Here is a 1153433-nt window from a genome sequence, read left to right on the forward strand (position 1 = left end):
GTAGATCAATGGCTCAAGATTTCTGTAGATGAATTGACTTTTTGGTTAATCTTTTGGAAGTTAATCGGTGCAAAATTTTCTTTTTTTCCCAAAATCACCATTCATTTTGGGATTTTTCAAGCGAAAAGGAAATATAAGGAAGGACATGTCTGTAGATAGATAGGTAGATAGATAGATCGGTAGATAGGTAGATAGATAGAGCATAGATAATAGATAGATAGATAGATAGATAGATAGATAGATAGATAGATAGATAGATATTTCAGTATCTGCCTATCTATTTACATCCACCCACAGTGGCCGTATAGATAGACAGATAGATTGTAGATAGATAGATAGATAGATAGATAGATAGATAGATAGATAGAAAAGACGATAGTTATTGTAGATAGAGACAGATAGATAGATAGATAGATAGATAGATAGATAGATAGACAGATGATAGATAGACAGATATAGATATTGCAGCATCTGCCTATCTATCTGCATCCACCCACAGTATCCGTATAGATAGATAGATAGATAGATAGATAGATAGATAGATAGGAGATAGATAGATAGACAGATGATAGATAGACAGATATAGATACTGCAGCATCTGCCTATCTATCTGCATCCACCCACAGTATCCGTATAGATAGATAGATAGATAGATAGATAGATAGATAGATAGATAGATAGATAGATAGATATTTCAGTATCTGCCTATCTATCTACATCCACCCACAGTAGCCGTATAGATAGACAGATAGATTGTAGATAGATAGATAGATAGATAGAAAAGACGATAGTTATTGTAGATAGAGATAGATAGATAGATAGATAGATAGATAGATAGATAGATAGACAGATGATAGATAGACAGATAGATAGATATAGATATTGCAGTATCTGCCTATCTATCTACATCCACCCACAGTAGCCGTATAGATAGATAGATAGATAGATAGATAGATAGATAGATAGATAGATAGATAGATAGATATTTCAGTATCTGCCTATCTATCTACATCCACCCACAGTAGCCGTATAGATAGACAGATAGATTGTAGATAGATAGATAGATAGATAGAAAAGACGATAGTTATTGTAGATAGAGATAGATAGATAGATAGATAGATAGATAGACAGATGATAGATAGACAGATAGATAGATATAGATATTGCAGTATCTGCCTATCTATCTACATCCACCCACAGTAGCCGTATAGATAGATAGATAGATAGATAGATAGATAGATAGATAGATAGATAGATAGATAGATAGATAGATAGATAGAAAAAATAATTATACATTTTTCTTTGCCTCTTTATTAACCAGTTATTGACTAATAGACACATATATTACATTACTATCAGTACAACTGTAGTAACAATAAGACTATAAATAAAAATGATTTCTAGTACAAAGTAATACTGATACTTGTATATTATAGTATTACTAATAATAATATTTAGGAAAATGATAGAGACTCTGCAGCATAGCGCTTACTATGGGCTGGGCTGTTCCTACTATAAGTTAGTAATATTACTATTTAGTATTCGAAGTAATGACAGTAATAATGATAATTATAAGATAAGAACAATGACAAGCTTAGACCCAGTTCATAGCTAAGACTGAGGCCTGAGCGTACGGATTCCGGCTTCGGCTACATAAACACAAGCATCATGTATTTAAAGACCACTACTTAAAGAGCCATAGGAGACAAGCATTTTGTTTAATGGAAAATCTCTGCAGTAGACGCCAATTTAAAGGCTCCAGCTCACTATTCTAAATACTCTATCCATCTAAACTCATTCCTAGAGATAGAAATAGAAGGCAATCCTGACAATTTCACCAGTCAAAGATAAGCCCTTCGGATTGTTTTTGTTGAGGGCATTGTCTATACAGTAATTATGAAGCCATCATTAGTCAAACACATGAGCTGATATTCTTGAACTCAGCAGACCCAAGGAAGAGCGAAGCATATTCATTGTTAACATCATGCAAATAGAAAAGCTGTGACTCTTGTTTTATGGGTAATTGAGTCTTTCTAGGAAAGCCGATTAGACTGACATTTTGCTAAAAGTAATAATGATTTTTATTCTAGGCATGTAGCATGTCGTAGACAAAAAAGCACCATTTTCATGGAATACTAAGATCATGGATCAAAAGTTGCATTGGAAGCAATTCTGTATCAATGGCACTAAAAAGTCATAGCATCTGGAACAGCATTTTTTCAATTGTCTGGCACATTTAGAGATTCGGTCACCAGAAGCCAGCATACTAACCCAGCCAAGCAGATAGACTGGCTAGGGTCACCTGAATCAAAAGCTCTCTCTATAGTGAATCAATGTCTCCATTGCCAAGATGTTGCTGTTTTAGTTAATATGCCAATAAGCTCTTTGGAGCACTGAGGAAGCAGCCATTGCTCCAAAGAGGTAAGCAGCAACATTTTTCATTTTTGTTGCCCCAAATAAGTCATTTGCATATTGACAAAAACAAAATCTCGACAACAGAGGCACGGATTCACAAAAACACAGCCATGTGACCCTATCCTACCTTTGGCGCTGATATGTAGTTTACTAATGGCAGATTCCGTTTAATTAAAGGGGAGATCATGTAACAAGTCTTGCCAGTGGAATATGTCCACCATATGTAATGTATAAGTGTAATAAGGTGATTAAGAATAGGAGACTCCATAAAGAGCTTATGTTGCAGCATGAAAAAATAACATGGCATGATGCAACTTTTTTTTTTCCAGTAAGATCACAGACACCGTGATGGAAAACTGATGGACCCCATTATAGTTAATGAGGTTTCTTCTGGCATTGTGGGTGTCATTTGAGGGATCCGACTGCCATTATGTTTGTTCTCCTGTTCCTATAAGCTGATAATCTGATGCACATGAACCTATTTTTCAACCATAGTTCAGAAAAAATGTCTCCAGCTGCATCATCTAAGCCTCATTATTTTAACACTGTATACTATATGTCCACTTGCGATACTCTCTTTCTCTCACAGAGTCATCTAATGATAAGTTGGAACCATCAGCGATCAGTTGTAGGGAAAGCATCAGAAGTATTCCATTCTACAGCAGTGCCACCACAGGGGAAATGAGGCATTACACTGCTTCCCATTAAATGAACTGAATGGCATGTAATACATATGTTGAGTCAGCCATAGTGAGATCTGCAGATTGGGAACCCCGTCTGTTAACTTAGACTGCCAAAACGGGGAATATGAACACGACGACTTTACAAGTAACAATAAAACTATTTCATAACATCTTTAGAGTCCAATATGGACTGCATATAGCTGTCCAACTGTCTAAATGCAATAGAGACCGTATATTACATTATTCTAGAGATATATGTTTTATTCCATTAATATTTAGCTATGAAAATATTAATTATTATTATTATTATTATTATTATTATTATTGTTTATTTATATAGCACCATTAATTCCGTGGTGCTGAAGTGAAAAATATTCAAGGTAATCAAACATAAAAATGATTTCCTATGACAACTTTTGTTAAAGAAGTATTCCAGCGACAGGTGATAGTCAGAAATATGACCATTTCCATTGAAATGAATGAATTGAGAGCACATTTCTGACCACCACCTCCTATCAAACTGCAGCACAAAACACCCCGTTTGGTTGGGTTTCCAGTGGTCGGATCCCTACTGTTATGAAACGTGTTCTATAGAATAGAGGGGACTTGTTGCAGCTGTGGTACTTTATCTTATTTGTCTAGCTTCAACATATTCCGCAGCGCTTTACAGACATTGGCAGCCCTTGCCCCATATAGGGCTCATAATCTACATTCCCTGTTTTTTGGAGTGTGAGAGGGAACCAGAATACCCGAAGGAAAACAACACAAACATGTGGAGAATATACAAACTCCTTGCAGATGTTGTCCTTGGCTGGATTCAAACTCAGGACTCCAACGCTGTAAGGCTGCAGTGCTAACCAATGACACTCAGTTTACACTAGCTGGCTCTCTGACATAGAGGTGTTTTAGGGGACCTAAAAACTGGTAACCGAAACTGGTTACAAATGGAATCTGGTGGACGCAATTGACTATAAATTCCGTCTATAAAGTCCTCGGTGCAGGACTTTTTTCTCCGCTGTTTTTTTTGGCGAGCTCTGCAATGGAGTTGATTCAGATGAGCCACCGTGTTACTGAATGCCATTGGACCTTGTGTTAATACTCTTTTTGATCTAATGTTTGATGCAAATTTTATTATGTGATGCCCAGTGTGAACAAAACCTAAAACACCTTATGGAGTGCTGGCAGTAACGTTAACTCCATAGTGGAAGTACATTAAACCATCAGGCCTTTCTTCCCATTAGGAACTAATCCTGCATCTGATATTGAGCTCATAATGAAGGCAGTCTGATCTGGATAAGAGGGGCATAATTGAAAGACAACGTATTTCGTTAACCTCTACGCGCGACACTAATGCAACTATTGATCAATTGAATTTGTTTGCAAATTAGAGTCCAGACCTGATGAAGAGCATAGTTAGTCATATCCATTTTTAATATATACATCAGGCACTTTCTGCTTGCTTGTCTTATTTAAATTTCCTTCATTACGATAGGGGGAGGGAGGAACTTTCCATATGTACCCAACTATAATGAAAAATCAATATGCAGCGTCTTTAGCTAATGTAGACGTACAGTCATTTGATTCTCTCAGTTTTCTGTATAATTATCTTTTATATAATAGTGCCAAGGCTGTCATGCTTCAGTGGCTGATATCCTCCCTGGCAACAGGCCAGCCGCACATTTTAGTGCTACAAGTCACTGGTCTTCCTCTTAAAGGAGGGGTTGTAGGGTTAGGTGACCAGTCCCACCATTAATCTAGGACCTTTTCTTAATGTTTTACTCCACTAGATAACATTAAGGGCCTTTCGGAAAGTTTAAAAGTATAAAAGTGCAAAAGTGGCATTGAAATATTGGAATATTTAATTTGTCATTTTTTTCATATCTAGAAATGGAAATGAAGTGTGTATCGATTGTTCCTTCGCCTCATGTTTTACAGTGGTGGGATGCAATGATCAGGAATCACAGGCTGATTAAATATGTGATTGTGATAATAAAACAGATTTAATATTTATATATATATATATATATATATATATATATATATATATATATATGGAATTAACAGTGATCATTGACTGGTGAAAAACAGTGTAAATAACCCAATTACTACAGATTCCTCTTGCAATGTGTAGGACTTTAACTGTTAACCTGGTATCTTCGATTTTTTTGTGTTGGCATTTTCCTGTAGTTTGAAAGCGCCCAGACTCCCTCTACTGGTCACTTCTTGCTCAGCAATGTCTTATACGAGAATAGTCAACCAACAGATCCCAAACATTGCAATAATCTCAAATTCTCCGTTTACACACTTAATATAAATTACCCACCTTAATTTAATATCACTAAACCTACCACTACAGTAAATATAAGGTCATATATAATCGATAATGTATTTAAATAGCTGAAGACCCTTCATGTCGTATTCTTTGTCATACAAGTTCTTTTTTTTGAAAATTCTGACTATACAAAGGGGCTCAGGCTATAAAACTGCAAACATAGAGGTGACTACATCATGTCTGGGATCTGTCTTTACTCGCAGTTCCTCATATCTTCAGTCTGGTGTACAAATTTGGTATTATGAGACCCCAATGTGTGTCTGATTATCGGATGCTCTGTATTATCAGATGTTATAGATAAGTACGGTATATAAAATCCATTTATAAGTGTAAAGAAATACAAGACAGACAACCAAGAATGAAATATCAATGCATAATATTCTATGGTTTATTTATTTTTAATTAAAGGACATTAAATGAAATATTTCCGCTCAGTTTTCTCGTTCATTATTTGATAGAACATTCTCAATGAAACAAATGCAGATTATCAGTATCATTTCTGTGTTGACAATTTTTCTATTATTCGTATATCTGATTCATTACTATGGGCTTAGGAATATGCTATTATTATTGCTGTTATATGTCAGTTTTCTGCTAGTGTTGTTATTTTTATTAATATTTTACACGTGATTCTATTAAATGATTTATATTTCTGGATGAATATTTAGATAGATAAATATTTAATTAATAGAGATGAGCGAACAGTAAAATGTTCAAGATTCGATATTTGTATTTGAGTAGCACCTCAATATTCGACTACTCGAATCGAATATCGAACCCTATTATAGTCTGTGGGGGGAAAATGCTCGTTTCAGGGGTAGGCAACATTCGATCAAATTATACTTACCAAGTCCACGAGTGAGCAGTCGGCTCTGCCCAGGCCCGATACCTGGCAGAGTGGATTCAGAGCCGGAAGACGCCGCGGGGAAGCTGCACAGAGAAGACTTCTAAAGGTAGGAGAAGAACCAGCGTTGATTGGCCGACTGTACAGCATTCGGCCAATCAATGCTGGTTCTGCATCAAATTTTCCATTCGAACAGCGAGTGGTGCTCGATCGAGTACGAGTATTTCGAATACCGTAGTACTCGTTCGAATACTACTCGCTCATCTCTATTAATTAAGATTTGTTAAAAGGTAGAAGCATCACGATACGGGAAAGAGCTTTCCTAACTAGGGCTAAGGCTAGACGCAGTGAATGTTGCAGAAAAAAAAATTGCATAGGTGCTTCCATTTTTCACTATTTTCATTTTTGCCTCCTCCCATATAAAATGGTTGGAAAACTACAGGTAAACTTAACATGCTGTGATTTTTAATATGATTGTAGTCTCTGCCGCATTTTTTTCTACAATTTGTAAATGATATTAAGGCTTTGGCCTTACGTCACAGAAACGCAGTTTTTTTTTTTTGTTGCAGATTTTGCTGCGGTATCATGGAGCCAGAGCAAAGAATGGTTACAAAAGGGAAATATATAGGAAGTTCTAATACTTCTACCTTCTGCTCAATCCACTTATAGCTTTGACTCAAAAAACTGCAGCAAAATCTGCAACAAAAAAGCTGCGTTTCCGCAACGCAGGGCCTCAGCCTCAATCTCAATTATTTTGCTGAGTTTGTATAATGCTCCTTTCCTGCAACGTGTGGCCTCAGCCTAAGGCCTCATTCACATGTCAGTGATGTCTGTTCATGTGCATTGTATTTTATACGTCTACTCAGACATATGTTTTTTGCCTCAGGCGATTGTTGTGCAGAAAAAAAGAAAAAGCGTGCACTTTTGTCCATTTTTCTGACAGAACATGCTCTTTCAAACCAATGGGTGAGTGACAATGATGGATGGCACATGTATGTCTTCAGCTTGTAGTCCGATTTTCACAGATCATTATTGGTGATATCCTGAAAATGGCATCTTTGTAGCCGTGTGAATTGGGCCAAAATGGTCCCCCTTCATTATTTGTTTATACCTAATTGACAACCAGAAACTTGGATAAATGGAAAAAAAAATGCAAATTATAATGAACTAAAAAGTGGAACAATTGTTACAGCTGAAAAATAGACACAGACATGTGAATGCGGCCTAAGTCCACTTTCACTCGGTCAGTATCTGGTCAGCATTTTGCATCAGTATTTGTAGTTTTTTTCTGAGAATCTGGCAGACCTTAAGAACAATTATAGTTGCCTTTTAATTTACATCGGGATCTGGTAATTTTTCATTTCCCCTACAACAGTCATATGTAGTTTCTCTTGGAATGGACTGTCTGATCTGAGCCAAATCTGAACTTAAAATGGCTGCCCAAGTTTTAATATTATCCACTGATTTCCTCAAAACAATGATAATTTGACCAAGTTTCCCTTAATTTAGTGATTGTAGTAAACTTAGGACAGAACTCCATGGGGAATTATCCCAGCAATGGCTTGTAGTTAAACAAATCTTATCCACATGCAGCAACTAAAACCCGGAGATTAGTGGATGTCAGTTATGTCTAACGCATCCCATCCAACATTGCTGGAAAATATGTGACGTGGACATGCTGCGATTTCCAAAACCATTGCAGTTTTGTAAATTGTAGCATGTGAATTATACCTATGGAAACACAGATGGTAAAGATGGGAAAGACCACAATGCATTGCCACAGCGTTTTTTCCCACATTGCCTTATTGTTACAGCCCATTCTTTGTGGCCTTAGCCAAACAATGCACATGTTAAAATCCATATGCAGCCTGCAGTAAAGTCTGTAGCTGAGACACAGCGAAAACCTGTTTGGGGCGTTTTTTCCCATGGTGGCTTATTTGCGGCAATATACAGTAGCAGTGTAGTATATGGAATTTAAAAAAATACCATCTATGGTAATGCTATCTGTGTGTATAGCTGGGCCAGAATCTGGCATATCTTTAGACTGCCTAGGCCAACATTGCACTATTAGCTAACTTAGAGTTGGTTCACACTAGCGCTTGTATTCTGTCCGCATGAAGACCCCCCTGAACGGAATACCAACACTAATGCAAGTGCTGTGCAGTTAAGCACAAGGAGCCCATAGACTATAATGTGCTCCGTGTGCTTGCCGCGCACTGCCCACACAATTCATTCGTGCGGGCAGTGCGCGGCAAGCACGCAGAGCCCATTATAGCCGATGGGCTCCATGTGCTTTGCAAGCACAACGCTTGCAATTGCGATTGCATTCCGTCCGGGGGGGTCTCCATGCGGACAGAATACAAGCGCTAGTGTGAACTAACCCTTAGTTTCTGACATTTGGCATTTTTGGTACACGGTGTTGTGTTTTTTGGTGAACATTACACGCATATTTTCACTAGTAAATCTGACGCAGTGTCTCTGATGGTGACAGCCACAGCATGTCCCATAACTAATAACATTCATTGACTGCTAGATAAGCAGGACCATATGGATGTGCATCCATAGAGTGCCTCGGCCATCCATAGAGTGCCCAGACCATCCATAGAGTGCCTGGACCATCCATAGAGTGCCTTTATCATCCACAGAGTGCCTGTACCATCCATAGAGTGCCCGGACCATCCATATAGTGCCCGGACTATCCATAGAGTAAAAAGCAAAAAAGAAAAAATGCAGCCCACTTACTTATGAACTTTTATGCATGATCCTTGCTAGGAGTTCTGTGAGATTCCATGTAACCAAAGGACGGAAGAAGCCCGGAATCCATCCCACCGGCTATGGGTCATGTAGCAAGAAAATTCAGAAGTAAAAAATTCCAGCTTGCATCCACGGTCCTTATAAAACTTAGCGTTTATTCCAGAATTAAAAAGCACACATGTTCACAAGCAATATCGTCTCATAGGAATTTCCATCCCATTACATAGACTTGTAGCAAGTCTATGTAATGGGATGGAAATTCCTATGAGACGATATTGCTTGTGAACATGTGTGCTTTTTAATTCTGGAATAAACGCTAAGTTTTATAAGGACCGTGGATGCAAGCTGGAATTTTTTACTTCTGAATTTTCTATCCATAGAGTGCCTGTACCATCCATAGAGTGCCTGTACCATCCATAGAGTTCCCGTACCATCCATAGAGTGCCCGGACCATCCATACAGTGCCTGTACCATCCATAGAGTGCCTGGACTATCCATAGAGTGCCTGTACCATCCATAGAGTGCCCGGACCATCCATAGAGTGCCTTTACCATCCATAGAGTGCCTGTACCATCCATAGAGTTCCCGTACCATCCATAGAGTGCCCGGACCATCCATACAGTGCATGTACCATCCATAGCATGCCCCCATAAACATTTCTGGTGTTGTTGAGCTATAATACAGATATAGTTTGCCGATAATGATAGAAGGATAAATAGATAGATAAGATAGAAAGATAGATCTGTTTAGAAATTATCTCCTTCATTCGTTCTTTATATACATACTGTACTTGCTGGCAGCCTGACTGGAAATCACAAGTGCACTCTTGGTCAGGGATATAACTCTTGGGGCCTCAATGCAAAATCTATAGCAGAGCCCTGACTATCATGTTCCATTTCTAGTGCTGCTGTAAATGGGTACACACATACACCAGGGCCCTGGTGCAACTACAGACGTGCTTCGCTCTAGTTACATCTACTGTAAGCATTTGGACACAATATTGCATATACCTGAAAGGTTCATTCTATATTGTTTATTGTGCTGGCTGACAATGTGAACTATAGCATTAACTATGAAAAGCTATTAAAAGTATTAACTTTTCTATGAATAAAAATGTAGATTGTTGCAAAAAACCATTTGTAAAAAAAAAAGAAAAAGTTTACCATATCACATAGAAAAATAACAGCACTATTTGTATATTGTGAAAGCTACAACTATGAAAAGCTATGGCAAATACAGTGTTATATTATCTTTTCTATGAATAGAAATGCATATATGTAAAAATCATTTGTGGAAATGAGTGCTAGTTACTGCATAGCATGTGCTCAGACACTGAAAAGGCAAAAAGAAGTGAAAAAAAAGAATACAAATCCAGTACCAGTGCTCACCAGCAGAGGTACTGAAGCAGAGTTACCAAGAATTAGCTCAGAATCCAAGGAGGTAAAAACCTGAATCAACAAATATATAAATTCAGGGAAAATCTGTGAAATAAAAACAAAAGCCTTAGTAGTAAATCACAGTAAATTAAATTAGGAATCCAATGTTTTAAAAGTGGTTTTCTGGAATCTTTTAATTTCTTATTGTTGGGAAAGATCATCATTTAAAGATCTGTGGGGGTCCAGCAGCCGGGACCCCTGTAGATCAGCTGGTTGAAGCAGCACCAAGCTCCCTGAATGCCACTTCCACATCACGTTCATCTGTTACACAGCTAGCCGTTAACCTCTGCTCCACTGATTCCTGCACAGTTGTAATTTTTCTCTAGCCCCCACTATTCCTGAGCAATAAGTGCTGCTAGTTGTGGTACCTGATATGATATTTAGGATTTGTACTGTCAGGTGGGCGGTGTCAGGCAGGAGCAGGCAAGGGGTGTGATTCTGAGCTTCAGAGATGTACAGTTTAAGCAGCCATTTGCCTGCACCTGTCTGACTCCACCCACCTAACAGTACACAGATTAATAGCATATGTTAAAGGGGTTGTCCCATCACAAGGATCCTATCTATAATACTTGTAAATGTGAATGTAAGACTTTTCCTAAATACATTGCTTCAGCAAAACTGCTTTGTTTGACCACTATCTCACTTTATTCATTTTTTTGTGGCCACAGCCCTGACCTAGCTGCTCCTGAGTCAAGTGATGTGTCTGCTGCTCTCAGGGGGAGGGAGGAGGGGCTAAGTGCACGGGAGCGAGCCTGGAGGGGGGGGGGGTAGTTTACCCTTTGGGGGACAGGTGAAGCCAGCAACATCGCTATGTGCCTGCCCTGCATGAAGCAAGCAGCGGCAGAAGCGATGCTGCTATTCCGGGGCGGGGGGGCGGAGGAGCGGAATAACAGCATTGCTTCTGCCGCTGCTTGCTTCATGCAGGGCAGGCACATAGCAATGTTGCTGGCTTCACCTGTGCCGGCATCTAACTCCCCGACATCCGCTGTAATAGGCGGATGCTGGGGACTGTTAGACGCCGGCACAGGCACATCTCTATGCTTCTGCCCTGCATGAAGCAAGCAACGGCAGAAGCGATGCTGTTCCGCTCCGGGGTCACATATGCAAAGCCAAGCGGCGAGATGCCGCCGGCCCTGCGTGCAAGCTCATAGACCAGTCTACCCTTCACAATGCTAATACAGACCCGCAGGGTGTCGGGTCTGTATTCGCATTGTGAAGCCTAGACTGGTGTATGAGCGCGCACGCAGGGCCGGCGGCATCTCGCCGCTTGGCTTTGCATATGTGAGCCCGCCCACCAATGACGAGACAAAGCCGGAAGACAGAAGATTTTAGAGGAACAAAGACGGGTAAGTATGCGACGTGGGAGTACTCCTTTAAGAGGATATTGTCACTCCTTAGGGAGAGACCACTATATAGGTGTGTGGAGACTTATTAAGCCATTTGCGCACCACTGTGAGGGATCATGGGAAGAATATGCAAATCTATCTCCCATGATGTTAATATAGGGAGACAGTGCCTCAGTCATGCAGCCCACTAGGGGACACTCCCTTTAACATTATGCTCGACCTTCCCAGAGTCCTTTGCTGCAATGATGTGGGATTTTACCAAGTCAGTCTCTCAGCTGTCCTCAACTGAAAGGCCTCTGGGAAGGTCGGGCATGATGTTAAAGGGAGTTCCTCAGCTGTCCTTGGCTGAAAGACTGACTTGGTAAAATCCCACATCATTGCAGCAAAGGCCTCTGGGAAGGTTGGGCATGATGTTAAAGGGAGTTCCTCCTAGTGGGCTACATGACTGAGGCACTGTCTCCCTATATTAACATCATGGGAGACAGATTTGCATATTCTTCCCATAAATAGCATATGAGCACCAAAACTACCTGCAGTCATTGCTCAAGGCCATTGGGGGCTAGAGACTAAATTCCAACTGCAGAAATTAGTGTCCGTGCCTATTTAATGATACGAAGAACTGGACTTGGCAGAGGCAGTGCAAGAACCTCTTTAAGTATCTTCGGGACAAGCCCTGTTTATTTGAGTTATTAGGACACATATATGTCATAGCTAGCACTGGCTAATACTCTGCCTATATAATACGGTATTTTCTACATTTTTCAAACATAACTGTCCTTTAGCTTTCCATTATGCATACTTCAGAAGTTACTCAATATATATCAAATATTTGCCAAGTGACATAACAAGGGAACAAATCCTAATTCATGTAAGTGCTTCTAGACATTTGTAATGAGCTCTGAAAAAAGGTCATTATTATATATGGGCTGTGATCTCAGAATCAGTGTATTTATCTGAATACTGCACCAAAAGACTCAATCAAATTTTGCTTTTATTGGATTTCATCAAGGACCCTGTCTTAATTCTAGCTCCTGGCAAAAAGCAGAGGCACATAGGAAGTGGTAATCTGGAAGTCATAAGGTAAAACCATCTGATAACTGGATTTCTGCAAAGTTGTGCTTTTTATCATTTTTTATAGCATCCTTAAATGCTTGCAAAATGTGTCATGTTTTATATAATTGAAATTTATTGAGATAACATAGGTTTTAAAAAAAAGGTTCAGACTGTACGCTTAGAATTATTATTAGTAGTTAAAGTAGTATTACTAAGAAACTGTAGATATACCAAAAAATAGTAATATTTACAGTGGTATGGGGTAAAAACACCATTCTTGGGTTTTTATAGATGATTTTAGTGAGGATCTTTACAATTTTAGAATTTGAGAAATGTAATTTTTTTTTTCATACACTAAAAGCTCAATAATTTCAAAAAAAGGAATTCTGAAGAAAAGGTAAAGATTAAACATCAGGTACATAATGCACAAAAAAAGCATAAAAAGCAAAAGTTAGAACCGTTTAACCAGCATGAGCAGAAACTTACTAAAAGTGTCTTGTCATTAACTTTGATTTGCTGCAGTTTTCACCCAGCACAAACCGCTGGGGTACCCGTAGACTGAAAACAGGAGCTGTCTCTGCTAGAAACAGTAGCCCAGGGAGAGATAAGTAAAGTATTTTCTGCTGATGGCCCCATCACTAGCACAATTAGACAATAAGAGCCAAATACCTCTTTAAAGTAGGGCAGATCTTAAAGGGATTGTCCAGGAATTACACATTTCTGCCAGGAGGCTGGGGAAGGTGAAAAGTTAATAGAAGTCCTACTTACCTGTCCCATGTGCTCCCCGCTGCTTTCCAGTCCAGTGGTGCCCAGGGACATGTTCTGGGCGGAAGTCCTTGCTGTATGTGACTGCTGAGCCCAATTTGTGGACTATGGAATGGACCTGGAACATCACAGGTGACATATGAGTGACGTCTTGGTTACTTTCCTTAGGCCACTGATTGGACTCAGCAGTCACAGGACTAGCGTCTGAAGAAGCCCCAGGGCACGGCTGGAACGGACGGAGAAAGGGGAGACTGGGGACAGGTGAGTAGGGTTTTTTTTATTATTTGTTTTGCCTTTCTTAGGTTCCTGGTGAAAATCTGTAATTCCTAGACAACCCCTTTAAAGGGATTCAATCATTTGACACACATTTTTTTTTTTTAACAATGACACATAGGAATAGCCTTAAGAAAGGCTATTCTTCTCCTACCTTGAGAAGTTTTCTCTGCGCCGTTCCATAAATATCCCAGTTTTCTTTGGCATGCAAATGAGTTTTCTCACAGCACTGGGGGCTGTACCAAGCGCTCAAACAGCACTAGGGGCGTCCCCAGTGCTGCGAGAAAACTCTCCAGCGACAGCCTGTGTCTTCTTCAATGACCTCTCCACGATGTGTTCTTCTGATAGCTTCTTCTGGATTTGAATGTTACGCATGCGCAGTCGGCTCTGCCATCGTGCAGAGCCAACTGAGCATGTCTGAAGCCATTTTCTTGTAACCACTTACACAGTCTGTTTCCTGTCATTTTCCTGTGGCATACCGAAGAAACCCAGGATATAAATGGAACGGTGATGCGGAGAAGACATCTAAAGGCAGGAGAAGAGTAGCCTTTCTTAAGAAACAACTGTCCCTATAACCAGTTGCAGAAAGTAGAATAAAAAATTCTTCCATCATTAAATAAAAACAGATTAGATAAAATATGTATTTGGTTTTAATTAGCAAAATATATATATATATATATATATATATATATATATATGCAATACATTTAAGGGGTTATGCCAGTTATCCTATTGAAATGAATGGAGCAGGGGCACATCTTCATTCTTAATAGGAGTAAAACGCCCCAGTTCTCAGGATCAGTAGGGACCTCAGTGGTCAACAATTTGTCACCCCCCCCCACACACACATTTTTTTTCCCTTCTTTTTCTTAATCTTCTTCCCCCCCACCCCTCCTTCCCTTTCCCATACTGCTTATAATATCCTTTTGCTGCGGGGTTATTGCCTGATATTTCATGGTATATTTAGGTAGCTTTACACATTATTGTTCTGTCAATAAGAAAGTTGCCTTTTATTGTTCTTCCAGTACTCTATTTGGTGGCATGTTGCCATGTGATTCCTTTTGACTATATGTTGTTTTATAAAACTCAAACTTTGATGCAAAAAATAAGAGCGTTTTTATCAATCCTCATTGTACTGTGTGATCTGACATCTTTTACTCCCAGTCCAGCATTACAAGATTATACAATAATGCAGTAAGGTAGGAATCACACGTATCCTATCAGCACCCTCTTACATTATGACTATAGAATAATGTGATTCATCTCATCATGGGCTTTTTAATGGCTTACCATATTAAAGATGAAATGTGTTTCCTGAAGTCGCAGCTAACTGAATAGAATAACGCCGAAGTTTTACAATGCCCTATACTTATAGCACCAGAAAGTGGAAGACGTTTAATGTGTGACTTGCCAAATGTAGTTCTACACAGCCAGAGTAAATAGCAATTTCACGGTCTTGTAATACTGTAAAATGCAACTACCATCGAGCTCCCTCTGTTGAGCACTTTTACTAACACTGTGTGTGGTCATCAAAGGAAATATAGTGAGTATACGGGGTGGGGTGTAAACTGGAGCATGGTACATGAAGAAGCATGTCACCCATGGAATGAAGTGCAAATATTGGAGCTCCAGCAGTGCACAAGTCTTCAGCTGCTCCCAAAAAGCTGTATTCATAGCACTTGCTGAAGCAGTACTGTATATAGTTAAAGCTATATATCTTTAGCAGTGAAGATTGGCTCATTGGCTGTAGTGTTAGTAAACTAGTTTATAATTACTTGTAATGGATGATCCTAATGAGTAACAGTATCCTCCCGGAGGAAGAAAATTACCTCTCCAGTGCCAGCTACCTTATACGTCATTGTCTGACTCTTTACCACCAGAGTAACTGTAGGGGTGGAAGTAGTCACAGCTCCCTAAATTAAGTTGTAAGGGATTCAAAAAACAAAATCCCACCCTCTGACCAGTGGCGTAACTAGGAATGGCGGGGGCCCCATGGCGAACTCTTGACATGGGGCCCCTCTCCCCGACCAACACCGAAGACCTCGACCGACCCCCTCTTCCGCATTCCTGCGTGCTCTATTATGTCCCTTAGTGGCTCCTGCACACAGTATTATGTCCCTCACTGGCCCCTGCACACAGTATTATGTCCCTCAGTGGCCCCTGCACACAGTATTATGTCTCTTAGAGGCCCCTGCACACACTATTATGTCCATTAGTGGCCCCTGCACACAGTATTATGTCCATTAGTGGCCCCTGCACTGACTATTATGTCCCTTAGTGGCCCCTGCACTCACTATTATGTCCCTTAGTTGCCCCTGCACACAGTATTATGTCCCTTAGTGGCCCCTGCACACAGTATTATGTCCTTTAGTGGCCCCTGTACACAGTATTATGTCCCTTAGTGGCCCCTGCACACAGTATTATGTCCCTTAGTGGCCCCTGTACACAGTATTATGTCCATTAGTGGCCTCTGCATACAGTATTATGTCCCAGTGTGGACACCCATAAACAATTATTATACTCTGGGGTCTTTACAGACCCCAGAGTCTAATAATCGGAGACCCGGGGGTATAAAAACATAAAAAAACCCACTGTTGCTTACCTGTCCCCCAGCTCCTATGCTGTCGGCCGCCGCTCTCGTCCTTCTTTAATGACATCGGATGTCACATGACCCGGGACGCAGGCCAGGATCATGTGACGTCAGACAACTAACGTAGGCCTGAGGCCTGCACGGATCGAGGAGAGGTAAGTAACACTGTTCGTTACAGTCCCTTACCTCTTCTGGGCCTCCGATCATTATCCTCGGGGGTCTGAAAAGACCCCCGAGTATAATGATAGTCTTTGTGGGGCCCATGGTGTCACTTACCGATCCCAGCACAGCCAGGAACGGCAAGTAAATAGGGTCCGTTACCGGCCTATTAAAAAAAAAAAAAAAAACGCAGCAGTAGCGTCTGTCACTGGGCCCCCTAATGTCCTGGGCCCTGTGGCAGCTGCCTCTGCGGTAGTTACGCTCCTTCCTCTGACCCTGTGACATACTGTATGTCAAAGGCCATTTGCCTGGACAAGCGTAACCCTGCTGTGAAACCCTGAAGCAGCCTTTCGCAGATAGGTATGTTTTCTTTGACTCTGGTTTGGCTAATGTCCTTAGCCCTTTGTAAGACTTGTTAAAGGATTGTTTATTTATAGGGGCATTTACCTCCAATAGAGGAGAGCTGATCTGCATACCCCTTTGTCCAAAGAGAAATTTCTCTCCTATAAGACTCCCTACAAAAACTGGCTGTCTCCATAAGGGAAACAATAGCCCAAGACCTGAGGAATGGGAACACAAGACATCTCATAGTAGTTTCATTTAGGTGTGAAACAAATGACTACGGGGTCCACAGCAAAACTTGACTACCATGACTACCTTAAACAGCAAGTTCAGAACATGAAAACTGTATGACTATTTTGGTCTCCCTTAGACAAAGGAATAGTAAGGGTACAGAACATGCACACAGTGAAATTTCAGTATTGGGATAATGCTCGCAGTGATGTCACAGTACCAAGATAATGCATAGTGATATCACAGTACAGGAATAATGCACTTAGTGATGTCACAGTGCGGGGATAAAGCACACAGTTACTCAGTGCAGAGGTAATGTACACAGTGATGTCACAGTAAAGGGATAATTCACACAATGATGTCACAGCATGAAAATCAAGTAATTATAATGTCACATGCAAGCATTACGATGCCCTAGTAAAATAATGGAGGAACATTCTGTTCTCCACATCTCCTTCCATAATTCATAGTAATCACTCGCACCTTAAATAGGACCTTTCATCTTCTTGGGCACATGCGGTTTTTTATAACGCTAGAAATTCAGTGCACTTTCTTGTTATGTACCCTGGGGCAGAAGATATCGGTAACGTTATCGATAGCCCACTGTCAGAAGGGTGTTCCTGACAGTCAAGCTGGGCTGTGAGGAACGTCTTCCCCCTCACTGTACTTGTCCATAGCTCTGCACTGTCAGAGGGGGCATTCCTTACCGCCCAGTGGTTACGTGTCTCTGGACGAGTACAGTTAGGGGGACATTCCTCACTGTTTAGCATTATTGCTGGGCAGTAAGGAACACCCCTCTGACAGTACAGAGCTATGGACAAGTAGTGTCAAGGGGGTGTTCCTCACAGCCCAGTTAGACTATGCCCTTCTGACAGTGGGCAGAGATCGGCCCCATATAAGGACACTGGCACCGATATCTCCAGCCCTGAGGCACATAATGGGAAAGCCAACAGTGCGCTGTCGGCTTTCTAGCGATTTATAAAACCGCATGTGCCAGAGGACAAGAAAGGTCCTCTTTAACATCTCAGTGTAAATGGGCCTCATAATAGTTTCTATTTCCACTACCCTAGTACAGTCATGGTCAAAAGTTTTGAGAATGACACAAATCTTCTATTTTCACATGATCTGCTACTCTCTGGTTTTTATGTGTGTTTGTGATAAAAATATCTGACATACGGAAATATAATTGCAATCATATTATGAGTAACAAAAGCTTATATTGACAGTTAGAATGAGTTAATGCAGGAAGTCAATATTTGCAGTGTTGACCCTTCTTCTTCAGGACCTCTGCAATTCTCCCTGGCATGCTCTCAATCAACTTCTGGACCAAATCCTGACTGATAGCAGTCCATTCTTGCACAATCAATGCTTGCATTTTGTCAGAATTTGTAGGTTTTTGTTTGTCCACCCGTCTCTTGATGATTGACCACAAGTTCTCAATGGGATTAAGATCTGGGGAGTTTCCAGGCCATGGACCCAAAATCTCTATGTTTTGTTCCCCGAGCCATTTAGTTATCACCTTTGCTTTATGGCAAGGTGCTCCATCATGCTGGAAAAGGCATTGTTGATCGCCAAACTGCTCTTGGACGGTTGGGAGAAGTTGATCTTGGAGGACATTCTGGTACCATTCTTTATTCTTGGCTGTGTTTTTAGGCAAGACTTTGAGAGAGCCGATTCCCTTGGCTGAGAAGCAACCCCACACATGAATGGTTTCAGGATGCTTTACAGTTGGCATGAGACAAGACTGGTGGTAGCGCTCACCTCGTCTTCTCCAAATAAGCTGTTTTCCAGATGTCCCAAACAAACAAAAAGGGGATTCATCAGAGAAAATGACCTTACCCCAGTTCTCAGCAATCCACTCCCTGTACCTTTTGCAGAATATCAGTCTGTCCCTGATGTTTTTTTCTGGAGAGAAGTGGCTTCTTTGCTGCTCTCCTTGAGACCACGCCTTGCTCCAAGAGTCTCCGCCTCACAGTGCGTGCAGATGCACTTACACCTGTCTGCTGCCATTCCTGAGCAAGCTCTGCACTGCTGATAGCCCGATGCCGCAGCTGAAAAACTTTTAAGAGACGGTCCTGGCGCTTGCTGGTCTTACTTGGGCACCCTGGAGCCTTTTTGCCAACAATGGAACCTCTCTCCTTGAAGTTCTTGATGATGCGATAGATTGTTGACTGAGGTGCAATCTTTCTAACTGCGATACTCTTCCCTGTTAGGCCATTTTTGTGCAGTGCAATGATGACTGCACGCATTTCTTTAGAGATAACCATGGTTAACAGAAGAGAAACATTGATGCCAAGCACCATCCTCCTTTTAAAGTGTCCAGTGGTGTCATTCTTACTTAATCATGACAGATTGATCTCCAGCCCTGTCCTCATCAACACCCACACCTGTGTTAATGGAGCAATCACTGAAACGATGTTAGCTGGTCCTTTTAAGGCAGGGCTGCAATGATGTTGAAATGTGTTTTGGGGGATAAAGTTCATTTTCTAGGCAAATATTGACTTTGTAAGTAATTGCTGCTAAGCTGATCACTCTTTATAACATTCTGGAGTATATGCAAATTGCCATTAGAATAACTGAAGCAGTAGACTTTGTAAAAATTAATATTTGTATCATTCTCAAAACTTTTGGCCATGACTGTAGTAGTTCATTTATATAACATAATTCACAAATGCAAAAGCTGTAATAACTGTATAAATAGGTTTGTACACTGCAAACCTGGCCAATTAAAATATTACAGCCTCTACTAGCCTCGATCAGACAATACTATGATGTCTATGATAGTGTGTAGTTGCTAAATCTTGCTATTTGTGTTGTAGTGCCTGAGCTGATGGTCTTTATGACCTGACATGCAACAAGCATTTGTTATCATCAACTATTGTTGGCTGCTCCCTGCCTGACCTTGGACAGCTTCACTACCTTTTATTTGAATACATTAACCTTCATTGCTGACCCATTGCCTGTCCTCTGACCTTCCTCTCAACTTACGACTTGGAACTTCATTATCTTTTCTGTTGCCATATCAGGTTACCTTGACAATTCTGCCTCATAGGATGATATTGGCCACTATTTTTTCTTTTAGACAAGTAATTGTTACCTTACATATGGATTGTATACTCACACTAGCCTGTGGTCACACTGCTAGACTATTGTTTTGCTGTTGGCTGTTAATAGGTAGTTGTCTGTAGTCAAAATACATGGCACTTAACCTCCAATTACTCATTTGGGCATTCACTTGAAAAGCAGTTTAACCCCACTTACCAACACATACATTTATGTTAACCAATACATACCTAAGTGATAGGTCACTGGAGCTACATTCACATTCAATCTCTACTGCTTACACTGCAAACACTGCAAGCTATACTGGTATCAATGTAGCAATATATAAATGTGCAATAGGTCATTGAGGCCACATTACATCCACTCTCTACTATTAGCTTCTCAACCAATACCAGTATCAATACATACCTGTGTAATAACTTACTGGAGCCACATACATACATCCAATCTCATTAACACTGTGAACACCTCAATCAATACTAGCATCAATGTAACAACATATACCTGTGTAATACCGTAACTTACTGAAGCCTCATGTACTATACAACTAATCTCTACCATCAATACTGTAAACACTTCAATCAATGTAACAATACATACCTCTGTACTAACTCACTGGAGCCAGAGTTGGCGTCAGCGTGCCCGGAAAAGTGCCAGGTCGTCCCCAGGCTCCTGAGGTGGCCCACTCAGTGGTGGCGAAGGGCACGGGGTCCGCGGACAGCTGGAAATTGCCGGAGCCCCGAACCACCATGATGAAGGTTGGGAAAAGCCTGGTACCCTCATGGTTATACATACTACTAATGAAGAGGGGGCCTAGCGATTGTCAGGCCCCTTTCTATTAGATGCCAGACACAGGGGGGGGCTGGGCTCAGCATCCACTTCGGACCTCTTTCGGCAAGTGACTGAGGTCCTGCTCCCCAGGCTTCACGTGGAGTGAACCGTCATAATTAAGTCATCACACCCTAAGTGACTGCTGAGGCCCAATCACAGGCCACAACAGTGAGGTCTGGGGAGCAGGACCATAGTCACAAGGAAGAAGTGGAGGGAGGAGACCCCAGAGTAATAATAATAGCATCAGCTCTAGGAGGGAGAGGGGGTCTTGTAAGCATATAGTATTGTGTGGGGTGCCACGGTGGATTATATAATACTTTGTGGGGGCCACTGTGGAGTATATGATACTGTGTGGGGGCCACTGCAGCACATATAATACTGTGTTGGGGCCACTGTGGAGTGGCAGTATTAACATTATCAGACCCTTTTCACACAGTGGAATCTGGCACTGATTTTGCAGAGGATTTTGCACCTAAATCAGCAGCAGATTCCTCCCTCATTCTGCCTCTTACTGAAACTAATTGGAGCAGGAATCTGGGAAAAAAAGCTTCCTGCTGGATCTTGCCGCAGATTCTGCAGCTAATTTGTAGGCCAGGGCTTGAGACTCCCACTGTTTAGACTCATTCATTTGGGCCTAAGCAGTCAGTGGTGGAAGCCACAACAGAATACTGATGTTCTGCACCTTGAGTCGGAGGAGGAAAATAAATAAGAATCTGAGGCAGATGTTCGCCTCATATTCCTCTTTACTTTCTGATGTCCGAGCAGGTTGTATCTACTTCTGATGGAGTGGACTGTAATACAATCCATTCCATTCATCTCCCTCAGCAAAAACACCCAATTTTGATTGTTTTTTGTTGAAGTGTGCATGAGTTGCTCCAAAAAGGGCTTACTGGGGCTCTGTCGTCCAAAGGTCCACATAAACTTGGAGTCAGCCCTGTCTGTAGCCACATGTACTATATATCCAATCTCTATTAACACTGTAAATATCTCAATCAATACTAGCATCAATATAACAATACATACCTGTGTAATAACTCACTGGAGCCACACTTACTATACATCCAATCTCTACCATTAACTCTGTAAACACCACAATCAATATTGGTATCAATGAACCAATAAATACTTGTGTAATAACTCACTGGAGCCATAGGTACTATAAATCCAATCTTTACCATTAACATTACAAACAGTTCAATCCATAGTGGAATCAATGTAGCAATACATACCTATGTAATAACTCACTGGGGCCACACTTACTATATATCCAATCTCTACCATTAACAATGTAAACACCTCAATCAATACTGGTATCAATACATTGCTGTGTAATAAGTCACTGGAGCCACACTTACTATGTATCCAATCTAATTATTATTACTTATTTTTAGAGCATCATTATTTCCATAATATGTACATTTGTGAAGGGGGTTTTATACATAGTACTAGAACAACTAGAATAAGTATAATAAAGAGGACCCTTCCCAAAAGGGCTTATAATCTACAAGGGAAGGTCGGTGGAGACACAAGTTGAGAGCAAGAGATCCCCAGAGTTGTCGCTGAGCTTGATAAACCCAGATCCCTTAGGGCTCTTGAAAGGTCTACAGTCTTCAAATTGTGCTACATTGTGGGATTTTTTTTTTATCTTTAATTCCACATAGTTAACCCTTCACACTTTTTTTCTTTCTTCCACTCTGTTAATAACAGTACAAGATTGGAGTGGCCCAGTTACTATATATAATTTTTTTTTTCTTGGACAATGATAACAAAATTTTAAGATCAGATCAATCGTTGGATACTCAAATAGTTACATAGTGACGCTGGGTTAACACCTGCGCCCCGGTCTTTGCTTTCAGTTTCCGTCTTCTGCCGACAGAAGAAACCTAACGGACTGTGTCTGGCCATGAGTGCCTGTGAGCGTTTTGTGCTCTCCGCGGCAAAACCGTTTTTTTTTAAAAACCGGACACAAAATCCTACATGTCTGACCTTGTGTCCGGTTAAAAAAAAAAAAAAAAAAACTGTTTCGCCACGGAGAGCACAAAACGCTCACCGGTGCTCATGGCCAGACACTTTCCAAATCCATTCATTTGAATGAGTTTGAAAAATGACTGAAGGTTTCCGTCTCCTGTCCAGTTTCGGGTAGGAAATGGAAACCTGTATAACAGAAACCCGGGGTGCAGATGTAAACGAGCCTTTACATAGTAGATGAGGTTGGATGAAGACATCAATCCATCAATTCCAACCTATAACCCGTTGCACGTTAAAAAAATTCCTTCTGGTGGATTCAAGCCATCACAAAACCAGCATATGTTATTTTCAGAGTTTGGTAGTGCTCTGATGTAAATGTTCTTACAATAAGACAAAATAAATTTCAAAATAAGGCTGCCTTCACACGGAGTAACGCCGGGCTTGTAAAAATCCTCATTCATAGCTGTACACGCGAGGGCTGCGGAAGGCTCCCGAACACTTCCCATTCACTTCAAAGGGAGCGCTCGTAAAGCCGGCGTTACGAGCGCTCCCATTGAAGTGAATAGGAAGTGTTCGGGAGCCTTCCGCAGCGCTCGCGTGTACGGTTGTGAATGAGGATTTTTACAAGCCCGGCGTTACTCCGTGTGAAGGCAGCCTAAAAGCCAAACTCTAATAATTGGGGTAATATCGAGGGCTAAAAAGAAAAACACATTTTTTGCCCTTAAGGTATCCTTCAGAAGGTAACAATCACCCATTTAATGATCCATCTATGATAGATGTACAGAGGAAGCTGTCTCTAAGACGAATAACTGATCGAAAGTAGCATTACAAACGTACTCTATAACATGGGGTCTATGTCTGAATCAAAAACACTAATCTACTTACAGTATTCTTATATGATGCCTGAAACTATTTCCTTCTATCTGACTCTGAGTTACTAAAGGGATGTAACAGTTTGTACAAAAATATTAAATGGGAAATTGTAGAAATCACATCCTTGCCTAAGGCAAAGAATAAGCTGCTGCTTTAGGGGAAGAGCCATTCTTCAAAGAAAAAAAAATCTTTTTTTGTGAGCGATGAAAATGTCTGTCTGTTCCTATAGTCCTTGAATCTCCAATACCTTTAACTTGGAGAAAATAAATAAGAACATTTGAGGAGTGTTTGCTGTTGTAGAGTTTTTGATTTTACAGTTTGGAAGATTTCTTTCCCTTGTTCCTATAAAGAAAGGCGTACATAGGATGATTGTTAGGATGTCGCCTCTTTACAGCATAAGACAATGAGGTTTTTATTCAGGAGGGCTGATGTATCGCCATATACATCAACAGCTAAATATCATATTTGAACACTTTTCTGCGATTTATTTTTCCATGTTGATTGACATAATTTTTTGCCTTATTTTGCACTCAGCTACATTATGTTTTCATCATGTGGCTACAATAATGAAAATACTTCAAGCAGCAATCCCACACAACCTCGGAAAATAACGGCAATTATACCATTATGTGCATCTTACATAATCATACTAAATTGCTAAGCCCCCTATTTGATTTCAAAACAACCGATTCTCCATTCTCAAGGCAATTTCAAGTGAGGGAAGGAAAGCTTTGTCATGGCCCAGTAAGTCACTACTTACCACTGATCCTTAATGTGAATATATTCCTCAAGGTTCACTTACCTTAAATGTATCTAAGTAAAAAATATTTTCATTCAACTCAAGCTAGTCAGTATTCCAACCATAAGTGCATTACATCGTAGGAAGGTCAACTGGCTTAAGGCTTTTTACCGCCGGTGTAATTGAAAGTCAGGTTCAGATCTCTGGATTTTCTCAAACGCCAACTTATGAAAATGTTTTCACATCTGTAGGATATGCGAGCATTTGTATAAGATGGGACCATAGTTTTGTTAGTCTTGAAATGCTTATAAGTGAATAATGTGAGCCTTCAAATTTGTGTTTGCTAAAGAAGTCACATAGGAATATGAGAAGCACGCATGGCTCAGTTATTCTTGAAAGGCCTGGGTAGCGATGGAAAGCATGAGGACTGGAATAACAATGGCTATGTTGTTTCATAAGCTATGGCCTCACAAGCATGATATGAAGGAAGCCTGAAGGATATAAGAAGGTCCTCAGTCAAAACATTAGGCTCAGGATACTATATAGGACCATTGTTGTCACTTATAGTTGTTTGAAGGAGCGGAAAAACCCAATATATTATGCAATATAGAAAATGAATACTACATATGTATTATTTAATGCACATATATTTTCCTACACATATTTAATATTATATTTGTGAATCTGAAATCAGCCATCGTTGAGAGTGCAGTTTATATACACGTGCATACAGTTCTTAATCTGGCGTGCATGATGTATGCAAGAATATATTATATTACTCATACAATATGTACTGTCAACTAGATTTATCTAGTTACAAAAAACATGCATGACATTACTCATACAATTATTACTATGCTTTGCTAACACAGAGTATTACGAGCATATTAAATAACACTTCAAGAAAATGTGATCATCCATGAGTCACTATGTTACTATATAATGGCCACAAATATTTACATAGAGGGGATCATATATTTGTAGCCAGACAAATGGGGAGGGACTAGAAGTAAAAGCATTGTGAAAGGTACCAGTTGCAGTAGTGTAGACGTGACCAGACCTCTTTAAAGGTATTCTATCATTAGATTTGTCATGTTGAAATAGCCTTTAAGAAGGCTTTTCTATCCCTAACTTTCCTTAGCTTTTATCCAACTTTGTTTTTGAAATACAGACTTTATTCTTATATGCTAATTCTGTGCTCCGAGCGCAGCACCGGAATATCCAGTATCCCACCTCCTCTTGCCGCTTCACGCCTCTTCATGTGTAGATATCCTTCTCTTCTTATGCTTCGTTTAGTCAGAAGCAGCACTTCTCACTACAACGTATGCGCAGGATTTGCATGCCCTGTAGTGAGAAGTGCGAAGAATAAGAAGAGAATGATATCTACCTATGAGCTAAGACTGCAGCGGGGGCATGATCTTGGGCAGCTGAGCCCCATTGCAATCTTCCTCCTGCTCAATACCCCTTCTAGCAACACTGACGTAATCAGAGCTTTCTCCTTCCTCTTCTCAAGCAAGAGGAAGATCTTGCTGCAAAACTATAATGTACTGGGGCTAGTATAATAATGTACTTGGTGCTGATAAACTTACTTTAAAGGAAAATAAAAACTTTCTGCACATCCAGACAGTCCATTGACAGTACACTTCTGTGAGTTGCAATACCATACAGGGCCATTAACAAGAGTGGCAGTGTTTTTGGTTCTCATAATCATCTCATGCAACCGCTTGTAAGAAAAAAATCTGATCTTTGCAAAAAGAGAAGCTACCAAGTCATTTATACATATAAATATATACTGTACGTCACCTCTTTAGTAAATAGCCAGTGGTAATATTCAGACTTTGAAGAAGGTCGAGCAAACATATAAAAGTTTATAATGTCTTTAATGGTGGAGCAAAAGCTAAACAAATATTAGACAGATTAAGATAGCACGTTCCATAATTATCAATGCGTACTACAGTTTCTATAGATTTCATTGTAAGATTGATCTGTTATGTATTGAAGGTAACCTTAATTTGAAATTGTTTTCTGGTCTTCCATTATAAACTCAACCAGAGTGATGACAACCATAGCTGACATGAATATATCTGATGTACCTGACTGGAATCTATGTCTTGTAAACATGACTGCTCCTGACAGTAACACGCCATCCATTTCTTGAATAAAATTAAAGTCACACTTCATTGCATCATTCTGCAACTTATCTGTAAGTAACTCTACAAGCCCAGAAAAATATGTCACATACTGATAGCACAAAATAAATATCAGCCACCGTGGAGCGAAAGGAAGCAGCAGGTGACATAAGCACATATTAAAACTCGATTTTTTTGTTTTTACAGACGCAAAGTTTGTTGTAGCAAACCAAACCAGATATTGTTTCATCGGTTAAATTCAGAAATCTGATCAAATAGGATTAAACCTGCTCAACTAGAAGAGAAATAAAAAGATTTCAAAGTTGTCTGAATTTTACATTCCCTTTTCGTCAGACAGGTCCACTATAAAGAAAATAAAAGTTCAGAAGCTGAGATCACGGGTGGTTTTCTGCTTGGACTTCCAGGGATCAGCTGTAATCTGTTAGGGGGTAGATATGACCAACCTAAATTTAGTTCTAATGTGGTTAAAGAATGGGCCCATTCACACTTTGGCAAAATACACGTGTAAAAATAAGACTCCCATCGACTTCAATGAAATTATTTTTAGGGAGGGTTCACACAGAGTTACCTGCCACGTGATGTGGCACGTAGACGCAGCGTGAGCTTTTGCTGCCATTCACGCTCCCATTGATTTCAATCACGGCCGCAAAATAGCGCTGCGTATACGATCCACACTCCCATTGAAATCAATGGGAGCGTGAACGGCCCACAAAAGCTCACGCAGCACGTAACTCTGTGTGAACCCTCCCTTACACGTGTAAAAAAACACGTCAAAATACACGTGTAAAATGTCATTGAAGTTAATGGGAGTCTTATTTTTACACGTGTATTTTTTACACGTGTATTTTGCCAAAATACTTGTGCGTCGATTCTGTGTGAACGGGCCCTAATAGTATTGCAGCATGCTGTTAAAACCCATGAAAGGATGCAGTTAGCAATACAATGACTAAGAAACTGCACATAAACGCACATAAACTAGAAAGCATATATTTGCGTTACCATACCATACCAACCTTTCCACTTTGTGAATTCTCCGTGTGGCTAGCCATGACGGGATGCCAATGCAGTGCACCGGCATCCCATCGTGGCATCCTGCTCCAGATTAGGCCTGAATGAAGGGACCTAATCGGGAGTGAGTCTCGCGCGGCGCATGCCGCGGCTGTCTCAGTCACGGAATCCGCAGGAGAAGAAAGGGCATGGCGCTTATTTTTCCTGCTAGCGGGAAAAAAAATTTGCTAGTGCGAAAAAAAGGCGAACAGCTCCCATTCAAATGAATAGGAGCCTTTTTTGCAGGCAGATTTTGAGGCATTAAAATCCGCCTGCAAAAAACTGTGAACTAGCCCTTAGTGTTATCATAACAAGTTGTGATATGTAGAGGCGAGCCTCAATAGAGAGTTAGTTAAAGCTATGTTCACTTGCGCCGGGCTCTCCCTTGCTTGGGTTCACCGTTGTTTAAAGAGCCCATCTGCTAAAACAGTGATTACTCCTCGACACTTGAGGATCCCATGGACTACAATGGTGTATGCTGGGTTTCTGCCATTTTATACTCCTTACAGGACTTTTTTATCCACTGATTTTCTGTGGACTCTGTGGTGAAGTCAACTCTGACACAGATGTGAACCTACCCTAAGATAGACCTTAGAGCCTTCACAAGGCTACCAGCTGTCATATAGTTATAAATACATGATCTCTCAGCACTTGAGCCATCCTGCAATGAGAAAGGTAGGCGACACATGGAGGGAGAGAGCGGGGCCCATAAAAAGTTGAAATGCTTACAATGAGTGATGTCACAGATCACAGGCATTACACCCGGCTACTATGGTGGCCACTCTGCTTCTGTGTAGTCACCATATTCAAATAAACAACATCTACCATGCTATTGTTGCAGGTGTCAGGAAGGAGTTAACTAACACTTAAATGGTCAATTTTCAACAAACTTTTTCAGAAACTTATGTCTTATCAGAGAAAAATGTTTCTTTCTTGCCTTTCAAGTAGAGATGAGCGAGTACCACTCGCTGCTCGAATGTAAAAGTTCGATGCAGAACCAGCATTGATTGGCCGAATGCTATACAGTCGGCCAATCAACGCTGGTTCTTCTCCTACCTTTAGAAGTCTTCTCCGTGCAGCGTCCCCGCGGCGTCTATCGGCTCTTCATTCACTCTGCCAGGCATCGGGCCTGGGCAGAGCCGACTGCACATGTCCGCTTGTAGTGCGGGCATGCGCAGTCGGCTTTTCCCAGGCCCGATGCCTGGCAGAGTGAATGAAGAGCCGGAAGATGCCGAGGGGACGCTGCACGGAGAAGACTTCTCGGAGGATCCATCCTGACCCTCACTCGTGGACTTGGTAAGTATAATTTGATCAAACGTTGCCTACCCCTGAATCGAGCATTTTCCCCCATAGACTATAATAGGGTTCGATATTCGATTCGAGTAGTCGAATATTGAGGGGCTACTCGAAACGAATATTGAACCTCGAACATTTTACTATTCGCTCATCTCTACTTTCAAGCACTGACTTCCATTCTGAAAATTCTGCAATATAATAGTAGCAGTTTCATCCATTGCTGGTGCTAAATAGAAAATTTCTATCTCCACAAAAGTGAATTATTCACAATAGAGGTCACTATTATTCTATATATTCCTGAATTATCCTGTGGCTGTCTCTGAGTGAGAGAGTTAGAATAGATTCTTCTTTGCTCATTGTGTGTAGTGTATAGCAACTAGTCTCTACCCACCAGCTCAGAGAGGAACGCAAACTATCACATAGAGCCTGAAGAGTGAAACGTGCAAAATAATGCAAAAGATAAATAATGGACACCGAGTACACATACAGTAATATTGATTTAGGTAAAGTTTAAAAGATAGGTACTCTTTAATACATTAACAGCACTTAGAAAAAAAGATGTCATCTTGACTTGTTCAGTGTCTTTTGTTATATTCTACGATGAGATATCCTACTTCGGCTAGTTATCCTATGGCTAAGAGTAATGAGCCAATTTCCCTGGTTCAGGACCTGTATTTCATCACATATGTAGTGAGAGCTACATTTTTTTTTCGTTTTGGTTATTAAACTAATTTTTGCATTTTTTTGTTGACACAGAAAGCTTTATTTTTAAGTCATTTCTATTTTTGCATGTTTTTTTCTTTTTTTTTATATCTGTAAAAATGTAAACACAAATGAAGGGAAAACATGTTTGTTTTTCACATGTTGCAAGTTTTTATTTTATTTTTAAAGTACAAAGTGCTCCTAAAAAACTTTTTACCATGGTTTTCCCTTACAGTTATGGTAAATTTTGTTTTATATTGACTTGTCGGGAGTGGAGATAGAATCTGTGAAGCTGGTGTGGTGTTTTTTACTTTTCTATTTACTTTATTTATTATATTTTTACATTTTTCCCCATGAGGTCATAATAAACCTTTGTGGGCATTTTAACGGTGTTTTATTGGTCTAGGGCAGAGGTGGGCAATTAATTTTCCCATGGGGCCACATGAGAAATTTAAACGGTTCTAGAGGGCTATGTGTGCCGCAACAAATTTAGCTCCACCTACTTCTACGCTGACTCCACCCATTCTCAATCATTTTTCCCTGTGCCCCCTGTGAGAGAGTGAAGGGTGTAGTCTGGTAAGACAGGTTTATTCCAGCCAGGCACCTAAGGGGTGTGTGGAGAGACCCACACCAGGGAGGTCAGCTGACTAATCAGGCCCTAATAACAGTCTGTGTGTAAAGACTAGCAGTGTGGCACCATACAGACAGAGTTGAATTGTCCAGACCGGACCTCCAAAGCAGGTACTGTACCACCCATTGTTGTTTCCAAGGTGGGAGACTGGTAGCCAGTCTCCTGTATAGTCAGAGAACAGTTTCCTTACGTTTAAGTTAGTTTCTCAGCCAATTTTGTTTTGTTTATCCTGTGGCTTTGCAAAAGCAGTGTATGCGTTACATGTGAATAAAGCCTGAACTTGTGTGAAATCCAGTGTCTGTGTCCCTGTTTCCTGCACTGCTACAAACATCTACCTGAGCAATTCCCCACACCCAACAAAGTATAATCCTCCTACAGTCACCCGTACATTATATGTCCCCACATTATAATGTTCCCCTCCAAATGTCCCACAGTATTAAGTCCCTCTCCTCATGACCCAGTTTAAACTGGGGGAAACTAGAGGGGACATGAAACTGGAGCAGCTGGAGGGAGACATTAAACAGTGGGGGTAGTTGGATGGGGACATTAAACTGGGGACAACTAGAGGAAGATGTGTCCCCCTCCAGCTACCCCCCATGGTTTAATATCCTACTTCAGTTGGCCCCAGTTTAATGTTCCCCCTTCCATCTGACCCCAAGTTTAATGTCACCCTCCATCTGCCTTCACTTTAACTGCCCCCCGACATCTGCCCCTAGTTCCCCCCTCTTGCTCACACATGCTGTCTGTTCTCTCCTTTATATGTTCCAGCAGCCTCCACTGCCGGCAGCTTGCAGAAAACACACTGTCCTGTGTGGCTCCGCCCACTAACGAGTCTTAGCCTGTCCTGGTGATAAGCTGTGATGACATCATCACAGGTCCTTCAACAAAGTTCCACAAGCTATGCGGGCCGGATAGAAGAAGTCAGAGGGCTGGATGTGGACCGCGGGCCGTAAATTGCCCAGGTCTGATACATTTAGCCCCAGTTACAGGAGGAATGCAGTTTCCTGCTCATTAGGGTAGAGCTTATTTGGGCCCTCTAGGACCCAGCAGCTCTAGCAGTCTTTGATTCCCATTGGATGACATGACCGCTGAGTCAGAGGAGAGCCTCATCATGGAGGCTCCCATAGTTGTATACACAGTGCCCATTGGGCATGGTGTAAACAGTGACCGGGAAGGCAGTGACAGTAATAAACCGGGCCTGCCTCTTCTGTAGGAGCTCTAGCTGCAGTTACAGCCGGATCCCCCGTGCTTGGACGTATATAGTCTATGGACAGTCCAGAACTGGTGAAGTTGATTGTGTGTGTAAAGCCTCTTACGTTCCTAGTGGGCCTAAAATAATGAATAATAATTATTACTAATTATTATTAATATTATTATCCAAATTAAAAACTTTTATAAAAGTTTATACATAAAAATCAAAAGACATCGCTACAATCTAACAAACTTCACAGTTAGTATCTAGTTAAGTGAACACCTGAAACTTGTCTGTTGCGTCTGATACAAAAAAAAAAAAAAATCCCTATTAGTGCTTCATTCTTATGCACAATTCATTACACAGATTTATTCGGCTTTATTTCATATAGACCTAGGACGTCCAAATCTCAGCCTTCATTACATTGTGATTTATAAAGGAAATAAATAGATTCATCTTTTACTTTATGACAAAATTTACATGACAAATGGACTTCAGCGACTTTGTAGAAACTTTTACTTTAAAAGAAAATAAAGTGATCAGTCCTTCATTAGTGCTTCAATAATTATGTACTATTGATTGATAGGCAAGAAGAACTGACAAAAAACATTACCATACATCACAATAATGCTGAGCCAACTATTCACTATGTAATCAATTGGAGAACTCATCAAAAGTAAGATCCGCAGACGAGATGATAGATCGAGTTTTCTAAGTCGTGCACTTCAGAGTGATGAGAGAGTAGGACTAGGGGGTCTAGGACAATCAGCGATTTAGGTAGGGGGGCACATCACTGTTATATATGCTGGTATACTTATTTGATTAAGACCTCCTATAGTCATTATTACACCTCTGTAAGGCAGTTAGTTCGTGACACCAGCTATAAATTTTCCTATCAACAGGATCAAATCTTATAATCTTCAGCAGTGGCTAAACAAGAGTCCTAAGGGCCGCAGAGAAAACTTAGAGCTAAGGTCCCCCATCCCTTCTACTGCATCTTACCAAAAATAGTCAGCATTCTAGCATAGTTATTATTATCATAGCTACACAAAGAAGTAGAAAGATGCCTTACATGATGGACACCAACTTGGATCAACAGATCACATTGACTTAATGGGGTCTGTTGGGGTTCCGTTATGGAGTCTGACATTTTGCAGGACAAAAAACTATTTTTGACCACATATGTGACAGAGGCTCCTAATGAACCATCAATGCAGATGTAACTGTAGCTATACATACAGTATATACAGTGCACACAATACAGTACATATGCTACAAACAGATATACGCAAACATACAGGTACAATTGGTTATACTGCTGCAGCCAACAAAAACGTTTTTTGTCATCTTATGGAATAAGAAATCAAGCTGCATAATGTCACTACTACTCCCCCCACCCACTCCACCCCATCCACTACTTACCTTCCAGGTTTATTCCTGCAGTACGGCTCCTCCATCTTTTCTGACTCCCGCCACTTCTCCCAGTACTCTCTGCGCAGGTCCCACGCATGCCCAGTAGAGGTGGATCGTCACTGCAGAGCACAGAGCAGCGCTGGGACAAGAGCCCCACCAGTAGTCAGAAAAGAAGGATGAGCTGTCCCGCAGGAAGAAGACTTGAAGGAAGAGAGGCATGTATATAATGGGGTCGGGGGTTAGGCTGATTAAGTAGGGAAGAGCTAGTAGTGGATGGAATAGTTAGAGAAACAGGGAGGGGTTTTTGGTAGGGAGGGAGATAGGAGGGAGGGAGATAGGAAATGGGGGAAATCAGGTGAGAGAGGTTAGTATGGAAGTTGCATAGCAGGAAGCTGAACCTTGTAAACAAATGCAGAAGATACCAGGAGCTCGCAGAGACACCCAGAAATCACTCAAAACAATGTTAAAGGTATATGGGTGCATTTATTAACCCATTCATTTTTTGTCCGGAAAACTCCTGTAACCCAAACTTCTGCAACTGCTGCACCGTGATATCTTATCAAAGAAGACAAGAAAAAACAATGAAAAGTCAATGGAAAAACATGTTTCAATGAGTTTTATATTGGTCTTCTGTGTAAAGGTATCACACTGCAGTGCTTTATCCAGTTGCAGAAGTTCAGGATAACTCTGCTACATCTGTACTTATAAATACATGCACAGTACATGAATTTGTCACGTTTTTAAATAAGAGTCCTAATTCCAGGACCTGTTGTGAGGGGGAGGGGCACATAAATCTATGATCCTCATACACTAGATGTCTGATGCTGGAGACGGACATTCTACATTCCTCTAGTCCCTCTTTTTTTCCTACATTCCATCTACTACCTAATGAAGAGAGGTGATACAAAGGACAACACAGGACCAAGGAACATGCAAGGCCTTGTGTACCACTGTCACTTCTTGACAGCATTACAAAGCATCAGAACACCTAGACCTTGGGGCCAGTACGCACTCCCTATGATCGTGAACATTACATCACTGGTCTCCCCAATGATCGTTTACAATCTACTGCCTATTTTATCTTCTTGCTTTCATTGTACAGTTCAGAACTCCAATGTACAAACAGATGCACTTCAGTTTTCTTTTAGTAATCAACAATATGACAGGTCTTCTCTTAGGCTTTTATTCCGCATTATGTGATACGTCTCTAAAACCCTTCTTCAAAAAGTATTTCACTTTATTAACAATAAGCTGTCTCCTCTGCCTTTATAATATGTTTGTTTTTTTTTGTTCCACTAGAGAACCACATTGACATTCATTCTTTTTATTCTCACATCTGCTTTACAATAGGGTATTGTGTATTTTTATTTAGAAAAGAAAAAAAGGACCGATCAAGAGACGTTTCTTCTGCATATATTTAGAATTCAAAGTCTAAGACTAGCGTTCGGGCACTATAAGACTAAATAAGAATTGAAATAGAAAATAAAATAAATCTGGTAAAATAGTTTGCAATACTGAAGTAAGTATATAGATGTGTGCTTTAAAAATAAGTGAACAGAAGAAGAAAAAATTCTAAACTTTATAAAATAAAAAAAAAATAAAAAAATAAAAAAATATATATATCTTCTATAGTAAATCTGTCTTAATGGCTAGACAATAATAATAACAACTGGGCATTGCTATTTCTGTTGCCCATGAGTATCCATTTACAACAACACTCCGCTCAATGGCTTCTTCCATTAGAATAACATACACACAAAAATAATCATTAACTACATGTACAAGTGCATGTTGCCATGACAGTAATAGAATGGCTTATACAATTTGGTCACAATGTTAACCAATAACCTCATATTCATGTGTTTTTCTATAAAGTATGTATTAGCAGTGATGCACCTGATGCTAGGAGAGTGCTGTTACTTTTTGTATTGGCATTTCTACTGGACCCATGGCAGCATGCACCTGCACGTATAGATCATACAGTTTGGCAGTGCTGACTATTTTTGTGTATTTGTTGCATTGTGCATTTGCGGTTGTAGCTGACTCAGGTTTGTCGGGCATAACATTCATCTGCCCATGGTTGAATGGTATTCCCTCATAATACATTTAGAAGCCCAGGGCCAGAAAGAGGAGACTATGTGCATTATATATTTCGGCAGATTAATTTAGACTGGTGTATTATACTCTGATGTTGATGGTGGAGGAGGGAGCAGCATTAAGCAGCAACCTCCTTCTCTCCCTTCCTCTCTACATAAAGTAATATGTAAAAAGTAACCCTGATAATAGCTGATGGAAGCATATTTCTTTAATAAGATATATTATAAAGTTTCTTTTATTTGCCTGTACTATTCAGTTATGAAATGTTGTTTTATAACTGGAAAAAGCTTTAATGGCAGTGAGAAAAGGAAGTGGTGCAGCTAATGCCCCACTAAGTGGACAGTCAAGGCACTGACCAGAGAACATGGTGGGAATTGGGCTCTGCATTTGCAATGTTCTCTGGACTGATGAAGCAAACAGTCATTTCAATAGTAAGCTGCACTTAGCAGCAGCAGGTCACCCATCCTGCTGACTACAGTACAGAAGCGGTAGTGGGACCTGCTGCTGAGTGCAGCTTAGTATTGAAATTACCAGTTTTAAACAATTTGCTCCCCCAAAGTATTGAAACAGCATTAACAATTCAATGCATCATACAACCCTAACTACATTACAAGTAGTTTATTTGTAAGGCAGTCTGTTTGATAATTCATCCTCTGTCTTCCTTCTACCCTCCAGTATGCTCATTTAAGCTGATTTATGACCAAATCAACATTCAACGTGCCATTTTAACCTTTTAATTCACTTTCTTAAAATTGGTAAGTATGGTTAGAACTAGTGCAGAGTCTCAAGGCACAGAATAGATTTAGGTTAACCTGAAGTCCCGCATTAGGGATATTAAAGCATTTTGTTAAACAAAATTTCCAGGAATTTTGAATGGATGTCCTATCCTTACAATAGGTTATCAGTTGAGGATTCATGGGGGTCCAACACTTGGGACCCAGTAGATCAACTGTTGGAAGCAGAAATCGGCAGTTCAGCCACAATAAAAAAATGGGATGAGTTGCAATGCCAAGCACAGTGGTGACTGTTGCAGCCTCTTTAAACAGCTCATCGGTTGGTGGGCCAAGCCGTTAGACTCATGATGATCTTTAAAGATGACCTTTCATGTCCTCATGCATATATGGATTTATATGCCACTAGAAAGCCGACAGTGTGCTGAATTTGGCCCACTGTTGGGCTTTCCTGTAATGTTCCCCAGGGCTGGAGATATCAGTGCTGTTACTTTTGGCACTGATCTCTAACCACTGTCAAAAGGGCGTTCCTAACAGTCTAGCTGGGCTGTGAGGAACGCTGTCCCCCCAACAGTACTCATCCATATCACTGTACTATCAGAGTGGGTGTTCCTTACCACCCAAGGATTACGCAGAGACTAACTAACGGCAACGATATCTCCACCCCACTTAATGGGAATGCCGATAGTGCGCTGAATTCATTGCACTGTTGATTTTCTAGCAGTATATAAAACCGCATTTGCTTGAGGACATGAAAGGTCCTCTATACTTTATGTGCTATCTAAAGGATAGATCATAAATTTTTTTTAGCCTGGAAATCCCCTTTCAATTAATAAAAATACATAATTTAGACTCTTCAAGAACAAAATAAGTCCTACCCAGCACTCAAAAACTACATCTTATAAAGTATCCAAACATAACCTACATACAAACCTATAAACAAACCTATATACAAACCTAAAAACTTCAGCAATCTATTGCAATACACATTTTGTAGACACTCAAAAATATAACATGTAATTCCCTGTTGGTAACATATAAAGTCTTCCTAAATCTTTCCTCTCTGCAGATGAAATACCTGCACATGCTACAGATTGTAGACTAAGGACTCAGCTTTTGTTTACTTGCTGCCATAAATGTGCGATTTACATAATTGTGCAACAATTCATCTATATTAGCTGAAGTAATTTGTAGACATTGTCAGGAAACTATGACATTTGTTTGAAGCTCATTTACCAGCTGTCTATGGGCGGCCAGAAGGAGTTTTGTTCATGACTTTAAAAAGAACAAGGGACTGTTTGCAGACATATACAGTATGGTTTGATTTCTATCTGGCTGACAGCCTGGAAATGTGATGTAAAGAGTATCATTAAATAGCCTTCAAGAACGAAATAGTATGTTCTCCAACTTATAAAAATGTGTCGAAATATTTCTATTTGTTAATTTCTCCCCTAACACATTGCTGTCGTTTTCCGTATACAGCGAATTTCCTTGCTGAGGGTGTATTCACACAGTGCAGATAAAATCTGTCACGATGATTTGTTCCTTCGAATTTTTTATGGCTAAATATATCTCCAATACAGATGGCAATAACTATAAAAGGATGAATACATTTGTATAGTCTTGTCCTTACAAAGCTTATCATAACTTGATATGTTGTGCTTAATTATTTAATGAAATAATAAATACTCGTAAAAATCTAACCATCAGCTACGGATATTGTGCATAGAAGAGCCATACAGAATAGTTCTCAGTGGGCACTTTTACTCTTTACAATGACTGTTTGCATATTCAGTGCTACATGAAACTAATATATATCCTATTATAGGAAAGCATCATCTCCCTGACCTCCCGGCAGCCTGCACAATCTTCAGAAACGTTCCTAGTCCACCAAAATCAGTATAGTATAGTATAGTATAGCATAGTATACAGAAGACATAGAGGTGGAGTGGTTGCAGTTTTTTCTCGCTTTTTGAACTCATTCACATGACTGAGCTTCGGAGATATTTGGTGCCAGTGATTCTTGAAGTAAATAGAATGTGATCCATTTTTTTCACATACAGACTTCTTGGGTCCATTTACGTGGGATCGAAAAGAACCCCAAAACAGATTACACATAGGCTATGTAATTTGTACATAGAATATACAGTACATTAGTTGGCAAAAATATTTTTAGCTGTGCAGAGTAGTAATTGAAGTGGATTCAGAATCTGTTTATAGTGTCACCCATGTCTAGTACATGCTCCTGTCTAGTATCTAAATACATATGTAGTTCTTGTTTCTGCCAAACACTACAATACTAATAGTAAAATGGACCTTCTAGAGGACCTATACTGTGAGGATGATGTTGGGAAAGGTTCTTGATGATCCTTCTAATTGCTACTGATAACACTGTAGAAGATAATGGAGGCATGGTGACCTGTCTGTGAGAGAAGGGGGATCTATGGATGTGAGAGAGGAAAGCTATAGGGAGCAGATTATGCTATAGAATAGAATAGAATAGACCTCCTGCAATCAACGGTAGAAGAAAGAGGTCACTGTAAGGGAATTGCAAGAGAATCAATTCCCCAGTAGCTGCTGAAAAACCCTGGATGGAGGGTTACAACAAGACAGTAAGCCCTAAGCTGAACCCACCACTGCCCCTACCTGCTTACCTCACTGCCCTAGGCAGCAAAGGACAACTGGTCGACAAAGCCCTTAATGTATAGGTCACAACACAGAAGAAGACAAGCAAACAACACTAAAGGGAGGTCAATTAGCTGAGGGTCCAGTAACAGTCAAGAAACGCAGTACAGAATCAAAATCCAAGAGAATAGTCAATAGCAAGCAGACAGAGGAGCTTAGCAGGGACAAGGTCTAAGGACAGAGTGTCAATAGCAGGCGAGTCTGTGTGGGTGGATGCATATCGAAAGCCCAGGACCAGCCCCAGACTTGATTGGTAGACAGGCTGTCAATCACACAGGCAAGGCTAGAATTAAACATTTGATGAACAGAGAGAAACAAGGTGCAGGAGACGGTTGTGGTGAAAATTCAATTACTGAGATAGAGCAGTGTTCACACAGTTCAACGAAAAACACTAAGCAACGAATGAAACTGGACATGCCTACTGCGCCACAGCGTGCAAGCGGAGGGTGGCGCAGAGACCCGAACAGGCAGAGACGTTACAGTCACACTATCATCATTTGACATATTGAAGAAGAAAAAATTATGCACGGAACAAACCTTGGATATAGACAATGAATATGGAAAAAATGGCATAAAATTCCAGCATCATAAAAAATTTAAATATAACTTTTAATTCATGTTAGTAAAAAAAGACAATAAAAATTCCAAATAAAAAGGATACGAGTGACAAGGATAAGATGAAGTAAATTAGCTTACGCGTTTCAGGGTAGGCATATTCAACCGCTTACTCCTAGCTGGGCTCAGAAGGGCACAGAAGGGAAGGAGCACTGCGCTTTATAGCTTTTGGAGCATAAATTTAGAGAGGCTGGTTTCTGGACGCCATGTTGTTTTTGCAGAGCCCTGGAAGTGCCAGTAAAGTGGAATTCCCCAAGAAGTGATCCCATTTTGTAGCAGAAATTTTAGAATCTCAGAAAACATGACATGGTTTTCAAGACCAAACAATCTAAATCTGCCCTCTAAAAGCCAAATACAACTGATCCCTATTGTGTACCCCAACAGCATATTATTGCCCACATGTATGACACTGTTATACCCAGAATAACCTACTTAATGTCATATGTCATAGACGTCCATGAAGAAGAGACAGACACAAACAAAGGTTTCTGGAGCTGAGTAAGAGGTTTCTATCTTACCCTGATCTTCATTCACCAGAACTATTATATATATTGCCTTATATGACCCTGTTGATGCCTCTGAGAGAAAGAGAAACATTTAGAAAGATTCTTCTCTGCTTTTTCTGTTTCCATCCATCTGTTCAGGGAAGAACTGAAATCTAGAGATAATGTCTGATAGCAAAGACAAAATGTGCCATATAAAACTAATGTTATTTCTCATGTACAAACACTGTATTTTAGATTTATGTAAAGTTTGTTGAATGGATAGTATATTAAAAATCACATAAAATAATTTTCAGACATATTCAGTCAGCCATGAATGCATTACGCAGAACTACCAGTTTTGGTTTTGAGGCTCCTGTACTGTTATAAAATATAGACATATCAGCAGAAGATGTTTGTGTATAATAAAACATTGTATCATTTCTTATAGTATATAACAATAAATAAAAAGAAATTAAAAACTACCCAGAATACACCCTTTAATATTTCATTTTTGGAAATGTTGATAAGGTTTCAGTTAATGTTTTCCCATCACCAGTGTGATACCAGGCTACCACTCTGTTGGCAGAAACATGTAGATAATGTCCCACTGCTTTATGTCCTGTCAGTGTGCAGTCACTAGAAGCCTTTGTAATTGGTACATAACAAATGGAAATCTTTTGAAATACAGAAGTCTATGACATACATTCAGCGTTTAATGCAAAGCACAAATCATCTTTATTAAGCCATTGGCAATTCAATAAATGCCTGACAAAAGAAAAGTTAAATAGACAAAATACATTAAATATGTTAGCTTTTTTAAGTCTTGTACTGAATGTATCATTTATAAGAAGAGTAGTTATTATTAGCATTTTTATAGCAAGCCAACATATCATGATATATTCATGGCTCTGCAGATAATCCCGAATTCACACTTGTTACAGTCAAAAAATCCCCTACGAATTTGGACTCAACTTTTGTGATATTGTTTGGAATATTTATTATATTTCAGAGCCATCTGGAGACGTCACGAGTAAAATATAAGATGATAAATCCTTCAGTTAAATAACTACTACATACATTTAATGGACAATGAAAAATACATTATGCATTATATATTGCATTCAAAGCAAAACATTGGATTTTTGTGGTGCCCAATTCTCTCTAGCTATTGGCCAGGGATGTTGTTAGGAGATCAGATTAAGGTACAGGGTTTAAAGTAGTCAGAATTGAGAGAAGCAGTAGAACTGAACCGCTAGTGGAGAAACCGTAACCAAACTGTTACACACCCAGTATGAGCGAACGCCAGGCTCAAGACGTTTTCACCAGTGCTCCTAGTGGTGGAGATGGACTTGGCAGAATCCCAGGTCAGAGTTGACAACACAAAGGAATGTACCACAAATTGATTAACTCACCAGACAGAGTAAACAACAGAGTAGGGTCAGCAGCGAAGATAGCAGCGAAGAAGATAGCAGCGAATTACAGGAGTGAGTGACGGAAGGAGAGGTCAAGATACGTAGCCGAAGTCAAATTTCAGAGAGAGTAAATTCAACAGAGTTGCAGTCCGATGGTCAGAGCCAGAGAAAGACAAACAGCAATCAGGAACAGAAAGCCACAGGGAAGGGAGCCAAAACCAGGGTGAAACCAATAGCCGGCATGGAAGAGAGAAATGGAGGGGATTATAAAGACCCGGACCAGCACATAAATTAAAGCACAGTTTGTTAAAGGGGAATTCGTCTCTGAGGACCTGGCACACTTAAAGGGGCCAAAGCAAATGTCACAACCCTAACAGATGTGCCTGACTCAAATTAAAGCACAAAAGAACTTCCTATTTTGTGCAAAAATCTACATCATTTCACACATCTATAACAGTACTTGAATATTTGTAAAGAAAAGCCATTGGCCCCAGCACATTGATAGCAATGATGCCTTCAAATACAATGTCCACAGGACCTGTATATACAGTCCTATGAAAAAGTTTGGGCACCCCTATTAATCTTAATCATTTTTAGTTCTAAATATTTTGGTGTTTGCAACAGCCATTTCAGTTTGATATATCTAATAACTGATGGACACAGTAATATTTCAGGATTGAAATGAGGTTTATTGTACTAACAGAAAATGCGCAATATGCATTAAACCAAAATTTGACTGGTGCAAAAGTATGGGCACCCTTATCATTTTATTGATTTGAATACTCCTAACTACTTTTTACTGACTTACTGAAGCACAAAATTGGTTTTGTAACCTCAGTGAGCTTTGAACTTCATAGCCAGGTGTATCCAATCATGAGAAAAGGTATTTAAGGTGGCCAATTGCAAGTTGTTCTACTATTTGAATCTCCTCTGAAGAGTGGCATCATGGGCTACTCAAAACAACTCTCAAATGATCTGAAAACAAAGATTGTTCAACATAGTTGTTCAGCAGAAGGATACAAAAAGCTGTCTCAGAGATTTAACCTGTCAGTTTCCACTGTGAGGAACATAGTAAGGAAATGGAAGACCACAGGGACAGTTCTTGTTAAGCCCAGAAGTGGCAGGCCAAGAAAAATATCAGAAAGGCAGAGAAGAAGAATGGTGAGAACAGTCAAGGACAATCCACAGACCACCTCCAAAGAGCTGCAGCATCATCTTGCTGCAGATGGTGTCACTGTGCATCGGTCAACTATACAGCGCACTTTGCACAAATAGAAGCTGTATGGGAGAGTGATGAGAAAGAAGCCGTTTCTGCACGTACGCCACAAATAGAGTTGCCTGAGGTATGAAAAAGCACATTTGGACAAGGCAGCTTCATTTTGGAATCAAAAATTGAGTTGTTTGGTTATAAAAAAAAAAGGCGTTATGCATGGCGTCCAAAAAGAAACAGCATTCCAAGAAAAACACATGCTACCCACTGTAAAATTTGGTGGAGGTTCCATCATGCTTTGGGGCTGTGTGGCCAATGCCGGCATCGGGAATCTTGTTAAAGTTGAGGGTCGCATGGATTCCACTCAGTATCAGCAGATTCTTGAGAATAATGTTCAAGAATCAGTGACGAAGTTGAAGTTACGCCGGGGATGGATATTTCAGCAAGACAATGATCCAAAACATCGCTCCAAATCAACTCAGGCATTCATGCAGAGGAACAATTACAATGTTCTGGAATGGCCATCCCAGTCCCCAGACCTGAATATCATTGAACATCTGTGGAATGATTTGAGAGTGGGCTGTCCATGCTCGGCGACCATCAAACTTAACTGAACTTGAATTGTTTGTCCAAAATACCTTTATCCAGGATCCAGGAACTGATTAAAAGCTACAGGAAGCGACTAGAGGCTGTTATCTTTGCAAAAGGAGGATGTACTAAATATTAATGTCACTTTTCTGTTGAGGTGCCCATACTTTTGCACCGGTCAAATTTTGGTTTAATGCATATTGCGCATTTTCTGTTAGTACAATAAACCTCATTTCAATCCTGAAATATTACTGTGTCCATCAGTTATTAGATATATCAAACTGAAATGGCTGTTGCAAACACCAAAATATTTAGAACTAAAAATGATTAAGATTAATAGGGGTGCCCAAACTTTTTCATAGGACTGTAACTCCCAAACATCATACTATCCAGTGCTCTCTATATGTAACTGAAAGCATCTGTGTGCTCATATTCACAGCAACCCATAAATGAAAGCCACATATCAGCTATCAATCCCCAGAAGGGATAACTCAAGGGACCCATACAGTTTGGGTCTACACTACAGTCCAAAGTTGACTAGTCACTCCAAAAACAGGAATCCCTCCATTTCACAGTAGACAAGTCTTTAATCATTGAAAGAATGAAATAGTGATGCCAATACATATACCTGTATACCCTGTAGATGTAAAGTGTGCTGTGGCCTACTGATACTACAGATGTCACTGACTGAAAAAAAACAACTTTGATGTAGCTCTACCAAGCTCTCGGGGTTTGGCAGACTGTCCTATTTCCACCCAGAGCCTGCTAGTAAAATGAAAATGTAAAAGGAACCTAAAGTAAGGTTTTTTTGTTTTTTTTAAGTTGGTGAACTCACGTTACTTTTTTTAGGATATCTCAAGCCAAGGTTTGGAAACAGACATGTACACTATATTAGTGATATCCCTATCACACCATGTAACAATATCTATTCTCTATAATTATGTATGATGGATCTAATCAGTTGTATCATCTGAGGCAATTACATGATTTATGGACTAATAGAGATGAGCGAACAGTGTTCTATCGAACACATGTTCGATCGGATATCAGGGTGTTCGCCATGTTCGAATCGAATCGAACACCACGTGGTAAAGTGCGCCAAAATTCGATTCCCCTCCCACCTTCCCTGGCGCCTTTTTTGCACCAATAACAGCGCAGGGGAGGTGGGACAGGAACTACGACACTGGGGGCATTGAAAAAAATTGGAAAAAGTCATTGGCTGCCGAAATCAGGTGACCTCCATTTTAGACGAATAGTGGATTTCAAATCCGGGTCATATGAGAATGTGAACTTTGTGACTATGAGACAGGGATAGCTGTACAGGCAGGGATAGCTAGGGATAACCTTTATTTAGGGGGGAATGTTATTAAAAATAACTTTTTGGGGCTCTATCGGGTGTGTAATTGTGATTTTTGTGAGATAAAATTTTTCCCATAGGGATGCATTGGCCAGCGCTGATTGGCCGAATTCCGTACTCTGGCCAATCAGTGCTGGCCAATGCATTCTATTAGCTTGATGAAGCAGAGTGTGCACAAGGGTTCAAGCGCTAAGCACACACATTCAGCTCTACTTCATCGGGCTAATAGAATGCATTGGCCAGCGCTGATTGGCCAGAGTACGGAACTCGACCAATCAGCGCTGGCTCTGCTGGAGGAGGCGGAGTCTAGGATCGCTCCACACCAGTCTCCATTCAGGTCCGACCTTAGACTCCGCCTCCTCCGGCAGAGCCAGCGCTGATTGGCCGAAGGCTGGCCAATGCATTCCTATGCGAATGCAGAGACTTAGCAGTGCTGAGTCAGTTTTGCTCAACTACACATCTGATGCACACTCGGCACTGCTACATCAGATGTAGCAATCTGATGTAGCAGAGCCGAGGGTGCACTAGAACCCCTGTGCAAACTCAGTTCACGCTAATAGAATGCATTGGCCAGCGCTGATTGGCCAATGCATTCTATTAGCCCGATGAAGTAGAGCTGAATGTGTGTGCTAAGCACACACATTCAGCACTGCTTCATCACGCCAATACAATGCATTAGCCAGTGCTGATTGGCCAGAGTACGGAATTCGGCCAATCAGCGCTGGCTCTGCTGGAGGAGGCGGAGTCTAAGGTCGGACCTGAATGGAGACTGGTGTGGAGCGATCTTAGACTCCGCCTCCTCCAGCAGAGCCAGCGCTGATTGGTCGAGTTCCGTACTCTGGCCAATCAGCGCTGGCCAATGCATTCTATTAGCCCGATGAAGTAGAGCTGAATGTGTGTGCTTAGCACACACATTCAGCTCTACTTCATCAGGCTAATAGAATACATTGGCCAATCAGCGCTGGCCAATGCATTCTATTAGCTTGATGAAGCAGAGTGTGCACAAGGGTTCAAGCGCACCCTCGGCTCTGATGTAGCAGAGCTGAGGGTGCACAAGGGTTCAAGTGCACCCTCGGCTCTCCTACATCAGAGCCGAGGGTGCACTTGAACCCTTGTGCAGCCTCGGCTCTGCTACATCAGAGCCGAGGGTGCGCTTGAACCCTTGTGCACACTCTGCTTCATCAAGCTAATAGAATGCATTGGCCAGCACTGATTGGCCAGAGTACGGAATTCGGCCAATCAGCGCTGGCCAATGCATTCTATTAGCCCGATGAAGTAGAGCTGAATGTGTGTGCTAAGCACACACATTCAGCACTGCTTCATCACGCCAATACAATGCATTAGCCAGTGCTGATTGGCCAGAGTACGGAATTCGGCCAATCAGCGCTGGCCAATGCATTCTATTAGCCCGATGAAGTAGAGCTGAATGTGTGTGCTAAGCACACACATTCAGCACTGCTTCATCACGCCAATACAATGCATTAGCCAGTGCTGATTGGCCAGAGTACGGAATTCGGCCAATCAGCGCTGGCTCTGCTGGAGGAGGCGGAGTCTAAGATCGCTCCACACCAGTCTCCATTCAGGTCCGACCTTAGACTCCGCCTCCTCCAGCAGAGCCAGCGCTGATTGGCCGAATTCCGTACTCTGGCCAATCAGCACTGGCTAATGCATTGTATTGGCGTGATGAAGCAGTGCTGAATGTGTGTGCTTAGCACACACATTCAGCTCTACTTCATCGGGCTAATAGAATGCATTGGCCAATCAGCGCTGGCCAATGCATTCTATTAGCGTGAACTGAGTTTGCACAGGGGTTCTAGTGCACCCTCGGCTCTGCTACATCAGATTGCTACATCTGATGTAGCAGTGCCGAGTGTGCATCAGATGTGTAGTTGAGCAAAACTGACTCAGCACTGCTAAGTCTGCATTCGCATAGGAATGCATTGGCCAGCCTTCGGCCAATCAGCGCTGGCTCTGCCGGAGGAGGCGGAGTCTAAGGTCGGACCTGAATGGAGACTGGTGTGGAGCGATCTTAGACTCCGCCTCCTCCAGCAGAGCCAGCGCTGATTGGCCGAATTCCGTACTCTGGCCAATCAGCACTGGCTAATGCATTGTATTGGCGTGATGAAGCAGTGCTGAATGTGTGTGCTTAGCACACACATTCAGCTCTACTTCATCGGGCTAATAGAATGCATTGGCCAGCGCTGATTGGCCGAATTCCGTACTCTGGCCAATCAGCACTGGCTAATGCATTGTATTGGCGTGATGAAGCAGTGCTGAATGAGTGTGCTTAGCACACACATTCAGCTCTACTATATCGGGCTAATAGAATGCATTGGCCAATCAGCGCTGGCCAATGCATTCTATTAGCGTGAACTGAGTTTGCACAGGGGTTCTAGTGCACCCTCGGCTCCGCTACATCAGATTGCTACATCTGATGTAGCAGTGCCGAGTGTGCATCAGATGTGTAGTTGAGCAAAACTGACTCAGCACTGCTAAGTCTGCATTCGCATAGGAATGCATTGGCCAGCCTTCGGCCAATCAGCGCTGGCTCTGCCGGAGGAGGCGGAGTCTAAGGTCGGACCTGAATGGAGACTGGTGTGGAGCGATCTTAGACTCCGCCTCCTCCAGCAGAGCCAGCGCTGATTGGCCGAATTCCGTACTCTGGCCAATCAGCACTGGCTAATGCATTGTATTGGCGTGATGAAGCAGTGCTGAATGTGTGTGCTTAGCACACACATTCAGCTCTACTTCATCGGGCTAATAGAATGCATTGGCCAGCGCTGATTGGCCGAATTCCGTACTCTGGCCAATCAGCACTGGCTAATGCATTGTATTGGCGTGATGAAGCAGTGCTGAATGAGTGTGCTTAGCACACACATTCAGCTCTACTATATCGGGCTAATAGAATGCATTGGCCAATCAGCGCTGGCCAATGCATTCTATTAGCGTGAACTGAGTTTGCACAGGGGTTCTAGTGCACCCTCGGCTCCGCTACATCAGATTGCTACATCTGATGTAGCAGTGCCGAGTGTGCATCAGATGTGTAGTTGAGCAAAACTGACTCAGCACTGCTAAGTCTGCATTCGCATAGGAATGCATTGGCCAGCCTTCGGCCAATCAGCGCTGGCTCTGCCGGAGGAGGCGGAGTCTAAGGTCGGACCTGAATGGAGACTGGTGTGGAGCGATCTTAGACTCCGCCTCCTCCAGCAGAGCCAGCGCTGATTGGCCGAATTCCGTACTCTGGCCAATCAGCACTGGCTAATGCATTGTATTGGCGTGATGAAGCAGTGCTGAATGTGTGTGCTTAGCACACACATTCAGCTCTACTTCATCGGGCTAATAGAATGCATTGGCCAATCAGCGCTGGCCAATGCATTCTATTAGCGTGAACTGAGTTTGCACAGGGGTTCTAGCGCACCCTCGGCTCTGCTACATCAGATGTACATCATCTGATGTAGCAGTGCCGAGTGTGCATCAGATGTGTAGTTGAGCAAAACTGACTCAGCACTGCTAAGTCTGCATTCGCATAGGAATGCATTGGCCAGCCTTCGGCCAATCAGCGCTGGCTCTGCCGGAGGAGGCGGAGTCTAAGGTCGGACCTGAATGGAGACTGGTGTGGAGCGATCTTAGACTCCGCCTCCTCCAGCAGAGCCAGCGCTGATTGGTCGAGTTCCGTACTCTGGCCAATCAGCACTGGCCAATGCATTTCTATGGGGAAAAGTTAGCTTGCGAAAATCGCAAACTGACAGGGATTTCCATGAAATAAAGTGACTTTTATGCCCCCAGACATGCTTCCCCTGCTGTCCCAGTGTCATTCCAGGGTGTTGGTATCATTTCCTGGGGTGTCATAGTGGACTTGGTGACCCTCCAGACACGAATTTGGGTTTCCCCCTTAACGAGTTTATGTTCCCCATAGACTATAATGGGGTTCGAAACCCATTCGAACACTCGAACAGTGAGCGGCTGTTCGAATCGAATTTCGAACCTCGAACATTTTAGTGTTCGCTCATCTCTATGGACTAACACTTAGGTTTTGTTCATGTGGAGTTTTTGACCTGAGTACTTGTAAGAAAATCTTAGGCCATAAGTGTGTTCCAAGAGAATTTTGCTCCTTCTGTGCCAGAATTAGGATTAGATCACATTAGGGACAAACATCCATCTTCCAGCTTCCTTCCAATGGAATATGATCCAGTTATTGGCATCAAAATGACAGACCTTACAAAGACCACAAATATGACAAGGCATATGCAGCCAAAGGCTCCTGTCTTGCACAGCCTAAATTTGGTTTCATACAGGAGTCAGATATTTAATGCCAAAAACTTGAAAGCTTAAGATATGTTTCCCTCAATGTCAGTCTGTAATATAGTGCATAGTATTGACCTACTAGATGCTGTAAATCACGTTATGTTTCATTCTGGAAATTATGTGAGAGATCCTTGTAAAGAAGACTATGGTCCATTACATCCCAATGTCTGATCAAACTTGCTATGACTTTTTTATATGTGGACATTAAAACACTGCAAAGTATACAGTACATAGCAGCCATTTTGGGGAACCATGTGATAATGATCTCAAATACTTTTATGTCCATGAGCCCATAGCCTGCAGATCTATAGACCTGAGCCAGTAAGACTCAGATAAGTGATATGGAAAATCTCTGTTCTGTGGCAGCTGGATTTTTTGGGATAAATGCAAGGTCACTTGCAACTTTATTTCACGACTAGCTGTTACCCGCGACTTCATCTGCGGTGATTGTAGAAGTGGGTATATACAGGCATGGGTAAGGTTTTCGTACTGTGTACAAGGTATGGGGTATGAAATGTAACTTTGTATCTTGTTTTTGCTGTAATTCAGAGAATACGTGAGACTTGTGTGTTGAAGTTACTTTGTATTTGAGCTGCTATACGGTGTTGTGAGAAACTTTACATAGTGACTTTGGGACAGAAGTATTTGAAGTTAACCCTTTCCCGCCGATGGCATTTTTTGATTTTCGTTTTTGACTCCCCTCCTTCTAAACCCCATAACTTTTTTATTTCTCCGCTCCCAGAGCCATATGAGGTCTTAATTTTTCCTGGGAAATTTTTTTATTCATGATGCCACCATTAGTTATTCTATATAATGTACTGGGAAGCAGGGAAAAATTCAGAATGGGGTGGATTTGAAGAAAAAATGCATTTCTGCGACTTTCTTACGGGCTTTGGTTTTACGGCGTTCACTGTGCAACCAAAATGACATGTCCCCTGTATTCTGTGTTTCGTTATGATGTTGGGGATACCAAATTAAGGGTGCATGCACACTACGTAACGCCGGGCGTGTATGAGAGCCGTACACGCCGGCGTTACAGCAGGGCTGCCGAACACTTCCCATTCACTTCAATGGGAGCGCTCGTAACAGCGGCGTTTACGAGCGCTCCCATTGAAGTGAATGGGAAGTGTTCGGCAGCCCTGCTGTAACGCCGGCGTGTACGGCTCTCATACACGCCCGGCGTTACGTAGTGTGCATGCACCCTTATATGGTTTTATTTACATTTTGACCCCTTAAAAAAAATCCAAAACTGAATTAAAAAATAATTTTTTGAAAAGTCGCCATATTCCGACAGCCGTAACTTTTTTATATGTGCGTGTACGGGGATGTATAGGGCGTCTTTTTTTGCGGAACCGGATGTACTTTGTAGTTCTACCATTTTCGGGAAATGTTATTGCTTTGATCACTTTTTATTCAACTTTTTATCAGAATCAAAACAGTGAAAAAATGGTGGTTTGTCAATTTTGACCATTTTTCCCACTACGGCGTTTACCGAACAGGAAAAATATTTGTATAGCTTTGTAGAGCGGGTGATTTCGGACGTGGGGATATCTAACATGTATGTGTTTCACAGTTTTTAACTACTTTTATATGTGTTCTAGGGAAAGGGGGGTGATTTGAATTTTTAATCCTTTTTATTTTTTTTTTTTTATTTTTTTTACTTTTTTTAAACTTTTTTTTTTGCATTTATTAGACTGCCTAGGGGTATTGACATGGGTGGGCGGTGTCGCGGATTGTCAGAGCGGTGGGGGTCGGCAAACATGGCTGCTCCGGAGCGTTATAGAGAGCCTCCTGGAGTATCGTTAAGGTGAGGGGCAGAGTGGTAAAGTATATGTATATGAGATTGTGTGGGGTTAGGGGCTAGGCTGTAGAGGGCAATATGAATTTTGTGGCTTGCTATGGTCCAAAGTGTGTGAGATTGCAGAGATGGTGGTGTGAGTTTGGGTTTTGTGGGGGTCCTGGCACAAACGTATGTGCGCTATTGTGACGAAAAGTAGCCTATTGCGCAATCGGGTGTATTAACTATGTTTGTGGAAACTTTCAGCCAAATCGGTGGAGCGGTTTTTCCGTGATTGAGGAACAAACATCCAAACATGCAAACATCCAAACACACAAACCCACAAACTTTCACATTTATAATATTAATAGGATTCTACAGCAACAACTACAGATCCAATTGCCAATACCTGGATGAACAAAAGACACCCAAAAGGTACTCTATATTCACAGCAATGTGGACAGACTCTAAAACATATGCTTTTATAATTTTAGATTAAAAGTTAGGTATCTAAAAAGACTGACATAAACAATGATAATAAAAATATCCTCAGTAAAAAAAAAAAAACAAGGGCTTTATTTCTACAGATGACCAATTTGTATTAGTGGGATACACTTTGCAGTACCATCGCAAAAGGCACAAATTCACATTATAATACAGACCTTATGGTTTCTTCTTCTCGTCCAACTACTTGTTCAAGTGATCCTGTCCCGTCATAACTCTGGTCTCTGTCCCTTGCTGTTACAATTCACGTAAGTAAAATTTTTAACCTCTTTCTTCTGGAATTTTTCCCTCCTCGTTCAAACACGCTGTTATAACCCTACTACTGAAAATATGCTCCCTCGATTCATCCTGTACTGCTAACTACCGACCTGTGTTCAATCTCCACTTCATCCCTAAACTCCTGGGATGCTTGGTCTATTCTCGCCTAATCCATTACCTCTCTGCTAACCCTCTTCTGGACCATTTACAATCAGGTTTTTGTGCACTACACTCTACAGAAACGACCCATACAAAAGTCTTCAATGATCTCTTGACGGATAAATCTAAAGGGACCTATTCACTACTTATACTTCTGGATCTCCCCGCAGCATTTGGCACTGTAGACCACCAACTCCCCCTCACTATGCTTCACTCCATTGGCCTCAGGGATACTGCTCTCTCTTGGTTTTCTTCCTATCTTTCTGACTTCCCATTTAGGGTATCATTTGCTGATGCTATTTCTTCTCCTCTGCCACATGTGGTTGGGGTTCCTCAAGGCCTGGCCCTAGGCCCCCCTCTTCTTCTCTCTGTACAAAGCCCAGATTGAACAAACCATTAGCAAATTTGGCTTTCAATACCATCTTTATACTGATAATACCCAACTATATATCTCATCCCGTGACATCCCCCTTGCTCTACTACAGAACACCACTGATAGTCTCTCTGCTGTCTACAACATTGTCTTCTCTTTATCCGAAATAGAATTTTTCAAAAACTGAACTTCTTGTGTTCCCTCCATATATTCATCTATCTAACCTTGATATCTCCATTTCTGTCTGTGGTCTTACTATTACACAGAGGCAGCATGCTCACTGTCCAGGGGTTGTATTTTGCTCAGATCTCACCTTTAGGGTCCATTCACATGGAGGAAAATGGTACTTTATTTGGTGCTGAATTTTCAGCGCTCAAAAAAAGCCTCCCATTGATTTCAATAAATTCCGCTAGCTTTTTTTTTCCACTATTTTTTTTTTTTTTTAATCCGCCAGTGGAAAAAAAAAGCTAGCGCACCCATTTAATTCAATGGGAGGCTTTTTTTTTTTAGCATGGAAAATTCAGCACCAAATAAAGCGCCATTTTCCTCCATGTGAATGGACCCTAACTCCACATATTCAGACACTTGCACGCTCTTGCCAAGTACACCTCAAACACATTTCTAGAATTCAATCTTTTCTCACAGTGGAAACATCAAAAACCCTCATTGTCGCTCTCATTTTCTCGCATCTTCCTTATTGTCAAATGGCTTTATCCAGTACTCCAACTACATCTCATGGATATATAATCAATCTCCGGACTTTATCTCATGTAGCAATATTCAGATCTGCAATGGAGTCTCCATTAGAAGCCTCCAGGACAGGGTCCACTGGAAAACTCAGCTGAAAAAGTCCTGCAGCTTTATTTCACATAGTAATTTAAACCTTATTCACATCTGTGTTCGAGTCTCCATTAGAAGCTTCCAGGACAGAGTCTAGATTATGGGATAACATCTATCCTTAGGCAGAGACCACCTTCTCAGGTGTGTGGAGACTTATACAGCCATAGTTGCTCCACTGCAAGGGAACATGGGAAGAATATGCAAATCTGTCTCCCAAGATGTAAACAGTGAGACAGTGCCTCTGTTATGCTGCCCTCTATAGCAAGCACCCTGAACAACATGCCCGACTTCCCAGAAGTCTTCACTGCATGATGCAAGGTTATAACCAACTCAATTTTTCAGCTACGGATGGCACCGTTTCTGTCTCTTTGGACTTCATCAGCGCAGCCTAGAGAGAATTGATTTGGTTTAAGTGAGAAGCTGAGAGACCAGATTCTGGAGATAACATCTATCCTTAGGGAGAGACCACCTTCGAGTCTGTGAGACATCTCAACCAAAAAAATCCTAATAGCCCAACTTTTTCATGAACTGTTGTCTGAAAAAATAAAGAACCAGTGGGGTCACTTGGTATCTGCTGTTCTCTGGCTTTTTGTTTTTAACCTTCTTTTAGTCCACAAGAATCATAAGAATGGAAATACCGTATTTTGCGGACTATAAGGTGCACTGGACTATAAGGCGCATTACCCATGAGCGCCTTATAGTCCTGTCTAGGTTCATATATAAGGCGCACCGGACTATAAGGCGCAGCGCTGTCCGGTGCGCCTTATATGTGATTGAAAGCGGCGGTCTGGCCGGCATGCGAAGTCGGCTCTAACAGGCTCTCGCAGCCAGAGCCGACTGTGCATGCGTCATCCATGACGCCCAAAGAAGATGACACAGAAGGGGAGGATGCAACTCAGGAAGAAGGCAGCACTGAATAGGGAAAAAGGTAGGAGACGAATAGCCTTTTCTAAGGCTATTCCGACGTGGTCAAGAGAAAAAAAACTTCTTTTAATGGTAGAATCCCTTTAAGCGGCGGCCGCCGGCAAAGTCTGCGTGCCGCTTCCATACATTGCAATGGGAGCGTGCTATTCGAATAGTATTCGCGCATCTCTAACTTCAATTGTAAGAAGTTACAATTGAAGTTAGAGATAGATGAGCGAATACTATTCGAATCACACGCTCCCATTGCAATGTATGGAAGCGGCACACAGACTTTGCCAGCGGCCGCCGCTTATCTCCTCGCGTGCTGCCGCTTCCATCCATATATAAGGCGCACCGGACTATAAGGCGCATTTTCGATTTCTGAGGAAATCGTAAGATTTTATGTGCACCTTATAGTCCGGAAAATACGATAAGATGCAGAGGTGAATATGTCCTTACTGTGCACAGTGAACTAGTGAATCCAAGGACCTATTTACTTGTAAGACTACGTGAATTGTTCCTAAAGTGCCTGAAAAATTGTCTTATTCTGCGTCACAGCAGCTCTCAGCCATAATAGCCAGACTGTACTCTATTTTTGTAAGAAGTCGAGGGCTGAAAAATACATTTAGTGTCTAAATTCATCTGCTAGGAAATGAAAGTTTTTAATAGTTGTTTGGTTAACAAAGACAAAGAGACTGTGTACAAATAAGAACGATAAAACCAAGCTAGTGAAAAAATGAGTTAAAAGAAAGGAAAGAAAAAAAGCAAAGGCGCTAATAGCGAGGCCCGTCATTAAAAATCTTTTTTTTATGGATGAATTGGATATGATGCTTGGAAAATCCTTCATGAATCGAACCGGCAAATTAGTAGCAGAATGAAGTATCTTTTTTATTATTACATACAGTATTATATAACCGAGAGCATGTACAAGTCAGGTAAAAACAAAAGAAATTGCCAGGAAGACTAAAAATTGAAATTTGCTCATGGGGAAAATTCACAAGTGAGATCCTGTAATGAGTGAAGATTAATAATCTCCAGCAGACAAGTCTCTGAGTATTCAATTTGTATCACAGCGTTCAGTTTTGAGTAAGAGAAATAAAAAAGAGGGCATACATAATTGTTTTGTACTCCGAAAATCCAGAGTTATTAGGCTACTAACTGAGCAGCTGGAAGAAAAAGAAAATGTCAATATACAAAGCTCGGATTATGGCAGCTACCCAGTTATTTCATTTGATTGGTTTTCATCTTTCAAGATGAGTGACACGTTCTGTATTCTCTATGGAATGAACAAGAGCGAGAACAAGTCATTCTCATACAACATGGCCACATGCCTACCTATTCTACAGAATAGCATGACCACTAAGCATCCTACTGTTACATTGTCCAGGGTTTAATAATGACCTTATTTATCAATGCCTCATTTGGGATATTATAGCACATATTAAGGTTATTAGTGCTCATTTCAGGCTTAGGGTGTTGTACGTACTTAAAAAGGCTTTAAGTATATAACATGGCCCAATAAATATATAAAAAAGGCTTGAGCTTAAAGGATGCCTAAGATGTAGATATTGGGTATGAAACTCGAACCAATGTCATTCTAGGTGGGATTATAACTGGGAATGTGTGACTAGTCAAGGCAGCCATCCTGCTAAGATGATCAGGGCAGGTAATGTGCATACAGAATAATGGTTATTATTTAGAAATAGCCCTTTGTAGGAGTTTGATATGTAGGCATGCTTTGAAAAATATTCATGCAGTGCTAGAACCTGATAGTGAAGATTTTACACCCAGAATCCGCACGGCAGGTTTCTTTTTAAAAGATTGTCAAGCAAAAGAAAATGATTGACTAGTGACTCAGAATAGGTTAATGGGTATCTGAGATTTCATGAAAAGTTGAAATCTGGGTATCTGACTGTGTAAGTCTTTATATATGGCATCCTATCAGTTTTTCTGCTGTTTATAGCACCATTATGGCTGCAGCACAACTGGCAAGCTAGAAGTCTGTACAGTAGAGAGCAGTCTGTCGCCTTCCCTATCCACTGCTACTGGTTTTACAAGCAATTCTGCTAGGAGTAACTGTAAAATAGCAAATACGGACACATACAGTATGAAATAACACATCAGCAAATCACTGACCACAAGGGTGATCCACCATAGCAGCGATCAGCAGAGTAGCACTCCCTGTGTGTCTAGAGGGACTGGAAAGTAGAGAGCATTTACGTTCCTCAATCACATAAAAACAGGTGAACAGATTTTGGATTAAATTTGGCACATAGATAGATTGTAACCTCAATTAACACATAGGCTACTTTTTATCCCGGTAAATTACATGGCTTCACGACTGTTATGAATTTATGTTCACACACTATATTACACTGCTCTTATCTCAGCTTCTGATAAAGCCAGGTCTGTTCTCTCTATGTAAACACACAGTTAACCCTTAGTCCATTGTGTACTATACAAGTTACCATACAAGTTAGGCTGGTATTACATGACTGTATTGAATGTATGGTCCGCAAGTTGCTGATCAGCAACACTAGTTGCTGATCCGTAACACAGACTCCGCAGACGTCCGTTTCCCGCCGCACTCACCCATAGAGTTCTATGGGCGAGTCCGTGCAGTGCCGCAATTCACAGCCATTACGGACATGTTCTATAAATTGCGGACCGTGGTTGCGGCCTGGCCACACCACGGATAAAATATCCGGTGGTGTAAGAGGCCGCATTGAATATAATGTGTCTGCAAATGAAAACTCAATTGCGTACCATTTGTGGACTTACATTATGGCCGTGTAAGACCAGCCTTACTGGCAGACCGGATTGTTTTCTATCTATCTATCTATCTATCTATCTATCTATCTATCTATCTATCTACATATGTATATATATATATATATATATATAGAGAGAGAGAGAGAGAGAGAGAGAGAGAGAGAGAGAGAGAGAGAGAGGAGGGTTTTTTTTTTTGCAAAAATGTTTAACTTTCAATTGCCTACAAATTTAAATATGGTTTTATTAATAGGAAACCCATTTAAAAGGAAAATAAAATAAGGAAAAGATTAATATGTATTATAAAACTTGTAACAGAATCCCTGATCTTTTCTGCTAAATCTGTACAAAGCTCCTTTAGTTGATGTATATATGGCTGTACCATTTGACCTATGACATTTTTTGCTACAGTTTATCATCATAAAGAAATATTTTTTAAATTTCATTTTATCTTACATAGCTCAGTATCGTGTGCTCATCAAATAGGCATTAGCACGGGGAGGATAGAGGGTCTTGGGGGGGTAATGCAGTTACCTGAGAGGGGAATTGGTCCGAGCTAGGTAATCAAGCCATATTGCCCACTTGACAGTAAATTTAGAGTAGGTGTGACTCGTAGAGGCTAATGCCCTCTCTAGGGTAAAGGCAAGGTGAACTTGTTGAACCAATTCCAAGATTGTTAGGCAAGACATGCATTTCCACTGTTGTGCGACCATCAGTCTCGCAGCTAGTATGACCTGACCTAGCACAACACGCATGCCTTCAGAAAGGGAGTCTACATCTAGGAAGCATAGCGCTAGGGCCGGGGACGGTTGAACAGTGAATCCAGTCAAGGAGGACATGAACTGGAACACAGCAGACCAGAAGACAGAGACCGGAGGAAAACTCCACCACATGTGTAACATAGTACCTCGATCGCCACCTCATCTCCAGCATAAGCTCGTATAAGAGGAGGACATATGTGCCAATTGGGTCGGAGTTCTGTACCACCTCAGTGCAATCTTGCACGCTATTTCTCAATGAGCCGCTCCACTGGAGATTTTCCTATCCATGCCCAGAGCCGAATACCAGTCTTGAAGGGGGATTGATCTCTCAAGGTCAGCCTCCCAGCGGGACAAACAAGCGGGTTTATCCTGGTTAGTGGGAGAAATGCCACTATAAAATGCTGAGGACCCACCTCGAATGTCAGCATGTGGTCGCCAAAGTTTAAAAGCTAGTTTAGGAAACACAGGACCAGCGGTTACGGCTGACAGCAGGAGGTGTTGGACCTGGAAGTACCTGTAGAATTCAGTTTGAGGAAGGAAGAACTCACGCAGCATAGAAAATTATTTAAATACTGCCCCAGAGTAGAACTGCTCCACCTTACAGATGCCACTATCAAAACAATTCACCAGGCTCACCTGAGGAAGGAACGCAGATAAGTAATTGGTAAGTCCCTAAGAGGGACCAAATCATCTATAGTAATATGTGCCCACACCGATGTTTTGAGGGCCAAGAGGGGGAGCTGGCAATCTGAGGGAGGAAGGCCTTTAGGACAGAGGAGACCCATCAGAGAAGAGCTCAACACTGTTTTTTCAATCTCACCCCACCTACATGAGTCAGCATTAGACCACCATACTCTCAATTGTTCTAGTATCACAGCTATATAGTATCTTTTGAGATCAGGGACACTGGCTCCCCCCTTGGACCAGGGGCGGACCATGACGCGATGTCGTACCACTACAGATCATTTTAGGCTTGTAACCTATGATGGGACAAATCAATGGCACAGGCAAGTCAAAGGCCAAAAGAGACCTGAGGCCTACATTGCATTTCAGATGAAGCAAGGAGGGGGAGAATATATTTATTATGATTTTGTTTTTCTTTATATACTGTGGGGCCCTCATTGAGTAGCATTATATTGTGGGGTCAAATAGGATGCCCTATACTTTGTAGGAGGCCACTGAGAGGGCATTATATATTGTAAGGACTACTGAGGGGGGCATTATACAATGTGTGGGAGGCTACTGAGGAGTATTATGCATGTTAGGAATACTGAGGGGTATTATACTGTGTGATAAAGGGCACATTATATTGTGAAGTGTTCTACTGAGGGGAACCACTGTATTATACTGTGTGGGAACTAAGGGGACATTTTACTGTGGGGGACACTAAAGGGCATTATACTGTATGGGGTCTTAAATGGACTGGGTAAAGTCAAAGGGTGACAAATTTCCCATTGTTGCATGTTAAGTCACTATCCTGAAACACTCTCCCCATCATTTAACCCCTTTCTGACATCTACCAAACTATTACGTGGGATTTTGGGTATTTAAATATGGCCTACATAGCCACCGGGTCTCTGCTATAACCTACAGCAAAGATTGAGGCCATTAAGGTCGCCTGATGCCTCGGTCAAATTGACTGAGATACCATTTTCCCAGCAGCGCATGGACACCAAATTTTTGGGAGGGTCACTGGTCCCAGAAACAAGAGCCTATTGAAGGCTCCCAGGCTTGCCTCGGCATTTCTTATATTACAGGCTGCTCTAATTGCATTAGTGTTCAGACCCCATGGGTTCTCTTAAATGCAATATAAAAAAAAAGTAAAAAAAAAAAAATTTCAAAAAGATTTAAAAACTTGAATCACCTCCCCTTCCCCTAGAACACATTTAATTTTAGAATACTAGGAAACACATATACATTTGGTATCTCAGTGTCCAAAAACACTTGGTCTTATAAAAATTATAAAAAATATTTTTCTCATACAATCAACACTGTAGCGCAGGGGTAGGAAACCTTCGGCTCTCCAGCTGCTGTGAAACTACAACTCCCAGCATGCTCCATTCACTTCCACGGGAGTTCCAAGAACAGCAGAGCAAGTATGCATGCTGGGAGTCGTAGTTTTGCAACAGCTGGAGAGCCGTACGTTCCCTACCCCTGCTGTAGCGGGAAAAAAAAAAAAAAAGCCGAACCAACCTATAAAAGCAATACATATTCTCCAATATGGTATAACTAAAAACTACATCTGGCGCCATAAAATAAGATGCCCTATGCATCCCCAAACATGGAAATATAATGCCAAGACTGTGCAAAGTAGTAATCAAAGCAAAAGGTGGCTACTTTGAAGAACCTAGAATATAAGACATATTTGCAGTTGTTTCACAATTTTTTATTAAGTATTAGAGATGAGCGAGTAGTGTTCGATTGAGTAGCTGTTCGATTGAATACTATGGTATTCGAAATACTCGTACTCGATCGAACACTACTAGCTGTTCGAAGTTTAAGGTTCGATGCAAAACCAGCGTTGATTGGCAGAATGCTATACATTCTGCCAATCAACGCTGGTTCTTCTCTTACCTTTAGAAGTCTTCTCCGTGCAGCGCCCCCGCGGCGTCTTCCGGCTGGAATTCACTCTGCCTAGGCATCCGGCCTAGGCAGAGCCGACTGCGTATGCGCGGGCATGCCCTCGCATGCGCAGTTGGCTCTGCTCAGGCGTCGGGCCGGGCAGAGCTGACCGCGCATGCGCAGTCGGCTCTGCCTAGGCCCCGATGCCTAGGCAGAGTGAATTCCTGCCAGAAGACACCACGGGGGCGCTGCGCCGGGAGAAGACTTCAAGGAGAATCCAGCCCGACCGTCACTCGTGGACTTGGTAAGTATAATGTTATCGAATTTTGCATACCCCTGAAACGAGCATTTCCCCCCATAGACTATAATGGGGTTCGAAATCCGTTCGAACAGTCGAACAGTGTGCGGCTGTTCGAATCGGATTTCGAACCTTGGACATTTTAGTGTTCGCTCATCTCTATTAAGTATATAATTCCACATGTGTTAATTCATAGTTTTGATGCCTTCAGTGTGAGTCTACAATTTTCATATTAATGAAAATAGTGAAATCTCTTTGAATGAGAAGGTGTGTCCAAACTTTTGGTCTATACTGTACATATAGTTGGGTTCGGACTCCTATTTTACCACTGTAGCAAAAACCCTGATATTTGTGCAGTGCAGTAACACTGTGGCTTTGTGCTGTACCGTTAGGGCTGCATGTGAATTTATTCTTATAGATCAGGGAAAGAGGCACAAAGGAAGTGCTTAGCATGTATCTGTCCAGGGCAAAATCTGCATATAATATAAAATATACATATTATGTCTTTCCTGTGTTTGCATGGGTTTCCTCTGGGTTCTCATATTTATTTCCATATTCCAAAGACATACTGATAGGTTAATTTAGCATGTAGATAGGGACTCTGCCTAATAGGGAGAGTGACCGATGTTTGTGATGACAATCTCTGCACAGTACTCTACAATATGCTGGTGCTATGTAAATGAATTTAATAATAATGATATCAGAGTGATTCATTTTCTGGCATTACAGCAAGGCTTTTATTCTCAGATTTGTTTCTGAATATACTACATAGTGCCAACTTAGCAGGGGGTCACAGAGGTTTTCAATGTAAAATGGTATGGTGTTTTTTTTTTCCAGTAACTGCTTGTAAGTCTTAATCCTTCATTGCCCTATGGTTTTTAATAGGAAGGTCAATCTCACCTCAAGTTTGCTTCACTTAGTTCCCCGAATGTTACCTTCCCTTGGGCCTAATAACTAAAAATGCCATCTGCGGAGTACGATGTTTATCTTCTGTCTGAATATACAAACATGTGGTTATATATTTCTCTAATCCAAGTACCTTTTACATGCTTCTGAACTAATGTGAAACATTAACAATTCAGAAAACCTCTCAGCTATGTCCCCTGCATTAAATTGTCCATAACCAACGGAAGTTAAAAATTACATGTCTGTAAAGCATTGAACTTTCTGCAACCCCATTATTGAATCCTGGCATGTAACAAGGTAGACCTTTCTCTGGATGAAGCCGCAGAACGAAAAGTTGCATTTACTTTTAAAGGTCTATAGGAAGGATGGTGAAGGACATCAGCATATGTTCTCCTGAATAGAAAGACATAATCTGGTAGAGTGAATACGCAGATGCTACTTTATATATCCACTCATAAATAATAATACTAAAAAAAAAAAAAAAAATCTACCCTGAAAAGTATAAAAGCACCATGTGGCAATCAAAGTCAGTGTGTCCAAATTGTGGATTACGAGGGTGCATACAATTTAAAATATATCTCCAGTTATAAACAACTTTACATAAATAAATAGTACATGTTTATATAAGAATTTTTGTGATGTATCTTGTAAAAAAATATTGTTTTCATCTTCACCTTTCAGGCTGAGCTGCTTTCTACATATTAGTATATAAAGTGGGGTGGGGTAGGAGGATGCCACTTTAAAAGACATTCAAATAACTGCTGCTGCTCTCTACTACTGTGTGCTCTTTTAACACTACTATGTTTGTAGATAGGAGGCCACCAGAGCACAGAACGAGGCAATACATCAATTAACAAACTGGTAGGAGAGTCCTTGTCCACCTCTCCCTTCAATATATAGCAATATGCATGAGGCTGGATTTGGAGATAAAATCTTATTTGAATTATGGACTGATTGAAGATTTCTTAGTTCAGATCCGTACTGGAGGTACGCCCTTATGCCACTAATTTTTATACTCTATGCTAGACGAATGATATACTGATTTCCACTGTGAGGTCTACTGGTGGTAATTAGAGATGAGAGTACTATTCGAAATGGCCGTTTCATTCCTATGGGTGCGTACTATTCAAAACTGGAGTTTCGAATAGTACTTGCTCATCTCTATTGGTGATTAAAATGTTGTCACCTTTGTTCTAGTCACGTCCTTGATAATGAAGAAACCTGATAATTCTAAAAATACACCTAGCTTCACACTATGGATAGGTACTATGTTTGGAGATAACAGTGGAAAATTCTACCAAAATTTGTTTCTGGTTGTACCCATAAGCTTTTGACTTTTTGTCACAAATTTTGTTATTGTTAAAATGTTATGTTAGTTTGTGTCCATGTGTTATATAGTGTGAAAGGAGCTTGGTAGAGCTATGGAAGAAGATTAGAGGGGTGTAATAATACGCTAATAAAACGCCCTTATTAAAGGTTATAGCCCCACTCCCGACGACAGCATACAAAATAAAAATTACCGTAACGGAGAGGAAAAACTATTTTATAAAATTTTTCAGTGACACTTTGTTATTAAATAAAAAAAATAATAATACATTGAAAACCAGACACAATTTTCCTCCTATTATGTTTATATTTTCCCGGATATAAAAAAATTAAAACACATTCAAAAATAAAAATAACATAAAAATAAAGCCCTATGTGTCCCCGAAAAAAGACGCAAAAATTAGTTGACTGAGACATACGGGAAAAATTTTACAGCCCTCAAAACCGCACATACAAAATAAACCTAAAATGTGTCTGGTCCTGGGCCACAAATTGGCCCGGTACTGAAGTGGTTAAAAAAAAACACACCAAAAATTATCCTTTTATGGGAACAGATATGAAACCAAAATGGTTTTGTTTGTATTTTTTGAGCAAACACTGTAACACTATCAGTGTAGTATAATATAATGTGATACTGGATTTCTGTATGCCAAGGAGAGGTGAGTAAAAATGTTTGTTATTTTTACAGACCTCTTACAGACCTCCCCTGGCCAGGTTTTCATGGGAAAGGAATCTTGTGCACCATTATCGATGTACCCAGGAGAATAACGATCAAGATCCAGATCCCGAAGGGCCCCTTTGGGGATTGGAGCCCTCAGTAATTGCCCAGTCTGCCCCCTCCTAATGCTGACCTTCAATGTGAGTACATAATATTTATATTTTAGAGATTCAAAATCAAACAGGAACAACATTATGGTTGTAAAAAAAAGGCAGAGCAAATATATTCTTCATAAAAACCATGTCAATGTAGCACATGAGCATATCCAAGATATACAGTATGTGATCCTGAATGCAGTAGCAAAAATGACCCTGTATTCTGCAATTACTGTGACTGGGAACTCAGATGTGTGTTCTGCCACTTATACTATCTACTGCAAAAGGAGTTTTACTTAACACTCCACTTTTATTTCAATGTAATTAAAAACTCATTCAACTCAAGTAACTTAATGCATTGACCGCAGTTACACAGAAAGTTCAATTTGGAGTGTTCAGTCTGGGCTATTGTCTGCTTGCTCTCTGTAGGGACTGCAGAATTGAGGTATGGGGTGGACAGAACTTTCGGTACCTGGTTTGTCTTATTACCTCTACATTAGCATAACCATAAAATGGTAATATAGTACGGTCGCTCTGATAAACGTGACTCTAGTACCTCTGGAATGTATTCCTAATACGTCTTCTGACATAGGGGTTTGTAGGGAAATATTATCAGGACATCAGTTCTTAATAGCAGTGGCCACTCTATCAGAACATGTACCTTCCAAAGACCTAGGTTGTCCTCCATGAAGGGGTTATCCAGGGAATAATAAAGCTAACTAGTGCATTCCCTGCACTGCTTAAGCTTTATTACTAATGTCATTCTGATCCCCTCAAAAATTAATTTTACCTAAGGACTGTGGGGGAGGCAGGAACTCTATTCCTCAGCCTCCCTTGTAGCACCAACTCCCCACAGTAGAGAACTGTAATTCATTCTCAATTCTCACTCTGAATGGAGCCAGTTAGATGACCAGAGTCCGAGAGATAGTAATGAGAATAGGAAAGGTTATGCAGTTATAAGCTCTATTACTCCCCGTTTAGCCCTTTTAACAGTCACATAGACGGCTATCAAAGAATAGCGCTATCCTGCAACCCACTGGTAGATTGCAACGATAAGTTGACCCATTCTTGTTATAGTCCATAATTATTTTACACGGTTTCCTACAACTGGGCAGCTTATTAAAAATCTGAACAAAATTTATCCATAGTTACATAGTAGATGAGGTTGGATGAAGACATAAGTCCATCAAGTCCAACTTATAACCCTACAATCCCCTACAGTGTTGATCCAGGAGAAGGCAAAACTCCACATGAGGCTAATGCCAATTGCACCATTTCAGGGGAAAAAAATTCCTTCCTGACTCCAATCTGGCAGTCAGTATAAAACCATAGATCAATGTGTCCTTAAAATCTAGAGTCCATAACCTGTAATATTGTTCTCTTCAAGAAAGGCATCCAGGCCCTCTGTGAACTTGTTCAGTGCATCCGCCATCACCACTTGCTGGGGCAGAGACCTCCATTGCCTCACTGTTCTTACTATAAAGAATCCCCTTCTATGTTGCTGGTGAAACTTTCTCTCCTCCAGACGTAGAGGATGTCTCCTTGTCACTGTCACTGGCCTAGAAGTAAAAAGATCCTTAGAAAGTTCTTTGTATTGTCCCTTCATGTATTTGTACATTGTTATTAGATCTCCCCGTACACGTCTTTTTTCTAAACTGAATAACCCCAAGTTTGTTAATCTATTGTTTTACTCCAATCCACCCATTCCCCTAATTATTTTGGTTGCCTGTCTTTGCACTTTTTCAAGTTGATGCAAATATGACAGTGGCGCAAAAGTTTGTTTAAAAAGTCACAAACCCAAAACTTGTTGCATCACCCATCAAGTAAGGAGTCAAGTTAAGCAAACAGTAGTCCATTCAAGTCCTTCCTACCCTGGAAGTCATTTACCATGTTCCTCTTGACATTTCTTTCCTTTGTTGCACTGCAGATGTGACAATGTCCTCATAGTTGCCCCCTCTGATTGGTTTGCATAGGCAATAACACTTTTCTAAATTCTAAACGTCTGTTCCAAACACCGTATTCTAAAGTCTTTATCTAAGCAATGTGACCTGAGAGTATCATGGAGGAGGGTAAATCTATACCACTAAAATCTACAGTTCTATTTTTATCATGCTTTTTACTTAATGTGCAAGTGCTTAGATGCTAATAGGCCCTAAGGCTTCTGCCAGAAAGCCTTTCATTTCGCTAATAGTAATTTAGGTGTAACAAAAGTGAACAGCAACGTGAATTTGGTTTACAGTCAAAAAGTATACAAAGTAGAACACATTAACTTCCAGCATCCTGAAAAAAAAAAAAAAAAAAAAAAACTTTTCTCCCTTGATGGAACACTTATACGCCTACATTTAGAGTAATCCGCTGTGAACCACTAACCCCTTTGACTCAAAGTTATGTTTGGTATATATGTTGAGTTATATTGATGAAAAAGGAGATGTATTTGTAGCTATCAAGGTCAGGAGGGATTTCCGTCATGTGTAATGTTGTATTTTTATTTTTCGCTACTATAATGGCTCTAAATACAGAAATAGCTGTTATAGGTGGTCAAGATGTTGTCAAAGCAGCTCCTTCAGGAAGTCCCATTTTACACATGGCTAGCTGTGCGTTAAATGAAATCATTGCTCGCCCCAAGTGTGTTCGTTAGCTACAACTTCTGAGAAGTAAGGCAACTAAACTTAATGTACATCCTGTTGTGCTTGTAAAGTAGACAGGAGAAACAGAATACATCTCAATAGGTAGCGTATAAACACAAAATCATTTAACGTGCACAGTGTTAGTCCTGTAGACACTTTGTAACCTAGAAATGACAAGCCTTTTCATTCAGGCTAATATCCAGAAATCCATCTAGTTGCCCAGAGACAAGCGTATTAATCCAGCAAACAGCAAAAGCCGATTTCCTATAAATATCGCATTGTATGTAAGAATGCTCCTGTGACTAAATGCATCCTGCGACACAATGTGAAATAGTTCATGTCCCAATCCAGTTACATAATTCTAGAATTATACCCTGTATAAAATTCAGCCAGCTAGCTCACTTTAGGACTAAGGCCACACGTAGCAGGAAAAACCATGGTGGCAACCCATCGTGTTTTTTCCCACAGCCCTTTTCACAGAAAGTGTATAGAGGTTTCTTGGAGGTTTTTTTAGAGGCTGAATTTTGAGGCCGATATAGCGTCAAAATAAAAAAAACTCTGTGTGCACTGACCCTTAACTGTTACCTTTTTATCCCAAACCATCCATTTTTTTCTTTTCCCATTTTTTTTCTGTTATTTCTCCGAATTACTCATTCATGTAAAAAATGAAGTGTACATGTCCATTATTCACACATTTTACCTTAAATATTTGACCTTAATTTGTGGAATATTTTGCCTGCTAACCAACCCACATCTGGCTCTTAGTAAAACTGGAAATATATTTTAGCCCTGGTTGTGTTATAAGTAATTTTAAGGCTAAGTCCCCGTGTAGCAGCTGCAGCAAAAAAACACTGCAACAACGCATCCCGGTTTTCCCTGCAGTACGTTTAACAGAAAGTAGGAAAGTAAGAAGGAGGAAACCTCTGCGGACTTTCTGCTTCCATTATACCTATGGGGAAACCTCCAGCGTCTCCATAGGTATAATTGATATGCTGCGGTTTCCAAAACCACAATGGTTTTGTATATCACAGTGTGTCCACTGGGCAGACTTTTCTGCAATGTGTTGATGGGATTCTCTAGAATTCCATCCACTTTGCAGGGACTGAAATAAGGCACATTTTTTTCTGTGATGTTTACGCCGTGGCCAAACCACGTAGGACCCCCGGTTTTAGTAGCACTATAATCAATTTCCTGGGTGCTGAGAAGTAAAAAGTATTGCTTTTAGAATTCTAAGTCCTAAGTCTCTTTCCCAAGCTTGTACCTGTTACATTTTTTCAAAACCACAAAAAAAATTTTCTCCTTTTTTTTAACTTTTATTTGTAGAGATGAGCGAACACTAAAATGTTCGAGGTTCGAAATTCAATTCGAACAGCCGCTCAATGTTCGTGTGTTCGAACGGGTTTCGAACCCCATTATAGTCTATGGGGAACAGATACTCGTTAAGGGGGAAACCCAAATCCGTGTCTGGAGGGTCACCAAGTCCACTATGACACCCCAGGAAATGATGCCAACACCTCTGGAATGACACTGGGACAGCAGGGGAAGCATGTCTGGGGGCATCTAACACACCAAAGACCCTCTATTACCCCAACATCACAGCCTAACAACTACACACTTTACACACTCAATACCACCTCTCGGACAGTAGGAAAACACCTTGAAACATGTGTATTTGGCACTTGGAGTGAGGAGAGCTTGTCACCAGCAGTGAATTTGGCCCTTGTAGTAAGTTGAGGTTGGCACCAACATTTGTTTTGAAAATCAGGGTGGATTGAGCCTCTAACCAGCAGAGTTTGGGCAAATTCATGGTGGAGGGAGCCTCTAAAAACCCCAGTTTGGACCAATTCATGGTGGAGGGAGCCTCTAAAAACCCCAGTTTGGACCAATTCATGATGGAGGGAGCCTCTAAACAGCCCAGTTTGGGCAAATTCATGGTGGAGGGAGCCTCTAAAAACCCCCAGTTTGGACCAATTCATGGTGGAGGGAGCCTCTAAACAGCCCAGTTTGGGCAAATTCATGGTGGAGGGAGCCTCTAAACAGCCCAGTTTGGGCAAATTCATGGTGGAGGGAGCCTCTAAAAACCCCAGTTTTGACCAATTCATGGTGGAGGGAGCCTCTAAAAACCCCAGTTTGGACCAATTCATGGTGGAGGGAGCCTCTAAAAACCCCAGTTTGGACCAATTCATGGTGGAGGGAGCCTCTAAACAGCCCAGTTTGGACCAATTCATGGTGGAGGGAGCCTCTAACCAGCAGAGTTGGTGGAAATCAGGGTGGAGGGAGCCTCTAACCAGCCCTGTTTGGACCAATTCATGGTGGAGGGAGCCTCTAAACAGCTCAGTTTGGGCAAATTCATGGTGGAGGGAGCCTCTAAAAACCCCCAGTTTGGACCAATTCATGGTGGAGGGAGCCTCTAAAAACCCCAGTTTGGACCAATTCATGGTGGAGGGAGCCTCTAAACAGCCCAGTTTGGGCAAATTCATGGTGGAGGGAGCCTCTAAACAGCCCAGTTTGGGCAAATTCATGGTGGAGGGAGCCTCTAACCAGCCCAGTTTGGACCAATTCATGGTGGAGGGAGCCTCTAAAAACCCCAGTTTGGACCAATTCATGGTGGAGGGAGCCTATAAACAGCCCAGTTTGGACTAATTCATGGTGGAGGGAGCCTCTAAAAACCCCAGTTTGGACCAATTCATGGTGGAGGGAGCCTCTAAACAGCCCAGTTTGGGCAAATTCATGGTGGAGGGAGCCTCTAAACAGCCCAGTTTGGGCAAATTCATGGTGGAGGGAGCCTCTAACCAGCCCAGTTTGGACCAATTCATGGTGGAGGGAGCCTCTAAACAGCCCAGTTTGGACCAATTCATGGTGGAGGGAGCCTCTAAAAACCCCAGTTTGGACCAATTCATGGTGGAGGGAGCCTCTAAACAGCCCAGTTTGGACCAATTCATGGTGGAGGGAGCCTCTAACCAGCAGAGTTGGTGGAAATCAGGGTGGAGGGAGCCTCTAACCAGCAGAGTTGTGGGAAAGCAGGGTGGAGGGAGCCTCTAACCAGCAGAGTTGTGGGAAAGCAGGGTGGAGGGAGCCTCTAACCAGCAGAGTTGTGGGAAAGCAGGGTGGAGGGAGCCTCTAACCAGCAGAGTTGGTGGAAATCAGGGTGGAGGGAGCCTCTAACCAGCAGAGTTGGGAGAAATCAGGGTGGAGGGAGCCTAGTATTAGCAGAATTGTGCAACGCTTATGGTGGATGAGTATGAGGATGCGGAGGAATTGGAGAGGTTGAGTACAGACATGGAGTTTCATGTTGGGGTGCTTTACACAGGTGGGCACAAAAATGAAGGCTCTATCCAGTGGTGGTTCATTTTTATCAAAGTGAGCCGGTCGGCACTCTCAGCTGACAGACGGGTGCGCTTGTCAGTGATGATGCCACCGGCTGCACTGAACACCCTCTCAGATAGGACGCTGGCGGCAGGACAGGACAGCACCTCCAAGGCATATAGGGCAAGTTCAAGCCACAGGTCCAACTTCGACACCCAATACGTGTAGGGCGCAGAGTGGTCGGAGAGGACAGGGCTGTGGTCGGAAAGGTATTCCCGCAACATGCGCCTATACTTCTCACGCCTGGTGACACTAGGACCCTCCGTGGCGGCACTTTGGCGAGGGGGTGCCATCAAGGTGTCCCAGACCTTAGACAGTGTGCCCCTCGTTTGTGTGGACCGGTGAGAACTTGGTTGCCTACTGGAGGAACTGCCCTCCCTGCCGCCAACGTCACATGCTGGAAACATCTCCATCATATTCTGCACCAATTGCCTGTGGCAAGCATTGATGCGATTGGCCCTCCCCTCTACCGGAATAAAAGACGAGATGTTGTTTTTATACCGGGGGTCAAGGATAGCAAAGATCCAGTACTGGTTGTCCTCCATGATTTTGACAATACGCTTGTCGGTTGTAAAGCACCCCAACATGAACTCAGCCATGTCTGCCACAGTGTTAGTTGGCATGACTCCTCTGGCCCCACCGGAAAGTTCAATCTCCATTTCCTCCTCATCCTCCATGTCTACCCATCCGCGCTGCAACAATGGGACAATTCGAAGTTGCCCGGAAGCCTCCTGTATCACCATCACATCATCGGACAACTCTTCTTCCTCCTCCTCCTCCTCCTCCTCCTCCATTAAACGCAGTGAAGCGGACAGATGTGTGGACCTACTCTCCAGCTGTGATGGATCGGATGCTATCCCTGACTCCTCTGTGTGATCTGAGTTATCCCTGATGTCAATCAGGGATTCTCTCAGAACACACAAGAGCGGGATTGTAAGGCTCACCATCGCATCCTCAGAGCTCACCCTCCTTGTGGACTCCTCAAAGACCCGTAGGATGTCACAAAGGTCTCTCATCCATGGCCACTCATGGATGTGAAACTGAGGCAGCTGACTTTGTGGCACCCTAGGGTTTTGTAGCTGGTATTCCATCAAAGGTCTCTGCTGCTCAACCACTCTATTCAACATCTGAAACGTTGAGTTCCAGCGTGTGGGGACGTCACACAAAAGCCGGTGTTGTGGCACATGCAGGCGTTGCTGGAGAGATTTTAAGCTAGCAGCGGCTACTGTCGACTTGCGAAAGTGGGCGCACATGCGCCGCACTTTCACCAGTAGCTCTGGAACATTGGGGTAGCTCTTTAGGAAACGTTGCACCACTAGGTTGAAGACGTGGGCCAGGCATGGAACATGTTGGAGTCCAGCAAGCTCCAGAGCTGCTACCAGGTTCAGGCCGTTATCACAAACGACCATGCCTGGGCCCAGGTGCAGCGGCTCAAACCATATTGCCGTCTCATCGAGGAGGGCATCCCTCACCTCGGAGGCAGTGTGCTGTCTGTCCCCCAAGCTGATCAGCTTCAGCACAGCCTGCTGACGTCTACCAACGCCAGTGCTGCAACGTTTCCAACTCGTAGCTGGGGTCAATCTAACAGCGGAGGAGGAGGCGGTGGCGGAGGAGGAGGCGGTAGAGGAGGAGGAGGAGGGGGGTGTTCTTCTCGTGTCTCTGCCAGGAATGTTAGGCGGGGAGACGAGGTACACCGGGCCAGTTTGGGAAGCAGTCCCAGCCTCAACTACATTGACCCAGTGTGCCGTCAGTGAAATGTAGCGTCCCTGTCCGCATGCACTTGTCCACGCGTCGGTGGTCAAGTGGACCTTTGTGCAAAGCGCGGAACTAAGGGCCCGCCTAATGTTGAGTGACACGTGCTGGTGCAAGGCGGGGACGGCACACCGGGAGAAGTAGTGACGGCTAGGGACAGCATAGCGAGGTGCCGCAGTTGCCATCAGGTCCAGGAAGGCGGGAGTTTCAACAAGCCAGAACGCCAACATCTCCTGGGCCAGCAGTTTAGCGATGTTGGCGTTCAAGGCTTGCGCGTGTGGGTGGTTAGCAGTGTATTTCTGCCGCCGCTCCAATGTCTGAGAGATGGTGGGTTGTTGTAAAGAAGCGCCTGATGGTGCCTTTGATGGTGCAGGAGAAGGAGATAAGACAGGAACAGGGGAGGATGAGGGAGAAGTCAACAAAGTGGCGGAGGCAGATGAAGTGGTGTCCTGGCTCGTCCTCTGGAGTGCATCGCCAGCACAGTCAGCAGTGGCAGTGGCAGAGGCAGAGGCAGTGGCAGAGGCAGTGGCAGTGGTGTGAACGGCAGGCGGCCTTTGTCCTGCTGTTGCTGCCTGCCACTGATTCCAGTGCTTGGATTCCAAATGACGGCGCATTGAAGTGGTGGACAGGTTGCTCTTCTCAGAGCCCCTAATCAATTTCGAGAGGCAAATTGTGCAGACAACACTATATCTGTCCTCGGCGCATTCCTTGAAAAAACTCCACACCTTCGAGAAACGTGCCCTCGAGGTGGGAGTTTTTCGGGGCTGGGTACGAACTGGAACATCTTGGGAGATTCCGGGTGTGGCCTGGCTTCGCCTAAGCTGCTGACCTCTGCCTTTAGCTATCCTTTTTGGTGCTGCACCTGTCTCAACATCCACACTACTTTCCCCGCTTGACATCCCCCCTGTCCAGGTCGGGTCAGTGTCCTCATCATCCACCACTTCCTCTTCCAACTCCTGTCTCATCTCCTCATCCCGCACAATGCGCCGGTCAACTGGATGCCCTGACGGCAACTGCGTCACATCATCGTCGATGAGGGTGGGTTGCTGGTCATCCACCACCAAATCGAACGGAGATGGAGGAGACTCTAGTGTTTGAGCATCTGGACACAGATGCTCCTCTGTTAGGTTCGTGGAATCGTGACGTGGAGAGGCAGGTTGAGGGACAATGAAAGGAGCGGAGAACAGCTCTGGGGAGCAGGGACAGTTGGGGTTATTGTTCTGTGAAGCTTGGGAATTTTGGGAGGAAGGAGGACAAGACTGTTGGGTAATAGGAGGAGAGGAGGCAGAGTCTGACTGGCTGCTGGACAATGTGCTGTAAGCGTTCTCTGACAGCCATTGCAAGACCTGTTCCTGGTTCTTGGGCCTACTAAGGTTTGTACCCTGCAGTTTAGTTAATGTGGCAAGCAACCCTGGCACTGTGGAGTGGCGCAATGCTTGCTGCCCCACAGGAGTAGGCACGGGACGCCCTGTGGCTTCACTGCTACCTTGCTCCCCAGAACCATTCCCCCGACCTCGCCCACGGCCTCGTCCACGTCCCTTTCCGGGAGCCTTGCGCATTTTGAATTCCCAGTTAGAAATTGGCACTATATACCAGTAGCAAAAATTGTGGGTGCACGTAACCCCAATATATTCTTTGAATTCCCAGTCAGACAATGGCACTATATACCAGTAGCAAGAAATGAGGGTATTTATAACCCCAATATATTCTTTGAATTCCCAGTCAGACAATGGCACTATATACCAGTAGCAAGAAATGAGGGTATTTATAACCCCAATATATTCTTTGAATTCCCAGTCAGACAATGGCACTATATACCAGTAGCAAGAAATGAGGGTATTTATAACCCCAATATATTCTTTGAATTACCAGTCAGAAACTGGCACTATATGGCAGTAGCAAGAAATGAGGGTATTTGTAACCCCAATATATTCTTTGAATTCCCAGTCAGACAATGGCACTATATACCAGTAGCAAAAATTGTGGGTGCACGTAACCCCAATATATTCTTTGAATTACCAGTCAGAAACTGGCACTATATGGCAGTAGCAAGAAATGAGGGTATTTGTAACCCCAATATATTCTTTGAATTCCCAGTCAGACAATGGCACTATATACCAGTAGCAAAAATTGTGGGTGCACGTAACCCCAATATATTCTTTGAATTACCAGTCAGAAACTGGCACTATATGGCAGTAGCAAGAATTGAGGGTATTTATAACCCCAATATATTCTTTGAATTCCCAGTCGGACAATGGCACTATATACCAGTAGCAAGAAATGAGGGTATTTATAACCCCAATATATTCTTTGAATTACCAGTCAGAAACTGGCACTATATGGCAGTAGCAAGAAATGAGGGTATTTGTAACCCCAATATATTCTTTGAATTCCCAGTCAGACAATGGCACTATATACCAGTAGCAAGAAATGAGGGTATTTGTAACCCCAATATATTCTTTGAATTCCCAGTCAGACAATGGCACTATATACCAGTAGCAAAAATTGTGGGTGCACGTAACCCCAATATATTCTTTGAATTACCAGTCAGAAACTGGCACTATATGGCAGTAGCAAGAAATGAGGGTATTTGTAACCCCAATATATTCTTTGAATTCCCAGTCAGACAATGGCACTATATACCAGTAGCAAAAATTGTGGGTGCACGTAACCCCAATATATTCTTTGAATTCCCAGTGAGACAATGGCACTATATACCAGTAGCAAAAATTGTGGGTGCACGTAACCCCAATATATTCTTTGATTTCCCAGTCAGACAATGGCACTATATACCAGTAGCAAAAATTGTGGGTGCACGTAACCCCAATATATTCTTTGAATTCCCAGTCAGACAATGGCACTATATGGCAGTAGCAAAAATAGTGGGTGTATATAGCCCCAATTCTATTGCTAGGGGACTTGCAGGGTATTTCTGAGGTGAAGGTGGGGGGGCACACCGTTGGAACGGGGATTTGGGGTGTATATATGGGGTATACGGGAATACACTGTCAGTGTGTTCCATTCAGGATCCTGGGAAAGCTGGGTTGCGGCGATTGAGCCCGTCAGTGCCACGTTACACTGACAAGCTTCTCCCTGGAATTGAAGTTATATGTAAGCCCAATATATTCTTTGAATTCCCAGTGAGACAATGGCACTATATGGCAGTAGCAAAAATAGTGGGTGTATATAGCCCCAATTCTATTGCTAGGGGACTTGCAGGGTATTTCTGGGGTGAAGGTGGGGGGGCACACCGTTGGAACGGGTATTGGGGGTATATATCGGGTATACGGGAATACACTGACAGTGTATTCCATTCAGGATCCTGGGAAAGCTGGGTTGCGGCGATTGAGCCCGTCAGTGCCACGTTAAACTGACAAGCTTCTCCCTGGAATTTAGCTCTTATAAGAGCTGTTGGTTGTCTTCTCCTTCCTATCCTAGCCTGTCCCTGCCTACCCAGAATCTAAGCCCTAGCTAACTGGACGGAAACCTCCGTCCCCGGTGAATTGCAAGCTCAGAATGACGCGAACCTGGGCGTCGCTGTTCTTTTAAATTAGAGGTCACATGTTTTCGGCAGCCAATGGGTTTTGCCTACTTTTTTCAACGTCACCGGTGTCGTAGTTCCTGTCCCACCTACCCTGCGCTGTTATTGGAGCAAAAAAGGCGCCAGGGAAGGTGGGAGGGGAATCGAGTAATGGCGCACTTTACCACGCGGTGTTCGATTCGATTCGAACATGCCGAACAGCCTAATATCCGATCGAACATGAGTTCGATAGAACACTGTTCGCTCATCTCTATTTATTTGTGCTATAATAAATAGGCCTACATTTCCATCTTTCACATATTTGGCTTTACCTTTTTAATTTAGAGCATTTAGAACTACTAGTCAGTTGCACACAGTGTTTCTTATATGGACAGGAGGTTAATATCACAATGCAAACCTTGATCGAACACCTACTCGATCGAACACTACTCGCTCATCTCTACACAGAGGATCTCTTTCAACTAGCAGGAGACAAAAATTTACTGGAGTTCTTCTTTAACATTCAACACAAAAATAATCAGATGAAACACTAGTGCCAACAACCTTGCCCAGCCTGTACTATATGGGACCATGACAACTGTATGTTACAACTATAACAAAATAACTACAATTGTCAAAAAGAAAAGATCATCAGATTTTGACTGTTATGCCTTTTTCTGTCACATGACACAAACAAAAAGTTTTTTGTTTCACATACATTACTTGTATTTGGTTTTAGTAACAGCAAGTTAATATTTTCCATTACAGTCTACAGAATTCTATTTTGTTAGCACTGAAATGGGGATGGATAGAAACATATATTGGAATTACAGGACTGTGAATATGTTGAAACATAGAGAAGATTGCTTAAGACAAACCTTTTGAAACAATTTCAAGAAAGAAATGTTTCACCCATGGGTTTAAATTATACTATTGTAATGATAACGCAGTTCTCTCTTCAGCTATCGCACCGTATTCAGCTCCTTATTCTTTACAGTTTATAATAACACTTGGCACAGGCATTGGAGATGTGTTTTTACTAGAATTATGGTCTATAGCAACTAAGCCGGGTCATCAAAGCTGGAGATTTTTTGTGAAGATATTTTAATGATTGAAATTGTTGAAATGATCAGTAGAGGTTTTAGAATAGACATTTCCATCCTGCCGTACTCCAAAAGTAAGGATGGTTTTCTTATGTTTACTTGGCTGACATGGTTGTGAGCATACAGTAATAAGGACAATACAAAAGAAACACAAATAACAATTAGGACGAATGCTGACATCCCTCCAGGAGCTTTTAAGGGTGTGGAAGTATAATTCGGCCATCAACAATATGCATCACCGCGACTATAATAGAATCATAGATGATTATCATCTGTCAGTCTTTTTTATTAGGAAAATTAACCTTTGGATGTCTCTTCCTTATAGATAAGACACTGGCTTTTCTTATATCCGTTCCTAAGTAAAAACTTATAAACTTAAAGGGGTTGGCCACCTTCAGACCAATATTGACAAACAAATGTACAATAAAAATATTTACAATTTTCCAATATACTTTCTGTATCAGTTCCTCACGGTTTTCTAGATCTCTACTTGCTGTCATTCATTCTGTTACTTCTAGAAGATAAAACTCTGACCATAGTCATGTGATTTACGGTCCATGGTCATGTGATATATACAGTCCATGGTCATGTGATATATACAGTCCATGGTCATGTGATGAGCACACAGGTGATTACCAGGCAGAAGTCTGATTACTGTGCTGTGACTATAACGAGCAGCACCTGTGTCCTCATCACATGACCATGGACCGTAAATCACATCACCATGGTCAGAGTTTTATCCTCTAGAAGTGACAGCAAGCCGAAATCTAGAAAAATGTGAGGAATTGATACAGAATGTATATTTAAAAATTGTATATGTTTTTATTGTACATTTGTTTGTCAATATTGGTCTGAAAGTGGCCAACCCCTTTAAGGTGAACACTGTAGTGGGGGGGGGATCAAAAGATCTGAACCACTGTACTATGCGGTTTCTTCCCCTCCCCCCCCAAAAAAAAAAAAAAATGTTCAAAACATTATACATTCCCTAAAATGTAATGGTGGCTTGAAACATGATGTGCATTCATTGTTTGAGTCTGTTGGTCTGATCCCTCATAGGATATCAGCTCTGTACTCAACCATTTAAGCCTGGGTCAGATGAGTTTAACTTGTTATTGCTTTTTTTTTTTAATTTGTATGTAATATACTGATTGAATGGTCACTGAGGTCGCAGGGAACATTTTATGGTGGCTACGTAATGAGACATTAAATTAGGTGGGTGGGGGCCCGCTTAGGAAACCTGTGAACTAGGCCCACTAATGAGTTGGTTGCTGTGGCTGTAATGCAGTTGACAAATTATGGCCATATTACAGTTACGAAGCAGCCTCACATTAATTTACGGTAATCTAAGGAACCATGCGGATCAGTGGCCAAAAGCCTTCAGAATTTCTAAACATATTGGGACATATTGGCGCACCAGTATTGATTTGCTATCAGCAGGTGACTGGGCTGCAGCTGTTTTCCTTGTCCTATGAAAGTTTCCTACTTATCATAGCTCTTAACCACTGACTGAGTAGAGCGCTGGTGATATTTCCATGCAAATAATTCACACTACATGTGACTATAATTATATAAAAGTGCGGGGAAAGGTCCTGCAGCTAAATTGTGGTGTTCTGCTAAGTCTTCACCATGAATCTAATTCAGATATTTGTTCTAATCGTCATTTAGCATCTTGCTAGACCCTGAAGGAACACATTTTGAATATACACAATGATTACAAGAGTGGACTTGCACATTAGTGGGTGTGACTATGGAAGGTCATGGTAAAAGGTTCTTTCCTGCTGAGACTGTTAAATCTAGCCCTTGTGCGTGGGAAGAGAATTATATATATAGTATGTAAGCAATTATACTGTGAGCTTTAAAAAGAAAGTATGAGTACATAAAGCTGAACCTAAATAAGTTATTGATTTCTATTTTGGGATATTACAGTAGTATACTGCATTTGTATATAGTCTTTGATAGCATAAAGCCTGCCATATAGGGTTGTGGTACATAGGATAGAAGAGCAGTGCAATTTAAATTACTTAAAGATTACCTGACTTTTTATACAAAGTTGAAATCACTATAGGGCGTTGCTGGTCAGTCTGTTCTATGACTGTATAAGCCTTCATATATAGTTTCCTATTAGTGGTTCTGCTTCTAATAGCCCCCTCATGACTGACGCACATTTTGTATATTTGAGGCAGGGGCGTGTAAAGTACACAGCAGTCTAACCCCTTCCCCTATCTATTATAACTACTACCAGGACTAACTGTAAAATAGCAAATAGGAAAAAATAAGGAGAAAAGCTCAAGAGGACCCAATATAGGAGATCAAGGGAACATTCTTCAAATCCAGGTTATGATGCAGCTAAAATGAAGCTAAAAAGATCCTTGACACAGAAAAATAGGATGCTTCTGTTATGGAATTGCAACACATGCAATTCCCAGGTAGAGGTATTCTACCAGGTATTTGACTTCTATAAGTAAACTGCTACCAATTATCCAACACTACCCTGGAATGAAGAGTGTAAGGAACCCCTGATTGAAGCCCGTTGCAAGGCAGGATGGACTTGGCCGCTCGGCATGCAGATTGTAAAGCCAGGACAACAGGTGCATATATAGAAAATGAAATCAGTTACCTTAGGAGGACTAAGAGAGTAATCAATAAGACAAAGCCATACTAGGAGTGTAAGGATGTGCCAAAATGAGGATCAGTGGAGAGTTAGAGTCCAAGCCAAAGTCGCATCCAAGAGATCACAACCAAGTCCAAATCAGAGTCCAAGGGGGTTAGCTGGGAGAAAAAAGCCAGTAGTCAGAACCAGCAGTCAGTAGTAGACCAGTCTTTCTTTAGCAAAGTAAAGAGCCCAAATGCACAAAACAATCACAGGCTGAGATGACTGAATTCCAGTAAGGAATACATCAATACCCCACCTTAACTCTTAATTGGAAGACTTGGCAGATCTCTGATTGGTTTGGTGTCTTACAGTTCTTACAGACTTTGCAGACCCAAACAGAGTTTGGTGGTCATGGAAACCTTAAGGCGGCAACTACAAACACGAGCTAGTATGCTGGAATTCCTGATAGCTTTTCTGCTATTTATATTCCTCAGGATAAAGCTGTGATCTGTGACTACAGTTTAATTTCTGTGCCTGCAGGTTGAGGTAGTCTAAGGGCTAGTTCAAATGGGGGCAATGAGGCGGATTTTGACAGCAGATTTCGCCTCAAAATCCACCTCCATACAATGGTGGTCTATGGAGACCGCTAGCATTTGTTTTTCCACTAGCAATTTTTTGCTGCTATCGGAAAAAAGTAGTGACATGACCTTTCTTCAGGTGGATTCCGCCTGAGGAAAGCAATAGAAGTGAATGAGAAGCGGAAAACGTGTCGTGTTCTTTTGCTAAAAATGCATTGCGTTTTTGGTGCTTTTTTGCAAAAAAACACAACCAAAAAATGCCACGCGTTATTTTTACGGTCCATTCACTTTAGGGGAGGGGAAAACCACCGGGCGTTTTCTGAAACAGTTTTTACCAAAAACTGCTCCAGAGAACGCTCCAAAAAATGGGTCAAGGTCCAAAAACCGCTTCCTAATTAGGAAGCGTTTTTCTTCCGGATCAAAGTAAGCCACATGTAATTTACGTTTGAACTAGCCCTAAGACACACCTCCTGCCACATCATTAGTTCAGGCCACTGCTCTCCCACTGCAGCCCTTTCTCTTCATATTGGCTGAATTTACTGTATTTCCATTACACCAAAGGCAAAATGATGGTAGTACAGCGCCTTGGGAAGCAGTGCAAAATAAGCCAGAAGACTTAAATGATGTTTTTTTGTATTTTGTTAATTGTATTGAAACTACAATGAATGCTTAATATGTGTGATAATTGTATACATGTATACACTGAACCAAAATGTACTGTACTGTATAAGTAAGGTTGGGTTCACACTTTACAATTTGTTGTTCTGACAGAACGTCAGATACAGATGGCGCTTCCTCCATTTGCACCCACCACCATTCACTGCGATATTAAAGACAAGGTGGAAACTTTCTTCCTTATTGTTTTAAATGTTGTTTAAAATTTAAAAAATGTAATGTCCTCTTAGAAAATTCAGTTAAGATGTTCTGTAAGAATCCCAGAAGTCACTGAATTTAATGGATTGTGCCTCTTATTATTGAGACTCTGTCGCCCAAGGGTCCGCCAAAACCTAGAGCCGGCCCTGGACCTCAGGCCATGACAAGGTAAGTTTCACCCAATATATTCTTTTATATCGGTTATATATTTCTTCTTTTCTTCTGCCCTCATATATTTCTAATACATATACTTTATATACATAGGACAAATATAAGAAAGAATTACAGCATTAATATCGTCAATTTTTACGTTGTCTTCATTGATTAAAACAATAGTTTGTTATCCAACACATACTATGCTATTCTAAGTGCACTGGTGCATGTCACATGTAAAAAATGTGGTCTCTGCATCTTTGTTGCGGGATATATAAAGGTAATTACAATCAAGACTAATGAAGACCATAAATCCATACGGTGTTTTTTAAGAAAACAATATTTTGGCATGAGAGCGTCTTACTACCTTCATTCAGTAAGAACTTGTGCTATATAGGAGACAGAACCTTCCATGTGATAATGAAACATTTCTTCCCAGCTTACAAGTGTCCTTGACATTCTCTTACCCCAGATGTCCTTACTCTGGAAGGAACATTAAACTCTAGGCAAAAGATTGCAAATTATGGTTTCTTGTATATTTTTTTCATGACCGCTCTACTGATCCAAACTGTATGTTCTGTCTCTCTAAATAAATAATAAAAACCATAGTAATTAAAGAGATTTTTTACTTTAAAGGGATGGTTCCATTTATTTATATATGTAACAGAATGTATAGAGTAAACACAAGAAAAGTCATATCATAGGAAAGGCATTTTGCTCTATAAAATGTCTTGCAGCTGGCATAAATTTAAGTAGGCACTTGTCCCTGTTCTTAAAAGAATGCAATATCATATACTTTTACCTTTTGGAGATCTATTAGTTTAAATGTGGTAATGTTTCCAGTATTGCTTCCATCTGTTCTTATAAGTGCCATCTGAGCTGAATATACTGGAAAGTCATTGTTCCACCCAGCCTACCCACAAATTACACTGTCAAATTAATTTTCTCCATATCATCTATTAGACATTTTCTTTATGACCTCTGTATTCCCTTAAACTTTTGGGGAAATCATTTTTCAGTCCTGTTAAGGTATTTTTTGAACTTGAGTGCTTTGCCAGTTCAATAGGTTTCCTCTGCCAAGACATTCGGATAATTTGTAACTGAGGAATATTTTTCAACGGTAACTCACTTGACATACGGTGGTGTGGTTTGAGCTATGGCTACAAGACTTGCTTATCAAGCTGTTCCTAGTATATGGAATATGTGACTGTACAGATACAGGTGCAGATATTAACCCAACATGGTCTTCAGTTAACCACTGAATAAGGATGGCTTTTTAGAGTACACAGTATTACATTTATTTGATCATACTATTCGTGTCCTCTATTATTTTAATTTCTCTTTTCTTAACATTAGATAGCTTGTCCAATAGGGAAAACCTCTTCTCTAAATGAGAACCCAATATTGATCAGTTAATTGCATTGATCACTTGGGGGAGGCAATCTACAGCTGCGCATTTTTCTTCCAGTGGCTTTGGCAGGAGGATATGATATAATATGGAACTTATTCACATTAAAGCAAAGACCCAATGTTGTGGAATGTAGCAAAAAAATGATGGATACAAAAACGCAGCAGGAGCACATTGCATTTTTCCATAACGTTTTTCATTGAATTTGAATCGTGTTGTGATTTGGCTTAGATTTCTCCTTTGTTCATTCACTTTGCATCTAGTTAATTGGCAAAAATAAACAATGGTTCTATTTATGGAAGCATTCTTACTTTGCACCATTCTCTTGCCTTGTATATTTTGATGCATGATACCACTCTGCACCTCCGCGTTCTGAATCTTCTGAATGTTTCCAATTAAGTGAGAGAAGAGATGTAGTAGCTTCTGCTCTGAAACTGTGGACTGGACACATAGACTGCCCATGCCTCACCTCACAAAGCCACATGCGGCCACCTAAAAATTTGCAACTTGACTTTTTGCATGTGTGTCATTTCTGTCTCCTGTGTCCAGTTCCTGACTACTCTTTTTCATCTCCGATACCTATTCCCTGTTCTAGGTAAAGAGCAGCACTGGAGTAGCCCACTAATCAATGTTTCTAAGTAGAAAGGTAATGTTATAAAAGGAAGGCATCTGCATCTGGAGCAGGAGCAAGCCAGCAGATGCCAAACTGAAACTATGGTCTGGTGTTACGGTTCTGTGTGTATATATAAAAATAATAATGAACACAACCAGAACCACTAAGCTGCAGAGCACTGCAGCGAGGTCCACAAGCACCGATGGACAGCCGTATGTCTGATTATGCACCACCAGTTGAACTGCACTGGCAGTGATGTTGTGCAACACAAATGTGAACAGGCGGCAACAGACTCTCTCCAGTTAACTTCACTGGGAGAGCGTGCCTATGTATAGCAGTTGAGCAAATGAAGCTTTGCCAGAAGCCCCTGCTAATTACAGCAGGAGAACCAGGCCTTAGCATATGCTTCACTCTACTGCAAACACAATACTGCCAGGTGTTAACTTCACTCCTGGTCAGTCACACAACAAACTCCTAAACCTGCAAGGAGATACAAAGCAGTTGGACTAGGAATAGGTTGACTGATTGCAAAGGGCAGAGCCAAGGAATACTAACTGGATCCCTACTCAGCTCCTGCAATTGGCTGGAATCTGGCCCTAACCTCCTGTCTCAACGTATTATTAGGCAAAGTGTGAGCACCGGGCGGGCGTCGGCTCACACTATTTAAAGGCTAGTCCCCACCCAACAGGGGCGGTGGCATGACATCACCTGATCATGCTCAGTATGGCCAAACTGGGACTTAGCCTCAGAGCGGACCCAAAATGTCTGAGCATGCTGAGTAGGGAGAGAATGGCACTTAGCCTCTGAGCAGCTCCAAAAAGTCTGAGCATGCTCAGTGGGCCGAAAGCTGGACTCAGACTTCAGACACCTTACTGCACAACGCCAAGGCTCGGATTGGCAGGTGGCGCTATGCACTGGACGGGAAGCCTGCGGGACCCAATCCTAACATCTGGTCCTCTGAGAGGACCCGGCACCGGAGTCTTGGATCTGTGGTTGGCAAGGCTCAGCATCCCGCAGGCGTGTAACGTGTCCAGCAAAACGTGGGGGAAGAACCTGGCCTGACTAGTGTAAAGAAGCATTTATGCACCTTTCTGGCAGCTGGCCCAGACGTTCCAACAGTCTTGACATCTCATCACAGCGAAGTGTGTGAACAAGGAAACTTCTTTGTGCTTTTGATTTCTTCACTAGTACGAAGCAAGATGTCTCGGAAGCACAGTAATAAGGGTCCAGTAAGGTTCCCAGTTATGTGAGCGGTTAGCCCGAAACGCGTTGTGTGTACTTTTCCTAAATAAAGTGAGTTTTCAAGAGAACAACGGATTGAGCGCGGTGCTCCTCGGTTTGTCCGGTCCATTTTCGCCATTACCTACCCCTAGGGTGACGTGGATTCTGCTGGCTCTCCTCCAGGGGTACAAGACCTCCCCTCCCCAAGTGGTCTATATACTGTTAAAAAGGTTGTGATCACAACCTTTCAAGGTGAGGAGCATTCTTGTCATATTAACCTCCGTATTATACGGTACTTCACTATGTGCAGCTCGGTGCTGTTTTTTGTCTATCAACATCTGGTTTATGGACTGTTAAAGGCATAACATAACATTCTCATATTTGGAAGAGACACACTAAGGGCCCTTTAAGGCTCATGGGCATGGGCATGAATGTGTGTGTGTTTTCTTACATGAATGCTGCAAGCACACCTGGACACACAGCATTCCATGGAAGATGACAATTGTAGATGCTGTGAGAAGGTGACAGGCAGAGTGCTGGAATCAAGGTATATCTCCCCCTGATTCCTGATTACTGTGTGGTCCTGTGATGGTCTGGAATAGGTTTCAGCCCCAAATGTGGATCCTAAGACTTTTTACTGGGCCATAAAAGACTGAAGAGCCTGCACATCAGGGCAGATCCTGGGAGTGAGTAGAGGTGCCCGGGTCTGTCCTAGAGAGCTGAGTCTGAGTGAGATCAAACTAGGACTTGTTGTGCTTTGCTTGATTGTGTGGTCGGAAGTAAACCACACGTACAGTTAGCCTTACTCTGTATTAGTTAGCGTTTGGACAATCAGGAGTTTTATTTTCCCTTTTGCCTGAAGTTAAGGTTGTATTTTATTTTCCTCATTTTTGTGCCTGATGTGAAGATTTATATATTTCGCCATTTTTTTCTAAATAAACCTGTTTGCTACAGTTTTTGTGTCCCTGTCTCTGGCCGGTTGGGTCCGCACCATTGCTGCTACTGAGCTACCTTCCCCACAGTGCTTAATTTCCATTTATTTCAGCTGATAGCTTCCACTGTGGACTATATGGTAAGGGCAAGTGGCTTATTATAATTCAAAATATAGACTGATGCTGTAAGGCTCATCAGGCAAAAGCTATGGGGAAAATTTATTAAGACTGGAGTTGGGTATGTTAGTCTTAATAAATGACCCGACAGGCACAAGGAACCAGAGATTTATGAGGAGGCTGTGGTTTCTTCATGAATCTGTTGGACATCCTAGCTCCAGAATGCAAATCTGAATTATGTAGGTCCTCGTCATAAGCCCAGTACAACCTCCACTCCAAATTCACGCAATGTGGTCAGTAACATAGTATGACTATGTCCTAGAAGGGACAGAAGCAACACAATAAATAAAATGACAATTTTTATTAAGTGATAATAAATATGAAAACATAAATTACACATAAACAACAAGGGGTAAATGCTTCACAAAAAGGCGGGTGGTGTGTGGTAGTAAATAGTAAATAGGTCAAGGGTGAAAAAAGTATGTATATCACAGTCAAATAATAAGGGTTCACATGTTGTTGCAAGTGTGGCAGATCCAAAGCAGATAAAAATATCCCATCAGTAAGAAAGCACAGAATCGCGTTTCGCCAAACGGCTATGTCCCCCTGACGGCATTAGCAGCCCACTAATCCATGAACCTGAATGTAGAAGTAATGTTAGAAATGAACATGAGCAAGCAGGAGGCTGTGGCCCTGAAACAGGACTCCAGCGCTGCAAGGCTGCAGTGCTAACCACTGAGCCACTGTGTTGCCCCTACTAAGTCACCCTATGTTGAGACAAGGGGAAGGTAAGTGTATATACGGTTGTCTGAGGGTATGTATCATCCATATTACAGAAATAAATTTCAAAGCACATCACATTTGGGAAAAGAACATAAACAGATGTTTTTGCAACATGACTTAAAATGTACTTCATTTTCACCTTCTGTGTTTGGTTTCTTACCTTCTCCTCCTCCTTTCTAGCAATTCTTGTGGGTGTTTATGTTGTCAGTTCGTGTCCACTCCTTGTGGGCTTTAAAGGGCAGCTGTTAACATAGGTGAATAACTGGTGCAAAGCAAAATGGAGACCAACTAGGCTTGCAAAGCTTATTCGGATGTTAGACAGAACTATATCACAATGAAACTCCTCAACACACAAGGGCAATGAGCTTGTAAAGGTGTATAACAGTAAACTGAAGTTAAACCATATGGAGCTTTTAAAGATCAATTATGTAGTTATATATTTATATAGTTATTATGGTTAGAAAAAGACATATGTACACCAAGTTTAACCAGGGGATGGGAAAGTTCTTCCAAAACAGTTAATGCAAACAAGTCCACAATGTCAATTCCTTTCCTTCATTGAATAGAAGTTTTGTTGAGTTGTTCTGACTTTGGAGGGATACAATGGGCTAATAAACATTGGTACCAAGTGAATGTTGGTACTGTGGTAGAGCTTCATTTTCTATTGAACCATTTCAAAAACAGTTTTGTAAGAACGTATCGTATCCTGTACCATGCCTAGTTTCTTGTAGGTTATTTCTGTCCAAGGATGACGACCCCGTAAAAGGTGTATTACGTTATACTAATAAAGTCCTTAGTTTAAGAAAACGAAGCTCTAAGTTTACATAGTTTTCTCTGGTAATTAAATATTTGGAATTCCTATTAGAGAAGATTCACAGAAGGGGGCTGACCATACCACCATAGGAATTGTATGATATCTAAAACTTCACTTTTATTATATAATTCGTTAAAACATGAAAAAGAAAGTATAAAAACATGTACCACACCATATACCACATGCTCAAGGCAAAAAAAAATGAGGATGGGAGGTCCTATAGGGAGATTAACCCTACAGAGTATTCCTTACTGCCTCCCTATGCCACATAGGATGTGAGCCAAGACTCCACCGACATGAACCAGAACTGAACCTCTATACTTCATGCTCAATGGATGTCTCCCCCACCCCTCAGAGGTTACTGGCCTAACGCCACGCCAACAGAGAGGGGAGGCACAACTGGCTAGGTTCCTGTTCAGGTTGTCAGTGTGTGAGCACCACACCATTAACTATATACACTGACCCTACGCGTTTCGTCTCTACAGGAGAGATTCATCAGGGGTCTATTCATAATGTTCTCACAACCCTCAGCAAAGAAGGACTACTGTATCCCAAAATCAGAAGTAGGTGGACTGACCACTGGCAGGACCGCCGCTCAGTATCAGCGGTGAATTGCCTTGCCTTTCACAGGCTATTTAAACCTCTTTCCATGCCCATCCAAAATCGCGCGGTCCAATCATCCCCGTGTATAGCGCACACCCAGCCAGTGGTACCTCCCCTCTCTGTTGGCGTGGCGTTAGGCCAGTAACCTCGGAGGGGTGGGGGGGACATCCATTGAGCAAGAAGTATAGAGGTTCAGTTCTGGTTCATGTCGGTGGAGTCTTGGTTCACATCCTATGTGGCATAGGGAGGCAGTAAGGAATACTCTGTAGGGTTAATCTCCCTATAGGTCTTCCCATCCTCACTCATGTTTGCTTTGAGCAAGTGGTATATGGTGTGGGACATGTTTTTATACTTTCTTTTTCAAGTTTTAATGAATTACAATACAATTCCTATGGTGGTATGGTCAGCCCCTCCTAAAGTTTACATAGGGGAACATTTTATAAAATGTCATTCCCTGAGAACATGTTTTTGGTTAAAAAAGGAAAAAGTTCAAGCAATTACCAAGTGGAAACCGCACTATGATCTTCACGTAGTAGTAAAATATATCAATGACTACCAGCTGTGCACTCCATATTAGCCACTTAGAATAATTAACATTACTTACTGTCTGATAACTACCAAGATGTTGTTCAGACAAAAGATCTGTTTAGCATTTACATTCATAATGCTTACCGAGTGAACACTTCTACTGCAGCCCGACGTCTGGGACCAGAACTGCTATGCTCCATTTTAAGTTTTCATCTTTCAGATTATCGTAAAGTGGCTATGACATTTCGTGGTCCACTTGCACCTGTGCTAGATTTCCAGCTATTAAAGAATTATGGGAACTAAAAATACTCAATACTGGAGGAGGAAACATACAGAAAATGTTTCCTGTCAAATACGTTATGTCTGCTGGTATAAATACTACTAAAACACTGATAGCGGAGTATTCTGGATTTTATGGCTTTTAGCAAAATTCAAAGATAAGCCATATTTATGATCCGGCCTCAGTCACTGTGATGAATTTGGCATTTTTAAGCCAGGTACATTGCTTTTTCCAATATAACCTCAATAGTTTTTTTTTTTTTTTTTAAATACAGTCAGGCATTCTTCTCCCCAAATTAGCAAATTTTTGGACCATTTTACAGTCCTATGAAAAAGTTTGGGCACCCCTATTAATCTTAATCATTTTTAGTTCTAAATATTTTGGTGTTTGCAACAGCCATTTCAGTTTGATATATCTAATAACTGATGGACACAGTACAATAAACCTCATTTCAATCCTGAAATATTACTAACAGAAAATGCGCAATATGCATTAAACCAAAATTTGACCGGTGCAAAAATATGGGCACCTCAACAGAAAAGTGACATTAATATTTAGTACATCCTCCTTTTGCAAAGATAACAGCCTCTAGTCGCTTCCTGTAGCTTTTAATCAGTTCCTGGATCCTGGATGAAGGTATTTTGGACCATTTCTTTCTACAAAACAATTCAAGTTCAGTTAAGTTTGATGGTCGCCGAACATGGACAGCCCACTCTCAAATGATCTGAAAACAAAGATTGTTCAACATAGTTGTTCAGGGGAAGGATACAAAACGTTGTCTCAGAGATTTAACCTGTCAGTTTCCACTGTGAGGAACATAGTAAGGAAATGGAAGACCACAGGGACAGTTCTTGTTAAGCCCAGAAGTGGCAGGCCAAGAAAAATATCAGAAAGGCAGAGAAGAAGAATGGTGAGAACAGTCAAGGACAATCCACAGACCACCTCCAAAGAGCTGCAGCATCATCTTGCTGCAGATGGTGTCACTGTGCATCGGTCAACTATACAGCGCACTTTGCACAAATAGAAGCTGTATGGGAGAGTGATGAGAAAGAAGCCGTTTCTGCACGTACGCCACAAATAGAGTTGCCTGAGGTATGAAAAAGCACATTTGGACAAGGCAGCTTCATTTTGGAAACAAAAATTGAGTTGTTTGGTTATAAAAAAAAGGCGTTATGCATGGCGTCCAAAAAGAAACAGCATTCCAAGAAAAACACATGCTACCCACTGTAAAATTTGGTGGAGGTTCCATCATGCTTTGGGGCTGTGTGGCCAATGCCGGCATCGGGAATCTTGTTAAAGTTGAGGGTCACATGGATTCCACTCAGTATCAGCAGATTCTTGAGAATAATGTTCAAGAATCAGTGACGAAGTTGAAGTTACGCCGGGGATGGATATTTCAGCAAGACAATGATCCAAAACACCGCTCCAAATCCTCAGGCATTCATGCAGAGGAACAATTACAATGTTCTGGAATGGCCATCCCAGTCCCCAGACCTGAATATCATTGAACATCTGTGGGATAATTTGAAGCGGGCTGTCCATGCTCGGCGACCATCTAACTTAACTGAACTTGAATTGTTTGTCCAAAATACCTTTATCCAGGATCCAGGAACTGATTAAAAGCTACAGGAAGCGACTAGAGGCTGTTATCTTTGCAAAAGGAGGATCTACTAAATATTAATGTCACTTTTCTGTTGAGGTGCCCATACTTTTGCACCGGTCAAATTTTGGTTTAATGCATATTGCACATTTTCTGTTAGTACAATAAACCTCATTTCAATCCTGAAATATTACTGTGTCCATCAGTTATTAGATATATCAAACTGAAATGGCTGTTGCAAATACCAAAATATTTAGAACTAAAAATGATTAAGATTAATAGGGGTGCCCAAACTTTTTCATAGGACTGTAAATGTTAAAACATGTACTAAAAAGTGGCAGTGCAGTGTAAGGTTAGATAAACAGTTTGTGTTCCCATAGACATACGTGTCAATGTCTCTTTGACTTTTACTTTCAATGAAGTTACGTTCACACAACAGTGAATAATGGCCATGTGACATCTGTATTTTTAACGGACGTCACACGGCAGCATTAGATTCAATGTCAGTAAATGGGGGCTATCAGAATACATTGTGTCCTATTTTTGCCATTTTTCACGGATCCCTCCATGCAATCAAATGTGTGGGGGATCTGTGAAAACAGGTGCCCTTCGGTCATCTGAATGTAACCTTAGAGAGATAGAAATGGTCTAGAATCTAGATCGTCCTAGGAATCCTGACAGTGTCCTACACTATGTTTTAAGCCAATTTAAACTTTAATCTGAAACAAACTTATCCAACCTAAAACAAATTTATGAACCAAACCTGAAACCTGAGATCTACATGTCTGCTTCTTAGTCCAATACGGCATGTGGTACCAGTCATAGGACCTGGATGCCACCCTGAAGACTTGAGACATCAAAAGTAACGTATGTGAGTGACGTCCCGGGTCCTTTCCTGTAACCGGTGAGGCCACTGATTAGCCTCAGTCGTCATATGTGGTGAGGACATCTACTAGAATAAGCCCCTGAGCACCACTGGACCGCACAGCTGCGGGGACACCAGAAATCTGGGATTGGTGAGTTTTGGGGTTTTTTAGATTTCACCTTCCCCATCTTCTACCCCAGCACTAAAATACCCTGGACAACCCCTTTAACAATTGACTACATAGAAAAATTTATCTGTAAAAATAATCTAAATAAGTAAAACTATAGCAAACAAGTAGCAAAAGTACATTAGTAACCATAATGCATCAGAAACTTTCACCTCTCTGAAAAGCTTGCCATGGCTAACAAGAGTCTGCATAGCCAAAAAACATCTTAGTATTCAATATTATTGTTAATTGATTGGGCCATATGCTAACATGTAATGTCTGATTTGGCCTGGCACACAATACCGCTGCCAAATACAGCTGAATATTCCGAATAAATATTGCATGCAGACAAGATAGGGCTTCCTGCTTAATAATATATACAACAATGTAGAGAAAGTGTTCCAAGTAATAAAGAGTTACAAATAATACAACAAACTTTTTAAATGAAGAAAATGCCGTCTACATTATATTATGTCACTTTCACCATAGTCATTGCTCCAGGATAGGATTACATGAGACTATCGATCAGAAGCAACAGCTCTGATAAAACTGCAGGTAGGATAAATGAACATTTACACTGATATACAGGCTGTTTAAAACCATCTCTCAAATTTTAACATCCACAAAATTTTGCAAGCGGGGAAAATAATTATAAGTGAGGAACACTGAATCGGAATCCAAAAATTATCCCAGTTTTTCTCTATCACGTCAATTTTTTAAGGTACAGGATACCCTCCCTTTGTCCCAAAATTTATACAAAATGTACATACAAAGAAAAATAAACAAAAAATTACCTGAATCTACTTGTGATTTATAGTTATTTTATTCATACAAGGGCTATATATTGTTACTATAAGTCTAAGGGGGAGTTCACACGGAGTAACTTGCTGCATGATGTGGCAAGTATACGGGATGTGAGACTTTGAGCGCCGTATACGCTCCCATTGATTTCAATGGGAGCCTGGATCGTATATGTCGCGTTATTTTGCAGCCGTGATTTTGCGGTAGTAAAGTTCTGCTACCAAACATGCATGTTAAGGTAAAATTTAGGGTAAGTTCAGAGGGGGTTTTCTGGATCAGAACCTGAGGCGGAGGCTGCCTCAGGTTCTGATCCAAAAACCAGGTAGCCGCGACTGAAAGCCGGTGCACTGCACCGGCATCCAGCCGCTAACTCCGCTACAGATTGGGCCCAAGGAACGAGCCTAGTCCAGAGGAGAGTGTGTCTTCAGGCCGAATCGCGAGGCGAAATGGCCTGAAGAATGAGCAACTCACTTCTTTTTCTGGTAGGCGGCTCCCGGAAAAAGCTCCTAAGCAGCTCCCTTTGATTTCAATGGGAGCCGTCTTTTTGGTCAGGATTTTGACGCGAATATGGCTTCAAAATTCTGACCAAAAAATTCCATGTGAACTTACCCTTACACTTACAGCTTTTCCTGGAGTGTTCAGTCTGTGGACATTCTCAATTGATGCTTCAACAATAGTCATCCATGATATGTACGTCTCATCTACCCTGATATCGTGCCTCCATGACCTTTCAATCTTGATCATCACTGACTGCACCAGGGTTGTTCAGGAAGTCAGCAAGATGGCTATGCAGAAAATGTACCTTGATGCTCATGTTGCAGGGGCTGCTATGGGAAAATATACTGTGTGCAGGGACCACTGTGGATCATTATATTGTTTGGAGGGGCCACTATAGGACATTATACTGTGTGGAGGGGACGTCATGGTACATTTTACTGTGTGCAGGAGCCACTTTGGAACATTATACTGTGTGGAGCCACTACGTGACATCATACTGTGTTCTGGGACTTCCATGGGACATTATACTGTATCGAGGGGCCACTATGGAATATTTCACTGTGTGGAAGGGCCACTGTGGAACATTATACTGTATGGATGGGCCACTATAAGACATTATACTGTGTGGAGCTGCTGGTAATGGCAGATTATAGCGTGTGTTAAAAGGACCTCATACCAGGAAATTGGGCACTATGCTGTGTGTGTCGGGGGGAGTCAGAAGTTTGCTATGGGGCTCAGTCTTTGCTAGTTACAACCCTGTATTGGAATGTTCCTTGATCAAGAGCAGATTGTGCACCTTTTGTGAAATGACAAAGCAATAACAGGCTGGAGATAGGAGAGGTCTAAGAGGCAAGATCATTGCTCCATGAGCTGAAGGCCGGCCCCAAGTGCACCAACTGCCTCATTTGCATAAGACTTCAAAGATCTTTTCTCCAAATCTACAGAAATGACTTACATAACAAAGGTATGTTGCTTATCACTGTAATGTGCTCTGTAACACAATGGTGTCACTTGGGCTTGGGGGAGATGGTAGACTCCCTTTTAAATGCAAGGTCAGTTAACGAAGACAACATCAACAAGGAGCTTCTATGTTCTCTCAGTGTTTGCGTGGGATTCCTTCCATACCACAAAGACATAAGCCATACCCATAGGCAATTTAGATTGTGCGCCCTACTTGGGATAGTGTTGCCAATATCTCTGTAAAGAGCTGTGGAATACGATGATGGTATATAAGTAAGTAACATAAATGAGAATTAAATAAGTTAGACACAAGGCTGACCCCTAAAACTCAGTATGATTGCTATTGATTGCAACTTCACATGAGTCTGGACCGAAAAGTTTTCCAATCCTGGCTGCTGCCATACGGTGCTGGATTTTAACTGTTAGGACTCATGATCTACTTCTGCCCAGTACGACACATCACATGTACATAGTGTCAAGGGGTTAATTATTAACATAAAAATTGTATAAGTATGGAGATATCACAAGTATTCTGTGTTATAAATGTGAGTGCCAGAATGATTCTTTACATCATTGCATTGTGAGCCAGTGTTCAGTAGCTGGATTTTTCTCTATTTATACTATATTTCTGGTCCAATCCTTAGAATCCCTTGTACAAATAGTAAAAGCTAGGTCCCAGTTAGGTGTTATGAATATACAATGGATACACCAAAGTCACTGAGCGTTAAAAGTATTAGGAATTAATATATACTGAGGCTACAGTATATATAACTGAGCTGGTTATTATTCCTGAAGTCATTGAAGTGTTAGGTAGGTAGCGAAGTGTGCTCTTCCACATCTGCATACACTATAGCAGTATACCGGGTAAGAGTCACTCGCTTCCTTTGTCATCAGCAATGTGTGAAAAACAGTCTTGCTGTGTTATACTTGAGAAATGTCATGCAAAAGAAAGTTTGTATTTAGACTATTGTGTGTATGACCCATATCGGGGTGCAGCACCTCACCATAGAAGAACAGTAGACCCACTTTTGAACTTCAGTATAGAAATAGAACATAGCCTCACGTTGCGAAAATGCTGTATTTTTGCTGTGTTTTACAGTAACTGTGGATAGGGGTCTGGCTAATCCCATCCGATGTGTTTCCACCGTGGTTTTATCCACAGGAGTTTTTTGCTATGTAGGGCCTTAGCCAGTGGCGTAACTAGGAATGGCGGGGCCCCGTGGTGAACTTTTGACATGCCCCCCCCAACCGATGCCAAAGACCTCAACCAACCGACCCCCCCTGCATTTCTATGCACACTATTATGCCCCATAGTGGCCCCTGCACACAGTATTAAGCCCCATAGTGGCCCCTGCACACAGTATTATGCCCCATAGTGGCCCCTGCACACATTATTAAGCCCCATAGTGGCCCCTGCACACAGTATTATGCCCCATAGTGGCCCCTGCACACATTATTAAGCCCCATAGTGGCCCCTGCACACAGTTTTATGTTCCATTGTGGACACACATGAACAATTATTATACTTTGGGGTCTTTTCAAACCCCAGAGTATAATATTTGGAGACCCAGGGGGGGATAAAAACATAAAAAACATTGTTACTTACCTATCTCTGGCTCCGCTGCAATCTCTGCCGCTGTTGGCTATCTTCAATGAAGTCCAGGACGTCATGTGACCGGGAAGCCTGCATCGCGATGCATATGGATGCAGATCCCAGTCATGTGACGTCAGAGTTGTCATACAAGTAGGCTCACAGCCTGCGCGGATCCAGGAGAGGTAAGAAACACTGTTTTTTATGTTTTCTTACCTCTCCTGGGCCTCCGATCGGTATACTCAGGGGTCCGAAAAGAGCTCCGAGTAAAATAGTGCTTGTGGGGCCCACAGCATCACTTACCAATCCTGGCCCCTGTAAGTAAATAGGGCCAGCTACCGGCTGGAGTTGCTTCCGGCTGGAGTAACTCCAGCCGGTAATGACCTATTAGGGAAAAAAAACGCTACCGCTGCTACCCTGGTAGTTACACCCCCCTGGCCTTAGCCTAGATCAGCTGAACCAGATGTAGGTTGCATTATTTCACAGTAAATGGACTCCTGGCAGTCAGGAAACCAAGTACTGGAAGAAAAAAGGCTGCAAAACTCAAACTGGGCGGGGAGAGGCCCAATAATGTAGGATCCTCTGTACATAAACAGTTAAGTCTTGTTACACTTTCAAGACTTCCATTTAGGTTTGGATGGGCGATGAGTGTATTTTCCAGCAGCAATGTAAATATATGTCGCTAGAAGCTTTCTATTTCCCAGTAGCATTGCACAACCTCAAATTTAAACAACATTATATTATCTTAACTCAAGCATAAGGCAGCTGGGACATCTAGTGTAACCAGATTTAACTTCCATCAGAAAAACACTTACGTCTATAATGCAATGACGATTGTCAGATATAAAGCCATTTCTATATGATGCATTTCATGACACAGTCACATCAATTCCACAGAAACTATATGAATAAATCATGTTTTCCAAAAAAAATAAAATTATTCATCTATTGAAAGAGCTGGTAATATAAATGGTTATCGAGTAAGACCACATTTGTAGACAATCTACATCATATTCATCACGTTGTATGATATATGTATCCTTCACGTTGGCTGGCCATGTCGAGAATAAAATACATTTAGTAATATCTGGTGCTAGAGATAAATGATAGACCTTGTTACATTTTAGAAATGTAGTCTCAAAGTGTCAAATCTAATAAGAACTTAGCAGTGTCCTTAAAATGGTGCTGGCAGTTTAATGGAACCGAATGTACTGAAGAGGTTCCAATGTAAGAGAAATGTCTAACCTCTTCCTCTTTTAGTAGCAGAGTACCTACTTACTGGATTTGGGAGCTACAACGTCCGCCATTAACACATTCCCTGGTCCAGTGCCAGGCAAGCCAAAAACATAGTCTGTACATCAGATCCATAAGATCCTTCTGTTCACGATGAAAAAAGAAATGGCTTATTTTATACCTGGTGACAAAATATCAAAGGGCAGTGGAACTGAAAAGACCCCAGAGTATAATAATTGTTTATGGGTGTCCACAGTGGGACATAATACTGTGTGTAGGGGCCACTGAGAGATATAATACTGTGTGCAGGGGCCACTAAGGGACATAATACTGTGTGCAGGGGCCACTATGGGGGATAATACTGTGTGAAGGGGCCACTAAGGGACATAATACTGTGAGCAGGGGTCGCTATGGGGGATAATACTGTGTGCAGGGGTCACTAAGGGACATAATACTGTGTGCAGGGGCCACTGAGGGACATAATACTGTGTGCAGGGGCCACTGAGGGATATAATACTGTGTGTAGGGGCCACTGAGGGATATAATACTGTGTTCAGGGGTCACTAAGGGACATAATACTGTGTGCAGAGGCCACTATGGGACATAGAGCACGCAGGAATACGGAGGTGGGGATCGGTCGAGGTCTTCGGCGTCGGTGTCGGTCTGGGGGGAGGGAGGAGGGCCATGTCAAAAGTTTGCCACGGGGCCCCGCCATTCCTAATTACGCCCCTGGATAGATAGATAGATAGATAGATAGATAGGAGATAGATAGATAGATAGGAGATAGATAGACAGATAGATAGATAAGAGATAGATAGATAGATAGATAGATAGATAGATAGATAGGAGATAGATAGATAGATAGATAGATAGATGATAGATAGACAGATAGATAGATAGATAGATAGATAAGAGATAGATAGATAGGAGATAGATAGATAGATAGATAGATAGGAGCTAGATGGATAGATAGATAGTTGTATATACTTACACATATACTCATCTACAACATATACACACACCTATCTACACACATACAGGACTCACACAGTATATAAAACACATAATGTAAACACATAAACACTAGAGATGAGCGAATATCATGGCGTTCGAAGTATTCGTTCACAATCGAATACAAGGCCGCATACGCAGTAAAAATTTGTGTCCCCTCCCACCTTCCCTGGCGCGTTTTTTGCACCAATAACTGTGCAGGGCAGGTGGGACAGGAACTATGACAACGGCGGCAGTGAAAAAAATTGAAAAAACCCATTGGCTGCTGAAAACATGTGACCTCCCAATTCATAAGAACGGCCGCCGCCCTATTCGTGTCATTTCAGTTTTGGAGTGATAGGGAGAGTGTGGTGTCAGACTGTCAGTGTGATACAGTGCTTTGGTTAGGCGGGAGTTGACAACAATAACAGCTCTTTTCAGAGCTCAATAATAGCTAGCTAGCTATTAGCAAATCATGCAGCGTAGCAGCAGGGGACGTGGGCGAGGACGTGGACATGCATACCCAGCTGGGTGTGTAGTCTACAGTCCAGGTACTGTAGAGGGGATGTCACATATGTCCTTCATCATTATGAGCAGGGGACGTGGGCTAGGATGTGGATACCCAGCTATATATCCACTCCACAGTCCAGATACTGGAGAGGGGCTGCCAGCAGCAGCAGGAGACATGGGTGAGGACGTGGATAACCAGCTGGGTATCCACTCCAAAGCCCAGGTACTGAAGAGATTCAGTCAGCAAACAATTTACTCTTCCTCCTCATACTCCTCATCCTCCTCCTCCACCCCCTCCTCCTCCTCCTCCTACAACCCCAGCCCCTAATTCTGCATGTGAATTTTTTTTAATATAAAAAAAATATATATATTTCCATTATCTCCCTTCAATCGAATATTGAGAGGCTATTCGGAACGAATAACAAACATCGAGTATTTTACTGTTCGCTAATCTCTACTAATAAACACATATTTTACCCAAGAATATATACATACCTTTGGCTGAATTGCTGGGTGCACAGGACATGGAGGAAACTCTTGTGCAGCTCTGCCTGGGAGTGGAGTAAGCTGTGACATCGCAAGAGACTTCTCCCCTCACACTCTGAGGGGGAGGGGTGGCACAGCAAGGTGATGTATGCAGGGAAACTTTTACAAACAGCAATTGGCAGCCCCTACAAATGGCAGTGATTTATCTGCTGCCGATCTAGTTCTGATGGAAGAGAAAGTATGGGGCCCCTGTGGATGTTTGCCCCCCCTCTCCTAATGCAGACCCTGGATAGATGCCGAATTTAAAATGACCTTTGATGACATCATCACTGACATCATCAAAGGTCTTTTAACTTTAATACTGTTCAGGTAAAAAAAAAAAAGTCCCGTGGCTGCCACCCCGGCCCTGGGGGGGTCCTCATGTGGACTCCCTCGAATGGAATACCAATGCAGATGTGAACGAGGGGTTAGATGAGTTGCAGTCATGAATGAATGGCATAGTCGGCGCATGGGCGGCATATAGATGTCATCTGTGTGCCACATGCACCGCTCATGCTTCTGCAGCCCTATTTAGGACCTATTCCATTTTTTTTTTTTTTTTTTATGTAGATTGTGAGCCCCACATAGAGCTCACAATGTACATTTTTCCCTATCAGTATGTCTTTGGAATATGGGATGGAAATCCATGCAAACACGGGGAGAACATACAAACTCCTTGCAGATGGTTTTATGCCCTTGGTGGGATTTGAACACCCGGACTCCAGCACTGCAAGGCTGCAGTGCTAACCACTGAGCCACCATGTGGCCCCTTGACCTATTCCATATTTTGTGGCCTGGACTGTCAGCCTGCACATGGGGCCATGTAATTCATGGTCATGTGCACGGGCCCAGAGAAATTAATGGGTCAGTGTGCTATCCTAAAAAAACAGGAATAGCATACAGTACGGACCTAACACATATTTGTCTGCAAGGGGCTTTAGTAAGAGGAGCACACCTCTTAAAGGGGTTATTTTGATTATAAAAAAAAAAAAAATACCAGCTGCAAATGCAATAAAATAAAAACTGAATCAGTACTCATCCCTTCTTGTGGACAGTTTGTGACAACTGCAGCTATGTAAAGGGGTTATCCACGTTCTAATATTGATGGTCTATCCTTAGTATAGGTCATCGGTATTAGATCTGCTACAGTTTGACACCTGTGATCTCTGTAGATTAGCTGCCCCAGGCACCACAGCTCCCAGTAACATCTACATGCCAGGAGCTATGCTGCTATAGAACATATAGCTGTGGCTTTAAGTACTGCAGCCTTGTCTCATAGACTTCAATGGGGCAGCGCTGCAGTATATAAAGCTGTGTACTGTCAGTCATGTCAGTTATGGTAAGAGGCAAAACCAATTCAATTCAGTAAGCTCTGTGATTCATGTAAGACCTGATATCTGCTCACACACAGTAAGTTTCTGTCTTTTTACCACTGCAGTAAATGGTGGTAGATGCAAATGGGGGGAGCGCTGTCTACAGCTGCATACCTCCCAACCGTCCCGATTTCCGCGGGACAGTCACGATTTGGGTGACATGTCCCGCGGTCCCGGTTGGAGGGAGGTATGCGGCTGAACACATATGCGGCTGAAGCAAGGAGCTGACACAGGTCAGTTCCTCGCTTCGCCGCTGCCTGCCTCTCTCCCTGACACACGCGGCTGAAGCTGCTCGCGTGCTCGCTTCACCGCTGCGTCTCTCTCTCTCGCTGACACATGCGGCTGAAGCGAGGAGCTGACCTGTGTCAGCTCCTCGCTTCGCCGCTGCCGCCGGCTCCTGGCTTGTAGACGCGATGTACAAGCCAGGAGCCGGCGGCAGCAGCAAAGCGAGGAGCTGACACAGGTCAGCTCCTCGCTTCAGCCGCATGTGTCAGCGAGAGAGAGAGACGCAGCGGCGAAGCGAGCACGCGAGCAGCTTCAGCCGCGTGTGTCAGGGAGAGAGGCGGGCAGAGAGCGGCGAGGGAGCGGAGGAGAAGGTAAGTTTAATGTGGAGGTGGAATGTGAATCTGGGGGCAGATGAAGGAGAGGACGGCATGGCACTGGGGGCAGAGATGGAGAGGACATGAATCTGGGGGAAGAGATGGAGGGACATGAATCTGGGGGCAGAGATGTGGGGACATGAATCTGGGGGCAGAGATGGAGAGGACATGAATCTGGGGGCAGAGATGGAGGGACATGAATCTGGGGGCAGAGATGGAAGAGGGACATGAAACTGGGGGCAGATGAAGGGTGTATATGAAACTGGGGGAGAGATAGAGGGGGGACATATAATTTACGGGTGACTGTAGGAGGATTATACTGTGTGGGGGCACATGAAAAATTAACGAGTGGGCGGGGTCAACACAAAAGTGGGCGGGGCTAAATTTGCCGCGGCGCGCTATGCGCGCCACACATTTTGTCCCTCTTTCGGTTCTTCAAAAGTTGGGAGGTATGCAGCTGACATTCTGTAAAAGCAAAGTGTGAACCTAGTCTTACTCATACAGTACTGTAAGCACTGGTTGGATGTGTACATCAAAACAACTACCATACATGCTGTATAAAACATTGTAGTTTCAATGCAAATTTTAACTTAAAATTGTTTAACTTTAATGCACATTTGCATCGTGGCTGCTGCTATAAATGCAAACCCTAACACAATGGCTTAGTCTCATTGCAGACACCACCTTCACCCAGCAGATCTCATTGACTTGTAATGTGGTCTGCTAAGTTTCACAAATTCACGGGACATTTATTGTAATGATTTTTTTATTACAACTACAGATATACACACTCACTAACATTAGAAAGCTGTGTAACAAGGTTGGGGTACTACAAGTACCAGAGCAGAAAAATTACCCAAATGGATTGAATTATAAACTTTAGCAAATTAACATGATTAAACCTTTGACTTCTTATCTGTCTCTTATCTGCGGCCATTCACATACCAGCTGTCCAGTAGATCAGTTACAGAAGTAGTTTATCACTTGGAGAAGACAGCAGCCATAGAGGGGTCAGAGGTCTGAGAGGAGAAACACAGGGCTGACACTGAGTAGTGACAACAAGTATATCAAGTAGTTCCGCTATATAGTGGCCCCCTTAAGCCCAATGTGCCTCAGCACCTGTCCGCGCTTGCCCTAGGCATTTTAGCTTTGTGATGGCAGTGATGATGCCAAAAGTATGGCTTGTAAGGGCTAGTTCACATGGAGTTTTTTAAAGGCGGATTTTGACGTAGAACCTGCCTCAAAATCTCTTGGCAAAAAAGGCTCCCGTTCATTTGAATTTGAGTCGCTCGCTTTTTTTTTTTCAGCTAGAGGGAAAAAGAAGCAACATGCTCTTTCTTCCCGTGGGTTCTGTGACTGAGACAACCGGGGCACGAGACTCAATCCTGATTAGGTCCATTAATTTGACCTAATTAGGAGTGGGATACTGCGACAAGATGCCGGTGCGCTGCATCAGCATCCCATCACGGCTAGCCACGTGGAGAGTTCACATAGCGGAAAAGGTTTCCACCATCTGAACATATCCTAAAGGTTGGGCCACTGATTGGCTTTAGTGGTCATATGTTGTCTGTTTGTAAACAAAGACCATTAGGAAACCAGGACAAGATCGTTGAAGGGAAAGAAGGGGTGAGTACTGGTTCTTTTTTAGTTGGCTAGAATTTTTTTTATATGTTGGACATAAACAATGTCTTTAATAAATTTGGCACACTTTTTGGCAGTCTGTGCACCAGAAAACAAACCATAACGAACTAAGGCTAAGACATCCCCCCCTGCAGAAACTCACCTTTTTTTGTTACAGATTTTGCTTTTGAGCCCAAACCAGGAATGGATTAAGCAGGAGAGAGCAGTAGAAGAATTCACTATAAATTCCCCATTCCTTTTGTAGCCATTCTTGGCTTTGGCTCAAAAAAACGACATAAAATCTGCCTAAAAAAAAGCTGCATTTTCACAACGTGGGGCCTCATCCTAAGGGTGCGTTTACACGATGTAACGTGGAGCGTGATCTGGCACATCTACGCGTGTCAGCAGTTTGCACGCTCAAAAAGATCCCATTGATTTTAATGGGAGTTACGAACGTATACGCCGCATTATTTTGCGCCCGTGATTTTGCGGCCGCAAAATTATGGGCGCAAAATAACGTGGCATATACGCTCGTAACTCCCGTTGAGATCAAAAGGATATTTTTGAGCGCTCAAACTCTGACACGCCATATACGTGCCAGATAACGCTACTAGAGATGAGCGAACACTAAAATGTCCGAGGTTCGAAATCCGATTCGAATAGCCGCACACTGTTCGACTGTTCGAACGGATTTCGAACCCCATTATAGTGTATGGGGGGAAATGCTCGTTTCAGGGGTACGCAAAATTCGATAAAACTATACTTACCAAATCCACAAGTGATGGTCGGCCTGGATTCTCCTTGAAGTCTTCTCCCGGCGCAGTGTCCCCGCGTCTTCTTCTGGCTGGAATTCACTCTGCCTAGGCATCGGGCCTAGGCAGAGCCGACTGCACATGCGCGGTCATGCGCGGACATGCGCAGTCCGCTCTGCCTAGGCCCGATGCCTGGCAGAGTGAATTCCAGCTGGAAGACGCCGCGGGGACGCTGCACGGAGAAGACTTCCGAAAGGTAAGAGAAGAACCAGCATTGATTGGCAGAATGTATAGCATTCTGCCAATCAACACTGGTTCTGCATCGAACCTTAAACTTTGAACAGCTAGTAGTGTTCGATCGAGTACGAGTATTTCGAATATCGTAGTATTCGATCGAACAGCTACTCGATTGAACACTACTCGCTCATCTCTAAACGCTACACGTTACATCGTGTCAACACACCCTTAGAGAGCTTCAGTAAATTTAGTTATAGTTCACACTAGTTTCTGTCGGTCCATAGAGGCCTCCCCCATACTCTACACCCCACTCACTTTTCTAATCACTTTAAAAATGTGATGAGAGAAACACAAAAAAACTTTTTGTGTTAAAGAAGTTTGTGCTATAATTTGTGATTTTTTTTATTTTCCGTTGTTTTCCTTACTTCTTAGTTCTCTCTAGCTGAATATCATTAGATGGCAGATCTAACAGAATATGAGAAATATATTGTATGAATGAAAACTAAATCATTTTTGGACACATACTAAAATGAAATAAACTGTTAAAGAGATGCATAGGCATAGAATCCATATTTTCTATTTCAGTTCATCAATTTGCCAAAATTTCATATTTTGTACCCGGGACCCCTAGTGATCTACAGAATATGTACCTCATTGAAGTTAATCAGGCAGTTATACAGTACAATATAGTATGTGTGCATATGTAATAATCAGAATATTCCTGCCAATAATTATAGTAATCATGAAATATAACATTTAAGAAAAATTATTTAGGAATTCAACTCATGGTACCTGCTTTGAAATAGGTAATAAAATTTTGTCAGATAACACTTAATTTTCAAGAAAACAGGGGTTGGCCTTCACAATATACTTCTGACTGTCTTTGTGATGAGTTTTTGTAGTATAATAACAGTCAGCTACTTTTGTTTGTTTGCAGTTTATGCTTCAGCTATTCTCTGACCTTGGTGCGTGTCCTTTCTTCATAAACCCTATCATTAAAGAAGTTTGTTTTTTTTATTTTGTTTTCTATTTGTTTTATTTTGCATTGATTCAAATGCATATCTTTATGACTCGATGGTATATTTTGATCCTTTTCACTTCTAAGAGTTGGCTTACATTTCCTATTAACTGCATTCTCAAACAGATCATTGAGACATTTTTCTGTTTTATTGAAAAAAAAAAAAAAAGAATTAAATAAGTGTTTTCTAAAATTTTTCATACTAATATTTTTTTTCACAATGTCTTTTGTTCTATTTTTTAGTTTGGGAAAAAATGGAAAGTTGACAACATAAAATTATGACATATATATGAATATACTAAATACATGCTGTAGACCTAAAACAAGATGTTGTTTCAATGCTATAACAGTAACAGAAATATGGAAGTACTGTTGAACTTTTTTTATTTTACCAACCTTACTGATATCAGTGTTTATAGGGAACAAGGATGCATATACAATAGAATTCGACAATTCAGATTCTATGTGGCCTAAAAGCTAGCCAAGGCTTGTCCTATTTTGTTGTGTGATGGGTTGTATGGAGAAAATTACGAAATAGCCTTCAATGAAGAAGACACAAAACACAGAAGAAAAAATAAACCGTTAAAAACGTCTGTGTTTTGCTTTTTTTCTGCTACACTTTTCATTTTTACATACCCCTTCATATTAATTCTATAGGGAAAAAGCAGTATTTACACAGGATAAATAAACATGCGTTTTTTTCAGAAAAGTTGACTGTCACTTTGCTGGGACTGAAAATGCAGTTTTTTCCAATGTATTTCTGCAACATGTAGCCTCAGTCTTAATCTGTCTTTTTTACCCTTTACCCTGTTTTAGACCTTAAAGGGGTTGTCTGGGATAAGATCTTGCCACACTAAGCTAAACACCCTCCTCAGCTTAACTTCTAACTTACTTACTTTACCAAAAATGTGTATTTACCCAGATCACTGAGCGGTCATATGACCGCCCAAGGCACATTTGCTGATTTTACGGTGATGTTTCATTTCGGGAAATGTAACGTCACCAATAACACCCCCATCCCCGCATACTTACCTGTCTTCCCCTCTGGATCCTCTGGGTACAAAACATTACTTCCTCCAGGGGAGAGGTTGCTCCTCTCATCTGCAGTCTGCGGGCCCCCCATGCTTGCACAATAGAGCCGGAGTGCTACAGGAAGCTACCCATGTAAACAAATGCAAAGGATGCCCGAAGCTCCCAAAGAAAGCCAGAAAGCAATCAAAATAAATAGCACTAAACAAATATTTAAAAAAAAAAAAAAAACTTTTTTGCCCAGAAAATTCCTTTAGTGACTGAGCCATTTTTTTTTTTTTTGCATTTTTCTGTAATGTCATTTCAAGAGCAATGACTTTTTCATTATTCTGTCTATGCAATTATAGTAGGGTGTGTTTTTTTGCAGGACAAGTTGTAGTGTTTCATATCACCATTTTGGGGTACATATATCTCATTAACTAACTTACTTGTATTAAGGAAATCGGAAAGGACAATAATTCCACCGCTGTTATTATGTAAAATCTTCTCATCATTAAGTTAAATTAACTGATAAACATTTTCTCTTAGTTGATACAGTTCTAAAGATTTACTATTTTTGCACAATAAAATCTTCTTCTCTACAAAAAAAAATAAATAATAATTTCTATCCCCACTTTCCAAGACTCAGAAGAACTTTATTTTTGCTGGAAGACCTAACATTTTTATTGATGCCATTTTGGGGCACGTAACACTTTTCCAGTAGGGGACTCAAACTTGTGATGTTTTGATCGCTTACATAATACATTGCACAGCTTATGCAGGGCAATATATTATGCAGTCAGTGCAGAACTGGCAGTCTATCATGTCTGATAGACATGGGTGCCTTCACTTAGACCCCTGATGACCATGTTCTAGCATCAGCCCCTCACAATCACATTTCTCAGAGGTGCCGTTGCGTACTAGATGTAGCCAACCCCCTATACAACCATTTAGATGCCACAGTCACTATTGTCTGTGGCATCTAAGGGGTTAATGCTGCCAGATCAGCGGCTTTTCTGCAGTATCGATTTCTGTACCTGTACTAGAGGTGAGTAGTGAGATGGGGAAAGAGTAGAATTCTCCCACACACACACACACACTGCAATTGTGAGAGGGGGTTACCTTCTCATAAGCCTTTATATGTTGTAATTGTTATGGCAATAAGAATGTAAAAGGAGGTGTAATGACAGGAAATGGTTAAAGATGTGGCTGAAGGATTGCAACAAGCATTGACCAGTATGAACCTAACATGATGAGTCCTTCTTCTGTTTATTACAATGTGATTAGATCTTCTTTAACAGTCATACTTCTAAATGTCACTCATCATTTTGCAATCGTGATGTGTTAATCCAAACTTTAAAAAAACAAACAAACATCTTCTCCATAATTCCACAAAAAAATCATGAATTCATTGCCCTAAATATTCTCAGAGTTTAGAGCTAAAAATGTGTAGTAGTCTTCTAGGGTAAGCAGACATCTCCTTTAAGATCATGGCTGTTCATATTATTAGATGGCCATGCTCAGTTTTTTTGTTGTTGCAGATTTTGCTGCAGTTTTATGAGCCAAATATAATTCATCACATAGAAAGGTTTCCTCAACACCACAGCGGGCCTATCAAGCAAACACAAACTATATACAGGACCGCATAAAAAACCAATGCACTGTATATATATAAAAAATATTAAATATTTTATTATTAATCATACATAAAAAGTATAATCATCAGCAGATGAAGATGGAAAAAATGTGTACACAGATATGCACCATGAACAATATGGACAACACTAATAGACAGGAGAACTGCATAGAGTGTAACAAATGGTACAAAAATGTTTATATTAATGTATTAAAATATATATCTCTCAAATATAAGATGCCAAACTAGCACCAACAGTACCCATATATTAATGTATATATAGAAATACAACTCCTGAACTAAAAAACTGCAGGAACTAATGAGAACAAATAGATACAATTGCATAAACCAAAAAGGAAAGCAACCACACCAACAGCAAGGAATAATTTGATAAAGTATCCTAGCTGTAATGAATAATAAGATGTTGTTCTACAGAGGGATTTAACATACCTGGGATAGGACCAAATTTGAGATAATTATTCAAGGACCAACATCAAAAAATCCCAAGTAGCAAATGCTATGGGAACGGCTAAAATAGCCTATTTAGATAGAATATATAGAAGTGGTCCAAAATAGGTACATAAGTACCCCTAGTATAGAAAATTCTACCTCAAAACAAAGGATACACAAATAGACACAATATACCTACAAAGAGTAAGTGAAAAGATATATATATATCTATCAGCTGTGGTCATAAGTAAGGAGAAGTCCCATTACCTGCAGTCATGTTGTCCAAAATGTACTGGTGACACACAGAGCCCTTTGGCCGCGCCTCGACGCGTTTCGCCTACTGCTAGGCTTCCTCAGGAGGCTCTGTGTGTCACCAGTACATTTTGGACAACATGACTGCAGGTAATGGGACTTCTCCTTACTTATGACCACAGCTGATATATATATATCTTTTCACTTATTCTTTGTAGGTATATTGTGTCTATTTGTGTATCCTTTGTTTTGAGGTAGAATTTTCTATACTAGGGGTACTTATGTACCTATTTTGGACCACTTCTATATATTCTATCTAAATAGGCTATTTTAGCCGTTCCCATAGCATTTGCTACTTGGGATTTTTTGATGTTGGTCCTTGAATAATTATCTCAAATTTGGTCCTATCCCAGGTATGTTAAATCCCTCTGTAGAACAACATCTTATTATTCATTACAGCTAGGATACTTTATCAAATTATTCCTTGCTGTTGGTGTGGTTGCTTTCCTTTTTGGTTTATGCAATTGTATCTATTTGTTCTCATTAGTTCCTGCAGTTTTTTAGTTCAGGAGTTGTATTTCTATATATACATTAATATATGGGTACTGTTGGTGCTAGTTTGGCATCTTCTATTTGAGAGATATATATTTTAATACATTAATGTAAACATTTTTGTACCATTTGTTACACTCTATGCAGTTCTCCTGTCTATTAGTGTTGTCCATATTGTTCATGGTGCATATCTGTGTACACATTTTTTCCATCTTCATCTGCTGATGATTATACTTTTTATGTATGATTAATAATAAAATATTTAATAATTTTTATATATATACAGTGCATTGGTTTTTTATGCGGTCCTGTATATAGTTTGTTTTATGAGCCAAAGCCAAGAATGGCTGCAAAAGGAATGGGAAATATATAGGAAGTTCTTATACTTCTCTCTTCTGTTCAATCCACTATTGGACGCAACAAAATCTGCACCAATAAGCTGCATTTCTGCAATGTGGGGCCCGGCTTAAGGCTAAGGGGCGCTAAAGGGCTGCGGAAAGAACCGCTGCGTGATCGCATTGCGGTTCTTTCCGCAGCACTTTGAAGAGAAAGTTCACAGAGTTTTCCTCTGTGGACTTTCTCTTCCTATTATATCTACGGGAAAGCCGCCGGCGTTTCCATAGATATAATTGACATGCTGTGATTTTCAAAGCCACAATGGCTTTGCAAATCGCAGCATGTCTGCACTGCGTTTTTTTCTGCAAAGTGGGCATGGGATTTGCATGAATCCCATCCCCTTTGCTTGCACTGTAAAACGCCATGATTTTTTCCACAGCGTCTCCGCTGTGGGAAAATCGTGGCATTTACGTCCTGTGGGGCCCCAGCCTTAAACAGATCTTTTCCTTTAGGATTATGGAGATACATAGCAATTGTCAGGTATATTGTCTGATTTTTCTTGAAATTAGATTCCTATTTTTAAGCCAGTATACTGTAGGATACCAGGTAAATGCTGTATAGCCTCATCCTTAAGGTGTTGAAACAGAACAGAAATAAATAGTTGACTTCACTTTGGCTAAGAATTTTAGCATTTTTTTAGCAGTGTACTTTGGGATTCCTCTTTGGGAAGATCAGCGGGGTTTTTCTTCACCTGATTCTTTAGCATTTCTCTATTTCCCCTCAGTGTTTGTGAGAATAAACAATTCATATCCCAGAAACTTGCTATACTTAAGAAAGTATACATTATCCTTGGTCAGAGTGTCTTGTATATATTGATAAATCCTGTAAAGTCTGAAAAATAACTACTCATGTTCCGCTCTAGGTGATAAGGATAGCTTGAAGGAGCTTGTGGTCAGGGCAGGACAGAATAAGAACCGTACTAAACCTCATGCCAGGGATCTATTGATAAGTAAACATTCTTAGAGGTAGATTGTTAAAGTTTCTTTGTCTAGAATATTTCACATTTAAGGTGGTATTCTCATGAAAGTAATCATATCTATATTTGAAGATAATTATTTATTATGCTTACTTCTATAGCACCATCATATTCCGCAGCGCTTTGCAGACATTGACAATCACTGTCCCATATAGGGCTCACAAGCTATATTCCCTATCAGTATGTCTTTGGAGAGTAGGAGGAAACCAGAGTACCTGGAGGAAACCCAAGCAAACCCGGGGAGAACACCAATTGCCATACCATCTCACTCACTAGATAGTACCACCAAGTTCCCTTCTCTATAATTTCTGTCTTCTCCATTCTTTCACATTACCATGCACATTTACATCCTGATACTGCTTTTGGGTTTCCCCATAGGATAAATGCACACTCTCTTCATGCTACTCAAGGGCCAGTACATCCCAGGAAACATTCTCATCTCAAATATATTATTTTATCTAATATTGATTATCACCACCCTTGTATAAATACACTTGCATCTATAATTTTTTATATATATATATATATATATATATATATATATATATATATATATATGGGAAACACTAGGACTATACTATTTAAAATGGCTTCAATCCCATTAATGCTCTGCCTTTACAGGATTCCAGATAAAGTCACATTGCAAATTATTTTATATCTGGCCAAAGATACTTAAATATGGAAATAGCCATTGTGAAGAATAACAGCATATAATAGAGACACATGGTATATGCATGTTAAACATAACAACATTGTTGCTTCCGGGATTCATCAAGGTAATAGAAGGTTATTGTAGTCATCACTGTAGCAATATACCATCTACTGTCATTTCAGGATTGCAGCAGCTCGCTTTTCCATAAAGTGTTTGCTCATTTGCATTTATATTCAATTGAGTTTATTAAACTGGACATGTCACTTGTCTCATGAATCTCTACCTTAAGAGAGCTATAGATAGATTGTTGAGCTTGATGGTATATAGCTTAATAGGTTTTTACTGTGGTATTGTGAGTCCTGCCACTGACACTTATAGAGAATGGCTTTGCCTGTATGATTGTGTATTCTATTTGTTTTATAGAATAATACTGTAAAATAAAAGAGCAAATGCTTATAAATAGTACTAAACAGAGCTCAGCCACAGGTATATTCTAGACTGCCCTTAAGTATGCTTTGGCCAAGTAACAGGCCTGCGTAAGGTCGGGGCCCCACATGGGACGGAAACTCTGCAATTTGCCTGCGTCGAAAATGACACACACACAAAAAAAAAATTCTGGTGTTTTACAGTAATGGTAAAGTGGATGGGATTCTAGCAAATCCCATGCCCACTTTGTGGTAAAAACTGTGGTGCGAACATACTGCCATTTCCAAAACCGCCGTGGTTTTGGAAATAGCAGCATGTCAATTATACCTACAGAAATGTCGGCGGCTTCCCCATAGCTATAATTGTAATAGAAAGTCCGTGAAGGAAAACTCAACGAACTTTCTGTCTAAAGCGCTGCGGGAAGAATCGTGATGTGTGTTACCGCTGCGGTTTTTCCCGCAAAGCTTTTTTTCTGCAGGTTGTCCCGTGGGGCCTTGGCTGTAAAAAATTTTTTGCATTTTTGGAATTTTAAATTTTGCTGATTTTTTCTAACCATCTCAGTGGGGACAATTTGTTATTAGAGATGAGCGAACACTAAAGTGTCTGAGGTTCGAAATCCGATTCAAACAGCCGCACACTGTTCGACTGTTCGAACGGATTTCGAACCCCATTATAGTCTATGGTGGGAAATGTTTGTTTCAGGGGTAGGCAACATTCGATAAAATCATACTTACCCAGTCCACTAGTGATGGTTGGACTGGATTCTGCTTGAAGTCTTCTCCCGGCGCAGGGTCCCTGCGTCCTCTTCCGGGTGGAATTCACTCTGCTTAGGCATCCAGCCTAGGCAGAGCCGACTGCGCATGTGCGTGTATGCGCTGCATGCCCGCGCATGCGCAGTCGGCTCTGCCTAGGCTGGATGCCTAGGCAGAGTGAATTCCACATGGAAGAAGACGCAGGGATACAGCGCGGAGAAGACTTCGGAAAGGTAAGAGAAGAACCAGCGTTGATTGGCAGAATGTATAGCATTCTGGCAATCAACGCTGGTTCTGCATCGAACCTTAAACTTCGAACAGCTAGTAGTGTTTGATTGAGTACGAGTATTTTGGATACCGTAGTATTTGATCGAACACCTACTCGATCGAACAATACTCGCTCATCTCTATTTGTTATCAATGAATACAACCATGAATGCAGGAACTAATGGGACTTGAATCAGAAAACCAGCCATGATTTCTTATTGCGGTCATCAGGTTATCTTCTTAAGCATATAAGTTGATGTCCTTATCCATGGTTCTACCCATTGGCAACCAATCAAGACAACAGAGTCTCACTGCTAAGATTATAAGAGAAAATTTAAAAAAAAAAATGTAAAATTTTTAAATTATTTACATTTGCAAAAATGTTTAACTATTAATTGTCTACAAATTTGAATATGGTTATGTTAATGGTAAAGCCCTTTAATTCCATTGTGTTTAGTCCTTGATATAATAGCTGAGAAGTACCCAGTTGTCTTTGCATACACAGCAATAGTGCTTTGGATGTTATGTCCCAGTGCCCCCATATATAACACCCACCTACTTTTTATGACTTTTATTTACCAATTTTTATTGGCATTTCTCTAGACTATTACCTTAATGATGATGCAAATGTTCCTGTAAAAGCGGCCCAGCAATTCTAATAAAAGAGACAGCGGCGAGCAATCGTTTTACTGGCTAGTCGTTCACATCCACCTATTTTAATTAACACTATACCCAGGGGACATTTTTTAAGTACTTAAAACAACTGTTCAAATTTGGAACATTTTAAACAGCAGAAAGAGGATCTTTATAATTGATTTCTGGTGAGCGGCTGCAACAATGAGGAGCTGGATGGAGTCTATGGGAAAGCGAGCTTTCAGATGCTTTATTAGTGTGGAGACTTGTTGGCAAGTTTGATTTAAAAATGAATTCCGGGGTGGCCCTTCCAATTTTCTTTGATTTATCACACAATTTAGGAGAACATTTAAAAAATCAACAGGAATATTGATGATTCCCGTAGATTCCTAATGTACTGGAAGGCCTGCGGCACAATAGCCTTTCCAATAAAATCAAAATATCAGGTCTTTGCCATATTTCATTTCACTCGAATGCCGTATACCAAAGCCCTTAAAATGCATATTGTGTTGAATCCATATTGTATACGATGTTTAAAGCATTTACATATTTAATAGTGCTATTTTGGCCATTAGTATGGAAAAATAGAATTGTTTCCCCCTTCAGCTGAATAAAGGTGCCGGCTGCCATCAGATCAATGTCTCGTGCGCCCACGTTATTGAAAGTACAATCTATATAGATGCTGGAGAGCAGAACCAAAAGATTAATTGTATTTTCAGCTCCTGTTTACAAATTCTGCATTATTTTTTAGCTTTCCCATTGAGTTATTATTTTCATGGTTAGAGCTGCACGATGTTTGACAAGTGACTACTGTATAAAGGAAACTTTTATACAATTCATATCCCATGACTTTCTATTACTCTTACCTTTCAATAGAAACCTTGTACGACTGTTGTGTTTTTAGAAACTCCACAGAGGTTAAATTGTTGCTGCTGCTGGCAATGCCCTGGACAATTTTTATACCTGGTGTGACCCACAATAGCTGAAGAGTCATGGACACATTAGTGGTGTTCCCATTAATGTAGCAAAAGCAGCTGTAGCTGTAACGGTTGGCGCTGATTCTGCAGCGGGACGCATCGGAAATGAGTCAAGGTTAGCTCTCTTTCTGGACTACATGGGGGCACTATTTTGGCAATATGTCAGACTAGCAAGAGTGATAATAGAGAACTGCTGACATGTATGCAGTCCCTAAAGGAATAAAAAAAAGAGCTACAATGAACATTCAAGTAAAGAATCATGAATAATATCTTATTATTATTATTATTATTATTTATTTTTAGAGCACTGTTCCAGGTTCCGGTTCCATTGTGCATTACATTTGAAGATCATTTATATACAAATCACCAAAAAAAAAAAAAAAAAAAAATAGACTAACATAGTGGCTGCAGTGGGATAGAGGACCCTGCCTCAAAAGTTTATAAGGGAAGAGGTTGAGGGAGACACTAAGTGAAGGTACAAGTTGTCCAGATGGTGGCATGGTAGCATTCAGATTATTGAATGTTGTAGGCTTTCCTGATGAAATGAGTCTTCAGGGTTGTCTAGCAAGTTGTGATTGTGGGGGACAGTGTTATATATCATGATAGTGAATTCCAGAGTTTAGGAGATGTGCGGAGGAAGTCTTTTAAGTGATTGTGTGAAGAGTGGCTGAAGAAAGCAGAACAATAAAGGAGGTCTAGAGAAGATCAAAGATTATGTATGGACAGGTAACAAGAGATTAAGTCAGGGATGTATGAAGGGGACTTGTTATGGGTGGCCTTGTATGATACCATTCACATTTTAAACTTATTCTCTGGGTGATGGGTAGCCAGTGAATGGATTGGCAAAGGAGAGAGGCCAATGAAAAAGGAGAGAGGTGGATTAAGCAAGCTGTAGAGTTGAGGGCAGACTGGAGGGGAGTGAGAATATTTGCTGGGAGGCTAAAGGGTGTTGTAGTAGTCTAAGCAGCAGATAATGACAGTGTAGATATAGCATTTTTGTAGTTTCAGGGGTGAGGAAATAATAAATATGACAAATGTTTTTGAGTTGGAGATGTTGAGGGTTTGGATATGAGGCTTGAAGATAAAGGTGGTATTAAAAGATACGTGAGATGGGGGTAGATGATGAACTCCATTTTCTCCATATTAAGTTTAAGAAAGTTGGAGGAAAAGCTATGCAGCTATGGCTGCAAGACACTCGAACTCTGGATAGCAGAATGGTAATGTTTGGAAGAGAGAAATATATGTCATTGGTGTAACAATAGTATGGAAAACCATGGGGCACTATGAGTTCTCCTAATCTGAGGGTAAAGATGGGAAATAGTGGGGGTCCCTGGGCAGAGCCTTGAGGGGCACCTACAGAGAGGACAACATGAGGAGTTGTGAGTGGAAGACTCTAAATGTGCGGTTGGTAAGGTAAGAAGGTGAGGGTCAAGTCTGTGATACCAAGGGATGAGATAGTCTTCTGATAAATAGAAGTTGATTTCCTCCTGAAATGTTCCATTTTTTTTTCTCACAGACGTTTCTCACAGAGGGGCAACATATAACTAAGCTTATATTCACATCTGTGTATTGGATATTGTTAGGAGCCTCTGTTCCTGATTGATCAATTTTATCAGGGAAAATAGTAATGGAACCCAAAGAATTGCATTATCATTCAATGGAGTCTGTGAGGCATCACTGTTGTGTGTCACACACCGAATCCAGTAGACTATTGTAGCTTTATTATAAATATAAGACACACCACTGATGTTAACTAAGTGTTAGCAGGTAGAACTCATTGTTTAAGGTCTTCCAAGAGAGCAGTTGGGGAAACTCCTATTGTATCCAGTTGTCTTACAGTCCATCACTGGATAGTGATAATAAAGAGATGGCAGAGATGGAAGATTTCTCAAGATTCATATACTGTAGAATAATTCTTCACAAAATTCTCTTAGGTTGGTTATTGCAATGTGAGACAGTAAACGATAAAAGGGAGGGATTAACAGAGGGTTTTTACAGCGGCATACAAAGTAGTTTTCTATTGGATTCCATTCAGGACATCTTTCTCTATTAGTCCGCAGTCTCATTTTTAGTAGGTTACAATTTCATGTGTATGGTACTAAGTATAATCTTTTCATTTGGAGTAAATCATATCAATCCTTGCTATGATTTCACTGTACGCTCATGTTTCATTCCCTATCCAAAAGCAAAACAACTTATTTCAAGAAAACATTAAAAAATACATCGCAAAAAAAGTCAAAGCAAGCGGTTGACTTTCTAAAACTCCCTGTGTTATTAATGGTGAATAGGCAAAGATAACTGTACTTTGAATGTTAAGTGTAAATTTTCTAATAAAGTTCTGTCTTGAAACTACTATGAATTCATCCGGAGCTCCAGTAGGGATAAAAGTTTAAAATGAAAGCAACGAGTGTATCAATCTCAATGAATAATGTGATATGGCTCAAGCTGCTGAAGTCAAGAGACCGAAAAATAAAATGCTGAGAAGAAATCCACAGCTGATTATTTTATTATACAATATAAAAAATAAAATAAGTCACCAACTGACAAGACTAGCATGTATTTAAGGATCCCTGTCAACTGACAGTAATATAGAGCGCTAGCTCCGATACAGCCCTCGCTAACCGCCCAAGCAGAACACCTTAATCAATAGTGTCAGATTTAGCTACTAAACTTAATAAGGTGGTGATAATGTGTCCCACAATCGGAGCGCCACGGCTGATCCCCAATAACCGTAAAGGTAAATAAAATAAATGTACACTAAAAAGGGAGAAAATAAAGCTGAGGGATTTATCTAAGATCTTCCATCAAGGAAATGTGAAGCATATAACTTTAGCACAAGTAAGAAAGTCGATTAACTGCTTCTGGCAAAGCTATATTAAATATTGATGGGAATTTCATTGTACAGTAGGTACTCTTTCTAAGGAATTGATAAATGCTTAATGAGAGCTAGCAAGACGCTGGTACAGTACACCCTAAATGGATAATTATTTGGATAACAATACTTGCTTTTCCCCATGAGCCTGTTCCTCTGCAGGGTGAAAGTGGATAATTTAGTGCTTGTATTGTCTTATGGATACCAAGAGCAATAATATACATTTTGATAGCTATACTTGAAGCTCAAGCATATTTCCAGAGACTGAATAAAAAATATAATAACTGGCGTCCAATATGCAGAATTGGATGTGCAGCAAACACATTATCCTCAGCGGATGAAAACAGCTCAGTGATGCTATAATCAAAGCTGCAGACTCTGGTTATCTGTGTTATATAGTTTAAGATCTTTCAGATGGTTTGTATTGTGGCATATCCATCTTTATATAGAAAGAGTCGAGTCATATTATTATGATGACCAGAGTAATTGCTGTGTGCAGCATGAATGGCAGCTAGATGGGCTGGGGTGGACTCAATAAGGTGCTGCTTGGTTGTCTCAGTAGCCCTATGCTGACTGAAGCATATCCAACATTTGATGGAGGGTGCATTGGGAAGGATCCATCAAGCAAACACGACAATCGAGGTTGTCCCACAAATGCTGACTTGATTCAAGTTTGGGGAACTAGCTGGCCTGGGAAGTACTTGGAAGTCTTGGTTGTTCTCTTGTTGGACATTTCTAGCCATGTAACATGCCGCATTGCCTTGTTGAAAGATTCTCTCTGCCCTAGGGAAGACAAACTGCAAGTATGGATGTGCTTGATTTCCAAAGATGGAGTCATACCCAAACCAATTCACATTGCCTTCCACATGGGTGAGTGAGTCTAGAAAATGCCAAACTACTCTGAAACATTTTAAATAAAGACAGAATAAAGGACTCATGTTAGGGAACCCTGGAACAGGGACACAAGAGACAGTGAGCCCTAAGCTTATGCCCCCCGCTCTCCCTTCCTATTGCCAGGCCCTATCCTACGTAATAGGCGGCAACCACGAGGACGTTCCCCCCCTTAGTATGTGACACACAAAACGCAGACAAGACGAACAACAACAATGGGAAGTAAACTTAGCCAAGGGTCAGTAACAGTCGGGCAATACAGTACCAAATCGGAGTCCAAAAAGAGAAGTCAGTGAGGAAAAGCCAAAGGTCAAGTATAATAGAGTAATCAGAACAGAGCCAGTAAAGAGCAAGTATATGCACGGCAATAACAAGCACTGGTGTGACTGGGAGCCAAGGCTATATAGGGAGGAAGAACCCGCCCATGGAGTTGCCAGGACGGCAGGCCGTCAATCACAGGGCAAGGTCAGATTAACCATTAGAGGATCAGAACCAACTGAAGGTGAAGGAGATGGGTGTGGTGGGAAATCAATTACCAAAGAAAAGGCATAGGGCAGTGTTCAGACAGTGCAAAGAGAAACCAACAGAATAAATTATAACTGAACACATCTCCTGCGCCGCAGCGTGCGGCCGGATGATGACGCCAACGCCCGGATGGGCAAAGATGTTACAACTCACTTATGGTCAGTGATGCACCATCAGGTTATCTTATATTATCGACTGCTGGGTAGCCGTGTCATCCCCATTGTGGACAAACAATAAAAGTGAAGGTGACTATATACTAGTTAATGTAACCATCCTGCTGCATAAAGCTATTGGGTAGTTTGCGTGAGGTAACAGTCTTCTGGAAATGGTTATGCAAAGTGAAAATCATGTATAATAAAGATTTATACAATTAAAAACAGCCATGGACAAATTCATCCAATAGTTAGCATTTTTTTCCAGGGATAAAGTACATTTAATTTATTTTTTTGTCTTTATTTTTTTTTAATGTTCGTTTTAGGAAGCTCATGTACCAAAAACAATATAAAGAGATGTACAATATGTATGCAACTATGAATATGGACAAAATAATTTTGTCTATTTGTAATATTGACTATGTTTCCACTCTCCAGCTCACATCCTTTTTATTAACCTGGTAATGATGTGCTGAGGATGTTGCTATGTAACATTTATGAGATCAATTTTTATTGCCAGGGATGCCACCTATCTATAAAAAAGTGGTAATGTAATAAATTTGGCAAGTTTTAGGCTGCTTGTGATAGAATTAGCAATTCTGTGCCATTAAAGAGTCTTAATAGGATTGTCCACTTTCAGACCAATATTGAGATACCAATGTTATTGTTTGTATAATAAAAATTTGTAAACATTTCCAATATACTTTCTGTATCAATGCCTCATGATTTTCTAGATTTTTTCTTGCTATCATTTATTTTGCTTACCTCTAGTGGATGAAATGCTGACCATGGTCATGTGATGTACAGTCCATGGTCATGTGATGTACACACAGGTGCCACATGTTATAGTCACAGCACAACAATCAGATATCTCCTGGTTAATGAGCTGTGCACTTGTGTACTCATCACTTCACAATGGACCATATATTACATGACCATGGACCGTAAATGATATGATCATGGTCTGAATTTTATCCAATAAAAGTAACAGATTGAATGACAGTAAGCAGAGATCTAGAAAACTGTGAAGAATTGATACAAAAAGCATATTGGAAATTTGTATACGTATATTGTGAGAAGGTGAAAGGCACCGTGCTGGAGTCCAGCTAGATCAGCCCCAGCGTGGCCTAGGGCGGGTCTGGAATAGGTTTCAGCCGCAGGTGTTGGTCCTGAGGCTTGTTACTGGACCATAAGAGGTTACAGAGCCTGCACTTCAGGGCAGATTCATTAAGTGAGGAGATGGCTGGGTATGTCCTGTAACCTTGAGACCGGTGACACCAATTTGTGCTTTTTTTTTTTTTTTCGTGTGGCTGGTAGTAAGCCACACACATAGTTAGGTTATTACTTCTATTTAGTTAGTTACTCGGACGAGCAGGAATTTGTTTTATTTTTGCCTGAAAGTAAGGCTGTATTTTGTTTTGTTATTTTGTGCCTGAAGTCAAGGTTTATTTATTTTCCTGTTTTTTTCTATATAAATCTGTTTGCTGCATATTTTGAGTCTCTGTCTTGACTGTTTGGGTCCGCACCACTGCTTCCACCAAGCTACCATACATAGATATAATGTTGATTCACAGGTTAATAGTAGATGGCATGAGATAGACAGATTTCTTACTTTTGGAGGAGATTAATTTGCATACTTTTCCCCATGGAGCACTGTTCCTGTCAGACTTCTTATACTAGTTGAGGTCCCCCAAGGAGAAAGAATACCCCCAAGAGAAATGTCATTATGGTATGTTAAATACATATGCATGTGTGACTGCTGAATGTGCTCCACACTTCACAACTGGTTTGAATTATTGGATACTGTAAATCTTAATCTCTAAAGAAAGTTATTCATTTACACTAATTCCAATTACACCAGATAACACAAGACAATACATACTCATTACATGACACCATCCGTATATACCAGTGGCGTAACTAGGAATGGTGGGGCCCCGTGGCGAACTTTTGACATGCCCCCCCCCCGACCGACACCGATACCTGCACACAGTATTATCCCCCTTAGTTGCCCCTGCACATAGTATTATGTCCCTTAGTGGCCCCTGCACACAGTATTATCCCCCTTAGTTGCCCCTGCACATAGTATTATGTCCCTTAGTGGCCCCTGCACACAGTATTATCCCCCATAGTTGCCCCCAGAGTTGACCCCAGAGTATAATAATCGGAGACCCGGGGGAATAAAAACATAAAAAACTACTGTTACTTACTTGTCCCCCAGCTCCTACGCTGTCTTCTCTGCTCCTGTCCATGTTCAATGACGTCGGACGTCACGTGACCCGGGAAGCAGGCCGGGTTCATGTGACGTCAGAGACATCAGGAAGGAGGCCTGGCAGGATCGTGGAGAGGTAAGTAACATGTTTTTTATGTTTCTTACCTCTCCCAGTCCGCCAATCATTATACTCGGGGGTCTGAAAAGACCCTTGAGTATAATGATAGCAGTGGTAGCAGCTGTCACCGGGCCCCTAATGTCCTGGGCCCTGTGGCAGCTGCCTCTGCTGCTATGGCGGTAGTTACTCCACTGGTATATAGATACTGCTGAATTAAGTTAAAAATCTCCATTGTGGCATTAATAAAAAAAAAATTCAATTTCCTTTAATATATATAAATATATTTTATTTATTGAAAGCAAGATAAAGCATTAAATCCATTTCTTCCACTGGGATTTTCTCTGCAGCCTTGTAATCATGTAATATATTAGTGCTATTTATTACCATGTTGTGATGGTAATGGAGTATTTCTATTCAGGAGGTATAATCATGATGTCATGAGCTTAGCTGCATCAAGCAATCCATCACCCAACTCTCATATACAATTATATACATTTTAACAAATGTACAAAGTATTAGTAATGCAGGATGAGTGACAAACCATTAGCAATTCTGAATCATATATAGCAAAGTAACATTAAAGAAGCCATTAACTAGAGATGCATTTAATCCTAGACCAGTAGTGGTCAAGAGAATCATGTCAGATAGTAAAGCAGTGAGATTGTGTAATTTTACATATGAAGCATGCTACAGTCCTTACTATGTGTTATCATTGAGCAGATTGTCTTGAAAACATTGCATTTCCTGATTAATATACCAGCCCTATACCTCTCAAAGCTGTTCACCAAACAATTGTGTGTTCTGTATTGGTGATGTGGAGTAAACAGAAATCATCTGTTAAGGCTCATGCATATGACCGAGTGTTTAGCCGAGTCTCTCCTAATGTGTGGTCTAATGCTCTATTCCTTTCTGATAATTATAGAGCAGGTCTTTTCCTACTCAATGGCATTGGAATGGAGCGGGACTCAACCCCTACCCCTCATTGAAGTCAATGAGGGATAGATTGCAATCGAATGACACTCAGATGTGCTTTTTGCTACAAAATCTGTCCCCCCTTGGCATGCACACTTGGTTGTGCGTATGTAGCCAAAGGGAGAGTTGGCACTCCACAATGCACATAAGCAAATAAGATAGTTAGCTGGCCCAAAGAAAAATCAATGGACTTGCCTAACAATAATCTAATGTACTGTATTATGCTGTGGGGAAGTTTGCTCGGTAGAAGCAGTGGTGCGGACGCAACCAGTCAGAAACAGGGACACAAATCTTGCAGCAAAGCGATTTATTTAAGATAATCAGCAAAATAAATAAACCTTTAGGATTATGAAAAGGATTGGGGTGATTTGAGCAATCCTACATTCACTGAAGATCTGTGGTTAGTTCTCCAAGATGTTTCCAACAACCTCCCTGTTGAGTTCTTTCAAAACAACTGTACAAGTGTACCTAGAAGAATTGATGCTATTTTGAAGGCAAAGGATGGTCACACCAACTACTGATGTGATTTCTCTTTTGCTCATTCATTTTGCATTTTGTTAGTTGACAAGAATAAACTATTGACACTAGAAAGAGCAAGTGGAGTGCCTGAAAAGACAGCAAAGTGCACTTTACACAGGTACATATCCTCCTAAATAGTGTCTATATATATATATATATATATATATATATATATATATAGTTACATAGTAGATGAGGTTGGATAAAGACATCAGTCCATCAAGTCCAACCTATAACCCTACAATCCCTACAGTGTTGATCCAGGGGAAGGATCAGTAGCATCCAAAAAAACTGCACCATTTCACAAAAAGTAATGATTGTGGCAAAAATGTTATCATTTTCAGTGATACATTTGCGTATTGTATCATGTAATGATGTAATACATCTGAGTGTTGCATCAGACAATAATTGCAAGGTGTTGCATCATCCTTTTCTATATATAGCACAGTGGAAGGTAAACGTTACTCATAAGTGTCTGGATTACTTGAAGTGCAAGGATGGCGCATTACGTCCAGTTGACACCAAGAAAAAAAGTGTAGCTTTTGCTCTATCCCAGGAAAGGTTGTCCATATGTGCCATTGCTGCTAAACTAAGCTGTCATCATTCAACCGTGGTTCGGTTACTTAAATTAAAGCGGGAAACAGGTGATTTGAAGCGAAAAGCAGGATCCGGTCAAAAAAGAGTTACTACCCCATCTCAAGAATTATATTTGAAGAGATTGTGTCTTCGTAATCATTATGCGAGTGCTTCGAAAAGTTGGGTTTCAGAATGCGTCTGCTGTTGAAATAAGTGCACAAACTATCTGAAGATGTCTAACAGAATGTGGTCTTCGTGCCTATCTTTCCAAAAAGAAGCCTCTATTGACCAAAGAAATGGGGAAAAGTGACTTGCTTGGACTAAGAGGCATGTTCCTTGAACAAAAGAACGGTGAGACAACATCATCTTTTCTGATGAATGAAAATTCAATCTCCATGGATCAGATGGGAAACGGTATGTGCGAAGACAAAAATCAGAGGCATACCAACTAGAATGTATTTTACCAACTGTAAAGTTTCCAGCAGGCCAAATGATCTGGGGATGCATAACAAGCAGGGTCGGACTGGGGTGCCTAAGGCCCACCAGTGGGATTATTTTCAGGGGCCCACCCTACTGCCATATGTAATATCGCCCATCCAGTTTTTGCCATTATGCACGTTTAAAGTGCACTTTCACGCACAATACAGTGTGCAAAACAGCTATGGCTACACTACTACTTCCTTCATGCAACCAAAGATCGCAGTGTCCCTTTGGGACTCTTACACATTAGTGAATGGAGTCGCATTGGGTCCCTCAGGTTGCAATGTGACTCCATTCACTAACATGAGTGAAAGAATCACAGGGCGACACATCTTTGGTTGTATGACAGAAGTTATAGTGTAGCCATAGCCCTATGCTAGGTTCACAACAGAGGGCGTGCTCAAATAGCTAGGGACATTCTCCAGCCGGCCATTTTCATGTACCCTCACCCAGTGGTGAACTTAGCCTCTCTGCTGCCTGAGGCGGACAATCAAAAGATGCCCCCCCCCCCCCGTATTGAATCCAGGGGGAAGGGGGGGGGGGAGTTGTTCATCTTTTGATCGTTTGCCTCAGACAGTGGGGGAATTGGGGGTGCTAGCAGTACCATTACAATAAATTACAACATTACAATAAATACAATGCAATGTGATATTTTGTGCAGTAATACTCACAGGAGGCGTCTTCCCACATTTCCCGTCTCTTCCCTTTGGACCGCCATGACCACTTCTTCCAGCTGTGACTTGACTCTGTAAAGTTTAAAACACAGACATCTTTGACTCCTCACTTCTACACACATCCAACCCCTATAGATATATACACAGTATATAATATATATATATATATATATATATATATATATATATATATATATATATATATCTCACAGCAGCCCCTGCAGCCTATATTATGCCCCACAGTGGCACAATAGACTGTGGGGCATAATAGAGATTGCAGGGGGGCCACTGTGGGGCATAATAGAGGTTACAGGGGCCACAGTGGACCCTTCAAGCTCTATTATGCCCCACAGTTGCACATCCATGAACTATTATTATACTCAGGGGTCTTTTTAGACCCCAGAGTATAATAATCGGAGCCCCAGGGGAGGTGAGAGAACATAATAAACAGTGTTACTCACCTCTCCGGGATCTGATCTTACTCCTAGCAGGCTTCAGGCCTATATGGTAATGTGTCAGACGTCATGTGGTCTGGGATATTACCATATAGGCCCAAAGCTTGTGCTAGCAGTAACATATAGGCCCAAAGCCTGTGGTAGCAGTAACAACCTGTTGCAATACAGGCCCAAAGCCTGTGCTAGCAGTAACACGTTATTACTACTACCACAGGCTTTGGGCCTATATGGTATTGCTAGAACAGGCTTCGGGCCTATATGGTAATATCCCAGACCACGTGACGTCTGGGCATTACCATATAGCCCCGAAGCCTGCTTGGATTAACACCGGATCCCGGAGAGGTAAGTGACATTGTTTATTATGTTCTCTTACCTCCCCTGGGGCTCCGATTATTATACTTGGGGGTCTGAAAAGACCCCTGAGTATAATATCAGCGGCAGTGGGATCGCGGACTGGCCCGGGCCTATTCACTACCTATTCACTGCCTAAAATACAAGGGGAAGCGGGGGCGGCAGTGAACAGGTCCGGGTTGGTAACTAGGCCGCTGCCTGCTGGTAGATACTGATTATTATAAACCAAAAAAAATTATTATACTTACCGACCGACCGCGCACTGCTGCTGCTGCTTCCTCATCTTTCACAGGACATCTGTGTATCAGCGTAGGCGGCGTGATGACGCCGTCTACGCTGATACATAGATGGCTGAACAAGCGCAAGGAGAGCGTCAGCTTTCCTTGCGCTGGTTCTTAGGAAAAAAAATAAAAAAATCGCCCGGTTTTCCACCCTAAGCGCCTCCCCTAATCCTGCTTTGACCTGGGCAGGGGCCCGATTGGAATGTCAGGACCCCGATCGGGCCCCTAACCATCCCGATCCAGCCCATTGATGATCAGGCCCCTGCCTATGCTAAAATGAGCAGCAGTATAGTCGGGGCCTGGGGCCCACCAGGGGATTCCCCGGTGCTCCGGCGGGCCAGTCCAACCCTGATAACAAGCAAAGTAGTAGATAGAACACAGGAACAGTGGACGCAAAACGCTACTGTGACATCTTAGAGACATCCTACATTATACATTATATATATATCAGTTAGGTTCCTGGAGGAAGACACCCCTAATTTGACACCGAGCGGTAATATAGTGTAGTAATCCATATAATAGAGTCTAGTATGATTGTCAAAAATGGCCTCTTACCTCCTGATGTTGTGAAACCATTACAACACCAAAAACAGCATATATTGAGCCCAAGAAGTTGTGGCAGCAACTTCACCCTTAACACTACACAAGGTGGCATAATTGGCATAGGCTTTTAAACAAACAATAAAAGTATTGAAGAGTATAGCAGTAAGACTCCAGCCAGTTTTTGTGTGCACTTCACCCGAATTCCTCCCCACTACTGTGGTCCCGTGCCTTGTTTGTTCTCTGCCCCTACCCCTAGGTTGAGTCTGTGTTGCATCAAATTTCAAAATTTCGAGAGCAGCTTCCCAGAACATTGCAGTAGAGAGAGAATGTTTCACTGAGAATACCTTAGAAATGGCTTAGTAAAACATGAATTGACTTAAGATACAAGCGGGTACTGTGAATATAAATTGCTGCACATCTATTCTCGGCAGAGGTGTTGCCCTTTGTGAAGACTGCAATTTTATACTTGAACAATCCCTCACACCCTCTCATTTTTTTCATTGTTTTATCTTCTTACATTTCTGGCTATATAAAACTTAGCACTATCGACTTCCATGAGCATCAATGCAGTTTAATGTATATTAAGATTTTTATTTTTATTTTAGAAAAGTAGTTTTGATTAGAGATGAGCGAACACTAAAATGTTCGAGGTTCGAAATTCGATTCGAACAGCCGCTCACTGTTCGAGTGTTCGAATGGGTTTCGAACCCCATTATAGTCTATGGGGAACATAAACTCGTTAAGGGGGAAACCCAAATTCGTGTCTGGAGGGTCACCAAGTCCACTATGACACCCCAGGAAATGATACCAACACCCTGGAATGACACTGGGACAGCAGGGGAAGCATGTCTGGGGGCATAAAAGTCACTTTATTTCATGGAAATCCCTGTCAGTTTGCGATTTTCGCAAGCTAACTTTTCCCCATAGAAATGCATTGGCCAGTGCTGATTGGCCAGAGTACGGAACTCGACCAATCAGCGCTGGCTCTGCTGGAGGAGGCGGAGTCTAAGATAGCTCCACACCAGTCTCCATTCAGGTCCGACCTTAGACTCCGCCTCCTCCGGCAGAGCCAGCGCTGATTGGCCGAAGGCTGGCCAATGCATTCCTATGCGAATGCAGACTTAGCAGTGCTGAGTCAGTTTTGCTCAACTACACATCTGATGCACACTCGGCACTGCTACATCAGATGTAGCAATCTGATGTAGCAGAGCCGAGGGTGCACTAGAACCCCTGTGCAAACTGAGTTCACGCTAATAGAATGCATTGGCCAGCGCTGATTGGCCAATGCATTCTATTAGCCCGATGAAGTAGAGCTGAATGTGTGTGCTAAGCACACACATTCAGCACTGCTTCATCAAGCCAATACAATGCATTAGCCAGTGCTGATTGGCCAGAGTACGGAATTCGGCCAATCAGCGCTGGCCAATGCATTCTATTAGCCCGATGAAGTAGAGCTGAATGTGTGTGCTAAGCACACACATTCAGCACTGCTTCATCACGCCAATACAATGCATTAGCCAGTGCTGATTGGCCAGAGTACGGAATTCGGCCAATCAGCGCTGGCTCTGCTGGAGGAGGCGGAGTCTAAGGTCGGACCTGAATGGAGACTGGTGTGGAGCGATCTTAGACTCCGCCTCCTCCAGCAGAGCCAGCGCTGATTGGCCGAATTCCGTACTCTGGCCAATCAGCACTGGCTAATGCATTGTATTGGCGTGATGAAGCAGTGCTGAATGTGTGTGCTTAGCACACACATTCAGCTCTACTTCATCGGGCTAATAGAATGCATTGGCCAGCGCTGATTGGCCGAATTCCGTACTCTGGCCAATCAGTGCTGGCCAATGCATTCTATTAGCTTGATGAAGCAGAGTGTGCACAAGGGTTCAAGCGCACCCTCGGCTCTGATGTAGCAGAGCCGAGGCTGCACAAGGGTTCAAGCGCACCCTCGGCTCTGATGTAGGAGAGCCGAGGGTGCACTTGAACCCTTGTGCAGCCTCGGCTCTGCTACATCAGAGCCGAGGGTGCGCTTGAACCCTTGTGCACACTCTGCTTCATCAAGCTAATAGAATGCATTGGCCAGCGCTGATTGGCCAATGTATTCTATTAGCCTGATGAAGTAGAGCTGAATGTGTGTGCTAAGCACACACATTCAGCTCTACTTCATCGGGCTAATAGAATGCATTGGCCAGCGCTGATTGGCCAGAGTACGGAACTCGACCAATCAGCGCTGGCTCTGCTGGAGGAGGCGGAGTCTAAGATCGCTCCACACCAGTCTCCATTCAGGTCCGACCTTAGACTCCGCCTCCTCCAGCAGAGCCAGCGCTGATTGGCCGAATTCCGTACTCTGGCCAATCAGCACTGGCTAATGCATTGTATTGGCGTGATGAAGCAGTGCTGAATGTGTGTGCTTAGCACACACATTCAGCTCTACTTCATCGGGCTAATAGAATGCATTGGCCAATCAGCGCTGGCCAATGCATTCTATTAGCGTGAACTGAGTTTGCACAGGGGTTCTAGTGCACCCTCGGCTCTGCTACATCAGATTGCTACATCTGATGTAGCAGTGCCGAGTGTGCATCAGATGTGTAGTTGAGCAAAACTGACTCAGCACTGCTAAGTCTCTGCATTCGCATAGGAATGCATTGGCCAGCCTTCGGCCAATCAGCGCTGGCTCTGCCGGAGGAGGCGGAGTCTAAGGTCGGACCTGAATGGAGACTGGTGTGGAGCGATCTTAGACTCCGCCTCCTCCAGCAGAGCCAGCGCTGATTGGTCGAGTTCCGTACTCTGGCCAATCAGCGCTGGCCAATGCATTCTATTAGCCCGATGAAGTAGAGCTGAATGTGTGTGCTTAGCACACACATTCAGCTCTACTTCATCAGGCTAATAGAATACATTGGCCAATCAGCGCTGGCCAATGCATTCTATTAGCTTGATGAAGCAGAGTGTGCACAAGGGTTCAAGCGCACCCTCGGCTCTGATGTAGCAGAGCTGAGGGTGCACAAAGGTTCAAGTGCACCCTCGGCTCTCCTACATCAGAGCCGAGGGTGCGCTTGAACCCTTGTGCAGCCTCGGCTCTGCTACATCAGAGCCGAGGGTGCGCTTGAACCCTTGTGCACACTCTGCTTCATCAAGCTAATAGAATGCATTGGCCAGCACTGATTGGCCAGAGTACGGAATTCGGCCAATCAGCGCTGGCCAATGCATCCCTATGGGAAAAAGTTTATCTCACAAAAATCACAATTACACACCCGATAGAGCCCCAAAAAGTTATTTTTAATAACATTCCCCCCTAAATAAAGGTTATCCCTAGCTATCCCTGCCTGTACAGCTATCCCTGTCTCATAGTCACAAAGTTCACATTCTCATATGACCCGGATTTGAAATCCACTATTCGTCTAAAATGGAGGTCACCTGATTTCGGCAGCCAATGACTTTTTCCAATTTTTTTCAATGCCCCCAGTGTCGTAGTTCCTGTCCCACCTCCCCTGCGCTGTTATTGGTGCAAAAAAGGCGCCAGGGAAGGTGGGAGGGGAATCGAATTTTGGCGCACTTTACCACGTGGTGTTCGATTCGATTCGAACATGGCGAACACCCTGATATCCGATCGAACATGTGTTCGATAGAACACTGTTCGCTCATCTCTAGTTTTGATCACTGGACCTCTTTTGCACTAGTGTATGTCTAGAACTGTATCAAGTTCTATGCCAGGTCGTAGGTTCCACTTTTGGTTAAAAACATTAAAATAGTTGTGTTACTAAATTCAATCAGAGAATTTCAATCAGTGTCTAAGACTTGTCTATAGAACAACAACTAGTGCATTACAACGACTCAAAACTCGTGTCAAGTCTTGTAAAGAAAAGTGAACGTTACGCACTTGATAAAGGGCGGTTGGGCCCAAAACGCGGTGATTCTTTGTGTTGTGCATTCCTTTTTATTAATAAAATCTATTGGACCTGAGAGCGCTGTCTATTGACTCATTGAATAACCTGTTGGTGCACCCCAGAAGTCTGATCGTGCTGTTCTTTCCTATGTATGTGTACAGCACAGGCTGCTGCTGATGGCTTCCTGTTTGCTCTCACAGATAGGAGAGAATAGCAGAGACGAGTGCTGCTGGGAACTTCCTGTGCTGGCTGGAGGATAATTAGCATAAGGATAAACTTATTCAAAAACCAGTGAGGCCATTTACATACGAAAGGTATGTGTGGAATGCATTTCTAAAGGCTATGTAAGTATGTGATTAGTTAAAAATGACTTTTCACAATGATAGAGCCCCTTTAATTGCCCAACTACATCATCCTGCTAACCCTGGTCCAGCTTTGCTGTTGTACCTACTATCTACCATTGATCAGAAACTACTGTACAGTGAATTTTTCAGCAGCACAGTATGCAATATGGTTATAGTTCAATCCAGATGGGATGCACATTTTTAGCAATATACACTATAAAGAGATTAATATGTTTTGAGAACAAATTGAGTTATTTGCAATAAACAATTTAACAGAAATACTACGTAAAATCTGAAAAAATGATCAGAAAAAAGTGATGTATTTCATCTGGGTTTTTTTTTATAAATAAATAAGAAGGTGATACAATAATGTAATACAAGTAGATAATGCGCCTGTTCACAAAACCAGTTGTTCCTAAGATGTATAAACTACTTTATATTACCATGCTTCTGGGCAAACTTGTCAGGTGTTCAGGAGCACAAAATGCCCTCTATGTCTGCTGAATTTTTGATATACATTTTATGATTATTGTGATGTCTCTATAAATTATTAACAAAGTTGAATTTATTTATTACATTTGCTTTGCTATATTGCCTGTGCATTATTTTAGGTTTGTTTTTCTTCTCAACAAAGCAGAAAGATGCTGTAGAAACTGTTCAGTACAGAATATAATTTACACAAGTGCCATAACAATATATTTTTTATTAAGTGCTTTTCACATTTTTCTATTTTGTTCCTTTTTTAAAAAATAGCACAAAGTGCTTGGTATCCGATAGTTTTGTGTTGCCAGGGGTGGGACTAGAACCTATGATGTTGGAGTGGTGGTGATGTTGATTTTTTTATGTTTTTTTTTTTCATATCTTTTATTTTTACATATTGTGTCCCCATAAGATCATAATCGACCTTTGGATGACATTGTAACATTACCTTTTTTTTTTTTTTTCTGATTATCCTGTATCTAGGACTAATACTTAAAGAGGACCTTTCACCTCCTGGGGCACATGCGGTGTAATACACCACTAGAAAGCCGACAGTGTGCTGAATTCAGCTTTCCCTTTCTGTGCCCCCGGTGAAGAGCTATCGGTGCTGGTACCGTAGCTCTTCACTGTCAGAAGGACGTTTCTGACAATCAGTCCGGAACGCACTTCCTCACAGTAGTGTCTATTGCGCTGTACTCTGAGAGGGGGCATTGCTTACCACCCAGTGACTAACAGGAGGGGAGGGGGTGTTCCTCAACGCTCTCACAGTACAGTGCTATAAGCGCTGCTGTGAAGAAGGGTGAAGAATTCAGCTCACTGTTGGCTTTCTAGTGGTATATAAAACCGCATGTGCCCCAGGAGGTGAAAGGTCCTCTTTAAGCCCCAGTTACAGGAGAAATACTGCCTCCTCATACTTACTGCAATGCTCAACTGACTACTTGAGGAAACAGCCATCCATGCATCATTTGCCAAGCCAAGAGAAAGCCGCAAGGTAGCAGCTTCCATAACTTCCAACGGGCCCATTGAAATAAATAAGAAGGTTTCATGTACCAGAAATTATATCTATGCAAGTCAAAGTGTATGTGTAAATTTCTGTTATAACTCATGCAAGTTTTCTTTTATAGAAAATCAGTCAGACTTAGATTAACCTGGCGTAGCCATCTTTGATCACCTCCCACCTCCACCCACTCGCATTTTTTTAAGTGCCAGCATCTAGAAAAATTGCCATAACTATTTTAGTAAATTCCTCTATTCTATTTCAATTACACTGTAAAACAGATGATATGCTTTAGACATCAACCTACTCATATGTCCCGTTACATCTTCTTGAGCTAATTGAATACTCCTCCTTGATCAAGACATCTTTATATTATCAAAAAGCTTAAAGATTTGTAACTAAAGAAGTATTATGGGCATATTTATTAAACCTCCTTGTCTGAAAAGGGTTGTAAAATAGTTACAAACCTCAGATGAAAAAATTGTTACAATTGCCTTTTTTACACTGCCCTCGACACTTTTCAAAGAAGGGGTGTACTGTGGTTGGGGTCATGGGCATCATCATATAAACCAGTGATAGGTGCATGGTCTGATGTATGGTGAAGGCTGCATTATATCATAAATCAGGCTAATCCTCCGGCAGCACAGGGATCATCACCAGCATTTAATATAACAATCTTCATCAATTCCCCCTTTGTTTTATTGTGGTTGCCCAGCTGACCAGTGTCTGTGCTGAAGGAAAACCTACATCTACTCATGGTGGAGTTTGCTTAACCAGACAATCACTTTAATGTACTGTATGCTGTATTTGTTCATTGTTACTCGTTTGCATGAGACATAATGAATCTCCAACTGTGATAAACTGCTCAGCTTATCTAACCTGAGCAATGTTTCCAGGTTGAAAAATTGTTGTTGCTTACTAGCTCCAGTATGCTTGAGTCATTCGATTGATAAAGTGTCATGAGGGTACAAAGCATTACCAGGCCAATGGGACTACAATTAGCATGAGATGGCGCTATGCGTAGCTAATAGTACTGCAGTTATCCCCATTTCCATTGATTTTGAAATACAGTTGGTTACTTTCTATGCAAGTTCTTTGACTTAGGTTCTTCACATTATACATTTTAGACAGAGTAAAAAAGATTTTTTACGATTGGAAATTGATTGCAAAGCTCAGCAGATCAATGGCAAATACAATTTCCAGGAACATATAAATGTACAAAATATTTAAAGTAGTGCAAGTTTATATAATTATATAGAAAAATAAATTATTGAAGTTTAATAATATGTTTACAAACTCTAAACAGCCTAATAATGAAAAGATGGAAAGGGGAAAACAAAAACATAAACCCTTCAGAAATAGACCCGGTCAGTCCCACCAGGAAAAAGAACAAGGGCTCCCTAAATGTATTTTCAACCTCTCCAAATATGTCCTCAGCCATGCCGAAATAGATCTCTTATTCAAAGGCCTCTCTTTCTGTCCATCACAAGCACCAAATGAGGCCAATTTATTTGTAGATCTCAATGCTTTTGCACGCAAATTAACTTTGAAGAGGCATTTCTCTATAACTAATCTGGGCAAATCTCAGAATTTGGTAAAAGATATTAATCGGGGAGATATTCTTCTATCCTCAACAAATACTGAAACCAAACCTCCTGTTATCCATACTGAGTTGAAACCAAAATCCAAGTTTCATCCTATCCATCATCGTGGTAATAACATAGAAACCTTTTACTCTATGGTAGAAGCAGATTTTAGGAAACTAAACAATAGTGAACAACCTTATCAAAAAAATCTCACACTTTTAGAAAGGCAAGCATGTAGAGCACTAATGAATAATACTGAGCTAATTATACGGTCGGCAGACAAAGGGGGAGGGGTGGTTGTTCAGGATAGAGAAGATTATCTTAGTGAAGCTGAACGTATATTGTCAGATGTAAACTATTATTCTCCTCTTGCTGGGGATCCCTCAGCAAGACATACAGAGGAATATAGATCTCTCATCCAACAGGCCTATTCACAAGGCATACTAACAGATAATGAAAGAACCTTCTTAGATGTAAAGAACTCAACACCTGCACTTTTTTACCACCTTCCTAAAGTGCACAAGAGCATAATAAACCCGCTGGGTAGGCCTATCATATCAGGTCTGAATGCCTTGACCCGGAATCTCTCACATTATGTTGATTTGTTATTACAACCATATGTAGTGAATTTACCTTCATATTTAAAAGATTCAGCAATGTTAATCCGAGAATTACTTCCTTTGGAATGGAAAGAATCCTATAGATGGGCAGTTTTAGATGTCACCAGTTTATACAGTAATATATCTCATGACTTGGGTTTGACAGCAATTGATACCATTCTGAAATCTGATGATTTGCTCCCACCTATACAAAGAGAATTCATACTAAACAGCATTGAATTTATCTTGAAACGGAATGTTTTTGAATTCAACGGAAAACTCTTTATACAAAACAAAGGTACTGCGATGGGGACAAGGATGGCCCCCAGTTACGCTAACCTTTTCATGGGCATTTTTGAAAAAGAATGGATATATGGTAGCCATCGTTGGTCTAACAATCTAGTTTATTTTAAAAGATATATTGACGATCTTATCTTTATTTGGGATGGCCCAGCAGTATCCTTCGATTTATTTACCCAACATTTGAATTCTAATACCTATGGCATCCATCTATCAGGGAAATCGGACTCAAAATCAATTGAATTTTTGGATCTAGTACTAACAGGTGAAGAGGGTAAGATCTATACAAAAACATTTTTTAAGACTGTGCATTGTAATAGTCTGCTAGACTTCCATAGTCTTCACTATAGAAAGTGGAAGCAAAATGTTCCCTATGGACAGTTTTGCCGTATACGGCGAAACTGTACAAGGGATACAGATTTCCAACTTCAAAGCAACATTCTCACAGGGAGATTCCGAGAAAAAGGGTACCCTGTTAAAATGATTGAAGCTGCATACCATAGAGCAAGCGGATTCAACCAACAGGAATGTCTTGCTCCAAGACAATCCGTGAAAACTAATGAGTATGAACTGAATTTCATAACGGCCTTTAGTTCATCTCATCAACAGATCAAAGATATTATTATGAGACATTGGCCAGTCCTACAGAATGACCCTTTTCTTAAAAAGGTTCTTCCTATAAGACCCAAATTCACCTTTAGAAGGGCACGAACGCTCAAAAGTATTCTAGCGCCCAGTAAATTACGGTCATCCAATACAACCTCCGTAACAACTAATACCTCCTCCGGAGGGAGTTTCCGTTGTAACCGTAATAGATGCAAGTGCTGCAGATCAATTAGAAATAAAGTATGTGAGATTAGTAGCTTCACTACCAACAAAATTTTTAGATTAAAATACCATCTTGATTGTACTTCGTCATTTGTAATATATTTATTGGAATGCCCGTGTGGCCTCCAATATATAGGCAGAACATCTAGACAATTAAGCGAGCGTATCAACAAGCATCGCTCGAATGTCACAAACGGTTACATGAAACATAGTGTGTCGCGACATGCAGCTGAACATCACAACAAAAGCTTCAGCTTCATTTTTGGTAACACCAATTGACTGGGTTCCCCCGGGTAATAGTGATAGACTGAGTAAGCTAAATAAAAAAGAGATGTTCTGGATGTTTAAATTTAATACATTACATCCAGCGGGCCTAAATATCGCAACTGAGGATGTAAACAGATGAGTTACCTTGTATAATCCTTTTGGTCATTCTTAATGTATACTGTTAACTAAAAGGTGTATTTTTAGGGAAGGGCCTATATAATTGGTTGAAATGCATGTTTTAAACTATTTAAATTATTCAATTTATTTTTCATTTTTAATTTGTATAATAGTCAGATAGAAATTTAATGTACCAATATCGAGTATATCATGAACATGGTGGGCTATATTTATATATATATATTTTTAGGAATGTAATCATATAGATTTTTATGTTTTCTAATTAGAATCATTTTCTAAACTTTTATGTTACGTCCTAGGCAAATATCATCACTATGAATTCTTTTAGATGACTCGTATAGCAGATTGTCCTTTTACGCATGCGCAGAAGTTCATGCGTTCCAGGTTGAACCGCATGACTTCCTTTTATTTTATTTTTTATTCACATTTGCATATTTAGCTATACGACTCTTGATAGGTCGTACCACCGTTTTTTCTTAGCCCGTACTGTTGGTTTCTCTGGTGCGGGCGGAGTGCCCGTGCTCTTGTGGTGATAAAATATTCCGCCGAAAAAATTTGCACAAAGGCTCGTAACATCTAGCTAATGAGCATGCGTTCCAGCTTGGACCGCATCTTTTTCCTCCGGAAGTGGCACATGGAGCGGAACGGTTAAATAGGCCGAGGCGCTCCGGATAGAGTTTATTTCTTCCTAGCTTGAGTGAAGCTCGATTAGTGAAGGTAAGACAATATTATTGCTGGAATCTTGTTCTAATGAAATATAATAATAGTCACTGAACATATGGGATGTTAAGGATCTATAGTTATCTCGAGTATGAATAATATGATCAATATATAATAGTTTGTCTATGACTAATGATGTGTAATACATCACCTGAGCTTAATTCAGAATTCATATAATATACCTTGGATTTGTTTATAGGTTCTGGGTTTATAGGTAAATGATTTTCTTGCCTAATAACGTCGTGGTCTGTTGTTTTTTTCTTTGACAAGCTAATCTGTTTTTTAAATTATGTCTTTGTATATTCATGTTTTTTATACATATACTATATTTATTGTTTTTAACTAGTTACGCACTTGATAAAGGGTTCCGACCCGAAACGCGGCAACTGTTTTTGCGTTGTGCAATCTTCTTTTTGAATAAATTCCTTTGGACCTGAGAGCGCCGTCCTTTTGTTCTTCCATTGGTGCATCCTCCTGGTTTTTGACCAGTGTTATAGAGACGTGCTGCCACTCTCACTCTGACGAAGCCTAATATTGCTGAAAACAGAGTTGTGAACGGAGTCACAACCCGATCAGGTGAGAGGCCACCAGGTCCTGAGTTCTTTTCATAAACACCAGATAATTCATCTATATATTTATAATAGACCATCTACACTATAAGTGTGCTCGGTATCTCTCTATTCTCTACTACTGAATATGGACCTATAACATGATGCTATGGACATTTTCTCCTATACAAGTAATATGATGATAAGGTCTAAATTATGGCAACCAATGTAGCAGGTAGAGATGAGCTGATTCATAATGAGCTAGGTCCAACCTATTTTCCTAAATATTGTTGTTTTTTTTTTACAAAATCAAAACCTTTGCAATTCATCTCAGGCAAACAAAAACGGCCACCGCTATGTATTGTGCAGTTAAAATATAGATGAACAGAATGGCCACCTGGTTCTGTGCCATAAACTGGATTATAATATCATCTGACAACCTCCCAGCCAAGAATGAGACTTAGTTTACAGTGCTGATGTCACATACACAATATAAGATGCTGTGGACAGGAAAAAGGCATTATCCAATGAAAAACCAACATTGCAATAAAACTAAAGAATCATAGAAAGAGTACTGGTGGAGCACAATTTAGTTTTGGATTCAATACAAAAAAAAAAACAGGAGAGGGGGAGGGAGAATGTATTAAATTTTCTGTGTGATGCAGTTTTCACATACATTGGACAGCCAATAATCTCATTTTATTAACGCTTTTAACACGGGTTAAAGGGATCCTATCATTAAAACTAATTTTTTTCTGCCTACTGTAAGGGAATTGCTAAGACAGCAATTCCCAGAACTGTTAAACCCTGGGAGGGGCACAAGAGACAGTGAGCCCTAAGCTGAAGCCCCCCGCTTTCCCTTCCTATTGCCAGGCCCTATCCTAGGTAATAGGCGACAACCACGAGGACAGTCCCTCCCTGAATATGTGAAACACAAAACGCAGACAAGACGAACAACAACAAAGGGAGGTCAGCTAGCAGGGTTCGGTAACAGGAGAGTGATGCAGTGCAAAATCGGAGTCAAGAGAATAGTCAATGAGGAAAGCCAAAGGTCAAGTATAATAGTATAAGCAAAACAGGGACAGTAAGAGCAGGTATGCACACGGCAATAACAAGCACTGGTGTGAATGGGAACTAAGGCTAAATAGGGAGGAAGAACCCGCCCATGGAGTTCACAGAAAGGCAGCTGTCAATCACAGGGCAAGGCCAGATTAACCACTTAATGGACAGAGGCAACCTTGGCAGAAGACGGGTGTGGTGCAAATCCAATTAAGGACTAGAGCCGTGTTCACACAGTGCAACTAAAAACTTTAAGCAGATTATGAAACTGCACACGCCTCCTGAGCCGCAGCACGCGAGCAGAGGGTGGTGCAGAGGCCCGAACAGTCAGAGATGTTACACCTACCACGTAGGAATAGCCTTAAGAAAGGCTATTCGTCTCCTACCTTTAGATGTCTTCTCCACGCCGCCGTTCGGTATATAATCCGATTTTCGTTGGTATGCAAATGCATTCTCGTGCAGCACTGAGGGCGGTCCCCAGCGCTCAAACAGCACTGGGGGCGTCCCCAATGCATGTGGATGGAGCTTGGACATATAAAGTTAGCCTGAAATAGCATCATATCATGTGGGGTAATGTGGGAGCAGGGACAGAGGAGGGTTAAATTTTGGGGATTCTAATTATAGTATGGAAGGGTTTACATTAGAAATTGTGATAGGCCTGTCTGAAAAGATGCGTCTTTAGTTTGCGTTTGAAACTGTAGAAATTGGGAGTTAATCTGATTGTCCGGGGTAGAGCATTCCAGAGAAGTGGTGCAACTCTGGAGAAGTCTTGTATACCAGCGTGGGAGGTTCTGATAATAGAGGATGTAAGTGGTAGGTTATTGAGTGAACGGAGAACACGGGTTGGGCAGTAGACAGAGATGAGGGAGGACATGTAGGGAGGTGCAGCATTATGGAGAGCCTTGTGGATGAGGGTGATAACTTTATATTTTATTCTATAATGAATAGGCAGCCAATGTAACGACTGGCACAGACCCGAGGCATCGCTGTAGCGTCTAGCCTAATAGATGAGCCTGGCCGCTGCATTCAGAATAGATTGTAGAGGGGAGAGTTTAGTAAGGGAAAGACCGATTAGTAAGGAGTTACAGTAGTCAAGGCGAGAATGAATCAGAGAGACAATAAGTGTATTTAATGTATCTCTGGTAAGGAAAGGGCGTATTCTGGAGATGTTTTTGAAGTGGAGGTGACATGAGCGTGCGAGTGATTCAATATGAGGGGTGAAGGAAAGATCTGAGTCAAACATAACTCCGAGGCAGTGGGCATGCTGCCTAGGAGTTATAGTAAGGCCTGAGACTACAATGGATATATCAGGGACAGATCTATTAGATGGTGGAAACAGTAGTAGTTAAATCTTAGAGAGATTTAGTTTCAGATAGAGCGAGGACATGATATTTGAGACAGCAGAAAGATAGTCATTGGTGTTCTGTATTAGTGCAGGGGTGATGTCATGAGAAGATGTGTATAATTGGGTGTCATCAGCATAAAGATGGTACCGGAAGCCAAATCTGGCGATAGTTTGTCCAATGGGGGCTGTGTAGAGAGAAAAGAGCAGGGGGCCTAGGACCGAGCCCTGAGGAACCCCAACAGCAAGGGAAAGAGGGGAAAAAACAGAGCCCACAAATGATACACTGAAAGTGCGGTCTGAGAGCTAAGAGAAGAACCAGGGGAGCGCATTGTCGTTGAGGCCAACTGAGCGGAGCATAGTGAGGAGGAGTTGATGGTCAACAGTGTCAAAAGCTGCAGAGAGGTCCAGAAGAATAAGAAGAGAGAAGTCACCATTGGATTTAGCCATTAGGAGATCATTGGAGACTTTTGTGAGGGCCGTTTCAGCAGAGTGCAGAGTGCGGAAACCAGATTGTAAAGGGTAAAGTAGAGAGTTAGAGAGATAGTGGATTAAACGAGAATAGACCAGGCGTTCCAAGAGTTTAGAGATGAAGGGGAGGTTAGAGATGGGTCGATAGTTAGCAGCACAGGACGGGTCCAGGGAGGGTTTTTTCAATAGCGGGGTTATAACAACATGCTTGAAGGAGGATGAGAAGATTACAGAAGAGAGAGGTAAAATATTTTAGTAAGGTAAGTCGTGACAGCAGGCGACAGATTGGAGAATGTGTGAGGGGAAGGGGTCACTACTGCAGGTCATAGGGCGAGATGAAGAAAATAGCTGGGAGACTTCCTCTTCTGTAACAGTTTCAAAAGATGAGAATGGACAGTCTGAAGTGCAGTTGGTGAGGAGGTCCGTACTATGGTAGGTGTGGGAATCAATGCCACCTGGGGCTTGGGCAGTTATTTCCTGACGGATCTTATCAATTTTATCATGGAAATAGGTGGCCAGGTCATCAGCACTAAGGTCCGTGAATGGCGTCTGTACCTTGGGTGTGAGTAAGGAGTAAAAAGTTTGAAAAAGCCTTTTAGGGTTTCTGGAGAGAAAAGAGATGAGGGTGGTGAAATAGGCTTGTTTGGTGAGGTTAAGGGCAGAACTATATGTTTTAAGCATAAATTTGAAGTGAAGGAAATCTGCAGAATAAATTGAGTTTTAATGATAGGATCCCTTTAAGCATGGGTACATTGGTTGTGGGGGGTGTAGAGTGAAGCTCTTTCTGATAATATCAATTTTGATTTCAAAGTAAGAGTCAAAGTTTTCGGCAGAGGTAAGTGGTCAAAGGAAGTATAGGAGGACAGAGTAGAGAGTTGAAGGTATTGAATAACTGTTTGGGGTTGTAGGATAGGGAAGATTGGGGTGAAATAAACCTGTTTTGCAGAGATGAGTGCATTCTAGTAGTTGAGCACTGCCTGTTTATAACTGATGAAGTCTTCCTGAGGAGAAGGCCCCACGGGCCGGAAATACAATGCTACTGCACTGCGGGAACAACTGCGGCGTGAAAGTATCGCGGTTCTTCCCGCAGCGCTTTGAACAGAAAGTTCACAGAGTTTTCCTCCGTGGACCTTCTGTTACAATTATATCTATGGGAAAGCCACCAGTGTTTCCGTAGATATAATTGACATGCAATTTTCAAAACTGCAACAGTTTTGGAAATCACAGCGCTGCGATTTTTTTCCGCAAAGTGGGCATGGGATTTACATGAATCCCATCCACTTTGCATGTACTGTAAAATGCCATGATTTTTACTGTGGCATTTCTGGTGCACTCCCATAGAGACGGAGTCTAAGAGCGGTCCACAGCAGTCTCCATTCTGGTCCGATCTTAGACTCTGCCTCCTCACAGACCAGCCGCCGGCAGAACCAGCGTTGATTGGCCAAATGCCATACAACGCTGGTCAATGCATTCCTATGGGAAAATCCATATCCTATCGCAAGCTGACAGGGATCCCAACATAATACTATTAATATTCTCTTTTTCTTCAACTAGAGTTTGTTTTGTTTTAAAAAAACAAAAAACAAAACAAAACATATATACAGCCTCAAATTTGTTGCCAATCACTATTATAGAAGCGGCGAAATAAAATGACTAGCAAAACAGTGTAGAGGATAGACTAAAGTAGGGGGAGAAAACTCTTGTGTTACTTTTACATTATCCACCAGCGCAAGTACTAATACTAGCAATAAAAATGTGGGTGGTCCTGCCAGTAGCCAAAGGGTTGTTGTATTTCCTGAGAATAAAAATGACATTTTTGAAACTAGTGAAACACAACTGTTGCGTCTGTTGTTACCTCTTCCTCCTTTGTTGTTACAACACATAATTTACCACGCTGTTATCAGGGGCAGAAAACAATGAGAGGAAGAACAGCAACATCTACATCATGATCACTTTTTGAATATAGTTCAACTTTTTCAGCTGGCAGGCTAGGCACACTACGATGTGCCACAAATTTTTCTTGGAATTCTGAAAATTGTCACTCTGCCAACTATATGTGCTGTTCTCATGGTCTTAAAATTCTTTTCATTTTAGAAGATATTTTAGCTTTTCAGATAGCAGGCCAGGCTCATTAACAGTGTGCCAGAAATTGTTCTTGAAATTCTGTAATTGTCACTCATTGGTGCCACATCTGTTCCCATAGAGGGATATTTTTTGGTGGCTTTTTTTTTTATTTATTTATTTTTGTAAAGTCAATTCTTTATCACTTAACTTTTCAACTGGCAGGCACAATTTTGTCTTCAAATTGAAGTTGTCACTTGACACTGCCACACTGTTGGCACAATAACAACAACAAAATACCATTGCTTCTTTCAATTCCAACCTCAAGTTGCTGCCGCATTATGCTCCCATAAAGGGATAGATTTTATCACCTTGAAAAAACACTTCTTCTTCATCACTTTTCATCTAGATATATTGTCACAGATTATTCTTAAAATGCATAAAAGAAAGTTTGACATAATTTCGGTTGTGTTTATCTAGCTCAATTCTAGCCCTCTGAGGCAAAGTCCCAAGAGCCCTGACAGTGTCATACACTATGTTTTAAGAAAACTTAAGCTCTGGTTTGTACAAACTCATTTGACCTGAAACAAATCTTTGTGCCAAACCATCTGAACAGAAGAAAATATTCAGAGATTTGTTCATCTCTAGTAGCAGGGTAAGAAATCAGAATAATAAATCATTTGTATTCTACCATATGGAATCAAAGGGATACAGAGTTATGAGAGAGCCCCACTACTATTTTGTACTACTTTGTACAGAGCCATAAAACTCCTTTGCACATGGGCACTATTAAACCATTTTCCTGTTACTCACTACTCCTCATTCTAGTATTGCATCTTTGCTGGAACTTATGGTCCTGGTCATCAGCTACATCTGGTTGCTTTAAGCAGTAGGTAGTCTTCTCTTCTTCTCAACACTGCCTCTTGATACCACGTCTGTGTATTCTAGCCATAGTTTTCATCTTCTTGGGCCTAAGTGTTGGGATTTATTGGATCTAAGTGTTGATGTCAATGCAATGGCCTAACTGAATAGGCTCCATTCTGTAGTAACTGACTAAATGATAAAACCATGTACTTATTTTCTGGCTTGGTGCATGCATACTTTCTCTATACATTTACTACAGTTGGTTTTACCCATTCTGTTCCTGACACCAGCCTGTGTCACATTCCTAGACATCTGTACATTATATCTGGAACTTGCTCCATTACACCTGGTTGTGACCACTAGCTATTCCTTCCTACATCCCTGCCTCTTCCTTTGAAGAATATGCTTGGTAACTATACTGCTTTCCTGTGGAAAAATCCCTGGCTACTTTCCTGACTATGTTAAAAAGACTTTATAACTGAGTCGTTCATGATGTTAAGGATGCTGCCCTCTATAGGGTGGCGTACAGAGTGCACTGTTCTCCTAATTACATCCTGGAGAATAGATTTGCATATTTTTTACCCATAATCCCTAGCGGAGCAGGAATGACTTGTAAGTCTCCGTACTGCCTATGTAGGCAAACACTCTCCCTGATGTGTACGATTGTCCCCTGACCCTGGTCTATAGTCTCTCACTCTGCCAAATCAGTATCCCTACGCTATGCTGAGGAAGCCCAATAGGCCGAAACAGCGCTGTCCATAGCTGGGAATCTTTTCCTTTTGGGACAGAAATACTGATTTGGCAATTAAATTCACATTATGATTAAAAAAAAACTTTATACCATATTTTTCGGACTATAAGACACACTTTTTTTCTCCAAAATTTGGGGGGAAAAGAAGGGTGCGTCTTATAGTCTGAATGTGGTGCCTGGCATCCGCTGTAATAGAGAGGCGGATGCCGGCAAGGGATAGACGCCGGGGCCTGAGACATCGCTGCGCTCCTCTGCCCTGCATGAAGCCAGCAGCGGCAGCGGCGATGCTATTCCGCTCCTCCCCCCCGCTGGCTTCAGGCAGGGCAGAGGAGCGATGTCTCAGGCCCCGGCACCTGTGCCAGCGTCTATCCCTCGCCGGCATCCGCCTCTCTAGTACAGCGGATGTCGGGTCAGTATCGGTGGCCCCTTCTCCCCCAGGGCCGGTCCCCACCGGCCCTTTACCTCTGAAGTTGCAGGCCGGCTCCTGCACGGCGATATCGCAGGAGCCGACCTGTTCGGGTGACAGCCGGGAGCCTAATGAGGCTCCCAGGCCTGTCACGGCTATATTAGTATTGCGGCTGGTCTCTATGACCAGCCGTAATACTAATAGACAGAATGTCCCATAGACGGCAATACACTTGTATTGACGTCTATGGGACTTGCAATCAAGCGACCGCAGGTTCAAGCCCCCGGGGGGGAATAAAATAGTAAAAAAAAAAATAAAAAAAAAGCTTTAAAAATATATAATAAAAATATGAAATAAATAAAAGTTCTAAATCACCTCCTGTTTTTTTTTTTCAATACAAGGTGATCTAAGAAATAGACATTCCCCAAAATGGTATAACTAAAAAGTACATCTGGCCCCGCAAAAAAAAAACTCTATGCATCCCCATACAGCTGCAGGGTCACCTGTCAATGTGGCCTTGCAGCTGTTGCAAAACTACAACTCCCATATATTAAATATTTTACCAGTTTTTGCTTCAAATTTTTTTCCCCCTATTTTCTTCCTCTAAAACCTAGGTGCGTCTTATAGTCCGAAAAATACGGTAACTGAGTCGTTCATGATGTTAAGGATGCTGCCCTCTATAGGGTGGCGTACAGAGTGCACTGTTCTCCTAATTCCATCCTGGAGAATAGATTTGCATATTTTTGACAGTACAAACACTTTTAATCCATCACTCTTCCAGGAACTCAGACCATAGAATGTCTACACCTCCTTGATGAGGTTAAGTGTGAGAACTAGGGAATTCCTTAGACACTGCCCTCCCGACTAGAGAATCCACTATCCAGAACGTGTCCACGCATTTGTAGCAGTACTTCACAGACATGGTCATTACTTTCCAATGATAGCATTGAATCCCGAGCAAGTTGTGGTTTTAAATATTAATTTTAATCTTTGGATTTATACAATGTTATAAGGCTTTTTTAGTTCATGAGATTAAAGTATAAACTTGTTCATGTTCTAATTAAAAAAAATAAATTATTGTACAGATTAAATCTAATAGTTCTAAGAACTTTGTGCAAAGGAAATAACTGCTCGAATAAAACAAAGCAACATGCAGGATGGAAAATAAAAGTATAATAAGTTTATCATTTATTTGTTTTATATGATTTTTGGGCTCAGTTTTAATTATAGTTTGTCATGTTTGCCTTTTTATGTATTTTTCTAACAAAAAAGTCCAAAGCTTTATTTTGATAATGGGTTCCAATGTGATGGGCCTCAACTGCTCTCATGTAAAGTAATCAAACTGTGAAATCCCAAAGAGGCCCAGTTTCCAAACATAATTATTAAAGGCACTTAATTAAAAGCTCTGAAAGAGGATTGCATCTGTTTTGTAATATCTGCCACAGTGGGGAAAACACTACAAGAGGCATAAATTGCTTACTCATAAAAAAATGTAAATCTAATGTACCGTAAATCCTAGGAAGATAGCAGAACAATATGATACTGAAGCATTCTAATTTAATTCTCTTCATATATTAGCATAATTATGAAAAATATAGAATTTGTGTACTCAATAAGCAACAACACAGACAAACACACATTCTCGAAATAGGAAAGAATGTAATGTGCAATGTTAGTATTAAAGATCCCATAAACATATTTTCAATTTAATATTGCACAGCAAAACAAAATGCAGAATAGGACATTATGCATGCTTCAGTTCGCTGATTTGCAGGTAAGATCATTTTCCTTCTGAGAAAGATATTAGACTAAAATTACTTTAACGATATTAATAGAAGAGTAAACTGTAAATAACAGAAAACAAGGAAATCTAAGCCTGAAGGGTAAATGTGATCATGATTTAGTGCGGAATGACTTCCTATTTACTTGGATTCTGTTATCACAATATTTAGAACTGCGTGCACCTTAAAGTATACCTACTAGAGATGAGCGAGTAGTACTCTATCGAGTAGGTATTTGATCGAATACTATGGTATTCAAAATACTCGTACTCGATCAAGTACTACTCGCTGATCGAATGTAAAAGTTCGATGCAGAACCAGCATTGATTGGCCGAATGCTATACAGTACAGTCGGCCAATCAACGCTGGTTCTTCTCCTACCTTTAGAAGTCTTCTCCGACTGCGCATGTCCGCTTGTAGTGCGGGCATGCGCAGTCGGCTCTGCCCAGGCCCGATGCCTGGCAGAGTGAATTCAGAGCCGGAATATGCTGCGGGGACGCTGCAAGGAGAAGACTTCTCGGAGGATCCAGCCCGACCCTCACTCGTGGACTTGGTAAGTGTAATTTGATCGAATGTTGCCTACCCCTGAAGCGAGCATTTTCCCCCCATAGACTATAATAGGGTTCGATATTCGATTCGAGTAGTCAAATATTGAGGGGCTACTCGAAACGAATATCGAACCTCGAACATTTTACTGTTCGTTCATCTGTAATACCTACCATTGTAACAACGTTTCATAAATGAATAGCACAAGTGTATACAGTGGTGTACGTACCGCAGTAGAAGCCATAGCCATAACTAGGCCGTTACCTTCTGGGATAACCCCAGCAGGTAATGGACCCTATTCCCAATTCTTGTTCACGGCCACTCACTGCTTCCTCTTCTGTCCTCCAAGGACCCCCGTGCATATCATATCACATTGCTGGGGTCCCCTGCAACAAGAAGAAGGGAAAGCAGAGATGAGCGTGAGCAGGAGTGGGGATAGGTAAGAAAGGCCCTTGGCGAACCCCAAAAAATACTGCTATTAATATATACTATATATCTAATAATAATATATCTCTTCAGACCCCAGAGTGTAATGATTGGAGGCCCAGGGGAGATGAGTGAATATAAAAACCAGTGTTACTCACTTCTCCAACGCAACTACATGCAATCTACGGCCTTTGTATTGATGTTATTGACAAGACCCCAGAATATAATAAGTTTGTGGGTGGTGTACCCCCAAAATATCTGCTGAACCTGAAATTTTACAATATTTGCAACACCGTTGGGGCCACAATAGGACATAACACTGTGTGCAGGGGCCACTATAGGACATTATACTGTGTGGAGGGTCCACTGTGAGACATACTGCATAAAGTCTGTTATGGAACATAATACTTTGTGCAGGGGCCACTATGGGACATTAAACTGTGTATAGGGGGCACTATGGGACATAGTAAGATAAGATAATCTTTTAATAGTCCCACAATGGGGAAATTTCAGTGATACAGTTTCATAGATGGTACAGTAGTATATAACAAGAGAGAAAAACACATACAAGCTCATGGCAGATAGAGAAATCCTAGGAATCATAGCAACTAAAAAGAAAGAAACACAGACACACAGCAGGATCATTTAGTTCTCTGCTTGAAGTGATGTTAATAATACAGCCCGACCGTGGTTGGAGGACATGAGGAGGGGGGTCACAGAATGTAGATATAACAGGCAAAAAACGTTTTTTTTTTTGCAGAGGTGGGGGACATATGCAGCTATCATGATAACATGTGGCAGTTCCTTTGGTAGGTGGTGAGATCACATGCTCACAGCTGATAGTTCGGTATCTTGCATCAGCGCTATTGTCCATTAACCACAAAAAAATGCCCCAAATATCCTTCATCACAAGCCCTCCTCTTCCTTTCTTCTTACCACTGTGTTCTACTGCCTAGAGAGGTCTGAAGCCATCCAGGTAGACAGGGTGCTGCTCTCTTGCCAAGCTTCCAAAAACACATGGGTAGGTGGGTGATGGTAGGTTCCCAGGTTGTAACAGAGTCCCACGTGTCCACAGTAAAAGAAAGAAATACCAGTCAGCTGCAGGCATCTTCACACATCAGCAATAGACTCCAAAAATCATCTCCTTGAAAAGAAGAAGTCCACACTTCCATGTAGGTTTCTCCTCCATGCCACATGGTGTCCATGCTGTCCTTAGCTCCTGGGTGGGGGATGGTAACAGGCACATGTGCACAGGAAAAAACTCCAGGTCTTGAGTCATTGTTCATGCTTAACAATAGAAACAAAAGGAACAAAATACTCCACAGGATCTTCCATTCGATTTATAGTTGCTAATTTATAGTGCTAGTTTGCTTGGGTACAGGATTCTTGAAGATACAGAGAAAAAGAGTGAAAAAGGAAAGATAAAGGTTGCTCCCAGCTTGGAGCACTGTATCAGGCAGCCACACACAAGGCGGCGCCAGGAAGTACTGTGTGGAAGGGCCATAATGGGTTATAATACTGTGTAGAGGGGCTGGTATGGGACATTATATTGTGTGAAGGGTCCACTTTATGACATAATACTGTGTGGAAGGACCGCTATGGGTCATAATATTGTGTGAAGGGGCTGCTTTGGGACATTATACTGTGTGGAGGGGCCACTATGGGACATTATATTGTAAGGAGGGGCATCTATTGGACATTATACTGTGTGCAGGGGCTGCTACAGGACATTATACTGTGAGGCTGGCAACTATTGGATATAATACTGTGAAGGAGCCACTTTTGGACAATATAGTGTGTGTAAATGAGGCATTATACTTTTTGGGGACCAGAAAGAGGGCCCGGAGGCTCTTCATGGGTAAGTATAATAGTGTTTGTGATTGGGTGTGTTTGTGTGTGGAGGGGGTATACTGAAAATCATATAATACTGTGGGAGGGAGGAGCAAACTAATGAACAAATAATAGTGTGTGTGTGTGTATGTTTGTAGGGGGGCGTACTGAGGAGGATGTAATACTGTGTGTGTGTAGGGGGCGCACTGAGGAATGTGTGTGTGGCGGAGTGTACTGAAAAACATATAATACTGTGTGTGGGGGAGGGGTGTACTGAAGAGCAAATAATACTGTGTGTGTGTGTGTGTGTGTGTGTGTGTGTGTGTGTGTGTGTGTGTGTGTGTGTGTGTGTGTGTGTTTAGGGAGGCATACTGAAGAGAATATAATACTGTGTGTGTTTAGGTGGCATACTAAGGAGCATATAATACTGTGTGTAGGGGCGTACTGAGGAGCATATAATACAGTGTAGGGGGCATATTGAGGAGCATATAATACAGTGAGGGGTTTACTGAGGAGCACATAATACAATGTGGGAGGTTTATGGAGAAGCAGATAATAGTGTGAGGAAGGGGCATACTGAGGAGCATATAATACTGTGTGTAGGGGCATACTGAGGAGCATATAATACTGTGTTTACGGGCATATTGAGGAGCATATAATACAGTGTAGGGGGGCGTATTGAGGAGCATATAATACAATGTGGGAGGTTTATTGAGAAGAAGATAATAGTGTGAGGGAGGGGCATACTGAGGAGCATATAATGCTGTGTGTGGGGGGGCATACTGTGGAGCATATAATACTGTGGGGGAGCCTGCTGTGGAGCATACAATATGTGCGGGGAGCTACTGTGGAGTGAGGAGCAGTGAAATGGACCCTTGTTTAAAAAATTTGAGAGCCTCTGGTCTAAGGATTCACAATATTTATCTTCCAGAATCAGCCACTAGTGCATTTTCAGACCAACTAGGTTTGCATTGTCTATTAATAAATCTGTGCCATTGTGGATATCTTACATGTATATAATGAGCTGTGGTGCAGATTTCAAAAATTGCAAATTCTCAGTTCTTTATATGGATGTGATTGCATATTTCAACCTTTGCAATTAAATCTGCAATAAATTTCACACAGAATCTTGCATAAAACATATAACACAAAAAACATGTGCAATATGGTTTCCCATTGTGCATTGTGGTATGACCCAATAACAAGTCATGCTTGTGTGCATGGGACCTTACCATAATAAGTATAAAGTATTTTTTAGTTCACAAAGATTTCTGAAAATATTTAGGACTTCATACATGAATACACTGCCATAGCTTTATGGTCTGGCTTTAATCTTCCCAATGATTCCCACTCTCACATCCTCCTCCAGTGGTCCCTCCCAGTCTTGCATGCATGCATGTGGATCACAAGATCCATGAAACATGTCATCACTGTAGCGAAAAGAATTGTTGGTCATTTTTAACCCTTGGAAAACTTTAAAGGGGTTATCCTCAAATGCATCCAAACAGCAAAATACTCACTGTTCTCTTTTGCAGCCTTTTCTTGGCTTTATTTTACTTACTGCTTCTTGTATCGCTGTTATTTACATGCAGGGAATCTGTGGACAAACTACATTTCCCAGGATTCATCTGCTTGCTTGCTGTCACTCTCTGTATTTGCTGCTCATGGGGGGGGGGGGAGGTTAGCTTGATAACAAATCATCACAGCATCATCTGACCTCTGACTTATTCGTTACCTGTGATTTCATTGCAGGGGATAATGGAGAAGGGAGGGGTACAGAGAGAGTAAGAAAAGGCAGATGAATCATGGGAAATTTAGTTTGTCCACAGATTCACTGCATATAAATAATAGTTATAGAAGGAACAACAAGCAAAATAAAGCCAAGCAAAGGCTGCACAAGGGAAAAGTGAATATTTAGCACTACTCTGTATGTATTTGCAGATAATTTTTTGAAGCCCGATAACCCCTGTAAGTGGGTAATATAATTGTCTCTTTCAACATGCAGTCAAATGTATTTCTACAGTAGCTAGTCTGTACTACTATTAAGACTATTTTTACTTTTAACTTAGACCTTATTCACCCATCCTCATATCATGTATGCATACAGAATACATACACACTATTTCAATGCCTTAATTCAGACTGCAATGGAAGAACGATCTTTATTTCAACTGATGCATCATGGATGTATCAAACCAATGAAAGTGTATGGTTCTTACCAATGAAAAGAGATAACAGAGATCTGTGTGTCACACAATCTTCATAGCCCCAGAGACATATAATGTATAGAAAATAAATAAAAAATATATGATTTGCTTTTCAGAGACATAAAAAGGAATCAACCCCAGACAGCAGCACCCACATATGAACAGGACGGGGTGCTGTCTGTGAATAGTACAGACCTCACCCGTCCGTGGATGTGGACATGTGAATGAGACCTAATAGTGGTACCACTGCAGTATAGTAGATCCAACCCCTGAACTATTATTTTCTGCTTGGCTTGCCGTCCTGTATTTAGAGCATCAAACCTAAAATTACTTTTGCTAATGTGATTCAAACAAAAACTACTTTCCCAAGAAAAAAAGAATTTTGTGACTGCTGTGCAATAAATATATACTTTAAAGCTAAGACACTGTATAGATGGCAAAGTAGTAAGGTTACAGACTTGCTTCATTGACATCATATAATGGATTATATGATAAATCTAAGTGGCTCTATATTTTTACACCTGTGTAGCATAAAGCTCTTTTTGTCTTTGAGAGAGGTAATTGAGGAAAATTGTCAGATGCTTTATAGCTCTTCTCCCGTGTGCTGGGGAAAAAAGGTCGCCTTTGCTTTATTACTTTTCAGCCATTAATACATAAAAGGTTACTATAGCAAATGATGTAATGAATATCACTCACTTCTAAAAAGTACAACATGGCGGCACTTATCACAGTAGGTTGCCCTAACTGATAATCGAGATTAACTATAAATTGTTTAGAAAGGCATCTAATTCATCCCTATATGAAAATGTGGATCAGTCACTCCTGTGTATAACAAAGGAAGATTACTTTTGAAGAATAAAATACAAGCTCATAAAGGGAACATAAAACCCCCTCTGGTAATGGATATTCAAACACTTACTCATATCGAACAGAGAAAGGAAATAAACCAGTCTGACAACCACATTATTAGTTTTACATTTGCTGTTTGGAACTCAATCCACACATTTCTATTATTTGTGAAAAAGTACCTTGTGTCGCACTGGGGGAGGGGAATTCATTAAAATGACAAAGCGTTCTAAAGATATGGATCCATAAATTATACTTTATTTAAAGGGGTCTTCCAGAAGTATATCATACATTCTTGGTCAACCCACAGGAATTGGTACTCAGTGTCTAAAGATAAGTTGGAGTTCCAGGAAACTGAATTCATTCATTATTTATTTTATGACAAGGCATAAATAAGTATATTGCACCAAATTCCTTACAGTTCAGTCTATTAAGACTTTAGGATGGATTTATCACGAGGGAAGGGCTTGTCTGAATTTTTTTCCTTAAGCGTGCCTCTAATTATAAACAACTTTTTTTAAATGAATAGTGTATGATATATATATACATATATATATATATATATATATATATATATTATAATTAAGGAGATCTTATTGTGCTATTCCTAATCTTAAAGAGGTATTCCCATCTCAAGGATCCTATCTATAACTTAGGTAAACCGAAGACTTTTCCTAACTATATTGCTTTAGAAATGCTGCTTTGTTTGCCTGCTATGTGAACTTATTCCTCCCATTGTGTTATTTACACAGTGTTTCCATAACCACAGATTTGTGAGATAGGACAAGTAACATCACCCACTGTTCTGCCAGCAGGACAATCAGTTCAGCTAATTGCAGTTTGCGGATAAAGCTGAATCTGTTATCTCTCTATGTAAACACACAGAAAACACTGAGTCGGTTCTCTACAAGCATGTGCATATTATCTGATTTGTATAAGTATTGTGATACTTCATAGTGTCATGTTCAGCAAGTAGGGGAGGAACAAGAAGTCAGAAGAAGAGACAGCAGGCAAACTGCTGAAACAGTGAGATGGGAAAACCCCTTTACATTATATTAGTCTCTGTATTCAGCTTCATACACAGAGCTCTATAAAGAAGGGAGAGGTAGAGTAGGGGGTGTTTGATATATTGCCTCATTCTGTGCACTAATAGCCTTTTATCTAAAACCTAGCAATGTTAAAAGAGTTCAGAATAGCAGAATGAAGATGCTGCAATTATTTGAGTGTCTTTTCTATCTCCCTCCCCTACACATAGACTAATATGTAAAAAGTAACTCAGCCTGATAGGTGGAGAAGAAGACATATTTCTTTAACAAGCTATATTACAAAGTTTCATATATTTACATGTACTATTAAGTTATGAAAAAGTTGTTTATGACTGAAGGTACACTTTAATGTTTAAACAGGAGCCAAAAACATAAAAAACTTTGTGACAAGGTCCCCGCTGGGGCATGTGATAGGATGCAGCTATCAATGGGACATCACAGTACCTGCAAAGTAGATGGGATTCTGGCTAATCCTATGCATACATTGCAGAAAAATATTCACAGAGGACATGCTGCAATCTCTAAAACCATTGTGTTTTTGTAAATGGAAGTATATCAATTATACCTATGGAAATGCTGACGTTCTCTGCATAGTTATACTTGAAGCAGAAATTCCGAAGAGGAAAGCTCTGTAGACTTTCTGTGAAAAGCACTGTGGGAAAAACTGGGATGTGTTTCTGCCATAGTTGATCCCTCAGCACTTTTTGACAGCGGCTCGCTACGAGGGGCCTTAGGCTGAGTGCACAAGGGTTTTTTTGGTCCAGAAACTGAGGCGGAAGGCGCCTCAGTTTCCGGCCCAAAAAATGGGTAGCTGCGACTGGATGCTGGTGCAGTGCACCGGCATCCAATCACGCACTCTGCTCCAGATTAGACCCAATGAATGGGACTAGTCTGGAGGAGGGAGTGTCTTCAGGCCAATTCGTGAGGCTAATTGGCCTGAAGAATCAGCATGTCTGGAAAAAAGGCTCCCAGTAAAAAGGCCTGACCGGCCTGACCGGCTTCCATTGATTTCTTGATTGTCTTTTTGGTCAGGATTTTGAGGCAAATTCAGTTTTCGCCACAACCAAATCAGAGCGTTTACACTACAGGGCCCTGGCCTAAGCCTTGGAAATAGAGCCTTGTGACTCTAGCATTAAGGTTATTAGACAACCTGATGATCAGTACAATTATTATGTTATCCAATCCCGATATTTGCCACATCTAGTTGTATTGCTGATCATCTGGCAGATTAAAGGGGTTGTCCAATGTCAAGGAGTGCTTGGGAGCAGCTTGTACTTCTGAGCTGTTTATCTCTGGTTCTTCCAGTTATTAGTTGGCTAATTGAATTTTGCTGATAAGGGCTGAGACAGGGAGTCGTTACCACTGTATATAAACACAGACCTAAAACTGAGTTTATTGCAAGCTGACTCTTGGTCCTGTAACATGTAAATTTGGGATTCTCATCACCTATCAAATCCAGCTTTGCTACATCAGCTTCATATTGTGCATCTTCCAGTGATACTGTGCTAATTTATTTACAACCATCCCTCATTACTGACTGCAAACATATACTGCTATGAAGAGAGCTAGCAGAGCAAGTGAAACTCCACCCACTAATGTACCGAGAAAACCAGGAAGTGAACAGAGCATACAGACTGCAAGGTGGTGAACAGGCGAATTAGGAATACCCCTTTAAGCAAATCAATCATTCATCAATCAAATACTGTATATACCAAGAACAAACCATATAAAGATTCAGATCACATAACAGTTTCCAGAATCATATTACAACACATTTCCACCCTCAATGAACAAATGGCAACAGATTAGTGACATATAGTAATATCATTGTGCAAATAGGACATACATTTGTTTATCAATTTACTACTGATGTCATGGCTAAAAAATATGCAGTTCTGTATGTAATAGCCTTGGCAATCGGAGTATAATGGTCAGTTATGCCCAATAAAGATTATAGAGTGAGTGTTCAAGAAGATCATCATGTACTAAATAATATTGTAATTATTGGCCTATTAGATATGGGTTATATCACAGTAAGTAAAAATGTACCATGAGACATCTCATTGACCAGAACCAAGATTTCGTATAATAAAAAGAGCTGTAGGATTGTCAGCATGACCTGAACCCATGTCTATTTCATAGAGAAAATGAGGGGGCCTTTCAAGGCCTTCTATCTGGGTGCCTTAAGGATAAAGCTATTTTGGGCTTTATGAACACAACATTTTGCTTTTGCTTTTTCTCTGCTGCACCCTGACAGTCATACAGTTAACATTTTTCTTTTAATGTAGCTATATGAGGGTTAGTAATTTTAATGGAATCATTCTGAGAAACATTTCATATCATAAAATGTCATTACAGTAAACTATGTCAAACAGTAACTATTGCCATTGCTTTTAGGTCTTGTTTTTTATGGTTCTCGGTGTAGTATAATTAGCATATTTTTATATTTTATACAGGTTCATAAAGTTGAATATTTCTCCCATAATAAAGCATTTTGTAAAGAAAAGAATGTTTAATTGCGCTCTTTCTTTTGATTTTTTATATATTTCAAAAATTATTAGATTTCTTTTCATTTTTTTTCTAGGCCAAAGACCATTCAACCATTTGATCACTTGCATACTTTTTTATACAGTGTATTTTTGCTGTCTGCTAGAAGTATATACACTTCTATAGGCCCCCAGCGGCCATGGCACCCTGCAGTCAGGTCATAGAGAGCACTTTAATGGTTAGATGACTATTGATCTGAAGGGTTAAAAGGACGGGTTCAGTGTTAGTTCCATAGTCATTGCAGGAAAGAGTCAGTTGTAATACACAGCTCTTATGCCATTCACCAAACCCATGCTAGTTATACAACCTGGCACTATTAATGTGCAATCTATGTATGGTGAATAGTACTAAATGGTTTAAAACCTTTAACCATTAGCATAGGCATAGGCATTAGCTGGCCTAGTGTCCAGCTCCCCTTGTATTTTCTTTGCAGGTTCCTCATACTGGAAATCTTCTTTAACTCAAGTGCCCTATTGTCATAGTGTACATGGACCTTGAACCTTTTTAGCTAGTAAAAGTCTATTTAGACCTCCTAAAGAAGAATTACTAAGTTAAATCTGCCAGAATTTTGGTATAATTTGTGCCAAAAACTGTTTGAGGCTAAGGCCCCATGTGGTGTTGCACAGCAAAAAGCAATGTGGGAAAACCAACAGCAGCAACTAGAGATGAGCGAACAGTAAAATGCTCGATATTCGATATTCGTTTCGAGTAGCTGCTCAAAATTCGACTACTCGAATCGAATATCGAATCCTATTATAGTCTATGGGTGGAAAATGCTCATTTCAGGAGTAGGCAACATTCGATCAAATTACACTTACCAAGTCCACGAGTGAGGGTCGGGCTGGATCCTCCGAGAAGTCTTCTCCGTGGAGCGTCCCCGCGGCATCTTCTGGCTCTGAATTCACTCTGCCAGGCATCGGGCCTGGGCAGAGCCGACTACGCATGCCCGCACTACAAGAAAATGTAGTGCGGGCATGCGCAGTCGGCTCTGCCCAGGCCCAATGCCTGGCAGAGTGAATTCAGAGCCGTAAGACGCCGTGGGGAAGCTGCACGGAGAAAACTTCTAAAGGTAGGAGAAGAACCAGCATTGATTGGCCGACTGTATAGCATTCGGCCAATCAATGTTGGTTCTGCATCAAACTTTTACATTCGAATAGCGAGTGGTACTCGATCGAGTACGAGTATTTCGAATACCGTAATATTCGATCGAATACCTACTCGATCGAGTACTACTCGCTCATCTCTAGCAGCAACGCATCGCAATTTTCCCTACAGTACTCTACACAGAAAATTTGCAGAGGTTTCCACTGTGGACTTTCTGCTTCAATTATATCTATAGGGAAACCGTCAGCATTTCCCTAGGTGTAATTGACAGGCAATGGTTTTGGAAATCGCAGTGTTCCATCCACTACACAGTGATTGTAAAACACGCATTTTTTTTCCATGACGTTTCCGCCATGAGCAAACTGCTGCCTTTGTACCACATGAAATCCTGGCCTAACCAAGTGTTTTAGATGCCATTTAGAACTTTCTACAAAAAAAGGTAGTAGCTTATCAGAAAATGGATGTGGCATAAACTGCACCACCATTTGCCAAAATGTTGCTGCATTTTTTGCCTTAGTCTTAGCAAACTGATAAGTAGTGCAAAGTCAGACTAAACAATCTAAACATCCGCCAGATTTATGAAACAATATTAGACACTTTGATAGATCTGGCACAGATCTAAGGCTGCACTGTCTAAAACCTAGACAGTATTAGTAAAGCTGCCCACTATGTCCAAATGTCCAAACTTAAATTAATGACTATTTCATGTGTAATAAAATAATGTACAGTTCATCTAAGCTGTATTTAGTAGGAGTGTATGAATTAATGAGAGAGGAGTCTGTGGTTGTGTTCCACATTTATTATTAAAGTTTTCTAACGACTCACAAATCGATGCACTTAAAGAAAAACTCCATTGAGGAGACACAAAGTCCCCATTTGATATAACTTCACTTGTCCCTTCTAAAACCACACTATTAAAAACAGAGTAAACAAACACAAGTTCAGGCTATGGGTTACAAGTGCCTCTAGCAGCACAGGGTAACCTGAAGTTTTAGGGCACTGACACATTCTGTAACAATCCCCTACATTTACCATGTAAAATTGATTCATTTATTTTTCTTGCTCCTATCGTGCCAATATATTCCGTAGTACTTTACAGATATTGTCATCACTAATTGTCCTAAGTAGGGCTCAGAATCTAAATTCCCTATCGGGTTGTGGGGTGAAAATCCACACAAGCACAGGGAGAACATACAAACTCCAGGCAAATATTGTCCTTGGCTGGATTCAAACCCAGGGCTCCAACACTGCACTATAAATGACTCCTCCTACTCGTGTGTAAGTACCACCTCTGCAGAGCTGCTGTACTGGTCTTTTGTATGTGATTGACTCTAGAAGAATTACACAATGAGAGTGAATATCCAGCAGGGCTCACCACCACCCAGGTTCTCTGCCAAGCAGTGACCCACACCAGCTCTGGCATATGCAGAGCTATAGTGTAGCAAAAAAATATTCATTGTTTATGTTTCCCTGATATAGATTAAGTCATCTACTGCATGTATCAGTGGCTTTATTGCTGGTAGTATTTCCTTTCCTCCAGACCAAATGTGAGATGTTGATGGCACCACTTGGATGTCCCTTTGCTGCTTTCCATGTCATTGCACAGCTCCAATTAATACACAAGCACTGTATAAATCAATGATAATCTTAGCATCTGGGACAATTAAAGTACACATTACACACTCTGGAAATGGAAATCGTATTCAATTCACTTAGGAATGTGACATTTCGTTACAAACACATACACAAAAACACCATCTCAATAACTCACAAAACCATCAATTAGTTATATATATAAAGTATTTACTAGCAAATACCATACCGCAGCATTTCACTGAAGAACACCTGTAATCTAGCTTTTTGTTCGTTGCATAGATTTTTGTAATTATCTGTTGGGTGCTTCAATGATGTTATGCAAATTAATATGCAAATGGTCTTCTTCAGTGATCATAACTATCATCCTGAGCCACAGACAACAAAATTAGATTATAATCTCTTCAGTGCCTGGGAACCTTTGTGTATCCGATTATTAAAACATTAAGATACAAGTGTCTATAAAGATAAAACAAACAAGTTCTTGTTGCTCTCAAACACATCCGTACAAGGGGGAAAACTAACTCGCCTTTGGATGAAAGTTTAATCAAGAGTTTCAAATATTAAAGTAAGTGTACTTGAAGATGGATCTCCAGCAAACCTAAGATTTCAGCTTGGTTATTATTATTTAATCAATACTACCAAAAGAAAGCCGAAAACTAACAATAATGTTATTAAATAAGCAGATATTGATTAAAAAGAATCACATAATTCAACCTTACATTGCCAAAAAAAAATACACAGAAAGAGAAAATATTAAAATCATATCGCTCAAAGAGAGGATATATTAACCTGATGCTGGGTGAAGCAATGGCTCACTGCAGGATGCTGGCAGGCACAAGAGGTATAAGGTGGAGGCTGCACAGGACATTTAATACATCCACCTCATACATGTAATCCATGATGGAGGTCGATGCCTAGTGTTCCAAAGGCACACAGATAAGGCTCATATAAGGTGGCAGTCACATGAACACAACTGAGTGTACATCCGATGTGGGGCTGTGTTTGCAGTGAAATGCAGTCGGATGACACTCGATTACTCCGAGTGCATTCAATCATACACTTACCTCTATGAGGGCTTGTGATCTATTCTGTTCTGATGACAGGGATCAGGATAGGACCTACTCTATTTTTATCAGAATAGAATAGACCATTAGACACTTGGATGACACAGATGTGTGTATGGAGCCTTACAGTCTATTAGTGACAAACACACTATTAGGGTCCATTCACTCAGAGGAAAATGGTGAGGAATTTGGTGTAGGATTTCAGCGCTGAAAAAAAAACCCCTCCCATTGACTTAAATTGAAGTCAATGGGAGGCTTTTTTCTTTTTCAGCGCTGAAATTCCACACCAAATTCCTCACCATTTTCCTCCATGTGAATGGACCTTTAGATTATCCAGCACTAGAGTTGAGCATTCGGAATCGGAAAAGATGGGATTTCGATCGGCGATTGAGTAAATTTCACTATCGTGATCGGAATTCCGATCCCAATCTTTTTAGGCAGGATCGAGGTCGGAGGTTATTTCTCACAATACTTTGCTACTGGCCAAGCATTGTGGGAAAAGCTAACAATGTTAGGAATGAATGGATGCCACCAGCACACAGCCTGTGCCGGCGTCCGTCCGCTTAACCCCCTGCGTGCCGACTGCGTCCATTTATTCCAACGGCATAGCAGGGAGGAAACAGAAGAGTAGATGGTATCTACTCTTCTGTTTCCTCTCTGCTATGCCGTATCCTTGACTCTGCTACATCTGCATTATTGTACATTGACTTGTCTATCTACCATTCTTCTTCGTCCCTGCTTTACTGTATACTCATCAGCTCTGCTACATCTGAGATCTCAGATGTAGCAGAGCTGAGTATACAATAAAGTAGGGACGAAGCAGAAGAGTCAATAGACAAGTCAACTTACCTGCACAGATCTGCTGCCGCTCCCCAGCTGTTCTCTTCTCGCCTCTTCTCGGTCCGTGCATGCCCTTAGCTCCCAGGTTAGTGTTACAGACCTAGGAAGAAGGTGGGGCTTGTGGCTTAGGAAAGCGTGGGCGGGTACTGTGCGGGCGGGTACTGTACCCACCCACACTCTCCTAAGCCACAACAAGCTCCACCTACTCCCAGCATCGATAACACTAGCCTGGGAGGTGGGGGCACATACAGTGCTCTGCAGACATGCGCAGTAGAAAGAAGAGGATTGAGAGCAGCGTGGATCGGCAGCGCTTCTGTGCAGGTAAGTGGACAGCAGGGGGGACTTAAGTAGCCGGGGGATTTTTTAATCACTACACAGCGTGGAGTCTAAAAATTAAAGCATTCAATTTTTGGATTCCACGCTGTGTAGTGAATAGGATCATTTTTAAAATCTGATCTTCGATTATTTAAAAAATCCCATTGACTTGCATTGGGATCGGAATTGGGATCGGGATCGGGTTCGAATGGAAAAAGATCGGAAATTGGATTTTAAAAACGATCCTGAAATCTCAAGATCGGCTCAACCCTATCCAGCACCTATACACGTACACCCACAAGCAACAGTGTACCATATTCCCTTAACCAAGATTAAGGTTAAAGATATTACTTAGGTCCATGGTCCCTCAACACATTGAGTGGATCAACCTCATGAAATCTAAAACTTATTAATATAACTAGAGTGAAAAAATTCTCAATAACACCGATAACCTTTTATTCATCAATGATATAACTAAAGTAAAACTAATAGTCTATCAATTATACAGATATAGCATTCCAACATATGTCACCAAAGGAACATTCATTTTCCACTATGGTCTTAGCACAATACAAAAGTTTGTTATTGTGAAGCTGGTGTCACTGTCTAGGTTCAGTAATATAGTATTATGACATCTGTACTGCCATATGCATGCATAGTATCTGCAACTGCCAACAGATATGGAGATATTGTCTCACATGATTTCCAGGTTAAACCCTTTAGTTTCTTATTGACACCCTAAACATGGTAGAATCATATGGATGGAGGCCACTCAGGAGCTAGGTAAGCACCAAAGACACCAGATTGTTGCTGTTATATACCACACCCCAACAATATAATCCTTTAGATGCTTTGGTCAATAATAAAGGTACTATCTAATTTTTTTTTTAATACACAGTGAACGCCATAAATAAAACCCCTATAAGAAAATGTTGCAATTGCAGTTTTTTGCAAATTGTACCCCATTGTGTTTTTTTTTTCAGTTTCTCGCTACATTGTATAGAATAATAATTTCTGAAGTATACATTTTCCTGCAAAAATGAAGCCCTTTCATGGCTCTGTGTAGGGTTGGACTGGCCAACCAGAGTAACAGAAGATCTTCTAATGGGCCTAGGCTCCAACACAATTATTAGTCGTAAAGGGGTATTCCCACGTCGCATACTCACCAGTCTTCACTGCTGTAAAATCTTCTTTCTTCCTGGTTTCTTGCATTATTTGGTGGGCGGGGTTTCACACGCAACCTGCTGTTTAGCTCCGCCCCCAAATTAGTGTGTAGCTCCGCCCACCCATATTGGACTATGAAGTACAGGCAGCAGCAACTCCATTCTGTGTTACATACAGAGACTGCCTGTCTCTGCCATAATGAACACAATTGAATTAGCTAGCCTGATAACTGGGAGAACAGAAGAAATGAAAGCAGCTCCTCTCCTCTATCTGAGAGCAGGACCTAGGTCATGTGGTGTAGACACAGGAATAGCTAGATACACAGGCTCACTCCAGTGCACTTAGCCCCTCCTCCCTCCCCCCTGAGAGCAGCAGATACATCACTTGACTTTTGAGCAGATAAGTCAAGGGCTGTGTCAACAATGAATTGAATAAAGTAAGATATGGACAAACAAAGCAAATTTGCTGAAGCAGTGTATTTAGGAAAAGTCTTACATCCACATTAACAAGCAGTATAGATAGGATCCTTGTGATGGGACAACCCCTTTAAGGTCCTCAAGAAGAAGTATGGAGGCAATGAGGGTCTATTTCCTAAACGCCAAAATGAATAATGTCTGTGGTGGGAAGGGGATACCAGACAACATATAATTCAAGAAGACTATTATCCATGATAAGGACTTTGTATTATTAACCACAGCAGGTTCCCAGATACCAGATATGATCAATTCATTATTTATAAGAATACAGGTAAAGTCATTTCAGTCCATAAGTTGTATCTTTCATACACATATGTGTATTTACAACCATGCTGATTTGCTGTTAGCTCTACAAGGCATGTCCCTGCAGTTATTTCATTGTCTGCTCCAAGCATTTTCTCTGTTCCAGCACCAAGATCATCTGATCAGTGCAGAGTCCAGATGATAGATCCAATGAGAGGTCTAACACAACCCCTTTATTAATCAAAAAATATTGTCTTATAACTTTACAGAACATTCTTACAATTACATTGCCAGGGTGACAATAGTATAATAGCATACAGCTTATAACAGACAACGTGTTATATCAGCAGCATTTACATAATATAACCAGCGCCTTCAGAAACAGCTCCCAGACAGTAAATGGTTACTACAGCCATTGGCATTTTTGGAAAACATCATATGTTACTGGCAATGGATAACTTCACAGACAAACTTTTAGTGACCTCCAAAGAAAAGGCACTTTTGTTCACAAGAATGGGTGTTCTTGAGATTACATAAAGAGGATTAAAGATGAAGTGCGAGCTACGAGACAGATGATCTGGTATTAATCCAAGGATCTAACAGATAGGGAATGCAGGTGAATGGGATTTGTGTCAGGATTATGATCAGTTAGTATTGGCTTCAATTGCCAAAATCATTACAGATGAGTCTTACAGATTCACTGAAAAATTCTGTAATTATTGTTCAATTTTAAAATTCACATAGAATGGAAAGTTTACAAATAAAATGATGATACATTTTCATGTTAATGGAATATATGCATGTTACAGAATAAATTAGCATTCTGTAACAAAATAACCAGCTGGAGCACACAACCTCCATGTTTTATTCATGGGCAAATGTATTGTGACCCTGCCCCATCCCTTTGTATCCCAACATAGTAATAGTGCCCTAACTTGTGTAACACAGTAAAATACCCCCTTAGTGTTCTCCACATTGTATAATGCCCTCCTGTGACTTCTATACAGTGTAATGGCCCATTGTGACCCCCATACTGTATAATGCCCACTGCTGCCCTTACGCAATATAATGTCCCTTTAATAAACATGCACCGCATAATAATTCCCCCTCTGGCCCATGCACAGTATCAAAATGACCCCTTGCCACCTCTGCACAGTATAATAATGAGCCATTGTGGACTCTACACAGTGTAAAAACAACCCCCTGTGCCCAGTAGTATAATGCCTCTTCAATGATCTCCACAAAGTATAATGCCCCATTGAGGCCCCCACACAGTATTATGCTCCCTTAATGGCCAACACACAGTATAATAATGCCCCCCTGTGCTATCCCATAGTGAAGTATCCCCTCAATGATCTCCACACTGTTTCATGTTCCATTGAGGCCCCCACACCCAGTATTATGCTCCCTTAAAGACCCCACACAGTATAATACACCATTATGGTCACCACAAAGGCCCTGAAGGGTAATATGGAGATATTATTATTACTATACATTATAATGTGACAGAGATGCTGTCTTGTGTAGAATTATAACCCAGGGCTCTTTATGGATTATCAGGTGGACAGAGTAGCAGCAGGTATCACTATTTATGACATGTCTTACACTGACAGATACCCTGTTCTATACGGCCAGTAACATGACTTTTATGCCTCTTTGGCAAAGCCAATGTACCTGGGCTACACAGGAGATTTATCAGCTACTCTAGGAGTCTGGGAGGCATCACGTCTTTTCAGGAGTCTTGCAGACATCCTGGGAAGATTAGAAGGTATACATATAAATCTGGTGTTTAGGAAGTGTTTCAGGGGTCTACCAAAGGCCCATAGCAGTCGCGTGCCCTGTTGACAAGCATTTTTGTTGCAGACCATGTCAATGTGTTCAATAACTCTTTTTGGTTCAATTTTCAGTCTTCCTTCAGGTTGTATGTTATGTAGAGAACATTAGGATGACTGAACCCCATAACACTTGTAATGTAACTTGGTATATCAATTGTATAGTGGCTGTGCTGGGTTACCTCAGCTAAGCATCCATTCAAGTGAAAAGCTGATCAGTGAGGGTGTCAAGTATCAGACAATGTCTAAAGGCTGAAAAAGATATGTAACAAGTCCCCCATTAGATTACAGAGGCGATGAGGATGCACCATAAACCCTCATGTACATATATGATCACCCGCTACAGATCTGTATTATTAAAACCTCCTGGATAATCTTCCTAGGCCTGCACCAATATAAAACTGCATCACAGCCTGACATTTAAGAGCCATGATATATTGTGATACACATTCTGTACACAGTATTATATTACAGAACAATTTTTAGAGGGCAGCATGAGCAGAGACCGCTGTTAGAGGCAGCCCATGTTTTGGAAGACTCATGTATTAAGCTCACGTATTATACAGTCGCCCGTTATTTGGACAGGGGGCCAAGTAATACCAGATGTGTCTTAGAGAGGGTGCAGCTGCCCTCAGTGATAATAGTTGAGCGCTGGGAGTTTGAGTTGCTAAACCTGTGACCATCATCTGATAGCCAGTGAGTCCTCATTCAGAGCAGTTATCATCCAGATGGGACACTCCTATAGGTCTGGGTTTACAAATGGCATCTTTTGTGAACAGATGTATTCATTTCTCATAAATGTCTTTCCTGTAAAGAATTTCCTTGAAAATTGCAGAAACACATATACATCATTTTAAGATTTTTGGGTGTTAATGGAGAAGTTGTGAACTTAATACTACGCCCGCCCGATTTCTAAATGAGGTTTCTGAATTAAATGTCAAGCCATATAACTAGACATAACATCATCTTCAAGTTCACATGCAAAAGTAACCTGAAATGGCGCAGGTATACAACGCTACACATTCTACAACAATTGCTTTGTCACATAGAGTCTATGTTGTCACATGTCCTATGACGAGTAACATGGTGGGACATGCCATCCTCTTCAAGCTGTCAACAAAACACCGCGCAGCACCTAGCGCATTATCACTTGAAATTTATCAAGAGGCAATATTTGTTCTACAGTCCTATTTTGAATCCATCCAAAGAGTGATTTCCTGTTATATATGGAATGGGAGGAGGCCTTGAATACGTAGAGGTCCTTTGTTTAAACATAAATTGGCTGGGGGATTGGGAGTTCCTATCATCCGTAATTATTACTTAGCTACTTTAACTGCCCAATGCTCTGGGTGGTGGAATGCAGATAATGCTATCCCTTGGGTTCAAATTGAACGATCATACATTTATCCCGGCAGACTTAGAGATTTGCTAATGCTTCCATTTTGGAATGTGTCGCCACCAAAATTGCTTTCTCCTACTATGATAGCCTCCCTCAAGTCTTGGTCCCTTGTGCACACAGAGGCCTCCTCTCATGCTCATTGGCTCCCATCTAATACTCCTTTGTCAACATTGTCGTGGCTAATCACTGATTTGGAGGTCTCCTCATGGGAAAAGTTGGGGATCGTTTTTCTCTCTCATTTATATGACGGAAATAAAAATTTATTAAATTTTCCAGCGTTGCAACATAAGTTTAGTTTGCCATCACACCATTATTACAAATATATACAAATCTCCCATTTCTTAACTAAGACCCCGTTACCACCCGTGCCCTACTGCAACAGAGTAATAACCTATGTATCAAAAAAACTGAAGGGCTTACGTTTTTTGTATAACTTAATAGGCGAGGTCTTGGATTTTCATAAATCGACCCCTTTTAGATACTGGGAACGAGACCTTAAGAAGACTTTCTCTGCGGAAGAATGGTGTCAATCTTTTTGTTTGATACACTCTTCCCTTACGTGCAGCTCACATATTGAAACTGCAATCAAAATACGCCTACGTTGGTATTATTCCCCATCGACCCTACAAAAAATGTACCCTTTAACGTCTGGGTCATGCTGGAGAACATGCGGGGATGTAGGGACTTTCTTTCATATGATTTGGCAATGCCCACTCATTGCCCCCTATTGGTGCGCAGTGTTTGCACTGCTTTCTGATCTGTTCCACTGCAGACTGACCCCAACACCATCTCTAGGGGTGTTATTACTGAATATACCTATTACTATCAAACCATATAAACGCCTCTTCTGTAAAATCTTAACGATGGCACAAATTTTGATATTTCAGAAATGGAAGTCAAACTTAATCCCAAACCTTACGGCCTTAACCGATATGGTAAATACCACATTTAGATATGAGAGAATAATTGCATTAGGAAATCATTCTTATCACTCTTTTTCACAAATTTGGGAACCGTGGTCCAACTCTAAATATTTCATATGACCTTGAGACATTTCCTGGCCAAAGATTCTATTATGTGTGCTATTGTCCCTGAAGTTTGGGACTAAATTTATGATTGTTCTGCTTGACTTGTACCGTTTCTCTTTTCTTTTTACTGGTTACCTTTGTTCCTTTTACATATATCTGCTGTTCATCTAAGGGTGCATGCACACTGAGTAACGCCGGGCGTGTATGAGAGCCGTACACGCCGGCATTACAGCAGACTTCCGAACACTTCCCATTCACTTCAATGGGAGCGCTCGTAACAGCGGCGTTTACGAGCGCTCCCATTGAAGTGAATGGGAAGTGTTCGGCAGCCCTGCTGTAACGCCGGCGTGTACGGCTCTCATACACGCCCGGCGTTACTCAGTGTGCATGCACCCTTATGCTGATAATTTCATGCTGTAGCTACTTAGATATATGTATGTATGTTTATATTATTATTCGTATACTGTTCGTGTTTGAAAATTCTCAATAAAAAACTATTGAAAAAAAAAAAGAGACAAGAGGCTGCTGTGATATAGTGACACAAGATGGTGCAGGTTTCCAATGTTATGCATTCTATACCAATGGTGATGTTGCGTGTTATCTATAATGTCACGTGTCTTATGATGTCATCAGAACTGCCACTGGATGGTTTGGACAGCTTTCAGTTATTGTGTGTTAGAGCTAAAATATTTTTAAAACATATCTAACATGATATATCATTATACATGTCATGGCACACATTTATAGGGACCCTTCTGCTGTAACACTTAACACCTACTTATCTATGTACTAAAGGCAAAACAGAAGGCCCGGCTGGGATACCTGACAGAAATGAACTGGAAGAGGGGCAACACGGTGGCTCAGTGGTTAGCACTGCAGCATTGCAACACTGGAGTCCTGGATTCGAATCCTGCCTGGAACAACATCTACAAGGAATTTGTATGTTCTCCCGGTGTTTGCGTGGATTTCCTCCCATACTCCAAAGACATACTGATATGGAAAAAATGTACATTGTGAGCCCTATATGGGGCTCACAATCTACATAAAAATTCCAAAAAAAACCCTGTAAATTTGAGGTTACCGAAGGATACAACAAAACCAAGAGAGTTTGATAAGAAGTAAGGATACAATTTTGTACACAGTAGAGATGAGCGAGTAATGTTCGGATCAGCCGATCCGAACAGCACGCACGCATTGAAATGAATGGAAGCATCTCTAGTACACAGCTTTATGTCATACACATATATAATGCTTTGGTTTTCTACATTATGGGTAAAACTAGCTAAAAAAATGCAGCATTAAAGTGGTTGTCTGTCCCATAGGTTTTGAATCAAGCTTATACAGAGGCCTTAATACTGCAGTGGTACAGTGGGGAGAAGTGGGGGCTGTGATTAGTTATAAGGGGGGATAAAGCCCTTTAAGGGTGATAATGTCTCTGACTAGTCTTACTTGTGTCCCCATTTTCTATATACTGTATGTTATGAAGTCAATATTTTGGTGTAATTTACCATATAAAGTCTGACCTCTGGGATCCCCACTGATCCTGACAATGAAGTGTCTATAGATCTGATTTAGCACTGGCATTTTTTTTTTTTGCATAGGTGAGTGGTTGGAAAGCGGAGAGCGCTGCTGTGCAATATAAACAATAGTGAAGGGACTGCAACAGTAGAACAATAATGAAGGAACGTATTGGTGGGGATCTCAAAGACACTATAGCATTGCAGCGTTGGAGTTCTAGGTTTGACTCCAAATAAGAACAGCAACTGCAAGGGTTTGTATGTATTCCGACATAGAAAATAATTAAGACTGACACTAATCTTAAAGTGATGGTATATTTTAGAGAGTGGTTCTAAATCTGTGATAAGCTTATCCCAGGGAGTATGTGCCAGGGCTAAGGACAATGTCTCTCCCCCACAACTCAGTAAGGATAAACAGCAATGGGTGCCATCCTTACTTTATGTTTGGACTATCTGTCTGTCTTAGAAAGCTGTCCTAGCAGTTTAGAAGCAGTGAGCATGTCCATTAGTACTAATTGAAGCGTTCATAGGTTTTATGGATGTCTGGGGAGTGAGTGTTGTGCTGGATTCAATAGTCACCATTTTGTTCTCCACCCCCTTACTGCTGTGGGACTAAATGGTGACTTCTTATCAGACCCCAGAGACGAAACTGGATACAAAACAGTGAGTAAATAATCCAGCTCACCACTCTGCCCTTCTGTGTCGGCATCACAAAAAGAGGTATGATATGTATTAAAGCGGTTTGGTTTAATCAAACAAAGGCCATGATCATCTCCTCTTTACATCAATGCATGCCTTATACTGGGTCCTCTAGAGTTACATTGTGGTGGGGATAATAGTGCTGCATGCTGTGCTGTTCTTTCCATTAAACTTGACCTGACTGGCCCAATCAAAGCCTTATTGGTTTAACACTGAAAACTAATCCTTATTTTTTTTTATCTTTTGGGTACTTGTCTGGAATTTTTTTTAATTAAGGGGTATTTTGCTTGAACAGGTTGAGAAACACTATAGACTATTAGATCTTTTGGGGTATGGGTTGAAAGGTCATAGGTGGTTAGAAAGAAGCCTTGAGTCTCAGGAAAGCTGAGGTCAACGATCATTGATATGGACTCAAACTTGAAGCTGAGATTAAATTCAAGAATACAACCACAACTTTTATGAAAGCGTATAATGCCCAATAAGTCTCCCTACAGAATAATACCCCATAATTCCCCTAAACAGTAAAATGCCACACTATGGCCTTCATTCAATATAATGCCCAATTGTGGTCCTCTCTCAGTATAATGCCTTCATAGTGCCCCCACACAGTATATTAGTCCATTGTGACTCCATACAATATTATGAGCTCGTAATGCCCTCCACATGTTGATATGACCTAATAGTGTCCCCCAAACATTACCCAGGTTTTTTTTTATGCAATTACAGTGGTAATTATACTTTTATAGTCTCATACAGGGGCTTGCATAACAATTTAGCAGGTCAAAGTGTCATTACTTATCGGAATTAACCAGGCAGTTGGCTTCAACAACAAAGATCGGCCATGCACTACTACCCACAGAATAGAGAGTCTGGCAATCTTTTCGGTGTGTGGACTGGGTGAGGTTACCCATGCCTGACGCATGGGCATTTATTTTCACAGCCTAAAAAAGAGAATCATGTGGGAGCCTTATTTATTCTGAACAAACCAAATTATTTCAAAATCTAAGAATAACCACGTATTGGGACACTAGAAACCTTATCGAGACTGGACACAGAAAGATTTGACAGATTAATGGGTGGTGGTGCACGGCTCTTCTTAGTTGGTGGAACCATTTTTAATTTTTCAACTTTCTAGCAACAACAGATGTCAGGATACATAAGGATCAGGCAGATGGCTTTGAACTACCCCATCCATTAATAAGATGCTAGTAGAAGATCCTATTTAGGATACTAAACCCCATCAGTTCTAGCGACGTGTTGGTTTAGTTATCTAAAATCTAATGACCGGTTCCATTTCACTTAATTCTTTATATGATATCTCAGCAGAGCTCAGCACTTGATCTACGCACACATGTATAATTCTATGAGTTTCTTGGAAACTACTTCAATTTTTATAAGTACGTATTTGTAGTCTGTTAATTAGCGGTTTCAATTATTCACTTTTTTTAACCATCCAGAATGATCTTAAAGTAATTTATCCGGCCTGTTAGTGCCCTGTCATATATACTTAATCTGTACATTAGCTAACTTATAATGAATATTATCTAGTTAAAGTAAAAGGCAAAATACCCTTGGGTGGATGTTCAGCCTCCGAGATTTTTAAAAGCCATTTTAATTATGTGTTCTTCCACGGAGATGTATTTATTTCAAATTATTTACCAGGAAAGATACATGAAGTAGAACATCTTGTTTTCAAGTATGGTTATTAATGGCTACTTTGTAGACAGGCACAGAGCGAAATAAACAAAATCAAGAATTAGAATGCAATGTATAGCCCTGGTAGTTAATCACCTCGAATAGGCTAATCAGCTCTAATACAGCCGTACATGCAATAACATCATGCAAAGCATGATCATCTGCTGTTTCACTGGGATCTAATAGGCATTGTTAGTTATGTGATCTTCACTTTACTTGCTGACTACCTTTAAAAAGGAAAATTAGATTCATTCCTCACAGAGATATTTGCTCGAGTTTTTCCACATCATTAGATATATGCGGCTCTGCTCTACAGGAATTTCTACAGAGAAAATGTAACTTTCTACACATAAATTAACGGAAATCACTGAGTCTGCTGCTATAGACCATAATTTTTCTTTATTACACTTAATGTTCCTGCCTTCATACTGTGAATTTACACACATGGAATTAGAAAGCGGAAAGAGTTGGTTTATAGGGGGGAAAACTTCAGCAAATACAGTGATTTGTTAAAAACAGGACAGATGTTGATCAACATTCTAACCAATGCTTGCATTTTGGAGGTTTATACAGATAGATTTCGAATAGGTAATATAATATGGATTTCAGTGCTATATACTGTAAGTATTCGACTAAAAGTGTTTCATCGTGAAAGGGCTAGCCACGTTAGGACCATTGATGTAATATATGGATATAAATGTAACTTACATGTGATAATTTACTGCAGCACAATAACTCACAGCAAAAGCCATTGCAGCCAAAGAGGACTTTTCTTCACTTCCACCAACTCTACTTCTTTGCACCCTTTAATAGGTGCCGCTCTTCTGATTCTGAGACAGTTGGAATTTTTTCTCTAGCCCCCAACCATTCCTGAGAAATTAGTGAAAGTTTCCAGGCAAAAAGTCTTCTTTTTAAAAAGGTCTGTTAGTGCTAGTTAGAGATGAGCGAACACTAAAATGTCTGAGGTTCCAAATCCGATTCGAACAGCCACACACTGTTCGACTGTTCGAACAGATTTTGAACCCCATTATAGTCTATGGGGGGAAATGATCATTTCAGGGGTATGCAAAATTCGATAAAATTATACTTACCAAGTCCACGAGTGACGGTCGGGCTGGATTCTCCTTGAAGTCTTCTCCCGGCCAGTGCCCCCGCGGCGTCTTCCAGCAGCATCGGGGCCTGAGCAGAGCTGATGCCTGAGCAGAGCCGACTGCCTAGGCAGAGTGAATTCCAGCCGGAAGACGCCGCGGGGACGCCAATCAACGCTGGTTCTGCATCGAACCTTAAACTTCGAACAGCTAGTACGAGTATTTCGAATACCGTAGTATTCGATCGAACACCTACTCAATCGAACACTACTCGCTCATCTCTAGTGCTAGTAATGGGTAATAAATGCTCAATTATACCTTTAGCAGTGTTTTGAGTGATTTCTGGGTGTCTCTGGTTGTTGCTGGCATCCTCTGCATTTGTTTACTTGGTGTAACTTTCTGCTGTGCAGCTTCCTGTGTACTTTCCACACTAGTTCCCTCTCACTCAGCCCCCCTCCTCTCTCACTCCATTACACACCCCCTCCCTGTCTCCCTAGCTAAACTTTCCCATCCACCATTAGCTCCTCCCCCTCCTCTAGTCTTTCTATCTAAGCTATCTCGCTCACTAGCTAAGCTATACAGCCCACTACTAGTCCCTCCCCGAGCTATGCTATTCCACCCACTACTAGCCCCTCTCTCAGCTAAGCTATTCTGCCCACTACTAGCCCCTCTCCTAGCTAAGCTTTTCTGCCCACCTAGTTATTCTGCCCACTACTTGCAGAGAGGATAAGGGGAGGAGCCATTCCCAGACACAGGAAGGCTAGTAAGTATTAATGGAGATGGGGGAGTGGAGTAACAAGTAATGGTGACGTTCCATTTTAGAAACGGAACATCATTGGATTATCAGAAAGTGTCCCTGGGGCAGTCACATGACCGCACCAGGGATATGGGTAATTACAGATTTTTTTTAATAGAAGTAAATTAGAAGTTAGGCAGGGGTTTAGTTTAAGGGGTAATTCTTAGTTTATCCCAGACAACCCCTTTAAGCAGGAGCCAGCAAGTGGGCATGAATCTAAGCTCTGACACTGTCCAGTCATAGTCAATGTCAGAGAGCTCAGAATCACACTCCCTTGCCTGCTCCTGTTTACGATTGTGAGACTATAACAAATATAATAATTTTTTTTTTACAAAGCTTTGGATTTTTTTTAAAGGGGTTAAAACATAAAACATAAAAAAACTATATAAAAGTTACACTCACCGGCCACTTTATTAGGTACACCTGTCCAACAGCTCGTTAACACTTAATTTCTAATCAGCCAATCACATGGCGGCAACTCAGTGCATTTAGGCATGTAGACATGGTCAAGACAATCTCCTGCAGTTCAAATCGAGCATCAGTATGGGGAAGAAAGGTGATTTGAGTGCCTTTGAACGTGGCATGGTTGTTGGTGCCAGAAGGGCTGGTCTGAGTATTTCAGAAACTGCTGATCTACTGGGATTTTCACGCACAACCATCTCTAGGATTTACAGAGAATGGTCCGAAAAAGAAAAAAAATCCAGTGAGCGGCAGTTCTGTGGGCGGAAATGCGTTGTTGATGCCAGAGGTCAGAGGAGAATGGCCAGACTGGTTCGAGCTGATAGAAAGGCAACAGTGACTCAAATAGCCACCCGTTACAACCAAGGTAGCCAGAAGAGCATCTCTGAATGCACAGTACGTTGAACTTTGAGGCAGATGGGCTACAGCAGCAGAAGACCACACCGGGTGCCACTCCTTCCAGCTAAGAACAGGAAACTGAGGCTACAATTTGCACAAGCTCATCGAAATTGGACAATTGAAGATTGGAAAAACGTTGCCTGGTCTGATGAGTCTCGATTTCTGCTGCGACATTCGGATGGTAGGGTCAGAATTTGGCGTCAACAACATGAAAGCATGGATCCATCCTGCCTTGTATCAACGGTTCAGGCTGGTGGTGGTGGTGTCATGGTGTGGGGAATATTTTCTTGGCACTCTTTGGGCCCCTTGGTACCAATTGAGCATCGTTGCAACGCCAAAGCCTACCTGAGTATTGTTGCTGACCATGTCCATCCCTTTATGACCACAATGTACCCAACATCTGATGGCTACTTTCAGCAGGATAATGCGCCATGTCATAAAGCTGGAATCATCTCAGACTGGTTTCTTGAACATGACAATGAGTTCACTGTACTCCAATGGCCTCCACAGTCACCAGATCTCAATCCAATAGAGCATCTTTGGGATGTGGTGGAACGGGAGATTCGCATCATGGATGTGCAGCCGACAAATCTGCGGCAACTGTGTGATGCCATCATGTCAATATGGACCAAAATCTCTGAGGAATGCTTCCAGCACCTTGTTGAATCTATGCCACGAAGAATTGAGGCAGTTCTGAAGGCAAAAGGGGGTCCAACCCGTTACTAGCATGGTGTACCTAATAAAGTGGCCGGTGAGTGTATATCTCCATAATCGTAGTGAACCATATAATACGGGTGACACATCATCTTTACAGCAAGCATACAAAAAGATTGCAATAAAGAAATATTTAAGCATATATCCAGTAGAATTACATTATTCAATCCTTGCCTGTATATACCACTTGAGAAAGGATATCAAACAAACAAAAAAATTGTGTATACTGACTTAAATAAAAAAAAATAATCCTTATGTACAGATGAATCCACATAAAATTGGTGGAAATCAGGTGAAAACCCGGTGGACCCCATTAGAGTCTGTGGGGTCTGCGGGTTTTTGCATGTAACAGTTTCTTAAGTGGAAAGGGTTTCCGTCTTTCAAGTCCGTCTTTCAAGTCTGCATTCAAGTAGGTATAGAAACACTGCATAAGAAAAATGTCTTCAACATGCCTGCCTGAGGAAGTGTTCATAAAGTTTTCTGAAATAGATAAATCCACTTCAAAAACCCCCTGTAACATCTCTACCTGGTTCAAGTCACTACGCCACTCTTTGCTTGGTCTTGCCCTGTGATTGACAGCCTGCCTTCCTGTCAGGTCCAGGGTGGGTTCATCCTCCCCTATTTAGTCTTGGCTCACATTCACACTGGTGCCTGTTATTGCCTCGTGCTTGCTGGCTTTCTCTTCTTGTTTAATTACTTGTATTCTGATTCTTGACCTCTAACTTTCCCTACTGACTATTCTTTTGGATTTTGATTTTGACACTGCGTTGCTCGACTGTTACCGTACCCTTGGCTTACTGACCTCCCTTTGTTGTTGTTTGTCTTGTCTGTGTTTTGTGTGTCACATATATAGGAAGGGACCGTCTCCAGGTTGCCACCTATTACATAGGATAGGGCCTGGCAAGAGGAAGGGACAGTGGGGGGCTTCAGCTTAGGGCTCACTGTCTCTTGTGCCCCTTTCTCCAGGGTTTCCAGCAGCTCCTGGGGAAATGTCATCAAAGCAATTTCCTAATATCCCCCCCAAAAAAATAAAAATAAAAAATAAAATTATATAAGGTTTTTGGATGAGGTTTACGTAATGACCACGTTTTTTTGATGAGGTTTTTTTTTTACCTTGGCTTCCATTGACTTTTATTGAAACAGTGGCATAGTTTCTGTGATAATCCTGCACCGATAATACAGTATACTTGTCACTTTTTTCCATAATGTGGTTTTGAAAATCCATACAGAGAAAAGGAAAATGGACCTGTTGAACAGATCGTGCAGTTTCCCATTAATGTGAATGTTCTGTGAGAGCATAGTAGGAGTTTTCCATGCAGATTTTGGTTTGTGAACATACAATAGAGCATACATGGAGCTAGTAGCAAAACCATTCCCAGGTAAAGCTAAAGCGGAATATCGCCATCGACTTGACAGTTACAGGATCTCTGGTGAACCTGTAGTACGACCTGTAGCTAGTTTAGGGACCAAAAGAGTTATGTTACTGCTGCACAAATGACAATGTAGCATACAGAGGAGGCTTTGTGTGCCATAATATAGCTTTCTGTATACATCTTGTCCTTGTGCATGAGCCCTAAAAGCTTTCCTTCTGCTATTAACTGCGCAACTTCTGGGTTCTTAAGATATATGTATATATATACACACACACACACACACACACTTTAGGAGCTTTGAGAACGTCTTGTCTTCTAACTTTTTACGCACATGGTATTCCATGTACTGCTTCATAGTGTTCCATATTATGGAGATTTTATCCCCTAAAAGCAATGATTCTAGGGGAGAGAATATCTTCATAATAATATAGCCAATGGATTCCATATAAAAACGTGAGGCTTAAGGAGCCGCAGTTTGACCGCACAGCCTCCTGCGGGCGTTGTATTATGGCTCTGTACAACTCAAGACTTATAGGAAGCCATCATCCAGCCATTTGCTTGTGGTAGGCTGCTTTATGTCTGTGAGTTGCAATCCTCAATGTTCCTTTTATATCTACCATATACCGTAGCATTTTTAAAAGAGAGGTAAAATGTGTAGCTCTTAAACGCACAGGTACAAATGAATATTATTTTTAGTCATTTAGTATGTGAAATAGCTGCCGTGACTCACAAAGCATTCAGGCCATTTTTAAAAATGTCACTACTATAGTGCTGCGGCCAGAGATTCAGGGGAAATTGTAGGCAAGTTATGGTGAAGTCATTTTAGTTAATGGAGGCTATTCATTTTATGTGAGCTGCATGCAATAGCAATGCCAGGCGGGGGCACATAAATTAGAGCTTTCGAGTCTCTGCTTCAACTTAAAGGTATTCCAAATGTAACTTTTCTACATATGATTACTAGAAAGTTTTTTTTTCTGCCAGTGTACAGACTATACAGTTGGAAAGACAGAGACTCCATTCAGCTATATATTAATAACTGTTATGTGTATGAAAAAGGAGCGCTCACTGGGGTCCGGCCATCTATATGTAATGCTAAAATGAACAACGTTACTCATGTCATCCCCATAGATTAAAGGTCTTGGCTGCCAAGTAATCAAGCTGTCATTAGAAACAGGTACATAGTAATGTATGATACATTGTTCTACATCAGATCATATAACCTGCCCGCAGCCCATCTCTGCCTCATAGTCACATAGATTGCAGACAGCTTGATTAAATATGTAATTGTTAGGTCAAATCATCACAACTGGTCAACATCTATCATATATCACATTTATAACAAGACCGGAGAAGAAAAATATTGGATCACTCCTCCAATAAAGTACAAGACTCCCAGTCTCCCAATGCATTTCAGGGATGTTAAATCCTGAGGCTTGCACAAAAGATCTCAAGGCTGAAACCATTAATAGAGAATATGGCTTCTAAATCTCACAATTTGGATTCTCAGATCAATGATCTTTGAGCTGTGAATTCCTAAAATCAATTATTACTGAAGTATTTATTTAGTTATCTAATATAAAACACTGGTTGTATATCAGCACTAGTTCACATTACTGAGTTTGGTCTCGTAAAACAAAACAAAGGGAACATGTAAATTGTAAGATTTTCAAATCTATTGTTTTATATTAGAATCTTATTGTTAATTTGAAAGATAATAAATGAGGGTAAATTCACACAGAAACATTTGGTCAGGATTTTGAGGCCGTATCCGCCTCAAAATCCTGATAAAAAAGTCAGCTCCCATTGAAATCAATGCGAGCCGCTCAGGTCTTTTTTCCCAGGAGCCATTTCTTCCGGCTCCCGGAAAAAAAGAAGCAAAGTGTTCATTCTTCAGGCCGTTTTGCCTCGCGATTCGGCCTGAAGACACACCCTCCTCCGGACTAGGCCCATTCATTGAGCAGAGTGCGCAGCTGGATGCCGGTGCAGTACACCGGCTTTCAGCTGCGGTTACCTGGTTTTTGGTCCGGAACCTGAGGTGGCCTCTGCCTCAGGTTCCAGTTCAAAAATCTCCATCTGAACTTACCCTTATAGAAAGTTAAAGGGATCCTCTCATGTGGAACTTGGGGTCTGATCATATAATAGAGCAATAGGAGCTGAGTAGATTGGAAGGATTCATTACACCTTTCCTTTAGGAAGGGAGTATATAGAAATCTTGGGGTCACATAGCAAAAGTCAGAAAAGCTAAGCAACAATTCCAACAATAGTGCACTTACCTTGGGCCACAGAGTCCTCCGGTCCACCTATAGGCTGAGTACTATAACATTTGCAACTACATTTTTCTAAACAGCCTCCATTATTTGACTATATACTAATCTACTACTACTTATTCATATAAAAGGTGATCTCCTGACATATCAGGGACAAGTTTGACTCACTATATCATAAATCTCGGTAAACAGAGCAGGGAGAAAGGATTTATGATACTGGGACTACCAGGCATCAAAAAGGATCAAGTGATGCCTCCAAGTCTCTATGGGCCTCCTATAGTTGTTTACCCTGCCTCCTATGTAGGTTGTCATTGTGTTTATTCATTTACAGTCCTATGAAAAAGTTTGGGCACCCCTATTAATCTTAATCATTTTTAGTTCTAAATATTTTGGTGTTTGCAACAGCCATTTCAGTTTGATATATCTAATAACTGATGGACACAGTAATATTTCAGGATTGAAATGAGGTTTATTGTACTAACAGAAAATGCGCAATATGCATTAAACCAAAATTTGACCGGTGCAAAAATATGGGCACCTCAACAGAAAAGTGACATTAATATTTAGTACATCCTCCTTTTGCAAAGATAACAGCCTCTAGTCGCTTCCTGTAGCTTTTAATCAGTTCCTGGATCCTGGATGAAGGTATTTTGGACCATTTCTTTCTACAAAACAATTCAAGTTCAGTTAAGTCTGATGGTCGCCGAGCATGGACAGCCCGCTCTCAAATGATCTGAAAACAAAGATTGTTCAACATAGTTGTTCAGGGGAAGGATACAAAACGTTGTCTCAGAGATTTAACCTGTCAGTTTCCACTGTGAGGAACATAGTAAGGAAATGGAAGACCACAGGGACAGTTCTTGTTAAGCCCAGAAGTGGCAGGCCAAGAAAAATATCAGAAAGGCAGAGAAGAAGAATGGTGAGAACAGTCAAGGACAATCCACAGACCACCTTCAAAGAGCTGCAGCATCATCTTGCTGCAGATGGTGTCACTGTGCATCGGTAACAATACAGCACACTTTGCACAAGGAGAAGCTGTCAGGGAGAGTGATGAGAAAGAAGCCGTTTCTGCACGTACGCCACAAATAGAGTTGCCTGAGGTATGAAAAAGCACATTTGGACAAGGCAGCTTCATTTTGGAAACAAAAATTGAGTTGTTTGGTTATAAAAAAAGGCGTTATGCATGGCGTCCAAAAAGAAACAGCATTCCAAGAAAAACACATGCTACCCACTGTAAAATTTGGTGGAGGTTCCATCATGCTTTGGGGCTGTGTGGCCAATGCCGGCACCGGGAATCTTGGTAAAGTTGAGAGTCGCATGGATTCCACTCAGTATCAGCAGATTCTTGAGAATAATGTTCAAGAATCAGTGACGAAGTTGAAGTTACGCCGGGGATGGATATTTCAGCAAGACAATGATCCAAAACACCGCTCCAAATCCTCAGGCATTCATGCAGAGGAACAATTACAATGTTCTGGAATGGCCATCCCAGTCCCCAGACCTGAATATCATTGAACATCTGTGGGATGATTTGAAGCGGGCTGTCCATGCTCGGCGACCATCTAACTTAACTGAACTTGAATTGTTTGTCCAAAATACCTTTATCCAGGATCCAGGAACTGATTAAAAGCTACAGGAAGCGACTAGAGGCTGTTATCTTTGCAAAAGGAGGATCTACTAAATATTAATGTCACTTTTCTGTTGAGGTGCCCATACTTTTGCACCGGTCAAATTTTGGTTTAATGCATATTGCACATTTTCTGTTAGTACAATAAACCTCATTTCAATCCTGAAATATTACTGTGTCCATCAGTTATTAGATATATCAAACTGAAATGGCTGTTGCAAATACCAAAATTTTTAGAACTAAAAATGTTTAAGATTAATAGGGGTGCCCAAACTTTTTCATAGGACTGTAAAGTTCGGGTTCGTGAGAAAACAGCATAGAGGACACGCAATATCCACAGACCCCACAGAAGTCGTCACAGGCCCATTTAATTCATTAATGTACTCAGGCTGCAAAAAGGATAAGGGTAGTATCTTTCCGGAGTTTTGCCCCTACATGGACATGCAATAATGAACAGGCATGTGTATGGGCACTAAGAAAATATTAGGTCAGTGTGCTATCCATGTTTGGGGTCTGGACAAATCTCAGGCTCAGGTACATGGCTTTGAAGAATGGGAGGAAATCCATGCAAACATGGGCAGAACATGCAAACTCCTTGCAGAGGGTGTTCCTGGCGGGATTTGAACCCAGGACTCCAGTGCTGCAAGGCTACAGTGCTAACCACTGAGCCACCGTGTTCCCCCTGTACACTCTTGAGCCTGCCTATTACAAAGTTTTTGGCACTCTGTGAGATACTATATGGAACTGATTTACCCAAAATCTATGCTTCTAAGAAAGAGTAGCTCATAAATATGGCATTTAGGGATATTGGATGCATCCTTAAACACTAAAACTATGACAAACATATATAATGCACTTTTCTCCCCATGGGACTCAGGGTAGAGGGTGGACTGTGGAATGAGGAGGTTAGCAGCTAATGTGCAGGTGCTCATCCCCCACACCCATAAGGGTCAGATGTTTTACAGGAAGCCAGTGTACTTATCAGTATATTTTTGTCATGTGGGAGGAAACCAGAGCAGCCGGAGTAAACATGCACAATCACAGGGAAAACATACAAACCGACAAGACAACAGTGCTAACCACTGAGCAACCATGCTGCCCCTACTGAGGTATAGTAAGAAGTCATAAATACTGTTGTGTTCATAAGGCTTGTATACAATATACAGCTACAGTATAGTACAGGTTGTTTTAACTAATAGGGTCAACAATGTACTTGCACAAGGCCCTATGGCAGCGGGGGTCCCATTTGTACAGCAGGACAGTCCTGCATTTGCTGTCCCGCTATCCAGGGCAGTGGGTCATTGCTGCATCAGAGTACCGATGAGTTAAATCCAGTTATGAGGTGGGGAGCTGTCTGATCCCTGTTTCACCACCTGGCCGCTGTCTTTGCTCCAGGTATCCTGGGAGCAGGAGGCGCAATGTAGTGACGTCACTTACATTGTACCTGTTACTCCTTAAAGGCTCCCGGATCAGAGAGGAGTGAACAGGGGAACAGTGAAAGGTGAATATTAAGATTTATTTTTCTCTTTGATATATACAGTTGGGGATATGAAACCGTAAAGGCAACCTTTGCAGTGGGGGGGGGGGCATTATACTGTGGGGGCAACCTGAGTGGTGGGGGGACATAATACTGTGGGGGACAACCTGAGTGGTGGGGTACATGATACTGTTGGTGGCAACCTGAGGGTTGGGGGACATGATATTGTGTGGGAAAATTGGGGGAGACATATGACACTATGGGGGCACCCAGGGTGGTGGGAGGACAAGAATCTGGGAGTGGGGTAACCTGGAGGAGGACATAAAAATGTCGGGGAAACTTAGAAGGGGACATTATGAGGGGCATTATATTCTATGGAGCCACTATGGAGGCTTATACTGTGTGAGAGCCGCTAAGGGGTATTATATGATGTGGGGACATTATAATTTGTGCAGGTCAAGTATTTTTAAGTGGTGGTGATGTGGGGCCCATTTATGAAACCTTTGTACAGGGCCCACTAATGTTAAAATGGCCCTGCCTACAATAGACAATGTGAAGTCGTGATGAACCAAACATAGAACACCATAGGGCTTTACTGTGTTTATTCAATACATGGTAGAAATTTTTCAGCCAAAAAATGGAAAGTTTGGCTGTAACTTTTGTCATACGTATATTATTTCTATGTTTAGCATTTCTTTGTAGATTAAGGAATATATATACAGTATATATTTGTAGTTTTGCCCTATTGCCCTATTATTTGCACTTGGTGACAGCAAATCAGGATTTGGTATCTGGTTACAAGTTTCATTGGTAAAGGACAATATTAAAAATTAGTAGCGAAAATAAAAGCAATGGGTAAGGAAGGAGAAGAACCGAGGGCATGTATTATTTATACAGTAGTCCATGATTTTTCTAAGCTTTAATGTTCTGACAGTTTAAAAATGCTAAATTATGCAGTGAGAAAAATAAAAGCACTCTGCAAGCACTCAGGGCGATGGGCAGTCATATCTTACCATGTTATTTCAACAAATGAAATGTTTTCAAACAGTAAGAAAGCAAATACGAATTACACAATCCCAGCACTCGAGAGCAAATACTTCAAGCTGAAAAAGAATAGTTTTTCATTTTGTAGTCAAAGCTAATTCCTCAAACTTGTTCAGACTGGACTACGAACAAGGAATTACTAAGCACTGAAAAGTATTGATGTTTTAGGTTTTCTTTAGCTTGGAATATGTATTGACACACTCAGTTTCTCAATATCCAGTTATAACAGCAGCAAGAATAGAATTGACTGTATTCTACGGAATGGATTATCCGCTGCGAAATTAGAGCGGGCTGACAGTACCAATATCCTTGTGGACAAATGTCTGCCACTACTTACCTCAATTATAGATTCATACTATAGAGTGTCCCAGTGGTGTAACTAGTAGAGATGAGCGAACACTAAAATGTTCGAGGTTCGAAATTCGATTCGAACAGCCGCTCACTGTTCGAGTGTTCGAATGGGTTTCGAACCCCATTATAGTCTATGGGGAACATAAACTCGTTAAGGGGGAAACCCAAATTCGTGTCTGGAGGGTCACCAAGTCCACTATGACACCCCAGGAAATGATACCAACACCCTGGAATGACACTGGGACAGCAGGGGAAGCATGTCTGGGGGCATAAAAGTCACTTTATTTCATGGAAATCCCTGTCAGTTTGCGATTTTCGCAAGCTAACTTTTCCCCATAGAAATGCATTGGCCAGTGCTGATTGGCCAGAGTACGGAACTCGACCAATCAGCGCTGGCTCTGCTGGAGGAGGCGGAGTCTAAGATCGCTCCACACCAGTCTCCATTCAGGTCCGACCTTAGACTCCGCCTCCTCCGGCAGAGCCAGCGCTGATTGGCCGAAGGCTGGCCAATGCATTCCTATGCGAATGCAGAGACTTAGCAGTGCTGAGTCAGTTTTGCTCAACTACACATCTGATGCACACTCGGCACTGCTACATCAGATGTAGCAATCTGATGTAGCAGAGCCGAGGGTGCACTAGAACCCCTGTGCAAACTCAGTTCACGCTAATAGAATGCATTGGCCAGCGCTGATTGGCCAATGCATTCTATTAGCCCGATGAAGTAGAGCTGAATGTGTGTGTTAAGCACACACATTCAGCACTGCTTCATCACGCCAATACAATGCATTAGCCAGTGCTGATTGGCCAGAGTACGGAATTCGGCCAATCAGCGCTGGCTCTGCTGGAGGAGGCGGAGTCTAAGGTCGGACCTGAATGGAGACTGGTGTGGAGCGATCTTAGACTCCGCCTCCTCCAGCAGAGCCAGCGCTGATTGGCCGAATTCCGTACTCTGGCCAATCAGCGCTGGCCAATGCATTCTATTAGCCCGATGAAGTAGAGCTGAATGTGTGTGCTAAGCACACACATTCAGCACTGCTTCATCACGCCAATACAATGCATTAGCCAGTGCTGATTGGCCAGAGTACGGAATTCGGCCAATCAGCGCTGGCTCTGCTGGAGGAGGCGGAGTCTAAGGTCGGACCTGAATGGAGACTGGTGTGGAGCGATCTTAGACTCCGCCTCCTCCAGCAGAGCCAGCGCTGATTGGCCGAATTCCGTACTCTGGCCAATCAGCGCTGGCCAATGCATTCTATTAGCCCGATGAAGTAGAGCTGAATGTGTGTGCTTAGCACACACATTCAGCTCTACTTCATCGGGCTAATAGAATGCATTGGCCAATAAGCGCTGGCCAATGCATTCTATTAGCTTGATGAAGCAGAGTGTGCACAAGGGTTCAAGCGCACCCTCGGCTCTGATGTAGCAGAGCCGAGGGTGCACAAGGGTTCAAGTGCACCCTCGGCTCTCCTACATCAGAGCCGAGGGTGCGCTTGAACCCTTGTGCAGCCTCAGCTCTGCTACATCAGAGCCGAGGGTGCGCTTGAACCCTTGTGCACACTCTGCTTCATCAAGCTAATAGAATGCATTGGCCAGCATTGATTGGCCAGAGTACGGAATTCGGCCAATCAGCGCTGGCCAATGCATCCCTATGGGAAAAAGTTTATCTCACAAAAATCACAATTACACACCCGATAGAGCCCCAAAAAGTTATTTTTAATAACATTCCCCCCTAAATAAAGGTTATCCCTAGCTATCCCTGCCTGTACAGCTATCCCTGTCTCATAGTCACAAAGTTCACATTCTCATATGACCCGGATTTGAAATCCACTATTCGTCTAAAATGGAGGTCACCTGATTTCGGCAGCCAATGACTTTTTCCAATTTTTGCCCCCAATGTCGTAGTTCCTGTCCCACCTCCCCTGCGCTGTTATTGGTGCAAAAAAGGCGCCAGGGAAGGTGGGAGGGGAATCGAATTTTGGCGCACTTTACCACGCGGTGTTCGATTCGATTCGAACATGGCGAACACCCTGATATCCGATCGAACATGTGTTCGATAGAACACTGTTCGCTCATCTCTAGTAACTAGGAATGGCGGGGCCCCGTGGCAAACTTTTGACATGCCCCCCCCCCCTTCCTGACTGACACCAAAGACTTCGACCGACCGACCTCCGCCACATTCCTGCGTGCTCTATTATGCCCCATAGTGGCCCCTACAGACACCATTTTGCCCCATAATGAACACCCATGAACAATTATTATACTCTGGGGTCTTTTCAGACCCCAGAGTATAATAATTGGAGACCCTGAAAGTAACCACTTTTTAATGTGTATAGGTTTCAGTTTGGGGGGTCCCAAGCAAACTCCACGAAAGGAAACCTGAACGCAGATGTGAACCGGGCCTAAACATCACATTATAAAATACAATTCTAGTATGTATAATGGTAGACATGTATAGAAGCAAATGCAGATGGATAGATAGATAGATAGATAGATAGATAGATAGATAGATAGATAGATAGATAGGAGATAGATAGATAGATAGATAGATAGATAGATAGATAGATAGGAGATAGATAGATAGATAGATAGATAGATAGATGATAGATGGATAGATAGATAGATAGATAGATAGATAGATAGATAGGAGATAGATAGATAGATAGATAGATAGATAGATAGATAGATAGATAGATAGGAGATAGATCGATAGGACATAGATACATAGATGATAGAAAATAGATAGATAGATAGATAGATAGATAGATAGATAGATAGATCGCACAGGATTAGAGATGAGCGAACAGTGTTCTATCGAACACATGTTCGATCGGATATCAGGGTGTTCGCCATGTTCGAATCGAATCGAACACCACGTGGTAAAGTGCGCCAAAATTCGATTCCCCTCCCACCTTCCCTGGCGCCTTTTTTGCACCAATAACAGCGCAGGGGAGGTGGGACAGGAACTACGACACTGGGGGCATTGAAAAAAATTGGAAAAAGTCATTGGCTGCCGAAATCAGGTGACCTCCATTTTAGACGAATAGTGGATTTCAAATCCGGGTCATATGAGAATGTGAACTTTGTGACTATGAGACAGGGATAGCTGTACAGGCAGGGATAGCTAGGGATAACCTTTATTTAGGGGGGAATGTTATTAAAAATAACTTTTTGGGGCTCTATCGGGTGTGTAATTGTGATTTTTGTGAGATAAACTTTTTCCCATAGGGATGCATTGGCCAGCGCTGATTGGCCGAATTCCGTACTCTGGCCAATCAGTGCTGGCCAATGCATTCTATTAGCTTGATGAAGCAAAGTGTGCACAAGGGTTCAAGCGCACCCTCGGCTCTGATGTAGCAGAGCCGAGGCTGCACAAGGGTTCAAGCGCACCCTCGGCTCTGATGTAGGAGAGCCGAGGGTGCACTTGAACACTTGTGCACCCTCAGCTCTGCTACATCAGAGCCGAGGGTGCGCTTGAACCCTTGTGCACACTCTGCTTCATCAAGCTAATAGAATGCATTGGCCAGCGCTGATTGGCCAATGTATTCTATTAGCCTGATGAAGTAGAGCTGAATGTGTGTGCTAAGCACACACATTCAGCTCTACTTCATCGGGCTAATAGAATGCATTGGCCAGCGCTGATTGGCCAGAGTACGGAACTCGACCAATCAGCGCTGGCTCTGCTGGAGGAGGCGGAGTCTAAGATCGCTCCACACCAGTCTCCATTCAGGTCCGACCTTAGACTCCGCCTCCTCCGGCAGAGCCAGCGCTGATTGGCCGAAGGCTGGCCAATGCATTCCTATGCGAATGCAGAGACTTAGCAGTGCTGAGTCAGTTTTGCTCAACTACACATCTGATGCACACTCGGCACTGCTACATCAGATGTAGCAATCTGATGTAGCAGAGCCGAGGGTGCACTAGAACCCCTGTGCAAACTCAGTTCACGCTAATAGAATGCATTGGCCAGCGCTGATTGGCCAATGCATTCTATTAGCCCGATGAAGTAGAGCTGAATGTGTGTGCTAAGCACACACATTCAGCACTGCTTCATCACGCCAATACAATGCATTAGCCAGTGCTGATTGGCCAGAGTACGGAATTCGGCCAATCAGCGCTGGCTCTGCTGGAGGAGGCGGAGTCTAAGGTCGGACCTGAATGGAGACTGGTGTGGAGCGATCTTAGACTCCGCCTCCTCCAGCAGAGCCAGCGCTGATTGGTCGAGTTCCGTACTCTGGCCAATCAGCGCTGGCCAATGCATTCTATTAGCCCGATGAAGTAGAGCTGAATGTGTGTGCTTAGCACACACATTCAGCTCTACTTCATCAGGCTAATAGAATACATTGGCCAATCAGCGCTGGCCAATGCATTCTATTAGCTTGATGAAGCAGAGTGTGCACAAGGGTTCAAGCGCACCCTCGGCTCTGATGTAGCAGAGCCGAGGCTGCACAAGGGTTCAAGTGCACCCTCGGCTCTCCTACATCAGAGCCGAGGGTGCGCTTGAACCCTTGTGCAGCCTCGGCTCTGCTACATCAGAGCCGAGGGTGCGCTTGAACCCTTGTGCACACTCTGCTTCATCAAGCTAATAGAATGCATTGGCCAGCACTGATTGGCCAGAGTACGGAATTCGGCCAATCAGCGCTGGCCAATGCATTCTATTAGCCCGATGAAGTAGAGCTGAATGTGTGTGCTAAGCACACACATTCAGCACTGCTTCATCACGCCAATACAATGCATTAGCCAGTGCTGATTGGCCAGAGTACGGAATTCGGCCAATCAGCGCTGGCTCTGCTGGAGGAGGCGGAGTCTAAGATCGCTCCACACCAGTCTCCATTCAGGTCCGACCTTAGACTCCGCCTCCTCCAGCAGAGCCAGCGCTGATTGGCCGAATTCCGTACTCTGGCCAATCAGCACTGGCTAATGCATTGTATTGGCTTGATGAAGCAGTGCTGAATGTGTGTGCTTAGCACACACATTCAGCTCTACTTCATCGGGCTAATAGAATGCATTGGCCAGCGCTGATTGGCCGAATTCCGTACTCTGGCCAATCAGCACTGGCTAATGCATTGTATTGGCTTGATGAAGCAGTGCTGAATGTGTGTGCTTAGCACACACATTCAGCTCTACTTTATCGGGCTAATAGAATGCATTGGCCAATCAGCGCTGGCCAATGCATTCTATTAGCGTGAACTGAGTTTGCACAGGGGTTCTAGTGCACCCTCGGCTCTGCTACATCAGATTGCTACATCTGATGTAGCAGTGCCGAGTGTGCATCAGATGTGTAGTTGAGCAAAACTGACTCAGCACTGCTAAGTCTGCATTCGCATAGGAATGCATTGGCCAGCCTTCGGCCAATCAGCGCTGGCTCTGCCGGAGGAGGCGGAGTCTAAGGTCGGACCTGAATGGAGACTGGTGTGGAGCGATCTTAGACTCCGCCTCCTCCAGCAGAGCCAGCGCTGATTGGTCGAGTTCCGTACTCTGGCCAATCAGCACTGGCCAATGCATTTCTATGGGGAAAAGTTAGCTTGCGAAAATCGCAAACTGACAGGGATTTCCATGAAATAAAGTGACTTTTATGCCCCCAGACATGCTTCCCCTGCTGTCCCAGTGTCATTCCAGGGTGTTGGTATCATTTCCTGGGGTGTCATAGTGGACTTGGTGACCCTCCAGACACGAATTTGGGTTTCCCCCTTAACGAGTTTATGTTCCCCATAGACTATAATGGGGTTCGAAACCCATTCGAACACTCGAACAGTGAGCGGCTGTTCGAATCGAATTTCGAACCTCGAACATTTTAGTGTTCGCTCATCTCTACACAGGATGTCTCCCCTCACACTCCAATACTGAGGAGGGGTGGAACAGGAAGCTGCTGTGCGCGGAGGCTTTTACAAGAAGCATCTGCAGCCTGCATCTAGCAGTCTTCTGCCGATCTTCTCCTTATGGTAGGGAAGGTATGGGGCCCTTGAGGGTGTGGGGATCCTGGGCAATTGTCCCGTTTGCCCCCCTAACGCTGGCCCTGGGGCCCGTTACCGGCTGGAGTAACTCCAGCCGGTAACAGCCTATTAAGGAAAAAAAACGCAGGATAGCGGCTGTCGCCGGACCCCTAATGTCCCAGGCCCTGTGGCAGCTGCTACCACTGCTACCACGGTAGTTACACCACTGGAGTGTCCTATGGTTGGGAGATGGGCAGAGTAGCGTTAAAGGGGCTTTCTTGTCCAAAGAACAGGCTCCAATCCGACATATGGACCGTGTTTTGATCAGCTGTTCCTGTGGCCTCTAGGAGCCAGAAGCTACTATAGTAGACACGGAGTGAATGCAGCCCCATCCACAGTATAACAACAGTTCTGGGGAATTGCAGCACCATTCCTAGTACTTGAATCAGGGCCGCCGATAGGCCAGTACTACTGGTACTGGCGTCAGGGGCCCGGCCAAACTGAAAAATGGGGGGGGGGGCCCGGTTTTGGCCCGCCACCGTGTGCCGGCTCCCTGGCGCCCGTAGCAGTCATTGTGTATGTCCTATTTCAACTCAGATCTGCATCCAGAGGACGCAGATCTGAGTTGAAGACATACGCGGCTGAAGCAAGGAGCTGACACAGGTCAGCTCCTCGCTTCGCCGCTGCGTGCCTCTCTTGCTGACATATATGCGGCTGAAGCGAGGAGCTGACCTGTGTCAGCTCCTCGCTTCGCCGCCACTGCTGCTACTGGCTTGTAGACGCGATGTGATCACATCGCGTCTACAGTAGCCGGCGGCAGCAGCGAAGCGAGGAGCTGACACAGGTCAGCTCCTCGCTTCAGCCATCGCGTCTACAAACCAGTAGCCGGCGGCGAAGCGAGGAGCTGACACAGGTCAGCTCCTTGCTTCGCCGCTGTGCGCCTCTCTCGCTGTCACATATGCGGCTGAAGCGAGGAGCCGACCTGTGTCAGCACCTCGCTTCGCCGCCTCCGCTACTGGCTTGTAGACGCGATGTGATGACGTCACATCGCGTCTATAACTGTGCGCCAGTGAGAGAGAGGCGCGCAGAGAGCTGCGAGGGAACGAAGGAGAAGGTAAGTCAGTCAGTGTAATGTGGAACGTGAAACTGGGGGCAGAGAGAGGACGGCATGACACTGGGGGCAGAAATGGAGAGGACGGCATGACAATGGGGGCAGAGATGGAGGGACATGAATATGGGGGCAGAGATGGAGGGGCCATGAATATGGGGGCAGAGATGGAGAGGACGGCATGACAATGGGGGCAGAGATGGAGGGACATGAATATAGGGGCAGAGATGGAGGGGACATGAATATGGGGGCAGAGATGGAGAGGACGGCATGACAATGGGGGCAGAGATGGAGGGACATGAATATAGGGGCAGAGATGGAGGGGACATGAATGTGGGGGCAGAGATGGAGAGGACGGCATGACAATGGGGGCAGAGATGGAGGGACATGAATATGGGGGCAGAGATGGAGGGGACATGAATATGGGGGCAGAGATGGAGAGGACGGCATGACAATGGGGGCAGAGATGGAGGGACATGAATATAGGGGCAGAGATGGAGGGGACATGAATGTGGGGGCAGAGATGGAGAGGACGGCATGACAATGGGGGCAGAGATGGAGGGACATGAATATGGGGGCAGAGATGGAGGGACATTAATATGGTGGCAGAGATGGAGGGACATGAATATGGGAGCAGAGATGGAGGGGACATGAATATGGGGGCAGAGATGGAGAGGACGGCATGACAATGGGAGCAGAGATGGAGGGGACATGAATATGGGATTAGAGATGGAGGGGACATGAATATGGGGGCAGAGATGGAGGGGACATGAATATGGGGGCAGAGATGGAGGGGACATGAATATGGGGGCAGAGATGAAGGGACATGAATCTGGGGGGCAGAGATGGAGGGACATGAAACTGGGGGTAGAGATGGGGGACATGAAACGGGACAGAGATGGAGGGGACATGAAACTGGGGGCAGAGATGGAGGGGGGGACATGAAACTGTGGGCAGAAATGGATGGGCGGACATGAATCTGGGGGCAGAGATTGGGTGGGAGACATGAAACTGGGGGCAGATGAAGGGTGTATATGAAGCTGGGGGAGAGATAGAGGGGGGACATATAATGTACGGGTGACTGTAGGAGGATTATACAGTGTGCGGGCACATGAAAAATTAATGAGAATGGGTGGAGTCAACATAACAGTGGGTGGGGCTAAATTTGCCGCGGAAAGCGCGCCGCACATTTTGTCCCTCTTGTGGTTCTTCAAAAGTTGGGAGGTATGGGTACAAGGGGCAATGGAAAGATGTTAGAAGGTGGACGGGGGGTGGGGTAAGGGGGATTGTTGGGGCATCGGCTGTGCGGCACTGCGGAGAGGGAACTGGGGCAATAATATATAAGTTTTTAGCTGGAGAACTACAAAGCACACAATACCTCCAAAGCTATGTGTGCTTTGTATTAATAATGATGTAGGCTATGTTACTAGCATAGCAGCCTGTTTGGGGGTGGGACTTTCACTTTAAAGGAGTGTTCACATTGTGTTTTTGGCCTCCCTTGCCGGGATACGTTGGTAACCAGTCACAATTAGCTCCCCACTTATCCCTGCACGGAGAACTGCAGGCCCCCCCTTTTTTTAATGGCCAGTTCTTCGTGCAGGGATAAGTTGACAGCTGATTCTGACTGGTTACCAACGTATCCCGGCAAGGGAGGCCAAAAACGCAATGTGAATAAGCCCTGAGGATTTATTAAGAGGGCTCTTATAGATGGTGTTGGCTCTCTATAGGCGCTGTCACACGTAGCAGATTGTACCTGCAAATAGAATCTGATTAAGCCTTGTAAAGCTGCTAAATAAAGGGAAATGTAATACAGAATTGGTATGTCGCAAAATAAAGTAGTTTTAAAATGGCGGCGGGGGGGGGGGGGGGGCAGACACTTAGGCTGTATGGGGCCCCAAAATTCCTGATGGCGGCCCTGACTTGAATAGTAGCAGCTTGCATGCACTCCCCATCCATTGCAACAGCTTCAGGCACCTAGAGGCCACAGGAACAGCTGATCTGTGCTAGGTCTGGATTGTCAGACACCCACAGATCACATACAGATGTGCTATCGTGTGGATAGGTCATTAGTTTGAAAAATCCATTTGAGGTTGGAAAACTCCTTCAGGCTAAGGCCCCACGTAATGGGCTACAGTGAAAAAGTGCTGTGGAAACACATCAGACTCTGCAGACTTTCTGCTTCAATTATTCCTATAGGGAAGTGCCGGAGTGTTCATAGGTATAATTGACATGCTATAGTTTCCAAAAGCACAATGATTTTAGAAATTGAAGTATTTTTACCGCAGGAATTTTTCTGCAATGTGTGGATGGGATTTTTTTTTTGCCACGATGATTACGCCACGTGGAGCCCTGACCTTAAGCTGAGTTTTGTTATGTTTTAAGCATGGTACAGTACCTTCTTTACTTCTCCCCCAGCACTGTTTCAACACCAACGCCTTATAGGCACCGTCATCCTGAGCATTTCAGTGTTTTGTTTATCAAAACCTGTTCAGCCATTTCAAAGATATAAGCCCTTTTGGTGTTAATAAAAATTAAGGTATATTAGCCAAGGGGGCAGTAACACTGTGATTTTTCTGGAGGTGGAGTCTCTGTATGATGTCATACACTCATCCTCAGGGTGACAGAACCGATCAGATGTGGTATGTTATTGGACTTTTTAATAACTGAAGTACCTGTTACGGAACTGGTACGTTCGATTCTTATTTCTATCATTTATCTACTAGAGAGATAATAAGTAGAGATGAGCGAGTAGTATTCGATCGAGTAGGTATTCGATCGAATACTACAGTATTCGAAATATTCGTACTCGATCGAATACTACTAGCTATTCTCAGTAAATATTTGATTCAGAACCAGCGTTGATTGGCAAATCAACGCTGTTTCTGCAGCAGGCTCCTCCTTGCTAGTCAGGAGAGCTGGCAGCTTGCTGTTATGCGGGATCTTATTTTTTTCTCATAGGAATGAATTGACCATTGTGGTCCGATTTTAGATTCCGTCTCCTCACAGACGAGCCTGCGGCAGAACCAGTGTTGATTGGGCAAATGCTGTACACTGGTCAATCAACGCTGGTCAATGCATTCCTATGACAAAAAAGTCAGCTGCCTCATAACAGCAAGCTGCCAGCTCTCCTGACTAGCAAACATTAATTTACCGCAGGCTCATCTTTGCTAGTTGGGAGAGCTGGCAGCTTGCTGTTACAAGGGAGCTGACTTTTTATCAGCGCAACTGAAAGCGCTGTGCAGTTAAAGCGCACGGACCCCATAGACTATAATGGGATCCGTGTGCTTTAACTACACAACGAATATTGAATCTCGAATATTTTACTGTTCACTCATCTCTAATAATAAGTATTCCTCAAACCTTGCATCAAAAAGGTAGCACAGTGACAGTATGTGAGTCCTTACAGCTTATACAGGGTTATTAACAAACAGATGGGTAGTCTAATCCTCCTATACACGGGGACTTTTAAATTTATTACTCGTGTGGCGCTTGCAATAGTAACACATGTTAAGTTGTACAGGGCCATCAGAGAAGATATAATATATTTATTATAAATATATATTTATTACTATTATTCAGGTATCTTGCCATACCTAAGATAACTGGCTAAAACAGTAATGTAACAGAAAAAACATCCTCCTCCAACACAGCAGTCCAATAACATTGCAGGAAGTGATGGAGATTAGAGTACGAAACACAAAATAGGGGTAAGTTGCTTATCTTGGTCAACCATTTTAGCAGGATTTATTGCCCATGTTGGACTTGTTTTCTTTAGTATATTCCCTCTCACATCATCAGAAGATACAGGGACTCTTTAACAGCAATTGTATTACTAATACAGTAGTTGTCCCGGCTATGTCACAGTAAATGTGCAGTGACTTTCGATGCAAGTGTTCCATTGACCTTTTAGTAAATGGTGCTTACCTGTAAATGTAGTCTTCGGGATGCAGCGACTATCCTCTATATCACAGGTTAGCGAGAGGACAAGAGAACGTCTTTTCTTTTTTGTTCAAGTCAGAAGACTTAAGAAATAAGAATCAAGATTACAATACATAAGAATATTTGAAGCTTTCTAACATTTCTATGAGAGGTTGATCATGCCATGGTTTTTGATTTATTATTGAGGCTTATATTTCTCTGAATTTTGTGAAGAGCTGTTTTTGGGAATTGATCAATGGAATGGTCTGATTGACAGTGGCTCTCAGTGGGACACTGCTTCCCTGAAAGGTCTTAGCTCTATGGTAAGAAATTCAATCAGGGCCTGCTGGGAAGAATTAAACTCCAAATCATCTGTAATTGTGCACCTATGGTGTACCCATCAACAGCTTCTTTATTTGCAGCAGCAGTCTAGACAAGTAATAGTATAGGTTTACCTACAGGCTAAAGCTAAAGTAGTAATTTATCAGGGCACTGGGTTAAAATAATTCAAAGTAAATGTCACTAAACACGACAGAAGGGACAAAGTACTAATGATTACACTTGCCATTGCCCTAAAGAAAATCATCAAGTTGTCTATGCTCAGTTGTAGCGATTTAAGAATACAACATGTTGTAGTTAATAGGTCAGAATTACTTAAAATACTTCCTGCTGAATGGACTTATGGATACAGCGTGTGTGTGTGTGTGTGTGTGTGTGTGTGTATATATATACAGTCCTATGAAAAAGTTTGGGCACCCCTATTAATCTTAATCATTTTTAGTTCTAAATATTTTGGTATTTGCAACAGCCATTTCAGTTTGATATATCTAATAACTGATGGACACAGTAATATTTCAGGATTGAAATGAGGTTTATTGTACTAACAGAAAATGCGCAATATGCATTAAACCAAAATTTGACCGGTGCAAAAGTATGGGCACCTCAACAGAAAAGTGACATTAATATTTAGTAGATCCTCCTTTTGCAAAGATAACAGCCTCTAGTCGCTTCCTGTAGCTTTTAATCAGTTCCTGGATCCTGGATAAAGGTATTTTGGACAAACAATTCAAGTTCAGTTAAGTTTGATGGTCGCCGAGCATGGACAGCCCGCTTCAAATCATCCCACAGATGTTCAATGATATTCAGGTCTGGGGACTGGGATGGCCATTCCAGAACATTGTAATTGTTCCTCTGCATGAATGCCTGAGGATTTGGAGCGGTGTTTTGGATCATTGTCTTGCTGAAATATCCATCCCCGGCGTAACTTCAACTTTGTCACTGATTCTTGAACATTATTCTCAAGAATCTGCTGATACTGAGTGGAATCCATGCGACCCTCAACTTTAACAAGATTCCCGATGCCGGCATTGGCCACACAGCCCCAAAGCATGATGGAACCTCCACCAAATTTTACAGTGGGTAGCATGTGTTTTTCTTGGAATGCTGTTTCTTTTTGGACGCCATGCATAACGCCTTTTTTTTATAACCAAACAACTCAATTTTTGTTTCCAAAATGAAGCTGCCTTGTCCAAATGTGCTTTTTCATACCTCAGGCAACTCTATTTGTGGCGTACGTGCAGAAACGGCTTCTTTCTCATCACTCTCCCATACAGCTTCTATTTGTGCAAAGTGCGCTGTATAGTTGACCGATGCACAGTGACACCATCTGCAGCAAGATGATGCTGCAGCTCTTTGGAGGTGGTCTGTGGATTGTCCTTGACTGTTCTCACCATTCTTCTTCTCTGCCTTTCTGATATTTTTCTTGGCCTGCCACTTCTGGGCTTAACAAGAACTGTCCCTGTGGTCTTCCATTTCCTTACTATGTTCCTCACAGTGGAAACTGACAGGTTAAATCTCTGAGACAGCTTTTTGTATCCTTCCCCTGAACAACTATGTTGAACAATCTTTGTTTTCAGATCATTTGAGAGTTGTTTTGAGTAGCCCATGATGCCACTCTTCAGAGGAGATTCAAATAGTAGAACAACTTGCAATTGGCCACCTTAAATACCTTTTCTCATGATTGGATACACCTGGCTATGAAGTTCAAAGCTCACTGAGGTTACAAAACCAATTTTGTGCTTCAGTAAGTCAGTAAAAAGTAGTTAGGGGAATTCAAATCAATAAAATGATAAGGGTGCCCATACTTTTGCACCGGTCAAATTTTGGTTTAATGCATATTGCGCATTTTCTGTTAGTACAATAAACCTCATTTCAATCCTGAAATATTACTGTGTCCATCAGTTATTAGATATATCAAACTGAAATGGCTGTTGCAAACACCAAAATATTTAGAACTAAAAATGATTAAGATTAATAGGGGTGCCCAAACTTTTTCATAGGACTGTATATATATATATATATATATATATATATACTTATACACTCACCGGCCACTTTATTAGGCACACCATGCTAGTAACGGGTTGGACCCCCTTTTGCCTTCAGTACTGCCGCAATTCTTCATGGCATAGATTCAACAAGGTGCTGGAAGCATTCCTCAGAGATTTTGGTCCATATTGACATTATGGCATCACACAGTTGCCGCAGATCTGTCGGCTGCACATCCATGATGCGAATCTCCCGTTCCACCACATCCCAAAGATGCTCTATTGGATTGAGATCTGGTGACTGTGGAGGCCATTGGAGTACAGTGAACTCATTGTCATGTTCAAGAAACCAGTCTGAGATGATTCCAGCTTTATGACATGGCGCATTATCCTGCTGAAAGTAGCCATCAGATGTTGGGTACATTGTGGTCATAAAGGGATGGACATGGTCAGCAACAATACTCAGGTAGGCTTTGGCATTGCAACGATGCTCAATTGGTACCAAGGGGCCCAAAGAGTGCCAAGAAAATATTCCCCACACCATGACACCACCACCACCAGCCTGAACCGTTGATACAAGGCAGGATGGATCCATGCTTTCATGTTGTTGACACCAAATTCTGACCCTACCATCCGAATGTCGCAGCAGAAATCGAGACTCATCAGACCAGGCAACGTTTTTCCAATCTTCAATTGTCCAATTTCGATGAGCTTGTGCAAATTGTAGCCTCAGTTTCCTGTTCTTAGCTGAAAGGAGTGGCACCCGGTGTGGTCTTCTGCTGCTGTAGCCCATCTGCCTCAAAGTTCGACATACTGTGCGTTCAGAGATGCTCTTCTGGTTACCTTGGTTGTAACGGGTGGCTATTTGAGTCACTGTTGCCTTTCTATCGGCTCGAACCAGTCTGGCCATTCTCCTCTGACCTCTGGCATCAACAACGCATTTCCGCCCACAGAACTGCCGCTCACTGAATGTTTTTTCTTTTTCGGACCATTCTCTGTAAACCCTAGAGATGGTTGTGCGTGAAAATCCCAGTAGATCAGCAATTTCTGAAATACTCAGACCAGCCCTTCTGGCACCAACAACCATGCCACGTTCAAAGGCACTCAAATCACCTTTCTTCCCCATACTGATGCTCGGTTTGAACTGCAGGAGATTGTCTTGATCATGTCTACATGCCTAAATGCACTGAGTTGCCGCCATGTGATTGGCTGATTAGAAATTAAGTGTTAACGAGCAGTTGGACAGGTGTACCTAATAAAGTGGCCGGTGAGTGTATATAGATTAAAAATTGTATGTGTAGGTAATGCAATTCCTAGAAAGTATTTGTAATTGCTGTATATTATTGTGTAAGGCAGGAAACTTTATATTGGCAGAAGTTGTATCTTTTATTGATGTTTTCCCATTTCTTAAATGGACTGTTGCCTTTTTTTATGGGTAGGCAGGGTGAAGGTGTAGTGTGTAGACAATGGATTAGGCCCAGGTAAATCCTAATCTAATAATCCTCCATCACCAATGCCATTGGAGCACTTTGCATTTCCTTCATAGATCAGGCATGAGGAAGGTTGGATGACCGAAAATTTCCATTACCAATTGATCTATCTTTCTACTTTGCACATGTATGTCTTTATGTCCCTGGTGCATCAATTTTTGTTGTATCTACAATAAAAGACTTTGTGTTTCACTGCAAAATTAGAGTGTGCAGCAGAATTTTCTTTTTGGCAGGTCCATAATTGGTTTTCCCAACATACAACTATTTTTTAAAATGGTTTAAAACAGCACCACTTTTCATCTGACACTTTCTGTCATAGAAAGCTGGTCTATGCTACGCCATCTGTGGATAAAGTTTATGCACTTGAAAAAGGGCGTGAGGGCCCGAAACGCGGTGTTTTAGCGTTGTGCACCTTTTAACCAATAAATTCTACTGTGACCTCGAGCGTGGTCTATTGCCTTCTTCGTATCAAACTATTTTTTAAAGGGAGTCTACCATTATAAAAACACCTTTTTAACTAATGGCATGTTGGAATTGCCTTTAAAAAAGCTATTATACTCCTACTTTCCATTATTTTCTTCTCCCCACCATTACTAATAAAATCTGTTTCTTCTGTTATGCTAACTACGTTCATGGAGCACTGGGGGCATTCCTCCTGTGCTCCAAGCACCCCCGCGCCATAATTTTCCACCACCTCTTAGCGCATTGTGTTCACTCCCCTCTCCCTCTTCTCATATCTTCTGCCTTTTGCAGGCATCGGACACAGTACTGTAACAGACCACTGGAAAATAGTGGCCACCGACTGTGGGGATCTGGGAGTGGGGTGGGCCTGTGTAAAAGTGCAATTACTCATCTGCTTTTTTTTACTCATGTTAACACAATGTTAGTCATTCGTAGAAAAGCCTGTTAATACAAGCAAAAACAGCATGTATCATAGCATACTAAAAGAGCTCCAGAAGACTCCTAAAAACCCAAGAGTTTTGGTGAACCCCAATCTTTTAGGTAAAATCTGTGTAGTCTGTGTTACCCACATAAACATCCTATCCTATAATAAAAGAGAAAGAATGACCTTGATAAATTCTCTTTGTACATCTCATAGAAAGTACTTTGTGATTAGCTCTACATTTTTACTGTACTCAGTGGTGTTCTACATTTAGTATATGGTCCTTTATTTTCTCTAAACAATTACTATGTAAAGAAGCGCTTTTTTATTCTAATGAGCATTCTTGACCATGAACCCAATTAACTTCTTCTCAGCTTCATATAAGAAATACGCAAGAATCTTCTACTGGATATATTGACCAGAACGAGAGCTGTCTTGCAATAATGTGAAATCTGTCTCACCCACTAAAAGTGAAACAAAAAAAGTCCAAGGAAAGCATGTATCTATTTTCTATAAGTCTTTAAACCTTCATTAAGTAAATAGCGCTAACAGTCACTTGATAAAAGCTTCAGATCTATTTCCAATCTTTTCTCATAACCTAGCGCCCCAATCAATGGGAAGCTCCTAAATGCCACATAGTGAATGCCTAAGCAGTAATATTTCAGAATGCTAATTCCTCTTGTTTTGCTATTATAGAGCAGTCTCCCATAGCCATTACAAGTAGACGGTGCTTTGTGGGATTTACAGCTCACCGTTCTCCGGAAGAAAATATCCCCAGAAGAGATCAGAAGATTGAACACAATTTCTCTGCTTCTCTCTGCGGCCCCCTCAATAAATGCAATTTTATTATCATATATTTAAAGTACTGTTTTTGGAAAGGTGCTGATGTGCATGGTTTTCTATAGGACATACATACAGAAGGATGACAAGCAGAGAAACCAAGGAAATGAAGACTCGAAAATTAAACCTGTCCTTTAATTAAGCCAGGGAGAAGAATAGAAGATATATGTTCTCCCTCGCTCTGTATTGCTTACTAGCCTGTTCACTTCCTGCATGCTATATTATATGACAACTAAATCTTCATCAAGGGACATTTTAAAGCCTTTGTGACCTCCTTTACCTTGGGTGAGTGCTAATGAATTAACCACCAATACAGGGACATGGCAGTGCAAACATGGCATGAACATTGTAGCTTGTGAGGCACTTTTTGTTAATCTGAAATACTGCTCAAAGTGGAAAACGGGCTATGTTTGCTAAAAAATTTTAAAGTCACTATCAATATCAGGGGTTGGTAGCCATCAGCACTCTAGTTGTTGGGAAGCTACAACTCCCAAAATGAATACTTGCTCTGTTATCCCTGGAACTCCCATAAAACTGAATGGAGCATGAAGGGAGGTGTAGTTTCACAGCAACTGGGGTGCCAAAGGTTGCTGACCCCTGATCTATTTTTTTAAAAAATCCTGCAATATTCACTTGTCAATAATGTAGGGGTTTTCTTCGCAGCAATAACCTCATTTATATCATCGACAGGATAACAATATAAGATAACATCTGTAAAGGTAACAATACTGATCTATCATTGTATCCTCTAATACAGAGGTTCCCAAACTTTTTTTCTCGTAGACCACTTTCACAATTTTACTGGTTTCGGTGGACCCCCTGCTGCTACATTCCTACCATATTCCCAAAACTTGTCAAAAATGTGAAGATAAGATCTAACAATAGAAATTTGCGTCATGTCTGACCACCTGGACCACTTTGGGAATCATTGCTCTAATATAATAGATAATGTCATAGCGTATTTACTTCAACTGCCTGGAGAGATCATGTATAGAAAACTGTCTCATAGACGTGAGTGAATCAACCCCAGATTATTGCTGCCAAGAGACTGCTGTAAAGCATATCTCTAAATGCTGTTAACAAGTCAGAGGGGAAGCTCTAGTGAGACAGCAGCATCCATAATCAGGAACAGAATATAGAATTGAAAAGATCGGAAAATAAAGACAGACTGAAAAAGTGACTCAAAAGTGGTTTAATAAAAATGACTGATACATTCCTTTTTTTTTCAATTCAAATATTTTATTGAATTTTTCCAAGATAAAACAATATAAATCATAACAGAGTCTGAATACAGGAATATAACACACAAACAACACAGGCCAAAATGGTAACCCAAGGCGGCCACAATAAGCAAGACAACATAAGCATTGAGAAAAAAAAATGAAGAGGAAAAGGGAAACAGAGGGAGGGGGAAGGGGAGAAGAGAGAAAAGAGGAGGGAAAAGTGGAAGAAGAAAAAATAAATAAAAACACCAGGGAGGATAATGGGGGAGCGAACAGGGTAACATACCAGATGTGCACCCAGGGGGACCCTGGAGGACATCTCATGTCAGGACCAAAGCAGAAGAGCCTGAGAATCACCATGTGAGGTCAGATGTGGATGCAAAGACACTAGTAGTACTAATGCTAACGGTGGGAGCCACAGTCCACCGCCTAAGCCCTGGAGGGTGGTCCAGAGCCCAGAATCCTCTGGTACTCTGCACAATGTTGGAATTCCCACCAGTAAAACCAAGTTTTGTTAAAGGCCTCACCCGTGCTATGCAGGATAGAAGTGAGGTCTCATTGAGCTTCAAAATCCAAAGGGATAGAGCAGGAGGTTCTACTCACTTCCAAAATTGTGGAATGAAAGCTTGGGCCGCGAGGACCAGGAAACAGAGTAGTGAGCGCTTATAGGTGCGCACCGGAGACTCACAGTGGTGAAATAGAAACAGAGCAGGGCCCAACTGATGAGATGTCTTAGTAATTTGTAAAATGATCCTTTAACATCATCCCAAAACGGGGAAAGTGCCGAATGACTGATACATTCTTATATCTTCTTCAATTGGCTATACAAAATGTAACAGTCTTTTTAACCAAACATACAAACACTGAAATCTAAAATCATTTGACTTTTTATGCTCTTTCCCATTATACCCAAAAAAGTATTCCAAGCTACCTTCCTCATTTATTTTTGTATACACGTTGTTTATGAGTAATATGTGTATTACATGTTAAGTGTGTATTAGCCATTTGTGTTTGCATGTGTAATAATGTGTATACATGTCTAATGCATATTTATTATATATACTGTATGTATGTGGGGTTAATGTTAATGCCTAATGTCTAAATACATGTGTACTTAATGTGCATATTTTATATATACTTGTTTATATGTGTATTACTGTATGTAATTGCCCATGTAATTTGAATATACAGATTACATACAAACTTACATTGTACATCTAGCATCTGTATTTTGTAATATTGCCCACTTAAGTATACAAAAGATCAAACTACAAACAATGGAGTGCTGCATAACACAGCTCTAAATCTAATGAGATCTAGGGGACTGGGATAAAGTGCAGGCATTCCCATGACTCCATGTTTATATGTCATGTTTTTTTGGCAGGATTTATGTGAGGATTAGGCCAAAGACCTCAAAAACTCTGAGGACAATGCATGCAAATGGGGTATTTTCCGCTCCATTTACTTGACCATGCCTCAGATTTTGTATCTGTATCATATGTATTATTGCCCTGGATTCTGCCTTGAAAAGAATTGAACTTGAACGAAGCTAGTCAGTGTGCAAATCCACATGCCAATTCATGGCAGAAATCCAAGTGTGGGATTTATGCCAAAGATTATCCCTAAAATGCTAGTTTCACAGCTATAACTTTTGATTTATAAAACTACCCATATCAGGATTCATTGCTTTTTTATTACTGAGATTTACTGTATATTTAATCCATTATCATCTATAGATATGTCCACACTCAACTGAGCTCCAATTTGGCTAAAGAGTCCAATTTGTCTTGAAACCAATTTAACAAGATATCACGACATGCTAACAGAACGCCTTGAAAGTCTCCAATCTTCCTCCACCACTGGTAGGAGGGTAGGTAGGATAGGATCAGTAGTATATCACTTAGTAATAACTTTTCATGGAACCATGTTGTGTTGAAAAAAGTAACTTAACTTGTGATACACATATCTGGACATGGCGAACCAATGGATAACTAAGAAAAGACACATGTATATGTATACTGTGTTGATTAGTTAGGTACAGATCGGGAATATGGTTGGTGATAGTGTTGTTTGACTCTCTTTTCCTTCACTGATTCAGTTAAAACCATTACATCTTTGACTATAAATTCAGATAGGAAATTAAAAAATGTCTGTTTCCGTAGAAAGAACTTGCTAGTGAACAATTCATGTGTAGAGATGAACAAACCCATTCATAAAGAATCAGATACATTGCAAATGTTTCAAAAAGTTTGAATGAACCAGAGTTTGCATGAACCAGCTAAATTGCCTGCAACATCAAAGCATGGAGAAATCAGAGAAGAAGGTTCATAACCATAAGGATTAGAGATGAGCGAACACTAAAGTGTCCGAGGTATAGCATTCTGCCAATCAATGCTGGTTCTGCATCGAACATTAAACTTCAAACAGCTAGTAGTGTTCGATCGAGTACGAGTATTTCGAATACCATAGTATTCGATCGAACACCTACTCGATCGAACACTACTCGCTCATCTCTAATAAGGATCAGTAGACTTTTTCACAATGCCTTGCAAGCAACCCACATGAGGGGATAGTAAGTCATGAACAGGTTAGGAAGGCCACAGCCAAAACATGTCCAAGTGGAAAATTATTCATACAGAGAGTTTCCACTCATCAATTTGAGCTTAATATAAGAAAAGCCGGTATATTGTCAAGAGATTTATCTTGCCTTATACATATATTTTGTGGTACAGAACAGGCAGCCATAGCTTTTAGTTAACAGTTTGGGATTTCATTGTGTCAGCTCCTTTAGTATATTTATATACAATGCTCCATACATGAGAATAGGCAAGCCTTCCTCCATGTTGCTGGTTCACATTGTTACTGTCTTATATTGCACTACTAGAAACAGTTTTTATTTGCTGCCAGGCGTGAACTCTTATAATTCACACGATGTAACACGGCACTGATTCTTGCACGATAACTCGCGTAAGGATCAGCGCTGCAAAACAGAATCCCATTGACTTCAATGGGTTCCATTTAACGCGCATAACACATTGATATGGATGGAAGGCTTTTTAACCCATTGATGTCAATGTGCTACGTGCGTTAAAAATAACCCATTGAAGTCAATGGGATTCTGTTTTGCAGTGCTGATCCTTATGCAAGTTACTAGCAAGAATCAGTGCCGCGTTACATTGTGTGACTGCCACTGAGGATCGCTTATTTCCATCTCTCTAAAAGAACTCATGTATGTTCTTCAAAGTCCAGCTTTAGAAAATTAAGAAGAAAGAGAGGTCTACATTACAGATGGCTTTGCTTTGCTCATTCAGGTGCGGAACATGAGGATCTAACAACACTGTGAGGTTTGTATTTTTAGATACACATATACTTTGATGTTTGTTTTGTGTTTATTACCAGGTTGGAATAGTCCTTTGGAGACATTGCAATAATATTCTATGGAGACATTGTAATGATATACATATTCTTACAGTAAAAGGGTAATAATACTGGAAGCAGCAGTGGGACTACCTCTAGCTGTAAACATGGCTCTCGCTGTGCAATGTGTGTTTATTAGAGTTGGTTATAGCGTTGGGGACTACCAGGTCTACCTCCTGCACTCATGCATGTCTGATATAGGAGAAAATACTTCAACACAGAAAGATTGTAAGAAGACTACCCAAGTATTAACAGCTGGTGGGAGATCTGGAGGAAGTTAATAACACTGTGATATCATAGTGTATTAGTTGGTCCATGGCTTACCTACACTGAGGTTGGACTGGCAAAGAGAGAATAGGTAGAACACATAATCTGTTTAATTGGCACAACAATACCTATATATTCCTCAATCATGTCAATGGTTCCTCTTTACAGGAGCTGTAATGCTATAAAGCAATCTCTACAAGCATAAGCGTACAACATCCCAGGAGATGAAAGAGAAGCTAATAATTAAAATGAATGTTGAATCCTCTCCAGTATCCTTCAAGTGTCTGCTAATGAGTCCACTATAAGGAACATCGAATATTAAAGTGTGGATATCGGAGAGTAAGAGTAATACAGTAATAAACCCGTATGCAGTGATTGCAGTCAAGTGTGTCAGCAACCCCTGAATGATTAATACAACTATTGGAAGATTAGTCTGTAGTAGTGCTCAGCGCTGCCCTAAATCCTTAATATTCAATGTGTTAACGTACAGGACCACCACTGCTGGGTGAGGTAGCTGGTCTGTGTACATGTGCTCCCCGTTGTAGGATATGTCCAGAGAAATATAAATAATGTGTCTCTTTTGTGAAATCTTACTTATTAATAATGCATTGGAAATCCAGTGGACTATTGGGAATGGAGTCATTGGATAATATGGCATCAAATTCAAGTGGAAGGAAAATTGTATAACCTATAAATCTAGAGATCTCAATAATCTTACAGAAGTCACATGCTACACTATAACAGAATATTACCTGTATCATGCAGTGAGTGTGTATGTTGTAGGACTGATCATATGGGCCTCTAAGTCCAATATAGTACGATACCAGCAGTGTAAATGTAGTGCTGAGGTGATGATGACAATGTTGCCATCCGGGATGTGGGTACTAGGAATACTGTTGGTGGCAGGACTCACATTTACATGCTGGAGGCTTTATTAATATTAATGACATTGAGAGCAATGGTGCATGAGACCAGCTTGAAAAATGTACCCACTAGCACAAAATACAAGTATCTACTTACCAAATCCAACAGTCCTGCATTTGATCGGAAATAATATTTATAATTTATACTAAATCTCTGTTTCTGGAATTGTATGCCAGTCAGTAGAGATAATGTACAGTAGGCTCAATGCAAAAGAAGTTCTATCTCAGTTTAAGAGCTCTTGGATGGGTTTATGCTGTAGAGATATGTAATATACATCCATATTGTGCCTACAATTTTATAAAGAGGCTTTTTCACTAGAATCCATATGGATTTCTTCATATACTGTATTATGGAAGTAAACTCCCCTAGAAGCATTGATTCTTGTGTAAAATATGGTGTTGCACCTAAATACTATAAGGGTTCACACCTGCACTCGGTCTCCGCTTTTGGGTTTCTGTCTTCTGCCGAGAGAAACTGGACAGGAGACGGAAACCCGGCGGTCAGTTTTCAAACCCATTCACTTGAATTGGCTTGCAAAGTGACCACCCATGAGCGTCTTCTGTCTCTCTACAGCTAAATCGTTTTTTTGTTTTTTTTTCTACCAGGCACAAAGTCCTGCATGTCTGACTTCATGTCCGGTTAAAAAAAACTGTTTCGGCAGAAGACGGAAACCTGAAAGCAGAGACCAAACACATGTGTGAACCCACCCTAAAGCAGTTTTTTAAACCCATTGTCATGCCCTGATCACTTTGGCGCCATCATCTGGCTCTTTTTTGCCACTGCCTGCTTAAGGCCTTAAGGCCAGCTTCTCAGAACTGTTGGGTTACTGGAGCTGGTAATGCCCACTGTTTACTTACTGATTTCTGCTCCTTCCCTCAGCCATCTGCATTTCCCCTTAAGCCTCCAGGAGGTCCTGTGTACCAAAATGAATAGTGTTAGCAACGTCCTGATGCTGTTCAGTGTCAATGTTATGTGGGATGGTCGGGCCCTTGGAAGACTGAAGTGGAAGCGCAAGCCAAGGCTGCCTTGGGTATGAGCGGGGAACAGTAAGTAAATGGCACCAATCACCTACTGGAGTAATCCAGAAGGGAACAGCCTGTTAAAAGAATAGCAGGGAGTCAAAAGGGCCACCCAGGTCACAAGCCCATGAGCACCATTAGTCAGGACCAAGACTCCCAGTGTTTACTCTTCTATAATTCTAGGAGTCCCACAGCTCTGCACAGGACAGAATTACAGCACAGGACAATAGATCACTATGACGCTGATAGTCTGTGTCAGGGTATTGGGAAATATGACCGACGTATGCGTGAAGCCAGCCTTAGTAGTGGATTTAGCATAAGAGAGAAGTATAAGAGCTTCCTTAATATTTACCATTCCCTTTGAAGCCTCTCTTGGATTTGGTTTTAAAAAAATTCTGCAAAAAAATAAATAAATCCGTTTTTCTGCAACATGTGGCCTCAGCCCTAAGGTAAAGTCACATTCAGTGTTTTAATGCAGTCTTTGAAGTCAAAACTAGGTATTATCCATAAAGACTAAGAATCTATGAATCATATACATCTCCTTTTTCCATCTACTCCTGGTTTTGGCTTCAGAAACTGCATTAACAAAACCTGAATGTGTGTCCTTGCCCTTATAAGACTTTAACGGGTGTATGAGGGCTCAATATGAATGGAATATGTGGATGGCTGTTATAGCGAAATCCATTTTTACTATTTTTAATACAAAATAAAGGTCAATAGCTAAGCTCAATATGCAGTTTATTTTACAATTTCTTCTGTTTAGTCTCTATAATTTATGTGTTTTTAATTGCGTTCCAAGGTTTTTGTCTTCATTCATATTTGTTCAGGTTTTTGCTACAGGATTATTTATTTTTTCTGTTTCTGTAAAACTGCAAAAATACAGATGACAAAAAATTTGACCAGCTACACACGTATGCAAAAATAAAACATGCAAAATAAAAAATAAAATTATGCAAAAATAAAACATGTATTTTAAAATGTAACCCAGTATGTTATATCAAGTGGCACAATATAAGTACACCATACTCACACCATAAAACCAGAAATGTGAATGGATTCGTTGAAATGACTGGCAATGTTTTTTCAGTATAAATATGTAATTAATATAACTGAAGTGTGAATGGGCCCTAATGCCAACCCTTGTTGATATTCTGCAACCAACTTTCCACAAGGTAGCTGTCTTTATTATCTCAAATATATTGCACATAATAATTTTATAGATATCAGTACTGAGCAAATAAGTCACTAGGGAGGAAAATAGCAGCAGCGCATCAGAATAATTGAGATAAATTCTAATAGACAGGCCTGAGATCCATCTGCAAGGTAATTTGACTGTGTTTTGCCTCTTTTTCTTAACTGCTCTAAATTGATTTCCCTTTTTATGAGTCTAAAATCTGCCATTATGAAGCATGTAATAATACCGTTTTGTGCAGCCGCAAACTGTAAACTTAGCCCGGAAAGAAAAGCCAATGACTAAGAAGTGGCAAAGCATCTAAACAGCACAATCACAAGGTAGAGCCGAGCAAGGAACACATATTTTTTATCATAAAACAGTCCCAGAATACGGTACTATTTACTTCACACATTTCTCATGAGTATAAAAAAAACCTTTCAAAAGAGAAAAACAAAAAAAATATCCTCAGCAATAAAAAGTTAAATAATTCCATACAACAAAAGCAATCCTCTACAATTTATAACCTTGACGTTTCCCGCGACACAAATATCTGAGTCATGGGGATGTGGGTTTCAGAACACAGAACTTACTTTTTTCCATTTCAATTACTTTTCTAGAAAACAAGATGCAGAGATGTGTTTTCCTATGATTAATAAACCTTCACTTGTATTGTAACGCCACACTGAGCTCCATGACTTGTCTTTACCAACATGTAGCCATATAAAAATATTTATTGCTGCCTCAATTCACTTTCTTCAGTTCAGTGAAATGGTTAAGTACATTGTATTTATTATACACACAAGCGTCGATTCAGAATTTCTCAAGAACTGTACACTCAGCCTCAGCCAGGCTTTGCTTCATACACAGCAAATATTCCGATTGTTGCCCTGGTCTATAATCTAATTATCTATAGCAAACTAGGAAGGCCCTATCTACGAGGCACCCGGGGAACATGCACATATCAAACAGTGTACATAGACTTGACGCTAACGGTATATAGGAATCAATGTATTTGTAGTATATCCAAAGGTGGCTGAGGCATACTTATCAATAATAATGCAAATAAATGCAAGCTTTACTGCTGATCATGCATATAAAACCTGGCCAAACAAACGCATATTTAAGTATTTAAATATGCATACTGTCAGGGTCTGGGGTTGCTAGATGGGGTGGCATAGACACAAAAGTCCAGTTTCTTTAGTCCAAAACAAAGGTAGAGTTTATTTTCACTCAAAAAGGTAGTGCAGCAACAAAAGGAAACAATACAAAAATAAATCCCTGCCCGGCTAGGCTCTAACTAAACATAGAATAGGTTACCTCACCTAGAATAACAGAAATCCAAAAGCCAGTAGATTCATTCAGGACACAGCTCCAAAAATATGACCTCTCTGTTGGCTCTCCAGCCAAACTCTGCCACAGTGTTGTTGTTGGAGCAACTTCTTAAGCCTCCTTGACGAGGAGACTCTCTGCAGCTGAGTTGCTGCCGGAACATCCCCAAAGTGATGACTGGAGGGGGGGTGGAATGACAGGTCCCACTACCAACATACCTGCCATTCCTAAAAATCCAGCCCAATACTGAGCATTTAACAAAATGCTCAGCAGACGTAAGTTGTCTGCTGAGAACAAACATTCTTTCTGGAGTTTTCTCATCTCACCCACCTGAGTAGTCTGGGTGAGATGTACACCCCTGACCAGCCATCGGCTTACAATGCATATAGAAAAACATATCTCATAAGCAAGATCACGTTAAGAGTATTGTGTTGTTAAGGACATGTATCCCTTATCCACAGGATAGGAAATATGTGATCACTGGGGGGCCCAACAGCAGGAGGATGAGGGATCAAAAGTCCCTTGAAACCTTCTTTGTTAGTGCAGCACCAGTGCCCTCGCATGACCTGTCCTGGCCACCCCATAGCAGTGAAATGGGCACTAGTGCTCCATTCGCAAGGAGGCTTTAGGGGAACATTCAGTTCCCTGTCCTCCCGATCACTGAAGTACCCAGTGATCAGACACTTATCCCCATTCCTGTGGATACGTGATAAGTGTCTATAAGGTCACTACTGTTAGGAGTATTTAGGTTCTTTAATTTCTATTTTTCTTACCTGGGGAGTTTTTGGCTGCGCAGTGTCTGGGGTGGCATCCTGGCGCTGCGGGGTTGTCCTGTCGTGAGTATTGGTGCACACCTTCTGACTTGCACGTGCGCACTGATGGTAGGCAGCTTTATTTCCTGGTTGATTAGTCTGTCCTCCCATTTGCACCTGGGAGGAGTGATCTCTACTCTGTATTTAAACCCATGCCTCCCATGGTTCTGTGCTGAGTGTCGCTTTTACAGAGCTAGGCCTTAGCAGGAGGAGTAGGTGGTGTTCTGGGATAGAGGAAGTTCCGTGGTTGATTTTTGGGAGGTTTGGGTGAACGAGTTGGTTTGTGTGTTTTCCCTTCTGTGTTCACCAATCCTCCCTCTGTGTATAATTGACTGTGTGAGTGAATTGCCTTATCCTTTGATTTCTACTCAGTTTCCCTGTGTTTGTTTCCTAGTGTAAGGTTCCTTCCCATATTGGTTTGGGGGAATCCTTTCCCACATTTTTCCTGTGTGCTGCTTGTGTTGTTAGTCAGCGCACACCCTTGTCAGTCCCTGTCAGTAGCAGCTTCACTTGTTCGTTAGGGGTGACCCCCTTTAGTCTCCAGTCCCTAGAGGTCTTATAGGGCATTCCTTCTCCCACTTCCCTCTAGGCCTACGGAATCAGTGAGAGAGGAGCTGTCGGGGTCAGGCTTAGCCTGAGTACAGCCGACCCACACCCGGGAGGCAGGGACCGGGATAGCTAGGGGGAGTAGTGCAGGGCGAGATTCCCTACTGCTATCCCTTAGCCCCGTTGCAGCTACCTGGACTGACATAACAGTACACTCAGCCGGTAAAAAAAAAAAAAAAAAAAAAAAAAAAAGAAGGTTCGTTTGCATTATGACGGACCTGAAACAGTTGTACCAGGCGGTGCAGCAGATTTCCACTGAGATGGAGGGGATTAAGCTACGAATGGATGCCATCCAAGCTTCTGGCGTATCTCAAGTACAGCAGTTGGCTCAACACACAGCCTCTCAGGTGGAGGGCATACAGAGGCAGGTGAGTAGCGCCCCTGTGGGTCGGCCTCTGGAGCCAAAAGTCAGCTTACCTGAACCCTTCCGAGGTAAGAGGTCAGATTTTTTCCGATTTCAAAAGGACTGTCTTTTGTATTTCCGGCTACGGCCGTTTTCCTCCGGTTCTGAGGTACAGAGAGTTGGGATTATTATTACTTTATTGAGAGATGATCCCCTCATCTGGGCACATTCGTTACCAGCCGACTCAGCTTGCTTACTAACTGTAGAGGCGTTTTTCTCCACAATGGGGTTACTGTATGACGACCCAGACAGGGTACGCACGGCTGAGTATAACCTACGACGTGTGGTGCAAGGGGATCACGCTATAGAGAAATATTGCACAGAGTTTCGTAGGTGGGCAGCAGAAGTACATTGGAATGACCCCGCTCTACTTAGTCAGTTTGAGACAGGGCTCTCGGACCAGGTTAAAGACCATCTAGTTTCTCACCCTGTTCCGGAAGATCTAGATGAGGCCATGCAGCTGGCAATTAGAGTTGGACGGCGCCTCCGGGAGCGTGGAGACAAGAGTCCTGGGGGGCTTAGCCCTCCTCAATTCTCTGTTTTTAGAGAGAACCCGGGGGACCAACCCATGCAGATTGGGGCCACTGTGTGAAGTGCAAGACCCAAGAGTGAAGGGTCCCGCACAGTACGCTGTTTTGTGTGTGGAGGGATGGGACATGTAGCAAGGGTATGCCCCTCCAGAGAATGGTTCGCCAAGGAGAGTAATAACCCCAGGTCTATTGAGGGTAAAGGGAGAAAACCTACTAAGGAGGGAGGTGTGCATATTTCCTGTACTCAGACTGCCGGGTTGACCCTTGAAGGATGGGTAAATGGGCAGAAGTGCCGGATTTTGGTTGATTGTGGTTCGGCAGTCAACCTTATTGACTCAGAGTTTTGTGAGCAATTAAGGGTGAGTCCTTTGGTCTTGGAGTCTCAGATACCGGTGTGGGCTATTGATAAGACCCCTCTACAGCAAGCTGTCATCTCCAAACAGGTGGAGGGTTTGGAGTTTATTGTGGGTGGCCACAGGGAAGAGATTGACTTGTTCTTGTTGTCTAAGTTACCAGCACAAGTAGTTTTGGGGTGGCCCTGGCTGAAGCAGCATAACCCTATTATCAACTGGGAGACCGAGTCAGTAGTTTCTTGGGGGCAGGGGTGTAATGGTCGATGTCTGCCCATATCCGTTATGTCTTTGTCTATAGACAATTTGCCTCAAGAAATATGTGAGTTCAGGGAGGTCTTTGAGGAAAGGGCAGCCAAGACATTACCACCACATCGCACCTATGATTGCTCGATTAAATTTATACCTAATGCAGTGTTACCCAAGACAAGGTTGTACAATCTCACTATTCCGGAGAGGGAGGCGCTCAAAGAGTATATTGAGGGGAGTCTAGAGGTGGGGCATATTCGCCCATCTAAGTCCCCAGTAGCAGTGGGGTTTTTCTTTGTAAAGAAGAAAGATGGAGGGTTGCGCCCTTGTTTGGATTTTAGGGAGATTAACAAAATAACGGTGCGGAATCCCTATCCCATTCCGTTGATCTCGGATCTATTCAGCCAGATTACGGGAGCCCGCTGGTTTAGTAAAATAGATTTACGTGGGGCGTATAACTTGCTGAGAATCAAGAAGGGGGATGAGTGGAAAACAGCGTTTAACACACCCCTAGGACACTTTGAGAATCTTGTGATGCCTTTCGGTCTAACCAATGCGCCTGCGTTTTTTCAGAATTTTATTAATGATGTACTAAGTGCCGTCATAGGGAGGGGGGTTGTGGTCTATCTGGACGATATACTCATTTACACCCCGGATTTGGAGACTCATTGGGAGAGAGTAAGAGAGGTTTTAGATCTCCTGAGGGTTAACCAATTAAGTGCTAAGCTGGAGAAATGTGTGTTCGCGGTCAATAAATTATGTTTCCTTGGCTATATCCTATCGGACAAGGGGTTCGAGATGGACCCTGAGAAGGTCAGGGCAGTCTTGGAGTGGCCGCGACCCGAGAACCTAAAGGCGGTCCAACGGTTCTTGGGGTTCTCCAACTATTATCGCCAGTTTATCAAGGGATTTTCTGAGGTTATGAAACCTATCTCGGACTTGACTAAGAAGGGGGCTGACTGTGCTAAGTGGTCGCCAGAGGCGCTAGCTGCGTTTGAAGAACTGAAGAAGCGATTCTCGTCCGCTCCCATTTTGAGACAGCCGGATGAGAGGTTGGCCTTCCGAGTGGAGGTGGATGCCTCCTCGGTGGAGGTGGGAGCAGTACTTTCTCAGGAGTTCGAGGAGGGTACGCATCCCTGTGCCTTCTTTTCTAAGAAATTCTCTGCCTCTGAACGGAATTATGACATCGGAGATAGGGAACTACTAGCAATAAAACTAGCGTTCGAACATTGGCGTCATTTCCTGGAGGGGGCCAGAAGGCCAGTCCAGGTATTTACTGACCACAAGAATTTGATTTATCTTGGGTCGGCGAAGAGATTAAATGCACGGCAGGCCAGATGGGCTCTATTTTTTGCGCGGTTCCATTTTAACGTGACTTATGTGCCGGGTTCAAAGAATGTTAAGGCTGATGTTTTATCCCGGTATATGTCGACTGAGGAGGAACGAGAGGCGCCTGCCACTATTCTTGGGGATGGAGTGGTGGTAGCAGTATTGGGCGCGAAATTGGAGAAGGCCTTGATCGAAGCGCAACACGCTGCACCTTCCAAGATACCTAGAAACAAGCTTTTTTGTCCCAACTACTCTCCGACAAAGTCTCCTGAGGGAGTGTCATGAGTCGGTTCTTGCTGGTCACCCGGGGGTTTCAGAGACCATGAGATTGGTGTCTAGGAATTTTTGGTGGCCAGGGTGGAGTAAGGAGGTCTTGCAGTTTGTTCAAAATTGTTCGGTCTGTGCAAGAGCCAAGGCGTCGCATACCCGTCCCCACGGTCTTCTACATCCATTGGAACCTCCTAAGGCACCTTGGACTCATCTGTCTATGGATTTCATCACGGGCCTTCCGGTGTCTAAGGGTTTCACGGTCATTTGGGTAGTCGTTGACCGCTTCACGAAAATGTGCCATTTGATCCCGTTTTCCAGGCTGCCATGTGCCAAGACACTATCTGAGGCGTTTATTAAAGAGATTGTAAGGTTGCATGGTCTTCCTGAGGAGATCGTTTCGGACAGGGGACCGCAATTTGTGGCTAAATTCTGGCGGGCTTTTTGCAGCAGGTTGGGAGTTACACTGTCGTTTTCCTCCGAGTTTCACCCAGAGTCTAACGGACAAACAGAGAGGAAGAATCAGGATGTGGAACAGTTTTTGAGGTGTTTTGTTCGAGAGAACCAGAATAATTGGGCTGCCTTTCTCCCCCTGGCAGAATTTTCCCTAAACAACCATGATTCCAATGCCACAGGTACCACACCTTTTTTTTGCTCCGGTGGTAGACATCCTGTTTTCGGAGTATTTTCTTCCATTTCTTCCCCAGTTCCGGAGGAGGAGCTATTTTCTAAAAAGCTGCAAGGGGTATGGTCCCGTATCCGAGAGAATCTGGTGCGGCGTCGCACCAGGCTAAGGTCCAGGCGGATCGGAAGAGAGGAGAGTTGCAGTTCTTCCCTGGTGAGATGGTTTGGTTGTCCACCAAGAATATCAGGTTGAAGGTTCCTAGCAAGAAGCTGGGTCCCAGATTTGTGGGTCCTTTTAAGATCATCAAGATGGTAAATGAAGTGGCGGCGCAGCTGCAACTACCTAAAAGGTGGAAGATAAACCGGGTCTTCCATGTCTCCTTGTTAAAGAAGGCCAAGAAGGGAACGTCTCCAGTTAAGGTTCCACCAGTTTCTGAGTCCGGGGAGTATGAGGTATCCCGAGTTCTGGATAGCAAATATGTTCGGGGGAAGCTATGGTATCTGGTGGCATGGAAGGGATACGGTCCTGAGGATAATTCTTGGGTCCTGGAGTCGGATGTGTCAGCTCCCAGACTCGTGGAGAAATTCCACAAGGAGTTCCCGAAGAAGGATGCTCCTAGAGAATCCGGAGTCTTCTCCTTGAGGGGAGGATCCTGTTAGGAGTATTTAGGTTCTTTAATTTCTATTTTTCTTACCTGGGGAGTTTTTGGCTGCGCAGTGTCTGGGGTGGCATCCTGGCGCTGCGGGGTTGTCCTGTCGTGAGTATTGGTGCACACCTTCTGACTTGCATGCGCGCACTGCTGGTAGGCAGCTTTATCTCCTGGTTGATTAGTCTGTCCTCCCATTTGCACCTGGGAGGAGTGGTCTCTACTCTGTATTTAAACCCATGCCTCCCATGGTTCTGTGCTGAGTGTCGCTTTTACAGAGCTAGGCCTTAGCAGGAGGAATAGGTGGTGTTCTGGGATAGAGGAAGTTCCATGGTTGATTTTTGGGAGGTTTGGGTGAACGAGTTGGTTTGTGTGTTTTCCCTTCTGTGTTCACCAATCCTCCCTCTGTGTATAATTGACTGTGTGAGTGAATTGCCTTATCCTTTGATTTCTACTCAGTTTCCCTGTGTTTGTTTCCTAGTGTATGGTTCCTTCCCATATTGGTTTGGGGGAATCCTTTCCCACATTTTTCCTGTGTGCTGCTTGTGTTGTTAGTCAGCGCACACCCTTGTCAGTCCCTGTCAGTAGCAGCTTCACTTGTTCGTTAGGGGTGACCCCCTTTAGTCTCCAGTCCCTAGAGGTCTTATAGGGCATTCCTTCTCCCACTTCCCTCTAGGCCTACGGAATCAGTGAGAGAGGAGCTGTCGGGGTCAGGCTTAGACTGAGTACAGCCGACCCACACCCGTGAGGCAGGGACCGGGATAGCTAGGAGGAGTAGTGCAGGGCGAGATTCCCTACTGCTATCCCTTAGCCCCGTTGCAGCTACCTGGACTGACATAACAACTACCCCTTTCATTTTTGTTTTGTCTTTCCTTATCTTTCCACTTGCTGCCCAGCTTTTCAGAATTATTTTGGTAACCTTCTGTCACAAGATGTCTATCCTATATGTCTATGTGTGGCCATCCAGTGGTTGTGTTGTGAATTGCAGTTTGTCATGGTATTTAAGAGGACCTTTCATTACCTTCACCAACTCCAGTTCTTAGCATCTGTTAACTCAATTCCAGCACATTTGGAATTTTTCCTATAGCTCTCAATGATCATGAGCAATCATTTCTGTTAGTTTTGGTGCCTGATGTGCTATTTAGTCTCTGTACTGTCAGGAGTGCGGTGTCAGGCAGGAGCAGGCAAAGGGTGTGATTCTAAGCTCTGGCTGCCTCTGATTGGAGATCTGAATCACACCCCCTGCCTGACACCACCCTCCTGACATTACAGAGTTTAAAGAGGCATCAGAACTGTTACTCAATAGTGGAGGAACCTAGAGAGAAAATTCCAATGGCACTGGAATCAGAAGAGCAGTGCTTATTAACATGTTAAACAATTGGATTGGTGGAAATGGTGAAAGGTCCTCTTTAACATGTTGTGATATTGGATTGGATCAGTTTAATGGAAAATGGAGTTGTTAATGATATTTAAGTTGTAAAGTAAAGCTAGACACACCTATACTTGTCATGTATATATAGGGGGTACAAATACAATAGTTTCCCTGCTTTTCCTCCATTAGTCAGTGCTGATTATTAGCCCAAAGAAAGATGGAGGAAAGTAGTCAAACCTTTTCTTTATTCTCCCTCTTCATCACCCTCAAAATATCATCCTGCAATAAGAGATCTGGGGTTGATCACGTATCTCTGGAGCAGATGTATAATAATTGGAAAAAAATAACCTTTATATCCAAACTCAAATAAGTGTGACCTACTAGATAGTAATTGGATGTCAGAACACTTTGATTATAATTTCCTTTTTATTGTTATCGATTGCATAGTAAATCTCTGTATAATTGTGATTCAGCCAAAATATAATCTAATACTTCAATGTAGAAATATTGCAGACACCAGTTTTCTATGGAAATTTGTACCGCACCCTTTGTATTATGCATATCCTATGTGCAAAAATAAAAGTTCACACAAACATCTACTGATCATATATGTGGCTGGTTACTATGTATAACCACAAGCATATGGCAGGACAACCAGTAAGTCAGTGCGTAGAAAGCATTTACTAAACCACCAGCCATCAAAAATTTGTGAACCAAGTAAAGCTATGTTCACATCTGCATCGGGGCATCTGTCTGAACTTTGCAGCACATATCTGTCAGAAAGCATCGGACAAAAAAAAGGCCTGCAAGCTCTATTTTTTTTTAAAAAAATTTATGTAGATTGTGAGCCCCACATAGAGCTCAAAATGTACATTTTCCCTATCAGTATGTCTTTTTTGGAATATGGGATGGAAATCCATGCAAACACGGGGAGAACATACAAATTGCTTGCAGATGCTTTTTGCCCTTGGCGGGATTTGAACACCAGGACTCCAGCACTGCAGTGCTAACCACTGAGCCACCATGTGGCTCCAAGCCCGATTTTTTCATCATGCAATTTCAGTTAAAAAGAACAGACATTCAATGGATACCCAACAAACACCTGAAAGATCTTTTTATAGTCAATGGGGTCCCTCTGACTTTGTTTATCTCATAGAACAGATCAATTTTTTTAATGTTCTTCTGGTCTTTCTATAAACACAGGTGGAAACTAGCAGAACTCCTCAGTATAGCATGCATGTGACATAACTTAGCACATAGGGTATGGAGATGTACCTACAATATATCTTTTTGTTCTTATTTATGCCCACTGCATTGCTGTATACGGCAGCTGTATGTCAGACAGAATAATCTATACATTGGGGGGATGAGGGGGGTGTTACATTAGTTTATTCCTTTCTTACGATTCTGATTTTGAAGCTTGTAAACTGTTAATCCTGCCATTAAAGTCTTGCTGCAGGCCATAGACCATATCATTCAAAGCAACTTTAATCCCATACAAATCAATAAGCACATTAGAACAGTATGGCTAGTCCATTTACACAAATATTATCAGGAGCAAATAGAACTCTACATGGCCTGGCCATATTTCTGCACTAGATCAATAGAGAAGTAAAGCTATACAACTTACTATTACAAGGCTAAGAAAACAGTGACAAGCAGTGTTATACAGTAACTTCTGTATTCCACCCGACTCCAGCATAGAGAGCCACAAAACATAATACTGCAAGAATTAGATGTTGGCAGATAACATAGGATATCAGCAAATTAATCTGAACCCATTGATTTATACAGGACGGGCCAATACTCTAATGTGCAGGGGATGTCCCCACTATGCAACGTAAGAAGAGCGCCACATGTTGGATTTCAACATTCCTTGTCCTTTGTTTTCAGGGCAAATAAACTACTAGAGGTGGCTGGAAATGTCCTATTACTCTGAGTAGGAGTTCAATAGAGTTGAACTAGCAAAGAATTATAGGGAGGTTCCACATTCTACAGTCCAGCTTATAATATGGAGCTTAAAGAGGACCTTTCACCACCTGCGGCACAAGTGTTGTAATACACCGCTAAAAAGCCGATAATCGATTGTCTTTCCTGTTCTGTGAAGAGCTATGGGAGCCGGTACTGTCTATTACGCTGTACTGTGAGAGGGGGCGTTCCTTACCGCCCAGCCATGACGCTGAGTGGTGAGGAATGCCTCCCCTCCTCCTGATAGTACTCGTCCATAGACTAGTACTGGGAGGGGGGCGTTTCTCACCACTCAGCGTCATCGCTGGGCGGTAAGGCCCCCTCTAACAGTACAGCGCAATAGACGCTACTGTGAGGAAGGGTGTTCTAGGCTGACTATCAGAAACGCCCTTCTGACAGTGAAGAGACATGACCACTGGAAGGTGATTTGTAATCTAGCTCTCAGAAAAAAGCACGTGGTTACCACCCACTTGGCGAATCGGAGCTATAAACTTCCGGAGTCATATCATTTGAACAGGTGGACAGATTTTAAAAAGAAAAACACCAAATTGTTCAGAGTCAAAGTCAAAAGTAAGGATGACAGTCAGTATTTTGTACAGGTCCTCTTTCAGGCTATATTCACACCTACACACGTATTCTCAGCTATACTTTTCACAACCAAGTCAGTGCGGCAACTTTGTGGCACTTTTTCACTGATAACAACATGCATGAAATCTTCTCATGTGCTGTACCTTGAAGACCCCCAGAGACCAACACCACCAGTAACCATCTAAACCGCTGGTCATGTAGGGGTTTACATGGTTGCAAACGATTGGACAACCATGTAAATATTTCCATGCTGTGGATTAGCTTCCAGTGACACTTTACCATGGTTAATAAGAAGGGGGCCTATGTTAACCTCACCTTATGCCATCAGGACATATAAAAACTACACTATAGAAGATATAATATGCAAAGGACGTAAGATGGAAGATAGCGGGGACAGTTATAATCACCTACACATACTAAACAAGGGCAATACAATTCAGCAGCCACAAGCCATTAGCGTTCTCTGTTTCTGCAAGCTACTATATACTGTCGTGTTCAATGGACTATTCAGTCTTGTTGTGTTGTTTGTCATCTTTGATTAAAATATACACATAAGAAGAAACATTCGTACAACTGCACTTCATGTAAATGAGAAAATTGCATATTAATCTAAGTAGCGTTAGAGTCTATCAGCATAATGAAAACAAGCCCAACAATGTTCCTCCCTCATTGTAGTTGTAAGTAATGAGGACACAATTGATTTACAGTAATTGCAATAATCTACAAAACATTGTACAATGGGACTTCTTCATTTGTCTGCCCGCTAAATTGTTTAATTGTGAATTGTTTAGCCATTATCTTAAGTAGGTTTTAGACAATAAGCCAGTAATTCTGTATATCATTACAGACAATTCTCCAAGGACATGCTATATATTCCAGTGTATCTAAAAGTAAATGTGTCACCAGAAAATAACATATTTTTTAAGAATTTTTTTTTTACATTTTCCATGTCAATGTAAAGTTAATGAAAAGTCTAAGAATGAACAAGCACTTGCAGTAGTCACCTCATTTACATCACAGAAGTGTCAGTCAGTATTACAATGAAATTGAAAAAAATGCAGTAGCTCTGTCCGAATAAAATGTTTAGCTCACCAATGATTGTTTAGATTGCATACAATTAACACAAAACTTTATTTGTTAGGCTAAGTATAAGTCCCCAATGTAAGGGAATCGCTAGGAATTGTTTATTCATATGCTAATTAGACTGGTGCACAATGCATCGTGCACACCTCTCCTGTTGTTTCCTATCTGAGGCTGCTGCTGCTGATGATGACTCAGCTTCCTGTTTGCCTCACACACATAGAAGATAATAGCAGAGACGAGGCTGCTGGGAACTTCCTGTGCCGCCTGGAGGCTCATTAGCATATGAATAAAAATGGACTTATTCAGAAACCACTGAGACAATCTACATACTAAAGGTAGGTGTGGAGTAGCATTTCTAAAGCCTATGCAAGGATGTGATTAGTTAAAAATGACTTTTCCCAGTGATAGAACCCCTTTAAAATGTAATTGTTGGAGTGATTGACGTAGAGTACAAACGCTAGTTTTTATTATGCAAGTAAAGAGAATTATTTGCTTATTTGTACAGGCATATCCTTTTACCATTATAGACTCTTAGATGTCATAATACTGACAGTATAGCTAATGGACCATGTAAGGTGAGATATCGAGGTATGGAGATACCTTCAGTATAGCACAGAACACATTGTGAACCTGCAGGCAAATCACTGCAATTAACTGATTAGAAAAAGGAGGAATCAGATGTTTTGGCATCAGGAATATAAGTATCTTAGGATGGGAGAACATCTGCCTAAGTGTAGGTTTTGGACGGGCATCTTCTGCTGAATGCTCAGAATCCTGCTTGTATTGGATTTTCCTACTTTGCCTTCCCATTTATATTTTATATACTCATAATACATTTTTTATATGTGTGATAAAAATATTATAATTTATGAATACTTGTAGGGCTCTATCGCAGATTGTGTTTATATAGGACCATTACACACAGACAATCATTGTTGATGGGCACTAGTATGGGTACATAGCTGATCCGATACTGTCTGCCAGTTTTCCTGAATCAACTAAAAACACCATAGACCAATGGAATCAAGCATTTTTATACGTTTCATCTCCCCAGGCTCTAATCTCTCTTTGCCTTTGTATCTGTCTGTTCTTGTTAGTTTGTCATTTTTGTACCCTATTTATTCTGAACGGTATAGCTACAGAAATTGTTAGTGTGACACAAATAGAAAATAAAAATGTTGTCTACATGATTTGTACTAAGAAAACAGGAGCTGCAATCTTCTATAGAGTTTCCTAAAATACAGTCACATTATTGGCCAAATGCTGCAATACAAACACATACAAAAGTCGACAAAGCCTCCTGTAATACTGAAGATAGTTGATATTTCATGTGACTGTCAAATCCTATCAATCCATTTTTGTTTCTAGATTTCCAGAAATATTTTTTTTATGAATTATAATGTTACAGCTTGGGAATCAGATGGAAATATACAGCAAGCACTTCCTACAGCAAGGTGAGAAATAACTGGTTAAAATTGTTAAAAGGCTTTGCTGGGATTGGTAATGTGGAATTGGCCCATAAGTCTTAGGGAAAGCAAGCATTAGGATACAGCTGGCTACAAACTGGTAGAGCACATTGCAGCAGACTCCAAAGAAATAATGTATTTTCTAAGTAAAATACAGTGACAACATAACAGATTGCTCCACTGCAGAATTGCTGGTGAGTATGTTGAATGCTAACACATTACAGGATAGTCATCTTTTTCCCTTGCCAGACAGGAAAGACAGGTCATGGATATTATTCCACAAGAAGCTATATACTCCATATAAATATGTATTATATTGTTCTCATTTTATGTTACAGCTAAAGCGATTCTATATGTTTAATCCCTGCCATATGGGCTAGTATATTAGAAATTATTCACAATTATATTACAATTATTTTTTAAGTAACCCTACACTTTACAGTGAATCTCTACCTTCTACCGGTTACCATGCTTGTTAATTCATTAGTATAACATAATACTGACCAGGGCATTAAATCCTCTACATAGACATACAGCACATTTATAGGCTAACGTTCTGCCTGCTTATTATTGATTGTTCATTTGTATATTATGAAATAAATGAATATCTTAGCAATGTATTGTCATGTGCAAAAAGGTACATTCAGGCAAGTCTGTCCTCTCTAACTATGTTGCCATTTTAATATACTTTGCCCTGATGACAGACTCAATTTAAGACTGTCTGGTCTAAGTTTGCAATATTAGTCACCAATCTTCAAAACATATGGGCATATAAAATCACAACCGTAAAGTTATGTGTGCAACAATGCCAATGAAATACCAAAACTCACACAGAACAGAAAATAATTTAAATAATATAGAATAGAAATAATATAGAAATAATTCTATAATATATATAATTCATCTTTACCTGAACCATATCCGACTATAATACATATAAAAACAGATAACAGTAAAGGAAAAGGAAGAGAAAAAACAACATCCTTGGTAAGGTGATGCTGGGACTGTATCAATCATCCTATATGTCCCCAATCATAAAAGCCCTGTACTCTGATATCTTGTCACAGAAGCAAAGGCCATTGAAATCTATTGAAAAGCTTAGTTAACACGTTGTACCATGTACAGTAGTTAACTTGCTATTGCTACATCTATAGCAAGCCTTGTCATGTGTCATATGGTACATCTCTTACTCATTTCACCTGTCTCCTTTTCTTCCTTTCATTGTAGCATACGGTGAATTACCTGATCAGTATTACAGCTGACACATGTTAGCTAGAAGGGTATATATGGCATATATTTATAATCTACAGAAGCTGCAGATATAAAAACGGCAGCATGCCATGATCTGACATACTGTGTAGTCTGTAGTGACAAGAGATGATTTCTTAGAAGACGATATAAAGCAGAACACTGCAAAGTGTCTGAAAATGGCAGAAGGTGTCACATGGTAAAACTTTAGGTCTGTGAAAGGAAATTAATATCGTGGCTTTATGGACATGCATTTGTGAATGAACATAGCTTTCCTATGGATGCCAGTAGACATTACATTAATGGGAAACAATCATGGAAAGCTGGTGACATTCATTTGAAAAAGTGTGAAACCAAGTTGTTTTTTTTAATATATTCACCATAGCACTGATAGGAAGGTTTCCCCTTCTCAAGGAATAAGAAACAACATGGAAGACTAGGAAAATAAAAGGACCATTTCCTTTACCTGTTCATGTTGCTTCCTGTCCCTTGGGACGCATGGAAGATGCTCCAGCTAACCACCTTGGGTAGCAACTTTCTCCGTCACCCAGTCTATGCATTTTCTTAGCTCAGCTGGTGTAAGGAATCGGGATAATAACACTCCTTAGGGAGAGTGTACACCTTCACAGGGTATGGAGACTTACAAGCCATTTTCACTCTATTGGGGGATTGTGGTAAAAATATGCAAATCTGTTTTCCAAGATGTAAATAGGAAAACAGTGCCTCTGCTTGCTGCCCTCTAGGGACAGCCCTCTTAAACATCATGCACAACTTTTTTAACAAGCCTTCATGCTATGATGCGAGGTTTGGTCAATCTAGTATTTCTATTCTAAAAGGAACAGAGTCCCAGCTGTGGACAGTGCTATTTCAATCTGTTGAATCTCTTCAGCACAGCGTAGGGATACTAGTTTGCCAGAGTGAGAGACTATAGACGTCTACGGGGAGATCTAATAACAATGTACAAATACATGAAGGGACAATACAAAGAACTTTCTAATGATCTTTTTACTTCTAGGCCAGTGACAGTGACAAGGGGACATCCTCTACGTCTGGAGGAGAGAAGGTTTCACCAGAAACATAGAAGGGGATTCTTCACAGTAAGAACAGCGAGGCTCTGGAACTCTCTGCCCCAGGACAGAAATACTGATTTGGCAATTAAATCCACATTATGATTAAAAAGACTTTATAACTGAGTCATTCATGATGTTAAAGATGCTGCCCTCTATAGGGTGGCGTACAGAGTGCACTGTTCTCCTAATTACATCCTGGAGAATAGATTTGCAGGAATGATTTGTAAGTCTCCGTACTGCCTATGTAGGCAAACACTTTCCCTGATGTGTACGATTGTCCCCTGCCCCAGGAAGTGGTGATGGTGGATTCACTTAAGTTCAAAGAGGGCCTGGATGCCTTTCTTGAAGAAAACAATATTACGGATTTTGGACTCTAGATTATAAAGACATGTTGATGCAGGGTTTTTATACTGACTGCCAGATTGGAGTCAGGAAGGAAATTTTTAGCCTGAAATGGGGCAATTAGCATAAGCCTCATGGGGTTTTTGTGTTCTTCTTGATCAACATTGTAGGGGATTGTAGGGTTATAGGTTGGACTTGATGGCTGATGTCTTCATTCAACCTCATCTACTATGTAACTATGCGTGGCTCTGGAAAGGATTGACCACTTCTAGGAAAAAGAACCTGGTATCAATATCTGCTGTCCACCTCAATGAAAAAGAAAACTCTTTTCTGATTTTCTAAACAGATGGGCTATTCAGGAGGGCAAATGGAGTATAATCCAAAGATATTCCAACAGATACAAGAGAAAATGGAACTACTCATTCTTTAACTGTTTTGGTATGAGACAGAACTAATAGGTTCAAGATTTCTCTCCAAGTGGATGATCTGCTCAACAATTGGCCGAGGAGCCTTCAGTACGCCTTTACTACTTTTTTGCTCAATTCCAAAAAGTCTGGCATAGGGCAAGAAGAACATTGTGAGGTAATGCTGACAGCTCCTTAATGAGCATTATGGGCGATCTCAGCTGGTAACTTGCAGGCCACTGTTGATTTAAGCATCCCTCATCCCCACCTATGTTCCTGTATGTTCCATCTTAAGGCTCCATTCACACGGAGTAACGCCAGGCGTTTTTTGTGCTTATTTTTACGGCTGTAAAAAGACGTTTCCATTGAGTTCTACAGTAAAATACGTCCGTAAAAAAAGGACGCAAAAAAACGGACATAAAAAAACGGACGTATTTTTCTATAGAACTTAATGGAAACGTCTTTTTACAGCCGTAAAAATAAGCACAAAATAAGCACAAAAAACGCCTGGCGTTCCTCCGTGTGAATGGAGCCTAAGAAAGAGGGGCTTTACTGAGTCTATCTTTTCTACTTTTTTTTCCACAGTAGGAAGTTCGTTACTTCACATATTTATCTCAGAACATATATATACAGTCCTATGAAAAAGTTTGGGCACCCCTATTAATCTTAATCATTTTTAGTTCTAAATATTTTGGTGTTTGCAGCAGCCATTTCAGTTTGATATATCTAATAACTGATGGACACAGTAATATTTCAGGATTGAAATGAGGTTTATTGTACTAACAGAAAATGCGCAATATGCATTAAACCAAAATTTGACCAGTGCAAAAGTATGGGCACCTCAACAGAAAAGTGACATTAATATTTAGTAGATCCTGCTTTTGCAAAGATAACAGCCTCTAGTCGCTTCCTGTAGCTTTTAATCAGTTCCTGGATCCTGGATGAAAGTATTTTGGACCATTCCTCTTTACAAAATAATTCAAGTTCAGTTAAGTCTGATGGTCGCCGAGCATGGACAGCCCGCTCTCAAATGATCTGAAAACAAAGATTGTTCAACATAGTTGTTCAGGGGAAGGATACAAAAAGTTGTCTCAGAGATTTAACCTGTCAGTTTCCACTGTGAGGAACATAGTAAGGAAATGGAAGACCACAGGGACAGTTCTTGTTAAGCCCAGAAGTGGCAGGCCAAGAAAAATATCAGAAAGGCAGAGAAGAAGAATGGTGAGAAGAGTCAAGGACAATCCACAGACCACCTCCAAAGAGCTGCAGCATCATCTTGCTGCAGATGGTGTCACTGTGCATCAGTCAACAATACAGCGCACTTTGCACAAGGAGAAGCTGTATGGGAGAGTGATGAGAAAGAAGCCGTTTCTGCAAGCACGCCATAAACAGAGTCTCCTGAGGTATGCAAAAGCACATTTGGACAAGCCAGCTTAATTTTGGAAGAAGGTCCTGTGGACTGATGAAACAAAGATTGAGTTGTTTGGTCATACAAAAAGGCGTTATGCATGGTGTCCAAAAAAAACAGCATTCCAAGAAAAACACTTGCTATCCACTGTAAAATTTGGTGGAGGTTCCATCATGCTTTGGGGCTTTATGGCCAATGCCGGCACCGGGAATCTTGTTAAAGTTGAGGGTCGCATGGATTCCACTCAGTATCAGCAGATTCCTGAGAATAATGTTCAAGAATAAGTGACGAAGTTGAAGTTACGCCGGGGATGGATATTTCAGCAATACAATGTCCAAACACTGCTCCAAATCGACTCAGGCATTCATGCAGAGGAACAATTACAATGTTCTGGAATGGCCATCCCAGTCCCCAGACCTGAATATCATTGAATATCTGTAGGATGATTTGATGCTCGGCGACCATCAAACTTAACTGAACTTGAATTGTTTTGTAAGTAGGAATGGTCCAAAATACCTTTATCCAGGATCCAGGAACTGATTAAAAGCTACAGGAAGCGACTAGAGGCTGTTATCTGTGCAAAAGGAGGATCTACTAAATATTAATGTCACTTTTCTGTTGAGGTGCCCATACTTTTGCACCGGTCAAATTTTGGTTTAATGCATATTGCACATTTTCTGTTAGTACAATAAACCTCATTTCAATCCAGAAATATTACTGTGTCCATCAGTTATTAGATATATCAAACTGAAATGGCTGCTGCAAACACCAAAATATTTAGAACTAAAAATGATTAAGATTAATAGGGGTGCCCAAACTTTTTCATAGGACTGTATATATATATATATATATATATATATATATATATATATATATATATTCGCATTTGGAGGAAACCATCTTGGCATATACTGTAATAACTTTTCTGATGCAATTTTCCATTAAGTGCTCTCATTTGTAAAGGGGGCCATTTTGGAGAGATGTGTTACAAATTGGTTAAGTAAAATTAAATCCTGGCAGTCAAATTCACAGGGATATTTTCAACCGTTGGCCATTGGTCATGAATACAAAAGAAATTTAAAAGTAAAATTGGAATAATTTTCAAATTTTACAAGGGTATGTTCATACAACCACTTTTGGAGAATGTTTTGAGGCAGTCTTCTCAACATCCTCTCCAAAAACTGGCCCTGTGGTATCAGTGGCAGAAAGCCTGAGCCAAGCCTAGGTGTCTGGCACGGGTATACATGATTACGCTGGGTTCACACCAGCGTCCAGTCTCCGTTCTGAGGTTTCCATCTTCTGCATGCAGAAGACGGAAATCTGTACGGCCATGAGCGACGGGTTATATTTTATGCATATATATAAACATTCATGACAACTGTAATCCATGGATATAGAGGTATTTTTCTGACAAGCATGTAAGTGCGTGTCTGGACTGAAAATGTAGGAATTAGTTGTAAATATCATTTATCTGCCACTGATCTGCCGTAGACCTGGATATGTAGGCAATTCTTTATTAGTGATAAATAGGGCTCATAAGTCCAGTACTATCTAAAGGATAATAGATACAGTATAACTGTATTACAGCTCCATCCAACCTCCTAAAACGGTACTGCTGTTGTTTCTAAGGCATAATATCTCTGTAATACAGCATTGCAGGGCCTTTCTAAGTCTCCATTCATCTAACAACTCTCCTGACTTGTCTATTTTAGTAAATACTTACACTACTCATGACATTCTGAGACATTGTCTTTCTCCTGAATATTTATATACTAATACATAGGCATCCACATGAGGCCCCAATGGCCTCCTTCACCCAATGTACTTATCCTATGAGTGGGTCATTTTGTGCTAAAGGGCACATCAAAATGTGGTGAAAAGTTTCCGTAGGCCTCAGAACTGGAAGTATTCTATTCAGGGTATTTTCTGGTTTTCTATGAGCCAATTGCCAACAGTAGTCTGTTGCCAATTGGAATTTACCACCTAGCTCTGTTCTTGTTGTCTCCTTGTATCTGACATGGAGGCTGTTCCATTTATAATGTAGTCTCTTCCATATTCTGGAATCTTTTGTGTCACTTAGAGATTACACCAATCCTCTTTGCAGGTGAATTAGAAAGTATTACAGTTAAAATGGTTCAGTCCAAAGTAACAATTCACATTATTAACCAATAAAGATTAGAGATGAGCGAACACTGTTCGGATCAGCCGATCCGAACAGCACGCACCCATAGAAATGAATGGAAGCACCTGCGACACCGGCCGGCCGCCGGCAAAGTCAGCGTCACAGGTGCTTCCATTGATTTCTATGGGAGCGTGCTGTTCGGATCGGCTGATCCGAACAGTGTTCGCTCATCTCTAATAAAGATGGCAGTTCATAGGAAACGCACTATGTACTGGGGGGCATTGTACATCTATAAAATTCATGAGACAGTTCCTGCATACAAGAGATATGGCCAGTCAACAAGTAACATTATGTAAAACGGTTTGCAGTTACAGTACATGTTTTTTGAGAGTAATTCATGTGATTTATACACCTTATCATCCCTGTTAACAGATACATATCAGAAATATTTCATATACTTGCTCCACATACGAGTGAACATTCTAGAAATCACTGCCATGGAACGTTATGTGAGCAAAAAATGCATCAGTGGTTTCCCGGAATCTCCCTCTCCCAGCTGTCTATTGTGCTCGCCCTTTAATATATGCTTCTAGTCAATAGTTGATGCTTTTCTTTACAGCCTGGGAATCTGTAGAAGATTTTATGCCGATTATCCAGAATATTGCTTCTTCTACAGCAAACATTTTCTAATGATATTATATATACTATAGAATAATGCCAATCAATATCAAGTGAACCTTCCTTGGAACCTCCTTGTATCTGACGGGCTACATAACCTTTGGCCTCTTCTTCCTCCTAATGATGGAATGTAATCATGTTATTACACATGAATGGGCACCTTACTAGCAGTGGGTGGTCTGTAATCTCACAGCATGCATTTTGTGACCAATGTGACTTTGGTTTTTTGTTAAAACAACAGACACTTGCTGCACCTTCATATCACTAATGCAGAAAACAAAAGCAGAACTATCCATGTATAATAATTGCATTACCACAAAGCAATATCAAATTACTTGAAAAGAAACACCGGGGAGCTATTTGCTTCGATGTACATGTGCAGTGATATGGCAGAAACTTAACATGACATGTAGGACTTAAGAAGGAACACCATTGTTCTACTGTGTTCTGGAATCTTTCTACTATTTTCCCACATAACATACAATCTTAAATATCACATACAATTATTTATCAATGCTAAAGCTAACCTAAATCCCAAAAATGACATATCATTATTATTTATACTGCACCATTAATTCCAAGCAGCTAGGTATTTGTAAAGGGGTTAAAGATATAGCAGAGCTAAACCTGTTATGTAAGAAATTCAGTAAGAATACTGATTTCAATAATGGAATAATTGCAGGTAACATAGTGAAATATTATAAACTAGCTTGTGCCCGCGACTTCGTCTGTGGGTTGTTGGTGTTGATGATCCGCCTATATTCATCAAATTGCTGCCATCGATGGTATGCCTGCTCCGGCATTTTGGTAGCTCGCAAGCTGTCCTGCTGCTGACCTTGTTCCTCACACCGTGCCTGTGATTGTTCCGGCATCTCAGCAGCTCGCTGGGTCGCCATATAATGAGCATGTTGTTGGTGTTGATGATCCGCCTGCTCCGGCATTTCGACAGCTGTCAAGCTGGCCTGCTGCTGAACTCATTCCTCGTGCTGTGCCCAGGATTGTTCCGGTATCTCAGCAGCTGGCTGGGACGCCATATAATGAGCGTGTTGATGGCGTTAATTATCTTTATGCTCCGGTATTTTGGCGGCTCTCAAGCTGGCCTGCCGCTGAACTTGTTTCTTGCACTGTGCCTGTGGTTGTTCCAGAATCTCAGCACCTCCCTGGAATTTCATATAATGAGCATGTTGTTGGTGTTTATGATCTGCCTGCTGCGGCATTTCGGCAGCTGTCAAGCTGGCCTGCCGCTGAACTCATTCCTCGAGCTGTGCCCGTGATCGTTCCAGTATTTCAGCAGCTCGCTGTAACACCATGTAATGAGTGTGTTGTTGGTGTCGATGATCCCTCTCAGCTCCACTTGAGGAGAACTCCGTGACTTCTGGCTACCTTCATAGCTCTCATCATTTGCAACAAATTAGGTTTTCTTTTTCAGGCATGTTGAAAATTAGCAAACTGACAATTTGGATTAAAGGTGTTTTCCCATCCACTGTGTCAGCAGTGCCTGAAGCAGATCAGATAATATACAAATACATGAACACAAACCACTGAGGGTTAGTGTGTGTTTACACAGAGAGATAACAGCCCTGGCTTTCTCAGACGCTGAGGTAAGCTGCTGCAAGAGCAGTGTAATATAGTATGTGAACAGAAATTCATAACAGTCGTGAAGCCATGTCATTTACTGGGATAAAAAGTAGCCTATGTGTTAATCAAGGTTACAATCTATGTGCCAAATTTCAAATCCGTTCAGCTGTTTTTGCGTGATTGAGGAACAAACATCCAAACACACAAACATCCAAACACACAAACTTTCACATTTATAATATTAGTAGGATGGGATACTGAAGCCCCTATTGTAATTAATAAAAATCTTAGTAGTCAGGAAGGTATTCTGTGACCATATAAAAGCATAATGACATGGCTGCAAAGTGTGTGTGTATTATATGATATGAGAAGGCTTTGAAACAAAGGTATGCAGCAGCTGCAGTGTATATCACAATGCTACCCTTATGTGCATCTTTAATACAGAAACAACTATACAGTGCTTCCAATACAGCAACAGATGCAATATGGCCTACCAATATATTATACGCTCCCTACATTAACAATGTGTCCCCTATACATTACAGTCGCAGTGTGCCCCCCATATGGTACCAGCCGCAGTATATCCATATACATTGCAATCAACAGTTCAAGTCAGTGAGAGCTCTCTGACCACAACCAGTGTCAGCCCGACTGCCCTTAAATGCCAACCACAGTCTCCAAGAAGAAACAAATGGATACCACTTCCATGTTCATTTATGGCTGCAATTGTAACGTCTCTGCCTGTTCAGGTCTCTGCGCCACCCTCCGCACGCAGGAGGCGGGCTCATTTTGATTCTTTGCTTAGAGTTTTTCATTGCACTTTGTGAATACTGCTCTATTACCTCTCTTCTGTAATTGAATTCCCACCACACCTGTCTCTAGCACCTTGTTTCTCTCTGGTCATCAAATGGGTAATTCTAATCTGGCTTGTGTGATTGACAGCCTGTCTACAAATCAAGCCTAGGGCAGGTCTTTGGCTTCCTATATACAAGCCATTAACCCACACAGCCACGCTGGCAACTGAGACTCTGTCCTTAGACTTTGTCCCTGCTAAGCTCCTCTGCCTGCTACTATTATATTACTGACCTCTGGCTTCCCTTTTGACCACTCTCTTGAATTTTGATCCTGTACTGCATTGCTCGAATGTTACCGGGCCCTTGGCTAGCTGACCTCCCTTTGTTGTTGTTGTTTGTCTTGTCTTCATTCTGTGTTGTCACCTATACAGCAAGGGCTTTGTTGACCAGTTGTCCTCCGCCGCTTAGGGCAACGAGGCAAGCAGGTAGGGGAAGCGGTGGGTTCAGCTTAGGGCTCACTGTCTTGTTGTGCCCCTCCAGGGTTTTCCAGCAATTACTGGGGAATTAATCCTCTAGCAATTCCCTTACAGCAGTGCTCTTTGTTTGCAAGCAAACCATACACAAAACTACCCCACCATTTGAGGTCCAGTGGGACAATCCCAGATTTCAGGTGCTGTCCTGCTACCCTTAGGGTGCATTCACACTGAGTAAACGCTAGCTTATTTTGTAGAGTAAAATTACACTTGTAAATTTTGCTATCCCATTGACTTCAATGACATTTTACAGGCGTATTTTTACAGGCGTATTTTTTACAGGCGTATTTTTTACAGGCGTATTTTTACACTTGTAAAAAAATATCATTGAAGTCAATGGGATAGCAAAATTTACAAGTGTAATTTTACTCTACAAAATAAGCTAGCGTTTACTCAGTGTGAATGCACCCTAAGAGGTCTTTGGGTTCCTACAGGAAAGTAGAGGTCGTACAACATGCTGCTCCCTGCCTCTTACCTGTATCTGCAACCAAAAGATAAGACAGCAAATGGTGTGTGAACTTACAAAGCAAAATATACTATTTATTTATAAAGAATAAATAGAGTAACCTTGATAATTGTATTATTTGGTCAGGTATATTATAATATATTGCCTGTTATGCAGTCACAGTTATTTTTTTATCCACTCACTTTATTATGTACATTTATATGTTGCATACTGTTAGCAATGTATTCCAAAACCTGTATTATCCTTTCACACCTGAGAAAAATCTTTACAATTGTTGTTTTCATTAAGCATAAAATTAGATAAAATAACATATAATCTTAATAATTAGCTGTACAATGTCTCTTTTTCAACAAACATCACGCTTCCAGAAAACACATGTTGAAATATGTGACATTTTAAACAGAAAACAAGAACAGATGTCAAGGCTGTACAATTATAAGTCGGAGAAAGAGAATTGGAATAAAACAGCTAAACTTGCAACAATGTATAAATACTATTACAAAGGTCTCACAGTTATATACATTCATTGTACACTGCTGTATATACGCTGCATATATAGGATAAAGGCAGGTCAAGTCGCATCAAGAGTCTTCTGCCCATCCTCCTGAGTCATTGTTAGCACATATGCGTGTATTAATTTGTAAAGGGTGAAAATCTATTTTTACTCCATAAATCGCTTCTTATTATCAGTTTATAGTCAGTATTATGTTATATTCACACGCAGTTTTGCACAAATCCTCCTCTTATTAGGCCTGGATACCCCAAATTTCATTTGTAGTCAGGAAATAAATGTGCCGAATTTTGTATACATAAATGCATCAATGGCATTACAGTATGTTAACCCCTTCCTAATATCTGCTGTAATAGTAGATAGTAGGTGGCAGGACATAAAGCAAAGATCATTTTATATAGCAGAAAACTGGCTTAACTCCTTAGCAGGTATACAACACTGGCATCTGAGAGGTTCTAGTATTATAGTTTATGACATAATAATGATCGCAGGTTCAAGTCCCCTAGAAAGACGCTAAAAAAGATATTTAAAATATAGAAAAAGTAATATCACCATGGGGAAAGAATGACTTGTTCATTATGGTTCCACACCTTTCTCTGATTATTACACTGAAGAGACCCCAGAGTATAGTAATAGCACTTCTGGTTTGGGCTAAACATGTTTGGTAGGAAACATAACTTGCAAACAAGCCTCGCCCAAACTTCATCAATCATTGGTAACATGTCATTTTTCCAATAACATGAATGCCATAAATCATAACCCATAAGAATATTGCACAGATTTTTGCAATTGCATGCTATTCTGATCATTTTCTTTGAAAGATTTCCAGTACATTGCACAGAATATTAAATGGTTCCACAATTTCTAAATGTATAGGGCCCCGTGAACAAAAATGTTATGGCTATTAGAGATGGCCAGTAAAAAACAAAAGTATAAAAACAAAACATGTCTGTGGCTAGAAGGGGTTAACCTTAAAAATCCTTTAGCACTTTGATGTATGCAGCAATATGTTCAACATGCAAAAAATATCAAAGGTGAGAAGAGTAAAGAGGACCTTTCACCACCTGGGGCACATGCGGTGTTACTGTGAGAGTGGTCAGGAACGCCCCCCTGTACTTGTCTATGGACGAGTACTATTAGGAGGGGAGGGGGCGTTCCTCACCGTTCTCACAGTATAGTGCAATAGGTGTTACTGTGAGGAACGACGTTCCTGGTTGACTGTCAGAAATACCCTTCTGACGGCGAAGAGCTACGGTACCGTCACTGATAGCTCTTCACTGGGGGCACAGATCGTGAAAGCCGATAGTGTGCTGAATTCAATGCACTGTTGGCTTTCTAGCGGTATATAAAACCGCATGTGACCCAGGTAGTTAAAGGTCCTCTTTAAATATATTTGAGAAAATTTAGTAATGTTATTATCATGTCAGCTTTCTATTACAAAAGTAGCTCATTTTTAGAGCTGTTTAACTGCGTTAGATACAAGGTAATATCAATACATTATGTTGTACACACACATTTAATATATACATATATATCAAGCAAGCAGTTATGACTCATGGGTCATCTTTAGAGATGAGCGAACACTAAAATATCCGGGGTTCGAAATCCGATTCGAACAGCCGCACACTGTTATAGTCTATGGGGGGAAATGCTCGTTTCAGAGGTACGCAAAATTCGATACAATTATACTTACCAAGTCCACAAGTGATCGTCGGGCTGGATTCCCCTTGAAGTCTTCTCCCGACGCAGCACCCCCGCGGCGTCTTCCAGTTGGAATTCACTCTGCCTAGGCATCGGGGCCTAGACAGAGCTGACTGCGCATGCGCGGTCGGCTCTGCCCGGCCCGACTCCTGAGCAGAGCCGACTGCGCATGCGAGGGCATGCCCGCGCATGTGCAGTCGGCTCTGCCTTGGCCGGATGCCTAGGCAGAGTGAATTCCAGCCGGAAAACGCCGTGGGGACGCTGCACGGAGAAGACTTCTAAAGGTAAGAGAAGAACCAGCATTTATTGGCAGAATGTATAGCATTCTGCCAATCAACGCTGGTTCTGCATCGAACCTTAAACTTCGAAGAGCTAGTAGTGTTCAATCGAGTACAAGTATTTCGAATACCATAGTATTCGATCGAACACCTACTCGATCGAACACTACTCGCTCATCTCTAGTCATCTTCACAAGACATGAGAGGGTGACAGGCAGAGTGCTGGAGTCCCAGTATATCTCCACCAGTTTCTGACTTATGTGTGGTCCATTGCGGGTCTGGAATAAGTTTTAGCCCCAGGTGTGAGTCCTGGACTCATCGCTGGGTCATAAAAGTCTGCACTTCAGGGCAATTCCTGGAAGCTAGAAGAAGTGTCTGGGTCTGTGAGTTTGCTGAGACTGTACTGCGCTCTTTTTGTTGATTCGTGTGGCTGGTTTATTTATTTTGCTGTTTTGCTAAAGTTTTGTGTCCCTGTCTTGACTGGTTGGGTCTGCACCATTGCTGCTACCAAGCTACCTTCCCAACTATATATATATATATATATATATATATATATATATATATGCATATCAACAGAAAGCAGATAATAAATATAGTATATCTTGGCCCCTTTGGATGTTTTAAAAGTCCAATGCTACATGGTAATAAAAGTTGCTAACTGTATTCAATGTTTTATTATTCATACTTGCTGTCAATCATTCTGATGTCATTCATAATAAAACATAACTAGTCACAGACTAAGTGCAGATCAGATGAGCAAACTAATATTCTCTGTTGATTCTAAATGTCAGTCATTAGGATTGTCCGTGAATCTTGAAACTAGGGTTGGATTCTTCCACCTCTATAAATAAGCCTATTCCTTGCTGACAGATCTGAACAGTACCCAATAGGAATTAATAACTGATAACAGAAGCAAATCAATTACGAAAACAATATTAGGAAATTGTTGTTTGCTGTAAAATACCCAAAGGGGGAAGTGTGCATACACGTGTACATGCCTGTGTAAGCTTCCTACTTGTAGATCAGCAGAGCATATGGCTTTCATATGAAGCGAAGATATTAGATACCTTCTAGAGGATTATTGTTTGAATTTATTTGCAGTGGAGTCTTTGTGGTTCCTCTGGTTACAACCACGGAAGTAATAAATCCTACAATTTTATTAGCTGCTAAAAATGTCCAATAATTCAGAAAATCCACTAGATTAACACCTCACTAGACTCAGGGGTTGACTGTCAAAAGATTACTGACTTACAAATATTCAGATATGTAAAGTTTATCTTTAAGTACACGTAGAATTTGTTTTGGGCCTAGGAATATATATACGGTGTATATATATATATATATATATATATATATATATATATATATGTCAATATTGTCAAAGATAGAGAAACGGTTAGATAACACTGGGTGCAGTGGTATTATTATTATTATTTTTATTTTTTTATTTTTTTTAATATATATATATATATATATATATATATATATATATATATACCGTGTTTCCCCGAAAGTATGACACCCCCTGAAAGTAAGGCATGCAGGGGTTTCTGTTGAATTGCCTAATATAAGGCATCCCCCGAAAAAAAGGCATGCCCGGCAGTGGTGTGCGGGGTTTCGGGGGGCGGGGCTTAGCAGAGGTTTCGGGGGGCAGGGCTTAGAGGAGCTTTTGTGGGCGGGGCTTAGCGAGCTCCACTTCACTGACACAGCAGCCATGCTCTGTGCTCCGTGTGCACAGCAAAGCCGGCTGCTGCCTCTGCTGTTGTAGGATGAGCTCTCCCAGCTCATCCCACAGGCAGAGACAGCAGCTGCCATACAGAAGAGGCAGCAGCCGGCTTTCCTGTGCACACAGAGCACAGAGCACGGCTGCTGTGTCAGTGAAGTGGAGCTTGCTAAGCCCCACCCATGAAAGCTCCGCTAAGCCCCGCCCACCACTTCCGGGACGAACAGCAGCACCAGCGCTGCTAGGAAGAAGGGAAAGGTAAGTGTGATACCTTCCCCCCTCCCCTACACTACACTACCTACAACCGGCAGTCATGCTGACGCTCCACTAAGGAAGTGCCGGCATGACTGCCGGTTGTAATAAGGCACCCCCCGAAAATAAGACAGGTCCTATATCTAGCGTGACAATTTAATATAAGACACCGTCTTATATTCGGGGAAACACGGTATATATATATATATATATATATATATATATAAAACTTTTTTTTTTTTTTTCTATCATTCAGAGTCATTTGAGGGCTTATTTATTGTAGACTCATTGTACTTTCTATTGGCACCATGTATTATGCTGTATAGCATAGGATAGCATATGCTGGGAAGGGGTTAAGGAGGGTTTATGGTATTACATCAATGATGCTTAAAGCCTATGTATACCTTTCACATGAAAAAAGTGTTTACATATGTTATTAGTCATCTTGACTTACAAAGTTGCCCTGTGCTTTAGGCTGAAATTTTAATTCTTTCAGTCATTTTCAGACTCACTGTATAAAGTTGCCGCCAGAGATCTCCAAAGAGGCAAGTATTGGTTAGTTTGTTATTTTTTTTTTTATTTTTAATTTCAAGTTTAGTTTATCGTTTTATAACATTCCCTGCAGGTTCTATTAGAAATAGTGCGAGGAACCAATCCGCAGTCCTGTCAAAAGTAGTGAAAAATTAGGCAATTGTAGACACCAGTGGATTTTCCAGTTTTCTGCAAAGTCTGGCTTTATATTTTTTTAGGAAACAATATAGACTTTCCTCCCAACAAGGTAAGAGGGTTTATAATTTCTTTTGAGATTTACCATCACAAATGAGCTTCATCTAGATTACTGTTATTAGCTTTGACCATGAGTGATCATGTAATATCAAACACTTTACGTTTTTTTGTTGTTACAGTCCATACAGCCGGTTGTGCTACAGTCAGGTAAAAAGAAGAGCAAACCTGAATAACAGAGAAATAGTCCCAGATTTCTGCATGAACTAATTGAGAAATGGAATGATCTTCTAAGCTGGACATCCAAATAATAAGGAGTAATGAAACAAGGAAGGTAGGTTTTAGATACTCATGAAACACCACATACAGTATGTTCATAATATCAAAAAATTAAGTAATAAAAATTGCTATTACTTTCAGCAGCCTCCCGGTGTGCATTCAGTTTAGCCCAGGAATGGTTGTCTCTATTTTACCTAGGGCAAAACATAGCAAAACATAGCAAATATGCACATCACAGCCCCAGAGCTTTTACAGGAGTAATATAACTAGGAACCCTCTACTCCACCCACATCACGCACATCATGGCGGCCCATAAAGAATTTATTTAATCATGAAAAAAGACACCTGGGGAGGGGCATGTATACTTATTCAAATATCCTGTACAAAAAAATATGGTGAAAAACTTTTCTGTGTAAAAGGCCCTCAAAAGACAAGGGAGAATTCCTTAGCCTACAGAGAAAAAGGTTTAAAGGCAAAAATGGACGACCCTTTTAACTTTAAATCAGCCGGGGACATTGAAAAAAAAAAAATACATACTCACCTGTCCCCAATGCTTTGATGTCCTTCTGGTGCGTTCCAGATCTTCTGCTGAATGGGTCTAGTCCGGAGTTCCGCTGATCAGTGAAGGGCCTGTGATGTCACTACCTGTGACATCATGGGTCCTTATCACTGAAGCCAATCAGTGGCTTCAGCGGAACTCTGGAAGAGACCCAGGAGAAGTCACAGGAACCTTTACTATTTCTTTCATGGCTAAGCTTGATGAACATGTGTCTGTTTTCAATTGTACTGAGGATATAGTGGACAGAGGGGAGGCTGAGGATATAGTAGACAGGGGGAGGCTGTGGATATAGCAGACAGAGGGGAGGCTGAACATATAGTGGACAGGGCGAGGCTGGGGATATAATGGACAGAGCGGAGGGTGAGGATATAGTGGACAGACGGGAGGCTGGGAATATAGTGGACAAAGGGGAGGCTAAGGATATAGTGGACAGAGGGGAGGCTGTGGATATAACGGACAGAGGGGAGGCTGTGGATATAATGGACAGAGGGGAGGATGGGGATATAACGGACAGAGGGGAGGCTGGGCATATAGTGCACAGAGGGGAGGCTGGGCATATAGTGCACAGAGGGGAGGCTGGGCATATAGTGCACAGAGGGGAGGCTGGGCATATAGTGCACAGAGGGGAGGCTGGGCATATAGTGCACAGAGGGGAGGCTGGGGATATAGTGGACAGAGGTTTGGCTGTGGATATAGTGGACAGAGGGGAGGCTGAGGATATAGTGGACAGAGGGGAGGCTGGGCATATAGTGCACAGAGGGGAGGCTGGGCATATAGTGCACAGAGGGGAGGCTGGGCATATAGTGGACAGAGGGGAGGCTGAGGATATAGTGGACAGGGGGAGGCTGGGGATATAATGGACAGAGGGGAGGCTGGGGATATAGTGGACAGAGGTTTGGCTGTGGATATAGTGGACAGAGGGGAGGCTGTGGATATAGTGCACAGAGGGTAGGCTGGGCATATAGTGCACAGAGGGGAGGCTGGGCATATAGTGGACAGAGGGGAGGCTGGGGATATAGTGGACAGAGGTTTGGCTGTGGATATAGTGGACAGGGGAGAGGCTGAGGATATAGTGGACAGATTTGTTGATTCAGATTCCATTAATATGACCCAATTTCTTCTCTTCCACTTGCTCTGTAGATCATATACTGTATATCTGAGTCTCTGCTCTGTAGATTATGTAGATCATATACATCTGACACTCTGCGGGCTCGCTTCTACTTTCAGTGTTTGTGTGTCTTTAGCACTGATGTCACATACATTGATGTCACATGTGACTCTGTTTCTCAATAGCACATGTGGAATATACAGATTGCGCATGCACATAGACATAACATGAGGACGCTTATCAGTGAATCTAGCTACATAATGGACTTTGAAAAGCAAATGCTTGGAGAGTGCACACTTTGCAATGTAGGAATCATATTTTGGGATATTTTAGAATTAAGTTCTCACATGCCTCGAAGCTGGAAGCTAGTGATCAAAACATGCAGCATGTGACAGAAAGATCAAAAGGGCAAAATAAGATCCAAACAGCATTATTTCATGAGAAACCATCTGTACACATCATTATAGACATTTTAGAACTCCTCTCTTATATCTGTATATCTCTTCAAGATATACAGATGTAGCAGAGTTAACCCGGACTTCTGAAATTGGTTAAACTCTCGCAGCGTGATATCTTAAAGCAATGAGAAGTTATTGACTGTTCATTGGTTTTTGTTGCCTTCTGTGATAAGATATCACACAGCAACAGTTTCACAAACTGCAGAAGTTCAGGATAACTCTGCTACATCTGTATCTATTTACCTATATTTCTCCTAAATAACACAATAATCACATAATGATTTATTAGGAATATTTGTAAGCCAAAACACAGGGCACACCTATTAATACTATTACTCGCCTCTCCCCATGGCAGGATGCCCTTTAACTCTGGTGGTCTGTTGCAAGTCTTCACTACAAATTCTTTTCTACTGTGCTGGCTGCAATTTGGCTCTATCCATTTGTCTGTCCATATCCAATACACAAACACACCCAATTACAGCGACCAAACAATTCTTAACACTTCGAGTACTGGACTCTAGTGTTGTGTAACATCAACCATTGGCTAAATGAACGTGGAACGTCACACTTGAGGATGTGCCAATAGTAGTACTATTGGCACATCCTCAAGTGTGACGTTCCACGTTCATTTATATATTTGGGGTTGGGACCCTACGTCTACACCTACCCATTACCTTGGGCCTTGCATCCCTCAATCACTCATCAACCATTGGCTGATTCTGATGAACTCTAATATTTATACATAGTCTGTTGTAAAAGTCTTGGGCTTGAAGATTCACATATGCTCCACAGAACTGTTTCTGGATTTGGTCCCATCCAGACTTGTGTCCTCATGGCCTTTCGCTGTTGAGTTTGTTTCCGAGTTTGTTCCCTGTTATGCATTTTTTATCTTTACCTGAGGATTTTCCATATGGTTTCTGAATTATTCTACTGGAAATGAGGCTTCAAGGGGTATTCCCACGCCGAATACTCACCAGTCTTCACTGCTGTAAAATCTTCTTTCTTCCTGGTTTCTTGCATCATTTGGTGGGCGAGGTTTCACATGCAACCTGCCGTTTAGCTCTGCCCCCAAATTAGTGTGTAGCTCCGCCCACCCATATTGGAGTATGAAGTACAGGCAAAGCAAATCCATTCTGTGTCACATACAGAGACTGCCTGTCTCTGCCATAATGAACACAAATGAGTTAGCTAAGATAACTGGGAGAACAGAAGAAATAAAAGCAGCTCCTCTCCTCTATCTGCTAACAGGAATCTAGGTCACGTGGTGTAGACACAGGAATAGCTAGAAACACAGGCTCGCCCCCATGCACTTAGCCCCTCCTCCCTCCCCCCTGAGAGCAGCAGATACATCACTTGACTTTTGAACAGATAAGTCAAGGGCTGTGGCCACAATGAATTGAATAAAGTAAGATAGTGGACAAACAAAGCAGTTTTGCTGTATTTAGGAAAGGTCTTACATCCACATTAACAAGCAGTATAGATAGGATCCTTGTGATGGGACCACCCCTTTAAATACTGAGTCTCCTGGTCCCAACACTTGCCTGCTTATCAGTGCTGCCTCCAGTATCTTCTGATTCTAACCTGGCTTGACCTCAACACAACAAAAATGCCAATAGTGAACTTAAATGATGGATTCTGGATTTGTTTTCTCATTTTGTCTCTCAAAGTTGAGGTCTACCTATGATGTAAATTACAGACGCCTCTCATCTTTTTAAGTGGTGGAACTTGCACTATTGGTGACTGACTAAATACTTTTTTGCCCCACTGTACCTATAACAACCAACATTGTAGTATGCTCCAAAATGTAACACATACTCCAACCTTACTGTATATATGAAAATGTGATGCTGATTTCCTAAATTTTGGTATGTGCCTTCAAGCTATAAATTGGGAAGGCTTTTATCTGAGCCCTCCCAAATCAAGTTCCACTACTAGAAAAGCAATGGAAGGATTGCCATGATATAGGGACATGTACTGAGTACTGAGAAATAGACTAGCCATTTGACTAGTTATAACACACTGCTACATAAGTGTCAAAAAGCGACAGAATGTGGGTCAAATATTATTGCACATTATGTTATGAAAAAAATAGCCAATATAGATTACTAGATGGAAACACCCCAATCTCTTGCCACCAGATGCAACTACCCAATAACCTTCTTAAAATATTAAATGCATATTTTATTCTGATTTCAGTTTAAGAGCTTTACACAAGAATGAATGAAGTAATTCAATAAATGCCACATTTGAGGGAAATACATACCATCTGGTTCTTTTCTTTGATAATGTGATGCAATGCTCTTCTCTAGATCTTCAAAGAACCTGATCAGAACTAATAAGAAATTTGCAAGACATTAAATAAAGTCTCTCGATGAAAACTGGGTGATCAAACAAACAATTCTGACAAAATTGAACAGTTAAAGAATAGAGATGAGCGAACAGTGTTCTATCGAACTCATGTTCGATCGGATATTAGGCTGTTCGGCATGTTCGAATCGAATCGAACACCGCGTGGTAAAGTGCGCCATTACTCGATTCCCCTCCCACCTTCCCTGGCGCCTTTTTTGCTCCAATAACAGCGCAGGGTAGGTGGGACAGGAACTACGACACCGGTGACGTTGAAAAAAGTAGGCAAAACCCATTGGCTGCCGAAAACATGTGACCTCTAATTTAAAAGAACAGCGCCGCCCAGGTTCGCGTCATTCTGAGCTTGCAATTCACCGAGGACGGAGGTTTCCGTCCAGCTAGCTAGGGCTTAGATTCTGGGTAGGCAGGGACAGGCTAGGATAGGAAGGAGAAGACAACCAACAGCTCTTGTAAGAGCTAAATTCCAGGGAGAAGCTTGTCAGTGTAACGTGGCACTGACGGGCTCAATCGCCGCAACCCAGCTTTCCCAGGATCCTGAATGGAATACACTGTCAGTGTACTCCCGTATACCCGATATATACCCCGATACCCGTTCCAACGGTGTGCCCCCCCACCTTCACCCCAGAAATACCCTGCAAGTCCCCTAGCAATAGAATTGGGGCTATATACACCCACAATTTTTACTACTGGTATACAGTGCCATTGTCTGACTGGGAATTCAAAGAATATATTGGGAATACAAATACCCTCATTTCTTGCTACTGCCATATAGTGCCAGTGTCTGACTGGTAATTCAAAGAATATATTGGGGTTACGTGCACCCACAATTTTTACTACTGGTATACAGTGCCATTGTCTGACTGGGAATTCAAAGAATATATTGGGAATACAAATACCCTCATTTCTTGCTACTGCCATATAGTGCCAGTGTCTGACTGGGAATTCAAAGAATATATTGGGGTTACGTGCACCCACAATTTTTACTACTGGTATACAGTGCCATTGTCTGACTGGGAATTCAAAGAATATATTGGGAATACAAATACCCTCATTTCTTGCTACTGCCATATAGTGCCAGTGTCTGACTGGGAATTCAAAGAATATATTGGGGTTACGTGCACCCACAATTTTTACTACTGGTATACAGTGCCATTGTCTGACTGGGAATTCAAAGAATATATTGGGAATACAAATACCCTCATTTCTTGCTACTGCCATATAGTGCCAGTGTCTGACTGGGAATTCAAAGAATATATTGGGGTTACGTGCACCCACAATTTTTACTACTGGTATACAGTGCCATTGTCTGACTGGGAATTCAAAGAATATATTGGGAATACAAATACCCTCATTTCTTGCTACTGCCATATAGTGCCAGTTTCTGACTGGTAATTCAAAGAATATATTGGGGTTACGTGCACCCACAATTTTTACTACTGGTATACAGTGCCATTGTCTGACTGGGAATTCAAAGAATATATTGGGAATACAAATACCCTCATTTCTTGCTACTGCCATATAGTGCCAGTGTCTGACTGGGAATTCAAAGAATATATTGGGAATACAAATACCCTCATTTCTTGCTACTGCCATATAGTGCCAGTTTCTGACTGGTAATTCAAAGAATATATTGGGGTTACGTGCACCCACAATTTTTACTACTGGTATACAGTGCCATTGTCTGACTGGAAATTCAAAGAATATATTGGGAATACAAATACCCTCATTTCTTGCTACTGCCATATAGTGCCAGTTTCTGACTGGGAATTCAAAGAATATATTGGGGTTACGTGCACCCACAATTTTTACTACTGGTATACAGTGCCATTGTCTGACTGGGAATTCAAAGAATATATTGGGGTTATAAATACCCTCATTTCTTGCTACTGCCATATAGTGCCAGTTTCTGACTGGTAATTCAAAGAATATATTGTGGTTACGTGCACCCACAATTTTTACTACTGGTATACAGTGCCATTGTCTGACTGGGAATTCAAAGAATATATTGGGGTTATAAATACCCTCATTTCTTGCTACTGCCATATAGTGCCAGTTTCTGACTGGTAATTCAAAGAATATATTGGGGTTACGTGCACCCACAATTTTTACTACTGGTATACAGTGCCATTGTCTGACTGGGAATTCAAAGAATATATTGGGAATACAAATACCCTCATTTCTTGCTACTGCCATATAGTGCCAGTGTCTGACTGGGAATTCAAAGAATATATTGGGGTTACGTGCACCCACAATTTTTACTACTGGTATACAGTGCCATTGTCTGACTGGGAATTCAAAGAATATATTGGGGTTATAAATACCCTCATTTCTTGCTACTGCCATATAGTGCCAGTTTCTGACTGGTAATTCAAAGAATATATTGGGGTTACGTGCACCCACAATTTTTACTACTGGTATACAGTGCCATTGTCTGACTGGGAATTCAAAGAATATATTGGGAATACAAATACCCTCATTTCTTGCTACTGCCATATAGTGCCAGTTTCTGACTGGTAATTCAAAGAATATATTGGGGTTACGTGCACTCACAATTTTTACTACTGGTATACAGTGCCATTGTCTGACTGGGAATTCAAAGAATATATTGGGAATACAAATACCCTCATTTCTTGCTACTGCCATATAGTGCCAGTTTCTGACTGGTAATTCAAAGAATATATTGGGGTTACGTGCACCCACAATTTTTACTACTAGTATGCAGTGCCATTGTCTGACTGGGAATTCAAAGAATATATTGGGGTTATAAATACCCTCATTTCTTGCTACTGCCATATAGTGCCAGTTTCTGACTGGTAATTCAAAGAATATATTGGGGTTACGTGCACCCACAATTTTTACTACTGGTATACAGTGCCATTGTCTGACTGGGAATTCAAAGAGTATATTGGGAATACAAATACCCTCATTTCTTGCTACTGCCATATAGTGCCAGTGTCTGACTGGGAATTCAAAGAATATATTGGGGTTACGTGCACCCACAATTTTTACTACTGGTATACAGTGCCATTGTCTGACTGGGAATTCAAAGAATATATTGGGGTTATAAATACCCTCATTTCTTGCTACTGCCATATAGTGCCAGTTTCTGACTGGTAATTCAAAGAATATATTGGGGTTACGTGCACCCACAATTTTTACTACTGGTATACAGTGCCATTGTCTGACTGGGAATTCAAAGAATATATTGGGAATACAAATACCCTCATTTCTTGCTACTGCCATATAGTGCCAGTGTCTGACTGGGAATTCAAAGAATATATTGGGGTTACGTGCACCCACAATTTTTACTACTGGTATACAGTGCCAATTTCTAACTAGGAATTCAAAATGCGCAAGGCTCCCGGAAAGGGACGTGGACGAGGCCGTGGGCGAGGTCGGGGGAATGGTTCTGGGGAGCAAGGTAGCAGTGAAGCCACAGGGCGTCCCGTGCCTACTCCTGTGGGGCAGCAAGCATTGCGCCACTCCACAGTGCCAGGGTTGCTTGCCACATTAACTAAACTGCAGGGTACAAACCTTAGTAGGCCCGAGAACCAGGAACAGGTCTTGCAATGGCTGTCAGAGAACGCTTACAGCACATTGTCCAGCAGCCAGTCAGACTCTGCCTCCTCTCCTCCTATTACCCAACAGTCTTGTCTTCCTTCCTCCCAAAATTCCGAAGCTTTACAGAACAATAACCCAAACTGTCCCTGCTCCCCAGAGCTGTTCTCCGCTCCTTTCATTGTCCCTCAACCTGCCTCTCCACGTCACGATTCCACGAACCTAACAGAGGAGCATCTGTGTCCAGATGCTCAAACACTAGAGTCTCCTCCATCTCCGTTCGATTTGGTGGTGGATGACCAGCAACCCACCCTCATCGACGATGATGTGACGCAGTTGCCGTCAGGGCATCCAGTTGACCGGCGCATTGTGCGGGAGGAGGAGATGAGACAGGAGTTGGAAGAGGAAGTGGTGGATGATGAGGACACTGACCCGACCTGGACAGGGGGGATGTCAAGCGGGGAAAGTAGTGTGGATGTTGAGGCAGGTGCAGCACCAAAAAGGGTAGCTAGAGGCAGAGGCAGAGGTCAGCAGCTTAGGCGAAGCCAGGCCACACCCGGAATCTCCCAAGATGTTCCAGTTCGTACCCAGCCCCGAAAAACTCCCACCTCGAGGGCACGTTTCTCGAAGGTGTGGAGTTTTTTCAAGGAATGCGCCGAGGACAGATATAGTGTTGTCTGCACAATTTGCCTCTCGAAATTGATTAGGGGCTCTGAGAAGAGCAACCTGTCCACCACTTCAATGCGCCGTCATTTGGAATCCAAGCACTGGAATCAGTGGCAGGCAGCAACGGCAGGACAAAGGCCGCCTGCCGTTCACGCCACTGCCACTGCCTCTGCCACTGCCTCTGCCTCTGCCACTGCCACTGCTGACTGTGCTGGCGATGCACTCCAGAGGACGAGCCAGGACACCACTTCATCTGCCTCCGCCACTTTGTTGACTTCTACCTCATCCTCCCCTGGTCCTGTCTTATCTCCTTCTCCTGCACCATCAAAGGCACCATCAGGCGTTTCTTTACAACAACCCACCATCTCTCAGACATTGGAGCGGCGGCAGAAATACACTGCTAACCACCCACACGCGCAAGCCTTGAACGCCAACATCGCTAAACTGCTGGCCCAGGAGATGTTGGCGTTCCGGCTTGTTGAAACTCCCGCCTTCCTGGACCTGATGGCAACTGCGGCACCTCGCTATGCCGTCCCTAGCCGTCACTACTTCTCCCGGTGTGCCGTCCCCGCCTTGCACCAGCACGTGTCACTCAACATCAGGCGGGCCCTTAGTTCCGCGCTTTGCACAAAGGTCCACTTGACCACCGACGCGTGGACAAGTGCATGCGGACAGGGACGCTACATTTCACTGATGGCACACTGGGTGAATGTAGTTGAGGCTGGGACTGCTTCCCAAACTGGCCCGGTGTACCTCGTCTCCCCGCCTAACATTCCTGGCAGGGACACGAGAAGAACACCCCCCTCCTCCTCCTCCTCTACCGCCTCCTCCTCCGCCACCGCCTCCTCCTCCGCCACCGCCTCCTCCTCCGCTGTTAGATTGACCCCAGCTACGAGTTGGAAACGTTGCAGCACTGGCGTTGGTAGACGTCAGCAGGCTGTGCTGAAGCTGATCAGCTTGGGGGACAGACAGCACACTGCCTCCGAGGTGAGGGATGCCCTCCTCGATGAGACGGCAATATGGTTTGAGCCGCTGCACCTGGGCCCAGGCATGGTCGTTTGTGATAACGGCCGGAACCTGGTAGCAGCTCTGGAGCTTGCCGGACTCCAACATGTTCCATGCCTGGCCCACGTCTTCAACCTAGTGGTGCAACATTTCCTAAAGAGCTACCCCAATGTTCCAGAGCTACTGGTGAAAGTGCGGCGCATGTGCGCCCACTTTCGCAAGTCGACAGTAGCCGCTGCTAGCTTAAAATCTCTCCAGCAACGCCTGCATGTGCCACAACACCGGCTTTTGTGCGACGTCCCCACACGCTGGAACTCAACGTTTCAGATGTTGAATAGAGTGGTTGAGCAGCAGAGACCTTTGATGGAATACCAGCTACAAAACCCTAGGGTGCCACAAAGTCAGCTGCCTCAGTTTCACATCCATGAGTGGCCATGGATGAGAGACCTTTGTGACATCCTACGGGTCTTTGAGGAGTCCACAAGGAGGGTGAGCTCTGAGGATGCGATGGTGAGCCTTACAATCCCGCTCTTGTGTGTTCTGAGAGAATCCCTGATTGACATCAGGGATAACTCAGATCACACAGAGGAGTTAGGGATAGCATCCGATCCGTCACAGCTGGAGAGTAGGTCCACACATCTGTCCGCTTCACTGCGTTTAATGGAGGAGGAGGAGGAGGAGGAGGAGGAAGAAGAGTTGTCCGATGATGTGATGGTGATACAGGAGGCTTCCGGGCAACTTCGAATCGTCCCATTGTTGCAGCGCGGATGGGTAGACATGGAGGTTGAGGAGGAAATGGAGATTGAACTTTCCGGTGGGGCCAGAGGAGTCATGCCAACTAACACTGTGGCAGACATGGCTGAGTTCATGTTGGGGTGCTTTACAACCGACAAGCGTATTGTCAAAATCATGGAGGACAACCAGTACTGGATCTTTGCTATCCTTGACCCCCGGTATAAAAACAACATCTCGTCTTTTATTCCGGTAGAGGGGAGGGCCAATCGCATCAATGCTTGCCACAGGCAATTGGTGCAGAATATGATGGAGATGTTTCCAGCATGTGACGTTGGCGGCAGGGAGGGCAGTTCCTCCAGTAGGCAACCAAGTTCTCACCGGTCCACACAAACGAGGGGCACACTGTCTAAGGTCTGGGACACCTTGATGGCACCCCCTCGCCAAAGTGCCGCCACGGAGGGTCCTAGTGTCACCAGGCGTGAGAAGTATAGGCGCATGTTGCGGGAATACCTTTCCGACCACAGCCCTGTCCTCTCCGACCCCTCTGCGCCCTACACGTATTGGGTGTCGAAGTTGGACCTGTGGCTTGAACTTGCCCTATATGCCTTGAAGGTGCTGTCCTGTCCTGCCGCCAGCGTCCTATCTGAGAGGGTGTTCAGTGCAGCCGGTGGCATCATCACTGACAAGCGCACCCGTCTGTCAGCTGAGAGTGCCGACCGGCTCACTTTGATAAAAATGAACCACCACTGGATAGAGCCTTCATTTTTGTGCCCACCTGTGTAAAGCACCCCAACATGAAACTCCATGTCTGTACTCAACCTCTCCAATTCCTCCGCATCCTCATACTCATCCACCATAAGCGTTGCACAATTCTGCTAATACTAGGCTCCCTCCAACATGATTTCCCCCAACTCTGCTGGTTAGAGGCTCCCTCCACCCTGATTTCCACCAACTCTGCTGGTTAGAGGCTCCCTCCACCCTGCTTTCCCACAACTCTGCTGGTTAGAGGCTCCCTCCACCATGAATTTGCCCAAACTGGGCTGTTTAGAGGCTCCCTCCACCATGAATTGGTCCAAACTGGGTTTTTTAGAGGCTCCCTCCACCATGAATTGGTCCAAACTGGGCTGTTTAGACGCTCCCTCCACCATGAATTTGCCCAAACTGGGCTGTTTAGCGGCTCCCTCCACCATTAATTGGTCCAAACTGGGCTGGTTAGAGGCTCCCTCCACCATGAATTTGCCCAAACTGGGCTGGTTAGAGGCTCCCTCCACCATGAATTGGTCCAAACTGGGTTTTTTAGAGGCTCCCTCCACCATGAATTTGCCCAAACTGGGCTGTTTAGAGGCTCCCTCCACCATGAATTGGTCCAAACTGGGCTGGTTAGAGGCTCCCTCCAACATGAATTTGCCCAAACTGGGCTGTTTAGAGGCTCCCTCCACCATGAATTTGCCCAAACTGGGCTGGTTAGAGGCTCCCTCCACCATGAATTGGTCCAAACTGGGTTTTTTAGAGGCTCCCTCCACCATGAATTTGCCCAAACTGGGCTGTTTAGAGGCTCCCTCCACCATGAATTTGCCCAAACTGGGCTGTTTAGAGGCTCCCTCCACCATTAATTGGTCCAAACTGGGCTGGTTAGAGGCTCCCTCCACCATGAATTTCCCAAAACTTGGCTGTTTAGAGGCTCCCTCCACCATTAATTGGTCCAAACTGGGCTGGTTAGAGGCTCCCTCCACCATGAATTTGCCCAAACTGGGCTGTTTAGAGGCTCCCTCCACCATGAATTGGTCCAAACTGGGTTTTTTAGAGGCTCCCTCCACCATGAATTGGTCCAAACTGGGCTGTTTAGAGGCTCCCTCCACCATGAATTTGCCCAAACTGGGCTGTTTAGCGGCTCCCTCCACCATTAATTGGTCCAAACTGGGCTGGTTAGAGGCTCCCTCCACCATGAATTTGCCCAAACTGGGCTGTTTAGAGGCTCCCTCCACCATGAATTTGCCCAAACTGGGCTGGTTAGAGGATCCCTCCACCATGAATTGGTCCAAACTGGGGTTTTTAGAGGCTCCCTCCACCATGAATTGGTCCAAACTTGGCTGTTTAGAGGCTCCCTCCACCATGAATTGGTCCAAACTGGGGTGGTTAGAGGCTCCCTCCACCATTAATTGGTCCAAACTGGGCTGGTTAGAGGCTCCCTCCACCATTAATTGGTCCAAACTGGGCTGGTTAGAGGCTCCCTCCACCATGAATTGGTCCAAACTGGGGTTTTTAGAGGCTCCCTCCACCATGAATTGGTCCAAACTTGGCTGTTTAGAGGCTCCCTCCACCATTAATTGGTCCAAACTGGGCTGGTTAGAGGCTCCCTCCACCATGAATTGGTCCAAACTGGGTTTTTTAGAGGCTCCCTCCACCATGAATTGGTCCAAACTGGGGTTTTTAGAGGCTCCCTCCACCATGAATTGGTCCAAACTGGGCTGTTTAGCGGCTCCCTCCACCATTAATTGGTCCAAACTGGGCTGGTTAGAGGCTCCCTCCACCATGAATTTGCCCAAACTGGGCTGTTTAGAGGCTCCCTCCACCATGAATTTGCCCAAACTGGGCTGGTTAGAGGCTCCCTCCACCATGAATTGGTCCAAACTGGGGTTTTTAGAGGCTCCCTCCACCATGAATTGGTCCAAACTTGGCTGTTTAGAGGCTCCCTCCACCATTAATTGGTCCAAACTGGGCTGGTTAGAGGCTCCCTCCACCATGAATTGGTCCAAACTGGGTTTTTTAGAGGCTCCCTCCACCATGAATTTGCCCAAACTGGGCTGTTTAGAGGCTCCCTCCACCATGAATTGGTCCAAACTGGGCTGGTTAGAGGCTCCCTCCACCATGAATTTCCCAAAACTTGGCTGTTTAGAGGCTCCCTCCACCATTAATTGGTCCAAACTGGGCTGGTTAGAGGCTCCCTCCACCATGAATTTGCCCAAACTGGGCTGTTTAGAGGCTCCCTCCACCATGAATTTGCCCAAACTGGGCTGTTTAGAGGCTCCCTCCACCATGAATTGGTCCAAACTGGGCTGTTTAGAGGCTCCCTCCACCATGAATTTGCCCAAACTGGGCTGTTTAGCGGCTCCCTCCACCATTAATTGGTCCAAACTGGGCTGGTTAGAGGCTCCCTCCACCATGAATTTGCCCAAACTGGGCTGTTTAGAGGCTCCCTCCACCATGAATTTGCCCAAACTGGGCTGGTTAGAGGCTCCCTCCACCATGAATTGGTCCAAACTGGGGTTTTTAGAGGCTCCCTCCACCATGAATTGGTCCAAACTTGGCTGTTTAGAGGCTCCCTCCACCATGAATTGGTCCAAACTGGGGTGGTTAGAGGCTCCCTCCACCATTAATTGGTCCAAACTGGGCTGGTTAGAGGCTCCCTCCACCATTAATTGGTCCAAACTGGGCTGGTTAGAGGCTCCCTCCACCATTAATTGGTCCAAACTGGGCTGGTTAGAGGCTCCCTCCACCATGAATTGGTCCAAACTGGGCTGGTTAGAGGCTCCCTCCACCATTAATTTGCCCAAACTGGGCTGGTTAGAGGCTCCCTCCACCATGAATTGGTCCAAACTGGGGTTTTTAGAGGCTCCCTCCACCATGAATTTGCCCAAACTGGGGTGTTTAGAGGCTCCCTCCACCATGAATTTGCCCAAACTCTGCTGGTTAGAGGCTCAATCCACCCTGATTTTCAAAACAAATGTTGGTGCCAACCTCAACTTACTACAAGGGCCAAATTCACTGCTGGTGACAAGCTCTCCTCACTGCAAGTGCCAAATACACATGTTTCAAGGTGTTTTCCTACTGTCAGAGAGGTGGTATTGAGTGTGTAAAGTGTGTAGTTGTTAGGCTGTGATGTTGGGGTAATAGAGGGTCTTTGGTGTGTTAGATGCCCCCAGACATGCTTCCCCTGCTGTCCCAGTGTCATTCCAGAGGTGTTGGCATCATTTCCTGGGGTGTCATAGTGGACTTGGTGACCCTCCAGACACGGATTTGGGTTTCCCCCTTAACGAGTATCTGTTCCCCATAGACTATAATGGGGTTCGAAACCCGTTCGAACACACGAACATTGAGCGGCTGTTCGAATCGAATTTCGAACCTCGAACATTTTAGTGTTCGCTCATCTCTATTAAAGAACAAAGGTTCTCTCAATGTACAACATAAAGAGCTGTTCAGGCTGCCTTCTTAGTTATGACAAGAAATATTTTAATATAATGGGGAGATTTATCAATACCACTGCAAGGAACGTGAATGGGAAGAAAATTGATCGTAGCTGTTTGACCTCTTAGATGCTATGGTCAAAAGTAACCACAGCATGCAAAAATTATACGGTGGCAAATTGGAACCCCTTTGACATCATAATAGGGCATTAATAAGTTGTATGGAAGTTGGGAGTCTTGGGAGTTGGGAGTAGTTAGCACTATTGACTTGCAGAGCTGGAGCCCTAGGTTCAAATTCAGGAAAGGACAACATCTGCAAAGATTTTGCGTGTTCTCCCTGTATTTGCTTTTGTTTCCTACCACACTCCAAAGAAATACTGATAGGAAGTTTAGATTGTGAGTCCTACTAGGGACAGTGACTGACAATTTATGTAAAGTGCTATGGAATATGATGGCACTATACAAGTAAGCAAGATAAATAAATAATATATTCTGCAGAACTTCACAAGACATAGAGTTCATATACAGACAAAGAACACATTACAGAATAGTCACAAGGGTGAGCCAATGGTAAGCAATAATAGAGGCAGAAGAGGAGCTTAGCAGGGACAAAGTCACAGGACAGAGTCTCAATAGTCAGCGAGTCAGTGTGAGCAGATGGCCTGTATATAGAAAGCTCCAGACCTGATTGGAAGACAGGCTGGCAATCACAAAGACAAGGCTAGAATTAACCATTTGATGAACAGAGAAAAACAAGGTGCAGGAGAGGGGTGTGGTGGAAACTCAATTAGAGAGGAAATAGAGAGGAAATTAGAGAGGAAATAGAGCAGTATTCACGCAGTGCAATGAAAAACTCTAAGCAAAGAATCAAAATGAGCCCGCCTCCTGCACCGCAGCGTGTGCGAGGAGAATGGCACAGACACCCGAACAGGCAGAGACATTACAGTTCATTCCTGGAGCTTTTATTATTTATTAAATATATATTTTTCAAGAATGTTTAGACATTTGGGTTAATTTTGGTCACTGACATTTTGCAGGAAAACTAATGAGTCCAAGACATTTTTCAGTATTTTATATCAAAAGACACAGATTAAGATTTCCAATAGGGTGATCTGAGGACAGGCTTGTTTGGCTCTACTGAAGCCGGCGTGGCAGTATTCATTGGAACCCAAGGCTGGTCATACAAGCAATTTTTCATCCTGTAAAACTATTCTCTGGATGATTTAAACCCACTAGATACATTCAGTAATGTGTTATGTCCTAGAAGGAGGAATTTTAAAAGAAATGTTATATAGTTATTGTGCTGCTTCCGAGATTCATCTGTTGTTCTATGTAGAATAGTGACTTAATGGGGAGAAGACTACATGCTTAACCTTCACCATTGTTTATCAAGGAAAAGTGGTTTAAGGGCATATTTTTCAACAGTTAGAATAATATAGTCATTTGCACTACTATTGACTATGAATGGAGACAAAAAGGGACAAGTTACATTTACCTCCTCCAACCACTCACACTATCACTACCTCACTGGTGTTTAATGGGTTTGCGGCACCTCCACCAGCATCTTCACCTACTACTAAGGACGTTACTGTAGCAGCTAAGCAATAATGTTTGTGATTCTGATTTTGACTTTTCATTGACAACTCAACAAGTCCCTGATCTATGCCTGATGTCCTCTCGGTTTGTTTAACATATGGCTCAATTTATTTTAGCTCCTATTTTAAGAAATGTACACTGTACCAATTGGGATGCCCGAGTCTTAAAAACATAAGCATTTAACATACAGCTTTGAAAAAAATGCTGGTGGATACCATCAAATATATGCCAAAAGGACACTCTTATTGCATACATCAGGTTATTTGGACCATGTGCAGAAGAGAACCAAAAAATATGGCACCATTTATTACTGGTGGCTTTTTACATTTCAGAGAGGTCCAGCTCTTGCACCATGGTCTGGATGTGACTGCCACATACCTAGTCCTCTACAATAATTATAAGCATTAAGAAATATAATATATTACAGTCAAGTAAAAATAATATCAATTAATCACATTTCTAGGAATGTTAAAAAAAATGATGTCTGAAGATGGTTGGTTGTATACGGTATGTCAGTTGTCTATTCACACTCTTTCTCTGTCATGACTCAGAATGCATTAACCATACTTTGGCACAGAGTGTTAGCTTGACTCTTTCAGTGGGTTTTCAATGGCATTTGTTGTCTTATGAGATAGGATATCACAGCACAGAAAGTTATCAGGCTGCAGAAAGTCAAATGAAACAAGGTTTAGGAAATCATTTATCCTGTCAGCGATCTTACTTTTCAACAATTCTACAAATGACTATAGTTCTAGTGTTCCCATGGGGTGCCCCAGCAACTAACTGTATGTGTGGACTACTGCACCACCATCAACTATATACCATCTGACTATATTGCTATATTGTGACTATGATTATATCACATGTTATGCTATGTGTTGTACCCGAGCCATTGGCTGATTTCCCTCTAGGATCAATAAAGTATTCTATTCTATTGAAATCGAATTAAAATTTTTATGAGTGAGTGTAATGATGATATATGTAAGTGATTGTAATATTATAGAAAAAGACTAAATTTATTTATTTCATACAATTGAAATGCATCTCTAGTTACCTATTAGACCATCCTTAGCCTGGATATCAATCCCATCAATATGGTCACAGAAAAGCTTGACAGGTAATATATGTAGCAACCAAATAGGACAAGAAAGTATTGCAATATGGCAGAGACAATCCTGGGAAACCCTTGCTGTGTATGGGTAAGCATTATCCTGCTGAAAAATGCCAGCTGGAAGTTCTGGAATCAGAGGCAACATATGTGGTTGCAGGATGTCCTGCACATATTGCTGAGCTGTCCCTTGTATACTACTAAGGGTGACAGGATGTCTCCAGCCCATCACACCAGCAGTTGGGCCAGTGTGTCACTCCACCACAAAGGGAGGATTGAAGCATTCACCACGGGGCCTTAGTACTTAGCAGGGCGTGTATTGTGTGCTGGTGCTGATGCTAAGCACCAGGAAATGGTACAGAGAGAGACAGGGATGTTTAGTGAAGGAGCCACCTGTGTGGATTAAAAGATCCTATCTACTAGTGGTCTGTCTGGTTCGCCTAGAACCTGTTTACTGTCTGGGCGTGTCGTTACATAACCTCTGTTTCCAAACCTCGTAACAGTTAGATCATAACAGCAAGCAGTTCATTGATACAACTATCCTGTATCTCTCAATTAGAGATGAGCAAATTAGTTCATACCGAGCAGGTTTGACCTGAATATTCCAAATTGTTTGTATAAAACCAAACAAATGGTGGTTTGTCTCAGACAAACTAAAATGGCCACCACATTATACCCTGGGGTCTCTTCAGATGCTAAAATATAATAGGTGGAGACCCAGAAGAGGTAAAAAAAAAATAGAAACCATTCATATACTCCTTCCATTACCTATTTTGGGTCTCCTCACAGCATTCGGCGCTCTCCTGGTGAAATCTGGCACTCTTTGGTGATGTCATTGGCCTGGGCTTCAGCGCTGAGGGTCAGCAGACACCTGAGTATGCTGGCTGTGTTTGCCTTAGAGAGCTAGAGATTATATAGATAGGTTCCTTGGAGCTCTAAGGGTAAGTTCATACAGGGTTTTTTGGATCGGAACCTGAGGCGTAGGTTCCGATCCAAAAGCCGGAACTGCACCGGCATCCAGCTGCACACTCTGCTCTGGATTAGGCCCAATGAATGGGCCTAGTCCGGAGGAGGGTGCGTGTTCAGGCCGAATCGCGAGACAAAACGGCCTTAAGAATGAGCACCTCGCTTCTTCGTGCCGACTCCCAGAAAAAGCTCCTGAGCGGCTCCCATTGATTTCAATGGGAGCCGTCTTTTTGGTCAGAATTTTGAGGCGAATATGGCCTCAAAATCCTGACCAAAAAACCCCATGTGAACTTAACCTAAGTCTGTTCTAAACTAAGTTTTATGCCAACTTAAGGTGGGGTTTGTACTATACTTGTTCGACCTGAAACAAATCAGGAACCCCATCTACTGAACCCAAACCAAATCCTGAGAAGTTGGTCCATCTCCAACTCTCATTCTGTTAACTGGATAAAATATATGTGGGTGCCTCACAGAGGGAGTCAATGATCTCTCACCAAGAGGTACACTACACACAAATTTAAGAGACTTATAGAGCAGCAGTGGAAGCACTTTTACGTCCTCTAGTGGCAAGATCCAGTGTCTATTCAGACCAGACTTCTAATCATTGACATACCTGCCTAAGATATAACTGAAAGCTGAGCAATCTACTATTTCTATCTGGGTGCGTTATATATAGAAATTCTTTTCATTTGGACATTTGAAAATATTTAACTTCCATTGTAAAATTCAATCAATTAATAACATGCATAACAATATTCACTAAAAGCAGATTGTTATTGTAATCCCTATCCAGAGTTGATTCACTTTAATATTTGCTTTCATACCTGTCCAATTTTCTTCTATTAGTAGATATTATCAAACTCCCCATGAGTATCCAAAACAATTTCTAATTTGATTTTACTTGTTGAATTGCTTGTGTTACTACCTTATGTGTGTCAGTTTATTCTTATCATAAAAACATCACAATGCGGTTGTTTTTGAACTCACTTCTCTTTCTTTTACTATGTTCTCAAATTCCAACAAAATCTGATAGAAGTTAGAATAATAATTTAAATATAACTGTTCCATTCCCCAAATTAGTTTTCTCTGGTGATATTTAGTAACCTAAATTTTATGTTAAACTACAGTACACGGATGTTTGGAACCAAGGACCACAGTGAGCAGTCATAGGCCACATGTAGGCTCAGAGAAACTGTCTATCATTGCCTATCTGTCTTTCTTTCTAATTTTTCATCCTCACATTCCAAGAACAAAAAAGTTTCATGCACAAGGCCATATGTCTGTTCCAAAACCTTTGCATTTACTTCATGTATATGGGTGTTTCTGGTCTTGTGTATGGTATGGTATTATGGTGCTAGCTCTATCTGTGTGGCAAGGTGTGATTGGGAAAAGGCATTTACTGTAGCACTAGTTTTATCTTAAATACACAGCAGGGTTGAGTATATTTATAGTATTGAGGCATATATGGTGGTGCTAGTTCTAGCAGTGAAACATGGGGAAATTGAGCGAAGGGGAATTGGGTATAGAAGTAGTGTTTTCCTATCTCAGGATATGATAAACTGTTCTTTGGGAGAAATGCTGTTTAGCATGTTGGTATCCTGATAGGTGAGAGCCTCCAAAAAGTAATCAAAGGTAAGAATAGGCATCCAGCAGAATGAGTGAAGATTCTTTTGGTGCTGTTGAAGGTCATGATAAAGGTTATGAAAGTCTGGCTTCCAGGTCCATTGAGAGACAATGGTATGAACCCAATACCTTCTTCTATTTTGGTTCTTCTTCCAGAATGTGTAACCACTTTTGAAATGTTCCAAGAGATAAACCAGGCCAGGTGTTAAGCAAAAGAACACCAAAAACCGAAGCCAAGAAAGCATTGGAATCTAACACAGCTAAAAACCAGAGTTCATTGGCTGTCTGAGCACATGACCGTCTTTTTTTTGCATATTTTCAGTGGATTGGCACATGTGATGTATCAGTTGTTTAATGGATCCGTGAACAGAAAACAAACAGATGCATCATGGACTTTAAAAAGGGACACACGAAACAAAAAAGGAGGAAATGTTAAAAACAGACATTTGTTTCTGTGTTTGCAAATGATAAACAGCGAAAGCTGTATGTATGAGCAATAATACTTTCATTTCTTCATCAACAAGTTGTGGGACAGGTTGTATTTGTAATGGTATCATTTAATATGTTATTTTTTACAGTATTTACTGTGCTGTAAAAATGACATGTTAACTCATGTTATTCATTGTCAGTATAATTACAGTGATACCAAATTAATATAACACACAATGAAGCTGTTAAGATTCTGAGCATGTATTCTCCTTACTGTAGTGCCACTTACTACTATTGCTTTAAGGTTGTGATTCCAACATATAGAGATTTCTCTGACTCTAGCTAATCTGAACTCTGTGATGATGATCCAATAAGCAACTGCGGAGCATATTTAAACCCTCTTCCTCCCCAGCCAAGTGCCTGCTAATTGGTTGTACATGGTGTGGCTTTCTTTTCCTGATTTTGCATACTGGACTGCTCTCGATTGATCTTTGGCTTGTTTCTTTAAATCCACTAGTCTTCTGATTTTTAGCCTGATGTTGCCTCCTAGAAAACTACATTTGGCTTGATACTATACATCCACTTGCTTTACGATTTTGGCTCTTTCATTACCTCATGGACTATCTATTGGTCTGGAAGTTCACTCACCTGATTTATTCTCCTGATTCCAATCTGGGTTATCATGGGTTATCATCTGCCTGGCTTGCGTCTTACGATGATGAAGGCATTTGAGTGTCTGGAATCTATCTCTCAGTGCTGTATAGGAATCAAAAAGCTAGTTCTACTGCTCTCTGTTGCCAGCCAGATCCTGCAATTTCTGATATTTCCGAGACTATAACAGAAGCAGATTAAATGCCATAACTAATTCAGTCTTTTCCCATGTCTTCTTTATTTAATAAACTAAACTGAATGGTTTTAACTCAACAATTCAACAATTCACTTAGCGGTTAAAACCCACTACCTACCCATGGTCACTCCATGTTGTGGATAATGCCTTTGTTTTAAATGCAACACTATGATGTGACTATTGTTCACCAAAGGTGGGCCAGATCTTGACCACATTGCAGCTGCCACCCTTAAACAGATGCTAATTGATAACAAACTACTTCACAAAGAATGGTCATAGGAGTGTGTAGGATTCTCCAAAACAGACCAGATATGGGCTGTTTGACTTCCATAATGACTGCATACTGAACTACCATTATATAACTTGAATTACTTAGATGAAAGATTATTTTGGGTTTTTTTGCTGTGGAAGAAACCACTACATGACTTATATTACCAGTCTTATGACAACATAAAAAGAATCCTGAAACTGGTCAGAGATCCAAAGCAGGATACCGTATATACTCGAGTATAAGCCGACCCGAATATAAGCCGAGGCCCCTAATTTTACCACAAAAAACTGGGAAAACTTATTGACTAGAGTATAAGCTGAGGGGGTGGGGGTGGGAATTCAGCAGCTACTGGAAAATTTCAAAAATTAAAATGGTCAGAGTTTTTTGGGGCAGTAGTTGCTGGGTGCTGGGAAAGGGGAGGAGTTGTTTTGGTTGTCTGTCTGCCCCTTCCCTGAGCTTGAGGACTGTTTTTTCTTCCCCCACTTGGAATTCAGCCTGGCTGAATATAGGGTATCTGCAGTGCTCCTATTAACCTCTTCCTGAAGGAACAGAAGCACTGCAGATACCCTATATTCAGTAGACCAGGCACTTTCAGACACAGGGATACCTAATGTGTAAGTGTTTCACAGTAATTTTCTACTTTTATATATATTCTAGGAAAAGGAGTGATTTAGAACTTTTATTTTTTTTATTTTCTTTAAATCTTTTTTTTTTTTTTTTTTTTTTTTTTTGCACTATTTTATGGGAGATTCTATATATTGATATTGTGGCTGGTCATAGACCCCCCCCTCCTAAAAAAATATATATATATATATATATATATATATATATATATATATATATATAATTATTATTAGAGATGAGCGAACACTAAAATGTTCGAGGTTCGAAATTCGATTCGAACAGCCGCTCACTGTTCGAGTGTTCGAATGGGTTTCGAACCCCATTATAGTCTATGGGGAACATAAACTCGTTAAGGGGGAAACCCAAATTCGTGTCTGGAGGGTCACCAAGTCCACTATGACACCCCAGGAAATGATACCAACACCCTGGAATGACACTGGGACAGCAGGGGAAGCATGTCTGGGGGCATAAAAGTCACTTTATTTCATGGAAATCCCTGTCAGTTTGCGATTTTCGCAAGCTAACTTTTCCCCATAGAAATGCATTGGCCAGTGCTGATTGGCCAGAGTACGGAACTCGACCAATCAGCGCTGGCTCTGCTGGAGGAGGCGGAGTCTAAGATCGCTCCACACCAGTCTCCATTCAGGTCCGACCTTAGACTCCGCCTCCTCCGGCAGAGCCAGCGCTGATTGGCCGAAGGCTGGCCAATGCATTCCTATGCGAATGCAGAGACTTAGCAGTGCTGAGTCAGTTTTGCTCAACTACACATCTGATGCACACTCGGCACTGCTACATCAGATGTAGCAATCTGATGTAGCAGAGCCGAGGGTGCACTAGAACCCCTGTGCAAACTCAGTTCACGCTAATAGAATGCATTGGCCAGTATATACGGTAAATCTTTTTTTGTTAGCTGAAATTTCTTGGTCTTCTGTTTAAAGTGCTGTAATAAAGAAAGTAATTTTTAGCAAGTAAATAGTCTACATTGGCACATATAGTAGTCAGAATCTTTATATGTCAATCAGAATCTTTATATATAGGGGAAATCAATCGTTACACCATTCTTTCAGACTCTGCCTCTCTAACATGCTCTTTTTATACACAGTCATGTGACTTATTTGAAAATTGACCTTCCAGCTGTTTTTTGTTAACACCACTTACTTTTCCAGCCTTTTGTTAACCCTGTCTCAACTTTTTTGAATTGTTTATTGACAATGACAATCTACCTTCCTCTATTTGCTAGACACAACTAAATCTCCTCAGTGTTTACAGTTGTAGCCAAAGTTACAGACCTATTTGCAGTTTGGAATGATGAGTGAACATTCAGTTGATATATTGCATACAAATTTAAAAAAAAAAATGTATTTGCCCCTTGTTCCCAGAAAGCTATCTGTAGGCTTCAGCTGTAGTAAAGTCTTAGTTCATTGTGCTTCCTTGCCACAGAAAACATCAGCCACAGCATGAATGATGAAGTATAGAGCTGATATCGCCATGCTTCATGATTGTATTCAACTTTATTCATTGCATTTAACTTGTCCTATGGGTCCAGATAGAGCACTTAAAATGGGGTCTGGATCAGGTGAAAAGGTTCCCACTACTATAGGGCCCAGTGCAGATATACCTTTTGCCCTATGATTAAAGTGACTCTACCGCTCTCTGCATTTTGCTTCCAGTCTTTGGGCCCTAATAAGGGATAGTAAAGTTTTTAAGCTGTGCCTCTGTAATCTAGGTATGTAAATCTAGATATAACTGTGAGGTTTACGGCAAGCAGGAACTTTGTGTTTTAATGAGCCAAAACCAGGAAAGGGTAGGGAGCAGAGACAGGAGGGCAACTGAAATCCCAAGATGACAAAGTTCCACATGGATGACTCTTCAGTAGTCATGTTATTATTATAACAGGCAGGAAAGATAGCACCTACATACAGATATGACCTTGCTTCCCACAGGATATATATAGGGCCATCCTGGGAATAGCTAATTTAGCTTCACAGACAGAAAGGGACAGAAGAAGTGAAGTTGGAGTTCTCTGGCACTACTTACGGTATATATGTATTCTGGGCATCTCTGGCATCTCATCTCTGAAAATTATCACCATACTCGTCCCCATCGTACAGTGGAATTTCCATTGAGAACTGTTTTGCTAAATTGTTTTGCAACTGTACTGGTTAATGTTGCATCATCTACAGTAAAGTTCAAACTGTTGTTCAATTGCAATCCATATCTTTTTCGTCTGTTCCTGTATTTACCACCAAGATCCCTCCCAACCACCACTATTAGGCTCAGTGAGCTGAAGACCACCATAGGAAGTGCCCTGGGGGAAAATACCACTACCATCAAGTACCCTGCAGGCCCCCTTATCACTGCACCAACTCAGGAAGTAACTGGAGGAGACAGTTGAAAGTTTTGGCACTGTAACAAGTGCTACTACTATAAATACTACTTCTATCCTCCAGATTATATCCATTGAGTTTCTACACAAGTAGTATGATTGTATGCAATAGAAATATACCAAGAACTACAAGGACATAAGCAGTGGTTTACCATTAGAGATGAGCGAACAGTGAAATATTCGAGATTTGATATTCGTTTGGAGTAGAGCCTCAATATTCAACTACTCGATCAAATATCGAATCCCATTATAGTCTATGGGAAAAAATGCTCGTTTCAGGGGAAACCACTATTCCACTAAAGGAGAGTCATCAAGTCCACGAGTAGCAGGAAGAGAGTGTTTAGGAGGAGCGCTGTGCAATTAAAGCGCATGGACCCCATTATAGTCTATGGGGTCCGTGCGCTTAAACTGCACAGCACTTGCAGTTGTGCTGATAAAAAGTAAGCTCCCTCGTAACCGCAAGCTGCCAGCTCTCCCGACTAGCAAAGACGAGCCTGCGGCAAATCAACGCTTGTTCTGTAGCTGGTTCTCCTTGCTAGTTGGGAGAGCTGGCAGCTTGCTGTTACGAGGGAGCTGACGTTTTTGTCATAGGAGTGCATTGACCAGCGTTGATTGGCCAGTGTACAGCATTCGGCCAATCAAAGCTGGTTCTGCCGGAGGCTCGTCTGTGAGGAGGTGGAGTCTAAAATCGGAACACAATGGAGACTGCTGTGAGCCGATCTTAGACTCCACCTCCTCACAGACGAGCCGCCGGAAGAACCAGCGTTGATTGGTCAAATGCTGTACACTGGCCAATTAACGCTGGTCAATGCATTCCTACGAGAAAAAGTCAGCTCCCTCATAACAGCAAGCTGTCATCTAGCAAGGATGAGCCTACTGAAGAACCAGCATTGATTTGCCGAATGCTATACACTGTATAGCATTTGGCCAATCAACGCTGGTTCTGAATCGAATATTTACTGCGAATAGCTAGTAGTATTCGATCGAGTACGAATATTTTTGAATACTGTAGTATTCTATCGAATACCTACTCGATCGAATACTACTCGCTCATCTCTATTTACCAGCCTGTTTATCCTCATCTAAAGACACCCAATGCAATGTCCCTCAATTAACATGTGTCCTTTAGGACTATTGTAATTCTACTTTATGTAGTTTAAGGCCCCAACACAAATCTATTAATATTTATTTTTGACTATTTAATATTATTTACTATTAATTTATACTCAATTAAGCATCATATGGTGTGTTTTATCACACTGTAGGACAATATACCACATAAGGTAGAGAGGCCAAGCTACCGCACAAGGAATCATCTAAAGTAAGGTCAGCTCTAAATGTGTGGTATGCTTAGGATATACCTTACATATGCACTTAAGGAGGCATGCTTTGATTTTTATGTGGTCTTCTATATGGTTCTACAGTCAGAAACACAGATGTATATATCACAATAATAACACACATATTTCTTTCTATCCTATATAGCAATACAACAATTGTTAAAGAATGTGTTAAAGAAAATTGATCAGACGCCTTTATTTCGTATCTGGTTCCAACTGTTCTGTTGCCTTAAGGAGATAACTGAAAATGAAGAATGAAGTTCATAAACATTTGTATTGCTGTAAAATAACCATTGTCATTTTACTCATTAAATCTACCCCCCACTAACTTAGACTGTGCCAGCAGGAGAATATACATTTTATGTATCGATTTCCAATATTTGCCGCCTGCTATGTTCAGGTTGACATGGTGCTGTGACCCATTATGGGACCCCCTCATGATAAATGGGAAGTTAATTTTCTTGTAACACAGAACTACATACGGTACATAAATAACAATGGGTATAGCAGTATAGAGATATATTATGTGAAGTGAGGAAATATACTACATTATATTGCAGTAAGAACAAAATACAGACTTGTCACCCAAACTTTACTTTAATCTTGAAAGAACACCGCTGCTTGAAGGTGGTTCATGAGATCTCATAATCTAGAAACATGAATAATTTTAACATTATTTTTTTGCATTTGTTTACCACATATCTGCTGCATACAAGATGGATTAAGGTATTAGACAAGCAATTTATTATTTACTGCTACTTCAGAGGATCTTCTGTGATATGCATGTTAATAATAACAATGGAGTATATGGTATTTCTCTGTTTTTATTTGTGCTGTAAATCTGACACATTAAGTATATGACCATGATAAAATATTGTGCGCTCACAACATCCATTACTAAAACTAGGAACACTGTTTTACAGCAGAATTAATCCGGCCATATTTATTCCAGTAATTATTTGTAGGGAAAATCTTTAATTTTATAACATGCAGATGACATTGGTGTTACCACCAGCAAGTGTAATAACTACTACTGGACCCATCAACTATAGGGGCCTATATATAAAGTGCAAATAACGATTAGTATAGCAAACTGAAGGAGACTATGTGGCCTCATGGATTTAAGCATTAATATTCATTGTTTTAGAAAAACCTAATAAGTTTTGGTGGACAAATAGTATATTACCCTATATCGAATGATGACGACGATTTGTAGATTTGTTTATACACAAATGTAGTAAAATAAACATTGGCGATAGAGATGAGCGAACAGTAAAATGTTCGAGGTTCGATATTCATTTCAAGTAGCCCCTCAATATTCGACTACTTGAATCGACTATCGAACCTTATTATAGTCTATGGGGGGAAAATGCTCGTTTCAGGGGTAGGCAACGTTCGATCAAATTATACTTACTAAGTCCACAAGTGAGGGTCGGGCTGGATCCTCTGAGAAGTCTTCTCCGTGCAGCGTCCCCGCGGCGTCTTCTGGCTCTTCATTCACTCTGCTAGGCATCGAGCCTGGGCAGAGCCGACTGCGCATGCCTGCACTACAAGCGGACATGCGCAGTCGGCTCTGCCCAGGCCCGATGCCTGGCAAAGTAAATGAAGACCTGGAAGACGCCACGGGGAAGCTGCACGGAGAAGACTTCTAAAGGTAGAAGAAGAACCAGCATTGATTGGCCGACTGTATAGCATTCGGCCAGTCAATGCTGGTTCTGCATCGAACTTTTACATTTGAATAGCGAGTGGTACTCGATCGAGTACGAGTATTTTGAATACCCTAGTATTCGATCTACTCGCTCATCTCTAATTGGCGACCCTCTGCAAACAGTTCGCAAGTTCTGCAGAAGAGCTGTTCCTAAACTTTAGCAATACCATATAAGCTGAGCGATTGTTATCAGCAACTTTCCTTTATACTATCTATTATCTATACTTTTCCCAACATCCAGGTGCCCACTCGGGAATGGGCAAGTGAGTGGTCTCACTACACAGCAGGGGCAGGGCTCAATAACATACGATAGACTGAAATGAATTAGTGTTGCAATCTATGGTATAAGCAATCTACTGTTGATGGGCTGAAGCCTCCAAGGAGGAGCTAAAAAATGTTCATACTCTTTCTAGAATACACATAAAAAAGGGAAAATAATAAATACATTAGGATGCCCACATCACAAAGTATCTAGACTATTAAAAGATGTAAAAAAAAATGCTTCTTGCATACAGCTAACGCTATGGTGAAAAAACATCAAAATGGCCTAATCACTATTTTTTGGTGTTTTTCCTCAAAAATACATTTAAATTAGAAAATGTCAAAAATTCATATCTACCCCGAAATACCAAGCTTCATACTTTTGCAATCACTGTGATAGTTCTGTCCTGCAGAATATAGGTAAAGTGTCATTCTTCATGCACAGCGATCAACATAAAAACTAAACTAGTAAGAAAATGACAAAACTGTGTTTTTTCCAATTCCACCCTATTCTGAATTTTTTTCCAGCTTCCCAGAACAATGCCCAGAATATTAAATGATGATACATCTTTACTTATAATCAAATGAAGTTAAGTATAGCCTGTACTATCATTTTCTGAAAATGGCTGCTTACACTGTAAGCGGCCATTTTTTTGTGGCCTGGGCATGCGCAGTCGGCTCTGCCCAAATCCTAGAAATTTGAAAACCCAGGACGGAAGAAAACGCGCAGAGAGGCGGGTTCCTGAAGAAGATGGAGGCAGCACTGGAGAGTTCTCTGGCAGCATTGGGGAAGCCCCCAGTGCTGTGTGAGTGCTGGGGTCCGCCCCCAGTGCTGTGAGAGAACTCATTTGCATACCGACAAGAATCGGGATTACAGGCAAACGGCGGCACGGAGAAGACAACGAAAGGTAGGAGAAGAATAGCCTTCCTTAAGGCTATTTTGACGTGGTACCTAGAAAAAATTGCATTTGAATGATAGGATCCCTTTAATTATAGTAACTTTGACACTTAATACAACTACAATCACTGATATGTTCTGAGTAAATTTGCAATATAGATGACTAAAGGTGGCCATACACCTTCAATAGCTGGATAGTCAACTATTCCTAATAAACTCCACACACACATACTGTACATGCTCGGCTCTGAAAGTGCTTCTCAATAAGATCTGACAGATACTGGTGGCAACCATTTATCTTCCCTAAGAACAAATAGATCTAGTGATCGAATGAAACATGAGAAATTCTTCATTCATCCAGTAGAGGAGAATTAGGATGCCCCATACACATTAGGTTTGTCATCGGGGTTGACCGACATTAATCTAATTCGTGGATGGATGGGAACCTTAATGTTCAGTCACATCTTCTAGAACTATTCAGGGTGGCATTTTATTGCCCAAACAATGTCATCTGTATTGGAAGGTCCAAAATGGTTAATTTGTTATCGATGTCTGAAGAGGGTATTTTGATGCTATACTAGTGTGTTGCTTAAAGGGAGTCTGTCAGCACAAACATCAGTTATAAAGTAAGCATAGCAATATAGGGCAGTTAGCGCAGATTCCTATGAGACATTTTATTGTGATCTGATGCACCAACACAGAGAAATATATAGTTTTTATGAACATAGAAATGAGTTTCCATGTGTCAATTTGCAGCATAAAAAAGGTGTATTGAATAGAGATGAGCGAGTAGTTAAATATTCGATATTCGATATTCGTTTCGACTAGCCCCTCAATATTCGACTACTCGAATCGAATATCAAATCCTATTATACTCTACGGGGGAAAAATGCTCATTTCAAGGGTAGGCAACATTCGATGAAACTGAACTTACCAAGTCCACGAGTGAGGGTCGAGCTGGATTCTCCGAGAAGTCTTCTCCGCGCAGCATCCCCGCGTCGTCATCCGGCAATGAATTCACCCTGCTAGGAATCGGGCCTGGGCAGAGCCGACTGCGCATGCCCGCACTACAAGAAAATGGCCGCTTACAGTCAAAGTGGCCATTTTCTTGTAGCACTGGCACGCGCAGTCGGCTCTGCCCAAGCTCGATGCCTGGCAGAGTGAATTCACAGCTGGAAGACGCCGCGGGGACGCTGCACGGAGAAGACTTCTAAAGGTAGGAGAAGAACCAGCGTTGATTGGCCAACTGTATAGCAATCAACGGTGGTTCTGCATCGAATATTTCCATTCGAATAGCGAGTGGTACTCGATCGAGTATGAGTATTTCGAATAATTAAGTATTCGATCAAATACCTACTCGATCGAATACTGCTCGCTCATCTCTAGTATTGAACACTAAAAAATTTTCAGCATTGAGTCATTTACTTAACCTGCTGAGGAGAGCACACATCTGTTTCCATGTATTCTTTTGTATATCATTTTGTCAGTACAGAAAAACCTATGCTATGGATTTTTTAAACTTTTTTTCCTCCAGGTAAATTTAATATGTAATTTGAATTCAAGCCGAGCAACATCTATCAGGATTTTGTACTTTCTTGTTATGCTCCTATTCTGCCCTTTAGTTACTGGGATGCCTTCTAAACTAACTTCACCTATTAACTTTCCACAAACTTTTTTATGTCGAGCATGACTTTAAGAAGTAAAAAGTCTATGAAGCACAGGCTAACAAATATATTCTGTGCATCTAACTGTGAAATATGAGAGAGTCTATGAAACCTGGAAACAGCTCTGCTACTATTCAGGATAATAGGCACAGAGCTGTGGTACACTGGTGCCACTAGGGTGGGCAGGGATTCAGCTTGGCTTCTATTTTTGAATAGGAACAGATTTCCTTTTGGCCCTTCCACACCAGTAGATTCCAGTCCCCAGAGGCAGCAGGATCAGTGCAGAATATGGGTGTCAATTCCCCACTGATCAGATACTGATGACCTATACTGTGGATATGGATGCCCACTGATCAGATACTGATGACCTATACTGTGGATAGGGACCCCGCTGATCAGATACTGGTGACCTATAATGTGGATAGGTCATAAGTATAGAAAAAAAAACACTGTTGGGGCTTGGAAAACTCCCTAAGGGTCCATTCACACGGAGTAACGCGAGGTGTTTTTTGTGCTTATTTTGTGCTTATTTTTACGGCTGTAAAAAGACGTTTCCATTGAGTTCTATAGTAAAATACGCCTGTATTTTTACGTCCGTTATTTTATGGACATAAAATTACAGACGTAAAAATACAGTCATATTTTACTATAGAACTCAATGGATACGTCTTTTTACAGCCGTAAAAATAAGCACAAAATAAGCACAAAAAACGCTTCGCGTTACTCCGTGTGAATGGACCCTAAAGGGTGCATTCACACGATGTCTTTTGGCATGTAATGTGGCACATAGACGCCACGGGAGCTTTTGCAGGCCATATACGCTTCCATTGATTTCAATGGGAGCCGGGTCCAACCAGAAAACCTCAATTAATAACTTAAAAGGGTTACAATATTATAAAAAGGGTTTTTCTCTTGAATGTAGCTGACCTGAAATATCAAATAGATTCCATAGACAAACCCTTTAAAATAAGAGGTGGTTTAGGTTTTGTGAGAAATTTTGCAAAATTTAAGATAGTCCTGGATGAAATAGACATAGATAAGGGGCCACACAGTGGCTCAGTGGTTAGCACTGCAGCCTTGCAGCGCTGTGGTCCTGGTGTTCAAATCCCGCCAAGGGCATAAAACCATCTGCAAGGAGTTTGTATGTTCTCCCCGTGTCTGCATGGATTTCCATCCCATATTCCAAAAGACATACTGATAGGGAAAAATGTACATTGTGAGCTCTATGTGGGGCTCACAATCTACATTTAAAAAAAAAAAAAGAAATAGACATAGATAAGTAGACTAAATGGCCCTGTGAACAGAATGACCTATATCGAAAGACGTGTAGACTTCACCCACTGAACTCATCTTATCCTAAGTTAACCCCCCGCATTCTGCCTGTTTATTCATTTAAAATCTATGTCTTCGAGATTTCCTCAATATAACAATGCAGTATAAAAGACAAACATAATTCAAAACATCTGATGCGTAAGTTGGAAGAAATTCTTTAATATATTTTTTTTTTTTACACAGTAACACATATGTATTTGTCCCGGTTATTTTTAACCACACATTGGAGACTGTTACTGTTGCAATAAAGTTGATAAAGAATGTCTTGTACTATAATAATATGAACCAAATGGTCCAGGAAATGTATGTGAACCATATCTTGGCACAGAGACGAGAAGCTAAATAATAATCATATTAGACATCTCATCATTTGGTAATGAACAACGTTATTTAAATAAACATCACATGTGCAGTCACCTATAATATGTTCTGTTTTGTTAACCAATATATTGTAATAAAACTTACACATGTTGTTATTTATCATGAGGCTGATGCTATATATAGTGCGAGTTGAGTAAAATCATGAGAAATATTCTATAGACTTAGGGCAAAAAAAATTAGTTTACATAAGGTCATGGGAATATGCTGTATACCCCAACATATGGTGTGATACAGAGATACACATAAAGGTATTGCAATCTATAGATGGAAAGGAATCTGTAGACATTGTACTTTTAGTATTTGCAGAATAAACATATGCAATTAGCTTTTCCTTGTGACAAATAGGAAGATAGTTCATGTAGAACCACCCTATGGAAGCTATAGATCAATGCTGGCTATCAAGAAGCCAAGTGGCATGACCTGGGATTAAAACCAAACCAGTATATCTGCTCCAAAAGGAAGAGAGAACTTAAAGGGGTTTGCCCAGGGAAGATATTTATGCCATATCCACATGATGAAGGCAGATGAAATTTTATTCAGAAGTGAGGTTACACAAAAACATATTTAGCGATAGAAACAGAAAATGTGCCCACAGAGGCTTTCTGAAGAGGAAGAGAAAACATGGCTCATGTCCCCAAAACAGGAGTTATTTCTTATGCTAAATTTCTGACAACCAGCCATCAGGCCATCACTCTTGTAGGAGAATTAGCATAGTTATACATGTGATATCTAATTAAATGTAAAATCATTATGTGACCTATACATCAGCCTCCAGAGCAATGCTTAGCTAATTATTTTGACTAATATTTCAGAAAACAAGTCTTCATACAACTGATTAGATCATAGGTGAAAATTTTTGTAAGGAACATAGTAACAATGTGAAAATAGTAAAAGTGTTAAGCGACATACTGGATTAGACCCAAATATTCCAAATTGTTTGGGTTTTAACATAGCCAAACAAACAAGGATTTGTCACAGATGAACTAAAATGATGGCTGCGACATGATTTGTGGTCAATTATACTCTGTGGTATCTTCAGACCCTAGTGTATAATAGGTGTATAATAGGATAATAATAAAAGATATTTACACTCATCTTCCCAAACCCTGCTGCATCCAGCGATCTGGGTGCTCTGACACTGTTCTGTGATGTCAGGCACCTGAGATCACCACCATGATGCTCGACATGTCCATGTCCAATCATAGGCCTCAGTGGTGACCCCAGGTGCATGACTTCACAGAAAAGCTCCAGATGCTGGCTCTGAGACTCTTTTGTAAAATCACGTGCCATCAGTATGTAACATCAGTATGCTCAGTACTCCATAGAACTACATGAGCAAACTGCGCCTGCGCAGTACGCTTGTGTAGTCATTGAAGCAAGGTGGTGGGCCGAGCATGCACTGTCAGCTCTGCCCGAGCCCGAAGAGGCAGAGCCAACAACACATGCAAGGAATTTCAATCCCAAACAACAGACTGTTGGCTGCTAACACAGTGAAGGGAACGTCTAACGATCAAGGGAGTATAATTACAGGTAGTCCTCGACTTACGACATTGATCCTTTCCTACGCGGCGTCATAAACCGAATTTCGATGTAAATTGGAAACATGTAGCATACGACACTGCGTAGGAACAGATCAACATGACTTAGTGTGCAGCGGCTCGGAACCGAGGAAGACTGTACCATATACAGTACAGTACAGTCTTCCTCGGTTTCGAGCCGCTGCAAACTAAATCACGTACTGTGCAGCTGCCAGCTCTCCCAGCTAGCAAAGACGAGCCTGCGGAAAATCAACGCTGGTTCTGCAACAGACTTGTCCTTGCTAGTCGGAAGAGAGCTGGCAGCTTGCTGTTACGAGGGAGCTTATTTTTTCTCATAGGAATGAATTGAAAAGCGTTGATTGGCCAGTGTACAGCATTCAGCCAATCAATGCTGGTTCTGCCGGAGGCTCGTCTGTGAGGAGGCAGAGTCTAAGATCAGATCACAGCAGTCTCCATTGTGGTCCAATTTTAGACTCCGTCTCCTCACAGACGAGCCTCCGGCAGAACCAGCGTTGATTGGCCGAATGCTGTACACTGGCCAATCAACGCTGGCCAATGCATTCCTATGAGAAAACGTCAGCTCCCACCTAAATGCAAACTGCCAGCACTCCCGACTAGCAAGGACCTACTCGCTCATCTCTAGTCGTAACCATGAAACATCGTAACCTGAGACCATTGTAACCCGAGGACTACCTGTATATTGAAACAGAGTAACAATGCTGTGTCAAATAAAGCACAAAATTCCTCATAGATGAATAGACCTGACAAATACCTCAAACACATAATATGTAGTCTGAACAAAGCTCAATTTTTATTCTTTTATCTGATCTCTATAATATATACAATTAAAGGTGTCTGGTAGCGGTTTCCTTCCTTCTTCCTATTCAGCAACAAACTGGTACCAGACTCCTCAGAAGAACAGGCAAGAAAAGCGCTCACCCCAATGGATACAACGGATACTTTATTAAGCACGACGTGTTTCGGGCTATCTGAGCCCTTTTTCAAGTGCAAAATTTCACCTCCCTCTATGGGTTAATAGTTATTAACGCTTTTCTTGCCTGTTCTTCTGAGGAGGCTGGTACAATTTTGTTGCTATTCCGACGTCCCTGAGACGTATTCTCCAGCTACTGCCCTATTGGTGTCCCCACTGCAGATTGTTCACTTTTGGTTATTGTGTCCCACACAACCACACCAGGTGAGCAGCCATCGTTTGCTTACCTATTTGACTGCCATACTGCCTCAACATAATACACTAGGGTTGGCTCGGTGCCTTGTCTTTCTTCTTTTTGTATCTTCCTATTGAGAACATTCATTTGTGTTCATGTATATGGAGGAGTCAGGAGGAACGGTTGTCAAGCTGAGCAAGTACTCAACCAGCAGCTATAGTATCTATCAACATAACTTATAAACCCCAGTTTTTTTTGGGGGGGGGGTTTGTTTCTTTTTAACCTTCCTTGCTTTTACTTCTTGTACTGCATTTGTATATGAAAGACAGCAGCTCTTTGGATCAAGATCATATATACAGTAGTATATAGACTATAAAGCAGCAATAAAAGTTTCATACAAGTTTATCATTAAACTTCATCATACTAGGTCAGGTGTCTATTTAAAAAAGTGGAGTAGCCGTTGTTAACCTTATAATACTTATAATAACTTTAATTATTAATATACAAGATTGAAAAAAAGAACATTGTACTAATTAAAAATGCAATGACTGATAAGGCAGTTTTCAGCTACTTGTAGTGCTCAGTACTTGACACCTATATCATAATCTTATGTTATTTTTAAGAGATCTGAACATCAGTATTGAAGGCCAGATTACGTGGGATTTGACATTCGTGACACAAAGCCTAGACTGAATGGAAGGGACAATATTGTACTGAAATAGATGTGTCATGAGGGTTAACATCATTAAGTAGAGAAAGTTCCAGTTGAGAGAACACACAAAAGAGAAGATAAAAATAACAAGCTTTGTCATGCTGGATTTTTATAGCTGAAGAATGAAAGACATCATAGTTATATTCTGTGTGTTTTTGAAGAGAGGATAAACTGTACGTTTACTTCTATTTGCTGGGAAAATATCAGCTCTTCATGTTAAAGGGGAATCATAGCTATAGAAAGTGATTCTGAACAAAGGTGGATTACATACAGATTTAGCAGTTGCTAACATAGCTGCAGTTGTGATATTTTATGTCGGCATCACACCCAGTAAATGTAGATGCTACCCCTCAATTAAAATGAATCGCCGGGTAGCACCTTCTGTGAATGCAGGAACCACCCAGGAATTCATATGAACTGGCGGCACTCTCTGCCTTCTTCCAACCCCAGACTTCATACAGTATTCAAGTAGGCAATGACATTTATAATCAGCGTATAGATATGATTAGAAACTTCTCAAAAATGTGAAACTCCAGCATAAACGTCCTTTTTCATAAAAAATAACTTTTAATAGGAAACTTTAAGTTAAAAAATCCACAAGTGTCTCTTAAGCAACCTCTGAGAAACAGAATATGCTATACAGTGAGCTACATTGAATAACTAACAGATGTTAGTAGACACTGACTGACGCGTTTCGACACATGATGTGTCTTAGTCGTGAAATTTTCCCTCCCCCCCTTGTTTCCCTTTGACATGGTATAGATATGATTGCTTACCCTAGTGTATGTTGTCCAGGGTAGCTTTGGTTATTCACCTGCTGTACTTTGAAAAGTCGATGAATGACTACATGTTACCAGTCCCAGTACAGGGACTCCTTTGTAGCTGAAGGAGCTCCTGCTCAAGGGTGCACCAGATTTCCATTTTGTGGAGCACTGAGACGTACCACAATTATTAACAAATTAGGTGCATCTCAGTGTACCTTTACACCCGAAAATGGATTGGGACAAGTTACTTATGATCAAAGTAGGGGAATGACCAAGAGTAACCTGGACCACATTAACCCCTTCCCGCCTAAAGCATTATTTTGTTTATGTTTTTGACTCCCTGCCTTCCAAAAGCCATTACGTTTTTATTTTTCCGTTCACAGAGCCAAACATATGGGAGCTTAATTTTTGAGGGACATTTTTGATATTTGAACCAAAAATGTGTCACATGTATTCTATGGGTCTTTACTAAAGATGAGCGAGTAGTATTCGATCGAATACCTCCCCGCCATGGGTTTCCGTGTAAGCGGCCGAACACCAAGGGATTAAGTGCATCAAATATTCGATGCGTTTAACCACTTGGTGTTCGGTCGCTTACACTGAAACCTATGGAGGGGAGGTATTCGATCAAATACTACTCGCTCATCTCTAGTCTTTACAGTTACGGCAATAACAAGTTTATACAGGTTTTATTTTTTAGAAAAATGCAAAAACAAAATTGGGGGAATTGTTTTGTTCTGACAGCCATGATTATTTATATTTCTGCATAAGGTGTATTTTTTGCAGGGCCAGATGTACTTTTTACTTAAACCAATTTGGTTTAAACATTCACATTATGGAAAACATTTTTTTTAGAAGTTTGTAGACCAGACATTTTTGGACAAAGGGATACCTAATGTGTATGTGTTTAAAGTTATGTAAGTACTTTTAAATGTGATCTAGGGAAAGGTGATTGATTTGAATATATATATATATATATATATATATATATATATATATATATTTTAACTGTAATTTTTTGGTCTCCCAGAGGACATCATATCTCTTGACCTGACCTGAGAAAAAGTAAAGTATAATAATTGTTTTCTTTCTTTCTTTTCTTTCTTTTTTTTTTCTTTTCTTTTTTTTTTTTAATGAATGTTGTTTTTTTGTATTTTGGACATGTTCCAGTATGCTGAGGACTACTTCTGAAGAAAATTATGAATGATGATTTGTGGAGAGATGTGTGGGGGCCTGGGGTGGCCACTGACTGGTGTTATCAGGGTCAGAAGGAACCAATAATCATGGACTTCCCAACCTGATCATAATAGCCTGCAGCTTCTAGTTGCATCATTTTTTTTTTATGAAATACCACCTTTGGTTGATTTAGATAATGTGGTTACAGGTTACTTCAGTTCATTGGTCTACTTTTAAAAGATGTGGGGCCATTTTAATGGCTAGGCAATTCCTGCAATTCAGAAGAACACAGGATCTGCTATTCAAATGAACAGCTGAGCTGCAGGACTGGGGATCACATGCAGATCATACTAGTGTGATCCACTGGTAGTATTAACTAATGCTACATCTGTATTCGAGCTCATATAGTTTTCATACAGTGAAATATATCTGATGTGGATATGTCTATAGTGTTTCTTCTTTCCTCTTCCCTGCACCATCAAAGCTGCTCCCAGTACATGTGCTAGCACCAATTATCACATGTTTGATTAGTTTAAGATCCCATTCATTTTATTTAAGTAGATCTGTCATGGGGAAACAGACTTCTCTAAATAACTCAGTGACTAACAAGTATTATCTCTTTATCTTCAGATCTTTTGTAATATGTTGGTTTGTGAGAAAAAAAAAACTAACTCCCTAGCTAACAAATGATTTATTCTTATCTGATTTACAGTGGTTGTCCCACAAAAAAACATTTGTCACAAATCTACAACATGCCAAGGTGATAAATGTCTAATAGATAGGGACCATGCTATGGGTGTTCCAGCCTACTCACTGATCACTAGAACAGTAATCCTGCACCTAGCCATGCAATCTTCCTTTACAATCATTTGGCTCATTCTTGAGGCAGGGTTACCATCCAAGAACAGTTGAAAACCAAATCACCAGGGCCACCAGAATAGCAAGATCGGATTTATTAAAATACAATACCAAACAGGAAAACAATCGGGTGTTCCTGGTCATCACATATAACCCCAACCTGGAGACGCTGAGAGGAATCACACGCAAATTACATCAACTACTGCAAAAATACAACCGTCTAAAATCCATATTTCCAGACTCCCTCTCCTGTGCTACAGACAGCCACAATCTGGAGAATGGAATGAATATCACACATGGGTTCATGTCATTCTATAGAAGTCACTGAACTAAGACAGCCATAAAGATAAGAACCTGGGAACTGTGAATTGTTTACATGTATATACTAATAAGCCTCTTCCCCCCTCCCTCCTGAAATTCTATCCCTATGTGTCCTGTTGTACATAAATATGCATCCTTCAGAAATTGTATTTAGTTATATCTGAAGAAGAAACCAAAGAGCTTTGAAACATTATATTCTGTCATCATTATGAATTAGCCATTAAAAAAGGTATCATCTACTGAAGACTCTCAAGTTTTTTGTTTTTTATGTTTCATACCCACTGGCTAACATGGTACAAAAACAAACATTTTCTTCTTTATAGCAACTTAGTGGTGAAATAGAAAACCATATAAACATACAACGTGGGGTAGCTAAATCCAAAGGGACATAAAAGTCATAAAAGTCACCAAAGGTCTGCTGACTCCAGAACTACAAACCTCCTCTGACAAGAACATCAGCTGAAAAATGCTGCATTGAGTGCTTCATTGCACAAGTTCTCAAACTTGTATCAACCCTTATACAGTATCACCAAGCACAATGCCAAGCATCATATGGCGAGGTGTAAAGCACGTCACCACTCGACTAGGAAGTACTGGAAACTGTGAAGTTACAAATCACTATTGTCTATCTGGCAGTCTGATGGGCAAGTCTGGGGTTGGAGAATGGTAGGAGAATTTTACCTGCCCGACTGCATTATGTTAATTCTCGATTTTGATAGAAGGATTAGGAAATTGCAACAACTGTATGCTTAAAACTTTGTGAGAACAGTTTTGGTGACAGTCCTTTTTAGTTCCTGCATGACGGTAGCAAGATCTTCAAAAGAATGGTTGAGTGAGTTTGGTGTGAAAAAACTTGACTGGCTTGCACAGAGCCCTGACCTGAACCCCACTGAACACCCTTGGGATAACCTAGAATAGAGAGGCGACCCAGATCCTCTCGTTCAATGTCAGTGTCTGACCTAACAAATGTTCTTTTGGATAAATGGGCAAATCCACAATCTAGTGTATAGGTGTAACGTGTAGGTGTCCCAATGCCTTTGCCCATACAGTGTAGATACTGCTTATGCTGGTGTGCTAATAAGCCAAGTTTGTGTATGTCTTGATATTCTCAATTGATTCTGGTTCTGGAGATGTCTTGTCTCGATCCTCAGCAGATGAATTTGATATAGACAGATTTATGTGTCATCTTTGTCTTTCACAGTTGTAAGAAATTTCCTATTTCTTCTGTACAGCTGTCCATTTACTTCTACAATATAGGATGGTTGAGAAATTTTCTTCAAATAAGTGCCTTGTCACTAAATGAATCTGATGGGTCTATGTTCACAGTTTTTTACTCCCGACACATCCTTATCATAGTATGCGTTTGCATTTTGTCATTTTTCAGATAGAGTCCATGCACACAACCGACTGTGCATCTGAGTTGGGGGCTAAGTTTATCAGGGAATGCAGTCGGATGACGGAATGTCATCCAAATGCCTTTCGTCCTTCCGGATCCATTCCATTCCAATAACAAGAAACAGAATAGGACCTGCACTATAATCATTCGTGTTATCAGAACAAAATGGATCCAGAAGCCCAATAGACGATTCATCAAGGAATGGAATTGGATGAACTAACCGCAGATCTCTTGTGGGTATAGGTTTTCTCAAATCCATCTGTGTCTTCATGTGATCTCAGACAGAGCAGATGATGTTGAGATCAGAGCTCTGTGGGGGCCATATCATCACTTCTAGGACCCCTCCCTCAAAGGCTGGTCACATTAAATATTGATTTGATTTAGATAAATTTTGTTCATTCATTGTTTAATATAAAGTTAAAGGGTTTATAGAAACTTCACGGGATGAAAGACATCAGAAAATCACAATAAAGCCTCCAAAGCCCCAGGAATATATTTTATATTCAACCCTGTAGTACAAAGTATATTGTTACATGGCTAAAGGAACTGGAACTCACCAGCTACATCTTGCATTGTATTGAGCTTCAGATAGGACCCTGGGTGGTCATGTACTTTGCTGATTGACCTTTCGATTTACACACCAGCAGAAGTCAGTTTTTTATGTATATTTATGACAGTCTGGATATTACAATCTCATAGTTTGCACAGAAATCAGCTGGTGTGTGAACTGTTCTGGAGGTCATTGGGAAGATGCAGGTGAGTTCTGGCACTTTCACTACATAATAGTATACCCTAAGCATAAAATATATCCAGGTTGGTCTAATATATACCAGGACTGAATATGGCAGTGATCATTGATTCCCAGAGTTCAGTCCATCCAGGACATGTTCTGTCATTTAAAAGGTTTAGTATGCAGTTTGTGGCATATGAAATAACCGTGAGGCCCGAACGCTTAAAAGGGCCCAGTTCCATCAACACCCTATCAATACCAAGTGTATAATGACAGTATTATCAGGAGGGGACGGGGCGTTCCTCCCCACTCACACAGTACAGCGTGATAGGCGCTGCTGTGGAGAAGGACCTTCCTGACTGACCGTCAGAAACGCCCTTCAGACTGTAAAGCGCTACGGCACCGGGACCGATAGCGCTTTACCCAGGGGCACAGATCGGGAAAGCCAATAGTGCGCTGAATTCAGCGCACGGTCGGCTTTCCAGCAGTATATGGAACTGCCAGTGCCCGATCTGATGAAAGGTCCTCTTTAAAGCGGCCCTGATTCAGTTACTCCCTGTGCTGGCAATACTAGTTCTGGCTCCTGTTATGTAAGTGTATACAGTCATAGTTGACCTATGTAAACTTCCACCACAACTGCGGAAGGCAATGCCTGGATTTAGTCTAAACTCAAGCAAATTTATAATATATAGATATATGTATGTGAAAAAAAAGTATATATATTGTTTTTTGTTTATTATTAGAGATGAGCGAACACTAAAATGTTCGAGGTTCGAAATTCGATTCGAACAGCCGCTCAATGTTCGTGTGTTCGAATGGGTTTCGAACCCCATTATAGTCTATGGGGAACAGATACTCGTTAAGGGGGAAACCCAAATCCGTGTCTGGAGGGTCACCAAGTCCACTATGACACCCCAGGAAATGATGCCAACACCTCTGGAATGACACTGGGACAGCAGGGGAAGCATGTCTGGGGGCATCTAACACACCAAAGACCCTCTATTACCCCAACATCACTGCCTAACAACTACACACTTTACACATTCAAAAAAACCTCTATCAAAGTGGGAAAATACCTGGAAACCTTCTTTACTCCCCAAATGGATGGACACAAACCCCAATTTAAGCTCAACAAACAATAACAACCACCCCTTTAAATCACGTTCCCCATGACAACCACAAATGAAATAGGCAATGGGAATTCCAAAAGCCCTCACCCTTAACTGTCATTTTGAGTGTGTGTGTGTGTGTGTGTGTGTGTGTGTGATGTGGTAAGACCTTCCAAAATTCACTTTTCTAGCCCTTAACATGAGCCCTTCCAAACAAAGTTACAGGACCTTAAGCTGAGCTACCAGCAGAGATTGAGGCCCTTGGCATGAGTAGAGCCTTGCACTAGCAGTGTTTTTGGCACTTAGGGTGAGTTGAGCCTTGCACCAGCGTGTGTCCCTTAACATCAGGCGGGCCCTAAGTTCTGCGCTTTGCACAAAAGTTCCACATTAACTAGGCTGAATGGTACAAAGATTAGTAGGCCCGAGAACCAGGAACAGGTCTTGCAATGGCTGTCGGATAACGCTTAAAGCACATTGTCCACCAGCCAGTCAGCCTCTACCTCCTCTTACCCAACAGTCTTGTCCTCCTTCCACCCAAAATTCCCAATCTTCCCAGAACAATAACCCCAACTGTCCCTGCTCCCCAGAGCTGTTCTCCCTTCCTTTGACTGTACCGCAACCTGCCCCTCCATTTCGCGATTCCACGGACCTAACAGACGAGTATCTGTGTCCAGATGCTCAAACACTAGAGTCTCCTCCATTCCATCTCCGGTCGATTTGGTGGCGGATGACCAGCAACCCACCCTCATCGACGACGATGAGACGCAGTTGCTGTCAGGGCAGCCAGTTGACATGCGCATTGTGCAGGAGGAGGAGGCGAGACAGGAGTTGGAAGAGGAGGTGGTGGACGACGAGGACACCGACCCCACCTGGACAAGGCGGATGTCAAGCTGGGAAAGTAGTGTGGATGTTGAGGCAGGTGCAGCACCAAAAAGGGTAGCTAGAGGCAGAGACATGTCCAGAGGCAGAGGTCAGCTGCTTTGCCGAAGCCAGGCCAGACCCGGAATGTCCGAAGATGTTCCCTTTTGTACCCAGCCCAGAAAAACTCCCCCATCGAGGGCACCTTTCTTGAAGGTGTAGAGTTTTTTCAAGGAATGCGCCGAGGACAGATATAGTGTCGTCTACACAATTTGCCTCTCGAAATCGAGTAGGGGCCCTGAGAAGAGCAACCTGTCCACCACTTCAATGCACCGTCATTTGGAATCCAAGCAATGGAATCAGTGGCAGGCAGCAACGGCAGGACAAACGTCGCCCGCCGTTCATGCCACTGCCTCTGCTCACATTGCTGGCGATGCACTCCAGAGGACGAGCCAGGACATCACTTCATCTGCCTCCGCCACTTTGTTGACTTCTCCCTCATCCTCCCCTGTTTCTGTCTTATCTCCTTCTCCTGCACCATCAAAGGCACCATCAGGCGCTTCTTTACAACAACCCACCATCTCTCAGACATTGGAGCGCCGGCAGAAATACACCGCTAACCACCCACCCACGCAAGCCTAGAACACCAACATCGCTAAACTGCTGGCCCAGGAGAGGTTGGCGTTCCGGCTTGTTGAAACTCCCGCCTTCCCGGACCTGATGGCAACTGTGGCACCTCATTATGCCGTCCCTAGCCGTCTCAACTTCTCCCGGTGTGGCGTCCCCGCCTTGCACCAGCACGTGTCACTCAACATCAGGTGGGCCCTTAGTTCCGCGCTTTGCTGCAAGGTCCACTTGACCACCGACACTTGGACAAGCGCCTGTGGTCAGGGATGCTGCAGTGCCTATCTTTAATGACAGGCAGGGTGAATGTGGTGGAGTCTGTTCCCCGGGTGCAAACTGGGGTGGCCTATCTCCTCTCCCAGGCCAAAATTCATGGCAGGAGTAGACTGAAACCCTACGACGCTGCAACCTCCACCACAGCTACTAGCGGCAAACGCTAAAACACTGGTGTGGGGAGACGTCAGCAGGCGGTGCTGAAGCTCATCAGCTTGGGGGACAGACAGCACAGTGCCTCCGAGGTCAGGGATGCCATCATGGCTGAGATGGCATTTTTTTTCCCTGCTACACCTGGGGCCTGGCATTTTTACGCCTGTGATAATGGCTGGAACCTGGTAGCGGCTCTGGAGCTTGCCAGCCTCCAACACGTTCCATGTTTGGCCCACGTCTAACCTAGTGGTGCAAAGTTTTTTAAAAACATACCCAAATGTACCGAAGCTACTGTTGAAAATGCGGCGCTTGTGCGCCCACTTTTGCAAGTGCACAGGAGTCGCTGCTAGCCTAAAAACACTCTAGCAAGGCCTACATCTGTCCAAACACAGGCTGTTGTCTGTCATTGACACACGCTGAAACCCTACAATACCATATCTTGAGCAGGGTGTGTGAGCTGCACAGACCTTTGATGGAGTTCCATCTACAAAACCCAAGGGTTCCTCAAAGTCAGCTCCCAAAGTTTCTGCACCATGAGTTTCCAGGGGTGGCAGAGTTATGGCTAGGGGCAGAGGCATGGATAGGGATGATGTCTAGGGGCAAAAGCAGTGTGGATGTGGAGGCAAGCTAAGCAGGAAAAACTGAGGGTACAAGCTAAGGCATGGACTGGGGTGATGTCTAGGGGCAAAAGTAGTGTGGATGTGGAGGCAAGCAAAGCAGGGAAAATGGTGGCTAGAGGCAAAGGGATGTCCATAGGCAGCAAGGGCAAAGATGCAAAACTCTCCCGTTTCAAGAATTTTCCTGACTTGTCTCCCCACAAAACATTCCTGGGAGGAGGGCTGAAACACCACCCTCCTCCTCCTCCTCCGCTGTTAGATTGACCCCAGCTACGAGCTGAAAATGCTGCAACACTGGTGTGGGGAGACGTCAGCAGGCTGGGCTGAAGCTCATCAGCTTGGGAGACGGACAGCACACTGCCTCTGAGGTCAAGGATGCCATCCTGGATGAGATGGCAATTTGTTTATCCCGCTGCCCCTGGGGCCAGGCTTTTTTGTCTTGTTGGAGGGCTCTGGAGCTTGCCAGCCTCCAACACGTTCCATGCCTGGCCCACGTGTTCAATGTAGTGGTGCAATGATTTTTAAAAACATACCCCAAATTAGCTGAGCTAAGGGTGAAAGTGCGGCACTTGGACACCCACTTTCCCAAGTCTACAGTACCTGGAGCTAGCCGCAATACACTCCAGCAAGGCCTACATCTGCCTGAAGCACCTACTGTTGTGCGAGGTCACCACACGCTCTAACCCTAGATACCGTATGTTCAGCAGGGTGTGTGAGCAGCAGAGACCTTTGATGAAGTACCAGCTACAAAACCCAAAGGTTCCTCAGAGTCAGCTCCCTCACTTTCTGCACCATGAGTTTCCATGGGTGGCAGACTTATGGCTAGAGGCACAGGCATGGATAGGGGTGATGTGTAGGGGCAAAAGCAGTGTGGATGTGGAGGCAAGCTAAGCAGCAAAAACTGGGGGTACAAGCAGCCGGTGGCATCATCACTGACAAGCACAGCTGTCTGTCAGCTGACAGGCTGACTTTCACCAAAATGAACAGACAATGGATAGACTCATCATATACATGTCAGTTACATGACGAATTTAGTGCAATTTGCAAGTCCAAGATGGTTTGGAGATCTGCGGAGAGGAATCTCACCACCTCTTGCGGGTGCCATCATTTGGAAGGCAAGCCCTGGGCTCAGTGGGTGAGAGCAAGCGCAGGATAATCGTCGTTTGGCCTGGCGGCCACTGCCTCTCCCACTGTTGACAGGGCTGGCGCTGCAGTCCAGACCAGCAGCCAGGACACCTCCACATCTGCCTCTGACACTTTGGGGAGTTCACCCTTATCCTCACCTTTTCCTGCCATTTCTCCTTTTGCCCGCGCCATCATGCGCCTCTTCCCAGCAACTACCCATCTCCCAAGCCTTTCATTTCATGCTAAAGTACAGCGCAACCCACCCACATGCCCAAGGCTTCAATGGCCTCATCTCAAGAAATCTGGCCCAGGAGATGTTGGAATCCCGGCTGGGGGACACTCTTCCCTTTTTGGGCAGAGTGTCTACTGCGCCACCGCACTGTGCCGTCCACACCAGCACTTTCCCCCAAACATGAGGCGGTCCCTAAATTCAGCGCTTAGCCCTAAAGTTCCATGTGACCAGTTACGTATGGACAAGTGCATGTGGACAGGGACGCTACCTTTCAATTTGGGCACAGTGGTTGAATGTAGTTGAGGCGTGGACCGGGTCGCAAAATGTGGTGGCCTGACTTGTCTCCCCACACAACATTCCTGGGAGGAGGGCTGAAACACCACCCTCCTCCGCTGTTAAATTGACCCCAGCTACGAGCTGGAAACGCTGCAACACTGGTGTGGGGAGACGTCAGCGGGCCGTGCTGAAGCTCATCAGCTTGGGGGCCAGACAGCACACTGCCTACAAAGTGAGTCATGCCATCCTCGATGAGACGGCAATGCGGTTTTTGCCACTGCACCTGGGCCCAGGCATGTTGTCATGTGTGATAATGGCCGTAACCTGGGATTGGCTCTGTAGCTTGGCAGCCTGCAACATATTCCATGCCTGGGCCACGTTTTTAACTCATTGCTGCTAATCTTTTGAAAAAGGTACCCCAATGTTCCTGAGCTACTGGTGAAAGTGTGGCGCTTGTGCGGATAGTTTTTAAAGTCTATAGTTGCCGCTGCTAGCCTCTATGCACTCCTACAATGCCTGTACCTGCTGGAACAACGGCTGTTGTGCGACGTCTCCACACTGCTGGCACTAAACATATCATGTGTTGAGCAGAGTGTGTGAGCAGCACAGACCTTTGATGTAGTTCCAACTCCAAAACCCTCGGGTTCGTCAAAGTCAACTCCCTCAGTTGCTCAACCATGAGTGGCCATGGGTGGCAGACTTATGTGAAATCCCATCCCATCCATTGCACTGGACACGAAACATTAGCATGCGCTCAGCACAACTTCGGATATGGCAGCTGCGTTAAGCAGGGTGCAGGGTACAACACAGACCAGGCCCGAGCACCAGGAACAGGTGTTAGAAATACTGCAGCATCTGCCATTTCCTTCCAATTTTGGGGTTTTGGACCCACCACCAACTTGTCTGGACCTAAGTGGGGATCATGAGACACAGTTGCCATCAAGGCAAGCTGTGGTCATGTGCGGTTTGCAGTAAGGGGGCAGTGCGCAATTGGAAGAGGAGTTGGTGGATGACGAGGCCACCGACCCCACATGGACAGGGGTGATGTCTAGGGGCTAAAGCAGTGTAGATGTAGAGGGAAGCTAAATCAACAAAAAACCTGGGTAGAAGCAAAGGCATAAACTGGGGTGATGTTTAGGGGCTAAAGCAGTGTAGATGTGGAGGGAAGCTAATTCAACGAAAAAAAACAGGGTAGAAGCAAAGGCATAAACTGGGGTGATGTTTAGGGGCTAAAGCAGTGTAGATGTGGAGGGAAGCTAATTCAACAAAAAAAACAGGCTAGAAGCAAAGGCATAAACTGGGGTGATGTTTAGGGGTGAAAGCAGTGTAGATGTGGAGGGAAGCTAAGCAGCAAAAACAGTGGGTAGAAACAAAGGCATGCAAAACTCTACCCTGTTGGAAGACTTATTCCTAGGTCTGGAACACGTTAATGGCCCCCCTGGACAAATTACTGCCACTCAGGGGCCTAGTGTCACCAGGAGGGACAAGTATAGGCACATGTTGTGGGAATACCTGGCCGACACCAGCTCTGTCCTCTCCGATCCCTCTGTGCTCTACAGCCTACACTTATTTTCTCATCTTTTTTTCTGAACTGCACATCTCTTGCCTGCTTCCTTTGGGATCTTAGAAATGGTGGTCCACTTCCACAGATGGTAACTTCAATAGACAGTGTAACGGGAGTAGCTGAGGGATCGCTGTCTTAACCACTTTTTTGCACATAATTAACTTCCAAAGCCAAATATGGTGCAAGTATATGATGCAAGGACACCTACACACCTATCTCTGACACATTGGGGAGTTCACCCTCATGCGCCCTTTTGGCCTGCACCATCATGCGCCTCTTCCCAGCCACTCCACATTTCCCAAGCTTTTCATTGCAGGCAGAAGTACAACACAACCCACCCCCATGCCCAAGCCTTTAACAGCCTCATCGATAAACTGCTGGCCCTGGAGATGTTGGTGTTTGTTTATGCTTCTGGAGACCCAGGCCTTCCGTCAGCAGATGGCAGCTGGGGCACCTCCCTATGCTGGGCCTAGCCGTTACTACTTCTCTTGGTGTGCTGTCCCTGCCTTGCGCCTGCATGTGTCCCATAACATCAGTCGGGCCCAGAGCTCTGCGCTTTGCTGCAAGGTCCACTTGACCACCGACACATGGACAAGCGCCTGTGGTCAGGGATGCTGCAGTGCTTATCTTTAATGACAGGCAGGGTGAATGTGGTGGAGTCTGTTCCCCGGGTGCAAACTGGGGTGGCCTATCTCCTCTCCCAGGCCAAAATTCATGGCAGGAGTAGACTGAAACCCTACGAAGCTGCAACCTCCACCCCAGCTACTAGCGGAAAACACTGTAACACTGGCATGGGGAGATGTCAGCAGGCCATGCTGAAACTGATCAGCTTGGGGGACAGACAGCACAGTGCCTCCGAGGTCAGGGATGCCATCCTGGCTGAGATGGCATTTTTTTTTCCCTGCTACACCTGGGGCCTGGCATTTTTGCGCCTGTGATAATGGCTGGAACCTGGTAGCAGATCTGTAGCTTGCCAGACTCAAACACGGTCCACGCATGGCCCACGTTTTCCAACTTGTTGGTGCCATGTTTCTTTGAAACCTACACCATTGTGCCTGATATACAGGTCAAAGTGGGGCCATTTTCAAAAGTGAGAACTAGCCTCTGCTAGGCAGAAAACATTCAGAGCACACTCCTCTCATCTTCGCACCGTTGGCTGGCGGAGGAAGACGAGGGGGTTGGAGTGGCATCTGATGTCCCTGTCCCACACGAGGCTAGAGGGTGCACTTCAGTGCATCCCATTGCTTCACCACAAATGGTGTGAAGGGGAGTGGAAAATGGAGGAAATGGAGAGTGACCCTTACAGTTGGGGCCAGCAAAGGCATGCCAAGTAACACACTGGCACACATGGCTGACTTCATCTTGGGTTGCTTTTCAACACATATTTCACATCATGAAGAAAAAATAATACTGGATTTTTACAAGCCTCGAACCCCAGTCTAGGTCTAATGTCTGTTCCTTTCTTATATTAGGGGAGAGGGAAAAAAAATTACTTCAGTGATACGTTTAGCGTACATAGACTGACTATTAATGTGTATCCCACTTAGTGTTGTTAGGGTTACACACCGTCACAACCTGGCTAAAGCTTCTATAGCTGTTAATAAAGTCAACATAACTTTACGGTATCCAAAAAGACAGTTGGTACCGACAGAGAGCAAGACAAATGTCAACCAAAGCTGTGAGCTCTGAACACCCACAGTGACTTTGGCGTCATCATCATTATAAGGGAGCGGGTGGTAATAAATAACTTGGCAGTGCCTAAAACCCAAAAAGCTTATACAACTATATTTACATTAAGATACACAAATGACACTTTTCAGTAGCATGTCATGAGACAAGCTGATAAGCTCTTCCTTTGTGCAGTGCTATTTGAAAGTTAAACGCTGCCTTTATTTTAATTCTGGAGAAGGTGCAGACATTAGATTTAGAACATGTTGTCTTCATTGTCCAAATCCTCTATATAGGTAACGTGTTTTTCGGGCCGAGCTGTCTGGGAACGAGCTGGTGCAGCACTGACAACCTGGGTGAATATGGCAAGAGCCTGAGATGTAGGGTGAATGAATCCCCAAATTATTTGTGGAATTCCCAGTGAGACAATGGCACTATCTACCAGTAGCAAAAATTGTGGGTGCACGTAACCCCAATATATTCTTTGAATTCCCAGTCAGACAATGGCACTGTATAGCAGTAGCAAAAATTGTGGGTGCACGTAACCCCCATATATTCTTTGAATTCCCAGTCAGACAATGGCACTATATACCAGTAGCAAAAATTGTGGGTGCACGTAACCCCAATATATTCTTTGAATTACCAGTCAGACAATGGCACTATATACCAGTAGTAAAAATTGTGGGTGCACATAACCCCAATATATTCTTTGAATTCCCAGTGAGACAATGGCACTGTATAGCAGTAGCAAAAATTGTGGGTGCACGTAACCCCCATATATTCTTTGAATTCCCAGTCAGACAATGGCACTGTATACCAGTAGTAAAAATTGTGGGTGCACATAACCCCCAATATATTCTTTGAATTCCCAGTGAGACAATGGCACTGTATAGCAGTAGCAAAAATTGTGGGTGCACGTAACCCCCATATATTCTTTGAATTACCAGTCAGAAACTGGCACTATATAGCAGTAGCAAAAATTGTGGGTGCACATAACCCCAATATATTCTTTGAATTCCCAGTGAGAGAATGGCACTGTATAGCAGTAGCAAAAATTGTGGGTGCACGTAACCCCCATATATTCTTTGAATTCCCAGTCAGACAATGGCACTATATACCAGTAGCAAAAATTGTGGGTGCACGTAACCCCAATATATTCTTTGAATTACCAGTCAGACAATGGCACTATATACCAGTAGTAAAAATTGTGGGTGCACATAACCCCAATATATTCTTTGAATTCCCAGTGAGACAATGGCACTGTATAGCAGTAGCAAAAATTGTGGGTGCACGTAACCCCCATATATTCTTTGAATTCCCAGTCAGACAATGGCACTGTATACCAGTAGTAAAAATTGTGGGTGCACATAACCCCCAATATATTCTTTGAATTCCCAGTGAGACAATGGCACTGTATAGCAGTAGCAAAAATTGTGGGTGCACGTAACCCCCATATATTCTTTGAATTACCAGTCAGAAACTGGCACTATATAGCAGTAGCAAAAATTGTGGGTGCACATAACCCCAATATAATCTTTGAATTCCCAGTGAGACAATGGCACTGTATAGCAGTAGCAAAAATTGTGGGTGCACGTAACCCCCATATATTCTTTGAATTCCCAGTCAGACAATGGCACTATATACCAGTAGTAAAAATTGTGTGTGCACATAACCCCAATATATTCTTTGAATTCCCAGTGAGACAATGGCACTGTATAGCAGTAGCAAAAATTGTGGGTGCACGTAACCCCCATATATTCTTTGAATTCCCAGTCAGACAATGGCACTGTATACCAGTAGTAAAAATTGTGGGTGCACATAACCCCAATATATTCTTTGAATTCCCAGTGAGACAATGGCACTGTATAGCAGTAGCAAAAATTGTGGGTGCACGTAACCCCCATATATTCTTTGAATTCCCAGTCAGACAATGGCACTATATACCAGTAGTAAAAATTGTGGGTGCACATAACCCCAATATATTCTTTGAATTCCCAGTGAGACAATGGCACTGTATAGCAGTAGCAAAAATTGTGGGTGCACGTAACCCCCATATATTCTTTGAATTCCCAGTCAGACAATGGCACTGTATACCAGTAGTAAAAATTGTGGGTGCACATAACCCCAATATATTCTTTGAATTCCCAGTGAGACAATGGCACTGTATAGCAGTAGCAAAAATTGTGGGTGCACGTAACCCCCATATATTCTTTGAATTCCCAGTCAGACAATGGCACTGTATACCAGTAGTAAAAATTGTGGGTGCACATAACCCCAATATATTCTTTGAATTCCCAGTGAGACAATGGCACTGTATAGCAGTAGCAAAAATTGTGGGTGCACGTAACCCCCATATATTCTTTGAATTCCCAGTCAGACAATGGCACTATATACCAGTAGTAAAAATTGTGGGTGCACATAACCCCAATATATTCTTTGAATTCCCAGTGAGACAATGGCACTGTATAGCAGTAGCAAAAATTGTGGGTGCACGTAACCCCCATATATTCTTTGAATTCCCAGTCAGACAATGGCACTGTATACCAGTAGTAAAAATTGTGGGTGCACATAACCCCAATATATTCTTTGAATTCCCAGTGAGACAATGGCACTGTATAGCAGTAGCAAAAATTGTGGGTGCACGTAACCCCCATATATTCTTTGAATTCCCAGTCAGACAATGGCACTGTATACCAGTAGTAAAAATTGTGGGTGCACATAACCCCAATATATTCTTTGAATTCCCAGTGAGACAATGGCACTGTATAGCAGTAGCAAAAATTGTGGGTGCACGTAACCCCCATATATTCTTTGAATTCCCAGTCAGACAATGGCACTATATACCAGTAGTAAAAATTGTGGGTGCACATAACCCCAATATATTCTTTGAATTCCCAGTGAGACAATGGCACTGTATAGCAGTAGCAAAAATTGTGGGTGCACGTAACCCCCATATATTCTTTGAATTCCCAGTCAGACAATGGCACTGTATACCAGTAGTAAAAATTGTGGGTGCACATAACCCCAATATATTCTTTGAATTCCCAGTGAGACAATGGCACTGTATAGCAGTAGCAAAAATTGTGGGTGCACGTAACCCCCATATATTCTTTGAATTCCCATTCAGACAATGGCACTGTATACCAGTAGTAAAAATTGTGGGTGCACATAACCCCAATATATTCTTTGAATTACCAGTCAGAAACTGGCACTATATAGCAGTAGCAAAAATTCTGGGTGCACATAACCCCAATATAATCTTTGAATTCCCAGTGAGACAATGGCACTGTATAGCAGTAGCAAAAATTGTGGGTGCACGTAACCCCCATATATTCTTTGAATTCCCAGTCAGACAATGGCACTATATACCAGTAGTGTAAAAATTGTGGGTGCACATAACCCCAATATATTCTTTGAATTCCCAGTGAGACAATGGCACTGTATAGCAGTAGCAAAAATTGTGGGTGCACGTAACCCCCATATATTCTTTGAATTCCCAGTCAGACAATTGCACTGTATACCAGTAGTAAAAATTGTGGGTGCACATAACCCCCATATATTCTTTGAATTCCCAGTGAGACAATGGCACTGTATAGCAGTAGCAAAAATTGTGGGTGCACATAACCCCCATATATTCTTTGAATTCCCAGTGAGACAATGGCACTGTATAGCAGTAGCAAAAATTGTGGGTGCACGTAACCCCCATATATTCTTTGAATTCCCAGTCAGACAATGGCACTGTATACCAGTAGTAAAAATTGTGGGTGCACATAACCCCCATATATTCTTTGAATTCCCAGTGAGACAATGGCACTGTATAGCAGTAGCAAAAATTGTGGGTGCACGTAACCCCCATATATTCTTTGAATTCCCAGTCAGACAATGGCACTGTATACCAGTAGTAAAAATTGTGGGTGCACATAACCCCCATATATTCTTTGAATTCCCAGTGAGACAATGGCACTGTATAGCAGTAGCAAAAATTGTGGGTGCACGTAACCCCCATATATTCTTTGAATTCCCAGTCAGACAATGGCACTGTATACCAGTAGTAAAAATTGTGGGTGCACATAACCCCCATATATTCTTTGAATTCCCAGTGAGACAATGGCACTGTATAGCAGTAGCAAAAATTGTGGGTGCACGTAACCCCCATATATTCTTTGAATTCCCAGTCAGACAATGGCACTGTATACCAGTAGTAAAAATTGTGGGTGCACATAACCCCAATATATTCTTTGAATTCCCAGTGAGACAATGGCACTGTATAGCAGTAGCAAAAATTGTGGGTGCACGTAACCCCCATATATTCTTTGAATTCCCAGTCAGACAATGGCACTATATACCAGTAGTAAAAATTGTGGGTGCACATAACCCCAATATATTCTTTGAATTCCCAGTGAGACAATGGCACTGTATAGCAGTAGCAAAAATTGTGGGTGCACGTAACCCCCATATATTCTTTGAATTCCCAGTCAGACAATGGCACTGTATACCAGTAGTAAAAATTGTGGGTGCACATAACCCCAATATATTCTTTGAATTACCAGTCAGAAACTGGCACTATATAGCAGTAGCAAAAATTCTGGGTGCACATAACCCCAATATAATCTTTGAATTCCCAGTGAGACAATGGCACTGTATAGCAGTAGCAAAAATTGTGGGTGCACGTAACCCCCATATATTCTTTGAATTCCCAGTCAGACAATGGCACTATATACCAGTAGTGTAAAAATTGTGGGTGCACATAACCCCAATATATTCTTTGAATTCCCAGTGAGACAATGGCACTGTATAGCAGTAGCAAAAATTGTGGGTGCACGTAACCCCCATATATTCTTTGAATTCCCAGTCAAACAATGGCACTGTATACCAGTAGTAAAAATTGTGGGTGCACATAACCCCCATATATTCTTTGAATTCCCAGTGAGACAATGGCACTGTATAGCAGTAGCAAAAATTGTGGGTGCACATAACCCCCATATATTCTTTGAATTCCCAGTGAGACAATGGCACTGTATAGCAGTAGCAAAAATTGTGGGTGCACGTAACCCCCATATATTCTTTGAATTCCCAGTCAGACAATGGCACTGTATACCAGTAGTAAAAATTGTGGGTGCACATAACCCCCATATATTCTTTGAATTCCCAGTGAGACAATGGCACTGTATAGCAGTAGCAAAAATTGTGGGTGCACGTAACCCCCATATATTCTTTGAATTCCCAGTCAGACAATGGCACTGTATACCAGTAGTAAAAATTGTGGGTGCACATAACCCCCATATATTCTTTGAATTCCCAGTGAGACAATGGCACTGTATAGCAGTAGCAAAAATTGTGGGTGCACGTAACCCCCATATATTCTTTGAATTCCCAGTCAGACAATGGCACTGTATACCAGTAGTAAAAATTGTGGGTGCACATAACCCCCATATATTCTTTGAATTCCCAGTGAGACAATGGCACTGTATAGCAGTAGCAAAAATTGTGGGTGCACGTAACCCCCATATATTCTTTGAATTCCCAGTCAGACAATGGCACTGTATACCAGTAGTAAAAATTGTGGGTGCACATAACCCCCATATATTCTTTGAATTCCCAGTGAGACAATGGCACTGTATAGCAGTAGCAAAAATTGTGGGTGCACGTAACCCCCATATATTCTTTGAATTCCCAGTCAGACAATGGCACTGTATACCAGTAGTAAAAATTGTGGGTGCACATAACCCCAATATATTCTTTGAATTCCCAGTGAGACAATGGCACTGTATAGCAGTAGCAAAAATTGTGGGTGCACGTAACCCCCATATATTCTTTGAATTCCCAGTCAGACAATGGCACTATATACCAGTAGTAAAAATTGTGGGTGCACATAACCCCAATATATTCTTTGAATTCCCAGTGAGACAATGGCACTGTATAGCAGTAGCAAAAATTGTGGGTGCACGTAACCCCCATATATTCTTTGAATTCCCAGTCAGACAATGGCACTGTATACCAGTAGTAAAAATTGTGGGTGCACATAACCCCAATATATTCTTTGAATTCCCAGTGAGACAATGGCACTGTATAGCAGTAGCAAAAATTGTGGGTGCACGTAACCCCCATATATTCTTTGAATTCCCAGTCAGACAATGGCACTGTATACCAGTAGTAAAAATTGTGGGTGCACATAACCCCAATATATTCTTTGAATTCCCAGTGAGACAATGGCACTGTATAGCAGTAGCAAAAATTGTGGGTGCACGTAACCCCCATATATTCTTTGAATTCCCAGTCAGACAATGGCACTGTATACCAGTAGTAAAAATTGTGGGTGCACATAACCCCCATATATTCTTTGAATTCCCAGTGAGACAATGGCACTGTATAGCAGTAGCAAAAATTGTGGGTGCACGTAACCCCCATATATTCTTTGAATTCCCAGTCAGACAATGGCACTATAAGATAAGATAAGATAAGATATTCCTTTAATAGTCCCACAATGGGGAAATTTCAGTGATACAGTTTCATAGATGGTACAGTAGTATATAACAAGAGAGAAACACATAGAAGCTCATGGCAGATAGAGAAATCCTAGGAATCATAGCAACTAAAAAAGAAAGAAACACAGACATACTGCAGGATCATTTAGTTCTCTGTGCAGATTGATGTTAATAATAATAATTATAATAATAATAATAATACAGCCGACTTGGTTGTAGGACACGAGGAGGGGGGTCACAGCATGTGGATATAACAAGCAGAAATGTTTGCAGAGGTGGGGGACATAAGCAGCTATCATGATAACATGTGGCAGTTCCTTTGGTAGGTGGTGAGATCTCCTGCTCACAGCTGATAGTTCGGTATCTTGCATCAGCACTATTTTCCTTTTAACCACAAAAAATGCCCCAAATGTCCTTCATCACAAGCCCTCCTCCTCCTCCTTACCACAGTGTTCTACTGCTCCAAGGAAGTCAGAGACCATCCAGGTATACATGGTGCTGCTCTCTTGCCAAGCTTCCATAACTCCTGGGGTAGGTGGGTGATGGTAGGTTCCCAGGTTGTAACAGTGTCCCACGTGTCCACAGTAATAGAAAGAAATACCAGTCAGCTGTAGCATCTTCACACATCAGCAATTGACGCCAGAAATCATCTCCTTGAACGAAGAAGTCCGCATTTCCATGTAGGTTTCTCTTCCATGCCGCATGTTGAGCCATGCTGTCCTAGCTGGGGGGATGGTAACAGGCACATGTGGAAACCAGCTGAACCAGGTCTTGAGTCCATGCTTTACAATGGAAACAAAAGGAACAAAAAACTCCACAGGGTCTTCCATTCGATTTATAGTTGCTAAATTCATAGTGCTAGATTGCTTGGTTACCGGATTCTTGAAGATAAAGAGAAAAAGAGTGAAAAAGGAAAGAAAAAGTTTGCTCCCAGCTTGGAGCACTGCATCAAAGGCAGCCAGCCTCTCAGGGGGCGGCGCCAAAAAAAAACCAAAAAAAAAACCAGTAGACAATGGCACTGTATAGCAGTAGCAAAAATTGTGGGTGCACGTAACAACCATATATTCTTTGAATTCCCAGTCAGACAATGGCACTATATACCAGTAGTAAAAATTGTGGGTGCACATAACCCCAATATATTCTTTGAATTCCCAGTCAGACAATGGCACTATATACCAGTAGCAAAAATTGTGGGTGCACGTAACCCCCATATATTCTTTGAATTCCCAGTCAGACAATGGCACTGTATACCAGTAGTAAAAATTGTGGGTGTATATAGCCCCAATTCTATTGCTAGGGGACTTGCAGGGTATTTCTGAGGTGAAGGTGGGGGGGCACACCGTTGGAACGGGGATTTGGGGTGTATATATGGGGTATACGGGAATACACTGTCAGTGTGTTCCATTCAGGATCCTGGGAAAGCTGGGTTGCGGCGATTGAGCCCGTCAGTGCCACGTTACACTGACAAGCTTCTCCCTGGAATTGAAGTTATATGTAAGCCCAATATATTCTTTGAATTCCCAGTGAGACAATGGCACTATATGGCAGTAGCAAAAATAGTGGGTGTATATAGCCCCAATTCTATTGCTAGGGGACTTGCAGGGTATTTCTGGGGTGAAGGTGGGGGGGCACACCGTTGGAACGGGTATCGGGGGTATATATCGGGTATACGGGAATACACTGACAGTGTATTCCAATCAGGATCCGCGGAAAGCTGGGTTGCGGCGATTGAGCCCGTCAGTGCCACGTTACACTGACAAGCTTCTCCCTGGAATTTAGCTCTTATAAGAGCTGTTGGTTGTCTTCTCCTTCCTATCCTAGCCTGTCCCTGCCTACCCAGAATCTAACCCCTAGCTAACTGGACGGAAACCTCCGTCCCCGGTGAATTGCAAGCTCAGAATGATGCGAAGCTGGGCGTCGCTGTTCTTTTAAATTAGAGGTCACATGTTTTCGGCAGCCAATGGGTTTTGCCTACTTTTTTCAACGTCACCGGTGTCGTAGTTCCTGTCCCACCTCCCCTGCGCTGTTATTGGAGCAAAAAAGGCGCCAGGGAAGGTGGGAGGGGAATCGAGTAATGGCGCACTTTACCACGCGGTGTTCGATTCGATTCGAACATGCCGAACAGCCTAATATCCGATCGAACATGAGTTCGATAGAACACTGTTCGCTCATCTCTATTTATTATGTAATATGATGTACTTTTACAGTGCAGCAATTTACTTGAGAGAACACATTGAACTCCAACCCTAAAACATAGCATTCACAATGGCTTACATCCTACATGCATACTTTATGTGCCTCTCATACAATCTTATATGCACTTATGATGAACAACGATAATGGAAAAGTATACGGATTACATCAAGTGATTTTTTTGCTCTGTGTATGTCTCAGTTCCAGGGAAAAATAAAGTAGCAGCACTTCAATAGTACTTCAATATAACCGCTCAACTTATTGTAATAGATTTTATGCAAACTACATCCAATGCTATAATGGTTTTACAAGTTTTTATTACATATCATTATATATTTAACACAATATTATGTACTATATAATCCAATATTACTGGATATTGTAATAGAGCAGGACCAGCTTGACTTTGGCCTGCACCTGAGGACATTGTGCTAGTGAGTCCTGTTAACCCCTGTATAGGATTTTAGACTTTGCAGCAGGCAGGGTCAGCTAAAGCTTTGTGTGGACCCTTGGGCAATAGACCCTTCTGTAGCTTGAGTATAGTCTTTAAAAGCCAACTCAGCCAAAAACACCAGGAATTGCAGTATACATGAAGGAATCACTGTAGGTATTCTAGAACTTTGAACCTTTGCCTTGCAAGATGAATATGATCACAATGAAGCAGAAACTTTTGCAATTCAATTTGGACAAACCAAAAATAGTGACCACCATGTCAAAAATGCTGATAGTAGTAGGATCACATGATCTGTGACCAAGGAAATTCTTTCAGTAATCCCTTTGTTAGGGAATTACCTGTTGAGCAATTCCCCAGTAGCTGCTACTGAAAACTGGGAATGACAAAGACATTGAGTCCTAAACTCGAATCAGCCCCTGTCCCTACCTACTTGACTCATCTACCCTAAATTGGAAGAGGACAACTGGGATACAGTCCCTTCCTACAAAAACAAGTCTAAACATAAAATGCAGACCAAAAAAACAGATATCAATAAAGCCAAAGGTCAGAACCAGTCAAGCAGTGAAGTACAGAATCGGAATCCAAAAGAGAATAGCCAAAGTCAGGAATATATATACATAGAAAACAGTATGATAACCAGCAAGCTAGATAAGCTAACAGCAAGCATAGAAGAGAGGACTGTGAAACTATATAAAGGGAATACGCCCTAAGCTCGACTGGAGAGGAGGAATTTCAATCAAATAGCTACTAATTTTAACTCCTTAGTGACCAAAGGACAAATAGCATTGGCTGAACTGACATACAGCAACAAAGCTTTGCTAATACCACTAGTGAAAAGGATCCCAACTGAATACAGGATGGTGCAGAGGCCGAAACAGGCAAAGATGTTACACCCTTGCATCAGCCTCCTAGCCAGTCATCAGGTTTGTCGTTAGATTTTCCATTGTTGACAGTGGGGAGGAGGAGCTGGCTATATATCCACCTATCTATCATGTTCCATTTACTGCACTGCTGATGCTGCTTCCTCTACATAGCTGGACAACATTTCCTGTGGCCTGGTCCATCATGTTTGTATTCCATACCGTACTTTGCTGCTACCATTACCGCCAGACATCTTCTGTGGGCATCCTGGTCCATTATGTGGTTTTCTGTACCGTTCTGCCTCTGATTTTGCCACTTGTACCAGCGTTGCCACCCACGCCCCCCCCCCAAAAAAAAAATAAATAAATAAATAAATTGAAAATACGAATTGCTCCTTTTGACCTTTTGAGACCAATTCCCATAAAGGCATCAGTATTTTGACACTGCATTGTGGGGTTAAACAAGCTACTTATTTTCACTGCCTACTTTGCGTTTTTTTCATAGACTTACGTGTTATTGACATTTCTGCCTGTGTTTAAATAGAGAACTAGATATAGGATAACCAGAGTCCGAAGAGCTTTGACAATGTCATATGCTATATTATCAATGTCTTTGGATCGATCTTCCCAAAACAGAACAAAACTTGACAGGTTCGTCCATCTCTAGTTGAAAATTGGGGGAGCTACAGCAATAACATGAGTGTTGCCATGTGGCTGGTTTATAACTACTGTAGTTTTAGTTGTAGCATGTAGATGCGATTTATAGAAATCTTATACTCAGTGCTGACGCTGTATACAGCAGTGGGATAGCTCCTGGTGAGTTTGCTGCAGATAACCTGCTGAGATTTCTGCTTCTCTGCTCAGAATCCTGTTCATTACAGATATTTTATAATGTATACAACATGAAATAGCCAAAAGAAACAAACAGGCAGTACTACTGTTCCATGTCTTGTACTATGCTTCATTAGTGCCCCAACAGTAGAATAGCCCCTGTATTATGCCCCCACACAGTATAATGGCTCCTAATTATGCCACACATAGTATAATAGCCTTTCTATTATGATCCCTGCCTGCACTCCCTTGTTATGATAATGGTTGGTGAGCATGCAATGAGACCAGATTTCATAATTACTCTCGGATCTTATTATCCTGGACTCTCTGCCCCTTCTCTATGTTCTGGGACTGGCACATATAACAAGGGCCAATACTAATGCAAAGTGTGCTTGCATCTTTATTCATGGAATCACTCATTGTGGATACTGAGTGCGCCTTCCCAGGCACAATGGGCCCTGGCACTTGCTTGGGTTTGCAGGCACTGGTGGCATCCATGGCTGCAGGGGACGACCAGATCACTACCTCTAGGAATAGTCTAAGTGTTAATGACAACTGAACCGGGTGGATGTAGAGGTATATGTGCACAGCACCTGCGGGAACAGGCAAAGACACGGTCAAGCAGGCACATCAAGGTCAGGGCAGCTAAATTTTGTTTGTCACAGTAATCTAGGCAAAGGTTGGGCATGCAGAGTTTATTCATCATAGTAATCCAGGCTGAGATCAGGGCAGGCAATTTTATTTGTCTCCCGTAATCCAGGCAGGTGGCACAGAATCAGTTATGAGAAACAGATCCAAGGTCAAGAAGCAGTTAAATGTGAAAGCGCGCGGGAACACCTTTGCAGCACACTTGCAAACTAGGAAGATTTTGTGGGAGAAGTTATCCTATATACTGTAGCTCACAGGTGCAGATTACTTGTAAGCAGACTGCAAAGTTCTTTACAGGAAAATAGGTTTCTAGCCAACAGCAACCCCAATAGATTTATGTATCTGAAGCTGAGTGTAGATGATGAAATCTATCCTGACTGAAAGGATGAGTTAGAAGAAAAGCTGATAATTGAAGAAAGGAGCATTTTTCTTTAATAAGTTATATTACAACATTTTTATATTCCTTTGCACTATCCATTTCTTAAACATTTTATTATTGGAGGTCCATTTTATCTATCCAAAGAGAGGGAGTATTGATGTTCCTGTTAGGTACCTACAGCTGTGACCTTCCTTAGCTTTTCTATTAGATGGATGTTTCCATATTTCCTGTATGTGTTACATGATGACCACCTTTTAAAAATAACAGGATTTTGCTTTATGGTATCACTTATATGTGTGGTCAGCTAAGCTGTGAGTTGCATTCTATCAGGGCTTTTGGTAGCATATTACAATACTGCGTTGAATTAGAGAAATTGGCGCCCTTAACCTAAATCAAATTAGGAAAAGTATGAAGACATTTCTATAGTATGTGTGTTTTTATAGCCATGGTGATCATTGAACTATGTTTCTGGTAGTTTGTCTACAAGCAGAATCATTGAGGAAACCATTAGCTACATGTGAGGAATGTTATTCTATAGATTAGCTACCACTATGCATGTCCACCTGATATGCAATGTTTCTTCTTACGTCCTTGATTGCAAAACGCTACTGGAGGTGTGGTAGAAGAACCGCAGTGAAACCAGTGTTAAAGCGGTTAAACTGGGAAGACTAAAACTTACTAGTGCATTTCCCACACAGAATAATCTTTCTTACATATATATATATATATATATATATATATATATATATATATATATATACAGTATATATATATATATATATATATATATATATATATGCAGTTTCCTTTCCCTGGAGCCCTTATGACTAGGGTTGAGCGATTGTGTTCGGAAAAAATTGGATTCCGATCGGCGATCGAGAAAATTTCACGATCGCGATCGGAATTCCGAACACGATCTGTTTATGTGGGATCAAGATTGGTGATCTTTTCCCACAATGCCTTCACACTGAGTATATAGTGTATACTCAGTGTGAAGGCTCCGCTGCGGTTCCATAGGAATGAATGGAAGCAGCCGGCACACAGCCTTAACCCCCTGTGTGCTGGCTGCCTCCATTCATTCTAATGGGAGACTAAAGCTACTTACCTCCAGAGATGGCTGGTCCAGCTGCTGTCTTCTTCTACTCGCTGCCCCCTCCCTGCCAGGTTAGGAGAGTGTGGGCGTGTTAGGAGAGAGTGGGTGGGTACAGGGCGGGGAGACGTGACGTCTCCCCTCCCAGTACCCGCCCACACTCTCCTAACCCGCCCACACTCTCCTAACCTGGCAGGGAGGGGGCAGCGAGGCGGAGAAGACAGCAGCTGGACCAGCAGCGAAGCGAAGAGCAGCGGACCAGCCATCTCTGGAGGTAAGTGGACACCAGGGGGGACTAAGTAGCCAGAGGATTAAAAAAAAATCCTCTGGCTACTTAGTGATTCACTACACAGCGTGGATTTTAACAATTGTTAGATTCCATGCTGTATAGTGAATAGGACTGCTTTTAAAATCCGATCTCCGATTAATAAAAAAAATCCCATTGACTTGCATTGGGATCGGAATTGGGATCGAGATCGGGTTCGAATGAAAAATGATCGGAAATCGGATTTTAAAATCGATCCTGAAAAGTCAGGATCAGCTCAATCCTACTTATGACTAGTTTTGCAGAGTGCAGCCGGGTACAGGAGGTTTCTATGTGCTGCCTCTGCTGTTTCTGTTCCATCTCTCTGTGACAGTCACTTCAGTGACTCTACCCTACTCCTGCTGCAGTTACATAGAGTGTAGCGGAGTTGGTTGTCAGAGAAACAAGACTTCAGACCTCACCCACTGTGTTCTGTAATGCTAAGAAAGAGATGATCAGGGACCTGTACATATTTCAGTAAGAAAGCTTATCCAGTGCAAGGAATACACTGCTAAGCTTTATTTTTCCCTGCATGATCCCTTTAAGCTTGGTTAAACTGGTCTGGGACGGCCACATTAGAAGTTGAAGTGTAGGATGAAGATAATACTCTTCATTCAATACAAGCAATTTACTGTAAATGTTAAAGGTAGTCTGCCATTGGTAAATTGGTTACAGGACCTTGTCGAGGGGATTCTACAATTTCCAAACATGTCCCTGTTATTCAGCTTTGAATACCCATGTTTGCATATTTTGGGGCATACCTGGCCTTTGATCTCAGTTCTACATTTGTAGTCAAAACACTTTCCCCCCATCTTATGGGGGCTTTCATACTTGAGCTCGTACTCCGGTCTGTGCATTCTGCCAGGTTTCTGTCTTCAGCACTGGCGAAACTGGACAGGGGACGGAAACCCAGCAGTCAGTTTTAAAACCCATTCACTTGAATGGGTTTGTAAAGGTGACCATCAGTGTCTGTCTGCTTGCTGCCTGTCTGTGGGGAAATGTTTTTTTTTTAGCTGGACACAAAGTCAGACATGCAGGACTTTGTCTCTGGCTAATAAAAACGGTTTACCTGCGGACAGACAGCAGGCGGACACAGAGGGTCACCTTTACACACCCATTCAAGTGAAAAACGCAACTGCGAGAAAAACCATCACAGCATTGCATCGTGGCTTTCCCCGCAGCACATTGCACAGAAAGTTTGCAGATGTTTCCTCTGTGTACTTCCTGCTTCAATTATATCATAGGGAAACCGTCAGCATTTCCAAAGATATACAGTCCTATGAAAAAGTTTGGGCACCCCTATTAATCTTAATCATTTTTTGTTCTAAATATTTTGGTGTTTGCAACAGCCATTTCAGTTTGATATATCTAATAACTGATGGACACAGTAATATTTCAGGATTGAAATGAGGTTTATTGTACTAACAGAAAATGTGCAATATGCATTAAACCAAAATTTGACCGGTGCAAAAGTATGGGCACCCTTATCATTTTATTGATTTGAATTCCCCTAACTACTTTTTACTGACTTACTGAAGCACAAAATTGGTTTTGTAACCTCAGTGAGCTTTGAACTTCATAGCCAGATGTATCCAATCATAAGAAAAGGTATTTAAGGTGGCCAATTGCAAGTTGATCTCCTATTTGAATCTCCTCTGAAGAGTGGCATCATGGGCTACTCAAAACAACTCTCAAATGATCTGAAAACAAAGATTGTTCAACATAGTTGTTCAGGGGAAGGATACAAAAAGTTGTCTCAGAGATTTAACCTGTCAGTTTCCACTGTGAGGAACATAGTAAGGAAATGGAAGACCACAGGGACAGTTCTTGTTAAGCCCAGAAGTGGCAGGCCAAGAAAAATATCAGAAAGGCAGAGAAGAAGAATGGTGAGAACAGTCAAGGACAATCCACAGACCACCTCCAAAGAGCTGCAGCATCATCTTGCTGCAGATGGTGTCACTGTGCATCGGTCAACTATACAGCGCACTTTGCACAAATAGAAGCTGTATGGGAGAGTGATGAGAAAGAAGCCGTTTCTGCACGTACGCCACAAACAGAGTCGCCTGAGGTATGAAAAAGCACATTTGGACAAGGCAGCTTCATTTTGGAAACAAAAATTGAGTTGTTTGGTTATAAAAAAAGGTGTTATGCATGGCGTCCAAAAAGAAACAGCATTCCAAGAAAAACACATGCTACCCACTGTAAAATTTGGTGGAGGTTCCATCATGCTTTGGGGCTGTGTGGCCAATGCCGGCATCTGGAATCTTGTTAAAGTTGAGAGTCGCATGGATTCCACTCAGTATCAGCAGATTCTTGAGAATAATGTTCAAGAATCAGTGACGAAGTTGAAGTTACGCCGGGGATGGATATTTCAGCAAGACAATGATCCAAAACACCGCTCCAAATCCTCAGGCATTCATGCAGAGGAACAATTACAATGTTCTGGAATGGCCATCCCAGTCCCCAGACCTGAATATCATTGAACATCTGTGGGATGATTTGAAGCGGGCTGTCCATGCTCGGCGACCATCTAACTTAACTGAACTTGAATTGTTTGTCCAAAATACCTTTATCCAGGATCCAGGAACTGATTAAAAGCTACAGGAAGCGACTAGAGGCTGTTATCTTTGCAAAAGGAGGATCTACTAAATATTAATGTCACTTTTCTGTTGAGGTGCCCATACTTTTGCACCGGTCAAATTTTGGTTTAATGCATATTGCACATTTTCTGTTAGTACAATAAACCTCATTTCAATCCTGAAATATTACTGTGTCCATCAGTTATTAGATATATCAAACTGAAATGGCTGTTATAAACACCAAAATATTTAGAACTAAAAATGATTAAGATTAATAGGGGTGCCCAAACTTTTTCATAGGACTGTAATTGACATGCTGTATTTCCAAAACCGCAGCATATTTGGAGATCGCAGTATGTCCGCTGTGCATATTTTACTGAAAAGTAGGAATGGGATCTGTTAGAATCCCATCCACGTTGCTGTGACTTCCACGGTATTAAGCTGCAGGCGAGCTGGACATCATTTCCGCCATGTGGGGCCCCAGCCTTAAAGTGAGCTCCTAACTACAGTATATATATAAAATTACAACAGGGCGTAGTGCTGATACTGACTGACCAGCAATCACATGGTCACCTTCGTTAGTACCCGTTATTGACATTGTAGTGTTGTAAGGAAAATGACTTCATTCTTAGCAAACAATTATAAAAAACAATAATTAAAGTCAATAAATGTCAAGTGATTTCGTAAGACAATCTGCAGAAAAATGGAAGGCCAGATAGAGTGTTAACTATAAAATGTTGGAATGGCAGAAGTAGCAATTTAATTGTTGCTACCTGCTGATAAAACTAATAAAGAGTTGACATTTATTAGCTGAAACACTCGGGCAGATAGATGACACCGCGACACAATTAAAGACGCAGAGAACAAAAACATTTATTTCGTGATAGATTCCCTTCAGTGCGTTCCCTGTTATTTTCCCCAAAGTGCTCAACTTGTGTAGATTTGGTTTATGATCTATCTGCTCTGACAAAGTGTTGTTTTGCCATGTCTTTGTTATTGTGACGCTTAAGGGATGCTTTCAATTGTGATAAATGTTTATTTGTACACTGCTTCGGAGAGTTTACTGCGCCTGACCAAAGGGTCTTTCCACAATCCACAATTCAGTAAGTTTTGTTTGCGTTGATTCAGGAATGACCTGTCTATAGACTGGCGCTCTGGGTTTTTGTGTTTTTTTTTATCAGATTCACCAGCTGCGGTGGCGATGTTGTTAATGGAGTTGTTAGTGAAATGTCAGTCTGCATATTGGCACACATCCGGTATGAGAGAGTGAACATGTAGATGTTGTTAAGAATTGCTGACACTTTCGAGAGCAGGTAGAGACTGAGGATGAAGGATCTGATGGAAAATATAGGCTCGCTGGAGAAATAAGAAAGAGGTAGAACAAATTCATTAACTTGAAGTCTCGTGAGAATGGCGGTAATTTTCCAAATGTTAATTTAAATGTTCAGTAATATAGATTGTACAATCGATTTACCAGGTTTAAGATTCCCCTAAAGTTAAGATAAGTTACATTTTGGAGAAATGCACCTAATGAAACGTGGAAAACGTGACTGGCCCTATAATTTGGAATCATGGATAGCTGGCAATCTTATGTGTATTCTGGTAATGATATTAGATGCTGTGCCAGTCTGGTGAAGGTTGTCTTATAAAAGCAACCAGTTGGACTGGGCTGCCCAGGGTCTCAGCAGTAGAATTCACTCTCTGTACAGCTAAATGGAAATATAACCTGATTCCCATTCACAAATTCCCCAAACTGTGCTGACATACATTTTTTATATTATTAGTTTGCTGCCTTGTGCTTATTGTGAACCTTTTTTGTCTTGTGGCCCTCATGTTCCTGCCCGAAAATAGGACCAGCAGGGGCTTAACTAAAGCCCTGGTGCAAAAAGCTCAACTTAGGCACCCCTGTGCAACTTCTCCACAACACTGTCAGCTACATCCCATCAGTACATTTTAACAGTATTTACATTTCCCTTTCCTTCTCTATATAGGTCTAGACTGTCAAATAATAATAACAATAATAATAATAATAATAATAAGAAGAAGAAGAAGAAGAAGAAGAAGAAGAAGAAGAAATTTTATGTATATAGCGCCAACATATTCCGCAGCACTGTACAATTAGTAGGGTTCAAATACAGACAGAAAGAGACATTACAAAGAAAGTCATTTCACACACTGGGACTGAGAGCCCTGCTCGCAAGAGCTTACAATCTATGAGGTAGAGGGGGTGACACAAGAGGTAGCAGGGGCGGCATTGCTTATACAGGGGGTCAGATAATTTTGTAATAGAGGTTACTGTCATTGCACAAACATAAAACTTTATGAGCCATCACCAGTTGTGACCTTTAACCTGTGGATGGTGCTTGGACATATAGAGTTAGCCTGAAATGGCATCATATCATGTGGGGTAATGTGGGAGCGGGGACGGAGGAGGGTTAGATTTTGGGGATTCTAATGACGGTACGGAAGGGTTTACATTAGGAATTGTGATAGGCCTGTCTGAAAAGATGTGTCTTTAGTTTGCACTTGAAGCTGTAGAAATTGGGAGCCAATCTGATTGTCTGGGGTAGAGCATTCCAGAGAAGTGGTGCAACTCGGGAGAAGTCTTGTATATGAGCGTGGGAAGTTCTGATAATAGAGCATGTAAGTGTTAGGTCATTGAGTGAACGGAGAACACGGGTTGGGCGATAGTCAGAAATGAGGAAGGAAATGTATGGAGGTGCGGCATTATGGAGAGCCTTGTGGATGAGGGTGATAACTTTATATTTTATTCTATAATGAATAGGCAGCCAATGTAACGGCTGGCACAGACCAGAGGCATCGCTATAGCGTCTAGCCTGATAGATGAGCCTGGCCGCTGCATTCAGAGTAGATTGTAGAGGGGAGAGTTTAGTGAGGGGAAGACCGATTAGTAAGGAGTTACAGTAGTCAAGGCGAGAATGAATCAGAGAGACAATAAGTGTCTTTAATGTATTTCTGGTAAGGAAAGGGCGTATTCTGGAGATGTGTTTGAGGTGGAGGTGACATGAGCGTGCAAGTGATTCAATATGGAGAGTGAAGGAAAGGTCTGCGTCAAACATGACCCCGACGCAGCGGGCCTGCTGCCTAGGAGTTATAGTAAGGCCTGAGACTACAATGGATATATCAGGGACAGATCTATTAGATGGTGGAAACAGTAGTAGTTCAGTCTTAGAGAGATTTAGTTTCAGATAGAGCGAGGACATGATATTAGAGACAGCAGAAAGACAGTCACTGGTGTTCTGTATGAGTGCAGGGGTGATGTCACGGGAAGATGTGTATAATTGGGCGTCATCAGCATAAAGATGGTACCGGAAGCCAAATCTGGTGATAGTTTGATTTGTGCAAACATTTTGGATTTTTATTTTTTTTTAAATTGACTTTTAAAAGTCCACCTAATGGTAAATCTCCCCATTATGTATTACATATAGTTGCTAACCTTTAACCACTAAGGTGGTGTCCAGCAGGAAACCAGATAACAGGTATAATGGTGGACATTGTTCTCCAGTTGGGAACCATAATGAAATCTGCTATGCCACTTCATTGGCACATATATAATGAAATGATAACTCTAATGGCGCAGCGACTGAGCTGGTGTCATCAATGCAGCGCAATTTCAACCACCTTGAGGTTTCCACCATGCTACATGAATATTAGATTTATATTGGGTGTTGTGACACTTTAAAGCTTCTTATAAATTCTGGGTGTAAACAGCTGGCTGTTGTTTATATCACATTCTGCATTCCATAGACAGATGATATTACTCACCTTCATGATATTTATGGACACTTCGAGTGAGATTTTATGCACTTTCTAGTATGGAAAGTAATGACTTAGTTATTCTCCTTTTTTACATTTGTTTCTGCAGCTGCTAGATATAGCTAATTAGTCATTCAGATTTATTCTGTGCCCGCTCTCCAGCTCACATTGTCACCATATGTTTAGGAAGATTCTTTTACTTTACAAACTCCAAAACTTCCAAAAATGATCTCATGGATTGGACACATACATGTAAGCTAGAGATAACATGACACATGCAGTTTCCTTACAAGTTTGTCATTAGAAGTAGTGAATGGGGTATTAGTGATTTTACTAGGATTAACATCCTAATTGTCTATGAAACTGTAGTTCGCAACTGATGATATATATTAAAGCAACACTCTAACTTTTTTTTAATTTTTTTGCTGTGTATCAAGAAAAATATGCTAAAATATGTTACTGCCGATGCTGTCACTCATGGCTAGAACCTGTAGACATGTCTAGTACCTGAAGCCTTGTCTATTTCCTGTTTCTTCTAAACACTCCAGAACTAATACTAAAATGGACCTTCCAGGACCTGAGACAATGAGGTAGGTGTCACCAAAGACTGAACCAACTGCAACTGATAACACCGGCAAAGGTCATTAGAGTATGGTGACCTGACTGTGAAAGAGGGGGATCTGTGAGCAGTATATGGCAGAGGAAGGCTATAGGGATTATGTGAAAGGGAGAAGATTAGCAGGGGGGAAACGTTCATAAATCTGAAGCCACATGGCACATGGTTCTCTATAGTATCTGCAGGAAGCAGAAAGGGACTTCCTGTTTATACGGCAACCCATCTTATTGAAATAGATGAAAGCATTAGTTACTGTTCGTTTGTGTCCGTTATGATAGGTGTCCGTTTTTTTTTGTTTTTGTTTTTTTTTTAAGCAGACACAAATGATAATGTGAACCCTACCTTAGTAGACAGCTATTACTATTGAAGATGGTCTTTCAGACAACATAATGAGTAAACAAGAAAAGTCACCTAAATTGTTCCTTTAAAGAGGTTGTCTGGGATGAAATGCCCACCTGTTTAATCCTCCACCTGTCCTGTGCCTCCACCTGTCCTGTGCCTCCACCTGTCCTGTGTCTCCTTTCTCGTGGTCCCTTCTGGTTTCTGTTTAGAACTCTTCAGCAATGATGTACATGCACATTACCACTTAAGAGACATTGGCCTAAATGGTGACGACCATTTGTATGGCACAAGACCACTTAAACCAATTATTATCATCAGCCATTTGTGAAGAGGTCACCACTGAGGCCTGTGATTGGCTGAGGCGGGTCCATCATAGAAACAGCACTGGACTTGTATACAATGAATGGAGCTGCCGAGCCCGAGCTGCATTTAGTAATAAAATTAAGAACTGCACAACCCCTTTGAGTCTTTCACAATATTACATTGGAAGAATATGCAAATCTGTCTTCCATGATGTAATTAGGAAGTCAGGTGCCTCAGTGTTGCAAACCAATAGAGGGTGCTCACTGGAATGTGCAAGCCTGTCTTCCCTGATGTAATTAGGAAGACAGAATCTCAGTGATATGGCCCAATAAAGGTTTGCTCCCTTTAACATCATGCTCGACCTTCCAAGAGGCCTTTGTTTTGCAATGATGCTGGGATTATTACCAGGTATAGTCTCTCAACCGAGGACGGCCGTTTCGATGTTATTGCATCTCGTCAGCCTGGCATAGAGAAGACTATATCCCCCTAACAATATTACATTATCATACAATTTTGTGATGAAAAAACAGCAAAACACCAGATGTACAGTAGTTAAAGTTTTAGGCAGGTGTGGGGAAATGTTGTAAAAGTAAGAACGCTATCGAAACTAGAAGTGTTAATAGTTTATTTTTGAAAGAAATTTTCTGAGAGAAGTCCTCAGTAGTTGATACCTTTTTTAATGGCTAACTCAAAAAGTTTTTTGATGACATATTTCGAGCTTTCGGGACTACTATAAAGGTCCCTTCATCAGGATGGTATAACACAATGTCTGAAGGTAGGCATATATATACAGAGAAATGGAGTGTTAGATGCAAAATAGATGGAAAACAGAACATAAACAGTTTAAAAAAAAACCACATATATATCAGTTCGCAGGAAAGTTCTTCAGACATTGTGTTATACCATCCTGATGAAGGGACCTTTATAGTAGTCCCGAAAGCTCGAAATATGTCATCAAAAAACTTTTTGAGTTAGCCATTAAAAAAGGTATCAACTACTGAGGACTTCTCTCAGAAAATTTCTTTCATTTCATATCCACTGGCTAACATGGTACAAGGATATATATTTTTTCTTTTAGTTTATTTTTGTCAATAAACAAAGAAGTAAATGGAAAAATCAAAATCCAATATATGGAGGAGGAGCCTGGGAGATGAATACATGGTTCCCACAAAGCCCTGATCTCAACATCATGTGGTCTCCAATTAGAGGATGACCAAAAAATAAACTATCAACGTTTCTATTTATGAAGGCATTCTTACATTGCTGCATTTTTCCACGCCGGTTTCGGTATTCTATAAAAAATCACCAGTGGCTATAACTCAGATTGGAGCCATGGTTTCCTATTTTCCTCTTAAGGAATCCATCATGGGGATGACAGAGTTGTTCTATGTTATGATCCATGTCACAGATCCATCATGATCTCTTTTTCTCCTGTTGATTCATAGCCAGCCATTTTTATTTTTTTTTTAATTGGAAACAATATTGCAGCAAGTTGCACTATTTTTACCATCAAAGAGCAATAGAAAACTGTCTGGAAAGCTCAAGTATAGCCGAGGATAGTCAGTTATGATCAGGTAACCCAATTTACCCATAAGACAATAGCCTTATGTCAGTTCCATAATCCATCAGTTAGTGGTGAAATAAACATCTCTTTCTGTACTGAAAATTATGGGAAAAAAATTCTCTTTTTCTATTCATTTATATGCTGTGTTGTCTATTGATGGCTCTACATTGTTACAGTTACATACAACGTTCAGAAGACCATAATGAAAATCACCTATAACTATAGACTTTGTTCTTATGTTTTGTTACTAAACATTCATAACTAGATAGAATAAGTGCAATAGCTTTTATATAACAAATGTACTTAGTTGAACATCCCAGTCACCTATATCTAAAACTGACATCAAGTTTATGGCTAAACATATTGAAGTGAGGATGCAAGAAATATATTCCAGAACTTTCACATCAGCGCTGTGCAGATAGAATGGCTTCTTTAAATATCCACATCTATGAAGGTCTTTGGTTTTTACTTGTTGAGGCTTAATTGTTTGGGCAAATTCAGATAAAGGATATGAAGTGTAAAATTGAACTTGTATTGAATGGAACACTATTCAATAAAAGCACATGCTGTGCAGTAGTTATACGGAAGAACAATAGAAAAGGCAATCACATCACATAATATTGCTGGCGACATGGTGAAAGAGAAAAAAAAAACAACAACTAAGTGAGAAGGAAAAAGCATACATATAAACAAGTAAAGTAGAGGAAACGATACTCTAGAGAACAATGAGCAGGGCAAAGAAAATTAACATTATGGAAGACAAAAATAAAATAGACCAATAGCTCCGAGACAATTTAGGGCGACTGGAAGGAAGTAACATTGTCTCTATAGTTATCGGACAACAAAAGGTTTTATGGGTGATTGTACAAGCGTCTCAAGGGTTTGATCAATATAACTAGAAAATATGGGTAAACCTACAGTAGGCAAGACAGAACCCAGAAACTTAATGAGGTGAGCGTGAATAGTTTTGTGTAGTGAGAGGAGAGCTGCTGAGAAGTGTTTAAGTATAACAAGTGGAATATAGAATAAAATTGGAAGATGGCTTAAAGCAAAACAAAGGAAGGAGAAGCTCAATCAATCTCTCCGCAGGTAGGATTCACAATGTATATGAACAGACCATTTTAAAGAAGGAGGTAAAACAAGGGTCAAAAAAGACTAAAAACAGTATAACAAATGATTTGGCTTCACATCTTTCAAAGATCGGTGGAGTCCTCTAATAAACAGTGAGAAAAGGAGATTGAGCATCTACAAAGGTCTGGAGTCATGTGGGCACCCGAGTTTTATCATCACCTACTATCTTAAAGGGGTTGGATGAGCTTAGAAAAAAATATGGCTGCAAAACAAATCAGTTTTGGTTAAATTAAATGTCTCAAGTTATTCATACAACATTGTCAGCATAATTGTTATTGGCCTTAGGTGCCCACAAAATTATTTGCTCTCTATTTTAGGTTGACATACATGGGAGAGGGGGAAGTTGTGGGACTACCTGTACTTACTTTATGTACCATTTTTGAAGCATACATATAGGTGATTAAGGGTGTGTTCACATATGTATGTCCTTATAATCAGTTTCCTTCCAGCATGGTGCACACAATCCAGAGGGAAACTAAGCCAGAACAGACCCAATAATTTTCTATGGGATCTGTTCTAGCATAAGAGGCATTAGTTCTATCACTGTATGGCATCAGATCTTTGCCGCGGTCAGAGGGATAAACACTACCTACAGCATTTTTCCATCCAGTTACCTTGAAAAGTATGCCAGGTGCTGCCTTATGGATACGGCATCACCTGGTGTTCTTTACATCCAACAACCCAAACTCCCTCCACTGAAGTCTATCAATGTACAACAATGAAGCTGGCAATTCCTGGCTTCACTACTGTACCTTGTTTTGCTGAACCATACTTGCCCCACCCTCACTGTATCCAGTAGCGCAGTCGGCGACAGCCACCTGACTTTCACTGATGTTGAAACCAGGTTAGAGGATACAATGCAGTTTGGGGGTGTCAGTACTACATTTTTTCTGTGGACTACCAAGGTAAAAACCAATGTTAAAAAAGGATAATAACTGATGATGGCTTATGGTTTTGGAGTGGAAATTTTTAAAAAGCCAAATGAAAACTGATTAATTTTTGTGTCAATTTTGACATCAGAAGACTTAAGGGACAAAAAAGCTGATATATAATGCTATTGATATATAATGTAACCCCTAAAGAGGTTTTCAGGCTCCTAATGGAATTTTGATACTGATGGTTTAACCACAGTATTAGAGATGAGCGAACAGTGTTCTATCGAACTCATGTTCGATCGGATATTAGGCTGTTCGGCATGTTCGAATCGAATCGAACACCGCGTGGTAAAGTGCGCCATTACTCGATTCCCCTCCCACCTTCCCTGGCGCCTTTTTTGCTCCAATAACAGCGCAGGGTAGGTGGGACAGGAACTACGACACCGGTGACGTTGAGAAAAGTAGGCAAAACCCATTGGCTGCCGAAAACATGTGACCTCTAATTTAAAAGAACAGCGCCGCCCAGGTTCGCGTCATTCTGAGCTTGCAATTCACCGAGGACGGAGGTTTCCGTCCAGCTAGCTAGGGCTTAGATTCTGGGTAGGCAGGGACAGGCTAGGATAGGAAGGAGAAGACAACCAACAGCTCTTGTAAGAGCTAAATTCCAGGGAGAAGCTTGTCAGTGTAACGTGGCACTGACGGGCTCAATCGCCGCAACCCAGCTTTCCCAGGATCCTGAATGGAATACACTGTCAGTGTATTCCCGTATACCCGATATATACCCCCGATACCCGTTCCAACGGTGTGCCCCCCCACCTTCACCCCAGAAATACCCTGCAAGTCCCCTAGCAATAGAATTGGGGCTATATACACCCACTATTTTTGCTACTGCCATATAGTGCCATTGTCTGACTGGGAATTCAAAGAATATATTGGGGTTACGTGCACCCACAATTTTTACTACTGGTATACAGTGCCAGTTTCTGACTGGGAATTCAAAGAATATATTGGGGTTATAAATACCCTCATTTCTTGCTACTGCCATATAGTGCCAGTTTCTGACTGGTAATTCAAAGAATATATTGGGGTTATAAATACCCTCATTTCTTGCTACTGGTATATAGTGCCATTGTCTGACTGGGAATTCAAAGAATATATTGGGGTTACGTGCACCCACAATTTTTACTACTGGTATACAGTGCCAGTTTCTGACTGGGAATTCAAAGAATATATTGGGGTTACAAATACCCTCATTTCTTGCTACTGCCATATAGTGCCAGTTTCTGACTGGTAATTCAAAGAATATATTGAGGTTACGTGCACCCACAACTTTTACTACTGGTATACAGTGCCATTGTCTGACTGGGAATTCAAAGAATATATTGGGGTTATAAATACCCTCATTTCTTGCTACTGCCATATAGTGCCAGTTTCTGACTGGTAATTCAAAGAATATATTGGGGTTATAAATACCCTCATTTCTTGCTACTGGTATATAGTGCCATTGTCTGACTGGGAATTCAAAGAATATATTGGGGTTACGTGCACCCACAATTTTTACTACTGGTATACAGTGCCAGTTTCTGACTGGGAATTCAAAGAATATATTGGGGTTACAAATACCCTCATTTCTTGCTACTGCCATATAGTGCCAGTTTCTGACTGGTAATTCAAAGAATATATTGGGGTTACGTGCACCCACAATTTTTACTACTGGTATACAGTGCCATTGTCTGACTGGGAATTCAAAGAATATATTGGGGTTATAAATACCTTCATTTCTTGCTACTGCCATATAGTGCCAGTTTCTGACTGGGAATTCAAAGAATATATTGGGGTTATAAATACCCTCATTTCTTGCTACTGGTATATAGTGCCATTGTCTGACTGGGAATTCAAAGAATATATTGGGGTTACGTGCACCCACAATTTTTACTACTGGTATACAGTGCCAGTTTCTGACTGGGAATTCAAAGAATATATTGGGGTTACAAATACCCTCATTTCTTGCTACTGCCATATAGTGCCAGTTTCTGACTGGTAATTCAAAGAATATATTGGGGTTACGTGCACCCACAATTTTTACTACTGGTATACAGTGCCATTGTCTGACTGGGAATTCAAAGAATATATTGGGGTTATAAATACCCTCATTTCTTGCTACTGCCATATAGTGCCAGTTTCTGACTGGGAATTCAAAGAATATATTGGGGTTACGTGCACCCACAATTTTTACTACTGGTATACAGTGCCATTGTCTGACTGGGAATTCAAAGAATATATTGGGGTTATAAATACCCTCATTTCTTGCTACTGGTATATAGTGCCATTGTCTGACTGGGAATTCAAAGAATATATTGGGGTTACGTGCACCCACAATTTTTACTACTGGTATACAGTGCCAGTTTCTGACTGGGAATTCAAAGAATATATTGGGGTTACAAATACCCTCATTTCTTGCTACTGCCATATAGTGCCAGTTTCTGACTGGTAATTCAAAGAATATATTGGGGTTACGTGCACCCACAATTTTTACTACTGGTATACAGTGCCATTGTCTGACTGGGAATTCAAAGAATATATTGGGGTTATAAATACCCTCATTTCTTGCTACTGCCATATAGTGCCAGTTTCTGACTGGTAATTCAAAGAATATATTGGGGTTATAAATACCCTCATTTCTTGCTACTGGTATATAGTGCCATTGTCTGACTGGGAATTCAAAGAATATATTGGGGTTACGTGCACCCACAATTTTTGCTACTGGTATATAGTGCCAATTTCTAACTGGGAATTCAAAATGCGCAAGGCTCCCGGAAAGGGACGTGGACGAGGCCGTGGGCGAGGTCGGGGGAATGGTTCTGGGGAGCAAGGTAGCAGTGAAGCCACAGGGCGTCCCGTGCCTACTCCTGTGGGGCAGCAAGCATTGCGCCACTCCACAGTGCCAGGGTTGCTTGCCACATTAACTAAACTGCAGGGTACAAACCTTAGTAGGCCCGAGAACCAGGAACAGGTCTTGCAATGGCTGTCAGAGAACGCTTACAGCACATTGTCCAGCAGCCAGTCAGACTCTGCCTCCTCTCCTCCTATTACCCAACAGTCTTGTCCTCCTTCCTCCCAAAATTCCCAAGCTTCACAGAACAATAACCCCAACTGTCCCTGCTCCCCAGAGCTGTTCTCCGCTCCTTTCATTGTCCCTCAACCTGCCTCTCCACGTCACGATTCCACGAACCTAACAGAGGAGCATCTGTGTCCAGATGCTCAAACACTAGAGTCTCCTCCATCTCCGTTCGATTTGGTGGTGGATGACCAGCAACCCACCCTCATCGACGATGATGTGACGCAGTTGCCGTCAGGGCATCCAGTTGACCGGCGCATTGTGCGGGAGGAGGAGATGAGACAGGAGTTGGAAGAGGAAGTGGTGGATGATGAGGACACTGACCCGACCTGGACAGGGGGATGTCAAGCGGGGAAAGTAGTGTGGATGTTGAGGCAAGTGCAGCACCAAAAAGGGTAGCTAGAGGCAGAGGCAGAGGTCAGCAGCTTAGGCGAAGCCAGGCCACACCCGGAATCTCCCAAGATGTTCCAGTTCGTACCCAGCCCCGAAAAACTCCCACCTCGAGGGCACGTTTCTCGAAGGTGTGGAGTTTTTTCAAGGAATGCGCCGAGGACAGATATAGTGTTGTCTGCACAATTTGCCTCTCGAAATTGATTAGGGGCTCTGAGAAGAGCAACCTGTCCACCACTTCAATGCGCCGTCATTTGGAATCCAAGCACTGGAATCAGTGGCAGGCAGCAACGGCAGGACAAAGGCCGCCTGCCGTTCACGCCACTGCCACTGCCTCTGCCACTGCCTCTGCCTCTGCCACTGCCACTGCTGACTGTGCTGGCGATGCACTCCAGAGGACGAGCCAGGACACCACTTCATCTGCCTCCGCCACTTTGTTGACTTCTCCCTCATCCTCCCCTGTTCCTGTCTTATCTCCTTCTCCTGCACCATCAGGCGCTTCTTTACAACAACCCACCATCTCTCAGACATTGGAGCGGCGGCAGAAATACACTGCTAACCACCCACACGCGCAAGCCTTGAACGCCAACATCGCTAAACTGCTGGCCCAGGAGATGTTGGCGTTCCGGCTTGTTGAAACTCCCGCCTTCCTGGACCTGATGGCAACTGCGGCACCTCGCTATGCCGTCCCTAGCCGTCACTACTTCTCCCGGTGTGCCGTCCCCGCCTTGCACCAGCACGTGTCACTCAACATCAGGCGGGCCCTTAGTTCCGCGCTTTGCACAAAGGTCCACTTGACCACCGACGCGTGGACAAGTGCATGCGGACAGGGACGCTACATTTCACTGACGGCACACTGGGTGAATGTAGTTGAGGCTGGGACTGCTTCCCAAACTGGCCCGGTGTACCTCGTCTCCCCGCCTAACATTCCTGGCAGGGACACGAGAAGAACACCCCCCTCCTCCTCCTCCTCTACCGCCTCCTCCTCCGCCACCGCCTCCTCCTCCGCCACCGCCTCCTCCTCCGCTGTTAGATTGACCCCAGCTACGAGTTGGAAACGTTGCAGCACTGGCGTTGGTAGACGTCAGCAGGCTGTGCTGAAGCTGATCAGCTTGGGGGACAGATAGCACACTGCCTCCGAGGTGAGGGATGCCCTCCTCGATGAGACGGCAATATGGTTTGAGCCGCTGCACCTGGGCCCAGGCATGGTCGTTTGTGATAACGGCCGGAACCTGGTAGCAGCTCTGGAGCTTGCCGGACTCCAACATGTTCCATGCCTGGCCCACGTCTTCAACCTAGTGGTGCAACGTTTCCTAAAGAGCTACCCCAATGTTCCAGAGCTACTGGTGAAAGTGCGGCGCATGTGCGCCCACTTTCGCAAGCCGACAGTAGCCGCTGCTAGCTTAAAATCTCTCCAGCAACGCCTGCATGTGCCACAACACCGGCTTTTGTGCGACGTCCCCACACGCTGGAACTCAACGTTTCAGATGTTGAATAGAGTGGTTGAGCAGCAGAGACCTTTGATGGAATACCAGCTACAAAACCCTAGGGTGCCACAAAGTCAGCTGCCTCAGTTTCTCATCCATGAGTGGCCATGGATGAGAGACCTTTGTGACATCCTACGGGTGTTTGAGGAGTCCACAAGGAGGGTGAGCTCTGAGGATGCGATGGTGAGCCTTACAATCCCGCTCTTGTGTGTTCTGAGAGAATCCCTGATTGACATCAGGGATAACTCAGATCACATAGAGGAGTCAGGGATAGCATCCGATCCGTCACAGCTGGAGAGTAGGTCCACACATCTGTCCGCTTCATCGCGTTTAATGGAGGAGGAGGAGGAGGAGGAGGAGGAGGAAGAAGAGTTGTCCGATGATGTGATGGTGATACAGGAGGCTTCCGGGCAACTTCGAATCGTCCCATTGTTGCAGCGCGGATGGGTAGACATGGAGGATGAGGAGGAAATGGAGATTGAACTTTCCGGTGGGGCCAGAGGAGTCATGCCAACTAACACTGTGGCAGACATGGCTGAGTTCATGTTGGGGTGCTTTACAACCGACAAGCGTATTGTCAAAATCATGGAGGACAACCAGTACTGGATCTTTGCTATCCTTGACCCCCGGTATAAAAACAACATCTCGTCTTTTATTCCGGTAGAGGGGAGGGCCAATCGCATCAATGCTTGCCACAGGCAATTGGTGCAGAATATGATGGAGATGTTTCCAGCATGTGACGTTGGCGGCAGGGAGGACAGTTCCTCCAGTAGGCGACCAAGTTCTCACCGGTCCACACAAAGGAGGGGCACACTGTCTAAGGTCTGGGACACCTTGATGGCACCCCCTCGCCAAAGTGCCGCCACAGAGGGTCCTAGTGTCACCAGGCGTGAGAAGTATAGGCGCATGTTGCGGGAATACCTTTCCGACCACAGCCCTGTCCTCTCCGACCCCTCTGCGCCCTACACGTATTGGGTGTCGAAGTTGGACCTGTGGCTTGAACTTGCCCTATATGCCTTGGAGGTGCTGTCCTGTCCTGCCGCCAGCGTCCTATCTGAGAGGGTGTTCAGTGCAGCCGGTGGCATCATCACTGACAAGCGCACCCGTCTGTCAGCTGAGAGTGCCGACCGGCTCACTTTGATAAAAATGAACCACCACTGGATAGAGCCTTCATTTTTGTGCCCACCTGTGTAAAGCACCCCAACATGAAACTCCATGTCTGTACTCAACCTCTCCAATTCCTCCGCATCCTCATACTCATCCACCATAAGCGTTGCACAATTCTGCTAATACTAGGCTCCCTCCAACATGATTTCCCCCAACTCTGCTGGTTAGAGGCTCCCTCCACCCTGATTTCCACCAACTCTGCTGGTTAGAGGCTCCCTCCACCCTGCTTTCCCACAACTCTGCTGGTTAGAGGCTCCCTCCACCATGAATTTGCCCAAACTGGGCTGGTTAGAGGCTCCCTCCACCATGAATTGGTCCAAACTGGGGTTTTTAGAGGCTCCCTCCACCATGAATTTGCCAAAACTGGGCTGTTTAGAGGCTCCCTCCACCATGAATTGGTCCAAATTGGGGTTTTTAGAGGCTCCCTCCACCATGAATTTGCCCAAACTGGGCTGGTTAGAGGCTCCCTCCACCATGAATTGGTCCAAACTGGGCTGGTTAGAGGCTCCCTCCACCATGAATTGGTCCAAATTGGGGTTTTTAGAGGCTCCCTCCACCATGAATTGGTCCAAACTGGGCTGTTTAGAGGCTCCCTCCACCATGAATTGGTCCAAACTGGGGTTTTTAGAGGCTCCCTCCACCATGAATTGGTCCAAACTGGGCTGGTTAGAGGCTCCCTCCACCATGAATTGGTCCAAACTGGGTTTTTTAGAGGCTCCCTCCACCATGAATTGGTCCAAACTGGGGTTTTTAGAGGCTCCCTCCACCATGAATTGGTCCAAACTGGGGTTTTTAGAGGCTCCCTCCACCATGAATTGGTCCAAACTGGGGTTTTTAGAGGCTCCCTCCACCATGAATTTGCCCAAACTGGGCTGTTTAGAGGCTCCCTCCACCATGAATTGGTCCAAACTGGGTTTTTTAGAGGCTCCCTCCACCATGAATTGGTCCAAACTGGGGTTTTTAGAGGCTCCCTCCACCATGAATTGGTCCAAACTGGGGTTTTTAGAGGCTCCCTCCACCATGAATTTGCCCAAACTGGGCTGTTTAGAGGCTCCCTCCACCATGAATTGGTCCAAATTGGGGTTTTTAGAGGCTCCCTCCACCATGAATTGGTCCAAACTGGGGTTTTTAGAGGCTCCCTCCACCATGAATTTGCCCAAACTGGGCTGTTTAGAGGCTCCCTCCAGCATGAATTGGTCCAATCTGGGGTTTTTAGAGGCTCCCTCCACCATGAATTGGTCCAAACTGGGCTGGTTAGAGGCTCCCTCCACCATGAATTGGTCCAAACTGGGTTTTTTAGAGGCTCCCTCCACCATGAATTGGTCCAAACTGGGGTTTTTAGAGGCTCCCTCCACCATGAATGGGTCCAAACTGGGGTTTTTAGAGGCTCCCTCCACCATGAATTGGTCCAAACTGGGGTTTTTAGAGGCTCCCTCCACCATGAATTTGCCCAAACTGGGCTGTTTAGAGGCTCCCTCCACCATGAATTGGTCCAAACTGGGTTTTTTAGAGGCTCCCTCCACCATGAATTGGTCCAAACTGGGGTTTTTAGAGGCTCCCTCCACCATGAATTGGTCCAAACTGGGGTTTTTAGAGGCTCCCTCCACCATGAATTTGCCCAAACTGGGCTGTTTAGAGGCTCCCTCCACCATGAATTGGTCCAAATTGGGGTTTTTAGAGGCTCCCTCCACCATGAATTTGCCCAAACTGGGCTGGTTAGAGGCTCCCTCCACCATGAATTGGTCCAAACTGGGGTTTTTAGAGGCTCCCTCCACCATGAATTTGCCCAAACTGGGCTGTTTAGAGGCTCCCTCCACCATGAATTGGTCCAAACTGGGTTTTTTAGAGGCTCCCTCCACCATGAATTGGTCCAAACTGGGGTTTTTAGAGGCTCCCTCCACCATGAATTGGTCCAAACTGGGGTTTTTAGAGGCTCCCTCCACCATGAATTTGCCCAAACTGGGCTGTTTAGAGGCTCCCTCCACCATGAATTGGTCCAAATTGGGGTTTTTAGAGGCTCCCTCCACCATGAATTTGCCCAAACTGGGCTGGTTAGAGGCTCCCTCCACCATGAATTGGTCCAAACTGGGCTGGTTAGAGGCTCCCTCCACCATGAATTGGTCCAAACTGGGTTTTTTAGAGGCTCCCTCCACCATGAATTGGTCCAAACTGGGGTTTTTAGAGGCTCCCTCCACCATGAATTGGTCCAAACTGGGGTTTTTAGAGGCTCCCTCCACCATGAATTGGTCCAAACTGGGGTTTTTAGAGGCTCCCTCCACCATGAATTTGCCCAAACTGGGCTGTTTAGAGGCTCCCTCCACCATGAATTGGTCCAAATTGGGGTTTTTAGAGGCTCCCTCTACCATGAATTGGTCCAAACTGGGGTTTTTAGAGGCTCCCTCCACCATGAATTTGCCCAAACTGGGCTGTTTAGAGGCTCCCTCCAGCATGAATTGTTCCAAACTGGGGTTTTTAGAGGCTCCCTCCACCATGAATTGGTCCAAACTGGGGTTTTTAGAGGCTCCCTCCACCATGAATTGGTCCAAACTGGGGTTTTTAGAGGCTCCCTCCACCATGAATTGGTCCAAACTGGGCTGGTTAGAGGCTCCCTCCACCATGAATTTGCCCAAACTGGGCTGTTTAGAGGCTCCCTCCACCATGAATTGGTCCAAACGGGGGTTTTTAGAGGCTCCCTCCACCATGAATTTGCCCAAACTGGGCTGGTTAGAGGCTCCCTCCACCATGAATTTGCCCAAACTGGGCTGTTTAGAGGCTCCCTCCACCATGAATTGGTCCAAACTGGGCTGTTTAGAGGCTCCCTCCACCATGAATTGGTCCAAACTGGGTTTTTTAGAGGCTCCCTCCACCATGAATTGGTCCAAACTGGGGTTTTTAGAGGCTCCCTCCACCATGAATTGGTCCAAACTGGGGTTTTTAGAGGCTCCCTCCACCATGAATTTGCCCAAACTCTGCTGGTTAGAGGCTCAATCCACCCTGATTTTCAAAACAAATGTTGGTGCCAACCTCAACTTACTACAAGGGCCAAATTCACTGCTGGTGACAAGCTCTCCTCACTGCAAGTGCCAAATACACATGTTTCAAGGTGTTTTCCTATTGTCAGAGAGGTGGTATTGAGTGTGTAAAGTGTGTAGTTGTTAGGCTGTGATGTTGGGGTAATAGAGGGTCTTTGGTGTGTTAGATGCCCCCAGACATGCTTCCCCTGCTGTCCCAGTGTCATTCCAGGGTGTTGGTATCATTTCCTGGGGTGTCATAGTGGACTTGGTGACCCTCCAGACACGGATTTGGGTTTCCCCCTTAACGAGTATATGTTCCCCATAGACTATAATGGGGTTCGAAACCCGTTCGAACACACGAACAGTGAGCGGCTGTTCGATTCGAATTTCGAACCTCGAACATTTTAGTGTTCGCTCATCTCTACACAGTATGTGATCTGTCGGGATTGAGATCAGGAACCTGGTACAGTAGATAGGGGGCGTGCACAGGCCACTCATATTCAGGTAACAATTCCCCCAGAACCAAAGTTGTACAGTAGATAAGGCTACCTGCAGATACAAAAGATCTGTCTCTGTGGGGGGAGCTGTATTTTAAGGCTTTTCTCAGCATTGTATTGTTTTTGTATTGAATTGGTTTCAAGACAAATTGGAATCCTTAACCAAATTGGAGATCAGCTAAATAAGGACCTAAGAAGTAACTTCACAGACTGTCCTTCAATAGATCCTAGGCTCTATATGTATATAAGCTATGGGAATGCATCCTTTGGAACCTCCCCCCATGCATCAAGCAGTTTAGTTGGTAGCATACAATGATGTAGAGTACGGACAGCAAAAGATCTTTCATTTCCATCATTAAAAAATTACAGCTATTATCCTGCTATCTAAGTACTGCTGCCTTGCTATACTCCCATGCTATACACTTAAATACATAGTCCATAAGTGATTTAGTCAGATCCAGTGTTGATGGTTCTGTAATCCCCAGATACTCTATACTATTATGGACATCATCTATATGTGATTAATCATGTCCAGTGTTGATAAGTTTGTGGTCCCCGGCTATGCTATACTATTATGGACATCAACTATATGTGATTAATTTGGTCCATTTGTCGATGGTTCTGTATTCCCGATATTCTATATTATTATGGATGATGTCCATAAGTGATTTAGTCAGCTCCATTGTTGATGGTTTTGTGGTCCCTGGCTATGCTTTACAATTATGGACATCATCCATAAGTGATTATTCAGCTCTACTGTTGGTGGTTCTGTGGTCCCTGGTGAAGATTTACCATACTGTTAATGTCAGTATATATAGCTAGAGATGAGCGAACACTAAAATGTTCGGGGTTCGAAATCCGATTCAAACAGTCACTCACTGTTCAACTGTTAGAACGGGTTTCGAACCCCATTATAGTCTATGGGGGGAAATGCTCGTTTCAGGGGTACGCAACATTCGATCAAATTCTACTTACCAAGTCCATGAGTGAGGGTCGGGCTGGATTCTTCTCCCTGCGCAGCGTCCCCGCGTCCTCTTCCGGCCTTGAATTCACTCTGCTAGGCAACAGGCCTGGGCAGTGCCGATTGCGCATGCCCGCACTACAAGCAGACATGCGCAGTCAGCTCTGCCCAGGCCCGATGCCTAAGCAGAGTGAATTCAGAGCCGGAAGAGGACGCGGGAACGCTGCGCAGGGAGAAGACTTCTAAAGGTAAGAGAAGAACCAGCGTTGATTGGCAATGTATAGCATTCGGCCAATCAACGCTGGTTCTGCATCGAATCTTAACTTCGAACAGCTAGTAGTACTCGATCGAGTATGAGTATTTCGAATACCGTAGTATTCTATTGAACACCTACTCGATCGAGTACTACTCGCTCATCTCTATATATAGCATGCTTGTGATTTACTGCAGAAGTCACATGTTGATAAGGCACATAAATGATGCTACCTTTATGCAAAGACAAGGAGGCCCTCGACATCATTGGTCCTAAAGCACGATGGGATTTGAAGGTAAATATGGTTGTATTTGTAAAAGCAGCTGCGCTAAGATTTTTTTAAGTAAATACAATTCTGTGTTTAAACGTTATTAGAGGGCGTTCACACTACCATTGGTGTCTGATAGCAGTGTCTGTAGCTACTGTCCATTCAAGATTTTAGCAATGGACACTAGCTGTGTCCGTTACAATTTCCATTCATTTCATTGAGATTTTATCTGTTGTCCTTTGGTGTCCGCTTGTGTCCTTTAGTGTCCGTTTACACCCATGTCCAAAAAAACCTACATGCAGGACTTTTCTGTCCGTTTGAAAAAATGGACAGCAAGTGTCCTTTTTTTTTTTAACATTGAGGTCTATGGGCAAGTAACGGACAGTTACTGATAGCCATGAGTTATTGTCCGTTTGTGTCCGTTAGGATAGGATTCTATGCGGACACCAACGGTAGTGTGAACCACACCTTACATATAAGGCTGTAAACACATACCGTATGCAGTTATTAATGAAGATTGAGGATCAGTTTTTAAGCTAAAGACAGAACTGGATCGAGCAAGAGATATAAGTCTTTCCTTCACATTTCCAATTTCTTTCACATTCACTCCTGGCTTTGTCTTACAAACTTCCCCAAAAAGTTCCCATGTGATCCAGCCTCCTATCATTGCTTTCTCCTTTGTGTTAAACAGTTTAGCTGTGGTTTACATTTTATACAATCTCTGTTCCTAACACTATCACTGTGGAAAGCTTTACCTGGAGGACGCTGAGCTGAGCAAAGCAGTTTTCTATAGTATTTTATGCTCACTTAAAGGCATTTAGTAGTCCATAGTCATTAAGGGTCACACAGCTTTCTGTGTCTGCTCTGGATCCATTCAGACTAAGCAATTGGCAGAGAGGTCAATAATACCAGGCAGTTCTGAATGCTGAATTCACAGTAGAAGCTGTTGTTATATATGTATGTAAATTTCCTCCTTTATGTGGATTGTTTATGTATTCGCACTGCATATATGTCTACTATTATTTGGCATTTCTACATTTTTCTTTTCATTGCGTACAGTACTATAGAAAATTTGACAGATACTTAGAACATCACCATTGCTTCCTACACTATTGGATTCTGTACAAATATTAGTTGTATATTTCTTGTTATTGTAATATTAAAGGCATAACAATCATAATTCACATTGTGCTAAGTTATTCTTACTTTTATTTTTGTAATAATATAATAAGCATAGTGCGACAACTCAGAGGGTGAATGTGAAAAACTAAATTAGAATTTACAGAAGAGCAAACTAACAATTTGAAGACCAGGGGTGACAGCTCTGATGACAATAGTCTGGGGACATAGAGTATGTACAGGTAGCCGATTTAAGGGCCTTAGTGCCTGCCAGGGGCCCATATACCCGTTTACCACATAAGACACCAATGTTATAGATGACACAAGGCAGGTAGGGACCCTGTTACAATTTTTGTGATGGGAACCAGTACTGTAGCTTCAAGATAATCCTCTACAAGAGCTTACTAAGAGGAAGCAGGGATGACCCAAGAGGTAAAGTTACTGTAACGTTAAAGGGGTTTTGCTATGAACATAGTGTTAGGACTGTGCGGCAGGTGTGGCCAAGAGAGCAGGGTCACAGCCTGTTCTGCTGTCACTGCTCAGTCCAGCATGCATGGGGTTAACTCCCTTGCAGCTGATAGGCATGGTCGGTCTTCTGACTAACAGAGGTGCTAACCTATGAGCACCTGGCGTGGGCACCTGAGGCTTGCTGGTTAGACCCGTCTTCCCTCTTTTTAAGGAGGCAGCACTGTTCGCCCAGTGCCTTAGCCTGAAACCTGAAAACCTGAATTGTGCACCTCAGTGCAATCATTAGTTTCGCAGCAAGTCAAGTAGTGAGAATCTCTAACCTTTTGTTAAAATTGTTGGAATCCTTCCCTTAGTTAGTTTGTGGGAATCTCCTACCTTAGGCAGGCTGCTACCTATGATGCTCCACAGTAGGTGGCTGGGGTGGGTGCGGCCCAGTAAGCTACTGAGAGCATACGGTCATTGTTAGTTTGGGTTTAGTCTTGCAGTGGAGTAACTGCAAGACATTTGCGGCTGCTCTGTCCTGCAGAGATATTATCCATTTAATTTCAGTTTGTAACCAGATGGTGTTGTAGCCCGGCAGTGACATTAACTGTCAGGCCTTGTTCACTGTGGTTCAGAGCTCAGTTGGGCTCCGCAGGATATTTATTATTTCGTTTTTTTTATATAGTATCCTGCTGACTGTAACACATAGCCATACATAAATGTGAAGACAATTAAAAGTTAAACATTTTTACAAATATAAGTAATTAAAACATTTTCAGCATTTTCAAGACTTTTTTGAACCATCTTAGTGGTGACAGTCTTTTGATTTATTGGTTGCCAATGGACATGATCTTGAATACAGGAATTTTCTATGGTCTCGCACTTGTCAGAAACCTTATTATAGTTGGGTTATCTTCTCGCACATGCAGTGTCCCAGCCTATTTCTATGTAAGGAATACAAAAATCATAGCTGGGTTTCTGACAAGTGCCAGAGCCTAAACATTTTCTGCATTCATGGTCGCATCCAATACCAACTGATTAGTACAAAAGTTAGTAACCAATAAGATGGCTAGATAAAATCTTTAAAGCTCAGCAAAACTGTAAATTATTAATATTTACATATATAAGAAGGAACCTGTCTGATGTTTTTTCAACTAAAAATAGGTTCTAGCATGTCTACTCTAAGCATCTAGACTGGGCTGACCACTTGGAGGCGCTGCACAGAAAAGGTCACAGCCGGCTCTACCTGCTCAGGAGGTTGAGGGGCTTCGGAGTCCAGGGGCCACTTCTTAGGGCCTTTTTCAACTCCATGGTTGCTTCAGCCATCTTTTTCAGTGTCGCCTGTTGGGGGATCAGTATATCAACCAGGGACAGAAATAGACTTGACAGGCTGATCAGAAGGGCCAGCTCTGTCCTGGGGGGCCCCCTGGACCCAGTACAGGTGGTGGGTGACAGAAGGATACTGTCTGTGGTGAGCTCCATGTGGGAGAACAAATCCCACCCCATGTATGAGACCTTGATGGCACTTAGCAGTACTGTAAGTGACCGTCTGCTTCACCCCAAGTGTGAAGGAGCGCTATTGCAAGTCCTTCCTTCCAACCGCGATCAGACTGTATAATCTACATCAGACCAAGCAAAGATCACTCTGCACAGAGAACTAATGATTATGATTATGAAGTCTTCCTTCTTTCTCTCTTCTGTTCCTTAGCTGCTATGGACTCCTAGTAAATATTTCTCTTCTCAGCATATGTGTGCCTACGTCTGTAATATATTTCTGTGTATTATCCTGTATCTGTATTACTATGCTGCTGTAACGTACTGAAATTTCCCCACTGTGGGACTATTAAAGGATTATCTTATCTCATGATTAAGCTCTCTGATGGTAAAAAGTAAGATTCAAATTTACCTTTACTAGTCATGGGGGTGGAGATTCTGCTCTAGTTTGCCAAGCATTCATGCCAGTAATTATGCCCTACCTTGTGAGATAGGGGCAGTACGGTGGCTAAGTGGTTAGCACTGCAGGCTTGCATCGCTGGAGTCCTAGGTTGGAATCTTGCCAAGGACAACATCTTCAAGGAGTTTGTATGTTCTTCCCTTGCTTGCATGGGTTTTCTCCCACCTGCCAAAGACATATTGATAAAGAATGTAGATTGTGAGCCCTATATGGGACAATGTCTGTCTAGCTCTGCGGAATATGATAGTGCTATACAGGGCCGGCTCCAGGTTTTTATGGGCCCTTGGGCGACAGAGCCTCAGTGGGCCCTCTTGTAAAGGAGGTGGGGGGAGTCGAGATACTGTGCGTCGCAGATGTAGCGAGTGACGTCATGCAGGAGGGTGGCGTCACCAACGCCATACCTCCCAATCTTTTAAAGAGTAGAAAGAGGGGCAAAATGTGCGGCGCGCTCTGCGCGCCGCGGCAAATTTAGCTCCACCCACTTTTATGTTGATTCCACCCATTCTCATTCATTTATTATGTGCTCCCACACAGTATAATCCTCCTACAGTCACCCGTAAATTATATGCCCCCCTCCATCTCTCCCCCAGTTTCATATACACCCTTCCTCTGCCCCCAGTTTCATGTCCCCCCTCCATCTCTGTCCCCAGTTTCATCACGTTCTCCCCCTTCATCTGCCCACAGTTTCATGTCCCCCATCTCTGCCCCAGTGTCATGCCGTTCCCCCCCTCCCCTTCATTTGCCCCTTCAGTTTCATTGGGCCCCCTCCATCTCTGTCCCCAGTTTCATGCCGTTCTCTCCCCACCCCCTTCCCCAGTGTCATGCCGTCCCCCCCCCCTTCATTTGCCCCCTCAGTTTCATTGGGCCCCCTCCATCTCTGTCCCCAGTTCCATGCTGTTCTCCCCCCTCCATCTGCCCCAGTGTCATGCTGTTCCCCCCCCCCTCCATCTGCCCCAGTGTCATGCTGTTCCCCCCTCCCCTTCATTTGCCCCCCAGTTTCTTTGGGCCCCCTCCATCTCTGTCCCCAGTTTCATGCCGTTCTCTCCCCACCCCCTTCATCTTCTCCAGTGTCATGCCGTTCCCCCCCTCCCCTTCATTTGCCCCCCAGTTTCATGGGCCCCCTTCATTATGTTTCACCTTTATATGTAATACAAAACAAACACATCACTTACCTTCCCTCGTTCCCCCGACGCTCCTCTCTCTCTCCCTCCAATCACATACGCGATGCAGGAGCTGTGAGATCAGCTCCCGCTTAGCTCCGGACCGGCTTGCATGTGTAGGCGTGATGCGATGACGTCATCGCGCCTACACACGCAAGCCGGGGCCGGAGCTTTAAAGCAGGAGCTGATCTCACAGCTCCTGCATCGCGTATGTATTTCAGCTCATCGGCGGACGGACGCCGATGAGCTGAAATTGTGACAGGCAAGTGCCGGGGGGCCCCCAGAGGCTCTGTGGGCCCCGGCACTTGCTCGACTATGCCGTGCGCTGACGCCGGCCCTGGTGCTATACAAGTAAGCATAATAAATAGAGATGAGCGAACAGTGTTCTATCGAACTCATGTTCGATCGGATATTAGGCTGTTCGGCATGTTCGAATCGAATCGAACACCGCGTGGTAAAGTGCGCCATTACTCGATTCCCCTCCCACCTTCCCTGGCGCCTTTTTTGCTCCAATAACAGCGCAGGGTAGGTGGGACAGGAACTACGACACCGGTGACGTTGAGAAAAGTAGGCAAAACCCATTGGCTGCCGAAAACATGTGACCTCTAATTTAAAAGAACAGCGCCGCCCAGGTTCGCGTCATTCTGAGCTTGCAATTCACCGAGGACGGAGGTTTCCGTCCAGCTAGCTAGGGCTTAGATTCTGGGTAGGCAGGGACAGGCTAGGATAGGAAGGAGAAGACAACCACAACAGCTCTTGTAAGAGCTAAATTCCAGGGAGAAGCTTGTCAGTGTAACGTGGCACTGACGGGCTCAATCGCCGCAACCCAGCTTTCCCAGGATCCTGAATGGAATACACTGTCAGTGTATTCCCGTATACCCGATATATACCCCCGATACCCGTTCCAACAGTGTGCCCCCCCACCTTCACCCCAGAAATACCCTGCAAGTCCCCTAGCAATAGAATTGGGGCTATGTACACCCACAATTTTTACTACTGGTATACAGTGCCATTGTCTGACTGGGAATTCAAAGAATATATTGGGGTTATAAATACCCTCATTTCTTGCTACTGCCATATAGTGCCAGTTTCTGACTGGTAATTCAAAGAATATATTGGGGTTACGTGCACCCACAATTTTTACTACTGGTATACAGTGCCATTGTCTGACTGGGAATTCAAAGAATATATTGGGAATACAAATACCCTCATTTCTTGCTACTGCCATATAGTGCCAGTTTCTGACTGGTAATTCAAAGAATATATTGGGGTTACGTGCACCCACAACTTTTACTACTGGTATACAGTGCCATTGTCTGACTGGGAATTCAAAGAATATATTGGGGTTATAAATACCCTCATTTCTTGCTACTGCCATATAGTGCCAGTTTCTGACTGGTAATTCAAAGAATATATTGGGGTTACGTGCACCCACAATTTTTACTACTGGTATACAGTGCCATTGTCTGACTGGGAATTCAAAGAATATATTGGGAATACAAATACCCTCATTTCTTGCTACTGCCATATAGTGCCAGTTTCTGACTGGTAATTCAAAGAATATATTGGGGTTACGTGCACCCACAATTTTTACTACTGGTATACAGTGCCAATTTCTAACTAGGAATTCAAAATGCGCAAGGCTCCCGGAAAGGGACGTGGACGAGGCCGTGGGCGAGGTCGGGGGAATGGTTCTGGGGAGCAAGGTAGCAGTGAAGCCACAGGGCGTCCCGTGCCTACTCCTGTGGGGCAGCAAGCATTGCGCCACTCCACAGTGCCAGGGTTGCTTGCCACATTAACTAAACTGCAGGGTACAAACCTTAGTAGGCCCGAGAACCAGGAACAGGTCTTGCAATGGCTGTCAGAGAACGCTTACAGCACATTGTCCAGCAGCCAGTCAGACTCTGCCTCCTCTCCTCCTATTACCCAACAGTCTTGTCTTCCTTCCTCCCAAAATTCCGAAGCTTTACAGAACAATAACCCAAACTGTCCCTGCTCCCCAGAGCTGTTCTCCGCTCCTTTCATTGTCCCTCAACCTGCCTCTCCACGTCACGATTCCACGAACCTAACAGAGGAGCATCTGTGTCCAGATGCTCAAACACTAGAGTCTCCTCCATCTCCGTTCGATTTGGTGGTGGATGACCAGCAACCCACCCTCATCGACGATGATGTGACGCAGTTGCCGTCAGGGCATCCAGTTGACCGGCGCATTGTGCGGGAGGAGGAGATGAGACAGGAGTTGGAAGAGGAAGTGGTGGATGATGAGGACACTGACCCGACCTGGACAGGGGGGATGTCAAGCGGGGAAAGTAGTGTGGATGTTGAGGCAGGTGCAGCACCAAAAAGGGTAGCTAGAGGCAGAGGCAGAGGTCAGCAGCTTAGGCGAAGCCAGGCCACACCCGGAATCTCCCAAGATGTTCCAGTTCGTACCCAGCCCCGAAAAACTCCCACCTCGAGGACACGTTTCTCGAAGGTGTGGAGTTTTTTCAAGGAATGCGCCGAGGACAGATATAGTGTTGTCTGCACAATTTGCCTCTCGAAATTGATTAGGGGCTCTGAGAAGAGCAACCTGTCCACCACTTCAATGCGCCGTCATTTGGAATCCAAGCACTGGAATCAGTGGCAGGCAGCAACGGCAGGACAAAGGCCGCCTGCCGTTCACGCCACTGCCACTGTCTCTGCCACTGCCTCTGCCTCTGCCACTGCCACTGCTGACTGTGCTGGCGATGCACTCCAGAGGACAAGCCAGGACACCACTTCATCTGCCTCCGCCACTTTGTTGACTTCTCCCTCATCCTCCCCTGTTCCTGTCTTATCTCCTTCTCCTGCACCATCAAAGGCACCATCAGGCGCTTCTTTACAACAACCCACCATCTCTCAGACATTGGAGCGGCGGCAGAAATACACTGCTAACCACCCACACGCGCAAGCCTTGAACGCCAACATCGCTAAACTGCTGGCCCAGGAGATGTTGGCGTTCCGGCTTGTTGAAACTCCCGCCTTCCTGGACCTGATGGCAACTGCGGCACCTCGCTATGCCGTCCCTAGCCGTCACTACTTCTCCCGGTGTGCCGTCCCCGCCTTGCACCAGCACGTGTCACTCAACATCAGGCGGGCCCTTAGTTCCGCGCTTTGCACAAAGGTCCACTTGACCACCGACGCGTGGACAAGTGCATGCGGACAGGGACGCTACATTTCACTGACGGCACACTGGGTGAATGTAGTTGAGGCTGGGACTGCTTCCCAAACTGGCCCGGTGTACCTCGTCTCCCCGCCTAACATTCCTGGCAGGGACACGAGAAGAACACCCCCCTCCTCCTCCTCCTCTACCGCCTCCTCCTCCGCCACCGCCTCCTCCTCCGCCACCGCCTCCTCCTCCGCTGTTAGATTGACCCCAGCTACGAGTTGGAAACGTTGCAGCACTGGCGTTGGTAGACGTCAGCAGGCTGTGCTGAAGCTGATCAGCTTGGGGGACAGACAGCACACTGCCTCCGAGGTGAGGGATGCCCTCCTCGATGAGACGGCAATATGGTTTGAGCCGCTGCACCTGGGCCCAGGCATGGTCGTTTGTGATAACGGCCGGAACCTGGTAGCAGCTCTGGAGCTTGCCGGACTCCAACATGTTCCATGCCTGGCCCACGTCTTCAACCTAGTGGTGCAACGTTTCCTAAAGAGCTACCCCAATGTTCCAGAGCTACTGGTGAAAGTGCGCCGCATGTGCGCCCACTTTCGCAAGTCGACAGTAGCCGCTGCTAGCTTAAAATCTCTCCAGCAACGCCTGCATGTGCCACAACACCGGCTTTTGTGCGACGTCCCCACACGCTGGAACTCAACGTTTCAGATGTTGAATAGAGTGGTTGAGCAGCAGAGACCTTTGATGGAATACCAGCTACAAAACCCTAGGGTGCCACAAAGTCAGCTGCCTCAGTTTCACATCCATGAGTGGCCATGGATGAGAGACCTTTGTGACATCCTACGGGTCTTTGAGGAGTCCACAAGGAGGGTGAGCTCTGAGGATGCGATGGTGAGCCTTACAATCCCGCTCTTGTGTGTTCTGAGAGAATCCCTGATTGACATCAGGGATAACTCAGATCACACAGAGGAGTTAGGGATAGCATCCGATCCGTCACAGCTGGAGAGTTGGTCCACACATCTGTCCGCTTCACTGCGTTTAATGGAGGAGGAGGAGGAGGAGGAAGAAGAGTTGTCCGATGATGTGATGGTGATACAGGAGGCTTCCGGGCAACTTCGAATCGTCCCATTGTTGCAGCGCGGATGAGTAGACATGGAGGATGAGGAGGAAATGGAGATTGAACTTTCCGGTGGGGCCAGAGGAGTCATGCCAACTAACACTGTGGCAGACATGGCTGAGTTCATGTTGGGGTGCTTTACAACCGACAAGCGTATTGTCAAAATCATGGAGGACAACCAGTACTGGATCTTTGCTATCCTTGACCCCCGGTATAAAAACAACATCTCGTCTTTTATTCCGGTAGAGGGGAGGGCCAATCGCATCAATGCTTGCCACAGGCAATTGGTGCAGAATATGATGGAGATGTTTCCAGCATGTGACGTTGGCGGCAGGGAGGGCAGTTCCTCCAGTAGGCAACCAAGTTCTCACCGGTCCACACAAACGAGGGGCACACTGTCTAAGGTCTGGGACACCTTGATGGCACCCCCTCGCCAAAGTGCCGCCACGGAGGGTCCTAGTGTCACCAGGCGTGAGAAGTATAGGCGCATGTTGCGGGAATACCTTTCCGACCACAGCCCTGTCCTCTCCGACCCCTCTGCGCCCTACACGTATTGGGTGTCGAAGTTGGACCTGTGGCTTGAACTTGCCCTATATGCCTTGGAGGTGCTGTCCTGTCCTGCCGCCAGCGTCCTATCTGAGAGGGTGTTCAGTGCAGCCGGTGGCATCATCACTGACAAGCGCACCCGTCTGTCAGCTGAGAGTGCCGACCGGCTCACTTTGATAAAAATGAACCACCACTGGGTAGAGCCGTCATTTTTGTGCCCACCTGTGTAAAGCACCCCAACATGAAACTCCATGTCTGTACTCAACCTCTCCAATTCCTCCGCATCCTCATACTCATCCACCATAAGCGTTGCACAATTCTGCTAATACTAGGCTCCCTCCACCCTGATTTCCCCCAACTCTGCTGGTTAGAGGCTCCCTCCACCCTGATTTCCACCAACTCTGCTGGTTAGAGGCTCCCTCCACCATGAATTGGTCCAAACTGGGCTGTTTAGCGGCTCCCTCCACCATTAATTGGTCCAAACTGGGCTGGTTAGAGGCTCCCTCCACCATGAATTGGTCCAAACTGGGTTTTTTAGAGGCTCCCTCCACCATGAATTGGTCCAAACTTGGCTGTTTAGAGGCTCCCTCCACCATTAATTGGTCCAAACTGGGCTGGTTAGAGGCTCCCTCCACCATGAATTGGTCCAAACTGGGTTTTTTAGAGGCTCCCTCCACCATGAATTTGCCCAAACTGGGCTGGTTAGAGGCTCCCTCCACCATGAATTTGCCCAAACTGGGCTGTTTAGAGGCTCCCTCCACCATGAATTTGCCCAAACTGGGCTGGTTAGAGGCTCCCTCCACCATGAATTTGCCCAAACTGGGCTGTTTAGAGGCTCCCTCCACCATGAATTGGTCCAAACTGGGGTTTTTAGGGGCTCCCTCCACCATGAATTTCCCAAAACTTGGCTGTTTAGAGGCTCCCTCCACCATGAATTGGTCCAAACTGGGTTTTTTAGAGGCTCCCTCCACCATGAATTGGTCCAAACTGGGCTGTTTAGAGGCTCCCTCCACCATGAATTTGCCCAAACTGGGCTGTTTAGAGGCTCCCTCCACCATGAATTTGCCCAAACTGGGCTGGTTAGAGGCTCCCTCCACCATGAATTGGTCCAAGCTGGGTTTTTTAGAGGCTCCCTCCACCATGAATTTGCCCAAACTGGGCTGGTTAGAGGCTCCCTCCACCATGAATTTGCCCAAACTGGGCTGTTTAGAGGCTCCCTCCACCATGAATTGGTCCAAACTGGGTTTTTTAGAGGCTCCCTCCACCATGAATTGGTCCAAACTGGGCTGTTTAGAGGCTCCCTCCACCATGAATTTGCCCAAACTGGGCTGTTTAGAGGCTCCCTCCACCATGAATTTGCCCAAACTGGGCTGGTTAGAGGCTCCCTCCACCATGAATTGGTCCAAGCTGGGTTTTTTAGAGGCTCCCTCCACCATGAATTTGCCCAAACTGGGCTGGTTAGAGGCTCCCTCCACCATGAATTGGTCCAAACTGGGCTGGTTAGAGGCTCCCTCCACCATTAATTGGTCCAAACTGGGCTGGTTAGAGGCTCCCTCCACCATGAATTTGCCCAAACTGGGCTGTTTAGAGGCTCCCTCCACCATGAATTGGTCCAAACTGGGTTTTTTAGAGGCTCCCTCCACCATGAATTGGTCCAAACTGGGCTGTTTAGAGGCTCCCTCCACCATGAATTTGCCCAAACTGGGCTGTTTAGAGGCTCCCTCCACCATGAATTTGCCCAAACTGGGCTGGTTAGAGGCTCCCTCCACCATGAATTGGTCCAAACAGGGCTGGTTAGAGGCTCCCTCCACCATGAATTGGTCCAAACTGGGCTGTTTAGAGGCTCCCTCCACCATGAATTTGCCCAAACTGGGCTGGTTAGAGGCTCCCTCCACCATGAATTGGTCCAAACTGGGCTGGTTAGAGGCTCCCTCCACCATGAATTTCCCAAAACTTGGCTGTTTAGAGGTTCCCTCCACCATTAATTGGTCCAAACTGGGCTGGTTAGAGGCTCCCTCCACCATGAATTTGCCCAAACTGGGCTGTTTAGAGGCTCCCTCCACCATGAATTTGCCCAAACTGGGCTGGTTAGAGGCTCCCTCCACCATGAATTGGTCCAAACTGGGTTTTTTAGAGGCTCCCTCCACCATGAATTGGTCCAAACTTGGCTGTTTAGAGGCTCCCTCCACCATTAATTGGTCCAAACTGGGCTGGTTAGAGGCTCCCTCCACCATGAATTGGTCCAAACTGGGTTTTTTAGAGGCTCCCTCCACCATGAATTTGCCCAAACTGGGCTGTTTAGAGGCTCCCTCCACCATGAATTGGTCCAAACTGGGTTTTTTAGAGGCTCCCTCCACCATGAATTGGTCCAAACTGGGCTGTTTAGAGGCTCCCTCCACCATGAATTTGCCCAAACTGGGCTGTTTAGAGGCTCCCTCCACCATGAATTTGCCCAAACTGGGCTGGTTAGAGGCTCCCTCCACCATGAATTGGTCCAAGCTGGGTTTTTTAGAGGCTCCCTCCACCATGAATTTGCCCAAACTGGGCTGGTTAGAGGTTCCCTCCACCATGAATTGGTCCAAACTGGGCTGGTTAGAGGCTCCCTCCACCATTAATTGGTCCAAACTGGGCTGTTTAGAGGCTCCCTCCACCATTAATTGGTCCAAACTGGGCTGGTTAGAGGCTCCCTCCACCATGAATTTGCCCAAACTGGGCTGTTTAGAGGCTCCCTCCACCATGAATTGGTCCAAACTGGGTTTTTTAGAGGCTCCCTCCACCATGAATTGGTCCAAACTGGGCTGTTTAGAGGCTCCCTCCACCATGAATTTGCCCAAACTGGGCTGTTTAGAGGCTCCCTCCACCATGAATTTGCCCAAACTGGGCTGGTTAGAGGCTCCCTCCACCATGAATTGGTCCAAACTGGGCTGGTTAGAGGCTCCCTCCACCATTAATTGGTCCAAACTGGGCTGTTTAGAGGCTCCCTCCACCATGAATTTGCCCCAACTGGGCTGGTTAGAGGCTCCCTCCACCATGAATTGGTCCAAACTGGGCTGGTTAGAGGCTCCCTCCACCATGAATTTCCCAAAACTTGGCTGTTTAGAGGCTCCCTCCACCATTAATTGGTCCAAACTGGGCTGGTTAGAGGCTCCCTCCACCATGAATTTGCCCAAACTGGGCTGTTTAGAGGCTTCCTCCACCATGAATTTGCCCAAACTGGGCTGGTTAGAGGCTCCCTCCACCATGAATTGGTCCAAACTGGGGTTTTTAGAGGCTCCCTCCACCATGAATTGGTCCAAACTTGGCTGTTTAGAGGCTCCCTCCACCATTAATTGGTCCAAACTGGGCTGGTTAGAGGCTCCCTCCACCATTAATTGGTCCAAACTGGGTTTTTTAGAGGCTCCCTCCACCATGAATTTGCCCAAACTGGGCTGTTTAGAGGCTCCCTCCACCATGAATTGGTCCAAACTGGGGTTTTTAGGGGCTCCCTCCACCATGAATTTCCCAAAACTTGGCTGTTTAGAGGCTCCCTCCACCATGAATTGGTCCAAACTGGGTTTTTTAGAGGCTCCCTCCACCATGAATTGGTCCAAACTGGGCTGTTTAGAGGCTCCCTCCACCATGAATTTGCCCAAACTGGGCTGTTTAGAGGCTCCCTCCACCATGAATTTGCCCAAACTGGGCTGGTTAGAGGCTCACTCCACCATGAATTGGTCCAAGCTGGGTTTTTTAGAGGCTCCCTCCACCATGAATTTGCCCAAACTGGGCTGGTTAGAGGCTCCCTCCACCATGAATTGGTCCAAACTGGGCTGGTTAGAGGCTCCCTCCACCATTAATTGGTCCAAACTGGGCTGTTTAGAGGCTCCCTCCACCATTAATTGGTCCAAACTGGGCTGGTTAGAGGCTCCCTCCACCATGAATTTGCCCAAACTGGGCTGTTTAGAGGCTCCCTCCACCATGAATTGGTCCAAACTGGGTTTTTTAGAGGCTCCCTCCACCATGAATTGGTCCAAACTTGGCTGTTTAGAGGCTCCCTCCACCATTAATTGGTCCAAACTGGGCTGGTTAGAGGCTCCCTCCACCATGAATTGGTCCAAACTGGGTTTTTTAGAGGCTCCCTCCACCATGAATTTGCCCAAACTGGGCTGTTTAGAGGCTCCCTCCACCATGAATTGGTCCAAACTGGGGTTTTTAGGGGCTCCCTCCACCATGAATTTCCCAAAACTTGGCTGTTTAGAGGCTCCCTCCACCATTAATTGGTCCAAACTGGGCTGGTTAGAGGCTCCCTCCACCATGAATTGGTCCAAACTGGGTTTTTTAGAGGCTCCCTCCACCATGAATTTGCCCAAACTGGGCTGTTTAGAGGCTCCCTCCACCATGAATTGGTCCAAACTGGGTTTTTTAGAGGCTCCCTCCACCATGAATTTGCCCAAACTGGGCTGGTTAGAGGCTCCCTCCACCATGAATTGGTCCAAACTGGGGTTTTAAGAGGCTCCCTCCACCATGAATTTGCCCAAACTGGGGTGTTTAGAGGCTCCCTCCACCATGAATTTGCCCAAACTCTGCTGGTTAGAGGCTCAATCCACCCTGATTTTCAAAACAAATGTTGGTGCCAACCTCAACTTACTACAAGGGCCAAATTCACTGCTGGTGACAAGCTCTCCTCACTGCAAGTGCCAAATACACATGTTTCAAGGTGTTTTCCTACTGTCAGAGAGGTGGTATTGAGTGTGTAAAGTGTGTAGTTGTTAGGCAGTGATGTTGGGGTAATAGAGGGTCTTTGGTGTGTTAGATGCCCCCAGACATGCTTCCCCTGCTGTCCCAGTGTCATTCCAGAGGTGTTGGCATCATTTCCTGGGGTGTCATAGTGGACTTGGTGACCCTCCAGACACGGATTTGGGTTTCCCCCTTAACGAGTATCTGTTCCCCATAGACTATAATGGGGTTCGAAACCCATTCGAACACACGAACATTGAGCGGCTGTTCGAATCGAATTTCGAACCTCGAACATTTTAGTGTTCGCTCATCTCTAATAATAAATAAATTAAAAGTGACATCAGCTGAAAGTTTCACAAAAATCATTCTAAAATCTCAGGCATGGGCTGCTGCACCCACAAGTCCTGTCTGAGGAGTCTAGGCATCAGGGTGGGATTTCAGAATGAGTTCAGTAGGCTTTCCGTTGATGTCAAAGCCAGGAACAAGTAAATCGCACTAGAAAGGGCATGAGTGCTAGAATAGCCAGACACTCCGCCCCTATGACTAGTTAAAGTAAATCTTCATACGGCACCAGAATCTTTTAAATTCATAAGGTCATTTATAACTTTACTTTTCAGTATCAGGCAGCTTATTCAGGGGCATGATAGTAGAGGCCCATCTAAGATCAAAAAGACACCTGGCAGGTTTCTTTTAAAGAGAATTTTCAGCCAAAATGAAGAAATGATAATATTAGTAAATTAAAATATAGAACATTGCTGACATTTTTTTTTGTCTGTTTGCTTTTAACTATAGAAAGGGTAAAGGCTCAGAAACCTTGGTTCCTTGTTCCTCTGTACAGTGTACAGTGCTGTGCTTCCAGGGAGTACACCATGTAGCTGGTACCTTTGCACAACTCACTAAGGCTCTCGTTTGGGTCATTCCGTTCTCCTCTCCACATGACAAATGTGAAGATCTGCATTTGTCACATGGGAAACCAAGCAGAAACCACAAGGACCAATTAATAGTCTATGGAGTCCGCGGGTTTATTAAGGTAACTGCTTTATTTATGCGGATTCGTTTTTTGTTTGGGGGTCCCCAATAAGATTCTTCAAATGGAAACCCCTGCGCAGATGTGAACTGGGCCTTACAGTGTTGGCAAAAGTATTGGCACCCCTGCAATTCTGTCAGATAATACTCATTTTCTTCCAGAAAATGACTGCAATCACAAATTCTTTGGTATTATTATCTTCATTTAATTTATCTTCAATGGAAAACCACAAAAAGAATTGTCAGAAAGCCAAATTGGATATAATTCCACAGCAAACATAAAAAAGGGGGTGGACAAAAGTATTGGCAATGTTTGAAAAATCATGTGATGCTTCTCTAATTTGTGTAATTAACAGCACCTGTTACTTACCTGATACACCTAACAGGTGGTGGCAATAACTAAATCACACTTGCAGCCAGTTGAAATGGATTAAAGTTGAGACTTGAGAAGCAAAATTGTGAGGAAGCATGAGCAATCTCAAGGCTACAAGTCCATCTCCAAAGACCTGAATGTTCCAGTGTCTACTGTGCACAGTGTCATCAAGAAGTTTAAAGCCCATGGCACTGGGGCTAACCTCCCTAGATGTGAACGGAAAAGAAAAATTGACTAGAGATTTCAACGCAAGATTGTGTGGATGGTGGATAAAGAACCTCGACTAACATCCAAACAAGTTCAAGCTGCCCTGCAGTCCGAGGGTACAACAGTGTAAACCCGTACTATCTGTCGGCGTCTGAATGAAAAGGGACTGTATGGTAGGATATCCAGGAAGACCCCACTTATTACCCAGAGACATAAAAAAGCCAGGCTGGAGTTTGCCAAAACTTACCTGAGAAAGCCAAAAACGTCTTGGAAGAATGTTCTCTGGTCAGATGAGACAAAAGTAGAACTTTTTGTGAAAAGGCATCAACATAGAGTTTACAGGGAAAAAAAGAGGCCTTCAAAGAAAAGAACACCGTCCCTACAGTCAAACATGGCGGAGGTTCCCTGATGTTTTGGGGTTGCTTTGCAGTTGCTTTGGCACTGGACTGCTTGACTGTGTGCATGGCATTATGAAGTCTGAAGACAACCAACAAATGTTGCAGCATAATGTAGGGCCCAGTGTGAGAAAGATGAGTCTCCCTCAGAGGTCATGGGTCTTCCAGCAGGACAATGACCCAAAACACACTTCAAAAAGCACTAGAAAATGGTTTGAGAGAAAGCACTGGAGACTTGTAAAGTGGCCAGCAATGAGCCCAGACCTGAATCCCATAGAACACCTGTGGAGAGATCTCTTGATGGCAGTTTGGAGAAGGCCCCCTTCACATCTCAGGGACCTGGAGCAGTTTGCCAAAGAAGAATGGTCTAAAATTCCAGCAGACCATTGTAAGAAACTCATTGATGGTTACCGGAAGCGGTTGTTCTCAGTTATTTTGTCTAAAGGTTGTGCTACCAAGTATTAGGCTGAGGGTGCCAATACTTTTGTCTGGCCCATTTTTGGAGTTTTGTGTAAAATGATCAATGATTTGACTTTTTTTCATTCTGTTTTGTGTTTTTTCATTGCAAGCAAAATAAATGAAGATATTAATACCGAAGAATTCGTGCTTGCAATAATTTTCTGGAAGAAAATGAGTATTATCTGACAGAATTGCAGGGGTGCCAATACTTTTGGCCAACACTGTAGGAGTTGCCGGAGGCAGACAGACACACACTTTTATTAACTAGATGACCTCCCCTTAGTCAATGTGATTTGCTTATATAGGCAGTGGAGAGATTTAGCGGCTGTTCACACTGCACATGTTGTGTTGCATATTAGCTCGTGCAGGACACTTTGGCTGGTGTAGGTCATGGTACCATCATGTTCTGGGAGGTTTCTGGAGCCTCTATCACATGATGGCTTTTAATAGACAGAACACTGAGTGGTGTGTTGCTCTCCTCTGATGCAAACCATTGACAACAGATGTTTTCCAGATTACCATGGTGGGAAGGGGCATGTTATTTAAGGGCCCATTACAGCATTGGGAAAGAAGGTGGAGATAGTGCATCCATCAGGAGAGGAGTGGCTTGCTGCTCAGAGATTTGCACTTACGTCCTGGTCAGCTAAAGGTGCGAAGGCAGTGAGTCTAGCGCTCCAGTAAGACCTCTCTTAGCAGCGACATGGGTTTTTGAAGGCACTGTGGTTGCATTTCTGCCCCAGTCCAAGTGGGGCGCCTGTCACCACTGGGCCTATAAAAAGCTATTGTAGTTTCGCTGTTCCACTGTATCTACCTCTTTCATCTAGTAAAGACTCCTACATTGAAGGCCATGATGTTTCCAGTTTGGGTGTGTCCCTTCCTGTGCCAGTAAAGTACTCTGGTAGATGACCTTCAAGAGGGATGATATGGCTGGACAGTTGCTTTGTAAGAGCCTGTCAGGTAAACAGCACAACAGCCTCTGAGGAACGCAGCACTGGATGGGGCAAGGTGAGCATCATATTGCATGACGTGAAGACTGGAGTGTGCACTTGTAACAAGACTGCTATTGATGACCTACCCTAAGGGCCTAGTACAATTTTTGCATTGGTACCCTAAGGGCCTAGTACAATTTTTGCATTGGTACCCTAAGGGCCTAGTACAATTTTTGCATTGGGTGCCAGGGCTTTAAGTTTCCTCTTTGAGAGGATCTGTTCTTTATGGCACCTCTTCTCTGATTAATAAAGGGAGGGGGCCAGTAGAATATTACTTGTTCCCTTTCCAGCAATTACTTATGATTTTGAAGTTGTCAGGTAAATACAATTAGGTTCGGTTTTATGTGTCTTGTATACTTGTTGACATTAATAAGTTTTTTCATGGGCTCTTGATACTTTTGTCCATCTGCCCTTTTGTTTATCAGTTTTTGTAAAACTGGATATTAACAAGTATGTAAGCTTCAAAACTGACCCCGCTCTCAAGGCAGAAATGTAGAAGCCATTTTCATATAATCAGATGCCGTGAACACGGAATTTATTCATCACCTCTTGGAAAGTTCAGATCTTGAAATTTCAAATTATCCAGTGATGATTATTCGATAGCTACAGAAAACACAGAAACAAATCTATGAAAGTAACTAATAAGCTACCAACATGTAACTTGTAAACTTTATAGTACAACTCAGGGCTCAGAGTTCAAGAATCATTAACAACACTGAGGAGTGAGGTATCAATACTGCCCCCTCCTTAGCATCTGCAGCTGCCTGGCCATACAATTAAAATACTAGTCAGTGGAATGACTTTCTTAGCTGAGAGGTGCACAACTCCTGAACCGGAACAGGGAAGAAAACCACTGGCACCAACTTCTGTTTTTCAAAGAACAAAAGGATCTGGTGGCTAAAAAACAACTGTCTGATCCTTATCTCCCTGATATTTACCATCTAGAAGACGACAAACGGCCCCTATACATATTAGATGGTTGGTCAATGCTTCCAAAATCATCAGGCTCAATCAATATATTGTATATATAATGTGTATGGGTTGCTTGAAAACAGTTTTTTTTTTTTTTTTTTTACCTATTATTGACACTAATAATGATCCTAGTTGATAAGATGTATTAGGTTAGTATTAAAGGCATCCAATCATTGGAATCCCATTTTTTCTCCCTAACATGTAGGAATAGCCTTAAGAAAGGCTATTCTTCTCCTACCTTTAGATGTCATCTCTGCACCGCCGTTCGGTATAAATCCCGGTTTTCGTCAGTATGCAAATGATCTCTCTCGCAGCACTGGGGGCGGTCCCCAGCACTCAAACAGCACTGGGAGCTTCCCCAATGTTGCGAGAGACATCTCCAGTGCTATCTTTGTCTGGAACGACCTCTCTCCACGTCTTTTTCCATCCAGGGTTTAAAACTTCTAGGCATGTGCAGTCGGTTCTTCCATGGGGCCTCGGGCACAGACGACTGCACATGCCCACAGCCATTTTCTTGTGGCCTCTTACACAGTAAGCTGGTGTAAGCCTTTCTTAAGGCTGTTCCTATGAGTTAAGGAGAAAAAATGGGATTCCAATGATTGGATCCCTTTAAATAAGATATGTGCGTGTTCTCCAAAAATAAGATAGATATTATTTCTTTGCTCCAAAAGATGGGTTAGGGTTTATTTTCAGGGGATTATTTTATCTCTTTCCATGAAAAACAATCCACTCACATAGACCCCCTTACACCAAAAACAATTAGAGTTTGCAAGTGCTAATGGTGGATGGGCTCTCACACACAGATCTGCGTCGCCCGTCATAGGCATGTCACTGTCATGTCTCTTGCCATTGTATCAGCGCTACCTCTTGAGGTACTCTCCATTCAGCAACAGGTGTGGCATTAAAAATAATAGGCAGTGGACCAGCCAACAGGTGGCACCTGTGCAGGAACTGGGTACACTCAAAACTAAAATTGCTCAGACCCTTTAACTGACTGGGAGGAATGAAAAATAGCCCATTCTAGGCTCCATGGTAAAGGAGCATCTTGTGCAGCATATAGGTATTGTAATGTAATGGTGGTCAACCAAAAAGAAGGCAAGTAGTCTCTTGGTAAGGAGGACATGTCAGGTCTTTTAATATGTATAGGATAAAATAAGATCATGTGTATAAGATAAGCATCTTTACTTAGCACTCAGCATTGTGCTCCTTGCTAATCCTCCTGGAAATTTACATATACATTGCTACATTTTCAGTAAAATTTCTAAACGAAGAGCAACAGAGTACAAGGAAAAGTGTCCCAACATTGTTATTCAATAAGAAATGCAAATTTTTACTAAAACAGACATATTAAAGTTGACAGGTCTAAAGGGTTATCCGACCATGGGAATTTATTGCATATGCATAGTATATATATGATATGCATAAATATGGAAAACGGAGATAGCCAACCTGCCTAGTGGTGAAGTCCTAGGCTGCTGCATCTGAGCAGAGGATGACTATAGATGTGGCCAACAACTTATACAGCCATTGAAGTTACAGAATACTCACTTGCCTCCTGGATGCGGTCCCCCACATAGATGTAGATGCCATAGATGGGACATCTATCACACGTTTCCAGCATATCTGTAGATAAGCCGTAAAAGTCCAAGGTGTGAATACCCCATTAAATCATGAGTGGCCTGGTAGACAATTGTCCCCTGCAGAGCAATAAGTGCTCCACGGCCAAGCGCCAGTTAATTTAAGGATTATTTTAATCTATAACCGCCTTACAGTATCTTAACTGACCCAAATTGTCTTAGATTTCCATTTCTTCTGGGATCCCTGCAGTTATCACCAATAATTCAAATAACCTTAAAAATACTTGAAAATACTATTGCTCCATGTAGCTGTCAAGCTGAAGGTTTGAGTATATATATAAAGGGCGAGTTGTGCCTTCTGCTAACAATCATAGACTAATCGCTGTAATTATTAATTCCTCTATTGTACGCTCTATGAATACAGATATGGCTCCACACAGAACATTGTAAAGTAACGTGGATGACATTGGGAATTGCTTAGGAAACGGACTGCACAAATGGAGCAGACCTCTTGATTGAGATCTCCTCTCTTGCTGTCATTACTAATTACCTTTTCCTCGCACTGATTTATATGCATTGCGGGGCTTTTATTTTCACAATGGAGTCTTATGATGTTATTTCTGCTTTCCAAAGAAGAGCATAAAGACACAATTCAAAGGCCCGTTTATCCTGCGGAAAATCGAGACGTCTCCTCAAGTACTTTGTATCAATATAGAGAGCCCAAGCCTTTCATTGGGAGCCATAATGCGCAGAAAATGTCAAAGGTTTTTTACTACAAAGTACGCTGGTCCTTCTGCCGCAGCCAAAAACATCCTCTTAAAGGGTTAACGGTGGAATAATGACCTTAGTCATACTTGAGATGGGAAGGTATAAAATGCTAACAATGATATAAGTAAAATACTTGAACCAATAAGGCTTTACACCATGGTATATGGAAATGGAAATAACGCTAAGTGCTTATGCAAAAGAGCAGATAAAAGACGGGAACCCTGATTTTTAATCATTATGGGATCTGAAGCCTTTAATGGAAAATCATGTGGAGTATTTTACGGGCAATAATTTCAAGCATATTGTTTAATTAAAGAAAGAAAACTTTACTATTTTCATTCGCTTTGCTCAAACAGGCTTATAGCTTTATCTAGCCAGGCAAAGAGGCGAAAGTAATCTTTTGTTTCTGCTTTTTATCAGTTTAGTAGATTTCAACTACCCAACTAGACTTCTAGAACGTCTAGAATTTACTCTAAACCTGTGTAGGTAATGTTTTCTTCGGCAGGCACCCAAGCAGGACAATGTTACATGGAGCTTCGGGGATAAATGACTCATAGTACAAAAGTAATATCGAGGAGTAATCTAATAATGCATTACAATTATTTTTGGCTTACTCACAAATTAAAGAAATTTAATATGCACAGAAAAATTATAGGGAATGCAAAAGGGGCAAATGTCCAGGGGCCTCCAACACCAACTTTGGGACTAGTTTTCTTAATCCCTTTTCAGACACTCCTAACAGAGATTTGCAAAGATGTAAAATATATGTCCAACAATATAGATGTTTTACTATGAGATGATTATGGGATTTTACTAGTATATGATTACAAAGGGTGAGGAATCCAGTCTCCAGTACACATGGCTTACTTAAAGAAACTCAAGCTAGCCATACACATTAGATACAATAGATATGTATGGGGTCCTCCACACTCTCCCGTAGTAGATGATGGGGTAGATAAGGAACGGGCTTGGGTTCCAAGTACACAATCCTTCTATATTCACAAAACTACATCACTGTCACTTTCTCCACTCTCAAAGTACAGTACACAAGAACAGCTTGGGCAAGATACTTGTCTGACTATCCAACATGCAAATCTTGATCTCCCCAAAATGCAGGGAACAGCGGGACTGCCATCTTATATATTACGTTGTCAGATACTGTTGATATAAGCAACAATTATCTGATATTCATGTCTAATTCACTTATCTTAAACTGGGAGATCTTACTCTGAAATCACTATATATAACATGAATGGTTCAACACCACCATACACGATACATTACATGGTCACCTGATGACTAATAGGCTTAGATCAAGAACATTCCTTCATTAGTTATACCTCTGGTAGGAAGTGAACCTATGTTATCCTATATAAGAAAAGTAGTTCAAAATGGGTCAACCAGGGCAGAATAACCACCCAGACTCCCAGACTAGGAGAGGTTTTAAAATGAGGCTAGTCTAAAGGCGGTGGAAGTCATGAACCCTTTAATACTCACCGTAATGTCTGTCTGTTCTTCTTAATTGGGAGGAAATAGATGCCGAAGCATGTGATCTGAATAAGCTGGTATACATGGATATAAAGAACTGATAGCAACCGAAATTCAGCTCACCAACCTGAATGTGGATGTCTGTTCAAGCACATGGATGAATGCTGGGACACTGTGCACACAGATCCTTAGCAATGCCATGACTAAGGACGGGAGTTTTGTCTGAAACATGTTGGCTGCTGCCATTCCCTCATGAACGCTATGTTATACTGTGTTTTTACTGCATCAATAAAGTGGAAGACATCTCTTTTTACAAGCACTGAAGGTTAGTTTCTTTTGCTTTATATAAAGAAGCCTGAAAATGAACTCTGTTCAGGAGGATAAGAGATGCTGGATAGGAGCCATCTTCAAAGTCATCTTATGTAGTGTCTGGTACAGAGTCATTTCTAGGTCCTGTAGGTAATCAATATTTTAGTCTAGGAAAACCCCTTTAAGGCTGGGATCCCACACTGCAAAAACAAAGCATTTTGGTTATGGTTGAATCTGTAGCAAAAAAATGCTGCATTTTATAGTACCTGCAAAGTGGTGAAATTGCGGCTAATCTCATCCAGAAAGTGCAGAAAATAATCTGCAGCAGAAATGCTGCAATTACATAACCTGTTGTGTTTTTGTAAATTGCAGCATGTCAATTAAACTTCCTTCGGGCCCCTTCACACGGAGTTTACGCTCCGCTCATTCAGACACATATACAAGCGCGCTTCAAAACACATCCCATTCACTTCAATGGGAGCGTGTGTAAATACTTTTCTAATGTATAATATCCTAAAGATATCCTAAGTATAGGTAAAAAAAAAACAAACATAATATTAGTGGGAGTCTGACACTCAGCACCGCCATCAGTTGGCTGTTCCCATTCTCTAATACACAGAGATTGGAACAGGAAGCAAACAGCTCTGTTCTCTGCTTAGTGGCCGGACCAAGTACTGCAAATCAGCTCACCTAAACAGTGACTCCATGAATCAGAGCTAATCTATGGGGGTGCCAGGTGTCAGACTCCTGCAGATCTCATGTTAGTGACCTATCTTTAGGGCAGGTCATAAATTCTTTTAACCAGAAAATCTCTTTAAAGAAGCTGGCTACCACAAATAATATATAATAGAACAGAAAATCTGAACTGGATAAAAAGGTAATCTTTTGGAGAGGTTTCACTGTATTTCTATCATCCAGATAGTAAAATAAAAATCCCATATTAAAGACCTTCAAAAATGTATCTTAACCTAGAGGTCAGACACTTACACTGCTGAATAGAATTCAGATCCTCTTTAGTAGAGATTTCCCATCAATCTGCCATGCCACTCAAACATTAGTAAAATATTGATGTCTGCAGTAACCATATATGCATATGTCGGCCTGTGCCCTAGGTGTTTTTGTGAACATGTCTTCTCCATGCCAATTGAATGCATTTTTTAAGGCTGGCGAATGTATTTGTATGCAAATTCCAACAAGCACTTTTGTGAACACTTAGGCTGCATAGTAAAAAGGCATCATATTAACAAACTCACATTGTCGGAGCTGCCTGTGCCGAAGTCTCTAAGCAGAATTCAATGTGTTCTTGCGAATACACAAGCAGAATATTGCTTAGGGTAGTCATGACAGAGTGAATGTCAAACGCGTTCCTGTTGCACTGGGTACACTAATTAAAATGCAACTGGCTTGGGTGATACACAGTTTATTTTCTTTTTGTGCTAATGCTTTGCAATTGATGCATGTTTATGCTACTTGTAGGCTCCTTTTAACTGACACAGTTATTTGCCGAGGCAGATGTACATTGTGTTTATGATGTTTACCACAAGTGTTATATTGATTATCTGGTGGTGAAGGGCTAACAGCCAATCGCATAGAACAACCCGTGGGCAGCTGGTGCCAAATGTTACTGTGCTAAAAGCCAAAGGAGCAAATTTAGTTTTTTAAAACATAAACTAATATTATTCACTGTGAACATAAGATAAGAGCGCCAAATGTGCTCAAATACAAAATGCATTGCAATGACAAGACTTAATAAAAGTTTAACCCTCTGATGACTAACGTGCATCCCAGAGGCACAGGTGGCAGACTAGTGTTTTACCTAAAACCCTGAGTATTGAAGATCCGACACAAAAGAATTTACCTCTGGCAAGGTCTATTATTTAGAGGACAACTGCTGAGAACAAATTGTCATAAAGTAATAGCTGGAGACAAGTATAGCTTTTGTATGGATAAATCAGCATAAACTATAATATCTGGGAAGGTGAAAAAATAAGTATTAGCTGTAAATGCTGACAAGGGTGTAGGAAGTCTTCAGTAGTTGATACCTTATTTAATGCTTAACTAATAATGATGAGAGATTACAAGCTTTCGAAGCTCTTGGCTTCTTCCTCAGGTATATTTAAAAACAATTTCTGAAAGATGCATATTTATGTACAAAGGGACACATAGGAATAGAATTTTAGGTGGGAGGGTGGAAGGTTATTGGTACATACAAGTAAACAATTCAACAGTCCCAAGTTCCTTATCAGTTCAAAGAGTGGTCTTTTTATGGCATCTTCAGATCAGTGATTCCTGTAAAGGGCCATAAACCCATGTGACAGATTCAACCCCTCCTGAAGTGTATGAAACAGAGTCATGAGCTTGTACTCATAAATTCTGTCTTACTTAGATTTGACATTTTCTCTTATAACCAAAATTTTCATGTCATTGGTGATATTATGATCTTCATTGCAGAAATGTTTTGATCCTGGAAGGTCCATTCTTTGTTCTCTAATTGTTTGAACTGATAAGGTGCTTGGGAACTGTTGAATTATTTACTTGTATGTACCAATAACCTTCCACCCTCCGACCTAAAATTCAATTCCAATGTGTCCCTTTGTACATAACTATGCATCCTTCAGAAATTGTTTTTAAATATACCTGAGGAAAGTCGTCGGAGTTCTCCCTGTTCGCCTGACTCCCTCCGTATGAATGCTTCTAGTCCTCCCGAGCTTGTTCTCCCCCAACCTTGCCATGCTCACGATCTTGTTCTCCCCTCCTTGCATATGTCTGTCTTGTCCTCCCCTCCCTCCTTTTGTTCCTAGTGCGTGAGTCTAGTCTTGTCTACTCCCCTCTCCCCTTGTCTTTCTTTTTGCGTTTCTTGGTTCTTTTTTTTTTAAACTATGCTCCTCCTGACGGGGTTGTACCCCTTACATTTGCCTTTTATTGTGGCCCTGTGTGGCTACTTCGATTGCCTTTGGGATTTGTTATCCCCTTTCTTGTTGTTTGGCTTTTCTTGTTTGCAAAATTCCTAATAAAAATTGATTACACCTAAATATACCTGAGAAAGAAGCCAAGAGCCTTGAAAGCTGGTAATCTGTCATCATTATTAGTTAGCCATTAAAAAAGGTAAGTTTTTTGTTTTTTTATATTTCATACCCACTGGCTAATACGGTACAAAAACATACTATGGGTTCACACCTGCGTCTGGGGTCTCCGTTCTGTGGTTTCCGTCTTCTGCATGCCAGAAGACGGAAACCACAGACCGGGTCCGGCAGTGCGCGGCGGTGAGCGTTTTGCGCTCTCCGCCGCGAAACCGGATTTTTTTATCCGGACACAGAGTACTGCATGTCCGACTCTGTGTCCGGATTATAAAACCCGGTTTCGCGGCGGAGAGCGCAAAACGCTCACTGCCGCACACGGCCGGACAGCTTTCTCACCCATTCAAATGAATGGGTGAGAAAGTCTCCTGCAGGCTTCCGTCTCCTGCATCTGTTTTATGCAGGAAACGGAAACCTGCAATAAGGACCGACGACGCAGATGTGAACGAGCCCTTAGAGAAATATCACATGATAAGTAAAATATCACATAAAAAGTAAAGCTTAGGCTCCGTTCCGGCAGAGTAACGCGCTGCTCATTCAGACACGTAAACACATGTCAGAGCGAGGTGCTTCAAAACAGATCCCATTGATTTCAATGGGTGCCGGCTTACGCATGCTGCACATTGAAATCAATGAGAGGCTATATAACCCATTGATTTCAATGGGTAGCGCGCGTAAGCCGGCACCCATTGAAGTCAATAGGATCTGTTTTGAAGCGCCTCGCTCTGACATGTGTTTACATGTCTGAATGAGCAGCGCGTTACTCCGTGGGAACAGAGCCTTAACATGAGCATAGCACGTAGAGTAGTAACATAAAACAGCACATACAGTGGCAAAATAAACAGCACATAAAGAAGAATTAAATAAAGTATTGTTTAGTCAAAATATGATTATAACAAGACACCTACAGTTTTCTATGTGGGTGTTAGTCTGGATGGATAATGGCCACTGTAGTTTTGATGGGGGTGGTGGGCAAGGTATGTGATCTCAATGACGAGAGGGTAGTAAACCACTGCCAGACAACTTTGTAGGTGACTTCCTTCAAATTATTATTATTATTTTATTCCATCATATGTCCAACAAAAGTCAGACAACACTACTGAAATGAACAGGTTTGGTAGGAATGTCTATTGTGTAGAACAACTCTTATAGTCTAGGTACATAGGTCTATACAGGGTCCAGTAGTCTTATAGTGTCTAGAATCTAGAAGCTCTAAATCATATGATAAAATATGAAAAGGACAGAATTATACATGCACCAGGAAACAAAATAATAGCACATTGATGGTCTTTTCAGCAGTATCTCCAGGAGGATGGTAATAATACTGTGGCACCTCTCCAAAAGACCAACTCGTTGAGACTATCACCTCCAAACTCAGACCACATATTCTGTGACAGATCTTCAGTTTTGCATACTAGCCATCTTGTTTAAGAAGACCACCTTACCTAAAACACCACTTTTTCAGGTATTTTTGGGTGGTCATCTCACAAGAGGTTTCACTGTAGTGATTTAGGACCCTTTTATACACATAAAATAGGTAGGTGCTAGATCGCTAGGAGGCTCTCTTCTATACATAGCACTGATCCAAAAAACTGGGATTACGTGTCCATGTGTGAATGGAACACCAGTCTCTTATGTGCACTCAAAATCTATGGGACAGCTGTTCATTATTTCAATCTGTCCCATAGATTCAGAGTAAGTATATAGCCTTATTGGCAAAATAGTGCTCTGATAGGATCCTGTCTATATATTAGTGGTCCCAATCCTCAGCACATTCTCTGCAAAGAGTTCACAGAACCCACTTGACTAATATAAAACAGAAAAAAAAAAAAAAACATTGAGGGGAAATTAGTAAAACAGACAAATTTTCTGGCTTTTTTTTTTTTAAAAAATTATGTATAGTGAACATTTTCTATTAAAATACAAAATAAAATACAAGTTCCATCGTCTCATATAGATATCATCACCAGAATACCACAACAGTGAGACCTAAGACCAAATCTCTATACAAGATGGTTAATACCTGTATTCTTAACAATGGTTAGGCCAAGTTCTGGAATGTTCACCTATAATATTGGGCCAGTGGTAGGTATCAGGTACAACTCATGACAATTGTAAATCTGTTGGGATGAGGCATCAATGTCTGCTCTGTCTGCATTTCATAAAAATGGAGAGCAAATCTAAAAATGGAGAAAATGGCACATTTTTGACACTTTTGCTGGTGAAAACAGCTAAAAAACCATTAAATGCATCAGTTTTGTACCATGAAAACTGTCATGCCTTTAGTAAATTTCTCCATTGTCCATTTATATTACAACTTTCAGGAGTTGTCCAGAACCTTTCCTTCTGGCAAATCTAAGTGTCCGCTGCACACATTTGGAACAGCTGCCAAGAAAAAGTTAAATGATTGGTGCCCAGTAAATATTGAGGACTTTCTATTAATTTCAGAGCCTGATCACACCCAATGTCCAGATAGACACAAGACAGAGGTCCTCAACAACTTTTTTTCCCTACATTATGAATTCTACAACACAATGTGCCTACTTTACATTATATGGCCAATTGTGAAACATGAATATTGCTGAATATAAGTTGTGTTTTGTTTTTTAAGCCTTCTATTCTGACTCCATGTTGCTCCCATCTATTGAAATGCACACTGCCTATGCTAATTTCTGCACGTCTAGGACCCACATATTGTGCAGATGAAAGACATGTCCAACAATTTCATTCCAATACTTCTTTTAGTAATATTATTAAAGGGTTTGTCCAATAAATGTTATTATTTGTATAAATCAAAAGTTATACAATTTCAGGGGTTAACGTCAGCAATCTGCGAGAAGGTGACAGGCAGGGTACTGGAATCACAGTATATCTCCCCCAGGGTGGGTCTTGACTAGGCTTCAGCCCACGTGTGGGTCCTGAGGTTCGCTACGAGCCCATAAAAGGCTGCAGAGCCTGCACTTAAGGGCAAATCCTGGGAGCAAGAGGAAATGCCTGGGTCTGTCCCGACACTGGTGAAACTGTATTGTGCTCTTTTTGTTGATTCGTGTGGCTGGTAGTAAGCCACCCATACAGTTAGTACTAATTGTTTAGTTAGAGCTCGGACAAGCAGGGTGTTGCTTCACATTCTTTTGCCTGAAGTTAAAGGCTGTATTTTATTTTGCTCTTTTTGCGGCTGAAGTGAAAGTTTATTTATTTTGCTCTTTTTTTCTAAATAAACCTGTTTGCTACAGTTTTGTGTCCCAGTCTCTGACTGGTTGGGTCTGCACCATTGCTGCTACCAAGCTGCCTTCCTGACAAATCACATCGGGCATCCTGAGTGTCCTGAGATCATGATGCTCAATACACCCCATGTGACTACAGAGGCCCAATTACAGGCCTCAACAGTGACTCCAGAGCATGTGACATCAGATGCAGAAAAGGCCTGAGAAGATGCCAGGGGAGTGCTTGACGCCCTGGAGAGGTCAGTATAACTGTTTGTTTTTTTTTGTTGTTTTTTTTCTACTCATCTGCCCTGGTGCTGAACAAGTTTGTCGCTACCTATCCTGGGGGAAGAAGTGGAGACAGGAGCAGAGATTGGTAAGTAAATTATTGGTCATACCTGTTGGAATAAACCAATAGATAGTGGCTAATAAAAAAAAAAATAAATAAATAAATAAAAAAGTCGTCCTTTAGTTTATTAGGCCACCTCATGACAGGGGCGGTTCTGTTCCCAATACAATTTCTATATCAATTCCTCATGGTTTTCTAGAGCTCTATTTACTGTCATAATTTGTTTACTTCCAGTGGATAAAATAACCAATCCAGGGTCATGTGATGTACAGCTCCTTACAGTCACAGCACAGTGTTCAGACAAGTTTCTTGTGCATGAGCTGTGCACCTGTGTGTCCATTACATGACCAGAGGTGTAACTACCATAGAGGCAGTGGAGGCGGCTGCCACAGGGCCCGGGCCATTAGGGGCCCGGTGACAGCCACTACCGCTGCGTTATTCTTTTTTCAATAGGCCGTTACGGGCCCTATTTACTTGCTGATCCTGGCAGGGCCGGGATCAACAAGTGACACCGCGGGACCCACAAATACTATCATTATACTCGGGGGTCTTTGCAGATCGGAGGCCCGGGAGAGGTAAGGGAACGTAAAAAACACTGTTACTTACCTCTCCACGATCCTGCCAGGCCTCCTTCATACTTGTCTGATGTCTCTGACGTCACATGAACCCGGCCTACTTCCCAGGTCATGTGACGTCCGACGTCATTAAAGAAGGACGAGAGTGGCGGCTGACAGCATAGGAGCCGGGGGACAGGTAAGAAACTGTTTTTTTTTTTTATAATGTTTTTATTCCCCTGGGTCTCCGATTATTATACTCTGGGGTCTGAAAAGACCCCAGAGTATAATAATTGTTTATGGGTGTCCACAGTGGGACATAATACTTTTTTTTTTTTTTTTTTTTTAATGTAGATTGTGAGCCCCACATAGAGATCACAATGTACATTTTTCCGTCATCAGTATGTCTTTGGAATATGGGATGGAAATCCATGCAAACACGGGGAGAACATAAAAACTCCTTGCAGATGGTTTTATGTTCTTGGTGGGATTTGAACACCAGGACTCCAGCGCTGCAGGGCTGCAGTGCTAACCACTGAGCCACCGTGTGGCCCCCTCACAGTGGGACATAATACTGTGTGCAGGGGACACTATTGGGGATAATACTGTGTGCAGGGGCCACTAATGGACATAATACTGTGTGCAGGGGCCACTAATGGACATAATACTGTGTGCAGGGGCCACTAATGGACATAATACTGTGTGCAGGGCTTACTAAGGGACATAATATAGTGCAGAGGAGGGGGTCGGTCGAGGTCTTCGGCGTCGGTTGGGGGGGGGAGCATGTCAAAAGTTCGCCACAGGGCCCCGCCATTCCTAGTTACGCCACTGTGCATGACCATGGACTGATTTTTATCCACTAGAAGTATGCAGAGTGAATGACAGTAAGCTGAGATATAGAAAACCGAGAAGAATTGATACAGAAAGTATATTGGAAAATTGTAGAACCTTTTATTAATACAAACAAAAACACTTATTATTTGTGGAAACTGGACAATCCCTTAGGTTAATAAGAGTTACAATAAATAACTGCACAAAATTACAAAGAGACTGCCAAATATAATGGATGTGTTAGAAGGGATCACAAAGGTGTATAGAGAGTCAGGAACTGCACAGTGTGAACCAGAGGCAAATCGAAGCCGTGTGTATACTAGGAATGAGAGCATGACAACAAGTACAGACCAATACAGAGTGTACAGTAGGTCTCCTATAGATGATTTGTATATTGATCTGTTGATGGATAGTAATATAAAGACAATAATCCTGCTTGGACAATGGTAGTAACAGTAGTAACATTAGGTCACCAGAGCGGTGGAATGGAGAAAGGTTTCAGTTGGTGAATATCCCAACCTTCACATAAAAAGGGAAGAGATCCAACAAATTTGGAGGATTTCCAGCAGTACCACTGTAGAGAAAGCTTATATTAACCTTTCTGTAGATATCTGGTAGTGTAGGAATATTAGGAATATAGGGTGATAACTATATCAATGTTTTAGATTTCCTTGTATTATATACAGTGGCCACAAAATGGAGCAGAAGATGGAAAAGAAAGTGGTTGTTCAAAGCCCTCAACATGAACATGGCATCTAACCTAGTCGCAATAACGTAGAGGATGAGCAAAGCTTAAGGAAGAGAGAGGCGCTATGGACGACCATTTTCTTTCTGTATTACACGTTTTGCCTGAGTGAACACAGGTCAGAAGGTTCTGGGTCACAGTAATTTGGGGGGTAAATTAATCCTTAATTACAATACCCACCAGGCAGGATACAGTAACATGTCTGTGTGGTGTGGGGAGACCAAGTGAGCACCAGACAGCCAGACACTGTAGCATGATATTACTGGATGGTATGATGGCACCCAGCATCTCGACAGTGCTGCTACGGCTTATGTATTCTTCTACCTGCTTGTCCTGATACCCAGTCAGACTGAAGATTTGTCTGCTAGACCAGGATCTGAAAGATGTGAGCCATGAGTAGTGGGTCTATGCTATAGGTAATACAGAGAATCTGATGCTCAAACTGATGTCACTATTTCATCTCTTTTAGAACTTACTAAATACAATAACTTGAGCGCCAGATTCTCTTTCTTAGTCCTATAAACTCTGACTGGAGCAGTAGTGTGTATGTGCAATGACTGTCGTCAGTCTCAAAGACACTGAACCAAACTGCAATATCTACAGTCCTATGAAAAAGTTTGGGCACCCCTATTAATCTTAATCATTTTTAGTTCTAAATATTTTGGTGTTTGCAGCAGCCATTTCAGTTTGATATATCTAATAACTGATGGACACAGTAATATTTCAGGATTGAAATGAGGTTTATTGTACTAACAGAAAATGTGCAATATGCATTAAACCAAAATTTGACCGGTGCAAAAGTATGGGCACCTCAACAGAAAAGTGACATTAATATTTAGTAGCTCCTCCTTTTGCAAAGATAACAGCCTCTAGTTGCTTCATGTAGCTTTTAATCAGTTCCTGGATCCTGGATAAAGGTATTTTGGACCATTCCTCTTTACAAAAAATTCAAGTTCAGTTAAGTTTGATGGTCGCCGAGCATGGACAGCCCGCTTCAAATCATCCCACAGATGTTCAATGATATTCAGGTCTGGGGACTGGGATGACCATTCCAGAACATTGTAATTGTTCCGAGTCAATTTGGAGCGGTGTTTTGGATCATTGTCTTGCTGAAATATCCATCCCCGGCGTAACTTCAACTTCATCACTGATTCTTGAACATTATTCTCAAGAATCTGCTGATACTGAGTGGAATCCATGTGATCCTCAACTTTAACAAGATTCCCAGTGCCGACATTGGCCACACAGCCCCAAAGCATAATGGAACCTCCACCAAATTTTACAGTGGGTAGCAAGTGTTTTTCTTGGAATGCTGTTTTTTTTTTCGACGCCATGCATAACACCTTTTTGTATGACCAAAAAACTTAATCTTTGTTTCATCAGTCCACAGGACCTTCTTCCAAAATGAAGCTGACTTGTCCAAATGTGCCTTTGCATACCTCAGGCGACTCTGTTTGTGGCGTGCTTGCAGAAACGGCTTCTTTCTCATCACTCTCCCATACAGCTTCTCCTTGTGCAAAGTGCGCTGTATTGTTGACCGATGCACAGTGACACCATCTGCAGCAAGATGATGCTGCAGCTCTTTGGAGGTGGTCTGTGGATTGTCCTTGACTGTTCTCACCATTGTTCTTCTCTGCCTTTTTGATATTTTTCTTGGCCTGCCACTTCTGGGCTTAACAAGAACTGTCCCTGTGGTCTTCCATTTCCTTACTATGTTCCTCACAGTGGAAACGGACAGGTTAAATCTCTGAGACAACTCTTTGTGTCCTTCCCATGAACAACTATGTTGAACAATCTTTGTTTTCAGATCATTTGAGAGCGGGCTGTCCATGCTCGGCGACCATCAAACTTAACTGAACTTGAATTCTTTTGTAAGTAGGAATGGTCCAAAATACCTTCATCCAGGATCCAGGAACTGATTAAAAGATACAGGAAGCAACTAGAGGCTGTTATCTTTGCAGAAGGACGATCTACTAAATATTAATGTCACTTTTCTGTTGAGGTGCCCATACTTTTGCACCGGTCAAATTTTGGTTTAATGCATATTGCACATTTTCTGTTAGTACAATAAACCTCATTTAAATCCTGAAATATTACTGTGTCCATCAGTTATTAGATATATCAAACTGAAATGGCTGTTGCAAACACCAAAATATTTAGAACTAAAAATGATTAAGATTAATAGGGGTGCCCAAACTTTTTCATAGGACTGTATATCTGCGACTTCCACTCCATTCACCTGGGGCAATGGGACCCGTGGCTCATATGGATAGGTAATGTGCAGCCTCTTTAGTCACATGATGGACTATGGTAGAGAAATTATTAAAGCCAATTTTCCTGGTGCTCTATAAAAATTCATAATATCAACCAATAACCCTTATGGTCTAGGGTAACAAATGAGTTAATATCTACCTTACCTTACATCCAGTGGGGACTCACCTGAGAATATGTTTTTAAGCCAGTTGCAAATAACCATGTGCTAACCGGCTGCCATGAAAGAACAGCACAGGCAGCACACGGGGGACAAACAGAAGTCATCCATGTGCCACCCGTACACCAGCCATACTTCTGAGGCCCCTTTCATTCAATGAATAGGAGCTGTAGAAGCAGGGCCGCAAAATTAGACAGAACTAGAACCCGTTCCATATTTTATGGCACAGACTGTCGGCCTGCACACAGGACCATGTAATTCATGGTCCTGTGTACAGGCCTATAGAAATGAATGGGTCAGTGTGCTATCCGAGAAAAACTCAGATAGCACACTGACCATTCATACGGTCGTCTGCAAGGGGGTTCAGTCTAAGGGCCCAGATTGCAGAAATGTAGCTTTTTCTTTTCTTTTGCAGATTTTGATGCCTTTTTCTAAAAAAAAACCAAAGCCAGGATTGTGTACGAAAGGAATGGGAAATATATAGGAAGTTGTCACTTCTCCTTTCTGCTCAATCCACTCCTGACTTTGGGTCTAAAAACTGTATCAAAACTTGCAACAACAAAAAAAAAGCTACATTTCTGCATGTTGCAGAAATTTTTGTTGAAAAAAACCCTTCTATATTTAAGCATACCCTAGATATGTACAAGACTGATAGACTGGAGACATGCAGTATACACAGCGCTTTCCTACCACATCTCATGTATAAATTGAGAATTTAGCTAGAGTTTTGTTTTTCCTATAGGTATAATGAAGTGATACATCTCTTTCTTATATAATGGTGTCGGCGCTGACAAGGCATATCTACTGGAAACACTATGTAAGCTTATAAAAACAATTACAATAACGATCCAAACATAGCTGTGCCCGGAGCATCCATCAGCCACTACGATGCCGTGCACCATCAGCACAAGCTTTTTTTGTGCGCAGATTGTCATTCAAAGGGAAAGCATTTTTCTGATCACACTATGGAAAAAAGTACATGGTGGTTTGCAATGTTAGGATCCCTGGTGGAAATAATATAAAATGAGATGAGGCTTTAAGACCTGTGAGAAAAATCAATCTGATGGAAAATTGACAAACTTGTTTAACATGTCGGCACAGGATCTGAGAGCTGACCCGTAGAGACCTCCACTTAGACACAACGTGAAGTTACTGGCAGTTCTCTTAATCTGCTCAGTTACACAACGGGATCTCAAAGGGGACTTTTCACCAAACATCACTCTAAATTATCTTTGCTCCTTCATGTTGCAAAAGTCTCCGGCCTTTTTTGCCACGGCTCTTGGCAGATATGTGAAAATGTGAATTAGCAAAGTTTTCTTAAGGATATAAAGTGGAATAAATAATTGGAATGGCTCAGAGCCTTTGACACATGTTGTTCATGACATTTGTCTCATTTCGCCAGTTAATTCACATAAAAGCCATATAATAGCATACCGTCCGGTCATATCTATTACACCTGCAGCCGAAAGGATTCATACTGACAAATACATGATATTTTTTGTTTCTATAGGATTGATATCCTTGTCATACAATATCATATTATGGAATATCTAATACCGGAACTTAATATCTAACTGTTTATTTCATTTCACATTTATTTAGCAAAATATAGTTATTAGATTTAGAACATAACTTTACAGCATATATTTTTTTTGAAGTTTTTTCAATTTTAGTTAAATTACCATTTTGGTTACGTATTTCTTTAGTTTTTACATCAGTTGTTGAAGTTTTTTGGAGAAGTGGGTTCCAAAATGCTCAGAAATTTAATCCCAATATTTTATGCTTTCAGGGATTACAAAAAAAAAATAAAAAATACTGCAGATTTGGTGAAGTTCAATGAAATGAGTCTACATGTAGTCACCTACTGTAGATATTAAAGAGGTCATCTAGGAATACAAATAAGGTCACCAGTCTAGTACATGGGCTATGGCTACCGGTCCAGTACTGAGTTATGAGGATACTGCATACGTTTTTGAATGCTGCGGGTGACCAGTCATGAACCCAGTGGTCCATTGTCCCCTGTGTGAAAAGAATGAAGGGCATGCATACAGTGTTGACCAAAAGTATTGGCACCCCTGCAATTCTGTCAGCTAATACTCATTTTCTTCCAGAAAATGATTGCAATCACAAATTCTTTGGTATTATTATCTTCATTTAATTTGTCTTCAATGGAAAACCACAAAAAGAATTGTCAAAAAGCCAAATTGAATTCCAGACCAAACATAAAAAGGGGATGGACAAAAGTATTGGCACTGTTTGAAAAATCATGTTATGCTTCTCTAATTTGTGTAATTAACAGCACCTGTTACTTACCTGAGGCACCTAACAGGTGGTGGCAATAACTAAATCACACTTGCAGCCAGTTGAAATGGATTAAAAAAAAAATAGAAAAGAACTTGGCACTCACCCTATGCGTTAAAAAACCCAAACTTTATTGAAGATGTCCAGGTAAAAACATATACACAGAAGGAGGCACGCTCAATGAGGAAGAGCGACAGCTATTTCATGCTGTTCAGAACTTTATCAAGCTTTGTATCATATCTGTATCATACAGAGCTTGATAAAGTGCTGAACAGCAATAAACAGTTGTCGCTCTTCCTCATTGAGCGTGCCTCCTCCTGTGTATATTTTTTTTACCTGGACATCTTCAATAAAGTTTGGACTTTTTAACACATAGGGTTAGTGCCAAGTTTTTTCTATTTTTTCAATAATACTTGGACCTTTCTTCACTTAGTGCACCACCCTTATACAGGGGTTTTTATCATCCCTATTGCTCATCTAAGTAGTGCCACCTCACTCCATATATGCTGAAATGGATTACAGTTGACTCAACCTCTGTCCTGTGTCATTGTGTATACCACATTGAGCATGAAGAAAAGAAAGAAGACCAAAGGATTCTTTGAGAACTTGAGAAGCAAAATTGTGAGGAAGCATGAGCAATCTCAAGGCTACAAGTCCATCTCCAAAGACCTGAATGTTCCTGTGTCTACCGTGTGCAGTGTCATCAAGAACTTTAAAGCCCATGGCACTGTGACTAACCTCCCTAGATGTGGACTGAAAAGAAAAATTGACGAGAGATTTCAACGCAAGATTGTGCGGATGGTCAAAAAAGAACCTTGACTAACATCCAAACAAGTTCAAGCTGCCCTGCAGTCCGAGGGTACAACAGTGTCAACCCGTACTATCCGCCAGTGTCTGAATGAAAAGGGACTGTATGGTAGGATACCCAGGAAGACCCCACTTCTTACCCAGAGACATAAAAAAGCCAGGCTGGAGTTTGCCAAAACCTACCTGAGAAAGCCAAAAACGTTTTGGAAGAATGTTCTCTGGTCAGATGAGACAAAAGTAGAGCTTTTTGGGAAAAGGTATCAACATAGAGTTTAAAAAAGAGGCCTTCAAAGAACACGGTCCCTACAGTCAAACATGGCGGAGGTTCCCTGATGTTTTGGGGTTGCTTTGCTGCCTCTGGCACTGGACTGCTTGACCATGTGCATGGCATTATGAAGTCTGAAGACTACCAACAAATTTTGCAGCATAATGTAGGGTCCAGTGTGAGAAAGCTGGGTCTCCCTCAGAGGTCATGGGTCTTCCAGCTAGAAAATGGTTTGAGTTGAGAGAAAGCACTGGAGACCTCTAAAGTGGCCAGCAATGAGTCCAGACCTGAATCCCATAGAACACCTGTGGAGAGATCTCAAAATGGCAGTTTGGAGAAGGCACCCTTCAAATCTCAGGGACCTGGAGCAGTTTGCCAAAGAAGAATGGTCTAAAATTCCAGCAGAGCATTGTAAGAAACTCATTGATGGTTACCAGAAGCGGTTGTTCACAGTTATTTTGTCTAAAGGTTGTGCTACCAAGTATTAGGCTGAGGGTGCCAATACTTTTGTCCGGCCCATTTTTGGAGTTTTGTGTAAAATGATCAAGGATTTGACTTTTTTTTTCATTCTCTTTTGTGTTTTTTCATTGCAAGCAAAATAAATGAAGATATTAATACCAAAAAGTTTGTGCTTGCAATCATTTTCTGGAAGAAAATGAGTATTATCTGACAGAATTGCAGGAGTGCCAATACTTTTGGCCAACACTGTATGTGCTGCTGTGCTATTCAAAATCTCCAAGCCCTTTAGAGATTGAATGGAGTGATAGCATGCAACTGCAACCATCGCTCCAAACAGGGAATTGAGGGACCCCCATTTTTGTAGTTAGTGGGGGTCCAAGTGGTGAAACCAGCAGTGAACGGACACTGAAGCCTGTTAATGAGAAATGTCCAAGGTTGAACAATGAGATTTTTATTTTATTTGGGGTTCAAATTTTTCTTTGCAATGAGCATACAATATGGGGAATTGATTATCTCATCTAAGCCCAGGGGTGGAACAATTGTGGTCACAAGGAGTGCGACCGAGATCAGCAAGGTATGGGGCCCGCGGCCAGCTCAAGATGGCCGTGGTCCCATGCAACTATGACAGCAGTCGGGGAAAGCCTGGTTCCCCAACCACTATACATACTAACCCAGGGGAGGTGACTTAAAATAATAAATAGATATACTGACCTCTTCTGGGCTGAGCTTCCTCTCTGGCGCTCTTCCGTCTTGTAACTGAGGCATGTAATTAGGCCCCAATGGTCACATGGGGAGCGACAGCGTAATGACATCAGTAGGACCCCATGTGACTGTTGAAGACCAATCACAGGGACGTTGGGAAGATGGCCAAAGATGCTAAAGACAGCCAGAGCCAAGATGCCCAGGAAAGGTGAGGCAAGTGTTTGTTATTTTTTTCCCCTTTCCTGGGCCTCCAATTATTATACTCTGCAACCCCAAGGCAACCCCAATGTATAATAATAGCACTGGAGTGGAAGGGTGCTGTTAGGAACATATAATACTGTGGAGGGGGGGGGGGGGGAGACACTACTGGGCATATAATACTGTGAGGAGGGGGACACTGCTGGGTATGTAGTACTGTGGGGGGGGGGCACTGGTGAGCATGTAATACTGTGGGTGCGGGGAGCCACTGGTGGGCATATAATAATATGGGAGGGCCCCGCTGGAGGGGGGGCCCCCGAACCAAAGTTTGCACCTAGGCCCACAAGATGCTTGTTACACCACTTTTCTAACATAGATGGATAGATGACATTGTGGTGCACATTTGGTGAAGTCCCTTTTTTGCACCAAACGTGTGCCGCATCCCTCAATTCACACCCAGCTTGCCATTTTCTACAAAAGTGGTCGGAGTGGGGAATGCCAGGGCGGAGATGCCTCAGTCCATCATATTTAATATAATGCATACCACTTTTCTGGCATAGATAGATGATATTGTGGTTCACATTTGGCAGAAGACCATTTCTGGCATCAAACATGTGCCCCGACCCTCATATTACACATAACTTGCCACTTACTGCAAAAGTGATCTGTGTGGGGAAAGCCAGAACAGAGATGCCTCAGTCCATCATATTCAATATTACTACTACAGTTTTTTTGGCATGAGATATATACAGGAAATCTATGCCAGTTACCTTCTACAGGTGTGCTGCTGATTTATTAAGAGGTCAGAGACATAAATCAGGCATGCCTTGCAGGTCTGACCCTTTCTTATGACAAGTGTTCTGGTGTGCTAGCCTTCAAGGGGCTCTATCATTGGGAAAAGTCATTTTTAACTAATCACATCTTTGCATAGCCTTTAGAAAGGCTATTCTACTCCTACATTTAGTATGTAGTATGTAGATTGCCTGAATAAGTCAGTTTTTATTCATATGCTAATTAGACCAGTTGTTAGCATCGTCTTTCAGCATAGCGCACAAGAGCTGGAGATAGCAGCCAACTGGTCCCATATCTGATTGGCTTCCGTATTCCCCTCTTCCGGTTCCCCTGCGCTGCCAATAGAGGGCGCTCCAGAGCCAATGGACATTTCTCGCACCGGAACTACTACTACCGAAGTGAGCTTACTACGTTTCTTCTGCCAGCTACCTGGGCATCTCTCCTCTCACTGCCCTAAGGAAGCAGGAAAACTTCATTTGCTAGTATCCATTGGTGGGGGATTGCTAGCTACGTCTATACCACCCACCAAGCTAGTTTTCATTGTACACCTAGTGGAAGGTACCCGTACTATTTCTGCCAAGGTGTGCGTAGACTCAGGAGCAGACGAGGTCTTTATGTCATCTGAGTTCGCACGCAAGAAAGGCATTCCGTTGGTGTTTCTTCCACAGCCAACTAAGGTGCGAGTCGTGAATGGCTCCATCTTACTTGTGGACACAACAGATGGTACCGCTAGTTATGACACTTCCCTCCCAACATAGGGAGACCATTTCTTTCTTGTCTCTGCATGAGGGTATGGATGATCTCCTCCTGGGTCTCCCGTGGCTTCGCCAACACTCTCCACAGATTAACTGGGTCACGGGTGAGATATCGTCCTGGAGTGAGCACTATCATCAACACAGCCTGTTACAATCGGTGGGAGTCACTCTCCAACCGGTGACTCCTGATTTGACAGGTCTACCGCCTCAATATTCCACTGTCACAAATGTGTTCTGTAAGGAGGCAACTGAGATGGAACAACTTATTATTCCTTCTGAGAAGGTTCAGGTGGTCTCTTCTCTCGTCCAAAAACGGGGGCCGCCTAAAAAAACTTTCGTACCATCTGATAGGCATTAGGAGAAGCTCGCCTGGGCTTACTCCTCACGCATTGGGGGACACTTTGGTAGCAGGAGAACGCAGAAACTCCTAGGCAGATCATATTTCTAGCCTGGAATGGCTCATGATGTCAGGGAATTAGTGCGGTCATATGTGCCCTGCACCCGTAATAAGCCCGCGGTAAGGGAATGGGCCGCGGCTGACGCTTACCGCCGTCCTGGTTCCTCTTTCCAGCCCGAGGATCGGTCTTGAGTGCGCACTAAGGACATTGACGCACCAGACCCCATTGTGGCTTTTGAAGGGGGGGGGCACTAGGAAGGGTGGTAATGTTAGGATGGGTTCCCGCAGGTTTCCCTTCCAGCGCACAGCGCCACCTGCGGCTCAACCCAGCTCTCGCCCTCGGTGTCGTACAGTGGGATGTGTGGAGTCTAAGTCCAGCTTTCTGCCTACTGAGCATGCTCGGACCTTTTGGAGGCGCTCAGAGGCCAAGTCCCATTCTCTCCCTACTGAGCATGCTTGGACCTGTTGGAGCCGCTCGGATACGAAGTCCCATTTTGCCCATACTGAGCATGTTCAGTGAAGTTATGGCTACCGCCCTGTGGGCGGGGACTTGCCTTTTTATAGTGTGAGCCAACGCCCGCCGGGTGCTCACACTTTGACTAAAAAAACTTTGTGGGGATAACATCTTTGGCTTCTGGGAAGTCGGGCATGTTGTTCAGGGTGCTTGCTATAGAGGGCAGCATAACAGAGGCACTGTCTCCCTGTTTACATCTTGGGAGACAGATTTGCATATTCTTCCCATAAAAAAAACTTTGAGACAGGAGGTCAGGGCTAGGCATCTAGGATAGGATTCCTTGGCACTGCCAGTGGGGACCTGAATAGCCTATTGAACTGTCCATTAACATAGTAGCTCCAAGCTGTTGTGGAGTCCTTTATGTTTCTGACCAGGGGTGACGTTTAACCTCTGGCAGCCTTCCCTGTGTAGCATGTGTTAGAGTCTCTCTCTCTGCTGGAAGTTCACAGAAGACTAATGCTAGTCTTCATTTGGTTTCACCCAGCAGCTTTACACAGGTGCACTTTCCCAGCGAAGTTAACTGGTGAGAGCTTGTTGCAGTCTGTTCACACTAGAACTGCACAAACACCACTGCCAGTGTAGTTAACTGGTGGTTAGCATTTCAGACACACGGCTGCACTCCTGGGGCTTGTGGACCTCACTACAGTGTCTTGCAGTCACTGTCCTGTCAAGTCCTTTACTTGATAAAGGACCCGAGAGGTTCCGAAACGTCGTAATCTGTCATCATTATGAAAAAGGTATCAACTACTGAAGACTATCAAGTTTTTTTGTTTTTTTTATATTTCCATTGAAGTACAGTATGTGTCTGCCTATGTTTCCAGATTCTGGATAACAGCATACGTAGTTTAAAAAAAAAAAGCTTCATGCAGAAAGAGTTCAATCATTGTACAATAAATAATGTCATTAATTCGTAATGAGCAGAATATACAGCAAAGCCAGGCAAGGCAACTGGAAAGAAAATGAACAGACAAAATAAAAATTAATATTTTATTTTAAGACTAGGTACAAAACAGATAGTATTTCTAAAATAAGCCTGTCTGCTACGAATATGTAATATCTCCTATTATGGGCAATAAAAAGGGTAGACCACAAGGCGCCACTATTATTTATGTTACCTTTTATATGGGGCAGCCTTTGTCTATTATACATTGCTGATTCTGTTAATGTGTGTTATTATGAATCGTAACTTATCAGCGGGTGTTCTGCTCGGACTAAGTACTGCAGGACGCTCTATACCTGACCATTGAATATATGGTAATTACAGTCCGACAACCTGAAGGAGCACATGTTCTAAGTGACATATCCACATTAGGCTGCTATAGTTAAATTAGTGATTATCAAACATGTGGAATTTAATGATCCTTGTAGAATCTCATAAGTATATAGATTTGTTCCATTCTAGTTCTATTCTTATACTTTTTTTCACAAGTGGTCATTATTTTCATTGGTTATTCACATGTTGGTCATTAATGATTTCAGTTCCAGGATAATTTACCTGGTTCAAAACCAGACATTTTCGGGGTTTTTTCCCGCCTGTGGTTTTAACGGACTAGAATATTTTTCTTTTTCATTTGGGTTATTCAATTGATTTCAGTGTATTATTTTTTTTTGGTGACACAAAGGGCTTTATTTTGTTATTTTTATTTTGCATTTTTTTTTTTCATATGCCTTTTTTTATAGCACAAAGTGCTACTGAAAAGCTTGGTTGATTGACGTATCCTTGTTTGTTTATTATCTTTAAAAAATTATGTTACTTTTATAATAGACATTTGGTGGCATTTTAGCAGTAATTTATTTGGTCGGGGAAGGGAGTTGATTTCCCATGTAACTGGGGTTGATCCAAATAGCCCTAGTTACAGGAGGAACGCAGCCTACTGCCCATAACTGCTAAGCTGACCTAACAGTCTCTGATCACGTAACCACCGGGTCAGAGGAGAGCCACATCACAGCTCATTGAGTGATGCGTATACAGCGATCGGGAAGGCAGGAATGGTATTAAACTCTACGTGCTTTCTTTATGGGAGTTCCGGCTGTAGTTACAGTCGGCTCCCCAGTTCTGCAGCTGCAGAATTTTGTGTAGTTGTTTAACACTGCAAAGATGCAAAGTTAAGAGTGAACCGTCTGGACTTATATAGGCTATGGGTGGTCCAGAACTGGTCAAAGAGGACCTTTCACCATCTCCAATAATTCAAGTTCTTAGCATCTTTATTATTAATTATTATTATTGTTTATTTATATAGCACCATTAATTCCATGGTGCTTTACATTTGGGGGTTTACATACAATACACAAAATATACAGGTAGATATAATACTAACAATAACCGACTAGTACAGTAGGGTAGAGGGCCATGCCCTTGAGGGCCTACAATCTATGAGGGAGGGAAAACAGAAGGAGAGGGGGAGACTGTTCAGATGGCAGGGCGGTGATAGTGTTATTGGAGGTTGTAGGCCTTCCTGAATAGGTGAGTCCTCAGGGCCTTCTTGAAGCCTGTGATTGTGGGGGTCAGTCTTATGTGTCTTGGTAAGGAGTTCCAGAGTATGGGGGATGCACAGAAGAAATCTTGGAGACTGTTGTGTGAGGAGCGGATGCGAGCAGAGCGGAGTAGGAGGTCATTGGAGGATCTGAGGTTATGTGTGGGCAGGTAGCAGGAGATTAGTTCAGAGATATATGGAGGGGACAGGTTGTGGATGGCTTTGAATGTTAGCACTAGTAGCTTGAACTCAATTCGCTGGGCTATGGGTAACCAGTGGAGCGACTGGCAGAGGGGAGCAGCCAATGAAGATCGGGGGGAGAGGTGAATTAAACAAGCAGCACAGTTTAAGGAGGACTGGAGGGGGGGAGGAGGGTGTTTGCTGGGAGTCCATGGAGAAGGGTGTTGCAGTAGTCTAAGCCGGAGATTATGAGGGCCTGGACGAGCATCTTAGTGGTTTCAGGTGTGAGGAAGGAGTGGATTTGATGGATGTTCTTAAGTTGGAGGCGGTAGGAAGAATTGAGGGTTTGAACGTGTGACTTGAAGGATAGGTCGGAGTCCAGGGTTACCCCAAGGCATCGGCCTGTGGGACAGGGGTAATTGTGGTTCCGTTAACTTTGATAGATGGGTCAGGTGGAGGGGCCATATGGGGTGGGATGAAGATGATGAACTCTGTTTTCTCAATGTTGAGTTTGAGAAAGCGGGAGGAGATGAAGGAGGCTACACCTGCTAAACAATCTGGAACTCTGGCCAGCAGGGAGGTAATGTCTGGTTCAGAGATGTATATTTGGGTGTCATCAGCATAGCAATGGTATTGAAAACCATGAGATTTTATGAGTTGGCCAAGGGTGTAGAAGGAGAACAGGAGGGGTCCTAGGATGGAGCCTTGGGGGACACCTACAGAGAGAGGGCATGGTGAGGAGGTGGTGTTCGAGTGGGAGATGCTGAATGTGTGGTCGGTGAGGTATGAGGAGATCCAGGAAAGGGCCAGGTCTGAGATACCAAGGGATGAGAGAATTTCTAACAAGAGTGAGTGGACGACTGTGTCAAAGGCAGAGGAGAGGTCAAGGAAGAGGAGGACAGAGTAATAGCGTTTGGCTTTGGCAGTTAGAAGGTCATTAGTGACACTTGTCAGGGCAGTTTCAGTGGAGTGACGGGGTCTGAAGCCTGACTGTAGTCTGTCAAAGAGCAGGTTGGACGAGAGATAGGAGGATAGTTCTGAGTGGACGTGTAGCTCAAGCAGTTTTGAGGCGTACAGGAGATGTGAGATGGGACGATAGTTGGCTGGAGAGGACAGGTCGAGGGACGGCTTCTTAAGTATAGGTGTGACTGTGGCGTGTTTGAAGGCAGAGGGGAAGGATCCATTGGCTAGAGATAGGTTGAAGAGGTGGGTTAGGGCCGGAGTAATGACTTCAGTGAGTTTGGGGATGAGATGTGACTGGATCGGGTCAAGCACGCAGGAGGTGAGGTGGGATTTGGAGATGAGGGAGGAGAATTTTTCATCAGTGATGGTGGAGAAACAGGTCAAGGATGATGAGCAGTGAGCAGTTGGGTGGATGGGTTGCTGGGGGAGTAGGGTGAGACTCTCTGATGGTGTCAATTTTAGTTTTGAAGTAGGAGGCAAAGTCGTCAGCTGAGATAAGTGACGTCGGAGGGGGCGCAGGAGGACGGAGGAGGGAGTTGAAGGTGGTAAATAGCTGTTTGGGAATGCGAGAGAGTGCAGATATGATTGTGGTGAAGTAGACCTACTTTGTAGAGGTGAGTGCGTTCTTAAACGTGAGAACTGCCTCTTTGTAACTGAGGAAGTCTTCCTGGGAGTTGCTTTTCTTCCAGAGGCGTTCTGCAACCCGCAAGCATGTCTCAGTTTTTTAGTCAGGTCGGTGTGCCAGGGTTGCCTATTGATTGGTTGGCATCTGGTGTGTGTGTGTAGGGGGCCACAGCATCCAGGGCTGAGGTAATGGTGGTATTATAGTAGGCAGCAGCGGCATCTGTGTCCTGGAGTGAGGATATGTCAGCGAGTGGTAGGAGAGAGTCTGAGAGGGTTCTGGTTGTCAAGGTGGTTGAGGTTCCTGCGGGGGCGTGTTGGTTTAGAGGTTGGAGTGTCTATTGGAGAGGAGAAGGCAGAGAATGTCAGCAGGTTGTGGTCAGAGAGCGTGGATAGAGAGTTAGAGAGGCTGCATATGGAGCGGGTGAATATGAGGTCTAGCGTGTGCCCCTTTATGTGGGTGGCAGAGGAGGACCATTGCGAGAGACCAAAGGAGGAGGTGAGGGACAGGAGACTGGAAGCGGGGAGGTGGTCTGTGTTAATGAGGATGTTGAAATCACCCATGATGATGGTGTCTGTTGATAGGAAGTGTTGGAGCCAGGTGGTGAAGTGGTCAATGAAGGCAGCGGTAGGTCCCGGCGGTCAATATATGACGGCCAGTTGTAGGTTGGAGGGTGAGTAGATACGAACAGAGTGCACTTCAAAGGAGGAGAGGGTGAGGGCAGGTAGCGCTTGGATAGGGGCAAATCAGCAATTGTCCGACAGGAGGATGTCTACACCTCCACCAGGTTTATTGTTGGGGCGGGGAGTATGTGAGAATTGCAGACCTCCATAGCAGAGGGCGGCGGGGGAGGCGATGTCTGAGGGTGTCAGCCATGTTTCTGTGAGACCGAGAAATGTGAGTTCATTAAGATTGAAAAGGTTGTGGATGTAGTCTAGTTTATTACGTACAGAGCAGGCATTCCGAAGTGCACCAGAGAGGACAGGGGGAGGAGTAGGAGCGGGTGAGATTTGTTTGAGATTTCAGGGGTTCCGCGTGCTAACGCCAGGTGTGGGGAAAAGGCCAACAGTGGGGAATTGCTGGAGAGGTCCAGGATTAGGAGATATGTCACCAGAAGTAAGGAGGAGCAGGGAGAGGGTAAGCAGGTGTAGGTAGGAGAGGGTGCGGGGGGGGGGGGGGGGTTGTATGTGTCTGGGGCGGAAAGCCTGCAGGTTTGTGAGTAGCTGTGCAAAGAAAGTTATATGGTGGGGTAGGAGAGAGGGAGAGATGAGGATTTCTTTACTGACAAGGCTGGTTTGGGGTGGAAAAGTGTTTTTTACAAGGATTGGGAGAACAGCAGTGATTAAAGTGAGAAGCATTTCAGTTAGTCAAGTGAGCAGTTTGTAGTAGTTGGTTTTTGTTACCTTTAGTTCCCTTCTGGATCAATTCTGGTCTAATTCTGATAACCATACTTAGATTCACACTTGGATAGCAAACCGGATAGCACAAATGACCTAGGCCAAATGACCTAAGCACTTACATTTATACAACCTAAGGTTTTTAAGATACCCATCAGGTGTGAATGGGGGTGTGGATATATGGAGACAGAATCAAGCCAGAATCAAAGACCGGAAAGAGAGAGGAGGGGGGCACAGCAGGGAGTACAGACAGAGGTATCACAACTAATATAATTGCTACAAAGTGGTTACAAACATACCAACAGAATGATTGATAATAGCAAGCAGGAATACAGTATGTTGGGAGCAGGAGTGAGTTTCTGTTAATATATGCTGCCCCACTGATTCTAGCAATTTTTTCTCTAGACCTCACAATCCCGAGTAACAAGTGCAAAGTTTTTTGTGCCTGATGTGTTATTTTAGCTCTGTAATGTCAGAAGGGAAATGTCAGGCAGGGGTGTGATTCCGAGCTCCAACTAGAAGCAGCCAGTGTCAAAGCTCAGAATCAACCCCTTACCTGCTCCTCTGCTTGACATCACCCTCCTGTACAGAATCTACATAGCATAATAGGCATTGGTTGTGCAGGGAACAGTGGGGTCTAGAGAAAAAAATTCCAACTGTTCCAAAATCAGTGGAGGGTAACCTATTAATTGACATATAGAGCTGGACTTGATGGAGGTGGTGAATGGTCCTATTTAAGGCTGAGGTAGATTTTTAAAAATGCAGCTTTTATGCAGAATTGTTTTTCCCTCAATATGTGAATGGGATAGGCACAAATTTGGTAGATTTATGATAAATTTGTTGTACCACTTTTCTGTATCTGTGCAGAATAGAATAATGCATTTGGTTACAACTAATGTTTTCTTCCCATGTATATGTGATAAATGTCGGCATTCAATATTCAGTAGGGAAAACATCTTTCATGAAATTGTTACCATCAAAAGCCTTTTAATCCAAAAAACAAGAATGTCAGCTTCAGATAAAATTGAATTATGTGAAAAGTTCAACATTATTCTGATTTTCCATCATTTGATAATAACCTATTTTTTTATTTTTTGAACAAGAATGTGTGTACCATATGGCATCTAATACGCCACAATTGTAAAACATTGCAGTTGAAAATATGGCAAATGTGTTCAAGCATTTTCAATTCATGTAAATTAGATGGGTGTTTCTTAAAGTGTACCTGTAGTTTCAGGTGTAAGCTGTCGTGTGTACATTAGGAGCGTTTGTATATGGTATTTTTCAGCCCCTCTGCAGGCTCTCACCCTTGCTAAGTATCAGTTTATCTTTAGCTAGTACGCAGAGAATAGCTGGTAAGGTATACAGTATATATTTGGACACATGAATAAGAAGCAATCCTGATGCCCTGTCTCTTTGCAGCTCACCCTAAAAACATGGCAAGGAGGACATCCTATAGCAAATTAACAGTATATCTGTTAATCTAGTGATGGGTGAGATACAACCCTAACTAGAAGCTGCAGCCACATCTCTCTGTCTGTGTCTCTCTGCTTCTGTCTCCCTCCAATAGCTCACTCCTCACCTTCTCCATAGGTTATGGGCACTTTGTAACCAGATCCATCAGAGAGCTACTTATAAGTAAGGGGAAAGAGGAAAGTAATATAACAAATAGTAAAAAGCATTTTTCTCTGAAAATATACATTCGAGAATATCATGTGTTTGCAGGTCTGACATTGTTATATACACCTATATATTCGTCCAAAGTAGTGTGCTATACTTTACTAGATGATAAAGGGACAACAGACATTTGCGTTATATATTTTGTCAATAAACGATTCTTAAAAATTCCTAAATACTGTATGTTTCATATGCATTTATTATATATTATTATATATTAATAGAAATTTAAATCTAAGCTGTTGTACTAAAGAAAACATTTCAACAAGTTGAGTCTGGAGAAATAAGGATTCATGTTCTTTGGATTTCTAGGTAGATGTTTTAATTATTCATTAGAACATAGCAATTTAATACAGTCAAAAATGTACCTGATCCAATTGATGGAGAGAAACGCGTGCAGAGCTCCTTCATCTAGGTTCAAAGTAAGGATTATCCAAGGGCTACAGACCAAAGAGCTTTTGCACCCTTTATTGCAGCTACAGATTTTGGGCCATTAAGGCTAGGTTCACATACATGCTGGTGTTTCAAAATTCCTGTTTAGTTATAAAAGTCTCCAATGTAGATGCCACAACCATATTGATACTACTTTATTTTCTTTTCAAGATGAACATATCAGGTCCATTAGTTTGACATTAGTGCGCAATAAAATCATGGCATCATAACCACAAAAACCAGCATCATAAAAAGGATCCTTCGCGTGCAGTAGCAACAATTGTAGTGATAAAAGAGGAGGCGTACACAGAGGATCGGAAATAGTTTAATTTCTCAATGACTGAAAAATACATTTTAAATATGATTATTACCAGTTTACATTGGTACATCATAATATAAAGTCAGTTTTTACCAGTGCAATAAAAGTAGACATATTTCATTTAATTCCAGGAAATACCATTTCTATGACTCTATGCAAGTGGGGAAAAAAACTCATGTCTAGCATGTTGAGGTCTGTATGTACACAAGCAGGTAAGAGTCAACCATATTTGCATATAATGAATACAGGAAAAGAAACATGGGACAGTGACCTATAAGAAATGAATAATGATAATAATGAAAAATAGGTATGAATAAAAACCGAAAAGCAAGATTAAAAGGATTCTCTCACTAACAATATATACCACAGCCACAGGATAGATAAGTTTCAGTGCCACGGAAGTGAACGGAGTGGTGGCTGTGTGAGCAAACTACTGTTCTATTTACTTACACGACTCTGGGACAGTCATTCTCATGATCAATGGGGAATGCATCAGTTGCCCCCCTGGTGATCAGACACTGTCCCTTTGCTAGGAAAATAAGTCTTGTTAGAAAGAATTCCAAGCAAGTATGTATCATTTTTTGATGTTTTCTCTTTGCTCAACATTTTCCAAGATGTATGATCAAAATCAGCAGATTAAAAAAAAAATAAAACATTCTGCAATATTCTGTCATGGGATGTCTATCCTATATGTGGCCACCCAGTGGTTGTGTTGTGATTTACAGCCTGTCAAGGGGTTTGCTAGCATGAAGTGATATGTAATGAACCGGTTTCATGAGAAATTGTAGTCCTTGGCAAAATTCAAGCAAAGGTAACAAGGTAGTAGAGCTCACAGAAGGAGGTTTTAATAAAGCAGAAATAAAGGTGGCTGACCATTTCAGCCAACGGGTTATGCAGACGATTGTTACAATATATCATGTTAAAATAGTATGTCAAGAGAGACACATCACCTAAAAGTAGACAGAAATTTCTTCTAGGAGAGCTAATAAAAAGGTAGTAGTCATATTTCACTGCAATTATGCTTATTTGTTTTAAAATAAATCTGATATTACACATTTTAGATTCCACTTAAATCAGGGAAGCTTAGGCTGGGGAGTCCATACAAACAGAATTCAGGTATTCTAATACTTAGAACTGTGGTCCTAGTGTCATGAAATTCTCACCTTTACTAGGACACCAAGATTACAGTTCTGTATTTCTATCTGTATTACTTGCAGAAATAAAATCAGTTAAAAACACAGCTGCATATAAATAAGTAAATCCAGAAGAAGAATCTCCTCTTTCATTTGACACCAGAACCACTATTCTAGGTTTTATAATGGCCAAGATATAACTGAAGTGGCCCCACCACAGCCTCAGCTTCCCTGCATTATGCAATACGTCTAGAGAGAAGCAGTGACATAAATCATCATACAGTGGCCCAAATTTACTAACTACTTAGACATTCTGAAAATGTGCTAGATTTTTCACAGTCCCTAACTTCGAGTCTAAAATATATGACAAAATTTTTGTATATTGCTGGTGCTTTGTGGCGCATTTAAGCTATGCCCTCTTATCCTAGAAATGTCAATGTATTTTTATTCCAAACTAGATGCGCCACATTGCGACAAAGATGCACCACTTTTACATTTCACATCAGTGTATAGTCGACACCACTAGTAAATTTCAGCCAGAGTCTATCAGTATAAACGAAGTCATTCTAAATCACCCACATTAGCACAAACCTTGCTAAGAGTTGCACAGAGATAGTTTTCTTTTTTTAATACTTGCAACAACACAGTCTTAGGTCACTTTCATAGAACAGTATTTGTAAGCCAAAGCCAAGAGTGAAAGCTACACAGAGCAAAACTTTTATGGAAAGAATTAGCACCTCTTCAATGTACAAGATCCACTTCTGATTTTGGCTTACAGACTATGATGAAAAATACTGACCATATACTTCCATGTGAACGTGGCCTTATAATAATATAAATCAAGGTATACACACAGCATATTTAAAGGGAAAAAAAATTACATAAATAAACTATTTACTTTAGAGCTTATTCACATGACCATGTTCCGCCCATGAGAAGCTCAAATTTCTTAGAGTGACCACGGACAGATGAATGGAATACACTGCAGCAAAATGAGTGATGCTACAAGCTCTCCAAGAGCCAAAGTGCTACTGTACCAAACTGACATAAAGCTGTGAGCTCAGTACAATAGAGCTGCAGGGTTTGCCTTATATATACGGATGCAAAATAATCACTATGGTTCCTTTCACACAACTGTGATCAGTTTGGACAATGCAACTGGCATGTGGACTGTGTTTCACAGATGGAACATGTCATGTGAGCAAGTCTTTACTTTTACATTATTCTTTAATATGGTGAGTGTCTTCAAGATATTGTCACAAAACTTAAAGAATCTAACATATGGCTATTTACATTGTCAATATTACCAAGTACTTACATTTTTAAGTGGTACATAGTGGATTTTACTGGTGGGCCTTAGATACCCAAGCTAGACACTGCTGCCACTGGACTCTATCTGGTAGTTTCATGGTCAAGTCTGGGTTTGCATTGGAAGAACTTGACTAGCCATATAAAGCCCTGACCTCAACTCTATAAACACTAACAAAGATTACAAGGTAGGTCCTCTCAACCTACATCAGTGTCTGACCTCACATATACTAATCTGGATGAATAAATAAATCTCCACAGACGCACTACAAAATCTTGTAGAAAGTCTTCCAAAAAGAGCACAAGCTGTTTTCGCTGCAAACAGGGGATCAGCACCAATTTAATGCCAATGGATTTAGAATGGGATATCATAGAAGCTCCTGTAGATGTAACGTGTAGGTGTGCTAATATATTTGTTCATATTGTATATGTGTGTCATAATATCACCAGCTTTTCAAGATAATATTGTTTTGTGATACTGAAAAGTAATATCCTACACTGAAAGCTCACTTTATTAGCAAGACTTGGTAACCTGGAGGCATGGTCATCGGTGTTAGACTAACTGAAGCCAGCAAGAATCTATGAACCTTTCTGGTCAAGTGTGAACAGGCTACTGGATGTGAAGTGATGTTTGTTCTGGGGAATGTTTTATACACCCGGGGTCCTCTCATACTTGTGGATGGTTGTTTTGACTGTAGGGATTACCTAAGTAACTGAGTTCACATTCGTGGAAAAAGGACATTTTGAGCTGCACAACGCATTTTGCCACAAAGGTTGTATAATAAATTTGGACTCAGGAATATGCCAGTGAGTTTTCCTTGCTTCTTTGAATTTCACTGTCCCCAGATTTCAATCCTATAGAGAACCTCTGGGATGAAGCAGAATGGATTGACCAATATTTCTGCACCTAATGGGATCATTGCCATAACGAATTGCTACAGTTCAGAAGGCTAAAAAGGATCCAACATGATACTGGATGAGGGTCTTACCAAGATGGCTATTCAGTGAATATGTGTGGCAATCCAAGGTTGTTTTCAGTGGCATACCTTCAATGAAGACTGTATTATTTCTTCTTCCCTACCTTATTGGAGCAAAGCTCAGCAGTTACTGCAGATCACAGTCTAACTACAACAAGAAGATAGTGGATGTGCGAGGAGGATGCTGTAATATCCTGATGTCCTGTGTGTGTTTCTGGGGGGCAGAGATTCTATGCATCCACATCCTGAGGATACCGTTGACAGCTGCATTTTTCCATCGCTCTAGGAAATCAGGCCAAATGTCTGTTCCCCAGATTCCCAGGAGGCCCATTCAGAAGTTTGCTATAGGGCCCAGCTTTTTCTAGTTACACCTTTAGTTACATAAATGGATTACATCAGTTTAATGCGAAGGTGGAGTCCTTAAACCACCGCTCTGATTGTAGAGTGGCAGTCCTGCCGGCGGGCAATATATCACACCGCTGTTTCTCTAAAAAAGAAAACCCAGTTTTTACTGCTACTAGTTATGAGGGAAACTAAAAGACCCCTGATTATTCTTATTAGCAAAGAATCCAGTGATGGGGTGCTACGCCAGATGACCTGGCCTCCACAGTCACCAGACCTGAACCCAATCGAGATGGTTTGGGGTGTGCTGGACAGCAGAGTCAAGGAAAAAGGGCCAACAAGTGTTAAGCATCTCTGGAAACAGGGACTTATTGGGTAGATAATAAATGTCACTGGAAGGAAAACCCCTTTAACGGCCTCTTTATATTTGCTCAGCATATGCAGATGTATAGAACAGAGATCTGCAATAAATCTGCTGCGCGTGAACATTTCCATTTAGCTGTAATCAACTCTGACTTTTCGAGTAGATATTGTGAAGACCACCTTATGTGACCTAATCATCCATATTGGATCGTGAACTCTACTGTCAGGCCACCTAGTTATATAAGTGCTATATCTTCTCCAATTGTATTAACTTTCTATATGTTACTCTGACTTATATTCCCAAGTCTCTTTAGGGTGGTAGACCACTTGTGCCCTGAGGGTGGTCATTGCAAACTTCCCTCTTTTTATTTATCTCTAAGGAGCTAGCAGACTTGAAGAATATGACCCTAAAAATATAGTAAAAACTTAAATTTTAAAACAAAAATCAGTCCAGGTGATAAAGCCGCACCCAAGTCTTGGACATCCAGAGTCTGTTCTTCAGCACATGAGCAGACTATTACTTTAGATGACATGTGATAGTTTGTGGTCCTGTTACAAGATTTGGGTTCACGAGCTTCAAGTTACTTCTTTAAATTTAGTGTATTAATATTCTGAAGTACACATCAACTAGATATCTGAGCAAATAACTGAATAGCCTCTTTAAAAACCTACAATAAATCATAAGATGTAAGACTGACAAACTCAAACACAAGCCTTTTGTTCTAGAATTATTAAAAGGAAACAATAGGAAAAGAAATGAAATGTAACTCTAAATAAAAGCAAGGTCAAACTCATTGCAAAGTCTAACTTTTATAAATGAAAGGATTAAGTATAAAAAGGCTATTCAGCAGAAGATTGTAAAGCTCAAATCTCCAATAAAGTCATTACGGATGCTCATCAGAAACCTAAAAATAAGAGAGAAAACAATCCCACAGATCTAGTTCATAATACATAATGTTCACTTCTCTAGAACTAATATGGAAAAGTGAGAATTTGATAGTACTAGAAGTGGCATGCTCTTATAACACAATATCTCAACATGTTACAATCACTTTTCACACAAATTATATCAATCCATACTAACAGCAACCAAACAGAGCCAATATCTCAGGAGCCAAACACCTTGTAAAATATACTTCTCACACAATGGAAAGATTCCAAAAACATTCTTTACAAGCCACCCAGAAGCAGTATCACGGTTCAGTTACAGTAGATACTGGAAAGAAAATGCGTTGTAGACTTTTCTGGGTATAAAATATCCATCTTCAGCATTTTTCATGACAACTGCTTAATAAACACTTTGTTTCCACTGAATTAGGAGATAGATGATGCATTTGGTGTCCAGCCCATCTGATACGCCCGTTCTAAAGTTCTCTTACAGTCCTGGAGTACAGTACTGAATGTGATGTGGGGATATTGCTGGACAAGTTGTTCAACTGTAGCTTCATTTACCTGTAGAGATAGATATGAAGACATTGTTAAAGTTCATTACAAAACATGGATTAAAGGGGTTGTCCAGTTTCAGCAAAGAAATGTTATCATTTGTATAATGAGCAGTTGTACAATATGTTGTCTGAATCTATTTCTCATAGATCTCTGTTTGATGTCATTCCTTCTGTTTACTTCCAGAGGATAAAAATCTGTCTATGGTCATGTGATATACCGTCCATGGTCATGTGATATACCGTCCATGGTCATGTGATATACCATCCATGGTCATGTGATATACCGTCCATGGTCATGTGATATACCGTCCATGGTCATGTGATATACCGTCCATGGTCATGTGATATACCGTCCATGGTCATGTGATATACCGTCCATGGTCATGTGATATACAGTCCATGGCCATGTGATATACAGTCCATGGCCATGTGATATACAGTCCATGGTCATGTGATATACAGTCCATGGTCATGTGCTATACTTTCCATGGTCATGTGATATACCGTCCATGGTCATGTGATGGACACTCAGGAGCACGGCTCGTTACCAGGAAGATGTCTGATTACTGAGCTGTGACTAACAACATTAAAAGCGCTTTTCTAGGTGGTATAGAAATCAAAATACAGCAATTTGAAGTGACACCCACTTCCGTTATGTACTATATCTGTATATACTCTTCAACAGGGGGAGAAAAGGGGATGAACATTGAAAATTGTTAATAAAGTAAATTATAAAAGTGTTCAGTAAGCCCCTCTGTATACAAAAAAACAGAAAAAGTGAACCAATGCTCAAACATTAAGAGAAGCAAGAGAATGGTTTACTAAAATAAAAATTATAATATAAATGAATATAAATTATTGGTTTCACCAAGGGTTATACTGTTAAAGCTTTATACATGAATAAGTTTGCTCTCCATCAAAGTGAAACATGTAAAAAAAAAAAAAACCTCTAAGTTTTGCAAAGTAACAAACTCATTTACTTGCATTTCATTTTATTTTATTTTAATCTTGCAGATCAGAATCAAAATTTTATTTCATCCACAAAGTTCTTAGTAAAAAAAAAAATTATTTGTAAGTATATTTTTGTCCCTTCCATTTGGCTTATATTTTTGCAATACTATACAACTACAATAGAAAACGATTAAAATCTATAATAAAATTAATTTTAAAACTTGACTATGCCAAAGTAACGCAAGTAATCAGTACCTTTTGTGCTAATCCAAGTCGAAAAAGAGAAAGAAACAACATCTAATTAAGACACATCTCGGAATATTTTTAGATCCTGTACAAAAAAGCTTCGAAGCGCCGCACAAAATCTGATTACATTACACCAAATTCTTTTTCTTTGTTATTACATTTGTATACATGTTCGCTTGTGTAGAATATAAACATTTGTGTAACAAAAGTATCAATCTTGGTATTGTTTTGTGTCACACAAAAGTCATCGATTTGTCCTTGAGCTGAGGGTCACACTGTGCCAGTGACTATGATGTATTAATAGATGTATATAGCAGTGTGTATCTCGCGTATTGTACTGTATATAGCACTACACAGTCATTACTAGACATAACAGACATTTATAAAAACAATTAGCGCTTTTAAAAAGCAACATATTTAGGAACGTGATGCAAATCCCTGCTGGAAATCGGAATATGTAGATCATATATATTATTTTATTCTTTGCCGCATGGCAGTTCACAGAAATGCTTACAAACATATGCACTTTTAAAGAAATGCTTTCCAATTATTGTTTAGCTTAAACATAAAGACCCAGCATCCAACAGAGATGATTACTTCAATTACTGCCATTGCACAAGCCTGGTGTGATGCAGGGGATCAATGCGCAATGAATCTCAGCTTGTGTATGCATTCGCTTTCATCCTGACATCTTTTTTTCGTTTGCCGATATACAAAATGATAGAACATATAGGTTCAAGGTTAAGCTAAAACACAAAAAAACTATAGTTATTGAACGATTTTTTATTTTTCATAGAATATATTTGAAGTATTATTTGAAGAAAACAATTGTTGGAAAATATCTGTTCAACTGCAGTTTATAGACTATTCTCATTTAGTCTATTCTCAATAGCCATAATTCAGTCTTCTATGGAATAGACAGGACTTGACTTTTATTTTAGAACTGTGCAAGAGGAATTGTAAGGTCGGAATATGTGAAAAAAAGACGAGCATATAAAAGACACAGAGGCATCCATTTCATAGCTTGCAGCCTATGGGGGGGGGGGAGATTTGGCACCATCAACCGCTCTATATGTAGTAAGTGTATCAGTACATTCCTATATACAGATGCATCGCATATCTGGTGGATACACTCTGTAAATAGGATGAATTCAAATCAAGTTTTTTCACAATGATTAAGCAAACCCAAAAAAATTAATGCAAAAAAATTATTCAAATTGAAACATAAGGATAGTTTCTGAATGTCCACAACGAATGCAAAGACCTCAGAAATCTAGTATACCATACTTTTGAGTTTGTCAAAAAGACAGAGATAGATCCATCCATTTGCACCATTTTTTCTTATTGACAAATTATTCCATATAAAACTGATTAATACAATTTAGAACCCACACCCCAGAATTTGAGCCCTCCATTCCACCTTTTGAGATAGTTGCTCTGAAAAGAGAAGTAACTGCATGCTTGGCTTTCTCTAGTTACTTCTATGGGAAAGTGTCTATGGATGTGCTTGGGACCCCATTAGAAATTAACTAAAAGAGCTGGACATGCAGGGCCAATCATCAGGCAAGACAAGGGGTTAGGACTAGGGTTGAGCCGATCCTGACTTTTCAGGATCGATTTTAAAATCCGATTTCCAATCATTTTTCATTCGAACCCGATCTCGATCCCAATTCCGATCCCAATGCAAGTCAATGGGATTTTTTTTATTAATCGGAGATCGGATTTTAAAAGCAATCCTATTCACTATACAGCATGGAATCTAATAATTGTTAGAATCCACGCTGTGTAGTGAATCACTAAGTAGCCAGAGGATTTTTTTTAATCCTCTGGCTACTTAGTCCCCCCTGGTGTCCACTTATCTCCAGAGATGGCTGCTCCGCTGCTGTTCGCCTCGCTGCCGCTCCAGCTGCAGTCTTCTTCTCCCTTCGCTGCCCCCTCCCTGTCAGGTTAGGAGAGTGTGGGCAGGTTAGGTGAGTGTGGGTGGGTACTGGGAGGGGAGACGTCACGTCTCCCTGCCCCATACCCGCCCACACTCTCCTAAGCCACAAGCCCCGCCTTCCTAGCTCTTTAAACACTAAGGAGGAGGGGCAGCGAGAAGACCAGCGTGGAGCGGCAGCAAGAGGCAGAAGGAGAACACACCGGGCACCGGACCAGCCATCTCTGGAGGTAAGTAGCTACTACAGATGTTTAGTTTTGTCTCCCATTAGAATGAATGGAGGCAGCCGGCATGCAAGGGGTTAAGGCTGTGTGTCGGCTGCTTCCATTCATTCCTATGGACCTGCAGCGGAGCCTTCACACTGAGTATACAGCGTATACTCAGTGTGAAGGCTAAGCAAAGCATTGTGGGAAAAGATCACCGATTCCACCTAAAAAGATCGTGTTTGGAATTCCGATCACGATCGAGAAATTTTCTCAATCGCCGATCGGAATCCGATCTTTTCCAAACACGATCGCTCAACCCTAGTCAGGACCTACAGCCATCAGAAATCTATCATGTGTTTGTGCATATGTCTTAGATGGGAATATTTCTTTAACTTATGGTCATAAATCCGACCAATGAACAGTGTGCATTTGCCCGTTCTTTATCCTGGTTCTATATGTAATTCATATCTATCAAATTCTTTGCCTTAGGGCATTTTACAAATACTTTAAGGTGCAATATCAGTCAATGAATAGCTTCACTAATAAGTGCACTTTGAAATTACACCTATCTGGAGAATACCTGCTATTGTGGGTATCCCATTCTGATACAATTTCTTAAAGGGTATTTTAATACTAGGCTTCTATGGGATATTGCTTAGTGGATGTGGGTTCCACCTTCTATATAGAATTCTCACCCAATACGAGGATTCTCTAACTCCTGGATGCTGTATTTTTATATATTTCAACAGAGATGGGCTCATGCATGCATTCAGCCCTCTACAATAAAGCCTAAGGAGATATGGAAAGAGTCATCCTCATGTCATTAAAAAAGGATCTTTCATAAGCTCCTACAGTCTTTGCAATAAGGTTCAGTACTCAAGTGTGTGGTCTCAGAAAGGAGCAGGCAAGGGGGTATGACTCTGAACTCTCCAACACTGTCCAATCAAAGGTGGACAGTGTCAAAGATCTCCCTGAGACCACCCACTTGACAATAGAAGACTAAAGAGCGTATCAGCCATCAAAACTGACTGCACTGAATGCTCAGGAATGGTGGAGGCTAGAGAGAAAATTTCACCTGTGCTGAAAACAGTAGCGCAACATCTATTATAGAATGCAAATAAATGGAGATCATGGTAAAGTTGTGAAAGGTCTGCTTTAAGGAAAGAAAATGACTAAGGGACGAACTTACATATTTTCTTATTTAGAACCGATACAGAATGTTTCTAAGGGCTGATTTAACTTTAGGCTACAGTAGTTTTCTACTGATCATGTTGGTATCAATGACAGAATCTTGTCTTGGTGGTTGACTAGTTATATCCTATGCCGTGCAAATTCAAACGCCCTTTCCCATGAACATAACTATATTTAAATTTGTAGACAATTAAAAGTTAAACATTTTTGCAAATATATATAATTAAAATTTTGCAGAGTTTTAAACATTTTTCTCAGTCATCTCAGTTTTTGACAGTCTGTTGTCTTGATAAGTTGCCAATATCATAAAGGCAAGAACTTTCTACCATCTGAATCCCAGCCATGATGTCCATATTATGGCCAAGTTATCATTTCATACATGTAGTGACGCTGCCTGATCTCCTGTCCACAATAAGGAAATCATGGCTGGGTTTCTGACAAGTGCCAGACCATGGAAAGGTCCAGCATCACTGGTTATATCAACTGGCAGAAGATCAAGGTAGAACAGATTGTCACCTCTAAGATGGTTGGAGAGAAAAAATTCATTAAAAAATTTAGTTTATATTTGCAAAATTGCTTAACTTTTAATTGTCTACAATTCTAAATATTATGTTCATGGGAAAACCCCTTTAATTAAACTATTCAGACTTACTGAGAATTAGGTTGCGGAAAATGTCTACAAATGTCAAATAAAGTTCAGTGTTCTCAATTACAAATAGTAAGTTGATATAACACCGACCGTCACCAAAAATAACCGACTGTTTTTAATTGCCACTAATTTGGGATTATTAGCAGAGGCTTTAATATGGGTAGGGGTGTGTGCTACATGGCAGGCCTAGGGGACGCATGCTGTTTAATTAACCAGAGGCTCTAATTGCTGACAAAATAAACAATGATTTCACATAAAAAAGATAAAATGAAAGTTCGGTACGGAACTCCCCATGGCTTCTCAAAGACGGTTTGTAATGACATACAACGATTAGGATGTCACACACTTTCATGCGGGTATTGTCTGCAAATTGACATTTTACATTTAGCACGCAAAAACAAAATGGCATTTATTCCAGCCGATGAGCGCTATGCTTTTCCACCGTGCTGGTTACTGTGTGGAACTAGAAAAAAAATCGCTGTAACAATAGCAGTTTGATGAGAAATGAATTCATTTTATTTTCATCATTTGGATCAATAACTCTCTGCCTCTGCTGTGTCCCGTAGCCTGAAGGCAGTTGGGTAATCAATGGAATCAAACAGAGGAGCCCTTCACCCAGCGCAGAATCCTCTCTGATCTTTTCTGGGAGTACTCAAGACGCTTGTGAAATTCTAATTCATGTCAACTTCATATCAAAGAAATTCCACGGAGGTTTGGTCATAAAGAGTATCATAGTAATAACGATCCAAAATCTATTTTTTGCTATATGTTTTTCTATAATTCAAGGCTTGCGTGTTCAGTCCACAATGACTCGAAGCTCCTTAGAAGTGGAACACAGCAAGCCAATGTATCTTTCATATATTTGAGGCAAAGTGTTATAAAAAAAAATGACACTAGTAATGCAATGACTATACTATAGCAATGGCAACAACTTGTTACTAGTAAAATAGGCAATATAGAAAACACAAATATGACAGATACCTAACTTTTTTTTTATTTTACAAGTATTTACCTTGGATTAATAAAAATAATTAGTTGGGTGTGAGACAATTATGTGGCTCGACTCTTTGGTTAGTGCTGCAATATCCCTAATTTAAGTTCTAAAATTTCACATTTCCTCCACACTATTGTATTATTATTTTTTGTTTTATTTATTTTTATTTTTGTTAAAGAAAGTATCCGTGTTTTAATAATTAATACCATGATTTTCAGACTGGTGGAGATCCAACTGTCAGGGCACTAAGCGATCAGCTGTTTCCTGGGTCACACAGCTCCCAGCATAGTCTACATGCCCAGCGCTGCATACTTCTTTACATGTAATTCTGCCAAGAGCAACTGTAAAACAGCAAACAAATAGCTGAGAAAAGCCCAAATGAGTATAATATAGGAGATCGGACACTGAACTGCAAATATAGGGCATGATGCAGCTAAACACATCACTGACACAGAGGAAGAGAAATTGGAGCACAATGTTGCTTACTGTTCAGGACTAACATCCCATCAGCAATAATACAAACAGCCAGAAGAAGTAAAAAAATGTTAGACTTCCTAAGCTGTAGATATTGCAGAATGTTCAGTCCAGTGTACAGAGAAGGTAATTTGCAGACAAGTGTGCAGGAAGTGAGGAAAAACAACCCCTCCTCTCTCAACTCACCGTATGAGGAGACCCAGTCCTTCCTCTCTTCACTCACTTTGAATCTATTTTGCTTTTTTAATGGTATCTATGAACAAGATTTCCCCAGGGAGTGAACAGCAAATTTGCTAGAATGGAGATATCTAGAGTTTTTTCAGGCAGAAAACAGCCACATTTTTATATACAGTGCATTACATTTTACATTACACTTCCAGGATTTTTTTTTTTGTTCAGTTTCTACAGCCTAAGCCAAGTGTATATGATAACAAATTGCATCTCCTCTGCTTTTTTACTACCACTCCTGATTTTAGCATAAACAGCTGCATTAAAAAACCTGAATGTGTGATTCTTCTGCCTTTTTTTTTGTTTTCTTTTGAACCAAGGCTATAAGTGAATTCAGCATGGAGAAGTAGAAGAGCTTCCTTTATATTTTGCCTTCCATTTGAAGTCACTCTTGACCTTGGCTCAAAAAATAGCAGCCAAATCTGCAACAAAAAACACAGCTTTCCCACATTGTGTAGCCTGAGCCTAAAGTGATTTTTTTCTTCCATAACAGATAGGTATTTGGACTTTTTGCCTATTGTTACACATACAATATTTGTTATGCTGTGTGTACTATGAGTTTTCAAATGTATTTTCCTATTTTAGCTATATAGAGACACTCTAAAATGAAACCTATATTTGTGTTACTATTTGACTTCTTTTAATATTTTTTTAGTGCTACTGAAGGAGGCCAGAAAACACCTTTGGGGGGCATGACTGCTTTTACAGTACATATTGCTCTTGCAGCTGTGACAGCCCAAATTAAAAGGAACACAGCCGTTATATTGACTGCACTGTGTCTTTACACCGAACCTGCAGCTGCTATTCCTCAGTATCATGGCTTTTCACAATGAGACTGCATTTCCATAATGGAACTCAGTAGTGTGCTTTTCAAAAAGCTTATGCTATAAACACTGCCCATAAAGGGGTTTTAGAAGTGGCATTCTGACTGGCCCTTGATATCTTTATAAGCAATCCTACCGCTTTTTGTCTTCTGCCCCGAGGAACCGGACAGGGGACGGAAACCCGGCAGTCAGTTTTCAAACCCATTCAAGTTTCTAGTTACGCCACTGGTTACCACCATAAGAGCAAAGTGGATATTGCACTTGCTAGAAATTCCTTAAAGGGGTTGTCCCATCACAAGAATCCTAGCTATACTGCTTGTTAATGTGGATGCAAGACTTTTCCTAAATACATTGCTTCAGCAAAACTGCTTAGTTTGTCCACCATCTTACTTTATTCTTTTTTTTTTTTGACACATCCCTTGACTTATCTGGTCATAAGTCAAGTGATGTATTTGCTGCTCTGAGGGGGGAGGGAGGAGGGGCTAAGTACACGGGAGAGAGCCTGGAGTGGGGGTGGTAGTTTACCCTTTGGAGGGAAGGGACCGCCAATACAGACTGTGCCGGCGTCTACACTCCCCGGCATCCGCCTCTCTATTACAGTGGATGCCGGGAATGTAGACGCCGGCACAGATGCCTGCAACATCACTATGTGCCTGCCCTGCATGAAGCCAGCAGCGGCAGGAGCGATGCTGGTATTCCAGAGGGGAAGGGGGGGCGGAGGAGCGGAATAACAGGAGCTCCTGCCGCTGCTGACTTCATGCAGGGCAGGCACATAGCGATGTTGCAGGCATCTGTGCCGGCATCTACACTCCCCGGCATCCGCTTCTCTATTACAGCGGATGCCAGGTCTGTAGTCGCACTGTGAAGGCTACACAGGTCTCACTATCTATGAGCATGCACACAGACCTGGCATCCGCTGTAATAGAGAGGCAGTGCCTTTGCATATGTAAACCCCACCCATAATGACGCAACAAAGCCGTAAGAAAGAAGAATTTACAGCAACGAAGACTGGTGAGTATGCGACGTGGGAATACCCCTTTAAAGAAGCAGTCCACCTTTTCTGTTGCTACCCTCATTTCTACATAGCCGGTCGAGTGGGATGATATGAAGGTTAAATGTATTCCTTTATTCAGCAGATATAATGCCTGGTGTTGACTCAAGTGACCTACTTGTAGGTTGTTGGATACAGTTTTATTCAGTGAACTCAGACTCTCACTGCATTGTTATAAAAGCTTTGTTCTGATTTCCATAGGAATACATTGAGAGCTTGAGTTCTGGTTCACTGAACCAAAAAAGTGACCTCAGTGACCTCAGAAGTAGGTCATGTGTAGCAGCACTAGGCACTATATCTGCCAAGTAAGAACAACCCGTTTACTGTAAAAAAAAACGAAGGAGGAAATAAAAAGGTGGACATCTTATTTAGTTTTGTAGGCACAGTATACAGGTGACTATGACTGGCACTGCAGCTAAGCCATATCCACCAAATAGGGATGAGCGGCAGTACCAGGTATAACACGTACGCACACCACCTTTCTTAGAATGGATGATATATTGTCTGCTGTTTTCCATTCACCTGTCACTTCTACATTCCTAAAATACTTTCCACCCTTCCACCAGATCTCTTTGATAACGTCTCCTATTTTCCTCCTATTCACCTTTACTCCTAATATCTCTTTTTTTTCTCTTTGATACTTCTATTTTTCCTCATCTAGTCTGACTTTTGGTCTCTCCAGTTTAAAATATGACTTCCCGGATTTCTTTTGTCTTGTAGCAATCCATTGTCGTCTTCTATTTATGCCGGTACCACAAAGCGCTGCTCATTTCCTACCTCCCCGTTTCTCTATAACTGTTTTGTTGTTGTTGTTGTCGTATTTGGATTCTTTGTGTTTCTTGCAGTTTTTTTCCATAAAAACATTAAGTCTTAGTCTTCGAAAACTAAAAACAAAAATTCTTGCCGGAGATAAGACTTATTTTTTCTTTTTTTTTAAAGTTAGTTGATTGAATAATATTCAATTTGTATAGTACAATAGTTTCTAGCGTTCTACCGTTCCGCAAAGCCCGTGTCTCCGTAATTGGCTACGGTGGCAAACAAAGGCTACCTGAGCAATACTTTAAATATGATTATGTACTCAATTATTCATCACTAGAATGATGAGGAGAAAAGAAATTGTTAAAACCATAGATAAATGTGCAGGCACAAACAAATTACACCATGTTTAGACAGAGCCAATTACCCTTGTAGGCCTCTGCTTTAACTGTCACTAAAGTGCGGCGGGCACATTCCTTTTCTTCTTAATACCAGTTTATAGAGGCTTATTACCCAATGGAAAAAAGAACCTTAATAAAGCTGAAATATGCAAGTGAAACCGTCAAAGAATTATTGTACAAATTACGCAGCAGTGAGAAGATTATCATAGCTAAAAGTATAGATATCTTCTGTTTTTACGGTAATATTTGTCGTTCTTTAATTATACTCATACATCTCGGGCATGGCATGTTGATGCTGCTTGGCTAATTTGCCATCTTAATTGTTTTTTCTGTCATGCATTTGTATTCGCAGCACTAATACTCTCCCGTATTCAGCAGACAGAACAACATTGATAGAGACGCATTAAAGTTGTATGAATAATTTTCCATCGTTAGCAATTCTATTGATGATCACTTATAGGAGAGATGAATAAAACGTGTAAGGTTCTGGCTGTGGGTTTATATGATCAGTCAGAAACGTCTAGCCTGAGGCGGCGGCGGTTAATGCAGAGTGGAAGTGGGCACAGGGCTCCGTCTTTTATGTGACCATGTTTTCTACTGTACCTCTTCAAAACTCACCATACTGAATATTTACCCAGATGATTAAACATATTAGGCCAGACTATTACAGAGCGGAGAAGCCCTAAATAACCAACCATTTACATACATTATAAAGATAAAAAGGGCTAAGCGGGTCTTACATCACACCGAGATCCTCATGTGCTTCAGCCATTTTACATAGGACTACAGCAACAACGAATATGTACTTAAAGGGGTAGTCTAACATATACATTTTTTTTTTTTTTTTTATAAAAGCCAAGAAAGGAGTGAAAAAAAGCTCCTGCTACTGTATGAGAAGGATGTTTTTCATTCCAGACATTTACGAAATGTGCAAATAATGTGTGAAAGATACAGATCCCGCCTCTAGGAGCTATAGTTCTGTCAAAACCCAATCACATGATTGGGAGAAAGGAGAGATGGCTTGTTTGTGCACAGCTCTCATTGTTCTAGTTTATGGACGCCAAAAAGGAGCCGTCATCAGGTCTGAAAAGTTCAATGACATATATTATATGATAGCATTTTGGTGTTTTATTTTTTCAAATCTGTTCAGTTATTCCAAAGATATAAGGCCCTTTTAATGTTGATGCAAATTAGGGGCTACTAGCCAAGTGGGCAGTAGCACTGTGGTTTCTCTGGGGGCAGGGTTTCCATGTGCTGTATGTCATGCAGTGCTACCAACCACAGTGAAGTGAAGAGGGAGGTTCTCCCACTTTACACAGTGAATGCAGATGAGAGGGGCTGATTCTCCTCACAGCCTTAGGTAAGGCTGCAAACTGCAAGGACTGAACATTCTGTAAACCTCACAGCTTATAATGTAAGAAAAAAAGGCTTCCACGTACTTTTATGTACTTCTGTCTGCCTGTGTGGTTACAGATGGGCTAAAATCATAGCAAACAGTTTTACCAACTGTGCTTATATGTTGTTTTTTTTCCTGTGTCATGCCTGCATAGAAAATTCTAAAATGTAATAGATATCTCCCTATATGTAAAGTTCGTTGTTCCTGGATCCCTTATATGGTAGTCACTTGGGTTTTTCACAGCTATTCATTTGCTACTGTACAGTTACTTCTGGCAGAATTACATATAAACAAACCATACTAGTTATAATGGATAGCGGAGGAGGCCGGCTGCTCCTAATGATACATGCCCCCTGCCACAGAGACAAATGCAAAATGTGCTTTATTCAAAATGGGCACATTAGCGACAGAAAAATTTATAAGACATTATGTATATAGGCTGTATATAGGCTTATTCACTCAGACTACCCAGCAAGACCCTACAGCTATTTCAAGAAATTTCGTGACAACAGGTATATTTTAAGGAAACAATGAAACATGTATTCAGCTATGTACCTCCAAAGAAGAGAATAGATAAAACACACATATACACAGTATTATTATGCCACTTATACATGTACACATTCGATTCCAAGCTGTAGACTACATCACCACATCAGATTAATAGGTTTGAGGGGATGTAGAAAACAAGCCAATATCAATATATATCAAGGATCTGACTATCCATATGTGTAAGTAAACTTTACCTGATCACATCTCATCAAGCCCAGATATCGTATAGATTTACTGCTCTGTGCGATCAATGTGGCTCCTTGGTCTGTAATCTCCTTACACCATCCCACATCCACTGTTTCTATAGTAGTGCTGTATCGACCAATGGCTATCAAAGCTGTGAAAGAAAAAGGAGAGAAGATTGCAATTAAAAAGATAAATGTATTAAAAGCCTTTAGTCATTACATAATTCCGCATGAACCCCCTAAAGGCTGAGGTGACGTGGACAAAAGACCAGCAAATTGTTTGTCTAATCAATGTCTGGGTCTGGTGGGATACAAAGAGCGTTGGTCTCATCTGTTTTTGTCAGGGGGGGGCACAAGTTTTCTGGTGTACTTTTATTCCACCCTTGCCATTTTCTTTAAAGGTGGTGGAACAATGGCAATGCCAGATTTGTGATCATCTACATCGGATTTAAGCTTGAGATCTACGCCAGCTATGACTAGATGTAGATTTCACTGCAAGCACAAGGTCTAGTGAAGGGGGTGTCTGGTTTATGAGAAGGCATGCACCGTGTCATCTAACAGTTGTATCCTTCACCCGCCCAAAACCGGTGTTAATAAACAATGCAACTCTTCATAAATTCCCCCCATGAACTTGGAATGGAGCGCCAGTAGACCTAGGCAACCACCACCCTACATAAATGAAGGACATGTGATATACATTCTCATCCAAGTGGTGGAACCTCCACCATCAGGCACTTATTACCTATCCTGTACATAGGTGATAAAAGTCCATCTTGGGGCAACCCCAACAACCTGGAGTCTGTATAAAGACATTGCGGCATTACTTGGCAATGGAACAATTACCAAAAAGAAAACAAGGACCTTTTGCTTTGTACAGGTGGAAGAAGTTAAGGCTGCTTTATTATGCACCGCCTTAAGAACAGCAAATATAATAAAAAAATCCGGGCCCACTTAGGGCATGACGGATTTAAATAACATGAGTAACATTAATGTGGAGATGCCCTTTAAGCTTTGGTCACACATATTGAGAAGGAGGACTGTGTCACACAACATGTTCCCATGTAACTAGAAGTAGCGGGCTTTACATAGTTAAAGTATGACAAATTGATTAGCTCGATTTAGGAAGAATGAATAAGATTATGGCACAAGAGTGTTGTTGTATAAATTCCTGTCTGCAGGCTACGGGAAGCATGGAATTCGCGTGTATAAAATATAACCAGATGAACGATGAAAGTCATCTAATAAAATTAACATGATTCAGAACCTAAACCAGCAGAGACAACAGCCATACAAGTACACAGAGGCCAGGCATCATTGTAATGGAGGAGATGATGACAGGCGCTCTTCTGCTCCCTTATAATTTGATATAATCAGTATATATCAGAAACATTAAACTATTTCACTTAGGAATATGATCATTAACCTTGTTCCATAATTGGCCACGTCAATTTCTGTAAACTCTTCTTTGTTACAATTTGCAAAGCATGTCATTGCTTAAAAAGATCTCATTAGCAACTGCAGGGTTTCGATATGGGGCCAGCACCAGCGCTACTCGCAGAATATTAGATATCCGAGGTACTTAAGGTTGAAATAGCATTTATTAAATCACATTTTGTGACTGCTCATTACTAGTGAAAAATGCCCTTGAAATATGGCACACTTGGTTGCTTTCACGGGATGAAATTTCTGCAGCTTCTATGCAAAATCTCTTCAAAGAATACTTTCAGAATGACACGCTTTAACCCTTCCCATGCCCTGCCCTTGTCTCTATCCAGACCATGCATCTCATTCTATTTTGTCTGTTCTTTACAGCCACAACAATAAGCTTTATTTTTCATCAATCTTCCCTCTGAATTCCTCAAATAAAATAAAATCCGTCTGAAATATGCCTCCACTGCAGGTTTATTTTACATTTTTAAGCAGTCGTGTAACCTCAGCAATCCTAAAAGCCTTGACAAAGTGCTTTTTATATCACTCCTCATATATGATACACAAAGTCCTGCTATAGGATTTGATGGAAAATATTACGCTATATTAAAACCAGCTTAACGGACGGGTCTTATTTTCAGCCGTCTCCTGTGTGTCAATGCTCTGAATGTTGCAATCAATATTCAGCGTTTTCTTTTGTGCTCTGCTCAGTATGGTATAGCAAGACAATATAGTAAAGCCAAAAATTATCCATCTTTATGCGTATTACATAGCTGACACAATGAATGGCTACTGATTTATATACATATATTAAAAAAAATAGTACAAGTAGAGATGAAAACAAAGGCCCTTTGAGGTCAGCCATAATACTGATACTGTCCGTTGTGAGCTCCATGCTGGAGAACAACTCCCATCCCATATATGAGACCGTGACAACACTGGGCAGTACTGTCAGTGACCAACTGCTTCACCCCAAGTGTGAGAAGGAACACTATCAGATGTCCTTCCTCTAAACCGTGATCAGGCTGTATAATCAACATCAGGCTAAGTGAAGACCACTCCGCACAGAGAACTAAATGATCCTGAAGTATTTCTTTTCTTCTTAGTTACTATGACTCCTAGTATCTTTTTCTATCTGCTATCCTGAGCTTGTATGTGTTCTTTCTTGTAATATATTACTGTATTATCCATGCTGCTGTAACACTGAATGTCCCCATGGTGGGACTATTAAAGGATTATCTTATCTTAATAAAGTCATAATAGGGACGCAACACATAGACCTCCCGCGGTTCATAAGAACTGGAGTTAGTGCGCTGTAGATTTCCATTGTGGCAAACGCCAGTTTTGGTGAACTGTAAGAGGTCTGGGTGTTGCATCTGTAACACAGACATAAAAACCTATATAATATGACATAATACAGGCTAGTCTGCTTAGGGTAGCAATCCTTTTTCAGTTACCCTAAAAGAATCTAAGGTAAGATAGAGCAGGACATTTGTTTTTTCAGCATCCTGTTCTGATCTCCCATTAGATTACAATTTCACGCAGAATTAGGGCAGAATCTCCATTCTGCATCCTGAACACTAGTCAACTCTCCAGCTGACATGAGATTCACCTGAATTATTAGGAGGCGGCAGGGTAGAGGTCAGGTATAACACAAACTAACTTTCTGGTGTGAGTTACAGTAAATCTGTCGGGCTAAGGTTTCCCTGCCCCAGACCACCTTGGTATCTACCCCTGCTCATCCTGCTTTTGTAAAAATGGCAAGAAGGACATATAAGGAAAAGATGTGCCGCATTTGTAGCCATCTAGACTATAATACTGGCATAGATGGATTTGTAAATTCCCACCCATTGTTCCCTAGAAATTATGGGGGGGGGGGGGGGGGGGGGGGGGTTTAAAGATTAAAAAAAAAAAAAAACCTTTGATATGCATCCGTATTGTGGCTCAGAACAAAATGAGCTGTAAACGGGGATGACCCCTGTGTGCCGCCCGTGCACGGGCCGTGCTACCGCGACTTTTTTCATTAAATTAATAGGAGCCATGGAAATAAGGGCCGCAAAATACAACAGGAATAGGACCTGTTCTATATTTTGCAGCGCAGACTGTCGGCCAGCAGACAGGACTGTGAAATTCACGGGCGTGTGTACAGGCCCATCGAAATTAATGGGTCATTGTGCTATCCGTGAAATACACAAATAGCACAATGAACAAGCCACAGTCGTCTACAACCGGCCTAAGGATCTATGTATATGACCGTAGAGATTTTTACTCTCCACAAAAAAAAAAAAATGTTATGTGCAATTATGGGTATGCAAAAAGACTTGTATGATTCCCTACAAATGTCTGTACAGCTAAATTTGCTAAAAAAAGGACGTCCCTCATAACTTGCAGTTTTCACAGCCCCAACATTCATGTAAATGGGGCAATAGAAGGAATGGGTCCATACTTTTATCCACAATTGCGAATAAAAACTAGGACCATGTGCATGGAGTCCTTCATAGTGCCGCAGCCCCGAAGAATTGACAGATTCAGCTCTGCTACATCTGTATGTGTTAATTAGGAACTAATGCAGTGTCAACAGGTGAATGCACATTAAACCTGACCAGAACCAAGCACTCAGAAGAGATTATGTTCATCTTTATTCAATACGGTCATGCATTAAAAGTACAAAGTTAACAACTTTTTGTAGTCTGCCCTGGAGAAGCTTTTAGTGGCTGAATCACCGGATTAATGTACATCACCCACTTTACCTTTTGCCTTAAGTAACTATTTTCAGACATATGGTCACAGGAGAGCTACTTGTGCTTAAAGGAATCTTGAAAATTGATTTTTTTTTTCCCACGTAAAAGCATATTTTTCTGATAATTAATACATCTACATAAGAGCAAGAACTTTATTCTTTACAGCCATGGTAACAGTAATGTGAAAAATATTAAGAGATCAGCAACGGGGACGTATTTCACCACCAGGTTGTGCTGTGCCAGTATCTCCAGCTGCTGAAGAATATTTCTGTATATAAAAGTGGCATTTCTTACTACAGGGGAAGGCAACATGTTGCTGTACAGATGCTGTGATGCTATCAAACAACTCTGGAAAATTCACATTTATTTGTTTGGAAATTAACAAAATATGGTCCCATATATTACCAGCTGCATGCAAAATTCAGATAGTGTTTGCTCCATTGAAAATGTAATATGTACAGGGAGCTGAAATGTAAAATCACCAGTATCCAAACACATTCAGAATCTGAGGATCCCTTATTAAAACTCAGGCTAGGTTCACAACTGTATTTGGATTTCCATTTGTCGGGTACGCCTGGGGACCCAACAAATGGAAACCTAATCCACTTAAAGGGGCTCTATCAGCAAAATCATGCTGATAGAGCCCCACATATGCGTGAATAGCCTTTAAAAAGGCCATTCAGGCACCGTAAATGTTACATTAAACTACCCCCCAGTTTTAAAGTAATACCCTAAAAAAGAATGTGATCTACTTACGAACGTGCACACTGGGCGGGCATTCAGGGTGTGTCTTCATCTTCATCCACGCCTCTTCTTCCTCCAATGTCCTCGGGTCCTGTCCTCCTCCGGTGCTCGCGAACGGACATTGATAAAAAAAAAAAAAAAAAAATGACCTGGGTGCATGCGCAGTAGCACGCGGCTTCTACTACGGCTACTGCGCATGCGCCCAGGTCATTTTTTTTTTTTTATCAAAGTCCGTTCGCGAGCGCCGGAGGAGGATGGGACCGGAGGACATTGGAGGAAGAAGAGGCGTGGATGAAGAAGACGGTGCACCCTGAATGCCCGCCCAGCGTGCACGTTTGGTAAGTAGAGCACATTCTTTTTTAGGGTATTATTTTAAAACTGGGGGTAGTTTAATATAACATTTACGGTGCCTGAATAGCCTTTTTAAAGGCTATTCACGCATATGTGGGGCTCTATCAGCATAATATTGCTGATAGAGCCACTTTAAAAAGCGGGTTACCCGCAGAAACCCATGGGCCTCATAGACTATAATGTAGTTGGCCTCATTTTCACACAAAAAGTGCAGACACATAAGTCCTGTTTGTAGGACTTTTCTCTCCGCCTTTCTAAGCAGATTTTGGGATGGAAACCCCCAAGAGAATCTCAGCAAATGTGTGAGCTTTGCCTTATTGATTAATCTCATAGGGGTTTTGATTGGCTGCAGGGGTATATGGGAACACCATTGATACTGCCAAGTAAACAAAGTCTACTGGGGAGACTTTTTTTCTTTTAAATCACAATTGATTTAGTTACTTGAGTTAGGTGACGTTCTGTTTCTGGAAGGGTTACTAGAAAGTTCAGCGATCTAGGTAAGGGCTCGTTCACATCTGCGCCCGGTCTCCGTTATGCAGGTTGTGCTCTCCGCGGCGAAACCGTTTTTTTTTTTTTTTAACCAGACACAAAGTCAGACATGCAGGACTTCATGTCCGGTTTTAAAAAAAACTCTTTAGCCGCGTAGAGCACAAAACGCTCACCGGCGCTCACGGCCGGACACGGTCTGACAGGTTTCCATCTTCTGTCGGCAGAACACGGAAACCTGGAAACTGAGATCGGGCGCTGGTGTGAACCCAGCGTAACTAACTTTTATTATTATTTTTTCAGAAATCTATTAAGCAGTTAAATATGCATTATAATATATTTAACAATTGTAATATTTATATAAAAAGCCTGTTTCTTCACTTATTTGTTGCCTTCTGCCACTGATCAAATCTATACATTATACGTCTTTGTAGAAAGGAGGGGAAAGTAGAAAAGAGCTTCTCAAAGCAGAGAGACATCTACACTATAGAGAGACAGTTCCTTTCACAACACAGACGGGTTATCAGTAATTACTATCCAGCCTTCTCATTTAACGCTGTAGATGACTTTATATCTCTGTCTCTCTCTCTCCTCTCCATATACTTCATTATAGTCTTATCTGATTGTGTATAGAGTATGGATTGGAATCACTTAGATAAGAAATAAAGAGTTAATAATGAAACAAAATAGTTATCTGGGCTGTGGGGTCAGAAATTGTTACTAACTCAAAATAAAATGGTCTTTAATTATATTATAGAGTTATTGATATTGTACCATTAATAATATATATATAGATTATTACATATTTCTGGTCTACCATCATCCAAATACAATCACTACCTTTTTGATAAATTATAGGATCTTTACTACTCCTGACTGACCATGGCTGTCACCCATGTCTGTCACAATGTACATTTTGTTTCTCCTATCAGTATGCCTTTTTATAGAATGGGAGGAAATCCACACAAACACAGGGAGAACATACAAACTCCTTGCATATGTTGTTCCTGGTATCGAATCCAGGACTCCAGCGTTGCAAGGCTGCAGTGCTAACCACTGAGCCACCTTGTTGCCCCTTGTCAGCCATTTTAGACGGAGTCGTACTCCACATCCCTGACAGTAATAGTCTTTTTCTATTAATAATAGTCACAGACACATGCACTTTTCTTTAGTGAAGTATATTGCAAAGTGTGTTCCCTTCACCATTACTATAGATTTAAGAAAAAATTATTAAAATTTAACTGACACTAAATGCGGTAAAAACACAAAAAATAAGTATCCCGGGTCTTCCTTCCTTAATCTCCTCCTTTGATCACATTTTGTCACACTTTACAACTAGATGAAGATTTTATGTATAAGGCACCAATCCCATGGTACTGGAAGTTTTAGTGATATACTGTTGACTTCTTCAGGTCCCAAATACAAAAGTAAATATGAGCTGGGAATAGCACCGTATCATCCCAGCTGTTTCCTCTGCTTCTCTATTATAAGATACCAGAGACCCCCCCTTCTTGGTATCTGATCCTGGCAAGGAGCAGCCGTATCAGGATACCGGTGTGTTTCTTTCCCCGCAGGATGAGCACATTAATATAAGTACACTTTATATCATCACAAACTCTATGAAATAAACTCCATTTTGCTACAATTTGATACGCTCAGCACTGCTACATTTTTACCTCCTTGTTCAAACAAAAACCTAGTCGATGTAAAATAAAAACCAGAACAAGAGGCAAAATCAATGGCCAATAGTTGCATGAAATGATAGCAGCTATTATGGGGATCAATGTAAGTGAGAGGTGTCAATGTAGAATAGTAAGAAGTGTACACGTATACACATACAACACAGAGAAAAATATATCAGCTTTAGGACAGTGTGAAAAGAAATTTAATACATATGAACCCACCGTGTCCTTGTTCATTGTGAGAGCCATAGAGAGCACCTCTTAGTGTAATAGTGAGTTATTTATTCAGTGTTACATTCCATTGTGACTCCTGCTGCTGAGACTCCATAGAGGTAAATTGCACCATAAGGACCGCTCATCACTGCCATCCACACAATACTTAATATAGTATCTTAAGCTCCTAGTTAATAACGTAAGTCTCAAATTGTAAGCATCTGCTGCCTTCTCCGAACTTGACTTCAAAGGGTGTGACCCACTATAGACATCTATCTGCACAAAATGAGAAGATAAACGTTCACCGGAGTGCTCCCTGTGAGTGATACAGCGATACGCATACATAGCCTCCTCCATTCACTTTTATGGGACTGTCCAGATGGCCAAACAGAAATGAATGGAGTGGTGGGCACACATGCAGGACTAAGGGGAAGTTGTAATCTCCATTCTTCTGATCCTTCAGACTGAGTTGACACATTGAGTAAAAGCTGTTTTTCTTTGCTGCATTTTTTATTTTTTTGCCTAAGCCGGGAAAAATAGTATATTGAGCAGGAGGGATTATAGGAGCTTCCTTTATATTTTGCATCCCTTTTGAAGCCACTCTTGGTTTTGGCTCAATATAATGCAGCAAAATCTGCATCAATAAATACCGTATGCAGTGTCTTCTTCTCACTTCCTGTATTTCTCTCCCCCCTCCCTCCTGCTGAACAGGACACAGAACACTTCTGGAGGTCAGATAATCTGCAGATTCTTGTACAGAACGGTCTCAGTGTTATCTGTGTGTTTACATAGAGAAATAAGAGACTCGGCTTTATTGGCAAAACTGCAATTAGCTGAACGGATTGTTCTGCCCACACTAAGTGAAATCACTTGTCCTATCTCCCAGGTCCGTGGTTATGGCAACACTGTTTAAACAATGGGAGGAATAAGTTCACATACCAGGCAAAGAAAGCAGAGTTTCTAAAGAGATATATTTAGAAAAAGGCTTCAATTTATATAAGCTATCAGTATAGATAGGATCCTTGAAATGGGACAACCCCTCTAAATCTGTTTTTTTCAGACTACTAAGACTGATGACCTAACCATTGGACAGGACATCAATCTAAGATTGGCGGGGATACCAGGCATCAGAATTAGTTGTTTGAAGAGACCACAGCATTCGAATAAGCACTGCTCTTGATTGAAAAACAGTCACATTGCTGTACATTGTATAATAGCTGTGCTTAGTTTTGCAGCTCAGCCCCATTCACTTGATTGGGACTGAACTGCACAGTGTTCATATGACAAGTGGATATGATGTCACATGTCCTGTAAAGTGGACGCAGCACTCAGAGCACCACTGTTATTTCACACAGCTTATTCATTGAGATCACGGGTGTCAGACTCCCACTGATCTTTATCTTTTTCATAGGATAGGTGACCTTCCACATTACATGAATATTGCCCAAACCAGATTTCAACACGACAGGATGGTGTCCAGAGGAAAAGAATAGTATGATTTCAATGTGACTAAGCCTTTTGTTTCCAAGAGCATTATGCCACTACCAAAAATATCTAGTGGCAGCCTATTCCCGGACCACGCAATCTAGAGTGTACGGAGCCATGAGGGTAGATATGCTAGTGGCAGCTGAGTGTAAAAGCTACTGATCTCACAGCATCAAGGCAGCCTGTCCCATAAGGCAGAGTACCAGATTTCTTGGTGCCATTGGAGAAACTTTTACCACATGGGATAGGATTATTATCAGATTCCTTGGAAAACCAGGAACCAGTGAAGAAAAGTAAATAAGACTAGTTGGTGCTCAGCAAGGACAAACCACTGAATATTTGTTTCATTTGTGAAATTATTATACTCTGGGGACTCTTCAGGCCCTAGAATATAATAGGAGTAAACCCAAGGGAGACGTAAAAAATAAAAAAAAAAACATTTATATTCACCCTATCTCGCCTCTTTCAGGCCTCCTCATGGTGTCCAGTAATCTGTTTCTTCCTCCTCCAAGCACATGACCTCTCAGAAGAGCACCAGAGCCAGTGTCTGGCGCTTTTCTGTGATGTCACACTCCTAGAGTCAGAGCTTAAAGGGATTTTATCATTAGAATCCCTTTTTTCAGTACTACCACATCGGAATAGCCTATGTTCTCAGTGCCGCCATTCCGGCTCTCCAGCGATGCCCTTCTTCTTCTACAGTCGCACGCATCGTCCTGCATCTTCTTTCAGCGAGGCTACGCTCACTTGTGTAGCGGCCACAGAGAAATGTCCGACAAGACATGTGCAGTCGGCTGTGCCATTGAGCAGATGGTCAAATGGTCTTGTCGGCCATTTTTCTGTGGCTGTTACATGAGCGTACTCGTCTAGTTCTACAGAGTACAGAGCATACTCTGCATGGTTAGTAGCTCTGTACTGAAATCACTTATACGGAAGAAGATGCAGGAGGACACGCGCGGCTGTAGAAGAAGAGCGTTGCTGGAGTGTCTTCCGGCAGCACAGGGGACACCTCTGTGCTGATTGAGCATGGGGGAACTGCCCTGTGCTGTCTGGAGACTCATTTGCATACCGAGAAAACCAGGAATATCACCAGAACGGAGACATGGAGCAGAATTCTAAAGGTATAGCCTTTCTTAAGGCTATTCCAACAGGGTAGTCCTGAAAAAAAGGATTCTAATGATAGAATCCCTTTAAGCTTGTGATTGGGAGAGGCTTATCCTTGTAGTTCCTTGACAAATATGGACGTGGAACTGCTGATATGGGACAGCTTTATGGATTCTGTTATGACCTAACAATGGCAGATCCTTTTGTAAGAAAATGTTGGTCGGCTGTAACTTCCATCCATCCGTAGGTTGTTAATCTTAAAGAGTTTTGATTCTACACATGTTTCGGAATCCCTAAGCCTTATTGATTGTTCTCCTAATTACAATGAAAGCTTAAATAAGCTTTGGCTTTAGCAAATGTTCCACAACTTTCCAAAGAAAAAAAACAACATAGTTAAAATAATTTGGACAAAAAAAAAAAAAAGTAATATACTCAATTACATTTGATTGTGAACTGAAGAAGTATACTACGTGGCAACCACTTAAAGATAAAAGTATGGTGAGTCCATCATCCACCAATTGTAGACTATATACACTGTCTTTACATAGTACATACACAAAAATGCTATCTACAGTCCTATGAAAAAGTTTGGGCACCCCTATTAATCTTAATCATTTTTAGTTCTAAATATTTTGGTATTTGCAACAGCCATTTCAGTTTGATATATCTAATAACTGATGGACACAGTAATATTTCAGGATTGAAATGAGGTTTATTGTACTAACAGAAAATGTGCAATATGCATTAAACCAAAATTTGACCGGTGCAAAAGTATGGGCACCTCAACAGAAAAGTGACATTAATATTTAGTAGATCCTCCTTTTGCAAAGATAACAGCCTCTAGTCGCTTCCTGTAGCTTTTAATCAGTTCCTGGATCCTGGATAAAGGTATTTTGGACAAACAATTCAAGTTCAGTTAAGTTAGATGGTCGCCGAGCATGGACAGCCCGCTTCAAATCATCCCACAGATGTTCAATGATATTCAGGTCTGGGGACTGGGATGGCCATTCCAGAACATTGTAATTGTTCCTCTGCATGAATGCCTGAGGATTTGGAGTGGTGTTTTGGATCATTGTCTTGCTGAAATATCCATCCCCGGCGTAACTTCAACTTCGTCACTGATTCTTGAACATTATTCTCAAGAATCTGCTGATACTGAGTGGAATCCATGCGACCCTCAACTTTAACAAGATTCCCGATGCCGGCATTGGCCACACAGCCCCAAAGCATGATGGAACCTCCACCAAATTTTACAGTGGGTAGCATGTGTTTTTCTTGGAATGCTGTTTCTTTTTGGACGCCATGCATAACGCCTTTTTTTATAACCAAACAACTCAATTTTTGTTTCCAAAATGAAGCTGCCTTGTCCAAATGTGCTTTTTCATACCTCAGGCAACTCTATTTGTGGCGTACGTGCAGAAACGGCTTCTTTCTCATCACTCTCCCATACAGCTTCTATTTGTGCAAAGTGCGCTGTATAGTTGACCGATGCACAGTGACACCATCTGCAGCAAGATGATGCTGCAGCTCTTTGGAGGTGGTCTGTGGATTGTCCTTGACTGTTCTCACCATTCTTCTTCTCTGCCTTTCTGATATTTTTCTTGGCCTGCCACTTCTGGGCTTAACAAGAACTGTCCCTGTGGTCTTCCATTTCCTTACTATGTTCCTCACAGTGGAAACTGACAGGTTAAATCTCTGAGACAACGTTTTGTATCCTTCCCCTGAACAACTATGTTGAACAATCTTTGTTTTCAGATCATTTGAGAGCGGGCTGTCCATGCTCGGCGACCATCAGACTTAACTGAACTTGAATTGTTTTGTAGAAAGAAATGGTCCAAAATACCTTCATCCAGGATCTGATTAAAAGCTACAGGAAGCGACTAGAGGCTGTTATCTTTGCAAAAGGAGGATGTACTAAATATTAATGTCACTTTTCTGTTGAGGTGCCCATATTTTTGCACCGGTCAAATTTTGGTTTAATGCATATTGCGCATTTTCTGTTAGTACAATAAACCTCATTTCAATCCTGAAATATTACTGTGTCCATCAGTTATTAGATATATCAAACTGAAATGGCTGTTGCAAACACCAAAATATTTAGAACTAAAAATGATTAAGATTAATAAGGGTGCCCAAACTTTTTCATAGGACTGTATTAGAGATGAGCGAACACTGTTCGAATCAGATGATCCGAACAGCACGCACCCATAGAAATGAATGGAAGCACCTGTGACGCCGGCCACCGGAAAAGTCAGCATCACAGGTGCTTCCATTCATTTCTATGGGTGCGTGCTGTTCAGATCGGCTGATCCGAACAGTGTTCGGATCGGCTGATCCGAACAGTGTTCGCTCATTTCTACTATCTATATAAAATCTATAATGGAAACCTAGTTCCCAACTCATCATAAACTTGCAGGTTGTCATGTCTTCTGATCACATATAATAGATGCAGATTTACCTCTACTGAATATCTAAACAGCATTTTGCCTTTAGTATTATATAAGGTCTTTGAACAGACAGAATGTTTAAGTATAAGGCGGTGACACATATCGGCTGTCAGTTTGTTTTTGCACAAAATGTACTTGAAGTGTCAGCGACTAACATGGAATATCTAATCAAGCTTCACATATTTCAGTAGAAAAATATGTTATTTCCTGCTTTACAGATGTATTATGAACATGTGGTTTTCAATATGCCTTGAATTGAAAATATCAAGCTGTTCCCTGATAGCAAAGTCAAAGATTTTTTTTCATAAGTAGAATGAAACTTGAACCTTATTCACACCACCGTATTGAGGATCTGTAACACAAATCCTCATTTTAATGAATTTAAAGAGGCCATACATGTTAACAGCAGTATTGTATATGTAGATTGATTCTTAAAGTTTAAGAAAAAATATGCGCAAAAAGGCACAACTGGGTATAGTACATACATTTTTCCCTAGAAAAACTGGCCTACAATTACTGGTGCAGTTGTAGAGCGTAGAGTAAGTATATATTTGGAGCAGGATATGAAAACCAATAGTGTGGATGTACATCACTGTGGTACTATATAAAGGAATTAAATAAATACATTTATAAAATATTTAAAAAGTTTTCCAGAAGTCTAAAAATACGTGGCCTTATCTTATGCTCACCTTCCCCATGATCCCCCATCGCGGCTGCACCAACAATGCCCTATCCCAACATGGCAGGAAATGGCAAAGACTGCCCGTGTAGCCAATCATTGGTTGAGACTGGTCTCCATTTGGGCAGTGATTGGTTTCTCAGCCATTCTACAGATAAGCAGGAAGTGGGAAAATAAAGCTGGTGTGAGCTAGTTTCCCCTTTAGCAATTTTGGGGGAAAACGTAAACGGTGCACATTCAAATCAATGGCTTTACACAGTCAAGAAACTTTCTCTAGCATGAGAGCCATTCCTCGCAACTAGAGCAACATAGGAATGAATGGGAGCGGCGGACAGCAAGGGGTTAAGTGCCGGCCGCTTCCATTCATTCCTATGGAACGAGGTATTCGAAACTCTAGTTTCAAATACTATTTGCTCATCTTTACTTGCAACCACTCTCTATTCTAGCTAATAAGGTTGGAAGGACCCGGGCAGTGAAGACCCCATTACGGCATGTTAGAAAATGTTTGCCTAAAGCAGAACACTGTGGAATGCCCTCAGCTTACCTAACTCTTGGACTTCTGAGGCTAAGGCCCCACAGGACATCCGGCGGCAAAAAAAAAACGCTGCAGAAAAAGATGCGGCGGCAACGCATTGCGGTTCTTCCCGCAGCACGTTAGACAGAAAGTTCGCTGAGTTTTCCTCTGCGGACTTTCTCATACAATTATACCTATGGGGAAACTACTGGAGTTTCCGTATGTATAATTGACATGCTGTGATCTCTAAAACCATGGTGTGTCCAAATCGTGTTGTTTTCCGCATAGTGGACATGAGATTCGCTAGAATCCCATCCACTTTGCCCTGACTCTAAATCGCCGTGATTTTTCCCTGTTCATTTACATCCCTTGGGGTCCTTCGCCTGAATCTGGTTTCAATTGTTATATTTCTGGAAAGGTGATCTAGCCAAATCCTTAGGACATGGTCCTACCAAAGTCAACAAAGTCAGAAACTTACAATGTATGAAAAACTTGTAGTATACTATATGCCATGCTTGTATAAAAACAGGATTAATATCCTAAATGCTTACCATTATATTAATATGATACATTTTCTTTGGTGCACCGGGCTTGATAAACGAACAGTCCGTCTATGGTCCCATATCTGGCCTCTTACTAGGTCACTCTGAGGTTCTATTTCTTGGGGTACATGGATTGTACTCTACATTTTTCTGTATACAACTTTACTTCCCATCTTTCTTTTCTTTAAAGATAACTATTCCGCAATCCATTTGCAGTGAACTCTTGGACTCAATAGCCATAATGCTCCCTATCTGCAGAATTGAAGTATAATTTACCACCATTTCATAATAGCAGTCATAAAGTTTGCACTTCTATACCCTAATTCACCTGTAAAAGCAGTATACTTTTGGTAAGTTGAAAAAAAAAAAGTAAAAATCAGATGACCATTTTCCAGCAGACATCACATACCTTATAGACTTCACTTTCAAAGATAAGACATCATTTTTTTAAGGTTAACTGTATAATTTCTGGGCTGAAACGCCTACGGCATTAAGTCTGAACACTGCAGAATGAGGTTTATATGGTCTTTAAGGGCTCACATCAAAATGGAGTCTTTTATTGTTTAGCAGTATGTGATTTACTCCACGTGCCCTATTAACGCAGACATGGCTCTCGTTGTGATGGACCCAGTATTTTATATGATGGGCTGCTGAGTAATATGAAATTTCTGGACCGCAATGATCAGTTGATTGCTGGGTCAGCTTTAAAATTAAAAGAGGTTGTCATGACAAGACAATCCCTTTAAGAGCTTACATAAAAATTCAAAAAATAAGAGAGTGACAGGAACATAAGAGTCAGAACTCAGTGGAGGAGATTTATTAGGACCAGTGTATGGAAAAGTTGTGTAATTGTCTATGGAAGTCAGGGCTCGTTCTGATCCGCACCCAGTCTCCGTTCTGCAGGTTTCCGTTTCCTGTATAAAATTGAGCAGGAGATGGAAAGCTGCAGGACTCTTTCAAACCCATTCATTTGAATGGGTTTGAAAGATGTCCGGCCGTGAGCACCAGTGAGCGTTTTATGCTCTCCGCCGCAGAACCATTTTTTTTAAAAAAAATCGGACACAGAGTCAGACATGCAGTACTCTGTGTCTGGTTTTAAAAAAACGGTTTCACGGCAGAGCGCGTAAAAAGGCTCACCGGCGCACATGGCCGGACCCGATCTGACAGCTTTCCGTCTTCAGAAAGCTCAGAACGGACTATGGGCGCTAGTGTGAACCTAGCGTTAGTAAGTTTTTTTTAATTTATCTTCCAAAGTACTTATGAAAAGTCAGAGCTGGAAACTGATGGGTTACATGAGCAACTCCGGCTGTTATCATTGCACTCATTTCTTGATAAGGGGCACAATAATAAATTCTAATAATACTAATACAAGCTAATATATGTGATGGGAAGCTTCACAAAATTATTAGTTGTCCTTGTTTAAGCCAAAAAAATATATCAGTTTTGGAAAGCAATGTTGCATCTTAAAGAGGACCTCCAGCAATTAAAGTTTTAAGTTCTTAACAGGCGCCGCTGCACAGATTCCAGCGGAGTTGCAATTTTCTCTCTAGCCCTCATTGTTTCTGAGCAACAAGCTCAGGCAGTTTTGGTGCCCGATGTGCTATTTAGGCTCTGTACTGTCAGGAGGGTGGTGTCAGGCAGGGGGTGTGATCAGAGGCAGCCAGTGTCAGGGCTCAGAATCAGCGCCGCACCTCCCATGAGGCGACCTGAAGCGAGCGCTTCAGGCGGCGCTATGTCAGGACCCCAGGGAGGGCGGCATTTTTGATTACCTAAGCCAGTCCAGGACAAGCTGTCCTGGACTGGCTTAGCACCGAGCGGTGGTTTGGGGGAGGCCACTGGAGCAGCGCTGCTCCAGCAGCCTCCCCTCACGATCAGGCAGAGAGAAGGTCATCTCCGTGCCTGCTCTCTGCCTGCGAACGGCACTAAGCCCCACCCCTTTGCGCCGCCCCCCTTCACTCGGCCATTCCCCTTTGCTCTGCCCCTTCTCCCAGGGGGGGGCGGCTTTCTGTAGTTCGCCTCGGGCGGCGAAAGGGGCAGGTTCACTCCTGCTCAGAATCACACGCCTTGCCTGCTCCTGTCTGACACCGCCCTCCTGACAGTACGGAGCATATCAGGCTCCAAAACTATCAGCACTGACTGCTCGGGAACATTAGGGGCTAGAGAAAAAATTCCAACTGTGCCAGAATCAGTGGAGCAGTGACTATTTTTAGATGCTAAGAACTAGAGTTGGTGGAGGTGGTGAAATGTCCTCTTTAAGTATGCCCCTTTCACTAAGCCACACTCTATTTCCACTAAGATGTACATCCTTGTAGAATGAGGTGCAAAAGTGTCTAAGACAATTTATTAATGTGGTGTAAGGCATGAATGGCAGTATTCTGGTACATTTTCATTAGTAAAGCTAACCCATTGTGTCACTTTTCTCCAACAACAATCACAAAAATATATTAAATTATGTTTTCCAGTTGGTTGGGGTTCAACACTTGGGCTCCTGCTGGTCAGCTGCTAAAGCACCTTCACTGTTTCCATTGCATGCCGTCTGTTTGATAGTGAGTGTGCAATTTAATTAAGTCTTCATCCCAAACAAGTAAATGGGACAAGGTTATAATTACATCTAATGACCATGAAGAAACAAATGGATGGACCACTATAGCATGTTATGACCTATCCAAAGTTTAGCAGTGGGGGTCCCAGTGGCTCCATTCGTTCTTTATTGGAGTAATGGGCTTGCCAAGAAGAGAACATGGCGACCTCTGGAAGTACCATAGAAAACAAAATGGAGTGACAACATACAAGTGCAATTTGCTGCTCATACAAGTGAAACAGAACTCCATTCTCTGGATCAATGAGGATCCCAGCAGTCAGACCCCCACTAATTAGTAAGTTATGTCTGATCCTGTGTACAGGCCCTAACTTGCTAGAGTGGCACAACCCCTTTAAGGTAGGGTCAGGTGTGAGAGGATACATTTTGTTTTAGGAAATACATAACTATTTTAACAATGTCTTTGTGTTTGAAAAATACCATCTCGCAGTCTTTAAATGACACATCAGAAGTACACATTGATGCTTGCATAGCTCTTGAGGATGACCCGAGGAGTTTGCATGTTTTCATTACCATATATACTGTATACCTCCAACTGCACATGTAAATTCCCTATTATTACTTTAGATAATAAACTACACTTAGCAGGAGGTTACTGTGCACTAATATCTTCTGTGCCCCAAGCTATGTGGATTCCCTAAGCTGTAATTGTAAAAGTATTACGTATAGACATAATTACATATCCGTACAGCACATCCTACTTGATTATATAGTAACCATTTAAGAGCCAAAGCTAGAAGCATCGCTGCTACAGATGTAGGTGCTCAACCATCAGAGGAGGCTTTCTAGTCAAACATGTGGCACAATCTAAATCTAGGAGTACCCAAGTGAGAAATTCTGTTTGAGCCAATGCAAGCAAGCAGCCGGAAAACCAGCAATTACTTGGTCTATTTGACAACTATGCAAAAGGCATCTGCTAGAATGCTGAAATCTCACTTCACTATTGAGTCTAGAAATAGGAACCACACACAGAACTTGTGCTGAAAGCATAGCAGGTGCCAGCACGCCTTGCAGCACAGCTTGTCATGCTCACAGCGTAGTTCTCAACAGTCGCTCATTTACAAGGGACAGTCGTAAGAAACTGATTCACTTGCAATTTCTGCTGTTTCCTTGCCCATGTACTGTAGGTAGCTAGGGAAATGCAATACTACAAGGTGACCTAGTATTATAGTGCAGGAGCCATTCTCTAGGGACTCTGCACATTAGTTTAAATGGGGATCTGACTGCTGGGACCGCTGCTAGAGCTTAATATGGAGCACCAATACCGACTTTGGTTGCATGGCTGATTTTGCTTCAGAAATTGTGACTTTTGTATTTTCTGGTGTAGATACTTTAAGAGCACCCTGCATTCTTTTAGCTATACACCCTGTATAGTAACCATCTATACCAGAACGTACAAAAGACACAATTTTTGGTGCATTGGTGGTTTAGCTTCAGAGCTCCTGAAAAGTCAGATGTTGGTGTGGGGCTTTGTCATAGGGGGCATAGACTCCTATGGTTATAATTCTGCTAATAACTAATTTAAATTACATCTCAAACCTAAACCAGCTCCTAACTGCCACAGTCTTAAAGGAGTTTCCAAATATCCCTCGCAACTGCTCTCTCTTTTCTCACTTCCTGTATTCTTCAACAAGCTGGTGAGCGGCTTTGCCTGTTGGATGAACAGTATACTATGAAGAACCTCAGAAGATTTAGACAATGCCTTTACCATGAAAGATGATTTATTATGATTACTAGAAATCTATAATAATGCATATCCAATAATATACACAGTAAATGTATATTACATTAGATCAGTTTGGAGAGAAAAAACTTAAAGGCTACCAGGATTGACAACAGACTTGCAGTAAACTAAAAGTTATCTTTAGATATAACATTAAAACATTAAACAAACACTGTCTGAGTTTTTATCAACAAACTGCAATTAGCTGAACTGATTGCCTAGACCAAAGAGTAGGAGACAACAGCTCTGAAAGTAATCTAGAGAACTCAGCCCCCCTCTCTCCCAGAGAGCAGTGAGTCATGTCATCCATCCTATAATGCTAAATAAGAGGAGATACAGGTCAGGAACCAAGGAAACTATTTGTAAACAATGGAAGGAATCATTTCACATAACAGATAAATGAAGCAACATTGCTAAAGCAATGTATGTAGAGAAACTCTTAAATTTACATAAGCTAGCAGTATAGCTAGGTCACTTGAGATGAGAATACCCCTATATGTTTTTGGCACAAGGAACGCAAAATAAGTTAGGCACATCTCTACTCTAGAACAAGGTAAATCAAGAGTGGCATAGGAAACACCCTTGATCAATTCCATTCATTGAGTTTTTGTTTGTGAAATGTATGCTCATCGGAGAGAGTAAGTATTTGGACATCACTATGCCTATGGTGTGGTGTCCATTATCAGGGATCATTTTGAAAGCCACAAAAGTACAAAGGATCTAGTGTCATAAATCCACACCAATGCTTTAGAGGAAAATGTCCTTTATCAAAATGATGTTTAAATATGATGAAGTAGTCTATGGTATCCTTCAGATTAGTACTCAAAATTACAGTAAGCGCTTTCCTTGCTTCCCAAGTTCTATAGCATCTGAGCTTAACATGGAATAGCACAAAATACAGAAATCACTAGGCAACAAGCGGCTTTTCATGATTTAGCACAAAAAGCATCAGTTGTTATAATGGAAAGTCAACAATGCAATTTCAAGCTATGAAATACATTGGTACGATGATTCATTTCAGCTGTACTAGAATATGAAACTAAAGAGCTGACACCTGGAGTAACACATGTGCTGTCATACCTCCTTTAGGGCTCATGCACATGTGATCTAACAATTCCTTTGTATGAAGATACACAGCCTTCATATACTACAGGCTTTGTCAGGTACCATATGTACAAAGCAGGGGTATAACTAGGAAAGACTTGGTCCCATAGCCACGTACCATAAAATCCTGAGTGACCTCCCTCCACCAGGACATTAAAAATTGGTAGCGGCCGTGTCTTCCAGCAGGACAATGACCCAAAACATACAGCCAAAACAACAAAGGAGTGACTCAGAAAGAAGCACATTAAGGTCATGGAATGGCCTAGCCAGTCTCCAGACCTTAATCCCATAGAAAACTTATGGAGGGAGCTGAAGCTCTGAGTTGCCAAGGGACAGCCTCAAAATCTTAATGATTTAGAGATGATCTGCAAAGAGGATTGGACCAAAATTCCTCCTGACATGTGCGCAAACCTCACCATCAACTACAAAAAGATCTCTGACTGCTGTGCGCACCAACAAGGGTTTTGCCACCAAGTATTGAGTCTGGGGGCCACACGGTGGCTCAGTGGTTAGCACTGCAGCCTTGCAGCGCTGGAGTCCTGGTGTTCAAATCCCGCCAAGGGCAGAAAACCATCTGCAAGGAGTTTGTATGTTCTCCCCGTGTTTGCATGGATTTCCATCCCATAATCCAAAGACATACTGATAGGGAAAAAATGTACATTGTGAGCTCTATGTGGGGCTCACAATCTACATTTAAAAAAAAAAAAAAAAAAGTATTGAGTCTTGTTTGCCAGAGGGATCAAATACTTATTTCTCTATGCAAAAGGCAAATACATTTATAAAATGTATACAATGTGATTTTCTGGATTTTATTTTTGATATTCTATCTCTCACTGTTAAAAATTAACCCACCCTTAAAGTTATAGACTGTTCATTGTCTGTCGGTGGGCAAACGTACAAAATCAGCAAGGGATCAAATACTAATTTCCTTCACTGTACTAGATTAATAGTTCTCTAATACATTTCTCAAGTATGACATAGCTCTCTTCAAGAAGGAAGAAAACGGATACGCATTTTTTTCTATGGAGCACTGGTGGAAGTCAGTATCCATATACCAGTTGGTTCTCAGATGATGCCGCTCTCCTGCTGTATTATCATAAAACAAAGAATAAGAGCAGCATAGTATACGATGGCTATATATAACATTCTATGGAATAGATTGAACATACCGTATTTTTGTCTTTCAGTGTTTATGAGAAACACAATGTACATTGCCCTCTTCAGTGTAATGGATGCTGCCTTACAGAGCAGAACTTTCACGCAAGGCCAGTAATGCTCAACAATTTCATGAATCAGGAGCCAAAGAATGTGGTATGAAGTGAAATATAACAATGACGCATTTTCATGTGCCAGTAAAATGAAGGACTGGCCAGAAGCACTTGTGTTCTCACACGGCTCTGAAAATTCCACATCTTGTCCGTTTATGAATTACTTTAAGATGCTGGAATAAAATCGAGTGTGAAATATTGCTTCAATGTCCTCCATGATCATTACAATTCTTATTAACACGTAATTTTACAAGGTTATTATGGCTGAACAGCAGCTGGGTGAACGAGTCCGGATGTTAGTCAAGGACTGAGCGGATAGGAAAACAACATACTGTTTATATTTTCCCTTTACTTATCTTAATGCTGGACAGTAAATCCCATTGTAAACTATTCCTTATTATGAATCAATCAAGAGGAGATCAAGGAGGAATAAGGAAGGATGAAAACATGAATAAAATATACCCACCAATAAGAAAACGATATGAGCCGCTACTTATTTATGAGAGCATTTGGTTAGACATTTTTATTGTTGCCAATATACGATGATGCACAAACCATCATATTATACCTACATACTGTCAATGTGCACTGTATACCATGTGCAAGAGTAGAGTGACACACAAATATATATTGTGGTAGGTTTACTATTCAAACTATGCCGGAATTCTGCCTCAAGTTACGCCAAAAAAAATGCAATTTATGGCTTACAAATACTGACACCCAATACTGACCATGTGGCGGTAACCTTATGGTATGTTGTGTAAGTCATTTAGATTGCATTCTAGAGTAAATGGACAACAAGGTCAGTGACTGGCATTGGCGGAACGGCTGGACAGATGGCTTCTGCATTGTGAACTATTGAAATAGGGAAGACCGATTAGTAGGAAGTAGCAGTAATAAACTTGAGAATGAATTGAAACAACAAAGTGTCTCAGCTGTTTCAACACAAAAAAAAAGCTTTTGAAGGTGACATGAGTGTGCAAGTATTTCACGAGAAGGAAGTAAATGGTTTCTCCACGAAAAACAGTTTTTTTTTTCCTGGAGGAAAAAAAAAAAAAGAAAAACCCCACACTCACCTGCATTATGACGTATCTGGCCGATGTCTGGTCCCAAAGGGTCCCGGGGCATGTTCCAGCAGAAGTCCTGCCCACATGTGACCACTGAGGACAATCATCAGCCTCAGTGGCCTAAGGAAAAGATATCTCCCAACTACATCACCTGTGACGTCTTGGGTGCAGCGAGGACTTTCTGCAGGAACGTTTTCCCTAGACAATCCCTTTAAGGAGATCTTAATGAAGGAGACCAGGATATAAAAGAGTAATCATCATTATAGACTTCTTAGAATAATGTTAGTTTGATAACATAAATGTGTTCTTAATATCCTTATTATGTAAATGCCTCTCATTCTATGTTGTGTTGCAAATCATCCGTTTTGACCACCGGAAGCCATATATGAAGTTTATGCAGCTCTGCTACTATTCAAGTGAGCTTCATACACTACATACAGCTTCATGTCCTTGGAACTGCAGCTCTGCTCCCATTCCAATGAAGGGGCAGAAATCTGTATCCAGCTGTATACTTTGAATATGGCTTCCAGCAGCCCAAAACAGTTGATCGGTTTGGTGTCCAGGTGTTGGATCCCTATTGATCTGATGCTGATGACCTATTACTGGGTTGTGGATAACCCTATTAAGGCCAATAGCATGAAATATGTTGTGTTTGTGATCTACAGTGTCAACCACCACAGTGATATCCAGAAGAATCACTAGAGAGTAGCTGCTAACATTTAGCCATCAGGAGATCAATTGATACAATAGTAAAAGCAGTTTCTGTAGAGCGTAGAATGTGGAAACCAGATTGTAAGGGATCTAGAAGAGAAGCAGCAAAAAGAAATCTTAGATGAGTGTAGAACAAGCGTTCCAGGAGTTTAGAGATGAACGTGAGACTACTAAGTAATTTCAATAGCGAGGAATGGGGTTAACACAAAATGTTTAGAAGAGAAGGGGAAGACACCAATAGAGATAGGTTGAACATTTTAGGTAGATAAGCAGTGACAACAGAGTTCAGACATGGTATTAGGGAATAAGAACACTAATGTAGGTAGCAGGTCAAGAATGTGGAGTATAGAGAGGAAATTTGTTACCACATATGATAAAAATGTATAGAAGGCCAAATGGGTTCGCAATAGTGTTCGGGTTTTCGTTCTTTGGGTCCGCTTGGGGACCCAAAAACGGAAACCTAAACTGCTTAAAAAGCGGTTAATCACGGAAATCTGCAAACCCCGTGGACTATAATGGGATCTGTTGTGATTTGTGTATTTTTGCGTATTTTTCAAGCAGAATGGTTGACCGAATCCCTGAATGGAAACCAAGAGCTAGTGTGAACTCAGCCTTAGAAAGTATGACTGACGTACTCCTATTTTAGTACTAGATTGTGCCTTCCACTGTCCAAAACTAGAATATAAACTTGACTAAGTAGCGCTTATACCAGAGGGAATGCAATTTATTTCATTGGGTGATTCCAATAAATGTATATAAGGAGTATACTGTATACACACACTTTACTGTTCTTCCACAGTAGACTGTCAAACTGTGTTACAATCTTCTTGTTGATGTATATTACTGCTCTAAGGGCTCCCTACAATGGGGCAAGGGTATGTAATGAGGTAAATATTGCTACAGGCGATCCTACTGTTTAATGAACCTCATAGAAAAGGCAAAACCAAGACATCTAAGTAATCCCTATTTACAACGTTTAAGGTAGAGATGGTTAATTGTGTCATTGGAGAGAATATCATTATAACACAGCTACTCGTCAATGGAAAAGTTATATGAAAAACAGAAACTGTAACAGAAACTATGAAAACTGGAATATGGAATAGGACATAAATTCAAATTGTGAAATTTTTGTAGTAGAATCCCCTGCAAACATTCTGCCTTCCATGAATTTCAATGGGAGGCAGATGTTTCATCTTCTGCTGCACAAATCAGCTAGCATTATCCTCACCAATCTTCGGATACATTTGATTTGAGTCTCTCATTGAAGTAGATGGCAGCAGGAAATCTTTTTTCTGCCAGCTGGAAAATTTTCACAGTGGATTTTACCTGATGGGTCCCTCAGTAGTCCTAAGCAAGGAACTAACAGACCTTTTAAGATATACATCCTGGTATCTACTGGAAGTTCTGCAGCAACCCTGGGACCATTCAAAATACTCTAACATGGCTGCCAGGGGACCAAATACAATCTTATACCAGGGACCCCACCATGAATCACTTCTTAACAGGCATCCATGGAAGCGGAGGAGGGTGAGGTGGTAAAGGGGAGGAAAGAGGAGGGAAGGGGGTAAAGGAAGGATTTTTTTTGGGGTGGGGAGGGGAGGGGTAGGGAAACTAGCTATGTCACTGTACCTTTCAGTTCTTATTTTCATTACTTTTTTCTCTCTAATATTGAAAATATTGTTCACCACCTTCGTTATGGTATGCTGCAATGTATATCGGGTATATGCCTTTTTGCAAGTGAATAACGAAAAAGATATTTAAAAAAATATATATATATAAAACTATTACATGTAAAACTGGCAATACACCTCTGTGAATGGAAAAATAAAAAAGTTATGGTTTTTGCAGGGGTAGAGTGTGAGACAAAAAATGTCTGCTGCAGGAAAGTGTTAAAGGGTATCCAAAATGTTTCCCAAACCAACGACAGATCTGTGTAAGTTCATTTAATAGAAAGAGAAACATAATTTTTTACCAATGAAGCAATGCAAATGAGTTCAAGTGCACTGGAGGCAGGACCCAATTTGCCTGATTTACCTACAGATAGCTGTCAGTGGTTCAGCTGTCTTCTGGAACCAAAGCAGAACAATGTCTTTGTAGCTGTGCATGATATTTTCAGCACCTACTTGTATCACAGCCATCTTTGGGCCACAAATATTCCATATCAAGCCCCATCCTCACTGTACTTGCCGGGTAATTATAATATCGATAGAAAGATAATCATCTCTGCATTGCTTCATCAGTTTGTGGCCACAAAGGTCTATTTCTACTGCTATTTAATGCAGATACATTATTAGGATTGGTTTGGATGGTATTTTGATCCTCATGGACTCCCTTGTCTTTAAGCAATCCTGGTGATAAGATAAGATAATCCTTTAATATTCCCTCAATGGGGAAATTCAGTGTGATACAGCAGCATAGGTAATACAATAATAACACAAGAAAGAACACATACAAAGCTCAGAATAGAAAGTAAAGAAAAAAAAAAAAGACACTTAAAAGATCACTTAGTTCTCTGTGTGGAGTGATCTTTGCTTAGCCTGATGCCGATTATACAGCCTGACCACGGTTGGGAGGAAGGATCATCGATAATGCTCCTTCTCACACTTAGAGTGAAGCAGTCGGTCACTGACAGTACTGCCCAGTGCTATCACGGTCTCATACATGGGATGGGAGGTCACCACGGACAGTATCCTTCTGTCACTCACCGCCTGTACTGGGTCCAGGGGGCTCCCCAGGACAGAGCTGGCCCTTCTAATAAGCCTGTCAACTCTATTTCTGTCCCTGGCTGGTATGCTACTCCCCCAGCAGGCCACTCTGAAGAAGATGGCTGATGCCACCACAGAGTTGAAAAAGGCCCTAACAAGTGAGCCTGGACTCCAAAGGCCCTCAGCCTCCTGAGCAGATAGAACCTGCTGTGACCCTTTCTGTGCAGCACATCCAGGTGATCAGCCAAGTCCAGCTTATTAGGCCCCATTCACATGGGGCACGGGACCGTATATTTTGGTCCTGATGTTGATGCGGGAAGGCCCAGAGTAGGCCCAAATGAATGGCCTAGTCTGGAGGGTGCTGCCGCAGAATTTGCCTGAAGAAAGGGCAGCTCGCTTCTTTCTTCCGCTAGCGGGAACAAACTGCTAACGGAAAAAAGAATGCTAGTGGTCTGCATAGACCTCTATTGTGAGGAGACGGATTTTGAGTGTAATCAGTTTTTATTGTAAAATTTACAACAGGAATAATCAAACATACAAAAAGAAACGCAAAAGGGCCGGAAAGACACCCCAATAGCAATACAAAAGGCCATGCAGGGCCCAAACATCATTGCAAGGGACCCAGGGCAGACCCTGGATAAAAAGGGGCAAGGCTAGAACTAAAACACTCACTGGGAAGCATAGGGGCACAGCCCCCAACAGAAAATAAAACAAGAAAGGGGACGAACAAGACCACACACACAAGACGAAGACAAACAAAAAAAAAATCCCTGGCCACCAGAAACTCCATCCTGCGAATGAGGAGAATCTCCTGCAACCATTCCAAAAGAAAGGGAGGAGTAGTACAACGCCAGTGGCAGGTGATAACCGTCCTGGAGGCCGTGAGGAAGTGGCGCAGGAAGTCACCCTTAACCGAGGAGAGTTTACCAGGAATAAGGGAGAGGAGAGTCACTTGCGGGGAGGTGGTTACAGAGCGGCCAGTGACCTTTCTGTAGAGAGAGAACACAGCCAACCAGAAGGGTTGGATCTCCCCGCAATCCCACCATATATGTAAGACGATACCTTCCACGGTTCCACAGTGTCAACAACGGTCAGAGACCAAGGGGTAAAACTTATGGAGGAGGGTCAGGCAACAGTACCATCTGGAGAGTATTTTGTAGTTTTTCTCCTGCGCTCTACATGGTAAGGGTAGCCTATGTGAAAGGAGGAGGCAGCGGTCCCTATCAGCAGCAGAGAGGTCAGTCCCCAGGTCTGACACCCAGGGACAAACGAAAGGGGGGGTTCCTGAGTAGATACTTTCAACAATACATCATAAAGGAGGGAAAGGGCTCGAGGAGGGGCCTCAGCCCGCCCTAACAGGCGCTCCAACTCCGTAGGGGCAGGAGTGAGCAGTGATTGCATGGAGAATTTACGCCAAAAGGCAGATAACTAGTGATATTCCAGCCAGGAAAGGGGAGAATCTGGACAGGTAGTCTGTAGCTGAACCAGGGAGGGGAGGGAGAAGGAGGAACTGGGGATCGAACCCAGACAGACATCGTCAGAGGCAGACCAGCCCAAGAAACGACTCACGGAGGCTGCAGGTGGGAACATGGAGTTTCCAAACAGAGGGCTCAGGGGACCAGGGACCCTAGCAAGAGCAGCCATCCTGCAAAGATTGTCCCAAACAGATAAGAAATGGGAAGCAAACTGGGAGGAGAGAACCGAGGCAGGGCGGTGGTGCAAGTGCAGCCAAGGGAGGGAGGGGAGGTGAGTATCTATGAGCTGGGACTCCAACTGAACCCACTGTTTGTCGCGGTGCCTATAATGCCAATCCAGAAGCCGAAGAAGGACTGACACTCGGCAATAAAGAAGGGGGGTCCAGGAGGCCGGCTCCCCCCTTCTCTCTGCGCCTGGTGAGAGTGCAGAAATGGATCCTGCTACGGGAGGACCCCCAGACAAAGTGCCCAAAAAGGGATTTGAGAGAGGCGAAGAAATGACTAGACACAGGGATAGGGAACGCTTAGAAGAGATAAAGAAATCTAGGAAGGACATCCATCTTCAGGACGTTGATGCGCCCAAACCATGAAAGTCCAAGAGAGCTGTGGTCGTTCTCTCTATAAGGACAGAGTAATTCAAATCCACCAGGTCACCAAGATCAGTGGAGACCTGAATCCCCAGATACTTTATAGCCCAGGGTTGCCAGCGGAAGGGGAAGCAAGCAGACAGAGCGGTGACTTACGAGGAGGGTAGGGAAATGTTAAGCGCCTCACTCTTGGACAAGTTCAATTTAAAATTAGAGACATCGCCAAAATGGCAGAACTCGTCCAGGATTGCTGGGAAGGAGAGGCGAGGCTGAGCAACGTACAATAGAAGGTCGTCAGTGTAGAGGGCAGCTTTGACATGAGAAGAACCCACTACAAACCCCGCAATATCGGGACGCGAATGAATCGCCACGCCAGATACTCCATCACGAGAGCCTACAGGAGTGGGGAGAGGGGGCATCCCAGACGGGTGCCATTACAGAAGAAAGAGGGCTCCGTAATTACCCCGTTCGCATGCACCCTCGCAGAAGAATCCCCATAAAATGACAGCACTCTATGAAGGAAGATCGGGCCCAGTCCCACCTGTTCCAGAGAAGCCCTGAGAAAGCCTCAGTGGACCCGGTCGAACGCCTTCTCGGTGTCGACCGACAAGAGACAAAGAGGGGTACCGCGGGAGCGAGCAGCGTTCATGACCAGGAGGGTTTTAGAAAGGTTGTCTCGGGCTTCCCAGCCAGGAATGAAGCCAACCTGGTCAGTGTGAATGAGGTGGGGCATGAGGGGGGAGAGACGATTTGCCAACATCTTGGTGTACAGTTTGATATCCACATTTAAGAGGGAGATCGAGCGGAAGTTGGAACAACCAGTGGGGTCCCCACCCGGCTTGGGGATAACCGTGACGAGGGTGGAGAGGGACTGGGGAATAAAAGGGGTATCTGTACCTAGGCTGTTGAATACTTCAAGCAAAAAAGGGGAGATTTGATCCCTACAAGCCTTGAAAAAACGGGGCTGGGGGATTTGCCTGAAGGGGACGATTGAATTGCTAAGTCGAGTTCCTCCTCAGGAAAGGGGGAGTCTATGGCATCCCTTGTCACGCGTGAGATGGTGAGGAGAGCCATCTTCCTGACATACTCGTGGATCCTACGTAGGGTTGAGTCTGGGTCCGCGGCATCCCCAGGGTCAGGGAGGTTATACAGGGACTGGTAATAAGTGCGGAAGGTCTCAGCAATGTCCATAGGGTTATGGAGGGAGCGGCCAGCACGGTCTCTAATATGAGGGATGTACGTTCACGACCCAGGACGCACATTTCATCCAGGAAGGCCCGCAGTTCCTCCCACGCATTGAGAAGCTCAGTGAAAGTTGAGGACTCTGTGGTCGCCTTATAGGCAGTCTCCAGGGAGTGGATAATTGCCAAACGGGCCTTAATCCAAGTTGAACGCTCTTTTTTGAGTCGGGAGCCGTGTTTGATGAAGACCCCACGCAACACACACTTGAGAGCCTCCCAGCACACCGGGAGGTGAGCAGGATCTTGCACAGGGGTGGGCAATTAATTTTCCCATGGGGCCGTATAAGAAATTGAAACTATGCTAGAGGGCCGCGCCACAGCAAATTTAGCTCCACCCACTTCTATGTTGACTCCGCCCATTCCCAATCATCTTTCCATGTGCCCCCACACAGTATAATCCTCCTACAGTCCCCAGTACACTATATGTCTCCACATTATAATGTTCCCTTCCAACTGCCCCACAGTATTAAGTCCCTCTCCTGGTGCCCCAGTATAAACTGGTGGAAACTAGAGGAGACGTGAAACTGGAGCAGCTGGAGGGGGACATTAAACAGTGGGGGTAGTTGGAGGGTGGCAATAAATTGACAGCTGGAGCGGGACATAAAACTGGGGGCAACTAGAGGGGGACATTAAAAGCGGGAAGCTGGAAGCAGACATTAAACCGTAGGGGTAGCTGGAGGGTGACATTAAACTGGGGGCAACTAGAGGCAGACAGGTCCCCCTACAGCTTCCTCCACGGTTTAATGTCCCCCCAGTCTGTGCCCTCTTCATCTACCCCCAGTTTTATGCCCCCCCTCCATTTCTCCCTCAGTTTCATACCCCCCTTTATTTTCCCCATTTCATGTCCCCCCCCCTCCATCTCTCCCCCAGTTTCATGTCCCCCCCCCCTCCATCTGCCATTTCTGCCCTAGTATAACATTACCCTTCCATCTCTGCCCCTAGGTTACTGAGACACACACACACACACACATATAGACAGATAGACAGACATAGACAGACACTCATATACACAGGCACACATATAGACAGGCACACATATAGACAGGCACACACACACATACAGACACATATAGACAGACACACACACATACAGACACATATAGACAGGCACACATATAGACAGGCACACATATAGACACACACACATACAGACACATATAGACAGACACACATATAGACAGGCACACATATAGACACACACACATACAGACACATATAGACAGGCACACATACAGACACACATATAGACAGACACATACATATAGACACACATACAGACAGACACACATACAGACACACACACATACAGACACACACACACAGACAGACACACATATAGACACACACATACACACTCTCTCTCCACCCTGCAGCTCACCTTACATCTCTCAGCACTTTATGACACGCTCCACATCTCCATCTTCGACTGGCACTAAGACACGCCCCCTAGACACGCCCCCCTAGTCAAAGCTGTGCGGGCCGGACTGAATCAGTCAGAGGGCCGGATGTGGCCCGGGGGCCGGACTTTGCCCAGGTCTGATCTTGCACGTGGTCTGACTCGAACCCTCAGATGGTAGCCAGGATGTCAGCATGGCAGGAGGCGTCTTTGAGGAGAGAATCATTAAGGCGCCAGGTGAAGGGGCGCGGGGCAAGGCTGGGAGCCAGAAGGGACATAAAAACAGGCACATGATTGGACCAGAGGGCCGACCCTATTCTAGACTAAGGGGCTCAAGAGAGAGCGTGGTAGTCTCGCCCTTGGGGATTAAGGATTCTCCATACGTCTACAAGGAGGAGGGCATGTAAGGAGACGGATTTTGAGGAGGATTCAGCGCCAAAATCCGCCCCCTCTTGCCCCATGTGAATGAGCCCTTATTGAGGAGCACACCCAGGTACATATAGGTCTTGACTAGCTCAGTGCCCATCAGCTGGATGTCCATCAGGTTCGGAGCACATCTCCGCTTACTAAAGACCATCTCCTTGGTGTTCCCAGCGTTAATCCTGAGGTGGTTACGCTGGCATCATTCCACAAAGTCCCAGTTTAAGTCTCTGTATTCCCTATTGTCGCCATCAGTGATAAGTCCTACTATTGCACAGTCATCGGAGTACTTCTGTAAGTAACCGCTAGATGAGTTGTACCTAAAGTCAGCAGTGTACAGTGTGAAGAAAAATGGGGCAAGAATTGTACCTTGTGGTGCCCTTGTACTACAGATCACAGTGTCAGACACACAACCCCGGGCTCTCACATGACAACTATGAATAATGAAAACTGTGAATCTGAAGTAAGGTTGAACTCTCAATAACAGTAAACAAATACACATAAGTTACAGAATCTGACTGAACATATTTTAAGTCATACAGTTTAAGCTCTATATCCTTACTAAGCTACATGTTCATGCAGAATTCATTAGTTCTGTCTCCATTTCTTAAGTACACGGATAAATTGCAGACCATGATTAGTTTTTATCTAGAACAATCTATCTCAGACGTCCGATCATGATGGAACTGAACGTTGTCTGACTGCTTTGCTCCCAATGAGGTGTTTTAGCTTTTCACAGATAACATTTTGGTATAGCTATATGGAATCATTTTGCAGTGATGTTCCACTTGTAATTCAATTAAAAACTGATAATGCCCTCCAGAACACCACCGCGGTAACATAAAGACAGTCTTTTATTCCTCCATAGGAAAACCTCGCAACAAACCTGTGATTCATCAGGAAATATTTTCATTACGAAATTCCAGTTATCCTTTTTTTTGGAAGTCAGCTATTTAATAAGCCTGTGTTTTGTATTTTCATTGGGCCTCATCTGCCTAAGGCTGCATGAGACCTTCTGTGTAATTTTGTTGGTATATCTTTGTGTGTCTATGCCTATGGGCGAAGTTCCCTGAGAATGAAGCATGGGACTGCAATCAAACTCAGCAGGAATATAGGGGCATGACCACACTTGGAAAGCAATCTAACGTGATGCCCTGGAGAAATGAAAAGAAAGCGGATAAAATGCTATCTCCATAGCTGGTGTGTGCTCTACAGGGGTTTAGCAAATCAGGTTGAATTTGCCGTGTTTGAATAGAAATGTATGCTCTCCTTCAAATAAAATGCCAAACAGCAAGGAAAACATTTTTTGGTTTTGAAAAGTTACAGGGGAGTCTAAATAGCTACCAGCCTGAAATGTGCTCCAACTTCTCAGGTACAGAAACTTAGGTGGTTGGACAATGATGAAAAAATTCTCAAATAAGTATTATAATGTTAAAGCGTAACTAAACTTTCACAGAACTTTTGATTTTCTGGCAGGTTTTGTGTTGTTAATACATTTTATAACATACTTTATTAACAAAATTTGCCTCCTTTCTGTGAAATCCTGCATTTTTCTTAATTCTTCCCTTTCTTCCCTATTGACAGCTGTCCCCCTGCTTCCTTTTATAGACCAAGCAAGGAACTGTGTATGAAGTGAAGAGAAAAATGAGATTTGGGGAGGGTCTCTTTAAACGGCTATATCTCAGGCACAAAATGTAGAAACTTACTTTTGCATACAGGTAGAACTGGACCCTCCTCTTTCGTAAGCCACTAAAAGCAAGTTTCTCAGTTTTATAATGCCTGAGATATAAGTGTTCGAAGTGACCCTCTCCCACTTTCATTTTCTCTTCACTTCACACAGCTTTAAACTCAATGAGAAGAAGGGGATAGCTCTCAATAGAGAAGCCAAGAAAAGAGTGAAATATTGCAGGATTTCACACAAAGGAGCCAACATTTTAAAATAAAGATTACTACAAAATACATTAATGACGCAAATATTGCAAGAAAACCCAAAGTCAGAAAGTTTAAATATTTTTAAAAAGTAAGGGAATAAGAATAAAGTGACAAAATGTAATTAGAATATTATTAAAGGGTCATATGAAAAAAAAATGCATGTTATAGTACAAATACAGGATTGTGGGAAAATATTTAGTATAACTTGTCATTTATCTTTGCAAATGTGTGCTCTATTTTAAGAAGTCAGGGAGGCAGTAATATAAGTGACCGACTTCTATCTGTATGGACAGTCATAGAGGGACTGATAGCACCGCCTCCTTGACTTCTTAGCATAGAAAGAGCAGAGATTTCAAAGGATAAATGACAGGTTATACTGAATATTTCCCCCAAAACATGGACTGTAAACTAAGTATTATTAACCCCTTGTTCACATCTGCGTTTGGAAAGCACACAGACACCATTTATAGACTATAATGGGGTCCGTGTGCTCTCCATGTGCTGCCCGCATGAGTCATGTGGACATGAAAGTAGATCACGAAGTACTTTTCTGTCCGCATGTTCCATGCGGACAGCACATGGACCTCATTATAGTCTTTGGAGTCTGTGTGCTTTCACTGCACACTGCTTGCCAGTGCGTTTGGTTTTCCATTTGGGGAGGTCCCCATGTGGATTCCTCGAACGGATTACCAAATGCAGACGTGAACAAGGGGTAAGTTCAATGTTCTCTCCCTTTTGGTGAAGAAGTCGTTCTATATATTAATGTATCTTCGATAAAAGAAAGACATTGAAAATTCAGACTGCGTTATTCCCCATGTACACACTCGTATTATTGGTTTATACAAAGTCTGTTTATACATTAGGTGTGCTTTATGGTAAATAGTGCAGTTCCCCATTGTTCCTTCATTGTAGTTAGGGCAAGTAAGTGGGATCTGAACATTCTGTATCATTTGCATCACCTCTAGTAGCTGGTGGCGGAAATCTCTAATGTTGCCTAAGATAGATAGACATTCATAGGATGTTTAGTTATTGTCTTGATCTGTATAGATGACGTTACATTTGTGCACATAAGGCACAGTAAAAACATTCAATTTTGGGAAGCGGTTATCTTATATTTATAAACATTTTATTTCATTGTAAAAGAGCAAAAAATAAAAAAAGAGATTTGACATTTCATCTCCACTTTTGTTTCTCATTTTCAAAATATATATCGGAAATAATTTGAGAATTTTAATATTCAGAAGCTCTAGCACAGGAAAACAAATCTCTCATGAAAGAAGGCTGAAAGTTGCCATACTGTCTAGCCATCAAGTTTATTATGATTAACTAAACCTAGGTTGATCTTGCTTGTACACATAAATCAACATAAATGGATATTTAGACTGCATACTAGTGAGATTCTTGCAGAAAAGAACAAAATTAAACAGGATTTCATGCTGTGAGCCATCAAAGACAAAAATGATGAAGTAACATCTCCGTCAGACTACATATTTGGAATATTCATTATTATATTCTTAAATGTGTTTGGGGCATCTTATTGAAAATGATTGCACAGGATACAACACAGCAACGCTCCAGCTTTTGGCTACACATGCAAATACTTAATAAATAGAATATCTGAAAGAAAATCAGTGCAGAGGAACAGTAAATAATACGCCATTATCTGAAGGTACCAATAGCGGCACAGAACGCTAGCATAGTATTATTTATATTAAGACGAACTTGGAATCTGCCAATTCACTTTACACTAGTGCCACTTACATAAGAAACAATTTTCTTCCCCTCCGCCACCCGACAAATGCCTTATAAAGCACCAGTCAGAAGTCAGGACACATACTTATTCAATCTGTGATATATTCTTAAAGCAATTTTCAAATTTTAACGTAAGCTAAAAGTGATGCATGACGTAAAAATATGCTTGTCTGTAACGTTGATCTGCTTTTTATATCGCTATGTGATATATAATTGATAAAGTATCCTTAGAATTGGTCAACAATTAAAGATTGGTAGGGATCGGACACCTAGCCTGTATGAAAAGAGCGTATTCAGGTGAGCAGTGCAGCCCCTTCAGTCCTTACCATGCACCCGTACTCATGATAGTGCAGATCAGACATTCACTTAAAGGGGCTCTAAATGCAAAATCATGCTGATAGAGCCCCACATAAGCGTGAATAGCCTTTAAAAAGGCTATTCAGGCACCGCTAAAGTTATATTAAACTACCCCCCAGTTTTAAAATAATACCCTAAAAAAGAATGTGATCTACTTACGCATCGTGCACGATGGGCGGGCATTCAGGGTGCGCCGTCTTCTTCATCCACGCCTCCTGTTCCTCCGATGTCCTCGGGTCCCGTCCTCTGGCGCTCGCGAACTGACATTGATAAAAAAAAAAAAAAGGCCTGTGCGCATGTGCAGTAGCCGTAGTAGAAGCCGCATGCTACTGCATGCTACAGGCCATTTTTTTTTTTTATCAATGTCAGTTCGCGAGCACCGGAGGAAGGCGAGACCCGAGGACATCGGAGGAAGAGGAGGCGTGAATGAAGAAGACGGCGCACCCTGAATGCCCGCCCACCGTGCACGATGCGTAAGTAGAGCACTTTCTTTTTTAGAGTATTATTTTAAAACTGGGGGGTAGTTTAATATAACATTTACGGTGCCTGAATAGCCTTTTTAAAGGCTATTCACACATATGTGGGGCTTTATCAGCATGATTTTGCTGATAGAGCCCCTTTAAATCAGAACATTTGACTGATAAATGTGATATAATATGGCCTGTGATGTAGAAGTGCCACTTGGGAAGCAACGTTGTCACTTCAAACAGCTGATCTGTGGAGGTCCTGGGCTTTGGACTCCCATAGATATTCAACTGATGACCTAGCCTACAGGCCTGGAAAAGGCCATTAAGTTAACCACTTACTAGTCCTCATTAGCATTATTTGTTAAGCATCCAGTTGCTGTTGGAAACGTCCACCTATAACAAATACAGTAAGGTGGTCACATGTATGCAGTTTCTTTTCCTCCCCCTACTACCCAAAAGGTCAGCTCTATATTGGTGTATTAGCATGTGTGCAAGCACCATAGTGATCCTCTGCGCTATACAGTAACTGTCCCCCTACCCTCTAATCATACTAGTTTAAGCCCAGTTCAATATACGCCCATAGGTTTCTGTTTGAAAAATCTGCTCGGGGACCAGCTGAATGGAAACCTAATCTGCATAAAAAAGCAGTTACTTAAGGAATCCCATGGACCCCATACACTATGATGTGGTTTACACTACATGTGGTTTCTACTTGGGTTCCGCATTTAAAATGCGGAGAGGGGAACGGAATGGCCTGAACGCAGATGTGAACCTGGGCCTTACTTATATCCTCTGGGCTGTCTACATTATCAGTGATTCTTAGTGCCCTAATTCTTTGTAATGAACAAAGATGTACTGTATGCTCCAGTTAAAAAGAACAGGGGCACTGAGATTGTCAAGGACTATCTCGCTAATAAGAAAAAGGGGTGAGCAATGGGGGCAACCATACGAGTCTCAAGGCCTTGTGGGAAACAGCACAAATAAATGGAAATGACACAATCTTAAAAAAAAACAAACCGAAATAGTTTAATTTAATAATTGTGGTTCTAAGAAATCCAACTTGTTATCCTTTTAGAAAAGCAGGGAACTTGTCTAACACCTTCTAGATACACCAAGGGAAATGTAAAATTTACAACTGCAGAAGCTACTGTAGTTTAGCTTGACAGATCAATTTATAGATGTCGTAACCTTAAAAGAACGTTTCATAGAGACCAGTTCCCTTTCAAATGTCAAGGTATTCCATAGTCTAAAATTTCAGTCATGTAGACACCGAACATTGTCAGGGTTAAGATTATCCTCCCAAGTGTCCTTCTTTGGAGAATTCCTACTTTTGATCCAAGTCCCTTTGGTTGCTCTTTGCCCCTTTAATGTCCCTTTTTTTGATGTGGGAAACAGATGTGCATTATAAACAATGATACACAATGATAATGATATTATTCTAGAAACTGGTCCCAAACTGTATATGGTATCCCAAATTAAATAATGTCATAATTTGATGAATTTTAGATCTCTAAAATGTCTATACTATATGTTTATTCAAGCAAATCGATATGGATGACCAGGTGCAAGTTACTGTGGCAATAGTACAAATGCAGAGAATGCAGCAGCACTTTGCACATAACACCAAGACATTAATGCTATCCCCAGATTTCTGACTAATGTGTGGTTTGGTTTTTTTTAAGTAGCCCTCAGTCCCAGTTGTGAGTCCTAGGCTCATTACTGGGTCATAAGGGCCAGTTCACACGGAGTTAACGCGCTCGCATTCTGGCATGTATACACGTGTCAGAATGTGAGCGCTCAAAATAGATCCTATTCATTTCAATGGGTCATTACAGGCGTATAACGTGCATAATTTTGCAGAGGGGAAGATCCTGGGAGTGACAGAAGGCAGTTGGGTCTGCCCTGACACTGCAGGTCTGGTAACACTGTATATACTGTATATATATATATATATATATATATATATATATATTAGTTCAGTCTATTGGCACAACAGTAGCATGGCTATTTTCTTATAGTTATAACCTTTTATTAGCCCATAGAGACTGGCTTTAGCAGTGTCAAAACATGTTATTGAGTCACCTCAGCTTTACACATCATCTGTAAGATGCATTTGGTACAACAGTAGGTCAACCATTGACTTGAATGGCCCTGTGCTGCAAGCAAAGTGCTAAAGGTACCTTGGCATTTTGTTAACTAGATGGGTGTGGTACATGGACCAGACCCCTATGATTACATGTATTGGCATGATGTATGCATGCTCACAATGGGTCAACAAAAGTTGATACAATTTTTTTTTTTTTTTTTTAAATACCACCAACCATAGGCCTGATCCTACAAAGATTTTTCTTTTTTAACCCATGGTGTTCTTGGCCCAGGAGAGTTGCAGCTTATCAGTAGTATAGCAAATGTGAAGACTAAAAATTGATATTAAAGCCTTGTGTATTTTCCCACTTGATGAAACAAAAGATATTTTGTGCTTATATTCTGAAGAAAAGCCTTTGCTTCCTCTATGGCAGCTCAAAGAACATTATGATGAATGAGAGATGACTTCTTACAGGAACATACCGTTTCCTAATGCTTCCTTTGTCTGTATTCTTCCTTATATAATTATTTATATATCTACACACACACAGACGCACAGATTCCTTTCCTGTTGGCACTTCACATTTTTCTTAGTAGGAATTGAATTGTACTATAGATATTAAACTTCTGAAAGCCAAGGAGATGAACGTAAGACAATAAATAACATGTGTACCAATAAATAAGGCTAAGAAAAATCAAATACGACAAAATAATAATATTTATTAAGCAAGGCGCATTCTCATTCTTATTATTTAGACCGTAGACTTGACATCTGCAGACTTGAAAGCAAATCAGCACAAAAGCAAATACTTCCATAGCGGCTTGGCATTGTAGATCTTCATTGTTTGAGCATATTTAGATATCTCAAAAGCAGGAATGGGGGGATGGGTAGGCTTGGCAGCTGGACCTGAGGAAGTGACCTGTGACATGGGTCCTGGCACCACAAAAATCCTTGAGATACTATGGAGCTCGCTAAAGGATCAGAGTCAAATGGGAATCCTAGATCTTGACTCTAAGCCATACCTTGAGTGTCGCCTCATCGGCCAAACTAATCTAAGGATAACCAGGTCTAAAAAAGTTCAATTTTGGAAAGTGTCTACTGTAAACCACTTATATGCTGTTGTAGAAGCCATTTGTGGAACAGTGAACTTAACTTTATTGTGTCAAAGTGCAATCTTACTGCAAAAAAAAAAAAAAAAAATCAGCTTTTAATTTGTATGCAAATGAGCTTTTTGCTGCACGTGGGCCATGGCCTCATCTGCTAAAACGTATGCTCTGTCAGGCACAGTCACTCCCTGGGTGCACCGAACACCTCATTTGCATATTGATGAAAAGTTGATTTCCTTGAAAGCGAGATCTGACAAACAAAAAGTAATGGTCCCTGTGCTACTAACTATCCCTAAAACAGCTTATAACTGGTTAATAAGTAATACTGTATAAGGAAAATGTTTGTTTTTGTACCGTGTTAGCCAGTGGGTAGGAAATATAAAAAACAAAAAACTTGAGTCTTCAGTAGTTGATACCTTTTTTAATGGCTAACTAATAATGATACAGACACGTGAAAGCAGAAAGAATAAGATATGATGAAGGGGTGGTACTTGTAAGGTATCGAGATACCCCGAAACGCGTTATCTTTAAATAAATCCATTTAATCCTATCTACGCATCAACATTGTGTTTACCGTATGGAGCGCACAATTGGTTCTTCAGTCTGGGATTAAGTCCCAGTCTTCCTATATATATATTCCCGTCCTTGAGTTGTGCCACCGAAGACGCTACCATACAAATACGGTATTGTGACACTCAGGTGTGTTTTTAAGAAAAGACATGCAACGCGTGTTTTGACAGCAAAATTTTATAAGGACATTTATACGGACATTATGTCAAACTCCTGTTAGCACGGCCCTACTTGGTTTCTGTTCTCTCTCTCTAATAATGATGACAGATCACAACGTTTCGAAGCTCTCAGCTTCTCCTTTAGGTATATCTAAAAACAATTTCTGAAGGATGCATATTTATGTACAAAAGGACACTCAGGAATAGAATTCTAGGAGAGAGGATGGAAGAAGGTTATTGGTACATACAAATAAACAATTCATCAGTTTGCAATGTTCTTATCAGTTCAGAGAATGGATGTAGCCGCTTCCATTCATTTCTATGGGAGCGTGCTATTCGAAGCGGCTGTTTCGAATAGTGTTCACTCATCTCTAGTTGGCACATATAGTATAAGAATAAGTGGTACAATAAACACAAAACTAACAAGATGGTTAACCTGAAACACAATAATAACAAGACATTTTAGGGCTAATTGGTGTAAAGTTAGACAAGAATGTCCAAAGATGTACCAAATATATCATTAGCATGGTGCATCCCATGACTGTCACATTGTCTACATATTAGTCAGTATCAGTAAATCTGCCTCATAGTATATGCCATGTCAAATAATGATTTTATCTGTTTCATAGGAAGGGCTTCTATCTCCCAGACCTCACAGATGTGCGGAATTTTCTACCACATCTAAATGACCTACCAAACAATAATACTACTACTAATAATACTAAAACATACAGTAGCATGTCTATTTGGCTACAACACACAGCATAAAACACATACTGCAGTGTTCGGTTTCATGGATTGAATTAATACAGAACCCAAAGTAACTTGTGTTTTCAAATATGCAGAGACATTTTTGGGTTGGACATAATATGTCTTAATAAAGTGACAAAATAAAGGTTTTATAGTTTTAAAGAGCGTCTTTCACCACCTCTGCGTTGTTGGAATTTTTCTCTAGCTCCCATCATCCCCGAGCAATCATTGCAGTTAGTTTTGATACTTGATATGCTGCTTAGTTTCTGTACTGTTAGGTGGACAGTGTCAGGCAGGAGCAGAAAAGCAAGTGTTCAGAGCTAAAAACAGAGGCAGCCAGTGTTAGGGCTCAGAATCACATCCTTTGTCTGCTCCTGCCTGACACTGCCCTCCTGACAGTACAGAAACTAAAGAGCATATCAGGCACCAAAATTAACAGCACTGATTGCTCAGGAATGGTGGGGGCTAGAGAAAAAATTCCAACTGTGCCAGAATCAGTGGAGCAGCACCTATTAACCCGTTTATGCCTAGAGTTCCGTTATTGCAACGGCAGCCTCATAGCACACAACTCAAAAATTTCAACCTCCAGCGTAAATGGGTTAAATAAGAGCTGGACTTGGTGGAGTCGGTGAAAGGTCCTTTTTCAATATACAAGAGTGCCAGATCGACTTTTCTGCTGTATGTAGTGCACAGATACCTCTAGGGGGACTTTCATTCACTCCCTCTCCAGTTCTTTTCATAGTTATGGTCTATTTGCTCTTTTTTGAATTATGGACACTGACATTAAAAAACAATGCAAACATTATGAGGCTCGCCAGGATGATATCAACAGATAATTGCTGCATTGCGTACTGAATAATTAAACAAGACACGCTTTCAGTTCATAATAAATCTGACCTCAAGATAAGGGCTAATACATTTGTCTAATTGATGCTAATAAAAAGTACGATTTACATTCTCAAAGAAAAAAGCCCGTGCAATATGAAGATATTTTTTTTTTATCCCTTGTACTTTTTTTTTTTTACTTTTATATGACAAACATCAAAGACAAATATTCAGTGCTAGAGCAAAGGAATTTATTGCAGAGAAACACAACGTGAACTTTAACTAAAGCTCGAGGTGACCTTATCAAGTGTTCAACAGTACAAAATAACGCATTTGCTTTTTTCGGGGGGGGGGGGGAAAAAATAAATGCTACAGCTTTCACCTTGGTGAACTGAACTGTGAATCTGATTTACTGAATCAATCAGTCTATAACTTAGCATAGGACAGTCACAATGAGGGAAGACTCAAAACCCGGCTTCAAAAGTACATTTATGAATAATACAAAGGAAATGTTGATTTCTGATCCAGGGAAAGGAGCTTTGTATAGATTAATGACATTTATGCAAAATTTGAAAAACAGATGAGACAAGGATTACAAATTGATGAGCAGCACCAAGGAAAAATGCATAGTAATTATCCACCAGTGAAAGTAATTATGAGAAGATTCGCAGTCACAGAACAGGTCTGCTGCACAGAAGCTGCCGCTCCCTGTCTGCTGCAATGTGCCGCCTCAATTTCCTTGCTGCCAATGGGCACCCTTTTAAAAATGTATAATACCCAGGGAAAGTGGATCGGAAAACATTCATTCATACCTAAGATCTGAATCCAAGATGCGTCTCATTAAGAGCTCGTGCACATGACTTATCTGAATTTATTATAGGGCTGCCATAGAAGTACATGAAACCACTACTACACGAACATGACACTATTAGGCCGACCTCATACGTTTTGACATTCTCATCCCATGAAGTACATATCTAGGAGAGAATATGTCCGCACATACAGCACCCATCGAAGCTTGTACAGCAGCACATCGAGGTGTACAACTCCGTACCAAGAAGCCACATAGGTATCATTGCCATTCTCCTGTGCGCAGAGTTCTGCCAAGTGCACGAACCCTTATTGATTCACTTTTAAGTGTAATATAATATTATGCTTTATTTATATGGCAAGCATTAACTACTTCATGACCAGATATATTTTCAGTTTTGATACATCTGGTTTTGAATGCTATAACAGTTTTATCTTTTGGGTTATTCAAGTAATTTGTGGGGGCATTTTTACAATTTTAACAACACATTTTTTATGATTTTCCCTGTAACTGGAGTGAATATATTAGCTCCAATTACAGGAGGAATAAGGCCTGCACAACTAATCCTGAATCAGTTCCTCCAACCCCTGTAACCTCAGTGCATGTCTGTATAGTAACTTATTGGAATTAGTTGCTTTCTATATGCAAAGCTCTGAGGACCAGCAGTGTGGAGATGGCACAGGTGGGTGAAGACCCAAGATGGCAGTTATCTCCTTCTCTTGTCATGGTGGCTTTGGTGCCCCATCATCTTGTAGTTCTTAGAGTGGCCTAGTGATGAAGGAATCACACGTCAGTGTAGGGTTATCCTGAGGAACTTCTGCTAAGGTCATCCTACGTGTTGGTGTTTCAGGGAACCCATGAGGGTGTGTGCAAGTGTGGGTGAGTTCACACCTGCGCCCGATCTCCACTTCAGTCAATTCGGCAGGTATCCGTCTTCTGCCCCGAGAAACTGGACAAGGGACGGAAACCTCAGAGGAATAGGGCAGGACGGCGCTCACAGGTCCAATAGATTTTATTAATAAGAAGAATTACACGGAAACCTAGCACTCATTTATCAAACCCATTCACTTGAAAGGGTTTGCAAAGTGACCGCCCACGTACGTCTTCTGCCTCTCCAAGGCGAAACCATTTTTTTAAATTGGACACAAAATTCGGACATGCAGGACTTTGTGTCTGGTTAAGAAAAACCCTGTTTCTTGGGGCAGAAGACAGAAACCCACCGGATTGGCTGAAGCTGAGACCGGGTGCAGGTGTGAACCTGATCTGAGAGACCAGATACACAGCAGCAGTTGAACAGGCAATGCTCACAGAACAGTTTATTTAGTAAGTTTCTTCCCATTACAAATTAACTTGGAGCCACAATTTAAGCAGTATCCACACATTTGGGCACTAAACAAACACAGACAAAAGGGGTGTCTGCCCAAGTCCCCTTTCCACAGTTGCAATCTGGGGGCAACCCTTGGAAATTGGTCAACTCGTTCAGCCACTTTTGGGTAAATGCAGTTCAAGTTTTAGCCATAGACACAAGAATTCCTCATTGATATTCATTGATACAGCAGTGGAGATGTTCAATTATAAGGGCTAGTTCACACGGGGACATGGAGGAGGATTTTGACAACGGAATCCACGTCAATCTTCCTCCATACAATGTTAGTCTATGTAGACTACTAGCTTTTTTTTTCTGCTAGCAGAGAAAAAGAAGCGACATGACCTTTCTTCAGACATTTTCCGCTTGAAGAAAGCAATAGAAGTGAATGGGAAGCATTTTTACTGCGTTTTTTTTTTTGCAGTAAAAAACGTGACACATTTTTTGCGGCCCGTTCTCAAAAAGGATGGGAAAACCACCTGGAAGCGTTTTTTTACAAAAAAAAAAAAAAAAAAAAAAAAAAAAAAACGCTTCACAAAAGTGTACCAAGGTCAAAAAAATGCTTCCTAATTAGGAAGCATTTTTTTCCAGTGCCAAAATAAGCCACACGTTATTTACGTGTGAACTAAGCCTTAGATGTTTTTCTCTACGAGCAATGTGGTTCCATGGCATGGGACTAGCGGTTGTGATCTAACTACCACTAACTATCCCAGAAAGATGAAAGTGGTCTTGAAGAAACTATTGTCCTCAACTGAAGTTAGCTACATAGTGCATGGATCAAGCCCAAACATTGGCAAAAGGCTGGGGCTCTCTAGAAACAGCTAACATTACCACCTCCCCGAAAAGTCAGAGCAGGAGTGATTCCTGATGGCTGAATAACTCAGTAACCAGCTGGAAAAGTGTAAAAAGCAGTATATAACAGCAGAAGACATTAGTAAACATGCTATACATTACATGACAGTTTGCTACTAGCCGTTGAAATAGATAATTGAAATCTATAAACCAGATTTCCCAAAAGTAAAACTTTTCAGGTGCCTGTGCTACTTTCTGTAAACCCTTGTCCAATTATTGAAACTTATCAAAACTTGAAGTAGCTCAAACACAATACGTGATTATTTTTTCACATTTTTCTTAATTGTGTAACCAACTCAACATGACAAAATACAGCCCTTTGAAAGTATTGCTAAGAATTTTCATAATGTTGGGGTCACATTTTTCTTTTTTCTAGGGACTCGGTCTATGATCTCATAGCTGGCATGTGTTCCAAAGGCTGTCTCACAAGTTTTCTAAATGCAGGCCAAGTATATCCAAAGCCACTTCTCATTTCATTGTAACAGATTTCTAAAGAAGCTTTTCACTTTAGACAATCTCTTTCAGCTTTTTATTGAAAAATAGTTAATAGTCACATATATCGTGGGCTTATAGTCAAGGTAGATAATCCTTTCTCAGCACTCGGCTTTGTAGAATGACACAGACATTCTGGTACACACACACTGAGGCATCGATAGACATTGCCCGTCTTATATGGGGCAGTTTATTTCATAGTGAACAAAAGCGCAGTTTGGCCTTTGAAACATGCCATCTTTGTTTAATTTTTCTTCTTCACATTTGCTTTATGTTTCATTCAAACTGATCCAAGACCTTTGTTCCTGTACTTATACTAATGAATAAGGAATTACAGAACTTTAATTTATGCTCAGCAGCACTTTTCTCACTTATGTTCTGTAGCCCATCATGTACCTGTTCATATTTTCCCAGATATCCAACCAATGTAATGGGTGTGACATATTTCATTATAACGTAACACTCATATGAAATAAAGAATCTAATATAGTCTGATAAATCAGAGATGTCCCTATTATGACAATGCAAAATTATCAAAATGTTGGCCAGTGAGATATGTCAAAAACTCTGGTAGAGAAGAAAAAACAATGTACACAAAGCAACCACGTAAAAGTATATTTTATGATTATACTAATGTAAAGAGGAAGTTTCACCAACTTGACCAAGTCAAAGTCTTTGCATCTTTCCATAGGCACTGCTCCACTGATTCCATAGGCACTGCTCCACTGATTCTGTTGATTCTGATTCAGTTGGAATTTTTCCTCTAGCTTACCATTCATAAGCTATCTGTGCCATAGGGTATAATGGGGTCCGCGAGGTTTCCACCCAAAAAGAGTGGAAAAATACGAAGAGAAAAGTCCTGCTTTCTGCATTTTTAAAGCGGGATGGGCAACAGAATTCCCAGGGGGAGAACCTAGCCTTCACTCATGTAGAACTATCAGATTAAATGAAATACAAAGTAAAAACTAAGTTAAAGGAGTTGTGCAGGTTATGATGACACGGGATAAGTGTCTGATCAAAGGAGGCCCAATCGCTAGAACTCTCAGCAACTGGGAGGATGGTACTGAAAGTCCCTATAAAGTCTTCTTCTGAATGGCGCAACAGTGTGCTTGCATTACCCATACTCCATCCATTTCTATTACCGTCCCAGCAGCCCCATAGCAGTCAATGGAGTGCCAGTCACGCAAGCGCACTGATGCTCCATTCACAAGGAGTCCCCATCTCCTAATCACTGGGAGACCTGATTAGGGTGGAAAGGAATTAAGAATATATAGCAGTGCCTTAAAGAGAGACTGGCCTTGCTTCCCTCCCTCCCTCAGAGGTCCTCCATGACCATGTTTTCCAGTATATTTCATTATTCCTTTTAAATTACCCCGTCTCTCTCTAAATCCCTTTTCATAGTACTCTTACATCATAATACCATCGGCTTTTATCCACCTGCAAGATCAATTGTATTTGATAAGTTATAATACGGTAGGCTAAGAAAGAGACATTGCCTCTATGGGTTTCTACTTTTTGTTTGCCACATCCCTACTTTCAAAACACAATGCACAATGAATCAAACTACAATATAAGCGAATACTACACAACAATAAACCATAGAAAGGCAGCGATATACCTTTAATTCATAGAAAATATCTTTCTACACTAAAGCTGTAAGGCCAGTGTTAACCAAATAGCTCAGTTGTTATGATGCAAAGAAAAATCCATAGTTACATTCCCCACCTGATTTGTGAATGCTTGATGGAGTTGTAAGCCTGGTTAAAATGCATGCAGAAACGGAGCGTTTAATAAATTGTTCTAACATTGCAATTATCATCGGTCTTTGTAAAGGATCAATAAGATTACTACAGAACACAATGTGTCCACAAATAAATCTCTGTCATCGTGACATTGTGAAGAACGGTCTTTAGCGGTGAAGTTAGAAAAAATGCTTTATAACCAGAGAATAATGGCCAAAATTCATTAAGACTTTTACGCTATGCAACATGTAATGTCAAGAGGCAAGGTGTAAAGCCAGGCAATTGGGGACATCGCTGAAGAAAACAGATATTTTCTCTCCAATTTTCACAAAATGCTGACTACTCTCATTGTTTGGTACAAAGTGTTTTTCTATGTACTAGAGAAATACCAATTACCAAGACATCAAAAAGATCATTTTTATCTTTATTTTCCGAAAGGCAATAAACATAGCAGCCGCTAACAGGCCCATATGCAATAAAGGATAATTACGGAGGGTGACACAACCTGTTTACCAGATTCTGGATGAGCAGAAACACAGCCAGTGACACAAGCGTACCCAATGACTACTGTATACTAGGGCTTGCAAATCCATCAAATGTGCAGGGATGCTATTTCCCCAGTTCTCCCTTCGGCCAAAAAATAATGGATTACTGTTGGGTTCCTCTAAGATCAAAATGTAGCCATGATTAAAACCTTAGGGGTTTTATATAGGTTGAGGTTGGTGGCATTCCTCGAAACACAGAATGCCCTGTTTTCAATCCTTGAGAGATCTGCTGCTACGGCATTCTACTCTTGGGAATAGTGCTGATAGAATCTTGGTCCTGTTCCTGGTGTCAGTAATAATTTATGAAAACATAAAATGCAATTCCTGAAAAATGGTGCAGAGAGCCAAAATCTATACAATATTGTTTCACCTAAAAAGCAAAGGACTTGAATTAAGCTGTGAACACAAAGTAAGCTAGCATCGTGTATCGTAACAAAATATGGAGTATTACATAATAACAATACGCTTATTGATAGAAGATAATGTAACCAAATAGAATTGTCAGATTGCTGAAACAGTTGGAATGATTACATGTGTGGTCTTGCCACAAGACAGCCACCCTATAAAAAAGTTTGCAGAGGCTACATTTGGGTCGTGCACCTCTACAACTCACTCAAAGACATTTTGCTCAAATGACAGACTGAGAGGGAGTGCATCACTGGACTGAGAGAAGCAGGATGGTCATTTTGATATGTGATACATATCTCTAGATATGTCATATTAACGCAAAAGCTATTGGAGGGCATATCTATAATTTCACAATTTGAACTAGTGATAATATTGTAGCAATACAGTATTTCAGATTTCAATTTCACACAGACCAAAGGATTTTTTTACTTCTATATTAACTTGCCAATAATCTCATACAAGAACTGGGCCACCCTTGAAAATCTTTGTGATACACAATGAAATAAAATTCTTACTAGTCCCTGTTGAGGTCAATCACCATATCATAGGACTTCTCTACAATGCGGTGGCATAGTAGGAGAGTGGTCTACAAAACATATACAAGAAATCAAATATTTAAGTTTTATTCATAGGAAATTTGGTCACTAATATGACATTCATACACCCTTACAGAAATTCATCAATTATATGAGTTTTACATGCATAGTTGTCTGTCAGTCCCAGGTTATTAGGCTGATAAGGTGACATCTGTATGGATAGAACATCACCTCTGCTGTTGTAGTGTATTGTGTACTGAAACGGCGAGGGAGATGGAAGATTCGTCTGCACCTATTTATACTTATTTGTAGAATACTTGCTTATTTGTTCTTTATAGTCATATACCAGACTTAAAATTGAGTTCACTGGTGTTTTTTTCTAGTTCTAATGGGATGTTATCTTTGTCATCAAGCTGTGAGTGGCGAAACCCAATGGAACTCCTTATGGAAGCACTTCAAGGTAATGTGTACTGAGTGCTAAATTGCGGTTTTATATAATCTATACATGTCATACTCAGTATATATATATATATATATATATATATATATATATATATATATATATATATATTGTGGGGAACCGCTCAGGTAGTTGCTCTGTAGCAGTGCAGGAAACAGGGACACAGACATTGGGTTGCACACAAGTTCAGGATTTATTCACTTGCAGAGCATTAATTGCCTTTGCAAAGGCACAAATAAACAAAACAAAACCCTTCTCAGCTGAGAACTAAAATAAACACAAACTTTTCCCTGTCTATACAGAAGCCTGGCTACCAGACTCCCACCTTGGCAACAACAGGTGGTACAGGACCTGATTTGTATGTTCAGTATGAACGGGTCAGCTCTGTCAGTGTAGTGCCACATTCCTAGTCTTCACACACAGACTATTATCAGTCCTTGATTAGTCAGCTGACCTCCCTGGTGTGGGTCTTTACCAAACACCCTTTAGGTGCCTGGCTGGAATGTACCTGTCTTCCCAGACCACACCCTTCACTCTCTCACTATGATATATATATATATATATATATATATATATATATATATATATATATATATATATAAAATACGCACAACATGTATGAAGTCAATTCTAAATCATCTGTTGTAGTAAAAAAAAAACAAAGCTGTATGCTCTACACATAAAAGGAGAGCTGGAGCCTCACTTTTTTTTAATCAATACAAGATAATGGTTTCCTGACTTGCAAGCAGAATGTTGAATATTAAATACTAAGCACTTCCAAGCCTAAGATCGATATATAGAAATAACGTTCACCTTCTGCAGATACCACAGGGCTTACTTAAAGCTCTCTAGGCTGTCACAATGCACAGTAGTTGGATCACAGCACAGACACACAGAATCACTATATTGAGTTTGAAACCTTAAGAGAAAAAGAGTAGTTTACTTGTAATCTGAAATAATGTCTCATGCCATTACTTAAACTTGGTGGAAATCACTGTGTGTGGACACTTGGTGAATTGTATGTGCTGTGAAATACCAAGGATATAGTCACATGCATATCTCTAATGCTTGCAGCAGAATGATTTCATATACAGGATATTTTCTTGGTTCCATATATGCTGTTTTGTACCTTTTCCCTGTCCCATCAAGTGTGAGCTTTATGAAAATTTTACTGATGTACTTTAACAAAATTTTAACAAAATATTAACATTTGAGACATTTGTAGACCTCTGGGACCTGTGCCTATCTGAAGAACAAGCCCCTTCCATAGGACTATGGAGAATAGCGGAGCAGCAAGGATCAGCTAATCTTGGAGGTTCTATAGAAGCGAATCTAGAGAGATACATATTCCTTCTTCCATGAAAAATCTAACTTTTAATTATAATAATTGATGAAAGTAAGGAAAACAAACACTCTATGTGTGAAATTGTCCTTTAAAAACAAATGGGTACTCCAGCAGTCCTGGCACTTGGACATAGCACCAACATTTAACATGTTTTTCACATTATTGTTCGGTAGTGTTGGTTCATCATTAAGCGCTAGTCCAAGTCTTAGCCAAATCTTTTACCAGTTTGTTCACTCTCCAAACAGCGATAGACACAAACCTAGTCCCTTCCCGGACTCTTGGTCCCTAGAAATATAATTATATGAGAGCTCCTACATGTTTCACAATTCAGAATTACTGACTCTTCAGAGAGCAATGGACACAAAAATAAAACAGAAAATGGGAGAAGCCTAGTACACTTCATAAACGTCACCCACTTCTGCCATGAGATGGGGCTTCTCAAGATGCACGTCCCAGAGCTAGGAACCTTATCTATGGAACATAATGAGGATAGGCCAAAGCTGTCCCAAATGTGAATACATCTTGCATGCTTGTTTTTTTTCTAATGTGATGTTAGCTGTATTTTTGAGCGCTATTTTGAGGTATAAATGCCAGCTATTATTTTATATGGATTGTTCTGTATATATACATATTGCATTTTTGTGAAAAAGGATATTCTTCTATGAGGCATATTAGGTATTTTCTGCTGACAGATGAGGCCCCATCTTTCAGACTCACACCTATGGGTAAAATAAGGATCTGGTGACCCTCATTCATCAATTTCCTGGTCATGGTATTCTCCATACACTTCTAAATTTAGATATTAAAGTTAAAAGTCTGGATTACAATAATTCAGAACTGTTACTAGTTAAGGCTAGAAATTATACTAAAGGCTGTTCCACACAATTGTGCAGAAATATTGTCTGTGAGTTACCTAAAAGCTCTGAAGACTATAAGGACAAAAGTATTGGGACACTTACACAAAGGAAATTTTCTGACAACCCATTCTAAATCCTTAAGCTTTAACATACAATTGGAACTAGTTTTGCAGCTTCCACTATTCTGGGAAGGCTCTACAAGATTTTAGTGTGTGTTCTGAGACTTTTTTTTTTACCCATTTGTCTGGTAGATAATTTATGTCAGACTGAGTTGTTGAAGAAGAGGGCCTGGTTCACAATCAATTCTAGGTTTATCCCAAAAATGTTGGATGGACATAAATTTGGGGTTCTATGCAGGTCAGACAAGTTCATGCCTTTATGGACTTTGTTTTGTGCACTGGGGCACAGTCAGGAACAGAAAGTGGATCCAAGCCATTTCCACCAAGTTAATGGTAAACAATTGTACAAAATGTCTTTGGATGCTAAAGCATTATGCTTTCCCTTAACTGGAACTAGGAAACCTAGAACAACCCCTGAAAAACAACCCCATAGCAATATCCCTACTCCATGAATCCTTAGAGTTGGCTTGGTGTTTTCCAAATCTATACTTGTCCATCAGACTGCGAGATAGAGAAGTGTGATTCAGAGTTCAGTGGCAAAATACATCACACCAACCCATCCAACACTTGACATTGTGCTTGGTGACTAATTCCAGAAGTCAGTACAGGCCGGGTGACTTTTGAACACTATATGCATCAGCACTGGGATACCAATCTATAACTTTGCTGCGTGGTTGGGTTGCTGTAGTTCATAAACACTTCCACTGTTCAATGACTTAACTTACAGTTGATCGTGGAATATCAAGGACTGAAGAAATTTCACAAACTGACCTTTTGCAACGTTGGCATCCGATTACAGTACCATACTGAATTCAGTGAGCTCTTTAGAATTAGCCTTTCACATGTTTGTAAAGGCAGAATGCATGGCTAGGTGCTGCATTTTATACATATTGGCAATGGGACTAAATGAAACACCTAAATTCCATGATTAAGAGGTGTTTCAATACTTTTCTCCATATGGCGCATCTCCAGATTGCTCGTAGACAGGATAACACAGGTTTCGAGAATTATCTATCATATGTTACAGTGTAAATCAACAAAGTAAGGTCTGTTCACATTCTGTTTAGGCTTTATGTTACACCAGGAAAATCTCTCGGCATACAGTATGTGCTGATAGAAAAACTTTACCATGTTGTTTACACAGTATATAAAGTAATAGACAGCTCATTTAGGAAATTCAAAAGGATATTGTTTTAGCATCTACTGATAACATTTGGGTTCATGAACCAGCATAAACCCAAGCTTATATACTAACTGCATTGTAAAGAACCTTTCTCAATTTAGATTTCAATTTAGTATAATCCGGATGAGGGGTTGGGGTACTGCTTATGGTACAAACCCCTAAATGGCGGCCACAACAGTCAGGAAAACCACAAATTGGGCTTGTCGCAGTTTAAAGAACTGGCTCCATTTACCTGGAACTCCAGTATCGATGTACAAGACAAGTATTTGCAATGATAGAGTGGCAAATTTGCTCTAAGCACAAAAACAACTTTGTATTTTAATAAACCTTTCCTGTTCCAATAGGACATTGTAGGCAACATGGAAAATCATGTTTAAGAGAGAAACATACTCTAGAAGCATGTAGCCTTTCCTGCAGGGCCAATGTGTTCTCCTTCACAATATATTACATTATGAACTGTGGTGCAGTCCAATTTCAGAGCTCTCTCGTATAATGGACAAATATTGCTTATCCCTTGTCTCTAAGTGCAGCACTGAAAAATGTCTCTCTCATTTCAGTGGCATATCACAAGAGCAGCAACAAAACAAAATAGCAGTCAACAATGATTTAACAAAGGCTTAAGAAATATGTTTTCATACAGCACAACGTGCCCAGGGACTATTTAGAGGAGAGTGGTAGTGTAGTTGGTGGGGAACCAGATGTGGGCTGAGGAGCATCTCTAGGGCCTTCATTTTACTTCAGAATTTCATTCTCTCTTCATAACACTAGGCACCAAACTATAAGAAGAATTCAAGCAGCTAGCTTAGATCAATTTCCTCATAAAAGAAAGGTTATAGTATTTACTAGCATACTCTACATCACAGAGGGACTTAGAAGTTTCCTTGACCGCAAAACTTAAGTTGGAAAAAATCCTTCACCTTTGAATTCCTTGTGACCATCGGGTGCTATAACTTGGCACCATGCTATTCCTTATTTTGGACCATGGGCGAGCCTATTAAAAGTAAATGATAGATGTTTTTTTAATCTATTTTATCTATAGATAAGGTGGTCATTGTTGGCATGGGAGTGACACAATGGGTAATAAAGAGACCACCATAATTGGCTGAAAAGCATCCTATTCTTATTAGTTATAAGAGGCTTCACAGTTTTTAGAATTGGACTTGTACATGATGCTCTCTGGCCGTAGTGCCGGTACTAGCTATGACTACGGTGCTACTTAGCCTGCAGGACATGATGGTCAGGTTGGGTGGGATATTAAAAATGTTGGTATATGGTTTACGAGATGCAAATATTTTATTATAATACAGTATGGAAGGTAGTGTGGAGGCTTTTCACAAAACATTATTGGTAGTGCTTATCAGTAGGTGATGTTATTGGGTTTAAGAGATGCCAATTTAGACATGGGTAGTATTAAAGTCTTCTCAATGGTAAAAAGTTATAGCAAATGTAAAGGGGTTTTCCCATATACATACACATACATACATTTTTTATTGGCTGTGGCTCACTATGTGGGGCCATATCCTTAAATTGTCACGTCACAGCTACAATATGATTAAAGGTTGTGGCAAATAACTAAACATTACGTATTCATATATTGTATAGTCATGAGAAATACAAGGAACACTTTACTTGAATTCTACTCTGGATTCACATGAGGACATCAGGACATAATTAACAAATACATCCAATTCTTAGGCTGTATTTATAGAATTTTAAGACTAAGACAAAAAAAAAATTCATTTTCTTTATTTAACAAAAATGAAGCCAAATTGGAAAAACCATGTGTGAAAAATTAAGTATTCCCCACAAATCACCAGCAATAACGTGAAATAATTGTTTTCTGAAAGACTTTATCAGTGTCTCCTATCATTCTGCAGGAATAGCGTCACATCTGAGGAGTTTATGGCCAATTCAATCACTGCAAGGTGCCCAGGTCCTGCCGCTGCCCTTATCATTACTCCTACACAAGTGTGCCTAACATCTTGGGTTTTTTGCAGTTTCTTTTGCATGATCTGACACCTTGGATTGAATTTGCTGAGTTGTCTACTCTAGGGAAGACTAGCAGAGTTTCTGAATATTTTCCACTCGTAAATCTTTCGCACTGTGTTTGAATTGTTTGAAAATGTCCTTGTAATCCTTCCCAGATTGATGGGAGGCAAAAACTGCTTCTCTGGGGTCACTGCTAATGGTTTTCCTCCTTGGCATTGTGTTAAGGGTGTATTCCAGTTACTCAGTGTATATTTCCATTGTCAGGCCAGATTCACACTTGTGTTGGAGTTTCCGACGCAGAATCTGCTTAAAATCAGTGGAGAGAAAAGTCCAGCAAGAAGGACTTTTCTCTCGGCAGGTTTCAGTATAAAATCTGTGCAAACCGGATTGAAACCTGGTGGACCCCATTACAGTCTATTGGGTCCGCGAGCCTCCACATGCAACAGCTTTTTAAATGAACAGGGTCTCCTTTTTTCAGGTCCCCATGTGGACCCAAAGGACGGAAACCTGGATGCTAGAGTGAACCGTGCTTCAGCCAGCTGCCTACTGCAATCTGTTGACGTTACATCATTGCTACTTGCCCCTTTATATTACATTCAGTTACCTTTTCTTTGAAATGCATGCTTCTTGGAGCACAGTTCTATTCAGTGCATGATATGGCTGCTCTGATTTTCTGTTTCAGTTTTTACTACAATTGATGTGTATGAACTCACAAGGTACTCTGCTTGCTGTAGTAGTGAAAAAAACTCCAGAATCCTTGGCGATTTCATATATATGAAGCCAGGTATAAAGAGATAAATGTGATTCCAATTCTAGCTAACATCCTAATGATGTTGCACAACACGCATGCACTGGACAGTGGGAGCTCTCAGCATGTCTGTTAGTTTGAGACAGAGAGAAAGGAATTACTGGGCACAAACAACCAGACTGAGGTGTTTTCTTACAAGTTGTAACTTTAGGAAACAGTGGGCAAATAATCATCTGGGGGGGGAGGGGGCATATAAATATGAATCTAATACAAGAAGAGAAAAAACTTTTAATTACACTATATTATGAAGTGCTAGGTAAGTCTAAATGCATATGTGCTAGTTCATGTTACTGGAATACCCCTTTAATACACACAGGTGAAAGCTTCAGACCAGCAAACTGCCAAAACCTCTGCTTTTATAAAGATAGTCACACTTGCTGATAATTAATTAACCAAGGGTACTTCATTGGCAATGCCTGCCTGCCTCACAGTTCCTACAGTTTGTAAGCAGTAAGGACATACTAAATTTTTCAAGCACTGCTTCTTCATTTTGTTCTTTTCTTAAATAAATGATTACACAGTGTAAATTGTCATGCGCTGTTGTTCATCCGAGTTTGTATATACGTCATTTTAAGATCTTCATAGGACATTTTTTTTTTTTTTTTTTAACTATGTCCCGATACGCATCTTCTAAACTTCCAGCAGTAAAGTTAGCCAGGATACTGTAGAAAAGCAGCTGTAAACACATTATAAGTAAGGTTATATATACCATTGAGTTAGAGGGGAAGTGAATTCATCTTGGCTTGATTTCCACAAACTTTTTCAAACAGCCTCTAGAAAATGCAGCCATGTATATGTGACACAAGATTTGTTTTCTGTTCCTTCAGGGAACTTTCTGCAAAACATTAATGCACCGAACAATAAACACTATTGCCCTATAATAACAAGCACATTTCGCTGTGCCACGAGTGAGGCAATATAATGCCTTAGGATCAGCTTATGTTTACTGCATGCATTTTTACAGGCTGTATATCAAAACTAAAACGTGGAGGTTAAATGTAAAACAGACTGGAATACAGGACTGCTAGGGAGATACAAAGAATAAGACTCCACTCTAATGTTACTTGCTTGTCCAAAAGCATGTCTTCAAGATATAACAAAATATACAAAAAATTATCTTATAATAATATCATAATAATCTACCGGTGAAAGATTATTTTATGACGTGTTAATTTGTGTAGATTTAGAAGTGAATGAAAGTTTACAATCCCATGAGAAAACTTCCAGTATATATAACTATGATCGGAATGATACTCTGTATAGAGGAGATGCTATTCCCAGATCTATAATAGAGCAGTATGGGGCAATAATGTGTATGCTTGGCCATCACTCCATTCATCTCCTCACTGCAGCCCTCTGGGGGTCTCCTACTCTACCAAACCAGTGTTCCCAAACGTCAGTGGCCCAGATTTACTAATAGTACAAACTTAGGAAGTCTGAATACACACCGACTTTATCACAGTGACTCATGCTGGATGATAAATTTGGCGAATCTGTAAACTTTGTAGAGTACACTTATCAACCTTTTAGTAGGGTTACTTTGTCCCAAAATTTTTAGACCCTATTTTAGAGCATTGTGGTGCATTTATGCCTATTTTTCTGAGATTATACATCCAGATATCTAGCATGTTGTACTAGTAAAGCCTATACTAGATGTGTTAAAGATGTGTCACACTGTGTGTAATGATAGCATACAGATGTGTCCACCCTTAACTTAGCTCACATTTGGTTTGATGAAACAACTTCAATACAACACCTCAACATACTAGAAAAAACCTTTGCGAAAGTACACACTACAACTCAGCAACTGACATGGCTACACGTAAACAATTAGAGAATAGACAGCTTGAGACACAGTAACACAAAAACACATTTTTACTTAATTTTTTGTCTTTGCTTGTCATGTAGCACCACACATATTGGTATACTCTAGTCTAAGCCAAAAGTAAAGGTAATGGAGGACGTATCTACTTGTTACTTTTGCTATAACCATTGATATTACAAATCGTGGAGTATTGTATCTATTATTTCACAATTAAAGGGATCTTGGACTGGAGTGATTTTTCTTGGAGTGAAGTGATTGTTCTTTAACAATAATGGAGAATGGTGTACAGACAATGATCCAGTCATGATTTCAGCCTAAGACCCCACGTAGCAAAACGCAAAAAAAAAAAAAAAAATGCAGCTTAAAAAACCACAGTGTCCATTGAGGTTTTTCTGCAGTATTTTTCATTGCATTTTTGCAGAGGTTTTCTCTACACCCCTTCTGCCCCTTATTATACCTATACAGAAAATGCCAGAGCTTCCGCAGGTATAATAGATATGCTGTAATGCTATTTTTATCTGCAATGTGTGGATGGAATTAGCCAGAATCCTACCCACTTTTTAGGTGCTGTAAAATACAGCATTTTTTTTCCACTGCCCTTTTGCAACATGGGGCTTCAGCCTAAAGGTGGTGACATACCACCACCCTAACATTTTACTTTACTTTCCAGATGGTTTTAACCTAAGGAGAATTTCCCACCTTAGACATTTACAGGATGTCCACAGGACTTCTTACTACTAGAGGGGTCGACTGATATCTGACCTACCTGGTATAGTGGTGGTGACTGTGTGCCTGTGACATTACTACAAATTAATGGAGAAAGCTTTTCTTTACTTTCACTCTCCTCTTGACTGTATAAGCCAGTAGTCATTTCTCGAAGTTAGAAGAGGGACATCTCTTGTTTAGCTCATCCAGGTCCTACCCCTGAGACTCAAACTTATATTTCTGACATATTTGTACAATTGCTACAGATATGGCACACATTCAGTACTGTGACGCGAGTATCCATTGTAAAGGTTTTCATGCTTGAGATTGAAGTGAAAATCGGACACCAGGAAAGTTCAGGATGTATGGGCAACAAGCTAGCTAAGGAGATTGTGAAGAGCAAAAGACAATGAACAGCTGAGAGAACTGTATCAGACTAAAGTTCTATGGACAAATCATAATAAACTAGTCTCGGGGTGACCCTCCAGCAACCCCCAGAAAACAGATCATATGAATGGTCCAGAAGAAAGGTCTTCTGCTCTACCATTATGTTTGTTACAGCCTGGGCCCACCAGAAGATCCTCTGGTGTGCCAATCTGATTCTGAGCATATGTATTGCACTTTAACTACTATGGAGATCTGAACTAACCCCTACACTATGTATAGCTTTCCCATGTTACCGAGGTTCTTTTATTGCAATTATAATTGTTGAGTCCAAGTTCTGATAATTTGTCAGTTCTCAGACTAAAACGGAGCCTAAACTATGGTGCTGCTCAGAGATCTTCTCTCCAAACACAAGCTTCCCTTTGTAATATAGCTAATATATGTCATGAGTTCACATTTCTAACATGAGAAATTTTAGTATTCGCTAAACATGTAATTGCTTAGAAACATCCGGAACAGAAAATCAAAACAATAGGATTTAGAATGGGATTTGGAGCATATTAAAGTATTGGAGCACGTGCATCGAGCGGCATTATCTTGTCAGGGATGTAATTGGCACAGGTGTGCGAGCCGCAGCTCTGCTGATTCCTATCCATGTATGTGGTGGGAAGTAAGAGACTCGACGCAGATCTCTATGGAGTTGAAGGGTTCCATGTGGCTATCTCTGTGCTTTACACTGCTATATTCCAATATTTCCTGCTAATTAAAAGCAGCCGTGTATTAAAGACAGCAGAAAGCAGAAGCAGATGCAGCAGAGATGATGACACAAATCCTCTGTTCCAAAAACTAACCATAAACTGTACAAGGTGTATGTTCTATTGTGCCGATACAAGTAGAACTAACCAAAAACTTACTTTCTGTAACAAAAATAAAAGTTTTTAGGAACTGATGCTTTGTGTTGTTGACAGCGGACTAAAGATAATACAGATGGGGTAACAAAATGGTTCTCTTCCATTAGAGAAGGTGAAAAGATAAGCACTGGTATGAAAAAAGCCCACAAAACATAATACAAATATATCGTAGACAAAGTCTAAAACAACCCATTAGATATCGCAGGATTTTTTTTTTTAAAAAAAAGAGATACAGAATGTAGTAAAAGCAGTTTCGGTCCATCTTCTGACCGCACACCGCAGTCTTTTGTTGTAACAACTGTATAGAAGCTTAATGGACGATGGAAACAAAAGTGATGCAACAGGAACTGATCCCAAAGTGGTTTAATCTGAATGTTGAAAATTACTTTTCTCCTTCACAAACTGTTTGTAACCACTGTTTTAGCAGTCCAGCTCCTCGTCATTGGGGTCCCCAGCAGACTCAAACAGCAGGGTGCCATGCACAAATGTGAACGTAGTCTTACAGATTAATAATTCAGCATCTAATACTAGTAATATTGTCACCACTTTGCTCTATTTTGGTGTTTCCTTATGCGTTTTGCTGGAAATGCATGAGTTAAAGGAAACATATATCAATCAGTATTACCAATATTGGGTGCAGCATAGGAGTAGAGGTAGGAAAGCAGGAAGTCCATGAGGTGGAGCTTTAGCCAATAGCTGCAGAGCAGGAAGTGATGTCAGAGAAGGGAATTCTTTTTGGAAACTTACACAGTACAGATTAGTAACATTCAGCCATCATCTCTGTACCTATATAGCATATATAGTATGTGAAATATGCACTTAAGGAAATAGGACAAAAGAACGATTGATCCTGGTATAATATATGATTCTAGAAGAGCCATTTTACTAGCTAAACATGTTTCACTTTAAAAACGTTAATGTGGTTAAATGATATTTTGGGACTGGGCATTCCTTTGGTACCAGGTATACAATGGTATGACTATTCTTCTACCTATTAATATTGCTTCTCAAAATCTGCAGTATCATAGTAGCCAGCGCTGCAGTAGTCTTAAAGTTCAGCCAAAAGTTGAATATGCTTAATAAGTGTCAATCACTTTTCTGAGCCAAAAATATGTCACCCCCACCACCACTCCTTATGGCAGGTCATACACAGTACATTACTCTGCAGGTGGAGACACAAATAAGAAAAAAAGACTGAATGTTGTTGCTTGTCCTGAGATATGAGTGAAATTCTGAGATGAAGGGATGTAAAAGACCTCCTCTTCAATCTGTTCTGTTTATCACCATCTTTGATCTTGTGTTGCAGAATTAACAATCATTTTTACTACATTCACAATGTGGATTAGCTGTACAAAGACAAAGCATTGCAGCAATCTTTTATTAAATTTGGTGGCATACTTTCCATAGAGACAGGCTGGGGATGGGGGTGGGCTTTAATAATATGAATAAGCACAAGAATAAGAAGCAGTATCTAAAGTAGGCAGGGACAATAATACACACCATAAAAAACCGCACAGTATGTGCCAAATAAAATGTCTATTGCAATGTTTAAGGGTCACAGGCTGTGTCTTTAACAGTTATTAGTTTCCCTTATATTTTCTGTGTACTGTATATGTAGTAGAGGTAGAATACTTCATAGATGCAGCCTGAACATCTACTAGGCTATATTTGTGCTGTGGTTCAACTCAAAAGAACGAATGAGAGATATGGATACAGCTGAGGCTTTCTACCATTGACTATAAGAGAGAGTGACTTGGTGTGTATAACCATTTGTAACAAAAGAGAAAAAGAGATAAAGACATAGATGTGGGAGCGAATCATCAAGCCCGGGATATTGTGATGTCTTGATGTCCCCTGGGCCATCATGGAGGCCTTGTGCCTAAGCAAAAATTTATGCCAGCCCCTTGCTTATGTATATTTTGGCATCATATACGTCACAAATATGACGATTTGGGGCTGATAGCGGCCTTGCTTGTATCTATTGTAGTCATAAATCACTGCAAAAATGATGGACTACTAATGTTGAATTACCCCCCTACTGTGTGTAACGTGTTGGCCTCAAATAAAATCAAGAGCCATAAAGTTAAACACAGAATACCCTTCTATTCCTAACCTTTAATTCGCTTCATAAAAACACTGACATATGATGAGGACTGAAAGACTACTGACTGGCATTACACAGGGTAGGGATAAGACCAAGATAATGAACCCCAAATATAGGATATCAATAGTTTAGTAACTAAATTACATGAAATTACCCAAATATGGATACCATAAAATTGTCATCCAAGATGTTCATACACCCTATCCCCCATCTAAAGCACAGGTCAATTTTCAATATACCAATGATACTACTGGCTCTACTCGCTGTCAGCAATCAAAAAATTCTTAAAATACCAATACTTGGACTACACGTTAGAAACATGTAATAGGGCTTTTGCAGGTGTATAGCGTGTGTATAAGTGCACGAGTATACATATACATGTGTGTACCAAACTGCTAACTTTATGATATATAAAATAATATATTTCTATTAAACTTTTTCTGTCCATTTTGCATTTCACCTTATGTACAACTCCTGCCTGGAACTTGTTCTGACGAATCATCCCCTTGAACCAAAGTGGCTGTGACCGCTAAGTAAACTAAATTGCTCAGAAAAACTACAAAACATATGAAAGTGACTAATCATTTACTTTTACATATTCTCTTTCCATTTGCACTTTGATATGAGCCGGCAATGTCGATCAACGACAAATAATTGCTTTCCTTCCACACTTTGTTCCCTGCGGAAGATGCGTTTCCCATCCCATGCCCCTCGGTTTTGCCATCGACGATACGAAAAAGCTGTTGTTTACATTTATAATTTGCATGGTATTAACTTGAAGAAAGAAAATACAAATGGGATGTTGTTTTACACGAACAAATGACAAATAAGCCATTAAATTTTCTTTCACATGAGCAACATCACATTTGTATTTCATTTCACCACCTGCTGTGGTTCTTTGTAAGACTCTAGCTGTAAAATGGACACTTTTGGATCGTCTCCAATAGTCTAGGCTATCCAAATCAAGTGCTAGTTTTAAAAAAACTTTTACATACCCTTTTATTAAGGAGAAGCCATATAACAAAGAAAAATAAAATCGAGAAACCCAGTTACCTAATGCTGGTATTGACATGGCCACAATCGATGTCTCTAAATAGTAAAATAATGAAGAGTTCTGAGCGGCTCCTGATCAGCGGGAAGCATCTTCTTTACTCCAGTTTCTAACTTTTGTAATTAAAGCAGGAAATGTTTAGCTAAATTCAATAATCTCATCTGTTAAAAACTAAACATGGCTCATTATATTACTTGTCCTACTTAATGTACTGAGCAAAATGTTCTGTTTGGCTGTTTTACTTAGAAAATATCAATTTTAGCAACTTAACATTTGCCTAACACATGTAGAGATGAGCGATCAGCCGATCCGAACAGCACGCTCGCATAGAAATGAATGGACGTAGCCGGCACGCGGGGGGTTAAGCGGCCGGCCGCCGTCAAAGCGGAAGTACCAGGTGCATCCATTCATTTCTATGGAGCGTGCTGTTTGGATCGGCTGATCTGAACAGTACTCGCTCATCTCTAAACACATGCAATAAAGAGCTGTATGCTAGGGGAAGTCAATGCACAGGACCATACACACAACCATATAAAAGCTCTGCACATTAACTAGAAGCAAAACTCTGAGATGACCACCTAGAATTGTCTTCTGGGGTGGGGTTACTCAATGACTAGTATGCATAATTTAGATATAGCCCTTCCTTACTATTCCTATTGGTTAGACAATATCAGATGTGTTTCTCAGAATGATTAGCTTTTCAAGACAATATGGTTTTCCATTATTATTTCAGAAAGTGATATGTTGTGTGTGTCTCTGTAGTTGTCGTGTGAATTTTAGTCTTTCAAGGCTTTTTTAGCAAGGTGTAATATTGTATTGAATGGGTTTAATGAGAAAAAAAGAGACCTTAAAAGGTCCTCCTAGGGTACATGCGGTTTTATATACCGCTAGAAAGCCAACAGTCTGCTAAATTCACGTTCTGTGCCCCCGATGAAGAACTATTGATGCCTGTACTCTAGCTCTTCACTGTCAGAAGGGTGTTTCTGACAGTCAGTCAGGAATGCCCTTCCTCACAGTAGCGCCTATTAGCAATGTACTGTGAGAGCGGAGAAGAACGCCTCCCTCCCCCCTGACAGTACTCATCCATAGACGAGTACTGGGGGGGTTCTTTCCGCTCCGCGTCATAGCTGGGTGGTAACGCTCCCTCTCACAGTACAGCGCAATAAACGCTACTGTGAGCAAGGGTGTTCCTGACTGACTGTCAGAAATGCCCTTCTGACAGTGAAGAGCTACGGTACTGGCACCGATAGCTCTTCACCGGGGGGCACAGAAAGGGAAAGCCGATAGTGTAGTAAGTGTATTACACCGCATGTGCCCCAGATGGTGATAGGTCCTCTCTAATACTTTAGATAATAAAGATAGCCAAACACATTAGATTTTTGGGCATCTGATATACTTTATCAAATTTTTTAACAATATCACTACCAATTCTTTTTATAATATTATATATATATATATATATATATATATATATATATATATATATATATATTTTAACATTATAAGATTTATCTAGTCCTACTATGGGACTTGAACATTAAGGTCTGCAAGTCACCCTACTATCACACTATGGAGGTTGCAATGTGAGGGGGCACACTGTAACAAACCCCTATATGAGGTTACACTGTTGGAGCAGTGAAAACAAAACAATACTGCTACGGACGGCGCAGATTCAGATTCTGACATAACATAACAGTATGTAGGCCGACTAAATTTTTGGTCGAGTCAGTAAAATAACTGAAAGCTGGAAACACAGCCACTTATAGCACATAACTTACTCTCATTCATTCTGTAGACGCCAAACTAACTAACTTAATGGATGCATATCACATTTATTTTTAATTAATCTTGGCAATCTTTCATTACACCATTGGACTTCAGCCAGTTGTACAAAAGTCAAGGTGGCAATCTATTGCTAATAATATCTGCAAAGGCGATCTATCTCTAGACTTAAAATACCCCAACCTTTTTTGGGAAATTCTGGAAAAGCAAAAAACATTGGGTTTATTTAGTAAATTGCATCCGTACTCTCAGTATTTTTGTAATTGGTACAAATTCAACAATGAAGAAATTCTTAAACGTTAGACATAAAGACTTTAATAATGATTAATTTGTATTACAATAATATTTCAGTGTCCAGAAATCATAAAAATAGAGCTGAATTCTCAAGGGGAAGTCTAGGGAAATTAACCACAATATCACTTTACAATTTTATATCTTTCACCTTTCAGTTCTGTATTAAACTGTTTATGTTCTCAGACTGAAGAAGGAGTAATAAAGTCAAGAAGTAATTTCTCATCAATAAAATAAATATGGTGTTCCTGCTAGCTTGTAATTGTAGTAATGTTAGTAACACAAAGTGAAAAGATTGTATTGGAGGAGAGCAATGTCATCCATTTCTGGAGATATTCTATAGTTTTAATATACAGTTAGAGGACTTGAGATTTGTTAAGAACTGCACGGTAACCATTCACCAAATCAAAGAGGTTTATTATAAAATGAACACTGGGCAGATAGAAATCTCCAAAAGCATTGTTTGCATTTATGAAAAAAAGGGCTGTGGAGTAGCTAGACCCAACCACCAACTCTGACGCTTCTATTTTTCCACAAACTGACCGATTGCTGTCCTAACTAGAGATGAGCGAGTGCTGTTCGGATCAGCCGATCTGAACAGCACGCTCCATAGAAATGAATGGATGCACCTGGTACTTCCGCTTTGACGGCGGCCGGCTGCTTAACCCCCTGCGTGCCGGCTATGTCCATTCATTTCTATGTGAGCGTGCTGTTCGGATCGGCTGATCCGAACAGTACTCGCTCATCTCTAGTCCTAACTCCTTCACAAAAGGTTGACAGTCATGGTCACTCAGAAGCAGTAATCTTCTCTAATTCACTAGCAAGCTAGTTACTGAATTCCTATAAAAAAAAGTGAATATGAATCTAATTATACAATATTAATAATAACCAACTTCACATCATATGGGCACATACCTCCAGCCAGATCACAGTGGATCAGCAAACAGAAGCCTTGATGGGAAACTGACATTTAACCCCTTAGCGACCCATGATGTACTATTACTGCATGGGTCGCCTGGAGATGTATGGAGAGAGCTCACGAGCTGAGCTCTCTCCATACACGGCAGATGCCGGCTGTATACTACAGCCAGGACCTGCCACTAACAGCAGCAGTCGGTGCCCTCTTCCACCTGAAACTGCTTGTACAATGTTAGTAAAATTATAGTCAATTGTCACAAACCCATCATGAAGGCAGGGTAGGCTATTGCTATGTAGCTTGGAGGGAAGGGGCCCATTCTTAAAACATTCTGATCTCTTTTGATGCCTGGCAGTCCAAATATCGTAAATCATGGCAGCCTGTAATAGGCCTATACTAAAGTCAGGCCTGGGTGCCTTCAATTGGCTCCTGACCATCATAGAAATGGATGACTACCACAAGATCTCACTCTGGGGGATGGTGTGATCTGACCCAAAATAAATGCCTTTGTCCCATATGACTGAGGCATCTAAAGGGTTAATGACCTGATTATTGGCATTGTGTAATACAGTGGAGACCCAGCAGCTATGGCGGTTGCTAAGCTCCATGTTTAGAAACCTGACATCCTCTGTAATATTATAGGATAGTATTAACCCTTTCATGATGAAGCACCAGTAGGTATGTATGTAGTCAAATAAGGGAAGCTGTGGAAAAAAAATTGTAACTGAACGGATTATTGCCCATTAGTTGGACAGATCTCTGTAAGCACACCATTTACTTCAAATATTAAGAGAAAATACATTATTTCTAGAAACAATGCCCTTCTTTGTCCTATTGGTTTTTGGAAGGGGGGTCCAATACTGATTTTTGCTATGGGGCTCCAAGAGTTTTACATTTATCCATCTACCATATATTTAAACAGGAAGAATAGCACAGCAATGTTACACAGTTACACAGCAATGCTGGAGAAGGTACAAAAATAGCTTGCATATAATCTATAAGGTACTGACATATTTGGCACATACAAACTTCATCAACTCCCTTGCATCATCTCATAAAGGCTTATCGGATTATGTAACGGTACATAATTGTTATAAAGTAATTTGATCTGTGCTAAATGTGTACTTGGTGTTACCTAGCAAATGTTTTCAAAGTACAAAAGATCAGAATCCAGAACTTTATCCTGTATGCTATCCTAATAATGAACATTACACAATAACGGCAATGGTAACAAAAATGATGATAACAGCAGCTAGAACTATTTCAAGGCTTTCTACCTACACTTGTCAAGGTCCATCACGCCTTTCACTAAGTAGCAGAATTCAGACAAAAGAAAAACGTTCACTGCGCCTGAAATTTATTCGAGGTTTTAAATCAATATACTATAGTGAAAATATCATATGCCTTTAGACAACAAAATCTAATATGGCTTTGCAGAACTATATTAAAAAATAACTGAGAAAATAAAAAGCAGCGTACTTCTCAGGGTCTCAAGGTAAGGGCAAAGAGGAGAACAAATTGTTGATTTCAAGGAGCAGATCAGTATTCATGTGAATTTCCATAATATGCTCAGGTGTATAATGTATAGTGCCGCAGAAGGCTTGACAGGAAGGCTCCTTACTAACATATGTCACGAGCTGAATACAGAACACAACAGCAAATTGTAAGCACTGAAAAATAAATGAGATTATCGGAGGTTTGATTTACAGACAATTCCTTCTTCCTCTGCAGTTAATTAGTAAGAATTCTAGATGTGCAATAGAAGTCATCACGATGATGAGAATTACACCTGAAGAGCGTTAAAGGGGAATTCCCAAGAAAATCTCCAAATTATATTTGTAGACAATGAAAAGTTAATATAAAAAATAATGTAAACATTAGCAAAATTTTCTCTTACCATCTTTGTGGTGACTGTCTTTCATCTTGATCATTTTCTAATGCATAAAATCATGAATGCAGGAACTTTCTATGGTCTGGTCTATGGTTTCCTAATTGTGGCCATGTTATCTTCTCATACATGTAGTGTCCCTGTCCCTGATAAACCGGTGACAATAAGGAAATCATTGCTGAGTTTCTGAAAAGTACGGATCATAGAAAGTTCCTGCATTCATGGTCATATTCATGGACAACTTGTCAAGGCAAAGGCTATCACCACTAAGTGCGGGTTCACATCTGCGTCCCGGTCTCCACTTTCAGGTCTCCATCTTCTGCTGGCAGGAAATGGAAACCAGGCAGACAATGTGCGCCCATGAGGGTTTTGTGGTCTCCACGGCTAAACTGTTTTTTTTAACCGGACACAAAGTTCTGCATGTCCGACTTTGTGTTCAGTTTAAAAAAAAAAAACGGTTTCACCACGGAGACCACAAAACACTGACGGACGCTCACGGGCAAACACATTCAGATGAATAGGTTTGAAAAGTGACTGCCAGTTTCCATCTACTGTCCAGTTTCTTGGGCAGAAACCTGAAAGCGGAGACTGGGCGCAGGTGTGAACCTGCCCTAAGATGGTTAGAGAAAATCTTTAGAATTCTACACAAATTTTGAATTAGTTATAAAAATGTTTAACTCTTAATTATCTACAAACTTAAATATGGTTATGTCCATGTGAAAGCCACACGTAGTAGGTCAAAGCAAAAAAGCATTGTGGGAAAAACTGCGGCGACATTGCAACATGCTTTTTCCTGCAGCACCTTTCACAGAAAGTGCCTATACCTATAGGGAAACTGCCGGAATTTCCATAGGTATAATTGACATGTTGTGATTTCCAAAACTGCAGTGGTTTTCCACTACAAACCTACTACAATAACCGTAAAACGTTGCATTTTTTTCCCACGGCGTTTACACAACATTTGGCCTCAGCTTAAAATACACTTAATCTTAAGATAATGAATTGATATTTATTTTTAAGTCTTAATTAGACAGCCCACAGAATTACAAACAATTTTCCAATGGACATTTTGCATTGGAATTATCCAAAGAAGGAATTTCCAAGAGCTGAAATTTTTAGTGATGCTCTCAGGGTATGTTCACATGGAGGAAATTAGATCTTGAATCTTCCTCTCATTGTTATGAATTCTACTGAGTAGCAGAATTCAGACAAAAGAAGATCATTCACCGAGTCTGAAATGTATGCACGGTTTTAGATCAATATACTAAAGTGAAAATATCATATGCCTTTAAGACAACAAAATATAAAACTGCTACAGTTTACAGATCTATATTAAAAAACACCTGAAAAATAATAAGCGGTATATTTCTGTTTCAGTTTTTCTTCATTTTCCATGTTGTGGACAATCCCTTAGAATTATGAGGTGTAAAACATTACTGGATTAGATAAAAACTGATGTGGTTTGGGGAATTACAGAATAAAGCAAACTCGTCCCTAGGCAATGTTTTTAGTGAACAAAAGAGATAATACACATTAGATACAGTTGTGTCCAGCCTTATATTAGTTCAGATTTGATAACTACTCCAATTTTTTCACGAATCAAATTCAATACAATATTGTGACTTGGTTACAAAACCCATGGCAGACTACAATTCACAATACAACAACTGGGTGGTCACACAGACACATACAGAATAGTCTTCTCATGAAAGAATGTGTGGAAATATTATTGTTTCTAAAAACTGGTCATCCTGTGACATACATATCTAGACGTGTCCAGCCAAGAGGACAGGTAAAGATGAATACATCTGTAGAAGTTGGCCTGGAAACCTGTTTATTCAACATCGAACTCTTCCAACTCCCTCCTAAACATGGATGTTTGCCATGGTATTAGTCAGGAGGAGATGAGGGCTGTATATGAAATGGTTGTAAGGACTTCCTCAATGTCCATAGTAGTGGTGAGCATCTAATCAAGGGCATGATGGTGGACAGAATAATGGGGGAACCTAGTCCACGTCTTGAATGTCCAATGGAGAATAGTTTTGATGGACACATTGATTCTGATATCTGTGACACTGCTGCCAGATAAAAGGTCAATTGGGCATTGAGTTCTCATTAAAACATGTTTTGCTGCCAGTTAATAAAAAGCAATACGTCTCTCTGAAATCTATTTCAGCAATCAGATGGCATTAAGGAATGTCATTAATGAGGAATGAAGTGCAAACAATGTGAGAGCCCATTGTTAATACTGATGGATGGCTCCCTGACACTCGAGATACAATTGATCCTACTGTACAAGATAAAATTGGCTTCCCTAAACTGTAATCTTTTCAGAAACAAGAGAAACTATCTGGAAAACAGATGTAGAGGTGGAGACATCAAATTACTGTATCTTGTCCAGAAATACAGATAGTTTTCTTATCGTGACCATATGGGTATATAAAATACAAAGAGCTGTGATGGATGCAATGAACTTCAGTACTGTACATTAAATGTGGAGAAACTGCAAGTGCAGACCATTGTGATAGATTGTAACTTGCAAGGAGTTGCCTTTGTGAGTGTGGCTAATTTGGTCCTCTTTCAGAGTTCAGTGGTTGCTCTGCTATTGCTTCCAGCTACAAAATTGTGAGTTTATCAAATTGGTTACTATGGATAAGCTGTCTGACAACACTATTAAAAGGGTCTACCAGCCCCAACAGTGTTTTTAATTGGTCATAGACCCCTACCCCATTTAAGTAATATGGTCAAAGTTGCATTAACCTGGCACCACTGCTATACAGTGGAAGTGGTTGCACCTCTGCACCTACGGTATTTCTTCAATAGTAGCCTCTGGCTTTGTCCATAGCAGTGGCTTCTGGTGCCCAGAGGAATCCAGTCAACTCATTCACGCAGGTCCAGTGTTGGGACCCCAACAATAAAATACTGATGTCCTATCTTGTGGCTATGTCATCAGTATAAAAACCCAGAAAACCCCTTTAAGGGTTAGTTCACAGAGTTTTTTGTCGAGGATTTTGATGCTGAATCCGCCTCAAAATCAGCCTCCAAAAAAAGCCTACCAATCCTCGACAAAAAACTCAGTGTGAACTGACCCTTAAAGGAGTGAAACTGGATGGACACTTTTTCCGAGTTCAGTTGGTGCAAGCTTTAACTTGACACTATACTGTAGAATATTGTTATCACATAACAGTAAGGTGGGGAACCTCTTCAGGCATGATAAACATAACCACGCTACTATAATCTAAAATAATATTCATAATGAATTTTGCAAAAACACGGAATTTTGTTTTTCAAATATACAGTGAGTCAACAATGTATCTGAAGTGGAAGAAACACAATAGCTACGACCAGTATATAACGTTTTAGTTTTAACCCGCAGTCACAAAGGTAATAATTATACATAATTAAGCAAGAACTCTGGGAGTGAGAAGCTGTTATTGGCCACATAATGAGAAGTAATGAAGCCTAGTGATCCAGGCCATTATCTGAGCAATAGCTGTCTGTGCTTGGGATCCAGTTTATTGCTGCTATTATGAACGGGAAAGAAATGGAAAGAAAAAGCTCTTATTTCTGTTAGAGAAGGCATTTGTATCACCTTTGTTACAGAGTGCATACTGTACACAATTGTGATGGATTTAGCAACTTACAGTGTGTATATGGAGACTGCATTAGTACACCTTTACATTAGTACACCTTCCTAGCACTTGACTGATAGTATACCATGTAAAAACATTTTCCAAGCATTTTAGGCTTCCTTTGAGAATGTCAGTAGCTTTTTCCTTTACCATTTGGCTGGAAAGAACATGTCCTACTATACCGGTGTTGTACCTCTGCTCAACATTAGAGATGAGCGAACAGTGTTCTATCGAACACATGTTCGATCGGATATCAGGGTGTTCGCCATGTTCGAATCGAATCGAACACCGCGTGGTAAAGTGCGCCAAAATTCGATTCCCCTCCCACCTTCCCTGGCGCCTTTTTTGCACCAATAACAGCGCAGGGGAGGTGGGACAGGAACTACGACACCGGGGGCATTGAAAAAAATTGGAAAAAGTCATTGGCTGCCGAAATCAGGTGACCTCCATTTTAGACGAATAGTGGATTTCAAATCCGGGTCATATGAGAATGTGAACTTTGTGACTATGAGACAGGGATAGCTGTACAGGCAGGGATAGCTAGGGATAACCTTTATTTAGGGGGGAATGTTATTAAAAATAACTTTTTGGGGCTCTATCGGGTGTGTAATTGTGATTTTTGTGAGATAAACTTTTTCCCATAGGGATGCATTGGCCAGCGCTGATTGGCCGAATTCCGTACTCTGGCCAATCAGTGCTGGCCAATGCATTCTATTAGCTTGATGAAGCAGAGTGTGCACAAGGGTTCAAGCGCACCCTCGGCTCTGATGTAGGAGAGCCGAGGGTGCACTTGAACCCTTGTACACTTGAACCCTTGTGCACCCTCGGCTCTGCTACATCAGAGCCGAGGGTGCGCTTGAACCCTTGTGCACACTCTGCTTCATCAAGCTAATAGAATGCATTGGCCAGCGCTGATTGGCCAATGCATTGTATTAGCCCGATGAAGTAGAGCTGAATGTGTGTGCTAAGCACACACATTCAGCTCTACTTCATCGGGCTAATAGAATGCATTGGCCAGTGCTGATTGGCCAGAGTACGGAATTCGGCCAATCAGCGCTGGCTCTGCTGGAGGAGGCGGAGTCTAAGATCGCTCCACACCAGTCTCCATTCAGGTCCGACCTTAGACTCCGCCTCCTCCAGCAGAGCCAGCGCTGATTGGCCGAATTCTGTACTCTGGCCAATCAGCACTGGCTAATGCATTGTATTGGCGTGATGAAGCTGAATGTGTGTGCTTAGCATAAAATAAAGTGATTTTTATGCCCCCAGACATGCTTCCCCTGCTGTCCCAGTGTCATTCCAGGGTGTTGGTATCATTTCCTGGGGTGTCATAGTGGACTTGGTGACCCTCCAGACACGAATTTGGGTTTCCCCCTTAACGAGTTTATGTTTCCCATAGACTATAATGGGGTTCGAAACCCATTCGAACACTCGAACAGTGAGCGGCTGTTCGAATCGAATTTCGAACCTTGAACATTTTAGTGTTCGCTCATCTCTACTCAACATTACCTGTCCCTGCTCTGCCTGTTGTGCTCTTCTCTTTCAAGCCAGACTCTGTGTACTGCCCCGACCTCTGCTCCTTACCAAGGGCAGACGTGTGCACACTGGCTATCTCACAAAGACCAGTGCATGCACCCAATATTCTGTTCCCAGCCAATCTTCTGCACCTTTGGTTATCTAGGGCATCTTTTCCCATTTGAAGATTCCTGAGTGATAAGGTTCTTCGTGTCCTTGTGAATGTTTTTGGATAGTTAGTGTACTTATATTCTCATCTCTGAACCTGTTCCGCCTGCCTGTTAAGAAAAAACTTTGCCTATCCCAACCTCAGTCTACCCACTTGACTTTTTTTGGGTCAGCTTCCACTAAATTGGGACCTCATAACAACCAAATGTTTGCCCTGAGTGCTAAATCTCTGCACAATGATAGGAGTCCTGTCTGATCTGGGAAATGAATATGTAAGTCTCTGGATATTGGGAATGCATTTGTGGATTTATATTGCACCAATATATTTTACAGAGCATAGAACTGCTCATACCGATCCCTGTCTCCACTGGGACTCACAACTTAAATGTACACCACTGCTGCATTCACTTAGGGACCCCTGTTTTTGGGATCATTGGGGTTCCAATGATCGGTCCCATACCAATCAGATATTTATCACCTTTCATTACTCAGCATTGACCTATACCATGATTGACACAATATGTAAAACAGGCAGGTCATAGACAATTGTCTCTTTAGCTAGCTTCAATATTGCTAACTGGACACGATCTCGATCATTTAGTCAACGTATAGCCTGCTGTATCTAAAAAAAAAAATCGTACCATAGTTTTCTTTCCTTGAAATCACAGTACAGCAAGCACTTTTTATTCTAATAATTTCATGATATCATACGTTATAGAGAATCAACAGATAAAAAAAAACATGATGGGAAAAAATTGTAACAAGGCATTTCTTCCATACTTATGAGAAATAATATATCCTGAGCATAACCATTGACAAGCAAGTGTCAACAAAATAAGTATATGACATCTGAAACAAGCCGGTAATATAGACAAGAAAAAGTAATTTTATTTGAATGAACATAGCAATTTGTAGCAATGAAAGGCAATATGTTTGTGTTGGAAGTGTTCTAGCTTTGGATACAACACAAGCAGAAAATTCATGTTCTAGATCCACATTAGAGATCAACAAATCTTAAAATCTTTGACATGTTCTGAACAGACAGCCAAAAACATCATAGTTATAGCCAGAATTAACATGAACAAGCTTTTTGTAACCTTCACTGTACATTCTAGTGGCAAAGATCAGTGCGCTACAAGTGAAATGAATGCCAATAGATGGCTTTGATTTGTGAATATGTACAAGAGAAGTGTTTATCCCATACTGCTTTCATTTGTGACAACTAGAGGATATCCATTTTTAGATAATCTGTGAATATAAACTATATTCAGTACACAAATATATATTAAACCAGTAACTAAAAGCGTAAAATGTATTGTCTTATAGCTGTAGTTTTAGTTCTTTTAAAGGGGCATTTCCACAATCACATAAATAGATTAAAGGGGTTGTCCAGGACACTGGATTTGATGAGCTATCCTTAGGCTAGATCATAAATATCTGATTGGTAAGGGGTCATAAAGTCAGTCCCCACACTGATCAGCTGTACACAGTCTCCTGCAGTTTCTATCCCTTACACATAGCAGGGATGGAAGCAGAAAGCTCCATTCCCTGTATTATGTCCAGATACCTTCACTGCAGCTCTTAGGGTAAGTGCAGATGGAGGTTTTTGGTCGGGAACAGAGGCGGCCTCCGCCTTGGGTTCCAGACCAAAAACCGGGTAGCCACAACTGAAATCCGGTGCATCCAGCCACACTCTCCTCTCTGGATTAGGCCCAATGAATGGGCCTAGTCGGTAGGAGGGAGTATCTTCAGGCCGAATGTAAAACGGCCTGAAGAATGAGCATGTCACTTCTTTTTCCAGGAGCTGGAAAAATACAGCTCCCGGAAAAAAGAACTGAGTGGCTCCCATTGATTTCAATGGGAGCCGTCTTTTTGGTCAGGATTATGAGGCGGATACAGCCTCAAAATCCTGACCAAAAATATCTGTGTGAACTTAGCCTCACTGACTCAGCTCTAGCCTTCTGGCCCTGTGGTCTGTATAGTACAGGTACCGGAAGAGACCCCATACAGTTAATAGTTCAACACATTGGATCCTCCAAATTCAGGAAGTAGCAGGACGAGGAGCACAAGGAGGTTTTTGAATTGAATTCAATGGAATTTTCCTTCATGGTATTCGACCGATTTGATCGAATACTATTCGCTCATCTCTAGTGGAGAACAAACAAACTCCATGCAGAGTTTGTCCTTAAAGGGGTATTCCCACCTCACATACTCATCAGTCTTTACTGCTGTAAAATCTTCTTTCTTCCTGGTTTCTTGCATCATTTGGTGGGCGGGGTTTCACATGCAACCTGCCGTTTAGCTCCACCCCCAAATTCACGTGTAGCTCCGCCCACCCATATTGGACTATGAAGTACAGGCAGCAGCAACTCCATTCTGTGTTACATACAGAGACTGCCTGTCTCTGCCATAATGAACACAACTGAATTAGCTAGCCTGATAACTGGGAGAACAGAAGAAATGAAAGCAGCTCCTCTCCCCTATCTGCTAACAGGAAGCTAGGTCACGTGGTGTAGACACAGGAATAGCTAGATACACAGGCTCGCTCCCCTGCACTTAGCCCCTCCTCCCTCCCCTCTGAAAGCAGCAGATACATCACTTGACTCAAGAGCAGCTAAGTCAGGGCTGTGGCCACAAAGAATTGAATAAAGTAAGAAAGTGGACAAACAAAGCAGTTTTGCTGAAGCAGTGTAATTAGGAAAAGTCTTACATCCACATTATCAAGCAGTATAGATAGGATCCTTGTGATGGGACAACCCCTTTAACTGGATATGACTCCAGCCCTGCAAGGTAACACTGCCAACCACTGTTATCTTTCATAAGTTATTACACTTTGAATGGAGAAATTGTGTACATCCATTAAAAGAATGGACTCAGGACCCTCATCATCATGATCCAAGGGGACCCCAGAAGTTAGACCCCATTTCCATTGATTTAGCAGTTATTGCCTATGTGATTACTGGAATACCCCTTTAACTATTTTATATATTCAATTTTTATTTTCAATTAGCTCAAATATCCCAATTTTGTGCCTTATTTAAACATCTGGTCACCTGGTTGGGGGGGGGGCACAAAAAAAACTCTTTCCAGAGGAATGAACGGAAACAATAGTTTGGAGATCACCTAACTTCACCTCTACATAACATAGACCCCTTACCATTCCTGTGTATATTCACAAATACTCAGAGTCAGAGACAGAGCTAAGGAATGGTCGTAGATGCAGAACAGATGTGGCCTTTCAAGACTGTTGAATAATACTAGAAAACATAGCACACAAGCCAATAACATTTTGCACACAAGAAAATGATTATATCATATTTCCCTTCATTATATTTTAGCCACCGCTAGGAACAGAAACGGTGTTGACAATCCAGACTTTAACCCAGATTATGCCAATATCATGAATTTACCTCTCTGGCACAATATGGGTTACTGACTTCTGGTAAAACAGCAAATGTGTTAAATGTACAAGGACTCCCCGGATGCCTTTTCATTAAATCAGAAAAAAAGCTGTAAATCTACTGTTCGGAAATCTACATCAATGCCATGTATGGGGTGAAATTCTCTCGCAGAAGTACAGAGCACAGCAATAAACCTGTTGAGGGGACAGATTTAGTGTTCACCAAGGCTAAGTGTTTAAGAGGTCTCTACGGTGTAATTTGTCATTACAAGAAGATTTTTTTTTCCCCGACTACAACTTTAACGCACCGCCAATCGCCTCACAGACCTCATTACTGCTGGATACCTATGACATGTCACTCTTTTCATACAATATATAGGTGGAGAAAGGATAATATATAAACCTGAAAGCAAACGGACAGGGAGAGGAATTCGGAAAGATATTACTGTAGAGAGGGGAGGTAACATGTTGTTGTCATTAAATAATAGATCATCCACTAACAAAGAAAACTGTAGATAAGGAGTAAAGGCCTCTGCGTAGGGCGGCCCAGGCCTGGGAGAAACACTTGATGTTGGGAAATGCATGTAACGTACTTATAGCACAATTCTGTCTGGAAAACCACATACCGTATATACTCAAGCATAAGCCGACCCGAATATAAGCTGAGGCCCCTAATTTTACCACAAAAAACTGGGAAAACTTATTGACTCAAGTATAAGCCTAGGGGGAAATGCAGCAGCTGCTAGAAAATTTTAAAAATTAAAATGGTCGGATTTTTTGGGTGCGGTAGTTGCTGGGTGCTGGGGAAGGGGAGGGGGTGTTTTGGTTGTCTGTCTGCCCCTTCCCTGAGCTTGAGGACTGCGTTTTTTTTTTCCCCACTTGGAATTCAGCCTGGCTGAATATAGGATATCTGCAGTGCTCCTATTAACCCCTTCCGGATGGAACGGGAGCACTGTAGATACCCTATATTCAGTAGACTAGGCACTTTCAGACACAGGGATACCTAATGTGTATGTGTTTCACAGTAATTTTCTACTTTTATATGTATTCTAGGGAAAGGAGGGATTTAGAACTTTTATTTACTTTATTTTATTTTTTTCACTATTTTATGGGAGATTCTATACATTACTATTGTGGCCCATAAGCACTGGCATTTGTATTGAGATTGCAGCTTCCATCTGGCCCATAAGCCAAGGAGACCCACAGATCAGCCTAACCACACTAAGGTTGATTAAACTCTTTAGCTCCTGTAACCATCACTATTAAGAATTCGCTGTTAGGATGAGGTAGGGGGCCCTGGACAAAAGATTGCACCGGGCCCAGAAGTCTTTAGTTACGCCATTTCCAGGATTGTGTGCTGTTTGTGACGAACAAAGACATCACATGTCTGCGAAAAGAAGACATGTGAATAAGGCTTTACAAAGGTCTACGATAATTCTCTATTAACAGAACCTATCTTGTAGTATAGCTCCGCCAGTGGTTTCTCCTCCATTTTGAGTGCATATGCCAGGCCAACCTTGGTATGCACATTCATATAAATGAATATTGACTTTCCTCCAGCCATCCCCTTCATTAGTATTCACTACATTGTGAAGTCAATTCAGTGCAATGAATACTTATGAGGAGGTCGCTGGGGGATCCTCCATCCATTTAAAGATTTATTTAGCTTAAATTTTCATTAGGTCTGTCTAGGTTTAGAACCTGGGACATTGTGTAGGCTTCCTATTTTTTTAAAAAACATACAATGGACTGGCATATAGAGATATATCCATATATACCAATACACTATGTATGTAAATAATTAAGGTTATAACTCAGCCATAATGGTGTCTGCCTGCAATACACAAAGTTCTGGGTATGAGACCTGAAAAGACCAAATGAAACACAAGTGAAACTTTATCTTTAAATAGATAGGAGTCCAGTACTGTAATTTACAAAACATTTTAGTAGTTTAAAAAAAAAAATATATATATATATATATATATACATATTTATAAGCCAATATATTCTATAATATGCAAGAGAATAAGCCCATTTTAGTAATATGCAGTGAAACCTCTTTGAGATGACTCAAAAACGTAAAAGAGGTGTTCTTATGGAGAGGTTTCACTGTGGTTTATTAAATGACCATGTAAATAACAGACGCATTTGATATCACTGTAAAAGCTACAAACAGAATAAAATTAACACTATTTGCAGTGATCACTACATGGGGTGCAAATGTTTTATTTTAATTTAACCAGTAAAAAATTGGGGTCTGATATTACTATATGGGGTCTGAATATATTTAGCTATGCCCTTTTATAAAGGCCATGCTCTTTGACAAGGCCACTCCCGACTTCCCCATGTTCTGTCATTTGAGATCAGCATATGAAGGCCTCTCCCAGGCTGATGTCTCTGACGATGTTTTCACACCAGCGCCTGAACTCCGTTTTCAAACCTGTCGTGCAGAGACCGGTCGTGAGCGCCGGGGAGCGTTTCATGCTCTCCGTGGCAAAACCGATTTTTTAAAACCGGACACAGAGTACTGCATGTCCGACTCTGTGTCTGGTTTAAAAAAAACGGTTTTGCCGCGGAGAGCATGAAACGTTCACCGGCGCACACGGCCGGAGACTTTTCAAACCCATTCAAATGAATGGGATTTAAACATGTCGGCAGGTTTCCATCTCCTGCCCCTGTTTTGTGCAGGAAACGGAAACCTGCAGAACAGAGTACGGGCGCAGATGTGAACGAGCCCTGAGATGGGTGAGATGTCAGTATAGGAATATACATTAAAATCAAATGAATGAAAAAAACAAAACCTTAACATAGATGGTGATGTATATGATGAGGAGCACAGACTGCACAGCATCAGGTTATTATAAAATGACACAATAAAGAGTTCTAATGTATACTTAGAATAAATGCTCATATGTATGTGCCCTGCAGAGGTTGAAAATAATGAAAAGGTTAAGCAGTTCCCCTTAGCCAATATTAATCACATAGGTATCAAACATACACAGCATTTATTGACAGAGCTCGGTGCGCAGCAGTGATTTTGAAGGGCAGGGAGTTGAGTGCTCAATGGTCTTCACTTCGCGCTAGGATTGAAGCATAGTGAAGAACAGTTTAGCAATGTCAAACGGCCGATTAAACTGATGCTTAATGACTTGAAGCACTGAGGTGTAATCTCTTGTCTTTCATGGTAGAAGTGAGAAATAATTCTTAATAAACTGTTGCATCAAAAGCAAATGATTGAGACTGACTGTTAAGACGCAGGCTACAAGTCAGGAGGCATCTTAACTTTTCTAAACACATTAGTTCCTTAATCCAGAACTAGTTGGTAAAGTTTGCAACATCACATTACCAGGTGATTAGAGATGAGCTAGTACTATTCGAAACTCCAGTTTCGAATAGCACGCACCCATACGAATGAATGGACGTAGCCGGCACGCAGGGGGTTAAGCAGCCGGCTGTGTGCCGGCCGCTTCCATTCATTCCTATGGGTGCGTGCTATTCGAAACGGCCATTTCGAATAGTACTCGCTAATCTCTACAGGTGATCAGACCAACAACAGAAAAGCTGCAGTTTAATTACAGAGGACGATAATATTCACGTGTTATGTCAACCATTAGAAATATCCATGTAAGAGTCGTCATTCATGAGAAATGTTTAGCACTGTTCATCTCTGCTTAAAGGGGTTATCTCATTATAGATACGTATTCCCTACACACAGGATAGGGGATAACATTCACATCACTGGGGATCTGAAGTATCATGAGAACAGAGGACTGAAGTCACCCTGTATCTTCTATGTGAATGAAGCACCAGTCTTGGCAGCCCCATAGCAGTGAATGGGAGGCTGGTCATGTAAGTGTACTGGTGCTTCATTCACAAGGAAACTTTCAGTCCCCAAATCTCTTGATTGTTGTGGGGAGAAGTAGTCAGACCTCCAGCGATGTGACCCTTTTGCCTTGTCCCGTGAATAGGGGATAATGTCTTTCATGGGACAACCCCATTAACGTTGAACGTTGCACTATTATTTGACAATGAGGGCGGATTCACATCTGCGCCCAGTCTCCGCTTTGTGGGTGTCCGTCTTCTGTGGATATGAGATGGAAACCCGGCAGTCAGTGTTCGCCTGTGAGCATTTTGTCTGAGACACTATTCATCTGAAGCATTTGATTAACAGATAGCCGACTTGCAGCTGTAGTCTGCATAGTACAGATGTCTCATAGCTAAGGCTGGGTTCACACCAGCACTTGATTTCCATTAGTCCCCAAATCTGATTAAAAATGTAGAGAGAAAAGTCCTGCAAGCAGCACTTTTTTCCCCGTATTTTTTGCGGAAACCGTAAATACCCCATTATAGTCTATGGGGTCTGCGAGTCTCCGTGGGTAAGTGCTTCTTAAGCAGCTTGGGTTTTTCCAGTCATCAACTGGACCCATACAGAATCCAAGCTCATGTGTGAACCTAAAGTCAGTGCATTCTAGCAAACTTACCATAGCTTAGTATATGGAGAACATGCCACCCCTATATGGACTATATCTGTAATGCAACTGACTAGCATTATGTCGCAGGTCACTGTATGGACCGGCTCCACCTAGTCTTGTATGGATGATTGTATTAAAGAGCCTGTTATAAATCACCTCTATAAAATGCTTCGGCCAACACATACTTTTCATCAGTTTTCAGGGAGCCCCCCTGGTGCACGGGAATATTTTTCATTAGTCTTCACTTTTCCCCTTTTCTCAGTAAACCACATACAGTATTCTGCTTAAAATGTTGGCATTCAACTTCTGATTATAAAAACCTTACGAAGCATGGAGAGAATGATACGATCTTGTCATCCCTTTCAAAGCTGACCAGCAATGTTTTCAACTATTTATGACTTCTTTTTTTTTCCCCCTCCGACGCGGCCTTATGAATTATGCCCTTTTTTCTGGCTATATTCGCATTAACCTTATTTGGCCTATAGGTGTAAGAATTAAAAGTATTGCGGCAGTCTCTGTCATTGTGAAAGTTCAGAATGCCTGCAGAGAGAAATAAAAAATTTCAGTGACATCCTGGGAAAAAAAAGGGCTTCGATATGCTTTCTCATCCATGACAAAAGAGATTTAAAATAATAATAAGTGTGAGAAACTACAGTTTCTCTTTGACCAGTGGTGTAAGAAGCTGGGTGTATAGCAGCGGCGGACAAAGCGAAGAGGCATGTAGAGGCAATTAATGGGAAAACAGGACACCCATGGAGTCTGTTCAGACCTTAGGGAATGGCTTCCACAAAGATTAACAAATAAAAGCAAGGGGGACTTTCTGACAGCAGACATAATTAATAGTCTTCAGTCCTTTGTTCTACTTTCATATACCTTTTATAAGAACATATTTTATCTTGGCTGCCTCCCAGTACTAATGCTTCTAATTATCAAGTTTGATAATATCCACTCCGGTTCTGTTTGTGCAGTGAACTCATATGAACTATAGATAAAACCTTAATATATGAGTAAGGTATAAAACTAAACACGCTGTACTCAGGACCACTCAACTACAAAGGTGTTATCTTTCTAATATACACTTTATATTTCCAACTTCTGGATGTCATAGATGAAAACAGAGAAGAATGTGGGAGAACATAAATGATACATAAAAAGGAAGATTTATTACAATGTAGCAAAGATAGGATACAACTAGACTGGTAGAAACTGTGCCAAATTTATGATAATGGTGCATGATTGATAGATAGATAGATAGATAGATAGATAGATAGATAGATAGATAGATAGATAGGGGATTGAAATTCCATATATTATATGTATAAAGAACATATGCAGATTTGTACTATTTGTGACCCCATTAACTGAAGAACTACTTGACATTATAGAAAGGAGTTTACAAAACTGCTAAGTGACTAACTAGGCATCATAGAGTATAATATTCCATAAAAAGGGACTGACATCAGTGACCATACATGAAACTAATAGGTCCTTCATTGGACACTATAAAGCCATGCCAAAATTTTTATAATCACTGAGAGACAACCATTGGGGCTGACAACAGAGCGTAGCCAAGAATGGTGCAGAGATAGTAATCAATAGAGATGAGCGAACACTAAAATGTTCGAGGTTCGAAATTCGATTCGAACAGCCGCTCACTGTTCGAGTGTTCGAATGGGTTTCAAACCCCATTATAGTCTATGGGGAACATAAACTCGTTAAGGGGGAAACCCAAATTCGTGTCTGGAGGGTCACCAAGTCCACTATGACACCCCAGGAAATGATACCAACACCCTGGAATGACACTGGGACAGCAGGGGAAGCATGTCTGGGGGCATAAAAGTCACTTTATTTCATGGAAATCCCTGTCAGTTTGCGATTTTCGCAAGCTAACTTTTCCCCATAGAAATGCATTGGCCAGTGCTGATTGGCCAGAGTACGGAACTCGACCAATCAGCGCTGGCTCTGCTGGAGGAGGCGGAGTCTAAGATAGCTCCACACCAGTCTCCATTCAGGTCCGACCTTAGACTCCGCCTCCTCCGGCAGAGCCAGCGCTGATTGGCCGAAGGCTGGCCAATGCATTCCTATGCGAATGCAGACTTAGCAGTGCTGAGTCAGTTTTGCTCAACTACACATCTGATGCACACTCGGCACTGCTACATCAGATGTAGCAATCTGATGTAGCAGAGCCGAGGGTGCACTAGAACCCCTGTGCAAACTCAGTTCACGCTAATAGAATGCATTGGCCAGCGCTGATTGGCCAATGCATTCTATTAGCCCGATGAAGTAGAGCTGAATGTGTGTGCTAAGCACACACATTCAGCACTGCTTCATCACGCCAATACAATGCATTAGCCAGTGCTGATTGGCCAGAGTACGGAATTCGGCCAATCAGCGCTGGCTCTGCTGGAGGAGGCGGAGTCTAAGGTCGGACCTGAATGGAGACTGGTGTGGAGCGATCTTAGACTCCGCCTCCTCCAGCAGAGCCAGTGCTGATTGGCCGAATTCCGTACTCTGGCCAATCAGCGCTGGCCAATGCATTCTATTAGCCCGATGAAGTAGAGCTGAATGTGTGTGCTAAGCACACACATTCAGCACTGCTTCATCACGCCAATACAATGCATTAGCCAGTGCTGATTGGCCAGAGTACGGAATTCGGCCAATCAGCGCTGGCTCTGCTGGAGGAGGCGGAGTCTAAGATCGCTCCACACCAGTCTCCATTCAGGTCCGACCTTAGACTCCGCCTCCTCCGGCAGAGCCAGCGCTGATTGGCCGAAGGCTGGCCAATGCATTCCTATGCGAATGCAGACTTAGCAGTGCTGAGTCAGTTTTGCTCAACTACACATCTGATGCACACTCGGCACTGCTACATCAGATGTAGCAATCTGATGTAGCAGAGCCGAGGGTGCACTAGAACCCCTGTGCAAACTCAGTTCACGCTAATAGAATGCATTGGCCAGCGCTGATTGGCCAATGCATTCTATTAGCCCGATGAAGTAGAGCTGAATGTGTGTGCTAAGCACACTCATTCAGCACTGCTTCATCACGCCAATACAATGCATTAGCCAGTGCTGATTGGCCAGAGTACGGAATTCGGCCAATCAGCGCTGGCCAATGCATTCTATTAGCCCGATGAAGTAGAGCTGAATGTGTGTGCTAAGCACACACATTCAGCACTGCTTCATCACGCCAATACAATGCATTAGCCAGTGCTGATTGGCCAGAGTACGGAATTCGGCCAATCAGCGCTGGCTCTGCTGGAGGAGGCGGAGTCTAAGGTCGGACCTGAATGGAGACTGGTGTGGAGCGATCTTAGACTCCGCCTCCTCCAGCAGAGCCAGCGCTGATTGGCCGAATTCCGTACTCTGGCCAATCAGCGCTGGCCAATGCATTCTATTAGCCCGATGAAGTAGAGCTGAATGTGTGTGCTAAGCACACACATTCAGCACTGCTTCATCACGCCAATACAATGCATTAGCCAGTGCTGATTGGCCAGAGTACGGAATTCGGCCAATCAGCGCTGGCTCTGCTGGAGGAGGCGGAGTCTAAGATCGCTCCACACCAGTCTCCATTCAGGTCCGACCTTAGACTCCGCCTCCTCCGGCAGAGCCAGCGCTGATTGGCCGAAGGCTGGCCAATGCATTCCTATGCGAATGCAGACTTAGCAGTGCTGAGTCAGTTTTGCTCAACTACACATCTGATGCACACTCGGCACTGCTACATCAGATGTAGCAATCTGATGTAGCAGAGCCGAGGGTGCACTAGAACCCCTGTGCAAACTCAGTTCACGCTAATAGAATGCATTGGCCAGCGCTGATTGGCCAATGCATTCTATTAGCCCGATGAAGTAGAGCTGAATGTGTGTGCTAAGCACACACATTCAGCACTGCTTCATCACGCCAATACAATGCATTAGCCAGTGCTGATTGGCCAGAGTACGGAATTCGGCCAATCAGCGCTGGCTCTGCTGGAGGAGGCGGAGTCTAAGGTCGGACCTGAATGGAGACTGGTGTGGAGCGATCTTAGACTCCGCCTCCTCCAGCAGAGCCAGCGCTGATTGGCCGAATTCCGTACTCTGGCCAATCAGCGCTGGCCAATGCATTCTATTAGCCCGATGAAGTAGAGCTGAATGTGTGTGCTAAGCACACACATTCAGCACTGCTTCATCACGCCAATACAATGCATTAGCCAGTGCTGATTGGCCAGAGTACGGAATTCGGCCAATCAGCGCTGGCTCTGCTGGAGGAGGCGGAGTCTAAGATCGCTCCACACCAGTCTCCATTCAGGTCCGACCTTAGACTCCGCCTCCTCCGGCAGAGCCAGCGCTGATTGGCCGAAGGCTGGCCAATGCATTCCTATGCGAATGCAGACTTAGCAGTGCTGAGTCAGTTTTGCTCAACTACACATCTGATGCACACTCGGCACTGCTACATCAGATGTAGCAATCTGATGTAGCAGAGCCGAGGGTGCACTAGAACCCCTGTGCAAACTCAGTTCACGCTAATAGAATGCATTGGCCAGCGCTGATTGGCCAATGCATTCTATTAGCCCGATGAAGTAGAGCTGAATGTGTGTGCTAAGCACACACATTCAGCACTGCTTCATCACGCCAATACAATGCATTAGCCAGTGCTGATTGGCCAGAGTACGGAATTCGGCCAATCAGCGCTGGCCAATGCATTCTATTAGCCCGATGAAGTAGAGCTGAATGTGTGTGCTAAGCACACACATTCAGCACTGCTTCATCACGCCAATACAATGCATTAGCCAGTGCTGATTGGCCAGAGTACGGAATTCGGCCAATCAGCGCTGGCTCTGCTGGAGGAGGCGGAGTCTAAGATCGCTCCACACCAGTCTCCATTCAGGTCCGACCTTAGACTCCGCCTCCTCCGGCAGAGCCAGCGCTGATTGGCCGAAGGCTGGCCAATGCATTCCTATGCGAATGCAGACTTAGCAGTGCTGAGTCAGTTTTGCTCAACTACACATCTGATGCACACTCGGCACTGCTACATCAGATGTAGCAATCTGATGTAGCAGAGCCGAGGGTGCACTAGAACCCCTGTGCAAACTCAGTTCACGCTAATAGAATGCATTGGCCAGCGCTGATTGGCCAATGCATTCTATTAGCCCGATGAAGTAGAGCTGAATGTGTGTGCTAAGCACACACATTCAGCACTGCTTCATCACGCCAATACAATGCATTAGCCAGTGCTGATTGGCCAGAGTACGGAATTCGGCCAATCAGCGCTGGCCAATGCATTCTATTAGCCCGATGAAGTAGAGCTGAATGTGTGTGCTAAGCACACACATTCAGCACTGCTTCATCACGCCAATACAATGCATTAGCCAGTGCTGATTGGCCAGAGTACGGAATTCGGCCAATCAGCGCTGGCTCTGCTGGAGGAGGCGGAGTCTAAGGTCGGACCTGAATGGAGACTGGTGTGGAGCGATCTTAGACTCCGCCTCCTCCAGCAGAGCCAGCGCTGATTGGCCGAATTCCGTACTCTGGCCAATCAGCGCTGGCCAATGCATTCTATTAGCTTGATGAAGCAGAGTGTGCACAAGGGTTCAAGCGCACCCTCGGCTCTGATGTAGCAGAGCTGAGGCTGCACAAGGGTTCAAGCGCACCCTCGGCTCTGATGTAGGAGAGCCGAGGGTGCACTTGAACCCTTGTGCACCCTCAGCTCTGCTACATCAGAGCCGAGGGTGCGCTTGAACCCTTGTGCACACTCTGCTTCATCAAGCTAATAGAATGCATTGGCCAGCGCTGATTAGCCAATGTATTCTATTAGCCTGATGAAGTAGAGCTGAATGTGTGTGCTAAGCACACACATTCAGCTCTACTTCATCGGGCTAATAGAATGCATTGGCCAGCGCTGATTGGCCAGAGTACGGAACTCGACCAATCAGCGCTGGCTCTGCTGGAGGAGGCGGAGTCTAAGATCGCTCCACACCAGTCTCCATTCAGGTCCGACCTTAGACTCCGCCTCCTCCAGCAGAGCCAGCGCTGATTGGCCGAATTCCGTACTCTGGCCAATCAGCGCTGGCCAATGCATTCTATTAGCTTGATGAAGCAGAGTGTGCACAAGGGTTCAAGCGCACCCTCGGCTCTGATGTAGCAGAGCTGAGGGTGCACAAGGGTTCAAGTGCACCCTCAGCTCTCCTACATCAGAGCCGAGGGTGCGCTTGAACCCTTGTGCAGCCTCGGCTCTGCTACATCAGAGCCGAGGGTGCGCTTGAACCCTTGTGCACACTCTGCTTCATCAAGCTAATAGAATGCATTGGCCAGCACTGATTGGCCAGAGTACGGAATTCGGCCAATCAGCGCTGGCCAATGCATCCCTATGGGAAAAAGTTTATCTCACAAAAATCACAATTACACACCCGATAGAGCCCCAAAAAGTTATTTTTAATAACATTCCCCCCTAAATAAAGGTTATCCCTAGCTATCCCTGCCTGTACAGCTATCCCTGTCTCATAGTCACAAAGTTCACATTCTCATATGACCCGGATTTGAAATCCACTATTCGTCTAAAATGGAGGTCACCTGATTTCGGCAGCCAATGACTTTTTCCAATTTTTTTCAATGCCCCCGGTGTCGTAGTTCCTGTCCCACCTCCCCTGCGCTGTTATTGGTGCAAAAAAGGCGCCAGGGAAGGTGGGAGGGGAATCGAATTTTGGCGCACTTTACCACGTGGTGTTCGATTCGATTCGAACATGGCGAACACCCTGATATCCGATCGAACATGTGTTCGATAGAACACTGTTCGCTCATCTCTAGTAATCAATACTGGGTTCTAGTACCTAAGAGAGCCTAAAGGCTTCTGTGCCCATACTATTAGCAGTATTATAAATTGTACATGTCTGATGCGGAGATCTCATGTCAGATTTTTATTTTTTTTTAAATGTACATTGTGAGCCTCATATAGGGATCACAATGTACATTTTTTTCCCTATCAGTATGTCTTTTTGTAGAATGGGAGGAAATCCAAGCAAACACAAGAAGAACATACAAACTCCTTGCAGATGCTGTTCCTGGTGGGATCCGAACCCAGGACTCCAGCACTGCAATGCTGCAGTGCTAACCACTGAGCCACCGTGATGACCCCATGTCAGATTTTTCATTGCTGACCCAGACTATTACAACTATTGCGCTGCATGTACTAGGACCTATTTTCAAGACCAATACAATCATATAGAAGTTACATCACCAGTACCCACCTTGTGACCACTAAGGCCAGTGATTGGTCACAGTGGTTATCTGAGCCCCACGGACTAATGGGAGAAAGGGATATGCCACCCAAACCAAACCGAGCACTTGGGACAGGTGGTAGATAGCAGAAACCATTGGAGGGGTGAATCTGATGGGTATAGTTGCTTTGCTATTTTACTACATGTATTAATGTAATCATATTTATGGGACTGGATAACTTTCATATATATATATATATATATATATATATATATATATATATATATATATATATATATACACACATACACACATACACACACACACACACACTATGATATTACATTATCACTATATATATATATATATATATATATATATATATATATATATATATATAATAAATGAATCTATATACTGAGTCTGTATTAATCTATGAAATGTATACATTATTACATACAGTTTTATGTTCAACTTATACCCAAGTATGACTTCTTGTCTGAGTAGGAAACATAGAACATCTCCTTCTCAGACAGAGGACCCATACGCTGACTACACCAGGGGTTGGATAAATAACATCATGACCTTTGCAGATAAAGAGCAGCAAGATACCATCTTTATATAAATCTGTGTTAAAAATCACAGCAAAGGAAAAATGAGATTTTCAATGAACAAATAATCACACAAAAGAGAAGAGACAAAACTACAATATTCTCATCAAACGGGTTTATGCTTTTCATAAAGCACAGGGTTAAGTTTCATATAACTACACGTAGTATTAAAAAAATTCCTACTGAAGGCCGTGATGACATTTACCAGCAACATTAAAAGTAACAGATATGGGAAGGTCATCTATAGAGAAAATGCACCAATTACGAAGGCAGATTCTCAGAAACCACAGAACACAGTCTACTTAGCAACAGGAGAGAATGGGAACAATTCATGGTGTGTTGTTCTGTACCTCTCCCTGGTTCACTGCTTTGGATAAGGTACCAGGTAAAATAAATTGTGTATGAAGTATTTCCAAGAATAAAGATTCTAAAATTACAAGAAGATTCTATTTTACCGCAAAGAAAATGCACTTTTGTAACAAGGCCATTTAGCAAAACCGAGCTGTTATTACATGAGTTATAAGGTGTTATAACAAGTTCACTCTTTTGTTACGTTTCTAATGTAACAATGTGTACTGCATAAAGGTTATTTTGTAAAAGTCGTAACCTCAACAGCGAGAACCAACAAATAAAGCAATCATTTATGGCTCTCGAATTCTTTATGCATGTTCTCTTCAGCCTCACATTACACCAAGTTAGAATAATGGGCTTGACAATTTATTTCTGGAATTTTTTTTTCAAATTTTTTAACGTTGCTCCGTTTCATCATCAAAAAACAACATATCACAGTAATCACCTGTCTAGTTACAACGTAAGATGTTTTATGCTCTTGTTTCCATAGTCATTTTCCTTTGTGCTCATCTTTTTTTTTTAGCACATGAGGAAAGACTTAAAGACCATAATTTGTTTGGTTTGGAGGAGAGAAGGGAGAATGGGAATTGGATAGAACCTCTCTCATACATAAAGGGAGTCATCAAAGAACAGAAGAGAGCTCCATGCCAAGGAAAGAAGACTGTTAGGAGAGGTCAAGTTCTCTCTATGAAAAGATGTGAAAGTCGATGTAGGAGTACTTAAGGATATCTGGAACAGAATTCCAAGCTGGAGAGATAGACGATAACATAAAAATGTCAACCTAAATTACAATTCCTAATTCAAAGATTGATATGTACATGCCATGCTATGTTTTAGAAACACTGTAAACACTGTCCAGCTCTTGAGCAATCCGAATGTTTCCATGGACGTTCTATAATCTGTAACAGGTAACACATGGCCCTTTCCATGTTTAAATAACAAGATAAAATAAATCCCAGTAGCTACATGGGACGCACACTACATCACGTATACTGTAGCTGTGCCTAGAAAACTAACTTTATACCTGTAGTTCTTAAATTGGCACTATTATGCTCCATTTGGGATGGATCGTGGTCCGAGATGTACAGGTTTCATACATGTTTAACAATACTGATATTTAGGGCAGAAAATCAACAACTGGGACTGTGGACTCTGAGTTGGGACCAATTTTGATTGGAGCTGGAGTCAGAGTCAGCTTGTTACATATTTGCTTTCAAAATAATTCAATATACAGTTTTTTAATGAATTAGGGGATCTTTATACAGCTCTGTCTGCAACTTTACATGAATCCCTGGGTAACGGATGTGATATGATAGAGGGAGAAAAGCTGAGCTCTTTTATATGTATCTTCATATGAATTGGAGTAGAGAAAATCCTGATAGGACCCCAAGGAGAAACAGGCTAAATCACAGTATTTTGCATACATACACTGATACAAGCAAAGCTGTCAATCACTGTGTCGGCCAGGTATTCAGGACTCTCACTGTCCATGCTAAGAGTACTATCAGGAATTACTTTAATTTTTACTGTGCTCCAAATCAAAGGAATCTATATCACAGAGATCAGCTTCTATCCCTCTATCATATCCTGCTCACACATAAGAGAAAACAATTAACTCATAGGTTCGTTTTAAGGGTAATTAAAACAACAGGCAAATTCACAGGATGTGCCGACTCAGCCGATCACTGGCTCTAGTGGAAACCTGCCTTGATGCCTCGGCATTTCCTGTGCGTCGAGAGGGGAGAAGCAAAGACCACCAGACCTGCTCCGAGCCATTTAGATTCTCTTCCCTCCCAGACAACCCCTTTATGCCAAAAGTCTACATGTACAGTGTTTTAATTCTGAACACAACCCAGAGCAAATAAAGACATACAATCACCTCTTAGGCTGAGGTCATACATTGCAGGAAAACTGATTTTTTTTTTGTAGATTTTGCTGTGGATTTTTGAGTCAAAGCCAAGAGTGGATTTAGCAGAAGGGAGAAGTATAAGAGCTTCCTTTATATTTTCCAGTCTGTTTATTCAGCCTTAAACAGTCAATACAACTTGTACGTTATCGCTATAAGTTGGTCACAGAACAATCCTTCCTTTGTGAAATCCCCTCTCCTATTCCCACCTTCACGTAATAGCTGTAAAGCAATACTTGTGTTCCTTTTTTACTGCAACCATACATTAATCAATATCTTTATTACCTTTGCCACCAATAGGGGGGGACATTTGTTGACAATTATGGCAATATATAGCTAAGAAGTTACTTGTAAAAATCACTAATAACCAAAGATCAGACACGATTTCTCAAGCACGAGATAACCATTGTTTTACCGAGCAAAGAGGCTTGTAGTATATCTTATTGTATGTAACAATGTATAAACAGCAATAGCATTTTCCTTGCTGCAATAAAGAGGCCGATCGCTCAAAATTTTAGTTATTTGGCAACAAAAAGGCAATGACATTTTCCAAGCAAGAGTATAATCTATCTTTCAGTTTATACATCAGTAAAATCCTGTCTCCCCAGGGCACAATTTACATAGAGAAATGCTTTTCTGGATGAAACATTTGTATAAATAACCTCAATAATGTGAAAATGCAGAATACACCCAAAATGCTCATTTCTTAATCCTTTGGAGGCACATAACTTAGAAGGTAAATCTAAAGTCCTCCTACCACTGTATGCAAGTATGCCAACAGCCGCCAGTCTGAAAATGCAACGTACTGAAATATTTTGGAAACAACTGAGTGAAGCATATAAGAAACAACATAAATCACAGTATTTTCTTGCTTAGTGGTATCATTGTATATATTTGAAAATTATTTCATTGTATTGACAAATCACTCTGCTTCCAGACACATGTGAGAACTGGACATCAAGGGACATTGACTAAGTCTGTTCATCTTTTACATTTGTGACTCCAATCCATCATATATAAAGGTCAATATAGTAAACTGATCAATGCAATGTTGTATGAGGCAGCTGCCCCCTCCTCATATCAACTTGGGGATCATCATAGCAATTGTGACTTAGCACCAGAGTTATAGTTCTATTATTTGCTATATACAGTATGTAACAGTCAATGTACCTGCACAGTATAGTTATAAATTGGGTTGTCCAGGACCACCAGCAGCAATAACCTGGGACAGGTAATTTAATGTGTGTAGACAAGCCCTTTAAAAAGATCTCAGTGACAGACTGGCCCATTGGTAAACCATATCCACCACTGGGCCTAGGATGGACACAATAATTTAACATAAAAAAACTGGCCCTCAGAGGAACAGGTGGGTCATTGAGTCATTGGTGGGCTATCAGTTCTCCACTCCCCACAGGAGCAGTATACATCACTGTGCTACATACACACAGGCAGTGTGCAGCATCTTAATCAGCCTATGCATCCATATGATAAATTGGGGATCCTCAGCTAAATCACCAATCATCTTGCAGTGTTTTTCTGCTGCCGAAGGCTTGCTGATATATCAGCATGCATCCCCAGCTCTCAGATCTAACATGTCCCTAAACCAAGGCAGCGAGTTACTGACAGTGCCCCCCGGAAAGAAACAGTCACAGGCAAAAAAAAAAAAAAAAGTGGCTACTACTGACAAATATGAATGCTGGCCCAGTTTTAAGATCTTGCTAACAAGTGTCAGGTGATATTTGCATGCAGCTGTATACTGGACCCCAGAATAAATTTTACTGGTAGACCCAAGACACTCCAGTCTGACATTGTATGTCCATGTTCTGTATACATGGAAGATGGAGTCTTCTTTCTCTTGGTGACTCCATGTACCGATTACTTGTTTGCCAAGATCCTTCTTATGCTTTTTCATTAATTGTACTAGTTTTTAATAAATACGTCTGCTATTTTTCACTTGGAAGCTCCACGATATGTACTATATCGGTAATTCTTAACAACGTACAGAGTAGTACGAGAGAAAATGGCTTCTTATGTCTTAAAGGCAAAAGATAAGTCATTGGAAAGCTTTTCCCTACTGCTTAGCAATTCAGCTGCCAAATATTCATGTTTAGACCGTGTCAAACGAATCTCTGCTATGAACAGGTAAAATGACCGTGAAACAGTTGAAAAAGTGATCTTCCCTTCACGGTATGCAGCATATAATTCAATTGCATCCGAGAAATAAAGTGCTGATTGTTCACCACCGAGTTTGCATTAATGTACACCTCTATGGCCCTTAGGCACTTTTTAAAATAAACACTGGTACTTTCTTCCTAAATAGAGAGCTGAAAAGCATATGGAGTGTGGGAAGGATGTCAACAGAGGAACAGAAATCGCATTCACGAAATGGAAAATGAAAACATGCACAAGTGATTCTTAATTGTTTTCAGCCAATAAAAGGCACACACTACTGGCCTTGGTATTGTTTCCAACTTTCCTGAAAGTTTTCAGAGAAAAAGAGATTACTGTGCAAAGTTAGGCAGCCTGATTCTGGTGCAGAATGGTGCCGCGGATTTGCTACCAATTTCATCCTTTATGTTGAAAGGGTACACTCAAGCGTGAAAACGTGCACAATTTTTTGCACAAGAATGAACAGGCTATAGCTTTCAAAAATTGCAGCCATCTCACATATTTACATTTGGATTTCCCTTCTCTGTGTGTGTGGTTTATAGAACCTATAGTATATAATATGATGAAATCACAGCAAGGTAGATTGCAACATGCTGTTTGTTGTTCCCAACTGCAAGAATCCATCAAGAACTTGTCATGTGCTTGTCAGGCCCCAATTCTCAGCATAACCATCCCTGTAAACCAAACTGCTCACCATCATAAACCAAACTATTGCCTAAAATGTGAGTAAACTTTAGCAGTTTTGATTTTCTGGCAGAATTTTTGTCTTTACTAAATTTTGTAATATACTTTATTAACAAATTTGGCTCCTTTCTGTGAAATCCTGAATTTCGTTAATTCTTTTCCTTGATTCTTTAACTCTTTTCCTTGCTGTAAAGAGAATTGTACCCTGCTTCTCACTGTGTATGGGCTTGTGTGTATAAGGGAATATAAGGGTGGCGGGTTTATCTCCAACCTTTATATCTCAGGCATTATAAAATGTAAAAATGGCTCGTGATGTCACATGAAAGATGATATTTGGGACAGTTGCAAGCAGCAACTGCATATAGATTTCCCAATTCTGACTGATACGTCTGGAAATATAAAGATGAGAATATCCTCAAACATACAACACCAGAACCATTTTTCTTTTACAATCGAGAAAAATTATTTGACAAGTTTCCCCAATTAGCTTCTATTAAACTAACCTGAACCTATAGCAGTCAATGCTCTTTTTTTGCACACAGTCCTGATTTCCCCAGAGTATATTGGGGTCAGTGATTCTTTGGTGGTTCTTTCTTGTTTCTGAATCCATGATCCAGTAGACTTCATTGGGTTCTAATAGATAGTACCAGCTACTTCTCTGGTGACGTCATGCCCCAGTTTGGAATGCCATATAGGTCAAAAATTATTTTTAAGGTGTTTCAAAGTTTTTCATTTCTTTAATCAGAGATAGCAGATTCAAACATAAAGAGCCACCAAAGAATCACCAGAGCGGCTGAAAAATTATAAGCACAAACCCAAATCAGAAAAACTACATCTGTCAATTGTGGATTTTGCTGCTGATTTGCAAAAGATTTCACCCATTACATACAGGGCATGCACAGGCATTTTTTTGTATTGCATGTACAGTAAAAACATCTTCGAGAGTGCACCAGACCAAAGAGAAAACAAGCAGTACATAAGAAAATAATCTTAAATATATTATATGCAATTTTGATCTTTAAAGCATAATCAAACTTTTAGACAACTTTTGATTTTCGGTCTTAAATACATTTTGTAATATACTTTATTAACAAATTTTGGATCCTTTCTGTGAAATCCTACTTTTTTCACTCTTTCCCTTGCCTCTGTATTGAGGGCTGTGCTTGCTTTTGGTGTCATATGAAAGGAGATTCTTTTCTTTCATATGACAATAAGACTACAGTGCTATCCAAATTATTTCCATAGATCTCACTGGTTGAAACCACAGTAATGATTAAGATATTTATATGCAGCTGTATACTATATATATTATAAAAATCCCAATCCCAACTGTGCTTCCAAGTAGTGATATACCTGGAAATAATGTAGATAGTGTCATACGAAAGAATAAAATGTCCTCTTTTACTTGACACCAAAAGCAAGTTTGTATGTTTTATCAAGTCTGAGATATAACTGTTTGAAGTGACCCTCTCCTATCCTCATGTTCTATACTACTTACACAGCCCCATCCTCCATACACAGTAACATTCAGCGAGAGGCAGGAACAGCTCTCAATACAGAGGCAGGGACAGTGTGAAAAATGCCGTGTTTCATATAGCTAATAAAGTACATTAAAAAATTTATTAATGACACAAATGCTGCCAAAAATTCAAAGGTTGTCTGAAAGTTTAGTTCCGCTTTAATTATTTGAGTTTAATCTGCTATTATGTTGAGTAATGAGAAATCGTAGAAAATAATCAATCAATAAAATCAGCATCACCTACTAGATCCATGACACACCTTAGCTAAACCACTCCATAAAAGTTGAGTGATAACTAGTAAAATAATTAAAGGAAACTGGGGAACATGCAAATTTGTTTTCCAGGATATAATTAGGAAAACAATGCCTGTTCACGATGCCACTACAGAGGTATTGTTTTCCTAATTACCTCCTGGAAAACAGATTTGCATATTCCCTGGAATCTCCCAGTGGAGCGGAAATGGCTTGTAAGTCTCCACACGCCTGCAAAGGTGGCCCTAAAAGGCACTCTCCTTAAGGAGTTCTCTTAGTCCCAGACCCTAATTGAAGGAAAGTGATAACGTATTTCAAAGGGACCCAACTAACAAAATAAAGGACAAGAGATAAGACATGGGAAGAAGAATAAGGGAAGAAAAGGAAGGCCACTTAGCTAACAATTACAGAGTAAGCTCAAACATGAGTGAGCGGACAAAGGTGTCAAAGTTTAAAGAGAACCTTTCACCACCTTCACCAATTCAAGCTCTTAGCTCCTAATAATCGACGCTCCACTGAGTTCAACACAGTTAGAAATTTTTCTCTAGCAACCATAGTTACCACTCAACAAGAGCAGTTAGTTTTTGGTGCTCAATGTATTATGTAATGTCAGAAGGGCGGTGTCAGGCAGGGGGTGTAATTCAGAGCTCCAATCAGAGGCATCCAGTGTCAGAGCTCAGAATCACACCCCTTGTCTGCTCCTGCCTGACACCGCCCTCCTGACAGTACAGAGACTAAATAGAGAACCATGCTCCAAAAATAACAGCATTGATTGCTCAGAAATGATGGAGGCTTCAGGAAAAATTCCAACTGTGCCAAAATCAGTGGAGCAACAGCTATTAAGAGATGCTAAGAACTGGTGATGCTGGAGGTGATGAAAATTCTTATTTAATGACTTTACTCTTGAATCCAATAAGGACCTCGAGGGGGATAGACCTTATTAAAATCAACTATATTATTAAACATAGCCTTTAAAATCTCCAAAGATCTATCCTCCCTGATAAAAGTATAAGTCTATTTGGTACGGAAGCTTGAGATGTTTCCAACTCCAAGCTGTGAGACATCTTGGAGCCGTGAGAATACGTAATAATAGCTTAAGGGTGTTTTTAACGCTTCTTAATCAGGGACATATTAAACAAACAAAACAGTAGGACTAAAGAGGGGTTTTAAAAAATATATATATATACTGTACTTCCTTGAAGATTCTTGGTGTAAATCTGCCAAGTGCGAACATGTTCATAAAGTGATTTATAAGAAAGCATGTAGCAGGATAAGAATTATATATGCTGTGATTTTATTAAACCATTATATGAGTGAAATATCAAAACATTATTATTTTTCCGTTTTCTTTGCTAAGGTCATAAGGCTCTGCTTACACGGGGGAAAAACAAAGAGTTGTATCTTTTTTTTCTCCTTCATTGCAGTCTGTCTGTCTTAGTGACCTACAAATGTAATATAATATTCAGAGCTTTCTAGGGAGGAATCGCTCCTCTGAGCACCTGAGACCACGCACCCGGAGGCCAGAGACATTCAATCCAACTTGTGCTGTCAGGAACAGGCCCTTATGCATTCAGATATTAAAGTATTAAAATATGTCATCGTGCTAATCATTGCATATCTCTAGGTCACTTTGCCGGCATTTCCTGTGCTCAGTAAATTAAAACTATGAACTAGTGATGATATATAGCTGTCTGCAAATAAAATATACAGTAAGATATTTGGGCATCAGCAGTTATTTGAAAAACAGCGTATGCATTTTGATAAAGTTCTCAGGGAAAAAAAAATCCCATTTACAATAAACAATAGTTAAATTATTTTTCTATTTTGAGGGTTCATTGCTAGTGGCTACATTTTTTGCAGTGGAATATTTTATTGCTGGATTTAGTGCTAGCGGCTTGTGACAGTCACCATTTTTATCAAAAGTAATAAGTAAAATTTCAATTCATCAAATAGAAAAAAGTAAATAAAATGATGGAAAAGACCAACAAAGTATTAACCAACTACTGACACACTTGATGTGCTATTTACAACTGTAACATCGAATACTATTTTGCATCAAAGATTCACCAATTCCCTGTTTATTTTACCTCTTTTATGACTATATACATTATTCCGGTTCACAGAGCTTAACCCCACATTCACATGTCCAAGCACCGGCCATGAAACTCAAACTGTGTATTGGCCTGAACAGTGTGCTGGGAGAGAGACTCCTAGCATCATAGATACGTATGATGGTAGGAGTCCCTGCATACTGTCCTATACAGATTACAATATGGGACAATATGCTGCTGGGATGCAGGGACTCCTACCACCATGGATAACTGTATTACTAAGAGTCCCTCCCGTCATACTGTTCATTACCGTTAATCCAGCCAACACATGGACAGAGTTTCATGGCAAACACTCGGTCATGTGAATGTAACCTAAAACTAGTAAAACACGTAGCGATCAGTGTGCTGCAGATCTGCACAGTTTTCATTCTCATCACTAATGTCTGCACATTTTTTGGAGATAAACAGCAATCACTACATGTGTCTGTAACCTTAGTTTTCTAAACTGCTGGATATTCTGCATTAATTTATTTGGCAGTCCAAGACTGATAATCTAGCAACGTAGAAATAATGCAGATTTTGCTGTAATTAAAGACAATAGTTGCTGACACTTTGGGAAATGATGTATATTTATCAGGTTATGTTAACTTTCCAATCCCAAGCACTGCTTATTTTGAAGATTTCTGAATAAATATCCAATCAGCTCAGAAAATTGTTTTTCTACAACACTGATTAACGCAAACAAATTTCTCCTTGAGAACATTTGAATGAATAATCTCAACAATTAAATCTTAATTTGCCCATACGATACATTGTCTTTGTCACATTTGTCTGTGTAATACAAATCATCAGAAGGTCTGGTTATCACTAAAGAGGAAACATGGGGATAAATGTGATAGGTCTATATTATGGGAGTTCAGTTATAGTATTGCATTTACTAAAAAGCAAATAAAGATATAACATCAGAAGTTTCTTCATGCTTGACCATTCACATCCAAAAAGTAAACTAAATATCAACAGGGTCAAGGATAAGGAGAGAACACACCAATAACCACAGCGTACTAATGTACAAATGTATCAAATCTATTTGCCCTCTTACAGATTTCTTTTGTTTTTGTACTTAAATTGAACCTGTCTGACAAAATGAAATAGGCTAAAGGATCTCAAAAAGCAGCACATTATGTGTCAATCTGAAGATTCAAGAACAGTTGGAAAACAAAGTAATTGGTATCTATCATTCTGGAAAAGTTTACAAAGTCATTTCTAAGGCTAAGGGGTTCCATCACAGTGACTGCTATTATCCACAAATGGAGAAGATATGGAAAAGTGTTGAATCTTACCAGGAGCGGCTGGTCTACCAAAATGAGTCATCATATCAACAACTCATCCAAAGAGGTCACAAAACAACCCATAACACCTAAAGCACTGCAGGCCTCAATTGCTTCAGTTAAAATCAGTGTTCATTATTCAACATTAAGTAAAAGACTAGGCAAAAATGGTTGTCATGGGAGAATTCCGATGTGAAAACTAATGACCAATAAGCCAACGGCCCCTCTCACATTTGACAAAAACATCTTGATAATCCTCAAGACATTTTGGAAATTGTGGACAAACCAGATAAAAGTGGAACTTTTTGGAAGGTGCATTTCCTGTTACATCTGATATAAACCTAACACAGCATTTCAGAAAATGAGTCAAACATGGTGGTAGTATGAAGGTCTGGGGTTGCTTTTCTACTTCAGGACCTGCATGAATTGCTGTAATTGATGGAACTATAAGTTCTTTTGTTTAAAAGGAAAATCCTGAAGGAGAATATCTGGCTACCAATTCGTGACCCTAAGCTCAAGTGTATTTGGGTTTGATAGCAACAGGCAAGTTCATCACTGAATGGCTGAAAAACAAAACAAAATGAAGGTTTTGGAGTAGGCTAGATAAAGCCCAGACTTAAATCCGATTAAAATACGTGGTATGAACTTAGACTGTTCATGCTCGAACACCCTCCAATGTGGTTGAATTAAAACAATTCTGCAAAGAGTGGACCAAAACGCCTCCAAAGACTCATTGCCAGTTACGCACATCCTTTGATTTCACTTCTAACTGCTAAAGTTGGCACAACCAGTTATTAGGATTACTAATAACTTTTCTTAGTTATTATTACTTATTACTGATTATGATTGCTAATACTTTTTCACACAGGGTCAGGATGGTTTGGACAGTTTTTTTTCCTTAATAAATAAAATCATCAATGAAAAACTGCATTTTGTATTCATTCAGGTTATTTTTGATAGACATTTTTTGATAATATAAAAAATGTAAGTATGACAAAAATGCAGGAAAAAAAAAAGAATCAGGAGCAAATAGTTTTTCACAGCACTGTACATTACTAAAGAACTCAAATTCCAGTTGTGATCAAGTTTTTAATTCATACATCACTTTATTAATGTATTAGTTTAATAAGTCGCAACACGTACTATATAACAAGTTGCAAGTCGTACTATATGGCTTGGAAATGAAATTTTCCTCCAGTTTTAACCCCTTCAGGTACTAATTGCAGTTTCCCTTAGCTACTGAGCAGAGAGAAGCTTCTACACGGTCTCCCACACTACACTGCACACAGAAAGAAGAGAAGATCCTGTTAACATACATATATCTCTCTCTAGCACAACCTCAAAAGCAACAGAAATACAAGCAAACATTATCCAGCAGTTCTAAGTATAAATGTGAATCCAGGACTGGGTAAGACACACTCACAACAAGCTAAACCATGTCTCTGTGTATGACTATGATTCTGTATTGCTCCAAAAGCTCACTCTCCCCCATTCCTTCTCCTTAGACATCTAAGGACAGCACATAACCTGAACATTCAATGTCCTAATAATTCATTTTGTCTGCCAAGATAGATTTAGAAGTGAGTTCTGGGTAAGAAAATTGTTTAGGGAAGTGGGGGAGGAGGAAAGGAGATGAATAAGTAGAGAATGATTCAACTATAACATTTCTTAAATTTGTTTGTACAATAGAATTATGCAAAGTTAAAAGTTCATTCTTATAGAGGACCTTTGATGTCTTCCTGCACATGCTGTTTTATATACCACTAGAAAGCTGACAGTGCACTGAATTCGGCTTTCCTGTTCTGTGTTCTGGGGCTGGAGAGATCGGTGCTGTTAGTTTCAGCACTGATTTTTATCCACCATCAGAAGGGTGTTCCTGAGGAAACGCCCTCTGACTGTACTTGTCCATAGACTTAGCGTCATCGCTGGGTGGTAAGGAATGCCCACTCTGACAGTATAAGGCTATGGATGAGTACAGTCAGGAGGGGGGTGTTCCTCAAAGCCCAACTACATTGTCAGGATCAGTGCTGAAACTAATGGCACCGATATCTCCAGCTCCGGGGCACAGAATGGAAAGCCAACAGTGCCATGAAACCACACCTGCAGAAGGACATGAAAGGTCCTCTTTAACATGGGAACAGCATATATAAACATGAAAACACAGAAACCATGTGGACAAAAATTTCAAGAGACAGAGAATCAGTGCTCCTATTAAAAAAAATTACCAAGTCAATAGCACAGTAAAAAGAAAGTATTAGGGCAAATACCATCTAAATGGTAAACTGCTACGGAATATTGGGATGTTAAATATGGATTATTAATAATGTATATTATTTCTTTACATTTCTCTCTCTCTCTCTCATATATATATATATATATATATATATATATATATATATATATATTTATTATAAGACCATCTTATCCTACAGTACTTTACAGACATATTGCCAGCACTTTCCAAAGTAGGACTCACTCTTAATTTTTTATCAGTATGTCTTTGGAGAGTGGGAAAAAAATTGAGTTAAAGGAGCAATCCCACGCAAATACAGGGGGAGAGCATACAAACTCTTTGCAGATATCATGCTTGACTGGATTTGAGCCCAAGACTCCAGTGCTGCAAGGAATCCGTGTTAACCACTGAGCCACCGTGTTGCCCTATTATAAATGATACTGTAGCCTCTAAGTCAAGCACACTAGAATTCATTTCATACAAAAATAATCTTCTTGAGGAGCTGAATGTGTATATGTAAAACATAGGGTTTTAACACTCAGAAATGACAAGTATTCACTATTAATAATAGTCTCATTCATCACATCATCGCTATATCACACAGTATATTCACTATGGGTTACCCATGATAAGAAAATAGGATTCAGTATTTTTGTTTTTCTAGAAACAGCACCACATGTCTCCATTGGTTGTTTCTGATACAGGACCTCATCCATATTCAAGTAATGGCTACACATCGAACTGGAAGAAAGTCAAAAGCGAGGTGCCGCAGGGCTGGGCCCAGTACTTTTTAATATCTTTATAAATGATCTGGACGATGGAATTATTGGGGAACTCATAAAATTTGCAGATGATACGAAGATAGGAGGAATAGCCAACACTAGAGAGGAGAGAGAGTGTATTCAAAAGGACTTAGACGCACTGGAACAATGGGCTGAGGCGAACAAAATGGTATTTAACAGGGACAAATGCAAAGTTCTACATCTGGGTAACAGAAATGTAAAAAACATATATAGTATGGGAGGAATAGAACTAAGTGATAGCATAGGGGAAAAGGACTTGGGCATAATAGTAGATCACAAATTCAACATGAGCCAACAGTGCGGTGCTGCTGCAAAAAAGGCTAATAAAATTCTGGGATGTATTAAGACAAGCATTGAATCTAGATCAAGAGAGGTCATTATTCCGCTGTACTCTTCCCTGGTCAGACCACACCTGGAATACTGTGTACAGTTCTGGGCGCCTCAATTCAAGAAAGACATCGATATATTGGAGCAAGTCCAGAGAAGAGCAACCAAAATGGTGGAAGGTCTGCAAACCATGTCCTATGAGGAGCGGCTAAAAGAACTGGGATTGTTTAGTTTGCAGAAGAGAAGGCTGAGGGGAGATTTAATAGCAGTCTACAAATATCTGAAAGGTAGTCACAGTGCAGAGGGATCTACCCTATTCTCATTAGCACAAGGAAGTACAAGAAGCAATGGGATGAAACTAAAGGGAAAGAGATACAGATTAGACATTAGGAAAAACTTTCTGACAGTGAGGGTAGTGAGAGAGTGGAATAGGCTGACACGGGAGGTGGTGGGCGCTCCATCAATGGAAATCTTCAAGCGGAATCTGGATAAACACATAGCTGGGATGATTTAGGAAAACCTGCACTCGCAGGGGGTTGGACCCGATGGCCCTTGAGGTCCCTTCCAACTCTACCATAAGAATAAGAAAAGAATAAGAAAAAATGGGATTAGAGTACAAGATCAGACACAGCCCACTGGTGTATTTGAAGAAAATGCATTTCATATTTTATAATCCTGGACTATCCCTTTAAAGCTTTCCAATGAACAATATATATCACTTATTCAGAGCATAGTTGTGAAATGTAAAAAACCTTGGTGGGGTGACGGGTGAGTTTTGGAGATTTATTGTTAAGATCCCTACAAATCACTAATATTGGGGTCTGGGATCCCTCAACTGTCCTTCCTTACAATCATTCCTCACTGCAAGTACGTGCTAGTCATAGGTGGGTCCCAGTAGTGGTACCCATGTGTTATACATTTCTTCTGTTATTTGTGAAAAAAAACCTGTTTAAATATTTTAGATAATCATGAATAATAATAATAATAATAATAATAATAATAATAATAGGATTTCTGCCCCCAGGGCTTCCATATCACAGGGCAACAAACTTTAACTTTAGAAAAAATTGCAGTCTGTAGACCAATTTAGTGGAATAGTTCAATGACCAAAAAACTGGAAAGGGAATTTTACTGGTTATAAATAGAATATATTACTGGACATTGTGTTAACAGTAAATGGCAAAAATACATACATATTTTTAGAATAATATAAAATCAATGTCAAAACATTTAGAATGATATTCAAAATAAAAGCAATTTAGATGATGACCTAAGACCTATAATGTAGAAATATAATCAAACAATTCCAAGTCATTTCCTGAAATTAGGAAGTTGGTAGGAACTTTATTAATGGTAACCTGAAACAAAAATATAGTACCTTTCCGTAATATACATGAAAGTATGGAGAAGCAAAGTTTCAATAATTCCCCGAGCAGGAGAAGTGTCTCTTAGATGGGTCACTGGCTACTCAAGTAGGTTGGATTGAGAAAAGAGTTCAGTTAGCAGGAACCATCATTAAAACAGACATTGCTTGGGTTCAGACTGGTCCAACAGAGTACCAAAATATTGGGCTCGGACTCAAAAATTTCAGTAGAAGTCTATTTGAAGCTATTGTTGAAGCCAGTCACTTGACATTTTCTTATGGCTTGAATCACAAAATAATCAATAACCTTATTAAGTAATAAGTCTCATGCACAATGATAACAAGAATGTTTAAGATGTAGTTACAAAGATGAGCTGGATATTACCGCTATGTGCGGTTTGGAAGTATTGGATTAAATTGTGTGAACTGATTGAAAGGAAAATGTCAAATTTTGTTTTTTCTCTAGTCTTCTTGTACTGTATAGTTGGCCAAAGATCAAACAAAATTTTCAATATAATATTTCGATCAGTGCTCAGAAGTTTCAAATGAAATTAGTTTCTCTTTATTCAAAGGAATTTTCATCACGTGACCACAGTAAGCCATACATGCTTTATCCACTGGAAGTAAATACCATAGTAACTGGCTAACACCATATCATATAGTTCACATAGTATCATAAAGTCTCTCCATCCAAAAAGAATTGTCAAGAAACTCACCAATGTTATCTTGCTATATAATGTGGTATTTAAATACAGAGTGCAGAGTGGCAACATTTTACATGCCTTTAATTTAGCCAAGTGACCATGAAACAGATGGTAGACTATAGAACAATTTAGATACTTAGATTTCTGTCCAACTATTTAGGTAAAATATACAATTTCTAAAATAACAAGGACTCATATTAAAGTCCACACTAGCAGAGGTGTAACTTGAGGGGGTGCGGAGTCGCACCAGGGCCCAGGAGCCTTAGGTGGCCGATAAGCACTGGCATCAGTATTGGTATAGCAGCTTCCACCTGGCTCATAAGCCAAGGAGACCCACAGATTACCCTAACAACACTAAGGTGGATTAAACTCCCTCGCACCCGTAACCATCACTATCAAGAATTCACTGTAGGGATGAGGTAGGGGGTCCAAGACAAAAGATTGCATTGGGGCCCATAAGACTTTATTTACACTACTGCACACTATCTATATGTTTACCTTAAAGCGGTTGACCTCTTTAGAAATTCCCCTTTGAGTCACTTGAAAATAAGAGAATACAAAGGGTTCTCCTGCTGGCACCCACATCAACTGTAATTTTCATGTGATCCTTGATGTAAAAGTTCATTTTGTCTGCAGTCTCACCAAAGTTGAAATTGAGCATTATGTAGTGCCCATTAAATCATGTACTACATGATAGGACAGGTCTTACCGAGCAGAAGATGCTTTTTGTAGCACTCTCCATTTTGGAAATGTAACGAGGATCCTAAATAGGGGAAGAAAAAGTATCCAGCACTCCAAGACCTCTTTTCATTAAAAGGTTAACATTTATTCCGGAGATGTACTCCTATTAAAAAGTCCATAATGTACAACATGGAGAGAGTGCAGATGAGGTGGAAAAAATACCAAAAACCTACGAGGTCTATGCCTCTTAGTCATGGTTAAACCGGACAAGACTTTCCGAGCACAAGAAGACTACTCTTCACTTCTGTCCCTGCATCAGATACGTAAGCCATCTACTATACTTTTGTTGGTGAGAACATAGGCTGTGACTATTTGTATTCCCTAAATAGGGGACCTCTAAATAGGCTAAAAATTTCCTCTTAGGGTGTATAAGAATGTTTTTTTCTTCTAAATTAGACAAAACCCAGCATAAAAGTGCCTGTAAAAAGAACTCCCCTTAGACAAGTTTATCATCTATAGCACAGTATGCAGACAATCGGTAGAAGGATAGGACAGGGGCCCTTTAAAGAACACTAGATCTATTTAATTGTCTATGTACCATGGCTTGATCACACAGGTACAATAATAGTGAATCTATCTTGGACTCCCAAGACAGACTGTCAGCTAACTTTAGTATGGAATTACTGCAGACAGAAATCTTTGGGCAGGTGAAAAAAAGAAAAGAGGTGGAGACGAGTAAAGAAGATGCAAAGACATGAACACAAAGAAATAGTGCTGGAGCTAATAGTAAGTTTACTGTCTCACTTCAAGTGCTTCATAATCGTCATTATGGTTTAGTATCTCTCAATATGGTGTGGCTGCTTCTGAATGAGTGAGATAGAGTTGGTTTCTCCATGGGAGACACCATAGAATCTAATATCTAGCCACCAGCAGGAAACCATAGAATTACTGAGGAGTGTTACTTGCTAATTTGTAAGTAATGCGAGGAGCTTTCAAAGAGCCAGGACCTGTGATCCCTTCCCGCTTCCCCGCGGGTGCTAACATCTGCATTTGAAGAGTCACCACCTGTAGGAGCGGTTGTTGGTATTGCATTGTAGGCACATTATTTCTCACAAAGCAGCGTGAATATATACGTTAAGAAAAAAAAGTAACTAATATTCTTGTTATATTTTTTATCTAAACGGTAATGTCATTTTGTATTGTCAGTGTTCCCAGAGTACTACGATATCTTGCATTAGGGTATTGATCCTCTTCGGTCTGAAGATTTTGGGTCTGCAATGAATTAGAATTTATTGTTACCCTGGTTGCAGCCTTGTCACTCCTCTTCGCTCTCAGCTGGACGTGCCTGCATTCAGCACATCTCTCACTTTAATTATTTCATCTTTAGAAGACGGTGATTGATTAGTTTTCTGCTTTCTTTATGGTAAAAGGTAGTTCTACTATTGCTAACGCGTTCAGTCTTTTTTTTTTTTTATCTGCAATAAGCTATTTTGATTAATGAGCCTCTTATTACTGCCTTGTGGGCATCTCATAAAACCACAGAGGAAATAACTGAAGTATCATTAGTTATAGAGGAATTATTCAACTGTGGTTCTACATCAGCGATTAATAGCAGGATTTTAAGAGATCACTCACACTCCTATATACATATAATTCCATCAAGCTTCAGGATCCTATAGTCAAATAAGTTACGCTAAGACTATCGTTATTACAATTATGTAGTATTGTAGGGTTCCGTCAATATCACAAATTCTGTAGTAACCGTCTGCTAGGTCCTCTGTGTAGCTATATGTTATATGTTTTCTCAAGAGAGAGGTAGTCCTTTATCAGGTAGTCTGACTATTTCTGATTGATTCTTTAATTATAGGGAACTCTAACGACAATTCTGTACCACCAAGAAACCCACTACACTGCCAAATGAGTTCAAGAGATGGGCAGACCAAAGCTTTAGAACATTGGCAGATCGTAAAATATCAATCATGAAGCTACAGATGACTAATTTACCATCCATCCAATTTCTTTCTTAAATTGGTACTCCAGTCTGAATCGTTATAGATAAATGCTAAACTGGTGGAGGTCCAGCCGTTGGGACCCCCTACTAGTTGCTACACTATAGGACTGCAGTTCCTATTCTCCAGTTTCCGGATTAAGGTCACTGTGAAAAGAAATATGAAATGAGAGATGGATAAACTTGTACCCCGATGCTCCATTCTGAAGTCTATGCCACTGATCAAAACAGCCAATCACTCCCCTCAACCGTGTCGTCAGCACCATAGACGTTAACTTATCTAGTAAGAATACTCCTTTAAATATCGTCATGGAAGATTTCATACTCATATTTATATCTATACGTAATAAGTGGAAAATCTTAGAATGAACACAACTCTTATTGGAAAGGGTTACTTGCTTTTAAAAGCCTTTGTAAAAGTAGAATAGAAAGTATATATGAGTATAAGTGAAGAAAATAGGTGAAGAGGACCAACACGGTGGCTCAGTGGTTAGCACTGCAGCCTTGCAGCGGTGGAGTCCTGGGGTCAAATCCCGCCAGGAACAACATCTGCAAGGAGTTTGTATGTTCTCCCCGTGTTTGCATGGATTTCCTCCCATTCTACAAAGACATACTGATAGGAAAAAAAATGTACATTGTGATCCCTATATGGGGCTCACAATCTACATTTAAAAAAAAGAAAAAATAGGTGAAGACATTCCAGGAAAACCCTTGACAGATGGCATTTCACACCACAACCTCTGGGTGACCACCCATATAGGACAGATATCACATGAAAAAAATATTGCACAATCACATATTGTTTTCTAAATCTTCTCATCTCACACCATATAGCTCAGAATTTTTAAGGCCAAAAAAAAGGTAAAAATAAAATCACATTTGTATGTGAATAGTTCTTAACCATAGTCAACATAAAATCATTAAAACTATTATGAATCATAACAATCAGATACAATGTAGTAAAAGGGCCTGAAGCCTTGTTTTCATTGTGATCTATTAATCTGTTTCCATGTCCTTAAAATACTGAAGTATTATATTCTAGTGTCTCCATGTTTTCTGTTATATAAGCCTTGACTTCTTATATGCTGCAGCTCATTTGTTATCATAATTTAAACATCTTCAATCATCCTTTTCATAAAAGCAATAATCGAGAATATTTCTTACATTCCTCTTCTAACATGGACAAAGAGGATGACTTAGTGATGTGGACAGGCAAGAAAAACAACACATGGGTAATAAATCTTGTCACACTCCGTTGTTCCCATCAAAATGATTCAAACTAATCTTCATATCCTCTTATTAGTAAGGAAGTTAATGTGCCACTTGTAAGACTGCTCAAGAGCCCGGAGATGTGAGCGGGAGATGCTCCACACTTAGTTACCTGATGTAATGAATTTCACCTTCTACATTATACTTGTAGGGGACACTTGGACACACATCTACTTTAGAATTTTACAGTGAGATGTCAAACTTTACAATTTGATTTACTAAAATTCAATGACAAATTTATTTTGATGGCAATATAGAAAATAAATCATCTGGGCAGCCAACAAACAGTCTCCCGAATTGTTAACAAAAAGGTGAGAATAAAACAAGGGAAATCAGAAGAGCTAAGATGAATAATACAGTATACTCTAGAGACTAGGTGGGAAACCAATATATGAGGATATTTTGGTAAATCTCTAAAACAGCCCTGGGTGCCATGCCTTATACGTAGTCTAATACACACAAAATGCCTCCAAAATAACAACAGTGCTCTATAGGGTTTTTAATAGGAACAGAAACCTTTATGGCGACAAACCCATGACGCAATACTGGGATATTTTTTTTTATGGGTATGCAAATTTACCTGTAAGTGCAATGAGGTGGAAGACTGATTTGAATATTCATAAAAGGTTATTATCTCTGCATTAATTTATAATTTTATGGCCACAATGTGTTTTTTTCTCATAATAAAGCTCTCTATACAGTACTATAATTGGTTTGGATGACATTTTGAACCTCATAGAGACTTCCTTTAAGCTGGCCATACACTAGAGGTTGCCATTCACATTTTGCGATTTATGTGGACCAAAGATCAGGACTAGACAGGTCTGCATAAGCAAGGATCACTGAAAATCTTCAGAACATGTGAAGCAGACACAGAGGTCATGGCCATATGGACACGAATGGTCAACATATGCTACACCAGAAGGATATGTGATTTCTATAAAAGTTTTTATAATGTTAAAAAAATCATAAAGCTCCACAACCATAAATGTCATATGTAATTAGAAAGAAAATCAGGAATAACATAAGATTTGCAATTGAAGAGTCCTTTAGTTTCATTCTGTTTTATCTGTACATATGTGAAAGATCTCCCCTTGATACATTTTGTCACATGGAGTCCTAACAGAGAGACTGGAAAGTGGCAGCAGACATACATGTAATGTATGTATGAACAATGGAGCCCAGAGGTAGTCACTCTTTGTAGCTGCTATTTGACCATATGAACACGGTATGTCCCAAGTGGCCGCTCCCCTCTGTTTCATCCATTTAGACCAATATGACTTATGCAAAAAAAAATATTAAAATAACTTGTTAAGTCTAAAAGATTGACTTTAGAGAAAACAGGGCAAACCCTCAAAGGCAATTTAGGTGAACAGAATTAGGAAGGTGTTGTGGTAGTCCTGATAACATCAATATGATTAAAAACTAGGTCAATCTTAATGGTATAAGCTAATTATACTTAATAATTTAATGCACCTGATTTACTGTAAAACATACATTAACTACCTGAATAAAATGTATTACAAATTGGCTCATTATCAGATAAGCTCAAAATTAATAATTCCTGACAAAAGACACACATTAGAGAAATGCAGCTTTAAAAAAGTGAGACAAATTTGGGCCCCCATTCCATTTTAAAAGGTCTTGAAATGCATACAGCGTCGTATCATTTGGTAATGCCTCAGGTTTGTGAATAGAATAATTTATAAAATCATCAAAAACACAAATCAACATTTTGTAACAACATCAGTATTTTCCTAAGAAATCTTAATTTATTCACTAATAAAGTAAGTATGAACTCCACGCAATCTTTAAAAAATGGTGTTTTTTTAGTATGGTTTTTGACCCCATGGCACATTGCCACAGCACAATGAGAACTGAATAAGGATGTGACTACGGTTAAATTCACATATGTCATAATTTGATGCCATATGGCTAAAACCTCAGCCAACCATACAATAGAGTATATTCAATAGAACTGAAAATTATTGAATACAGTGGAGATCGTTAAGCATTAAAGATGAGCGAGTAGTACTCGATCGAGTAGGTATTCGATTGAACACTACGGTATTCAAAATACTCGTACTCGATTGAGTACCACTCGCTGTTCGAATGTTAAAGTTTGATGCAGAACCAGCATTGATTGGCCGAATGCTATACAGTCGGCCAATCAATGCTGGTTCTTCTCTTACCTTTAGAAGTCTTCTCCGTGCAGCTTCCCCGCGGCGTCTTCCGGCTCTTCATTCACTCTGCCAGGCATCAGGCCTGGGCAGAGCCGACTGCGCATGTCTGCTTGTAGTGTGGGCATGCGCAGTCGGCTCTGCCCAGGCCCGATGCATGGCTGAGTGAATTCAGAGCCGGAAGATGCTGCGGGGACGCTGCAAGGAGAAGACTTCTTGGAGGATCCAGCCCGACCCTCACTCGTGGACTTGGTAAGTATAATTTGATCAAACGTTGCCTACCCCTGAAACGAGCATTTTCCCCCCATAGACTATAATAGGGTTCGATATTCGATTCGAGTAGTCAAATATTGAGGGGCTATTCGAAACGAATATTGAACCTCGAACATTTTACTGTTCGCTCATCTCTATTAAGCATATCTTTCTCAGAAGGGGTCGTCATTTCTGTGCATTATATAGCCCATTGTAATGTTTTTTCCCCTTCTGATCAGTTTAACCCTTCCAGTAATTAAAACAGTTTCAGGCTGAGGCCCCACATTGCAGAAACGTAGCCTTTTTGTTGCAAATTTTGTTGTGGTTTTTTGAGCCAAAGCCAAGAATGGCTACAAAACAATCCACTCCTGTCTTTGGGTCAAAAAAACCACAACAAAATCTGCAACAAAAAAGAAAAGCTGCATTTCTGCAACATGGGGCCTTAGCCTCAAAGTGAAAAACCTCAGTATGGCAGCAGAAGGTATAATGGCACGCAGCCTGGCCAAATTTTTTGGTTGTCTCAAAACAATATCAAGAGAGACACTAAATTTAAAAGGGTTTCCAAAATTGGACATTTGAACAAATGATGGCAATGGTATAAAATACCTAAAGACACATCTTATCATACTTTGTGGGAGTACCAAAGCAGTGGTACTAGAGGGGTGGGGTATTGAATGAGTAGGGGAAGCTTATTTTGTTACCTTACACCATTTTCTGCTTTACCCTAATTTTGTTTGATCTTAAACATTGCATTTAACTTCGTTCTAATTCTAATATAACATATAAAAAGAAACTCAAACTAGCTAGAATCGGTTTACTATTTTTTGTTGATATTACCTTAGACCAGTGCCTCGAATAGACCAACCATAATACAACAGAATCACTTTTAGCTGCCAAAATCATGTTTAACATACGCTATGAAAATCCACATTCTATGTCCATTATGTTACAATTTCTAGAAAACAGAAACTGAACCACAAAATGGGAATCCATGTAATGTCATCAAAGCAGTTTCAAATGAAAAATTAAGCTGGCAGAAAATAAATCCCCCTGGACTATAAAAAGGACCTTTACCTATAAATATTCACGCTTCCGTAAAAACAAACATTGGCAGGCACTAAATTTTATAAAGTTCAATGGCATTGTTACACAGAACATGAAGTTTAATGACATCTTGGGGCATTCTAAAAAATAAAATACAGGAAAAAATGGGTAGAAAAGGACAAGAGAGGAGAGGAGATATAAATATGATGTAGGGATTTATGGTAAGTCACACGGGCAAGGTAAGAGTGGTATTTTTGTCATTATGATCTGAATGCATTTTTCTCCTAACAGATGAGTCTCTATAAGCTTGCGCTTTTGGTGGTCAGAGAAAAGGCTACTACCTTCGTTATCCGTATAAAAGAAAACAACAGGACATCAAACCAAGAGAAAAACAAAAGTAAACCTAAAACACCGGACTATTATCGGAATACGAGATGCAAGCAAAAAGTGAACATAAAGCTGGAAATGTATATGATCATCCAAGCATCTCCACAGCCGTAACATTTCACCCATTCGTTCCACTTCAAAGCTATTACCTTTCAGGATTCAGAAGCAGATGATATTATTTCTGAATGTACAATGACAATATGTAGATAAAGGCGGCAGTGTTGTTTACTGTGATGCGGATGGTAATTTCTCCTCATGTCTCTGGAAAGCACAAACTCCTCACCTAGGCCAATAAATAACTAACGCAATGGAGGTGGGTTTGTGTACATAAAAGCATTAAAAGGATTAGCTGAGATGTAAAAAAAATAAATCAGTGAAAAAATAGCAAATATCAGAGAATTGAAAACAAAATGAAACAAAAAAAGCCCCCCAAAAACTAGATATTACTCATCTGTTCAGTCCTCTGCTACCGGTCTCTGTTTACTGGCCTGCAGTGATGGCACATGCACACAATTCTTGTATCTGACCAGTGACCTTCGCAATGAAGATAGCTTGTATTATACGACAGTCATGTGATTGGCTGCAGTGGTCACAATGATTGCGCTGCAGTTCAGTTAGCAGAGACTGGTAGGGTATACCATAGTGCTGACGGATTGAACAGAGACTGGCATGTTATACCAAAGTGCTGAGGCACTGAAGAGAAACTGGTAGGGTATACCATAGTGCTGAGAGATTAAACAGAGACTGGTAGGGTATACCACAATGCTGAGAGACTGAATAGAGACAGGCATGTTATACCACAGTGCTGAGGGATTGAACAGACACTGGCATGTTATACCACAATGATGACAGACTGAACAGAGACTGGCAGGGTATGCTACAGTACTGAGGGACTGAAAAGAGACTGGCAGGGTATACCACAGTAGTCAGGGATTGAACAGAGACTGGCAGGGTATACCACAGTACTGAGGGATTGAAAAGAGACTGGCAGGGTATACCACAGTAGTCAGGGATTGAACAGAGACTGGCAGGGTATACCACAGTAGTGAGGGATTGAAAAGAGACTGGCAGGGTATACCACAGTAGTCAGGGATTAAACAGAGACTGGTAGGGTATACCACAGTAGTCAGGGATTGAACAGAGACTGGCAGGGTATACCACAGTAGTGAGGGATTGAACAGAGACTGGCAGGGTATACCACAGTAGTGAGGGATTGAACAGAGACTGGCATACCTCCCAACCGTCCCGATTTCCGCGGGACAGTCACGATTTGGGTGACATGTCCCGCAGTCCCGGTTGGAGGGAGGTATGTCCCGATTTCAACTCAGATCTGCGTCCAGAGGACGCAGATCTGAGTTGAACACACAAGCGGCTGAAGGAAGGAGCTGACACAGGTCAGCTCCTCGCTTCGCCGCTGCCCGCCTCTCTCCTTGACACATGCGGCTGAAGCTGCTCGCTTGCTCGCTTCGCCGCTGCGTCTCTCTCTCGCTGACACATGCGGCTGAAGCGAGGAGCTGACCTGTGTCAGCTCCTCGCTTCACTGCTGCCACCGGCTCCTGGCTTGTAGACGCGATGTACAAGCCAGGAGCCGGCGGCAGCAGCGAAGCGAGGAGCTGACACAGGTCAGCTCCTCGCTTCAGCCGCATGTGTCAGCGAGAGAGAGACGCAGCGGCGAAGCGAGCACGCGAGCAGCTTCAGCCGCATGTGTCAGGGAGAGAGGCGGGCAGCGGCGAAGCGAGGAGCTGACCTGTGTCAGCTCCTTCCTTCAGCCGCATGTGTCGGCGGGCAGAGAGCGGCGAGGGAGCGGAGGAGAAGGTAAGTTTAATGTGGAGGTGGAACGTGAATCTGGGGGCAGATGAAGGAGAGGACGGCATGACATTGGGGCAGAGATGGGGGACATGAATCTGGGGGCAGAGATGGAGGGGACATGAATTTGGGGGCAGAGATGGAGGGACATGAATCTGGGGGCAGAGATGGAGGGGACATGAATTTGGGGGCAGAGATGGAGGGACATGAATCTGGGGGCAGAGATGGAGGGACAGGAATCTGGGGGCAGAGATGTGGGACATGAATCTGGGGGCAGAGATGGAGAGGACATGAATCTGGGGGCAGAGATGTGGGGACATGAATCTGGGGGCAGAGATGTGGGGACATGAATCTGGGGGCAGAGATGGAGAGGACATGAATCTGGGGGCAGAGATGGAGGGACATGAATCTGGGGGCAGATGAAGGGTGTATATGAAACTGGGGGAGAGGTAGAGGGGGGACATATAATTTACGGGTGACTGTAGGAGGATTATACTGTGTGCGGGCACATGAAAAATTAACGAGTGGGCGGAGTCAACACAAAAGTGGGTGGGGCTAAATTTGCCGTGGCGCGCTACGCGCGCCGCACATTTTGTCCCTCTTCAGGTTCTTCAAAAGTTGGGAGGTATGGAGACTGGCAGGGTATACCACAGTAGTCAGGGATTGAACAGAGACTGACAGGGTATACCACAGTAGTGAGGGATTGATCAGAGACTGGTAGGGTATACCACAGTAGTCAGGGATTGAACAGAGACTGGCAGGGTATACCACAGTAGTGAGGGATTGAACCGAGACTGGCAGGGTATACCACAGTAGTGAGGGATTGAACAGAGACTGGCAGGGAATACCACAGTAGTGAGGGATTGAACAGAGACTTTTCAGACTTAGTCATTTTATAAGTAGCTCACATGCTGAAAAAGTATGCGCACCCCTGCTCTAGATGGCAATGTGTGTTAGGACACTGATGATCTTGGTTTATTGCTGTGTGATCTAACACTATTAGGTATGTTACTATGTATCTCTTCTCCAGTCTATTATATTTTATGTAGTTTTTTAATCTTCATGAAATAGTGTCTTGGCTTTGAAAAACAGAAACATCTGTCAGACTTATGCTTGCATTACTTGCATAATAAAATCTTCAAAATTCCATATCTTATATGTACATCTTAGAAATTATTGAGCAAAGACATTTCTCAAGATACACAACAGTTAGAATTATTCATGCAAGAAAGTAGTATAAGATGCCTGCAGACCCTTCATGTTACATTTATATAGTTAGAGGCAAAATAAAATATTGTAAAATACTAAAAACTAAAGCGTATTAAGTTAAATTCAGTTTTAGAATTGTTTACTGTTTGACACGTAAATGGCTTTGGAAAAACTGGGATTACATTTAGCATTACTCTGGAGTTCTTACTTCTTATAATAGGTTTCTATTCGATCTAAATGTAGCTTTTAGAACATGCTTATGGTCAGTTAACAGGCAAAGCCTGAGATAACCTTTCAGTTATTAGCCACTAGAGATGAGCGAACACTAAAATGTTCGAGGTTCGAAATTCGATTCGAACAGCCGCTCACTGTTCGAGTGTTCGAATGGGTTTCGAACCCCATTATAGTCTATGGGGAACATAAACTCGTTAAGGGGGAAACCCAAATTCGTGTCTGGAGGGTCACCAAGTCCACTATGACACCCCAGGAAATGATACCAACACCCTGGAATGACACTGGGACAGCAGGGGAAGCATGTCTGGGGGCATAAAAGTCACTTTATTTCATGGAAATCCCTGTCAGTTTGCGATTTTCGCAAGCTAACTTTTCCCCATAGAAATGCATTGGCCAGTGCTGATTGGCCAGAGTACGGAACTCGACCAATCAGCGCTGGCTCTGCTGGAGGAGGCGGAGTCTAAGATAGCTCCACACCAGTCTCCATTCAGGTCCGACCTTAGACTCCGCCTCCTCCGGCAGAGCCAGCGCTGATTGGCCGAAGGCTGGCCAATGCATTCCTATGCGAATGCAGACTTAGCAGTGCTGAGTCAGTTTTGCTCAACTACACATCTGATGCACACTCGGCACTGCTACATCAGATGTAGCAATCTGATGTAGCAGAGCCGAGGGTGCACTAGAACCCCTGTGCAAACTCAGTTCACGCTAATAGAATGCATTGGCCAGCGCTGATTGGCCAATGCATTCTATTAGCCCGATGAAGTAGAGCTGAATGTGTGTGCTAAGCACACACATTCAGCACTGCTTCATCAAGCCAATACAATGCATTAGCCAGTGCTGATTGGCCAGAGTACGGAATTCGGCCAATCAGCGCTGGCCAATGCATTCTATTAGCCCGATGAAGTAGAGCTGAATGTGTGTGCTAAGCACACACATTCAGCACTGCTTCATCAAGCCAATACAATGCATTAGCCAGTGCTGATTGGCCAGAGTACGGAATTCGGCCAATCAGCGCTGGCCAATGCATTCTATTAGCCCGATGAAGTAGAGCTGAATGTGTGTGCTAAGCACACACATTCAGCACTGCTTCATCAAGCCAATACAATGCATTAGCCAGTGCTGATTGGCCAGAGTACGGAATTCGGCCAATCAGCGCTGGCTCTGCTGGAGGAGGCGGAGTCTAAGGTCGGACCTGAATGGAGACTGGTGTGGAGCGATCTTAGACTCCGCCTCCTCCAGCAGAGCCAGCGCTGATTGGCCGAATTCCGTACTCTGGCCAATCAGCACTGGCTAATGCATTGTATTGGCGTGATGAAGCAGTGCTGAATGTGTGTGCTTAGCACACACATTCAGCTCTACTTCATCGGGCTAATAGAATGCATTGGCCAGCGCTGATTGGCCGAATTCCGTACTCTGGCCAATCAGTGCTGGCCAATGCATTCTATTAGCTTGATGAAGCAGAGTGTGCACAAGGGTTCAAGCGCACCCTCGGCTCTGATGTAGCAGAGCCGAGGCTGCACAAGGGTTCAAGCGCACCCTCGGCTCTGATGTAGGAGAGCCGAGGGTGCACTTGAACCCTTGTGCAGCCTCGGCTCTGCTACATCAGAGCCGAGGGTGCGCTTGAACCCTTGTGCACACTCTGCTTCATCAAGCTAATAGAATGCATTGGCCAGCGTTGATTGGCCAATGTATTCTATTAGCCTGATGAAGTAGAGCTGAATGTGTGTGCTAAGCACACACATTCAGCTCTACTTCATCGGGCTAATAGAATGCATTGGCCAGCGCTGATTGGCCAGAGTACGGAACTCGACCAATCAGCGCTGGCTCTGCTGGAGGAGGCGGAGTCTAAGATCGCTCCACACCAGTCTCCATTCAGGTCCGACCTTAGACTCCGCCTCCTCCAGCAGAGCCAGCGCTGATTGGCCGAATTCCGTACTCTGGCCAATCAGCACTGGCTAATGCATTGTATTGGCTTGATGAAGCAGTGCTGAATGTGTGTGCTTAGCACACACATTCAGCTCTACTTCATCGGGCTAATAGAATGCATTGGCCAATCAGCGCTGGCCAATGCATTCTATTAGCGTGAACTGAGTTTGCACAGGGGTTCTAGTGCACCCTCGGCTCTGCTACATCAGATTGCTACATCTGATGTAGCAGTGCCGAGTGTGCATCAGATGTGTAGTTGAGCAAAACTGACTCAGCACTGCTAAGTCTCTGCATTCGCATAGGAATGCATTGGCCAGCCTTCGGCCAATCAGCGCTGGCTCTGCCGGAGGAGGCGGAGTCTAAGGTCGGACCTGAATGGAGACTGGTGTGGAGCGATCTTAGACTCCGCCTCCTCCAGCAGAGCCAGCGCTGATTGGCCGAATTCCGTACTCTGGCCAATCAGCACTGGCTAATGCATTGTATTGGCTTGATGAAGCAGTGCTGAATGTGTGTGCTTAGCACACACATTCAGCTCTACTTCATCGGGCTAATAGAATGCATTGGCCAATCAGCGCTGGCCAATGCATTCTATTAGCGTGAACTGAGTTTGCACAGGGGTTCTAGTGCACCCTCGGCTCTGCTACATCAGATTGCTACATCTGATGTAGCAGTGCCGAGTGTGCATCAGATGTGTAGTTGAGCAAAACTGACTCAGCACTGCTAAGTCTCTGCATTCGCATAGGAATGCATTGGCCAGCCTTCGGCCAATCAGCGCTGGCTCTGCCGGAGGAGGCGGAGTCTAAGGTCGGACCTGAATGGAGACTGGTGTGGAGCGATCTTAGACTCCGCCTCCTCCAGCAGAGCCAGCGCTGATTGGTCGAGTTCCGTACTCTGGCCAATCAGCGCTGGCCAATGCATTCTATTAGCCCGATGAAGTAGAGCTGAATGTGTGTGCTTAGCACACACATTCAGCTCTACTTCATCAGGCTAATAGAATACATTGGCCAATCAGCGCTGGCCAATGCATTCTATTAGCTTGATGAAGCAGAGTGTGCACAAGGGTTCAAGCGCACCCTCGGCTCTGATGTAGCAGAGCTGAGGGTGCACAAGGGTTCAAGTGCACCCTCGGCTCTCCTACATCAGAGCCGAGGGTGCGCTTGAACCCTTGTGCAGCCTCGGCTCTGCTACATCAGAGCCGAGGGTGCGCTTGAACCCTTGTGCACACTCTGCTTCATCAAGCTAATAGAATGCATTGGCCAGCACTGATTGGCCAGAGTACGGAATTCGGCCAATCAGCGCTGGCCAATGCATCCCTATGGGAAAAAGTTTATCTCACAAAAATCACAATTACACACCCGATAGAGCCCCAAAAAGTTATTTTTAATAACATTCCCCCCTAAATAAAGGTTATCCCTAGCTATCCCTGCCTGTACAGCTATCCCTGTCTCATAGTCACAAAGTTCACATTCTCATATGACCCGGATTTGAAATCCACTATTCGTCTAAAATGGAGGTCACCTGATTTCGGCAGCCAATGACTTTTTCCAATTTTTTTCAATGCCCCCAGTGTCGTAGTTCCTGTCCCACCTCCCCTGCGCTGTTATTGGTGCAAAAAAGGCGCCAGGGAAGGTGGGAGGGGAATCGAATTTTGGCGCACTTTACCACGTGGTGTTCGATTCGATTCGAACATTGCGAACACCCTGATATCCGATCGAACATGTGTTCGATAGAACACTGTTCGCTCATCTCTATTAGCCACAAATGTTTGGGAACATTCTCTGCTCATGTTTTACATGGGAAGTTCATTTAATATCCGTACAGAGAGATAAGGTCACCTATAGGTGTGGACTCTGGGTGCTCTATTATGGTTATTTTACTGTAAATGGTAGAATTTTTAATTCTCCAGATGTTATGGTTGAGTTACGGCACATTCTTGTGGTCCTACTTTTTATTGATACAATTCATACTCATTTCATGTATAAGAATTTTCTTAATGTTCTGCCAATTTAAATGCTTTTATAGTCAAGTCAGTTGACAGGTTTAAGATATGTCTATAAGACATGCGACATACAAAGCTAACACCTGGTGGTGGGAATTTTAGTTATGGTGAATACAATATGGTGAATTTGTTGCTGAAATGTCTGAGAGGGGCTTGTAGAGAGACCAATATAACCTAATTCAGAATGTTATAGATTTTCAATCGCAGACAGTCCTGGAAGGACGCTATATCTCCCCCAGAGTCCTCTCATATGTCTGGTGAGTGAAGGCTTCAATAGCTGTAGTAAGGCATATGTCAGTACTAACCTCTTCTCATCCTACTGCAGGAAGGAGCTTTCATGTACAGGTGGGAACAGTTAGGCCTAATCACAGGCCTATAAAGCCTCTCCAGACTTCTGTCCTGGGCAGTTCCTGGGGGAGAGTGGTGGAGCCAGGTCCTGTCCATCCAAACTGAAAACTGGTGAGACCAGTGGGTGCTCCACAGCTTGTATTTCTTATTGACGTAAAACAAGAAGAAAAAATGCAGCCCACTTACTTTTGTGAATCTTTTTCTGCTCTCTTCCTTTGGAGATGTATATAGTCCCGTGGCTCTCAGGACGAAGGAAGCACGGAATTCAATCCCACCGGCTATGGGTCATATTATAGGAAATCCAAAAACATAAAAAATTCCAGCTTTCAACCGTGGTCCTTGTAAAACGTAGCGTTTATTCCAGTATTAAAAAACACACATGTTCACAAGCCATATCGTCTCCTAGGTGTATCCATTCCTTACATAGACTCGCTGACGCGTTTCGAAGGCTACGACTAAGAAGACTATATGTCTTCGAAACGCGTCAGAGAGTCTATGTAAGGAATGGATACACCTAGGAGACGATATGGCTTGTGAACATGTGTGTTTTTTAATACTGGAATAAACGCTACGTTTTACAAGGACCACGGTTGAAAGCTGGAATTTTTTATGTCTTTGGATTTCCTGTATTTCTTATTGATTTGTTTTGTCCGTGTGGTTGAAGCAAGCCACACGTATAAACAGAGTGCTTCTGTGTAGTTAGTCGCCTAGCCGGGCAGGTATTTGTGTTTCTGTTTTTGCCTGAAGTAAAGGCCTGTTTTGTTTGCCAACACCTTTTTTTTTTGCAAAATAAACACACAGGGCTAAAACCCTGTTTAAACTGATTTTGGTGTCTGTCTCTGACTGTCTGGGTCCGCTGCTGCTACCGCTGAGCCTACCTCCCCCACAATATATATACACACACACACACTAAAGAGAGACTTCAAGAAATAACATTTATGGTGTACTCTACTGTATGCCAAGCACTTTGCGTTAACATAAATGGATCCCTTCCTGCTCCGTCATACTTCTATGTCGCATGTAGCCAACACTCAGTGTTGTAACAGTATGGTGCATCAATGCAGCAGGCACAGGAGCTTTACCCCTTAGATTACATCTGGTTTCCAGTTGGGACCCAGAAATACCGTAACTGCTGGAGTCAGAAACTTCAAGATTAACCCTGAGGCGGTACAGTAGCTCAGTGGTTAGCACTGCAGCCTTGCAGAACTGGGTTTGAATCCAACCAAGGACAACATCTGGAGGAGTTTGTATGTTCTTCCCGTGTTTGCGTGGGTTTCCTCCCACACTCTAAAGACATACTTATAGGGAAAAAAAACCCACAACATTTCAAGATTAAACCCTCAAATTCTATAATCAATCTTGATCATGACACCTATGTGGTTGGGGAGCCCCTTTTTTCATGCCCTTGGCATCCCCGCAGAGACCTTGACTGCACTAAAAAAAAAATCAAGGGCAAGCAGCAAGCACATGAGAAAATAAATAGAAGGTAAGAAGCGACTACAGATGCTGACTTACACAAGATTTTTGAGCTTATGGCTGGATTTCTACTTTAAGCCTGACAGCACTGACCTGGCAATAGCAGCGGTTTCAGATTATCCAGGACAATGAGCTAATAAAGACTTAAGTGTCACTAATTCATTAATATAGAACATCACATTTTACCTCTGGACTATACGTTTAGATTTTGGCTATACTGATGCCTGAACACTGACAGAAATCCCCCAATGCCAGTCTATTCCAGTATGTAATAAAGACTGGCACTGCTTGCCTTGTCAGATGCTTTCCTGGAAAACGATACAGAACAGACTATCTTCTGAAATATTGCTAAATTACCCTTGTAACCTTCTCAATATCAGAAGCAGAATTTCAGAAATCTTTCTTCTTACCACAATGTTAAACTATGTGATTACAGAGTTGTAACAAATATACTGAAATATCACGGCAGAAGTGGAGGAGGACTGGAAGTGATAAAACAATTGGTAGATTTTTGATCTACAACACATATTTTATATACTGAAGAAATATGCAATGCATCCATGTCAGAAACTATATATGCTTGCCAGTTATATTACTACCTGCACTCCCAGCTTTTAGGGGTAAATCCACACAATATATATCTCCTATCTGTTTCATAGGTTACTCTTGGCTTGTCCTATCAGTTATTAAAGAAATGGCTCTGAATATATAACCATACAGTCCCGTGCAAAAGTGTAGGCAGGTGAAGAAAATGCTACAAGGCAAGAACACTTTCATAATAGAAGTGTTAGTAGTTTATCTTTGTCAATTAACAAAATAGAGAGAAATTTAAATCCCATCAATATTTGGCATGCCCTCCATTTGGAGGAGGTGTCCTGGAAGTGATGACAAGGAGCCCACAGTACATGGCTTAAAGGAAGTCTTTCAGAAGTGAATTGGCTATAAACCAATAATAACAAGACCTTGTAGAGGTCACTTCCAAATAGGACTATGATGTTCAGCTTTGGAGCCCCATTATCATTTAGGGTATGTTCACACATCAGTATGCCATCTGTCCGTTTGAATTCAGTTTGACACTTCAAAACGGACTGATGCACATACTGATTGTATACGGACACCTTTTTATGCTGATAAGGGCTCATTCACATCTGCATTGTGCACTCTGTACTTGAGGTTTCCGTTTCCTGCCAAAACAGAGCAGGAGACGGAAACCTGCAGGAGACTTTCTCACCCATTTATTTGAATGGGTGAGAAAGATGTCCGGCTGTGAGCGGCGGAGAGAGTTTTATGCTCTCCGCCACGAAACCGGGTTTTATAATCCGGACACAGAGTAGGACATGCAGTACTCTGTGTCCGGATCAAAAAGTCCGGTTTCGCGTCGGAGAGCATAAAACGCTCACCGCCGCTCACGGCTGGACCTGGCATTCAGAAGACGGAAAGCACAGAACGGACAGATGAACGCAGGTGTGAACCTAGCGTAAGCAAATGCTGTCCCTCCCCTAGAGGAGAGATAAGGGGATTAAAAGTAGCAATTGTAAACAGAGTAGAGATAAGGAGGACATAGGGACATTTATTATATCTCCTTATCTCTACTCTGTTTACAATTGCTACTTTTAATCCCCTTATCTGTCCTCTAGGGGACTGAGAACTTTGCTATCAGCATAAAAAGGTGTCAGGGCTCGTTCACATTTGCGTTCTGCTCTCCGTACTGCAGGTTTCCGTTTCCTGCATAAAACAGAGCAGGATACGGAAACCTGCAGGACTCTTTCATACCCATTCATTTGAATGGGTGAGAAAGATGTCCGGCCGTGAGCGGCGGGGAGCGTTTTATGCTCTCCGCCGCGAAACCAGGTTTTATAATCTGGACACAGAGTCGGACATGCAGTACTCTGTGTCTGGATTTTAAAAAACGGTTTTGCGGCGGAGAGCATAAAACGCTCCCCGCCGCTCACAGCCGGACCCGGTCTGTGGTTTCCGTCTTCTGGCATGCAGAAGACGGAAACCACAGAACGGAGACCCTGAACGCAGGTGTGAACCTAGTGTCAGTATACAATCAGTATATGTATCAGTCCGTTTTGAAGTGTCAAACTGAATTCAAACGGACGGATGGCATACTGATGTGTGAACACAGCATTAAACTGATGCTTCATTGTACAAATGAAGAGAAAAAAAAAAATTTTTTTGGGACCCAACTAAGCTTGCCTGAACGTCAGTCTCAGCTCTAGATTCTGGGGCACATGAATACAACGGGGATTTATTATTATTATTATTTATTTATTCACAGAGCACCATTAATTAAATGGTTCTGTACATTATTATATTAATTTTATGTTTCAGTACATTATTATATTAATTCCATGGTGCTGTACATTATTGTATTAATTCCATGGTTCTGTACATTATTATATACATTTTATGTTTCTGTACATTATTATATTAGTTCCATGGTGCTATATATTATTATGGTGCTGTGCATTTGGGAGTTTACATATGGTACACAAAATATACAAAACAAACAATACTAACAGTGACCAACTGGCACAGTGGGATAAAGGGCCCCGGCTGCAATGGCTTACAGACTATGAGATTAATATGAAAATGGCTCTCCAAAGATGAACAACAGAAAATGTGGAAGCTGTACTGTGATTAGGCATATAACCAAATTACTGCTGACAGAGTCGAGAAAACTATCCAGCGCCTCTTCTTCCTTGTCCTATCACGTCTTCTTCAAAAAGCACCAACTGTGCATGTCCGTTGCCATTTTCCTGTGGCCAAACAGGAAAGAAGAGTAGGAGGTGATGAACAAGAAGAAGGCAGAGCTGTACAGTTTTCTCACAGAACAGGGGAAGCCCCCAGTGCGGTTTGTGTGCTGGGGACTGCCCCCAGTGCTGCGAGAAAACTAATTAGCATATGGACAAAAAATGGGATATCTAAGGAACAGAAGTGTGGAGAAGACATGTAAAGGTAGGGGAAGAATAGCCTCTCTTATTCTTACGTGAGAGTTTAGCTTAAAATGGGATTCTAATGATAGAATCCCTTTAACTGAAAAAAGGGATTTTTGTGTACTCACCTGTAAAATCCTTTTCTCGTTGTTTCACTGGGGGACACAGCACCTTGGGTATAGACCTGGTCACTAGGAGGCGGACACTAGGGAAATTAAGGCAGTTGGCTCCGCCCACACAGGCTATACCCTCTCACTGACGGTGCACTCAGGCAGTTTTGAACCACAGCAGTAGGAGAGAGTCCAAAAACAAGAAAAAACGAACATGGAACCAACAACCACGAACAAAGTGGACACCAGGGGGGGCTAAGTAGCCAGAGGATTAAAAAAAAATCCTCTGGCTGCTTTAGTGATTCTCTACACAGCGTGGATTCTAACAATTGTTAGATTCCATGCTGTATAGTGAATAGGTTTGCTTTTAAAATCCGATCTCTGATTAATAAAAAAAAATCCCTTTGACTTGCATTGGGATCGGAATTGGGATCGAGATCGGGTTCGAATGAAAAATGATTGGAAATCGGATTTTAAAATCGATCCTGAAAAGTCAAGATCGGCTTAACCCTAGTGAGTACACAAAAATCCCTTTTTTTTTTTTCCAATGCAGATAGTGAGCCCCACATAGAGCACACAATGTACATTTTTCCCTATCAATATGTCTTTTTTGGAATATGGGATGGAAACCCACGCAAACACAAGGAGAACATACTCCTTGCAGATGATTTTTTACCCTTGGCGGGATTTGAACACCAGTACTCCAGCGCTGCAAGGCTGCAATGCTAACCACTGGCACCCCAAGCACCAGAAGTAAGTCCAGACAAAAATAAAAAATAAAAACGGTGTAAGACAGAAAGACCTGACTCAGGTCGTGACTGCCTCTTATGACACTAGTTTAAAAACTGCCTGAGTGCACTGTCAGTGAGAGGGTATAGCATGTGTGGGCGCAGCCAACTGCCTTCATTTCCCTAGTGTCCGCCTCCTAGTGACCAGGTCTATTCCCAAAGTGCTGCGTCCCCCAGTGAAATATTGCGAGAAATAAATATAATAATCATACTCACTTTTCCCTGATTCCTCCCAGCATGGTTTGGTCCTACTGGTCCGTTGTTATCCTCTGGTGGAAGTCCCCGTCACAGGTGACCACTGAGGACAATCAGTGCCCTCGGTGAAGGACACGTGATGTCACAACATGTGAGGTCCAGGGTTCCTTCCTGAGGTCGCTGATTGGCTTCAGTGGTCACGTGACTGTTGAAGATAATCAGCGGCCTCAGGATGGGACCTGGGACGTCACAATCTTCAAGAAGTTTCACTTCAACAAGACACCGGAGCAGCAAGACCTGACCACGCTGGGAGGACACACCGGTGCACCAGGTGAGTATGATTTTTTTTTTTTTCCACCTCCCCAGGTTAATTTATTGTTTTGTCCACACAACCTCTAAGTTCATTATCATTATTATACAGAAATACCTAATTATTAATATTTACTTGGGTTTTTGTAACAATTTTTTTTTAGAATTTTCAAATATAGTGGAGTAGAACTTTAAGATATATTTTCTTTCCTAAAAGCAGCAGAAATATATTTTTTTCTGGTGTATATGAAGGCATAAATTGAAAACCTCAGATATCTGGAATGTAGCTGGTAAAGTGATCTAAAATGTCATCTTGATCTGCACTTTCCTGATTTAGAGAAAGTATTAAACTACAACCATGGATCAGTTGTTGTTCGAGATATCCTTTTAAAAAGTCGCTAGTGATATATCATAAAGTGAAAAATGAACGAAAACATTTATTAGAAAACCCAATACCCAGGAGCATATTGCCCAAGACACAGGAAATTTGTTGAACTGGTTAATAAACAAAATGCTACAATAATTGAGATGTATCACTTATATATAAGCCCTAGGTTACATAAACTCCAGGCATGCTATTTGCATATACTGTTATATGTTGAGTGAATTTTGGATATTACAATGTTACTCAGGAATTATGCACATTTTTAATTAACTCTTAGATTTTTTTTATCTGATCAAATGACAATCATTCAGTTCAAGCAGCTACTATGTATATAGAGTCCGTATCATGGTGAATGTAATCAAATCCATAGGACTCCATCTTAGGCCTGGTTCACATCTGCGTTCGATATTCCGTTCAGGTAGTCCACTTGGGGACCCCCCCCCCCCCCCCAATTGGAATACCGAACACATTAAAAAGCGGTGAGAAATGAAAGCACACGGACCCAAAAGACTATAATGAGGTCCATGTGTTTTCTGCGCGGTGTTTGAACTACTTGAACTAGAAACCACACGGACACCACTATAGTCTATAGGATCCTTGTGGTTTCTTAGCTAACCGCTTTTTAATGTGTATAGGTTTCCATTCGAGGGTCCCCAAGTGGACTCCCCGAACGGAATACCAAATGCAGATGTGAACCAGGCCTTAGTTCCTTATAATAAAAGCTCTAGGATATATAATATAAGGTTTGCCAAATGTCTGCTCAATCTAAACTTCTTCAACTGCAATTCTAGTTTCCTCATACATATGTTATAGTATTGTTCCTCCACTAGTTTTCAACAAGAACATGTCGTGATCACAGTGCTCATTGATGTATTTCTTTGGAGCATGGCTCATAGGGAGGTATTGCATAAAACATGCACAAAAATTACCTAAAACAGCTGGACAAGAGGTGACAGTGTCAGACACAAATGTCTAAAATGTGACAAATGTATCATACACCATGAGCCACGTCATAAATTTGGCACATCCCAAAACAGTATTAATACATCCTCAGCACAGTCTTCTCTCGAGTAACTTACTTAGCTAGAAATTATATCTTTAAATGTTATTGGACCCAATATCCCCCCCCCCCTTTTTTAGAGCTTTAGGGAGTTATATAACTGCTCAGGTATGTACAAATACTACCTTATTCTGCCACTAATGGTGTTACCATGCCAATCTGATGGATGAGTCGTGACTGAGTAATAAGGGGCATTCAGGGAATAATAGATTACCTCATTTATCAGACAAAGAATAACTGATAGACTGGTGGGGGACAGACCGTTAGGGCATTTATCAATAACAAGAATGAGGGTCCAATTGCCCCCGTTTGAATGAGGTGGCAGTTCTGTTTGTTTGCTGCCAGTTTGTTGCCTACTCTTCTTTATAGACTACAGCATTTGACCATCTCTGGAGGTCCCAAAGAACTGAATGGAGCAACAGTGTGCATGCATTACTAATAGAGATGAGCGAGTACTGTTCGGATCAGCCGGCAGCACGCTCAATAGAAATGAATGGATGCACCTGGTACTTCCGCTTTGACGTCGGCCGGCCGCTTAACCCCCCGCGTGTCGGCTACGTCCATTCATTTCTATGCGAGCGTGCTGTTCGGATCGGCTGATCCGAACAGTACTCGTTCATCTCTACTTACTATAGCTCCATTCAAATGGAGGGGAACTAAACCCCCTACACCTTTTCTGATCAGTCAGCAAAAGTTATAAACAGGGTCCCTACTGTACAGTATACCATTGATAATACTGGCATCTTATGTAGCAGGAGAACCTTGTGGCCCTCCTAGACACCAGGGCCTGGAGGTTACTGCTACCTCTAGACCTCTCCCACTCATGATGATTGACATTCCTACACTATCTTCCTATGCATTACAACACTGGCAACAAGTATGTGGCATCTAGTATGATGCTAGTCACCAGGGGTGTAACTTGAAGGTGTTCAGAGGGTGCAGTCACACTGGGGCCCAGGAGCCTTAGGGGCCCATATGCACTGGTATCAGTACTGAGATTGCAGCTTCCATCTGGCCCATAAGCCAAGGAGACCCACAGATCACCCGAACCACACTAAGGCTGATTAAACTCATTATCACCAGTACCTATCACTATTAAGAATCCGCTGTAGGGATGAGATAGGGAGCCCCGGAGAAAAAATTGCACCAGGGCCCACAAGACCTTGGTTACACCACTGCTAGTCACTTTTCTCCCTGGATGTTCCTTGTTTGCTGTAGTCCAGTGATGTGGTCAGCACAGTGCGCCATCTATATTGCTTTCAGTGTACGTAAATCCAATGTGCTCCACAGAAAAATGTGCTTATGAAAGCAGTCTTTGGAGGAAGCTTTCATATGGTTTAATTGGGGTGGAAGGGAATGATCACCAAAAAAAGTAACATTTTTAAGAGGTGGTCTTCTCAAAGGGGTGGTTTTACAATAGTGAGGGTACACAGTGAGGGTAGAAAAATCCATACCTTAAACCTTAGAGAATATTGGGGAAACCTAACAGTCAAGTATCCAAACCCAACCATGTACCAAATTATATTAAGGTTCTCCTTGTAAATGCAGAGGACCTATATTTTAAAGTCTTACTGCAGGTCCTTTCCAGAGGGATAAGAATCGAAAAACAAGGCACTTATGTTCTGTACAATGGTTGAGTAGTGGTTTTGAAGTCTAAAGCAGTGTTTCTAAATGGAACTGCTTATTATAAAACAATCTTAAACAGCAGCAGGTAAAATGCAGCCTGGAGCCTGTACCGCACAATGTGACAGCAGTCTACTTAGGAGATGAATGAGGCTATCCTATTGATAAGGTCGCAGTCAATCTAAGGTAGACCTTTTTAAATTAGCAAAATGTTACGGTACTTTAGTAAGTGTCACAGCAGGTCCGTCCCTTTGAAAAATGTCTGATGCTGAAGGAAAACTGTTTTCAAACAAAAAGAAAAGATTTATTTTAAAAAAATTGTATTTATGGGTCGTGGAGAAATGTTGGATTTATCATTTATCAGCTTCTGGGCCAGGTAATCACCCCAGAAATAATTTCACAGTCTCGCAGTTCGCTGCTCATTTATCAGTTGTCTGGATAAGTTCTTATGGTCAGATTTATTGCAACATGAATCTGGTATTTTACCACTTACATAAGGATACGATTCTTTTTGTTTACACGTAATGGGGCAGATTTACTAATCCTGTCTAAGATATAGACAATGCAGTCTTAGACTAGACAATATTACTATGTGGCAGGTTTACTACAGAGGATAATAATGTATAATAAAACTGGAGCATCTTTAAAGTGCCTAAAATAAATTTAGAATATCTACTATTTGACTTACTCTGTGCCAGAATATGGACAAATTTCACATAAATTTTTCTTATGCCATGCTCCCTTTTCAGTATCCCACACACCTTTCCTAATAAATCACTCCTTTGAAAAGATGCAATTCTGGGATATTTAGTGCAGTAAACTCATCCTAACGCTCTCTTGTAGCATTCATAGTTATTCTGAATAAATAGCATTTGTTAGGCCTGGTTCACATCTGTGTTCAGTATTCTGTTCAGGGATTCTGCCTGGGAACCCACCAAACGGAATACCAAATGCATTGTCAAGCAGAGGTAACAAAGTACACAGATCCCATAAGACTATATTGGGGTCCTTGTGTTTTCCGCACGGAACATGCGGAGAGAAAAGTAAATTTCATGAACTACTTTCCTCTCTGCATGACTCGTGCGGACACCGCGTGGAAAACATACGGATCCCAATATTGTCTATGGGGTCCCTGTGCTTTCATTGCTCACTGCTTGTCAATGCATTCGGTATTCCATTTGGGGGGTTTCCAGGTGGACTCCCCTAACGTAATACTGAACACAGATGTGAACCAGGCCTCACTCACTCTAATGCTAAATTAGGATGAGGGAATGGGAAAATTGTGAACAGACCCTCTACAGCAGGAGACAATGCCTATATACAGGTATCCATATACCAGATATATACAACTCCCAAGTAGGGTTTTTATTTATTTATTTTAATGGAGCGGTAAAATTCACCAATTTGTATAAAGAAAATGTCACATGTATACATTATTACAATTACAGCTATACCATGTATGTATATATTTGTTTGGGAGAAGCATTTATGAAACACTGTTTTTATAATACGTGATATGCTTTACGTCTCATAGGTATGTAGGCTTTGTTCACATCTGTGTTGGGAGTTTCCACTACCACATCAAATTTTCCAGAAAAAAAAAGCGGGAAAATGAAAGACATTATGACAGAACCCATAGACCACTATATGGACACAGTTGGGTACCACTGGTGTCTGTCATGTGATGATATATGACACAGCTTAAATTCTCTTTTTCTGCTCCTATGACATGACATATAGAAGGAATACTAACACAGAAGTCAACTCTAATGGAGGCAGCCTTATTATTATTTATTTATTATACTTACTTATATAGCGCCATCATATTCCACAGCGCTTTACAGATATTGTCGGTCACTGTCCCATTTAGGGCTCACAATCTACTTTCCCTATCAGTATGTCTTTGGTGTGTGGGAGGAAGCCGGAGTACCTGGAGGAAACCCACGCAAACACGGGGAGAACATACAAACTCCTTGCAGATGTTGCCCTTGGCAGGATTTGAACCTAGGACTCCAGCGCTGCAAGGCTGCAGTGCTAACCACAGTTTGTTAGACTCAAGCTGTAACTGTGATAAGACACTTTGGCTGTGTACGATTCCAAGACCTGGGCAGGAAGGAGTTAACACGCTGGAAACCTATAAGATGTCTAGTAGAATTCAATTATAATGTCAAGCTTTTTTTTCTTTAGCAGGTAAAGCATTCGCTTCTTAAACACAATAGATGGAGATTCTTACTAATGACTGAATTCTTGCCTCTCTAAGTTATCAGTTTCACCCTCAGTTTATTTCATGTGAACTGTCACTTAAAGCTTCAATGTAGGCAGGCACAAGTCCTCTCGAATCTGTTCATTCCTGGAGATGTTCATAATAAGTCTGCTGCTCTACATTAAGTCACCATGACCTTAGCTTCCTCCTAAATAACATATCTTCCAAGTCAACTCTCTGTAAGTGATTAGTGAGGGCATCTCCTCTTCTGAAGTACATGACACACGGGTGAATTGGATTACAAGACATGAAGAGATGAAGACATCTCCACACCATCACAAATCACCAAGAGTATGACTTCCTGAAGTTTCTGATTATATGTAATGACTTACACCCAAGGTACTTTGAGACATTGCACAATCTCCAGACCAGGGTTAGGTTTCAATTTATACTCGACTAACATATTTCTATCATCCAGTTTTAATTTGCATTATTTATAGGAAAACTATCTAAAAGTTTATTTCTTCAGCTACTTTATGACAGAATAGACCAATTTTCTCGGCATCGTAATTCTGAACCACTGTTAAGAGATCTAGGCCTTATTCTCACATCTAGGCCCGATTCTCATCTGTGAAGACAGTTTCTTCAATCAATGTCTGATTTTTGTACCCATTATTTTCTCTCTACTGTATATTGCATACGTTATTTACAAAATAAGCTCCAGAAGGTGGTGTATTTTGGCGCATCCAGGAGGAAGGTTATATCACTGCACAGATGTACTTTACAGAGCATTTCCTAGTAGCGGTCTGACAAAAATAGCCTTCACATGGGTGGTGTCCATACTTCATCTTTTTATTTCAATTGATGTGTTCTGTCGGAAAAAAAAAAACACACAAAAATAGTATATGCTTCCACTTTTTTGTTCTAAAAATGGATGCCATCATAAAGCTTTGGGGAGGAATTTAATGTTCCCATCAGAAAACTGGTGAAAAAGTGGAGCATCTTTGGCGCACAACCTCATTTGCATCAAAGATGTGCTACTTTGTTGTTTCCCTCCCCCTGGTAACATTTAAGACAATGGAAGAAGCCGACCAGGGCCACTAATGTCATAAAAATAATCCTGGTTTAGACAGATTTAATAAAATACAAAAACATCTAACACTCAGGTAAAAATTACCCAAACAATAATGACATTTAAAAAGGACATTTCACCATCTGGGGCACATGCGGTTTAATACACTGCTAGAAAGCCGACTGAACTGAATTCAGCACACTATAGGCTTTCATGTTCTGTGCCCCCGGTGAAGAGCTAATGATGCTGGTACCATAGCTCTTCACTGTCAGAAGGGCGTTTCTGACAGTCAGGAACTCTGACAGTCTGACAGTCAGTCAGGAACTCCCTTCCTCATAGCAGTGCCTTTTGTGCTGTATTGTGAGAGCGGTGAAGAACGCCTACCTCCTCTCCTGATAGTGCTCATCCATAGACGAATACTGGGGGGACGTACCTCATCGCTCAGCGTCATTGCTGGGAGATAAGCAATGCCCCCTCTCACAGTACAGTGCAATAGGCGCTACTGACTGGGAATTACTTGTCAATCAAACACTGGATAAAGCAATTGATTTATTTTAGTACAGTGTTTCCCCGATAGTAAAACACCCCCGATAGTAAGATGTAGTGGGACTTTTGGGGGGTGGGCTAATGTAAGACGTACCCCGAAAGTAAGACATAGTAAATGTCTAAAAGTAAAAGTAAGACATACCGTAGTAAACATAAGGCGCACCGGACAGTGCTGCGCCTTATAGTCCGATGCGCCTTATATATGAACCTAGGCAGGACTATAAGGCGCATTACCCATGAGCGCCTTATAGTCCTGTCTAGGTTCATATATAAGGCGCACCGGACTATAAGGCGCAGCGCTGTCCGGTGCACCTTATATGTGATTGAAAGCGGCGGCACCCCCCTTTAACCCCCCGCGTGCCAGCCGCTTCTATTCATTTCAATGGCACGCTTCCATTGAAATGAATGGAAGCACTCGGCACGCGAGGAGTTAAAGGGATTCTACCATTAAAAGTAGTTCTTTCCTCTGACCACATCGGAATAGCCTTAAAAAAGGCTATTCGTCTCCTACCTTTTGCCATAGCCAGCGCCGCCTTCTTCCTCAGCTGCGTCTGCCCCTTCTGTGTTGTCTTCTTTGGGCCTCATGGATGACACATGCGCAGTCGGCTCTAACAGGCTCTCGCAGCCAGAGTCGACTAAGCATGCGTCATCCATGAGGCCCAAAGAAGACAACACAGAAGGGGCAGACGCAGCTGAGGAAGAAGGCGGCGCTGGCTATGGCAAAAGGTAGGAGACGAATAGCCTTTTTTAAGGCTATTCCGACGTGGTCAGAGGAAAGAACTTCTTTTAATGGTAGAATCCCTTTAAGCGGCGGCCATCGGCAACGTCTGCCTGCTGCTTCCATACATTGCAATGGGAGCGCGCTATTCAAATAGTATTCGCGCATCTCTAACTTCAATTGTAAGAAGTTACAATTGAAGTTAGAGATGAACGAATACTATTTGAATAGCACGCTCCCATTGCAATGTATGGAAGCGGCCGGCGGCCGCCGCTTAACTCCTCGCGTGCCGCCGCTTCAATCCATCAACCCCTGTCATTTTTTTTCCAATATAAGACATACCCCAAAAGTAAGACATAGTGGGACTTTTGGGGGTAAAAAGAATGTAGGACACTGTCTTACTTTCGGGGAAACACGGTATTTATCTGGTATAGGTTTAAATTCTGAAACAGATGACTATCTAAGATGTTCCAGAATTATTGAGAACCTATGGCATCTTAATTTTGGTGAATCTGGCACCAGTGTAGGAATTGTGACTGATGCTGGAAATACTTTTTTTTTTTTTTTTTTTTATGTAGATTGTGAGCCCGACATAGAGCTCACAATGTACATTTTTCCCTATCAGTATGTCTTTTTTGGAATATGGGATGGAAATCCATGCAAACACGGGGAGAACATACAAACTCCTTGCAGATGGTTTTTTTGCCCTTGGCGGGATTTGAACACCAGGACTCCAGCGCTGCAAGGCTGCAGTGCTAACCACTGAGCCACCGTGTGGCCCCTAATGATGCTGGAAATACTATGGCATATAGAACACAGACAGAAATCACTGTGAATAGGGTCTTATGCTGAACTTAAAGAGGACCTTTCACCACTTTTGGGCACATGCAGTGTTATATACTGCTTTCCCGATCTGTGCCCGGTGTAAAGAGCTTACTGTGCTGGTACCGTAGTGCTCTATGGTCAGAAGGGCGTTTCTGACCATTAGCCAGAGACGTCCTTCTGCCTCGCGGTGCCTATCGCGCTGTGCTGTGGAGCCAGGAGGAACGCCCCCTCCCTCTGCTCACACAGCTCGTCCATAGACGAGTATTATCAGGAGCGGGAGGGGGGGAGTTCCTCCCTGCTCCACAGCACAGCGTGATTGGTGCCGCGAGGCAGAAGGACGTCTCTGGCTAATGGTCAGAAACGCCCTTCTGACCATAGAGCACTACGGTACCGGCACCGTAAGCTCTTTACACCGGGCACAGATCGGGAAAGCCGACAGTGCGCTGAATTCAGCGCACTGTCAGCTTTCCAGCAGTATATAACTGCATGTGCCCAAAAGTGGTGAAAGGTCCTCTTTAAAGGCTGTTTCTAAAAGTAAAGCTAAAACATGATATATGAGAAGTTCTACATCTTCCACATGGGAAATTGGTGTTAATAGGAGTTCTCCTTGTAAAAGGGGCTTTACATTTTATATAAATTCTAAACAGTGTATAAATAAAAATTCTACAACTTTCTAATATAATTTTGGTTTCGGCATTCTAAAGATAATAGTTTTCTGTTGAAGTGAGAAAGCCTTTGTATAATCTGGCTGCTTGTTTCTCAAGCAGCCAGATCATACATGTCTAGTCCTTACCTAAATAAGAACTGGATATTATGGGATTCAGTCTAGGCAATTGCTCTGTGAGCTAAACAGACTGGACTGAAGAGGAGGGACTGGGCGGTGGAGAGGGACTGAAAACTTGAAAGCATAGTTCTTTGGTGCAATGAAAACAATGGGGACACTCTTGTTGCACCAAACAGCTTATTAGCATATCAGGAAAGAAGCCAATATCTCAAAAACAGAGGAATCAGTCATGAAGCAAAAAAAAGAGCGTTTTATTGACATGAACCCTAGTTCTCTGACTGTGCTGATTATTCACAAGGGACCGTTTTTATAACAAAATGGAAATCCTCTATAGAAGTAGAACTATGACCACCAATATTCTTATCAACACCAAACTAGAGAGATTTGACTTGCAACACCCAGGACCATCTGACTAAAGGGGTTGTAACACTCCACTAGATGCCATGTGCTCTTTAATGTTTGCCTGGCACAGTTCTGTACCTGTGCCAGGTATGGTAGTGAGTTCAATGCAGTCCAATTGAAGTGAATAAAGCTGAGCTGCAGTAACAGGCACAGTCACGACCAAGAGCTAGACCCCTTTAACAGTAAGGTGGAAGCAAAGCAGACTCTCACTCAGACTTCCTGTGGATTCAGGATAACCCAGCCAGGAGGAGTAACAGCAACGCTATTAGTGGTCATTACATGACTTACATTCTATACCTTTCCCTTCTGCATGCTACAGTATATCTAGTTTTCATTTAGCCTTATGCTCCATGCGAAGTCTGCTGGCCAGTGAAAATGGCACCCGGACTGAAATGTTATTGGGTATTGGGTGTTATCTGTGGTCTTTACTGACCCATCCACTCTATTGAATAGGTCTGGCCACAAATGCAGACATATATAGAAACTGCTCCTTAATTTATGGCTTTTAAATGTGTCCCAAGCACACAGCCACGAAAACTATAGCTGTGTGTACGGGCCCATACTTTTATCTGCGATTGAAGATAAAATTATGGTCGTGTGCATGAGGCCTAAGACTTGACAAAGTGTAGGTATACCATATATAGTATATTCGAAGCTTGGGCTTCTGCCTATATCTGACAATATTCTTTACCATGAATGTTTATGGAGCTGCTCAATTCCTCCCGGATACGAAACATGGATACGCCAGGATGGGTTCTCCTTCCTGTCTTGAAAATAAGAGGCACCAGATGAATCTGACACAGTAGCTATTAATTTACCCTATTATTACAAACAACAAAAAAGCAAATCTGTTCTCTCCCATTTTTATAAGCAGATAACTTTGTGTTGAACAGAGAGACGTGATTAAGTATTCAAAGAATGGAGAAAAGTCCAGAACAAAGAATCGGATGTGCCGGCAGTGAAAGGGTTAAGCAAATCCAACATGATCTAAATCTTATTCACATGCAGCCCTTCATATAGTCCGGCGTAAACCAAGAGAACACCATCACAATGCTTCCTCTTAGTAGGGAGCAGCCAAACCAGTCTGAATAGCGGCTTTACAAGACCATAATCTCTTCTTTGGTAGATTTAGTATAGATGACTGGTTCATTTGCAGGAAGCATATTGAAAGTGCCTTGCAATCCAATTAGTACGTAAGTGCAATTAAATATAAGAAACTTTGATAGTGGAAGGAGACAGCGCTTTGATCTTACAGCATACAGTGTCCTTCCATCAAATCACGGGTTTGATTTTTCGCTAATTAATAGTAATTATAAAACGAGGCCTGACCTGTCATAAATAGAACATTTACTGTATTTAACACAATGACCTAAAAGGCTTTTTCTGCCTGTCCTCTTCTTTATGGTTCAGAGCTTAGCTCCACGATAACTGCATGTATTCTCATAGAAATAAAGACAGGGAAAAACAACTAATTATTATTCACATTTTCCTGATCTGCACATTATTAAAGTGCCAATCCTGCATACACAGTATGATACAATAACATCACTCGTAACTGCCTGAGGATGTGTTCACATCTCTGAAAGGGTTGCTGCCATAGGACCATAACGGGGTCAGTCAGGTATCCTCTAAACAAAAAAAAAAAGTTCTACATGGACCAAAGTGCCTAATGTGAACATAGACTTACACAGTGATACATTTTCCAAGGTGTAGCTGCCACATTGAAGGGTGTTAAAAATATGAGATGGTCGGCTATAAGAAGACCCCATGAAGATCTGCTGATCAGCAGGGACCAGTAAGTATTTCTCTAGTGGTAATTGACTCAAGTCCATGTGAGAGCTCAGATCTTTACAAGAGTGTGGAGATCAGGATTTGTCTCCAATGAACCGTGGTACTAACAAACAGCGGGTCAAATAATTATTTATAAAGGAAAATAATTATTTTATAGGATGTTCATAAAACTCACTAGTGCACTCATTGACAAAACAATGCTCCAAGATGCCACTGCTGCCCTATCGAAAGGCTTCCTCAGCCTGCTTTTGGGTAGTGTACCTCTTGGTTAGAGATCAACAACTGCTAGATATGCTTCTATAATATACTTGAATATATTTTGCAAAGTTGACAGGCAGTGAGAGGGGGTTGCATCATTGGACTGAGAGAAGTAGAATGGTCAAAACAAATAAATTGTCCACTACTGGCCGTTCTGATCGGTTAGGAGGTGTTGGAGCAGTGGTCATGAGTTTGCAGGCTCAGCTACAACATCAGTGGGCAAATGCAAAAGTTTTCCACTGTGTGTTTTTTGATGGGCTAGCCGCGATGGGATGCTGATGCAGTGTACCAGCATTCCGTTGTGGCATCCCCCTCCTGATTAGGCCTAAATTAATGGGCCTAATGAAACAGGAACGTGTCTCAAGCCGCAGACGCCGCAGCTGATTCAGCCACGGAATCCGCGGCAAGATAGGTTGTGTTGCTTCTTTTTTCCACTACTAGCTAGCTGGAAAAAAAAGCAAGCGGCTCCCATCGAAGTCAATGGGAACGATTTTTGCAGGCGGGAGGCGGATTCCGTGTCAAAATCTGCTTGCAAAACACTCCGTGTGAACATACCCTTAGAGGTCACAATTGCATTTATGGCACTTGCTACAGAACCTGAATGGTCCAGGGCAGGACCACAGGAAGCCGCAGGAGTGGCCACACAGGGCACTTTAAAAATCCAGGAATTCCGTGTAAATCCAGTATTTAAATAAGGGCCCCTTATACTTATAACTCTTCCATGGGAACACCTTGTATTTAACCTGAATGACTGCATTTTCCTTGTAGAAAGATTTGGATGGCAACAGCAAAGTATCCGAGTCCCCCTAAGAGCCCTGCATTTTATTGTAAGGGTGCGTGTACGTTTCCATCAATAATTGCATTCTTAGAAAGATGCAGGATGAGGGTCAACCATATGTGGGCCATTACACAACAACAAGGCGTAAAGGCTAAGGGCACTTCATAGGTGAGGCTCCCATTGAATGGATGGATGCTTCTCCACTGGCCCTGTCATCTTTAGGCAAGGGCACCTTTGATATAAACCATGTTAAGTATTCATGGCTATAGAGGAATCATTCTGAAATATGAATCCAGCCAACACTGCTGGAACTCTTCAATGCATTAGCATTTACATCTGATACAGTATAGATAATTGCTTGACCCAGTCAAATAGATTAATTCAGCCATTCAAGTTCTCCAAAAGGAATTATGAGACACCGGTAGACACAAGCAGAGTACACCGGTTCAGGACTCTATTAAATACTTATCAATACACTGTTTCTCCAAACCTGCACTTAGATCTAAAATGCCCATTTTAAATAATACATTACAAGTTGAGGACGAGGCTGACATATATTGACTGCTACAATTAGATGTTTATTGAATGATATACATCTGGGTATAAAGAGGCTAGTACTTTCCCACAGATTACACTACTGTCTTACTCTTGATTGAATATCAATCGAAGATTAACTGGATGGTTCAAAATCATTTTCATCTTATGTTAAAGCCAAATTGTATTGACCTGTTGAACCTATGCCATCTGAATAATGCAAACATATGCAAGAGCACAAGGCAATGCGATTATCTAAATATATACAGAATGTGTTTAAGGAGAAAGTGAATTAGATAATGCAGTCATGTATCAAATGTGCACTAAATGTTAGGGATTAAGACAGTTTAATCAATGTGCACTGAATGCCCTCTGCTGGCATCTTGGTAAAACTGAAAAGTCAACTTTTAAGAGAATTCCTTTCCAAAGTGCACTTAGAAAATAATTTTGGTAATAAGACAAAGTTGGATGTTTGCTGTCAATAACCTTCTTGCAAGGAGCAGATGACGCATGCGGAAATCTGCCTGAGCGTGGAGATCAAGCATATGATCTAATTCCATAGTTTCAATAGTGTCTGATCACTGTCACATGTAAACATGTCTGTGAATCACACAATATGAATACCTCTTTGCTGTCGACCTTTTATGCAGACAATAAAATATTTTTTTATCCACACATCCCCTTGTTTAAACATGGATGTGCTGCTGACAGTAATGCAAGCAAAGCCAATGTTAGGGAGCCTTCACACGGAGCCTTCACATGTAAACTGGTCCAGAGTGTAAAAAACAGATCCCATTGACTTGAATGGGTGCCAGCATATGCGCATATCACATTGAAAGCAATAGGTAAAAAAGCCTCCCATTGATTTCAATGGGGAGCGCGCGTATGTCGGCACTCATTCAAATCAATGGGATGGTTTTTACGCTGCTCACTCCGAACCAATTTACGTTCAGAATGAGCGGAGCGTAAACTCAGTGTGAAGGTTCCCTTAGAATATTCCTTCATCTGAACACACCACAATGACGGCAGTATGGAAACGGAAACTAAGCGAGCGCCCATCTATTTGTATTGTCGATCAGAGATCATTATATCAGTTTATAAAATAACCTGTTAGTATCTACTTAGAGAATGAGACCTAATCTACGTATAACCAAACTGCTCAGGGGCATGTAAGCCATCCAATAACGTATGTCAGGCTAGGTTCACATCTGCATTGGAATCTAGACTCTGCTGTGGATTCCACCTAAAATCGGCTGAGAGAAAAGTCCTACAAGAGAATAAAAGAAGCAGAAACCCAACAGACACCCGGCGGACCCCATTATATATGGGTTCCCACAGGTAACCACTTTTTTTTTTTTTTTTTTTTTTTTACCGGATTGGCTCTCCATCTTTTTCCGAAGAATGGAGATCCAAAAGCTAGTTCTACAGCAAATGTGCTGTGTATGTGTGAATATGCTCTTACACCACAGCATTTTTCAGAGAAACAGGGATTTGTGGCAGCTTTTTGAGCTAAAGCCAGACTTAGAGGTAGAATGAAAGGGAAACATCTAGAAAAATATTACTTCTCACTCCTGCTGGACTCACGTCTGGCTTTGGTTCAAAAAGCAGCTAAAGTGGAATTTAAAGGGAAAAAAAAATCATATAACACATTACATTTTTATGGAGGGTTTAAAGTCAGACATAGGAGAGGATCCAAAAAGACAAAGGGGCTGTTTCATTAAAACTACTGATTTCCATACTGGTTTTGAGAACACATGCCCACAGGTGTAGCTACAGGTAGGAGTCGATACCGGGCTCCAAAGATCTACCAAATAAAATATACAACTATTATAAATGTCAGAAGGTAGGGGGGAGGGGGGGGGGGCTCCTTTACAGATTTTGCATTGGGACCCAGGAGCGTCATGTAATGCCCAAGTCCTTGCCCGTTCAAGGTTTGCCATAAATTAGGCATATCCTTTGGGGTCTGTGCAGATAAACAGAAATATACACCAGCTCATTAATGGTGCCAGATTTTAGCATCATTTACACCAGCAAACATATAACGATAAATCTGATGGGGCTGATGGCCTCACCCCTACCATGCCATGTTTAAAGAAAGGGGTGTGTGAGATGCAGAACAAAATCGCATTGTTTTGCACTTCCTTTCCTAATGCCTTGTATGCCAGTTTGCTGGCGCATAATCCATGATAAATTAGCCCCACAGTGTATAACAAAAACTGTCTTTTTTCCCTTGACTCTATATCCTTGTATTTGGTATAAAACACAAACTACATGAAAAGCTTTTTTTTTTTTTTTTTTTTTTTTTAGAAGCAATCTTCACTAGTAATCTGATCACAGGATGTCCCACCGCTGGTGTCCTCAACAACCAGGTAATTCTGTCTGTCTACAAGGTATTTGTCAAAAAAGGAAGCAAAGTCAACCATTTAACAGCTTTTCATAACCTGAATTATGGTGAGGTAAATAAGACCCTTAAAGAAGCTTTATACAATCCAAATTAAAATCAATTGCCAAACACAGTAAGGCTTGGGCTGCACCTTGATTTTGGCTGCTACTCTGGTGCATGAACAAGGATCGCCATGTCACCTTGCGACTCCTTTGCTCATGTGAATGGAGTCACATTGTGACCCCGAGAGTGCCACGACCACAACTCTTACTCGAAAAATGTTGAATATTGCTCGACTTTTTTGTGCTGTTGTGTCACCCTTGGAGTCACTATGAGACTACATACACTAACATGAGTGAAGAAGTCACAGATAATTTTTGCTAGTAGAGTAATACGGTGGCTCAGTGGTTAGCACCGCAACCTTGCAGTGCTAAATCCTGGGTTCGAATCCTGCCAAGGACCACATCTACAAAGAGTTTGTATGTTCTCCCTGTGTTTGCGTGGATTTCCTCCAACACTCCGAAGACATACCTATATAGGAGCTCACAATCTACATAAAAAAAATAATAATCTTTGCTAGCACAATGGGGTCACGGCCAAAATCACTTTGTAGCCCTAGTTTTACATACAGTGTCCTCCAGGACCAGAGCAACCACTCTCCACCATCTAGTTATATCTAGTTCCCATCTATTAGTTCAGAATTCACTACAAGGATATTTGAAGTTGTTTTTTTTATGCTGCATTTATTAAGGGATACTTATTCCAGCTACTTAAAGACTCTTAATTGTGAAAGTACAAGACAAAGCATTTAATGTACCACCTCAAAGTGGTGAAGGTAAGTGACAGAGCCAACAACATCCCTCTTAATAATCAAGTGCTATACAGAAAAGAAATAAAAAACTTTTCATGCCACAGTTTAGACTGCTGTAAGTGACATCCACTAATAATGCAAATGAACAGATGGGTTGAAATGACGGCGTTATTTTGAAAGGTACTACTCATATTCATTGGAAACACTCTCTTTGAAATGCAAATTTAACTAATGGTATTTTCTATCTCCCTGCCAGTAAGACACCCGCGGTTCAGGCAGACTAAACAGATTTCTAATATTGCATTTGATTTGTACTTTACTTGTCAACACCCCCTGACCAATTCATCACAGCCCCAGTATGTAAACTGATTGGTCTTCAGACAGCATTCCAATAAAGTCTTCTTAATTAGCATGTACGCCGATTATAGTGTCAAAAAGTGAGAGAGGCGATCATTTATCTTCATGTCATATCTAATGGATTGCCAGTAAACAGCTCACAAGAGCTCTTTATACCGAGTAATGAAATGGGAAGGGCTTTTTTGGAACAGACTAATTTAGTTAACTATGTTTAAGAGTTACTTAATTCCCACATTTCCTTTCTAAATGTTAAACATTTATTGCTACAGATGGAGCGCGCTCCTATGGGACGCAAAGTGAGACTGGTGATTGTCAAAGTGTTAAGCACCCAACACCTTCCTACTCTGTGCTCCATTTTTAGTGCTAACAATGCTGAATGCCTATATTTAGCAAGGGGATTAGGGTCAAATTGCAAGATCAATGTGATGGAAGGCTGGGAGTTGAATGTGAACATGATGTGTAGTGCTGGAAGTGTATAGCTATTCATTCATTAACCCTAGTTAAAGGGATTGTCCAGCCAAAATAAAATAAAAAAGGAATGTTTAAAAAAGCTCACCATGGTGTACAAAAAAAAATAGCGAAAAGGCATACTCACCTCATTGATCCCCGCTGCTCCTGAGCATGGACATCTCTCCTTTTACCACATCTATTCTGGGTCAATTTGGCCTCTGGATTCTGCTAATATGTAGTGAATGGAGCCAGCACTCACCCACCATATCTTTTACTTTACCGAGCTCCAGAACAGGTCTCTTTGGCTGGTCATGTGGTCATCACACTGACCTCCCGATTAATACAATAACTGGAAGTCATTTTTACTATGTAAGTCTATGACAGCTTTAGTAATATGCACTCATAGATTTCTACATAAAACCAGGGACTTCTGGCTGGTGTTTGAATCCCCATAGTAGGGCTTTATAAAGAGGGCTTATTTTAAGAAACACATTTCACTTAGTTGTGTGTCCTACCTACTGCACCATTGTCATCTGGATGAAAAAGATGGGTCCTTTGTTCTTGGAATTAATGAGAGTCTCACAGGATACACATTGATCGTACACTTTATCCAAATCTCAAGCCAAATCCCACCCTAACATAATAGGATCAATATTACAACAAATTAGGGCTATGTGGGAGGAAACCAGAGGACCTATAAATATCCCACGCACAATAAGGCCAATATACAAGCTAAATGCAGATGTTTTTCTTTGTTGGATTCAAAACCAGGATTGCTTTTTATCCAATTTTTTTTTTAAATATTATATTTAGACCTCTAGGGGTCTGATCGCTAACACAATGCACAGCATTACATTGTAAAATTGCAAGGGTTGCTTAGACAGGGGTAGGCAACCCTCAGCACTCCCGCTGTTGTAAAACTACAACTACCAGCATGCATACTTGCTTTTATGTTCTTTGCTCTGCTGTTCCTGAAACTTTTATAGAAGTGCATGGAACATGTTGGGAGTTGTAGCTTCACAAAAGCTGGAGTGACAGAGGTTGCTGACCATTGTCTTAGAGCATTTTGTAATAGGACTTGGAAAGTGGCAAGCTGGAAGCCTTCAATAGGTTATCAGCTGCCATGACAATGGTTCGCCACCCCGCTGCACCAAAACTGGTGGTTTATACACACTGCAGTTTTTCAGCCAAAGTCAGAAATGGAGTGAAAAAGAAGAAATGAAACATAACAAAGACCTTATATGTCTCCATCTTTCTGGATCTACTTCTGGATATAGCCCCCCCCCCAAAAAAAAAACAAAAAAAAAAAAACATAAAAAACAGTAGTGGTATTTTTTCAAAAAATACCGGGACATATTTATGATGCTGTGCAGGATTTTCAGCATTAATCGTACCATAACTTTCATCCATATTATTACCGCTATGTCTAATAAAGCCACGCCAGTCTTGGCTTGTCACTACCGCAGCACGATTTGTCAGTCTACTTACTTCTTCAAATCCTATAAAATAGTCTTATGGAATGTGTCTTAACTATCACTGGTACAAAATGGAAACCATCAGAACCAGAGTTTGAACCTCAGCAAGGGGCAAGAAGCAAGTGACATTAATTCAAAGTCAGCATGACAGTCTGCCTGAGAATTGGCCAATTTATTTTCAGGGAGTTTGGGAAATGTCAGGTCCATTTTTAAACACATGGACAGTTTTCCCCTCCATAAACTATAAGTGACAAAACAGTAATGACTAAAAGAAGAAGGGATAACACTGGAACATTGTGCCACTGCTTTTTAATAACTTAAAGTTCGACAAACTACATAGGCACCAAAAAGTGATACTAAAGGTTACTGTACCCGGAGCCAGTGCTACTTTAAGCTTATACTTTCTTATATTGTAATATAAAAGGATGTTTAACAAATGTAACAATGTTAACGTAACAATGCATTGCACATATCACTAAAATATACTAAAAAAGAAATAGCACATGGCAGAATATATTGCTATTTATGGAGTACAGCAGCATAAGGTATGGCTGCTGCACCCAGCATGCGCAGCGCTAAAGTTGCAAGCTCAACACACCCAAAAACCTTGTAAAAAGAGAACCCGTGAGAAAGGTTGGGTATTGAGGGATCAGAATTACAGGCCAACTGGGAATTTTCAGTTTTTTATGAAATGCGGTCAACCAAACAGATAACAGTAACTCTTTCCTAATGTATATTGATGTTTAAATCTCTTTTCCTCCACATGTTCTGAATGTTACGGCTCTTTGGCAAAGTTCTTAGAAAGAATAAATCCTGCACTGACCACACATAAATTTACAGTATACATGTAAATAAGATCATCTCTAAGGTAACTTTTTCATAAGCTGAACAAGCAGAATTTTCCAACGTCACATAGTAAAAAAAAATTTGCATCCAATTTATTTATTTTTTTTTTGTGAACTGCCAACGAGCCTTCTCTATGTTATTGACAAAGACCAATAATGTGGTTTAGTTTGTATCTAAAATTAATTCAGTTTTATACATTTTGTTTCCTGTGTACACCTCCATCAATGTAGATTCAGGGTAAGTTCACACAAAGGAAATTCTGCCTTAGTTTCCACACCTATTCTGTCCCCGTCTAACTTGTAGCTGTGGATTTGTTCACTGAAACAATGAAGATATACATCTGTAGTCTCAAGCCACAGATTCTGTGCCTGAATCGGCCACAAAAACTGCAGGAAGATTGAGAGGGTCACTTTTTTTTGGCTTTAATGTCTAGAACCAAATACTTCCAAATTGCAAAGGAGAAGTGGAGTGGAAAAGTAATCTGCGCTTACCACAGATGTCTTCAAGAAAAGTCCTTTATTCAATAAAACCAGCTCATGTGACTTTCTTGAAGACAACTCTGGTAAGCGCGGATCATTTTTCACTCCACTTCTCCTTCGGAATTTGGAAATACTTGGCCCTAGACATTCTTCAATATGCTCTCAGTAGCGCGAATCCAGCTTCTGCCATTGATCGTCTAGAGGTCTTGATTGTTCTACATGCATCTGAGGGTGTTGTGACTCAATCACAACCCAATAAGGTGACCGGGCTTTTTTTTTTGTTTCCTTAAATGCCCTAATTGATGGTAATACACTATACACTGGTATGGTAATACACTATATTAGTTGACTTCTTTTTTTGGGTCCTGAAAAAAATGTGTGTACATTGCTACACTCATTTGCAAAAAATGGGGCGGCAGAATCCTGATGGAAATAAGAGCTGATGTCTCCACCTCATCATCAGCTGTGAACTCTGTCATGGGAGCATAACGTTAGCCTTCATGCACACGGCTGATTCTTTGGTTTTACAGGACAGCACAGTCTTGATATATTTTTCTAAAGTGCAGCAGGATATGTTAGCGCTAGAGATGAGCGAGTAGTAGTTGATCGAGTAGGTATTCGTTCGAATACTACGGTATTCGAAATACTCGTACTCGATCGAGTACCACTTGCTATTCGAATGTGAAAGTTTGATGCAGAACCAGCATTGATTGGCCGAATGCTATACAGTCGGCCAATCAATGCTCGTTTTTTTCCTACGTTTAGAAGTCTTCTCTGTGCAGCTTCCCGCAGCACCTTCTGGCTCTGAATTCACTCTGCCAGGCATCGGGCCTGGGCAGAGCCGACTGCACATGTCCGCTTGTAGTGCGGGCATGCGCAGTCGGCTCTGCCCAGGCCCGATGCCTGGCAGAGTGAATTCAGAGCCAGAAGATGCCACGGGGACGCTGCACGGAGAAGACTTCTCGGAGGATCCAGCCCGACCCTCACTCGTGGACTTGGTAAGTATAATTTGATCGAACGTTGCCTACCCCTGAAACGAGCATTTTCCCCCCCATAGACTATAATAGGGTTTGATATTCGATTCGAGTAGTCGAATATTGAGGGGCTACTGGAAATGAATATCGAACCTCGAACATTTTACTGTTCGCTCATCTCTAGTTAGCACTATATAAATAAAATATATAATTATTATAATTATTATCTGTATGTTCGTTCTGCTAAATTATAGTCCATTTTCACGTCCAGACTGAGCCATTCAGCCATTCAAGTCTATAAATAAAAATGGAGGGCACATGTATGTCCTTCAACAGTCATGTGAATGAAAAACAAGAAATGGGGTACTGCAAAAAATCCTATAATAGTGCAGTGTAAAAAAAAAAAACAGTAAATGCACATTACACCTATTAGTGCTATGGCTGGTGCAGATGTTGGCATAAAAAGCAGAAAAAAATCCAATATTTAATAACTATACCTTTGTCAAGAGGATGAAAAGTGATACATTATCAAGTGACTGGAAAAGCTGATAATATAAATACAGTAGGAGCTTAAATTATATAGCAGTAATATGAAATGTAGAATTAAGGTGTCAAATATGCTCAAGAGGAGACTTCCAAGTAGAATAAAAAAAATACTTTTACCTTCCGACACAAGTGACAAGAAATTGGACTTGTCTTTAGAAGTGCTGTACTGTTGTGGGCAATTTCATCCATTTCAAGGGGTTGACCTGTTAACTCTGCTGTAATCTACAGTCTGCAAATCGAGTGCTTAAAATAAAGTCTTTATACACTCAACATATGCATTTTACAATGAATACAGGACATTATCTCTATCCAAGAGGGAACATAACCAAACCCCCCTCACGCCAATCCTTGGCATGATCTTGAAGTACAAAATCAGTACTAAATAGTTTCCACTTCTAAAGTAAAAAAAAAAGTCTCTAACATATGAGAACTACGGGTATAACAGACTGCCAAAGTGGTTTACAGCAGCGCTGCTGTGCAAAATGACTACAAAACGCATGTCGAGATAGTTAACAGGGAGCCGCAAAAGCACCGTCTAACAAAATAACAGGAAGAGATTTGTTATGTAAGTAAAAAATAAGCAAAGGGAACAGTAGAGAAGCAACTGTGAAACTAACAATGATGAATAAGTACAACAAAAAACTCACACAAAGCATAACGTAATATAGCATAATAAAAGAAAATAGAACACAGTTAAATGTGTGTAAAATGGCGAGTGATCATCTGCACACCATGTAAACTTTGCCATCTTAGTGTATTACACCTGGTATGTGTTATTTCTTTTTTGGCTAAACAGGTGTTAAAGTCATTTCTAGAACACAGGGAGAAAACTTTAAGCAGGAACACTTAAAAGAAAACACTTAATGCAACGGTATCATAAAAAAGGAGGAAAGGTTTCTAGTAACCAAGATCAAAAAGCTCCCCTTGTGTGCTATATAGTCAAGGCAGGCATTAAACCTGCCATGCACTACTGCTAGTCTAGGTGCAGGGTCATGGTAATGACCTTTCCATGGATCAAGTCTTCAACCTTTGACAAATTTAGCTCAATCTACCTAATATTCTGCACTTAAACCAATACATTGCAGTGGCAAAGGAGCAATAAGGTCACCTGCCCTTGTAAACCAGAAGATTTAGCAGAAGAAGAGGTCTGAAGAAGTAAATCTTTTAATCAATGTTAAGATTAGGACAGAGTTGAAGTAATCTCAGGAGCCAGGTAGCAATGATGAAAAGCTACTGGGGTCTACCTTTTTGGTTTTTCCATTGAGCTCTATCAAAGTTTTCATTACTGGTTGACTAAAACTTTCAGTGACGTTCCAGGATTGACTTGTCTCACCTCTAATGCCAACAAGCTTCTGGACACTTAGGTGCGGCTGGTGAAATGTTTTTGCTTAATATGGAGATAAGAGTCACAGTCAAGTGACATCCAGTACAGTAACATGAAATGGACTCCTCAATATAGCACCAGTCTAGCTGTAACAAACCCCATACAAGTGATAAAACAAAACACCAATCTTAAAAGGAATATCATCACAAGTTATGGGTACAAGATTTTGGGAGCTGAAATGTTGATCTAGAGATTTATTGTGATGGCCAGATTTGGGTTATAAATGCCCCATGTTATAGAGCCCATAACATGGGGCAGCTGGCAACCACCTCATTGGTTTCTTTTGGCTTCTTCTGGGCTGACACATTAGAATTAGTCAGTAGTTTGCACTTCATAGACCCGAGTCTTCATTCAAGCTTATCAAACATATTACTACCTAAGTTACCAATGAAACCGAAAGGATCTTATCCCAGCAACTGGACCTCAATAATGAAAATATAGTGATAAAGAAAAATACTTTGAGGGTTGGTTTCCCTGGGTAGAAGAAAATGAATGTGTTGAGATGGAGGGTGACAAAGAAAATCGGAAGAGTAGTGGCTCTGTTGATGTCACTCAACTGTCCTCAGTGCTCCAGTGTCCTCCCAGCATGGTCCAGTCCTGCTGCTCCCATGTCTTCATGAGGCGAAACTCCTCACTGGCTGTGACGTCCTGGATCCCCTCTGCTGAAGCCGCTGTTTGGCCTCATTGTTCATGTGACCTCTTAGACCAATCAGCGGTCTTAGAAAGTGACCCGGTACGTGCAGTGGGGACTTCAGCTAGAAGACAACAATAGACCAACAGGACCGGACCGCGTTGGGAGGCACCAGAACGCTGGGGAAAGGCGAGAATGATTTTTTTTCACCCACCGGCTGATTTAAAATATTACATTTTTTTTTGCCTGGACAACCCCTTTAAGTACTGAGCACATGAAGAGGTAACATGTGCCAGGAAAATTCTCTCATATACAGTATACGCCATAAGTTTTAGGAGCTCTCTTGTATTATTTTTCATCTTCTTCCATTATACACATCTCATTGCCAAAATCAAACGTGCAGGACATGATCATTGGTCAAGAATAGATCATTAGGAGTGACATATTGTGAATCCTTCACCTTAAAGGATTAGATAGGTGATCAATGTTCTGGTCGGAATGTCCCTTTAAATCTTCATCAAGTAATGACACATAACACGCCTGTTTTACCTTCAGGTTACGACATTACGTACCATAGGTGATACATTACATACAATACATAGAATGTATACAGCAAGGCTTAAAAAAGACGCAGTAAATAATTAATATTAATGGCATGAATGGACTTCTAATATTACAATATAACTTAGCGAGAAAATGGATTACTTAGCAGCCACAGTTAACACTTTGGCTGCCACATAGATGAGACCTGCTAATGATACCGGTGTTAATCTTCATTTTTAAGCAGTAAACATTAAGATGATCATCATGAATTTATCAGAAAGCCATATATCATTCTATACAGTCACACACACGATTAATCAGGCCAGAGATTACCCAGTCTAAGATGTCCTTCTATACATTATTTTCCTTGCCTTGTGCAGCAACAGATCAATTTCTGAGCACATAGTCACAATTTCGCTGTCCCCCATGTGCACTTCATCATCCATTCTGTTCATCTATCTACCTGAAATGTTATTTCTTGGTATCTAAAAAGAGTAATCAACATTTTTCCTACAATATAAATTGCTGCAAATGTCACAAACCACACCACTTTATTCTGCATATTTCCAATCTATTTCAGAACACATATATTAAGTGTACTTTGAGGGCGACAGGATCCAAGAATACAAATGACTTTAGTGGAGTAACCCAAATTCTTTCCCAGTATTACTACACTTAAAGGGGTTTGCCCATTTCACAAAACTGCTGGCCTATCCTTATGATAGGCTATCTATAAGAGAATGGTGGAGCCCACCAAACAGAAGGTTGAAGGGGTCGCAGCACTAGGTCGAGCACAGTCTCTTCATTGTTTACATGGCTATGTCTACCTACCATACATATCCCCTTAACCCTGTCTAAGCCTATCACCTCTACCAGGTTATAGTCTTCTCTACATCGGGCTGACGAGATGCAAGTACATCGAAACAGCCGTCCTCGATTGAGAGACTATACCTGGTAATAATCCCAGTATCATTGCAAAACAAAGGCCTCTTGGAAGGTTGAGCATGATGCTAAAGGGAGCAAACCTTTATTGGGTTATTTCACTGAAATTCTGTCTTCCTAATTACATCAGGGAAGACAGGCTTGCACATTCCAGTGAGCGCCCTCTATTGGTTTGCAACACTGAGGCAGCAGCTGACTTCCTAATTACATCATGGAAGACAGATTTGCATATTCTTCCCATGGTCCCTTGCGAAGTGGAGTGCTAAAGGCTTAATAAGTCTCCACACACCTGTATGGTGGTCTCTCCCCAAGGAGTGACAATATCCCCTTTACCATACATGCTATCATTCTGTCCTAGTCACTTCAACAATGAAGAGTCTGCAGGACCTGAATGAGCACTATGGCCCCTTCACACAGCCAGTTGGCAAGGTTGCTGAGAGACATATCCCCCACTGTTTGGGGGATGACCAACCACAAGGTCACGCCATCAATACTGTAAAAACAAAAAACTATCCTTTTAACGGGTTAAGGAATCAGGAAAAATGTTCTTTTTTCCAGAAAGAGTCACCCAATTCATGGGTGATATCTGGTAATGCATCTTATCTTCACTTGAGTACATAGAGATGAGCAACTACCAGAAATGGACCATGGGCATGATTTTTACCTCATTTTTTTGGACAACTTCTTAAAAGTGCTGTTGTTATCTGTTGTTATAAGATAGCACCTATGCAAATACTTCATAGTTTCACCTTCATAGGTTTTAACTTGGAAAAAGAAGTGGATTAATTAAATACACCCCCTTACACTTCACCCTTTCCCTGCAGTAATACATTTGACGTTGCAGGACTTGTTAAAACGTTGGAGAGTTGGAGTACGGAAAGTGGGGTACAGAATATGTTTAAAGCAAAGCTTTGCTATAATGACCTCGTATGCATTGGACAAATGTTGGTGGGACCAGCCAACTATCTATGGTTTATGGGGCATCCAAACTCTTTCCTGGTAGATGAAGCCATGCCGTTTCCTTCTTTTCCCCCATATAACCTGTTATCCATGTCTGAGAGTAGCTGAGATCCCACCCTCCACTAACCATTGCACAACCATATAGGGTTTTTAAGCAGTTTAGCCTAAGAATTGGAAAAGCGAAAAAGAAAAAAAACAATATTCAGCTGTTAAATTATCCACCGTTCCAATATCTCATCTGGTGGACTCATCTGGTCTTGGTTTACTTGTTGTGACTGCTGCAGCCAATAACTAGCCTTAGTAACTTCATGATGTCATACATGCAAGCATGATCGTTGAGACCAATGATTGGTCATGGTTAATGGTCATGTGGGTATACTGTAGAGTACATCGCCACTGTAGAAAATGAAACAAAGGAAGGCATTGAGTAACTGAGCATTGGCACTGTAGTAGTTGAGGTTATTTTTGAAATTTATCACATTTATACTGTTTTTGGCAATTTTTTTCAACTCTGGGTAAAACATTACATTTTTCTCTATGCAGAAAATCCATCTTAATCTTCACTTTCAATGTTTTAACAAAAAAAAGAAGATTAAAGTTGAGTCATGTTTTTGAATGGAAACAGCTTTGATGGCACAGCATGGCCACTCCAAAGTATACGGAGAAGTCTGTTTTATAGTCTACACATACTGAAGAACTCAGTTGATAGGTGAGAGTCTAAGGTTCTCAATCGCAACTAATCTGATATTTGTGACCTATCCTGAAAACATACCACCAATATGAAGCCTCTGACATCCCTTTCAACTGCAAGCTGAGCATAACCGGAAGTCACCATGGAGCCATACCTTATCTCCAGGACTTCCATTATAGTAGTAAATATGACTCATGTTGCATCTACTTTACCTTATAAAGTGAACATGGTGACCCAATATTAAATTCACACGGCATTTATAAACAAGGTAAGGGAAAGATCCTTTGCTCAACTTAACAAGAGAACTATTCGCGAAAGCTTAATAAAAAGTAGGAATTGGTTGTCTCCATGCATTTAGTTATATAACAAATGTAAATGGTGCATACACATTAATTCGCACTGCTCCAACACAAAATAATCCACACAGGTCACTAACCTTTTGTTCAAATAAGACCAAGTTGATGTATGAGTGATTAGTAAGAGTTAGTGAGCGTGCTCCTTTCTCTGCCAATTTCATACCAGTGTAGAACATCTATTAAAAAGAAATTGTTGCTGGCAAGATTTTTATTTTTGGAAGGTCTGTCTATCAGATGACTTTTACTTCCATGTCTGTCATCACATTCTACATCTGCACACTTCTGTAGCGGTTAACATACTAAAAATAAGTAGAACAATATTGAATACAATTACCATTCTTTTCCATTGGTTATACTGTAGGACAGAATTCTCTAGGATTTACAAACCTTGCGGAAACTTTATTTGTGTTGTACATGTTTTTGCAAATCGATACAGAAACTAAAGATCGTCAGGAGAGGTTTTTGAGGCAAAATGCAGCAGAATTGTAAAACAAAGTGAGCCAGGAAAATAAGTACATAGCAAGTGATGAATTACTGGTCATAAACTAAGGAAAAATTATGAAAAAAACCCATACACTAACATATGAAACAAAGGCATAATATAAATAATATTTATAATATAAATGAGATGAATATAAATATTTGTAACACTATTTTTCTAAATATATTTCCATTCTAAAAGGAATGCCAGGGCAAATTTTTGTTTTTTAATAAAAGGGGTTGTCCAGGAATTGGAGCAATCTCTAGAGTGGGCTGGGCTGTAAATTAAAAGCATTCTCATCTGTCCCCAATGCCTTTTCCGTCTCGTTCTGGGGCTGTACTGCGTGTTGTATGTGAGTGACGTCACTGGTCCCTCTCCAGCAACCACTGAGGCTCACTGGTTGGTCTTATTGGTCACACGAGACTCAGGACTTCTGGCAAGTAGACCATGACACAGACAGAAAACAGGCAGCAATCAAGGGATGGCAGGGGTAAGTGAATAAGTGTTTGGGGTTTTTTTTTTTCAATTTTATTTTATTTTTATTTTCTTACTCCAGGTTCATTGAACAAGATTTATGTAACTAAACTAATTTATGAGCAACAATTGTCCCTATCAGCAAGCAAGTAGGGAACATTACTGCCCTGATGTTATACCTATGGTAATACAATACAATCCACCCACATGATTATACTACAATGTGACATACATAGCTAATACTATGTAAGACATACTTGTAAGTAACATCCACCAAGAAACACAGCACTGTATTGTATAGTACCAGTATTGTAACTCATTTACTGCTCACTTTATGGCTACTCATGGATTATCCTAGGTGGTGTTCTTGGGGATAACAGTGACAGGGGCTGGGAGGGGGGGCAGAAATGACATCTAATAAATAACCCAAAGGTGTTTTTTTTTTTTTTTAACTTTACCATAGATTCAAGGCATTTTCAGAATAGCTACAGATCAACAGTCTCCATGGGGAGAGAGTTGACCTTTATTCTATATACAGTATATACTACAACTAAAGTGCATATTTATTACAGAAGAAGCTGAGAACAACACATAGATCAAGGTTTGGGGGCACAATGGTCAGCCGCATCCTTGCGTTCAAAGTTCACGAAAGACGAAACATAACATAGAAATGACTCCATACCAATGATATCAGTGCAACAAGGTCAACATCAACTAAAAATCTATCTATCTATCTATCTATCTATCTATAGACTAAAATCTATATATATCTCAAAAATATATAAAATTTATACCTAAAAAGATTTATATATATATATATATATATATATATATACACACATATACACTCACCGGCCACTTTATTAGGTACACCTGTCCAACTGCTCGTTAACACTTAATTTCTAATCAGCCAATCACATGGCGGCAACTCAGTGCATTTAGGCATGTAGACATGGTCAAGACAATCTCCTGCAGTTCAAATCGAGCATCAGTATGGGGAAGAAAGGTGATTTGAGTGCCTTTGAACGTGGCATGGTTGTTGGTGCCAGAAGGGCTGGTCTGAGTATTTCAGAAACTGCTGATCTACTGGGATTTTCACGCACAACCATCTCTAGGGTTTACAGAGAATGGTCCGAAAAAGAAAAAACATCCAGTGAGCGGCAGTTCTGTGGGCGGAAATGCGTTGTTGATGCCAGAGGTCAGAGGAGAATGGCCAGACTGGTTCGAGCTGATAGAAAGGCAACAGTGACTCAAATAGCCACCCGTTACAACCAAGATAGCCAGAAGAGCATCTCTGAACGCACAGTATGTCGAACTTTGAGGCAGATGGGCTACAGCAGCAGAAGACCACACCAGGTGCCACTCCTTTCAGCTAAGAACAGGAAACTGAGGCTACAATTTGCACAAGCTCATCGAAATTGGACAATTGAAGATTGGAAAAACGTTGCCTGGTCTGATGAGTCTCGATTTCTGCTGCGACATTCGGATGGTAGGGTCAGAATTTGGCGTCAACAACATGAAAGAATGGATCCATCCTGCCTTGTATCAACGGTTCAGGCTGGTGGTGGTGGTGTCATGGCGTGGGGAATATTTTCTTGGCACTCTTTAGGCCCCTTGGTACCAATTGAGCATCGTTGCAACGCCAAAGCCTACCTGAGTATTGTTGCTGACCATGTCCATCCCTTTATGACCACAATGTACCCAACATCTGATGGCTACTTTCAGCAGGATAATGCGCCATGTCATAAAGCTGGAATCATCTCAGACTGGTTTCTTGAACATGACAATGAGTTCACTGTACTCCAATGGCCTCCACAGTCACCAGATCTCAATCCAATAGAGCATCTTTGGGATGTGGTGGAACGGGAGATTCGCATCATGGATGTGCAGGCGACAAATCTGCGGCAACTGTGTGATGCCATCATGTCAATATGGACCAAAATCTCTGAGGAATGCTTCCAGCACCTTGTTGAATCTATGCCACGAAGAATTGAGGCAGTTCTGAAGGCAAAAGGGGGTCCAACCCATTACTAGCATGGTGTACCTAATAAAGTGGCCGGTGAGTGTATATATATATATATATATATATATATATATATATATATATATATATATATATATATATATATACATGCACACACACACACACCAATAATCTTTGGACTATCGCAGCTGAGATGATCAAGTGTTTCTGATGCTCTACCATTATACCACTCTGCATGTATGTATCTTACCGATTTCTATTTTCAGTATACGGTAAAGGTATATACTCATCAATAATAAATACTGTAGATATTGCGCGGAGGTGATTGATGGTTATGACAGGTGTAGCCTCCCTGCATAAATTATATGGATCCACTTTCCAATGATGTATAGTTAAGGGAAGACAACGAAGACAGATTGGGAAACGAATAGCCGCATAGCATTAACATACGTAGAAAACAGAAAGGTCATTTTTCTTTAAAGGGCATGACAACAAGTACATCTGCCAGTGTAATTCACTTTACAAATTTATTAAACATGAAATAAGCAACATTGGGGAAAAAACAACCCTCCTAATATCAATCATCCGGTTATAAGATGTATCAGAATATCGGGGGGCTTGTTTAGTAGGAGACCAAATGCATACACATTCTTATTATGGTCGACACAGAGGTACAAATATTACTGGGTTACCAAGGAAACCAGAAGCACAGAAAACGCAAATACAAACATACTTCCATTAACTATTCTTTCAAAGAAACCTTTTATGGAGTAATTGTATGTTTCGACATGTCTTTCCTCATCCCACAAGAGTCATTATGAGGCTAACAATGGTCTTCTGTATGACAGCACGACTGCAAATGCAAGCTACAAAAAACAGCTGATAGGTGTCTTTTCTAGCAATTCCTAATTGAATTTCCTGTAGGTAAGATGGGTAGCGAGCCGCACAGCGTAATGTGGGTTATCTGGTTAGATTTCTCACTATTCTACACTGACATGAAGCCGAGCTCATCAATCCAACTTAACCCCTTTTAAGCTCGATGCATTTTGCAGGATTCTGCCAGACCAACATCCAACTATATATAATTCTGGGTATTTATCATGTTCCAACATAGTAAACCATCAATTAATAGAGATTGTATTCATAAATAACCTGTGTATACGACTGCATGCTATAAAGGAGCAAATAAACAGGGACAAATAAAAATATAGAAAAGCTCCAGTGGTATTAAACCTTATAATCTGGAATTGAAGGTAAAACAAGACTGAGCAGATTTAGTCTCACTGCAAGATTGCTAGGAAGTAATCCTGGCCAGCTACAGAAGAAGACAGACAATGGGGCAGATATACTACTAAAAAGGTGCCAGAATACTGGCGTAATTTGCGTCAAACATCTGGCGTACATGTTTTACACTATAGACTATAATGGATTGGACTGAATATATGAAAAGATGGAACAGCGTTCTGTGAAGATGTGGTGATATATACTATACCTCACTGATATAGTTATTGTTGATCAACTGGTGTCACCACGGATGTTTTTGTATTGTTTAGTAAGAGGTTAGTAATCATCATCTATATGTGGCCGGACTAATAGGGGTCATCTATTTTTGCCCTATACAGACATACCCCTATAAAATATTCATGCTTAACCACTTAGGGTCCATTCACACGGAGAAAACGCAAGCTCATTTTGGCAAAATACACGTGTAAAGAATACACGTGTAAAAATAAGACTCCCAGTGACTTCAATGACATGTTTTAAACGTGTAAAAAAAATGCCTCGTGTTTTCTGACACGTGTAAAAAATGTCATTGAAGTCAAAGGGAGTCTTATTTTTACACATGTATTCTTTACACGCGTATTTTGCCAAAATGAGCGCGCTTTTACTCTGTGTGAATGGACCCTTACTTTGGACCGGGACAATTTCCCTGGTTTAGTACCACACACAATTTCAGGTTTTTTAGTACAAGCAGTTTTGATGGCTAACATTTTTTTTCATTCTGGTACCGTATTTTGCGGACTATAAGGCGCATTACCCATGAGCACCTTATAGTCCTGCCTAGGTCCATATATAAGGCGCACCGGACTACAAGGCGCAGCGCTGTCCGATGCGCCTTATATGATTGAAAGCGGCGGCCGGCAGACTTTGCCAGCGGCCGCTTAACCCCCCGCGTGCAAGCCGCTTCTATTCATTTCAATGGCACGCTTCCATTGAAATGAATGGAAGCGCTCGGCACACGAGGAGTTAAAGGGATTCTACCTTTAAAAGAACTTCCTTCTTGATCACGTCGGAATAGCCTTAAAAGACTATTCGTCTCTTACCTTTTTACCATAGCCAGCGCCGCCTTCTTCCGCAGCTCCATCTCTGTCTTCTTTGGGCCTCATGGATGACGCATGCGCAGTCGGCTCTAACAGGCTCTCGCAGCCAGAGCCGACTGCGCATGCGTCATCCATGAGGCCCAAAGAAGACGACACGGAAGGCGCGAACACAGCTCAGGGAGAAGGCGGCGCTGGCTATGGGAAAGGTAAGAGACGAATAGCCTTTTTAAGGCTATTCCGACGTGGTTAGGGGGAAGAAGTTCTTTTAATGGTAGAATCTAGAGTTGAGCGAGTACTGTTCGGATCGGCTGATCCGAACAGTACTCGCTCATCTCTAGTAGAATCTCTTTAAGCAGCGGCCACCGGCAAAGTCTGCATGCCGCTTCCATACATTACAATGAGAGCGCGCTATTCAAATAGTTAGAGATGAACGAATACTATTTGAATAGCGCGCTCCCATTGCAATGTATGGAAGCGGCATGGAGACTTTGCCGGCGGCCGCCGCTTAACTCCTCGCGTGCCGCCGCTTCAAGCCTTATATAAGGCGCATCGGACTATAAGGCGCACTTTCGATTTCTGAGGAAATCTAAGTATTTTATGTGCGCCTTATAGTCCGGAAAATATGGTAATTCAAATAATTTTTGTGTCTTTTTGTTGTGATGTGGGTGTGGTAATTTTTTTAAAAAAATTATTTTACTTTTGTATATTTTGCCTTTTTATGTTTTTGTTACAATGTGCCCTCCATAAGGTCATAAAAGACCCTTGCGGAGCATTTTAAAAGTATTTTTTGGGAGGTAGATTTCCCTTGTAAATGGGGCTGATACACTTAGCCCCAGTTGCAGGAGGAATGCAACTCCTGACCAGAACTACACAGTTGACATACCCCTCTAAAACCCACCAACTCTTACAGTTTCTAGTCCCTGATGATCACGTGACCAGCTGGACAGAGAGCAGCCGCATCATGGTGCGCTCATTGAGTGCGATCACAAAGGTAGGGTTGTAATAAACCATCCCTGCCTTCCCTATAGGAGCTATGGCTGTAGTTACAGCGTGCTCCAAAGTTCTTAATACTGCAAGGATGTACAGGTACGTCCTCGCAGAGTTAAGAGTGCACCGCCTGGATGTAAGAAGTTATCTGGCGGTCCAAGAATGGTTAAACCCTTTTCTAACTTTTGCTTCCATTAATTGCAAAGTTTTCTTTCATACATTTTGGCATTGGATATACAAATGATAAATCTGGCATTTTAGGTATTGGTCGTTTTGTCAATATCCCCCTACAGAGCTCCAAAAGTAGCATTCTTCTTTACCCAGACAAAGCCTTGTAATAGCTTTAATGCATTTCTCTAAAAGTAATGGACCACTACAAATGAATACAGCTCCATAGTACTGCTTCTAGCAGGGTCCATACACTGAGAATATGTCAAGCTTCAGGTAATGATTCATCTTGAAGCCTAAAGTGTGTTATCTGGGTTCCTAGCCAATACAAAGGAAAACCGTAATAGCTGAAATGTAGAGATGTGCAGAAAATGAAAAGCCAATTTGAACCTTTGTATGGCAAGACTAACCGGGTACATGCAGAGGTGCTAGACTTCAAAACCTAGGCTTCTTCCAACAGAACAGAGACAATTGCTGCAAACCTTGAAAAGATACATCACTAGTTCCTTATTAGCACTGGTGAGATATATAAAACAGATGAATAAGAAAGAAAACACACTACATAATTTACAATATGCTGCCTTTTGGCTTCTAGGAATCTGGAAACGGCATCTCAAAGGGTTTTATTTACTTGGCTTTGACAGCTCGTCTCTCTGTGCCCCCATTTATCCTATCTATACTAACAACCTCAAGCTTACATATTTATAGACACTTTTTTGTTAAGCGCTTGACATCCACTAATTAGTTATTAGTTATGTGAATACTGCAACGTAGCTCGGTGCATTCTACTCATAAATAAGCAAGAGAGTGTCACGGCATGAAACAGAATTACAAATCGAGTTATGTTATTAGCTGCGGTAGGTCATTTCAAGAGCTGAAATCATTTTGCTTTGATTTATGAATATAAACAATGAATGATAAAAATACATATATATATTTGATTAGATATAGATGAATTCCTAGCAGACATTTTCCCCTCAATTTTTAACACTAGTGCCAAACGGCACCAGGAATAGATAGGTTAATTACAGAAATATTATATGGGGCCAGGTTTAGAATTGTAAATATCATTCATTATTTATTAATGACTATCTAACATGTGGTATCAAATATGTTGTGTTCTGTATTCCTTTGTAGTAGACATACTTGCTCAAGCCTCAAGAGTGGGTTGAAATAAGAACAAAGCAGCTGTGGCATCTACGGGCTGGGCCAAATCATCTCATATATAGTTTCTGGTATAAGATATAAAAACTGAAGGAGGTGAAAACATTTTAATTAATAAATCAAAAAATGAAAGAAAAATAGTACAATGACATAAGTATACTTTGCTATCGGTAAATATACAACAATTCCAATGCTTAAAATGTAAAAATAAAAGTTATTCAGGGTTGACAATTAAGTATATTTATTTTAAATATTATATACATTATAGTATAATATTATATATTAAATATTATACAAAATTATTCAAATGTATATATCATAGAATATAGTGATTATAATATTTTTTATGAAATATATTTATTTTTAACAATTTTTGTTACAACTGTCCTTGACTACTAATTTATTAAAATTTGAAAAGATTCCGTCAATCACAATTCAATTTTGGAAACTACAAACAAATGGGTTCACATCCTAAAACATAAAATATATCAGCCTATATGAGAAAATATACACATGCAAAAACATAAAAATTAGATAACCCTTATGCTGAGTTCACACAGAGTTTTTTTTTGGTCTGGATTTTGATGTGGAATCCGACTCAGAATCCGGCTGCAGTGCACAGGCGTCCAGTCGCGGCATTCCGCTACGGATTAGGCTAAAAAAAAATGGGCCTAGTTGGGAGGGAGTCTCGCACCTCAGCCGTGGAATCTCCGGCAAGATAGGGCAGCTCACATTTTTTTTCTGCAAGCAGGAAAAAAAGCGCTACTGGAAAATAGAAGTGAACGGTTCCCATTGAAGTCAATGAGAGGCGTTTTTGGAGCCAGATTCTGAGGCAAATTCTGCATCAAAATCCAGACCAAAAAAACTATGTGTGAACAGCTACCATAGGAATTAAGCAACCAGGTGCTGCTAACAAAACACCCTTCTTAACTGATCATCAATAAAAGCTAAGGTTTCTTCAGTTTGCCAGTCTGAAGCATTAAGACATGTGGAGGACAGACATCAGCAATGATCTTAGAGAAGCAATTAATGGGAAAAGTTATAAAGGCCATTTCCAAAAACACTGCAGTACATCATTCTGCAGTGAAAATATACATCCCAGTGATGTTCCAGCAGATTCCCCGCCAAAGGGACACTATGCAATACACAGATATAATGTATACAAACCTCAGCATGACAGTACAATTAGAAAGAGACTGAACAAGTATGTTCTTATGGGTAGCCAGAGAAAGCCACCTCTTTATAGAACTAACATGGTAGCACAGCTTAAGTTTGCAAACTTGCATCTGAACAAACCACATGGCTTCGGGAACAATGTCTTTTGGACGGACGAGACTGAAGTGGAGATGCCTGGCCAGAAAGCAAAGCACCATTTACAACAAAAAGGTCAAGCATGGTGGTGGTGGAGGAGTGATAATTTGGGGTCATTTTGCTGCCACATGAGAGGCCACGTTGCGAATATATGTTTGACTTTGGTAAAAACACTGTGGCAAAAAAAGCCACATATTACAGTACCTGCAAAGTGGGTGGGATTCTGGCTGAAAAAAAAAATCCACAGAAGAATTACCACAATTTCAAAAACTATCGCATTAGATAGAGCGAAATGTTTAAGGGTTGGGATAATGCATTAAATGTGCTCAGCTTTGTGAGTCATAATCATATAAAATCAGAAGACTCCTTTAGAATGGAAGAGCTCCAAAACCTGGAACATGTTCTATATTTACCAGTGTTTTTTTTTTTCTGATGGTATTGACTCTTTAGCAAGCACATCCAGTCAAGCAGGAGTACAGCACATCCATCTAAGTGACATGCCAAGCACTTCAGTGTAATATTGTGTATCTATAAGAAATCTTTCAATCCTCAACAGGCGATATGAGAAAAAAAAAAAAAAAACACGAATAGAATAAGCTTTTCAGATGACTGTCCTTGTATTGACACACACAGCTCCGTTCTACATTACAAACATCTACATCCAAACTCAAGTGGCTGCTGAAAAGAAGGTTCACCTTGAGTTTAAGATGAAGCCTTCGAAGATAACATTGTTGTCTATTGTTCCATTGGTCCTTGATAAAGAGTCTCATGAAGGCTGAATGTTAACATCTTCAATGTGGGTAGACATTTAGTCAAACATATTTTTCCACTTTTTTTTCCTTTGACAATATTTTCTATTGGTATTCACAGTCAGTACAATCATAACACCTGAAGACTGCCATGATAAAGTCTATAGCCACAGCTATATAGACATCTTGAAATAGCCAAGACTTTATGAACACTAGGAGCTTCTAATGGATAGTTCATAGAATAAAGTGACCTTGTTCAATAGTAATTAAAGAAAAAAAAAAGATTTTTATAAACTGTATAGACCAAAGAAGGGGAAGGAGAGGGCAAGGAGAAATAATAATGTAGTCATCGGTAAAGAGTGGAGACGTATTGGTGTAAGATACCAGTGACATACTTGTAAGACTTTCATCATTAAATACGTTATCTCTGACTTAACAACATGGAATGGGAATGTTAGTTTTTTTCCCATGAGCTTGTTTAACTGAAAAATAAATAACTTGAAGACACCTTAAACGTTAAAATCTTGGAATAAGTAGGCGAGGGGGGATTGGTGAGATTTTACAAAATCATTAGACCACCAGCCTTAAAAACATTATAGTGTTCTGAGACAGGGTAGTAAAGAATTAAACTAGAATAAAATGAGTGTGCAGGTTAAGGTTGCATAGTATAAGTATCATGAAGCCTGGTCACAGGGGCAAACAGTGGTTCAGTGGTTAGCGCTATGTTCTCGCAACGCAGTTGTCCTGGGTTTGAAATCAGCCAAGGACATTAGTTGTAAGATGTTTGTAGGTTTTCCCCATGTTCGTGTGGATTTCCACCAGATACTCAGATATCTTCCCATAAACTAAAGACATACTGATAGGGAATCCAGATTGTGAGCCCTACTTGGGGATAGTGAATGAGAATAATAACTGTAAAGCATTGCATAACATGTTGGTGCTATATAAGTAAAGTCTAAAATCTAAAAATAAAAGTTTGGAAAAACAGGTTTGAGCAGTAGAAAATAAATCTGTCAATTTGTGGTCACACTTCATGCCAAATAAAGACTGACTAGGTTATAGAGGATTATATAGCGAAGTCCTTGACCGGGAGGGTTCTACATAAGTAAATAAATAGGGACAACAGTGTCACTTTGACCCAATGAATGAGGTCAATCCAGGATAGGAGAATGGTAAAACAGGAGCAACTAGTCTAAGGGACAACTAAAAAATTAACTGAAGTAGACTATAACTTATGATAGGATGGAGTAAAATAAATTCCTAAGTACTTGACTGATTGTTAACCTCTCGTGTTACTGAGTAAGTTTAATACTTAGTGTCAGTGATTTATCAGGGTTAAAACAGTTTTCAAGTAAGGGATTGATGTGAGTGAGTGGTTGGGTATCATCTGGGAAAAGTACAAATTGTGACACATACTTGTTATTTCCATATTCAGATATCCATCTACCCCTTAAATACCAGATACTATACAGTAATTATTTTTTTAAGGAATTGATCTCTTTCATGCCCTTTTATATAATTTTTGCCTATAGTTACTTTATCAACTATCTACGGTATCTATCTATCTATCTATCTATCTATCTATCTATCTATCAGTGCCATAATTGGTAATTAATACATACACATTTAGTACTATATATGGTAATATATTACTTTAGGGGTTGCAGCATGCCACCCAAAATGAGCAGTGGCCACCCCAACAATTATAACTTTCCACGCCACTCTCTTAAGCTCCTACTCAAATATATTGCATACAGTATATTGTTCACTGTAAAACGCAGACCACTAAGATATTTCAACCAATTAGTAGTTACAGGGTTTTGGGACATTAAACCTGCCCATGCTAATTGTCCACTCCAAGATTTTTGTAAAAATATTTTCATTGCAAACAAAGAGATGAGCTTACTGTTCATAGCAAACTCATCTCTGGTGCTCCTGGCACATAAACAATTCAGCAATGAGGCCAAGAACAGGACATCTCTGATTTTCTGCATATCTTTGATAAGATGGGCAGAGAAGTGCAGTAAAGCCACCGTATATTGACTTTGGGACCATCACTAAACTGAGCATGCACCAAGGGCAACAGAGAGGATTTTGATGAGAACAGCAAACATATCTCTTGGTATATAAATGAGAGCTTTTTTGCTTCCAGTTTATAGGAATCTAGAGGTGAACAGGATTAGTATACACAGATTTGGCACACTAATGGATCAGTGCATAAGGACATGCTGGTGGTTTACTGTTCTAAAACACCTGCTTAACATTGCAGATCTGTATAGTAAAAATAAAAGCGCAGTTGGCCCAAGCATTCCCTTCATTTAATGGACAAGAGAAAGGAAGATAAAACCTTTAGAATAACTAATGCAACTACAGATGGGCCCAGTAGGCTGGTGGGCCCTATCACCTTGTCAGCATATTCATACTGTCTGTTAGATTGTAGATACATGCCTGGATTGCAAGAGAAATATTTATTTATTTATTTATTTTTGGAGGGGGGAGTGGGGTACTGTATACTGAGATTTCGGAAAACAAGAGTCGACGTAACACTCTGGGCCGTAGTCTTTTTAATGCATTGAGTCATGGTGACTTTTGCTACATCTGTAATCCTTCGCTTCTAGCTCATAAGTACAGAAAATAACAAATGGCACATAAAAATCTAAAGCTTGCCTCGCACTCACATGTGAAAACAAACACGTATTAGACTAACAAGTAGAGCGCTGTCTGTCTTCAGGCACCTTATACCTCTAATTGTCAATTTTTCACCAAGGCATATGGTGCATATTTAAAAATGACCTCCTGCTGTTCCTATGAAGGTGACTGTGTTTTCTAGGGCCTTAAAGATGTCATCCATTTATTGAGTGATACCTTGTTATTTCTGTGCAGTGTACGGTGTGATGCAGCGACAATATATTTCAGAACATACTGAGAACAGGATCTTGTGTTTTATCATTTAGCGGCAGAATACTGTTATTCTGAGTCTGCAAAGTCGTCATTTTAGTTGGAACATTCAGAAATATTCTGTATCAGCGACTTTTGTTTTATATTGTGATCTCATAAGATAATTTTTGGATGCTTTGCAATAAATAAGTTAAAGTGTCTTCTGTCATGTCATAGAGACATACAGTATCAGAAATCTACAATGGTGGGGGATAAAGGCTCTAAGACATTCACTAAAATAAAGCTGCTGTGATAGAGAGCATGAAAGGTACAGCTTTTACACCATTGCTCAGGAGTATTGGTGGTGGCTCATAGAATATAATGAGAGTCTATCGGCACAACAGAGATAGGAGAAGGTGACTTCAGCTTAAACTGAAATCCTTTCTAAGGGCTCGTTCACGCGGGGCAAGAGAGGGCAGATTTTGACGCTGAATCCACATCAGAATACGCCCCCTCACAATAGAGGTCTATGTAGACCGCTAGCTTCCTTTTTTCCGTGAGTGGTATGTTCCCGCTCACGGAAAAAAGAAGCGAGCTGCCCTTTCTTCAGGCGGATTCCGTGGCTGATTCAGCCCCGGCATCCGCCATGCGGCAGCACCCTCCAGTCTAGGCCCATTCATTTGGGCCTACTCCAGAGCGTGAAGCCGCGACTGTCAGAAGCCGCAGCTGTCGGAAGCCACGACTGTCGCGCAGGTGCCGCGTCAGAATCAGGACCTAAATACGCGGTCCCTAGCCCCATGTGAAGGGGGCCTTAAAAACACTTTAGTATATTCTTTCTAGTAAATGGTGGGGGGTCTCCGAGCTTTGCACTCTATCGGTAACAATTGATAGGTCAATAGTTCTCCAGTGAATGTGTCTACTACCTAAGCATACAAATATTCACGCATGACACTAATAATGCTAATTTATTTCACCAAACATGGGACCTCCCAGCCTTGTCACCATTTTGTGGTAGCCAGAGATCTCCATGGATGTTCCAAAAAATCAAGAAGCAACCAAAGTATTGATAATTAGGAAAAGCTAAGCAAATCACTCAAAATCTTTATTTGGTTAAAAAGAAATAGGTTTCAGATAGAGGAGAAAAATTGATCTGTAGGACGAGACCAATGAGGGTTGGTTTTGTTATGGTAGAACCAAACCAATAGTTCAACCAAATGAAAGACAGACATTCATGATATATGGCATATGTGAGCGAATCCCACAATAATCCATTTATTTATAGCATCAGGCTTTACAATGCAGACTAGATGACATCGTATCCAATCAGAATAGTTATCCCATATCAGACATGCATACATTAACCTTACAGGGCTTACCTATAGAATACTCCTGGCTTATATGAAAAGCACTGTGACTCACATTTCACTATGAACAGCACTAGACAACAGAAATAGCTGCTAGAGATTATTACAGCATATGCAGAGGCCTTGTGTGTACATTAACCAAGGATCTACATGGTAAAGCAACATTCAATGTCTAACCCTTTAATTACCATTTCAGATTGTAGCCTGTAAACATGGAAACAAAGATCTACATGGGAGATATGTACTAAAACAGAAGATGATTTCAGCCAAGAGTTTCAAACATATGGCCCTGTGACTGTCCTCTGTGGGGGTGGGGATGTAGCTTGTTCTACCGGGTTCTGTTAATTTCAAATGCACTTGAATTGCAGAACCAGTGAGCAAGAATGACCCAATCTGGTTCTGAAACTGGCAGAGCAGGAAGCCACACTCTTACTGCTCTACCATTTACTGACAAGTAGTGGGAGGTGTTAGTATAGTACACACCTCTGCGCTCCCCGTCCCCTCATGCACCTTCCTATAGCGGCTGCACATGACACTACACAGCAATATCCCTGGGCAATAGAGCGGCCAGGGAGCAGTGGAGTAAGTAATGTACTATTAATTACCTCTGTACGAGGGCAATGAAGGGAGCCCAGCCACTGTATGGGGGTACAATTGATAGGAACCATTTTACTGTATGTGGCAATTTTACTGTATAGGTCTACTGGTGGGGGATGATATGCTGTATGAAATGCTGCCAAATTGTTCTTTGTGTGACCCATTCACCTGTCCTAGACTCCTGACTTAACCCAATCTGCAAACGTTTTTAATCTTTTGTATGTACTGGAATAATTCTGCCCACCCCTGAATCAAAAAACACAATTTTTTCATCATCTTCTCAACTGTTTTTATCCCTCTTCATGCTGTGTACTGTAGGTTCCTATGGCTAAATCTACTATATCTCAGTTACTCCATATCTGCATTTGTCTTGTTTCCTACTGTATGCGGTGCTGTTTTATGTATGAGAAAACTATATTAGTGGACATTCACCTGCTTTCCAATGTGCAGCATCACTGTAGGTAGTGCTATATTAATATATGAAAAAGCAATAAACTGGACTTTAATAACATGGATGAGCAAATAAAATCCACTTAAATATACATTAAGTGCTTTACCTTAAAAAAAAGTTGAATTCGAGTGATCCATTTTTAATGTGTTACATATTAATAATTGTCCTCTTGCCATGGAGCTAAATGGGCACAACTTTTTCCTGGCTCATTAGTTTATAAAAGGATCATTAATACAATAAGTTCTGCTAAGTACCAATGACTGAAAGTGCAAATTAATAGTCTCTGACCAAACTTTCTGAATAAGTGACTGAATTAAAATTACATTTAACTTCTAAATTCATCTGTCATCCATGCTTAAGAATAAATGGCAGCCAAATTCAGCTTTCCATGACTTAGACAAATCATTAGAAGAATAATAAGAAGAATAATTTTAGCAATTCTATTAATTTTGTAGCTCGTACATACACAATTACGTGCCGTGTCTGACAACTCATTGGAGTCACACACTTATAGAGGTTGAAGAAGACAAACTGTAACATCTTGCAGTGTAAAGACATGATGTATACGGTTATCTATCTGGTATATTAATACACACACACACACATCTATACACTCTGTACGCATATATACAGTATGTGTGTCACGAACAATTAACTTTTTTTTAGCATCTCCATATAAAATAAATGAGTGGTCTTAAAAAGATAACCCAACTTAGATGTTTATAGAATATCCACTGGATAGGCTATAAGTATTCAGTAAATGTTGGTTCCAACTCTGGAACTTGCACCTATGAGGACAGTGGGGGTCCTCCTACACCTGTTTGGAGAGGTGGCTTGCTCTGCTGTCTCCATAGCTTCTGCAGAAGTGCAGTCACCTCTCCATCCATTCTCTGCTTGGATGTACTGGTTGCCTAAGACTATGTTCACACTACTTTTATTACAGTCCATTGCTGTCATCTGCCATATAATGACAGCAAAGGACATTAATGGTAGTGGAGACGCAGCTCCTCCATCTGTGTCCATTCCCATTGACTGTAATGTAAACATGATGGACAGAGTCTTCTGTAATGTTTGTTTTTCTATTGTCCTGCATGTATGGCTTTTTCTTCCATCAGAAAAGTAAAAAACATAAATGAAGAAAAAAATTTGGTCATTTTTTTTTTACTTTGGGGTAAATACTGACAGATACCTGATGGAAGGAGCTCCATCTTCATCTGTGAATGAATGTCCATTGCTCTCATCCTGTGATGGATGAGAGCAGATATTAAATAACAGTAGTGTGAACCCACCATTGCCAGGCAGGTTGAGTGACCACTATTCTCTACATTGGTGCAAGTCCTAAAGGTGGGACCCACATCTATCAGACATTTAGGACATGTTCTGTGGACATATAGCTCCATATGTAGGGAACAGTCTATTAATTCTGAAACATTTTGCCAACATTTTATTTTTACTAAAAATTGCTATGAACACCCGTCAACAGCCTCAGCTCTTTGTTGGAGGGTATTTATTTTATTCCCTATTAAATACACCTTTGCAACCAATTTTTGGTTGCTTTACATCAAAAAAGAAACCTAAAAAGTTTCCATGAAAAAAAAAAAACTCTTCAATACGGCATTTGCAGTTCCTTTGCAGATTTAGGCTGGTCTTACATGGCCATAATGTAAGTCCGCAAATGGTCCACAATGGAGGGTTTTCAATTGCAGACACATTATATTCGATGCGGCCTCTTACACCACTGGATATTTTATACGTGGTGTGCCGGGCCGCAACTGAGATCCGCAATTTATAGAGCAGGTCCACAAAGGTCGTGAATTAGAACTCTAGAATAGAACTCTATGGGTGAGTGCGGCAGGATACGGGCGTCTGCGGTGTCTATGTTGCCGATCAGTAACTTGTGGATTGTACAATCAATACGGTCGTGTAAGACCAGCCTTAGGGTATATTCACACACACAAGATTTTCTTTTAGTGCCTGAAATCAGTTTTATAAACTGGAATTGTTCCTACAGCAAGCACATGGATTTCTTCAAGCTCCTTTCAGATGAATGGGACAGTTAAGGAATGGTTACAAATTGCAACACATCCGGTGTGTAGTCTGATCCTATATGTTGCTTTTAGCTAGCCTAAAGTGTAGACACTATGGGGTTTTCTTACCGTTACAACCTAACTATGGTGCTCTTTACTATTTAGTGATACTTTAGCAAATAAAATAAAAAGTGCTGTCCGGTGACACACTCTAGACATAAATAACCTTTAGAGTTTTGGATTGCTTGTAGATTAATATTCACAAGTAGCAGATTCATTGTATATCATTCTGCAGCTGTTCCATACCTGTGAATAGGATTGTTTCTGTAGCAAGTGGATGGATTTTTACAAAGCCTATTCCGGTGTACAGACCATCATGGAAAAAATTGCAACAAATCTGCCAAGAGTGAACACAGTCTCTTGTCTCTCATGTATCTGTCATTTCTACAGGCTCACAAAACAGGTCTGTACTACAGGATGAAATGTTCCATGTCAGACACACACAATGTATCAGAGTCGGACACACAATATCTAGAATGACAAAATGAACACTTTAGATTACATTAGAAACTAATCGGTCAAGTGACGGTAAAAAGAAATGTAAAGGTAAAAATAAAGACCTGTCTTACCAACCATTATAACTCACTTATACTAAATCACAGTCCGTGAATACAGATGTAGCAGAGGCGAGTCTGTTATTCTATCATTATGAGTAATATCTCATAAACAGATTGTTTTTTCATTAACATACCATTATATAAATTTGCAGACAATTAATAGTTAAACTTTTTTGCAAATATAAATAATTGAACATTTTGCACTGTTAAAGATTTTCTCTAACCGTCTTAGGGATGACAGTCTTTTGTCTTGATCCGTCAGCAATGGATACGACCAGGAATAAAGAAACTTTCTGTGCTCTTGAACTTGTCATCAACATTGTTGTATTTAATGTAATTACAATGTTTAACTCTTAATTGTCTACAAATTTAAATAGAACTCTATTCATGAGAAACCCCTTTAGATCTGTTACCTGAAAACCGTATTCACACAGGATTATTTGCATATGGATTTTAAAATAAATATACATTTGAAAGCATTTTTACATTTAGGGGAATTTTCTTTGAGTCTTTTTTTTTTTTTTTTTTAAGTGCTATCAAGATGACTATAGAGAAAACACCTCTTTATAAGTAGTCCAATCATGTAAAAACACCACAAACCAAAGGGTCATATACATAGTCACTATCAAACTCTATAGACCACCATGAGATATCTAGCCACAGCATTATAGCTCCAACATGTTCTGCGTGCAAAATCTGTCAATCTAAAATGACTGTACGGCACAGACAACGTTGTCCTAAAGAGTTAAATTAGGAAATGGCGAATTCTGGAATTAAAAAAAAAAAAATACAGAAAACATTTTTACTTCAGAAATAAGCCAAAACTGGGTATAATAACACAGCGTGATTGTTCTATTATTTTCCATCATGTGCCATTATTCTATGCCTACTGTATATACAGTGATCCCTGGCTTGAGGCAATGATCTACATCACAGATGTCAGTCGCAGGGCTGTTTCACTTAAAACTAAAAATTCTATTTTGTACGGAATAGAAATTTCAAAAATAAACCCCAAATACTCACCTGGTGTGCTGCTGGTATACCTGGGAACTACTAGGGTTCAATGTACGGTGATGTAGGTTACCACACTATTCCATTGCTATACAAAGATCCAGGACCCTGGAGAGTTCAGAGATCTCTGCTATATTTCTGTCTTCCTGATACATATGACCAGTATTTCCAGGTAGCTCATTTTCAATGACTATCATGGTTGCTGCTCTTGAGATATTGTGGTCAGGTGTGTGGTCACCAATGTCAGGATGTTCTCCTGACTCCTTCCCACTTCTCAATGCGTTACGATTTCTGAGATACCCACGTAGCATGTACAGGTAAGAAACGAAGAGAATGCTGTCAGAGACTGATCAAAGGAGTGACGACAATAAAGATACTACAGTGCGGATGTGTAGGGTGCAGGCGCATTAACCATGCAGCTGTATAGCGAAATATCCCAGCCAACATGATGTAGTGACCAAAATACAACAAAACGTTAATATTTTTAACCATATTATGTTACAGATTGGTTTCAAGTTCCATAGAGACTGAGATAACCTGTTCAGCATTAGTTTCATCATCTTAAAGACGTTTTTCCACTTGTCACATTTCAGGGATTCCTAGTTATCCTAGGGCTTAGTATGAAGGCTCTGGTTCTCTTCCATAAACTGCTCCATTCTTGTCCATTGATGCATCTGGGACTACAGCTCAGCTCCATTCATAACAACCTTTTGTTCACCAGTTAAATGGTATTTTTATATGTCTTCTGACATAGCACAATATTGCGCACCTTCCATCCCTTGCCGGATCTGTAGCACTATTCATCCGAAACCTCCTTTATGAACTTGATGATACTAGTACAACGGGAACTATAATACCTGCCATTGGAGGGTTTCACAGAGACAACACTCTTAATGAAAAAGGATTAGAGGAAAATAAAATGTGAGTATGTGTCTTGTGTCAAAGACAAATGTACAGCCAAACCCATGAAAGGCAATGTAAAAATGATGTATGGTGCCTTAGTATTCATCCTATAATGGGACGGATATACAGGGTCCTTACGAGAGTTGTCCAGGTCCAGAAAATGGATTTACATTTTTTCCCCCATAAAGACACCACATCTGTAAATGTGTTACTCCAGTAATAGGATCTGCGCTACAGCCCTGAGGAATTGCAACGGTGTCAGACCCCTACAGATCACATAGTGAAGGCCTAAACTGTGGATAGGTCATCAGTATGAAAACTCTTTGGGTCTCGTTGGATGCAGGAAAATTCCTCGGCAATGCATATTAATGCCAGGTCCTACAAGGCATAAACACTGAGTTTGGCTGCAGCGTTTTATAGAACCTGCAAAGCGGATAGTATTCTATCAAATCCTATCCACACATTGTGGAGAAATACGTGCAGCGGACTCGCTGTGATCTCTAAAACCATCGTAGTTTTGGAAATCGTAACAAGTCAATTAAACCCACGGAAATGCTGGTGTTTCCCCAATAGACATAATGGAAGCAGAAAGTCTGCAAAGGAAACTTCTGCAGACTTTCTGTGAAAAGTGATGTGGGAAAAAACTTGATGCGTTGCCATCATATTTTATCGCGCTTTTTAGCTGCGGCCCACTTCATGGGGCCTTTTGCCTAAAGTGATTTCCCCAAACTTATATATTGACCTAATCTTTTTAGGACAGTTCATAAATACTAGATCTGGATGTGGAGATTGGACTCACCCCACACCTACCGGCTGATCAAAGGGATTTAGGTAGGAAATGTGGCATCATATAAGATGCTTTGGTCAAGTGGCTCGTTCATAGCTCAGTCCTACTAAAGTGAAGGGGACTGAGCTGATATATTAGACAGAGACTATGCAATATAAAGCAACATGCCTGGTTCATAATGAAGAAGCTGTAGCACTTGCTTTAGGATCATTTGACCATTTGGGTGCCAGGAATTAAACCTCACCAATCTGATATTAAGGGTCACAATCCCCGCACGGAAACTCAGTGTGAATGGACCCTAATGATTTATTCTAAGGAAAGGTATTTAGTATTAAAGTCTCTGAAATCAATAGGATATTGCTGGTGGTTTACAGCGCATTAGTATGATATCGGAGGTGGCCTGTCAGTGCCATTTCACTCCTAATACACGGTTTAAAATAAACCAAAGTGTTGATATTTTAATGATGAATCTTCAATTCCCAGCAGTATCACATGGATCTTAAAGTAATATGCTAAGTAAAGTTCAATGGATGAAACTTAGAGACCCGTTCCATTAAGTTTACTTCTTGGGTTGATGTTTGGATGGGAGTATCTCATCTCCTGGAATGGAATATTTGTCATTTACAGCCCACGCTCAGATCGCATGTCCCATTGCAATAAAGAAACAAACATAAAAACACTAAATCCCTTTTCCCAATCCTGTATGCATAGTTTCTACTCACTATACTACAAACACAGCATCTTCTTATAATTTGGGAAATAAGGGTGAAACAACAGATTATGGTTTTGAACTTCACCCTGGTAAAACACAGCAATGTGGTAAATAGAATTGAAATAAAACACAAATTCCAATGTGAGAGTAATCTATACTGGCAATGCATCTCAATAACAGCATCAGTGCAGACAACTCAATAATAAAAACAACAAAGTCCTCCAATAATAAGTATATCATCGCTATGCCGGGTAATATAAAACGCCTAGACGTCTGTCTGTTCAATTTCATGTTTTTATTTCAGTCCTCATTAAAATCAACAATGTCAAAATTAATCCTTCCCAATGTGCCAGGCCGATCTATTCCTCACTATTCAAAACACTTGAAAAGCCTAATAACACTGTTCTAGAAGGACAAATTAGGATGGAGTTTCAGGGTGTGCGGCTCGCACCGCCAGGAGCACTGACTGGGGAATTGTGAGTACAAGACCTATCTCCAGCAATAATTCTTTTCTTATTTGGCGGTTAAAGATGACATTCAATTCCTTATATGTGAACTACATTGTGTAGAGAGAAATGAAAATGTATCCTTCTTCTTACAAAGACATTAACACATTTGCATCCAAAAAGCTCTCGCCTGACTGATACAACTATCCATGAACTGAATGTTAGGCTGCATTCACACGGAGTAAACGCTGGCGTTTTTTGTGTGTTTTTTGCACATAGCGCCGCGTTTACGCCGCGTAGCGTCGCGTATACGCCGCGTTAACGCCGCGCTATTTAACGGTGGCGTTGCCCGGCGTTAACGCGGCGTATACGCGGCGTTAACGCGACGCTACGCGGCGTAAACGCGGCGCTATGTGCAAAAAACACACAAAAAACGCCAGCGTTTACTCCGTGTGAATGCAGCCTTAATGGCGGCTGCCATAAGAAAAGTTAGAGACAAAACATAATTTTTTAAATATATTTTGGCTTTCAGTTGGGTTATGTTTACTGGCATAGGGAATAATGGAATGGATTTACAGCACGGCTTTCATTGCATTATCTGAAGCTATTTCATCGATTATCAAGATGGACCAATAGGACTACTGTATTTTACTGTTGTTGTGTTTCTGAGACTGGAAACGGTCAACTTTTTATGTGGGCTTTAATACCAAAATCAAGTGTAGATAGTGACAGATGGTATTTCTTTTTTGTAACCACCTGTTCTGAACTACAAAAATTGCATTAAAAAAAGAAAATTCAATGTGTGTCCTTACCCTTAGAAGTTATGCACACAATCGGCAGCAGTAGAACTATACAGGCTGCCATGGATGCCATCCGTGTGTCACACCTTGCACCGGCCATCCTACCGCAGCCCCAATCATTTGGACCAGCATGCACGGCCACAAAACTAGACCGGAATAGGACTTGTCCTGTGTTTTGCAGCATGGGCTGTTGACCCCACACAATACTATGGAAATCACGGTTGTGTGCATGGGCCCATACAAATGAATGGGTCAGTGTTATATTTGGGAAAAACCCTGATAACACACAGTCGTGTACATGGGTCCTTGGCATGGAAACCTTACTTAAGAAACATCACTAATATCAGCGGCTTAACTGTTTATATTCCGTTTAAGGTTGGGACCACATGTGGTACAGATCGCTGAGGTCTAACCTGCTTCAATATACATACTAATGCAGCATAATGTGAATTGGACACCAATGCAAAGACTGGAAACCGGCCATGTGTGAAAGCCCTTGGCAAAAAACCAGACAATTTTGGCTGCTATTTTGTCACGGACTGGTCCAGTATGGACATACTGCAGTGAACCACTGTGTGTGGCCTTGTATAAAGCAGTGCTAGTTACCTTTGTGAGTATGGTGGAATAAAATCCTTCTCACATTTACTTGACTAAAGTGTACTGCATTATGTTTTTAACTGCACTATGTAACACAAGTGACCCCAATGCCCCTTGAGAAGATTAGTTTAGAGCTACTCTTAAGGGCATTGTCTAAGTGGTCCCCTAGTTTACATTCTTTAACCCCCATAACCTTAAGGATCTTGACTTTGCTGCAGGTAACTGCCTTAGTAGACTCCATTTATTACATCTGGCACGAGCAGATCACGACAGAGCATGTCAAGGAAGTAACAGAGACTAGGTACTGGGCAATTCTAGAGATGATCACGGCACTCCAGTGTCTCTGTAGCTTGTGGTGCACTGATAGGATATCACTCCATGCTTCTTTCCACAGTTGCCTGTACTGCCATTACCTACAAACGCTCAATTTTTTCTGCTTTTTTCTTTGGGAAATTTGATAAACTGATAAAGATTGTTAATGAACCGAAATGTTACAACATGTGAATTTGTGGATTACATATAAATAAACATCACTACCTTCAGCTACCGAGTGCCTGTTGCTGAAGGTAACTGGGCAAGCCAAGACAGAGTTTGTTGGAAGCAATGTACAGGCTTCGGGTCACAGCCGGCAGAACAGGGTGAGAGTCAGGTACACAAGCCAAGGCCACAGGAAACAAAGCAGCAAGCGCGAACAAACCAGGAACTTATATTATTATTCAGGGACCCTCCAGTGGGGAAACATGCCTTAAGTAGTCCAGGTGCAAGGAAGTGACTAGAAACAAGCAGAACTGTTTTAGGCCGTGCCCCCACGGGTTGGAAATGTCATGATTTGCCCGCAGCGGAAACACCATGGGAAACATCGCAGCATTTTACAGTAACTGCAAAGTGGATGGATTTTTGCCAATCCCATGTCCACTTTGCGGTAAAAACTGTGGCGCGGACACGCCACGATTTCCAAAATCGGCGAGGTTTTGGAAATAGCAGCATGTCAAATATATCTACGGAAATGCCCAGCACAGTTTTTCTCGCAGCGCTTTATAGCTATGGGTTGTCCTGTGGGGCCTTAGCCTTAGACACAAGTCCAACATTGCAAAAAATGAAGCATTTTTGGATCCTGCGGAAACACAGCATGTTAAATTTAGCTTCAGAATTGCTAGCGTTTTCCCTAAAGATTTAATTGGGGAAGAAAAAATTAAGCTCAATCCAAAACTGCAGACAACAAAAAAAGTATTTTTGCTAAGTTTTCCATACAGTATTTTTTAGCTGCATTTTGCTACTTGGGGCCTTAATCTTACAGTCTCTTAAAATGCCGGTGCACATACACTACAGGTGGAGACTGAAGCACATTGGCCACGGATTGGAACAGTATTGCAGCAGGCAAAGAAAGAGGAAAGGATTACCTGATATGAATGTGCATGGACTGCGGCTATTGTATACCATATTGCTGAGGAACTTTTATGCACTTTAGTAGTGAATAATCACTGGTGGTTCATGCAGATTTGTGAACTACTGAGCTGTACAATAACACGAAGGCTCTGCTAGTTTGAGTAAGCTGTATCTAAGGAGTGATGTGAGCTTTCCAGCTCGTGACTGAATGTTAGTTTGGTCATACAACACCCTTTTAATAGCTGTCGGCAACAATTCCTAACAAACTTCCTAAACACAAACGCACTTGCTTTGATCGAGTGTGCAGATGTTTTCTACAGGAGAGTGGAAGATGCTTCTTCTGGAGGCTTATCTTTCTCAAGAACAAATTGGGCATGTTAAAATCCATACAATTTCATACATATTGGTAGGTTTAGTTGACCCAAATCTAACATTTACAGCCATATTTAGTCTTAGGGTTGAGGACCAATGGTTAAATTCACCATATACTAAGTAACACTTTCTTGTTAAAAAAAATTATTATTTACTCCATGTCAATCATTACCTGTATCCAGATCTGCTAAAAGGTGTTTTACATATAGAAATAACATTGACTTTGGCTTAAATGACTAAGGCTGAGTTCACACTGAGTTTTTTGGACCGAATTTTGATGTGGAGGGCGCCTCAGAATCCAGCTCCGAAAACCGCCTCCCATGGCTAGATGCCGGTGCTGCGCACCAGCATCCAGTGCGGCATTCCCTTCCCGATTAGGCCCAAATCAAAGGGCCTACTCAGGAGGGAGTCTATGAGGAAGACGCTGCGGAGGATTCAGCCATGGAATCTGCGTCAAGATAGGGCAACTCGCTACTTTTTTCTGCGAGCAGAAAAAAAAACACTAGCGGAAAAAAAAGAAGTGAACAGCTCCCATTGAAGTCAATGGGAGGCGTTTTTTGGAGCCGTATTCTGAGGCGGATTTTGCTTCAAAATCCAGTCCATAAAACTCTGTGACCTCAGCTTAAGGCTTTGGCTAAGGCTCTGTTTGGCGCCTCCAATTCACATTCTATCATATTTGACTGCACTATACAACAGCGGAAACCACATGGAACCCAACACCTGCCCAGTTTAATTGTCTGATGAAGTATAAGCAGGCAGGAGTGAACAGGGTCCTATAAAGTTGCTAAGATACAATCCAATAAACTCTTTTTCAAACACTTTACTTGTCTAGACCTCTTAGATCATCACTTCAGTCTTCTACTTTCTTCCATAAAAGAGTCACATTGCAAACATACAGATCAACATATACAATAGTAGGCTGTACCATGGACATTATTCATACATCTTACCTAAGTTATCTGAAGCTTGGATATTACAAGAAACTCAAGTAACCTGACAGAGCAGAACAGTGAAGAAAAGCCTTTTATAACTGTGATGTAAGTGTCTATAGACTAATAGAAGAATAGCCGCCTGCACAGTGCTTGTCAATAGAGATACATTTTACTGTTGCTAATATATCGACTCCTGCAGGCTTCATACTCTAGGCCCATGTCCTAATTTCACCATGGAGGATTTACAGATACAATTATCTAATGTTTGTCACCGAGTAAAGCCTGACTTAGTCCCTGTGCTAATTAAGTTAATCTACAGGAAAACAGAATGTACTGAATACTGCAGCCTATTCCTCCATTAAATGGAAGCAATTAAAATGTACACAGAATGAAATACACAGGAAAATGCAGAATAAAAATAAACCCTCGAAATTAGACAAGAAAAAGGCATCTTGAGCAAACATAACAGGCTCGGCATTCAATTCAGTGTCTTTAAAGGAAATTATTCATGTTCTTTTTGAAGGACTCTCTCTTTATTCTTCCAGCACTTCAGCATGAAAGGTATTAAGAGAGAAAATGTTGTGAAAAAGGCGCAGTGGTTTCCAGCGGGCCAAGATGTAAATGACATGTAATGTATGTAATGTAATTATCCTATAAAAAGTCCCAAGGCTTCATATTTAATTTAAAAGTGAAAACATATTACCTACAAATATCCATTTCCACTAGATACAGTGGTCTCTCTGATCGTGAAATCTTGTGTTGAAGATCCCTAAGGTGTACTGAAATCAAAAATGTATTGTCGCCCCCTTGGTTTCCTGCAGTGATCACAATCATACAATTATAGGAGTCACCTAAATGGCTTAGATTAATGTAGTGAAGGGCATGAAATCCACCCCCTCTCTACATGGAATAAACGGCAACTTTTAGTATTTAATAACATCTCCTTATGCTGTAGGGATCAAGTACGAGATGGGAAAACTGTGCACACTTCCAGCTTGGAAATTAAATGCATGTAATGTATGGTTACACAGAAATTAAGTGAGTGAACTGAAGACATACTAATGCGCTTTACCCTCTAAATCTGAAGAATGCTTGAGGACCCGGAAGGAAACCATAATGGTCTTAAAGGGATTTTACCATTAAAATCTAATTTTTTCTCGTTGACACGTAGAAATAGCCTTAAGATGTCTACCTTTAGATGTCTTCTCCGCGCCGCCGTTTGGTTTAAATCCCGGTTTTCATCGGTATGAAAATGAGTTCTCTCGCAGCAGAACTCTCCAGCGCCACCTCCATCTTCTTCAGCAACGGCCTCTTCACGTGTCTTCTTCCGGCGCTGGCTGTCTAACTTCTAGGCCTCGGGCCTTGGGCAGAGCCGACTGCGCATGCCCATAAGCCACAAGAAAATGGTCACTTACTTACTGTGCAGTGGCCATTTTTCATGTGGCCCCGAGCATGTGCAGTCGGCTCTGCCGAGGCCTAGAAATTTGACCGGAAGAAGATGCATGAAGAAGCTGTTCCTGAAGAAGATGGAGGCAGCGCTGGAGAGTTCTCTCACAGCATTGAGGATGTCCCCAGTGCTGCGAGAGAACTCATTTGCATACCGACGAAAACCGGGATTTATATTTATATATACGGCGGTGCGGAGAAGACATCTAAAGGTAAGAGAAGAATAGCCTTTTAGGTGTGTGGAGACTTATACAGCCATAGTCGCTCCACTGTAAGGGATCATAGGAGGGATATGCAAATCTGTCTCCCAAGATGTAAATAGGGAGACAGTGCCTCTGTTATGCTGCCCTCTATAGGAAGCACCCTGAACATCATTGTATGGAATAGTGTCATATTCTAATCACTATAATCCAAAGGAAAATTTTTACAAGAAAGTAAGGCAAGTGTGAACAGAGCCTAGCATACATGCAATTTCCAAAATACACAATGAGTGGTAATGACAGAGAGTTCTCCACAAACAGCTTATGAGTCATAAGTTATGACGTATAAATAACATATGCCATAAAAGTCAGAACAGTGGACGTTAGTGAATACGGTCACATCTAAATGCGAGAAACTTCAGTGGAGAGGAACAGTCTATGACGGGCCACCGCTATGAGATCAGACTTGTTCTGTGCGCTATATTGGGGGTCATTTGCTATACTAGGGAAACTCCATAAAAACAAACTAGAGGCAGGATGGGAGCACAGCGCAGGAATCGGTGGGGGAGAAAGTTGGTAAGCAACATGCAAGCAAATAGTTAAATATAAAGTAGAAATGAATAAAGAAATAATAATTAATTCCTTGAAAATGCCTGGTCCCTTTCCATGATGCTTCTCAATATACATAAACTATGTAAGGTCTCCCTCTATAGAATATATGGTCTTGAATTGTATTAAAATGAATATGAACGAGGGAGAAATATAAGGCACTATTAGTATAATGACCCAATCAATCTCCATATAGAATTATAGTATATCATTCCCGGTTATATATTACCTTTTTAGGGCAAATGGCAGGGGTTAGATTAATATTAGATAGAATAATGTACTGTAATAAGGATGAGCTAATCCAACCATTGGAAACATGGTTAAATGCCAATATTAGAGCACGGTGGCGGAGCTTGTGGTTTGTTCTACGAGTGATTAATTACAATGAAACAACCACTCAGCTCTTGTATAGAGTAAGCACATGAGAACAAGGTCAGGCCTAAATGGGGGTTGGGGGTCAATGATGATGTAAATCAGTAATAGCTTTACAATCGCTTCTCCTGTGGGGACTAGTGATTAACACGCATTGTACAGGAAGAAACACTGGATTTATGAAGATCCTTCATGCATATTTCATGATATGTCATCCTTGGTGGGTGGGGGAGACAAGGATCACACACTGTATATGACTTAAAGCAGACCACCTAAGTGAGATTTGTTTGGCGCAATACACATTGACAATTACCTGCTCTTCTGTAAGTGATGGTTTCATTGCTTGTACTGTAGTTTAATATCATTTGATCATTGCTGTGAGGAAAATTGGCTCCTTTTACTCTGACCTCCTGGTGAGTACATGTACAGAAGCCAGGGTAAAATCCTAGGGGAGGGATGGTGCAGCAGGCGGATGAGACAAGCAGAGCGTTCCTGACTACCATAGACTGACTTTACTGTCTTACTACATTTAGGTTTAGATCACGTTAAAGGGGTTTTTCCACCCTCAGGAGTTTTTCATACAGTTGACTTATCCACAGCACAATATATGAGTGGGGGTCTGACAATCAGCTGATCCGGAAGATTTACACCTATTACTTGAATAGAATCAGAGTTACTTCTAGTTCAGTGCCTCACTGTAGGTTCCCACGGCCGGAAGCAGCCGGATTAGCTGATTGTTGTTGGTTTCCGATATTGGACCTCCCCAAATACTGCTGTCCTATCCACTTAACTTATACCTGTGTTAAGGAAGAGATTTGTGAATGTAATAAAGACCATATCATATGTGGCCAGGATGCAGTCTATAGAAGAAGCCTCTACCAACTCCAACTCTTTGCATCATGCAATAGGCATTGCTTGACTGATTCCACTGCAGTTGAAATTCTCTCTCTAGCCCCCACCATTCCTGAGCAATATGTGCTGCACCCAATATGCTATGTAGGCTCTCAAGTATCAGGTGGGCAGTCCCGGGCTGGAGCAGACAGTTGAGAATAACCTACCTGATAATATTTGGTTCTGAAACTAACAACACTAATTGTTCAGGAATGGTGGGGGCTAGAGAAAAAATTTCAAATGTGACAAAAACAGTGAAGCAGCATCTACTGAATGATGCAAAGGTTGGAGATGGCATAGGTGGGAAAAGGTCGTTTTTTGAATACAGGGCTATGGCCTCAACTTAACTTTTGCCCTGGGTGCAAGAATCTCTAGCTCCAGCTCGGATTTAGGTCTCCACTGTTCTCTTGTAGCTATTCCACATTTTGTGTACCGTGGGGAATAAAACATTACATTAAATAGGTAGGCTGGTCGATTTCTTCTTTTGTCATTTCTCGTGAGTTGCCCTTTAGCATGTTGCTAAAACCAGCTTTGGAATGTACAAGCACTCTTTTCTGAAATTCATGTTCTCAGACATTGCCGATTATCTGACGTCAAGTATAATATCCCACTGAATATCTGGCCCAGTTTTTACTTTATACAGGCAGAGACTACATCAGCAACATTGTGCTTGGCAGCATCTCACCTTACAGCTTGCACAAAGCCAGCTCTGCCTAGCTAACCATGGAGGAAATTACATTTAATGAATATCATGTAACAAAGGATAATTGTTTATAAGGCACAGGGGACTGGATGGGCGGCTTCTGCTGTATTTCCCAAGGAAACATGCAACTAATTAAAACTTATAAAAAAGCTAATTTATAGGAGTACAAGAACACTATAACAGACAAAATGAGGATAAAAATCACACTTTCCCAGATAAAACTAGACTGATCATAATAAGGATATGAAACATATGTACATTTACAGACGACGCGCAGCAAGATCGGAAAATGGAGAAATAAATTACATATTATACAAAAAACAAACAAACAGAAAATGGTAAAGAATAATACAAATGTGATAATAAAAATGCAAGGAATGCTTGGCTTATAAAGTCTGGCTACACTGCTTTATGATCCCAATCCACTTGTAAAAATTTTATATCCAATGTGAAGTGGATCTCTTTGGGCTCAATTATTGAATGCCAAATGCCATTTTTGAGTGCGCTGGGAAGCCAGGATCATGACAAATGATATAATACACAGAATCTGTCACCTAACCCTGACAACACTAATCAGCTTTGTATACCTTCACTTTCAGCTAAAGAAGGCATTGCTGGCCCCTGGTGGCGTATATAACATTTTACCCATTTAAAGCTGTAGTAATTCAAATTTGCCCATTCCACTTTTAGTTCTCACTTATACATATACAGATATTACATTTAAGTTTTACATATAATTTATGTATAACAACATGAGTAAATAACTTTTTCCCCAAGCAATATCAATTTCTTCTTTGCATAGTCCTATAAGGACCGAGTCACATCTGCGTTCAGTATTCCAGTCGAATGGTGTGCGGCTGTTCGAATCGGATTTCGAACCTCGAACATTTTAGTGTTCGCTCATCTCTAATCATTAATATTAGGTGGAGTCACAAGCAAGTATCACATGATCTCCTTGCAATTTTGATTTGGTGAAATATCTACAGTATGTCTTCTCTGCTCTTTTGGAACGACCATGATCAAGTCTGTAGGACCAGGCAATGAATATAAGACAAAGTTTTCCTTGTAGTAGTCCATCACTAAGCACTATGCTGGATGTATGCCATTGCTTTCTAACCGGTGAGGTTACAGTAACAATGATTTTCGTCAGTCAGAATGAAATTAACTAACGCCAAGGCCCCATTAATATTTTTTCCTGCATAACAATTTACAGTGAACATATAAGGATTTTTTTCTTCCTTTATTCCCAAGATCAATAGGCGGTTCCAGGGATTGAACCCTCAAAGATCATAATCTAACGGCATATAGGTAACATTACATAATGGGAACACAACTTTACAAAGCAATTCTAAAATATGTCAAATTTGGAAATCCTCCCTTTAACAGAGGGACTCATCTAACATGTCAGTGGAAGGACAATAGGACAATGGCGAATTAGAAATTCCAAACTCTCCTTCTAAGTTGGCAGCCATACCTACCTTAGCAGTTACTTCTCTCACGACTGCTTGTTATGTGTGTTACGGAGGATACATTTTATCCCTGGCCGTAAATTCTCCTTTACCAGCCCCTATACACACAGTCCTGTGTACATTCACATCTGTTAAAAAATCTATTTCCTAGTAAAATGCTGACCCTAGTGCAGAACTCTAGCAGCAAAAACCTGACACTGACATTATATGTGCCCTAGGGGTAATGTTACTCTGTGCACAAGTTAGTCTACCCCAATGAAAACTAAACAACGGATAATAAAACCATGATAAACATAGCAGTGCAAGAAAAATGAATGTCAACTAGTATAGTGTCAGTGGCATGGACGTCTGCTCCTTCTACAAGCGTCATGGGGACAATTACAAATCAAAATCGGACAGGACAAGTAATAAATACACATGTGTCAGCGCCGCAGCTATGTGACCCCATAGCCGAATGACAATACGTCCCTGTCCTCTAGACATATTATATATAGCAAAGCAGGTTTTCCTTGCTAATAAGTACTACAGCCCCAGGAAGCAGTGAACTCTAGAAGTAGAGCAGAAAATTGGAAAGACACATTCACAAGTCTATCCGTGAGTCCTGTCCTCTCTCGCACAGATACATCTTGCCATCAGAGTAATTCATTTGACACACACTCTCCCCTGCAGCTGACTCTTACCAGTCTTTAGTAAAAGATGGGTTTCTTCCTTGCAGTTAACAACTTATCATGTGCTGCCTATTTCAATTCTGCCATTCTTCCCTGTCCCTTTTCCCTGCCTAATGCAATTATTCTATAAGAGAAGAAATAAAAGAAAACTGCAAGAAGACAAAAAGAAGCCAAAGGATTAATTCAGGTTACCGATACCTCATGAAAAGACTGAGCATATTGAAATGTATTTTTTTTCTCCCGTCTTGGTGGACTCAGATGGCCCCAGGCAGTGTTTTGTGGCGCGTTTCATCTTGCCATGCTATCATGATTTCAGCACACAATTTAACAGTGGCACGAAGCCCATTTTTTTTCTTACCCCCCTATATTTTCAATCAGTAAAAAAAATATTAACTCATTGATTTGCTCCCTTTCAGCCAAAAATGTACAATTCAAGAAATGTAAGATTGATATCATCTATTTCTTTCATCTCTTACATAAATAAAACCAGAACAAATGGGTAGCAAAAACAGATATTCTTTTGGACAGGTTTTCATTCGTTTTATCAGAATTTTGGAAGCGATGTTCATGTTTTTGCTTTTGACTGTATCTGTTTAGTGATCCGTATGATCAGGTATGACCAGCAGAGTTTAGAGCAAATTGGTTTAATCTAAACGTCTTATTTTTAGCGTAAGAAAAAAACACAAAAACAAATTAAGATAGGAAAAAATGGCCAGACGGAAATAAAAAGCCCAGATCAGAAACAGATGCAAACTGATCATAATGAAACAAATGCAACAAAAAACACAGAAATTAGCATATTCTTTAAAAGACAGATATGAATGTGCTTGTTCATTTAAAAACACAAAAAAAATGGCAAATAGATTCAACACAAAGCTGTCTAAGGAGAAGTCAATGGTTTATGTACATGACAATGGCTGAGCTATATCATGGCCCCCATATTTTTCCATACAACCCTTGCCCTTAGGACAGAATGCCTCCACAATATAGTATGCAATGGAACATGCCACAATCATTACAATATGCATATGTTGGCACCATGTTTGGGATCTCCATCACATAGATCTACAATAGAAAGGTGATCAACAAGAAGTCACAACTCAGACCTAAAATTCGACCTGACCTGAGGCCAATTATTATAGAAAAGCTGTTTTTTTGATGCTGCAATTTTTTCAGCCAATAGCCAAGAGTGATTTTGCAAAAAAAATGGGAAACATAAATGAAGTGGTTATTGGGTATTCACACTGCTGTTAGTAGTGTCCATTGCTAGCATTCATTACAAAATGTTAACAATGGACGCTAACAGATCCGTCATAAATCCATTAAAAATCTGTTGTCTGTTAGTGGCCATATTCACCAAATACATCACGTCCTTTATTTTAGCGGACATAACGCAGGGTGCAGGACTTTTGTGTCCATTCAGAATAATGGGGTTAAGAATCCATTTTTTTCTTTAATATTAATGTCTATGGCGAACAGATGGTTGTCCTTTGTGCCCCCCTTTCACTTCTACTTTTTGCATATCCACTCTTGGTTTTAGCTTAAAAACCCCCCAGAAAATCTGCAACAAAACTGTGTCATACAAATTCGGTGCAGTTTTAGTGTTAATAGTTACCTCTTTTCCCAATCACCTCCCTCTATTTTCCTACGCTATGGGCATAATGCTGGGATGTATGTGCGCCTAGAGCAGTGATTCCCAAAGTGGTCCAGGTGGACCCCCAGGGGTCCACGGGAGACTCGACAAGACCATCGTTAGATCTAATCTTCAAATTTTTTGACAAGTTTTGGGAATATGGTAGAAATGTAGCAGCAGGAGGTCCACGAAACCAGTAAAATTTTGAAAGTGGTCTACGAGGAAAAAAAAAAGTTTGGGAACCTCTGGCCTAGAAGAAGGGAGGAGAAAATGGGAACAGTGGGACTGCTGGTGGAGGACATTAAAATGTATAGGGCCACTGCTGGTGGGATATCAAACTATATGGGGCCACTGCTGGGAAAACTTTGTGGAATCGGTGCTGGAGGGGGCATTAAACGGAGGGAGTTATTTAAGAATAAATTTTCATTGTAAACAATTTGAAAAGAATGCGGCCCATTAACTTAAAAAAAAATGTATGCATCCATTTTTAGGACAAGAGCAACAATTTCGGTCCAGGTTAATAAGGAGTGCATCAGACTTAAAGGGGTTGTCCAAGGTAATTTTTTGGGTTTAGAGGCAGGAAGGCTGTATGATAAAATAAGAACCCATTCTCAGTTTGGTGGGCCCATATTCCTGCACTGTGGTTGCTATTACCACTGCTCTCTGTTTGTATATAGACATTGACAAGGCATTGACAGGACCACTGCGGCCTATCACTTTTTCTATCTGAATCACAAGTGCAGTTCTCAAACAGAAGCCACAGCACAGAAACATCTGGGACAAGAAAGATGAACATAGGTTCTTTTTTTATTTTACAACCTTCCCTGCTGATAACAAACAAAAATTATCCAGACAAGCCCTTTAAATGTATAAGAGACGCTCAATATTTACTGGAGCCTCTGCGAGATACATTAACACTACAGGAAAATGAGACAATTATATTGCGTTATTAATGTACATAACAATTGTTGCCTAGCTGCTCAATAAATTTCCGTTGCGGAGAAATGTAATTACTTGTAAGCGCTATCAGTATGCAGGTATTGTGTACAGGTCAACAATTACTAAACAAGTTAATTTCCTAATTGCTTGAGCCTTGTCAGCTCACACAATTTACGCAGGTATGGAAGGTGCAATATACAGTAAATTCCACATTTATTGCCAGTCACCAATATTTCACACTAAGCTGAACATGTTCTTAAAACAGCTCATAAATAAATGTGGCTAAGTGGATGCAGCTGCCAAAGAGAATAAAGAATTAGATACCGTGATCTGTGATCTTGCACGTTACCAAGTAGAGCTCTTTCAGCTTTCGGCCCTCCTTTGCAATAACTTCTACACATCTGTAGAGAAAATAGAAGAAAAATTAGTTGAATTAACCTTTTATTCTCAATTTAAAGAAGATCTGTCTATCCTCCTTTCAATTCACTGCCTTAGTAAATACTTGTATTCCACATAAGATAACTATTCTAGATAACATTTCTTACAGCCTTGTGTTGTCCATATGTTATCCATCCTAGGAATATATGAATGAATTGACCACTGAGTGTTAAAACGCCTCCTTCCATAGGAGGCGCTGTACATAGTGTGATAATGTGCAGACAGCTAAGGGTTGGTTCACATCTGCGTTGGCATTCCGTTCAGGGGAGTCCACATGGGACCCCTTGAATGGAATACCAAACGCAATTGCAAGCGCCATGCAGTAAAAGCACACGCATCCCCATAGACTATAATGGGGTCCGTGTGCTTTCTGCGAGATCTCAGCATGGAACATACGGACAGGAAAGTACTTCACAATCTACTTAACTGTCCGCATGATTCATGTGGGCAGTGCGTGGCAAGCACACGGATCCCATTATAGTCTATGGGGTCCGTGTGCTTTCACTGCACAGCGCTTGCAAATGCGTTTAGAATTCTGTTAGGTGGGTCCCCATGCGGACAATGTGAACGATGTGAACGAAGGATAACAGTGTAGTTCTAAACTATATAGTAGTTAAAAACAATGGTAAGGCAGAGTTGTCAATTAATTTAAACACTTCCAGGAGGAGTAATAGAGCGATTGCAGAGTTGACCTACATTTGGAATTAGTATACCATACTTGTGCAGCTTCGGAAAGCACAAACATTGAATCAGAGTATGAGAGAGACAGGAATTTAGGACATATGGCAGAATAGTAGAAACATCAATTCCGCAGATTGCTTTATTTCAGAAGATCATAACAGCAAAGTCTCCATCATTACTTTTACATTTACCAAACCTTACCATATCCTACAAATATCACGCCCTGATGCCTACCAGATAAATGTACTAAATAAAGTCCTGCAATTTCCCAATACACTTCCCACTTGATAAGCTTTATGAGGTTGCTCTCATTTCCTGAGGTTACTGCTGTCCTGATTCTGATGTTCACAGAATGCAGCAGCCCCTCCTGTGACTAATGTTCCTTCCCTGTTTAGATTAAAGGTTCCTTAGGGAAGGGTTATCACTTCTGATGGAATGCCCTCCATCATTCTAGACCACTGCGTAGAAACACACAACCCCCCAAGACATCCCGTCCTTGGCATCTGCACAACAAGGATGGATAACTAAAGCAGTATACGGAACTAATGATATCCCAAACCTGGGCTGAGATTCACACCAGCCAGGTAAAGAAAAATTAATAAATAAAGCGTTGAGATTTCAGAAAACACTTTATGACCTCAAGGATGACCAGGCCTGAAAATACTACTGTTAGGGAATATTTAGGAGAGAAAAAGGACACAAGGCAAGGTAAAAGGAAAGAAAGATAGGTTGAGTTTTCCATCATTATTATTAATAGTTTATAAAGAATCATTTTTAGAACTTGTATTTATAAGAAAACACAGAAATATTTGAGCTGTTGCCTAGCAACAAGTCCCGTACTCAGTGGGTGACTCCTTTCTCTCTCCGCATAATCATCTGCAGGTCTATAAAAGTGCCGGGGACTCCACTGGCTCAGTCTCCGGGGTTTCTCCACTATTGAAGGAGGAAATATCAGGTGAGTAGTTATGGGATATATTTTTCTTATCCTCTAGTTTCAGGCTTGTGGGAAAATCGGGTAGGGCGAGAGGAAAGACCGATTCCGTCCTGAAATTTTTATCGTTAAAAATAGACCAGAATCTTTAAAAAAGTAACAAATAGTCAAAGTAATATCAATCTAAACTTAACTCCATCTTATGGATCACTGCATTTCTTTTCTCTTCACAGCAAGCAATTGGGCTTTGAGTTCCTCTAGAGAGAAATTTAACCTCTTCAATACTGGATCATTTACCCTGGTAGGCGATTTTGGCAGCTATAACAACTTTTCATCTGTGACTTTTTTTTGTTTTTCTTCATTTTTGTTATTTTTATTCTTGCATGTTTTTTTCTTTGTTATTGTTTACATGTTCCCAGGTGTTAACAAAAGAGGTTAGACCGTTTCTGGTTTTCACATTTTTCATGGTTTTTTTGGGCACTAAGAGCTACTAAAAAAATTAACATGGCTTTCCTGTTACAATAACTTATATGTAGGTGTTACAGTTTTACGTCGCTGGTGATGTGGGTCTTGTAAAATTATATGTTATTTTTATCTATCTATCTCTATCCATCCATCTAAATATCTATCTATCTATCTCTATCCATCCATCCATCTAAATATCTATCTATCTATCTATCTATCTATCTATCTATCTATCTATCTATCTATCTATCTATCTCTATCCATCCATCCATCTCTATCCATCCATCCATCTAAATATCTATCTATCTATCTATCTATCTATCTATCTATCTATCTATCTATCTATCTACATTGAGTCCCCAATAAGGTAGTTTTAGACCTTTTGGGGGCATTTAACATTACTGATATTATATTTCATTTATTTTTTGCTGATTTCTTCAGTAACTAGGGCTGATATATAAGCCACAGTAAAAGGAGGAATACGGCCTCCTATCACTTTCTGCAGAATGATCTGGGTTCTCTATGATTCAATAGCTCCTGTTCTCTGGCAGATCACATGACTACTGGGCCAAAAAGTAAGTTACATCATGGCAGCTGCCATCCCTGCCTTTGCTTTGGGATGTCTAGCTATTGCAACTGCTGGCCCCCTATTCCTACATAGTACAGCTTTAAACTCTGCAAGGACAAACAGGTACATCTTTGCAGAGTTAGGAGTAGACCGCCCGGATGGATAAAAGCAGTTAAAATAAAAAAAATATATACAATATATATATAACAACCTTTTGTTTCCTTAAAATCCGACAACCACAACATTTTATTGCTCTAAAACTTCTAATGTTTGGTGTCTACAGCTCCCATGTAGGCCTGTGTGTTCCCATGGTAAGACTACAAACAAATGTTCTGCAGTCTGATAATGCCATCATACCACGTCCTATACTTATTGCTTACCTACCAAATGTTGTTCAGCAATAAATAGACAATGACTTGAGGGGAGTATAACTGGAGAAAGAGTCTACACTGAGCTTATAATCTGTTACCATACAGACGCATAGTTCTGCATAGGAGCTGTAGACACAAAACAATAGGAATTTGTTATAAACAAGACTATATGCAAGTGGTTTGTTCCGCTTTTAAAACAAAAAAATGGTTTAGAGGATGGGCGTATTCAAGTATGGATGCTGCATGGAAGGACACAAGACTGTATCTTAGGCTACGTTCACATCTGCGTTTGGGTTTCTGATCTGCTTAAAAAAGCGGTTACCCATAGAAACCCGCTGACCCCATAGACTATAATGTGGTCTGCCAGGTTTCCGCTTGCTTTCTACCCGAAAAGGACCAAAGATGCAGAAAGAAAAGCGCTGCTTGCATTGCTTTTCTCTTCGCATTTTTCAAGCAGAAAGGGGAATGGTATCCCCAAACGGAGTTCCAGCGCTGGTGTGAACAGAGCCTTAAGTTAATGAAAAAATAATTGTTAATAAATATGTAAAACTTTTCTAATTTATTGACTAATAAAGGATATTCTTATACACAGTATACTCTATACATTGTGAAGGAGTCTGGAGATAGATGTGAAGCGGTGATCAGTATTTAACCTACATATCTGGATTCGCTTTTACAGATGTAACTTATAGTAAATCATATGATATACAATGGAGCAATGTGTTGTCCAACTATTCCTTTCATACTTAAGTCTCTGTTATGAAACATATGGAACAATAAATTGCTCAGTTATTACTTTGATACATAACCCTCTACTGATTCTCTGGAGAGCTGAAGATTTCACTGCCCAGGGTTTGGTTGTGTTCAGCCACAAAAAGAAAATAAAAGCCACATGTTGCGAGCACTATATAGATCTCTCTCGAAAAACGCACGCATGCACAATATTCTTTACTAGTACAAAGCACTGGACACTTAAAGGGGTAGTCTCATGTCAGGCATATCCATAGGTCTGATAGATGCGAGTCTACATTATTTTCCAGCACCTGTAAGCAAAGACTATACATAAAATATGGATAATTTTTCTTATTTTACGCTATTTCCGGTATTTTATTATTAGTACAGTACCTTTAGCAACTGGTTGGCTTCATTCTTAACTTTATCGCAAGATGTGCTTTGGAAAATTTCCCCTGACCGTGTCTCATGTTATTCCTAGCAGCAGAGATTACAGCTAACACTTGGCGAATATCCCTGTAAAGCAACCTGAACATTTGCTGCTTTACAACGAAATGCAATAAGTCGGAAATGTGACCCTAGACAACCAGTTAATGCAGAGCCTAACCTGAAAGCATTCAGGCATACATTTATACTGGCGAGGATATGCCTGAGTAACAAACCATCTCACCAATAACTATTTACACAACACAAAAAAACACAAAATGCTTTCCGTAGGTTAAAGGTCTTCCAAGGATGATGTTACACCTCACAAAGGAAAGGACTAAAAGAGATTTCTTACAATAGTTTGCACTTACATATAACCATTATTTATCAAATCTTAACTCATGAAAGAGAAAAAAAATGAAGAATGTTTCACTTCGAGAAACACACACTACAATATGGGAGAAGCCCTTAAAGATTCCTACAAAGAAAGGGCACCTTAATAACCTTGCATTTACATGACTAAGGCCTCATTCACATCTGCGTTGGTATTTCGTTCAGGGGGAATACTTATACCTATATACAAATGCCTGAGTTTCCATAGGTATAATTGATATGCTGCGATTTGCAAAAATGCAACTCGTTTTGAAATAACCGCATGTCCACTGCTGATACTTTTGTAAAATTCCGGCTAATCCCATCCACTTTGCAGATACTGTAAAATGCCACGGCTTTTGCTGTGGCGTTTACACCACGGCCAAATCACAGTGTTTACACTACATGGGGCCCCGGCCTTTAAAGGTTTTCAGAATTAGGAAAATCCAACTATTATTTTTCTAAAAACAGTGCCACACTAAGAACTAAGCTATGCTAGTGGAACTAGTTCCATTTGGTTCAAAGCCGCTGCAATACCAGTCACAGTCCATGAACATGTGTGGTGCTGTTACTGGATAAATGCCGTTATGGGTTTGTAGGTCCTGATCACATTAAAAGATCACACACTTTAATAAACATTGCAAAACCGTGCCCATGTGGAGGAAACTGGTGTTCCTGTCTAACCTTTGTCACTTCAGTCTTTGACCCTTCCAAGGGTTTTATGGGCTCATTTATGTAAACACATTATACTTTCAGTGACAATATACAAACTCTATGGCCCTTGGCGAGATAAGGGGGCCTTAAAGGGTTTGTCCATGGTGTGAGAGTGAAGGGTGTGGTCTGGGAAGACAAGTATATTCCAGCCAGGCACCTAAGGGGTGTATGGTGAGACCCCCACCAGGGAGGTCAGCTGACTAATGAGGCCCTAATAACAGTCTGAGTGTGAAGACTAGCAGGGTGAAGAGTTGAACTGTCCAGACCAGACCTCCAAAGCAGGTACTGTGCCACCCGTTGTTGTTGCCAAGGTGGGAGACTGGTAGCCAGTCTCCTGTATAGTCAGGGAAAAGTTTCCTTACGTTTAAGTTAGTTTCTCAGCCGAGAAGGGTTTTGTTTATCCTGTGGTTTTCAAAAGCAGTGTATGCGTTAGATGTGAATAAAGCCTGAACTCGTGTGCAATCCAGTGTCTGTGTCCCTGTTTACTGAACTGCTACAGGCATCTACCTGAGCGATTCCCCACAATGGTTAGAAAACATGGCTGCCTCCTTTGAAAACACATGATTTCCTGTTTTGTGAGTTACAGCTCAAGACAATTTACCCCAACAGAGCTAAGCTGAATTACTAGACCCAACCCATGGATAAGTGAGGTAATATTTTTTAAATGCCATGTTCTTTCTAATCCTGAAAAAAACCCAAAAACTTATTTTCACTAACACACCAAAAGCAAAGAAAACACTTCTATTTTTTTTTCAACGATTACTTTACTGCTACAACCAAGTTCCATAGGCTTAATAAAATGTCAGCAAGTAAAGTCCCAATCAGATGATGTGTTACAAGCAATGTATGAAATCTGGCATTGTATATAATGAAAACTAAAACTAGGCGACAATGTATGAGACGATTCATCATTTCGTACATTTCCTAGGCATTCGATAGAATACCAAATGAGAAAGAGGCAAAGTATGAAATACATCTCCGATTGCTTCGTTCTGAAAATGATCACAAAATGAGAAAGCGGCGGCAAAGTATGAAAAACATCTCCGATCACTTATTTCCGAAAATCACATGGCAAGGCATGTGACTTTTAACCCGTGTGATACGGTCACCTCAGGCTTAATGACTTTGAACCCGCGCGATACGGTCGCCTCAGGCTTAGAGACTTTGAACCTGCACGATACAAGCTTAGAATTAGTTTGTTATTCATGAGTGTCCATTAAAACGTAGGAGGAGGCGCAAGCTGGAGTGTTGGAGAAGGACATGAAACAATGATTTGACGGTGAACTGTCCAAAATTTGAGTGAATGCTCCAAAAAACAGTATTTTCTTAAGCAAAACTACTTAGCAGAAGTAAATAAATAATGTCCAAAAAGCCAAAATGACTACCAAGAAGGAACCCAGGGACTATTGGTTGCTGAATCGCTACGATGTGATGATTGTAGGAAACATAGGAAAACTCATTTACCCTGTTAAAGAAGGCGTCAGTACTATCCAGTATTATGTCATGGACTCAGAGTTATTTCATGTACTTCATGAAGCTCATTTGGCTATTGGAGATGGAGGACGACGTGATAGAATGTTTAAAGAACTTTTGACCAAATACAAAAACGTTACACGTCAGTCATGTCATTGAACTGTACACCTTTGTGAACCTTGTTGCCAGAAAAACAGCAAAATAGAAACCAGAAAGGTACTTTTGTACTTTGCCTAAATAACATTTGTCATTCTATACAATGCCTAGGCAAAGTATGTAACGATTCTCACATTTCATATATTGCCTAAAAACGCCAGGCATTATATACAATGTCTAGGCATTCTATAGAATTCCGGCTTTTCATACATTGCCAGTAACAAGCAATGACAACATCAAAATAGAGTTCCATATGTGTGCATTTATACAGGTTACTTTTTTTCTTCGGTTTTTCAATCCGTTGCAAGTCAGTTCTTGAGAACCAAGCAGGAGCTTTGACTTACCCTGATGTCTCAGCTATGATACAATACTTGACATACGATTCAGTAAGAACATGTCAAAACCTCAGCTTGAGGCAACTCAGAGTATGCTCTACATTGAAGCAAAGAATATGGAAGCTTCTCACGCTAATGTTTTATGTATAACCAATTCTATTAAAAATATAATATATAAATAATCTAAATGTTGCTTCCATAAATTTATCAGATTACCTCAAGATAAAAGTTTCCACGGTTTTATGATTTTATTTCAAATTTGTTACAAAAAATTTACAATTGGATTATCAGTCAAAAAAATCCAGAAAAAAAATATACAATATAGTCAGTGTTGCTAATATGTGGTTTATCCGATGGAATGCTCCAAAATTCATTATTTTATCTTGACAAGTACATCTGACAGATCATCAAAGTAGACAAGCTGTCAAAAAGACGGCTGTCATAATTTCTAAAAACATCATATGAAGAAGTTGTAGATGTGACTTCTTGGGACCTTTTAATGTAACCTCTGAGCAGTTGGATAGAATGGAAAGTGTGTAAAAAAAAAATACTGTTCAGCAAGAAGAGCTTAGAGACGGCAAAAAGTTTCATAAACCGCTCAGTACAGTGCTGTATACAGAAGACTGGTATACAGTTTCATGGGGAAAAGACTGGGTCTGATACACTAAAAAGAGAAATGTTTTCAAAGGTTTTGCTCAGTGAGTTTTATATTGTCCCATTCTTGGCACAAACACACAAACAGCTCCAGTCACTGAAGATATTAGTGACGGAAAAATATACATTCACCACATTAGGTTCTAACAAGAGATGAGCGAATATACTCGATTGAATACCTCTGCCACCTAGCTCCTGTTGCAAAAATACTTCCGGGGCTTCGCATTTTTACTGCTCCTTCCACGTTCTCTGGCTCCGGGAGCTATGCAGCGGAGGTATTCGATCGAGTACTATATATTCTCTCATCTCTAGTTCTAACACATAACCTTATTAAATATGATGGCGAACACAGATGTATAACTTTGCTTACCTAGATCTTAATGAGAATGTATTCTGGCTACAGCAGGGGGTTGGCAACCTTTTTTGTATGGTGTGCAAATTTTGTAAAAAGAAAAAAAAAAAGAGAGACGAAGTACTCAGCGTGCCATGTAATAGATATAGAGATATTGAACTCTACGTGAAAGTCATACAAACACAAACCATATCAGCGACCAATTCATTAGTTGATTAAAGAGAGTACCCCACCTCCCCCAACCATATTCTACCATCTCCACTGTGTTACAGAACACTTTACAGTGATACACAACTTTCTTTAGGTATATCACTTTTCTAGATTCAGAGAAAAAAAAGTCTTATGCAAATGTAAAGTCTTATGCAAATTAGGAAGTTGGTGCCCTAGAGCAGGACTTCAGCTTCTTGGAGCACTGCTCTTTTTGCTCAGGCAGGATGAGTGATGACTTCAGCAGTGGGAGACTGTAATGGGGTGATCCAGGCAGGAGATGGTAGAGGCCAGAGTGGCAAGAGCAGTATTCCAGGGAGCTGAAGGCCCGCCCCCTGTGCACCAGCTGCCTCATTTGTATAAGACTTTAAAGTAGCTTTTTCCACAATCTAGAAAAGTGACAAACATCATACCTTGGTTATGTATCACTGCTCTGTAACATGGTGGTGACATCTGAATATGCAAGGGGGATATCATAGACTTGCTTTGGACTTGTATTTCAGTGCGATCCTTCTCTGGTGCATCGGCTTTAGTATGAGCAGAGGACTCAGAGTGGGGTCTGACATTTAAACAGCCTGATCTTTATGTTGAATAAATTCAAACAAACCTTTCCAGCCTTGTTGATATGAAGGAATGCTCACTTTACTGCAGTAATATACATTTACACTTGCTGTAAGGTATAAAAACAATTGCTACCCCCTGAGTAGGCTAGTTCATGCTCTGACACAATGTCCCACCTTATACTTCTCCCGTTATCTCCCGTATCTCCTCCCCTAGAGCAACACAGCTGTCAGAGCCCTGTGCTAGTTAGATATGTCCAAAGTGCCGACAGGTCGCTGGCCCCTGGTCTACAGAACCATTATTACTGCAGACTTCCAGTTGGGAATATGCTTTATAACTGCAGAAAAACTTGGTTGAGACAGAGGCATCAAGACTAAAGAATCAGACTAAAACTACTACATTACAGTCCAAGGGACAGGAGATCCTTGAAATTGTCCTTCTAAGACAATTTCTATTGCACCTTGGTAACAATTTATCTCAATACAGTATCTAGTTTAAAGGAGTTGAATGCTGCATTACATTTTTTTTTCAGCCACAAAAGCTATAAAATACCAAAAGTAGAAATAGTCACATTATCAATCCCATACCAATCCAATGCTAAGACCTTCTCAGTCCCTGAAAAACCCTTTTTACCTGACTGTCAGGTCCCCAATGTGGTCAATAATAGGTGCGATGGTCATGTCGACCCATCAACACCGAAACCAGGTGGACAGTGAACCGGCCAAAAAAATAAGAAATGTCGGCACAATTGGTAAGGTAAGTATACCGTATATACTCGAGTATAAGGTGACCTTTTCAGCACATTTTTCATGCTGATAAAGCTCTCCTCGGCTTATACACAAGTCAGGGTCCACGGAGCACAGAAAACTGGAAGGACATGGAAGGGGGAGGTCCTTTAGTGCTACTGCTCTGTGATTGGCTTGTCATGAGGTCACATGACTGTGATGTCATCAAAGGTCCTGTAGCCACTGGTATGCAACATCTTCAGATAAGGTTGAGTCTAAATCCTAGTAGTCCGATCACATGGTCATGACGTCATCAGAGGTCCTTTAGCACACTAGGATTTAGCATCTACCCTGCAGATGAGTGGCCAGGATTCATTGTGTCTTATGGAAGATGTCTGTTGTATGGAGGAGAGGAAGCTACAGTAAAGTGACACACAGGTTATTAATTTAGCTTCAGTAACTCCATGTGCCTCACATTAATAACAGTTAACCCCATCATGTCCCTCATATTAACCCCTGTGTGCCCCATATAAGGGTTACTAATATGTGAGACACATGAGGGTACTAATGAAGGACCTTAATTATGAAGATACCTAATTATTACCTCCATATGTCCCACATATCAGTAACTCTTATGTGAGGCACACAGGGGGTTAATGTGAGGGACATGATGGGGTTAACTGTTATTACTATGATCCGCATGGAGTTACTAAGCTGCAATGCACATGACCAGACTTTTTATCTGCAATGGTGGATTTTCCCCTCTCGGCTTATACTCGAGTCAATAAGTTTTCCCAGTTTTTTGTGGTAAAATTAGGGGTCTCTGCTTATATTCGGGTCGGCTTATAATCGAGTATATATGGTAATATTTTTATTTAGCAATTTTATAGAACTATAAACTATTAAAAATTATATTTGGACATCCCCTTTACAATACTAGACTAAACATAGCACTGTGGAAAGGTGTCTGTTAGAGATGAGCAAGTAGTATTTGATCGAGTAGGTATTTGATCGAATACTATGGTATTCGAAATATTCATACTCGATCGAATACTAATACTAAAGTTATTCGCAGTATATATTTGATTCAGAACCAGAGTTGCTTGGCCAAATGCTATATAGTGTATAGCATTCGGCAAATCAACGCTGGTTCTGCAGCAGGCTCGTCCTTGCTAGTCAGGAGAGCTGGCAGCTTGCTGTTACAAGGAAGCTGACTTTTTCTCATAGGAATGAATTAACCAGCGTTGATTGGCCAGTGTACAGCATTCGGCCAATCAACACTGGTTCTGCTGGAGGCTAGTCTGTGAGGAGGCGGAGTCTAAGATCAGACTTCAGCAGTCTCCATTTTGGTCCGATCTTAGACTTTGCCTCCTCACAGACGAGCCTCCGGCAGAACCAGCATTGATTGGCCGAATGCTGTACACTGGCCAATCAACGCTGGTTAATTCATTCCTATGAGAAAAAGTCAGCTCCCTCATAACACCAAGCTGCCAGCTCTCCCAACTAGCAAGGCCAAGCCTGCTGCAGAACCAGCGTTTATTTGCCGCAAGTTCATCTTTGCTAGTTGGGAGAGTTGGCAGCTTGTGGTTACGGCGGGGAGCTTACTTTTTATCAGCGCAACTGCAAGCGCTGTGCAGTTAAAACGCTTGGACCCCATAGACTATAATGGGGTCCGTGTGCTTTAACTGCAAAGCGCTCCTCCTAAACACTCTCCTCCTGCTATTCGTGGACCTGGTGACTCTCCTTTGGTCGAATAGTGGTTTCCCCTGAAACAAGCATTTTTTCCCATAGACTATAATGGGATTCGATATTCGATCGAGTAGTCGAATACTGAGGCTCTACTCGAAACGAATCTCGAATATTTCACTGTTAGCTCATCTCTAGTGTCTGTCTACATCATAAATGTCCCATCACAATTTGTTGTTTAGATAGATATATAGAGATAGATAGATAGATAGATAGATAGATAATTAGAAAGAATTGCCCAAAAAGATTCAGATTATATGTTTAGCAGGTTCCATTGACAAATATCGTATTTTGTGCCATAAAATCCTTTCAAATTGTTTTTAGTTTAAGAAAAAAGTTTTCCCACCTCTACTACACCGAGCATCAGCTGTTTTGAAACCAACTTTGTTAAAGTTCATTTTTTAGACCTAATTTACCTGTAAGACTCATCCCGCTGCTGTCAAATTACCAAAACCTTTTTGTAACATTCTGCAAAACCATTTTGATTGATTGATACAGTTTCCTCCTGGTATTGCTTCTCTCCGCCATCAAAATGAAATGTTATAGACGTCAAAAGAGAGCCAAGGAAAGTGGAGGCTTTTGAAGGACGAGACCTCTGGTTCTCAGCTCTGCTACCTTCTCACTACCAGACATCACATTATCATACTTTTAAGAGACTCCCGCTCATAGCAAAGTTCATGAACAGCAGGATTTTAGAAGCTGTGTGCTGTCCTGGTGGAACATCAATGTGCCCAAGTTGTGATTAACACTGAAAGTTCATCTTCAAAGGGTCTCCTCATAGCTTTGAGGAATGGGAAGAAGTGTTGGTTGCAGATCTTTATGCAGAATTGAAAGTTGACGAAGAGATGAATGCAGAAAGGAGATCGTGTACCCAAGATTCTCAAAGAAAATATTCAGAAACACAATTTTGAATTTAAGTATCTGGAACCCGAGAAATCTTTGTTAAAGTGGACAATGTCATATAATATAATGTCTTCAGCAGGAATTATACAATTTTCTACCTTTACTTTGTTTAGCCATTTGAAACTAAGTATTCCGGATTTCCATACAAAACACAACAATTAATTATGTTTAATTGTCTACAATTAATTGGTTGAATTGCTTTGGTTCCTAAGGCTGGGTTTATATGGCATGTTTTTATTGAAGAACTGAATTCAGTATTTAATAGCAGTAATGCCTGGCACATGTTAATATGCATTTCACCTGCAGGCGAACAGTCAGTAAACAAGAAGTTATCCATGTAATGGACATAAACATACAGCTGAAAGGCATTGTAAAATGTGCTACTCATTGCTGCAATGAAAAACTCTTCAATTGAAAAAAAACAAAAAACTAATATATGTGTGTAAACCCAGCCCAAATATTCCCAATTTGCAACAGTTGTTTATGAATATCTAATGGGAAAAAACGGACTTGGTGGTGTCCTAGAACAGTGGATTCACTGAGCTCTTTAGGTTAATGAAACACCTAAATTCAATGGTTAAAGGGAGTCTATCATCCTTGTAAACACTATGTAGTGATGGAGTTTGTCAAAAATCGTAAAAAACAATGACAGACTCCCTTTTAGGGTCCATTCACATGGAGGAAAATGGCGCTTTATTTGGCGCTGAATTTTCCACGCTGAAAAAAAAGCCTTCCATCGACTTCAATGGGTGCGCTAGCTTTTTTTTCCGCTAGTGGAAAAAAAGCTAGCAGAACCCATAGAAATCAATGGGAGGCTTTTTTTTTCAGCGTGGAACATTCAGCACCAAATAAAGCGCCATTTTCCTTCATGTGAATGGACCCTAAGAGGTGTGAATGAATCCCATCCACTTTGCAAGTACTGTAAAACGCCGTGATTTTTCCCACGGCATTTCCGGCCCATGGGGCCCCAGCCTAAGGACCCACATTGTGAAAACAGAGCAGCAAAAATCACTGTGCTTCACAGAACCTTCAAAGTGCACGGGATTCTGGCTAATCCCATCCATACATAGCCAAAAAAAAAAATTTGCAGCAGAAGAAGAGTAAAGCACTGCGGAAAAAAAACTAATACGTTTCTCGCTATTTTTTTTTCGTTGTGCTAATGGAACCTTAACCTAAAGATAATCATGTCCTCTTCATGAATGAGCTTTTACATGTTTTTTTTTATATTAAATGTGTTAATTGAACAACAATTATCAGATGTTGATCTGTTTCACATGCAGTCATCTTGTGCTTTGCTGCATTTTGATAGCCTTTGTGCACCCATTTCATTATGCCTAGGGTGTATTGCTTATGTTACCACTAGTCTATGGATGTTTAGACACTTTAGTTGTTGACAGCTATTCCTCTCAAATTTCCCATGCACATGCATGCTTGCCTAATGGTCTGAATGGGGAGAAAGAAGATGATTTTAGAAACCTCTGGGAAGAATCAGGCATGATGAAATCTAACTGACCCAATAGTTCTCTCCCCCATGATTTTCGCCACACAGATTAGAAGTTCAGCCGATTCTGTTGGCATTAATATGCATAGTCATTTTTAGGCTACTTCGGGACTTACTATATTTATATCCTCGACTTCAACTTAAGATCTTAGGACTTCGCACTCGGCAGTGAAAGATTTATATAGTTACAAATTATTAGAAAGCTTCTATGCTGAATGCTGAAGGCCATAGTAATTATAACATGTACCACATTGTGTTCATATTTTATTCCTGAACATACTTAGGAGAAGAAGAAAAAAAAAAGAGCAAAAAAACTCACCAGAGCGCCACACAAAAAAAAGTTCTATGACTTCCACAAGGTGGAAAGGTTAATAGAATAAAGATATGTCGGCTTCTAAACTATCAAACGAATTCAAGAGAGACTTAAATTATGGAAAATAATTGTATGTAGAACAGGGATAGTTTTTTCCTTTCTTCGTCTTCATGTTTTTTTGTTGTCTATCACTCAGATGTTTGGTACATGGCATTAGTGCCAATTGAAAGGAACTAATGAGGAAAAATGACTACGGAGCTTGCAAAAGTAGTGGTCCTAGGAGACCTTGTTACTGTTTGTGATGCACTTCAGGGCAAAGTGAAGCTAATTGGAGTTGCCATACGCTGGTTATCAGACTTCACTTTAAAGGGCCGCATTTCAATCACCTCCAGAGGTGTGAAAGAGAATGGCACCATCAGAGACATTAATGTAGTGCTTGATGAAATTGGAAATTAACATTTGAATGTGCTTTGCAAGTCTCGATTATTTTTGCACTCTATTAATTCAAAATGTTCCACAAAAAAAAGTTATGGTCAAGACATGAAAGTGACAGGCTGAACATGCAAAATACAATGATAATATGACATAAAATACAATTACAGCATGACATTAAGTGAAATACTTTATGGTAATTAGAATCATTAGTAACAGCGGTCCATCGGCGGCTCTTTATCCTTAACTGTGACTGACTATGGAGGTTTCAGATCCAAAACACAAAACCAATTGTGTTCATCGCTTTACCGCATCACAGGGATATAGGTGACCTTTCCCTCATCAAACGCAACTATATTTCAGTATCACTAAAGCAGTGAGTTACTATGTAAAGTTACTAACAAAGCAAATAAATAAATAGCAAGTGGGGAAGACGTGAGCAAAGTGGGGAAGACGTGAGCAAAGTGGGGAAGACGTGAGCAAAGTGGGGAAAGACGTGAGCAAAGTGGGGAAAGACGTGAGCAAAGTGGGGAAAGACGTGAGCAAAGTGGGGGAAGACGTGAGCAAAGCGGGGAAGACGTGAACAAAGCGGGGAAGACGTGAGCAAAGTGACAGAGGAAGTGACCTAAGGAGAGAGAAAGTAAGCGAAGTGGAGAGAAATTGAGAGAATGGGAGAAAGTGAGTGAAGTGGCAGAGGAAGTGAGTGAGAAAATGAGAAAAAATTATGGAAGAAGAGAAGTGAAAGAACAACAAAATAAGTGTTAAATACACAGACAAATCCATTATAGTTTATGAAGCTTATTTAAAACCTAGCATTAAACAGAGTATTAACACCAGGTCTGCATTATGTGGAGAGCAGAAAGAGAATTACACAACTAGTGTTCTTCAACAGACAGGATTCCCTATGACACACCCTTCATCCAGGATCACTGCAGTCATACTGACGCTAGTATGGAGTGGCTACTACAATAGAAAAAAGTGAAGGACCCTCATCAGCTCCATGCCCAGAATCCTCTACCAACCTTGGTATGGCTGCCACATGAATAACACAATGCTCAAGGATAACCTGCTATAACACATTTATATACGAATACCAGATCTGCTTGGATAGGTGTGCCATGTGAAATATGCCATGTGTCCCACGTATTACAAGGCAATTAACTCATGTAATACAGAGTAACATATAACATATTACATATAGCAGTAGTTACCTGGCTATTTTATAAGTTTATGAGGCCAAAAAAACCTTTGTAAATAGCAACTGAAGCCTTTCGGGGAAAATGAGGACATGCAGTACTTATAGGCTGCCTGGAGTTTAATGGACATGTTGAAAATCGTCTTTATATCACAAGTGAAATAATAATCAATGCAGCTATATACATAACAATAGAACAACACGAATACCTGTAGGTGAAGTGTATTCAACTCATCCGCTGCATGAATCAGATCACAAATGACATAAATCAACATTAGTCATTCGAAGGCATGGTTTCCTTTGTCTTCAAGACAATTTCACATAAACATGACTATTTACGCAGCAAGTAGAAAATAATCATCTCTTCATGGTGTCCATCTAAAATAATTCAGATCAAATCCCCAAGAAAATAATGTACAGACTTAAAGGTTTTTTTTTTCCCCGAGATGGGGGCTATTTTCGATTCTGATAACTTCTCACATTCAGCCCTTTATGGTAAGGAAATTATTTGTCAGACTGAATTTATCATAGTAATAATGGGAATATATCCCCCTCCACTATAACTGCATTTTTTTACAGGATATTGCAAAATTTTAAGCCTCTCAGTTCTTTAAAAAAAAAAAAAAAAAAACATTTTTTTTGCTAAAATTCTTGTTGAAGAGTGTATTATACACATTGCATGGACCACATGTCCTAAGAGAACTACATACATTGGACTTGTACTATACTATACTTGAACCAGGGACACTACAGGATGGAGCTGGGTCGATGTTACTGAAGTAGAGATGACAAGAAGCAGGTTCAGTGTGAGATATAGCAGCAGCACAAACTTTCCTGCAGTCGGGTTATAAGGTCAGTGAAACTATGTTCACACCTGTGATGTCAAATGACGGACAGCAACGGATCCTGTGGGACCCCATTGACTATAATGGAGCTTGTGTCTACTTTTTATTTTCTGAAATGGCTGGATGACAAAGTTGGGCTTGCAGGAATTTTTCATCTAGTATTTCAGACAGACCCTATGATGAAGACTCCAATGCAGATGTGAATTTAGTTTAAGCTTCCATAATAACTCACAAGGAACTTCTGTAGAGCCGAGACACTGCTGCTACTATACTCATCTTACAGGAGACCGACTCAGGAGTGAACACTTTGCATCCAGAACAGACAAAAGCAAACTCATGGTATTGTCCTTTATCTCCTTCCTAGTTTGTAGCACTTTGTCCCATTCCCTGTCCTATATCTCCTTCCTAGTTAGTAGCACTCTGTCCCATCCCCTGTCCTATATCTCCGTCCTAGTTAGTAGCACTCTGTCCCATCCCCCGCCCTTTGTCTCCTTCCTAGTTTGTAGCACTTTGTCCCATCCCCTGTCCTTTATCTCCTTCCTAGTGTGTAGCACTCTGTCCCATTCTCTGTATCCTAGTGTGTAGCACTCCTGTCCTTTATCTCCTTCCTAGTTTGTAGCAGTCTCTCCCATTCCCTGTCCTTTATCTCCTTCCTAGTTTGTAGTACTTTGTCCCATTCCCTGTCCTATATCTCCTTCCTAGTTAGTAGCACTCTGTCCCATCCCCTGTCCTATATCTCCGTCCTAGTTAGTAGCACTCTGTCCCATCCCCCGTCCTTTATCTCCTTCCTAGTTTGTAGCACTTTGTCCCATCCCCTGTCCTTTATCTCCTTCCTAGTTAGTAGCACTCTGTCCCATCCCCTGTCCTATATCTCCGTCCTAGTTAGTAGCACTCTGTCCCATCCCCCGTCCTTTATCTCCTTCCTAATTTGTAGCAGTCTCTCCCATTCCCTGTCCTTTATCTCCTTCCTAGTTTGTAGCACTCCATCCCATTTCTTGTCCTTTATCTCCTTTCTAGTTTGCAGCACTCTGTCCCATTCCCAGGACTTGCTGCCCATTCTGTCCCGCTCCCCTCTGCCCCCATTTTGAATCAACTTAATTTCAGCTCTACCTGCATGTCTCTAGAACTGAAATGCCTAATTGAAACTACATGCAGATTTTGCTTTTGGTGAGATTGGAGCCCAAGTTCCCAGCGCTAACCACTGAGCCACCATTAACAAAATATTAGTGAGTGCTGACACTTGGCCCTCACACCAAGTAACTGTTCTCCAGGCAGTGTACAGAGCCAGAAGAAGATGGCTTCTTAGTAGATCAGCAACAGTGTGGCCAGCACAATGCACGGATCAGTCTGTTTCCAGATTTGAGTATTTTGTGGAATAGTATTTTCTGCTATCCACATTTTCCCGTATCCACAGGTAGACTTGACACATATATACTACCCTGTGTGTGTATGTGTATATATATATATATATATATATATATATATATATATATATATATATATATATATCTTACCATACTTTGTTCTTCTCAGTTTTCTATTTCATTAACAGAACACCACAACTACAGTAAACATTCACATCAACAGCTAGAACGTAAGCTTGGTCATACAGCCCTACGTAATAATGAACATTGGTCATCCCGGAATACGGTACATTATGAGCACTATAGTGGTGGGACCTCAGGGACCTTTGTTTCCATTGTGCTTTGTAAGCAGGACTGCAAGGAAGCCAGGTATAGCTAAAGACATTGTAGTCTCCTGTCATACAGCTACTGTATACAGAATAAAAGCTTTACATCTCAAAAAACATTCTGAAAAATCAAGATGAATACGGCTTCAGGTTTTAGCTGTAGGTGGCAATGAACCAAAGCTAATTGATAACAGTCAGAAAAGGTAGCGCCAGTTAGCTTCCATTCACTTCTGGAAATGTTGTTTCGGGTCTTTTAGCTTTTTTTTCTAATTTTCTGAATAGCGTCTAAAACTAATTTGTCGTGTTATGCATTTCTATACGCTGCCACGTAATTAGCATATATTGTTTTTTTTTTTCTTAGCTAAAATTCAATACCAAACTAAGTGGATAATTATTGCCTTCAAATGAAAGCATGAATGTCATTGTCAGCGTGCACCCACTGATGTGACATGTCTGCTTCACACGGCTGCCTTTCATTTGGGGTATAAAAATAAAAAAGACAATGGCTGCATTAATAATAACATACGTATGAAAACTTTAAAACTTTTAGACAAAGCAAAAGGGTCGCCGAAAGAGATAGATAGAAATACATATAATATAGACTAAATTGGGAAGCAATAATAGTAAAATAAAAATAAGCAAAAGCTACAACTTCGTTTCTACACCAAAGATATAGTTGTGTGGGGATTAATGTTTTTTTTTACCTTGTAATTCTCCTTTAAACCACAGCCTAGGACATGGAGGAATTCTACTCTTACATTACAGATTGGCACGATCCTCATGGGGGGGTTTGCCTTCCTCTGGATCAACACTGTAGGGGACTGTAGGGTTATAGGTTGGACTTGATGGACTGATGTCTTCATCCAACCTCATGTACTATGTAACTATATATGTATGGACACATCCATCTAGACTTCGGTGTGACATTATATAAAAGACTAGGCATTACCTAACTCCCAAATCCAGTATTCTCTCTTATACTTGTATCTTGGACAATATGATGAGTGACAACAAGATGGTTCTCTCTGGTGTAGCATGGATCAAAGAGCTAGTGATGCCTCGGTTTTGGGCACGTGCACATGTGAAGTTTATAATCATGCAATGTATGAAAAACATTGTTATCCTTAAAAGCTGAATGCTAGATATAGTTGTTTATGCTTGAAGTGGTATAATGTTATATGATAAGATGGCACCTGAAATCCACGATAGGTGCAAGAAAAACAAATGCTTGGCTTGCTGCCACAAGACATCTCTCCAAGGTTACCACACAAGACCGGGAGTAGCTGGCTATATATAGCACCGCTTAAACTTTTTCTGTTTGATTGAGATGTATCATACCTATCAGGAATGAATATGAAACTTACATTGTTGTTATATCACTTCCTTTCTCTGCTACTATTTAACCCCGTGGTCTCAACCAAAGAATGTGTGCTGACGCTCCTTTTATTAAGAGAAGAACGAATACCAACACAGAGTTTTGTACTTCTTTACCGCCTGGCATTCAGCCTAATTACTTAGGACGACGACAGTTACCCAGAATTATTGGTCATTTAGTCATAAACGTGACTCTGTCCTTATCACACATACCTCCCAAGCATCGGGGAATCTGCACGATAGTCCCATGACACCATTCAGCCCATCTCTGCTCCTAACAGCTTGAAAGCAGTTATTGGTGATGTAGAGACATCACTACATTATGCCTGTAGTGGACTCTATGGGAATGGGCAGAGTAATTATTACTTTTTTTTTTTTTTTTTTTTTTTAATATTTGCACATTTTTTCCATACAGGTCACAAACAGAGGGGCCGCAGTAAATGTGGACACAACAAGGAGGATCGAAGTAAACTGTGGTGTCTCAATGAGGGGGCATTGTAATGTGGGAACCTTATAGGGGGCATGATACCATGTCAGGGACCACTAAAGGGGCATTATATTGTATGGGAGCAAATAAACAAGGATATGCTAAAGAACGGTTAGGACCAGATGGGCATGGGTGAAGCGGGATTATTATTTAGGTTATTTAGGACAGCATAACTCACCTGACAGGGTCATTTTAAGAGCTTAGTACACCAAAGTCATACTTCATGTAAAGTTTAATTCAGTAAATCAAACTGTGTAAAATATTTCGTTATGCTGGTGATGAGAGGAAAAACACATGATGATCTAAGGTAATTTCCTATTGTCATGTAAAATAACTTTAAATACATGTTTATACGAAAGCTACAGGACACAACACAAGGTTGACATTCTCTCACTACATCATGTAAAGTATTGCCCGTGGGCCGATCACATTTCCTGCGCAGAATATATAAAATGTCATATGCCACTTTTTAAAATAATGTGCCTGATAGCAATCACAAGAGGGGCGATATGTTGCAGCACCAATTTCTTAGCTGCCGGGTCCTTTCTTGAAAGCAAACAGCATATCTGCGTTCCTGTGCGAGGAAATGAGTAACAGAGCTCCGGAGAGATCCTACACAATCACTGATGTTTAAATAACAGCCTGTCTAGCAATCCCGCTTGGACTTCAAAAGGTTAAAGGTGGCGCAGAATTGCGAGCCTTCAGGATATTCACGGTTACAGCCATAATGTACTAGGCTATAGCTCTGTCTATTTTTATCCACTGTGGACATTGATGGTGTCCAGTGACTGATTATGTCACTATAAGATAATTCAATCCAGAGATACACTGTACGTTGCAGCGGGCTCTTACTTACAAAGAAAGATGCTGTTCTGTGCTGAGAAGTAAGCAGGTCTTATTGAGTCCGAGAAGAAAGGCCAGTATAGATCCCAAATTAATCAATCTTGTTAAGTGAATCCAGCGCGGTGTGTAAATTCAATATTGTAAGACGCCACTTTAGTTATGGCCACATTGTTAACAAGTTATAGGAAACTAACAAGCATTTTTTAAAGCTGCGCTACAGAAAAAACATACACCGTGCTATGCCTAACACAGGGCACTATAGAAGTCATGCAACCCCCTTAAGTCCTACATTTCAGTGTTGTGCAAAAGGTTTAGGCAGAAGTTGGGGGAAAAAAAAGTTGAAAAGGATGTTTTGAATAATAGAAATGTCAATGGTTTGTTCTGTCCATTAACAAAACTAAGCAAATGAACAAAAGATAAATCTAACCCTAGGTTCACACTAGCGCTTGGGTCTCAGTAGGAGATTCCGCCACAGATTCCACTTAAAATCAGTGGAGAGAAAAGTCTTGCAAGTAGGACGTTCCTCTCCACCAGTTTCAGTATAAAAATGGCGGAAACCAGGTGGATCTCATTATAGTCTTGGTCTTTGGGTTTCCGTGTGTAATTGCTTTTTAAGTGGACATGTTCTCCGTCTTTAGGGTCCCAATGTGGACCTGAGGGGCAGAAACCCAATTGCTAGTGGGAACCTAGTGTAAATCACATAAATATTTGATGTGACCACCTTCTGGGGGAGTCCTGGAAGTGAGGATATGGCCTCCACCAGAGCGATGATCTCAACATCACCCAGTTTGTCTGGGATTCCATGCAAAGGGTTGTTGGTCGGTGGCCCCAGAATCATATTATCTGGTGGGCCTAAGAATCCTTAGTCTGTCCTTGTGTCAGTATGTTGTCTTTATAATATAGTACTCTGACTACCTTGAACTTTTGACTACATACTGTACCACAGGGTACTATACTTCTTGTTCCACAGAGGACACAAAGTCCTTCATGCCCGACTTTGTGTGCAAAAAAAATAAAAAAAACGGTTTCCCCGCAGAGAGCATACATACGGACACCAGTGGTTTGCTTTAAAAACCCATTCAAATGAATGGGTTTTAAAACGGACCGTCTGGAAGCTGTCCCCTATGCAGCCTTCCCGGGAAAATCGGATGGAGACCCAGTGGGCGGACACGGGTGCAAGTGTGAACTCCCCCTTATTTTGTTTTTCACTGTTTTATGTTACAGTTATGAATTAAATCAGTCAATATGTTTATGTATCAAAATGATTCATGTACCAAAGACTATGTAGCTATGATACGTTTCAGCATATGTCCTTGGCGTACCTTGCACAGCAATAAAAATTGAAACTAAACACTTTCTTTTTTTTACATTAAAATTGGTACTCCAGTGGACTGAGCAAAAACTGTTATTACAATAGCATCATTATAGAGTCCATCCTAAGACCCTAGCTAGCCGATTGGTGCTATCCTGTTAATTTCTAAGTATAGAACAGCAAAGTTCAGACTAAGAAATTATAACAAAACACATAACAATATTCTGAATACTTAACCGGCTACCAATAGATTTGTGCAAGTTAATAGCGTTGACTGAAAATGTTGTATTTAGAACACCAATATTTGTGCAAATATTACAAGAGCATTGATTTTAATGTCAAGAAGATTCCGAAGGAGAATGCTAAAAGCCTCAACGACTGGAAGCTATTAGAACTGAAGATGATAATGCCTTTTAATTATAATGAAAAAGAGCTGAATAAGAATGTGAAATACATAGTGAAAACCGCGGATTAGCATGGTCCCATTATCCATTGCTCTCCTATTATCGATCTGTTTATTTTATTTCCCCTCTCGAATGTTCCAAGATACTTTGCAGAATGTTTTATATGAGTATCTATGTTCTACTCCACAAATACTTGTAATTCAAAGCAAATAAACCCTTAGGAAAAAAAACTGCTTGAAAATTTGAATTTCAATGTAAATTATGAAAGCACCGGAACAATAAAGGCAATCTGAGATTTAAAACGCATTTTAAAGATACTTTTCTCTCATACAGAATAAGCAATTTCTAAGCTAAAAAAATTAAACTTGTATGTGTCCGAACTTCTGCAATTCCCAGCATGCACTATGATGAAACTGGGGATCTAAGGTCTTGTTTAATTTATTACAAAAAAATATATGTAATATACACTGAATGGACACTTTATTATAGGAACCAATTTTCAGAGGGCACCTTCTCTGGACGGGGTACAGCTGCAAGGTTCCTCACACCACCCGGGTGAAAATAGAATGGACTGATAGACCAACTAGCAGACTTCCAATGAGGATCTGGTTTAAAGGAACTGCGCTTCCACCGTGGCTTTTAGAACAGGGGTAGGGAACGTACGGCTCTCCAGCTGTTGCAAAACTACAACTCCCAGCATGCATACTAGCTCTGCTGTTCTTGGAACTCCCATGGAAGTGAATGGAACATGATGGGAGTTGTAGTTTCACAGCAGCTGGAGAGACGAAGGTTCCCTACCCCTGCTTTAGAAGAACGGCTTTATTGGCAAGAGAAAAACTAAAACACTACACGTTTCGGGCTTCAATTGCCCTTCCTCAGGTATAATGGTTCTTAGCCGTTGGGCCAGATGCACAGTTCCTTTAAACCTGATCATCACTGTAAGTCTTCTAGTTGGTATATCTGTCCACTGTATAGTGGATGGGATTCCAGCAAATCCCATTCCCATAGTGGGGAAAATTACGCACTGCAGACATGCTGCAACTTCCAAAATCATTGCCATTTTGGAGATTGTAGCATGTCAATTATACCTATAGAAGTCCCAGCAGTTTCCCTGTAGTCATAATGGAAGCAGAAAGTCTGCAGAGGAAAGTATACAGAGGATGGTGTGAAAAATACCAGAAGAACATCCAGGGAAAGGCGATCCTGTGGACATAAACACCTCTTTGACAAAAAGGGTCGGAAGAACAGGAGGTACAAAGGCAAGTAAATTGCCAATACAAACAATGCTGATGCTCCAACTAATAGGTCATCGCTATAAAAAATCCATTTGGGGCCAGAAAATCCTTTTAATCCTTTTGATACAACTCAGTGTCTAAAAAAATGTAATATTGTAGAAATACGACAGAAGTAGAAGAAATTCCGTAAATGTTAGCCTGGAGTAAGTGCATTCTAAAATGACTGTCGTGTTAACAGTTGTCAAGCACAGTTCATGCACTGAGGTCTGATTTTGCTGAAGGACTGTAATGAACAGCACACAATAACACTACATGCCAGTGCCGGCGGAACTAGGAATACATTAGAATTTTACATATATACAGTAAAAATCTGTCACCAGGTCCTAGATCTATCAGATAATCATAAAGTATAATAACGTGTGACATGCCGGACTAATTATGCCGGTCGCACATATTCCACTATTGCAGAATGTTCATTTCACCAATGGCTATGTTCTTTAGCTTCTCTATGAACGTGAAATTTGTGAAGCAGAGGATGAGGTAAGCTGCCTGTCTGGTTCATAGCATATAGTCAGAAAGTATACTTAGCACTTACAAGTCCAATAGTGTAAAGGAGTCTATTTTCCCACCAAACACATTTATTCTGGCCTGCGTCACCGTTGGCTCTCCTATGTTTCCTGCATGAAAGCTTATATGCTACTTCATCCAAAATTCTACGAACAGTCGCCATATGGTGAAATGTCTCAGCAGCCGAGTCTCCAAAATGAAACATTTATCATCTACCCAAAACCTGTATGGTGAGATAACTATTTTACGACTAAGGACACACAATGTGGAAAAGCAGTGGAAAATACCAGCTAAAATGGAATCAAGAGGTAAGGACACACAGGATATGCACTACCAGGTAGAAACCTACAAAACCTATGCAAACTTGGCGTTACATACAAACTCCTTGCAGATGTATTTGGTTGGATTCGAAGCTAGGGCTCCTATACAGATCTAGATGTCGGGAGAGGATAATGGAATGATAGTAAAGGAGTCATAAAAGAAGGGAACGTACATGGACCAATATGGACATGAGGTGAAAGGAGGAGAGTTCAGGGATATGATTACAATATCGCAGGAGCTATAATCTTATATTCAATATACATTTTTCAGTGATGAATAGGACATACTGATAACACCACTAGACATAAAGAAATGTAATTACATATATACATATATATATATATATATATATATATATATATACACAGTGGGGCAAAAAAGTATTTAGTCAGTCACCAATAGTGCAAGTTCCACCACTTAAAAAGATGAGAGGCGTCTGTAATTTACATCATAGGTAGTCCTCAACTATGAGAGACAAAATGAGAAAACAAATCCTGAAAATCACATTGTCTGATTTTGTAAGAATTTATTTTATTTTCAAATTATGGTGGAAAATAAGTATTTGGTCAGTAACAAAATTTCATCTCAATACTTTGTTATATATCCTTTGTTGGCAATGACAGAGGTCAAACGTTTTCTGTAAGTCTTCACAAGGTTGGCACACACTGTTGTTGGTATGTTGGCCCATTCCTCCATGCAGATCTCCTCTAGAGCAGTGATGTTTTGGGGCTGTCGCTTGGCAACACGGACTTTCAACTCCCTCCAAAGGTTTTCTATAGGGTTGAGATCTGGAGACTGGCTAGGCCACTCCAGGACCTTGAAATGCTTCTTATAAAGCCACTCCTTCGTTGCCCTGGCGGTGTGCTTTGGATCATTGTCATGTTGAAAGACCCAGCCACGTTTCATCTTCAATGCCCTTGCTGATGGAAGGAGGTTTGTACTCAAAATCTCACAATACATGGCCCCATTCATTCTTTCATGTACCCGGATCAGTCGTCCTGGCCCCTTTGCAGAGAAACAGCCCCAAAGCATGATGTTTCCACCCCCATGCTTTACAGTAGGTATGGTGTTTGATGGATGCAACTCAGTATTCTTTTTCCTCCAAACACGAAAAGTTGTGTTTCTACCAAACAGTTCCAGTTTGGTTTCATCAGACCATAGGACATTCTCCCAATACTCTTCTGGATCATCTAAACGCTCTCTAGCAAACTTCAGACGGGCCCGGACATGTACTGGCTTAAGCAGTGGGACACGTCTGGCACTGCAGGATCTGAGTCCCTGGCGGCGTAGTGTGTTACTGATGGTAGGCTTTGTTACATTGGTCCCAGCTCTCTGCAGTTCATTCACTAGGTCCCCCCGCGTGGTTCTGGAATTTTTGCTCACCGTTCTTGTGATCATTTTGACCCCACGGGGTGAGATTTTGTGTGGAGCCCCAGATCGAGGGAGATTATCAGTGGTCTTGTATGTCTTCCATTTTCTAATTATTGCTCCCACAGTTGATTTCTTCAATCCAAGCTGGTTGCCTATTGCAGATTCAGTCTTCCCAGCCTGGTGCAGGGCTACAATTTTGTTTCTGGTGTCCTTTGACAGATCTTTGGTCTTCACCATAGTGGAGTTTGGAGTCTGACTGTTTGAGGGTGTGCACAGGTGTCTTTTTATACTGATAACAAGTTTAAACAGGTGCCATTACTACAGGTAAAGAGTGGAGGAAAGAGGAGACTCTTAAAGAAGAAGTTACAGGTCTGTGAGAGCCAGAAATCTTGATTGTTTGTAGGTGACCAAATACTTATTTTCCACCATAATTTGAAAAAAAATTCTTAAAAAAAATCAGACAATGTGATTTTCTGGATTTGTTTTCTCATTTTGTCTCTCATAGTTGAGGTCTACCTATGATGTAAATTACAGACGCCTCTCATCTTTTTAAGTGGTGGAACTTGCACTATTGGTGACTGACTAAATACTTTTTTGCCCCACTGTATATTATCTGAAGAAGCCGAGGGCTTCGAAACGTTATAATCTGTCATCATTATCAGTTAGCCATTAAAAAAGGTAATCATCTACTACTGAAGACTTTCAAGTTTTTGGTTTTTTTTATTTCCTACCCACTGGCTAACAGTACAAAAACAATATTTTCCTTATACGTTTAATATACACTTGGATCCTGAAACTACTTAGAATTAAAATTTTTGGAGGCCCATTCTAGGTTACCATATAGATTAACATTTATAGGGATGTCCACTTTCCAAAAAGTTGAACAAAGACCAGAATTTTTTTTTAAAAAAAAGTCCCCCATTCCAGTACCAGCAGCCTGATCTTTTATATTTACAGATCTCTTAACTTTTTTTTTTTTTTTTTTTTTTTTTAACAGAATCAGACAATTCTTCATAGTGCACAAATGGGCTCTTAAAAAAAAAAAAGATCCACTTACATCATTTCAAAATATACTTCCATGCACCTTGAACACAGATGAATGGCAGGTAGTATTTTTCCAGGAGACATAAGAAATCTAAGTACTAGCGCATTCACAATACACTAATCAGCTCAATGATGAACACTCCTGTGCCGAGTTAATAAGCCAGCTTCTTCTTCCACAATAGATTTCCTTTTACCTAAATCACCAAAATGATTTTCGTAAAATTACAATTACTAATTCAGTCCTTGCAATGTAATGAATCGCAAATATGTTTAAAAGTAATCAGGATGTCCTGAAACTTTCACCAGCAAATGAACAAAAAGATTTCCTTTATCAGCTTATCATCCTTCAGTTAGACCTTAATCATCTGATCAATTTTCCTAACCGCTTTGTGCGTGCAGAATTCTTGAATAAGGATTTAATTATGTGATGATCAAATGGCAAATACAGACACGAAAACACATCCCAGGAAGATATAAATAAACAAAGATGATGAGAAATTTTTAATTCCGCTAATTTATTTACTCTGCTAGAATTACACAAGAGCACGGATATGTTTCAATCCAAACGGGGAAAAATGACAACATGGTTAAATCGCTAAATGAAACATAGTAGACAGAATGAGCCTTAAGTTATCACAAATCTCATAGGTTTGTTGCTCATAAGAACCAATCTGTGGACAATAAGAAATATGAAGGAACCAATTAATTCAAACTTTCAAAAATGTTCATTCAAAAATATTATGTTATACTTGTTAGATTTAAGGGGTTTCCCTCATACATAACTATATTTAAATTTGTAGACAAAATTAAAAATGCTTGCAAATAATTACAATTTTTTCAGAGTTTTAGGTGGCTTTCACATGGAGGAAGTTGGGGCTGATTCTGGCACGATAATTTGCGTCAGAATCGGCGCGGAAATAAAGCTTCCCATTGACTTCAATGGGTTCCGTTTTCCACACGGAAATCAATGAAGTCAATGAGAGGCTTTATTTCCCAACTGATTCTGAAGCAAGTTATTGCGCCAAAATTCTGTGCCAACTTGCTCCGTGTGAATGCCCCCCTTAAAGATTTCTTTTAACCAGCTTAGTGGTCACAGTTGTTTGTCTTGATTGGTTGCTAATGGACATGACCACGAATGAGGGTACTTGAACTTGCTATAAATCCAACCATGATTTCCTTATTGTGGCCTGGTTATCTTATAACCACTAAATTGTTTATAGGAAATCTTTAAATCTCTGTAATTTTTTTTTTAATTTATAATTGCAAACATTTTTAACTTTTAATTGTCTACAAATATTTAAATATGGCTCTGTTTGTGGGACAACCCCTTTAACTGAAAACAAATCCTAGTATTAAATTACCTTCAAGGAAAAAATCCATCTACCTTATATACTCAAGTATAAGCCGAATTTTTCAGCACAATTTTTGTGCTGAAGAAGCCCCCTTCAGCTTATACTCGAGTCAAGCAAAACAAAAAAAAAAATAATAATTTTTGTGAGGGGGAGGGTCTATGACCAGCCGCAATAGTAATGTATAGAATCTCCCATAAAATTATATTTAAAAAAAAGCTTTAAAAAAATAAAATAAAAAAATAAAGTAAATAAAAGTTCTAAATCACTCCTTTCCCTAGAATACATAAAAAAGTTAAAAAAAAAAAAAAAAAAAGACTGTGTAACACATACACATTAGGTATCCCTGTGTCTGAAAGTGCCCGGCCTACTGAATATAGGGGATCTGCAGTGTTCCTGTTCTGTCGGGAAGGGGTTAATAGGAGCACTGCAGATACCCTATATTCAGCCAGGCTGAATTCCAAGTGGGGGGGGGGGGGGAACCCCTCAGTCCTCAAGCTCAGGGAAAGGGCAGACAGACAACCAAAACACCCCTCTTCCCTTCCCCAGCACCTACTGCACCCAAAAACTTCGACCATTTTAATTTTTGAAATTTTCCAGTAGCTGCTGCATTCCCCCACCCCCCCCCCTCGGCTTATACTCGAGTCAATAAGTTTTCCCAGTTTTTTGTGGTAAAATTAGGGGCCTCGGCTTATACTCGGGTTGGCTTATACTCGAGTATATACGTTAGGTATCTATCTGAAGAACAGAGATTTAATTTTCTTACTCCCCTCCCTTTTCTGGAAATAGGAACATTATGTTGAGTGAAGAGAAAAAGAATGAGACAATTTAACGTAATGGATACTAAAAATATATATTTTACTAATATATAATATTTTTTTTTACTATTCGTGCAAAGTAGAGATGAGCGAACACTAAAATGTTCGAGGTTCGAAATTCGATTCGAACAGCCGCTCACTGTTCGAGTGTTCGAATGGGTTTCGAACCCCATTATAGTCTATGGGGAACATAAACTCGTTAAGGGGGAAACCCAAATTCGTGTCTGGAGGGTCACCAAGTCCACTATGACACCCCAGGAAATGATACCAACACCCTGGAATGACACTGGGACAGCAGGGGAAGCATGTCTGGGGGCATAAAAGTCACTTTATTTCATGGAAATCCCTGTCAGTTTGCGATTTTCGCAAGCTAACTTTTCCCCATAGAAATGCATTGGCCAGTGCTGATTGGCCAGAGTACGGAACTCGACCAATCAGCGCTGGCTCTGCTGGAGGAGGCGGAGTCTAAGATAGCTCCACACCAGTCTCCATTCAGATCCGACCTTAGACTCCGCCTCCTCCGGCAGAGCCAGCGCTGATTGGCCGAAGGCTGGCCAATGCATTCCTATGCGAATGCAGACTTAGCAGTGCTGAGTCAGTTTTGCTCAACTACACATCTGATGCACACTCGGCACTGCTACATCAGATGTAGCAATCTGATGTAGCAGAGCCGAGGGTGCACTAGAACCCCTGTGCAAACTCAGTTCACGCTAATAGAATGCATTGGCCAGCGCTGATTGGCCAATGCATTCTATTAGCCCGATGAAGTAGAGCTGAATGTGTGTGCTAAGCACACACATTCAGCACTGCTTCATCAAGCCAATACAATGCATTAGCCAGTGCTGATTGGCCAGAGTACGGAATTCGGCCAATCAGCGCTGGCCAATGCATTCTATTAGCCCGATGAAGTAGAGCTGAATGTGTGTGCTAAGCACACACATTCAGCACTGCTTCATCAAGCCAATACAATGCATTAGCCAGTGCTGATTGGCCAGAGTACGGAATTCGGCCAATCAGCGCTGGCTCTGCTGGAGGAGGCGGAGTCTAAGGTCGGACCTGAATGGAGACTGGTGTGGAGCGATCTTAGACTCCGCCTCCTCCAGCAGAGCCAGCGCTGATTGGCCGAATTCCGTACTCTGGCCAATCAGCACTGGCTAATGCATTGTATTGGCGTGATGAAGCAGTGCTGAATGTGTGTGCTTAGCACACACATTCAGCTCTACTTCATCGGGCTAATAGAATGCATTGGCCAGCGCTGATTGGCCGAATTCCGTACTCTGGCCAATCAGTGCTGGCCAATGCATTCTATTAGCTTGATGAAGCAGAGTGTGCACAAGGGTTCAAGCGCACCCTCGGCTCTGATGTAGCAGAGCCGAGGCTGCACAAGGGTTCAAGCGCACCCTCGGCTCTGATGTAGGAGAGCCGAGGGTGCACTTGAACCCTTGTGCAGCCTCGGCTCTGCTACATCAGAGCCGAGGGTGCGCTTGAACCCTTGTGCACACTCTGCTTCATCAAGCTAATAGAATGCATTGGCCAGCGCTGATTGGCCAATGTATTCTATTAGCCTGATGAAGTAGAGCTGAATGTGTGTGCTAAGCACACACATTCAGCTCTACTTCATCGGGCTAATAGAATGCATTGGCCAGCGCTGATTGGCCAGAGTACGGAACTCGACCAATCAGCGCTGGCTCTGCTGGAGGAGGCGGAGTCTAAGATCGCTCCACACCAGTCTCCATTCAGGTCCGACCTTAGACTCCGCCTCCTCCAGCAGAGCCAGCGCTGATTGGCCGAATTCCGTACTCTGGCCAATCAGCACTGGCTAATGCATTGTATTGGCGTGATGAAGCAGTGCTGAATGTGTGTGCTTAGCACACACATTCAGCTCTACTTCATCGGGCTAATAGAATGCATTGGCCAATCAGCGCTGGCCAATGCATTCTATTAGCGTGAACTGAGTTTGCACAGGGGTTCTAGTGCACCCTCGGCTCTGCTACATCAGATTGCTACATCTGATGTAGCAGTGCCGAGTGTGCATCAGATGTGTAGTTGAGCAAAACTGACTCAGCACTGCTAAGTCTCTGCATTCGCATAGGAATGCATTGGCCAGCCTTCGGCCAATCAGCGCTGGCTCTGCCGGAGGAGGCGGAGTCTAAGGTCGGACCTGAATGGAGACTGGTGTGGAGCGATCTTAGACTCCGCCTCCTCCAGCAGAGCCAGCGCTGATTGGTCGAGTTCCGTACTCTGGCCAATCAGCGCTGGCCAATGCATTCTATTAGCCCGATGAAGTAGAGCTGAATGTGTGTGCTTAGCACACACATTCAGCTCTACTTCATCAGGCTAATAGAATACATTGGCCAATCAGCGCTGGCCAATGCATTCTATTAGCTTGATGAAGCAGAGTGTGCACAAGGGTTCAAGCGCACCCTCGGCTCTGATGTAGCAGAGCTGAGGGTGCACAAGGGTTCAAGTGCACCCTCGGCTCTCCTACATCAGAGCCGAGGGTGCGCTTGAACCCTTGTGCAGCCTCGGCTCTGCTACATCAGAGCCGAGGGTGCGCTTGAACCCTTGTGCACACTCTGCTTCATCAAGCTAATAGAATGCATTGGCCAGCACTGATTGGCCAGAGTACGGAATTCGGCCAATCAGCGCTGGCCAATGCATCCCTATGGGAAAAAGTTTATCTCACAAAAATCACAATTACACACCCGATAGAGCCCCAAAAAGTTATTTTTAATAACATTCCCCCCTAAATAAAGGTTATCCCTAGCTATCCCTGCCTGTACAGCTATCCCTGTCTCATAGTCACAAAGTTCACATTCTCATATGACCCGGATTTGAAATCCACTATTCGTCTAAAATGGAGGTCACCTGATTTCGGCAGCCAATGACTTTTTCCAATTTTTTTCAATGCCCCCAGTGTCGTAGTTCCTGTCCCACCTCCCCTGCGCTGTTATTGGTGCAAAAAAGGCGCCAGGGAAGGTGGGAGGGGAATCGAATTTTGGCGCACTTTACCACGTGGTGTTCGATTCGATTCGAACATGGCGAACACCCTGATATCCGATCGAACATGTGTTCGATAGAACACTGTTCGCTCATCTCTAGTGCAAAGCCAAATGAACTTAAGTGCAACAAATAAGTGGGTAGAATTTGCAAGAATACTAGCAACATTTTTTAAAATAGTTTTAATGCCAGTACATTTAGCATTCCAACAATTGGTCGGTATTCAATCTGATTATACAATTGTTATGAATAAGGTGTACAATTTAGAAAAAAAAAAAAAAAATTAATCATTGAAAAAAGAAAAACGTGTCAATCTAAATCTAGTATAATAGAAGCTTCTGGATCCAGTCATTACAGGACTTGTCAGTGGGATGGTGATCTTTCATAAAAACCTACAGGAGTTTTAAATTTACGGTTTTGTAAATTTTCCAACTACTAACAAAAATCATATATATTACACAGAAACACGTATGGAAAAATTCTGGAAGCTGAATTTCCAATGATTTAGTTAAGAATGTGCGGGGGAAGAAGCAGGATGCCTTCACTGCTGAATACACTGTACATCAATGACACGAAGAGACTTGCTGGAAGCCCCTGTTACATCCCAGTCTTACCTCCTTGTGACCTTGGACAAGTTACTTTGTTTCCCCAAGCCCCAGGCTCCAAATCTCAATTGCAAATTCAACTGGTCAGGGAATAATGCATAGTTCTGTATAAAATGTTCTAGTGAATAGATCGGCTATATAAAAAATGACAAAATAATACAGAACATCAGGAAGGTTCATGCACTAGCTTAGCGTTCCATTGCATTTCTGACAGATAATCCGCTTATAGATGTTTCCAATGGATATTTCTCTACGAGCTACTTATTAATGATCTGTGGGTTAAAGAAGATTATGGAGACCTCCGCTGTATATTTTTCTAGAACTACATCAAAAAACGTTGTAAAGCTTCAGCTCGGCAGTGAACAACACAACGAAATGGACATTGACTTTACGTATTTCATGTAGTAGAGCTAAATAAGCTTTTTTGTAGCATTATTGATATTTCTTGGGATAAGATAGTACAGTCGCCTGCAGAGTTATGTAAAACTATAGGTAACATTCTTATTTCCCATATGTTGCAAATCACAGACTCCGATGTTAGCCAAGTAGCCTCATACATTTACGGTACTTAACCCTTTAAGGACGTGGCCTAGTTTGGGTGTTAAATGGATTTTCTCAGCTAAAGGATATTGATGACCCATCCCCAGGATAGATCGTCAATATCAGATTGGTACATTTGCATAGATCAGCTGTTCTCAGCAGCCGATATACAGAAAATAGATAGCTGGATTGTGTGTGGTCCGAGCAGGTTACAGCAGATTAGCTCCTATCTATTTGAACAGGAGTTACGCTACAATTTCTTAATTCAGCCAAAACACAGAAAAAAAGGGGTGTCTGCTCCCTGTTCCATTCTCTGTGCTTCAGGGCGGACACTGGGCGCAAGTGTGAACGCCCCCTAAGAATAGTTGGTTAATGGTCATGCTTGGTGTCAGAACCCCACAAATCTGATATTACTGACACGCTCTATCCGTATATTTTAAGCTTGGAAAACAACTTTAAGGCTTGATCACTTTTTTCATTTTTCTATCTACTCTATCGAAAAAGTAAATTTTTTAAAAATTCTACACTAAAAAATTAATTGTAATTACATTTTTTTTCTGGTAGGGCATAATGATTATGGCAATACCACATTCATACAGCTTTTGTTATGTTTTTTCCCTTTCACTAAATAAAATGTCTTTTTTGTGAATTTCCGATTTGCCAGGGACACTATTCTGATATTATGACACCTGTATTTATCCTGATAACAGTTTTTTTGTTTATTTGTTTATTTTCGGACCTATGTAAGGGCTAATTTTTTGTGGGTCAAGTTGCAGTTTCTTAATATATCATTCTCTGGTATTTACAACTTTTTGATAATTTTTTTAAAATTCCTTCCTTGTGGAAAGCAAGGTGACTAAAAAAACAAAAACAATAATTAGCCCATTGCATATATTTGTATTTATGCTGTTCACCGTACGGGATACATAATATTACATTTTGATGGTTCACACTACTATGCATGCGGAAATACCTACTACTTGTACCTAGATTAAAAATAGAAAAGGAAATTGCAGCATTTTTATTATTCAATATTTTAGTATTCAAAATGTTTTATACTTTTTTTTTCCACTTATCACACAAGGGAACTTGATCATGGGATCACTTGCAGGGGCACGATATACTGCAATCATTACTGTAGATGTGTTTAAGGGCTTAGGTAAAGGGGTCCAAATGTAGCTGTTGCTACTAGGCCCATGAACCTTAGGGGTCCCAAAGGTCCCTCTGCCAGAAAAAATATACCGCTATTCTTAATGGCACATGATACGTAGGTGCCCCATGGCAGATCGGGTCCTCTAGCAAGGTCTAAAAGACTTCCACACATTATCGTTAGAAGGCCATTGTTAGGATAACCACTTAAATGTGCGTAATACGCTGGAATCTGCTAGCGATACAGAATGTACTGCGCTTCTGTGTCTGCTACATCACAGTATCAGACTATTACAGATATACAGTATGTTCATACAACAGCACAGTGCTGATAAAGAAGGGCTTACAGAGGTCAACTTACCACTTCTGATGTGTATTTTAGTAAAACATTGTATCCTATAGATAGCTGAACGATATCAAGCGAATGGGATCTGATGTGCAGTAACCTGACCTGACCACGGAGGTTTACCATGATGTGTAAAACTAAGAATTAAGAGAGTTATCCAAGCTACGAGAAATAACTCTTCTTCCTCCCAGTTCATTTTTTTTTTTTTCTATCCTTTGCATTGCTGTTTTTTCACACACGTTGGATAACCCCTTAAACACAGATTTTGCTAAGCATTCTGCTGCATATTTCACTTCCAGTCCTGGAAAATGTCATAACCACATGTTGTGGATCTCGTCTAATTCTGCTGCGAGACTATATTATTACAGATACTGCTAACACTTCCAAGACCAATGCTATACCTAGAAATGGTGAACAGTGGAAGTATCATTCAGATATGATTATATTATTCTAGACATAATAGGTCTACTCTCTACATCAGGCAGGAGAAACATATTTAGATGGAGTTTTGTCCACTTTAAGCTAATCCTAATAGAAGAATGCTACATACAAGTATGATATAGTATGAAAAATATCTGACGTGTCCATATAATATGTTGCCCCGTTGAGACAGGCTCGGTGAAGATATATCTATTTGAGGAGTAGCACTGCATTCCGCTATGTAAAGTATAAATTACTCGTGAAGTGCACTCTCCCCACAACCTTCAAGAGCAGCAATTGATGGACCTTGTGGAAAACATCTGTTCCACATATCCATGTAAACTAAGTGATGATAATCTGATGATTAGGTCCCTTCAAAAATATTACATAACAAATTTTAAGGATTTAGCAGCCTAAATGGGAAGTTGTTAGAAATGAGGAGCCGATACTCACGTCAAGGTAAAATATTGAGAATGTGAACTTTTCTCTATTCATATATACAGGATTCCAGAGGTGCCTAGCATTCAGAGTGTTTATATTCTTAAAATTTCTACAATAGTCCTGCTTTATATATTGTAAGGGGTTCAGCTCACACGGTTGGGAACAGCAATGACACCATGCAGACAGGTAGTACGATAAACAAGTCCAGTGTTTTATTTGGGTTTTCGGCATAAAACACTGCCAGCAAAGAAACAAAACAAAAAAAACCCTAAGCCTTGTCCGGCTCTACCTATACAGCAGGTTACCTCTCTGACCTACAGCAGGTTGAGTCACCATATTAGCTGGTCAAAGTCCACAAGGTACCTGTTTTCCTCAGGAGTGTTTTCCTCACACTCCTTGTTTGTATCAGGCTCCTAACTGAGCTTCCTTCCCCAGTAAAATAGCCCTAAGGAAGCCCACCTGTGAATGCCCTGGACTCAGGGCAAAACCCGTGGTGGAGTAAGGGTGTGGACTGGAAGGCTCCCACTACCAACCTGCCCTCCAGTCCAGAAAAGCCAGCCCATAATAAGGAACAAGAGCTCTAGCAGACTATGCTCTGCTAGAACATGATTGCTCTGGCTTTCCTTTATCTCACCTGGCTGAGGAAACCAGGCGAGATATACACTCCGTCCACCACCTTACCGTACACTTTACCACAACACACACATATGGGGGCAGCATACTATACAGTAGGAGCAGCTTTATACACAGTTTTGTGGGAAAGGATTCAGAATACGTTTATTGATGTATATCGCTGCTTATTGTGGGCATAGGCGTCCAATGGGCGGGTCCTACAAAATGACTAACAGTCATCCCTCTGACAATATATTTGCTAAAATAGCTCTTAATCACAGATTAGGACTGCCCTCTGGACTCCTAAGCCTAAAATAAGCAAGGATTTAAACCAATAAGAGGTGGTTCACACTTGTGCCCGGTCTCCACTTTCGGGTTTCCGTCTTCTACCCGAGAAACTGAACAGGGGACAGAAACCCAGCAGTCAGTTTTCAAACCCATTCACTTGAATACGTTTGCAAAGTGACCGCCCATGTGCGTCTTCTGTCTCTCTGCGGGGAAACCGTTTTTGTTTTTTTTCAGCCAGACACAAAGTCGGACATGCAGGTGGACTGGATCAGTTGGAGACAGACAGGCAGTCTATCCCAAGAGGACTGGATTCCAGAAGGAGCCCAACTCCAGAAAGGATATGTTGCTTGTGACCTGCAGAAGCAGGTGCACTGTGGATCAGTTGGAGACAGACAGGCAGACTATCCCAAGAGGACTGGATTCCAGAAAGGACTTTGAGCCAGACTGGTGAGAAGAAACCTCAGCAAAGTATCTTGCCCTCAGTAGCTTAGTCAGGGTTCAAGAAGTGAGGTATTGCCTGTGTATGGGCTAGGCTGTTTGTTCATTTTGTTCCTGTTATACACTGAATAAAGCCACTTATTTTGGTTTGCATTACCTGATCTGCTGTTTATTTGGCACCCAGCGCCACCAACACCTCTGTTTAGTCCTTGAAATTGCTGACATTTGATGCTAAATTACCCCCAATTGTCACAATACAGATAGAACAATTACTAAATTGGGAAGGGTCATTTCAAATACCTATATCTCCGGTTTATACCACCTAGGAAAGTGCTTCTGGTGTCATTTGAAAGCTAAGAGTCTTGGCTTTTTGTGATTTGTATATGATGCATCCTTCGCTAAGCCTCTTCCAACACTAAATGTGATATATGAAGAGGATCAGGGAGTAAATGACCCTTTTTACACAAGAATTTTACAAGACGGCTTGCTTCATTGCTTGCAAAAGCTTTTACGGGTGCCCCCTTTGGGCATGCTACACTTTTTTTTTTTTTTTTTTTTTTAAAGCTGGACAGGATGGGAGGAATATAAATACATCAGTAGTTCCTATTTCAGCATATATGTAATCAAATTAAAGTTCATGTCTCATAAACAGTTAATATAGCTAAGATGTGATTTAATCCCCCTTTTTAGGGTTCTGAGTGCAGGATAATCACCCCTGTGATATGTTAAGTTACATGTCATCGGAACACATGTTCAATTTCTTTATTCATCATCACATTACCATTTAAAATGATATCATCATGCTTTGGCAGCCTAATATTTCTTCTTTTACTATGTACTTTCCTGGGGTATTTCAATACTGTCTTGCATTTAATGGCCTTCATTTTTCTCTTTGTATGATATTCATAGTGAAATTTGAAAAGCCTTTGGGGTTTAATAAATGCTATCATGTGCCAGCCCCAATAAAACAACAAAAATCACAGTACGTTTTATATAGCGAGGCATAACAAGTATAATGATATATAGGAACCCCTTTCACTGAACATCTGTAAAAAGCGTATTCACAAAACAGATGGTATGTAAATATATTAAGTTTGCCTGGAAACTGATTATATGTTACAACACGAGGATACAGAAATGGAAGGGAAGGAGAATTAGCTGCAATCAGGGAAAGGGAGGCAGCAATTTAATAAGGAGCAAGAAGAAAACCTTCTAAATTCTACCACTAACTATTGACTAATGCTGAATAAAGACTCCGCTAAGAACTTCACTATACACAAACCCATACATGAAAGCAGTAGACTATAAATGTAGGCTTGAGGACCCTAATGTATGTACTGCTGGGGCAATAAATAGAATATCAAGGCTTGTTCTATTGTATGCCACACTATGTTGTCATTCTTCCTTGGATGCCAAGAACTTACCGTACACCCATATACGTTACCCAATGGGGCACCAAAAGAGAAAAACACTGAGTCCCTGTGTCCTCCTACTCATGGAAAACCAACCAAGAACATTTAAGGCCCCATGAACACAACTGTAATTTTATCAGCAATTTTGTTCATTTCTATTGGCCTATATGCTCGTCCGCAATTTTTGCAGATGTGTGTCTGGGCTGTAGTAGGGGTCCTCAATTTATGAAGCAAGTCCTATATTTCTCCACATTTCTGGCATAGACAAGTGAGGTAGATCTATATAAATCAATCACACGATTGTGGATGACATACTGACATGTTTCTTGCAGATTGATGATCAGTATTTGCGTACAGCAAAACCACTACGGTCATGTGCATGTAGCCTAACACATCTCAAAGGTGAAAAACGTTACATATGTGTCTTCCTCCCTCCTCCATAACACAAGTGAGTTATTTCGCTTGGTAGACCAATATGTACACATTTCTGTGAACGGTATGGACATAGCTAGAAGTGCGGGCTTAACCAAACAACTGAACTCAAATCCAGATGTGATTGTAGGAAAGATGAGGTCTAATAAATCCTTGGGTCCTTGGGTCAGGGTTATAACTTTTGTTAGTGCAGCCCTTGATAGGGGTCACTGCCAAAGTGTAACAGTCCAATAACCATATCATATAATAGTTAGTGCCATTTATTTGATGCCATAATAGTGTCATACCCTGGCTCAGTAACATTCAGTTTCCTGTAGTGATTCTTTTACCATACACTGCAAAATGTGTTGTTGAAAGTCACAAATGTCAGGACTTCTGTGGAGTCCTATTCTGCAAAGACAGCAGATATGCCCAGTACAACCACACAGGTTACACACCATTAAGGCTAACCCCTGATCACAGCAGTTGATCCTCTATAAACCCTTATTATTTTTCACAATATTCATGGTTGGATTTACTCTATACACTGTTGCAAATAACCCAACCCTTGTTAATATTTCTTATGTATACAACACAACCCAACTGAATGTCCTGGTTTGCCTTCACACAATGGACCTTAACATAATGAAGCAGAAGCAATGCCCCCTTCTAGAGTCAGAACCAAAGAAGACATGAGTCTGAGATTATGTTGCTAGATTTGTATGTGATATTTTATGAAATAGGAGAATTGGATCAGGGGCATTAAACTTGGCTGGACAAGTGGACCGCGGGTAGAAAAAATACACACATTTATTGTTAAGTAACCCAGCAGTTCCCCACCAGAGGTCCCACATGGCTCAATATCTCCCCAGCAGTGGGCCCACCCAGAGCCAGGTCAGCCAGTCTTGGGGGCCGCATGCAGCCCATATGATAGAGACCCCTGTCTTCAACTGAATTTGCATATTTAAATAGTAGTGAATATAAAAAACTTCAGAAAAAGTAATTTTTATGGAACCAGCTCACTGAAGTATCAAATCCTTATAGAGTTTATGGAGAGGGGAGGGGGAGGAAGAGATAAGAAACAGACAAGGAAAGCCTGCTGGTACTAATGGAGGAGATACAGAAGATTTTTTTTTGCTCATCCTATCCACTCATTTATTTATCAAGACCATTTATTACTTATAAAGTCTTCTATTGTTCTGCTGCTTCCGAGTCAGAAAGTTAGGGAGCAGGGTCTCTGTTTTTCTATGTGCAGTCTATTGGAGACATCACAGCAGTTAGTTTCTACCCACTAGCTCAGACAGAACAGGAAATTAGAGATAATAACAGAGAATATAACGACAAGAAGTGGTGTTACTCTTAATGGAAACAAATATGGCACTTTATCCTGAAATGACATGTGAAAGGTTAGGTATACTTTTATGGTTATTTGGATGGATGAATGGACATCGCTTCATATATATATATATATATATATATATATATATATATATATATATATATATATATATCTCCTCTATATTTTGCAATATGAAAAAAAATAGTTTCTTTCAATAAGAACTTTGTTTTGTTACCGTCTCAGTTACTTCTATTTCTGTTTTGCAGTACACAAGGAGCACTAGAAAAGTACTTGTTGTGCCTTGTTACAAATAGCAGACAGCTTTAATATTATACCACAAGCAGGCAGCAGTCTCGAGATGTCTAGATGCAATCTTCAGTTTTATATTATCTTTCTGTTTAATGCTTCAATAACTTACAGATAAGTTTAAAAAAAAAAGAAAGAAAATGTGCTGCACTATTCTTCAGGTATTGATTCAGCGTTCTATAGAAAATATTGTCACATTGGCATCTAAGTACAATGTAGCACATAAGCAATAGCCGTCACTGTCCAATACAGGTTGATGTCAGATTTTATTGAGCATAACTCAGAGAAGTGTCAATCCAGATAGAGTTTATTGCTGATGTGCAGAGTCTATAAGAGGCTAATTACTGTCCATGACAAAAGGCGCAGAAATAGACCACTCACTGGACGGCCTTAAGGACGTAGGAAACTTCTACTTATTTCTTATTAATCAATGGTGCCGGTGAAAGAAACTATGGAAAAGTGTCTTCGTCTTAAACTATTGTTTCTAATTTTATTTATTTCTCTTGCGTAAATACTGCCAACATATACAGAAATTATCACTCACTGTCTTATAACATTTATCCGTAATGAAAAAAAATTTAAATGACCAAACAAACCACCAATTTAAGGAGTTTTACGTTGCATATAAAAGTAATCAAAAACTTACATATTACCCAAAATGATAATGAAAAATTACATCCCCCCACCCAAAAGCATCCTTATATCCTCTGTGTATTACCTAAAGTTAGCGCAACATTGCTATGCAAACAAAACTTTTTTCAAATGTTACATTTTTTGAAAGAAAAAGAAAAAACAAAGAAAAAAACAAACTATATAAGGCTGAGGCCCCACGTTGCGAAAACACAGCTTTTTATCGTTGCAGATTTTGCTGTGGTTTATTGAGCCAAAGTCAGGAGTGGATATAACAGAAGGGAAACATCTAAGAACTTACTTTATATTTTCCATATCTGTTCCACTTCTAACTTCGGCTCAAAAAACTGCAGCAAAATCTGCAACAAAAAAAAACGCTTCATTTCTGCAAGGAGGGGCCTTAACAAAAACTCTGTATGCCTCAGGCCTCTTTCACATCTGCGTCGGTAATCCGTTCGGGTGAGTCACATAGGAAACCCCCGAATGGACTACTGAACACATTGGCAAGTGGTGTGCAGTGAAGGCACACTGAGCCCATAGATTATAATGGGTCCATGTCCTCTCCACACAGAACATGCGGACAGGAAAGTAGTTCACGATCTACTTTCCTGTCTGCATGACTCGTGCGGAGACTGTGTGGAAAGCACACGGAATACCATTATAGTTTATGGGTTCCATGTGCTTTCACTGCACACTGCTTGCCAATGCGTTCGGTATTCGGGGTCTGCATGGGGAACCCCCGAACGGATTACCAATACAGATGTGAACAAGTATGAAATCAGAAGCATGTGTATATAGAAGAGGCTTACACACCTAGGTGAAAGTCCTATTATGATTATGTCCTGATCGAAGCTATATTACAACTATGTGTATAAACCTATAACAAAACATTAAAAAATTAAGAGATTTTTTTTTCCATCTAATGTTTAGCAAATAAATTTGCTGTAGCTACTTCGATGGCAAAATCCCTTTAAAGAAATAAACAGAGCCCTCCTTTCTTTTCTATTTTCGCCTCCGCTTCCACATACTTTTTAAACCTTTTAAACATCTGAACCTAAAGATCATTTTTAAGAGGGATAATTTCAAACACAAGCAAGTAAAGCATTTAACTTCAATGCAACCATTAGCTGAAAGATGTTTAATGCTACTTCAGAGTAGAGGTAAATGACATAATTGGTAATAAACCCCTGTAATTATCATGTGTAATTAGTCTTTTCCTCATTTCCTTACTTTGCACATATTTCATCCTCATATTAGGTTCTAAATACATTTGCCCTGTCAACCCAAGCATAAGCATGGATAATAAATGCATTAGTACGTCTCACTAGTAAAACAGCAGTGCAATAAGCAGTATTCAGAAACATATGATGGATGCCGGAAATCTGTGATAGCTCACGTACTCAGCCACAGGATACTACTTAAAATAGAGCCACTGTGATGAAGCGCGATACTGTACAACAATTGCCAAAAAATTACAGAGAGACAAATAAAATAGATATGACTAGAACTAAACACTGTAGAGCACACCGGGACAGCTACAAGATCTTTTAAGACCACGTGCACGCATTCTGTATTTGTTGCGATATTTATGGAATTCCCGATGAAAAAAGTACAACTCACTTGAATGAGGTTTCACAAACCCAATTCACTAAAATCAAAATCTGCAGTGGACTCTCAAATCGGCATCATGTCCTACCTGTTGCAGAAATGTAATGCAATGAGTAAGATCTACACCTCTATTGTTTTGTTATATAATATCTCCCTATATTATAAAAATGAATTTCTGTCTGTCTGTCCGTCTGTCTGTCTGTGCTCTAATGCAAACCAAACGACTGGACCGATTTTCACCAAATTTGGTACAGAGACACTTCAGGTATCCGGGAAGGTTTAAGATGAGACTCCAACTCGCTCGGACGTACTGTTGCTGAGATACAGCATTCCAAACACAGTGCCCCCCCTTAGCCAATACAAACCTGCAAGACTTTCACTCATATTCCAACTGCAATACACACGGTCACTCCACATGCACAATACAACACTGATATCCAAACTGAGATACACGCATCACAGGATTAGATACACAGATCAGCACACAGTATCACACGCCAGAGGATTAGATACACGGGTCTGCACACAGTCCCACAGACCAGAGGATTAAATACGCACTTCTGCACACAGTTCCACACACTGAAGGATTAGATAAGTGCGTCTGCACACGGTTCCACATGCCGAAGGATTAGATACAGGCGTCTACACACAGTTCCACACTCCAGAGGATTAGATACGCACGTCTGCACAGAGTACCACATGCCGTAGAATTAGCTACACATGTCTACACACAGTTCCACACTCCAGAGGATTAGATACGCGCGTCTACACACAGTACCACATGCCATAGGATTACATACACGTGTCTGCACACAGTACCACACAGGGGAAGATTAGATACACGTGTCTTCACACAGTTGTACACGCCATAGGATTAGATACACGCGTCTGCACACAGTACCATATGCCGTAGGATTAGATACGCACCTCTTCACACAATACCACACAGGGGAGGATTAGATACACGTGTCTTCACACAGTTGTACACGCCATAGGATTAGATACACACGTCTGCACACAGTACCATATGCCGTAGGATTAGATACGCGCCTCTTCACACTACCACACAGGGGAGGATTAGATACACGTGTCTTCACACAGTTGTACACACCATAGGATTAGATACACGCGTCTGCACACAGTACCACATGCCGTAGAATTAGATACACAGATCAGCACACAGCACCACATGCCGTAGAATTAGATACACGGGTCTGCACACAGTCCCACACACCAGAGGATTAAATACGCACTTCTGCACACAGTTCCACACACTGAAGGATTTGATACGTGTGTCTGCACACGGTTCCACATGCCGAAGGATTAGATACAGGCGTCTACACACAGTTCCACACTCCAGAGGATTAGATACGCGCATCTGCACATATTTGTACACGCCATAGGATTAGATACACGCGTCTGCACAGAGTACCACAGGCCTTAGGATTAGATACACGCGTCTACACACAGTTCCACACTCCAGAGGATTAGATACGCGCATCTGCACACAGTTGTACACGCCATAGGATTAGATACACGCGTCTGCACACAGTACCACATGCAGTAGGATTAGATATGCGCGTCTACACATAGTTCCACACGCCGAAGGATTAGATACGCGCCTCTTCACACAATACCACACAGGGGAGGATTAGATACGTGTGTGTGCACACAGTACCACACTTTGGAGGATTAGATACATGCCTCTGCACACAGAACCACATGCCATAGGATTAGATACGCGCGTCTGCACACAGTTCCACACGCCATAGGATTAGATACGCGCATCTGCACACAGTACCACATGCCGGGGGATTGGATACACGCGTCTGCACACAGTTCCACACGCCGTAGGATTAGATACGCGCCTCTTCACACAATACCACACAGGGGAGGATTAGATACGTGTGTGTGCACACAGTACCACACTTTGGAGGATTAGATACCTGCCTCTGCAAACAGTACCACAAGTCAGAGAATTAGATACGCGTCTCCGCACACAGTACCACACGGGGGAGGATTAGATACGCGCGTCTGCACACAGTACCACACGGGGAGGATTAGATACGCGTGTCTGCACACAGTACCACACGGGGAAGGATTAGATACGCGAGTCTGCACACAGTACCACACGGGGGAGGATTAGATACGCGCGTCTGCACACAGTACCACACGGGGGAGGATTAGATACGCGTGTCTGCACACAGTACCACACGGGGAGGATTAAATACGCGCATCTACACACAGTACCACACGGGGGAGGATTAGATACGCGCATCTACACACAGTACCACATGCCATAGGATTAGATACGCGCGTCTGCACACAGTACCACATTCTGGGGGATTGGATACGCGCGTCTACACACAGTTCCACACGTCGTAGGATTAGATACGCGCCTCTTCACACAATACCACACAGGGGAGGATTAGATACACGTCTTCACACAGTTGTACACGCCATAGGATTAGATACACACGTCTGCACACAGTACCACATGCCGTAGGATTAGATACTTGCATCTAAACACAGTACTACATGGGGAAGGATTAGATACAGCTTTACTCCAGGTATCCATAACAACTGATCACAGGTTTTTCACTGACATTCAAAATGAGATACACATAATCACATGACGCTTATGGACATACACACAAACCACATACAAAATACACCAATGCAAAATTGGACAATTCTTATGGGGCCACTACACAAACATAAAATGTAATATACCCGTGCGAAGCCGGGTCCTCCCTCTAGTATTTTTTATGTAGATTGTGAGCCCGATATAGGGATCACAATGTACATTTTCCTTATCAGTATGTCTTTGGCGTATGGGAGGAAATCCACACAAACACGGGGAGAACATACAAACCTACACCTCTATTGTGTAGCTATAGACCTGAACAGATTCATAGGCCAGTTCGATAATGGATTTTTGTTTGTATGTAAAACCAGCCTGATAAGACAAGTTAGAGGATATATTTGCCTCGCTCTCCCACATTTTAGTTGGATGGTATAAATAAATTGTTGATCAAATAAATAAAAGTTCTTAAGAGATTATCCTTCATATAGATGATAAGCTGGACCATTACAAAATCTCAAAGATATACTCATTTCTGGGGAAGCAGGCTAAAGCCAAAAAAATTACAAATACAATAAATCATAAATCTACATGTCAATATTAGAATCTTTGTAGTATATTTTATTAAGGGAATATGCTCAATTTGATGAAAGGTCCTCTTTAAATAAAATCAATCACAGGCCTCGATGGTGACCTAATCAAAGACATCATATCACTGTTTAGGCCATTAAGTCTCAAGGCCAGTCAACCCTTATAAAAGGTGCTGGCAACATTTCAGGCCATCAAAGTACAAGGAGCTCACTGTCAAATTAATTCACCCAGCATGAGACTTGTATTCACATGGTAGGCAGTGCACCAGGTAGCAGATATAAGAGGATGGGCAAATGGCACAACAAAGCCAGAAATAAGGCTTGTAAACAATGTTGAATTGTTATTAAGTGGCATAAAGTACTCCAACAACATATACTTTGCAAAGAGATAGTAGACATAACTGTAATATAGATTATACCTACTAACCTTGAATCATATGCCGAAAGGTTAGCCCACACCCTCTTTCCACAAAGATCTGGCTCCAATGAAGGCGTGACACGGCCCGTTTTTACTGCGTGTCACACCCTTTTTTTCCCTATCAGTATGTCCTTAAAAAATGGGAGGAAATACACGCAAACACGGAGAGAACATACAAACACCTTGCAGATGTTGTTTCTGGCGGGATTGAAAACCAGGACTCCAGTACTGCAAGGCTGCAGTGCTAACCACTGAGCCACCGTGTTGCCCCTCGCACCCTTTTTTGTGACGCATACACAAAATGTGCCGTCATTGACACCACACACATAAATGTCGCTTTTCGGTTGCTGGAACATTCCACTGGCCCAGGAGATTTTCCCATTCTTCCAGGACACGGAGAGTCCACCATTTTACAGGATCTTGCCAGACGTTTCAGGAGAGTTGGAAAGAATCAATATAATTCAGGAAGAAAGGGTATATTGGTTGAAGTGGTTTCTGCCATTTTCTAACCGTACCATCTGAACTGTGAGGCAAGTTTGGTTCAAGCATTTTTCCAGCCTCAACCCGTACATCTTTGGTGAAACTCTGCCCGGTATAGCCTGCTTTGAGTTTAATATGTTTTTAGACATGATCTTCCCCGTTAATGTAAGGATATGAGCCTGGTCAATATCTACTCTCACAACCATATTCAGTGATATTTTTATCCTTAAGAACTGGCACTCAACCGAGTTTTTGTGGCCAATGACGGCACTTATCTTCTTTCAATGACGTTTTTGTTATTTGTGATTTTCTGCTATGATAAGTGGACCTGTTTTACGATCTTTTCTGTATAAATCATATTTATTAACAAAATCCCTGGTGATTATTTGTGCATTAGTCAGGACTGACAATACTCTCCATATGCATTCAGCGTACTGTACACTGGGAAAGTCATGGGAGTAAAAAACAAAAAAAAACAAAAAACACATACACTTCACAGCTATTCATAGCACTAAAAACTGAAAGACTAAAAGCTGGCTTATTAGAATTCAGAAAGGCCTAAGGAAAGGAAAGGTCATTCCATTATCCTCCCTACAAGATAGGCAGGTCGCAACAATAAAATGTCTACATTTCATACAAAGAAAGGCTTTCTCGGCAGAATATTTAAGCTTTTGTTAAAATGGAGTAGAACGATAAAAGAAAAGGGCTCCAAACATCTGTACCTGCGGACTGACATGTAACCTACAATAGTTTCTCCTTTTATGTCCCTAAGGAGGTTTTCTATTTTTTTTCTATTTTTTTGTAAATAAGGCTTAATTACTATATAATGAATAGTTCTGTAACTTTATTATATACTTTGTGTATTGATTCTTCATACCTTCCCAGATGTGAAACAAAATATTCTTACTTACATCCGGAGGCTATTAACACAGAGTTTTATAGGCTATGAACACGTTTTGTTTTTTGTTTTTTATGGTTATTTATTTATAGAGAACCATTATTACATTGGTGCTATACATTATTATATTAATTCCATGGTGCTATATATTGTTACATTAATTCCATGGTGCTGTACATTTGAGGGTTTAAATACAGTGAGATCGAGGGCCCTGCCCACAAGGGCTCTATGAGGGAAGAGGGATAGAGACAGAAGGTGAGAGGAGAGGCTGTTCAGTTGGGGATGTGGTGACAGTAGCGATACTGGAAGTTGTAGGCTTTCCTGAATAGGTGAGTCATCTTCTTGAATCTTGACGTTTGTGGGGGACAGTCTTATATTGTAGTGAGTTCTAGAGCATGTGGGATGCACAGGAGAAGTCTTGGATGCGGTTGTATAAGAGAGGATAAGAGCAGAGCGGAGTAGGTGCTCTTAGGGGAATCCAAGGTTACTTGTGGGCAGGTAGGAGATTTGATCGAACTCCGGTTAAGAACCACTGGTGTAGATGGAGAACAGGAGGGGTCTTAGGACAGGGCCTTCGGTGACACGTACTGAAAAAGGGTGTGGGAAGGAGGTGGTATGTGAGTAGGAGATGCTGAATGTGCATTTGGTGAGGTATGAGGAGATTCAGGAGAGGGACAAATTTCGACTTTTCTATAGAGAGCTGTGCTTGTGTACAGAGGAGTACAGGGCTGTGTGAAGTGAAGAGAAAAATGAAGGTGGGTAGGGACTAGAGATGAGCGAACACTAAAATGTTCGAGGTTCGAAATTCGATTCGAACAGCCGCTCAATGTTCGTGTGTTCGAACGGGTTTCGAACCCCATTATAGTCTATGGGGAACAGATACTCGTTAAGGGGGAAACCCAAATCCGTGTCTGGAGGGTCACCAAGTCCACTATGACACCCCAGGAAATGATGCCAACACCTCTGGAATGACACTGGGACAGCAGGGGAAGCATGTCTGGGGGCATCTAACACACCAAAGACCCTCTATTACCCCAACATCACAGCCTAACAACTACACACTTTACACACTCAATACCACCTCTCTGACAGTAGGAAAACACCTTGAAACATGTGTATTTGGCACTTGCAGTGAGGAGAGCTTGTCACCAGCAGTGAATTTGGCCCTTGTAGTAAGTTGAGGTTGGCACCAACATTTGTTTTGAAAATCAGGGTGGATTGAGCCTCTAACCAGCAGAGTTTGGGCAAATTCATGGTGGAGGGAGCCTCTAAACACCCCAGTTTGGGCAAATTCATGGTGGAGGGAGCCTCTAAAAACCCCAGTTTGGACCAATTCATGGTGGAGGGAGCCTCTAACCAGCCCAGTTTGGACCAATTCATGGTGGAGGGAGCCTCTAACCAGCCCAGTTTGGGCAAATTCATGGTGGAGGGAGCCTCTAACCAGCCCAGTTTGGACCAATTAATGGTGGAGGGAGCCTCTAACCAGCCCAGTTTGGACCAATTAATGGTGGAGGGAGCCTCTAACCACCCCAGTTTGGACCAATTCATGGTGGAGGGAGCCTCTAACCAGCCCAGTTTGGACCAATTCATGGTGGAGGGAGCCTCTAAAAAACCCAGTTTGGACCAATTCATGGTGGAGGGAGCCTCTAAACAGCCCAGTTTGGGCAAATTCATGGTGGAGGGAGCCTCTAAAAAACCCAGTTTGGACCAATTCATGGTGGAGGGAGCCTCTAACCAGCCCAGTTTGGACCAATTAATGGTGGAGGGAGCCTCTAAACAGCCAAGTTTGGACCAATTCATGGTGGAGGGAGCCTCTAAAAACCCCAGTTTGGACCAATTCATGGTGGAGGGAGCCTCTAACCAGCCCAGTTTGGACCAATTAATGGTGGAGGGAGCCTCTAACCACCCCAGTTTGGACCAATTCATGGTGGAGGGAGCCTCTAAAAACCCCAGTTTGGACCAATTCATGGTGGAGGGAGCCTCTAACCAGCCCAGTTTGGGCAAATTCATGGTGGAGGGAGCCTCTAAACAGCCCAGTTTGGGCAAATTCATGGTGGAGGGAGCCTCTAACCAGCCCAGTTTGGACCAATTAATGGTGGAGGGAGCCTCTAACCAGCCCAGTTTGGACCAATTAATGGTGGAGGGAGCCTCTAACCACCCCAGTTTGGACCAATTCATGGTGGAGGGAGCCTCTAAAAACCCCAGTTTGGACCAATTCATGGTGGAGGGAGCCTCTAAAAACCCCAGTTTGGACCAATTCATGGTGGAGGGAGCCTCTAACCAGCCCAGTTTGGGCAAATTCATGGTGGAGGGAGCCTCTAAACAGCCCAGTTTGGGCAAATTCATGGTGGAGGGAGCCTCTAACCAGCCCAGTTTGGACCAATTAATGGTGGAGGGAGCCTCTAACCAGCCCAGTTTGGACCAATTAATGGTGGAGGGAGCCTCTAACCACCCCAGTTTGGACCAATTCATGGTGGAGGGAGCCTCTAAAAACCCCAGTTTGGACCAATTCATGGTGGAGGGAGCCTCTAACCAGCCCAGTTTGGGCAAATTCATGGTGGAGGGAGCCTCTAAACAGCCCAGTTTGGGCAAATTCATGGTGGAGGGAGCCTCTAACCAGCCCAGTTTGGACCAATTAATGGTGGAGGGAGCCTCTAACCAGCCCAGTTTGGACCAATTAATGGTGGAGGGAGCCTCTAACCACCCCAGTTTGGACCAATTCATGGTGGAGGGAGCCTCTAAACAGCCAAGTTTGGACCAATTCATGGTGGAGGGAGCCTCTAAAAACCCCAGTTTGGACCAATTCATGGTGGAGGGAGCCTCTAACCAGCCCAGTTTGGGCAAATTCATGGTGGAGGGAGCCTCTAAACAGCCCAGTTTGGGCAAATTCATGGTGGAGGGAGCCTCTAACCAGCCCAGTTTGGACCAATTAATGGTGGAGGGAGCCTCTAACCAGCCCAGTTTGGACCAATTAATGGTGGAGGGAGCCTCTAACCAGCCCAGTTTGGACCAATTAATGGTGGAGGGAGCCTCTAACCACCCCAGTTTGGACCAATTCATGGTGGAGGGAGCCTCTAAACAGCCAAGTTTGGACCAATTCATGGTGGAGGGAGCCTCTAAAAACCCCAGTTTGGACCAATTCATGGTGGAGGGAGCCTCTAACCAGCCCAGTTTGGGCAAATTCATGGTGGAGGGAGCCTCTAAACAGCCCAGTTTGGGCAAATTCATGGTGGAGGGAGCCTCTAACCAGCCCAGTTTGGACCAATTAATGGTGGAGGGAGCCTCTAACCAGCCCAGTTTGGACCAATTAATGGTGGAGGGAGCCTCTAACCACCCCAGTTTGGACCAATTCATGGTGGAGGGAGCCTCTAAAAACCCCAGTTTGGACCAATTCATGGTGGAGGGAGCCTCTAACCAGCCCAGTTTGGGCAAATTCATGGTGGAGGGAGCCTCTAAACAGCCCAGTTTGGGCAAATTCATGGTGGAGGGAGCCTCTAACCAGCCCAGTTTGGACCAATTAATGGTGGAGGGAGCCTCTAACCAGCCCAGTTTGGACCAATTAATGGTGGAGGGAGCCTCTAACCACCCCAGTTTGGACCAATTCATGGTGGAGGGAGCCTCTAAACAGCCAAGTTTGGACCAATTCATGGTGGAGGGAGCCTCTAAAAACCCCAGTTTGGACCAATTCATGGTGGAGGGAGCCTCTAACCAGCCCAGTTTGGGCAAATTCATGGTGGAGGGAGCCTCTAAACAGCCCAGTTTGGGCAAATTCATGGTGGAGGGAGCCTCTAACCAGCCCAGTTTGGACCAATTAATGGTGGAGGGAGCCTCTAACCAGCCCAGTTTGGACCAATTAATGGTGGAGGGAGCCTCTAACCAGCCCAGTTTGGACCAATTAATGGTGGAGGGAGCCTCTAACCACCCCAGTTTGGACCAATTCATGGTGGAGGGAGCCTCTAAACAGCCAAGTTTGGACCAATTCATGGTGGAGGGAGCCTCTAAAAACCCCAGTTTGGACCAATTCATGGTGGAGGGAGCCTCTAACCAGCCCAGTTTGGGCAAATTCATGGTGGAGGGAGCCTCTAACCAGCAGAGTTGTGGGAAAGCAGGGTGGAGGGAGCCTCTAACCAGCAGAGTTGGTGGAAATCAGGGTGGAGGGAGCCTCTAACCAGCAGAGTTGGGGGAAATCATGTTGGAGGGAGCCTAGTATTAGCAGAATTGTGCAACGCTTATGGTGGATGAGTATGAGGATGCGGAGGAATTGGAGAGGTTGAGTACAGACATGGAGTTTCATGTTGGGGTGCTTTACACAGGTGGGCACAAAAATGAAGGCTCTATCCAGTGGTGGTTCATTTTTATCAAAGTGAGCCGGTCGGCACTCTCAGCTGACAGACGGGTGCGCTTGTCAGTGATGATGCCACCGGCTGCACTGAACACCCTCTCAGATAGGACGCTGGCGGCAGGACAGGACAGCACCTCCAAGGCATATAGGGCAAGTTCAAGCCACAGGTCCAACTTCGACACCCAATACGTGTAGGGCGCAGAGGGGTCGGAGAGGACAGGGCTGTGGTCGGAAAGGTATTCCCGCAACATGCGCCTATACTTCTCACGCCTGGTGACACTAGGACCCTCCGTGGCGGCACTTTGGCGAGGGGGTGCCATCAAGGTGTCCCAGACCTTAGACAGTGTGCCCCTCGTTTGTGTGGACCGGTGAGAACTTGGTTGCCTACTGGAGGAACTGCCCTCCCTGCCGCCACTGTCACATGCTGGAAACATCTCCATCATATTCTGCACCAATTGCCTGTGGCAAGCATTGATGCGATTGGCCCTCCCCTCTACCGGAATAAAAGACGAGATGTTGTTTTTATACCGGGGGTCAAGGATAGCAAAGATCCAGTACTGGTTGTCCTCCATGATTTTGACAATACGCTTGTCGGTTGTAAAGCACCCCAACATGAACTCAGCCATGTCTGCCACAGTGTTAGTTGGCATGACTCCTCTGGCCCCACCGGAAAGTTCAATCTCCATTTCCTCCTCATCCTCCATGTCTACCCATCCGCGCTGCAACAATGGGACGATTCGAAGTTGCCCGGAAGCCTCCTGTATCACCATCACATCATCGGACAACTCTTCTTCCTCCTCCTCCTCCTCCTCCTCCTCCTCCATTAAACGCAGTGAAGCGGACAGATGTGTGGACCTACTCTCCAGCTGTGACGGATCAGATGCTATCCCTAACTCCTCTGTGTGATCTGAGTTATCCCTGATGTCAATCAGGGATTCTCTCAGAACACACAAGAGCGGGATTGTAAGGCTCACCATCGCATCCTCAGAGCTCACCCTCCTTGTGGACTCCTCAAAGACCCGTAGGATGTCACAAAGGTCTCTCATCCATGGCCACTCATGGATGTGAAACTGAGGCAGCTGACTTTGTGGCACCCTAGGGTTTTGTAGCTGGTATTCCATCAAAGGTCTCTGCTGCTCAACCACTCTATTCAACATCTGAAACGTTGAGTTCCAGCGTGTGGGGACGTCGCACAAAAGCCGGTGTTGTGGCACATGCAGGCGTTGCTGGAGAGATTTTAAGCTAGCAGCGGCTACTGTCGACTTGCGAAAGTGGGCGCACATGCGCCGCACTTTCACCAGTAGCTCTGGAACATTGGGGTAGCTCTTTAGGAAACGTTGCACCACTAGGTTGAAGACGTGGGCCAGGCATGGAACATGTTGGAGTCCGGCAAGCTCCAGAGCTGCTACCAGGTTCCGGCCGTTATCACAAACGACCATGCCTGGGCCCAGGTGCAGCGGCTCAAACCATATTGCCGTCTCATCGAGGAGGGCATCCCTCACCTCGGAGGCAGTGTGCTGTCTGTCCCCCAAGCTGATCAGCTTCAGCACAGCCTGCTGACGTCTACCAACGCCAGTGCTGCAACGTTTCCAACTCGTAGCTGGGGTCAATCTAACAGCGGAGGAGGAGGCGGTGGCGGAGGAGGAGGCGGTGGCGGAGGAGGAGGCGGTAGAGGAGGAGGAGGAGGGGGGTGTTCTTCTCGTGTCCCTGCCAGGAATGTTAGGCGGGGAGACGAGGTACACCGGGCCAGTTTGGGAAGCAGTCCCAGCCTCAACTACATTCACCCAGTGTGCCGTCAGTGAAATGTAGCGTCCCTGTCCGCATGCACTTGTCCACGCGTCGGTGGTCAAGTGGACCTTTGTGCAAAGCGCGGAACTAAGGGCCCGCCTGATGTTGAGTGACACGTGCTGGTGCAAGGCGGGGACGGCACACCGGGAGAAGTAGTGACGGCTAGGGACGGCATAGCGAGGTGCCGCAGTTGCCATCAGGTCCAGGAAGGCGGGAGTTTCAACAAGCCGGAACGCCAACATCTCCTGGGCCAGCAGTTTAGCGATGTTGGCGTTCAAGGCTTGCGCGTGTGGGTGGTTAGCAGTGTATTTCTGCCGCCGCTCCAATGTCTGAGAGATGGTGGGTTGTTGTAAAGAAACGCCTGATGGTGCCTTTGATGGTGCAGGAGAAGGAGATAAGACAGGAACAGGGGAGGATGAGGTAGAAGTCAACAAAGTGGCGGAGGCAGATGAAGTGGTGTCCTGGCTCGTCCTCTGGAGTGCATCGCCAGCACAGTCAGCAGTGGCAGTGGCAGAGGCAGAGGCAGAGGCAGTGGCAGTGGCGTGAACGGCAGGCGGCCTTTGTCCTGCCGTTGCTGCCTGCCACTGATTCCAGTGCTTGGATTCCAAATGACGGCGCATTGAAGTGGTGGACAGGTTGCTCTTCTCAGAGCCCCTAATCAATTTCGAGAGGCAAATTGTGCAGACAACACTATATCTGTCCTCGGCGCATTCCTTGAAAAAACTCCACACCTTCGAGAAACGTGCCCTCGAGGTGGGAGTTTTTCGGGGCTGGGTACGAACTGGAACATCTTGGGAGATTCCGGGTGTGGCCTGGCTTCGCCTAAGCTGCTGACCTCTGCCTCTGGCTACCCTTTTTGGTGCTGCACCTGCCTCAACATCCACACTACTTTCCCCGCTTGACATCCCCCCTGTCCAGGTCGGGTCAGTGTCCTCATCATCCACCACTTCCTCTTCCAACTCCTGTCTCATCTCCTCCTCCCGCACAATGCGCCAGTCAACTGGATGCCCTGACGGCAACTGCGTCACATCATCGTCGATGAGGGTGGGTTGCTGGTCATCCACCACCAAATCGAACGGAGATGGAGGAGACTCTAGTGTTTGAGCATCTGGACACAGATGCTCCTCTGTTAGGTTCGTGGAATCGTGACGTGGAGAGGCAGGTTGAGGGACAATGAAAGGAGCGGAGAACAGCTCTGGGGAGCAGGGACAGTTTGGATTATTGTTCTGTAAAGCTTCGGAATTTTGGGAGGAAGGAAGACAAGACTGTTGGGTAATAGGAGGAGAGGAGGCAGAGTCTGACTGGCTGCTGGACAATGTGCTGTAAGCGTTCTCTGACAGCCATTGCAAGACCTGTTCCTGGTTCTCGGGCCTACTAAGGTTTGTACCCTGCAGTTTAGTTAATGTGGCAAGCAACCCTGGCACTGTGGAGTGGCGCAATGCTTGCTGCCCCACAGGAGTAGGCACGGGACGCCCTGTGGCTTCACTGCTACCTTGCTCCCCAGAACCATTCCCCCGACCTCGCCCACGGCCTCGTCCACGTCCCTTTCCGGGAGCCTTGCGCATTTTGAATTCCTAGTTAGAAATTGGCACTGTATACCAGTAGTAAAAATTGTGGGTGCACGTAACCCCAATATATTCTTTGAATTCCCAGTCAGACACTGGCACTATATGGCAGTAGCAAGAAATGAGGGTATTTGTATTCCCAATATACTCTTTGAATTCCCAGTCAGACAATGGCACTGTATACCAGTAGTAAAAATTGTGGGTGCACGTAACCCCAATATATTCTTTGAATTCCCAGTCAGAAACTGGCACTATATGGCAGTAGCAAGAAATGAGGGTATTTGTATTCCCAATATACTCTTTGAATTCCCAGTCAGACAATGGCACTGTATACCAGTAGTAAAAATTGTGGGTGCACGTAACCCCAATATATTCTTTGAATTACCAGTCAGAAACTGGCACTATATGGCAGTAGCAAGAAATGAGGGTATTTATAACCCCAATATATTCTTTGAATTCCCAGTCAGACAATGGCACTGTATACCAGTAGTAAAAATTGTGGGTGCACGTAACCCCAATATATTCTTTGAATTCCCAGTCAGAAACTGGCACTATATGGCAGTAGCAAGAAATGAGGGTATTTGTATTCCCAATATACTCTTTGAATTCCCAGTCAGACAATGGCACTGTATACCAGTAGTAAAAATTGTGGGTGCACGTAACCCCAATATATTCTTTGAATTACCAGTCAGAAACTGGCACTATATGGCAGTAGCAAGAAATGAGGGTATTTATAACCCCAATATATTCTTTGAATTCCCAGTCAGACAATGGCACTGTATACCAGTAGTAAAAATTGTGGGTGCACGTAACCCCAATATATTCTTTGAATTCCCAGTCAGAAACTGGCACTATATGGCAGTAGCAAGAAATGAGGGTATTTGTATTCCCAATATACTCTTTGAATTCCCAGTCAGACAATGGCACTGTATACCAGTAGTAAAAATTGTGGGTGCACGTAACCCCAATATATTCTTTGAATTACCAGTCAGAAACTGGCACTATATGGCAGTAGCAAGAAATGAGGGTATTTATAACCCCAATATATTCTTTGAATTCCCAGTCAGACAATGGCACTGTATACCAGTAGTAAAAATTGTGGGTGCACGTAACCCCAATATATTCTTTGAATTCCCAGTCAGAAACTGGCACTATATGGCAGTAGCAAGAAATGAGGGTATTTGTATTCCCAATATACTCTTTGAATTCCCAGTCAGACAATGGCACTGTATACCAGTAGTAAAAATTGTGGGTGCACGTAACCCCAATATATTCTTTGAATTACCAGTCAGAAACTGGCACTATATGGCAGTAGCAAGAAATGAGGGTATTTATAACCCCAATATATTCTTTGAATTCCCAGTCAGACAATGGCACTGTATACCAGTAGTAAAAATTGTGGGTGCACGTAACCCCAATATATTCTTTGAATTCCCAGTCAGAAACTGGCACTATATGGCAGTAGCAAGAAATGAGGGTATTTGTATTCCCAATATACTCTTTGAATTCCCAGTCAGACAATGGCACTGTATACCAGTAGTAAAAATTGTGGGTGCACGTAACCCCAATATATTCTTTGAATTACCAGTCAGAAACTGGCACTATATGGCAGTAGCAAGAAATGAGGGTATTTATAACCCCAATATATTCTTTGAATTCCCAGTCAGACAATGGCACTGTATACCAGTAGTAAAAATTGTGGGTGCACGTAACCCCAATATATTCTTTGAATTCCCAGTCAGAAACTGGCACTATATGGCAGTAGCAAGAAATGAGGGTATTTGTATTCCCAATATACTCTTTGAATTCCCAGTCAGACAATGGCACTGTATACCAGTAGTAAAAATTGTGGGTGCACGTAACCCCAATATATTCTTTGAATTACCAGTCAGAAACTGGCACTATATGGCAGTAGCAAGAAATGAGGGTATTTATAACCCCAATATATTCTTTGAATTCCCAGTCAGACAATGGCACTGTATACCAGTAGTAAAAATTGTGGGTGCACGTAACCCCAATATATTCTTTGAATTACCAGTCAGAAACTGGCACTATATGGCAGTAGCAAGAAATGAGGGTATTTATAACCCCAATATATTCTTTGAATTCCCAGTCAGACAATGGCACTGTATACCAGTAGTAAAAATTGTGGGTGCACGTAACCCCAATATATTCTTTGAATTCCCAGTCAGAAACTGGCACTATATGGCAGTAGCAAGAAATGAGGGTATTTGTATTCCCAATATACTCTTTGAATTCCCAGTCAGACAATGGCACTGTATACCAGTAGTAAAAATTGTGGGTGCACGTAACCCCAATATATTCTTTGAATTCCCAGTCAGAAACTGGCACTATATGGCAGTAGCAAGAAATGAGGGTATTTATAACCCCAATATATTCTTTGAATTCCCAGTCAGACAATGGCACTGTATACCAGTAGTAAAAATTGTGGGTGCACGTAACCCCAATATATTCTTTGAATTCCCAGTCAGACACTGGCACTATATGGCAGTAGCAAGAAATGAGGGTATTTGTATTCCCAATATACTCTTTGAATTCCCAGTCAGACAATGGCACTGTATACCAGTAGTAAAAATTGTGGGTGCACGTAACCCCAATATATTCTTTGAATTCCCAGTCAGAAACTGGCACTATATGGCAGTAGCAAGAAATGAGGGTATTTGTATTCCCAATATACTCTTTGAATTCCCAGTCAGACAATGGCACTGTATACCAGTAGTAAAAATTGTGGGTGCACGTAACCCCAATATATTCTTTGAATTACCAGTCAGAAACTGGCACTATATGGCAGTAGCAAGAAATGAGGGTATTTATAACCCCAATATATTCTTTGAATTCCCAGTCAGACAATGGCACTGTATACCAGTAGTAAAAATTGTGGGTGCACGTAACCCCAATATATTCTTTGAATTCCCAGTCAGACACTGGCACTATATGGCAGTAGCAAGAAATGAGGGTATTTGTATTCCCAATATACTCTTTGAATTCCCAGTCAGACAATGGCACTGTATACCAGTAGTAAAAATTGTGGGTGCACGTAACCCCAATATATTCTTTGAATTACCAGTCAGAAACTGGCACTATATGGCAGTAGCAAGAAATGAGGGTATTTATAACCCCAATATATTCTTTGAATTCCCAGTCAGACAATGGCACTGTATACCAGTAGTAAAAATTGTGGGTGCACGTAACCCCAATATATTCTTTGAATTCCCAGTCAGAAACTGGCACTATATGGCAGTAGCAAGAAATGAGGGTATTTGTATTCCCAATATACTCTTTGAATTCCCAGTCAGACAATGGCACTGTATACCAGTAGTAAAAATTGTGGGTGCACGTAACCCCAATATATTCTTTGAATTACCAGTCAGAAACTGGCACTATATGGCAGTAGCAAGAAATGAGGGTATTTATAACCCCAATATATTCTTTGAATTCCCAGTCAGACAATGGCACTGTATACCAGTAGTAAAAATTGTGGGTGCACGTAACCCCAATATATTCTTTGAATTACCAGTCAGAAACTGGCACTATATGGCAGTAGCAAGAAATGAGGGTATTTGTATTCCCAATATACTCTTTGAATTCCCAGTCAGACAATGGCACTGTATACCAGTAGTAAAAATTGTGGGTGCACGTAACCCCAATATATTCTTTGAATTACCAGTCAGAAACTGGCACTATATGGCAGTAGCAAGAAATGAGGGTATTTATAACCCCAATATATTCTTTGAATTCCCAGTCAGACAATGGCACTGTATACCAGTAGTAAAAATTGTGGGTGCACGTAACCCCAATATATTCTTTGAATTCCCAGTCAGAAACTGGCACTATATGGCAGTAGCAAGAAATGAGGGTATTTGTATTCCCAATATACTCTTTGAATTCCCAGTCAGACAATGGCACTGTATACCAGTAGTAAAAATTGTGGGTGCACGTAACCCCAATATATTCTTTGAATTACCAGTCAGACACTGGCACTATATGGCAGTAGCAAGAAATGAGGGTATTTGTATTCCCAATATATTCTTTGAATTCCCAGTCAGACAATGGCACTGTATACCAGTAGTAAAAATTGTGGGTGCACGTAACCCCAATATATTCTTTGAATTCCCAGTCAGACACTGGCACTATATGGCAGTAGCAAGAAATGAGGGTATTTGTATTCCCAATATATTCTTTGAATTCCCAGTCAGACAATGGCACTGTATACCAGTAGTAAAAATTGTGGGTGCACGTAACCCCAATATATTCTTTGAATTCCCAGTCAGACACTGGCACTATATGGCAGTAGCAAGAAATGAGGGTATTTGTATTCCCAATATATTCTTTGAATTCCCAGTCAGACAATGGCACTGTATACCAGTAGTAAAAATTGTGGGTGCACGTAACCCCAATATATTCTTTGAATTACCAGTCAGAAACTGGCACTATATGGCAGTAGCAAGAAATGAGGGTATTTGTATTCCCAATATATTCTTTGAATTCCCAGTCAGACAATGGCACTGTATACCAGTAGTAAAAATTGTGGGTGTATATAGCCCCAATTCTATTGCTAGGGGACTTGCAGGGTATTTCTGGGGTGAAGGTGGGGGGGCACACCGTTGGAACGGGTATCGGGGTATATATCGGGTATACGGGAATACACTGACAGTGTATTCCATTCAGGATCCTGGGAAAGCTGGGTTGCGGCGATTGAGCCCGTCAGTGCCACGTTACACTGACAAGCTTCTCCCTGGAATTTAGCTCTTACAAGAGCTGTTGGTTGTCTTCTCCTTCCTATCCTAGCCTGTCCCTGCCTACCCAGAATCTAAGCCCTAGCTAGCTGGACGGAAACCTCCGTCCTCGGTGAATTGCAAGCTCAGAATGACGCGAAGCTGGGCGGCGCTGTTCTTTTAAATTAGAGGTCACATGTTTTCGGCAGCCAATGGGTTTTGCCTACTTTTTTCAACGTCACCGGTGTCGTAGTTCCTGTCCCACCTACCCTGCGCTGTTATTGGAGCAAAAAAGGCGCCAGGGAAGGTGGGAGGGGAATCGAGTAATGGCGCACTTTACCACGCGGTGTTCGATTCGATTCGAACATGCCTAACAGCCTAATATCCGATCGAACATGAGTTCGATAGAACACTGTTCGCTCATCTCTAGTAGGGACAGTTCAAACAGCTTTCTCTTAGGGGGCGTTCACACTACAGTCGGTGTCCAACAGCTAGTGTCTGCTGCTAATGTCCGTTCAAAATCTTGTGCAAACATTAACATCGAACACTAGCTGTGTCCGTGACATTTCGCTTTGATTTAAATGTACATCGGGTGCGTTCTTTTACAGTCCGTGTCTGTCCTTAACTGTCCATTCCCAAAGATGTCCTACTTTTCAAGCGGACAGCAAAAACCTACATGTCGGGTTTTGCTGTCCGCTTGCTTGCTAATGCTCCTTTAGGCATTATAAAAGGGAGAAACTTGTTTTTGGATGCCATTCTACTTGTAAGATTTTCAGAGATCTCCCTGGCTGAAGGGATATTTATAAGCAGCTACCATATGACACCAAAATCAAGTTTCTCCATTTTATGTCTGAGAAATGGCTATTTGAAGTGACCCTTCCCCACATTAATTTTCTCTTTATATAGCCTTATATTCCATACACAATGAGAAGCAGGGACAGCTCTCAATAGAGAGGTAAGGGAGACAGTGAGAAACTGCAGGATTTCACAGAAAGGAGCCAAAAATTGTATTAATGACAAATGCTGCCAGAAAATCCAAAGTTATCAAAAAGTTTAGTTACCCTTTAAGGCTTTTTCACATGGCAGTACATTTGGTCAGAGTATGCGGCCATAACACAGTACTTCTCATCAAACACTATTTTAGTCCATATCCTGGACATAAGGCACTCAGAAATTGCAAGAAACAAGTGTCTCCAAGTAAATCTCCTTCATGGACGCATGGACCATAAATATGAAAAATTGTTCTTATATTATCCATATATGATTTTTCATACATGTGAATTACATCTAATGCTATGACTTTTTTTAGTATTAAATTAACTATTTTCTCAACTGTGGCAAACAATAATTGCTACAAATAGGAATATTAAAATACAGGATTAAAAAAAAAAGTGAGAAAAAAAAAGTTTTCACCATCTGCCACTGTACTGTATGTTATTGTAGCAGTTAAGCTGCTGACTGGGAAAACATGGCCTCTAAAACCATATTAGCAACCTTTCTTGTATAAACAAAATCATCCATTTAGTGTCTGTCAGAGCTCTGGCTAATGTGTGAAGCTTCCTCACCGCAGAGGGCAGCGCTAAAACCTGCTCCCTGCTGAAAGGACAGGAAGAAATGAATTCATTGTGTGTTGTCATATCATTTCTTTTTCATTTTATACAATCAGAATAATTGTTCACATGCGGGCTAACCTTAGCAAAATTAGCAAAGCGCAGGAGCGGGATGGCAAATTTCACTCAATATAACAGCAATTATACAACTAATAACCACCCAGGATTTATAAAGAGCCACTCAGCTTTTTCTCTACTCGCATCAATTAAAAGACAAAGAAGTTACTGGATGGCAAAAGACATATACTGTACAAAAGTATAATAAACTATTACATCCTTATCAGTCACATCTCCCTATCCTGATGGAGAATACACAAACAATAAAACAAACCCCATACTCGCCATACAATTCTTACATGCAACCTTAACTATGTGTAAATCTGCAGACCAGGGGTTGGCAACCCCCGGCACGCGTGCAAATAGTGGCAAACGATGCTCATTTCGCTGGCACGGGCAGCCCAGTCCTCACCAACACTGCTATTATTATACTGTGGGGTCACTTCAGACCCCAGAGTATAATAAGCAGAACCCTAGGGGAGGGGATTAAACATAAAAAATAATGTTACTCACCTTCCTTCGGAGCTGCTCCGTTCTCTTTGGCACTTCTGCCTAATGTAAGAGAACGTTGATAGGGCCACAGGAGTCACGTCAGCATCATTACATGACTCCTGAGATCCAATAAGTGGTCGCTGATTTCAGGCAGAAGCGTCGAAAAGAACAAAGCAGCTCCGGAAGGTGAGGAACATTATTTTTTATGTTTTTTCACCTCCTCTGGGGTTCCACTTATTATACTGTAGGATCTGAAGAAACCCCACAGTAAAATAATAGCGAGTGAATGTCAAAAATTGCAATATTATTAAAGTTGGATTATTTTATTATGTGTAGGGGCCACTATGTGGCATAATACTGTGTGCAGGGGCCGCTATGTGGCATAATACTGTGTGCAGGGGCCGCTATGGAACATAATACCATGTGCAGGGGCCACTATGGGGCATAATACTGCATATAGGGGCCCCTGTGGGACATAATACTGTGTAAAAGGGCTGCTATAGGACATAATTCTATGTACAAGGGCGACTATAGGACATAATATCGCATGCAGGGGCCTCTGTGGGATATAATACTGTGTGTAGGGGCCGCTGTGGTTGCCTACCCCTACTGTAGACAATAAATAGTTAAACGTTTTTAGCAGATATAAAATAATTAATTTTGTAGAATGTTAAAACTATATTCTAACCATCAGTCACAGTCTTTTGTCCTGATCAGTTGCCAATGGATATGACCATGAATGCAGCAGGCTTCTAGCTCTGGCACGTATCAGACACTCAGATATGTATTTTTTATTATTGTAGCTGGGTTATTTTGTTGCTGGGTTCTGTTCCTCCTGTGTAAGGAAAAAGGAAATCATGTCTGCAGGAAGAAATTTCCCGCATTCGTGGCCATATCCACTGGCAACGATCAAGAAAAGAGTCTGTCACCTTTAAGATAGTAGGAGAAAATCTTTAAAATTCTGCAAAAAATGTTATTTAGATTTGCTGAAATGATTAACTTTTAGTTGTCTGCAAACTTAAATATGGTTGTGTTTCTGGGAAAACGCCTTTTAGGTCCACTCTGGGAGTGGTGGCTGCATTGAGAACAGCAGTAAATATAATTAAAGGGGTTGTCAAAGAGAAGACATTAAAAGCCTATCCAAAGGTCATCAATATCATATCAGTGGGAGTCTGACACCCATCCCTCTCACAGTGTACAGAGTATACAGAGGCTAAAGTGTACAGTTGTATACTCTCTGAAGTGGTGGCACCATGCAGCTCCCACTAACATGAATGAACAGCAGAGCCTCTACACAGTGTACAGAGCGGTCTTCTTCCAGCGCTATGTACTGTACAGTCATGATCAGATGCCAGAGACCTTAGCACACCAGTCTCCACAGCCCGTCACTGTCAACACCGATTGGACAATATCAAACAATTGCAGACGCAGCCCCAACCCCAACGGAGACCAGCCAATTGTAAATGTATTCACAAGTTTCTAGTAGCAACAGCAGAACTTAATGTTATAATAAAAGTTTCTAGAATTGTCATTTATCTGGAATATTAAAGGTTATAGAAACCGACATGTCAGGATTAGAGACGGGTCCACTACCCATATTATTGAATTGACTCCCATTAGACACATGTAAGGCTGTGTACAGGTTTCAGGCACTCAGTGGTCCTCCTACTGTCAGCAGATGACAAGCTCATTCCCAGCAGTTTATAGCATAGATCCAAATCACAGACTAATAATAGGTTCTCTAGGTAAACCTCTGGGACTAACCTTGCATAGTGTCATTCTCACCAAACTACTATCTAATATTCTCCACATTCTCCAACAGTTTAACCCTTACTGAGCATCTTGTCAGTGTCCCTTAAGATCTTGGTTACATTTTATCAGAGTTTCTTAGAACATATAGTGGTGGATTTCATCAGTTACATGGATTATTTACATGGCAGAATGTTGCTTGTTCAAAACCAAGCCCGGGTGAAAACACCGATCTGTCTATCATTTTTAATAATCACTTTCTGAAACTTAATATGAAGAATAGAGTTCATCATCTTCCCCCCTACCCAGGGGTGAATCAAGCCTCTCCGCTGCCTGAGGCGAACTATAAAAGGTGTCTCACCCCACACATGATACACAACCCTTTTTTGTCCCCCACATGGTACACATCCAACATTTTGTTTGGCCTACATTCAACATATGATGCCCCCAGAACATATGACCCCCTTTTCTAGTTCCCACACACAGTATATGGCCTCATTTTTTGCCCCCACCCCATTTTATGGCCCTTTTTATGCTGCCCTGCCAAGTACATGACTGGGGACGGCATTTTTTTTTTAATTGACTAATACTTATTGTATTATTGAAATAGGTAGAAGCCAAACCTTGTTACTCACCCATCCACATTCCTGTCCAGGCCATCTCCACTGCCGTCTCCAGGGTGCATTGTAGCAGACGTTGAAGAATACCAGGATGCTGTACATAGCGTCCTGACGTCCTTCAGCATTTATGATGTAGTTGCAGCGCTACCTAGAGGAAGCAGCGGAGTCGGCCTGCACAGGAGCATGAATAGATGAGTAAAATGTATCAGCTGCTACTGACTGCAATAATATCTACTGCCCTTCCCTTACCTTCAACTCAAAAACATTCATCTAAGTCATTCTTTCCTCATCCCTGAAACTACAAAAATGCTAGTGAAACCTTCATCAACTACCACCTAGACTACTGCAACACCCTTCTCAGTCCTCCCAGTAAAGGCTCTGGCTCCCCTCAACTCCACTGCTCACCTAATCCACCACTCCTTGTTTTTCATCAGCCTTTCCACTCTCATGATCAATAAGATTGTACCAAGAGGACCATGAAGATTCACCTGTTCAGAACAGCTTCATTATACCCACTGCTACTACACCACTATCTGAACAGCTTCTACCCTCACTCACCTATAGTCGCTCTCCCATCCGGCATAGATTGTAAGCCCACTGTAGCAGTACATCACAATATCAGTCTATTGTTCTTGTTTTTGTGTATTTTGTATGTAAATCCCCCATTCAAATGTACAGCACAATGGAATCAATATAATTATAATTAAATAATATTTTTTGTAAGTTCATGGACCTCTGGCTTTCAGTGCAAAGCCCTACAAGGAAATGTGCGTAACAAGAATATAAAAAGTAGAAAAATACGATAAATGTACTTATTTTGACCTTTTGGTTTCCTTACTAGTTACCTAGTTTAATCTCTTCTGCACTTGAATCTGAATGTCTTGCAGACGTCACCAAGAGCCTGGACCACAGATAGTCAAACTAAGAGACCAGTTTAATTATCAAAAACCAAGCTACTTAAATATGTATCTACTGCCTTATGGATAATAATAAGGTTGCACCACATACTTTTCTGACAGCTCATTTCCAAATGTGCTTCTAAGACTACATGTTCAAGTAAAGAATTTACAGTTCTAGTTTTGGAACAAGCACAGGATTTTCACAGCAGGAGGGCTGCTTTGATTTTCTCGCAATTTTTCCTATTTGTGTTTGTCCACCTACTGTATATGTACAAAAAGTATATATTATGTCTACAAATCAGACTGTAAAATGGACATGCTCAAAGGGCTCCCGGTGCGAAACAAATGTCAAGCAAACAACTTTTCTTCAGCTCTCCAGGCTACTTATTTAATGCTTGCAGTCAGAAGACTGAATATAAGACTCCCGAAGAACACACTTCCATTTGGCATGAACCTATAGAACATCACGTCAGAATATACAAGATGAGGATGCTAATCTACAAAAGACTATAAATACTGCACCTGCTCCTTCACCGCTACAAGAAGTGACTAGATGTTCCCTGACAGAACGGAGGACAGCATTCATTTTAGGCTGGGTTCACACCTGTATTGTTAATTCCACTTCTTAACAGGATCAGAACAACAAAAAGTAATGGCAGTGCCAGATCCCTTATGTCACACACCAGTGGCATCAGACCTAACATATAATGAGGTTTGTCAGGTTTCTGTCGTGGCATCCACCATTACAAAGTAAGAAATAGCACTGCATACTGCGCTCTTCTGTCTGCCATTTGTGACTTAATCTGTGTCATGGAGGGAGAACCTTTAATTCAATGCATTGATAATATGGTCAGCAGCTAACTCTGCAAGGACGTACCTGTAGGTCCTTGCAAAGTTAAGAAATGAGCCAGCTGTCCCAAAGAGAGGGCAGATCACTGTATACACAATGCTCAATGAGCACGGCTACGGGAGCTGCCATTATGTGGCTCCGTTTCTGGCCTGGTGGTCATGTGATCCACTGGGGGTCAGGAGCCATATTAGTTGCTGGGTCCTAGACAACCCAGATCAGCACTTCAGTTTATTTCAGGAGGTTTGTTGCCGCTCGCTGATAAAATGAAGCAACATGTCCTTTCTTCAAGCGTAATCCGTGGCTGAATCAGCCACAGACGACCACAGCGCAACACTTCCTCCTGTCTAGGCCCATTCATTTGGGCCTAATCCGGAGTGAAATGCCGCAACTGGATGCCGGGGCACTGTATTCACTGCACTGGCATCTGGATTCTGAGGTGTTCCTTATTATGGCCGGGATATCTTCTCATACATGTAGTGTCCCTGTCTGATAACCCAGCTACAATAAGAAAATCATGGCTGGGTTCCTGACAAGACCCAGACCATAGAAAGTTTCTGCATTAGTGGTCGTATTCATTGGCAACTGATCAAGACAACAGACTGTGATCATAAGATATTGGAAATCTTTAAAGCTCTGCAGAATTTTTAACTACTTAAAGTTTTAAAAAATGTTTAACTTTTAATTAGCTACAAATATAGATATGATTATGTTCATGGGTATATCCCTTTAATTCCCAAATTATGCTACTAGGTGGCACTAGGTCAATTTCCCCTTTTTCTACAAAAGATGACTTATTTGCATATCCATATCTTAGCTTTTAGAGAGTTCTTAGCCAGCCTTCTCCTCCCCTCCCCCTTCCCCCCGCAATGTGTGATCATCGCCTCGGCTTTGTATTACTTTCTCAATAATGTACATTATTTTAGGGTCTGTGTGAAGTTGGCCATCTTTTACTCTTTGTCTATTGCAATATATAATAGAGAGTAATAATTTCCTTTGACTGGAGATAGCTCATAGCTCGGGGAAGTTGGTTCAGTAAGCAGAAATACTGATTATTGACACCACCTGGGGTCTCCGGATTATTAGTTTATCAAAATTTACATGGATCTATCTCTGAGCTGATTAATATTTTAGATAGAGACTGGTAAACAGGTTTTTAAACCACTTCTGTTCTTGTTTACAGCTGACAAAGTCGTAATGTATCAGGTTATAGAACTGCAGACGCGCACACCGCTAAAACCAGCACTATAGAGACCATGAAACACGTGAACAGTGAACATAAGCCTAATTAAACATAAAACATGGTAAAGTATTGATTTATTTATACCGCAGAAAAACAGGTCGGAAGATCGACAGAATGCAAGTCAGATGGTTTGTATCCACTGTCAAGTTGTGTTCTTTGGTAATATTCACTTGCTTAACTTGTGCTGATCATTTAATAACTAGAAACAACCATCTGTAGTGTGAATTCAGGCAGACGGGGAAGTGATCAAGCCCTCTATGCCAGTTTTCTGGTGTAGATGGGTGATACTGTGGCGCAAAGCCATTTCTTATGTGCCCCATTCGCCACTTTACGTGAATGTTGGTGGAGTGGGACAGAGAATAAACTGGAGCAGGAATGCCTCTGCCTGACATATTTAATAAAATTCACATCAGTTTTTGGGTGCGAGTTAGGCCAGAGCCCAATGTGGGATAAACCTCAGTCTTTTACAGCCAGTGCAAAGTGGATTCAAGCAAATCCCATCCACACATTGCAAAACAATACGTGCAGCGAAAATGCTGCAATTTCCAAAACCATTGCGGTTTAGGAAATCGCAGCATGTCAATTATACCTATGGAAACGCTGGTGGTTTTCCTATAGGTATAATTGAAATAGAAAGTCCACAGAGGACACCTCCGTGGAATTTCTGTAAAGAGCCCTGCAGGAAAACCTGTGATGCATTTCCGTTGCATTTTTTCCTGCAGCGATTTTTCATTGCAGCCTTCTACATGGGGCTGTATATAGGAAATCAACACCAGTCAGTAACAAGCATGTACCTGATTTGTGAAGGCAGAGGCTCTGGATAAATAAGTCGTGCATTGTGCCCGTCAGGTCTTTTAATATGCCAGTCTTAATAAATCTAATAGAATTTTTTTTTATACTACAGGCTTATAATTTAAGTTATTTTATACATTATATTTTGTATTATTTGTGATGCCTATCACAGGCATGCATTGAGTGCTACTTATTTTTTAATGATGCAGGAAAACAAGTACATAATGGTAATGTTTGCAAACACATTGAAGTAAATCATAGAAATCAATAATAATCTTGAACTTTATTTTAGAAACAAACCTCAAATTTTAATTGTTATCAACCATTGATCACTTACTGCGACTACCCATAGGAGGGTGGGGGCTGTTGTAATAGTAAGCCCCACCAGCTGGCTGCTGTACTTCAATGCTATAGCAGTATTCAGGTCTCTCTACACCTATCTATAAATGTGTGTCAGCAATTGCACAGAAAGCAGAAGTAATCTCTAGTGTAAATAAGCTTTATCTTAATCATCTCAAAAGTTCATAGAAATTTTAGTGCATACCGTACAAAACACTTCACGGCACAGAACAGATATATAGTAATATATATAGATAATGAAGACCATGTCCATATAAAGAGCATGTGCACCTGCCCACCCTCCATTTCAAATCTGCATGGGTAAGTAGATAGAGTCGTGACGTGGAAAGGCAAATGCTTGCGTACCTGTGCTGTGTGTTTTTGGGGATTCACTAGGTGTCTGTGAAAAGTTGAGAGGTCATCTTATGTTATTACTGAGAAGGTGGAGGCAAGCGGAAGGTACTGAGTAGTTTAGCGGGAGAATGAGTCGTACCACTGGTATATCTGCTGAATAACTAGTGGCTCTTTTGCTTGTACTGAAATTAAGATGTCTAGGAAAAACGGTAAAAAAAAAATGAAGTATGTGAGCCTTGGAATTGGGCATAGGCTATGCTATCTCATTATCGAGATGGCATCATTGCTGTGACACGGTCTCTAGAGGCAGTCACTAGGTCTCACTGACAGAAACCTCACTTAAAGCACTCCATCGGGAATACTATCTACCAACGCGACTTCACAGGTTCTATCGACAGGTCTCAAACCATTGCTTCAGGGGCTGTGACACTCCTGCGGATCTTTGCACATATGGCAGACCTACATTACAGTCTATATTATGGCTAGTCAGTTCATTAATGGCCAGCACATAATTCCTTACAAAATAATAGATCTGTTCACACAACTGCTTTATAATGGTCCATGTGACCAATCCATTTAATAATAGAACAGGCCGTTTTCAGGGATCCTTAAACAGATTCCAGTCTATGATGGATCTGTGAAAATAAGTTACCTACAGGTGTACACTCAGCTGTGAAGTTCTTGTGCATGACATGCTCATGCGAATTTGCACTAATGCTAAATTCACACTGGCACTCTGGTCTGTCGTACATCTCCATTGGGGGACTTGAATGACGGAGAACCAGACCACTAAAATAAGAGTTAGATAAGGAAACCAGTGGAGCCATTGACTATAATGGGGTCTGCCGCTTCAAAACTGAGAGCGGTGGAGAAAAAGAGTCCTCCATACAGGGCTTTTCTTTCCAACAATCTTCAGAGGTTTCTACGATGGAGACTCCAGCGGAGATGTGAACCCAGCCTTAGGCTACTTTCACACTATTGCGTGTCTGACGTGAAATTCAGTCTGTGTGCATTTCATGTTTACTGGCTTGTATACTGTGCTGGGAGATGTAACCATTTTGGGATTTTGTTATGCTATCTGGTCCCATTTTTGTATTTTCTCTCTAAAAAACATCCTAGAGTTTTTCTGAACCTAAGAAAGTGAATTACAGCTATCATATAGAACCTTAGTAGCCTATAATAAATATAATTCAAAAATAGGCAGAAAAATCCCCATTTACAAACAGAATATCCTGTAGACAAGAGAGATAAAGAGAAATTTTTCATATATAAAGCTAAAGAACGGCTTTATTGCATTAAAATTTTTGAATTTAGAATATCATATATTGTACTTTTTATTCCTTGTCCCATAGGGAATAGCAGCTTTTAACGGGACTATAATCCAGAGATGTTGGGTTTTTTTTCTAAGCACTGAATGAATTGTCTAGACGAACCTTCTAATTAAGTTGGATGGAGTTATCCTGACACTTTTATAAGAGTATAAAATGCAGCCAATAATGACATTCACGTAAATCTGTATAGGTTGGGAGTCTCACTTGCCAAACCCATTATTGGATTTCTCCACATCATGTCGTAATAATTGTCATAGCATAATAACCAAAAACTGTCACTTAAGGCTTACAAAATTATACAACTCAGAGCGATGCTAATGTTTGACCTCTGCAGTTGACACAGTTGTAAAATCATATCTCATAAGTCCAATGACACCAGAAACAATGCAGGAAGGCTGGAGGCAATCCAGACGCTTCCCAAGAGTTATAAATAGCCTGTATATCGCATACAATTGGATTTTAAACATCACATCCTACAATTTCTATTACAGGTTCTCACACAGCGACGTAATATAACTACTGGTTGGCAGTAGCGTTTTACATACTGACATCCAATATTAACACTTTATGGACACACTTCTTGTAGGAACAGAAGCAGGTATTGTGATATCAGAACGCGGATACTCTACCAGCATTTATGTTCTATTGTACTATGCATAATCTCTGACACAGATGGTCCCGACCTGTCATAACATAACCTCAGGGTGTAATGGAGATCCACAGGCACTCAGCTTGTGACTTCAAGCTATGTTATGACAGCTAGGAGTGTACACCGCAATGATCAATCCTTATGTTTGAAAATATATTAAAATCTCATATAGAAAATCTTAGTCCAAGGATTTAATAAGAGTCATATCTTACTTGCTGAATGTGGTATAGGTGATGGGTATTAGATGTTTTTCCATAGAGTTGGTATAATGAGTTAAACTTTACACGTGCTTTTGCACTTTCTACAGATGTATTCTAATGTAATCTTAAAATAGATAGAGAAAAATAGTTAACACATAAGGTAGTTTGTCGATTAATTAAAACCGCACTGATCACATCATGATGGCATATCGTCTAACATGCCAAGGTTTTGTATACGGAATTTCTTCAAGGCAGAGCCCACACGGGAATAACAGCTCGAATATCAGTGAAATTAGGAGATTTTTGCTTTGGCACACCTATAGGAATCACTGCAGGTCTCCCACAGCTTTGCATTGTAAAGGTAGAAAACCATGGGTGTAATAGACTGCAGTAATAGACATGCTGCAGACTTAAAACCTTCAGCACAAGTCTCTTATCTCTGAGGATTTGTACAGATCTCATCTACAAAGCTGCTACAGTATATTCAACAGGTTACTCGCCGATGAGTTTGCAGTGACTGTCTTGCTGCACACAACAGGTTATACACCAGGATGAGAACAGTTCAGGGGTTAAATGGCCCACTGGACTCCAAAGGCCAGAATTGTAAAGCAGTTGTAAAGCAGAATTGTAAAACTATAGATCAGTCTAGCTAGAAAACCCTGTTGTATAATAGGCAGCCTAAACCTGAGGCCCGGTTCACATCTGTGTTCGGGTTTCCATTCAGGGAGTTCGCTTGGGGACCCCCGAATGCAAACCTATGCACAAAGAAAAGCTGTTACCTGGGAAAACACATGGACCACAGAGTATAATGGGGTCCGTGTAGTTTCCGTACTAAACATACAGAGAGAAAAGTGCTGTTTGCAGGTCTTTTCTCTCCACATTTCATGCGGAAGCTGAGCGGAAACCACACAGACCCCTTTATAGTCTATGGGGACCGGGTGTTTGCCCAGGTAACCTCTTTTCTATGTATATAGGTTTGCGTTTCGGGGGAACCGAAGTAGACTCCACAAATGCAAACCCAAGCGCAATTTTGAATCAGGCCTTAGACTACATGTATATGGACAGGTTCCTATTAAAGGGGTTATTCTAGATAATAGATTTATATCTGTGGGGGGTCCACAGTTGCAGAACAGCGTGTCTCACAATAATAGGTTTACATGCTGGGAGCTGTGCTGTTCACTTGCACACTGTAGCGATGGCTATAGGTAATACAGTACTCCCCTATTCACATATATGGGACAGCACTATAGTACCCATAAGCTGCTGCTACACTTTGTACAGCCGCATGGCTCCTGGCATGTAAACAATACTGGAAGGCATACTGTCCTAACACTTCTGATCTGCAGGGTTCCGGGCTGTTGGACCCCTGCTGATCTAATATGCTAAGAATATTAGAAAGGCAAATAACCCCTTTTAGGTTTCATCCGTTAACTTTCTGCTTGAGAATAAAATATATTTCCTTTCACTCGTGCTTCAGTACAGTTTGGTGGTGCTGTCACTCACAATCTTATCAATATTACTAATGATGATGTTAATAGCTAATAACTTTGTTTCAGGTGTTTCATAATGGATGGCTACTAATAAATCTCATAAAATTAATATTGCGATTGAAGCTTGCGTCTGAATTTCCATCCATCACCCTGAGATACATCTTGCAGTACCACGCTGTAATAAATCACAGACGCCTATAGTAATGCCACCGCTAGGAACATTGCTTTACCTCCTCATTGGCCATCTTCTATTCATTCCAGATGTTCTTGAAAGCTGGCCAAAGGGCAAAGCTATTCTCCTGAATGTTAAAACGCTAGTTTACTGGTTTGTTGAGCCGAACAGTTTATCGTTCCTGCAGATCTCAAGTTTTGGCAACTCTCAGAACGCTTGTCATTAGTCCGTCATGTGAGTCACGGAGCGGATTGCAAAGCCCCACAAACACTTTTGTTGGCTGACTGGAAGCGAGTTATCGGCCATGCCAGCAGAGGTTTGTTTCATTAGAGCTGTTGAAAGTGAATGGGTATTTGTCAATTAGCAGTAAAATATTGAATTACTGTTTTCTACTTGACATGTACAATGTGTGACGCCTGATGAACAGATCTCTACAGTTCTGCACGTCTCATACGAGAAGCGACTCCATATACTGGGACGTATTAATAGAGCCAAGTTATGAAGTGCTAAGCGCTGTTTATAATCACATCCTATCTACGAGTCAGTCACTTCCTTTTCTGTCAGCGAGATAGCTGAGCCCCTGTCCCTTTAAAGCCTTACAGATGATATTCTGTCTCATGTTTGCCTCTAAGGAAACCACTTTCCTCTTTGACAGCCATTTTATTAAGTTATGCTTAGAACACACTTACTATAATTGTCTGTGTAATATGATTCCAGGTTAACACCAACTAGTAATCCTGTCAGCGCGGCGATAGACGCCAGGGAAAGGCAGAATTAACAGGCCGCAGGAAAAAGTATAAAGATAAAGAGATAGAAAACTACTGAAAGCAACATTCTGTTCAAAGTATTTTATTTAAGGGACATGTACACAATATTCCGAGTCAGCCATTTCATTTTTATGTATTTGGAATACTTATATAGAGCCATCATAAATGGAGATACTGTCGCCACTGCCCCAAGTAGGGCTCACAATCTAAACGCTTTATAGCTATACATTGACTACAATAAAACATGACTAATTGCTATGACTAGAGATGAGCGAACACTAAAATGTCCGAGGTTCGAAATCCGATTCGAACAGCCGCACACTGTTTGGCTGTTTGAACGGATTTCGAACCCCATTATAGTCTATGGGGGGGAAATGTTCGTTTCAGGGGTACACAAAATTCGATACAATTATACTTACCAAGTCCACGAGTGACGGTCGGGCTGGATTCCCCTTGAAGTCTTCTCCAGATGCAGCGCCCCCGCGGCGTCTTCCGGCTGGAATTCACTCTGCCTGGGCATCGGGACCTAGACAGAACCGACTGCGCATGCGCAGCCGGGTGCCTAGGCAGAGTGAATTCCAGCCGGAAGACACCACGGGGACGCTGCACGGAGAAGACTTCTAAAGGTAAGAGAAGAACCAGCGTTGATTGGCAGAATGTATAGCATTCTGCCAATCAACGCTGGTTCTGCATCGAACCTTGAACTTCGAACAGCTAGTAGTGTTCGATCGAGTACGAGTATTTCGAATGCCGTAGTATTCGATCGAACACCTACTCGATCGAACACTACTCGCTCATCTCTAGCTATTACTCATAACACACGTGTCCTTTCTTGCTTTTTCTCTTGGCCCAGCATATCCAGAGATCTATGGCATGAGATGATTAGCTTTTCAAAAATATGCATTCCCAATATATTCTCACAATATCGTACATGTGTCATGTGTTGTCAATTATAGCCTGTCGAGTGTTTTACTAGGACGTTGCAATATTTTATTAAAGGGATTCAATCATTAAAAAGCAATTTTTTGTCCCTAACACATAGGAATAGCCTTAAGAAAGGCTATTCTTCTCCTACCTTTAGATGCCTTCTCTGCGCTGCCATTTGGTAGAATTTCCAGTTTTCTTCTGTATGCAAATGAGTTCTCTCGTAGCATCGGGGGCGGTCCCCAATGCTGTGAGAGAACTCTCCAGCAATGCCTCTATCTTCACCTGGAACGGCCCCTCCCTGCATCTTCTTCCGGCCCTGGCTTCAGACTTCTAGGCATGCACAGTCATCTCTGCCCTCGGGACTCGGGCAGAGCCGACTGCCCATGCCCGCGGCAATTTTCCTTGCTTTTTAATGACTGAATCCTTTCCATGAGAAAACCGCTTCCATGAGAAGGCATCCATAACCAAATTTGAGCTAAAAAAAAAAAAAGGGAGAACACATCTCCATAATTTAGCTGAACTAGAATAACCTCAGGAATAAACAATAGGCAGAAACCTGTACGTAAAAGAACAAATAAAGTTTAAGATAACTCCTAATTTTCGGGCAGTATTTGTGTCATTAGTACATGTTGTAGTATACTTTATTAACACATCTTGGCTCCTTTCAGTATTTCTTTATTCTTTTCTATTGAGAGTTATATCCTGCTTCTCTCTCCGTATGGTATGGGGCTTGTGTGTGTAATGTGGGAAAAAAAAAAGGGGGGAGGGGGTCACTTCAAACAGTCATATCTCGGCATTATAAAACGTAGAAACACACTTTTGATGTCCATTCCAGTCTGAAGAAACTTCTAACCACAGTCTTTTCAGTCTTCCCATAAATTCAAGGTGGCACAAATGGAGGAAGTTGTGTAAGTGGGCACTCCGCTTATCCCCCTTCAAGGATTTTTTGTCATGTGAGCAGGCCATCCATGTACCCCTCTCCCATCGCCATTGGAATGCAGCTATAGGACACGTGAACATTTATTTTTGAACAATTTTCTATCATAAAGTTGACCTTAGTTGTCCACATTTATTATTCTAGAGAAGAATTTCCCCTCTAAATACCATTGCAGAAAAATATTCAATGCGAGATATCTTTGCATTTCTGATTTGGGTACTAACTTTGTAAATACACAAAAAGTTCCCCCTGTGAGTTAGATGAAAACTATGTTAAAAACAGGCTGTTGCACAGATTCAGCTAGCAAAGAATTAGTCTTTTATTGTCCTATGAAGCTGCTTTTTTTCTGTGCCATCAATACAAAACTAACATTGACCTTGCTCCTAGAAGGTTAAACTTCTAGCTTTTGTTTGAAACGGCAGAGTGACTCTCCTCACCAGAATGCTACATATACATGCCGCTAGCAATGAAAAGAATACACTATTGCTACAACCCTTCATTAGTCAGAGGATCTTGGCAGCGTGATGCAGCTTGTATACTGTCTCTGCATGAAAAACTGTTTTCAAAGGTAACCTTGCCAAGGGCTATGTTCTGTCTTGGCAAAAGCAGCAAACTTTTAGTTTTTCACCAGTTTACTCTGCATGAAAAACAGGTGTTATGGTCTGAAATGGGACTTGGAGGAGGAACAAACCAAATTCTCTAAAAATAAGTTTCGTTTGAGGGGAAAAAGCAGAAAAAAACACTGATAATAAGCCTGCAGGGCCTATATGCTTTTTTATTTTTTTTTTTGCTTTTTTTTTTTGGAAAATGCAAATCATGTAGTTAGTTACAGGATTAAATGCTCTTTTGGAGAAATGACCATAGAGATTATAATCATTAATTAAAATCATGTAAATAATGTTCTAAAAGAACCTTTTCTTTTTATCTTACGGATTTCAAAAAGCCTGGTGGTAAAAAGGTTCTGTCTCCTGAGAATCCCACTAATTAAAAATAAAAATCCAGCATAATAAATGCCGGGGAGGCTATAATCTCATACTATTAGTGTGAGGGGGGAAAAAAATCTAAAATTTGTTGAAGAATTCAAATTGCCATTATTCTTTAGTTAAAAAAGGGAAAAAAAAAAATCAACAAAAAGAAATAAGAAAATACAATAATACAAAAGGCTTATAATAAGAAGATAATTAAGATAATTTGAAGAAATACCAAAATGCTATCTAAAGGTACTAGTGTTAAGCGAGGATTCAGAAACAATACAGCCTATAACGTCTATGGAGTTATTTTATGTGTCTACATAAACAGATCCAGGAATATTAAGAATACATTTACTCACTTATACCTAAATGATTTATCTACCCACTAAATATATAATATAATATTATCCAATGATAACTTTCTCTATGGAATAAATAACATTGTATGATATAAATATTACCATAGTGAGATAATTTCTGGCTTGATGTTTGTGCAGGAAAAGTAGACCAGTTCTAATCCAGATTATCGCCCTACAGTTACTGATATGAGTTTCGCCAAGGGACTCATAGCACAGGAGTGTTATGGAAGTACTGACTGCCATACAGGCGCTCATCCCCAATAACCACAAGGGCCAGCTGTTTTACAGGGAGACAATTTACCTTCAGGTATGTGGGAGGAAGCCGAAGTACCGAGAGGAAACTCATGCAAACACAGGGAGAACATACAAACCCCAGTTTGGTCAGATTGGAACTTCAGTTTTGCAAGGCAACAGTGCTATACGCTAAACCACCGTGCTGCACCAGCAAGACTGGAATATGGAGCCTCATAATCCAAAATTCTTGTTTGCTGGAAAGCTAAGAAAAGGAATTGCAAGATATGGGGGTGAAGGGAATCTGCTGAATGACAAAAAAATAACAGATAACTAAGAAGGGCCGATGAATTGCAAACAGCAGAGAAGTAAAGTGAATATTTGATAGACACAACAGCTTGATTCTGCTACACCATATATAAGCTAGGTTCACATCTGCGTCAGAATCTCCAATGAATTTCGGCAGAGAAAAGTCCTGATTGGAGGATTTCTCTCTCCGCCAGTTTCAGTATAAAAACAGCAGAAGCACAATGGACATTCAGCGAACCCTAAATGGACTATAGGTTGAGAATTTAAAAAAGGGGTCAGTATACCTGCAATTGGACTATATGGCTATGCTCACACAAACCAGGCAAATTTCAGAATGTGTTTTACTATAACATTTCCAAAGCAAGTCACTGGTGTTTTTCTGGCATGGAAATATATGGCATATCTCTTACTTCAACAGCAAACATGTGCAGAACTGCAGACATGCACCAGAAATCTGTAGGTGAAGATATATTACAGGTTTTAAATTCCAATGTGAACATACCCTACAAATGTCTTGTGGTTATTTTTTGTTTTAATCTCAGACCTCAGGGTAAGAAAAAAAAAATTGTAGCTGATTATATGGTTACTAAAATTTAAAGGGGGTCTGTCACCAGTTAGATCAACCCAGCCCTGCGGACAGATATGTTAGGCCCACCTGAACCAAACAGTATTTTCCTCTTGTGAGTCAGTGGCTACATTGTTAAGATCTTAATGTTTTAGTCAATATGCAAATGCAGTTTAGGTAAAAGACTTCCTTTAAGAAAGCAGAAGACAACAATGACTCTGGAAGAAGTCACGACAGAATCTCAACTTTACGCACCCATGGCTTGTAGGCCATCTAGGGAAGAACAGTTATTTACTGCTGACTAGATCACACACATAGCAGGATATTCCAAGGTATTCTAGTACAATATGAAGAATATTAAACAGCACTCCAAACACTAACTTGAGAAAAATCTAGTGAAAATACATAGCGACTAAAATATCAAAATATTCAAGAATAGGCCTAAAGGACATATAACCGATTACAGTATACATGCCATGACTAGGGTTGAGCGATCGTGTTCGGAAAAGATCGGATTCCGATCGACGATCGAGAAAATTTCACGATCGCCATCGGAATTCCGAACACGATCTTTTTATGTGGGATCGAGATCGTGATCTTTTCCCACAATGCATTGCTTAGCCTTCACACTGAGTATACGCTGTATACTCAGTGTGAAGGCTCCCCTGCAGTTCCATAGGAATGAATGGAAGCAGCTGGCACATAGCCTTAACCCCCTGCGCGCTGGCTGCCTCCATTCATTGGAATGGGAGGCTAAACTAAACATCTCTAGCAGCTACTTACCTCTAGAGATGGCTGCTCCTTCTTCTTGCCTCTCTGCCCCGCCTCCCAGGTTTGTGTTTAAAGCACTAGGTAGGCGGGGCTTGTGGCTTAGGAGAGTGTGGGCGGGTACAGGGCGGAGAGACATGATATCTCCCCTCCCAGTACCGCCCACACTCTCCTAACCTGGCAGGGAGGGTGCAGGGAGCAGCAGTGAAGCAAAGAAGAAGGAAGGCACCGGACCAGCCATCTCTGGAAGTGGACACCAGGGGGGACTAAGTAGCCAGAGGATTAAAAAAAAATCCTCTGGCTACTTTAGTGATTCACTACACAGAGTGGATTCTAACAATTGTTAGATTCCATGCTGTATAGTGAATAGGATTGCTTTTAAAATCCGATCTCCGATTAATTAAAAAATCCCATTGACTTGCATTGGGATCGGAATTGGGATCGAGATCAGGTTCGAATGAAAAATGAGCGGAAATCGGATTTTAAAATCGATCCTGAAAAGTCAAGATCGGCTCAACCCTAGCCATGACCATAAAGCTAGGCCCTGCTATAAAGTTATTTAGCTGGCTTTCACACGTAACAAACTTTAGACTTCTAGAGAGTTATTTGCTGCTATGAATTAAGAAATACTTAAAAGAAAATTTTAATCACAGCATAAAAGATTAAGAGCTCCATTTCATATTAATCCTCTTGTATACAGCATGTCGGCCATGAGCATGCTGAATATAAACAATTCTGTTTCTACAATACAGATTCAGGTTATACAAACTTCTGTTTAAGGAGGCTGGAAACATAAATTTAACCCCGCTGGAGTTCAAGACCTTCGTAAAGCTGCTAATTTGCAAAGCTACCCAGAATCTAAGACCTATAACGATTCTCTCAACTGATTGATCTTAAGCATATCAATAATTACTTAGCTATGAGTTCTGAAATCCCTCTTACGTCTACAGTTCCAGTTAATTATTCATACAATTCAGCCTTGTATCTCCTGTTATTCAGACAATAGATGTGTCACATTTTACACATACATTGTAAATCTATACATACGCATACATACATGTATACATACACACGGGAAAGTAATACATAGATGTTTAATACACATACATATACATGTCTACAAACAAGCTAAACAGTAGACACACAAAGAAAACAACAAAATCATATAGGTAAAAAATAAAATAAACCAGAAAGACAAATTCAAAACCGATATGAAGTTTAAGGCTAAATTCACATCTGCATCAAACTCCACTGCAGTGTCTGCCTGAAAACTGATGGAGGAAAAAACCTGCACAGAGGACTCCGTGTGTAACCGCTATTTTAGACTTCTGCCATCCCATTTTCTCTGGTCCTCCAATGGACCACAACAACAGAGAGGCAATGCTAGAGAGAACCTGGTATAAGCTGTGCACCAGTCCCTGAAGACTTTTTATTTTACTACTAGGTTGTGTTAATCAAATGATTAGTAATTTAGGCTAAGGCCACACATTGTAGAAAACTAATTGCTTTTAGCTATTGCAGAAACACAGCAGAAAAAAAGCTGTATTTTACACTTGCGCCTTGACCTGTCCGCCATGATTCCACCTAAATCCCCGGAAAAACTGCTTGGAGACAGCCTGCCGGTGGTCAGTTTACAAGCCCATTCATTGCAATGGGTTTTTAAAGCAAACTGCCAGTGTCCGTATGCAGCCTTCTCCGTAGTGAAACAGTTTTTTGCATGGACACAAAGTCCTGCAAAAAACATGGTTTCATGGCGGAGAGGCTGCATACGGACATCAGTGGTGTGCTTTAAAAACCCATTGCAATGAATGGGCTTGTAAACTGACCACCGGCAAGCTGTCCCCAAGCAGATTTTCCTGGCTTTTTGGCAGAATCACAAAGGGCGGACAGCGGTGCAAGTGTGAATGCTCCCTTAAAGTGAATTAGGTTTTGTTTAATTTCATCCACACAACATGTAACTTTTTCTGCAGAAATGCTGCACTTTTCAAATGGACCTATTTAGAAGGCGAAAATGAAAAATGCAGTGGAAAAGTGGCATCTATTTCATGGTTTCCATTGTGTTTTACCCACACTGCATCTGTATATGTTTAGCCTTAAAGGAATTTCCTCACCACAAAGTGATGACAAATATCAGGACCTTCATGATCCATAGTGAAGGAGCTATACTGCTAGTTAATAACTGCGGCTCATTCACTTATCTTTCCTACAAAATGAGGCGCCTGTGCACCCACGACCCAAGTCACAGGTAAAATCAGTATCAAATATTTCTACAAAGCAAATATATAAGTATATACCAAACAAAGAATTTCCCTTTCAGCTGAAATATAGAACATAATGTCATGTGTAGAGATGAGCGAACAGTAAAATGTTCGATATTCGTTTCGAGTAGCCGCTCAATATTCGACTACTCGAATCCTATTATAGTCTATGGGGGGAAAATGCTCGTTTCAGGGGTAGGCAACATTCGATTAAATTACACTTACCAAGTCCACGAGTGAGGGTCAGGCTGGGTCCTCCAAGAAGTCTTCTCCATGCAGTGTCCCTGCGGCATCTTCCGTCTCTGAATTCACTCTGCCAGGCATCGGGCCTGGGCAGAGCCTACTGCGCATGCCCGCACTACAAGAAAATGGCCGCTTACAGTCAAAGCGGCCATTTTCTTGTAGCGTGGGCATGCGCAGTCGGCTTTGCCCAGGCCCGATGCCTGGCAGAGTGAATTCAGAGCCGGAAGATGCCACGGGGAAGCTGCACGGAGAAGACTCCTAAAGGTAGGAGAAGAACCAGCATTGATTGGCCAACTGTATAGCATTCGGCCAATCAATGCTGGTTCTGCATCGAACTTTTCCATTCGAATAGCGAGTGGTACTCGATCGAGTACGAGTATTTCGAATACCATAGTATTCGATCGAATACCTACTCGATCGAATACCTAATCGGTCGAATACTACTCGCTCATCTCTAGTCATGTGCAATTTAAACATTAGGTAAAAAAAAAAATGCTGGTTCCTATTATAGAGAGTCATCTTGTGGAAACCTGCAAACCACTTTTATCTTAGCCTAAGTCTGCATAGCAACTTTTAATCAAACAATATTATAATTGCAAAATTTGGGCTACCAATTGCAATTAAAGACATTTTCCAGGCTAAAAATATTGATGAGGTATCATAAAATCCCAGCTCTGTTCTTTGTATAGTGGCTGAACCAAGTTACTGCAGCTTAGCCCCTGTTCAAGTGAATAGGATCTAATCTGCAGTTACTTGGTCTGGCCACTACACAGTGAATGGAGCTGTTTACTTCTTGCTCCACTGTCTGTCTATGCACTGTCGATTGATAGGGGTGCTGGGTGCTGAAATCCTACTGATCTGATGTTGATGACATAACCTAGGATAAGATATCAATACATTTAGCTTGGAAAAACCCTTTAATATTAGTGATCTTGGTTTTGCTGAAATCCGGGAGGCAACCACATTTATTGCCATTAGTAGCAACATAGTTGGGCAACACTAGTGTCTTATTTTTGCCATGTAGCCCTAACCTTAAGGAACACTATAAATAGAGACCGCCTAATATACACCTAGTTTTACCAAAAACTGCAGCAGAAATAATTTGTCAGAAGACAGAATATACAATTCGGAAGGATTTTTTATTAAGTTAAGATGATTAGAATATAAAAGTATAACATTGTATTGTGCTGCTCCTATAGTAATATCTACAATGTCTTCCACCACATTAAGAAATCATCTGGGAAGATCTCACCCGAAAGGGATTCCATTCTATCAGTAAAGCAGATAATGCTGCTATTATGACATGAAGATGGACCATCTGGATAATGCCGGCCTCTTACAGGAGCCATTTCTTCAAAGACAGCAAGAAGCTTGTTAGTGTCAATAGGAAATAATTTAATTTCACATCTTAATACACCTTTCAGTCGAGACATTGCAGGCATACTGTGAAGCAAAACTGCTGGGTAGCTGAAGAATGCCAGGAAATATTACAGAGTATGAGAAAATACCCAAGTCTAAACTGCAATGTGAAACGCTAACACGATGGTGCTGTGGTGCCTGGCATCGTGCCTGATGTTATATGTGGCTCCTGGGCTAATTAGACGCATCCCATTAACTGTAGCTGTGTACGCAACCATAGATTTATGCCACATAATGTAAGGAACATTCAAAGCCTTACAGGCACAAATCCGGGCGCGGGGACTGGCAGATCAATAATAAGTAGGGGTGCTGCTAACATCATTATAGTAATAGGATTGGTCTGTTCACAGAAGATTTTTAATTCCTTCTCATTACTCAATATTGTTTTTTTGGAGATTTCGAATTGGAAATTCAAAACTATATTCAAAAATATTTGAATTATTGGATCTTAAAGAGATTTTTTTTTATTTTATTTATAGCTGAAAAAAAACCAAACATTTTTAATTTAAACAACCAGCCCTCCCCAACCCCAGGGTGCACCAAAAGAAGGGAGAGAGAAAAAAAATAAAAATAAATAAATAATAGAATATTAGAAAATAATAGCCACATGATAATAGACCTCAAGTACTCAGTGCCCAGCATTCTGATGTACAGATCTATGTAAACAATTGGGATCTTGGTTAAATACTGTGACCCCTACAAACAGATAGAGGGGACAAATGTTGTACGCTCATGATTGGATATTGAAGGCCTATCCTAAAGATAAGCCATCATTGCCATAAAGTATATGGCCCAATAAAGCCAGGACATCCAGAACATCCATAAAAACAAACAAATCTAAGGAACCATTATACAATCTACCACTCCATTTCAATAGTGCCTTAAAGGGTATTATTACCTTAAGCATTTATGGCATTATCATTGGATGTGCACTAAATGTAGGCTTAGTATGGACCTCGCGAACCTTTATCTAGTGACTTCCATTTTCAGATTCATGGTTGATACAATCTCCATAGAGCCGATGGGAGTTACAAAAACATCCATGAATACAACATACTGTACATACGGATTATATTGTGTCCGCTTAAGATGGTAAAACATGGTGATATATTAAAATGAATAGTATACATAAAATACACCTGAAGAAAACGGTTTTCCAAGCTATATCTAAATAACCAACTACTAGCCAGTAAACCACTCACTAAATACTACAATTATACTCTAGATAATTTTGCAAGTAAAGCCATAAATAACTTGTATATCTCTCTAGGGAAAAAATAAACCAAAATCTTAGACCATTAGCAGATGATTTCTTTCACTCACTTCCAAGCACCGTACTTGGTAATTTAGAGTTCTCCGGACTGACCGGTATTGAGTGACAGTCATAAGGTACTACTGCCAACTCCTTCCTGCCAAAGTGTGCGACCAAAGGGAATGCCCGCAGCGTAATGGTATGTAGATGAATACTAATGAACACATAAGGAAATAATGGCAGACACTGAGCCGTACATACTATGCCAGCCATGTGACATTCAGATTTAATGCAAGATTAAGGCAATGTCCAATTAGCTGGCTGACTGTTAAATTGAGATCCCACTGTTAAGTGTCCTGGAAAGAAATGGCTCCTTAATCGTGGTTTCTGGGCAAGGAACTAAAGGGATTTCTACAAAGTCGACGTTAAGCCAGAAAACTGTGGCGTGGTGACATGTAGTCTGCCAGGAGCATAGGGTAGGCTCTGTTCACATCTGCGTTGTGGTTTCTTTAAATAAAAAGATTGAAAGACGACAGAATCTGCAACAGAACCTCTGATACAAATGTGAACATAGCCAATACGCCATGCTACTATGTTTATAATATCATACATATCGGATCAGTGGTGGGCCAACAGGTGGCTTCTGCACAGATCAGCTGTTCAGGGGTGTGTCTGGTCTCTGTACTGCAACAGTCAATGGAGTTTAAAGCCAATAGCTTGGTGTGTTGTATAGTGGTCAGACATTGGCACTCGGGCACTATACTGGGACCAGAGACAACTGCTGACAGCCCTGTGTTGTATACAGTACTAATGTCGGAAGCGGCCTTGACCAGCTGATTTGTATGGGAGTCTGTAAGGCTGCTGACCCCTTCCAATTAGAAATTTATGGTCTATCCTAGACAACTGAAAAAAAAAAAATCCTGGACAAACCCCTTTAATTTACAAGTGACAAATACAATACCTGTCATTGGTTACTAACATGATTTAGTCTAGACTAGGCATGTCAAACTCAGGGTGTCCCAAGGGCCACATGAGTAACAAGAGGTTGTTGCGAGGGCCGCACACAGCAGCTAATGGCTAGGGCCTAGGGGACTGATCACTAATACCATGCATCGCAAAAATCCGGCATTTCTATTGCAGGCTACATAGAGTAGCCTACAATAGAAAGTATAGAATGACAGGCTGGAGCCTCACAAGGCTCCCGGCTGCCATAAAAATGCACGCAAGCCTGAATCTTGCTCCGGGTACCTGCGATTGCCGGTATAATGGCACCTCAGTTAAAGCTGGCAGACACCATTATTGTGTTGGAGTGCTGGGGAAAGGTTGGAGTGCTGGGGGGGGGAGGGGTGATGGGGAAGGGGGGGGGGGGGCTGGGGGAGGGGGTTCTTCTGGATGTCTGGCCCTTCCTTGGGCTTGAGGACTGTTTTTTCCCACCCACTTGCAATTCTTGCACTTGGGGGTTAATAGGAGCACTACAGACTGTAATGCTCCAATTAACGTGCAAGTGAAAGAATTACAAGGTGGGTGGGAAAAAAAAAAAAAAATAGTCCTCAAGCCAAAGTAAGGGCCAGACAGACATCAAAAAGCCCCCCTCCCCAGCACCCCAACCCTTCCCCAGCACTCCAACCCCCCCATCATCGTAAATCTAGTATTTATCCTCTATCCGTAGGATAGGGGTTAAATACTTGAAAAATCACAATTTCTTCTGCAGAAGCTTACCTGCTTCTGCTCTTCAGCCTGCGCAGCGGTCTTGTGAGACCGCATAGGACGCAGGCACACGTTGGGTGCGGGCCTGATTACGTGGCCACGTCACCCGGAATGTGGGGAGGAGGGGGCGGAGAGGAGGGAGTGGAGCGAAGCAGGCAGGGAGACCTGCTCTCTGCGAAGGGTGAGGGGCGGCCGCTGGAGCAGCACTGCGTCCAGCAGGATCTTCCCAATCCACCGCTCACTTTCCCTGTCGAGACGGTGACACTAAGCCAGTCCAGGACAGTTTGTCCTGGACTGGCTTAGGTCAAAAAATGCCGTCTCCCCCCGGGGCCCCGGCATAGCGCCGCCTGAAGCGGTCGCTTCATGAGAGGTGCGGCGCTGCATATCCCTGCATATGACCTGCTTACGTGAACAGCAGCCGCTGATCACGTAAGCAGGTCATATGCAGGGATATGGGCCAATGAATGAAGAGCCGGAAGTGCTGATTGTGAGTTTTGTACATCTGCGGCCCGCACAAAAGTCTCAAACTTTGTCTCTAAAGTTTAGAGACAAAGTTTGAGACTTTTGTGAGGGCCACAGATATGCCTGTAAAGAGCCGCATGCGGCCCTCGGGACGCATGTTTGACATGCCTGGTCTAGACTGATGCCAAGAATAGGAAGTACCCTACAAGTCAGATAAGATATCAGTGACCCCTACATTACATCAACATCCATATGCTGGTATTTAGAAAAGTCAAGTGGGCGGTCTTACTGAGAAACTGATAGTCTTCCCTATATGAGAGTGCATGTACAAATAGCTATGAATAGGACCGCCTACTGGACTCCTAAGTCTAGAGCATGCATTATTTAAATGAATGAAGTTATGCTGAAATTCTAGCAAAACTATTTATCAATATAGACAGTTCTTCCCATGATCTAATTCCCTTCCTGCAGGTATGACTGCATTTTCACCATGCTAGGTTCCCTTTAATAAACAATTTATGTATCAATACTCTCATTTAGTTATCAGTTGTTATAAAACTTTATGTCTATTCTTTCTGATATATTTTTTTTTCCTTTTTAATCTATAAACTCTGGAGATTGTTTACAGATCCATTTACATCCAAGAATGACATGAAAATAAACAGCGCAGCTTTGCATTGACTTATCGGGCTGGCTATTTATAGACGACAACAGGATGCTCCAAACTGTTTACATCCTAAGATGATGGGCTTCAAGTGGCACTCCAAAAAGTTTGTACAATGTGCATTTACTGGCTAGAACAGTTGTATTAATAATAGGACTCGAGCCAGACATTGGAATTTACGCTCATATCCAGAGAGAGCTGAAAGTAATGTCAGATTACACTGATGCCTCACATCGTCCTTGCATCATGCTATTACAAGTTGCAGATGCAGTCTGGCTTAATTTCCCCTGAGCCAAGACAGATTTTGCAGTTTATGCCACAACTTTCACTTTGCACTACAGTCTTGGTATTTTAAAAGTATGTACCAAATAGGTTGAAAATAGGAACATCTCACTGTATGTGGGACTTAGTGGATTTTCTTCATGTAGGCAATAGATAAATATGCAGGTCGTCAAACAATTTCCGGTAGTAAAGTATGTAAAGAAAACACATATACGTTGCAGATATGGTTATGTGGGGAAAGTGATTCCTCAATGCATTCAGTTTCTTCCAAACCTTTAAGAACCATAATACAAACTTCATTGACCGGTGCTTCACAGGTCTATGGCTAAGACCCCGCGTGGCTTCCCATGGCAAAAAAGCGCTGTGGGAAAAACCACGATGACAATGCATTGCGGTTCTTCCCTCAGTGTTTTAGACAAAAAGCTCAGAGGTTTCCTCTGCAGCCTGTTTGAATTATACCTATGGGGAAACTGCTGACGTTTCTGTTGGTATAATTAACATACTGCGATTTCCAAAACTGCGCCGGTTTGGAAATTGCAGTATGTTTGCACTGCAGTTTTTACCGCAAAGTGGGCATGGGATTCACTAGAATCCCATCCACTTTGCCGTGACTGTAAGGGTCAGTTCACATGGTGGAAAGTGAAGAGGAAATTCCTCTTCACTTTCCGCCACAGGATTTTTTGCACAGCTAGCCGCGATGGGATGCCAATGAAGTGCATCAGTATTCCATCGTGGCATCCCGCTCCTGATTAGGCCCGGATGAATGGCTCAAGCCGCGGACGCTGCAGTTGACTTACCCACGGAATCCGCCTGATAATAGGTCATGTTGCTTTTGTTGAAAAAAAAAAATCACTAGTGGAAAAATACTGGTAGTGACTCTGATTGAAATGAATGGGAGCCATTTTTTTCAGGTGGATTTTGAGGCAGATTCCACGTCAAAATCCGCCTGTAAAAATTTCGGTGTGAACTGAGCCTAAAACGTCATGATTTTTCCCGTGATGTTTCCGCTGCACGGGTCCCATCCTAAAGCTGGTTTCTGAACTTAGTCTCTTTTTACAAGGAAATGAGTCCACACTGCCATTCCATGGCTATATTGGGTAACTAATGCTGGCAATGAATGACCGACCGGGAATGACATTCTTTGCTTACTTAGGGCTAGCTCACACGTGGGCAAAGGGGAGGTTTTTGACAGCGGATTTCGCTTCAAAATCAGCCCCTTTAGGGCTCGTTCACATGGTGGCAAAGGGGCGGATTTTGACAGCGGACAGCAAAATCCGCCCCTTTACAATGGTGGTCTAGCTAGCGGAGAAAAGAAGCGACATGTCCTTTCTTCAGGTGGAAGCCGCGGCGCGATGGTCGCGGCAGGCAGGCTCGCCGCGTCTCTCTGTGTCAAAACCTGCGCGGTCGGTTCACATGTGAACTGACCCTTACAATGGAGCCCTATGTGAAAAGTTGTCTTTTTTTTAATGCTAGCTTTTTTTTTTCTGCTAGCTTTTTTTCAGCTAGCAGAAAAAAGAAGCAACATGACCTTTCTTCAGGCGTTTTCTGCCTGAAGAAAGCAATAGAAGTGAATGGGAGGCGAAAACCGCACGGTTGAAAAAAAACGCTAGTGTTTTTTCAGTCCATTCTCTTTATGGGAGGGAAAAACAGCCTGGCTTTTTTTGGAAGCGGTTTTTACAAAAAAAAAAAAAAAAAGCTCCAAAAAAAAGCTTGGCAAGGTCAAAAAAAAGCTTCCTAATTAGGAAGCTATTTTTTTCAGGACCAAAATAAACCAGGAGGTTTTTACGTGTGAACTAGCCCTTACACTGGATAAAAATCAGTCCACGGTCAGTGATGGACACACAGGAACATGGCTTGTTCTATGACAGACAGGCAGATCTGATTACCGAGCTGTGACTAAAGTTATAACGTGGACTGATTTTTCCACTGGAATAGCAGCAAGAAGAGATCTAGGAAAGCGTGAGGAATTAACGTAGAAAGTGCATTAAAAGTTTTTATACACTTTTACACAAACAATAACATTTATTTGTTGCAACTGGAGAAATTCTTAGCTTTATAACTATATAAATAACACAAAGAAAAAGTAAAAAGGTACAATTGGGAAAAATGTTAATAAAGCGATCAGCACTCGATGAACCAGATGTAACCAGAGCCTGGTGAGTAAGAACAAGTAAGAACTTCTGAAGTACTTTACAGAACTTTAATGGTCCTCGCCTTTAGAATCAAACATTAATCCAGTCTCCATGAGCATTTCTAAGTTGAATGGGATTCCTCAGCATCAGATTCATAGAAGAAACTTTACTTACAAATGCAATGTGTCTATGCCAAGATTTAGTTTTCAAAGCCATACAAAGACTTTCTACTAAGGAAGTTCTTCAGTTTAGCTCTCGAAGCGGACTTAGCTCTGATGCCAGAATGTTCAAACCATGCAATGTTCCACCATTTAGTGTAACGTATTCGGCATTTCACTGGCCTTGCCAATGTGCAAAGAGAGCTCATTTAGTAAAGTCTGTATGCTTGATCCAAAAAAGGCGTTTAAGGAAAACATGAACAAGTGGTTTGTATGCAGATGTCAAAGACTGGCACATTCTTTCAATGCAGCACTGTTTCCATATAATTCCAGTGATTTAGGAATTGGCTTTTGAAGTAAATAAGGCATTTACCATGTTTTAAGATCCTATTAAATAAGTAGAAGAAAATAAAACTAAATGAAATTGCTATGAGGTGATCCGTTATTTCTTTCTTTTTTCTTTAAAGCAATCCGCACTTAATTTTTATGTAAAATGAGTAAATAGAACCGCTCAGGAGACGATATTTCCACAATAAAACATCTAAAGGGGGTAATGAATATCAAAGATTGTCATAAATATTTGAAACAAAGAAATAATTCTGAGGAGTAGAAAATAAAAAGTTAAAGATATTTTTGTAAAATGTTAATTATTCTTTATTTGTGTAGTATTAAATCTCTCGATGATAAACATTAAAATGGCCATTAGTTAGAAATGACGACCAAATATAGCCATATTTTAAGAACTTTTGTTTGTTTGTTTAGATCGTCTATTGGGATAAATTGTTACCAGAAGACTGAAGTGTAAAACTATGTACTTTGTGGGAAACCCTTTCCCCGTGTTCTATTGCGGCACATGGACATAAGAGATCTCTTGTCCCAATGCCACTACCCTCTATTATTAGCCAAAGAACCATTACGTGGCTCATCCTGGTTACTGAAATGTTGCTCACTCATACTAATTCCTACAAAGAAAATGTAATACTGGTTATGGTTACTCTACCAATAGCAGCAGATTGCTGGAGATTCAGAGACCAACCAATTTGGACATGGTAAGACAATTCCTTGAATCTCTATGAAGCTGATGGAGGTAGCTGGGCACTCCTGTAGACAGTGAAAGCAGCAGCTGGGCACATGCTGGACTGCCACTTTATTCAGAGGGATGAATTTGTCTCTCCCCCCACCCTTGGACATCATTGGCCTGTATGAAATGGGTGCGCTTTGATGTGGTTGGCTGAACCGCTGTATAAGGTAATTACATTGTCGGTGGTTGTGTCCCCTTGGGCGGAGGCGTCCTCCTGTATTAATTTCTGCATCTCTTTTATTTATACAAAAAATGTTGAAAATATGAGAGTAACATAGTATTACTAGGATTGTTGTTAATTTAGCTGGTTAAAGGTTATGTCCCCCCGCACTGAAATTGCTTTATTGGTTACCAGTCTGATGGACAGCAGTGTGAGTCTAGAGATACCCACTAAAAAAAAAAAAAAGTTTTTCCAATGAGTTGTACTTCAAATGCCATTTATATATATGCAACGCTATCTTCCCTTGTAAATTCTTAGACATTTTCTTCCCTGTGTGTTCCATTATTTTGGAAACGCGAATTTTAACTTTTGCAAAAAAAAGAAAAAGTTTGGTCTTAGGAATTTTTTTTTTTAACTATTTAAGATGTTAAGCTATTTCTTTTTTTTCAAAATATATCAAAGCAACCCTGATAACTGATGAATATACTGTATGACCATGGTACAGGGATCCCTCTGATGTGATGGTTTATATACTCTTTTTGCACACTTATAATAGAAAATATACATATTTACACAAACAAATTTAACTCTGAAAACAGTGAATAAACCATTGCAACAAGTGCCGGTTTGACCCTCTTCTCATTTTTAGCAGTTCCAACTGAGCGGCAATAGCTGCTTGAAATTCAGCAATCACATTTCTCACTGTTCCAGAATGACCCATTTCTCACAAGAATGAGCCAGAGAATTCATACATATAAATAACCATTTGCCATTTCTGCTCCCCCCATAAAAAAAAAAAAAAAAAAAAACCCACTGCGGATAAATACGGAGTCTCTCCATATGCACATATAGCAATCGCCGCTGCAAACACCTAATTACCTGATTCCTCTTTATGCCACTGATAGAAAAAAAAGCTTTTCTCCTCTCTTCATTTATCTTCTGTCTAATGCTGCCAGCAATTGTGCATCAGAGCAGCACAAAGCAGTCATAACAATAAGACACTGTAATATATTTACTCATTTCAAGCAAATCCAAGATGAAATCATTGGCTGAATGGCAATTCATCACCTGCGCTCCAGAAAGAGCACTACAAGAGCACTAGTCAGACCTTTGTACTCTGACCTTTCCTGAGCTCCAAGGGTCCAGTCGCAGCAGGGAAATCGTGTTACATGCAGATTTTGTTGACAATTTGCCAAGGTTTTCACCTTATGCATTGACAAGGGTAAAATTCTGCAGCTTTCTAAAAATCTGTTCCATGTTCAGGTTTCTCATACAGTCTTTTTCAGCTAGCTATGGATTGATTTTGAAAAGCCCATCCTCATGTAATGTACTGTACATTCCCTGTACAATCCACACTGCAACAATTCAGCCACATCTAAACCCAGCCTTAGGCTACGTGCACACAAATCATGTGCATGTATGGGTCCATAAGAAAATGGCATGATAACCATGTGCTGTCTGTACCACCCACAGACCCATACATTTCAATGAAAGACCACGGCCCGAAAAGCAGACAAGAACAGGACAAGTCCAAGGCTTTGCCTCCAGGCTCACAGCACCCATCCAGGGCCATACAAAAGAATGAGTCAGTGTGCTTTCCATTAGAAACACTGAAAGCACACTGACAAACCACATACCTGTGTGCATGGAGCCTTAGCCTTACTAAGCTTATAAAAAGCAAGAGAGCAAAAGTGACTGTCCAAATATAGGGAGAAGAAAACACTAAGAAAAGATTAGAGGAAATGTCAAGATTTGTCATATTACACCAAGGAGGGAATTTACTAATAATGATAGATTTTTGATTTATGGTCGTGATTTACAACAAAGATGTGCTACTTTGATGTTTTTGTGCTCCGTTTAATAGTGTTTAAGACAGTGTTCAGCAGGGTGGGGATGATGTAGGGTTGGCGACACCTCTGCCCATAAATACCGGATCACTTGGAAATTAAGATTGGTGGAAAATGTGAGGCTACAGATTTGCTTTTGATATTAATTTGAAGAAACTTTCAAATGATGCTGGGAACAAAGTAAGCTGCAATATTAGGATACAGCACCCAAAAAATGGATGCAGGATGAAAGGTTTCCCTTTATGAATGCTGGCAGGGAGCTGGAAGAAGGAGTAAGTGATCCTAGGGGTATGGCACAAGACATTTCTAAGTTATTGCCACCACCATATATGCTTCCTGTTACACATACAGTGGACTTTTTTCCTTGGTTGTGTGCTTATAGGGGAAAAACCTCTAAACACACCAAGTCACATGAGGCCATTTATAAGTTTGGTAACAGTTAATCAATTACACCCATAAACACACATTAGAGGTAAATTGAATTAAAGAATCCCAATAGATGGATATCAAGTAGAAATTAGTGGTTTCATTGGTTTACATAAGCATTGTGCTACACGTGGTTTCCTAGTACTTGCTCAATTAGGACCTGTTATAACACATGCCATGTTATATAAGCTTACATCTCTCTCATACCACAGGTCTACCTCAATAACCAACTTGACTTACTGTCCTAACTACTTCTCACCCAACTGAGACCAAACAAACAGTCAGTACTCTTGTTTCTGCTTGAAATATATTTACTTCTATACTTACCTTCCCTTACCCGGATCATAGTATGATTACGGCTAACACATTTGGTGTATGAACTGGACGGTCCATTCGGTGGCTGGCATTTCCTGTTATATTTCCGAACGTCTTTTTTACTACGAATGGTCTTTTTTAACCCAACAAGTGATATTGTGATGTAATCCTCCATCTATGTATACATCTTTTATGTGACATTGTACAGAATGTAATATATTTATATGCCACCACTAATCTATCACTTTCAATGCTATCACATGTTTTAACGTATCTGATGCAAATACTGTATCTCTTATTTATTGTATATCTTGTTCACTTGCAGAGCTCGATAAAGGCCATTGCGGCCAAAACATTGCTCATAAACTCTGAATATTCACGTGTAACACAATGCTTATGTAAACCAATAAAACCACTAATTTCTACTTGATATCCATCTATTGGGATCCTTTAATTCAATTTAATGTACTGTGGTGGGACCCTATCCCTATCCTGTCTGTAGAACCGAAAACTAATCCTAAGTGGAATAAAGGCTCTCGGGTTCGACAGAAAAAAGGCCCCCATTTTACGCCCTTGTAGAAGAGGCCTATGTATCATACTATTCATTTCTTTACAAGTCAAAAATGTGAAAGATGCCAAAAATGAGCTGCAAAAATGAGAAAGTCACCTTCGGATTCCTCCTTTGAAAATAAACGTTTGTTTAATGTTAGCATGTGAACATATCCCAAGATATGCTTGTAAATCAACTGCCTTGACAATGAATGTGTATTTGACCTTTGAAATACATTAAAGTGAATGAACATATTCCCTGTACAGCTCTGAGGAATATGTTGGTGCTATATAATGTAAAAGTAATAAACATCTGAATGAGAGAAATGTACAATCAATATGGGTATTTATTCCTCAGTGCAGACACAATACAGAGGAGAAAGCTCATCTCTTCTAAATGTATAGCCCTGTATCTTAAAGAAACGCACCGCTGATCTCTGGAATACCACTAAATAGAATCGAGCAAAACTTAAATCTCACATTTTAAATGAAGGTCATTTGCATTTGTCTTCCTGAAATCCTGTTCGCTGCCAATATAGCTTTCTGAATCATAAAATTTGAGTACCACTGATCAAAGGCAGAGTATTATTTAATGCAGCGGGGTAAAATCCTGCCTTGTAGGAGGCCAATAGGGACTCAATCACAGCACAGCACAGTCTCCCCCATCTCCCCTCCCTCCTTTTTGAAGGCACGTTCCAAGCAATGAAAGTGTGTTTTTCATTATTTTACACTCGTTCCATTTTTTTGTTAAATGTCAATTTAAGACATAAAAATATGCAGACAGTCTGCAGATGTGAAGTTAACTGTGGTTGTAGATAAAACGTACTTGAGATTTGCAATCAAAACCAAACCTTGAGATTTCCCTATCTTTCATTCTTGGCATTCTCATCATTAGTGGATACCCTTTCCTTCTAAAACAAAAAACAGAATTGCTTTAATATCTTGATGGGGAGATCAAAGGAGATGATAAAAAAGAGGTTTCGCCTAATTTTCAGGAGTCCGGAGAGCCCAGCCTAAACTACAGGATTGTATATTTAGGGCTTGCTGAGCGAGACAAAATTTAGAAATAAGATTTTATTTTTTTTCTGATACGATTTCGCAACACTTGTGGGTGTAAGACATGAGGACAGAGAATGAAATAAGCAAGTAAACAAACATGTCTTAAACACATTGTTATATAAAATACCCAAACCATATAAAGGGAAAAAAGTGCTATTTCCTTGTTGCTATACAAGTAAAAGTCAAAAAGTGCGATCAGATTCTATAACAGTAAAAAGGGAATTAAATAGGAACTAGCAAAGCAAGTGACAAGAACCAATAAAATGCCCAAATCAATGAAATAAATTGCCAGCAAACAGAGAAAATGTGATGTAGTGTTAGGATGCGACGCGGCTGAAGCATTTACATTCCGGCTGCCACAGTCTGATTGCTGCAATTGTATGCTATTAGCTCCTGTACCAGTGTTTTCATCGGATCAATAGGTAACTGGTAAGTGAAAAGGAAAAAAATACGCTAGAAATTATTTTCTCCTTCTGTTATTTAAACAATAACTTGCTGAAGAAGTCTGTGGCTTTAAGTGTCGGGTGGAATATTTTTTTTCATTGATCAAGTTACAAAAAGCAGTTGTGCACTGCAGGGAGACTGTTACACAGACATGAAAATGAGAGATAAGATAAAAAGGGCCGGTGTACAGTACATTCATCCATCATTCACGTGGCAGGAGATACTTACTAGTCATACATGTACAATGGGACTTTACGAAACAGACATACCATCATGGTCTTAAAGGGACACAACCAGAAAATATCAACTGTGTTTTAAGCGTACTAAACATGCAAGTTACAGACAAAGGCAACAAACAGAGAAACCAAACGATTTATCTATATCTATCTATTGTAGCTATCTATCTACTGTATCTATAACTATCTACTGTATCTATCTATTGTATCTATCGTATCTATCTCCTATCTATCAACTACTGTATCTATCCTATCTAATCTATCTATCTATCTCTCTTATCTATCTTATCTATCTTATCTATCTCCTATCTATCCATCTCCTAGCTATCTTTCTATCTAATCCATCTATCTATCGAATCAATCTATCTATCTCCTATCTATCTATCGTATCTATCTATCGTATCTATCTATCGTATCTATCTATCGTATCTATCTATCTATTTTATGTATCTATCTTATCTATCTCTTATCTATCTATCAACTACTCTATCTAGCTCAGGGGTAGGGAACATACGGCTCTCCAGCTGTTGCAAAACTACAACTCCCAGCATGCATACTTGCTCTGCTGTTCTTGGAACTCCCATGAAAGTGAATGGAGCATGATGGGAGTTGTAGTTTCACAGCAGCTGGAGAGACGAAGGTTCCCTATCTATCTATCTATCTATCTATCTATCTATCTATCTATCTATCTATCTATCTATCTCTCTCTCATCTAGCTTATCTATCTATCTTACAGGGTTTCCCTGGGATAAATCACAACCCCACACACACACACACTTTATAGATTTTTGGTGACCTAAGTAATTTATAATTACCTAGATCTCCTGGGCAGTCATGTGACCACCCCAGATACATTTTCCAATTTTCCAGTAACCCCGGCTCTATTTCGCAGGCAGCTGGCAGACGTGAAGAGGGGATGCCGGCTGCCCAGAACTAGTGAAGTCCTGTGCCCAGAAGATTGTACCCAGAAGATAGGCAAGTACGATGGGGTGGGATGGAGTGGGGTTGGTAAGATTAAGTTAGTTAGGAAGGGCTAGTAGTAACTGGTGGGCTAACTAGAAAGACAGTGATGAGGTGTGTCAGAGTGAGAAAAGGAGGTGGTGTGAGCCAGCTCTGACTGAAGCACAAGGCATCATGGTAGTTGTAGAAAAACAGAACATGAAGCTAGCCATGTAAACAAACGCAGAAGATGCCAGGAGCTCCCAGAGAAACTCAGAAACACTGCTAAAGGTATTTGGTTGCATTTATTAACCCATTAATAGCACTAACATCTTTTTTGAAAAAAATTTTTTTTTTTTTTTTATTTGACCCGAAAACCCCTTTAAGTATCTAGAGCTGAAGCGCTGCATTTTTGTATGGGGCAATAAACTCATAATTTTCCGAATTATCTCCGGAGTGCTGTCTATTTTTGCATATTGGGAAAAGCTTATACCATGGGGCTAGCACCCTTCTCTTGCTGGCGTGGACTTTGGACATCTATCTATCTATCTATCTATCTATCTATCTATCTATCTATCTATCTATCTAACTACTGTATCTAACTATCTATCTATCTATCATCTATCTACATAAAGATAAGGTCTGCTGCAAAAGTGCAGCATGTTTTAAACTAACACAGAAGTGTGACATCATAGGTTACCTATGTAACTGTATCCAAGACAGTCAACTAAACCAAGGGAAATGATATTCAGTTTTAGAAAAGCTTTTGTAAGCTGGAACCAGGATTCTAAACAAAGGGAAAATAGTGACCCAAATCAAAATTGGGCTGAAAAAAATGCCTTAAAGGAATTGTATTAGATTATACTAAATGATAAAGCAGCTCTATTCCAGAATTAGCATCACCTTATGTCCTGTAAATAGATCTGGGTTTACCATACACAATCTGTGGTCAAGTGGAAGAAAGAAATCAGCAATGTTTTTCTAAATCTGTACTGTGTGAACTGTTACAAATAAAGTCTGTAAGTCCCGTGCCCCCCCCCCACACACACACACACTTTCCTTTTCTCTGATCCGTTAGCACATATATTACCATACTGATGTTATTTGCAGATATTTGACTTTGCTGTGACAAAGTCCTTGCTTTCTCCGTTTTCCATTTCTCCATCTTCCCTCCCGCTTACCCTCTGTTGTCACCCCATGATCTCGCCTTCTCCACCCTCTTGTCCTAGTTGTTCCTTTCCCCGTCCAAGCTCCCTGATTTATATTATTTATGTTGGAAACTTGTTCACCACAGTTGTACAATTTCCATAAAATTCTTATAGTCAAAAAAATAAAATCTGCTCTGTGATCAAGGCTTAAAGGGATTTTCAAAAACTATGACAGAGCTTGACTTCCTCTTCATCGGGTCCATTGCTCACATGGTCATGCTGCTGCAGGCCACCCCTATATATAATGGTAGATTATTTTATATAGTTTCCAAACTGTAAGCGCATGCATATAAACTTATGGTAGCAATATGGCTACTGAATGGTGCATCAGATACATGAGAAGAAGCGCTCTATTCCATTCTGTTAATTTCAATTACTATTGCTCCCAAACAAGTCAGATCTAAATCACAACCTTCAAATGCAACTAGAAGACCCACCTCATCTGGAAAGCCTATAGCCCTCAATAACTCCATACCACCCTAGGTCAGAAGATCATTAACACTTTAGATCTTGTTTTTTTTAAGGGTTGTCCAATCCTGATGTGGCGCCCCATGATTTGATGCCAAGGTTGAGACCCTCCAAGAAGAAGTGGTCAAATGTGTCAAAGGAAAAGGATAAATTTAGGAGGAGAAAAGAATAGTGTCTTTTGGCAGTTAGCACGCCATTTGCAACTTTGTTAAGGGAGAGCTATTATAAACTCCTTACAAAATGGTATAGGACACAAGAAAGTTTTTACCACCTTGACCTTTTTAGAATTCTCACCGAGAACCAAACTCATCTCTAGTGGCAATGCTAAGTGGTTTAGCCCCTATGGAATTGCTTGAAGTTCGGTTTTGCATGGACCTATGTTGAGCTCCATATCCCCTTATTATGGCTCAAAAAAACAAAAGGCTGGCAACTGAAAAACAAGAGATTGAAAACATTATCCATGTCGGAAGGCTATTTAAGGTCCTTGGTTACAATGCCATAATTGAATTAGCATTGTCTGACCTGTACACTAAAGGACACAATTTTGTCCTCTCTTTTCCGATCACGTCCTCCTTCTGCGCACTCGCATCTTTTTCTCAGAATTCAGTTTACAATGTGAATGTCATTGCTTACCACGATTACTCAGAATTCAGTTCTGCTCCTCTTCATTCTCGGAAGTCTGTAAATGCTTGTTTGTACATGTATTGTTGCATTGTCTACACCAATATCTGATTGACTGTTTTCTGAGGACTGTACATGCCTTTTTTTCTCAAACAATAAAACAGATTTATATAAAAAAAGAAAAAAAAAAAAAAGAAAAAACACTCCAAAAAACAACTTACTTACTATTTAGTGGTCAAGAGGCAGTTACAATACAGAAACTGTAGATACTTTACTCTCAGTATCAGAAACCCACCCTACATAGCACCAGCTACCCTCATCCCAGCATTACCAATGAGTCTGATGAAGGCCTGGAGGGCCAAAACATCACCATTGTTGTTCTTACTGTTATGAAACCTAAATATTATGCATTATACTTCAGGAGTGCTGAGTTCTATTATCTATATAGAATTAGATTCTCATTGCATTAACTCACTATACCATAAACACTGAAATATAAAGCTTAATAACATCAGGCAAAGAAGCTGAAGGCGCAAACTATAATGTGATGACATGGCCGACTGAAGTTGCATAAGCATACGGCCTAAATTGCCTAATCGTTTTGTAAAACCAATAGTGCTTTAGGCTTCCAAAACAATTTTACAGCATATAAGTCATTTCAAAGTCTGAGCCGACAGACTATTTCCATAATGACAAAGGGCTTACCTCGGTTGCCACTTTACTAAGTATACTGACAGGCTAATCACAAATACATAAACTAGCTAAAAAGTGGCGAAACTTTCAGATCCAAAGGACTGCCATGAATGCTGATGTATCAGAGAAACAGACAATACTAGACTTAATGCTATACAGAAAGCTCAGTATAAAAGCCCCTTCAGGGAGGACGTATTATCACCCGATAGGACTGTTTCATTAAAGAGGCCCTTTCATGGATTTGGGCACATGCGGTGTTATATATCGCTGGAAAGCTGATCGTGCGCTGAATTCAGCGCACTGTCTTCTTTCCCGATCTGTGCCCCAGGTGAAGAGCTAGCAGTGCTGGTACCGTAGCGCTTCACAGTCAGAAGGGCGTTTCTGACAGTCTGTCAGGAACGTCCTTCTTCACAGCAGCGCCTATTGCGCTGTACAGTGTGAGCGGGGGGGGGGGGACGCCCCCTCCCTCTGCTCACAGTGCTCGTCCATAGACGAGTATTATCAGGAGGGGAGAGGGCGTTCCTCCCCGCTCACACTGTACAGTGCGATAGGCTGCATGTGCGACTTTTTGTCCAGTAAAAAAAAAAAAAGTTTTGCCTCAGAAAGACACAAAACACTCATGGGTGATCACTTTGCAAACCAATTTGAAAACTGTGTATACATGGTATGCATGGTAACCGACAAACAATCCCTATCAAACACTTTTCCTCTTAGGGCTATTTCACACGGGGCATGAGACCTCGTATTTTGGTCCTGAATTTGATATGGGAAGCCACGTCAAAATAGGACCAAAATGTGCCTGTCGGAAGTCACGGCTTCCCACTCCGGACTAGGCCCAAATGAACGGGCCTAGTCCGGAGGGTGCTGTCGCAAGGCGGACACCGCAGCCAACTCAGCCGCAGAATCCGCCTGAAGAAAGGGCAGCTCGCTTCTTTTTTCTGTGAGCCGGAACATACCGATCACGGAAAAAAGGAAGCCATCGGTCTACATAGAACTCTATTGTGAGGGGGCAGATTCTGAGGTGGATTTGGCGTCAGAATCTGCCCCCTCTTGCCCCATGTGAACAAGTTCTTATTAACCTATCAAATACTGTATGTGTTAGGAAAATTAGGGTACAGAAAACAAATGCAGGATTAGAATACTTATGGTCCTGTAAACACGTAGTCTGCATAATATGCAAAGAACGTAACACTTTACATACTTGCATCATTTTCGATGCATTTTACAAACGTAAAAAAAAATGGTTAAGACGGTGGAAATATCCTTTACTTTATGCCAATTTGTGCTTTTCATGAAGCACATAGTAATGGGTTTTTTCCAATCATTTATTGGTATATTGGCTGCAGAGGCCTTTCCCTAATCCCAGAAACCCTTTTTAATTCTTTGCCAAGTGCAGTCAATTCATTACATTAAGTTTCAATAAAGTTAAAGTCTTTGCTTCCAAATGACTGTGAATTTACTGTAATACAATTTATAAATCATCATTTAGTATAACTGATTTTTATTGTTTTTGAGGGACAATTACACACATAAATGTAAGAACCTAATTGAAATAAATTAGGCAAGAAACTCCGGCATATCTGAAATGCTAAATAAAGCTGTTGCATATTAAGTATGCATGCAGGAGAACTTATTATGTGAGCAGGATAAAGCGCAAGAGTTTATGTCAAAAATCAACATGCGTGACTGCAGTCAATGCCTAGACACTGACAAATTTCTACTTGCACTGGACAAACTGCTTTACTGTTTTCATGCTATTAAAGTTATTTTTTGCTCCTTTTATTGCAAAATTTCTTTCAATTTTAATCATAGCTAATATGCTGCAGAATGTATTATTGTTTTCTCTTGGATCAGGAACAGAATACCAGATTAATATAAACTATAGACTGACATGCAGTAAAAGAGAAGGTCGAGTAAGCAATAGAACTATACAGGTATATAATTTAGTAGATTAATTTGGGGTGCATTGCTTCTTATTGAATAGACACTGTTATATTAAAGACTTCTTTTTCAGGCAATGTTGCAAAATGCAAGTTATGACTTCATAAATGGCTGACAGTAATAGGCAGTCAAAGGCAGTAAAGCTCCTCTAATTCATTAAAAACTAGTGATTGGATTCTATGCAAATAAATATGCCACTAATTATTCATCTGGTTAGATACACAATAGCATTAGTTTTAGAATGTCTTTAAAATAAACCATTTTATTTTGAAGTCGGAGTTGGAAACTTTTTTCCAACTCTAAACCCACTCAAAATTGACCCTGACTCCACAGCACTGATTACAATAACAGGGGCTCAGTCATTGGCAAAAGTCATTTTTAACTAATCACATCCTTGTATAGCCTTTAGAAAGGCTATTCCACACCTACCTTTAGTATATAGATTGTCTCAGTAATTTTTGAATAACACAGTTTTTATTCTTACGCTAATTAGCTTCTCTGTGCACCCCGGAAGTCTCTTTGTGCACTGTCTTATGTGTATACAGCACAGGCTGCTGCTGACTCATCCTCCCTGCTCCCATACACAACACATAGCCACAGCAAGGAGAGAAAAGTTGGCTGACAACTTCCTGTGCACGGAGAAGGCTAATTAACATATCAATAAAAATGGATTTATTCAAAAACTACTGAGGCAATATACATACAAAAGGTATGTGTAGAATAGCCTTTCTAAAGGCTATGGAAGTATGTGAAAATGAAAAATCATTTTGCCAATGATAGAGCCCCTTTAACACTTTTACACACATGGACAAAATTGTTGGTACCCCTCGCTTAATGAAAGAAAAAACACAATGGTCACAGAAATAACTTGAATCTGACAAATGGAATAAATAAAAATTCTATGAAAGTTAAATTAAAGTCAGACCTTGCTTTTCAGCCATGCTTCAACAGGTCATGAAAAAAGCCTGGACAGAAATGATGGTTCCATTAAAGAGGACCTTTCATCACATTGGGCACAGGCAGTTCCATATACTGCTGGAAAGCCAACAGTGCGGTGCACTATCGGCTTTCCTGATCTGTGCCTCGGGTAAAGCGCTATCGTTCCCGGTACCGCAGCGCTTTTCAGTCAGAACGGCATTTCTGACAGTCAGTCAAGAACGTCCTTCTCCGCAGCAGCGCCTATCACACTGTACAGTGTTAGCGGGGCGGAACGCCCCCTCCCTCTGCTCACAGTACTCGTCCATAGACAAGTATTATCAGGAGGGGAGGGGGCGTTCCTCCCCGCTCACACTATGCAGCGCGATAGGCGCTACTATGGAGAAGGATGTACCTGACTGTCAGAAACGCCCTTCTGACTGTAAAGCGCTACGGTACCGGGACCAATAGCTCTTTACCCAGGGCACAGATCGGGAAAGCAGAATTCAGTGCACTGTCGGCTTTCCAGCAGTATATGGACCTGCCTGTGCCCAATCTGATGAAAGGTCCTCTTTAACTTAATATTTTGATGCACAACCTTTTGAGGCAATCACTGCAATAAAACAATTCCTGTAACTGTCAATGAAACTTCTGCACCTCCCAACAGGTATTTGGGCCACTCCTCATGAGCAAACTGCTCCAGTTGTCTTGAGTTTGAAGGGTGCCTTTTCCAGACAACATGTTTCAGCTCCTTGCAAAGATGCTCAACAGGATTTAGGTCAGGGCTCATCGAAGGCCACTTCAGAATAGTCCAATATTTTCCTCTTAGCCATTCTTGGGTGTTTTAGCTGAAACTGGGCAGCACATTTCTCTCTAGGCTCCCTTGATAGTCTTGAGATTTCATTGTACCCTGCACAGATTCAAGACACCCTGTGCAAGATGTAGCGAAGCAGCCATAGAACATAACAGAGCCTCCTCTATGTTTCACAGTAGGGACAGTGCTCTTTTCAAGATATGCTTCATTTTTCTGTCTGTGTACATAGAGCTGATGTGCCTTGCCAAAAAGTTAGATTTTTTTGTCTCATCTATCCATAGGACCTTCTCCCAGAAGCTTTGAGGCTTGTCAACATGTCGTTTGGCAAATTCCAGTTTGTCAGATTCAAGTTATTTCTGTGACCATTGTAGTTTTTCTTTCATAAATGTAATGGGGTAGCAACAATTTTGTCCACGTCTGTATAGAGACAAAGCAGGATTACGTCAATTACAATAGGTGATGATCACAGCTCACATCCTTCCCCACCCTCTGCACAGTGACCCTCACATATAGGGCACATCTAAGGCTAGGTCCACATCTGCATTTGAGTTTACGTTCGGGGGACCGCTTGGAGACCCAGGAACAAAAACCTAATCCGCATAAAATACCCAATAGACTATAATGGGGTCCGTGTGAAAAATGCAGAGAGAAAAGTGCTGCCTGCATTTTTCAAGCAGAGGGGGGATCGGAATTCCCAAACGCAAATGTGAACCAAGTATAACAAACTTTCTCCAACCTATTGCTGCCCATGGTCCATAAGGTAATTGCAAAGCATCTCTCAGAACGTTGTTAACCGCAGCTCAGGCAAGATGACCACCCCCATAATCATGTATAGAAAATAGAATGAAAAATCTGTCTCACTATCTGGTTTTAATTAGTGAAAGAAAGAACGATTTCCACATAGAATACACGTTATCCAAGTTACCAATCAATCTAATCAATGAAAGCATTCAACCAGGCTGCAAAGCCCAATCTCATTGCATGGCGCACACCTTCTCTTCTCATGACAGAACACAGTTTAATTATCAGACATGTCAGGGGGCCGAGCTGCAGAACAGAATCAGCAGTGGTGAATCCATCGAACACCACAATAAAATAATATCCTCCAGAGTGCACTTTAGCTCGGTCATTTACTTTTGTACACTTTTAAAAATGCACAAAGGAAAAAAAAAAATAAAACATCTGTTAAACAGTTTAATAAAAGTCAATTGCCAGGAATGACAGGAATTTAGAAGATGGAGACATTCTTCACAGAAATGGAGTGACAAGTTCAGGGGTAAATTACACATCATTTATGCTGTTCCTTTATTCTTTTGCTTTGTGGACGACTCTTTACATATGTCTGCAGCACGATTCAAGATATTGACATTTTAACTAAGTATATGTAGTATTATTTCACCTATTATATTAATGTCAACAGTTATGTATGAAACTATAAGAAGGTAGAAGACTCTGTAGCTTGAAATTGTGGGGAAAAAAGCGTGAAAATTGCCCTAATAAAAATCGGTATAAAGGTGGAGGTAGCGCTTTTCGGAAATTGTTTTTTCTTTAGTGTGTACCTCCAATTATAAAACAACTCTCATAAATGAATAGTACAGGTAACTATAAGAAATGTTATCATTTACCTTATTTAAGAAATATGTCTCCTTCTTATCAAGTTGTGTTATTATTTATTTATTTATTTTTTACATAAAAGACTATGCAGAGGAGGGAGAAGGAACACGAATAGCTGCAGTTGCTACTCCATGAGGAAATCCTTCTAACACTGCTAGGTTACAAAATAAGGCTATACTATTGCAAATTAGTTAATTAAATTAATTAAGGGATCTTCTCTCCCTTTCCTCTGCATACAGTGTTTTGTTTGTGAGCTGGAAATGGATACAGACTCTATGTAAACATACAGACTGAGTAAAGATAAGGAGGATACTGGACATGGCCCAAGCAGAAGGGCCACTAACAGGAGCAGACATGGCCAATGGCTGTTGAATCTCAATACATGGATCAGTATTCTGAGTGACACCAATATATGGACATTTCCAGTGAAGAGAAAAGATATGATGAAGGGGTGGTAGATTGCCAATTGCCAAGACCCCGATACACGTCATCTCTAATAAAGTCCTTGTTCTTCATATCCAGTCCCGGTTGTCATCTATAAGGGAGAGCGCACTAACAGTGACACAGTCAGTCACTTTTTTCATCTTCCTTACAAAAAAGGAAGAATGGAGTCGTTGCGGTCCAGAGGAAGGAACGCAGACCCATCAGAATATCATTCATTGGTTCCTCCCATAGGAAGCGCAAACAGTCCTTTCTTCTTCTCCTCACCAAACACGAAGATAAGGAGGATAGATGTTTAATAAGTAGATAAGCAAACAGATTTCCCTAATAAGATATATTGTAAAGTTGCTTACAGTCACCTAAATTATTCATTTATTATTACACTTGTGCATTTACAGGTATATTCTTGGAAAGGGTAGACGTCTTGGAGGGAAAAATAGTATAAAGTCAGAATAGACAGTTCTCAGAAGATGAGATTTACTTGGGTCACCAAGAATTCACTTGTTAATTCCTTCACTAGCTTAGACTAAGGAGATTGCCAATAACCCCTTTGGATATTAATCTTAGCTATATTCTCATTTTAGACCACACGAGATGTCGGTATTACCCCCTTTAGCTTCTCCGATTAATTGGGTTTTCCCATAAAAGTAAGTAATCCCCTAGCTACAGGATAGAAAATAACTTACAGATTGGTGGAGGTCCGATTGCCCAGAACCCCACTGATCAGGAGAACAGTCCCCATTCTGGATGGAGTGGTCAGGTAATGTATGTACCACTCCATCCATTTCAATGAGTGCGCTGGAGATATCCAAAGTACTGTGCACCGCTATATCAGGTACTCCCATTGGAATGAATGGAGCAGTATGCATCCAAAGATATTAAAGGGGTTGTCCCATCACAAAGATCCTATCTATACTGCTTGTTAATGTGGATGTAAGACTTTTCCTAAAAACACTGCTTCAGCAAAACTGCTTTGTTTGTCCACTATCTTACTTTATTCAATTCTTTGTGGCCACAGCCCTGACTTAGCTGCTCATGAGTCCAGTGATGTATCTGCTGCTCTCAGGGGGAGGGAGGAGGGGCTAAGTGCACGGAGAGAGCCTGTGTATCTAGCTATTCCTGTGTCTACACCACGTGACCTAGCTTCCTGCTTTCAGATAGAGAAGAGGAGCTGCTTTCATTTCTTCTGTTCTCCCAGTTATCAGGCTAGCTAATTCAATTGTGTTCATTATGGCAGAGACAGGCAGTCTCTGTATGTAACACAAAATGGAGTTGCTGCTGCCTGTACTTCATAGTCCAATGTGGGTGGGCAGAGCTACATGCAACTTTGGGGGCGGGGCTAAACGGCAGGTTGCATGTGAAACCCCGCCCACCAAATGATGCAAGAAACCAGGAAGAAGGAAGATTTTACAGCAGTAAAGACTGACGCTGGGTTCACACCTGCGTCTGGGGTCTCCGTTCTGTGGTTTCCGTCTTCTGCATGCCAGAAGACGGAAACCACAGACCGGGTCCAGCCGTGCGCGGCGGTGAGCGTTTTGCGCTCTCCGCCGCGAAACTGGATTTTTTTATCCGGACACAGAGTACTGCATGTCCGACTGTGTCCGGATTATAAAACCCGGTTTCGCGGCGGAGAGCGCAAAACGCTCACTGCCGCGCACGGGCGGACAGCTTTCTCACCCATTCAAATGAATGGGTGAGAAAGTCTCCTGCAGGCTTCCGTCTCCTGCATCTGTTTTATGCAGGAAACGGAAACCTGCAATAAGGACCGACAACGCAGATGTGAACGAGCCCTGATGAGTATGTGAGGTGGGAATACCCCTTTAACATTGTCCTAAACGGCTAAAGAATGCAGCCCAGATTTCTAACTTTAGTAAAATTCCGTTATTCCTTCACATACTCTATATGCCATCTACAACCTCTGCTCTGTCTGTGACCTTTCTTGCTTTCCTACTCTAATCATTTCCTTACACTTGTGTTTTACAGACTTCTTTCGTGTTTCTTCGCTTTTGGAAGTTTTTAAAAGCTGTGAGGGAACAAACTGCTTGTAGGGCGAGTACCATTTTATGTGCCGTTTGTTATAATCTGTAAGATCGTATGGTCAGGGCTGTCCTGAAATCTCTAGTCTACGGACTGTTTGAATTATACAAATAGAAGGAAAAAAAAAAAAAGAATTCAAAGTTTCATGTATGGGGCTACACGTGAAGAACATGTGACATACATTAATAATGATGCAACAGGGTGAAAATGAGGGGATGCTGAGGAAACAAATGTTTTATTTTTATTTCCATTTTTCTTCTTTTCCTTCATTCTCCTTCCTAGGGGGGTGTGGGGTAATATTATTTCTGCAATTTATTTTACGGTTGTAGAAATATTTATGGATTCCATCTGGTGGAACAGGATGAGAGGTCCCAGTTGGTAAGTTGAAAAGAAGACAGACTTTTATAAAGAAAGAAAATAATAATGATAATAATAATGCAACAGTCACACTATAAAGTAGTGTAGTATTGCAAGTAACACTGTACAGTACAGAGGATTCAGCAGAGAATGGTACCGCAAGGTGCGCTTGTAATAATTCTAGCAATCGCTACACAATGTACGGAGATGTGATAATTCAATGTCGGGGGTGTTGGGAATCTGACACTGATACCCTATCCTAAATACTGAAGTCCTGGGAACCCCCTTTAATTTTACGGCTGATTGATGGACAGATATCCTAAGTAGAGATGAGCAAGTAGTATTTGATTGAATATCGAATACCATTATAGTCTAAGGAAAAAAACGGGAATGTTGTTCCGGTTTCCATGGAAACCAAAGTTGGACATATTGGATCCTCCAAGTTCGGGAAGTAGCAGGACGAGGAGCACGAGAAGGTTTTTGTATTGAATTCAATGGAATTTTCCTGTGTGGTATTCGATCGAATGCTATTTGCTCATCGCTAATCCTAAGGTTATCAGTTACCATATCAGCTTAATTTAAGTCTGTTGCTCTGATCCGTCACATGATCAGAACAATGGACTGAAAAATTAATATGACAGAAGCAGATGGAGCACATTCTGTCTGCATCCATCATCATTCACTATAATTTTAAAAAAACAAGACTTACACTAGGTTCACTCCTGCATTCAAGATTCTAGTCTTCAGGTGCACTTGGGAACCCAAAAATCGTAATCATCTGCTTAAAAAGTAGTTACCTGCAAGAAACCTGCGCGCCCCATAGATTATATTGGGGTCCAAGGGGTTTCCCACAAAAAAATGCGAGAGAAAAGCCCTGCTTGCAGGACATCTCTCCATATTTTTCAAACAGGATGGGGGACGGAATCTCCACAGCTTACTTCCGCTATATTTGTTAGACTGAAAATAAAATTGTGCGCAGGATTTTTTTTTTTTTTATCTTCCATCTTAAAAAAGCAAATAAAAAAAGCTTACATCATCTTTTTAAAATTACAATGAAAGATGACAGATGCAGACAGAACGTACTTCATCCACATCTGTCATTCTATTTCTTTTTCAGTCCGTTGTCCTGGTCCTATGACAGATCAGAGCAACAGACTCAAGTTGAAAGGGTTTTCCGGGACTTACTTATTTGTATTCAGCTAATGGCTCGTTCACATCTGTGCCTTGCTCTTCGTTATGCAGGTTTCCTTTTCCTGCCCGAAACTGGGCTGGTGTGAAGCCAGCGTAACTTATACGGCGCTATCATACTCTGCAATACTTTATTGAGAAATTAAGTGCGAGAGGAAACTAGAGTGCCAGAGAACATACAAACTCCTTGTAGATGTTGGACCAAGGAATTCAGGACAGCCACCAGCACGATCCAACATGGGGATCCAGCTGGTTAATGCAGCAGTGGCACTGCTTGATCAGCGCTTCAGCGCTCATGAGACGACATGTTCATTTGTCACATGGCTTGATCAGAGTTCAGTCCCACTCAAGTGAATCATCACATCATTGTGATATTAAGCACAGAAACTGTACAAATGTAGATCACTGTCCTTGATAAGCTGAAGCATACTCAAACTGATGATCATCTCGGGTTGGGTGTTGGACCCTTGCAGATATTTAATTGATGACCTATCCAACAGATAGGTCATCAATTATGCCGCCTGGAAAACCTCTTTAAAACTGATGTGAACTTAGCCTTAACCAGGATTTAATTCTATTTTTACTCATTTATTTTTGTTTGGGTTTAAATTGGATGGAACATCAATATGAAAAGAGGAAGGCTGGGATGAACCACCGGGGATTGCGTTCTTCTGAATATCGTAATTAAATTGTTACGTTCCACAATTAAAATCTGCTCACGCTGAGCACTGTTAAGCCGCAACATCGGCGATCAACATTTTAGTTGGGAAGAAAAAAAGAAAAAGAATTGTACTGCCCGGATAAAATCTTATCTCTTCCTGAAGATAATACATTTATCTGAGAGTATATCTTCATATTAGTATGGAATATGAGCAGCCAATCTTTAGGGATCTCTTACTCAAACCGACCTGGCTGCACTTCAATCGCAAAACAATGTCTTTACAAGAGAGGCAGAGGAGTGAAATAAATGAAAAGTGAAAGGGTTAACGCCATATTCACTTTAGTTTGTCACCTTATTATAACTTGCCCTGAGGCAAGGCGCATTCTAAGGAAAAAAATTCTGATGGCTGTCACCTAAGCTAGTAAAATTTCAAATGCAATAAGAATCTACAAAGCGAAGCTGAAAATGATGTGAAGTTCTGTTGCATCGTTTTATTTCTGGGCATTTTTAAAATTTAATGAGATGTTGATATCTTTTACCACTCACTAAAGAAAAACAGCAGGGGCACTCTTTAGCATGCAACTGCTGCAGGTACTGACAATGAATGGGAGCACAAAGCTAAACACAGGAGGGAATCCATCTATGCATGCTAAAAGCTGCATTTCATGTTCGGAGGGAGAGTGAGTACATGAAGTGAAGGCGAGAACTCTGTAGTACAAAGTCATTGCTAGCGCTCCCAATACACCTCCACCTGCAGTACTGAATGTTTAACATAAGCCCAACCTAAATATTGAATTCCCAACCATCTACCCCATGCATATTTCATTATTCTACCTCAAACATGAGGCATCCCCCTAGTGACCACACAGTAAGCTTAGTTTTTTGCGCAAATAGATGCGTGTGTGTATGGATATCTATCTATATCTATCTATACACACACACACACACACACACACATTATATATATTCATGTCCTACAGGTGTTGATTCTCTTTGTAACACTAAACAGACAGTCACAACTCCAATACTGAATACATTTATAATACACACATAGCAGAGCTGAATGTGTTGATGTAAAAGAGTTTGCAAAAATATTCCGATAATCTGTTATTTTAAATTTCAGTGACCTGAAAACTTTTCATTCGGACAACATATTGATAAAAAGCAGGAAGACGTACACTAAATAATCTTGAAGCAGGATGTTCTACGCTTGGCTTTCAGTAGTAAAGCAACATTTTGTACACGCCTTTCTCTGCTGAAAACTGAAAGTGAAACGTTCTGGGCTGTTATATTAGTGGGCCCCAGTGGCGTAACTAGGAATGGCGGGGCCCCGTGGCGAACTTTTGACATGGGGCCCCCCCCGACACCAAAGATCTCGACTGAGTCCCTCCTACGCATTCCTGCACACAGTATTATGTCCCATAGTGGCCCCTGCACACAGTATTATGTCCCTTAGTGGCCCCTGCACACAGTATTATGTCCCTTAGTGGCCCCTGCACACAGTATTATACCCAATAGTGGCCCCCTGCACACAGTATTATGTCCCTTAGTGGCCCCTACAGGACTAAATACTGTCACCGCTGACCGCTATACCAGGACAAATTGTGGATAAAAAAAAATCTGGTCCTGTGCATTACAATTTAGTAACTCCATGTGCCTCATATTAATAGCAGTTAACCCCATCATCTCCCTCACATTAACCCCTGTCTGCCTCACCATAAGAGTTACTGATATGTGAGAGACATGGAGGTAATAATAAAGTATCTTCATTACTATTACCCCCATATGTCTCACATATCAGTAACTCTTATGGTGAGGCAAACAGGGGTTAATGTGAGGGAGATGATGGGGTTAACTGCTATTAATATGAGGCACATGGAGTTACTAAAACACAAGTAATCCCCCCAAATGCCTGATAGTAATAAGTAACCCCAGTACGTACCTGTGTAGCTTCAGTTTCATTTTCCTGGAGCAGCTTCTTCCTCTTCTCTTCTGTGCTGGACGGCAGGGATAAGCCCCGCCTCCTCCTCTCATTGGTGGGCAGAGGACAGCAGAGAAAGGGAGGGGGGGAGAGAGGGGAGGGGGAACGTCCTGCAGCGCTGACAGGAGCCAGACCTGCAGCTCCTGTGTCTCAGCCGTTGCTGCAGCTTCGGGGCCCCCTGTTGGTGGAAAGTATTCCACCAACAGGGGGCCCCGATCATTATACTCGGGGGTCCGAAAAGACCTCCGAGCATAATGATAGCAGCGGTAGCAGCTGTCACCGGGCCCCTAATGTCCCGGGCCCTGTGGCAGCTGCTACCGCTGCTATGGTGGTAGTTACGCCACTGGTGGGCCCCATTGACAGGTTTAATAAGTGGGGCCCCCCATGCATAATCTAATGTCCAATCAAGAAGCCCCCACATAATGGCCCCTGACCACACAGTGACCATTAATCTATATATTACATACACATTTTTTAAAAATTATACTTCATTTTGGGTACCAAAGACATGTAAATAAATATCAATAAAGATATAGCAAATCTTTACATATAAGAGTCAGAAAAGGCTGCTGGAAATTGTGAATCACTTTCTGTGATGTGACAGAAGCTTTTACAGGGTCCTAAAAAGTATATAGAAAAACAACATGGGCTTGCTCTGGTAAAGTACAGGACATGTAGTACCGCACTATACTGTACAGAGGATATACCAGTTAGCCAACGTGGGGGTTTTAGCAGTGAAATGACCAGGAACCTCCAGCATAAAGTGGGTGACTTTGTAGGCAATTATATGTTTTATTTGTGAAAATGTAAATAATTAAAACAAATTGCAGAGTTTTATAGCCTTTCTCTATCCATCGTAGTGGTGTTTTAAAGGTTAATCAATAGGACTCTAAACATAGGAACTTTCTATGGTCTGGCACTTACCAGAAATCCAGTCATGTTTTCCTTACTGACACCAGGCTATCTTACTCAGCCACAATAAGGAAATCATTGGCTAGGTTTCTGACAAGCACTAAAAAATTCCCACATTTATGGTTGTATCCATTGGTGACAAATTAAAGGGGCTCTATCATTGGGAAAAGTCATTTTTAACTAATCACATCCTTGCATAGCCTTTAGAAAAGCTATTCCACACCTACCTTTTGTATGTAAATCGCCTCAGTGGTTTTTTAAATGAGACCGTTTTTATTCATATGCTAATTAGCCTCTTGGTGCACCCCAGAAGTCTCATCATACACCCTCTTTGATATTCTTTCCTATGTATGTGTACAGCACAGGTTGATGCTGTTGATGATTATTTCCTGCTTCCTGTTTGCACATACAGATAGGAGAGAATAGAAGAGAGGGGAGCTGGTTGACAACTTCCTGTGCTGGCTGGAGCCTAATTAGCATATGAATAAAAACAAACTTATTAAAAAACCACTGAGGCGATGTACATAGAAAAGGTAGGTGTGAAATAGCCTTTCTAAAGCCTATGCAAGGATGTGATTAGTTAAAAGTGACATTTCCCAATGATGGAGCCCCTTTAAGAGAAAAGATCATTACTAAGATGGTTACAAATAAACTTTAAAACTTTGCAAATATTTAAAAAAAAAAAAATTTGCAAAAATATTTACTAGTACTTTTCTAGTACTAGTCATGTGATCTTTTCTCTGTTTTAAAGGGGTTTTCCCCATCTCACCGTTTCAGCAGGTTGGTGCGTGCTAGAGAAACAATTCCAACTGTGTCAGAATTGGTGGAACTGTGCCTTTTGAGAGATGCAAACAGATAAATTGGTTTTCCCATCTCAGTGTTTCAGCAGCTGTGCTCCTTCTCACTTCCTGTATTTCTCCTCCCCCCCCCCCCCCCACCTGCTGAACGGGCCTGAGAAGTATCACAATACCTATGCAGATGTTTGTAGAAAACAGGCTCAGTGTTCTCCTTGTGTTTACATATAGAGATAACAGACTTGGCTTTATCAGCAAATCTGCAATTAGCTGAACAGATTGTTCTGCTGGCACTAAGTACTGTCACTTGTCCTATATCACAAAGGTCTGTGGTTATAACAATGTTGTGTAAACAATGGGAGGAATAAGTTCACATAGCAGGCAAACAAAGTAGCATTTCTACACTAATATATTTAGGAAAAGTCTTAAATTTACATAAGCTACCAGTATAGATACGATCCTTGAGATGGGACAACCCCTTTAATTTCACCTGCATAGCTTCAACTCAACCTCCCCTTTATCTTTCATTGTCTAGTCTGTATATTAAATAGGAGTATAGGAGTATATTAAACAGGAGAATAGATTTGCATATTTTTTACCCATAATCCCTAGCAGAGCAGGAATGACTTGTAAGTCTCCGTACTGCCTATGTAGGCACACACTCTCCCTGATGTGGACGAGTGTCCCCTGACCCTGGTCTATAGTCTCTCACTCTGCCAAATCAGTATCCCTACGCTATGCTGAGGATGGCCTAATAGGCCGAAACAGCGCTGTCCATAGCTGGGAATCTGTTCCTTTTGGGACAGAAATACTGATTTGGCAATTAAATCCACATCATGATTAAAAGACTTTATAACTGAGTCGTTCATGATGTTAAGGATGCTGCCCTCTATAGGGTGGTGTACAGAGTGCACTCTGTTCTCCTAATTCCATCCAGGAGAATAGATTTTCATATTTTTTACTATTAAATAGCACACAGCTTCATTATCACGTACAATGATAAGGACAGTGTCCTGAGCACTTACTAGTAAGCAGTAGAGATGAGCGAACACTAAAATGTTCGAGGTTCGAAATTCGATTCGAACAGCCGCTCACTGTTCGTGTGTTCGAATGGGTTTCGAACCCCATTATAGTCTATGGGGAACATAAACTCGTTAAGGGGGAAACCCAAATTCGTGTCTGGAGGGTCACCAAGTCCACTATGACACCCCAGGAAATGATACCAACACCCTGGAATGACACTGGGACAGCAGGGGAAGCATGTCTGGGGGGATAAAAGTCACTTTATTTCATGGAAATCCCTGTCAGTTTGCGATTTTCGCAAGCTAACTTTTCCCCATAGAAATGCATTGGCCAGTGCTGATTGGCCAGAGTACGGAACTCGACCAATCAGCGCTGGCTCTGCTGGAGGAGGCGGAGTCTAAGATCGCTCCACACCAGTCTCCATTCAGGTCCGACCTTAGACTCCGCCTCCTCCGGCAGAGCCAGCGCTGATTGGCCGAAGGCTGGCCAATGCATTCCTATGCGAATGCAGAGACTTAGCAGTGCTGAGTCAGTTTTGCTCAACTACACATCTGATGCACACTCGGCACTGCTACATCAGATGTAGCAATCTGATGTAGCAGAGCCGAGGGTGCACTAGAACCCCTGTGCAAACTCAGTTCACGCTAATAGAATGCATTGGCCAGCGCTGATTGGCCAATGCATTCTATTAGCCCGATGAAGTAGAGCTGAATGTGTGTGCTAAGCACACACATTCAGCACTGCTTCATCACGCCAATACAATGCATTAGCCAGTGCTGATTGGCCAGAGTACGGAATTCGGCCAATCAGCGCTGGCTCTGCTGGAGGAGGCGGAGTCTAAGGTCGGACCTGAATGGAGACTGGTGTGGAGCGATCTTAGACTCCGCCTCCTCCAGCAGAGCCAGCGCTGATTGGTCGAGTTCCGTACTCTAGCCAATCAGCGCTGGCCAATGCATTCTATTAGCCCGATGAAGTAGAGCTGAATGTGTGTGCTTAGCACACACATTCAGCTCTACTTCATCAGGCTAATAGAATGCATTGGCCAATCAGCGCTGGCCAATGCATTCTATTAGCTTGATGAAGCAGAGTGTGCACAAGGGTTCAAGCGCACCCTCGGCTCTGATGTAGCAGAGCCGAGGGTGCACAAGGGTTCAAGTGCACCCTCGGCTCTCCTACATCAGAGCCGAGGGTGCGCTTGAACCCTTGTGCAGCCTCAGCTCTGCTACATCAGAGCCGAGGGTGCGCTTGAACCCTTGTGCACACTCTGCTTCATCAAGCTAATAGAATGCATTGGCCAGCACTGATTGGCCAGAGTACGGAATTCGGCCAATCAGCGCTGGCCAATGCATCCCTATGGGAAAAAGTTTATCTCACAAAAATCACAATTACACACCCGATAGAGCCCCAAAAAGTTATTTTTAATAACATTCCCCCCTAAATAAAGGTTATCCCTAGCTATCCCTGCCTGTACAGCTATCCCTGTCTCATAGTCACAAAGTTCACATTCTCATATGACCCGGATTTGAAATCCACTATTCGTCTAAAATGGAGGTCACCTGATTTCGGCAGCCAATGACTTTTTCCAATTTTTTTCAATGCCCCCAGTGTCGTAGTTCCTGTCCCACCTCCCCTGCGCTGTTATTGGTGCAAAAAAGGCGCCAGGGAAGGTGGGAGGGGAATCGAATTTTGGCGCACTTTACCACGCGGTGTTCGATTCGATTCGAACATGGCGAACACCCTGATATCCGATCGAACATGTGTTCGATAGAACACTGTTCGCTCATCTCTAGTAAGCAGGTGTACAATAGGCTGACATATTAAAGTAGATGAACAGGAGCCAAGCGGAGGGGCCAACTGTACACACACACAGTGATGGCATGCTGAGCTGCACAGAGCACAGAATGCCTAGAAAAGACTTGTTTACAAAAGGGGAAGGGGGGGGGGAGAGATACCACTTGTCTTAGGGTCTTCTCTGGCAGATTTTGCTGTGAACAGAGCAGAGCAGCTTGTATAGCAACACATGCAAATTGTAAAAGACAACTATAAGAAATTTTTATGTAAATTAATCTGAAAATTATGTTTAATAAAAACTATATGCAATAGGTAAATAGAAACAAAATTCTAGTAGGCAGAAGTGTCAGACTGTCCTTAGACTCACAAGGGCAATGGTTGCCAATGTATTTATAAATTACATACTATGCATAGTTCTAAGAAAACAGAACCGATAATCGTAATATACTTAATACTTGTGTTTAATAAAACAGGCATAGGATATGACAGGTCATCTTTAACCCCTTAAGGACCAGGCCATTTTTTGGTTTCGCATTTTCGTTTTTCCCTCCTCACATTTCAAGAGCCATAACTTTTTCATTTTTCAGTTCACAGAGTCACATGATGGCTTATTGTTTGCGGGACAAATTGTACTTTGTAATGGCATCATTCAATATGCTGTGCAATGTACTGGGAAGCTGGAAAAAAATTCAGAATGAGGTGCAATTGGAGAAAAAATGCATTTGCGCCATTTTCTTATGGGTTTAATTTTTACAGCGTTCACTGTTTGGTACAAATGACATGTTACCTGTGTTCTACGTGTCAGTACGAACGCGGTGATACCAAATTTATATAGTATTTGAAATGTTTTGATACTTTTAAAAAAAAATGATAAACTTTGCAAAATAGAAAAAAATTTTTGTGTCATCATGTTCTAACACCTGTAACTTTTTCATATTTCCATGTATGGAGCTGGTTGTGGTGTCTTTTTATGCGGGACAAGATGACGTTTCTATTGATACCATTTGGGGAAAGATCTGATGGTTTGATCACTTTTTATTCAATTTTTTATAGGAGGCAAAGTGTTGAAAAAAACGCTTTTTGGCTGTTTTTATTTTTTTTGCCGCTACACCGTTCGCAGTACGGGATAAATGTTTTAATATTCTAATAGTTCGGGCATTTTGGAGCGCGGGGATACCTAATATGTTTATGTTTAATGTTCTTTAATTACTTTTATAGCTAATCTAGGGAAAGGGGGGTGATTTGAACTTTTATATTTTTTTTATTTTTTTAATACTTTTAAAAACCTTTTTTTTTCTTCTGTTACATTTATGATCAGACCCCTTAGGTACCTTGAAACCTAGGGGGTCTGATCGCTCATACTATTCACTGCAATACTACAGTATTGCAGTGAATAGGAAAATCGCAGCACTTCTATTAGACGATGCCTCTGGCCTCTGGCATCGTCTAATAGATCTCATGCAGAGACAAGCCTGGAAGCCTTCAATAGGCTTCCGGCTGTCATAGCAACCGATCACCGCCCTCATGTGACGTTCAGGAGGGCGTCGATCGGCGAAACATGGCGGCGCCCATGCCGCCGGCGCCGTTTACACACTGCGGTCACGTTTGACCGCAGTGTGTAAAGGGTTAACAGCAGCGATCGGCTCGGGCACCGACCGCTGCTGTTATTGGCAGGTCCTGGCTGTATTATACAGCCGGCATCTGCCGTGTATGGAGCGAGCTCAGCGTGTGAGCTCGCTCCATACATCCCCATGCGACCCATGACGTACAGTTACGTCAAGGGTCGCTAAGGGGTTAAACTTCATGTTTTTTCTGTTCTCTTTTGTCTTCAATGAAAGTCTCAGACACCTGAAACAACCATTCAGCAGTCTGTTAATTTATTAATGTATTTATTAGTATTTTTTTTTTAGTCTTCTATTACACTGTGACTTAAGATGAATCCTCCCCCACACACCAGCAGACAATCTGAACTTGCCATCATTTCTGACAAGTGATGTTTTTAAAGCAGACTGTCAAGCACTTACCATAATTATTATCGCTTAGCAAGTGGTAAAAAACCAAAAAAAAAAACCCACTAGATCTAAGGATTTGTAATTCTGGAAGGAGTCCTGGCCATTTCTAATGACAACAACCTAATCGCATGTAACAAAACTAAGATCTGCAGCCAAAATGCAAATTGACATTGTTCAAAGAAACTGTTAAACAGAATTATTTTGTCAGGCTGGTAAAGTATTATGGCTGCAGTGGCTGAGCTGCCACGTATCAGGAATACAACAGACACATCCTAAAATGTTACTGCTCTTCCAAAAAGAATGTAAACAATTGCAACGCAGACAAATATACATTCTACCAAAACAAATGCAATAAGAATTAAAATAAACACTAAAATAAACTTATTTAATTCAATATTCAACACACGACACAGTGCTACTGAGCTGAATATATATATATATATATATATATATATATATATATATATATATATATATATATATATATATATATATATATATATATATATAATGTAAATGTATTTTACATATGAAGAACATGTTAATATAATATTCAAACAATAGTTTTCAAAGTGAAGTACGGTATGTGAAATCCAGACATAAGCTGATCATATGGTTTATGTCAGCTCTTGGCATAAAACAGTCCCAAAGAAATAAAAAGTGCTCCCAATTTTGCACTAAAACTATAAAAAAAATGGACATGTTCTTTAAGTACAATTTCCACACAAAGAAATTAATAAAACCTGAATTATAAAATAAAAATTTCATATTTTACCTCCCATTATCAAATGCTCAATAATTCTTGATCTACCCAAGCATAGCCTTAGATGTTCAAACCCAACCAACTAACTAAAAAGTTCAGAATGTGCATACAGGCCACTTATATCTACATACATGCATTTTCACATATTCACCAAAACGTAATCTCTTCCTGACATCTGATGTGAAGCAAGCTCAGCAGCTAAGCCCTCTCAGTACAATGCAGGTGCCGACCATATTATACATGAATTTTCAATAGTAAATTTGGTAAATTTCATTTAAATTTACAAAAAAACAAAAACAAAACAGTAAAGCTGCCCCCCTTAAAATGTTATACTGCTTATACATTATAACATAACAATATGGTGCGCCTCTCACTAATAAGCTTTATAAAATGAAGCCATAACCAAAGTAATTTGTGAAAACAAAAAAAACAAAAACTATAAAATATCTGGTTAATACACATCTCTAAGGGACAAGCAAAAACGTGAATCCAACTGGATGCCAACCCAACGACATCTGCATTACAAAGAGTTAATAGAGCTCATCTGGTAAGTGGATGATATAAATGATATCTAAAACTACAAAACAGATTGAGCCCTCAATTATTTAAAGTGGATTTCCAAGACGAAAATATGGATGACCTCTCCTTAGGAGATTAGCAGGATTACCACAGGCCAGTTGATGTAAGGGCCACAGAGAACTTTAACTTCACAAGCCAAGTGACATCACATTTACTTACCTGTTTGCAGCTCAGTCCTATTCAAATAGACGGGGCTGAGCTGCAATACAAAGCACAGTCACTGATTGGTGGGGGTGCCAGGTGTCAGACTCACACTAACAACCCTTTTGTTGGCGATGGACAATTTTAACCTTTCCTATATAGCTTGCTCTAGCCCATATATTTATTTAATTTATTTTTTTTATTTTTACATGCTTGACATGTATAGAGAAATACTGACCTGTATTATGAGCAAAGCGCTTTGGTTGTATAAGCTCCTATTAGCCTTTCTATTGTTATCTCCTGCACTTCCTTGCTCACTCCTCCATCTTCCCTCTCCATACACTTCGTTGTACATAGGTAATGTGATCTGTAGTCTATCTGGAGATGGATAAGGCAGTGATTTCACAGTGAAGGGCACTGACAGAGGGAGCAGGGAAAGAGCCTGATAAACTTTCTTCTAATCGTCTGCACTATTCCTTTATACAAAGTTTTTTGAAACGCCAGTGCCTATTTAATTCCGTTTCACTTTTGTAAAAAATCCATTTAGGAATCTTGTTTTGATCCTGGAAGTATAATAGGCATTTTACGCAAATTTATACAGTATCATTATAATACATGAAAATCCTCCTGGATTGCAATAGAGACCACAGGGTCATAATTAGTTTACTGGGGTTCCCTGGGAATATATAAATAGCTCTTAAATACCCTAGAATGTCATCTTTTCAGATACGAGATAGATAGATAGATAGATAGATAGATAGATAGATAGATAGATAGATAGATAGATAGATAGATACTAATAAACATCCTCTTCATAGTTCCGAGGTAAAGCGCTCTTACACTGGATAAATGTGAACCTCACAAGACATGAATCGGACCGGTTAATTGTCTACTATCATTCTCTATTGTAATATATAAATATTTCATATCCCTGTTAGTCCTGCTTTATTTATTCATGTCTGTCTCTCTTGTTAACGCCTGCTTTTCATATTAAAATTGCTCAAATCAAACTCATGCCTTTTAGCACAAATTTGACAGCTTGCTGCAGATGCAAATTACCTGTTAGTATTGATGCTTATTTTCATGTATATTTCATGCAGTCGAGGCTTTTGAGGAACATGTGCTATACTCAGCTATATTTGCCCCATCTAGAACATCACAAAATAGCCGGATTTTCTTTGACTACAAGTATTGAGAATAGGACACAATCCCTAATTAAGTCTACGATTACTTATTATACGCAGTTTTTACCTCTAGCTTAGTCTCATGTCTATGTGCACATGACTGAGTGCGCTGTCTGAGAGGGGCTCAGATGCTCCGTCCCATGTGGCCTTATTCAGATGACCATGATGCTAAACAATTTGCATCATGTGGGGCGGCCATTTTCACAGTCTATTGAAGGATCTGTGAAAACAGACAATTATAGGACATTTCCTATTTCTGACAGCCTGTTAAATGGAGCAACATAAAACTGATTATTTATAGCCCCACTGAAATAAATTCATTTTAACCCCTTCCTGCAGCAGATATAACTTTATTTTATTTTTTTTTGTTCACAGAAATTGGGTGGAACAATTCATAAGGTTATCCTCTAATATTCTGTAGAATGGACTGGGAAGCTGCAAAAAAAATCAGAATGGGAGAGAATTAGAGAAACACTGAATTTGTGCGACTTTCACCGGGCAGCCAAAATGACAAGTCACCTGTGGGTTTGAACGATTATGGGGAAACCAAATATTATATATATATATATATATATATATATATATATATATATATATATATATATTCCTTACATTTTAACCCCTTAATATATGTGTGCGTGTAAAAAGAAAAAAAAAAAATCTTGAAGTTGCCATATTCTAACATCCGTAATTTTTTTATGTTTCCGTATATAGGGCTGCAACATAAGGCATCATTTTTTTTATATGACTAGATGTGTTTTTTTATTTATACCCTATGGAATGTGTTAAGTTTTTTTAACCACTTCCGGACCGCCCATAGACTATATACGTCCGGGAAGTGATTGTCTAGTTCTGACCGGACGTACCTGTACGTCCATCAGAACACAGCAGCTGCACGGAGTTCGTGTAGCTGCTTTCACTAGGAGCCGGCTGTAACTTCAGCCGGAGCTCCCAGAGAGAAGACAGGGCAGATTTATTACCTCCCCTGCCTTCTCGATAGCTGTGTATACAGCGCTCAATGAGTGCTGTATACACAGCTATGGACATAGCCATAATTCAGCTGCCCTCTGACCCGGCAGACACGTGATCCGCAGGGAGCAGAGTCTTACCAGAGCTGCTGGGTCCTACAGGACCCCAGATCAGCTCTGTATACTGTGTATACAGTGTGCAGGAGGCTGGATTCCTCCTGTATTTGAGGTTAAATGTAGCAGCCCCAGTTATAGGAGAAATCAGCCTCCAGTACAAAAAAATAAGTGATCAGATGTCCCCAAAGGTCTCTTATCACCTTATGGGGACACAATCTGAAAAAAAAAAAAAAAAAAAAAAATTATATTATAATATATATATATATATATATATATATATATATATATATATATATAATAAAAAAGTTTAAAAAAAATGTAAATAAAATAAAAAATAAATAAATAATACGCTAATAAAACGCCGTTATTAAAGGTTATAGCCCTACCCCCGACGACACCATACAAAATAAAAATTACCGTAACGGAGAGGAAAAACTATATTATAAAGTTTTTCAGTGACACTTTGTTATTAAATTAAAAAAAAAAAAAATTGAAAACCAGACACAATTTCCCTCCTATTTTGTTTATATTTTCCCAGATATAGAAAAAATTAACACACATTCGAAAATAAAGATAACATAAAAATAAAGCCCTATGTGTCCCCGAAAAAAGACGCAAAAATTAGTTGACTGAGACATACGAGAAAAATGTTACAGCCCTCAAAACCGCACATACAAAATAAACCTAAAATGTGTCTGGTCCTAGACCACAAATTGGCCCGGTACTGAAGTGGTTAATTAAAATTTTTATAGGAAGCGAAATGGTGAAAAATGGCAGATAGGTTACTTTGATTTTTTCTCGCTAGATAGTTTGCTGTACGGGAAACATATGTTTACAGCTCAAGCATTTTCAGTTGCAGGGAGGCATAATTTTTTGCTTTTGTTTATTTCTATATCAAATATAGGGAAAGGGGGTGATTTGGACTTTTAGGTTTGTTTTCTTTAAAAAGTTGTTTTTTTTTTGTTTTTTGTTTTTTTACTATTTTATTAGCCTACCCTAGTGGGCTTGAACCTGCAATCTTTTGATAGCTTGCCCCATAGACTGCACTACAAATATATTACATTGCTACAGACAAGACACAATAGCTATTTCAATGACAGGCCTGCGGGCCTTGAATTTACATTGGCAATATTTTCTGTCCTTTTGGTGTGTTTTTTTGGCTTGGACTACTTTTTTCAAAATGCAGTATTTTCATTTGTTATATCATAACATATATAATTTATTACTGGCATATTTCCCAAAAACATATCTAAAGGAAGTCTTCAGTAACTTACCAGGCTGTGCAGTTGCATCTTCACATGTTCTGACCTTATAAATCACTGGAACGGAGGGACGGCACCGTATGGCAAAGGCTCCTAATAAAACTTGTCACTGCACAGCTCCACTGCAGTTTAGATGCCTTCTATATACAGTAACTCAGCCCAAAGATTCTTGAACACCATTGTTACTTATTGGGCCCTGATTCAGAGCCAAATGCTGCTTTGCATTACGCCAACCAGTTACTCAGACACTGGAGCGCTATCTCCATTCACTTCATCTTTGTTACCCTAGTTAGCTCTGCTCCATCTGTGGTTGTTTCAACCAACTACAACACTCCCCTTGCCTATAAGTGTTTATCATGGACCCTTCACATTATCAGATGACCTAGGAGAACCACCAGAGTGAATGTAACAGCAACCAGAACTTCACTGATCAGCAAGTAACACTATGAATGTGCTGGTCCTTTAAAAGTTATATTGAATAATATTAAAAGCTGTAAAGTAATTTACATTTTACACGATATGTGTGATCTCATTGTTCATGAAATCATATAACCACCTGAACAGAACACATTTTCTAGCAGATTTTATAAAAATTCATGCCGTGGGTGTGTGAATTTATAAACTATTTTTTTCTATTTTAATAGTAAGGCACAATTTACACACCAAAGACCTGAGCTAAAATGATGTATAATCATCGTACGAGTTTTAGTTTAGGATTTCTTGTCACAGCCAACATCACAACATAATCTGAAATTGTGACCTTCCTTTAACATGGGAAAATAAATTGGGATCACCTTCCTTTTTACCCTGCTTCGGTGAAGGACACTGGTTCATGGATGAATTCAATGTTTCACAGAAGCAATATTCATGTGAGCAGCCGGTGAACCGTGAAGTTCATGAAATCAGATTATTGTTTTATGGTATAAATCAAGTAAGTTTTCCATCAGTAGCAGGTTGCCAAGATAGATAAATATCAACAAGCTCATTCAGCAGTCTGCAGCGGACACCGAATGGGAGTTCACCCCCAATGTATTTAGGTTACATTTTTAATAAAGTATGTTATTACTGCTGTGCTAGCTAAATCCATGAATGAGAAGTGAATTAATAGAAAAATGAAAGCCAAATCATATATTTTAAGAAAAATATTGGAGCATAATATTTAATGCCTTTAACAGACAAAGCTTAATGAAAAATATACCAAGCGGCGATGTAAAAACTGAATATGGCATAGAGTAAGGGGGGGGGGGGGGGGAGTAAATCCACCTGTACATTCACTTAAATTCAATAAAGGACTCGTGATACTAAATTAGTAACAGATTACCCAAAACCTTGACAGATTGCACCTCACATCACAACCACTGGGGGCCACATGTTAAGATTTGTGGCTTATCTCTAGACAAGGTATCACGAAATAATACTTTTTAGAAAGATGGTCATTTCATGCCACACATCTGGAGGATATGCTGACTAGAGATGAGCGAGTACTGTTCGGATCAGCCGATCCAAACAGCACGCTCGCATAGAAATGAATGGATGTAGCCGGCACGCGGGGGGTTAAGCGGCCGGCCGCTGTCAAAGCGGAAATACCAGGTGCATCCATTCATTTCTATGGAGCGTGCTGTTCGGATCGGCTGATCCGAACAGTACTCGCTCATCTTTAATGCTGACCTTTAGGGTAAGTTCAGACAGTTTTTTGGTCAGGGTTTTGAGGCCATATCCGCCTCAAAATCCTGACCAAAAGAACAGCTCCCATTGAAATCAATGGGAGCCACTCAGGAGTTTTTTCCGGGAGCCGTTTTTATCTGGCTCCCGGAAAAAAGAAGCGACATGCTCATTCTTCAGGCCGTTTTGCCTCGCGATTCGACCTGAAGAAACTCCCCAGTCCGGACTAGGTCCATTCATAGGGCCTAATCTGGAGCAGAGTGCGCGGCTGGATGCCAATGCAGTGCACTGTCTTTCAGTTGGGGCTATCCGGCTTTTGGATCAGAACCTGAGGTGGCCTCCGCCTCAGGTTCCGGACCAAAAAACCCGGTGTGAATTTACCATTAAGGAAAGGTAAGGAAGACACACCCTGTGATCAGACATTTGCCTATTCTGTGAAGAGGTGGCAAAAAGCCTCTGTGAACAGTGGTGACATTGGGCCAGAACGCAGTTCCGGCAATATTGCCAAATGACTAAGCATTTGTGCATAAATGTGTCTAAAGTGGAATATGTGGAACATAAAAAAAAAAAAACACACACAGTTACTTACCTCTCTTTCTCTGCGGAAAGCTTGGGGCCTACTTGGTGACGTCTCACATGTCACTCGGACCTAGACTTGCTTCTTTGTCGTGACACAAGCCCCGTACATCATTGGAAAAGGTGTGGAAATCTGTGGGGAATGCGCTGGAGCCAGGGAGAGGTAAGTAATAGTGTTTTTGTATCCTCCTCGGACCCTGGGTCTCCGATTATTATACTCTGGGATCTGAAAAAATTTCCTAATTTAAGCACTGCTTGTGAGACAACCTCTTTAAGAAATGTTAATCATTCAGTTATAGAATATGTATCCTAGTCCAGAAAATTAACTAGCCCCCCAAAAGAATGAGCATAACAGAGTGTAGATTATGCCTGAACATTTCTCCACTTATTATACTTATAACCTTGATAGGTTATGGTTGTTAGAAACACAGACTGCAGCATTTAACTATGCCCTTGTCTTCCATCACAAATAATAATGTTCTCTGGTCTCTCAGGGACTAACCTTCTCCACTCAGCTAACTCCTCTATAGCACTTGTTATATAAGTCAGTTTCTCCTGGAAACACTGAGATGCTGGGAGTATTAATAGTTAGACTGGAAATTGTAGACTACCTGATGGTGATATAGTCTTCCCCGGGACACATCTTAAAAGGCTTCAGACCGCCTTAGCTTGGATAGAAGGTGGATTGCCCATGACGGTGGTGGCAGATAAGGGACTCTACTGCAGGTAAAACAACTCACAACTCTACTCGTAACCAATGCAAAACAGCAACCAACAACTTCCATAATGATGAAGATGCAGATCTTCCACGAGAGTCCACTGTGGATGTAGAGTGAGCTTGGGGATGACAAGTCCAGCAGCCTGAGCTTTGGTCTGATTCTCTAAATATGTGCCAGTTTCTTCACTCAGGATTGCCCTATCCATCCTGTGGCACAGCAGGGTCTGTACTCTTAAGTCCTTATTGTGAGTGTCCTTACATCCAGTGATCCAGCTAATGTCAGCTTACCTCTCCCTGTCTCTGCGGCTCAGTTGCATAGGTTTTTCTCCACTTCTTAATATGGAAGCTGGGAGAAGACTTTCAGCCTCTGTCTCCCTTACTAGAACTTAACTTGCTGAACTGTACCATCGCTCCATATTCCCTTTACCCCCAGTGGAACAGACCATTAAAAGGGTAATAACACTGTTACATATATATGGTATAGGCAAGTTGCAAAAACACCGTACAAGCAGAGCAAATATATACTAGACTGTACACCAATTGTCCAAAGGGAGGTTGCACTATTAACCTCTTTTCATGGCCCACACTTGTGGATGATACAACATTCCCACCCTGAATTCCCTCAAACAGTTAAAAAAAAAAAAAAAAAAAAAAAAAAAAAAAAACTCCATCTATAAGGGGGACAATGACAAGCACTGCTGCAAATTTATTGGTTTACTCAAGCCCTGTGTGTAAGCCAGAGCACAGGACAGATATAGAAATTCAAGAAAGCACCGAAGTACAAAGAGTAGAACAATCCTTGTATACTACATGAACATTTCTGTTGCTAAAACCCAGAATTTATTTTATTATTTGTTACAGTTTTTCATGTTGATGGTCCCTTAGGCCTCATGTACAATAGTTTACTACAGCTCTATAGAACCTCGGAGTTGCACAGAACATAATATGACACCCATAGACTTCTGTGGAGCCCTAGGGTGACCCTTTCTGTCATAAATAGGTGTTTTACTTTCAGTTTGCCAAATAACTCATAGCATGCCCCATTAGAGACCACAATATGGAGCTATTCTTTTCTAGAAGGATTGCTTTCTGGTAAGAATAATTCCATAATACGGTGGCACACTTGGTGTCTCTGTAGTATGGCGCTGCATGGATTGTAAGACCTTATTTTACAGATTGTTCTAAGCTACCATTTTGTATACGGGTTACATACATTCCTGCTATAGGTACAAAAACTGTCTTATTTTAACAGCTGTTTACAATAATGATAAGTATAATACTATGTGAACTAGTGACATCATGACATTTAGACGTGACAGCCATGAATTTAAGATTTTGTAGTCAATGATGTTTGGACTAGACGTAAATCTACAAGGATGCAATGCACGTCTTGACAAATGCTGAGACATCTACAGATGCTGATTGACGGTGGTGATGTCATAAGATGCCAAATGGCCTTTACAGAAATGTAACTAGTCCTTTATGTTCAGTCTCCTAACTTTCACCTCTCTACTTAAAATTATATTTTCACTAGGGAACAATGCACATGTTCATCGAAAGACCTATAGAAATAGTGTGGTGCAGCTGTCAGTGACATCTGGCAATAAACACGATCTAGGGACTTCTATAAAGAAGAAAAAGTACTATTTACCAAGATTGAACAACCCCTTCCAGGGACCATTTAAGGCTATAGTTAACCAGTGATATGTTAAACACACTTGGACAACCAGTTCAGAGAACCAGGAAGAAAAGGAGCCCCAACCCATTTCTGTTAGTGATAGACCTGGAAGCCATAGGCTCCCTGTCTTATGATCTCCCAACTTGTAGGACATCGACCTCTCTAGCCCTGCCTTGTAGCCTACAAGCTGCGTGGCACGAGAAGTGTCAGTACAGCTAACAGGTAAACTCTGAAGTAATACCACTGTGTGGAGGAACTGTATGGGAGACAGTGATAGGGCCAATGTAATCGGGCAACTGTATTATATGGGGTCAATGTATGGGGGGCAATGATCGGGTCACTGTATAGAGGTCATAATAGTGTGTGAGGGCCACTGCATGGGGTCATTATATGGTTCGTAGGCCATTATTTACTATGGGGGACAGTGATGGAGGGCCAATAAACTTTGTGGGACACTAGGGAGAATATTAAAGTGTTTATCCTCACTTCTAATACTGATGGCTTCACCTTAGGATCATCTTAGGATAAAATACAGCTTTGAGGGTCCAAAAATACTAAAGATATGTCATCAATATTAGGAAGGTAAATAAACTCATGTAAAATAATTGATATTAGGGGGACAGGGGACACTCTGGAGGCTGCAAAAGGGACAATACTTGTCCTTCCTCCCATGCCCCCCCAAAATTTGCAAGGCTCAATTAGCATACTACCTTCATTTCCCTTATTTCACCATGAAACCTGCAGTATTAGTCTACAGAAGTTGGCTCTTAGAGTATATAATAAAGTTGATACCCACAGAAGTAATGCCCACTCCAGAAAAACTAGAAAATAGAGATGAGCGAACACTATTCGAAACAGCCGTTTCGAATAGCATGCTCCCATAGAAATGAATGGAAGCAGCCAGCATGCAGACTTTGTCGGCGGCCAGCCGCTTAACCCCCCGCGTGCCGGCTACGTCCATTCATTTCTATGGGAGCGTGCTATTCAAATAGTGCTCGTTCATCTCTACTAGAAAACTAATACTCTGCTTCATACTAACTTTCATGCATAACGTAATGGTGTATCTCATAGTGGGAGGAGGTTAAACCATACTTGCCATCTCTCCTGAAATGTTTACAAGGCTCCCCAAAAAAATTGACTTTCCAGTGTCTCAGTAAAGTGGGTGAAGCTCCTGAGCCTGGCAGGATACTCCTGCATCCCGGTCAAACTATACATGACATGGGCACTTTATGCACCGATCATATCAGAAAAAAAGGGTGAGAATGTCACATTTTGTGCCCATGTCAAGAAAGGGGGCATATTAAGCCCAAAAGGGGAGATGACATGCCTAAATGGAGTAAGGCTGTAGCTTTACAACACGTCAAATGTGTGGGACTACCATATCACATCCAACAGAGGTGGAGAAGTATGGGTTAAAGTGGATATCTCATTTTAAAGTACTGTATGAGGAATCTTAGATATTATAATGGAGACGGGGATTCTCATCTATTGGCCAGAGAACATCTCTTGCTCAGGAGCACGCAGCACATATATGGATTACCCTGGCACCCCACTGATTTCACTGTGACCTGTTATTATTTAAAGGGGTTTCCCACCATATACAGAGGGTTGAGGACAGGTATCTGACTACTGGGGCTCTGAAACTTAATCAGTCCCACAGAAGGGAATGGAATAGTTGTCAAGTATATGCACATGGGGCAGTGGGGGCACTTGCAGAACTCTTTTGGGGATCGCTGGGTGTCTCAACAGTTGCACCCTCAATGATCATACTATCATGTGGAGAGAATAAATGTCACTAGTTGAAAACCCCCTTTAATTTAGTTCCCCTGCAGAGGAAGCGAATACTTGCCGTTGGGGTGACATACATATTATAGTTGATCATTCATGTTCCTAGCAGCGGTACATGCACTGAACAGCATGACACAGAAAATGTCAGGTCTATCATTTAGCTCAGTAAAACAATACTAAATATTTAAGTGTTACACTAAGATGAAACAAGGTCTTAGCAGATACCTATCCCAGAGCCTGGAAGGATATTTGGACCTGACAGGTTTGATTCAAGACAAAACTTCATTTCAACCAAGTGTTAAGGTATCATAAAAGTATCCCCATCAATCATAGTGTCACAACCGGTGTCATAAAGAGATCAATGCTATAGTAAATAAAAATATAGTATAAGAAAGGAAAATCTATATCTCTGATCCAGGCTATGGGAAAGCATAAGCTGTGGCCTGAAGGTTGCAAAGGATAATTTGACTTTATCAGAAACCAATCCATCAAGTGAAAAACAAAACTTTTAAAAGAACTTAAGTCTACGACTTTTGACTTTATGAAAGCAGATTTTACAGCCTGTAGTGATTATATTGCCGCATCTTAGGGGTTAAGCTGCCCGGAGGATCTGGGTCTGCCTTGTTCCTGGCTGTTGCCATTGGGATATGGCTGTCGATCAGAGCAGCCCCCATGTAGGTAATGTGGCATGAACAGATACTGTGCCCACAAGGGCTCGGAGTAACACACGTATGGCAGTTTGCATTGTGGAGAAGAGTTTAAGACCCTCTCCACGTAAATATAATGTATATTTATAAGAATCTGAGCTCTATAGAGTGGAATCTGATCACAGTGTCTCAGGTCTCTGAATAATAAATCATCAGGCGGAATAGACCAGGCAGTGGTATAGCTACTATAACAAATATACGGGGTGACATTTACAGATCTGCATTGCCCTGTGTGTTGTAATATCGTCATATCATTACTCACAGACTATGTAAACTATTGTTCTATCTGCTTCTTTATACAGTTAGCAGTTCTGCAGCCTCTCCTGTGTTTAAAAGGTTTTTGTCATTACAGACACTTATTCCCCATTCACAGGATACAGGATAAGTGTCATGTCACTGAAGGTCTGACTTCTGGGGTCCACAGCACCACAGTAATCAGGAAAATAGGGACCCGAATGTCCCGCTGCATCCACCATGACAGAAAAAAGCGCCAATAGGTCTTCCAGAGGTTGTGGTCCCGGAAGCTTCATGAAAGTGAATGGTGCACTGGTTGTTTATGTGCAATAGTGTGAATAGTTGGGCCCTCGCTGATCAGACACTTATCACCTATCACATGTAGACGCAATATTTTATACCTTGGGACAATACCCCTTTAAAGTCTATGTGCACTTTCTCTGCTGTGAACCTATTAAAGTGTATAATGCAAATAAATAAAACATCACTAAATGTTTTGCCCAAACAATAATCTGTTGAAAACTTTTTATGCCAATTATAATCTTACAACAACTTTCTGCTTACTTTATAAAACATTCCAAAAGCATCCTACACTATAGTCCTGGAAAAAAAAGCCGGAATTTAATAGGCCGTTAATATCCTAAAGGCTTTTACAATAATTACACAGCTACAATGTGAACCAGAATTTATGAGGCTAATCACTGCCTAAAGTGCACATTTTATATGAGACTCTCTTAAGGCTGCAGCGAGCTAACATGAGTAGACGCGAGATAGTAGCCGTAATCATCGAAAAACAATACTCAAATTAACTTCTGGAATATTTCATTTACATGTACAGGCCATAAATTAAAATTACATCTGTAATAATGCTAAAAAAAAAATAAATACAAAGTAAGTCCATCTCCGGATGTTAAGGTGCCCTAAGCAAAATCTAAAAAAACACAAATGATGCCAACATATTGGAAGCCATACCATTATATACTGTTTATATGAAATGAAACTACACATATATACATTTTACACATTGGATCTTACGCCTGATAACCAAGTGGGTGCTGATTTTTTTTTTTTTTTTTTAACAGAAGGCACTTGGATCACACTAAGATGACATGGGGTGTCATCTGTGATTCATAAATTCCTATGGAAGTTTCTGTCCCATTCTGATCCAATATCAAAGAGAAGATTAGAACCTGCTCTAAAAGTATCAGATCACAATGGAGCATCAGAACCCAACTCGGACGGCATACTGGGTCATATGTATGTAGCCTTAGGCTCTGTTCACATCTGCATTACTTTCCAGTGTCATGTTCAGCCATAGCTGCAAAAAATAAATAAATGTAAAAAGCACAATGCTTGAATTGAAGGATCCCATTGTCTATAATGAGGTTTGTTGGTTTTCTGTTACAGTGTCCATCTTTACTGTTCTAATCTTCATCAGTGTCTTATAATGGAAAATCCAAAACAGATGTGAACAGAGGATTATTGATATAATTGTATCTATTACTAAATATTAAATATATATATATATATATATATATATATATATATATATATATTAGTAGTAGTAGTAGTAAAAACCTTAAACAGGTATTCTCATTTCAGACTTTATGGTTGAGACTGGAATACTTGTCAGTCTGGGGTGGTCCGAGTCTGAATATAGCTGCTTTACACGGTTTCTGTAACTCCCATAGATGTGAATGGAACACATAGAAGTGCATAGCTCACTGTTCTCTGTACTCCCGGCCAACTCTGGCTGCCACAGATAGAAGGATTCCAATCTCAGCCATGAAAGAGGTGGAAATACCGCTTTCATAACTACAGCAGGAAAAAGGAACACTGAGTTTTTGTTAATAAAGAAATACAGTGAAATTTATTTTTTGAAAACCACCCAAAATTGAATTAAAAAAGGTTTTCTAGAGAGGATCCTTTTCAAGATGGTCAAAATGTATAAAATATGATGGAAAATATAATTTGTCACAGGAAATCTGGTCTAAATAACGGGATCCTTTGGTGGTGTTTTGGAGAGGTTTTACTATAAATCTAAAATCATACATTTATAAATATACCATATTCAATTATACAGATAGTCAACATGTATATATTCACCTTAACTTTGGCTGCTCAGCCTTCCAGCTGATACTGCACACAGACAACTAGAGAAGAGGGCATATAATGCGAAATGACAACTCTTTAACAAAACTTAAAGAAAGCGGTCCAGTTTCAGACAAATATTAACTCCTTCCTGGTGGAGGTATTTTTTGATTTTCGTTTCCCACCCTCCAAATCCCATAACTTTTTTTTTATTTTTCCGTTCACAGAGCCATATGAGGGCTTCATGTTCGCAAGACAAATTGTACTTCATGATGGTACCATTTATTATTCTGTACAATGTACTGGGAAGCTGGAAAAAAATTCAGAATATGGTGGAATTGGAGAAAAAGTGCATTTATACAACTTTCTTCATTTTATGGCATTCATTGTGTAGCCAAAATGACATGTTGAATGTGTTCTAACTTTTGGAATGATTTCTGGGATACCAAATTTATATAGTTTTATTTACATTTTAACCCCCTGTGAAAAAAATTTCTTTAAAGTCACCATATTCTGACACCTGTAGCTTTTTTATATTTCCGGGTATGGGGATGCATACATAGGGCAACTTTTTTTTTTTTTGCAGAAGTACTTTTTAGTTATAATATTTTGAGTAAGGTCTATTGCTTTAATAAAGTTCTATATATATATATATATATATATATATATATATATATATATATATATATATATATATTGTTTTTTTTTTTATCAGAGGTGAAACAGTGAAAAAACTGTGCTTTGGCGCTTTTGAGTTCCCTCTTCCACCCCCCACAGCATTCACTGTGCGGGAAAAATATTTTTATAAGTTTGTAGACGGACATTTTTGGACACAGTTATACACACTGTGTGATCACTAATGCAATGCACTGCAAAATACCAGCACTTCTATTACATGCTATATAGAACAGCCTGTGATAGATGTAATGCCATGACAAGCGTAGGAGCCTTCAAAAGGTTCTTAGCTGTCATGGCAACTGTAGAAAACAACATGATTTCATGATGCTCACAAGATGCCTACGCTATATGGGTATTTGCATGGCTAACAGTAGCTGTGTTGTGAATTACAGCCAGTAAAAGGTCTTGTTAGCATACTGTGTAATTATAGGGAATCGCTCAGCTGGTTCAGGACCATTAAACACATCATAATGTCAAGCTGCTGGGGTTTAGGGTCCCAAACATCCCTAACATACTGCCAGTATTTTAAGGTTAAAAGCAGTTTTCAAAATGTCTATTACTTGTCAATTCTGGGACCACCACCCATTTAACAGAACAGAGATCAAACTGGCTCTGATCTTCAAAGGGTTCCTCACGGTTTTCTAGATTTCGGCTCGCTGTCATTCATTTTGTTACTTCTAGACGATAAAACTCTGTCCATGGTCATGTGATTTGCGGTCCATGGTCATGTGATGAGCACACAGGTGCCGCTCATTATAGTCATAGCACAGTAATTAGACATCTGCCTGGTAATCAGCTGTGCACCTGTGTGCTCATCACATGACCATGGACCATAAATCACATGACCATGGACTGTACATCACATGACCATGGACCGTAAATCACATGACCATGGTCAGAGTTTTATCCTCTAGAAGTAACAAAATGAATGACAGCAAGCCGAAATCTAGAAAACCGTGAGGAATTGATACAGAAAGTATATTGGAAAATTGTATATATTTTTTTTTTATTGTACATTTGTTCGTCAATATTGGTCTGAAAGTGGCCAAGCCCTTTAAAAGGTGTGAGCATTTTTCTCCATTCATGTCAAGTTATGGAAACAGCCTTGCAAGACTGCAAGTGTATATAGAACAAAGCAAGGCAATGTGAAAAGTCAAAAAAATACAGTAACTGGATATAATATAAAGTCTGGAGGAAGGGGGAGTTAAAAATACAGTACAAGTATTACTCCGCTGGCACTACATGAAGCCGGATGACTTCCCAATTATTCATGGCTTGAACAATAACCACATTATGGATGAAGTTCTAATGGATAGAAAACTATAAGCAACAAGGGATCTATCGTGAGAATACTACACAGATACCAAAGAAAATCTGCCAAACTTGCCCCAAATCTGAAATATTTTGTCATAAAGGCATATTTCCAATATGCAGATGATTCCTCTCAACAAAAGCCCATTATGAACACATTTTCAGTGTAAAAGGAAATTGCAATTAGAAGCTTTATTAAAAGCAGTACTTCATGTTCAAGTCCCTATCCAGAAGATTAACACACGGCTCCATAAAACACAATTACAGCTGCTCTCTCTTGTATATTAAGACACATTCTCTGTTGAGGTACTCTGGAAATCTTCAAGCTGTGGTCAAGACAAAGGAAAAATCCTAGAAATCCGAGAGAAAACCATTCACTAGGAAATAGAGCCTTGGCCACTTACATGCTGTTATGGGGCCATTAGGTTAGGTTCTCACTTGCGCCGTGCTTTCCATCGTATGTATCCACCATGGGACCTCAACGAAAGAAAGCCCCCTTGCTGAAACAGCGGGTACCTATGGACTCCATAGACTATAATGGGTTCTGCCGGGTGTCTGGGCAGGTTCCAACTGGTTTTATACTGAAAAATCAGCAGGACTTCTCGCTCTGCTGATTTTCAGCAGAATCTGTGTCTGTGTCTCTTATGGAAACTAAGGCACATATGTGAACAAGACCTTAGTGACAGAGAGTAAGGGCAGGTTCACACCTGCGTCCGATCTCTGTTATCCAGGTTTCCGTTTTCAGCCAGCAGAAGACAGAAACCTGGCAGACAGTGTCTGGCCGTGAGTGCCGGTGAGCATTTTGTGCTCTCCATGGCGAAACCGTTTTTTTTTTTTTTTTTTTTTAAACCGGACACATAGTCCTGCACGTCTGACTTTGTGCCCGGTTTAAAAAAAACAAAAAACTGGTTTCGCCGCGGAGAGCACAAAAACGCTCATAGCCGGACACTTTGAAAAAGTGAGACCGGAGACCGGAGCGCAGATATGAACCTGCCCTAAGAGTGAAAGTGTATCAATATGTCCATTTATGTCCAGATAGAAAACTGGGGTCAGGGGACACTCGTCCACATCAGGGAGAGTGTGTGCCTACACAGGCAGTACGGAGACTTACAAGTCATTCCTGCTCCGCTAGGGATTATGGGTAAAAAATATGCAAATCTATTCTCCTGAATGGAATTAGGATTACCCATAATCCCTAGCGGAGCAGGAATGACTTGTAAGTCTCCGTACTGCCTATGTAGGCACACACTCTCCCTGATGTGGACGAGTGTCCCCTGACCCTGGTCTATAGTCTCTCACTCTGCCAGATCAGTATCCCTACACTATGCTGAGGATGGCCCAATAGGCCGAAACAGCACTGTCCATAGCTGGGAATCTGTTCCTTTTGGGACAGAAATACTGATTTGGCAATTGAATCCACATCATGATTAAAAGACTTTATAACTGAGTCGTTCATGATGTTAAGGATGCTGCCCTCTATAGGGTGGTGTACAGAGTGCACTCTGTTCTCCTAATTCCATCCAGGAGAATAGATTTGCATATTTTTTACAGATAGAAAACTGTCAGTTAAAAAAAAAAAAAAAAGACATATCCTATCTCTGTCCATTTTGAAGGACATGGACCCAATAGAAATAATCAAATCTGGTTATACCAGATGTAACACTGATTGACATCAAACTTACATCCATTAAAAACGGATTAGTGGGTTCAAGCAAAAAAAAGTAAAGACCAATAAAATTCATCCAATTTTTAACGGTCCATTCAACAAACAGATGCACAATGGAAGTCATTCAGCCATCAAATTCAGACAAATGAAATGGCCGCAAAACAGATGCACAATGGCTGTCAAACACCAATGTTACATCCGTCAAAAACTGCACAGTAGTGTCCGTAAAGAGTATGATTATTATATAATGCTTGTAACCCTCAATTCCTGCTCATTGTGAGGAAGCTTGAGTCCTTCCCCATAATTGTGTTTTGGGTAGATTTTAAAAAATTAAAAGGGGTTTTCCTAGATAAAAAAAAAAAAAAAAAATTATCCAAGGGTGGATATAGCCTATACTAGCCTCAGGACAGGGATGACATCACATGACCATATATCTGAGTCCTGAGGCTAGTCACTGGATATTGTTGGATGAAAAATCTGAGACAGGCTTTTAACCAAAAAGACTGACACAGATGTAAACATAGTCTTATAGTAAGAGAATTTTGTTACATTCTTTTCCTTGTCCAAACATTGTAACAGTAAAACTAGAGGCGACAGATCGCGGCACAAAACAACTCCGCAATCATTGACGATGGGCTGTAATAAAAACGGTGTCTCAAATTAACGAACCTAAATTATCAGGCAAAAATTATAGTAATCGCCGTCGCCCAGGGAAATAAATTAATAATCTCTCCGTAGACAAGATGCTAGTATTCATTTAACGAGACCGTAGTATCACAAAAATGCTGAAAAACAATAGAAATACAAAAGCTGAATTAGAACACGTGAAAGGCAAACCAAGTATATTCACTCAGCAATGCAATACCCCATCATTAATCCAGAAAGCAAACAGACTGCCACTAAAAACTACACATCTAGGCTGTAATTTTCTCAAATTATTTAAAGAAATATATATAATACTGTCATAAAGTACAATACAAAAAGCAAAGCATTGAGACAATAAGGAACAATACACCGCAATGTACAAGAATGAATTAAACCAGGCTCCGTTGATGGGGTCTTTGTCAGAATTTGATGTGCCTTGGGGTGAGGAAACAAATAGTCATCACTCAGGATGATTACTACTTTTTCCATGTCTCAGGTATTTTTGAGGTGGACATGTTTTTAAAATGCTGTGTGTTTTACCCTTAAGTCAGATTATTTGTGTCACTGTCTTCTTAAGGTGCCTGGAGAAGTGAGCAATGTCTATGTAGTCGACTGTAACTCATGTTAAACTAGCTTCTCCGGCTTGTTTTCGGGTTGCTATTTTTTAATACAGCAGACATAATGGCTTCACTGAAAGCATTTCTCTACTAAATAGAATAATTGAAGAGCCCTTAATGCTTATACTAATAGCCAAATCTAAATCTTTCCGAGCAGAAATGATAAAAATGCTTTCAATTAATAGTTGTTGCTTAAGGTTATCTCTCTCCTGCACAGTAACAAATGTTACTAATAAATGGCAGGAGCGGTAACACCAAAGAGGATTAGATTTATACACTTAAAAGAACAAGCCATAGGCTGATGAGCAGAGGAATAAACACCAGCACACATATTGACCATAGATTCTTTCTAAATCAGGCCTGAAGTGAATATCCATCCTTAAACATCTAAATCGGTCAAACAGTCCGTGCGTATTCATCGCTCAATATATCTTCCTTTCTCTTATACAGTACTCCAAACACTCTGCATAGAGTTAATTGATAACATTATAGCTACTTGTAGTCATCAATATGAGGTGGCTTACAGTATATAAGTTATACACTGAACTGGATACAACACCAGTACACAGCAGCTGGAGGCAGACAGGATTTTATAGCTTAAAGACTATCTTTCACCACCTCCACCAACCTTCACGTCCTCAGGAATTTATATATCACTAGAAAGCAGACAGTGCGCTGAATTACAAGGAACACCCTACTGACATTGAAGAGATCTCGGTAACGGAACCAATAGCTCTTGCCCCAGGGCACATAATGGAGAAGCCGACAGTGCACTGAATTCAGTTCACTGTCAGCTTTCTAGCGGTATATAAAATGTGCCCAAAGACATGAAATGTCCTCTTTAAAGGGGTTGTCCCATCTCAAGGATCCTATCTATGCTGGTAGCTTATGTAAATTGAAGACTTTTCCTAAATATATTGCTTTAGAAATTCAGCTTTGTTTCTCTGTTATGTAACCTTATTCCTCCCTTTGTTTACAGAGTGTTGATTTAACCACGTACCTGGGAGATGAGACAAGTAACATCACTCACTCACTGCTCTTGCCCGCAGGACAATTGTTCAACTAATTACAGTTTGCTGATAAAGCCCAGCCTGTTATCTCTCTATGTAAACACACAGATAACACTGAGTCAATTCTGTACAAATATCTGCATATTACCTTAAGTATTGCGATACCTTCAGCAAGAGGGAGGAAGGGGGGAGAGATACAGGAAATGAGAAGAGCAGACTGCAGGCAAAGCTGCTGAAACACTGAGATGGGAAAACAAATGGATTTCTTTGTATCCCACAAAAAACATAGTTCCACCAATTCCAACACAGTTGGAATTTTTTCTCTAACACCACCCATTCCCAAGCATTCATTTCTATTAGGTTCACTATTGTCAGGAGGGTGATCCCCATCTCTGTGTTACAGCCAAGGATCGCCCACCTGACAGCAGAGCACCTAACTAACTGCAATGATTGTTTGGGAATGGTGGGGACTAGAGAAAAAAAAGTCCAACTGCACTGGAATTTGTGGAGCAGTACTTATAGAAGGATGCTAAGAGTTGGAGTTGGTGGAGGTGGTGAAAGGTCCTCTTTAAAGGGAATGCATCACCTGTATAAGAAAAATACATTTAATAGAAACAAATATCCTGGAGCTACAATATATCTTAGCAAAATAATGGTGTTGAAATTCTGTACAGGTAATCCTATGATCCCTTTCACATGACCTCATAGTGTCAGTGCTTGTGATGTATGCACCTACGATGAGATCATATTAGTGTGACATGATCACATGGACATAACTGACAGAACCTCACCATACTTAACATCAACTTGTCTACAATGTAAACTATCTTACAAGAAGGTTGAACAGTTTTCCTTATATGTACCTGAAGAAATTTATTAAGACTGATGTTCTGTACCCACAGCATAAACTATAGTTCTGGAGCTCACCATAAGAGCAGCGACCCATGTATACTCATTATAGGAACAGGCATGGACAGGCTGCTGTATACTGCAATGCTACCACTGTATCGATAATGCCACAACATTTTACCATGTTCAATATGATTTATCCAAATCTGTAATTTGCACTGAGATTGTTATTACCCATATTTATAATTTCCACAGATCCAGCAATGACACTGCTAATATTTTTAGCCTAAAGGTGAAGAGAGAAAGTAAGTAAGAAATCAGGTAACTTCATGTCATTATTAGGAATTCCCTTGGAATTAACCCTCTAATTAACCTGCTGGTGCACAGTTGATGTGCGGCACTTAAGGAACCAGATGCACTGTCATAATTGCTTCATTGAGGAAAAACACTGGGAATTGCATCTGTCTTCTATGAATGATGAGGAACTAAATTTGCCTCTCTAGTGTCCCCAAAGCATTCACCGATCCCCTAATTAAGCGTCCTCTCAAATATATATGACGATAGGGTAGCAAGTGGGAGCACATGAAGAGTGGTCATAGAATGCAGGGGCAGGAGGAGGTGAAGGGTTGGCACATTGATAGGCCTTCATTTCTATTGGCTATGCAGTAAACTGCAGTTTCAATGCATAACCATACAGCCTTTAAAAATTAAAGTGCTTTACACAGCGTCTTATATACCCTACTGATCTTCTCAGCAATGCAGTTGTCAGTTGTATCCTGGTCACACCTTGGCTGCAATGTTTGAACACACATTAAGGAAAGTAAACTATTACAGTCTAAATTTTAGTCTAAACCTAAATTAGTCTAGTCTTAAACTGTGTGAGATTTTTCAAAGTGTCTACTATTGTTTGGTACATTTTTAGGTTGTCTAATCTAATGTTACAAACACTTAGTGGGCTTAACTTCCAAAAAAAAAGAGCCCTAGCCCTTTCCTGTAAGGCCTTATTTACATGCCAGTGTTTTACATGACTGATTGTGACCAAGACTAGGAGCGGAGAGGTAAAGTACAATAAAAAGAACGGCACCTGTTCTGTATGTGTGACTCACTGCTGGTTTTGTCTCACAATTACTGATACAATACACTGATGTCAGCTTGGTGCTGCAGCTGTGCCCCATTCACTTGAATGAGACTGACTTGCTGCATGGTCATATGACTAATGTATGTGATGTCACTGGCTAAGAAGAGGAAGTGGAGCTCAATATCATAGCCCAGGAAAACGGCTTTAAAACCTCCCGGATTGCACTGCATGAAGAACGTATGTAAGGTTACATAACTGCTGTACCGATGTAAGTACCCTATGTACTCGAGTATATACAGTAGTACCTACCTACAGCTTCTAAAACAGATATAAGCGCAACTAGGCATGTGAGTGAAAAGGCATTCAGTTATAACGCAGGGACCAAAGCAATTTACCTCTACCCATAATAGACAACATAAATTAGGCCTGGTTCACATCTGTGTTTGGTATTCCATTAGGGGAGTCCGCTTGGGGACCCCTGAACAGAATACTGAATGCATCAAAAAAGCAGTTAGCAGAGAAACCACATGGACGCCATAGACTAAAATGGGGTCTGCGTGATTTCCGCACAAATCATGCGGAGAGAAAAGTACTTCAAGCAGCACTTTTCTCTCTGAATGATTAGTGCGGACACCACACGGACCCATTATATTCTATGGGGTCTGTGTGGTTTCTCTGCTAACTGCTTTTTAATGTGCTCGGTATTCCATTCAGGGGGGGTCCCCAAGCGGGCTCCCCGAACAGTATACAGAACGCAAATGTGAACCGGGCCTTATATGACACAAAATGTAGATCCTCTCCTATAATGAAATAAAGACCACTCATGCTCTAAACACAGGAGAAGGAAGAAAAAGAAGAAACCCAAAGATGAACGCAATGTCTATACAGAAACAATACATTTATAAATATATAGCCACTACGTGATGAAATGCAAAATGTTGCGGAAAATTGTTTTGATAAAATGTGCTTGATATGATGGTTAGACTTCATATCAGCGGTCACACAGTATATCCCAAGTATATTAGCGTTGAAAGGAAGGAAGTATAGGACATCTGCTTGGACTTAGGCAATCCGGATAGCGCTGCTAGCCGGACATGCATTACTATGTACCAGCATATTGACTGCTGTATTTAATTTGTATAGCAACAAGGAGTAAGCCATGCGACTGTCAGCATGGAAATCCTCAGCATGCTCCTCTGGCATTCAGCGGCTTAATAGAATTAGAGATGGTAGATCCCTATGTTGTAAAGTTGCAATTTTGAAAATGAAGGATGACATTAAAACAAGCTGCGCAGTCACCAAGCACGAACATCTGTGAACAATAAGCAGGAAATGGCTTTTATAATCATGCCACCGAACATGATCTGAAGTCTGCTCGTACCATTATGAAGCTATATACTACTTCATATGATCAGCGCATCGACTGCTTACTACAATGATATTACACAAGAGGTGACCATACTGGGCAGCCAGCCTGTTATCCTCATATATATAAGCCTATCACTGTAGAAGAGATTATCATCATTGTATTCTGGAAATTACATAATACACTGGATGAGGCTGTCTGGTGTGAAAAACATGCTGACCAAAGGCTCATAATGGGTTAAAAATAAATAAATAAAAGAAGCCACATTCAAATCACAAATTCCCGCCCCTCCTGTTCCAGAACAGTTCTTCCATCAGTTTCTGCTTCTTGGCCCTCTCAACAAAAAGGAAATACCAGCCTAGAGAAGAGCGAGTACTGTTGGGATCAGCCGATCTGAACAGCACGCTCGCATAGAAATGAATGGACGTAGCCGGCACGCGGGGGGTTAAGCGGCCGGCCGCCGTCAAAGCGGAAGTACCAGGTGCATCCATTCATTTCTATGGAGCGTGCTGTTCGGATCGGCTGATCCGAACAGTACTCGCTCATCTCTATTCGCTAGATAAATGGGTCACCATAGGAGGTACTTCATGTGTCAAGAAGGTCCACAAAACCCACCTGTTACAAGAATGGGGGATTTTCCTGTTGGAATGAAGCAGCATTTGTGCATGTGCATTGTTGATGGATCGAACACCCACTGATCATACACGTCACCTAACCTGCTGATAGGCGATAAAGGGGTCTTCCCATCTCAGCATTTATTGCTATATCATAATTGCCAGCTATTATTGGCTGACATCTTGGAGAGTATGTTTAAAAATTGTCATAAGGCCATGACACTTACTAAAGACCTGTTTCCTTTTTGGGGAGGTGGGCACACTCTCTTTTTGTGACATGGACAGAGAATGTGCAGGCCATGCTAATTTTTTGTGACATGACCTGCACAGAAAGTGCTCACATAATACGATGGGATGTTCGGCAGCTGCAGGAGCATTCTGCTAGTCCAGGAGATCACCCCTTTTGTGGGAGCCTCACACATTTCTGGAGAGTTAGCAAGTATGTGCTATATGCATAAGCTATGCCATAAATACCTGAATGATGTGGGAGCCACTTCCACATTCCTGAAAGCAAATGGAAAAGAGCCGTGCATGCCCTGCCATTCATTTGCACGGGAGTTACAAAAGTAACTGAGCCTGAAGCTTCAGCTAATTCCGAAACTCCCGTAAATTGAGTGGAGTCTCACATCCATTTGCTTTTGAGAACAGAACAGGAAACATGGCCCTTTTCACACATAGAGGTAGGTCCCAGAGGTGGAACTCTCAGCTATCAGGTATTTATGGCATGTGCTTTTCTCCATTCACTTGTATGGGAGTTACAGAAATAGCTGAGCAAGCAGAATTCCGTAACGCCCTTAGTATTAAATGGAGAGATGTATGCCCCCTATAGGTGGTAGCCTCACCTATCAGATACTTATGGCATAGCCTATGGATAAAGCAAAATATACGTAAATGCTGCGATTTGCCAGCAAAAACTGTGGTGTATTACAGTCAGAGCAAAGTGGGTGGGATTCTATTGAACCCCATGCCCACTTTACCGTAAAAACCACGCTATGGATACACGTCATTTTCCAAAACCAGTATGGTTTTGGAAATTGCAGCATGTCAATTATACCTATGGAAATATCAGCGGTTTCCCCATAGGTATAACTAATCAGAAAGTCCACAGAGGAAACCTGTAAACGCTAGGACTTCTTCACTATCGGCATGCCGAGATAGCGTGAATACTCATCGTATACTGGACAGTTAAATAACTTTTTATTACATAATGCTTAGGTCTAGTTACATAATATAAAACATCTCTTTGGAAGCTGCAACAGGTAAGCAGCTTGTTGTCATGTAACAGATAGCAACAGATTTTTTTTCCTACGCTCCACAGGATAAAAATAAGCTAAAAAGAAAACCAAATGTTGAATCTACTTTCAATGTCAGTCAAATGTGGAGCTGTAACTGTTACTAGACTCGAGGTAGTGTCTTGCAAAACAAGTTATACTTGGAAAAGTTACTTCAACTAAATAAAAAGATCATAAAAAGATAAAGCCATGAAGAAATGGTAAAATACATTATTTAATGGGCTCTTCTTTGCTGTTCTGAAAGCTAAGCATTTTGAATGATTGCTGAAGTTCTGTGTTTTAATAAATTACCTAAATGGATCTTCATGATAAATGTCAGTAAGAGGCTGTACGCGAGCTTAGCATTGCCTATAAAAATCGATTCAGAAATAAATATTTAATGGCTCTCTAATTTGTCTGGCACTAAGACATTACATTAACAAAAGTGTTCAAATCAAAGTAGAAATTAAAAGAGAAGTACTAAGATTTGGGGAAAGCAAGCGAAACGCTACAAAACAACTTTTTTTCTTTTCGACGAAGACATCTTAATGGATGTCACCGTGTACTCTGTAAAGTGCAAGCAGGAAAAAAATTTTTTTTTAATAATACCAAATTAATTGGGCATATTATAGGATCTTTTTCATTTCTCGTAAAAAGATAAGATCTGTAGCCGGCGTTTTCATGGTTTCGCACAGAATCGTATTCCGCAAGCAACGCTAAGTAATCAATTCCCAAAACAAGGTTATAATTAGATCTGGTGGACGCACGGTGAATACATTTATATTTAGATGTGACATATTTATGCTTATTACAACAAAAAAAACTGGTTCATGGAAAGTAGTAATTGTAGCAAGGAATATTGAGAAACACTTTCCGAGATTGGCAGATTGACTGCAAAGTTTAATATCCCGGACCATAATTTCCTGCATATATTTAAATAAGTTAAGCCCGTACTTACACAAAAGTGCCAAAAATACATATTGTCTTCTGCGTCTTGTTTTACCAGACAGGTATGAATTATTACTTTTATTTATTTATTTTTTAACTCTTCTCTAAAAAAAAAAAAAAAAAAAACTCACTTTAGAATTTTTTTTTTTACAAATTTAAAGGAATATTCCAGTAACAGCAAATTACTCCTATCCATAAAATAGGGAGTAACTTGCTGATCGGTGAGTCAGAACACTGGGACCTCCAACACAAACTGGGGTGTTCAGCCCTCTATGTAGGGCCCCACTAAAATTGCAGTATTTGGTTAACTCTGGCAACTACTATTACAATGAATGAATGTCAGTATGCATTTCCTGACTGCAGTTTCATTCCAACAGTTCTCAAGATCAGAGGGTGTCCTCATCGCTCCATTCAAAATGGGGTAAGAAACAGTTCTTGTGATCTGTGGGGATTCCAGTGGACAGACACACACACAAGTAAGCATGTGGATAGGATGTAACTTGTTATAACTTTAAAGTGTACCTCCAGATGTAAATAAAATATCTTATTAAGATGTGTTTCCTTCTCTTATTAAAGAGGACCTTTCACCATCTGGAGCACATGCGGATTTATATACCGCTAGAAAGCCAGTGAAGAGCTATCGGTGCTGTTACTGTAGCTCTTCACTGTCAGAAGGGCTTTTCTGACAGTCAGTCAGGAACGCCCCGCTCACAGTAGTGTCTATTGTGCTGTACTGTGAGAGAGAGCGTTCCTTACCGCCTGGCGATGATGCTGAGCGGTGAGGAACAACCCCCCCCCCCCCTCAGTACTCATCTATGGATAAGTACTATCAGGAGGGGAGGAAGGCGTTCCTCACCGCTATCACTGTCTGTTTCATTCATCTGAAAACAGCCATAACGACTATTAATAATAATAATAAAAAAAAAAAAAGTCTGTCACATGGCCAGTTTACACTGTCGTGTACATAACTCCTAAGCCTTGCCATCAGATCTGGAATACTGCAGATTATTACCTGCATTTCAGTTGAATTGAGGCCCACTGGTTTTAATGGATTTCCTATCATGGTGCCTGTTCAAAGCAATGGAGTGGCAGGCAACATAAGTTAACATAAGAGGGCCTCCAAACCAGTAAGCAACTAGCAGGAGAATCAGAAACAGAAGTCGTCTGTACAAAACACACATTTAACATACATTTGTTAATATCCAACTTACCCAATTACATCTGTCACGTTGTATACTCCCTTGTACCAAGATATGGACTTATTACACCATTTCTACTGTACATTGTCAAGTTAGTAATTGGAAAGCAATGATCCATATTACATTTCTGATTCCAATAATCTGTCTTTACACTTGGTAACTATATCAATCTTCCATAGACAAGCCACAAAAAACATATATACTAATTATTTTTACATTGCTCAAGAGTAAAAAATCCCCAATCGGACATAATTTTACTGTATCCATCGTACTAAAAAGAAAAAAATAAATCAAGTTACAAGTGCTAAATAAGCAATAGCAAGTCAATAAGCCGAATCTCCGAGTTTAGTTTATTTGCTTTAAAATGTGAGGTGACATGTTTATTCTCACAGATTCAATAAACGCCGTTCATCAAAAAACGCCTTGCCCAACATAAAGTTAATAAAGCGCCACAATTTACCAAACTGATGAAAGACGTTATTATGTGACTGCAAACACTAAACAAAAATCCACTTAATGAAGTAACTGCAAGAGGAAATGATGAATGTCTGAGCACCTGTAACTGGACAAATGATGTACGCCACACTTAAAGAAGCAATTCGCCATAATCAACATGTTACTTGCATTTATAGGCAATTATATAGAAGCATTGACTTACCAACAGTTCCTAGACTGCTTCTAAGAAAGTTTTTAGCCTCGGTCTCACTACAAGACACGTCATTTATAGTATAGGAAATTAAATGACCGGATACAAAAAGGAAAAATAAAAAAAAACATAAGGTGGCTCCTCGCCTGAATTCATTTTGATTTTAAAAGGGAATGTATCAGCAGATTTACGCTGTGCGGGTATGAGCTCAAGGAACAAGTGTCTGAAACCAAGATCCACTGGTGTATCACTTCATCAGCTGCAGAGTTTACTTATTGATTGACATTGATGATTGACAGCTTTGTCCCTATTATGTATATACTGTAGGGAGAAAGCTGTCAATCAGCAGCAGATAGTAGCTCAAAAATATCAGCATGAGAAAGACTCAGGGCTCCATCCTCACTGATGGATAAACTGTAATTTTATGAAAATCATTCAACAAGTGAGAAAATAATAGATCAACATAAACCCGGTGAAAGATTCCCTTTAAAGAGGACCTTTCATTACTTGGGGCACATGTGGTTCTATATACTGCTAGTAAGCAGACAACTGCCGTAGTGTGAGTGCGGTGAGGAAAGCCCCCTCCCTCTCCTCACAGTGCTCGTCCATAGACTATAGTACCGGGGGGGGGGGGGGGTGTTCCTCCTGCTCTCACAGTACAGCGCTATAGACGCTGCTGTGAGGAAGGGTGTACCTGACTAACTGTCAGAAACGCTCTTCTGACAGTGAAGAGCTACGGTACCGGCACCGATAGCTCTTCACTGGGGGCATAGATTGTGAAAGCCGATAGTGCGCTGAATTCAGTGCACTGTCTGCTTTCTAGCGGTATATAAAACAGAATGTGCCCAAAGTGGTGAAAGGCCCTCTTTAAGAGATCCACGGCCACTTCTGTTTTTGAAATAGATACAGTTGACTGTATCCGATTTCTTTTGGATCTTTGGTGTTTTTGATGGCAAGAATAGCGCTGCAGGCTACACTATAGTTTCCATCAAAAACACTGGAGAAAAAAAATGGAACAGAACCCAGTATCAATGTGAACAATGATGTCCGGCTATCCTCACAAATAGCTTTTCCATGTTATTTGTGTCCCTTTAACCCAGAGTATAAATAATTATAAATGCAAACATTGTGGCCCTAATGTGGAAACCAGTCTAGTGCAAGCATAACTATATAACAATTCAGGGGCACCACTGACATCACTCAATCTGGGCATTGGGGGTTGAGAACACAGGACTGTCTGCTGGTTATAAGCAGCTTTGATGATGGGGATGTGACCAGAATAATGATGGGTGGGTGGTCATCTGAAAAATATTACCCAGCACGTCCATAAGTTAGGCTCTTGCCTGACATTGAGCCATTATTTTTGCTTCCAGAACAGAGTCAGTAAATCTGCTTTCCCTGGTATAATGTCACAGTTAATTGGAAATCTGTGTATATAATATCAGAGCATTTAAAGGCTTTATTTTCCTCTATAGTTACCAGATGAAACCTGGAAAGGCCACTTTGAGTCTTGTCTGCCATTTTTAATTATTGCTATTGAAGGCCCAGCAATTTTTCATTTGGTTTAATGTGTGTACCTATCTTATGAAATATTTTTTTATGCCACAATTCATAAAATCCTTTAGGTTGAAGCTAAATCCCCGGCTCTAAATTAATAACTAATCACAGGAGATATTTATCATCTCAAGCTTCTAACATGAAAATTGTCAGAATTAATCACCTTGCTCATATTTTTACTATTTACAGGCATTCATTCATCACACATTAAAAGAGGTCTGACAACACCGGGCTACAATCAAAGTACTTTCCTATACAGTTGCTTTTATTAAATGCGGTAATAAAATAGAGGAAATGTATCTCTATCTGTTAGCATATGAATCAAGCGAGTGTCATTGTCTTAGTCTTGATGCGCAATAGGTATCGAAGAATAAGAAAACCAGAAATGCAAATAAATCACTTGAAATACAAAAACCTACCACCTTGAAACGTAAGGCTTTTCTTCCTAAAAGACTGAAATTAAGAAGGATTAGTCTTGCGCTTGAGAGAGTACTGCACACATATTAAATGAAGCTAGTTCGGGGAAAAAAATGGCTAAATATTAAGTTCTGCTAAAACTTTCTGTCCATCATATTTGCAGTTGCAGAATTGCCAAATGTTTTGTAAGACACTTAAGGGCAAAATGACGACTGAAACAATTCATCAAGCCGCACGTTACTTTACACACTAAAATTCATATTTATGAGCCCATTATTTCAACCAAATGTCAACACCAACTCAAAATGGCATTAAAAGGGGATTTATTCAGTGAATTCTACTCAAATGTTTATTGCATTCACAATAGACACTGTGAGGAGGAAGACTCTGGTACACACTACAAGTACTGTGCAGCACTATTCACAACTGCAAAGTGTATCCGAGGACAACTCTGCACTAAGCTGTAGGCAGTTTGACACCCATGCTCAATATAAATCTGGGCAAAGTAGACACGTTTTTTATTTAATGGGTTTCTCAGAGATCAAATAAAAAGTGGCAAAGGATAGTAAATAATAATACCGTAATAATATGGTAATATATATACTCGAGTATAAGCCGAATTTTTCAGCACAGTTTGTGTGCTGAAAAAGCCCCCCTTGGCTTATACTCGAGTCAGCAAAAAAATAAAAATAAAATATATATATTTTATATAATATAATAAATTATATATATTTTATTTCTTTTTTTTTAGGAGGGGGGGGGGGGGTCTATGACCAGCCACAATATCAATGTATAGAATCTCCCATAAAATAGTGCAAAAAAAAAACCCCCAAAAAAATTAGATTTAAAAAGAGTAAAAAAAAATAAAAGTTCTAAATCCCTCCTTTTCCTAGAATACATATAAAAGTAGAACATTACTGCGAAACACTTGCACATTAGGTATCGCTGTGTCTGACAGTGCCCGGTCTACTGAATATAGGTTATCTGCAGTGCTCCTGTTCTGTCGGGAAGGGGTTAATAAGAGCACTGCAGATACCCTACATTCAGCCAGGCTGAATTCCAAGTGGGGGAAGAAAAAACAGTTCTCAAGCTCAGGGAAGGGGCAGACAGACAACCAAAACACCGCCTCCCCTTCCCCTTCCCCAGCAACTACTGCCCCCCAAAACTCCGACCATTTTAATTTTTGAAATTTTCCAGTAGCTGCTGCATTTCCCCTCTAGGCTTATACTCGAGTCAATAAATTTTCGCAGTTTTTTGTGGTAAAATATGGGGCCTCGGCTTATATTCGGGTCGGCTTATACTCTAGTATATATGGTAATAATAATAAAGCATAAAAAGCCATTACTTACCTGCCACTAGGGAAAACATTGTAGCTGGTTGTTTGGCTGGCTGCAATGATGACATCACAGAGACAACAGATGACCATAGTGTCCAAAGGCTAGTAGTCCACAGTGTACTACTGAGGTCAGATATTGGCTGTGGTGGTCAACCAATAACGGGATTATTTTTGATTTTTTTTATCTCCTGCCTTTTACCCATTTTCTTTTGATCCCAGTCAAGCCTTTTAACCTGAGATTCTCTCCTTATTTATAAAGGCTACTATGGTGCTGGAGACAGAGATAACTTATTGAAGTTACACTGGGAAGAGTGTAAAAGTGCTGTTAAAAACTATTTCAATGACAAGGCTACATTTTATCTTAGTATTCTGAATGACAATTTCAGTTGTTACTTAGTTTTAATTGACTTCCTTTGTGTCTATCAAATGTTATTATTACATTTGCATTGATGTGTGCCCAATGTTTAACAATTAACCATTTATCTTATTCCTCATATACCTCACTCATTCTGTAAATGAACAGTATTTTCTATTGTGCCTTTGGCCGACCATACAATTTAGATTGCTGTTAGCCAAGCAATTGTTCTTTCCATATACAATCCCTTCTTCTGTGCATGCACACACTAGCAGGGCATTATAGGAATGAAGGATTAGGTATTTCCCTAATGGCAGAGTGCTCTGGTGTTTCCAATATACATAAGATGGTGGACAACTCCTCCAAACTGGTGGGTTTGATCACAATTTATCTAATATGCATAGTGACCTTAAGTGAGTCAAGCCCAAAGATGCTTATTGCTGTTCCCTATGTAAGTAATAGACTCTAAGTCCTGTCAAAAACTAGGTTTGTTTCATTTGGTTTTCACTCATTCCTATTTCATATACAGTAAAGTGTTACATAACCTTTAACATCTGAGGCCACAAGTTGCAGAAACGCAGCTTTTTTGCTGCAGATTTTGTTTCTGTTTTTTGAGCCAAAGCCAGGAGTGGATTCAGCAAAAGGTAGAAGTACAAGTACTTGCTATATAATTTTCTGTTCCTTTTGTGGCCATTCTTGGCTTTGGCTCAAAAAGATGCAGCAAAATCTAACAAAAAAAGCTGCATTTCCGCAACGTGGGGCCTTAGCCAAAGACTGAATTTATGTTACTTTTTCTTAATTTACTTTTATCCAACCCAAATGAATGACTCCTATGCACCACATTTTTAGAAAATCTACCCTACAACACTCCTATTCCACGTGACTATCCTAGAACTTGTACTTATTTGGTTATTCCCTAGTTACACTAGATTCACACTAGCATCACACGACCACATTCTCTCCATTGTTTGGGTCTATCAGGAACCTGAGCAACGAGAGGTAGACTGCTAAAACAGAGGTAACACCAGGCAGACCCCAAAGACTATAACAGGGTCTGTCAGGTGTCCATCGTTTTGAAACTGAAAGTGGCAGAGGAAAAGATCCTCGGTGCAGGACTTTTTCCTCCACCAATTTTCGGCATACTCTGTGACCGAGTCTCCAACAAAGTCTCCGGAAGAGACGTGAACGTAGCCTTACTTCTCAATTGCTTTGTCCCTTGTTTTATTCTAAAACTTCAAAAAACAAATAAACTACAGTCCGTAAAAAAAGCAGCATTTTGAGGTGGGAGGGACCAGGGAGTTCAGTCACTACCTTTATTTCATACAGGTACAGATTAATTTTACCAACCAAAAACCCTCCATATTAAATTTACAAGGATGAAAAGTTAATCCTTTGCACTAATGAAACAGAATAAAGTAACTGCAGAAGGAAGAATTTGGCCACTGGAAACAATTTTTACGCAGAATGAATTTAACTTTAGGTCGGCTTCTTTCCTTTTATTTTTGGTCGGCTTCAAGTTACACTTTTTGTAAATGGGTCACAATAGTGCTACCAATGCATTTATTTATGACTACCAACTTCTTATTTCCTAAATAGTAATCCCCAGAGCAGTAAAGGCCTTAGGCACTGCCAAAGGCCTCCATCTCGTACAGTTACTATTGCTCATGTGAGGAATTATCCTGAGGGAGTGTTAACTATTATGGGCTAATTTTTAATATTTATTTTACCATCACTATTGCTGTCACTTAGGGGCATGGAATTTTAAGACATATCTAGAAATATCTAAAGATAGACTCGGATAAATAAATTGAGAGAACAATGAGGTTAAAATAAAAAGGTGGCAAGCAATGTTTTCTTAAAGAGAGATCAGCTCAGCACTGTAGGGTGTAGACACTAGGGAATAAGGGGACAGTGGAGACACATCCTAAATAATAAAACACTATTAGCAGGAATTCAATGTTGCCTTTTACAAATATATTGAGCTCAAAGATTCCAAAAAGTAAATCCTTCCCTTATAATCGCAAGATTTTTTTACTAAAACTTAAAAAAAAAAAAAAAAAAAAAACTTTTAAAAACAAAAAATACCCCAAAACTTTTGATAAGTTATCAACACTGATGGGTACAAGCTGGAACCCGGACCCCCATGTTTTAGTTGCTGTTTTTATGGCCACATAGATATTATGAAATGCCAAATTTACCATGGACAGGGAGAGGTGAGTTTTTAATGTTTGATCACTTCCCCGGGCCTATACTTATTACACTCTGGAGGTCTGAAAAGGGAATTTATTAAGACTGGATTTTCCAATGTGCACCTGCATTATTAATACCACCTTCATAGAAAATGGCGAGCAAGATGAATAATGATGGATGTGGCACATCTTTGTGCCAGGTTTCTATGGTGCATCTGCTTTTTTTGGCCAGACAGATTAATAAATTCCCCCCTTCTGTTGTTGTGCATGGTTTGCTCTCGGCAGCCGTCTCATAATCCTTCCATTTTTAAATAATTGCCTAAAGTGTGCACCAAGGTAAACCCAGTGACTTGGAAATGTGTGTGTATCCATCTCTGTACTGGGACTTTTTATTAAGCTGTCGTTGGGTTGACTGGAATGTTATTTGGCTTCTTCAGCAGCTGAATCCTTCAGATAAAGACGTCTTTATACTACAAGCGCGTCAAGCACTTTGACTGCACACTTGTGATATACATTTGACCAATTACATGGCTTTGAAAACCAACAGGATGTTTCAGTGATGATTTAGCTCGCAGAAATAGTGGTGAACAGTTACGTATTCAGTTATCTTGTGTTTAATAACTGCATTTAGTGCAGAGATGTTTTGTAAAGAAATACTACATGGAAAAAAGCAGTAACCCAGGTATAACCCTAATGGTAACCTAACGTATCATTGCTGTCAAAGGGACAATTATTATATTATGTGATGGTGTTTCAAGATTGCACAATTATTGGTTTGGGAGGCATTTTGGACCGGACAGACTACCTTTAAAGGGAACCTTCCACCATGAAAATCCAGTCTCATCTGCAGACAGAACAGGAGGAGCTTAGCTGACCGATATATAGTTTATTGAGAAGACATTCAATATAATATGTATTTTATTCATGTATATCTCTGCTCTTTTTATACTAAGGTGATCCTATCAGTGACGGACAACCTCCCCTCTATGAATGAGCATACAATGATAGCTGGCAGTCACCAATGGGACCACCTACCTGACTTCTTCGCTTAGGTAAAGTAGAGATATCGATTTTTTTTTTTATGTTATACTGAATCTTTTCACATATTCCTTTACATCAATCTGCTCATCTCCTCCTGCCCTATATTAGGTTTCCTGCAGGTTGGTTACATTTCAATATGAAAGGTTAACTAGCAGTTATGCATTCATTTCTTATGTAAATGACATCTGTCACCCGGTATATGCTATGCTACATGGTCTGATGTCAACAGCAAAATGCACTCAAGGTTTTACAATTGGCACATATGCTACAACACTTCCTTGGTGCGTATAGTACATGCATTTCCATAACGTAATATGAACACAAGTTTAGGTGTCCGTGCAGTCATACAATATAAAATAAAAATCAGTGAATACTTTGTATAGTCACAATAAACCTTTATTTAACGAAAAGTATAATTTATAGTTACTGCAAAGTTAAAAAAAATAAAAAGCATAAAGGAAAACTTTACAATACCATATATTGTTTAATTGCTTTAAGGTAAAATGCATGGCCTGAAATGACAAGAGGACAGCGGGAGCCTATTACTATGCATGCCGGTATGCTTCACTGCAGAACTTCAGGGGCTGTTTACATTCCCTTAACTTTACAGTTTTTCTTTTTCCATCCCCTTCAGCTTAGTAGCTGTGCATTTCTCCAGCAGCTTAAGCCTTGTAATCGCTGTGAATGTCTCGTCTAAATTAATCGTCGCTACTGAAAAGATATAGCTCAATTGAGCACACTAAATTGTGTCTGATTGCTGCAGTCATTATTTCTGACATTCAAGTGCAGTAGGTCTTATAGAGATTATTACAAAGGTATAAAAGGTACGGCGATGACAGCGCCGGTTATGAGAAGATATTCAAGATTTGGTGCTGACATCTGTTATTGTTTGGGTGGAAACAACCAGTCAGTAAAGAGACAGAAAATAATAAGGTGTCAGTTTTAGTGACATTGCTGTACAAAAAAGGGTTTAAACCTCAGGAACTGGAATGTCTCTGTATTGAGCTCTCTAAACTGTACTGTAATAACAATAGTTATACTATCAATTTAATTGGTGCCTGGGATAATCCTGCACTGTACACATGCACAGAAGTGTATCATTATACCTAAGTGGGACCCACCAGCTCCTTTTAACCTTCCAAACCACCATGACTACCTCATAGTGCTTCTAATATTCTTAAAAATTCCAGAATACCGCACTCATCCACAGAAAAATAAGTTTTACTTTGTTAGGCCCCGTTCTCAAAGGGCATGGATGGAGAATTTTTGTCCTGATTCTGATGCGGGAAGCCACGTCAGAATAGAGCCAAAATCCACCTGCTGTGACTTCCAACAGTCGTGGCACGCCAGTCCGGCATAGGCCCAAATGAATGGGCCTAGCCCGGAGCGTGCTGTCACGAAGTGGATGCCGCGGCTGAATCCGCCTGAAGAAAGGGCAGCTCGCTTCTTTTTTCCCCCGCTCACAGAAAAAAAAGAGTGCTAGCGGGTCTACATAGACTGCTATTGTAGACCCATGTGAATGGGGCCTAAGTAAATTAGCTCCTTTAAGGGGTTGGAGAGCTGACCAAAGAAGTTAAAAACTATGCATGGTTCTCCTCTACTATGACTGACATTGTGCAGTGCTGCTACTGTCACCAAAACTACCTGCGAAGGGCAACGGGCCTCATTCAGGCATGCATTAACACAATGCCAAAGAGGAAAGACATCAGCAATGATCTTAGAGAAACAATTGCTGCTACCCAACAATCTAGGAAGGGTTATAAGGCCATGTCCAAATAATTTGAAGTTTATCATTCAGTAGTGAGAAAGATTACTCAAACTTTGTACATGTATCAGAACAGCTGACAATCTTCCAAAGACAGAACGTTTCAGCTAAAGGTCAGAGTGTATAATGGTCAGAGAAATTGCAGAAAAGCTACGTTAAGTGCTACATCTAAGATTTTAGAAGCCTCAGGTAGCATGATAAATATTAAAATTCACGACCGTACATTTAGAAGAAAAATGAACAAGTACAGCTAGTTTGGAAGAGTTGCCAGGAGAAAGTCTCTCATTTCTAAAAAGAATATGACAGCACGGCTTAATATTGCGAAGTTGCATATGAACAAACTGCGAGGCTTCTATAAACAATGTTCTTTGGACAGATAAGACTAAAGCGGATATGTTTGCAAAATGCAGAGTGCCATGTCTGGTAAAAAAAACAAAAAACAAACAGAGTATCAGCACAAAACCTCATCCCAACTATTAAGCACGTTGGTGGAGGGCTCATAAGGCTTTAAAAATGGGTTTTGTTTTTTATTACATATGTGTTGTTCATCTGAGATTGTATTTAACTAATTCTAAGAGCTTCTAAAAGGACCATATTTTTTAAAAGTATAGCCTGACACATAAAACCATAGAATACAAAGAGGGTGCACTGTGTTTTTCCTCATGACTGTATATTTATCCACTTATGACCTTATTCCATAGTCCTGCCATGACCATGGTTCTAATCCACATGATTCTGCTGTTTCAGGATATTAGACTCCTAAAATGTGTCTACAGAAGGAAGGAATTCCATAACCCATACATCCTCCCTAAAATCCACTATACTCTCTAAATGGGTCTTATCTTCATCCCTCCCTAGACTTCTGCACAGACTCTTCTCTCTTAGAAGAGATGCTGAGGGCATAGACCTTCCCAAAGAATTTAAACAGATGTGTCCTCCTAAACAGGATGAAAGAATCCACCCCGCATGTGGATGTAGGCAGATGGTTAAGCCCTCTACTCAGGCCATCCATGTTTAGTTTAAACCCTATTCCAAAAGGAACAATCTTAGCATATCATATGTAAATAACAAAACTACAGAACTCCAGGAAATAATCTCCACTGACAACTGCAAATCCTTTTCCACTTACATTGAATATCCAATTGACTGAAGGAAATGTCAACAAATGAATGGCACATCACAGTTTTCCAAAATCTCTATCTTCCATGGCTGAAAGATTTTCTTGATTCTCCTCTGCACATAGTGGAAAACTTCCTCCACATTCAGAGTATGGGTATCCAATGGAAGAAAATCCTAAAGAAGTCCGCCTCCTCACAATCCCACTTTTGGCTAGATACGGTTGTCCATTTTCCTAACAGCTCAACTACGTTGGTTTCAAAGTTCTATACAGAGCTATCTAACCAGGCAGCTCTAATCAAACCCTCCTATATTATATAACGAATTATGGACAACCTTTCCATGGATCTTTGCCACCCTTGGTAATTCCAATGATTTCTCTAGGTGCCTGAAAACCCAAGAAAATTTGTTTAAGCTATTGACCGGATGGTCCCGCACCCCAGAGCACCTACGTATTCTTGGTCTCAAATCAGACTGCTACTGGTGCCGCGCAAAGAGCTCTTATTAGTCCCTTCTGGCAAGAGGTTTTGCTAACTGTTTGCTGCTTATCAGGGACAAATATCCCCTTTTCTCCAGCTGCAGTCTGATGGGCCCTTTCAACCACCTTTAGACCATCAAGCAGACACCTGGTCATCCACTGTTTGCCTGCCAAAAAACTCCCACTTCCCCTACATTGGAGGCCTATCACCCCACCAAGCATTCAGAGATGGACTGAAAAGGCTGATAATATATGCAGAATGGAGGATGAGCGAGTATATTTGATCGAATACCTCCCCTACATAGTTTTTGGTGTAAAAAAACCAAAAAAAACGCCAGGGGAGATGGGAGGGGAATAGAATATTTTCCGCGTGGTATTCGACCGAGTACACCAATAACTATGCAAAGGGAGGAATTCGATCGAATACTACTCCCTCATCTCTAGAGGAGATGGCTAGCTGGGCTGGAAGAAATCACTCCAAGTTTATAAAAACATGGTCCCTATGGAGAACCTATAGTGAGCACTAACCTATCTGTTTCTATACATGAAAATATAGAAATATACTAGTGTCGGTGGCCTTTTTTTTTTTTTTTTTTTTTTTTTTTTTTTACAGTTTTATCCAGTTCTAACTTATCTTCTACCTGTGCTATACTCTCACAGTAAGATAGGCTACAGATAAGAGCATTTGTGAATGGGAGCCTGCACGCTCCAACCACTCGGATTTGTCTTTACTGATATTGCTTCCACTTTGTGGTTTTGATATTTGTTTAATACACAATGTCCTTTTCTGTTTGTCAAATGTTTATGTTTTTCTCTTTTAGAACAAAAAAGCTTTAATAAAAACAAGATTAAAAGAAATGGAGCTGCATTACAACCATCTGAACGAGGAAAATCTCATATCTATTTTTTTTATAGGAAGAAATAGTCTGATGTAAACACGGCGGCAGTATTAAATCTAAGTGTGCGGCTTCTAAATCCATCTTTCCTCAACTTCTATTTCAACACATTCAAATATAAGCTTACTAGGAAAATGAGAGGACGACTCAACATTTCCAAGTCAAGTAAAATTTTGCTACATCTGACTAAATGTATGGTGTTGTGCTCTATGTATTGTACTACTCTCTTTATACTACATATATTGTGCCTATCTATCTATCTCCTATCCTATCTATCTATACTGTTCTCTACTTGTACAGGAAGAGCGGTTCTTTAGAACAGCAGGTAAGTGGCTCCACTATAATTTTATTGTATACGGAGAACTATATATACCTGTGCCATCCAGATAGAAAAGCGATTCCATAGTTTCCAGCATAGATTTTCTTTACTGTAAGATGACATATTGGGGTTTTAGGAAGCAATTACTAGTTCCCCATAGTGTTATGGTTACAATATCTACATAATTTCAAGGATCTACCGTATATACATTAGTACATAGTTAAATGGGTTTTCTGAGACCAGATATCTTAAGGAGAGGTTGTATACATTTTAGCTCTACAACACTCCTTTAGATGTTTGCATTTTTTTTTAGGCAAACAGACAAATTGACATGTCAGAATCATAGCAGACTAGACAGCATAAATAGTTTAACTTCTAAGCAAGAACCTGTTTCCATAATTACATCTAATTGACCATAATTGGCACCTAATTAGGCCTCATTATATATAATTCTGCTGAAGAGGATCGTAACTAGTCTCCTAGGTCTAGTTTTCAGACATGATGTATCTATGGAAAACAAAGACATTTTTGAAAATATAGACTTGAGGATCTGACAACGTATTCTACACAATGTGGCCATCCTAACAAGACTATTGCAGGTAAGACTTAGGCTTTATCCAAGATTATTTTTGTGTCCTACCAAGTTTCTTATCGTCTGCTGTCCATTGTTTACGGACTTAAAAAATGGATCATCTTTTTATGATTTTTATAATTTACTATGTTCCTGGATCCGTGAAAAATATGCAGTACACAGGTAGCATGCATGCGTGTACAGTCATTTTCACAAACCCAATGACTTTAATGGCGGACCAAGATAGTGCATGGCTCAGTTCTTTTTCTAATAAAGAACACTGACATCACACATCCGCAAAATGCACATATGTGAATAAGCCCAAAAGTTTAACGCCACTAGATCTAGAGTGACAGAAATGATAGAAAGAAATGGTATCGCTTGAGCGCTGCTTGTATAAATAAATGAATGGTATTGTGACCAGCGGATAAACAAAACATTTATTCCACAAGACTATACAGAACACAAAAATGCGCAACGCATTTCGACACAGTCCCGGCTCCCATTTGACTCACCTCTGTTGGCCTGATGAGGATCACAGGTTTCTTTCTACCATTTCTGTTTTTCACTACCACTGTCTTTGTAGAGTGGTCACCATGCTGAGATGCAGCTCTGTATCAGCAAGGGATAATAGCCCCTCTGAGGTTCCACCCACCACGAGTTTTGTTGTCCAGCTGAGACGCCAACACGGAGCTAGTGACCGCGTATTTTGGTCCTGATTTTGACACAGGAAATGCGTCAGAATCAGGACCAAAATGCATCTACTGCGGCTAGCCGCAGCTTCCAACAGTCGCGGCTTCCAGCTCGAGAGTAGGCCCAAATGAATGGGCCTAGTCAGGAGGTATTGTCTTGACGCAGAGCGGCGATTTCTGCCGCAGCGTCCGCCTCAAGAAAGGGCAGCTCGCTTCTTTTTTCCATGAGCGGGAACAAACTGCTCGCGGAAAAAAAGATCGCTAGCGGTCTACATAGCCCTCTATTGTGAGGGGGCAGATTTTGAGGTGGATTCCGTGCCAAAATCCGCCCCGTCTTGCCCCGTGTGAACTACCCCAAGGTGATTTACCTTTTACCCTCTCTTTCTAGATCTAAAATGAGACATGAGACAAACCATGAGCTGCTTTGTGCAAATGAGTGTCTTGTAAAATTTCTCTCTCTAAATACTTCATCTACTGGATTCCTTTAACAGATATCTTAAAGCAGCATTAAAAACATTCTTCTTTGTGTGCAACTGCAAGCAATAGACCTTTTACCTCTTACGGATGACACTAGAAAAAGGCCATAATAGGATGCTGTTTAGGACTAATCTGGATTGCTAACGCCTTTATACCTAGAAGAAATCTGTATGTGGATTATTGTTGCTACAAATGAAATGTGAATTATTTGTATCGTGATTCAAGTACCACAGCATTTCTGTTCAACATCGAATACAACTATAGGTTAATTAAAACCTTTCGCACCAAGAAGAAAGGTAATAAGGAAAATCCTCCTTACAGTACACGTCTATAGACTTGTAGAGTGAAGTGGGGCGTTGCTCACTGCCCAGTAATGACAATGAAATGGGAAGTTTGTTCCTATGACAATGCAGGGATGTGAGTAGGTGTAACTAAAGGTACAAATATTTCTGCAATAGGGGGACGATTATGGTATATAACTGCTATGGTATATAACACTCCCTACCTTAGAGGACATGAAAGGTCCTCCAAAATGAGGTTGACCAGGATTTTTTTTTACTAATGTCCTTTCCTTATGATAGGCCAAAAATATGTTATCATGGGGGCTGACACATGGATCAACTGCTTTGGGACACTTTTGACATCCTTATTACACAATGTATGGAGTCAGAATCAGATAGCTGTGTGTCCTGCATAGTAACTGAACACCATAACTACAGATCAGCTCCAACTTAAAGTCAGTAAGGGCTGAGCTGCAGTACCCACACCAACCACTATACAGTGACCAAAGCTATTAGCCTCTGGTTCCATGCAGCATATAGTATGGGCCTTGGAAATAAATTAATCCTAGCAACCCCATATATTAGGAATGGAGAAAATATGATCCACAACTGAAATATTGGAGTCAAATTTCCAATTATGGAGCTAGAGGTTTTATCTGAAGCTTTTGTGCCCTAATACATAATTGTTAACCTGCACCTTTATACACATTACTGACACAAATAGAGAAGCTTGAGGCTGTGCCACATCTTACAGGAGAGGATACAAGATCAGATTTGGCCAGCCTTTAAATCTATCGTAAAAATGTGGCACGCTATGCTTTTGTATTTCATAAAATAGTAATAATAATAATGAAAAAAAAAAAAAAAGTACAGCCTTCACTTTTTTCAGTATATAAAGAAACAAAGGCACCTGTCACTAGGTCATTGGTAAAGGAAATTCTCACCAATTGACTCTGCTTTATTTAGGACATGAGTGACGGAAAATTAAGCTTCCTATGGAATATGAAGAAAGTAGAGTTTACATGATGAGATCAACTACGTGCTCTAAACATCAGCAGTGACACAAGTAAAATCTACTCTTTCATTCCAGCGATAAAATACTGAATTTACCGCAGCCATGCTGTTACACTGGGAAACCAACCCTTGAGCAAAGCAGAAACAACACAGTAACACGGCAGGATGTGCCTTCAAGGTAAAAGAATGGCGTTGAGGGGAAAGTTTGGTATTTTTCTGAATGTGTTTATATATGGAGCGTACAGCTTTCTGACAAAAAAAATGAAAGGACGCAGAAATGGGCAAATAACGGAACACAAAATGTAACACAATGAAATGAATACACAAGAGAGTCGAAACATGAAACGAGACAAATGTTGAAACATTGTAGAAATAGCTGCTGTGACTAAGAATATAAACCACACTGGGGATATCCTAGGGAAGACAAAACAGCCTGCACAATCTCATGCAATGGAAGTAAAAGTAGAAGATGCATTGCTCCAGCTGACATATTTAATTTAATACCTTGTCAGTCCCTGCAGAGAAATGGCCTAGTAAACATGCTATAAAATAAAGACAATCTTGAAAATGTGTCACACAAACTTGTCAGGTTCATACAAGATGGAAAAAGTATGAAAAAAAAAAGTCAGACAGAACAGCTAACCCGGCACAAAATGTGCATATTCCCAATATTGCTTTATGTTACTGCATATAAAGCTGAATACTTACAAATCACACAAAGTATACCAAGTGGTAAAACTAACCCTCTGGCTGAGGTCGGCCATTCACTCCCCAGATAAAGTCCACGGAGGAAAATGGTGAGGAATTTGGTGTGGAATTTCAGCGCTGAAAAAAAAGCCTCCCATACTAGCAGAAAAAGGAACCTAAGGGCTAGTTCACACGTTGGGGGCCCGCGCGGGTTTTGACACAGAGAGAAGCGGCGAGCCGCGTCTCTCTCTGGTCAAAACCCGCCTGCCATGACCATCGCGTATCCCCTCAGTTGCTGGATCAAATGAATGAGCCAACATAGGAGGGTGCTGCCGCCAGGCGGAAGCCACGGTCCAGCCGCCGCGGCTTCCGTCTGAAGAAAGGACATGTTGCTTCTTTTCTCCGCTAGCAGCAGCCCGCCGCTAGCGGAAAAAAAGCCCGGCGGTCTGCATAGCCCACCATTGTAAAGGGGTGGTTTTTTGAAGCGAAATCCGCTGTCAAAAACCTCCCCTTTGCTCACATGTGAACTGACCCTAATGAAGTCAACAGGAGGCTTTTTTTTCCTGTAGCAGAAAAAGGAACCCTATGAAATCAATGGGAGGCTTTTTTTTCAGCGCTGAAATTCCACACCAAATTCCTCACTCCTCCATGTGAATGGACCCTTAGCTAGAATGGGTGCTGCTGTCAAATTTTCTGAGTGTTGGGAGTTTCATGGCTGCGATTAAAGGGGTTATCCAGGCTAAATGATCGCTGGCCTAGCTTTAGGATAGGTCATCAATTAGAGATAGGCAAGGGTCCAACATCCGGGACCACCGCAGATCAGCTGTTTGAAGAAACTGCAGCATTCAGGTAAACGCTGTGGCCTCTTCGGTGCTCTCCAAGCACAATGTTCTTCATTTGTGAAATGGCTGTGATTGGTATCAAAAGTTCAGCACATTCACTTGAATGGAACTGAGCAGCGATCAGGCCATGTGACCAATAAATGTGACACCACATGGACTGTGAAACAAATGCATGGCTCATGGATTGCTGCTGCTTCAAACAGCTGACCAGAGCGAGTCCCAGGTGTCAGATTCCCAAAGATCTTCAATTGAGGATTCTAAATTTTAAAAATTCTGGAAAACTCCTTTAAGCCAATCTGTCTTGGTCAGGACATTTGAGTACAAGACTAAGGCAGCGATCTGAAAGTTTGGCATGGCAGGAGGAAATCCTACAGTAACTTTGACTCTGCCCCTAACATTGGCAATTGCTCATAATATAACTGTAGCGCACCCTATCCGCCAAGTCTGTGTTCTACCGATCCTCTCTTATTTGTCCTAGAAATTTAAGAATAAATTGACAACTGAGTGTTAGCATTGTCTTTGTCATAGGGGTGTTCCTGCACAGCCACTGGAAGTTCTAAGTGGACAGTGAGTGTGTGACACAGCCTTAACTTGTAAAACCCAGTTGTCAATTTATTAAAAAAAATATATATATTAGAGTAGGAAGAACAGAGGAACTGCACGACACAAACATGTTGCTCTAGCATTGTTATATTATGGAAAATACAAGTATTTACTAAAACAGACATGTCAGAATAATTGACAAGTATTGATTTGTACAGGTTAGTATCAGTGCTAGTGCCTTTTCATTCATTTCAACCTTTCTTTGGAGACTCTAATAGTTATAGGCAATTGTAAAATCAATTAGCTCTATGTATGATATGGGTACCTGTCATCAATATTCCTATTCAGGCAGAGATTCAAGGATGTGAGGTTCTGGCACTTCTTTACAATCTCCATCACCGTCTCATTATCCAGCTCATTGATGTGCCGCAAGTCCAGACTGGAAAGATTTTTAAGCTGGAAAGGAAAACAGACATAATAACTAGAGAAAACTTACTATTTAGTAAGGTTCTGGGATCACAGTAGCATTAGCATTATTTTCACTGTGCAGATTAAAAACGGTGATGGCAGTCAGGTAGACTAGTAGGCGTGTAGAACAAGTGACCGGGACCGGACTGCAGCTTAACTGTATCCATACCATGCAGACACCAAACACTTCATGTTAGTTAGGAAGAAGGAGAAATTTACATCACAAAGTGCCTGAACTCTAGAGGAAAAGGCGCTATAAAGACACTGTGGCTTAAGGGCATTGTGAAGTAAATTTATTTCTATCTTTATAGTCATATAAACAGACAAAAGAGTGCCAAAGATACAATAATAACTGGCTGTTGCAAAGGCACATTGCATAATTGGCGCTGTATCAACCAACTTCCTAGTGAATGGCAGGTTCAGACATGCGTTATTTTCTAGAATATATAACTCCAAAATCACATAATGTTTATATTTATTTTAAGAATATGGCCACTGTTTTCATACAAGCACTACCTATAGAGATCCATCCACAGTATAAGGTATAGTGAAGTTATAGAGCTTGTCAGAGGAATTCTATTAACGTTGTTTTCATTCCATACATTTTATATATGCTAGTATAGATGGTGAAAAACAAATTATTAATGCTGCTTTTAATGGATTTTGCCAGCAAGAATTCAGGTGGAAAAAAGGATTTTTTTCTACTATGTAAAGAGAATTCACCCTTGAATCCAGTTTTATTTATTGGTTCAGATTAAAAACACAGAGAGAAAACATAAAAGTAAAACAGTCAAATAAGATGCAAAATTAATAGTAGATATTAAAGAGAGTCTATCACCAGCCCCCAGACCAACAGAGATAGATAGATAGATAGATAGATAGATAGATAGATAGATAGATAGATAGATAGATAGATAGGGTAGGTTAGGGTCACCTGAATCAAATGGTGTTGCCATTTAGCTTTATCTTTTTTTGTGAATATGCAAATGAGCTTTTTGGAGCAACAAGGGCATTGCTACTAACTTTTCTGGAGCAATGGCAATCCCCTCATTACACCATAGAGATCCTATGTATATTGACAAAACCAGCGACATCTTGGCAAGAGGGGTGCCGATTCACAAGGAGACGACCCTGTTTGATTCAGGTGACCTAACCTATATACCTGCAGGGTTCTGGTAACAGATTCCCTTTTAAAAAATCTGCTTTTCTCCTCATAGTATCATTTTCCATGTTGTGTCTAGTTTTCATTTGAGTCTGTGTCTACTATTGCATTGCTTTGAGTAGTATAGGAAACTTCTTGGATTGTCTACTTACATTAGTAAGGCGGATAACTCCTCTAGATGTAACAGAGCAGCCCATGAAACCAACATATTCCAGCTCGGGACAGTGTCCTGCAAATGCTTCCACAGACTTGTCAGATACCTGGTGGAACAAAAGAAAACACGTTTATAAGTCATGCAAGTCATAAATGTGAAAGAGCTTAATACAGAGAGGGAAATTCCATTTACTCCAATCCTAGATCAACCCATAGAAATCATCTCATCTCATATAGGAAATCATCAGCCGCTATACGTGTGTGTGATATACTGTATATATATATATATATATATATATATACACATATACACACACACACACACACACACACACACACACACACAACCTTCTCGAACAGTTAGAAGAATAGATGTCAAGTGACAAGTGGACACTTGGGCCTGTAGCGTGGAAAACAAAAGTCAAATCCAGCTGTACACTATACATAAAACATTAAGTCATAAGAAATTGAACAAACACTTCAACCAACAGCTGTTCCTTCCGACTTTCCCATAGAAGTGCAATATTTATTTCAATAGGTAGTGGGAAATAAGCTATTAAAGATTTTACAGGCATCAGGATCTCTCTTGTGGAATGAAAGAAATACATGTTCAATTCTTTTTTTTCCCACTCAGTGCTGGGCATATGGGACCATCTAAGATATAATGCATAACGTAGAATAATTCAGTTTTTCCATATAGGATATGGAAAACTCCTCTCCCTAAGACACCCTAGTAGTCACAGATACCAGTAGATACCAGCAGCCTGATCATGAATTAAGTGTGCCCTCTGCTAGCAAAGGGCACCTTAAGACCAGCACTTAAAAGGGTTGTCCAGGATAAAAATTTTATTTATTGATAAGGCTGAGGGAGGTGAAAAAAAATAAAAGAAAACCATAATCCCCTGTCCTAGATGCTCCGGTGCTTCCCTATGTGGTCTGGTCCTGTAGCTCTGTTATTGTCTTATGGCAGAAGTACCCACCACACATGACTGCTGAGGCCAATCAGCAACCTGAAGAAGGGAACAGGGATGTCAAAACCTGTGACGTCTCCAGCTCCCTTTGTGAGGCCACTGAGGCGCTGTTTGGCCTCTGCAGTCATGTGAAAGGAGCCGGGACAATACAGCTGGCGAGAAATTCAAGGCGGCAGCCAAGCTGCAGGACTGGCAGGACACCGGAGTATCGGGGACAGGCTTTTTTTCCCCCACCTCCCAGGTTTAATTAGAAAATATTGATTAGCCTGGATAAACTCTTTAATGAATCCCTCCCATGTGGTTAGTTAGTAGGGGTGATTGTTGCTAACAGGCTCTCTTTCAGTTTAGATGCACTGAATTATAAGAATATTCTATTTCACCATGTTTTCACATCTCTGCCGTTATGATTTTATTACAGTGATCTAGGGTTAGATGTCTCCATGGTGTCTCAGTTTGCATCACTTAAAACTGAGGGTTATTTTGCTTTCTAAATATATGGCATGAATGTCATGTTGAACGGACAAACTGTACATGAACTTTGTGCATTACCAAAATCGAGAGCAGAACATTACACAGTGTCAGATATAGCCGACACATAATGACTAGAGATGAGCGAACAGTGTTCTATCGAACACATGTTCGATCGGATATCAGGGTGTTCGCCATGTTCGAATCGAATCGAACACCACGTGGTAAAGTGCGCCAAAATTCGATTCCCCTCCCACCTTCCCTGGCGCCTTTTTTGCACCAATAACAGCGCAGGGGAGGTGGGACAGGAACTACGACACTGGGGGCATTGAAAAAAATTGGAAAAAGTCATTGGCTGCCGAAATCAGGTGACCTCCATTTTAGACGAATAGTGGATTTCAAATCCGGGTCATATGAGAATGTGAACTTTGTGACTATGAGACAGGGATAGCTGTACAGGCAGGGATAGCTAGGGATAACCTTTATTTAGGGGGGAATGTTATTAAAAATAACTTTTTGGGGCTCTATCGGGTGTGTAATTGTGATTTTTGTGAGATAAACTTTTTCCCATAGGGATGCATTGGCCAGCGCTGATTGGCCGAATTCCGTACTCTGGCCAATCAGTGCTGGCCAATGCATTCTATTAGCTTGATGAAGCAGAGTGTGCACAAGGGTTCAAGCGCACCCTCGGCTCTGATGTAGGAGAGCCGAGGCTGCACAAGGGTTCAAGCGCACCCTCGGCTCTGATGTAGGAGAGCCGAGGGTGCACTTGAACCCTTGTGCACCCTCAGCTCTGCTACATCAGAGCCGAGGGTGCGCTTGAACCCTTGTGCACACTCTGCTTCATCAAGCTAATAGAATGCATTGGCCAGCGCTGATTGGCCAATGTATTCTATTAGCCTGATGAAGTAGAGCTGAATGTGTGTGCTAAGCACACACATTCAGCTCTACTTCATCGGGCTAATAGAATGCATTGGCCAGCGCTGATTGGCCAGAGTACGGAACTCGACCAATCAGCGCTGGCTCTGCTGGAGGAGGCGGAGTCTAAGATCGCTCCACACCAGTCTCCATTCAGGTCCGACCTTAGACTCCGCCTCCTCCGGCAGAGCCAGCGCTGATTGGCCGAAGGCTGGCCAATGCATTCCTATGCGAATGCAGAGACTTAGCAGTGCTGAGTCAGTTTTGCTCAACTACACATCTGATGCACACTCGGCACTGCTACATCAGATGTAGCAATCTGATGTAGCAGAGCCGAGGGTGCACTAGAACCCCTGTGCAAACTCAGTTCACGCTAATAGAATGCATTGGCCAGCGCTGATTGGCCAATGCATTCTATTAGCCCGATGAAGTAGAGCTGAATGTGTGTGCTAAGCACACACATTCAGCACTGCTTCATCACGCCAATACAATGCATTAGCCAGTGCTGATTGGCCAGAGTACGGAATTCGGCCAATCAGCGCTGGCTCTGCTGGAGGAGGCGGAGTCTAAGGTCGGACCTGAATGGAGACTGGTGTGGAGCGATCTTAGACTCCGCCTCCTCCAGCAGAGCCAGCGCTGATTGGCCAGAGTACGGAACTCGACCAATCAGCGCTGGCCAATGCATTCTATTAGCCCGATGAAGTAGAGCTGAATGTGTGTGCTTAGCACACACATTCAGCTCTACTTCATCAGGCTAATAGAATACATTGGCCAATCAGCGCTGGCCAATGCATTCTATTAGCTTGATGAAGCAGAGTGTGCACAAGGGTTCAAGCGCACCCTCGGCTCTGATGTAGCAGAGCCGAGGCTGCACAAGGGTTCAAGTGCACCCTCGGCTCTCCTACATCAGAGCCGAGGGTGCGCTTGAACCCTTGTGCAGCCTCGGCTCTGCTACATCAGAGCCGAGGGTGCGCTTGAACCCTTGTGCACATTCTGCTTCATCAAGCTAATAGAATGCATTGGCCAGCACTGATTGGCCAGAGTACGGAATTCGGCCAATCAGCGCTGGCCAATGCATTCTATTAGCCCGATGAAGTAGAGCTGAATGTGTGTGCTAAGCACACACATTCAGCACTGCTTCATCACGCCAATACAATGCATTAGCCAGTGCTGATTGGCCAGAGTACGGAATTCGGCCAATCAGCGCTGGCTCTGCTGGAGGAGGCGGAGTCTAAGATCGCTCCACACCAGTCTCCATTCAGGTCCGACCTTAGACTCCGCCTCCTCCAGCAGAGCCAGCGCTGATTGGCCGAATTCCGTACTCTGGCCAATCAGCACTGGCTAATGCATTGTATTGGCTTGATGAAGCAGTGCTGAATGTGTGTGCTTAGCACACACATTCAGCTCTACTTCATCGGGCTAATAGAATGCATTGGCCAGCGCTGATTGGCCGAATTCCGTACTCTGGCCAATCAGCACTGGCTAATGCATTGTATTGGCTTGATGAAGCAGTGCTGAATGTGTGTGCTTAGCACACACATTCAGCTCTACTTCATCGGGCTAATAGAATGCATTGGCCAATCAGCGCTGGCCAATGCATTCTATTAGCGTGAACTGAGTTTGCACAGGGGTTCTAGTGCACCCTCGGCTCTGCTACATCAGATTGCTACATCTGATGTAGCAGTGCCGAGTGTGCATCAGATGTGTAGTTGAGCAAAACTGACTCAGCACTGCTAAGTCTGCATTCGCATAGGAATGCATTGGCCAGCCTTCGGCCAATCAGCGCTGGCTCTGCCGGAGGAGGCGGAGTCTAAGGTCGGACCTGAATGGAGACTGGTGTGGAGCGATCTTAGACTCCGCCTCCTCCAGCAGAGCCAGCGCTGATTGGCCGAATTCCGTACTCTGGCCAATCAGCACTGGCTAATGCATTGTATTGGCTTGATGAAGCAGTGCTGAATGTGTGTGCTTAGCACACACATTCAGCTCTACTTCATCGGGCTAATAGAATGCATTGGCCAGCGCTGATTGGCCGAATTCCGTACTCTGGCCAATCAGCACTGGCTAATGCATTGTATTGGCTTGATGAAGCAGTGCTGAATGTGTGTGCTTAGCACACACATTCAGCTCTACTTCATCGGGCTAATAGAATGCATTGGCCAATCAGCGCTGGCCAATGCATTCTATTAGCGTGAACTGAGTTTGCACAGGGGTTCTAGTGCACCCTCGGCTCTGCTACATCAGATTGCTACATCTGATGTAGCAGTGCCGAGTGTGCATCAGATGTGTAGTTGAGCAAAACTGACTCAGCACTGCTAAGTCTGCATTCGCATAGGAATGCATTGGCCAGCCTTCGGCCAATCAGCGCTGGCTCTGCCGGAGGAGGCGGAGTCTAAGGTCGGACCTGAATGGAGACTGGTGTGGAGCGATCTTAGACTCCGCCTCCTCCAGCAGAGCCAGCGCTGATTGGCCGAATTCCGTACTCTGGCCAATCAGCACTGGCTAATGCATTGTATTGGCTTGATGAAGCAGTGCTGAATGTGTGTGCTTAGCACACACATTCAGCTCTACTTCATCGGGCTAATAGAATGCATTGGCCAGCGCTGATTGGCCGAATTCCGTACTCTGGCCAATCAGCACTGACTAATGCATTGTATTGGCTTGATGAAGCAGTGCTGAATGTGTGTGCTTAGCACACACATTCAGCTCTACTTCATCGGGCTAATAGAATGCATTGGCCAATCAGCGCTGGCCAATGCATTCTATTAGCGTGAACTGAGTTTGCACAGGGGTTCTAGTGCACCCTCGGCTCTGCTACATCAGATTGCTACATCTGATGTAGCAGTGCCGAGTGTGCATCAGATGTGTAGTTGAGCAAAACTGACTCAGCACTGCTAAGTCTGCATTCGCATAGGAATGCATTGGCCAGCCTTCGGCCAATCAGCGCTGGCTCTGCCGGAGGAGGCGGAGTCTAAGGTCGGACCTGAATGGAGACTGGTGTGGAGCTATCTTAGACTCCGCCTCCTCCAGCAGAGCCAGCGCTGATTGGTCGAGTTCCGTACTCTGGCCAATCAGCACTGGCCAATGCATTTCTATGGGGAAAAGTTAGCTTGCGAAAATCGCAAACTGACAGGGATTTCCATGAAATAAAGTGACTTTTATGCCCCCAGACATGCTTCCCCTGCTGTCCCAGTGTCATTCCAGGGTGTTGGTATCATTTCCTGGGGTGTCATAGTGGACTTGGTGACCCTCCAGACACGAATTTGGGTTTCCCCCTTAACGAGTTTATGTTCCCCATAGACTATAATGGGGTTCGAAACCCATTCGAACACTCGAACAGTGAGCGGCTGTTCGAATCGAATTTCGAACCTCGAACATTTTAGTGTTCGCTCATCTCTAATAATGACCGCACGATGGTTTAATCAATAACAACCGCATACAGCGTATATCCTACTCAGGAATATAACTGTGAGCCGTCCAAACTATCTGGAATAAAACAGGAATATACTGTTTGTGTTTTCCTTTTCCCTTGTACAAACAGTTTCTTATAGCATTGTGTTACGAGAAATAAGTACCAAACTACTCTTAAAAAAAAAAATTATATATATACACATATACATATACATACATACACACACACACACACACACACACACTGCATGTACTGGTATAGAACGCACAATTGCTCTGTCCTGTTTTCTCTCAATTCCATCAGAGAGCTCCCCCTGCCCCTCCCTAACCCCCCTCCCCCTTCTCCGCACACCCTGTGTGTACTCATGGTTGAATACAATGGTAAAGCAGGAAGCTTTTAGATTTTAGATTTATGCTCCACTATTCCTGCAGCTACTAGTGATGTTGGGCTGGAAAAAAGTGAGAGGAGAGCAACAAAGAGCTCTTGGAAACCTGGGCTAGGCAAGTAGTACTTGTTTTAATTGAGGGAAGTACTGTGAAGTATACTCTTGGGATATGGGATGCATCATAATGTGTGTAAGGGGCACTGGAGTGCATTATAGATGGGAACAATGTGATGCATTATAATGTGTTGGGAGAGCACTGGGGTGCATAATGTCAACCACCACCTTCGTTTCTCACCGCCCCCTTCTTTCCAGATGATCACTCCTTCTACAGTTCATCACTGCTAACTTCAGAGCAGCGTGTCACGTACAGCACTAGTACTAGATTTTAATTGCTCTGTATGCGACTAGCTGCCCTGGAAGCAGTGAAGATCTGTTAAATTATAAAACGGCGGCGTGGATCAATGAATGTAAGGTAAGCCTAGAATAGCCTTTCCAAAGGCAAAGGCTATGTAAAGATATGCTTAATTAAAAAACGATATAGCTAATGAGAGCGAATAGTAGATTCGAATACTTTGCTCCCATAGGAATGCGTGTTAGCGGCTGGTGTGCGAGCAGGCGCTTTACCACTTGGTGTTCGGCCGCTTACATGCATTCATATGGGAGTGGAGGTATTTGAAACGATTTGTCGACTACTACTCGCTCATCTCTAGTCCGACTCCCATAACTCTTGTTCTGAAGCCTGAAGGCTCTGCACTCTCTTCACTTCCTTGATTTCTCGCACATTGGTGGGCGAGGTTCCCCTTCTCTGCTATCTGCTAAGAGCCACAGTATGATGCTGATGTGGAAACTGATGTAGCAGAGCTGGCTGAGTGCGCTTGTATTACATACAGAGGTAACGGACTCCTTATCTCAGCCCTTATCAGCTAAATTCAATTAAACCGGCTGATAAGTGGAAAAGCTGAAGATAGACAGCACAGTAATCCCGGAGCTCTCACCTCCCCCCTCCCCTATATGAGGAGTTCCTTGCTCGTCAGCCCCTCCCTCCCCTCCTGAGAGCAGGCAGAAGCAGGCAGCTACGTCACTTGACAAATGAGCAGATAATCCCAAGGGCCAGTGTCAACAATGAAGTGAATAAATTAAGATAGCGGCCAAACAAAGCAGTTTTGATAATGCAATGTATTTAGGAAAGGTCTTATATCCACATAAACTAGCAGTATAGATAGGATCCTTGTTATGGGACAACCCCTTTAAGCCAAAGATCTTCCACAATTATGGAAGAAACTTCCTACACTGTCTTCAACCTGTAGGAAGAACACAGTGCGCAAGTCATTATCAGCAGTTTTTGCTAAAGTATACCCGGCAATAAAAGTAAACGCCAAGTTGCTTGTCCCGGACATGACAGATATGTGGTATACACTACAAAGCAAATAAAACATTAGTTTTGCTAGTAATAAAGACAAATAGGAGAGAATGTAATAAAAACAAAAGCATCATTAACATGCCAAATGACAGTAAGCTAAATTTATGGTTATGTATCTAAAGCGCAATAATGAGCAAAACCATATTCCAACGACGGCTGGTTATATTCCAGAAGGAAATGGTCATACATTTTGCCAATTACTGCGTAGTTGTATTAAACACTTGACGTCCGCACTAGAATATCTGAACATGCATATATTTGTACCCACTGTAAGGAAGTAAGTGCTCTGACTACAGAAATATACAGTACGTTGCCAAGAAAAAAAAATTACTTATGAAACATTACAAGAGAAAGAAAGCAATGTAGGCACTAAAATTACAGACAGCTCTAGCAGAAAAAAATGTAACAGTTTAATATTACATTACAAGGAGGGGAACGTAGCATATATTGCTTTCCTAAGCTCGCAACATACACAAGCTATCTAAATAAATCACACAAGATATAAAACTGGAATACTGTGTAAAACTAGAGTACACAATATTAAGCTCAGTCTCCAGTTCCCATGTTAAACACATACCTTCTCCCTGCCCAAATAAAAAGTAAATGGGATGTTTTTACGCATTCCCTTTTTTGAGATCTACTCTCAATTTTGAAGTAAACAAATCTTAACCAACCAGATAACCCTTTAAGGCTGAGGCCCAACATTGCGGGAGACGCAGCTTTTTTTGTTGAAGATTTTGCTGTTGTTTTTTTTTTTTTACCGTAAGCCAAGAATTGGTTATAAAAGGAATGGGAAATATATAGGAAGTTCCTACAATTCTCCGTCCTGCTCAATTCACTCCTGGCTTTGGCTTTAAAAAAAAAACAAAACAAAAAACAAAACAGCAAACCAGTGCCACTTTTTTCCCATGTACAGTCTCTGCTATTGCAACTCCTTGTAAGCAAAACTAGATCAATTTCTAAGGGATTAGAGGAAAAAAAGTGGATTAGGAAACACTTTAAGGCCGGGGTCCCATGGGCTGGAAACACCACGATTTGGCCGCAGTGGAAACTCCGCAGGGAAAAATCGCAGCGTTTTACAGTACTTGCAAAGTGGATGGTATTCATGCGAATCCCATGACCACTTTGTGGTAAAATTTGCAGTGCGGACACGCTGTGATTTCCAAAACTGACGCAGTTGTTCCCGCAGCGCTTTAGTGCAGCCTTTCTGGCCCGTTTGGCCTTGGCCTTAGGGAAAAAAAAAAAAAAAAGTTTCCTAATCCACGTTTTTATTTTCCCTAATTCCTTTAACATGACCTCATCCTAGGGCAGTCTAAATTTCTGACAGTCTCCCTCATAACAGGGAGCTGGGGAGTGTATAGAGAAATCATGGGCCCACATTTACTAATATATTAGAGAGAATAAACTTTAGAAGGCAATCAAAATTCATCAGATTTTTCAAAGTGACGCAGGGTGAATGATACTGTATGTCTGGCTCATTGACTACCTGCCTAAAAATTTACACCACACAGCACTGGGATGACAGGTAGGCAAAGGAAGGTGACCGTCTAGGGTGCCACCTCGCCACCTATAACTGAGGAACTATCAGCACTTCTATGAGTACTGTGATGTAAGCAATTATTGGTTATGGGAGGCCTGGGGAGCGAGAGGTATAAGAGTCAGAGCAGGAGTTGGACTGCGGGATACAGTAGGAGTCAGTCCCACAGCCCTGGGAATATTGTGTGTGGGGCAAAAAGGAATCATTATACTGAATGTGTAAAACTAAGGAGGTATATGAATTTGTCATACAGTTTGGGGGGTCTAAGGTCATATTATATGGTGCAGGGGAATTAAGGAGGAATCATTATACTCTGTGGAGGAAACTAGATGGGTATTATACTGTAAGGAGATGCAAAGAGATTGAGTGGGATTAGGTGGCTAATTGGGTTATCTAGTGAACAAAGGCCTGCCTTACTAATGTACGTGCTGCGTCCCCGTCATGTGGGATTGTGAGCTTTTTAAACTACTGTCTTGAGTCTTCCTGTGCTGCCTCACATGACCAATGCCATTCCACACTTAATATACTTTATAGCTCTAGTTGAAAATAATGGTGATTTATTACTGTTTATGACCAGCATATTTGTATATAACAATTATATTTTAACACTAATACTTTAAATAGCCATTTTGTATACTGTAATAGTAATGTTACAGCCATTTTGGATCTATTAAGCCATATTATTACAGGTGTATTGCCTAGAAATTTGAACCATAACTTGGATAGCCTTGGGCTTCTGGCCAGTAGTCTAGGATATCCAACATTTTGGCCTCATGACAACTGTGTCCTTGCTTGCCATCACATGTGCTTATCTAAAGATAGTTACTTAAAGGGGTATTCCCGCGTCGCATACTCACCAGTCTTCACTGCTGTAAAATCTTCTTTCTTCCTGGTTTCTTGCATCATTTGGTGGGTGGGGTTTCACATGCAACCTGCCGTTTAGCTCCGCCCCAAATTAGTGTACAGCTCCGCCCACCCATATTGGACTATGAAGTACAGGCAGCAGCAACTCCATTCTGTGTTACATACAGAGACTGCCTGTCTCTGCCATAATGAACACAATTGAATTAGCTAACCTGATAAATGGGAGAACAGAAGAAATGAAAGCAGCTCCTCTCCCCTATCTGAAAGCAGTTAGCTAGGTCACGTGGTGTAGACACAGGAATAGCTAGATACACAGGCTCGCTCCCTGCACTTAGCCCCTCCTCCCTCCTGAGAGCAGCAGATACATCACTTGACTTTAGAGCAGATAAGTCAAAGGCTATGTCAATAATGAATTGAATAAAGTAAGATAGTGGACAAACAAAGCAGTTTTGCTGAAGCAGTGTATTTAGTCTTACATCCACATTAACAAGCAGTATAGATAGGATCCTTGTGATGGGACAACCCCTTTAAGGTCATGTTCACATCTGGGTTGGAGTCTCCGTCACAGTGTGCATCCAAAACCACCACATGAAAAAGTTCTGCAAGTTCAACTTTTTAATTTGGTGGTTTCAGTTTAGAAGAACAGACATCTGATGGATCTCATTATAGTTAATGGGGGTCTGTTAGCCTCCACATGTGACAGCTGTTGTAGCAGACCGTCTATCTATTGTTCCAGTCCTCCAATGGATCAGAACAACGGATAGGCAGATGCTAGTGTTAAAGGGATTGTCCCATCTCAAGAATCCTATCTATACTGGTAGCATATGTAAATTGAAGACTTTTCCTAAATATATTGCTTTAGAAATTCTGCTTTGTTTGCCTGCAATGTAACCTTATTTCTTCCATTGTTTACACAGCGTTGCTATAACCACGGACCTGGGAGATAGGACACGTGACATCACTTACTCAGTGCCACCAGGGCAATCCGTTCAGATAATTGCACTTTGCTGATAAAGCCTGGTCTGTTATCTCTCCATGTAAACACAAAGACAACACAGGGTCCGTTCTGTACAAGAATCTGCATAAAACCTGATCTGCTGAACGATTGTGTGTCCCCTTCAGCAAGGAGGGGGGGGAGCAATACAGAAAGTGAGCAGCAAACACTGCAGGCAGCCCGGCTGATACACTGAGATGGGAAAACCCTTTAACTTAGCATCAGTCTTATGTTACAATAAGGTATAAATCCTGGCATTCCAAGGCAGATATCCGGGAATTCATAGTCCTGATCCTGAGTGGGGATGTCTCGTACAGAACAACTTCCAGTTATGTGAAACCACTCCTGGCTGGTTTGTTAATTACAGTCGAAGTGTGGACTGGATATAGGTTTTCTTGCTACAATAAATCAGTGATCCATCTCTTTTCTTTTGTGTATTCAATTGTAACACTGAAATTATGCATTGCCAATAAATGTTTGACTGAATTATTGCTAACAAATAGTTAAATTATTGTGATAATTTTTGCATATAATGCAAGTGGCAAAAACAGTGTGAATCCTTCCATGTGTATTAATGAATATTAAGAAACAGTTTCAGTCAATACTCAATATACCTCACCTAAATTATACAAATACATGAAGTATGAGGTCAGTCCAAGGCTTCAACCATAGACAGACAGAACCAGAGACACTTGACAATGAATTAACCCAAATCACAATCAAAAGCCCGTAAAAGCTAATAAGGTCAAGGTCTGTAGGTAATTTTCATATCCTGAAAAGCCTTTGCGTACAATTGTCCAAAAATGTGGATGAAAAGTTTTACTGGATCAAATCTTAATTATGCAAACACTGGAGTTTCTGAAAAGAATGTTTTTATTCCAAGCGTCAAAGAGAAATTAGCATACTAAATATGACCCCTTGTCAACAAGGTCGGGGACATTTACAACTAATCACATTAAAAGAAGTCCATTAGTGTTCATTGTGAAATCTGTAATAATTTCATTGCCTGTTCGACCTTCATTGACTTCCACTCACTGTGGTTTGCTTGATGTTAGTTTTGCTCTGCAAGGGTAATATCGCCTGACGAAAAAAGATTTATAAGTCAGGTCCTCAACCATTGTGAATGAGAAAGATGTTGGCATGAAACTAATGGTTTAGATATTTAGCACCTCTCAGAAAGATCTATGGTAACTTGCGTGCCGCTTAACTGTTCCGCAATAATTTATGGCACTGGTTTGCATAACCGTTGCTGAGCTTCTTAGGACTAGAATTCTACATTTAATTATATAGATTAAAATGCAATAAAATATTAGCTTTTACAGATAAATGAAACACACAGACCATTTATAGTAAATTGCACAACTCAGAATACTCGGGCTGAGACAGCAGCTGAGCTTGCAGACAAGACTAGAGTAAAAATATAAACTTTACACATAAAAGACTTTTTCACTTACTGTGGACCTTCTGTACAGCTACTTACATATATTACCTGACCCCCATTCACAAAATTCCCCCCCCCTCCCAGTTTTGGTGCTGGAGGCCCTAAGGGTGAGTTCACATGGGTTTTTTAGTCCTCCTCAGATTCCGGACCAAAATACAGATAGCTGCGACTGGATGCCGCTGCACTGCACCGGCATGCAGTCACGCACTCCGCTCTGGATTAGGCCCAAATGAATGAGCCTAGTCGGTCGGGAGTGTCTTCAGGCGGATGTTGCGAATCCGCCCGAAAGAATGAGTATGTCGCTCCCGGAAAAAAGAACTGACCAGCTCCCATTGATTTCAATGAGTCTCGTCTCTTTGGTCAGGATTTTGAAGCAGACTCAAAATCCTGACGAAAAAACCCCGTGTGAACTTACCCTAACTCTGCCCACACAGCATCAGGACTCATATAATAGCACATTGAAAGATAACTGGTAGCTACTTACTATCACATGCTTATCTAAAGCTAGTTACATAAGGTCACGTTCACATCTGGGTTGGAGTCACAGTGTGTGTCCAAAATCACCGCATGAAAAAGTCCTTCAAGTCTGACTTTTTAAATTTGGTGGTTTCAGTGTAGAAGAGCAGACATCCGACGGATCTCATTATAGTTAATGGCTCTGTCCGGCTCCATATGTGACAGCTGTTGTAGCGGACCGCCTATCTGTTGTTCCGGTTCTCCAATGGATCAGAACAAACGGATAGGCGGATGCTTAGCTTTAGTCTCATGTTACAATAAGGTATATCTCTTGGCATCCCATGGTGGATGTCTAGGAATTTTAAGTCCTGATCCTGAGTGGGGAAGTCTCACATAGAACAACTTCCAGTTATGTAAACCATTCCTAGCTGGTTTGTGAGTACAGTCAAAGCGTGGACTGGATATAGGTTTTCTTGTAACGATAACCAGAGATCCATCTTCTCTGCACCAATGCTGTGTCATGGAGAAGGAGGATACAAGCCTGCCTTTGTGCCAGTCAGTAGTGAGGAGAGAGTGCACTGTGTTGTGCAATTCTCATGTAGTGGATGAAGGGTTATGGCTCAGATACTCTCTGGGAAGTCACCTGTGGGTCCTGCTGAATCCTATTAATATTATAAATGTGAAAGTTTGTGGGTTTGTGAGTTTGGATGTTCGGATGTTTGTTCCTCAATCATGCAAAACCCGCTCGACCGATTTGGCTGAAATTTTCCACAAACATAGATAATACACCCGATTGCGCAATAGGCTACTTTTCGTCACAATAGCGCACATACGTTTTTCCCAGGACCCCCACAAAACCCAAACTCACACCACCATCTCTGCAATCTAACACACTTTGGACCATAGCAAGCCACAAAATTCATATTGCCCTCTCCAGCCTCGCCCCTAACCCCACACAATCTCATATACATATACTTTACCACTCTGCCCCTCACCTTAACGATACTCCAGGAGGCGCTCTATAACGCTCTGGAGCAGCCATGTTTGCCGACCCCCACCGCTCTGACAATCCGCGACACTGCCCACCCATGTCAATACCCCTAGGCCGTCTAATAAATGCAAAAAAAAAAGTTTAAAAAGTAAAAAAAATATAAAAAATAAAAAGGATTAAAAATTCAAATCACCCCCCTTTCCCTAGAACACATATAAAAGTAGTTAAAAACTGTAAAACACATACATGTTAGGTATCCCCGCGTCCGAAATCGCCCGCTCTACAAAGCTATACAAATATTTTTCCTGTTCAGTAAACGCCATAGCGGGAAAAATGGTCAAAAGTGCCCAACTGCCGTTTTTTTCACTGTTTTGATTCTGATAAAAATTTGAATAAAAAGTGATCAAAGCAATAACATTTCCCAAAAATGTTAGAACTACAAAGTACACCCGACCCCGCAAAAAAAGACGCCCTATACATCCCCGTACACGGACGTATAAAAAGTTACGGGTGTCGGAATATGGCGACTTTTCAAAAAAAAAAAATTTTTAACATAGTTTTGGATTTTTTTAAGGGGTCAAAATGTAAATAAAACCATATAAATTTGGTATCCCCGGAATCATAACGAAACACAGAATACAGGGGACATGTCATTTTGGCTGCACAGTGAACGCCGTAAACCAAAGCCCGTAAGAAAGTCGCAGAAATGCATTTTTTCTTCAAATCCACCCCATTCTGAATTTTTTCCCCGCTTCCCAGTACATTATATAGAATAAATAATGGCGGCATCATGAAGAAAAATTTGTCCCAGAAAAATTAAGACCTCATATGGCTCTGAGAGCGGAGAAATAAAAAAGTTATGGGGTTTAGAAGGAGGGGAGTCAAAAACTAAAAACCACAATCACAAAAATGCTATCGGCGGGAAAGGGTTAACTTCAAATACTTCTGTCCCAAAGTCACTATGTAAAGTTTCTCACAACACCGTATATATAGCGGCTCAAATACAAAGTAACTGCAACACAAAAGTCTCACGTATTCTCTGAATTACAGAAACAACAAGATACAAAGTTACATTTCATATCCCATCCCTTATACACACTACGAAAACCTTACTCGCACCTGTATATACCCACTTCTACAATCACCGCAGACGAAGTCGCGGGTACCAGCTAGTAGATACATATAACACACACATTATACAGTATATCTAGCTATACAATATCCTATACTATTATCATTACGGGACAATATGTCACTGAGAGGCAGGGACTACTAACATCATAGATAACTATAGTATTAGGAGTCCCTCTCCTGGCATAAGGTGCAGGCCAATAAATCCAGCCAGCACGGATAGGGTTCACAGCTGAAACTCTGGTTGTGTGAATACAACCTTATACAGCAAGGGAACAGACTTCAGCAAGACCCTGTAGATAATTCAACTTCTGATAATTTTTAGTATCAGTTATCTGAACAATAATTTCTAAAAACAGAAAGGTCTTTCACTGGATTGTATGCAACATGATAAGAAAATATTGTACGAGCTGATGTCTGCTTTAGACCTAAAACAAGACCACAATTTTCCTTGGTTTATGTGTGGTTTGCAGTTGACTAATGCAGCATATTCAACAGTACTTCCTAAACTGCTAGGGGATGTTGAGAGTTGATGGCACAACCGGGGATGGAGGCAAATAAGGGTATGTTCACACAGATCTGATTTTGAAGCACTCCTATAATGCTAGAGCCACAGTATATGCTTAGGCTAAGTGCACACAGGGTTTTTTGGTCTGGAAACTGAAGCAGAGGCCGCTTCAGGATCCAGACCAAAAAAAAGGGTAGCCACTATTGGATGCCGGTGCAGACATCCAGTCACGCACTATGTTCCGGATTAGGCCCAATGAATGAGCCTATTTGGGAGGAGGGAGTGTCTTCAGGTAGATTCGCGAGCCGAATCGGCCTGAAGAATGAGCATGTCCATTTTTTTCTGGAGCAAATGGCTTCCAGAAAAAAAGACCTGGCTGGATCCCATTGATTTCAATGGGAGCAGTCTTTTTGGTCAAGATTTTGAGGCGAATTCGACCTCAAAATCCTGACCAAAAAACTCTGTGAATTCAGCCTTATACAGATTTATATGCCGTTTCAGCACTTACTACAATTCTGAAGCCAGATGACTGCTAGGAGTCTATGAAATCAGAAAGTCTATGCTCACAACATTTTGGTTTAAGCAATTTTCTATGGTCATTGGAGTGTTTTACAAAGCCTGCTAAAAGTCTGGCATTTTCGCTGCAGATCAACATAGTTGATGTCTGCTGGGTTTATAACGTTTAATGTACTTGTTTCAGAAGAATAAAGAATAAGCACATTTCTTAAACTTTTTTCAAGAATTTTAACCATTGGTGAGGCACAGGAGTGACTAGTTTACACAGGCTGATACAAGCTACATAAGGCTGGGAGAATTGCCAAAGCAATTGTTTGCCCCCCTACAGTTTCATTATTTGTTAGTGGCACAATTCTACTTACACCCGGCAACATGAGGCTGATAAAAATGGGGGCAATTTATCAAGACTGCAATGAAGTGGTACATCTTTGGCACAAATCCAAGGTATGTCCAAAAATGTGCCACCACTTTGCTGGTTTTCTGCCATGGATCATTTAATTCAAAGGATACAAGCCACTTAGCGGGAATGAGTATTCCTACAAATGGTCATTCCCAATACATGTAATAGGGCCTATAACGTGTAATACTGAAGACCGAAAAACATGGTCAACATTCCCTGACCAGACCTGCAAACCATTGTAATAATGAAACAGACACCTCAAAAAAGGTGCCTCAAATTGTCCTTAATCCTGATTTCAGGGCAGATGTTCAAGGGGGGTTGCCAGCCAAAAGATATTGATGACCTATACTTGGGGTAGGTGATCCATATCAGACTAGCGGTGGACTAAAATTCAAGACCCTCGCCAACAGCTGTTCCCAACAGATATTATATGCAGAACAGAGCCAGAAGCAGATAGCCCTGTTCTCCGAGTAGTGGCAGTGTGGAGTTGACACAGCTCCTATACTAGATACAGTAGCAGGGCCACTACATGGAGAACATGGTTCTTTACTTCATGCTCTGTTTTTCGTATAGTACCTTTAGGAAACAACTGGTCAATGGGTCCCAGGTAGAGCTAGGCAGGCTACCTAGGACCCATCATTAAAATATATTCCGGGGGCCCACTGTACAGCTACCCGCAACTATTGCCTTACCACTTTCACAAACTCTTGAAAGTGCCACAACACACATGGTTTCAGTAGTAGCGTGCTGCCTTGTTCTTAACCTGAGCTGTTTCTGTCCAGGGGGCTTTGTCGATAGCCTGCTAACTTGCTCTTGCCTTGTACTATGACTGTCTTAGGATACATACACAAAATATTGCAATAAAGTTGTTGCCTGGGGTCCCTGCAGTGACATTGAGAGGGCAGGACTCATGGAGGGAACCTACTGGTCTGCTTGTTCTGGCTTCATGGTCTATTCGCCTGTGAGCCAGGTCTCGGGGGTCGGTCCCCCACTAATCTGATATGGGTGACCTATCCTTAGTATATATCATCAATATCGTTTGCCAAGACAACCCCTTTAACATTATATTACAAGCCTGTTTTAATAGTCAAATAGGGTTGAATTCTAAGATAAATAAAAAGTCTTTTTCCATTTTCAGAATAGTAATTTTAAAAAAATAACATTCATTTGCTAAACTGTTCTCTTTCTATTCTGCTTTCTCAAGCACAGCAGAAGCTACATGTTGGAAAGACTTATTCTTTCATCTCTGATAAGACAAATTTAAGGTCAGCCTCTTGATATCAGCAGATCAGGATGCACAGTACGTGGTAGGAAGCTTGGATTAACCAGCACTTATAAAATCATTATAATTCCAAAAGGTGGGCTGACAATTATTTTAAAGGTTAACCTCGCTGCTATACGAGAGCAGTCTATTAGATGAAGAATGAAATGATTAGACCATTTATCGCAGAGAACACTGTTTAAAACATATAATTTTGAGCTTTTCAATGTACAAGTGCAGGATAAAACTCTGAGTGTTTGGATGTTTTATGCAAATGGAAAGCAGATACGCCAACCAAAAAAAAAAAAAAAGCCATTGTGCATAGGAAAAATGTCATTGCGGTTTTCGCATTGTTCATCTACTGTATACCTGTATTGCCAGCTGAACATCTATAAAGTGATTTTTTAATGTTTTGGGGAGTGTGATGTAGAATGTATTGAGAAAACGTTCCCATAGTAAAATGTTCACATACTGTAAGTAAGCAATAGAAAAAAAAAACACAACAAAAAGCAAACAAGTTGAATAGAAGGTGAATAATCATTTGAAAACTGCAATATGAATAATGTGCACAAAAAAAGACAAAATTCAATACAAATAATGCTCTATTTAAAATCAGATCCAAGACCCAACTAGAAATTTAAAGGGATTCTATCATTAGAATACCCTTTTTACAATAAATACACGTAGGAATAGCCTTAAGAAAGGCTATTCTTCTCTCACCTTTATTATTCTGACCCACGCCGCCGTTCCTGAGGAATTTCTTCTTTCTTCCTTATGCAAATGAGTTTTCTCGCAGCACGGGGGGCGTTCCTCTGCACTCAAACAGTACTGAGGGCCTCTGTTTTCTTCTCTGCCTCCCACGCTCTTCTTCTCTTGGTCCAAAACTGCCGTCTGTGCATATCTGTCGGCAACAGGAAAATGGGCGACTGCGCACTGCTGATGGACATTTTGGACCAAGAGAAGAGGAGCACGAGAGAAGAGGCGGGAGGCGGAGAAGAAGACAGAGGTCGTCGCTGGAGAGTTTTTAAGCAGCCCTGGGGACGCCCCTAGTGCTCGAAAACTAATTTGCATAAGGTAGAAAGAAGAAATTCCTCAGGAACGGCAGCACGGGTCAGAATAATAAAGGTAAGAGAAGAATAGCCTCTCTCAAGGCTATTCCTACGTGAATTTATTGTAAAAAGGGTATTCTAATGATAGAATCCCTTTAAAGCTGCACTGTAACACAGGCAGAATTACAGAATAAGAGGTTGATACATTACACACAATTCATATTGTGGGTCAAAACATATGAAGAAAGATAACCCTTGACCGAGGAGGATTAAGGTGAACCTGCTCCTTCATATGTTCAGTGCTGCTGCATGAGCAGGGAGTACATGGCATCTAAGGCTTGGAGGAGGTAGAAGGATGCCAATCAAGCTGAAAGGGAGCATTTGAAGGTTGAAGTAAGGACTCATTCACATCTGCGCCCGGTCTCCGTTCTGCAGGTTTCAGTATCCTGCACAAAACAGAGACAGGATACGGAAACCTACAGGACTCTCTCACCCATTCATTTCAATGGGTGAGAAAGCTGTCCAGCTGTGAGCGGCGGTGTGTTTTATGCTCTCCGCCACAAAACCGTTTTTTTTTAAATCCGGGCACAGAGTTGGGCATGCAGTACTCTGTGTTCGGATTTAAAAAAAAAAAAAAAACGGTTTCATATAAAACACTCACCGCCACTCACGGCCGGACCCGGTCTGTGGTTTCCGTCTTCTTGCGTGCAGAAGACCAAAACCACAGAACGGAGACCCGAACACAAGCGTGAACCTAGCGTCAGTGACTATTTTGGTCAACAGCACAGGCAATCTACCTCTCCAGGCTACTGAACCCCCTTTGACATTAAACTTAGTACCTTAAAAGATTATTTGCTGAAACCATCTGGGTATAGATTTATCATTTTGAAAAGCATGTGGGAAAGTGAGCAGGAAAGAGAGTGGATACGCTACTTACGACCCCACTTTGCGGTAAAATACGCACTTGTGGAAAGGCAACGGTTTTGAAAATCACAGCAAGTCATTTATACCTACAGAAACGCATGCAGTTTCCTTATAGGAATAATTGAAGTAGAAAATCTGCAACTTTCCGTGCAAAGCGCTGTGGGAAGAACTGCGATGTGTTGCCGCTGCAGTTTCTAACGCAGCTGTGGGACGCCACATGGGGCCTTATAGCCTACATCGGTTTTATCAAAAATGACTTTTTAAGTTTCAAAAACTGTTGCAATTTTCCTCCAGAAGTAGGACAAGAAGAGTTAAATATTATAGAAGGTGGTCATGCATGTTTCAATGACTGTGGTAATATAATATGGCCAACTCTAGTGGTATGGTGTATTGGTATGTTGCATGAGAAATGCTTTTATGCTTAAGGCTGAAGAACTAATAAATAAATAAAATACATACATACACACATACTACATTCAATAGTTATCATTGGAGTTCCCCTTTAAAGAATTGTTTTCTGCAGTGGTAATACAAGATTCTAATTTATCGCTCAAGTCTAAGTTTTAGACATTCACTTATGTCATGGATGTTACAAACTGTTTTGTAAATCTATGACCACAGATACATTGAATGTGACCAGAACACAGGCCTCATCTTTTTCCTTTTGCATTATCAAAATATCATGGATACCAGATGTCAAACACAAGCACAAATGTAATTTAATCCATGCTGTAATGAAAGGGAAGAGAGCGTGTACAATTGTATAAGAACTGGAAATAGAATCTGTAACACCACTTTAGAAACTGAATTTTCATCCCATTGCTTTCCCATGTGCAGAGGAAACCTGGTGAACAAACTAAATCTTAGAATTGAGTGACCTTCATCGAATACTAGAAGTTAAATTGGATTCTGACAGTAAATCTCAAGATTTTATTTTGAAAAGCCCTGGAATCCAGGAAAAATGGCGGAAGAAAAGTTTAATATCTCTCACCATCACAGCGAAAACTACAGAGAAGTGAGCAAGAAGCCCCTTTGCGATAGACTGACGTTTACAAGGTCACAGGACTCATTTGGCAGGCAGAGGCTTACAAATTTGGAGGGTTTGTGACATCTGTCGACTTGCAGGCTATCTGAGGCCACCCATTCATTTCATGCTGGGCTCCAAACACTTCTCTACTGGTAATGATATTTCTCTCAGTGACCTGCAGCACATAGAGGTTGATAGGAATTCTATGCTATTTCTAAAGCATCACATTGACACTCTCTAAGCATAGACCTGCCGTGAAAATAAACTGCCTAGATACTATGTGTAAAATCATCCAGAGCCATGAGGTCAAAAGGTTAGATGAGTAGGAAGAGGAAAGAAAGTAAACTCCAAATCTCTTCTATATGAAATGCTACAATCTGCACAAAATCTCCGGCCCAACTGCTTACCTGACGGTTTCCTGAGGATATTATTCTTATTTTACAATCTAAAATAACGGTTACTAAAATCACAAAGGGTAAAGACTGAAGCTGGAAAAAACCACAAGACTTCCTGCTCACCCAGGAACCCCTTATATTGTGTTATTTGTAACAAGAAAAGTGTCGATGTACAGAGCATGATCAAAAACTATTGTACCGTACATATGGTTCTTGTACTAGCCTCATAGTGTTGTGTCCCTGAAGGCCTTACATCATTATTACTGCTCACATCAGGTTACAACCGATACATCCACAAAACTTTACAGAGGAGAAGACTCATTATTGGACAAAACACCATACCCATAGTAAAAAATTATATATATTATACACACACAATATAAATATATATACATACACACACACACACACACACACACACTATAATATATATATATATATATATATATATATATATATATATATATATATATTATATAGTGAAAAAAGCGAAGGTGGTTTATTGCCTCATGCTGCGACATTTTGGCTCATAGAGCCTGCTTCAGGCTGTTTCATTTCATCATAGGGCAATAAACCTCCTTCCTTTTTTCACCGCATATTCATTGGTGTGCCGCCTGTTATACTGGTGCAGTCTTAAATACATCTTGAGATAATATATATATTATATATTCTACACACATACACTAGCCTCCTCCCACAACTTCATCTTCGTGTTCTTTGATTCGATGATCCGCCTATATTCAACAAATTGATGCTGTCGATGGTTGCCTGCTCCAGCCTTTCAGCAGTTCTCAAGCGGTCCTGCTGCTGACCTTGTTCATTGCGCCTTGGCTATGGTTGTTCATGCATCTTAGCAGCTGGCCGGGACACCATACAATAAGCGTGTTGTCGGCATCGATGATCCGACAGCTCCGGCGTTTCGGCTGCTTTGAGAGCCGCTTGCCGCCTAGCTTGCTCAATCCTCCTGAGCTCCGCTTGAGGAAAAGTGTTTGACTTCTGACTAACGTGATAGAATTTTGCGACAAATTATATTTTCTTTTTCCAAGCATGTTTAAAAGCAAATGGTTGTACACAATGGACTCACTGTTAGCTGTGTGTTTACATAGAGCGATAACAGACCTGGCATTATCAGCAAAGTGCAATAAGCTGATAGCCCTGGCAGCAAGAGCAATTTAAAGGGATTCTACCATTAAAACACTTTTCTCTCATTGAAACGTAGGAATAGCCTTAAGAAAGGCTATTCCTCTTCTACCTTTAGATGTATTCTCCTCGCCGCTGTTCCGTAGCAATCCCAGTTTTCTTTGGGATGCAAATGAGTTCTCTCGCAGCACTGGGGGTTACTGTGTAACATAACATACCTAATAATGTAACATACTGTCAGGCAAAACTAGAATAAATGGAAAGCAGACATTAAATTGGTTAAACAGACAATAGGAATGACCCATGAAATGTATTTATAATCATATGGGCGACCCCAAGAGAAGAGATGGAGAACAAATAACCCTGATCTACTTCATTTTAATCCCTCTGACAGAATGCCAAGCACATCCATATTACAACGTCTACATCTTGTACAAACCAGAAGATCTGCTTCCAAACGTCAAGCTCATTAATTGATCTGCCTTCCTTATGGCCCTGAATACATTAGGCAACAGTAATTTTTCATGAAGCTGGTGGATAGATCACAGAAATAAGTTTTTTCCTGACTACTCCCTCTTCTTATTTAGAGATATTGGACATCTTACAACTCCAGTTATACTTGAAGGGGGTGGATCATGAGTGGCAACCCCTTTAATGTCACAACCTCAGCCCCAGAAATAATTGATATTCCCAGAGGAATCCTTCTCTAGGCAAATATTTCTCCACCTACAAGTGGTCACATTATTGAGAAAGGAAGCCATTCTGACTAAAGAGGGGCTCCCCATGCATGGGACTCCCTATATGAATCTATTTGGCATGATAGTAGATAAACAGATTGCTGGCAACCTGTGCGCTCTGAAGTAATAAGGTTTTATCACAAATACTGTACGGTATATTACAAAGTGCTATAGTGCTTCATGAGTGCAGAAACATTGTAAAGTATAGTGCATTTACAGTACATAAAACCCTATAAGTGTCCTTCAAGGAGAAGCTCTGGAGTCTTTCAAGTAAAATATTACATCAATTTAAGATACCTGACATTTGCTTCTGTTAATATTTTTAGCTAGGGATCATACGGAAATATATGGTGTAACTGGCTAGGAACAAGCTAGGAAGTGGTGGTCATAGCGGATTTCCAATGTTTGTTGTAATCTGCCATGGTCACAATGAGTTTCTCTGTCATTCATTCACCAGACAACAATTCATCCACAAGATATTCACCAACCTGGTCTAATACAATAAACTGACTCTATGGTTCATGCAATAGTCAATGTCTCATTTATGTGGCTCACTACCTGAAAACAGTCCGTGGAACCCTGTCATAGGCACCCTATAGGTAGAATATCCAATAAGACATCCTAGCAGTCTCCAAATCCTTTTGGAGAAGATATTCTGGCTTGGTTTTAATCTTAGACCATGCCACTAGGTTTCTGGAAAGTCAAGCATTGATCTATACCAGGGGTAGGGAACCTTTGGCTCTCCAGCTGCTGTGAAACTACAACTCCCAGCATGCTCCATTCACTTCCATGGGAGTATTCAGAACAGCAGAGCCAGTATGCATGCTGGGAGTTGTAGTTTTGCAACAGCTGGAGAGCCGTACGTTCCCTACCCCTGATCTATAGGGATCTAATTTTCCTTCTTCTCAGAATCCTTAAAGCAGTTTGGTCCGTAAGCCCTTATACACCAAAAGGTGGCCTGTAATAGTCTCCTTAAAGAGACATAGTATTCCTTTTGACAGACACCCTAGTTTAGAACGGACCTGTGCACAAGACCATATTCTTGGTCCATGTGGTAACTGCTGTTACAGATCCAAGTGGACCCATTCAATTTTATGGTCCCATGTATATGACAATTTTTTTATGGATCCTATGGAGGAAGTAGAACAGAGTCACAATACATGGATGTATGAAGCATATGCCTGTTCATTTTTGCAACTTGGCCTTATCTATTCTACGTATAACACAAAATGGCATTCTTGACACCCATTGAGTTTTCCACAGTCCTACGGTTGTGTCCATGGTGCCTACAGGGAATGTGTTGTCATGCTAATACAAAAGTGCAATGGGGTCTGCCTTATATACTTGCATTATACTTCTCAAACCACCCATAATAATTACCACTTCCAGGAAAGTAAATACCATTGTATCCCACTCCACTGAAGCCATCTTGACTCCTGCCAATCTCCTAGAAGCAAATCTGTTCTATTACTATATCTGTGTTGTGTGAATTGATGTCAGAAAACTAGATATCCAAAGTTCTGTTCAGCTGGAGGGTTTACTCCAAACAGCCCTGACCTTCAGTACTCCCGCTACATAATGACCTCACTGGGGTATTGAGAGCCCGTGTATTCAGATTCCTTCAATGTGTGTTTAAAATCAGAAAGTTGACTTTGGAAAAGTGTTGGAAGAAACTGAACAGCCTGAATCACAGTGCAAATGGACTGCTTAAGATTTAGACTGTCTGAAGTACAGCCAAAGGCCAGAACTGCTCCATTACATTGCATTGCTCTAGGATACCTTTAGATTAAATCTTGTGGATTACTGACACCAAATAACATGAGGGAAATCAGTACCATAATGTGAACCCTATATGGGACAGTGTTGATAAAGTAAAATGTTGCAGAATATGATGGCGCTATACATGTAAATTTATAATAATAATTATTAATTATTATTATTAATACTGACCAGACTGTGGATTGGTAGCAGTTAATATGGCTTCTGTGGAATACAGGCAAATTGAACAGCATTACTACAGTGATGTAATCACTTTTTTCCTGGATCTGGTCACTATTTATTGTGCGTACTATTACACACATTGGTCACTGTTCATCTCATTATCCTCACAAACAGGATTATAATGAAACATAACACCTTTATTGTCAGATCCACTATTCACATTAGGCAATATCACAGCTCATTTACTTCTGACCCTCCCCCATATCCCCTTCACAGGTCCTGACTAAGGATTTGCCTTATCAAACTGTATACTGTGTATTATTTGGCTTTAGAGGTCTCAGACCTAAAGAAAGCTGCAGCCAGCAATTTGGTCACTGCAGGGGAAATGTAATTACATGTTGGTCATTCAAATGATTGACTCATGATGTAATATTTGGACAAATGACGTCCAGGACAGCAACAAACTCTGTTAGTAGCATGCAGCCACCATGGAGGTATTCATCACCAGGAGAGATTGCTTATAGGCAATTACGAGCATTTGCTTACTGGTGCTCCTATTCCTACTGAGAGAGCTGTATTCATTATACATATAATGTCTAAATTATTATTACTATAACATGGTCTAACAGGGGACTGCCCTGATGGGAACCCTCCTTGAAAGGGAATTCACCATATAGGTCTGTAATATACAGTATATCTATACACACAACACAGAAATTGAAATCTCAAGAAGAACAAGCTATAAGGATATGGAAATCAAGGACAGAGTGGTTGTCGCCAAGATCTGCCAATGATCACATTTTCAAGCACCTAAATCCAATTGGTGTCAGGGTGGCAAGACAAAAAAAAAAAAAAGTCAGATTGCAGATAAAGTATTTTAGATATGGGAAATCTCAAAAATCTAAGCCAGTGGAAAGGGATGTTGTGCAATGCCTCCTGGTCATTAATGTGCCAGTTCTCACCACTTGTCGCAAACTGAGAAGAACAGAGTCCTTGTACTAAGAGACCTTGACTTATCACTATGGCATATTGCTACGTATCTAGTCCAAGATATTAGCTCTACTCAGCATTGTCCCGTTCTCCTGATGGATGGGAGAACAAAGACGAATGGGAATGACAGCAAGACTTGCACAGAGGCCAACCTCTACATGGACGGATTGTCGGATTGTAATAATGCTGCAAAATAATCCATTCTGTATTGCAAGTGAAATTGGACACATCTCAAGCCTAGGGCAGCAAACCGTATCAACACAAACCAACAGAAGGCATCTGCACGACACTGGGTTATGAGCTAGAAGTCTGGCTACAGGTATTCCTTTGCCTTACATCACCGCTCTTAAAGTCTATGTTGGTGCACAGCAAGACAGCAATGGAGGTCTATGCTGTTCAGCAATAAGTCCAGATTCTGTCTGCAAGTAGATGACTCCCAGCTTTCAAATTTGCTGTTTCCTATATGGTAATAACTGAATTTCACAATAGCCACAGAGGACTCAAGACGGAATACAGAGAGTTGGTGGTTGTGCCTCTGCCCCCAGGGCTCTGCTGGCGCTCCATTCACGAGAAGGCTTTATGGTACCTTATACTTATTCCTTTGACTATTACAGCCCATGTGGAAACACCATTTTAGTGTAGGAATGACTTTTGCACATAAAGCGAAGTAGAATGGTTGACAATATAAAATAATATAATATAATACTTGGAGAAGTAGAGGATGTAGTAAGCAAGACTATTTTTCATCCTTTAATGGCATTGTGAATTGTAACCTATGATATAAAACATACCAAGAGGTTTTTATACAATTCTTCTGTCTCTTTCAGTGTATGCAATGCATCAAGTAAACATTTTTGTTCAACAATGTTAATGGATATTAATGTTTCTACATGAGATCCTCAGCAATCTGGTAACTTCAAGCGAAACCAACTCTTCGCTTCTAAAAGCTTCAAAGAAAGTTCTGAATTTGTTTGCGCACTTGTAGCTTCTGAGATTGCTGGAGTCCTTGTTGTGCATTAGCAGCATAGACATATATACTTTGTCTAGAAGAGGTTCTTTTGTAAAGAAGATCTGTGACCTTCCCGGCCACTTTTTCATCCACACTTAATACAGTTATTCAGATAATACACAAAGAAACATGGCCTAACCTATTAGAAGAAAAGTTTCATAAAGTAATAAGATATAAGTAAAGTTTCTATCACAGAGATGTAGCCTTTTTTTTTATTATCGCATCTCACAGTATATTATACAATATTTATAAGATGATGACGACGCAGTAGACAAGCCAAGAGACTATTTCTATTTCCTTCTGTCTTCTCATTTGCCTTCCTAGACACTATTATTAATTTACTCATGGCAGCATTTAGGCTGGATTCACGCAACTGTGTATAGGTCGGGAAACGAAGTCCATGCACGAACCCCATTTATCAGCCCTTGTCGGACAACAGGTTAGTTCACTGATACAAACGCTGGGGAAAATTCAACATGTTCCCTTGCAAGTTTTATTTCAAAGGGTGAATTCACACTGAGTAAACGCTAGCTTATTCTGAACGTAAAACACGTTCAGAATAAGCGGCGTCTAAAGCAGCTCCATTCATTTCTATGGGAGCGGGGACACGAGCGCTCCCCATAGAAATGAATGGGCTGCTTCTTTCACTCCGTGCAGTCCCATTGAAGTGAATGGGGAGTGCCGGCGTATACGGCAAGCTCTGCTCATGCCGGAGCGTACACGCCGGCACTCCCCATTCACTTCAATGGGACTGCACGGAGTGAAAGAAGCAGCCCATTCATTTCTATGAGGAGCGCTCGTATCCCCGCTCCCATAGAAATGAATGGAGCTGCTTTAGACGCTGCTTATTCTGAACGTGTTTTACGTTCAGAATAAGCTAGCGTTTACTCAGTGTGAATTCACCCAAATGGTGGAAAAATTTTGCACCAGCGCTGGTTTTACACCAACCATATCACTTTCTGAAAGTGGGTATACTGTGGGCAAGGCCATTAACTGGCCATATTTATCATTTGTGCCAGTTCTATGGGGTAAAAGATGGCTTAGATCTATACCAGACATGCGCTGCCATAGATTTCAGTGTATACATATGAACTGCTGGAGGATTTGTTGCATTTATGACAAAGCCTGTGTATTGACAAAAATTAAGCATATCCTCCATGATTGCTTATACCAAGAGTGACATAGGATACACATATCTTTAGATAAATCTCCCCCCACAATGTTTTCCAGTCTGAAAATATACATGCAAGTCCAGTCTTGAGCTAAGGCCCTATGTCGCAGAAACACAGATTTTTTTCTTTCTGGTGTAAATGATTATATATCTGCTGCGGTTGAGGAGCCCAGTCATGTCAGATATACTTCTTGGAGAGTGGCAAGGTGTAAAAAAAAAGCAAAAAAAAAAAAAAGCAAGAGTTTAAAAAGAAGATTACTGAGCTATTCTTAGAAAAATTTAATCTTTATGGTTGGAGATTCTCCGAAAGATGACTTTATGATGATATTCAATACATTCAGAAAAATTCTCCCTAAAAAGTCAAACTTAACACTGAGTAGTAAATGGGTCTTTTACCCAAGAACAAGTACTTTGATTTTATTTATTCATTTATTAAATAAATTTACATTTTTCTCTGGCTCAAGCGCCACATCCATGACATTTCCACCATAGAATCTTTGATTAAAATACTAGAAAGTCAGCAATTGTATCTCAAAGTACTGAGCCTAGGCATTACTACCTCGCTGGAAGTCAGGGACAATGGAATCTTGTGCGCAATATAAATATAACTTGACTTCGTCATCTAAATTGAGTAGCGAAATGTCAGTTCTAGAGCTAAAAACTGTAATGTTTGGAGGTGCTGGCATCACCTCTGGAGGCAGCTCATTAAGTGGAACAGATATAGAAGTGTGAACTGCCTGTAATTGTGACATCTTTGTATTCTCCTAATGCAAGCAGAGAGGTCCCCAGCTTCCGATCTTTTATATATGCTGAGCTGTCTTCAGGGCACGCACTGCTAACTCTGATCCTCTACTTATATATCTCTGAAGAATATTCAGCATGGGCTGACCTTTCCTGAGTTGCCTGTGATTGTACTGCAAACACATGCTACGTGTGAGGAGGAAGCTTACCTGTGGATTTATTACAGATGGAAAGGACAGGGACAGAATGAAGAGAGAAATCAAGAGATATCATAATTCATACAGCTGTAATACCACCGCTACAATACGCTGCAGCACCAATGTGCCACATCAATTTAGGTAGGAAAAATAAAACATGGCCAGAATCAATTGCTTTCAATTTGACACGCAACATTAGAATAACACTAGATGTGCAAAGGGTTAGCAGGTTAGCAAATTTTCCTTTAGTAAAAAATCCATCAAGCTGACACATGCGTTAATATTGCATTAATACGCACACAACAAAATCCTTCCTTCAAAAGAGAAAACGGTTACATCTAGTTTATTTGTAATCTCATGTTCACTGTATATTTTAGTTACCTTTTTCATTCCAAACGCTTTATTGGTTTTGTAGAGAGAGACATTACAATTAAAAGTAACATATACGGTACATAAAACTAAAAACAAGCAAAGAAAGGCGATGACTACAATAATTCCTCAATATTATCTTAAAAATAAATAGTCATGTGTTTGCTACATTAACATCGTGAGAAATAAAATTCTTTCACTGGAATAAACTTATAAAACAATATACAAAAATCATAGAAGATAAAAAAAATTTAAAAAAAATAATAATATGAACCGTCCAGACTTTACTGCAAAATATTTCACAATCTTTTAAATGAAGTTTCCAATTCTAAATAATTGATGACCTATCCCTAAAATAATACACTATAGAGAAAAAGCCATGGACCGCACATGGATCAATGTATAAGATTGGGATGTGCGATCTATCTGGTTTTATTTTCTTGGATATTTTATCCCTATGATAAGTCGACAATTAAAGATGGCAGGGGCCGACAATCGGGTCCCAGTTGCCATGTTTCTCGTTGATATCTCATTTTGGTATTTTCTGCCTACATTGCTTACTGCTGAAGGATAGGTGATGCAGCATTACAAGAAAATCAGAGAGACTGTACTATCTGTGTGACTAAGCAACAAAAAAGGTAAGTATGACATCTGGTATACGTATACTATACACACAGTATAATGATTAAAAAATTCACAAATTTTTATTAAATCGCAATATACAAAATACAGGAAGAAATTGGACAATGTCAAGGACAAAATATACAGATACAAAAAAGCTGGTGAGATGCCAGCTGAAATACAGCCCCTGAAGGTACTGCTAAGTAAATAAAATACTAAAGCACAAATAGCTATAATATATCTCACATCATAATGTTAGTAAGGCTCTATAGGTAAGTGTAAAAGATCCACATGTAAGGTACCATAGCATATCCACTAAGGACTAAAGCACATGCTAAGATTATATAATCTCATGTCATGTGTTTCATACAACCCTGTAGGCAAGTATCCATTAACCACACATATGATACCACTGCATATGCACTGAAATCAAGAACTAGTGCATTCATTCATAACAGACACAACCATGTAGCTGTTACACATACAAGAGCTTACCCATAGCAGGGATATAAGGCAGACCACCAGGGACAGGCACTCACCACCCAGGACCCGACGCGCGTTTCGGCGCAATGCCACTCTCCTAATCCCCGCCCCTCTCCCGACGAGTATTATAGAGAAGGCGGGGCTTAGGAGAGTGTGGGCGTGGAGTCTCCCCACTCAGTACCCACCCACACTCTCCTAAGCCCCGCCTTCTCTATAATACTAGTTGGGGAGAGGGGAGCAGGGCGCTCTGAAACCCAGACCATGGACCGAAGTGGACCAAGAACAGGGAGCTGCAGGTAAGCGGACACTGGGGGGGTTTGGGGTTTGTATTACTAACATGCTCAGCTGGGCTATTCCTTAGTACTTATCAATGTGAGATGTAGAAAACAGGGCACTCACCCGCCACGGGATACATAAAACATTCGTTTTTATTTCATCCTCTTTAAAAAAGGTCAAACCTTGACCATTGGGGTACAGAAGATGGAATGATGCAAAGAAACAAACAGCGACGATCGTTTCGTGTTAAGCGCACTTCGTCAGGCTTCTTTTTTAAAGAGGATGAAATAAAAACGAATGTTTTATGTATCCCGTGGCGGGTGAGTGCCCTGTTTTGTACATCTCACATTGATATGTCACTGCCTGTTTAGGTTTTTTCACAGTGAGCACCACCCCGGGATTTTACTTATTCCATGGTTTTTTGGCTGTTACAGCCGGAAGATTTGCCAATACTGACACATAATTATGAACATGAGCGTTGTCGCAGTAGTGCCGCTGACTACTTTGCTCTTTTGTAATATATTCCTTAGTACTACTAACACGCTCAGCTGGGCTATTACACTAAGGAATAGCCGAGCGTGTCAGTAGTACTAAGGAATAGCCAGTTGAGTGTGTAGGAGATGTAGGAGAGCTGGCAGATATGCAGCAGACTAACACGCTCAGCTTGGCTATTCCTTAGTGTAATAGCCAATCTGAGCGTGTTAGTAGTACTAAGGAATAGCCAAGCTGAGCGTGTTAGTCTGCTGCATATCTGCCAGCTCTCCTACATCTCCTACACACTCAACTGGCTATTCCTTAGTACTACTGACACGCTCGGCTATTCCTTAGTGTAATAGCCCAGCTGAGCGTGTTAGTAGTACTAAGGAATAGCCAAGCTGAGCGTTAGTAGTACTAAGGAATAGCCAAGCTGAGCGTGTTAGTTTCCGGCCGCCAATTCCTTTTTCCCATTTTTTTTTCACTGCCTACGGTGTCGTATTTCCTGTCCCACCTCCCTTGCGCAGTTATTGGTGCAAAAAACGCGCCAGGGAAGGTGGGAGGGGAATCGAGTTTTTAGTGAGTTTGCCACCTGGTGTTCAATTGGAATCGAACACTTCGAACGGCCTGATATTCGATCGAATATCAATTTGATTGAATGCCGTTTGCTCATCTCTAATTAAGAGTACTGGTCAGAGTCGGTGGCCCACAGCTCTGGTGACTATTTCAATCACTTCTGAAAGGGGAGAAATTGCTCTTTAAAAAAAAAAAATTAAAAATTAACTTAACATGTGCTACTTCTCTACCTAACCTAAGTGGTACGTTTTCCCCAAACACTACTCTCATTAGTTATTTGTAATTATTTATGAGAAGTACCGTTTGACATGAATTGTTAGTCTACTGGCAGAGAAACCTTTCACCACATTCAGATTTGCAATTACATCCCTTTTTTTTTTTTTTGTTATATCCCATTTTAATTTGTTTGCAGCCTGCCCTTTATAACCTTCAATTACTAATTATGATTGTATTCTGGCTCAGTAAAGAACTTTTCGTCGGATGCTCTGGCAGCAATTAACAGTTACATAATTTAATACATGAAAGTAAATGCATATTTACACTCTTGGGGCGTATACCGTGTGTTGAACAAATCCTGCAGAAATGATCAATTCAGACTTATTCAAGCGCTGTTACTGCTGGCCTCCTGACACTGCTCTTCCCCACCGCTGAATACTTCTAAAGAAACAATGAAAAGAAGTTCGGAGCTAATAGAACCAAGGCAGACACACTTTAGGAATGGGCAACTATACAAATGATGAGAATGTGCGCATCGTCCCCTGTTCCACTTTAAAATAATAAAATAGAATACAAAAAAAAAATCTGCAATGGTCTTATTCGAGCCAATGGTCAAAATATGAATTGTAAAAGGCAGAATTAGAATACAGTGAATGTAAACCTTCAGAGATGAGATTTTACATATTTAGCTCATTATGCAGTGTATTGCTTGAGGCCTCACTATTCAGATCCATGCTGTATGGGGAGTCAGTAAACAGAGCGTATGGAAGAAAAGGAGGGGAAAAAAAAAAATCTGGGATAATAGGAATTTTTATTGTGTTCAAGTTCTCAAATTTTTCTATAATAAACTTTTACACGTGTGTGTGTGTGTGTGTGTAATATAATATATATATATATATATATATATATATATACTCATATATACTCAAGTATAAGCCGAGTTTTTCTGCACAGTTTTTGTGCTGAAAAGCCCCCCTCGGCTTATACTCGAGTAAAGCAAAAAAAAAAAAAAAAAAAAAAAAAAAGTATTTATTTTTATTATTTTTTTTTAGTTTTTTTTTTTTTTTTTGGGGGGGGGGAAGGGGGGGGGGGTGTCTATGACCAGCCGCAATAGTAATGTATAGAATCTCCCATAAAATTGTGAGGGAAAAAAAATATATATAAAAAAGCTTTTAAACAAATATAATAAAATAAAATAAATAAAAGCTCTAAATTCCTCCTTTCCCTAGAATACATATAAAAGTAGAAAATGACCGTGAAACACACACACATTAGAAATTCCTGTGTCTGAAAGTGCCCGGTCTACTGAATATAGGGGATCTGCAGTGCTCCTGTTCCATCAGGAAGGGGTTAATAGGAGCACTGCAGATACCCTATATTCAGCCAGACTGAATTCCAAGTGGGGGGAAAAAGAAAAAAAAAAAAAACGCAGTCCTCAAGCTCAGGGAAGGGGCAGACAGACAACCAAAACATCCCCTCCCCTTTCCCAGCACCCAGTATCTACTGCACCCAAAAACTCCGACCATTTTAACTTTTGAAATACCGTATTTTTCGGACTATAAGATGCACTTTTTTCCCCAAAAATTTGGGGGGGAAAGAAGGGTGCGTCTTATAGTCCGAATGTGGCCGCAATACAGACCCGGCATCCGCTGTAATAGGAAGGCGGATGCCGGGGAGGGTTAGACGTCAGCACATGCGCCGGGGCCTGAGACATTGCTACACTCCTGCCCTGCATGAAGCCAGCAGTGGCAGGAGTGATGCTGCTATTCCGCTCTTGTCCCTCCCCGCAATAGCAGCATCGCTCCTGCCGCTGCTGGCTTCATGCAGGGCAGGAGTGTAGCGATGTCTCAGGCCCCAGCACATGTGCTGGCGTCTAACCCTCTCCGGCATCCGCCTATTACAGTGGATGCCGGGTCTGTATTGGCGGCCCCTTCCCCCTCCCACCCAAAGTGTAAACTACCCCCCAGGGCCGGTCCCCACCAGCTCTATACCTGTAAAGTTGCAGGCCGGCTCCTGCGTGGCGATATCGCAGGAGCCGACCTGTTCGGGTGACAGCCGGGAGCCTAATGAAGGCTCCCAGGCCTGTCATTGCTATATTACCATTGCGGCTATGACCAGCCATAATAGTAAAATTCAGAATGTCCCATAGATGGCAATACAGTTGTATTGCCATCTATGGGACTTGCAATCAAATGACCGCAGGTTCAAGTCCCCTAGGAACTAATAAATAGTAATTTATGTATGTATGTGTGTATGCACTTATTCTCTTCCTTTTCTGTATTGAAAAATTTCATGTAGAATCACATTTGGAACGTAGCAAGCAATAGCCTCCATTTTTATATAGCAGCCATCAGTCAGTAGTTTGCTTTATCGGACACAACTCTTATTAAGGACGTTCTACGGTGACAACTGCATCTACGTAGTCATTTGTAAGAGGGGGCCCCTTTCATTGAGGAATGGCCTTTACAACAAGAACAGGACAGTTGTTAGGTTGCCAAGCCTGCTGGGAACCTTCTGAAGGTTGCCATACCTGCCTCTAAAGTTTTTATTATACTGTGACTCAGGCAGGGTTTAATAGGAACACAGAAATCTTACCATAAGCTGCAATCCCATAGTAATGCAGCCTGTGATATAAGCGATCAGATTGTTACTATATTTCTAGGTTCACACTTGCATTTGGGTTTCCATTCTTCGGGTCCACTTAGAGACCTGAAAAACGAAAACCCGATCCACTTATATAGCGATTACCCGCACAAGGTGACGGACCCTACAACTATAACTGGGCCCTTCCAGTTTCTGCCTTAAAATTTTTCAAGCGCAATGGGGGATGGAATCCCCGAATGAGCAATAAGCACTGATATGAACACAGCCTGACTTATTCCATATGATGAATGTCTTAATAGAAAAATAAAAAAATACCCAAATCAACATTTTCTCATCACTTTCCCCTCCCTTTTTAATATATATTTTTTTTATTCTTTAACAGCATTGAAACGCGCCAAGCAGAATACAAAGTAAACTTTACTTCCAACGACATGGGCTTCACTTTGGTAATGTCAATGTCCCCGCATTCGGTTTGTGTATAACCTGCAATCATTTTTACCTCTCCATTATTGGTCTGCATAACTTGTTCTGCTATAAACACACATTTGTCGTAATTAAGAAACCACTAAAATTAGTCACCATTTAAAAGGAATAAGAAAAGAAAAAAAAAAGCTCGGAGAACATGAGTTTCGCTAAAGTAATAATGACAACTCAGCAGGGAAGAATTGTTCTATGATCCACTGTAATTGTCCACTCTCTATGCGCACATTCAATAGAGTAAAAAAAAGCAATCTACAAGACACTGAAGGAGTCCCACGCACAACTTTTCTTAATGTAGCTTCTAATTAGAGGCTTTTTATTATTTGTGTCTTTGCACTTTTATTGTTTGAGAACAATGTTAAATCCATCTCCAACTGCTTATGATCATGATTTCCGACTGTCATATAAGGAAGCAATTAGAGAACCGCGATAAAACATGTCACCCTTATGAAATAAATGTAACCCGTATTTACGCTTGCATGAAAGCCGCATTTTAAAACTGATTATCTGTGTAAATTTACACTTTTGGGTAAGCGTCAGCTAACACATTAAAACAAAGCTAAAAGACAATAATATGCATCTTATTTCCATATAAACTCCATGTCCCCTGCATGACAAGTTTAAAGAAGCATTAGCACCAAAACGATGAGACATTTCACAACCTGGAATAAATTGCCTGAAGGAGGATGTGACCCAAACGCTGGCCATCGATGTGCAATTCTCCTATTAATGTAATCCTAGTTTTTAATTAGAGGGCGAACCGACTATAGCAGTTCAGGGGCTACAGCTGTGCCAGCCAGACAGCAAAGGGAACGCTTGCCTTTGTTACAAAGGATGAGATTTCTAGGGAAAAGAAACGTTTCTATTGTGAAGGTTTTCGGCGTAATAAGAAATTTTCAACTGGTCTAGAGATAACAGAAAAACACACAATAAAACTCAGGCAAGATAGCACATATTTCAAAAATAGAAATAAAATATCAGTATGTTATATAAATCGCTATAAACTTTAGAAAGCTGAAGAGAATAAAGGGGGAAATGGAAATGGTGAAGGGGAAACAAGAGAAGACCAATGTTTCTGACAGCAATTAATGACCAAGGAAAACCAGATATAGAAAATTATGTATGTCATCCAATAAGAAGGAATCCTTCTACGTCAGCCTACCGGGTTCTCATTAAAAGGGATGTCTAACAAAGACTACCCATCTTTAAAAGCAAGCCAAACCAAGGGTCCGTCATGGATAAGGAGAACTGTAGGGATCACCCCCAAAAAAAGAAAAAAGTGTCATACTGTGTGCCTAAGTTGGGTATAAAGACAACGGTTGTTGCTGAAATGTTGCCTGAATTAATAAGTCTCTATTCATATGCCCTCTTAGATCATATGAATGCAATAATGGGGAGTCCAAATCTAGAGCACCTAATGTTTCTTAAAAAAAAAAAAAAAAAAAAAGGACCTTTCACCACCTCTACTAATTCCAGCTCTTAGCATCTGTTAATAGCCCCCACCGTACCCGAGCAATCAATGATCTTAGTTTTTGTGCCACATACACTATATAGGCTCTGTACTGTCAGGTGGGTGGCGTCAGGCAGGAGCAGACAAGGGGTGTGGTTCTGAGCTCTGACACTGGCCATCTCTGATTGGAGCTCTGAATCACACCCCCTGCCTGACAGTGCCCTTCTGACATTACAGAGCTTCTATAGCACATAAGGCACCAAAACTGACTGTTTGTTGCTCAGGAATGGTGGGGGTTTGAGAGAAAATTCCAACTGTGCCGAATCAGTGGAATGGCGTTAATTAACAGATGTAAAGAACTTGAATTGGTGGAGGTGGAGAAAGGTTCTCTTCATAGAGTACAGTGTGGTGATGTGTTATTGAATGGAAAATGTGGGCCCACTCGCTGCTAACATTAAGGATATCAGCTAATGGGTTGGTTTTAGACATCTGGTAATACAATGAGTCAGTTTGCACGTATTTAAAGAAACTGTGAATATTCATGTGAAACCTAACCAAAGTAGGTACATACCATCCTCTCAGTCCACCATTGTTACCAGTCCCTGCCATCCCACCATAAGTAAGGTGGTGGGCTGAACTAAGCCCTGTAAACACACCTTGGCAGTATAAGTGTTCATGAAGATTACTATCATTTTTTTTCATTTAGAATAGAAAAAGAACAACATTTTATTCTCATCTGTTCCAACAGTGAATTCAACCTATTTTCTAGTCAATCACAGTCATTTTCCATTTAACTAATGCAGTGGAAGTATATACATCCACCCACATCAAAAGTAGCTTGAGCAATCATTAACGTTACAAGTGACAGTAACAGCAATGGCATCAGTAAATATACCTGCACTAAATGGTGAAGTCTTTACAGGATATTAATTGTTCAAAGTTTTGCGATGCAGTTTTTAGATGCTTTCTTGGCTGCAGAATCTGGCTCAGGAAGTGACGGCTCTTCATGGCAATTCAGACATTAACTTGGCAAATTAAAGGGGTTATCCAGGATTAGAAAACATGTCTCCTTGCATTCAGAAAAAGTTCCATCTCCTTTTCTTACACAGTAACATCACTTCTATTGCTCACATGACCGTACTCCAACTCAATCCCATTCAAATAAAGAAGGCAGGCATGTTTCTAATCCTGGATCAGCTATGTTTTTGAATCCTGGCTAAATAATTAAGCTATAGGGGTTGTACAAAATAGAATTTATTTTGTTGAAATAGTCAAATGGTAGTTAATATGAAATAAACAGTACTCTGCTAAGGGCGGGTTCACATCTGCGTCCTGGTCTCTGCTTTCAGTTTCCGTCTTCTGCCAACAGGAGAGGGAAACTGAAAGCGGAGACCGGGCGCAGGTGTGAACCCGCCCTTACCGATTCCTCTGCCATTCCCATTCTAAGGGGGCATTCACATGGAGTAACGCCGGGTGTGTACCACAGCCGTACACGCCGGCGTTACAGCAGACTGCCGAACACTTCCCATTCACTTCAATGGGAGTGCTCGTAACAGCGGTGTTTACGAGCGCTGCCATTGAAGTGAATGGGAAGTGTTCGGCAGCCTGCCGTAGCGCCGGCGTGTACGGCTGTAATACACGCCCGGCGTTACTCCGTGTGAATGCCCCCTAATACTGTCCCCACTGGTTTCTACTTACTGGTCTTGTATAAAGGAAAATGTTTGTTTTGGTACCGTGTTAGCCAGTGGTTATAAAATATAAAAAAAAAAAAAAAAAAAAAAACTTTGCAAGTCTTCAGTAGGTGATACCTTTTTTAATGGCTAACTCATAGTGATGACAGAATATGACGTTTCGAAGCTTCCTCTGAGCTTCTTCTTCAGATATAACTAAAAACACTTTCTAGAGGCTGCATATTTATGTACAACAGGACACATAGGGATAGGATTACAGGAGGGGGGGGGGGAAGAGGCTTATTACTATATACTTATAACAAACAATCAATTGCCAGATCCCCAATTCTTATCTTAATGGCTGTCTTAATGATGTGTATAAAAAGACATAAACCCACGTGAGATGTTCATCCCATTGTCCAACGTCTGGAATAGGGTCATGGCCTTGTACTCATAAATCAGTCGCTGTTTCCTTGATTTAAAGTTCCCTTTTAAGATCAAGATTTTCATGTCATTGATGATGCTGTGGTCTTCCTGGCAAAAATGATTTGGCACGGGAAGATCAGTTCTCTGTTGTTTGATTGTATGGCCATGTGAATTAATTCTCATTCTGAGTTTCTGACCAGTCTCTCCAACTTACAGATTTTCAGTGGAACATTTGGTGCAAATGATCAAATACACCACATTAGGTGTGTTACAGGTGAATACACCTGGAATTTTATATTCCCTGTTAGAGTTTGGTATCTCTATCTTGTCAGTGGTCAGTATGTGCGGGCAGGTCTTGCACCTCTTCTGTACACATGGGAATGTTCCTTTGTTAGTTGGAGGTGACAGTGAGCTGCTAATAATGGTCTTGTATAGACACACAGGAATGCCACCTTAGCCAAGCACTGGGTAAGCCAGATAAGTCAGGTGTTTGACTGACGCTAGGTTTACACCTGCATTCAGGTTTCTGCTTTTGAGGTCTGCTTAGGGACCTGAAAAATGGAAAACCGCTCCACTTAAAAAGTGGTTACCAGCAGAAACTTGCAGACCCCATAGACTATAATGGGGTCCTCTGGGTTTCCACCCAATTTCTGCCCAAAAAATGCAAAGAGAAAAGACCTGCTTGCATGACTTTTCTCTCCGCATTTTTCTGGCGGATTTGGGGATAGAAACCCCAAATGGAATGTAGGCGCATGGAGGGAGCCTGGTGGGGACTGGTGAGCTGTTCTTTTATGCCCTGGGCCTTTTTTTTTTTTTTTTTTTTTTTTAAAGTAATTTTCCCTAGAGGACAACCCCTTTAAATAAACAGCATTTAATTTACAAACACTATCGCATTACATTCTCTTTGGCCAAAAAGTTACATGGAGATTATTCTCTCAAAAAAAAAAAAAAAATAATAATAATAATAATAATAATAATAATAATAATAATTATATATATATATATATATATAGAGGATTTAAGAAACTATCAAGGCAACAAATGAAAAAGGCCAACTTTTTTTTGTCTTTCAGCATAGTGTCCAGAGCCTGGAGGCACTACCAGAAGACAGGCCAGTACACGAGGATACATGGAGGGGGCTGTAGGAGAGCAACAATCCAGCAACCTCCGCCTTTGTGCAAGGAAGAACAGGAGGAACACTGCCAGAGATCTGCAAAATGACCTCCTGCAGGCTACAAATGTGAATGTGTCTCCACAAATGGTTAGAAAGACTCCATGAGGATGGAATGAGGGCCCGACATCCACAGATGCAGGACACTTGGCATTTGCCACAACACCAGGATTGGCAACTTCACCACTGGCACCCTGTGCTCTTCACAGATGAAAGCAGGTTCACACTGAGCACAGACGTGACAGAGTCTGGAGATGCCGTGGAGAGTGATCTGCTGCCTGCAACATCCTTCAGCATGACTGGTTTGGCAGGCAATGGGTCAGTAATGGTGTGGGGTGGCATTTCTTTGGAGGTCCGTACAACCCTCCATGCGCTCGCGAGATGTAGCCTGACTGCCATTAGGTACTGAGATGAGATCCTTAGACCCCTTATGAGACCATATGCTGGTGTGGTTGACCTTGGGTTCCTCCTGATGCAGGACAATGCCAGACCTCGTGGCTGGAGTGTCAGCAGTTCCAGCAAGATGAAGGCATTGAAGCTATGGACTAGCCCGCCCGTTCCCCAGACCTGAATCCAATTGAGCACATCTGGGACATCATGTCTTGCTCCATCCACCAACGTCACGTTGCACCACAGACTGTCCAGGAGTTGGCAGATGCATTAGTCCAGGTCAGGGAGGAGATCCCTCAGGAGACCATCCACAATCTCATCAGGAGCATGCCCATGTGTTGTAGGGAGGTCATACCGGCACGTGGAGGCCAAACACACTACTGAGCCTCATTTTGACATGTTTTAAGGACATTACATCAAAGTTGGATCAGCCTGTAGTGTGTTTTTCCACTTTAATTTTGGGGGTGACTCCAAATCCAGGTCTCCACTGGTGATTTTTGTGTGATTTTGTTGTCATCATCACTTTGCACAGAACAAAGTATTCCATGAGAATTCATTCAGATCTAGGATGTGTTATGCGAGTGCTCCCTTTATTTTTTTTCAGTGTATATATATATATATATATATATATATATATATATATATATATATGATGGTCATTATAGTCTGCTCACAAAATGGTGACTTTAATTAATGAGGACTATAATCCTTCCACTTAATCACAAGTTCATTAAGTTAATGTGAATTAAAAATGTTTGCTTTTCGTGTTATTATGCACAGGATAGTGTTCATTTGTTACAGACGTAAAAAAACATGAAAAATGGCTCCCGTCAAGGATTTAATTAAATAAATTTAAGGATAGCATAAACTCTACTGATGTCAGTGCATTGCATCCAACCATGTATAGAGAAACATTTTACCCCCGGCCGCTACTGCACATATACATATTAAGCATACGCTAGATCAATAAAAAACGCCATACATACTGTGTCGCTAACAATAAATTAGCACCTTTAACAATTGTTTGCTTCCTATCATTGATTCAAAAACAAAAATGGAAATTATGTACATTGGTACATGTACAATAAATTCATATGTTTGATTAAATTCATATTAATTAAGCTTTTGTCTATAAACCGTTTAGTCATAGGGCTTAGCTGAAATAATAGACAGCATAGTCTCATTAAAATTTTAAAAAAATTAACCTTTTTCTAACATTGGAAAACGCCTTAAAGGCTTTGTCCAAGTTTAGAAAATTGCACAATTATATATTATATATTATATACATATACACACACACACACACACACACACACACACACACACACACACACACACTAGCTTCTGCCCGCGACTTCGTCTGCGGGTTGTTGTTGGCGATGAGCCGCTTATACTTAGCCAAATATGGTTGGCGGTGATCCGCCTGCGTCCGCGTGTCGGCTCTGCTACATCTGTGTATATGCGCAGCATCCATAAGGAGAGCAGAGCAAGCTGTGGTACCGCACCACCTCAACTCTGTTACATAGGGCATTTTGGATCACAGGGCTTGTGTTGTCTGAGTGTCCTAGCAGCGTCTGTGTTAGACATGGCTGAATGGCTGCTGGTGAAATTTGACACAGTTCTCCTTCTATGCCCCCCCCCCCCCCAGCACAGTTCGAAGACCGCCTGCCCATGTGTTACACACAGAAACTGCTAGCGTGCTGCCTCAGCTCTGCTACATCTGCTAATTTTGAATACAGGGCTTGTGTTGTGTGAAAGTGTCTGAACGGATGTTGCTCAAATGTACAACAGTTCTCCCCCCTTCCCCATCCTAGGCAGAACACCACATTCCCCCGTTGTACTCACAAACTCTACAGCCGATATTCTCATCTTGGCCACACACAGCCTGTATGTTCTGTAGTCTCCTGATCTTGTATGAGACTCCATTATCTTCAGCTTTCACACTGTGTCTCCCTTCTGTTTAGCTCCGCCCACCACATAGCGTGATCCTATGGGACGGCTGAAGGGCCTGTGATGACGTCATCAAAGGTGCTCAAACATAGTGTGTGTAAATTCCTGCTTAACGGTCAGGTAGTGACATAATTTACCGGGATAAAAAGTAGCCTATATTTTAATCGGCATTCCTATCTACACTCACCGGCCACTTTATTAGGTACACCTGTCCAACTGCTCGTTAACACTTAATTTCTAATCAGCCAATCACATGGCGGCAACTCAGTGCATTTAGGCATGTAGACATGGTCAAGACAATCTCCTGCAGTTCAAACCGAGCATCAGTATGGGGAAGAAAGGTGATTTGAGTGCCTTTGAACGTGGCATGGTTGTTGGTGCCAGAAGGGCTGGTCTGAGTATTTCAGAAACTGCTGATCTACTGGGATTTTCACGCACAACCATCTCTAGGGTTTACAGAGAATGGTCCGAAAAAGAAAAAACATCCAGTGAGCGGCAGTTCTGTGGGCGGAAATGCGTTGTTGATGCCAGAGGTCAGAGGAGAATGGCCAGACTGGTTCGAGCTGATAGAAAGGCAACAGTGACTCAAATAGCCACCCGTTACAACCAAGATAGTCAGAAGAGCATCTCTGAACGCACAGTACGTCGAACTTTGAGGCAGATGGGCTACAGCAGCAGAAGACCACACCGGGTGCCACTCCTTTCAGCTAAGAACAGGAAACTGAGGCTACAATTTGCACAAGCTCATCGAAATTGGACAATTGAAGATTGGAAAAACGTTGCATGGTCTGAGGAGTCTCGATTTCTGCTGCGACATTCGGATGGTAGGGTCAGAATTTGGTGTCAACAACATGAAAGCATGGATCCATCCTGCCTTGTATCAACGGTTCAGGCTGGTGGTGGTGGTGTCATGGTGTGGGGAATATTTTCTTGGCACTCTTTGGGCCCCTTGGTACCAATTGAGCATCATTGCAACGCCAAAGCCTACCTGAGTATTGTTGCTGACCATGTCCATCCCTTTATGACCACAATGTACCCAACATCTGATGGCTACTTTCAGCAGGATAATGCGCCATGTCATAAAGCTGGAATCATCTCAGACTGGTTTCTTGAACATGACAATGAGTTCACTGTACTCCAATGGCCTCCACAGTCACCAGATCTCAATCCAATAGAGCATCTTTGGGATGTGGTGGAACGGGAGATTCGCATCATGGATGTGCAGGCGACAAATCTGCGGCAACTGTGTGATGCCATCATGTCAATATGGACCAAAATCTCTGAGGAATGCTTCCAGCACCTTGTTGAATCTATGCCACGAAGAATTGAGGCAGTTCTGAAGGCAAAAGGGGGTCCAACCCGTTACTAGCATGGTGTACCTAATAAAGTGGCCGGTGAGTGTATGTGTGTGCTAAATTTCATTTTATTTTAAATATGATTTTTATTGAATAGAAGAAAACTTTTACAATATAATAGAAAAACAGTTACAAACATAAGAAGAATCGGCATGGGTCCAATCAGTAAAACAGGAGTTACAAGTTGGAACTTCGGGCTGCAACCCAAATACATGGGTGACACAAACATGACCAAATAAACAAAGACCAAAGAACCAGATATACAAACACTACAAAGACACCAATTCCACAAGACGGAAATGAAAGGATGGAGAGGGGAACACAACCAGAGAGGTACAAGAAGGGAAAAGGGAAGAGAAAAAGTAGAAGAGATAGGATAGAGACAGAAGAGAACGAGAAGACCAAACAATAACATGAACAACATAACCACATACCTGAATACAATACTGAAATAAACAAAAAACAGAAACACACATGGTACATCCAAAAAAGAAAAGAAAATAAAGCCACCTGGGATAACACCACAATAAGTAGATAGTGATCAAGGGGTCCCCACGGGAGCAGCCTGAGGCCGAGGAGAAGGAACTCCCTTATGAGACGGAACTCCCTTATGAGACTCCACATACGAAATCCAGAGGGACCACTGGGATCGGAACTTGGCGTAAGTATGATTCTTATTGGACAACAGACGTTCCAAGGTGCATGCCAAGTTCACATGGTGGAATAATTCAGCTACGGTCAAGCAAAGAGCAGACTTCCACTGACGAGCGATCATGGCCCGAGCTGCGAGCACGATCTGACCCAGAACGACCTGCGACTCTGCGGGAAAACTACCAACGTCTAAGAAGCATAGGGCGAGACCAGGGGAAGGACTGATATCAAAACCGGCTATATTGGACATGAAGTGAAATACCGCTATCCAGAAGGCACGAACCGGAGGGCAATCCCACCACAAATGCAAGAAGGAACCTACTTGGCCACATCCTCTCCAACAGAGTCTGGAGCAAGAAGGATCAATATGCGCCAGTTGGGTCGGAGTCCTATACCACCTCAGCATAATTTTCAAAGCCGTTTCCCAATGAGACGCCCCCCTAGAAACACGCTTAACAAACCCAGCCGCAGTATACCAGTCAGACAGAGGGATGGTTCTGGCAAGATCCGCTTCCCAACGGAGCAGGTGAAGAGGCTTGACCTGCCCCGGAGGGACAGAGAAAAAGCCATAAAACACAGATAACCCACCTCTAACAGGCGAGGACCTATTCCACAGCTTTAAAGCTAGTCTGGGAAAGGTCAATCTAGAAGGCTCGTAGGAATGAAGAAAGTGACGCAACTGTAAATATTTAAAGAAGTCTGATTTAGGGAGCTGAAACTCTTCTTGTAACATGGAGAACGATTTAAACCCATCATCAGAGTACAGATGGGTCACTTTATAGAGACCCCTAGAGACCCATCCACGGAGCCGGAGCTGGGGGAGAAAAGGGGTCAGATACAACAGAGGTAGCTTCGACAAAGGGACCAGGTCTTCCCTAGAGGTATATGATAAGAAGTATCTCCAAGCAGACACTGAGGCCCTAATACTCAGCAAGGGAGGGGAAGTGATGGGGGGGCCCAAATCCTTAGGACGTAAAATACTCAAAAGTGGGGCATCTAGAAGGCTTTCCTCAATTTCAGCCCAACGCCATTTAGAAGTCTCATCCCACCCAACCTTAAGTTGATCAAGGATAGACGCCATATAATATTTTCTAACATCTGGGACACCAGCACCCCCATGGGACCAAGGGCGTGTCATCACCTTAAGTCGGACCCTGGACCTCTTACCCTCCCATATATAATTGGACAGAATAGACTGAAGCTTAGTAAAATATGAGTCAGGGAGGGGGATGGCAACTGTACGAAACACATACAAAATTAGTGGTAACACCATCATTTTGATAATGGCGATTCTGCTAGCCCAAGACAACATCGGCTGCGAGAAGGAGGCAAGTAGAGAAGTAATTTTGGTCAGGAGGGGGATATAATTGGCAGAGAACAGATCCGAACTAGGGGCCGTCAGAGAGATGCCAAGGTAAGCTATACGGGAATCATTCCATTGGTAGGGGAATCGAACACTAAGGTCCCGTCTCAACGAGGGAGAAATAATAACAGGCAAGATTTGAGATTTGGAGGAATTTACCTTATAGTACGAAACTCTACTAAATCCCTCTAGGACCTCCGTAGCAGCACTCAAGGAGGGACCAGGGGAGGTCAGGGCCAGTATGACATCGTCAGCGTATAGGCCAATTTTGTGCTGTTGGCGGCCCACAGTAATACCCTCAATATTTTCCGCCGACCGAACGGACTCCGCCAGGGGCTCCATCACTAGCGCAAAAATAATAGGGGAGAGAGGACAACCCTGGCGGGTACCATTCGAAATCCAAAAGGGCTCAGACAAAAAACCTGATGAGAGCACACGAGCGGACGGGTGGGAGTACAGAGCCAAAATAGCAGATTTAAAAACTGGCCCCATACCAAACCTATCCAAAAGGCAGTCTAAGTATCCCCAGTGGACCCTATCAAAAGCCTTCTCAGCATCCAGAGCCAGAAGCAAAGAAGGCGTACCATCTTTTTCGGCTTTTTGAATGAGGTCTATAAACCTCCGTGTGCCGTCCGGAGCCTGTCTACCGTATACAAAACCCACCTGGTCAGGACTAACCAACTGGGGGAGAAGGAGGAGCAGCCGCTCAGCCAGGATTTTAGCGTACAATTTAATATCTGTGTTTAGAAGGGAAATAGGTCGAAAATTAGCCGGGACAGTGGGAGATTTGCCGGGTTTAGGGATGGTCACTATAGTAGCCGACAACATTTCTTCCGGGAAGCATTGCTCCTCCGCCGCCCTCCTAAACACAGCCAAAAGATAAGGGGATAAAATATCAGCGTATTTCTTGTAGTAAATCCCTGAGAAGCCATCAGGGCCAGGAGATTTTAGCGGTTTCAGTGAGGCTATAGCCTCCGTAACCTCAACCAGGGTAATAGGCGAGGCCAGGGAGGCAGACTGCGCAGGGGAAAGGCGGGGTAGGGCCACAGAATCTAAGAATCTATCAATTTCCTCCTGAGATGGCTGGTATGTCTGGGGGTCGTCCCTAAGATTATATAGTGACTTGTAATATAAGCGAAACTGCTCTGCAATAAGACGGGGGTCAATTACTTTAGTACCCGAATCATCTACAAAGGTGAGCAATACGAGTTTTGGGGCGTGACTGTTTGATTTTTTTGGCTAAAAAGGCGCTAGCCCTACTATTATGCACATAGGCCTGACATTGAAAACGCTTAAAAGCTAAATCCTGTTGGCAAGCCAGAAGACCCTGCAATCGGAGTTGACATTGCCTAATCTCCGCAGAGACAGAGGGAGTGGGGTTAAGCTTATTAATTGCAGAGAGGAAGGATAGGGAGCGAAGAGCAGCATCTATGTCCTTAGATCTTTCTTTTTTAGCACTAGCGCATGCTTGAATAAGTATCCCTCGCATATACGCCTTATGGGCATTCCAGAGCACATGAGGGTCAGACATGGAGGGAGAGTTAAGGGAAAAATATTCTCTCAGGGCCTCACGGAGGGGCTCACCATAGGAGGGGTGATCTAGGATATACTCATTCAATCGCCACTGGGTAGGCATGGCAGTGGAGAACTTCTCATGTAGAGAGAGGGACACTGGAGCATGATCAGTCCAGGTGATCAGCCCAATATCCGTAGATTCCGTCTGCATCAGCCCAATTTTGTCAGTAAGAAAAAAGTCAATACGGGAATAAGAGGACGACGAAGAGGAGAAATAACTATAATCTCGTTCCCCGCCATGTTGACAACGCCAAACGTCATAAAGGCCCTGGTCAATCAAAGAGGAGGATAATATAGGGGAGCGCCTCTTGGGGTTAGAAGAGTCTAGAGAATTATCTACCAAACAATTAAAGTCCCCGCCAACGATCAACATACCAGTAGCAAAAGTTCGGATCTTGGAAAGCACAGATTTCCAATATTGCGCCTGGGAACGATTCGGGAGATCAACAGTCACCAAAGTATACTTAACATTATTAATAAGGCAATTAAGCCCCAGAAACCGACCCCCGGGGTCAACTAAAGTGGATTCAAGGGAAAAGGCTACCGAGTCCCGCACAGCAATAAGAACCCCCTTACGCTTAGCATTGCATGAAGCCTGATATATATGAGGGAAGGAGGGATTAGAGAACTTAGGACTTTTACCAACACAAAAATGAGTCTCCTGGAGAAAGAGCACATCACAGCGGAGGCGACGGGCCTCTCTCCAGACAGAGCTCCGTTTACAGGGTCTGTTCAGACCCCTAACATTAAGTGAAGATATACGGAGTACCATAATAACAGACTAAGGAGAAATGACGAAGGACCCAGGTGGCTATACCAAAAGACAAGGATGCATAAAGTGTGTATGAACAGGCATAAAAAACATACAGAATTCCAGGTATGAAACAAAAACAAAGAATGCAAACAAAAGAGCATAGTGTCAAAAAACACCGAATAACCAAAAGTAATCAGTTGGGGGGGGAGAAAAACAGGTCAGTAACACTCAGTGAGGGTGAGTATTAGAAAGGCACACAGGTCACTTAAATCAAACATTAAAATCATATCAACATTAGGCAAGGCGAGTCAGTCCGCCGAAGCGGATAAAGGTTTCACTTACGACCGCCCACCACAGTCCATTCCTTAGTAAGATGGGAAGGCCGCACTGAGGACTCGGGAGCAGAAGAGAGGGAGTCAGCAGGGGCAAGCTTCCATTTACGGAGGAGGGACATGCCCGCCTCCACATCAGGGACAGAATGGAAAACCCCATTGCGGGGAATCAGCAATTTGGTAGGAAAGCCCCAACGATACCGTATGCCCCGGTCTCTAAGGATCCTGGTAATGGGAGCCAATTCACGCCTAGCCTGCATAGTAGCTGTGGATAAATCGGGGAACAAGGAAATGGATGCAAATGGAGCTGGCAAGGTACCACATTGTCTGGCTTCCGCAAGAATAGAGTCTTTAACTTGATAGAAATGGACCCTCGTTAGCACATCTCTCGGGACATCCACAGGAGCAGAGTTCGCTTTTGGAATACGATGGGTCCGATCGAGGGTGAGCTCCTGTTCAGTGAGACGCGGGAGAATTTTCTTAAAGAGACGCTGGACATAGGCCACTAAGTCCTCTGCTGCCACATCCTCAGGGACCCCACGGATCTTGACGTTATTGCATCTAGACCGATCCTCAGCGTCAGCAGCCTTAATTTTGAGCCATCTGACCTCCGCTTCCAGGGTGTTATGAGCGTCAACCAGTTCATTATGGGTAGATGAAAATTCTTCCATTTTATTTTCGAGATGGTCAGTCCGCTCTCCCAAAGCATCGATATCCTGTCGCAATTTGCCCACCGCAGAGGAGACAGTCTTGTTAATCCCCGCCTGTAGCAGAACAAGCATCCCCTTCAATGTATCACACGTTACAGGGTCTGAGGAAGCCGGGAAATCAGAAATGTCCGAATGAACAAAATCAGAGGGAGTATCAGAGGCAGATAGGACATCAGCTACCCGTTTACACAGCGGCTCCTTACCAGATGGAGAACCCCGAGGAGATGCAACAAAGCTTCTCTTACCGCCATCAATCAGCAGGGGAGGACAAACAGCCGATAGAGAGCCCTCTGTAGGTAAAGAGTCCACCAATTCAGGCCGTGGAGGCGACTTCGCTGGGGAGCGGGAACCTGTTGGCGAGGAAGGCAAAGAGTGCGACATGGTGCTCGAGAAGAAATCAGAGAGTTTCCTAGGTGCTTTGGAGGAGGGCGGTTTTTTCCGAGGCATAATAGAAGCAGCAGGGAAGGTCAGAGATACAACTGAAGCTAGTAGTGCAGGAGGGTAACTATGCGGTAGGAGCAAAAGTTCGTGGAGCAGTGCAGGAGGTCAGACAGCAACAAATTCCAGCAGGGCTGTGAGGGCCATATAACAAAAAGCCTAACAATCAGCTGAGAGCCGCTAGTGGTGACACTGTGAACGATTTAGTCGAGCATGGCAAAACAAGTGGCCCGCAGTAGGGACACCCAGGCAATTGCAATTCCACGGGAGCCCAATGTGAGGAGCCCCCCCTGGTGGTGGAGTAGGGGCTCTGCACTCACAAAGGGCTCAACCAGAATAGGCAGGGAGCAGGCCAGGTAATATAGAAAGACCAGTCCAGGTGGAAGGTGAGGAGCCCCCCCTGATGGTGGTGGAGGGGCTCAGCACTCACTCAAAATAAAAGCACTCAAACAGGGGGGCAGGAGACAATGTCCTGTCAATGTCCAATAAAGTCCAGGGGGAGAGAGAGGAGCCCCCCTGATGGTAGTGTAGGGGCTCAACACTCTCTCAACCCCCCCTGAAGCTGTAGAGTACGAGTGCGTCACAAAATGGCCGCCGTTACCGCCAGGCCCAATGCAGGAGCATACAGGACGTACCACAGGCTCCCCACAGGCCAGGAGCAGACGCAGGACGCTGGAGGCAGCGTGTCGGGGGCCAGGAGAAACACCGCTCACGTCCACACATCAGCCGCGACAGTAATCCAGAGAAGCAGGACGGGAGCCAGCCGCCGCGGTCAACAGGAAGGAGCCGGAAGCAGAGAAGGCGCAGCAGGACAGACCGGTGAGTAGGCCGCTGAGTAGGCCGCAAAGCCTCCGAAGCCACCAGGTCCCGGGGGAGCAGGAGAAAACCGCCCAAGACATTCCGCCAGGGTCCGAGGGTATCCCGCCGGGTGTCACCGACCTGATTCAGGTGAGTAAAATTCGGATGCCGAAGGGAGAAGGTCGCAGATGCCGGGAGCTCCAGCAGACGCGTCCTCTCTCCTTGGCGGCTAGCCACGCCCCCCCCCCCCCGTGTGTGCCAAATTTCAGCCAGCCAAATCCGATCAGCCGTTATTGCGAGATTGAGGAATAAACAAACACAAACTTTCACATTTATAATATTATAAATAAAAATATTATATCTCTATGAGATAGATTCTTTTGTTTTTCATTACTAATTATAACCATGTGAAGTTTGTGTCTCTGTTTCTTCCTCAATCTCGCAATAACGGCACTGATCGGATTTGGCTGGCTGAAATTTGAGCCACACTATACACTATTGATCATATCATTTGTTTCTCAGTAATAAGAGGCTGGTGAAACCATACACAATCACATACAACAGGACATGTTATATTGTATATTATAGAACTGTCACATCCCTGCTAGTAAAGGACTGTGAAGCCTACAAATAAGTATAATTTATCCTTTATATCACATACAATAGAATGTTGTCAATAAATACAGTAAACACAAAAAAGAAAAATCAATTGAGTTAATAACAGAGTACTACTGCTCAACTGCCTTGTCAGCGAATCTTCCGCGGGTCCATCAATATAATATCCTATAGCGACTTAAATTATCAGAGCCTGGTGGGTTTTGTTTGCTCGAGAATGAACTGAACCCGATGTTTTATTTCAATCTGTCGAAATACTATTACTGGTAAAGTTTCAAGCCAAAGGCAAATCTCCGGCAGAATAATGTGCGCTGCTTTTATGTATACCTTCTGCGGGGTTCATTTAGTTCCGTACACACATTTCTCCCATGTTGAATATCACATATATTGCTTCTCTCTATATACTAATTTATCCATGCTCTATCCCAATCATACAGAAAATTTACTATTCCATTTTGAGGTACCAAAATTGTACACGAGCCTGAAAATGTTATCTTTGTGAAAGGAAGAGAGTGCTTTGAATTGTTTTCCCTTTCAAGGTCCATTTATCTGAAAATCATAGCCTGTCAATCTGGCAAAAAAACATTCAATTTTATAGTAAGAGGCTTCAGTGGTAAAAACATTGCTCACCTTAGCTTAGGAGATAGCTGCCTTTCACCTGACTATTTCGGCATGTAATTCTTCTATCCCTGTACTTGGGCACAAGGAGTCATCTAGCAGACAGGAGATTGAAACGATATAACGCGCACATAGCTATTTCAATTACTTTACATAGATTTAGAAGCCAAGCCTCAAAATATTCAGCGTTGGAAATTGTAGGTCTATCAAAGCATCGACTCAATCAAAAACTGTATATTCTGTGCTGCGTATTTCCGAAGTGTGAAGAACATTTCTATTCTATTTCACACTATTCTGCCAGGCCTCATAGTCTAGTGAGAACATAACCAGTCCTATGCCACGAAGTAAACATTTCATTGGCCGGTGGAGCTAAAACACAGGCACAAAATCTCATATTAACTCATTACCTGATGACTCTATGGGTGTTTGAAGTATGAAAGTGAAGACCTGGTTAGGAAATGTATAGGAGATCACAGGTTACATGGTGCAGACAAGACTCCTTCCTGAAGACTTGAAGGAATAATATTCCATGCAAAACCCGGTTTGTACTGCATATTATTCCCGCTATCATTGAAGTAAAACCTGCACTTAGGCACCATAACAGCCTTACTTTCTCACTATCCTGATGCCTTCTCCAGTAGTGTCTGGAGAAACGTCTAAGGCTGGGAGTTAGGTTTTAGACTGCTGAAGTGGCAGATTTTGGAGTATTCACAAATGTTTTGGGGTTTTTTGTACATAAACCTATGAACAAAAATTTTTTTTATGGTGACCCATTTCACATGCCTGTCAAAAGAACAGGCATGCTCTATCTTCGGCCATCATGACTGACAGACAGACTCGATACAAGTCTATGGGTCTGTTTTTAGTAGATGACAAAAGGACGCACAATGTCCATTTGTCCTGCTAAAGACACAACGGTCATATAAATAACACTGCCAACTCCTTCATATAAGGTGATTGAAAGATATTGAATAGTTCTTTATACACTACACTAAAGTCTTTTCCAGTACCTACTCCAACAGCGAATAAGATACTATGTTGGCAGATCTCCTCATACAAAGGCATGTGACTGCTGAGGATAATCATAGACGTAGTGGAGACATCCGTGATGTCTCTTGTGAAATGTCATGGCTGGGGGCATAAAGGGGTTATGATATGAAAAACATTTTTCCTCTATCCATAGGATACAAGGTAAATACCTGATCAATGGATCTGTATTAAGGCAATATATTTGTAATGATGATATCACAAATGATAATGAATAACATAACAGTTTTTTACACCATTTCTTTAAAGGGGTTGTCCAAGCCTTATTCTTCTCTCCCCCATGCTACAATATTACCAAAAATGCAGTATATAAATATCTTACTTTAAAAGCGCATCTATCATCCCCATTCTTTTGTTACACCATCATATGGCGCCGTGGTCGCCATAATATCTCCAGTAATGACAATGGTCTGTTTAGGGCCTGTGACCTTGTATTCAGTGGCCGGCTCCTGCACATTTATACCATTGCTGTTTCAGTAGGTTACACAGAGACAGTGAAGGAGTTTGCACATGATATCCAGTAGGAAAGCAGCTAGCGTATTGCATCCAGAGGCTCCATTGCAGGAGCCACTATGGACTATGGAAAATGTTGTTCCTTAGCTGCTGCAGAAGCTCTCCTGACTCGAAATTCAGGAACGTAAGCAAAGTAACAGAGAGGCTGCAGGAGGTTGCAAGTAGCAGACGATCGATAAAAAATCCATAATCCTTGTTTACAGATGATTTATAAGGGTATAAAAAGGTCTTTTTTGTTCTTATGTTTATTTTTGTTTTTTTATTTTTTTTTTTGGGGGGGGGATTGCTGTTTAAAGATGATTAAGTCATTACCCACCATCATATTAACAAATGCAAAAAAGAGAAATGTAGTAACCTTAAAGATTATACGCCTTAAGACAAGAGCATAAAACAATCAATAGCTGTCCATTTGACCTTGAAACTGGGAGAAAGCCAAAAAAGTGACAATCATACTTCTGTTTTAGACTTGTTTACCTTCGTAACAAACAAACCTGTGATCAATAGGAGACAGATCATTATTTCTGGATAATAAATGCACTTCTTGCAGTAAGTAATGTGGACCCAGTTAAACACACTTACAAAGAAGGAATCATGCGGCTTAAGACTTTTACAGAAATCGCTTTACTAGTTGCCACGTTTTTTGTGTCTAAAATTAAATTGAATATATTGTTCAAGTATATATTTCTGTTTACTAGATTATACATAAATACACATGAAGAGTAAGATTTCTATCTGTAAATGAGGTTTCACAGAAAACATTAAATGCATTTATTTAAGTTACTCTGTTACAGCGCTGAAGATGAGAGACATGAAACTATTAATGAAAGAATATTCTGATAAATACAAGTTATCTTGATGAACAGAGCAGTAGAACGCCTGCGAGACCTGCTGCTTCATTCATGTACAGCACACAAGACCCCCTTCTCGTGATCGGTGAGTCCTACTGATCTTTAGCCCCATGCTGCTACTCAGGGAAAGAAATCACAGAAATCAAATGTGACCCCTGACAAATTTTTCATACCACCCCTTTCCAGGCACTACGACCTAGGGTACAACCAGGGATGTAATGATCACAGTAGCAAATGGAAGGGAGGGGGTAGGAAATGTCTGCACCAGCTCATATCTTGATCAAGCCTACAGCAGCAACAGCAGCCCAACCTCGTGCGCCTGAACAGTGCTCCACTATTTTGTGGGCGGCTTTGGGTACTATAAGATGTCTGTAGGATACAGAGGTCAAAGGAGTAGCTATTCTCAGCTGTGCAAGCCAATGTGTTAAAGAAGCATATAATTAAGGGTAAGTTCACACGGGCCTTGCGATTCGGCCTGAAAAAACTCCACCCTCCGGACTAGGCCCATTCCTAGTCCGGAGTACCATTAAAAACTTTTTTTTGGCTTCAAACTTCTAGGCCTCAGGCAAAGCCGACTGCACATGCCCGCAGCCACAAGAAAAATGGCCATTTACACAGTATTGTAAGCGGCCATTTTCTTGTGGCCGGCAGGCATGCGCAGTCAGCTTTGCCCGAGGCCTAGAAGTTTGAAGCCAACCCCTGGAAGAAGACTCGTCAAGATCCTGTTCCTGAAGATGGAGGCAGCGCTGGAGAGTTCTCTTGCAGCATTGGGGACGTCCCCCAGTGCTGTTCGAGCGCTGGGGCCCGCCCCCAGTGCTGTGAGAGAACTCATTTGCATACCGGCGGGGTAGAGAAGACACCTAAAGGTAGGAGACGAATAGCCTTTCTTAAGGCTATTCCGACAAGTTAGGAAGAAATAAGTTTTTAATGGTAGAATACCTTTAAAGGGATTATGAAGAGAGAAGACATTTTTAATTGCTCTACTTCATCTGATTCCCTTCTGGCTTCAGTGACTTTCTAAGTATGCTCCACTTTAGCAGCAGTATCAAAGTTTAAGGGAGTCAGTCACATCAGCGTGAGGGTCAACCTTTACAAAACTCATTTTTATGGACGTCTTTTGATTAAAAGCATGGCCACTGGTATATGTCATATGCTGTCCCCTGCCCATACCTAGCTCTGAAACATAGCTGGTGGACATGCTAAATAGAGAGTAAATAAGGAAAGAATATATGCGAAGTAGAAAGTGAACTGTAATGTACCAATGTTACAAAACAGCCGACTCTTACATAGCATCACAGGTCATCAGGTAAGGATTTCATTTCTTTCATCCTGAAGGCATTTACATTTCTCTAAGAAGTAAGAGACAGATGATTGTGTTAGCACCAATGACCCTTATTTTCCAAGGCCACCTTCTTTTATGAAATGTTGCTGCCATGTCTCCATTCGACAGTATGAAAAAGTAGAAATATTTTAAGGCTGAAATGCTCTGTTGATCCAGCCCAGGCTCTGACTCCCTTACCGTGCACATAAAGCTGTCTCACTTTCAGCATTTGTGCTCTCCGGGCTGCACGGCGGTGCTCGGGGGAATAGTCATTGCTGTTTATACTGAGCACTTGTAGAACTGTTAAACCCTGAAAACAATCTCTCCTATCATCGCTAGACAATGACCTTGATAGTCTGCTCAACATTCGTTATAGACTACTAAAACCCAGCAGAAATGTGCTATAATGATGGATTATGTTCTTCACTATTCCAGTTAGCTAAAACCAAATAGCCTTGCCATTAAAATGACTTCTGTCAGCTCATATCCTTAATTTTTTTTCAGGGGTCCTTTAAAGCAGCCACAATCTTAGAATAATACATTTTAAGTCTTTATGGATCAATAATGTGCAAAGATAAAGCACTGCAATCCTACTGCCTGCACGTTTATCCTCCTATTTATTACGCTGTCTGACAAGCTCAATGGCAATATAATTTCTAGATAAAAAATATATTCATCAAGTATTCCACACACAATGCAGTAAACAGCCTGCCAAGTTGAGAAGAGGTAAGATCTTCAGCAGCGCATTTGTGAAGAGCCTTCACCCAAATGCAGTTAATGTCTTGCATCAAACACTTAATACATATGGATAAGTTCAAAGCCCTGTACAGTAGGAGCATGTAAAGTGCCCGTCCACGATCTCCTCCTATATACAGGTGCATATGTTGTTGCAGGCTCAAGGATAACGATCAGGCTTTACTGCATTTTAATATGAAGAGTCTACCACCTCCCCCGAAGCATATTCAACTCGCCACCATGTACAGAGCACATTACAGCGATAAACATCATATCTTTCTCATATAGGTCATTTTTGTAGTTTTGGAGAAAAACAGCTTTGACATCTTACACATATGTGGCAGTGGGTGCACTGGGGGTGGACAGGTATAGATTTTATCTCTAAAGATAGTGCCAATACCGTCCACAGGCTGCATCTAGTATGGCAGTTCATTTATATTCGCTTGAAGAACCACAGCAAGTTTTAGCCATTTTACTACCGATACACCACATTCCAAACATTAACGCTGCTGCGGCTATAGATGGTGCCGAGTCTTGGTAATGTTTAGTGCGGGAACAGCAGCTGTGTCATTACTACTGTAGTGACCATCTCCAGTGATGGGAGCCATGATAGCAGTAGCATGGAAGCATAGTATGTCTAACGTATATCACACGCTGCCCATCTCTATACAAAACCAAACGATGAATCCAGCAACACCTTCTTGATATAAAACTTAGCCTTTAATATATAAATGTCCAAAATAAAACAAACAACGATAATGATATCAAAATTTGTCCATGATGACAGATGGAAAAGGTCAGCGTCTGGCACTACAAAGGCTCCTTACTCATATCCTGGTGCTTGTAATGCAAATGCTGCTATATATATCATCTCTATACAAAGGCACGGAGCAAGTACTCACACTAGATCATAGGGGAGATGAGAGGGAGCCCTCAAATGTCACAGTAAGAAGTGACTAAAATCTAAACTGAGGAAGGGGCTCATTCCTGTATCCGCCTCAAAATCCTGACCAAAAAGACAGCTCCCATTGAAACTAATGGGAGCCGGTCAGTTGCAAGATGCTCAAGAAGCGAGATGGTCATTCTTCAGGACGATTCGCCTCGCGATTCGGCCTGAAGACAGTCCCTCCTCCTCACTAGGCCCATTCATTGGGCCTAATCCGGAGCAGAGTGCACGACTGGATGCCAATGCAGTGCACCAGCATTCAGTTGCGGCTACCTGTTTTTTGGTCTGGAACCTGAGGCGGCCTCCGCCTCAGGTTCTGGACCAAAAAACTCCGTGTGAACTTACCCTTAGGCTTTGACCTCACATGGCAACCCACTATAAGACACAGCTGGATTTTGCAGTGTACTTTACCACGGCACCTTGAGCAGTCCGTAGAACTGCTGAGGAATCCACAGAAGTAAATTGACATTCTACAGATCTCAAACCCATAGCGCAACGTTTGTTTTTTTTCTTTTACAGTGTGTGGATGAGATTTGTTGGGATCCATAAATGTGGCCAAAGCCTTAAAGGCTATATCAACCTATATCTTCTTTTTTTTTTTTTTTTTTTTTTTTTTTTTACTTTTTGCCTATTGCATATATCTTTTAATAAACACCATTTTTCAGATTGGATTGAATGAAATATTTACAGTTTTGTCTTCTCCAGCTTGCATGTGTTGCTATACACTGCAAGCTACTCTGTTCTGTTTTCAGCAAAATCCATCAGGTAAGACCTCAGACAGATGGGGCCTCCCCTCACTGGTAAACGGCCGTTTCGAATAGCAGGCACCCATAGGAATGAATGGAAGAGGCCGGCACGCAGACTTTGCCAGCGGCCAGCCGCTTAACCCCCTGCATCCATTCATTCCTATGGGTGCGTGCTATTCGAAACGGGAGTTTCGATTATTACTCGCTCATCTCCAGTAAACAAGTCTTTGCTAGGTATAGTTTGTGCAGCTCAGCAGGCAATCACTGTGTAGAAGTAGACAGTCCTGTGACGGGCAATACACATACAGGAGTCCGAGACAAACTGGACAAGGGAAGAAGATTCAGCAAAGCCACATGTTTGGACAAATTAGACAGTGAAGGAGGAAGAGGGGAGGAGAGCAGATCCGAAGCTGTACAGGCGAGATGGAAACAGATAAGAGATCATATGGCCACTGCTAGGGAACACCCCTGAGCCAAACCTTTAAACATAGAAGAGGCCAATAAACAGGAAATAAGGAATTCCCAATGCAAAAAACTGCCAAGTTTTGTTTTGTTTTTTTTACTCTACGAATTTAAAAAGACATGAGTTAATTGATTCTTCATGCACAAATGTGTGCATAGCCTTTACAGAGGTTAGATATAGAGACAACAATGAGTTAATGCTAAGTTTACTGACAATAGCACCTTATAACTAACACAAAACACTTTGTACACTGCACTTGAAACTCAACACTTCAGGGGTTGATAATGCCATATGTCTTATAATAAAAGGATCCCGGTGATGTGCAATTATAGCAGTCAATATGGCATCTGCACATGTACACTTCTGCTGCAAAACTCAATGTTCTTGAACCTACTCCCTTACACAAGGGGACACTTATGGGGTCACTTCATTATTTCTTAGCAAAAAGTCTCAGACCTTATGACACAGAAAAATTATACGATATGGGTTCTTGACCTCGGATCCCTCTTCACTGTTGTGCGATTTATTTTCACTACAAAATAAAGCAAAGGATGATCTGGAAAAGATGCCGCTAATTATAAACGTCCATTGAGAAAATATCAAAGTCCCTGCCACAAATAAAGTCCATTACATAAAGTCTCCTCATCTATTAAACGTCTTCAAGTTAAGTGATAAAAGTGAAGACTGAACAACTTTTCTTCTTTTCTATTCTTATTCATTAGAAAGCAAACAATCACTTTACCTGAAAATTGTAAAAGATTAAGTTGAATTAAACTTGAAGATCTCACATAAATATTGAATGGAAGTTTTAATGACAAAACTATTTGTCTGAAACAGCAAAGATGTTCCCTTTTCTTTCAATTAAGAAGCATTTTACATAAAATCGGTAAAAAAGCAGATAAAAGCTACGACATTATCCTCTCTTATTTGGTCAGGCTCACACTTTGAACACCTTGATGCAGGTTATAACTTTTTCTTTCTATTATATAAAGTCAGTTTTTCCGAAATGGAGAAAAAGTAGAAGAGGAAAGACTTACGGATCAAATTTTTTTGTATCCATGCCATGTTTGGCCAAATTAATCTATGGTATACTAGGAATATTCTATTATATAGATTGTGCCATGATTTATTAACTAGAAGCCATATTGAACAATATAACCCCATTGTTTAACCCCCATTTTCATTTTTACTCCTACATTCCAAACTTAATTTTTTTTGTTCGCTTGTTTACCGAGCCATATGAGGGGTTCAAATCAAATCAAAATGCTTTATTGGCACGTCCGAATAGGTATTTGGCATTGCCAAAGCTAGTAAAGTGGGCGGGGGAGGGGGGTGGTTTGGGTTATAACAGTCCATGGAGTCTCATCTTCCTCTTCGTTGGTGACCGCTATATGGGGGGGTGGGGTTGAAGGTGGGGGTGGGGTGGGTGTATTGGGATAAATATAACAGTGTTTGTGGGATAAACTGTACTTCATAATGGTACCATTTAAAGGGGTTGTCCCATAACAAGGATCCTATCTATACTGCTAGCTTATGTGGATTTAAGACATTTTCTAAATGCATTGCTTTATCAAAACTGCTTTGTTTGGCCGCTATCTTAATTTATTCACTTCATTGTTTACATGCGTTTCTATGACCACGGGCCCCAGACCACAGGCTTATCTGCTCAGTCCCTCAGTGATGTAGCTGCCTGCTCTCGGGGGGGGGGGGGGGGGGGGGGTGCTGAGTGCTGGAAGCAGCTCTGAGAAGTGTATGTCTGACAAGTAACGGAGCTCCTCAGATAGGGGAGGGGGAGGTGAGAGCTCGGGGATTTCTAAACTCTTTATCTTCAGCTCTTTCACTTATTAGCCGGTTTAATTGAATTTGGCTGATAAGGGCTGAGATAGGGAGTCAGTTACCTCTGTATGTAATGCAAACTGACTCAAATCCAGCTCTGCTACATTAGCTTCATACTGTGGTAATGCATTTACAACCAATCCCTCATTACTAACTGCAAACATAGCAGATAGCAGAGCAAGTGAAACCCCACCCACCAATGTGCCGAGAAATCCAGGAAGTGAAGAGAGCAAGCAGCCTGCAGGTTGGGGAACAAGAGTTATGGGAATACCCCTTTAACAGGGGCATAACTATCGTAGAGGCAACGGAGGCGGCTGCCACAGGGCCAAAGCCATTAGGGGGCCCGCTGACAGCCGCTACTGCTGCAGTTTTTTTTTTGTTTTTTTTTTTTAAATAGGCCGTTACGGGCCCTATTCACTTGCCGATCCTGGCTGGGCCGGGATCGGCAAGTAACACCGCGGGCCCCACAAAGACTATCATGATACTCAGGCGTCTTTGCAGACCCCCCGAGTATAATGATCGGCGGACCGGAGAGATAAGAAACAAAAAACTGTTACTTACCTCTCCACGATCCTGCCAGGCCTCCTTCCTTCTTGTCTGACGTCTCTGACGTCACATGAACCCGGCATGCTTCCCGGATCATGTGAAGTCCGACGTCATTAAAGAAGGACGTGAGCGGCGGTCGACAGCATAGGAGCCGGGGGACAGGTAAGCAGTGGGTTTTTTTTTTTTTTTTTTTTTTATGTTTTTACTCCCTGGGTCTCCGATTATCTTTTGAGACCCCAGAGTATAATAATTGTTTATGAGTGTCCTCTATGGGGTATAATACTGTGTGCAGGGGCCACTACTGGGGTTAATACTGTGTGCAGGGGCCACTATTGGGGTTAATACTGTGTGCAGGGGCCACTATTGGGGTTAATACTGTGTGCAGGGGCCACTATTGGGGATAATACTGTGTGCAGGGGCCACTATTGGGGATAATACTGTGTGCAGGGGCCACTATTGGGGATAATACTGTGTGCAGGGGCCACTATTGGGGATAATACTGTGTGCAGGGGCCACTATTGGGGATAATACTGTGTGCAGGGGCCACTATTGGGGATAATACTGTGTGCAGGGGCCACTATTAGGGTTAATACTGTGTGCAGGGGCCACTATTGGGGTTAATACTGTGTGCAGGGAACACTATTGGGAATAATACTGTGTGCAGGGGCCAGTAAGGGACATAATACCGTGTGCAGGGCTTACTAAGGGACATAATAGAGTGCGGAGGAGGGGGGGGGTTGGTCGAGGTCTTTGGCATCAGTTGGGATGGGGGGGGAGCCATGTCAAAAGTTCGCCACGGGGCCCCGCCATTCCTAGTTACGCCACTGCCCTTTAATATTCTGTAAGATGTACGGGACAGCTGGCGCACAATTCAGAATAAAATGAAATTAGAGGAAAACTGTGTTTGTGCAACTTTTCCTACAGGCTGTGCAGCCAAAATTACATGACCTGTATTTTGTGATTTGGTACGATTCTGGTGATTCCAAATTGATATAGTTTTTTCTTTTACATTTATTGTATTTCCATGCAAAAGGTATCCTTTTTTGCAGCGCTAGATGTATTTTTTATTCATACCATATTGGGTAGTGTTTATTGGTTTCAATGTTCTTTATTCAAATTTTTAGCAAATGCGAAAGTGGGGGAAAAAAAGGGGGTGGTTTGGCCTGATTTTTTTTTTTTACGGCATTTATTGTGGGGCAAAAATATTTTTCTGTTTGTTGACTTGTGGTTTTCAGAAAGATACCTAATGTGTGTTTGTTTTACTTTATCTACTTTTAAGTCACGTGATCACAGCGTGACCTGTTTTTGTAGCATGAGTTGCTCTGCACACAGGGTCTCTCTCTGCTTCCTGTAGATACGACTGAGAACTACCGTGTGATTTACCAAAGTCCCACCTCCGCTGCTCTACTGCTTATGACAAAACGCCTCTGTGTTCCTTCCCTGCCTCTCATTTGCTTCTTACAGCACCCTTCTCTCATATACTGCCACAGTCAGCTCACCATGTCCTCATGGCCTTCCCCAATGTAATCAGCAGTAGTTGGTACAGCTTCCAGGACCTATAGAGACATCATTCTCATAGTATAAAGGTCCTGGATCGTTCATTTTAGCATTAACTATGCAGACTTTGGGAGAACAGGAATCAGGCATTGGTACATGTACTAAAATAGGTAAATGTACAAGACATGGGTGATATCAGCAATAGCATATTTTGAAACGGTTTCAGTGACTCTCTTGCATATCTGTCGCTTTATGAATTCTCAATCAGAAAGCAGGTGCACATATTTATTAATTTCACATTTTAATTAGAGTTTATTCTGGATTGATTTTAGCTCTGCTCAATCAGCCCACATAATATAGTTTTATATTACATAACATAGTAAATGCTTCACAGAAAATGAGAGTGGTTATTGACAATAAAATACAAGAGTTTATCTTCACTTTATTCTGCTATAAAGCTTCGGAAATATGTTTGGGAATAAACTTCAACTTCTGTACATTAGCATGTGTTCAATAACTTTGGTGACACATGCTTCAATACAAGAGTTGTAAAAATGGTAAATGGTTCTGAGTTATAAAAAAAAGGTTTTCTCCATTTTTCCTTTAACCCCTTTCAAGGCCAGTAAAATTTCACAGTTTGATATTATGTACTTAGTGCATATAAACAAAGAATCATCTTAGGCTCTGCTCACATTTGCATCACAAGGTCCATTAAGTAGACTCGGTCACAGATTCAGCCATTTACGAGAGGAAATTTAGCACTTTGTGCAACAATACGATTTACATCAACCGATGAACAAGTTAGTAAAACCCTATTGACACCAATACAAGCCAGTGAGGTTTGCTGGTCAGTGACAATGGCTGTCAGATTCGGACACATCTCAGCTTAGAACTTTTATCATAACATTGATGAATATAGAGTCTTACCATAAATAAAGATTAAAAATTCTGCCACCATGTGTCACACAACGATATGTTACAAGAAGTCAGCAGTGCTTGCACACAGTCAACAGTATGAGGGAGCACTTACTGAAATCTTAAAGGGGCTCCATCATTGGGAAAAGTCATTTTAACTAAACACACCCTTGTATAGCCTTTAGAAAGGCTATTCTACACCTACCTTTAGTATGTAGATTGCCTCAGTGGTTTCTGAATAAGTCTGTTTTTATTCATATGCTAATGAGATTCCAGCCAGCACAGGAAGTTCCCAGCAGCACTTGTCTCTGCTATTATCTCCTATGTGTGTGTGCAAACAGGAAGCCATCAGCAGCAGCCTGTGCTGTATACACCATAGGAAACAATAGCAAAGGGGGTGCATCGTGCACCAGTCTAATTAGCATATGAATAAGGCAATTCAGAGGCAATCTACATACTAAAGGTATGTGTGGAATAGCCTTTCTAAAGGCTATGCAAGGATGTGATTATTTAAAAATGACTTTTCCCAATGATAGAGCCCCTTTAATAAACCTCTAAAGCAAAGATTCCTTTTGCACAGACAGAAGGTATGTCAAGTCTACTTTAATAGAATAGTGCAGTACAACTTCTTAAAGTTGTGTTAAAGTGTTTGTACCATAAATAAAAGTTATCCCCATCCACAGGATCAGTTGTCATCTAACCACCATTCATCATATGACATAAGCAGCAGATCACACAGGAGGGGCCATTCCATTTATCTGTTTGGGAGTGTTGGAAAAATAAAAAAAACTTTATTGTCTCCAACTTAAATCTGAATAGAGCAGAAGTGTGCATACACATTTTGTTCCATATAACACACATAGACCACTGTGCTTGTAATAGGTGGAAATTCCAGTGGCTGGACCCTCATCGATCAATTATCTCCTATTCTGTGGACAGGAGATACTTACATTGATAGTACAATAACTTTACATGTCACCAGGTCTAAAAAGCCCAATGAGATACATCATTGGATAGGCACTGTCAGCCTGAGCTTTTTTGGGGTTTTGTTTATTCAAATCTATTCAAGCATTTAAGTGTTGATACAAATTAGGGTCTACTAGTCAAGTGGGCGGTGACACTGTGGTTTCTAGAGGTGGGTTCACTATGTGCTGTAGGTCATGCTGCCCACTTGGCTGATATACTCTAATTTATATCAACACTAAAATGGCTTATATCTTTGGAATGATTGAACGGATTTGGATAAAATACCAAAATGCTCATGGCAACTGTGCCAATCAGATGATGTATATCATTGGGTTTTTTAGACCCGATGACAGGTCTCTAACTATTCGAGCATTGTTTCAAGCACCACAGGTACAAAACTTGTAGCCTGGATATAATAGCAGGGCATTAGGAATGGGCAAGCAAAATTGTGGACAAGGAATTATTATCTGCAGTGGTCTCTGCATATGCGGTATATGACTAATGGATGGTAATACTTTATAACTGGAGGTTTTGGAGACTAACAGTAATAACATTATATGTATGATGTTTTCCAGCATCCTCCATCCGCAACTAGAAATGATTTGTCATTTTAAATTGGGAGAATTTCCATGCCATCACGGGGAGTCATCTCTCACACAGTCCACATACATTTACCTCTTGTTGATTCATGTCACAAACATGATTAGGAGATACAACTTGATGTACGATGCCACACGAGATGTGATTTATTGAAAGCAGCCTGCAGTGGCACATGACATTTAATGGTGTGAAATTATTCAAGCTATAACTCAACCGTGGGTGCAAGTGAACCCAGATTAACCCTCCACGTACCTCGCATGCGACGCGCATATTACTATAAAGCGTTTTCATGGCCCCCGTCGGCTCAGAAGGGTTTAAACATTGCCAGGAGCTTCACAAATACCTAATTTATTATTAATTACATCTTCTTTGGAATTATCAAAGCAAAACTTCCCAGGGCATGAATTCAATGTGTTGTTTTAACTGTTGACAAGGAGCAGCTGATGTTTACTAGACTCCCAGGGAAAGTGTGCAGATAAAAAATAATCAGTCACCGAAAGCAGTTACCACCCCGCCCGCCTTACTCATTATACGACAAAGAAACGAGAAAACCAATACCACGCCAATGTAAGAGAACGTCACACGTCGTACGCCAGTGACAAATTAGCCTATTCTATATTCTATTTCCCACATATCAGTAACTCTTATGTGAGACACACAGGGGGTTAATGTGAGGGACATGATGGGGTTAACTGCTATTACTATGATCCCCATGGAGTTACTAAGCTGCAATGCACATGACCAGACTTTTTATCTGCAATGGTGGATTTCCCCCCCTCGGCTTATACTCGAGTCAATAAGTTTTCCCAGTTTTTTGTGGTAAAATTAGGGGTCTCTGCTTATATTCGGGTCGGCTTATACTCGAGTATATACGGTATTTATATTTTTAAAAAGGTTCCAAGGGAAGCCATATTGGAGATGCACACCTCCTCCACAAAAATACAGCAGGGTACAGAGTATTGGATGACAGTCCACTGACAAGAAAACATCAAAGATCATTATAGCACTGTAAAAGAAGACAAACCCCACTCACAGGTTTGGTTGATCATCAAATGGGGGCTTCCTGATTCAGCCCTGATAGCAAATATGGGAGGAGTTAAAGGGTTTTCCGAAGAAAAATTTAAAAGATTTGGCATTGGGTAAATTATACTCATCTACCCTCAAACTCCTTGTTTCAAGCTGTTCGTTCCCTCCCATTTCAGTGTCTAAGGATTCATCAACGAAATGGGAGGACAGAGGTACAAGAGTATGATTTAGTTTTTAATGAAAACCTTTCACCACCTCCATCAAGTCCAAGCTCTTTCATGATTTATTAGCTGCTGCTCTAATGTTTCCGGCACAGTTGGAATATATGTTGTCTAACCCACACCATTACTGAGCAATCAGAGCTGTTAGTTTTGGTGCTTGATATGCTATTTAGGCTCTGCATTGTCAGATAAGTGGTGTCAGGCAGGAGCAGGCAAAGGGCATGATAATGAGCTCTGACACTGGCTGCCTCTGATTGGAGATCTGAATCAGGCCTCCTTGTCAGCTCCTGGCTACCTGGCAGTACAGAGCCTAAGTAGTAGATCATGAACCAAAACTAACAGTACTGACCACTCATGGACAATGGGAGCTGTACAGGAATCAGTGGAATAACACCTATTAACAGATGCTAAGAGCTGGAACTGGTGGAGGTGAGTAAAGATCCTCTTAAAATTATTATCCAGCAAAAGCAATTCAAGGATCGACAAATAAAAAAAAAACCTGGCGCCCTGGCACTTGTAAGATGGAGCTGCAGCTACTCCCGGACACCAACCTAGTGGTTATAGTGGCCTGAGGAAGACACTAGACCAGCGTTGAAATGCGTAGCCTTCTTTTACCTCTGTCTTTGGAACCAATAAAGTGATTTTATTAACCTACATCCACTCAGTGGCACTCTCATACCTGGTTTTTACAATTTTAAGTTTTTCCCTTGAATTCAAGGATCGGATAGTTGAGCTTTAACTGCCAAGCCCTTTTGTTTATGGGGATATAAACCACTACCAGACATTCCCCTCTCCAATTCAGTATACATGCAATATTCAGCCAAGTCAAGCATGTATGTACACGTATAGGTAAGTTGAGTAAGATAGCTGCCGACTAAAAGAGTGTTCTTTCCCTATTATGAGCGATTTCTCCCCTATCACAATGCTAGTTCTGTTGATTACCATGGCATCTGACAAAGGTCTACATAACCAAAGAGATAACTTTTGCCAGGATCTCAAGAACTACTTCATAATTGACTATATTTGAAAGCAGTTACAATGAAACATCACATCTTTGTTATGTCACTTTTGTAGATTTGGAAAAAAAACTTTCAAGTTTTATGCAAATGAGGCACATGCTCTTACCACTCAGACCCCTACATTTGTTCCATCCCCCTACATTGAGAGTTGATTCGACCACTTCTATGACATCACCCATCCTACTTGAGCAACGCTCCAAGAACTAAAGACCTGCCCCCAGTGCACCAATTGCCTCACTTGCACAAGACTTCAAAGTTGATTTTGTCCATGTGATGGATATGCTGATATCACCAATTGTATGTCTGTCAGGTTAGTCGATTCCTATATGAGCTCATTAGATAGATAAGATAGATAGATAGATAGATAGATAGATAGATAGATAGATAGATAGATATCATACTATAAATAATTTGGCACTGCTTGACAATCAGAATAGTGATAGCATCCAAATCTACAAAATTGGCATACATAACAAAAGTATGTTATGTATCACGGTGATGTGCCCTGTAATGCAGGGAAGGCAGTTGGTTATTCTTGGGAGCCATTAGGACCTGATACACCCCCTTTTAAATTTGCCAGTCAGGTTTTGGCAGGGAGAAGCATCAAAATGCATCCAAAAAGCAACAGTGTGTGATCACTTTTACATATCAGGGCGGATTCACGCCTGTGCCCGGTCTCCGCTCTGCAGGTTTCCGTTTCCTGCCCAAGAAACTGAACAGGAGACAGAAACCAGCAAGCAGTTTTCAAACCCATTCATTTGAATGGGTTTACAAAGTGTTTGCCTCTGAGCATCTTCTGCTCTCCGCAGCAAAGCCTTTTTTGTTTTAACCAGACACAAAAGTTGGACATGCAGGATTTTGTGTCCAGTTTAAAAAAAAAAAAATATATATAATAATAATAATAATAATAAATAATATAATATGGTTTTGCCGGAGACCATAAGACGCTCATGGGCAGACAGTGAATGCCGGGTTACAATCTCCTGTCGGCAGAAGACGGAAACCCACAAAGTGGAGACCAGGCCCTGGTGTGAAGCCACCCTTAGTGTTTTAGTCAGTTTTTGTTTTTCTGCATCAGTATTTGTAAGTCAAAACCAGAAGTGAGGCCACCACAGAAGAAAAAGCAAAAATCTGAATTTCTTCTGGCTTCCAAGTAATGAAAAATACTGCTATGGAAGAGGATTTAAGTTTACTTCAACACTAAGCTCTATGTTTGTGTTGCTTTTTGAGAACAGAACTAGTGCAGTCTGCATTTTTAGATTTGCTATCGAAATAAAATATATATATGAATCCCAATGGACCCATTATAAATCAGTGCTACAGTCAGGATTCATTAGGATCCAATTTATAGATAGCACTGTCATATATATGTCATAGATCCTTTATTAACAAGCCATGATACTTTTTTTCTTAAGGAAATTGCTTTTAGAAATGCTATGATGGAAAAGCATAATTGCTGTATTTACACATTGTTCTTCGACTATGCATGTTCACATATTGATAATAATGGCATTCAATTCAACCTTCTTCAACCCCCCCCCCCCCAAAAAAAAAAACAAAAAACAAAAACAAACAAAAAACAGAATATTTGGTCGCTAGTGAAAGGGGTAGAACCATTCCAGCAAATCAAGCGTATTCACTATGTAATGGAAAATGATACAATTTTACAATATATTATCTAGATCAGTTCCTTGAGGTTTTCAAGATTTCTTCATGCAATCACTCAGCTACTATTAGTCACCGCCACAAAATAGCAATCTGTCCTGAACATGGGGTGATGAAGCAAATAGCATTCATTAGCTGTTTTCTCTTATTTTTTGACCATAAAGCAAAAAAAGAATTTACTTGAAACGGAGCAGAGCGCTCCCCGCATTAACGATATTATGTGTAATGCACAGGCAAGTGGTGGGAGAGCAGGAAGTACCGTATATAGTGCAGCTACAGCCAACAGAGTCAGAGGCATAACGTGAAGCTCCTGGGCCACAATGAAAACTCTAATGGGGTCCCCAATTACTAGGTGCTGCCCACTAGTGATTGCTACATTCCTGTGCAGAGTACTGAGTGTTGGTACAAAAAGGGGTACTGCATTACCACTATTGCTGCAAACCCTGTAGTGTACACATCCCTAATGGAATCTACCATTTGAGGGAAAGAGTGAAAGCATCAAAATTCTCTCTATTGTAATTGACCCTAGTAGCTCCAATTTACTATTTATCCATACAGGCCCAAAGTCACATTTTAAGGATGTACTACAAAAGTTTGTACTAAAGTAATGGTTGCAAAAATTTGTTGTAGTGAATCATGAGAGCGAGAAAACCTACAGGAGCTTAAAGAGGACCTTTCATGTCCCCCTGCACATGCGGTTTTATATATCGTTATAAAGCCAACATTGCACTGAGTTCAGTGTACCGTCGGCTTCCCCAGTATGTGCCATGGGGCTGGAGATATTGGTGCTGTTAGTTTCGGCACTGATCTCTGCCCACTGTCAGAACAGTGTTCCTGAAAGTGGGCAGAGCTCAGCACACCTTTGGCTCTCTACCGGTATATAAAACCGTATGTGCAGGAGGACATGAAAGGTCCTCTTTAAATCATAACTAAACTTTTGGACATTTTTGTTTTTCTACAGTATTTGTGTCATTAATACATTTTGTAACAAGTTTTTGTATCCACTCCGTGAAATCCTGCATTTTTCTTTTACTCTTTCCCTTGTTTCTGTATTGAGAGCTGTTCCTGCCTCTCATTGAATGTTACTATATACTAGAGTACAGGACTGTGTAACATGTAGAAAAAATGAGGGGGGGGGGGGGTACTTCTAACAATTATATCTCAGACATTATAAAACGTATTAAGATTTCTTCTGGTGTTATTTGAAAGCGGAGATTCACTAAGGATGCAATGCTATATTCTATTTATATTATTTCCAGAAAAATCACTGGTTGGAAGCAGTTGGGATTGGGATATATATCTATCTATCTATCTATCTATCTATCTATCTATCTATCTAAAGCTGCATATAAGCATCCTAATCCCGACTCTGCAGCTCAATACTGAAGCCAAGGAAAAAGTGAAAACAATGCCGAATTTCATAGAAAGGAGCCAAAATTTATTAAAAGTAAATTACAAAACTTAAATGATACAAATACTGCCAGAAAATCAAAAGTTGTCCAAAAGTTTAGTTACTCTTTAAATCCATTGGCCATTGGGGTAAGGTCAGGGCTCTGTTTGTTTTTGTCCTATCACACCAAACTCACCCAACCATTCCTTTACGAACATTGCTTTGTGCACTGGGACAGTTATACTAGAGCAGAAAAGAGTTGTCTCTAAACTGTTCTTACAAACTTGGAACCATATAATTGCCCTATACGGCTTGGTACTCTGAGGGTTTAAGATTTCCCTCCATTGAAACTAGAGGATTGGCTGAGGGGAGGGATAGAGTCCTATGCAACGCATGAAAAAGAGCCGCATAGCATTATTCACCCATCATACTTTAGAGTTGGCACAATGTAGTCAGCAGGCGACATCCTCTTGGGTTTACCCAAAGACAGACACATCTGACAAACTGCTGGAGAGAAAAGAGTGATCCATCATTCCACCTCTCAAAAGTCCAGTGGAAACATGTTTATCCAAAGTTTGCCATTGGGTTTTGTGCATGTAGCTGCTCAGCCATGGAAACTCCATATTGGGCAACACGGTGGCTCAGTGGTTAGCACTGCAGCACTGGGGTCCTGGGTTTGAATCACACCAGGAACAACATCTGCAAGGAGCTTGTATGTTCTCCCCATGTTTGTGTGGATTTCCTCCTTTTCTACAAAGACATACTGATAGGAAAAAATGTACATTGTGATCCCTATATTACGGAGCTTTTTCAGAAATATTTTATTTTCAGCTGAAGTTAATGTCACAGGAGGTATTTCACTCTGCAGTTAGAGTCAGCAGGGCGTTGCCAACATAGGACCTTTCTCCAGAAAAAAAAAATAAAAAAAATAAAAAGGTTCTATGGTAACATTTTGGAATAAATCCATCTGTCTGCTAAATGGAGCTTTTGGAGTGCTGCTTATTTTTTGTTTATTCATATGGGATTATGTAGCCTGGTCCATAAGGGGTTACTACTGTACAGAGATAGATAGATAGAATATTTCTAGGTTTCTTTCCTTTTGAAGGCAAGATACAAGTTATTTTCTATCACCATTACCATTTCTTCTGGTTTTATACGAGAAAAGACAACCTGAACACTGTCTTCAGGAATACACTGTCAACACTGTCTTCAGCAATACATACACCAACCCCAGGGAGAATTAAGTAACCTTTGAAGGACCTAAGCTCTTGGATGTACTTGTTGAGCATTAATAATTTAAGCAGGTTAAAGTTTTGATATTATCCACAGTATTTACTCTGTCGGAGGTGATGCAAGATGACAGACATTTATAAATGTGGTGTATGCACACCTGAATAATTCAGTCAGTCACACGCCATCTCTCTTACAGTGCGCTTACTCGGGGGTTCTCCTGCTTGTGATAAGGAGCCAGGAGACATCTTAGAACATTCCATCAACATTATATACTTGTACAATAATTAAACACTAATTTTTTTTCTCCTTGTTTTTGCTCCAGGTTATTCTTCATCGGAGTCTTACATGGCCCATGGTGTAGATACAAGTCAGTCATGCTTTACTCTACAAATAAGTTTGAACGCTGTATTTATGAGACGATAACTTAATGTTTTATTTCTGACATACATAAAGGTGATGGAAAAAATAGGGAAGGAGTTCAGTCTAATTCATTTTGGAATGAAGGGATTTTTCCCATAAACAGCCATCCCCCTCCCCCAAGAACAAAAAAAAAAAAAAAAAAAAAAGTACATATAAAATAGATGGTGAAAATAGAAAATTTTATTCAGTGCATAAAAACATAAACCTAACAAGGTGTAAGTTAAATGCACATAAAACTACTTACACAGTGTCAGGTCATGTGGACTAAATCTATGTGGACTATGGTCTGTACGGGGAATGAGCAGCGCAGCTTGTGGTATGCAAACAATACCCAAGATCTAGAAGATTTTAGATTTAGTTTCAGATCACCTAGCACTTTTTTCCCTTTAAATGCTTTTAACTTTGTCCATGCTGTGCTTGTTTTTCAATACCCTGACTAAAATACCATGTTTGTTCTTCCAATTATTGAATACTGCTGGCTCCCTAGGTATGTAACACTCATTGGTTACTATAATCTTGTAAACATATAGTGGTACAGGTTAGGGAGGGACAATGGCCCAAATCAAAATTAATCAGGCATTTACCCCGATTACAATTAAAGGGGTATCCCCACGTCGCATACTCACCAGTCTTCGTTGCTGTAAATTCTTCTTTCTTCCGGCTTTGTTGCGTCATTGGTGGGCGGGGTTACATATGCAAAGCCAGCGGCGAGATGCCGCTGGCCCTGTGTGCACGCTCATAGATAATGAGACCAGTCTAGCCTTCACAATGCGAATACAGACCCGGCATCCTCCTCTCTCTATTACAGCGGATGCCGGGTCTGTATTCACATTGTGAAGGCTAGACTGGTCTCACTATCTACGAGCGTGCACGCAGGGCCAGCGGCATCTCGCCGCTGGCTTTGCATATGTGAATAGAGACCCGGCATCCGCTGTAATAGAGAGGCGGATGCCGGGGAATGTAGACGCCGGCACAGATGCCTGCAACATCGCTATGCTTCTACCCTGCATGAAGCCAGCGGCGGCAGAAGCGATGCTGTTATTCCGCTGTTATTCAGGGCAGGAGCATAGCGATGCTGCAGGCATCTGTGCCGGCGTCTAACCGTCCCCGGCATCCGCCTCTCTATTACAGAGGATGCTGGGTCTGTATTGGCAGCCCCTTCCCCCCAAAGGGTAAACTACCCCCCCCCCCTCCAGGCTCGCTCCCGTGGACTTAGCCCCTCCTCTCTCTCCCTCTCTCTCTCAGAGCAGCAGATACATCACTTGACTTATGACCAGATAAGTCAAGGGATGTGTCAAAAAAAAAAAAAAAAAAAAAAAAAAAATATATATATGAATAAAGTAATATAGTGGACAAATTAAGCAGTTTTGCTGAAGCAATGTGTTTAGGAAAAGTCTTACATTCACATTAACAAGCAGTATAGATAGGATCCTTGTGATGGGACAACCCCTTTAATGGCGGTTATTTAAGCCACGCCCTTTCTTATAAATATATGTGTTTGGCAAACCTCATGAGATTTGCTTCACATGGTTCGCCGAGCAGTTTCATTTGGACCAGACATGGCTCAACTAGACCTGCCATTATAATTAGCGGAGGCCAAGGAGAGGAGACTCAGGCACAGGCCTCAGTCGTCCCTGACGTCAATGCTGAATACGGTACAGCCAAGCACCTGAGTACTTAAGTTATCAATGTTATATGTCCTATTAGCAGGAAAATTCGGCTTCGCACGGATAGATTTCATTTTTTTTGTTTGTGTAGCGGCCCCATAAGAATTGTCCAGTTTTACACTGGTGTATTTTGTATATCGTGTGTTTCCATAAGCATCTCAATTCGGATATCAGTGTAAAACGTGCAATCGGTTGTTATGGAGATCTGGAGTAAAGCTGTGTGTAAGTGACCTTGTGTAACAGTGTCATCCACAGCGCCCTGCCCCTTTAAAGCTGACATAAAGCAGTGAAGAAAAATGGCTGGGTTGCTATGGGAACCAGGAGTAAAACTCTAATATGTGGTACTCTGTGCAGAGCGTGTATCTAATCCTCTGGCGTGTGGTATTGTGTGCAGTGCTGCGTATCTAATTATTTGGCGTGTGGAATTGAGTGAAGATGTGTGTATCTAATCCTCTGGCGCTTGGTACTGTGTGCAGACATGCATATTTAATCCTCCCGCGTGTGGTACTGGGTGCTGACTAGTAGATCTAATCCTCCAGTGTGTGGTACTGTGTGCAGACACGCGTATCTAATCCTTTGACATGTGGTATTGTGTGCAGTGACACGTATCTAATCCTCCATCATGTGGTATTGTGTAAAGACGTACATATCTAATCCTCTGGCGTGTGGAAGTGTGTACAGATGTGCATATCTAATCCTTTGGCATGTGTAACAGTGTATAGACGCACGTGTCTAATCCTCTGGTGTGTGGTACTGTGTGCTGACATGCGTATCTAATCATCTGACATGTGGTACTGTTTGCAGACACGTGTATCTAACCCTCCCTGTATTCTATTGTGTGCAGTAGTGCGTATCTAATCCTCCGCCGTGTGGTATTGTGTAAAGACGTGCGTATCTAATCCTCCGCCGTGTGGAACTGTGCGCAGACAGGTGTATCTAATCCTGTGGCATGTGGAACTGTGTACAGACATGCGTATCTAATCCTGCAGCACGTGGTATTGTGTAAAGACGTGCGTATCTAATTTTGTGGCATAAGTAACAGTATAGATGCACGTATCTAATCCACTGGCGTGTAAAACTGTGAAAACGCGCGTATCTAATCCTCCGGCATATGGAATTGTGTGTAGATGTGCGTATCTAATCCTGTGGCATGTGTAACTGTGTGCATTGGCGCATATCCAATCCTCCGGCATGTGGTATTGTGTGCAGTTGCACATAGCTAATCCTGTGGAGTGTGGAACTGTGTGCAGATGTGCGTATCTAATCGTCCTGCATGTGGTATGGTGTGCAGTGGTACGCATCTAATCTTCCAGCTTGTGGTACTGTGAGCAGATGCACATATCTAATCCTCCGGCAGGCGTGTGGTACTGTGTGAAAACTTGTGCATCTAATCCTCCAGCGTGTGGTGCTGTGTGTAGACGCGTGTATCTAATCCTTTGGCATGTGGAACTGTGGGCAGACATGTATCTAATCCTCTGGCATATGGTACTGTGTGCTGACTTGTGTATCTAATCCTCCCACATGTGGTACTGTGTGCTGACAAGCGTATCTAATCCTCTGGCATGTGGTACTGTGTGTAGATGCGCGTATCTAATCCTTCACCTTGTGGAACTGTGTGCAGATATGCGTATCTAATCCTCTGACATGTGATCCTGTATGCTGACCTGTACATCTAAACCTCTGATGCGTGTATCTCAGCTTGGATATCAGTGTTGGATTTAACATGTGGAATGACCGTGTGTATGGCAGTTGGAATATGAGTGAAAGTTTTGCAGGTTTGTTTTGGTTAATTGGGGGGGGGTTCAAGGTTTTGGGAAAGCTTTATCTCCGGAACGGTACGTCCGAGTGAGTTGGGTTCTTGTCTTAAACCTTCCCGGACACCTGAAGTAACTGTGTGCCAAATTTGGGGAGGATTCGGCCAGCCGTTTGGTCGCACATAAAGAACAGAGACAGAAAGACAGAAATTCATTTTTATAAGCTAGAGAGTGTGAGAGAGAGTGAAGGGTGTAGTCTGGGAAGACAAGTATATTCCAGCCAGGCACCTAAGGGGTGTGTGGAGAGACCTACACCAGGGACATCAGCTGACTAATCAGGCCCTAATAACAGTCTGAGTGTGAAGACTAGCAGTGTGGCACCACACTGACAGAGTTCCTGTGTCTGCACCACGTGACCTAGCTTCCTGCTATCAGATAGAGGAGAGGAGCTGCTTTCATTCCTTCTGTTCTCCCAGTTATCAGGCTAGCTAATTCAATTGTGTTCATTATGGCAGAGACAGGCAGCCTCTGTATGTAACACAGAATGGAGTTGGTGCTGCCTGTACTTCATAGTCCAATATGGGTGGGCGGGGCTACACACAAATTTGGGGGGCGGAGCTAAACAGCAGGTTGCGTGTGAAACCCCACCCACCAAATGATGCAAGAAACCAGGAAGAAAGAAGATTTTACAGCAGTAAAGACTGATGAGTATGTGAGGTGGGAATACCCCTTTAAGTTTCTCAGGCGAGAAGGGTTTTGTTTTGTTTTTCCTGTGGCTTTGCAAAAGCAGTATATGCGCTATATGTGAATAAAGCCTGAACTCGTGTGCAATACAGTGTCTGTGTCCCTGTTTCCTGCACTGCTACAAGCAGCTACCTGAGCGATTCCCCACAAGAGATATAGATATCATCCTGAACCGGGTCTACCAGCTCATGTCATAGCCATATTTGCAGCTCACAATCTCCAAAATATAATTTTTTTCGACAAAAGATGGAGTGGATCCCAACTGGGTCAATTCCTATTATTTAAATTGGTATGGAAAAAAAGCAATATAGCCTTTGCAAACTAAGCTCATTTCAGACAATTGTACTAAAAATCAGGGCTGTGAAATCAAAGTGGGGACCAATTTTGCATGGAGTTAGAAAAAGATACAGACTTCAGCTCTAAATAAAATTAATTTCCAATTGTGTATAATTATTTTAAAATATTGTGTAATTAAGTAGATGTATAGTTTGCTGCATATGTATATTCACAGGAATTTAGTCACCTGCTTTTTAATGAATTGAAGACCATTACTTCATCTGACTGTAGGAGTTGGATGTTCGGCCTACTGACTCCATAGTACTGCTCAAAATAGAAGTGACCAAATTACTGTATGCTGTCTAATGAAAACAATGGAGGATATAGAACAAGATCTATCAACTGGCCAGAATTACCATTTCAAGGACTGGCGTAGATGCCATGCCAAATTCTGGCATGATTTTAATAAAATGTGGTGGACCAGGGAACTCAAATCAAGGCCCGCCTAGACTCACACTCCATACCACTGTCCACAACATGGTGATTGGGGTACAGAGGCTGAGAAACCACAGTACACCAAAAATTCATCAAGTTCAAGCACATTTTTGGACACTTTCTAGGCACATTCACCTTGATAAATGTGGGCCAGTTTGTGTATATAAAGTACGGTATATATTTTTCTCATAATAGATATATATGTGAAGTGATTCTTTTATTTGTCAACAACATACTCCAAAGAAGAAATCTTTGCGAAACAGATTATTACAACCCATTTAAAATTAAATTCATCTTTGGTGAATGCACAAGGCCATAATAGTGTACTAAAAGCAGTTGTGAAACATTCAGAGATTGAAAAATAGAAACAGCCACAACTTTAAAAATAAAAATCAAATTACTAAAAGGTATGAAAGCTACAAAAATGTGCAAAAATCAATACTTAGGATTTAACTGTTATGACTCTTTCAGCAAATGGAATATATTTTGTCATCAGATGTACAGTAACTGCTTAACAGGTTACACGAGCAAACATTCTAATAGGATTCACATAGCAGACATTTTTCTGTAGTCCAAAGCCTTTTTCAGATGGCCCTTGTAATGGAAATAATGGCACACAGCACAATCTCAAGTGCAGATGACCCCGGGATTCTCAATAGCAGGGTTGTCAACCCAATAGCCCCTTATCTGTTAATGATACATTGGTAGAAGCTGCAGAGTACGGGCTTCATAGTCACAGAGACTCGCCTTGCACTCCCTAAATAGGATTCCCATGGATTCTAGTACAAGCTCATGTGTATAGCTAAAGAATAATGACATAAGAGTTGTACAAATTGGGCATTATCATACAGGCCTAAAGCCTTATGGTGTTAAAATTAGGAGGGGGGGGGGTCGGCTTATACTCTAGTATATACGGTAGTTGGCAGTGTATAATCTAATAAATTTGCATAGGAGAACATCTCCATCTGGTACACTGAAAGCAGTCAAACAGTACAACACACTAAAACTCAGTTTATAAGGCAAGCAAGCCGCAAAGCTCACATATAAACATTACTGAGAGCCATGCTATCCCCAAAAAGCTAATCTGTGAGGGTCCCTGGTGTAGGACTATAAATAGGCCATCAATATTATAAAATGCATAACCCCTTTAAACGGATTCTATCATTATAATCCCTTTTTCAGATAATATCACACCGGAATAGCCTTAAGAAAGGCTATTCGTTCCCTAACTTTATATTTCTGCTCCTTGCTGCCGTTCCGTTGATATACTGTTTTTTCCCCGGTATGCAAAACAGTCTCCAGACAGCACAGGGGGCATTTCCTGTGCTGCATGAAGACTTTCTAGCAACACCTCCATCTTCTACAGCCACGCCTCTCCACCGCGTCCTTTGTGTAGTAGTCTTCTGGCGAGCCTGTGTTCAGAATGTAAATTCCACAGTCGGCTCTGCCCAATGGCTGCGCATGTCTATGCCATTTACTGTAGCCACTTACAGGAACAGTGCGCTCGTGTAAGCAGCCACAATAAAATGGGCAAATAGACATGCGTAGATCGGCTCTGCCCAAAGCCCAATGGCAGAGCTGACTGCGCATGTGCAGAATTTAGATTCCGAATTCAGGCTCGCTGAAAGAAGATTACACGAAGGAAGTGGTGGAGAATCGAAGCTGTAGAAGATGGAGACGTCGCTGGAGAGTCTTCAGGCAGCACAGGGGACGCCCCGGTGCTGTTTGAGCACAGGAGGAACAACCCCCTGTGCTGCCTGGAGACTCATTTGCATACTGGAAAAAAAATAGTATATCAATGGAATGGCGACGTGGAGCAGAAATATACAGGTAGGGGCTGAAAAGTCTTTCTTAAGGCTATTCCGACGTGATATCTTTAACATTACCAAATCATCTAGTGGCAAAAGACAGTAGCAGTTGTCATATACCCGGGGTGTGAGTGTGAGTGTGAGTGTGAGTGTGTGTGTGTGTGGGGGGGGGGGGGACGTTTAGACATCAGGAGTCTTCATGAGTCCATTTACAACATTCCTTGTACAAATTTAAAAATGTTAATTTTTAGAATTTTGTTTTACAATTATGCACTTTTCTGTCTAAAACCCAATTCATTTATATTTAACCCTTCAATCCTTCGTGAACATTGATTCAGGTGACCGGCTCCATTTTAAGTTGATCTGTGTTTGACAAACTGTATTGAAAAGTATGACTCATTAAAAAGATGAGCAAATCTTCTTCAATGATTAATCTGTGTGTCACTCCACATTGATTGTACCCATAGTTGTCATAACCAACATAATGATGTATAGCTGTGTCTTCTCTTGATAGTGATGTTCCATTTAAGAATAGGAAAATTTGAGCAAGGAGCAGCGGGTCTGAGATTTGATAGATGTCCTTGAGATAAACAAAACAATATCTCAATACCATATGCAAACTGACAAGGCAATGAAAAATGCTTTTTGTCTACGTATTTGTTTGAAATAAACGGCCTCAATAAATACAAAGTTAGACATCACGGCTACACAACAAAGTTAAAGTTCTGAATAAACATGTGCCAACAGACCTGCCAATAGAGTGTCAGGCCTTAAAGGAAACGTCATCCGAACTGGGATAGTCAATATTAAAGAATAAGAATAGAAGCCTAATAAATTTCAATCTGTGGGTGCAACTACATGCACTAATGACCAGGTCCCATTTCCCAAGTACCAATAAGAAAGCCTATCTAAAACAAGGTCAACACTTAATCTGGTTACAGGTGACCCAACCAGGGCAGTGGAGTTTGAATCAGAATCAATATTGGGCAGACTAGGAGACAAATCATTTCAAGCTTTAAAATTAAAATTATATTTTGCAATTATTAACACTGCGTAATTCATTAGAAGAATAGTAGTATATTTGCCGTATCTTTCGGATTACTTGAAGTGGAGGAAAATAAGGGTGCATCTTAATAGTCTGAATGTAGTGTGTAGTGGATGTGTGGTGACGGGGGAGCTGGGTTGCCCACAGTGGTATGGGGCCTGGGGCCACTATGGGAAGCATATTATACTGTGTAGGCACCACTATGGGGAGCATATTATACTGTGTGGGGGCCAGGCAATGCAGGGACATATGTGCCTCCATGACATGACTGGTGTGTCCCACATTAACATAGGCAAAATCCACTGCAGGGTGACCTGTCAATGTAACCCTGCAACTGTTGAAAAACTACAACTCACCATAATGCTTGAACAGGTTGGGATGATAGGAGCTGTAGTTTGGAAACAGCTGCAGAACCACACAGGATGCGCAACGCTGATCTCAGCATACGAGAGTGTTGCATAACACTGCATCTTATGGTCTGGGGCGTATTATAGTTCGAAAAATATGTTAAGGAAAAAAAAAAAATGAAAAAGTACTATCATAGAAATGCATTCATTACCGTTTTAATGAGTTAGAGGATCTGTACTTTTTCAACTGGCTATGGTTACCAGCTATTTATGAAAATCGGTTTTGGAAAAATGGAGTCAGTGGTTTGAAAAACAGGCTCCATAGACCTGGACTTACAAGAGGAGAAATCAATAAATATCAAATCCCGAACCGATCAGCTGAAGCAGCCGCCAGAAGCAATGTGCAGAGTATATGGCTGGAAGCAGACTTGTTCCTATTCAAGTGCCTGGAAACAGGGCTGTAGTTCCAGGCGCCACCGCTGCAGTGTATGGAGCTTCCAATCTATGCCGATTAGCGGTGTTGCCTGAAACTGCAGCCTCACTCCTATTTGGCTGACGGTTTCAGGGTCCAGTTGTCAGATCTGGACAGATCTCACAATGATGACCTATCCTGTGAATAGCTTCTCACTAAGAAACGTCTTAAGATCCTGGATGACCCTTTATCTGTGAAATTCTGCCCTGAAATCCCTAATACAATGTAATAACAAAATGGACAGTTGCTCACTATCAGAGACTTAGACAGTCGTATGAGCCTATAGCCAAGTCTATATAAACCAAAAGACCAACCCCGGGTCCTTTGAAAAAAGGGAAACAAGAAAAAGGCAGAACTACAACTCCCATCATGTTTGGTCAGGTTGGATGATGGGAGCTGAAGTTTACAAAGACAGAAGACTTTTCACCAAACTACCCAGTTTTACTAAACTCCTGGTATTCAGGAGAAAGAAAGCAGTCGCAAGAATAGTTGCCATTCCATTTGCCACCAAGAAGTGATCTATATCATAGAAACAATTGCTTTTGTCTTTAATAATTCTAACAAAATTTGCGATGGAAAAACAAGTTACTAAATATTTGCTTTCACAGGGAAAAATTTTGGCATGGAGTCTCAAAGAAAAATGTAAAAGAGAGCCCTGATTTTCTCCTGCTGGTCGGCATGCTTATTAGTACCATAGACACAGGGTTACTCCGTGTGTTGCCACCCTCCATGGTCTCAGCAATGTCTCTGGAATTTAAGTCGTGACAAGATAGCATGCAGAAAAAAAAAAAAAAAAAAAAAAAAAAAAGACGCTTCTGTCACTAGCTCCCATTGAAATCAATAGGAGGCAGTTTCGAGAAGTTTTTCTATGCAGACTGACGCATTTTTTTTTTTTTTTTTTTTTTTTTAAATGTAGATTGTGAGCCCCACATAGACCTCACAATGTACATTTTTCCCTATCAGTATGTCTTTTTTGGAATATGGGATGGAAATCCATGCAAACACGGGGAGAACATACAAACTCCTTGCAGATGGTTTTTTGCCCTTGGCGGGATTTGAACACCAGGACTCCAGCGCTGCAAGGCTACGGTGCTAACCACTGAGCCACCGTGTGGCCCCTGACTGACGCATTTTCAGCGTGAAGCAGCATCTATTTATGGAAGAGCAAAATGAATGTACGAAGTCAATAGAAATGGCTGTCTGTATCACAAAGCTAATGCTTAACCTTTACTAAACAGTAAATTACTACAATTGTGGATAGGAGAGAAAGTACTGAATTATTGGCGGTGTTTTCACTGTAATTTATCCCACAACGTTATACAATATTACAGGACCGTTCACTGAAGATATCACTTTGTAATCTAGAGGATTAATAAGAATCCCATACCCTTAATGCAATACAAACCTATACATGGTGTCTATGACAACCAAGAAGGCGCCACGCAGAAGAACATCCTGATGCGGGTAATGGAGCCGCGATAGAGACGCAGGGCTGTGGTCACAGCATGACTAGCTGACGGATCACTGCTCCCATGACTTCTTAGGACTCATTTGCACACAACTATCTCAATAGGATATAAATTTACTGGCAGAAGCTTAGCAAGAGGCAACATAGGGAAAGTGGGGACGTAAAGGGGAGTTATAGTGAAAAATTTTATATTTCAAAGGGAACCGATCGGGTGTTTTTTCCCACCCATTATGTGCAGAATGGAGTAATGACCTTTCCTATGCTGCTCCTCACTAAACTTACTGTTACTATAAAGTTATAAGCTGTGGTTGGCATATACAAATTTGCCGACCAAAAATGGCAAAACTGGTGGCAAATGGCATCTTGGCAGGTTCACGCTTGTTTTTCTCAATTCATGGGCAGTTCTTTTGCGCCTTTCTTTATCAAACACACTTCTTGCAACCCTGTTGGCTATTTGCCAGGAAACACTTGATTGGTCGGTGATCATGCTTCAAAAGTTTTGCAATGTCAAGACTGCTGCATCCCTGAGCAAGACATCTCACAATTTTGGACTTTTCAGAGTCTGTCAAATCTCTTTTGACCCATTTTGCCAAAGGAAAGGAAGTTGCCTAATAATTAAGCACACCTTATATAGGGTGTTGATGACATTAGACCACACCCCTCCTCATTACAGAGATGCAAATCACCTGATTTACATAATTGGTAGTTGGTTTTCAAGCCTATACAGCTTGGAGTAGGACAACTTGTATAAAAAGGATGAGGTTAGCAAAATACTCATTTGCCTAATAATTCTGCACACAGTGTATAGAGAATAAAGGAGCTGCCATCACTGGAAATGAAGGCTCAGGGGCAACTGACTAACAGTTTGTTATGTTTAAGAGGTCCTGAGCAGCACTATTAAATAATAAAATTACTAGTTTGATAACCCCTTTAATACTAGCCATTCTGCAGCCTGTTTAGAGTGAAAAAACCCACCTGACAGGTTACCTTTAAAGGGGTGAACCAGTTTCTAGTATTGATGGCTCATCCTGAGACATACCGGGAGCTGAGCTGTCTCAGTACAGATATTCTACAGGGGTTGGACCCCCTAATATTGATGGCCTCTCCTAAGGCGGTCAATGATAGAAACCCGATAACCCTTTTAAAAACACACCCAAAGAAGAATATTCATATCATCAAAAAAGAACTTCTCATAACATGTCTGTTGTGCACATGGAAAACTGCATGCAATTTGGTGTCACTGTTGAACCCAAAGCTGGAAGGCAACTTGTTGTGCCATCTCTGATTCAATATTAAAGTGAGTATTTCTTTTTTTATTCTCCATTAGGGCCATCTGAGGCAATGAAGGAGCTTTACATTTCAAGGAAACTTGTCATTTGCAGTTATCCTTGGTGAGAAAGTGAGTTCGTGTCAAAGAAACTGCTTTTTTAGAAGGTTTCGGTTACAGTTAGCATGGTCCCCAAGTAGACCCCACAAACCAAAACCCGAACCTAGCGTAATAGATCAAGGATTATATCAATGAACTCAGAATAAAAGAGGCTCAGAAATAGCCAATCCGTTGCTTAAGACGCGGAGTCTCCACTTTGCGCTAACGTTTCTCAGTCCTCTCTACTCTGCTGCTTAAACAATTATCCTCCAAGAAGGGGGGCGTGGCTAGCCGCGTATGGGAGCGGACGCATCTCCTGGAGCTCTCCGTGTCCTCGCTCTACATCTTACATCTACCGGCGCCATCCTGCTGCACAAACTTCTGGGCTGCCCTGAGGCTTTCCCCCGAGCCTCCGTCTGCTAAATTTGGGCGCCATCTGCCAGCTCCTGCGTGGTCCCGGGCGGTTTTGGATCCTGCGGCCTACTACACTGCTTGTGTCCGGCCGCCATCTTGGCCTCGCGGCCTACCCGGCTCCTCCAAATCTGCGCGGTGGCCTGACTGCAGCGGCTTACCTGTCTGTCTGTTCGGTCCCTCTTCATCCCGGTGGAGATCCTCTGGTGCCTCCTGGTGTTCTCCGTCTGCCGGTCTCCCCGTCTGCAGCGCTGCCTCCTCTTCATAACGCTGAGGCCGCCATCTTGGATTTGCGGCCCACCTCCCGGCTGGCTTCTCTGTAGGTGGTTGCCTCCTGTGGACCCTGCCTGCTGCTCTTCAGTGACCTGGCTCGGCGAGGTCCTCTGGTGTCCCTCCTCTGGTCTTCCTGATCCTCCTGCAACATCTGTGGAGACGTACAGCCTGCTCCTTCTGGAAGGCTTCACTGTATTGGGCCCTTGATCTACCTGCTGCCTGGCATCCCTGCATTGCCTGAAGTGGAGACACCTCACCCCCCCCCCTGCTGTCTGGCTCCTATCCTGACATTTTCTGCTGGGACATTCTGCTACCTCTGTGAGTACTCCCTGCTGTTTTTTTTTTTTTTTTTGGACTTTCTTATCCTCTTCAGAGACATTCTTAGCAGGGAATTTTTGTTATTGTGAGCTGCAGTGGTGTGAAGGGAGTGCTGAGCCCCTACTCCACCATCAGGGGGGGCTCCTCACCTTCCTCCACTTGCTATGTGTTATATGCTCTGCAATATATCCCCACGGACCTAGCACTTCTCCCACTGCTCTTTTGGCACCTCATGGGTACCGGGTTTGATTATGGAACTGTGTGACCGCCTCATGTAAGGCCTGGTGATACTGCGAGTGTACCTTCATTACCCTCTATGGTCGCTTCTCATTGTGATATGTCCAGAAGACGTCCTAACACCTCTACTGCTTCTTCCCGCACCCCGGGCCGCTCTCTTACTCACTCACCATCAATTTCTACCTTCCTGTCCCGATCTGGAACCTCGGCTACAGGGTCTGGCACTGATGACATGGCTCCTCCATCTCCTCCGCTACGCCAATCGCAGCCACCTCCTTCACTGTCTGCCACCCTCCCTGGACATGACATGCAATCCTTGGACTCAACCTCCTTGCCCTGCTCGGCAGCCCATATTGCCTCTGCGGACTTTCAGCTACTTCGGGACCTTATTCAAGCTCTGCCCACTAAACAAGACCTGGATGCTGTAGTTTCCCGAATGGAACAATCCCAGGCACAGGCCCTCGGTGCGATCCAGTCTGATGTGTCTCAACTTACTACTAGGGCTGATGCTACTGATCAAACACTGTCCTCTCTGGAACAACGCCTGTCCGCAGTGGAGAGCAATCAAACCCACTCTGAGGCCCGTCTCCAGCATATTGCTTTGCTCCTGGATGACCAGGAGAACCGGGGTCGCAGAAATAATATTCGATTACGAGGAGTGCCAGAAAAAGGCCCTCAGGATGATCTGATCAGCCGTGTTAATACCATTTTCAATATGGCGACTCAACGCCCGCTGGATGCTACCTTCATGATGGACCGTGTGCATAGAGTCCAACGATCTGGCCCGCTTGACCCTGCTAATCCTAGAGATGTTCTGTGTAGACTACATTACTTCACAGACAAGGAACACATCCTGAGGTGTGCCTGGGATATGGGATCGGTGCCTTTTGAGAATGCCTCTGTCAAGCTCTATCCTGACGTCTCATCCCGCACTTTGGCTATGCGCCGTGCCCTTCAGCCGGTGTTAACTCTGATTAAGGACTGTGGAGGTTCCTATAGGTGGGGTCATCCCTTCCATCTGATTGTTCGTGCTGGCTCGTCCTCGATTGTTGTCCGTTCCCCGGCGGACTTGCCCGATTTGTTTGCCTCCCTGGATGTGCGCCCTGTCTCAGTCCTGAACTGGCTTGCTCTGGATTCCTCCCGCCCTGCTGTATCCAGGCGCGGCCGCGGTTCCAGGCATTCTTCTTCGGCTGCCTCTAGAGAGAGACCTCGGCGAAACTCATCTCCACGACGTCTTCCAATACCGGGTCCGCCTGGGTCTCCGCTCCGCCAACCAGATCTCTCAGCTCAGCTTCCCATTGAAGCATGATTCCTCATGCCGCCGGGTTTTTGATCTGTTCACAGGATGGTGCTAATATCCTTTTATGCTGAGTGGTCTCGGACTTGTTTTGTGGTTTGTGGACATTTTCACTGTGTTTATTCGGTCCTGTGGCTACTCTGTTCCTCTTGATCCTGTTCCTGATGGGCTTTATAGATGGCCCTTGTTGTTGATATTGCTGTTTTTTTTTTTATTTTATATACAATGTTGGACCTTAGAGTCACTTTGTAGCCCCGTGCTTCCTATCCCGTTACACTTTGTTGGGGATAGAGGCATGGGGTCTTCCTTACCAGGTACACTCGTGGTGCTTGCGGGCCCACTTCTCCCCCCATCTTTTCTTACTCCCTCACTCCTTCCTGTTTGTTGTTGTGCCCCTGGCTCATTTGTCTAGGGGTAGTTAGATTTGTTCTACTCTTGGTTCTTTTTCCCTTTCCTTTTTCCCCCCCATACCTTTACTGCTCTCCTTTTTCTACCTTCTTATTTTTCTCTCCCCTTTACCCTCCTCAATTCTCCGTCCTCTCCCCTTCCTCCCTCCCCCCCTTTTTTTTTTTTTTCTTCCTCTTCTCTCCTAGGGTGTGAGCTGGGAAAGCCCGTCTCCCTCCATGCCTCCGCTTGACCACCTTTCCTCCATCACCGTGGGTTCCCTCAATGTGAGAGGCCTTCATAGTCCAGAGAAGCGCTCCGTACTCTTCAATCTGCTCAAAGGTAAGCGCCTTCATGTTGTGTTTTTGCAGGAAACTCACCATTGCTCTACCAAGCCATACAAGTTGACTAATGCTTGGTTTCCTCATGCATATCATAGCTCTTCTCCCGACCCGAAATCCAGAGGGACTAGTATCTTGATTTCTCGCTCCCTGCCTTGGGAACATTTGGAGACTCGCACTGATTCTGAGGGGAGACTTGTTATGGTCAAGGGTCGTATCTCCTCTCAGCTTTTTACTTTTGTTTCTTTGTATTTACCTAACTCGGGACAGGGTCGTGCTCTTAGTTCTTACTTGGGGCTGTTGGACGGCTTTGTGGAGGGCTTCCTGGTGGCGGGAGGTGACCTCAATCTGGTCCTAGACCCTTCATTGGACTCTTCTACTGGCGTCTCTTCTCACCCTTACTCACTCATCAGGAGGGTTAAGAGGGATCTTCATTCCCACCAACTTATGGACTCCTGGAGGTTACTCCATCCATTAGATAGGGATTACTCCTATTATTCTCCGGTCCATCACCGATATTCTCGTATCGACTACCTCTTTATCCGTCACCAACATCTTCATTCTTTATTGGCTGCAGAAGTCGACAACATTACTTTCTCCGACCATGCTTTGGTTACTTTGTCTGTTTCCTTGTCCTCCCCTATTCCCTTCCAGCGTCAGTGGAAACTTAACGCGTCACTTCTTGATGACGCAACCATCTTGGATGACATTAAGACCCGTTTGGGGGAATATTTTGAGAGGGAGGAACTGTCGGGGATTGCTCCTCCAATGGTGTGGGAGGCTCACAAATGTTTTATCCGGGGTATCCTGTTGCAACATGGTTCCCGCTTGAACAAGGAACGCCGGGCTTGCATTGAATCTCTGCTGCAGCGGATCCGCTCATTGGAACTTCTTCATAAACGCCAAATCACTCCTGATGTTTATTCTCAGCTTGCCAGCGCCCGAGAGGAATTGCGTACGCTCGTCACTGATAGGGTGAAGGGTACTCTAGCTAAATGTAGACGTCATTTTTACGAGTTCGGAAATAAGAGCGGGCGTTCCCTAGCTAGGGCCCTTCGGGTTCAGCAGTCCTCCACCTATGTTTCATGCATCGGTTCCGCCCAGGGTACTCGATTACACATGCCCCTCGATATTGCGGCTGCCTTTCGGGACTACTATGCCTCTCTGTATTCTGTAGACTCTGGCCCTTCTCCTCTCCCTGAAACGGAGTTCCGAGATCGCATTCGTTCTTATCTCTCCTCCTCTGGTCTCCCGTCGCTGTCCCTAGAAGACTTGACGGCCTTGGAATCTCCTATTGTTGAAGAGGAAATTTCTTTAGCTGTCTCCAGTATGGCAACGGGTAAGGCCCCAGGTCCAGACGGCCTTACCTTGGTATACTATAAGAAACTTGGCCCTGAACTCCGCCCCAGACTGTTAAAAGTTTTCAATTCTCTCACTGATGGCTCGGCCCTTTGTCGTGACTCCCTGCGTGCTCACATAGCGGTTATCCCCAAACCCGGAAAAGACCCTCTTCTGTGCTCTAACTACCGCCCCATTTCGCTAATCAATGTTGACCTAAAAATTTTAGCCAAGATCCTTGCGACCCGTTTATCGCCCTTGTTAGGAGATATTGTTCACCCGGATCAAGCTGGATTTTTACCCGGCCGTGAGGCTCGAGATAATACTACCAAAGCTATCAACCTCCTGTATGGGGCTAAACAGTCGGGCTCTCCTCTCATGCTTCTTTCAACTGACGCTGAGAAAGCCTTCGACAGGGTCAACTGGCGGTTCATGGAAGAGACCCTGTTACATATTGGTCTTGGACATCGCATGATGAGTTGGATCATGGCTCTATACTCTCTCCCTACAGCGATGGTCAGGGTGAACGGTTTATTGTCCCAGTCCTTCCCTATCCGAAATGGCACTAGGCAAGGATGCCCCCTCTCGCCTCTCATTTTCGTCCTGACTCTTGAACCCTTCCTCCGCCAAGTTCGAGCCGACCCGAACATCTCAGGCGCTGCTCATTCTTCCCGTTTGTACAAAGTGGCGGCTTATGCAGACGACTTGCTGTTTTTTCTCTCCTCCCCGCATGTCTCTCTTCCGGCTCTGATGCTCGCCTTTCAAGTTTACTCGACCCTTTCGAATTTTAAAATCAACTTTTCGAAGTCGGAAGCCCTTAATGTGACCCTTTCCTCCTCGGCGGCCTCCTCCTTGAGTCAATCTTTCCCTTTTCATTGGGCCCCCACTTCTCTCAAATATTTAGGGGTTTATCTTACTCCGAACCCAAAAGATCTCTTTCGTTGCAACTTCCCCCCACTTCTGGCGTCTATCAGGGCTGATTGTACTCGATGGTCCACTGGAGCCTTTACTTGGTTCGGGAGATGCGCGATTTTTAAAATGAACATTCTCCCTCGTCTTCTCTACTTGATGCAGGCGCTTCCCATTCACATCCCTCTGTCTTTTCTTAGATCCCTCACTTCCGTTCAACTGAAGTTCATCTGGTCGGGCAGACCCGCCCGAGTGAGCAAGGCTTTTCTCTTTCGTCCCAAGAGTTGCGGTGGTTTATCGCTTCCGGACCTGAAGTCCTATTACTTGGCTACCCACCTGACTCGTGTCGTGGACTGGTGTAGGCATGCTGTTTCTAAACCTTGGGTCTACATCGAACAGGCATTCTCTCCGATCCCTTTGCAGGTTGCCCCTTGGTTGGACTCCTCCTCATTGTCGTCTCTCTTTTCTCACCCTACCCTTGGTCCCACGCTTCGGATTTGCTCCAGGGGCCTTGTTCGCTCCACTCTCCTCCCTAAGGATTCCGCTCTTTTTCCAGTGCTGGGCAATCCTGCCTTTCCACCTGGAATGTTTGACCGAGTTTTTCGTAATTGGCGCCGTCATGGGATTTTCCGTGCCTGTCACTTCCAGGACGCAGGGGGATGGACTACACTCCTGAACTCCCAGGCCCCTCCTGAGCTGCCCCCTTTGGATGCTTGGCGGGGGATGCAACTTCGTCACTTTTTACATTCTCTCCCTGCTCCTGCAGAGTTCCGCGTCGAACCTACCCCCTTGGAGAGGATTTGTGTTGGTGCTGGCCCCCTCCGCCACTCCCTCTCGCTTGCTTACCGGATCCTGGTTGAACCTCCGGAGGATTTTGTTCCGCCGTTCTTGCTGAAATGGGAATCTGATTTGTCCCTTTCCCTCTCTCAGGAGCAGCGTAAGCGCATTTTTCGCCTTTCTCATGCTGCTTCCATCAGCTCTCGCCACCAGGAGGCCAGTTACAAAATCTTGTCCCGATGGTATAGGGTTCCTACGAGACTCCATGCTATGTTTCCTCAGGTCTCCCCATTATGTTGGCGCTGTGGCGACGAGGAAGGCACGCTGCTACACATCTTTTGGTCCTGTCCTGCCCTTTCGTCCTTCTGGGAGGGGGTCAAACGGATAACCCTCCAGCTTACTGAAACTTCTCACCATTTGGGCCCTGCCCTGTTCCTTCTTAATCACTGTGAGTCTTCTGTAAAGGTCTTTAAGCGTTCCCTACTTAGATTCCTGATCCTCGCTGCCCGGGCTTGTATCCCCCTTTTTTGGAAACGAGTGGATCCTCCTCCTCTCTCCCTCTGGATTTCGAAGGTCAACGAGATAATGCGCATGGACAATCTCACGTCTTTCCTGCATGGCACGACTGAGGCGTACATCAAAACCTGGTTCTACTGGTTCAGGTTTCAACAGTCTGCAGAGTACCGGACGCTTCTGGGCTCTGACCCCTCCTCTGATTGATACTCTTGTTGTTCGTCTCATGTATTTGACCAGTGGTTGCTCCCGAGCCCTTCCCAACTGGCTGTGGTATGGATGACCTGGCGAGTGCTCTCACTGGTTTCCTGACTGCTCACACTCACCCCTACCTACCCTTTCTCCCCCCACATTTAGTCCTCTCCCCCATCCATCTGTCCCACTAACCCCCTCCCCCTTCCCTTCTTTTTTTTTTTTTTTTTTTTTTTTCCCCTTTCTTTCTTCTATGTTGTTTTCTTTGTCTTTAATTTTATTTTTTATTTTTTTCGATTGTATTTTGTGTTGCACTGTGTGCTTTTCCTGTTCGCAGGGCGGGTGTTCGCCCTGTACCTTGTACTTGTTTTTTCTTTTCTTATTGTAAAAAATTTTCAATAAAAATTTGAGTTACAAAAAAAAAAAAAATCCTCCAAGAAATCCATTTCCTGAATATCACAGTGAGCAAGAACATGACTGAGGAGACGCCATCAAGAAATATTGACAGGTCAAAGTAGTAGTTTCTGATATTAAGAAGAAAAAAAAATACACAAATAAGTTATAAAAGATTAGTTGCAGCCATTTTTTATAGTAGATGCCAGGAAATAAGTGCCAAAAATTACTTTTCAATATTCATTACACTAAATGAGTTAAGAAACCCTGTTTTCTCTATTTAAAGATAGGTCCCATTTAATATGGAAGGTATTACACTTACCAGCCAGATTAAAATGGAAAAGCTGAACCTACTGTATTCAGGCCAGAAGGCGATCTCAGACAAACACGGATGAAGGTCAGAAGCTGACCCGATTTACAATTCTGTCCACAAGTGTGATAAAACTGGTCTTGATTATTCAGGAAGGTTTCTGGAAATATACTGCAAAACCGAGAAACTTTTCTTGAAGGAGAAAAACACACACACACACACACACACACACACACACACACACACACACACACAGCTTATGGCTGTAAATAGTCTAGCCAGACCTACTTAATATTCTTCCTCTGAAATCAAATCCAATATAAGAAACGAACAAGTGAATTTATAAAAGCTGAATATGAATGGAAAACCCACATTTGTCATTTACCAATAAAACCTAACAGGCTGCTTCGATTTTCCATGTAAATTCTTACTTTTGCTTTTTCAAGGCTTCGCTGAAAAAAAGCGGAGATATTTTTGTCGCTTTTGATTGCTTTGCCTTCCGATAAAGTCAACTTTGAGCCATTCGGCTAGTTACGTTAGGTTCACATTAGAGTTGCTTCTCCATTGATCAGCTTGGTTGGGAGACCTGAACAACGGAGAGGTGCATCACTAAAATACCTTAAACACTGATTCGGACAGACCCCATTGACTATGGTCAATCAGGAGTCCGCAGTTATATGAATGAAGTGCCATGAAGGGAGGTTACATTCCGGGTAAGTGTTCTGGGTCTAACACCTTACCTTCTGCCCTCTTTCCAGTGTCTTGGTGCTTTCCACTGAAATCCCCCTTACGTACCATTCACTTTTGGCCTGCCACTTGAATAATACACCACCTGCCTGTGGTCAAAAACCTCAACAAATAGGTGCTGAGCCAACAAATGGACATAGGGATCACCATGAAGTTAACAATGACAACATATTCTTCCACCACAAAGGTATTTTATTCTTCAATGAACACACATACAAAACACCATTATGTCTCATGAAGAGGTCAAGTCATTTTAATGTTTCTAAGGCCCGGTTGATATCTGCGTTCGGTATTCCGTAAGGGGAGTCTGCTTGGGGACACTCTGAATGGAAACCCATACGCATTAAAAAGCAGTTCGCTAAGAACCCACACAGACCCCAGACTATAATGGGGGTCCATGTGGTTTCCGCGCAAAACACAGAGAGAAAAGTGCTGCTTGCAGTACTTCTCTCCCCAAGATTCGTGCGTACACCGAGCGGAAACCACATGGACCCCATTATAGTCTATGGGATCCATGTAGTTTCTTAGCTAACCGCTTTTTAATGCATATAGGTTTCCGTTCGGGGGTCCCCAAGTGCACTTCCCGAACGAACTACCGAACGCAAATGTGAATCCAGCCTAAGACATAAAAATTACAATTTTAAAAAGAAAACACTGCAAAGGTTTCAGATCTGAGGTGCACACAAAAAAAAATAAAGTCTACAATTAGGATGCCCTCGCATAATCTCACAGGCAAAATTGAGCATTTCTTCTTAAAAGTATATATTTTACTAAGGCATAAAATGTACACTCCAGGCAAAGTAATATCGCTTTTCAATACAGGATTCTAATTATGTTCCTTGATTTCACTTTCTACTGAGTAACTTTTCCTAATTAAGGGCAATTCCAAAGGGGGTGAACTGTAATGAACCGCTTTCATTACAAAATATGCCCAAGAATTTATATTAACTGAAGAGAAATCAATAATTTGATTTAAGGAAAAACTTGTAATTGCAAAAAATGATCCAACGTCCCTTAGAGCAATCTGAACGATAGAGTTACAGAATCTCTCCAACGTCAGCCTGAGCAGAGAATAGAGACTGCTACATTTCCTATCTGTGCAAGAGACGCATCGATGAGATTGCCTGTGCTACTAAGAGAACATGGTGACAGGAGTAAGTGGTCCATTACAACAGGCCTAGAAAATAACATGCACCACAGTAATACAAATTCCTGGCAGATAAAGTCAACTTTAATCCATTATGCTAATCAGGTGGCAAGTGCCATGAGGGAGGTCCAATTCCTGGCCAAGTGCTCCAGGTCCTTCACTATCTACCACTGCCTCCTGTACCCCGATTGACAATGCCAACCACAACAGTGTCACGGCATTTACCATTGAAATCTCATTCATTCACTTACGGCCTGGCAGATGCGCATTGTGGTTAACCATCCCACCAAACGAGAGCTAGGCCAAGAGTGCCCTGGCATCAGGACTAGGAACTTGACAATGACAGCATATTCTTCCACAATGAAGAAACTGTATACACTCCCATACAAATGATATTTTGGATTATGAAGTAGTCAAGCCATTCTAATGTATATCAGCCGAGTGACACCCCAGTCTCAGCTTGGTCATGTGAATGAGGCATTACATAAAAGATATGATTTGTAGACAAAGGTATATTAGGTAAATGGGTAAAAAACAAAAAGTTTGGTAATAACAGTTAAGTATTTTTTTTGCTTTGTTTCAATGACATTTATCAGTTGCAACAAATATATGACTGGCCATGATTTATAGGTCCCGTTGCGACATTGGAAGATGGAGAGGAATTTATGGTGGACAACTTCCTTGGATTCCTCTTCATTTTCCAGATCTCATTTACCCGTAGAAGAAGGCAGAAACAGAGCATCGACATTCTGTTGTAGATTTCTACCCCTGACGGTGACTCAGTCACAGATTCTGTGACTTATTTTCTCAGCAACCTGCTGCCATCTCTGCCTCCCTTTTAATACAATAGGAGGCAGAATCACTGTGGAATCGGCCATTAATTTGGGGACAAAATGTGCCCCAAAATCAGTAGCAAATTCAGCTTTGTGAATAGGGTCTTAACAAGGAACAGTGATGGTACAGCACCTTCGGGCGAAGCCTCACTAATGTCCTAAACTAAGGGAGTTCCCGGGAGCTAAAGGGCCACTTAATCTGCAGATAGTCGCGGTAACCAATCTGTATATCAGCCAGGAAAGATTTGGCTATGCTGGGAAATCCCACACCGTGGCCATCATAACCAACAGCCCACAGCAGTTTTGAACGGGACCCAGAATGTCACAATGTACAAGGACAATACTTTATGATATCTATTTGATATCGTGGTTTGCAGAGGATTTATTAATACAAAAAAGAAAACACAATTCCAAAAGAAAATTCAGCCTAAGCTTCAAGTGTAGTTTCCCTTTTAGATAAATAGATGTTAGCTCTGCCAGGGATGCGAATGACGCTCTTAACCTAGAAAGTTGGTAGAAAGTGCCATGGTCTCTAAATAAAGGGCAGTCACAAATCAACGTACTAGAACATTTTTATTTACAACATACTTAACCCAACAAATTATTTTTATTACAGACCAGCTTAATGTGATTAAGAAAACAGCAATGTTATGTTCTCAGTCCTGCAAATTGCATTTTAATGAATAATGACATTTGTTTTATAGTAATACAGCAAATAAAATCATCTCCTTAAATTGTTTTTAATTACCCAATTAGGTGGGCTTTAATTCTAAACGGACAAATTTACTTTATTTCAATTATCCAAATTCAGCCCATATGACAGCACACATTTCTAATATTCTGTACCAAACTATTCCAATATAGAGTCTCTATAAAATGTTCTGGCTTCTAAAACATTACCTCTGCTGCCACCGTGTGGTCAACAGATCGAATTGTACAAGAGATTCAAAATTTCACTGCTGGATATCCAAGAACTACTAGATGTCCAAGACATCAATGGGTTATGTTGTGTGTCCTGGCATTGAAAAAAATAAAAATGGAGTATCCAGTGGCTAACGCTTATGGCGATCTAACTGCAGGGGGCTTGAAGGTAGTCAATATGGGAAGATAAACTATCCAGTTCAGATATGATAAGTTAGATGGAAACCTTGTATTTTAATATAAATACAAAAAATACATAAATGTTTGCAAGACTAGAATATCTGCTTTGTGTTGGGGTATACTTGAACACAAACATTTCTGGATTTGGATCAAGATTTCCATATATATCCACGTCTTTAGTCATGATATACAATGGGAAGATTTGCAAACACTGTATACCTTTGATGGAAGGCTTCAACTTCCGTTACCATACACATACACACAGTGAAAAATGTAACTTTATACAATAAAACCGTATACTACACAGTACTAGTCCACAATACTACTTGGTATACAGGGTATAATATACCCTACACTCTTTTCAGGTGTCCATTGTATAGCAAAGTGCACCTTGCTGCACCACCCTGCAAAGCTGAAAATACGTATACTGACGTATAGCCTCTGTCAGAGGCCTAAAGAACCCTCCTATACATATGTTTGGCATACAGTATGCCGGGAGCTGTTCCGGACATATAGCTCAAACACAATATGAAAAGAGCCATACATCACTTCTGACGGCGAGAATAGTACAGCATGCTATACCGCCCCTCACAATAACAAAAACCTTGACATCAACCCCCAAAGGACTATGGCTCCAGATGTGGGTCATTGGGTGCCATCTGGATCTTTCAACTAATCTGGCATACAAATGGCAGCCATAACAGAGGCGAATATACTCTTACAGTTCTTGTTCAGCCTAAGCTTTCAGTGTTTAAAGTGGTGTAAAAGCAGCTTTATACCCCTTTAGGCTGAAGCCACACACTCCAAAAAAAGCTGAGGTTTTTTTTGTTGCAGATTTTTCTCAGGTTTATTCAGTAAAAGAGAGGAACGGACTTGGAACAGAAAAGTATAAGAGCTTCCTTTATATTTCACAACCCACTTGAAAAACTCAATGTAAACAGGACTTTTCTCTCTGCATTTTCCAGGCAGAAACCCAGCAGACCCCATTAGTCTATGGGGTCAACAAGTAACCGCCTTTAGGCAGATTGTGTTTCCATTTTTTGGGTCCCCAAAACTAGTGTGAACCGAGAGACCGGAGCAACATCTGGATCTAAGCAATGAAGAATTTGCAAGATTATGTTATGTTGTATCCCATACATACAAAGTGTCAAAAATAAAATGTAGATTTTTTTTTTTTTCAATAAACATGGACATTAAAGTGTGAATGCATTACAAGGACATAAACCGTTAAAATCCTTGCTAGCAGCGAGCCTATGAGGGCTGACATGAAATGCTCTTTGTCCTTACATTGCACAGCATACTGGAGGTGGAGGTAAATCACTGAGTGACCAGAACAACAGATTGGACATAAAATCCTCTCAAAATACGTCCTTGTTTTCAGACAATACTTACCAAACATTCAGCATCACCACTGAATTGCATTAAATCTGTCAGAAACCATAATGTGCATCTATGCTAGCTGCCTATCCCTGTTAATGTACTGCATGGGGATAACATTTCACTGGTGTTTGGACTTTGGCGCGTTCTCAGTCCTATGGGCATGATCTGCTGACGATAATCTCGGATTCCCATCTACTTATGCTGTAACTTGAGCCTAGAGAATATATTCATTCCCCATATGCTTGTCCTGCTTCACTTCCCCAAGTGACCTCTCACACTGTCTCACCTATAACACAGCTACACACAGAACAATTCCCAGCTACAAGGTCAATACGCCTCGGCATACCAGTACAGCCGGGAAACCTTCTCACATTGTTGCATGGTGATATAGGATTATAGAAGTTTCCAGAAAGTAAAGATCTGGGTGGCTGCCTGCAGCGTCCTTACTATATATTCCATTGCCTTGGAAGGCTGTAGAGTTTCAGTCAGAGGCATCCATAAATACACGGCTTGCACTGAAATCTGTACAGATTTTCCTACTGCGTGTAAATTAGGTTCTTATGAAACCCTGTTCACTTGCACTGATCTGCACTTTGTTGTAAATGGCAAAAAAAATCCACCATGTGCAACATCTGAACACAAGCCAGTGTAAAGTGGTTATCACAGGCAAAATCTGCCCAAGGAGTGGCAAAGTAATTAATCAATAATAAATGTGACAATTTAAAAAAAAAAAAAAAAAAAAAAAAAAAAAAAAGTTTTACTTCACGTATATTTCCCCACCAACTCAGCACCGCCACTGGTCATTTACGGACATGGCTTTCCTGCTGGATCCCTGTAAATACCACTGGGGAGAAGGGTCGGGGTGGCTGGAGTAGATTTATTGCCTTCAAATCTGACATTTTGGGGTAGACAGGGTGCAGATTATCAACACTGTGCAACTAACTTACTCTAAAAGCACATGAAAACAATGACTAACAAGAGTCTCTGATCTATGGTTGTATGAAAACCACATTCCCCAATACGGTATATGAACGAAGTGCGTTTATGGATAGATGGCTCATGCTATTCAAATTGACTGTCTGACACTAGGTTCACACCTGCAGATGGGTTTCCATTCTTCTGGTCCACTTGGGTATCTGAAGAATAGAAACCTAACCGCTTAAAAAGTGACTGCATTTTTTTTTTTAAGCAACTTCGGAGATGGAAACCTCAAAACAGAATGCAGACGCAGGTGTACACCCAGCCATATAAAGTCTTAAATAGGAGCTTTCACCTTCTCCATTTTGCACCTTTCAGTAGGCATTGCACTACCAATTCTGACAGTTGAAACTTTGTCCCTAGCCCCCACCATTCCTAGCAATCATTTCTGAACACAATATGCCAATTATAATATGCTCCATATTGTCAGGTAGGCGGTCCTGGGCTGGAGCATATAGTCTGGAAATGCCCACCTGACATTAAGGAGCCCAATTAATACGCTGGGTGTTGAAAATCACTGTGTGAAAATAGAGAAGGTGGTCCCTCTACACTCACTGGAATAAGCAAACCGGAATGAAATGTATCTATCTAGGGACAGACTTCATTAGTAACAGAGGAGTGATTATTAAATCAGCTAGAAAGGAGACACCTAGTAGGAAATTTAGAGAGGTCTTTACAAGTAGAAAGCAGCTACATTTCTAAAGAACATTTCATTTTGGTCCAGAATCATATGTTCTAGGAAATGAGACTTTTGTCCAAAGTTATCCGAAAACTTAAAGAGGACCTTTCACCTCCTGGGGCACATGCGGTGTAATACACCGCTAGAAAACCGACAGCGCACTGAATTCATTCGGCTTTCCCATTCTGCGCCGCCGGTGAAGAGCTATCGGTGCCAGTACCATAGCTCTTCACTGTCAGAAGGGCGATTCTGACAGTCAGTCAGGAACGCCCTTCCTCACAGTAGCCTTATAGCGGTGTACTGTGAGGGGTGAGAAACGCCTCCCTCCACTCCTGAAAGTGCTTGTCCATAGACGAGTACGGGGAGGGGGCGTTCCTCACCACTCGGCGTCATGGGCGGTAAGCAATGCTTCCCCTCGCACAGTACAGCGCAATAGACGCTGCTGTGAGAAAGGGCGTTCCTGACTGACGGTCAGAAACACCGTTCTGACAGTGAAGAGCTACGGTAATGGCAGTGATAGCTCTTCACCGGGAGCACAGAACGGGAAAGCCAATAGTATGCTGAATTCAGTGCACTGTCGACTTTCTAGTGGTGTATTACACCACATATGCCCTAGAAGGTGAAAGGTCCTCTAAGTACAGCACTGGCTACCTCCAGCACTTCTGTTGAAGTGAATGGGAGTGCCATCCACCACCTGATAAGCCTATCTTCAGCTTTACTGCCGTCAGGCTGATTGTGTAACAGTGAGAAAGCAACCTCAGTTCTCAGGATCAGTAGGGTTTTCAGCAGTCAGACCATCACCAACAACGTAAATTTTCTCTACATACTTTTCATGGCATAACCCCCTTAAAGTGTTGAAGTTGGAGGTGGGGGAAAGGTTCTCCTGGCTTATATGAGAGAAATAACTACAGAGACTACATACAGCTTATATTTACTACATATTATGTAGAAAACATATGAAGTCACGCTTCTATGGAAAGTATAGAACTATGCTGTGGAACATACCATACGTTCCTAAACAATTCAATCTGGATGTTTATTTCACACATATTTGTCAACTTACAGAAAACGTGCCATCCATTAAAAGAGGTAAATGTAGAAGCTGCAACTGTGACGATGTACAGACATGGTCGCTTCAACAAACCGCGCCATTTATTCTGATTACTTTACATGTCCCGTGGAATTTACCCTGTACAGCAATTACAGAGCTGTCCTTACTTGTCAGCCCGCTCAGCTCCGCATGTACTGTACAGGATCACTTACATGCACTAAGTAACGTGCAATTTTCCACATGGCGTCCATCACAAACATGAATGCGTGCAAACAATACAAATGCAACAAAGTCTATTAGTCTCAATACGATCTGGTTTGTAGCAGGTGAATTGAATAGTGTTTTCTGCCTTTTTTAGTCTCTGTATGTAAACAAGAATGTTCTTATTTAATCAGAGATCATTATTTATTTATTTTGCTTACTTATATAGTGCCATCATATTCCACAGCACTTTACAGATATTGTCAGTCACTGTTCCATATAGGCAGAGGGAAGGACCAGCCTTGCGGAGGACAGGCGGGGAATCAGCGCTCACCAAATTTTGATAAATGGAAGTCAACTTTATTAGGCACCACGCGTTCCGGGCAAACAGCCCTTTTTCAAGTGCAATATTAATCGAGCAGGACCAGCAAGAGCGCTGATTCCCCGCCTGTCCTTCGTAAGGCTGGTCCTTTCCTCTGCCTCAAATTGACGTCCCTGTGACTGCCATCAGCAGCTGCCTTCCAGTTTCCCACTGGTTCTTGCCTACTATGTTTATTGGTTGTTGTCTTCGACACAACCAAGCCAGGTGAGCGGACACCTGATTGTCTCTATTTATTCATTAATATACCAAGGGTATTACACAAAGAACGGCTCGGTGCCGGGGACCTTGTTTTCTTCACTGTCCTATACAGGGCTTACAATCTACATTCCCTATCAGTATGTCTTTGGTGCGTGGGAGGAAACCGGAGTACCCGGAGGAAACCCACGCAAACACGGGGAGAACATACAAACTCCTTGCAGATGTTGCCCTTGGCAGGATTTGAACCTAGGACTCCAGCGCTGCAAGGCTGCAGTGCTAACCACTGAGCCACCGTGCTGATCATGAAAATGATCAGAAAATACAAAGTATATCAGAAAGCTGAACAACTTTCATCCTACAGAGTTTAATAAAAGTGGAGCATCAGGGTGGAAGGACATGGACTTTTAAGGTTTTCATGACTAGAGATGAGCCAATAGTATTCAATCAAATACTACGTACTATTCAATCAAATAGTAGTATTCTATCAAAAACCTCCATCTGCATAATTATTGGTGTATTTGGTCGAATACCACGCGGAAAGGCAGGAAATATTCGTTTCCCCTCCAACCTCCCCTAGCACTTTTTTTTTTTTTTTTTTTTAAACACCAATGTCTATGGAGGGGAGGTATTCGATAGAATATACTCGCTCATCTCCATCTATGACGTTTCACTGGTAATTTCAACTACAAGTCAAAAACACTGTAGCCAAAGCTCTGATAGAATACTAAAACATGTACATAAACAGTATTGGGGGGGGGGGGGTGTCAGTGATTTTTTTTTTAGATTTTTTAAAATACAGCATGCTCAGTCTATGGCAATCTTCCAATAACTGCATCCACAGAACTTAAAGGGGACAGTCATTGTTGAAAAGTAGGTCTACTATAAAGACAGCAGGTTATAGAACTCAAGGAATATAGCAGACTGATACAGTTGTATAGGAAACATTCATTATAACTTAAAAGGGGTTGTCCAGTTTCAGAATAATATTTAGAGACAAATATTTGTACAATGGAAAGTTCTACAGTTTACCAATATACATTCTGTATTATTTCTTCACATTTTCCTAGATATCCATCATTCATTCATTCTGCCTACTTCCAGTGGATAAAAATCAGTCCATGGTCATGTGATATACACAGGTGCACAGCTCGTTATAGACAAAGGACAGTAATCAGATAACAAGCTGTGCACCTGTGTGTCCATCACATGGCCATGTCCTAATTGGGTTTTTTTTGTTTTTTGTTTTTGTGTGTTTTTTTTTGCACTGGAAATAGGCAGATTGAATGATAGATATAAAAAAAAAAAAATTAAAAAAAGTGAGGAAATACAGAATGTATATTGGTACACTTTTCCATTATACAAACAATAACCATACTAGTCTAAACCTTGTCAGATCCCAATCACAGCCATTTCCAACACTCTCTCTGGGCCCCGGCTGGTCTACTGCCTTTGAAATTCCCATTCGGCCAACCATTGGCTGAGAAAAGTCACCAATTTGGGCAGGGACTGGCGGAGACGGCATTTTCTGACAAGGACCACAAAGCAGCAAGCACAGAGGCAGTATCAGAATGAAATGGGAAGAGATGAATGTATAGGAATAGGAGTATATTTCTAAGCCACTCTGAGCCTTTACAGGGAGTCAGTCACCAGAAAACGTTTTTCTCGTAAGTTCCCAGTAAATATAACCATGACTTCAGGACCTTTCTATGGCATGAGATCAATCATAAAACCAGCCATGATTTTATTATTGGGGGTCGGGTTATCTTCTCATACATGTAGCGTGTCTGCCTGTCCACAATAAGGGTCAGTGCACACAGTTTTTTGGCGCTTATTTTGACACAGAGTCCCCCTCAAAACCAGCCTCCCAATAGAACTTTTTCTGGAGGCTGATTTTGAGGCAGATTCAGTGTCAAAATGAGTGCCAAAAAACTCAGTGTGCACTGACCCCAAGGAGAACATGGCTGGGTTTCTGACATCTAGGAAGTTTCTGCATTCATGGTTGTATCCATTGACAACTGACCAAATAAAAGACTGCCACTACTAAAGACAGCTAAAGAAAATCTTTAAAACCCTGCAAAATTTTTAATAACTTATACTTTCATTAAAAAGCCTTTAATCCTAGCTACAGATACAATTTCCTGTTTTCACAAGCGCAACCAGGTCCATAATACTCGGCAGCTTTGATAAGTACAAGATGCACATGCACAGTGTCAGATCTGCAGCAAATAATCCAGCATTATGCATGCCAAGTGTCTAGCCAAAAAAGTGTACCTCAGATAAGAAAGAACTTTCAGATATTATTTCCTCTCCCACTGAGGGAGACTGGAAATAAAACATCTTCACAAATTCAGAAGAGTTCCCCCGTCACGTCTCCTCACTGTACATCAAAGGGAAGCGCGCTCTACATGACACATGAAGACAATTCCCCTCAGTAAGCAGGCAGGTGTCTAGGGCAGAGAAAAGCCTGTTTTCCCCAGTCCTTCACCTTGTTTGATTGCTGCTTACTTTTGATCTGATGCTGCCCTCGCCCTGGTAATGACTTCCCCCCTCAAAGAACCCACCTCACATCTGTCAGAAGGAATAAAGGGTATCAAACTGAGCCCTGACATCGCCTTTGGGCCATAAAATGTGCTGCCAACCAAACTGTCCCTAGCTCTCACCATTTCCAATTCAGGCCCTTTTGTTCTAGTGGGTATAGGAGTTTGGGTACCAATGGCAGGATAAAGGATTATACACCAACTGTGAAGCCTAGCTTTCCTGAATACATATCTTTTCATCTCAGCAGCTTCGCCTCTTAAATACTCTCAACTTCATGGTGGTGACTATGAAATACACATTCAGCGACTGTGATAGAACGTTTGTTTAAATCCGCTTTCCTGTGGAACAAAGGTCATTGAATGTCTTACGGCCTTACGAGGAAGCTTTAAGAAAAAAAATACATTTCCAGTCACATTTGTATGAGGTCATGAAGGGCCAGCTGGCATGCAACAGTACAACAAGCCACTGCTTAATGGCAAATAAATGTACTTTATGGAAAGTATTCTACCTAAAAAGACTTGATATATAAAAATAATGCATGACCACTTCCTGACACAAAACATCAAAGCCGAGACGTTTCTCACTCCCTCAGCTTGCTCAAGTGAAACCCGGCAAGAAAGGAGGAAGAGCTTTCTGCCTGGAATCATCTAAAATAAATGACTCCTAAGCGGAAAAGTTCTTCTACAAAGTAAACAACCGCAATGAGACGCAGAAAATCAAAATAATTTATTGCTCAAAAAGCAAAAAAATCTATAGAAGATTCTGCATTGTCTGTTGTAACAATACATCCATCTTATGTACTGATTGTAATTGTAATCCTGCTGTAATGTAGATTATATATCCAGTATACAAATTAAAGACATCATAAACTGCACACACCAACATCTGAAATAAAGAGAGTGATGATGCACACGTAGAATTATTCCGCTCAGATCGTCCTGAAATGTAATGAATTTCAAAGATAGGGGAAAAAAGACGACAATATTCACTTTTCATTTGATATAGCTGCAATTGGCGTAGGCCAGGAATATAAATAAAGGAATAGTGTACTGACTGGTGAGTAGGGAAAAGGAACCACAGTGTTATAAATATTACACGTACAGGGCCGATGTAAAAGGTGTAAACCAGTTATCTGAGCAAATACACCTAATCTGATAGAGACACTACTGGCCTGACTGAAACATGGCCTGGTGTTACAGACAAGTTATTCCACTATATACATGTGATGGGCAAGTGAACGGCATCTGAAATTCTATCAGGAAGTGATAAAATAATCTTGCAGTTTGCAAAAAAGATTTCAGTGGGTTGTAGTCTACAATACCGTACCCATCATGTTAAGTGACCTTTCACTGCACTTACACTCCCATATTGAGACAGTAACAGACCACTGACTGGTGTAGCAGTAAACCAGTATGGCAGTGGAGTGAGATACAACACTCACTATAAGCTGTAGCACCACTTCTGTGTGAGTGTCGGTCTATCTCAATCCAGCAGCCCCATCTCTTCATCTCCCTCCATAAAAATGGTAAGGATGGCAGCTGATCCCAGTGTTCTCTTCAAGAATTAGTTACATCATTAAACACCAATACCGCTGCTAAATCACTTATATCCTGTTCCCGGGGCTGTTACATAATGCCATACTTTTTTTTTTTATTGCTTCTAAAAGCAATCTTATTGCAGAGAAATTGGTTCACCCGGCGTGTGGACAAGTCTGCTGTAGCATCCATTTTACCTCCCAGTGACACCATTATATAAAAATTGACCAATGCCAAAATGTGGTCACCACAGATGAAAATGGGTACTACAGGCAACCAGGTGGCGGGTCAGGATATTAAAGGGTACTACTACAAAGTACCTGTAAAAAAAAAGATGTAAAAATAACACACACACACACACACACACACACACACACACACACACACACACACACACACACACACACACACACACACACACACACACACACACACACACACACACACACACACACACACACACACACACACACACACACACACACACACACACACACACACACACACACACACACACACACACACACACACACACACACACACTATGGCTCTTTAAGGAGGGTAGTAAAAAAAAAACCAAAAACCATTAAAGTGACTGGCAGGAAAGGGTTAATTATCCACCAAGCACTACATGAGATTCAGTTTCTGGCAGGTTCTTATTAAACACAGAAGGAACTTATCCTCCAACCATTACATGTGAACGCAACCCAAGCCATCTTAAAAAGTCAGTAGCTGCAAGTTTGCCTGTTAACCTCTTTAACGTCCTGTCAACTGTGTATTTACACTCATATGGTCAAAAGACAATTCGCATTCACAAAAATCTCAATCTAGAGCCAGCCTGAAGGCTACAGATACCTTTTAACCCTTTCCTGCTGCAGTTTTTTTTTTTTTTTTTTTCATTTTTTACTCCCTTCCTTTCAAAAGCCACAACTTTTTTTTTTTTTTTCATACAATATATAGGGAAGCTTGAGGAAAGAAAAATACAATGGGGTGGAAATCAAGCAAAACTTGCTAATGGGTTTCGTTTTTACAGGCTCACTACGCTTGGCATATCACGTGCAATCTATGGGTCGGCACAATTACAGTGAAATATATATATATATATATATATATATATATATATATATATATATATATATATATATATATATATATATATATATTATACATACACATATGTGTGTATTATATATATATTATATATACACACATACCATACGTTTCAGCCTTTAGAGAAAAAAAATGGGGGCCATTTATTTACTTATTTAGCGCCATAATTTTCCGCAGCATTTTACAGATATTGTCAATCACTGTCCCATATAGGGCTCAATCTGCATTCCATATCAGTATGTCTTTGCAGTGTGAGAGGAAACCCGAGTACCCAGAGAAAACCTACGAAAACAAGGGGAAAACATGCAAACTGCTCCAAAGAACCATAGTCAATCATAGTGCCATAGTCTTAAATAATACTCGCAGGCATTAGTACTGGGTCTCTGCGGGTTTAAATTAAAAATAAATAAAAATTGCATTGTACTTATTTTGAGTTAAAAAACATTTTTTCCAATAGGTCTTCAATTTTCACTGTAGACTATGTGTTTTCAACATACACTGCAAGGGGCTACATCTCCCTCGATTGGAGTAGTGATCAAGCATGCAAAAACTACAAGGCTACATCACCAGATATCCCATATAGGTAGTGTGTATGCGCCTTTTAAGTGTGGGACATAAAACCCCAGTTGCAATGATTGATGGGGGCTTTCAAAAGTTAAACCTCCATGTATTAGGCAAGCTTCGGAAATCCTTATGACAGACCCATTATAAAACTCAATGGGGGAGACAGATGACATTTGTCAAAAAAAAAAAAAAAAAAACCCCATAGCAGACCTATCATAGATGGTGAACACATTAAAGCAATGGTGCTGGTAGGAATGGAACACAATACATAGGTATATATTGTAACGGTTTGCTTTAAAAATGTTAAAGTTCTAACTTTACACCGACTACTTGTAATACTTTTCACACTATTGCATATGCAATTACTCTATTAACTAAGGAAACCTATAATACATCAATACCTGCGGTTATAATTACTTTTTTTTGCACTCTAGAGAAATACCAAGTTCACAATGTGCGACAATGTTTCATTTGAATAGGAATTGGCTATGGGGAATTATAAGAGAGAGGAAAAAACAGCATGAGACAAAGAAATGTAAATGCATAAACACATTAACATTGCACAAGAAAACATCTTTGTACAAAATAGAACAATTGAGAAGGATGGTAATTGTAGTTTGGTGCTTACACAGAATGCTCCAAAAAAATTATAGTAAGACAGACTTCACCGCATGTTTCATCACTAACAGCTGGACATTTATTATCTGTATCTCCTATATACATTGACCCACATTATCCCATTTCAGAAGTGCTTTTCAGGCATCTACAGCTAAACTTAGCGTACTTCAAAGTCCTATTTTTCTTCTAGATCTTTTCATACAATAAAAGTTGAAAAAAGTTTCATAAACTAATATTCACGTTTGTAAATACTGCCATAAAAGATCTCAAGAATTCATTTAGATACCCAGCAATAATCATGTTTGTAACCTGCCCATCAACTAAGTCTCCCCGCAAACCAGGGAAATAGTCACGCAAAAGTATACAAAAGCAACAAGGGGGGGGGGGGGGAATTTATTAACCCATCTACACTGGTTTTCAGGCACGGACAGTACCGCATCTTTGGCTTACGGTCCTTTCTTATGTCAAATCCCTCATTCGGTGCCTTGCGTACCACTTTTTGTAGAAGTGGACAGAGTGAGAAAGTGACAGACTGTAAGGATACACAAATCTATCATAGCATGACCTGTAAAATGTATTTATATGGAACATTAATAGCAGTGGAAAGGCAAAACTCAAAAGGAACAGACTTACAAAGTCAGTTACAACCCGGCTGAGTGTGCATGCCAAGTCATAAAATACCCTCTGGTGTCCGTCCCTGCACCTACACAGAAATCTACTCCATCTTCTTACTGCAGTAGATTTTGGGCACTACTTTCGCCAGAAAACTCAAGGCTGATGGTCTCGCCCCACCACACCTTGTTTGTGGCATGTAAAATTTTAAGACCCCAATTATTGCATAAAAATTGTGAATTACACAAATAAAAATCAGTTGTGCAAAAAATTATGACATGACCTATAATTAAATTCTCTGGTGGTAACCAAGTAAATTTTATTATCTTGTCTAACGCCCCAGAATTGTTATTTCATAGGGAATACAAGTATTTACTAAAACATACAGGTCAGAATAGATGAACACTCCTCCTTAAAGTGTATTGGTCATTTCACTAAACGTATTTGCTACTTTATAGGGAGGGATTGGCTGAACTTTATGTAATATACTTTATTAACTGATGGAATGAAGTGCCAGTGTAAATCATAGTACAGTTGTTGGAGTCCATTGGGGACGGAGAGCCGGACTGCTACAGCAGTGGTGGCACACAGAGCCTGGCAGACCCCAGTGACTATTATGAGGTTTGCACCTTTAGAAACTGAAAGGACCTTTTTCTCCGACAATTTTCCGACTCAGATGTGAACCCAACCTTATCCCCCACAGTGGCCCCTGCACAAAGTATTATACCCCACAGTGGCCCCTGCACACAGTATTATACCCCACAGTGGCCCCTGCACACAGTATTATACCCCATAGTGGCCCCTGCACACAGTATTGTGCCCCATAGTGACCCCTGCACACAGTATTGTGCCCCATAGTGACCCCTGCACACAGTATTATACCCCACAGTGGCCCCAGTACACAGTATTATGTCCCATAGTGGCCCCTGCACACTGTATTATTCCCCACAGTGGACTTCCCGAAAAGGGAAGATGTGAACCAGGCCTAATATACACACACACACCTATCTACAAATATACAGGACTCACACAGTATATCAGCACTTACACAAATATACACACATTAAATATACATATTTTACTCAAAAAATGTACTTACATTTGGCTGTGTCCTGTCTGGCTGTGGTGAAAGCTCTTCATTTACAGCAGCCGGCAGACGTCCCCCTGCACACTCCGATCTGTGTGGGGGAGGGGCAGCACAGCTCCTTCTAGTGACGGCAGTGTGCAGTGCAGGGAGCAGAGACGCACACTCGCACTGATTGCTACAGGGGCCCATTTTGGCACGGTCAGGATCCCGATCGGTGTGTATTTAGTGTAAAACTGTATTTAGTGTAAAGTGTATTTAGCTAAAACTAATAGTCAGGCTCGGGGGCCCACCGGGGGATTCCCCGGTGCTCCGGCGGGCCAGTGTGACCCTGCTTACACTAGGTTCACACTAACGGACAGAGTCCGTTCTGAGCCTTCCGTCTTCTGCATGCAGAAAACAAAGCTGTCAGACCGGGTCCGGCTGTGTGCGCCGGTGAGTGTTTTATGCTCTCCGCCGCGAAACCATGCATGTCCGACTCGGTGTCTGATATTCCGATATAAAAAAAAAAAAAAAAAAAGCCACACACAACACGGTTTTGCGGCAGAGAAAAAAACGCTCACCGCCGCTCACGGCCGGACATCTTTCAAACCCATTCAAATGAATGGGTTTGTAAGAGTCCTACAGGTTTCCGTCTCCTGCTCAGTTTTGTGCAGGAAACAAACCTGCATGAACGGAGACCGGGCGCAGATGTGAACGAGCCCTTAGCAGTACACTAAGCACTACTTAGAGAGATCCGACCTGTATTTACTCTATATTGCCAGTATATACAGTACAGATAGAATAAGTGCCAAAGGGGGTTGCGAATGAAAATAGCTGTATCTCCAATTTTATACCACCAACCACATTCCCACCTGTTTATTTAACTATTGATTTCTCCATTCCTGTTGTAGGTAGAGCTGCAAATTGGTAGCACATGAAAGCAAAGACTCTCCGCTTTCACACAAATAAGTTATGTCCCCTGAGACAGAGCAACTCCTTGAGCTCTCCCTAGCCTTCCTAGAGAGAACGGAGCTTGTAGTAAATTAGAACCAGTTGATGTGAATAAATACACAGTAGCACAGTAGTTGTAATAGTACAGTAGTCATAGTAGTAGTATAGATAGTAGTAGTAGTAGTCGTCATCATCATCATCTAGAACTTGTAAAACTAACATAAATCAGGATAGTGCCCAATAATAGCATTAGCTACCTTTAATTTCCTTAATTATTCTCTTGAAGTTTTAATACAATTTTATAGGCTTAAATAACAAGTCTAGGAATACTTTGGCCCCCTGCTTGCGGATCAAGCAGGTACGATTCACAGAACAGGATACTCTTGATGTTAAATCCACAGAGACAGAAATTATGTTAAGAGGGAAATAAATGTACCTTCACTAAGCCTTTTAACTTCCACAATCCAAAGCAAAGAGCTGCTAAGAGGAAGGGTTTTGATTAAAGGCTTTGGTTAGGACTACACGGATGAATACAACCTCAATTTGAAGCCAGACCAAGTATAGTTCATGTGGCAGATAAAACATTTTCCAACAGCTGCTAAAGCATTCAAGAGAAAATGATGCATGATGTCCATCTAGTGCCGCAGTTAATAACCTAGCTAGGAAAAACTTACAGCTGTATCGCAAGGCCCCAGATCTACTAGATGTTACAATAAAGTTCATTCTAATAAGTGACCGCTGTGACCTTATCTTCAGTAGCCTTTTCTTCTAAAAAGCAGACCCTGTGGTGAAGGGTAGTCTATAACCTCCTGGGAGCGTATATAACGTCAGCACCACATTACAGGGCTCACCACAGTGATACACAAGATACCTTTGCTGTGTATGTCACTATTGTAGATTTGGAGAAAAATCACTTCAAAGTGATCTGCAAATAAGGCAGTTGGTGCACCAGGGAGCGAGCTTCAGTCCAGAGTGCACTGCTGTGCAAGTAGGTATGGTGATGTGATAGCAGTGTGGGGGAGGGGGGGGAATCAACTTTCCCTGACTGGGGTAGCATAGGTAGATAGTAGGGGCCTGAGTGGCATGGGCAATTCTCCAGAGTTGAAAGCCCGCCCACAGTGCACCAAATAGCTTATTTGCATATTACTTTGAATTTTTTTTCTCCAAACCTACAACAGTGGCATACATAACAAATGTATCTTGTTTATGGCTGTAATATGCTCTGTAAGGGCTCGTTCACATCAGCATTGTCCACTTCGTTTTGCAGGTTTCCGTTTCCTGCATAAAACAGAGCAGGAGACGGAAACCTGCAGGACTCTTTCATACCCATTCATTTGAATGGGTGAGAAAGCTGTCCGGCCGTGAGCGGCAGTGAGCGTTTTGCGCTCTCCGCCACGAAACCGGGTTTTTTAATCCGGACACAGAGTCGGACATGCAGTACTCTGTGTCTGGATTAAAAAACCCGGTTTCGCGGCGGAGAGCGCAAAACGCTCACCGGCGCTCACGGCCAGACCCGGTCTGTGCTTTGCGTCTTCTGGCATGCAGAAGACTGAAAGCACAGAACGGAAGGCTGAACGCAGGTGTGAACCTAGCGTAAGCAGTGGAGACAATTTAATACGCTTGGTAAAGTGGCAGACTCCCTTTAATCTTAAGTATAGAAACAGCCCCTCTGTAGGCTCTTATGCAAACTGCTTTAAAGGGACTGTCAACGGAACAAGGCTTATTGAACTAGAGTGGAGTCTGATCTAGCCTAGCTCATAACAATAAAGCTTTTTTTTGCCTTTCGGAGCTTCCATTATGAAATAGGTTTTTGTTTTTATGATATGTTAATGAGCTGCTGGTTCAACAAGGACGTCACTGTAGCTCTCATCACACCTTTAATAGGAACAGAAACATAACTTTGTGGCTACAAACCAAAGTCGTAATGCAGAGTTTATAATGGATATGCAAAGCTGGAGCATTTGTGACTGCTTAGGGCTTGTTCACATCTGCGCCCGGTCTCCGTTTTGAAGGTTTCTGTTTTCTGCAAAAAACAGAGGCAGCATACAGAAACCTGCAGGACTCTCTCACCCATTCATTTGAATGGGTGAGAAAGCTGTCCGGCCGTAAGCGGTGGTGAGCGTTTTATGCTCTCCGCCGTGAAACCGTGTTTTTTAATCCGGACATGCAGTACTCTGTGTCCGGATTTTTTTTTTAAAAAAAAAAAAACGGTTTTGCAGCGGCAAGCATAAAACGCTCACCACCGCTTACAGCCAGACCCGGTCTGTGGTTTCCGTCTTCTTGCATGCAGAAGACGGAAACCACAGAATGGAGTGCCGAACGCAGGTGTGGACCTAGCGTTATAGGAAAATCTGGTCCTGTACACAATGCCTTTGCTTCATTAGTTTGTGGTAACCAAGGTACGCTTCTGCCCCCTTAAAGGCCTGTTCACTCCACAATTATTGCTTGGGAGACATTTTTGACATTGTTTGACAAAAAGAATGGTAACACCCATTGTCAATTTAGTCATTAGTTTACTGCTTCTATGTTAATAGGAATGTAGAATTCTAAGAAAATATGTTCCAGAATTCTTATTTCTTGAGCAATATAAGGTCCTCTTTAAATGTAGCATGTTGTTCAAAGGAGGGATGTACACTTTACTCCTATACAAAAAAAAGAATATGAAATAATGTTTGAGTTAATGGAAATGTAAAAAACTGAAAAAGTCATTAGTAATGGAAATGAAGAGCCATTTGAGCCCTGGTCATGTTTCAGGGCAGGCTGTATATTAGCATCTATTCACAGTATTTCCAATTCACTTAATGACAAAGAAGCATTAATAAAATGTGAGTGTGAGATGAAAGCTGGCCTCTCACATTTCTGTGCAGATAGATATCATTCCAACATCAGATATCTTGATGACCTCCACCATACTAGTTCTCAATTTTGTAAGCGGACTTTCATTAGAAATGACATATTTAGTGCTGCCAGAGGAAGCAGAGATGTACCAAATCCCAAAAGTAGTAATGTTTAGACAGCAGTAACTGAATACTTCTACAAGAACGATCAACAAAAGCAGTGCCATGGAAAACAGGGAAAATGCAAATGTCCCAATACTGCTTTCGGGGTATATCATATTGCAATTACGGTTTTGGGCACACAATCCAAATTGCGTGTGTAGACTCACACACGTGCACACGCACATTGGGTTTATGGTGAGATAAACAAAGGGGTTGTCCAATATTTAATAAATATTGAATGTCCTACGGTTCCTGCGCCATGACTCTACTCATTCTGTTCATACTACTTAACATTTCCGCTGTTCCAATTGTCAACGTTCAGTTCATCATTAGACTTCACGTGCACACAGACCCATTAGTTTCTATGGCCCCCATACACACAACTACATGTATATAGCCTTAATGTGCTAATCACTGGCATCAGCAGTCACATGATCAATGCCTATAGTGGTCTCATGATCGATCAATAGCATAAGGTCAAGGCTTCCGGACCAGCAACAAGTATATATTATTTCTGTATCTTAGGCTTGGGCCCTACATTATGAAAATTCATTTTACGTTACCTGCAAAGTGGATAGGATTCTGGCTAATCCCATGCACACTGACAAAAAAAAAACAAAAAAAAACACTTCATTATAAATGGTGCGATTTATTACTATTGTGAGTTTATAAGCTGTAGCAGGTCAATTATACTTGCAAGGGTTATTTCTAACCCTTGGTTCACATCTGCGTTTGGTAATCCGTTCGGGGAGCGCCACATGGAACCCCCCCCCCCAAGCGGACTACTGAACACATTTGCAAGCAGTGTGCAGTGAAAGCAAACGGACCCCATAGACTATAATGGGGTCCGTGTGCTTGCCGCGAGATTTCCACACAGAACATGCGGACAAGAAAGTAGATTGTGAAGTACTTTTTTGTCCGCCTGTTCTGTGTTGAGATCTCGCAGCAAGCACACGGACCCCATTATAGTCTATGAGGATCCGTGTGCTTCGCTTGCAAATGCGTTCGGGAGTCCGTTCAGAGGGGTCCCCATGCAGACTTCCTCGAACGGATTACCGACGCAGATGTGAACGAGGCCTTACTTGGCAATGATTTGCAGAGGTGGGAAAAACCTTTTAAGCGTTAAAAAGAAAAATCTAGAATAAAATGCTAGCTAGTACAAGAAATGGTGATTGAGAACACAATATTCATAATGTAGTTAAGGAACATTACTGTAGTTGGCTCATGTGAGCAGTTATACGTGGCAACTGCTGATCAAAAAAATATTGTTTTAATATTTAGGTAAAATTCTAGGAAAATATTTTAACAACTGCACATAAAAGGCTCTTCCAATCTTATTTGTACTTTAGCCAAACTTAAATGGAAAATAGGTGATATTTTATTCTTTTCACTAAACTGAAATACAACAGCAATTAAAAATAGAAAAAAAAACTAAAGAATACAGGGAGGCAAAGAAAGGAAGGCAATAAGGACGACAGGAAGGAAGGCAAGAGAGGAGAGGAAAGAAGGGAAATAAACACAGAAAGAGAAGAAATTGTGCACTGTAGATGTCATGTTGTGGTCATCATGGCCACCTGGTGATGGATGAACCCAACACTGAAAGATCCATTTGCTCAATAATCGGGGAACACAGCAAAGCATTTAGAAGTGTTTTTTCCATAACCTAACAAGTTATCCCCTATCAACTTGCAGCCTGTTCAGACCCCCACTATTAACCCTACCACGGCTCAGCACTAGACTATACAATACACAGGATACCTGAAAACATCAAGTATATAAACCTATGTGGTATCCGTATAGAGTTAACATAAATAAGAAAAAACTAGTTCTTAATACAAAAATTGTTTTATTATATTACACATCAAATAAAGAAAAGACAAAAACAAAAAGAATCGCATCGAAAATGTGAGTGGAGGTCACAGTGTCACATGTAGATCACAATAGACAACATATAGGAGTCAGTACTATTGTTGTATTATACCCATTAATTAAATAGATGTACATCCATTTCAAGCACATATGGTGTGGGTGATGAAAATAATCATAAATATATGGGGTCACCCAGCTAAAGCAGAATCAAATATAATGAAGTATAATAAAAGGTATCAATCACATATAGATGATATCATATGGGAGAAGGAGTACATATAACTGTTGTACAAAGAGGGCCTTATACAGGTAAAACACATCAAAGCCTGACTACATAGCATAACTAAAAGGTAAACTAACGCCTTGTGGAGTATGCTTACCCCTGCGACCTCCACCCAGAGCCCCTTATTTTTGAATTAAGAACTAGTTTTATTCTCTTATTTATGTTGTTATCTTTATACGGATGCCATATAGGTTTATATCAGACCCCCACTATGCAGCTGTGGAAAAGTTGGTGCATGCACCACCCCATCCCATTAATTTCAATGGTGGTGATGTAAGAGATGGTCAAAGTGCAGCACTATCTTCATCCCACTGCTGAGAAACCTCGAGGGTACTGTAATAGGATAGGCAAGTTATGACTTTTTTTAATCTAATTAAAACCAGATATACAACCGCTTAAAAGAGCACCTTTATACACACACACACACACACACACACACACCTTTTCATCCCTCAATAGGTGAAGCTGTACTGACTTCAGTGCAGTAAGAACTCTAGTCCCCACCATTGCCAAGCAAGTAATTTCTGTTATTTCCAGCACAATTATGCTCTGTCAGCTGGGTAGTCCCTGTTAGTCTGCTCCAATTTTGCCAGGAGTGCCTGTACAAGTACAATAAAATAGCTTAAAAAAAAAAAAAAAAAAAAAAAAAAAAAGACCAAGTAACCATCATATAGGAGATCTAGGAACATTGAACTGCAAATATAGTAAATAGAGTACATTTATGCAGATACCCACTATTTTCTAGCATCTACCAGGAAGGCATAACACAGGAAAAGCAAAATCTATGAGCACAGTTAGGAAAGCTGTAGATAATATCCAATCTGTAAATCACACAAGCAGCCAGTAGTAGATTCAAGTACTTAGAAGACTTTCTGTACATCGTAAAACCCGGTTCACATCGGTGTTTGGTATTGCTTCCAGGGAGGACCCAAACAGACTCCCCGAATGGAATACCGAACACAGATGTGAACCGGGCCTAAACTGTGATTTGTAGAATATTCAGCTTTGCAGTTTGCAGACATATCTCCGTCGGTTGTGAGGAAAATCAGCCCCTCCCATCTGCATTCACAGTGTAAAGAAAGGAAAAACTCTACCCCTAACCTCACTATCTATCTGTCCTGCTGCTTGGGACATACTTCCCTGGTAATAAAGCAGTCAACTGTATCTTAGCTAGACGGGAGACACCTAGTGGCAAGAACTTTAGGGAAGTTTTTCAGGCAAAAAGCAGTAACAATTTAAGTGCATTACATTTGGTTTCAGAATCACATGAGTTATGAAAAGAGACTATGAAACGTTAGAGACCATTTAAATGCCTATTGAATGAATTCACAAACAGAAATGCAGTCAAACAAATAAAGACCTCAAAAACGATACACTGATACATCCCTTACTTACCTACTGACATCATCGCACCTAACTGCGCCTCTTTACACAGAAAGTTATCAACATCACTTACATAAAGAGCTTTAATAAATGACAGGCTCAAGATAAGTAGCAAGCAACACAGAAATTGGAGTTCACTGAACCACAGTATTCCGCTTCTGTGAACTGTGAACAATATCAATAACTCTGCTTCTTAAGCTTTATTATTTGATAAAAAAATGACAAGCCACGGTCGTGGGTGAAATCATTAAACTAAATTGATGATGTCATTTGTGATGTAATGACAAAGCACTTTCAATAATAATTACTGCCAACAGTTTCTTTAAAATTATTCTGCTGATAAATGGTCTCATAAGAAAACTCGAACACCCACGCGCAAATTCTGCCGGTGTTCACACACCAAGGCAAACACGTTGCACATATATTTTACACTATGTAAATATTAACCAAACAACAATCCAATAAGTAAGGAGTCAAGAGGCAATGAAAAATTAGGGCGTCCGCTACAATGCCTTCGCTTTGAACTCCAACTTCAGAAATGTCAGCAAAACATAATTAAGACAAAATGGGATCATTAGCTTTTATGACTGCAGAGTTTTCCAATCAATTCATAGCCATGATTTTGACTAATACAATATAATATTCACAAAATGATTGATTGATAATATCAATAAGACGTGTGTTAGAAAGAACTCAGCCAAGTAAGAATGAAACCAAGGTCAAAACTGCATAAGGAAGACAAAGTGGCCTTGCAATAGAAACTACAATGAGCACAAAAAAGAACAATCGATACAATTTTCGGACTCCAGCTGCAGAATACTTTGCCGTCAATAGTTATGATAAGGAAGCTAAAAGAGGAATATATAATGGCCACTTTCTCCAAACAGCCTCTGATTTGCGGGTAATAAATCTCCTACTAACTTCTAGGTTAAGGTTTTCATCAGAGAACGTGGTATAGATAATTGGGTAATGCACAGGAGGCGACATGAATACTGCAAATTATAAACTAATCCATGCAGAAACCTTCCGCAGCGCTTTAATGTGCAATAACATGCTTCACGTTTGTACGGTTTCCTAACAGTGCCATTTCCATTCGTCAGAGAGATCTCCATGGAGGGGCTGTCACTTGAAATACTAGTATTTTAAGCTGCACTGACTCCTTCACAAAATGAAGTGTATGAAATTGTGTGTATTTATTCTCCTTTTATCTAGTACCTAACAAGTCTTCCTTGCTTACTATCACCGTGATGGGAATAGAAACTACACCCTCATTAACAGAACCAGTAATGGTAAATAAATTGGGGGGGGGGGGGGGGGGGGTGACACACCAAACGTACCCTGTCATTAATTCTTATATGAATGGACTTCTTATATATTGATGACCTAATTTTACTACAGGACGCCAGATAGTAGAAGTCATGTCCATACAGAACTGCACTTGCTGAAGTACACAGCTCTGTACACCGTGTAGCGGCCATGATTGGTTACTGCAGCTCGGCTCAATTCTCATAGGGTCTTATAGGGTCGCACAGTCCACACTATCCCCCTTGTGAATGGAGCATCAGTGCACTTGTGTAACTGACTATATTCACTGCTATGAGGCTGCTGGGACCGCAACCTCAGGCAGCCCTATAGCAGGGAATGGAGCTCCACACACACAAGCACACTTATGTTCCATTCATAAAGGAGAACGCATGGGGGACTTTTGGTCCCCCATTGTCCTGTATGGCGTAAAACCCAGTGGTTGGGCCCCTGGCGGTCTGTCACTTATCCCTTTAATTGGACAATCTATTTAAGGACCCTTAAAAAGTGTTATCCAGGATTAAAAAACATGGCTGCTTTCTTCTTCTAGGGAAGTGGCATCACATCCGTTAGTCACATACACATACTTCACAGTGTACATTGCAATGAAAGGGACTGTGCTGAAGCACTGGAACCAGCAGGAGACCCAAACAGCTGACTGGTGCAGTTGCCAGAAGGACCAGTAACCTCCTCACCATTCCGGCCAGCCCCATATTAGAGGCAATAACATTTACATCCCTTCACCAAGGGAATGTTGCATCCACATCTCAGAGACTCCTTACTACCTGGAGCCACCAACAAAAGCAAGAATGGGTTGTCAGAAATCCCTCCCCAACAGTCCTTTTAACCTAGTCTGAAACAGCTAGTATTCAATAATAGATAAAATAACTATTAAAATGGCAAAAAGACCAAGGGACTCGTCAGTCATGTTTAGAGGAGAGTAGTTGGGACACAATTACTTTAGATAAAAGACACCACACCTCAGCTACACTGGCATATGCATAGAAGAGTGTTTAGAGGTTCCAGCGCAGAGTCCATCTAAAATAGCGGACGAAAAAGCCCTATAAGGCTTTGGCAAAAATCACAGAGAAAACAAGGTAACCGAAGAGACCCCTTTTTTTTTTTTTTTATCAGTTTTGATATTTAATTCATTTTTTTTCTTTTTGCTATCAGTAGGTCTTTGTAGAATGGGAGGAAATCCATACAAACATGGGGAGAACATACAAACTCCTTGCAAATGTTGTTCCTGGTGGGATTCGAACTCAGGACTCCAGCGCTGCAAGGCTGCAGTGCTAACCACTGAGCCACCATGTTGCCCCAATATTTAATTCATTCTTGTGTTCCTGAGACAGAACAATGCAGATGTGAACATAAACATACTCGAAATGTCAATGCACAAAGACTTGTGCCAGAATTGTATGACACAGGACTAAAGCCATTTCCTTCAGTAGTGTTAATACTATGAATGCCACCATAGAGATGTCTGCACTAACTTGTCCCATCCAGCCATGGCACTGGTTTAGTAGTGTGAATTGTGCAGACTTCAAAAACTAGGACAGGTATAAGGGAAATGATTTTGCCCGCCAAAAAAAAAAAATTAAAAAAATTCATTCAACTTCACCTTACAAGCAAAACTGTGGCATTTTTTTCTCAATGCGACATAAATGGAGCTATACCTTGGTGGCTATTTCTGCCTGCCCAATGTAACTAAAGACCTGTCCTAGAAGATAAATGCCTAAAGTCTCCATTGACACGCCATAACAGAGTTTTCATTGTTTTGCGTGATTTTCTTACACTAAATATTTAACATCGTATTTTACAGGGTTACGACCAAAGACCCCCGTCTACAAGTTGGATCACTATCAGGATATGAGATGAAAGACCTGAAAGAATGGCCTCTCTCTCCAGTCAGACAGGAATCGAAAACAGAATGTGAAGTCATTAGAGAACACCTCCAGCGACAGATTTGGACCTCATTTGTTGCTTGTTGACAGGATGAAATGTTCAACTTTTCAGCAAGGGGGGAGCTATACAAACACAGATCAAGGCAGATAAAGCTCAGGCACTCTCACCATGTTACAATGATTCAATTGGGAGAATTCCAAGACTTCTACAGCTGCGGAGCCATTCTAGCAGCCGTAATTCCAGATATATATCCCATATGCTCTTTTCTGTGCTCTTAGACCACAATTTGAAAAAGAATATACACCTAAATCAATACCTTATTCTCAGAACAAAGGCACGGCTGGTGCTAGTGAGTATGACTGTCTTCATTTCAAGGCCAGGTCAATCGTGAAGACTACCTCTAAATAGATTGTAGACTCCAGCAAGGGGGAAAAGGTAAATAATAAATTAAAACCAGATATACCATTCCCTCATAGGGATACATTAAAATGTATCATTTAAGTGAGAGTTACATGTGATGCATATTACAACTAGCACACAATGTTTCTGCCTGTCAATAACTAACCCTCACCCCCAGCCCCACCAAATCCAACATTAGACTTGTGTTGGTGCCAAATGTTAAACAGAATGGCCCTTATGATGTTCCTTGATTTCATTTGGTTTTCTTTATGTAGGTATTAAAGGTTTCAGACTGAAGCCAAATACAATTACTTCTAGAGCCTATAACTACAAGCACATGACAGACACTTAGACAGGCTGAAGTGCATTATTTCCCATCAAACAACAGAAGGACGCCTAAAATCAAGACATAACGGCAAATATTAAGTACAGCTTTGCTTGGAAAACACCGTCCTGCAAGCTGAAAATGGGCTTCATAGGCAAAGGTGCATACTATTATGACTTGCGTCTAGTTTTATGACATGTCCTTGTGCCTCTCGTTTAGTATCAGAACACTAAAACATTGTCTTATATCCCAGAACTGTCACTTAGTGGTTGGCAGGTAAATGTGTCATTAGCTGGAATCAGAGAAATTATGTTAACACATTTCTAAATTCCTTTTAAAAAGAAGTTTCCATTACAGCAAAGGTGTCTAAGTGGCGACTATCCGACTGCTGTTCTAATGTTCCCTTTGTGCCGAGCTGCGGTATTATGCACAGGCTTGTGTTAATTCATGCACACAGAAATAAATGGTTCACAGCGGGACGCTGGAGTGACTAGTGGCCACACATCTGAACCTTCAGTAGGTGAAAATGGACTCAAGATAGGCCTCTAAGAGGAAAATATCACACATGGGTAGCCTCATGAGGACTCAAGACAATAAATTGCAAAAGTATTTGGATATGCAAGGGGAGATGACGGGTGACATATAGAACACTCGGAATAGTAGAAATAGGCAAGTAAACTGGGATGACGGAGTCGAGCAGCCTGAAATAGTCCTCTAGCAATAGTCATCACGTTTAATGCAGGCAGACCTATTTATTACACATATGAGGGAAGTATAAATGTTATACCATCAGCTAGGAACTGACTTTCCAAAAATCTGGCTCAATGAATGGTACATGCAATTGTAAGAAAATTTGTAATACATCTTATTACAGAAAAATGGCATTTCTCTGTTCCATTAATTCTTCTAAACTGACATTGTCACTTTCCTCTCCATCTTAAACTGCAGGTCACATGACTCGGGTTACTATGGGAAGTCTATGGGAATGGGGTTGAGCATGGATTTGTAGCTGATTCTTTATGTGCGGCCTTAACTCTAGGCTTGCTCTGAGGCCATTTTTGCTGCAGTTATGGTACCAAAGCCAGAATAGACTGAATCCACTTTGTCTCAATACACTTGCAAAAAACGCTGCCATGACTGAGTAACACTTGCCTGAAAATTTTTTCAGCTTTCGTAATAAAATAGGGAGGCTAAATAGGGAGCCCTGTTTAATTGAAAACCCAAACTTGTCATTCTTATTGCAAAACAAATAACCACCGTTCAGTAGCTGGATAAAGCATTGATCGTACATCAAACCAACAAAAATTTACTGTACATCAACAGCTTTCTTTTACAGGGGTGAAACAGAAAAACAAATTTAATCTCAAAGGATCCAAAATGTTCATGTATCCATGGAGCGATCTAGCTTTATTCTTTAAACACAATAAAGGAGTGTTACTATGACATAGGATTGGAAAGCTTGGGAAGTTTTAGACTCTGCTCACATGTGATTTTACCAAACCGGATACCAAAATACTGCACAAGTACATATGGATGGAGTCATAAATAAAAGAAAAAAAAAAATTATATATATATATATATATATATATATATATATATATATATATATATATATATATATATATATATATATATATATATATAGTCAAACACAAACCAAACTTCAAAAAACCACCACCTCCAGTGTAAACACCTGCGAGTGATGATCTAAGAGGATGTAATGCAATTACTAACATACAAGGAATACCTGTAAATATAGGAGAGAGTTAGAGGGAAAGAGATATACATATATTATATTATATTATATTATATTATATATTATATTGAGACGTAGCAGAGTTTAACCAAACTCTGCAATTGGTTAAATTGCTGCAGCGTAATATCTCATCAAAGAAGACAATCCTCAGTGATAATCCAGTTATCAGTTTAATAATTGCAAACTATGCAGATTATTTTCTAAAAGAACCAAAGTGAAATATCACAGTGGATTGTCAAGTGGAGTTGAGTATTGAAGACTGCACCAGACGTTTAAGTCGGCTTGGACTGACCACTTGTGAAACCCTACAACTACATTACAAGCCTTAAAACAGTATACAAAAGACACAGTTATGGATAATAAAGCTTAAATAAATGTGAGGTTTGTGTCCCTTTAAACTAAATACAGGTAGACAGTATGCACATGGTATACACAGGTATTCTGCCTTTCAGCTTCTTTTAAGACTCTTTCCTACAAAGCTAGTTGTCTGAAACAATTGGAAGGACTTGTGCTTTAGGTTTCCATGACAATCCTAACCATAGACAATGGAAAGTGTGCAAATGGCCTTGTGATTTACTGGTATATTGACCCTTTTAAATAAGGTTGAGGTAAAAGGCCAAGCTAGAGAAACCATACTTTACTGTAGCTATTGTCTAGCTGGAATAGAATCGATTCATTGAATTTGACAAAAAAAATAAATACGTAAAAAAAAAAAAAAAAAACCTTAGAAGCCGAGAAAACAAAAGGGCACCAGATTACAAACCCCCAACCATGACGAGAAGACATCTTTATTCAGCTCATAATATCGAGGACGCAAGCTTAATACAGAATATCCTTGGGAAACAACAGCTGAAAGTGCAGGAACATGTCAAATATTATCTCAGTACAACCTGCAAACTACACACAATGTTCTGTACTGCAAGCAGATAAATCAGCATTATTATTAATTATTATTATGGAATTGTTCCTTAAAAGGTAAGAAATACAAACACTAGGAATGTCCAACAATAGAATGTAAAATACAACTTACAACAAAAATCCCCTTAAATATCCTTTCCAAACCTGCCGAGTTTGGGAGGTCATACCACTGAAGAAGCAGCCCCGTTCCCTCTGGTGACACTAAGCTCTCAGCAGGGATCCCAAAATGGCTTGAACACGGTGACATCACCAAAGCACCCAATAGGAAAGGAACATTTAACCTTTGGTTTCTAACTGCGGAACTACAAATGTTATGACACCCGGGACAAGCTTAATCCATTGAATGTAACCAAGTTTTATTCTTCGGAGGGGGGCGCTATTGGTGAATTATATTTTCTAAGCACAGTTAGAAATGAAATGTAAAACCCATAAGAATATTAAGTTTAACTTTAAAAATAAAACCCGAGACTCCGCAGCTGAAGATTAGCCACTAATAATAAAAAGCTTAAGCGAAAGCATAGCGAGAAAGGAAAAAAATACATCCAATCGTGCACAAAGAACTACAATGCATACACTTTATCACTCAAAAGGGAATTTAAAAGAGATTTATATTTTTCTTCTATTATCCTTAAGAAAACATTGACCCGCACCTACTGAAAACAAAATGACACCTCACGCCTATCCTTTGTATGTTGCCTTGTGTTAATCTGGAAAGAATGCACTAAATTTATCATCTATAAAGGCTTAGCAAAGCTTTCCTTAAAACATTCAATCCCCCTACTGGCAAGGTAGCCCATTTAAAGGCTTGGGAGAGAAAGCTTGCCTTGAATTTACACTGAGCAATGCATTCACTTTCCAGCTCTTCTTTTATAGAAAGGCAATTGTTACTCTGAAAAATAAAATCATTACCATAAGCTGATTACATAGAAAAACATTTTTCAGAACTAACCGGATTCTTCAAAGTCTAAAAGTACAGTAATTACCATAGCTGGTGCCAGGCGATCCGTAATGCATGGCCTGGCTAAGAAGGGGTCACTCCTTCAGAGAAATAGAAATCATTACGGCCACTGGCATGCCGAAAATTGTTCTTGTAATAGCTACTGATCATTATTTACAGGACAAGGAAGCAGTTCTCAGGGTGCATATGAAAGAGATGTACTACGGTGGGATCTCCTGAGGCTTCACCACCTTAAAGAGGAGCCATCACGAGTCTCAAAAGCCTAATGATATATATTTATCTGATTGCTGCCGTCAGCCTGAGCATTGTAGGGTCTTGTGTATCCAAATCCATTCGGCCATTCCACAGTTATAAGCCCCGATAAAGTTTTGTGCAAAATAGGGTAAACTAGCCAAGTGGGTGGTAAGATGGCATGACAAACAAGCACACAGAAACCCCGCCTAGAAAAAAAATACACAATGTTATTGCCTGATTTATAAGCAGACCTTAAATTTGCATAAACGTTACAAGTAGATATGAGCGAGTAGTATTCAATCGAATACCTCCCCGCCATAGGAATGCGTGTAAGCGGCCGAACACCAAGGGGTTAAACACATCGAATATTCAGTGCGCTTAACCCCTTGTTGTTCGGCCGCTTACACGCATACCTATGGCGGGGAGGTTTTCGATTGAATATTACTCGCTCATCTCTAGTTACAAGGGCTTATAGCTTTGTAACCGCTGAATTAATTTGGACAAACCAAACACCAAGATGCTTGGGGCAACATAAGAGGAAAGTCATTGGGCTTTTCAGATGAGGTGACAGATGTTCTTTAAAATGTGCAAATTACTAGAATTTTTTTAATATATATTTATATTGATAGAAATAGGCAGCACTCAAGAATAGTGACAAAAATTCTGACGTGAGTTTATTCCAAGAACAATATTTTGGTCACAAAGGTATTGGACCTTTCTTAATACTTATGAATAAAATCACATTAAAATGGTTTTCATTATCCTGGAGTGCTGCCTATTTTTGTATTATTGGAGGGATCATAGAGATGGATGGATGGATAGATAATCTTACATACACAAACAATACTTTAAGATTACAAAACTTAAAGTTTTTGGTTTTTTTGGTTTATATTCACCTGTACTTTATTCATTTACAAAAAGTTATTTTATAACTGGAGGTACACGTCAAAACTGGAGCTTTAAAAATAAATATATATTTCTTTTGACATATTTCCCTCCCCCCCAGAAACCATTAGGAAGTACAAACTTTACATTTACGGCCAAACATAATAAAAACAAAGCCTTAAGTCTGATGCACAAAATCTATACGGAGGCACACTGAGTCCCTGCGGCTTTATACTATGGGTTTTGTGGCTGTTTCACGTAGGTATGTTCAGATTCTTCTATCTGAGAATACCTCAATGTGTGTATATTTATACCCAGCAAGTTTGCCACAGAAATTCTCCCAAAAAAATCAATTACATTCATCTGAATAAAGTTGTTTCTGCAACCATAGAATTGAATAAAAACAGCAAACGTTGTCTGTCTTCATATACAATTTAAGGCATATATGAAGGTATAGTTGCGCCATAAATAAGTCTATGGGCATAGTTTTAGGGCTCTGAAAACCATATAGCAAATTGTCCAGTTTTATCTTGAGGTTACTGGATTATAAAAGAGGTTTCATTGTGTCATTTTTAGGTCCACATATGAAGTGCTTGTTATACCATGGTTGGGTAAAGGATTATACAGTATGAACAACCATATAGGTCATTCTGGCCCCATGTGAACAGCACCTTGTAGCCTCCACATTCATTCATTAAAGCTAGCTAGTCACCAGTTTTTGCAGATTTACATTTGAGGTGGTAAAAGGTCTTATCAGGTAAGAAAATACACCAGTATCCTGGCACTGTAGCAAGCGTCTTCACCGAAATTTCAAGGCATTTATTGCAATGTTAATGGGTTGTTTAGATTTCATGCAAATTTCTTAAACCAGTTTCAAAGTAAACAACTGTTTATATGAACACATTATTTCATATTACGATCAGACAATAGGTAGACAGCTCTAAAGTTTGGAGACCTATGATCACAGCTGTAATTGTCCCGCAGGGAACACATGAAACAATGGAATACTGAAGAATAAGCTAATATTAAAGAATAAGTCAACATTTATTAAAGAAAAATAAGAGAAAGTGAATGTGTTCTGCACAGCAGATAATTAATGGAAGTGCACGAGTCCTAATGACAATAATTCATGTAACAAATTAAACCATTAACTCCATTAATGAGTCAGGAGTAAAGAACACATTACTGCAATTGGCATTCAGGTACATCATTATTTCATGAAAGGAACATTATGCTTATGTAAATCACAACTACAACACAAAAATACATGTACAACTACTGAACAAAGAGGAGGACGGCACCATAACTCACTGTCAGCAGAAGAGAATGGGGAATTTCTATATGAAATGATGGAAGTAGACACTTGTAAATGAGCAATTCTTTATAAACACATTATAAAGACATAAAAAGCAGAGCTACGACTCCAGAGACTGTTATGGGCCAGTCCTGAACTTGTGTGTATGGTGGCCAATTTTATCTCTTGGATTTATAGTGAGTCCATGTCATGTGAAATGTGAAATCTTTAGTACTAAAACTACCCAGACATCAGAAATGTACCCAAATTTAAATATATATAAAAAAAATATGTAGTTCTGTTAATTCTCTGAAAGAGATTCCTTAGCAGCAGCCACCTCATTATATCATATACACACACATAGATTGATTAAACTATCTCCTTCCTATCCTACTATTTTATAAATGTGAAAGTTTGGATGTTTGTTCCTCAATCATACAAAAATGGCTGAACAGATTTTGATGAAATTTGGCACACTTTATCTCGGTAAATGAAATGGCTTCATGTCTCTTATGAATTTATGTTCACAAACTATATTACACTGCTCTTGCATCTGCTTATCTCAGGTCTGTTATGTCTCTATGTAAACACACAGCTAACCCTCAGTCCATTCTTTCCATGCATTTGCATATTATCTGATCTGCTCCAGGCAGTGCTGATACACTGAATGTGAAAACACCTTTAATCCAAATTGGCGGTTTGCCAATATTAAACATGCCTGGAAAAAGAAAATCTAATTTGTTGCAAAACAACGAGAGCTATGAAGGTAGACAGAAGTCACAGTGTTCTCCTGAAGTGGATCATCGATGCCAACAACACGCTCATTATGTGGCGTCCAAGCGAGCTGCCCCAACAATCACGGGCACAATGCGAGGAAGATGTTCAGTGGCAGGCCAGCTTGAGAGCTACCGAAATGCCAGAGCAGGCGGATCACCAACAACATGCTCATTATATGGTGTCCAGCGAGGTGCTGAAATGCCGGAACAATCACTGGTACAGCGCGATGAAGGAGTTCAGCGGCAGGCCAGCTTCACAGCTGCTGAAACGCCAGAGCAGGCAGACCATTGATGCCAGCAATTTACTGAATAAAGGTGGAACATCGATGCCAACAACACAGACAAAGTCGCGGGCAGAGGCTAGTTGTAAATGGACACAGTGAACATGGTCTAGCTACTCCCCTTTATTACACAGTGGGGGAGATTTATTAAGCAATTTGGCCTTTAAAGGGACAGGTCTGTGGGGCTTAAAGTGATACTTTGGGGTTAGATGTTCCATTCTGATGATTATACGAGCAGATCCTATCATGCTCTGTGACATCAGAATAGAAAAGCTCCCCCCAACCCCATTGATATCAAGTGAGGATGGTAGACACTGGGATGACACTCAAATGTCATCAAAGTGCATTCCCCTATAAACTTCCCCCCACACCCCGCTTGACCTGAATACTTGGTCATGTGTATGAGGCCTGAGATTTTTCCCATTACACAGCATTCACAAAATGATCAAAGGAATCACTTTATAAATGTAGATTTGGTGGTGTGCAGAGAGCAGCCTTTTATCACTATACATTATAAACTCCATTAATGTATTTTCTCAATGTCTTTCACATATCATGGCTTTTCTACCACCGCATATTACCCGTAAAAGGCCTATACCAGGCCACTAGCCATCCTCACTGATCCCTTACAGCTCAGCACATTCCTGTGTAATGAACCAGGGTGCCCACAATGTAACCCGCACTATAATGAGCTTACAAGTTGCCTGCTCATACACACAACTGTTCCACCAAGGTTTCCTTTTTTTCTTAAAAAAAAGTTAATAAAAATGGACCAAAGCTTTAACTTACATGTTTCACATAATCAGAAGTTTTGCTTGAGGTATAAAGAAAAATAAATAAAGTATCAGACGTGTAATGGGGCAAATGACAGCAGTAACTGCAATCCAATAAGAGTGGTCTTATCGGTGGAAGTATCACACAAGCCTTCCAATTGTTACAAGCATCATGGGATCCGATGCATTAATGTTACGGGCAACGTACCGTGCTCATAGCCGCTCTTGCATATTATCTAACGCCTGGTGTACTACATTGGCCAATTATGTGAATTACATTATTTGTGCACATACACTGGATTGAGGATGAAATGGTTTATAAAATGCCATATTCAATAGATCCATAATATGTGCAGAGTGTATTATTGACGGCGTTGTGGGATGTCTGCTAATATTATAGTTGTGAGGTACATCAGACGGCTCTGATAAAACACTGCATTATAGGACATTAGTATGGCCAATTCTGGCTGACTACTCCCTGCACCAAGGTGAGCTAAGAGGGCTAGTCCATACAATACATCTGCAAGACATGTAGCCATGTGACTATCATCAGGAGAGAAGAATGGAAAAGGGAGAGCGGCGGGGTGATGTCTGTAATGTACAGTATGAGTAACCAAAGACAGTCCTTCTGTAAATCTTCAAAAACAGCCAAGTTAGGAGTCACAGCAGATTAAAGTACATGCAGCCCTTTCAATGTCCATTATAAAACACTTAGAATATAACAATGAATACTACTGGAGAACTTTATAATGGTACACCACATTTCTTACATATAAACCACTTAAATATTATAAAGAATGCCTTCATACAGCGCAAACTGCAAATTAGTTGCCACTGTTTTTTTTGTTTTTTCTGTTTTGTGGTGGGGTTTTTTTTTTCTTAGATAAGTCTTAGCATACTATATACAATCTTCTGTTCATAAATGTGCTTATGAAAAGAGGATCAGCTAATAAAAGCCCCATGAGCGCAAGAAATCAGCAGCAGATCTGACCACAACCATTTACCTATATTACTATTGCTTACACATACATAATAAAGACACGTACATGGTATGTACATAACATACACAGAAAATAAGCAACGATTCATCCAATCATGCATGGCATCCTTTATCAATATTAGTAGGTGAATACATGTTCTTTACGTTGTATATATACTGTGCAGTATCTGCATATGCATATAGCAAAACACACTTTTCCAGAGGCTAACAGCCTTAGAAAACCTACAGGTTGTAACAGACTAGACAAAAAAAATAAATAATATATATATATATATATATATATATATATATATATATATATATATATATATATATATATATATACACACACACGCATATACATACTGTATATCTAGGAGAACTTAATGTCTGATGGATGAGTTCTCGGCTTTCTCTATTAAGAGAGTGCCATCTAGTGGACAAAAACTAGTAATTCACCAGGGCCGTTATTAAAACAAGTCAGAATAAAACTATAGAAGTAGTTCAGTATTCAAATTAGCTCATACCAGGAAACAAGAGACACCCATCTGCAGGCAGCAGTTTCAGGGTGCTTGTTTCTTATCAGCATACTGTAGAGAGTTAGAAAATGGCTGGACTAAAGCTTCAGAGGGTTAAGATTTCCTATTTATAAAACACAGCTATGTCACCAAAAAGAAAAACCCCACAAATGTATGTATGTGTGTCTATCTATATATTTAAACACACACACACTATTGGGCACTCTGAACTTAGCACTTAGAGAACATAGTAAGATTATAACAAAGGTTGGCCTTAAACATGGTGGATGTGGAGGTAAGGGGCTGTGCCCAGTGTGATTAATTTGGTAGTTTTCCTAACATAATTTAGTGGCCTGGTAAAGAAAATGTTCATTGATAGAAAATAAATAAATATATATATTTATTATAAGGTCATTGGAGACCAAGCTTCTGGAATAAATCTACGTATAACCTGACTCCAACTCAAATAATATATATGGTAAATGTTAAAATGCATGTACTTTATTAATGTAAAGGATATAAAAAGCTGTAGGAGCTACCATACATTCATGTAGGCAACATCCACAGGACAAAACTCGATACGTTATCACAAACATACAATGAATCATATGCCAAATGATAAGGAATGGGGAAAACACTAAATAAATAGTAACACCAGTATAATATAAATAAAAATATAGTGTAAACACAATATACAAAAAGGATGTCAGTGCTCAACAAATACAGAAATAAACAGGCAAACAGCCAATATAAAGCAAAGATAAATGCTACTAATAATGACACAAGGAAAAGCTATATACCCAATGGCAGGAGTAAGTCCCATTAAACATACTGTCACGTAACATTTTCAGCATTAGTCCACATACAACAAATGTAATGTTAGAGAAAAAATAAGCACTGGGTACACAATACCAGGGTAACTGTCCATTTGTCATGGAGAAACTGTTAAAACACCTTTAGGCTGGATTCACACAGTGGATTAGCCACCATAGATTGCTAGCAGACAGTGTCGTACAGCAGCAATGGATGAGGTTTCACTACAATTAATCCACATATTGTGGAAAAACAGCAGCAGAAATTGACCTGGTGTGCAGGGGTTTTTTTTTTTTTATAGATGCAACGTGTCAATTTATGCTGCTGGCTAACACCGTAGTGTTCACCCTCTGCTACGTAGAAACACTGCGATCGCCCTCTGAATTCAGACACAGAAACAACTTCATTGCTGGCATTTTTTGTCATGGCAGAATACAGGCAATAAGCAGCAGAGACATCCTGTGTGGACCCAAGCCTTAGGCTAGATTTAGACACTTCTGGTTTTGATGAGGTGTTCCTACACTAAAGCCAGGAGCGATTGTAAAATGTTTGCATTTTGTCTATACTTTTCCTTTTGTACCCACTCCTGGCATTGGTTAAAAAAGAAAATCAAACAAACAAAACAAAAAAAAATAAAAAATCCATGTGAATCTAGCCAAAACACCACACTAATATATTTATCCACTATTCACAGCATAGGGAATATGTGTCACATCACTGGGAGTCCAAGCATTGAGACTGCAGGCCTAGCAGCCCCAAAGCAGTGAATGGAGCACTGGGCACACAAGTGCATTATCACTTCATTCCCAGGGAGGATACAGGATGCCTTTCAGACCCCCTTCTCCTGATAGCTGGGAGACCCAGCAGTTTGCATGCCCAGTGATGTGACACTGATCCCCTATCCAATGGATAGAGATAAGTGTCTGTAATGGCAATGCCCCTTTAAATTGTGTTAGAATGGGACCTGTAGCTTTTTTATGCACTCACCAATTTGTTTTCTTGCATGTAGATTTTCTTAAGCTTGGGACAGCCTTTGGCTATAGCAGTCATTCCTTCATCAGAGATCTTGTAGCACTGTCCAAAGTGAATATCTCTCAAATCCTTGCATCTGGAACCCAACTGTGGGCAACACGAAAGACAACAGTACTCTATAAGAAATATGCATTGTATAATATACAAACCCTAGGGAGTGCTAGCTTTATTGAAGAGATCCGGTTGATTCATAGAATCTTACAGGCAATACCAGTTGGGAAAATGTGAAAATGTAATCTTTTTTTGGGTAGTGTAAAATCTCCTTTCCCATTTATTGCATACTATGAACATTAGCTCACCTAAAAGAAGAAATGTCTCCCTAGTGCTCCCCATAGGTAGTTACCATGCAAGTCATATTCAGGTCTCGAGAGTGCTAAATATCTATATACTGGGGGACCACCAGTCGCTAGAATGAGGAGCCCAAATCCCCCATTCCATCTCAATGCAAGACTGAAGTGAGGTGGAGCACGAATGAAGCATGTATAATGTCACTTCATTTAACCTTTTAACGACTAATGACATATGTACTTTATTAGTCACATGAACAAATATAGAGTGGGCTCAAGAACTGAACCTGTTCCTTGCTGTGTTCTACAGCTGACTGCTGCTACTAATGTTTGATATCAGCAAAAGCGCCAGATGCAGCTATTTAATCCTTTTACAAGTCATGGTCAATAGTGACTGTGATATCTGAGCCATTAGACTGTATTGGGGTCAGCACCTTGGAACTGATATGTCATAATGAGAGCACTTAACAGGGCGATGATCAGTTGTCATGACAGTGGGGATCCTACTGAAAGCTCCCAGGTCTGTCACCACAGTACTTCTATTAAATGCCATCTGTAAGAGCTGTAATACCATATACTGCAATACAGGAGAACTGCAGCATATTCTAAGGGCTCGTTCACATCTGCGCCCAGGTGTCCGTACTACAGGTTTCCGTTTCCCGCATAAAACAGAGCAGGAGATGGAAACCTGCAGGAGACTCTCTCACCCATTCATTTGAATGGGTGAGAAAGATGTCCGGCCGTGAGCGGCGGTGAGCATTTTAGGCTCTCCGCCGCGAAACCGGGTTTTTTAATTCGGACACAGAGTCGGATATGCAGTACTCTGTGTCCGGATTAAAAATCCGGTTTTGAGGCGGAGAGCATAAAACGCTCACCGCCGATCACGGCCGGACCCGGTCTGTGCTTTCCGTCTTCTGGCATTCAGAAGACGGAAAGCACAGAACGGAGAGTAGAACGCAGGTGTGAACCTAGCGTAAGAGTGAAATGGAACAAACACTAACGAACGTTATCCTCAAAAAAGTAGAAATTGACAATTACAGCTTGCATGCAAAGAACAGTCCTCAAAGAGTTACTCAGAAAAAAGAAAATAAAAGCTCTAGATCTAAAATTTAATGGACAATATTAATGATGTTAAATAAGTCAGTTAAACTGTTTTGTGGTTTGTTTTTTTTTACCTGTTTTATTGCTTCATCGGTGAGCCGGTCCTGGTTCCCGACATGAACTTTTTGTAGAGCTGTACAATGCGTTGTCAGAGAGATGAGCGAGGAGTCGGACAGCTGCTTACATCGGTAGGCCGTGTATTTCACTAGGCCCGAACATCTGGCTGCCACCATCCCAACCCCAGCATCCGTCACATTTAGACAGTCAGAAATGTTCAGTTCTGTAATGTTCCAAAATCTGGAAACTATTCTTTCTAATGTGTCATCTTTCACCTGGAAAGAAATAACATATCTGTTACTGTTACACCCATAATAAAATAAATAAGGATTTTCAATGTTAATCTGTCCACATTTCATTTATAGAAACCCAGTTACTTTCGTACCTTATAACACACGTCACTGGGCAGTATTTCTCTCCCAATGAATGAGAGTACTTATGAGGTAAACTAAAGTGGTTTACAGTTATTTTGTATGTAAAGCTAAGATATGTCTGCAGCCAATGGACAAGGTGGCTCAGTGGTTAGCACTGTTGCCTTGCGGCACTGGAGTTTGCATCCAGCCAAGGACAACATCTGCAGGTTTGCTCCCTCACCTCAAAGACCACTTCGCTTGTGACTTTAAATTGCCAAAAATGGGATACACTTGAAGTCCTACTTGGGATAGTGTTGACAATGTATCTGTAAAGCGCTGTGAAATATGGTGGTGCTATATAAGCGAAACAAGTCAGACAAGTGACAAGCTAATACTATTATATCTGGTTTAAAGAGGACCTTTCACCACTTTTGGGCACATGCAGTGTTATATACTGCTGGAAAGCTGACAGTGCGCTGAATTCAGCGCACTGTCGGCTTTCCCGATCTGTGCCCGCTGTAAAGAGCTTACGGTGCCGGTACCGTAGTGCTCTATGGTCAGAAGGGCGTTTCTGACCATTAGCCAGAGACGTCCTTCTGCCTCGCGGCGCCTATCGCGCTGTGCTGTGGAGCAGGGAGGAACGCCCTCTCCCCTCCTGATAATACTAGTCTATGGACGAGCTGTGTGAGCAGAGGGAGGGGGCGTTCCTCTCCGCCCCACAGCACAGCGCGATAGGCGCCGCGAGGCAGAAGGACGTCTCTGGCTAATGGTCAGAAACGCCCTTCTGACCATAGAGCACTACGGTACCGGCACCGTAAGCTCTTTACAGCGGGCACAGATCGGGAAAGCCAACAGTGCGCTGAATTCAGCGCACTGTCAGCTTTCCAGCAGTATATAACACTGCATGTGCCCAAAAGTGGTGAAAGGTCCTCTTTAAGTCAATGCTCTGTGTCTACTTTCCACGTTGTATAGCTCACAGAGCATTTCCTAAACTGGACACACTTGTATCCACTTCTCAACAAAGAGCATGACTAGATATGTAAAGGAATCTTCACACAGGGAGACAATCATCCAAACCACCATTCATGCAGATATTCATTCCAGATCAACATGTCCACATCCACTCATGAAAGTGGAGGATAAACTTCCGACAAAAACAGAACTGTATGGGTTGAACAATTATACAAGTCATTGACTGTCTACACATAGTATGGAGAGAGCGCTACATAAATGGAAGCATGCAAGCATCGCCATATCTGTCCAAGTAAAAGGCCCCTAAGGCTAGGGCCACATGGTAAGCGATTGTAAACACACAGGCAGATTAGCTAGCATTGTGGATGAGATTTATACAGACCCAACACACATGCTGCAACTAAAACCAATGGTGGAAACAGCCCTGCACTCATCTTCAGAGAGTATAAAGTCTGAAACAATCCTTTTAAATCTGTCTGAAGGTTTCTAGTTTCTCAGATATCTAAAACAAATCTACTTTGTTGTGCAACATGTAAAATACATTTCTGTTTTTCACCAATGAAAGGCATTTGACAGAAGTAATTTGTGTTTACACTGCTTTAGAAGAAGAAAAAAAATTGGTCTGATGGAATAAACAGAGTCATTCTTCATCAATTTACAGACCGTAATTACGGCATAAACACAGCCAGCAACAGCCCAGAATCCTACAGTGTTGGCCAAAAGTATTGGCACCCCTGCAATTCTGTCAGATAATACTCGTTGTCTTCCAGAAAATGATTGCAAGCACAAACTCTTTGGTATTAATATCTTCTAGTCTTGTTTTCCACTACAAAGTCAGGTGTCCTAACACTGCTCAGCTCACTATAGAGGACAAGCAGCTACACAAAGCAGGTACTTTCTGTAGAGGAAAACAAAATACTTGGACCCTGACGTGTTGAACCGCACAGAGTCCAGCCAATGCCATGGCGTGAAAAAGTGGCTTGAGTTTTACCATTGCAATATCACTGCAGTGTGAAGGGACATACAGTAGTGGTTAGCAATGTTGCCTTGCAGCCCTGGGGTTCTTGGTTCAAATCCAAGAAAAGGCAACATCTGCATGTAACTTGTATATATGGTGTCTGTCTGGGTTTCCATTGGGTACTCCGCTTTCCTATATACTCAGAAGGAAATTTGTTTCCCATGAGAACAGTCCTGCATTATCAGTGCAGTGTCAGTGGTGAGAAGAAGGTGTAAAAGACCTGCATGATCTCACTAACATGAATGGAGTTCTTTACCACAGACAACTCTTCAGCTGAAGTCTGAAATGGAGGTATAGAAAGCCCTACAAAGTACAAGAAGGAGGAAGTACTTCACTGGTAATTCACATAATGGCATCCCCATACAAAGGTGAGATAGGACATAGTGCTGCTGCCTGTGTGGGAAGAGGGAAGGGATTAACACTTACTACCAGAGGGGACACATGTGGGGGAGTATTCTGTGCTGCATGGTGATGCTTGGCAATTCTGGAGTGATATATTATGCAGTACTTGTCTGGTGCTGCTGGGGAGGTATTTTGGGCTGCACTTTGGTGTTGGACAATTTTGAGAAGATATTTTGCAATGTATAGTGGTATTTGGTGAAGCTATGGGGAATCCTCTGTACTGCACTATGGTATTTGTTTGGGACTCCAGGTTAAGGCTCATTTGCTGCATTGACTATAGACTGGTAGATGAGGCCTGAACACAAAACATTTGAGACACTCTGGTCTTTAGGACATCCTGTATATATGGGGAAAAAAATCATGAAAGATTCTCTCTAACCATATATGACGATTTGACTATGGAGGACATATCAATCATGTTTATCAGACATGCTGTACTGCAATGGCCGGACATTCTGCTGGACACCTGCTGTGCTGTTATTGGGTGAATAAGAGGTGCAAGAATAGAACATTCCTAAATTCCCTCCACATATGGCTGTGGTGCCAAGTGAACTCCACAATAAGGCCCCATGTACATGGCCATAATTTTGGTCTGTGCTGTTATTACAGATCCATAATAATGGATAACATATGGACTCAGACACATCAATAGTATTTACGAGATCTGGGTGAAAGCCCTAGGACCAAATCACAAATTATGTAGCAGATCCTATTTCTACCTGTTTTTCAGACTGGATTTGTCTATTTTATTGATCATGTCCATGGAAAACTCGGTTATCAGTGTGTCATCTGTTCCAATTCTCAGACCTGGACAGAGCTACGGTCATGTGCAAGGGGCCTAACAATATCACGTCAATTATGGGGTTGTTAGTTTGTAATGTCATCTGAGCCTGGTTAATGTAGAAGGAATGCACTTATAATAGGACTTGGGGTACCTGGCAACGACCGCTGAGGTCCAGCTGCTTCCAGAACTGAAAGTCCAGGCAAAGGTCACGCCAATACTTACAGACCAGAGATACACAAAGACAGCGCTCATTCAATGACAAGTGAGAAAAGATCTGGAAGAGAGAAGCAGCAGTATTTTAGAGACATTCTGCATAAGTCATTTTTTTTGCATTTCACTGTTATAGAGATTACGGTTTTAGTCAACAATTAACGGGGCTGACCAGCTACAAACACTGAACATTGGTGCTTTTTTTGTCAGTCTCCTACAACCATTAAAAAGAGGAGGCAGAATCAGATCAGGGTCAGATTTCATTGTGTGAACAGAACAGTTAGACTGCAAATGTTTACCTTAATGATGCGTTGTAAAGGGAGTTGCGCTAAAACAGCATGCGCCTTTCTATGTAAACAATAACGCTTGCAGTCACCCATCATAACTAAAGATCTTGAGATGCAAATACTGGTGTAGTGCACTACAGGACTTCTTTCACTGCCAAACGTACACGCAAGTGTAATCTGTTTTCACAGATCCCTCATAGATAACAGTATTGGGGCGGGGGGGGAAATCTGTGAAATCGACCAAAGAAATGATCTTTATCGAAGATTGTTCATGCTGACTTTTAAAGAGGACCTTTAATGTCTTCGGTCACATGCGGTTTTATATACTGCTAGAAATCTGTCAGTGCACTGTTGGCTTTCCCTTTATGTGTCCTGGGGCCATTACCAATAGCTCTTCAGTGTCAGAAGGGAGTTTCTGACAGTCTGTGATGAACAGTCTATGGATGAGTACTGTCCGGAGGGAAGGGAGAGGGGGCGTTCCTCACCGTTCAGCGTCATCACTGGTTGGTAAAGAACACCCCCTATGACAGTACAGCGCTACAGACAGACTGTCAGGAGAGGGGTTCATCACAAACTGTCAGAAATGCCCTTCTGACACTAAAGAGCTATCGGTAACGGCACCACTAGCTCTACCCCGGGGGCACAAAGGGAAAGCCGACACTGAATTACGCACACTAGAAGCATACTAGCAGTATATAAAAGTGCATCTGACTGAGGACACGAAAGGTCCTCTTTAATACAGCGGTCATGTGAAGAAATTCTATTAGTCTATAGAGCCGTATTCTGGACGTTAATATAACTGCAAGCACGTGGCTGATGAACTCTGTGTGAATGACCCCTGACAAGTAGGTCTTAAAGTTTCTTACTTTTTAATGACATATAAACCAACCTCAATTAGTTGCCTGTGTAAGGCTGGATTCACATTTGCGGTGGAGTCTCCATAGGAGACTGCTGCAGAATCTTCTTAAAAATGGCAGAGAAAAAACCTGCAAGGAGGACTTTTCTCTCCGCCGGTTTGAGTATAAAACCAGCAGAAATTATAGTCTTTGGGGTGCGCGGGTTTCCACATGTAACCGCTTTTTAAGAGGACAGGGTCTCAGTCTTTTGTGCCCCTAAGTGGACCTGAACACTAGAGTGAACCTAGGATTGCAGAGGACATGACATGTACCTCAAAGAGAAAGGCTACAGAGACAGGCCGGGAGCCTTCAAGTCATAGACACATGCTACATAGATCTGTAGAGTGTTGCTCAGTTCTGTTCAGGTATACAGCACTGAAACCCAGCAAGGCTGCCACCTGCCTCTAACCAGTTTTATAGGTGATCTCCACATCATGATACAGTTATAATACAGCAGGGACAGGAGCAGAGCAACATGGGAGGGAACATTAATAAATGATATGTAGGGGGGGGCATCATGTGATATCTCACCTTCAGCAACAGGGAAAGAGGCAGCTGGTTAATATATAGTGGTTCAACCTCCGGCCTTTCTGGCTCATCAAGAGACTGCAGCTGATCCTGGGAAGGAGGAAGCATGGAGGAGGAGCAGCAGTTCTGGCTGGAGAGGTCCATTCCACAGGTGGGATGTCTGTGTACTTCTGTGCTGGACTGGGAATCCTCTTCTGGTAGGACCATTCCATCTTTCTCCAGCACTGGATTCCCTGAAGGTCCCTCTGCCAGCTCCTCCAGGTGCCCAGCAGGCTGGTCTGTAGGCTCCCCAGCACAGGCAGATGTGCACCCCTGGTCTCCTGCAGTGGAGTAAGTGTGCCCTGCAGGATGTGCCCGGTCCTCTGACACCTCCTGTGCCTGCTCTTCTGCAGGGGCACATCGGGGCTGCTTGAAGGGGGTGCCAGGCTGCTGTCCCTCTTCACTGTTCTTCCGCTTACACACCATGTCTATGGTCAGATGGTCAGAGCGGTGAAGCCCTGAGTGGAGGGCACGGCAGCTCTGCTCCGGCCAGGTGTTCTGCAGCAATAGGTGGGCACAGTCCTGGGCAGCAGATCCTGGGGCAGGGGACACCGGCTCACTGACTGCAGGCTCCCGAACTAGGAAGCACAGCATACAAGGTGCACGGAGCAGGCAGTCCCGGCGAGGCTGCAGCTGTTGCTTCTTCTTCCTCTGGGCTCTGGGTGGTGTGAGGCCGTGGCGCTGCTTACAGAAGAAGCTGCCCATAAAGGATGAACAAGCAGCGGGGAAGTCTCTGGAGCGGGCACTGTCCCGGCTCACACACTCACTGACACACACTCTAAAGCTTTCCCCGTTACCGCCGTTCTGACGTCATCACAACACTAAGTAGAAATAAATTTTGCTGCACACACTAGATTTGCATTGGGAAGGTGTAGTGATTTATTTTACAATAGAACAAACGCCATTGACACAGTGCAAAGAAAAAATTGAAAAAGGCAAACTAGATCATTCAATGTTTTTGACGTTTCGGTCATTAGAACTTCATCGGAATAGATCTAGAAATAATGAACAAACATTAATCAGCAATGTGACATGAAAGGTCAAGGCTCAATATCAGAGAAAATAAATGTATTATATACGATATACATGAAAACCGCAATGAGACAATGAAGAGACAGAAATAGAAAACAAACAGAGGAAACCAGGAGAACTATGTTATGCCAAAAGTATAAGAAAAGAGTAACCGTGTGACTACAGAGCAAAGGTGAAAATCATAATAATATGTAGTTGGGTCGTATACAGCTGTATGAGGTGGTGTATAGAGAAAGCAGATAGATACAGTGTATGGGGGTAAGACAAACACAGATGGCCAGAAATATAGGAGATAAGAGGAGAAGTAACATGGGACAGATAGTGAGAGTAAATAGATAAACAGAGTGCAAAGATGTGAAAACAATGGTGGAGATTAGAGAATAAGAGACCTGAGGCGCAAGAGACAGAATACAGATAACACTTACCTAGTGCATAGCATGACAGGGAGAAGTGTCAGAGCGTGCAAAGAGAAGCCCAATAACATCGGTTATATAGAGGTAGCTTCACAGGAAATGAAGTGCAGTGCTGACAGCCAAATGGGGAGGAAGTAGGAGGGATATGCGTTCCAAAGGGAGGAAGTAGGAGAGATATGTGTTCCAAAGGGAGGAAGTAGGAGGATATGCGTTCCAAACGGAGGAAGTAGAACAGATATGTGTTCCAAAGGGAGGAAGTAGGAGAGGTATGTGTTCCAAAGGGAGGAAGTAGAAGAGATATGTGTTCCAAAGGGAGGAAGTAGGAGGGATATGCGTTCCAAAGGGAGGAAGTAGGAGGATATGCGTTCCAAAGGGAGGAAGTACGAGGGATATGTGTTTCAAAGGGGGGAAGTAGGAGAGATATGTGTTTCAAAGGGGGGAAGTAGGAGGGATGTGCGTTCCAAAGAGGGGGATGAACAATGTAAAAAAAAGTGTATGGATGTAAATGAATAAAAGTGGAATGTCAGGCCAAATGTGAGTGAATCATATGTGTAGAAATGAAAAAAGAGAACAGAACAAAAAGGGACAAGAAAGTCAACTAAATAAAACAAAGAAGGGGAAAGAAGGAAGAAAAAGAGAAAACATAACATAAAATGAGATTACAAGGTGGGATAAACGAGGTGGGGACTGATAATAATGGATCAGGGGGAAAAAAGGGGGGGTCAAAAAAGGGAAAAACTATCTTGTGCTACCATCTGTACTATACCCATAGGTGATGAAGAGTTGTCACTTCGTCTGTGAAAGAGAATATATTATATTATCCTATTAATATTATAAATGTGAAAGTTTGTGGGTTTGTGTGTTTGGATGTTTGCATGTTCGGATGTTTGTTCCTCAATCACGGAAAAACCGCTCCACCGATTTGGCTGAAATTTTCCACAAACATAGTTAATACACCCGATTAAACAATAGGCTACTTTTCCTCACAATAGCGCACATACGTTTGTGCCAGGACCCCCACAAAACCCAAACTCACACCACCATCTCTGCAATCTCACACACTTTGGACCATAGCAAGCCACAAAATTCATATTGCCCTCTACAGCCTCGCCCCTAACCCCACACAATCACATATACATATACTTTACCACTTTGCCCCTCACCTTAACGATACTCCAGGAGGCTCTCTTTAACGCTCCGGAGCAGCCATGTTTGCCGACCCCCACCGCTCTGACAATCCGCGACACCGCCCACCCATGTCAATACCCCTAGGAGGTCTAATAAATGCAAAAAAAAGTTTAAAAAAAAAAGTAAAACAAATATAAAAAAAATAAATAAAAAGGATTAAAAATTCAAATCACCTCCCTTTCCCTAGAACACATATAAAAGTAGTTAAAAACTGTGAAACACATACATGTTAGGTATCCCCACGTCCGAAATCGCCCGCTCTACAAAGCTATACAAATATTTTTCCTGTTCGGTAAACGCCGTAGCGGGAAAAATGGTCAAAAGTTCCAAACCGCCATTTTTTCACTGTTTTGATTCTGATAAAAATTTGAATAAAAAGTGATCAAAGCAATAACATTTCCCGAAAATGGTAGAACTACAAAGTACACCGGGCCCCGCAAAAAATGACGCCCTATACATCCCCGTACACGCACGTATAAAAAAGTTACGGCTGTCGGAATATGGCGACTTTTCAAAAAATAATATTTTAACACAGTTTTGGATTTTTTTTAAGGGGTCAAAATGTAAATAAAACCATATAAATTTGGTATCCCCGGAATCGTAACGAAACATAGAATACAGGGGACAGGTCATTTTGGTTGCACAGTGAACGCCGTAAAACCAAAGCCCGTAAGAAAGTCGCAGAAATGCATTTTTTCTTCAAATCCACCCCATTCTGAATTTTTTCCCTGCTTCCCAGTACATTATATAGAATAAATAATGGTGGCATCATGAAGAAAAATTTGTCCCAGGAAAAATTAAGACCTCATATGGCTCTGGGAGCAGAGAAATAAAAAAAGTTATGGGGTTTAGAAGGAGGGGAGTCAAAAACGAAAATCAAAAAATGCCATCGGCGGGAAAGGGTTAACTTCAAATACTTCTGTCCCAAAGTCACTATGTACAGTTTCTCACAACACCGTATATATAGCAGCTCAAATACAAAGTAACTGCAACACAAAAGTCTCACGTATTCTCTGAATTACAGCAAAAACAAGATACAAAGTTACATTTCATATCCCATACTTTATACACAGTACGAAAACCTTACCCATGCCTATATATACCCACTGTTACAATCACCGCAGACGAAGTCGCGGGTAACAGCTAGTATATAATATGTTAAAGGGGTATTCCCACGTCACATACTCACCAGTCTTCGTTGTTGTGAAATCTTCTTTCTTCCGGCTTTGTTGTGTCATTGGTGGGCGGGGTCACATATGCAAAGCCAAGTGGCGAGATGCCGCTGGCCCTGCGTGCGCGCTCATAGACCAGTCTAGCCTTCACAATGCGAATACAGACCCGACATCCGCCTCTCTCTATTACAGCGGATGCCGGGTCTGTATTCGCATTATGGAGGCTAGACTGGTCTACGAGCGTGCATGCAGGGCCAGCGGCATCTCGCCGCTTGGCTTTGCATATGTGAATACACACCCGGCATCCTCTGTAATAGAGAGGAGGATGCCGGGGAGTGTAGACGCCGGCACAGATGCCAGCAACATCGCTGTGTGCCTGCCCTGCATGAAGCCAGCAGCGGCAGAAGCGATGCTATTATTCCGCTCCCCACCCCCCGCGCGGAGGAGCGGAATAATAGCATCGCTTCTGCCGCTGCTGGCTTCATGCAGGGCAGGCACACAGCGATGTTGCAGGCATCTGTGGTGCTGGCATCTAATCCTCCCCGGCATCCGCCTCTCTATTACAGCGGATGCCGGTCCGTATTGGCGGCCCCTTCCCCCCAAAGGGTAAACTACCCCCCTCCCCCCCAGGCTCGCTCCCGTGCACATAGCCCCTCCTCCCTCCCCCCTCAGGGCAGCAGATACATCACTTAACTTATGACCAGATAAGTCAAGGGCTGTGTCAACAATGAATTGAATAAAGTAAGATATGGACAAACAAAGCAGTTTTGCTGAAGCAATGTATTTAGGAAAAGTCTTACATTCACATTAACAAGCAGTATAGATAGGATCCTTGTGATGGGACAACCCCTTTAAGGCAGTCGTATGGTTAGGGGTACAGAGCACACAAGTATTCAATGTAATGATCAAGATCCACATCTATCCTTGGAAAAAGGAAATTTAACCCTTTCCCGACATCCGCCGTACTAGTACGGTGCATGTCGGATGTTTAACTATGGCGGCCGCCCCTGTAGATATTTGGACATGGCGATGTTTAATGTGTTTAGCTTTGTTTATTTCGTTGTATAGTATATTCCACAGAAAGGAGCATCATCTTAACCCCTTCCCACCGATGGCATTTTTTGATTTTCGTTTTTGACTCCCCTCCTTCTAAACCCCATAACTTTTTTATTTCTCCGCTCCCAGAGCCATATGAGGTCTTAATTTTTGCGGGACAAATTTTTCTTCATGATGCCACCATTAATTATTCTATATAATGTACTGGGAAGCAGGAAAAAAAATTCAGAATGGGGTGGATTTGAAAAAAAAATGCATTTCTGCGACTTTCTTACGGGCTTTGGTTTTACGGGTTCACTGTGCAGCCAAAATGACATGTCCCCTATATTCTGTGTTTCGGTACGGTTCCGGGGATACCAAATTTTTATGGTTTTATTTACATTTTGACCCCTTAAAAAAAATCACGGGGATGCATAGGGCGTCTTTTTTTGTGGGGCTGGGTGTACTTTTTAGTTCTACCATTTTCGGGAAATGTTATTGCTTTAATCATTTTTTATTCAAATTTTTATCAGAATCAAAACAGTGAAAAAACGGCAGTTTGGCACTTTTGACTATTTTTCCCGCTACGGCGTTTACCGAACAGGAAAAATATTTTTATAGATTTGTAGAGCGGGCGATTTCGGACGCGGGGATACCTAACATGTATATGTTTCACAGTTTTTTAACTACTTTTATATGTGTTCTAGGGAAAGGGGGGTGATTTGAACTTTTAATACTTTTTATATATTTTTTATATTTTTTTTTTACTTTTTTTAAAAAAAATTTTTTGCATTTATTAGACCCCCTAGGGGTATTGAACTCCAGGGGGTCGGATCACTAATGCAATGCATTACAATGCTAATGCATTGCAAAAAATCATCCTTTCTTTTGCAGGCTGCATAGACCAGCCTGCAAAAGAGAGAATTTGCAGACAAGCCTGGGAGCCTTGTAAAGGCTCCCGGCTGTCATGGCAACGTGACATCGGCCCTGGAGCATGCTCCAGGAACCGGCGATCCCGGGCAAAATGGCGGCGTCCATGCCTTTGACCGCGGCGCCGGGGACCGATCGGAGGCATTAGAGCCGGTTGTCTACTGCTTAAAGCAGTAGACACCCGGCGGCTATGGCGGCCACCCGGCTCCCGGGCGGTCGCCATAGTTACAGACCCGACATGCGCCATACTATTACGGAGCATGTCGGGAAGGGGTTAAGTATTTCAATTTATTCTTTTCATTTTTTAAACAGATTTTTAACCTATTTTTAGATGTCCTTGGGGGATTGAACCTGAAATGATTATATCACTTAGTCCATAGACTGCTATATTGCTGTCTATGGTAAAATTGCTGTAATAATATCTAACCCCCATAATGTTCTAGCGCTGTCACACTAAGCCTTCAGAAAGCCCCCGGCCGCCATGGTAAGGAAATCTGGCTCCCCCAAACTCCTCACAGGAAAGCCATTCTGTTATTCAAACTTGGACATGAAAGTATCCATTCAAATGTCAAGCTCCTGTTGTGCAGCCATGTGTCCGGCACTACTCTTCCTTTCAACCATAGCCTACAGCTCTGCTTCTTGAGCTGGCATCTTCAGTGTAGGCATCCCTCGTGCGAATGTAAGCTGACTGTACAGCCCTCCCATCTTCTCTGGCCTTGTTCATTGTTGCCTCCTCTAAGCGGTCCTCCAACAGTGAGCTTACCTCCGTTACTGCAAGCCATCTCCAATCTTACAGAGTGCAGGCGTAGACCTTAAATAGGGAGCCATCTCCTGTCTTAGGTAGTTGAGAGAAAAACGCAACTTCTCTCACGGTGCAGCTCATGGTCGTAACTTAGTTCGACCTGTAGAGAATCATCACACAATCCAGTTGCCTAAAGCAGAGGCATAACATTAATCTCCTGGGCCCCAATGTAAAATCTGTCCCAGGCCCCTCCATCTAATGTATGGTTTATAGTATTTGTCTCCTCCTATTGAGAAGAGACGAGCCCCCAAAATCTATTGGGCATGAAAGCAACTGCACCGTCTGCACCCCCTCAAATTAAACCCCTGCACAAAAGTACTAGAACAGGTACAACTAGTTGACCTGAACCAATTAAAGCAACATGAACACAGAACATATCATCCAGCATATTGCAAGTGCGTCATAACTCATGATATAACCAGTAAGGATAGGTTCAGACAAGTGCTTCAAATTCCGTTCAGGGATCCACTTGAAAAATGCAGAAAGAAAAGTTTTGCAAGCAGGACTTTTCTCTCCTCATTTTTCGGGCGGAAACACAGCAGACCCCTTTATCGTCTATACAACATCCAGGTCAGGGATCCGGTCTCATACACATATAGTACTTATGACTCTTAAAGGAGAACTCTGCTTCCACACTCACCTATCACACTAGGCTACACAGGTATGAAGCAACCCTACAATCACACATCAAAGAAATAGTTACCACTTATGGGAGACGAGACACCATAAACCCAAACCACTCACAACATTAGCAAAGAGAATGTCTAACAAGCCTAGGCGATATTTACTCTCTTCAGACTTGTGGGGACCTTTAGAGTCAATGACAATCTTATTCATTTTAGATTTAAAGTACAGTGCTTAAATGGATTCCACCATTAAAACACTTTTTTTTCTCCCTAACACATAGGAATGGCCTTAAAGGGGTTGTCCCATCACAAGGATCCTATCTATACTGCTTGTTAATGTGGATGTAAGACTTTTCCTAAATACATTGCTTCAGCAAAACTGCTTTGTTTCTCCACTATCTTACTTTATTCAATTCTTTGTGGCCACAGCCCTGACTTAGCTGCTCCTGAGTCAAATGATGTATCTGCTGCTCTCAGGGGGGAGGGAGGAGGGGCTAAGTGCACGGAGCGAGCCTGTGTATCTAGCTAATCCTGTGTCTACACCATGTGACCTAGCTTCCTGTTAGCAGATAGGGGAGAGAAGCTGCTTTCATTTCTTCTGTTCTCCCAGTTATCAGGCTAGCTAATTCAATTGTGTTTATTATGGCAGAGACAGGCAGTCTCTGTATGTAACACAGAATGGAGTTGCTGCTGCCTGTACTTCATAGTCCAATATGGGTGGGCAGAGCTACACGCTAATTTGGGGCGGAGCTCAATGACAGGTTGCATGTGAAACCCCGCCCACCAAATGATGCAAGAAACCAGGAAGAAAGAAGATTTTACAGCAGTAAAGACTGATGAGTATGTGAGGTGGGAATACCCCTTTAAGAAAAGCTATTCTTCTCCTACCTGTAGATGTCTTCTCCGCGTCGCCGTTCCATAGAAATCCCTGTTTTCGTTGGTGTACAAATGAGTTCTCTCGCAGCACTGGGGGCAGGCCCCAGGGCTCAAAAAGCACTGGGGTGTCCCCAATGCTGAGAGAGAACTCTCCATCACTGCCTCCATCTTCTTCAGTTACGTCCTCTTCACGCGTCTTCTTCCGGCGCAGACGTTGAAACTTGTAGGCCTCAGGCAGAGCTGACTGCGCATGAACGCAGCCACAAGAAAATGGCCGCTGACACAGCTTACACAGCTGCCTGAGGCCCGAGGCCTACAAGTGTTATAATGGTAGAATCCCTTTAACAAAAAAGATGTAACAAAAATACATATACATACAAACAATGTAAAATAAAATGTCAATTAAAGGAGTTGTCCAGGATAAATAAAAAAAAATTAACCCTAAACTAACCCCCGCGCCTAAATTTTAATTCACTTAGTTAAATTAAGCATCACCAATACTCCCCCCACCCCCACATCCCCATCATCCCCACTTGTCTTCTGGTACCAAATGTCACTTCCTGCACTTCTGCTGACACCTGTGCTATAGAGCTCCATTGTACACTCACTGTCAGAAGTGAAAAGCGCCTACCATGCATGTGTAAGAAGTCCACAGAAGAATGAGACGGTGGAACATAAGAAACTGGTCTCCAGGACACAGATGACAGGTAAGTATGATTGGTTGGGGGGAGGTGGGCTGAGTTAGTTAGGTAAGTAAGTAGGTAAGGCTAGTAGTCTGTGGGCTAACTAGGAAAACAGGGAGGGGGAGGGAGTGAGAGGAGTATCATGGTAGTTGTAGTTTCAGACAGCACAAAGCTACCCAGGTGAACAAATGCAGAAAATGCCAGGAGCTCCCAGATAAACTCCGAAATCATTCAAAACACTTCTAAAGGTACTTAGGTGCACTTATTAATCCATTTAGAGCACTAAAATGTTTTTTTGCCTGGAAAACCCTTTGAAGTACAAACCTGTTTTAAGTCTGGCTGGGAGCACATCAGGAAGTACATAGGCAGATGTATGGGTGACGCTAGATTCACACCTGCATTCGGTATTTTGTTTGGGAGTCTGCTTTGGGACCCCCGAAATGAAACCTAATCTGCTTAAAAAAAACTGTACTGGAGAGCTGTTGAAGCTTCCATTCGGACCATCTTCAAGTGAAACTTCTGGATCTTTCTGCCCTACATAGCATTGGCTATGCCTGGCCCACATCTTATTCCATCCAAATGCGATTTAGCTTAGTGTTAACATTTTAGTTTAAGCCAGACAACCTCTTTAATGCCCACAGAGTGACAAATTGATAATTGTGTAATTTACTATATAGATTCCAGGTTATGTGAGGTCAAATACAGTATAATAGTCTGGGAAATAAGTAATTAATATCCTTCCCACAAGAGGGCAGCATTGTATAATAATAATAACAGTAACATAATCAGCATTCATTTTATTATCATTATTGTTACTGCTAATAATAATATTATAATAATGTTCAATAGTGAATGCTACTTAAAGGGATAGGGCTCGTTCACATCTGCGCCCAGGTATCCGTTCTGCAGGTTTCCGTTTCCTGCATAAAACAGGCAGGAGACGGAAACCTGCAGGATTCTTTCTCACCCATTCATTTGAATGGGTGAGAAACATGTCCGGCCGTGAGCGGCTGTGAGCGTTTTGCGTTAATCCGGACACAGAGTCGGACATGCAGTACTCTGTGTCCGGATTAAAAATTCTGGTTTCGCGGCGGAGAGCATAAAACGCTCACCGCCGCTCACGGCCGGACCCGGTCTGTGCTTTCCGTCTTCTGGCATGTAGAAGACGGAAAGCACAGAACGGAGAGTAGAACGCAGGTGTGAACCTAGCGATATTCCAGCCATTCAAGGGGTTATCAAGCAATTTTAACAGCTCACAGAGCACGTTTACTATATATATATATATATATATATATATATATATATATATGCACAATATTTGCCCTCTTTGGACTCTGATTTGGCATTGCATCACTCGACTGTTACCGAACCCTGGCTAGCTGACCTCCCTTTGTTGTTGTCCGTCTTGTCTGCGTTTTGTGTCTCACATATCCAGGAAGGGACTGTCTTCATGGTTGCTGCCTATTACGTAGGATAGGGCCTGGCAATAGGAAGGGACAGTTGGGGGCTTCAGCTTAGGGCTCACTGTCTCTTGTGTCCTGTCCCAGGGTTCAACAGCTACCGGGGAATTGCTGTCCTAGCAATTCCTTAACACACAGACTGTCCCTTCCTGGATATGTGAGACACAAAACGCAGACAAGACGGACAACAACAAAGGGAGGTCAGCTAGCCAGGGTTCGGTAACAGTCAAGTGATGCAATGCCAACTCAGAGTCCAAAGAGGGCAAATATTGTGCAGCTGGTTTACTATTGTTCCTACTTCCCCAATCACTATATATACAGTCCTAATGTGTGAAGTATATACAGCTATGGATGGGTTTTTCTGTCTGCTTGAAAAGTCGGACATCTTTACTTGCGGACAGTGAAGGAAGGGCACGGAGTGCAAATGAACGCACCCGATCGCCATTTAAATAAATGACAGGTGTCACGGACATAGCTAGTGTCTGCTCCTAATGTCCGTGCCAGATTTTGAACGAACACTAGGAGCGGACACTACCTGTCAGACACAGACAGTAGTGTGAACGCCCCCTAAAACAAAATTCTGTACATATTAAAATAACATAAAATAAAGCACTATGTGTCACCAAATTTAAATGAAAAAAAAACCCAAAACTTAACTTGAATAACCTAAGAGGGAAAAAAATTACCTTTCAAAACCATATTTATCAAATAAAAAACAAAAATGTGTGTGGTTGTAAAGTGATTATAAAGTAGTCTAGAATGTTGTGAAGTAAGCAATGCAGTCATAGTCAGATGCGGCTCCGCATCTTTCTGGTCCAGCGATGACGTGGTTGTACAACATGTGACCACTGCAGCCAATTATCAGTTATCTTTACTTCTCCTTTATGTTCTAAGCACACCTGGCTGTGGCTCAAAAAACAGCAGCAAAATCTGCAACAAAAAAGCTGCGTTTCTGCATCGTGAGGCTTCAGCCATAAACTAATGAGAGTAATTTGTAGGGTGGTTTCTATAATTTCCAAAGATACCTTTCTTATTCTGCATTGCAGCTCCATTTTCATGAAAATTAGCATTTTTATTCTTATGTAAATTAGCTGAAAGGGGCTTTAGGGGTGTGTCCTCTCCTAACAGGGCTTCGCTCTTTGTTCCAGATAACCATTCCTAACTGCAGAAAAAGTGTGGCAAGGTGGAAGATATCACTCAAGCAATGAAAGGCAGAGCTGGGGGGCAGTTAGGTGCATTATCTAGAATAGAGAGTGAAGCCCCAGCAGGAGAGGACACTCCCCTAAAGCCCTACTCAGGTAATTTGCATAATAATAAAACACTAATTCTCATGAAAGTGGAGCTGCAATGCAGAATAAGAGAGGAATCTTTGGAAAGTGTAGAAGCTGCTCTACAAAGTACTGTCATTCTGATTTCCCTGCTGACAGACTCCCCTTAACTACTAATAGCAAAGTGATTTAGCAGGTTTTGCACAACTTCCCTTGACAGCAATATATGAGCATTGATCCAGCTTGTCAGGCTGTTGTGATCTGTTTATAGGTTCTTTGGTGTAAGCTGGCTTTCCGTGGGAAAGTCTTACTGCAGTCATGCTGTGTCTTTTTTTTTTTTTTTTTTTAACTGTAATTTTTATTGAAAGGATTTTTGTAAAATACAATACAACATAAGAATTGAAAACATAAAACACATGAACATATAGCAATGCGCATACCATCAAATAAACTGGAAATGTATGCACAGTACAAAAACAAGAGAGTGGAAGTGAGGGGATGGGGGAGGAAAGGAAGGGAAAGAAGTCAGAGACCATTTAGAATACAGTAGGTGTCCCAAGATGACCATATAGCCTGGAACACCTCAACGGTGTGAATAAGCACGAGGCCGTCAGGTTCTCCATACTACGCACATCCTTCACTCGGGCTACAAGATCTGAACCAGAAGGAGGAGAGGCAGTCTTCCAATGGAGAGTACAGAGATAAAGGAACAATTTAGAGGATTGTTTGCCTAGGTGTGCAGGGGGGGGGGAGATTGAGGAGATAGGTGAGAGGGTCTAATGGGATACCTTGGATAAATAGAGCGTCTGTAAGGGACTTGACCTCCAGCCAGAAAGGATGGATCCCTGGACAGTCCCAGAAGATATGATACAAAGTAACCGCTCCTGCCCAGCAACGCCAACACTGGGGAGAAATGCCAGGATTAAAAGAGTGGAGCAAGGCAGGGGTATGGTACCAGTGCATAAGTAGCTTGTACTGGGTCTCACGGAACGTAACACAGGTGGATGATTTAGCCGCACGAGACCAGATAATTTGCCATTGGTTCGGGGAGATCTGCCTGTTCAATGCCCCAGACCACTTCTCCATATACTTATGCAATATGGGGACCTGTCATCCAGAGGAGGAGAGGAAACCTTAAATGTCAGAGATAAGGCCAGCAGTGGAGGTGCCAGCACGACAAAGTTTTTCAAAAGCAGTCAGTGGGGACACCTTCAGAGAGCCGAACTGGGTAAAAACAAAATGAGCAATCTGCTGGTAATACAACCACTCAGTAGCAGGTAGATGTAGTTCTGACACAAAATACTCAAAGGGCTTGAGCTCCAATGTCAGCGGGTCTATCAGGTCAGCGATATGGAAAAGGCCAAGCCAACTCCATGGTCGCACCAAAGCTGATGTAAGTCCCTCTGGGAGGAGGGGGTTGTGCAGGAAGGCAATCGTGGATGAACACTGGGAGGCCAGGGGAAAGATTTTAGAGCAAGTAGTCCAAATGACCCTTGTGAAGAGTATAGGACCTAAAAGGGGAGTGGATGGAAGGGGGGAAGAACGGGACCATAGAAACGCATTAGGATGTATCGGTGCTAACTAGAGTTTCTCTATCTCAACCCATTTTGTATAGGCTTGCCGGGCAGTCCAAAATGGTAGGCAGCACAAGTGAGCAGCCCAATAGTAATGCAATACGTTTAGTACCACCAATGCCCCCTCCTCCTTACCAGACAGCATCACTGAGCAAGGTATGCGGTGGCGCTTGCCATTCCAAATAAACTTAAAGATGCATTTTTGAAGGGAGTGCAATTCTGAGTGAGGGACTGCAACCGGAAGCGTCTCAAAACAGTAGAAGAATTTCAGGAGGAGGGACATTTTGACCGCATTGATACAACCTATAAGCGAAATATGGAGAGGACGCCATTTGTCAAAGAGGGCTATCAGTTCATAAGCTAGGGTAGTTAACTGAGTAAAGGGTGGAGTAGGAAGGGGAAAGCTGGATCCCAAGATATCGGAGAGAATGTTCCCTCCATTGAAAAGTTAGAACGAAACAGTTGTAAGTCAGCATTTGGGATATTAAGGGGGAGGGCCTCAGTCTTGGTGGGATTAACTTTATAAACTGAGAAATCTCCATAGGCCTTAAGGACCTGGAGAAGGTTGGGGAGAGAAATGTGGGGATTAGTAAGGGTCAGGAGGACATAATCGGCAAACAAACTAATTTTAAAGGATTTATCCCTAACTGAAACCCCTGAAATATCAGGGTTTAACTGAATCTGGGCAGTTAAGGTCTCGATGCACAGGGCAAATATAAGAGGTGATAAAGGACAATCTTGCCGAGTCCCATTACGAATGGGAAATGGAGCAGACACTGAGTTAGGGAGTTTCACCACTGCTGAGGGGCAAGAATAGAGCCCCTCAATGGTGGTGAGAAAGGCCCCAGACAAATCATAGACGGTCAAAAGCCTTCTCCGCATTCAGTAGGGCAGTGGGGTCGGCAGAACAATTGGCCACATCAATTAAATCCACAGTCCTTCTGGTGCATGCTGTGTCTTTTTAATGGGTTAGAAGATAAAACTGTCCCAGCGTATTTCCCCAGCATGTACAGTGTTAAGTAGTTTCTTTCTGCTTGCTAGATGAACCTCTCAAAGATTGCAAGCCCTTGTGGGCAGGGCCCTCTATCCCACTGTGCCAGTTGGCCACTGTTAGTATTATATTTGTTTGTATATTTTGTGTACTGTATGTAATCCTTCAAATATATAGTATCATGGAATTAATATAATATGTACAGTACCATGGAATTAATATAATAATGTATAACACCATGGAATTAATATAATAATGTATAACACCATGGAATTAATATAATAATGTATAGCACCATGGAATTAATATAATAATGTATAACACCGTGGAATTAATATAATAATGTATAACACCGTGGAATTAATATAATAATGTATAACACCATGGAATTAATATAATAATGTATAACACCGTGGAATTAATATAATAATGTATAGCACCATGGAATTAATATATTAGTGTACAGAACTATGGAATTAATATAATAATGTACAGCAGCATGTTATTATTGGTGCTATATAAATAATAATAATAATAATAATAATAACTTTGAAGATGTAAGTAAATATGTTGAAATACTAAGCCTTGAGTTACTGCTATGCATTTACTCTGACACCAGAATGATTTCACTGCATTACACCTAAGGCACAGTTTAAAGGAAACCTGTCAGGTCCCTCATTCGTCTCTAAGGATAGCATGATGTAGTGACAGACAAGCTGGTTTCAGTAGTCTGTAGCTTATGTGGATAACTGAAGTCTTTTTGGAGGATTTAGATGTTAAACTTGTACAGTCTATACTGTTGTTTATATGTATTACCTGCAGTAGAGAAGAATGGAGTGCGCTAGACATGCAAATCCGTTGTTCCATTCATCTAGAGAAAGGGAAGACAAGCATTCTCAAGATCTCTGAGAGTCCCAAAGATTGGATTCTCACCAATAAAACATTTTGATATTAGATAACTGTATGTAAAGGAACAAGCCCTTGTTTTTTTATTTTCTACATTTAGTATCCCTTTTTAATTTTTTTGTTCCTTTGGTAAAAGCCAAGCATTAGTTTTTGGCATTTAATAAGTGAACGTCAACCATAAAGGGTGTAAGCCAATGGCTGCTCAGGTAATGGAGGGGGTGTACATCTCACCCATACCACTAAAGTGGGTGAGATGAGAAAACTCCAGAATGAAGGTTTCTCAGCAGATAACTATTGTCTGCTGAGGATTATTTACTCCACTGAAACTGCCCTAACAAAAGTCACCAATGACCTTCTAACCGCCAAAGCCAAGCGCCATTACTCTCTCCTCCTCCTCCTTGACCTCTCCTCTGCCTTTGACACAGTTGATCACTCCTGTTAGAAATTCTCTCATCCCTTGGCATCTCAGACCTGGCCCTTTCCTGGATCTCCTCATACCTCACCGACCATACATTCAGCGTCTCCCACTCGCACACCACCTCCTCACCATGCCCTCTCTTTGTAGGTGTCCCCAAGGTTCCATCCTAGGCCCCTTCCTGTTCTCCATCTACACCCTTGGCCTGGGCGAAACTCATAGAATCTCATGGTTTTCAATACCATTGCTATGCTGATGACACCCAAATATACATCTCTGGACCAGACATTACCTCCCTGCTGGCCAGAGTTCCAGATTGCATAGCGGCCATAGCCTCCTTCCTCTCCTCCCGCTTTCTCAAACTGAACATGGAGAAAACAAAGTTCATCATTTTCACCACACCCCATATGGCCCCTCCACCTGACCCATCTATCAAAGTTAACGGAACCCCACTTTCCCCAGTCTCACAGGCACGATGTCTTGGGGTTACCCTGGACCTATCCTTCAAGTCACACGTTCAAACTCTCAACACCTCCTGCCGCCTCATGCTCAAGAACATCCATCAAATCCACTCCTTCCTCACCCCTGAAACCACTAAGATGCTTGTCCAGGCCCTCATAATCTCCCGCTTAGACTACTTCTCCATGGACTCCTAGCAAACACCCTCGCCCCCCTCCATTCCACCTTAAACTGCGCTACCCGCTTAATTCACCTCACCCCCTGATCTTCATCAGCTGCTCCTCTCTGCCAGTCCCTCCACTGGCTACCTATAGCCCAGCGAATTCAGTTCAAGTTATTAACGTTAACATTCAAAGCGATCCACAACCTGGCTCCTCCATATATCTCTGAACTAATCTCCCACTACCTGCCCACACGTGACCTCAGATCCTCCAATGACCTCCTACTCCGCTCTACTCTCATCCGCTCCTCACACAACTGCCTCCAAGATTTCTCCCGTGCATCCCCCATACACTGGAACTCCTTATCAAGACACATAAGACTGATCCCCACAATCACAGGATTCAAGAAGGCCCTGAAGACCCACTTATTCAGGAAGGCCTACAACCTCCAATAACACTATCACCGCACCACCATCTGAACTGTCTCCCCCCTCTCCTTCTGTCTCTACCCCCTTCCCCCATAGATTGTAAGCCCTCGCGGGCAGGGCCCTCTACCCCACCATGCCAGTCGGTTTCTGTTAGTATTATATCTACCTGTATATTCTGTGTATTGTATGTAATCCCCAAATGTAAAGCACCATGGAATTAATGGTGCTATATAAATAAACAATAATAATAATAATAATAATTTCAAAGTTATGGTTACTGGGCTGAATTTTTTTTTTTTCAAATCTCATTTTTACTGGCCTGGATTTTTAGGAGTGGCAGGTAGGTTGGTAGTGGGACCTGTCATTCCACCCCTCGCCAGACCACACCTTGGGGATGTTCCGGCAGCGACTCAGCTGCAGAGAGTCTGCTCATCAAGGGAGCTTAAGAAGCCAGCTCCAGCAGCAGACTTTGGGCAGAGCTTGGCTGGAGAGCCGACAGAGAGGTCATATTTTTGGAGCTGTGTCCTGAATGATTCTACTGGCTTTTGGATTTCTGTTATTCTAGGTGAGGTAACATATTCTATGTTTAGTTAGAGCCTAGCCGGGCAGGTATTTATTTTTGTATTGTTTCCTTTTGTTGCTGCACTACTTTTTTGAGTGAAAATAAACTCTACCTTTGTTTTGGACTAAAGAATCTGAACTTTTGTGTCTATGCCACCCCACCTAGCAATCCCAGACTCTAATAAGGGGTATTCCCATATTAAGAATTGTGAAGGTTATAATCATGTAATATATGAAAAACATTGTTATCCTTGAAAGCTGAATGCTAGATATAGTTGCTTATGCTTGAAACTGGTATAATGTTATATGATAAGATGGCGCCAGCATCCAGAATGGATGGAGTGCAAGAAAAACAAATGCCTGGCTTGCTGCCAGAAGACAGCTCCCCAAGGTTACCACACAAGACCGGGAGTAGCTGGCTATATATGGCAATGCTTAAACTTTTTCTGTTTGATTGAAATGTACTATACCAATCAGGAATGAATATGAAAACTTACGTTGTTGTTGTTATCTCTCTTCCTTTCTCTGCTACTATTTAACCCCACGTTGTTTTAATAAAAGTTTGTCAGTATTTCCTTCTTGGTTGAGAGAGGAACTAATACCAACATTGTGTGTCTGGTGTCATTTCCTTACTACTGGCACTCAGCCTAATTAATTAGGACAACGAAAGTTACCCAGGGTTATTGGTCAATTAGTCACAAACTTGACTCTGACCTTATCAGGATCATATTCAGACTTGTAGCTTAAAGGGGTTTTCCCATGAACATAATCATATCTATATTTGTAGATAATTAAAAGTTAAACATTTTTGCAATTAGAAGTAGTTTAAAATTGTGCAGAGTTTTAAAGATTTTCTCTAACTATCTTAGTGGTGACAGTCTGTTGTTTTGATCGGTTGCCAATGGATATGACCACAAATGTAGAAAGTCTTGGACTTGTCAGGAACCCAGCTATGATTTTCTTATTGCAGCAGGATCATCAGGCAGGGACACTACATGTATGAGAAGAATTCCCAACCACAATAAGGAAAGCTGATTTTCTGACCTTAGAAAGTTAATGCATTCATGGTCGTATCTGATTGCAACCGATCAAGACAACAAAACTGTGACCACAAGATATTTAGAGAAAATCTTCAAAACTCTGCAAAATGTTTAATTACTTATATTTGCAAAAATGTTTAAAGAGGACCTTTCATCAGATCAGGCACATGCAGTTTTATATACTGCTGGAAAGCTGACAGTGCGCTGAATTCAGTGCACTGACGGCTTTCCCGATCTGTGCCCGGTGTAAAGCGCTATCGGTCGCGGTACCGCAGGGCTTTACAGTCAGAAGGGCGTTTCTGACACTTAGCCAGGGACGCCCTTCTGCCCAGCAGCGCCTATCGCGCTGCACAGTGTAAGCGGGGAGGAACACCCCCTCCCTCTGCTCACACAGCTCGTCCATAGACGAGTATTATCAGGAGGGGAGGGGGCGTTCCTCCCCAGTCTTAGAACACAGCGCAATAGACGCTGCTGGGCAGAAGGGCTTATTTTTCACAAAATAAACACAACCCATTTTTCCCCCTAAAAAAAAGAGAGAAAACTAACAAAAAAACAATCTCACAGTCCCCAATTCTAGCACCAACCCCAAATTTCCCAAAATATCAATTTCTCCCATTATGGCTCCAGACCCTCAAATTCCATATCTTCTCAAATTGAACCTTCTTTTCTTTCTTTCAGTTTTGCGGGAACTCACTGTAGTGGGGATAGTATAATCTATGGGAGTCAATAAAGGAGGCAATATGTTGCATGGTGCGAATAAATGGGCAATATACTGTGTGAGTGTCCCAGTGAAAAGCTAGCTAATAAAATAGTAAATAAAATTATAAAAAAAAATATGTAGTCTATGGAAATGGGGGTGATATGAACTTTATTTTTTTTTTATCTATATTTTTTTATATTTTTTTTTTACAATTTTATTAGTTAGCCTTTCGCTGGGATACCCACACAGTATATTTGCGCCATGCAACATATTGCCTCCCTAGGAGGCTTGAACCTGCAATCAAACAGTTATATTGCAGTCTATGGGAGATTCGCTACATAGCTATTGAGGCAGATCTTAAACCAGGCTCAACAGCTATAATTCTATGACAAGCCTGGGAGCCATCATATGGCTCCCGGCTGTCGGAAAAACAGGTCGGCGAGATTGTGGGAGTCGGCCTGCAAGAATAAAGGTATAGGACCAGTAGGGAACGACCCCGGAGGCCATTTTTTTTTTTTTCTTTGGGGGGGTTCCTGCCTTGCAATTGTTGCGATCAGTGTAAACGCTGATTATGGGCATTAGTTCTGGGTCTCCACTGTAGAATAGTAGAGACCCGTTGGCTATGGTGGCTGCACTGCAGGAGAGCGGCCACCATCTTTAAAGACCTGGCATCTGCTGTACTATTATGGCGGATGTCAGGAAAGGGTTATAGACCTGACATCCACCACAATAGTATGGTGATGTCAGGAATGCATTAAATTACTTTTGTCTCCTGAAAAGGACAATAAAATAAAATTTATTTATGGCAATTGAGAACAGAAATAACAAAAAATACAAACATGGCCTCAACAATTGCCAGGGTGGATACACAAACTGTGTAAGGTACAGAAACATTCCTTAAGGTAGAGAGGAGACATCTACAATGATAGCACCTACTGCGAAAATGCAAGTAAAACATACCAACAGACCCCAATCAAAGCTAATCTAAAAACGGGGTAACATAATCAATGAGAAAACTCACTTAGGGTAAGTTCACACTGGGTTTTTTGGATCGGAACCTGAGGTGGAGGCCGTCTCAAGTTCAAATCCACTGTATCGGCCTCCAGCCGCACACTCCGCTCCGGATTAAGCCCAATGAATGGGCCTAGTTCGGAGGAGGGAGTGTCTTCAGGACGAATCGTGAGGTGACTCGGCCTGAAGAATGAGCATCTCGCTTCTTTTTTCCAGGAGCCGGAAGAAACAGCTCCCGGAAAAAACTCCTGAGCGGCTCCCATTGATTTCAATGGGAGCCGTCTTTTTGGTCAGGATTTTGAGGTGGATACAAATAGAAAAATGACAGGAGTCAGAGTGGGTGACCAATACAAAGAACACTAATAAGTGAAAGTCCCACAGATGGAAGGGATTGATAGCTGAGGATGCTGCATTGGGGGGAGCTACTTAACAGCAGAGCATCAAGGCAGAGGGAATCACGTCAACGAGACACGCAGATCTGAGAGCCATCAACGGGACAGGGCAACTAAAATACTAAAACAGGAGGAGGCTAGATTGAAAGTATCAGCACAAAAGGACCAACGTAGAGGTCAATTAAAGCTACAGGAAAGGCATTGCAGGAGTTATCACACAAATTAAAGTCTCGTTATGAAACAATCCATAAAAAGGGCAAGTCATCTCAGGAAGGCCATAGTGGGGTACCCTCTTTCAGACGATGATGACAAGGCGCGGCTGAGACGGAAAGACACTCTGGAGCTGCAGTAGAAGGGAGAGGAAAGTCCAGCCAGTCTGGTAGAGCTAAGTCTGGCAGATCTAGAAATCTCACCAAGGAGGCCACCTAATCAGGGGAATGGAGAAAAAACATTGCACCATTACAGTGGATCTGGTGATGAAAAGGATGGCACCATTTGTAAGTGGCTTCAGCTTCTAGAATGATCTGCAAGACCCAGTGGCGTAATTACCGCCATAGCAGCAGTGGCAGCTGCCACAGGGCCCGGGACATTAGGGGCCCGGTGACAGCCGCTACCGCTGCTATCATTATACTCGGGGGTCTTTTCGGACCCCCGAGTATAATGATCGGCGGCTCAGGAGAGGTAAGCAGGGCCGGCGTTGGGGGGGGAGCAAACTTGGCTATTGCCAGGGCCCCAGCACTTGCAGGGGTGCCCTGTTGGTGGAATACTTTCCCTATTAATATAGGGAAAGTATATGTCCGAAGCTGCAGCAGCGGCTGATACACAGGAGCCAATGCAAGAGCTGCAGGTCTGGCTCCATTCAGCGCTCTCAGGACGCTTTCTCCCCTCCCTCTGCTAGGATTCTGCCTTGTGTACCGTGTGTACTGGAATCAGGTGCCCTGAAGCAAGATGGCGGGAAGGGCTTTGCTGAACTAAGTTTCCTGTTTCCTGCAGCTGGGCTGGACTCCTGGTCACATGCCTCTGGTCACATGCCTTTTAAGGGGCGTGGTATCTTCTGCACATTGCTTGTGTATTCCGTTGGAGTTTCCTCTGGCTGACCTCAAGCTCCTGGAGCTGGCTTTATCCCGCTGGTTCCCCAATCCTGCTGGGTCTTGCAGTCCACCTCAGGATCATCTCTACTTGCTGCTGTACCCCTGCTGGGCTCCCCGACTCAGTCACCTGACTACACGTCCTTCAGCTTAGCTGCTGCACCTGGCGACTCCGCTGCCCGCACGGAAGTGCGAAAGGTCTGCGCCTGCTGTCGCTGAAGACCCCGGTGCCTATTCGTCCACCTGGTCCGCTCTCCGGGATTCCCGTCCACCGACAGACTCTATCTGCCCTGACATCCATTTGACCTCTGCCTGGTTACGCACCGCCTTCCCGCTCTCAGCCGGCCCTCACTGTCTGCTTGTCTATCCTGTGTCAGATTTGCAATAAAGGATTGAAACCGGACCACTGGCCTCCTGCGTATCCACTCATATCGTGACAGGATACACAAGCCATCATGGAGGTCGTCACACTTCAGTCCCTAGATGCTCGCCTGAAACAGGTGAGCAGTCTCACGCAGACGCTGGCTACAGAGGTCCAGGACGTCAAGAAGCGCCTGGCTCTCCTGGAGGTACAGGTCAACCAAAATGCGCAGCAGATTGGAACTGCTTTACAGGACTTAAGCGCTCGTACTCAGGCGTTGGAACATCATGTTTCCAGTGGCCCCACTACGCCTCCAGCACCAATTTCGCCTAAGTTGCCCCCGTTTCGCTTTAGCGGCGATCGGGACAAGTTCAGGGGCTTCATCAATCAATGCCATTTATATTTCGGCACTCATGAAGCACAATTTCCCACAGATCGCTCTAAGGTGCTGTGCATAATAATGTTACTAACCCACAAGGCCATCGCTTGGGCTAACCCCCTTATTGAGACAGACGACGATCGACTCAACAACTTTGATCAGTTTGTAGCCGCCATGACACAGATGTTTGATGACCCCCACCGGAGGGCTACGGCAGAAACCACCTTATTGGCGCTCAAACAGGGTAGACGCCCGGTTATCGATTATGTCATGGAGTTCCGGAGATGGGCGGTGGATACCACGTGGGACGCCAATGCCCAACTTCCGTTGTTCCGTAAGGGCTTATCAGGAGCTATGAAAGATGAATTGGCCCGGGCCTAGGCTCCCGACAATTTGGATAACTTCATTAATCATTGTGTCCGGATTGACGCCCGGATGTCGGAGCGCCGGCTGGAGAGATGGAAGGCTCTAAATCGCAGTAGTGACCCATCCTCATGGGGTTTCCCAAGGGAGGTTATTAGCAAGCCTTCCCAGCGGCCGGAGGCCGAACCCATGCTGGTCGACTCCTTATAGCATCGCGAGAGGAATGACCGCCGAGAGCACCGACTGCGGGAGAAACTTTGTCTGTACTGCGGTGATCCCAGTCACATGTTATTGAACTGTCCCATACGACCTCCTAAAATGGTAGCCGCGGTAGCTGATCACGAGTTATCAGATGAGGAGTCTGTCAGTTCAGATCAGAATCTACCATTAAACGCAATTATTCAGACTGTTTCCTCTATGCTGCCTCCTCCTCGACTCGGGAACAAGAGAACGCATTGTCTTGTGTCCGTCCACATTAAGAAGGGATCTGACTGGTTGGAGACATCGGCCATGATTGATTCCGGGGCCAGTGGAAATTTCATGGACTTCACATTTGCCGCTCAGAATAAGATCGGGATCAAGAAAAGACAGGCTCCTGTATTAATGGAGACGGTAGACGGTTCCCCCCTAGCTTCGGGTCCAGTGGATCTAGAAACAGAACCTTTACAGATCTACATCCCACCAGAACATAAGGAGACGCTGTCCTTCATGTTGATTACATCTCCTCACTTCCCCATCATTTTTGGGCTCCCCTGGCTTCAGGCGCATAATCCCTCAATTAACTGGGGAACAGGGCAGGTGACCTTTCCAACGCTGCCCCTAGTGAATGCAGCAGCTACTGAGGTACCGGCTGCCGAGTTAAATACTGCTGGTGTTCTCTCCCCGGAGTATGCGGACTTCGCAGATGTCTGTGGTAAGACCAGGGCAGACTCTCTGCCTCCACATCGGCCGTATGACTGCCCCATTGAATTGCTACCTGGAGCAGCTATTCCATTTGGACATATTTACCCGCTTGCGGGGCCGGAATTAGAGGCCTTGAAAGTTTACATCGAGGAGAATTTGGGCAAGGGATTCATCCGTCCTTCCTCGTCCCCGGCTGGGGCCCCGATATTTTTTGTCAAGAAGAAGGACGGGTCCTTAAGACCGTGCATTGATTACAGAGACCTTAATAAGGTGACGGTACGTAACCGATATCCGTTACCCCTGATTCCCGAACTTCTAGAGAGGGTCTGGCATGCCAAGATCTTTACCAAACTAGATCTCCGGGGGGCTTACAATTTGCTACGCATCCGACCGGGGGATGAATGGAAGACCGCATTTCGCTCCCGCTATGGGCACTTTGAGTATTTAGTGATGCCATTCGGACTATGTAACGCACCAGCCACATTTCAGCATTTGGCCAATGACATTTTTCGAGACTTACTGGACCGTTTCGTCATCATCTACCTGGACGATATCCTGATTTTTTCCGATTCCATTGCCGATCATCAGGAGCATGTCAAGACGGTCTTGAGGTGCCTCCGGGAGAACAAGTTGTATATTAAATTGGAGAAATGTGACTTCCACACGACTAAAGTTCAATTCCTGGGCTATATCCTTTCACCTCAAGGTATTAGCATGGACGATAGCAAGGTCCAAGCTGTGCTCAACTGGCCGGTTCCCAAATCCATCAAGGAGATTCAGCGGTTCATTGGCTTTGCCAATTTCTATAGACGCTTTATTAAGAACTTTTCGGAAATTGTGGCCCCTATCACTAAACTGACAAGAAAAGCAGCATCTTTTAGCTGGACTCCACAAGCCCAGGAGGCCTTTGACAGACTTAAGGACAAGTTCACATCGGCACCAGTATTGGTACACCCTGACCCGGCTCGCCCTTTCATAGTTGAGGTGGATGCCTCCGATTCAGCTGTCGAAGCCATACTGTCTCAGAGGGTCGGGGAGAAGGAGTTGTTGCATCCCTGTGCTTTCTACTCCCGGCAACTTTCTGCGGCGGAACAGAATTATGATATCGGGAATAAAGAACTGTTAGCTATCATTTCATCCTTTAACCCCTTCCCGACATGCGCCGTAATAGTACGGCGCGTGTCGGGTCTGTAACTATGGCGACCGCCCGGGAGCCGGGCGGCCGTCATAGCCGCCGGGTGTCTACTGTTTTAAGCAGTAGACAACCGGCTCTAATGCCTCCGATCGATCCCCGGACCGATCGGAGGCATTAACCCCTCCGGCACTGCTGTCAAAGGCGCCGGAGGCGCCATCTTCCCGGCGGCGCATGGGCGCCGCCATTTTGGCAGGGATCGCCGGCTCCTGGAGCATGCTCCAGGGCCGATCCCCCGTTGCCATGACAGCCGGGAGCCTTGTTAAGGGCTCCCAGCCAGTCTGCAAATTCTCTCTTTTGCAGGCTGGTGTATACAGCCTGCAAAAGAGATGATGATTTTTTGCAATGCATTGCAATGCATTAGCATTGTAATGCATTGCATTAGTGATCAGACCCCCTGGGGTTCAACACCCCTAGGGGGTCTAATAAATGCAAAAAAAAAAATAAAAAAAAAGTTAAAAAAAATATAAAAAAATATAAAAAGTATTAAAAGTTCAAATCACCCCCCTTTCCCTAGAACAAATATAAAAGTAGTTAAAAACTGTGAAACATATACATGTTAGGTATCCCCGCGTCCGAAATCGCCCGCTCTACAAATCTATAAAAATATTTTTCCTGTTCGGTAAACGCCGTAGCAGGAAAAATAGTCAAAAGTGCCAAACCGCCGTTTTTTCACTGTTTTAATTCTGATAAAAATTTGAATAAAAAGTGATCAAAGCAATAACATTTCCCGAAAATGGTAGAACTAAAAAGTACACCCGGCCCCGCAAAAAAAGACGCCCTATGCATCCCCGTACACCTATGTATAAAAAAGTTACGGCCGTCGGAATATGGCGACTTTTAGAAAAAAAATTTTTTAACACCGTTTTGGAATTTTTTTTAGGGGTCAAAATGTAAATAAAACCATATAAATTTGGTATCCCTGGAACCGTACCGAAACACAGAATACAGGGGACATGTCATTTTGGCTGCACAGTGAACGCCGTAAAACCAAAGCCCGTAAGAAAGTCGCAGAAATGCATTTTTTCTTCAAATCCACCCCATTCTGAATTTTTTTCCTGCTTCCCAGTACATTATATAGAATAATTAATGGTGGCATCATGAAGAAAAAATTGTCCCGCAAAAATTAAGACCTCATATGACTCTGGGAGCGGAGAAATAAAAAAGTTATGGGGTTTAGAAGGAGGGGAGTCAAAAACGAAAATCAAAAAATGCCATCGGCGGGTAGGGGTTAAGGAGTGGAGGCACCTTTTGCAAGGGACCTCTCAGCAGATTATTGTGTTAACAGACCACTGGAATTTAGAATTTGTGCGGTCCGTCAGGTGTTTGTCTCCCCGGCAGGCGCGGTGGAGCTTATTTTTGACTCGTTTTAATTTCTTGATTTCTTACAGGCCAGGCTTGCGGAACGGGAAGGCGGATGCCTTGTCCCGTATGTTTGCAGAGGGAGCCACAGCAGAGGTCCCTACGAGGACGATTGTTCCAGATTCTAATTTTGTGGCGGTGTTGCATGATCGGGACCTATTGAACAACATTAAGGAGGCATACGAGACGGACCCCTTCCTTGCTCAGCCATCTACGGACGTGTCATTAAGGTTCAAGAACCACGTATGGATGGTGGGGCAGCGCCTGTATGTTCCAGAAGGGGCACGCTTGAAGGTCTTGAAATTTCTTCATGATTCCAGGTTGGCCGGGCATACGGGAACTCAGAAGACGCAAGAGCTGGTCGGGCGATTCTTCTGGTGGCCGGAACTCCTAGGGGACGTTAAGAAGTATGTCCAATCCTGTGAAGTGTGTGCCAGGAACAAGGTGCCACGATCTGCACCTACGGGCCTTCTACAACCCCTGCCGGTCCCTTCACGTCCTTGGGGGTCTATATCTATGGACTTCATTGTGGAGTTTCCAGTTTCCAAGGGGAGGAACACGATCTTCGTGGTAGTGGACCGTCTGACGAAGGCGGCACATTTCATTCCTTGCACAGCGCTACCATCAGCCAAAGAGACAGCGGATTTAGTTGTAGAAAACGTGTTTCGCCTGCATGGAGTCCCGGACGACATAATTTCTGATTGGGGGGTCCAGTTCACCGCAAGGTTCTGGCGGGCTTTCTGTGCAGCTCTTGGAATTCAGGTACAACTATCTTCTGCCTTTTCTGCACTTTCTGGTAGAGAAGATCGTGGATTCCAGAATATTTCGGAACAGGCTGCAGTATTTGATCAAGTGGCAAGGATACCCGTCTGAAGACAACTCCTGGGAGCCACCAGCCAACATCAACGCCCCTCGTCTGATCGCTCAGTTCCATCAGAGGTACCCTAGGAAGCCAGGTACTGGGCCGTCCAGAGGCCGTCCTTAGGGTGGGAGTACTGTTAGGATTCTGCCTTGTGTACCGTGTGTACTGGAATCAGGTGCCCTGAAGCAAGATGGCAGGAAGGGCTTTGCTGAACTAAGTTTCCTGTTTCCTGCAGCTGGGCTGGACTCCTGGTCACATGCCTCTGGTCACATGCCTTTTAAGGGGCGTGGTATCTTCTGCACATTGCTTGTGTATTCCGTTGGAGTTTCCTCTGGCTGACCTCAAGCTCCTGGAGCTGGCTTTATCCCGCTGGTTCCCCAATCCTGCTGGGTCTTGCAGTCCACCTCAGGATCATCTCTACTTGCTGCTGTACCCCTGCTGGGCTCCCCGACTCAGTCACCTGACTACACGTCCTTCAGCTTAGCTGCTGCACCTGGCGACTCCGCTGCCCGCACGGAAGTGCGAAAGGTCTGCGTCTGCTGTCGCTGAAGACCCCGGTGCCTATTCGTCCACCTGGTCTGCTCTCCAGGATTCCCGTCCACCGACAGACTCTATCTGCCCTGACATCCATTTGACCTCTGCCTGGTTACGCACCGCCTTCCCGCTCTCAGCCGGCCCTCACTGTCTGCTTGTCTATCCTGTGTCAGATTTGCAATAAAGGATTGAAACCGGACCACTGGCCTCCTGCGTATCCACTCATATCGTGACACCCTCCTCCCTTTCTCTGGCTGTCTTCTGTCCACCAATGAGAGGGCTGAGGAGAGCCCAGGAGGCGGGGCTTATCCCTATACATAAAATGGACCCCTGCCGAGCTCCTGCTTCCTGCACACAAGAGAAGGAGGAGAAAAAGCTCCAGGAAAGTGAAACTAAAAAAAAGAAAACACAGGTATACAGGACATACTGGGGTTACTATGCTTATTAATATCAGGCATTTGGGGTGATTAATTTTGTTTTAGTAACTCCATGTTCCTCATATTAATAGCAATTAACCCCATCACGTCCCTCACATTAACCCCTGTGTGCTTCACCATAAGAGTTACTAATATGTGAGACATATTGGGGAAATAATAATGAAGATACTTTATTATTGCCTCCATGTCTCTTGCATATCAGTAACTCTTATGTGAGGTACACAAGGGTTAATGTGAGGGACATGATGGGGTTAACTGCTATTAATATGAGGCACATGGAGTTACTAAATTGTAATGCACAGACTTTTTATCCACAATTGTTCTGGTATAGCGGTCAGCGGGTGACGTGACAGTATTTAGTCCTGTAGGGGCCACTGAGGGACATAATACTGTGTGCAGGGGCCACTTTGGGACATAATACTGTGTGCAGAGGCCACTATGGGGGATAATACTGTGTGCAGGGGCAACTATGGGACATAATACTGTGTGCAGGGGCCACTATGGGGGATAATACTGTCTGGAGGGGCCACTGAGGGACATAATAGTGTGTGCAGGGGCCTCTAAGGGACATAATACTGTGTGCAGGGGCCTCTAAGGGGCATAATAGTGTGTGCAGGGACCACTATGGGGCATAATAGAGCGCGCAGGAATGCGTAGGAGGGGCTTGGTCGAGATCTTCGGGGGGGGGGGATGTCAAAAGTTTGCCACGGGGCCCCACCATTCCTAGTTACACCATTGGCAAGACCGGTTTAAGGATTCTGCGCATCTTCAGAGTGTGGCGGGAAACATCAGAAAGGAGATGAATGTGAGTGCCCATAAACGGAACTGGACCCTTCTTTCTCTTTGAAGAAGTGAACCCAGCAGAGAACATCCCAGAAGTTGTTGCGCCTGGGGCGTAGCACTTGGTGAACTCTGTCAATGTTAACTTCAGTATCAGCAGGACGAGAGAGGATGGAATTGAAGATAAAAGTTGCCATGGAACAGAGCTCAACTGGGGGAACATCTTCAGGACATTATTAAGACAAACTCTATTTTCCTGGTTATCCATCTGCAGAAAAAGGGACTTGTTGAGAGCCTGTTGAGTAGTCAGAATGTGCTCCAAAGTACTGTAGTAAGTCGCTGACAGAGCGAAATGAACTCTAAGATGATGCTCTCTTGCTTGGCTTCAACACTACGTACAATATTTTCCAAGTCCGTCTTGGTAGGGCGCTGAGAAGATTCCAAATGTCCACAAGCTTGGGATTATGCTGCGATCTGTGGCCAGGCGGAGGCAGAGTCAGGCTGAGAGGAGTCAGAGAGATCCGAGGAGGATCGCGTGCGAAGAGCAGCTGGTGTGGACAACAAGTCATTGCAGGTGGTACTAGGACCAGCGTAGGTATCGGGGGCAAGGCAGCACAACTGCCCAGTTGGACATCTACACCCATTATAAGGCCTGTAGGGAAGATAGCTGGGTACATGGAGAGGTTAAAGGCAGATGGGACCCTGGACCATGAGGACCCAGGCCAAACAGTGCCCTGCCTACTTTGTCCAGTAGAGAACAGGGAGACTGGATAACCCTGAGATGCATGTGAGATCTGCAGGATAAGAGGATAAGACTCCTTGTTCCACGATGGCAGGCTACTGTGGGAGCAGTTTATCAGGAGAGGAAACTGGCAGAGTCTGGTTTCGATCCCTCAGGGGTGTGGGAGGCGGAGGGGTGCTATACCATGGATACCCAGGAGTTACCAGCCATCATGTGCTTGGATGGGCAGAGGAGCTCTGCATAGCTGGAGGGCAGGTGCAGGTGAGTCTGTCTGTCCCAACCAGTGTACCGCCTGTAGTATGGCTTCTGGCTGTGTTCCAAGTGTCTCATGGAGTAGTGGTGAGTCTGGCAGGACAAGTGCAGGACAGGAGGAGGAAGCGCAGTGCGGTGCCATCTTGGGACTGCCCACCGGCAGGAAGGCTAAGGAAGCAGGCTTTAATAAACCCAAGACCCAAGGCTCTGAGACTAAGGAAGAGGACCCTGCACCCCACTCGTCAGACCATGGCTGCAGTGAGAGAATCAGTGATTCAGATCCTCATAGGAGAGAATGATCGTCTTGAGGACAGGGAGTTACTGAAAGGTACATCTGCTCACCGATATGTTCAGGCCACGCCCCCTCTGCATGGGTTGTACTTCAAAAATATCTGGGGCGTACCTCTCAGTTTGAAAAGCAGATTTGTAAACTAAAGCTTACTAGCATTACACGGTACAGTACTGGTATAAGAAGGGAATGATGACATATTGTGTTTACGATGCTTCTACAGTCCTCAATGTTTCCTGTTTCTTGGCACTTCTTCAAATTTGGCTGTAACAAAAGTCAGCTTGTACCATCTGGGAGGTGTCTGATTGGCTCCAAATTTATTCTATATAACAATGCAGTGGTGAACCTTCCCCTTTCGTCGCCCAAGGCGAACTACAGAAAGCCCCCCACCCCGGGAGGAGGGTGCGTGGCTGAGCGGAGGGGGCGTGACCAAGCTGAGGGGGCGGGGCTTATCGCCGTTCGCAGGCAGAGAGCAGGCACGGAGATGACCTGCTCTCTGCCTGAGCGTGAGGGGAGGCTGCTGGAGCAGCGCTGCTCCAGCGGCCTCCCCAAACCACCGCTCAGTGCTAAGCCAGTCCAGGACAGCTTGTCCTGGACTGGCTTAGGGAAGCAAAAATGCCTCCCTGAGGCCCTGGCATAGCGCCGCCTGAAGCGCTCGCTTCAGGTCGCCTCATGGGAGGTGCGGCGCTGTAACAATGTCAAAGACAGAAGCACCATAAGTAAAATAAAAAGTCTTTATTAAATAAACACATAAAATAAATCACATGATACAAACATATAAAGTTAGGGGACCAATGCTTCTGCTGGCGGTAGGTGGTTATGACACTACAATAGAAGCATTTAGGGCTTGGCTAGTAAATTATTTATTTGTTTGGCCATGTTGGTTGGTTATAATTATGGGGAATTTATCCCTTTGTTTGTAAACCATTACAACCTGGGCCTTGCACTCTGATGCCATATTGTCCTCCTTCTTTGCTTTGAACCAATCACCACTGTTCCCACCAGCTCTATATTTGAAGCATTGTATGTTTGTATCATGTGATTTATTTTATGTGTTTATTTAATAAAGACTTTGTATTTTACTTATGGTGCTTCTGTCTTTGACATTGTTATATACTATAATTTTTGAAGCTACTGGTTTTTGCCTTTGGGTGCATTTTGTATTTGTTGTCTAAATGTATTCTGCAGCAGGACAACAATCTCAAACATATAACAAATCAGTCATTAAGAACCATCTTCAGCATAAAGAAGAACAAGGAGTTCTGAGAGTGATGAGCCCCTACAGAGCTCTGATCTTAGCATCATCTTGTCTGTCTGGGATGACATGAAGAGAAAGAAGGGTTCAGAGCTAATCTACATCCACATAAGATCTGTACTTAGCTGTCCGAGATGTTTGGAACAACCTCCCTGTCAAATTCCTTCAAAAACTGTATGCCTAGAAGAACTGTCGCTGTTTAGAAGACAAAGGATGGTCACATCAAATTTTGATGTGATTTAGATTTTTCTTTTGTTCATTCACTTCGCTTTTTGTTAATTGAGAAAAATAAACTATTAAGACTTGTATGTTTAAAAACATTTGTACATTGCAGCATTTTTTTCCATACATGTCTAAAAGTTTTGCACTGTACTGTATATATAGTAATTATTTATCCTGCTGCTGCAATATGACAATTGTCGTCTATTCCATGTTGCAAACAACTAAAAGTTTCCTTTCACGTTTGCAGTTTTAGCCGAATTTGTTGGTCTCTTGTTGATAGTTGTAAAACAATAGGGAGATAGTTACAAACCCTGACTGTAGTGTAGTGCTGCTCAGGGACTTTGCTAACAAACCTCAATAAACTAACAAACTTAAGTCTTGCAGCTTACAAGACACAAGGAGATAGCGGGATAAACTATAAAATATTTCCTCTTCCAGGTAATAGGAATGTTACCAAACTCCGTAGTACAGTTTTAATGAGAATGTATTCTTTGTATAAATGTACAAATTATTTTATAGTTTCTGACAAAAACTTTTATAATAAGTATTTGTTCAGATGTGTTGGATTGTCCTGTAAAATGCTTGTGTACAAACCCCCCATACACCTAATACACTTATGGTGGAATTAATAAGCACTGCTCATTTTAGGGTATGATGTCAATTTTCACAGATCTGCAGCACATATTTCGTACCTTTGGTACCTTTGGTTCACATCTGCGCCCATAATCTGTTCAGTGAAGTCCGCATGGGAAACCCCCAAACGTACTACCGAACGCATTTGTAAGTGGGGTCTGTGTGCTTGCCATGCGCTGCCCGCACGAACCATGCGGACAGAAAAGTAGATTGTGAAGTACTTTCCTGTCCACATGTTCCCTGCAGAGATCTCGGGGCAAGCCCATTATAGTCTATGGGGATCCGTGTGCTTTCACTGCACAGCGTGTGCAAATGCGTTCGGTAGTCGGTTTGGGGGGTTCGCCATGCGGACACCCCCGAACAGATTACCGACGCAGATGTCAGCAAGGCTTTACAGATTTCCCCATTGCCCTGGAAACTCACTATAAATTTGTTGCAAAATTACAAATGTTGCCATAGATTTGCTGCAGTTCATGGAATTTACACAAAATAAAATGCCGTTTGTGTAGGTACCACACTAAATTCTGTTGCTGAATATGGCAGCCCCAAGAGTGCATTTGTGACTTTATTTCTAATTCAATTTTTATTGAGGGTAATTTTGCTAATCTAGCAGGAAGTAGAAAAAAAATAAGATTTTAAAAAGAAGAGAAAAAAATAAATAAGTCTGGTACAAATAAGTAAAGTCTACATGACATAGTAGTGACAATGGTAATAAATAGTTACATTAAAGGGGTTGTCCGGGATAACTGGAAATCCCTACACTAATGTAAACACCCTCCCATTCCTACTTTCTAAATAACATTATTAATCAAAAATATATAGTTACCCATATCCCTGGAGCGGTCATGTAACGCCCTAGGGACATTTTCTGATTATCCGGTGACTATTTGTTTCCCATTTCTGGAAACGGATCATCACTACAACTTCCCCCCCCCCATACACCACTTTATACTTACCCTCCATACTTTTTCCAGTGAGACGGCTCCTCCTTCTGTACTGATTCTGCAGGGTGTGTGCTCTTCTCCAAGCACTGTGCGGGCTACTGAAGGAAGTTCACCATGCATGTGCAGTAGAAGTGGATCATCGCTGGAGGAGAAGAGTGAGTACAGACTGAAACAATACAGGAGGAGGGGCCATCTCACAGGAAGAAGTGTGGAGGGTAAGTATATATAATGTGGGTCGAAGGTTGGGCTGAATAGGTAGGGAAGGGCAGGATGGCTAGAGAGATAGGGAGGGGGTATATGGAGGGAGGGGATTAGGAGAAGGAGAGAGTGAGGAAAGAGAGAGGAGGTGAGAAAGGAGGGGGGAGTAAGGTGAGAAGGGTTAGTGAAGAAGTTACATAGCAGGAAGCAGAAGTAGGTAAACAAAAACAGATACCAGGAGGTCTCAGAGACACCCCTAAATCACTGAAAACATGTTAAAGGTATATGGGTGCATTTAGGAACCCATTAACAGCACTAACAAACATTTTTTAAAAAAAACAACAACATTTTTTTGCCTGAAAAAAACATTTATTAAGACTATTAACCATAACGCCAACCATTGAAGTTATTTGCAAAAGCAGATTCCAGCCCATAAAGTTGGGAATAGCAATACAGTGGGGGAATTTGGTGCAGGGACCAAACAGTAATGAAATGAAAAAGAGAAAGAAACAAAAATAAACTCAAAGAAAAAAATCAAAGATGACTGCATATTAAATGAATGTTGGCCAAACCTCCAAATGTTGGTGGAATCAACAAACAATGTAATGTGTTATGGGTTTTTTTCTGTTTCCCAATGTCAATGTGGTAAATATCAGTATGCTTAATGCTGTGTTCTTGTGGGAGATAAGCTGCCAGCTGAGTTTTTTAATGGTGACAGTATCTTCACCCTATTGAGAGGGCGTAGAAAACATACATGTGTGTGGGAGGAATAGCTGTCAGCCAAACAAGTGTTTGGCCAACAGCTGGGTAAAGTATATTGTCACCTATAAAGGTATCTGTAAGGATTAGAGATGAGCGAGTACTGTTCGGATCAGCCGATCCGAACAGCAAGCTCCATAGAAATGAATGGATGCACCTGGTACTTCCACTTTGACGGCGGCCGGCCGCTTAACCCCCTGCGTGCCTGCTACGTCCATTCATTTCTATGCGAGCGTGCTGTTCGGATCGGCTGATCCAAACAGTACTCGCTCATCTCTAATAAGGATCCATCTTGTATTTGTAATTCAGGTGAAACGTCTCAGAATCCTTGAATACTAAGCAAGATGGTTAATTGCGGAAAAAGCTTTATTGGCAAGTCCTCAAGAAGCTGCTTCTCCATCACCATATAATTCCATCACCCACTCATACATGATGCTAGCAATACAAGACCTCCATTAACAAGGAATCTTTGTATAAGCCACAATCAAAATGTAGTGCAAAACAGATTTCTTCAAACCTACTTCACAGCTGACCCTGGTATTGTACTTGACAGAGAGAGAAATCAGATCAGGACCAAAAGGATCTCAAAGCTAAGTGGACCAAAAGCAGTCCAATTTGGCAAATGAATGGCATGTAAATCCAGTCTGCCTGAAACCGTGGAGATCTTCATAGTCACTATAGGAAGAATAAGCTGCGTCCTCTTCACAATTCTTACACATGTAGGTGTGCCTGATCTTAAATTTCTAGTATAACACATGCCAATTTTCCTGTGTGAATTATTATAATTTTGACAGACCAGGTGGCCCATATCCTGGCCTCTAGATTCCCGCCCTTCTCTGTCTACTGTCATTAAATCTAGGGCTTTGTTCATAAGGTCTTAGTTTTTTTTGGCTTTAGTGATGCAGACAGTAAATCATGTACTGTTGTCACTGGGGATCTAAATTCTTGGGGCCCATTACATGATCTGCTTCATGGAGCTCAAGCTCATCAAAAATTAGGCAGCCCAACACCAAGCTAAAATTAGTCTGGAGTACGGTAGTTAAAGGGATTTTCCCATCTCAGTGTTTCAGCACTCTGCCTGCAGTCTGTTCTCACTTCCTGTATTTCTCTCCCTCCTCCTCCCTCTTGCTGATTTGGAAACACAATACTTATACAAATGAGATAATATGCAGATGCTTGTACAGAATTGACTCAGTGTTATCTGTGTGTTTACATAGAGAGATAACAGACCAGGCTTTATCAGCTGAACTGCAATTAGCTGAACAATTGTCCTGGCAAGAGCAGTGAATAAGTGACAGGGGCGGATCCAGGGTTGGCGGGAGGTATGTCCCGATTTCAACTCATCGGCGTCCTATGGACGCCGATGAGCGAAATACATAGGCATTTAAAGCAGGAGCTGTCACAGCTCAGCTCAACGCTGCTCTCCTGCATTTGTAGCTGCGATGTGATGACGTCACATTGCACCTACAACTATGTGTATGAGGGAGAGAGCGGCAGGGGAGCGTTGGAAGGTGAGTGTAAGTGTTTTTTTGTGTTAAACATTAAGGTGGAACATAATGTAGGGGGCCCATGAAACTGGGGGCAGTTGAGGGAGGGGTGGAACGGCATGACACTGGGACAGATGAAAGGGGGGAGAACAGCATGACACTGTGGCAGATGAAGGGGGAGGGAGAATGGCATGACACTGGGGCAGATGAAGAGGGGGAGAACGGCATGACACTGGGGCAGAGACGGGGGGACATGAAACTGTGGGTAGATGAAGGGGAGAGAATGGCATGAAACTGGGCAAAAACAGGAGGACATGAAACTGGGGACAGAGATGGAGGGGGGACATGAAACTAGGGGCAGATGAAGGGTGTATATGAAACTGGGAGAGAGATGGAGGGGGGGACATATAATTTATGGGTGACTGTAGGAGGATTATACTGTGTGGGAGCACATGAAAAATGAATGAGAATGGGTGAAGTCAACATAAAAGTGCCATTTAGTTCCCTCTTTCTAGTCTTCAAAAGTTGGGAGGTATGGATTAGAAGTGCGAGGCCCTTAAAGGGGTATTTCCATGTCCCTTACTTACTAGTCTTCACTGCTGTAAACTCTTCTTTCTTCCTGGTTTTCTTGCGTCAATTGGTGGGCAGGGTTTCATATGCAAAGGCAGCGGCGAGATGCACATCACTTCTATGCCACTGGTCATGCATGCATGCTCCCAATGCAGCTAATAGTACACAAATAAGGTCAGTTTTATAAGTTGGTCAAAAACAGCTAACTAGTTTAAAAAAAAAAAAACACCTCAAAAACGCATTTTTAGGGCTAATTTTTTCAAAAAATCCTGGGGGGAACCCCAGATACCCTGGTAAGTAGGGCCCCGCCAAAGTCAATTGCCCAGGGCCCCGCAAACCCTGGATCCGCCACTGGTAAGTAAGATGGGACAACCCCTTCAATTTCTCTGGGCCATCATTTTTGGGCAGGCTCTGGATTGAGACATTTTTGCTGTCATTGCAATTATCTATTAGTTTGAGGTATTGTCCATTGAAAGACAGTTGGCAGTGATGGGCAATTCTTGTGAAGACACTGTAACATTATTCATTTCTACAATGGAAATTCTGCATACACTGGCCTTCATGGCCCTAACTTTACTAATTTCAGATCTCTAAGTGACCTTAAATATCACTTCATTTCCTGCCGTAGACTATATTGGATAAAAGTCATCCATTGCACTTTTTATGTAGATGAATACTTTTAAGAATGAAAACCTTAATTATTTGGAAACAATGTGACATTTATGGGTAAATGTTTACAATTTGACAATTTGCTTTACTTCTGCTCTTCTTCCACTCCAAAAAGGACCATTCAGTTCTCTAAAATATAATCCACACAGACAGCTACTATATACAGTAGGAAATGTTTTACATAGAGAAGTACTTTCTATAACCCTGGTTTCAGTTGTAATGATTTATCCATAAAAAAAAATCTTTCAATTATGTCAATACTTTATTTTGCAGAAGCAGATGATGGGAAAACAGGTTAGATTTGGCCATAAACATTTCCAACTCTAAAAATAACTATGGGAAAGCTATATTTATCACAGTCTATTTTGCTTGATTTTCCCTGCTTCTGAAAAATGAGTGAACAAATTTGCATATTTCCTTTTTTTCAAGAGAACTGTCTTCATTTTCAGACATAAAAATGGGGAAACTCGAAAAGAAGGAAGTAGAAATTGCTTTGTATGCTAATTGTAACTTTTCTGACACTGGATTTATTGTACTCTATTTATAGAGGGAAATCAATTGTCAAATCCAATACATTAGATACAGTCCTATGAAAAAGTTTGGGCACCCCTATTAATCTTAATCATTTTTAGTTCTAAATATTTTGGTGTTTGCAGCAGCCATTTCAGTTTGATATATCTAATAACCGATGGACATAGTAATATTTCAGGATTGAAATGAGGTTTATTGTACTAACAGAAAATGTGCAATATGCATTAAGCCAAAATTTGACCGGTGCAAAAGTATGGGCACCTCAACAGAAAAGTGACATTAATATTTAGTAGATCCTCCTTTTGCCTCTAGTTGCTTCCTGTAGCTTTTAATCAGTTCCTGGATCCTGGATGAAGGTATTTTGGACCATTCCTCTTTACAAAACAATTCAAGTTCAGTTAAGTTTGATGGTCGCCGAGCATGGACAGCCCACTCTCAAATCATTCCACAGATGTTCAATGATATTCAGGTCTGGGGACTGGGATGGCCATTCCAGAACATTGTCATTGTTCCTCTGCATGAATGCCTGAGTCGATTTGGAGCGGTGTTTTGGATCATTGTCTTTCTGAAATATCCATCCCCGGCGTAACTTCAACTTCGTCACTGATTCTTGAACATTATTCTCAAGAATCTGCTGGTACTGAGTGGAATCCATGCGACCCTCAACTTTAACAAGATTCCCGGTGCCGGCATTGGCCACACAGCCCCAAAGCATGATGGAACCTCCACCAAATTTTACAGTGGGTGGCAAGTGTTTTTCTTGGAATGCTGTTTTTTTTGGACGCCATGCATAACGCCTTTTTGTATGACCAAACAACTCAATCTTTGTTTCATCAGTCCACAGGACCTTCTTCCAAAATGAAGCTGGCTTGTCCAAATGTGCTTTTGCATACCTCAGGCGACTCTGTTTGTGGCGTGCTTGCAGAAACGGCTTCTTTCTCATCACTCTCCCATACAGCTTCTCCTTGTGCAAAGTGCACTGTATTGTTGACTGATGCACAGTGACACCATCTGCAGCAAGATGATGCTGCAGCTCTTTGGAGGTGGTCTGTGGATTGTCCTTGACTGTTCTCACCATTCTTCTTCTCTACCTTTCTGATATTTTTCTTGGCCTGCCACTTCTGGGCTTAACAAGAACTGTCCCTGTGGTCTTCCATTTCCTTACTATGTTCCTCACAGTGGAAACTGACAGGTTAAATCTCTGAGACAACTTTTTGTATCCTTCCCCTGAACAACTATGTTGAGCAATCTTTGTTTTCAGATCATTTGAGAGCGGGCTGTCCATGCTCGGCGACCATCAAACTTAACTGAACTTGAATTGTTTTGTAAAGAGGAATGGTCCAAAATACCTTCATCCAGGATCCAGGAACTGATTAAAAGCTACAGGAAGCGACTAGAGGCTGTTATCTTTGCAAAAGGAGGATGTACTAAATATTAATGTCACTTTTCTGTTGAGGTGCCCATACTTTTGCACTGGTCAAATTTTGCTTTAATGTATATTGCACATTTTCTGTTAGTACAATAAACCTCATTTCAATCCTGAAATATTACTTTGTCCATCAGTTATTAGCTATATCAAACTGAAATGGCTGTTGCAAACACCAAAATATTTAGAACTAAAAATGATTAAGATTAATAGGGGTGCCCAAACTTTTTCATAGGACTGTAATAGAATAATGAGCAGAAAATGGAAGTCAGAAAGATGGCACTTGTAGGGGCTGTGTAGTGCCAGGATGCTTGTTCTGTATGTGAAAAATGGTACCCTCATATTCTCTGGGTAAGTTTATCTGGGAAAGTAGCTAAATTGTCTTTTTTTTTCCCCCAGTCAGTGTATCTGATGTGAAGAGCAAAGGTTGCAATATTTCATCTTATGTTGAGTTTATGTTACGTTCGTGTCTGAGTCCAGACCCAGATTCCGGGCTGCAGATTGTAACGCTAAGGAGACAGGGGAAGGAGACTATCCCTGGCACTTCAGTGGCTAGCTAGGCCCTGCCTACGGGTGTTGGTCAGCTTTCCCCAAGCTAGTCTTGGCCCCGACAACTCCTGGCTCTCTAGCACGAAGACCTAGTAGACAGATAGGGAAAGAGCTATAGGAGAGCTAGGGAATGGGGTTTCTAAAGTGGTGACCCCTACAGAAATCCAGGTGCAGCTGCAGACAGACAAACGGGCTGGGAGGTGCTGGACCACGGACACGCAGCACAACACAAAACAAACAAGAAAATGAGGAGAGGGACAGTGGAGAGGTGAGGAAAGGGTAAACACAGGACTGGGAGAACACTGGAACCCAAAACCTCTCAAACCACAAGAAAGTGCCAAGCACACAGAGCAGAAGGACAGGGTGGAGATGAAGTGTGAGGAAACAAACAAGATTCACACAACAGGCAACTTTCACACCACTTCCTAATCTGCTGGAACCTTCACAAAACAATCCTCCTCCTAAAGCCAAGAATCCTAGGGTGTAAACCACGAAAACCGGCAACATGTGGAGTCAGCCCTCTTCCTTAAAAAGGCCCCAGAATCCTCCCATAGGACGATGGCAAATTAAACACCTGAGGTTCGATTCCTGGAACCTCAAGTCTGCTAAGAGGACTAGCACCAACACCACACCAGATGGTCCAGTGGTAAAGCAACCACCAGCAGAACACAGAAGCCGGGATCAAATCCCCAGACACAAACAACCAGGTCATGACAGTTTACCTTTGTATGTGAGAAAACTCCTGTTACTCAATAATTTAGGTTAACCAGGATGTTTGTTGAAAGAACTAATGAATATGTCCAGCATTGTAATGTGAATGATGCTGTAGTCAGCAGCCAAAGTAAATACTGTAAGGGTCCCAAAGTGATGTGTAGCCCACTTGTAACAACTGCACATGATCTGCAATATCTGAATGCTTAAAGTGTACCTGTTGTTTCATTTAACTTTTCATGATAAGTGTTGTATTTGTATAAGAGTAGTAACACAATTTGTAGTCATTATATAAGTTATTTTTCAGCAATTTGTAGGACTTTTCCACTCTGCATTCCGTATGTGTTGTATACTTTCCTCTCTGAACTGGTGAACGAGACATGCTGCCATAAATTGCACACAGTGAGTAGAGGAGAATCTGCCGTATAACTGTCTCTTTCTTACTCATAAATTTTTTCAGGACCATTCTGGATATATATGGAGAAGTACTGACGTGCTTATGTGAATGAAATACTTAGGTTGTGATATAATTCAGCTATGCAGTTCCAGAATTTTTCTAATTCTGTTTTTTTAAGGAGATAAGGATCTCCTGCCGTTCCTGTACATTCCTCCCTTTTACAAGAGTGATATAGATGAGACACCAAAGTTGTGTGAGCTCCAGTCTGTCTCAAGACCAATTTACAGAAAGAAAGTTAGCTTAGTAGAGGAGGGGGGTGGCAGTGTAATATATTTACAGATATATTACAGATGTATTACAATATTTCAGGGTTTTTTTGTAACACTATTATTTATAACATTTTCAGAATAATAAAACAATACGCAAGCATGTGATGTGTATAGATGAAAGTATGACATGGAGTAAGGGGGCGTTCACACTACCGTCGGCGTCCGACAGGTAGTGTCCGCTCATAGTGTCCACTCAAAATCTGTCACGGACATTAGGAGTGGACACTAGCTGTGTCCGTGACACCTGTCATTCACTTAAATGGGCATTGGGTGCGTTCTTTTGCACTCCGTGCCCTTCCTTCACTGTCCGCAAGTGAAGATGTCCGACTTCTCAAGCGGACAGAAAAACCCGACATGTAGGGTTCTTCTGTCCGCTTGAGAAGTCGGACATCTTCACTCGCGGACAGGCACGGAGTGCAAAAGAACGCACCCGATGCCCATTTAAGTGAATGACAGGTGTCACGAACACAGCTAGTGTCCGCTCCTAATGTCCGTGACAGATTTTGAGCGGACACTAGGAGCGGACACTACCTGTCGGACACCGACGGTAGTGTGAACGCTCCCTAACAGTACTGCTAGGCGGGCCAGCTCAAGGACAAGCCCAACCACACAGGTAAATATTAATGAAAACAATGGAGGAGGGATACAAAAGAGTGGAAGAGAGAGAGATAGAAGAGAACTATGAGAGAGGGTCGGCACTAATCTTAGAGCATAATGGATTTGTATTTAGCAGAGTTCTGGAAAGTTATCCAGTAGTGCCAGGTCCTCATAAAAACCTGATAACGGTCATGAAGATGTGCAGTGAAATCTTCCATTAAATGTACCTCCTCCACCTTCCAAAACAGAGCCTAACTGAACTGAGGGAGGTTCCAGATGTCTCCACAAGGAAGGCACACAGCCATGGGCTGCATTAATCAGGTGTTGTATGTACTTGAAAGAGATGTACCTCAAATGAAGGAGGAAGGACCCCAGAGAAAAAGGAAGTGTGGGATCCGTGAAGGAGCATGTACTTCTCCAGACTTCACATCAGAAACCAGCCAATGAAGGACAGCTCCATAAAATATGGAGGGTGTCTCCATAGAGAGCTGAGCAATGCCAGCACGAAGAGGTCACCGAGGGCAACAGCGTATGTGGTTTAGGTGGTGCTCTATACTGGCGTGATAGAATCTTATACCCACTTTCTAAAGTTTACTTGAGATGGAGAGGGTTTAGAAAGTTGAAACAATCTAGCACTTTGAGCATCGGAGAAATCAACACCCAAATACACCAACCAATGATGGAGGTAGAGTGGGCGTTAGGAAGGGACCCCAACATGGCATATATAAGAGACAGGACAGGGAGAACTGGACCAGAGTCTGAACACAAGTATTTGAAATTAGTTTTGGATTTCAAATAAAAGGAGATAAGATAAATCTTTAATAGTCCCACCATGGGGAAATTCGTGTGTTACAGCAGTATGGATAATACAGCAATATTACAACAAAAAACACACATACAAGCCCAGAATAGCAGATAGAAAAGATACTAGGAGTCATAGCAACTAAAAAGAAAGACTTCAGGATCAATTAGTTCTCTGATGTTGATTATACAGCCTGACCGCAGTTGGGTGGAAGGATCTCTGATAGCGCTTCTTCTCACCCTTGGGTGAAGCAGTCAGTCACTGTCAGTACTGCCAAGTGCTATCACTGTCTCATACATGGGAAGGAAGTTGTTCTCCAGCATGGAGCTCACCACGGACAGTATCCTTCTGTCACCCACCACCACCTGTACTGGGTCTAGAAGGCTCGCCAGGACAGAGGTGGCCCTTCTAACCAGTATGTCAAGTCTATTTCTGTCCCTGGCTGTTATGCTATGGTTGGTTGGATGATTATGGAGGCTAGGAAGTGAGAGAGTTGATTGGTTCTCCAGAAACCCAAGAAGCAGGATTCGGAGACTTCCTCTAAGTCTTGCGCTAATTATTGCAGAGAAACTGTTGTGCCCTGTAAAGACCTGTTTGGGGCCACCTGACAAAGAGGGGGCCATCAATCACCAGAGTGAAGACCAGATTTCACTAAATGGGAAACATAGTGGAAGGCTGAGGGGAGAGGTCAGTAGTGGAGAAGGCATGCAAGACTACCTGTAAGGTAGGGGAAATGATGAGTTGTCTGTCTAGGTCATGTGGAATAGATGAAAGCCAGGGGACAGAGAGAAGGGGGGGGGGGAATAAAGGAAAACACGGACTCCATGCCCACCCAAAGTTTAGAGTCACCATGACGATGCCAGTTGGTCACGCGGGCAAGGTAAGAAGAGACATAATATGTATAGACATTCGGTAGCCCCAACATCCCCATTTATTTCAGGCAGAACAGTACCGAGTGTGAAATCCGGGCAGGTTTGTTAGCCCATACAAATTTACTGAGGAGGGAGGAGAGTCTGGAGAAAAATTCTTTAGGAATCAAAAACGGAAGTCTGGAGAAAGTAGAGTATCCGAGGGAGAACGTTAATCTTAAAAATAGGAACATATACCGAACCAGGTGATTGTACCATGAGACTGGCATTAACAATCATGTATGCAGCATTTGGTTAAATAAGAGAGCTATTTAATAGGTAACAGAGACAAAATAATTCTCAAATGTTTTGCCCTTTATTTCTCATAACTGCAAATGTATTGGTCCCAATTAATTAATTTAGTTTTATTCCACTTCTTCACAGACCCACTGTTAGGGAATTGCCAGTTAAGCAATTAACCAGTGACTGCTGTAGGAAACTGGGAAGGGGAATGGCAGGGACAGTGAGTCCTAATGCTAGACCCACCCTCAGTCCCTAACTATTTGCCTCAAGTACCCTGGATGATAGAGAACAGCTGGGCAACACTTCCCTCCTATAATACGAGTGGAACACAAAATGTAGACAAGACAAAGAAAGAGGTACGGGTAATCAAGAGACCCAGCTGAACGGATTTGAATGAAATTTGGCACATAGATAGTTTGTAACATTGATTAATAGAGATGAGCGAACACTAAAATGTTCGAGGTTCGAAATTCGATTCGAACAGCCGCTCAATGTTCGTGTGTTCGAACGGGTTTCGAACCCCATTATAGTCTATGGGGAACAGATACTCGTTAAGGGGGAAACCCAAATCCGTGTCTGGAGGGTCACCAAGTCCACTATGACACCCCAGGAAATGATGCCAACACCTCTGGAATGACACTGGGACAGCAGGGGAAGCATGTCTGGGGGCATCTAACACACCAAAGACCCTCTATTACCCCAACATCACAGCCTAACAACTACACACTTTACACACTCAATACCACCTCTCTGACAGTAGGAAAACACCTTGAAACATGTGTATTTGGCACTTGCAGTGAGGAGAGCTTGTCACCAGCAGTGAATTTGGCCCTTGTAGTAAGTTGAGGTTGGCACCAACATTTGTTTTGAAAATCAGGGTGGATTGAGCCTCTAACCAGCAGAGTTTGGGCAAATTCATGGTGGAGGGAGCCTCTAAACACCCCAGTTTGGGCAAATTCATGGTGGAGGGAGCCTCTAAAAATCCCAGTTTGGACCAATTCATGGTGGAGGGAGCCTCTAACCAGCCCAGTTTGGGCAAATTCATGGTGGAGGGAGCCTCTAACCAGCCCAGTTTGGACCAATTAATGGTGGAGGGAGCCTCTAACCAGCCCAGTTTGGACCAATTAATGGTGGAGGGAGCCTCTAACCAGCCCAGTTTGGACTAATTAATGGTGGAGGGAGCCTCTAACCAGCCCAGTTTGGACCAATTAATGGTGGAGGGAGCCTCTAACCAGCCCAGTTTGGACCAATTCATGGTGGAGGGAGCCTCTAAACAGCCAAGTTTGGACCAATTCATGGTGGAGGGAGCCTCTAAAACCCCCAGTTTGGACCAATTCATGGTGGAGGGAGCCTCTAACCAGCCCAGTTTGGGCAAATTCATGGTGGAGGGAGCCTCTAAACAACCCAGTTTGGGCAAATTCATGGTGGAGGGAGCCTCTAACCAGCCCAGTTTGGACCAATTAATGGTGGAGGGAGCCGCTAAACAGCCCAGTTTGGGCAAATTCATGGTGGAGGGAGCCTCTAAACAGCCCAGTTTGGACCAATTCATGGTGGAGGGAGCCTCTAAAAAACCCAGTTTGGACCAATTCATGGTGGAGGGAGCCTCTAAACAGCCCAGTTTGGGCAAATTCATGGTGGAGGGAGCCTCTAAACAGCCCAGTTTGGGCAAATTCATGGTGGAGGGAGCCTCTAACCAGCCCAGTTTGGACCAATTAATGGTGGAGGGAGCCTCTAAACAGCCAAGTTTTGGGAAATTCATGGTGGAGGGAGCCTCTAACCAGCCCAGTTTGGACCAATTCATGGTGGAGGGAGCCTCTAAACAGCCCAGTTTGGGCAAATTCATGGTGGAGGGAGCCTCTAAAAAACCCAGTTTGGACCAATTCATGGTGGAGGGAGCCTCTAACCAGCCCAGTTTGGACCAATTAATGGTGGAGGGAGCCTCTAAACAGCCAAGTTTGGACCAATTCATGGTGGAGGGAGCCTCTAAAAACCCCAGTTTGGACCAATTCATGGTGGAGGGAGCCTCTAACCAGCCCAGTTTGGGCAAATTCATGGTGGAGGGAGCCTCTAAACAGCCCAGTTTGGGCAAATTCATGGTGGAGGGAGCCTCTAACCAGCCCAGTTTGGACCAATTAATGGTGGAGGGAGCCGCTAAACAGCCCAGTTTGGACCAATTCATGGTGGAGGGAGCCTCTAAAAACCCCAGTTTGGACCAATTCATGGTGGAGGGAGCCTCTAAAAAACCCAGTTTGGACCAATTCATGGTGGAGGGAGCCTCTAACCAGCCCAGTTTGGACCAATTAATGGTGGAGGGAGCCTCTAAACAGCCAAGTTTGGACCAATTCATGGTGGAGGGAGCCTCTAAAAACCCCAGTTTGGACCAATTCATGGTGGAGGGAGCCTCTAACCAGCCCAGTTTGGACCAATTAATGGTGGAGGGAGCCTCTAACCAGCCCAGTTTGGACCAATTAATGGTGGAGGGAGCCTCTAACCACCCCAGTTTGGACCAATTCATGGTGGAGGGAGCCTCTAAACAGCCAAGTTTGGACCAATTCATGGTGGAGGGAGCCTCTAAAAACCCCAGTTTGGACCAATTCATGGTGGAGGGAGCCTCTAACCAGCCCAGTTTGGGCAAATTCATGGTGGAGGGAGCCTCTAAACAGCCCAGTTTGGGCAAATTCATGGTGGAGGGAGCCTCTAACCAGCCCAGTTTGGACCAATTAATGGTGGAGGGAGCCGCTAAACAGCCCAGTTTGGGCAAATTCATGGTGGAGGGAGCCTCTAAACAGCCCAGTTTGGACCAATTCATGGTGGAGGGAGCCTCTAAAAAACCCAGTTTGGACCAATTCATGGTGGAGGGAGCCTCTAAACAGCCCAGTTTGGGCAAATTCATGGTGGAGGGAGCCTCTAACCAGCCCAGTTTGGACCAATTAATGGTGGAGGGAGCCGCTAAACAGCCCAGTTTGGACCAATTCATGGTGGAGGGAGCCTCTAAAAACCCCAGTTTGGACCAATTCATGGTGGAGGGAGCCTCTAAAAAACCCAGTTTGGACCAATTCATGGTGGAGGGAGCCTCTAACCAGCCCAGTTTGGACCAATTAATGGTGGAGGGAGCCTCTAAACAGCCAAGTTTGGACCAATTCATGGTGGAGGGAGCCTCTAAAAACCCCAGTTTGGACCAATTCATGGTGGAGGGAGCCTCTAACCAGCCCAGTTTGGACCAATTAATGGTGGAGGGAGCCTCTAACCAGCCCAGTTTGGACCAATTAATGGTGGAGGGAGCCTCTAACCACCCCAGTTTGGACCAATTCATGGTGGAGGGAGCCTCTAAACAGCCAAGTTTGGACCAATTCATGGTGGAGGGAGCCTCTAAAAACCCCAGTTTGGACCAATTCATGGTGGAGGGAGCCTCTAACCAGCCCAGTTTGGGCAAATTCATGGTGGAGGGAGCCTCTAAACAGCCCAGTTTGGGCAAATTCATGGTGGAGGGAGCCTCTAACCAGCCCAGTTTGGACCAATTAATGGTGGAGGGAGCCGCTAAACAGCCCAGTTTGGGCAAATTCATGGTGGAGGGAGCCTCTAAACAGCCCAGTTTGGACCAATTCATGGTGGAGGGAGCCTCTAAAAAACCCAGTTTGGACCAATTCATGGTGGAGGGAGCCTCTAAACAGCCCAGTTTGGGCAAATTCATGGTGGAGGGAGCCTCTAACCAGCCCAGTTTGGACCAATTAATGGTGGAGGGAGCCGCTAAACAGCCCAGTTTGGACCAATTCATGGTGGAGGGAGCCTCTAAAAACCCCAGTTTGGACCAATTCATGGTGGAGGGAGCCTCTAAAAAACCCAGTTTGGACCAATTCATGGTGGAGGGAGCCTCTAACCAGCCCAGTTTGGACCAATTAATGGTGGAGGGAGCCTCTAAACAGCCAAGTTTGGACCAATTCATGGTGGAGGGAGCCTCTAAAAACCCCAGTTTGGACCAATTCATGGTGGAGGGAGCCTCTAACCAGCCCAGTTTGGACCAATTAATGGTGGAGGGAGCCTCTAACCAGCCCAGTTTGGACCAATTAATGGTGGAGGGAGCCTCTAACCACCCCAGTTTGGACCAATTCATGGTGGAGGGAGCCTCTAAACAGCCAAGTTTGGACCAATTCATGGTGGAGGGAGCCTCTAAAAACCCCAGTTTGGACCAATTCATGGTGGAGGGAGCCTCTAACCAGCCCAGTTTGGGCAAATTCATGGTGGAGGGAGCCTCTAAACAGCCCAGTTTGGGCAAATTCATGGTGGAGGGAGCCTCTAACCAGCCCAGTTTGGACCAATTAATGGTGGAGGGAGCCGCTAAACAGCCCAGTTTGGGCAAATTCATGGTGGAGGGAGCCTCTAAACAGCCCAGTTTGGACCAATTCATGGTGGAGGGAGCCTCTAAAAAACCCAGTTTGGACCAATTCATGGTGGAGGGAGCCTCTAAACAGCCAAGTTTTGGGAAATTCATGGTGGAGGGAGCCTCTAACCAGCCCAGTTTGGACCAATTAATGGTGGAGGGAGCCTCTAAACAGCCCAGTTTGGACCAATTCATGGTGGAGGGAGCCTCTAAACAGCCCAGTTTGGGCAAATTCATGGTGGAGGGAGCCTCTAAAAAACCCAGTTTGGACCAATTCATGGTGGAGGGAGCCTCTAACCAGCCCAGTTTGGGCAAATTCATGGTGGAGGGAGCCTCTAAACAGCCCAGTTTGGGCAAATTCATGGTGGAGGGAGCCTCTAACCAGCCCAGTTTGGACCAATTCATGGTGGAGGGAGCCTCTAAACAGCCCAGTTTGGGCAAATTCATGGTGGAGGGAGCCTCTAAAAAACCCAGTTTGGACCAATTCATGGTGGAGGGAGCCTCTAACCAGCCCAGTTTGGGCAAATTCATGGTGGAGGGAGCCTCTAAACAGCCCAGTTTGGGCAAATTCATGGTGGAGGGAGCCTCTAACCAGCCCAGTTTGGACCAATTAATGGTGGAGGGAGCCGCTAAACAGCCCAGTTTGGGCAAATTCATAGTGGAGGGAGCCTCTAAACAGCCCAGTTTGGACCAATTCATGGTGGAGGGAGCCTCTAAAAAACCCAGTTTGGACCAATTCATGGTGGAGGGAGCCTCTAAACAGCCCAGTTTGGGCAAATTCATGGTGGAGGGAGCCTCTAACCAGCAGAGTTGTGGGAAAGCAGGGTGGAGGGAGCCTCTAACCAGCAGAGTTGGTGGAAATCAGGGTGGAGGGAGCCTCTAACCAGCAGAGTTGGGGGAAATCATGTTGGAGGGAGCCTAGTATTAGCAGAATTGTGCAACGCTTATGGTGGATGAGTATGAGGATGCGGAGGAATTGGAGAGGTTGAGTACAGACATGGAGTTTCATGTTGGGGTGCTTTACACAGGTGGGCACAAAAATGAAGGCTCTATCCAGTGGTGGTTCATTTTTATCAAAGTGAGCCGGTCGGCACTCTCAGCTGACAGACGGTTGCGCTTGTCAGTGATGATGCCACCGGCTGCACTGAACACCCTCTCAGATAGGACGCTGGCGGCAGGACAGGACAGCACCTCCAAGGCATATAGGGCAAGTTCAAGCCACAGGTCCAACTTCGACACCCAATACGTGTAGGGCGCAGAGGGGTCGGAGAGGACAGGGCTGTGGTCGGAAAGGTATTCCCGCAACATGCGCCTATACTTCTCACGCCTGGTGACACTAGGACCCTCCGTGGCGGCACTTTGGTGAGGGGGTGCCATCAAGGTGTCCCAGACCTTAGACAGTGTGCCCCTCGTTTGTGTGGACCGGTGAGAACTTGGTTGCCTACTGGAGGAACTGCCCTCCCTGCCACCAACGTCACATGCTGGAAACATCTCCATCATATTCTGCACCAATTGCCTGTGGCAAGCATTGATGCGATTGGCCCTCCCCTCTACCGGAATAAAAGACGAGATGTTGTTTTTATACCGGGGGTCAAGGATAGCAAAGATCCAGTACTGGTTGTCCTCCATGATTTTGACAATACGCTTGTCGGTTGTAAAGCACCCTAACATGAACTCAGCCATGTCTGCCACAGTGTTAGTTGGCATGACTCCTCTGGCCCCACCGGAAAGTTCAATCTCCATTTCCTCCTCATCCTCCATGTCTACCCATCCGCGCTGCAACAATGGGACGATTCGAAGTTGCCCGGAAGCCTCCTGTATCACCATCACATCATCGGACAACTCTTCTTCCTCCTCCTCCTCCTCCTCCTCCTCCATTAAACGCAGTGAAGCGGACAGATGTGTGGACCTACTCTCCAGCTGTGACGGATCGGATGCTATCCCTAACTCCTCTGTGTGATCTGAGTTATCCCTGATGTCAATCAGGGATTCTCTCAGAACACACAAGAGCGGGATTGTAAGGCTCACCATCGCATCCTCAGAGCTCACCCTCCTTGTGGACTCCTCAAAGACCCGTAGGATGTCACAAAGGTCTCTCATCCATGGCCACTCATGGATGTGAAACTGAGGCAGCTGACTTTGTGGCACCCTAGGGTTTTGTAGCTGGTATTCCATCAAAGGTCTCTGCTGCTCAACCACTCTATTCAACATCTGAAACGTTGAGTTCCAGCGTGTGGGGACGTCGCACAAAAGCCGGTGTTGTGGCACATGCAGGCGTTGCTGGAGAGATTTTAAGCTAGCAGCGGCTACTGTCGACTTGCGAAAGTGGGCGCACATGCGCCGCACTTTCACCAGTAGCTCTGGAACATTGGGGTAGCTCTTTAGGAAACGTTGCACCACTAGGTTGAAGACGTGGGCCAGGCATGGAACATGTTGGAGTCCGGCAAGCTCCAGAGCTGCTACCAGGTTCCGGCCGTTATCACAAACGACCATGCCTGGGCCCAGGTGCAGCGGCTCAAACCATATTGCCGTCTCATCGAGGAGGGCATCCCTCACCTCGGAGGCAGTGTGCTGTCTGTCCCCCAAGCTGATCAGCTTCAGCACAGCCTGCTGACGTCTACCAACGCCAGTGCTGCAACGTTTCCAACTCGTAGCTGGGGTCAATCTAACAGCGGAGGAGGAGGCGGTGGCGGAGGAGGAGGCGGTGGCGGAGGAGGAGGCGGTAGAGGAGGAGGAGGAGGGGGGTGTTCTTCTCGTGTCCCTGCCAGGAATGTTAGGCGGGGAGACGAGGTACACCGGGCCAGTTTGGGAAGCAGTCCCAGCCTCAACTACATTCACCCAGTGTGCCGTCAGTGAAATGTAGCGTCCCTGTCCGCATGCACTTGTCCACGCGTCGGTGGTCAAGTGGACCTTTGTGCAAAGCGCGGAACTAAGGGCCCGCCTGATGTTGAGTGACACGTGCTGGTGCAAGGCGGGGACGGCACACCGGGAGAAGTAGTGACGGCTAGGGACGGCATAGCGAGGTGCCGCAGTTGCCATCAGGTCCAGGAAGGCGGGAGTTTCAACAAGCCGGAACGCCAACATCTCCTGGGCCAGCAGTTTAGCGATGTTGGCGTTCAAGGCTTGCGCGTGTGGGTGGTTAGCAGTGTATTTCTGCCGCCGCTCCAATGTCTGAGAGATGGTGGGTTGTTGTAAAGAAACGCCTGATGGTGCCTTTGATGGTGCAGGAGAAGGAGATAAGACAGGACCAGGGGAGGATGAGGTAGAAGTCAACAAAGTGGCGGAGGCAGATGAAGTGGTGTCCTGGCTCGTCCTCTGGAGTGCATCGCCAGCACAGTCAGCAGTGGCAGTGGCAGAGGCAGAGGCAGTGGCAGAGGCAGTGGCAGTGGCGTGAACGGCAGGCGGCCTTTGTCCTGCCGTTGCTGCCTGCCACTGATTCCAGTGCTTGGATTCCAAATGACGGCGCATTGAAGTGGTGGACAGGTTGCTCTTCTCAGAGCCCCTAATCAATTTCGAGAGGCAAATTGTGCAGACAACACTATATCTGTCCTCGGCGCATTCCTTGAAAAAACTCCACACCTTCGAGAAACGTGCCCTCGAGGTGGGAGTTTTTCGGGGCTGGGTACGAACTGGAACATCTTGGGAGATTCCGGGTGTGGCCTGGCTTCGCCTAAGCTGCTGACCTCTGCCTCTGCCTCTAGCTACCCTTTTTGGTGCTGCACCTGCCTCAACATCCACACTACTTTCCCCGCTTGACATCCCCCCTGTCCAGGTCGGGTCAGTGTCCTCATCATCCACCACTTCCTCTTCCAACTCCTGTCTCATCTCCTCCTCCCGCACAATGCGCCGGTCAACTGGATGCCCTGACGGCAACTGCGTCACATCATCGTCGATGAGGGTGGGTTGCTGGTCATCCACCACCAAATCGAACGGAGATGGAGGAGACTCTAGTGTTTGAGCATCTGGACACAGATGCTCCTCTGTTAGGTTCGTGGAATCGTGACGTGGAGAGGCAGGTTGAGGGACAATGAAAGGAGCGGAGAACAGCTCTGGGGAGCAGGGACAGTTTGGGTTATTGTTCTGTAAAGCTTCGGAATTTTGGGAGGAAGGAAGACAAGACTGTTGGGTAATAGGAGGAGAGGAGGCAGAGTCTGACTGGCTGCTGGACAATGTGCTGTAAGCGTTCTCTGACAGCCATTGCAAGACCTGTTCCTGGTTCTCGGGCCTACTAAGGTTTTTACCCTGCAGTTTAGTTAATGTGGCAAGCAACCCTGGCACTGTGGAGTGGCGCAATGCTTGCTGCCCCACAGGAGTAGGCACGGGACGCCCTGTGGCTTCACTGCTACCTTGCTCCCCAGAACCATTCCCCCGACCTCGCCCACGGCCTCGTCCACGTCCCTTTCCGGGAGCCTTGCGCATTTTGAATTCCTAGTTAGAAATTGGCACTGTATACCAGTAGTAAAAATTGTGGGTGCACGTAACCCCAATATATTCTTTGAATTACCAGTCAGAAACTGGCACTATATGGCAGTAGCAAGAAATGAGGGTATTTGTATTCCCAATATATTCTTTGAATTCCCAGTCAGACAATGGCACTGTATACCAGTAGTAAAAATTGTGGGTGCACGTAACCCCAATATATTCTTTGAATTACCAGTCAGACACTGGCACTATATGGCAGTAGCAAGAAATGAGGGTATTTGTATTCCCAATATATTCTTTGAATTCCCAGTCAGACAATGGCACTGTATACCAGTAGTAAAAATTGTGGGTGCACGTAACCCCAATATATTCTTTGAATTCCCAGTCAGACACTGGCACTATATGGCAGTAGCAAGAAATGAGGGTATTTGTATTCCCAATATATTCTTTGAATTCCCAGTCAGACAATGGCACTGTATACCAGTAGTAAAAATTGTGGGTGCACGTAACCCCAATATATTCTTTGAATTACCAGTCAGAAACTGGCACTATATGGCAGTAGCAAGAAATGAGGGTATTTATAACCCCAATATATTCTTTGAATTCCCAGTCAGACAATGGCACTGTATACCAGTAGTAAAAATTGTGGGTGCACGTAACCCCAATATATTCTTTGAATTCCCAGTCAGACACTGGCACTATATGGCAGTAGCAAGAAATGAGGGTATTTGTATTCCCAATATACTCTTTGAATTCCCAGTCAGACAATGGCACTGTATACCAGTAGTAAAAATTGTGGGTGCACGTAACCCCAATATATTCTTTGAATTACCAGTCAGAAACTGGCACTATATGGCAGTAGCAAGAAATGAGGGTATTTATAACCCCAATATATTCTTTGAATTCCCAGTCAGACAATGGCACTGTATACCAGTAGTAAAAATTGTGGGTGCACGTAACCCCAATATATTCTTTGAATTACCAGTCAGAAACTGGCACTATATGGCAGTAGCAAGAAATGAGGGTATTTGTATTCCCAATATATTCTTTGAATTCCCAGTCAGACAATGGCACTGTATACCAGTAGTAAAAATTGTGGGTGCACGTAACCCCAATATATTCTTTGAATTACCAGTCAGAAACTGGCACTATATGGCAGTAGCAAGAAATGAGGGTATTTGTATTCCCAATATATTCTTTGAATTCCCAGTCAGACACTGGCACTATATGGCAGTAGCAAGAAATGAGGGTATTTGTATTCCCAATATATTCTTTGAATTCCCAGTCAGACAATGGCACTGTATACCAGTAGTAAAAATTGTGGGTGCACGTAACCCCAATATATTCTTTGAATTACCAGTCAGAAACTGGCACTATATGGCAGTAGCAAGAAATGAGGGTATTTATAACCCCAATATATTCTTTGAATTCCCAGTCAGACAATGGCACTGTATACCAGTAGTAAAAATTGTGGGTGCACGTAACCCCAATATATTCTTTGAATTCCCAGTCAGACACTGGCACTATATGGCAGTAGCAAGAAATGAGGGTATTTGTATTCCCAATATATTCTTTGAATTCCCAGTCAGACAATGGCACTGTATACCAGTAGTAAAAATTGTGGGTGCACGTAACCCCAATATATTCTTTGAATTCCCAGTCAGACACTGGCACTATATGGCAGTAGCAAGAAATGAGGGTATTTGTATTCCCAATATATTCTTTGAATTCCCAGTCAGACAATGGCACTGTATACCAGTAGTAAAAATTGTGGGTGCACGTAACCCCAATATATTCTTTGAATTCCCAGTCAGACACTGGCACTATATGGCAGTAGCAAGAAATGAGGGTATTTGTATTCCCAATATATTCTTTGAATTCCCAGTCAGACAATGGCACTGTATACCAGTAGTAAAAATTGTGGGTGCACGTAACCCCAATATATTCTTTGAATTACCAGTCAGAAACTGGCACTATATGGCAGTAGCAAGAAATAAGGGTATTTATAACCCCAATATATTCTTTGAATTCCCAGTCAGACAATGGCACTGTATACCAGTAGTAAAAATTGTGGGTGCACGTAACCCCAATATATTCTTTGAATTCCCAGTCAGACACTGGCACTATATGGCAGTAGCAAGAAATGAGGGTATTTGTATTCCCAATATACTCTTTGAATTCCCAGTCAGACAATGGCACTGTATACCAGTAGTAAAAATTGTGGGTGCACGTAACCCCAATATATTCTTTGAATTACCAGTCAGAAACTGGCACTATATGGCAGTAGCAAGAAATGAGGGTATTTATAACCCCAATATATTCTTTGAATTCCCAGTCAGACAATGGCACTGTATACCAGTAGTAAAAATTGTGGGTGCACGTAACCCCAATATATTCTTTGAATTCCCAGTCAGACACTGGCACTATATGGCAGTAGCAAGAAATGAGGGTATTTGTATTCCCAATATACTCTTTGAATTCCCAGTCAGACAATGGCACTGTATACCAGTAGTAAAAATTGTGGGTGCACGTAACCCCAATATATTCTTTGAATTACCAGTCAGAAACTGGCACTATATGGCAGTAGCAAGAAATGAGGGTATTTATAACCCCAATATATTCTTTGAATTCCCAGTCAGACAATGGCACTGTGTACCAGTAGTAAAAATTGTGGGTGCACGTAACCCCAATATATTCTTTGAATTACCAGTCAGAAACTGGCACTATATGGCAGTAGCAAGAAATGAGGGTATTTGTATTCCCAATATATTCTTTGAATTCCCAGTCAGACAATGGCACTGTATACCAGTAGTAAAAATTGTGGGTGCACGTAACCCCAATATATTCTTTGAATTACCAGTCAGAAACTGGCACTATATGGCAGTAGCAAGAAATGAGGGTATTTGTATTCCCAATATATTCTTTGAATTCCCAGTCAGACACTGGCACTATATGGCAGTAGCAAGAAATGAGGGTATTTGTATTCCCAATATATTCTTTGAATTCCCAGTCAGACAATGGCACTGTATACCAGTAGTAAAAATTGTGGGTGCACGTAACCCCAATATATTCTTTGAATTACCAGTCAGAAACTGGCACTATATGGCAGTAGCAAGAAATGAGGGTATTTATAACCCCAATATATTCTTTGAATTCCCAGTCAGACAATGGCACTGTATACCAGTAGTAAAAATTGTGGGTGCACGTAACCCCAATATATTCTTTGAATTCCCAGTCAGACACTGGCACTATATGGCAGTAGCAAGAAATGAGGGTATTTGTATTCCCAATATATTCTTTGAATTCCCAGTCAGACAATGGCACTGTATACCAGTAGTAAAAATTGTGGGTGCACGTAACCCCAATATATTCTTTGAATTCCCAGTCAGACACTGGCACTATATGGCAGTAGCAAGAAATGAGGGTATTTGTATTCCCAATATATTCTTTGAATTCCCAGTCAGACAATGGCACTGTATACCAGTAGTAAAAATTGTGGGTGCACGTAACCCCAATATATTCTTTGAATTACCAGTCAGACACTGGCACTATATGGCAGTAGCAAGAAATGAGGGTATTTGTATTCCCAATATATTCTTTGAATTCCCAGTCAGACAATGGCACTGTATACCAGTAGTAAAAATTGTGGGTGCACGTAACCCCAATATATTCTTTGAATTCCCAGTCAGACACTGGCACTATATGGCAGTAGCAAGAAATGAGGGTATTTGTATTCCCAATATATTCTTTGAATTCCCAGTCAGACAATGGCACTGTATACCAGTAGTAAAAATTGTGGGTGCACGTAACCCCAATATATTCTTTGAATTACCAGTCAGAAACTGGCACTATATGGCAGTAGCAAGAAATGAGGGTATTTATAACCCCAATATATTCTTTGAATTCCCAGTCAGACAATGGCACTGTATACCAGTAGTAAAAATTGTGGGTGCACGTAACCCCAATATATTCTTTGAATTCCCAGTCAGACACTGGCACTATATGGCAGTAGCAAGAAATGAGGGTATTTGTATTCCCAATATATTCTTTGAATTCCCAGTCAGACAATGGCACTGTATACCAGTAGTAAAAATTGTGGGTGCACGTAACCCCAATATATTCTTTGAATTACCAGTCAGAAACTGGCACTATATGGCAGTAGCAAGAAATGAGGGTATTTATAACCCCAATATATTCTTTGAATTCCCAGTCAGACAATGGCACTGTATACCAGTAGTAAAAATTGTGGGTGCACGTAACCCCAATATATTCTTTGAATTCCCAGTCAGACACTGGCACTATATGGCAGTAGCAAGAAATGAGGGTATTTGTATTCCCAATATACTCTTTGAATTCCCAGTCAGACAATGGCACTGTATACCAGTAGTAAAAATTGTGGGTGCACGTAACCCCAATATATTCTTTGAATTACCAGTCAGAAACTGGCACTATATGGCAGTAGCAAGAAATGAGGGTATTTATAACCCCAATATATTCTTTGAATTCCCAGTCAGACAATGGCACTGTATACCAGTAGTAAAAATTGTGGGTGCACGTAACCCCAATATATTCTTTGAATTACCAGTCAGAAACTGGCACTATATGGCAGTAGCAAGAAATGAGGGTATTTGTATTCCCAATATATTCTTTGAATTCCCAGTCAGACAATGGCACTGTATACCAGTAGTAAAAATTGTGGGTGCACGTAACCCCAATATATTCTTTGAATTACCAGTCAGAAACTGGCACTATATGGCAGTAGCAAGAAATGAGGGTATTTATAACCCCAATATATTCTTTGAATTCCCAGTCAGACAATGGCACTGTATACCAGTAGTAAAAATTGTGGGTGCACGTAACCCCAATATATTCTTTGAATTACCAGTCAGAAACTGGCACTATATGGCAGTAGCAAGAAATGAGGGTATTTGTATTCCCAATATATTCTTTGAATTCCCAGTCAGACAATGGCACTGTATACCAGTAGTAAAAATTGTGGGTGCACGTAACCCCAATATATTCTTTGAATTACCAGTCAGAAACTGGCACTATATGGCAGTAGCAAGAAATGAGGGTATTTGTATTCCCAATATATTCTTTGAATTCCCAGTCAGACACTGGCACTATATGGCAGTAGCAAGAAATGAGGGTATTTGTATTCCCAATATATTCTTTGAATTCCCAGTCAGACAATGGCACTGTATACCAGTAGTAAAAATTGTGGGTGCACGTAACCCCAATATATTCTTTGAATTACCAGTCAGAAACTGGCACTATATGGCAGTAGCAAGAAATGAGGGTATTTATAACCCCAATATATTCTTTGAATTCCCAGTCAGACAATGGCACTGTATACCAGTAGTAAAAATTGTGGGTGCACGTAACCCCAATATATTCTTTGAATTCCCAGTCAGACACTGGCACTATATGGCAGTAGCAAGAAATGAGGGTATTTGTATTCCCAATATATTCTTTGAATTCCCAGTCAGACAATGGCACTGTATACCAGTAGTAAAAATTGTGGGTGCACGTAACCCCAATATATTCTTTGAATTCCCAGTCAGACACTGGCACTATATGGCAGTAGCAAGAAATGAGGGTATTTGTATTCCCAATATATTCTTTGAATTCCCAGTCAGACAATGGCACTGTATACCAGTAGTAAAAATTGTGGGTGCACGTAACCCCAATATATTCTTTGAATTACCAGTCAGACACTGGCACTATATGGCAGTAGCAAGAAATGAGGGTATTTGTATTCCCAATATATTCTTTGAATTCCCAGTCAGACAATGGCACTGTATACCAGTAGTAAAAATTGTGGGTGCACGTAACCCCAATATATTCTTTGAATTCCCAGTCAGACACTGGCACTATATGGCAGTAGCAAGAAATGAGGGTATTTGTATTCCCAATATATTCTTTGAATTCCCAGTCAGACAATGGCACTGTATACCAGTAGTAAAAATTGTGGGTGCACGTAACCCCAATATATTCTTTGAATTACCAGTCAGAAACTGGCACTATATGGCAGTAGCAAGAAATGAGGGTATTTATAACCCCAATATATTCTTTGAATTCCCAGTCAGACAATGGCACTGTATACCAGTAGTAAAAATTGTGGGTGCACGTAACCCCAATATATTCTTTGAATTCCCAGTCAGACACTGGCACTATATGGCAGTAGCAAGAAATGAGGGTATTTGTATTCCCAATATACTCTTTGAATTCCCAGTCAGACAATGGCACTGTATACCAGTAGTAAAAATTGTGGGTGCACGTAACCCCAATATATTCTTTGAATTACCAGTCAGAAACTGGCACTATATGGCAGTAGCAAGAAATGAGGGTACTTGTATTCCCAATATATTCTTTGAATTCCCAGTCAGACAATGGCACTGTATACCAGTAGTAAAAATTGTGGGTGCACGTAACCCCAATATATTCTTTGAATTACCAGTCAGAAACTGGCACTATATGGCAGTAGCAAGAAATGAGGGTATTTGTATTCCCAATATATTCTTTGAATTCCCAGTCAGACAATGGCACTGTATACCAGTAGTAAAAATTGTGGGTGCACGTAACCCCAATATATTCTTTGAATTACCAGTCAGAAACTGGCACTATATGGCAGTAGCAAGAAATGAGGGTATTTATAACCCCAATATATTCTTTGAATTCCCAGTCAGACAATGGCACTGTATACCAGTAGTAAAAATTGTGGGTGCACGTAACCACAATATATTCTTTGAATTACCAGTCAGAAACTGGCACTATATGGCAGTAGCAAGAAATGAGGGTATTTATAACTCCAATATATTCTTTGAATTCCCAGTCAGACAATGGCACTGTATACCAGTAGTAAAAATTGTGGGTGCACGTAACCCCAATATATTCTTTGAATTACCAGTCAGAAACTGGCACTATATGGCAGTAGCAAGAAATGAGGGTATTTGTATTCCCAATATATTCTTTGAATTCCCAGTCAGACACTGGCACTATATGGCAGTAGCAAGAAATGAGGGTATTTGTATTCCCAATATATTCTTTGAATTCCCAGTCAGACAATGGCACTGTATACCAGTAGTAAAAATTGTGGGTGCACGTAACCCCAATATATTCTTTGAATTACCAGTCAGAAACTGGCACTATATGGCAGTAGCAAGAAATGAGGGTATTTATAACCCCCATATATTCTTTGTATTCCCAGTCAGACAATGGCACTGTATACCAGTAGTAAAAATTGTGGGTGCACGTAACCCCAATATATTCTTTGAATTCCCAGTCAGACACTGGCACTATATGGCAGTAGCAAGAAATGAGGGTATTTGTATTCCCAATATATTCTTTGAATTCCCAGTCAGACAATGGCACTGTATACCAGTAGTAAAAATTGTGGGTGCACGTAACCCCAATATATTCTTTGAATTCCCAGTCAGACACTGGCACTATATGGCAGTAGCAAGAAATGAGGGTATTTGTATTCCCAATATATTCTTTGAATTCCCAGTCAGACAATGGCACTGTATACCAGTAGTAAAAATTGTGGGTGCACGTAACCCCAATATATTCTTTGAATTACCAGTCAGACACTGGCACTATATGGCAGTAGCAAGAAATGAGGGTATTTGTATTCCCAATATATTCTTTGAATTCCCAGTCAGACAATGGCACTGTATACCAGTAGTAAAAATTGTGGGTGTATATAGCCCCAATTCTATTGCTAGGGGACTTGCAGGGTATTTCTGGGGTGAAGGTGGGGGGGCACACCGTTGGAACGGGTATCGGGGTATATATCGGGTATACGGGAATACACTGACAGTGTATTCCATTCAGGATCCTGGGAAAGCTGGGTTGCGGCGATTGAGCCCGTCAGTGCCACGTTACACTGACAAGCTTCTCCCTGGAATTTAGCTCTTACAAGAGCTGTTGGTTGTCTTCTCCTTCCTATCCTAGCCTGTCCCTGCCTACCCAGAATCTAAGCCCTAGCTAGCTGGACGGAAACCTCCGTCCTCGGTGAATTGCAAGCTCAGAATGACGCGAACCTGGGCGGCGCTGTTCTTTTAAATTAGAGGTCACATGTTTTCGGCAGCCAATGGGTTTTGCCTACTTTTCTCAACGTCACCGGTGTCGTAGTTCCTGTCCCACCTACCCTGCGCTGTTATTGGAGCAAAAAAGGCGCCAGGGAAGGTGGGAGGGGAATCGAGTAATGGCGCACTTTACCACGCGGTGTTCGATTCGATTCGAACATGCCGAACAGCCTAATATCCGATCGAACATGAGTTCGATAGAACACTGTTCGCTCATCTCTATTGATTAATACATAGGCTACTTTTTATCCTAGTATATGACATGGCTTCACGGCTGTTATGAATTTACGTTCACATACTATATTAAACTATTCTTGGCAGCAGGCTGATAAAGCCAGGTCTGTTATCTCTCTATGTAAACACTCAGCTAACCCTCATTCCATTGTGTACATTCAGTTGCATATTATCTGATATGCTCCAGGCAGAGTGCTGATACACTGGATGGGAAAACACGTTTAATCTAAATTAGCAGTTTGCTAATTTTAAACATGCTTGGAAAAAGATAATGTAATTTGTCGCAAGATTGTAAAACAACAAGAGCTATGAAGGTAGCCAGAAGTAATTATATGGCATTCTAGCGAGCTGCTGAGATGCCGGAACAATCACAGGCACGGTGTGAGAAACAAGTTCAGCGGCAGGCCAGCTTGAGAGCTGCCGAAACACCGAAGCATGTGGAACATCGACGCCAACAACACGCTCATTATATGGCTTCCCAGCAAGCTGCTGAGATGCTGGAACAATCACGGGCACAGCGCGAGGAACAAGTTCAGTGTCAGGCCAACTTGACAGCTGCTGAAACACCGAAGCAGGCGGATCATCAACGCCAACAACACTCTCATTATATGGCGTCCCAGAGAGCTGCTGAGATGCCGGAACAATCACAGGCACACCATGAGGAAGAAGTTCAACAGCAGGGCAGCTTAAGAGCTGCCAAAACAGGCAAACCATCGACGGCAGTAATTTGCTGAATATAGGCGGATCATCGACGCCAACAACACGCACGTGAAGTCACGGACAGAGGCTAGTGGGAAATATAAAGTAAGCTCTTAGACTTTTCCTTTATGTTTAATCCATTCCTGACTTTGGCTCAAAAAAACACAGCCAAACAAAAAATGCTGCATTTCCTCAACGTGGAGCTTTAGCCTTAAATAGATTTTGAGTAACTTTAAAGAGCCTTTGTCATTACGATGCTGCTTTATATAAGGGTGGTATAATATGAGTACAGGCCCACACTCCTATACACCAAAATTACACAAAAAGTATTATGCAATTTGGCTAGGAGCAGTCTGAGTATACCCTGGACACTTGGTGGAGGGATTATTTGTAGGTATGAATAGATTTCACCTCTACCTCTCCCTGCCCGTCTCATGCTTAGCTTTCCTTACATAGGGCAGCATAGTCAGAGTCCAGATCTGCTTTAAAACATTGACCTCTGATTTGCTACTACTGTAGATTTTATATTTTGTTTAATCTGCAATTATTTGGACTGATTCCTGTATTTTGTCATTTTAAATACAAGAAATATAAGTATATTGTCTTATATATGTAATTTTATGGAATATTTGCTACTTGTTAACTTCAAATAAAAAAATTGATACACAAAATTTAAATAACATTTGTTTGTACTAATTTGGGCGTTTAGGCTTTTTTCTTTTTTGCTGTATTTAGTATTTTCCATCACAGTGATAGAAAACTTGTATTTTTTATCAGTAATTTTGTGCTTAAAAACGGCTGTGCAGGTAAAGCATTGAACAATGTGAACAAGGATGTATATAGCACATACTGTATAACAATGATCATTGTAAAAGACTTGTTTGTCACCGCTATCTACTTTAGTGTTATCCATTCATAGCAGACCTTTTACTATAGAGATATTTTTGTTTATTTCCTATGAATTGTGATTCACTTCCTGAGACCAGACTCTCTCATGACTACAAGAGATGGTGTTTCCTGCTGGAAAGGGAATTTGCATTTTACATTCATTGTACGAAAGAGGCCATTTATTATGGAAAGGTTTTGTCATAGCATTGCATCTACCACAGTGCTGCATCTATCTAAGCTACACAATCAGAATTGACTTCTTTTCTTCCACTCCTCTGTAAAAGAGTAGAATGAATTTATATGATCGTAAAGCAGAACAGATTTTCTAAAATAAAATAAAACCAAAAATAAATGATACATCTGCATGAAATATAAATGAACAACACTTGTACCTCTAGGATAGTGGATGTTTGCATTAGAGAAAAATATTGGACATAACCCATTGGATAGAGCTGATTACTGTCTCAAATTAATTGTTTTTAGCACCAAAGATATAATGATTATTTTCTAAATCATTAAAGGGGTATTCCCACCTCACATACTCATCAGTCTTTACTGCTGTAAAATCTTCTTTCTTCCGCTTTCTTGCATAATTTGGTGGGCGGGGTTTCACATGCAACCTGCCGTTTAGCTCCACCCACAAATTACAGTGTAGCTCTGCCCACCCATATTGGACTATGAAGTACAGGCAGCAGCAACTCTATTCTGTGTTACATACAGAGACTGAATGTCTCTGCCATAATGAACACAATTGAATTAGCTAGCCTGATAACTGGGAGAACAGAAGAAATGAAAGCAACTCCTCTCCCCTATCTGAGAGCAGAGAGCTAGGTAACGTGGTGTAGACACAGGAATAGCCAGATACACAGGCTCGCTCCCGTGCACTTAGCCCCTCCTCCTCCCCCCTGAGAGCAGCAAATACATCACTTGACTCAGGAGCAGCTAAGTCAGGGCTGTGGCCAGAATTGAATAAAGTAAAATAGTGGACAAACAAAGCAGTTTTACTGAAGCAATGTATTTAGGAAAAGTCTTACATCCACATTAACAAGCAGTATAAATAGGATCCTTGTGATGGGACAACCCCTTTAAAGGGATTCTATAATTTGAATCCCACTTTTTCTCCCTAACACGTAGGACTAGTCTTAAAGAGGACCTTTCACCATATCCGGGCACAGGCAGTTCTATATACTGCCAGAAAGCTGACAGTGCGCTGAATTCAGCGCACTGTCGGCTTTCCCAATCTGTGCCCGGTGTCAAGAGCTTACGGCCCGGTACCGTAGCTCTTGTATGGTCAGAAGCGCGTTTCTGACCATTAGCCAGAGACGTCCTTCTGCCTCGCGGCGCCAATCGCGCTGTGCTGTGGAGCCGGGAGGAACGCCCCCCTCCCTCTGCTCAAACAGCTTGTCCGTAGACGAGCATTATCAGGAGAGGGAGGGGGCGTTCCTCCCGGCTCCACAGCACAGCGCGATTGGCGCCGCGAGGCAGAAGGACGTCTCTGGCTAATAGTCAGAAACGCCCTTCTGACTGTAAAGCGCTACGGTACCGGGACCGATAGCGCTTTACACCGGGCACAGATCGGGAAAGCCGACAGTGCACTGAATTCAGCGCACTGTCAGCTTTCTGGCAGTATATAACACTGCCTGTGCCCAGATATGGTGAAAGGTCCTCTTTAAGAAAGGCTATTCTTCTCCTACTATTAGAAGTCTTTGTGCTACCGTTTGTTAGATATTTCTGGTTTTCTTCAGTATGTAAATGAATTTTGTCATAGCACTGGGGGCGTTTCCCAGCGCTCAAACAACAGTGCTGTGAGAACACTCTCCAGTGCCGGCCTCTGTCTTCTTCTGGCACACCTCCCCACAATGTCTTTTTCTGAATTTAAAATTCACATATGCGCAGTCGGCTCTGCCTTCGGGCAAAGCTGACTGCGCATGTCTGTAGCCATTTTCTTGTGGCCACTTACACAGTACGCTCGTGTGCGCATATGTGAATTTTAAATCCAGAGGAAGCCAATGGAAGAAGACATCGCGGGGAGGCGTGCTGTTTGAGCGCTGGAGAACGCCCCCAGTGCTGTGAGAAAACTCATTTACATACCAAAGAAAACCGGGATATCTACTGAATGGCAGCGCGGAGAAGACATCTAAAGGTAGGAGAAGAATAGCCTTTCTTAAAGCTATTCCTACGTGTTAGGGAGAAAAAATGGAATTCAAATTATTAAATCCCTTTAACAATAATTTATGTGGCATTCACACTTGTGCCGCTGTCTGACTGTAAAACCCTGGCTTGCTGTGCATTTCTTCCTCAGCAAAATTGTAGCATTTACACTACGTGGGGACCTTGGCCTGAAGGGGATTTCTTGGCTTTGATATCCTGCACCCACACAAAACAGTGTATACAGAGCTGGAAGCAGACAGCTCCATCCACTGTGTAGTGGCCATGCCATGTAATTGCAGGTCAGCTCCTAATTACTGAAATGGGAGCTCAGCTGAAGTGAAAGCTGTTGGTTTTGGTAGGATGCTACAGACAGAAATTTACACTCAGAGCACTATTCTAGGCATGGCACACTTTCACAGTGCTGCCAATAGTAAATGCATATAAATATGTATGTTTAAACAGTTTTCCAGGTCTCCTACTAGTTAAAACTACTAACAGACCTCCTTTAATATGCAGTATAGGCGACAAACACAGGGGGTGTCTGTATATCATTTTTTACCTATATATGATTTTTTTTTTTTTTTTTTTTTTAACTCAAAACAGTTACTTTGACCTTGCAAGATGATTGTATTTCCATAAAGGTGGAAGTGCTGGAGAAATTTTTCTATCCGTTATGTGAATTGAGGAAGTGATTCACATGTGATAGAATAGACTTACAACTACTTGATATTTCCAGAGCAGTTGTCACTTTTTCTCTAATAATATTCCTTCGCTACGGTACAAATGTTGCCTTGCAGCATGAAATTGGCTGTAATGTGTGTGAGAAATTAAGTTGTGAGAGCCGTGGGGACAGGGACTGATGTGAGTGATGACATCTCTACCATGAACTCTTGACATATTATAAAAAAGAACATTTAATCATAAGACAGCGATAGTGAGAATTTCACCATTTCTTTGAGGAAATTTTCCTAGTGACATAGACATTAGAATCAGCTGAGGCTGGAGTAACATTTTCAAGGGGAAGTTCATTTTTAGAAGTCAGACATCACCGCTGAGGAAGTCTGTCTGTGCGGTCAGCTCTAAACATGAGCTGCACACATAAAGGGAATGTATACATGGACTGAGTGGTTGTAGTAAATACGTCAGTCAGGCATCTCAGAACCTAAGGCCCCATTCACACGGGGCAAGAGGGGCAGATTTTGGCGTGGAATCCATGTCATAATCCGCCCCCTCACAATGGTGGTCTATGTAGACCGCTAGCATTCTTTTTTCCGCTAGTGGAAAAAAGAAACGAGCTGCCCTTTCTTCAGGCGGAATCCGCAGCACGCTCTGGACTAGGCCCATTCATTTGGGCCTACACCGGACTGGAGTGTCGCGACTGTCGGAAGTCGCGACAGGCGGATTTTGTCCATATTCTGATGCGACTTCCCGCATCAGAATCAGGACCAAAATCCGCCATCTGCGCCCCGTGTAAACGGGGCCTTTAACTAGGTTTACACATCACAGGTGTATTGGCTGTTGATTTTGCCAAGTTCAGGTGACCATGTAAAGTGTATAAGGACCTCATAACATTCGCCACAGTGGCTGGTGAGAAGATAAGGATTTAAGTATGTCAACTGCGTGAACCATTTGTTCTTGGGGTTAGCTAAGTGTGCATATGTATGAGGATATTGGAGGAAACAGCCAATGGCTGAATGCTTGTACTGAAGTTTATATGCTGCTTAAAGGGAGTCTATCGGTACTAGAATCCTTATTAAACCAGTCACAGTACATTATACTGCTCAGAGCCATGAATACAGTTTTGTAGAACGGCTGCTTAATTTTGACTGTAAGCTGCTATGCAAATTATTTTGACAAAAAAATGCTTTTTACTCCTCTGCAAATGGTAAGAGTGCATCATGGGCATGTCCTGGGGATAGATGAACATTTCAATAAGATCTTCTTCTTGCTGGAAGAAAGTTCTGATTATGCTAGTGTTGCTGGAACGAGTATTGAGTGAGAAGAAGATCTTGTTTCGATGATCAGCCACCTCAGGACACACCCAGGATGCCCTCTTAGCTTATTTGCATAGAACGCATTTTTTTTTTGTCAAAATTAAGCAGCCATTCTACAAACAAATTACAGCACTGTACTCACGGCTCTGTGCATTATAAGGAACTGGGACTAATGGAAAGGAGTTGTCAGGGATGAAATGCAATTTCTACACTAATCTAAACACCCTCCCCACATCTACTTTCTAAATTCCATACTTTAGCAAAAAAAAAAAAAAAAAAAAAAAAGGCTACAGCGCAAGGACCGGACTATGGCACATGCGCTGGCAGAGTCAAAGAAGAGGAGGAGCTGTCCCCGCAGAAAGAAGTCTGGATAGGAAGACAGGTAAGTATGATGGGGTGGGGGGGCACTCAGTTAATTACCATATTTTTCAGACTATAAGACGCATTTTTTCCCCCCAAATTTGGGGAGAAAATGAGGGTGCGTCTTATAGTCCGAATGTGGAGTGGAATTGCAGCATTGCCACACTCCTGCCGCTGCTGGCTTCCTGCAGCAGCAGGAGTGTGGCGATGCCGCAGGCCCCGGCACCTGTGCCAGCGTCTAAAACCCTCCCTGGCATCCAACGTTCTATTGCCGGGGAGGGTTTGATGCCGGGTCTGTAAGAATAATGGCGGCCGCTCTGCTGCAGAGAAGTCGCCATAGCAACCGGTTCTCCGTTATACGCAAAACTAATGTTTTATAAATAGATAACGAAAATTGACTAATTCAGCTCACCTAACCCACAGACCAGGTGCACGATCCCAGACTTCTGGACTTGTAGAAGCTTTAATATCCATGCATATATGTAGAAAGAGTGGATCCGCAGCTCTTGGTTGTGGTAAAAATTAACTTTTAATAATCCATGTTAAAATCGCAGACAGATAGACCAGTGACAAAGATAGAAAACACACAACGTGGAAAATAAAAATACGCTGTTGTTACATATTCAGACCAGATGGCTGACGCGTTTCGGGATGTGGTATCCCTTAATCATAGCCCTAGAAATGCGTCAGCCATCTGGTCTGAAAATGTAACAACAGCGTATTTTTATTTTCCACGTTGTGTGTTTTCTATCTTTGTCACTGGTCTATCTGTCTGCGATTTTAACATGGATTATTAAAAGTTAATTTTTACCACAACCAAGAGCTCCGGATCCACTCTTTCTACATATATGCATGCAAAACTAATGCCCGCAATGAGAATGCATTCTAATTGCAGGCATTAAAATTTAAACCCCCTTTCCCCCCAAAGTGTAGAATACGCCCCGGGGCCGATCCCCACCAGCCCCATACCTTTAAAGTTGCAGGCTGGCTCCTGCGCGGCGAGGTGGCAGAAGCCGATCTGTTCTGGTGACAGTCGGGAGCCTACTGAAGGCTCCCAGGCCTGTCATAGCGATATTACTATTGCGTCTAATCTATGACCAGCCACAATAGTAATATACAGTATCACCCATAGACGGCAATATACTTGTATTGCCGTCTATGGGACTTGCAATTAAATGATTCATGAACATCAAAATCAAAAGTGCTAAACCGCCATGTTTTTTTTTTTCACCGTTTTGCCTTTGATTTAAATAAAACATGATCTAAGCAATAGACATTCCCCAAAATGGTATAACTAAAAAGTACATCTGTCCCCGCAAAAAAACGCTCTATGCATCTCCGTATAGCTGCAGGGTCACCTGTTAATGTGGCCTTTTAGGTGTTACAAAACTACAACTCCTATATATTAAATATTTTACCATTTTTTGCTTCAAAATTCTTCCCCTATTTTCTTGCTCTAAAACCTAGGTGCGTCTTATAGTCCAGTGCGTTGTATAGTACGAAAAATACGGTAGTTGGAAAAAGCTAGTGGTGAGCGAGATAGCTAGGCAGACAGGGAGGAGGTGTGAGGCAGTGAGAGAGGGAGTGAGAGGGAGGTAGTGTGGTTGAGTCTACAACTTCCATGAACCATTTTATGAGCTAAGACAGCAGGAAGCTACAGCAGTAAACAAATGTAGAGTATGCCAGGAGACCCCACAGAAATCCATACATCGCTTAAAACTCTGCTAGAGGTATTTGGGTGCACTCATTAACCCATTAATAGCACTAACAGATTTTTAAAGAATAAAATAAAAAAAAAAGTTGATTTTGCCCGGAAAACCCCTTTAATGTATTTTGGTGCTGACAAACCCACTTTTAAGAGGGCCTTTCATGTTCTCAGGCACATGTGGTTTTACATGCTGCTACAATGCCGACAGTGCGCTGAATTAAGCGCACTGTTGGCTTTTCTATTATGTACCCCAGGACTGGAGATATTGGTGCCATTATAACGGCACCGATCTCTGCCTATTGTCAGAAGGGCATTTCTGACAGTCTAGTTGGGCTGTGAGGAATCCCCCCCCCTCCCTCGACAGTACTTGTCAATAGACCTGTACTGTGGGAGGGGGCGTTCCTTACCGCCCAGCAATAATGCTAAGCTGTGAGGAACGACCTGCCTGTATTCGTCCATAGATGGAATGGGGCTATGGACGAGTACTATCGGACGTGGGGGGGATTCTTCACAGTCCAGCTAGACTGTCAGAAATGCCCTTCTGACAATGAGCAGAGATCGGTAATGGCGCCGATATCTCCAGCCCCGGGGCACATAACAGGAAAGCCAACAGTGCGCTGAATTCAGCACACTGTCGGATTTCTAGTGGTATATAAAACCACATGTACTTGAGGACACGAAAGGTCCTCTTTAAGTGGAGTGGCGTGTGGATTCTGCATCCATTCTGAATGAGAGTAAAAGAGCCCTGTTCTTAGTATTGGTAGGGATCTCAGCGGTAGGACCTGTATCCTCTAAGGGAAGGTTTAGCCAATCTATTTGGCCATCTCTTTATACATGCAATACACAGAAACTTTCTAATCATAACCAAACATGAACCCTATCAGACTGAAAAGCAGACATTTCTAGCAACAAAGAGGAACTGTGGAAAGTATATAGTAATCTTGCTAACCGCCATATATAGAAAGCAATGTAGCAAAAAAAAAAAAACAACATGTTGTTAAAAAGTAAGCTCATAGAGAAATGGAAGAAAAGTTACAGAACAAATCAAAAAATTCCTCAACAAAATCCTTGAACTATATTGCAGCACCTATTAAATGAAATTAATCTGTATCTTAATCTTAATCTGCCAGTGGTGAAAGGTCATGTTTAAGCATTTCCCAAAAAGTAATGAAATTGATTTTAAGCAATTTCCTAATACACAGGAGGAAATGGAGAGGACTAGCAAACAACAAGGTCTTCATCAAAGTCCACCACAAGGTAGGATGAACTTCATGGCCCAATATAAGAGGACTCTAAAATATGAGGTACCAGAGGGTACAGGCAGAAGGATAGATCAGCGGCAGGTGGCAGATAAACAAGGCAAGCTATTGGGTTATTAGGGTGAGAAGCTCAGGTTCAGTATTACAGGACAGGCTAAGATCATACACAGGTAGGCAGCAGCACAGAATCAGGATCAAAAGCGTGATCAATAAAAAAGTTCAGGTCAATAAATGATAATCCAACACAGTGTAATACAGAACCCTCTCCGATTCAGAAGCAACAGATTCAATGTTGCTTGGGCATGGTTCAGAGGGCTGAGCAAGCTAATATAGAAGAAAGCTGCTTTAGGATTGGCTCAGGAGCACTCAAAGGTGAACTCATAGTGCATTATAAGGGCTAGAACAGGTGCTATATACACTCACCGGCCACTTTATTAGGTACACCATGCTAGTAACGGGTTGGACCCCCTTTTGCCTTCAGAACTGCCTCAATTCTTCGTGGCATAGATTCAACAAGGTGCTGGAAGCATTCCTCAGAGATTTTGGTCCATATTGACATGATGGCATCACACAGTTGCCGCAGATTTGTCGGCTGCACATCCATGATGCGAATCTCCCGTTCCACCACATCCCAAAGATGCTCTATTGGATTGAGATCTGGTGACTGTGGAGGCCATTGGAGTACAGTGAACTCATTGTCATGTTCAAGAAACCAGTCTGAGAGGATTCCAGCTTTATGACATGGCGCATTATCCTGCTGAAAGTAGCCATCAGATGTTGGGTACATTGTGGTCATAAAGGGATGGACATGGTCAGCAACAATACTCAGGTAGGCTTTGGCGTTGCAACGATGCTCAATTGATACCAAGGGGCCCAAAGAGTGCCAAGAAAATATTCCCCACACCATGACACCACCACCACCAGCCTGAACCGTTGATACAAGGCAGGATGGATCCATTCTTTCATGTTGTTGACGCCAAATTCTGACCCTACCATCCGAATGTCGCAGCAGAAATCGAGACTCATCAGACCAGGCAACGTTTTCCCAATCTTCAATTGTCCAATTTCGATGAGCTTGTGCAAATTGTAGCCTCAGTTTCCTGTTCTTAGCTGAAAGGAGTGGCACCTGGTGTGGTCTTCTGCTGCTGTAGCCCATCTGCCTCAAAGTTCGACGTACTGTGCGTTCAGAGATGCTCTTCTGGCTACCTTGGTTGTAACGGGTGGCTATTTGAGTCACTGTTGCCTTTCTATCAGCTCGAACCAGTCTGGCCATTCTCCTCTGACCTCTGGCATCAACAACGCATTTCCGCCCACAGAACTGCCGCTCACTGGATGTTTTTTCTTTTTCGGACCATTCTCTGTAAACCCTAGAGATGGTTGTGCGTGAAAATCCCAGTACATCAGCAGTTTCTGAAATACTCAGACCAGCCCTTCTGGCACCAACAACCATGCCACGTTCAAAGGCACTCAAATCACCTTTCTTCCCCATACTGATGCTCGATTTGAACTGCAGGAGATTGTCTTGACCATGTCTACATGCCTAAATGCACTGAGTTGCCGCCATGTGATTGGCTGATTAGAAATTAAGTGTTAACGAGCAGTTGGACAGGTGTACCTAATAAAGTGGCCGGTGAGTGTAGAAGAGAACACACAGCAGCAGGTACTGTCAGAAACCACATGGTGTGAACTGGAGGAAGTTGGTGACTGCATTTGTTGGGAGAGAGAGCATAACTGTCATGGACCATTACATGAATATCAGATGTTCAGGCCATGGACAAGTTCAGGAGGTCACAGATTTCAGAGAGAGTCAGAGTTTTCCTCTCACTTAAATTGTGACTCCCACTATGGAATATATTGGCACTAGAAAACTAGTGCAAAATAAATAAAATAAAAATCACAGGGAAAGGTACAGGGAGACATTTCTGAGACTATAGAAAACTAATACAATCACAGGCACCTAAGAAAGTAGAGTGTTGGGTAAAATACCCTGCCTCAGCTCTTGATCAGACATTGAACTAGAGCTCTGGTACTAAATCTCAAACTGGCTTGAACAGACCCAGCCAAAGTTTGACTAGTAGGCAAAGCAACTTTAAGGCAATAGCCAAGTGACAAATACAGATCCCGTACATAATCTTCCCTAGCAGCACTGCACAAAGCGGAGAAGTAGGAACACAGCTATATTCCTGAGTTGGCCCACATTTACTAATATCTTGACAGTATAAATTTAGACAGGCAGATATATTACAGCGGGTCAGATGATAAATCTGTCTGTCAGACTGCTTATTCAAAAAGTTAAAGCCACCTACTGGTTGGCGTAGTTTGTGCACAATGGTATGACGCACTGCGCGTCACACCACCTTTTATCTAAATCACACCCCTTGTAGATTGAGTTAGGAAGAATGATCTAAAAAAAGACATTTTGCGCTATAAATGTAGATTTTGCTGAGGATAGACTGCAATGGGATGTGTGGTCCATGTCTTTTTCCTTAACATTGGTTGACACATTTTACACCACAATTTAGGTATAAACATATTAATAAATCTGTCCCAATATGTGAAGAATGAGGAGCGATATTATTATGAATAATAAAGTCAGCCTGACGGCTACACATAGAGGGAAACTGATCAATCCCTTTACACCAGTGTTATGGCATAAAGGTGTTATATTGTGGCACAAGGACCTTTCATGTGCCACATTGTGTGCCTTGCTCGAGACATTGTGAGAGCTCTTGACTGGCATAGATTTCCATACTTATGCAGGGATATCTAACTGATTTATGAAGAGGCCACAGCCTAATCCTAAATCTCTCGGTCCCTGCCCCAGATAGTGAGGATCTATGCTTAGGAAAAGGGCACACAGGGCAGATTTACAAACACTTTTAGACAGTTCAACTTTAGACTAGACAGTTTTAAACTGCACCAGAATTATTGAATTCTGTTAAATCTGGAATTATGTTAGACTGTCTAGTCTAATATTACACCATGGCTTAAGGCTAAGATCCTGTGTTGCATAAAAGTATAAATGCTTGGAATATATTTGCCATTTCTTCTGCAGCAAAATTTACAACAAAAAAAACTGCTTTTCTGCATCATGGCGTCTCAGCCTAAAAGTTGTTGCTGCATTCTTGACTCACAGAGTCACAACTTAAACCAGACTCCCTTTTTTTTTTACATAGGTTGGAAAAACACTTGATAAACGTGGTGCACAGCGTGTTTACATACGTGTTAGGCCTGGTTCACATCTGTGTTCAGTATTCTGTTTGGGGAGTCCGCTTGGGGACCCCCGAACAGAAACCGAAATGCATTAAAAAGCGGTTTGCTAAGAAAACACACTGACCCCTAGACTACAATGGGGTCCGTGTGGTTTCTGCACAAATCATGCGGAGACAATAGTCCTGCAAGGAAGATGGTTTCAGTATAAAATCAACAGAAACCCAGCGGACCCCAATATAACCGTCTTTCAGGGCCGGTTCCTACGAAGTAACGTTGCGTTCATTCTGACACGTAAACACGTGTCAGAGTCAGCGCTTCAAAACAGAATCCCATTGACTTCAATGGGTGCCGTCTTCAATGGGAGGCTTTTTAACCCATTGATTTCAATGTGTTACGCGTATTAAACGGAATCCATTGAAGTCAATGGGATTTTGTTTTGAAGCGCTGACTCTGACATGTGTTTACGTGTCAGAATGAGCGCAGCTTTACTTCGTGGGAACGGGCCCTTAAGTGGACAAAGTTTCCGTCTTTTAGGTCCCCATGCAGACCCAAAGAACAGAAACACGAACGCTAGTGTGAACATAGCGTAACTGGTGTAATTCAATGTAAAACATGAGTATTGCTGTGTATTATAATAATAGTCAACTCTTAGTATTCATGTCCCATAGTGGGACTTATTAAATATAAATAAAGTAAAATCTGCTTTCATCCATTTAAAAATGTTTTATTATGTCCCAAAATATACTGTACATAAGAAAAATAATTTAAAAACATTTATCGTACAAAAATAGTAAAACAAATGATATACTTTTATTAATCATACGCCATACTCATACTGACCTGCAGAGTAAAGTAATGTTATTTATGTTACATGGTGAATAGCGAAAAGCTCCACAAAAAAAAACATGTTATTCATTCCTTGCAAAAAGAATGAATAAAATAATTAGATTATATGCTCCCTTAAATACTGACACTGAAAAATACAAGTCATCCTGTAGAAAAGCAGCTCTTATATGATTAAAATGATAGAAAAATTCTGACTTATCAAATGGGCCAACAACAAAAACAATTTCCAAATCTTGGTCCATGTTCACATCTGACACGATGAAATGGAAGACCAAATGACCCTATTGTAGACAATGGTATCTTCTGGGCTCCATTAGTGTCTGTAGAGAGTAAAACATAAAAATGTGAGAGGTAAAAATGTCCAACAATAGGGATTAATAGGGCGAAATAAGGTCATAATCGTAACAGTAATTCATTTTACGTGGAACTAAATATTTTATACAACTTTTTGCTGTTTTAATATTTATATATAAGTAATAGGATAACTACAAAGGCAAAGAGAGGAAAGCAAGCTAGAAGAGCCTGCGGTACCGCATACTGGCAGCCGCCTTGTAAAGAAACTTCAGAGGACTATGAACTCCTATAGTGACTAAGTCACCGTTCACATATGTCCATCGGTGATGCCTAGAATGAAGGTGCCGTGCGGTAACGCAGCAAGACGCTCCATCCCATAGCAGCAGCAGCAGCGGTCACGTGACCTATCCCATTCCATCCCTTCCTCACTGGACACTGATGCCTTCCTTCGCGGCTCCTGATTGGCTGGGCCGGCTCCGGTCTCCTCCTCTATCCCGCTGCTCCATTGGTCGGCGCCGTGACGCTGTGGTTCGGGGACGCGCAGCCTGTCGGGATCACTGTTGTCGGTGTTGGCGGAGGTTCCGGGCGGTGTACGGGGCTGCAGGTACCGGAAAGCTGTAGGGTGGTGCGGGAGAGGGATAGGGTTGTGTTGCTGAAGGTTGCCGGTAGGGCGTGAAGGGAGGTGCCGGGAATGCGGCGGAGTATGCAGCAGCTGCAGTCAGCGGCCCGGGACAGGGATGTGCTATACTGGGGACAGTGCAGCCAGCTGAGCTACCCTGTGTACAGCCTGTGCCCCCTCCCTGCTGGCTGGAGACTTGTATCAGTCATGTCTCCTCCCCCATGGAACATTATGGATACCCTACAGGCTCCTTCCTGATCAGACAGTCTGTCACTTTGTATCTCTACACAATGGTGTGGCTGTGCCTTCACAAGTGGCAGCAGATGGAGGAAATCCCAGGTTTCAGGGGCACCTAGTGACAGCACCCACATTCAGTTCTGACATTGGGAGGGGTGTGGTTGGTGACATGTAACATATACACCCTAGTCAGTCACTGGCTAAGGCTCTGTTCACATAGTCACCTCTTATTGTTTCTCAGCACTGACAGATCTATATGATGGCTACCCAATGGACCCCTCTGACAGTAATGGGGTCAGTTGGCTTTCCATATGTGGTCAGCATTTAGGTATAATAGTGCAGCATGTTGCACCATTATGATGGATTCTGCATAAGACCTTCCAATGCAGATGTGAACAGAGCTTTATTGAATGTTCAGGAAAATGATCCTCAGGCTGACAGATCTACACTGTGCCCCGTATACTGACAGTATTGATGGCAGACCCCTGCTGTATAGCTATATTTACACTATTCTCTATATGTCTACTTGCCTGGGCACTTGATGTGTTCCCCCACTTTCCCAGTTATTTCTGTAGATGTCTGAGAAATTACTTATTGCCTTGGCGCTAAACATATATCAGTTTGTCTTTTGACATCAATTCGCTGTCACTTGTAGTTTAGAGATGTTTGTCCAGCCACGATTCTTCTGTAAGGTTGTGTGCACACCTACTCAAAAAGGCCAAAGAAGTTGTTCAGCATATTGAGCAAGTTTTTTGGGGGGTGTTTAAAGCAAGGTAGTAAAAACCTGACAGATCCCATTATGGCCAGTCCATGTCCGTGATCAGCTGGTTCTAGCTTTCCATTATTTTCGGTGTTCTGTTTGCAAAGCAGAAATTAATACCATAGATGTGAACTGACCCTTAGGCCATGCAGTTTTGTGTTTATACAGTGTATGCATTGTGAAGACAAAACAGGTGCAAGCTATTCTATGTATGAGGAGAATGAATGGAGAGGTGACCATACAGGGGCAGCCATATCTCTATTCATCTTCTATCTGGATGCGGTAGTCGTCTTACAAGGCGCTTGACCCCAATTCTCCATATACAGAAGTTGCGTGTCCAAGAGGTTCAAACGTTTATGCGTAGCCTATGGAGGTCAGTAATGTCCGTGTAGGAACGGTCCACCTTTGTAACCAGATTCATTTATATTGCTATAAAGAATCTAAATAAAAAGTGAAACAAATTTGGAAATGGTAATGATCATAATGGCAACCCTATTGTGTATACTGCTCCTATGCTGACCTATTTGTGTCCTCATGATTACAGACTACACATAAACCCTGTGTGCTCTGATCCTGCAGTACTGCTTCACATCCATCCCTCTTTACTTACATCCTTACACCCATCCTTTACTTCCTAATGGTTATTAGTATGTAATATAGTAGGGGCACATGGAAAAAAAGCATTGACTGAGTCATCAGACAGCATACAGAGTTTGTAGTCTGTTACCATGGAGACACATAGATGTGCCTAGAAGCTGTATACGGAAAAAGTAGGGCATAACTTATTTGAGGCTTTTTGCAAAGACACTTCTTTCCTTTCATAGATACTCTGAGATCAATAACAAAACTAGGACCAGAATGAAATCTGTTCTGTTAGAAGGTCCTGCTGTATGGCAGCAATACTCACACATAGATTTGTATTGCACAAGAGTATTTTATCACACTGTATGCAATGGGTTGTGGGACATCATTTAATATAGTACAAAGATAGCTGTCTATATAAAGCTGTACAATACTAATGTTAGGAAAATCAGTAGAGAGTCTATAAATGTATTTAATAATGGAGGAGCATTTGCCAAACTACCTTGTTCACAGATATTTTAAAAATCTTCTGGTCTAATAGACAATAAGGGGGTGTCTGCCTCTATAGCAGGGGGTGCAATGCAGGTCAGGAGTCAGTAGAACAAACATTTGACTCCTCTATTTTACTCCTTGACAAATAGTTGACAACCAGGAGCAGTAAAACTCCTCTAATTCATTAAAATGCCATCTAATTCCCATGAAAGTAAATATATAATACAAATGTAGAAAAAATGAGGAAGGGCACTCACCCACATCCACGCTCGTCTTCATAAAATACTTCTTTTATTAAGGTAACATATTTCTTTAAAAACAAGAAGTGCAGGGAGGGAATAGAGCATATATAGGCAAGTAGGCAACAACCGTTTCGCGCAGCTATGTGCGCTTTCTCAAGCCTCAGAATGCAATGCATTGCATTCTGAGGCTTGAGAAAGCGCACATAGCTGCGCGAAACGGCTGTTGCCTACTTGCCTATATATGCTCTATTCCCTCCCTGAACTTCTTGTTTTTAAAGAAATATGTTACCTTAATAAAAGAAGTATTTTATGAAGACGACCGTGGATGTGGGTGAGTGCCCTTCCTCATTTTTTCTACATTTGCTCTATTTGCCTAACTGCCTTTTTTTGGTCGCTGAGCACCCCCACAGCTCTCTATATATAAGGGTATATTCCTCATATTTACCTTCAATTTATTGGGACTTTCATCTGTACATCCAGCAGTGCCATCCTATATCTTTTTCCCTGGTTTTTAAATATATAATACGCTATACACTCACCGGCCACTTTATTAGGTACACCTGTCCAACTGCTCGTTAACACTTAATTTCTAATCAGCCAATCACATGGCGGCAACTCAGTGCATTTAGGCATGTAGACATGGTCAAGACAATCTCCTGCAGTTCAAACCGAGCATCAGTATGGGGAAGAAAGGTGATTTGAGTGCCTTTGAACGTGGCATGGTTGTTGGTGCCAGAAGGACTGGTCTGAGTATTTCAGAAACTGCTGATCTACTGGGATTTTCACGCACAACCATCTCTAGGGTTTACAGAGAATGGTCCGAAAAAGAAAAAACATCCAGTGAGCGGCAGTTCTGTGGGCGGAAATGCGTTGTTGATGCCAGAGGTCAGAGGAGAATGGCCATACTGGTTCGAGCTGATAGAAAGGCAACAGTGACTCAAATAGCCACCCGTTACAACCAAGGTAGCCAGAAGAGCATCTCTGAACGCACAGTACGTCGAACTTTGAGGCAGATGGGCTACAGCAGCAGAAGACCACACCGGGTGCCACTCCTTTCAGCTAAGAACAGGAAACTGAGGCTATAATTTGCACAAGCTCATCGAAATTGGACAATTGAAGATTGGAAAAACGATGCCTGGTCTGATGAGTCTCGATTTCTGCTGCGACATTCGGATGGTAGGGTCAGAATTTGGCGTCAACAACATGAAAGCATGGATCCATCCTGCCTTGTATCAACGGTTCAGGCTGGTGGTGGTGGTGTCATGGTGTGGGGAATATTTTCTTGGCACTCTTTGGGCCCCTTGGTACCAATTGAGCATCGTTGCAACGCCAAAGCCTACCTGAGTATTGTTGCTGACCATGTCCATCCCTTTATGACCACAATGTACCCAACATCTGATGGCTACTTTCAGCAGGATAATGCGCCATGTCATAAAGCTGGAATCATCTCAGACTGGTTTCTTGAACATGACAATGAGTTCACTGTACTCCAATGGCCTCCACAGTCACCAGATCTCAATCCAATAGAGCATCTTTGGGATGTGGTGGAACGGGAGATTCGCATCATGGATGTGCAGCCGACAAATCTGCGGCAACTGTGTGATGCCATCATGTCAATATGGACCAAAATCTCTGAGGAATGCTTCCAGCACCTTGTTGAATCTATGCCACCAAGAATTGAGGCAGTTCTGAAGGCAAAAGGGGGTCCAACCCGTTACTAGCATGGTGTACCTAATAAAGTGGCCGGTGAGTGTATATCTAATTAGATAGTATCAATTGCGTAATATATCATTTTATTATGAAGCTGGAGTCAGTAACTTTTTTCCAACTCAGCCAAAATTGGTCCAGTCTCCAACTCCACAGCCCTGGTATCATATGATGGTTGTTGCAGTTAAAGGGGAATTCTTCACTATTGTAGATGATCACTTAAATGCTAAAGTTGCACTTTATGGAAGTCATGACTTTAAGACTTCTTTGAGTGGGCTGCTTCTAATGTGTTGCATCTATATTGATTTCAATTAGACAACCCTTTGTCAGGCATTGCAAAAAATGAAAATGTTCTTGCTGATGGCAGCCAATTCCTGGCTGTGAAAATATATAGGAATACTGCCCCTTACCTATATAAAAGGAAACTTAATAAAAACACTACACTTTTTGTTATTGCTGCATCCAAAACAACCTGCACAATACAATGTAGACAAACCTAGAGAATAGGTCATGGCAGTATACAAATTGGTTCTCAAAATGGTTTATGAAAATTACTGTGAAGGTAGGGACCACGTTACCGTACTGGCGATATGTTGGTAAAATTGAGAACCAAATAAATAATTTTTGGTGAGAACAAACAGTAACAGTTCAGTTTTTCTGCTTTGTGTGTGAATACATTGTTTACTACTTCAACTCCCGTTTACGTGGCGATATTTATATATAAAATAAATTGCTTCCCTTCCATTGCTTCCCCCTTCTTTTCGTCATACCTACAGTATATTTATATAGTAGCAATCTTAGTACATTCTTCTACCATTTTTGCCCCCCCTCTCAGTCCCATCCTACTCTCCATCCTTTCATTATTTGTATTAGTTATTTCCTAATTATTATTTTTTTTTACTTATCCTCTATTTTTGCCCTTCCTCTTCCCCCCTCTTCTCCAACACATTTTCTCCTTTATCCCTACTTCATATTTGTCATAATTATCTTATGCTTTATTTCCCTTTTATTCCAGTTCTGGCCCCATCCCCATTACTTTATATTGTCCATATGCATGATTACAAAGGTATTCTTTCATAGCCTCCACCTCAGTATATGAACCTTCATATGTGAGTCCCATAGGAACTCATAACGGACCCCATGTGTTCCAGTATGGAACGCATCACAGCCGGCATCCATTGTGTTCCAATCTGGTACACATCACTACTTCCACTATCTGGCAACACATTGATTGACCAAACACATGTGGCAGGTCAATCAACACAGGCAACACACACCACTTGCCACCCCCCATGTGGTGACGTCATCACGCTATGTAACACAGTGACATCACTACTTCATTGCATAAGTCGCACCTCAGCCTTCAACTAGGCTTTTAGCTGACGGTGAGAAACTGACCTCCATCAGCAAAAAAGCTTCACTATTTGCATTGCCTGACAAAGGTTTGTGTAACCCGAAATGTATTTCTTGTGACACAAATTACACTGATAAGAAGCTTTTTTTTTAAACTCGTTTAATTGAAGAAGATATAACAGAACAAATGATACAGTCAGAAGAGTGCAAATATAATACAACACTGATAAGACGCTTAACCCATTGGAGTGCGGTTCAACTGTATCTTTAATAGCTTGACTTTGTGAGTAAGTGGTGAGCCCCTCTGTGAACATGCACCCTCTCACAGCTCAAGAACTGAGTTCAGCCTGACCAAATCCTTCATCTGAATCCTGTGACCTGCAGTTTGTCTTGAGGCGGATACAGCAGAGGCTTTCAGAGTGAAAATTATTTTAGCAGAGGGAGTGAGAGAAAGTAAACTGCCTGATAATGTAGAAAAAGTGATATTGTAAAGGAAAGCCACAGCTGCCTCCAGGGTAAGACTGACCATACATATTAGATACTCTACCTCTCTCCACTCCTCTGTACACGTGCATGCTCCGCTGTGTTTGGGGAGAGCCAAAGTACTCACATGTACAGTAGGTGGTTGACTGGTCCTGAAGAAATAGGTGAATTCAGCCAACATTAATCTCCCACTGCCGTCATAACTTGAAACTGCATTTAACTTACTGTACTATAGTTAGTGACAATCTCATGTTTCTTATGCTGGAGGTTTGTAGGGGTTTTTGGGACTGGGTGGAGATTTTGCTACTGATGACCTCTGTGTGCGATGGGTCATCACTCGGTATCCGATCAGTGGAGGTCACTTAAAGGGAGCAGATATGGAGTAATCTGTCATAGGCGCTATACATCGGGCAGAACCTTATACTTCTGTCTCTGTTCCCTGCATAGATTCTGGTGCAGGCAACTTCCTGTAACAGCTGATAGGTGCAGGGTTCTGTTTTTATACACCCACAATCTGATAAAGAGGATCTTTCCTGAGAACAGGTCAACAGTATCCAAAATTGCTCCCAGATCTGTAAAACTCTTTTCATCCAAAAAGGTTGTGCTGTTCATTGGTGAAGCAGATGTCAGTCAGCGCATCACATTAAAGGGGTATTCCCAAATCCCCTGTTCACCACCTTGCAGGATGTATGCTCTGTTCTCTTCCTGGTTTTCTCAGTACATTGGTGGGTGGAGTTTCACTTTCTCTGCAAGCTCTCTTCATAGCAGTACATGTTTGCAGTCAGTAATGAGGGATGGTTGTAAATAAATTATCACAGTATCACTGGAAGATGCACAATATGAAGCTGATGTAGCAGAGCTGGATTTGTTAGTTGATGAGAATCCCAAACGTACATGCTATAGGACCAAGAGTCAGCTTGCAATATACTCACTTTTAGGTCTGCGTTTACATACAGTGGTAACGACTCCCTGTTTCAGCCCTTATCAGCAAAATTCAATTAGCCAACTAATAACTGGAAGAACCAGAGATAAACAGCTCAGAAATACAAGCTCCGAGCACTCAGCTCCCCCTCCCCTCCTGAGAGCAGGGAGCTACATCACTTGTCCTGGGCGGAGAGATAAGATCATCCCCAGGTCTGTGGTTTTGGAAACGCAGTGTAAACAATGAAGTGAATAATCTTAGATAATAGCCAAACAAAGCAGTTTTGCTTAAGCAATGTATTTAGGAAAAGTCTTAAATCCACATAAGTTAGCAGTATAGATAGGATCCTTGAGACGGGACAAGCCCTTTAAGGCTAGTAGAGCTATTGATCTCCTTTGTATATCGGGTTCGTGAGACTCCATTTTATCTTTGTTGTATACTGTGTGTACAGCACTATGAAGAAGCTCCTTTCCGCTTTTTGAAAAGTGGGCACTTGGTTTATTGTATTAGTTACTGTATATGCTCATTTTCTCTAGACTTCATTTTTCCATATTTTGGGTTGACGTTTTAGTAGCTACAGTATCTTTTTCCAGCAATCAGTTTTTGCTGGGCAGCTCTCCTTCATTCTCCCACCCTGGTATGGCTCATTCGACAGATTTTTCCTGAATGCATGCCAGCGTGCCAGAATGCCAGGCAGAAAGCGTCAAAGGAGATGCAGAATGGGGGATGTGGTGGACATTTAGTCCAAGAAAGAGTCGTTTACCAAAAATGTGCCATAGCAAATTGCAACACCCACTTACACTAGTGAACTGGCATAAATGGATTAATAAATTTGCCACTATCCATCCAGTAGTATACTTATTCTTGCCATCTAATCTGCACAGTAGTAAGAGTAGCTCCGTCACCTATGTCAAACGTGATAACCGTCACTTGACAGGGGGAATTGGAACACCTGAGAGCCCCATAACATCTGTGAAAGAATAATATCTTTACCCAAAAGCATTTTTTAAATCAATTCAATTGAAAAGTTTTCGGTGAAAATGTGACTTGTAGTAGAGGGCGAGCCATTAAAAATTGTCATAAAAGAATAATTAATAGGAAGCATATTTGTACATTCTGTGGTAATGTGATAATATTCCCATATTGTGGATTTGCCCTGACATGGCTGATATTATAATGCATATATGTAACCATACATTCCACACATAACTTGTACAGTCCAACAGAAATAGCCTCGGAAATTGACAAATGTGCGTCCTGTATGTTTAGCAAGAAGAAGGCATGTGGATGGGGATTTATCAAGCCCTGCACTCCAGACGTCTGGCCTGAAAAGTCACTAAATAGACTTGTTTACTCTCATCTGTAAATGCCTTTAAGGTTTGGGCTGCCCTAACCATCGGCATAAAATACTGACAGACTCACTATTACAAAACAATAGTCTTTTACTCCGAAATGCTGCAGCATTGCAGAAGAAAACGTTTGTAAAAGCCTACAAATGGGTAAAAACCTGTCTATAGAGCCATACCAGGTTGGGGAATGAAGGAGAGCTGCCCAACAAAAAGTGAGGTCCCACATTGTGGAAAAGCTTCTTTTCTTGTTGCGGATTTTGCTGCGTTCATTTGAGCCAAAGCCAGCAGTGGATTGAGCAGAAGGTAGAAGTATAAGAATTTCCTGTATATTTCCCCATTCCTTTTATAGACGTTCTTGGCTTTGGCTCAAAAAAAACCATAATAAAATCTGCAACAAAAAAAGTCGCATTTCCACAACGTGGGGCCTTAGCCTAAGGCCAAAGCCCCATGTGACCTAAATGCCGAGGGAAAAAATTGCGGCGTTTTACAGTCAAAGAAAAGTGGATTTGGGATTCAAGTGAATCCCATGCTCACTCTACGGTAAAAACCATGCTGTGATTTCGAAAACCGGTGATATTTTGGAAATCGCAGCATATCACTTATATACTGTCTACCAATAAGTATTTGGACACCTGTGGTAGAATAGAAAACAACATTTATTCATATTCCATAGTTGGTAGAGCCTCCATGAATGGCAATCACAGCCTCAACCCTCAGGGGCATGCTTTTTACAAGTTCTTGTATGACGGCTAGTGGTATTTTATTCCATTCGGCTTGGAGAAGACAGGTAAGTTCTTTCACCACTTTTGGACGACTGCAGTTTTGGGGGTCTGCCGATTTGGGGCACATTCCGACAATCACCGTTCATCTTCCACTTCATAATCACATAGGCCACGGTCGATTTTAGGTAATTCAGTTCCCTCGCTATGTCCCTTAAAGATCCACCATTTCTGTGGTACCCTACAATTACCCCTTTCTCGAAATTGGACAGCTCTGCACTTCGTAGCATCTTGCATGCGACTAATGCCAATGCTGTTTCCCTACACGATATTTAACAGCGGAAGTCGTAACATACATCACGACCGCAGATATCTTCATTTGTATGGGTGTCCAAATACTTACTAGTAGACAGCGTACCTACAGAAATTCTGGTGATTTCCCCATAGGTTTACTTGAAACAGAAAGTCCGCAGAGGAAACCTGCAAATTTTCTGTTAAATGTGCTGCGAGAGGAACTACGATGCTTTGCCGCTGCGGTTTTTCCCTCAGCACTTTTGCTTTTGCAGTACTTTTGCTTCAAGATGCTACATGGGGCCTTAGCCTAAAAAGTGTTTTCTTAGTAACCCTGCAGCATTTCAGAGTAAAACCTATAAGTAAATGTTTGTTCTCATACCGTGTTAGCCAGTGGGTAGGAAATTAAAAAAACAAAACAAAAAAACTTGATAGTCTATAGTAGTTGATACCTTTTTAATGGCTAACTAAGGGTGCATGCACACTACGTAACGCCGGGCGTGTATGAGAGCCGTACACGCCGGCGTTACAGCAGGGCTGCCGAACACTTCCCATTCACTTCAATGGGAGCGCTCGTAAACGCCGCTGTTACGAGCGCTCCCATTGAAGTGAATGGGAAGTGTTCGGCAGCCCTGCTGTAATGCCGGCGTGTACGGCTCTCATACACGCCCGGCGTTACGTAGTGTGCATGCACCCTAATAATGATGACAGATTACAACGTTTCGGAACTCTAGGATCCTTCCTCAAGTAAAACCTAGTTCATTGTAATGAGGAAGTCTGTCAGTATTTCTTGCATGGCTGGTTCCCTTTAAACTAGCAGATATCTTGATTTATTTTTTTCTTTATTAGAAAATCAGTTTGCTGTATGTGTAGTGTCTATGTTTGTGTAGTGTGTATGTTGTGGACATGAGTAGGATATTTATTAGGCAGGGTTATCACTCGATCTATCTGCAGCAGATTACCCGCCCCTGGACATGCAGCACAACCTGACCAGCAGATAAAGCCACTAGTGTTTTTCCATATTGGCCTAACCTGTTGTGTGTGTCATTTGTTGTGTGTTTGTGTAGCAGATCATTTACAGTAGAGCTCTCCTATGTTTACAGCAACACATAGTGTAATCTCAAGTATTCCAGATTTGTTCTTTTAGCGTTTATTATACAATGGGTGAGAGGAGGAATTGCTGCTGTTGTACATTAGCAAAGCTGCATGAAAGGGGTTCTAGATAAATCCACAAGAGTCCATTGCACGGCAGTGCGGCCAAGGGTGCTGAGGTGCAGGTGAAACAGGAGTACGGTGCAGCAGTAGCACTTGTTACCGGTCCAGGACCCCGAAAAGGTCTTTCTGTTGTATAAAATATACCACTGTTTTAAATGGCATGAAGTAGATAGGGGCCCATCACAAATTTTGCATTTGGGGCCCAGGAGATTCAAGTTACGCCACCCTTAGGAGGGGATGCTGAACTACACTAGCAATGGTGAATTGTCCTACCACGGGGATAGTGACTGCCGTGAAGAAATTGTTGATCATAGTTTGCAGCGGGAGGGGAAAGCCTACATGGGATATATCTGACTACAGGCAGGGTAACATCAATTTCACAGATCTGATGAAAATCAGAATTACAGTTCTTTCAAATAGAAAAATGTAACTGAATTAATTTGATTCATTGTGCAGCCCTAATGGTCATCAATCATGGTGGTGGGAAATCTTAGCGATATGCCATTAGTTTATAATAAGAGAAAATCCCTTACAAAGAATCGTATTCTTCGCTTTGGTAACTACATTGTGGTTTTGCCGCATAGAACGTCTTCAGCATGCAGTGGGGATCCTCTGTACAAGCAGCTGCTAGGATGAGCCTGTTAGCAAAGAACCCAGTGGGACCCATTTATCAATGGTTTCCTGAGAACGTGGTTTACACCGAGTCCTTCTGCTTGAGGCATTTTTTTTTTGCCTGTCATACTTGAAAGTCAATGTTTTGCTGTAAATGGAGCACCATTAAAGGGGTTATCCAGAGACTGCTCATCCACTTACTTCCTCCAGGTTTCTATTTAAGTCAAACCTTGAGTTTCTGGGCTGGTGCTGACCTAGGGTCATGTAATCGGAACCAGCATTTGGCATCCTAGTTGATCTGCCTCCTTTCCTATGTTCACATTTAGTGATATGTACTGTAGGCTTTCTTTTTTTATTACAGTGATCTATTTTGCCAGTCCCATTGTACAGCTAAATACAGCAGTAAGCATAGGAGGGGAGGAACAACTCTGGTGCCAGGTGCTGCTTCCAATCACGTGACTTAGGGTCGGAAAACATCCTGAAAAAGCCAAGTTTTGACCCAAATTGAAGCCAAGAAGTAAGTAGATAAATAGTGCCTGCATAACCCCTTTAATTGTGTTACTGTTATTCTGAGTTGCTTAGCCTTACTCCTTTAACATCCAGCCATTGATTTGTAGCAATGGTCATATGTCTATTTCAGAGGAACATACCTGTAGCAGGAATAATAGACATCCGCAAGGGACAGGGAACGTAAAACTCGTTCAGAATGAGCGCGTAAAAACCAGATCCCATTTATTTCTATGGGTGCCGTACGCGCTCTCCATTGAAATCAATGGGAGGCTTTTTTCCCTATTGCTTTCAATGTGATACGCACGTATGCCGGCACCCATAGAAATCAATGGGATCTGTTTTTTACGCGCTCATTCTGAACAAGTTTTACGTTCAGAATGAGCGGAGCGTATACTCCGTGTGAAGGCTCCCTTACATTTCTGTATATGTATTTCACCTGTTTGTAAATACATTTATCATCCTTAGGCCTCTGTGCATGGTCAGTGTGCTAGCCGTGAGCACATGTATGGCTTGTACACTGACCCATTTGTTTCTATGGCCCCATACATACGACTGACCGTGAGTTTGGGGTGAAACTCAGGACATCTCCTCTTCCTCTCCAGTTGATCAGTGAATGGGGCTGTGCAGGCACAGACAGCACACGTTACAGCACATATGTCATCTATGTTCCATCCATGTCATTTAGTCACGGCATGGCTATACTCACATAATCACACAAGCTTTATGCATAGTATCTTTATATGTCAGTAGTATTCCCTACAAGATTAAGACAGAAAGTTGGAAATGGATTTTCAGGAATTTGTCAATAGAACCTGTCACATTAATATGATATCTTAATTCTGGTCTCGTACAGCGCTATTGTGAAAAATGACACGTTCTTCTCCTTCTGCCTTTTTTTTCTTGGGTAAAACCTCATTGGTCAGTAGTTATTTTATTACATTACTAACTGTATGCTATCTATCTGACATTAGCGATTCTGACTGTGTAACCTACAGTAAGTGACATATCCTTTAGCCAATGGCAGTGTAAGACAGAATGCTACTGGAGTGAAATGCGACAGCAGTGCAATACGAGGAGAGGGAGCAGCTAGACCCTAAATGGCTGTATTATAGTGTGTAATACATTATGCACCATGCCCTTGTATACATGTATTATACTGTAATAGTGTACATTGTCGACATAGATACACATGAGCAGTGTGCGTAATGTTATATATACCTGCTTAGAAATATGTGGACGGTAATATATACCAGCTGTACATGTTATAACATTTATCTGGCATTGTCATTGCCCTGCAGATTCAGCAGATGATTCATGTAGTAATGTGAGCATACAGTATGGGTTGACACTGTACATAGTTCCTTTCCTTATAGTATATACTGTATATATTATAAAGACAGCACTGTATACATTGTATATGGTTTGGTCCTGTTAGTATATGCTATATATAAAGCTGTAGACTTGGCTGCCCATACCTAAATAATATATATTGTGCACACAATTGCCTGAACAGTAATGTGTAGACTATTACATGCGATATATACATTGAGTATGTAATACACCACAACTTTGAGGACATGATATGTCCTCTTTAAGGCGAAGACCCATGAAGTGAGTCGCATCTAAAAAATGCAGTGGAAAAAAAAACTCAGTGCAAAAAAAAATGCAGTGGAAACAGATTTTTCATTGTGTTTCTGCAGTGTTTTTCTCTGTCCCTCCAAGTGCATTCCACGACAAACTTGGCTGAACATCGGGAGCAGACTCTGTCATGTGTATGGGGTCTTATACTGCAGGAATACTTAACTACTAGTAAAGGTCCACTGACTCTGTTCGCTGAGCAGCATGTCCAGTGTTTACAACATTTTTTGGACTATCTTTGCATAAGCCCTCATGTGTGAAGGCAGACGGGATGATTACCAATCTCTGCTGCCACTGGTGCAAGAGATCGGGCTTGGGGACAGGAGAAGACTGTTTCTCCTGGTCACGGTCATCATGATCTGGGCAGTTGTTGGCCACGGTCAGTTGAGTATCATTGTTATACTGTATTATTATTATTTATTTATATAGCACCATTAATTCCTTGGGTTACATACAGTACACAAAATATACAGGTAGATATAATACTAACAATGACCGACTGGCACAGTGGGGTAGAGGGCCCTGCCCACGAGGGCTTACAATCTATGAGGGAAGGGGGAGAGACAGAAGGAGAGGGGGAGATTGTACAGATGGCAGTGAGGTGATAGTATTATTGGAGGTTGTAGGCCTCCTGAATAGGTGAGTCTTCAGGGCCTTCTTGAAGCCTGTGATTGTGGGGGTCAGTCTTATGTGTCTTGGTAAGGAGTTCCAGAGTATGGGGGATGCACGGGAGAAATCTTGGAGGCGGTTGTGTGAGGAGCGGATGAGAGCGGAGTAGGAGGTCATTGGAGGACCTGAGGTATGTACATACACTCACCAGCCACTTTATTAGGTACACCATGCTAGTAACGGGTTGGACCGCCTTTTGCCTTCAGAACTGCCTCAATTCTTCGTGGCATAGATTCAACAAGGTGCTGGAAGCATTCCTCAGAGATTTTGGTCCATATTGACATGATGGCATCACACAGTTGCCGCAGATTTGTCGGCTGTACATCCATGATGCGAATCTCCCGTTCCACCACATCCCAAAGATGCTCTATTGGATTGAGATCTGGTGACTGTGGAGGCCATTGGAGTACAGTGAACTCATTGTCATGTTCAAGAAACCAGTCTGAGATGATTCCAGCTTTATGACATGGCACATTATCCTGCTGAAAGTAGCCATCAGATGTTGGGTACATTGTGGTCATAAAGGGATGGACATGGTCAGCAACAATACTCAGGTAGGCTTTGGCGTTGCAACGATGCTCAATTGGTACCAAGGGGCCCAAAGAGTGCCAAGAAAATATTCCCCACACCATGACACCACCACCACCAGCCTGAACCGTTGATACAAGGCAGGATGGATCCATGCTTTCATGTTGTTGACGCCAAATTCTGACCCTACCATCCGAATGTCGCAGCAGAAATCGACACTCATCAGACCAGGGAACGTTTTTCCAATCTTCAATTGTCCAATTTCGATGAGCTTGTGCAAATTGTAGCCTCAGTTTCCTGTTCTTAGCTGAAAGGAGTGGCACCCGTTGTGGTCTTCTGCTGCTGTAGCCCATCTGCCTCAAAGTTCGACGTACTGTACGTTCAGAGATGCTCTTCTGGCTACCTTGGTTGTAACGGGTGGCTATTTGAGTCACTGTTGCCTTTCTATCAGCTCGAACCAGTCTGGCCATTCTCCTCTGGCATCAACAACACATTTCCGCCCACATAACTGCTGCTCACTGGATGTTTTTTCTTTTTCGGACCATTCTCTGTAAACCCTAGAGATGGTTGTGCGTGAAAATCCCAGTAGATCAGCAGTTTCTGAAATACTCAGACCAGCCCTTCTGGCACCAACAACCATGCCACGTTCAAAGGCACTCAAATCACCTTTCTTCCCCATACTGATGCTCGGTTTGAACTGCAGGAGATTGTCTTGACCATGTCTACATGCCTAAATGCACTGAGTTGCCGCCATGTGATTGGCTGATTAGAAATTAAGTGTTAACGATCAGTTGGACAGGTGTACCTAATAAAGTGGCCGGTGAGTGTACATACATATGTTCATACATACTCACAAAGGAGGGAGTCAGTTTTGATGGGATCTATAAATTTGGTGCCTCTTTTCATCTAACACTTTGTCTTGAGATATTAATCCACTTTTTACACCACCCCCTTACTGAGAAAGATTGTGACAATTTTTTCAACCTTTTTAAAAAATGTTCTTTTGCAAGTTTTGATGCCAGGATTCTGAAATCCAGGACTTGATAAATTCCCCAAATGTGCATATATATCAGTGGAAGCTACATGGTTAATCTGGGCAGGTTGGTGCATTCTGGGTTGGGTGATGTTGATGAAACCGAAGTCCCTCCCTACTCATCCAGTTTCATAATGTAAGTCTCACTGCCATGAGCTGTAGGTCAGAAGCCTTGTTCTTGGCATATACCTGTAAGCAGGAGTTTAGTAAATGCTACCTTTTTCCTGCAGCCATTGCTAACTATTTGCAGTGAAGCTAACAGAAGATCTTAGGAGGGCCTAGTGCCACCTGTATGGGACATGAGGCAAATTGATGTTTTTAGGGTTCCTGAAGAAATGGTATATATAGCCAGCCCTAGCCTACCAGAGTACATGACACTGCTTGTTCGTGCATGAGCTGAACTTATAGGGCCAATAACAGGATTGGATTCTATACTTTAGGAAAGTTTTAGACTATATACATTGTGCAGTATTTCCTTACATGTATTACAGAATGACCCCATAGAATGCTATGGGTGTGGTAAAACGATACTCGAGAACTCAGAGCTTGCATAGAGTCTCAAGATCATCATGTTAGTGTTTTATTGAAGAATAAACTAGTCAAAAGTATACAAGCAGTCCAATGAATACTACTAAGGTCATGTTCATGAGCGTGTCAGAATGAGGATATGAATTCCATGCCTCAATCCGGACAGCACCTGCGGACATAATGCATGTGAATGGAGTTTTCAGGAGACAATGGTGTTCTGGAGTAAGTAATCGCTTATGTCCGGCATATTAGCAAAAAATGCAAAACTGTAGACCAGTATTTTGTCATTAATATTTAGGCTTATGCTTTAGTATAAAAATATAGTATAATGGTATAGAAGCCGTGGCCACATTCTGTAAGGTGTAAAACATCTGCTCTTTAGTGTGAATGTTTCCTGCCTTGTGGGCTAGTAACTTTGTGTTTTATGGGCTCGCTCACTTTGTCAGATAATATTAGGAAGGACAAGACCTATTTGGTGTGTGTACATACAGCCTGTGCTGTTGGAATAATACAGCCAGTACCTTAAACTGCATTACTGCTGTCTGTCTGTTGTTCCTGTATGTGTGTTGGTTATTTGTGTCTGAATGGTGTCAAATTTTGTCCTGGTCATTGAGCTAGTGAACAAGAATGTTGTGGTTTGCTACTGACTCTGAAAGTGTTTGGAAGAGATACAAGTCTTAAAGGAGTATTTTATCCACTGAAAAGGTTTAATATAATAAACTGTATGTACTCACCTCTGTGTTCAGCCTGGGATTCTGCGGAGGGTCTCCTTTCAGGTCCCCAGTTTATTTTCAGCCTTAATAGGACTGCATCAGCCAGCCAGTGACTGATTTAAGGATTGGCTTATGCGCTACCATTCAGGCCAAAGCTCAGGAAGACCTGGGACCCAAATGGAGACTCTCTGCTGTATCCCCAGCCAAATGGAGAGGTGAGTATATACTGTTTATTATTTTAACCCCCACTAGGTGGGGTGAAAAAGACTTGGACACCCTTTTTAAGTTTTGTAGGCACTTTAATATTTGATATTATTTATTATAATTATTATTTTTTACTTTTTTGTAGTCTGCTCTCAGGATATGATATATTTTATTGACATAGGCCATGATGAGATTGGATTAGGGTAGATTAGCATAGACTCTCTCTAATCTGTGAGCTTCTTTAGTATAGAATGCAATTGGTTAAACAGCTGCAGCGTGATATCTTATGACAGAAGAAAAGCATTGAAAAGTCATTGGAAAAACATTTATGACCTTTAAGAGTAAATGTTCTTTAAGTAGGGTTGAGCCGATCCTGACTTTTCAGGATTGATTTTAAAATCCGATTTCCGATCACTTTTCATTCGAACCCGATCTCGATCCCAATTCCGATCCCAATACAAGTCAATGGGATTTTTTTTATTAATCGGAGATCGGATTTTAAACGCAATCCTATTCAATATTCAGCATGGAATCTAACAATTGTTAGAATCCACGCTGTGTAGTGAATCACTAAGTAGCCAGAGGATTTTTTTTTAATCCTCTTGGTACTTAGTCCCCCCTGGTGTCCACTTACCTCCAGAGATGGTTGCTCCGCTGCTCCGGTGTTCTTCTTCGTTTTGCTGCCGGTCCAGCTGCCGTCTTCTTCTCCCTTCGCTGCCCCCTCCCTGCCAGGTTAGGAGAGTGTGGGTGGGTTAGGAGAGTGTGGGCGGGTACTGGGAGACATCACATCTCCCCGCCCTGTATCCGCCCACACTCTCCTAACTCGCCCACACTCTCCTAACCTGGCAGGGAGGGGGCAGTGAGGCGAAGAAGACTGCAGCTGAAGCAGCAGCGAGGCGAACAGCAGCGGAGCAGCCATCTCTGGAGGTAAGTAGCTACTAGAGATGCTACTTTAGTCTCCCATTAGAATGAATGGAGACAGCCGGCGCGCAGGGGGTTAAGGCTGTGTGCCGGCTGCTTCCATTCATTCCTATGGAACCGCAGCGGAGCCTTCACACTGAGTATACGCTATGTACTCATTGTGAAGGCATTGTGGGAAATACTACCTATCTCGATCCCACCTAAAAAGATCATGTTCGGAATTCCAATCGTGAAATTTTCTCGATCGCCGATTGGAATCTGATTTGTTCTGAACACGATCGCTCAACCCTATCTTTAAGCCTACTTGGTCATTGATCGGACATATTGACGATTTATTGGTTATTCCTTGTTTCCCTGTAAACTTCCGCACATTTACCCTGCAAAACCGCATGGCTGGTAAAGGGAATCTGTCATGTCTTTTTAGGACACTAAATCAGTAAATATCCCTATCCTAATGCTGCTGTGACCACTTTGGAAGAAAATGTTTATACTTCCCTAAAGAAGAGTCTCATCAGCTACATCTTTGGTTCCCCTGAAATCCTGTGCATGCGTACTGAAGGATCTATTACTCATGTTTTTGTGAATAACTGCGCAGGCGCTGGGATGACCAGGGTATGGCTAGGTAAAAATGTTTTATTATTCATTGCAGCCATGGACTGCATTAGTATAGGGCTACTTGGGACAATAAGGACCATGGTGACCTGTGCATGGTTTAGTGTCACATATAGATCTGACAGGTTCCCTTTATTAGGGCAACAAAGAATCATCAATAATAATCATAAATGAATAAGACATTAGTGACACAAGCCTATTCTGTCTGTGAAGCACACAGTCCGTGTACTGGCAGCATTTCACGTACTGACAGTGGCCCTGTCTGTGGAACTCACTACATTGCATGCCGTGAGCTCCCAAATATCTGAACTGATATAAAGTTGTGAGTTCTGTACAGTCCCAATCACACGGTCGTGCTCATTCTGGGAAATGGCAGCATAGTCATGTGAAAACAATGTAAGTGAAGACACCTGTGCATTGGTCTGATGTGCGGAACATATCATGTGTCTTCACCAGGCACAAGTAATGGATGGCGAGCCTGTGTACATATAAAACTTACATACATGTGTGCCTTTAATATCCAAGTATCAGTAGTAAGGGCGAGACAGAAGTAAGGTATAGTGGAATGTTTTGTACCTGTTGTATGGTTTGTTTTTTCTTTTTTAATCTGCCCTTGGTTTTGGCACACATCCATGCAAAATACTGACATATGCATAAGGCTGAAAAGTACATTTACATCTTGACCATGCCTATGTCTGTAAGAAGACAGATGTTTCATATTTTGGCACAATTTTAGATGCAGCGTCATAAGGCCCCACTGCAGAACAACAACATTGTGGAAAAAATGCATGGACCGCACATCCTAATATTCTACATTTATCTATGTGTCTCATCAAACCTACATGATAAACATGAGATGTTTAATATAGTGCAGAGTATCCAGACTTTCTCCAGATCATGTGAGAGCAACTACTATAATACTGCCGGTGTGTATAGAGCTGACTATATCTAACCTGCCTGTAAAACTGCTATAATACAGCAATAAAGATTTAAAGGTAAAGGTGAACTACAACGTCTTTGGGCAAGGTCCAGCCCATAACCTCTGCAGCGGGTGCTGTTAAGTATAATGTTTAACCTTGGAATGAGCAGATGAAATACAGAATCAGATCAGTTATATAACAGATTATATGACGTCAGATACTTCACTTTTAATAGAGTATTAACATAGTTAAAGTTCACGGCATAGTCTTCAACTGATCCTGAGTTCTAACCTATATTCTAGTCTATTCACATACTCCTGTAGGTCGTTGTAGTAGTCTAGTTTGTCAGTAGGAACTTGTAGAGCTTATGTTTCTTCAAAGAGGATCTCTGGGCTAAATAATATTTTCTAATTAGGCTGGGGGAGGTGAAAAAAAAATACCCACCTGTCCCTGATGCTCCAGGGTCCTCCCAGGGTGGTCCCATCAGTCAGCTGCCTTCTTGTTCATGATTTCCTCACCGGTTGTGACGTTCTGAATCCCTTTCGCTAAGGCCGCTTCATTGGCCTTAACGGTCATGTGACTGCTGAGGCCAGTCAGCTCCTTAGTGGCCTCAGGAAGAGAACCGTGGACATCACAGGTAGTCCGTGTTTCCTTCTTGAGCCCGCTGATTGGCCTCGGCTGTCACATGGGGCGGATACTTCTGCATCGGGGACAGTTGAGTATAGTTTTATTTTTTTGTTCACCTCACCCAGCCTAATTAATAAATAAAATGTTAGGCCATACAACTCCTTTAAGCTCTTACCTACCGTACGGCGCAGGTATAGGGAAGTCTCCTCACTACACCATATTACTACAGCCAGGAGATGTCTTACTATAACATACAGCGGTCAAACTGTTGAGCCAAGTAACTTGCGCTAGATCCACACCAGCGTTTGAATCTCCGTATGAAACTCCATGCCACATTCCACTTAAAATTGATGGAGAGAAAAGTCCTGCAAGGAGAACTTTTTCTTCCACTAGTTTTAGTATAAAACAGGGGTCTCAAACTTGTGGCCCGCGGGCCAACTGCAGCCCTGGTGAGAATAGTTTGCGGCCCCCACCTCAATATCAAAGTTTAATGTTAGTGCGGCCCGAGTTTGGTTCGAATGGCACTTTTCAGTGTTGTGTGCGGAGCTGGATGAACCTACCAATCACGGTGGGGTATATTGCTCTCAGAGGCAGAACATCAGCCGGGCTTATTGCGAACTTGTGCCATTTCCCAGGCTCAGAAGCAGAGGCGGCCGCGGAAATTGCTACTCAGCGGGACAGAAAAAAAAGCGGAAAAGACGCATCGGCTAAACAGTGACACCAAGAGGAATTCTATATTACACAGGCCCAAACATGTCTTTTTCAAAGCCTGCAGTGAAGAGAAAGGTTGGTGATGAGCACAGACAATTTCAGGAAAAGTGGGAAGTGCAATATTTCTTTGAGCACAGGGGCATCCCGACGTGTCTTATTTGCACAGAGAAAGTTACGTTGCACAAAGAATACAATTTGAAACGTCATTACACAACTAGACATGCTGAGGAGTATGCAAAATACCAGGGAGATGGGAGAGCGAACCGGGTTGCTAATCTTAAAACATATTTACTGATATTAATAACATTGGAATGTTTTTGTAAGAGCTTTTCTTGTGGAAAACCTGATGCGGCCTAGCCTCATCCAGACTCTACCTCCAGCGGCCCCCAGGGTAAATTGAGTTTGAGACCCCTGGTATAAAATCATCAGAAACGCGGCAGACTCTGAAGAACGGAAACCCAAATGAAAGTGTGAACCTAGTGTAAGTTGTTTTACAGATGGAGTGGATCTCCCTAAGTACATTGGCACCAACACTACACAGGTGACTTTCTCTCTGATTATAGACAGTCTTGTCCTTTATTCACTATCCAACCCAGGCCTCCATAAGAACCTTTGAGTTCAGAGTGTACTGCTGAGGTATCTTTGAACCTTCATCCCTGCAACCATCTCTCGCTACTGGAGGAATACAAACTCAGACCCCAGACCACATCCCAGTATAAATACTGACCCAGGCATAAATACAACCTCTCTGTCTCAATAAATAAATAAAGACTGTCATACACTCTAAAAAGTCAGGTAAATCAATGGCTCACAGATGAAGTGTCCTCCATGTTCTCATCTTTAACCCAGCACATACCCCTTTGATGCAACGATTCTCATCTTCTCCTTCCCTCACTAATAGTAATGGGCAGTGGGAGTAATGGACGAAAATATGTAAGATATAGCGTAGGATTCAGCTCCCTGATATATGTCAAATGTATTCAAAGAGTGGTTCACAGCAAAGGCCATTGAATACGATAGTTGACCCAGCTGGGAAACTGGCCTGACCTGAATGCTATAGAATATTTGTGCTTGAAAAACCTTTTGTATGACTCCGGCATCCATCCAATAAAAGGCAGTTATTGTAGTGTACAGTCATGTAGATTGTAGTGCGGATTCTTACTGACTGCTGTTCTCCAGTGTAATGTTGGTACTGAAGATATTTGGTTTCTGTTTTGTGCTACATTCAGATTTACATTCTCTTTTGAACAATATATACATTAGTATTTCATAAACGCACATTTTTTTAAATAAGTATTATAGGTTAGAAAACATGAACATTATAAATTTCCTTCACTTGTAACTACCACTTTATAAACTTATTAAAAAATGGGTTTATCCCCAGATATTCCTCAGTAAGGGCGGGTTCACACCAGCACCTTGTCTCTGTTTTAGGCAATCTGACTACTAGGTTTCCATCTCCTGTCCAGTTTCTCGGGCAGAAGACGGAAACCTAAAAGCGGAGACCGGGCGCAGGTGTGAACCCGCTCTAATGGTGTTTTCATACTGTAATGTGGCTTTCAGTTTTCTATTGATTTCCAGATTTTATTTCCTATAGAGAAGTCTTTGTGAAATTTTTCTTAAAAATGTTTTGTTGGAAACCACCATAAAGGTTTATTTACATGTTCGCACAAATCGTGATCTTCCTGTACACCTGTGATTTTGAGGGGCTCATGCGGACACCCGCTTATTGGTCAGTGGAAATAAAACGGAGACATTCTCTGTTTTGGGGTTTTGTTAAGTTAAAGTCCATGAAAGCCCATGAAAGTCACAGAAACCACATGGATGATATTCCCATGACCATTTTTTTTTTAATGAAATCAGAGCCATACGAAAGTATAGGAAGTGGAAAAAATGTAGATCCATGAAAATGGATCAACCGGAGACAATACATGAATCTAAAATGAGCAGGATTGTGTGCTATCCCCAAAGTGTGGACGTGTGAATAAGCCCTAAAGGTATGGCCGCATGGCATAACACACACATTGGAAAAACCATGGCCTGATAAGACTTTGTTCTGTTCTGTTTTTGGCACTGAACAGCGTTGGTCTCAGACTTTCGTTTTTCCACTCCAAATCTGAATCAGCTGTAGGAAAATCTCTTTGTGAACATTTCTTCATCTTGTCAGATTTAGACAAACTCATAAAGATAAATTTGGGTCTTTAATGGGTATAATTTTTTTTTTTTTTTTTTTTTTTTTTTAGTTTGGTAAGCTTCCTGTTGTTTTTACAAAGTGCAGTCACCAATACGGATTAAATATAGGTTGTAATACAGAATAAAATAATAGGAGGCATTTTTTTCAGGACCTAAGGCTTCTTTTGGGAAAACGCAGACATGTAATGGTAGAGGCCAGGTAACAACATGTTGTAATGCAGGAATTATCACTAGCTCTAGAAGCCTTGCACATGCAGGGAAACTTGTGTGAATAAGGGTTTATTTGATCCTTGTATTCACTGTGGCTATGGCATATGATGGATTTTTTTTTTTTTTTTTTTTTTTTTAATTTTGCGGGCTTACAGAATTCTCTCTGTATTGAATTATTGCCCTACACATAACCATAACTCCACATAAGCATAAGTCCTAGTAATATTGGTATGTGTCTATAACATTTCTTTTTCCTTGTAAGGTCACCATTGCTTTGTCACTATGGAAGACTAGTCCTCTTTGTAAATGTGTGCCATGATCTATTTTTTTCCACACATGCATCTCTCATCAGTTCCTTGTATTGTGAATGTGTAGCCTGAAGCAAGGCTTAGTAAACGGATGTTACTGACACTTGCATTCCTCTCTCTGCAGAAAGGAATTCCATACAAACAGGATTTTTCTCCAGCCGTCTGCAGTTTCTCCTTGGTCTAAAGACACCAGCTTCAGCATGCAAGGAAATGAATGAACTAGGTATGGTATGCAGCTGATGGAAAGCCATCTCTCAGGCTCTTAGCATTGTCTCTTTGTTCCTCCCATTGCTTACATGGTGTTTCTATAATCCAGATAGATTCATTTTGCAGTATGTAAAGGGTGCAAATTTCAATTGCATAAGTTAAGATGACATTACACAGAAGGGAAGGATGTCATTGTTGACTTTCTGGAAAAGGAACAGAGGAAATGTCCCGGAAAGGTTATTTAAGTCAGACCTAAAGATCATGGTTTAATGAGCAAGAGGTAAATGTTGTCGAGCATACAACTATACTATCTACATAGACAGACATTAGCAATAGAATTGTTCATTCTAAAGAACTCCGTGCAGGAGATTTGTCAAAACCTGTTTCTTTAACTTTTTGCAAACAGGCAAACTTTGCACTAGTTTTGATACATTTTTTGATAACGTTCTAAGGGCTTGTTCACATCTGCGCCCGGTCTCTGTTATGCAGGTTTCCGTTTTCTGCACGAAACTGGGCAGGAGACGGAAACCTGCAGGCATATTTCAAACCCATTCATTTGAATGGGTTTGAAAAGTGTCCAGTAGTGAGCGCCGGTGAGCGTTTTGTGCTCTCCGAAGCGAATCCAGTTTTTTTTTAACCGGACACAAAGTCGGACATGCAGGACTTTGTGTCCGGTTTAAAAAAAAAATAAAAAATGGTTTCGCCGCGGAAGCAGATTAGGCTTAGCCACCCTGAACGCTTTTAATCACACATCCTGGGTGTGAGTGACATCTCCCTCATAGCCCCTTACTCCTTGATGCCATTACCAAGCTACCCCCTGTCCCTGTGACTACTTAGGCTCATTTGCATATGACAAGATTACTACAGAGGGTCAGCAATGGAAAGGGAATGCTTTCATCCTGTAGATCATGGGGCCAGTTTATGGTGGGGTAAAAAGCCCTGACAGATTCCCTATAATGAAAAAGGTAAAAAATGAATAAGAAAGACACTATGAAGAAATGGCTATTACTACTGAGGAGGTGGTCAGATAGGAGTCAAAAGAAATAAAATCACCAGAGTGTCCCTTTAATAGGGGGGAATTCTTCGTTCATGATCCCGGACTCTTGGCTAAAGTGGAGAGCGACGAGAGAGCGAGCATTTCTTGGCCTGTCTTATTTTACATAGATAAATGTGAACTCTTATATAGGACCTATCAGGAGAGACATGCTGTGTAAACCACAGGCTGCAGAAAAATGACAGTATACCCTATTACAAGTAACTGGCTGTCCCTGTAATACATCCAGGAAAACATGGCTTAAAAGCGAGTCTCGCATTGCGACAAGTATCATCGGGGCTTCTCCCTGACTGGCTTGTTTCACTGATATTTCCCATTTATATATAGTGAGAATGTATCCTAGTGATATGCCAATACTTGTAGCAGTGGAAAAATGCCTTTAACCAGGAATTCTAGGCACTCTGATAAAAATACCGTAATTCCTACGTCTGCTCAGCTAAGCGTGTCCATCCAAATAGAGTGCATTTATTTAACTCATTTTCTGCTAAAAGCAGAAGTTGACTCTTTTTTTGACTTGTAGTTAGGTGGGAATCATGTTATTTGACTACCTGTTTAATGTTGTATGTATTCATTGACTGAATGAAGAAGCACTGCCTGGGAGAAGCAGTATGCTGAACCTGCAAGGCGCCATTCACATTGAGGAATTGGCATCTGAATTTGAGGGGGATTCTCAAAATTCACTCCAAATTCTGGCCAGTGTCTGCCTTCCATGGTGGATGTGTTTTTTTTTTTTTTTTTTTTTTTTTAGGGCACTGAATGAGCATGAATGAGATCCGAATGAATGAGATTTTCCTGAACATGGCCTCACCTTTTTCCCCATGAAACACCCTGTAACTGAGCTTCAATGTGAAATGTCATCTAGTTCATGCTGCCTTGTGTACTGTCAGCATGCGGTATTGATGGCATTCTGATTTCAGCTATGTGTGAATATGGTGCAGTTTGGACTCTGTTATATTCATGATCACTACCATCCACTGACTGAGCGTTTTTTTCCCCCTATCCCTGGAAGTAACCCATCAGTCAGAAACAGGCGATGCAGGGTAAATGTATGACCATATGGTTTTCCAAAGCAGCAGAAGATGAATAGTCCAGACTTCAGTGGTGCAGCTTTCACAGTGCACTGAAAGTAATGACGTGTAAGCTTTGCCACACTCACCATATCATGTATGAAGAAGAGCCACTATGGAGCTCACGGTCAGGCCAATCCACAAATAGCGCATTTGGAAATATATTGAAATTCCCAAATTTGTGGCATTTGGTTATCCACCATTGGTTTATAGCACAGATCTGAGATATAAAGTTGAGATTTACTAGAACAGATGAAACAGCTTATTGAAGAGGGATTAACATTTAGGGCTAGACAATCCCAAAGCTGAAAGGCATGGTAAATCATGATTTAGATTTGGTCTTTATCCCTACTTTTGATACGAGCTCATGTTCTTGTAATATTTTATTTTGGGCTCTTGTAAATCAAATATGTGTTTTAAAGTATTGTTAAAAAAATAAATAAAATAAAAAAAAAAGCAAAATTAAAACCCCCCACAGTGTATAATCGCACTCCTGGTATGTTAGTCATGCATGCCTAGCTTCTGCTGGATCCTTAGTGAAAGATGCAGGGATATCATTTAGGTTCCATTCTCACGGAGTAATGCGCCGCTCATTTAGACACATAAACATGTGTTAGAGCGAGGCGCTTCAAAACAGATCCCATTGACTTCAATGGGTGCCGGCTTACGCGTGCTACCCATTGAAATCAATGGGTTATATAGCCTCCCATTGATTTCAATGTGTAGGGCGCGTAAGCCGGCACCCATTGAAATCAATGGGATCTGTTTTGAAGCGCCTCGCTCAGACACGTGTTTACGTGTCTAAATGAGAGTCACGTTACTCCGTGGGAATGGAGCCTTAGACTGGGCATAAGCATTTCAGAAAGAAAGCCCAGCATATGCTGCAGCATTTATTACTGTAAAAGATAGACGTACTGATAAAGACTGATGCTGGAAGTTGCTTTCCCCCTCACTGCTTACAGAGTCCCTCTTTCGCCACTGTCCTGCTGTCCCGTAATATAATCATGTTTTCGGTACAGGACAGTAGAGCCGTGGACTAGCACAGACTCCTAGCATATAGATGAATATGATGTTGCAAGTCCCAGTCCCATCTTGGGGTTTAGTCTGGAAAATACTGCTGGCATTCAGTCTGGGTCTCCCAGAGCAAATCTGTTCATGTGGAGCCTATCCGACGGAGGAAAATAAGTGGTGAGGTGCTTATTTAATTGCTTTTCTCCTCACAGCTTGGGGGTCTGTGATTACCTATCTTTTGAGGTTATAAATGCTGCTGTCCATGCTGAGCTTCTTCTCTGAGAAGCAGAAAGAAAGTCGATGCCCTGCCTAAATTATATCCCTGCTTCTTTCACTGGGGATACATCAGAAGCTGTACTGTATTGTACTGGGCATGTGTGTAAAGGCCTCATTACAATGGCAAGCACATACCTATACATTTTGAACAGAGAGCTATTACAAGCAGGAAATTGCAACACTTCTGCATAGAGACAGGTTTTTATTTTAATAACAATACTTTACAAAGTTACTGTAAATGCATATTCACTTTAACTATTGTCATTTGTTCTGATGGTAAAGCCACTTTTTTCATATTTTTCTGTTATAGTCCAATAATCCAGGATATTTGATATTCTATTATTTTTTTTAGATCGTACTTTACTGTATGTTTAATTCTGGTAGCGATGAGAACTGTACTGTTTTTCTTCCCATTCAACGGACTGCTTCATGATGACATGCTCCCTATGCTGAAGCCTATGAAGTGATCAGCTGATCACCTTGGGCCAGGATTCTCCAGCAATCAGCTTTTATTGCAGGGGTGACGCTCCATGTTGGTAATGCATACGAATAAATGCCCATGTAATACATAGATAGGTTGCATCAGTAAAAGCATACGCAGCCGTTGGAGTTGAGGATGACCCTCTGTGGTATAAACATGGGGAATATGGAGAGGCATTCTCTTTAATATTGAATCTTGATGACTTGGGGGGGAACCAGACACCACCACCGATCATCTCATTGAAGGGTCCAAGGCTCTCTGGCATATCTGTACATTGTAATGCGTATAGATGGAGCAACTACAAGCCACTGATCAGTGGGGGTGCTGGGATTTCTGCAGTCAGCTGGTCGGTTGCTTTTTTTTTTAAGGTCAGAACATTCATAAGTGGAAGGAAGATGTTCAGCGTGTTTCTAATGGTGCATTATGCTTTTTTTGCCACTTCTAGAGAAATAAGCAAAATTTATACTTTAAGGAAACTTACTGTAGATAAGAGAATAGTTTTGTGATTTTTTTTTTCTTTTTTTCTTCAAATAGATAATAAATCAACAGAGACAAAATAAGTGGATTTTGGAGTGGAGCCAAGTCCAGCTGCTGTTTAGTGAAATGTAAGTTCGCTTTGGTTTCTGGTTATGTTTGTAGAAATTATCGTAATGGATTGTTTAGCTGCATATTCATTTTTTTTTTTTTTTTTTTTTTTTTTTAAAATATACATTTAGTAGTATGCTTTCCCTGCCCTTCTATAGTTCTTACTGTTCATTTTAGACATTACTTCACACTTGGTGGTACAATACACAAGACACCCGTATTATACCCAGTAAGTATAATGTATGTGTCCTAGCTTTAGTCACTGGACCTGCATATGATACTTTTCTGGTCTTCTATGGTTGTCTCCACGGCCATTCATTTCCATGCCCCATTTAGTGGCCTCCACATGTTTTAGGGGACAGTGGTTGGGAGATGGGTGCTTTTCTCAGCCACTGTCATAGTGAATGGGCATGGAGGCAGGGGTCCAGCTAGCTAGTGACAATAGTCCTGGTTCAGTTCCTGGACTGGACAATGGGTTGGAAATCTTTGGCACTCTAGTTGTGTGAAACTATCATTCCCAACCTGATTTATTTTATGGGAGTTCCAGGAGCAAAATTCAAAGTGTGCATACTGGGAATTGTAGTGTCACAACAGTTGAAGGTTGTTGACCCCTGGGATGTTTTAGTCATTTTGTTGGTTTTAATTACTAAACGAAAAATATGAACAACCAGTTGTAGGAGGAACATTACCCCTGAATTTTCCCCACCACACACAAACATCTCTGTCTATAGTAGGAGGCCAAGATCACAAACACTATTGTGAGTTTTTCTGTTTGCTTTTTGGGTATTACTAGGTTGGTATTTTTTGCACATTTGCCTAGGTATTCATGGATACAGCTCATATGTGCCTTTATCTTCGTGTGTCTATGCAGTTTTGCCTTTAGAGCTCAAGGAAAAGTGAATAGCAAAAGCATTGGAATCCTTGTGTATAAGCATTGATAACAAATATGTTTGTCACTCTCTGGTGTATGATGAACATGTGGAAAAGTTGGTGGTTACCCAAGTACAGCTAATGTGCCCAGCTATGTAGAGATAGTATTCTGGCCGCTCAGTCTACTCCACCCCGGCCTACTCTCTACAGCAGAAGTTGGGAGGCAGCCAGTTCACTATTTAATGAAAACAATGCGGCTGCAGATCATTAGGAAAGGTCACAGCCCCTTCTAGTGAGTAAGTGCTGTATAGTTTATCTCCACAAGACTTTTGTAAGACACACAAATACGTTGCTGCAATCTATTCCATATTTATTACTTTTACGTGAACATCAGGCGGTTTTTGCATTTGTTTGACTGTGAAGCTGTGATAGTCCAGGGCTGTGGAGTTGGGGCCAATATTGAGTTGAACCGGATCAGAAATTTTTTTAAATGATTTAAATTATTAATTATTTTTAATTATACAGTTACCAATATAGTTTTTTTTACTGATGTACTTCGTATGAATTCTGCTTTTTATTGAATAGAGGAGCGTTGCTGCTTCTGACTCACCATGGCTGTCAGACATTTATGAAGGAGTCTGAGCAGGGATAGAATTCAGGTCGTGGGAGTTGTATTTGGAGATTTGGCCTACCAGCTCCACAATGTTGTGGGATATAGTATTACTTAAGGGTTTGACAGGTCAACAGATTAACATTATATATACCGTATATATATATAAAAGCCTACGAATAAATTTAAAAAATAAAACAATTCATATGCTCATTGCCGTTCCCCCTCCAATCCTATACTGATGCTTCCTAGAGACCTTGCTGCTCTCTACTTCCTGGTCCCATTTGACACCCAGTAAATGACCAATCAAGTAAGACTCGGTTCACATCTGTGCATGAGTTTTAGTTTGGGTTGTCCGCTTGGGGACTTCCCGAAAGGAAACCTAATCCACAAAAAATGGTTACCTAAGGAAGCCCGCGGACCCCATAGACTATAATGGGGTCCGTGTGGTTTCCATTCAGTTTCCAAATTAAAAATGCAGAGAGAAAGGTGCTGCTTGCAGGACTTTTGTTCTTCGCATTTTTCATGCAGAGAGGGGAACGGAATGGCCCAAATGCAGATGAGAACTGGGCCTAATGGGTGAAGTATCTGAGAGATGTCAGATTGGCATTAATAAGCTGCGTAGACATGTAGTAGAGTTGACCTAAATTTCTGCAGATATAAATGCAGGGATAAAATAAAGATGAAAATTACAAATAAAAGTTATTTGAAAAAAACCCATGAAGCAACGTCACTGGTGATGTCAGACGACGGAGGCACAGAGAGAGGTAGAAACTGGCTTACCGTATTTTGCGGACTATAAGGCGCACCGGACTATAAGGCGCATTACCCATGAGCGCCTTATAGTCCTGCCTAGGTCCATATATAATGCGCACCTGACTATAAGGCGCACCGAACTATAAGGCGCAGCGCTGTCCGGTGCGCCTTATATGTGATTGAAAGTGGCGGCCGGCAGACTTTGCCGGCGGCCGCTTAACCCCCCGCGTACCAGCCGCTTCTATTCATTTCAATGGCACGCTTCCATTGAAATGAATGGAAGTGCTCGGCACGCGAGGAGTTAAAGGGATTCTACCATTAAAAGAACTTCTTCCTTCTTGATCACGTCGGAATAGCCTTAAAAGGCTATTCGTCTCCTACCTTTTTACCATAGCCAGCGATGCCTTCTTCCGCAGCTCCGTCTCTGTCTTCTTTGGGCCTCATGGATGACGCATGCGCAGTCGGCTCTAACAGGCTCTCGCAGCCAGAGCCGACTGCGCATGCGTCATCCATGAGGCCCAAAGAAGACAACACAGACGGGGACACGGAAGGCACGAACACAGCTCAGGGAGAAGGCGGCGCTGGCTATGGAAAAGGTAAGAGACGAATAGCCTTTTTAAGGCTATTCCGACGTGGTCAGGGGGAAGAGGTTCTTTTAATGGTAGAATCTAGAGTTGAGAGAGTACTGTTCGGATCGGCTGATCCGAACAGTACTCGCTCATCTCTAGTAGAATCCCTTTAAGCAGTGGCCGCCGGCAAAGTCTGCATGCCGCTTCCATACATTACAATGAGAGCGCGCTATTCAAATAGTTAGAGATGAACGAATACTATTTGAATAGCGCGCTCCCATTGCAATGTATGGAAGCGGCATGGAGACTTTGCCGGTGGCTGCCGCTTAACTCCTCACGTGCCGCCGCTTCAAGCCTTATATAAGGCGCACCGGACTATAAGGCGCACTTTCGATTTCTGAGGAAATCGAAGTATTTTATGTGCGCCTTATAGTCCGGAAAATACGGTATGTTTATATCCTCAGTAGCAATACTAGTTAAATCTAGAGATGAGCAAATACTATTTGAACTCCAGTTTCGAATAGCACGCACCCATAAGAAAAAATGGACGTAGCTAGCACACGGGGTTAAGCGGCCGGCCGCCGGCAAAGTCTGCGTGCCGGTCGCTTCCATTCATTCCTATGAGTGCGTGCTATTCGAAACGGCCATTTTGAATAGTACTCGCTCATCTCTAGTAAATCATAAAAATATGAGATGTTTTATAAAACCATTTTGATCTTTTCTAAATCGTTTTATTGGCTAGACAACTCTGGCTTGTTAGTACAACATGTCTTGTTTTATGAAAAAATGATGACGTGTTAAAACTCAGCTTTTTCTGTTCGGTATGCTGTGTCTTGCTTTTGCAAAGCTGTCCATACACTTTAGGCGACAGCTATTTTATCTGGCTCTTCCAAATTTTGAAATAGCAATATGTTTTCTTTCAGAATAAGATTTTTTTTCTAGGCCTAGGATATTTAATATGTATCCTAGGATAGGTAATCAATATGAGATTGGTGGGTGACTGACGCCACACACAAGGCACCCCTGCCGATCAGCTGGTTCAAGGACCTATAGTGCCACTTCTAGCACCCAGAGGCTGAAAGATTAGATGATCTGTGTGAAGTCCTTTGCATGGGGGAACCCCTTAATAGTGGGATAAATCTGAGGCATGTGCAGTTTATGCATAGAATGTTATGTTGTATGGTAATGGAATACGGAAGATACATTTCAAGCAGATGAACACCCACTTGAATGAAAAAGGGGTGCACACTTTTTTTTTTTTTTTTTTTTAATGTAGATTGTGAGCCCCACATAGAGTTCATAATGTACATTTTTTTTTTTTTTCCGTCAGTATGTCTTTTTTTGGAATATGGGATGGAAATCCATGCAAACACGGGGAGAACATACAAACTCCTTGCAGATGGTTTTTTGCCCTTGGCGGGATTTGAACACTAGGACTCCAGCACTGCAGTGCTAACCACTGAGCCACCGTGTGGCCCCGGGGGTGCACACTTTTGTATTTTTTCAAAACCCCAAAATGAGTTATGTGTCTTGACTATGAATAGAAACCCCTTACACTACACTGCCTGATGACCGACTAATATCTAAATCGTGTGGAAAGAGCGCAGAACCTGACATTTTCTTTTGGCGTTTGGAAAAATTTGAACTCCATTACCAATTCTGCCCCACATTATTGGAGCCTCCAAACTACTGTTTACCATTACACGCTGCCCTCCTAGAGGTTAAATGCCTATACAAATGTTGTGATATGCACAACTGACCCAGGTAAACACCCACATACTAAGGGTTAAGAGGGTTATTTGCCTCTAATTTTCACATTTGGTTCTGCACAAGGTGCACCTCTCTGTTTTTTTTTTTCTCCCCCTTTCCCTCGTCCCAGTTCACATCTACGTTTGGTATTCCGTTTGGGCAGTCTGCTTGAGGGACCTCCCTGAATGGAATACCAAATGCATTAAAAAGCTGTTAGCAAAGAAACCACCCTGACCCCATGGTCTATAATGGGGTCTGTGTGGTTTCCGCACAGTGTGTACACTAATCATGCGGAGAGAATAGTGCGGCTTGAAGTACTTTTCTTTCCGCATGATTTGTTCGGAAAACACACGAACCTCATTATAGTCTATGCCAGGGGTCGGCAATTAATTTTCCCATGGGACTGCATAAAAAATTTAAAGTATTCTAGAGGGCCATGCGTGCCGTGGCAAATTTAGCTCCACCCACTTCTATGTTGGCTTTTGCCCATTCTCTATCATCTTTTCATGTGCCCCCACAAAGTATAATCCTCCTACAGTCACCTGTACATTATATGCCCCACATTATAATGTTCCCTTCCAACTGCCCCACTGTATTAAGTCCCTCTCCTGGTGCCTCAGTTTAAACTGGTGGAAACTAGAGGAGCACATTAAACTCGGGCAACTGGAAGCAACAATTAAACCGTAGGGGTAGCAGGAGGGTGACATTAAACTGGGGGCAACTAGAGGCAGACAGGTCCCCCTCCAGCTTCCTGCACGGTTTAATGCCCCCTGCAGTTGTCCCCAGTTTCATGTCCCCCCCTCCTCTCCATTTCTCTACCAGTTTCATCCCCTTTCATCTGCCTCATTTCATGTCCCCCCTCCATCTCTGCCCCAGTTTCATATCTCTACCATCTCTGCCCCAGTATAACATTCCCTCTCCATCTCTGCCTCCAGTATAACATTCCCCCTTCATCGCTGCCTCCAGTATAACATTCCCCCTCCATCTCTGCCCCAGTATAACATTCCCCCTCCATCTCTGCCCCAGTATAACATTCTCTCTCCATCTCTGCCCCAGTATAACATTCCCTCTCCATCTCTGCCTCCAGTATAACATTCCCCCTTCATCGCTGCCTCCAGTATAACATTCCCCCTCCATCTCTGCCCCAGTATAACATTCCCCCTCCATCTCTGCCCTTCCAGTATAACATTCCCCCACCATCTCTGCCCCCAGTATAACATCCCCCCTCTATCTCTGCCCCCAGTATAACATCCCCCCTCCATCTCTGCCCCCAGTATAACATTCTCTCTCCATCTCTGCCCCCAGTATAACATTCCCCCTCCATCTCTGCCCCCCAGTATAACATTCCCCCTCCATCTCTGCCCCCCAGTATAACATTCTCTCTCCATCTCTGCCCCCAGTATAACATTCCCCCTCCATCTCTGCCCCCAGTATAACATTCTCTCTCCATCTCTGCCCCCAGTATAACATTCCCCCTCCATCTCTGCCCCCAGTATAACATTCCCTCGCCATCTCTGCCCCCAGTATAACATCCCCCCTCCATCTCTGCCCCCCAGTATAACATCCCCCCTCCATCTCTGCCCCCCAGTATAACATCCCCCCTCCATCTCTACCCCCAGTATAACATTCCCCCTCCATCTCTGCCCCAGTATAACATTCTCTCTCCATCTCTGCCCCCAGTATAACATTCCCCCGCCATCTCTGCCCCCAGTATAACATTCCCTCGCCATCTCTGCCCCCAGTATTACATTCCCCTTACATCTGTGCTCCAGTATAACATTCCCCCTCCACTGCTTTTTAATGTGCTCAGCAAAGGTGGGGAGGGGGTCACCAAGTGGACTCCCCAAACGAAATACCCGACGTGGATGTGAACCAGGCCTAAATCTAGCAATGCATAGAATGTTGCCACAAAATGTTGCATTTTAGCCACATATCACAAGTAGTATCTAAAGACAGATAATACATGTGATGTAGGACTCATAGACCTGTTTTTTGGGGCCAATTATGTTGGGAGTGTTAAGTACATAAAGTGCCTTTTAATAATATCCTAGCACTGTATTCATGTCTGGCCAGGTTGTAGTCATATTATTCTGCAAGTGACCATTCTCACTGCTGTTTTATTCAGGGGATCACCAGAACAGATTTCTAGGAGTCTTGGTTGAAAAATAATTTGACAAATCTCAACAGTTGAAATCCTTTATAGTTTCTATTTTTTGCTGGTTTACAGTATTTAGGTATTAGAAGAAGCAGAGTGTCAAAATGGGACAAAATATTGAAGTTTATTTTTTTTCCATAGGAGGAAACCTTATTATTGAATATGGGATTTTAAGGGATTGATTGTTGAGTTCTTTTTCTATTGATGACCTATTTCAGGATACATAATCAGAAATAGATCAGTGGCATTTGCCATGAGTCCTTCCTGAGCAGGTAATAGAGTCTTAGGGTTTATCAATCCTACAGACAAGTCTTGTGTTGTTCTGGGGTCACTTCTAGGGCAGATCTCAGTTAGCATCTTGGTCTCCTAGGGATTCATTGCTACAGTGGGATCCTGATGGCCATGAGGTTGCTCTTTAGATTGGGCCTTTAGCACCTCAAAGGACAACTGGTACCTTTTGGAAGCTCTGCTTAACCATCTTGGACCTCATAGACACAACCGCGTGTATGAGCTGAACCCGTTAACTAACTTCAAAAATCGGGCCACGAAGCAAACCGGAACAGGACCTGCCCTGAGTTTTGCCCCGTACACGAACCTGTGGTGATACATAGTCATACCTAATATACACTCACCGGCCACTTTATTAGGTACACCATGCTAGTAACGGGTTGGACCCCCTTTTGCCTTCAGAACTGCCTCAATTCTTCGTGGCATAGATACAACAAGGTGCTGGAAGCATTCCTCAGAGATTTTGGTCCATATTGACATGATGGCATCACACAGTTGCCGCAGATTTTTCGGCTGCACATCCATGATGCGAATCTCCCGTTCCACCACATCCCAAAGATGCTCTATTGAATTGAGATCTGGTGACTGTGGAGGCCATTGGAGTACAGTGAACTCATTGTCATGTTCAAGAAACCAGTCTGAGATGATTCCAGCTTTATGACATGGCGCATTATCCTGCTGAAAGTAGCCATCAGATGTTGGGTACATTGTGGTCATAAAGGGATGGACATGGTCAGCAACAATACTCAGGTAGGCTTTGGCGTTGCAACGATGCTCAATTGGTACCAAGGGGCCCAAAGAGTGCCAAGAAAATATTCCCCACACCATGACACCACCACCACCAGCCTGAACCGTTGATACAAGGCAGGATGGATCCATGCTTAAATGTTGTTGACGCCAAATTCTGACCCTACCATCCGAATGTCGCAGCAGAAATCGAGACTCATCAGACCAGGCAACGTTTTTCCAATCTTCAATTGTCCAATTTCGATGAGCTTGTGCAAATTGTAGCCTCAGTTTCCTGTTCTTAGCTGAAAGGAGTGGCACCCGGTGTGGTCTTCTGCTGCTGTAGCCCATCTGCCTCAAAGTTCGACGTACTGTGCGTTCAGAGATGCTCTTCTGGCTACCTTGGTTGTTACGGGTGGCTATTTGAGTCACTGTTGCCTTTCTATCAGCTCGAACCAGTCTGGCCATTCTCCTCTGACCTCTGGCATCAACAACGTATTTCCGCCCACAGAACTGCCGCTCACTGGATGTTTTTTCTTTTTCGGACCACTCTCTGTAAACCCTAGAGATGGTTGTGCGTGAAAATCCCAGTAGATCAGCAGTTTCTGAAATACTCAGACCAGCCCTTCTGGCACCAACAACCATGCCACGTTCAAAGGCACTCAAATCACCTTTCTTCCCCATACTGATGCTCGGTTTGAACTGCAGGAGATTGTCTTGACCATGTCTACATGCCTAAATGCACTGAGTTGCCGCCATGTGATTGGCTGATTAGAAATTAAGTGTTAACGAGCAGTTGGACAGGTGTACCTAATAAAGTGGCCAGTGAGTGTATATTACAGCGCTGCAGAATATGTTGGCGCTATATAAATAAAATTTATTATTATTATTATTATTATTATTATTATTATTATTATTATTATATTCCTATGAATATGCAGTATATCGCTGCAAGCTACTGTTGTCTTCTTTCCCTTTTCTTTCTTACTCAGGTATTTATTTAACCATATTTTTATCTTTTATGATTAAAAGTCTATTGATTTATCTATTTTTATACTGAAATGAACGTTGAATTTTAATTTCAGCCAAAGTATGATTATTTTAGTTAAAATCCTCCATTTCAGTGTGTATGGCTTTTACTTGTTTCAGCAGTACAATGTATGAGTCAGCCATCCTGGAATAGAAGGAGGTGAGGTTACTATTACTGTTCCTTTCAAGACTCTGAAGATTTTGTGTAATAACCAACAAAGGGTGTGTTAGTCTGTCTGCATGAGATAAATCATGGCGTGAAAGATATTATGTCTCATATATATGGATCAATGCAAATAAAATGGCCGGGGCATTGTAAAATACTCCAGGCGATTGTAGTCTCCCACGTCTTAGATACATCTGAAGTCAGTCAGCTCCTGCTTTATCTATGCCCCCAGTTCTGAAGTAGTGACAGAACAAGTTTTTCAAGAGATGAAAGGACAGATAGATTTGTATTAGTAATACCACATGTGGGATGAGTAAGTATAATGGCTGTAGCAGCTCGGCAACGTACCGCTTGTCAATTTATTTTTATATGTTAAACCTAGAGATCATGGCGCTGGCTCCCTACCTATTATATTGTGCTTTGCATGTGTCTGTTCACTGGTTATAGAGATTTTCCCTTGAAAGTCATTCATGGCATATCCACAGGATCTGTGACAGACGTTCGCTGACCGTGACCTCACTGTCTTTGATGGTTGAGTTTATGAATACAGCTACGCCGATCCCATAACACTCATAGAAGTGAATGGGAGTTACAGAAACCTCCAAGCAGTGACCCGTACCGGTCAGACATTTATGGCATATTCTTTGTCTTTCACAAGGCGATCTGTTTTCTTTAGGGTACGATTGCAGGTGGGAAACCCACAAACGTAGAACTTTTCACTCTGCGGATTCAGCGGCGGAGTGCTCAAACAGCATTGTGAAACCAGCGATAGCTTTTTGGTTCCCCGTGAATTGGACAGTGCTGTATGGATGTGTTTTCTTAATATTATACTGTATGTTCTTCTTGATGCTATAAGTCCAATGTGATTTATTATATGCTCTAATGTTAAAGTGGTCATGTGTTCAACTAGAGCTAAAGGGCAAAAAACAATTTCCCCAAGGGATCAATAAAGTTCTGTTTTATTTCATTGGGGGTTGAAAGGGGGGGGGGTTCGGTCGGTTTCAGAAGATAGTTGACAGGTCCACCATAATTGGCAAGTACAGTCACCTTTTTATATATGGCTGCCTGCTAGTCCCTACAATTTATGTCAAATATGGCTGTTATGATTGTGTGTTATATAACATTATGAAAGTGTATGTCTTACGATGTATTCAGAATTGATCATTTGTAATATAGAGTGCATTAGCCTATTGCTTAAAAAAAAAAAAAAAAAGTAAAAATAAAAAAAATAAAACAGTTCTCCCATATGTAAAACCCTTCCAGTCCCTGCAGATTGTGACACTGGTGTTTATTTTCTTTCAGACATTCGGGCATGTGTTGACCAAAAGAAATTTCTCTGTCAAGACCAGACCCACTAAGTGCCTTGGTGAAGATGGGGTTTGGCATGGATCTTAAGTTTTCACATGATGCTTTGCTAAAGCTTCAAGATTGGGAGCTGCGTCTCCTGGAAACTGTGAAAAAATTCATGGCTTTGAGAATTAAAAGTGACAAAGATTATGCCTCTACTCTGCAAAATCTTTGCAACCAAGTTGATAAGGAAAGTGCTCCTCAGCTTGACTACATCAGCAGTGTTTCCAAGGTAAGGCTAAGGCTGGTTTCACGTGACTAGAATATCTTTTTTCATGGTGATCTAGTTGATTTAGGAATCCCTGAACTGCTCCCTTCTCCACTCCACTCGCATTTGCAGATAGTGGTGAGTGAGGTGCAGAACAGGATGTGATGCTTCTTTGGTGCAAGAAAAGGCATTGTGCCAAAGATGAGCCACACTATGACGCATTGTTGAATTCCCCCAGTATCACTATGTTCTTTTTGTTTGCTAGTTGCACTGTATGCTGGCCCCAGAAGAGGGTCCACTTGATACCCATCTCTTAAAGGGGCTCTATCAGCAAAATCATACTGATAGAGCCCTACATATGCGTGAATAGCCTTTAAAAAGGCTATTCAGGCACCACTAAAGTTATATTAAACTACTCCCCAGTTTTAAAATAATACCCTAAAAAAGAATGTGATCAACTTACCCATCGTGCACGGTGGGCGGGCATTCAGGGTGCGCCGTCTTCCTCATCCACGCCTCTTCTTCCTCCGATGTCCTCGGGTCCCGTCCTCCTCCGGCACTCGCGAACTGACATTGCTTATAAAAAAAAAATGGCCTGGGCGCATGCGAAGTAGTCGTAGTAGAAGCAGCATGCTACTGTGCATGTGCCCAGGCCATTTTTTTTTTTTTTTTTTTTAGCAATGTCAGTTCGCGAGCGCCGGAGGAAGACGGGACCCAAGGACATCGCAGGAAGAGGAGGCGTGGATGAAGAAGACGGTGGACCCTGAATGCCTGCCCACCGTGCACGATGGGTAAGTTGATCACATTCTTTTTTAGGATATTATTTCAAAACTGGGGGGTAGTTTAATATAACTTTAGTGGTGCCTGAATAGCCTTTTTAAGGGCTATTCACGCATATGTGGGGGCTCTATCAGCATGATTTTGCTGATAGAGCCCCTTTTAAGTAGTATATATTTAAACCTAATATGGCATATGGGCAGGGGTATTCATGAAACAACCCCTTTTATCTGTGCATGTATTTTTTATTTTTTTTTTTTTAGCTGAGTGGTTTTGTTAAAATCTTACGTATACCTAAAAGGCACTCCGCTTTGTTATATATAATGTTTTGTTGTATATAATTTTACCTGCAGGAAACCCTTTAAATTAATCTATTCTGTTTGTTCCTTCTTAACCTTTAGTCATGGCTGCACATGGTTCATCAGACAGAACAGCTCAGTAAGATCATGAAGAGTCATGCAGAAGAGCTCAATGCAGGACCCCTCCACCGCCTCAACGTCATGATCAAGGACAAGCAGCAAGTGAAAAAGAGTTATAACAGCATTCACCAGCAGATTGAGGCAGAGTTGTACAAGGTATGCTCTTGGAGCGTAACTGTGCTCATTTTGCAGCTTTATGGATTCCCCTCCACCCCTTTTAACAAACATTACGTCGATGGGGAATTTGTTGGAACTGGGTTCTGTCATAGATTCTTTTCTCTACTGTCTTTTTGGTACGGTTAGATTTCAGCTGTCCAATCCTTTTGTTCTGGAGGAGATAAGCTGTCCTGTGCTCATCCCATTCTGTACACGTGAATTGCTAGGCCAAGCAGGGAGTGGGTGTGTATGACGGAGTTGGGTGAGATAGTTATCTGTACAGTGGATTAAGCTTTAGCCTAATATGGACTTGGGAAAAGAACATTTATTCCGCTCATTTTCATGTACCATAGACATTTCATGTAATGCAGTATTTATTTTCTGCAGGTGCCATAGTTTTTCCATTTTGCTGCACCACACTGTATGTAGTACCTTTTAGAGTGTGTCAGCTGTTGAATTGTTGTTACAGCAGACATGTTGCTATGTGCATTACTACCTGCGTTCCTGCGCTTGTTCACTTCATGCCCATCTTGCTTCGAATCTTTACTTTTATTATTATGTAGATGAGATGCTCAGAGCACTAAAGATCGGGATTCCTTGCCCAAGCACAACCTTTTACTGTGTCTACCCATTCTTCTTGTGCTAGACAAGAATCTCAATTATATCTGCATTACATGAGGGCAGCCTAATTTCTGGTGAAGTGCCCACTAGGCCTTTGTATTATATGGTCAGTCCAACCCCCCCCCTCCCCCCCCAAAAAAAAAAACAAACTAAAAAAAGGTTGTTTAACCAGATGAACGTTTTTAAGTATAAAGGGAATATTCACATGGGACAGGTTTGTTGTGGCCACAAATCCGCTCCATTCCTCAATTACAGTAATTTATTGACCTGAAAAGTGACTGATTTGCTCCATTGAATTAATATAAAACTAATGTGTGTGGATCTGTATGCCAGTTTGTGGCAGAATTCCCAGTTTTAGCTGTGGATTCCTGCAAGAAATTACTACAGAGTGTGAGAACATACCCTAAGAGTCTGTAAAGTGCTGTTTTGTTTTAGGCTCCCTTTATATATTTTAGCAGAGTCACCAAACATATTGTACGCTTTTATCTTCTTGCTGCCACTTCCTATCTCTTATCTACTGTGTTACTTCTTTCATTTCTACTTCTGCATTTAGTCTTTGCAAAAACTGACTAGACTCTTCACGGCGACCTCTTTATAGTGGGTCCCTACTCTACTGGGTGCGGTGCTGCATAGTGAACGCCACAACCGCAACACGGCGCCCACAGGGAAAGCGACCCAGTGGTCCGAAAACACCCGTCACCAGACCAAGCCCCCAGGCTCTGGGTCATACCACCCCACAGGCACAACACCACAGGAGCAGCAGACACCATGCAGCACTGCACCATGTGAACAGATCTCAAAAATTCACCTTACAATATTGCCCCAGAGGGACTGAGTGCTAGTAATTTTTGAGATCTGTTCACATGGTGCGGTGCTGCATGGTGTCTGCTGCTCCTGTGATGCTGTGCCCGTAGGGTGGCGTGGCCCAGACCCTGGGGGCTTGGTCTGGTGACAGGGGTGTTGCTGGACCACTGGGTCACTCCCCCTGTGGGCTCCGTTTTGCGTTTGTGGTGGTCGCTGTGCAGCCCACACCCAGTAGAGTAGGGACCCACTATAAAGAGGTTGCAGTGAAGTGGCTAGTGGGCTTATACACCTTGATCAGTATGTATACTAAGAACCTCATATTCAGTATTGTAGAATTTGCTGAGAAGCACTAGATCTGTGTATAAGATTGGGATGTGCGGCCATGTCTTTTTCTCTTTTTGGATAAAATTGATGGCCAGTCCAGTTTTCTGCTTTTTGACCAGACCAGGTTACTACAGTTCAGCTTCCACTGGCTTAGAGCAGTTAAAGGGGTTGTGCGGGGATTGATAATTTACTTACCTGTCCCAAATTATTGCAGAAAGTGAACCTGTGGGTTCTGGCCACATCACGACTCTCTGGTCATGTGATCTGATCTCAACTTTCTACTCCCTGCATCACCCTCCCCCTCCTCCCCCCATCACAGATAATGAATATACTGTAGATTGGGGAAGGAGGGTGGGGGTGGAGGGACCCGAAAGGCCATGAAATCATTTTGCTGGACCAGATTTTTTTTTTTTTTTTTGCGTTGTGCTGTCCCTATGTTGTTCCCTTGGAATATATGTGGGAATTTCCATTCACTGTGACTTATGTCGTTGGTGTGGGCTGCTCCTTTGACAGAATAAATGGCAGCCTGCAAGCCATTTGTTGACTTGCCATCAGTGTCATACACGTGAAGTCTTATTTTGCCGTTTCTAATGACTCAATGTGGTTTATGGTTTTAGCTTTGTCAACACCATTGTCCAGGTGCTTTATGTTTTGACAGGATTCTGTAAGACCGTAATGAATACAGATACTGGGTGGATAAGGAAGACAGCAATTTATTGATCAGAGTTAAGGATGTCTTACTACTCAAGAGTATGACAATGGCCTAGTTTTCTTTTCATTAGAAGAGATAATATATGAAGTGTGGGCAATGTAGATTTTTTTTTTCCTCCCTTCCTGGTAGTTTCCTCTGGTCAGTCTGGAAAAGATATGACATCACAAAACTACATGATTTTATCTATTTATTGTATTATTGTCTTCATTTTCCCCATCATTCACTATTAGGTAACAAAAACGGAATTAGAAAAACTGAAGTTGAGTTACAGACAGCTAACAAAGGAAGTGAACTCGGCCAAGGACAAATTCAAGGAAGCGGTGACAAAAGGTAATTTTATTGGCTAAAAACTTCTACAAATAGGTAAAATGTTTCTCTGTTTACCATTCTTGTGTAGGACAGCCCTCACAGCAACTGTAGAAATAGGGTTAATTATTAGAATATTGTCCCCTACAGCCATTCTGTCTGAGCCCCACTTTCGGGACCCCCTAATGATTATGAGAAGTTTCCCTTTCTTTCATGTGAATAAATACCATAAAAGAACTTTTCACCTGACGTTGATAGTTGTTTCCTGACAGCTAAAGTTTTTTTTTCTCCTTCAGTATTCAAGGTACCCAGCTAGGTTGCCCATAAAGACGTAACACTTGACATAATTAATAGCACCGCGCCGGCCATGACAACTCAAATGGCACAGCTCATATTACTTTTTATTAGGCCTTTAAATTTTAGAAGACCTATTTCATGTTTGCAAATATTTCCTTCACATAAAGTGTTTCTTGGCATCAGGATACGTGCAGTAGGGGATGGCCACAATTCATCCGCGCTCTCCCACTTGGTCGGCTATTTAAATCAATATTTTAAGAAGTGAGGGAGATGCTGAAACATTGCACATTCTGTGAGCGACTGGAAAGAGCCAATTCTCACAGCAAGCAAGCCGGCGTGTGCATCGTGGATGGAGAAGGCTCTTAATTGGGAAACCGTGGCCTTCTAGTTTTATGAGAACCATCTGCATATGCCTGCTGATGATTATTATAGTTATTATTAATAATAATCTAATAATGATTGTTAATTCTCGAGAAACAGTCATGTGGAATAGGATGTCACAGAACTTCTGCACCCACCCCCATTTTTTTTTTTTTTAATAGGTCTTGTTTTTTTCATTCATCGGAATTTTCTGATCGGTTGAATGATTTGACATTTGACCGTATCCTTGGCTCCTTCATGGTCTGTACATTATGCAGTAGAAACGATATTGAATAAAATAAGTTGTTACTTACAAATATACAACTAGTCTGTGTTTAGCGCTGTCTGTATAAAACCCATTTCGCTATATAATTAAAGTGAACCTGTCGCATTAATGCAGCCCAGTCTGCGGGCAGTAGATTTTTTTATTTTATTTTATGTAATTGGTGATTTATTCATTTAATCCTCTGCTGATTCTAAGTTTAATAGTCATGTAGGGAGTCCTCAACAGTGACTGTTATCCCTCCATGTTCATACAGAGATACTTGTCAATCACTGGTAGATCCACCCACTGGACTCCTAAGTCTACCATAAGCACAGATTTAAGAGAATAAATGGCAAGTTGTACTGGAATTTTTCCCATAAAACTAAACCCATTGGGGGAGATTTATGATCACTTCATATCTCATATGCTGGCAGACTTTGCCACTGGTTTATGACTCCATATAAATCAGGTCCGCCCTTCGCTGGTCCGTGCACTTGAACTGAAATCTATCCCAGCGCTTTGTGTAGATTTCAGCTATAATTTCCCCCAGTTTCCTGGTGTAATGATAATAAATCTGAAGCCCCACCACCTCACCCCCAGCATGCTCTGGGCACTGTCCCTTTGAAGCAGTGACAAGGTCTCCTTGGTACTGTTCCTGACACCTCAGCAGACACATGATTTTTAGCAGGGGGAGCCACAGGCACACTGACCACTTCCCTTACATAGAAAATGCAGTAGTAATTGGTGACCGTTTGCATAAATTGTCTTTCATGTAAAACAAGCATGGCTCCAGTATGCCTACATTGTATTCGCCCTCCTTGAAAGGCACTCTATTCTGTTCTATTCTTATATTTTATATACAAAATCTGTCACAAGGTTGCAGTGAAGCTGAGTTAAAGAAGTGTTATTTAGAAGTATGACCAGTGGTTGAACCTATTTGTGGTAATAACTTTGTCTTATCAATGTAACACAGGAAAAGAGACAGAAAAGGCCAAGGACCGATATGACAAAGCCACTATGAAACTCCACATGCTCCATAACCAGTATGTGCTTGCCCTGAAAGGAGCCCAACTTCACCAGGATCAGTATTATGACTGCACTCTTCCTCTTCTACTGGATTCTCTACAGACCATGCAAGAGGAGATGATCAAAGGCCTGTAAGAAAAGTCATATTTATAATCCATTTGGTCTGTAGGCAGACATTATTGATGTATTCATTGAGGTTTATCAAATGCTGTCATTAAATAAGTGTAGAGTAGAAAGTCAGTCTTAGAAAGCTTAACGACATGATAAAGGAAGGGGCTAAAAGGGTTGGTTACTTGTTGGAGAAATCCAAGTAAAGTAGTGGGTACTGGCGTAGAAAACCCTAATCCACTCTTCTCTTACTGCGGCACCCAGTTCATGATCCCACACTGCCGATGGCTTCAGTGGAAGCTTGTAGCCAGTGATCATAACAATCAAGATGGCAGTGCAATCATGAGTTACCCTATTCAGTGCAAGGATAGGATGTTTTGTTGCTCATATCTTTGCATGTACTGAACATGTTCAGCAGCAGAGCAGAATAGGATGCGTCTGGAGAATGATCACATGGATAAATTGCTTGAATGCCTCCATCTTGATCGCTATGGACGCTCTGCCTTTGGCATCTGCTGTTTGTACTCAGAATTCTGGAACCACAAGGGGTCTTTAACTTCAATACTATACTAAGCAAAAAGAGGAGGAATGGGGTTTCTAGAGCTTACAAATTTAAAAGGAACCTGTCAGGTCAATTTGCGATACTAAACCATCTATAGAGCCTTATAGACTTGGCGTTAGTGTCCCAAATAGGGCTTGGCTATCTCGGCCGCATTAATAAAGCAATGTTTTATACTTACCTAGCGATTACTCTGCTGTGTGCTCCCTGCACCAGTGCAGTTATTCAGTAATGCTGGGAATGTTCACCCTGTCCTCCCTGCTGAGGTAACCAGCGTCCTATACATGCATACTTAGCCGGGGTTTACTCCGCTGGTTTAACAGCAGAGTCATCACATGTACATTGGATACGTATAAAGGTTATTTATTTTTAAAATATACATATGGTGTGACAGCTGAGCTATGAAGACCTGTGGATGGGTTAGTGTCCCAAATTGGCCTGAGAGGTCCCTTTCAATCTTGTTTAGTAGGTGGGCTATGTATTTGGCACATACAAGGAGTACCGTATTTTTCGGACTATAAGACGCACTGGACTATAAGACGCACCAGAGGTTTTAGAGGAGGAAAATAGGGGAAAAAAATTTTGAAGCAAAAAATGGTAAAATATTTAATATATGGGAGTTGTAGTTTTGCAGCAGCTGCAAGGCCACATTGACAGGTGACCCTGCAGCTGTACGGGGATGCATAGAGTGTTTTTTTTTTTTTGCGGGGCCAGCTGTACTTTTTAGTTATACCATTTTGGGGAATATCTATTGCTTAGATCACCTTGTATTGAAAAAAAAAAACCCGGTGGTTTATGATTTTATATATATATATATATATATATATATATATATATATATATATATATATATATTTTTTATTTTATTTTTTTTCTAGGGACAGGAGGTGATTTAGAACTTTTATTTATATTTTTAAAGCTTTTTTTTTTTTTTTTTTTTACTATTTTATTCCCTCCCCCCCCCGGGGGCTTGAACCTGCGGTCACTTGATTGCAAGTCCCATAGACGGCAATACAACTGTATTGCCGTCTATGGGACATTCTGTCTATTAGTATTACGGCTGGTCATAGAGACCAGCCGCAATACTAATACAGCAGTGACAGGCCTGGGAGCCTCATTAGGCTCCTGGCTCTCACCCGAACAGGTCGGCTCCTGCGATATCGCCGCGCAGGAGCCGGCCTGCAACTTCACAGGTACGGGGCCGGTGGGGACCGGCCCCGGGGGAGAAGGGGCCACCGATACTGACCCGGCATCCGCTGTACTAGAGAGGCGGATGCTGGGGAGGGATAGACGCTGGCACAAGTACCGGGCCTGAGACATCGCTGCGCTCCACTGCCCTGCATGAAGCCAGCGGCGGGGGGACGGAGGAGCGGAATAGCATCACTCCTCCCGCTGCTGGCTTCATGCAGGGCAGAGGAGCGCAGCGATGTCTCAGGCCCCGGCGTCTATCCCTTGCCGGCTTCCGCCTCTCTATTACAGCGGATGCCAGGCGCCACATTCGGAATATAAGACGCACCCTTCTTTTCCCCCCAAATTTTGGGGAAAAAAAGTGCGTCTTATAGTCCGAAAAATACGGTATATGTAATATGTTCATTAAACTGGATTGGAAGAAGAAATTCTAAATGCATTTGCCATTTTGAGCTGGTAAATTGTATTTTTGTCTTTCCAGTAAAGGGATCTTTGATGAATATTGTCAGATCACTAGTCTTGTGTCTGATGAAATTGTGGCTGTGCATAAAGAAATTGAGAATTGTGTTCAAGAAATCAATCCCTGCACGGAGTATGAAAGCTTTATTGAGAAACATAAGTAAGTTATTTGTTTTTAATTGTTACATTAATTTATAGTTTAATCTACTACACGATAGAGAGGGTGTGATGTTAGAGGATAGCGGAGAGCCTGTAAGCCATTTTAGTGAGTTTAGCTATTGAGCACTAAATTCTAAATTATGAGATCCAAAAGAACACCAAATGAGCTGCTGTTTGCCAAATAACTCATGTCTGGTCTAGGGCAGAGAAGGGGTTAATGTGTGCATCCTCTACTGGCTTATGATGGTGTGAAAGTGTTAATGGCATTATCCACAGGATAAGGGTATAAGTTGCAGATCAGTGGGAACCTCCAGCGTTCATGAGAATGGCGGTGCCTTAAACACATTTCTGCTTCATTCTTTTCTATGGAAATCTTAGAGACATCTGGCATGTTTGTGAGTGAGAGAGAATTATTGAACAGATTGTCCACTACTTACTGTGTGCATGGTATAGCAGCTAGCACACAGTAAGTGGTGGAGAATCTGCTAAATAAGAATGATGCCAGATATCTATGGGAGTCCCATAGAAATGATCCAGCTCTGTGAGAAATACAAAACTACAGGTATATCATGCAGAGGGGGCACTTTTAAAAACTGCAGAATATATCAGATCGGTGGGGTCGCTCTCCCAGTAATCCCACTGATCAGCTTTTCCTAGCAGCTGATACACAGAGATTAGACCATAACTTTGTTGATTGGAGGTTTCAGCTTTTCAAATTCCATTGAATTAGATTTCTCTAACGTTAAGATTCGTGTCTGCTGAAACCTATTTGACCCCGTTACAGTAACTGTTTTTTGACAATGAAAGGCAAATTGTGTGTCTGACAGCAGTACCTAAACATGCCTTTTACCCTGTTCAGATACTGTTAGACCAATAGCGCCCTCTTCAGTTATTGTAGCTTCTGTAAACCTCAGTGCTGGTGCTGTTGTCAGGATACGCTGGTTATTGGGGGTGGTCATGGCACATTTTGTTCCATGGATTATCTGTGTTGATGCTGCAAGTAAAAACCTTATTGACACTTTTCACATGTGGTATTCCAATGATATATTTTGTAGAGGCTTTTATAAAGCAGTAACTGTTATTTAGTATTTACACATTTTCATTTTTGCAGCAGTTTCCATATGTTGAAATGGTGTGACTCTCTACTACACAATTATGCAGTGTGTGCAGGTCCCCCTAAAGGAGACTTGCCAATCTCTCTATTTTATTTATTTATTTATTTTTTTAAATCTGAGTATTATAATCATCTTTATTTGTGTAATATTTGACGTGCTGCTATATGCTCCTTGAACGTTAAAGGAGGTCCCCACTACCAAAGGCACAGCTGCTGAAGCACTTTTTTTAGTTTGTTTTTTTTATATTTTTTTTTATTTTGGAGACTGCCAGTCTTTGTTAACGGACAAGACTAGGTGGCGACCACAGGTCAAAAGTGTTGCTCTGGCTGTCTGTCACTAGCTGCACCTACTACAGCATATAAGTGGTCTAGTAGGGATTTCGGTGGCGGTGGATTTCCTTTAAACTCTGCATAAGAATTTTTTTTTTTTTTTTTTTTTAAGTGTAATGTATTGTTTGTTTACTAGGTCACCGGAGTCCAAGAAGGAAGACATTGAGTTTGACTTGTCTTTACTGGAAGAAATTGAGAATCTGCAGGCAAATGAGATCATGTGGAACAATCTCACAGCAGACAGCTTAAATTCAATGTAAGAGATTTTGCATATTAAACATATATGGAGAATCTATCAAAATCTTCCTCCAACCCCCCCCCCCCCAAAAAAAAAAAAAAAACAAAAAAAAAAAAAAACCTTTGATAAATAACTTTTACATTATCTACTGCGAAAGATATGCATAGTTTCACTTGACAATGAAAACCTGCTGACAGAGCTAGGTAGGAGTTGTTTGTTATATATAGCTATTAATGGCATGACTGAAAAGCAAACTTTTAATCCAGGGTGCATGTGTTCTGATGACAGCACCCTGAACTTGCCCCTCCTCTCCTTCTTATAATTGAGCTGCTCCACAGCCCCTCCTATTTGCATTGCAATCCTGACTCTAGGTTGCTAAAGCAAATTGAGCAATGATCAGTTTATTTATTCATTTTTTTGCTGCCTATTATCATGGCCACAATGTGGCCCATAGGCTTGCATTGGTTACCCTGTTGCAAATTCTCATTGTTGCCCAATGCTAAAAGGTAAATTTTTTTACAGTCTTGATGCTACTTATAACAAACACTAAGGTATGTTTAACCATCTGCCCACAGGGTGGAAACTAACCTGCCTTACTTTTCCTACCATGTATAAGCCATTGTGTAAGAGACTTGAATATGTGCAGTCAGCTCACCTAGCATGTCTGCTTTAGTAATTGCTTGCTTTCCCCATGAAATAAAAATAGTAAAGCATTTTAGCTTGTTTGCCATGCTGGAAATGTGTAAATTTACATTTCACTTGTATAAGAGGCATGTACTTAAACAGTCTAAGTCTGATAGTAAGGCTTATATTCTCTAAGATGGCTTATTCTTACCCCTTTATCAGCTGATTAATCTTCTTTTGTATCTCCAGTACCCTGGGCATTGTCACACTTTTGAAAAAAATCACACAATAAAACATAACCATATGTTTTCTAAAAACAAAACAACCTATTGGCAAGGGGAATGTTAATGTCAGTATCAGGCCACGGTGACTAGAGCCCATCAGTACATTTTTTTCTGGGGGTCCACTGTGCAGCTACATGCGTATATTACATGGCACACTTTCTCAAGTTCCTAAACATATTTTTTGAGTATTAGTTCACCTAACCTTTGCCTATGATTGTTTTATTCCTTGGGTCCTTTATGTAGCCTGCTGCTGCCTGGTTCTTGCCTTGATTGAGAAGCTGTGGCCCAGGGAGGAAGGATGCTGGTTGGCCTGACTCTGCACACAGATGTCATATCATTGCATTTATCTACTGTGTATAAAAATTAACTGGGTAGTGACTTAAAAAATCTACTCAGTGTATTATACTGACACATAGCCTGGCTGATATGCTATACGAACTGTATGAAGTACAGTGAGTGTCTTTACCATTTCAGTGGGAGCAGGGGGCCCATCTGTCTCTGGGGCCCAACAGGGAATTCACCTGTTCAACCATGGGCTAGTTTGAGCCTTGTTATTCATGTCTATTGGCTCGCACATTATGATGCACATTCCAATTAAACCAGAGCCATAAACTTTCTTTATGTTGTCCATTTATATTGTGGGAAAGTTAGCTTGGTAGAAGCAGTGGTGCGGACCCAAACAGTCAAGACAGGGACACAAACGGTGCAGCAAATTTATTTTAAAAAAACAGAAAATAAATAAACCTTGACTTCAGGCATAAAACCCCCGAAATACAACCTTAACTTTTGTCAAAAACAAAATAAAAACCTGCTTGTCTGAGCCACTAGCGAAACAGAACGGATACCCTAACTATACGTGTGGCTTACTTCCAGCCACACGAACAAAACAGGAGAAATATTGTCTCACCGGACTTAGGGTTACAGGACAGAACCACACACCTCCTTTCACCTCATGGAACTGCACTGTAATGCAGGATCCGCAGCCTTTTCTGGCCCAGTAATGAGCCAAGGATCTACACCCTGGCTGAGGCCTACTCCAGATCTGCCCTGGACCACACATATGTCAGAAACCTGGAGCTGATATATCTGGACTCCAGCACTCTGCCTGACACTTTCTTACAATATCTGTAACCATTTCTGAGAAATATTGCTTATCTTTTATATTTAGCGTCTCCTGTAAATTACAACATCATGTAACAATGAGCAGTAGTAGTTTGGGACTTGTTTCTCTCTAGTGAGATCTGCATTAAATCCAGCCAGTGCCATATACAAGATGAGAAATTCAGCTTCCAAGGTTGACTTAGTTAACAGGTGCTTGAAGCTTTTGTCATTTTTTGGAAGTCATCCAGGGACAGCTTCCTGGACTCTTTACAAAGAATAAAAATGAAGGTTTAGCTATCTTCAAACGTTCTATTGAAGTCTGACAGGGATGTGACATTTTTGTTCATTTTTCGACAACATTTACCACTGGAAATGTCAGTGTGATTTTCATTTACATTTTGTATGAGATGATTCAAGGTTTGGAACAATGCACCCCTCTAACATGCTCCGTACTAGGCAGTTGTAAAGAGTTAGGCTTATATTCTCTAAGGTGACTTATTCTTACACCTTTATGATCTGTTTAATCTCATTTTGTACCTCAGGTACCCTGGACATTGTCACACTTGCGAAACAAATCGCACAAAAAATTGTACTAGCCCAATATTACCATATAATTTCTAGAAAATAAAAAAAACCCTGCCACATTGTCAAAAGTCTTTATAGACACAGATAATTATCCAGCAATTGTTTTTCCATAATAATGCAAAAATGAATAATAAAATATTTGTTATATGCACAATACATCCTGAAAATTAAACTTTGATGTGCAGATTCCATATTTATCATTTAGATTTATGCACATATTTTCATAAAATCTCCAAAGCTTAAAAGACCAAAAATCTGCTTCCAAGCTGAGGCCACACAATGCAGAATAAAATGCTGTGTTTTACAGTCACAGCAAAGTAAGATTTTATTAACTCTTCTCATATTGTGGAAGTAAAATGCGGCAAGTTAACCTACAATTGAAGACGCAGTGTTTTCCGCATTGACTTCTATGGAGAAAGGCAAAAAGTGAGCTTCTTTTGGGGATCGTGCTTGTGTTATGTTTTATTTCTACAGCTTATTATAGCTGCGTTTTACTATATGTGGCCTTGGCCTTAAAAAGGAAATGATAAAAAGTAGCAATTTGTAAAATTCACATTCGTAAAAGCGCATCCCTACCCCCTATGTATTTCCTGAAAATAAACAAATTGAGGATCACATTAGGTTCACACTAGCGTTTGGGTTTCCGACCCAAGGGTCCGCATGGGGATACAAAAGACGCAGGCTGTGTCCGCTTAAAAGTGGTTACATGTGGAAACCTGCGGACTCCTATTTTATACTGCAGGACTTCTCTCTTGGCAGATTTTAGGAAGAATTCCCTACCTAGTGTGAATCTGGCCTTACAGTTCTCTTGATGGGTTGTAAGCGGCCATGTCTACCTTCATGTATCTTTGTAACAAATGGTAGTTATTTAAAGAAAAGTAAATGCATCATACCTGTGGCCAGAATTCGGAAAATCTTTTTGAAAAAAGTGCATTTTTGTGTTTAATGGTTAATAACTCCAGTTTTGTTTGTAATACTACCATCCAATTATATATCATTGGAAACATAACTTAAAGGGGTTGTCCACTTTCAGACCAATATTAAGAGACCATTTTTTTAAAAAAAATTTTTGTATAATGAAAGTTTTCAATTTTCCAGTACAATTTTGCAGATGCATTTTCTGTATCAAATCATCACAGTTTTCTAGATCTGCTTGCTGTGTACCTGTGTGTTCATCATATGTTCATGGACTATATCTCACATGACCATGGGCTGATTTTTCTCCATTGCAAGTAAGCAGAATGAATGACAGCAAGCAGAGATCTAGAAAACCGTGAGGAATTGATACAGAAAGTATATTGGAAGATTATACAACTTTTCACTATACAAAGAGCAACTTTTTTTTTTTTAAATAAAATAATTCATAGTAGTAGAACTGCTGTTAAATACAAGAAAACTGAAACGTGTAGAACAACCCAGAAGTTTTATAACTTCTCCCCAGGTCAGTTATTAAATGGTTGGGAAACCTTTCAGTGTAATTACAGTCTTCCAACACCTTCTCATGGCATGAACCAAGTAGTTTTTTTTTTTTTTTTTTAGTTTTTTTTTTTATTCACGTGTCATAACATGAAACTAGGATTATATTATTGATTATATTAATTGTGGGTTATTCCTTGGTTTCTTCTAACAGGTTTGTTTAATCTGCTCCATCGATTTATTTTATTTATTTATTTTTTTTATTTTATTTTTTTAATGGGGTTAAGTTCAGGGCTTTTTCCTGGCCATTATATGATTATCCTGAAACCACACACAGCACCAACATGACATGGAGCTGAATCATGTGGTTCATGATCTTGGAAATTTCATTCATGTATCTTTCTGTATTTACAGTCTCGATGTATTTACATCTTAAGATCATAACACTAACTGGGGGCTTCATAGGGGCTGTAATGTAAACCGGATGCAAATCTTCTACTTATGTGTTTTATGCCAGGACTACTGAGTATGGAGATTCTGGTCTCATCACTCCAGGTTAGATTCTATCCTACTGCACCTCTGTACGACTAACATGGTGTTTTAGGCTTCTGTGATTTTTTTAGTTTTTGTTTCAGCAATAAAAATGGCTTTATTCTATCATTTATACCAAATTCTTTCAGTCTGTGCCGAAAAGTCCATGTACTCCACTTCAAACCACATTGAAAGTCCATTTTGCATAGACATTGATTTCTTTTCTTACCTGGACAGTCTTTTCACTCTTCTCCCTAAGTTGTGCTTGCTTTTGCAAGTCTGATTTTGTAATTTTTAAGGAGTCTTGTATCTCCTGAAAAATTTCAATGTACTCCTGGCTTTGCCTCAAAAAAGGCCACAAAATCTGCAACAACGAAAAAAAAATGTTTCCACGACGTGGGGCCTTTAGCCTGATGATAGGTTCACACTAGCATTAGGCTTTCCATTCTTCAGGGCTTCTTGGGGACCTGAAAAACGGAAAGCTACTCCACTTAAAAAGTGGTTACCCGTGGACCCCATAGTCTCTAATGGGGCCTGCTGTGTTTATGCATGACTAAGGAGGATAGAAAAATTAGCTAGTGTGAACCTAGCCTGACATGGCTTTCTAGGGAATTAGTTTTTCAGATATGCAGCATATTACACCAGAATCCATCATAGTAACCCAGCCTTGCAGATATAGAGCAATCAGGGTGTTGTGTTACTTCTTGCTTTGATCCTAAGAACTAATTTGCATTTTGAGGAAAGATAACATATTTTGGAAACAAAGGCATTGATTTAGAAGGGGGAAAACACTGTTTGGTTTAGATATTGATTCAATAATTGTAAATTTCTAAACCTAAGAAATTTGATGCCTGTGGTCGCTTTCAGGCCAAAGGTTTATTGTGTTCTTGTAAAAGATGGAGACAATTTCTGAACTGACTGACAGAATTTTTTTTACCATTTCTTACCTTAGTTATCACTAGTACTGTACTAAAGATTGGGTGCGGAGGATTGGGACAGTGTAAAATGTACCACAAATACAAACATCAATGAAGTTTTCAAGTGTTTGCGTGCCAGGATCCAGACGCTGGTAGACACCTGGCTCGTATTGTCACCCAGTAGCCTTATTAGATACGAAAGAGGGATTAGAGGAACAAGTAGCCTTTCTAACTCTTATTCTGAAAAAAAGACACTCATAGGTGACCAGTAGAAAGAATGCATGCTCTCTGTATAATGGGGAAGTTGGAGGGGTGTCCAAACAACATGATCAGAAGTGCATGTTACCCCTCGCCCTGCTGTCAGCTACAGTTACAAGGAGGGTTTGTACCTCTGTCCTCGTATCACTGCGGCTCGTTGGTTGCCCTCTATCCCCTTCTCCTCCACTAGTGCTTGGGTGGATGGCGGATTAAAAAATGGCCATTACACAGCCACTTTTAACATTCTTGTCTATAGAGTCTGAAGCGCCATCCATTTCATCAAAGTATTCGTTTTTAACATCCAAGTTATGTTTGTTTGTCCTTTGAAGGCTACGGAGTCATCCGTAAAAAAAAAAAAAGAACAAAGTCTTCAGAGAAACGAAATGTTCAGAGAGAAACAATGTGTAGCTTTTAAGCCTATACTTTATTTTTATTAAAGAAATTGTCTAAAAATATATCGAAACCTCTAGTTGAAGTCTAACCACAAACTGTAGTTTAAGTGTTGGAGTTGTCCAGCATCATTTATAACCTAGTGCCGACCATCACATTTTCTTTCTTTTTTTGTTGTTAAATTTTCAGTACATGTTTCTGCTATAATAGCCTATTTTATTAGGCACCAGCATGTCCTGCGTGATCGTATCTTTTGCATCTCAGTGCAAGACCTTGTTAGAATGAAATGTGTTAGCGGCTCCTCTGCCTTGCTTAAAACTAAGCAGGATTTATCGTTCTCTATTTAAGTGCCACCTATGTGAACAGAGATTTCATGTTGGGCTCAATTTACTCGTCTTGTGTTGCCCTCTGTGTCATCTCAGGAATATATCACAATTTGTTTTGCAGGTTAAAAACGGCGTCTGAGGAGCTTGCACAGACACAGCAGTCCCTTTTAAGCAAAGAGGAGCTTTTGGCTGAAAAAGAAAAAGAGATCCAAGAATCCACAAGTGCATGTGAAAAAAAATCTGAGTAAGTTCCTTGCTGTTATTGTTTAGCAAATGGCAGTGGTTAAAATGAATGTCTGCGTTGGCAAAACAAAAGCATATAGCTAGCGGTGAATGTCATTGGCCTTAATGGCTTCTCTCTCTTGGCCAGCTGTTGTTTTGTTGTATCTTTTCAAAGATGGTTACCTTGAGGGATTTCAAGACTCTGATACCCAGCACCTCCACCAATAATACTGCCATGCCCAATCCCATTCATGTCAATGGAAATGAACTGCAAACAAGCCATGTGACGGATGAACGTGACCTTATAGGCCTATGAGGCGGAAGCTTTGGTCATCCAAGAAACAGCTGATCCAAGGATTGGTCATTTAACATCACAATCCCAGAAAACTCCTTTGACACTTTGCAGTAACGTTTGTACTGTTACAGTAAAAGATGTAGCATTCATATGGACTGCCGTGACACTACTTTTCTAAGGGCTAGTTCACACGGAGCTAGGGACCGCATATTTTGATCCTGATTTTGACACGGGAAGCCGTGTCAGAATAGGACCAAAATGTGACTGCCATGGCTTCCCGCTCCGGAGTAGGCCCAAATGAATAGGCCTAGTCTGGAGGGTGCTGTCGCGAGGAGGACGCTGCGTCGGAATCCACCTGAAGAAAAGGCAGCTCGCTTCTTTTTTCTGTGAGCGCCAGCAGTCTACATAGACCTCTATTGTGAGGGGGCGAATTCTGAGGTGGATTCTGCGTCAAAATCCACCCCCTCTTGCCCCGTGTGAATGAACCCTAAGTGTATTCTAGTAGCACGCTAGCTGTCAAATAATGATTGATAAATTTGTTTGCTGTCTGTCCATGTCCTGTGCATTTGGTTATATTGGTACGTTTAGCATGTCTCTGGACCCTTTCTGATACACATGCTGAATGTAGTTTAGAAAAAAAAAAAAACCCTCTGTACTGCACATACATACAAACAAGCAGATATTATTCAAGAAAATCAAACAGTCTATGAGCACAGTGTAGATACAAGTACATAGGAGACTTTTCTTACATGGTAAGCTTTGTTATTTGCAAGATCCTCAGTCTTTTCAACATAGCAACAGGTTTGCAGACTTGTCTGTGCGGGCTATGAACAGAATGATCCCCTCCCCTCTCCATTCACTGTGTGTAGAGAGAAAAGGAACTCCCCTACGCTCACTGATGTATGCAAGACTGAATAATCTAGGAACAGACTTCATTTACAAAAGAGTGAATTCTAAATTAGCTGGAAGGGGAGACACCTAGTGGCAGGAACATTAGGAGGGTTTTCAACAAAAAGCATCCATATTTTCTAATTAACATGCAATACATTTTGGTCCAGAATCACATATTCTGTGAAATGGGACGTAGTTGAGACATAGAAAAGTTAGTGACCATTTAAGGTGACACATTCCTACACCTTTTTTTTATATGTTGACTCTCAGGATGTTTGTTTAAACGACTTCAGGGACTAGGCGTACGATCAGGTGCAGCAGAAAATTTGGGAATCCGCTTATGACGCTTATTTATCCTGATATGGCTAGTTAGGCGTATTAGTCAAAAGTGTTGGTAGATCTTTTTGTAAAAAATCACATCAAAATCAGAAATTTAGTATAAACCTATTTTTGAAATTACATATCATTTTCTACATGTACAATTGTAAAATATTCCAGTTCTTAGCTGGTCACTAGATTAATTGGATAAAAGCACACACCTTACTGTGATGTCTATACAGACCATATGGAAGGAAGTGTGTGTCTGAAATATGACTGTCCCCAGAAATAAATAGTGACTACGCTTTTAAAAAAACCACATTATTTCTCTCCTACAGACTTAAATCTAAGTAATGGCATTGATGTTAAAGAGACGTGGCATTCCCTTTAACTTAGAGATTCTAAAAGATGGCACAGATGAAAGCCAAATTGTGCACCTGTTCCCACTATATATAGGACCACATGACTGCACAACTCACCACAACAGTATTTGTTGGTAATTTTTACTTCTGTTGCATGGTCTTGTATTCATGTGACAGAAGAATGATTTTAAAGAATGGTATTAGTTATGACTACAATATTACTTTCTTGTGCCCCATTCACATGTTTATCACAGCCTAAGTGAATTTAGTCAAAATGGCAGTCAAAGTAGTACAGTATGCTATGCTATTTTGTCCAGAAATATCGGGAAAACCCAAAAAAAAAAACTATTTTAGGCAGTGGGATCGATTGGGCACTTCAGTTGTCTTTAGTCTTCTATTGTAACTTAAGGGTACAGAGCACATAACCTAGCAATACCGAGGCACTAACAATGGTCGGTAGTTGCCATTCACAGATAATGAGATGCATTACTAATTTTGTCATGTTTGTCATCACCACAGTGTGAACAGTATTGCAGATTTCAGCAGTTTTTGGTGTAGTTATTTTAGCCTACTTTCTAAATTACATAATTAATCAATGTATATTTACCTATATTCCTGGGGCTGTCATGTGACTGGCCCAAGCACATTTTCTCATTATCCAGTGACAATACGTTTCCCCATTTCTGGAAATGGATCATCATTACTACTATCTCCCCCCCCCATCCACTCCATCTTACTTACCTATCTTCTTCCTGTCTTGGCTTCCCTCTCCGGGGAACATATCTTCCTCGTTTGTTGACTTCAGAATGTGCAATAAAGCCAGAGTACTGGCTTAGTGCTGATGCTGACACTACATTTCTATTGCACAAGCTGCATTGAAGTCTATGGCACAGTGCTGTGCGCTTGCAGTCAAAAAAGAGGAGTAGCCATTCCACGCAGAAGGAAGACAGGAAGAAAACAGGTAAGTATAATGAGGTGCAGTGGTGGGCTGAGTTGGTTGGGAAGGGCTAACATTTGGAGGAATAGCTAAGGAGACAGGAAGGGGGTGTGAGAGAGAGGGGGAGGGGAGAATTGAGAGGGGGTGTGAGAGCCTACAACTACCAGAATGCATTGCATCAGCTAGTGCAGAGGGAAGCTTCACCTAGTAAACAAATTCAGAAGATGGTAGGCACTCCCAGAAATCACTCAATACTGCTAAAGGTGTATGGGTGCATTTATTAACCCATTAATAGCACTAACTGACCTTTTTTTAAAAAATAAATAAATAAATAATTTTTGCCTGGAAAACTTGGACAGCCACAATTTTATCCAGGCCCATATATTTCAATGGTTTCATATACTGTACATAGCCATGGTTTTTGTGTTTGTGTGTTAGGGCCAAATTTAAGAGCTGCAAATGTTGAAGTAGGTCCTATACCTGTCTGCAAATGTGGCTAAGCTCGTTTAATAGAATGGATGGGTAAGTGAAGACTGCGGATGACTGCTGGATATCAATGCGGGTGTCATCCATACCATTTTCACTGAAATGCAGACTGCACACAGTCATGTGAATAGACCCCAAGTCTGTCTTTTACACTTTTCCTTCTCTTTAAATCCTTTTTTGGGTTTGGATGAAAAATAAACAAAAACTTGCCAAAACGTATATGTTTGTAAATGCATAAATCCAGTGTTAAAACTATGTTACCTTTGGACAAGGGTGTTCACTTGGATGTGTATAAATCAGCAATATTCCCTGAAGTGTCCTTTTGACCTGTCCTTCGGCCCCCAAGTAAGTGTCTTTTTAGCATGTGCTGGGGTTGTTTTGGGGTGCCGTAGCTTGTTTTTTTGTTTTTTTTTAATATAACCCACTGTACAGAAAAGCATAAGCTACTATGCAGAGGACACCAGAATCTTAACTATTGATTCTGTGATATTTTCTGTCCTTTCTATGTGATTAGACAAAGAAGTATAATTTGTATCTAAAAGTACATTGCTGCTTGTGGCTCATTGAGAAAACATTGAAGGGTTTGCTAAGTGTCCACAGACGTGCTGAGAATTCAGCCGATAGGATGGATATTCAGAGGTTGGACTGATATTTGGTGCACCTTTGGTAACAATACATTCATTATTTTTCAGCATTAAAACAGTTTACTTTTTGGGTTGAGACCTGTTTATTGTCAAGCAAATACGTCCAGTGTTACAAAATCTTTCCTACCCCTCTCCTCTGACGATAGCTATATCCATGTAGACTGTTGCAATGCATAAGCCAGTCTGACTGCTGGAAACACTGCTGTATATTGATCTATTGACGTTTATCTATTTCCTTCCTCTTTAGTATTGTGCTGTTAATAAGTCGGAAACAGGCTCTAGAAGAGCTAAAGCAGACAGTTCAGCACCTCAAATGTACGGAAACCAAGTTGTCTGCTCAGAAGGAGCTGCTTGATCAGAAAGTTCAAGAGAATGAAGGGAAAGAACCTCCTCCTGTAGTAAATTATGAAGAAGATGCCAGATCAGTAACTTCTATGGTAAGTGACTTTATGTAGTCCATTCTTGTGAACATTTATGGCATCCCTCTATTTACTTCAATGGAAGCTCTGGGAATAGTTGCGTAAGGAGGCCTTGGCTATTCATAGATGGTACATGGATGATGTCTCCTGTTCCTTCACAGACCCATTCAATTTTCTTCAGTGAGCCTGGGCTATAAGACTGACAGATAAGAGGACCTGTCCTGAGTCAACCACCCCCCAGCTCACAGCCCTAAGCAGAGTGAACCCACCCTTCACTTCATTATTCTAGTCCTAGCAAATAATGTTTTTTTGTCTAACAAACAGAACTCAAGAAATAACAGCTTGTTTTCCCTTTCAAAAGGATTGCAATATCTCCTGTAACCTCAAAGAAGAGAAGGGAGCACTGGTAATGTAGGCACACTGGCACTTCTTTCACAGGGAGATTGCAGGGGGATGATTTTAGGCCCTTGTTCCTCAATCACTTGGGGTCCAAGTAGTGAGAACCCTCAGCGATCTAAAACTTACCCCTTTACAAGTATCTGTAATGGCAAAAGCCAATGGTAGCCACATTTAAGTATCAGTTTGTATGTCATATACTGTTGTGTAATAAATTATGCCCTTAATGTAAAGTTATGTGCTTTCCTCCAGAGCACTGCTCCTTTGTTGCATGTATCCTGAATGAACAGAAGGACCGACTCACAATGCAAGTCTGTTAGAGCCAAGATCTGACTCCCATAGACCCGCATTGATAGTTTGATCTTCTGATAGTACAAAAAACTGTGCATCAGAGGGTTAGAGAAGAGACTAGTACTCCGGAGGGGAAACTGTAACTAAAGTTAGTTATTCAGTAACATTTACACTATACACAGACTCATTTTCTATTAAGGGATCACATTTTTTGATTGGAGTGCTTCAGGTAGCAATTGAAAACCATGAGTAAGTATAAAAGAAAAATTTTGGAAATTGTTATAATTTTTCATTGTACTAAATATTTATTTTCTGAGAAATAGGAATATCCAATTTAAGGAACTTTTAGTTTTGGTTTGTAGTACATAGTAACTATACAGAATTCTTCATGTTCTTACCCATTTGCCATGGCTTGGTTGAACGTTATGGTCTTATGTCTTTTTTTTCAACTGTATCGTCTATTTAGCTCTGTAATTTTTGGAAAATCTTAGCTCTTAAGATTGTGTCCTGCCATGTAATGTTTTTTTTTGAGGATTCAGTGTTCAACCTGTGTGTGTGGTTTCCCAGACTGTGTTTTTATATTGGCCTCCGTATTTTATGAGTTCCATTGTTGTACTTTCATTTTACATTACAACATATTTAATTTCTTGATTGTTTTAGAAATGTTATTTTTGCTATTTTGGTTTGTTTCAGCATATTCTGTAGATATTGGCGGGGATTGATCTAGCCCCGCAATCCAGAATTGTGCCATTTAAACATTTGCAAAAATATGGACTTGTGACACTGAGCTATTTTACATACAATTTTGCAACTTTTTGCTTTTTGAAAAGCAGGTGGGAAAGTGGTCCTTGTTAGCCCATAACTTCATGGGGGGGGGGGGGGGGGGTTGTTATCTGCCCTGTTGAATTTCTCATTTATACCAGTTCACCACTTACAGATTTATATTTAGATGTCTGGCTCCTCCAGAGGATACGTCTGATTTTGATAAGGTGCGCCCTATGTCATGAATTAGGTGTGAGAGATGATCAAGGCCGGTGAGAAACAGTAAATCAGCCCTATAGTGCGACATTTGATTCATTTGGCACGAAACTCTCTTTATAAATAAGATATTTTATTAACTGTGAATTTATAAACACTTGCTTGATCTTCTCTGTAATCTGTAATATTATTTTTACTTTGTCATTCGCCATTGTTGTAGTCAAGTACGCAGATTCAAGTAATCTAAAAATGTACCAGTAGATGGAGCTGTGTGTCAGCACATGGTTTTATAGTATTGCTTTTCTGGTATATTTTAGTATTTGTAGCCTGATGGTGACTCTATTGTCTTTCTGTCCTTTTATTTTCTATATCATACATGTTCTTAATGTAATAAACCAACAATAAAAATTACAATTCTGAAGTCGTGTTCACAGTACACAGCACAGGTATACTGCTGTCTCCAAGTACGTTCTCAGCGTTTGCTTTTTTTCAAGATTAGCAGCTGACATAATAATAGTAGATTTTATTTTCGGCGTATAGCTATACCCAAGTGTTTTGCTGGCCTTGAACCCTAGTGACCCAAAAATCAGATTGTAACATATACAGTATTTGTTCTTTGATTCCCATCTGTTTATAAGGCCTCTTTTACAATATATTATGTGTGCTGTAATGGCCGTGCTTCTATTGTTTTAGTCTTTTTTTGGCTAGCCTAGAAGGAAAAATCTTTTTTTTTTTTTTTTCCTTTTTACTTCTTCACTTGACTTCACTTCCATTTCAACCAGGTTATACCGGTTGTAAAAAGAGGAGATTTAAAAAAAAAAATATATAAAAAAAATAGCTTTGAGTGCGGCTGTAGGGAAGAAGAATAAAAAGGCAACGGAAAGAAATAAAATTTACAGGTCTTAATCAACTTAAGATGTTCACCATCTTATTTCTTTTTTAATGTTTGTCAAGATGGAAACGCTGCCCATAAAGTAGTCTCTGGCCCCTTTATCAACTGGCAAATGAATGCCATCTCTCTATAGCTGCGCACATGATGACAGATGCCCGTTTTGTGGATTTTATATTCTCACATTTACATGCAGCTACCTAGACTCCTGTCAGCTCCACGACAGGAAAATAAAAGGAATCAGTAAAGTCAGCGACATGGCATTTGACATCAATTCCAGTCCATATTTTCTACAGTTCATTGTTTTATTACTTCTTCCTGAGGTGACATTGAAAGTAAATTGTCTCCGTTCTTGTTAATTCTGGAGGCTGGGTCTAGTCCTGCAAGTGTCCTTAGACTCATTACTGTCCTGTCTGATTAAGCTTCTGATTCTTGAAGACGACTGGGACTCCTCATCTTCATCCAACTATAAATTGCTCCTCGTGCGCTTTGGCCTTTTGGTGATTATGACGCCATATATTTGTGGCCAGATTTACGCTTAAGAGATTTCTGGTCTTTATAAATGAAGCTTCAGGTATTCACACTTTATTTTTTTTTTTTTTTTTTTGAGGGTTAGAAGGGTTTTCATGACTTCAGTATCAGACCAACCCCAGTACCTTGTCAATAGACACAGTCTCCCCATAGGCACTGCTGTCTCTATTTCCAGGCACAGTGTTGTTCACTCTGTAGTGGCGGAGCCATAATCTACGTAAATATAAGATAGGCTTTGCACATGTAGAACCTATTCAACTCACATAGGGATGTAGTGCATAATAATACGTTTTTAAAGTAGTGCAATAGTCGAGGGAGTTTTGAGTCAGAGACCATGCGCGTAGTAAAGCTATGTTCGCTTTTGTGACTGGTGTCCACCTACCGCAGATCTGTCTGAAATTATGTATAAAAAACATCCTACAAGACTGAATTAATTAAAATTGGACACCCGAATGACCCCCACTATAGTCAATGAGGTTTCTCAGGATGTGGGCTTGTCTTTGTTTTTCCGATTTTTTTAGTCCTGTGATTGACCCAAAGCAAGCTCAGATTTGACTGTAATGTTATAAATCCCATAGAAGATTTGTTCATGGTTTATTTTGTTTTTGTTCATTTCTTTTTTATTTTTCACTCAAATAAATTGCATTTACCAGAAGGGACTGTCACATCTCCTGATTTGTCCCAACTGGTAACATCCAATTGTCAATTTATTTCTACAACTTGTAGGAATAAAGGAACAGTACAATGCAGAGTTATAGAATTATTTCATGTGAACTACAATAATTTACTAAAGTAGACATAACAGGAGTGGTGACAGATCCTTAAATATGTCTCCATTGTTTATGGAGCGGCACATATAGACAGTAGTATAGACATATTCTGCAATCTGTTAAACAAGACTTCAGCACTGACAGTTATCAGGACCGTTTGGGGACCAAAGTCAGTAATGACATGAAGTGGATTATCTGCTGTCACAGGCCCCCTCCTGATCATTATACTCTTGGTCTAGGCACTAGCAGCTTTCTGTTCATCTTCTAGTACTTCTGTATGGCATGATTTCCCATGAGTGGTTCTATAATCACAACTGTTTACAGGCTGCCATGTTCAGACTAGTGTTTCTGTGCATTGTTCTGAGGCATGTATTTGAGACAGAATGCCCTGTTGTAAGTCTAGTGCAGTTTTGTACATTTTTTTCAGTGTTTCTTTTTGACCACACTTTTCCTGAGTCACCCCAGTTCCTTTCTTTTTAATCACAAGGATTCTTCAGGGAATTTGGAGAGTCTGTAATCATGATCGTATTGTTCCATTCCTGTTATTGTGCTACAGAGTAGTGAGCAAAGATTTCACCGGATATTGGTGAGGTGCCTCAGAAAAAGGGTAAGGGTCATGGGACACTTTGGGACGACTAAGGAGAAGTAGAGCATACTTGAGGTCTAGTCTTATGGTACTACCATTGTCAGGGGGGTAGTTATTCCTTGTGGGGTGTCTAGGGTATAGTCTAGGCTTTTGTAGGGTGAGAACATGCTTTTGACAATAGCATCCCTTAATTCTGGATTGCCCATTCCAAACCTGGCAAAATTGTTTTTGTTTACCTATGTGATGCAAGTGACAATCTGATGGCGGCTACTTAAACTATATGATAGCTTGTGTGTCCTGTGCCAAAGGTATAAGTCACAATAGTATGGTATAGTCGATATTTAAATATTAATATTTATTAATTTATGTTTATGGCCTAGTGGTCATTTTTCATCTTCTACACAATAAAAGTTAAGTTTTTTCTAAGTTTTGTCTACAATGTTAATTCAGGAACATTGTATTGAAATAACTGTGCCCATGAACATAAGAGTAGTCTATGGGACCGGTTGACAATCTTGTGTATGACTATGCTAACTCTTCCCATGTTCATGGAAAGAAGGATCAAGCATGTTCCATTTCAGCATGCCAGATCCTTTCTTTTTATGGGAGTAGAGCTAGTGTCAGATGTATTGGGCGGAAAAGTCCTTCCATCTAGAACTCTGCACTATAGGCTGAAACCAGCAGGCATGTGCTTGAGGGGTCAGAATTAATAGTTGCCAGCAGATTGAGGGTTCACCGGACGGCTATTGGAAATTTATAGGTATAGCTAGCCTTCCCTCTTCCTCCTTACCACCTTGCAACACCTTTAAATGCTATTCTTGGGGTTTGGCCCTTCCCAATTAATTCTTGATATATTGTTTCCACTGTTTTCAATATTTTGAAGACAAATCCAAACTGGGCTATTTATCAGTGCATACAATAACTGTGGACGCACAACAGATTTCACCAAAGCTATCCTTCCATTTAATGACACTAGCGGTCTGAGCTATATTTTCCATAATTATTGCAATCAAGGGTAAAATTAAGGGTAATATTTAAATCAACATATTTTACCACCCTACTGGATACTTTTAATGCCAGGTAACGAAAAGACAGAGATACAGACCAGGAGGGGTGAGCAAGATATACAAATCCCTTGATCTTTCGATCCTCTCTCACCATCGCCACCGCTAGGACTCTTATCGCCAATGCAAATAAAATCTGCTATAAAGGATACCCCTGCAGTATTATTTTTTTCATGTTAACACATAAGCTCTTGTTTTTATATAAACAAAGTATAAAAACTCAATTCCATCCACCAGGCATCCATAGAAACAATTACATGCTCATCCTTCTACAGAACTTTGTATTTTCACAAAAAGATAGCCAGCTTTCTCTGAGGTGGACTTCCCTGCCATAATACCAGCTTGATCCATGCAGACAATCTCATGGGGGTGGAGTTAGTGAAGGTGGTGATTGTTTCGATGTCTTCAGGCCTTCCTTTTGAATACCAACTGAAGTCTCTTCAGCATAAGATGTGAGCTTTATTCCACCAGAACCAGAAGTATTATTTGTTGGTGCCTGCAGCCCTCCATTGTAATGGGGCAGGATGGTCAAACTGGAGGTGTGGGGAGCCCGTTTAGTCATCAAGTCTAGGGTTGAGCCAATCTTGAAATTTCAGGATCGTTTTTAAAATCTGATTTCCGATCATTTTCCATCTCAACCCGATCCCAATTCCAATCCTAATGCAAGTCATCGGATTTTAAAAACGATTCTATTCACTACACAGAATGGAGTCCAAAAATTTAAACAATTGATGGACTCCATGCTGTGTAGTGATTAAAAAAATAAAAAAAATCCCCCGGCTACTTAGCCCCCCTGGTGTCTGCTTACCTGCATAGATCCGCTGCCGCTACCCGTTCTTCTCGGTCCGGTCCTCTCTCATTGACATGCCTTCAGAGCGCCGTACGCGCCCCCACCTAGGCTACTGTTGGAGATGATGGGAGTAGGCGGGGCTTGTTGTGGCTTAGGAGAGTGTGGGCGGAGAGACGTGATCTCATCACTCACGTCTCCCCTCCCAGTACCCGCTCACACTCTCCTAAGCCACAAGCCCCGCCTTCTCCCAGCATCTCTAACACTAGTCTAGGGAGGCGGGGGGCGATCTGAAGGCATGTCAATGAGAGAGAAGAGGAGTGAGAAGAACGGGGAGCGGCAGCAGATCTGTGCAGGTAAGTTGAGCGATCGGGATTGAAATTCCGTTCCCAATCTTTTTTAGGCGGGATCGGAACCCAGTTGTGAAATTTACCTGATCACCGATCGCTCAACCCTAATCAAGGCGTATCTGTCGCATCAGCAAAAAATAAAAATCTGAGGATAAACAAAGGCTACAAGCACTCATGCTACAATTTTCATTGATAAAATAACTTGTTGGCACATATAACTTTATTTGATCAGAGACAGTCCATATCTGATGTCTACTCAATTAAAGTGGATTTTTAACTTGTCTGAGCCTTCTGCCACCACTGTTCTATATTTCCTTGCTGGAACTTCTAGCATGTGTTGCCCTCCATTGCTTGCATCCGTCATAAAGCATAACTAAACTATTGGACAACTTTTGATATTCTGGCAATATTTATATATATAAATATTAACAAATGTTGTCTCTCCTTTGAAATCTTCTTTATTCTTTCCCTTCTGCTCTAGCCTCTCACTGAATGTTACGGTGTATGGAGTACCAGGCAGACAAATTAAGAGTGTGGGAGAGTCACTACAGACTCTGATATTCTGAAACATACAAACTTGCTTCTAGTGTCTGATGAGAAAGGAGATTCTCTTCTTACATATGGCAGTGCTATCTATATTATATTCCAGAGATATCACTAATTGAAATCATAGTCAGGATGAGGATATTTCTAAGTGGCAGTGAGAGGCAGGAACAGCTCTCAATACAGAAGCAAGGAAAAGAAAAAAAGAGATGCAGGATTTCACAGAAAGGAGCCAAAAATAAAGTATATTACAAAATGTATTAATGAGATGAATACTAGCAGAAAACCAAAAGTTGTCCAAAAGTTTTCTTACACTTTAAAGCAGTTTAAAGTTTTTATGGCTTATCCTCAGGCTAGACCATAAATACTTGATTGGTGGGGGCTCAGCGCCCATTCTATACCCCATACAGGGCTGGAATCAGAGAGCTCCGCTCCCTGTATAGTGGCCAGATTCCCTCACTGCAGCTCACCTCCTACTGACTTCATTGAGTGCTGGGCTACAGTGATGTGGTTGGGCACTATACAGGGGATGGAACTTTCTACCTCTGGCCCTGTGTAATGTATAGGATAGTCACTGGAAGCAGGTTCGTACATCTTATCAGTCCAGGTGGGTTGTCTGCTCCCCAACAATCAGGTATTTACGACCTATCCGAAGGATATCCGATAAATAGTTTAACCCTCAACTTTAATGGCTTTTGACAGAGCAGAAAAACTGCTTTGTGCAGTATATACATAGGAATGTGTCTCACTTACTTCCTGGTTGTGTTGTGCAGAAGATGCAGCACCAAAATATGCTGTATATAGGAGACTGGAGGTGCCTTGCTACAACTTCCTCTAATCTATCTTTGTGTCTGCTGCTAAAGATTGATTTCTCTATACAACAGGCAGTGGATAGCAGGTTAATGAAGGGAAGGCAGGTTCTTAGTGGCTTGTACTTTGGAACAATTTTTAGGGTTGAAAACATCATTTTTGGTGAATAAGTTAAGTTGCACCTTTCATTGGACATCTAATACGCATTAGGGGAAGTTCATACTACTGTTCTTAATGTTCATCCTTCAGAAAATGTTAACAATGGAAACTAACAGATACCTTAAAAATCCACTTACAAATTACATCAATTTGAGTGGGATTTGATTGATTGTCCGTTTTCACCACATCTGTCATAGGTCCGTTATTCTGGCAGAGATTGCAACACAGAGTGCAGGACTTTTAACTCAGATTTATGACAGATGTACAGTTGTGCTAAAAAGTTTACATACCCCGGCAGATTTTGTTTCTTTGTGGGGTTTTTGGCCTTTTTTCAGAGAATATGAATAATAACACAAGTATCTCTTTCTTCACTCATGGGTTAGTGTTTGGTTGAAGTCATTTATTATCAAATGTCTGTGTTTTCTCTTTTTAAAGAGGACCTTTCACGCTACTGTAAGGAGAGGCGTTCCTGACAGACTCTCAGAAACACCCTTCTGACACTGAAGAGCTACAGTAATGGCACCGATAGCTCTTCACCTAGGGCACAGAATGGGAAAGCCAATAGTGCTCTGTCTGCACTGACAGCGCACTGTCTGCTTTCTAGCGGTGTATTACACCGCATGTGCCCCAGATGGTGGAAGGTCCTTTATCATAATGACAACCAAAAACATCAAAATGCTCCTGTTCAAAAATCACCCTGGTCATTTTGGCCTGATAACATGCCCAGAAGTTGACACAGTTGTCTATGGGAAAAGGTAGTTGTATTTTATAAAACAGAAAAGGGATACAAAAAGATATCCAAGGAATTGATAATGCCAGACAGCAGTGTTCACACTGTGATTAACAAATAAGCACTCAGGGGATCTGTAAAAACCAAAACACGGTCATGTAGGCCAACCAAAATATCAGTCACAACCGTCCGAAAAATTGTTCGGGATGTAAAGAAAAACCCACACATAACATCAGCTAAAATATAGGACTCTCCGAAAACCATCGGTGTGGCTGTTTCAAGATGCACAATAAGGAGGCACTTGAAGAAAAATGGGCTGCATGGTCAAGTTGCCAGAAGAAAGTCAATATTGGGAAAATAACACAAAGAATCTCGCCTTCAGTACACCAAACAGTACAGAGACAAGCCTCAAAACTTTTGGAACAAGGTAATTTGGAGCGATGAGACAAAAATCTAACTTTTTGACCACAACCATAAATGTTACATTTGGAGAGGTGTCAACAAGGCCTATGATGAAAGGAACACCATTCCTACTGTAAAGCACAGAGTTGTGATCACTGATGTGGAGTTGTGTGAGCTTCAAAGGCACAGGAAACTTGGTCAGTGTTTGAAGGAAAGATGAATGCAGCATGTCATCAGCAAATACCGGAGGCAAATTTGCACTCATCAGCCAGGAATTGCGCATGGGACGTACGTGGACAAACACAAGGCCAAGTTGACCTGTCATTGGCTACAGCAGAAGAAAGTGAAGGTTCTGGAGTGGCCAACTCAGTCTCCTGACCTCAATATCATTGAGCCACCCTGGGGAGATCTCAAGCTGCACAGCACATGCAAGACAGCCCAGGAATTACAGGAACTGTAGACTTATTGCCAAGAATGGACAGCTTTACTATCTGAGAAAATAAAGAGCCTCATCCACAACTACCACAAAGGACTTCAAGCTGTCATTGATGTTAGAGGGGGCAATACACAGTATTAAGAACTGGGATGTGTGACCTTTTGAACAGGGTCATTTTGATGTTTTTGGTTGTCATTATGATTTAAAAAGAAAAACACAGAAGTTTGACAATAAATGGTTTCACCCAACCTGCAACCATGAGTAGAAAAAAAGTTTTTGTGTTATCATTCGTATTCTCTGAAAAAAAAGGCCAAAAACAAAAAAAATCTACAGGGGTATGTAAACTTTTTAGCACAGCTGTACATTGTCTGTTAATTTTAATATCAATGTATATGGTGATCAGATAGTAACGGACAGTCGTCAGTTCTACCGTCTCTTATTTCTGTCCATTTTTTTCTGCACGTGCTCAGGAAGCAGAACGAAATTGCTGTTTTTAACTATATATTAAGCTGTGAATGAATATGATTATTTTACAAATGTCCATAAATCTTAAATGCAAATCTAGTTGAATAGGATTTTAGTGGCATGGTAGAAGTAGGTAAATGGTATTCCCTGTAGCTTTACTACAGAGTGACCTCAGCATACAGGCTGCAGTATGGCGGTCTGTACTCTGCCCAGAGCTATTCTGTTGCCTGTAATGAAATGACCATATGAACTGCCCATCAGACTTAAAACACTTATGAATGGTGACTGGCAATAAAGCACCACTTAAAAGTGAAACAAGACTGAAGTTTTGTCACATTGTTTAATTAGACTTTTCCCCTGTATGTCAAATCAATCAGATCCACACAAGCATAATGTAATTGCTTTCTACTATCCATTTATTATTTAATGCATTTTTTCCTTTTTTATACCGGACATCTGTCCCTTCATTTTCCTTGATGCCAGTGGCATGTTCGGATATTAAGGAAAAAAAGAACAGTTAATGAAAACGGTAGTAAAATGACAGAACTAAATTCCATACTGCAGGCGTCCGTACTTCAGCATAATTGTATTATAATTTATCTTTTTTTTTTTCTATGAACTAGATACTCATCTCCTAAGTTCTAGGTCAGATAGTTTAGTCTTATCTGAATGTATCTCAGGCTGCATTTAGATGTAGGCATTGAAAGTTTGCATGTTATAGTGTATTATATAATTATCTGTTTATTGTATAATGTATCCATTATCCATAGTTGGAGTAATTGCTGACCACTGGAACCCTCAACAATCCCAAAACCAGTTTGATGCTAGGATCACACTTGCGTGTGGCTTTCCATTCTTCAGGTCCGCTTGGTTAACCTTGGAAAACCCTTAGACTATAATGAGGTCCGCCGGGTTTCTGCCTAAAAATGTGGAGAGAAAATTCCTGTTTGAAGGGCTTTTCTCTCTGCATTTTTCATCTGGATTCAGGACCGGAAACACCGAACACTGGTGTGAATCCATCTTTAGGAGACTTGAATTACTGAAGCACTTTGCTTCCTCCTGGTTGAGATAGATTAGGCATATAGGTAAGATTGGCAGATATGATAAGATGGCAAAGCTGTACAGTTAAAATAACTAATCTTAGACCAGTCTTTCTCAAAGTGGGCGATAACGCCCCCTTGTGGGCGCTGGAGGCCTATAGGGGGGCAGTAAAGGGCACAGAGAAGATTGGGGTGCGTTGAAGCGGTTTAGGGGGGCGATGGCTAATTTAAAGGGGTGGTATCATAACAATGATTCTATCTATACTGCTTGTTAATGTGGATTTAAGACTTTTCCTAAATACACTGCTTCAGCAAAACTGCTTTGTTTGTCCACTATCTTACTTTATTCACTTCATTATGGACACTAGCACCTGGCCCCCTGCTCATTGCTGAGGGAGCCACATGATGTAGCTCCCTGCTGTGTGGGGGGAGAGAGGGGGGGGCCGAGTGTATGGAGCCAGCCTGTGTCTGCACCACACATACACATCACCTAGCTCCCTGCTGTGAGATAGAGGGGGGTGTGTGGAATAAGTGCTGCTTTCTTATATAAAGCAGTCTAAATCCTACTGGGCTAAAGGACCTGGTCTCTCTGTTCACTAGGATAAAGCTTTATTATATAGTATACAGTGATTACGCAGAACGATTCCAGGACATTTTAAAATTGGAAATACCGGACTGGGTGTTGGATCCTTTTTCAAATGTCAACACAGCAGGATCACCCCAGCTGGAAGAAGAACTCATAGAACTGATAACGAACGAGGAAATAAAAATAAAATTCAAAAATGGATACCAAGAATTTTGGCTACAAAAGCCAATCCCGCAATTGTACCCTAGATTGTGGTCCATCGTTCAACGATTTTTGATAGCATTCACATCATTGTATTTGTGTGAATGTGGATTTAGTGCTGTGGCAATGTTGCTAACTAAAAAGAGAAATCGGTTGCAGATTACCGAACGCGGTGACTTACGGCTGTTTTTGAGTAAATTCAAGCCAGATATTAACAAACTTGTTAAAAATCATCAAATTCATCCTTCACATTAGATTCGTTTTTAAATTAAAATGTTTGTTTTAATAACATGAATAAAAGTTTTCCTAATATTACAAAATGGTGTTTTTCATTACCCTCATCAGAAAGTCTTATTTTCACATGACACACATAATTTAATTATTAACATAATGACTGCGATTGTGATTCTTAAGATGTAGTAAAGTAAAAAAATTTGGGGGGCACTAGAAAATAATTAATTCTCGAAGTGGGCGGTAGACAAAATAAGTTTGAGAACCTCTGTCTTAGACAAACATGGAAGAAAAGGATGTTTGTCTTATTAAGAATTCTGTTTAAGACTGAGGCCCCAAGTTGCGTAAAGACTAGAGATGAGCGAACACTAAAATGTTCGAGGTTCGAAATTCGATTCGAACAGCCGCTCACTGTTCGTGTGTTCGAATGGGTTTCGAACCCCATTATAGTCTATGGGGAACATAAACTCGTTAAGGGGGAAACCCAAATTCGTGTCTGGAGGGTCACCAAGTCCACTATGACACCCCAGGAAATGATACCAACACCCTGGAATGACACTGGGACAGCAGGGGAAGCATGTCTGGGGGCATAAAAGTCACTTTATTTAATGGAAATCCCTGTCAGTTTGCGATTTTCGCAAGCTAACTTTTCCCCATAGAAATGCATTGGCCAGTGCTGATTGGCCAGAGTACGGAACTCGACCAATCAGCGCTGGCTCTGCTGGAGGAGGCGGAGTCTAAGATCGCTCCACACCAGTCTCCATTCAGGTCCGACCTTAGACTCCGCCTCCTCCAGCAGAGCCAGCGCTGATTGGCCGAAGGCTGGCCAATGCATTCCTATGCGAATGCAGAGACTTAGCAGTGCTGAGTCAGTTTTGCTCAACTACACATCTGATGCACACTCGGCACTGCTACATCAGATGTAGCAATCTGATGTAGCAGAGCCGAGGGTGCACTAGAACCCCTGTGCAAACTCAGTTCACGCTAATAGAATGCATTGGCCAGCGCTGATTGGCCAATGCATTCTATTAGCCCGATGAAGTAGAGCTGAATGTGTGTGCTAAGCACACACATTCAGCACTGCTTCATCACGCCAATACAATGCATTAGCCAGTGCTGATTGGCCAGAGTACGGAATTCGGCCAATCAGCGCTGGCCAATGCATTCTATTAGCCCGATGAAGTAGAGCTGAATGTGTGTGCTAAGCACACACATTCAGCACTGCTTCATCATGCCAATACAATGCATTAGCCAGTGCTGATTGGCCAGAGTACGGAATTCGGCCAATCAGCGCTGGCCAATGCATTCTATTAGCCCGATGAAGTAGAGCTGAATGTGTGTGCTAAGCACACACATTCAGCACTGCTTCATCACGCCAATACAATGCATTAGCCAGTGCTGATTGGCCAGAGTACGGAATTCGGCCAATCAGCGCTGGCTCTGCTGGAGGAGGCGGAGTCTAAGATCGCTCCACACCAGTCTCCATTCAGGTCCGACCTTAGACTCCGCCTCCTCCAGCAGAGCCAGCGCTGATTGGCCGAATTCCGTACTCTGGCCAATCAGCACTGGCTAATGCATTGTATTGGCGTGATGAAGCAGTGCTGAATGTGTGTGCTTAGCACACACATTCAGCTCTACTTCATCGGGCTAATAGAATGCATTGGGCAATCAGCGCTGGCCAATGCATTCTATTAGCTTGATGAAGCAGAGTGTGCACAAGGGTTCAAGCGCACCCTCGGCTCTGATGTAGCAGAGCCGAGGGTGCGCTTGAACCCTTGTGCAGCCTCGGCTCTGCTACATCAGAGCCGAGGGTGCGCTTGAACCCTTGTGCACACTCTGCTTCATCAAGCTAATAGAATGCATTGGCCAGCACTGATTGGCCAGAGTACGGAATTCGGCCAATCAGCGCTGGCCAATGCATCCCTATGGGAAAAAGTTTATCTCACAAAAATCACAATTACACACCCGATAGAGCCCCAAAAAGTTATTTTTAATAACATTCCCCCCTAAATAAAGGTTATCCCTAGCTATCCCTGCCTGTACAGCTATCCCTGTCTCATAGTCACAAAGTTCACATTCTCATATGACCCGGATTTGAAATCCACTATTCGTCTAAAATGAAGGTCACCTGATTTCGGCAGCCAATGACTTTTTCCAATTTTTTTCAATGCCCCCGGTGTCGTAGTTCCTGTCCCACCTCCCCTGCGCTGTTATTGGTGCAAAAAAGGCGCCAGGGAAGGTGGGAGGGGAATCGAATTTTGGCGCACTTTACCACGCGGTGTTCGATTCGATTCGAACATGGCGAACACCCTGATATCCGATCGAACATGTGTTCGATAGAACACTGTTCGCTCATCTCTAGTAAAGACAGCTTTTTTTTCTTTTTTTTTTGCAATGGTTTTTTGAGCCAAAACTAGAAGTGAATTGAGAAGGAGAGAGAAGTATAAAAGCTTCCTATATATTTCCCATTCCTTTTGTAGCCATTCTTGGCTCTGGTTAAAAAAAAAAGTAGCATGTCCAGCCGCAATAGTAAAAATAAAATGGTGAAAAAAAAGAGGAATTTAAAAAAACAAAATATAATAAAATAAGTTCTAAATGCCTCCTTTCCCTAGAACACATATGAAAGTAGAAAATGACTGTGAAACACATACAGATTAGGTATCCTGTGTCTGAAAGTGCCCGGTCTACTGAATATAGGGTATCTGCAGTGCTCCTGTTCCGTCGGGAAGGGGTTAATAGGAGCACTGCAGATACCCTATATTCAGTCAGACTGAATTCCAAGTGGGGGAAAAATATCCCAGTCCTCAAGCTCAGGGAAGGGGCAGACAGACAACCAAAACATCCCCCTCCCCTTCCCCAGCAACTACTGCACCCAAAATCTCAGACCATTTTAATTTTTGAAATTTTCCAGTAGCTGCTGCATTTCCCCCCTCGGCTTATACTCAAGTCAATAAGTTTTCCCAGTTTTTTGTGGTAAAATTAAGGGCTTCGGCTTATATTCGAGTCGGCTTATACTCGAGTACATACTGTAATTTTACCATCTATGCTGGTTCAGCTAGGCTCATGCTAATAGGTATGTATATTTTCGGCCATGTTGCTACTGCCCATGGAATAGAATTAAAAGCATTTTTCTATATTCTATATGTGCGTGTTTACATACAAATAAGATGATATTGAGGACATCTTTTCTTTAATGAAAAATTGTGCCTTTTGGAATTAACTATTTTTTTGCTCTCAAATCCAATATTTCAATGTATATAAGAATAGTTAGACGAGACAAACATCGATAGACCTTGCCCTCTTATTTCATTGCTTTAGTTCTGCTGCTGTTTTTTTTTTCTGCCATTCATTTAACTGATATCAGCAACTTGATAATGAGCTGAAGCTCCCCTTTGACCTCATAACCGTGATGATTATTTACTCTTGCCTTGGTGCATAGGTTGTACTTGGTGGCAGTGCCAAGGACATACCGTGTATACTCGAGTATAAGCCGACCCGAATATAACCAGAGACCCCTAATTTTACCACAAAAAACTGGGAAGACTTATTGACTCGAGTATAAGCCGAGGGGGGAAATCCACCATTGCAGATAAACAGTCTGGTCATGTGCATTGCAGCTTAGTAACTCCATGGGGATCATAGTAATAGCAGTTAACCCCATCATGTCCCTCACATTAACCCCCTGTGTGCCTCACATAAGAGTTACTGATATGTGGGACATATGGAGGTAATAATTAGGTATTTAATTAGGACCTTAATTAGGTAATTAAGGTCCTTCATTAGTACCCCCATGTGTCTCACATATTAGTAACCCTTATATGGGGCACACAGGGGTTAATATGAGGGACATAATGGGGTTAACTGTTATTAATGTGAGGCACATGCAGTTACTGAATCTAAATGAATAACCCCAAATGCCTGACATTACTAGACAGAGTAACTAAAGGAAGAGACTATAATATAGAGAAAAATGTAAAGCTCTGAAACTCACCAATACATTTTCCGAGTCCAAAAGGGGTGCACGATCACATATCCTGGGTCTCAAGGATAAACTCCAAGCTGAAAAAATTTTTTTCTTCTTCAATAAAATGGATCCGCACTCCTAAAGTCTCGTATTTTTCTTAAAACTTAACTTTTAATCATCCATAAAAAGGTATACAGTCCAAAACAAACATAGACAGTGAAAAGAATGGAAAAAACTAAGTGTCCATAAAAAACGCCAACGCGTTTCGGGGAAGAAGAAACCCCTTATTCATGGCATACATACAACATCTACAACTGCAGTTCCTTATATATGATTTTAATTACCAACCTATGTTACACCTGATGCCTCTGACGTACTTCCCTCCGTAAAACTACCCATCGGAATAAATTTAACGACATCACAGTAAACCATGTCCAACACAGTATTATAAGTATAAATAGAACTTACTACTCCAAATGCTGGTATATGATATACAATAATTCCATTTTCTATTTTCTATCTTCTATGTATTGCGGTTCCTTTCGCTGATGGTCACTTCACTGAAATACTTCCGGGGTATAGTTGAAACCTTTCAAATCCACGTGGGTATGGTTGCCAACCTTATGTGTGCGTAAATAGACACGCCTCTCAGAGGGAGGGAGGGAGGGAAAGCCTCCTACACAAACTAAACACTCTCTAAACGGCTAAATATATACCACTGCCTACTTAATAAAAAGATTATAATGTTTCGTACCACGACTATATAAATATACAAATATGAGCAACACATAGACAGTATATAAAAGCATGCTAAAACATTATCTCATTGATGACAGACTAAATGAGAAATTTACGAAGTAAATCATAACATAATAGCAGATTTTCAATAAATATAGGTCAAATCTGTCTTAATATTTAACCCGTTCGGTATTCTTGAATTAAACTTCCATATGTAGAAGGCTTCTCTATTAAGTAATTTGTCTCTCAAATTACCTCCTCTAATGGAGGACTCTACCCGTTCTAATGCACAAAAACGCATGGTCTGAACTTGGCCCTGATGTACTTCTACAAAATGCCTTGACACTCCAGACATTTGTTCTGCAGACTTTTTATTAGTATCCCTTATATGTTCTAGTACTCTGATACTCAGTTTCCTACTGGTGCAACCAATGTAGTCCTTACCGCATTCTATACAACGAATGCAGTAAATAACTGACACTGAGTTGCAATCTAGTTTGGTCTTAATTTTTGTGCTAAAATCCGAAGCATAGCTGGTAACTTCCCTAGTGACATACGCCTTACAGCAAATTTTACATTTAAGGGTACCACACTTAAAAAATCCCATGGCCATTTCTTTATTTTCCCCTATACTCAATGGTAAATAGCTAGGAGATATTATATTACCAATTGTTTTATTTCTCCTTTCAACAAATTGTACTCCTGCTTCTAGGATTTTTTCAGTAATTTTATCTAGAGCCAGGATAGGTAAGTTTTTTTTAATCAAACCCTTAATGATGTCAAATTGAGGGCTATATGGAGTACTAAAAACTAATTTTTTCTCCAATGTATTTTCCTTTGATTTGTCTTGTAGGAGATCATTTCTCTCTTTCTGTGCCACTATCTTCTTAGCTCTATTTAACATCCAAGAAGGATATTCCCTTGCTTTAAGTTTGTCTAGGGTTAATTCTTCCACTTTTTCAAAATCTCCCCTATTACTGCATGCCCTTTTCGTTCTAATAAGCTCTCCGACCGGAATACTCCTCAGAGTGTGTGGAGGATGGCAGCTACCTGCTTTTAAAATGCTATTACCAGCACAGGACTTTCTATAGAGGGAGGTGTGAACTCTCCCCTCTTCTAAAGAACCTGTGAGTACAATATCCAAAAAATTAACAGATATCTTATCATGTGAAAACGTAAACTGCAACTGATATTGATTACTATTAAGATACTGAATGAACTCCGGCATGGGCGCTACATCTCCGACCCACACAATTAGTAGGTCGTCGATGTAGCGCCCATACCAGAGGAGGGAGGACAAGTATGGATTACGATCCGAAAAAACATAACCCTCCTCCCAAAAAGCCAGAAAAATGTTAGCCAAAGATGGTGAAAACGGAGCGCCCATAGGCGCTCCGCATAACTGTAGATAAAAAATATCCTGAAATAAGAAAAAATTATGTCTAAGAAGATATGATGTAATGGATATTATGAACTCACATACTGGTTCAACAAGGTTGCTATACTTATAAAGATGATATGCAAGAGCATCCAATGCCTCTTGATATGGAATGTTGGGGTATAAGGCACAGATATCGCATGTGAGCCAGCTGTAGTCAGATTCCCATTTGAAATCATTAAAACATTTCAAAACTTCCCTGCTGTCTTTTATGTAGCCAGGTATTCTTCTGACCAGGGGTTGCAAAATCCCATCTAACCAGTTGCCTGCTCTCTCGTTTAGGGAATTATTACTAGAAATTATTGGGCGAAGAGGGGGGGGGAATATATTCTTATGAAGCTTAGGTAACCCATATAGTATAGGTACAGTAGGTGTACTATTAATAAGATATTCACCCTCTAAGGTGTCAAAGACACCTAGAGCCACTCCCTCTTCTACCAACAATTTCAGTTCTTTTGAAAATTCTGACGTAGGATTATAGTTCAATTTTTTATATGTTTTTGTGTCTTCCAAGATACTTAAACAGCTGTTCACATAGTCCTCCCTTTTCAATATGACTATCTTTCCCCCCTTGTCCGATTTTTTGATAACAATTTCTTTGTTGTTTTTGAGTTGCTTTAAAGCTATTTGTTCGCTTGAAGACATATTTGATCTTTCTTTCTTCCTATACTTTCCTTTCTTATTTATCTCCTTCACGTTTTTGCTCACTTCCTTTTCTAATTCCTTTAAGTCCTCCTCCATCTTATTTTGAAATAATATATAGCTATTAGCTCTAGTCTGTAAAGGATAAAATCTAGGGTTGGATCTTCTAACTGGTAATCTATCCTCCGTTTTCAAACGGTTAGTAGTTTTGTAACTTCTATCAATTAGATCATTTGTTAATGTATGTTCCAAAACGGAACTATTCAAAGGCATACTATGCATATTCTCCGATACAATTTCCGGTACTATTTTGCCACAAGATTCAAAGGAAAATACATTGGAGAAAAAATTAGTTTTTAGTACTCCATATAGCCCTCAATTTGACATCATTAAGGGTTTGATTAAAAAAAACTTACCTATCCTGGCTCTAGATAAAATTACTGAAAAAATCCTAGAAGCAGGAGTACAATTTGTTGAAAGGAGAAATAAAACAATTGGTAATATAATATCTCCTAGCTATTTACCATTGAGTATAGGGGAAAATAAAGAAATGGCCATGGGATTTTTTAAGTGTGGTACCCTTAAATGTAAAATTTTCTGTAAGGCGTATGTCACTAGGGAAGTTACCAGCTATGCTTCGGATTTTAGCACAAAAATTAAGACCAAACTAGATTGCAACTCAGTGTCAGTTATTTACTGCATTCGTTGTATAGAATGCGGTAAGGACTACATTGGTTGCACCAGTAGGAAACTGAGTATCAGAGTACTAGAACATATAAGGGATACTAATAAAAAGTCTGCAGAACAAATGTCTGGAGTGTCAAGGCATTTTGTAGAAGTACATCAGGGCCAAGTTCAGACCATGCGTTTTTGTGCATTAGAACGGGTAGAGTCCTCCATTAGAGGAGGTAATTTGAGAGACAAATTACTTAATAGAGAAGCCTTCTACATATGGAAGTTTAATTCAAGAATACCGAACGGGTTAAATATTAAGACAGATTTGACCTATATTTATTGAAAATCTGCTATTATGTTATGATTTACTTCGTAAATTTCTCATTTAGTCTGTCATCAATGAGATAATGTTTTAGCATGCTTTTATATACTGTCTATGTGTTGCTCATATTTGTATATTTATATAGTCGTGGTACGAAACATTATAATCTTTTTATTAAGTAGGCAGTGGTATATATTTAGCCGTTTAGAGAGTGTTTAGTTTGTGTAGGAGGCTTTCCGTCCCTCCCTCCCTCTGAGAGGCGTGTCTATTTACACACACATAAGGTTGGCAACCATACCCACGTGGATTTGAAAGGTTTCAACTATACCCCGGAAGTATTTCAGTGAAGTGACCATCAGCGAAAGGAACCGCAATACATAGAAGATAGAAAATAGAAAATGGAATTATTGTATATCATATACCAGCATTTGGAGTAGTAAGTTCTATTTATACTTATAATACTGTGTTGGACATGGTTTACTGTGATGTCGTTAAATTTATTCCGATGGGTAGTTTTACGGAGGGAAGTACGTCAGAGGCATCAGGTGTAACATAGGTTGGTAATTAAAATCATATATAAGGAACTGCAGTTGTAGATGTTGTATGTATGCCATGAATAAGGGGTTTCTTCTTCCCCGAAACGCGTTGGCGTTTTTTATGGACACTTAGTTTTTTCCATTCTTTTCACTGTCTATGTTTGTTTTGGACTGTATACCTTTTTATGGATGATTAAAAGTTAAGTTTTAAGAAAAATACGAGACTTTAGGAGTGCGGATCCATTTTATTGAAGAAAAAATTTTTTTTAACTAAAGGAAGGTCCCTGTGTGTGTCACGTTACTGTAGCTTCCTCTCCTCCATACAGCAGACATCTTCCATAAGACACAATGAATCCTGGCCACTCATCTGCAGGGTAGATGCTAAATCCTAGTGTGCTAAAGGACCTCTGATGACATCATGACCATGTGATCAGATTCTGGTGTGGGCGGAGCTACTTGGATTTAGTCTCAATCTTATCTGCAGATGTTACATACCAGTGGCTACAGGACCTTTGATGACATCACAGTCACGTGACCTCATGACAAGCCAATCACAGAGCAGTAGCACTAAAGGACCTCCCACTTCCAGGTCCTTCCAGTTTTTTGTGCTCTGTGGACCCTGACTCATGTATAAGCAGAGGGGAGCTTTTACAGCATGAAAAATGTGCTGAAAAAGTCGGCTTATACTTGAGTATATACGGTACATTTTCTCTAGGTGACTTCTTGCTATATTAGACTAGGTTCACACTGTCATCACTGGAGTCCATTGTTCTGATCCTTCATAGGATTAGAACAATGGACTGAAATGCCAATAGGATGACTAATGTAGGTGAAGCCCCTCCATCTGCATCCGTCTCCATTTTTTAATGTCAAAAATAAGACACAAGCTTTCCTCCACTTTATGTACTTTACAAATAAAAGGTAAAGATCTGCCGATACATCTTTATCTTAGGACTGAAAAGAAAACAAGCAAGATGGAAGAAAGCTTCTGTCTTATTTTTGACATTGCAGTTAGTGGAGACTGATGCAGACGAGGAAGGCTCCATCTGCATCAGTCATTCTGTAAACGTTTCAGTCTATTTCTCTAATCCTATGACAGATCAGAATGACTGACTTCAGTACAGCAGCATAAATGTTAGGCTTACTTTATACTCACATCCTTAGTATTACATCATGCTTTACATATTGCTATTCATGTAATAGAGTGCTCTCACATACCATGTTAAAGTTGATGACTGTTTGATTTTTATCATGTCAGTGGGTTACATATATATTTTTATTTATTTAGTTTATAAAGATTGAATTAAAATAAAAAATAGGTAATTGAGATTTTGGAGATTTTATTTAAAGAGGACCTTTCACCATTTTTCCCACAGGCAGTTCTATATACTGCCGGAAAGCTGACAGTGCGCTGAATTCAGCACACTGTCGGCTTTCCCGATCTGGGCCCAGTGTGAAGAGCTTACGGTCCGGTACCGTAGCTCTTCTATGGTCAGAAGGTCGTTTCTGCCAGGTAGCCAGAGACATCCTTCTTCAAAGCACAGCCAATCGCGCTGTGCTGTGAGAGCCGGGAGGAACGCCCCCTCCATCTGCTCACACAGCTCGTCCATAGACGAGTGTTATCAGGGAGGGAGGGGGGAGTTCCTCCTGGCTCTCACAGCACAGCGCGAGTGCTGTGAAGAAGGACGTCTCTGACTGAGTGTCAGAAACGCCCTTCTGACCATAGAAGAGCTATGGTACCGGACCGTAAGCTCTTCACACTGGGCCCAGATCGGGAAAGCCGACAGTGTGCTGAATTCAGCGCACTGTCAGCTTTCCGGCAGTATATAGAACTGCCTGTGGGCAAAATGATGAAAGGTCCTCTTTAAATTCAGAGCCCCTGTTATAAATGTCTTACTATATAGCCATCTGTTCTGAGGCATATTAACTTTCAAACAGACTTGCCTTCAAATGTGATAACTTAAAGTGTACCTCCAGTGGGAAAAAAAAATACAAAAAACTTTTCAGAAGTGAACACAACAGGTGAAAATAAGGAAATTTGTAATATATCTTAAGAAGATCTGTTCCCTTCACCTCTATTCGCGCCCTTCCATTGCTTGTGCTCCGTCTGACCCTGCTCCTCCCTGCATGTTTTTCCTGCCAGATCTCGCTGCTGCATTTGAATTCTCGGGCATGCGCAGTTCCACTCTGTTCAAAACTGCACTTCCCATGCCCGAGCACCATTTTGTTGTAGTTCACTATAGAACTCGGCATACTGCTCAGTATGATGTTCTATAGCGAGCTATACCAAAATGGCGCTCGGGCATGCACAGTACCGTGCGTCCGAGTGCCATTTTGGTGTGGCTCGCTATAGAACAGCATACTCAGCAGCCACTATACACTATACTTTTTTTCTTTTGTTTTTTTTTAAACCTAGGCCAGGAGTGGATTGAGCAGAATGGAGAAGTATAAGAGCTTACCATATACTTCTCATTCCCTCTGTAGCCACTACCAGGTTTAGCTCCAATACATGCAGCAAAATCTACAACCAAAAAAAATCAGCGTCTCCGCAACGTTGTGCCTTAGCCTGAGAGGAATGGGTAGCAGGAAACAAACTAGGTGAGTGGAGAAAGAAGTATTTTTCTCTGAGAGAATATATAACAAAGTTTCTGATATTCGCTTCCCCTATTAATTTGTACAGATTTCTTAAAAGTTAGTTTATACGTAAAGCTTTTAATGTATGAAAGGAAAACCGTTTTTCAGCACAATGTATAAGACTGGTAGTATGTACTAACAAATGGCAAATACGTCACCTGCATTCAGAGTTGGACTTCAGCTAGCTGTATTTTAGAAGTAGATGTGTGAATGAGCTTTCCTCTTATCTAGTAATTACATTACACCAATCCTTTCACAAAGTGTATTTGTAATATATTAAAACAAAGCAGCCGAAAATAAGCTACTTGGCCCGAGATCCCGAGATAGTTTATTGGATTCTGATCATGAATATATGTTTAAGAGGTGACAAGTCGCCTCTGAGAAGTGTAATTTCCACAGGTCTGTGCTAGGTTAACCGTTCTTCTTGAATTGATTTAATGAAACTTTTTTTTTTTTTTGTTTTTGATCTCCTCTTCTCCTTTTCCACGGCTTATACTCATTGACTTTCACAGCGTGTGCTTTCTGGCTTTAATCTTCTGCTTCTCAAGAATGTTGTGACCCATGTTCAAGGACTGGAAAAGAAAAAAAAAATCTATGTATCTTATCAAAATGGATGTTAAATTGCTCCCCATACCCCAGAGAAGTATTTTGTTATGCGCTCATAATAGCTGCTCTTAGGGAGCGTTGAATAAGATGCAGCATCGTTCAAAATCTTATTAGGATTCGGTGTAAAGCAAGCTGACAAATGCAGTGCAATATACATGTTACTGACTATAGCAAGATTTCAGCTTCGCCTGCGACATCGTTTCAGTACGTATGTTCGCGGAGAATACTGTCCATATAAGCTTCATAATGCAGTAACATCGTATTCTGCCAAAGGACGGCATCACATTCCCTTGCAGACAGGTCATGGAATATGTGGCAGAGTCATTAGAGCTTTGTTCTATGATGTCTTATAGGAATGCAAATCTGGAGCCTCTAGAGATTAATTACATGTCGCAAAGACAAAGATGGCAGCGACGCTGCAGGTGACCGACATTATTATGATAACCTTTGCCAACACCATATGCGCTTTAATAGCAAGCTCTGTGCCCTGCTGCTGAGTCCTGCCTCTGTCCCCTGTAGGACTAACAGTTATGGTGTCTTCTCTCTACACTTATTACCATTAAGCAAAGATATAGATCTGTCACATATTATGCCTGGATAATGTGCTTGTTAAGGGGAACCTTCATAAAAACTTGGCTCTTAGACAGACGTTGAGAGGTTTTTGATTCGGAACACACAACCCATCCTCATCTCCTTATCCACATTTAGAAACTTGTGGGAGCTGTGTAACTGTAAGAGACTGCTCTCTGTACATGTAGTTTCTGCTCTTAACCGCTCATGCCATTTTCTGATAATGTAGCGGTGCAAATAATTCTCTCATCCGGAGTAGATTTCAGCTTCTTGCGCACTGGGTTCTTGAGGAGCTCCTCAATTACGAAGAGACCTCTCGCATCAAGTGTGACACCAGCGGACCATAAGTTTTTCAGGTCCTGTCACGTTTTATATACTGATGACCTATCCATGAGATTATGGATTATGAGATTGATGGGGCTCCAACACCTGGACCCCATACTAATTTGTTGCACGGGCCAGCCACTGGTTCCTGATATAGAGCAGATAGAGTAGGAAGCAGAAGGTGCCACTTGTTCACTGCAGTGCTCCAGAGCTGCTGGTATACAACATTTGGCACCATTTGCTTCACTGTACGTTGTCTGGTATCGGAGGCTGGCTGCCACAGCTGATCAGTGTCAGGTCAGGGTGTTGGACCCCCACCAGTCTAAAATGGATGATCGATTCTGTCAATAGGTCAACAGTATGAAAAAATATGACAGAGCCCACATAACCCCTCTAAGACTGAATTGGGCAGCTTTATGTACACTAAAGTATCTTTTTATATAGCCCATTAAAAATGTTATTTCCAGATGAACGTTTTTTACTTGAACATTTTTCGATAACTGAGCTAGGAATAATTTTTGTAATGATATTTACCTCAGATGACGTCTCTTAACATGTTAGACGTAGTAATAATCTGAATAAGGGAGTTGTGCTGGAGACCAGGGGAGGTGAAAAACATTTTTTTTTTTTTTTTTTTTTATGTTTGATCATATGCCCTGGGCCTCCGAGTTATTGTACTCTGGTGGTCTGAAGAGACTCCAAGAGTATAATAATAGCAGTTTCAGTTCAGATGTGTTCAATCCAAGCAAAACTGTGGAAACTGTGTTATTGTAATAACCAAACCGAAATAACAAGCGTGAACAAAATCGTGTTGGTTATCCGGTTGACGTCAATTTTAGATTATTTTTTTGACTATTCGCGCAGGCCTAAGTTGGAGTGTGAAAGTGTGCTAACTCCTGCTCTGTATTCTTCCCTGGAGGCCAGGGCTGTGGAGTTGCAGCTAGGGCTGATTTTGGAATCGTGGTGATGGTGTGGGGGTTACTAACAACAACTTAATGGTAGGTTTAGACTTGCATTGTGTCACTGTCCAGGGATTCCGTCCCCGATTCTGCTTGAAAAATGCAGGGATAAAAGTCTTACAAGGCCTTTTCACTATGCACTACGCATTATCTGTCCGAAAACATGGCGGGTAGCCACTTTTTAAAGAGGACCTTTCACGTCCTCAGGTGCATGTGGTGTAATACACCGCTAGAAGGCCAATAGTGCGTTAAATTCAGTGCACTGAATGCACAGTACATCGGCTTTCCCATTCTGTGCCCCCACTGAAGAGCTATGGGTGTTGTTACCGTAGCTCTTTAGTGTCAGAAGGTTGTTTCTGACAGCCAGTCAGGAACGTACCTCCTCACGGTAGTGTCTGCTGCGCTGTACTGTGAGAGGGGGCTTTCCTTATCGCCCAGCGATGACGCAGAGCAGTAAGGAACGCCTCTTCTCACAGTACAGCGCTATAGACACTACTTTAAAGAGGGGTGTTCCTGACAGACTGTTAAAAGCGCCCCTCTGACGCTGAAGAGCTACGATAATGGCAGCGATAGCTCTTCAGTGGGTGCACAGAACGGGAAAGCCGATAGTGCGCTGAATTTAGCGCACTGTCCGCTTTCTAGTGGTGTATTAGACCACATGTGCCTGAGGACGTGACAGGTCCTCTTTAAGCAGATTGGATTTCCGATTGTTAAGGTCCCCAAGAGGTTCCGAAGAACGGAAACACCAACTCAGATGTGAACCTAGTCTAAGATGATTTTTAATTATCTTACAATTATCCATTTTGTATTATTTGGCTTCCTTTTGGCCATTCGCAGCAATTTTTTTAAATCAATAAATCGCGTTAGCATTAAAAGAAAAATATTATTATGATGATGATGATGATCTGTAATTCTTGAGTCTAAAATAACCACATTATATCTGCCTATAAGTATCCTTTGCATAATATACATTTAGCAAAACCTGTAATTAAATATCTTCTTTCCCTTACGGACAATGAGGTTTCGGAATCCTTTTTTTTAATACTTAAATTGCCATGTAATCTTGTGAAATGTAGTTGACCTCCAAATTGATGTCAGGACAGCCGCTCTGTTATTGGGAAGATAGTCTTTTAGAACTGACATGCCCAATTGTATTGAAATAAGTCTGCAGGCGAGACCTTTTTATTCCTCTACAAGAGTAAAGGTGTCATAGAAGAATGTTTGCAGATCAGCACATAACTGAAAATTAAACCATCTATTTGTATGGGAATGGTTCCTTGGCGTATTAACCTCTCTAATATAGCAGGTGCACACCGTGCTCGTCTCTGCCTGCTCCCTGAAGCAGGAGATTACCATGAATTTATGAGACACATTCCGAGTGCGTTTTCAATGCTTCTTGAGACATCGGCTTTATAGGTCTTGCAGAGTACTTATGAAGAATTACTGGACAGTGGTTATGAGAAGAATGCTCTAAACTTTTTTTTTTTTTTTTGTCGTATAGATATATTTTTTTGTTTGTATTTTAGAAAAGTTTAATCACTTTTCTATGACTATTTATTTAGTTATTTGCTCATCTTTCCTCAATGGGAAATGAGAAAAAAAATTATCCATCATGTAGATTACCTTATAAGAATGGTCATCTACATGATAATAATAAGAATAAGTCGTAGTGAATGTTCAGAGAAAAGTACATGAAAATAGATGAAGAGGAAATGATTGCTATAAAATAAAGTGTATAGTAGACTTTTCAATGTCAGGTTCTCAGAGTTCAATGCAGTGTTTCACTTTAATGGCCTTAGCAAATGTCAGACTGGGGTATGATGGGCCCACCAGAGGAAATGAATCTGAGGGCTATCTTCTGTTTATCCTACAAATTGGAAGGAGTTGACTGGGATCATATAAATAATAATAAAAATAAAAAGCATTGATACTTAAAGGGATCATATTACACACAATTTTTTCTAGATATCACGTCGGAATAGCCTTAAGAAAGGCTATTCTTCTCCTACCTTTCATCGTCTTCTCCGTGCCGCCGGTCGCCTCCAATCCCGGTTTCTCTCGGTATGCAAATTAGCTCTTTCGCAGCACTGAAGGCGGGCCCCAGCACTCAAATAGCACTGGGGGCGTCCCCAATGCTGCGAGAGAACTCTCTCCAGTGCCGCCTCCATGTTCGTCAGCAGCATTTTCATTCTCTTCTTCCAGGAGTGGCATGTAACTTGCACAGCATTTTCATCCTCTTCTTCCGGTAGTGGCTTGTAACTTGCATAGTATTGTATGTGGCCATTTTCTCATGGCCTGTGGGCATGCGCAGTCTGCTCTCCCCAAGGCCTAGAAATTATAAGCCACCACCAGAAGAAGAGGAGGAAGAGGACACTGCTGACGAAGATGGAGGCGGCGCTGGAGAGAGTTCTCTTGCAGCATTGGAGACGCCCTCAGTGCTGTTTGAGCACTGGGGCCCACCCCCAGTGCTGCGAGAGAGCCAATTTGCATACCAAGAAAAAACGGGATTGTAGGCGAACGGCGGCACAGAGAAGACGACGAAAGGTAGGAGAAGAATAGCCTTTCTTTAGGCTATTCCGACGTGGTACCTAGAAAAAATTGTGTGTGAGTGATAGGATCCCTTTAACTGCATCCACCGCTCCGCTATTGTGCTAGGGTGGCCATCAACATCACCATTCTATATATACAGAGTGGCTGCAACTGTGACCTCACATCGACAACAAACTTTGTCCGATCGATGTAAAGGAATTCCAAATAATACCCGAATGTACTGTACACCAAAATAACCAAATCTATTCACTTATAACTATACATGGCACCCATAAATATACAGTATATTAAGCTATGGTTAACACTTCTGATTTATTTCCATTGTTCTGATCCGTCAGAACAAAGGAAAGAAAGCTTAAGCTTATTTCTGTTGTTTGCTGTCCTCACTCACATTAGTGTTAAAATAAAAATGGAAGGTTTCTTTTATTTTTCACTGAAATAAAGCTGCAGATAAGAGCAGAATGGCTATAGCAGTTTTAACGTAGACAAACACACACACACACACACACACACACACACACACACACACACACACACGCACACACACACTATAAATATATAAAATACTTAAAAGACACCAAACAACATTGAAAACTCCTTGAAAGAATGGAGTTAAAACTTCATGTTAACCTTTGCCACATTATATTTACACAATTTACTGTCCAAGTCTCTCCTTTGTCTCCAGACTCCCTCTCTCCTTACCTACTATTCTACACAGCAGCCACCACCTGGTGTCATAGAACATGAAAGTAGGATCTGTACCAATGGAGACTGGAATGATTCCTAATGGTCTTTGCTGCTAATGATGAGAAAGTCTTTGTTTAGAGAGAGGGGAGAAGTGACTGATAGACATGGTGCGGAATCACAACCTGCTCTATTTACTGCCTTGGTCCGGCCATTTTTCACTTTTTTAGGTCTCACTAAATAGAATTATTTGGAGGAAGGGCCCACCAGAGGGCCAGTCCAACATACCGCACTTAGCTTGTGGCTGTATCTATGTTATTAATTTGCATGTCTCTGTCCACTATTTTAGAAAATATATAAAAAAAAACCAACTTGATAGTAGAGATGAGCGAACAGTGTTCTATCGAACACATGTTCGATCGGATATCAGGGTGTTCGCCATGTTCGAATCGAATCGAACACCGCGTGGTAAAGTGCGCCAAAATTCGATTCCCCTCCCACCTTCCCTGGCGCCTTTTTTGCACCAATAACAGCGCAGGGGAGGTGGGACAGGAACTACGACACTGGGGGCATTGAAAAAAATTGGAAAAAGTCATTGGCTGCCGAAATCAGGTGACCTCCATTTTAGACGAATAGTGGATTTCAAATCCGGGTCATATGAGAATGTGAACTTTGTGACTATGAGACAGGGATAGCTGTACAGGCAGGGATAGCTAGGGATAACCTTTATTTAGGGGGGAATGTTATTAAAAATAACTTTTTGGGGCTCTATCGGGTGTGTAATTGTGATTTTTGTGAGATAAACTTTTTCCCATAGGGATGCATTGGCCAGCGCTGATTGGCCGAATTCCGTACTCTGGCCAATCAGTGCTGGCCAATGCATTCTATTAGCTTGATGAAGCAGAGTGTGCACAAGGGTTCAAGCGCACCCTCGGCTCTGATGTAGCAGAGCTGAGGCTGCACAAGGGTTCAAGCGCACCCTCGGCTCTGATGTAGGAGAGCCGAGGGTGCACTTGAACCCTTGTGCACCCTCGGCTCTGCTACATCAGAGCCGAGGGTGCGCTTGAACCCTTGTGCACACTCTGCTTCATCAAGCTAATAGAATGCATTGGCCAGCGCTGATTGGCCAATGCATTCTATTAGCCCGATGAAGTAGAGCTGAATGTGTGTGCTAAGCACACACATTCAGCTCTACTTCATCGGGCTAATAGAATGCATTGGCCAGCGCTGATTGGCCAGAGTACGGAATTCGGCCAATCAGCGCTGGCTCTGCTGGAGGAGGCGGAGTCTAAGATCGCTCCACACCAGTCTCCATTCAGGTCCGACCTTAGACTCCGCCTCCTCCAGCAGAGCCAGCGCTGATTGGCCGAATTCCGTACTCTGGCCAATCAGCACTGGCTAATGCATTGTATTGGCGTGATGAAGCAGTGCTGAATGTGTGTGCTTAACACACACATTCAGCTCTACTTCATCGGGCTAATAGAATGCATTGGCCAATCAGCGCTGGCCAATGCATTCTATTAGCGTGAACTGAGTTTGCACAGGGGTTCTAGTGCACCCTCGGCTCTGCTACATCAGATTGCTACATCTGATGTAGCAGTGCCGAGTGTGCATCAGATGTGTAGTTGAGCAAAACTGACTCAGCACTGCTAAGTCTCTGCATTCGCATAGGAATGCATTGGCCAGCCTTCGGCCAATCAGCGCTGGCTCTGCCGGAGGAGGCGGAGTCTAAGGTCGGACCTGAATGGAGACTGGTGTGGAGCGATCTTAGACTCCGCCTCCTCCAGCAGAGCCAGCGCTGATTGGTCGAGTTCCGTACTCTGGCCAATCAGCACTGGCCAATGCATTTCTATGGGGAAAAGTTAGCTTGCGAAAATCGCAAACTGACAGGGATTTCCATGAAATAAAGTGACTTTTATGCCCCCAGACATGCTTCCCCTGCTGTCCCAGTGTCATTCCAGGGTGTTGGTATCATTTCCTGGGGTGTCATAGTGGACTTGGTGACCCTCCAGACACGAATTTGGGTTTCCCCCTTAACGAGTTTATGTTCCCCATAGACTATAATGGGGTTCGAAACCCATTCGAACACTCGAACAGTGAGCGGCTGTTCGAATCGAATTTCGAACCTCGAACATTTTAGTGTTCGCTCATCTCTACTTGATAGTCTTCAGTAGTTGATACCTTTTTAATGGCTAACTCATAATGATGACAGATTACAACGTTTCGGAACTCTCGGCTCCTTTCTCAAGTAAATTTAAAACCATTTCTCAAGGATGCATATTTACAAAAGGGCATATAGAGATATCTACTTTGGTTTTATTACCAAAATGTCAAAACAGTGATTTTTATGTTCTGTTATTGTGGTATAAAACCAGAGATACAGCGGTTTGACGTAGCTCCACCACGTTTTGGCATTTGCTATATGTGTTTATATTGGCAGTACAGGTTAAATGTGGGACAGACCTTCCTAGTAATGCTTAGTTATTGCTTTGCTGGCTAAATGAAAGCAAAATAGATTAATAAAGCATATTACACAATAACAAAAGTGAAAAAAGTGACTCAACAGTTATATATAAATTAAACCCTTACCCATCTGGCTATTTACATTGTTTTATCTGATGCCTCATGCTGCAGTGATGTTAAAGTAATACAGTTGGGATTTACAACTTCTCCTTTGAAGGGTTATTGTCCTTATCTCTGTGATAAGAGAAGCTTTTAGTTACCTTATCACTGTGATCAGCAAAATTTATTTATGGGTATCACAGTGAAGTGAAAGTAACTTCTGAAGCATATTGGGCAGTCAGAAGCTGCTTACCCTGCCAGTCCCTTTTGTTACCTTCTTCCCAGATCTCCCTCTGCCATCCTGGATCCTCTAGTGATCCTCTAGTGATAACAAAACCTGTTTACAGCCCTCTGTGTTTGCTAAATTACTGGTCAATTGCAAAGGCACTATAGGTCCATAAAATAAGCCGTGCTGACTCTAAAACCATATGTTACGGTATCTAATTTTTCTATTTTTTGTTCAAAAATGTTTTGAATTGTGTAACCCGTCTAATCCAACGAAATAGAAAAGCATATTTTAATGTTTATATGAAATAGTATATATAAAAACAATTCTGTTTTAGACAAAAGAAGCAACATTTTACGTATTTTTCACATTTTATACCATTTTTCTACTTCTTTTGAAAAATGTGTATAATTTATTTAACAAATAAGCTTACTTATTTCAAGCCTATATATGTCCTGAAAAAAAATTTGGTATATGTGTTTGTCCATGAAAACCCCCCCCAAAAAAACATAGTCAAATTATTTGAGCTATTCAAAGCCATCAAAAAGATATGGCCGTGTAAAGCAACGCATATCATACGTATTAAATTTGTCCTGAGTACTAGGGCATCCTGGAAGGGTTAATACTGTAAGAGTTGACTTGAAGTCCTCCAAAGTTTGTTCTCCAAGGATCTGGTAGTACAGGAGAGAATGGTGACTGCTGTGTTTTGTCTAACACCTCACACAGCTATAATACCGCCACAGCTCTCATTTATCGGTGATAATGAACAATGCATTCTCCTTGATAGCTGTACATTTAACAGCGTATGATTTGTCATAATGTATTTTTGTTGACAACCGCTGGCATAGACACCTGTTAACAAACATTAGCAACTAATTAATTTACAGTTAATGGGTTTTATAGTATGCAGGGTGTCTTGGCGTTCTCTCAGCTTCATTAGTGTTATGCTAATATAGTTCAGTTATACGTTTAGTAATTCTATTATTGGTTTGTCTTCTAATTAGATTATTTTCATCCTTTAAAAACTTCATTTTTTCATTCACTTTAAAGCCACATTTATAGAGAATGAATAGCTGGTTTAGATCACGTAACATACTGAATATGGGGGAATAACTGTTAGGATCTCCTTGTTCTGTCCAGAATTGATCCACATTTAAAGGCTACAACATTTTTCTCAACCTATAATAAGCAAAGTAAAACCATAGATAGACACCACATACAATAAAGTCATGAATAAAATCATACAGGTGCATTAAAGCATGTATAATGCATTTACCTGAAACAAAAAGATAAAGCATGTCTCATGAGAGGCACACCAGAATAGATTAATAAACTGTTTAAAAAAAAAATTCAAGTAGCCTCTGCCCGCGACTTCGTCTGTGTGTTGTTGGCGTCGATGGTCCTCCTATATTAAGCAAATTGCTGCCGTCCATGGTTTGCCTGTTCCGGCATTTTGGCACCTCTCAAGCTGTCCTGCTGCTGAACTTGTGTCTCAACCTGTGCCTGTGATTGTTCCAGCAGCTCGCTGGGACGCCATATAATGAGCATGTTGTTGGTATTGATGATGCGCCTGCTCCGGCGTTTCAGCAGCTGTCAAGCTGGCCTGCCGCTGAACTTGTTCCTCCCGCAGTGCCCATGATAGTTCTGCCATCTCAGCAGCTCACTGGGACGCCATATAATGAGCATGTTGTTGGCATAGATGATCCCCCTGAGCTCCACTTGAGGAGAAGTCTGTGACTTCTGGCTCACTTTGTAGCTCTCATTGTTTTAGAATTTTGTGACAAATTAGATTTTCTTTTCCCCAGCATTAGCAAACTGCAAATTTGGATTAAAGGTGTTTTCCCATCCAGTGTGTCAGCACTCTGCCTGGAGCAGATCAGATAATATGCAAATGCATGTACAGAATGGACTGAGGGTTAGCTGTGTGTTTACATAGAGAGATAACAGACCTGGTTTTATCAGCCTGCTGCCATGAACAGTTTAATTTAGTATGTGAATATAAATTCATAGCAGTCATGAAGCCATGTCATTTACCGGGATAAAAAGTAGCCAATGTGTTTAATTGAGATTGCAAACTATCTTTGCACCAAAATTCATCCAAATCCATTCAGCCGTTTTTGCATGATTGATTAGCAAACATCCAAACACACAAACTTTCACATTTATAATATTAGTAGGATAGACATACCAAAAATGTAAAAACTCTCAAAAACTACATACCCATTAGAGTCCACCATGTAATATAAGATAAGATAATCCTTTAATAGTCCCACAGTGGGGAAATTTCAGTATGTTTCAGCTGCATAGTAATACAGATACATGATAATAAACAGTAAATATTGCAGAAGTAGTAGACACACATATGCTGAGAAAGATATACTAGGAGTCCTAAGGAACAGAGCAGCTAAGGAACAGAGAAGAAAAAAGGAGGACATTCATAATCATTAGTTCTCTGTGCGGAGTGATCTTCGCTTGGTCTGATGTAGATTATACAGCCTGGTCACGGTTGGAAGGAAGGACTTGCGATAGCGCTCCTTCTCACACTTGGGGTGAAGCAGACGGTCACTTACAGTGCTGCCAAGTCCCATCAAGGTCTCATACATGGGGTGGGATTTGTTCTCCCGCATGGAGGTCACCACAGACAGTATCCTTCTGTCACCCACCACCTGTACTGGGTCCAGGGGGCTCCCCAGGACAGAGCTGGCCCTCCTGATCAGCCTGTCAAGTCTATTTCTGTCCCTGGTTGATATACTGCTTCCCCAGCAGGCCACACCGAAAAATATGGATGAAGTAACCACAGAGTTGAAGAAGGCCCTAAGAAGTGGCCCCTGGACTCCGAAGGCCCTCAGCCTCCTGAGCAGGTAGAGTCTGCTGTGGCCCTTTCTGTGCAGCGCCTCCAGGTGGTCAGCCCAGTCTAGTTTATTATTGAGGAGCACACCCAGATACTTATAGGTCCTGACTATCTCAATACATGTTCCTTGGATCTCCACCGGGGTCGGAGCACTCCTCCGTTTCCCAAAGTCCACCACCATCTCCTTGGTCTTCCCAGCATTAATCCTGAGATGGTTCTGCTGGCACCATTCAACAAAGTCCAGGTTTAAGTCTAATTTAAGTCTGTCAAGTTTAATAATTGAGTGTTCAAAGCTTTTGTAGTACAGGATATATACAGTACAATACAATTGTAATATATATTTATAATATAATTGTAACATTGTGATATTTACTCAAAAATAAGTAAACATCACAATGACTCGATACACAACTAAATCTTTGGTTTCAATGAGGAGCAATGTGATAGACATGTTGTGGCCAGCAGCAAAGGGAAACTTCTCACATATCTCCAGATGCTCAGTATTACCAGGTTTTTATTATCATTAATTGTTTCATTTGGAGTTACTCCACAATAAAGGAAACCTATCGAAGTTCACACTTTTTGTATAGGATGAGACCATTTAATATACTCTGGCCGAGCAGGAAGAAGCCAAGGGGAAACCACTCAGATGACTCCTGCCCATTTCCGGATCTTTTTTAAACTATGTATTCTCCGAAATGCCTAGTACGTGACAAACAGATTTGTTGTACAGTACTCTGAAACCCCTGTGATTGCTAATTTTTACTATAAACCATTTTTTTTGTATAATTAAATGTTTTTTTTTTTTCTAATTTCAGGACAAAAAAGAACGAGTGTCAAAGTTTGATACTTTACGTCATTCAATAGCTGGGATTATACGATCTCCAAAGTCAATGCTTGGATCTTCATCAGTAAGTTGAGAAACGTTTGTGATGCATTGGGGCAGATTTATTAAGACTGACGTTTTGTACACCTGACAGATGCAAGGCACCCCTGATTTATGTAAAGGTTCTATGTGCCAGAATGGAAATCAGGAATGGGCACAGATTTCCTGTATATTCGTGCCGGAAAATTGCCATGAGTTGTAATAAATTTGTCACCCCGCTGTCTAAACATAGGTTGCGAGCAAGGAAAATGTTTAATGTAAGAAAGGGACTAGCATTAAATGTTCACCACATTATAATGAATTCCTGTCGTCGTTTTTCAAAAAATATTATTTAGTGTGTACCTGTCATTTTATTCTACTTCTAGTATATGCACGACTTTTCTTTTGTTAGAAAAGTAAACAAATATGACTGACGGCTTCGATCATGTTGTTTTCCTTAGTGTCAACAAGAACGGACACAGATTCAGTCTGTGTCCATTATCTGCCACGGTTAATGTCCGTTGCTGTCATCTTATTATGGAAGACAGGAACAGAAATTAACATTGGTTATTTAGTAATTTTCCCCTCTGCATGCTGTATCCTGTATTTTTTTTTTTGTATTCCTCTCTGATTTGGTTGGTGGAGACTAGCAGCCATACACTGCATGCAGTGAGTATAAAAGAATCTATTCTATAACTATTTCTCTCTCTCACTTTGAAACAGCCCCAGGATTATGCAGGACATATATAGAGAGGTACTGAAATATAATAATGTTTGGGAAGTGTTTTGGATGCAGTAGAACGCTTCAGAAGTATCTCTAGCCTCAGACTTTTCCTGTTTTTCCTCTCTGTATGTACTGCTGTACTTGCTTACTTTTTCCTCCTTCTCTCTTCATAGACTTCTATAGATGTGAGCAATCTGACTCCAGTGTTTAGCTAATGTGCCTATAAGGAGATAGTCTTAGACATACCTTGTGTCTTATCATTGGTTCAGACTGATGCTTTTTCCATGTCCTACAGCTGTTTCCTCAACTGGCTCCTGTATATAAACCTCAATCTACCAGAGACTCACAAGGATGTCTGTGCATAGGGAGTTATTTCTTATTACAACAAGCGCAGAATCATTATAATGTACAGATCATTATACCACCGCTGAGGTCCGGTGTCTGCGTTTGGGATTCCGTTCAGGGAGTCCACTTGGGGGACCCCCTGAACGGAAACCTATACGCATAGAAAAGAGGTTTCCTTGGAAAACACGCGGACCCCATAGACTATAATGGGGTCCGTGTGGCTTCCGTTTGCAGGACTTTTCTCTCCACATGTTTCTTGTGGAAACTGAGTGGAAACCACACGGACCCCATTATAGTCTATGGGGTTTGCGTGTTTTCCCAGGTAATCACTTTTCTATGCATTCAGGTTTCTGTATGCGGACTTCCTAAACGGAATCCCGAATGCAGATGTGAACCGGTCTAAGAAAAAGATGATTAGCAGTTAATTGCAACTTTGAGGAAAATTACCCTTAGTAAATGGAAAGGGGAGACTAGATGGTATTGTTCATTCTCTACTTCATAGTTCACATTTTCATCATTACAACACAGTATCTATTCTAGAAACTGTTAAGATTCCTTTTAATCTGAACCCGCTGAATTCAATGGTACTAACTTGTCATTGGAGCCCCTGGCATATGCTGTCAGAAGGGTAGGGCATGTTGAGTATCTTTGAAACTTCATCATTGGTGACATTTCAAATAGACTTCCACTAAATGGAGGCGTCCCGGTTTGTTTTTAGTGTGGTAAAATAAAAATTAGTATAACTCGCTACCTGGTTCCATTGCGTGGCTGGCTTATGAGTTATACTTTTTTGTTTTAAAACACTTTGGCTATGTAAAAAAAACAAAACAAAACCCAGACAACCTTTAAATGCCCCATGAACCTGTTGCAATGAAAATGCAATGTAACCTGTGGGAAACCTGTTATACAGCAGGAGGTGCCAAGCAGATTAACCTGTAACAGTCACCTTAAAATGTCAAAAACCCTGACAAAAGTGTTTATTTATTTATTTATTTATTTATTTTTATAGCTAAAATATTGTTGACACTACTCCGGTGCCTTATGTACATTTTAACCCTTAAGTGCTCTAGCACATTTTAGCCTTAAACAGTAACATCCCTCTCTGCATTCCTGCTTTCATAACTTTTTCTATTTTATTTCAGGGTAGCTTTACGAGACTTGTGTATTTTTTGGGTACATATGACTTTTTGATCAGTTTTTATTACTTTTTGATTCTGAGAGGTGAGAAGAACAGAAAACATCAGTTGTGAATTTAAAGGTTTATGGTGTCTATCTTGTAGAATAAATAACATCCAAATTTTGTTTTAGAAGTTGTTAAAGATGCGCTAATAACAATTTTGTGGTTGTGCTTTTTTTTTTTTTACTGCAGTATGTTAGGGGTTAGTTGGCAACTATACTTTCTGATTGATAATCAAGGAGGCATCATCACGAACAGAAGTCCATGGTATCCCCTCCCCTGGGGTTATCTGAAGTGACTGGGACAGGAGAATGATAGTCATTGTCTCAGTCACCTACATGTGTTCTCCTGAATGCTGGTTAAAGTGAAAGTTGCAAGTATATGCCGCTCTCCTTTAACCAGTGATATCCCAAGATAGATGGACTACATGATTGGAGCTGGAGCCATAGTGACACTGTCCCTGGATGTATCCTCCTCAAACCTGAGCAGGATTCGCTCAAAGCTTTATGTGGGTGGGGCGAGGTTAAAGGGGTTATTGTTTTCTAATATTTAGGCTTATGCTTAGCTTGACCGTCTCCTGGACTTCACATGGGCTGCTACACTCACTGCTACATGGCATGTAAACATTACTAAGAGCTACACTGTATTGGTACAAATGGCTTGCGGGCTTCCTGTGGTTATCAGTAGTAGAAACTGGATAACTCTTTATGCACTCGGATAGAGATGGCTGTCAATCACTGTTAGGGCCTCCCACTGGACTCAATAACTTCTAAGCATAGAAAGAGAAATAAAAAGATACATTACAAGTTATACTGAATCTTTACATCAATCAAATCTGCTCAGCCAATCCTGCTATAATAAGTACATTAAAATTAGCAAAATGTTAATACTGCGTATGTTTTAGGCATTACACTGGTTGAAAAGGTTATTAAAATGTTTAAGCTGGGACATGCATTTTAGATTGGAGGGGGAACCTGGGACTGACTCTCAGCTATATGGAAGGGCTGTGCCACTGGTGCAGGCATTGTGTCCTCCTCATGGTATGCCTCAAGTGAATGGGACTTATTAAAGAAAATAAGTAAAAAAAATTTGGTATCAAATATGGGGAATACAGATAAGGAATTAATAATGCCCTTTTGGAGCACTTATAATTTTATTCATTTTTTTGTCTGTGATGGTAGGGAATCCATTTTTTTTTCTTTTTTTTTCTAAAAATGGTCATCATTTTACCATAGTTTTTGCTGTGATGGGTACAGTGAATTTACTATACGGTAGTAATTAAGGGGTAACATGAGCAAATTTGGCAAAATTTTTAGAAAATTTTAAATATGGCTGACTTTGAGCAAGTCAGTTCCCATCTCTTATGTTAAAATGGCCCCAATTTTACGTGTTAGGATTGTTTTTTAAACACAGTTAAAACAGTTTTAGAAACCCCCCAGCAACAATATTCTTTTTTATCGTACATCTGTGGGTTTTTTTGTTTTTCAAAATAGTTTTTACACTTGATGCGAAACCCTTAAGCGTTAACATTGCATTGTGCTAAACTTCAGAATTTCTGCCTTTCACATGGTTAAATATAGACATATTTGGCTCCTAGCTGCTAACTATTTTATGTGCTTTACCCACATTTCTGTAAGCATTCAGCTGTACAGTATGCAAATAAACTTAAAACGTAAGCTTTAAAAGATCTGCATGCCTGCATGTGATAGAACTGGATAAAATAGAAATGGCTCAGAGGATGGCTTTTGCGCTTTTATTCTGTTTATTTGCTTTGCCTCCACCTCTACACAGTATTTTTTTATGTTCAAAAGGCAAAGAATCTCTTTTTTTTTTTTTTTTGTACTTGAAATGGAAGCCGTGGGCTGTTTTCAGCTGAACTGAATGAGAGGTGCACAGTGTGAAGTCAGCAATTAACGGCGAAGCCGTGAAACGAGAACTGATAAGAAAAGTTATGGCATGATACAAACTGTTACTATCTTACGGAGTAATATAGAGATGCCATCACCATACACGCAGCAGTAAAGATGGCTCACTATGGCCTTAAAATGAATACATTATTTACTTATCCTGATTTCTCATTTGTGGCAGGTCACTTGTGTTATAGTACCAACTCTTTAACCGGTTAAGGACCAGGCCCAAAAGTATGTTAAAGACCAGGCCTTTTTTTTCAAAACTGACGTGTCACTTTAAATGGCAATAACTTTGAGACGGTTTAACTTACACAAATGATTTTGAGATTGTTTTTTTCGTAACACATTATACTTCATGTTAGTGGTAAATATTAATCAATATTTTTGTATTTATTTATAAAAAAACTAGGAAATTTGATGGAAATTTGGAAAAAATTGCAATTTTCAAAATGTGAAATTCTCTGCTTTTCAGGCAGATAGTCATACCACCCAAATACATGAATAAATATTATCTCCCATATCTCTGCTTTATATCGGCATCATCTTTTGATTGTCTTTTAATTTATTTTGGACGTTACAAGGCTTACAAGTGTAACAGCAATTTTCTAGATTTGCAAGAAAATTCTCCAAACCAATTTTTTAGGGACCGCTTCAGTTCTGTAAGGAATTATAAAGGCCTATATAATATAAACCCCCATAAATCACCCCATTTTCAAAACTACACCCCTCAAATTATTCAAAACAGCATTTGGGATGTTTGTTAACCCTTTAAGTTTTTCATAAGAATAAACATAATATGGAAGTGAAATTTAGACATTTCATTTTTTTTCATTAATACATTCATTTAGACCTAAAATTAACACATTCACAAAGGGTTAAAGGAGAAAATGCATCTCACATTTTGTTATGCAATTTCTCCCGTACACAGAAATACCCCACATGTGGGCGTAAACTGATTTTTGGGTACACAGCAGTGCATGGAAGGGAAGGAGCGACACTGGGTGTGTGAACAGCAGATTTTGCTGGAATAATTTTCAGGCACCATGCCTCATTTGCAGAGCCCCTAGAGTACCAAAACAATGGAAACCCTCCAAAAGTGACCCCATTTTAGAATCTACACCCCTCACAGAATTCATCAAGGGGTATAGTCAGCATTTTGACCCTACAGTTGTTCCACAGATTTTACTAACATTGGGATGTGTAAATGAAAAATTACTAAAATGTCACTTTATCCCCAAAGTTTTAATTTTCACAAGGGGATAAAGGAGTAAAAGCCCCCCACAGTTTGTTAAACAATTTCTCCTGAACACGGCAATACCCCATGTGTGGCCATATTCTGCTGTATGGGAAAATGGCGGGGCTCAGAATGGAAGGAGCGCTATTTGGCTTTTGGATGGCAGATTTTGCTGGAATAATTTTAGGTGCCATGTCGCATTAGCAGAGCCCCTAGAGTACCAATACAGTGGAAACCCCCTAAAAGTGACCCCATTTTGGAAACTACACCCCCCACAGAACATATGAAAGGGTATAGTGAGCATTTTGACCCTACAGCTGTTTCACAGATTTTATTAACATTGGGGCATGAAAATGAAAAATTACTTTTTTTCCAATAAACTGTCAATTTAGCCCCAAATTTTTCATTTTCACAAGAGGATAAAGGGGAAAAAGCTCCATAAAGTTCGTTAAACAATTTCTCCTGAACACGGAAATGCCCCATATGTGGTAATAATCTGCTGTATGGGAACATGGCGGGGCTCAGAATGGAAAGAGCGCTATTTGGCTTTTGAAGGACAGATTTTGCTGGAATATTTTTCAAGTCCCATGTCGCATTTGCAGAGCCCCTAAAATATCAATATAGTGGAAACCCCCTAAAAGTGACCCCATTTTGGAAACTAAACCCCTCATAGAATTTATCTAGGGGTTTGGTGAGCATTTTGGCCTCACAGCTGTTTCACAGATTTTATTAACATTGGGACGTAAAAATGAAAAATTACTTTTTTTTCACAATGTATCGTCCATTTAGCGCCATATTTTTAATTTTGCAAGTAGTTAAAGAATTAAAAGCCCCCCACAGTTTGTTACAAATTTTCTCCTGAACACGGCAATACCCCATATGTGGCCATAATCTGCTGTATGGGTACATGGTGAGGCTCAGAATGGAAAGAGAGGTATTTGGATTTTGGAGGGCAGATGTGGCTGGAATAGTTTTGAGGGGCCATGTCACATTTGCTGAGCCCCTAAAGTACCAATACAATGGAAACCCCTCAAAAGTGACCCCATTTTATAAACTACACCTGTCATGGAATGAATCAAGGGGTATTATCATTTTATGCCTAAAATGCTTCCAAAAAATGAATGTCCAAAATGAAAATTGAAATTTTGAAAGAAATATGCCATTTCGGTGCCCAATACGTTGCACCCACTTTGTGTTGTCAGAGACCTGCACTCCTAAAACTATTAAGGGGCCATCCCGAGGGGCAAAAAAATATATATGTGGGTGTAAACTGCTGCTTGGGTACACAGCAGGGCTCAGAAGGGAAGGAGCACTGCGCTTTTTAGCTTTTGGGGTACAGATTTAGAGGGACTTTCTGGGGGCCATGTTCCTTTTGGAGAGACCTGGAGGTAACTGTAAACCCCATTTTGTAGGGGCAAGTTTAGCGTCTCTGCAAAAGTGTCATGGCATCCAAAAACCAAACCATCTGTGCTCCAAAAACCCAATAACCCTTCTGTGTCCGTCTGTGCCCTAATATCAGTTTATAACCACTTATGACATTACGTACGTTATCCCGGGTACACCAGTGTCATACATGTGCCCTAATATCAGTTTATACCCACATATGACATTACGTCCGTTATCCCGGGTACACCAGTGTCATACATGTGTCATAAACTGTAGTTTGGGCACACAGCAGGGCGCAGAAGGGAAGGAGTGCTATTTTGGTTTCTGGAGCACAGTTTGGTTTTTGGACGTCACTTTTGCAAAGCCCCTGAATTGTCAATAAAGTGGAATCCGCAGACATGTCACCCCATTTTGGACACTAGCCCACTGATGGGATTTATCAAATGGAGTAGCGATAATTTTTAACCCTTGAGTGTTGCATTTATTTAGTTTCCAGAAATGAAATCGCAACTGATAATGAGAAGTTAAAAATGAAAAATTTCCAGAGATTTGCCATTTCAGTACCCGATATGTTGTGCCCAACTTATGTCAGCAGAGACACTCCAAAAACTGATAAGCGGGTGGTATCCCGGGCACAACAGCTTTCAGAGCGTTCATCTCTGATACAAGTCGGACACAACATATTACGCACTGAAATGACGGGTTCCTGGAAAAATGGTCATTTTCACCTCTCACAATCAGCTTCGTATTCATTTATGGATAATAAGTTATAGCAAAACTTGGGTTAAAAATGCTGTCTGTACCCCTGGATAAATCCTTCAGGGGTGTAGTTTCCAAAATAGGGTCTCATATCAGGGGATTCCACTTTACTGGCGTTTCAGCTGTGCAAAAGTGTCATGGCATCCAAAAACCAAACCGTCTGCGCTCCAAAAACCCAATAACCCTTCTGTGTCTGGCTGTGCCCTAATATCAGTTTATTACCACATATGACATTACGTCCGTTATCCGGGGTACACCAGTGTCATACATGTGGCATACATGTGGCATAAACTGCAGTTTGGGCGCACAGCAGGGCGCAGAAGGGAAGGAGCGCGATGAGGCTTTTGGAGTACAGATTCAGATGTTTGGTATCTGGACGCCATGTCATGTTTGTAGAGCCTGTAAGGTACCAGAAAAGTGGATTCCCCAAAGGAGTGACCCCATTTTGAAAACTGCACCCCTCAAAGAATTTCTCAGGGGGTGTAGTGAGTATTAGTATCCGGACGTGACTGCACAGCGGATGGCGAAGAGGGAATGTATAAGCGGTGCGGAAAACATTGCAGACACCAAATTCCCTACTATGTCCCAGTAGCTCCTATGATTGGGGGAGTCACTCTGGGGGTCACTTTGGGGGTCACTTCTGGTGTCTGTTCCCTCATAAGCTGTAAATCTGGGGTGTCCCCTGATATACAATCGCACTGCTTATACATTCCCTTCCTGACGCCGCCAGTTGTATTCTAATAATTTGGCGATTTTGGGGGTTTTTGTCTTCACATTGGTAGATGCTATATTTTCTTTATTCTTTTGGTGACGTGGCCATATAAGGGCTTGTTGTTTGCGGGATGTGATGTATTTTGTAATGACACCATTTTTGGGTGCCTACAACATACTGAATACATTTTATTAACTCTTTCTTGCTGGATTTAAAAAAAAAAATCAATCCTGGCATTGAGTTGTACCCTTTAAATTTTGCGCCATGCAGCGTACAGTATAAGTAACATGTAGCCTTTATTCTGCGGGTCAGTACGGTTACGGCGATACCTCATTTATAGTATTTTTTTATGCGATACTAATTCTGCAGAACAAAAACACATTTGGGGACATAAATCAGTGATTTTTGCATCGCCATCTTCTGAGAGGCGTAACATTTTTATTTTTCAGTTGACAGTGTTGGTTGAGGGCTTATTTTTTGCGGGACAACCTGCGCTTTTTATTGGTACTGTTGTGGGGTGCATATGATTTTTTGATCACTTTTTATACCATATTTTGTAAGGTGATATGGTGAAAAATCATTACTTCCGGCGGGTTTTTTCCGTTTTTTTTTTTTTTTCAGATGTACACCGTATACATTAAATATTATTTCAGTTTTATTGTACAGGTTGTTACGGACGCGGCGATACCAAATATGCATTGTTTTTATTAATTTTTAGTACCTTTTTTTATATAATTCATTTTGTATAGAGAAAAAGGGATTTTTGGGCTTTATAACTTTATTACTTTTTTCATACACTTTATTTTTTTTTAACTTTTTTTTTTTTTTTTTTAACTTTTTCATGTGTCCATTTAGGACACTTGAATCAGTTGATGCTTTGATGAAAGCACCAACTGATTCTGTATAGTAGCTTGCAAGACACGAGCAGGACATGAGCCTGCTCGTGTCCTGCAAGCAGCAGAGGAAGTGAGACACATCGCTCACTTCCTCCATCGGTCGGCAGGATCAACCAGGTATGTGGGGGCTCCGGTAGTCTGGGGTCACTGGCCAGACCCCAGACTACCTTCTACTGACATCGGCACCCCCCGATCTCGCCGCGGGGGGTGCCGATCAGCTTCAATCTGCGGCGGATTCCTTTCGATCGCGCCGTGATGTTTCACGGCAGGATCGAAAGGGTTAAAGCGTTCAGTCGGAACTGAGTCCGACTGAACGTTGTTGAGGGGGTGGTTAGGTGTCAGTAACACCTAACTCCTGCCCTCCCCCCGCCCCACCCCCTGCCTAGTGAGTCTCTGAAGACCGGCCGTAAATTTACTATCGGCTGGTCTGAGACCAGGACTGCGGTCCTTAACCGGTTAAAGGCAACCTGTTGGCAGTCTTGACCTCTCTCTCTCTATATATATATTTGCCCTACTTTTCACTTATATAGATCTGTCATAGTTTACTAGATGCATTAGAGCACACGTCATGTGTGGTTCTTTTTTTGGCACTGGCTCCTAAGCTCATGCCAGCTTTTGCTAAGTTTCCTCTGCTTTGCCCAAGCCATTTTTTTTTACAGTAATAACTTTCAATTCTTTGAGGTGGCTCAGTGGTTAGCACTGCAGCCTTGCAGCGCTGGAGTCCTGGGTTCGAATCCAGCAAGGAACAACATCTGCAAGGAGTTTATATGTTCTCCCCGTGTTTGCGTGGATTTCCTCCCATTCTACAAAGACATACTGATAGGAAGAAAAAAAAATGTACATTGTGATCCCTATATAAAAAAATTCTTCGGTATACTTGTATAGCTACTGTTTGCCCACTGATGAGAAGCAGCACATCTTTTTTTCTTTCATGGTTCCAGGCTGAACTCTTTACTGTATGGCACCCCTCATGCTTATGAACATACTGTGTAACATCAGCTGGGTGTACATAGGCAGGTTGGGTTTCCAACCACTAGTTATACTCTTTGTGTCGAAGAATTCTTGAACAGTTGTGAGTAGATGGAACCCATAGTAAGGTCTGGTCCAACAAGGACCTTTATCATGACTTAGATTTATGCCCATTCAGAGGAGATACTACAAGACATTCCAACATCAACTCTAAATGGGCAAACTCCTAGGCTGAGATAAAGGTTTAGGTTGGAAAAAAGCATTGGCTTTATAACATTGTTCTTTATAAGCTTGGCAGATAAATATGTATTGAACTTGCACCCTGCCAGAGGGCAGCAGCAAATACAGTGTTTCTAACCATTCTCTTTTAACGGAAATAAAAAGTTTGGTTCAGACCACCGCCATATTATCAGAGCTATTACCCGTGCCAAGGTTCCACTGAAATCTAGTCCTGACAATTCCTATTGAGTGATAATGGGGGCTGTGAGGATTTCGCACTGCAGTGCATGAAATTCATTGCCCTCAAAACCACAGCAAGTTTTTTTTTTTTTTTTTTAAAGTCACTAGCTCACAGTTCCTTTTACCTGCCTAGGTTTGTAAATGACTTTGAGATGCTGCGGGGAAAAGCAAGGAGAAAATACTTTCTGTGGTTGTGTTCCCCCCCGCCCCATATTTAATTTAGCAAAAAATATTGAAAATCCTGCAGTTCCAACTGTGGCCACTAAGCATTAAGTAGTCAGTCACTTCTGGTTTTCTGGAGACAGACCGTGGACCGTAGATACAGTGGTCTGGAGTTTACTAGGCTTGCTGTGGGACCTGTGCAGAGAGGGTCATAGATAAGACATGGGTACAATCTATGATGATTCTGAGTCTTATCTATATATACATGATAGCTCTTACCATCTGAAGGGTTGCTACAGAAAAGTAACTCTCTATAGAACAGGACATATAAACACAGAATTTTGGAGTTGTGGCTAATGTGAATACTGCTGTACCTTTAGGATTAAATAAATAAATAAATAAATAACTAACAAGGTGGAGTTGAAAGAAAAATTACAAAATATACACTCACCGGCCACTTTATTAGGTACACCTGTCCAACTGCTCGTTAACACTTAATTTCTCATCAGCCAATCACATGGCGGCAACTCAGTGCATTTATGCATGTAGACATGGTCAAGACAATCTCCTGCAGTTCAAACCGAGCATCAGTATGGGGAAAAAAGGTGATTTGAGTGCCTTTGAACGTGGCATGGTTGTTGGTGCCAGAAGGGCTGGTCTGAGTATTTCAGAAACTGCTGATCTACTGGGATTTTCACGCACAACCATCTCTAGGGTTTACAGAGAATGGTCCGAAAAAGAAAAAACATCCAGTGAGCAGCAGTTCTGTGGGCGGAAATGCGTTGTTGATGCCAGAGGTCAGAGGAGAATGGCCAGACTGGTTCGAGCTGATAGAAAGGCAACAGTGACTCAAATAGCCACCCGTTACAACCAAGGTAGCCAGAAGAGCATCTCTGAACGCGCAGTACGTCGAACTTTGAGGCAGATGGGCTACAGCAGCAGAAGACCACACCGGGTGCCACTCCTTTCAGCTAAGAACAGGAAACTGAGGCTACAATTTGCACAAGCTCATCGAAATTGGACAATTGAAGATTGGAAAAACGTTGCCTGGTCTGATGAGTCTCGATTTCTGCTGCGACATTCGGATGGTAGGGTCAGAATTTGGCGTCAACAACATGAAAGCATGGATCCATCCTGCCTTGTATCAACGGTTCAGGCTGGTGGTGGTGGTGTCATGGTGTGGGGAATATTTTCTTGGCACTCTTTGGGCCCCTTGGTACCAATTGAGCATCGTTGCAACGCCAAAGCCTACCTGAGTATTGTTGCTGACCATGTCCATCCCTTTATGACCACAATGTACCCAACATCTGATGGCTACTTTCAGCAGGATAATGCGCCATGTCATAAAGCTGGAATCATCTCAGACTGGTTTCTTGAACATGACAATGAGTTCACTGTACTCCAATGGCCTCCACAGTCACCAGATCTCAATCCAATAGAGCATCTTTGGGATGTGGTGGAACGGGAGATTCGCATCATGGATGTACAGCCGACAAATCTGCGGCAACTGTGATGCCATCATGTCAATATGGACCAAAATCTTTGAGGAATGCTTCCAGCACCTTGTTGAATCTATGCCACGAAGAATTGAGGCAGTTCTGAAGGCAAAAGGGGGTCCAACCCGTTACTAGCATGGTGTACCTAATAAAGTGGCCGGTGAGTGTATGTCTTCCTTTTAATAGTACGGCACATTTATTATTGCTGCCTACCACTTCTGTGTCACAAATAAGCACTCTGCAACTTTTTCAATACCACTTTTTATAATATTTGGCGTAATCGATGCCAGAAATTTCAGCGAGGGAACATGGCCTAGCGGAGGTTGCACCAGATTTATGAGGACACTACTGGACAAATCAGGCCTATCCTCTGCTAGTGTAAGAGAGATGAAGACAAATATGGAAAATTATGTTATCATAATGATCTCAATTTCTGATACAGAACTCCCAATATAGAGAATAGACAGCTAAATGACACAATTCTGCTTGGTTGCTCTGACCACAATGAGGAGCTTAGTACTGTGTACCATTATAAATGGGTGTATCCCGGGACAATACATGTTCCCAGGTGGCAGGGATAGTAATAACGTTAAAAAGTAGGCATACCTTTTGCCCATACCTTCTCCCTATTAGTAACAGCATGTAAGACGCTACCTAAGTTTACATTGCTTGTAATCTTGTTGCCGATGTTTTTAACCACATGTAATGGTTTGAACTTTATTTCATGCAATGTCTTGCTGTGTCAAGACAAAATTTCACTCCAAGTCTTCTGTGTCTTCAAGGACAATTCCCTGAACTTTGTTAAAAAAAAAAAAAAAAAACTGAAACCCATAATGAAAAAATGCTACAAAAAATGTGGGTATGCTCACTCCTCCTCATGTCTCAATAGCCAGCACTGCAGGATGACATCACCAACTGAGGCCTGCGATTGGCTGAAGCTGCACTCGGTGATGTCATCCTTTGGTGCTGGCAATATGGCTCTATCACTCTGTAGCGGAGGAGGGTTTAGCATAGCCTTTTTTCATGTTCTCACTGTTCCTGCCACCAGTGAGCTTTTCATCTCCACTGACTACCCCTAAACCCCTGTAGGTGGAGCTCTATATCAGAAAAATACACTTCTGGCCACTATGATGATATGTTTAGAATCTGATCAGTACAGACATTTAACGTTACATAGGTAATATAGGTAAAGATGGACATTCACTGTATTTCATTGTTTATCCATTATTATTAAAATGAATAAAAATAGTAAAACAAAAAAAAAAACAACTGTAAAAAAGATGTACGCTGACAGTAAAGTTTTTCTGACATTAATACATAAACAAAGTCCCTAAAAACTTTGTCTTAATACATTCTGTTTTTCTCTCTTCATTTTCTTCCAGTTTTTTGACGTAATTTCAACCAGTGAGAAACCTTTGTCAGAACAAGACTGGTACCATGGTGCCATACCAAGAGTCGAAGCACAAGAGCTGTTAAAGCAGCAAGGAGACTTCTTGGTGCGAGAGAGCCATGGGAAACCTGGTGAATATGTCCTTTCTGTGTTTTCAGATACACAGCGGAGGCATTTTATCATTCAGTTTGCTGATGTACGTCTGTGAGAAACTTTATTATTATTTATGAATGTTTGCTATTCTGCTTTATATATACTTGTGTGTGGAGTTCAGTCCAGGGATTCCAGGGGAAATAGCAATTTAAATGCTGCAAGAATCCCTGAGTCCCCCCGCTTCCTCTGCCCACACAGGATGGGAGAGAAAGCAGTTCTCTCAGTATGCAAAATCTGAGGGAAAGGTGCTGTGTGAACAGATAACCGACGTGTTCTGTGTCCTGATTTTTATGTCAAAATGCTGAACCATATTATCAAACACTGTATTTGCAAAGCCCAGCATCAATTTCTCTACTTCCTCATGATAGCGTCAGAGACTTGACAGATCTGCTTTACCAGGGTTATCAAGACTGGGATAGTACCACTTGGCCAATACACATTCACTTAAAAGAGAACTGAGGATGCTTACCCCAGCACAGCCATTACACAGTGTGTAATTTGCTTCTGTCCCAATACTGTGCAAATCACAGCAGCTGATGGGTGAAAGCGCCGTTCATTATCATCACAATGAACGGTAGCATTATAATATTATGTCTGTTATTTCCTATGATCCATGTGGCTGCTGTAAGGCATATCTGTAAATGTTATTAACAGCAGCTTAGGCAGAATGACCACTCCATAATCATATACACAATTCTGACAATCAGAAAATAAAAACAGATTAGAAAAAAAGTGTTCTTCACTATCTATTTTATGCAGTCAATGATATAGGTGATACATAGCGTGCCCTATTAACCATTGACCGCAAATGCAAAAAACACAAAGCACCTGATCTCCCCCTCCCCCCACTGCCACTGTTGCAGTGTGCAGGTGCAGTGTAATACCAGTGCTGTATTTAGTATAAGGCACCCTCAGGCCCTGCACTAAGTGTTTGAGGTGTTTTTATGCGTAAGTTATTGTCTTTTCAGAAATCAATGACTTGCGTGCATAGATCTTATGACCAGAAGCATTGTTACATTAGTGTCTGTAGAAAGAGCTGATGCCTGCAAAGTAGTAATAAAAAAACAAATTGATGCCGCAAGTAATAAAAGTCACTTTAAATTAAAATTCAATTTAAAAAAAATCCTTGAGAAATCTCTAGCACTTTGTTTTCATGAATGAGAAGACGTCTGCTACTGAATGTTAATGGCGATGGCGACCATGAGTGTATGTAATTCCTACAACTTTGTTGTTATAGGGTTATAGGTTGGACTTGATGGACTAATGTCTTTATCCAACCTCATCTACTATGTAACTATGTATCAGTACAGATGTTAACTTGTTGCAGGTTTATGGATTTGTGCACTGTTTATATGGAATGATAGACTGTAGGAATAGTGCCGTGCAGGGATGTACTCTCCGTGTATTCTAATGAGCGATGTCTCACTATGGCTTACGCATGAACTGGTGACATTACTGCACAAGCCTGTTAATCTTTTTAGTAGCAGGTACAAGTAGGACATGGCAAACTCTGAGTAGCACCCAAGACAAGTGTATTCATGTCTTTTTAATAAACTATGTTCCATTATTCTGAAATAAAATTTATATCAGGCTAGCAGGCATCTGTGTACAGCATTTCTGCATAGCCAGCATTGTGTACCTGACAGCTAGTCAGAGTTTCACCTACTCTCCTGTCTCCTCTCCACTTTCTGGTTTCAGTGGCAAGTTAGGGGATAGCTTGGCCTGTGTCATGTACAGGTCAGGCCAGCAGTAAAAATACTATGCTTGTCCTAAACTATACACTGTTATCACTGGATTTACGTATAGAGAAAACAGAGGCACTGATCAGTCAATGTTCTAGCCCTTGTCACTTTGCAGAGCTGACAGACTGCTCCAATTAGCCAACCAATCATAATGAATAGAATAGAACAGTGACTGATGTCACCAGTCTTGCCACTATTTGGGGTCCTCCAGTGTATGTGTGTAACCACTGTTTCAGCAGTCAGGCTCTCCATCTTTCAGGTCCCCCAGCAGGCCTGGGTGAGGGAGACCACAGTGCTAGTGTGAACCTAGCGGGAGATCTAGTCATATCAGTAGCTGCCAATACACAACTCTGACTCACACTGCCTGTATATAGTATTTGTTTATGTTGTGTGCGGAATATCTCGTGTGTTTCTAAGAGATGCAGATATATTCTACTTTGCATTGCCTCCTGCTTTTAAAGATGGAGGCAGTGAAGACAGGCTAAATCATATAAGAATACATGGAGACTGCTTGTAAGTCCTGACCACAATGGAAAGACTTTCGGACACAGACGAGTCATGTGGCTTTATACTGTTCTATATCTCCCATAGATATGATTGGGAGCTATGGAAACTACATAGCTCAGCTGTGTTGTGCTGCTTCCATAGCTCGCAATTTACATACCTAGGAATTATGGAATCAGTGTAGATCAACATAGCGCAACTGTTTCTGTGAGACCATCACTACTGGTCGGGACTTACCGGCAGTTATTCCCTTCTCTTAAAGAACTTGCGGAAACTGGGACAACCCTTTAAATCTTTAAACATACCACTGACAAAACTGTGTAACATTCATTCAGTTACATCTATCTGCATATTGGATTCTAACAAAATTGACTTAAATTAAATAATGTACTCTGGTATCATGAGCGCAAATATATTTTCTTAAAAGGGATTCTATCATTAGAATCCCGTTTTAAGCTAAACCCACGATGGAATAGCCTTAAAGAGGGCCTTTCACCTACTGGAGCATATGCAGTTTAATACACCGCTAGAAAGCGTTCTGTGCCCCCCCCAGTGAAGAGCTATCTGTGCCGGTACTGTAGCTCCTCACTGTCAGAAGGGCGTTTATGACAGTCAGTCAGGAACGCCCTTCCTAACAGCAACGTCTCTAGCGCTGTACTGTGAGCGATGAGGAATGCCTCCTACCCTCCTGATAATACTCGTACATACACGAGTACTGGGGGTGGGGTGGCGTTCCTCACCGCTCTGCGTCATTGCTGGCCGGTAAGGAACGCCCCCTCTCACAGTACAGCATTATAGACGCTGCTGTGAGGAAGGGCATTCCTGACTGACTGTCAGAAACGCCCTTCTGACAGTGAAGAGCTACGGTACCGACACTGATAGCTCTTCACCGGGGGCACAGAACGGGAAAGCCCATAGTGCGCTGAATTCAGCGCACTGTTGGCTTTCTAGCGGTGTATTACACAGCATTTGCCCCAGGAGGTGAAAGGTCCTCTTTAAGAGAGGCTATTTTTCCCCTACCTTTTGATGTCTTCTCCACACTGCCATTCCTTAGGTATCCCGATTTTCGTCCATATGCTAATTAGTTTTCTTGCAGAACTGGGGTGTTCCCTGTGCTGTGAAAAAATTATCCAGCACTGCCTTCTTCTTGTTTGCCACCTCCGCCTCTCCCATTCGGCCACAAGAAAATGGTGACGGACATGCGCAGTTGGCGCTTTTTGAGGAAGATGTGACTGGACAAGGAAGAAGAGGTGGAGAAGGGGAAGAAGAAGGCGGCGGCGCTGGATAGTTTTTTTGCAGAACAGGCTATGCCCCCAACGCTGTTTGAGCGCTGGGGACCGCCCGTTGTGCTGCAAGAAAACCAATTAGCATATGGACGAAAATTGGGATATCTAAGGAACGGCAGCGCGGAGAAGACATCTAAAGGTAGGCAAGGCTAAATGTGGGTTTAGTTTAAAACGGGATTCTAATGCTAGAATCCCTTTAAGGCATTATATATGATTCTTATCCTTGGTACATCTGAAGTGACCTTATCCTACAGTACAGGACACTGATCTAAAAATATTATACAATCATTGTTAGATAACAGTTAAAGGTGTTTGTGAAATTAAATGTGTTTTTTGTTCTCCTCTTTTCAGTTTGTAATTGGGATTTTTTTTCCCCCCCATTAAACAGAATTTATATAGGTTTGAAGGAACTGGTTTTCCAACAATCCCGCAACTTATAGAACATCATTATACTACAAAACAAGTTATAACTAAGAAATCTGGAGTGGTTCTATTAAATCCAGTTGTTAAGGTATGTATACATTTTCTCATGTAATGACATATACTGTACATTGAATTTCCTAGCCCGTTTGGTTTAGTAAGGAAGGGGGATAAACAGACAGCTTTTTGGCAACAAAATCTACAGAATCCTACAAACCCAAACACATTTTAAAGAGATTTAGGCTTTCTTCATGCTCATTTTTGTAGCAGTTTATACAGATTTTTGAGTTCTGTAGAGAATCCTATGAGCGATTAAATTAATAATAATTCCGCTAATTTCCATCTAAACACAATTAAATTTAAAAAAAAAAAAAAAAAGAACAACAAAACTCACAGGCAGGGATAGGTTTACTAATGTCTATTTATTAGCTGTAAACTTAGGCTAAGGCTCCACAGGCCGTATCCGCAGCACTAAAGCGCTTTCAACAGAAAGTTCGCACAGTTTTCCTCCGCAGACTTTCTATTACAATTGAATCTATGGGGAAGCCGCCAGTGTTTCCGTAGATATAATTGACATGCTGCGATTTGCAAAACCGCAACGGTTTTGAAAATCGCAGCGTGTCCACTCTGCGTTTTTTTTAATGCAAAGTGGGCATGGGATTCGCATGAATCCCATCCTCTTTGCTTGCACTGTAATACGCCACGATTTTTCAAGCAGCGTTTCCGCCGCGGGCAAATTGTGCCGTTTACGTCCCGTGGGGCCCTGGCCTTAGATAGTCTTAAAACATGCCAAATCGATTATTGATAATGTATCACAAAAATTTTCACAGAATGTGGCACATTATAAATCTCATCTGCTTTATCCTCAGTGTCGAGGATGTGAAAAACATTTGTGATTTTAGCTACGGTAATAAATATGTCTAATAAAAAATGCTGATTTTTTTTCCCAAAGATGCACCAGGTTTTATTTTTATTTAGTCTCATTCCTACATTGTGGGGGAAAAAAAACAATGCAGAAAGTGCAATATTTTCAAAAACTGGACTGTGTTTAAAAAAAAACATGACATGTCCATTTTACCTGCCAAAATGCCTATTTTTTTCTCCATAGATTTATTTGGGAGAGGCAAAAATTCACAGAACCGTGTAGAAGGCAAGATTTTTTTTAATTGCATTTTCTGCTGCTTTTTCTGCAGCACTTTTAGCTGCAGTTCGCTAAGTTTTTCCTTTGCCTAAGGCTGGAACTTTGATTTATAGCATCTCCCTTAGAAATAAAAGAAATAATCTAGTTACTTTGGGCAGCTTCTCTTTTCCTGTGCACCGGTTTTGATAAATCTTGCCCTTTTAATGCTGACAGATTGACAGTGGGATGCATCAAATGCACCAGAATAGAGGCTTAAATGTGAATTAAAGAAAGGTCAGCGGTGACATATTTATGAAATTTATGCTCTGCTTTTAATCTTTATTTTTCTAATTGCACTTTTTTTTTGTTGTAAGTTTAAATACTTTTAATCTGTGTTAGTGTCACTTCATTGTATCTGGCCACCTCTACATTGAAGTCAATGCTGTGAAAGTCCACTTTGCATGAGCATATAGAGACCAGCGTAGCTCCATTCTTCCCGTATGTGGACATGCCATAAATACTTCAGCTTGGAAGATGCATTAAAAGGGTTTATCCAGCCCCTATCCCAGGAATAGGTCATCTGTATGTGATCTGTGGGGGAATGACACCCGGACCCTGCAAAAATCATCTGCTTCAGCCTGTGTGTTGGAAGCTATAGCAGTGGACAGGGAGAGTACACAGATTCTCCTATTCAGGTAATAGGTGCAGAACTGCACTTCCTTGGAATGCCATTGACAGGGCTGCAGCTCTGCTCCTATAATAGGAGAGACTGTGCATGCTCCTCAGCCGCTGCTATATCTTATGGAACCCAGATGCTGCAGTAACAGTGGATCTGTGCAGAGTCCGGGTGTTGGAACCCCTCACGTCACATTTTAATGACCTATCCTGGTCATCAGTATGAAAACTCGATTTGGGGCCAGACAACGCCTTTTTAATCACTTTTTGTACAGTGTTTATTATTCTCCATGTTTCTTAGTCATTAAGGTCACGGTCATGACACTTTTTTTTTTTTTTTTTTTTTTAAATCTTCTTTAACATTAAAGGTGTTGTCCAGTTTCAGGAAATAAATGTTATTGTTTGTATAATGAAAACTTCTACAATTTTCCAATATACTTTTTGTATCAATTCCTCTGAATTCTAGATTTCTTCTTGCTGTCATTCATTCTGCTTACTACCAGTGGGAAAAAAATCAGCCCCTGGTCATGTGATTGATACACAGGTGCACGGCTTGTTACAGTCACAGCACAGTAATCAGACATCTACCTGTATGTACATCACCTGACCGTGGACTGTACATCACATGACCATGGACTGTACATCACATGACCATGGACTGTACATCACATGACCATGGACTGTACATCACATGACCATGGACTGTACATCACATGACCATGGACTGTACATCACCTGACCATGGGCTGTACATCACATGATAGTGGACTGTACATCACATGACCATGGACTGTTCATAATATGATAGTGGACTGATTTTTATCATAGTGAGCAGAGATCTAGAAAACTATGATGAATTGATATAAAAATACAATTACAATTTTTTTATTATATAAATCTTTTTTTTCCCTTGAAACTGGACCACTCCTTTAAGTGTTAAGTTGACAGAATAAGTCTAATAGAGAGAACTCGAGCTTTGTAATTAATGTGCTTAACAGGTAAACTAAAGATATCTGTATTAGACTTGTCTGAATTTGACTAACCGGCACAAGAGATTTTTTTTTTACCCTTTACAACCATTGCTAATTCCACAATTTGTAGCTTTCACATTGCCGTGACATTTATTTTTAATAGCAGTTGCAGGAGATCAGAGTATGTGAAGAATCCCATAAAGGACAGGTAGAAAGTAATTGCACGCCTGCACATGGAGCCGAAGTGAATTAAGGAGCCCTGCTGATGTTCTTTAAAAATCTGCTCTTTGATCACCAGTAGATATAGAATAAAGAATATTCTATATATCAGATGGAACTTTAAGTTGTTAATATAGTGAGCACTGCAGCAGATCTTACTTTTATTAACAATAAAAAAAATCTCTATACTGTATTCCAATGTACATTCAGTTTTTGGATCTTCATATAAATTGTGCATTGCAAAATTCTTCTTTCTGGAAGGGAATATAGCACAGGCAGAATGTGGGCGACAGTCCACATGGGCACTGCAAGCAGGACTTTTCTCTCTACCGATTTTAGTATAAAGTTGGTGGAAACCAGCCGGGCTCCATTATAGTCTATTGGGTCTGTGGGCTTCTGCAGGTAATAATACATTTTATTTATATAGCGACAACATATTCCGCAGCGCTGTACAATTTGTAGGGTTCAAATACAGACAGAAAGATACATTACAAAGAAAGTCGTTTCACACAATGGAACTGAGGGCCCTGCTCGCAAGAGCTTACAATCTATGAGGTAGAGGGGGTGACACAAGCGGAAGCAGGGGCAGCATTGCTCATACAATGGTCAGACAATTTTGTGATAGAGGTCACTGTCATTACACAAACATAACACTATGATCTGTCACCAGTCAGTGTCTTTTTACTGCTTTTTAACCGGATAGGGTTTCCGTTTTTCGGGTACTCAAGTGGACCAGAAAGAGAGAAACCTGAATGCCAGTGTGAACCTAGTGTAAGAGTGAGCCCACAGGTTGTGGAAATTCTGAATGTAGATCTTGCTTTGGGTTTGAGGCAAATTGAACCCAATCTATTGCAAAGAGCGACACCTGCAATGAAAATCCACAAAAATAATTGACTTGGTCTGGATTTAAAAATGTTCACATGTCATTGTAATGTAGTTGTGTTAAGTTCGTGAGATTTATTAAAATCTTATTTATTTTGCTGCTACTTTTATGTGCTATTTTTTTTTTCTTCTTGCAAAAAGATAACCCTCATAGTATCTATAATAATAATGTGTGAACATACTATAATTGTGGCTTAATAGTTGGGCATAGCAGGCAAGAGAATTAGAGTGGAAAAAGTTTCTTTGGAAATAATAAGAGGGACTTCTATTTCCCACTATTATATTACTTCATGGGAATCATCTGTTTAGATTTTTGATACCCCCTTTCAGATTAGCCAACTGTCATTGCTGGGGAAAGTGAACAACAAATTTTTGCTGGGAACTATTACATGTTCCTACCCCTTAACTTGGCTGCTATTTGGTTAAGGTCTCCAATTAGCAGTATAGCAGTAATCTAGCAAAACCTTTGACAGCCTGCAACTTGCAGAACAACTGCTGGGTGGCCACACACAGGCACAAATAAAATGGGCATCTCATGGCACAATATTGCATCATATCAAATCATATTGTTTTGAAAAGCTGGCTATCTCATGACACACATATCTGGATATGTCCAACCAAAAGGAAAGGTAAGGAAGGACACATCTGTAAAAGTGAGCAAAATGCCCCTTTAACTATATAATAGTCATAAGTCAAAAAACTTAAGTGCTCGTTCACACAACAGGACTCCACAACCATGTGCTAGCACATGCTCCCATAGGCTTTAATAGATCTATTCACACAATTTGAGAACAAGCTGTTTCTGGGGGTTATTTCATAGATCCCTCAATAGAATAAAATTAAATTAAATAAAAAAAAATAAAAAAAAATAGATTTTGTGTTTCAGACAAGGGTAAAAAAAAAGTATCTTTAGCCATTTCCTGTACCTGGTGACGACTATGAGAGGTTTATGCAAAAAAAATGTGTTTGTGATTAATAAAGACAACCCACCCCTGAGGTTTTCGTATTCAGGCTGGCTTTTTCATCAAAATTGATAATATCTTCTTTATTTTGTTGACGTGTGGGTCATGCATTGTTCGCCACTTTTCTGTTATCTCGAAATCTAGATGTCTTTCTATATTTATTGTTTCTGAGACAGAATATGATTTGGCTATGTTTTTGTTTATTTGTCTTGGCAATATACACGTTGTATAAATATCGAGTGCGGCGGTTATTTGCTGAGAGAAACTTTGTCACCAGCTCATTTGTCATTTCCTTGATAGAACTGCTTCAGTAGTTATGTGCCTCTTGTTCTCCATCACTGCTATCAGTAGATCAGCATGTTATGACAAATGATGCCTGAAAGTCTAGTTTTTATGACAGATGGCGTGCATTGATGATTTGATAACTATAAAGCATTTAGATGCACTAGCAACTGGCTTGTGTTGAGGACTCGAGGTTGTATTATACATCTTTTTTTTTATAAAGCTTGATGTCCTCTATCTTAAAGTACCAGTAAACCTAAGCTTCAGGCTGTTCATGGTGAGAACTGACAAAACCGTCCTCATCACCCGATAATATGTTAGGCTTTGTGCATGGACTGAGGGTCTTCCGATGCTCCATTCCATTCTAATATTTAATAGGACCTGGAACTTCGGAATATTTCATCGGAATGCCGACAAGCCAACTTTCTTTTTAATGGGTTTGTCCAAAAAGTTTTTTGATGCATGAAACATTTCCAAAAATAGAAGTGTTAATAGTTTTTTTTGTTAATTAACAAAATGAAGTACCGGTAAATGAACAATCAAATCAATATTTGGAATGGCCACCTATTAGAATAGGAGTCCTGGAAGAGATGATTTGACTCCCACCAAACCCTGGTGTCAATATCTTCAAGTCTGTTTAGGATTACAAGAAAAGACAGAAGGATTTGAGCAAGCCTACATCCACAAAAGATCTGTCTGTGGTTAGTTCTCCAAGATGTTTCGTGTAGGTGTGTGGAGTCTTATTAAGCCATAGACACTCCACTGTGTGGTATCATGGGAAGAATATGCAAATCTGTCTTCCATGATGTAAATAGGAAGACAGTGCCTCAGTCATGCAGCCCACTAGGGGGCGCTCCCTTTCACATCATGCCTGACCTTCCCAGAGGCTTTTGCTGCAATGATGTGGGATTTTACCAAGTACAGTGTCTCAGCTGAGGACAGCTGTTTTAATCTATTTGGATCTCTTCAGCCCAGCGTAGAGAAGACTGACTTGGCAGAGGTTAGAGGCTTCTAGACAGGGTTAAGGGGATATCGTCACTCCTTAGGGAGAGACCACCATGTAGTTGTGTGGAGTCTTATTAAGCCATAGACTCTCCACTGTGAGGGATCATGGGAAGAATATGAAAATCTGTCTTCCATGATGTAAATAGAAAGACAGTGCCGCAGTCAGGACATCTTTGGTTTCAGAGCAAATACAAATGGCGTCAACCAAATTAAATCATGTTATTGTTATACAGGTTTTCCGGGGCTTGCTTAATTAATTAATTATTTTTAGGTTTGGTTGTCAATTAAAGGTCCCCAGGTGATCAGTTGTTTGAAGAGGCTGTAGCGTTTGTGTGACCGATGCAGCCTGTTCATATTAAGTTCAGTGGCTTAGAGCTTGGTATCGCAGTTCAGCCCATTCATTTGAATAGAACTGAGCTGCGTTCAAAACATATGACTGATGAACATGACAACACATGGCCTGATCCATAGGGGTTCTGAGGATAGATCAGTAATTTTAACCTCCCGAAAAACCCCTTTAACAGAATAATATCTATCTATGAGTTATGCAGAGGTTCACACATACTAGTTACCATTTTTGACTTCTACTTGAACCAGACATAGACTCATACACGTGGATTGTACACGGTGCCATTGTCTGAATTTTTATCTTGTTTTTAATACAGCTGAAATGTTCCTTTCCTTTGGCACGCTGTGAACCTATTACTATCAAAATGAAAATCCCTTTTAAACATTATATACTTCCAGAACTTTTTTGATTATATGACATTCATTTGCATTTTTCCCTCAAACATGAGTTCAATTACGGAGAACTTGTGAAGCTGCTTCTAATAAGATAGACTAATTTGCATGCGCTTGTCAATAAGGCTTTAAGATTGAAAGCGCTTTGACAAAGTTGATCACATGGCGAATAATCCCGTGCTCCCGCTAAATATATGCAGAGTGAGTTGGGGAAATGTGTGCAATTAAGTAATCTCTCGGCAAACCTCTGCATGATAGAAAATAACAGTTATCAGCAATAAAATTCTTGCGCTGACTACATCTACAGTAATTTGATTTGTGTTTAATTATATGAAAGGAAATTGCCATGCTGTCCGTTTCTGAAGGCTGCCAAAATGCTAAATGCTTAATTAGAAAAAAATGTTTACATCTGATTGATCTCTGGTAATTTCCTCTCTAAATATGCAGATTCCTAAGTAAGTCCATAGCATAAATACCCTTCATGGTAAAACTTACTTTTTAGAATTAAAGGGAACTCAGCGATTGAAGAAATTTGCCCGTTTAATCTACACTATGTTATAGCGGAAGAGGAGCTGAGCAGATTGATATATTGGTTTGTGGGTAACAGTGCAGTACAACTTGTAAAGTTCATTTTAGTTCCTGCTCATTCTGAGTTTAAGAATCCAGTGGGCGGTCCTAAGGAGTGATAGACAGGATATAATATTTTATTGACACCATCAGAAAATTGGTTATTTAAGGCTCTGTGTAGAATACATTAGTTATAAACAATGGAACAGAGGGGCAATACAAACTCATAACACCATATAGTCTAATGAATTTGGTGCACTGTCCCCTTTGCCTGTATGTGACCTGGTGCCAGAGCTATCATTGTCGTTAACTGTCGCACCGATATTCCTCCACTGTCAGAAGGCCTGGCCTCATTGCTGGGCTATGAGGAACAACCCCCCCGCGCACCTCTAGGTGGTAGACAAATGTTCCTCAATGCCCAGAAGTGACTCTGCTCTATAATGCCCATCCTTCCAGCAGTGGAGGGATATCGTTGCCGCTATCCCACCACTGTCAGAAGGGGCGAACCTTACAGCGCAGTGTTAAGAGGGCACGTACCAGCCAAGCTGACAGAGCACTGAATATTGCACACGGTCAACTTTGGTATAAAATAGCGTCAATGTCATAGGACATTAAAGGGATTATGTAGGGCTACATTTTTTGTGCACTGCTATATATATATATATATATATATATATATATATATATATATATATATATTTATTTTTAAGACGTACACCATACAGATACAATAATGTTATTTATAGAATATTGTAGACTTCTATGTACACAGGGATACCTAATATGTTTTCAGTTCATGATACATAGACTCCTTATGTATAAATCATGCTCACAGCATCTGACTCCTGCAGCTATTGCCATGTCACAACAAAACAGGGGCAACACAGTGGCTTAGTGGTGAGCACTGCAGCCTTGCAACGCTTGAGTCTTGGGTTCGAATCCCGCCAGGAACAACATCTGCAAGGAGTTTGTATGTTCTACCCTTGTTTGCTTGGATTTCCTCCAACTCTACAAAGACATACTTAAATGAAAAAAAAGTACACTGTGATCCCTATATGGGGCTCACAATTTACATTAAAAAAAACAAAACAAAATACAACAGAACAACCCCGCACTGTTACGTGCTGTGTGTCAATAAAGTGACAAAAACGTTCTGCACTCAGCAAGAATGCGTTAAAAATATATATATATGAAGAGCTCAACGGAAAAATGGCCTAAGTCCAAAAATCAATATTGTGAGAAAAACGAAGTTTAAAGTTTTAGCCTAAAGCAAACGGGCATTATTGTGGAATATATCTATCCAGTGTAATCAGCTAATGAACACCATTAATCCTAATCATAAATTGTATTATTTATTAAAAAAATTGCAGCTTCATGTATAAATATTATTTATTTAATATTATTTCATTAATTACTACTATTATTAAACGATGAAGAATAATAATTACCTGCCTCCCTTTTCGGCGCTAAATATGTGCAAAAGTCGATTTAGAGCCTTTTAAACAATAAGACAAAGTTTTTACACTAATATAAACAACAGACCGGAAGTCACGATTTCAATGAAAAAATGACCAACGAGAGTGAAGTAAGTAAGTATTGGACTTAGGCCATTATTCCATTGAATGTAAATTCTTCTGCATTGAAATATATGGACTTAGGTCATTAATCCTAGGTACCTTGTAAACCCAATGCATAGAACGAGGTACAAAGAAGCTTTCTAGGTAATAATTTGAAATATGACAAAATGTGGACTTAGGCCATTTTTCCGTTGAGCTCTTCATATATATATATATATATATATATATATATATATATATATATAGTAACAGTCTACTTATTTTTTTATGTTAAATTTTTTTTCAAAATCTTTGATTTTTGTTAGTATTGTTTTTATTTAAAATAAGTTCTAGTTCATCCTTGCCATTAAACCTAACAATAGACTAACAATTGTCAATTCTACAGGGATTTTCTTTGTTGCAGTATCATAACATACCTCATAAACATCATTTCAATAGAAGATGACTCCTCTATAGATAAAATCACTGACCCATCACTGCATCCACTACAGATAAAAGATGAAGCTATAGTTTATTTACTCCCCCTTCCTGCCCCGATCATGTCTGGAAAAGTCTCCCACAGCCCTTAATGATTTGGCTCCTGTCCGTTGCTGCCTATGGTCATGAGTGTTATCAACCGCATCACAAAATGCTGTTAACAGAGCAAAGGAGAAGCTCAGGCAAGATGGCAGCCCCCATAATCATGCGTACAATATAGAATAAAACCAGATTAGAAAAAACTGATACATTTCTATATCTGGTTTTAATAAATATAAAAACTAGCATAACTTTCCCTGTAAGTTGTGAGCTAATGGCTGTTATACGTTCAGATTTGACTTAGGCACACTTCACTCAACTAAATGAATTTCCAGTATAAAATGTAAATTTTATACCAATAACTTGTTTTAGTATAAAATATTTATGAAAGGTGTCTTTTTTTTTTTTTTTCCTACTTTTCTTGCCTGGATCTGATCTTCTTTTTGACATACACTACACAGCCTCACTGAAATAGTCTCTTCATATAAACTAGTGATTGTTCGTGGATATCATACCTAATGACCAAGGGTTAAAGGTAACCAAACCAATAAAGTTCAGCAGTGTTGTCGTTATTCCTACAGTCGAGCTGGGAGTATATAGGAGTATATTTGTTAGCAGATTTACTAGTTGGAATTTGACCTGCCCAGTTTTTATTCCTGGGAGATGAGTTGTACCAGAGGTGTAGGACCGTCACTTGGTACAGATGTACCAAATTGCAAAGCGGTAGCTTATTTTTTAATCTGGACTACTTGCAGAATTGCTTCATTTTCAGTATAGGTACAGTAAAGTGTGCGTACAGTAACGTTTCGCAAAAGCACATTTTTAGAAAAATTTAGAAACGGATCTAATGTTTTAACCAAACCCGAAGAAGCTCTTTCCATTTCCACATCACCATTTTCCCAATTTTAGAAATAACCTTTTTATGGCATTTTTTTAAATCTTGTTTTGGCTTTACATTTAGACCCTTCTAAACTGGTAGCTCAATGTTCCTTGGTTTGATCCTTGGAGACATGTTCCTTGTTATGTATCTCTGGAGTATTGTCTGGACTGAGGTATAAATAGTTTGTGCAGTGTTTTAACATTTCAGTAGGACTTTCATACAGCCTTTGTAGAAAAGCTCTTGATCTTTATAAGTCTTTTTTTTCTTACGCTGTGCTTGAAATGCTTAAGTGTTTGGACATAAGCAATGTGTATTGCATCTTATTGGGAAGGAAGTGTGATCAGATGTGTACGTTTTTTTTCTGTGCATTGATTGTAAAATAATGAGAATTGATAGATGGGAGTCATTTGACAGGTTTAATGAAATTAGGTTAATTGCCTCTTCTAGTAGGGTGCCCGATAAGTTTTACTTAAGTAGACGTGTTCTATATATGTATATTTCCTTGGAGGTGCCTGGCAATTGTGAACCAAGAATATAAAGTCTTTTGGCCATGTTCATCCATACTTTTAGTGTTTATATGCCTGATAGAGCACAAGAAAATGAATATCTAATAGTATGGTTTGATGGTGCACAGAGAACCCTCGATGATACCTGTCTAGAGATGAGCGAACACTGTTTGGATCAGCCGTTCCGAACAGCACGCTCCCATAGAAATGAATGGAAGCACCTGGCACGTACACTTAGCCGGTGGCCGGTCGCCGTGCCAGGTGCTTCCATTCATTTCTATGGGAGCGTGCTGTTCGGAACGGCTGATCCGAACAGTGTTCGCTCATCTCTATACCTGTCGTTTCCTCCCCTGCTTAAATAGTTACATTTTCATATAACTGTTTTTCATGTCACACATAGAAAAGGAAGATGGCACCAGCGTGAGCTTTGCCCCTTCTTGTGCGCCCTTTAAACAGTGAGCTGGCTATACACTTTACAATTTCATTGGTTGAAATGGATGATTTTGTCTGACAGTAAACCATGAGAATAAGATTTGTCTTCAATGGTCAACTATAGTCTACTAAAAAAAAATTCAGCTGATGGATTGGAATGGTTGGCTACTGTTGGCACACTTTTGTATAGTCAAAAACTAAAATTCCCTCCAGTGTAGTTGTTGATGGTGGGATTGTCTATACTCTTAGTGGATGTCCAAAGTGTGTGTGTGTAGCCAGGCAACTTTCAAACCTGTCATAGTGTGGTTTCACCACCTAAAAGATGGTGACACAAGATTAAAAATATTTTTCATACAGATACGTAACAGATATTACGTAATCAACCAGTCATGTCACTTATATTAGTCAAACCCCAGCCACACTGCCCAATGTCCACAGTCTTTCATTACATCTTGCTTGTATCCTCCTCATTTTGTTATTGTCTCACTGCCATCGCCAGACAAAAAAGGTGACCTTGCAGGACTTTTTTGTCCATGATTTGAGATGGACTCTACTCTGTTTGGGTGCCGATGTAGTTGTAAACATAGCCTTAGAAAGTTACACACTGTTAATTGTAGTGAATGTAATCTTCTGATCAGTGGCAGGATTTGTGCTTTGGTCCTCAGCTAAACTATGTGACAGCATTAGACTATCCCTCTACTGAGCTGATTACCTGGAGGCGCTGCACAGAAACGGCCAAAGTAGACTCTATCTACTCAGGAGGCTGAGGGCCTTCAGAGTCCAGAGGCCACTTCTTAGGGCCTTTTTCAACTCTGTGGTTGCTTAAGCCATCTTTTTCGGTGTGGCCTGCTGGGGGAGCAGTATATCAACCAGGGACAGAAATACTGGGACTGGACCCAGTACAGGTGGTGGGTGACAGAAGGATACTGTCCGTGGTGACCTCCATGCGGGAGAACAAATCCCACCCCATGTATGAGACCTTGATGGCACTTGGCAGCACTGTAAGTGACCGACTGCTTCACCCCAAGTGTGAGAAGGAACAATATCGCAAGTCCTTCCTTCCAACCGTGACCAGGCTGTATAATCTACATCAGACCAAGCGAAGATCACTCCACACAGAAAACTAATGATTATGACGTCTTCCTTCTTTCTTCTTCTGTTCCTTAGCTGCTATGGACTCCTAGTATATCTTCTCTTCTCAGCTTATTTGTGTCTACTTCTGTATTATATTACTGTGTATTATCCTGTACCCGTATTACTATGCTGCTGTAACACGCTGAAATTTCCCCACTGTGGGACTATTAAAGGATTATCTTATCTTAACTTTACTACGGTTATCGCGCTCTAGTGTTTATTATGCTGCTCCCTTTGTATGCTTGTACAACTTGTGTCTGAGTAAGGACTGCGGTGAGACCAAAATGTTACTCTACTTTGTTTTTTTTTTAAAGAGGACCTTTCACCATATCTGGGCACAGGCAGTGTTATATACTGCCAGAAAGCTGACAGTGCGCTGAATTCAGCGCACTGTCGGCTTTCCCGATCCGTGCCCGGTGTAAAGCGCTATCGGTCCCGGTACCGTAGCGCTTTACAGTCAGAAGGGCGTTTCTGACCATTAGCCAGAGACGTCCTTCTGCCTCGCGGCGCCAATCGCGCTGTGCTGTGGAGCGGGGAGGAACTCCCCCTCCCGCTCCTGATAATGCTAGTCTACGGACAAGCTGTGTGAGCAGAGGGAGGGGGCGTTCCTCCCCGCTCCACAGCACAGCGCGATTGGCGCCGCGAGGCAGAAGGACGTTCCTGGCTAACAGTCAGAAACGCCCTTCTGACCATAGAAGAGCTACGGTACCAGGCCGTAAGCTCTTCACACCGGGCACAGATCGGGAAAGCCGACAGTGCGCTGAATTCAGCGCACTGTCAGCTTTCTGGCAGTATATAACACTGCATGTGCCCAGATATGGTGAAAGGTCCTCTTTAATACAATAAAATACTGTACAGCGTCTATCCTTGAGAGTACCAAGTGTATGTTTTGTTTTTTTTAAAAATTGAAGACCAAGTCGTACCATACTTGAGTATTACTGGAGTATCATACATCTCTATTGAACTATGTGTAATAAAATAACTACATGTGGTACCCTACTTGAGCATAACTGGAGTGTCATATATCTTTAGAGAAATGTATGTGTGTGTAATAAAACAACTACATGTAAAAATGAATTCTTTTATTCAATTCTTTGTACTAAATCCAATACAGAGGCGATAACCAAGCTTCAAGCAGATTAGACAGGATTCATAAATGGAGTTTGATTATTGACCCTTTGAGCTTCCAGAATTTGCAGCAACTTTGCATTCACGTGGCTGTAATTTATTTTTGTGTTTATGTATATAGATATTACACTATATGTAAGTTTATTCTACTTATTGACAAACCATTTGGTTTTGCTTTCATCTTTGCGCTTCTTAGACACACTATCTAATTTGATATATTTCTAGTGCATTTGAAAAAAACCCACATTTTTATTTAGATCATGTTCTTAACTATGGCAGAAATGAATGTTTATCATATTATTGGACAACAATTGAGTTATTCCAAGCATAAAATATTAGACTGATAAGAACTCGCTAAGTATTATAAAAGCTGCCGCCTTATCTGCTACCATGTAAGTAATTTTAGTATTCAAAAGCAGACGGCACCGTATCCGGATCATTGTGAAATGGTACATGCTGTGCAATGCTTATAAATACGCCATCATGCTGTAGGCTTTACTCTGTAAAATGAAATTACAGCAATGTAGCTTTTAATATCCTGTTGTGCCAGAGTATTTTACGAGCTTTTAAGATGGCTTCAGCAATGTGGTAACAATTGTAATATTCTCTACAGTTTTCCCCATCTGCTTAAGAGATCTTTTATCAAGAGTAGGATGATATGATTTTTTTCTCTGTTTCTGCAGGATAAAAAATGGATTCTCAATCATGAAGATGTGACCCTTGGAGAATTACTGGGCAAAGTAAGTAAATGGCAATAGAAAACAAATATTTTATCTTAGCTTTTATGTTTCTAACGTAAATCTGTGTTTAATTTTGTTTTACCTGAGTTACAAATGGTCTTATTACAATGAAAATCACTTCTGAGCCACTTATCTGCCGTTGTAGGGGCCATTAGTGGCATAGTAAACAAAGTTTTGTTCCACAGTACAATTTTGCTGAGAAAATCAACTATTTTCTGTGTGCAAATGAGTTGTTCGGTGTGCATGCGGGGCATGGCCATATTTGCTGGTGCGTTGGTATATTGCCATTGGTCACTGGCTTGGTCAACTCTGTAATATTAAAGGGTTGGAAACTTTACAGATCAATATTGAGAGACCAATGTTATGGTTTGTATAGTAAAAAGTTCAGTTATCTAATATACTTTTTCCATGAAATCCTCACGGCTTTCTAGATCTCTGCTTGCTGTCATTCATTCTACTTACTTGGATGAAAGTCACTCCATGGTCATGTGATATACAGTCCATGGTCATGTGATCTACAGTCCATGGTCACAGCACTGTAATCACACATCTGTCTGGTAATGAGCTGTGCGCCTGTGTTCATCACATGACCATGGACTGTGTATCACATGACCGTGGACTGATTTTTATCTACTGGGGATAAGCAGAATGAATGAAAGTGAGTAAAGATCTAGAAAACTATGATGAATTTATACAGAAAGTATATTGGTAAATTGAACAACTTTGTATTATACAATTACATTGGTCTCTCAACATTGGTCTGAAATTGGCCAACCCCTTTAAGGTTGATGGATCCTGATGTGTAACATCCACAAGTGCAGATGGGCACTCCATCAGGTGTGGCCTTGACTAGAAAAGTATTTGCTTTACAGCACAATTGCACTTTGACACAAAATGAGGTTACACCTTGTTATATGAATTCTACATAAAATGATGTAGTGTCACAATTGTGTTCTATGTATTTATTTTGTTTTGTTTTGTGTGTGTGTTTTTTCCCTCTCTGGGTATGGAAAAACACTGATGGCCAGTATGGTTCTTAAACAGTCATACCCTGCGGGTGCATTTTTTGTTCACTGCACAACTGGGTATATAACATTGCAAGGGGAACAGATTTTTACGCATCACAAGCTGCTTTATTGTATTCACAATTCTCCAACTACCAGGAATTTAAATCTTGTATTAATTTAGAGACTTTTTATATAATCTACATATTTTAATACAAATAATGTATGAAAATGTTAAAACAGACATTAGCTCAGGGCACTGAGGGTCTGGAATGAAGAAACTTTATCATTTGTGGCTAAAGCCAATTTCCATCTATTCTGTGCTTCATAATTTAGTTCTTACTGTAAATTTGCTTAGAATTCCCATATTAGAAAAGGGCATGTTGAATATTTAACCACACACTTTGTCCTACAACTGATACAATGTACAATATAATTTTAGAATTACAATGTCGCATAAATGGTATAGGGGAAAAAAAAGGAAACCAAAATAGGTTTGTTGGGAGCAGGGATTCCATATAATTTTTATGTACGAGTAGTTAAATCTATATTACAGATATGATCAGTTCTGGACAGACAGCTTTCCTCTAAGGGGGTTCACACTACCGTCGGTGTTCGCCAGGTAGTGTCCGCTCCTAGTGTCCGCTCAAAATCTGTCACGGACATTAGGAGCGGACACTAGCTGTGTCCGTGACACCTGTCATTCATTTCAGTGGGCATCGGGTGCGTTCTTTTGCACTCCGTGCCCGTCTTTTCCTGTCCGCAAGTGAAGATGTCCGACTTCTCAAGCGGACAGAAAAACCCTGCATGCAGGGTTCTTCTGTCCGCTTGAGAAGTCGGACATCTTTACATGCGGACAGTGAAGGACAGGCACGGAGTGCAAAAGAACGCACCCGATGCCCATTGAAATGAATGACAGGTGTCACGGACACAGCTAGTGTCCGCTCCTAATGTCCGTGACAGATTTTGAGCGGACACTACCTGTCGGACACCGACGGTAGTGTGAACGCTCCCTAAGTCTATAAAATCTGGAAGCGAGTACTGTACTTAAAAGAAATGTCCATCTACTAGGTCGACAGGGCTCCCTATGCAAAAATTTATTTTATCTGCATACAGTGGGCTACATAGAAAGCAAAATAACATGCAATAAATGGCAGCAGGTAGGACCGCAGTATTAAAGTATCTCTCTGGTTCTCAATTAAAATGTAGCAATGCATGCAAACATCATAATAAAATACCCAGCGCCCTTGTCAATCTCTGTTGTGCTGTCTGTGTCCCCCCCCCCCCCCATTTTCCAGCTCTACATTTCTGTAAATTGGCTACCAGATTCTCAGACTCCTCTTTGCTCATTGTGCTTTGGTAGTTTAAGGCACTCTTCCCTCACCGCCCCTTGTTATATGAGCCAGCTGAGAGCAGGGGGGAGCGTTTTATGCCTTCAAAACACAATGGGAAGAATCTATCAAGATTGGCTATTCATATTTCATCCTTGATTCCCTAAATGCGTAAATAAAACACGCTTATTACACATATTAGGCAAATTTTTGTCTCTCTATGTGCCAGAAAGTCAGATATACACTGACTAGAACTATAATTTACAACAGTTTCTGGCATAAATCTGTCAGTCTATAGAAGAATATGCAAATCTGTCTTCCATGATGTAAATAGGAAGACAGTGCTTCAGTCATGCAGCCCACTAGGGGGCGCTCCCTTTAACATCATGCCTGACCTTCCCAGAGGCCTTTGCTGTAATGATGTGGGATTTTACCAAGTACAGTCTCTCAGCCAAGGACAGCTGTTTCGATCTATTTGGATCTCTTTTACCCGGCGTAGAGAAGACTGACGTGGCAGAGGTGAGAAGCTTCTAGACAGGGTTAAGGGGAGAGACCACCATGTAGGTGTGTAGAGTCTTATTAAGCCATAGACGCTCTACTGTGAGGGATCATGGGAAGAATATGCAAATCTGTCTTCCATGATGTAAATAGGAAGACAGTGCCTCAGTCATGCAGCCCACTAGGGGGCGCTCCCATTAACATCACCCCCTAGTGGGCTGCATGACTGAGGTTGAAAGATTTGCATATTCTTCCCATGATCCTTCACAGTGGAGTGTCTATGGCTTAATAAAACTCCACACACCTACATGGTGGTCTCTCCCTCAGGCTATAGAAGGCAATGTTGCCATATTCCCTCCTCTAAGCCCTGCCTACACCCAAGTGACAAATAAATCTACGGTATTTTTTTTTTTTTCTTTTTAAAAAACACCAGAAATCTGTGTAGTCTGTTTAATAAATTCCCTCTGTGTTTGAGACAACCGCTCAGACTGCTAAAGCAAGGTGTGACTTGAGCCTTCTCAGGAGATGCCTACTATTTACCAGAAATAAAGATTGGATTGGTAATCTGAGAAACCACACCAAAAGGATTAAAAATGAGGGCTCCAGAGTTTGTGACTATGTATTATGCACTTATTGTGAAATTTGTATTGTGAATCACAGTATTATGTTAGGATTCATAAGTGCAGAAAGAGCAAAGCATTCCAAATAGCCATGTTCAATTTCCGAGGGGCTGTCTCTGTTACTAGTAAATTAGGCTGTACAGTTCCTACGCTGCACAATTCTTGACTGAAGCAGTTCACCGCAACTTCAGTGTGCATGTGCTATACCTTGGGTGAATGCGCAGTGAAGCTGTGGGGTACTTCCCCACTATCACTGAAGAGCTGCACAAGCGCCAGGAGTACCAGAGAGGAGTCCAGTTAGACTCACAGGACTCGCCTCTAGGTAGGAGTATAGGTTTCTTTTTGTTGTTGTAACCATGAACAGAGTTAGAATAGGGCTATTTGGGACCATAACCCACCAGTTCAAAAGGACCTTTGGATGGTTCAGTATCCCAAAAAGACTTCACAGGTTCCCTTTAGGCCGTGACCCCATGGGGTGTAAACGCTGCGGGAAAAATTGTGGTGTTTTGCAGTCAGGGCAAAGTGGATGGGATTCTAGCAAATCCCATGCCCACTTTGCAGTAAAAACCGCGGTACGGACACACCTTGATTTCCAAAAAAAAAAAAAAAAAAGGGTGTAGTTTTGGAAATTGTATTATGTCAATTACAGTATACCTACAGAAACGCCGGCGGTTTCCCCATAGGTATAATTGAAACAGTCCACAAAGCGAACCTCTGCAAACTTTTTGTCTAAAGTGCTGCGGGAAGAACTGTGATGCGTGGCCACCGCGGTTTTTCCTGCAGCACTTTTTTGCCAAAAGCACTTTTTTTTTTGACAATGAAGCTTTTTGAGGGGTTTTCTGGGATCACCATTCTTCACTGATTTACATTCTACTGTTTGGGGGGGGCGGGGGGGGGGGGGTTTGTAGACATTGTATCTATCTCTTATTGCTGTCGGGTCACTTCTACAATGTGTCCTCTGAAACTGGAGGTTCTCTTTAAGAGTTTTAATGATGATAAAGGTTTTTTTTTTTTTTATTGTACTTCTTTCATCTTCCAGTCTCCATGTATCTTGAAGCTATTTTTGGCCATAGTGGAACTTCTTACATGCAAACCTGTACTCATTATATTATGTATATCTTACATTTCTTTTTTAATCTTTCTTTGATATGCCTTGCTTTGGTATGACACCTTTTTGCAAGTGAAAATTGTATGGGTTATGGAAGGACACCGAATAGGCTTTCTTTTATGTCTGAGAGAGTGAATCGCCTAAATCTCTAGTCATTTTATAAATAATTCTTAATGCAGGCTCAGTAGAAACAGACCTGAAGAACCAAAAAATCTGTAATATATATATATATATATATATATATATATATATACACTCACCGGCCACTTTATTAGGTACACCATGCTAGTAACGGGTTGGATCCCCTTTTGCCTTCAGAACTGCCTCAATTCTTGGTGGCATAGATTCAACAAGGTGCTGGAAGCATTCCTCAGAGATTTTGGTCCATATTGACATGATGGCATCACACAGTTGCCGCAGATTTGTCGGCTGCACATCCATGATGCGAATCTCCCGTTCCACCACATCCCAAAGATGCTCTATTGGATTGAGATCTGGTGACTGTGGAGGCCATTGGAGTACAGTGAACTCATTGTCATGTTCAAGAAACCAGTCTGAGATGATTCCAGCTTTATGACATAGCGCATTATCCTGCTGAAAGTAGCCATCAGATGTTGGGTACATTGTGGTCATAAAGGGATGGACATGGTCAGCAACAATACTCAGGTAGGCTTTGGCGTTGCAACGATGCTCAATTGGTACCAAGGGGCCCAAAGAGTGCCAAGAAAATATTCCCCACACCATGACACCACCACCACCAGCCTGAACCGTTGATACAAGGCAGGATGGATCCATGCTTTCATGTTGTTGACGCCAAATTCTGACCCTACCATCCGAATGTCGCAGCAGAAATCGAGACTCATCAGACCAGGCAACATTTTTCCAATCTTCAGTTGTCCAATTTCGATGAGCTTGTGCAAATTGTAGCCTCAGTTTCCTGTTCTTAGCTGAAAGGAGTGGCACCCGGTGTGGTCTTCTGCTGCTGTAGCCCATCTGCCTCAAAGTTCGACGTACTGTGCGTTCAGAGATGCTCTTCTGGCTACCTTGGTTGTAACGGGTGGCTATTTGAGTCACTGTTGCCTTTCTATCAGCTCGAACCAGTCTGGCCATTCTCCTCTGACCTCTGGCATCAACAACGCATTTCCGCCCACAGAACTGCCGCTCACTGGATGTTTTTTCTTTTTCGGACCATTCTCTGTAAACCCTAGAGATGGTTGTGCGTGAAAATCCCAGTAGATCAGCAGTTTCTGAAATACTCAGACCAGCCCTTCTGGTACCAACAACCATGCCACGTTCAAAGGCACTCAAATCACCTTTCTTCCCCATACTGATGCTCGGTTCGAACTGCAGGAGATTGTCTTGACCATGTCTACATGCCTAAATGCACTGAGTTGCCGCCATGTGATTGGCTGATTAGAAATTAAGTGTTAACGAGCAGTTGGACAGGTGTACCTAATAAAGTGGCCGGTGAGTGTGTGTATATATATATATATATATATATATATATATATATATATATATATATACACACACACACACACACACACACACACACACACACACACACACACACACACACACACACACACACACACACACACACACACACACACCATTATTATTTTCCTGAATTGCTTTTTATACTTATTTCCTAGTTTTGTAGCTAACTTGACCATGATTTAATTTTCCTATTATAGGGCAATTTTGGTGAAGTTTACAAGGGAACATTAAAAGATAAAACGCCGGTTGCTGTGAAAACATGCAAAGAAGATCTTCCTCAGGAATTAAAAATAAAATTTTTATCTGAAGCCAGGTGGGTAAAGACGAGAACTGTAGTAGATGTTTGTTTGGGTACATTATAATGGTTATAAAGATCGCTGCTGGAAAATCTTTTATCACATGCTCTTATAATGTGCAAGTCAAATTAAAGAGCAGATTCACTCACAATTGCTGTTTAATGTTGTACCATCTGCACCCAAATTCAGGCCATGCAATACTACAGTAACTTTGATTGTAGTTGCTTTAAAGAGAACCTATCGGCTATATTTTGCCACTACAGCTATCACCAGTACCTTAGAGGGTATCTCTCCTCTTGTCCAGTGCTATTTTTTTGATGTCCAAGTACTGCTTCCATCCTTGATAAAGTCACTTTAAGGCTATGGCCCCACTTTGCGGAAATGCAGCTTTTTTTTGTTCCAGAATTTGCTGTTTTTTTGATCCAAAGCCAGGAGTGGATTGAGCAGAAGGGAGAAGTATGAGAGCTTCCTATATATTTCCCATTCCTTTCGTATCCATATACTTGGCTTTGGCTCAAAAAACCGCAACAAAATCTGCAACAAAAAAAGCTGCATTTCCGCAACTTGGGGCCTTAGCCTTAATAAGGGTTTTGACTGGGTGGAGAGCTAGCGAATAAATTAAAGCTTTCCAAACCCTATCTCCTCCTATCTGTTACGATGGGTCTCCCTGACCCCTGTGATATCACTGCTGCAGCCCAATGAAATTCCCTACCTGTTCCATGGCAGTGAAGCTGGGCCAGTGCAGTGAGCTAAAGCTTAGGAGTGCACACTCAACTTCAGTGCTTCGCTTCACTTCTGTGGAACAAGCAAGCCATTTTGGGCCGGAGCAGGTGAAATCACCGGGGTAGGGGAAGGTCCATCATAGAAGAGGGGAGGAGATGGAGTATGGACAGCTTGACTTTGTATGTCAGCTCTCCACCCCTTGACTTCACAACCCTAATTTTACATGTTAATTAAAAGTGGCTTTGCTATATATATATATATATATATATATATATATATATATATATATATATATATATCCATAAATACCAAGCAAAGTGCTACTCCCATCTTCAGCACCTACTGGTCCAGAGATCCCTACCATTACACAAGTAATGGGAGCTAATATTTGATGCGAGTAGTACAACACATCAGAGCTAAGGAAACTTAATGACTTCAGGGGTCACACACTTGAGATGAGGAGCACTGTTGTGTGTATTGATGGGAAATCGGGTGTTTTAATGGCACTATTTAGCAAAATGTAAAAAAAAAATGGTAAGCACAGCTTAAGATGTGCAGAACTTATGCTTGCCACTTATGTCTATGTCTGTGTGCGCTTATCTTTTTAAAATTATCAGAACTGAAGGGTTGACAGAATCCATGCCATACCACAAGCCATTTTTGATTACTATAAAGAGAAGAATATAGGGATTTATTTTTATCCTTACAAGCCACAGTTATGTAAGATATATGTAAGCAAGCTGTCCCTCTCCTTAGCCATGTTCCTCAAATAATCTACAATATAAGGAACCTAAGATATTATTATGTGCTGAAAAGTAGTGTTTTTTCTTCTTAAAGTTCGTGTGTAGTGAATTACTACTAATGGTTTTGTTTTGTCTTGTTTGCACAGAATATTGAAACAGTATGACCATGTCAATATTGTGAAGCTTATTGGAGTCTGCACACAAAGACAGCCCATATACATTGTCATGGAGCTTGTACCGGGTAAGCTCATTTATATGTCATTGACTTTGGTGATTCAGTTTTATTGCACGTAACATGTTCACTAGATAGAAATGTAAAAAGCATATAATGTAAAAAAATATATATATATTCACCAAAATCTGTGTTTAAAAAAAACCAAAAAAAAAACCTTTGTTTTCAAATAAATCTATGCCAAAGAAATAAAAACCGTTCAAAGGTCAATTTTTGATGCGGTTATATGGCTATGGAATGAGCGTGAAGAGGCGCTGAAGTGTAAACTGTGTAACTCGGGCTGAAGTAGGAGGAGTGTACTGAAAATAAACATCAGGTTTTTCTGTAGAAGTTAAAATTGTGTGAACATGCCCTTGTAGCTAGACAGTAAAACTTCCTTAGACATAAATAGAAAGAAAGGCAAGACGTTGAATTTGTTGGCTATATGCCTCTTGGGATTTGTCCAGCACTACTCAGTGTCAAACCTATATCTTATTCTTCTAATGTCATCCCATTGACCTCAGCTCTGGGGCAGTTGATGGCATTGATCACGTATTACTTTCTCTCGCCAAGCTGATAATATTTTCTGCGGAAGAGAGACTTAGTGCGGAAACATCTGAAATATCTTATGGTCTTTAAATATTTACATATAGCCTTCAGTTATAAAACAACTTGATGCATAGTGCACATTTTACTAAAGAAATCAGTTTCCTTCTTTACCTATTAGGCTCTCTCAGTTTTCACCTCACACACAGAACTTTATGGAGAGGGGAATGGGGAGGAGGGGGATTTCTGCGCAGGATAGTTTTATCATTCTATAGAGTGACCATGTCTTATCTTCAAAATTCCACATAGTCAGAAAAGCTCAGAGAATAGCAGAATTCAGAATTTATATTTATTTTCAAACAGCCTTCTCCTCCTCACTCCCCTCTCCGAAGACGAACATGTAAAAAGTAACAAGTTCTGATAGGAAGAAAAAGAACTGAATTTTTCTTTAATAAGATATATATTTTATTCACTATTTATTTATGAAGTGGTGTTTCATGTCGTCACCTGAAATCAGGGACGGAGGCATATTCTTGGTCTGTAGTCTTTTATTGTTGCAGTGCAGCTTGCGGCCTCTGCAGTTTTTATAGTAAAGGGAAATGACAGTATTAATTGAAAAGTGTAGAACTTTTTCTTCCATTACAAAAACAAAGTCTCTGTCGTGTTTCTTATATTATAGTCAGTGGGAACAGAGGCAGACAGAGGGCGATTCATCTGTGTCCTTTACTTTACTGCTGTTAATGTCTATTGTGCTCATCGTATGATGTGTCACTTCAGCAGAATGTAATAACAATAGTGTGAACATAGCCTTAGTTGATTTTAACAATAGTTTATTTTCTGACTATACGTTGCATTTGAAAATCAATACTAAACATACTGATTGATATATGTATGTGTCTATACACACACATATCATATATATATATACATATATTTACATATACATATATATATATATATATATATATATATATATATATATTTACATATATATATAATTTGACTTTATTTTTTTGAAAAAACTGCATGCATATCCTGAGGTTGGAAATTTGGAATCGAACTATGTGAAATGTGCCATATGAAGCATTATTTTGGAGGCTTTTTTTTTAAGCATTATCATATCTTGTGTGTACATGTATTAGTTTGTTGATGGTCATGTTTTGCATCTTCCTCGCTCAGCAGAGCACTTTCATCATGTAGAATACATGAGCACATTTTCAAGCTGTAGTTATAATGCATCAGTCCAGTGTGGTTTGGTTCTAATGTTTCATTTAGTGCCTAATATCCCACAACAAATGAGGATGGAATAGTTTGAGCTGCCCACTTATCCAGGCGCGGAACACACATTAATCCTGCAAAACTAGACTTATTTCCCTTAATTTGTCTCTTACTGGGGTTTAGAACCTGCTGGCAGATTACACAGCTGTAATAATAGTACACTGCACATTGCCCCTGAGATGATACGCTACATTTCAGTAATGTCATTATACCTCTTTAGAGTTTGGCCTCAGAATGTTATTTACGAAATAGTTTTTGCAGGAGCCATAAACTAACTTATTGAAAAATGGAAGTGCCAGGTCTCTTACTTTTCTTGCTGTACTTAATGTGTATTCAAAGTCAGACAGAAAGTGAACATATATATATCAAATAAATGAAACTAGTTAATTGTATAGTGGTATATGGTCACAATTTCAACTATTACATCAACCTTGTATTCATAAAATCTTAAAATTTATTGACACTGAAATTATTTTATGTAGCACATTGTGCAATAAAATTGTAAATCTGCTCTAGGCTGCTGGGGAAGGACAAGTCCTGGGAATTCTGTTCTTCAGCATTCAGGTGTTTGGACAAAATCTAAGTGAACTGTTTTTCTCAGATTAGATATCTACAAAAAGTCCATACGGATTTCTTTCCATCCATCATTGCTCTCCTTTATTTGAAATCCTCCACATGTTTGTTCCTTCTGCTAATTCTCTTTTGAGAGCTCAAATCTACACAGTCAAGTAATGGATGGGCAAGCTGTTGTGTAATGCAAGCTGAGGTAGGGGGGGGAGCGCCCTTTTAAATGGTTATAGCTTAGGCACTATAAGATGTAAAATATATTAGTTCAATAGAGAATTAGAAACAGCAACAGTTTGCCCATCCAGACTGTGTTTTTTTCAACTGAGATTATCTGATGATAATACATGGAGGCATGTCATATAAAAGATTAGAATCTCTTCTTATATTACACTATTGTGTTTAATAATACCTGAGATATAACTGTTTGAAATGACCCTCCCTAGCCTCCGCTTCCCTGCATTATGCAAGAGCCTGTACACCTGTATTCCAATGAGAAGCACTAAGAGAAACTTGGGAAATGGGACGGGAATGTGGATTTGATCACAGGATTGAACAGAAGGAAGACCAAATCTGTTAAATGGTCATTAACTTTTCAGACGGCTTAGGGCTAGTTCACACAGGGTTCCGCGTGAACAAATTCAGTTGCGGTTTTCCTCTCCGGATTAGGCCCAAATGAATGGGCCTAGTCCGGAGGGTGCTTTCATGACGCCGTGGCTGAATGAGCCGCAGAATCCGCCTGAAGAAAGGGCAGCTCGCTTTTTTTCCCCGCTAGCGGAGAAAAGAACGCTAGCAGTCTACATAAACCTCTATCGTCAGGGGGCGGACTTTGAGGCGGATTCCACGTCAATATCCTCCCCCTCTTGCCCCGTGTGAACTAGCCCTTAGTCTTCATTTAATAGGACATATGATTCCAGACCAAATGTTATACAATTCTTTTAAAAATGTTTGTTTCCTGCCTCAAAAAAAGTATGTTATTACTAATGGGATGTTAGTCATAGCAAGCAGCTTTCCTTATTTTGTTTAGATTTCTTTTTTCTGTTTTGTTGCAGTATGACCTAGATTTAAAGATCAGTATTCTTATATATCCCATATTATGGTCACTTGAGCTTTTGTCAAATATTTGTTTCCTATTTTACAGTTACTCCTGGCAGAATTAAATGTAAAGAAACCACTAGTAGTAGCAGTAATGGATAGAAAAGCAGGCAGACTGCTCCTTATGGTACATAGAGACAACCTCAGGGAGAAAAGTAAAATGTACTGCAGCCATGATGAGGCTATTAGCAGAAAAAAATCATGGGGCACCATGTAAAGAGCCATAGACAACAGACTGCCCAGATTTTAGTCAACCCCCACTGATGTAATATTGATAACCTATCCTAAGATTTAATTTTTTTTACAGTTTTTTTTTTCTTTTTTTGGTCTTCATTGGTGAAATTTAAGAAAAAAGTCCCTTTTAAAAATGTATTTTTATTATACTTTCAGTGTGCTTCTTTTTTGCTCTTTGTTAGTTTTCTCCTTGTCCTCCAAAACTTGGAATTTAATCACACATAAACTATGTGACTTCTTTTCTTATGCTTGTATGATCAGTATTTTTATGAAGACAAAATCTTGCTCGGTGCCATATACTATTTCAGCCAACTATAAAGCTAAAAACCCAATAAATCAATACTAAAAAGATGAGAACATTCTGTTGTAAAAGTCATTTGTGGGAAATTGAGTCTGTAAGACGTTTTCTTGCTTCTTATGACTTTCATCTAACAGTACATGAAAACACAGAGTAACTAAATACTATATAATTGGAAACTGTGGAGCTGAAAAAAGATTTTATAATACGGTGCGGTATGGATTTTGATGACTGCTTTTTCCCCCTGCAAATTAATTAAAACTTTGAGTTCTATTATGAATAGTTTGCTCTTAGTGAAAAACAAAATTTAATGCCCCCAAACTATGTACTTTAAAATGTGCTGTTTGTTGAGGCAGAACATCATTGTATAAATTCAAGTGTGCTTATTTTAGAATATTCTAGAAAATGTTTTTTGGTAGTAAAATTAATGTGACCCACACAGGCCGACTTTATATACATGAAGTCATTTCGCAACAGCTACGACTGAGAAGAGATTGCTTGGGCGAGCAATACCTTCTCACCACTCACCAGCGGTTACCGAACTCTGATTTTTTGAGTTGTAATACCGCTACCCATCACCTTCAAGTCCTAAGCCTACGCCTGATGAGGGGACTCGTTCCCGAAACATTGCAGCAATGATGGATAACTGAATTGTTCATTGTCTCCTTTGATGTGACTACTTTGAGTAAATCATCTGCAGATAATATTCCGGAGTGCAGTCGAATACCTTTCCTGTTACATGTTTTTGGGAGTTTGGTCAGTTCCCACTGTGAATGTGTACCCAACAGAGTTGTGCTAGTCAGGTACTGCCCTGTATTCTTCTTTACTGTTTAGGACCTATTCATTTGGGATATCGGTGTGAAATACATTACTCAAGGCACCACCAATGTTACACTAGGTTCACACTAGCGTCCGGCTTTTCATTCTTTGGGTCTGGAAATGGAAAGCTAACTGCCTAAAAAAATATACTATAATGGGGTCTGCTGGGTTTCTGCCCTGGTTTTCTCCCGAAAAATGCGGAGAGAAAAGTCCTGTTTGCAGGAGTTTTCTCTTTGCATTTTTCAAGCAGATTCGAGGACGGAAACCCTGAACGTAGTTCAAACGCTGATGTGAACCCAGCCAAGCATCTCTTACTAGCATAATGAAAATTGCTATAACATGTGAATTATCAAACAAAATCCTAATACATACTGAATAAGTAGAGTAAAGCTATACATAATATGTGACTACCTATAATCTCGCTATAAACCTCTGCAATTTTTTTCTTTTTATTCATTGTAAACTTGTAATTCACATATATGTTATATACATATATATTTGATACATACTTACAAAACATTTCATTCCTAGCATTGCAATGTGATACCAATAAGACTCCAAACTATTACCTTGTCAGAGATAGAGGTTCTATTTCTCTTGGATATTAGATTTCATAGACCTACTTACAGTTTAATGTTTATTCAAAATTGGAATATTTCATAGAGAATGAATACAATTCCTGATATATCCTACCAGTTCACCTGGAATAGCAGTCAAGGGGATACAAAACTAAATGTTGAGCAAGCCCACTAGAGTTGTTTGTACTTACAATTTTTGCTCTTCCAGAAGTTAGATTCTTTTCCCTTTTCTAAGTGAATAGCTCCCATACAAATAGCTGATGTTGCTGTAGAAAGGCAACCAGTTTTAAAGGAACACTAAACATAAAAATGTGCAAAAAAGCCCAAATATTTCAGCACTACATACATTCATCTTTTACTGTCCTTTGGTCCTATTTTATCACATATTTAAGTGAGGAATGTATCAAAACATCTCCTCTGTGTGTCTAAGGAGTTGTAGCCATACCTCCTCAGTATTGTATGGCTGTCTGTAAGACTCTCCCCTGCCATGGTCTGTTTACAGTTGGATAGAAAGATTAGACCTTCAGGTGATTTCACAAAGCATGCCCCAAGCTGCTTTACATTTATAATGTGCTGTCCATGGTTGATTTGGTTTTTTCACACTAGCATTCATGGGACTCTGTCCCCTATTCTGCTTGAAATAGGCGGAGAGAAAAGTCCTGCAAGCAGGACACTTCTCTCTGCCAATTTCAGTATTAGGGCTAGTTCACACAGGGGGCGTATTGGCGGTTTTTGGTCCTGATTGTGACGCAGGAAGCCACGTCACAATAGGGCCAAGTTGTGCGTACCACGACGGCAGATTATGATGTGGATTCAGCGCCAAAACCCCCTCTTGCCCCGTGTAAATGAGCCCTGGAGGACCCCATTATAATCTATGGGCCCGCAGGTAACCGCTTTTTAAGAAGATAGGGTTTCTGTTTTTGGGGTCCTAAGTGAACCCGAGGAATGGAAACCCTAACACTAGTGTCAACCTAGCATCAGTTATCAGTTTTGTTTTTTCATGGATCCATAGACTTTCATTGGTGTGAAAAAAAAACTGTCATCTGAATAATTCTATTGAAATTAATGGGTACATACGGCATCCACAAAAAATGCAGAGCTATGAAACAGACCTTAGTCCGTCTCCAGTAGATGGAGCAGATTCGTTGGAGTTTAACCTATTTCTTCCTTGCAGGATTTCTACAGTCTGCAGTCTGACAAGCAGTGAAGGCAAGGTCATCTGAGTACATTTACTGTTCATTTTTATGTTTTACGTTCCTTTAAAGTGTTTCTTGTTTTTCCTTCTTGTTTTCTTTAACTATGAAAAGTACTGTAGTAAAAAAGAAAAAAAAAAAACACAAAAAACTAATTTTAACTTTCTTTCTTCCCTTATGAGAAACGTATTATAGCTAAACTGCATTAAACCCACAAACATAAACAGCTGAGGAGTAGCTTGAGGATAAGCAGGTGTAACATACCAGGAGTTGTCATTAAGAAAAAAAACCCATTAAGGTCATCACCTGAGGAGAGCCTGTTTCTTAAGATGCCTGAAATCTAGTACTTGCACAATGGAAGAAACGTAAGGATGATGGCAATTAAAATGCAAATCCTTCACACAAACACTTCAGCTTAATATGCCAGAGCCTTGGAGACTCAGTCAGTCTTCTCTTAAATCTGTTTAATAACCCTGCATTATCCTGTTTATTGTGAAGCATAAGTAGCTATACCTTGCTAAGAAAATTCTAATGTATATTTCTATTATAGAAGCCTTTCAAACCCTCACTTAGCACAGTGGGTTACTAAGTATGTCTAATCTTCCTCCAAACATAACTATGTAGGTTCAGGCATTTCTCAAGATATTGTCAGCTATAAATATGCTTTAACTTGATATTGAATTTACATTACATTTTCCTCCGCTGTAAATGTTTTCACATTTTGTCAAATTATGTTTTGGTTCATTGTTAATTTATTAGCGATACAATTGGCGCTAAGGGGTTGAATAAAGAAAACAGAATTTCGCCTACACTTCTTACAAGCAGCCGATGTCAATTTACTACTAGCCTTAAAGGGCTTTTCCCGGAGTTACATATTTAATAACCCAATGCTTGACATAGGTCATTAGAATTGGATCAGTGAGTATCTGACACCATTAAAGATCTGCCGTGTTCTTCACTCAATGCTTAGCACAACACAATTCCTGCATGTCCGACTTTGTGTCCATGCAAAAAAAAAAAAAAAGTGGAGAGGCTGCATATGGACATCGATGGTTTGCTTTAAAAACCCATTAAAATGAATGGGTTTTTAAACTGACCGCCGTTAAGCCGTCCCAAAGCTGTTTTTCCTGCAGTTTCGGCGACGCAAGTGTGAATGCCCCTTAAAGAGGACCTTTCATGGTACGAGGCACAGGCAGTTCTGTATACTGTATACACAAAAATTTAGCAACATTTTGTATTTTTAAACCACCGAATCCATTTTTGAAAATTTGGTTGGGTTAAACTGTCCAGCAGTCGGCAAACAACATTTATTAAATATGACATCGTAAAAAGGTGAACAAAATGGTTATAATCTCACTCTTGTATGGGGTGGCATATAAAGTAACATCTTAAAGAGGACCTTTCATGGTTCGAGGCACTGGCAGTTCTGTATACTGCTGGAAAGCCAACAGTGCGCTGAATTCAGTGCACTGTCGGCTTTCCCGATCTGTGCCCCGGGTAAAAAGCTATTGGTCCCGGTACTGTAGCTCTTTACAGTCAGAAGGGCGTTCCTGACAGTCAGGTACGTCCTTCTGTACAAGCAGCGCCAATAGCGCTGTACAGTGTGAGCGGGGAAAACGCCCCCTCCCCTCCTGGTAATACTCGTCTATGGACGAGCAGAGGGAGGGGGCGTTCCTCCCCGCTCACACTCTACAGCGTGATAGGCACTGCTGAGAAGGAGGACATACCTGCCAGACTGTCAGGAATGCCCTTCTGACCATAGAGCACTACGGTACCGGGACCGATAGCTCTTTACCCGGGGCACAGATCGGAAAAGCCGACAGTGCGCTGAATTCAGCGCTCTGTTGGCTTTCCAGCAGTATACAGAACTGCCAGTGCCTCGAACCATGAAAGGTCCTCTTTAAGATGTTACTTTATATGCCACCCCATACAGGAGTGAGATTATAACCATTTTGTTCACCTTTTTACGATGTCATATTTAATAAATGTTGTTTGTCGACTGCTGGACAGTTTAACCCAACCAAATTTTCAAAAGTGGATTGAGTGGTTTAAAAATACAAAATGTTGCTAAATTTTTGTGCAACACTGTGGGGTTAGCAATGTGGAAATGGTGCAGTTAGGAGAAGGCCGGAGATGTTGGCTACACTGTTCACAGTGACTACTGACACCAAACACTCTTGAAGGCCCTAAGGCAGTGCAGTGATAAGGAGGTCCTAACAAGGTGAGGGTTCCCCTGGGACACTTCTGTGTGTTTCAGGGAATCCTTGGTGTTAGGTAAGAATGAAAGTACAGGAGACAGTTTGGCCGTTGAAACAGGCATTGCTTGTGGATCCTTTTACTTGGCAGAGTTTCATCCAGTTTCAAAGCAACATGGAGACACATTCACTCATAGCAGCTGAATTCACATGGATGTCACTTATCACCCCCTCCTCAATCATCTGACCTTTTCTACCATGACAATCTCTGGTGACGCCTAGGACTTTGTCCCCTTTTCCAACCATGATTGGAGAAATGCAGGGCACACCTATGTTCCCTAAATAGTTCAGCATATATTAGATTCAAGAAGTCTTTGTTCGGTGGGCATGGGGGTCTGATGAGATGGGGCTGCTTTGAGAACCCAGTCTGTCACTAGATAAGGTAGCTTCTCCAAGAATAAATGTCCAGACAATGAATAAAGAATGATATCTTAACATCCTTCAAGATCAACTTCTCCAAACAATCCAGGAGCAAGTTGGTGATGACAATGCTTCTTGTAGCTTGATGGAGCACCTACTTAACCAAAACATTAAATTTTGGATCCATGGCACAGGCATTCCTCAGATCTCAATCCCAATGAGAACCTGTGACCAATCCTCAAAAATAGTGCTAAACCGCAAGCAATGGTTAGGTTAGTATGGGTTGTTATTAGGTTTTGGCCTAGAAGCTACTATCCAGCATACCATGATGAACTGCTGAAGATTTGATAACACCAATAACATTGAGCCTTTGCATAAATTTGTTATATTTTTCAATAAAATTGTAAAAACTTATGAAATGCTTTTGATTATACTTCAGTAACCATATAAAGATATGACTAACAGCACTGAAGAACCAAACTTTGTGAAAACCAAAAGGATTGGCCATGACTGTACAACAAACAGAATCCAGACCCATACACATGTATTGTATAACATGCAGCAACGTGTCCTTTAGTCCATGAGAAACTATTGGAGACAGTTACCTTCAACCACCACCTGGCCCATCTTATTCATGATCATAAGAACTGGACACATGCATGAAGAAAATCATCCATTTATTGCCGACAATTTTTTCTCTACTACTGTCTAAATATGGCCTTATGGGGGAACTGGGGAAAACAGCTTTTGGCCCATTGAGTGTTCTTTAAAAGGGACTCTGTCATCAGAACCCGACAACTAAAGTGTTGCTGATCATCTCTTTGGAGAACCATAAACACCCTCATTGCTCCAAAGAGCTTATTTGTATATTCACATAGACGGCGATCTATGAGGCTGAATTCACACTTGTGCTGTGTGACCACTCAAGGATTCTGCCCCCATTCTGCTTGGAAAATCTTGGCATTTTTGGGGGAAGAAACCTGACAGACGCCATTATATTCTACGGGGTCCACAAGTAACCGCTTTTTAAGCAGATTGGGTCTCCGTTTTTTGAGTCCCCTAGTGGAGATGTGAACTTTAGCATCAGCAATAGAGGCTCTGATTCACAATGGGAATTATAGGTTAGGGTCTCCTGAATCAAACAATATGTATCTGCACGGCTGGGCTGATGTGCTGGCTTCTGGTGACAGACTCCCTTTTCATAAGTGATGTTTGTTTATGACATTTTTGTCTGTTTTTACATTATCTGCTTACAAATGTTTTTTATTAAGTACAATTCCAGTTTCTCTTAGGCCTCACTGTCCTTTTGTCTGTTTTCTCAGGTGGTGATTTCTTGACCTTTTTAAGAAAGAGGAAAGATGAGATGAAAACTAAACAGCTTGTGAAGTTTTCTTTGGATGCTGCTTCTGGCATGGCCTATCTGGAGTCAAAAAACTGTATACACAGGTATTCACCTTCTAAACCAGTATGATGAAAATTCTTTTGTGCTGATTCAGTTTTTTTTTCCCCCGATTACTTTGCTTTTTTTTTTTTTTTTTAAAGCATGATTGAAATATGTATTCCTCCATGTATCAAATATCTCATGAAAATTCACAAAAGTGGTTTTCCTTGAAATTAAAAGGGTTATCAGAATATTTAATCTTCTATGCTTTCTTTTTTATGTTTTTCATCATGTTCTGAGTTCATTTCAATCTTATGCAGGAAATCACAAATGTTTGTTATACTGTATCCAAAGGGGTTACTTGAGCATAGGCTTAGGGAGCGTTCACACTACCGTCGGAGTCCGACAGGTAGTGTCCGCTCCTAGTGTCCGCTCAAAATCTGGCACGGACATTAGGAGCAGACACTAGCTGTGTCCGTGACACTTGTCATTCATTTCAATGGACATCGGTTGCGTTCTTTTGCACTCCGTGCCCTTCCTTCCCTGTCCGCAAGTGAAGATGTCCGACTTCTCAAGCGGACAGAAAAACCCGACATGCAGGGTTCTTCTGTCCGCTTGAGAAGTCGGACATCTTCACTTGCGGACAGGGAAGGAAGGGCACGGAGTGCAAAAGAACGCACCCGATGCCCATTTAAATAAATGACAAGTGTCACGGACACAGCTAGTGTCCGCTCCTAATGTCTGTGCCAGATTTTGAGTGGACACTAGGAGCGGACACTACCTGTCGGACACCGACGGTAGTGTGAACGCCCCCTTAGTTAAAATTGGAAAATCACAATGATAGAATCCCTTTAAATGTGATATATCTATTTTGATGATTTTTGGTCTTATTATTATGCTGTTAGATATTGGTCCCATAATAGAGAGGTCTGTTTCAACCCCTTTTTCTCCTGGAAATGTTTTTGGAGGGTGTTGGCTGAAAACTTTTTGATGGATGTGTTACGTCACATAGGCACGGTTATAGTTTCTTTATAGTTTTGCTTCTTCTTTTGTTTATTTTTATTATCAAATCCATCTTTAAGAGTTATGATTTCTGCTGTACAGTAATGTTTTGTTAGAACAGAAGCGGCAGACAGGCCTGACAGTTGATGAAGTAATTTTATCGAGAAATGCCTGCTGAAAATACACTGTGCCCAATTCATTTAACACTCGATCTCTCGAGTCCACTACTTAATTGGACCTCTTAACATTTATAGCACACTAGGGGACCTCTTGGTTTCTTGTCTGTAAAGGAAACTCTTTAACTTTTATTACAGCAGCTATAAAAAGCACGGTACAGATTCTATAATTTGTTTTTTGTTTTTTAGAGGGTTTTTTTTTCTAATCTCAACTCCCCTCAAATCATCTTTCTGCTGTCTTTTCCGTAGAATTTGTTATGCGACATTTTATAACAAATTTACCAAATCAGACAGATTAATAATTCTTGGTTGCAACGCGAGACTACGCTGTAGAAAGTTTAATCAGTTGAATGCCACTGGCATTTCTACTGATGATGAACTACCATTCTAGCTATGTTCATGTATTCTAAAGACTCCTCTAGAGTATGTTGCTGAGCTGAGTCTCGTTCTACAAATACATTTATAAAGTTAGCAGCTTGGCTATCAGGAAGCCCCTGGGTAATGTAATGTAGCAGCATGAGTGATATTACTGTAGCTACTGTAAATGAAGTTAAAATATTGTAAAACTTCATATGTGGCAGGTTTTACCAATGTATTGTTAATGCTAAATGTTACTTGTATCAAACGGTCACACTCTGCTTTATTGCATGGGAGGAGGGAAGCAAATCCTTGTATATCCACACTGGTTTGATTTGTTGTGGATTTTCCAGCCAGATTTTGAAGGTTGGAAAATCCTCAGCATTTTACAGTATCACCAAACTAGGTGAGATTTAAAGTAGTAGTCCTTTTTTTAAAAAAAATTTACTCCCCCCCCCCCTTTATTCTACGCAGCCTTTGCGCACCTATTTTCTTCCCACTGGAAACGTAGAATAGGTGACAGTGTAGTGCTGTAAGGTTTAGGTAAGTCACATGGAGTTTTTTTTTGTAGGTGGCTATTTGGGAGGGAATCAGCCTTTTTTAAAAAACAAAACAAAACAAAACACCTCTCAAATCTCCAATTCATTTCAATGGGAGTCAGGAGCAGATTTTTTTTTTTTTACCCTTTAGCTGATTTTGTTTTCAGCTAGAGGAAAACAGAAATGGTCATGACCTGCCAGAATTCAGTCTTACAAATCCCAGAATGAATGAAAGGCAGAAAAAAGGGCTAGAGGTTTTTCTAAGGGCTTTTACAATAGCTTCTGCAAAAAAAAAAAAAAAAAAAAAAAGCTGTTTTTTGGAGGGGGGTTATTTTACCTCCCATTCATTTCAATGTTGTTTGCAAGTTGAAATCCTCAATAAAAAAGTGATCAAAAAGTAATTCATAACAAAAATTGCCCCATAAATAAAGAGGAAAGAAGAAAACGAACCACATGATAAATGTACAAAAATATCAATTTTATTAAAGGACACACATAGATAGTTAAAAGGTGACTAATATCACAAAACCATCAGATGACAGTGGGCACAAGGTACCTATATGGGTCAGGCCACTGAAATAAATATCACAAGGTTTAAAATCCACACCAAAGTATAACAAATGTATATAACAACCATATAATCAATAAACTAAACTAAAGGTAAGACAATATGTGGATAATAATATAACCAAGTGGAATGTATGTCAGTAGTACAAGGCGTATACTACAAATCAGCCACCAACTAAAGTTAGAACAAGCTGAAACGTTTAATGTCCTACAAAAAGGTTGAACATAAGAACAGAGGTGCGGTTGCATAAATATCATATATAACACTGTGCGAGAAACGTCAAGATATCAATAGATAATTACTAGAGATGAGCGAACACCAAAATGTTCGAAGTTCGAAATCCGATTCGAACAGTCGCTCACTGTTCGACTGTTCGAACGGGTTTCGAACCCCATTATAGTCTATGGGGAACATATACTCGTTAAGGGGGAAACCCAAATCCGTCTCTGGAGGGTCACCAAGTCCACTATGACACCCCAGGAAATGATACCAACACCCTGGAATGACACTGGGACAGCAGGGGAAGCATGTCTGGGGGCATAAAAGTCACTTTATTACATGGAAATCCCTGTCAGCTTGCGATTTTCACAAGCTAACTTTTTCCAATAGGAATGCATTGGCCAGCGCTGATTGGCCAGTTTATAGAATTCGGCCAATCAGCGCTGGCTCTGCCGGAGGAGGCGGAGTCTAAGATCGCTCCACACCAGTCTCCATTCAGGTCCGACCTTAGACTCCGCCTCCTCCGACAGAGCCAGCGTTGATTGGCTGAATTCTGTAAACTGGCCAATCAGCGCTGGCCAATGCATTCTATTGGGGTGATGAAGCAGAGCTGAATGTGTGTGCTGAGCTCAACTACGCCGGTGGTGTAGCCGGGAGTTCAGTGCACGGCCAGCTCTGCTATGTCGGAGATTGAACTCTCAACTACACCGGTGGTGTAGCCAAGAGTTCAGTGCACGGCCAGCTCTGCTATGCCGGAGATTGAGCAGAGTTGGCCGTGCGCTCCGGTGATGTAGCAGAGCTGAGGGTGCAGAAGGGTTCAAGTGCACCCTCGGCTCTGATGTAGCAGAGCTGTGTGTGCACAAGGGTTAGAGCGCACACTCCGTCCGGAGATGTAGCCGTGCTGATGCTGTCAACACTGCTACATCTGATATCGGAACACAATGGAGACTGCTGTGGAGTCCACAGCAGTCTCCATTGTGTTCCGATATCAGATGTAGCAGTGTTGACAGCATCATCACGGCTACATCTCTGAGGCTGCACTGGAATCCTTCTGCACCCTCGGCTCTGCTACACCACCGGAGCGCACGGCCAACTCTGCTCAATCTCTGGCATAGCAGAGCTGGCCGTGCACTGAACTCTCGGCTACGCCGCCGGCGTAGTTGAGAGTTCAATCTCCGGCATAGCAGAGCTGGCTGTGCACTGAACTCTCGGCTACGCCACTGTCGTAGTTGAGCTCAGCACACACATTCAGCACTGCTTCATCACCCCAATAGAATGCATTGGCCAGCGCTGATTGGCCAGAGTACATAATTCGGCCAATCAGCGCTGGCTCTGCTGGAGGAGGCGAAGTCTAAGGTCGGACCAGAATGGAGACTGGTGTGGAGCGATCTTAGACTCCGCCTCCTCCAGCAGAGCCAGCGCTGATTGGCCGAATTATGAACTCTGACCAATCAGCGCTGGCCAATGCATTCCTATGGGAAAAAGTTTATCTCACAAAAAACACAATTACACACCCGATAGAGCCCCAAAAAGTTATTTTTAATAACATTCCCCCCTAAATAAAGGTTATCCCTAGCTATCCCTGTCTCATAGTCACAAAGTTCACATTCTCATATGACCCGGATCTGAAATCCACTATTCGTCTAAAATGGGGGTCACCTGATTTAGGCAGCCAATGACTTTTTTCCGATTTTTTTCAATGCCTCCGGTGTCGTTGTTCCTGTCCCACCTCCCCTGCGCTGTTATTGGTGCAAAAAAAGCGCCAGGGAAGGTGGGAGGGGAATCAAATTTTTTTGGAGTTTGCCACGTGATGTTCGATTCGAATCGAACACATCGAACAGCCTGATATCCGATCGAACATGTGTTCGATAGAACACTGTTCGCTCATCTCTAATAATTACCAGTAAGAAAACTCCCTCTAGTGGAGTTTCAAGAACAGTGACACACAAGCCTCCTACAACAACGTAAATGATTTATACCAACATGGATAACCGTAAAGGGAGGCAGGAGGTATATGAAAGTTTAGACCAAGGGATACATAACAACTACAGTCTCAATAATCATGTATGGAATAATGCCTAGCAGTCTTACCCATAGTATTACAGCGTAAGGGTACCATCACAAGAATGTGCCCACATGTCCCCGACACGCGTTTCGGCGCACACTGCCTTCTAAATAAAGAGTCCTGACATAACTCCATCAACAAAACAGTAAAAAAATTAAAGTTTTTGAAAAATGAATTTTTTATTTAGTAAAAGCTGTAAAACCTAATAAAATCATTTAAATAAACCAAAGTTAACCTGTTAATCTTAATGCAAAGTGAACTCTGTAAAAAAAAAACAAAAAACATTAATATATAAAAGCTAAAACATTATATGAACCCCCAAATCCTACCTGTAAGATTTAGTTGTCCACCTGAAAATTCGAACATCTTTGTAAACGGACACTTAAGGACACCCACGGACAGTAAAGGACACTACATGATGTCCCATTTAAAATAATGCAAAATGTAACGGACACAGCTAGTGTCCAATGCTAAAATCTTGCGCGGACATTAGCATCAGACACTTGCTGTCGGACACAGAAGCTAGTGTGAACCCAGCTTTAGATAGTATTAGTTTATCTTCCCTACAGTGTCTTTATTTCTATACTCACTTTGTGCATTTCATCTATTTTCATTTCATATAAATACTCCTTTAGTTAATACTAGGTTAGTCTGGGAAAACCATGAAAGGATTGAAAAAAGAAAAAATCTGCCATTCATAATCATCAGACAAGGTCATGCAAGCAGAAGGTGACCTCACAATCAAATAACGTGTTCCTTTAAGTCACAAGTCTGCAAAACTGTCAATTAATAGCAGGTCACCTAAATGTAGAAGTAGAAAGCAGTGACGGCGATTCCTGTGGGTAAAAAAAAACGTATCAAAGAAAAAGGCAACTGAGTACAGAAGGCCTTTTTGTTCAGCCACAGATTGTTAACCCCTTCCCGACCCATGTGGTACTATTACCACATGGATGTCTAGTGCTTCACGACCGATGTGGTAATAGTACCACATGGATGTAAACAATCCCCGCAGCGCAGTGCGGGCGTTCTAGGAGCGGGTGTTAGTTGTATCTGACACCTAACACCCTGCTCCATCACCCTCCATCGGACATGAGTGCCGATTTTGGGTTTTAACCCGTTGATTGCCGTGATCAAACATGATCACGGCAAACAACGGGTTGCCCGATCGTGTAGGGATCCCCAGCACCCCCCGCTGCGAGATCGGGGGGTGCTGGTATCCCTACTAAGTGGCCAGGGGTCTGTTTAGTGACCCCAGCCAGCCCTGAGTCCCACTCACCTTTGTATCCTGGCCGGCGTCTTCTGGAAGTGAGTCTGTGCCGTCCGTACGACTCACTTCCTGTTTCTAGAGTGACACGTGCAGGCTGTTACTGCAGCCTGTGTCTCACTCTATGATAGTGGATGAGTGATGCAATCATCACTCCTCCAAGTGTCCTAAAGGGATACATGAAAAAGTTAAAAAAAAAAAAGTGGAAAAAATAAATAAAAGTGTTTTGAAACAATTAATAAAGTTATAACGCCCAAAAACCCTTTTTCTCTATAGAAAATGAATTATATAGAAAAAAACCCTAAAAATTAATAAAAACAATACATATTTGGTATCACCGCGTCCGTAACAATCTGTACAATAAAACTGAAACAATATTTAATGTACACGGTGAACCACAGGAAAAAAAACCCAGAAAAAAACCCGCCGGAAGTAGTGATTTTTCGCCATCTCACCTTACAGAATGTGCTATAAAAAGTGATCAAAAAGTCAAATGCACCTCACAACAGTGCCAATAAAAAGCACACATTGTCCCGCAAAAAATAAGCCCTCAACCAACACTGTCAAAGAAAAAATAAAAATGTTACGCCTCTCAAAATATGGCGATGCAAAAAACATTGATTTATGTCTCCAAATGTGTTTTTATTCTGCAGAATTAGTATTGCATAAAAAAATAATATAAATGAGGTATCGCCGTAACCGTACCGACCCGCAGAATAAAGATAATATGTTAGTTATACTGTACGCTGCATGGCGAAAAATTTAAAAGGTAAAACGCAATACCGGAATTGATTTTTATTTTTTTAATCCAGCAAAAAAAGAGTTAATAAAATGTATTCGGTAAGTTGTAGGCACTCAAAAATGGTGTCATTACAAAATGCATCGCATCCCGCAAACAACAAGCCCTTATATGGCCACGTCACCAGAAAAATAAAGAAAATATAGCATCTAGTAATGCAAGAACAAAAGCCCGCAAAAACCGCCAAATTATTAGAACACGACTGGCTGCATCAGGTAGAGAATATATAAGCTGTGCGAGCGTATATCAGGGGACACCCCAGATTTACAGCTTATGAACGAAAAGACACCAGAAGTGACCCCAAAGTGACCCCCCAGAGTGACTCCCCCAATCATAGGAGCTACTGGGACATAGTAGGCAATTTGGTGTTCCCAATGTACTTCGCACGGCTTATATATTCCCTCTTCGCCATCCGCTGTGCAGTCACGTCCGGGATACTAATACTCACTACACCCCCTGATAAATTCTTTGAGGGGTGCAGTTTTCAAACTGGGGTCACTCCTTTGTGGAATCCACTTTTCTGGTACCTTACAGACTCTACAAACATGACATTGCGTCCAGATACCAAACATCTGAATCTGCGCTCCAAAAGCCACACAGCGCTCCTTCCCTTCTGCGCCCTGCTGTGTGCCCAAACTGCAGTTTATGACACATGTATGACACTGGTGTACCCAGGATAATGCACGTAATGTCATATGTGGGAATAAACTGATATTAGGGCACAGCCAGACACAGAAGGGAAGAAGGGTTATTTGGTTTTTGTAGCACAGATTTAGACGGTTTGGGGTTTTTTTTTGGATGCCATGACACTTTTGCAGAGACCCTAAAATTGCCCTTACAAAATGGGGTCACTTCTTGGGGAATTCCAGTTCATTGGCATCTCCAGGGCTCTACAAAAACAACATGGCACCCAGAAAGTCCCTCTAAATCTGTACCCCAAAAGCTAAAAAGCGCAGTGCTCCTTCCCTTCTGAGCCCTGCTGTGTGCCCAAGCAGCAGTTTACACCCACATATATAATTTTTTGCCCCTCAGGATGGCCCACTTAATAGTTTTAGGAGTGCAGGTCTCTGACAATACAAAGTGGGTGCAACGTATTGGGCACCGAAATGACATATTTCTTTAAAAATTAACATTTTCATTTTGTACATTAATTTTTGGGAAGCATTTTTTAGGCTCAAAATGATAATACCCCTTGATTCATTCCTTGACGGGTGTAGTTTCTAAAATGGGGTCACTTTTGAGGGGTTTCCATTGTATTGGTACTTTAGGGGCTCAGCAAATGCGACATGGCACCTGAAAACTGCCCTCAAAAGCCAAATAGCCATCTTTCCATTCTGAGCCCCACCATTTACCCATACAGCAGATTATGGCCACATATGGGGTATTGCCGTGTTCAGGAGACATTGTGTGACAAACTGGGGGGCTTTTAATTCTCTAACTACTTGCAAAAATTAAAAATATGGCGCTAAATGGACGATTTATTGGAAAAAAAGTAATTTTTCATTTTCACATCTCAATGGTAAAAAAAATCTGTGAAACACCTGTAGGGTCCAAGTGCTCACTAAACCCCTTTATAAATTCCTTGAGGGGTCTAGTTTTCAAAATGGGGTCATTTTGGGGGGGTTTCCACTGTTCTAGCACTTCAGGGGCTCTCCAAATGCAACATGGTGCCTGAAACAGATTTCAGCTAAATTTGCCCTCCAAAATCCCAATAGAGATCCTTCAGCTCTGGACCCTACAGTGTGCCCATACATCACTTTACATCCACATATGAGGCATTTCTGTAGTTGGGAGAAAATGCTTGACAATTTTTGGGGTGCATTTTCTCTTTTAACCCCTTGTGGAAATGCAAAATTTGAGGTTAAAGCAACATTTTATAGCAAAAAATGTCACTTTTCCTTTTGTTGGGCCAATTCTGTTACACTCCTGTAGGGTCCAAGTGCTCACTATACCCCTTGGTAAATTCCTTGAGGGGTCTAGTTTCCAAAATGGGGTGACATTTTGGGGGTTTCCACTGTTTTGGCACCTTGGGGGCTCTGCAAACAGGACATGGTGCCTGAAAAGTATTGTAGCAACATCTGGCCTACAAAATCCAATTAGCGCTCCATCCGCTCTGAGAGCGACCGTGTGCCCGTACATTAGGGTAACAGAACATATGTGGTATTGTCGTGTTCGGGAGAAACTGTGTAACAAAATTTGGGGAGCAATTTTTCCTTTAACCCCTTGTGAAGATGAAAAATTTGGGGCTACAGTGACATTTTATTATAAAAAGAGTAATTTTTCATTTTCACATCTCAACGGTAAAAAAATCTGTGAAACACCTGTAGGGTCAAAGGGCTCACTATACCCCTTGATAAATTCCTTAAGGGGTCTAGTTTCCAAAATGGGGTGACATTTTGGGGGTTTCCACTGTTTTGGCACCTTGGGGGCTCTGCAAACGGGACATGGCGCCTAAAAAGTATTCTAGCAAAATCTGGCCTACAAAATCCAATTAGCGCTCCATCCGCTCTGAGAGAGACCGTGTGCCCGTACATTAGGGTACCAGCACATATCGGGTATTATCATGTTCGGGAGAAATTGTGTAACAAAATGTGGGGTGCAGTTTCTCCTTTAACCCTTAGTAAATGTGTAAATTCTAGGGCTAAATGAATATATTAGTGACAGAAATTGAAAAATGTAAATTTGACCTCCATTTTGTTTTAATTGCTGTGAAATGCTGAAAGGGTTAAGAAACTTTCTAACTGCTGTTTTGTATTCTTTCAGGAGTGTAGCTTTTAGAATGGGGTGACTTTCGGGGGTTTTATTAGAGAGGCCTTTCAAGTTCCCTACAGAACTGAACTGGTCCCTTGAAAAATGTGTGTTGGAAATTTTCTTGAAAATTTGGAAAATTACTGTTTGACTTGTAAGCCTTATAATATCTGAAAAAAATGAAAGGGTGATTAAAATTTGATTACTACATAAATCAAAGACATGGTTAATTATATTTAGGAAAAAATTTGGGTAGTATGGATTTCTATTTGAAAGGCTTGCAATTTCAAAGTTTGAAAACTGCATTTTCTTAAAAATTTTCACCAAATTTCCTATTTTTTCATAATTAAAGACAAAACATATCGACTAAAATTTACTACTGACATGAAGTACAATGTGTTACGAAAAAACAGTCTCAGAATCACTTGTGTAAGTTAAAGCGTCTCAAAGTTATTGCCATTTAAAGTGACACATGTCAGTTTTGAAAAAAGAGGCCTGGTCCTCAAGTCACTTTTGAGCTGTGTCTCTATAGGGTTAAATACAAATAGATTTTCACATGTGCGTTCCCATTATCACTCACAGAGGACCTGTTCATAGTGCATTTCCTAAAAGTGTTTCTCCAAAATTAGGATTTTGGTTCCTGTTCCTAAAGCATAGAATTGCTGTATGTGCATGTTTAATGTTTCTGTATGTAACATGTACAAATGTATGGAAAATATAACAAAAACTAACATTAAACTCAAATCTGATAGTTGACAGTAAATTACTGTGAACCCTTAGCAGCAGCCAAGGACATTAGTAATGTAATACGGTATGAAGTGCTTTTAAGACGCAAGTTTAAATAGTTTTTAAAAAGTACATAAAATATCAAGAAAAGCTTCGCAGCAACCAGTATACTTCGATCCCAAGGGAAATATAACTTTGATTTTTATACTGACTGCCAGATTGGAATTGGGAAGGAATTTTTTGCCTCCCTCTGGATCAACACTGTAGGGATTGTAGGGTTATAGGTTGGACTTAATGGACTGATGTCTCCATCCAACCTCATCTACTATGTAACTATGTCCTTTAGTAAATTCCCCTTATAGTTTTTATACTTAATTTAAAAAAAATGAAATAACCATCAACTGTAATTTTCCTCTGACATGGGGAAATTGGAATAAGCCTCAAGGGGTTTTTTTTTGCCTTCCTCTGGATCAACACTGTAGTGTCATAGGTTGGGCTTGATGGAACTGTTTCAAAAAATATAAGGAAAGATTGTAGCTCACCGCTTCTGTTGGTTTATAAGTATAGTCCACTGGGTGCACGGCCAAATGGCTCCGGACTCCTGGAGCACAGTAAGTCCAATCACATGTAAAAAGATTAGATCCGCACTCCTGTATTCCTTAAAATTTAATCTTTATTCCATTCTTTTAAAAATACATCTTCTTACAAAAATAAAGTGTGCAAAAACTCCCCAAAGTGACTTAAAAAATCATCACTAGCTCTGGCTGACACGTTTCTGGGCGTACTCGCCCCTTAGTCGTAGCCCTGCGACTAAGGGGCGAGTACGCCCAGAAACGCGTCAGCCAGAGCTAGTGATGATTTTTTAAGTCACTTTGGGGAGTTTTTGCACACTTTATTTTTTGTAAGAAGATGTACTTTTAAAAGAATGGAATAAAGATGAAATTTTGATGGAACTGTGTCTTCACCCCACCTCATCTACTATGTAAGCAGCTTGAGTTGGGGGTAGGAATAGTATATGGATATTTTCCTAAAGAAAACTGGGAAAAGAAGTATTTTCACTACTATGCATTTGCCGACTTTATAGCCAATGGTAATCAAGTGGGGATTATTTTTTTTTATTATTATAATTTTAAAAAAGACTTAAAAGTAATGGGTGAATTGGGATTTCTTTTCTGTGACTGTCTCATGTATTATTATTAACATGACCGACTTCCATTGGGATTAAAACCTGGAAAGCTTTTAAGTCAGTACTTCATTGAAATGTAAGAAGTGGCTTTTTTTTGTCCCAGGATAAAAATCCCATTGGCACCTTCCTTTTGTAAGGAAAAAAAAAAGTGACATTTATGCATTTGATGCATTAGCTTTTAGATGTAAAAATGTATTTTCAGATTTTTATTTCAGGTGTTAATAAAATATTGAATAGTGTTCTCCAGAGGTGAGAATAAGTTCACCCTAAGCAGAGGAGCGCGGCTATCATTAGGCAATCTGCCGTTGTGTGGCCATTTATAGTGTGTGGCTATAGAACAGTTAAATGTTTCTATGATTTAGCTAGTTTATTTCTCTTGTCCACAGAGTGCTTTCACATACAATCTCTTACAAGCTCTACACAACCTACCAGAGGCACTATTGCCTCCCAGCAGACTAGATTTTCATGAAGACAAAATATTGGTTTGTACAGCTAGAGAACTGAAGCTGCTTGAGTGATGAATCACTGTATCGGATTTGTTTTTAAGTTTAATTTTATCTTGTGATCCCTTTTTCAGAAATGCTGCAGAATATCCATAATGTAAATTATGTAAAGGAATATCAAAAAATGCATGACTTAAAAATGACTCTAAAGCGTATGAACTGTAAAGCATTCCTTCTTATGAATTCATAGTATATCTGTAATTGGTATCCAGATTGACATGCCTGCTATAGTGCAGCATTGTTTGTTTTGCACAGATTTTCTGTAGCATTTTATATTATGTGCTTTAATTTAAAAAAAAATATTTATTGATAGGAGGGTAGACTTATATTAATATTTATAGAGGAAAGGAAACCTTTGTGACCGATCTGAGTTCAGTTTTCAGTTGGGATTACAAGTATCTAATGTAAAAATTAGGCCTGAAAATACCTGCACGGAGCAGCTGAAACATTGCAGTCCTTGGACTTGGTAAAATATGCGATTGAGTGAAAAATGCTAAACGTAAAATAAGTTGAATAAAATATTTTTCAAAATATTTTAAAGTTAAAAAAAAATCACAATGTTTAAATAGTCTGTATGGTTTATCCCCACCTATAAAAAAATAAAAATAAAAAAAAATACGGTAATAATAAGGAAGTTGTATGTACTCTAGCTAACCTCTCTGCTCCTCTCTTCTTTCCTCTTGAGTTTGGGCCAGCTACCGGATATAGCCAGTAAACGTGCTGGGAAGATATAGGGAAGCAAGGCCACTGTAAAAATACACATAGAATAGTGTAGGGTAGGCATAGATTATCAGTTTTTATGTAGACAGTGAGGTTGGGGGTTAGGAGAGACAGGTCGTCTACCTCCTGTATGCACTATTCACATTCATTTTAATATGGATATTTTTGGCAAAGCTCAGTAGTGAATTATTTGGGAAGCCACTTCAGAGGCATATTTTTCTAATAAAACTATCACTAATTCCCTAGTAAATGTTTTCTAAAAATTGTTTGTCACAACCTGCCCAGATCAACCATAACATTAAAACCATATTTTGTTGGTCCCCTTACTAATCCTAACTCGTAAAGGCCTGAATTCTACAAGACTTTTTGAAGGTCTAGTAGTGTCCAGTAGTAGATGTTTTAGTCCAAGTCTGGGAGAAGATCCCTCAGGAGACCATCCGCAACCTCATAATGAGCATGCCTAGGCGTTGTAGGTAGGTCATACAGGCACGTGAAGGCCACACACACTACTGAGCCTCATTATGACATGTTTTAAGGGCATTACATCAAAGTTGGATCAGCCTGTAGTGAGTCTCTCCACTTTAATTTCGGGAGTGACTCCAAATCCAGGCCTCCATTGGTTAATACATTTGATTTCCATTGGTGATTTTTGTGTGATTTTGTTGTCATCACATTCAAATTTGTACAGAACAAAGAATTCATTGAGAATATTTCATTCTTTCAGATCTAGGATGTGTTATTTGAGTGTTCCCTTTATTTTGGGGGACAGTGTATATTTCCCCCATGCAGGTGCCATTCTTACAAGATAACCAATATTATTTACTCCACAGGTTTACATGGTGTGGTTGTTTGGTGTACCGTATATCCTGCCATAAACCTTCACTGTGTCCACTGTTAGAAACTGACCTGAAAAAAACCATGGTATAATAGTTGATATGCAAAGCCATTACATAGATATTGCTGTGTCAGGTAATGCATAACATACTTGTTAAATTTGGCCTGGGCATTGGGGTATCAATGACCCTTGGTCCTGAAAGACTTAGGGCTAGTTCACATGGGACAAGGCAGTGGATTTTGACATGGAATCCGCCTCAAAATCCGCTGCTCCCATTGACTTCATTGGGAGCTGCTCGCTTCTTTTTTCCGCTAGCTGGTAGCGGGAAAAAGAAGCGAGCAGCCCTATCTTGCCACAGATTCAGCGGCTGAATCAGCCGCGGTGCGAGGCTCCAGCCCACTCATTTCGACCTAATCCATCGCGGAATGCCGTGACGGGATGCTAATGCACTGCATCGGCATCCCATCGCAGCAGCCGCGACAGAATGTGTACACTCGGAACCCCTTGTGAACTAGCCCTTAAAGAGGTTTTTTAAACTTTACAATGGATAACCTATCCTTACAATAGGTCACCAATTAAACATTGGCAGAGGTACAACACTTGGGCCCTAAGTGATTGCAGCATTTGGGTGAGTGCTGCAACATCTTCAGTACTTACCATGCATAGGTATTGGTATCACAGCTCAGCCCATTCGCTTAAATGGGACTAAGCTGCAATCAAGTCATGTGACCAATGAGGGTGACGTGACATGGCCTGCGAAGCAGAGCTCAGGTACAGCTGCTGCTGCTGCGAACACCTGATACAGATGTCTGACCCCAAGGATCTTCAATTGACCACCTACCCCTTAACCTTTAATAAGTAAGTCATACTGCAGATAAAACATGTTGAGAGAAAAATTTAGTCTGGGTTCAAACTTATTCAGGTATCCATGTGACATCTATCCATCTAAAATCTCTGAACAATAAAGTCCTGCAAGTAATTGTAGTTAAAAAGAAGGCACACCTGATGGACCCATATACAGTCTATGGGGTGCTTTGGGCTCCATTGATGTCCGCTATTTTAGCAGTCTGTCTGTTTATTCTTCTCGTCCTCCGATGGATTTGAAGAATGGACAGCAGGCGCTAATGTGAACATAAATACATTGAGACATGTGTACTAATGTGTTCTGAATATGTTTATACAAATAAAGTATAGATAAGGTGTATTAAGTAGCTTTCTTCCTACATTGTCACATACTCGGTGGCTGAATAAAATAACATGAACAGTCAAACAAAAAGGTTTAATCGTGTTATGAAAAATACAATAACTAATAGCCTGCATGGAAAATTGTAATTCTTCACACCACGCTGCATAATTAGAATGTGGGAGTTGTTAGCAGTTACTCAGAAAAATAAAGCATTTCTTTTATGATCGCCGCTCACCCGATCCGCACACAGTCTCCATTGTTTTTTCAATTATTTCATTTTTCTTTTTTGTGATTATCAGTAGAGATGCTAATGTATTTTTTCAGTATTGTGCACCTATGGCTTTTGATTGCAGGTTGCTGCCATATGTCAAAATAATTTAACTAATCCACTCTGCTTGCTTTCACATAGCCTAGGAATGTAGAGAGAATTGCCTTTGGGGATACATTTTCTGTGAATAATGACAGGCACACTGTTTTGTTGCAGAGAAATGGCACATATAACCTAATGTTCTTTTCCTATCTCTGTCTCTAGCATGAAAGGTATCCATTAAAGTTAAAATAAATAATGAGATTCATGTCCATCAGCTAACCGAGAACTGGGGATGGGAAGAAGTTACAGTAGAAGATTGATACTGTCATTGTAGTGAAACATGCTAATTTTAGGACATCTGACTGTAAACTAGCCATAGAAGGCTATGACCAACGTACAAGTAAAATTAAGAAAACATTAATGTTTGTTGTTATATAGATACTAGCAGTACCTGCTACTTCGTCCGCGGCAGCGTTCCCGCTTAGCGTGACCCACCTGCAGCGCAGGCTCGGGGCCCCCCCACTGCGTCCCTTTTCCAACCCCCGGGCCCCCTTTCCACCACCCCTCCTCCACGACCTCGGCCCTCCTTCCTCCCCTGCGACTCTGGCCCCCTTTCCCCCCCACCCCACCTGCGACCCTCGCCCCCTTTGCACCCCCTGCATAACCTGGCCCCCCGCGACCCTGGTCCCCTCTCCACCCCTCCATACCACATCCCACTTTAGAGGAACCCTTCCCCCACCCCCACGATCCCAGCCCCCTTAGAACCCCCCCTACCGCGACCTCCTTTACAGTAAACCCGCCACCCCCCCGTGACCACAGACCCCTCCCCACCTCCAAGCCTCGGCCTCCACCCTCCGTGCACCTAGTGTGCTGGTGTGCATAGGGTCTGCAGGCCATGCATGCCGTGCTAGGGGAAGACGGCGGTTTGGGGAAGTGTGTCCCAGTCACTCCTTCAGTTTCCCACCCCCAGGGCCCCGGTGGACTCCACCAATGGCTGCCTGCTCTGTCCTCCGCATACGTGACGCCATCTTCTTCTTGTCGCTCGGCGGCCGGCTTGTGCGTCTATAACTCCGCCCCCTCTGTAGCGCATAGTGTCCATCAGCCCGCCCAGCACGTGACGCGAACCTATCTGAGGCCACCTGAAAGAACCGGGCTGACATCATCTGAGGTTCCGCAGCCAGTTCGCCAGTAACGTTTGGGATTTCGGGCGCTGTAGCGGTATACCAAGTAGCCTATCAATCCTTCCCAGTGGCCATCTAGGTATGTGTAAAATTTCACACCATTCCGTTCAGCAGTTTAGGCGTGATTGAGGAACAAACCTCCAAACACACAAACCCACAAACATCCAAACACACGTACTTTCACATTTATAATACTAGTAGGATTCTTTGCGGCTCAACACTTGCTAAATTGTTACTGAGTTTTTTTGTTTGTGTCATGATAATTATAGCCAATTGTGTGATCTTACTTTCTGTATGAAGTCCTAAAACTTATTACATCCGTATGGGGACCCCCCCCCCCTCCCCAAACAGACTACCGAATGTATTTGCAAGCGCTGCGCAGTGAAAGCACACGGACCCCATAGACTATAATTGGGTCTGTGTGCTTGCCGCACGCCTGCACGAATCATGCGGACACAAATGTAGATTGTGAAGTACTTTCCTGTCCACATGCTCTGTGCGGAGATCTGGCAGCAAGCACACAGACCCCATTATAGTCTATGGGGATCCATGTGCTTTCACTGCACAGCGCTTGCAAATGCGTCCGGTAGTCCGTTCGGGAGGGGTCCAAATGCGGACTCCCCCAAATGGATTACTGATACAGATGTGAACGAGGCCTTAGAGTAGGTCAATAATAGCAGTTTAGGTAAATTCTAGCACCCAGTGGAAACTAGGCACTGCTCAATACACAGTATACTAGTAGGAAGCACAGTGCTGTACACTCTATAGTGACTGTACCTGATTATGACCCCTAAATCTCAAGTCAGTTTATGGTAAGAAAAATTATTGGGCCTGGCTTTTATGAGCCACTCTCTCAATATTTGACCTTAACTCCCCCCTTTAAAAGACCTTATTCAAAAGAGAATACTGTAGGGACAATTTTTTTTCGTAGCTTTCATACACCGATCAGTCCAGGAACCCTAAACTGCAAATATAGGGCAGGTACCCACTCCACTGTAGCATCTACCATGCAGGCATGACGCAGGAAACGTACAATCTGTGAGCTCCGTCAAGAAAACTACTTGCTATCTTTGAATAATATCCCATCTGTTATCAATCAAGCAGCCAGAAGTAGATACAAGCACATAAAATACTTTTTTGCTTACATTGTAAGTACATTACATTGTAAGTACATTGTGCAGAATCCTCAGTCCTTTTCACAGAGCAACAGTTTGGATACATGTGTGAGGCTGTTAAGAAAATCAGCCCCTTCCTTCTGCATTCACTGTGTGAAGAAACCAGCCCCTTCCCTTTCATCTGTGATCAGTCTTGCAATTATTGAGACAAAACTAATTTAGCAACAGGGAGTAAACATTAAATTAACTAGAAGGGAGACACCTAGTGGCAGGAACTTTAGAGAGGTTTTTCAGGGGCAGAAAGCTCAACATTATATCTATCAATATATAGGTCTTCTCTTCAATTGTTATAATGTCTTTAATGTACCATAAATGAGATGTCTGCTGCAAAGAAAACCCCTTCAGAATTGGCAAGTGTCAATCTATTATTAGGCTTAGTAGGCAGAGTGAAAAATTACATCATCTGGAAAATGTTTTAAAAAATATAATTATACATCTTTAAAAATATGTTGAAAATAAAAACATGTTTAAACAGGTTATTTTCTGTTGACACATTCTCTTTCACTCACAGGGGATGTGTTATGATATCTCATTCCAGAGCATAGTAGATGCACCAGACAAAGCTTTGTGAACACAGATGAGAAGAGAGACATGTACTGGTGAATTTTTTCCCACTTGTATTAATTCTATGTTGATTCAGGGCTCAAAACAGAGTTGCTTATTTTTTCTGTACTCCGTTGTAGATGTTCTTCTCAGAGCCAACAAATTTCCCCCAGTAGTGAAATTGTAGAATTCTTATATGTTTACATGACACGTCCTCCTCATTTCCATTTCTCAGTAAGGTTTTCACTGGATTTGAGAAGCGTAATCCAATGACAGATTTTTTTTATTTTCTGAACGTAAGAGATGTTTTGCATGCTCATTTTTCACTTAAGCAATTTAGTAAGCTGTGCACGGATCGGGCTCCATAAAATAATGTTGCTCATGTCATAATTCCTTTCCAGATTTGCTCAAAGCTGTACACTGTATAAAGAAAAATCATCCCATTAGCTTGTCTCACTGTTAAGTCACATTAGCAGAATCCTTACTTGCAAAGTGAGCTTAAGGATGAGATGAACTTATCCTCGGTGTTTTTAGCCAAGAATTTGTTTTGTTGTATGATTAAAATTGCTTTATATTGTTAAGAGAAAATGTAGTCTCAAGACTGCTTTTTGTTATAAGGAGACAAGAGCAGTAGAAATGTTTTGTGATAAAGTAATTACCACTATATAGTGAATAAGGATGTTTAGACTTGGAGACGGTCTTGGTGACAGATTCCTGTAGATGAGGGCAGCTTTTGTTCTAAGAAAGCTACTCTAATGGTCGGTAAAGGCAGCCATAGACATTAGATAAAGTTAGACTGGTTGTTGAACAAGCCTCTAATAAATGATGGCTTTGCATGCTCAGCCATACAAAATCTCAGCGCCTCTTGGCCAATATGCTCATTTTAGTAAAACATACATATTTAATACACAATCTTTCCAAAACATTTCTCTTGATTTCTAGGACTTTTCAGTTGATGACTTATCCTTACGAAAAGTCATCAGTTGAAGATACGGAACACTCAGATACCCCACAGATCTTCAGTTGATGATCTTTTGTAAGGAATGGATTGGTGCCCCCCAAGCAAGTGAATAGGCCGAGCTGAGATACCAAGCACAGCCGCCGTACAAATAGTTGGCGCCTCCTCTATACACAGCTGATCATCTGGATGTCTGACCTCTGAAGATCTTTAGTTGATAACCTATCTGAGTTATAACATCACTATACAACTTGATACAATATTGGCCATTCAGCACATGATTGCTATACGAAGGAGCATAATTGTACAAAAAACTTAGAAGATTGACAGTAGAAAAAAAACCACATGGTCCATCCAGACTGCCTTTATACTGTTTCCTCTTTATCTTTGAATAGACATTGCCTTGTCTAATCCATGTGGTTATTTGTTGGACTTTGGAGGTCTTTATTAGTACTTTATACTGAATATTACCTTATTGCCTTTATTGTTTGCTATAGGAGTTTGTTGTTTTAGTTTTTGGGTTTTTTTTGCTTTTGAGGCTAAGGCTAGTCAAGTGTAAGGCCACAATATGAAATGGGCACTTATCCGTGGAACTTTTCACCATTAATCATCTTCATTGCGTGACACTCTAATAATTCTGCAATAAATCATCTCATGTCACTGGGAGTGGCACTGTTTCCTTTCCCTCACAACTGCATTAATGAAATGGTGCCTGGGAAATTAAGTCAAATAAATGTTTTTTAACCTTGTCTCGAAGTTATAAGAAATATGTCAAGTGGGTTTCCGTATAGTTTTGACTTGTTTTCCCAGTCATACAAAGAATAGCTTCTCATATGTTTCTAGTGTACTAACCACTTGTTTATTTCTACTGCTTATATAGGACCAACATATTTCATAGCAGTTTACACACATTGCATCTGCAAGTGTCTCCACTCTGTTAAAAAATAAATAAATAAATATATTCTATCCGACTAATATTACCAGTTCACATTTGCCACCCCAGTGACAATGTCCCACTCCTCTTCCCATTCGAAAAGTTGGGAAGAGAAAATGTTATTAGATGATTTATTGACCATTTTAGTGAAATTATATGCTTCTCTCTGGAGCACTGACATCCTTTCTGGTCATGTGATGCAAACACTGTTTCCAGTATCAACACAAGCAGAATTGCAATGCAAATCTATTAGAGCCTGCATCTCACTTCCCAGCAAAGGAGCAGAGGGGAGACCAGTGCTCGAGAGGGGAGCACATAACTTCACAATAAAGCTGTCAATAAGTTATTCAGTAACACTATTCTACACACAGGTTAATTTAAATAATGTGGGTTATAGATAATCAGAAAAACATTGATGTTTTCTTCCAAAATATCTCCTAATCAGCCAAGTAATTTCTGATGTTTTACTTCACACTTTATTGAAATAAATGGGGATAAGTTGCAATATTACACATAACCTGTAGAATCGTTATGTAATGCTGTTTGACGAAGAAAGTAGTATTTTTTTTTTTTTTTTTTTTTACAAATTTGCTATGAATTTCATTTTACAAGGTTAACATATAATTACAATATACATTTCTACAAAACTGCAACTGATATGCTGGGCCCATACATGAGTCTGTGTACGCTAGATATAATAATAAAAAAAAACCTTGTGCATTCAGGTTGCTTATTTTGGGTTCTCTAGTAAATTCGTATTAGGGATACCAGAGCCTCAGAAATATGTTGGTTCAATCCTGTTCCTTCTCCAGAAACTCCTCCATCCCCATGATGCTAAGCTGTTCCTTTAGCCGTTTAAACAAGGGTGAGCAAGTAGTTGTGGCCCAGTAGCAGGGAATGACCAGTCTAGTGGCACTGAGATAATGCCAGAGCAGACTTTTCGTAACTGTAGATTGAGAGCCTGGCATCAGGGAAAAGAGTGTGATTTGTGTATTAGGAAGCCACTTTCCTGAATAGACATGCAGAACATGCATCCAGAAAGCTTTCATTGTGGGGCTACTTTAAAGTTTATAACCTAGTACTTTTCTCCACACCTCCAGTAATTGTTAAGACGCCCTGGGGTACATGTGCTTCACGTTGACCAGGCTGTAGTACCACCTGGACGAGTGGTCATGTTGTTTTACTCCTAGACAACTTCTTTTACATTGATTGTTTGGACAACAATGTTCATTAGCAGGAAGCTATCAGATATCTAGCTCATAAACTTCCTGGACGACTAATGTAATCTGGTATTTATACTTATGACCAGTGATTACATCTGTAGCTACTGAGGTTTAATACATACTTATGTCCATCATGATACACTTGTAGGCGAGGGAATATGGACAAGGATGGGGTAAATCTTTAGACCTTCTCCATATTGATCCAGAGAGAGGCATGAAAACCCTCCATATCTTCAAAGGGGAAAAAAAAATAAAAAAAATCCATGACCACGTGACAGTCAGACTGACACAACATTAAGACAAGGATATTAGATATTTATGTAAGAATTGCCTGCTTGTCAATCATGTTTGAAGTCTCTCACAAGGAGAATAAGCAAACTTTAAGAACAAAATGTAGAAAGAAAGACAGTGTGTTTAAGCACTTTATGTGGGATCTGTACTTGCAAAGTGGGCTCAGAGGTGAGAGAACATTATATTCAGTGTATCCAGCTTAGAATTTGTTTTTTTGTTTTTTTTTAAGTCTTTGAAACCTGATAGCCCTTGAAGAGCCGGGAGCTATGTCTTAACGAAAACCCTCGCTGGTGCCTAACCCACTAGAATCAATTCTATACATTTGAACAATCTTGAAGTATTGCAATTCTCAAATGCATTTTTATAAATTGAAGCCCTTCTGCTAATCCTCAACTTACTGACAGGTCTTCCTGTATTCTCGCTGAAGTTCTTTGTCTAAGATTTGTAGTCAGTGCTGCTGTTTGTTAGAGTAATATCCATAGACTTAGTGTTATACAGACTGTTGGAAAAGGTATTGCGTAAGATGTAACAAGCCTTGCATTCTAGAATTGTGGCATCAGATAAGTTGCAGAATACGGTTTAGTGACTTTTTAGGGCTTATTTTCATAAAGAGTTTGCAATGTTTTACATTTTTAAGATCTCTCCACTCTAGAAAATGGTAAAACAAGTGTAGTTAACCTATTCAACACAGTCCGGTCCTGCTGCTCCGATGCTTTCTTCCGTCTGAAGTCCCCATTGCACCTCCCATGTCCCTGGTCTAAGGAAAGGGACATGGCACATCACAGTGTGGTGCTGACTCTCAAAACAAGGCAGTGGAGCAGCAGGACTGGAACACGTTGGTGGACACCAGAACACTTAGGACAGGCAAATCTGGTTCTTTAGGGTCCATTCACACAGAGGAAAATGGTGAGGAATTTGGTGTGGAATTCCAGCACTAAAAATAAGCCTCACATTGACGTGGTTGGGAGTCTTTTTTTTTTTTTTTTTTTTCAGTGCTGAAATTCCACACCAAATTCCTCACCATTTTCCTCCGTGTGAATGGACCCTAAGTTTGTTTTCACCTTCCACAGCCTCAAGATGTGCCAATTTTATCAAGCACAGTTCATGAATTTGGTAAAGATTATGGCAACTCAGACTCCAGCAAAACGATCTTTAAAAATTCCCTTCATGATAAATTTGTCTCATTGTGTGTCATCCATATAATAACTGTGGCTAACTTACAGACACCATCTGGCTTCATTTACCAGCGCCAAGTGCTCGAGCTCTCCTGCGGAATCACTACCCAACGCCACCACTTAGCTATGAATGACCGTTTCAGTGCCTGCCTGCCTGCCTCATGGCTGTCTGTGGGCAAATTAACAAATAAGGCCCGCCCCCAGGGTACTTTCAGGCTTATTTGCATATTTATAAAAAACATGATTATTTCTGCTTTGCCTATCAGTTTGTGGCCACTATGTTTCTGTCCCAGCACAGCGCCATTATTGATTTAGGAGGCACTTGGGACCTGACAGACTCCCTTTAAACATTTTAATTCAATTTCTAATTTTTCCCAAAATTACTGATAAGTCTAAACATGTTGTCCTACAGTTCCAGCATTTTATTATGATAACTTTTTTTGGTTAGTAGTTCATGAGCCTTATGTGTATTATAAATTCAGTGAAGAAACATATTTTTATATCTATGGCGGCGTTCATTAGTATTCTGCTCTGGTCTGTCTCGTCTCCTGGTGTTTTCTTATAGCACATTTTCTGAACACAATAATGGGAAAGTCATAAATGTGTAATATTCATCTTATATTATTTGTATTTGATAGCGACTGTCATTACATAATCTTCTATGTCTGCTGTCAGCAGTTATAAATTATTATTTAATGAGAATACTAAAGTAGTGCTGGAAACCCCAGTACGAATAAACAAAACACTTAAAGATGGAGTCTGGCCAAGCCATGCTAGTTATTTGCAGAGCTGAAGAACCCGTGTTGTTACTGTGTGCTTTTTATTTATGTGATCACACAATGGATTAGAATTCAGTACCACATTTTGATTACATTTGGTTAAAGGGGTTGTCTGTTCACTAGAAGGAATCATGAATGTTCCTTTTGGATATAAGTTTATTACCCATAGGAGACTACATTTAACTTTTGAGGATAAGTTTGTATGTGTTTTTAACTGAGGAGTATATCTATATCTGGCTATTGTATGACTTATATTTAGCAGTTTTCCCTTTTCACGTTCTGTGTCTAAATTTCTGTCTGAACTGCTGGATGGAGACTAGATGCCATATACTGCACTCAGCACGCAGAGGTAAATATGTTCTGTTACTGTCTCTCACCCTTGGGAAGATCCAGAACATATATAGACCTGTATGTAAAGAGCTTTGGTTGTGAGATAAAGACTTCTGTTCAGCTCCAGTATCTGACTAAGCTTGGGTTTCTGCTCTTATCTCCTGCATTTTTCTGCACACCACTCAACCTCCCATCTAAGCTGTCTTCTATCAACAAGTCATGTGACCAGCTATTCGTCTCAAGATAATAAGCAATTATTTTGGAAAAGTTTGTTTTGATCAGAGGAAGGGGAAGTAGAAAAACCACCTGATTAAGATATATTACAAAGATTCTTATCTTTGCCTCTACTAATTCATTTATGTATAGATTGTTGAAACTACAGTGTCTGTTCTATGTACCATGCGATACAGAACTCGGTTTGACTATTGCAGTGGTTTTTCAGAGATTTGTTGTGTTCTGTGGTAGAATATTTGCATTGAATCAAGTTATTAGTCTCAAGTTAGACATTGCTACACATTTGTATGTTATATTTTGGCCGTGAGTTCTGCTTAGTCTTCGGAACAAGGCAGCGTTTCCTACAATTGCATTATATCCCACCCGCTGATCACATAGCTTACTTTCTTGCAATCACTACTGCCCATATAAAGGGACAGAGATTATTTTCCAATAGTTAAAGGGTTTTCTGACTTTTTTTTTATTACTGTATTTACAAGTGCTGCCAAAGGGATCATAACTAGAGATGAGCGAACAGTGTTCTATCGAACACATGTTCGATCGGATATCAGGGTGTTCGCCATGTTCGAATCGAATCGAACACCACGTGGTAAAGTGCGCCAAAATTCGATTCCCCTCCCACCTTCCCTGGCGCCTTTTTTGCACCAATAACAGCGCAGGGGAGGTGGGACAGGAACTACGACACTGGGGGCATTGAAAAAAATTGGAAAAAGTCATTGGCTGCCGAAATCAGGTGACCTCCATTTTAGACGAATAGTGGATTTCAAATCCGGGTCATATGAGAATGTGAACTTTGTGACTATGAGACAGGGATAGCTGTACAGGCAGGGATAGCTAGGGATAACCTTTATTTAGGGGGGAATGTTATTAAAAATAACTTTTTGGGGCTCTATCGGGTGTGTAATTGTGATTTTTGTGAGATAAACTTTTTCCCATAGGGATGCATTGGCCAGCGCTGATTGGCCGAATTCCGTACTCTGGCCAATCAGTGCTGGCCAATGCATTCTATTAGCTTGATGAAGCAGAGTGTGCACAAGGGTTCAAGCGCACCCTCGGCTCTGATGTAGCAGAGCCGAGGCTGCACAAGGGTTCAAGCGCACCCTCGGCTCTGATGTAGGAGAGCCGAGGGTGCACTTGAACCCTTGTGCACCCTCAGCTCTGCTACATCAGAGCCGAGGATGCGCTTGAACCCTTGTGCACACTCTGCTTCATCAAGCTAATAGAATGCATTGGCCAGCGCTGATTGGCCAATGTATTCTATTAGCCTGATGAAGTAGAGCTGAATGTGTGTGCTAAGCACACACATTCAGCTCTACTTCATCGGGCTAATAGAATGCATTGGCCAGCGCTGATTGGCCAGAGTACGGAACTCGACCAATCAGCGCTGGCTCTGCTGGAGGAGGCGGAGTCTAAGATCGCTCCACACCAGTCTCCATTCAGGTCCGACCTTAGACTCCGCCTCCTCCGGCAGAGCCAGCGCTGATTGGCCGAAGGCTGGCCAATGCATTCCTATGCGAATGCAGAGACTTAGCAGTGCTGAGTCAGTTTTGCTCAACTACACATCTGATGCACACTCGGCACTGCTACATCAGATGTAGCAATCTGATGTAGCAGAGCCGAGGGTGCACTAGAACCCCTGTGCAAACTCAGTTCACGCTAATAGAATGCATTGGCCAGCGCTGATTGGCCAATGCATTCTATTAGCCCGATGAAGTAGAGCTGAATGTGTGTGCTAAGCACACACATTCAGCACTGCTTCATCACGCCAATACAATGCATTAGCCAGTGCTGATTGGCCAGAGTACGGAATTCGGCCAATCAGCGCTGGCTCTGCTGGAGGAGGCGGAGTCTAAGGTCAGACCTGAATGGAGACTGGTGTGGAGCGATCTTAGACTCCGCCTCCTCCAGCAGAGCCAGCGCTGATTGGTCGAGTTCCGTACTCTGGCCAATCAGCGCTGGCAAATGCATTCTATTAGCCCGATGAAGTAGAGCTGAATGTGTGTGCTTAGCACACACATTCAGCTCTACTTCATCAGGCTAATAGAATACATTGGCCAATCAGCGCTGGCCAATGCATTCTATTAGCTTGATGAAGCAGAGTGTGCACAAGGGTTCAAGCGCACCCTCGGCTCTGATGTAGCAGAGCCGAGGCTGCACAAGGGTTCAAGTGCACCCTCGGCTCTCCTACATCAGAGCCGAGGGTGCGCTTGAACCCTTGTGCAGCCTCGGCTCTGCTACATCAGAGCCGAGGGTGCGCTTGAACCCTTGTGCACACTCTGCTTCATCAAGCTAATAGAATGCATTGGCCAGCACTGATTGGCCAGAGTACGGAATTCGGCCAATCAGCGCTGGCCAATGCATTCTATTAGCCCGATGAAGTAGAGCTGAATGTGTGTGCTAAGCACACACATTCAGCACTGCTTCATCAAGCCAATACAATGCATTAGCCAGTGCTGATTGGCCAGAGTACGGAATTCGGCCAATCAGCGCTGGCTCTGCTGGAGGAGGCGGAGTCTAAGATCGCTCCACACCAGTCTCCATTCAGGTCCGACCTTAGACTCCGCCTCCTCCAGCAGAGCCAGCGCTGATTGGCCGAATTCCGTACTCTGGCCAATCAGCACTGGCTAATGCATTGTATTGGCTTGATGAAGCAGTGCTGAATGTGTGTGCTTAGCACACACATTCAGCTCTACTTCATCGGGCTAATAGAATGCATTGGCCAGCGCTGATTGGCCGAATTCCGTACTCTGGCCAATCAGCACTGGCTAATGCATTGTATTGGCTTGATGAAGCAGTGCTGAATGTGTGTGCTTAGCACACACATTCAGCTCTACTTCATCGGGCTAATAGAATGCATTGGCCAATCAGCGCTGGCCAATGCATTCTATTAGCGTGAACTGAGTTTGCACAGGGGTTCTAGTGCACCCTCGGCTCTGCTACATCAGATTGCTACATCTGATGTAGCAGTGCCGAGTGTGCATCAGATGTGTAGTTGAGCAAAACTGACTCAGCACTGCTAAGTCTGCATTCGCATAGGAATGCATTGGCCAGCCTTCGGCCAATCAGCGCTGGCTCTGCCGGAGGAGGCGGAGTCTAAGGTCGGACCTGAATGGAGACTGGTGTGGAGCGATCTTAGACTCCGCCTCCTCCAGCAGAGCCAGCGCTGATTGGCCGAATTCCGTACTCTGGCCAATCAGCACTGGCTAATGCATTGTATTGGCTTGATGAAGCAGTGCTGAATGTGTGTGCTTAGCACACACATTCAGCTCTACTTCATCGGGCTAATAGAATGCATTGGCCAGCGCTGATTGGCCGAATTCCGTACTCTGGCCAATCAGCACTGGCTAATGCATTGTATTGGCTTGATGAAGCAGTGCTGAATGTGTGTGCTTAGCACACACATTCAGCTCTACTTCATCGGGCTAATAGAATGCATTGGCCAATCAGCGCTGGCCAATGCATTCTATTAGCGTGAACTGAGTTTGCACAGGGGTTCTAGTGCACCCTCGGCTCTGCTACATCAGATTGCTACATCTGATGTAGCAGTGCCGAGTGTGCATCAGATGTGTAGTTGAGCAAAACTGACTCAGCACTGCTAAGTCTGCATTCGCATAGGAATGCATTGGCCAGCCTTCGGCCAATCAGCGCTGGCTCTGCGGGAGGAGGCGGAGTCTAAGGTCGGACCTGAATGGAGACTGGTGTGGAGCTATCTTAGACTCCGCCTCCTCCAGCAGAGCCAGCGCTGATTGGTCGAGTTCCGTACTCTGGCCAATCAGCACTGGCCAATGCATTTCTATGGGGAAAAGTTAGCTTGCGAAAATCGCAAACTGACAGGGATTTCCATGAAATAAAGTGACTTTTATGCCCCCAGACATGCTTCCCCTGCTGTCCCAGTGTCATTCCAGGGTGTTGGTATCATTTCCTGGGGTGTCATAGTGGACTTGGTGACCCTCCAGACACGAATTTGGGTTTCCCCCTTAACGAGTTTATGTTCCCCATAGACTATAATGGGGTTCGAAACCCATTCGAACACTCGAACAGTGAGCGGCTGTTCGAATCGAATTTCGAACCTCGAACATTTTAGTGTTCGCTCATCTCTAATCATAACCTTTGGAAAAAAAACATTACTTTTCTCTCTCCAGCCTTGGTTTCCAGCAGTAGCAGGTCTGGTCTTTGGTCTGCAGGTTCACAGTCAGATCATCCTAGGAGACCACTGCAGCCAATCACTGTCTACAGTCACAAACTAGACATCACAGCAGTCAGGTGCAGTTTGTGAAGGGGTCACTGCTGAGACCTTTGATTGGCTGCAGCGATCATCCAGCATAAATAGGATATCAGTGTTGACCAAGGGAGCCAATGACCTGTATACAGAAGAGCAAAGCTTCCGTCACTAGAAATGGAGGCCTGGGGGTAGTTTTTTTTTCTGTATGTTGATGATCCCTTCTGCAGCCCTGTTAAATAAAAAAAAATTAATCTGACAACCCTTTTTAGTCCTAAACTTGGCTGGTACAACACCTCTTTTATGAAAAGCCTTTATTACATTTATCTTTAGCTGTAATAAAAAAGAAAAGTACCCAGCGCCTCAGTGTCTTAAATTGGAAAAAGATTGAATGCAGTGTCAGCTCCTACCTGGACAACCACCCATGGGTGGTGAGGATAAATGTGAAAAAAAGAAAAAATCCCAGGATGTGTAGAGAGCGACACTGAACTAAGTCCAAGGAGGCAGGAATGGCATCTTCTTCAGGAACGGGGACTTGACACGTCTTCTTCTGGGGGCTGGCTTCAAACTTCTAGGCCTAGGGAGAAGCCGACTGCACATGCCCGCCTGCCACAAGAAAACGGCCGCTTACAATACTGTGTAAGCAGCCATTTTCTTGTGGCCGTTGGGCATGCGCAGTTGGCTTTGCCTGAGGCCTAGAAGTTTGAAGCCAACCCCCAGAAGGAGACGGCGCTGGAGAGTTCTCTTACAGCATTGGGGGCGCCCCCAGTGCTTTTTGAGTGCTAGGGAATGCCCCCAGTGCTGCGAGAGAACTCATTTGCATACCAGCGAAAAACGGTATTTTAACCGAATGGCGTCCCAGAGAAGACATCTAAAGTTAGGAGAAGAATAACCTTTCTTCAAGCTATTCCTATGTGATAGGCAGAAAAAAATGAGTTTAAATGATAGGATCCCTTTAAGCTGCTTTGGATGTATTTGCAGTTAATTTTTGGATAACCCCTTTAAGACCTTGCTCAAGTGCATAACTTTCTGCATAGAGCCAGAACGATTGGCTTTGCTGTAGACGCCTGGTTGACCAATGTCTCTGTATATGATACAATTTTCATATATATATGCCATCAGAATTCTAGTCCTTATCTAACCCAGCAGCAAGAAGTAACAAGTAGGTTTGAGACATTATTAGAGCTGAAGGAATAGACATGGATTTCTGAGAGGCACTAAAAATAGTTTTTATGGTAGTCATAATGAGTGATTTATTGGTCAGAGGACGGTCTCTACCTTGAAGAATACACCGCGTTCCCTATTTATTACACTTTCTTCTCAAATGATGCAAATGTATGCACCCACCCTGCCGTGATATTTAAATGTATTGCCTCTTATATGTTTATATATAAAACCAGAATGTGCCGAGGCAGTTCATAAAACAAGCCCGGCATTCATGAGGAATCTCATCCAATTTTTTTTATTCTAGAAAGAAAAGTATATAATTACATTTGGTTTTGTAGTTCTGTCTATTGTCAATTTAAAGAATTGTGCCTCTGATCTTTATAATGATCTGTAGTATGGAAACATTTCTATATACTGGAGCGTTATTTCAGAGTCACTGAGCCTCTACAAGATCATATTAAACCGTAAAGATTAAAGCCTTCCTCCCACTAAGAATTGTTCATAGATGAAATGGATTTGCAGTGATAAATTGTGAGAGAGGAGAAGCAGATCACCTTTATAATCTCATAGATCATAAATAACACATGGAAACAAATGCGTCTTCACTCGGCATATACACAGCACATGCAGCTTCTCATTCCGACACCTTACAAGAGCAAATGACAATTTCGGTTTCTGGAAGGAAATGTCAAATAAAAATTCAGAACTTTGGCTTAATCTTTCACGCTACTTATTGCTGATGACTTTTTGTGTCATACTTAATATTACTTCAGTACCATACTTGAAGAAAATTCCATTAATGTGCGGCTAATCAATATTCATTTCTCCGTCTTTGGTCTGTTTATGCATACTTCAAAGTGTTCGGCTTCTGGAATAATCGTTAATATGTTAGACATGTGTGAATGATCACCACAAGTTTTAATTCTCTTGATGACTTCTGATTCTCCAGGTTTTTTTTTTTCAGTATCTGCAATCCACAAAGCTGGAGTTGGGTACAAATATTTTTTTGCATGGGTTTCTGGCAGTGCAACTCTACATGCAAAAATGAGTACCTGCTTTCACAATTCAGTAGCATCTTTACCCCCATGCAGGTTATCCTGGAAAGTCACCTAAAATGAGAGGTACAGATAAAGCCACATTCAACTTGAATATGATAACTCATTGCATGGTTATAAATCACAGCAATGCCATTGAAAACAATGGAAAAAAGTTGACTTAATGTTTACTTTATGTATTAAGTCTTGTTAAACTTGGCTACATTTGTACACTTTAAAGGCTTAGGCCTGGTTCAAGTCTACGTTCGGTATTCCGTTTAGAGTATCCACTTGGGAATCCCCTGAATAGAATACCGAACGCATTAAAGAAGCGGTGAGCAATGAAAGCACAAGGATCCCGTAGACTATAATGGGGTCTGTGTGTTTTCCGCGCGATGTCCACACGAATCATGTGAAGAGTAAAGTAGTTTTTGAAGTACATTTGTGTCCGCATGACTTGTGCAGACAGCACACGGAAAATACACAGACCCCCTAATAGTCTATGGGGTCCGCGTGCTTTTTTTTAATGCGTTCAGTATTCCATTCGGGGGGGAGGGGGGTCCCCAAGCGTAATCCCCAAACTGAATACCAAACACATGTGCACCAGGCCTTAGTTTACGTTCTTGTTTTATGTATATCCCCTTCCTGTTCAGCACTATTATGTCGCACTGAGCATATAGTTAATGTTCTGCGTTTTAATAGTACAACGCTATCAGGCCATGGAATATACTCAAACTTAAGTGGCTTAGTCCCTCAGATAATGTGATCTATAGTGAACACAGCATCTCTGGAGCCAGATTTCTGGGATCATTTCAGCCTCTTGGATCCCATTCAATGAGATTGCGTGGTCCAAGTGGTTGCCATGGCCCTATCCCTGGCCTTTGCATATACCGTAGCGATAATATGCAGAAGTATTGCAGTCTATTGCTCTGGAGATCAAGAGAAAATAAAAAAGTAAAGTATAAAAGTTTTGAAAAAAAAAGCTGTACGGCTCTTCAGGCATTTTGATATTTTGTTTTTTGCTATAGCAGTTACTATATGGGCTAATGTTTTAAAATATTTTTTGGCCCCTTCCCTAGGGGGTTTGATCAAGCAGACTGCAATACTACGGTATTTCAGTGTATGGGAAAATTGTTAGGTTTGTTTTAACGTCTGCCTGAGGCAGGGCTTACTATAAACCTAGTATTGACAGATCTGGGAGCCTTCAAAAGGCTTCTGGCTACCATAGTAACTTCATTGTATCTTGTCACTGTAGAACCATTAAGTTGTTTAAAGTAAAAGTAACAACAAAGAGGCATTGGAGGTGTTAATGGTCCGTGATTGGAGTGTAATTGTGTAAAATAGCAGATTGTAAGTCAGCAGAGACCTGCCAGCTAAAGACCCAACATCTGCCGCAAGTGTATAGCAGATGTTGGGAAGGGGTTAAAGAAAACACACAACCTATAAATAATTGCTTAGGCTGGGTTCACACTACCACCGCTGTCCACCCCAGGGTTTTCATCGTAAACCCCGGGGAAACTGGACAGGGAACGGCTTGGCGGTGGTTAGCTTTAAAACCCATTCATTTCTGGTGATTGCCGGTGTACGTATGCGGACTCTCTGCCTTGAAACCGTTTTTTTGTGCACAGACACAAAGTCCTACATGACTGAGAGAGTGCCTGGCACCGTGGACAGTATGGTGAGCAGTGGATAACACTGCTGCCTTGTCCTGGTTTCAAATCCAACCAAGGAATTTCTGTTCTTCCGGTGTGTGATTGGTTTCCCTGGGTACTCTGGTTTGCTTCCACTCTCAAAAATCATACTGATACGGAATTTAGATTGTGAGCCATACGTGGGTCAGTGGGTAATGACAACGCCTGTAAAGTACTGTGGAATATGTTGGCACTATTTAAGCAATGGAAATATATATTTGTTTTCTTTTTCCTATTTTTTATGTTGTTTTTAAGGTCTTTGTTTCTAAGTGTTCTAGTGCTGCAACTCCGTTTTGTGCCAGTGTGAACTGGATTTATCAGCAATGTATGAATCTTGTATGACTGTGGGTAATTGAGTATTACAATGACAGATCATACAGTATAAACTGGAATTGCTATACAGAAAAATAAACCTACAGTACAAGGACCAGTTACTGATATTTTACCAGCTGCTTCACATTTTCTTTTTGGCCACGCTGAAAGAAAAAAAAAAAAAAATCACAAGTTGTAGAGTTATTCATGTGCTGCTGTTAATCTAAGGGTAAATTCAATTCCTTTCCAACACATTTTTGTTTCCTAGGGACCTGGCAGCACGAAACTGTCTTGTAGGTGAAAATAATGTATTGAAAATCAGTGACTTTGGCATGTCTCGTCAGGAGGATGATGGAATATATTCATCATCTGGTTTGAAACAGATTCCTATCAAATGGACAGCCCCAGAAGCCCTCAATTATGGTAAGACTTATTATTGTTTATTTTTTAAAAAAAATTGTAAAATTTGTTAATGTCAATTAGTATATTTTTATTGCGTTTTGTCTATAATATGACTTATTCACTTCTCAAATGAGTTTTTACAAAAGTCAATAATGCATGTGTATCCCTGATATATTCACAGAAAGGAGATAGACCTATCCTCCCAGGAGTCTCCTTTCTGTGAATCTATTGACAATAGGAAATACCAATAGTGTGTGAGCAGTGAAATATGTATCCCTGATATAGCTTGTTGGCGTTCAAGAACAAGGTAGCCTAACACCCCTCTTGTTAATGGATGGCTATTCTCTATGCTCCTTTGGTTGCGAGGCAGATTTATTAATACTGTCTTAATCTTAAAATGGCTTACAACTAGGCTAAATACATGTATGACATTTATTACTGTATATTATGGATGATCAGATGACAGTGCCAAAACTGAACCTCACAGTGATCAGTTGATGTGGCTGCTGAAAGTAGTTCTGCTCCTATTTAAGTGAATGGGATCGGGGTTGCAACTCCAAGCACCTCCACTACAATGTATGGCGCGCCGCACACTAAAAATATTTGTGCGCTATAGTCGGTGACACCTTGTAGCTGCAGCCCCATTTCCATTCCCTTGACAAATAGGTAAGCATAAAACGTAATTTTCTATACAATTGAATTGTTGTACTTGTATTTTGCTTATTTTTGTTATATTCAGAAAATGATCTGATTTGATTTGATGATCAGAGGATGAGGATAGTATGTAACATGTCATTGTTTTAGGTTTTAAAGGGATTCTACCACTAAAACACATTTTTTTTTCTAGTTACCACGTCGGAATAGCCTTTAAAAAGGCTATTCGTCTCTTACCTGTGGAAGTGCTCTCCGCCGCGCCGTTCGTTCAAAATACCGGTTTGTACCGGTATGCTAATTAGTTCTCTCGCAGCGATGGGGGCGTCCCCATCGCAGGAGCAGCGATGGGGGCGTCCCCATTGCAGCTCGAAAACTGACCGCAGCGCCGCCTCTCTGGTCTTCGGTGTCCTCCCCTTGCTTCTTCAGCGTACTGTCAGACGCCTGCGCAGTACGCTCTGTTCGGCGAAGATTGCCGAACGTACTGCGCATGCGCGAAATTGCGGTCCCAGCCATAGTGCGGGCACCGCACTTTCGCGCATGCGCAGTACGTTCGGCAATCTTCGCCGAACAGAGAGCATACTGTGCAGGCGTCCGACAGACGCTGAAGAGGCAAGGGGAGGATACAGAAGACCAGAGAGGCGGCGCTGCGGTCGGTTTTCGAGCTGCAATGGGGACGCCCCCATCGCTGCGAGAGAACTAATTAGCATACCGTTACAAACCGGTATTGTGAACGAACAGCACGGCGGAGAGCACTTCCATAGGTAAGAGACAAATAGCCTTTTTAAAGGCTATTCCGACGTGGTGACTAGAAAAAAAAGTGTTTTAGTGGTAGAATCCCTTTAAAGGGATCCTAACTTTCAAACACTTTTTTCTGAGTAACACGTTGGAATAGTCTTGAGAGAGGCTATTTTTCTCCCACCTTTCCTTGTCTTCTCTGCACCGCCGTTCCGTAGAAATCCCGGTTTTTGTCGGTATGCAAATGAGTTCTATTGCAGCACTGGGGGTGGGCCCCAGCGCTCATACAGCACTGGGGACGTCCCCAATGCTGCGAGAGAACGCTCTCCAGCGCCACCTCCATCTTCTTCAGCACCATTGGGGACGCCCCCAGTGCTGTTTGAGCACTGGGGCCCTCCCCCTGTTCTGCAAGAAATCTCATTTGCATACCGACAAAATCCGGGATTTCAAGTGAACGGCAGCGCGGAGAAGACAACAAGGTAGGAGAAGAATAGCCTTTCTTAAGGCTATTCCGACATATTACTCAGAAAAAAAAGCGTTTGTATGATAGGATCCCTTTAACAATATGTTCTTCCTGGTTGCCCTCAAAGGGCTGATTATAACAGTAGTAATGTACAAATATAACTACTCCTGAGTCCTTAATAAATCACTTAACTGTTAAGGAGAAGTAACTTTTATACACGTCTAAAATCTTGGCCCTTCAAGGTACCCTGTGAGGCTGTAGTTGGCCCCAGTCAAAATAAGTTTGAAACCCCTGATTTAGAGCATTAGACGCTCCATTGTTGGCTTTACTTAGATTAGCCTTGCCTCATTGTCAAAGCAAGGCACAATGGCTGATGTGGACCTATTAATAATTTTGTTGCATCTCTGAAAGTCCAGGGGCCAGAATCTGAAATCAGAACAGTCAGTTGCATCCTATTATTTGCGTAGCTCATGGTTAATTTCTCAGTTCTGTCTCCTCCCTCCCACTAACAAGAGGGATGAGCACAGAGTATACAGCTAAAAAGTGACAAATTTATGCATGAAAATGTTCTGGCACAGAAATGTATCACTTTTCTATGCCAGAAAAGTAAAAGTAGAGACAACAATACATTTCCTTTAAAATTTCTGGAAACACTTCATAAATGTCGCACAAAAAAATTGCTGAGTGGTGGATTTGCTTAGCCAATGTGTTATATAATATAAGATATAATATAAGGGTATTTTCACACTGAGGAAAAGGTGGCGGAAACCTTTTCCGCCTCGTGAACATTCCGCATGACTAGCTGCGATGGGATGCCAATGCAAGATCGGCTTTCCGTAGTGGCATCCCACTCCTGATTAGACCCGAATGAATGGGTCTAAACAGGAGCATGTCTCAAGCCGCGGATGCTTCGGCTGAGTTAGCTGCAGAATCCGCAGCAAGATAGGGCATGTCGCTTCTTTTTTCTGCTACTAGCTAGCGGGGAAAAAACGGAATGGCTTTTTTTGAAGTCAGTGGGAGCCATTTTTGCAGGCGGTTCCGTGTTAAAAGCCACCTGCAAAAAAATCTGTGTGAACACAATGGGGATAAAAGTTTGGAGAGATGTCTTATATAAACCTTTAACAGACTACCTTAATTGATATGACTGAATTCTGCTTATTAGTGCTGTGAATGGAAAAAAATTCAGTGCATTATTTCCAGAAGCTGCGCCAATCCTACTACAGAAGTTGTCTGGTATTGACAGTAGTCTCAGTGGCTTGGTTTTGCTTAGTCCTTATTCTTTAACTTGTCCTCTCTGTAACTTAATGAAAACTTCCTGTCCACTGTGCTTGAATAATAGGCAAATCAAGAAATTTTCTGACTTCAAGGCTGAGGCCCCATGTTGTGTAAAAGCAGCTTTTTGTGTTGCTTATGTGTTTTTTGAGCCAAAGCCAAGAATGGCTACAAAAGGAATGGAAAATATCTAGGGAGTTCTTATATTTCTTCCCTTCTGCTCAATCCACTCCTTGCTTCGGCTCAAAAAACTGTAGCAAAATCTGCAACAACAAAAAAAAACTCCTGTTTCTGCAAAGTGGGGCTAAAGGAGCTTTAGTTTAACTTTAAAAAAAATCTCAGTGAGTCTTTGCAGATTGGCTGATCATTGGCCTAAAGCCGCAGGTCTTCTCAAACATTGATACTTTCGGTCAAGTAAATATACTTAACTCGCCAGGTCTTCTTTTAGCATACATAAGTTGGCCTTTGTGGATGGAACTATTTATTAAAGTAATTGCGTGCAAAAATCAATAATTTTTGCCAAAAAAAACCAAAAACTGTATATGGCCAGCTTTAAAGACTTCATATTGATGGCCTATCCAACACTCCCAATGATTAGTTGCTCTTGGCACAGAGTGCAGAGTTAGAAGTAGCTTGCTCCATACACCATGTAGTGGCTGTGCTGCGCTATTGCATCTCAGCTCAAATTCAGTTGAATTGATGCTGAGCTTCAACAGCTATTACAGTTTGACAGAGATCCACTGTCAATATAAGATTATTGGGGTTTCGGACTCCCAGCACCCCTACCAATTTTATATTAACAACATATTTCGAGGATAGAATATCAATATAAAATCTTGAACTTTTGAGTATATTTATGGGATTCTGTTTCCTCCACACATTATCACGCAGGAGTAAAGATATTATATTTGTATTCCGACAGTTTATGTAACCTTGTAAGAAAACCTTCACAGTACAAAATAATGAATTCAATGGAGAGAAAGTAATGTTGAGACCAACCTCATTTAGGTTCATTTGTCTTTGATGAATTTCTCTCTGTTTTTAAACTTCTGCTTAATCCACCTTATGTCTATACAATCAGCACAATCAGGCGAAGTAGCCGAAATGAGCCGCACCCATGTAAATCATGCCCGGGGCAATCATGGGCAGCACACTCCACAAACACTTGGAAGAGACTGTTAATTCTCTGCACTGCTCATTTTTGCAAATAATAAAAATCGCCAAATCTAATGACGATCACTTGACACCGCTCTTCTGTTTTCTGATTGTTAAACTAATCTGAAGAGCTCGAGCTATAAGTATTCCGCTCCAGCTCATTAGCGTATCCTCATGTTAAAACCAAGCCTGGCAACAAGGACGAGACATTCAGAAACCAGATTTTTCAGGGAACATCTTGCAGGATAAGGTGTTCTTTAGTTAAGCTATTCATTCATATAAAGTGTTTGATGCCACCGGCTCTAATGTATTTTCATAAGTAATAGTGCTTTCGCTCAGTTGCTCAGCAGATTTGTAAAATATGTTAGGAATATATCGTTGGTTAACAAGAAGGTGCCTGCTGTAACAATGATTATTTTATTTATTCCAAAAAAAGTGCCGCACTGTGGTTTGTCTGCAGATATTACTGTACGTACAAGTGTTTTTAGCTCAGCTTGTACTGTCTCGAGAAACCTAATTACATTTAACATATATACGAACGGAATGACTTTAGTGAAAAGTGTTAAATTACAACATGCCAAAGTTTGAAGTGAGTGGGTAAGCAGACAAGAAAACGAATGTTACCTCCAACCGCACAATGAATGGCCTTAATTATGGTCTATTAAACTCCTAAACGAATTTAGCGCAGCTGGAAAAGATAGTTAAGGTGCACATTGCGTCCGCTGACGTCAAGACTGTTAACATGCTGCTGCTACAACTTCAATAATCACAAAATGGGTTAAATGAAGTTTTCTGTAGTGCCACCCTACTATGGCTGTCCCATAATAAGATGGTTTTGAGTAGCCATGAAAATGGTGTTTTATGGCTGAATGGCTATAAAGCTTGGTTTATGTGCACCTTTGCCCAAAATGTACTTTAGATCGGGCAGACCACATACATTTAATCTGGAGTGGTCCTAAGCTACACAGTTACCGGTTCCAGATTGCACTGATTTTAGAGTCGTCAGCGTTGATGGATATCGGGGCCTGGTGCTGCTCAGGGGTTTTGTAGGTGGCGGGTGTAAGATGTAGGAATCAGAGAGACACATTATTGGTCGACTGCTTTCTTTTTGACAAGGTTTCAGATTCTTAAAAAATGGTTTGCTGCTTGCTAATGAACCTCCCTCAGATAAAGACCAGCATAGAACGGTGTTGAGAGTTTTATTATATGAAAGGTTGAATTTTGAGGTAAAGGGTTGACTTCAGGCTTTTCATGATAAATGGAGGTGCTTGTTTGAACAGCTGAACCCCGAGGATATGATGATAGTGTGAATAATCTTTTTTCTAATTCCCCCTCCTGTGCCACTGTGGAGTGAGTTGGACACTGGGGCTTCTTGTTATAGAGAATATTTAGTTTTAGATTTGTATTTTTATATAAAACAGTGCAAAAAACAAACCCCAAAGTGGTGCCCCCTCCCCTTTGTTTTGTTTTTTTCTCTCTGTCCCTTTTCCTATCCTATCTACCCTCACGCTTTCTTCCCTGCTTCTTGCTCCTGAGTCAGGAGTCCTGACCTCTTTCCCTCCCCCTTCCCTTGTGCTCCTTCTGGTGCAGGAGCACTGATGTGTACCCATCTTTTTGATAACTGAATGTACCAAATTGCTACTTTGCCATGTAGAAAAGCTCAGTCCCAATGTTCTTTATTTACAAGTGTATTGATATTTCATTCTGCCTATTGGTGCTAAGTGGCATCCTGTATTTATTTTTCTGTTTGAAGGTTTTCGTTTGGCTGTTTATTGAGAAATTTAAATAAAGAATTTATTTTAAAAAAGTTTAAAAAACAAACTTATCTTTAGACGTCGGTATGGCCTTTTGCCCACCTAGCTGCTGAAGCAAATTATAATATTCTGTCCCAGTAGACGTTTCACAGTTTACTTGCTTTAGCCCTTGCATTTTATTTCTATGGCATAACTAGCTATGGCATGGGAGACCCTGCAAAAATAATTCACAAAAATATCCTGAAATTGTAAGCCTGCTTTTGTATTCTGATTACAATATTTCATTATAGCTAAATATCTTTAATAATATTTATTGTTCTAATTATTATAATTATCATTATTATTTATTTACCTCACTGTGCCAGTCGGTCACTGTTAGTATTATATCTACCTGTATATTTTGTGTATTGTATGTAAACCCCCAAATGTAAAGCACCATGGAATTAATGGTGCTATATAAATAAACAATAATAATAATAATATTTACAACTTGCATTCATATAAATTATTTCATGTGCCCAGCCTGTTTCAATTCTTTATTGCTGCCCTGGAAGCTGGAAATTTCTTGGCCCTACTCAGACATGCGATCTAACAGCTTAGGCCTAATTCACATGTATATGGAAAACAACCATATGACGACCATTTTTTGTGTAAATTTGCAGTTTTCACAGATCCGTTTTTTAGACTCAAGTCTGCGATGGATCTGTGATTATGGGTGCTCCACAGGTAAAACTCACCTTGGAAAACTATTTCATCTGTTTTTGACAACCTTTTTTTATCACGTTTATGTGAACATAGCTGCAAAAGGTGAAAACGTGATATTCTTATGAATCACAACTCGATTTAGTTAAAAGGGTATTCCCATGTCAAGGATCCTATCTATACTGGCAGCTTATGTAAATTGAAGACTTGTCCTAAATACATTGTTTTCGAAATGCTGCTTTGTTTTCCTGCTATGTGAACTTATTTCTCCTATTGTTTACACAGCGTTACCCTAACCACGGATCTGTGAGATAGGACAAGTGACACCACTCACTGCTCTGCTGGCAGGACAATCCGTTCAGCTAATTGCAGTTTGCTGATAAAGCTGAGTCTGTTATCTGTCTGTGTAAACACACTGATAAAACTGAGTCCGTTCTCTACAAGAATGTGCATATTATCTGATCTGCATAAGTTATTGATACTTCATAGTTTCCTATTCAGCAAGCTGGGGAAGGGGGGGATACAGGAAGTGAGAAGAAGAGAAACAGGGAGATGGGAAAACCCCTTTATCCCCCTTCCCAACATCCGCCATACTATTACGGCGGATGGCGGGAGCTTGGAAGCTTAGACACCGGGTCTCTACTGTTTTATACAGTAGACATCCAGCGCTAATGCCCACGGTTGGTGCTCACACCATCGTATGCATTGACCCCTCCGGCGTCTCGGTCAAAGCTGACCGAGGTGCCATTTTCCTGGGTTCAGGATCCCATTGCCATGACAGCGGGGAGCCTTGTGAAGGATTCTCGGCCTGTCATTCACTGGATTCTATTGTAGGCTAATCTATGTAGCCTGCAATAGAATTCCCGGTATTTTGCAATGCATTAGCATTGTAATGCAGTGCATTAATAATCAGACCCCCTAGGGGTTCTAATAAATGCATAAACAAAAAAATTTTAAAAAGTAAAAAAAAATTAAAAATATGAAAAATAATAAAAATTCAAATCACCCCCCATTCCCTAGAACACTTATAAAAGTACTGAAATACTGTGAAACACATACATGTTAGGTATCCCTTTATCCGAAAACGCCCATTCTACAAATCTATAAAAAAAAAATATTCCGTATGGTAAACACCATAGCGGGAAAAATAGTCAAAAGTGCCAAACCGCAGAACACATTTTTATAGAGAAAAATGCTTGTAAAAAAATAAGATTGGCAGATTAAATATTACTGTGTGAGGAACAATTCCAGATATCATATTCTTTAATGGAAAGAGTCCTTTCCAACCTCTAATAGCTCATACTTGTTTCAGTGCTAGATCTATGATATGTCTTCAAGCGGTGCCTCACTTTACATCATGAATTAGATCCAGAGCCATCATTGACAAAAGGAAACTGAAAAATCTATGGAAAACATGTTATTTTGCTCTGAAGTTGCAATGAAATATACTACAATCCATGGTATTATACTAGATACCAGATGTATAAGAAAATGTTCCATTCAATTCAGGATTCCTGGGAGTTTTTATCAGCACTGGTGACAAGCGCTTATTTTCCTCTCTATACTGCACTACATTGATGTTGGCTAATAAAATACAGAACTAAAAAGAGGTGATAACAATAAGCACATAGCTGATTCATGGTTTGTTCCAGCCAAAACCGTACCGCTCGCCTTCTAACATCGCCTGGTCTCTCACTATCATCATCTTTCTGCTGCAGCAATGACATCCCAACACAGGGACCTGTGACTGGTGCATCAGGTTACAGACTGAGCAGTCTCTGCGTCAAGATGTCATCACTGCATCAGGAAATCTCTACTGGTGGTTTACACACACACACACACACACACACACACACACCTCATCACAAACTACTCCTGTAATCTGACAGCTGCTGTGGTTCCTTACTCATCCCTTAACTACTTTGATTTAGATGACTATGGATTTTTTTTTCTAATTTTATTATTATATTTCGTTATGGTTTTTTTTTTTTGTTTCTTTGTAAATTAACACTGCAAATTTAACCAGATCAGAATTCAGAATAAGGGGAAAAATGTAATTAGGCTTCTCCATTTAGAAAAGGCAGTAAATGGACTTGTGTGCAAATTGGTATGCAAAAGCTGCACAAAGGCATTCCTGCTGCACTCTGTCTTCACAGCGCTTCATGCAACTTTGCTATGATGATAATAAGTAGAGGCAGTAAAGTACTGTACCACCAAAGGAAATTAGCAGCACAGCAGGAGGCCGGGGATAATGTTCAGCACTCACAATGCTGGAAATCTGTAGAAAGTTTAATGCAAAAAAGTCTGTACAAGTCACAAAGGATGAAAACTTTCTGTGCAGTTTAAAGCCGGATTAGTAATCTAGCATTTTTATGTCTGCTGATTGTGCTACATTTTAGCTGTAATTTACATAATGACCTTGTATGCGGTTTTATATAAAAGGGGAAGCTGTAACTATGAATGGTATAAACTATGTATGTATGCACTTTTGAGAGAATTGCTAAAATTCATGTCTAATCTGAGGTCAGTTAGTACTATAAACTGCATGTATGTAAATCTCTCTCAAAAGTTGTTCTTTACTAATCTGGATACATTTTGTTAAACAGATAGATAGAGAGATAGATAGCTAGATAGATAGATAGATAGATAGATAGATAGATAGATAGATAGATAGATATGGTATATATTATTAAATATTATAAGATAGATATTAAATATTAAGATAAAAACAAACCAAGCACATAAGAGGGAAAAACTAAATATAGTTTTGAGACACATAGTATGTTCCCAAAGTAGGGTCCTACATCCAAAATCGTGCCTATACCACAAACTAATAGAGAAAAAACAAAGAAATAGGTATACAGATACTCAAAATAGTCAGGTCAAAAATAGACCAAAACTGGTAATAAGGAATATACAAACTTTAATAGTATCACATTAAAAAGTTATACGAAATATATGATGAGAGTAACACACAGATAAATGTACAAAAAAGAGCACAGCAAAGAGTCCAATACTGCCCAGGATAGTTATTAAATGTAATTAAACGTGAGTGGTAAACAGAATATATATATACCACATGGACCAGCAAGGTAAGCTAAAGCATAAGGCCAGATTATACAAATGCTACCAGAAGGAGCCAAATGTATCCTTTAGTATATATAGTGCAATAAGGCAAAAGCGCAATTAAGCTAAAAGTAAAATAATATAACAACATGTAAGCATTGAGTACTTTTAGACAAGAAAAAATGGCCACAAAGTAGATTGTAAGAGACTTAATCAGCGGCAGCAGAGGTTACACAGCAGGTCTGTCATATTAATAAATGGAAGTACAGCTTACCCATGATATAAACCACGTAAGCAGAAGTAGGGGGGCAATAAGAGGAACCGCCGGCTCGCAACTGACGCGCGCGTTTCGGCACGCCTGCCTTCGTCAGTTTGCGACCTGGTCCCAAACCTCAACTACATTCAGCCAGTGTGCCGTGATTGAGATGTAGCATCCCTGGCCGCATGTACTTGTCTACGCGTCGGTGGTCAAGGGGAACTTTGTGCAAAGCGCAGAACTTAGGGCCGACTGATGTTATGGGACACGTGCTGGTGCAAGGCTCAACTCACCCTAAGGGCCAAAAACACTGCTGGTGTATTTTGTTCTGTTCCAAAGGACTCTGTGTTTAGTTTTGGATCAGTTGCAGCTCCAGAACATGCCTTGGAAGGCAAGGTTTCCTTTAGTGGCTCCATCTCAGCAGGATGATGATGATGATGAAGCTTGGTTAAATCTGGTGTCGGATCTACATCTGAAGTACTGGAGCATGTTGTTTGGACTATTAACACCTGATTAGAACCCTGTAGGGGTAATATAGAGTCTGATATTAGAGGACCATTACCGGTAGTAGTGGTTGCAGCCAATTCTCCACCTTTGTGGTCCTCTAAATAAAAGTTGACTTGATGCCAAAATGTTATCAATTTCCCAATCAAGGTCAATGTCTGGGTCCTCAGTCCAATCCACTGCATCAATCCCACACAATGAGAGTGATGGTTCTGGAACCACCGTTATAGGGGCTAACAATTTTAAAGGGGCTAACACTCTGCAAGGCTCAACTCACCCAATGGGCAAAAAACTCTGCTGGTGCAAGGTTGAACTAAGTTAAAGGGCCTAAAACTCTGCTGATAGCTCAGCTAATGGTCCTCTAACTTAATTTGGAAGGGCTCACGTTAAGGGCCAGAAAAGTGAATTTTGGAAGGTCTTACCATATCACACACACACATCCACACACATCCACAATGACAGTTCAGGATGGCTACTGTTGGATTTCTCATTGCCTATTCCATCTGTGGTTGTCATGGGTAACGTGATTTAATGGGGTGCTTGTTAATGTTTCTTTAGCTTAAATTTGGGTTTCTGTCCATCCATTTGGGGAAGAAAGAAGGTTTCCAGGTATTTTCCCACTTTGATAGAGGTTTTTTTGAGTGTGGAAAGTGTGTAGTTGATAGGCTGTGATGGTGGGGTAAAACTGTGACTTGGGCTTGTTAGATGCCCCCAGGCATGCTTCCCCTGCTGTCCCAGTTGCATTCCAGAGGTGTTGTCATCATTTGATGGGGTGTCATAGTGGACTTGGTGACCCTCCTGAGTCGAATGATGGGTTCCCCTGAAACAAAGCATTTTTCCCCCTTAGACTATAATGGGTTTGATATTCATTGGAATAGTCGAATATTGAGCGGCTATTCGAAACGAATATCGAATATTTTACTGTTCGCTCATCTCTAATTATTATATATTATTAAATTAAATATTATATGATAGATAGATAAAGATAGATAGAGAGAGAGATATATTGATATCACTCCCATGGACTTCAGCGAGGGTTGTGTACATATAGTATATATGTATTGCACTCCATCATGTTATGAGTATTGGCAAGTTCACAATTTATTCCATTATGAAGTGGAGAGAAGCTCAGGATTGATAGCTCTGCTTTGTGAAAACCAGAGCGTCCTCCCCTGCATTTTATTTATTTTATTTATTTTTTAATTCTTTGTTTAAATGTTGCTTGTGAGCCCCTTAGAACCCAGAACTGCACCGCTGTAAGGCTACAGTGCTAACCGCTGAGCCGCCGTGTTGCCCCCTATTTTAATTTTTATTCTCTTGCTGTTATTTTCTATTACAGGACGATATAGTTCTGAAAGTGATGTGTGGAGCTTTGGTATTCTTCTGTGGGAAACGTTCAGTTTAGGAGTGTGTCCTTATCCAGGAATGACCAATCAGCAAGCTCGCGAGCAAGTAGAAAAAGGTAATATACTGTCAGTTTCACCCTGGCATGAAAAGAAGTGGACTGTTATCCATTGTGTGGTGCTGTATTAAATGAGAATAGCAGATGTGTTATGTAGTATGCTTTGGGTGTTTTTATTAACTGGTTGTTTAAAGCATTTTCCTGTATTTTACGTTGTTGACCTACTTTACAGAGGATCATACTTTTGGAGCCCCCACCATTCAGCAGAATGAAGGGATTTCAATAGCAACAGCGTCTGGTATTGCCATTCAGCCATATTCATTTAAATGGGCAGAGTAGAGTTCCAGACTCTGCTTCGATACTCGGGCCGGGTTCACATCTGCGCCCCGGCCTCCATTATGCTGGTTTCCGTTTCCTGCCCGAAACTGGGCAGGAGACGGAAACCTTCAGTCAGTTTTCAAACCCATTCATTTGAATGAGTTGGGAAACTGTCCGGCCGTGAGCTCCGGGGAGCGTTTTGTGCTCTCTACGGTGAAGCCGTTTTTTTTTTTAATTGGAGACAAAGCCGGAATACAGGACTTTGTGTCCGGTTAAAAAAAATACGGTTTCGCCGAGGAGAGCACAAAACGCTCCCTGGCGCTCACGGCCAGACACAGTCTGTCGGGTTTCCGTCTTCTGTCTGCAGAAAACGGAAACCCGACTGACTGAGATCGGGCACAGATGTGAACGAGCCCTCACATAAATTGTGCAGAGTCTAGTACAGTAAAGGTACTATAGTACTTATCCCTTTACTCTGCTGAATGGTGGTTGTCTAGGAGGTTGTATCTCTGCCAGTCTCACATTAATGTTGCATCTTTAGGTCAGGCTGTCAAAGCCTAGATTCTCTTTGATAAAGACTTGTAATAATATAATACAATAGATTTGACAAAGAAAATTTGGATGAAGCGACCAAATGAAAGATTAAAAACAATAGTGAACAGGATTTGCTGGAGAGACTCCCACTGTACCAGAATTGGCACTTCCTTAGCTCACGTAAATAACCAATAAAGAGTGTTTTTGCATTGTGCTGCCATGGTACAAGGTTCCTCTATAAGGCCATAGTAAAACACTGCAGCTAATCATAAATCTGTATATACATCTGCTGTTGATTTATTTAGTATTTACTGAATTCTAGAAAATTCATGTTTCTACAGCACTACATTTAGTTTGCATTATACTTTGTATTACCTTTTGTAACCCATTGATATTTTCTGTGTACAACAATGACATGTTCCCTTGTTTCCTTGTCATTCATTTCACTTGCAGGTTATCGAATGTCTGCTCCACAGAAGTGCCCGGAGGAAGTTTTTAAAATCATGCAGTGGTGTTGGGAATATAAGCCAGAAAATCGCCCGAAGTTTATTGAGATGCAGAAAGAGCTTTCTTCAATCAAGAAGAAAATGACATAGTACCAAACCCACTGATGGACACTTACCTTGTAGCATAGTAGTTCTGTTTGGTATATTTGTTAAACACACTGCCTTTACCAAATACTGCCGTCATCTTGTCTAGTGAATCTGCATGTGCCTTTTTACTGAACAGCATCATGGCTAACACATTGTTCCCTTTATGTATTAATGTCATGGTGTGCTGCACAGAATTTATACCTTAGGCTCTGAAACTTCTTGTATCTTTGGAGAATTGTTCCTAAATTCTCTATATATCATCCTCTTGACACCTTGTAAGAGATAATGGAGTTTTCACTGTAGACAATGGCACACAATCGGTTGAACACATCCATTATTGAACATTGTGAAACTTTTCTAGTTTTTTACATCGTACTTTTTTTGCGGAAATTTCACATCCTGTTATAGATACAGTATAGTTAGTACTTTTAGGCCAAACATAACCTTAAAAATCCTAATTATTTGTGCACTTTTTCTTTTAGAAGCAATATCTTTGGTTAATCCAAATCATTTGAGAAAACCTAAAATTAAAATATATGCAAGATTGAAAACAATTTCTATCTGCGATAAATCACACGTTTTCTACATATAATAGATAAGCTTTCTTCCCTCCGATTTCCAGACTGTTATTGGTTATAATTCTTTTTTCTATGTTTTCCAAAAGTGACAGCAAGAAGTACAGAGGTCGTCCTGTAAGAGTTGCCAATAGAGATGAGCGAATTTTTCCAAAATTAGATTCGGCTGAATTTGCTGAATTTTCAAATTCGATTCTATCTGAATTATTTTGCTTCAAATCACTTTAAAAAACTTTCATGTATAGTGGTATAAAACACTGTACCTTGCATGATTTTTAGTGATGTCCCACTAGGTGACCTGAACCAGCGATGCACTGATCGCTGCTGGTTCAGCACTATAGACTGCAATACACATGTATAGAGGAAGTCAGCCTATAAAGACACACAGGCTGACTTTGTCACTTTTGGGCAGGATCAACCAGGTACTGGGGGCTACTAGCAGCCTGGGGTCACTGGCCAGACCCCGGGCTGCAGATGATGCATATCAGCAGCACCTGATCTCGCCATGGGTGGGTGACAAGGGGGACATGTAGCATGGCGAACCCCTTGGATACTGCAGTCATGTTTGACTGCGGAATCCAAGAGGTTAAAAAAACCAATCGTTGTTGTGGTCCGACCGGGGGTTATATAACAGGGTGTTAGCTGTCAGTTACAAATAAACACCCATTCCCGATGCCGTGGGAGGTCATGAAGGGTAAAAGGGCTGTAACATCACAGGGTTGATTGACTGCACGCATATCATTGTGGGTGATCCTTCCTTCCCAGAGTTCCTGCCCCATGTCCTAGCATGTGCAGCAGCCATTTTAGAAAAAAATGCGATTAGTTACCATGAAGCGTGAGAAAATTCCAATTCAACGCGTATTGACTATTTACTGAAATTTGGATCGAATTCCATTTCGTCAGCTTCGATTCACTCATCTCTAGTTGCCAATTTTCTGACAAATCCTTCTATAGCAAGGTGACGCTGGGTTCACACTAGCGCCCGGAGTCCGTTCTGAGCTTTCCGTCTTCTGCATGCAGAAGACGGAAAGCTGTCAAGACCGGGTCTGGCCGTGTGTGCCGGTGAGCGTTTTATGCTCTCCGCCGCGAAACCGATTTTTTAAACCGGACACAGAGTACTGCATGTCCGACTCTGTGTCCGATTTAAAAATAACGGTTTCGCGGCGGAGAGAATAAAACGCTGACCGGCGCTCACGGCCGGACATCTTTCAAACTCATTCAAATGAATTGGGTATGAAAGAGTCCTGCAGGTTTCCGTCTCCTGCTCAGTTTTGTGTAGGAAACGAAAACCTGCAGAACGGAGACCGGGCGCAGATGTGAACGAGCCCTTAGAGGGGCTTACAAAATAAGGACAATAAAAAGTTTAAGGGCTTGTGTATATACACTGATTATATTTTTCATTCAGGATACATTAAATGGGTTGTACCACAAACACATCCACAAGATAAGGAATAACTGGTTTATCAGCTGTCTTCTGACCACAAATCTCCAAATCCTTCTATTTGAATGGAGCGCCGTTCACACGTGTCCCATTGCCTTTCCATTCAGCTCTATGGACTACTATAGGTAGCTGTACAGTGTACAATTTGCCATTTTCAGCAGTCCCATGAAGTTGAATAGAGTGGTAGTTTGTGTGTGCATCTGCTGCTCTATGAACAAGGGAACTATACAATACTTTCTCATGATTGTGGTAGTCAGACCTCCACCGATCAGAAGAAAAGTATGCTATGTCCTGTGGATAGGGGGTTAGTGGTGTTTGTGCTATACCCATTTTACGACTTGACCAAAATGTTTTATACTATTATCTAGAACACTGCCAGGGATTATCGACAGTTTTTTAGATTTCCCTATTCTAAGACTTTGGACCTCAGAAAAGCTTGCTACTGGTTTTACTTTTTCAAGCAGATCTTAATGTTTATAAATGAAGGCCACAATCTTAATTTATTTCCACATGGTTCAAGAAAACTCCACTTTCGAACACAATTTTTTTGGATAAAATCTATTAATCTGGTAGTTTAATTTAGTACTGTAAGTAATATATCCTTTACTTATCTGAGCTAGAAGTTATTTTCTCCCTCGAGTTATAACAAAAGATGAAAAAAAAAAATGCAAATCCTGCTGGTTTCTCATAGGAGAGGTTTCCACACTTTACAAATTTCTGTAAGGCTGAGGCTACATGGTGATTTTGGCTGTGATTCTTGTTGCGTGACCAAATATTGACATGTTACTCTGTGACTCCTTCACTATTGTCAGTGAATGGATTTGCGTAGTGACCCCAAAGATGCTGTGACCACAAAAAATATCAGCAATACCTGGATAGTTCCAGCAGTTACATAGCTGTTAATGGTCGTCTGAGATTCTTGAACCAGCAGAATTTTTCAAGCATATAAAGTAAATTGTTTGTACTGGTAATTAAGTTTTATATTGATTTAAGGCTTTATTCACATTACCATTGTGGCTTCCATTTTTAAGGAAGTAATAAAAGAATGATTTTCAAGTGGATCCTAGAAAATCCCATGTGACGTGAGACTTGGTCCATGTGTGGCAGATTTATACCATCCTGGGAGAGTGGCTCGTAGCAGTATACGGTAGTTATGTATAATGCTAGAGGTCCCTGTCTCTCCTGTAGTGACTACAATATAGAAGATTATGTAGGGAGAGGCAGAGGCCTAGATGGCAATGATTCTAAGAGTCTGTCTCCTGACATAGTGTACAGCCTGGTATCCGGCACACACACAGACTGAGTCCTCACGTAGTGTGGTATTAGCCTTATAATGGAGTCTACCAAGATGGGCGTTCATGTTGCAGACTACACTATTCTTGTTAATCACCAGCAACTTGTGGTAAAAGGAAAGAAGGGTTAAAAAGTAATGTGAACAGAGTCAGATCTTATAAAATAAGTTTTGCAAAAGCAGTCTATCATTTTTTATTTTTTTTTTCAGATAAAATTTGTCTTCTAGCCTTGCCATTTTCTATATAGACTTATTCCAGCATTGTATTAGATATGGCCAGTAGGCACACCCTATTAATAGAAAAATATTTTTAGTCTACTTTAATTAAGAAGAATTATGTAACGAGAAAGCAGTTACAGCATCAAGTAAAACGTCTGGTAACAGCGGCAGAATTGTGGCACCTGCTTAATACACGCGCTGGACGGAGCTGACAACTTCTGGAATTAATTAATCTAATTACTGCTGTATCCTGAGCCAAAAAAGAGGCCTTTACATGGCCTGCCAGAGAGATGATCTCCTCTGAAGGACAAACCATATACATCTAACACCCCAAATTATTGCTGCCATTTGGCACTACCATTTATGTTATTAAACAGACAGAAATAGATATTTGAAGACCTAAATAGTGAATATTTAATGTTCACTATAAATTTTATTTTATATTTCTCATAGATTTAGTTTTTTCCCTGTTATTGCAATTCAATGGTTTTTCAGCTTTTTGGCGTTTCTTCAGTTGGTGACATTCATGTATCTGGTGTCCTTAGGCTACTTGTTAGAATGTGCTGGTACAGGCTGTGTCTGGTACACAAAGTCTCTACAGTACAACAAAGATATAGGAAAACTCTGTGCTACTATGTTATTAAATGGTATGTTATCTGTTATTAAACAGATATTTTACCCTATGGACTTCACGTACAGAATAGAACCATAATAAGGCATCTAATAGATCATTCAATTTTATTTGTGCACATTTTAGCAGGAGGTGGTACAGTAAGGCTCTGTAGACTAGTTTGGGTCATCTTTAGACCTCCACTCAAATTGAAGATGGTATGGAGTCGTAGGGTTGCATGGTTAATTTTACAGTGGGATGCCAAAGATGTGAAAGTGGCATTTAAAGCTGGTTTTAAGGACCTGGACTTCCTACAGTTGCCACCTTATTTATTGTGTTTTCAGTAGGTTGGGAAGATGAAATGGCCCAAACCTTATCAATGATGGTTGTCAATGGTGGATTTCTGCTTTTTGTAAGTTCGAGCTGTGGCCTTTGATTTCGTCTATTTTGGAAAGTTGTCCTTGTGTCTATGGAAAGCTTCAGCTTTTATTGAATGAATGATGAATTCATTCCTTCGGTTCTACCTTTTATTGAAAATGGCTTAAATGAATGTATTACTACTCATATGAAGCTCTGTTTTGTTAGTATTAAATGGGTTGTGCCATGCCAATAGAGGTATTTATCTTGTGGGTACTGAGACCCTCACTGATCCGGAGAACACGGAGTGTGTGCATTCAGCCTAGGCCTGTAACTTGATGAAGAGACAAATCCATGCTTCCATTCACTTCAGTCAGTCTGAATGCACAATGGGGGGGGGAATACCCCCCATTCTCAGGATTCGTGGGAATCTCAAACCCCCACCATCCTATAGAGCAAAAACATATTTTCATGACATAACCCCTTTAAATTTTAAGCACAGAAGAGTTATAACTATAAGTGTAATGGAAACCCACTAATAGAAAAACATAGGTATAGGAGTTTAGTCTTTGTTATTGCTGAGACCACCAGTTGGTGTAGCTGGTCTTATAGACAAAGCTATAAGGATTGGAAAATTAGCTCTAGTTTGTCTTATATTGTAAGTCATTTTGCAAAACCTGTTAAGGGGTCGTTCATTTAGTTACAGGGTAGGTCCCTCCGATATTTGCCACTAAATTACCTATATTAGAGCTAACTTGTGTTGGAAAATCTAGATTTTCCCCATTACCATTACCAGACTGTTGAGATAACTTAAGCCTTCTGATAGGATTAGACTATAGTAGGATCATAGGAATAATGATCATTTTACATTGTATTCTCTGGCATGTCAGCAAATGAGATGCTACCTGCGACCATGCCAAACGTAATCTGCATTATAACATGTGTAATCTTGGGTGACCAAAGCAAATACAATGGTGACACTTGTACTTCTTACCTGTTAAAGTACAGCTCCCCCATGATAATGGATAAAATAATAATAATGGACGTGATAATAGACAAAATTGTTTATTTGTATACCTATATGTCAGATGCCATAATCTGTACCTACGGCAGGCTTATTGTAAGCTGAGGCAGCATTGTTATAAGACAAAGTAGTTTAATATGCTTGTCCTCACTTATACAATAGCACCTTTATTAGTTACTCCTATTAAACATATGGAGTTTTATGTAGAAAAGAAGTTGAGGTGTTGCCCATACAAAGCAGCCATAATTTTTAATTGTTGCTGTGGGCAATATGATCAGTTCTTGTGTCCTGCTTACGTAAGTGAGTAAAGGTCATACGTAATTCTTTTATACACTAATATTACATCTATTTGGCCCTTTTTGTTATTTTTGAAAAACCAAATGTATCGCTGTGTTCACATCCTATGTGTTAAATATATTACCTCAATAATTTATCCATTCATTCCATATATGATTACGTAAAATATATGTACCGTATATGTTCTACATCTACTGTCCATCTGTTGTTGAAATTTCCAACTTTGGGAGAACCAGTTTAATGGGATTTCCCATCTCAGACATTTGTGGAATATCAGCATAGCAGTACAGCATTTGCCATAAATGTCTCATATAGATGTAGTTGCAACTCTGGGCATCAATCTCATGAATGGGGATCAGGGGACCTAGAAGCATGGCCATTCATGTGCAGCCTTTTACATTTGTTTCTATGGGTGTGCCAAATACAGATTAGTAGGCATGCTTTGCTCTTTTTGAGAGATGTGTGCATGGCCATCTCTCTATTTACAGCACCAGCAGTATGGGGTTCCTTACCTCATTACTTTAGATGGGTATCAGTCACGGTTTCGGATGTGGATTGACATGCTTACTAGCTCCATTCAATGATCAGTGCTGGAAACGTGTTCATCATGGACTCCCTTTTAAACAGTAGAAGGCATTAGAGATGAGCGAACACTCTTCGGATCAGCCAATCCGAACAGCACGCACCCATAGAAATGAATGAAAAACCTGTGACGCCGGCCGCCAGCAAAGTCAGCGTCACAGGTGCTTCCATTCATTTCTATGGGTGCGTGCTGTTCGGATCGGCTGATCCGAACAGTGTTCGCTTATCTCTAGAAGGCATATTTGAGAAGTATAAAAAACTCTGAACATATCCTAACAGGCAATCTGTTCTGAAATAGGGAAAAGTGTTAATATTTATCTTGAATCAGTCCTCAGTGTGTGTTAAAGGCCCATCCATAAAAGCTGTGCAAGGTAAAACTTTAAAGCACCTGCAAATTGCTCATTCCCTCTTTTGTGTTTTATATTCATTTTAAATGCATAGATGTGAATAACGCCTCATAGAACTGTATGCCCTCTCAACGTGAAAAAATAGCTGCCATTACTTTGAGTAGAAGAGCCGCTTGCCTTTTATGTTTATACGGATTGTTCCTGTAATCCAACGATTTAAAGAAAACCGTGCAACCTAGTGGGTAAATGAAATGCAAATTGCATAATCCTTAAATAGCATCCTTTACCTTCTGTAACAGCCAGATGTTGTCTATCCCAAATCTCCACTCTAAATGTCTTCCTTTTTTTTTCGTTAACAAAATATCCTCCAATTTATAATGGGAAAATGAAGAAGTTCTGTTAAATAGCATCTTTATACCTTACCTTTAGGTGGGAAATTGGCATTGTTAATATTTGATATATACGGTATGTATTATTTCAAAATCTTATTTCATCACCGCAGTGAATTTACAAATCACTATTTATACAGTATTACTGAAGATTGTATAAGACTCACAACACTAGGCAGTCCTGCGTGTCATAATGTAGACCCATAGCATAAAGGTGTCCGTATTAGGATCATGGTTGTGTGCATCATTCCCTTTGGAGTTGCCATTCATGCAATGCACTTATTAGCGACACCATTGCAGTTTCTAATAGGCAATCTCTATTTATAAGAATTAACATTAGTCAGATTATACATTTGTCTTAGGTGATCATCAATTCCGTGACACAGTTTAACCGTCACTCCTGTATAGAGTATACGCCATGTCACTCCAGTGTATATGTCTTGGTTGGGCACTTGATTCTGTTACAAAACAACTTGGAGAAACCTTTAGCATTTAATTATACTTCGGCCTTATGCATAGGAGTTCCTTGTGGCTGTCTACTATACATTGCTTCTAGGGTAGAATGCCTCCATAATATGATGTCCACTGGAACATGTTTTGGTTTTTTGAGGTGGAAAATGGGGGAATTTGTATGGAATCCAACAAGAAAAAGTCCAATCCTCTGTAAGATATTGGAAGTCCATAGGCACCATATAATGGGTTTATACGGCCCGGAAGTTGTATAGAATCATAATACAGTAATGTGTAGGAAGCCTTAAATATTAATATTATTATTTGAGAAGTAAACTTCATTTTCACATAAGTCCAATCATCGATCTGAGTTGAAGTTGTTAAGTTTACCCCTAGGTTGTGTAACAAAATATATCAATATCTAACTACAGGGTTACAAATACGGTGTGTGCGGAGAACTGTTCAGATCTGGATTAGAGCTGTTGACTATTTTAGTTTGACATGTGCAGACTTTTCTCGTAGGCCATGCAATATTTTACAAATGTAGAGAGGCAGAAATCACTCAAAATAATAAAAGCTTTTACTTTGCATCTGCCCTATCAATAGCAGTCGTATCAAACACTCAGCCCCGTAGTGACATGGACAGTAAAACTCAAAGAGGATTGGTCAACTCTCCTGATGCATGTTAGTAAATACAGTGAAACCTCTTTGAGATGACCACACAAAATAGTATTAAAAAGTGGTTTTCTAGGGGTTGATCTTAAAGAAGATGACTAGTATAGAAAACTTGAGGTCTTCTCAAACGTGTTTTTTTGGAGAGGTTTCACTGTACTTGTATTCTATGTAAAATCACAATTTCAGGGCATTTTTTCTCTATGCACTATGCAGCGCCTCTATTACCCCTGGAAGTATATGAATAAACTAACATCGGGGTGTTACCTTTTCCCCTTATAAAATGTTTGACAATGGAAGCACTGTTTGGATAGTACAAGAGTGTGCTGGGACACACTGGTAGCATGCAATGTAGTCATATGCCCCAGAATTGTTATTTCATGGGAAGTGCAAGTTTTTACTAAAAATGGACTGGATAGGAATACATGGGAGTCCCATATTACGGCGGCCAGATTTCTAGCGGACGGTGAGTTATCCCATATATTTTAAAAATTTAAAGTTTTCTCATTTTAAGTTTTGTCTTTGTAATAATATTTGTATTAATAATTATAGAGGGCTTTTGTTATAGCGAGGGGTATAGTACACTGTTATAAAGTATACATTTTATTAATTTTATTAGTATGTACATTGTAGCAATCCATATGCCGGACCATCATTTTCTATTAGATTTTACTGTGTGCCCTTGGTGTAACTTAACACATTTCCTCTCTTGTATTTATAGAACTCATTTGTATAAATTTAAAAAAAAAAAAAAACTATTGTAAAATTTTGTGGATATTTTGGTCACTGGATTTGTTTCTTTATACAAATTGTGACCACCTTTTTACTTTCAGTCAATTTTTTTTATCCATTTATGTCTCTGGTGAAAAGAAAAATGATTTGCTTTAGAATTTGAATAAAATTTCCAATCTCAAACAAAACTATAAGATGGAATAAGTAACACCGCCTCTCAATGAGAAATATCTGTTACATCATACAAAATTATAGGCTTGGAAGTATATTTTCCAGTAGCAGAAAATGTCTTATTTCTAAAGACTGATTTCTTGCAAATTTACTGAATTGTTTTTTTTCCAGGTTTAAAGGTTTTTTATTTTTAGTTTTTCTTTCTTTTTTTTTTTTACATTTCCCTGAAACATAATTCTTACAAATATCTTAGGTTATATCTAGAGATAAGCGAGTAGGTATTCGATCGAATAGTCGAATATTGAGGTCTACTCGAATAGAATTTCGAATTTCCGAATATTTCACTACTCATTCATCTCTACTGTATACATTTTTTTTAAATGCCTACATTGTCCTAGTTCCTGTCCCATCTCCCCTGCATAGTTATTGGTGTAAAAAAAAAAAGCGCCAGCGAAGGTGGAAGGGGAATCGAATATTTACTGCGTTTACCGCATGGTATTCGGCCGATTACAAGTATTTCGAATACCGTAGTATTTGCTCGAATACCTACTCGATCAAATACTACTCACTCATCTCTAGTTATATCATATGACTACTCCAAGTCACAGGATGTTTGTGCTAAAACATATTTTGTAATACTGAGAGCAAATCTGGTTTCCGTATTTAGAAATTTTAGTTGATTTGGTTTTAGATTATAAAACTAATGTGGAATATTTTTCACTCCTATTGTCTCAGCCATTTACATTTTTAGCATCTGGCATATACAGCAATATATTGTCTCTGACTTTAGAAACTTTTTATTTTATAGGCTTTTACAATAACGTCTGTTTTTGTATTCTGTAATGACTGCATACAGTAATATTCTGGTCAGATTTTATTTTTGACAATTTCTATTTAAAAGGATTCTAATCTGACGCAGATGTTTACAGTATTATAGCAGTAAAATGTATCAGTATGGTTTGGACATCAATAGTTGGTGTTGGACAACTTGACCAGTGCTGCTGTATAGGGAAATTTATATAGTTGAATTGGCCACAGTGAAAACCTAGATGGTTTGCTGTATACATTAACATGTATGTTTTACCAAGGAGGATCTCATGGCACAGGTGTTTGTATGTTTCTTGGACTAAAATTGGTGCTTTTAGTGAACAATAAACCCCCCAGTACTCAGGTGGTATGTCTTTTTTTTTTTTTTTTAACTGCCCAATATATTCTGTTTTATTTTTTTTATTATTATTAACACAGCGCATACTAGATAGGACTGCATTTTTATCAGTTTACCACTTTTTATATATTTTTTTTTAATTGAGGTGGCACATACAATCTCTCATTGAGTTTTTGAGTAAAGACGATTTCCGAACTTTTTTTTTTTTTAATATGGTGCCAAAATAATGATTGTCTTTTTATATATGTTTAAAGCACCTTTTATACCTTTTGTGAGGTTTTCTAGAATTCTTTATCATTTTTAAATGTAATATATTTGAAAGCCACGTACAAGCTACTACACTGGAAATGGGTGCTTCCGCAAGTTAACATGCAGAATAATGCCATGTTCTATTACAGATAAAAGATTTCTTTCTGCTGCCAGGTAAACATTAGAAAGTGGGGAAAAAAATTACAATTTTTATTTTCTGAACCGGTTTCTTAACTCTGCCTTTTAACTTCTGATTGTTCTCATTTGCATAACACTGCCTTATGTGATAATGCTTAAACTAACAATTTATATTGTGTGCATTTTTCCTCTGGTAAATGTATTTTACAGTTACACCAGTTCTGTTAAATGGACCACTAATGTGTCTGCAATATGTTGTATCCAAATAAATGTTTCATATTTGTATCTTTTCAAGGTTTTAACTCTGTTGTATTACTTTGTTTTCATTTAATAGTGTACAATAGATTCACAAAGTATTTTCTAAAACATTGAACAGAAAACCTTGATGCCTTACACAAGTGTCTGGAAATGGTTGTCTAGCCCTAAAGAAGAAATCTACCTGAAAATTTGTGTTTGATATACTACAGAGCAGTGATTACCAACTAGGGTGCCATAGAAACCCATAGAGGTGCTGCAACACTCTGGTGGGAAGATGGCAGCATCTCTTCTTTCAACTATATCTGCTTTCATAGGGTGCAGATATATTTGAATACAAAGGTACAGCAGGAAGCCTTTACCTTCCTACTCTACCATTCAGGCAGCTGCTAGTGATACCTGTGGCTCAGAGCAAACCTGATGCATCAAATAGACTAGAGGAGGAAAACTGCAATTAATCACATGGATATAGGACTGTGTAAGTATTTCCTATTGTACTCATTTGTATATGGCATAGTTACTGTGTAGGAACCACTGTGAAGGGTTATTATAATCTGTGAAGGATCTACTGGGGATCATTATAAAGTCTAGGGACCTCCGTGGACCATTATAATGTGTGTAGCACCTACTATAGACCATTATAGCATGTGTATCTACAGGGGGCCATTATAATCCATCTGGAAGCCACTATATGTGGGGAAAACTATAGGATGATAGTGATAATTTAGTGTAGTTGATGGTAAAGATGAATTTTGTAAGAAATATAGGATGGTGTGGTTTGGAGGGTGCATTCATATAATGCATTTGTGGAATAGTTAAAACTGCATTAAAAATTAACTGATTTTGTCTGACGTTCTCTAACTTTTCAAGTAAAGCGTGATAAAATAAATGTGATACGCGCGTATCACATTGAAAACAATAGGGAAAAAAGCAGCCCATTCATTTCAATGGGGAGCGCTTGTATGCCGACTCCCATTGAAATGAATGGGATCTGCTTTGTACGCACTGATTCTGAACGTGTTTTACGTTCAGAATCAGCTCAGCGTATACTCAGTGTGAATGCACCCTAACACTGCAAGTTTCTTTGTTCATCTTATTTCTCGTCACATGACACAGCTAAGGACCAGATGGATATGGATAACTTACAAACACAGTCACTGGTAAGATTATCCTTACTACATTTTATATGTTGTTCCTTTCTAACAGGCCATAAAATATATTTTGTGGGAAACTCCTTTAAGTGAAACTTGGAGCAATAAATGACTTTTTGAAAATCGACCCAGTCTGAGCAAAACCTACATAAGTTTTCTTTTTCTCTCTGCCACCCTCATGCTCATTTTCAATCTTGCCTTTGTTGTTGTGTGATACATTGCCCCAACTGCTGGTCTGGTGATCTTGGGGGAGCCATAGTCTACGCCTGGCAGCAACTCCTAGTAGTGCTGTGTTATGCTAACAGTTCAGCAATATGCGCAGGACATCCACATGTTGCCTCTTATGGCAGGGCTTGTGAGTGTCATTTTTCAGCTGGATAATGTCTACACACAGCAACTGTGTCCAAAGAATGTCACCAGATTGCAAGAATTCCTTGGTATTCCAGATTTGTCTCCATCCAAGAATTTATGTGATGAGCTGAGGAGTTAGTTTTGACAATCTACGAGTGTACAAGATCTACAGGCTCAGGTACTATGGCAATCCTGCATATGGTGCCTGCATGTCCAATCATATATTATCTTGCTCGAAGTGGGCCAACAGGGTACTAGCGCCTCCTTTCAATTGTATAGTTTTCCCAAATAAACTTACCCTTTTGCTGTAATATTGCAATCACTTACATGCATCACTTACAATGTTTTATTTTATCTCAACAACTTCTTCATTGTGAATTACTTTTTTGCCCATGAGTGTAGTTCAAATAGTACAGCAGCAGTTGCCAAAACCTGACACATTCATTGAGTACCATGTAACTATTGCTGTAATGTAGCTTCAGGGAACTGATGTCATCACTTGTCTACCCTATCTTCAGATTTTACCATTGCTAAACATTGGAGAGCTTTATTCTCTCATTTTTAGCTGTTAAAGGGGCTCTATCACTGGGAAAAGTCATTTTTATCTAAACACATGTTTGCATTGCTTTAGAAAGTCTATTCCACACTTACCTTTTGTATGTAGATTGCTTCAGGGGTGTCTGAATAAGTCCGTTTTTATTCATATGTTAATGAGCCTCCAGCCAGCTCAGGAAGTTCCCAGCAGCCTCCTCTCTCCCATAATCTTATATGTGTGTAAGGCAAACAGGAAGCTGCAGCAGCAGCAGCCTCCCATAGAAAACAATAGGAGAGGTGTGCACCATTTATAGTGCACTAGTCTAATTAGCATATGAATATAAACGGACTTATTCAGAAACCACTGAGGTAATCTACATACAAAAGGTAGGTGTGAAATAGACTTTCTAAGGGCTATGCAAAGGTGTGATTAGTTAAAAATGACTTTTCCTAGTGATAGAGCCTCTTTAACAATTAAGCCAAGTGCAAGATATTTCAGAAGAACATAAAGCTCTTAAAAGACATACAAAATTGGTTGCCATGGGGGTGGCAGGGCAATTGTAAGGTTTGTGTTTGGAGCTACCATATAGTGATTAGCTATCTCCCTTCCTGAGTGGTGGTCAGATTTTGGCATCCGCGATGGCTTCCTTAAATCTTCCTTGACAGATAAATTTCACATGTATGATACTAGCTTAACACCTCTTAAGGACTTCAGTTTATCCTGAAACGATCTCAGTAAAACCGACTTGCAAGCAATAGACACATACTACATACCCTTTTTGGATACAATTTTGGAAAATTGGGTTATCTTAAAAAGCTGGTTATCTTAGGGCACATATCTGGACATGTCAAGAGAAATTAAATAGAAGGACTTGTGTTTATGAAATAATATTGTGGTGTTAATACCTATTTACGCTGTACAATAATAACCATTTCCAATACTGCCAAACTATAAAGAACTGACATGATTAATCGCCAGGCCATTACTGAAGTCCACGGTTTTAAGATCTGTATTTCCAGTCTAATAGGTCATGGCATTTGCTCTTGTGATTTACTGCCAAGAATTAGAAGTCATTGTCAAGATAAATAAGACACACAATCTATTTGGTGTGGGGTAGAGGACGTTAATGTCATTTTCCATCTAATGTTTATCAAATTCAAGTGACTGTTGTTTTCAGACGTTACGTATCAAATAAATCACTGTGTAGCATGAGCCAATCTTCTGGTAGACTTTAGGCTAAGTGATGAGAATATTAAAGTTTTATGTTATTGTTTTAGATTGTTCTATGCTGCCAGTATTCTGGATTGTCACGGAAAGCATTTCAGAATTGAATTTCTTCTTTTTAAATTGCTTATATAAACTATAATTTGACAGTGCAGGCAGTGCCCCGGCACTTACTGAATTACTTGAAAGAATATGTAATTAAAGCCGTCAATCAAAAAGATTTACTATGCTTGCCCCGTAATACCTGTTTAAAAATAAAATGAAGGAAATAAGATTAATTTGGCCCACATGCATAAATACATTTAGTTTGTATGGCAATATTTATAAAGGTGTTTATTTCTTATTTGCTTATGTAGTAATCTGAAAATAAATATTCTTATAAATATACTTCAGATGTGTCATAATAGAATAAAAAAAATTAATTGGTAACCTGGGGCGGTGTCTAAGCCTGTTATGTTTCAATAGCTGCAGACATGTGTCTGTCTATACATATTCTCTGTTAAATTGGGTATTCTGTGAATAGTGATAACTGCTAGATTGGTAAGGGACATTTAGAGACGAGCAAACTGGTTTGTGTTCAAATTTATTAAAACATTTGATTCCAAATATTTTGTGGTTTAAATAACACAAACCAACTTAAAGAGGTTGTCCAATCTCAAGGATCCTATCTTTACTGGTAGCTTATGTAAATTGAAGACTTTTTCGTAAATATATTGCTTTAGAAATTCTGCTTTGTTTGCCTGCTTATGTGAACATATTCCACCCATTGTTTGCACAGCATTTCTATAACCACAGACCTGTAGAACAAGTGACATCACTCACTCACTACTCTTGCCGGCAGGACAATCGTTCAGCTAATTGCAGTTTGCTGATAAAGCAGAGTCTATCTTTTTTGTAAAAACACAGATAACACTGAGTCCATTCTGTACAAGCATCTTCATATTACGTGATCTGCATAAGTTTTGAGATCCTTCTCAAGCCCGTTCAGCAAGAGGGAGGAGGGGGGTGAAAAATACAGGAAGTGAGAAGAAAAGTCTGCAGGCAAAGCTGCTGAAACACTGAGATGGGAAAACCCTTTTAAATGGTGGCCGCCATGTAAAAGGCATGTAGAAAAGGATCACATGACTTCAAGAGACCAGGCAGGATCACTCAAAATACCTTGCAGGCTGCCCTCATATCAGGAACCAGCCAATCATGGGGAACTATAGGTCTAGGGTCACTGACTATATATCGGCAGAAGAGAAGGTGTCCATTATGAGGAAGAGATGGGGTCTCAGACAGATTAAGATGGTTATAATACAGAGATAATAGTGTGGGTTTTTGGAGACGTGTGTACTTTCGACTCAATAAGATCACCTGTAGGTAGAGACAGTAGACTGAGTGAAAGGGTCTGTCTATCTTATCACAATATTGTTGGAGCAGTCAGCACTTTTTTGTAAGTTTTCTGGTGAAAAAAAATACAAGTACAGTAATATGCAATAACTGCTGCCTTATGTATTAAAATTAGCCTGTTTTTTTTTTTTAATTAAATATTCATTAAATACAGGTTACAATTCCCCCAGGGATACTGAAGTTCTTTTCCTGTGTGTTATAATTGAGTTTTTGTTGCATAAGACTTGTTAAAAATAGTTTTAAAAAGTGTAAGGGTATGTTCACACAGAGTTTTTTGAAGGCTAATTTTGAGGCGGAATCTGCCGCAAAAAAACCTCTCATTCATTTCAATGAGAGTCAGTAGCAGTTTTTTTTTCCTCTAGCTGATTTTTTTCAGCTAGAGGAAAAAAAGAACCACATGACGTATGTTCAGGCGGTTTCCACATTGAATAACTCATTGAAATCAATGGGAGGTGGCAGAACCACTAGTGTGTTTTGTCGCAGTTTT

The 1153433-nt window shown here is 41.5% G+C and overlaps 2 protein-coding genes across 2 annotated transcripts; one reads left to right on the forward strand and one right to left on the reverse strand.

The window, feature by feature from the left end:
- Positions 1-366364: 366364 nt before the first annotated feature.
- FBXL17 (F-box and leucine rich repeat protein 17) lies at positions 366365-872794 on the reverse strand. Its single transcript, XM_075272254.1, has 10 exons — positions 872718-872794; positions 871225-872255; positions 869452-869574; positions 865789-866046; positions 864282-864413; positions 734509-734616; positions 733052-733182; positions 569470-569546; positions 383981-384123; positions 366365-371938 (listed from the first exon to the last, which is right to left on the reverse strand). Exons 2-10 carry the CDS (start codon positions 871963-871965, stop codon positions 371801-371803), a joined length of 1851 nt encoding a protein of 616 aa, XP_075128355.1. The 5' UTR covers positions 871966-872255; positions 872718-872794; the 3' UTR covers positions 366365-371800.
- A 72400-nt stretch (positions 872795-945194) lies between these two features.
- Positions 945195-1137756, forward strand: FER (FER tyrosine kinase). The gene is made up of 20 exons (XM_075272244.1): positions 945195-945297; positions 968726-968824; positions 983503-983779; positions 984934-985107; positions 987799-987898; positions 989770-989953; positions 992159-992296; positions 993876-993995; positions 1000531-1000653; positions 1004812-1005001; positions 1040328-1040420; positions 1053986-1054189; positions 1058067-1058189; positions 1072379-1072435; positions 1078694-1078809; positions 1080405-1080499; positions 1091012-1091135; positions 1123788-1123942; positions 1135822-1135944; positions 1137190-1137756. The coding sequence occupies exons 3-20, from the start codon at positions 983573-983575 to the stop codon at positions 1137330-1137332; spliced, it is 2469 nt and encodes an 822-aa protein (XP_075128345.1). The 5' UTR covers positions 945195-945297; positions 968726-968824; positions 983503-983572; the 3' UTR covers positions 1137333-1137756.
- The last annotated feature ends 15677 nt before the right edge of the window (positions 1137757-1153433 follow it).

Source organism: Leptodactylus fuscus, chromosome 1 (assembly GCF_031893055.1).
Source record: "Leptodactylus fuscus isolate aLepFus1 chromosome 1, aLepFus1.hap2, whole genome shotgun sequence".
NCBI lineage: Eukaryota > Metazoa > Chordata > Amphibia > Anura > Leptodactylidae > Leptodactylus > Leptodactylus fuscus.

Bases quoted from the DNA above. Each gene is read 5' to 3' on its own strand.
- FBXL17 (XM_075272254.1), bottom strand. From the start codon at position 871,965: ATGGGCAGCTTCTTCTGTAAGCAGCGCCACGGCCTCACACCACCCAGA. The intron at 869,575-871,224 runs GTGAGATATCAC...TCTCTCTTCCAG, and splicing joins CTCTTTCCCTGTTGCTGAAG to ATCTTTTCTCACTTGTCATT. The intron at 384,124-569,469 runs GTATCTAATTCT...TTTCTTTCACAG, and splicing joins GTGCAAGATCACAGATCACG to CTTTGATAGCCATTGGTCGA.
- FER (XM_075272244.1), top strand. From the start codon at position 983,573: ATGGGGTTTGGCATGGATCTTAAGTTTTCACATGATGCTTTGCTAAAG. The intron at 989,954-992,158 runs GTAAGAAAAGTC...TTGTCTTTCCAG, and splicing joins GAGGAGATGATCAAAGGCCT to TAAAGGGATCTTTGATGAAT. The intron at 1,000,654-1,004,811 runs GTAAGTTCCTTG...CTTCCTCTTTAG, and splicing joins GCATGTGAAAAAAAATCTGA to TATTGTGCTGTTAATAAGTC.